General features: G+C 46.7%; 5 protein-coding genes and 1 pseudogene across 6 annotated transcripts; 4 read left to right on the top strand and 2 right to left on the bottom strand.

Moving 5' to 3' along the window:
- The first annotated feature begins 20,013 nt into the window (after positions 1-20,013).
- Positions 20,014-590,893, top strand: DOCK1 (dedicator of cytokinesis 1). 2 transcript variants are annotated; one of them, XM_055424405.2, is made up of 52 exons: positions 20,014-20,171; positions 82,736-82,819; positions 90,106-90,146; positions 93,844-93,899; positions 96,367-96,463; positions 99,702-99,850; positions 104,531-104,666; positions 105,511-105,668; positions 107,036-107,117; positions 107,539-107,674; positions 111,359-111,431; positions 114,479-114,621; positions 118,273-118,398; positions 123,161-123,285; positions 124,427-124,525; positions 125,435-125,507; positions 134,686-134,789; positions 135,945-136,128; positions 142,228-142,325; positions 148,734-148,823; positions 149,157-149,257; positions 153,630-153,764; positions 162,328-162,436; positions 217,289-217,359; positions 220,081-220,187; positions 242,785-242,912; positions 246,001-246,096; positions 375,131-375,232; positions 387,146-387,240; positions 472,614-472,692; positions 480,394-480,494; positions 492,010-492,068; positions 504,214-504,362; positions 513,916-514,001; positions 514,188-514,344; positions 522,149-522,189; positions 523,512-523,602; positions 527,714-527,833; positions 544,380-544,469; positions 545,456-545,560; positions 551,571-551,712; positions 551,816-551,894; positions 553,420-553,504; positions 556,968-557,054; positions 559,845-560,021; positions 560,432-560,515; positions 566,297-566,434; positions 573,625-573,770; positions 577,683-577,881; positions 581,814-581,967; positions 584,597-584,754; positions 589,853-590,893. In XM_055424405.2, the coding sequence occupies exons 1-52, from the start codon at positions 20,126-20,128 to the stop codon at positions 589,946-589,948; spliced, it is 5,667 nt and encodes a 1,888-aa protein (XP_055280380.1). In that variant the 5' UTR covers positions 20,014-20,125; the 3' UTR covers positions 589,949-590,893. The 2 variants fall into 2 exon arrangements, with proteins under 2 accessions (XP_055280380.1, XP_055280381.1); XM_055424406.2 differs by having other exon boundaries at positions 114,542-114,621.
- LOC148776049 (large ribosomal subunit protein eL39 pseudogene) lies at positions 99,861-104,505 on the top strand (annotated as a pseudogene).
- On the bottom strand, positions 255,967-294,410 carry INSYN2A (inhibitory synaptic factor 2A). The gene is made up of 3 exons (XM_055424408.2): positions 293,218-294,410; positions 272,250-272,321; positions 255,967-256,356 (listed from the first exon to the last, which is right to left on the bottom strand). The coding sequence occupies exons 1-3, from the start codon at positions 294,408-294,410 to the stop codon at positions 256,173-256,175; spliced, it is 1,449 nt and encodes a 482-aa protein (XP_055280383.2). The 3' UTR covers positions 255,967-256,172.
- A 73,293-nt stretch (positions 590,894-664,186) lies between the features above and the next one.
- NPS (neuropeptide S) lies at positions 664,187-675,564 on the top strand. Its single transcript, XM_088841979.1, has 3 exons — positions 664,187-664,349; positions 671,705-671,817; positions 675,385-675,564. The coding sequence occupies exons 1-3, from the start codon at positions 664,187-664,189 to the stop codon at positions 675,562-675,564; spliced, it is 456 nt and encodes a 151-aa protein (XP_088698105.1).
- Positions 675,565-837,251: 161,687 nt separating this feature from the next.
- On the top strand, positions 837,252-838,904 carry FOXI2 (forkhead box I2). Its single transcript, XM_055424280.2, has 2 exons — positions 837,252-837,789; positions 838,462-838,904. Exons 1-2 carry the CDS (start codon positions 837,294-837,296, stop codon positions 838,902-838,904), a joined length of 939 nt encoding a protein of 312 aa, XP_055280255.1. The 5' UTR covers positions 837,252-837,293.
- Positions 838,905-933,054: 94,150 nt separating this feature from the next.
- Positions 933,055-951,399, bottom strand: CLRN3 (clarin 3). Its single transcript, XM_055425901.2, has 3 exons — positions 951,171-951,399; positions 940,461-940,640; positions 933,055-933,614 (listed from the first exon to the last, which is right to left on the bottom strand). The coding sequence occupies exons 1-3, from the start codon at positions 951,397-951,399 to the stop codon at positions 933,334-933,336; spliced, it is 690 nt and encodes a 229-aa protein (XP_055281876.2). The 3' UTR covers positions 933,055-933,333.
- Positions 951,400-967,207: the final 15,808 nt, after the last annotated feature.

Here is a 967,207-nt window from a genome sequence, read left to right on the forward strand (position 1 = left end):
AGTAAGAAATACGTATTCTGTCTCTGCCCCACCCCACCAATTCCTAGCACAGCGCTTCTAAGAGCGTAGAAATGTCCAAGTGCTCCAAGTGTCTTTGGCATGCTGATGAAATGACACTCTTTTAAAATTTTAATCGATATATATTTGATTTACAATGTTGTGTTAGTTTCAGGTGTATAGCAATGGTGACTCAGTTATATGTATAATATATAAATGTTCCTTTTTGGGATTCTTTTCTATTATAGGTTATTACAATATATTGAGTTTAGTTCCCATAGGAGGTCCTTGTTGAGTATCTGTTTTATATATAGTCGTGTGTATATTTTAATCCCAGCTTGTAATTTATCTCTCCTCCACTTCCTGCTTTGGTAAGCATAAATTTGTTTTCTATGTCTGAGTCTATTTCTGTTTTGTGAATATTAATTAGTTCCTTTGTATGATTTCTTTAGATTCTGCATATGAGTGATATCATGATATTTGTCTTTCTCTGTCTGACCTAATTCCCGTGGTATGATCATCTCTAGGTCTATCCGTGTCGCTGCAAAGGGCGCTAGTTCATTTTTTTCTGTGACTGAGTCACATTCCATGGCACGTATGCACCGCATCTTTGTCCATTCCTCTGCTGATGGGCATTTAGGTCGTTTCCATGTCTTGGCTGTTGTAAACAGTGCTGCGGTGAACACTGGGGTGCATGTATCCTTTCAGACACCGTTTTCCTCTGGATATATGCCCAGGAGTGGACTTGCAGGGTCACATGGTAGCTCTATTTTTAGTTTTAAGGCACCTCCATCCTATTCATCGTGCTAATGAGATGACTCTCAGCTGAGGGGTCTCTGGACAGGATGTAGGTTGTTAGAATCTGAGCGGATTGCCAGAGGAACCAGACTGCAGGGTTGCAAATTTCAGCCCCATCCCCCAGTTTTGGTGATTACCAATGGCCTCAGATTTAATCAATTGTGCCTACATAATGGACCATCCATAAAAACCCCAAATGAAAGGGTGTGGCGAGCTTCCGGGTTCGTGAACATATCCTTGTGCTGGGAAGGTGATGCGTCCCAAACTCCATGGAGACAGAAATTCCTGTCCTTGGGACCCCCTGGACCCCACCTCTGCACCTCTTCATCTGGCTGTTCATTTGTATCCTTTATAATAAACGAGTAATAAGAAGTAGTGTCCCTGAGTCCCTTGAGTCGATGTAGCAAATTATTACTTGTGAGGAGCTGGTGGCAAGAACTCCCGAACTGTAGCTAAGTCGTATAGTAATGTAGGAAGCCTGGGCCGCCACGCCTGGTGATTGGCATCTGAAGTTAGGGTGCAGTCTTGGGGGACTCAGCCCTTAGCCTGTAGGGTGTGGGGTTAACTCTGGCAGGTAGTGTCAAGATTGAATTAAACCCTAGGACACCAACTGGTGTAGGAAAACTGGAGAATCACTGGACAATGTGGAAAATCCATAGTTATTGTCAGAAGTGTTGTGAATGGAGAAAAAGTTTTGTTTCAAGAGTGGATAGTGATGCAAATTTGGGCGATTGAAGAATTCTTTTCATAAAGCACGAGGGCAGGATGGGGTGGAAGGTAGGAGGGAGGTTCAGGAGGGTGGGTACGCACCGATGGCTGATTTATGTTAATCTATGGTGGAAACCAGGGGTCTCAAAGAGGCGGACACGACTGAGCGACTGAACTGAACTGAACGGATGGTGGAAACCAACACAATATTGTAAAGCAACTATTCTCCAATTAAAAATAAATAAATATTTTTAGAAAGGAAAAAAAAATATCAAAAAGCACAAGAAATTTAAAGTCAGGATAGCAGTCGCATCTGGGGCCAGAGAAGGGGTTGTGATTGGGGCAGGCATCTATCTGCGGGGGCTTCAGGGTAGCCGGCAGAGCTTTATTTCTCAACCTAATGAAGTTTGCCTTGAAAGAATTTGCTCAGTCATCTATTTGATTTGGGGAGTTTTCTGAATTTTTGATTCATTTTGTAATAAAAAGATTTTAAAATGTAAAAACAAAGTTCTACCCCATAAGGACAAGCCGCCTTCTGAAAGCGCAGACCTGATCTGTCTCCTGTTCTCTACGTTATGGAATAATGATGTCTATAAGACAAAGACGCATTTCAAATCACTCTAGGAATCAGAATGCATAAAAAACGTATCCTCTAGCTTTGTTTCGCCAGGCTCTGTGTGGCTTTTCTAGTCTGCAGAATAGAGACATTCACCCACACAGCTCCTGCTTTCAGGTCCAGGATTAAGTCATGTTTCTTCAATAGAACAAAACCGTACTTCTCTATTATCTGCTCGAGACAACCAGTGAGACAATCTGAGATTCTGTGATTTCCTTGGAAAAGTAGAGTCCAGTTTGGTCACTTAAGGTCACCTATGCCCATCTGGACGTGAGCCAAGGGCTCCCCTCAAACTAATGAATAGATCCAAGTAACTGGGAGCAGACTTCACTGTGGACTTGTCTTGGCTCTGGCCCACCTTCGTCCCATGCCCTGTGGCATCATCCTTCCATGGGCACCTTGCTTCTGAGCTTCTAGAGCCAATGACTTGCAAACCCAGCCACTGGGAACCTACAGAGATGTTGGGCTTGCCTTTTGACACCTTAACCCCACTGCTGAAGTGAAAAACATCCCTGGGCATCCGTCAAGGCAAGGGGAACCAGCATGAAAGCAAGATGAAGTGCTGCCTTTCTTAAAGTTCAGGCCATTTTCTGCATCAGCATGGACACTGACTCATTTGAAAAGAACTGACTCATTGGAAAAGACCCTGATGCTGGGAAAGATTGAGGGCAGGAGGAGAAGGGGATGACAGAGGATGAAATGGTTGGATGGCATCACCAATTCCATGGACACGAGTTTGGGTAAGCTCCAGGAGTTGGTGATGGATAGGGAAGCCTTGTGTGCTTCAGTCCATGGGGTCACAAGGAGTTAGACACGACTGAGTGACTGAACTGAACTGTGGACACTGCCGGTGTCTGCCCAGGTAACTTTACCTGCTGAAGCATCCATCCCCCAGAGCCTGAGAGTGTAGATGTGAACCTAAAGAATAAGGAGACTATTGTATTGTCATTTCTGAAAAGTGGAACGATGCCATTATGAGGAACCTCAGAAATACTAGGGTTCCAGATCCAGTCTGCCTGCCTGCTCAATCAGTCATGTCTGACTCTTTGTGACCCATGGACTGTGGCCCGCCAGTCTCCTCTGTCCATGGGGTTTCCCAGGCAAGAACACTGGAGTAGGTTACCACGTCCTTCTCCAGGAGATCTTCCAGACTCTGGGATCAAACCTGCATCTCCTGTGTCTTCAGCATTGGCAGGCAGATTCTTTACCACTGAGCCACTGGTCTTAGGAGCTCCTTGACAGTGGGAAGAACCCAGGCTTTCCGCAGTCCCAGAGCCCTCAGCCTGCAGGTCAAGCCCAGCATGGCAGAGGTCCTTGTGAAAGATAAAACATAATCATAAATATATATACTATATTATGTGTATATTAGAAGTCTTCACTATATTAGAAGCCCACTCATGGGCTTCCCAGGTGGTGCTAGTGGCAAAGAACCCGTCTGCCAATGCAGGAGACACAGGTTTGATCCCTGGGTCGGGAAGATCCCCTGGAGGAGGAAATGGCAACCCAGTCCAGTATCTTTGCCTGGAAAAGTCCATGGACAGAGGAGCCTAGAGAGCTACAGTTCATGGAATCTCACAGAGGTGGACATTACCGAAGCCACTTAGCACACAATATACGCATATAAATAAATGATTGTACCTGGTGCTGAGTAATTCCAAGGCATGGTTTCTGCCTCCCATCCTTCCCCCGCCCCACACTCACACCTTCTGCCTTCTCCCTTCCATCCCAGACTGACCCCAGCATCCAGCAGGCGCATTCCTGCCTCTGGACCACTGCAGTTGCTGTTCCCTCAATCAAAACCTTCTTTCCCCAGTTTTTCACAAACCCCTTTCTTCTTATTCAGGTCAGCTCAGATGTCATCTTCTCCCATCATCTGGCTAATCTGCCCTTTTATCCCCTGTGCTTCTCTGGGCTGTAAGCCCCGTCAGAGCAGGAAATCTTGTCACCTCCAGTCCTGAGCCCTAGGACAATCCCTAGCACTAGGACACTCCTAGTCCCCTTCTAGGGACTGGAATTCCCCCAGCCTTCACTGTCACCAGCACGATCCCCGCCCGCCAGGCATGGAGTTCAGGGTCTCTCCTCTGGGCCTGCGCTGTGTGCTTAAGCGGGCAGCCTCAGTGCCAGGGGTAGTGAATTCCTAGGTCCCCTTCTCAATCTGGGGGGACACCCCCTTCTCTCCGGGGCTCTACAAATGCTCTTCTTTCTCCCTCCTACCCTGGACACTGGCCTCTTTAACAAACCTCCCGAGGGCAGTTTCTCTGGAAGTAGCCGGAAATGAAAAATCTATTGTTGGGTGATGCTGTGCTAAGGTGATGGCTCTCGGGAAGGAAAGAGATAGGGTTGCGGCGGGGAGGAGGAACTCGGCCAGAAGACTGGCTTCAGACAAACCCAAGGCTGGCGGCGGGGGCGGGGCGGCTGTCCCACTCGGAGGCATCAAGTCCTAGTCTATGCCTCCCACCGGCAGTCACTGGCTCAGTCTGGGGGACTGTGGGAACTCTCCTTGGGCTCGGGGGTGGCGATACTGCCAAGGGAACAGCCCACACTCACAGCAGCTGCAGGTAAAGGGACCAGGCAGGGCTCTTTTTCTTTAAATTAATCTTTTAATAATTGCTTTACAATGTTATGTTAGTTTCTGCTGTACAACAGCGTGAATCAGCTCTATGTGTACACACAGGCCCGCCCTCCTGAGCCTCCCACCCCTGTAAGTCATCGCTGAGCTGCCTGTGTTACACAGCAGCTTCCCACCGGCTATTTTCACATGGTGGTGTGTATATGTCAGTGGTCCTCTCTCAGTCCCACCCTCTCTTCCCAGAGGGCGGGAAGCTCAGAGGGGCTTCCCTTGGGGGCTCAGACGGTAAAGAATCTGCCTGCAAGGTGGAACACCTGGGTTCGATCCCTAGGAAGATCCCCTGGAGGCGGAAATGGCCACCCACTCCAGGATGCTTGCCTGGAGAATCCCATGGACAGAGGGGCCTGGCTGCAGTCCATGGGGTCGCAAAGAGTCAGACACGGCTGAGCTACTGGCACTTTCTCCTCCCCAAGTCGTGTCCACAAGTCCGTTCTCTGAGTCAGCATCTAGGCCGGGCTTTTGACTTCAAGCGGCCTCAGAGTTCTACCTGCAGGAGCTCCTGGAGGGAAGGACCACAGCCTGGAAGACCTCCGCTCTGTCCGAAAAGCAGAATAAGAAAAAATGGGCAGGGATGAACCCAAATCCATATCTGAAATGCTCCATCATTGAAGCAAGCGCTCAGTCTCGCTAGCTCTCAGCCACAGGCGTGCTGGGTGCTGTGGGGGATCAAAGAGAGCAGGCCACCCTCGTCCGCTCCCTAGGAGCCCCGTGGCCCCTGGGGTCGGCTCCACAGACTCCGAGGCTTTGTCCGCCACCAGCAGGGAGAGTGGCCCCAGGCCACCCTCGTCCACTCCCTAGGAGCCCCGCGGCCCCTGGGGTCGGCTCCACAGACTCCGAGGCTTTGTCCGCCACCAGCAGGGAGAGTGGCCCCAGGCCACCCTCATCCGCTCCCTAGGAGCCCCGCGGCCCCTGGGGTCAGCTCCACAGACTCCGAGGCTTTGTCCGCCACCAGCAGGGAGAGTGGCCCCGTTCCCTACAGCTCCCCACACCACCCCGAGTCCTCGCTGTGACTGCTTCCTTCACCTGCCGCAGGAGAGCCTCAAGCTACAGATTTTATAGCCTTAGGAAATCCCATTCAAGTGATGCTATTTCTTGCAGAATTTCTCCACTACTATTTATACTGGAAAGAAAAGAAGAATATCAAGCTGCCTGGAATACACCAAGAGCACCTGATTCTTAAAACTGTTTCATTCCGCTGACTAAAAAAAGGTGGGATGGTCCCACAAGGTCCCAACCCTGATGGCCCAGTAGTTAGGAGTTGGTGCTTTCACCACTGTGGCCTGGGTTCAGTCCCTGATTGGGGAACTAAGATTCCACAAGCCTTGCATGGAGTCTAGGCAAGATGGAAAAAAAATAGGGACTGAAGATCTCTTTGAAAGCTGCATTCACCCAAAGTTGGAATTCCATGCATATTGAAATTAAAGTGAAGTTGCTCAGTCATGTCTGACTCTGCAACCCCATGGACTGTAGCCTACCAGGCTCCTCCATCTGTGGGATTTTCCAGGCAAGAGTGCTGGAGTGGCTTTCCACTTCCTTCTCCAGGGGATCTTCCTGACCCAGGGATCGAACCTGGGTCTCCCACATTGTAGGCAGACGCTTTACCATCTGAGCCACCAGGGAAGCCCTATATTGAAATTACGATACACTTTAAATAGTTAGAAGTTTTAATTTTTTTAACACGATGAAAACGTTGCAGGTCCACCCTGGAAACTATTCCTGTGTTTACCTGGGGTTGGGTGGGGGTGGGGTCTCTGTGCTGTTGTTTAGTCAGTCGTGTCTGACTCTTTGTGACCCCATGAACTGTAGCCTCCCAGGCTCCTCTGACCACGGAATTCTCCAGGCAAGAACACTGGACAGGGTTGCCATTTCCCCGTCCTGGGGATCTTCCTGACCCAGAGATCGAATCCGCATCTCTGCATCTCCTGCATTGCAAGTGGATTCTTTAAGGCTGAGCCACCGGGGATCTCAGAGTTAACGTCGACCATGGTAGACGCAGAAAGAATTCTTCCCAAATGCCTCTGGAGCATCCTTCTACCTGGCCTCTCACCAGCAGTTGGGTCAGAGGGGAAGCGGGGATAGGAGGGCCCAGAAACTGTTTCTTCAGGAATGTATGTCCCCAGATCCAGAGACCTGAAATTGCACTGAAGGCTGGACCTCTGCCTCTGCCTTGGGAGAGTTCTGTTTCTCCAGCTACGGGTTCGTGCCATTTCCAACCCCGAGGAAAAGCTAACTCACGTCTCACCACAGGTTCTGCTCCCTGCTAACCGCTCTCCCTGCCTTTGCCTGCTGGTAACACAGAATCTCCACGTTTGATGTCTCTGTTCCCCCCAAAATCCATACATTAAATCCTTACCCCAAATGTGATGAGATTACTAGGTGTGACCTTAAAGAGGTGATTAGGTCATGAGGGCGGAGGGCTCCTAAGGGGGGCTCCTTATAAAAGGGCCCCTGCAGAGCCCTGGAACCCCCTCTGCCCTGTGAAGACATGGCACAATGGTGCCATGAACCCGGAAGTGGGTCCTCACCAGACGGGCCTGTGGGAGCCTGGGCCTTGGACTTCCATCCTCCAGAGCTGTGAGAGGCAAATGTCTCTATCAAGTCTATCGCATTCTGTTACAGCCGCCCGCAGGGCTTCCCTGGCGGCCCAGATGGTAAAGAATCTGCCTGCAATGCAGGAGACATGGGTTCGATCCCTGGGTTGGGAAGATCCCCTGGCGAAGGGCATGGCAGCCCATTCCAGTGTTCTTGCCTGGAGAATCCCACGGACAGAGGAGCCTGGCGGGCTACAGTCCATGGGGTCACAAAGAGTCGGACACCACTGAGTGACTGACGCTACACAGCCCAGAAGAGACCAAGACAGTTTCCAGGGACACGTGCCCACACGCACACGCACACGCGCACGCGCGCACGCACACACGCGCACACACGCACACGCACACACACGCACACGCGCACACACACGCACACGCACACACGCACACGCACACGCACACCCTGGGCTCTGCTGCGCACAAGCACACTCCCACGCACACTCCTTCTGGGCTCTGCTGCGCCCTCTGCTGGTGGAGCCCCTCCTCACTCACTCTCACCCGTGTTGCCCCGCAACCCCACGACCACCGCAGGACCAGGCCTCTGCTGCAGAACCACCCTCTCCTGGAAACCCTTCCCGGGCCCCCACCCCTCAGCTCTGTCTCCCCTCGGGGGTGAGGGGCCTTCCAGAGAACGGAGTGGACCTGTGGATGGACTTCCCTCTCCAGGTAGCCAGCCCTTTGTTTTTCACTTCCTTTCTATTTATGGCAAGTAGGACTAGTTCTCCTTTTTACAATCAACTTACTTTTTTGGCTTTTAAGGAAGAAATGGTAAGCAAGTCATAGCACAGACAATGCTGGGCAAGCAGACGCACCCCGCGTGGTAGGAGAGGGGTGGGTTCAGGGGCACGGCCCGGGCTGTTCTGTGCTCACCTGCGCTTACGAGATTTCTCAGCTGCTCCTTGGTCTGCGGTCCTCCAGCCTAGGCGCTCCTGAGGGGTGTTAATCGCGGACCATCCCAGGACCAGCACACAGTGGGCACGCTGTGCACACATCCTGCCCTGAGCTGAGCCCGGCACGCTCTGGGAGGCCCTGCAGGGCCCGGGTGTGTGTCTGACTCAGGCCAGACACCGCTTCCTCGTCACCCGGTGTCCTGGTGCTGAAGCTGAAGCTCCAGTACTCTGGCCACCTGATGTGAAGAGCGACTCATTGACAAGACCCTGATGCTGGGAAAGACTGAAGGCAGGAGGAGAAGGGGACGACAGAGGATGAGGTGGTTGGATAGCATCACCGACTCGATGGACATGAGTTTGAGTAAACTCTGGGAGATGGTGAGGACCAGAAGCCTGATGTTCTGCACTTCTTGGAGTCTCAAGGAGTCAGATAAGGCTTAGCAACTTAACAACAGGTCCTTAGGGATGCCAGGCAGGCATGAGGCATGGGCGTGTCCCTGCCTCTGGGCCCGAAAGTTAAGAGGGTGTCTCGGTGGACACATTTGCAAGCCCAGGCTTGCTGTCTTCCTTGAGAAGAGCTGGGGAGTGGGCCTTCCACGATGCTGAGTCACAGGAGTTCTGTGCAGGTTCAAGGCGGTGTTAACTAAGGTGGGCTCTGGCCCCACTGTCACTTAGCTGTGCCCTGGCCCGGGGCATCGGTGGCTCCTCAGGCCAGGATGCCAGCTTGGGTCACCGAGAGCCCGCCTTGGGTGTGGTTCCCGCAGCGCCCAGAACTGAGGCTGACCCACTCCAGGTGCTCACGCAGTCCCTCACACTCAACAGCCATCTACCCAGCTCCGACTCTGCTGATAACAGCAGCTGACAGTTATTACACCCCACCCTCCTCCAGGCCATCCGTGACATGCTCCCCCACGGCTATCTGCAACGATAGGCTGTCATTAAATGAGATAATACGTGAGCTCAATAGAGGTTGCCTTTTAGTATTATGGTTGCTTTCATCTTGCTCTTATGAGCCCTGAGCGCAGGCTCTGCAGATAAGATGCATAAAGCCTCTCTCCCAGCCTGTGGGACAGTCACAGATAATTTAAATTAGAGGACCAGGTAAGTCAGTCCAGGTAGATGCCCTCTCCGGGGAGAGGGCTTCTGTGAGTGCCACAGAGTGGGGGCTCAACTGCTTGGGGGATGAAAAAAAACCTCATTGACTGACATTTGACCAAGGCTGGGGTGGCATGAAACGACCCAGAGGGAGCAAGGCTCACAGGCACTGGGCTAGGCTGTCTTCCATTTAGGTGCCCTCTAGGGCCTGGGCGTCCTTGGCCTTGAGAGTCCCTTGGACTGCAAGGAGATCCAACCAGTCCATCCTAAAGGAAATCAGTTCTGAATGTTAACTGGAAGGACTGATGCTGAAGCTGAAACTCCAATACTTTGGCCACCTGATGAAAATAACTGACTCATTGGAAAAGACCCTGATGCTGGGAAAGATTGAAGGCAGGAAGAGAAGGGGACGACAGAGGATGAGATGGTTGGATGGCATCACCGACTCGATGGACACGAGTTTGAACAAGCTCCAGGAGCTGATGACGGTCAGGGAGGCCTGGCTGCCCTGCCAGCCTGCACCTCCATCCAGTCATGATTTGGGGCTTAAGGGGCTGTTGTGTTGACTGGGCAGTGAGAATTACACAGTTTCTACGAGGGCCTTTGTGCCACTAAGACCCAGCGACAGGGAGATCCAAGGAGCACTGGTCCCTGAGAATAGAAGCCTGGAGCCTGGGCTGCAGGCCCACCGACCCTTGCCAACACAAGAGCATCGCCCATCCTGCCCACCCCATAGATGGGCCGTTGTCAGGACCAAATCCACGCAGGTGGCTCAGAGTCTGTGATCTGACGCTGCAATCTGGGCTCCATCTGAATGCTATTGCCTTTCCTTTCTTATTTCTTGGCTGCGTGAGCTCTTCATCATGGTACACAGGCTCTAGAGTGCAAGGGCTCAGTAGTTGTGGCATGTGGGCTTAGCTGCCCCCATGGCATGTGGGATCTTAGTTCCCTGACCAGGCATAGAACCTGCGTCCCCTTCATTGCAAGGCAGATTCTTAAACACTGGATCGCCAGGAAAGTCCCCTCCACTGCTTTCCTATCTGTGAGCTCTGGGAAAGCTACAGAGAAACCTTTAGGAGCCTCAGTTTCCTCATCTGTAAAATGGGCTAACCATAGCTCCTAACTCCCAGGTTATTATTATGAGGATGACAAGCTCTTAGTGCATTGGTGGGCGTGTTCTCAGTAAATTAAGTGTTATCATGCACCTGTTTCATTTGTGAAATTCAAAACTCTAAAGACTTCCCCAATTGACCCCCCTCTTCCCTTAACTCACTTTCCAGATCCAGTTTCTTTTCCTCAGCCCATTGTCTCTCGGGCCTCCAGGGTGAGCGTCCTAAAGCACAGATTTGGGCCTTGCTGTCCCCTTGGCTTGGGGGTCATGCCTTACCCTCTGGCCCCACGTCCCCCCCTATTCTTCATCTCACCTCCCTGCTCCATCCCAGGCACCCAGCCCGGAGGGCTTCCCAGACCCCGGCCACTCCTCACACTAATCCTCTTGCCTGAAGTGACACCTCGGGTCTCACCTTCTCACCTCGATGGCCACCTCTTGGTCCGCTTTCCCTGATTCGTTCAGGTGGTATGAATGTCTCCTTCCTCTGGATATCCCTAGGCCTCTGGAGGCAGGGGTGTGGGTGTGCATATGTGTCTGAGCCCCGTGGGCTTCCCAGGTGCAATGTGGAAGACATGGGTTTGATCCCTGGGTCAGGAAGATCCCCAGGAGCGGGAAACGGCCACCGCTCCAGTACTGTTGCCAGAAATCCCCTGGACAGAGGAGACTGGCGGGCTACAGTACATGGACTCACAGAGAGTCACACGACTGAGTGGCTGAGCCCCCGGAGTGCCCTGACTGGCAGCCCCTGCCTGCCTTTTGTAGGTTGGCACTCACCTGGACTCCTCCGTGCTGGCCGAGAAGGACCCTCTGATCAGGGGTCAGGCTGCGCGGCTCCAGAGAGGAAGTGCTGCCTCTTCGGTCTGAACTGTCAGATGGCACCAGCCAGGCCCTGGAACCGGGCCAGACTCCCACCCTGCAGCCCACATCCTGCCCCAAGCTCTCAAGGTGGCCTGGGTGAGGATGCCAGCGGGAGCCCTAGGCAGCTGCTGTGCAGGAGACTCTGCAAGAACCTAGGGAGTAGAGACGAATTGCTTGTTGTTCTGGAGGCCGTGAGTCTGAGATCGAGGTGTCAGCAGGTTGGCATCTCCTTGAAGCTGCTCTCTGCGGCCATTTTCAGGTGGTGTCCTCATAGGGCCTTTCTTTCCATTATGCACCCCTGAAGTCTCTCTTTCTCTCCCTTTTCCATTTTAATATATAGTTCTTTATTGGCTGTGCCAGGTCTTCGCTGTGGTATGCGGGATCTTTAGTTGCAGCACGCAGACTTCTAGTTGCAGCATGTGGGATCTAGCTCCCTGACTAGGGATGGAACCTGGGCTCCTTGCATTGGGAATGTGAAGTCTTAGTCACTGGACCGCTGGGGAAGACCCCCTGAGGTCTCTTTGTGAGTCCAGATTTTTTCCTTTTATGAGGACACCAGTCAGATTGAGCGGGGTCCATCCTAATGGCCTCAATTTAACTTAATCATCTCTTGAAAGGCCCTATTTCCAACTACAGTCACATTCTGAGGTACTGGGTATTGGGGATTCAACACAAGAATTTGGGGGACAAACTTGAGTGCATAACCATGGGTCCCCAAAGGACAGCCAGAATGGCATCCCCCAAAGATGGAGGGTGGGGGAGGGGCAGATACCCCTCTTTCTGACTCTGCCTCTTCACCCAGGCCCCGGCTAAAAGCTGAGAGCACTCTGAAAACCAGAGGCCAGAAGTGGCTCATCTAAATAAGTTAAAAAGGAAGAGGCTGGGAGAATCCCAGAATTTCCCGAAGAGAATAAGGTGCTTTAGAGGTTACTGTTGTTGTTTAGTTGCTTTAGAGGTTACTGTTCTTGTTTAGTTGCTAAGTCATGTTCGACTCTTTGCAACCCCATGGACTGCAGCTGCCAGACTTCCCTGTGCTCCACTGTCTCCCAGAGTTTGCTTAAGTTCATGTCCATTGAGCTGGTGATGCTTTCTAAGCATCTCATCCTCTGCTGCTAATCCCACTATGACAATAACACTGCTCCCATTTACGAGCACTGACTCCGACTTTATGGTCCCACTTCTTTCCTCACCATTTTTATGCTTTCCTCTACATTCCTGAGCACTTGGAGCATACTGACAACCCTGTGTTAAGGTCTTGGTCTGCTGTTAACAATGACATCATCGCTGTCATTTCTGTGTTTGTTTCTACTGATGGGTTTCGTTTCCCGGGTTACAGGTCACGTTTTCCTGCATCTTTGCATGTCTGGTCATTTTTGGTTGGATGCCAGACATTGTGAACTTTATATCGTTGGGTGCTGGATTTTATTGTATTCTTTTAAATAGCACTGGATTTTGTTATGGTATGCTGTTACTTTACTTGGGCTCAGCTTCATTCATCTAGGCTTGCTTTTCAGCTTCATAATTTACTAGAGCAGCCTTTGGTCTAGGTCTGATGTAGTCCCACTGTGAAGGTGAGATCCTTAGGAGGTCTCCACTTGTTCCACTCTATATTATGAGGTCTGTCCACTGTGGCTGAAGGTAGCACCAACTCCCCTGTGAGCTCTGGGAATTATTTGGGGCCTGCTACTTCCTGGTGTTCTTTCCACAGCCAGATTCATAGGAGTTTCGATCCTCATGTGCATTAGTACTCAGAGACTCAGTGGAATCCTTCTGCAGATCTCTGGAATTATCTCTCGTGTGGACAGCTCCCTTCTCCTGGGCCCCATGACCTGCGAGTCCTAGCAGCCTTGGTGTCTCTGAACTCTCACATCTATTTTCAGTGAGTGAGACCCCAGGCTTAGTTTAGTTCCCCTTCCTGTGCTGCAGCCCAGAAACTGCCTCCAGGAAGCCAGCTGGGCTGCCATAAGATGCGCCACATTCATTTCTCTTCTTCAGGGTCACAGCCCTGCAGTACCTTGTGTCTGTTACTGAAAACCACCACTTTATCTGGATCCCCTCCCAGTGGAAGCTCTGCACCGTTATCTCATTAAATCTTCCATATGCTCTAGAAGTCAGGCTACTTTTAAAATGAGGAAATGTGGAACACCCAGGTAACTTTCCCAGAGTCAGACAGCTGCCAAGATGTTGGTCATGTGTCTGCCTGAATCTGTGAACACTACCCAGTGCTGACTGGACCCTGAGGGAATCCAGCCTCCAGGAGCAAGAACTCGACTCTCTTGGGCCTTGCCACCTGGACCCAGGGCTCCCTCTGTTTCAGGATGCTCCCCCTCCTGAAGAAATATCTGCAGAGACATCACTTTGCCGACAAAGGCCCATATAGTCAAAGCTATGGTTTTTCCAGTAGTCATGTACTACTGTGAGAGTTGGACCACAAAGAAGGCTGAGTGCCGAAAAATTGATGCTTTCAAACTGTGGTGCGGGAGAAGACCCTTGAGAGTCCCTTGGACTGCAAGGAGATCCAACCAGTCCATCCTAGAGGAAATCAGTCCTGAATATTCATTGAAGGACTGATGATGAAGCTGAAGCTCCAATACCTTGACCACCTAATGCAAAGAATTGACTCCAAAGACCCTGATGCTGGGAAGGATTGAAGGCAGGAAGAGAAGGGGGTGACAGAGGATGAGATGGTTGACTGGTATCATCGACTCAATTGACATGAATTTGAGCAGGCTCCAGGAGAAAGTGAAGGACAGGGAAGCCTGGCGCGCTGCAGTCCACGGGGCCACAAAGAGTCAGATGCGACCAAGTGACTGCACAGCGATAACCCCTTTCTGCGGGCGGCCCGGCCCGCAGTCCCAGGCTCATTTCTGTGTGTACTCAGCGTGGTCTGCATTTATAATCACAGGCACGTCTGCCCGCCAGGCACATGGGCTCTGCAGGCAGCATCCTCTACCGAACAACCTATTTGCTCTACGGAGCTGGCTGAAGTTTAACATCAAGGGTCTGCCTTAATGATCTTCGCGGAGAATGCTGAGCAGGGCACCTGGAATGTAAAGCAGAGCCCAGGTGGCTGCAGTGAGGCCGGTCCAGGCAACTGTTTCATAAGCTGGTATTCACATCTCAATCCCTTCCCTTCCCCTGCTTTAACTTTACTTATTAAGAAATTTCAAACATAAAGATGAAACACGCAGAAACCTATCACCTAGACTGAACAATCTTGCTTCATCTTTTTGTTTTTTATTGCTGTAGTATTTTAAAGTAAATGACACACTTCTAAACACTGCAGCATGCATCTCTTAAACATAAGGACTTTTCCCAAAAAATGTATTTATTTTTGACTGGGCTGGGTCTTCACTGCTGCCTTTGGGCTTTCTCTAGTTGTGGCACGTGGGGGCTACTCTCTGTTGCATTCTGGTGGCTTCTCTTATTGCGGAGCTCGGGCTCCAGGGTGCACGGGCTCAGCAGTATCAGTTCACAGGCTCTAGAGCTCAGGCCCTGAAGTTGTGGCCCGTGCCCTTAGTTGCCCTGAGACAACTGTGTTCTTCCCAGACCAGGTATTGAACCCACATCCCCTGCATTGACAGGCGGATTCTCAACCACCAAACCACTAGGGAAGTCCTAAGGATTTATTTTGCTATATTATCTATATTATTATATAATAATATAATAACTATTATTAATAGTTATATTAATAATAATATTATTACACTTGGCAAAATAGTAATTTAAAAATATTATCTACTATTGGTTCACAGTTAAAATTGTCTCTTATCCTTAACAACTCTCAGAGTTGGTTTGCTAAGAGTAGTATCCAGTCAAGAAGTGCATTTCTTTAATTTCTTAAATCTTTCAAAATCTAGAACAGTTCTTTCTCATTTTTTTTTTTTTAATTATACTGACTTATTGGACTTCCCTGGTGGCTCAGACGGTAAAGAATCTGCCTACAATTGTAGGAAACCCAGGTTCAATCCCTGGATAGGGAAGATCCTCTGGAGAAAAGAATGGCAATCCACTCCAGTACTCTTGCCTGGAGAATCCCATGGATGGACAGAGGAGTCTGGTGGGCTACAGTCCATGGGGTCACAAAGAGTCAGACAGGCCTAAGTGACTAACACTTTCACTTTCATTGACACCAGACCAGTGTCCTATGGAAAAGCCTTCCTTCTATCTTCATGCAACTATACAGGATTTCCTCAACTTACAATAAGGTTACACCCCAATATATCCACTGTAAGTTGAAAATATCATTAAGTTGAAGATATATTTAACACACTAATCTACCAAACATCATCACTTAGCCAAGTCTACGTGAAACACACTTAGAATATTAAAAAAAAAAAAAAAGAAAAATCTTTGGCCCGACCAGGAGGCATATGGGATCTTAGTTCTGTGGCCAGGGGTTGAACGTGTGTCCCCTGCATTGGAATCATGGAATCTTAACCACTGGACCACCAGGGAAGTGTCCCCTGACTTTTATGTTTTTGATAGAGTACTTAAGTTAGCCTACAGTGGGGCAAAACAAAGCGTGCTTTCTAAGAACGTGTTGGACATTTTGTGTAATTGATTGGACCCTGTACTGAGCTAAGGAGCAGAATGGTGGGTTGTCTGGGTACAGAACGATTGTCTGTATACTGCTCGTTTCCCCTTCTGATGGGGGCTGACTGGGAGCTGTGGCTCCCACCTGCTGCCCAGCGTCAGGAGATAGAACTGTGTTATTAGTCCAGGAAAAGATTCAGTTCAGTTCAGTCGCTCAGTCGTGTCCGACTCTTTGCGACCCCACGGACTGCAGCACACCAGGCCTCCCTGTCCTTCACCAACTCCTAGAGCTCACTGAAACTCATGTCCATTGAGTGGGTGATGCCATCCAGCCATCTCATCCTCTGTCATCCCCTTCTGCTCCCACCTTCGATCTTTCCCAACATCAGGGTTTTTTCAAATGAGTCAGTTCTTTGCATCAGGTTACCAAAGTATTGGAAAAGATTAAAAATTCAGAATTCAAGCTAAGTTTTGCACCAAACGCAGAGCACTTTTGTACCATTCTTGAGTTGAAAGATCTTAAATCTAAGCATCCTAAACAAGGGGTTCTCAAGGGTTCTTGTGGTGTCACTTAACTTTTTCCTCAGTCTTCTCTTTTTCCTGTAACCTGGAATTTAGATGTGAAGTCTAGAGTATACTTTTTTTTTGCAGGGAGAGGGGGATTATACTTTTTCCTTCTGTGTGACATTAAGCGCTGTGGCCACATGCTAGGCCATGTAATACAATGCTAACATCTGCTGCAGGATCAAAGCGGCAGCGAGTATATGCCTCACTGCACACTGTATTCTTCCCTTTTCAGGTGGCGAGTGGCCTATGAGGAAGCCCCTTGATGTAGTACGTGAAATCCCCACATCTCTGTCTTACTCGCCTCTGTTCATGCCCCTCTCCCCCATTCTCTGTGCCTTCTGGCAACTCCACCAGCCAAGATTTTGCTGAATTGACCTCCCGGGTTTGCATTGTGAATATGGAAAACTTTCTCCAATGAAACAAATTAATTTTAATGTTCAAAATCTAAATAACGTGTAATGCAATGGCATTTATGCTTTTTCATGGCCCCCTCTTAGCATTCTGCCTTATCTTGGGAGGAGCCCCTAGTCTGAACCCCCACTGATCCTCAGGCCTGGCCTGCTGGGAAATGCAGTGCCGTTGGGCGCGTCACACCTGCAAGCCAGCAGAGACCCGATTCCTGTGCGATGCCCGGGAGGGATGACTGAGCTCAGGGGCCCACCCGCGGCGACGCAGGAGTTAAAAATGCCAACTCACTAAAACCCCCAGGGCTCGTGGAGTTGGAGACAGTGCCAATCTAGAGCTCATGCAACCACAGGGCAAGGAGCCAGGCCTGGACTCAGTTTCCAGCCTCATTATGGGACCACTGCTGGAGACAGCCAGGGAACGTTGACAAACCTCTTAAAGCTGCATGGATGGTGGCTAAGCTTGGGCACACGTTGAAATAACGGCATCAAAACCTCATTGTCTCCAACACATGATCTGTGGTTCATCTGGAGTTTTAAAATTGTTTCAGAAATTTATTTTTTATTTTTATTTTTTAAATTATTTGACTGTGCCAAGTATTAGTTGCAGCATGCAGAATCTTTAGTCGCAGCACTCAGGGTCTTCAGTCGTGGCGTGTGGGATTGAGTTCCCTGACCAAGGATTGAACCTGGGCCCTCTGCAGTGAGAGGGAGTAGGCTGAGCCACTGAACTACCAGGGCAGTTCCAAGAAATTTACTTTTATCACAGTCTTATAAAAATATGCAAGTCCCATGCCATATATATGTATTTTTTTCAGTGGGTCTCTTGTATCAGAGTGAAAGTGGAAACTTATAGAAAGTGTGAACCATGATGTTATTAGGCAAAATCCCTGGGGGCAGCATCAGATGAGAAAACCAGCTATAACCAGAGGATGTCTCACCTGTGCAGCTGTATCTTCCCCTTTGATTCTCAGAGCTATCAGAACCCTAAGGTTCAGGAGCAGAACAGGCGAGAAGCAGAGAGAGAAGGTCACACAGCTGGCAAAGGAAGGCCAGGACTCCGAGGAGCATGTGGCTCTCAAGCTCCTTGTCTTTCACTACAATGTGCCATATGCCTCCATGTATAGCCACAGAAGCAAAACCAAAACATTGAACACAAGAGAGATCAGTATCATTAAAATGTTTCCCAGGTTTTCTTGGCAGAATTCCACATTCCTGATAAGACCAACAAGACCCTTCTACTACAGGCTCATTCCTTGGCCTTTTCCCCCGGTTTCCTGTGCTCCGGGGAAGGTTGAAGCTCCTTGAAGCATCTGTGCTCCTTCCCACACCAGCGCCTTTGCACATGCCGTTCCCCCTGCTGGTCTCCATTTTTCCTTAAAGTCTGGGCAGCTTCTGTTTCCTCAGGAAGCCTGTTCTGAGCTAGAGTAGGTCAGGCCATCATGTCACTAGTCCCAGAGTCTCCTGCTTCTCCTGGACAGCACCTTCACACTTTCAAGGGTCAGGGTGACCAGCCGTGGGTTCAGGGCCTGAGCTCTGGAGGTTTCTAATTCCCACAGGAGGTTTTAAGTGCCCGCATGTGGCTGCGTGTGATCGGAGCCCAGCCCCTTCCATCTGTGGGACTCGGGTTCTTTATCAGTAAAACAGGGCCTGTGACTTTCTGTGAATCTGTGGTTGTTCCTGTGGACTCTCAAGTCATATGTTACCCTCTACGGACAGGAGGTTGCCTCTCAGACATCCAAACGGATAAGCTCCTAAGGCATCCTCAAGTGTTTAATCAGTCTGTATTCTGGGTGGAATGCTGAGATTTCCCTGTCTCAAAGTGGCCTGGAAGGCAGGTGACAGGCCTTCTCTACATCAGGGTGGTGGCTTTCCGGGTCTCCCCAGGCCCTACCAGCCCCTTCCCCGAGCTCCCCCACCCAGCACTGTCCCTACCCCACGGAGCCTTCCTCCAAGTCCTTGAAGGCTGGGACTCCCCTGGGGATCTAGCGGCTAAGACTCCGAGCTCCCCATGCAGGGGGCTGGGGTTCAATCCCTGGTCAGGGGACTAGATCCCACATGTCACAGCTGACTTGGGGCAGCCAGAAGAAATTCTTGAAGACTCCGCGGCCTACTGCCGTTGTCAGGGTTCTTGGGGATATAAGTTAACATTCGCTGACACCAAGTGTATTCCATCCTGAGGCTGTCTCCTTCCTTCTTTTCTTGGTTTTGGTCTTTCTATTCTTTTCTGAAATTACAGTAAAAATAAACGTGTGCGTGTTGTTTTAACTTGAAGAACATCTGAAGCCCCAGTCTTCTGGCGCGGGAAACACAAGGGCCCGAGGACACTTAGCAGAGTGGATACCAAGTTCCTAAGAGGCCAGTGTGTCTGCTCCAGGCCGGGACTGGGGTTTCCTTTCCAGGCTAGCACCCTCTCTCCAATTCCCCACTTCCGCCTCTTCACAGACCTCCTGTCCTACTCAGCCAGCAGGGGCTTCTGGGACCAAAGGAGGCTGAGGTCTCCGGGTCAAGGCACTCACTCCACAGTCCAGCAAGAGGTCACCTTCCCGCAACGCCGCCTAACCCCACCCGCACGCCCCCAGGCCAGCACTGCACCTTCTCTTCGCACTCTCCTTGGGAGTCTGCACCCAAGCACTAGGAGCCGACCTATCTCTTGTTATTCTGCCCATCACCCCCCGACCCCTAGCTTGGCTAGTTGGTGCTCAGCGCACCGGGCACTGGGTAGGTGCTCAGTTAACTTTTGCCAAACATGATGAATGAATGAACCGCGCGCTCCGGGGAAGGCTCCTCCCAGGGATCCTGCTGGTTTGCTCAGCTCCAGGTCTCTCCCCCAAGCCAGGGGTGGGGGACGGGGCGGGGGGTAACCTCACATCACTGGGAGTCGGTCTGACCTCCCTGCTGTAGAAGTTTCACGAATTGCCCGCTTCCCGGCCAGAGTGCACCCCCTTTCTGGGCGTATGAGATCCAGCCCTCGGTAGGGCACCCCGACTCGCAGAAGTCCCGCACATCAGGAGGAGACGGCAACCCCTGCGGTGGGCGCTCCTTCGGGGGTGGGGGTCGTGGGCGCGGAGCGCGGGGCGGGGCCGCCGGGGGCCGAGGGCGCGCGCCTGCCCGCCCGCCGCGGCCCGCCTCCCGCGGGCGCTCCCGGCCTTTCCCATCCGGCCCGCGACGCCCCGCCCGCCCCGTCCCACATGACACCGCCTCCGCCGCAAACTTTTTCCACCCCATCCTGCCGCGGCCCGAGAGGGATGGAAAATGGCGGCGTAGGCGCGGAGTTTCCTAGAGCAGCGGCGGCGGCCTGGGCGCGGGGGGCGCGGGCGGCAGCATGACGCGCTGGGTGCCCACCAAGCGCGAGGAGAAATACGGCGTGGGTGAGCACCTCCGCGCCGCGCGGGGCCCCGGGCCGCCGGGCGCGCGCCCGGGAGCCTGTTGCCGGCGGCCCGGGCGGGGACGCGGAGTGACCGCGGCGCCCGGAGCCCCGCGTCCCCGGCCCTCCCCGCCCGCCCGAGGGGTCCGATCGCGCTCCCGTCGGCGGGCACTGCCCACTCGGCGCCCGGGGCGCACGCCGTCCCCGCGCTCGCTCCGGAGCCCGCGCGAGCCGGGCCGGGGACACGCGCGCGTGTGTGTGTGTTTGGTGGGGGGGGAGCACGGCGGTTGTGTCACGTCCCGAGGGTGACCCCTCCGACACCCAGCTCTCGGGACAGGCACCGCGGCGGCCGAGCCCTCCAGCCTCCCGGGGCTTGCCCCCGGACTCCGCGATCCCAGTTGGGCCGGGCCCGGCCGGGAGGCCCCCGGGGGCATTGTTCAGCCGCGCCTTTTTTTTCTTTTCGGGTGAAGTTGTGCTCAGAGTCTGGGCTCTCGGGTGGACCGATTCGAGTTGCAGCGATCACGGAGAGGAGAACTGTGCTCTCCTCCGGGGCGTGGGTGGGCGGGAGGAGGTGGCCCGGGCGGCCGGGGGCGGCCCGTCGCGCTACCCGGCAGCTCGGTGGTCCTGCCCTGGACGGAGCGGGACCCTGGGGACGGCAGCCGAGCGCGTCCCCGGAGCCGGGGAGCGGGGTTGGGAAGGGCAGGACGGGTTTTGGCTCCGCGGCTCTTTGTCGTTTGCGAGGGGAGTGAGGGGAGTTCGGTTGCAGGTTTACATTTCTGCCCAAGTACGCATGCATTCCGGAGACAGACACTTTCCTTAAGGGCCAAACAAACGGTCCCCCGGGCCCCTTGCGTCCTGCAGCCCTCCTGGCGGGGCTTGGCCTGCCGGGGCCTGTGGGTTCCTGCCTTCTCTTGACTTATCCACCCAAGGCTTCTGTCTGGGTTTGAGGCTGCTGCCCCAGCTCCATAGCTTCCCAGTTGGTTTTCAGTCTCTTTCCTCCTGTTCCAGGGTCCAAAGTGGGGACCCTGGATCATCTCCTCAGCCAGGCCGGACTCTGCCTGACCTGGGCCTCCCTCCGAAGGCAGGGGATGCCCCCCTGGGGTTCTTGGTCCCTTGCCTGTCTTGCCCCTGAGGCTCTGAACCTTTGCAGTGTGGTCACCCAGAGTGTCTTCCCACTCCTGCTGCTGGTCTGGTTCAGGCCTCTGGCTACTGCGAAGCCTCCTGGGTGGTGCCTGTCCCCAGGGCACTCTCTTTTCTTTCTGTGATGCCAGTGGCTTATCTGCAAGATGCCAGAGACACAGAGTGGGCACCTGGGCCGTCCTAGGTCCCCTCTGGGCCCACGCTGTCGTAGTGCGGGAGCGGCCCTGTTTCGGGACCGCAGTGGCTGAATTCCCTTCCCACTGCCTTTTAGAGACTTAGGCATCTGAGACTCAGGCTTGTTTACAAATGTCAACAGCCCAACAGAGCTGGGCTTTCCGACGGCAGCTCTGTTTCTAAACTTCTGAGCCACGTCCTGTGTGCATTCAGATGGCTTCAGACCCATAGAAATAACCCCATCTGTCTGCATTGGATGAGGGAGGTCTGGGGGGTGGAGTTTCCTGCTGGGGTAACTGGGCTGTGGGGAGCCTGTTGGGATGCTGCGTTTAAGCTGAGGGCTGACCCTCGGGGAACGTTGCACTGAGGGATGAAGGAGGAGCTGGAGCTCTGGGGAGAGGCAGGCAGAGGGCAGGAGACCACCATCCTGCTTGGGAGTTGGCCCCTCGTCCTGTGTACTGGGGTCTGCTTACTGTCCCCCCCCCATTGCACAGAGGCCGAGGACAGATGAACGCCGCTGAAACCTTGGTGGTTGCTCTAGAGCTCGTTTATGGTCAACTCCCCCAGCCCCCCACCAGGTGATGGGGAAGGGGCTTCTCTTTAGGATATCATATATATATATATATTTTTTTTGTATTTTATATTGGAGTCTAGCTGATTAACGGTGTTGTGATATTTCAGGTCCACAGCAGGGTGACTCAGCTGTACAGATACATGTATCCATTCTCCCCAGACTCCCCTCCCATCCAAGCTGCCACATGAGGTGTGCAGAGTTCCCTGGGTTAACAGTAGGACCACGTTGGTTATCCATTTTAAATCCAGTGAGGTGCACACGTTGATCCTGGGACTCTGTGTTTTAAGACACCTTGATCCTCTTGGTTCCTGGGGTGGCCTGGATGGTGTCAGTGAGCACCCTGTAGGTGTAGATTGCTGAATAGTGGCTTGTGTCTCGAGACTGAAGGGAACATTCACGAGCAGGGTCTGCCCACTGGGGAGGCGGCTCTGGGCACGACCGTGGCTGTGTCCTTTCTGCAGTAAGGCACATGCCTTCTGGAAGCTTTTGTGGCTCAGTGGTAAAGAACCCACCTGCCAATGCAGGAGACGCAAGAGACTCGGGTTTGATCTCTGGGTTGGGAAGATCCCCTGGAGGAGGGCATGGCAACCCACTCCAGTATGCTTGCCTGAGCAATCCCATGGACAGAAGAGCCTGCTGGGCTACAGTCCACGGGGTTGCAAAGGGTCAGACACGACTGAAGTGACTTAGCATGCATGCATGGTAGTGCCTTCTGATGTTACACCTTGGGCTCATATTTTGGTTTGAAGAAAACTCCCAAGTTGAAGAGTTTCAAAGAAGAGAAGTTTCCTGGATGGTTTTGGATTCAATTCCGGGAAGGATGTGAGAGGTGGTCAGGCGGTCAGGGGACCAGGAGGGGCTATTCTACTTAGTGTCACCAGGAGAAGATGACAAGACAACCCAACTCTGAGCAGCAGCAGAAGCTTTAAATACTTCCTGTCAAGGAGGGCAGGCAGGCTTAGAACTCCCAATTTGGGGCAGGGGGAAGCCAAGGGTGCTTGAGCCAGGCGCCCCTCCTGTCTGGGAGTTCCTGAGGAGGGTCCCCTGGTTCTCAGGGCCTGGGCTGGCTGGGAAGATGGAAGTGCTGGATGTAGGAATCCATTTCCACAAACTAACTGGCTCTTTCTGCTTAAGGGAACACTCCTAGAGAGCCCTTTCACCAACCACAAAACTTTTTTGGCTGGAGCCTCATAAGGGGACTGTGTCTCCCTAGATGGGCTCTGGTGGGTCCGTGGGCAGGCCATGCTTCCAGCGACTTGGCCTGTGAATAGATCACGAGGGGAGAGAAAATGGTAAAACTCTTATCTCATTTTCAAACATGAATCACAGCTCATTGTCTGCAAGTACTTAGGTTCTGTTAGAAGCATTGTTTGTAAGTGAGACACTTCAGTTATTTATTTATTCTCTAAAGTCGGGAAAGGAGTAAACAGCTGATCTCTTGCTTCCTCAGCAGAGGCAGGAAATCCCGGCACCCCCGGGATTCATGGGGTTTGGGGGAGCGGTGGCCACCTGTGCAAATGACCAGCCTGTTCGTGTCTCCCCTCGGGTGTGAGTTTGGTGGGTCAGTGTTTACAGACGGGTTTATTAACACAAGGCATGAACTTTGACCTAACTCAGTCACACTGAGGGGTTGGGCCATATGAACTTTTTCATCACCCCTCAACTAAGTTGAGTCATAACGTCCTAACACATGTAAAATTGTGTTCATGTGGATCCAGTTGCTAAGATTAGGTGAAAAGATGCAGTGTTCTAAATCTCAACCTGATGGTGTTTGCCTTATAAGAATTCACTTAAGCCATATATTTGATCTGGGAAGTTTTCTGAGGATGGTGGGCTCATATCTCCTTGATGGTGTGGGAGACAGAATATTCCTTACTATCCCTCCACTGCCCGCCAAATATCCACTCCCTAATCTCCAAGACTTATGAATATGATGTGTGACATGACAGGAGCGACTTGGGAGTGTGATTACGGTTACCAACCTTGAAATGGGTTGATTAGTCCTAAGTTACTCACCTGGAGCTGAAGCCCCAATACTTTGGCCACCTGATATGAAGAGCTGACTCGCTGGAAAAGACCTTGATGCTGGGAAAGATGGAGGGCAGGAGAAGGGGACGACAGAGGATGAGATGGTTGGATGGCATCACCGACTCAATGGGTATGAGTTTGAGTAAGCTCCAGGAGTTGGTGATGGACAGGGAAGCCTAGGGTGCTGTAGTCTGTGGGGTCACAAAGAGCCGGACACGACTGAGCGACTGAGCAGCAGCAGCACGCCTGGGTCCCCTGAGCAGAGAACTTTCTCTGGCCGCTCAGAGCGGAGAGATGTGGTAGAAGTGGACTCAGAGGTTCCAGGCCTGGGAAGGGCTCCATGCCCCTTGCTGGCCTGGAGATGTAGGGGCCCGCTTGCTAGGACTGCAGGGAGCTCAGGGTGGCCCAGCTGACACCCAGCAAGGAAACGGGGACCTCGGTCCTGCAACCACAGCTGGATCCTGCCAGCGCCCCCAATAAGCCCGGAAGCAGATTCATCCCAGAGCCTCCCGTGAGAGCCCAGCTGGCCAGCACCTTGGCTCCGAGACCCAGGAACACTGGGCTTCTGACTTGGAGCCCAGTGAGATAATAAATGTGGGTGGTTTTCAACTGCCAAGGGTGTGGTGATGGGTTATGGCAGCAGTAGGGCGTGGATGGAGGTGGTGTGGCGAGCAGCCTGGGCGAGACTGGATTTCTCTTTGCAGCCTTAGCTTTGCCAGGAGGCAGGTTACCCGCCGTGTGTCCTTCGCTCTTCACTCCAGGCCGAACTCAAACAGGGGGTGTGGGTATTGGCGCCGAGACGTCTCTGACTCCTGGATCTTAGTCGTCATGTGGCCCTTGAGCAAATGACTCCTGCTTCCTTAGCCTCAGTTTCCTCATCTGGAAAGGGGACTCAAGCCTGCCTTCTGCAGAGACTGGCGGGGATTCACTGACATAGTGACCTCAGAGCACAAAGCTCTGAGGTCAGCATTTGAGATAAGCCAGTCAGTCCTTGGAGCAATGCTTTTAGTAATTTTTTTAATTTAATGACTTGCAGTTTAGAAATGTGGTGACAAGTGATTTCCTCTTTGGATTCGGCAGTCACAGTGGCTGAAGGAAGGCTCTTCTTCCAAAGTTAATTTTCTACTGGGGAGTGTGACATTTGCTTGATAATAGAGATTATGACGTGTGTATTCAGATTAGCTCTGAGCAATGGTAATTGCTAGGAATAGGGTAGTATTCCAATAAGTTTGGGAGTGTGGGAGCTTCAGAGAGATCCTTTATGTTGCCTGGAATAGCAAGCAAGCTGCTACTTTGGGGGATGAAAAATTATATTTGATTGTAAGTAAATAGAAATGCAGACATTTTCATTCACTGGAGTTGCAGAAAAACAAAATTTAAGAGCGTATTATATTTCTGCAAATCTGATTTTACTTTGGAAACATTATACACATTTTAAATGTATCGTTGTGCCAGGGTTGGCCCAGAATAGCAGAGTGTTATCAGGATTGCCTGAGGGTGTGTGAATTATTCTTTCGCTTGTGTTCTTGTGACCTCTGAGGATGCAGGTAGTGAAAACACAGAGAAGGAGATAGTCAGGGGTGAGTCCTGAGCTGGGTGCAGCCCAGAAGCCAAGTGCCTGTGCCCAAGGGCCCCTGTCTCTCTCCTGTCTCTTTTTCCCCCTTCCTTCTTTCCTTTCTCCCCTCCTTTCTCTCTCTTCATTAGACTTTGGATTTCCATATAATTACAGACACAGCAGTTGTAAGAAGTAATGCAGAGACCCCATAGTACACATGGCTGGTTTTCCCCAAGGTTCTATCTTGTAAAACTCCGACACAGTGTCAGAACCTGGATGTAGACGTTGAAGATACAGAGCGTCTCCATCCCCCCCAGGACCCCTCCTATGGTCCTTTTCTTGCCACAGCCCCGCTCCTGTTTCCCTGCCCCATAGTCCCTGGCAACCATTAATCTGACCTCGATTTCTCCAATTTTGTCATTTCACGAATGTTACGTGAATAGAATCTTGAGTATGTAACCTTTCTGGATTGCCTTTTTCCCTCAGCATAATTCTCCAGAGAGTCATCAGGTTGCTGTGTGTATCAACGATGTGTTCCTTTTCTTTGCTGAATAGTGTCCCGTGGTGTTGGAGGTGCCACAGATGGTTTAACCATTCATTCATTGAAGGATGTCTGGTTTTGGCTATTATGAGTAAAGCTGCTGTGAACACTCATGCACAGGTGTGTGTGTGTGTGTGAGAACGGAAATCTCCATCTTCTGGGATAAATGCCTAGGAGTGCAATTGTGTTTTGTTTGTTTTTAATTAAAAAAAATTTTTTGGCTACACTGTGCAGTATGTGGGATCTTAGTTCCCAGACCAGGTATTGAACCTGTGCCCCCTGCATTGAGTGCAGAGTCTTTAAGCACTTGACTGCCAGGGAAGTCCCAGGAGTGACTGCAGTTATTGAACTGTGTGGAGGTTTGGCTTTTTAAGAAAATATTAATATCGGACTTTTCCCCAGTGGCTTAGCCGTTTTACATTCCCATCAGCTGTGTGCATATGTGCATGGGTGTGTGTTTGTGTGTGTGTGAAGGTGTGTGTACACGCGTGTCTGCATGTGTGTGTATGTGAAGGTGTGCGTGTGCGTGCGTGTGTGCGTGAGATCCGGTCTCTCCGCATCCTTACTGACCCGTGTTGTCTGTTTTCCCCAGTCTGAGCGGTGTGTCGTCGGGGTTGGGATTTGCATTTCCTTCCTGCAGTGCACCTTGAAGGAGATCTTGGTGATGAGCCGGGCTGGGTGCTGGGCAGAGGGGGCGCTGCTGCTGGATTTGGTGAGATGGTTGGGTTTGCTCAGGGAAGGCCCAGAAGTCCAGCTTGAAGGGAAGATCTTGCCGTGGGAGGCTGGAGGCAGTCTGACGGTGTGGAGGTACACAGTGCTACACACTGCTGGCCAATGGCTCACCCAGACGCTCACTTCTCAGACTCTCTGTGTCCTGGGGTCATCCTCAGAGAGGAACGCGGTGAGGAGGGGGTGCCATTTCACACGAGGGACTCGCGCATCCACGGAGTTTGGTATCTGTGTCCTAGAACTAGTCCCCTGTGGATGCGGGACAGGGGGAGACTGTTGGTTTGCTGCCTTCCCGTGCACACATTTAGGTGGCCTGAACAGCAGGAATTTCTTATCTCCCAGTTCTGGAGGCTGGGGGTCCAGGACTCGGGTGTCGGAGGGGCTGGTTCCTTCTAGGACTTCTCGTGGGTTTACAGGTCTTGCTGTGTCCTCCCATGGTCTCCCCTCTGTGTGGGTCTCTGTCCTAATCTCTTCTTATAAAGACCCCCCTCATGGATGAGAATCCACCCTGATGACTTCATTTTGCCCTCATCACTTATTTAAAGAGCTTGTCTCCATATCCTGCCACATTCTGAGATACTGGGGTTTGAGCTTCAACCTTTGAGTTTTGGGGGACACAGCCCCTGCCTGTGATTATCGCGACAGTAAGGCTTTTCCTGTTACATTTCACTCTGCCTTTGGGGGGTCACCATCTGGGTGACTTTATCTGTAAGGGTGTGGGTCCCCAGTGCTGGGTGGCCCCTAGGGAGGTGAGAGGTGGGAGGTGGGCGCTCGTGTTGGAAGCCCCCCCGCTTTGGTCACAGAGCTCACAGAATCTAGTTCAGGACTCTAGTTAGTTTCTGTGTTAGATATGGAAATTCCTTGCTATACAGTTATGGACAGGACTTTAAGATCAGGTCATTTGGGGCCTGAAAGGAAGCTGTGCAGGTTTGAAGTGTGGTGTCACAGCCTGGGGGGTGTAGACGGATGACTCATTGTGCGTCACCTGCCTGAGTCCCAGGAGACTGAGACATCCCCCTTAGGTTTGTTTCTGGTCTCTTACCAACTGTATTTATGTGGCTCGAATAGAATGGCTAGACCATGCTGGATCCGGAATCCCAGTTCTCACGTGATGGCGAGGAGGCCCTGAGTACCCAAGATGCTCATTCATGTTGGCCCAGCAGACAACCCCTGGGGGTGCTCTTCACTCTGCGGACTAGGAGGCTGGCTCTGCCAAAAGTCACCGCAGGCCCAGCCCGCGATGGCCCTGGGGTGCTCGTGCGGTGCTTTGATCTCAGTAGCTAACAGGCCAGGGCGGGGTGTTGCTTGTGGCAGGTCGCCTGGATGATTGAGTGTAAGCTCCGTGTTAGCTCAAGACTCTGCAGCCATCCGCCTACCTGCATGCTGGTGGGCTGCTGTGTGTACATACAGAGAGGCGCTCTCTGCCTTCAAAAGGCAGATGGTTTCACCCCAGACAGATGCCTATCAGCTTGTTAAGTTTTCATCTGGGTGCCTTACGGAGAAAAAGATGTTTTCTTTCAGCATGCAGTGTGTGCCAAGAGATCACAGGTTTGGGGTAGGAGAGATTCCTTTTTGAATCTCAGCTCCACCTCCTCCTAGCCAAGCGACTGGCTGAATTGTTTGCCTTAAGCTTTCTCCCTTGTAAAAACTGGTGATCACGCCAACCTCCTTGCACAGTTCTGGGGATAAAGAGATAGCCCATCTCAAACCTGGCCCCTGGACTGTGCTTGGCAAAAGTTAGTTCCTTTTGTTACTGACTGTGAGAAGCCTTGGGCCGCTCTAGTGAGTTCAGGCTCTGCCTGGCTCCCCAATCTGACTAGGGGACCAAAGCAATGTGGACCCCGTGGCTTCTCATCCCCTACTGGTTGGGAGCTGCAGGTGGAGGATGGGGAGAGATGTTTCATGGCTTCCCTAAAATTTTAATGCTTATACTGAGGTCAGACCAGCAGCCTGAGTTCCTACGGATTCCCTGGGCAGATCCCTAAAACTTCCAGGGATACATCTCTCATCAAAAATGTTGCTCTGTCTTTTTCCCTGGCCCATTTGCTGTTCATAGTTGCTCCTGCCTGTCCTCAGGAGTGTGATACAAAGTTTGTAAGTCTTCTGGAGTGATTTTGTTTAACCTAACGTGGAAACGTTAAGTACACTTTTAGGTAAACATGTAACTGTTGTGATTTCTATTCTGAATAAGGGTTGGCTAGTTGCTGTAACATGTAAATCCCATGGATGGAGCAGCCTGGTAGGCTGCAGTCCATGGGGTCGCTACTAGTCAGACACGACTGAGCGACTTCACTTTCACTTTTCACTTTCACACATTGGAGAAGGAAATGGCAACCCACTCCAGTGTTCTTGCCTGGAGAATCCCAGGGACGGGGGAGCCTGGTGGGCTCCCGTCTGTGGGGTCACACAGAGTCGGACACGACTGAAGTGACTTAGCAGCAGCAGCAGCAGCAGTTGCTGAAACAAACAGCCCCAGCATTTTGCTGGCTTCATACAATGAAAGTTCGTTTTTTCTTCACGTCACAGTCCAGGTAGGGGTGGGGAGGGGACCCAGGGACTCTGTTCCGTCTACTCGTTCAGGGACTAAGGGTTTTTCTAAACTGTAGCTCTGCCCTCTGCAGCATCTTGCCTTTTTAACTTGTGGATGGGGGAAGACAGAGATGCAGAACAGTTCCCAGGAGATTCTTCCTGGCCAGGACTAGTACCCACACTTCTGCTCTCATTCTTGTGTTCAGAGCTCTGTCCCTGGCCAGCATGTGGGGACTCAAAGATGTAGTCCTGCTGTGTGCCCCGAAGGAGGACGACGAGGTGTGTCTCCTCCACCTATTCCTAGAAATATGTATTTTCCATTGATCAGCACGAACTGTGGTGGACTGGTTACAAATACGGGCATTGAACACCGGATCTCATGCTTTTTAGTCCCTGACAGTCCGGTGGCAGAACAGATGGCCAGACCCCTGCAAAGATGTGAAGGGATGTGAATGGGGGCAGTTGCTGCCTTTTTCTTTGATGTGTGTCCCACTACTTAAGTCCTATAGGATTTCAGGATGTTCTTTGTGTACTTAACCCGAAGGGCCCTGGGGCAGGGGGAGTGGGCCCGTGAGCATAAAGAAGGCTGCCTTTTACATTGGTCACCTTCATATTTGTTGGCAGTCCCTATTCTCACCACCCTAAAATGTACTTAGCACCTCCAGACCCCGTTCCTGCCCCTGAAGTCTGTTGAAGTCTTCTGGCTTCAGAAAATGTTTACTAAAGCCTGCTGAGAACCGTGTCTGCCTCAAAGTGTTGGCGTTTGTTTCTTTATAAGGATGGAATTGTTTCTTTTTTTTTGTAAATTGAAGTGTTGTTGATTTACAGTGCTGTGTTAGTTTCAGGTATACGGCAAAGTGCAGCTTCAGTTTCATGGATGTCTATGTGTGTGTGTATGTATATATACATATATTCTTCTCTGGATTCTTTTCCATTATAGTTTATTGTCATGTTAAGAATAGTTCTTTGTGCTATATAGGAGGTTCTTGTTGTTTATCTGTTTTATATGGAGTCGTTTGCATCTGCTAATCCCAGACTCCTAATTATCTACCCCTCCTTTCTCCTTTGGTGGCTCAATGGTAAAGAATCTACTTACCAAGGCAGGAGTTGAGGGTTCGATCCCTGGTTTGGGAAGATTCCCTGGAGGAAGAAATGTCAAGATTCTTGCCTGGAAAATCGCATGGACAGAGGAGCCTGGTGGACTGCAGTCCCCGGGGCCACAAGGGGCGGGACACGACTGCGCGGTTGAGCAGCAGCAGCAGCCTTCCCCTTTGGTAACCTACGTCTGTCTTCTGTGTCTGTGGTGCTGTTTCTGTTTTGCAAATAAGTTCATTTGTAGCATTTTTTAAGATTCCACATGTCAGTGGTAACGCGTATCTGTCTTTCTCTTTCTGACTTAACTCGTGTAGTATGACAGTCTCCAGGCCCACCTATGTTGCTGCCCAGTGCTTAGCTCAGTCGCTTAGTCGTGGCCGACTTCCGTGACCCCATGGACTGCAGCACGCCAGGCCTCCCTGTCCATCACCAACTCCTGGAGCTTGCTCAGACTCGTGTCCATCGAGTCAGTGATGCCATCCAACCATCTCATCCTCTGTCATCCCCTTCTCCTCTGCCTTCAATCTTTCCCAGAATCAGGGTCTTTTCCAAGGAGTCAGTTCTTCGCATCAGGTGGCCAAAGTATTGGAGCTTCAGCTTCAGCATCAGTCCTACCAATGAACACCCAGGACCGATCTCCTTTAGGATGGACTGGTTGGATCTCCTTGCAGTCCAAGGGACTCTCAAGAGTCTTCTCCAACACCACAGTTCAAAAGCATCAATTCTCCAGTGCTCAGCTTTCCTTATGGTCCAACTCTCATATCCATACATGACTACAGGAAAAACCATAGCTTTGACTAGACGGACCTTTGTCAGCAAAGTAATGTCTCTGCTTTTTAATATTCTGCTTAGGTTGGTCATAGCTTTTTGTCCAAGAGCAAACATCTTTTAATTTCATGGCTGCAGTCACCATCTGCAGTGATTCTGGAGCCCAAGAAAACAAAATCTGTCACTGTTTTCATTTTTTCCCCATCTGTTTGCCATGAAGTGATGGCACCGGATGCCATGATCTTCATTTTATAAATGTTTCTGCAGGTGGCATTATTTCATTCCTTCTTTCTTTCAATGGCTGAGTGGCATTTCATTGTATTTTCATGTATACACACCACCCTGTCTTTACCCTTTCATCTGTCGATGGACGGTGAGGTTGTTTCCCTGTCTTGGCCGTTGTGTAGACTGCTGCAGTGGATGAATCTTCATTTTCTGAAGTAGCACTTGTCTTTGTGACTCAGTGGGCGCTGAAAAGGGCTGGACGGGCGGATTGGTCAGAACTGCAGTAACTTAAAGTGGCGGGAAGGGGCTGGATGGTGTGGGATATTAAAGAACCCTGGACCAGGAGTCAGAAGGTCTGGGATCCAGGTCTGGGCCCAACACCTCGTGCAGCCTTTTCCACCTCCCTGATCTCAGATGCTGCACCTGGGCACTGGGAGAGTCCCAGAGCCTGTGCTCAGCTCTCAGCCACCCGGAGGAGCCTCCCAGATCACGTGTGCAGAGAGCCTGCCCCAGGAAGAAGCACCACTCGGGTTTGCTCGCTGTGTTGACATTCACTTATTATGGAGAACATAGGCAGGATCTGGTGATGATTTTCCTCTGTCTTTAATTGACAGAGGACTGAGTGAGCTTTTACTTTTCATCAAGTTTTGTAACTTTTATGTGCGACAGGTTGTCTGATAATTGATTAGCCTTCTGGGCAGCTGAGCATTCTGAGTGATCCGCTCAGCTGGGCAGCTGAACCCGCGTGTAGGGCTGAGCCACAGTGATGTAGTCACGGAGTAAGCGTGTCCCCGCTGCAGGGGTGAGCGCGGCCGTCGCCAGCCCCCGGGAGATTAGCCAGAGAAGAAAATGGTACAGCTCCTCCCTCCCGCCCTCCCTCCCTCCCTTCCTTCTTGTTTACTTGCCAGCTTTGTTCTTAAACATTGAGGATCCAGAGTTACCCTATGTCTCATCTCCGCTGGATTCTTGCCATTAAGTGACTTACCCAAAACTCTGCGGTCTTTGGGGCTTTGGGGATTGCAAGGATATGGATCTGTGTGACTTTTTTTATTTCATGCCTAAACTAACTCATTCAGTTTGTCTTAGACCGTGTCCTCTGAGCCCTGAGCTGTGTCCAGCCCAGCTCTTGGGATCTCTGATCGAATTTCTGAGACCGTGGTGGCTGCCGCCTGCGTGGAAAGGGCATCCCCAGCCTTCTTGGCCTCATTTCCTGCCGCCCTTCTGTCCTGGCGGCTGCCTGGGGCACCGTCTGCAATTTCCTGCCTTCGTTCCACAGGGTCTCCCCTCCTGGCATTGCCTCCTGACCCCTTCTGTCCCTCGGTCCCGTTGTTCCCAGCCTGGGGCTGGGGGGACAGGGATGTGTGAGTGCTGAGGCCCCAGTGAGAATGGTGCTCAGCCCCAAGGGCCCAGGAGTCTTGAGGGATGAGGAGGGGGCGGCAGGGGGAGAGCCTGGGCGGAGGGCAGGAAGGCCCCGGGGTCAGGGAGTCAGGCTGGAAGAGACCGGAGGCCTCCCTCCCCCAAGCTCACAGCACTCTCGGTTCAGTTCAGTAGCTCGGTCGTGTCCGACTCTCTGCGACGCCATGGACTGCAGCACGCTAGGCCTCCCTGTCCATCAACAACTCCCTGAGTTCACCCAGGCTCATGTCCATCGAGGCGGTGATGCCATCCAGCCACTTCAGCACGCTGGTTTCCCCTTAATTTCATCAGCCCGAGCCCCGCACAGCAGATTCTGGGCTGTGGATCCAGGAGCAAAGTCCTAGTCCTTGCTGCCTGGTTAGGGACTCGGAGCAGCTGCCCTGAATGTGGGGGAGGGGACTAGCCCGACGCCCACAGCCTTGTCCCTGGAGTTTTCAGTGACAGTGAAAGTCGCTCAGTCATGTCCTATACAGTCCATGGGATTCTCCAGGCCAGAATACTGGAGTGGGTAGTCTTTCCCTTCTCCAGGGGATCTTCCCAACCCAGGCGTTGAACCTAGGTCTCCTGCCTTGCTGGCAGATTGTTTTCCAGCTGAGCTGCCAGGGAAGCCCAAGAATACTGGAATGGGTAGCCTATCCCTTTTCTAGCGGATCTTCCCGACCCAGGAGTCGAACCGGAGTTTCCTGCATTGCAGGCAGATTCCTTACCAGCTGAGCTGTCAGGGAAGCCCCGAGTGATCAGTGACATCACTGCAAAGAAGGTTCATCGAGGGGAGGCAGCCCCATCCCAGCTAGGATGTGGCGCCGGGTTGCGATGCGCTGGGGGCTGCGAAGCCCCTCTGTGCCTTTGTCCTTCCTTTTCGACTGTGGATGATAGCAGCTTCTGCCTCCTAGAGTTGCTCAAGGCTTACACGGGCGAGTTCATGCCCAGCGGGTCTCTGCAGTATGTGTCCTGGTGACTTTCTGGGTTGGCCTTGTTTGGTCCTTGCATCGTGGGGGAGTTAGCAGCACCCTTGGCTTCTACTCACTTGGTCCCACTAGCAATTCCCTTCCTTCAGTGGTGACAACCCAAGGTAGGTCCAGACATTGCCACGTGTCCCCCTGGGGGCCGGATGGCTCCCACTGGCGTCAGCAGAGTGCAGGGAGTCACCCCAACGGCTAAGCAGCGCTCTGTGTGTGTCTACTCTGGTGGAGCGTAGCATAGTGTGGTTGTTTGCTGCAGTGCCTGTGTTGTGTGGTTGTTTGCTGCAGTGCCTATGTTGTTAGAAGTGAAGTCTTTGCCGCACATTTGGGAGGAAAGGTCAGAAACCTGCAGGACTTGTTTCCGAAAGCCAAAGCGAAAGCGGTGCTTGGGGCGAGAGAGTGTTAGGAGGAGGGAGCCTGCGGGAGTGGGGGTGGGACGTACAGCCGGGCACCTGGGCTGTCTGCAGGTGGTCAGGTGACAGCTGTGTTTCTTCCGTGGTGTTGTTCAGTTGCTAAGTTGGGTCAGACTCTTTGTGACCCCATGAACTGCAGCTCACCAGGCTGCCCTGTCCTTCTTTCTGAGAGACAAGCAGCAGTCTTGAGGTCGGGTCCTGGCAGAGATGCACAGATTACCAGGGGCGTGATGGCCCAGCCCCAGCATTTTGTCTAAGAAATACCATTCAGGCTCCCTACAGACCTTCATCAAGACAGGAAGTCAAGCATTCGCTCTTGGAGTTTTATTTGCTGGAATCAAGGCACTTATCAAGACTCCATTCCCCCCCGCCCCCCAATAATAACTTATTTTCTTTAGCATAATTGACTTTACCAGTGGCAAATAATGATTTAGCAGGAGGGAAATGTGATTATTTTTCTTCCAAATTGCTGTGCTTCTATTAACTTCGCAAGATTTATTTTCAAGTCCTTCTAATGTCGTGTGTGTTCTACTGCCCATTTTTCAAAGGCAGGAATGCGTTTTGGTCTTCCAGGCACTGTGACCTGGCAGCCAAGTTCCTTCAGCTTGTTCGTGGGGGTGGGGGTATTGCTTTGAGGATCAGCCTGGAGAGGCGGGGGAAGGGAGAGACGGGTGTGGGAACCGGGACTGGGGATGACTCCTAGGTACAGAAGGGAAAGGGGCTTTGTTCAGCTGACCTCACTGCGCCTGGTGGTGCGTCCTTAGCCAAGTTCTGGTGCGCCCACCTGTGTGTTCTGGTCGTGCCGCAGTGCCTTTGCACATGCTCTTCTATCTGCCTGGAAATACCCTTTATTTACCTCCCCCCATCAGGCTTTTCCGGGCTCAGCTCAGCTTATACATCTTTCTGTTATTTTATTGATGTCGAGTTGATTTCCAGTGTTGTGTTAATTTCTGCTGTACAGCGAAGTGATTCAGTTGTACATGTGTACATTCTTTTTTCAGATTCCTTTCCTGTGTGGCTTGTTGCAGGATACTGAATGTGTTTCCTTGAGCTAAACAGGAGGACCTTGCTGTTTACCCATTCTGCATAAAATAGTTAGTGACCGCGAACCCAAACTCTCCACCCCCGCCCAGCAACGTCCCCGGCAGCCAGGAGCCTGTTCTCTGTGTGTGTGAGTCTGTTTTTGTTTTGTCAGTAAGTTCCTTTGAGTCATATTTTAGATTCCATCCCTAGGCAGGTGGCTCAGGTGGTAAAGAATCTGCCTGCAATGTGGGAGACCTGGGTTCAATCCCTGGGTGGAGAAAGTCCTCTAGGGAAGGGAATGGCAACCCACTCCAGTATTCTTGCCTGGAGAATCCCATGGACAGAGGAGCCTGGTGGGCTACCATCCATAGGGTCGCACAGAGTCAGACTTGACTGAGCGACGAACACTTTTTTTTTTCACTTTTTATACTTGTTTTACAATGCTGTGTCTGTTTCAGGTTACAGCACAGTGGCTTATTATATAAATGAACCTGTGTGTGTATAAATATATACACACGCACACATATATGTTCTCTTCAAATTGTTTTTCCTTCAATGGGTTATTACAAAATACTGAGTATAGTTCCCTGTGCTATACAGTTGGTCCTTGTTTGTTATCTATGTTATATATAGTAATTCAGAGGTCCCCAGCTGCTTCCCAGGTGGCATTAGTGGTAAAGAATCCACCTGCTAATGCAGGAGACATCAGAGACTTGAATTTGAACCCTGGCTTGGGAAGATCCCTTAGAGGAGGGCATGGCGACCCACTCCAGCATTCATGCCTAGAGAATCCCATGGACAGAGGAGCCTGGTGGGCTACAGTCCATAGGGTCGCAAAGAGCTGGACACGACTGAAGTGACTCAGCATGAACCTGCAACCTCTGGGGTTGTATGCCTGACGATCTGAGGTGGAGTTGGTGTGGTGATTATGGAAGTAAAGTGCACAGTAAATGTAATGCACTTCAATCATCACCAAACCGTCCCCTCCCCCGCCCGCAGTCTGTGGAAACACTGTCTTCCCCAAAACCGGTCCCTGGTGCAGTTGGGGACCTCTGGGGTAATTCACAGGCTCTTAAAGCCAAAGGGGCAATATCATCTTGGTTTCCTAATTGAGGGGCCAGGGGTGTGAGTGTGGAGCTGGGCAGGGACCCTTGCTGGCAGGCCCCCTTCAGAGCTTTAATGAACACAAGAGGCCTCTGAAATGCGAACCTTGAGTGAAAGTTTTTTTTTTTAAAGTGATTTAACAGAAATCCAATTCCATAGGATTCCTGCCTCTTCAACTGTGTTGCCTCCAGTTGAACAGAAAATAAAATCTGCAGTTTTCACCTGACCAGTAGTTACCAGTGGGGACCACATGTGGTCAAGGGCTCAAAAGCATTTGTCTGTACAGTTTCCTTCTTCGATGCCTGTGATTTACGGGCAGGCACTTAAAGGTGGGATTAACGTGGACTCAGCCTTCAGAGTGAAGAATGTCAGGCCCTGGGAATGAAGGATAGATGGAACTGTTTCCTAAGGACAAAGTTTCAGCAATCTTGGCATCAATAGTATGGCATTATTCTTCCATTCTTAAAATTGATCTTTTATTTACCTGCCAAAATCCGCTGCTTACCTGCAACTATGGGTAGCAGCTTTGCAGCTTTGCTTTAAATGTGTCAGTCTACACAAACTTTAGACCAGCTGACAGAATTTTCACAGGGTTTCCCGCCTTTATCACTGAGTTAATGATATTTCATCTCGTGCTTGTGGTTGCATCACAGCCTGGAGAAATAGAGTGGTGGTGTTGAGTCTTGTTTCCATTTTCTTTTTTTTTCTTAATGAATGTTTCTTGTGTCATACAGGGCTTCCCTGGCAGCTCAGTGTTAAAGAACCTGCCTGCCAATACAGGAGATGCAGGTTCGATCCCTGGGTTGGGAAGATCCCCTGGAGAAGGAAATGGCAACCCACTCCAGTACTCTTAGCTGGGAAATCCTATGGACAGAAGAGCCTGGTAGGTTACAGTACATGGCGTCACAAAGTGTCGGACATGAGTGAGTGACTTCACTTCCTTTCTTTTCTTGTGTCATACAGAACTTCCCTGGTGGCTCAGTGGTAAAGAACCTGCCTGCCAAAGCAGGAGACGTGGGTTTGATCCCTGGGTTGAGAAGATCTCCTGGAGGAAGAAATGGCAACCCACTTCAGTGTTCTTACCTGGGAAATCCCATGAATAGAGGAGCCTGGCAGACTGCAGACCTCAGGGTCTCAAAAGAGTCAGACACGACTTAGTGACTAAACAGCAACAACATCTTTTGTCCTACAGCCCGAATGCCTGGGCAGTGAGCCTAATTTGCCCTCTGCTTATGTTCTAAAATGTTTTTAATTGTGTACACACGCACACACACACCCCAGGCACATACATGCACAAAGCTGGGTGAAATCCCAGCATGACCTGGTCCAGCTTCTGCACTTCACCCTTCTTGTTACCTTTTCTTACCATGCAGAGAGGTCATGAACCCCTTTCTAAAATACACACGTGGCAGGGTGTTTGTGTCATAGTCAGACCCATATGGACAACCCAAAACCTCAAGGGGCAGCTGAGACCAAAGGAAGCGATGTTATTAGAAAACCTTCGTGGGATGCTTCCAGAGCAGGAAAGCTTCTGATTCTTTCCTTTCTCTGAGAAGATGACAAGTGGGAGGAAGACCTAAAATGTCAAGTGGAGACAGCATTTTTAAATGGAAGCTGTTTACACTGTTGTGTTAGTTTTCAGGTGTAAATCAAAGTGATTCAGTTACACATATGCATATATATTCCATTTCAGATTCTTGCCTTTTATAGGTTATTCAGTTCAGTTCAGTTCAGTTCAGTTGCTCAGTCGTGTCCGACTCTCCGCGACCCCATGAATCTCAGCACGCCAGGCCTCCCTGTCCATCACCAACTCCTGGAGTTCACTCAAACTCATGTCCACAGAGTCGGTGATGCCATCCAGCCATCTCATTCTCTGTCGTCCCCTTCTCCTCCCGCCCCCAACCTTTCCCAGCATCAGAGTCTTTTCCAGTGAGTCAACTCGTCGCATGAGGTGGCCAAAGTATTGCATTTTCAGTTTTAGCATCAGTCTTTCCAATGAGCACCCAGGATTGATCTCCTTTAGAATGGACTGATTGGATCTCCTTGCGGTACAAGGGACTCTCAAGAGTCTTCTCCAACACCACAGTTCAAAAGCATCCATTCTTCGGCGATCAGCTTTCTTCACAGTCCAACTCTCACATCCATACATGACCATGGGAAAAACCATAGCCTTGACTAGATGGACCTTTGCTGGCAAAGTAATGTCTCTGCTTTTTAATATACTATCAAGGTTGGTCATAACTTTTCTTCCAAGGAGTAAGCATCTTTTAATTTCATGGCTGCAATCAGCATCCGCAGTGATTTTGGAGCCCAAAAAATAAAGTCTGACACTGTTTCCACTGTTTTTCCATCTATTTCCCATGAAGTGATGGGACCAGATGCCATGATCTTTGTTTTCTGAATGTTGAGCTTCAAGCCAACCTTTTCACGCTCCTCTTTCACTTTCATCAAGAGGCTTTTGAGTTCCTCTTCACTTTCTGCCATAAGGGTAGTGTCATCTGCATATCTGAGGTTATTGATATTTCTTCTGGTAATCTTGATTCCAGCTTGTGCTTCTTCCAGCCCAGCGTTCCTCATGATGTACTCTGCATATAAGTTAAATAAGCAAGGTGACAATATACAGCCTTGACGTACTCCTTTTCCTATTTGGAACCAGTCTGTTGTTCCATGTACAGTTCTGACTGTTGCTTCCTGCATGCAGGTTTCTCAAGAGGCAGGTCAGGTGGTCTGGTATTCCCATCTCTTTCAGAATGTTCCACGGTTTATTGTGATCCACACAGTCAAAGGCTTTGGCATAGTCCATGAAGCAGAAGTCCATGGACTTCTGCAACTCTCTTGCTTTCTCCATGATCCAGCGGATGTTGGCAATTTGATCCCTGGTGCCTCTGCCTTTTCTAAAACCTGCTTGAACATCTGGAAGTTCACGGTTCACATACTGCTGAAGCCTGGCTTGGAGAATTTTGAGCATGACTTTACTAGCGTGTGAGATGAGTGCAATTGTGCGGTAGTTTGAGCATTCTTACAAGATACTAAATATAGTTCCCTGTGCTATACAGTAGGTCTGTATTGTTTTCCTGTTTTGTATATAATTGTGTGTATCTGTTAATTCCAAATTTATCTCCCCCGCCCCCGCGCCCCAGCCGGCCACCTCCTCCCAGTTGCCCTTAGTACAGTCTGCTCTTTAACAGTGGAATGAGATTTTCTTGAACTGTTGCTTTTGGTGAATGGAATGAATACCGTGTTCATCTCAGAAGCTGGGGAAAGCCTCTTGAGCAGGGAGGGGATGGCTGACTTTGCCCTGGAGTACAGACCTGATCAGAGGAGTCTGTCCCATGACATCAGCGGGGAGCTCCATGAGTGGAATAAAACACTGTGGCTATTGTATCTATTTATTCATCCATCCATCCGTCTATCCATCCATCCATTGATGTTTCCAGTTTTACTGAGTTATAATTGGCACTATTGTTGTTGTTCAGTTGCTATGTTGTGTCTGGCTCTTTGCCACCCCGTGGACTCCAGCACTCCAGGCTTCCCTGTCCTTTACTATCTCCTGGAGTTTGCTCAAATAGAGCACTGTATAAGTTTCAGCTGTGCAGCATATTGATTTAAACTACATACACGATGAAATGATAATCACAGTATTTATTAAACATCCATCATGTTATATATTGGGCTTCCCTGGTGGCCCAGACAGTGAAGAATCTTCCTGCAAAGCAGGAGACCTGGGTTCGATCCCTGGACCGGGAAGATCCCCTGAAGGAGGGAATGGCTATCCACTCCAGTATTCTTGCCTGGAGAATCCCATGGACAGAGGATCCTGGTGGGCTACTGCCCATGGGGTCGCAAAGAGTCAGACACGGCTGAGTGACTAACATACACACATCATGTTATATACAACATTAAGGAAAATAGAAAAACAGTGTTGCTTGTGATAAGAACTCTTAGGATTCGCTTTCAACCATTTGCATATGTAACATGCAGCAGTATTAATTGTATTTTTCAGGCTGTACGTTACCTCCTTAGCAGTTCTGGCACTATAGCAGAATTTCCAGCTATGCTCTTACATCTGGAAGTTGACCGCCTTCATCCAATCTTCCTCCCACATTCCCCCCACCCCGACTTCCCCCACCTGCCCCGTGGCAATTTTAAATCAAAAGTAAAAACGTCATCAGTGACCAACAGGAGCCCTGGGTGTGACTGGGGGGCCTGGCCAGTGCTGATGTGACTACCATGTAAGCGGCCAGGGTGGGCACCCTCTTGAGGAGGCTTCAGGGAGGCTGTGCACCTGTAGCTGTTAGAATCCTACAGGCAGGAATGGAAAAGTGGCAAACCTCCCCGAGGGGCTCTCTCAGGGCAGGGATGTGATGTGGGGTGTGCCTACTGTGTCTGTGTGTGTGTGTCTGTGTGTGTGTGTCTGTGTGTGTGTGTCTGTGTGTGTGTGTGGAGTTCTTCCAGCCCTGAAGTCCCACTTGGTTTGAATTCAGACCCCTGGATTCCCGTTTGAGTTTGGGCTGGTTACTTCACCTCTCTGAGCCTCAGTTTGCCCATCTGTAAAGTGGGGATAATAATGGTACCCACTTGCTATAAATGTGGTGAGGAGACGTGACAGAAGTGTGAAATGCTCAGCACCTGCCAATCACTTAGTTCTTGGGAACACCATCGTTGGCACCACATTAAGCCTGAAAATAGGTCCCTGGTGACAAAGCCACCTCTGCTTAGTGTGCTTCTGTCTTCTTTTTTAAAAAAAACAGAAGAAAGGAAAGATTAAAGATTAGAGAGCCGTTAAGTAGAATCACTGGATTCCCACATAAATTACTTGATGTTTGCTCTCATTTCTCAACTACTTGTAAGATTCAGTCTGAATTTAGATATCCAGGAAAAGTAGACAAAAGAAAAAAGATTAAACTTCGAAAAACTACCAGTTCACATATGTATTTGCATATATTTACATATTAACTCAGAACACAATTCCTAATGCTTACAGGATCTTGCCTGGATCATTTAATCCAATTTCTGGGATGAAGATGTAGGATGTTATGGGTTAAATTGTGCCCCTTCCCCCCCAAAAAAAGAGTCCTAATTTCTAGTGCCCTGGACTGTGCCCTATTCGTAATAGGGTCACTGGAGATATAATTGTCCTAGTTAATTAGTTAAGGGGCTTCCCCGGTGGCTCAGCAGTAGAGAATCTGCCTCCAGTGCAGGAGCTGCAGGTTCGATCCCTGGGTTGGCGAGATCCCCTGGAGGAGGGCATGGCAACCCACTGCAGTATTCTTGCCTAGAGAATTCCATGGATGGAGGAGCCTGGCGGGCTCCATAAGGTCGAAGAGTCACATATGACTTAAGTGGCTTAGCATGCATACATGCACAATTAGTTAAGATGAGGTCATTCTAGATTAGAGTTGGCCTTTAATTCAAGGTGTCTGGTCCTTATAAGAAGGGGCAGATCCCCAGAGACCACGTGAGGATAGAGGCAGAAATTAGAGTTGAGCTGCAGGAGCCAAGGGACCCCGAGGAGCGCCTGGGGCTGCCAGAAGCTGGAGGCTGCGAGGAGGGGCCCACCTCCCCCCCTTTATTTTGGACCCTTGGCCTCCCAGACCTGGGAGAGAGAAACATAGCCACCACATTTGCAGTCATCTGTTATGGTGGCCCCAATTCAGAGCATTCGGTCACAGATGCATTTGAGAAACGGGTGCAGAGGTGTTTCTGGTCTTCATTCAGGGAGGAAGGTGATGCTCAGAGATCGTGTGTCCTGGTCTGTTTTGTTTCATATTTGTGGAGAATAGTCTGGAGACTCGTGTCTCGTGTGTGATATTGCTGGTAGGTTTTTACTGTCTCTTTGATTTGCTTTTTTCCTTCAATTTGGATGTGATGTGGACTTTCTTGGCCAGTTTCTTGAGGTGAGTAGGCAATGCTTAATGAATGTCCATCCCTCCGAGGGTGAAGGCCCTGAGGTGTGTGGGGGACCTTCTTCTGATGCAGCCTGCTCTCCAGTTGGCGTCTGAGTAAGTGATCTCTTTAATTTTTTTAAAAAATTTTTTGACAGTTCCTCATCACATGGGGTCTTAATTCCCTGACCCGGGATCAAACCCACGCCCCCTGCATTAGAAGGAAAGAGTCTTAACCGCTGGACCGCCAGGGACGTCTGGGTCATCTCTTTCCCTCCAAAGAGACCGTCTCTGAGTTACTTCCTTCATTCCTTCATCACCATCAGTTGACACTGAGTCAGAGTCTACATGGCAGACACCCTTTGAGGTGCTAGGGACTCACCGAGGATCCAGGCAGACATAGTGTGTGTCCTTGGGTTGCCTGCTGTCTAGCTGTAAAGTCGATACTGATGCTAGGAGTGAGCGTTCTCTGGGAGTGATGGCATCTGCTGTGCCCCTGGGCACCTACCCAGGGGCCGGACAGTCTAGGAGTGCTGGCAGGAGCAAGTTCCATTCATAGAGACCTGGGGGGCCTCCAGCAGGTACCCAGCAGAAGAGTCAGGACGCGTGATCGCAGCAGAGGGGACTGTGTGTCTGCGGTTTGGAGCTGGGTTGAGTGGTTTGTTGGAGAAGCTGAGAGAGTAAAAGATGAACAGAGTGAGGGTGTTCCCTGGATTCAAAAACCTAACAGAATGAAATGACGGTCTCCAAGCCCCACTTGGAAAGAAGGCGCTTCAGGAAGCCTGTGGGGGCATTGATCCCCCTGGCCGTGATTCATTTCATTTATTGCCAGAGCTGTGTCCTGGGCTGATGGCTGGTCTCTGCCCCCAGGGGGCCTCCACAGAGCCGGCTGTCTGACTTGTAAACTGGCCTGGCATTATTAAGTCTCCAACCCCCAATTTACCAGAAAATCATAAGAAATGGGCTTCCTTTCTTCCATTTATAAGCGTTATTTTGCACAATTGCCACACAGCCACTGTTGCCCTGAGCCAGAAAGGTTTGATCTATTGAGTCTAGACTGGTATTATAGCTAAGTATTTAATCAGGTCACTTTCAGAAGCCTGGTTGCGGGCATTTAATCTCTAGAAGCATTTTCATACGTCTTGTTTGAGGGTGGCGCCTCTGTCCGGAAGGACTGCAGGGAAGAAAATGTGCTAAATATGAAAGGCGACGTTGTCCAGGGAGGCGGAAGGAACCAGCGTTTGCAGCCATGTATGGGTCTGTCGGGCACAGATGAAAATTCCTGCAAGTTTATTTGCGTCAAAACTGATTCAGCAGCTCATTGTCAGGTCCTGTTGTGGCTGGGTAGTTGGTGGGCTGAGTCCCAGAGGGTTAAGGGACTGTTTGCCGTTGGACTGAGCTGGGGGCGAATTCTGGCCACCTCCCTGGTTGGGTAATTTTTAGAATCTACTTTCCCCTCCATGCTGTGGATGGTGCATTTCCTTTACTTCCCTGTAAACTGGGGATTAATAGTGGCTGCTATCCTAGTGTTGGCGTGGATTCAACATCGACACCCATGTCATATGGGTTTTTTACTGGAGTTGCTCTGAAGAGTCAGTTGCAGTGATGGGGATTCAGGGTGTTGGCCCTTGGTCTTGAAGGGATCTGTGGCTTCGTTGTGGCTGGTGGGCTGTCTCTGAGAAGCTTCACCGAGGACTCCTGGTGGGCCCCGCGGATGCTGAGGTTGGGAAGGGACAGAAGATGGCAAGGCGTTCATGGGAGGTTCTGCCCAGGCTGCGGTGGGCCATGTGGGCCAAGGGCTTGCTGGCCGGGTTGGTGAGTGGGAACTCGGTCCTGAAAGCTGCGGGGGTGGGCAGAGTGAGGAGGCCGACGAGGGAGCTCGTTCTGACGTTGTCGGTTTATGGATCAGTTGCAGGATTTACACGAAAAGTGAGGCATTGGGGCGAGATTCACATGGCGTGCTCTTAAGCGTGATAGGGTGAGCGGTTCAGTGGCATGACTCCTCTCACAGCCTTGTATCGTGTCCTCTGTCTCGTTTTAGACATTTACATCGTTCCAGAACAGAACCCCTCACCCGTTAAGCAGTTTCTCCCCGCTTTCTCTCCTCCTCCAAGGCCCTGGCAGCCACTGATCTCTGTTCGGCCTCAGTGGACTTAACGTCTGTGGATAATACAATATGTGACGTTTGTCTGGCTTTTTTGTCTCGGCATGTTGCTTTCAAGGTTCATCCACATTGGAGCAGGTGTCAAAGCTTCTTTCCTTTCTATGGCTGAGTAATATCTCCCTGTGCTACGCGCCGTTGCTCAGTCGTGTCCGACTCTTTGTGATCCCATAGACTGTAGCCCGGCCAGGCTCCTCTGTCCATGGGGATTCTCCAGGCAAGAATACTGGAGTGGGTTGCCATTTCCTGCTCCAGGGGAACTTCCCGACACAGGTATCGAACACAGGTCTCCTGTGTTTCGGGCAGATTCTTCACCCTCTGAGCCTCCAGGGACCCCCAATATCTCCCCATGTGTATCCGTCCCACAGTTTGTTTCTCTACATACCTGTTGATGGACATCTGGGTTATTTCCACCTTTTGGGTGCTGTGAATAATACTACCATGAATATTCAGGGATAACTGTTTGTTGGAACTCTTGTTTTTAGTTCTTTTGGGTACAGATGATGGAGTAAAATTGACAGACCATATGGAAATCCTGTGTTTAAGTTAGTGGCAAGATTTTTGGTGTGTGTATGTGTGTGTGTGTATTAGGCGCTCAGTTGTATCTGACTCTTCGCAACCCCATGGACTGTAGCCCATCAGTCTCCTCTGTCCATGGAATTATCCAGGCAAGAATACTGGAGGGGATTGCCGTTCCCTTCTTCGGGATCTTCCCCACCCAGGGATTGAACCCAGGTCTCCTGAATTGCAGGAGGATTCTTTACCTTCTGAGCTGCAGCAAATGCTGGCTGAGCATCAAAGATGGCAGCACCACAGAATCCTGGACAGGGGGCTGGCGGGGGGGCACTTCTGGAGTGAGCTGGGTTCTCTTGGGTGTGTTACCGCATGCAGCCTACGATGTGAGCTAAGGGGTGCAGAGTACATGGACAGTGCCTGCTGGGTGGTGAGTGTGATCCACGGGCCACAACTCTCACGCTGGTTTCCTCGGGCTGCCGTCCTGACGTGCTCTGACACACTGGGTGACTTAGAACAGCCAAACGTGCTTTCTCACGGTTCTGGAGGCCAGAAGTCTCAGATCAGGTGTTGGCTGGTGGGTTCATTCTGGAGGTTCGGATTTTTGCTCTGGTGTCTTCTTGGGGCTCCTTGTGGACCTTGGCGTTCCTTGGCTTGTGGCAACATTATCTCAGTCTCTCCTCTGTCTTTTCTTTTTGAGAGATCAGCAGTTTAATAGGTGGGAGCGCTTGTACATTTGAAGCGAGGCCCCAGAGTGGCACCCCATTTTGTGCGGTGGACAGTGGCAGGGTGTGGTGGCTGTCTCCACTCTGCCTCTGTCTTCACATGAAGCTTTGTCTGTGTCTCTCTGAGTCTCTGTGTCCAAAATTCCCTTTTCTTAGAAGAACAGTAGGAAGCCCAGGGCTCCAAAATCACTGCAGATGGTGACTGCAGCCACGAAATTAAAAGACGCTTGCTCCTTGGAAAAAAAACTATGACAAACCTAGATAGCGTGTTAAAAAGCAGGGACGTTACTTTGCTGACAAAGATCCATCTAGTCAAAGCTATGGTTTTTCCAGTGGTCAGGTATGGATGTGAGAGTTGGACCATAAAGAAAGCTGAGCACTGAAGAATTGATGCTTTTGAACTGTGGTGTTGGAGAAGACTCTTGAGAGTCCCTTGGACTGCAAGGAGATCCAACCAGTCCATCCTAAAGGAGATCAGTCCTGAATATTCATTGGAAGGACTGATGCTGAAGCTGAAACTCCAAAACTTTGCCCCCCTGATGTGAAGAACTGACTCATTGGAAAAGACCCTGTTACTGTGAAAGATTGAAGGCAGGAGGAGAAGGGGACGACAGAGGACGAGATGGTTGGACGGCATCACTGACTCGATGGACATGAGTTTGAGCAAACTACTGGAGATGGTGATGGACAGGGAGGCCTGGCGCACTGCAGTCTGTGGGGTCGCAAAGTGTCAGACACGACTGAGCGACCGAACAACAACAGCAAATTCAATATGACCCCTTCCCAGTTTAATCACATTTACAAAGATCTGATTTCCAAAGCAGGTCATTTTCATAGGACTGGGGATTAGATATTTGAATATAACTTCTGGGAGGGAGGGACAAAATTTAACCCAGCACTGCTACTAATTATGACTGTCTCAAAATAAGCAGATAGGACAGATTAGATCTTGATTTGATCTATTTCCAGGTTATTCAGTTCAGTCACTCAGTCATGTCTGACTTTTTTCGACCCCATGGACTGCAGCATGGCAGGCTTCCCTGTCCTTCAGCATCTCTCTGAGTGTACTCAAACTCATGTCCATTGAGTCCAGGTTATTAGAAACCCCATTTCCAGAAGGTTACTGGGAAGTTAGGTATAGAAGACCACAGACCACAAACCTGGGTGTATGGTGACACCCTGGGAAGACATGCCCCTGTTGTGCTCTCCTGATGTTGTTACGGGACAGGCTTAGAGGGCAGAGTGGGGACAGATGAGGTCCTGCGGAGACCTGGAGGTTACCGAGAGGTTCCAAGCCAGGCTTCAGCAGTATGTAAACCGTGAACTCCCAGATGTTCAAGCAGGTTTTAGAAAAGGCAGAGGCACCAGAGATCAAATTGCCAACATCCGCTGGATCATGGAGAAAGCAAGAGAGTTTCAGAAAAACATCTATTTCTGCTTCATTGACTATGCCAAAGCCTTTGACTGTGTGGATCACAATAAACTGTGGAACATTCTGAAAGAGATGGGAATCCCAGACCACCTGACCTGCCTCTTGAGAAACCTGTATGCAGGTCAGGAAGCAACAGTTAGAACCGGTCATGGAACAACAGACTGGTTCCAAATAGGAAAAGGAGTGCGTCAAGGTTGTATATTGTCACCTTGCTTATTTAACTTATATGCAGAGTACATCATGAGGAACGCTGGGCTGGAAGAAGCACAAGCTGGAATCAAGATTGCTGGGAGAAATATCAATAACCTCAGATATGCAGATGACACTACCCTTATGGCAGAAAGTGAAGAGGAACTCAAAAGCCTCTTGATGAAAGTGAAAGAGGAGAGTGAAAAGGTTGGCTTGAAGCTCAACATTCAGAAAACAAAGATCATGGCGTCTGGTCCCATCACTTCATGGGAAATAGATGGAAAAACAGTGGAAACAGTGTCAGACTTTGTTTTTTTGGGCTCCAAAATCACTGCAGATGCTGATTGCAGCCATGAAATTAAAAGACGCTTGCTCCTTGGAAGGAAAGTTATGACCAACCTTGATAGTATATTAAAAAGCAGAGACATTACTTTGCCGACCAAGGTCCGTCTAGTCAAGGCAATGGTTTTTCCCGTGGTCATGTATGGATGTGAGAGTTGGACTGTGAAGAAAGCTGATCGCCGAAGAATCGATGCTTTTGAACTGTGGTGTTGGAGAAGACTCTTGAGAGTCCCTTATACTGCAAGGAGATCCAACCAGTCCATTCTAAAGGAGATCAATCCTGGATGTTCATTGGAGGGACTGATGCTAAAGCTGAAACTCCAATACTTTGGCCACCTCATGAGACGAGTTGACTCACTGGAAAAGACTCTGATGCTGGGAAAGGTTGGGGGCGGGAGGAGAAGGGGACGACGGAGAATGAGATGGCTGGATGGCATCACCGACTCTGTGGACATGAGTTTGAGTGTACTCCGGGAGTTGGTGATGGACAGGGAGGCCTGGCGTGCAGTGATTCATGGGGTCGCGGAGAGTCGGACACGACTGAGCGACTGAACTGAACTGAACTGAACTGATCTGTCTGGGTACCTGCTGGAAGCGTCCATCCACTAAAGCTGAGTTCCCTAACTCTTGACTTACTGGGCTGACAGTTGTAGCTCCTCCAAGTTTGGGGAGCCAGTGGAGGGGACACTGTTTGGGTCTCACTGAAGATAAAGTGAGACTGGGGAGCTTCAAGCAGTCTGGGTGGGTGGGGAGATCAGACCAGCAGGAGAAGCCCTCCAGGGTTCTGGGAAAGATCTGGCTTCACCCACTTCCCAGGGGTGACAGACAGGAACTGATCACGTCTCCCCAGAGCCCAGCCCCTTTCCGAGCACTGGGGTGCCTCAGAAATAAGGTCTGCACGACCTATTCCCAGGTGACCCTGGTGGGAAGGACATGTGTGTGTTTTCATGGGAAGCCTCTCATGGGCTTCGACTCGGAGATACAAGGAAGGCGCTGGAAGGACAAGCCCCTGACCTGGGATGTGCTGGAGGGGGTGTCTTCTGTCTCCAGGGGACCTTGTGTGTTGGATGGGCTGGTCAGCTTTCCGAGGTTTCCCTGGTTCTTCACGGAAGCTGTCTGGAGGCAGCGGGGTGCTGTCAGAACTCCTGCATCCAGGCTGGCTTAGGATCCAGCTTGCGTCTGCAGGAGCTGCAGTGTCTCACCTGTGAAGGGCGCAGCAAGGCTGGAGCACCTGGACCCTGCCTTCCTCCTGGTGTGGGCTTCAGGGAGAGGAGCGTGGGGAGCACTCTGAGTGGTGCCTGGTGTGGACTCTGCAACTTTCTGGAAAGGTATTAGGCAGGTAACAGGAAATATTCAGCTGTAAAAAAGGCACTCAGGGGGACTTTCCTGGTGGTCCAGGGGTTAAGACTTCCTACTTTCAATGCAGGGGGTATGAGTTTGAGCCCTGAACAGGGAACTAAAATCCTATGTGCTGTGTGGTGCAGCCAAAAAAAAAAAAAAATTAATTGAGTGTTTTGTTAACAAGATGGAGTGAAAGTATAGACATATTCTTAGGGGCTAGAGTGATCATTTTAGAGCAGTGCTGGGTAGAAGGAAGTTTTCTGGAACTCCTGCCCCTTGGATCCTAGAAGGCTGCAGAGAGTCAAAGCTGAAAGACAGCATCCACGTTCAGAGGGGTCTTTGATCATCTCGGGCCACAGACCTCGGGACACCAGATAAAGCTCTGCCAGGAGGAGTCAGCGTCAGGGCCATCAATCAGCGGACAAGCTGCACCAGAGCAGGGTGTGGCCTTCACCCCCAGCCTCCCGGGGAGGCCTGGAGGTCACTGTTCAAGCATCTCCACTGGCAGGGTAACGGGCTTGCTAGAAACGCAGAATTGGTGGCTGCCCTGGACAAGCACAGCTGGAGGCTTGGGGTAGGGAAGATGTAGGGACACGTGGAGGGCGGGAGTCAGTCCTGGAGCAGTGGATGGGGCCTAGTCTGGCGGCCCCAGGAAATGCAGGATGCGGTGATGCACGTGAAGGGTCCAGAGTGGGAATAAGGGGCAGACTGTCCCCTGGAGGACTGCAAACTGCCAGTGGGGTGTGCACACCTCGGTGTCTCAGGAAGGCCCAGGGGGATTGATAGAAGATCTCTGAGTCCCTCCTCCTGAGACTCAGTTCAGTTTCAGCAGGTGGTCCTGGAGAGCTTTCTTAACAGTGGGTACCCCGGAGCGAGGTCACACCCAGGTCAATGCAAGATGTCATCGCTGATGGGCCAAGGATGCCACTTTTCTCCTCTTGTGTATCTAACGTCTGTCCTGTAGACCGTTTCCAAGGGGTCACCCTGGATAGACATGGAGGGAGCCTGCAGGCCTTTGGGGGCTGGTGGAGAGCAGTGAGGGTGTTGGCTTTGGACGTGGAGCAGTAGGCTTCCCGAACTGGGGCCTCTGATGCATCGGCTGACCTCCGAGGGGCTGACCACCTGCCAGGTGCTGCTCCAGTGGTGCCCACTTCCCACAGCTGGGGTGGATTCTTGGAGAGGGGTGCAGGTGTTGAGATCTGTAGCTCTTGCAGGTGTGTTGAGGTGGAAATGTGACTATCTGGGGGGAAACTTTATCTTAGGTGATAAAAGGTGGTCCACACTGGTGCTGTGACGTGATAGACGCTGGCACTTGGAGTATCTCATGGCTGACGTGATGGTCCTGGATGAGGCCTTTCCTGTAATTAGCGCTGAGCCACAGGGGCACTGGTGTTTGCCTTCTTTAAACATTGTTGCCCCGTCAGAGGGGCAGGGGACGGGGAGGGCCCAGGCCACCCCTCCTGGGATCTCCAGGCTTGTGGGGCAGAGTTACTTCCTTCCTCTTTTAAGTTAAATGTTTCCCTGGTGGCTCAGCTGGGAAAGTCTGCCTGCAATGCAGGAGACTCTGGTTCGATTCCTGGGTTCGGAAGATCCCCTGGAGAAGGGAAAGGCTACCCACTCCAGTATTCTGGCCTGGGGAATCCCATGGACTGTAGAATTGTCCATGGGGTCGCAGAGAGTTGGACACGACTGAGCGACTTTCACTTCCCCCATTTACTGTTAATGCGGTGGCATTAATTACATAGAGGTTTAGACACTAAGTCGTGTCTGACTCTTTGTGACCCCACGTCTGTAGCCTGCCAGGCTCCTCTGTCCATGGTGTTCTCCAGACAAGAATACTGGAGTGGGTTGCCATTTCCTTCTCCAGGGGATCTTTCCAACACAGGGATTGAACCTGGGACTCCTGCATTGCAGGCAGATTCTTTACCAACTGAGCTACGAGGGAAGCCAATTACATATAAGCTCAGATTTTATATGCACTGTGATCCATGATCTTTTCGTCTAAATACGGTTTAGTTTAGTTTTTTTTTTTTTTTGGGCCATGCTGCACAGCTTGTGCTATCTCAGTTCTGTGACCAGGGATTGAACCAGGCCATGGCAGTGAAAGCCTGGAATCCTAACCACTAGGCCTCTAGGGATCTCCCACGTTTAGTTTTTCATTGCCCCCAAACCTAAAGCCAAATAATTAGCAGGGTACGTGCCTTGTCATTTGTTTGCCCTTCCACCATTAAGGCTGGAAGCCAGAGGGATGCCTTTGTGTGACGAATGAGGATCTTAGTCGTGACCTTGAGAGTGCCACGCACACCATCACCCACCGGCCACACCGTCACAGTGGCTCCATGACAGACCCCCACTTTCTACAAGAAGCCGTGGATCACTGGTTCACTTTTTCTTAACCAGAACACTTTAGAATCCAAGCCTGATAAATTCTGCAAATAACTGAAGGTGAGTTTTAACTTTATCTTAAAACAATCACTGTTGCCTGACGTGGAGAAATACACTGTAGCCAGGCTGGGCTTTAAATCCACGACTCCGCTTTCTAGGGATTTATTCCTGCTTCTTCGATGGGCGTTGGCTTTATCTGTTTTCCCACCTGCTCTGAGTTGACTTTGGACGTGGCTCCGTGTCACGGCTAGCCAAGCCTATTTGGAATTTATGGGGTTTTAGTTTTAATTTTTGTCTTGTCTACTTGGTGGAGCCCTTACAGGCAGGGAATGATGAGAAGGATCGTGAAACGTAGAGAACTTTTCTTTCAAGGTGTGCACTCTTATGTGGCTCCATAAAAATGCTTCGTTGAGATGTTGCCGATTTTCATCTAGCATTCTCTATGGAGAACGCCATGATGTTTAACGAGTTGTTATGATATTAACACATTTCGTTGGTTTCTGATGACTGAGTTTATGGTTTTTATCCAATAAAACTTTATTTGTAGACACTGGAATTTGAATTCTGTATGAATTTTGCATGTCATGACATATTCCTTAAAATTTTTTTTAGTTGGAGTATAGTTGATTGACAGTGTGTTAGTTTCTGGTGCTCAGTAGACTGACTCAGTTCTGTGTATATGTGGTTTGTTCTAAGATGCTGCACGTAGTAGTTCCCTGTGCTATGCAGGAGGGCCTTGTTTATCTATTTTGTATATAGTGGTAGCAGTGTGAACATGCTAATTTGGATGTGAGAGTTGGACTGTGAAGAAAGCTGATCGCCGAAGAATCGATGCTTTTGAACTGTGGTGCTGGAGAAGACTCTTGAGAGTCCCTTGTACCGCAAGGAGATCCAACCAGTCCATTCTAGAGGAGATCAATCCTGGGTGCTCATTGGAAAGACTGATGCTAAAGCTGAAACTGCAATACTTTGGCCACCTCATGCGACGAGTTGACTCACTGGAAAAGACTCTGATGCTGGGAAAGGTTGGGGGCGGGAGGAGAAGGGGACGATGGAGAATGAGATGGCTGGATGGCATCACCGACTCTGTGGACATGAGTTTGAGTGAATTCCGGGAGTTGGTGATGGACAGGGAGGCCTGGCGTGCTGTGATTCATGGGGTCGCGGAGAGTCGGACACGACTGAGCGACTGAACTGAACTGAACTGAACTGAATGTATTCCCCCCCACCCGCCACATGCTTTATCCCCTTTGGTAATCCTCAGTTTGCTTTCTTTGTCTCTGTTTCTGTTTTGTATATAAGTTCGTTTGTATCATTTTTAAAGATTCCGCACGTAAGTGAGATCATGTGGAATTTGTCTTCCTCTGACTTACTTCACTTCGTACGACCATCTCTAGGGCCATCGATGGCGCTTCGAATGGCGCGATCTCATTCTTTTCTGTGGGAGAGTAGCACTCCATTGCGTGTATGTGCCACATCCTCTCTGTGCGTCCGCCTGCTGATGGGCATGTAGGGTGTTCCCCTGTCTTGGCTGTTGTGAACAGGGAACATAGGGGCGCATGGATCTTTATTTATTTGTCTGCACTGGTGTTAGTTGCAGCATGCGGGGTCTTTCATTGTGGTGCGTGGACTCTCTAGCTGTGCTCCGTGAGCTCTGGACTCTTGGGCTCAGGATTGCTGCCTGAGGGCTTTAGTTGCTCTCTGGCTCGTGGGATTTTAGTTTCCTGACCAGGGATCAAACCTGTGTTCCCTGAGGCTAATTCTTAGCCACTGGACCACCAGGGAAGTCCCTCATGTATCTTTTGAACTTTGCCTGGGCATATGTCTAGGAATGGGATTGCTGGATCGTATGGTAACTCTAGTTTTAGTTTTTTGAGGAACTGCCCTTCAGTTTTCCGTACTGGCTGCACCAATTCACATTCCCTTCAACAGTTTAAGAGGAGGGGAGCTCCCTCTCTCCACACCCTCTCTAGCATTTGTTATTTGTATGCACTTCTTGACGATGGCCACTCTGACTGGTGTGAGAGGATACCTCACTGTTGTTTTGATTTGCATGTTTCTAAATTAGAGATATCAAGGGAACATTTCATGCAAAGATGGGCTCAATAAAGGACAGAAATGGTATGGACCTAACAGAAGCAGAAGATATTAAGAAGAGGTGGCAAGAATACACAGAAGAACTGTACAAAAAAGATCTTCACGATGAAGATAATTACGATGGCGATCACAGTGATCACACCATCGTGATTATCTTGGAATGTGAAGTCAAGTGGGCCTTAGGAAGCATCACTACGAACAAAGCTAGTGGAGGTGATGGAATTCCAGTTGAGCTCTTTCAAATCCTGAAAGATGATGCTGTGAAAGTGCTGTACTCAGTATGCCAGCAAATTTGGAAAACTCAGCAGTGGCCACAGGACTGGAAAAGGTCAGTCTTCATTCCAATCCCAAAGAAAGGCAATGCCAAAGAATGCTCAAACTACCGCACAATTGCACTCATCTCACACACTAGTAAAGTCATGCTCAAAATTCTCCAAGCCAGGCTTCAGCAATATGTGAACCGTGAACTTCCAGATGTTCAAGCAGGTTTTAGAAAAGGCAGAGGCACCAGAGATCAAATTGCCAACATCCGCTGGATCATGGAGAAAGCAAGAGAGTTCCAGAAGAGCATCTATTTCTGCTTCATTGACTATGCTAAAGCCTTTGACTGTGTGGATCACAAGAAACTGTGGAAAATTCTGAAAGAGGTGGGAATACCAGACCACCTGACCTGCCTCTTGAGAAACCTGTATGCAGGTCAGGAAGCAACAGTCAGAACTGTACATGGAACAACAGACTGGTTCCAAATAGGAAAAGGAGTACGTCAAGGTTGTATATTGTCACCCTGCTTATTTAACTTCTATGTAGAGTACATCATGAGGAACGCTGGGCTGGAAGAAGCACAAGCTGGAATCAGGATTGCCGGGAGAAATATCAATAACCTCAGATATGCAGATGACACCACCCTTATGGCAGAAAGTGAAGAGGAACTCAAAAGCCTCTTGATGAAAGTGAAACAGGAGAGTGAAAAGTTGGCTTGAAGCTCAACATTCAGAAAACAAAGATCATGGCATCTGGTCCCATCACTTCATGGGAAATAAATGGGGAAACAGTGGAAACAGTGTCAGACTTTAGTTTTTGGGGCTCCAAAATCACTGCGGATGCTGATTGCAGCCATGAAATTAAAAGATGCTTACTCCTTGGAAGGAAAGTTATGACCAACCTAGATAGTATATTAAAAAGCAGAGACATTACTTTGCCAACCAAGGTCTGTCTAGTCAAGGTTACGGTTTTTCCAGTGGTCATGTATGGATGTGAGGGTTGGACTGTGAAGAAAGCTGATCGCCGAAGAATTGATGCTTTTGAACTGTGGTGTTGGAGAAGACTCTTGAGAGTCCCTTGGACTGCAAGGAGATCCAACCAGTCCATTCTAAAGGAGATCAGTCCTGGGTGTTCATTGGAAGGACTGATGCTAAAGCTGAAACTCCAATACTTTGGCCACCTCATGCGAAGCGTTGACTCACTGGAAAAGACTCTGATGCTGGGAGGGATTGGGGGCGGGAGGAGATGGGAACGATAGAGAATGAGATGGCTGGATGGCATCACCGACTCTGTGGACATGAGTTTGAGTGAACTCTGGGAGTTGGTGATGGACAGGGAGGCCTGGTGTGCTGTGATTCGTGGGGTCGCGGAGAGTCGGACACAACTGAGCGACTGAACTGAACTGAACTGCATCATTAGCAATGCTGAACATCTTTTCATGTGCCTGTTGGCCATGTGTATGTCTTCATTGGAGAACTGTGTCATGAAATAGTCTTATTTTGATTTCCCCCCCCAGCTATTTAAAAATGTGAAAACCTGAGCTCATGGCTGTAAACAAACTGGTGACAGACCTGATTTGGGCAGGAACTACAGTTTGCTGATCTCTGATCTTAGTGTTGCTAAGGCTTAGGGTTGTATTCAAGATCTTTCCCAAAAAGGGCAGAATTCCCACTTAAAAAGGATAGAAAATGTTAGTGTATAATCAAAGAGAAATGATTGAACCTGTCAGGAGAAGTGGATTCCCACAAATTTTCCTGTTGTACCTGTTAGCTTTTTTTTTTAAATATGGTATCTGTATTTTACCTGAAGAAATGGACTTTTGGTCCATGTTGAGTTGGTTTTCGTGTCCTGTGTTAGGTAAAGGTGCAGCTTCATTCCTTGGCGTGTGGATGTCAGTCTTCCTCCACCACTGTTGAAGACTGTCCTTTCTCCATTGACTAGTTTTGGCTCTTGCTGAAAACCATTTGTCCATACATGCGATACTTACTCCTTGGAAGAAAAGCTATGACAAACCTAGACAGCATATTAAAGTGTAGAGACATCACTTTGCTGACAAAGGTCCATATAGTCAAAGCTATGGTTTTTCCAGTGGTCATGTACGGGTATGAGAGTTGGACTGTAAAGAAAACTGAGCACTGAAGGACTGATGCTTTTGAACTATGGAGCTGGAGAAGACTCTTGAGAGCCCCTTGGACAGCAAGGAGATCAAACCAGTCAATCCTAAAGGAAATCAACTCTGAATATTCATTGGAAGGACTGACGCTAGAGCTGAAGCTCCAGTACTTTGGCCACCAGATGCAAAGAACTGACTCATTTGAAAAGACCCTGATGCTGGGCAAGGGAGAAGAAGGGGGTGACAGGGAATGAGACGGTTGGATGGCATCATTGACTCAGTGGACATGAGTTTGAGCAAACTGCAGGGGATGGTGAAGGACAGGGAAGGTTGGCATGCTGCAGTCCCTGGGGTCACAAAGGGTCAGACATGTCTCATCGACTGAACAACAGCAGTGCATGCGGGGGTTTATTGCTGGGCCTTCTATTCTATATCACTGGCTTGGAAGGGCCTCTGTGCTGGAACCACACCGTTTTGGTGGCTGTGGCTTGGCAGTAAATTTTGAAACCAGGAAGTGTGAGTCTGGCAGCTTTTGTTCATATTCAGGCTTATTTTGGGGTTCCTTATGCATTTTTGAATGGATTTTTCTATACTTGCACGTCCCTGTTTACTTTTGATTTATTTCTTGGCTGAAAGTTTAAGGGGTGTCAATATTTTTGCTTATTTTAATTTAAATGTGTTTATCTTGGGACTTCCCCGGTGGTCCGGTGGTTAAGAATCTGCCTTGCAATTATGTCGGACATGGGTTGGAAAACTAAGATCCCACATGCTACTATTAGAGAAAGCCTGCACACTGCGACAAAGACCCAGAGTAAAAAATAAATAAAAATTTAAAAATACAGATAATTAATTTTTTGAAAAAAGATATTTACCTTTTTAACATTTATTTTATTTTTATATATTTATTTTTAATTGGAGCATAATTGCTTTACAGTGTTGTGTTGGTTTCTGCCATACAGCAACATGAATCAGCCATAAGGATACACATATCCCCTTTCCATGACTGGCAATGGCTTGATTCAATAATATCCTCCCCTTGGTTACCAGCTCACCATTCATTCTCTGATGGATGAGTTCAGACACCTGGGTTTGTGTGGCTGCTGGCATTCTGCCTGGGTGCTTTGGTATTGTACTGATAATCCTACAAGTCACATAGCAGGCCTTTCTGTATTTGGGTTCCTCTCTTGGTGGCCGTAGTCTGGCTCATGTTCCTGAATGAAGCAGACTGCCTTATTTGGGCTCTTTGTCCTCTGGGGGTCATGCCGGAGGCTGGCATGACCATGAGCTGGTGGCTGGCCCTCACCCTGGGTCAGGGCTCGAGTGGCAGAGAGTCCAGGGGAAGACAGATTTGGAGGAGAGGCCAGAAAGAGAAGCAAGTGGGACGTTTTTGCTTCCTCCCAAATGTCTTCCCAGGTGGCACAGTGGTCAAGAACCCACCTGACAATGCAGGAGACGCAAGATCCTCTGGAGGAGGAAATGGCAACCCGCTCCAGCATTCTTGCCTGGGAGATTCCATGGACAGAGGAGCCTGGTGGGCTACAGCCCATGGGGTCGCAAAGAGTTGGACACAGCTGAGCACGCATGCAAATGCCTTTCTAACCTTGGAAAGCCCTCCCATCTGTGATATTTTTACTTCTGATTTGGACATTTTTGGTTACTTCAGTAACTGACAAGAAACTGATCCAGTTTTAGGAATGGTGGCAGTCCACGGGGCATTTGAGGACTCAGGGGCTTGCTTTGCTTCGTAATTTAGGTTAATTTGTTGGGAGTTGATTGAAAATGATTTGGAAGAAACCAGCCCGAGGAGGAGGAGATCTGTGCCACCATTCTCTGTATTCTTTCAAACCAGGGTGATTTTCCAAATTAGATAACAGAGGGAATCTGGGGCATTTTATATTCAATGTAATTTTTCAAAGTACCTGTTTCAGTAAACAAGCTCTTCACTGCAAATAATTCAGAGAGCAGACTTCTGTAGTTGGCCAGGGTTTATGTAATTAGTGTATCAAGTAAAATTTGAATCATATTGACAAGAACTGGAGTTGTGATAACAAACAGTAATTGCTGACTCTTTATCTTATCAGGGAAATCAAAAGTGTATATTGAATTATAGTGACTCTATTATGTTGCTCTGTGAACTCACCAAGATAATTCTTTTGAGGGTGATTAAATGTAATCATGAAACCATATATATGAGAAAGCAAACAGATGGATAAGCCACCAAAGTAATTATCAGCTGTACATTTACATTTTTCCGTCACAGTATTTCAAGGACCTGCTGGTCCAGAGTAATCTGCTAGGTCTTTGTCTGGAAGGATAGTCTTTGTAATATTGTTTGATGGTTCATCTGCCCTGAGATCTGACCAGAGGGCGTTTCAGCAGTTTAACCTTCCAGAACTGGAGCTTCACTTTTTTATTGGTATCTTGCAGTCCATGGGGTCGAGAAGAGTCAGACACGACTAAGTGACTTCACTTTCACTTTTCACTTTCATGCATTGGAGAAGGAAATGGCAACCCACTCCAGTATTGCCTGGAGAATCCCAGGGACAGGGGAGCCTGGTGGGCTGCCGTCTATGGGGTCGCACAGAGTTGGACACGACTGAAGTGATTTAGCAGCAGCAGCAGCAGTGGACAGAGAGAAAGAGAAAGTTTGATGGCTTGAGGTTATGAATGCCTGTTGCACTGTATAACGAAGCCCTGAACAGAAACAAAAGAGAATGCATTTTGTAGACAGATTGCAAGTTCAGTTCAGTCGCTCAGTCGTGTCCAGCTCTTTGCGACCCTATGGACTGTAGCACTCCAGGCCTCCCTGTCCATCACCAACTCCTGGAGTTTATTCAGACTCATGTCCATTGAGTCAGTGATGCCATCCAACCGTCTCATCCTCTGTTGTCCCCTTCTCCTGCCCTCAGTCTTTCCCAGCATCAGGGTCTTTTCAAATGAATCAGTTCTTTAACATCAGGTGACTAAAGTATTGGAGTTTCAGCTTTAGCGTCAGTCCTTCCAATGAATATTCAGGACTGATTTCCTTTAGAATGGACAGGTTGGATCTCTTTACTGTCCAAGGGACTCTCAAGAGTCTTCTCCAACACCATAGTTCAAAAGCATCAATTCTTCAGTGCTCAGCTTTCTTTAGAGTCCAACTCTCACATCTGTGCATGACTACAGGAAAAACCATAGCTTTGACTAGACAGATCTTTGTTGGCAAAATAATGTCCCTGCTCTTAATATGCTGTCTAGGTTGGTCATAACTTTTCTTCCAAGGAACAGGTGTCTTTTAATTTTGGGGCTGCAGTCACCATCTGCAGTGATTTGGGAGCCCCTAAAAATAAAGTCTCTTGCTGTTTCCATTGTTTCCCCATCTGTTTGCCATGAAATGAGGGAACCGGATGCCATGATCTTAGTTATTTGAATGTTGAGTTTTAAGTCAGCCTTTTCACTCTCCTCTTTCACTTTCATCAGGAGCCTCTTTAGTTCCTCTTCACTTTCTGCCATAAGGGTGGTGTCGTCTGCATATCTGAGGTTATTGATATTTCTCCCGGCAGTCTTGATTCCAGCTTGTGCTTCTTCCAGCCCAGCATTTCTCATGATGTCCTCTGCATATAAGTTAAATAAGCAGGGTGATAATATACAGCCTTGACGTACTCCTTTCCCGATTTGGAGCCAGCCTGTTGTTCCACGTCCAGTCCAACTGTTGCCTCCTGACCTGTATGTGGGTTTCTCGGGATTGCCAGTGCCTGAGTCCTGGTCACATTTTTTGGTTTATGGTGTGGACTCTGTTGTTGTCATGTAGTTGCCCAGTCGTGTCTGACTCCTTGTGACCCCATGGACTGTAGCCCTCCAGGCTACTCTGTCCCTGGGGTTTCCCAGGCAAGAATACTGGAGTGGGTTGCCATTTCCTTCTCCAGGGGAACTTGCTGACCCACACTGGCAGGCGGGTTCTTTACTACTGAGTCACCAGGGAAGTCCAGTAGTATGGACTCTAGTCATCCTTTAAAACACAAACAGAAAACAAAATCAATCAACCCAACAACAGCAGAAAACAAGCAAACAAAAATCTGGCAAAGTCAGAGTCGAACAGTGTGTAGATTTTTACCTGTCTGAGTGTAATTGCCTTTCCTGGAAAATTCTCTCCTTTCTTAACACCTCTGCAGGTGGGATGCTAAGAGTTCAAAATCCCCACGTGCAGATTCTGCCAGTGGTTTCTGCGTGTCTTTGAATGTGCTTTGCTTGGAGTGTTTAGATGTGGGTGCTGAGCTCTGGTGGTGAGGAGCCCAGGATCCAGAGGGTGCAGGCACTCTAGGATGTCTGTTCCTCGACTGGACGTACTGAGTCTGAGTTACGGACACAAGGACTGGGGAGTCCAGCATCTCTTTTGGTTTGTTGCCAGGGGAGTCAAACTCACGTTTCATATCTGGTTGAAGCGGTGTGCCGGTTGCCTGCTGTTACAGTGGAAATAAATCTTGGAAGACCTACAAGCATGGGAATCACAATGTAATGGATGAATCTGCTCCTTATTTCTGATTTGGAGGAAGTTGGCTTTAATGGAACGAGCTGGCCTCGAGGGATCCACCGTCTCTGGGAACTTGGGACCTGTGATGAAGCAGAGACATATCATCCTGCTTATGTTTCCTGTAAAGACACTCACCATTACAAAAATTCATTAAAAGATAACCGCGATCTGTCCTTTTGGGAAGCTTGTAATAGAGAGCAGAGGATGGTTTTCTATGATGATTCTTCTGGCTGGGTATTTATTTACAAGGCGTTTCTTTCCAGAAAATAGATTATGTGTTTCACAACCTCGTTATGGATTTTTTTTCAGTTTTCATGAGCACTTGTGATTTTAATTAGTATCCCAAAAAATACAGATTTCTTTTCTATTTCATCTAGAAATGGTCGTTAAAAGTGAACAAACAAAGGGTTTAAGACCGTCTTTGAATCTGACTGTTTTACTTTCTTTAAAGGACTAATATTTCTGTGGTCAGGAACACAGACTCTGGAGCCAGACTGCCTGGGGTCAAATCACAGCTCTGCCACTGGGTGACCTCAGGCCAGATGACCTCTGTCCTGCATGCCTTGGTTTCTTTTTCTGTAACAAGTTAGCTAAGTATGCATATTCAGCAAATAATTGCCACGTGCTGATAAAATGTCAGTTGGCTGGGCCTGAGGAGACAGTGTAGACCTTGATAGATACGGAGGGATGGCTCGTAAGGAGGCAACTACAGGACAGAGTGCTGGCATGGTAGGCGGGAGAAAGGGCTATCACGGAAGGCTGTCTGGAGGAGATGACATCTTAGTGGGAGGTTTGAAGAACAGGTATGAATTAATGAGCTGAAGATGGGCAGGTAGGAGTAGCATAAATGGCCCAGAGGCATGGAAGTGCAGGCCCGTTGACATTCAGCCTGGATGCTTCTGATGGTGGGCGGAGGTGGATGGATGTCCAAGTGGAGGTTCAGTAGCTAAGTTGGGTCTTTGCAAGCCTCACTGAGGAATCTGACTTTATCCTCTGATCTGTGAGTAGTTATCGAGGGGTTTAAAGCCTGAGAGTAACGTCATCAGGTTTGGTTCTTGGAGGATCCTGTAAGCAGTGGTTTGAAGGGTGGGGGAATGAATGAGCCTGTGGTGGCCGACCAGGTGAGAGTGGACAGTGGCCTGGGCAGGGGCGGTGCAGGAGGAGTTGGGAGAAGGGGCTGCATTTGAGAAACAAAAGGAGGAGAAGGGATGCACGGTTGTGGGGAGGAGGGGCAGGGTGGCCGGTTCAGCTGGTGTCCTGCTGGGTGGTCTTGGAGAAGCACAGACTTGGGGATGGACGTTCTGGACGTCTTTGCTGCCTCTGATGATGGGCATCCACTCCGTGTGGAAGGGCTGAGTGCCAGGCGTTCCTGGGCCACTCATAGGCTGCAGAGTCACCAGGCACCATTAATAGGGTTGGACATCACCGCATGGATGGTGACATGGTGGTGGATAGAGGGAGATGAAGCCGTTCAGGCCGCTGGACCCCGAGGAACATCAGGGGTCGGGACTGAAGTGGGGAAACCTGCCAAGTGCGGGCCCGGGAGGAAGTGATCCGGAAGAGCGGATGGAGGGTATCTGGCCGGGATGTCTGTGAGCTTGAGGAGTGCACTCCAGCGGCGTGGTGGCCAGAGCCTGAGTGAGCAGGAGAGCTGAGGACATGACTGCAGAGGAGTGTGGCTGCCTGGGGCTGGAGGCTGCTGAAAGCAGAGGGACTGAGCCGGTTCTGCCCTGCTTCCTCTGCGTCAGTTACCGGCCACTGTGTGCTGAATCACATCACAGCCTGGTGGCCTAACACGCTGCTTGTTATCTCCGTTTCTGTGGGTCAGGAATGCGGCTTGGCAAGGTCCTCCAGCTCGGGCACCCTCGTGAGGCTGCTGCGGGTCAGGCCCAGGCACCTCCTGGTTCAGCCGCTTCCACGCGTGCACAGTGGCTGTTGGCAGGTCCCTCAGTGGCTCTTAGCTGGAGACCTTGCCACGTGGGCCTCTCTATGGGGTGGCTCAAACGGGGCAGTTGGTTTTATCAAAGTGAATGAGAGAGACAGACAGACAGATATGTACACACTGAAAGAGAGACGGAAGCCGGAGTCCTTTAGTAACCTCATCACAGGCATGACATCCATCACCTGCTGTGTTTTATTGGCTCAGAAGCCCATCCTGAGGTCCAGCTGACGCCGGCAGGGAGGGGCTCATGCGGGTGACCTGCAGTGGGTGGGATCGGAGGTCTGTCTGTCCCAGTCTCTTGAGTTTTGGGACTCACCTCCCTGAGGTGACACTCTGCACACTCCCTGCACACGCCTTGATGACTGTGTAGGAAGCACAGTTCCCAATCGGGGTCCTTGTCGGAAGGACCTGAATGTCCAGACACTCAGGCTGAAAGGGAGGTGCCCCTTGGAGACAGAGATTACATCATGGAGAGAAATCTTCGTATAACATATCCTGCATTGAGCGCACTCACATTTTGGGGCGAGGGGGGTGGTTCTGCTCTCCTTCTTGAGGGGTGGGTGGGTCTATCCTTGTCGTTGGGTGTGTGGATCTGAGCAGGTCGCCTCTCTGGTCCCGGGAAGGAACCCGTGGGGCGTAGCGGGAGGAAGAAGGTGCTCCCAGGCTGCTCGTCACCCGAGGATGACGGGGTGAGACGCTCCCTGGGCCTGGAGTCCTCCCAAATCAATTCTCCAAAGCAGGGGTTTGGGTGCTTTGGGGCAAATACTCAACTCTCCCATTATACCGCGGGTAATAAAACTGTATTTTGCACAAACAGGCAGCAGGCCAGACCGGCCTTGGGGCTGTGGCTGCTGACTCCTGATCTATGGAATGAGGAAATAAAATGTCTCAGATGCTTTTGGCTCTGATGGTCATCGACACACATGTAGAGTTTTACGCTGTGTTTTATCATCCCTCTTAACGTTCGCACACAGGGTTGGCGGAGATTGTCTGGACCCTCTTGCGAGGCTCCGGGGAGAAGTGATTAGGTGCGTCTGAGCTGTGGAGCCACAGACAAGTCGCTTAGCCTCCCTGTGTTTGTGTTAAGAGTGGAGCTCTGTTTTCTCTGCCCACACCCCGTCTCCGCTCCTCCCCGTCTCGAATTCCTCTTGGCTCATGGTTTGAACTTTCTCTTGTTTTGGGAACCCGTGGAACGTAGATTTTCCGTGGTGAGGTTGTCCTTTCGTCTTTGTCAAGAGTACCCCCATTTCTTAGCTGGGACCTTAGAAGGAGAGCCTGAGGATGGGATTCTGGTCAAGTGATTGACAGGGGCCAGCTGCGGGGGCGGGACTGGCTCTCGGGAGAGGCCTGAAGGGCCACGGGGAAGCAGACAGGACGGGGGAGGAAGCTCCCAGCTTGAAAAGCACCAGGATCGGATCCCCCACTGAGACACAGCCCTGGAGTCTGGCATCAGCCTGTCGCTGGCTGGGGGTCCTCATAGGCATCTTCTGGCAAGATGACCCCCAGTGCAGGAGGCAGCCTTAGGGAGGGGCGCCCACATCCTGAGCGCTGGCAGCCCCCACCTGCCTGGCCAGGGGTGGGGTACCTCGAGGGGCAGGACTCTGGGACCTCACCTCCCTGACACTGCACCTCTGCCCGCTGCACATCCTGCCAGGCTCCAGGGTGGGGGCCACCTGCCGCGGGAAGACCCTTTACTCTTGTGCACCAGGCGAGAGAACCCCCTGTGCTTCTGGGGAAGGTGAGGCAGAGTCAGGTCCCTACACACATAGGTATTTTTATTTGCATATTTTGAACAACATAGCATTTTTTCTCATGAATTTTCGCGTGCAAAGTTAGATTTAAAAGAGTGACAAGTGCAGAAGAGCTGACGGTGGAACATTAGACGTGACATTCATTTGCAACCCTGTCCCCCATTGTTTCTTGATGGTGATGCTGTCTGTTGAAAAGTGCCACTGTCCAAAGAGACGTTGCAAGCATTGACGCTAAGCATCTCAGTTAATACTGGAAGGGAGGAAGAAATGAAAGCACCCAGGACTCACTCAGGGTTTGAGGGGAAAGCCGTTTGCTGCAGTCGTGCTCTTTTCTTTAGAGTAATTAAAACTCTTTAATAAAGGTGAGAAATCTAAGTCTGTTTATCTCGGGTAGCACTGCTCCTTATTAAAGATGAAAGGGTTGCCAACCTTCCCTAGCTTAAAAACTAAAAAAATGCACCACATATCTCGTATAGATTAAGTGGTGTGAGTGTGTGAAAGGTGCTCAGTTGGGAAGCCCGTTGATTTAGTGTGTTAAGTCACTTCAGTCATGCCCCACTCTTCGCTGCCCTGTGGACTGTAGCCCACTAGGCTCCTCTGTCCAAGGGGATTCTACAGGCAAGAATACTGGAGTGGGTTGCCATGCCCTCCTCCAGGGGATCCTCCTGACCCACAGATTGAACCCAGGTCTCTTATATCTCTTGCAATGATAATAAAAACTAAAATATATGTATATATAAACTGTATACACATGTTAAACCTTTGCTTCTTGCCGCAGGATCAGGGATGGTGTGCTGGAGCATGGGAGAGGGCCCTCCAGTGCCAGAGATGCAGCAGGAAGATCCCAGGTCCAGGGTCTGATGGCCAGCACCCTGCACCAGAGGCTGTATCTCCCTGGAGTCTTGTGTGTGTCAGTCGCTTAGTTATGTCTGTCTCTTTGTGACGTCATGGACTGTAACCCTCCAGGCTCCTCTGTCCATGGGATTCTCCAAGCAAGAGTGTTGGAGTGGGTTGCCATGCCCTTCTCCAGGGGATATTCCCAACAGGGATCAAACTCGTGTCTCTTTCATCTCCTGCATTGGCAGGCAGATTCTTTATCAGCTGAGCCACTAAGATTCCCCAGGGTCTCAACCTCTTAAGAAACCCGTGATTCCTGAGTCCAGCTATTCAGCTACGATTAGTCCCAAACTTTCTGCCCCTGCAAGTATATTATCGCTTCTGGTCCTTTGATTTTTCTATCCGCTCTCTCACAAGGGACCTTCCCCCTTGTCTGCCCTCCCGGGGTGGAGGCTGTGTGCCAGTGTGGCTGTATCACCTTGCCTGGTCCTCCGAGCGGCCACGGCATGACTGGAGTTGGTGAGAAGGCAGGCCCAGCTGGTGTGCTCGCCAGAACCCTGATCCTCACCCAGGCCTCTCTCCCACAAATGTCTGTCGACCCCGAGCCTTCGTGCAGTCAGCAGCCTACCCAACCGCCCGTGACGGTCCTGAGTGTGTAGGAGGGTGAGAAATGCGCATATGGCGGGCTCAGTTCTTGCAAACTCCCTCTCTCCCCAGGCCATCCGTGCGCCCCTGTTTTGTTCCAAAGGAGCAGGGCAGAGCTGGGACACGGATAGATCACTCTGTGTGATGCGAGTGTGGGGTATCGAATGTCCTTTTTGTGCAATAACTATAAATCCATGGTGGACAGGAGAGTGTAGCAGTTTGACGGATGTGGGAAGGATCTGGAGGGGAAAAGTATTACTAGGGAATATTTCACCTAAACAGGACCTGGTGACAAGGTTTGCTTATGACAGTCCTTGTGTGATACTGGATGGTATTTTGTGTGACTTTTGTTTTGACATCTTTCTGTCTGGTTTTATGAGAGCTATTCAGGGAGCACCAGGGGGAGGGTGACCAGGGAGGAAGAGCAGTGTCCATCTGCCCCGGGGAGGGCGGGTGGCACTCGTTAGAACGTTACCAGGGTGTTTTGTAACAACACATATGCCGATGTCTGATGCGTGACTACTCCAAACCGCCGTGTTCCCGTGCTTCTACCAGGTTGGCCAAAACGTTCGTTCGGGGCTTTCCATAAGATGTTACGGAAAACGTGAGTGGACGTTTTGGTCAACCTGACACATCTGTGCCTTCTAGCAGGCAGTTTCACACCTCTGTGCCTCAGCTCCTTTACCTGTGAGATGGGTGTGGTGGACCCTCCCTTGCGTTGATGTTAACATTGTTGGTGATGATTGTTGGTGGTGCTGCTGGTGTGTTTGTGTTGATGTTGGTGGTGGTGACTGTTGATGGTGGTCCTGGTGGTGATGGGGTGTTGGTGTTGGTGTTGACGATGGTTCATGGTGGTGCTGCTGAGCCCCAGCTTTCTCACTGGATCCCTTTGGGGCAAAGGCCTCATGGGAACACTGAGTAGCATGTACGTCGTGTGTGGTTGGGATTTCTCCTAGGAAACTGCTGTGGTGGAGGAACTGTTTTGGCGGAGGTGGGTGTTGTGGCTCCAGTGGTCAGCTGTGGTGTTATCCAGAGCCTGCTGTGGTGAGAGAGGGAACAATGGGGAATCGCAGAGAAATGGGTGTTTCCTGATGTCAAATGTGACGGAGCTGAAAGTTAGAAATGAAGCAAATAATGGAAAGGTGGTCAATTTTCTGTTCAATGTTTTAAAGACAAACACCGAGGGGATCCTGTGTGTTGAGCCTGGTGGTGGACACGCTGCTGTGTGCATATTCTGGGAGGGAGCCTCTGCCTTTATCCCCTTCTGCTTTTGTCCTGTTCAGCAGCAGCTCTATAAGCAAGCAAATAGGTTTTTATAGCCTTTTGCTAAGTATTTCTCATCTCTTGCTAAGTATTTCTACCACGGTGCAAAAGCAATTTTATTATGTGAGGCTGTATTTTTATAGTCAATTGAAATGACTATTAAAATATAACACTGCAGTCAGGCTTGCAGGCGCGTCACTGGAAAAGCACTGCCCTTGCAAAATGGGGCAGCCTCATCCTGGAAAGGGAACCCTGCTTGGGAGCTGGAGCCAGACTCACAGGCCTGAGACGTGTACCCTGCACTTAACTTTTACTTACTTATTTTTTAAATTATGATAAAAGATGCATGCCACAAAATTGATGATTTTTAGCCATCTCTAGGCGTACAGTTTTGGAGAAGGCAATGGCAAGCCACTCCAGTACTATTGCCTAGAAAATCCCATGGATGGAGGAGCCTGGTAGGCTGCAGTCCATGGGGTCGCTAAGGGTCGGACACGACTGAGCGACTTCACTTTCACTTTTCACTTTCCACTTTCACACATTGGAGAAGGAAATGGCAACCCACTCCAGTGTTCTTGCCTGGAGAATCCCAGGGACGGGGGAGCCTGGTGGGCTTCCGTCTATGGGGTCGCACAGAGTCGGACACGACTGAAGTGACTTAGCAGTAGCAGCAGGCGTACAGTTTAGTGGCCTTAGGTCCATTCACATTGTTGTTCAGCCATCACCTCCATCCATCTCCAGAACTTCTCGGTCTTCCCAAATTGAAACTTTGTACCCATGAAGCTGTGGCTCCCCTCCACCCCTAGCCCCTGGAAACCAGCATTCTGCTGTCTCTCTGAGTGTGTCTCCTCTGGTACGACATATAAATGGGATCATAGAATATCTGTCCTTTTGTGACTGGCTTATTTCCTGGGCTTCTGTGGTGGCTCAGACAGTAAAGAATCTGCCTGCAGTGCAGGAGACCCAGATTCCATCCCTGGGTTGGGAAGATCCCCTGGAGGAGGGCATGGCAACCCACTCTAGTTTTCTTGCCTGGAGAATCCCATGGAGAGAGGAGCCTGGAGGGTTACAGTCCATGGGGTCTCAAAGAGTCGGACACAACTGAGCATGCGTGCACGTTGATTTCACTTCGCGTGATGTCCTCAGGGTTCGTTCTTGTTGTCTCCTGTATCAGAATTCCCTTTCTTTTTAAGGCTGAATCATATTCCATTGTACGGATGGACCACATTTTATCTGTTCATCCATTGATGGACAGTTGAGTTGCTTTGACTTCTTGTCTATTATTGTGGATAACACTGCTGTGAACACAGCAATACAAACACTTGTTCGAGTCCCTGTTTCAGTTCTTTTGGATATATACTCAGAAGTGGAATTGCTAGGTCAGATATTCAGTTCAGTTCAGTCACTCAGTCGTGTCTGACTCTTTGTGACCCCATGGACTGCAGCCTGCCAGGCTTCCCTGTCCATCACCAACTCCCAGAGCTTGCTCAAACTCATGGCCATTGAGTCGGTAATGCCATCCAACCATCTCATCCTCTGTTGTCCCCTTCTCCTCCCGCCTTCAATCTTTCTAGCATCAGGGTCTTTATGGGTCAGATATTAATCATGTGTTTGATTTTTTTGAGGAATCACCAAACCTTCCCATGGCAGCTGCACTATTTACATTCCCAATGGCAGTGCTCAGGGGGTCCAGGTTCTCCATATCCTAACACTTGCCTTTTAAAAAAAGCTGATAGCCAGGGCTTCCGTGGTGGTCCAGTGGTTAAGAATCTTAGCTTCTACTGCAGGGGGCACAGGTTCGATGCCTGGTCAGGAAACTAAGATTCCTCATGTTATGAGATGAGGCCAAAAAAAAAAATAAGATGCTAGCCATTCTAATTGTCTTGAAAATTTTAGTCATTTTTGAACAAGGGATTTCACCCTTGTATTTGCATTGGGCCCTGAGAAGTGTGCAGCTGGTTCTGCTGGGAGGGCACACTGCCTCATCCTTGCAGGGTGTCCTGTGGACTCACAGTCATGGTCACGAGAGAGAGGGTCTGACCCGGCCTGGACTTAGCAGCCTGGTGGGAGGGATGGAGGCTCTTTACTGTCTGGGCCTAAAGGCGGCTCCTGGCTGACCAGAGCGGAGCCCTTGGAGCAGTGAACAGGCGGGCAGGGGACACCCTTCCAGCTTGCGTGGGGTTGTTTACTGCCTCGTCTTGGATCTGCATTCCTGCCTGTGTGTCCCCATCACATGAGATCTGCGATCGCTTCCTGGGGTCTGCCTTGGGAAGGGTAACCCAGCTGTAAGCACCCTCTCCGTGACCAGGCTGCCTGCTTCCTGTCTGCACACTATCTGTGGAAGGCAGATTTATCAAGCGATTAACTAAGGAAACATTTGTCTTGGGTCCTCGGGGGACTTTGACCTCATGCTTGATGGCTTTGGTTGGAGGAAGGCCTTTGGATCAGACTCTCCCACATGCCTGAGAAAACAGACATGACAGGCTGGTGGCCTGGGTCTGGCCATCTCAGGACCCTGGGCTTCCTCCTTTGAGGCAGGGCTTGGACACACTCCACTAAGCCTCTTCTTGAAGGGTCCTGAAAAGGTGGACCAGTGATGGGCTGGGTTGCCTGGGCAGCAGCATCTCCACACCCAGAGCCAAGTGAGACCTGCGCAGTCTTGCCGCCCCTCAGAACCCATCCAGGGCGGGTGGTTTGCTAATGGGGCTGAGTGTGCAGGTGCCCTGGGCGGGGTCACTGGCACCATTTGTTCAAGTGAAACTGTGCTTATTCTGGGCATACGGTCAGCCGTCCGGGACATACCTCCCTGGTGAGACTGTCAGAACTGAGATGTTAGAATTTGTCTCTGCTATTTAAGACCCCGGTCTGGTCTTGAGTTTTCTAATGGGAAATAGATGCAAATAAAACTGCAGTGTTTTCCAACAGGTTTGGGATTCAAGTAATAGTTTTGCTGTCTTGAAACTCTGTATCGATCTGTTACATGATGCATCCAGTCAACAGTGGTGTCACTCTGGGTGCCAGGCATCGTGAAGCAAGGATGTAGATGGAAAGATGCTGGGCAGGTGTGGCAGGAGTCTGGGAGCGGAGAGGTAAAGGATGAACTACCACAGGGGCTTGTAGAAGAGCTGCTGGTGGACTGGGAGCTGGAGGGGCCCTTCTGCAGGCCCCACGTGATGAGCATTTATTGGGTACCTGTTTCATGAGGAGCATGTCATCCAGTGGGTCGCAGATGGGCAGTTTTCTGATGACGCTTCATCAGTGTGGGCAGAGGGTGTTGCTGCGCTCCTATGAGGGTCCCTTACCCCTTCTTTGGGTGGGAAGTGATGGGGAAGGTTTCCTTACAGGTGTTGGAAGACCTGCAGGAGCAAGCCTCCAGTGAAAAGGGGGAATAAAGAGCATCCCAGACAGAAGTAGGCTTTGGGACAAAGTCCTGGAGTGGGGTACAGACTACCCTACTCTATATAGAGCAAATCCTGAAGGAAATTGACCCTGAATAATCATTGGAAGGGCTGATGCTGAAGCTGAAGCTCCAAGACTTTGGCCACCTGATGCGAAGAGGTGACTCATTGGAACAGACCCTGATGCTGGGAAAGATTGAGCGCAGGAGGAGAAGGGGGCGGCAGAGGATGAGATGGTTGGATGGCATCACCAACTCAGTGGGCATGAGTTTGAGCAAGCTCTGGGAGGTAGTGGAGGACAGAGGAGCCTAGTGTGATGCAGTTCGTGGAGTTGCAAAGAGTCGGGCATGACTTAGTGACTAAACATCAGCAACAGCTATATATGTTTATGTATTTGTTTTTTTTCATGAAGAAAAACAAATTAGCATCATTCTGCAGTGTTCCCATTGGCCTTCCCTTTATTCATCACCATTAATATCAGGTTGGATGATTTGAAAAGAAGAGAGTAGAAAGCATGACCCCATTCTATAGAACAAGTCAAAGTTTAAGCCCAGTAAGAGGAACTGGGGCTTGTGACAAAGAGACCTTACTGTTGAGAATCACAGATTAATAGGCCCAAGCCCGATTCTCTCACCTCTCTCCTTCCCTTCAGAGGCGTCCTTAGTGGTGGGGAGCTGGCTCCTCGAGTCCCCAGGCCTGTGTGTGTTTTCAGTGTGTGCTTTAGGTGGGAGCAGTCTGACCAGTGATGGGGAGTTGTGAGTCCTGACCAGGTTCGTGGCAGACACGGTGAACCTTAGAGGGTTCCCAGCTGCTGGTCTTCCTCCTGAGGGTTCTCACTGGGACCGCTGCCCTGGGTGTCCAGTCCCTGGACGCACGTCCCACGTGGCAAGTGGGTGTGCAGTGCCATCTGTGGGGAACCTCTGTGGACTGGCTGTGCTGGGGTTTGCCCAGTCCTCTGGGGCGAGGTCACTGTAAAGTGTCCATGGCTGGGGTGGGGGCTGGGGAGGGGGCTGGGGAGGGGTTAGGAGCCAGGTTGCCTCACTGGCATATATTCCCGCAAATTGCAGTCACCTTTCTGCCTGAAGAAGGATGATTAAAGAGATTAGATCTCTCTCCGTATCTCTTCTCTGCATCTCTTTGTCGCTGAGCAAAACTGAATGCAGAAAGAGATAATTTTCAGGTCAGCTCAGTCTTTTCTGATTTGTGGCTGGATTTGCAAAGGCCATGCATAATGAAGTCGGTGCTTTTCTCTCCTGGCACTGACTTTATGAAAGACAAAAGTGTCGAAAAGTGGGCTCATTTTTCCTGTCACAGAAAAGCAATAAAGCCAGACCCATGCACAACCCAGCGTATTTCCTAAGACTACCCGCGTGTTTGGGGCACTGCAGCCCTCTGAGTGAGATGGAAAGGAGATAGTGGCTGCCCAGTTGTGGATAAGGTGTACAAGGATACTTTATTCTAAAGAAAGATATTAAAATATCTTAGAATTGTGCCTTTCACTTCAGTGAGAATGTGATAGAAGACTCTTTTATGTATTTCTTTTCACAGTCTTATCTTGACCACCCTGCACACCTGTTTCCATCCAGAAGGCAGAGAGAAATAATGAATAACCAAAGACAATTCCCTTTATCTCACTAGGTTCCTGGCCACTACTTTAATTAGTTAGATGAGTTCCTTGAGTCTGATATTCAAACATTACATGAAGTCTTGCTGCAAGGGAACTTTATTGGCGGGGAAACAGGATCTATTCCTATAAAAGAAACGAACCACAGAGAAGTAAGCTCATGACTTTGAAAGTGGCGTCTGTTTTAGAAACGTGGGGTTCTATCAGACCCACACTTGCGAATGCAGCTGGAGGTATTTTTGGACCTTGAGCTCATCACACCTCGTTTTCCTTTATTTCTCTTTCTGGTTTGAACCTCGTGTTTTTGAACCAGGTCCGGGAAGCTGCTGCGCCCACTGGGAGTTTGCTTCGTAGCTCACAGAAATGAGAGATGCTGGGTCCTCATTGACTTGATCCGCCTCTGTTTCTATTCGCCTCATCTTTTTTATTATTATGGTAAAATAGACATAAGTTTACCGGTTTTCGTTGTACAGTACATGGCATTACGCACAGTCACACGGTTGTGCAGGCATCACCCCGTCCATCTCCAGAACGCTTTCATCTTCCCCAGCTGAAACTCCTCCACTGGTTAAACGCTCACTTCCTTTCCCCTCCGCCTCAGCTCTTGGCAGCCATCATTCTGCTTTCTGTCTCTATGAATTTTAACAATTCTCGGGATGGTACAGGAGCATGATAGCATCTCTGGTCTTTTGTGTCTGGCTTCCTTCCCTTAGCACAGTGTCTTCAAGGTATCGCGTGTCAGCGTGTCTCTCCTTTTCTAAGGCTGCGTGATATTCCATTGTATGTGTAGGCCACCTTTTGCTTATGCGTTCTTCTGTTGATGGAGTCTGGTTGCTTCCGCATTTTAGCTACTGTGAATAATGGCTGTGTACATATCTGTTCAAGTCCCTGCTTTCAGGTTTTTTTTTTTTTTTTGGATTTATACCCAGAAGTGTAATTGTTGGATCACATGGTAATTCTAAGTTTAACATTTAGAAGAAGCATTTAACTGTTTTACACAGTGGCTGTACTGTTTTACATTCCCATGAGCAGTATTATAATGTTTCCATGACTTTGCCAACACTTTTTATTTTCTATTAAAAAAAAAAATAACCATCCTGGTGAATGCAGAGATATCTCATTATAGTTTTTGATTTGATTAGTGATGTTGAGCATCTTTTCCTGCACTCATTGGCCCTTTGTGTATCTTTGGAGAAATGTTTATTCGAGTACTTTGACCACTTTTAGATGGTATTATGTGCTTTTTATTATTGAATTGTAGGAATTCCTTATATATTTTGGTTGTCACTTCCTTATCAGATACAGGATTTGTGAATGTTTTTCTCCCATTCTGTGGGCTGCCTTCTCACTCTTTGGACAGCCTCCTTTGGGTGCACGAGCAGCTTTAATTTTGATGAAGGCTGCATCTATTTTTCTGTCACTGTTGTTGCCAGTGCTTTTGGGGTCACATCCAAGAAATATTTGCCTGATCCAGTGCCATGAAGTTTTGCTCCTGTGTTTTCTCCTAGGAGCTTTGTAGTTTTAGCTTTCATGTTTAGGTTTTCTATCCACATTGAGTTACTTTTTATGATTGATTCCTCATCTTTTTGCATACAGGTACCCAGTTTTCTCAACACCTTTGTTGCAAAGATAGTCTTCTCCCTTGAACGGTTTAGCTGTCCCCATCAAAACAATTTAACCATATATGTGAGAGTTTATTTCTGGGCTTTCTGTTCTATTGCATTAGTCCATATGTCTGTGTAAACCACACTGTTTTGATTACCGGAGCTTTGTAGTAAGTGTTGAAATCAGGAAGTGTGAGGCTTCCAACTTCATGCTTTGTAAATATTGTTTTGACTGTTTGGGCTGCTGTGGGGTGGACTTTTCTATTTCTGCAAAAATGTCATTGCAATTTTAATAAGAATTGCACTGAATCTGTATATCTCTTTGGATTGAGCTGCTGTCTTAACAAAATTAAGTCTTTCAATCCATGAACGTGAGATGGGTTTCCATGTATTTACGTCTTTGCATTTCTTTCAGCACTGTTCTGTAGTTTTCAGCGTGCAGGTGTTTGCCTTCTTTGCTAAGTTTGTTCCTAAGTATTTTATTTTATATCTTTAAAGAGACAACACTTGTAGCAGCATCCTTCGGAACAGGCTCTAACATTCTTCCTCCTTTCCTTTTTTCTTTCTGGGTTCCTTTTTGTTCCTTCCATCCACTTTAGAGTTTCTGCTATGTGCCAAGTACTGTTAGGTGCTGGGCACAAGTAAAGTCAATGGTGAAGACACTGCTCTGGATCATCATGGATCAGGGCTCTGGGAGTCTCTAACCCTGCTGAGTCATCTGTCCCCAAATCAGAGAGATGGAAGGACTGGGCTCTGGGTCATAGAAACTGGAACTGAGTGGGTGCCAGTCTCTTTTGTGACAATAAAATCTAGGTAACCCAGCCCCCAGCTCTGATACAGGGTGGGGGTGGGAAGCTGCTCTCTGCCCAGAGTCAAGTTCAATGGGTGTACATAGATGATTTGATTCTTTCTGCACTGCTTTTCCTGAATGGGTCCAGCATGTTCCTTAGAGACCAGGCTGCATGGACTTACTGGGGCAGCATTGTGTTCTGCCCATCTCTGCAGCATCAGCCCCGGCCCACTGCTGGACCACAGCAGGAGCTGGACACAGTCTGGGAAATACCGCACGTCTGTGGTTGGGATGGACTAGATGACCATGTGATGACTTGTGAAACCAAAGGACTGCAGGCAGCCAGCCTTTTAGAAGGAAGCCCTGCAGGGGCCACAGCCAGGACCTGTGCACTGTACCCTTAAGGACACGGTCTGCATTTTCCCCAGCCCTAAGAACCAAAAAGATGCGTGCTGTTGAAAAAAAAAAAAAGTTTTTTTTAACCACTGATGGCAGGACAAAGGGAATGAGATCACAAACAGAGCAATTAATTTTCACAAATTGACTTTCTGAAAGAATTAATTAACTTTTAAATTGCTCCTTGAAATGCTGAAGTCATGTTTCAAGGGGACAGTGTGTGGAAGAGAGAGAAGCTTGGAGCTGAGCAGATTTTGAAAAGTGATGTGTGGTCAAACCCATGTCTTTGGTGCATTAAGGCGGCTTTGAACCCGAGCACTGATGGCTGATTATCTCATTAGATGGAAGAGACCCAACGCAGAGCCCGGAAAGCTAATATTGTGTCTTTCTTTCTTATTGATTGAATCCGTCTCGGGCTCCTGGATCTGTCTGTAGAGGTCAAGATCATTTTGAAGGGGAACACATGATACAGTGTTTGCTTTCTCTCTTGTTGCAAACCTCACAAGGAAGAATACTTTGTGGTCTGGTTAAATTCAGTGAATTTTTATTGAGTGCCTGCAAGGCATGGTGTTAGCTACTGTGGGAAATCCAATGATGAGCAAATGTTTACTTCCCCAAGGAGTTTGGTCTGGAGAAGAAGACAGATAGATAAGTAACCCTCCAAACGTATGGGCTGTCACAGAGTTTATAGAACAGTTGGGGAGCAAGCAATTAATTCAGGTGTGCATGTACCTTACTTTTTTTTTTTTTGGTTCAGGGGGAGAAGTCAGAATCTAGCAAGGGTGGCCCTTGTAGACAAGTGGGGTCTTCAGAGGCGGAGCGGGACGTGGCATTCCCAGTGGGAGGAGCAGGCCTGGGGTGGGAGGAGGTGGAGCTGGAGGAGGGTGAGTGGGGGAGAAGGGGATTGGAAAGATGGATTGAAATCATGTCCCACTGGGCTTTGGATGCTGTGCTGGAGGATTAGCCATGATTCAGAAAGCCAAGATAAATTGTGTAGTGTTTTGGAGTAAGATTTAAGGAAGGTAACTTTGGTGATGGAGAGAAGAAAAGATTTTATATAGGAAACCCGCTGAAATGTTATTTTTCATCTCAGTGAGAGATGTTGAAGGCTTGGGTCAGGAAGAATGGGGTGGCTGAGACAGTCTGGAAGGGACACCCCAGGGTCTCAGGGCTGCTGTCCATCCCTGTGCCTCCTTGAACAACTCGTGACTCCTCTGGAGGGCTCTGTGTTCTCATCTGTTAAATAGGTGGATGAACTGTAGTGGTTTTTTTTTTTTCCTACCCTAAGATCATGACATCCGGTCCCATCACTTCATCACAAATAGATGGGGGAAAAGTGGAAACAGTGGTAGATTTTATTTTCTTGGGCTCCAAAATCACTGTGGATGGTGACTGCAGCCATGAAATTAAAAGATGCTTACTCCTTGGAAGGAAAGCTATGACAAACCTAGACAGCATATTAAAAAGCAGAGGCATCACTTTGCTGACAAAGGTCTACCTAGTCAAAGCTTTGGTTTTTCCAGGAGTCATGTATGGACGTGAGAGCTGGACCATAAAGAAAACCGAGAGCCAAAGAATTGATGCTTTTTAGTTGTGGTGCTGGAGAAGACTCTTGAGAGTTCCTTGGACAGCAAGATAAAACCAGTCAATCCTAAAGGAAATCCACCCTGAATATTCACTGGAAAGACTGATGCTGAAGGTGAAGTTCTAATACCAGGAGCTACCTGATGCAAAGAGCTGCCTTGTTGGAAAAGTCCCTGATGCTGGGAAAGGTTGAAGGCAGGAAGAGAAGGGGGTGATAGAGGATGAGATGGTTGGATGGCATCACCGGTTCAATGCACGTGATTTTGAGCAAACTCCGGGAGATAAGGAAGGATGGAAGCCTGGCGTGCTGCAGTCCATGGGGTCTCTCAGAGTTGGACACATCTAAATGACTGAATCATAATAAGAAATGTCAGAATAGTCAAATCATTCTTTTGTTGTTGTTTTTCCCTGAATAGGATTTAAATTTCACTGAATTCTTTTTCTGTACCAAATGAGGTGATCATATGATTGTTTACTATTTACTGTTGTTAATGTGGTGAATTAATTGATTGGTTTTTGGATGTTAAACCAGTCTTGCATTTCTGGAATTACCCCAGCTTAGGTTATTCTGTGTAAGGAATTGAAATCCACTAGCCTGGCGTTTTAGACTCTGGTGGACTTCAGGAATGCCTGGATATGTTTGCCTGTCATGGATCCAGGCTGCATGTTGGAATTTTCAGGGAGCCATCAGGAGGGCAAGGCTCAGAGAGGGCTGGGGTTGAGGAAGAGACCCTGCAGCTTTGGCATTCTGGCCCCTGATCCAGGTGGGCCTCTGGGTGCTCATGTATGGGCCGATTCTGAGCTGCCATAAACCCTGATGAAGGAAATGGGGAAAGTTCTAGCTCCATCTCCTAGGACTGTTGGGAGGGTTGAATTAGCTGAACACATGATGCTCTTGGGCTTCCCAGGTGGCTCAGGGAAGCTCTTAGCCCACTGGCTAGCCCAGAGAATGTACTTACTGTCATCACCATTGTCATCACCCTCCCCACCATCACCATCGGCTTCATCGTCACCCTCGCCGTCACCATTGGCTTCATCGTCACCCTCGCCGTCACCGTCGGCTTCATCATCGTCACCCTCGCCGTCACCGTCAGCTTCATCACCCTCACCCTCACCGTCACCGCCGGCTTCATCACCCCCGCAGTCACCGTCAGCTTTATCATCGTCACCCTCGCCGTCACCGTCGGCTTCATCACCCTCACCCTCGCCGTCACCATCATCTTCATCACCCTCACCCTCGCCGTCACCGTCGGCTTCATCATCATCACCCCCGCCGTCACCGTCAGCTTCATTACCCTCACCCCCGCCCTCACCATCGTCTTCATCATCATCACCTCCGCCCTCACCATCATCTTCATCACCCTCACCCTCACCATCGTCTTCATCATCATCACCCTCGCCGTCACCTTCATCATCATCACCCCCGCCCTCACCGTTGGCTTCATCACCCTTGCCACCATCACCGTCATCACCATCTTCATCTGCCGTGTCGTCACCATCAGTGTTGTTAAAAGTCTCGGTGTGAACAGAAGCCCTCCTCTCTGGTTTATGAACCACAGTTCTTTCCTTCTGTTCCCAGGCACCTGTTTTTAGGTTGATCAGGAGACTGAGCATAGCAGATGACTTTGGCTTTTCAACATCTCTGATGCATATAAGCTGTGTGGAGCATGGACCAGGGTGCTCATTTTTTATTCTGGAAAAAAAGAGCCATGTGCTTACTCATTCTAGGCTGCTGCTGGCTCTTTGAGAGAAAAAAACAAAAACAAAATCCCTCCCCTCTTTCAAAAGAAAACAAACCTGTGTCCTCCTGAGAAAGGAGCTTCGAGTTGGGTTCATTTCAACTTCCTTTTCCCATTTCACTTTTCATACAAATAACAAGTTAAGCTGCTACGCTGGACTCTGCAGTCCAGGATTGAGAAATTCATGTGAAGGTCCGTTTATGCCCAGCGACACCCGTCTCAAGTCAGGCTATTAAAAAAACTAAATGGCTTTGAGGAGGAGGAATCGATTAAGCGCCCACCCACCAGCCAGAGGGAGGTGATGGCCGCTCTCTCCAAAGCTGTGAAGGGAGGCTCGATGACCCTGCTCTCTTGCGGGGGTGTTCCCACAGCTTAACACACCAGAGAGATGAAGAGGACAAACGGCAGAAAGGCCGCCGTCTCTGTGCTTGTGTCGCGTAAAGACATTTGAAAACCCAGATGCCGTCCACCATCAGTATCCTTCGTAAAGGAGAAGATGCCTCTGGTCTTTCTCGTCTCGGCTCTTACCCGCCACTTACCAGAAGAGGGGCAGATTTGAAAGGTCAGATGATCAGAGTAGGGCATAGTCTTTTACACTGAAGACCTTTGGGTTTATTTAAGAAAAAATTCACTGCATTGTTCTCATTTTTCTGTCACCCAGGAATTGGGGACAGCCCTCGGACTTGTCAGCTTCAGATGCTTGCTCTTGGGGGCCCTGCTCAGCAGTGAATGAAGCAAGTACAAAAGACCACCTTTAAATCGTTTTCCGCACATCTCTTTGTATGGGTTTTCTTTTGCTGCTGTAGCAAATTACAATTTAAGGGGTCTAAAACAATGCAGATGTATAACCCTACAGTTCTGGATGGTGACAAGGATCAAGGTTAAGGCAGACAAGCCTGTGTTCCTGCTGGCAGCTCCAGGAAGGGTCCTTTCCTCGCCTTCTCCTGTGTCTGGAGGTGCCAGCATTCCTTGCCTTGCGGCCCCTGCCTTGCTTCACTTGGACCTGTGCTACCGTGGTCACGTCTCGGTGTGATACTCTCATGGAACCTCGTGATTACCCTGGGCAATCCCCGTCTCTAGATCTCTAAGCGCATCTCACCGGCCACGGGCCGCTTTGCCTTACAGGGTTCTGGATTCAGATGTGAACGTCTCTGAGGCTATTATTCTGTCTACCACATTTTCCCTGCCCTCCTGCTTCCTTGTTCAACACCGTATCAATATATACTCAAGTCTTTTGATTTGCCTTTAAACATGGGATTGTTGAGGCTGTGGGCGGGATGGCCAGTGTTGTGGTCCAGGCTCTGCTGGGTCATTTGAGGCCACATGGCATAAGCCCTCTGAGGCCCCCTTCCCCTTCATCTGTGAAGTCGTGGGTCTTTAAGGCTCATTTCATAGTCAGAAAGATCCCCTGGAGGAGGAAATGGCAACCTTCTCCAGTATCCTTGCCTGGAAAATCCCATGGACAGAGGAGCCTGGTGGGCTGCAGTTCATGGGCTCACAAAGAGTTGGACAGGACTGAGTGACTCACACTGTTGTAGTTAAATGTGGAATGTCTCTATCCTTTGTTTTTAAGGCTGCTAATGAACTGAGTTTATTTCTTTAAATCCCCACTGTGCGTGCATGCTCAGTCGTGTCCAACTCTTTGTGACCCCGTGGACTGTAGCCCACCAGGCTCCTCCACTCCTTTTATTTATTTTTCTATTATATATTTATTTGCGTGCACCATGTCTTAGTTGCAGCATGTGGGGTCTAGTTCCCTGACCAGGGATTGAACCCAGGACCCCTGCATCGGGAACACAGAAGCCATGGGACCACCAGGGGAGTCTCAGAATGGTTTCTATTCTTGTATGAGCTTTTCACACCTGCCTTTCTGCCTACTTCAGAGATGGAGAGGCCACTACTTAAAGGTTATTGCGTGTGGGCCTTACAAATTCACATGGACCTGAATATATTTACAGTGGACGTTTTCATTTTCTTTTATTTGTATTGTTTTTGACGTGTTTTTTTTTTTTTTTTCTGCATTGGTAATAGAATAGGCGTGCTGGCAGGGATGCTGTTAAGAATGGTGATAAATGTGTTTATGGTTTCTAAAGGCTTTGGAAGTGGTTTTTCAGGGCTGGGAGAGGCTGGCATATGTTCTGAGCTTCCTTTCCCTAATGCAGTTATTTCGTGTTAAAGATTCACCATAAAATGCTAAATAAACTTAATAACTTCTAATAACCATTAATGTCAGTTGAGGCCATTTAAATTTTATGAATTTGGGTGAAAATATAGGAAAATACCTGAGAAGATAGAATTTTCTATGTGTGTATGGTTACTGATGTTTTATAATTTTTGTGTTCATATGATCTGCTCATTTTGGATTTTTAAAAAAGGATTCTGGTAGTAAGAGAAGTCTTCATAGCACTAAAAACAAAATACCCCCAAACACAATAAGAAGTTTTACAATTTACTGAGTGTTTACAGCTTCCCTGGTGGCTCAGATGGTGAAGAATCTGCCTGCAATGCAGGGGATGCAGGTTTGATCCCTGGGTTGGGAAGATTCCCTGGAAAAGGAAATGGTACCACACTCTAGTTTTTGCTTGGAGAATCCCATGGACAGGGGAGCATCGTGGGCTACAGTCTATTTGGTTGCAAAGAGTCGGACACGACTGAGTGACTAAGCATGATTGTTTACTGGGGGCAACCCATTGCATCAAATCAACAGAGCCGTCGGCAGCATTATTTTCTTTAAGACACAAAGTACTCATGCCCTCCTATGAGGTAGAAATCAGTCTCCTTATTTTATAGCCGGGGAAGCTGAGGAGGCAGAGGTAGATCATTTTCTGGAGGCCACTCAGGTCTACAGGGATAGAGGTGGTACCCTGCCTACTCTCTCTGCTTCCAGAAACCACAAACACATTCAATAGCTTGGTTATGGAGCTGCGACAGGAAGTGTGCTGTGGTGCTGGGTATTTTTGCAGAAAGGGGTTGAAAGAGCCAACACATACTTGGAGTTGGCCCTCTGGATGAGGGGGCATTGTTGGGAAGACCCCGTTCTTGGGGGAAGAATAAGGAGGGACACACAGGGATGGGCAGATTATTTCTTTCAGAGAGAAATAGGGACAGTGACCAGGAGTGTATGGTTGGAAGGAAGGCCGGGTGGTCGGTCATCAGGAGGCCCCCCATGCTGACATGAGAAGTTTGCAGGTTATGTGATCGAATTCCAGCGATGGACCTGGTAACAGTGTCTGTGAAGGACAGTCTAGTCCAGCAGGGTGTTCCGGATGGATGGGTGGGAGTTTGATCCTGCTCCAGGAAATGTTTTAATGAGTTTCATTTACCTCAAGTCTGAAAAATCTTTTAAGGTAGAATCCATTGGGAAGGAATAACATCACTGTAATTTTTTAAATTGAGAGTGGGCTAATTGAATATTTGGGAGTCATAGCATCCTTTTTTCACTGTGATATTTCCTTTTTATCTCCATTCTTGAGCAAAAGCATGGTGTGAATTTAATGGAATGACTTTTGCATGCTCAGATAGGAGGAACAGAACTGCTTTATGTCAGATAAATGTTTGGGATTTCAGACATGTGTTGTGTATTGTTAGTTTGAAGGATTTCTTCTTAACGTAAGACATATTTTTGCCTCTTTGATTGTAATGTATTTTTTTTTTTTTTACTTAATAGCAACTTTGGCTATATGATACTTTTAAAACCAATTTGATTTTCAAGGAATACTCAGTCCATGTGTCATTGACTCATAGACAAGAAAAAGTCATCTAGTAGAAAAGTCTGTTAATGGAAATATGTGGTAGTATATGAAGTGATAATTGAAACGTTGTTGACAATAGCTTCGGTTTTCTTCCTATTACAAACGTTACTCCGCTGTGAAAAGAAATGAGGTTCTCATCCATGGAATAATGTGCGTGCACCTTGAAAACATTGTGCTAAGCAGAAGAAGCCATAGGCTTTCCTGGTAGCTCAGCTGGTAAATAATCCACCTGTAAAGACCCCGGTTGGATTCCTGGGTCAGGAAGATCCCTTGGAGAAGGGCTAGGCTACCCACTCCAGTATTCTTGGGCTTCCCTGGTGGCTCAGATATTAAAGAATCTGCCTGCAATATGGGAGACCTAGGTTCAATCCCTGGGTTGGGAAGATCTGGGGAAGAGCATGGCAAACCACTCCAGTATTCCTGCCTGAGTCCCTGTGGACAGAGGAGCCCGGCGGGCTATGGTCCATGGGGTCGCAAGGAGTTGGACATGACTGAGCGACTAAGCACAGCTCAGCCAGCACAGAAGAAGCCAGACACAAAAGGATAATATTCTGTGATTCTGTTGGTAGGGTGGCTGGAGTAATCAGATCCATAGACAGAATATGGTTTACAGGTTATCAGGAGCTGACGGGGGGAGGGTGAGGAGTTGTTGCTTCGTGGTTATAGGGCTTCTGTTTGGAGTGATGAAAGAGTTCTGGAAATTGATAGTGGTAACGGAGCTCAACATTATGAATGTAACTAATGTCACTTAAGTGTACACTTAAAAGTGATTAAAAAGGCAAATTTCACATCATTTTACCACAATAAACCACTTGTGGTTGTCTGGTGTTACAAGTGGTTATGAATTTCTTCTACTTAAACTGAGGACCCTTGAAAGAAAAGGCTCCCTTTCTGGATATCAGAGAGGATGATCTAGGCAATGGCAGAATATTTCAGTCTTAAAAACAGGCAAAAACAAGCCAGCATAATCTCACCTTTACTAATAGCTTCTTTGCTGTTTTCTCTCTGAACAGCTTTTTATAACTATGATGCGCGGGGAGCGGATGAACTTTCTTTACAAATAGGAGACGCCGTGCACATCCTGGAAACATATGAAGGTGCGTATTTATTTTGGTGTGTTTCCTTTTATACTTTTGTGTGGTTAGGACACTTTCATTACCTAATGGACCAATCATGACCTTGTTAGGAAAGCACTTAACTTCTGGTTTTCTTGCACAGTGGATGCTGTGTCAGGAGCGGGCAGTGGTGAGGTTATCTGTAATTGAAGTCATTTAAAAAAAGAATTAAGATGAACTTAAAATTAAACTCCTAAATTTTTATCCTCTATAGTTTTCTGTTGAAATAGTCATTTTCATTATTTTAAAACACCACTGTTTCCTTTCTTTGCAAATGAATGTATATACATCTTGAGTGTTAATAACTGACTGCTTGAAAAAAGTTTTTTTTAAAAAATACATTTAAGGTAGTTTAGTGTTTGGCTCTTGGAGATGGAAATGGCAACCCACTTCAGTGTTCTTGCCTGGAGAATCCCAGGGACGGAGGAGCCTGGTGGGCTGTTGTCTATGGGGTCGCACAGAGTCGGACACAACTGATGCGACTTAGCAGCAGCAGCAGCAGTGTTTGGTTCAGTGTTTTGAGGTGTTTGATGTGAGTGGTAAGACATTTTATGTTTTCACTTAGACTTGTTAACAACTTCCTGAGAGGAACAAAAATTATCATGTCTTAAATCCTTTTTAAAAAAATCTGTGACCCCGTTTTCCGAGGGGTGAGCAGCGATTGTTGCCGCTGCGTGTGCTGTGGTCCGGTGAAGCAGTGTTGTCATCACCCGAGCAGTACCCTTGTCAGTGACAGCGGTTTTCCAGTGTCCTTGGTCTTTCAGGCAGTTGGTTTTCATGTCAGTGTTTCGGCGATCATTAAAACGGAACCCCTTTCATTTTATGCTGTACAGAAACGCAGCAGTGATGGGCTTGAATGTTAGATGCCTCGCATCTGGATATTTTGTGAGGTTGTGTTGTGACATGGTGGCTCTTTTTCCTGTTGGAAGGGTGACTCCATGTAACAAAGGAATAAAGAGAACTGATTAAAATTGGTAATTCCGGCAGCAGAATTGCTCTCAGATTGGGTTTAGCCAGACCCCTCCCGGGAGGAGGTAGGCTGAAGGAGCGGGAAGAGAAGACTGCAGCCATCCCGTGGTAATCAAAGACCGAACCTCACACTCAGTCTTCGGAATCTTTGCACACGCGTGTGATGCCTCGTTCAGCCTCCACATCGGGCAAGCTGCAGCTTGCTCCCGCGTCCCTGGAGGAGCACAGACCCACGAGAACAGCCATGTCTGTGTCTCTTGCTTCCCCACCCGGCTTAGAGTTCCATTCCATTTGCACCTTTTACCCTAAAAAATGTCCCACTGGGCGTGGACATCGGCTTCCGTGGCGAATGCCTGGAAGCGGATGTGATGCAGAAATAGATGTGCTCCTTACTGTGTGAACGAGTAGCTGCCCGTGGGTACCCTCTGCTTATTTTCAGTTTTTACAGCTGACAGTTGGATCGCCTTATCTGCCCCCAGTTTATATGGCCAGTGGCTGGGAGGAAACGGAGAAATTAGCTCAAGGTTAAGGATCAAATCTCTCATCTCAGACACATTTCTGATCTCAAGGGAAGAAGGCTGTTACATCTCTCTTTTTTTTAAATTTCTGCCCTGGGTCAGCTGCATTTGAAATCCTGGTTAGTAAACAGTGGACAGTGACGTCATTCCTGAACAGATAGCAATTTCCTGTGTAGCCCTGGGTAGTGGGGACCGTGACTTCTCATTCTTTGCTTCGTAGGAAGAATGCACTCTTTAAACAGGAGAATCCTTCTGCAAGTCGATGATCCTTTTTGTACGTTTAACTTAAACAAAAATGGTGGCAGGCGTTGACGTGGCCAGCGTCATGATAAAGGAGCCTTCAGTGACCATTTGGTTTCTGGGCTCATCGGTCTTCCAAGTGCTGATTACAATATTCCAGTCTTTGTAAAGACCCTGTAATGGAAAACCAGTCCCTTCTTTGACAGCAGGCTTTTTGGTTTTAGTTAGAATCTGATCAGAGAAATGCGTGGGGGGATCGCAGTTTTGCTTTTGGGAAACTTGGTGACTTGATTGTCATTGGATTACAATGGAATAATTGTTTTCCTGCTCTTTGCTCTCATTCTGTTTAAATTTTGTGGATTGTGTTAGCCTGTGGCATTCTCTTTTCTTCTCAGCCCCTTCCACTTTTTCCCCCTAAGAAAATTTATTTCCGTTTGTCAAATTTCATTTCCATTTTCTCTGTGATCCTGTGCAGGGTAGGATACTGCTGGGATTGCTCCAGAGAATATGATTTCTAGATGATCACTCCTTATATTCAGGTTCAGAGAACACATTTACCTGCAAGTTATGGATAATTTGTCCCTCTCAGGCTCATGGAGGCTTGGAGCACAGAGCAAAGAAAAGAACTTTCCAGGTCACCGTGGAGGTGGATGGAATTTTGAGGGGTCCTTTTGGGTATGTCCCTGCCTATAAGCAGTGTCCAGGGTCAGTCAGACAGGAGACGTGAACCCAGGTCACCGATGTTGATAAAGTGACTCTCCAGTGCCAAGCAGGTGCGGGCCCTGCCACCTGCTTATTTCCAGAAGGATCTCCAAGGGGTGTATGCTGTGCTGAGGGAGATGGCAGCATTGCACCAAGATTAGGAAGGTGCTCTTGTGATGAAAACACAGCACTCGAACTTGATTCGGATTTTTCAAAGTGGTCATGATCTGTTTTCTTTCACGACACACCTTCATCCCTTTTCCTTCCACGAGCATCCGTCAACAGAAGGTCTTGTGAAGACTGCCTCTGGGTGTCCTGGGGCGGAGAGGTAACAAGTCGCATGGTGGGGCATTTAAACAACAGCAGTGTGTTCTCTCACAGTTCTGGGGCTAAGGGTTCAAGGTCAAGGTGTCGGCAGCCTTGGTTGCTTCTCAGGGCCGAGAAGGTGAGGCCGCGCCGCAGGCCTCTCCAACCTTCTGCTCGTTAGCTGTCCTCATTGGCGGCCTTGCCTGCAGGTGCGGTGCCCTGGTTTCTGTCTTCAGGATCATGGGCGGTCTCCCGCTGCCTGACCGTGTCTATTTCTCCTTTTTAATAAGGACAAGGTATAGCATTAGGTCCTTTTTTTTCCTAAAGAGCAATTCCTAAACTGTTGCTTCTGTTTTATTTATTTTTGGCTGTGCTGGTCTTCATTTCTGCGTGGGCTTTTCTCTCGTTGCAGCGACGGGTGGGTGCTCTTCGTTGCAGCCGCTTCTCTTGTGATGCCCAGACTCTAGAGCGCGTTGTGGTGCCTGGGCTTAGTTGCCCTGCGGCCTGCAGCATCTTCCGGGACCAGGAACTGAACCCATGTCCCCTGCACCGGCACGCGGATTCCCAACCCCTGGCTGTTGCTGTGTAGTCGCTAAGTCTGTCCAACTCTTTGCGACCCCATGGACTGTAGCCCGCCAGGCTCTTCTGTCCATGGGATTTACCGTGAGAGTGCTGGAGTGGGTTGCCATTTCCTCCTCCAGGGGATCTTCTCGACCCAGGGATCGAACCGGCGTCTCCCGTGTCTCTTGCACTGAAGGATGGATTCTTTACCTGTGCTGCCTGGGAGGCCCCTGTCTCCCCTGAGCCCCAGCCATTTCCGCAGGTGTGTCCTCGCCTTGCTGCTGGGGGCTTCCAGAGGCTGTGTGAGCGGACCTCTGCAGAGGCTTCTCTGCCCGCCCGCCGCCCGCCTGTACCGGGAGCCATCCTTGGAGACTGAGTGCTCCTCCCTGGGCTCCTCTCTGACGCCCGCCCCCTCCTCCACTCTGCCTGGTTCTGTCTTCACTGGTACCCGCCCTGCGCTTGAGTGTGCGCCCCGGTCCTGCTGCTGGAAACGTTCTACTGTGCGCATGCGCTGGTCCTTCTGCTGGCGAGGCTCTGCTGTGCGCCCTTACGTGGTTGCCGTCTTCCTGGTCTGGATGGGGCCCTCCCTGACTTTGAGGACCACGTCTGACTTCTTCTTGCCGTTGGCGGGGGTGCCTCTTGTGGGGCTGGGTATCTCTTGTTTGGAGCTGGTTGGTTGAGGCCTGCTCGGAAGAAGGGAGTCAGTTAATTCAACGAGCCATGCATCTTCCTGCTCCTGGCTTCATTCTGCCTGGCCTGTTCCCCCAGAGCAGCAGCCAGGTCATCATCCTCTCGTGTCCCCCTGCTGCTCTGTGAAGCCTTTGAGGGGTTGTCCTCTCTCCTTGATTCCCAGTCTCTGCCCTTGCTTGTGGTTTGAGCCTTGCTTGTCTTAGGGGAATCTGCTCTTGGAGGTTACAAATAATTGGGTCTAATCTGTTTCTACATTTGCTCTCTCTGGTGAGACCTCTGGCACATAGTCTGGGGGCTCAGTTGCTGGAAGAAATAACACATGCAAAAATTCTTGAGAAGGGAAACCCTAGGTTTTCCTTTTGCTTGAGAAAGCTGTTAAAAGAGAAATCACCATCTATTATCATAAAGGAAAAGAAAAAGTCTCCTCATCTGTTTTTAATCCCTTCTGGGAAACCCTTCTGCTATGTTTGAAGTGAATTTTTGTGTCACCTGTACTTGCTGGCATGCATATATCTCTGTGTGTATAAATGTGGTTGTTTGTAGTGTTCATTTGGCTCGGATGGTAAAGAATCTGCCTGTGCAGTGCACGAGACCTGGGTTCAACCCCTGGATTGGGAAGATCCCCTGGAGAAGAGACTAGCAACCCACTCCAGTATTCTTGCCTGGAGAATGCCATGGACAGAGGAGCCTGGAGGGCTACAGTCCATGGGGTCACAAACAGCCGGACACGGCTGAGCGCCTGACACATGCAAGCGCTCATTCTGTTCTTACTGTGTCGCTCAGTGCTGTGCTCTGAGACGCAGCGCTGTCCGTCGGTGTGCAGTCTCCGGCGCTCCCTGCTCTGTGTGACCCTCTCATTTCTCTGACCACCCTCCCAGTGATGGGCACCCATCCTGCCTCCTCGCCTGCTCCCTTGGCAGTGCGGCTGTGGGCCTCCTGTGTCTGCCCCGCGGAGCGCGGCAGGTGTGTGAATGTCTTTGGATACGTGGCAGCACCGGGGTGCGGGATATATACTTTGGGGGAGAAGGGTCCTGCCCACACTGGTTATGCTGTCTACACTCTCACGCTCTGTGCCGGGGGCTGCCTGAATCCTGCAGCGTTAAAATTTTCCTCACTCTAGCGAGTTGTGTTTTAAACTGTCGATTTAATATGTGTTTCAATCCGATTACTAGTAAGTTTGACATGTGTAAGTCTTTTGGGTTTCTTCTCTACAGTGTTTATAAACTTTGCTTATTTTTGTCTTGGGCTCTGTCTTTTTCTCTTCCCTTGGAAGTATTTCCTTAGATGTTCTGGGACATTCATCCCATATCAATTTCAGGAAAGAAAGGGCATGGTAATACTGAAAATTCGGAAGGGATAAACTCACAGGGAAGCGGGCAGTCCTCTGCATTAAATACGGCCTTCTGAACAGCTTACTGCACCGACCCTGTCTGTTTCCATTTCTGCCTGTGACCGCTGTCCGAGTGGACACTGCTTGTGGGCTGGGCAGATGGAAACCACCCAGGGAGATGGTGGAAGGCTCTCAGGAGATAATCCTCCAAATGTTCCGCAAGACTGAGACATTGTGTCTACCGTGCTCCCTTATCATCGTGTAGTTGCCCTGTCAGGAGTGAAGTGGTTTCCTGGTCGAATCTCGGTATTAGCAAATCCTTCTCAAGGCTCCTGGTGGTTTGCAGCTTCGTTTCTGAATTCTCAGAAGGCATCTGTTCATAATCCCTGGAGGATTTTAACTCCATCACTTCCTGCTTCTACTCCTCCTCTGGGTGTTAAATCATTGCTCTGTAAGAGGTGTCCGGTCATTGGTGGAATACAGGTTCATTTGCCGTTTCTGGGCACTTTCATTCATGCATCCCTGATTTCCAGCATTTGCCTGTTTGTCACTTTATTATTGGTGACTTTGTTGAGTTGCTAAGTTGTGTCTGACTCTTTGTGACCCTATAGACTGTAGCACGCCAGGCTTCTCTGGCATGTGATGTCCTCCACCATCTCCTGGAGTTTGCTCAAACTCATGGGCATTGAGTCGGTGACGCCATCCCACCATCTCATCCTCTGTCGTCCCTTCTCCTCCTGCCCTCAATCTTTCCCAGCATCAGGGTCTTTTCAGAGTCAGTTCCTCACATCAGGTGGCCAAAGTATTGGAGTTTCAGCTTCAGCATCAGTCCTCTCAATGAATATTCAGGACTGATTTCCTTTAGGATGGACTGGTTGGATCTCCTTGCAGTCCAAGGGACTCTCAAGAGTCTTCTCCAACACCACAGTTCAAAAGCATCGATTCTTCAGTGCTCAGCCTTCTTTAAAACCCTAGTATTTAGTTAGTCTCTGGGAGTTGACCCAGCTGGTGCTTTCCCAGTCTCTTTGTCATTCTGTTGGGGGGTGATGTCCTTCTGCTTCTGGGGAGCATAGTGGAACTTGTCTAGGCTTTTGATTGCCTTTCCTGGAGCGAGGTGGCCTGAAGCACCCTCAAAGTGTTTTGGCAGACATTCAGTGTGTGGCAGAGTCGTCGGGAGCTGAGTGACCAGCTGTGGACCCCTGAGCATTGGCAGGGACGATTTCTGCCCTCAGCCTGAGCGGAGGGGCTGAGGGTGTGGTCAGATCCTGCCCGGCATTGAATGTCTCTTCCACTGGGCATTTCCCTCTGTCTTCTGATCTGTTTGCTTGCCCTCCCATGTCGAAAGAATGGGAACTTGAATCTAGGCCATCCCCCGAGGGGGTAGGTGGGCCCGTGTTCCTGGGCCTGGTGCTTCCTGTTGGGGGTCGAGTCTTCGCCACAGAAGCACTTTGTGCGATGTGACTGCTCCAGGGTAACCCCCCCAGGCCCCCCTCCATCTTGAAGGGGGAGGAAGTTTGCTCTCAATAGGATTTCTGTTGTGCTGCCGCTGTTGATGATCTGAGGGTGTTGGTATGTGCGCTTGGCAGTGACCCTGCTCCATCCGGCCGAGGGACAGACAGGAAAATGTGCACCCCGGATCCTGCCCAGGGCTCCGTGGTCAAAGGGCGGCTTCTTCTCCTGGAGCTGATTGCCACCCTCAGGACCATGTGCGGCCGATGGAGACGAAGGAGCTGGAGGTCTTTGTGGGAAGCCCCCTGCCCAGGCTTCACGCCTGGTCTTGAGATGATCTCTTCAAACCCCCAAAGCATCTCTGGAAACCTTAGGATGACTGAATTCTGTGACAGGCTGACTCCCGTGGTTCTGCAGATAGTGAGTTCTAGGCAATGGGAAGGTGCTGTTTAGAACCCTGTAATGTCCCTTGTACTAACTGTCTCACCTTTGTGTTTGTTTAGGGTGGTACAGAGGTTACACCTTAAGAAAAAAGTCTAAGAAGGTAAGTCCCTGTTCTTAACCACAGTACATATCCCTTCATAAATCACCCCAGGAGAAGAAATCAGTTCTGTCTCATGGAGCCTAAGAGTTGTCCTTATACATCTCTTTCTCTGAATTAAGAAAATACATGAAATGTGGGCTACCCTGAATTGTTTACAAAATTTTTTAAAAAACTTTATTTTTTAATTGAAGTACAGTTGATTTACAATGTCGTGTTCATTTCAGATATACAGCAATGTGATTCAGTTATACACACATATATGTGTTTCTATTCTTTTATAGATTCTTTTCCATTATAGGTTATTACAGAATATAGAGTTCCATACTGTGCTTGGTTGGGACAAGTATTGCTGTTGGCTATCTGTTTTATATAAGTAGTGTATATATGTTAATCTCAAACTCCTAATTCATCCCTTCCTACCCTGAATGGTTTTTTGAATAGCACGTGTATGTAGAAATTGTCGTTTCATGTCTGTGAGTGAATGGCTGGGCTGTGTGGGGTGATGTTGACCCGTTGTCCTGAGAGCTGGGGCCTTCTTTTTTGTGGTAGAATTCTGCATCCTGTTGAAGTACAGGATGTATAAGAGAATGATCTGGGTAGATTGACTACTGCCCATGATTTTCAGTCTTGCGTTATCCTTAATGATAAATTAGCAGATCTGCAGCGCTCATGCCGACTTCTTCCCTTCTTGCTTCTAATTATTTTTATACCACTGATGTCAGCTGGCCAAAGAAAGAGGTTCTGCCTCCTGGACAGTTTGCATGCGTGGTTGTTTGAATTTCTGGGGCAAAGATGTGCAGTTACACTGCGATCATTGCCATGGACACGCCCGCACGTGGTTCTGTTGTGGTTTTCCATTCTTAGTTTCACAGAACGTAATGATGGCTGTTCCGTTTCACCCTAAGCTGTGGTTAGGCTGTCCACGTTACCTTATAAAATCTAATTATGCTTGGCAGATGGTTTTTTTTGCTTTTGTTTCTTAACTTGGCCTCTCATCTTCTCCTTCTTGGGCTGGGCTCCTCCTGTGGTCCTGAGCCTGTGACGAAGGCTGTTGAAGGCCAGCTGTCCAAGTGCAGGGCCTTCTTGCTCTGTTTTTCTCCAGACTCTCTGCAATCAGCCCTTGCTGGGCAGGCGAGATGTGTCCATCCTGTGGTAGCAGTCACTTCAGAGGTGTCCAGGCTGAGCTCTCTGGCAGTCTGTCCTGATGTGAGAGATGCTAATAGGGTAACCTGTTGAGCCAGCTCTGCAGATTGGAGCCAGGACCTCCATTCTGATGCTGCTGAGCTCAGACTGGGCTGTGAGTCTCTCATGTCCAGTGAACTGGAGTCTTGAGATCTGAATGAGGGAGATGTCAACCTGGTGGCTGGAGGAATAGCTCTCTCCAGAGAAAGTTCTGTTTTCACTCTGATTGTCTCTTCCATAATTTGGGATTAGCAGGTGCGAACTAGTCCATATTGGGTGGATAAGCTACAAGGTCCTACTGTATAGCATGGGGAACTGTATTCAATATCCTGTGATAAATCATAATAGAAAAGGATATGAAGAACAATATGTAACTGAGTCACTTTGCTGTGTAGCAGAAATAAGCACAGCATTGTAAATCCACTACTTTAATTAAGAAAAAATAAGAAGAATGTTTTTCTGCAGATGAAAACCTCAGTTTCATCTGAGAAAGCCACAATTGAGAACTTTATTAAAGACCTTAGGCTCATGGACTCCCCTGTCCACCCATGACAAAGCTGCAACTTCACATGTTAGGTGTGTCCCAGGGAAGTGGTTCATTTTTTGATACTTACTATTTGGTGTCAGGTACCTCTTCCCAGGTGGCTCAGATGGTAAAAGCGTTTGCCTACAGTGTGGGAGATCCCAGTTCAGTGCCTGGGTCGGGAAGATCCCCTGGAGAAGGCAATGGCACCCCACTCCAGTACTCTTGCCTGGAAAATCCCATGGACGGAGGAGTCTGGTGGGCTACAGTCCACGGGGTCCCAAAGAGTCGGTCACGACTGAGCGACTTCACTTTCACCACGTCCCCCAGCTGGGGGTGTCTCCTAGTTCCCAAGTGCCTCCGTGAGCCCTCGTCCTTCCTGCCCTGCGCTGGAGAGACCTGACTTTGTAGCTCACAGAGCTGGGTAGGGGTGTGTTTATTGTTCCATCTAAAACCTTCATTAGCGGTTGAAACTGATACCTTAAAGACGCTGTGATTTTGCATTGGCCCACCCAGTTCAGGCAGTGGCAGAGAAGGGACATGACTCCCAGTCATCCTGACCTTGTGTTCTGGAAGCATGCTCTTACCGGTATTCACAAATGAGCTCTAGGTCTGGCCAGTCCTGATCATCCCAGCTGAAGAAGTTGCTTATTTCAAGCCTCCAGGTGTGTCCAGCCTCGTTTTTCCACCGTCCCTTCTGTGACCCCCATGGTTGTCGAGAGCAGCTTTACTGAAACTGAGGGATGTCTCTACCTGTGGACGTGGGCATGGACGAGACTCATTTCTTTGTGTCCCCCACCCCCAACCAGTGCCCACCTCCTGACACTGAACGTGCCCGCGGGACCCGTCCTGGCGTCTGGAGGCGTCCCCGCCGCAGCTCCGCCTAGTTCTCTCTGTTGCCCAGCCTCCGTCTTTCTGTCTGACTCCTTCCCTCTCTGTGATAATTCTTTTTTACAGGAAGTGCAGCTACTTTCCTGGTAGACAGAAGGAGCGGGACCAGTGGTGCCCACTCCCTTTCCAAGCAGGATGAGTTGCGTGGTTTCTGGATCTCCTGTGTTGATTTTTTGGGGGGTCAGAAGCCTGGGAAACCCAGTCAGAAGCTCCTGTTTTAATAGCAGGTGACTGTCCTGCTGATTGACTTTCTGCTGCATCCATGGCATCTCAGGAAGCTGCACCCTGTTTGCTTCGTGCTGCCCGAGACCCCCGCGCTGCCCGAGACCCCTGCGCCTGGTGCCGTGCTCTTGCTCTCCAGGCCCTCGCCTCTACTTCCTTCTAGGAGGGGACATGTGCTTGCCCAGGAAGCAGGTCCAAAACTCCTGGGGAAGCTCCTGGCCCTTTGGATACAGTGCCTGGGACTGACAGTCCTCCTGAGGAGCCGTCCCCGCAGAATTGTCTGTTGGGCCTTGTGTGCTGTTCACTTGGGCGTTGCTGAGCACCATCTGTGCATAAACTGACATCCCCCCGCTGGAGCCAGGCAGGTTGGGTGAAATGTACCTTATTTCTGTATTTTATCGGACAGCCCCTCTCTTTGGAGAGTGATGAGAAAGTCTCTGCGGGTCAGGTAAGTAGTCAGTGCGTATGTAAACTTGCTTTATGATGACAGTTTTAGTATTTCAAAAGGAAGAGCTGTCAGAGGCCATCGTCAGAAATTGTTTTTAGGCATCAGTTGGCTCTTGATCTGCCTGTGTCCACAGTAAAAACAAGGTGTGACCTACGGAGACGACAGCAGACGGTCCCGTGGGGTTTTTCCTTTGCAAGCAGAGTGTGCATCTGTTTTCTTCTCAGACTTCTGCAGCCTCTTTGAAACACAAGTGAATTCAGTTGCCGTCTTTCACACTTTGTTTTCTGTGCTGTGCTGTGACTTAGCATAAAGGCTCATGGATTTGATAGTGATCCAGTCATCCCCACCTCCACCTTTTTGGGGGGACAGCTGTTTGATTGACACTCAGTATTCATATTGATGTTAAACCTCCTGTCTCTTTTCCTCCCAAGGGTATATTTCCTGCTTCGTACATCCATCTTAAAGAAGCCATAGTTGAAGGAAAAGGGTGAGTCTGGTCTTGATGTTTAAATGAAGTCGTGCAGTGATTGCATTCGACTTTGCTACTTTTCGCAGGGTGACTTTGGGTGTTGGACAGTCGGTGCCTTTGATCCAGGGTGACAGGAGTTTAGGGAGGGGGGAACTTCTGATCTAGAACTGTCTACAACATGACTTTGAGCCTTTAGGGAGTCTTCAGTCGGCACTGGAACCACAGTCAACCTCCTAGAACACCGGGTGGATTTGGAAAGCTTCCTGCTTCTTCCTCTGTGAGCCAGCCCATCCAGCATAGGATGCACAGCCCCCCAGCCCTGAATCCATTTTTCTGGAAGACGTTGCAGGATGTGATACAAATTCAGTGGGGAGTGAAGCAACAGTTGTTCTGTTGGGACGTGTGTGAATTTACGTTTTGCCTAATTGTGATGTATGTTTCTTAGAGGTCATAAAACTGATGTATAAGATCATTAAAAGGACATTTGTAGAACAGGAACCCATTAGGCGGGAATGGCAAATGAATAGCCAGGTGTGAACTTGGAGGAAGGAACAGTAAAATGTTTTCCTTTTTTGTCTCTGCTACATCTTCGCACTCCATTAAATATGTAAATGATACAATTACTAATCATATGATTACTACATAATGACATCTCTGTGGCTGATTGCGAAATTGCTTTTCCAAGCAGTGTACTTTTAACATATGAGAAGGACTGGGTTGGGCTCTGAGGTTCCATGGTGCATCATTAAAATGAGGAAAATAATTTAGAGGCATCAATGTGATGACCTGTAAGAGGGTCCTTTTTTCTACTGAGAAATTGTTTTGTAGGTGAAATTTCAGAGGGAAGTAAAACGAGGAAAGTTTTGAAACTTTTCACCCTACTGTGACCAAGGTAATTTACATCAGTTTGCATCAGGATCAGTATGGATGCTGGGCTGTATAGGAATGATTTTTTTAAATGCACTTTGAGGTATGCAGATGAGTGTACGTACAATGTAATTAGGAAGAGTAATAGAAAAGGGCATAAGAGACTGTGTTGATTCTTGGTAAGTAGAGTCACACCCCGCCAGACAGATGGACAGGCAGACACTGGGTTAAGACTAAGAACTAGTTGGCACTTAGTCCAAGAGACAGATCAGACCAATTAAGGAAGGGAGGTAAGAAGGAGCCAGAGTGGAGATAGGGATGCGGTGGGTGAAGTGAGGTCCTCCCCACATGGGAAACTGAAGTCTCATTGAGCTCCAGGTCTCTCCTGGCCAGTGGGAAGAGCCCAGTGGACCTCACACGAAGCTCAAGCTCTGTGAGATGAAGGCAGCCCAGCCACTGACGAATGTCCTCGCCACTGAGGGGCTTTGTAAGGATGACTTTGCAGAGAGAAGTGAACTGCACTTTCATCAGCATCCTTACTGGGGAACAGTCATGTCCTGCGAGAGACGCTGAAGATGTCCCATCAAAGGCTTATTCTTAAAAGCACTCCTGTGAGGGGTGGTCTCCCATGCACCCCTTCCTGGTCCCTGCTGCTCCCACTGTGCACGTGGCCAGACCTCGCCAGAGGGACTGGCCCTCTCTCAGGAACTCCTGTGTGTTTTCCTTGGAGACCCACCCTCCCCCGCCCACCATCACTGACTCCTTGCAGCCCTGAGTCCCCCTTGTGAGCTGTAGTCAGGGTCCTGCCCAGGTCCGGGCCTCTGGGGCCTATCTCAGTGCCCCCTGGACATTGCGTGTTGGCGGGAGCCTTGTCTGTTCAGGGCCTCTGGGCCCAGGTGGTTTACTTCACAAGCCACCAAATTCAGTCTCTGACTCAGCCCCAAATATTAGGAGTCCTGCTCACTGCAGTGCCTGACCCAGAGCGAGTAACCGGGAAACAGTGCTTCGCTGAATAAAAAGCAGTGCTCACATAGATCAGGAGTCAAGAATAAGGCAAGGGTTAACCTTCTGGGGTGGAGAGACAAGGGAAAGAGGATAATCAGAATTGGGGATCAGGGTGCCTGTGGACTTTGGAAAGCTGTAACCTCGCCTGTATTTCACCAAGGATGACTTCTTCATGTATTATCACAGAGTGAGTTTTAGGCAGGATGGAAATGTAAAAAAAGGATCATCTTATCCCAAGCCTGCATTTTAATGCCACACAGATTGGTGGTAATTTATGGCATCTGTAAAATAGATGGGTACACATATTATGAATACACTTTCTGCTTCTCAGACCTTGACGTCCTGATGGGATATTATTTGCCTCCTTCATCTTACCTTGACGTGTGAGGTAGACAGCTTACACAGAGGGTAATGTATGAGCGTTCGCGGGCTCTGTACAGAAATGACGTGTCCTTCTTAGAGTCGTGTGGAGACCTGCGTGGGCGCAGTCTCATTTGTGTGTTTTCTCTCCACTGGCTTCCACATTGCACGCTGCGACCTGCGTGGGAAATTGACGAGGTGCCCTTCTGTTTAATGAAGCCGTGACTGTCTCTGCTCTTCCCTTTCCTCCCAGGCAACATGAAACGGTCATCCCAGGCGACCTCCCTCTCATACAGGAGGTCACCACGACCCTGCGAGAATGGTCTACCATCTGGAGGCAGCTCTACGTGGTGAGAAGATGGGCCTTTTGTGGGTTTTTCTTTTAATGGGAGGATGATGGCGTTACAGTATTTTGTTGACCTCTGCCATGTATCAGCATGAACCAGCCACAGGTGTAACATATGTGCCCTCACTCCTGAAGCGCTCCTTCCCATCCCCCACCCCACCCTGCCCCTCTGGGTTGAGCCTGTCCCACAGCATGTCCCCACTGGCTCTCTGTTTTGCGTGTGGCGATGTGTATGTCCCCGTGCTGTTCTCCTCATTTGTCGCCTCTCCCCTTCCCCTTCCCTCTCCCCCCCAATGTCCACAATTCTGCTTGCTGTGTCTGCGTCTCGGTTGCTGCCCTGCAGATAGATTCATCAGCACCATCTTTCTAGAGTCCATGCCTGCTAAGTCGCTTCACTGTCTGAGTCTATGTGACGCTATGCACTGTAGTCCGCCAGCCTCCTCTGTCCATGGGATTCTCCAGGCAAGAATATTGCAGTGGGTTACTATGCCCTCCTTCTGGGGATCTTCCCAACCCAGGGCTTGATCCCACGTCTCTTAAGTCTCCAGAATCAGCAGGCGGGTTCTTTAACTACTAGTGCCACCTGGGAAGCCTCTAGATTCCATGTGCATGCGTTAATATACGATATTTGTCTTTCTGACTTAGTTCACTCTGTATAATAGACTCTAGGTTTGAAGATGGGATTTTGAATCAGAGCTTAGCAATAGAGAATAGGTCTTTTTGAACCCTGCTGAGCGAGAGGATTAGTTTTCCCTTTTCTGGTCCCATCAGAAGCAGAGCTTGTGGGGGCGAGTCATGCTCGGCAGACTTGCCCTATACTCTGGCCACCCTCAGGGACCATGGCCCTTCCACCAGCTTTGTGTCAGGTGCAGCCGTGCTGATTGCAGTGAAGTGGCTGTCGAGGAAGGGGCCATGGGTTTCACCTTTCCTTGCACTGAAAAGGGAACTGGGCTGCTTTTAGACTTTGGAACACCGACTGAGGCCACCGGAGCTAGAGTTCCCTCTAAGTTTATGTGTCAATCATGAAAATGAAAATCTGCTTTTAAACTGTCGCAGGTGCATCTTGGTGGATGCAGTAGAGGGTGGTGGCTGTCTGCCACTGTTTGCCTGTAGATAATGCCTCTTACCATTTGAGGAAAGTGACATGGTCTTTGAGGTCTCAGCGTGTCTGTTTAGAGGGAGGGAGGTGGTTTCCATTCTGGCTTCGTGTGAGATATCCGGTTCTCCGGATTGTGGAAGAAGCCTTATTAATGTGGTGGCGTTGAGGCCCTGATACCTTCCATTTCATATCCCCCTGGGGCATTTTCTTTGCATATAAATTCATATTTGCAGAAGATTACGTTTTGTTAGGTCTGTATTCCTCTTAAGGGTGTTGATCTCCCATCTGATAATATTGTCAGTGCAAAGCTTGGACGCTGGAGGGAAGGCCATGCGCCAGTTTCTGGGGAACATAGAAGAGTTCTCAGTCCCACAGCTGCTCTCTGGGCAGCCTCATTGCTTTTGATTATACAGTGGTTTCCTATAAATACACAGTAATAAGCAGTTGCAGTAATTGTTCATCAAATGTTCTCAAAAACCTAGAGGCGTAAAGTTAACCATGAATATTTTGTGTAAATCTGAGCAATTTTGGAGTCGATATTTCATGTTAGCAATTTTTAGATAAAAATATGGCAAAACAAACAGGAACTGATGCTGACTAATATGTTAGTGGACATGGTTTTAGCCATACAGCTCCATAACAGACACTCCTAACCATCACCTGGCTTCCTTTTTTAAAAAAAGTCTACTTTTGCCTCTTAGGGATTTACACTGTTAGGTTTGTGCAAAGCTAAAGAAATATGCTTGTTATATATATGCACATGTATTTTTGTTGCTTATAATATTTTTATATGTTCTGTTTCCCTCTGCTCTGTGGCAATAGACAAGTTTAGGAAAATATTAAGGATTTTAGTTATTTGGTAATGCTTTATGAAAATAGACAAGGAGAATTAATGAGGGAAACAAACATAATTTTAGAATAAACCATTAATTTTGATTATTTAGTTTTCATTTAAGAAGTCAAGATTATTGAATTTCATTGGTGGTTCAGTGGTTACGATTTGGTGCTTTCACTGCTAGGACCCAGGTTCAATCCCTGGTCAGGGAACTAAGATATTACAAGCCATATGGCACGGCCAATAAATAAACAAATAAACAAGAATTTAAGATTAGGATGATACTAACAAGGAGAACGCATAGGATACAAAATAATCTGTTAGGGCATGATAGGCTAAGTGAGTGGAGGGAATCCTGGAAATTCCTAGAAAGAAGGCAAATTCTATAAAGAGTGGAGCTGTGAAGTTCAGCTCTGCAGAGAAGACTTTATTTTAAAAGGTAGCAATGACCACATTTACATTTTTTTTTTGGCACCCTGACATTTAGAATTTTATCTAAATGTCAGATTTAGATAAACCTAAATCTATTTATAGATTTAGTTTTATAAATTTAGATTTATAAATCTAAACCTACTTATCAATGTAAATAGTTGGATTTCACCTAGATTTCTGTTCTTGGAAAGAACCACTGGGTTTGTTTTCCTTTGGTTGGTCCTTCATTTTCTCGATGAATTGTTCTCACGCTGTTGCAAAACTTGCTTTTCTTTGTACCATCAAATCCCTCAAAATATGTGGAAAGTAAGAAGCAGGTGTGAAGTTTGAATCTCATGTGTGTTTCCCTTTTGGTGTCAATGGACCAAGAGCATGTAGATCCAGATAGTGCCTCTTGCAGAAGCCTCTCTGCACATTCAGAATGCACCACAGCCTAGGGCCAGGTCCTAGTGTAGTGGGCTGACAGCCAGGGCTCGGGGTTGCGTTTCTCAGTGCTGAAAATCACTGGGGCGAAGCGCATTCCGAAAATTCCTTAAGCAAGACCTGTGGACTGGGCAGTTCCTCAGGGAGCTTCAAGGGTTGCCCATTCCTGGTCCAGAGACTGGAAGTTCTCGGGCTGCTTTTGGGACTCCCCAAGTGCAGATCCTGCACTGGGTCCCCTTTGGGTGCAGGGCTACATACTCTGGAACGCTGGCCTGAATATGGAAGATTGTCCATTGGTTTTAATCCTTGTAATCTTTTCATGTGTGATGGGAACCAAATTCCATCTAATGTGTTCAGTTCCATGCTAAAAACACCAGTAATCCGACATAAACAACAACCACAATTGCTCTTTTAAATCGAGAACTTAACAGTTGATTTTCCCTCCTCGTCTAGCAAGATAACAGGGAGATGTTCCGGAGCGTTCGGCATATGATCTACGACCTTATCGAGTGGCGGTCACAGATTCTTTCTGGAACTCTGCCGCAGGATGAGCTCAAGGAATTGAAGAAGAAGGTCACTGCCAAAATTGATTATGGAAACAGGTTTGTTTGTTCAAAAGATGATTTCATGCTTACATTAACCAATATAATGGCATCACCGTTAAGCGTTTAGGAGACTAAAATCCTATCTTACGACAAACAAAATTTCTAACGTCAATATAATGGCACAGTGCCGGGAGCCAGCGAGGGAAATCCTGCCCGTGGCAAAGGTCCATTGGGGAAGAGTCCTGACGGGCAAAGGCTAATCAGGACTCGAGGAACCCCCTGGACTTACCCGAGCATCTACCCCAAAGAAAACCGGAGTCTGACTGCCTTACTATCTTAACGCCTCTTACCAAGTCCTCTAATACTTACGGGGGTGTCCCCCCAACCACCTTTCTCTGAAAACATTAATTCAGAGCTGTAGTTAAAAAGTTCTCCTCGGCTTAATAGGAGTGTTCCAGTCCAAGCCCCTCTGATAGCTTTCTAACTTGCATGACAAGTTTGTCTGGGCTCTTACAACTACGAATGTGACTGTTTACAGCCTCCCAGCCATGCAAGGACAGAAAGCCTAATATTCTAAAATACAGGAATTTGTTGAAGAAGTTAAAATCATTAGAATAGTACTAGAAAAGATTTCATTGTTGAATCAATGCTTGCTGCAGTTTCCTCTATCTATTGTATCCTTGGAAATATATTAATCACATATAGAGAAAATAAGTAGTAGCCTTTGATTTAACCACATCTGATCTTAAGTTAATAAATTCCTTTCTTGTAGCTCACTACACCCTTGCCTTATAGGAATGTAACTTTGTCATGTGTCTTTGGAGAATAGCGCTGACTTTAGGAAAATCACCTTGAAAGAATATAAGCCTTTTTCTAGCTAACTAACCTTTGTTAGGAGAGAGGGCCATAAACTGTTAGCAGGCCTCCTGGCCAGAAGATGATTTAAACCACCTAAAACTTTTGTATATCACGAGACATACAAAAATAAGCCCTGATCCTGATAAGGGTCAAGACTGCTGACCCCACGTGATTTTGGCGTGACTCTATACCTCCCTTTCTCTATTTTTTATGTGCACAACTTAGGGTATAAAAGCAGCGCTGGAAAATAAAGTTTTGGGCCTTGCTCACTGAAGCTCGGTCTCCCCGTGTCTTTCTTTCTCTTTTTCCGTCCTTTTCTCTATTCTCCTTTTTCTGGTTGAGATCCTTGGAGCGCTGGGCCCTCTGCGTTTACTTATCTGCCTGGACTTCTAAGACCCACTCGAGGGGGTACCCTGGTGGGGTGCCTCCAGTGATTCGAGAGAGGGCGCCTGCGGCCTACGTAAACAGAGCAAACCCCGCGCTGGGGTTTCATTGGTTTCCTGCGTAAACCAAGGAATCATCAGCCCCTGTCTCTCTCTCTCGCTGACGCCGACGCCGTTCATCCTGAGGATACCCTGGGTCCATATCGAGGCAGGTCCCCGATAGCACAGTTTTCTTTCTTAAAAGCATGAGGTGTTTTTTATTGGATCTGGAGCTTTCTGAGTCATTGTTAAAACATATTCTCTTCAAGAAGATGGGGTAACCTGTCCCCATCACAACGATTCCCCCGACAGGGAATTTTCCTTTCTGCTGACAGCATTCAACCCTGAGTCCAGACATGAGGGTGCTTTGTATCGTAACAGGCATCAGGTTTCTTTCTGTGGAATCCTACGTCTGAAAGTTGGAAGAGACTCATGGGCACCTGAAAACTTGTCACCAGTGTAGGGATTTGGCAAAACAAAAATAAAGCCAGCAAGTCTCTTTTTCTTTCTTCTGCCGTCCTGTGTACGGTTGAATTTGTTCCTTGCCATGTCTTCTCATAAGACTTTCAGGACTGGGTGATGGCTGGCCAAGACACAAAAGCAGAATGGTCTCACTCCCCAGTGGATTCGAATGAAAACTGGTAATAAAATCAGGCAGAACTCCAAAAGAAGACCTTGGAGGAGACGCAAGCCGAGTTTATGAGGAGCCTCCCATTTGAGGTGGCACACACTTTTATGCTGTGTCCAGGTCACTGGCATCTTACCATGTCACTCTGAGAACATCACTGCTGTCTGAACAGCCGAGCATGTTTTATCGGGAAGATGATTTTCTCTGTGTGTAAGATTTTCTGCACCAGTGCTTTGGCGCAGTAGTTTTGTGAGACCTTTTGGGAAAAAAAAATCCAGCCCCCTTCATTTGTACTTCTGATATAAAGATCATATAATTGTTCTACAGGTGTAGGTCTCATGCAAAAGTTCCCTCTTACAGCAGGGCACTGCCTGCTTGAATGCCTTCAGCAGTGGTGTGCTCACCCGCCCATCGAGGTGCGTGTTCTAGTGTTGGCAGTCTTTCCTGCTGCACAGCCATCTCAGGCCTTCCAGGTTCTGTAACCAGAAGGAGGCTACGCCCTTTCCTACTGGATAACTATTTGTTCATAGAATGCCAGAGCTTCAAGAAGCCTTAAAAAGTATGTGGTCACAAGGTTCCAAGATGCTGGTCTATATCAGAGTCACTTGGAAAACTTTCAAAATACAGAATGCTGGGACCCATTCCTTAAGATCCTGATTTCTCACGTCTGGAATGCTGACTGGAAATCCCTGTCTGTAAAAATAGACTTGGACCATGATGTCCGGCAGATTGGGAGGCTAGTGGTTCAGTCCAACCCCCTCATTTTACATGTTAGAATATAAAGCTCAGAAAATAGGACAGCTTTGCCCCGAGCCATTTAGCCCAAGGAAGCTCTGGAAAAACTAAAGAAGCATTTTGCATAATCAGAATTATAACAATTTTGCTTTCTGGTAATTCAGACTTTCAAGTGTGAAAAGTTTCTAAAAGCTACATTATCAGTAAGGTGACGTGTTTGGATTAACTACAGGAGAAGGTTTTCTTTTATTTCCCCCCAGAAAGCCAGAGACTTCTGGGTATACGATATTAGATGTTGTTGCAGTAAAACTCATTTCAAGACCACCTGCTTGAAAACTAAACTTCTGGAGCTTTGATTTTATTTTCTGTTGAAGTATCATGTTTTGAACTTATATCCAGAAACCACCTGCTTAATTTGGCTCTGGGAAGCTACCAAAATACATTATGTCATGGAATAATCTAGTTAGGAAAGGAAGTATTTCCAAACGTGATTTACTACTTGGATAGGAAATGCGGTCCTTAACAAGACAGATTTTTGTCCAAGGACCTCATATCTATCATACATAAATATAGTGCAGTGGTCCAGCACAACTTACAAAACAAATCCTGCTTGATGTGTTATCAGACTCATTCACACAGAGCTTTAGGTATGTGACCTTCACAGAAGAGAAGCAGATTAGTTTGTCCAAGTGGAGGCTTTTTTGCAAAGTCAGTTTGTCAACTCTTCAACTTGTAACTGTTAAAAGACTTTCTCTAATTGAATTTATCTTTATTTCCAAAGATGTTTTCTTTTGTCTTATGGTTAAAAAAAAAAAATTTGTTGCTGAGAGTTGGACCATAAAGAAGACTGAGCACTGAAGAGCTGATGCCTTTGAACTGCGGCTCTGGAGGACACTCTTGGGTTCCCTGGACAGCAAGGAGATCAAACCAGTCTATCCTAAAGGAAATCAACCCTAAATGTTTACTGGAAGGACTGATGCTGGAGCTGAAGCTCCAGTACTTTGACCACCTGATGTGAAGAGCTGACTCATTGGGAAAGACCCTGATGCTGGGAAAGATTGAGGGCAGGAGGAGAAGGGAGTGACAGAGGATGAGGTGGTTGGACGGCATCACCAACTCAATGGACATGAGTTTGAGCAAACTCTGGGAGATAGTGAAGGACAGGGAAGCCTGGCGCACTGCAGTCCATGTGGTCACAGAGTCAGACACAACTTAGCAACTGAACAACCGTAGACTTTTAATAAAAAGAAAAGTCACAAAGGCAAAGTAACAGGCATCTGTGGATCCTTGCGTCTATTAAAAGAAAACCAGAACACACCACCGTTAGTAAAACTCTTGGTTTCTTAGTTTATATAGTCACCTTTGTTTATTCTTTACATAAAATTGTGGTAAAAACCACCTAACGGGAAATGGAGAGACTGTTGCCAAAAAACATTTCCAGATATAGGATGGACAGATTTATTAGCCAGATGCTGCCTGTGTTTTAAGTTGGCTACTATATTTAGCCATCTGGCCAGAAAGTTTCTTAACATGGCTGTGGATGACTTCCATATGTTCCATGTTGAAACAGTAGAACGTCTTTATTGAAAATCTTCTGATAGGCTAATTAAGGGATTAGAACTGCGATTCTAGGAGGAAGGAAAGTAGTGCCATGGAACCTACCTGAGAGAGTGGTGAGTGTGCCTGTGCTCCAGCCTTTCCTCCCTCCCACTTCTCCACAACCTCCATCTGTATATATATTTGGGCTTATGGGTGTGCATGTGGCTGGGTATACATACCCACAAATTTACACACTCCCCTGCCCCCCAGTATGTGCATAGTGTGTGTGTGCTTAACTGTCCATACTGTTCGTGTAGTAATTAGTGACATACATTTTATTTGGGCTTTCTAGATCTGTAAGTAAAAGTCACTATGGCAATGGAAGTAAGATTTGAGTAATTTTTTTTTTTTTTAATTCCAAAGAAAGTTAAAATGACAGTGACCTCACAGAACTATGTTTCCTGATACTGTGTGAGACCCTGACTTTTGATTTAATCTTGCTCAGTTGCTAGGACTGAAGTTTGTTGGTGAAGTTCTGAATTTTTCTTGTTCTAGAATCCTCGATTTGGACTTGGTGGTGAGAGATGAAGATGGGAACATTCTGGATCCAGAACTAACTAGCACAATTAGTCTTTTCAGAGCTCATGAAGTAGCTTCCAAACAAGTGGAGGAAAGATTGCAAGAAGAAAAAGTAAGTTCAGCTCTCTGTAATATGCCATTTATACCCACGGTACGCTTTCTCAGTAACCATTTACTTTAGTGAAACATCACCAGTAAAATATCACGATTGCATTAGCTACACTGTGAAAAGGCCCAGCTTCAGCATGCATTTCAGACAGTGATGGCTGGAATGGAGCCCAGTGTCTAAATATGCTGCGGATGACCTGAAAGCTTTTCATCCCTTGAGGGGGGACAGGATTTTAATGACACTGACTTTGTGGTCTTAACTCATGGGCGACGGTACTCCATTCTGCGTTTCCTCTTTGATAGGAGTAGGAGAGGGATGTGTCTGAGTTTGATGAGGGCAGGGAACGTGCGTCTTGCTGATCTTTTTCATCTCCCACGGCCGTTAATGGTCACTTATGCAGTCAGTACTCAGAACTCAGTTGGGTGATTGAGTCATCCATTCATTCAGCAACTGCTGAACGTCTACGATGTGCCAGGTCCTGAGGCCATAATGATGAGTACCGCAGAGATGTCCTCAGAGGGTTTGATCTGATGGGAGACTCAAAGATTGATAAGCAACTGCACGTGTAATCTCCATTCTGATTGATTGATTGGGCCCCTAAACGTTTTGTATCTGAAGTAAATACTCAGTGTAACTTCTTAGGGTCCTGGGATCATCGCCCTGGACATGTTCTTTTCAGCTGGGCTCGTGCACATGTTGACAACATCAAGGAAGACGCTGCGTGAAGTGTGTTATTGCGACTGGTTTCGCGTCATTTTCTGTTCTGTTGGGGATGGACAGCGCAAGCGTTAGCCGTGAGTGTCACTCACGTCGCCTCTCTGTTTTCTTGTTTTATTTCCACTGACAGTCTCAGAAGCAGAACATAGACATTAACAGACAAGCCAGGTTTGCCGCCACCCCTTCTCTGGCCTTGTTTGTCAACCTCAAAAACGTGGTCTGTAAAATAGGAGAGGATGCCGAGGTGCTCATGTCTCTGTACGACCCTGTGGAGTCCAAGTTCATCAGGTCAGTGACGAGCCCCTGTCTTTCCTCTTTGGTCACTGCTGGGAACATGGCCTCAGAATCACCCCAAAGTCTCGGTCTCGCAGGGAGTCCTTGGGGTGATCAGCTGGCCAGACTTCCCCCAAGCAGCTGGAGTCTGGGCCAGGATCAGCCTTCCGGCAAGGACGTGGATATTTGATTGTAGAGTTGGAGTCTTGTAATGTTTTCAAAACCTGGCAACTGCATGACTAAGGACTGAAGGCATGCTTCCTGTGTTGTCTTTATGGGATGCTTTGTTTGTGCGCCCCCTCCCCCGCTCCAGTATCGCTCTTATCTTAATGTTGCCTTTTCGAGCTTTGGTTCTCTGTGAATGTCATTTCTGGACCTTTGACCTGCTGTTTTTTCTCCAAGGTGATTGGATGGGATACAGCGTCTAGATGGGTGCCTGCTGCATAAAGGCTGTCAGTGAATATGTATTGAATAAAATATTGTAAATCAAGTCTCTGTCATTTCTCGTTGTCTCCTGTGCTCTTTCCTAGTTCTTATCTTTGTTCTTTAGTGTAACTTTCTCTTTGTCCAGATGGAAAAAGTATGGTTTGGACTGTGTGTGAAGTAAGTGTGTGTGTGTGTATAAAGCTCTAGAATCTTCACTCATATTATTGAAAATTTAAGAACTTAGTATATGGCAGAAAACAGAACAAATTTCATTTCCACTTCTGATAAAGACTGTTTCTTCTTGTCATAGGATTTAATATGTATTTTTAGGTCATGTTTGGCTTATGGCAGACTCAGAAATCATCATGAAGTTTTACTTTGTACTGTAAATGAATAAATAGTGAATTTGAGACTGTAGTCATTCCCAGTGAACAAGTATGCTTTTAATAAAAAATCTTTTTTAACATGTACACACTACTCTGTATAAAGTCAACAAGGACCTACTGTATACCTCAGGGAAGTGTATTCAGTGTCTTATAATAAACTATAATGGAAGAGAATCTGAAAAAGAATATATATATGTATACCTAAATCGCTGTGCTTTACACCTGAAACTAACACAACATTGTAAATTAATTTTTAAAAAATTGTTAAAGATATGATAAAAACTATGAAATGCCCTTTGCAGATAGGTCCTTTGCAGTTATCATCCTGGACATCCAAACTGAAACCCTCAGGGATTTTGTGTGGGCAGACCTTGAGTGCGATGCTGCATGGAAATTACTTGTGTGTCGATGGAAGAGCTGCTGTATCTGATGTGGCTGATGTTTCTGAACCCTTGCCATTGTCTGCATAATGGACCTCCGTGATATTAATTAAAAGTCACTGAGGATGCACATTTGGTTCCCTGTTCTGTTTGGAAAATTAATTTGCTTTTATTTCCTTTTTTTTCCAAGTGAAAACTACCTGGTCCGCTGGTCAAGTTCAGGATTGCCTAAAGACATAGACAGATTACATAATTTGCGAGCTGTTTTCACGGTAAGTGCATCCAAAGATGTTCATTTGAATTGCTCACCATTCTAATGACTATTTTTGATGACCCCCGTCTGACTTCTCACCGCCCTGGAGCGTGGGTCCCTGGGATGCTGGGACTACTTGTTAATTTCCTGTAATAGTGTAGCTGCCCAGAAACCTTCTGGGTCTCCAGTCACGCTTTGAGTCCCCATGACAAAGATGTACTCCATGACGTTGAGTGTGTCTCTTAAACTTGGATCTTAAATTCATTTAATGCTAACTGACTTTTGTAATTCAGCTCCTCTTTGTCTTATGAATCACTTATTAAAATACTAAAAACTGGCTGGAGTGAAAAGTGGCAATCTATCTCTCTACTGTCTGGTGCCGTTGAACCTGCCTTGAGTAGTGCTTCTCCATAATAATTTATGGAAATTAATATTTCCAGGACCTGGGAAGCAAAGACCTGAAAAGGGAGAAAATCAGTTTTGTGTGTCAGATCGTCCGTGTGGGTCGCATGGAGCTGAGGGACAACAACACGAGGAAGCTGACGTCAGGCCTGCGACGGCCTTTCGGGGTGGCCGGTAATCCATTTCCTTCCTCTTCCTGAAGACTTTCGAGATCAGCACCTCCGCCGTGAATACGAGCTGCTGTTGAATACTGGACCGTGGGCCGCTTGATGTATAAGCTTGTCTGTTGGAGAGAAGAAACATCTGTTTGTTCTTCTCTGTGTGGACTCACATCCACACACGGCTCGGGGTCTTCGTCCCACCCGCTTCGGGCGCAAATCCTGTGTCTGCTGTGACAGTGGACCCCGTTTCCTGGCGGAGACCCTGACCCTCGTGTCCCACATGCTCGTCCTGGGGGGAAGCCAGTCAAGGAGGGCTGCGGTGTTTCTGACTTGGTGATGGATTGATTTAGGAATGAGACCGCACAGAATGGTCCAAGTGATTAAGAGGCAGAAGGAGAAGAAAGCTCAGAGAGGACAGAGCTCTCTTCACATCAGTTCAGTTCAGTCGCTCAGTCGTGTCTGACTCTCCGCGACCCTGTGAATCACAGCACGCCAGGCCTCCCTGTCCAACACCAATTCCTGGAGTTCACTCAGACTCATGTCCATCGAGCTGGTGATGCCATCCAGCCATCTCATTCTCTGTCGTCCCCTTCTCCTCCTGCCCCCAATCCCTCCCAGCATCAGAGTCTTTTCCAGTGAGTCAACTTGTCGCACAGGGGCTTGTTTTCTCTGCAGACGTGTGCTCTGTTTTGTTTTGGCTTTTGGTGACGGAGCAGGAAGAGGGAGAAATGAGCTGTCTCTGTGGAGGGACAGGAAAGTGTCCCTGGGACGTCCTCGTTAGCTGACCTCTTTCGGTGTCACTCTCATTTTTCACAATTTGGGAAACGATGTTCCCTCACGATTAGATGGCCACCGTTCACTGCACAGCCTCCTATTTCTCATCCTTTTTGTGATTCTTGGAGTTTATGTAGATGCGTGAGAAAAACTCTTCCTTTCTGACACATCGCTGGATTTCTTGTTTGAGCGGCAGTGGGCGGGTTCTTTACCTGCATTACCAGGAAGCTCAGGGCTTTCATTATTATGTTGAGTTTCCTCCCTTGGAGGAGGGCCTGGCAACCCACTCCAGCATTCTTGCCTGGAGAATCCCATGGACTGAGGAGCCTGGTGGGCTACAGCCTGTAGGGCCGCAAAGAGTCGGACAGGACTGAAGCAACTGAGCACACAGGCATGGGCCCCTTTTAAATAGATTTTAGGTTCAGAGCAAAAGTGCCCAGTGGGGGTGAGGTAGGGAGGGGCAAGTGCTGTCTTACCTTCCGCGTTCAGCCCAGAGGGGTGGCTTTCCTGAGCCGTGGGCTGGTGTCTTTCTGTAGATGCTACGTAAGGACCTGAGCATCCTGCTTATGTATTTCCCAGCTTCCTACTCGTTTCTCCACTCTGAGAGGGAGGGAGTAAATGTCATCATGCAATGTGGTCATGGTACATTTTGGGCACAGAGGTACATATTTCAAGGCAGTGATTCTCAGCCCTAAGTGTCTTTCTCATATACACTTAGACCCTCATATACACAGTCCAGGGAGCTGTTAAAACATATTCTTGCCTAGGTACCTTGTGCCTGTCCTTGAATTTGGATCTTTGTGTCTCTTCTGACTTGGCAGAGGATGAGCCCCTGCAAACAGTTGCTGTGCATCTTGGCCACCTGCCCTCTCAGTGCCAGGTTGCTATGAGCAGGCTGTAGGGAGGCGTCACTGTGAGCCGACCCGGCTCTTTGCCCTAGCCTCGTGCTTCCCATCACTTCTCATCGTGCCTGCCTGGCTTCCTGCCTTTGCTGTCCCTCCTCCATCAGCAGCATCCGGATATCCTCTTCCTTCTGTCCCTGCATCCTGTGATGTCATATTTCTGGGGTGTTCAGGTCCTCCTCCGTCACATGCCCATAGTGACTACATATGGCTGGACGCCTGGCTTCCTTACGACGGACCCTTATACCTGAAAGCAGAAATACTTGGGCTCCCAGATTGGGGGTGATGCCCCCAAGTCCTTTTCTTCTTCCTTTGACAGCAGGAACCTTTGAATGCTCAAAGTCCCAACCACAGCAAGACCAGTGCTCTGCTGAGTTTTGGGCTGGGGGAGCCCCAAAGGGACTGTCACTCCTAGAAAGTAGCAGAACTTAGGCTGCTTTCAGTTTACCACTGCTTAGACCAAGGGTGTGTTCCTTGCTTATATGCTGCCTTCTTGCCAGTACTTGCTGGGCCCCTAGATATGTCCAAGGCTAGAGTCTAGGGAGCTTTGACAAGAAAGCTGGACCATTATGGGGCCTCATAGTCAGCTGGTGGGATGAGCCCCATGATAGAGAGAGGTCTGTGGATGCAGGAAGGTGGCTTATTGCGGACTGGACTGTGGGAGATAGTCTCCTGGGTACCGACTCACTCGTAATGACCCATATAGAGCTGGTTGTCTGAGCTGCTGCTGCAGATGCCAAAAGACTGATGGGACTTGGGCTGAAACAACCGCTGTGTGTGATGGTTCAGAACGGTCAAGATGTGGTCTTGGGCATAGGAGCATCTTACATTAGATGGGATGGTTCTGTTTTCCCTGCAGAGCCCTTTTCCTGTTTTTTGGTGGAAGCGGGGGTGGTAGAGATGGAAATTGCCCATATTTAGTATTTGGTGGTATGTCATTAGGGAAGGGATTGTGCAAAAGGAAATACGTGGGACTTGTTGCTCACTACCTGCAGTCAGGTGAGGAGGCTGAGCAGAGATGGAGCTTGTGTCCAGCACCCTGGGCTGTTCGTGGGGTTTGTCACTGTGTTGGTCAGAGCTGGGGCGTGGGAGACGTTCTAGCCACTAGATTTGGGCGAATTCGTTTAGGTCTTTGAGCCTAGTCTCCTCCACCGTAGAGGAGGTAAGTGTGAGGATTAGATGTCAAGTGTTTCTTGAAACACTGTCCACAGACGTCGGTACGAGGTGGCCCAACTGTTGCCACGTTATTACCGCTTCCTTATTCGGGGGCCGGGTGACTGATAAGAGGCGGCAGAACAGTGCGGCCCAGGGTGGTCCCCCTGCCCCAGGTGGCTCTTTTGGCATAAATGAATGAAATCAAAGTAAAAATTCAGTCCCTCCATCACACTTGCGATGTTTCATGTGCTGCTTGCGATAGAACATTTCATTTTGGACTTCCCTAGTGGTCCAGTGGTTAATAATCTGCCTGCCAACACAGGGGACACAGGTTTGATTCCTGGTCTGGGAAGATCCCACATGTTGCGGTGCAACTCAGCCCATGAGCCACAAGTACTGAGGCCACAATCTAGAGGCCCTGCTCTGCCATAAGGGAAGCTGACGCATTGAGAAGCCTGAGCACGGCAACTAGAGAGGTGCCTCTGCTCACCACAACTAGCAAAAGCTTGCAGGCGTCGGTGACGACCCAGCATGGCCAAAAATAAATCAATAAGTAAACAAAAATAGAGTATTTCCTAATCTCACAAAGTTCTGTTGGAGAAAAGAAGCTTAATTGGTGCTGATTGGTTAATAGAGGAACTTGTTAAATGGAGCTTTGCTATTTAAGCCCCAATCCTATATGGGCAGGTATTTTTCAGGTAACTTAATTGGTCTTTCAAAGGTGGAAATGCTTTAAACTTGAATAGAGAAAAAAATTCCACTGGTCACTTCATGCTTGTTGGTCAGAAGACATTCTGAAGTTCTTTTGTTTGTTTGTTTTCTGTAATGGCAACCTTTAACACAGCCATCTCTCTTTTTATCTCCAGTGATGGATGTAACGGATATAATAAATGGAAAAGTCGATGATGAAGACAAACAGCATTTCATTCCCTTTCAGCCGTAAGTATGGGACAAACCAAGTGCTTGACCCCATAGAGTATGGAAAATGTGTGTTTGTAATAGTTATCTTTATAATTCAGTTTATAAATTCAGCAGGAATAGAAATTGATTATTTTATAATAATGAGACATCTTAGTTGCTGCTCTAGTGCAGGGCGTTTTTGCAGCCATAAGAAACCTGGGTCAAAGTTTGTGGTCTTGAAGTAGAAGGTTTTATGTGTGACCCCTGACCTGGCTTATCATGTAGGACATGCAGTTATGGTTCCTCCTGGACTTGAACATCTCCTTACATCATGGATGATCTGAAAGTATTAACAGTTTCAAAATACAGTACTTCAAATTTATCACCATAAGTTGCTGTCTTCCAAATAAAAAAAACCAAACAAAAAAAAGACAATTCTTTTGTAAAGCGAGAAATCATCCTTGTGATTTTTTTCTGTCCCTGGGTTGCTTCAAGTGGACGCTGCCTGTGCTTGCCGTGTTTGGGGTTTGTCTAGTTCTGACCTGAAGTCTGTCAAGAGGTGTGGCGAGCTTGGAAAGCACTCCGGGGAGCTTCATTAAATTGACTCTCCAATTTGAAGGCAGTTCCCGTGGAAAAGGTTGAAAGAATTGGTGTTATTTCCCTGGAGATTAAAGCCAGAGAGGGCACTTGGATAATGGTCTGTAGTCCCTTCAAGGGCACTTCTCTGCCTCACACGGAGGTGGGGAGAGAGGAGGAGGAATTAGAGTGGTTTAGGTTAATTGCAAGAGGCGGCTTCCTCCTGGCGGTGTGAAACCTTACGGAGCAAATGATAAATCGAGTTAGAGTGACCTGTCATACTGCCCTGCGCTCTTGTCTTTTCTCCTCATTTCTGGTTTCTACTTGATTGCAGGCTTGAGATAAATTTTTTTTAGGCACTTTTGGTGGTTTTCAGGTGCTGACCAAGGGAGTGTGGAGGCCCGTGATGCTGGTGGGTGGTGGGAGGAATCCTGTCCTGGGAGGGGGTGTGGGAGGGCAGGAGGCAGGAGGTGGTTTCCCTTTGCATCCTCTGTTTGCACGACGGACCACGCTTTTAGTCCCAGGCTGGAGAAGCACGTGTCCCAGGTGGAATAGAGTTGTTCCTTTGCAGGCAGGTGATCTATTCAGACAGCATCCCCAGGCCTAGCTCAGTAGGAATTTAGAATAGCAGAAAACCATGAATGTGCTCTAAATTAGGGTTCACATTTGTGTATTTCACCCCACAACTGGAGGCAAAGGTTTGTTGTGGCTTCATTGTTTTAGAGCTAGTCTTCTGTGCAACGTTGTAATCGCTAGCTACAGGTGACCATTTGAGTTCATGAAAATTAACCGAAATCAGATATTTCCTGCCTCCATCACATTGGTCCCATCTAAAGCCTTCAGGACCACAGGTGGCTCGTGGCTGCGAGATCAGTCAGTGCCGATGAAGAACGTTCCTCTCATCATGGAATGTTCTGTTGGGTGGTGATATTAATACTTTGGAATCACAGCCAGTGATTAGAGTTACAGAGGGAGCTTGGTTCTACAGAATCTGGATGTTTGTTTAGTAAACAAGAGGAACATCATCTTGGAGTATGAGCCCATATCATGGTAATAAATAAAGCACACCAGGATGAAATGATAATATTAAGTTGCCCATGAGAAAACAAGCGCAGCCCAGTGCTGTTTAGAATGCCGTTTAGATACTAGACCTCAGAGTTTCTTCATGTCCAAATGAACCACTGTGTTAAAATTACCTGTTGCCTACTAGTGTCTTCTGGGAAAAGTCAAAGAAAAAATTTCTTTTGAGTTGTGGTTTGAAAAGTGAGGGGGTTATTAGTTTTAGAGTCACTAATCTAAATTTACTGGGACATGTTATGACTTCCTTGAGATGGCAGGTTGCTGCCATTTTTTTCTGTCTTGTAGTGAAGTGTCCACTTTTTAAAAAATCACATGTTCAACTCGCAGTGTGGTTTGTGACTTCCTGCTCCATTAAAGGAAGACTGATACCCAGATTCATATGTTCAGTGTTAGACACGAAAGAGAACATGATCTTAATAGCAAAATAAGCAGGGAAAGTATTTCTTTGGGAAATGCCATGCTAATGAAACCCATTTTTTGCTCCATTAAAACTGATTTATTATATCACAGGGTAAGTTCGAGGGGAGGAATCATAGTGTACATTTCTCTCTCTCTGTCTTTTTTAACTTGGGGAAGTAAATGAAAACAGCCCTCAGCTCCCTTGAGTCATGTGGGCTCACAGGATAAATAACACTTGTCCTTGTTTCTGGAAATCATTTTAAACATTATCCACTTATCTTCTTGCTCACTGCATGTTGTGCTTGGCTGTGCTACATGGTATTTCTCTTTGCCCATGTCGCCTGTTTGTATTTATTTTCTTAGTCCTGGTACACCTTCTATAGAAAGCTCCTGATCCGTGAGTCCCCCGAACACTGATGATTTATATTCGTAATTGTGTCACAGTTTTAACTCCTCAGACACGGTGGTTGTGTTCTCGGAAGATTATGCCATTGTTTCACATTTAATTATTTTAGGCTATGTTGAGTACATAGTCTGATGGAGCAGAGTATGTACTCAAGCTCCCCAAGCAGCTGGGTCTGAGGGATCTTTTTTTTTTTTCAATCTTGATTTTGCTTTTCCCTTCAGAGCACCCACCGCGTGACCTCTGCTCTGTGGCCAGGAATGACTGAAATAGAAGAAATGGTCATAAACATCCCTTGGGTTTAAATGCTGCGCGGTCATGTTACTTTGAGATCAGTTCCCGTTTTGTAAATTGGCGGATAGACGTGGAGCGTAGCTCCGGCGCACCTTTGTTTGCTGGGGTTAGACTCGACCTCGTTTGCTTTACTTCTCTCGCGTGGTTCGGCAGTTTCCTGATCAGTGCTCTTCCCTGTCTCTCTTGTCGCCTCTCCTGTCCTGTGTCGTGCGTCGACTCGTGCCGGCCCTCCCACTCTTGGTGGTGACGCTGTCTCGTGCTCCCCTGCTCCCGTCCCCTCTGCGTCCCTGTGCCCCTTTGTCTCCTGTGCTCTTGGTCGTCCCGTGCCCTCCAGGCTCGCGTTGGACGACGCCATTCGACACAAGCCGCTGAACATGTCATCCCGTTTTTCACCCAGGGTGGCAGGGGAGAATGACTTCCTTCAGACGGTTATAAACAAAGTCATTGCTGCCAAAGAAGTCAACCACAAGGGCCAGGGTACGTATGCCATGGTTTTCTTCCTCTATGTGTCCATTTGCATGAGCCTGGGAATATACTGTGCGGTTTCAGTTTTGGTTTGGTGATGATCACGACGTTGGTGATGATGGTGATAATCGTGATATTGATGATAATAATGGTGGTGATGAAAACGGTGATGATGACAACAGTGATCATGGTAACGGCAGCGACAGTGGTGATGATCCTGATGATAATGCTGATGACGGTCATGATGAAAACAATGATATTGATGATGATACTGAAGATGATGTGGATGCTGACGCTGATGGCGGTGACGGTCACAAAGATGATAGTGATGGGTACAGAGATGCCGATGGTGGCGATGCTGCTGACACTGATAATGGTGGTGGTGTAGGGTAATGGAATTTACGCGTCTGTGATGTCCATCCAGCCTGTGTGGCTTTCCTCACTGGTCATCTCTGTAAGCACTCCTGAGAACCAAGCTCCTGGGTGGGAGAACACTGGCTAGGATAACAGATACTGGGATACTGGGATTAAACGCTTGGAAAGAGCCCAGGGTTGATGGGCCTGGAAGCCACTGCTGTGTTTGTCTTCCTCAGACTTCTGCAGCCGTCTCCGCTATTCGGAACACTTGAGTGACTTCGACAGAGGATGAAATAGCTATCCCCTGCCTGTGATTTCACCGTGCTGCTTAGAGACGCACAGACATTGAACACAGCCCACCTCCCCCTGCACGCTGTCCTACTCGCTGCTGTTTCCTTACTCGTGTTGTGAGCTAAGCACAGCCACGTTGTTTTGCGGGGCTTCCCCACTCCATAACCCTGAGAAAGTGGTTCCGTTTTGCAGGCCACTTCCCCTTCAGGTTTGTAATTGAGGGGATTTCTCCTCCCTCGCTCGCCTGGCGTGCAGTCATCGTTTTTAATCCCACGCTGACAAGTTTCCCAGGGGCTGACCTTCTGTTGGCAGAGGCTATGAATCAATCACCTTGGGCTGGTGACAGTTGGCACTCACCTGGCCGGGAGGGCTGCTGGAAAACAAGTGTTTGCTGAGGCCCCGCCTCCAGCCGGAGGGGAAGTCACCTTCAGAGTCTCCCAGGCCTGAGACTAGTGGGACAATCCACTTGTTAGTCCTTGATTAGATGCAGGCTTGCCGTGAACTCAGTGGAGCTCAGGTGAACGGACCTGTTTCATTGTCTGGTTACCTTACATCACTCGATTTTTAAGAAACAATTATCTTGATTCTTTTCCCATTGTTCTGAGGGAGAGCGTGAATCAAGTCTGAAGAACGTTCTGCAGGAATTAGCTGCTCCTGTCCCTCTGCCGGACTTTCTTTTGGTTGAACCGCCCCTCCCCTCCCGGAAAACAACAAAACCAAAACCTCAGCCCAAAATGTTAATGAACCATGGCCTCTGTAGACAGAGCGATTTTCAGCTGACCCAGGACTCGTCTTCTCATCAATTACCAGCCCTCCCAATTTGCACTTTAATTGAAAACCACGGGGAGATCCAATTAAAGCTGTTTGATTGGAGTCACTCTGGGGCGGGGTCCCCAGGCTTCTGGCTCCTCTTGCAGTGTCATCAGAGTTTTGATCCACTCTTACTACAGGGTCACCTAGGAAAAGTGGAGACTGCTGGCAGGCCAGCCGGAACGTGCTTAAAAAGAGGACCCCAGCACCGTCTGTCAGTCTCCCTGTTACTGGGGCCAAAATCTGTGTCACAGAGATGGGCTGAGGCCAGGGTCCCCGATTCCTTGAACTTCTCGGGGAGGAGAGGAGCTTTCAGGTCATGGTAAGAGCTAAGTGACAAGGGCATTGACTGATTTCAAGCGGACCTGAGCCAAAATGACCTTGGGTCCTGTCACTAGCTCATGTTGGCCTTGAAACAGCCGTGAGGGAGTGACATTTTTCCGGGGCTCACTCTGAGGCCTGTTTCCCTGCTTTCCAGGGAGAGCTGGGCAGGGCCCAGGAAATGCAGCACAGAGCAAGCTGCAGGGTCTCGGGGGTTTTGCCCAGCGGGGCTCTGATTCCCATCAGTGCTGACCCCTCAAGTCACAGTCGAGCGCATGGAGCCGCGGAAGGGACTTGGAGAAACATGACCTGTCTCTTTTGTACTGGCCTCCAGGCTTTGGCCTAGTTTAGGTTTGCATCTGCATCTTTCCTTTTCACGTAGACAGCATCTCTTATATTTAGCCCAAGTTATTCTAAACCCTAGACCCAGAGGTCCGGGGATTTTACCTGGACATTGAATCCTCATGTACATCCAGCCATTTGCTCCTATTGTTCGAAATACGTGCATGAGTGCCTGCTAAGTTGCTTCACTTGTGTCCAACTCTGTGACCTCATGGACTATAGCCCGCCAGGCTCCTCTGTCCATGGGATTCTCCAGGCAAGAATACCTGAGTAGGTTGCTGTGCCCTTGTGCAGGGTGTCTTCCCAACCTAGGGATCGACCCCTGTTTGAAATACAGCATATGCTAGTTCCCTTTGTGTTTAGTTACTCTGATTAAGCAAAAGTCAACCTAAAATGCACTTTTCCTTTGAAAACTGGCCTCATTTCCTCCTCTGAGGAAGTGTTTTAAGCCTAGCATAAACAGGAAAAATTAATCTCTATGTTTAAATTATAACAAGTGATGTTACCTACTTACTGGTTTAATCAGTGAGTTGAGCAAGCTGGCACTGATGTTATCTTCTGATGGACAGGGGGCTGGGAAGGGGTGTACCGCAGAGCTGAGCAAGCAGGCCAGGCCCCCCAAGGGATCAAGGATGGGGAGACCCTGACCTGCCTCCTGGGAGTGACCCTTGCACACCTTCCAGGACGGCATGGAATGTCATTGAAAACAGCCGACAGAGCCACTGCTTTGTCTCCTGCCTTTGACTTTGTTAAGTGTCGGCTTTCTTCCCTTTTATTGTTTGATCGCTTCTCCAGGAATATTTTATACAAAAGGCGTCAGCTTTGCAGAGGGAGGGAGGGCGGGCGGGCAGGGCTCACAGGGTCACCGTGCCCTCTCCTGGGCATCCTCGCATCTTGTTTCGAGGGCTTGGAAGTCCCTGGTTCCCCCTTGGAGGAGGGGTTGGGTGCATGAATCTCCCCTTTGCTGCAACATTGTGAAACAGAGGGCGGGGCTGCCCTGACTGCCGCCATCTGACGTGCGGGTGGTCCACTGGTGGCCGGCAGCCCGGTGCACCACGGTTTCCGTGGTTTCCCTTCTTGAGAGCCCGAGAGGACTGGGTATTTCCGTGGGTTCATGAAGCTGCCTGTGTACCTCCCGAATCCTCCTCTGCTATCATCCTTCTTGGGAGAATGGGAAATGATAGCCTTCTCAATCCCCTCCCAGAAAAATGCTACCTTCTGGTTTATCTTCAACATAGTATTAACTCTAAAGAGTCATCAGGCCTAGGCGAGGGTAGCATGGAAGTGCTGTCATGTCCTTAGGGTGCGCCAATGTGGGATTCGTGTCCCAGGTGGTCAGATGCTGGTACCTCCCCCGTGCCAGGCTCCTTTTCCCTGGCTACTCTCCTTTTTCTGATCCACCTCTGCTTTCTCTTAAGGCATTGCCTGGTGAATTAAAAACTGCTCATTCATTGAAATGGATTTCGTGATGACTTCTAAAAACGTACAAGATATGAAGATGTATGAAATATAACATGACTCACGCATCTGTTGCCTTTCTAGGTTTGTGGGTCACGTTGAAATTACTTCCTGGAGATATCCATCAGATTAGAAAAGAGTTTCCTCATTTGGTGGACAGGACCACAGCGGTGGCTCGGAAGACGGGCTTCCCGGAGATCATCATGCCTGGTAAGAACGGATGAATCCTTTAGTCCTTCTGCACATGTGCTGGATGCAGCCACATTGGGAGTGTTTGTGTAGCTTGCCACAAAGGGAGACGTGTACCTGGGAACTCAGGCAAGCAGAGAGTGGAGGGTGTAAAGCCCAGCGTGGTGGTGGGTCATTCCTGCAGACAGGACTGCGGTCAGAGTGACAGCTAACGAGGGATCAGGCCCGGGGAGGAGGTCTCTCTCGGCTATATTAATCATAATCTGGGAGCACTCGTGTGGCACGACTCCTGGTGATGCAGTAACAGGGACAAGAGGACAGAATGAGCATCAGCCAAAGACCCAACCCTGAGACCTCCGGGTGGGTTCTGTCGCTGGCCGGGGAAAACGCCACCACGATTGCAAGCAAACCCGCTGCTGTTCCGTCCTCTGTTGTCGCCCCAGGCAAGATGCCTGCCAGTTGTTTTCTGCCTGCCTTGCCTGGCAGGGGAGGATGGGTGTTTGACATCCCACTTACCCTGGCTGAAAGCACGGAGAGTGTTTGGCCGGGTGATGCTTAGTGATGTGGTAGAAGGTGAGCAGGCAGGGGACCTTTCGGAGAGCCTGGGCAGAATTCATTTTTTGGCTCCAAGGAATGGATTGATGATGACAGTGGGGCAGGCCTGGTCTGTCCTGTGATCCCTAACAGTGTTTGAATTGTCCAGAACATGTTCACAATGAAGGGAGTACAGTTTGGGTAAATACACCCTAGTGTGTTCCAAGTTTTGAAAGTAGCCCTCTGGGTCGGTTACGGGTTACATGACTCTTTGCCAGAGTGGTCCACCACCTGAAACCGCACCCACTGGCCTCGGCTGTGCATGTGCAGGCCGGCGTCACCCCCTTGCAGTGTTCCTCACCTCTGCCCCTCCGTGGCCCTGGGCAAGCTACCCCATCTCTCTGAGCTGTGTTTCAGGCTCACATTACTGTTCAGGCATGAGAACAGTAATGATTCCTGCCTGGAGTTCTGGTTGGAGTTGGGGTGCTTTAGGGTTTAGGTATCAGAAAGCACGAGACCGAATCAAGCAGCCACGCCCCGGGGATACTTGCCGGTCGTGTGACTGAGGAAGAGAGACAGAGCCTGCTGCTGGGCCGGCCTGGCCCCCAGCCATGCTTCTCACTGTCCCCTTTGCAGCTTGACTTTATCCTCTGGGGACGGGTCTTGCCGGCACCCACCTTCCTCCCAAATCCCAGTGTCCTGAAGCAGATGACATGTGGGAGACTGATCATCATCTGACCCGCCTGCTCAGGTCCCCTGGGCACCCTGGACAGTGACAGGCCGGGGTGGGGACAGGTGCGTGTCGGCCACTGGGACTTCTGGGAGGGGGCAGCTCCTCCTGAAGACGAGGGCTGGATGAGGAAGACAGGAACGCAGTCTGGGTGGACATACGATCCCAAGGAGGAAGGAGGAGCAGAAGGGGCCAGCCAGCATGAGTGAACATACAGGCGGACATGCGGGTTCCATGCAGCCGACTGGGTGAACATACAGGTTCCATGAGGAAGCCTGTGATGTTTACACCTGGTTCCCACTCAGGGTGTGTGAGTTATCATGCCAGTACCGCCCCATCCAACCGTGGTTAAGCTTATTAAACTGGTAATGAGATCCCATATTAAGGTTAATCTGTGATATTTACAATATGACTTCAGTTTCCAAATAATATTCATATTAGTCATCAGATTTGATATCGTGAGATCTTGGGAAGCCTATGAATCTTTATCCCTGATAATCTGTGGGACACATTTTGGTTTGCAGATAATGCTGCCATCAATTACCTAGCTTGATCCTCAAAAGGATCCCGGAAGCCTCCACATGGGTGTTGAACTAATTCCCATTATGATTAAGCCACAGCCTCAAGTCACATGGCTAATGAACAGTGGAAATGAGGCCAAACCACCCTGTGGTAAGCACTTGCCTGCGGCCCCTGGTGCAGAGCTTTGCTGTAGGTTCACAGGGAAATGCTGGTCACTCAGGTGCTTCAGAGTTATCCCTTTGTTTATTATAGGGCATTTCAGGGACATGTTACCTCTGTTCCTCCAGGCAATTGTGGCTCATTGTCAACACTGTTAAATTGATAGGAAAAGACATCTAACGTCAGCTAGATGGAGTGTTAGCCAGTCTCACCTGTATAGGACGAAAGCGTGACACACAGCACGTTTAGAAACGATGGGGCATCTATTGCTTGTGGAATTTGGCTGCTCTATACACAGCTAACGAATGTGGACTTCTAGTGGACACATCATTTCCATGTGGGCTTGAGGCGCAAGTTTATACGTGAGGACAGCCTCACTGGCATCAGGAGCCCTGCGTGCACAAGGGTGCTTCAGAGTTACCGCCTTGTTTATTTTAAGGGCGTTTCCGGGGCATGTTCTTTGTACTTCCTCTCTCTCTCCAAGTGATTGGGAAACCTGGGAAACTTCTGGTTCACACTGGTTGTGTCTCCCTTGCGATTGACAGACTTAAAGAGTAAGTCTAAACCTCTAAGATGATGTCCTGATAGGTTTGTGGGAAACCTGTACAGCTGACCATTGTCCTGGCTTGTTTGGTGTGCTGAGTCAGCGCTTGGCGTTCCTGCAGTGAGCAAGCCCGGCTTGAGGGACTCACCCATGTTCTCTGGGGCTGAGGGATGCTGAGAAGCTGGGAGCATCTTATCCTTGGCAGGCACGTTCATTCAGATCCCTACGTTTAGCCTGGTAGAACCCGTGCCATCCAGTCACACGCGTGTTTATGGAGACGCGCGTCTCCTTTGCACAGTGGGAGAGCTGGTCATACCACCATTGTCCCTGCTTCTCCATCTTCTTGTGGCCCGCTGGAAATCCCGGGGTCCTTCTGAGGGATCCTGGTTGGGAGCACAGTTATCCCCTGAGCTAAGAAGGCGGCTGGAGGTGTGGATGGGCCCCTCGGGTCTGCTTCCAGCTCCTTCCTCCCCAGAATGAGAGCCTGGGAGGCATTTGCTAAGACCCTCTCGTGAGTGCCTATTAGGGATGCTGACCTCCGTATGGGATCTTACTTCTGGACTGGGGCCAGAATCTCTAGGCCAATCGGATGAGGAGGCTCTGAGGTTCAGCCACCCCGCTCCCCAGCACATGCCGCTCCTCTGGCTGCTGAAGCCCCGCTTGAAGCTGTTGTAGCCCTTTTTGATGACGGCTTTGGTGTTCTGATAGAATTCTCAGGCGGAAAGATTGTGCAGACCACCTGCCTGATCGGTAAGGTGGTTTAGTGGTAAGTGGCCCTGAAGGTTAATTGACTTGTCTGAGGTCACACAGCAAGGAAATCAACTCTGAATATTCATTGGAAGGACTGATGCTGAAGCTTCAATATTTTGGCCACCTGATGTGAAAAGCAGACTCACTGGAAAAGACCCTGATGCTGGAAAGACGGAGGGCAGAAGGAGAGGTTGACAGAGGATGGGATGGTTGGACGGCATCACCGACTTGATGGACATGAGTTTGGGTAGGCTCTGAGAATTAGTGATGGACAGGGAGGCCTTGCGTGCTGCAGTCCATGGGGTCGCAAAGCGTCACACACGCCTTGGCAACTGGACAACAGCAACCTGGACCTGCAGCCTTGCCTCCTCCCCCGGCTGTGTGCGCCATCCTTCTGAACGTCTTCGTGGTCCGTATCAGCGATCGCAGCCCTGCTTCCTTCCAGCAGCTGCTGTGGCAGTGGTAGCCACCCACAGGGATTATTACAATGATGACTTTTAAATGAAAGCTTAATTTAATAGTCGCATACATTAAAAGCCAGAATAGAGCCATCTAAAAAGCAGAAGAAAAACAAGAAACCAGCAGGATTTTTTTTTCCTTCTGGGATCCTTGTTCTTTGCCCAGAGCAGGTTGTTTGCCGCTCTTGACACAACCCTTGCTTGTGTCCCCCGGGGGAGGGAAGATGTGTCAGACATGGGAGGCAGCCAGACAGACGGCAGAGCAGCCTTCGGAGGGCAGCGGTGCTCCCTTTAAATCATGCTGCTAATGAAGCTTGCAGAGTTTTCCCAGTCAGACCCTTAGCAGGGGCTTCGTGTGTTCTCAGCTGGAGGAAGCGTCTTGAGCTCATTTGTTGCGTGTGTGCGGTTGTATTTTTTTTTTTTTTTGCACGATTTAAGGTCCATCTCACTTTCAAATGTCTGAGTCTTTTCTTCTGCTCCCTGTGGTCTCATTCAGGATTCAGACAGCTGCCTGCCAGGAGGAAAGACGATCCTTTGTAGAGAGTTTCTTGACCCATCCCTAGTCCCTGATCCTGGGTGTCAACTCAGGACATTGGCCTGTGGTTCAAATGCTGCTTTTTGTTCACCTCCTCAGTGGAATGGAGAGGAGGCCAGTATTGCTGGCAATCCCCGGGGTGCTGACTGCTGAGACGCAGATGATGGGGGCTGTGATGTGCATTGCAGCGGGCCGTGGATGCTGAGGGTCAGGGTGAGGGCAGGGTCAGTGCAGACCCACTGACCATACCCAAGCCGCTCTGGGCACAGGCTGCCCACGGAGTGTAGGAGCCTGCTGCCCACGAGAAGCCCCAAGCAGATAATTGGAGGCTGAGACATTTTCCTCTTTCTTGCAAGTCTTACAGTGATGATGCAAATTGCCTTTGTCATGCTATTAAATGTGGAGACTGTTTTGTAGAAAATACTTCATAATCACCTAATAAAGTATTTATGATACACTGCTCAGAGAGACGGTGAGTTAGTTTGGCAAAATTCACGGTCACACAATGAATAATGGATTGGTTTCAAAGGTGTAATTTCCACCCCCTCCAGGTGATGTTCGAAACGATATCTATGTAACATTAGTTCAAGGAGATTTTGATAAAGGAAGCAAGACGACAGCTAAGAATGTCGAAGTTACGGTGTCTGTTTATGATGAAGATGGAAAACGGCTGGAGGTACTTGTTGCAAAGCTGAACCTGTGGTGTTGGAGTCTTACCTCCCTTATGTGTGCCTTGCCTCTGCTTCAGAATGTGAAAAGCCAGTCTTGTTTCTCGGGAAGAAAGTTTGCCTTTTCTTCCTTTTCCCTTACCCAAAAGGGCTGGTTTCCCCTGGGTCCCGCAACTGGATGGTCTCTGGATGTCCCTGGGGTCCTGACCACCTTTGCCAAATCCCTCCTGGGCCCCTGCTTGCCAGCATAAACCCAAGTCTTGGAGGGTGAGCGGTCACACTAGATATTCAGATACTGTTGTTAGCGTCTTTTGAGACTGGAGGAAACTGAGGCCCAGAGAAATCAATCAACTTGACTGAGGTTAGAGAGCCCGTGGGAGGTGGAACTTGGGCTGGAATTGGGGCCTTTGACCTTGTGCTCTCCTGGGTGGTGGTCACGGAGACCTCCTCCTGTGTGGTCGCGGCACCCTGCAGTTGTCCTGGGAGGGACTTGGAGACCTCCTTTGAGGACTGGAGGCTGAGCCCAAGCAGGAGTCCCTGCCAACTACCTCTCTGGACCATGACTGCATTCTGGGCTTCCTGGGGCCCACGTGGCCCAGAGCAGTGACTTGAAGGTACCCCTGGGGCTCGGCTTTGCCTGGAGGGAGGTTCATCCTTTCTGTCTGGCTGATATCAAGTGGCCCTGCCCTGCCATCTCTCTGGAAATAGGCCGTGCTGCCCCTGGGCTGTACTGGTGTCTCCTTAGAGTCGAATGGTCAGTGTCTGTGGCTGCGGGAAGGGGATGGAGAAAGGTGAGCTCCTCCTTGATCTGTAGTGCTTTTCCCCAGCCACCAGGAGACAGGCGGTTTCCTACAGGTCAGGGTGAACGTTACTAGGGGTGCGGAGGGTGGAAGACAGTAGCATCTCCAGACCATGTGGCCATCAAGATCTTAGATGTCTGCAGGCAAGGTTTTCTGCTGGCCGCTGGCCCCAGCCCGACCTGTCCTTCCGTCACTGGAGGGGGGGCTTTTTCTGTGGGCCCCGGGATTGTTGGCATTCCCGGGGCACCGTTGCTCCTTCTCCCGGCTCATCTAACAGGTGGGAGGAGGAGATGGATGCGGTGTCAGGCACTACGAGGGCTGATGCAAACTCTTTATGCTTCTTTTAAAGCATGTGATTTTCCCGGGCGCTGGTGATGAAGCGATTTCAGAGTACAAGTCGGTGATTTACTACCAAGTGAAACAGCCGCGCTGGTTTGAGACGGTTAAGGTATCATCTCCATGGCCCTGTTCTCCCTTGGGGTGGGTTATGAGATGCTCATTTGTACCCCGAGGACGTCGCCCCCTCACACCTCCCCCCCCAGGGCTGCCTGCCAGTGGGTACCCTCCGCCAGCCCTGGGGCGCTTTCAACAAAGTCGTTCAAGAAGGTTGCTAAGGAACCTCAGTGGTGTTTCTTGGAATTTACATTTACTCTCATCTCCTTTTGGATGTAAAAGCAAGACTTTCCTGGAGACAAATGACAGTCCTTTACAGACCACTATTGTCTGTCTCTTCTCGGGTCTGTTTTATGTAAGGCGTGCTGTCCTTACAGCAAATGGAAAAAAAATAGAGGTGATAGTACATGGAAGACATCACTGGGGAGATGGGTCCTGTTCCCTCAGCTGTGGTGCTCCGAGATTCCTAGAGCACCCCTGCCCAGCCCACCGTGTTAGCCCACACTCCACGGGCTCGGGTACTGGGACACCAGGCCAGTAGTTGGCTCTGGAATGCAAACGTCAGCTATGAGATTACAGACACTCTTGGCTTAAAGGCAGCATGTATTGGGTCTTTTTCCTTTTACTCTAAGTCATGAAAGAACAGCCTTCTTGCTGCAGCCAAGGGCAGGTCTCCACAGTTATGAGGGAACATAGGTATCTGCAAATCGGGGCTAAAAACATAAATGGCAACTTTAAAAAATAGATGCTTCACTGTGAGGATCAGCACGTTAAAAAAAAAAATTTAGCTGCCTCTTCCAGTCCACGTGGCATCCTGGACAGCATTATCTGGGGTAAATTTTCCCAAAGGGCATTTGCCTTTGGGAAGATCACACCCTGTGGGGCAGAAGCGTGTGGAGTGTTCCAGGCTGTCTCAGTGGGGAAGGTGCCGTAACGGTGCTGACTTTCCCTGTTTACCCCGCAGGTGGCCATCCCCATCGAGGATGTGAACCGCAGTCACCTCCGCTTTACCTTCCGACACAGGTCGTCCCAGGACTGTGAGTAGCCACATGCTTCCTTAGCCCGTGTGTATTGTGCATTTATTCTGGATTGTTCTAGACAGTGGTTACCGTAACACAGGGAGGTCTTGACACTCCAGCTCCATGTCCAGGTGAACCCAGTCCTGTGAAGTGCTGTCCACTCTGGTTGAGCCACTCTCTGGAGATCTTCATTTTCTTCTCGAATTTGTCCAGTGAGGTGCCCTTCCTTCCTACTCTACCCTTGGGTTTCATCTTTCCCATTTGTTTTGTGATCCTGTCCCATCTGTCAGAAAATCACTGAGCTGTAACAGACAGATTTCACAAATTGCTTTTAATGCTTTTGTGCTGGTGTTGAAAACCTTGAGCCCTCTCTGGCTTTGCTGGCGGCCACTGGTGTCTGGAACTCAGGCTGACCTTTTCTCACCGGTGTTGGTATAGCCTTGGACGTGATGCCAAGACTTTTGGGAGGAAAGAACGGCTGTTCACATCACTCACCTTCCAGAAGGATTTAGCATCGAGGATGAAGTTTGTCTCATTGCCTGTGTGGAATTAATTGTCTGCTAAGGATGTAGCCCTCTGTTAGCCGCCAACACAAAGCCACACGGGGAAGACGCACTGCTGCCCTGTGTGGGCTGTATCCATCCGGCCGTCGGCTAAGATTTGGGAACGCAAGTGATGCTACAGTTGTATATGTAGTGGCATCACGGGAAGGGTAGCCTCGGTGGGTGTGTTTATCACCCATGACCCTGTGGGGACCAGAGCCACAGGGGTGGGGGGTCCTCACCCCTGACTCTGTGAGTGTTTCTAAATATCTCAGCCTGAGGGGGAAATGCCTGGGGGGGTTGATGACCCGGTGAAGTGGAAGCTGCCCTCCACTTGGCACAGAATCAGTTCAGTTCAATTCAGTCGCTCAGTCATGTCCGACTCTTTGCGACCCTATGGACTATAGCATGCCAGGCTTCCCTGTCCATCACCGACTCCAGCAGTTTACTCAAACTCATGTCCATCGAGTTGGTGATGCTATCCAACCATCTCATCCTCTGTCACCCTCTTCTCCTCCTGCCTTCTATCTTTCCCAGCATCAGGGTCTTTTCCAATGAGTCAGTTCTTCGCATCAGGTGGCCAAAGTATTGGAGCTTCAGCTTCAGCATCAGTCCTTCCAGTGAACATTCAGGACTGATTTCCTTTAGGATGGACTGATTTCCTTTAGGATGGACTGATTTGATCTCCTTGCAGTCCAAGGGACTCTTAAGAGTCTGCTCCAATACCGCAGTTCAAAAGCATCAGTTCTTCTGTGCTCAGCTTTCTTTATAGTTCAACTCTCACATCCATACATGACCAATGGGAGGTCGGCCTCAGAAGGTGCACATCTGCCCGTATCCACAGAAAACATCAGCTGATGCATGTGGAATTGTTAGCAAGTTGCAGAATGGCATTTGACCGTTCACATACCAGCACCAAACTTTCCCAGCAACTTTATCAGCTTTCTTTATACTCCAACTGTAAAGCTCAGCTTTCTTTATAGTCCAACTACCACCACAGCCTTGACTAGAGGGACCTCAGCCAAGTCTTGGAGGCTGTGGTGGGCTCTGCACCCTGCACAGTGGAAGTCGTGGTGGCGGGGGGCAGGGGCTGCTCGGGAGGTGAGGGTGGGGAGCCCCGCTGCAGGGCAGGCAGAGTTCTGGAATGCACAGAGGACTTCTCGCAGAAGCACGCTCCCCCTTTAGAACACCATCATTCCCCCTAATTAATAGATTAGACCAGGGCAGAGGGATCTCTTCGGTAGCATTTTAATTTCCCAAATCCTTGTTTTCCTTGTCAGTTTTACATACTCATTACAGACATGATGCTATCATGATACATTTGCATAATTAATGAAGTCTCCCCGGCCCCAGCTGGCGGGGTTGGGGGAACGTGTGGGGCATAGCAATTGTGCTGATGGTGAAGTCGGTGGGCCACCCTAGCAATGGGGGCCACGGGAGGCCTCGACTGCTGCCTTGTCTGCGGACACTCTGGGGCAGAAATGGGGTGAGCTGAGGCCACACTGCACCCCCCCTACTGTCCCCAGCAAAACGTGTTGCTTTACCCCTTCTGGAAGCAGGTGACAGGGTTTCTCACACAGGGATCCGTCCTTGGGATTGCTGGGAAAGTTTGGTGCTGGTATGTGAGCGGTCTAACGCCATTCTGCAACGTGTTAGCAACTCCAGATGCATCAGCTGATGTTTTCTCTGGATGTGGGCAGATGTGTGCCTTCTGAGGCCGACCTCCCAGGAGTTTCCCTTCTTTGTAGGGGGGCTGGCTGGGTGGGCAGCCCTGCCCGACCTCTGCGGCCTGAGGTCTTCTCCTGTGGCTCCTGACGTGTCAATGTGTTGTCTGCTTCGTCACGGCCGCTGATGGCTCCTGACGTGTCAATGTGTTGTCTGCTTCGTCACGGCTGCTGATGGCTCCTGACGTGTCAATGTGTTGTCTGCTTCGTCACGGCTGCTGATGGCTCCTGACGTGTCAATGTGTTGTCTGCTTCGTCACGGCTGCTGATGGCTCCTGACGTGTCAATGTGTTGTCTGCTTCGTCACGGCCGCTGATGGCTCCTGACGTGTCAATGTGTTGTCTGCTTCGTCACGGCCGCTGATGGCTCCTGACGTGTCAATGTGTTGTCTGCTTCGTCACGGCTGCTGATGGCTCCTGACGTGTAAATGTGTTGTCTGCTTCGTCACGGCCGCTGATGGCTCCTGACGTGTAAATGTGTTGTCTGCTTCGTCACGGCCGCTGATGGCTGCTGACGCGTATATATGTTGTCTGCTTCGTCACGGCCGCTGATGGCTCCTGACGCGTAAATGTGTTGTCTGCTTCGTCACGGCCGCTGATGGCTCCTGATGCAGAAATGTGTTGTCTGCTTCGTCACGGCCGCTGATGGCTGCTGACGCGTAAATGTGTTGTCTGCTTCGTCACGGCCGCTGATGGCTCCTGACGCGGAAATCTGTTGTCTGCTTCGTCACGGCCGCTGATGGCTCCTGACGCGTAAATGTGTTGTCTGCTTCGTCACGGCTGCTGATGGCTCCTGACGCGTAAATGTGTTGTCTGCTTCGTCACGGCCGCTGATGGCTCCTGACGCGGAAATGTGTTGTCTGCTTCGTCACGGCCGCTGATGGCTCCTGACGTGTAAATGTGTTGTCTGCTTCGTCACGGCCGCTGATGGCTGCTGACGCGTAAATGTGTTGTCTGCTTCGTCACGGCCGCTGATGGCTCCTGACGCGGAAATCTGTTGTCTGCTTCGTCACGGCCGCTGATGGCTCCTGACGTGTCAATGTGTTGTCTGCTTCGTCACGGCCGCTGATGGCTCCTGACACGTAAATGTGTTGTCTAATTCGTCACGGCCGCTGATGGCTCCTGACGCGTCAATGTGTTGTCTGCTTCGTCACGGCCGCTGATGGCTCCTGACGCGGAAATGTGTTGTCTGCTTCGTCACGGCCGCTGATGGCTCCTGACGTGTCAATGTGTTGTCTGCTTCGTCACGGCCGCTGATGGCTCCTGACGAGGAAATGTGTTGTCTGCTTCATCACGGCCGCTGATGGCTCCTGACGCGGAAATGTGTTGTCTGCTTCGTCACGGCCGCTGATGGCTCCTGACGCGTCAATGTGTTGTCTGCTTCGTCACGGCTGCTGATGGCTCCTGACGCGTCAATGTGTTGTCTGCTTCGTCACGGCTGCTGATGGCTCCTGACGCGGAAATGTGTTGTCTGCTTCGTCACGGCCGCTGATGGCTCCTGACGTGTCAATGTGTTGTCTGCTTCGTCACGGCCGCTGATGGCTCCTGACGTGTCAATGTGTTGTCTGCTTCGTCACGGCCGCTGATGGCTCCTGACGCGTCAATGTGTTGTCTGCTTCGTCACGGCCGCTGATGGCTCCTGACGCGTCAATGTGTTGTCTGCTTCGTCACGGCCGCTGACGGCTCCTGACGTGTCAATGTGTTGTCTGCTTCGTCACGGCCGCTGATGGCTCCTGACGTGTCAATGTGTTGTCTGCTTCGTCACGGCCGCTGATGGCTCCTGACGTGTCAATGTGTTGTCTGCTTCGTCACGGCCGCTGATGGCTCCTGACGTGTCAATGTGTTGTCTGCTTCGTCACGGCCGCTGATGGCTCCTGACGCGGAAATGTGTTGTCTGCTTCGTCACGGCCGCTGATGGCTCCTGACGTGTCAATGTGTTGTCTGCTTCGTCACGGCCGCTGACGGCTCCTGACGCGGAAATGTGTTGTCTGCTTCGTCACGGCCGCTGACGGCTCCTGACGCGGAAATGTGTTGTCTGCTTCGTCACGGCCGCTGATGGCTCCTGACGCGTAAATGTGTTGTCTGCTTCGTCACGGCCGCTGATGGCTGCTTACGTGTCAATGTGTTGTCTGCTTCGTCACGGCCGCTGACGGCTCCTGACGTGTCAATGTGTTGTCTGCTTCGTCACGGCCGCTGATGGCTCCTGACGTGTCAATGTGTTGTCTGCTTCGTCACGGCCGCTGATGGCTCCTGACGCGTAAATGTGTTGTCTGCTTCGTCACGGCCGCTGATGGCTGCTTACGTGTCAATGTGTTGTCTGCTTCGTCACGGCCGCTGACGGCTCCTGACGTGTCAATGTGTTGTCTGCTTCGTCACGGCCGCTGACGGCTCCTGACGTGTCAATGTGTTGTCTGCTTCGTCACGGCCGCTGATGGCTCCTGACGCGTCAATGTGTTGTCAGCTTCATCACGGCCGCTGATGGCTCCTGACGCGGAAATGTGTTGTCTGCTTCGTCACGGCCGCTGATGGCTCCTGACGTGTAAATGTGTTGTCTGCTTCGTCACGGCTGCTGATGGCTCCTGACGTGTAAATGTGTTGTCTGCTTTGTCACGGCCGCTGACGGCTCCTGACGCGGAAATGTGTTGTCTGCTTCGTCACGGCCGCTGACGGCTCCTGACGCGGAAATGTGTTGTCTGCTTTGTCACGGCCGCTGATGGCTCCTGACGCGTAAATGTGTTGTCTGCTTCGTCACGGCCGCTGATGGCTGCTTACGTGTCAATGTGTTGTCTGCTTCGTCACGGCCGCTGATGGCTCCTGACGCGTAAATGTGTTGTCTGCTTCGTCACGGCCGCTGATGGCTGCTTACGTGTCAATGTGTTGTCTGCTTCGTCACGGCCGCTGATGGCTCCTGACGTGTCAATGTGTTGTCTGCTTCGTCACGGCCGCTGATGGCTCCTGACCCGGAAATGTGTTGTCTGCTTCGTCACGGCCGCTAATGGCTCCTGACGCGTAAACGTGTTGTCTGCTTCGTCACGGCCGCTGATGGCTGCTTACGTGTCAATGTGTTGTCTGCTTCGTCACGGCCGCTGATGGCTCCTGACGCGTAAATGTGTTGTCTGCTTCATCACGGCCGCTGATGGCTCCTGACGTGTCAATGTGTTGTCTGCTTCGTCACGGCTGCTGATGGCTCCTGACGCGTAAATGTGTTGTCTGCTTCGTCACGGCCGCTGATGGCTGCTTACGTGTCAATGTGTTGTCTGCTTCGTCACGGCCGCTGATGGCTCCTGACGTGTCAATGTGTTGTCTGCTTCGTCACGGCCGCTGATGGCTCCTGACGCGTAAATGTGTTGTCTGCTTCGTCCCGGCCGCTGATGGCTGCTTACGTGTCAATGTGTTGTCTGCTTCGTCACGGCCGCTGACGGCTCCTGACGTGTCAGTGTGTTGTCTGCTTCGTCACGGCCGCTGATGGCTCCTGACGTGTCAATGTGTTGTCTGCTTCGTCACGGCCGCTGATGACTCCTGACGTTGAAATGTGTTGTCTGCTTCGTCACGGCTGCTGACGGCTCCTGACGCATCACTGTGTTGTCTGCTTCTTCACGGCTGCTGATGGCTCATGACGTTTCAATGTGTTGTCTGCTTCGTCACGGCTGCTGATGGCTCCTGACGTGGAAATGTGTAGTCTGCTTCGTCACGGCTGCTGATGGCTCCTGACGCGTCACTGTGTTGTCTGCTTCGTCACGGCCGCTGATGGCTCCTGACGTGTCAATGTGTTGTCTGCTTCGTCACGGCCGCTGATGGCTCCTGACGCGTAAATGTGTTGTCTGCTTCGTCACGGCCGCTGATGGCTGCTTACGTGTCAATGTGTTGTCTGCTTCGTCACGGCCGCTGACGGCTCCTGACGTGTCAGTGTGTTGTCTGCTTCGTCACGGCCGCTGATGGCTCCTGACGTGTCAATGTGTTGTCTGCTTCGTCACGGCCGCTGATGGCTCCTGACGTGGAAATGTGTTGTCTGCTTCGTCACGGCTGCTGACGGCTCCTGACGCGTCACTGTGTTGTCTGCTTCGTCACGGCTGCTGATGGCTCCTGACGCGGAAATGTGTTGTCTGCTTCGTCACGGCTGCTGATGGCTGCTGACGCGTCACTGTGTTGTCTGCTTCGTCACGGCCGCTGATGGCTCCTGACGTGGAAATGTGTTGTCTGCTTCGTCACGGGTGCCGATGCACATGCGATGTGTGCAGCCCGTTCCTCGTGTAAGAGGCAGAGCATTAATAGTTTAAAGGTGTGCTTTTAAATTCTGTCCTCATTAAAGTAGGGCTGGGGGAGTTGTCTGCTGGCAGGTGTGGTCACGTGTCTTGAACCACGGCTGGTTTCACAGAGACGTGCTTTAATGTTCTTCATGTCTGCCCAAACTTAAACCCTGATGGCTCAGAGGGAGAAGAGTCCACCTGCCATGCCGGGGGCCTGAGTTTGATCCCTGAGTTGGGAAGATCCCCTGGAGGAGGGCTTGGCAACCCACTCCAGTATTCTTGCCTGGAGAATCCCATGGACAGAGGAGCCTGGTGGGCTATAGTCCATGGGGTCGCAAAGAGACACAGCTGAGTGACTCAGCACAGCACACACTTGGAAGGATCTCTTCTTTCTCTCTTGAACACTGAGAAGTCTTATGTTTTCAAGAACACTTTCACAAAGTTATTTTTTGATTCCTAGGGTACATATATTTTGCTTTTATCTGTCCTTTTATCTTTGGTTAGTCAATCAGCACATCTAATTAGCTCACATTTATTGAGCACCTATGGGTGTTCATTGGACGGACTGATGCTAAAGCTGAAACTGCAATACTTTGGCCACCTCATGCGACGAGTTGACTCACTGGAAAAGACTCTGATGCTGGGAAAGGTTGGCGGCGGGAGGAGAAGGGGACGACTGAGAATGAGATTGCTGGATAGCATCACCGACTCTATGGACATGGGTTGGGTGGACTCCAGGAGTTGGTGATGGACAGGGAGGCCTGGCGTGCTGTGATTCATGGGGTCGCAATGAGTTGGACACGACTGAGCGACCGAACTGAACTGAACTGATTGTATTCCAGGAATGCAGAGATCAATGAGATATAGTATCCCATGCAGTGATGTCCTGGAGTAAGTATTTTGAGCCTCTGACTCAGGGTGGGCAGACGTATTGCTCTTGGATCTCTGTTGTTTCATCTCTAAAAACAGAATCTGGGGTCTATCATTTTAAAGGTATTTTCTAGCCTTGAACTCAGTGGTTCCATGTGTGTTCAGCTTGCATCTCTGAAAATTCGTCACAAATCCATTTCTTCAGCCCAGAGTCCTCATCCGTGTCTACCTGATCGGGGACCTGCACACCCTGGATCCCACACCCCCCTCTGCTCACCAGCCTCACTGGCTGTCAGTCCCCAAGCACACCAGGCCGCTCCTATTTCGGGCCTCTGTATTTGGCCATCTCTCTTCCTGGAGGGTTTACATCTTGCGTCATATGCAGTCTATCTTCTCAGACAGACCTTTCTCACCATCCAGCTGTGTCGTCCCTATTCCCATCATAACGCTTTAAGAAGCTCCCGACTTTTGTTTTCTTTGTTATCTGAAAGAATTCGTTTGTTGGCGTCTCCCCAACTAGAACAAATGTTTATTGAGTATCTGATATATAGCAGGCACTACGCTACACACTGCGGAAATAGCAGAGAAAAAATACACCACGTTTCTTTCATGGGAAAACCCAGTGGGTGAAGCAAATGATAAATTTTCACACATACGCATACACACACTCAGTGCATGCACACACGTGCGCACACACACATACACACACATAGTACAGGCGTGGTAATCTGGTAGTGATAGGGATTTGTCTTCATCTGCTGGGCAGTCACAGCAAAATACTATAGGCTGGGTGACTTAACAGTGGAGATTTCGCATAGTTCTGCAGGCTGCAAGTCTGAGCTCAGGGTACCAGTGTGGTCGGGTCTGGTGAGAACCCTCTTCCAGGTTGCAGACCTTCTCGCTGTGAGCTCACATGGAGGAGGATGGAGCTGGTGTCTGTTCTGTTTCTTATAAGGGCCCCCATTCTATCGGGTCAGAGCCTCACCCTTATGACCATTCAACCTTAAGACCCTCCTTTTAGGCCTTTTCTCCAGTACAACTATGCGGGGATTAGGCTTCAGCCTAACAATTTTGTTGAACAACACGAAACCTAACAGCTCAGCTCCTGGCCATTGTGAAGACCGATCAGTGGAGTGCCGGGTATGACAAGGGTCTGCATTTGCTCTTCTGGGCAGGCTGGTCACTTCCAAGCAGGTGACTCCTTGGTGGAAACTTAATGAAACGAAGAACTGAGTCTCCCACGCTGATTTGGGGGAAGAACTTCCTCGCCAAAGCGAATGAAATTTCCTGTTCAGGTGTTTAGTCCACCTGTGGCTCACATTAGTGGAGGGCCCAAGGTGGGCATCTCTGTTTTGATTTTCCGTGTTGGCCATCTGTTTTCTCGGGGAAGGCTTTGCCCCTTATAGTGGCCACTTGTGGTGGCCTGTGTTTTCTGCCCTGTTTATCTGTGAATCCCTAGGCTGCAAATACCGCCTTCACTGTTAGCTGTTTCCGGTTACTCTTGGCTTTCAGTATTGCAGACTTCCCTCCATGTTCCCCTTCAAAAGCATCCTCCTACTCTTGGTCCTTGACTCCAGATTCTGTCTTGAACGTCCACGAGGAAACTCTGACGTTGCTCTGAGTTTGCAGGTTAGTTTGAGCCCAAGGAACCTTTGTGATATGTGAACGTCGTCTCCATCTCTGTGTGTTTGTGTTCGCTTTCACATCTGTCAGAACAGTTTTGTCATTTTTTCAGAAAGGCAGCTCTTGTGGCATTTTATGGTGTTATTTTTGTCGTGACGGCTGTTGAAAATGCTTATTGATCTCTGTTGCAGCTAAGGACAAATCTGAGAAAATATTCGCCCTCGCTTTTGTGAAGCTCATGCGCTACGATGGGACCACCCTCCGGGACGGGGAGCACGATCTCATCGTCTACAAGGTGCGTCTTTTTCCTGTTGGTGTGGTGCTGTTGAAGTTGACTGCTTCAGGCCTCTTTGGGCTTCCTGGCCTGAGTGGACATCTCCCATCTTTGTGGCAACAATGCTCTCTAGCAACTTTCAATTCTGAGAATGAACATTTCAGATGATCAGGTTTTTAGCTGTTCCTAAGGGGAGATGTTTGTTTGTTTTAGTCGCTAAGTCGTGTCTGACTCTTAGCAATACCATGGATGCCAGGCTCCTCTGTCCATGAGATTCTCCAGTCAAAAATACTGCAGTGGGTTGCCATTTCCTTCTCCAGTGGATCTTCCTGACCCAGGGATTGAACCTCCATCTCTTCCATCTCGTGCATTGGCAGACATGTTCTTTACCACTCGAGCCACCTGGGAAGCCCATAATAACACATTAGATTCTGTTTAAAAAAATGCTCTGTGAGTGTGAATTCATAGAGGAACAAGGGAAATATTAAAAATATTAAATATTAAGCAGTTTAGCACAGGATCTCAGTTCAATATTATGGCTGTTTTTTCCTATTGTTATTATTATTTTTTGACTGTACAGAATGTGGGATCTTATTTCTCTGACCAGAGATCAAACCCATGTCTCCTGCAGTGGAAGCGAGTTGTCTTAACCACTGGATCACTGGGGAAGTCCCCTGCTCAATATTATGTAGCAGATTAGTTGGGAAAATAGTTTATCCAAGAATAGACACATGTAGATGTATAACTGTCGGCTTCCCTGGTGGCTCAGTGGTAAAGAATCTACTTGCAATGCAGGAGATGCAGGTTCAATCCCTGGGTTGGGAAGATCCCCTAGAGAAGAAAATGACATCCCACTCCAGTATTCTTGCTTGGAAAATCCCATGGACAGAGGAGCCTGGTGAGGTACAGTCTGTGAGGTCGCAAACGAGTCGGACACAGCTTAGCAACTAAACAACAACAATACGTGTAACTGGATCACTTTATCGTGTACCTGTAAGCAAGCCCAACAGTGTCAGCTGTCCTCCAAAATAAAGCATTAAAAATAAAATAAACTGTTCAGGAGAGAATAGAAAACAAATGTCATGAGGGTTCAAAGGATTAAGGATCACAAAGGGGTAGAAAAAATGGTGGGGTACTATGAGTCACGTGTGACCTGTTGCGGCATTAAACCTGCAGGCGGAAGCGAAGAAGCTGGAGGATGCAGGCACGTACCTGAGCCTGCCCTCCACCAAGGCCGAGCTGGAGGAGAAGGGCCACTCGGCCACGGGCAAGAGCATGCAGAGCCTCGGGAGCTGCACCATCAGCAAGGACTCCTTCCAGATCTCCACGCTCGTGTGCTCCACCAAGCTGACCCAGAATGGTGGGTGTGGGGCGTGGAAACCCGGACGCCTCTCTGCACGGTTTCCCCTTCTGCCCCTTCTTTCTCGTGGTCCCTGCCGGGTGCAGGAGGCTTCCCCCGTTACCTGACTCCTACCTGTGAGCCCTTCAAGCCCTCCCTCTGTGATGGCTCCATCAAGCTGACCCAGAACGGTGGGTGTGGGGCGTGGAAACCCGCACGCCTCTCCGCACGTTTTCTCCTTCTGCCTCCTCATTCTCGTGCTCCCTGCTGGGTGCAGGAGGCTTCCCCAGGTGCCTGACTCCTACCCATGAGCCCTTCATCGCTCTGTGATGGCCTGTGGGGATGCTGATGACTGGGGAAAGGGCTGATGACGGCCCTTCTGCTTTGAAACGCATATTCTGCTTTTACCCTCAGGATGAACCTTAAAGTGATGGATTTAATTTTTCTTAAAAAATTATCCATCTACATATCTAGATATCTATTTGTTTGGCTGTCCCGGATCTTAGTTGCCACATGTGGGATCTAGTTCCCTGACCAGGAATTGAACCCAGGTCCCCTGAATTGGGAGTGCCAAGTCTCAGCCACTGAACCATCGGGGACGTCCCTGAATATACTTTTGAAAAAGAATTTTGGCCAAGGGAAGGTAATGGCATCAAGGAAAGTCTGCGTAATGGGAGTCAGACTAGTGATCCAGGCTTGAACCCTGGGAGTGACCTTGAACTCGGGTCCCCAAGCTCCTGTTTCTCTTCTGTGTCCTTATATCGCCTGTCGCCTGGGGCTCTCTGAGGGCTATGGGAGGTGTAGGGTGTGAGACTCCACCCTCTTGGGCCTTCCGCTCTCCTCTTTGCTCATTGAAATAATTACCAGTTTCCTTTACTTTTAAAAGCTGCTGTTGATGACATTTCTAGTCCCCCCCCACCCCATGGGGAGATAAGGCGCCCCTTGCTGACGCACTCACACCAAAGCACGGTCTTAAAGCAGCATCAGATGGAGCCTGGCATCCCCGCTCTGGAGGCGAGGCTCCTTGGCCTTGTCTCCGCTGCTTGCAGCCTCCCTGTAGTGTGGCCGCCCGGCCAGGGGCCACTTCTGATTCAGAGTACACCATCTGATCGAGGCAGAGACCCCTCTGCACAGACCCTACACGGAAAAATCCAGCTTCCCGAATGTGACCGTCTCACAGCTGTGCAGAGTAGCCTCATGCTCTCTTGAAAGTCAGCTTGAAAATCCAAATTTTCCCTCTTAGCCACCCGATATGGATTTTGATTATTAATGTCTGTTGCTGTCATGAATTGTGTCCCGGGGATTGTCCTTAAAGCTGGGACCCAAGGGACAGTCATCGTTTGGACTTTAACAGGATAATCAGCAGCCAAAAGTAGCCCCATCTTCTGGAAGCCCCTCCCTGGTAGCGGAGGGTGCGCTGGCGTGGGGTATGTGGGCCCCGTTCAGACTTTCCCCGCCTGCTGTCTCCGCCTGGTTGTGCTGGGCTCTGCAAGCTATGTCTCACCGTTTGTCTCATGAGTACATTGGGACCGGCTGGGAGGCGGGGGCGGGGTGGATGTGTGGCAGAGAGTAGTGTGTCACTCAGATGCTTGAAGGCCACTTGGATACATCTTTCTAACAATACCTTCTTATCATGGTTTGCCTGGCGCATTTTGAATTCTTCCAGCCTGGGGTCCTTCTGAGCAGGTGAAATCCCTGCTTGGGGGCATTGGGTTCCTTGCATGCCTGGGGAATGGTAGGTTATGTGCAGGCACTTTGCAAATTTAATTCCCCGGGGAAGATTCCACTGGCAGGTTGGGCGCTGGTTTGAGACTGGGTTATAGCGAGGATGACCCTGTAGGTCAGATGTCACCCTGGATATGGCCTTCACAGTTCACTCGCCAGATGACCAGCTACTCCTTGTAGACAGCGGCCACCAACCTTATTGGCAGCAGGGACCAGTTTTGTGAAAGACAGTTTTTCCACGGACTCGGGGGTAGAGGGCTGGGTGAGATGGTTTTGGGTGATTCAAGCACAGCGCATTTACTGTGGATGCTGCATCAGCTCCACCGCAGATCATCAGGCACTGGATTCCAGAGGTTGGGGACCCCTATTCTAGGGCCTCACTGAACTCAGGGCAGTCTCTCTCATGGAGTACTTCAGCTTCTGCTGGGTCGTGCCATCTTCACTGCGTCATAAGCCACCCTCTTACCTATGGGTCATATTCCAGAAGCATGTTTGGAAGCTGTTATTTGCAATTTGAATATGTTTCCCCATTAAACAGTGTTCTGAATAGCAGGTAGGTAGGGCCCACCCACAGAATCCTCCTTAACCCGCATGTCCCTGGAGAAGAGGACTGCGAACCAGGACATTCTCAAGGTATTAAGTCACAGTAATTTCCTAGGGAGATGCACCTCACTGTCTCTGACTTCCTAACTCTTTGAGTTCCACCAGTCTCAGGGTAGTCCCCTGCCTGGGACTGAGGGCAGGGCACCCTGGTTTCCGCAGCGGCTGTTGCTGGGCAACCAGGAAATTGCCGCTATCAGCGATGCAGCTTACTGAGAGCCGGGGGACCGTCTTTTGTTGTTCATTTCACACCAGCCAGCGATGCCTCTTCTCGGGATGGTGGCTTGTCAGGTGTGCGAGATGGAGTTGCCCCAGTTGGCATTGAGTCCCAGATTCTCATTTGAGGGAGTCATTTTTCCGAGACCATGATTTGTTCCTGCGAAGGTCCGATACTTGGGGAAAAGGGGTGGCTGCATTACTCATCGAGATTTGTATGAAACGTCTCTGTTCTCAGCTCTATGCTGGATGCTGTGGGGGAGAGGAAACAAAGCAGGAGACGTGGTTCCTCTCCTGAATCAGCTTACTGCCGAATGAGAGAGAAATCCTGACACGGAGAGTTATTACGGGCCAGACTGCAGTGGCTGCTGGGGATTGAGGGGGCGCTGGGCACCTAGGGGCTGGTCAAGCTCCCTAGGTCCCTCCCTTCTCTGACCTCTCTCATTTCCCAATATCTCAAGGGCTTCCCTTGTGGTTCAGATGGTAAAGAATCTGCCTGCAGTTCAGGACACTCGGGTTCCAGCCCTAGGTCCGGAAGATCCTCTGGAGAATGGAATGTTAACCCACTCCAGTATTCTTGCCTGGAGAATCCCATAGAAAGAGGAGCCTGGGTGGCTGCAGACCATGGGGCTGCAAAGAGTCGGACATGACTGAGTGACTAACATGATGATCTTTTCTCAGAAGTACAGCGTGGAGGTGGACCTCAGCCTCCCTCTAATCCAAAGTGCCACTAACTTTGCTTGAATGGATTCAGATTATTAACTAGCCTCTGTTTAAAAAAAAAAAATTGCTGGTAATTCTTATGAGGTAGAAAGCTCCCCTCAGAGAAAGCAATGGCACCCCACTCCAGTACTCTTGCCTGGAAAATCCCATGGGTGGAGGAGCCTGGTAGGCTGCAGTCCATGGGGTCGCAAAGAGTCGGACATGACTGAGCGACTTCACTTTCACTTTTCATTTTCACGCATTGGAGAAGGCAATGGCAACCCACTCCAGTATTCTTGCCTGGAGAATCCCAGGGACGGGGGAGCCTGGTGGGCTGCCATCTATGGGGTTGCACAGAGTCAGACACGACTGAAGCAGCTTAGCAGCAGCAGCAGCAGAAAGCTCCCTTAACCCCAGGACTGAGAGTATGACTGAGCAGGATGTAGCCTTTTCTCACTACTTTCCTTTTGATTAGAAGTTAAAATGTGTCAGCTTTCTTGATGAATGACCAAAATGTTCATCTCTTTGATGGATGGCTGCTGCAGGTCTTCCTGCCGGGCATCATGCTAAGTGCTTTTTCCACGTCTTACTATTTAATTCTTGCACCAACCCTGTGACTCAGGGAACCATGCACCCATTATTCAGATAGGAAAACTGAGGTGAAGGTACTTGTCCAAGGTCATAAAGCAGTTGTTGCTGCTGTTGAGTTGTGCAGTCATGTCTGACTGTTTGTGACCCCATGGATTGCAGCACGCCAGGCTTCCCTGTCCTTCGTCATCTCCTGGAGCTTGCTCAAACTCATGTCCCTTGAGTCAGTGATGCCATCCAACCATCTCATCCTCTGTTGTCCCCTTCTCCTCGTGCCTTCAATCTTTCCCACCACCAGTGCCTTTTCTAATGAGTTAGTTCTTCACATCAGGTGGCCAAAGTATTGGAGCTTCAGCTTCAGCATCAGTCCCTCCAGTGAATATTCAGGATTGATTTCCTTTAGGAATAACTGGTTTGATCTCCTTGCTGTCCAAGGGATTCTCAAGAGTCTTCTCCAACACCACAGTTCAAAAGCATCAATTCTTTGGTGCTCAGCCCTCTTGATGGTCCAACTCTCAGCATGGCCCAACTGATGCTTGAATCTATGCTGTTCATATTCCAAATACACTAGGATGTCCACCTGCGTTTTCCTGTTTGTAACTCTTACCTTCAACACCTGTACTTGAGTGAGGTCATACAAATGAGAATGTGTGTTTGGTGTTCATTACCTGTATGTCTTTTATGTGGTCTGATCTTTATGGGCTTTCCCTGATCGCTCAGATGGTAATGCAGGAGACCTGGGTTTGATCCCTGAGTCGGGAAGATCCCCTGGAGGAGGGCATAGTTTCCCACTCCAGTATTCTTGCCTGGGAAACTCCAGGGACAGGAGGTTGGCAGGCTACAGTTCATGGGGTTGCAAAGAGTCTGACATAACTGAGCGACTAACACTTTCACATTCTTAAATTATAATTGTTGTCTTGTGTTCACTGAAATTCTACCTTATTGCCAAAATTATGTTTTTCTTTTCAGTATTGACTAGGGTTTTTCTTATAGAGACAGTGTCTGTAGCAGAAGTTCATTCCTGATGAGCATAAACAGTACATTAGATGTGTTTTGCTAATTGTGTTTTTTTCACGTAATGGGATATTAATATGACTTGAAATGAGAGTTGCGTAGGCCCATGTCTTTTCCTCGAGGTATTTTGGAGTCTGTCTTCATGCCTTAAACAAAATCATTTCTCAACGTTGTCTTCCACATTTAGTCTGCAGAAACCATTGCATTCAACTTGTGGTTTTTCTGTTAGGAAACAAACATAAAGACTCACAGAAAGGCCCAGCCTTGGTGAGGGCGGCAGGCTCACTACAGCAGTGGCCAGCATTCCTGTCTCCTTCAGGGACTGTCCCCTTGCAATCTCAGTACTGCATTTGAGTTGGTTATTTTATATCGCATGCCCAGGCGCTCAGTCATGTCCGACTCTTGCGATCCCTTGGACTATGGCTTGCCAGGCTCCTCTGTCCACGGGATTTCCCAGGCAAGAATGCTGGAGTGGGTTGCCAGTTCCTCCTCCAGGGGATCTTACCAACCTGGGGATCGAACCCATATCTCCTGTGTCTCCCACATTGCAGGCGGTTTCTTCACTGCTGAGACATCAGGGAGGCCCTTATTTTATATTATTTTATCTTAAAAAGTAGTCTTATTCTCAAGCAGGGAATAACCTCTGGGGAGTAGCTGCCAGGAGCAGCCTTGCAGGCCTGCTGCTGCTCTAATCAGCTCACTAGTACTTTACATTATCTCACTAATACTGACAGCAAAACTAACTCACACTAGCACAATAGATGCACAAGAAACTGAGACGATTTGAACAATTATCTTGATTTTAATTGCCCTCCCATCTCTACGAATTCTATACATAATGGATGAAATTAACAATCCATCCCTTACAGTAAAAACTGTAGGGCATCAATGATATTGAAGTTGCGAATGCACAGCCTATGAAGACCTGAGCTTTGACTCCTATATAATTCCAATGTCAGAATTAAAGCCAGGAGAACTCTGCTTTGCCTTCTTGTAGGTGGAAAGGCTGGTCTTCCTTTCGTGGGCTCTCAGCTGCCTTTCTGAAGCTTTTGTTTGTAAATCATTTCATGGTGAATGTCATTGAAAGGAATGAATTCAGCTGCACTGGACATCAAGGTTGCCTCTAGAAAAGTATTAAACTATTTAGCTGGCGAACATTTCCAAACAGACTCGGTTTTTCTGTTCAAAAAGTGATGTTGGGGACCTGATGTGCTGGGTGCACGAGGGAGGCCAGGCCCTTGCTGGGAGGAACTGATTGTCGTTTCCTGTTTCCAGTGGACTTGCTGGGGCTCCTCAAGTGGCGATCCAACACCAACCTGCTGCAGCAGAACCTGAGGCAGCTGATGAAGGTGGACGGCGGGGAGGTGGTGAAGGTAACGTGTTGTCCTAAAGTGTGTTAACAGGCGGGGGTGCGGCCTCCCCGGACAGTAGAGCCACGCCTCCAAGACACGGCAGGTTCGGTTTCACATTGTGGTGGGAAAGCAGGTCACATGAATTATTTGGTTCCTCGATGCAAATCAAAGGGATGCCCACACCCTGCTGTAGTCTTTCGAGTGAGCGATAGCATCGTGTCAGAAAAGCTAGGTACCAGCAGGGACCTCATGTACAGCACAGGGGACTAAGCTCATTATTTAATAAAAACCTGTAATGGAAAAGAGTCTAAAAAGCAACATATAATATGTTATAATATACAATGTATCACGATATGTACAATATGTAATACATATATATGTGTATTTATATGTACATGGACATGTGTGTATGATGGAACCACTGTGCTGTACACTTGAAACTAACACATTGTAAATAAACTATACTTTAATAAAAACAACCCTCCCCGATAAACCTTCCAAAATTTAAAAAAATCATGTCCGTACCTTGATTAGAAAAATAGCTTGTTGAGAGAAATGCTGTCACCCGAATCTTCAGTGATTGATAACCCTTTTGCAGTAGTCATATCAGAGATTGCTGATCACATCACCACCACAAATATAGCAATGAAGAAGCTGGAAATAATGTGAGAATTATCAAAACGTGACCCAGAGACACCAAGTGAGCGAGTGCTCTTGGAAAAACGGGGCCGATAAACTTACTGGATCCAGGGTTGTCACAAACCTTGGAGTGGTAAAATCAGCGTACCTGCCAAGTGTGATGAAACGAGGCCTGCCGGCGTGAGGCTCTGGTTCTGACCCCTTAAACCCCCAGCGTCTTCGGGATGTTGACACATGCCTCTAGGAGGACAGAGTCCTTGACCCTGGTCGGGGAGGGTGGCCTGGCTTCACTGTGATGGAAACGGTCTTTGGAAACAACTGAGGCCAGGACTCTGGGCTCCCTTCCAGTGGCTCCTTGCTGTGGGGCTGCCGTAGGTCGAGTAACCTCGTTTACGCTTCGCTTTCCCTGCTGTAGCCTGTGTCTTTGCCGGGCTTCCCTGGTGGCTCAGACAGTAAATAATCTGCCTGCAATGCAGGAGACCTGGGTTCAATCCCTGAGCTGGGAAGATCCCCTGGAGAAGGGAATGGCCACCCACTCTAGTATTCTTGCTTGGAGAATTCTATGGATAGAGGAGGAGCCTGGCAGACTACAGTCCATGGGGTCACAAAGAGTCAGACATGATTAAGTGATTAACACACACACTTTCCCTGCTGTAAAATGGACAGAACCACAGTGCATTGTTTAGATGATCATTGCGTGATCAGGAGGTTGCATGAGGTTCTGGCCCTGGGAGGTGATCCAAGAGTGTCATGATTTATCCTCGTCGCTGTCCTGCCGTCCTGGCTCTCGACTTACCCAGAAGCCCTGTCGTCAATGTGGAGAGCTGCGTGGTGCGTCCGTGAAGTCGCAGTCTTCAGTCTCAGCTGCTTTCCCCCCTTGCAGTCTTGGTTTATTTCTTAGCCTCGCACAGAGCAAGCTCTGGAGCAATGCTCGGTGCCCTCCTGAATCTTCATCTGAGATCGGACAGTCAGACTGGTGTGATCGGAGGTCCCTTGGAGCGCTCAGGTTTGGTCTTTGTTGGCGCTTTTGGTATTTTCTTCAGCCTCTCCTTGTCTCCCGTCTGCTCGGTGACTTCTCCTTGTACGGAAGGCAGTGCCCATCCGTGGCCAGTGGGCTCCACCTGTGCTGGTGGCAGCAGGCTGGCCCCTACCTCCTGGTTGCTCCTGAGCGGGCTCCCCGCTGCCAGGTCTGTGCTGCTGCCTTAGTCCCGTAAGAGATGCTTGCGGAGGGAGACAACCTTATCTCTCTAAAAATTAATTACTTAAAATGGTCTCAATTAAACAGCAGTGTGGTTAGCTTCAGTAGAAATTAATTCGGTGGCGTCGCTCTCCTGAATTCACCGTATAACCGTTCATACATATCCTCGCTAATCTTCAAAGTCTAATCATCTTTTCCCGGCCCTTGTCTTCTTCTCCTGGCTTGGACAATGTTAATTGTATTTTAAACTTCCCCGGGTTCTGTGGATTCCCTAATTCAGATGAACACTGGCTGAATAACTTCCCAGCACTTCCTTAAAAGACCCACAGTTAATGAAATTGTGTCCTCTTTCATTTTCCGGCCCCTGGATCACGTCAGGGATTGCTTGTATTTCAGTTGAACTTTTGTTACACTGACCAGGGAAAATCTAGAGCCATCTGGTTTTATTGCCTTCCTCTGTTCCTTTTAGCTGGTCTATTATCATCTCCCATCTTCATCCCTGGCGGTGATTTTTCACCTCTCTCGTGACCCTTCCTGTGTTGACTGGAACTGCCCAGGCCTGGAGGACCTGTCTGACCCTTACCTGCCTTGCCTGGGTGTTCTTTCCCGTCACCAGCATGTCTCAATACCCTTAGGCCTAGAGTGGAGAACGGACTCATCTAAGGACCGCACGGGGTCCTAGCCTGCATGGGGCTGCTTTCCATTGTACGGAAGAACACTTATAGGCTGTGCCATCTTATTCCACTTGTTTAAGACCTCCCTTTTGTGTATTTGTAACTTTTTTCTTAAGATTTTTTTTTTTTTTGATGTGTACCATTTTTTTTTGGGAACACTTTAGAGAAATTAAAGAACCTCTTGATGAGGGTGAAAGAGGAGAGTAAAAAAGCTGGCTTGAAACTCAACATTAGAAAAACTAAGACCATGGCATTCAGTTCCATCAGTTCATGGCAAGTAGAATGGGAGAAAGTGGAAGCAGTGACAGATTTTCTTTTCTCGGGCTCCAGAATCGCTGTGGACAGTGACTGCATTCACGAAATTAAAAGGCACTTGCGCCTTGGAAGAAAAGCTATGACAAATCTAGACAGTGTATTAGAAAGCAGAGACATCACTTTGCCGACAAAGGTCCATACAGTCAAAGCTCTGGTTCTTCCGGTAGTGATGGACAGATGTGACAGTTGGGCCATAACATAAAGAAGACTGAGCACCACACAATTGATTTTTTTTTGAATTGTGGAGCTGGAGGAGACTCTTGAGAGCCCCTTGGGCAGCAAGGAGATCAAACTAGTCAATCCTAAAGGAAATCAACTCTGAATATTCATTGGAAGGACTGATGCTGAAGCTGAAGCTCCAGTACTTTGGCCACCTGATGCAGAGAACCAACTCATTGGACGAGACTCTGATGCTGGGAAAGATTGAGAGCAGGAGGAGAAGGGAGCGGCCGAGGCTGTGATGATTAGATGGCATCAGGGACTCAATGGCCATGAATTCGTCCAAACTCTGGGAGATAGTAGAGGACTGGGAAGACTGGTGTGCTGTAGTCCATGTGGTCGCAGAGCTGGACACAGCTTAGCAACTGAACAACAGCAGCATTTTTTAGAGTCTTTATTGAATTTATTACACTATTGCTTCTGTTTTGTCTTTTGTTTTTTTTGCCTCAAGGCATGTGTGATCTAAGCCCTGACCAGGGATTTGAACCTGCACCCCTGTATTGGAAGATGAGGTCTTAGCCACTGAACCACCAGGGAAGTCCCTGTGTATTTGTAACTTTTACTGGAAAGATGACATTGCCTAATAGATTGTGAAAAGTATTTGCTCATTTGGAAAAAGTGACATTGCTTGAAGAAAATATTTGCTCATAAGAAAATGGTGATCGTGGTTTTCAGTGGATGGCCTTGGAGAGAGGGTGGGAGTCAAAAGCAGTCCTTTCGTGGCCTTGTGTGAGGGTCCACCCTCAGGACTCTCCTGGCCCTGCACCACTGCAGCTATCCAGGCCCCACCCCTGTTTCTGTGTCATTCATCTGGGTGGGGCGGGTGGACCTATTTCCTTGAACTGTGCCAAGCCAGGGCTTGGCACCTGGTGAGTCTCTTGGCAGGAACATTGGGCTTTTAGCAGATGGCATCAAGTTTTGACCTTTGCAAAGCTTTTACAGTCTGAAAATGATGGGAAATGATACAAAAGTAATGAAGGTGGTGCAGGCTTAAATAATTACGGAGTTGACAGAACCGTGGATGTCTAGACCAGAATGCCTCCGGGTCCGGCTGGTTTCATTCCCGTGCCCATTTCTATGTGACACTTGCTGGCACAGAATAGGGGGTCTGAGGCACAGTGGAACAGAATGAGGATTTTGTGCCTGACGGGTCTCAGATTGCTTGCTAGGTCTGGGAGCTTGTCCTCTCTTGGGAAGAAGAGCTTTGTTAGTTGCTCAGTCATGTCTGACTCTTTGCGACCCCATGGATTGCAGCCCGCTAGGCTCCTCTGTCCATGGACTTCTCTAGGCAAGGATACTGGAGTGGGTAGCCATTCCTTTCTCCAAGGGATCTTCCGGACCCAGGGAGCCATCCCAGGTCTTCTGCATTGCAGGCGGATTCTCTACCATCTGAGCTGCTAGGAAAGAGCTGTGGGACCCTGGATGTGCGAGCTTCCACAGCTTTCGGGGGCTAGGGGGTGAGCTTTGGTGGGAGGGCAGGTCTTTGTGTTTGGTTTCTCAGTCTCGAGATCCTCTGGGGACACGAGAGGGCCTGGAGCTCTGTGTGTGGGCCAAGCAGCCAAGGAAGACCTGTTCCAGGGATCGCACACAGCCACTCCTCTGTCCTCGCTGTGGGGCCATCTCACTACTCCTTGTGTCTTTAATAATGACTCGATTAAGATGTAATTCACGTACCAGAAAACACCCTTTTAATTCATACAATCCACTGGTTTTCAGTGTATCCACAGAGTTGTGCAACTGCCTGAACAGTCTCGTTTCAGAACATTTCCATCACCAGAAAAAGAAACCCTATACCTGTTGGCCATCACTCCACTCTGCCTGCAACCAGCTGTCTTTATAGATTTGACTATTCCAGCTACTTTTAAATCGAGTGACAATATATAATATTTTTTCTTATTGACTTGCTTTCCTGAGTACAGTGCTTTCAAGGCAAGTGGTGGCATGTATCAGAACTTCATTCCTTTTTATGTTTAAGTAATAAATACTGCACTGTATGGATATGCCACGGTTTATAGACTTTCCCAGGTGGCACTAGCGGTAAAGAACCTGCCTGCCAATGCAGGTGACATAACAGACAAGGGTTCAATCCTTGGGTCAGGAAGATCCCCTAGAGGAGGAAATGGCTACCCACTCCAGTTTTCTTGCCTGGAGAATCCCACGGACAGTGAACGTGGCAGGCTGCAGTTCACGGGGTTGCAAAGAGTCAGACACAACTGAGGTGACTTAGCATGCAAGCATCCCATTCATCAGTCTATCCATTCATGATGTGATGGACACTTGGGTTGTTTCCACTTTTGACCATGGTGAATAAAGCTCCTCTGGATATTTGTGTACACATTTTTGTGTAGATATACGTTTTCCATTCTTTTGGTTTCATACCCAGGAATGAGATTATTGAGCTGCATGGTAAATCTACATTTAACCCACTGATGGATTGTCAGTTGGTTTTCCAAAGCCATTGCCTCATTCTACATTTCTTCCAGCATATGTATCAGGGCTGCAGTTTCTCTCTGCCTTTCTCATGCTTAACTATTGTCCATCTATTGATGATAGTCACCACACTCTGGATGAAGTGATACCTCACGCTGGTTTCAATGTGCAGATCCATAGTGACTTAATGATGGACACACACCCTTCATCCCCTTGTACGGTCACTAGTCCACTGTTTGGCATTTTGCCCTGCCCCACTGACAGGGCACTCATTACTTCCAATGCACTCTTCTCAGTTCATCTTATACTTCTTTCTCGGGAGAGTAGGGGAAGGATTCAAAGATAATTTCTAGTGTGACATAACTTTGAAGTGTCCTAATTTTTTCAAAATTATATTCATAATGTTTTGTCATTCTATGCTGTAATATTTATTTGGTGACACAGGAGGCTATAAAAGGATTTCTAATTTACTGTTAAATAAATTAAGCACTTAGTGGCCCTCTGCTCTGTACCCCAGTTTCAGAATCACGTAGCTCTTCTGTCCTTGCACCTGTATTTGCAGAAGATCCTTTATTAAACTAGAAATTTGTTCCTTTGTGGCTTCTGCCCACTTGCTAGCTCAGGTCCCACCCGGGGTGATTCAGATTCAGTCTTCCCAGGGTTGCTGTTGACCTCCTGGTCTTGGTGACAATCAGAAGGGTTGGAGGGGACCATGGGGGTGTGTGGGGGATGAGCTCTGTGCATTTCCTTGCTGCACATCCTCTGCTTAATTTAGGGTGGCATGTCTTTGTTCTGAATTCACTCATCTCAGATTTTTGTCATGTGCATGTCGTGGCTGTGAAAAGTCAGTAGGTGCTGTTCGGGAAAGCTGGGTGTTGGGAGTTCTGCCAAAGGTAATCGGCTGGGGAGAGCTGGTGAGTTTATATCGTCTGTTGACTTTCTGTGTCCCTCCAGTTCCTCCAGGACACCTTGGATGCCCTCTTCAACATCATGATGGAGAACTCGGAGAGCGAGACCTTTGATACATTAGTGTTTGATGCTCTGGTAAGAGACCTTGACTTTGCACCTGCTCAGAAATTACGGGGCTTTCATGTTGCAACCTTTGAAGCTGGGGCGGGAGCCATCACAGTAACCTTGAAAGCGTTTTCAGTTGTAAAGCCAATCAAAGCAAATGAATTGAGAAGTAGAAAGTTTCTGGCAATGTAATGCTGTAGTTAGGCAAATGTAACTGGTAGGGGAAGAAGAGGTAAACTGGCTGACCAGCCTGTGTCTGAAAATGTCAGTGCTCAGTTGACTCGCACAGAGGTGCAGGTGGTTCAGCTGAAGATTCCAAATTGGTTTGCATCTCTTTTGCTAATGAAAATATTAATTTAACAGGTATTTATCATTGGACTAATTGCTGATAGAAAATTTCAGCATTTTAATCCTGTTTTGGAAACCTACATTAAGAAACACTTTAGTGCAACCTTAGCCTACACGTAAGTTCTTTTTTGTTGTTTTAAAACCAGTTCTTTTTTGTATTTTTGTTAAGACTCTTTTCCATATACTTTTGCCTATGGTTCTACATTTCCCTTTGCCAATGGTGAGTTTACTGGGATCATTTTTACTACTGTTTCCCTCTTAATAGACCTAAAAATCTTGTTGGAAAAGATAGGGGATGCATTATAGGATTCTGGAATAAATTCTCATTCTTCTCTGCACCTTTCTTTTGTCTTTGAGTTGTTCCCTCTATGTTTGATGACATGGATATATGGATACAGAGTGCTTGCCGCACTGTAGCTTCCTCACGGCCATTTGATGAATAAATACATGGATGTTGAGATTATTGGTTATTTAGTGTGAATATTAATAAAATTCAGTCTTTTCAATCTATTTTTTCACTCTATTATTTAAGGTTGCAAGTGATTTACTTATTTTTGTTCTGCTGGATCAAGCTGGATAAAATAATTTTTTTTTTCTTTTAAAGTGGTTTAGTTACTCAGTGATGTTTAAAGAGCCAGAATGTTAATGTTGTTCAGATAAAACATCTGCAGGTCTGGCAGTTATTTTTAAACTTCATCTGGATATTGGCTTTTAATACTCCTGCATTTCTTTCCTTTTTAAAATTTGTTCTTTACGTAGTTGTTTTTATTGAAGTGGCATTGATTTGCAGGGTGGTGTTAGTTTCAAGTTTACACCAGAGTGACTCAGTTATGTGTGTGTGTGTAATATATTCCTTTTCAGATTCTTTTTGCTCTTTAAAGAGTTCCTCTCCTTTGTTCTAGAAGCTTCAGCTCTAACTAGCTAGGATTCTTACTCCCCACCCAGCTGTTCTCCACTCACCCAGTTGCTCCCTACCTGGGCCCCTGTCAGGTCTAGTAGGGCTCCCAGGGGAAGGTGTGAAGCCTGGTGTCAAGGCCACCACCCTGGGACTTGCTGCCTTGGCTTATGTTACCCCTCTGTCACTTGGCAAGCTTAGGTTGCTTAGCGTCTCTGAGCTTCAGCCTTCTCATCTGAACAACAGCACGGTTGTAGGTTTTCTTGAGAATTTTAATGAGTTCTTAACATGTCAAGTGTTTGGAATAATCCGTGGCACTTAGCACCAAGCAGTAGTTAGATTTCGTTATTATTAGAATTATTAGGGCGAGTTCCTCGTTCTCTCACAGTGGGATTTATTGGCACTGATTCAGACTTTTTTTCTGTGTGAGCTGCAGTGAAAAAGAAAAGTTTAATATTTTAAAGAACATTTCACTTAGGTTCCTTAGAAATGATTCCCTTTTAGAGCCAGGAGCTTGAATCGAAGTTCCCATCCGTGTCTTGCCCCTACTTAGGTCAGAACTTGTTGCCCCTGGCTGCAGGAACTCAAGGTCCGCAGCTCTATGCCTGAGTCTTGGATTCTTCAGTATCTGCTTGAGTGCTTGTTTATTGCAGGGCTGCTGGTGGAGCCCCACGTGGGCAGAAAGCAGGGGTGTCCTCAGGCACACAGGGCAAGCTGTGACAAGCTTGGTGCTTGCTGACTAATCAATGTTTGTTTAAGACATTCTGTTCTCTCGGTGGAGAAGCCCAGTTGGCCCGCACTTCCGAGGGTTCCCTGCAAACTCCTGGTCGGGTGGCACCATCTCGCTATAGCAACCAGAAGGAGCCAGTGCAGGTTTCATGGGGGTGACCTGTATGCTGCTCTGGGTCCTACGTGACCTCCTCCTGGGTCACCTCCACCATCCTCCTTTACTGAAACTGGGTTTTGACTTTCATTGTAGAAAGTTGGAACGGTGGCAAGGTCACTGTGCTGCAGTCCAGGTCCGCTTTCGGGCATCCCCTTGCCCTTATTCTCAAAGGGGGAAGCAAACCTGGGGTGCATTGGGCAGGTTACTCCATGGAAGACGCAGGAAGTACCATCTTCCTGTTAAATTACGACAGGATGGAGCCGAGAATCCGTATCCTCTCGTCCAGTCTGTCATCTGCAGAAAAGGCAATTTTAATTTCAGAAAATAAGTGTTCTTATCTTGTTTTGACAAACCAGCAACCCCAAGTGGTTCTTCAGCCGTTGGAATCTGAGCATTTTCGCTTTGAAATGCCAGAGGAGATAATTGAGGTTCACGCAGTTCTAACGCAATCAGGAAGGCTGCCTCTGCCCTAATGAAGTGTTTGCAGCCTTCTCCAGCCCAGGGGACATTCCAGTACCAAGCGTCATCACAGACAGTCTCTCCCCTCCCCCGCTTGGGGGGGAGGCGGGCAGGGGCTTAGGTTAGATTCCCGTCCAGGCAGTATCTTTACCTCTTTCCTTTGATGAATGTTGAGACCTGGAGCCTTTCTTTGCAAACAACTCCGAGAGAAGAAATTAACGATGACTAGAGGCAATGGATGTTACTTCTTAGCCTTCTAAGTCACAGAGCAGGTGCTTGCTGCATGGGTGGTTCATGGGGCAGAGTGACTGGGGCTGGTCCAAGTGAGGAGGGAGGGAGGCGTCAGCTTTGGGGATGGTTCTTTCCGAAAACCAGCAGGATGTGCTCCTCCTGTGCACAGACCTGCCTCTCCTGGAGCTGGTTTGGGCCTCCTCCCCACTGACCCGATGCTCCATTTGGTCTGCTCCTTTCACCCAGGGCTGAGCAGTTTGGTCTTTCTATAGTTACAAGTGGTGTGACGGGTGTGGATTCGGGTCCTGTGACTTCCTGATTTCTTTTCTGATTCTGGGTCAAGCTTTTTTGCAAATTATTCCTTCTTTTTGTTCTTTCCTTTGACTGAGCTATTGGAAGGATTTCCAAAATCTATTTCTGTGGAATGTATGTGAAAAGTGAAAGCGTCGGTTGGTCAGTTGTGTCTGACTCTTTGTGACCACATGGACTGTAGGCCACCAGGCTCCTCTGTCTATGGGATTCTCTGGGCAAGAATACTGGAGTGGGTAGTGATTTTCTTCTCCAGATGGAATGTATATTTCTTGGGCTATCAATAGGGTTTAAGAGAACAGGGTGTGTGGGCCTGTCAGTTTGGGAAAGTATGTTAAACTGGGTGAAACAGGGTTTTTGCCAGGACTTGAGAGGCTCTGCCAGGCCTCAAGATCCATCACAAGACTTGTAAGGGTAGATACCTTCCCAGGATCGGGGCCAAGGGAACCTAATGGGAGGGGATCTTTCTGGCCTCGCTTCTTTAGGACACACTGCCAGGAAGGCTCCTGTGATAGCGTCGTGAGGGTTCTTGAGTTCTTCAGCTTGATCAGTGTTAGAAATGATTTCACATCCACTCAATCACCCCAAAGCCTTTTTATTGTGATTTATCAGTAAAATCGTTACTCTTAGGTTCTTCCGAGGTCATCCATGAGCCAAGTTTCAGTTGCTCTTATGAGTGACTTGTAATAATCTCAAATAACAAACTGGTACACACTGGCTCACAACTTAATAGGAAATGCTGTCAGTACCCTGGCAGATTTTTTTTTTTTTTTGATGAATGTTTAAAAGCCAGAAAGAATTCTTGTTGATTACTGAAAAAGTTAGGGGGTGGAGAGATTTGGTTTAGGGGGTAATCTTGGTTGTTGTCATACAGGTTTTACACATGTTGCTAGTTTTTGAAGTTACAGTGTAGCCCAGTGCACGGAAAGCTGGAAATATACTGAACTTATTTGATTATTCCTTGATGATTTAAAAGGCTTAACTTGAAGATTATTAGTTTATGGGTTGGTAGTTGGCTGCATGGTATAGAATACAGGAGTTGTGAGTTCAGTCTCTGGGTTAGGAAGATCCCCTGGAGGAGGAAATGGCAACCCACTCCAGCATTCTTGCCTGGGAAATCCCATGGACAGAGGAACCTGGCGGGCTACAGTCCATGGGGTTGTAAAGAGTCAGACACGACTGAGCACACAGGCATAGTGGTAGAAAATGTAGACATTTTTACAGAATTGGAAACTAATTATTACTCTTACTGCCTCTATCATTTGAAAAATAGCACTCAATTAAAAAAAAAGGGCATTATGAAAATAGATTTGTCTGTAAAGAAAACCCCTTTGATTTTGTTGTTGAGCATTAGAATGCTAGATCACCCACCGAGTCCTGGGCTTCTCCATCTGCAAATTAGGGGTAAAACCGAACACTTGTCATACAGTGTTGTTGTGGAGAATAAATTATATAATACTCTTAAATGCTTAGGGAGACATCTAAAACTTAGAAAGTGCTTGTTAAACACTCAGATCTCGCTCCTCAGAGTTGTTTTATGGGTCACTTTTAGTCTGTTTCGAATACATTTCACAAATATGCACATACTGATAAACTGTGAACCCAGCTAAAAAGAACCCAAATGTCCACTTGTGTGTTTCTGCCCCGGTTAAGAAACGAGATACTGTAGTTGTCTGAACTTGTCGATGTGTGTTTCCGTTCTGAACAGGAAGCTGACGAAAGTTTTGCGGAACTACGTGGACAGTGCTGAGAAGCCGGGAGTCAGTGACCAGCTGTATAAAGCCATGAAGGCTTTGGAGTACATCTTCAAGTTCATCGTGCGCTCCCGGATCCTGTTCAACCAGTGCGTGTCCCTGTGCCAGCCCTCCAGAGGGCTGAGAGGAGACCCTTTCCTTCCTTCCTTCCTTCCTTTGTCTTCTCCCTTCCCCTGCCTTGTTCTTTGCCTTTCTCTCCTCCTCCCCTTCCTTTCCCCGCGGTCTTACAGAACACAGCAGTTAACGACAGCAATTCTGGGCTGGAGCTGTCCATGCTCACCCTAACTGCTCCCCAGTGGAGAAAAGGCAAGCCCTGAGTTTGAGTCTTGAGCCCTGAGTCTGAACTGTGTGCCTGTGAGTCAAACGTTGTCTCCTGAAAGTGTTGGTATTTTATCCGAGGCAGTACAGAATGAACACCCAGAGTTCTGCAGTTCTTTTCAGTGTTATTTTATAGAGGAAAAAAGCCCCTTGAAGAACACACAAAATTAAAACAAGCCACATCAACAATAATAAACAGCAAGGTAAATTAACTCACTTGGGAAGATGGTGGGGCTTCTGCCCTCTTTCCTTCAACTGGAATCATGTTTTGTTTCTAGAGAGAGGTTCCTACACACGAAATGGCCTTGTGCTTGGACATTCAGTGTTTTAACTTAGGGATGTGTTTCACGGATTATCTGGGCAAATTTATGAGTTGTTTTCAACCTTTAAAGTGGATTGGGGGTATTTCCGATCCACTTTAAAATAATGACTTCATCATTTTATAGAGAACATTAGTGTTCTTTCCTAGATATCTGTAGATGAAAGAATGGGGCTCAGATAAATGAGCTTGCAGTTGGTCCACAATGTTTAGCTGTGAATGAAGAGAGGAGAAGGAGCGGTAGATGGGGTTTTGGGGTGTTGAAGCTGACTCCCACTGCTGCTGTTTGCGGAGGCACCTGCTTTGGGTGCCCTACAGTGGGTGATGCTGGTTCTTGTTGGTTATTGGAGGGCAATGTTCTTGTGTGAGTCCTAATCACAGAGATGGAGTTTAAGAATCAGTGTCCCTCTGATTCACAGAGTACATGTCACCTTTAAAAGCACAGCCCTTTTGAAACGTATCAGTGAATACAGGGAATTGGGGGAGCATGGACCCAGGTCGGTAACTCCTTATTGACTCTTTACTTTGTTGGCCTGAAGTTGGCTTTCCAGAACAGCCAGGGAGAGAGGGGGGGTATTCACAATCCAGTCTCATGTACCCTGTGGTGCACGTAAGCCCAAGGAGCAGGTGACTGTGAGTGGAACTGTGAGAGGCACAAACGGGGTGGTACCCACCGCTGGTCAGTGGTCACAGCCCCTGTGTTACTGGACAAGGGTGTCCTGTGCTGCGGTCACTCTCTGGCTCCTGAGATTTCAGATCCGTGGTTTGAGGCCATCATGCTCTGTTTCTTGACTGAAGAAGGCACTCTTTCACTTTGCTTATCATGGATAGGTGCGAATCTTGATGAGGGTCATGAAGCTTTCTGTTTTTGTCAGGGTGAAACCTATTGATGACTTTCTCACTGTCAAGGTGTGAAAGATGACTAAGAAAGTAGGGTTGTTTTTTTTTTTTCCCTGTATTTTATCATATTTTTCAGTAAAATTGCTTCTACAAAAATGAACTTTTTGGAAGCCTCTATCTTGCTTTTATTTAGGGGCTTCCCTGGTGGCTCAGATGGTAAAGAATCTGCCTACAATGCGGGAGACCCAGGTTTGATCCTTGGGTTGGGAAGATCCCCTGGAGAAGGGAATGGCCACCCACTCCAGTATTCTTGCCTGGAGAATTCCATGGACAGAGGAGCCTGGTGGGCTACAGTCCATGGGGTTGCAGAAGAGTCGGACAAAATCTTGCTTTTATATGTGTCCCACTAATTTTAAGTCTTTGATTACTCTCAAATAACATCGACACTAAGGTGAGACGATGAACTTGAAAGAGCAGAACAATCAGGTGGTTTGGATTATGTCATGTTTTATGTGAAAAAATCTTCATCATGTACAATTTGTGGTCAGTATGGCCCTGGGTCAGGGATTCATTGGTGCCTGCCATCTCCTTTTCACACACACTGCTGATTTTCCTTCTCATTCAGAGATTAATAATGAAAAGAAAGGTATGTTCAAGGTCAGTGTGTTCCTGCTATTGTTATAAATGCTATAATCTTTTACAAAATAATGCTGCTTAGAAAAGATTGGGGTCACCCAAGTGGACCAGTGGCAAATTGTTTCTCTCTGTTTCTCCTTAATCTCTTTCAGCCTGAAAATACAAATGGCATGAGATCTTGGGACCATGGTCTTACAAATAGCACTGAGTTTGATTGATCTTCTCGAGGTTAGCAATATGACTGGCTACATGTTACAGAAACAGATGAGGTTCACTTTTTTCCCCCACATGGCGTGGAACCCAGAGGAAGAGTCTGGCGCTTGTGCACTTGGTCTCTGGTTGCTTATTTCATCCTTGGCTCCTTTTATCTCTCTGCCCCACCGTCCTTAGGAATCTCTGTCTCATGGCCTCAAAGTGGCTCCTGCTCCTCCTGGTGTCAGGCCCTCACTGCAGACAGCAGAGAAGGGAAGGTGGGTGTCAACAGCTCTTTCAGTTACTTTGCTTAAGGAACATTGTTCCCAGTGCCTACAGTGGGTCATGTGCTTCCCTCTCATTGGCCAGACTGTGTCACATGACCATCCTAGATGCAAGGGAGATGGGAAAGAATTTATTGATGCTGGTGGCTCAGACGGTAAAGCGTCTGCCTACAATGGGGGAGACCTGGGTTCGATCCCTGGGTTGGGAAGATGCCCTAGAGAAGGAAATGGCAACCCACTCCAGTACTCTTGCCTGGAAATCCCATGGACAGAGGAGCCTGGTAGGCTCCAGTCCATGGGGTTGCAAAGGGTCGAACACGACTGAGTGACCTCACTTATTAATAAAATCAGATTTCCTTTAGTAAAGTAGTGAAGGAGAAGCATATATTGAATGGGCTTTGACATTCTTTCTCATCCCTTTAATCAGGAATTCCTGTTACCTGCCAGTGTAATATCCCTAATTTATCTCAGGCTAGTAATGCAGTGCAGTAGGTACAGGCTCAGTCCTGTCCAACTCTTTGCAACCCCCTGGACTGTAGCCCGCAACGTCCTCAGTCCATGGAATTTTCCAGGTAATAATAGTGGAGTGGGTTGCATTTCCTGTTCCAGAGGATCTTCCTGACCCAGGGATCAGACCTGCATCTCCTGCATTGGCACAGGGATTCTTCACCACTGCGCCACCTGGGAAGCCCAAGTCCCAGCTTTGTAAATCCCACGTAATTAGGCCCCTGACAGCCTTTCTTCCTCATTAGTTTTGGGTTCATTCTGTGAGACTCCTGTCTTCACTTTAACTTTAAGCCATTGAGCCCTAAGTGTTGTACAGGGTGATTCAGTCCTGTTTTGGCATATGGAAATGGAGTGGAATACTGAACAGATCCTTGGCGTGACCTTGGCAGCGTTTTATGTTTGGGCATCCTTAGGGAATGCCTTTGTTTTGGCCCTCGGCCGTATGGTGTTGGCAGAGACCTTGGTCCTGGTGCCAGCCTTTTTCCTGGAGTGGGGGGAGCCAGGCCTGATCCCCAGCTGCGTCTCTCTGCTGGGTTCACGTGTTTGTCAAGAGCTGAGGCCATTCAGGACAAAAAGTGCCAAGAGTTGAGAAGGCCAGTGGAGCAGTTGCCAGAAGACTTCGTGAACCTTCCAGGACCCTTGCCCTGATATCCCTGACCTCATCTCACCAGACTCTGTCCCACCAGAATCCTTCCTTTCCAAGAGCCTAATGGGCTTTGGAGCCCTGACTGTCCCAGACTTTTAAAGTATATTGACCTTAGCTTCTCTCTAGCTTCTTAAATGTGTATGTTGGCCGCCTTTATGATTCTTGAGGGCAGACAAGGACATATGTTCCTCTCGGAACCTAGAACACAGTTGTAGCTGCATTGTATAGATATGATAGTGCTTAAATTTCAATCTGTAGTCAGAGATTTCTGAGAAGAATCTATGATAGGAAAAAAAAAAACCAAACCTAAGATGTTGAAATCACAGACATGGGGCTAAAGTCTTTTAATTGTTTCCTGTCCTCAAATACCCACCACCCTGAGACCCATTTTGGTAGTCTTCATTATCTTCTCAAAGCGTTACATTGCCATGAAATAATATTCCTATTGTGCATATACTGTTTAGGGAAAACGCCGTCCTGTGTCCACCCAGTATTCCGGGATGTTTGATTCGTAACAAGTTCTGAGCAACTCTGACGCATGGTTTTTTCAGGGGTGAGGGACAAAGCAAACTCAGGTTCCCGTTTTCTTACCCACAAAGCATCTATTACCTTGGGAGAAAAACAATTGTGCTCACAGCTGGAATCAAGTGTGTTTTTCTGTTTGCAGTTGAAATAAAAACTTCGGAGGTCTTTTGTTTTTCTTCTCCTTTCAAACAGGTATGCCGTGTCTTCACATAATGTAGTAGCTTTGTAATATTCCACGTCAATTGACAGTAATTATTCTTCTGAAGAAGTAAGGGATGAAACATTGGAGATGAAGATATTGAAACTAATCCTTGTCACCCTATTTGCTCTCTCACTATACAAATCCATACTTTGTTTGTTTAGAAATGAGAACAGCATTTTTAAAACTCTGGTCCAAAGACATTTGGTTCTTGGGGAACCCCTGGAGAGATTCCTGACAGCCAGGGGCACTTCTCCGCTGGTTTTGCTTGTTTGTGTTTTCTGTGTGGGTGGGTCACATTAGCTGGAAAGCTGGAAAACAGACGCAGCCTGCACCAGACTGTCTGCATCCAATCACTGAAGCTGGTTATTGCTGATTTCTGTCTTTCTGCTGCTCCTTGAGTGTTTGCCTATCTCATCTGGTGTTAGCTTCCTGAATGCTGCTGCTAAGTCGCTTCAGTCATGTCGACTCTGTGCGACCCTATAGATGGAAGCCCACCAGGCTCCCCCGTCCCTGGGATTCTCCAGGCAAGAACACTGGAGTGGGTTGCCATTTCCTTCTCCAATGCATAAAAGTGAAAAGTGAAAGGGAAGTCACTCAGTCGTGTCCGACTCTTAGCGACCCCATGGACTGCAGCCCACCAGGCTCCTCCACCCATGGGATTTTCCAGGCGAGAGTACTGGAGTGGGGTGCCACTGCCTTCTCCAGCTTCCTGAATAGTCAGTTATTGATCATGAATAAGTTGTAGATCTGTCATTTTGCTGTCATTTCCTCGGCCACAATTGTAGGATGTAGTTAGTAAACAAAGGTCAAGCCGTTCCTTGTTAATGGATACTTAACAACATTTAAGTAGAGCAAGGTATGATGACTAGGTTTTGTCTGTTTATTTACCAGTCGCCATCTGAGTCCTTTCCTCTTACCCACCTCAGTGTGGGTCGAACAAGTGACTCTTGGTTTATTCGTCTCTAGAGACCTTGCCTTCATTACAGAAAGGGGCTCCAAAGTGCTTGCTGTAAAATACTACCATATATATCTTTTAAATGGTGGTTGGCAGCAGAGAAATTAATAATTAAATTTTCATTCTTGAGGGATTCCTAGTGGAATATTAAATATAAGAAAGACTCATTAATTGTACCTTGTAGATTTTGAAGCTGTATTATTGTGGGCATGCAGATTTAGAACTGTGATCTCTTTGTTGTGAAGTTACTGCTTAATGTGAAAAGATTCCCTTTATCTTTTGGTTAGTATTTTTGCGGAATACCATTTCCTCTTCTTTCACTTTCAACCTTCCTGTGTTCTTAATGGCAACCCACTCCAGTATTCTTGCCTGGAGGATCCCAGGGACAGGGGGAGCCTGGTGGGCTGCTGTCCATGGGGTCGCATAGAGTCGGACACGACTGAAGTGACTTAGCAGCAGCTCTTATACACAACACAGAGCTGTTGTTTTATTTTATCCAGTGTAAAAATCCTTTTAATTTGCTATTTAGTTCATATATATATATATATATAATACACTTAAGTAACATATTGAGTTTATATCAACTGTCTATTAATTTTCTGTTTTACTCATCTATAATATGCTTTTTTCTGCCTTCTTTTTTTACCAATCAAAATTTTCTTTTCATCGTCCCATTTTTTCTCTCTTGTGTTATTGTCATGCATTTCAAGTCTACAAATATCTTCAACTTCATAAAGCATTGCTGCTATTGTTTTGTATAGTTGGCATTCATTCAATATGTTTTCTACGTATTGTTTTTCCATCTTTCTTTTAATTTTATGTTTCTCTGTAGAATTATTTTCCTTCAGTGCAGAGAAATCATATAGCATTTCTTTTGGTATAAGTCTGATGCAGGTTTTGTTTTATGAAAATTGTTGGTGTGAGCTTTGTTTTTGGAGGATGTTTTCATTTAATATAGAATTCTAGATTGACAGCTTTTTTCTCTTTCTAGGTGTTATTTTTCCATCATTTCTGTTGAGAAGTCAACTTTCAGACTTACTGCTACATCTTTGAAGCTAATGGTGTCTTTAAAAACTTGTTTCTAGCTATGTTTGCAGTTTTTCTCTTTTTTCCTGTGGAATGGTTTGCTTTGTATCTACCCTACGCTGGGTTCTGAGAGCTTCCTGAGTTTTGGATTGTCGCTTGGATTAGTTTGAACAAACTCATGGCCAGTATCTCCTCTAGTGTTGCATTTGCCACACGGGGCCTGTCGTTTTCTCCTGTAACTTCAGTCACATGTATCTCAGCGACCTTCAGCAGGTCCTACATATCTCAGCACACATGTCTGTGTTTTCTTTCTCTTCTGTTTATTTTCCTGTTGATTGTCTTCCGTTTCACTGATTCTGTTTATAACACTGTCTAATCTCAATTTTACCCATATAATGAATTCTTTTTTTTTTTAGATATTGTATTTTTGTGTCAGAATTTTCATCTTTTTTTATACTTTCATTTTTCTACAAGAATTTTTTTTTATCTTGCCTTCTGTTTTCTCCATCTATTTTCCATATTTCCAGTTTTCTGTGTTTTCCATCTTTTCCGTTTTACAGTATAATGCTATGATGCTTATATTTATTTTGATATTCTTGTGATAGGATGTAACTACTTACTAACTACAATATCTTGATCGCCTGTGGATCTGTTTCTGTTGTCTTTTCCTTCTTTGATTTGGCCACATGGTCAGGTATTTTGCTGTGTTTAGTAACTTGTTTGAATGTGGGACTGTGACTATATACAACTGTCAAAGCCCCAGGTGATGTGACCTACTAGAGAGGACTGATCTTTTCTCTTCTAGGCAGAGAAAGTGGTACTGAACCCTTAGGCTACAGAGGCTGTGTGTAGCCTTTGTAAGCCTCAGTCTTACTCAGTTTTCCTTTGATTTTCCAGGGCTTTCAACTGAGAGTCTGCTGTGTTACCTGGGCCCTTCTCCCTGGCATTTTTCAAACTGAGTTCTTTATCTCTGGAGACTGATAAAAACTCTACTTTGCTTTACAGATGTTTTCAGTTTGGTTTTCAGTCCCCTGACCCATTGAGCCTTAGGAATTGGCAGATATGCTGGGGCAGAGGGGGTGGAGGAGAATGGCTGAGTATACGCTAGGACCTTCCCTAAGTATTTGCACCAGTCTGCCAAACTGTGCTTAGTTTTACCAGCAGGCAGAAGCTCATGACTTCATCAGTGTCACTGGTGGGTTCTGTTTATACAAGCCCCTCTTTGAAAGCCTTTTGCAAAACAGATACACTAGGTTGCAATTCCCCATTTTAGACAGACTTTGTTTCCTTACAATGGAACTCATTTAAATATAAGATTACCTCTAGGGTAATTAATTATCACTTAGTTTACAAAATTTTCCATTGTACACAGTGTTCAGGTATGGTATACTTTTAATTAGGCAGAAAGCTAGTCTATATTAATAAAACATCTGCGTTGCAGCATTTTAAAATGCAAATGTGTTGGTTTTTAGTAACACGGCAGCTTGAAGTATCTGCTAATAAATTATTTATAGATGAAACTTACTTACAATTAGCAACATGTATTTGCATGCATGGAACCAATGTACAACTTCTTTATTATCCATTTATTGAATATGTTCTACCTTTTGAATGTTTTCCCAGAACCACCAATTCTATGATGAAAGAATATCATTCAGTGATAATATATGGTACCGTTACTCTGAGATCAAGTAATTTTGCATTTATTCTTATAGTGCCATTTTTGAGTGACTCTGAAATCATGGTAAACTTAGCTGTCTTTGTGACAGTCTGTTACGTGACATTATGGGTTTAAGAAACACAGGCAGGATGCACGCTTAAATGTTCATAATGAGATCTCTGTGGGGCAGCATTAAAGCTGGATCTCGCCTTCTTCCTTCCTCTCTCCTCCTTCCCCTTTCCTTCCCTCCCTTTTTGTTACATTTCTCTGGTTTTCCAACTTGTAGAATGTATTATGTCACAAGACAAAAGACAGTAAGAGCGGTTGAGATCAGCTTCTTCAGCGCGGACGCAGACCGTCCTAGCTGAGTGGTCCAGACTATGCCCTCACTGCTAATTCCTCTCCTTTTCCAAGGACGCTGAGGACGCTCTGTCGTGTTCTGACTTGCCAGCCAAGCCGCGCCTTTAACATCTGTGGACGCCGGAGCGGAAAGCGGTCGCATGTCATGCGCCTGCCCCACAGATCCGTGTGTTCCTTTGCAGGCTCTATGAGAACAAAGGCGAGGCCGATTTCGTGGAGTCCCTGGTGCAGCTCTTCCGGTCCATCAGCGATATGATGAGCAGCGTGTCGGACCAGACCGTCCGGGTGAAGGTAGGCCCTTGGGTGCGGCAGCGCGGAGCGCGTGCGGGATGCTCTCAGACGTGGGGCTCCCTATGGGGCTCCCCGTGGGCCCAGAAAAGCAGGGACTGCACGCCCTACGAAACCTGGACTTGAGCAGAAGGCCCAGGAGTGGCTTTGCCATGACCGTAATGGTGCCTATAATGGGATTCTGTTTGTTTCCTCTGTTCAGTTCAGTTCAGTCGCTCAGTCGTGTCCGATTCTCCGCGACCCCATGAATCACAGCACACCAGGCCTCCCTGTCCATCACCAACTCCTGGAGTTCACTCAAACTCATGTCCACAGAGTCGGTGATGCCATCCAGCCATCTCATTCTCTGTCGTCCCCTTCTCCTCCCGCCCCCAACCTTTCCCAGCATCAGAGTCTTTTCCAGTGAGTCAACTCGTCGCATAAGGTGGCCAAAGTATTGCAGTTTCAGCTTTAGCACTGCTCTTGTTTTGTTTTTCTTTAATTAAATTTGTTTAAAATTTGGCTGCGCCTCTCAGCATGTGGGATCTTAGTTCCCCAACCAGGGATCAAATGCATGCCCCCTGCAGTGGAAGCATGGAGTCTTAACCACTGGACCGCCAGGGAAGTCCCTACTGTTTCTCTTTGTTTCTCCATGGGGAGAGGGTCTCAGTTTCCTCGTGGAGGGGTGGGAAAGTGGATGAGAACAGTGTTTTGTGTCTGTTGTCAGGACATCTCAGTATCTGAGCGGGAGCGGGAGGCGGAGGCTCTAGGTGCCCCAGGCATCCGCCAACCTCAGGCCCATAGTGATACATCTTCGTCCTCCAACGAGTCGGGATCCAGCCTTCCTGTGGTCCTGCTTTTCTCACCAGCTCCTTATCTGTTCTTGCCCTGTGGTCTTTATTGGCATCTTCATCCCAAAGGTGGGGTCTGGGTGGTCTTCATGAAACACCAGGGGTGGAGGTGCCAGGTGGCAGGGCATGGGGGGAAGCCAGAGCCCCCGCACTCCCTTGCATCCCCCTTTCTGGAAATTTCCATGCGGCTGACTTACTGCAGAAGAAGCCATGCAGTCTGCATGTGTTGCCCATGCTGACTCTTTCTGAGGACAAGACTGTTCCAAATGATTAACTCGTGGCTTTCATTCCACTGCTCCCTGTAGCCTGCTGTGTTCTCACTTTCCTCTTTGAATGTTCTTGTAATGTGTCACTTCAGAAATTATCTTTATGGCTGTTGTCTTAAAACTGTTGTGGGAAGGTGATTTCCCAACTTTTAAGTCTCGAACAAAGATGTCCGTGTGCTCAGATGTGTGTCATGTTGCTGTGACCAGGGGAAGCAGCGTCACTCAGCGTGAAGAGCCGTTGTGATCCTTTCATCTCAGAGGTGATGCTGCTGTCTGGAGGCACTGTGGTCCCTCAGGATCACTTCTGATGTGACGCAGAGCTGGTGGTCCACAGAGAAAGCTGTGTGGTGCCTATTTTCAAGCTGTGCCTTAATTATTTTGGCAACTTACCGCCTGAAAGTGAAAGTCGCTCAGTTGTCTCTGACTCTTTGGCGACCCCATGGGCAGTAGCCCGCCAGGCTCCTCTGTCCATGGAATTCTCCAGACAGGAATACTGGAGTGGTTTGCCATTCCCCTTCTTCACAGAATCTTCCCAACCCAGGGATTGAAGCCAGGTCTCCTACATTGCAGACAGATTCTTTACCATCTGAGCCACCGGGGAAGTCCAACTTACTGCCTAAAGCTGCCTTATTGTTCTGAGGTTAAAATTAACAGTGTGTTTGGTACATTTACTCCTAAATCCTGTGGCATTTCGGAAAAAACAGAGGCTGGGAGTCTAAGAATAGATACAAATGACAGGAAGTTTTGAGCCCAGAAATTCTTTTAGATTTCTAAATATACTGTTAGATTATTAACTTTGATTGGGCTTGACTTGTGTCTGCCCACCTCCCTGGATGTCAGGACATTTAGTAGCTGTAGATTTGGAAGTCCTTCCTTTGGTGGGTGTTTTATTATAAGACACGGTGAATTCACTGATGTTTGTGCGTTGATGCAAACCTTACATCTGCGAGACAGATGACTGAGTGTTATGTGAAATGTTGCCACCCTTCTGCTAATTTTGTATTTTGTTCTTTCACAATAGGTGTTTTCTCAGCTTCTCAAAGTTAAGAATTCCCATCATGGGATCCTGTTTTTCTGTAGTTTTTAGCTTTCTAAGTTTTCCTCTGTGGAAATGGAAATACAGTTGTGAGTCATCTGATGTAAAGGATTTATGAAAAAAGACTTTCTTGGGGGTTAAACTTTGTTTCCCGGGGTGACCCTGCTTGGCTGTTTTGATCTTGGAGGTGACCTGCAGGCACCCACTTGTGAGTTAGGAGGTCGGCATGGTCCATGCCTTCCTGGTGTCGGTCAGGGTTACTCAATATGACTGCTCTGAGCACCCTGCTGTCACCATCCCAGACCTGAAGCCACCACTGACACCCACATTCTAGATTCAGGTTAGCGTTTTACATCTCAATAAAGGGAGAGGCGAGAGAAGATTCAGATCATAATCAACTTCAGGAAACACATGGGATCCGCGTAGAAGTTTCAACATATATTTAGTCTAGAGCCTTTTGTCTACACATCAGATTGCCCCTTTGACCTGCCCACGGCCGTCCACAGACATTCTCAGCAGGCGCTTCGGGGAGCCCTCCTGGCCATCACACTTCCCCGTGTCCTCCTCCCTGTGAGCCGATCCTTGGACCTGTGGCCAGTGTCTTCTGCTCCACTCCTGCGTGGTCACTGTCTGTCTCTCCCCCAGGTGTGACCCAGCAACCCTTCACCCGTGGCCTCTCCAAGCCAGACGTGGTCATCCCCTTCCGTTGCTTTCTCTTCCTTTGCTCACCACGACCATGACTGCACTGAGCCAGGTGCCCAGGGGCTCTGATGGCGTTAGGGCAGCCCCTGTCTACCCTCTACGCCCTCGGTGCTGTGCCCGACCATCTTGTTCCCTGACTGTATTTCAGCGTTTCCCCAAAACTCACATCTGGCAATGACCTTCTTTTTCTCAGGAAGTCATGGTGTTCTCCAGCTGCCTGGAGAAATGGGTCAGCTTCCAGTTTCTGCTTCACAGTCAATCCAGCCAACTCTCCTAGCCCTTGGTTCTTAGAGACACAAGTAGAGCATCCCTCTGGATGCCCAAAAGCCTCTGGAAGGCTGGATTCCAGCAGTGGCTAGAAAGAAGCATGAGCTCCAAGGGCCAGAACAGCCACAGCTGATGTTCACTGATCACTTGCTATTCTGAGTGCTTTCCTATCCTTAGCATCTTGTGTGATCCTTAAGAGTAACCCTGATCCATGGGGATGGCCATGGACCTTAGATGAAGACACCTAGAGTTATTAATGAACTTGCCCAAGGTCATGGGACTGGGTGTAGCGATGACGGAGGCCCAGATTGCCTGGTTCCAGAGCCACAGTCCGTTCCCCTGGAGAGTGCCCCTGGGCACCAGTGATCCCATGGATCAGAAACAGGACCCATGACCGATCATCCACATTGACAGACAGCGGGTCTGGATCAGATCCTCTAGGGCTGTAAAGACATCAGCTTCATTCCCCATGGAGCTTTTCATTGAAATAGATATGTCCTATGTTTTTCTTGGGGGGGCATAAAGCAACTAAAAAACTTTGATGCTGTGCTCCAGATGTTGGGTTTGTCCGAAGGAGGATAAAGGCAGTTCAGTGGGGCTGGTCCTGAGGCTTCTTGGAGGCTGGGGTCTTGGTGATGGCCCCCCTACCCATGCTGACTGCTCGGGCTTCTGTTTCTTTACTACGCATGGATCTCAGTGCTAGATTTGGGGGTGTTTGGGGTATAGCCATCAGGATTAACATAAGCACTGACATTTTCACTCCAGTCCACAAATCTTACAGCTCTGTGGGATTATCCTAGAAAAGACTACCCTGCAGACTGGGCACGGTCTGCCCAGAGGATTCTAGAACCTTCTATTGAGGGTGACAGTGACCCTCATCCACAATAGAAAATGCATTGCTGTGTGTGTGGTGTGTGTGTGAAGCTGGAAAGTCTCTCATGAAGCAGTTCTTACCCCTCGTCCCATGTGATGTATTCTGGCATTTTCTATTCTATTCTGGTTTCCTTTAGTCTATTCTGAACTAATGTATTTCACTAAAAAAAATTGCTGGTTGACAGGTGCTAAATTTATTTCCTAAAGAGCAAGTGTATCTCAACCCACATTTGAAAGACACTGTTCTTTACCATCCTTTCTATTTCTTTCGCTGTCTCTCCTGTTTGGTTTAGTATGAAATATTATTAGTTTTCTGTGTGTCTTCCATCGTCCAGTAAAGGCATAGGTTCCTGGTGCTCAGTGGATTTCCTGCCCAGTGTGTAGCCTGGACTGGGGCGAAGGTGGATTGAATTTGAGGCCCCTGAGCTGAGCTGGGCACACAGACAGGTGAGACTTTGCCGTCCTTCCAGGGGTTTGTTCCTGGGGCACCAACTTCCTCGTCTCTTGCCTTTCTTACTACTGGTGGCCCCACGTCTCTGCCTGGCCTTCTCTAGAAGGAAATGTGTTGGAAATAAGCTGTACTGTCATAGTAGTAAATGCAGTTGTGGGATGATCTTTGCCATCCAATCAGTATGGTTTTCATTTCCTTAAAAATTAATATCTGGACTTGAAGTACACATGATTATCTTCTATTTTATCTAAAATATTTCCTTATCAAGAGTTTTGGCCGCTTTATGTCCCTTTCTAAGCTAACGTCCGGGTCATGACTGCTTCTCACAAACTTGTAAGTTTCAGATACGTTTGCCCTCTGAGAAACTCTCCGAATGTCTCAGATCTTGATTGTGCTTGCTCAGTTGTGTCCGACTCTTTGTGACCCCACGGACTGTAGCCTGCCAGGCTCTTTTGTCCATGGGATTCTCCAGGCAAGAATACTGCAGTGGGTTGACATTTCCTCCTCCAGGGGATCTTCCAGACCTAGGGATTGAACCCACGTTTCTTGAGTCTCCTGCGTTGGCAGATGGGCTCTTTACTACTAGAGCCACCTGGGAAGTCCAGGAATGATAACAAACAAATAATACGATTTCCTTGCAGATGAGAAACTCCTGTTTCACAGGTAACTGCTGACCTGTTCAGGGCCTCTGCCCTAGTAATAGCAGCTCCCCATTGGTCCCTATTTCCCGAACCCCTCTGTCTTCCACTTCATGTGCTGAATTCAAGATTTCTGTAAGGATATGAAGTCTTACCAGTTCCCCTAAACAAATCAGGGATTTGTTGTGTCCTTGAGCTCACTATAAATGTAAAATGTGATCTTGTTAGAAAAGTGGAAAATGCCAAAAGTCAATTAAGAAAAATAAGACTCATTTGTCTTCTTACGGCCCATAAATTACAATGTTAACATGTTTTTCTTTTTAATTGTTGGCTTTTCCTCCTTGCTTAGCATCATCGTATGTCTGTGGTGATGTATGAGATCACATATATGATATATGTGTACAGATATTTACATATACTGTGAATGTTTATATATACATGCTTTTACAACTTGCCTTTTAGCCACATGTATTTACATATATCCTTTAGTATTTTTGAAGAACATCTATTCATTTATTGATTTAATTGGAGGATAATTGCTTTACAATGTTGTGTAAGTTTCCATTGCACAGCAACATGAAAGAGCCATAAGTATACATATCTCCCCTCCCTCTGGGAGCCTCCCCGTCCTCCTGCTCTGGGTCATCACAGAGCGTGGAGCTGAGTGAGCTTCCTATGCTATACTGCAGCTTCCCACTAGCAAGCTATTTTACACAGGGTCGTGTATATGCCAGTTTGCTACTCTCTCAATTTGTCCCCTCTTCCCCTTCCCCCACTGTGCCCGCCATGAAGAACATCTTTTTTAAGGTTATATTACTTCATCATGGTTGTATCATAGATTATTTTACTAGTGTTCTGCTATAGTTGGGCACTTAGATTGTTTCTAGCTTTCCTCTCCATGAACAGTGTCTCGGTAACCTTCCTGGCAGGCCCTTACTCTATGGCAAAGAGCTTGTTCTGTCTTCTTAGCTGGGCCCATCCAGATTTCCAGATGCTCTGAAGGTCTATGAGGTCGGAAGCAGAGCTGTCAGATCTCCCTGCCCACCCAGTGAATCTGCACCCTTCCCACCTGGGCTGTGGTGTTCCGTGTGACTGCCTGCCCTTCGCACTAGATCCCAGGTTCTGTCTGGGATTCCACTCGTCCCCTGCTTCGTGGGACGGAGGAACTGGGCTGCAGAGTTGGTTTCCCCGGGAGCTGTCTGATCCTAAGGAGTCACCTTGGTGTCTCGGTGCAGGATTGGTGGCCGAATCAGGTAAGGAGGTGAGAGTTGTGCTGAGTCCAGTTCCTTTAGCTCAGGTGATTCTGGGCCCCAAGGAAGCCAGCCGGTGAGATCTGGGAACCACCATAGTTGTTGTTTAGTCGCTAAGCTGTGTCCGACCCCTTGTGACCCCATGGACTACAGGATGCTGGGTTTCCCTGTCCTTCACTGTCTCCTGAGAGTTTGCTCAGATTCATGTTTATTGAGTCAGCGATGCTGTCTAACCATCTTATCTTCTACCACCCCCTTCTCCTTTTGCCTTCAATCTTTCCCAGCATCAGGGTCTTTTCTAATGAGTCAGCTGTTCACATCAGGTGGCCAAAGTATTGGAGCTTCAGCTTCAGCATCAGTTCTTCCAGTGAATACTCAGGGTTGATTTCCTTTATGATCGACTGGTTTGATCTCCTTGCTGTCTAAGGGATTCTCAGGAGTCTTCTCCAACACCACAATTTGAAAGCATCAATTCTTCGGCCCTCAGCTTGCTTTATAGTCCAACTCTCACATCCATACATGTCTACTGGAAAGACCATAGCTTTTAATGTATGGACCTTTGTTGGCAAAGTGATGTCTCTGCTTTTTAATACGCTGTCTAGGTTTGTCATAGCTTTCCTTCCAAGGGGCAGCCATCAGAGACAAGGGTGTATTCTAAATACATGAGGCGCATCAGAGCCATGCTGACCCTGGGACCAAGCTGTCTGGGCCCCAGCGGGGCTGGAGTTCCTCAGCCCCCAGTGTGTGTACACGCATCACCTGGAGGTCTTGAGAGAGTGCAGATTCCTTCTTGGTCGTTTCCGGGAGTGCTGCTGCTGTTGATCCTTGGCCACTCTTTGAGGTGGGCGTGGCCAGGACTCACGTGCCTAGGACCATCCTGGCTGCCCCGGAGTGGAGGGGGTTGGGGGTGGGAGTCTGGGCATGTGCTGATATTCCCCTGCAGGCTCTCTTCACCTGTGTACCAGCCGTCCACTGCCCGATGTTCTAGATTATTCTGGTTTCACAAGTTTTCCTTGTATACAGACGATAAGACACAAGTGAAGTCATGACTCATATCAAAAAAGCAGCAGCAGCAGTAAGAACAAATAAAGGGAAGAAAATATTCTAGGGCGTTCACTTGGTAAACCTTTGGCTCAAAATGCTTCCAATTGTTCATTTCCATGCTGCTTTCCAGTCTGTGGTTTCCAGACTTCTCAGAGTTCCAGAGTCTGGCTAAGTGATTTGAACTCACCCGACACTGGGGCTTCCAGCTCCCTCCAATTTATAATTTGAAGAGCATTTGCCCAGTGTTGGATTTCTGGAATCTCCCTTCTGGCCAGAGTTCCTGGTGGGGAGTTGCACAGTCTTCTTGGCTACTGTCCTCGGAGACTTGAGAGACCACCCACGTGGGCAGACTGTCTGGAGCTGTCTGGATGGAGACAATTTTTCCTAGCCGTCTGCCTCCCCACCCCCATTTGAAGCGAGTAAGACTTTGCAGCAGTAGCGGAAATGTAGCCTTAGGGGAAAGCAAGATGATTTCTGTTCTCCACTCTCTCTCAGCAAGCCAACAGTTTGTGCTGCTTTTCTACCTAAGTCATGGGGCACTTGGTTGAGAGAGTTTTTAGAATTACAACCCAGATAAGGTTCACTTTACCCCCTTTTGTCCTTATTTCATGATCTCCTTTTTGTGTTGACTTTCTACCCAAGTTAACGGTGCACATGCGTGAGAGATTTTGTATCAGTGTTACAACCTAGATACAATTTGCTTTACTCCACTTTTATCATTGTATCATGAGCGTTTTTCCATATTAATAAGTAGTTATAATCATAACGGCTCTATACCAGTTCAGAACAGATGCCTGAATTGATGTACGTTCGTTTGCTTAATCAAATGATTTTTCATCACCCTAATTTTTCTGTTGTTGAATACTGGGATTTTTGCTTTTAGCATTTTAAGCCTGTAGTGAATGATTTTATTGAGAAGTAGTTGATTGCATTGATCTTTCTTTTAATTTTGTGAGGAATTTCCTCCATGTTGATTACCACATGTTCCTACCTCTGTTGGAGGACCAGCCTTTGATTTGAGATTGCAGGATTCCAGGCCCTTCCCAGCCACCTGTCTGTCCCCTGGGTGATGCTCACTGGTGGAAAAGTGATCCTTTTTAGTTTTTGGCTTCAGTGCTCAGGCCCTTGAAGTGATCGCCTTCTCCTTGCCCTTGACCTTGGCTTTCAGGGGTCTCTCCCCTAACTCCCTTCATCTGTACTCTCTGCCTCCTATGCATCCCCCTGCCATCGGACCAGACACAACCCCACCCTCTCCTCCTTCCACCATTGCAGTCAGGGTTTATTCAGTGCTCTGTGAAACTGAGCAGGTCTCACGGATGGCTTTATGTATAGCACATCTCATTTATTTCAGAAATTCATTTACTCATATGTTCGTTCTGTGTGCCAGGCACTGGACACACAGCATATATGACACAGGTGTGGGCTGTGTCCTCATGGTGATTGCATTTAAGTCGGTGAGACAGATATAAATTAAATCACCCTACCCAAACGTGTGTAGTTGTATGGTTTTAAGCACAGCATAGACATGAATCTCTAATTTGAGATTGTCATGAGTCCTTTTGAGGGAAGTAAGGGATAGGATGACAAGGCATATCAGGGGATGGGAAGAGTTGGTTGGGGTGGGAGGTTGTTTCAAGGAAGGTTTCAAGAGTGAAAGAAGCACTAGGTAGGGGAAGAAGTTCCGGGTAGAAGAGCAGACTGGAAGGTCTTTGCTGCTTTCAAGGACTGGCCATAAGATCAGCAGTTGTGGGTGGACAGATGGGTAGTGAGACCAGGCAGGATGTTGGGAGAGCGTAGAGAAGCGGGCGGGGGCATGTCGGGGCAGAGCCCTGTGGTCCCGCTCAGGATCGTGGAAGCCACAGGGGAGGTCTTGCTCAGGCCAGACCTGGCTTCTCTAAGTGCCATCTGGCTGCTGTCTACAGAAGGGATGGGGTCAGCAGTGATAAGGTGAGAGGGTGACATCAGGTCTGGGAGATCCGTCCTGCGTGCAGCTGGACTACAGTGAGGTCCTCAGCACTGTTGACACCCAGGGCCCATCCTTCTTGGCTGTGGGACCGTCTTGAGCACCAGAGATGTTTAGCAGAATCTCTGGCCTCTACACACTATATGCAGTCCCTTGAATGACGACCAGAGATGTGTCTGGACATCTCCTGGGGTTGGGGTTGGGGGCAAAATGGCCTGTGGCTGAGACATTGGGTTCTTGGATTGGTGATGAGTTTTGAGAGGGAGGTTGAGACTTGTTGGGGTCGTTTACATACTGTGGTGGTGGCTTTGATGTGGGAGGTGAAAAAAAGTAGGGGAGGTGTCATCTCCTCCCAAATCTTTGGCTTAAGCTACCAGGTGATGGAGAGACAGGGCTTCCCTGGCGGCACAGTGGTCAAGACTCTGCCTGCCGATGCAGGAGGTACAGGAGACGCAGTTTTGATCCCTGCATCTGGAAGATCCCCTGGAGGAGGAAATGGCCACTCACTCCAGTATTCCTGCCTGGAAAATCCCATGGACAGAGGAGCCTGGTGGGGCTCAGTCCATTTTGTCTTGAAGAGTGGACACGACTGAGCATGCAGGTATGGTGGAGAGACATCTTAAGAAACTGGTGAAGATTCTACAATATGTAGACATTGAGGGTGGACTTCTGCTGAGACCCTAATTAAAAGTTATCTCTTTCTGAGAGCCACTGTGATAGTAACTCTGCCTGACTCCTTCGTGGGAAATGGGTTCCTAGGCGGCCTTCATGTGCTGATGACTTATTTACATGCTTTTGTGTGGGTATCCCCCTGCCGTTTCTAACTGCACGGCCATCGTTTTGGACTGGGTTCTCACTTTCTGATTCTCTTTAGGCAGCATCCAGTTTCCACCCCTTGTCTCCTGTCTCCTTAGTGGTGCTGCTGGCTCGGTGGCTGGAGGTGCTTATGTGGAGAGCCTGTTGCTGTTAGATGCTTGGTTCCGTTCAGTTCAGTCGCTCAGTCACGTCCGACTCTTTGTGACCCCATGGACCACAGCATGCCAGACCTCCCTGTCCATCACCAACTCCCGGAGTTTACCCAAACTCATGTCCTTTGAGTTGGTGATGCCATCCAGCCATCTCATCCTCTGTCGTCCCCTTCTCCTCCTGCCTTCAGTCTTTCCCATCTTCAGGGTCTTTTCAAATGAATCCGTTCTTTGCATCAGGTGTCCAAAAGGAAAGTACCAAACCGAGACTCCCGTAGGCTTTGGAGAGAACTTATCTGATGCTTCTGTTCAGGTGGATTAGGGACCAGGGGATAATGCTAATCTCTTCCATTGGGGAGCACGCTCCCTCATCAGCCTTTCCGTGTGTTTCATCGCTTATGATTCTCCCAGTGCCGCCATGGTGCCCAATCAAAGTGACAACGAAAAGTCATCAGAGAGGGAGGAGAGAAAACATGATCACGTAAAGTCACTGCGTTTTAAAAGCAGAGTCACTGACAGAAACATTTAGAGCCCAGGTCCACTGGCTCTTCTCTGGGATCTTCTCATTGCTGCTGCCCCATGGGGCTCCTTCTGAGATTTTTGTTCTAGGAAAAATGAGGGAGTTTTAAATAGAGTCTAAAGCAGTCTGACCCATCTAAACGTAGGTCTCCAAGTAAACTGAAGACCCAAGGTCTGCTCTGTACCTTGCTTGTGGACTGCTTCTTATACTTGAACATGTTTGTAGGTTCTTACTGAGTTTCTGTGGATGGTAGCCCCTTTTAATTGCAAATAACATAATCCTCAAAAAAGAGCTAAATAAATGGCAAGATATTCCAGTTCTTGGGTAAGAAGACTGAATGTTGTTAAGGTGTTGGGTCTTTTCAGCTTGATCTATAGATTCCATGTCATCCCAAGTCAAAAATTTCAGCAAGTTACTGTGTTGCTGTTGACAAGTTGGTTCTAAAGGGACACCAGAAGCAGAAGACCCAGAACATTCCACCCTGTATTGAAGGAGAACATTAGAGGACTGACACTCTGTGACTTCATGTCTTACTGGAAAGCTGCAGTAGTCTAAATGTATTAACTCAGTTCATATTCATGTCAGAAAGAAGGACGGTAACTGATTCATGTCGTTGGGTAGGTTGAGGCTTTGGTCATGACTGTGCCCAGGGAGGGGCTGAAAGACATCCTCGCGTTTGGAGACTTCCTTGGTGGGTCGCTGGCTGTCTCCATGCTTCCTCTGCGGAGGGTGTGAGTTCAGTCTTTGATCAGGGAACTAAGATTCCACATGCCGTGGAGAGTGCCTCCCCTCCACCCCCCACCCAGAAGAAAACAAATCCTTGCTCTTGGCTCAGTGGCTTTCCAGGTGGCTCAGGGGTATAGAATCGACCTGCCTGTGAAGGAGACACAGGTTTGATCCCTGGGTCAGGAATATCCCCTGGAGTAGGAAATGGGAACCCACTCCAGTATTCTTGCCTGGGAAATCCCATAGACAGAGGAGTCTGATGGGCTATAGTTCATGGGGTCGCAAAAGAGTTAGACACAACTTAGCTACTGAGCACGCATACACAAATGCTTAGTACTCTCTTCTCTCTATTTGAGGGAAGAATGGCCATCACTAGTCTGAGGCTTGTATTTTTTCTTAACATTTATAATCCTAGAGGACCCAGATTGACTGTCTAGCTTTTCAAGGCTAAAATTATCTTCAGAAAGACCCCCTCATTAACCTTCCTCCTGTAAAGGAGGGACCATCCCTGGAAGGAAACACTCAAGGAGGTTGAAAGAGAAGTAGAGGCTTCCTGCTGCAAAGAGTGGAGAGGGAGGGATAAAGCAGCCAGCAGGGGGGTTGACCTGACATTGGTGAGTGTAGCTGAAGCCAATGCTAATTTGTGACTTTGTGAAATGGTTTCTGTAGCTATTCTCCAGACCTGTCTACTGGGCTGATGGAAAGGGTACTTAAAACCTTCATTTAGGTTTGGTGTTCCAACCTGCATGCCAAGTAGTCCAAGCTGAGACCTGATAGGAGACCAGCCCTTAAATATGCCCAGGAAGAATTTTACTGAGAAATGAGTTGGCTGGTGCTAGAGCATTAGAAAGTATGAAAAAAATAAATTCATAATTGAGCTTAAAAAATCATCAGCTCCATTATATCAAATAATTTCAAAGTTTCATTGAAGCCATTTTTCAGAACTTTATGATGGAATAAATTACTTTCATGTGTGTATGGATGAAATCTTGGACTAGATGTTGAATTTTAAAAGTGCTCAGGTAGTTACCATTGGGATGTAGTTAATATGGGAGCTGGGGAGTGGGACGTTCACATCCATGCCTGGGGAATCCCATGGACAGAGGAGCCTGGTGGGCTACGGTCCATAGGGTCACAACGAGTTGGACACAACTGAAGCGACTTAGCATGCACGCAGAGTCACATCTGAGGTTTTTCAGGAATTACGCAGGGATAGAGTTGTTCTGTGGAGAAGGGAATGGCAACCCCCTCCAGTATTCTTGCTTGGAGAATCTCATGGACAGTGGAGCCTGGCAGGAAACAGTTCATGGGGTCACAAGAGTCAGACATGACTTAGTGACTAAACCATAAGCAGAGTTGTCCTGAGAGGGAGGGTCAGTCCTTGATTTCCCCTTCTTCAGCCCGTGGCTTTTCTGCGATATCCCCAAATCAGCTTATAAATTACACTGTAAACTTTAGAATCCTGTGCCAGGTAGAACAATTTTGATGAGAAGCTGAGCAGTATTATTCTCTATGAACTGTGAATGTGACAGTTTTATAATTCACGGAGAATTATTTTTCGCTTGGGAAATCCTACACATCCAATATGGTACATTGAATTAGGGGCACGGTAAAGGAAAGAAAAGGCTATAAAAGGCATATCTTATTAAAATAAAGCAGGTTGCATTCTTGCCTGTATAACCTTTAGATACAGTGATTGATTCTTAGACTTGCTAATTTTTTTTGAAGCATAAATTGTCTTCTCTCCAATGTGATTAAGGAAGAGCAGCACTTCTCATCATCTGATTAAATAAAATGTAACTAAAGAGCAATTAATTTTTGAAAATGAGATTTTCATTGAATTCCGGGAAATACACATTGTGGCATTCCACATTTTATAGGGTCAGCACTGAAGATTAAGTACAGAGGTGCTAAGACTGAGAAATTAGGTGACCACCAAGTCCTTTCATTATTTTTCTTTTAAATGATTCATTTTAAGTTAAAAAAAAAATACTGTTCTTGCTATTTGTCAGGTGGATCATCTAGTTGGTTCCTGGTGGGTCTTGACTCCTGATATGTTCCTATCAGTACATCCTTCAGGGGAGCAGCACTGTGGCTCCATCCCCCTTGACTGTCACTTTGCTGATTTATGTGGTCTACCAGTTGGCCGCTTCTTTTTCCTGCCATATTTTTTTGGGACATAAAGACAAATACTGGTTTAGCAGAGTTCCACGTTACAAGGTTTATTTACTGCAGTTTCCCCTTTGGGTGTGTCTCGGATGTGTGTCAGGTACTTACCCTTTCTAGCTTCCCACGTTCCTACAATTTCCTCGGCAATCAGAGGTACCCCCAGGGCAGCGAGCAGCGCTGTGTTGCAGTGAGCTGGGATGGGAGCTGAGTGTTTTTTGTGCTTCATTGTTAAAACTTTGCCTAGCACACAATCTTGAGTCAACAGAAACTGTAGGACTATTTTTAATGAAAATTTCATTTCTTTATTTTGATTGCTTCTCAAAGACAGGTAACTACAAGAGAGTAAAGTCCTCTAAAATAATACACATAAATCTCTTGCTGTGCGATTACTCACTGTCAGCCCCTTGGTCATGATCTTGTCTGAATTCTTTCTGTTTCTGTAAGGATTATGCATGTGATTTCCAATAAACCGGGGATAAATACCTGGCTAGTGCTGTTCCCTGCTTGGTTTCCTCACAGTGTGTTTGAACTTCTTTTCACAGAGTAGGTGATACCATCCTGCTGACAGAGAGACTTGCTGGTTGGACCAAACCAGTATCCAACGAGATGCTGACAAATTCAGAACTACTGAGACTTACCTGGTTGTCTAGTGGTTAAAACTCTGCCTTCTAATGCAGGTGGTACAAGCTCGATTGCTGGTCGAGCAGCTAAGATCCCAAATGCCTTGGTATCAGAAAAGACCAAAACATAAAATGACAGAGGCAATACTGTAACAAATTCAACAAAAACCTTAAAAGCAGTTCACCTCAAAAAAATCTTAAAAAAAAGGAATTAATTGATGTTACATGACACCACAAAGCTCAACCAAATAACCAGCAGTGATCATTCAATTCAGTTCAGTTCCTCAGTCGTTTCCAACTCTTTGCGACCCCATGAATCGCAGCCCGCCATGCCTCCCTGTCCATCACCAACTCCCGGAGTTCACTCAAACTCATGTCCACAGAGTCAGTGATGCCATCCAGCCATCTCATTCTCTGTCGTCCCCTTCTCCTCCTGCCCCCAATCCGTCCCAGCATCAGAGTCTTTTCCAGTGAGTCAACTCTGCATGAAGTGGCCAAAGTATTGGCGTTTCAGCATCAGCATCAGTCCTTCCAATGAACACCCAGGACTGATCTCAATTAGGATGGACTGGTTGGATCTCCTTGCAGCCAAGGGACTTGCAAGAGTCTTCTCCAGCACCACAGTGCAAAAGCATCAATTCTTTGGCACTCAGCTTTCTTCATAGTCCAACTCACACATCCACATATGACCACTGGAAAAACCATAACTTTGACTAGATGGACCTTGGTTGGCAAACTAATGTCTCTGGTTTTTAATATGCTGTCTAGGTTGGTCATAACTTTCCTTCCAAGGAGTAAGCGTCTTTTAATTTCCTGGCTACAATCAACATCTGCAGTGATTTTGGAGCCCCCAAAAATAAAGCCTGATACTGTTTCCACTGTTGCCCCGTTTATTTGCCATGAAGTGATGGGACCAGAAGCCACGATCTTAGTTTTCTGAATGTTGAGATTTAAGCCAACGTTTTCACTCTCCTCTTTCACTTTCATCAAGAGGCTTTTTAGTTCCTCTTCACTTTCTGCCATAAGGGTGGTGTCATCTGCATATCTGAGGTTATTGAAATTTCTCCCGGCAATCTTGATTCCAGCTTTTGCTTCTTCCAGCCCAATGTTTCTGTTGATGTACTCTGCATATAAGTTAAATAAGCAAGGTGACAATATACAACCTTGACGTACTCCTTTTCCTGTTTGGAACCAGTCTGTTGTTCCATGTCCAGTTCTAACTGTTGCTTCCTGACCTGCATACAGGTTTCTCAAGAGGCAGGCCAGGTGGTCTGGTATTCCCATCTCTTTCAGAATGTTCCACCCTTTCTTGTGATCCACACAGTCAAAGGCTTTGGCATAGTCAATAAAGGAGAAGTAGATGTTTTTCTGGAACTCTCTTGCTTTATGATGATCCAGCGGATGTTGACAATTTGATCTCTGGTTCCTCTGCCTTTTCTAAAACCAGGTTGAACATCTGGAAGTTCATGGTTCACGTATTGCTTAAGCCTGGCTTGGAGAATTTTGAGCATGACTTTACTAGTGTGTGAGATGAGTGCAATTGTGCGGTAGTTTGAGCATTCTTTGGCATTGTCTTTCTTTCGGATTGGAATGAAGACTGACCTTTTCCAGTCCTGTGGCCACTGCTGAGTTTTCCAAATTTGCTGGCATATTGAGTGCAGCACTTTCACAGCATCATCTTTCAGGATTTGAAATAGCTCAACTGGAATTCCATCACCTCCACTAGCTTTGTTTGTAGTGATGTTTCCTAAGGCCCACTTGACTTCACATTCCAGGACGTCTGGCTCTAGGTCAGTGATCACACCATGGTGATTATCTTGGTCATGAAGATCTTTTTTGTACAGTTCTTCTGTGTATTCTTGCCACCTCTTCTTAATATCTTCTTCTTCTCCCAAGATGGATAGGTCATGGTGGAGAGTTCTGACAGAATATGTTCCACTGGAGAAGGGAATGGCAAACCACTTCAGTATTCTTGCCTTGAGAACCCCATGAACACTATAAAAAGGCAAAATGATAGGATACTGAAAGAAGAACTCCCCAGGTCAATAGCTGTCCAGTATGCTACTGGAGATCAGTGGAGAAATAACTCCGGAGAGAATGAAGCGAAGAAGCCAAAGCAAAAACACCACCCAGTTGTGGATGTGACTGGTGATAGAAGCAAGGTCCAATGCTGTAAAGAGCAATATTGCATAGGAACCTGGAAAGTCAGGTTCATGAATCAAGGCAAATTGGAAGTGGTCAAACAGAAGATGGCAAGAATGAACATCGACATTCTAGGAATCAGCGAACTAAAATGGACTGGAGTGGGTGAATTTAACTCAGATGACCATTATATCTGCTACTGTGGGCAGGAATCCCTTAGAAGAAATGGAGTAGCCATCATGGTCAACAAAAGAGTCCGAAATGCAGTACTTGGATGCAGTCTCAAAAACGACAGAATGATCTCTCTTTGTTTCCAAGGCAAACCATTCAGTATCACGGTGATCCAAGCCTGTGTTCCAACCAGTAACACTGAAGAAGCTGAAGTTGAAAGGTTCTATGAAGACCTACAAGACCTGTTAGAACCAACACCCAAAAAGATGTCCTTTTCATTATAGGGGATTGGAATGCAAAAGTAGGAAGTCAAGAAACACCTGGAGTGACAGGCAAATTTGGCCTTGGAATACGGAAAGAAGCAGGGCAAAGGCTAATAGAGTTTTGCCAAGAGAACTCACTGGTCATAGCAAACACTTCTCTTCCAACGACACAAGAGAAGACTCTACACATGGACATCACCAGATGGTCGACACCAAAATCAGATTGATTATATTCTTTGCAGTCAAAGATGGAGGAGCTCTATACAGTCAGCAAAAGCAAGACCAGGAGCTAACTGTGGCTCAGATCATGAACTCCTTATTGCCAAATTCAGACTGAAATTGAAGAAATTGAAGAAAATCATTAGACCATTCAGGTATGACCTAAATCAAATCCCTTATGAATATACGGTGGAAGTGAGAAATAGATTTAAGGGACTAGATCTGATAGAGTACTTGATGAACTATGGATGAAGGTTCGTGACATTGTACAGGAGACAGGGGTAAGACCATCCTCATGGAAAAGAAATGCAAAAAAAGCAAAATGGATGTCTGAGGAGGCCTTACAAATAGCTGTGAAAAGAAGAGAAGTGAAAAGCAAAGGAGAAAAGGAAACATATTCCCATTTGAATGCAGAGTTCCAAAGAACAGCAAGGAGAGATAAGAAAGCCTTCCTCAGGGATGAATGCAAGGAAATAGAGGAAAACAGCAGAATGGGGAAGACGAGATCTCTTCAAGAAAATTAGAGATTCCAAGGGACCATTTCATGCAAAGATGGGCTCGACAAAGGACAGAAATAGTATGGACCTAACAGAAGCAGTGACCATTAAGGAAAAGCAATGAACCAGAAAGCAGGGGTCTTGGGGTAAACCTCAACAGGGACCTTGGAATTTAAGGCCTAAGGCAGTGTCCCTGCTGCTGGCGTGGGGAGCGTGTGCAGGTGTGTTTCTGTGGCTCTACAGCAGCCCTAGTTCTCCCTAACTACCTCCAGGCCCCTGAGGACCTTCCATTTCCCCTGGCCCTCTTCTTGTTCCTGGGGATGCCTCTGGTGCCTGCTCCACTTGGGCCTTGCCTCTCCAGATGGGGCTCGGCCCCGCCCACTGCTCCCAGCCCCGCCCACTGCCCCTCTGTCACGCCCACTACGACCCAGCCCCACCCACTGACCCTCAGCCCCGCCCACTGCTCCCAGCCTCGCCCCTTCCCTCAACCCCGCCCACTGCTCCCAGCCCAGTTCACTGTCCCTCAACCCTGCCCACTGCCCCATAGCTGGCTTCCTCATCTTCCTGCTGGTCCTGCTGTTTTCTTTGTTCTTTTTGGGGGCATTCCAGGTTGAGATTGCTCCTGCTTGTTTCTCTGTAGGCACAGAACTTCTTCAAAGACTCCAGTACTTTCCTCTCTGCCTTCTTGCCTTGGAGTCTTAGCGCATTTGGAGTCAGATAGGTACCTGTAGCCTGTGTGTCCGCAGTATGGATGGACCTGGTGCCTCTGTTAGGAGTGGAAAGGGGGATTAATCTTGGGGAAGAAAATGTTTTGGTAACTTAAACATCTGTGTGGTGTTTGCCTGATGTTTATTAAGTTCTTACTGAGAAAACAACCGTGAGTGATTCTCTAGGTCTGCTTTAGATGTTGTGAGCTTCATGATGTTACTGTCAGATTGAGTATTTTAATATACATGTGCTTTTGACACGAATGCAAAGATGGTGTGGATTGGATCGCTTGACTTCATATTGTTGTCGTTGTTCAGTTCCCTGTCTTGTCTGACATTTTGTGACCCATGGACTGCAGCACGCCAGGCTTCCTTGTCCTTCACTATCTCCTGGAGCTTGCTCAAACACATGTCCGTTGAGTCAGTGATGCCATCCAACCATCTCATCCTCTGTCATCCCATTCTCCTGCCTTCAGTCTTTCCCAGCATCAGGGTCTTTTCTAATGAATTGTCTCTTTCCCAGCATCAGGGGGCCAAAGTATCGGAGCTTCAGCTTCAGCATCAGTCCTTCCAGTGAATATTCAGGATTGATTTCCTTTGTGATTGACTGGTTTGATCTCCTTGCAGTCAACAGGATTCTCAAGAGCCTTCTCTAACACCACAGTTCAAAAGCATTGATTCTTTGGCACTCTGTCTTCTTTATGGTCCCACTCTCCCATCCATACCTGACTACTGGAAAAAACATAGCTTTGACTAGACAGAGCTTTGCTGGCAAAGTAATGTCTCTGCTTTTTAATATACTGTCTAGGTTGGTCATAGTTTTTCTTCCAAAGAGCAAGGATCTTTTAATTTCATGACTGCAGTCACCATCCGCAGTGATTTTTTGAACCCAAAAAATAAGTTCTGTCACTCTTTCCATTGTTTCCTGACTATTTGCCATGAAGTGTTGAGACCAAATGCCACAATCTTAGTTTTTTGAATGTTGAGTTTTAAGCCAGCTTTTTCAGTCTTCTCTTACACTTTCATCAAGAGATTTTTCGGTTCTGCCGTAAGGGTGTTGTCATCTGCATATTTGAGGTTATTGATATTAATAGTTCATTAAATGCTCATTTGGTGGCAGCTGTGGATTTGAACTGGTCCAAGGCCATGAGAAAGGTGTAGCTTGCTATCTTCAGTTTAAGAAAGTAGTTCATGCGTGCATGTGAGCTCAGTCATGTCTGACTCTTTGTAATCCCATGGACTATAGCCTGCCAGGCTCCTCTGTCCATGAGATTCTCCAGGCAAGAACACTGGAGAGGGTTGCCATTCCCTTCTCCAAGGTATCTTCCTGTCCCAGGGGTCATCTCTTGCATCTCCTCCATTGGCAGATGGGTTCTTTACTAGCTGAGTCACCAGGGGAGCCCGAGGACAGCAGGTATTTTGGTACCCCAGAGTAGGTAACAGATGAGGTGGTATGTTATTGCAATACTGGGTATCCAGATAGGAGCCTGCAAGCCTGACGAGGACCCAGAGAAAGTGGTGGTGGCCTGAGATCACCAGATAAGGCACGATCAGAACAGGCAGGGCTGGCTCAGAGCTCTAAGGGTTGGAGGGAGTAGAGGTGGGTGAATATTCCAGAAAGGGGACAGAGGGTGACGATGGGAGGGAGAACGAGAAGGAGGAGAAGGTGGAGATGGCAGGAATGGTGGTGTTTTGGGAATATAGCATCCCAGGAGCTGAGTGCTGAGCCGCCTGTGAGCAGGGGGTTAGGCAGCTGTGGTCCCGTCCCAGGGCCTCAGAGCTGAGAAGATGAATGTGGTCCTCTTCTGATAACCAGACATATCTCAGAGATTCTGACCTGACTTCCTCAGCACTGCCATGTAGATTTATTTTTTAATCTAAAATTGCACTTTTAGAAAAGGCCAGGATTTCCCAAGGAAGCAATAGAGGTAAATTAAAAAAAAAAAAAAATGGACTTTCCCCAGAAGGGTCTCTCAATATGAAAATTACACAAGTTCTTAGAAATTTTACCTCAGAGAATTCTTTTTTTGTTCTTTTAGTTGTGTCATGGGATACCTTATTTTTTTTTCATTTGTATTTTTAAGTAATATGTTTTTAATGGAAAAAAAAAAGTTTCCCTGGAATCTTGTAAGTCCCCTTTCAGAGTTTGTGACTCTCATTGAGAGCCCTACCAGGGACTGTTGACCCTCTGTTCAGGGAAGCCACTGGGGTGTGTAGGCAAGACTCCTGTGTTTCCCCTAGGGTGCTCCCTTCACCTGGAGAGGTTATGTCCTGTGTATGTGACATGAGCCTCTTGATGAAGGGGAAAGAGCAGAGTGGAAAAGCTGGCTTAAAACTCAACATTCAAGAAATGAAGACCATGGCATCTGGTCCCATTACTTCATGGCAAATAGATGGGGAAACATGGAAACAGTGGTTCCAAAATCACTGCAGATGGTGACTGCAGCTGTGAAATTAAGATGCTTCTCCTTGGAAGAAAAGCTGTGACCAACCTAGACAGTGTATTAAAAAGCAGGGACGTTACTTTGCTGACAAAGGTCCATATAGTCAAAGCTATGATTTTTTTTCAGTAGTCAGGTACAGTGGACCTGAGATATATGAGAGGTGGACCATAAAGAAGACCGAGCACTGAAGAACTGATCTTTTGAACTGTGGTGCTGGAGAAGACTCTTGAGAGTCCCTTGAACTGCACGGAGATCAAACCAGTCAATCCTAAAGAAAATCAGTCCTGAATATTCATTGCAAGTACTGATCCTGAAGCTGAAGCTCCAATACTTTGCCCACCTGATGTGAAGAGCTGACTTATTGGAAAAGACTTTGATGCTGGACAAGGTTGAGGGCAGGAGGAGAAGGGGGTGACAGAGATTGGGATGGTTGGATGGCATTACTGACTCAATGGATATGAGTTTGAGCAAACTCCAGGAGATGGTGAAGGACAGGGAGGCCTGGCGTGCTGCGGTCCACTGGGTTGCGAAGAGTCAGGCACAACTTAGTGACTGAACGACGTCGATGTTAAATGTATTTATAGAAAATCAGGGCCATTTCCCAAGGGTGTCATCTTTGTAGAGGATGTGACGTGTCCTGTCCTGATTGTTTCTTTTTTTTTTTTCATTTCAAAAAAACATGTCAGGACAATACAAATGCAAAAACAAGACATGTCCTGATTCATCATGTGATGTGAAGATGGCTCTGTGCTGCATCTTCTTTGCTTCTTGGCTCCCCTCCCTGTCCCGGACCTTTGCAGCCTATCAGCCTGCCCTGCCGGCTTTTTGCCCTCCTTTTCTGCCACTAACTTCTACACTGCCAAGCCTTTCCCTTCTTGGTGGAGTGGAGAGAACACTGTATTAGGAGGAGACACTATTTCACCCAGAAAATGGTGGAAGCTGTGTTATTGAGGCATGGAGATTTAGACTGTTTCTCATGTATTAGACTACACCCACTTTCTGTGTATGAGCCATTTGTGTAGAGTAGGTTCTTCATCCTTTTATTTTCAACCTTTCTTTGTTCTTTTATTTATGTAGTTTTCCCCAGCCTGACACCTTTGTCTTTTATTTGGAGTATTCAATCTATTTCCTTTTTTTTTTTGTTTTCGTTTTGTTTATAATCCTTTAATCAAAAGCTGAATTTTAAATTGAGGTATAATTCATATAGGTTGAAATGCATAAATGTGATGTGTCCAGCTTACTCCGGTTTTGAGAAATGATTGCGTCATGTAACCCACACCTCCATCAAAATAAAGAACTTTCCCGCCACTGGTTTTGTACACTGGGTGCGTTGACTGATGGTCTTGGGTGTTTCTCTCTCTGCAATGTAAACCTCTCAGTCCCATTTGCCTCACAGCTCTGGTTTAAAAATTAAAGTGTAGTTAATTTTTAGTGTTCTTCATGTTTCAGATGTACAGCAGAGTGGTTCGGTAATACATGTATGCGTGCATGCTAAACTGCTTCAGTCGTGTCTGACTCTTTGTGACCCTTTGGACTGTAGCCCACCAGGCTCCTCTGTCCATGGAATTCTCCAGCCAAGAATACTGGAGTGGGTGGCCATGCCCTCCTCCAGGGGATCTTCCCGACCCAGAGACCCAACCCATGTCTCTTAAATCTCCTGTGTTGGCAGGTGGGTTCTTTATCAGTAGCACTGCCTGGGAAGCCCATATGTATTCTTTCACAGATTCTTTCCCATTGTAGATTGTTACAGGACACTGAATACAGTTCCCTGTACTATACTGTAGATACTTCTTGTTTCTCTGTTTTGTGTATAGAGGTATGGATATGTAAATCCCAGTCTTCTGATTCCCTTTGGTACCTGTATGTTTTCTGTATTGTGAGTTTATTTCTCTTCACTCCTCTGAGTTTTCTTGTTCCATCTGTAAAATAAAGGGAAAGGGTTTAGCCTGTACTCTTGTTCTGTCTGCATTTCCAGCCTGTGATCTTCTCTCCAGAAATGACCACCTCTTTAAATTGGACCAGGAACACCAAAGCAAACTTTGCCTAGGCTGAAAGGTCAAATGCTGTCATCAGCTTGCATTGGGGCATATTTTTTTTTAAGTGTATATAGACTTGGATGTTTAAAAGAAGTCAGTTGAGTATGTAATGCAGTAGTCAGTCCATTAGAAGTGCTTTGTCTTTTAAACTAATCATAGCTCCAAAATTACTGTACCAGTTGTGCAATGTTTAAAATCTGTTGCCTAGCTCATGGTTTTTGACACTGTGGTAAGTTCAGTGGAGCAAAGTCTCAGTCACACCCTACTCATGCATAATTTGGGATAATTAAGGCAGTGCTGGGCTGCCATTCACCTCTTCCAGCATGAAGCTTTGCCAGATGAATCCATAGTGTGGGTGGGATTAGATCCCTGATGGTGGGCGTATACCTCCCCAGAGAACAGCATCTTTTTCGGTTCGGCAGTGTACATCAGTCCTCAGCTCTTCTTTCCCCCTGATTTCTCCCAAGGACTTTAGAAGTGAAAACTATAGGTCCTCCAGCAGCTCAGAAGTTCTGAGTTCTTGCCAGTATCATGCTGGCAAGAAACAGGGGCGTTAGTTTCCTTTGAAAACTTGAAAGTGATAACAATTTCATTTTTGGAAAAGTTGCCCTTCTTCCCTCAGACTATCTCTTAGCCCCCTGCTTCCTCCTGTCCCCCGCTCCAGAGTTTGATTGATACTTGCTTTTGTATTATAATTGCTAGTTAATGTCTGACCATCCTGAGAAGTTCTTCCCTGCAGCTCTAGTTCACTGATAGGAAAATGTTGCATCATCTGGAGTGTTGGGTTGGGTAGTCTTGGCCCTTTGGGTTATCTGGCCCTGCTGACTCTTGCATCTCACTGAGTTGAGCATGCATATTCTTGCTGGAAGGAACCCTGAGTAGGTCCTTAGGATTCCGCATCATCGTTCACGCGGAGTCTGTCTCTACCAGCCTGTCTTCCACGCTAGGCTGTTACAAATCAGCTTTATTTATTCTGAGTTTGAATTTGGAGTTCTTTACCCAATAATTTAATATTTTTAAAATGACACCGTTGGTCTCCGATCTGTCGTGAGCGAGGACAGAGTTAGCCAGCCTGCAATTTGCTGCTCTCCCCTTCACCCTCCCAGCATCTACTCATTAGCTCATAATTGTTTTCATAACCTTCTCGGAGTCTGGTGTGATCTTACTTTTGGCCCTCTGTGACCCCCCCAAGGTAGTTAAATGGGGTTTTGCTCTCTCTATGAATTAAACATGTCATCTCTATTTGAAATGTTCCTGAACCCACGGTGCTATATTTTGGCAAAGTAAATACTATTTTCAGAGAACTTGCAATCCATCCGTTTATATATCCTTTTATTAGAAGATATAGTGATCTGATGAGGCATGAATAGGATGATCTGATGATGCGTGAGCCATGGGCGTTGTTCACCCGGGAAGAAGTGGCTGCCTGCAGATTTGCAGTCTGTATGTGTCACAATCCCTGCCTGCCGATTTGCACTCGCGTGGACCCTTTTTGTTCATTTGAGGCTTCTTGCCTTGATAGGCAGTTCTTGACTTTGCACACTGCTTCCAGGGCCCTGGGGCAGAGAAAGAGTGTGTCCCTGGGAGCTCTCCCCACAATAGACCAAACCCAAGGGTCAGCGTGGGTCTTTCTTCTCTTCACTTGTCTTCCGACTGCTTCTGTGTCTTCTGGGGCTCTCTGTGCTACTCCATGGAGCTCGCACTGGTCCCTGCCTTGCCAGGGAGAACCGCTTCAATAGCCTTGTGAACTTCCTGGCCTGAATCCAAGGCTCGGAGGAGACGCCTGTGTGCTGGGTCAGAGTGTCCGTGTCTGTGTCTGCCCAGGTCTGGCGTGCAGCGAGCAGGACAGATAGAGGCTTATGTGGGAGAATAAGAAGTGACAGTGTCTGTCTGGCAGGAGTGGAAGGAGCTGGAACGTGCCCAGGGCATCGGTCCCCTCCACGCCCCACAGTCCACTGCTGACCGGCTCTGAGCCCTTGTCATCCCTCTTCCTCCCTCGCTACTCTGTGGCCTCAGACAGGACCGAGCACTGCCTGGCCGTGCTGAGCTTTTGCTTGTCTCTGAGTCTTTGCACGCAGAGCTCTCTCCCTGGGATGCATGCTCCCCTTGTCTCTCCCCGGAGACCCGACAGTCAGATTCTGGAAGCTGATGGTGCAGCCGCTTGTACCGGTTTGTCCAGGCCTCCTGTGCTTCCTGCCAGAGTCCTCTGCAAGACTCGACATTTTTATTAAAGCTCGGCCTTCAGATGTGTCGGCGATCGTTGCACGCATATCCTGCTTGTCCTGCAGATCGAGACTTCATCTGAGCTCTGGACTGGCACCTTACAAACACATAAAGTGGAGGTTAGAGAATTTCTCAGAAAGCACACCTGCTGCTGGTGTCCGCGGAGATGCGAAAAGCCTGGAGCCGGCACTCTCTGGGACGCCTCCAGACGCGCTGAGCTCCCTGCTTCCTCTGCGGCCCCTCCTTCTCTAGCGTGCCCTGTGCCTGCATCCCACCTCTCACTGCCTTCTTTGTGTTGGCTCCTGACCTCACTGCTTGGACTTGACAAACGCTTTGGCTATTACAGTGGAAGTTAATGACATGATCAACACGCTAACTGGACTTCATAGTGAGGAAGTATACTTCCTGTTGATAGACAGTAAAGCAGGGTGGAATAATTTGAATTCTTTATAATGGATATGATTATAAATGATATCCCTATTTAGTCATATAAAAGGCTAAATGGAAGATGATGAGTGAATCCAGTTTCCCGTTTTTCCTAAGGTGGTTTCTTAATCTTCTGAACAGATTCCTATGATACAGAGAAGAAAAGGAATAAGCCCATTAAAAGTTACTTAAAATATTTACGAAGCTGTTTAAAGCTTTAGAGCTGAGTAATTTTTCTGTCCCTTTATTATGTTATGACATAGGAAAAAATAAAGTATCGACATCCATTCCTTTGTACTTTGTTAACCTTCTGGCAGTGTTCTTAGCTGTTTTACTGATCACAATATCCAGTTACTGGCACTTGTCATAAGCAGAATGGTGAGTCTAGATTTAAGAAATATTTTCCCTTTTTTGCTATATTGCCACCAAAAAAAATCAGTATTCTTAATGAATCTAAATCTTTCCAAATCCCATTCATAGTCCATCCCTGGGTATCTGCAGAGAATTAGCTCCAGAAACCCCCTCAGGTATTAAAATTCTGTGGCTGCTAAAAATTCCTTCCTGTGTAAAATGGTGTAGTATTTGCATATAACCTAAGCAGATCCTCCTGTATAATTTAAATCATCTCTAGATTATTTGTAATACCTAATACAATGTAAATGAGATGTAAATAGTTGTAAATACAATGTAAATGCTATGTCAATATTTGTTGGGGTGCAGCACATTCAAGTTTTGCTTTTTGGAGCTTTCTGTATTTTTTTGTGTGCGTGTCCTAAGTCACTTCAGTCGTGTCCAACTCTTTGTGACCCCATGGACTGTAGTCTGCCAAGTTCTTCTATCCAAGGGGTTCTCTAGGCAAGAATGCTGGAGTAGCAAGTTGCCATGCGCTCCTTCAGGGGATGACTAAATAGTGCTCTTCTTTTAAACCTCCTCCATCCTCTTTGTTCTTAACTCCTTCACCCAGTCGTCTCCTGGCCATGTTGTGGGTGTTTCACCACTTATAGATGACTAGTTCTTCAGTGGCGTGTGAATGTGACACATTGCAGCTAGGAAGATAATGTATAAAGCCATCTTTTAAGTAATTAAAAAACGTGTTTACTTGCGGTCATGCTGGGTCTCTGCTGCTGCCTGGGCTTCCTCTAGTCGTGGCGGGTGGGGGCTCCTCTTAGTTGCAGCCCGCAGGCTTCTTGTGGTGCTGGCTTTACATGTTGCTGAGTAGGGGCTCTAGGCATGTGGGCTCCGGAAATCGTGGCTCCTGGGTTCCAGAGCGCTGGCTCAGTTGTTGAGGTGCACAGGCTCAGTTGTTGCGCATGTGGAATCTTCCTGGACCAGGGACGGAACCACTGATCCCTGCACAGGCAGGCTGATTCTTAACCACTGGACCACCAGGGAAGTCCGCTATAAAGTCACTTTCGGCTAAATGTGTATGTTCTCTGCTGCATGCCTTGGGTTGGGGACGCTTCTGGTTACCTTCTTACCATTAATTCTGTCTTCACTTTTTGTTAAGGAAAGACATCTGATCCAAAGCCCCTCTCTGAGCAGCATGTTAAATTTGGTCATCGTGTAGAAGACCCTCTCCCTTGAAGGATCTGGGAGCATAATGGGGTCAGGGCTATTATCCTCACAATGTCCAGCGGCTTCTCTTTGGGAACCTAAATGGGAAACTACACATGCTGCTAATGGTCCTGTAGGTGTGGTCTTCTGTTTAGCACAGCGGAGCTGCCTTCCTGAGATGGGAGGGCAGAGAGACCACTTTGTGTTAACTGTATCATACATCAGTGAGATCAGGACACAAGTTACCGTCTCCCAGGATGTTAGTTTGCCCTGGATTTCCGTGGGTTTCTGCGAGGATTTCCATGTTCAAGGGATAGATCTCACATGCTCCAGTAGATTCTATGCAAAGTACCCACCCCCGGCCTATTTCCTGGTGCCCCCTGCCATACCCATCAGGGGGACACAATCTTGAAAAGGTGAGAAAAAGGTGGATTCTGCAAAAGAATGTTGACCAGAGGCATTTGACCTCATGAAGGCGTGGGGAGGTGGGAGCCTGGGGCAGCTCACAGGGCACCGAGGCTACTTTAGCCCGAGTTGGGATGGAAACTAGGAAGTCTCTGCCTTTTGATTCCTGGCTTGTTCCTCATCCTCTGCATCTATCTCTGCATGTTAGACCCTGTCTACCCTGTCTGTTCTTAACAACCTGTCCCACCAACCCCTGGACTCTGTAAGTGTGGAGAAAGTGAAGGTGGAAGTGAAAAACACTCAGTCGTGTCCGACTCTTGGCAACCCCATGGACTGTAGTCTGTGGAATTCTCCAGGCCAGAATAATGGAGTGGGTAGCCTTAGAGCAGCCTGAAATTTGAGGAAGATTTGGTAGAAAAGAGGGAGGTTAAGAACCCTTGTTACTCTTGATACTCTTGACCTTTCTTTCTGCGTAGCTTCCAGGGTGGTTTTGTACAATAGCAGAATTTGATGGGCGAGTTATAAGAAATTGCCACTGATCAAAAAATTACGTTCACCAGGTTTTTGAGCCCCTGTATCTGCCAGGCCATATTCTAGGCATGGAGATCTGTGTCAGTGGTCAAGACGTGGAGTGGGGGGTGTATACAAAGCTGCATTGCATTCTAATCAGGGGCAGAGAACTGAGTGATAAACAATAATAAAACTGGCTTATAGAACTGGCTTAGTGATAAACAACAATAAAAATAAACATTCTGTACCTGCATGTACGTAAGTCAGGACCTCCTGACTTTCCTAGAGAAGCAGGGCCTCAATCTCATAATAGGAAACAGATCTAAATTTTTAAAATATTTGTCTATTCTAAAGCCGTTTCTTTATGTCCATTTTCCTTCTTTTGTTACAGTCTAGTTGGGGCTTCACTTGTGGCTCAGCTGGTAAAGAATCTGCCTGCAATGCAGGAGACCTGGGTTTAATCCCTGGGTTGGGAAGTTCCCCTGGAGAAGGGAAAGGCTACCCACTCCAGTATTCTGGCCTGGAGAATTCCATGGACTATAGCCATGGGGTTGCAAAGAGTTGGACACGACTTAGCGCCTTTCAGAAAGAAAGAAAGTGGGAGCACGGTGGTGGGTCACCTTAGGGTGCCCACAGGTCTTTAGGACTTTTGAATTCAGATCTCTTTCTACCAAAGTCTTGCTACTATGTCTCTCTTTTGTTTTTTGAAAAAGCATTCTGGTGATGTTATTCACATATGCTTCCATTCAACAAGTGTTTGTCAGCGCCAGCTCAAGGCCAGATAATATGAAGATGCTGAAGATGCAGAAAAATTAGAAGGTGTTGGCTCAAGAGGTCCTGAGTGACTGAGGGGGTGTAAGGGGACCCCAGTGAGAAGGACCAGGGCCCCTGCAGTCCTGGGACGTGGGGAGGTTGGAGGAAATTTTGTGCGGTTCTATGAACCGGATCTCAAGAGGTCCCTACATTCAGGAAGAGGAGCCCAGCCTGTTCTCTTCAGTATCACAGCCTCTCTCTCTGCACCCCACAATTGCCTCCCAATCCTTGACGTTAAGTAATATTCTTTCTAAGAACATCTTTCTAATACATCATTCTCATTATTTTGTTTAAATAAAATACTAAACTACATTAGCCAGAAACCTTGATGCTAGTTTGCCATATTTTTACGAGTTACCTGATAGAATGGATAGAAGAGAAGCAAAGGAGTTAGCACATTTGCCATTTTCTGCTAGTGTGAACTCAAATGTTGTCATTGTGATAAAGTCTTTTAATGGTCATTTAGAAAATAGAGTAATTGGTTGCATTGCAGAGATTATGAAAGATCACGAATATATACTTAACGTGTAAATTTAAAGCATGAAACTTCTAATTATATATTATGTAAATGGGGACGTGTGGCTTGGGAACAAATTTATTGTGGTTTGTAAAGAGTTGCATGTTGTAAGTGTTTTAGATTGGTGTAAAATGATGACCAAAACTGGTGATGATTAAGACGCTGATATCAAAGAGGTAAGTTAAAGTTAATATAGAATAATTTCTTGAAATCTGAGAGAGGACAAAGTGAAATTGAAAGTGAAGTCGTCCACTCGTGTCCGACTCTTTGCGACCCCATTTACTGTAGCCTACCAGTCTCCTCCGTCCATGGGATTTTCCAGGTAAGAGTACTGGAGTGGGTTGCCATTTCATGATATTATTACATATAGGCATGTATAGTTAAATTAATGAAGTATTAGACACTTGACTTTTACTCTGTCTATAAAAGGATATATGTTTGTACTGGCCAAAATTTGAAATTCTCTCATTTGAAAATGAGGGACTGTCTTACGTGCAGGGTCAGCTGACTCACAGGAAGTTCCACACAGCCGGGTAGGTTGGAGTGGATACAGCATGAGGTGTTCATGGTGTACTCCAAAAGCCTCCAGAAAGTGCAGGAACATGGCTGGGGTGGAAGGACAACCACTCTTGGAGCACTGGCCACTGGGCAGGGACTTCATGTAACACATATGTTAGGTTCACAGGATGCTTGCCAAAGTTGTCAGAGTTTTCAGAAGATGGGCTTGTCATTTCCCCAGCAGCATACGGAAACACCTTCTCTACCGGATGCTGAGAAACTGTGGTGTTTACCGCATCAAATAAGGCGGATCATTGCTTTGTCACATTTATCCTGGTGTTGATCAAGTCCCCGAAACTCATGCTGGGATTCAGTTCATGGTGTTCATGGGGATGGGGGAGGGAACGGAATTGCTCTGTAGACCTATCTTGGGGAGAGGTGGGGCTGGTTCCTGGAGATGTTAGGATGGATTGTGGTTGAGGAGGGGAGTGTAATTCTTTTCTTTTACTTGCTTTTGTATTTGGGTTTCCCTGGTGGCACTAGAGGTAAAGAACCTGCTTGCCAATGCAGGAGACATAAGAGATGTGGGTTTGATCCTTGGTTTGGGAAGATACCCTGGAGGAGAGCATGGCAACCCACTCCAGTATTCTTGCCTGGAAAATCCCATGGACAGAGGAGCCTGGTGGCCTACAGTCCGTGGGGTTGCGCAGAGTCAGTCAGACACAACTGAAACAACTTTGCACACAAGCATACACACATGCTTTTGTATTTAATTTCAAAGTTTTCTCTAGTTCACTCTAAACCACCCTTTACAAATGGCAAGTGAAAGGTAGCAGGTTTTCTATTACTATTTTGATGGTGGTAATTATAAGTGTAATTGTAAAATTCACTCCAAATTATAACTTGATAACCAGTTAGCCACCATCCGGTGCCTCAGATTTTTTCATGGGTGCTCACTCTTCCAGAAACCATAAAAGCTTGACCAGGGGTGGGCGTGGGGCTTCTTGAATGTGAAGACAGTGAGGGAACATTAGTTTGCAGACTCCATTCCCAAGAAACATTGCCACCTCCCCCTCTTTCTCAAGGGTTCTGTGGGGTTTGGGATCACAGCCAAGCTGTTGAGAAGTTCATCTGATGAAATCGAGTGGCACTAGAGAGCTAAAAATTTGCGTCATTTAGGGCCATCTGTGTTAAGTAGATCCAAAATAATTTTGGTACTCATTGGTCGTTAAAAGAGATAAATGACTTTTGGTTATCAATACACATGTTGGACAAAATGGGGAGTCTCATCTTGAGCTTTCTTTTTCACAGCTTTATTTTTATACGCTCTTGTGTTTGTCAAATTCCAGACCTTTGAAGATCCAGAGCCGAAATTATTTTGTTTTCTCTGATGATCATGTCATTTTATTTTCCAATAAATGTCATTATTTTCTTGCAGTTGCTTTCGTATTTAATCCCAAAGTTTTCTCTAGTTCACTCTAAACCATCCTTTACAAATGCCAAGTGAAGCTAGCAGGTTTTTCTGTTTTGATGGCAGCAATTAGAAGTGTAATTGTAAAATTCATTCCAAAGTTTATTTAACTTGGTAGCCAGTGAGCTGCCATCAAGTGCCTCAGATTTCATTTGTCGTCTGCGCAGGCGCACTGTGGAGTCTTCACATAACAAACCTTAAACAAATTGCAGGTTGGGGCTTTCGTCCTTTTCGCTCATTACCGCACTGTTTACTGTTTGCTCTGCTCTTTTCTCTGCCCTTCAGTCCATTTTGCCAGCCGGCACGGCACGGTCTTCTTCAGGAGCAAAATACCATTTTTTTTCATGATTGCAAATGAGGCTGTCCCTCCCACGTCTGTTAAACATACCCCTCAAAAATCATTAAAAGCTGTTAACTTGACTACTGTTTATGGTTTTATTAAATGTCTCAACATTGCTTTTTTGATTTTGCCCTGGCTTTATGTCCTTCTATGAACTCTTGTTTTGGTTCAAATGGATCTATCATTCCTGTCATTGCATCTGAAAGTAACAACGATTATGGTGCTAACAATTTATCTGAACTGTACCTAGGAGAGAAAACGCGAGAGGGGCATCTCATTTCTTTCAGCGTTACCTGGAAGAATGGGTTTGAAGCCAGGTTTGAGGGCAGTCGGTTGAAGTGAATTTGTGTTTGTTGCCTTTTCCCGTGACTCTCAGGCTTAACTGCATCCCCTTCGGAGGTCCTCAGGCCTGAAACAGACCGTCCACTGAGCGGTCAGTGATGGCACCTTCCTCCGGAGTCGAAGCTATTAAAAAGGAAAGCCCTGTGCTTGAAAGGTTTCTTCCCGAGGGTTCAAGAGCTTTGCTGAGCATCCCCTTTGGAATTTTAACTCATCTTTGCTCATCGGCGCGTTCTGGTCGGATGCCTGAGTCAGTGAGTGACTCAGTCAGTTGGAGCAGGGGTGCTTGCCTTTGTCAATGGGCTGAGCACTTACTGGTTTTCCCCCTTTGTTAATTTAGTGTGTGGTCACTGAGCACCAGTCTCTTCTGGTCCACCGTTCTTTCCCGAGTGTCCTGTCGGGGGAGGGGAGGGGCAGGGGCCGGGATGACCAGCAGAGCTAGGCAAGGCCCTTCCCATCCTGTTGATCTTGGTCCAAGGGGTCCAGGCACGTCCGTGCAGGGCTCTGATGGAGATGTGCCCGAGATGTGTCAGTCCCGTGTCCACTGAAAACAGAATTGGTGGGGTGTATGTAGATGTTTCCAAAAGGTTAGATTTAGTTCTGGCTGTGCTGGGTCTCCACTGCTGCATGGGCTGTTCTCTAGTTGCAGTGAGTGGACCTCTCCTCTGGTAGTGGTGCGTGGGCATCTCATTGCAGTGGCTTCTCTTGGGGGGCGTGGGCTCTGGGGCTCACGGGCTTAGTTGCCCTGCTGTATGTGGGATCTTCCCAGGCTGGGGATCCAACCTGCGTCCCCCGCGTTGGCAAGCCGACTCCTAACCATTGGACCACAGGGAAGTCCCAGCAGGGTGTGTTAATATATTTGTGAATTGCAAGGAATTGGCTTACCTGACCATGGGGTCGCCTAGTCAAGTCTGTAGGGTGGGCTGGAAACTCTGGGACACGAGCTGACACTGTGGTGCTCAGGGAGACGTCTCCCTTCCTCTGGGAAGCCCCAGTTATGTTCTTCACATCTTTCAGCTCTTTGGATCCAGCTCACCCAGCTTACCCAGAATGGTCTCCTTTGAATAAAGTCACCTGATTGGAGTTAATCATCACATCTGCCAATTTCCGTCACAGGATACCTGGATTGACAGCCCGGTGCTCCATAGCCTGGCCAGGTGGACAGATCGGTGGCATTCACAGTAGGTCATGGACCCGCTCGCCCTGGTCTTGGTGTTGGGTCGCGTCTGTGTGTGTTGCTGAAGGAAGACTGGATGCCCAGTGCTGGGCCATCTCAGCTGCCCGGTCAAGGGCTCAGTGAGTGAGTCAGGGAGCAGGGTGTGGCAGATGCCAAGGGGAAGATGGGGGACCACCTGGCTTTCTCTGGAATCTGGAAGGAGAGAAATGTGGCTGGAACGTGGCTGGGGGGTAGATAAGTCGTCAGGGAGTGGCCAGGCAGTGGCTGTCTCATGTGTTTGGGAAAGAAGCTGGGACTTGGGCGTCTTGGAGTTCCAGGTCCCTGAAGGTGCTCAACAGAGAAGGGACTGAGCCACCTGGCCCACCTGGAGTGTCTCTGCAGTGATGGAAGCCGTATCTACGGAGCGCTCTGCAGGCTCTGCTGGGCTGTAGGGGACGCAGGGCACCATCTCCCTGCTCTCCCGGGGAAAGCCCTGAATCGGCATCTTTTGGGGAGTACCACAGGGCTGTGGGTGCCTCGACCTGATGGAGGAGGCCCTGAGCAAAGCGGGTGCAGATGGCGGAGCGAGCAGGAGGGAGAACCTTCCAGCCCACTTATTGGGAGGTGGCCTGCACACAGCAGGAGGCAGAACTGGACACAGGCAGGTGGCTCAGAGGGGAAAGCGTCTGCCTGCAACGTGGGAGACCTCGGTTCGATCCCTGGGTCGGGAAGATCCCCTGGAGAAGGAAAAATGGCAGTCCACTCCAGTAGTCTTGCCTAGACAATCCCATGGATGGAGGAGCCTGGTAGGCTACAATTCATGGGGTTGCAAAGAGTCAGACACGACTGAGTGACTTCACTGGTCCCAGTTCATGGGGGCTCCTGAGCCGGCGTGGAGGGCAGCAGAGGGCCAGTGAGCAGACCCAGTGGGCAGAAGGGCCCTGTGTACAGAGGGGCCATCTTTCTTGGTCTGCCCTTCTGTCACCCTCAGAGCACCCTTGTGCGCCTGCTCTGTGTGCCGTTACAGCCCCCGGGCCAGCTCTTCAGGTCCTGACATCCAGATGACATCTGCTCCTAGGTGGGGATGGCATTGCTCTCCAGAACATCAGCCTGCTCTGGATTTCGTTCTCTGTCTTGTCCAGCAACCAGCAGGAACTAGACAGAACCCCCCACCCCACTCCACCCTGCCATGATCACCTTTTGCACTTCCTTCCACCAATGTGCCAACCTCTCCCACGTGCCAGGTGCTGGGCGCCTTGTGGTGATTTCATTCATGAGCAGAAGCACACTCTCTGGCCTCAGGATGCCAAGTCTGATGTTTCATAACTCGTGGGCTCTAATCACCAGGACTGATTCCCCAGGGACCTGTGAGGTGCCGTTGCCAGAGGCCAGGGCGCCAGCGATCTGTGTGTGGTCCTGATGGGAGCTTGTATACTCTGCGGCTGGGGTGGGGATGGTTGGAGAACGTACTTTTGAAAGAGCGCATTTGTTGACAGATTTTGAGCTTTTCCCACTTTCTTTTGAAAGAGGTTTTGTCTCTGCTCTCTGTTGAACAACTTATGACAATGAGAATTCCATTAAGTAGAGGAAAAAGCATCTTTTTATGAATAAACAAGTACATTTGCACAAAGAAGGGAGAAGAGGTAACAGTATGTTTGGGCTGGGTTGTGTAGCCAGCAAATCCATATTGGAAGCTCTGTTCTGAGTCCTGTTCTGAGTCCTTCCGACTATGACTGTATTTGGAGACGAAGCTTTTAGGGAGGCAGTTAAGGGGAAGTGAGGTAGTTAGGGTGGCCCTGTTCCCGTAGGTTCTTGTGAGAGGAGGGAACCGACATGGACAGGGACTTCCCTGGTGGGCCAGTGGTTGAGACTCCGCCTTCCAGTGTTGAAACAGAAGCAGCACTGTAACAAATTCAGTAGACTGTACAAATGGTCCACATTAAAAAAAAATCTTAAAAAAAAAAAGTATGGATACATAGGAAACCCACTGGGAGGAGGAAGTTGTCTACCAGCCAAGGGGGTGCCCGCCTGCTGGCACCTTGGTCCGGGGCTTCTGGAAGTCACTTGGTCCATGGGCCCTACAACATCCCTGTTGACTCACCCCTGTAACCGCAAGTACCGGTGAGTTTCCTGAGCTGGGTTTTGACCTCCTAGCCGCCTCCTCACCCCGATTCACCCGCCGCCCAGGGGAAGGGATCTTGCCGAGGTCCAGGCCCTTGCCCTGCCTCCTGCCCCGCCCGCCTCCCGGAAGCATCCCTGCTGAGGTTTCCTTCGTCCTCTGGGCTCCACCCACTTTGGTCTCTCCACGCCTTCCTCCTCCTGAGCCTGTTCCTCTGGGCCCATGGAGCCCTGTCCTGGGGCCCCGTCCCTTCTGAGCCCCTGTGTTCCTGGAGCAGGCCCACGAGCTCCTCTCCGTGCCCCTCTTCCACGCAGACAGAAGGATGGAGGGACCCACGGCTTCCTCAGCAACCCCCTGCCTTGCTGGCTGCTCGCGGCCCCCAGCCTCCTTTTCTGCTTTCACGGCCTCTGTGCCCCCACCGTGTTTCCTTCTGATCCTCTGTCTACCCCGATGCCAGCATGCTTCCGGTTCTGGGGAACCTCTTCCGGTTCTGGGGAACCTCTTCCGGTTCTGGGGAACCTCTTCCGGTTCTGGAACCTCAGGATAACTGAGAAGTCAGGCACCCCGCATCTAAGATTCTAGAAGAGTAATCCTCGGCCAGGGGAGCAGGCTGCCTGCGTCCCGGCTCCAGGCTGGCCCTGCCTTTCCAGGCCACGGGGATGGTTGGCTAAGAGGCCAGGGTGGCCTTGGGGGTAAGGGGCGAGTGGGCGAGCAGGGGACCAGACAGTCGGGTCTCCAGGAGAGACGTCGCCCCGAGCTGGTGTCTGGTATAGCCATAATTACTCTTCCCGACCAACTTTTCCTTTGGAGAAGAAGAGACTGACCTGCGGAAATGTTTTTCATTACCTAACCCTGAGCTTTTCTTTATTTGGGCAGCATTGGCAAAAATCCCCCTTTCTCTGCCTCTGAGTACATTTTTACAGAGTTCTTAATTTGGATGTGCGTGGTTTAAATCCTCTGACCTGCGTCGTCACTGTTTGCCGAGACGCAGCTATGGAAGGGTCTATGGAAGGGGTCTCCGGGGTGATGTTTCAGGACAATGGTCGGTGTTGGGATGTCTGCGTGCCTGTCCTTCCTGGTTTCCGTGGACTTCTGCTTTGGCGATTGTCTCACATTTTGCTTTAATTAAAGAGCTGGTGGTGGCTTGCTTCAGGCGAGATGTGGCTTTCCTGGAGAACCAGGCAGTGACATTGGAATCATCATTGCGGTGACTGATTTCATGCCTCATTTTAGAGGAAGTTTGAGGCACCCTGCTGTTTCCAGGGTGCTGGTCTGTCTCGGCTGGAAACCATCATGAGGGTCAGTCCCCCGTGTTACAGCTCGAGGGACAGACAGTGCCTCTGAGTCAGTAAAGAGCGGTCCTGTGTGCCATTTATGGTCGGTGGGGGTGGGGTAGGGAGCAGCACATTCGTTTTTTTTATTTTCAGTTAGTTTTCTGGTGGTGAAATGTACATACGTAAAGCTTACCGTCTTAGCCATTTGAAGGCGGCCACTTAGTACATTCATGATACTGTGAAACCGTCACCGCTGTGTGGTTCCCGTGCATTTTCACCAGAAGGAGACCCATCACAGTCACTCCCTGTTACCCCCTCCCTCAGCCCCTGGCCACCTCTCATCGTCTTCTGTCTCTGAGAATGTGCCTGTTTTGGGTATGTCCTGTAGGTGACACAGTGAAGTGTATGGCCTCTTAGGTCTGGCTTCTTTTTTTAAAATTTTTATTGGATTTTAGTGAGTATTGGGGTATGTTTTTTACTGCAGTAATGTGTTAGTTTCTGCTGTGCAGCAAAGTGAATCAGCAATACACATTCATACATCGCCCTTTTTTGGATTTCCTTCCAGTGTGGGCCCCCACAAAGCACTGGGTAGGGGTCCCTATGCTCTGCAGTAGGTTTTCATTAGTTACCTGTTATTGCTATGGTTGTTCAGTCACCAAGTCGTGTCCGACTCTCTGCTGCCCCATGGATTGCAGCACGCCAGGCCTCCCTGTCTCTCACCATCTCCTGGAGTTTTGCCCAAGTTCATGCCATTGCATTGGTGATGCCATCCAACCATCTCATCCTCTGTTGCCTTCTTCTCCTTCTGCCTTCAGTCTTTCCTGGCATCAGGCTCTTTTCCAATGAGTTGACTGTTTGCACGAGGTGGCCAAACTATCGAAGCGTTAGCTTCAGGGTCAGTCCTTCCAGTGAGTGTTCAGGGTTGATTTCCTTTAAGGTTGACTGGTTTAATCTCCCTGTAGTCCAAGGGACTCTCAAGAGTCTTCTCCCGCACCACAGTTTGGAAGCATCTGTTCTTTGGTGCTCTGCCTTCCTTATGGTCCGACTCTCACACTGTATGTGACTGCTGGAAAGACGGTAGCCTTTACTGCATGGACCTGTTTTATCCACAGTGTTAACGTCAGCAGTGTATGCATGTCGACTGCACTCTCCCAGCCCAGCCCAGCCCTCTTTCCCCTGCCTTGGTGTCGGCGTTTGTTTCCCACATCTGTTTGCCTCTTGGCTGCTTAGTCTGTTTTCAGGGCTCACCTGTGTTGCAGCCGTCAGTGCTTTCTTCGGTTTCATGGCAGAATCACGTTTCTGTTTTATGAATAGACTACATCCATTTATCGGCTGGTGGACATTAGTTCTCACGTTTTGACTATCGTGAATCCTGCTCCTATGAACATTCTGCTACACGGTTTTCTTGGAACCCCTGCTTCTGTTCTTCAGAGAGAGAGTTGAGAGTGGACTGCTGGGTCATACGATAACTCTCTTCAATTCCTTGAGGAATGGGCATTTCATTTTCTTGTATGAACTCCTGAATTACACGTGCAAGTTGATGTGGAAAGATGCCCTCTCCTTCTTTATGTGAAACCTTTCTCTCTAGGACAAATGCAGGGCTGTCTTTGCTGTTTTTGGACATCTAGGATCTTCACTGAGATTCGAGGCCCAAGGGGTTCAAGTTCACACAGCGTTTTTCCCTGAGCAGGAGAGGGGGGTGTCCAGAACAAAGGGGACGACACGTGAGGTCAGAGTCACGGGACAGCAAATCAATCTGGAGAAGTTAGAGATCACAACAAATATATTTTTCCAGGAGGGCTTCCTGTCAAAACCCAGCATTCCTAATCAAAGATGGCAACATCAGTATTATTTACAGCCTCCTAAATTGTGGAACCTGTGACATGGGAGGGCCCCCGGGCCAAGAAGGCTTGAACCCTGTCTTCCAGGAAATGATTGAGCACTGGCCATGCATCAGACCTCTTCCCTGCAGGTTCCCATTTTAATTCTCACAAGATTCGTCCTCTGGGAGAAACCAAGAGACATCAATACTGCCCCAACCCCGGGGGTTCAGGGGCCAACTTTGGGATAAAAGGAGCAGATTGCCAGATGCAGCTAAGGTGTGTCTCTGGGCTCTGGAGTGCCCTATTTAAATGTAAATCCTTTCAACTTAAATAAAGCTAACATTTCCCCTCCTTGGTCACCCTAGGCTTATTTCAGGTACTCTAGAGCTGAGTGGCTCTTACATTGAACAGAGTAGCTTAGGTTGTGTCCAGCATTGCAAGAAGTTCTCTTGGACAGGGCTGGCGAGACCATAAATACTGGAGTGACCACAGTGGTAATACTGGTGTGCTGGAGAGGCAGGTGGGGAAGGATGTGTCAGTTTTCAAGCCTGGAAAGGTGGAATCCTGGCTCTGTCATCCCTGATCAAGGCCTGTCCCTCTTCCTGCTGGGGGAGGGGGTGGGTGCTTGGACCTGCTGCTCTTTGTGTCACTCAAAGCAGGCGGTCTCAGACCCTTGCCCGTGCACGGTTTATTCCTCCGAGCATGATCAGCAGGAGCATTGACAGTAAATGCTGACAGACGTCTGCAGTAATGGACGCTGCTGTGTCATCCAAGCATTTTGGTTTACTGGAAAATCATCTTAATTTTATTTTGCAAAACTGTTGGTTGGAGACAGATGGAAAATAAAAGTCCACTTTTGTCTTTCACTACAGGGAGCGGGAGAGGTCTTTTCCTTTGGTCCTGGGGTGGGAGGTGCGTTCATTTCCCAGGACTGCCTTAAGAAATGAGCACAATCTGGATGGCTTAAAGCTTCAGAAATGTGTTCTGTCGTGCTTCTGGAGGCATCTGCAGGGCCACGTTCTCTCTGAAGACTCTGAGAGTCTTCTCTCTTTTCCTCCAGCTTGTGGTGGTGTAGTCGCTAAGTCGTGTCTGACTCTTTGCGGCCACATGGTCTGTAGCCCGCCAGGCTCCTCTGTCTGTGGGATTCTGCAGGCCAGAATACTGGACTGGGTTGTTATTTCCTTCTTCAGGGGATCTTCCTGACCCAGCGATCGAAGCCATGTCTCCTACATTGGCAGGAGGGTTCTTTACTGCTGAGCCACCTGGGAAACCCAATGAATAAATAAACAACCCTTATGGCAGAAAGTGAAGAAGAACTAAAAAGCCTCTTGATGAAAGTGAAAGAGGAGAGTGAAAAGGTTGGCTTGAAGCTCAACATTCAGAAAACAAAGATCATGGCATCTGGTCCCATCACTTCATGGGAAATAGATGGGAAACAGTGGAAACAGTGTCAGACTTTATTTTTTGGGACTCCAAAATCACTGCGGATGCTGATTGCAGCCATGAAATTAAAAGACGCTTACTACTTGGAAGGAAAGCTATGACCAACCTAGATAGTATATTAAAAAGCAGAGACATTACTTTGCCAACCAAGGTCCGTGTAGTCAAGGCTGTGGTTTTTCCAGTGGTCATGTATGGATGTGAGAGTTGGACTGTGAAGAAAATTGATCGCCGAAGAATTGATGCTTTTGAACTGTGGTGCTGGAGAAGACTCTTGAGAGTCCCTTGGACTGCAAGGAGATCCAACCAGTCCATTCTAAAGGAGATCAATCCTGGGTGTTCATTGGAAGGACTGATGCTAAAGCTGAAACGCCAATACTTTGGCCACCTCATGCGACGAGTTGACTCACTGGAAAAGACTCTGATGCTGGGAGGGATTGGGGGTAGGAGGAGAAGGGTACGACAGAGAATGAGATGGCTGGATGACATCACCAACTCGTTGGACATGAGTGTGAGTGAATTCCGGGAGTTGGTGATGGACAGGGAGGCCTGGCGTGCTGTGATTCATGGGGTCGCAAAGAGTCGGACACGACTGAGCGACTGAACTGAACTGAACTGATCTAGTGTGCTCTCATCTTAATTTGATTTCAGCTGCCGAGTCCCTATTTCTAAGTAAGCTTGCTTCTGTGGTCCCAGAGGTTAGCAGTGGGACATGTTTTGTTGAGGAGGGGACATAGTTCCACCCACTACAGGCTGGTGTGTGCCCTGGGTACAGGGCAGCTCGTGTGTGCAGGGTGTGGGCTTAGGGCGGGAGTAGAAGGGAGAGTCTGGCTCTGAGTGTCGGGCCCTTGTTTGTTTCACGGTTTCCTCTCTTTCGGCGAGAGGACTTTCTTTACCTGTTTGGCGGCGTCTGATGCTGAGTGTCTCCACAGCCTTGACCGTCACCTCTGATGGTTTTTCTGGGGGTAGTTGGGGTAGCCTGGGGCTCGGGAGCAGTGGGAGGAGCTGGGAGGGCAGAGACTCAGGCTCCCTCCTGCATCCCGCCCTCTCTGCTGGGCCCGTTGGCCCACCCGCTCATGTTCCTCTGAGTCTCCGTCGTGAGAGTCCTTCAGTGCATGAGTAGAACACAGGGTGATGTGTCGTGTCCTTTGTCGCTGTTTTCCAAACTGCCTCGCTGTGGTGCCAGCCCTTAAGATGCTCTGAACGGACCATTTTCCTCTCTGAATTTCAAGCGTGTTTCAGAGAATCGCCATCATTTGAAAGGCATGCTTTGCTTCCTGGAAACTGTCTAGACAGGTAACCAATTTTCACCAATTTGGAGGCGGCGGAGGCCTATTCAAAGGATCGCCACCTTCTTGCTGGGCCTCCTCGCTATGTGACTGTGCTGGTAAAAAGTGAAAAAAAAAAAAGTTCATAATTTAATTCGGATTTGTTCTTGCTGAGATTCTGGTAAGACTCCTCTGTTTTGCATGAGTCAGTTCCTAGCAAATGGGTTTTAGAAGGCTGAGGAGAGCACAGTGCCTCCAAAGAAGCAGGCTTTGTTCTGGAAGGTGCTAACAGGTCCCCTTCTCTGTCTCTTGCCTTGTACTTAGTGCTGCGTGGTCCTGCCACTGGGTCGCCTGCTCTGGGGACCCCTATGCTCTGCTGACTGTCTCAGCCTGGCCTCACTTCCTGAGTCAGGGTGGCTCCCCCGGCCCTTTGTTGTCTTCTAGTTTGTTCCGTCCTTGACCAAACTCTCCTGGGATCCCGAGTGCCCAGAATGGGGGAACCAGGATGAAACAGGTGTAGGAGCTCTTTCCAGGAGTGAGGCTTAACCACTGAGTTTTCCAGGAGGGAGAGGGCACGGAGCAGTGCTGCATGTGGCCCCTGCTTCCCTATGGTCCCCATCCGTGCGCGCACCCTTGTGTAGCGCAGAGGGACTGGCTCCTCCCTCCAGAGGCCCGAAGGGTCAGTGTGGGTCTGGCCAGACTGATGGAAGGACTGAGGGCTTCTGCCTGCTGGGGACCATTTGTGATGCCGTCACACAGGAGGGAGGCTCCTGTCTAACCTGGTGGTGCTTAACCAGGGGCTGTTTCGGAAAGTCAGGGACATCATTTGATTGTGACAGTGAGTCTCTCTGAATATGTGTGTGTGTGTGCTGTGTAAGGTTACCTGACATTTGATGGGCTGGAGCCAGGGGTCGTAAAAGTGGACATGCCCAGTGAAAATGACCTGTGAGAAGCATGGTGACACCTTTCCTCACTGTGGATATTCTCCAGGGGAGGCATCACAAGTTCTTTATCTGTTTCATTTTAATTCTAATAAAAGCGAGGTAACATGCAATTTCCCATCTAAACAGTTTTTAAGTATACAGTTCAATGGTGTAGTTATATTCACTAGATCTCTAGAAGGTTTTCATCTTGCAATACGTAAAACCCTGTCCCCCTTAGAAACCACTCCCCAGCCCCTGCCCCTGGCCACCACAATCCTTCTTTTGGTTCCTGTGAGTTTGCTTTAGATATAGGTGTAATCATACAGCCCTTTTGGACTGGCTTATTCAACTTAGCATAATGTCCCTCAAGTTCATCGGTCTCGTAGCATGCATCAGAATAGCCTCTGTTTTTGAGGCTGAACTACGGTGCATGGTGTGTACCAACACATTTTCTTTCTTCATCCGTCTGTTGATGGGTGTTTGCATCGCTCCCGCCTCTTGGCATTGTGTGTAAGCTGCAGTGAGTAGAGATGTATCTATGCTTCTTCCATTCTCTGCTTCCGTTTCTTTTGAATAAATACCCAGGGTGGGATTGCTGGATCATATGGTAGTTCTCAAGAGTCTTCTCCAGCACCACCACTTGAAAGCATCGGCTCTTAGGTGCTCAGTCTTCTTCATGGTCCAACTTTCATATCTGTACATGATTACTGGAGGAACCACAGCTTTGACTACATGGACCTTTGTGGGTAAAGTGACGTCTCTGAAGATGTGCAAGGAGATCAAACCATTCAATTCTAAAGGAAATCAACCCCGAATATTCACTGGGAAGGGCTGATGCTGAAGCTGAAGCTCCAATACTTTGGCCACCTGATATGAAGAGCCGACTCATTAGAAAGAACCTGGATGCTGGGAAATATTGTGGGCAGGAGGAGAAGGGGGCAACAGATCATGAGATGGTTGGATGGCATCACTGACTCAATGGATATGATTTTGAGCAAATTCTGGAAGATAGTGAAGCACAGGGAAACCTTGTATGCTGCATTCCATGGGGTCTCAAAGAACTGGACCTGACTTAGCATCTGAACAGCAATATGGTAGCTCTAGTTTTAATTTCCTGAGAGCCTTCACACTGTTTTCCTTAATGGCTGCACCATTCCCATTCCCATCCACAGTGCACAAGAGTTTCAGTGTGTTTGCCCACACCTGGTATTTTTGGCTTTTTGATAGTACCCATCTTTATGGCTGTGAAGTAGCATCTCACTGAGGCTAATTTGCACTAATGGTTAGTGATGTTGATCACCATTTCATGATGATTGGCCATAACAGATTTTTAAGAGTAGGAGCTTGCATTGGGTTCACTGAAGAATGCTTTCCTCGTTAACCTTTTGGTTTGGACTTTGTGATAGTTAAACCTGAAACTGCTCCATGAATCACTCCTCTAGTGATTTCCTCTGACTGCTCACTTGTCATTCAGGATTGCATGAACCGACGCGTTGGTGTTTGAGATGGGGAATGCTATTTGAAAGACCAGAGTCTGCCTCAAGGAAGCTTGGTTACAAAGAGAAGAGGTATTTTTAGAGTTAAGACACAGAAGATGTAGGTAGTGTTGATTGAATGTGGTGTAAGGAACAGAAGCCGTCACTGCCATTGTCTGCCTTTCTGTTCTGGATTCTATGTGTCTGACTGTGGCTCAGACTGTCACATTCTTGAATCTCTCCAGTGTGTTTCCATCATTTAACTGCATGAAGCCATCATGTCCAGTCATCTGCTCTGTTTAATTTATTCCCTATGAAAGATGCAAGCTCTGGTCCAGAAGTACCTCTTGGCTGAACTGATCTTACTACACTTATCTGTATCAGGAAAGTTAAAAAAAGAACTCATGGTTTCACAACCCTGAGGAAGGAAAGTGTGGTCAGAACTGAATCAAATGGACAGAAAACACACTGAAACCAAAGTCCTAGAGAGAAAGAAGTGAAACGACTGAAAGACCTATGAAACGGCTGCTGCTGCTGCTGCTGCTAAGTCGCTTCAGTCGTGTCCGACTCTGTGCGACCCCATAGACCGCAGCCCACCAGGCTTCCCCGTCCCTGGGATTCTCGAGGCAAAAGTACTGGAGTGGCTTGCCGTTGCCTTCTCCGATGAAACGGCAGGAAATGCTTAAAGTTTGCTAATTGCTTCTGAGCCTGGTTCTTCAGAGCCTCTTTGGTCATGTCCCACATATTCCAAAGATGGAATGTTGAAGTCTGAAAGGAGAATTTGTGGACTGTATTTTAACTTAAAACGTCCAAATGGAATCATTTTTATGCATTTTCTGGAGAAATATGTAAATTAATAATTGCTTCATACATTATTCAAGAAAAACTTATTTTGTATCACCGATAGCTCTTGTAATCTTATATAAAGATATGCTAATGGGTTTAATTAAAATAATTATGCTGAATAATGTAGCCTGAACTTTACCCTAAAATAGTGTCTATTATTCTTCATCAGTAGTAATATTTTTAGACAGAGAGACACTTAGAACGTTAAACCAATACTAGATGGAAAATACATTTTTTTGTTTTGTTTTACAGTTTGGATTAAGTTGGCATTCTTATGAGATGCATGACAATTAAATTTGCTTAGAGAAGAGTATAAAATGTAATTTCTTTAACATGAAGTATTTCAGCAGTTAGAAAACTTTAAGCATTTCCTGCCATTTCATAGTTCTTTTATGCGTTTCATTTCTTTCTCTCTAGGACTTTCGTTTTAGTGTGTTTTCCATCCATTTGATTCAGTTCTGACCACACTTTGCTTCTTCAGAGTTGCAATACCATGAGTTCTTTTTTTTTTTAAACTTTAAATTTTAGTTTATTGTTACCCTTCTCAGAGATGGTTCTCTTTCTCTCTTTTAAATTATATAATTAATTTACAATGTTGGGTTAGTTTCAAGTGTACAGCATAGGGATTCAGTTATACACATACACACACACACATATATATGTATGTATATTCTTTTTCAGATTCTTTTCCATGTAGGTTATTATAAGATCCTGAATATAGCTCCTTGTGCTATAAAGCCCTTATTGTTGATCTGTTTTATACAGACTAGGGTGCTAGTCCCAGGCTCCTAAATTACTCCTCCCTCATCCTCTTTGGTAACTACACATTTGCTTTCTATGAGTCTGTGTTTGTTTTGTAGTAAGTTTTTTTGTATCAGGCTTCCCTGGTGGCTCAAGTGGTAAAGAATCTGCGTGGAAGGCAGGAGACCTGGCTTCAATCCCTGGGTCAGAAGGAGTCCCTGGAGAAGGAATGGCAATGCACTCTAGGATTCTTGCCTAGAGAATCCCCCAGTCAGAGGAGCCTGCTGGGCCACAGTCCGTGGGGTCACAGAGTCGGACGCGACCGAGCGACTAACACTTTCCACTTTCCTTTGAATCGTTTTGTTTTGGGTTCCGCACATAAATGACCTTCTGCGTCTGACTTGCTTGAGTTGGTGTGACCATCTCCAGGTCCATTCGTGTTGCTGCCGATGGCATTGTTTCGTTTCCTTGGTGATGAGTGATATCCCACTGTGTGCACCATGTCCTCCTATGTACTTATCTGGCGACGGGCGTCTAGGTTGTTTCCATGTGTTGACTGTTGTGAACAGTGCTGCTGTGAACACGAGTGTGCACGTCTTTTTGGGTTAGAATTTTTTATTGGTCTAAATGCCCAGGAGTGGGATTCCTGGATCACACGGTAAGTCTGTGGGTACCATAGGTTCTTGATTGCCTGGGTGTTAAGTGAGGATGTTAATATTAAGAGGGACACTCAGCAACTTGCTTGTCCTTTAAATTCAAGTGTTGCAGAAAGAGGGATCCCTTCCAGGGCCTGAAACTGGGCTCTTGTCTAACACTCAGAAATGAATTGTCCGAGGAGACACACGTGCTGAAAAAGCAAGAGACTTTATTGGGAAGGTGCGCCCAGGAGGAGAGCAGCAGGGTAAGGGAACCCAGGAGGGCTGCTCTGCCATGTGGCTCTCAGTCTCGGCTTTTATGGTGATTGGATTAGTTTCTGGGTTGTCCTTAGCCAGTCATTCTGACTCAGGGTCCTTCCTGGTGGTGCCCGCCTTGTCCAGCCAAGATGGATGCCAACGAGAAGGATTCTGGGAGGTGGTTGGACGTGTGGCGTCTCCTTTTGGCCTTTCCCGAACTCTTCTGGTCGGCAGTGGCTTATTAGTTCCGTGTTCCTTACCAGGACCTCCTGTCACAAAACAGCTCAGGGAAAAGGTGACTGTGGTGCTTGGCCAGGGTGTGTGGTCCCAGTCAGCGAGCTTCCCCTCACAGAGGTGGAAACGGCGTTGCCACCGGCCCCAGTTTTGCTTCTTATCTCTCTCTGTGTCTTGTAGCTTTTCAGTCCCTGCTCAGTGGTACGGGGAGCCCTGTTATAGGTTTTGGTGGTAATTAGCAGTTTTAGGAAAAGGAGTACGTCAAGGCTGTATATTGTCACCCTGCTTATTTAACTTCTATGCAGAGTACATCATGAGGAACGCTGGGCTGGAAGAAGCACAGGCTGGAATCAGGATTGCCGGGAGAAATATCAATAGCTTCAGATATGCAGATGACACCACCCTTATGGCAGAAAGTGAAGAGGGACTAAAAGCCTCTTGATGAAAGTGAAAGAGGAGAGTGAAAAGGTTGGCTTGAAGCACAACATTCAGAAAACAAAGATCATGGCATCTGGTCCCATCACTTCATGGGAAATAGTTGAGGAAACAGTGGAAACAGTGTCAGACTTTATTTTTTTGGGCTCCAAAATCACTGTGGATGCTGATTGCAGTCATGAAATTAAAAGACGCTTACTCCTTGGAAGGAAAGTTATGACCAACCTTGATAGTATATTAAAAAGCAGAGACATTACTTTGTCAACCAAGGTCCATCTAGTCAAGGCTATGGTTTTTCCCATGGTCATGTGTGGATGTGAGAGTTGGACTGTGAAGAAAGCTGATCGCCAAAGAATTGATGTTTTTGAACTGTGGTGTTGGAGAAGACTCTTAAGAGTCCCTTGGACTGCAAGGAGATCCAACCAGTCCATTCTAAGGGAGATCGATCCTGGGTGTTCATTGGAAGGACTGATGCTAAAGCTGAAACTCCAATACTTTGGTCACCTCATGCGACGAGTTGACTCACCTGATGCTGGGAGGGATTGGGGGCAGGAGGAGATGGGGACGACAGAGAATGAGATGGATGGATGGCATCACCGACTCGATGGACATGAGTTTGAGTGAACCCCGGGAGTTGGTGATGGACAGGGAGGCCTGGCGTGCTGATTCATGGGGTCGCGGAGAGTCGGACACGACTGAGCGACTGAACTGAACTGAACTGAGCAGTTTTACCTAAAGCCTTCATGTGCCCAAGTTGCAGACGATTCAAGAGTGTGCTCTCAGCGTGTCCGTGGGTCACTTTTTTCACCTGTCTGAGGCCCAAATACACTTAGAATTAGAGTCCCTCCTCACATGGACAGATCAAAGCCTTATCAAGTTCAAAGAGAAATGCCAGCCAGAACTTAAGCTGCCATTTCCTTAATTTAGGTATGTTTAAAGTCAAATCTGAAGAAGTAAACTTCCTTAGAAAGCAAACATGGATAAGTTCAGTGATGACTTAAAGAGCAGGAGCCGAGTACGCAAAGGTGAAGACAGTGAATTCGTCTGCTTTCCTCTCTTGTGCTGGTCTCTGTGCCTGCTTAGGCCCCATTCCGGGGGTGTGTTCGCCCAGGTTATGGGGTCCCCAGCTCACGCCTCAGAGGGCATGGAGGAAGAGACCCTCCTCCAAGCTCAGCCCTGTGTCTTGTGCGCATCCCAGAGGCCCTGTCCCGTCCCCGCCCCTCACCCTCAGGGGACTGAGGCTGCCCCTCAGATGGTCCACAGCGACCCTCGCCAGGGCCTGGGTGGGGTCCTGGCCTCTCCCCTCCCATCCAAAACAGCCTTGTGCATTCTGAGCAAGACTTTGTTTAAAAAAGAAACTGATTTACCAAAAGCAACGCAAAGAAAACAACAGCAGAGAAGAGACCTCCCCAGGCCTCTGTATTCCTGTTATCCTTTGTCTCTGAGAGCTGGCAAATGATTCTGCACATTGTTTACCACTTTAATCAGGACTTTATAAAGGTTTTCACTGAATGGAGAGTTTTGCACATTGAAGTTTTTGTTGTTGTTGTTGATTCAGCCCATTTTTTGAAAGTCTTTAATGGGTTTGTTAGACTGTTGCTTCTGTTTTATGTTTTGGTTTCTTAGGTCCTGAGGTGTGTGTGGGTCTTAGCTCCCCCAGCTAGGGGTTGAACCCACCCGCCCTGCCTTGGAGGGCTGGGGAAGGCCCCCTGAAGGTTTGTGTGTTCACATTTGCACACAGCCGCATGCTCTCTGGCCTCCACACCCCGGGGTGGCCCTGGCTATCGTCTGTGAGCACTTGTGATGAGTTGGGGGTGTCCCATCATCTCTGTGGGGACCCTACACTCTCCTGACAGTCTTTGGAGTCTGCCCCGTTAGCCACTATTAACCTGCATCCTTTCCTACTGGGAGGTGTCTGGAAAGCCCTCTTCCTGAGTCCACACACTATGTGGCGTAGGCAACAGCTTGACCCGGAGTCCGTGTCCTTGTCCAGGGTTGGGCCCTGGCTCCTGGGTGTCGGCCGCCTGCCTCCCTGTCCTGTCTGCACTGGGAAATTCTGTTTCTGGAGGTATCTTCTGCAGGTGAGATTCCTCCCAGCCGCCTCCATCACAGGCAGGAGCCCCACCTTGTCTGCCTGGAGCTCATATCTCAAGGGGCTCTCGAAGCTGCAGCCCCGCGCACTTGAAAGAGACCTGAATTCAGTGGAGCAGCCAGACTCCACCGTGGAGCCCAGGGCCTTTTTCTGCAGGCGCAAGCAGAAACCCAAACACTTAGAGTCAAAGAACCAATATCAGAACTGGGCAAAGCAAAGCTGGCTGGGCCCTTAGCGAGAGTGGGCAATGGCATGTGCTTTTTCAGGAGAGCCAGGCTGCCCGGGGTGGGTAGGGCAACCTCAGGGTTCGCCCTGCCTCTTCTGGCAGCTGGTCAGCCTGGAGGGGATACATTTTGTGTATCAGCTGACATGGCCCATTTCTGTGCTAGGAAAGCAGAGAGGTAGAGAGTCTTGAAGATGAAGGTGCTTTTGTGCAAAGGTCTGTCAGTTAGTGGAGCTTCCCTGGTGGCTCAGTGGTAAAGGATCTGCCTGCCAAAGCAGAAGACCCAAGAGACGCAGGTTTGACCCCTGGGTCAGGAAGATGCCCTGGAGAAAGAAATGGCAACCGCCTTCAGTATTCTCGCCTAGAGAATCCCACGGACAGAGGAGCGTGGAGGGGCTAAAGTCCCTGGGGTCACAAAGAGTCGGACACAGCTAAGCAATTAAACAGCTGTCAGTTAGTGAGTCCTGGGGTGAGTCAAGTTAGTGAGTCAGTCTCCTGTGTCCGGGGCCCTCGGGCAGACCACAGCTGTGGGGCCCTGGTCTGGGGGAGACAGACACACAGCCCATTGAGTGATTTTTCTGGATGCCTAACCTGGAATCTGTGTGCCTTGGAGAAAACAATGGCTAAGCTAAGGACCGAGAAGTCACCAAGGTAACTCTGTTTGGGGGCAAGGACAGGAGTGATGGGAACAGTGACCCAGGAAAAGGGAACAGCATGGACACAGCCTCGGAGCTAGCAGAGGGGCCCGGGACAGTGGGGAGACTGGGAGAGGCTCCATGTGGTTGGAGAGTGTCCTGCAGGTGGAGTTAGAGGCCGCCGACCAGGACAGCTGGGGAGGAGGTGGAGCCAGGCCTCGGAGGCTGCTAGGTGGTCAGGAGCAGGGCAGTATGCCCTCGGATGTCAGTTAGACTTGCCACTTAGGAAAGCGGCTCCCGCTGTGAGTGGGCCATGATCTTGAGGGGCTCAGAGTGTCGGTGGGAGCTCCCTTGGGAGGGGGTGGCTTCCTGACAGAGGGACACAGAAGTGGCCTGGGCCAGGGTGGGAACGCTAAGAATGGAGAAAGCAGTAAAGGCAGGGGGATCAGGAGGATCTGCCAGGCTCTGTGATTGGTCCGAAGTGGGTTGTAGGTTGTAGTGGGTTGTAGGGAAGATAAAGCAGGAGGCTATGACCTGGGAGTTTCAGGGTGCAGTGCCCTGAGACTGGAGCTTCAGGGAGTGGGGTGGGGTCTCATCTGAGGGAGGGAGTTTGCAGCTTCTGTGATGCTGCCCTGAACCCAGCGGCTGCTGAGTGTGTATGTGTGTGTGTGTGTGTGTTTGTCTGTGAGATGCTCAGGAGAGAGGTGGCCCCAGAGACAGACACTAGGAGTCAAACTGGATGGAGGGCGTTCCTCCCGGGGGGTATGTGGACAGAGGCGAAAACTCTAGAACAGGACAGCTAGGACACCCACCTTTAAGGGAAGGGCGGGGACAGAGGTCGGGGGCTGACCCGGGAGGTGAGGGGTCACAGCAGTGTCGCGGGGAGTCACCTGCGGGTGGGCCTGGCATCCCCGGGGCCGGGCAGGAATGGAGGTCGGGTGGGGCTGAGTGCAGGTCCGGGAGCCTGCGGGGCGGCGGGACTGAGCCTTCAACTTGGGAGCCGTCTGTGCAGGGCAGGGAGGTGCGGGGCGTGGGGCTCTGGGTGGATTCAGGGTGTGCGCTCGTGTGACGGGAAGGGCCCCCTGCAGAGCGCACGGTGGGAAACGCAGGTGGCCCTTGAGCAGACGGTGGGGCGGGCGGGGGTCCCCTCCGTGGGACCGGGTGCTGCCTCCCTTCGCCTGGAGGCATGGGCAGAGGCCAGGCGTCCAGGAAGACTTGTTTCGTCTTCAGTGGAGGGCAGGGCCCCTGCCCCTCCCCGCCGCCCCGTTGCATTTTCTCCTGAGGGCTTTGGTTTCCCCTGAAGGTGGAGGTGAGCTGAGCGGGGAGGGGCTGGGATGTTGGGCTGGAGGAGAGGAGAGAGGCTGATGTGGTCACCACGGCAAATCGAAGGGTGACGTGGAGCCCAGGACCACCGGAGATGGGGAGCTGGAGATGGGGTGCAGAGGAGACACCCCCCGCCTTCATGTTGTTCCGTCTGCCCTTCCTTGCTGTGTTCTCCAGGACCGATGTGGGTTTATGTTCTTCTCTGATCTCTGTCATCCTAAAAAACTGAGACATGACGTCACTGGGAGCCAGGTCACCCAGCAGGATGCCCTGTTAACCAGCATTTGGGGGTCACAGTGAGTCCGGCCCTCCCTCTGTGGGTGTCACTGTGATGTCAGGTGGCGGAGCCCTCGGGAGCCTGATTAATGTGATGCCCGGGAGCCCTTGGTAGCCGAGGGTGGACCACGAAGGCCTGCCTTGTTTACCCCTGTCTGTCGGTCCTTGGGAGCTGGTATTTATCACCTGCGGCAGGCAGATGCTGGTTCGTGGGGTTCAGGATGAAAAGCGTGGCGCCGATGGGTCCTCGCCCCCCGGGGACCCTCACAAACTAGACAAGACAGTTTCAGGCCTGAGCAGTCAGCTGTGCAAGCGTTTATTATTAAATGTCACAATAAATATCTTTCAGTTTTTCAAAGCAACTCCGAGGTAGTTGAAGCAGAACTTCGGAAACAGGAATGAAATTGTTTCCATTTAAGGTTCTTTTCAGAAGTTGCCTCTCGAAGCAGAGAGTTGGGATTCCTTGACCTGGCCGGCATTGAAGGACGGGGTTACCGCTGGGGAAAAAGGGCAGACTCTTTTTACGAATTATTTATGTATTTGTATTTTATTTTTGGTTGTGCTGGGTGTTTGTAGCTGCGCGTGGGCTTTCTCTAACTGCTGCTCATGGGGGCTTCTCATTGCAGTGGCTTCTCTTGTTGCAGAGCATAGGCTCTTGGGCACACGGACTTCAGTAGCTGCGGCTCCTGGGCTCAGTAGTCGCAACTCCCATGCTCAAGAACACAGGCTCAGCAGTTGTGGCGCACAGGCTTAGTGGCTCTGAGACACGTGGGATCTTCCTGGACCAAAGATTGAGCCCGTGTCCCCTGCATTGGCAGGTGGATTCTTGTCCACTGAGCCTCCAGCAAAGCCCTGTAGTGCAGACTGACAGGGAAACTTGGCTTCCCTGTCCTTGAGCGTCTTGCCTGTGGAGCGTGGAAGCTTTTGTGGGATGGTTTCACTCTTAACCCTGGAGGTGGATAGACTGGCTCCACACACAACCTGGCAAACGGCTTCACTTTCTCATCTGTGAAAGGCATTGGTGGTAGACCTCTCCTGTTTGGCCATGCTGAGGGCTTATTGTCAGGAGAGGCAAGCTCCTAGAGAAGTGTCTGGCAGTTACAGAAAATTCACAGGTGACACCAGAGGAATCCTGAACTCATCTTTGAAGCTACTTGAATCTGACCGCTTAACTCTTGGACACCAGTGTTAAAAGTTCCAAGAGACTCTCAGGCATTTTTCATGGCTATCCCTCCAGTTAATCTATTTTTATTCATTTACAAATGTGTAGTTTGTACCTAGTCATACAGGAGAGTTCCACCCACCCCTGCCTTCTTCTGTCCTTCGCTAGTGATATGCTCTCCCCCAGACTCCATCCCCGGGGAAGCCCCTGAGGTGTGCTCCCTCCCTCTAGTCGTGCCTTTTCTTGAATGTTCTAAAAATGGAATCAGTTTGAAGCTTTGAGTTTGTCTTACATCTCAGAATGCATTCGAGGCTCATCTGCGTCAAATGTAACAGCGTCTTAATATTTTCCATGACAGAGTAGTGTTCCATTGCAGGGACCCACCTCCTGAAAACATTTATGTTGTTTCTAGTTTTTGACAATTTCAAGTAATTGTAAACATTCAGATACAAGGTTTTGTTTGAACTGAGTTTGTATTTCCGTGGGGCCACTCTCAGGAGTGTGATTGCTGGGCTACATGGGGAGTATTTTCTCAAACTTGCAGACCCAGTTTTCTCTCAGACCTGCAGCATCTGCAGAAAGCACATGGTATGGTCAGATATTTTGTTTTATATTTTGTTTTGGCTTAGTGATTCTAGTAGACGTTAGTGGTGTCTCTTTGTGGTTTGCATTTGCGTTTCCTTGGTGACTAGTGATGCTGAGTAGCTTGTCACATACCTATTTGTCATCCATGGATCTTCTTTGTAAGCAGTGCCTCTTCAAATCATTGGCATATTTTGGGTGGAAGATTGCTTTCTTATTATTGAGTTTTAAGAATTCTTTGTATATGGTGGATATAAATCTTTATATGTGTGATTTGCTGTTATTTTCTCCTAGTATGTGGTTCATCTGTTGTTATCTTAGCAGAAGTTCTTTTGCAGAGCAGAAATTCTTTATTTTGATGACATATAATTGATTATTTTTTTTTCTTTTATGGATTATGCTTTTATTGTCATGTGAAAGAAATCTTTGCTTAGCCCAAATTCACAAGTATCTTCTTCCATTTTAGTTTTTAGAATAGAAGATCTATGGATCTAAGTTCCATTTAAAGTGAATTTTTACATAGGGAGTGAGGTATGGAAGGAGTTTAGTTTGGTGCTGGCGGAGGGGGCGCCTTTGGCCCTTTGCTGCAAATCAGTTGACCATGTGTACTCAGGGTATTCTTTGTAAAATGGGTTTCTGCCTACTTGCTTTTGGGAAACAATGCTGACAACTGTTTTTGGTAATGGGTGTGGCCCTGTCTGCTCATCCAGTGCTCTTTTCAATTAGATTCTGAGCTTTATTGCAGCTCCTGGAGGTATTTGGATGAAAATTGTTCCCCTCCATTTTGTTCAGGAGGGGCGGCCCAGCCTGATAGAAGGAATCCTTTAGAATGACAGGCAGGGGTCGGGGGCAATCCCAGCCGGGGTCAGGACTCTAAAATTCCAGGACTTTCCCCCAACCAGCTATAAATGATGAGCACTGAGGCTCTGGCTTCCCACCGAACTGGGTATATATTTTTCCCCCACCAAACTGAATTTTAATTCTAGCTCAGCTTAGTACTAACTGTGTGATCAGGGGCAAAGTCATTAACATCCCCATTGTCAGTTACCTTGCCTTCCAACGCAGCAAACTCCCTGTAGGATTTATGTTGAAATTAAAGATAACATATATAAGGATTTAGCACAGTGCAGGGGCTTCCCAGGTGGCTCGGTGGTAAAGAATCCACCTGCCAGTGCAGGAGAGATGGGTTCAATCCCTGGGCCAAGAAGATCTCCTGGAGGAGGAAATGGCAACCTGCCTAGAAAATCCCACAGACAGAGGAACCTGGCGGGCTGCAGTCCATGTGGTTGCATAGAGTCAGATATGACTTAAGGACTAAAACAGCAGCAGCAGCATAGTGCAGGGCATGTATTAGGATCGATTGTTATTCCCATCACTTTATTTTTTGAAAGTATGGGTTTCCTAGAAGATATGGAATATGAATATGGGAAATAAAGTTACTAAAGAAGAGGATGATTCCAAGTTAAGAGACCTAGATATCCAGGCAGTCATTTCTGGAATGGAACAAAGGCCGTCACTGTAATTGCTGACAGTGTGAGGTTGTGGTGAATCGGATGGCGTGAGGGCACAGGTATTCTTCTGCTACAACTTCCTTAGAGCTAAGGGGAAAATCACAGAAAAGCTTATTAGCGCAGTATAGGCATTCATTGGCAACCCACTCCAGTACTCTTGCCTGGAGAGTTCCACGGACAGAGGAGCCTGACCGGCTGCAGTCCGTGGGGGTCGCAAGAAGTCGGACACAACTAAGCGACTTTCAACTTTCACTTCGCAGGCATTCAGTGAGCAAGCAAAGAGTCTTGGTTTTCGCTAAGGCTGTGGTTATTATTATGTGTCAGGATGACCATGTAACAGGTCTCCACTGTTTGTGGATCAGAGGCTTTTTATTACCCACTATATTTCTGCTGTGTTTAACCATCAGCTTCTCATCTGGAAAGCGTTGCCTTCTTGACATGCCTCTGGTTCTTCATAGTGATTGCAACTTTGTATCCACATTTGCCAAGCTGCTTGATGCCAACGTTCTTCTCTGTTCTTGGTTTGCAGGGGGCAGCGCTGAAATACTTGCCAACTATTGTCAACGATGTGAAATTGGTATTTGATCCCAAAGAGCTCAGGTAAGGAAGCACCCAGGGCGAAGGCTTCCCAAGTACCATGCTTGGCCTCCTTTATTTCATGGGATGCCCAGGGTTCTGGCTCATGCCCACATAGGTCCATGCCCTGGATCCTTCTGGAACATGTTCTAGCTCATTATGTCTTTATGTGAAAAAGGAATCATCTATCAACAGTCACAGTAGTTTCTTTAGAAGATTAATTTTAGCTTCACACATAAATAATACAAGTTTGGCATTTTGCATCCTTTAGAGTTGAAAATTCAATAGGTGGTTCTTGGGTTTGGGTTTTGTTTTCAGCACCCAAACGTTTTGACACAGGAACTTTAATATTCGTGTCTCACCTCCTGCACACAGCTTCTCTCCAGGGGGTTCCTGACCGAGAGCAGTGAACCTCAGAAAGAGGAGCCAGAGGTTGTCAGTTCAGGTTATGCTAAAACCAGAACCAAACCAAACCAAACTCCAGGCGCAGTGGACATTGGCTGTCAGGCCTCGGAGTCACGCTGGGGATGGAATCCTTCCTTTCACTGTTCAGTGTCACCATCATCCCTGTCTAAACCTAGTCTGAGGTGTATACCATGCAGACGCCACTGCATTTGGAAAAGAGGTGTCTGAGCAAGTGGGTGCATGGCCTCTGTGACCCCAGACTTCACAGCACAGTTCTCGTCTGATCCTTAATTCGATTTTCTTAAAATTTATTTATTTTAATTGGAGGCTAATTACTTTACAATATTGTAGTGGGTTTTGCCGTACATTGATATGAATCAGCCATAGGTGTACATGGGTCCCCCATCCTGAACCCCCCTCACACACCCCACCCCATCCCATCCCTGGGTCATCCCAGGGCACCAGCCCTGAGCACCCTGCCTCATGCGTTGAACCTGGGCCGACAATTTGATTTAACATTTCATACGGTAAACTTATCCCCAGGTGATGGCACCATTTGACCAGCCAGAAAAGCCCACCTAAATATTGGTAAAGGGCCATGTGTCCCCTGGGTGGTTAAATGGAATGAAAAGAAGTCATCCTTCCTGTGGTTTATGTCCACCATAGGTCACTCCTGCCCTGGGAGTGAGGGGTGAGGGGCTCCTGGGGAGCTGCTCGCCTCATGAATCATCTCGTGTCTGATGATGTGGCCAAGGATTTAGTGTCCCGTGTGGACATATTTGTTTGCGGCCCCCAGGCACCAACAGTGCCAGTTCTAGCTTAACAGGCGCTTGATGAGAAAAGGAGGGACAAACGGGCCCTTGGGCACCGTGTCTGCCCCCTTGGGTCTCTGTGCGCCCCGCTCTCAAGACAGTGGTCCAGGCAACAGCAGCCCCAGCGGGTCCCAGGACTTGCTGAATGTTGGGCTCCTTCCTAGATCTTCTGAATTAGAAATTGTGGTGGGGTCCAGCCATTTGGCTTCAAAGATCCCTCCAAGTGCTTCCAATGAACGCCCCTGTTTGAGAACCTCAGATATGGAGAAAACGGGATGAACGGGGAGCTGAGGTTGGGTGGGTCATGGCCTCACTCTGGGCCTGTCTTCCTGGGGTTCAAGGGCCAGGTCTTCGCTCATTACAGGGGTGACATCCATGTTCACAACTGGTGCGTGTGCCTTGTGCCTGGAAACCCCCACCCTTCCCCAGGACCAGTGCTGTCTGCTCTTGGGCCCATGACTCTTTCTGCCTGCATGGGTTCCTCTTGAATGACTTTGCAAATTATGGATGTGTTTTTCCCTCTTTAGAAGATTGAGTCATGTTGTGATGATAGAGAGGAACTCACAGAGAAGAATAGCTCAAAGTTATGTGATTCCATGATGATCTGGATCCTTCCAGTTATCCTTTGTGTGCGTGTGCGCACGTGCACACACACACACACACACACCCATACAGCTCTAAAAGAATTCAGCATTACATTTATAGTTAATAGACTTCCTGCACTGAACACATCTTGTTTTCCCACATCCCGAAGGAGACTTCTATACCATTACCATAATCTAACGTCAGAACAGTCTCATCACCCCAGTAAGAGTCCTCGTGCCCGTGAAGAGTCACTGCCCACTCCCACTCCAGTGCTTGGCAACTGCTAATCTTTCTATATGTTTAGGTTTGCCTTTTCTGGGCGTTTCATATAAATAAAGTCACACAATATGTGGCCTTTTGTGACAGGCTTCTTTCACTTAGTGTAATGTGTTCAAGGTCTGTGAATGTCAGAAATTAATTTTTTTTTTAAATGGGTGAAATGTTTATCCATTCATCAGTTGATGGACATCTGAGTTTTTCCATTTTTCTTGTGTCGTGGGTAACGTTTCTTTGATTCATGCACAGGGCTCTGTGTGGAATATATATTTTCATTTCTTTTGTGTATACTCCTAGAGGTGGAAATGCTGGGTCCGATGGTAACTATGGTAACATTTTCAGGAACTGCCAGACAGTATTCCAAAGTGGCTGCACTGTGCTGCATGCCCACCAGCGTGGTGTGAGGGTACCGGCTCCTTCACATCCTAGCCAGCACTTGGTATTGATGGTCTTTTGAATTATGGCCGTTGTAGTGGGTGTGAAATGAAAAATAACATCGTAAAACATCGTTCTTTTGGGTGATATTTTGGTCCGTATTATATCATGGGCCTCATTCAACATTCTGGTGGCATTTAATGACCATTCAGTCTCAGTACGATCTTGCGTTCTGTTGGGTCACTTTGTGGTGTATCCTTCAACTCTCTCTCTTGGGTTTTTCCTTTTACAGCAAAATGTTTACTGATTTCATCCTAAATGTTCCCGTGGGCTTGCTGACCATTCAGAAGCTGTATTGCTTGATTGAAATAATTCACAGTGACCTCTTCACACAGCATGGTGAGTGAAACCTTGAGAATCACTAAATTGTCACATTAATCATTGTCTGTAGACCTTGACCCTTCTGAATTCTCTCTTTGTCAAAAGGAGTGGGGAGGTTGCCCCCAATTAAAACAGCTCCGTTACAAGAAAGGAAGATTTAGCCCTTGCCAGAGAATGGTAATTGATATCTACTGTAGGTAATAGATCATTGAGAAATGAAGGCCAGTCCTTGTAGTTTGGAATTTAGGTGTATACCAAGGCCCTCGGATAATCAGCATACATTGTAGCCTTTGAGATGTATGATTATCTATCCTGGGGAGGCAATCATTGACTTCCATTGAGATGATTGCGATGAAAAGTTTCAAATTTTCTTTCAACATCGAAGTAATGGTTCTGTCTTAGCCTGAACTTAGCATTTTGTGGCAGGGCTTCCTCAAACCCTGCACAAAGGAGAAAGAATTTGAATGATTCTCAACTCATTTATCCTGAGGACACTTTATATTTCCACTTGTTATCTCCCTACCCTTTTTTATTAATCATTTTCTTTCTGTTTGGACAGATTGAATTAATATTTTACACTTGTCAAGAAGTTTTATTGAAAGCTTAAGACCTTTGCATAATCCCACGGCCTTCCTCATTTATTGGAGGTAGACGGGAAGACTGTTGAATGACATTCTGATGGAACGGCGTACATTTTTTCTGTTCCATTTCTGTCCTGCTGTTTGGCTTTTCCTTTCATTTTCTTCTGTCCTCATGTGTGTGTTGTCCCAGAGATGGAGCAGCTCAGTTCCCTGTGAAGAATCAGTGTGTGTCTGGTTCATCCTTTGTACCATCTGGACTACTGGACCCTATGTTTTTAATCTTATTTCTTGATTTAACTTTATATAATTCCCTGTAGTCTATACTTATAGCCAAGGCTTAGGTTAAGAGGAAATATTAAGACTTCATCTGAGTGGGCGTGTTTTTCTGGAGAAAGCACATGAAACCAAGAAGTGAGTGGCTTTCTTCAGCCCTTCCAAACATTGTTCTCTGTTTGTCACTTGCATAAAAGAAAGTCAACTCTGTCACCATTGCTTGCGACTCAAAGCTCACACATCTCCTTCAGCCGGTAATCTGACTGTCCGTATTTCAAGCTGTCCTTGGAAGGCTGGATATTGAATTGCTCATTCTTCAGGTGTTACTAAAGCTTGGGGACTCTGTGGGGCCCTTGGCGGGGCATGGTGGTAGAGCTGATTTGTGAAGATGCAGCTCATTGTTTCTTTCCATATCAACTAAACTTGATGCCACAGCAGGTAAAATCCCCTGAAAGTTTTACGCCTGGATCTTATTAGGTAGATTACTAATATCTCTTCTTCCAACCATCCAACCCTAAGAAACAAAAACACACACACCCCTCACCACTATTACCATCACCTTTACTGAGTCAACAGTTGTCAAAAAGTAACAGTTATTAAAGATTAGCTGTACTTGGCTTCCCTGGTGGCTCAGACAGTAAAGCGTCTGCCTGCAATGGAGGAGACCCGGGTTCAATCCCTGGATTGGGAAGATTCCCCGGAGAAGGAAATGGCCATCCACTCTAGCACTGTTGCCTGGAAAATCCTGGTAAGTTCCTCTGTCCATGGGGTCGCAAAGAGTCAGACACGACTGAGCGACTTCACTTCTTTTCGTACTTGGCTTTTACTGAGTGTTGTTACAGGGAAGACCTTCGTGAAGACAAATGACAACTATTTCAAAATTTCTGTTGAAAACTCTTGTCCCACATGCCAGATGAATGAGGTCCTTTTAAATGAGGACCTAAGGCATAAACGGTTCAGTTAAACACACTAAAGTAGATCTTCTTTTAAGAATGTATTTCAGGGAAGTGTTTTCTTCTATGGAAACTTACACATGTTTTTTAGCTGGTAGATAGCTCGAAGGCAAACTTAGTGTGTGTTTTTGAGAATGATGTCAGTCTGTGTGTTTGGCAGTCGCTCTCGTTACTCTCCGTATTTCCGTTTTCATTCTTGTTTTGTGAGTCTTTTTTTTTTTTTTTAATCTTAGACTGCCTTAAGTCTTGTTTTAGAAATGCGCATCATAAAAATAAATATTTAGCTTCATTTGACAGGGAATTACCAGGATATATCATATTTTAGAATGATCAACTTAGTATCTTCCTAGATATTACAAAGGTTGGAATTTAATCTCAATAGCCAGATGTACCCAAGGTAGTCAATGACATCGTAGGAAATAAATGAATCCAGAATTATAATGGACCAGTGACGAATGAGCCAAAATTAGCCTGAAGCTTCATGTCTTACAGGCAGCTCTAGAGCTGTCCCATTATTAGACGATGTCTGAGCCATAATTCGGAGAAGGCAATGGCAAGCCACTCCAGTACTCTTGCCTAGAAAATCCCATGGATGGAGGAGCCTGGTAGGCTGCAGTCCGTGGAGTCGCTAAGGGTCGGACACAACTGAGCGACTTCACTTTCACTTTTCACTTTCCACTTTCACACATTGGAGAAGGAAATGGCAACCCACTCCAGTGTTCTTGCCTGGAGAATCCCAGGGATGGGGGACCCTGGCGGGCTTCTGTCTATGGGGTCACACAAGAGTCGGACACGACTGAAGTGACGCAGCAGCAGCAGCAGCAGAGCCATAATTGGCTCCCCGAATGTACTTCCAGGTGCTCGCTGGCTGCCTGGAAGTGTTTCAGAATGTGCTGTCCAATGTGAAAATGGCCCCCTGTACAGGCTTTGAGTTTTCAGTCTTTCTGGGTAGAGACAGCAAAGACACCTTAATTTTTCTCACCTCAGGCCCCCTGCATCTTCGGAGTTACCAAGAGCCATCTCACCTCCTTGGCAGGAAAGATATGACACTGGGAATCTCCCGGTCGGTTTGTTCTTACCATGTCATTACTTGTTCTTACAATGCATTTGGTATAAATATTTAAAGGCAAACCATTTTCTGATGAGATGTGATGGCTGTGAGTGTCTCCCCTCGTTCCGTTTCTTGTTAATTTGTAAAAGATGTAGCTGTCCGTGTCCTCTCTCCTGATCCAAGTGGAATCACTCAAGCTCGCTCTCCTGGTGTCTCGGCTTTTAGAAAGCGTTCTGAGCATGCTGGGTGGTCTGCGCTCTCCGGGGGGTGTGGTTGGAGCGGCTCCCTGTCTGGCTCCTCTGGCTCCCTTCTTGGCGGGGCTGAGTCTTTGCTCATAAGCATGTCTGTTGCTTCTCTCATAGCAGAGACTCTGTTGCTTTGCTCCAAAATGCTTCTTTCCATCTCCCTCCACTATCAAAGATATTCCAGTCTCATTTTGATGGGAATGGCAAGCTGATTTGGGTGCAGCGAGGCTGGCAGTGAATTCTGAGACTGGCGTTGCCCCTCTGCAGGAAAGCCTTCCCTTGCCAGGTGTGGGTCCACAGGGTGCAGGTTAGCTCAGCCTGCACCTCTTCTGTCCCATTAAAGGACCAGGAATCAGAGGATCCAGCTGAGTTTGTTAGGCTACAGCAGGAGTGGTGTTTTTTGGCCAAGACAATTGTGTTTGGCCCGAGCCGGTCTGGACGTCATGGGCACTGTTGCTGCCATCTGGTCACAGCTGTGCGAGTTGCAATGCCCCTTCTGAGTCAGGTCCTTGAAGCTCCTGTTACCTCCGTATTCTCTACCTGGATCCGAAGGAAATTGGAGTTCCTCACAGAGCTGTGCTTTCCACTGCTCATTAACAACTGCCATCCCTAGAAGACTATACCTCCTTGGCAGAACAGAGGATGTATTCTGCATTACAGATGCAAGCGTGGCTTTGGGTTTGAATTCTGGCATCTATATTCTGGAAACCGAGCTTGTAATGTAGAAATCTCCCCCTAGTACAAGAAGTCTATTCAGAAGCTGGAGTGTGGACCTGGTGGTCCTGCATGCTGGCTGTAGTAGATGAAAATGACTGATGGCATCAGAGTCTCAGCCCCTCCGGAGACCTCCAGAGAACTCAGAGCTCAGGGTTGGCTGCCGGCCACACCAGCCTTTGCTCTGTGTTCTGCCTGTCTCCTTCTGCTTTGTTTACAAAAGAAAATGAATGACTGGCTTGCATCATTTCTTCTATAAGTGATTTTGTGTGTGTGTCAGTCACTCAGTCGTATCCGACTCTTTTGTGACCCCCATGGACTGTAGCCCACCAGGCTCCTCTGTCCATGGGATTCTCCAGACAAGAATACTGGAGTGACCTGCCATTTCCTTCTCCAGGGGATCTTCCCAATCCAGGGATCGAACCTGGGTCTCATGCATTGCAGGCAGATTGTTTACTGGCTGAGCCACCAGGGTAGTGATTTTGCTTCCTCATTATTAAAGAACCACATGTTTCTGAGCTCTTTTCTGTAGTGAGGGCAGGCAGCCTATAGGATTGCGAGCGTGTGTGGACTTCGTGATCAGATTGCCTGCGTTCCCATCCTAGCTCCGTGACCTGCTAACTCAGTCTCCCCTTCAGGCTTCAGTTTCTCCAGCTGCCCTTTTCTTCTTGCCAAGATTACATTACCTGCAGATTGCTGCATGTGTGACCCTGAGGTCTGCACTCAGCATTTAATGCACATTCGATAAGTGTTAGGCATGTCTCCATTTTTATTGAAGATTTCGTAGAAAAATAGCAGACGAGACCTTGTCCTCGTTGAGGAAGGTATTATCATGTCAAATACATGCTGAAAGAAAATTGGTGAAAGGAGATAGATTCAGATCAAATACTGAAAGGGATTAGACAGGGAGCTTCCCGCGAGAGGTGCTCGGATCACCGTGCAGAGAACACCCCAGACACGCTGCCCCGTGGCTCCTCTTGCCACTGTCCACACTGTGTGGTCATTGCCTGGTTTTCCTTCTTGGCTTGCTTGTTTTCTGTGGTCCTTCCTTAAAATGAGAGGTCTTTGAGCATGGCCCTGTTATTGTTCTATTGCCGCTGCCTAGAACAAGGCCTTCAAGCCAGTTCATATATGAACTGAGGACTTCCAAATGTTCAAGCTGGGTTTAATAAAAACAGGAACCAAAGAGAAAATTGCCAACATTTGTTGGATCATAGAGAAAACAAGAGAATTCCAGAAAAAACTCTACTTCTGCATCATTGACCATGGGAAACCCTTTGACTGTGTGGATCACAACAAACTGGAAAATTTTTAAAGAGAAGGGAATACCAGACCACCTTAGCTGTCTCATGAGTATGCGGGTCAAGAAGCAACAGTTAGAAACAGACATGGAAAAATGGACTGGTGCAAAATTGGGAAAGGAGTATGTATATTGTCATCCTGTTTATTTAAATTCAATGCAGAGTTCATCATGCGAAATGCCAGGTTATATGAATCGCATCCCTGGTAGCTCAGCTGGTAAAGAATCCGCCTGCAATGCAGGAGACCACCGTTCGATCCCTGGGTCAGGAAGATCCACTGGAAAAGGGATAGGTTATCCACTCTGGTATTCTTGAACTTCCCTGGTGGCTCAGCTGGTAAAGAGTTGGCCTTCAATGCAGGAGACCTGGGTTCGATCCCTGAGTTGGCAAGATTCCCTGGAGAAGGGAACAGCTACCCACTCCATCCAGTATTCTGGCCTGGAGAATTCCATGGACTGTATAATCCATGAGGTTGCAAAGAGTTGGACACGACTGAGCCACATTCACATGAATCACAGGCTGGAATCAAGATTACTAAGAGAAATATCAGCAACCTCAGATATGCAGATAACACCACCCTAATGGCAGGAAGTGGAGAGGAACTAAAGAATCTCTTGATGAAGGTGAAAGAGGAAAGTGAAAAAGGTGGCTGGAAACTCAACACTGAAAAAACTAAGATTATAGTACCTGGTCCCATCACTTCATGGCAGACAGAAAGGCAAAAAGTGGAAGCACTGGCAGATTTTATTTCCTTGGGCTCCAAAATCACTGTGGATGGTGACTGCAGCCATAAAATTAAAAGACCCTTGCTCCTTGGAAGGAAAGCTATGACTAACCTAGACAGCGGATTAAAAAGCAAAGATAACACTTGCCAACAAAGTTCTGTATAGTCAAAGCTGTGGTTTTTCCAGTAGTCATGTATAGATTTGAGAGTTGGACCATAAAGAATGCTGATAAGAATTGTTGCTTTCTAATTGTGGTACTGGAGATGACTCTTGAGAATCCCATGGACTGCAAGGATATCAAAGAAGTCAATATTAAAGGAAGTCAGTCCTGAATATTCACTGGAAGGACTAATGCTGAAGCTGAAGCTCCAGTGCTTTGACCATCTGATGAGAAAGGCTGGCTCTTCAGGAAAGACCCTGATGCGGGGAAAGGTTGACGGTGAAAGGAGAGGGCGGTGGCAGAGGGTGGAACGGTTGGGTGGCACCATCGGCTCAGTGGACGTGAATTTGAGCACGCTCTGGGAGACAGTGGAGGACCGGGGTGCCTGGTGTGCTGGTCCATGGAGCTGCGAGGATTCAGGGGTGAACAACAGCAGCAAAACCGGGCTTGGCTCACGATGCATATTTATTGAATGTTCCCGTCCAGCACGTCTTTCCCTGGGGAGCAGTGCAGAGGAGAAAGCATGGCATGCGTGTCGGGTTCACTTGCTCTAAGCGAGGGGAAGTCCTGTGTTTGCGTGGGGGAAGGTGGCCTTCTCTCCCTGTCTAGGCTCTGAGTGGGTTGATCATGGAGTAGGAGGACCTGTCTTTAAGGAGAAGTAACAGAAGGAGCGGAGGGAGATGGTGAGAGCCTTGAGATGCAGAGGGCCATCTGTGAGCAGCTGTATGAATTAAGGTCGTGGTCTTTTTGCTTTTGATTTTACTATTTCCCTGTTTTGTGGAAAGAAGGAGTTCAACAAGGGACAGTTCAAGGTGGCTCTTTGTTAAAATCACAGAAAAACTTGAACATCCAGGAAAATGAGAGGAGTGTAATAAGGAATGCCTGTGTACCCTTCACTGGGCTTCAGATGCTAATAAGTCACAGTCCTGTTTTTTATCTCTGTGCTTCTCCCCTAGATATGTTTATTTTTAAATATATTTTATTGAAATATAGTTGACTTCCGATGTTGTTCATTACTGCTGTACAGCCAAGTGATTCAGTTACACACACACACACACACACCCCATTTGTTGCTGTTCAGTCGCTCAGTCGTGTCTGACTCTTTGTGACCCCACGGGCTGCAGCACACCAGGGGCCTCTGTCCTTCACTGTCTTTTTCGTGTTCTTTTCCATTATGGTTTAGTCCCAGGATACTGCATATAGTTCCCTGTGCTATGCAGCAGGTCTTTGTAGCTGATCCATTCTATGTCTAATAGCTTGCATCTGCTCATCCCAAATTCATCCCAACTAATCCCAATCCGTTCCTCCCCCCACCCTCCCCCAGACAGGTTGAGGCAAATCCTAGCCTTCACAACATGTCAGGAGGGTGGCTTTTCAAATGTGAGCTTGTAGTCAGAGTAGATGGCATTGTTTCAGAAGAGGGAGGAGGTGTGGAGGGGCTGGTCCCTACGCTGATGTCAGGAACCCACCTGGGCTGTTCTTGCTCCTGGTTGCCGGCTGAGGGGAAGGGCTCGGGCTCTTTATCCTGCCCTGTGTGGACAGCCGGGGAATGGGCAGGAATGGCTCCAAGCATTGTCTAGAGATGTGATCTGACTACTTGAAAGCTGGTTAAATAGATTATGTGCTTCACAAAAAGGTAACTCTTCCAAATAATCTGTGGCATGGAGTAAGTAGACTTTTAAATCAAGTTAAAATAGAAGGAAAGGTCAAAGCTTCATCCTTTGTATATTTGTAGCTTTGTTCCCATGTGATTACATAGTTGCCCACCTATCTGACAAAAGCTATGAAGATTAAAGCTTCGATCCTATTATAGAAATGAAAGGTTTCAGTGTGACTAAATTAACAAACACGAGGACACCATGGTTTGGGATTTATGCTGACAAAAATATTTCACATTAATGTTATAGAAACTGGAATAAAAGAAATCAAGCTGAGATAGCATTGACTTAAATTTGTCAACCACATTGGGCATAGTTGCAAAAAGCTGAAGTGGGAGACATTCTGTTACCCACATGGGTTCCTTTCTGCTGTGCTTCTGCACCTGAGACCTGAGGAAAGCTCATTCCAGTAACACTGAATTTCATTGCCTTTCAGGATCTAGTTTTTCTATATTCCCACATTGAAAGTGACAGAAGTACCTGACAGATTTCCTTTCAGTTCAGTTCAGTTCAGTTGCTCAATCATGTCCGGCTCTTTGCAACCCCATGGACTGTAGCACGCCAGTCTTCCCTGTCTATCACCAACTCCTGGAGTTTGCTCAAACTCATATTTCTTGAGTCACTGATGCCATCCAACCATCTTATCCTCTGTTGTCCTCTTCTCCTCCTGCCTTTAGTCTTTCCCAACATCAGGGTCTTTTCCAAAAAGTCAGCTCTTCACATCAGGTGGCCAAAGTATTAGAACTTCAACTTCAGCATCAGTCCTTCCAGTGAACATTCAGGACTGATTAGGACTGACTTTTTTGATCTCCTTGCAGTCCAAGGGACTCTCAAGAGCCTTCTTCAACACCACAAAAGCATCTATTCTTTGGCGCTCAGCTTTCTTTATGGTCCAGCTCTCACATGCATACATGACTACAGGAAAAATCATAGCTTTGACTAGACAGACATTTTTCAGCAGAGTAATGTCTCTGCTTTTAAATATACTGTCTTAGGTTTGTCATAGCTTTTCTTCCAAGGAGCAAGTGTCTTTTAATTTCATGCCTGCAGTTACCATCTGCAGTGCTTTTGGAGCCCAAGAAAGTAAAGTCTGTCAGTGTTTTCATTGTTCACCCATCTATTTGCCATGAAGTGATGGGACCAGATGCCATGATCTTCATTTTTTGAATGTTGAGTTTTAAGTCAGTTTTTTCACTCTCCTCTTTCACATTCATCAAGAGGCTCTTTAGTTCCTCTTTGCTTTCTGCTGTAAGGGTGGTCTTATCTGAATATCTGAGGTTATTGATATTTCTCCCAACAATCTTAATTCTAGCTTATGCTTCATCCAGTCTGGCATTTCTCATGATGTGCTCTGCGTATAAGTTAAATAAGCAGGGTGACGTACTCCTTCCCCAATTTGGAATCAGTCTGTTTTTCCATGTCTGGTTCTAACTGTTGATACTTGACTTACATACATATTTCTCAGGAGGCAGGTAAGGTAGTCTGGTCTTCCTGTCTCCTTAAAATTTTTCCACAGTTTGTTGTGGTCCTTAGAGTCAAAAGCTTTGGTGTAATCAACAAAGCAGAAGTGGATGTTTTTCTGGAATTCTCTTGCTTTTTCTATGATCCAGTGGATGTTGGCAATTTGATCTCTGGTTCTCCTGCCTTTTCTAAATCCAGCTTGAATACCTGGAAGTTCTCGGTTCATGTACTGTTGAAGCCTGGCTTGGAGAATTTTGAGCATTGGTTTGCTAGCATGTGAGATGAGTGCAATTGTGTGGTACTTTGAGAATTCTTTGGCATTGCCTTTCTTCGGGATTGGAATGGAAAGTGACCTTTTCCAGTCCTGTGGCCACTGCTGAGTTTTCCATATTTGCTGGCATATTGAGTGTAGCACTTTCACAGCATCATCTTTTAGGATTTGAGATAGCTCAGATGGAATTCCATCAACTCTACTAGCTTTGTTCGTAGTGATGCTTTCTAAGGCCCACTTGACTTCACATTCCAGGATGTCTGGCTCTAGGTGAGTGATCCCACCATCATGGTTATCTGGATCATGAAGATCTTTATTGTACAGTTCTTCTGTGTATTCTTGCTACCTCTTCTTAATATCTTTGGCTTCTGTTAGGTCCATACCGTTTCTGTGCTTCATTGTGCCCTTTCAACTTTGCATGAAATGTTCCCTTGGTATATCTAATTTTCTTGAAGAGATCTCTAGTATTTTCCATTGTATTGTTTTCCTCTATCTCTTTGCATTGAGTCCTTAGAAAGCCTTTCTTATCTCTCCTTTTCATTCTTTGAAACTGCATTCAGATGGGAATATCTTTCCTTTTCTCCCTTGCTTTTTGCTTCTCTTCATTTCTTAGCTATTTGTAAGGCCTGCTGAGACAACGTGGTCCACTGGAGAAGGGAAGGGTAAACCACTTCAGTATTCTTGCCTTGAGAACCCTGTGAACAGTATTTCCTTTAGAACTTACATATACTTACCTTGTGTCATAAGTTGTTTTTGCAGGGTAGTAAGGTTTGGAGAATAAAGATTTGGAGACTTAGTGGCAAGACTCTCTCTTTCTAGTCTTGATAGTAGTTTGGTTTAGTACTCTTGGTGAATTACTTTGGCTTTAGCTTACTGTTCATTGGGACCCCTTTGTTTTTATTTTTTTCCCTGAAGTTTGGAATCTAGCAGTAAGGAGGAATGGAAAATGTGTCATTCCCTCATTCTCTGGCCATTCCTGTGGCTCTGTCCTTCAATATAACGAATAGGCTCCTTTTAGACAGTGTTCATCAGCCTCATCAAACCTCATTTGTCTTCCATTTTTGAGTAATACAGAGCTTCTTTAAAGTGTAGGCCTAGAGTACTCTTGCCTGGAAAATACCATGGATGGAGGAGCCTGGTAGGCTGCAGTCCATGGGGTCGCTAAGAGTCGGAGACGACTGAGCGACTTCACTTTCACTTTTCACTTACATGCATTGGAGAAGGAAATGGCACCCCACTCCAGTGTTCTTGCCTTGAGAATCCCAGGGACGGGGGAGCCTGGTGGGTTGCTGTCTATGGGGTCACACAGAGTCGGACACGACTGAAGTGACTTAGCAGCAGCAGCAGCAGCAGAGTGCTTAAAAATTATTTCCCTCATTCTTATTTTCAGGTGATTGAGTCTTCCAGTTATCAAGCAGAGGTGAAAACATTAGTTACAGCAACCCTTGAAAGTCTGAGGGCAGAGACTCAGATGCCTAGTGGGACTCCTAGTAGGAATTATCGAGTTCAGACTTCTAGACTGTTTTCATAGTCATTCCATCCAAAATAGAAAATTTATATCTCTAAGAAATTACCCTGTTAATCAGTTTGTCATGCTTTAAATGGTAGAAAGGGAAACTGTGTGTTTAATACAGACCTGTAGTAAAATATACCTTCTTGATGCTTTGGATCCATAAACAAATCTCAAGAGATTTCTCTTCACTGAAAGGGATCTTAAAGCCAGAAGCACTCTGTCACAGCTTTGTTAACTTGACGGATGTTACGCAGAGAGAACACTTGGGTTTGGTCTCGTTTTGTGTGGCAGTTACTTGCTGTACCACTTGTGTAGCGTTCTGGAGTACTTTAATTAGATAGTTGTGCTGAAGACTTCTAATGAACATTGCCAGCTGTGAAACCCAAAGACTAATTTCTTAAATAATGATGGGATATAAATATAATTTTCTCCGTTTTTTCATGCCCTGAGAAAATTTTAATCTTTATCTGTAACATAGTGTATTTTTTTTCATCCCTGATTCAGTATGTCCCTCTATAGCTTTTGTTGTATGTGTTTTTGAAAACATCACTTGTTAAAACAGGGCAGCCTTTTAGAAGTGGTTTAATGATTCTGGGAGGGTTAACTCAATTTCAGTTTCTTAATTATATCCATTTAAATTCCATTATAATTTGTTGAGCACCTACCATGTGCTCAGGACTGTTGGTGAGCACATTTGAGTCCTCTGAGAGGCTTCATAGCCATTTAAAAATATTTAATTGGTAAAGAGTAATTTTCGTAATTTACAGATAACCACCCAGGAGTTAACTGGCAAGTTGTACTCAGTAAGCTGCATCCTAGGCAGGGAGCTGTCCACCACCATGGTGCTGATTAAGGACTTTCCTTGTTACAAATCCATTACCTACTCTTAAGCTGATTCACGTCCACTGTAGGAGTAATGCATTCTGAAAACTGAATTCACTTCAATTGCCATATGGAACAAGATAAAATACAAGTATGTGAATAAATAAGCACATACATAGATGAAACATAAGCCGTGTGGCGTTGTGCTCGTGTGCTTATGGAGTTTTCCTAGCCTTCTCTCTTTCTTTCTGTGTGATTAAATTGGTGGTGTCAAGTTCCTCAGGGTGTAGTTGGTCTAACCTTTATCGATAGTCTATTGGTCCTCTGTTCTGCACTCACCTCTGAGTGAACTTCTGTCCCTGTTGCTTGATATTATTGGCCCAAAGAGCAATCTTAGAAGAGGCTGGCTTGATCGTCCCTTATCGAGTCACACTCACTAGGACCCTGAGTCTCCCCAGTTCATGTTCCCGCATTTTGCCTACATGGCACAGCTGGGACATGGCACAGTTGCCTGGGACAGTTGGAGGAGCCTCAGCTCAACCTGCTGGGTTCTCTTTGAGATGCTGCTTTTTTTTTTTTTTTCTGTTGCATAAACTCCTCCCTGGGGGCATAGTCTTTCCCTTAGGATGGAGGGGACAGACCATAAGGTTTGGACATTGTTTTTTAACCATATAGCTCATCATTGGGACGACTAGTAGAAGAGTGTGTGCTGGGCTGCACAGGCCAAGACCTGTATTCTTGGCTCCCTTCACACTCGCGGGTAAATGAATGCACACAACTCCCCAGCGCCGTTTTTCTGTCTTTCCTCATCTTCCACACAGTACGGTTCTGCCCAAGGACTGGCGTTCCTCTCAAAGGGCCTGAGACACCTCCCTGATGTATTTCTATCCAAAGGACAAATTCCTGGTCTGACCAGTACTTTCCACACTGTCTTCCCTGGCATTTTGCTTGAGTCTTACTAATATTTTCATCTGCCTTTTTTTTTTTTTTTTTTTTTGGTCTGCTTTTAAATGGGACTCATTTGAGATTTTTCTCCAGTGATTCTTCTTTCATTTGATAAGGTATTTATTATTAGAATCTGAATTTGCTGAACAATTTATGCTTTTAAATTGTGGTTCTGGAGAAGACTCTTGAAAGTCTCCTGGACTTTAAGGAGATCAAACCAGTCGATCCTAAATGAAATCACCTCTGAGTATTCATTGGAAGGATTGTTGCTGAAGATCCAATACATTGCCTACCTGGTGTGAAGAGCTGACTCATTGGAAAAGACCCTGATGCTGGGGAAGATTTAATCAGAAGGAGAAGGGAGCAGCAGAGGATGAGCTGGTTAGATAGTATCACCAACTTAGTGGACATGAACTTGGGCAGCTCTGGGAGATGCTGGAAGACAGGGAACCTAGTGTGCTGCAGCCCATGGGATTGCAGTCAGTCAGGCGTGACTTAGTGACTGACAACAGCAACATAATATTAATGAACGGTTACTCTCTCTGATTACACTTCTCTGAACTGAAGGATACAAAATATCTGCTACCTCTCCCTTCTTTAAAAGATGACACACTTTTTACAAGGCCCTTTGGCTTCAGTAAGAAGACATAACTTTGACCAACTTTTTTTTCTCTTGTTCTGAAATCTGTATTTTGCCCTGTTCCCTTCCAGTTTTCAAGATACTTTTAATTGCTCTGTCATTCTCTCAATTAAAGTTTTGTGACGTTGGGTACCTCAGAGCTGACAGGCAGATTATCTTATTTCTGATTATTTCAGCAATTGGCCAAGTGGTGCTGAGAATCCTCTGACCAGAATTCTTGCAAAGGGACTGCCTGTTGGTAGGAATAGAAACACAGAGGAGGGCAGTTGTATTTACTCCATTTCACAGACCAAGATCTAAAGTTCAGAAAGGGAAACTGATATGCTCAGGGTTACTTGATGTGAATTTACCCTGCTGGTACTGCTAATAATCACAACTTAGTTAAAGCAAATTCAAATGATTCTTGGAGAAATTTAATCTGCATTAGACATGTAAAGTTACCTGCATCATACATGTTTACACACGTTTACATGCATAGTCATCTGGCTTCGGGATCAGACATCTCATTCTAGTTCAGCTGCTGCCTGGTCCCGACACTGGCTGCTTGTCCTCACGTCTGTACAGCTGGGACATGAATAGATTGCTCCTGTGATCCCGGCCATTGCTGGCTCTGTGTTCCACATTTCTGGCACTGGAAGATTTGTATAGAGCGAGAGAGTTATTTGAACAAATTGAATCATGTGGGTACAGAGTTCTTAGATTGTTGAAAAATCGGATGATTGTCTGAAAAAGATGGATAGCAAAGCATCCCCCATTTATATGACTCTTGCTGTTTAATTCTCATTAAAAGTATTCATCTGGATCTTAGTTCTGTGTAACAGGCTCAAGGTTATTAAACGCACTTTATGGATCATTTGTTTAATGTGACCAAACTAAAAATTAAGAAGCACATTATTCAGTGTTCATAAAATGAATGTTTTAAACAGACAGATTCATTCTCGTATTTGTATCCTGCTTTGATGTAGAGCTGTATTGGAGTTATAGACGGATATTCTCCTTGGACATTTATAAGCTGATGATGCCTGTTGAATACCTTTTATAAAGATTAATATTTTTTGCTCTGTGCCCATTACCAGAGCATTAATCATCATGGCTTCAGCCTGCGCAGCTGAGAATGGGCAGATGTCACATTACTGCTGTCTGTAATCAGAGCGGATTGCACTGGGGAAGCGGGTGTGGAAGGCTGGCTGGTGTGTTGCAGGGCTCTGATCCCCATGGCTGATTTGCGAGGGGTCTGGGCCTTCCTGGCTGTCTGGGCGGGGCTGTCAGTGTTCACTGTGTGCATGGCAGGAAAAAGCCAGGACAGCTGTGCTGCCGGGTTTTGCCTCGCTTGTGGGTCAGCTCTGTGCGTTGACGCAGACTAACAGGCATCGATGAGGCCTGCAGTCACGTCTGTGTGAAGACCATCAGCCAGGAGAAAGCTGTGGCCTTGACTCTCCTTCCAGAGCTGAACACTAGTTCATTAAAATGAGAAATCGCACAGGAGGCCTCCAACATCTGCTTCCTAGCACACTCCCAGACTGCGCTGTCCAACAGAGATAGAATGCCAGCTACATACGCAATTTATAATTTTATACAGTCCACAGTAAAAAAAAAAAGTACAAGACAGTTGGTGAAATTAATTTTAATAATATGTTTCATCTGAAATATGTCAACATGACCTTGATCTAAATATTACAAATGGCATGTTGCACACTCTTTTTTTCCCCATAGGAGCTCTCTAAAATCCAGTGTGGTTTTTACATGTATATCATATCTCAGTTTGAATGCTGAATTTTCGCCACAGACTCTTGATCTGTATTTTTTTCACATTTAATAAAATTCACCACAGGAAAGGAGATTCATATACCCATGCTGTTCCGTTGTTCCAAATAGTTGTTTCCAAGAATTGAATCAGGTATCTATTTTTTACATTTAAGTTAAAAAATTAAATGTAAAAAATTACATGAAATTAACTAAAGTTGAAAATTCTACTCGTCAGTGGAACTAGCTGTATTTTAAGGGCTCACTGGCTACCCTATTGACTAACAGACTCTAAGGCAGGAGTTTTTGCTGTGTATTTTTTGGAAAAGCTGACTTTGCAGAATAATATTATTTCCGTACAGTTATTGACAGCTGCCCTTGACTGAATGCTGACTACTTGTCAGATACACACATTCCATCATTTGAGTCTCACAGTAAGCCTCAGGGGTTAACAGTAGCACGCCCATTTGCAGAGAAGGACAATTAAGCCTTCAAGAATTGAAGTAACTTGCCCAAGATTGAAGGCTAAGAGTGAGACAGGTAGATGTTATTATTTTCTTATGTGCATGGGTAAACAGAGCTTTAATCAGACCACAAGGCTTTTCCACAATCGATTGGACTGTTCGTCCCAGACTCCCAATTCATCCCTCCGCTCGTCCTGCCCTCTGTCAGCTATAAATTTGTTTTCTGTTCTGAGAGTCTCGGGGTTAGCAGAAGCACACTTTCATGTATAAAATAGATAAACAGCAAGAACCTGCTGTATAACACAAGGAACTACAGTCAATATCTTATAATAGCCTATAATGGAAAAGAGACTGAAAATGTTCATAGACAAATGTATACTGAACCACTTTGCTGTACAGCTGAAACTAACACATCATCGTAAACCAACTCTCGTTCAGTTCAGTCGCTCAGTCGTGTCCAACTCTTTGCGACCCCATGGACTGCAGCACGCCAGGCCTCCCTGTCCATCACCAGCTCCCGGAGTTTACCCAAACTCATGTCCATTGAGTCAGTGATGCTGTGCAACCATCTCATCCTGTGTTGTCCCCTTCTCCTCCTGCCTTCAATGCTTTCCAGCATCAGGGTCTTTTCTAAGGAGTCAGCTCTTTGCATCAGGTGGCCAGAGTATTAGAGCTTCAGCATCAGTCCTTCCATTGAATATTCAGGGTTGATTTCTTTTAGGATTGACTGGTTTGATCTCCTTGCAGTCCAACAGATTCTCAAGATTCTTCTCTAACACCACAGTTCAAAAGCATCAATTCTTCGGTGCTCAGCTTTCTTTATGGTCCAACTCTCACATCCATACATGACTACTGGAAAAACCCATAGCTTTGACTAAACAGACCTTTGTTGGTAAAGTAATGTCTCTGCTTTTTAATATGCTGTCTAGGTTGGTCATAGCTTTTCTTCAAAGGAGCAAGCGTCTTTTGATTTCATGTTTGCAGTTACCATCTGCAGTGATTTTGGAGCCCAAGAAAATAAAATCTGTCACTGTTTCCATTGTTTCCCCATCTATTTGCCATGAATTGATGGGACCGGATGCCATGATCTTAGTTTTTTGAATGTTGAGTTTTAAGCCAGCTTTTTCACTCTCCTCTTTCACCTTCATCAAGAGGCTCTTTAGTTCCTCTTTGCTTTCTGTCATAAGGCTGGTGTCATCTGCATATCTGAAATTATTGATATTTGTCCTGGCAATCTTGATTCCAGCTTGTGTTCATCCAGCCTGGAATTTCTCATGATGTATTCTGCTTATACATAAATAAACTGGTAATGGAAATAAAGTCTGATGCTATAAAGAGCAATATTGTATAGGAACCTGTAATATTAGGTCCATGAATCAAGGTAATTTGGAAGTGGTCCAACAGGAAATAGCAAGAGTGAGCATTGACATTTTAGGAATGAGTGAACTAAGATGGACTGGGGGTGGGTGAGTTTAACTCAGATGACCATTATATCTACTACTGTGGGCAGGAATCCCTTAGAAGAAATGGAGTAGCCATCATGGTCGACAAAAGAGTCCAAAATGCAGTACTTGGATGCAATCTCAAAAATGACAGAATGATCTCTGTTCGTTTTCAAGGCAAGCCATTTGGTATCACGGTAATCCAAGTCTATGCCCCAACCACTAATGCTGAAGAAGCTGAAGTTGAACGGTTCTACGAAGACCTACAAGACCTCCTAGAACTAACACCATAAAAAGATGTCCTTTTCATCATAGGGAACTTGACTCTACTTTAGTGAAAAAGCGAACAAACAAACTCAAGTAGACTGACCCAGGTTCCTAGGCTTCAGTCGTGTATTGGTCACAGCTTTTTTCTGTGTGTTGATCTATGGGTAGTTGGTTTAAAGTGTGTTTTTTTTAATTTCAGTATTTGTTTGGTTGACTGTTTTTCTTTTTTTCCTTTGAATGGGGAAATTGTCAGCTTTGCTGGACATCCATTCTGAACCAAGTGGGAATATAGGCACTGATCTTGCGTAGAAATGGTATGCTATTCATGGAGAAGGTTACTGGGGTCACTGATTTGAGACAGTCAGAATATGACAGGGAATTCCTCCTCCTTGACTGCCAGATGCATGTCTGATGCTTTAAAACAGCTCATTGCAGGTGTGAGTGTATGGGTGGGTATGTGTGTGTGTGTGTGAGTGGTTGTATATGGGGGGTACCTTCCTCTATGCTCCTAATGTTTTGTTTTGACTTAGAAAAATTTTCAGGATCTTTAGTGTTATTGCCAACTTGGTCCCGCCACTTCTTGAGAAAGCTGCAAGGAGCGTAAATGCAGAGTCTGTGGTATCCTTTGTAAAATAAGTTTCACTTTGCTTTGGGTGGGGAGGGCTGCTAGGTGGCTGGGGCTGCACCAGGAGGCAGACTTGCTTCTCGCTGCAGACCGCCTCCTGTGATCCTCTGCACCTGCAGTTACAGAGAACCCAGACCTACGCTCCTGTGTGAGTGCACACACACGCACATGCACACACGCACACACGCCAGTGCTTGTACACGTGAGCCTGAGCACTGCTGCTGGGATCGGCTTGGATGCTGTTCAGTGCAGCTGAGTCCCCGGAGAGGCAGGTGGGATCTTGCAGTGACGGCTTTGCCCCGATGTCTTCTGAGGATGGGACAGAGTGGCCCTTGGCTGCACGTCGTTGCTCGCCACCTCAGACAAGCAGAGCACTGGGTTCAACCATGAAAAGGACTGTGGACCGAGGTCCTGTGCGGCTGTCTTGTTGGGAAGAGAGCACTTCTCCACCTGAGCACATGCATGCCTGCCCACACATGTGCAGGAAGTCACGTGCACACACACAAACACACACTTCCACTGTCAGGCCTTAGTGCGTGTGCAGGGGCTCCTCTCATGGATGAGAGGCAGACCTCGCCTCTAACAGAGACTGTTCCAGGAGGGACAAGCAGGTCACAGAGCCAGTCTTAAATGCCAGCAGTCTGAGACCTGGCACCAGAGGCCCACCTGTCCCCAGGTCTGTCGGGGGCCTGGCTTGGGGCCTGCCAGTCATGGGTCACCAGAAAGGTGGGTCAGTTAAACTTGGACTGCTTCCAGCTGTGGTCCTCGCAGCCACTGCAGGACCTGGGACGTCACTCTTCTCTGTGGGGAGGCCTGGGTCGTGCTTTTGAAGGTGCGGCCGCCCTGTGATCCTCTGTCCTTGGAGGCCTGCAGGAGATGCCTCTTGTAGTCCATGCGCCTGTATGGAAGCCCCGGGCATGTGGCCACTCCTTCCCAGTGATCTGGTCCTGTGATGGGCATGTGGTCAGGGGCCAGCGGTGGTCCTCTGGACAGGAGTGTTGGGCCCTCCCAAAGCCCTGCTCATGTGGTCTTGTTCCATCCTCTTGGTGAGGTAGGCTTATCCCCATGGCCCCCTTTATCTTGACCAGCCAGAGGTGGGCGGCAATGATAAGGTTAGAACCACAGTTATCCTGTGGGTGTTGAAATCATCCCGTGTGTATTCCATAGTATCTCTCGATACTATGGACCCATGAAGGGTTATAACAAATGGCTTTTTATGTTCTCAGAAACTAACAGGATGAGAATCTTTAAACATGACAAAATGGCAGCAAAGTGTCCAAAATTTGGTCCCTTTTCCTCAAAAGAGGCTGGGTAATGAACGAGCAAAGCTATCACAGAGCTCTGGGCTGGGTGGCAGGTGGGCGTTTGCACCAGGAGCCAGGAATGGTTGACGGCATCTCTCCCAGAAGAAGATGGACAGGACAGTCATCCCTTCCCTCACCCTGGAGTGATTCTGACATGACAGACACACTTGATTATTTGGAGGATGGTGAAGTCCAACCCTGCCTGTCTGGTGTGACAGACACATGGGGTCTTATGGCACGGACTGCGGCCAGCGCCTCTGGGTTGCCAGATCCCGAGGAGCCATTTCAGCCATCTCTGAGTCCAGGGCTGTGTTCCTCTGATTTTCTAGGATCATTTGTGGACACAGCCCTGCTGCCCCGTTGGCCTGGCAAGTCCACCCGGCCTGCTGCTGCTGTGGGGTCCCTCCCAAGCTTGGCTTTGCTCAGCCTCCAAGGTCATGCTTTCCTTGGTCGTGTGGTCAGCACCTGTCTCTGCCTGCTCAGCTTCTCGTGGCTCTTCCTTCGCCACCTACTTGGAAATTAGACTTAACTCCATAACGGTGGTGGCAGTGTTGTTGGGGATGACCAAGTGGCCGGGGTGGCTGAGGGCTCATCTACTGAGGGTGGTCATGCTGGTGATGTGTTTCAGGTGGGAGGGAAGGGGAACTCCAGCTGGAGATATTCCACTTGGACCTTGAGGATGAACGCAGGCAGGGCTGGACTCAGACGGCTTGGCCGAGGGCCCTGCCCTGCCCCTTGGTTTCTGGGAGCTGGAGTGTAGCCCTGCACTGGATGTTGTTTTGCAGTTAAGTTCAACAGAGCTACTGCAGCCTGGTACGACTTGTGAACTCAGGATTTTGTAGTAAGACGTTGGATTTGGGATGCCTGTGGAGTTTTTGTGTGCAGTGGGTCAGCATTTGGGGCAGCTGCATGTTCAGGCTGGATTCACTGCCATGAGGTCATCTTGTGGCCTGTCCCTTGGACTGACTTTGTCCTGGGGTGACTCTGTGATGCCTGTGCCCTCTCCTACGCTGGAGGCCCAGCTCCGCTTTGGAGCTCTTCTGTCATGAGTTCAAGGGGTGGTGGCATTTGGGGGAGATGCTCTCTGCAGCACTGGGTGTTCACCACGGATGTCGTAGGAAGGGCTGGGTGGGAAGGGGAAGGAATCATGTGACGGCTCCTGACGTCCAGGAGCCATGATGAGGAGAGCCTATCCTAGTCCCCATGCGAAAGCGCCTTCTCCTTGTGCTGTGCTCCCAAGCCCACCGGCCTCTGCCCGGAAGATGCTCAGCCCTTTAGCATCTCTGACTTACCTCTGCCTAAGTATTTGTTGGGTTCCCTGGTGGCTCAGTGGTAAAGAACCCACCTGGCAATGCAGGAGAGGCAGGTTTGATCCCTGTCCTGGGAGATGCCCTGGAGGAAGAAATGGCAGCGCACTCCAGTATTCTTGCCTGGGAGGTCGCGTGAACATAGGAGCCTGGTGGGCTACAGTCTGTGGGGTCCCCAAGAGTTGGACACAGCTTAGTGACTGAGCACACACACAAGTGTGGATTCCTGTAATGGTGGCATCAGCACGCAAATGCATATATTCATATATTCTTTGGAGAAAACTCCATCTGGAAAAATGGAGTTGATATCAGTTCCTTTTCTGTGGATTAAATCAAAACGGAGCTTGTGGTTTGGGAGAATGGCATTGAAACATGTATATTATCATATGTGAAACGAATCGCCAGTTCAGGGTCGATGCATGCCACAGGATGCTCGGGGCTGGTGTGCGGGGATGACCCAGAGGGAGGATAAGGGGAGGAGGGAGGTGGGAGGGGGGTTCGGGAGGGGGAACTCATGTACACCCGGGGCGGATTCATGTCAATGTATGGCAAAACCAACCAATAAAATATTGTAAAATAATTAGCCTCCAATAAAAATTAAAAACGTGCTTGAAAAAGCCTTAGCATGAGCTTCCTACGTGCAGCCCCCTGGAAAGTGAAGGAGCAGAAGGATGTGGGCTCTTTCTGCATCTCCTTGTCTGACCTACCTCCCTCTTCCATCCCAAGGTCTTTACCGCACATGTGTGCCAGTCACTCAGTCGTGTCCGACTCTTTGCGACCCCGTGGACTGTAGCCTGCCAGGCTCCTCAGTCCATGGGATTTCCCAGACAAGAATACTAGAGTCGGTTGCCATTCCCTTCTCCAAGGCATCTTCCCTACCCGGGGATCAAACCCAAGTCTCCTGCAAGCAGATTCTTTACCATCTGAGCCACCAGGGAAGCCCCTACTTCTTGGCAAAATCTCCTAAGCAGGTCTCTGCATACTTTCAGGAATGTTTCCAATGTTGCAGGCTCATTTTTTTTCTTTATATTAAAAAACTCAGAAAACATTAATGCAAAGACATGCCTTTATGTATCATTAACACTGGAAGTCCTAAAATGTAAAATTCTAAAAACAAGCGTGAGATATTTACCGTTTACAAGCTCTGCTGTCTTTTCTCTCGTGCTCCACATTTTAAAGAGAACGACAGTGGCTGAGCTTGTTTCACCATCAGAACTGGTGTTGTCAGCAGATCGCTCATGTTGGAGGGTGGATGTGCTGGAGTTCAATGGGATTCCCCAATAGGAAGAGACATTTAATAATCAACATTTCATCTACGATCTTATTTGTGTCTAGTTCATTCTTTTTCTTTGATTTTTCTGAGCATTCTTTCCATGGTCCTATCTAAAAAATAAATGAAAACCCAAATTATCTTTGATATTTGGACGCCAGCATCCCCCTTCCTTTTAGAGCTATACTTTGGGAGCTGTACCCTGATCAAAAGCACGCTGCACGGAAAGCAGCAGAATCTAAACCCACACGACCTCACTCCAGAGCCTGAGCTCTCAGCCCTCTGGAGACTGTCCTCTGCAGGTGTGAATCCAGCAGAAAGTTGTCCCTGAGCAAGTAAACATTAAGCGTGGAAGTTAGTGAGTTGTGAACTGGCCAAGCTCAGGAATGTTTGGGAGGTGTATGGAAGCAGAAAGGAACCATGCTCTGGTCCTCTTAGGAAACAACAAGAATAGTTGTAATTCAAATCATATGTGTTTTAACAAGTATTTCTTTTAAAGTGGCCCATCAGGAAATCCATAGTTTGGCACAGAACATTAGTTAGAATCGCCGCGTGCTTGTTTGCGTCTGTATCGACGTGCGCGCTGTGGGAGGCAAGTGAATGCGTGTCCGTATGCGTGTGTTTGTTAACTGTCATCTTGTGTTTGTACAGTGACAACACAGATGTGTGCACACGTGAGTGTGTGTGTGTGAACTCGCTGATAAGAAAACAAGTGATTTCTGCCTAGTCGGCTGGTCTGACTCCCTCCAGATGTCAGTTTCACATTGCAGAGAGTGTGAGTGCAGCATGCCCTGTCACAGGCTAGGAAAACAAGCTTCTAGCAAACAGAGTTGCGTCTTGGTGGGTCTCCTGCTGACTGGTAACCCGGTGTCCCCTGCAGACTGCAGAGAGATCCTGCTTCCCATGATGACAGATCAGCTCAAGTACCATCTGGAGAGACAGGAAGATCTGGAAGCCTGCTGCCAGCTGCTCAGCAACATCCTTGAGGTTCTGTACCGGAAGGACGTGGTGAGTAACCGTGGGGCTGCGTCCGTGGACCCTTCGGGAAGCGGGGGCCTGTGATCCTCCTGAGACCTGACCTCGATGGACTGAATCACATTTGATTCATTCAAAAGAGAACGGCCTGAATTTTAAGGGTTACCCTTTCTTTCTCTTTGGGCCTTCCCTGGTGGCTCTGATGGTAAAATGTCTGCCTTCAATACAGAGACCCTGGTTCAGTCCTTTGGGTCAGGAAGATCCCCTGGAGAAAGGAATGGCAACCCACTCCAGTATTCTTGCCTGGAGAATCCCATGGACGGAGGAGCAAGCAAGGCGGGCTGGCAGGCTACAGTCCATGGGGTTCCAAAGAGTCAGACATGACTGAGTGACTAACACCTTTCTCTTTTTCTCTATAGAGTTGCATCCTCAAATTATTTTTTTATTTATGTATAAAGCTTGATGGGGCTTCCCTAGTGGTAAAGAATCATCCTGCCAATGCAGGAGGTGCAGGCACGTGGGTTTGATCCCTTGGTCGGGAGGATCACCTGGAAGAGGAAGTGGCAACCCACTCCAGTACTCTTGCCTGGGAAATCCTATGGACAGAGGAGCCTGGCAGGCTACAGTATGGGGTCGCAGAGAGTCAGACATGACTGAGCGACTGAGCAAGCAAAGCATGATGATTGCGTTATCATGTGTGTCTGTCCACATTAAAGATACTGTTTTGTTTTCTGTGACTTCTCAGCTCAGTGACTCTCAAGACTGAGATTTGATATTTAAGGTCAGAGGCTTTGATGTTAAAAATTGGAAATAAACAGAGGGCGGCTAATTGGCTACTTTCTTTCAATCATTATTTTTAATAAATAATACTTAGTATTATTATTTTATACACGAACATGGTTGTTGTTACTTTAAGTCAGTGGTGCTTCTGAGAATTTTGAGAGCAGTTCTCTGCCCCTTTTTGCAGGTTCCTTTCTGTACAGGCAGTTTTTTCCTGTGCTTTCTTTGCTGTTTCTTTCTTAAATGGTATTTTCTTTTGCATTTCTCAATTGTATGCTTATTCCTCTGACCTTTTTGTCTTAGTAAGAAGCTGGTGCAGGCACATGTGGAAACATCTGACTCTGCCTCCCGACCCCACTGTACCTTCCGTCCGCATCTGTGCACGTGTGTGCGCACCGTGAAGTCACTGGCTCTCCGGGGGTCTGGACAGCTGTGCGGATCCGCGTTGGTCTCTGCCTCTAGCAGTGGCCAGATGAATCAAGGCTTTCCAGTTAGTAGGGCCTGTTCTTAGGTCTCCCCCATGCGACCTCTGGACGACTCCCCAGTCCAAACACATGCACACACTCACACACACGCACACACACACGCCTACGCCTGTCCTGCCCGCTTCTTTGCTGCACCTGCTTATCTTCTCAGTCTGCGTGGTGTGCTTGAAAAGAGAATTACAGGAAGTTAGTTAACTGCGACTGTGGCTGTGTCCATCCTCCCCAGGCTTTGTCTTTGAAAGCTCCTGCAAGCCTTAACCCAAAGGCCAGCCTTCAGTCATCCCAGTCCAGGCCTTTTGAAAAATGCTCAACATCGCTCATTACTAGAGAAAGGCAAGTCAAAACCACAATGAAGTTATTGCTTCACTTCAATCATCAGAATGGCCATTGTCAGGAAATCTACAAACAGCAAATGCTGGGGAAGATTTGGAGAAAGGGGAACCCTCTTACAGGGTTTGTGGGAATATAAATTGATACAGCCACTATGAAGAACAGTATGGAGAGTTCTTTAAGAATGAAACTAAGAAGGAAACTACCATATGACCCAACAACTCCACTATTGGGCATATATTGAGGAAACCATAATTTAAAAAGACACAGGTACTCCAAAGTGCATTGTAGCACTATTTACAATAGCGAGACCGTAGAAGTAACCTGGATATCCATTGACAGATGAATGGATAAAGAAGCTGTGGTATATATATATATATATATACACAGTGGAATATTGTTCAGCCATAAAAAAGAACACATCTGAGTTAGTTCTAGTGAGGTGGATGGACTTGGAACTTATTATACAGAGTGAAGTTAGTGGGAAATGGGAAAAACAAATGTTGTATATTAATGCATATGTATGAAATCTAGAAAGAATGGTACTGATGAAACTACTTGCAGGGCAAGAATAGAGACACATAGAGCGCAGATTTGTGGACACAGCGGGGGCCGGAGGGGAGAGGGACGAATCGAGAGAGCAGCGTGGAGACATATACATTAGCCTGTGTAAAGCAGCCAGCCAGTGGGAACTCGCTGTGTGACCCAGGGAACTCAAACCGGGCTCTGTGACCACCTAGAGGGTGGGATGGGCTGGGAGGTGGGAGGGAGGTTCAAGAGGGAGGGGACACATGTACACATGGCTGACGCACATCGTTGTATGGCGAAACCCAACACAATATTGTAAAACAATGAGCCTCCAATTTAAAACAGAAAAGAGTGAAAAAAAAAAAAAGATTGTAAGTGAAAAGTTGTAAGGCCAAGCCTTAGAGAGGAGGCAGGGCCTGCCTGGCCTGTGCAGAGCACCGGGAAAACCAGTTTAAACATGTTCAGAATTGATGAAGGAGAATCAATAGTCCCATCACACACGAGACGAAGGAGCAGTTTTACTGACGGGAGATGCTCCAGCATGCTGAATTTTAGGTGTTGTGCTAAGGTGATATTTAACCATTCGATTCTATGCAAGCATACCGACATTATTGGGATCTGACATGCAGCGTGAGCTATATAGTTGTTAGCTGCTGGCCCTCTGTGTACAAATGGGCAAGTGTCTTTCCAAAGCTAATTGGTGAGCTAATCAGGGATCATAAACATTATATTGTTTAAACAGATTTGCTTTTATTTTTAAGGTTTGCTTCAATTAAATTACTGTGATTATATAACATTACCATTAATGGGCTATAATTAATAAAATGCCTTGAGTTTTCTTTGTGAAGGCTTTTGCCTGTGACAAGGGCCATTTTTCATCTAGTTAAGGGTTATAATTGATTTACTCTTTACAGGGTAAATGGGTTCCGTGACAGCCGCGGGACTGGCATGTTAATGACCGTCTTAGCTGTTGGTTTACACGCGTGTGTCTCCTGCAGGGGCCGACGCAGAGGCACGTCCAGATCATAATGGAGAAGCTTCTCCGGACAGTGAACCGAACCGTCATTTCCATGGGGCGGGACTCTGAGCTCATCGTAAGTGCTTGGTGACACACGCGTGGGGGTCTCATTGTGGCTGAGAGCGTCTTTCCTGGGAAAGTCTTTCACTCACGCTTGAAAATCCACATGATCCTCTTGCACCTGTCTTTTGAGACTGTCTTTTACTACTGTATAGCAGGCAGTTGCGATGCATTTATTTACCGCCTAGTAGGTTAAGTGGCGGAGAAGGCAACGGGAAGCCACTCCAGTACTATTGCCTAGAAAATCCCATGGATGGAGGAGCCTGGTGGGCTACAGTCCATGGAGTCGCTAAGGGTCGGACACGACTGAGCGACTTCACTTTCACTTTTCACTTTCACACATTGGAGAAGGAAATGGCAACCCACTCCAGTGTTCTTGCCTGGAGAATCCCAGGGACGGGGGAGCCTGGTGGGCTTCCGTCTATGGGGTCACACAGAGTCGGACACGACTGAAGTGACTCAGCAGCAGCAGCAGCAGGTTAAGTGGGCTCATTTTCCATGATTCTAGAAGCAAGTGTCAAAGGTGAAAAGCAAGCACACCCACATTTTGTAGACGGAAGATTTGGGTCTAGTTTTGTCGTTGCTAGCTTCTAGCAAAGGGTGTTTGTTTTCTTCTAAGTTGCCATACTCCAGGCAGTCACTTTCTATGTATTTACACTTAAGATCCCATTAATAAAATTTTATGAAGGGCCTTAAAAAGTAATTGAGGCTCTCCAAGTTAGCTGTTTTATGTCTTCTCTAATGTATTGTAGATGTTCCTCTTATACGGATACAAAGCATGGGATCTATTCTTTTTCTCAAGGTTTTTACCAATAATGTTGGAGCTCTTTCAAGTTTCATATTGAGGCGCTTTTTCCCAGAGTTTGCTACCATCGTGACTGTTAAATTTGGTTTCATGGGCAAAAGATGCACTTGTAGGTCTCATTTAATTTCTTTCATTTCTGGCATGTATTACCATTTAACTAAGTTTGGTGGATCCTTTTTCAAAAAATCACTTTCCTAATCAAGGAACAAGAAAAATCCAGGTAGAGTTTTCACTGGCAGTCAGACTAGGCACACTGGTCTCCCTTGGGTGAGTTTAGCTCTGTCTGCATAGCCTGGGCATGGATCGTGTGGTGACCCGTCGGTTTCCTTCAGACAAAGCAGGAATGGGGCACTGGGCTTGTGTTGGCTCCTGTGGCTGCATCACAGTGAAGGTCGTGGCGCGTGGCTTTGGATGCATCACAGAGAATAATCGCCGCCTTTATGTGTTTCCATGCGGTAAAGTTGTCTAGTTTATGTTTCTGAGTTTTAGCACATGTTGTGTGCAGGTTTTCCTTTCTAAGGTACATCTCTTTTCAGTTTAAATTAAGCATGTTTAAATTAAGGAATTTTCCTCATAAATTGATGTTATTTGCCGTGGACTCGTCCATTCTCCTATAAACCTCACTTGCTTCTTCATGCCTTTCATTGTTATTCTTCTGTGAACTGGAAATGATTTCGCGTAGGTCGGTGGGGAGGGAGGCCCATGGAGGAAGACTTGGAGTGGCTGCAGAGGCGCCCAGGGCCCCGGTGTTCCTGTCCCCTGGGGGTTGTGCCCTGGGTGCCCCGGGATACTCTGTCCTAGTGGAACTCAGGGGGGCTTTAAGTAGAATGAAGGATTTGTGGCTAGAAGCTGACCTGAGTTTGGTGTCACGGTGCCGATACCGCTGTGGGAGGGACATTCTAGCCATCACGGAGTCACAGTGACTGTGTGAGGGGCAGGTGGGGGCGGTGGCTGGCGTGGTGGCCAGTGAGCGGGTGAGATGGTCCTGTCTCCCGGGAGCAGTGTGTTCACTCGGATCAAAGCCCACTGGCCAGCAGTTAGACTCGGGAGAGGAGGGTGGAGAGGACACTCAGAGCAGTTTGGACAGGACCTTGGGATGTGGTGAGATTCTAAGACGCGCTCACAGCTCAAGCTGAGGATCTAGACTGGACCTTGCGGGCAGAGCACGGTGACTTTTCTCAGACCGTGTGGTCCAGGGGCCTTTGGGAAATTTCCCATGTCTCAGGCATAGGGATAACAGTGATGATATAGTCGCTGCTCCTCCTCGGTGTGTGCTCAGCTCAGTTCATTTCAGTTGCTCAGTTGGGTCCGACTCTGCGACCCCATGGACTGCAGCTCGCCAGCCTCCCTGTCCATCACCCACTCTCAGAGTTTACTCAAACTCATGTGCATCGAGTTGGTGATGCCATCCAACCATCTCATCCTCTGTCATCCCCTTTTCCTCCCGCCTTCAATCTTTCCCAGCATCAGGGTCTTTTCGAATGAGTCAGATCTTTGCATCTGTGTGTGCTGGGCACTGGTTAATGCATGGAAGAGCCTCGCTTAATCCTTCCCTTCCCTGTGCATAGGCCCCTGCAGAAATGCCCTGCAGGGAGGTGGGAAATGGCCCCAGACCCACGGCTGGCATGGCAGGGCTCGTGGGAAGCCCTGGCTTGGCACCAGAGCTGGCTTTCTTTGGTCTCTTCTGGAAGACTGAGCTCTGTGATCCTCGTCTCAGCGGTGGACCAGAAGGTCCCCAGGAAGACTCTGAGTTCCTCCTGGATCTGCATCCTTGTTCGGCGGGGAGCTCCCCACGGAAGTAAATACTTTGCTGTTTGCTGCCTTCAGTCGCGTCTGTGGACCAAATTCCAGGATGTCCTGGAGGTAGAAGAGGGCAGACCACAGATCGGCAGCCGCTTTCCTAAAGGGCTTGGAGGGACACCTGTGGCCTGCGGAGTCCTTGGAGGTTCCTGGGAAGAGTCCTTGCACTGTCAACCAAGAGGGCCAGGAAGCGAGGACCCAGGTTCTGTCTGAACTAGCTGCAGCCTTGCTCGTACGGCACAGGTGGCTGTGGGGGGGTCAGTGGGGATAGACTATAGCAAGCTGCCCACACAGAGGCTCACCGCTCCCACCCAGCAGAAGTCTCCAGAAGCAGGAACAGGACTTAGGTCCTAACCTGACTCTTCCCAATTCCCACATCTCTAATGTGTACACAAGGAGCCCAGAAATTCCTTCCCTTAAAGTGAATTAACCTGTCATGGAAGGACTCTCAAAAAAACAAAACAAAATCTGAATATCCTATAGTTATTTCATGAGTGGTGACAGCGTCACAATGTTTGCAGAAAGGACAGTCACCATTTCTGACTGGGGATGCTCAGGAATCTCTGGGAGTCAGGGGGCCCCTTGTCCGCCTGGTGACAGCCGTGGGGCAGTGAGGCAGAAAAGCCGCCCTGCTCGGCGAGTTGGACCTTGCTCTGCCCATTGGCTCCCATGCAGATTCGTGCAGCGGCTTCTTAACATCACTGTTGTTGCTCTGGGAATTTAGATGAGAGGAGGATCCCGAGGGGGAAAATATCCCTGACAAGATAGACCAAAAAAACTTCATCAGGGGCCCTTCTAGAGTGGGAAACGAGCAGCACGTGGTTTGTCGGCCTGCCTGGGGCCAGCTGTGCCGTCCCCAGTGTGACACAGAGGTTCCAGGACTTACGTGTCTGCTCCTCTTTTTGCATCAGTGGAATGGAAGTGGTATAACCACGAATCAGCTCACTGATTCTGCATGATCGCTGCTGCTGCTGCTAAGTCACTTCAGTCATGTCTGACTCTGTGCGACCCCATAGACGGAAGCCCAACAAGCTCCCCCGTCCCTGGGATTCTCCAGGCAAGAACACTGGAGTGGGTTGCCATTTCCTTCTCCAATGTGTGAAAGTGAAAAGTGAAAGTGAAGTCGCTCAGTTGTTTCCGACCCTTAGCGACCCCATGGACTGCAGCCTACCAGGCTCCTCCATCCATGGGATTTTCTAGGCAAGAGTACTGGAGTGGCTTGCCATTGCCTTCTCTGGCATGATCGCTGCAGAGGGACCTAAAAAATCCAAGTGATTTAAAAAGTTTTAAATAGCTGTGCTTCACTTAATAGTTTATTTCGTGATATTGTCAACAGTAGGAGTAGACGTGTAACCTCTGTTTCCAACAGAATTATTCATCAGCTGGGGATGCTGTTGTGGCCTGGCAGTTTCCCCTTGCATTCTTATACGGGACTGAGAACTGGGGGACTTCACACGTTATTGGCTAAGCTGTGATGTACGGTGTAAGCCTTTTCTTTTATCTGTATCTGTGCTATCTTATAAACACTATGCAGTTGGTTATATATCTCTTGTTTTAGTTCATTTTATACCTTTCAACTTCATATTTGAAATGGGCTGTTGGAGCGCATCTCAGGTAGAGGATAAAAATATGCCATGATCCTACTGAGTGGGTGCCTTTTTGTTAAAGGAAATTCCATTTGGCAAGTTTAGGGTTGTGGATGGCTTGGATGTTGACCATGGGCCCTAACACAGAAGACTTGCAGTATCTGACCACAGAATTAAGATGCCACTTCATCTTTATTTCAGGATTGTACAATGCTGTAGAGTCGTGGGTTGAAATGCCAAGTTTTACACTGTCTGATTTCAGATTTGATTTTTCTCTTCCTCTTTGAAAATGTTTCTAGGCTGACAGCATGTGGCACCTTCTCGGTCATTGTGTTCGGTTCCGAGCAGGGACCCTGGGGGCTTAGGTGCTCTTGTGTGGTGGGCAGATGACCCAACCACTTATCTGTGGTACCCTGACCCTCACACAGGACCTCCAGACAAACACAGCCCGTGTCTTTGTTGGAACCGAGAGGATAATACACGTGGCTGTTCCTTCTCCTGTGATGTTAGCCACTGCTGCTGCTTTCAAATGATCAGATTTACGTTTGTTAATGGGTCCTTTAAAAATGTAATTGAGTGAGGACTTTTAAAGATTTTTTTCTGTGGCCTGGGTACACACCAGAAGACTGAAAATTACTAATCCACTAACATGAGAATGTGGGCCTCTTCAGAAGAAAGATTCCATTAGAAAGCTGACGGAAGTAGGCTTAGCGATGGGAAGAATTCTGCCTGCCTTCACCACTTGCTCTTGTGACCACCAGACCTCCTCATTCCGTAGACTCAGGTGATAGAAGTTCTTTTGCGTCTGCTCTGAGAACCAGCTGTGGGGGTCGTTGATGGGTGCGGTGTTTCCCTGTGACAGTGTCACCAATGATAGGGGAGATGCTGTTAGTGAAAACCCACTGCTTTCTTTGAGCCTGCGTGATTTACAAGGACCTGACGCGCTTCTGCATTTCAAGCATACTGTAAGAGACACGGTCTCCCCCTGCATGCGGCCCCTTTACCAAGATTATCTCCCAAGACTTTTCTCCAAGACGTTCTGTCCCCATGCGTGCATTCATTTTGCGATATCTGTTCTGATGGACTTTACGTATGAGTGTGCTTTTACCAAAGGCTGATCTTAACCGTGCTTCGCCGAAGAAAACAATACAGTATAAAAGTTTCAGGTGGACAGTATCTGCTTTTTCTATTTGAGTATTACCAAAAGTGTCTCTAACATGTGTTTGTTAATAAATCTACTCAGAAAACATCTGACTCGCAGAGAATCATCCTGATGTAGGTACACATATGAGTTGTGATGACTTGATCAATTCTTTCGCATCTGGTATTTATACAGCAGTGTTTCCTGCCTTTCCCATATTTCTGTGGCCCTCCTAGTTTTTCAAGCTTGGTTGCTGACTGTGGTTTTGTTGCCAAGGAAATAAAGACCACGTCATTCCCTGGGTAAAATGTGCTGTGCGATTCTTGCATATTCATCCCAAACTGCACTTAAGTTAATTATCAAGTTACTTAAAAGGCAGTGTTCTGCTTGCACCTGAGCTTCTCATCTGTTAGAATGTACGTTGCGCATAATAGCATGATGCTGCTGCTGCTGCTGCTGCTGCTAAGTCACTTCAGTCGTGTCCGACTCTGTGTGACCCCATAGATGGAAGCCCACCAGGCTCCCCCGTCCCTGGGATTCTCCAGGCAAGAACACTGGAGTGGGTTGCCATTTCCTTCTCCAATGTGTGAAAGTGAAAAGTGAAAGTGAAGTCGCTCAGTCGTGTCCGACCCTTAGCGACCCCATGGACTGCAGCCTTCCAGGCTCCTCCATCCATGGGATTTTCTAGGCAAGAGTACTGGAGTGGCTTGCCATTGCCTTCTCCGTTACCGCCAGTTCACAAAATGCGACGTTGTTTCTGAATCGTGTAGCTCTTCTCTTCCACTCAATAGATGGGTTGTGCGCTTATCCCATGCCAAGTGTGCCAATGGTAGAGATTTTCTAGATAAAAGGAGACATATCAGTGTGGAAGGCAGCTGCTGTGACCTTTAGGTGACATGTAATCATGTCAAATTTTACTCGCTGATAAAAATGCTCCCGAAGAACCATTCCAGCTGTGGTGGTCTTTGTAAACAGGTTGTGTCCTCACAGACAGCATGGAATGGAGAGGATCATGGCCTGTCTCTTATTTTTTGTTCTCGCTGTCTTCAATGAGAAGCACAGAGCAAGCACTTGAATCGCATGGTGTGTCTTCTGAGTTGGAACTGAGCGTGGTGTATCTCAGCTCTGCCTTGTCCATGGTGATGCCCCAAGGAGAATGGTTTTGCGAGGCGTGCTCACTGTCCATCTGAGACTGGAGTCAGCCTGGTATGGGTCCATGGAACGCCGCTGCTGTGACTGCCACACCTCAGGTCTCCATGGCAACCATCTCGGCAGCCTCGTGGGGTGGGGGCAACTTCTGCCAACTTATTGTGCCCTTTCCAAAAGAGCAAAGTTTTCCCACGTCTTGACTTCCCCCTGATCATTCTCCGGTTGCGGGATCGTCTGAGACTAAAGGACCATGTGCAGAGGCTTGGGACCGTTCCTTGGAGACTAGTCACACACTTGCAGCGTGACAGGTGGGCACCTGTGTGCAGAATGTCTTGAATCTGGTTATCGATAAGAGAGGCCCTGTGAGGCAGCACGGCGTGAGCACACGTGTGAGCAGCGTGCAGCTCACAGATGACTGAGGAGTGTGATTTGGAGTTTCCCCGGGCGCTCCGGGCGTGGAGTCTTCCTCCCCATCTTGGCTCCATCCTGACTCCTGACCCCTTCTTTGCCCAGAGGGACTTGTGAGGGCAGCGGGGGCCTTCTGTCTCAGCCCCATCCTTGTGAGCGGACTTTGTTATTGCAGAGCCCACGAAAGCGGGTGGTCACTCTCCTCTCCTAGGTTTCTGGGAGGCCTTTTCCTTTGGGAGAGGAGGTTGGCTTGGGCTGGCTGATCTTCATGGGAGAGGCAGGACGCTCCGCACAATGGAGGCAGTAGTCTCCCATCCCGGGGAGGGAGGAAGAAAGGTAGGAGGCGGCCAGTTTCCTGGGGCTGGGCACTTGCTGGATGGATGGTCTAGAATCTGCCTTGGGGGAGGGTGGGGGGATGATAGGATTTGCCCTGGAAATACCAATGAGGTTGGTTGTCCCTGAAGTTCTTCAAAAATTAGACCTCAGCCAGATCCTACTGTGTGTGGTGCCCTTTGATCTGAAAAGCCATCATGTCCTCCTGGCAGCTGAAGCCTGTGCCAGCGGGTGCGACCTGGTCAACTAAGTCTGAGCTGGATTCCAGCCCTGCCCCCGCCCCTGTTGGCCAGGCTGTAGGCAGTGCCCACACCCTATGCATTTTCTCCTCTTCTGAAGACTCTGTGACGTTCTCTTCAGCCTGAACACCCTTCCTTCATTATTATTTCCTTAGATGAATGGCTTATCTTTTCCCAAACTACCGAGACTAGGAAATAAGTTTAATAGCCGCACAAAACATGACCTTTGATTTTTTTTTTTTATTTAAAAATTAATAAAGAACTTAGTGACAAGTATAATAATTTAATCTCTATACGTAATGCCATGTGTACATCTACATATGAGGGAACACAATACTGTTTACCTCGGTTTTGTATCAAAGATTTTACGTAAATCTTTCTAAGAGAAGAGCCATCACCTGTGAGTGACACGTTGCAGTCATGAAATGAGATTGAAAATATCTTTTTCCTATTCTGAAGATAGTTTCATTTTTAGATAGAAATTCATTTATGTCCAGTTTCCTTTTAGATTCTGAAAATGTTTTTTTTTTTTCGGTCTAGACTGCTTTCAGACAGTGATATTACTTTGTTTATGAGGATGTCCTCTTGTTTAGACAGAATTATGGTACTAAGCAGAAAGCTGCTAACACCCTTATTTCAATTCACTGAGACAGTCGGGATTCTGAAAACACAAGGAGAGATAACTTGTTGCAAACATGTTTTTATAACTTTAGTTAAAAACAGTACAAAATACATGAAACACATTTTTTTCAGATTTTATCTCTACACGAAACAATTGCACTTCCTTCATGGTATTTGATCAACTTAGCTCAGTCTTCTCCTTGCACAAAAATATTTCTCAATTCTGTTAAGCGATATTCAAGGATTCATATCCTCATATATCGTTTCCACAAAAGATGCATTTTTTTTCTTTTAATTAAAGCGTACATCTGTGAGATAGCTGGAGTAACCCCAAAGAATGCTTCCATGAGATACTCCTATCATTCTTTTTTTTTTTCAAGCCCACTAAGGTCCTTGTAGAACCAGAATACTTAAAACAAAAAATAGATTTGCTGTTGAGTTGGAAGGAAAACGCATGGCAAGAAATAGCTCCAATCTGAGAAATGCAGGTGGATCCTCTTACCAAGGTTGACCACTCTATTGGCATCTGATCAATAAGGTGTGCGTGTGAGCATGAGATTGGATAAGAAACAGTTGGACAGAGGCTAGGAGACTTGGTTTCCTTGCACGTTCACAAACAACTCAAAATTAAAGTTGTATCCCCCCAAAAGAAAGGGCAAAAGGAGATGCCTACTTCCTATTGTGAAAAGCCAAAATTTGATAGAGTCATGAATAGAGTAGGGGCTTTTGAATTCTATAAAAAGGCACCTGCAAAGGTGCAAAGGAATGAGTGAAAAAATAAAGGGAGTGAGATTTATATTGCGATGTGTACTCAAAAGAGAACTCGAAGTGTCACGATTTATTTAAAAAGACCTAAAAACCTTTGATTCACAGCTTCCCCAGGTATTGTTTAGTACAGCTCACTAACAGGTTACATGTTGGTAACAGTAAGGTGGTTTGTCGGTAGCAGCTAAACTAAGCGCAGGGTTTCGCTTTGAGATGGTCAGATCTTCCCTAGATGTTACAAAGCATAGCGAATGGTATCAAACATCTGGCTAGGCTTTCGTGATGAACAGCGTCTCAAAGACTGATCCACAGAAACACTTTCCGGTGGCAGAGAATGCCTGTGATTTATCGGTGCCTGTATAATCCATTGTGTATCTTTATGTGTGTTTTCAGATTCTTGCCCGGATTTATCATTTGGCCTTTGGGTACCAAAAGATTGAAAAATGAGATCTGTGAAAGCTTAGTGTTCGATAGCACTGACCCTGTCCACTTGCAGTGATTAAAAGCATGTCCTGACTTTGGGGGACGCCTGGCTGCTGCTGGCCATTTGGAGAAGGAGCAGAAAGCGTGTCGCCCATCTGGAGATGAAGGAGATGCTGAATTTGAGGTGTCAGTGTGACACTGAGATGTCACTTGGCTTAGCGCTACAGCACATGAAGGCAAATATACATATAGTCACATTTTAGAGATTATTCATGGTCTCCGACCACTTGAAAAAAATTGTGCTTTCTCTGGAATTTGATGTGCTGAAAATTGCACTCGCACACCCCCCTCCCCCCAACCCCGCTTATTTGCAAAATTAAACGTAAAAATGAAGTCCTTTGCAAACGTAAGGGCTACTTTTTCTTCTCAGTATTTAAAAAAAATAAAGGCTTGAAAATAATTATGAGTTTTCGCTGTATTACAGAGTGACAGCCTGCCATTCTGCAGGTTGATAACCTAATCCTTGCCGATCTGGGGGTGGGGGCATAGAATTTTTAGGTATCACCTTTGACTGTGTTAGGTTTCGTTTCCGATTTTACATCCCACACCCCTGAACTGCAGAGACAGCTGGCAAGGTATGACCTGCACTCCCTTGCCTCTGTGAGCTGATCTGTCACAAAGGCCTTTTTGGTAAGCACGGGGAGAACTGGGTGGCGCCCAGCCCAGCTACCCTTCACTCCATCCTATTCGTTTTGGCAAAGGGTTTACTTTGAACTCCAGTGGGTTTTCAAGACGGCCTTCAGACTCCAAACACCGTGAGGGTTAAAGGAACCAGAGTTTCCACCGTCCGTGCTTTTTAGATTCAGTTTTGGATTTTTGCTTGGGAGTTGAGGAGTATGTCTCCTGAGTGTAAGGCGAAGGTGCGACCTGAGTTTCCTCGAACGGATGAAGTTTCCGCAGAACTGGCTGGAGTTTGTCTTCCTGCTGCTTGAAATCTAGCTCCACACTAGAAAGCAAAGAGAGGGATGGATTTAGTGGCTCGGTCTTTCCTGTCTAAAAAGCTCCCTTAGTGACAGCAGACTTTGGTGCCATCCTACCCACGTAATGATCTCTTGGATGATATTCATGGTGTCATTTTATGGCTCAACGTTAAGCAATTGGCAAGAATATGTTTGAGCTCTTAATCATTATGAACTATCTCCAAAACGTTCACTTTCTTCTGAAAATAGCATGCATTGCAAACCTCTGAAGCTTTATTAGTGTGCATGGCGTGAAAGCATAGACTGCTGAAACCAGAAATGTGACATGTGAATAACCTTTTTGCTTGTCGATGGACTGCATACACGTGCTTCGTGGAATAAATTGTTAAGCAAAGATACAGAGCATTTAGGGGTCATCTTAGTACATTTGCACCAGGTGTTTGGAAGCTCTGTACAACTTTTCACAAGGTCAGAGTAATCCATTCATCACCTGAAACTGTTGTTAAGTGACATGACCTTGGCTTCTGGGCTCCTTTGAAAAATCTCATTTGCTTGAAAAAGTGGCAAGAACCCAAATATCCAAAAATGTATGTTTTATAAAGTCAACACCACTGAATGTCACTCAGCGGTTCTCAAAGATATTTTTTTTTTTTTGGCAAAAACATACTATCCGGTGAAAATAATGTAAAATTGTAATTACACGGTTGAAGCCACAATGTGCAAACACGTAGCCATGGGAAAGGACTTTCACCAATAGTGACAGTGTTTGTGTTAGAACGACGGGATTAAAGCGGGTTTTTAAGTATATCTTGTTTGTTGTGAAATTTCTTCTAATAACACTGCAGCTTGCCTGGAGTCCTCCCATCTCTCCATGGCTTTGGAAAGGACCACTGTGGACCCCCTAACTTTGGGTAGGACTCCTGCTCCAGTGTCACTCTTCCATGGTCAGCCAAGGGGCGATGGGCCCGGCTGCCTTCTTTCCTCACCTGAACCCTTACAACTTGAACCTGGGTGCTGAGTCAGACAGGCCTCCGGAGACCTCCTCTCTGTGCCCCTTCCCTGTTGGCTCTGGGTGCCCATCGAAACGTCAGTAGATTTCAGCAGAGGCTCAGCAGTGATGATAATGCATGAGCTCATGACATTTTATATCCAGTGGAACCGTAAACCATTTATAAACATGATATTCTATTGATTTAGAGAACCATTAATCCTAGCCACATTTTGACATTTTAGAAAGACAAAACAGCAAAGCTGTATTATCTGGAGCTTTAAAAACAAGTTCAAGACCCATCTAATGGACCGTTTTATGCTTTAAATCCACTGTTCCATTTTTCTTATCATCAAAGGCTATATTAGTGAAAAATTAAAAATACCATCAGAGAAGTTTATGACTAGTTTTCTCTCTGCTCCCAAAACAATGATTTTCCCCCCCCGTTCATTTCATATAGCCTCTTTGCATTATGCTGCAGTTTATAGGAAATAGAATAAAGCCCCGTGAACTCATGACCTGATAGTATAGAACCGGGGTTGAAGGAGATTTGGTTCCTCTTGGGGACACTTGTGAAAAGTGCAAACCTCAGGACATGCTGCCTTTGTGAAACAAGAGCCTTGGCTATTGTTTCAGTAGGAAGAACAAGGATTTCCATAGTGGCTTTCCCATTTGGTGCTGCGGTGAGGGTGGGGGACAGGGGAGCTCAGATAAACCGCTTCACCTCTTTTAAGGTCCAGTTCCCTTCACCTGAAGGGCTATAAAAATGGCTGCCCTGATTTCTCACTGAAAAAGGATAAGGATCCCCTCGTACCATCTTCCTTGAAAAATAAAAACTTCCTAAACTATAAGATGCAATTCAAATATTACTTTCTCCTTAACATCGGTTGGTCACTAATTGTATAATGGCAACAACCTATGAAAGTATTCTGTGACTTGGACATTTAACAAAGAAAACAAGAACCTTGCCATTGAGTCTGTAAGATGTTATGGTATCCAATATGGTAGTGTAGGCACAAAACAGTCATTTTGTCAAGGCTAGTATTTGTCAAGGTTTAGTACTGAAAGCGTGTTCTCCAGATCATAACCATCTCAATAGGCCCAGATAGGTTTTGTGTTATTAGATCAGAGGGCGGGCGCTAGCATTTCCTGGGCCAACGGTACAATTCTGGTACCTGTAATTATTGAATTCCCATTAAGCATCTACAGTGGGAATCCTGTTATTAACCAATTTATCACACCGCAGAACCATGTAATCACAGCATAATCTAATCTGAGTTCTTGTTAACAAGATGACTCGACTTCATCTGTCAGTTGATTCCTATCTGGAGTCCCCCGTGACCGAGAAGCTGCCGTCCAGAGCAGGTTTCTTCGTGCGGGGAGTGACCTTGAGTGCCCTGGAGTGAGGTGACCTTGAGCCCGGCACCTCCCATCCCATCTGTCACCCCAGGTGACGGCGCACCTCCTTGTCGGGCGGTGCACGGGTCCCCGCCAGGCAAACTGTGGAGCACCATGCCCTGCTGTCAGGTTGGAGTGATGTGAAGGGCTCGGTCCAGGGGGGCTTTTCTCGTTTAGGAGGGAGCTCACCGAGTCACCGGGGTGAGTCGGAAGCAGACAGCTGGCTGGACAGGGCGGTGGCTGAAGGTTAATCGTCTGGCTGACTCTAGCTGACACGGAGCAAAAGGTCCCTTCAGTCTTAGCGGCCAAATGGCCAGGATAAAGCCGCACCTGCTGCTCCGGTTCGCTCAGAGGACGTGGATGGAAGCCAGCGGTGTGCCTTCTAGGGCACTTGCCCTCTGTCCCAGAACGGCTTCTTCTGTGCCCATGCCCCCCTGTTCAACGTACTGAGCGGTCTGGATGGGGCCCGGTGGGTGGGGATGCGGGCTCCGCCTGCTGAAGGGACAACGGCCCTTGCTTTGGGTCTGGACCCTGATCAGAGGGACGCTGCCTGTATGAGTGGTGGTGGTGGAGGCTGTGACTGTCCTGGAGCCAGTGTGTGGGGCTGCCGTCACCATGTTACTTTCTCCCGGCCTGGAGCATGTGTCCTGGCTCGGGGGTGGCTGCCACTCCTCACCCCTCTGTCCCCAGGCATACAGGGCCTTCTGACCTTCTAGCACCTTCTGCAAGGTCCCCCACAACCATCCGTCCTTCTTCCTCTGAACCCGCTACCGATGACGCATGATTATGAATTTGGCTCCCTATCATTTTGTCTCCATCCCCAGAACAGAGCCGCAGTGCCGGGGTGAATGCCACCCGTCTCTGCCCCTGCACCCACAGCAGGGCCTGAGCCATGGCAGTCATGTTATGTTTACTGAATTAACACATGAACCTTAAAGGACAAATCCCATAGCAGCTTTCATCCCAGTTGCCCTGGGCTGCTCTGTCTTGGTCAATGATATTGGAGGTGCCCCCCTGGCAGCAAGCCCCTTCCTTGTAAAGATAACCAGGGCTTCTCCCCCAGGCAGTGGCGCTGGAGTCCTCTCCCAGTGGAATCTGTGGCCGGGCTCCCTTCCGTCAGAACCTAATTGAAGAAGATTCTGAAACTTCTGTTGCAAATCGCACACCAGGATCTGTTCAGAGCCTGCCACCTCCACTTCCACTCCTGACGTCCTCTTTTCTGGAAGGGTCTGCAGTAAGATCTTAGGATGGGTGGGGTCTGAGGGTGCGCTGACTGGTGGCCAGCTGTGCTTTGCAAAGGAGATCCTAGGAGTGTCTTTTCAATCCCTTCTCACTTGGCCTGTGTGTGGCTTTCTGTAGGATGTTGCATCTAAGCTCCGTCAAGGGTGATGTGCATCCACCATGTGGTGGGACACATCTCCCCAGCTCCAGCTCAGAGACGCTTCCCCCAGTTGACCAGGCAGACAAGGGTGGTGGTGCTCCACGTCTGACCTCTGGGGCTCGCCTCATCTCTCAGGACTCCGCGGGGGGTTACACAGCTTCCTGCTCCCTCCAGGGTCTCGGGGTCCAGCTGCACACGAGGCAGGAGGCTGCTGGTGGTGCCACCCAACTCCCACAAGCGAGATCTGGTGTCTGTGATGGGCTGTCGAGTGGACGCGCAAAGCAGGCTGAATGCTCACGCTTCCGGAGGATAAGCAGTCTGGAAGAAGTCCTGACTTGGGATGTTCCGAGCCAGGGTGTGAAGGGACTGGAGCCAGGCCAGCCTCACCTAACCTGCGTGCTCCCTCCTTTGGTCCTGAGTTCAAAGGCAGCCTGCAGATTGTGCTGGGTGATCCAGGAACAGTCCCTGGACTGTTTACAAGATATGAACCCATGGGGTCTGTTAGTATTTACCTTTTATATCTCTCTTTTCCTTGCCTGCATCCATCCAGCCAAATGTGCGTGCTGAGAGCTGAGTGGGCAGTGAAGCCGCACTGGCCAACGTGCCCACGAAAGCTGATGGCCACGTGTACAGGACTCCCTGTGATTAAAGCCACAGGACACACACCTCACGTCTTTGGTTAGTCTTTTTCTCTTGAAAATGGAAGTTTTACGTATAGGGACTTCACTTAGAGAATTATCACTCTGTTCATTTCCAAGGAAATGAAAATCTGCTCTGGACTTCTGGCCACTCTGGCCACCAGCCTGGGCTTTGTTGTCCCCCCGGCGTCTCTGCCGGGCTTGTAGTAACGCTTTTCCCCACGACATCACGCGATTCTGCAGAGGAGCGTCTCCGCAGATGCTCTGGTGTCTGCTGCTCCTATAAATACCCGAGCCCTGCCACAGTTGCCTAAGCAAGCTGCTGCCTGCTCCTCGAGTTAATTTAAGGGGAAATGGACATAGAACATCCTTTTCTCCAGCCCCCCTGGGGGTAGCCGTGAAGAGTCAAGAGTGGGCAAGTTTGGCTCCCAGGCACTTGTGTGTGTCCTGGACTGGAAGGAAACCTGACTTCTCCGACCTTGATAGTGCCAGCAGGGCTCAGCGGGCTGCGGAGCAGAGGCCTCCCTTTTTCATTCTCTTTGCATCAGATCACAGAGTCGCCGGGGCTCCGTGCGGCCCTGTGTGACTCACGCTCTGCCACTGTGGATACACTGTGCCACCCACAGGGACTGGAGCTTCCTGGGCTGGGAAGTGACGGTGGAGATGCCCTAACTGCCAGGGGGCTCCTTGGAGCCACCAAATATGCATGGAAACTGGGGCCAGCCCAGGGCAGCCAGCTCTCTGGAGTGTGTGAAGGCTGTAATCAGTGGGCCTGGGTGGGACAGACAGCGTCCCCAGAACATGATATATCAAGTCTGAGAGCACCACGAAGGACACAGCGTTGTTCAGAGGAAGCTGACGATCAGGCTCGCCCCCTTGCAGGCCAGGTGGAGCAGGCAGGTCGCATCACTTCTGGGCACTGGTTTACATCCACGACCTGGCTGTGCCTTCAGGCAGCAGAAGAACTAGGATCCAAGGACGCATCTCCACATGACCCCTGGTGAGGCCCAGCCAGCCAGCATGTGCAGAGTTGCATTGTTTCCCCAGCCTGCTGCTCTGTCCTTCCCAGCCTCAGCCAGCGAGCTGGGCACCTTGGGGTCTGGCTGGGCGTGCCCTTCCCGCCCGCTCCCATCTGCTGGGTCTGGGGCAGCCGCCTCTCAGCAAGCTGCAGGGACTTCCTCTGCCCCCGCAGACCTTCAGCTGTTTGCACTTTGGCCGCGGAAACAGCCGTCTGGTGTGTCTTCTCTCCACCTCTCCCCATCCTACCCTGATCTCCAAGTCTCCGAGCCACCTTAGGGGAGCCGGAAACCCCGTGACTGTTCACCCTGTCCACCTAGGTCACTGTTGCCTCTTCCTTCCATGGACCTTCTAGACCCATCACATGTACCTGCCCCCTCCCTGTCCTGTCCAAACCCCTCTGGACCAACTTCCGAGGGTGTCTACACACGTTCACCAGAGCACTCCTGGCTCATGTTGGATCGTAGCGCCTTTTCTCAGGTCTGTGAACTCATCGAGGGACAGGCTGTGTTGACGTCAGCGTGGTCTGTGGTGCCTTTAATACTGACAGGCTCAGCACAGAGTCTTGGTTTACCGAAATAAACTGATGACCTAAACCTGCATCCCGTCGACTCCATTCTCGGCAGAATGCTGCTGCTTTGTTTCCTAGTTATAATACTCATTAAAATGGACATGACTTCCCTGCCAGTTCAATGTTTCACCTCCCAATGCAGGCGATGTGGGTTTGATCCCTGGTCAGGGAGCTAGGATCCATCCCACGTTCCTCTTGGGTCAAAAACACCAAAATGTAAAACGGAAGCAATATTGTAACAACTCCAATACTTTAAAATGGTCCACATCAAAAAATCTTTAAAAAATGAACATATGTGCACAGAATGTACCCATGTGTTATATACCTGTTATACGTATATGGATCTCATTCTGATCGTTTCCAATATTAAGACTGTGAACATAGAAATGATTCATTATAACGAACCTCTTCTGTCACCACTCTCGCACACAGTAGGTGCATGATAAAAATTTACAGAATCACTGTAAGACTTAAAATACCAGAAATAAATGGGTATTCAGTAATATTAATACCCAAACTATAAGATCTGTCCCCTTTTCATGATATCCTATGGCAAAGAAATCATGGATATAAAAAGCAAAACATTAGCCAGCTGTTCTAGCTATAAATTATACTCTGAAATAGCTAAAATTATAGTCGGACAGTGACCTTTCTGAATACATCTTGTTATGTGTCCTGCCCACACAGGAGAATAGTCATTCTTTTAGGCTTGGCTGAAGCTCCACCATTGGTATCTTTCTTCTCTGTGACTTCCTCTGGAGTGGAAAGACTGATTTACCCCCCATGCTGTATCTAAGAGCTCACATCTGAGAGCTGGCCAGGTGCACAGGGATGAGGGATCTGTGTCTGAGCCTCCCATAATTTCGAGCCACAGAGAGGTCAAAGCAGAAAGACTAAATCCTGTTTGTAACCTCCGCCCATAATAATTTCTTGGGTAAGAAAGGGACTAGGTCACTAACAAGAGTGGTATTAAGCGTAACTGAGGCCATACTCCTAGCAAGTCATCAAGATAGGAGATTATATATAGAAGCGGTGGATAATCATTAAATGTGGACTGCCAATCTGCTGCTGTTCCTAGTCTCAACAAAGAGCGCACATTTTTAATTAAAAAAAAAAAAAGAACAAACATATTTAGGCAGGACATGGATTGTAATGGCAGTTAAAAGGATAGAATACAGGACTCTCCAAAATCATTTGCAGTGAGTCCCGCCGGTGCCAGGGTTGAAGTGCCCAGCCAGGTGACCCGAGTCGGGTTGGCTGAGGTCTTGGCTGTCACCTTGTCTTCCATTTTGATCCTGACGATGGACAGTCTGCTGCCCAGAGAAGAATGCCTTCTTGGGGTCACAGCACTTGAGTTAACGTGCAACGCAACCCAGCTCCTCTAAACCTCCCGAGTTGAAGATGCTCTCAGGAGCTCCCCATATTCTGACATGAGCAGAGAGAGCCAAGATATGGACCAGTGACAGCTCTCAGCAGACAGACCAGAAGAACATTAGCTTCTGATGCATGTCCTATGGTGTCATCAGTGACCAGCCTGAAGCCCCAGGCTCCCCACTGCCTCTCCAGAGATGGGATGTCTATGGGACCAGTACCTTCAGGGAGGCTGATGGGGGAGGAGTATCAGCTGAGGGACCCCTGCAAACTGTAGGTGGTTTCTCTTATCATTGAGTCACCCAGGATCTTTACACGTTCATTGCTTAAAGGACTGGATGCTATATCTACCCCAAAGGAAAATTTCCACGGTCGTCTAAAAAATGAATTACACTGATTTGCTCATGACACTAACAATGTAACCCCTTCAAACTGTTTTGGACATAGATGACTACCTCATTAATTTTGACTTTTGAGGGTCTTACAAGGAGGGCTGTCAGTATAATTAGCCTTTCTCTGCTGAATACATTTTAACTAATTGCTTTACAAATAATATGTTGAGATGAGTAATCAGTTTTCAATTTTACAGCTGTAATCAGTCACACATTAGAATTTTTGATACGAAAGGTTAGTAAAATGTCACTAAAGATACTCAAACCTAATCCTTACATACTGGTGAAAAAGAAATAGAATTCTAATAGAACAGACAAAGCTTGGATTACTGGTTTGAGGAATTTTCAGGGAGAGTTTTGAGATCGGTTAAATCATTTTTTTTTTCTCTTCATTTACTTTATTAAAACATATTTCCTGACATCAGAGCAGCATCACCTAAGGTATTATATTCTCCAGGGAAATCTTTTCTGTTTTCGCTTCCCGCCCCATCACTCTGCAAATTCTAGGCAAGAGCACTAAGTATTAGACAAAAGGCTAATTTCCTCCACATCAGTTCATGTTGTTTAAGAACTTAATATGCACAAGTGGTGGTAATTGAAGCAGGCCTGGGAAGCCACTTCCACTAAGAGATAATCACTAAATGACAAAGACGGCAAAGATTCTACTCCAAGTGGCCTCTGGACAGGCCAGCACTGGCCCCAGTTCTGCATACAAATGCAATTACCTCTCTTAACAATAAGACTTCATTAGTCTCCAGACGTCCAGTCCTGCTGACTGCCCTGATGGCGGGCCACCCTCACCAGCACCCTTTTTGCAACACTCTGGGATCAGTGACATTTCCAGGCACATTTTATGTGTAATCTTTGCAGCCTTCTGTTTTATGTTCTTATAGATGATGCAATGAATTTCCATTGATGATATGAGAAAATGCAAACCGTTAATTCTGTGAAATCCTTGTTTCAGCCTCATAAAATGAAAGTATTTTTCTCGTCTTTCCTGAAATCCTCCAATCTCTCTGGAAAAGACCTTGCAGAATCTGGGAGCCTCTCTGATAAGCAATTAGAGGTTGCAGTGCACCAGAAAGTTCCCCAGCTGCTGTAAGGTTGAATGCTATGTGCTCGCCGCAAGCCCCCCCCTTCCATCCTTGGAAATGCTCTGGCTGTTTATCCCCCTGGATCCTTCTGGTTGTTTCTAACCCTCTAGCTTGGGAGATGGGAGAGGTGTTCTAGCATCTAGACCCGCTCTAATGCAGTACTCCTCCAGGATGGTTCTGTCTCCTGTGAGTCTGCCATCTCCCCGTGGAGCATCCTGGTTTCCTTCAGCTCCCCATCCTCTGCCTTTCTTCACTGAGCCTGTGGCCCTCACCTTTGGAACAGAAGGTTCCCTGTTGTCACTGCTCTGTTGTTATAGGGACCTTATGGTAGGGGTTCTGTGGGGTTGTCTTCAGCCAGCTCACCAATTCCTCATCTCCTGTTGTCTGGGGCCAAGCCTGTCATCTCCTGGGAGTTCCATGAAAAATGCTTGCTGAAGAAATGCATACAGACATTGAATGGAAGGGACTCGAGTATTTTATCAAAATGGTTGTTTGAAATTTTGTCTATGCTTGACCATCAGTGGCTCATATCAAAAGATGAAAATATGATATGGACAACAGGGCGTCCTGCAATCTGCCTCTGGGGTGCTGAAAACAAAGAGATCCGCAGAGCAGCAGCGTTCCCTTCCCTTTGGGTGCTGAGAATGCCCAGGAAGTCGCTGCATAATTAATAGTGTCACTCGAGGTCAGCTGTGCTGTGGCCCTGAGGATACAGAGAGGAAGCAGGTGTGGGCAGCCTCCTCCGGAAGGTATTGATGGTAGGAATTCTGACACTTTATAGGAAGACTTGAAATTCTGGTAAAGCTTCTACTTAATTAATCTGAATCATCATCATCATTATCTTTTAAATCTCGCTTTCATTCCCCCAAAGCCTTTGAATTGAGGCTTGCAGAGGCTCTCCTCATCACTATGCACACATTTGAATTCAGGCCATTTTGTTGTGGTATTATTTTACGAATTTACCACTTCAGTTAAGCAGGGGAAATGGTATGTTGCATTGTTCCCTTTTGAAACAAAATCTGAACAAAGGATGAGTCATCAGTTAGCATGACTCATCAGATTAGTCTGACAAGAGACTTACCCGAGATAGGGAGGGTACAAAGCATTTCAACTGCTTATGAGCAAAGATTATATTAGTAATTTATCCTTCAAACATTTTCTGAAATAATTACAGCCTATTTTGACAGGGAATATGGATGATAAGTCAGAAAAAGTTTTACTACAGAGAACTAAAACTTGTATCTCTTGTTATCTTGTTTCATGCTGAGATGGTCTTCAATTAGAATTTCACAATCGGGTCCAGATCACAATGGAAGGAATGTCATTTTTAGGAGGAAAAAAAAAATGTTGTCTTGCTAACCACCTCCAAATTCCCAGGGATGGAAGATGTCACTTTGGAGGCTTGGGGTTTCAAAGTCTAGGAAGCAGAACAAACCCATTGCCCAAGGATGGAGGTTTGGCTCTACGTAAATTGATTTACCAATATAGGAATGGATGTTTTCAGTTGAGAAATGCCTGTGAATGCTGACTTTTATCTCCAAGTAGACTTTCTGTTGGGTTTCCCAGGTGGCTCAGTGGTAAAGAATCTGCCTGCAATGTAGGAGATGCCGGTTTGATCCCCTGAAAAAGGAAATGGCACCCCACTCCAGTATTCTTGCCTTGGACAGAGGAGCCTGGTGGCCTACATTCCATGGGGTGTCAAAGAGCCAGACACACTGAGCGACTAAACAGCAGCATACTTTCTGTTGAGGCTCTCAGATCCATCCATTTCATTATTGTAGATCACTGATTCATGGGATTTCAGAGCTAGAAAGGACCTACCTGACCCCTTTCTGCAATCCCACAGACTTAGAGATCTAACGGACACCCTCCAAAGACCGAGGATGGCAGCTGAGCCCTAACCTCTTGGGGGCCCCCTGTCTAAACTTCAGTCCCAGGGAGGTTGCTGTCTCCAACCTTTTGCTTGTAGTCCTGGCAGTCCCCTTTCCCCTGAAATTGCTTCAAGATCTTTTGTCCCTTTGGTTTTTTTTTTTCCTCCATGCCCTGTATATTTCCATGGCAGACTTGTTATTTTATAGAGAAATACGTATCCCTGGCAGAGGCACACATTTATTCAAGGGCTGTGCTGCTGAATATGTAGGCAGGCGGCTGTGTCTTGGACATGACCCCCTTTGCGTGTCCCTGGGCCAAGTGTTACTGGCAACACGGCTCGGAGAGAGTAATTGGTTTTCAGGTGAAAAGCAATATGTAAATGCAAAACAGGCGGGGTCAAATTCATTGACCTCCAGGGCTCTGGGCCTGCCAGCATGCAGGTATGACAAATTGCAACACAGAGAGACTGGCAGCTCTCAGGGCCCATCGTGTTCACCCGGGCTCTGAGACAACCATAGGCTCTGGCGTTTGAGGAGGTCTTCATTTGGAAACTCCTTTCACCTATTCAGTCCTGAGATGCCGCAGGCATCCTATGGGAAGGACCCGGAAGAGCAGCAGAGATGGTGGTCCAGGGGCTCCTAGAGCGTTCCTGAAGTCTAGGGTGCAGGCCCTGGTAGCTGAGGACCTGGCTGCCGGAGCCAGGCATGGAGCCAGCTGCAGAGACTCAGAGCTGGAACCTGTCTCCTCCCGATGGCCTTGTCTCTACAGAGGTACTTGCCAGAATTGATGGAGGGGCCATGGCAGCTTCTTCCATGAGAAAAGAGGCACTTCTTTCTTAAAGCCTCTGCAGTTTGGACAGTTCCTCTGGCTCACCTCCGAGATGTCTGCCTGCCCAACTGCAGTGCAGCAGGGTCACCTGGACAGGCGAGTCCTTCTGCCCTATTGAGTTCTGGATGCTCTGCTGTCAAAGAAACCTCTGTTCTTCAGGAAGCACTTGACATTTGAGGATTGAGTCACAGGGCTGATGAACACGAAGACATCATCTGGCTGAATCCCCCCTTCTTCCCGTCGCCATGCTTTTTTTGACAAAAGAGAACCATGAGGGAAGGTTCCTATCTGGGTGTGTCAACGGCTGCCAGTCACCACGCTTGTATCCGTCTTTGGCGCTCTGATGGCAGTGTAAGACCTGGATCGGCCACCACCACTGTGCCCCCCGGGACACTGTTGCCGCCCACCTGGGGCTGGGTGCTCCTGGCAAAGAGACTTCTCTGTCTTTGATCCCTGACCCTCTGTACTCACTTCTCCAGCTGTGCGCTCACCAAGAGGATGCTGGGCTTGGATCTGCGAGTGCTGTTTGTTCTCACCATCGAAATGATGTGATTTATCTGAGTGTTACATAAACCACTGAAATACACTGGAGGCAAGAGGGAATTATTTCTGTGGGTGAGATGCTCCAGAAAGAGGAGGCTGCTACCAAGTACTGAGTGTGACAAACGGAGGGGCAGATCGACATCCAGAAGGCTCCTGAACTCAGATGCTGTCTCAAACCCATGTTCCACTGCAGGGAAGCGGGTGTGGTTCGTGGCAGATACCTCGGAAGTCTAGCCGGGGTGACCACAGGCACAGGAGACATCAGGTCCTCACTCAAAAGACCAGCATAACCTTAAATGTGAGACCCTGACTTTTATGATTCAAATGCAAACACCATGCTTATGATTTCAGTTGTGATGGGTGTTCCAATTAGTGGGCCAGAAGTGGGCTTTCTCCTCTTATCATCTCTAGCGCTCAGAAGACTTGCTGATGTCAATAACCCATGTTGAGAGTAACTGTTCAATTTTAGGATTATAATTTTAAGTTATATCCTCTATAAAGTGATAGGAAAATTGGGAAACAGTTTGATGAGTATCTGGGTTCAACTTAGTAATAATATGGAGATTTCTGTTTGAATTTGTAGGAGGAAGACTGCTTTTGTGGGGCAGTGGGAGTCCAGCTGAAATGTTACTATTAAGCCTTCAGAGTAACTTCCCTTTGCAGCAGAAGTTTGGTGTCAGGAAATTTTGTTTTTGTTGATCACTCTGTTTGACCTCCCTGCTGGCTCAGTGGTAAAGAATCTGCCTGCCAGTGCTGTAGACACAAGAGACGCGGGTTCAGTCTCTGGGTCGGGAAGATTCCCTGGAGTAGGAAACGACAACCCACTCCAGTATTCTTGCCCGGAGAATTCCATGGACAGAGGAGCCGGGCGGGCTACAGTCCACGGGGTCCCAAAGAGTCGGACACGACTGAGCATGCATGGACACATGCTGACGGGGCGTTTTAAAATACTTTCCCAAAAGAGAGATCTAAAACTCCAGTTTTTCTCTAGTCCCATCTCTCCTGGGATGCCCAGTGAGCTTAGGGAACTGATGGTTGGGTGGCGTGGCTGGCGAGGGCGCCACTCTGCCCAGTTCCTGAGGTTGCAGGCCACCTTCTACCATCACATCTTTGATGACGAGGTCTCTGTGAGTAGGTATGTGTTTCCCCAGTGTGCAGGGGATGAGCCAAGTGATTGCAACTCCTCTACCGGGTGAGTGAGTCTTACTGCTGCTGCTGCTAAGTTGCTTCAGTCGTGTCTGACTCTGTGCGACCCCATAGACAGCAGCCCACCAGGCTCCTCTGTCCGTGGGATTCACCAGGCAAGAATGCTGAAGTGGGTTGCCATTTCCTTCTCCAAGTGAGTCTTACTAAATTTTGTTAAATTCTTGTGGTGCTGGAACTCCCAGTTCTTACGAAAAATTTGTCATTGGCCTGTATCCTGGGGTTCATACAGCTTGCTGGGTGAGCCACATCTAAACAGTAACCCCTCAAGGCTAATTCCTGCACTTCATTGTTGAATCATTTTTAATCTCACTTTTTTTTTAATGTACGTTACTTCTGGATATACAGCTAAATTCATCTAAAGTACCTCAGTTTCATTGAAGAGTGTCCAGATATGTTCTTCTTTCAATCACCCACAACATGGTCAATGGGTTTATGTCATCAAGCTCACTTTCCAAATCTGTGTTCACTTCTGCTCTGTTCCGTGGAGACTGGAGGCGTTTCAGCTCCCAAGTGGCAAAAGCTAACTGGTGAGGATATTTCTGCCAGGAGCTCTCGATTCTTCGTTTCTTTGAAGGCGTTTCATTTTATGTCACTTGCATCCCTTCACTGTTGGACTCAAAGTTCTCTCCCATAATATGAGTGTAGTGAAAAGATTCCCAGCAACCAGACGTCTCCGTAGGTTTATATCCGTAGGTTGACTTCTCTTGCACGGGGGCTTCATTTTCACCTCCTTGTTAACTGTGGGGAGCCAGGCATCTGAGAGGCTGGGCCAGGGCTGCTGCAGGGGCCCTGGCTCCCTGCAGGTGGCCCCAAGGCCTTAGCTGTTAGGGTGTGTCTTTTGCTAGCCAGGAACCAGGCCATGGTTCCTGCAAGGCGGGCTTTCTCAGGCGTGGCACAGTTGATATTCTGGGTGGGCTGACTCTTTGTCCTGGGGGCTGCCCATGTGTTAGGAGGTCAGCAAGCTCTGACCTCTAGCTGGTCAATGTGGTAGCATTTCCCAGTTGGGACAGCTGAAAGCATCTACCTCCGTCCTTGCCAAAAGTCCTCTGAGAGGCAAAACCTCCCTGGGTTGAGAACCTCTCTCCTGTCTGCCCTCTGCTTGCTTCTCCCGCAGCCACAGTGGTCACCAGCCTTGAGTGTTGTATGCTAGGGCTTGGTGACGTGCACAGCTGAAGAGGAATCTGATAGGTTAAGAAGTATGAGGTAGTTGCAGGAAACTGGGGAAACTTAGCAAGACCTGTTAAGATTCTTCTCAGCTTCCCTTGTCTTCAGAGAGAAGGATGCTCTTTTTCTCTGGGTGTAGGAAGAGCACCTCTCACATGAGTGTTTCTTGGCCTCAACAAATACAAAACACGGGATGATGGAATAACTTCGTTGAGTGTTGTTTCCTACAGCCATTTCTTACATGTAGCAAGGCTGTACCATCTAAAACTGTCCAGGCTTTCACACCCAGGAGCAGATGCTGGTGTCTGAGGAAGGCCACTCCAGAGTAGGCCATGGGGTTCCCGCTGGGAGAAGAGTCCACACTCCGGCTCCTCCGACCTGCTTTCTGCCTCGACCTCCCCCTACACATTCTAATACAATTATGCAGCTTTTTATTCTTGATAATTTGGCAAATCAACTAAAATTGTTCTTCAGGGTTAATTTTTTAAAAATGAACAAAATCATAACATCTCTTATTGCTCTCATATTTTGCTTATGAAAATTATATTTCCAAAAAGAAAAAAAAAAAACTGTAGTAAGCTCGCTGAAGGTCGTGAATGTGTCTTAAAATCCCAGATTTTTGCCAAAAGCCTAACATGGTTTTTGCTTGTTGAGAGTTCCTGTGGAATTCTTGTCAATGTGAATAATCTAAATAGACTTTGAATCGAAAAATGGTAAGACCAGACATAGAGCCCTGTGCTTTGTTGCTCAGTCGTGTCTGACTCTCTGCGACCCCGTGGACTGCACCCACCAGGCTCCTCTGTCCACGGGGATTGTCCAGGCAAGAATACTGGAGCGGGTTGCCACGCCCTCCTCCAGGGGAACTTCCCAACCCAGGATTCAAACTGGGGTCTCCCGCATTGCAGGTGGATTCTTTACCAGCTGAGCTGCAGGGAAGCCCTAGACAGGGGATTATTTCCCAAGGAACCCAAGTGCCACAATCCTGGTGAGTTCGCAGGAAATAGACTGCATACTGGGTTTTCTGTGGTTCTCCTAGCACATACAGTGTGGTTTGCACACTGCATTTTCTGTGGTATTCTTAGCACATACTGTGTGGTTTGCAGCCTTTGATGTATACCGTCTGAAGGGCTTATATTTCACAGCCATGCCAGAACACACAGCACAGTGTTCATGACTATCGATTCTGAGGGAACAAGCCATCAAACTTACACCAATTTCGGAAACGCCGCTAGGATGCATTTGCAAGATACATGGGTTCACACTCTCCCTCACCCCATGACACTCTGCCTGAGGTTGCTTATTTAGAAGCTGCCTAGAATTAAGGTCAGGAAAGGCTCGTGACTTTTTTTGTCTGACGGCATCATCCTGGCGGGGCCCCAGACGATTCTTGCATCCGTGGGTAAACATCATTTGTCACTCATAATAACAAAGCAGGAAGAGGAGAATGTTGACATACCTATAGATAATACATGCACTGTTCCTGCATGTGTCACAGTTAGCTGTGTCTTGCCCAGTCCGATATGAAAGCCTACAAGATAAGAACAGGAGAGCATTACACGTGGCGGCTGCTGGCCCCTGGCCTCTCTAGAGCACGCAGCTCCCATCAGGTTCCTTCCCACTGCCATCACTCCTCATGGGAATGGAGCCTGAGACAGGCATTTCCTGCTTTGCTCCGGTCTCTGCGTGCGTTGTATACAACCAGGGCAACCACTGAGGCTGCTATTTAAATTAAAATCTAGGATGTGAACATAACCTAGGTGGATGAGGCAAAGAATCTGATTTTGTTATAAGCAAGGGGAATTGGGGATGTTTCAGGGCAGCGATATTCATGGCGTTTTAAAGAAACTTGGAAGGGAAACCAGCCTCAGATCTTCTTGACCTGATAGTTTGTTTCTGCCCCACAATCTCTTCATCCTCGAGAGGAGGGGTCTGCAGACTATGGCCCTCAGGTGAATCCCGCTCTCAGCCTGATTTTATCCAGCATGCTAAGATTGGATTTTACGTTCATAGATGGTTTAAAAAAATGAAAAGAAGAATATTTGGAACATGTGAAAACTAGTGAAATTAAAATTTCAGTGTCCATAAAGTTTTAAATTTTGATAGTAAAAAAACAGTGAAAATTCTTACATAAGTAGCTACAATATCCTTGGTCTGCAAATTCTGGAATACTCCCTCTCTAGCTCTTTAGAGTAAAAAATGTGCTGACCTATGGGTCAGGGTACCGAACTGTCTTGTCAAGCCTTCTGCCACCCTCTCTGGCTGTGTTCTCTGCCTGTCAGACATAGAGCCTGTCAGAGCTATGAGACCAGACACTATAGGAGGTGCAGCAGGGCAGTGTTCCCCATCCTCTCATCAAAACGACGGAAACTTATTTTTGGGGGGAGTATATTCTGGAAGGGTGTACAGCCTTTAAGATTTTCTTTAGTAAACTTTTTATTTTGTTTTGCGGTATGGCCAATGAGCCGTGTTGTGATAGTGGACAGTAAAGGGACTCAGCCCTACGTATACATATATCCCTTCTTTCCCCAAATTTCCCGCCATCCATAACCTTAAAGATTTAATGAGAGGATTTTCTCGAGTATTCCTCAGCCCAGTCACCCCAAAAAGCTAGTTTTGGGGAGCTTTCATAATGTTTTTTCTGCCACTTTGACTGACCTTTCCTCTCTCATACTTTTAATGTGCACGCCTATTTTATTCTGGATATTGCTTTGTCCCAAGGGACAGACTTGATGACCAGAACCTGTTAAATTAGTAGCAGAAGCAGGGCTTCCATCTGAATTGGCTTAGACACACACTTTGGGGGCACGTTTACATTTGGAGAGCGACTCACCATAATAATAGTGCCCAGAAGGTTTTCTGTCAACAGGGAGAGTGGATATTTTTATCACCTTCCCTGTGTAAACGTCTCTTTCCATGCGTCATGGATTTTTAATTGAAACTCACTTTTGTTTTCCTCATTATGTTTGGTGTTACATAAACATTTGACAAAAGGATTTTCCCCCTCCATGCTGTGTTTTCACAGTGAGCTTTGCTAAACTTGAACTTGACCTTTGAGTTCTGTGCATTGTGTTTATTAACCAAGTGACCACATTCTGTCCTATCGGGTCGCCAGTCTCTGCGATCCATGATATTTGAGCCAGAACTGGAGTCGCCCTGTGGCTGGGTTTGTGTTGACCTCTGTTCCCCATAGTGGGCACCTTTGAATGCCCCCTGGGGTCTTTTCCTGCCCCCTGGGCTCTGTCAGGAGGGGTGCAGGAAAGGGCTTGTGCCTCATACCTTCCCTCTTTTTCTTAGCCCTTTCCTCCTGACAACAAACCCCAAGGGTACATTCTTCCTAAGCTTTCCTCCCTGAGTGTAGATCGTCACTCTCACACCAGGTCCTCCCCATCTGACATTGACCTCCATCCTCCAGTGCCTTATAATATGTAAATGGCCTTTCTCCATCCCACTGGTTTTTCTAGAGCTCGGTCCTAAGCTCATATCTCACCACGGTGGCTGCGTGCAGTGTAATAAGCACGGGACTTGAGCACATGTCCTAGCAGTGGTGTGTCTGCTGCAGGATGTGCGGGCCTGCTCTGAGGCTGGGCTGCAGACGAGGGACTGCACCGCTGTGTGCCGCACTAGTGTATACTAACCACCAGCCGGGGAAGAGGGTGCATAATAGTTGTCTGTGCGCTAGTCACATTCTAAAGGTTAGGCTTTGGAAAGAAAACAGAGGACATCGGGGCATTTCCTAACCATTATTAGAGGGGCACTCTTACTTGGCTCTGCAGAATGTCCGACTTCCACGCTTGCAGAACCTTCCTGCTCAAGACCTCAGGACAGACCTCAAACCTCCATCAATTCTCATCAGCACTACACCCCGTCCTCGCCCAGGATCGTGGCGTTCCCAAGTGTCTCACTTACATTAGAGCCTTGAGTCCTGCAGTTAATTACACTAGCTCATTTTACAGAGGAGAAAGCAGCAACACTTCAGGTCTGGGATCTCATTATTCTTAGACCCCAGGCTTCTGATGCTCTGTGATGCCCTGCTCCAACCTTGGGGCCCGTGTCCTGCACTCTGTATAATTGGCAGCTTGGGATAGTCAGTGAATCCAACAGTGACACGACGAAGGCTTCAGGCACCTGAAAGGCACAAGAGAACTGTCTTCCAGGACCTTGGGGCTCTTCATGATAAATTGCTCTTTTTAAAGACCTTTCTGAACAGTCTGTTCTTATCACTTTGTAAAGAGCACACATTTTCGTGCTGTTATAGTCAGTAGGCAAATAGTTATTCAGTGCCTATTAGGTGTCAGACCTTACTCTGCCCACCAAGGAGACATTCCGGAATAAGATCAAGCCCTTGTCCTCATGAAGCTTAAAACAGAATGGGAGAACCAGATGGGCGATGTATGAACAGAGGAGTGATGAGTGAAAGAGTTTGGGTACTGCTCTGTTAAGGACATGTTTGGGGAGTGGCTTTGGCTAACACACTGAGGACCTTGCACCTGGGAAGAGAACTGGATGATAATAAAGGAGCAGGTAGCCATCTCCAGATCTAGAGATGAGCTTTGCAAACAAAAGGACCATCACTTGTGACCATCATAAGGGAATGATGTTTGCATGTCTGCAGAAGAGAAACAGAGCCAGTGTGGCTGGAGCATCAGGCGCACCTGAGAGAGGAGGGAAGTGAGGTCAGAGCACGTGAAACAGGACACTGTTTGGACATGTGTGTTACACTGAACGGGAAGCCACTGTTTTCTTATGCGTGGAGCCCAGGATGACGCAGAACCTGCTTCCTCTTAACTTTTACTCTTCTCCTTCTAAGGGATCATTTCCATTCAATTTCCTTTTTCTTCCTTCTTTTCTTTATAGCCCAACCTAACTCACTCATTCCTGAAATACAGCATGGTTTGCTGATGTTTGTTGACTAGAAGCAAGTGAGTCATAATATCTACTTTATAGGGAAACATGTGTGTGGTCACTTTTTTTAAAAGCTAGTTTAAATGAAAAATTGGTGGTCCATCAGAATCTCATTGCCATGAACTTTCCTTGGGAAGACCCTTCAAGATGTTTGCTTGGGACCTTTTGTTTTGAAGGGGTTCAGATGTTTGGAGTCCAAAATGGTAGTTCATAAACATGGCTATCAATGAGAGATTAATTAGTGGATAAACGTTAAAGTGTTGTCTTTGTGACCTGTGGTTAAGTCACAGGCTGCCTCCAGTAGCTATTGTCAGTCAAGGTATGTCCACTGCAGTTTTATTAAACATGAGAGTGTTCTTTACAGAGGATTGAACGTGTGTAATCTAGTGTGCTTAATTGCTTTGATAATCCATCTAATTGTCCTTGCGGCTTCCAAGATGTAGGGTTTGGCTTCACTGATAATTTTATGGTCACAATAATGAGTGTGTTGCAGCATCTGAATGAATGTGTTCTCCAAATACAGACCGAACAGATAAGTTCTTTCTACAGGACAGGGAACACAGAGTGCCATTATGGAATGTCCTTGTTTTTTTCCTTCTCACTTGGAAACATGTCATAAAAGCAATACTTGGAATGATTATCCTTGTGGATGGCCACTGCCATGAAGAGAAGCAGTCCAGAAACTGAGCTGCTGGGGCAGATACTTCTCCAGAGATGGTATGGCTAGAGGTCTTTTGTGGTTAGAAGTTTGGAGAAGAGAGAGCTCAGATCATTGGTATCAAAGCTGCAGAGGAAGAACATCTTGATAAAAAATGACACATTTTCTGTCTTTCACACTAACTGCTACCTTTATAAAGCTCTCTTCTCTTTTATTTTGAAGAACTTATACCTTAGGTAGGTTTCTAACCCACGTCTGCCATGATGCCTGGTACACTTTGGGTGTTTGGTCAGTATTATTTTATTAACCAAATAAGGCTGTCAGTCTCTGTGTTCCCATATTGAAGTCCAGTAACAGAAAAATCTATGGGAAAAAATCCAACTGAGTGCAAAAAAGCAAGTGAACTGTATAAATTATGAACACTTCTGGTCCTCACTTATTCCTCGTGTGGGCCTCTTTGGATCCCAGTGATAAGCATGTTCACTGTAAACATGGAGTTGTTTTTCAAATACACTGATCTTTGCAGCACTTGCTGTTTATCGTCCCACCACAGTTAGTTGCCATTTGTTAGTATCTCCTGTATGCAACAATGTGTACTCCCTGGGGAGGTACGGAGAGAGGAGGGTGCAGAAAGCGTGGCATTCAGCTCTAAGGACAGCGCCAAGGGTCCGAGTTGCTGTATGTTCTGTTTCCCTGACCTCCTGACTCCCCTTCTTTCAGACCACAGTTCTAACCCAGGGACATTTCTGGGACCCTGACCCTCTCCTTCCTTGATGCCCTTTGGGCACGCACTGGTCAGGTTGGGCTTGATTGAAAGGTAAAGGTCACTGGACCCAAGTTAGGAAATTAATAGGGATGTAAAAGCATGGACTTGGTCGATAGCTCACGGAAGAGGGATTATTGTTCTCGATTTCTTAAAGCAGAAGGCTTTACTCAAGCTAATTTTACAAAAAAGTTTTGGTGGAGTCCAGTTTGAGAGTCATTTCCACTTCTGCTTTGTAGTGAAACAGATTTCCCCAGAAGACCTTGCTGTACTTTAAAGAAAGTATAACGAGTGTCCGTTATAGAAGACTGTATGGAACTCCAGTTAGGGCACCCTCTTTCAGAGAAAACATAGGGTCTTCCTTTCTTTAATGGTCTAGAATATTTACGTTTAAATATTTTTTCTCTAGCTACCTTTGGCTTCTGCAGACATGTACTCCAATTCTTTTTCTTTTCTCCCTCCAATTCATTGGTTGTCATTATCAAAAATTCCTGAATGTAAAAATATACTTTTGCCCATTTATATAAAATAGATAGCGCCGGTAACGATTTAGGGTCTGTTTAAGTCTTTGGTTATTTTTGTTGCAGATCAACAACAAAAGAGAGAGTGAGGACTGGGATTTAAAAAAAACAAAAACGAAGAAGGGGCGGCAAAGGGCAGAGCTGGTGTGGCAAGTTTTATAACAAAGCCATAGGAATGATCAAGGCAGAAAGATGTCAGCCAGCTTCCGCCTGAGCTGTACCACGGCTGTGTCCTGGGAGGTAGGGATGAGGAGCCAGAGACTAGAGTGACAGGCAGCATCTGCCTTTTCATGAAGGCCTCACAGGGAGATCTAAGATACCAGAGCCCTGGGGGGTAGGAGAGGGTGCTGCGAAATGTCAGAGAAAGGTCACGGCAAGCTTTCTTCCTGGCCCCATATCCAAGTGGCTCAGTGTCTCTGAGCCCTTGAAGACGGGGCCTGAGACGGGACTGACAACTCCGTGTCTCTGCCATCCCCCGCCCCCCAGGAAAACTGTTTGGTGAAAAGGTCAGGAAAAGGAAAAAAAGATGTCTCTGACTGTGCCTGCTATCAGAAGCAACGTTCCAACAAAGTTAAAAGCATCTCGGGAGAAGCATGGCTGGCAAATGGAAATAACTCTGTGGTAGTGAACTGTAACCACGGGTACTGGATTGACTTTCATGTGGTATTTCTCCTGCCACATCCCACAGCCCTGTTTTCTCCAGAAGATCTTAAATTCCCCAAGGAAAATTCTCTTCTTGTGTTTCCCCGGGGACTTGTGGATGAAGTGTTTGGTTTTAGATTTAGAAAAGCATCCTCCTCTCAACCAGCATTGCTAGTATATAAGCATCACCTGAGGGGCCCCTCCTCCACCTTGGCTTTGGGGCACAGGACACAAGTGCAGGTGACCCCATTGCCAAGTTGTTAGTCTTTTAAATGACGTGGTGATTTTCAGTAAGTTTAGATCTCCTAGCATGTAAGCAAAAGACATGTCAGGTGATGCTAAAATCAGGATGTGATCCTTTAATTGGGGTCTTCAAAGCATTGGTTACATAGGGTATTGGAGCTGTCACTTTGAATTAACTCAAAAGTGTGTGTTAGGCTCTCTGCTTAGGTCACTGCTCTCAGTGATCATTTTATGCCCCTGTTTAATTTATTCTTCTAATTTTGATCTTTCTTGTTCTTTCTCACTGTGTGCCAAAAACTTTTTTTTTTCCTTCCCTTATTCTAGGCCAGGTTTGTGCTCCAGCTGTGCTTTCTTGATAACTGAGCCATCATTTATATACGCATCTTAAAGGGCTTTTCTGCTTAATAGTCTCAAAGTGACATTAATTAGAGGCATTAAGTGATACCTCTGTTTTTGTTGGGGGAAATGAAATTTCAAAGAGTCAGGCTCAGCTGTTTTCAGAGACCCTCTCCTACGTTTTAAGCCCATCTCTGCCAGTAGTTTTGGCTGTTTTTTAAGTCTGAGTTCTCACTAGGAATTTGCCAGATTATGCCTTGAAATTGCAGTTAGTTCCTGTATCAGCTGTTCAGTGGTTCAAGTGAGTTTGGAATTTCCTCATTTATCTATGGAAACTCAATTATATCTATTTTATTCACTTGAGCTACTAAGTGCCAGGATTTGGGGAACATCCAATTTAAATTTGTTGAAAAAACATCAAGTCGATTTTCCTAACAAACATCGAGAACAGCCACTGGTCAATAGAAGGCAGTGCCGGCCTTCACTGGTGATGGTCTGACTAGGCCCCCTTTGTTTCCAGTAGCTGAGAGGAGCCTTTTTCTAGCTAGTGGAAGGTTTGCTATGTTAGGCTGAGCAATTCTTTGTTCAAGAGTGGCCTAGAATCCCCAAGCTGACAAAGCAGTGTGTTTGTTTTAAAAACCGAGGCTGTGTTTTGAGAGACACAAACCAACAGTGACCCCCGCCCCCAAATCTTTGCGCCCCACTCTGCTGTCCCCTGCCTTTAGCCATGTCTAAGTGGGTCAGTTGTTTCAAACCCTTCTGAGAATTTTTTGCTGTCACCTGCTCTTCCGGTCCCCTTTAGCCAGCTCCCAATGACTTCCTTCCACCAGAACTCCTAGCATTTGGTACTGTCATGGCATGCTTTGTCTTTTTCTCTGTTTGCCCAGCCAAAACCTGACTTGCCGGTCTCAGGAGAGGTGGCAAGTCAAGGTTTAGGATACACAGAATGATGAATGACAGAGCAAATGAAAAATGAAGTGATTTGGGAAGGTAACTTTGTCTCAGTCGGTCTATGAGGGTTGATCTCTGTTTCAGTGGAGTTTGGCAGCTCTTCCTTGACATGTACAGAAAACTTGAAAAGACTCACTTCCGTGTTTTCAGTTCAGTGCGATGAGTATGGTAGAGCAGTGACTGCATTAGCGTTTCCTGATAATGGCTGCATTGCTTGTATTTAGAGAGTTTCAGCCAGCAGTCACTTATTCTAGGACCCTGGTTTCTCTCTTCTGCTTCTCTACTGCCTGTAGGCATGAGGTCAGGGAGTAAGGCCAGCACCATTAACTACTGGCTTCCTCTTTTTTCTGCTCTGGACTTCTTTTTTGTAGGAAAGGGGTCTCATTGAGGTTTAAGGATATCAAATACTTCTTTCCAGACACACTCATGTGATCCCCCAGAGTTTGAATATGTATGTTCCAGAGGTCATTCATATAAAATAAGAGTTGCTGTGGTTGAAATGAAACTATTAAGGGAGATTTATTTTTGGAGTCCCATGTTAGAAGGAATAATCACTCTACGAACTAGATTCTTAGATTTTACAGCATTCTGTGTTGAGTCTCAGTACAGCCAGAAAAAGTTTCAGGGCTGGCGTGGGAACCCCAACAGCATGTATGATTTTGGTTTTTTGCAAATATCTCTGTGGTCCAAACAAGTTACTTAGAAATGATGTTTTTGGAACATAGCCCAATCACAGCTTGAGCTGGATCTTTCGCCTTCCACTTCCCCTTCTAATCCCTCATCGTCTTACTCTTAATTTTTTTCCACCAGACGGTGAAGTCCTCAGAATTACACATGCACCATTCTCCCAGTCAGGAACTGAGATGTGGACTCTTGATGGACTAGCTCTTTATGTAAACCCCATGTGAGCTTATTAAACACATCTGGGTAATTTTCAGTAATCATGGTTATTTCTATGTAGTGTTCTGCTTGGGCTTTCACAGGTGGTACAGGGGTAAAGAATCTGCCTGCCAAGGCAGGAGACGCAGGTTTGATCCCTGGGTCAGGAATACCCCCTGGAGGAGGAAATGGCAACCCACTCCAGTATTCTTGCCTGGATAATTCCATGGACAAAGGAGCCTGGCGGGCTGTATAGTCCATGGGATCACGAAGAGTCGGACGTGATTGAGCACTCATGCAGTGTTCTGATTACAGACTTCCAAGCATGTACTATAAACTAGACACAATAACTAAATGGCTTTCACTGTGTTTGTTTGCGTGTTCAGTTCACGGGATGCTTCCTGTTCTCAACTTTGTGCACTGCCCTTTGCTAGGGAGCCATTGCTTGGATGAATAAAACACAGACCTTGCCCACAAGACACTTCAAATCTAGAGCATGTATGTTTCCAAGGTAAAGGATTTGCTTCTGCGTTAAGGGAGTAAGCTGTATAACCTCCAGAAGAAGCCCTTCTTTCGTGGGGCAGCTTCTGTGCTCGTTCACGCCAGCATCCATGGCATGGACCAGCTCCTCTGGTCATTCATCAGCAGCTAGGATGGCTCCTGGCCAATCTCCAGCACCCTTTTGTGACTCTTTTCCACAGCATCCCACAGTGGATGCTGACCGTGTGCAGCAGAGATGTCTTGCTCCCATGTGACTAAGAGCATCTTGGTGGCCGCAGACATGGCTTCCTCTGTCTCCCCAGTCCCACCCAACAGGTAGTTTGGTGCCTTCCAGAGAGCAGGGCTGGAGGTGCACTTCAAAAATGCAGCTTCTTTCCTGACTAATAGAAAGTGAGTACCCTACTCCCCTCTCTGCTTTAAACTTCTTACCATGGAAATTGCCAGAAAATTACGGCTTTGCTTTCTGTCTCCCCTTCCACGACATCAGCACCCCGAGGGCAGGGAGTTTTGTCTGTGGGTTCCCTGCTGGATATTTAGTGCTTACACTGGAGTCTGAAGTGTCGTGAGGACTCAAGAAATACTCTGAATAATGGATGGGTGGATGAGTGGATGAATGAAGCATCTGCCGAGTGTTCTCCAGGAGTAACTGACACCCAGCCACAGTAGGGCCAGTTCTGCGGTGTTCCTGGCTGGATCAGGTGAAAACAGCTGTCTTAACGTCTTACCATGGTCCCATCTTAAATATCCCCCAAACAAGTGGAAAAGCTCAGTCATCTCCTGCTTCCCACACTCCGTTATTAAAATAAATGGCTTAGTCTGCGCCTAAACCAGCTCCCCTGCTGACCCCAGGGAAATGACACTTCTTTATCCCAGAAGCAATCCAGGTGAATGAGTTTCAGTGAGAAACACTCTATTCTTAATGAACTCAGTGGCTTTTCTTTAGATGCTGTTGTCAAATTAACTTTTATTGGCCCAGCAGCTCCCCAGATGTGGTGACACTATAATTCTGGGAGGCCCTGACTGTTTGGGAAGCTTTTAATGCTTGTGTTCATTACAAAGCATGAAACAGAATCAGGAATGTTGGGGAGAGGTGCAGCGTGGCTGCTGGCGTGAGGAGGTCCAGGCCATGCGGTCCCTCCTCCCCTGGGGGTCGGCGGGAGCCAGGCGGTCCCTGTTGCTTTCCCCCTCGGCCGCCTGCCTCTCCTCCAGCATTGCTTCTCATGGGCCTTGCTTCTCCCCAGGCCCGGCCCCAGCTCTCTGCTTCTGCATGACGAAGACGGGATATATCCTTATTATTGCATAGTCATCATTACTGCTATCAGAAGTGTGTGCCGGTTTGGACAGAGAAGACTCAGAGATGAACACTCTCATTAGGGCAGGTCTTTTTTCTTTAGAGTTTTCTAACCCTGTTTCCATGCAATAAAAGCATAATATGTAAAAATTGGGGCCGCTGGTAATTATTATTTTGCATGTAGAATTGCCTGGTTATATTACAAATAGGGCAAAGCTTACAGTTTCTTTCATGTATTTCTGAAATCAAGGATATGCTAGTAGGGAGGGCAAAGCTTACAGTTTCATATATTTCTGAAATCAAGGAGATGCTAGCTGCAAAATGATGACAATAATGACAGAAATGTCACTGGCCCTAGAGGGCATCAGGAGTAACTATTAATAAAGGACAAAAAAATCTTTTTTAGGGTTGAGCTGAAGCTGAGTTGATTAACTTATTTCCTGGAGGAGAGATAAAGCTAAAGCTATAATTTATTGAAAATTAATGAAAATGAATCTTAGTGGCACTGGCTACCAAACTTGAATGAAAATAGGAATGTGAGTATACTGTATGAAAACAGATTTTCCTTCTAGAATGCCGTCTTTCTCCAGCTCTGGTGTTGTCACTTATCTCCCTTTCAGAGGTTTTAGTTTGAAAGCATTGATGACGTGCACGGGGCAGTGGCTCTGGCGGTAAATAACCACAGAGCTTTTATCTTTGATCTGTAATTTCTTTTGGTGTATTTTTTAGAGCACATTAGTTAACAATCTTAAATCAGAACTTCCTCTTCGTGCAGCGTTTGTGCTTTGTTTCAGAGGTTTGACATTGTGCTTGTTTTTTGAACAAGTAGTTCAGAGCTCTGGTAGCTGAAGATTAAAATCTTTAAATTTTGGTGTCATCATTTATAAAATTCTTGATACCCAATTATGAGACTTTTATCTGGGGAGATAGTCTAGTGCTATAACTAGTGAGATACTGGCAAAAGAATCTGACTCCATGTTTGGTCGAAATATGCCCGTTTTTAGACTTTGTTTACCTAGAGGAACTCATTTTTCGTAATTGTCTGCTCAGATATGGCTTTCATAACACGTTTGCTTGCTTTTATGGTTTATTGAGGACTTTGCTTCAGTGTTTATTCACATGTACTTGGACATAAATTGGGTTAAAGTAGAGCCTGGGTGGCACGCGGTGGTCACTCACCAAGCCACTGAGGTGACAGGCGGTATGGGAAAGCTTTGAACGGCTTCCCCAGGGAAGACTGCTCACGGATGGATCAGTGCCTGGATTTCTAGATCAACGGCTTTGATTTTTCTGAAACGACCTCACGGAGGGGATTCCTCTTACTGATTAGGAATCCTGAAAACCATACTTTATTACTGGCATCCTTTCCACGGTGCTCTCTGCTGCCTTCAGGGTTAGAAGTATGCTTTCTCTAGGACATAAATTCTCAGGGACCTTACCGGATCTGAGTGCGGGACTCTCTTGACCCTTTCAAGTATAAGGAAGAACTCAGAATTGCAGGACCACAAAAGCACATTCAAGTCTGCGCAGACACGCATGTTTCCCATTTTCAGAGGAGGGAGAGGATGCTACTGGGGCGTGATGGGTCTAGAGGTGAGTTCTGTCTGTACTGTTTCCCTCCAGTCTTTTGACCTTGGGGATGTTACTGACATATCCAAACTTTAGTTTCCTGGTCAAAACAACTCCTACCTTACAGTTTTATTTTGGGGATTGAATGAGACAATGCAGAATGGCCACCATATTGTAGGTGCTCAAAATGGATGAGCTTTGTTGGTGCTCTGCCCAGAGACACCCATTTCAGCGGAACTGGCCCCCAGAGCACAGTGGGAAGTAGGGCTCAAACCAGTTTTGCATAGCTTAGCAGAAATTGCATGGGATTAAAAAAAAAAAGTATTTGAAAAGTAGAACTTGCATTTCATTTCTCCCTCTCTTTTTTAATCCAAATTCTGGGACACAAATCCATAAATTCCATAAACGTTCATGTCATGCCTTGAATTTCTCATTTTACCTACAAATGGGGTGTCTGAATTGCCTAGTGCCTCAGTGTCAAGGCTTTTATTCACCTACCAACTTAAAAGGCTAGGGAGGTATTTGAAATCTCTTTTGGGATTCTGCACAGGAAGATTATTTAAATGACATTTTCAGGTATGTGTGATACCTACATGCAGCGCAAAGCAAGAGTTTGGAAACTGTTTTATAGCCTCACAAATATATATGCTTCATTTTTCATATTAAGGATGGAAAGGATGATTATTGTTCAAGAACTTAAAAACAGTATTTCCAATGTTATATAAATTTAAGCCACAGAAACGACTCGGCACAGCCCTGTGGATCAAATAAAGAGAATGGTGGAAGAGAATACGATGTGTGCTTCTATTTCAAAATCATAAAGCACGGTAACTTATACTTGGACTCTGGAACTTGAATATTTTATCACAAGTATATAAAAGCCGTTAGTTATAAAAGAAAAAAAAGGGGGTTTCCCTGAAAGCTATTCAAAGGCTTGTAAGCTAGAAGGACAGAGGCCAGCTGCAACATGTGTAACAGTGGAAGAGATAAGGGATGGATGAAATGACAGGAAGAAAGAAAACCTAATGGAGGGACCACCATATACGCGTTTGTTAACCCATGTCCATAGAGAGGGCTGTGTTGCTTTCTCTCTCTCAACTTGTATGTATCTTTTACGGCACTGGCTGAAATTGTGCAGTTCTTGGACATCTCTGGAGAATTCGTTCTTAGATCAGAAAGGACCCTTGAGGTTCCTCGTCTCATGTGGGCCATCCTGCCTTCCTGTAGAGGGGCTCAGGGGGCAGGGCTGAGCTGGGAACAAGCCCATGTGCCTGAGTCCACCTCAGCTGTCGTGTCTGTGACCCAAATAACCCTGGGCCTGCACAGTTCTCTGAAAGCAAGTACAAAGCCTGATCTCTTCCTTCTGTAATCCTCAGCCCTGCCACTAATCCTTGGAAGCAAACCCACCCGTAGAGTAAAGCAAGACTCTCTCTCGAAAGTGTCCTGCCTGCACCCTTGGATCACTTGCCTGCGTTTTCGCACCTGGAAGGCTGCGTGTCAACTTGGAAGGACGTGGCTTTGCACACACAGCCCTGGGCTGAGGGCCTGGTCCTCCGTATGGTACTTAATGTCTCCGGGAAGCCCAGGAGGCTGGGGTTCTTAGCCTTCTTTCAGACTCAGGAGCTGGGGCTGGAGAGGGTAATAACCATCCCCAAGCACAGGTACTGCAGGCAGGACTGGCTGGCTGCGGAACCTCAGCCGACAAACACAGGAGGAGGGAACATCCGTCTGCTGGCTGGCATGTTTTAAAATGGTGGGGGTTGCAAGAAATGGGCAGAGACACCGAAACTGGTGTGTCGAGGACGTTAGCAAATGGAGCTCTGACTTGCCCATCCCGCCGAAGCAGGAAGGGATGGGAGTGCGGCGGCCGGGGGAGGACCTTTCTGCTTCTGAGCTCGGAGCTGAGCACCGCCTCGCTCTGCGGCTCACAGCTCTCTGTTCTGTGATGCACTGCCCGCCCAGAGCCTGGGGAGACAGTGCTCGACAGTCCAGAGACATCTGTCTGCCGGGATCCTCGGCAGGACTGCAAGGGCGCCCGCCCCCGCCCCTCTTGGAAACCGTGGCCATTCCAGCTAACCAGGTGGAAGACCTCTGTCGCAGCTATGTGGGTGCCTCTGGGCAAAGGCGAGCCAGTCTCCTCCTAGAAGGGCGCACAGCCAACCTGAGACAGGGTCACCTAAGGTGCTCAACTTCCCCTGCGCTCTGAGATGGGGGCCCCCACGCCTCCCGCCGGGACCTTGGTGACCCCAGGCAGCTCCCTAGCTGCGGCGGTGATGCTGGGTTTTCCTGTGGGTTCTTTCTGTCCTGTGACTGAAATTAAATTGCCCCCTTATGCTTCCTGTGTAATTGCTATTCAGTATTTATTCTGTTTGGGCATGGATAATGAGAGGAAATTCGGAGAGATTTCTCATCCCCGACAGGGCTCTGAAGACCGCCTGACGCTGAGGGATTGGTCAATAGAAGGACACAAGGTGAAGGCAGGATGTAATTTCCCTCCGTCTAGCATCACTGTCTAGGTGAAAGCAGGTCACATCGTGTGGCTGGGTGTTGAGATGACCTCTTATTGCTGCTGGTGGGAGAGGGAGGCCTTTATTATGTCGTGTATGTATATACATAGAAATTACAGGTATGTGTATAAGACACGTGTGTGCACACACACACACGCACACACACACAGAGTTCCCCGGCAGAATCCTGACAGTTTTCTGGGCTGGTGAACAGTTAAGTGTAGGCTAGTACAGACGAGTGTCAGTGACCTGTGGACTCTTCAGAGGAGGGCCTGTGTTCTTTGACGTGTACCTCCCCACACCCCTGGCCCTCTGCTGGCACAGTAACACCACTTGGAGACTCATGCTATTAACAGAAGCCTTCTGAACCTATGAATGAACGATACACCGTCTTCAGGACAGTCACCTCCGAGTTTGCCCTGCGCCTGCTATGGTAACCTGGTTTCTAGCTGAGGAAATGTGGTCCCTATATTTAGCAGACCATGTTGCAGGAGCTGGCAAACTGACCCATGCCCCACATCCGGCTTGCGCCTGTTTTTGTGATGTTTCATGCAACCATGGCCGTATTTGTTCATACATGTACTGTATATGGCTGTGCTCATGATGTAGAGGTGGATTTGAATCATTTGAACGGAGACCACATGGCCCGCAAAGCCTGAAATACATACTATCTGCCCCTTTGCAGAAAAATTTTGCTGACGTCTGATACATTGGAAACTGACCCTGAAATCTCTTAAAAAACACAGATCCTGTAGGCCCAGGTCCTACACACACTGCGCACACGCCCGCACCCATTCTGTGGCTACCTTTTCAGTGAGTAAAACGAAAAACAAAGTTCAGCAAACATGACTGCAGGGTTCCACACTGGGTGTACTGTCCCTCAGATCTTTGTTCCTGTTTCCTATACCTGCAAACCCACCGAGAGTTCTCAAAGGCCCCTGATCTCAGGGCAATTCCCTTGGCTCCTGCTTTCCTATCACTGGGTGCCCTGTAGCCCCGCCATGGGGAAACCCCCTCCCCGGGGAGGCCGGAAAGGAGCCCATGGTGGGGGGACTGAAGCACTGAATTTAGAACCCTCGCTGCAGCCTCCCTGGTGTGGCTCAGTCCGTGGAGAATCTGCCGAAGCAGGAGGCCCAGGTTCGATCCCTGGGTCAGGAAGATCCCCTGGAAAAGGAAGTGGCAACTCACTCCAGTATTCTGGCCTGGAGAACGCCATGGACAGAGGAGCCTGGTGGGCTCCAGTCCATGGAATTGCAGTAGTGGGACACAGCTGAGCAGCTGAAATGCCACCACTACAGGCGACCAGGCTCCTGGGGCTTCCTGGTTATTTAAGATTTGCTCCTCTTACGTGATGGCCCCACGTTTGCTCTGGGTCAGTACAGAGCCCCCAGAGCTTCAGGGTTTCCTGTCTGCCCGTTGGTCACATCTCAGGGGCCCGTGTGACCTGGTTCGGCTGTTCCTCCCTCTTCTACACACACCTAAGCCAGCAGGTGACACCTGGCTGATGCTGGAATGCTCACTCAGTCGTGTCTGACTCTTTGCAACCCTATGGACTGTAGCCTGCCAGGCTCCTCTGTTCATGGGGTTCTCCAGGTTAGAATGCTGGAGTGGGTTGTCATGCCCTCCTCCAGGGGATCTTTCCAACCCAGGGATTGAACCCGGGTCTCCTGTATTGCAGGTGGATTCTTTGCCGTTGAACCATCAGGATGCTAGGAGAGACCCGACCAGTGAAAGGCCCTGTTACACTATGGGCAACGGCACATCCTGCCTTCTTGCTGGATGGCTGGGATCAAGCTTCCCATCTTGTTTGCAGGTCTTCTCCAAAGACCAGAATACCATGGGGTTGTTACCAGCCATGAGTCCCTCAAGATATGAAATGTGTGGGGTGCCAGCATGTTAGCAGCGATCAACCGTCTCTGCCCAGGGGCCTGGTGAGGGTGCAGCAACTGAGCCAAGGGCAATGGCCCCACAGTCCTGGGTTGGGGGTCACCTGCCCAGCAGCCCACAGCTGCCCTGGGAAATTACGACTGTTACAAGAATCGGCTGGGTGTCTGAGCTCAGCGTCCCATCTGCCTGCTTCTCAGCTTTCAACGACTACATTTGTGGCTCATTTAGATAGTCTGTGTGACCCTGAACTTCCTGGGAAGAGACAAGAATAATGCTGAGAGCTTTGAAATAAGCAGGATCATTCTTGGCATTCACGCAAATAGAGGGATCAAAGGCTGCCTGCACTGCATAAAGGGAGCCGTTTTAGTGAATTGCCCAGACGTTCTACAAGGGACTAAAAAGGCAGGGTTTCAAACACTTTTTGCACATCTACCCACTTACAGAATGCATCCCACTGAAATGTGTGTCTCAGGACAGGTCCCTTTCTCAGTGCCCTCTGTGTGTTGGTTATTGCTAAGACCCTTGTGGACAGCATCTTTAAGCTTCCAGCATCCCTGTTTAATAGAAGATGAAATTGAAGCTCGCTGAGATTAACTTGCCTACAATGAAAACTTTCTCTGCTGAGGCCTTTCAGAAATCTGTATAAGCAAATGAGAGTCAGGAAAGAGTCCCTTCTGAAAAGTAATTTGGAAGCTACTGAAAATGGTCTTGGTTTGTGATACAGAAATTTCTATGCACAGAGGCTTGCCTGGCAAACTTGGTAATGCAGTTCAAACTCTATAGTGAGTTTGCATAAACAAGCTTGACAGTGCAAAGAAGTTCTATTCAAGTTAGACATTCAGTATAATTTGCACACAGCCACACTAAGCCAAGTTCAACGTGCGCTGTCTTCCTTCGCTGGGTCCTAACTTCACCCACAAGAGCAAGCCTGAGGCCTCGTTGGGCCTGGATCAAGCCTATGATATAGTGGGAACTTGGGGGCAAAATGTGTCACTTGGTTTTAAAGCAGTGAGCTTGGCAGTGCACGCAGCATTCCTGCCCTCACTGAGACTCCTCCGGCTGTGGGTACAGTTTTATACAAAGCATCTGTCGATTTGGGGGTGGGGTGTGGTGCACTGAACCCGGATTCTGATCATCCTCCAGGGGTGATGACTTGGAGTGTTTCCCAGTATTTTAACTTGGTCATGAGATTCCCCGTCAGGTTACGTAATGAGCACGTAATCATCCACATGCAGTAGAGTGAGTCTTCCTGTTCCCCGTCATGAGATGCAACAATAAGATACCATTTCTCAGCTTAGACTGAGTACATAAAGTAAGTCCTGTGAATTCCTTATTCTACTAAAACTCCTATTCTCCAGCGCAGATTGAGTACATAAAATGAGTCCTGTGAATTCCTCCTTTAAAGCGACTGTCCAGGGCACACCCTTCGGAGAATTGGTCTAGGGCTCTGGGCAACAGAAGGTTAAATTTTCAGGCTTTTGTGAGCTGGTTGATTCTGGCCACCATAGCGTTCACACCATGGAAGTCAGCAAATGCGGCTCACTCCCTTGAGAGTCAGTGGTTAAAAATGCATCAGTATCCTCTAGCACCTCTGCCCTGCACCCAGACCCCACCCCCACCCCGAGAAGGAGATGGAGAAGGAGTTCACCTCTCATGGGCCCGCCTTTGAGGCTGCTGTCTCCTACTGTATTCTGACATGGGAAAGAGTGGCGGAAATGCAAATTCTGGGCGAATGAATGACCCTGGGCATTGAACTAGAGGGGTCACCTTCAACTGGGCCTTGGAATGTGAAGCCACTTGATCCAGAGAGCTCGAGAGGGAGGTGGAAATGAAGATGAGAGAAAGTCCCCTACATATGAATCAGTTCTGTTCTGAGAGCGTGTTCACAAGTCCAGTTTGTCCGTAAGTACAGCAAAGTTAGCCTAGGTACCCAAGTAGCACCATCAGCTATAGAGTACTGGACTGTAATGGGTTTCTCATACATTCCCAACAAATAAGACATAAAAAACAAACACAAAATACAAAACATTAATCTTATAGTACAGTACCTTGTCCAGTAGTACAGTGCCACAGCTGGCATACAGGGGCACCTTCACTTCTTTGAAAGCTTGCGGCTTGTAGGTTTCCTATGTAGGGACTTACTGTATTAGGGATGGATGTGGGAGTTAACCCTGATATGGTCCTGCCTTTCTACCAGTAACTTGACCCGTGCAGACAACAACTGAACTAGAGGCTGATTTCCAAGTCAGATCATCCTTTGCCTTGATCTAAGGTGCCCACTCCTCAAAAGGTTAGGAGCCGGTCACTGGACCTTGTTTAGGGGATACTGGGGCCAAGGCCTTCTCATGATGATGGAAATATTCTCTGTCTCGTGTAGGAGTCGGTGGCCACCTGTGGCTCTTGGGCACCTGTGAGGTTGCTGATGTGACTAAAGCATTTTCAATTGTAATTAATTTGAGGGTGAACTTCAAAAGCCACCCATGGCACCTGTGTTGGACAGAGCAGCCCAGGGCTTGCAGTCACGTCACTGGGGGTCAGCCTGAGTGTGGAGCAGTTAGAGGTTCACTCATCACAGTGAATGCATAGGTATAGGAGAAACGTGGATTGTACCTCCCTTCTGAGCTTTCAGAACCCAGCACTGCTAATCTGCAAGGCAGCCCTCATGCCACCATTAGAAATGAACCCATGCAGAGGCCCCTGGCCCTGGGTTCCATGCAGCCCTTGTCCTGCTCCGCTTCCCATTTGCAGGACAGGTGATGAGCTCCAAGAGACAGGTGAAGAAGTGAGGCACAGAGGCCTTGCCCCAAGTTCTCAGAGCCAGAATTCACCTCTAGACGTGTCTTAATAAACTCAACACCACTTGGTAGACTGATGTAGCCTCAGAAAACTCAGAATTCAAGCAACTCTCCGCCCTTGTTCTAATAAAAGGAGCCTCGATCTAAAACACAGTTGTCCTTGCACAGGTGTTTGTGGATGATCAACCCATGCAGGGCTTTATTTTGGCATATACACCCATGAGATGCATGCTATTTAGATACACATTTGGTTTTACACCATTTGCTGAATTTTATTTCCCGTTTGGTGATGCTGGTGTCTTTCTGTTTTGCTGTCTGGTTTAAATCACTAGCAGCTGTATTGAGGTCTGTGATCAGTCCTGTCTGGGCTTTTAATGTTTCTGTGGGAATGTGCTCTGCTGATCAACAAATCCCTTATAGACCCACCGCACTGTGTTGCTTTTGGCTGTGTACTTATTCAAGTCCAAATGACTGAAATGGGATGAAAATGGAGATGTAAACCCAAAATTCAACAAAGACTTTTGAAAGCCTTCTGTCATGGTAGGTTACTACTAATCTCCTGTTAGATTAGTTTACAGTTGGCTAGCAACGCATTTTGCTTCATACTGTCAGCTGCAAACAATGCTAGGTCATAGGACGTGCCAGGCAGGGGGCTGGGGGATGGGGTGAGTAGGTTGCTGATTGTCAACTCCTTTTGTAGGTCGACCACCTACATGAAGCTGGAGAAGCCAGATGCCAAGAGCACTATATACATCAGGCAGCTTGGCTCTGGGGCTAGGCCTTAAGCCTCCTCTGCTACCTTGGAACATAGAGCTTGTTTCCTCCCCTTAGTTTGCAAGATGCAAACACGATGTAACTCAATCACAGCCATCCTGTGCACTGGGTCGCTTGCTGTCCTGACAGTGCATTTCTGGGCTTAACGTCATGCTAGCCTGGCTGCCAACTTACTTGACCAGGGACTAGGGCCCACAGGGTGAAGAGTGCTAATCACATGAGGCCAGAGGGCACTGTCTCAGTTGCCACCTCCAAAACACTGGCTGCAAGAATCCAGACAGCATCACAGGGGAATGCGAAAGAGCTCATCGGCCATCTCGACAAAGCCGATGAACCACAACATTATTTCAAGAAGCACAGAACCAGAGCAGTGCTGGCTGTTTCCTATCAGCCTAGCACACGGCCTGGCCTTCCTAGCTAAGAGGCTCAAGACTGACGTCCTATCTTTAGGTCATTTATTGTTAAATTCACTGCTGCACAATTTCAAGTTCAAAAGATGGGAAACAAAGTTCAGCAATCTGTTATCAGCGGCAGACAGTCCTGGCTGTTAACATTCTCTCTCCTGCCCATCTGGATACACAGGGCATCTCGTGGAGAAAGGCGTCTCTCTCCTAATCATATACAGATAGCATCTGTCTAAGAATGGACATTGCTTCTGCAAGCTCTGAGTAAGGTGGGGGAGACCATATTGTCTGTTGTATAAAATATAAAACTTGGTATAGTCCTGAATATCAATGTTATTCCAATTATTTAGCATAAGCGAGTCAGCATTTACTTTTCAAAATGCCATCTGAATTTCTTTTCCATTACTAAGAGGCACGTCGCTTCTTATTTAGATATTCTGGACTGGCATACCTATTGTACTTCATCAGTATCATAAACCTTTAGCCCTCAGAGCTAAAAAGGGACGATCCATCCATTCATTCAAAATGTACTGAAGTCCAGACCAGGCCCATGAATGCTAGCCAACAAGTCAACTTTGCAGGTGAGGATGAATGAGTTTTAGGATCACAGAAAAACCTGGGGCCCCTTTGAACTTGCCCGCTCCCCCCCCACCCCAACACCCTTCCTCAGACCTGCATCTGTTCTCAGAAATGCTGGCTCTGGTCTCATTTAGAGATCTGGGCTTTGGGGGCTGGCAGTGGCCCCCCCAGAGCATGGCGAACCTGCAGCAGGCATCTTAACAATGGTGGGAACATACATACCCTTCCCGGTGGGCTTCTCCTTTCTCCAGCTCCTGAATGACCCCCAAGAGCACTTTGATGGTTTCCTGGCTTGAACTGATCAAGTTCTCCATCATCTGAAGCTGTGCTTTCAGGTCAACCATTTCCGTGTGAGGCACGATTTGTTGGCATTCTTCATCCACAGCGAGCGCTGGGGGACAAGGCTGGCGCTCCTGCCTCGAGGGGGCCTGAGTCTGCAGGGAGGCGTCTTCTTCGCTACATTCGGGGGACAGGCACTGCGTCGGGGGCGAGCAGGCCGGAGCGGCGCCTGGCAGGGCCTGGGGCCCGCTGGCCTGCGCGGCGGTTCTCCGCTCCAGGTCGGCCGCGGGGCAGAGAGACCACTCGCTCGAGGGGGCGGAGTTCGACAAGGCCGGTGCAGGGGCCCTGGCGCCTGGGGCGGGTGCGTACACGGTGGCCACCTCGGTCTTAAATACCCTCCGGTGGGCCGATGGAGCCGGCTCCTCGGTGTCCGGGGTCGCCCTGCCCTGCCTGGCTTTCCCGGGCAGCTGGTACTCCAGCTCCTGGGAGGACGACCGAGTGGAGTTCTGCACCGGCGCATCGCGGCAGCTGTGCCGGTCGGGGGTTTTGCACGGCTCGGCGCAGTTGACCCCGGCGGGCGGCCCCAGCGCGTTCACGTGTTCGTCGGAGTGGAAAACCAAGGCGGTGGTCTTCTGCACCCGGCCCGCGCCCCACGGCCGGGCCTCCTCACCCGGCCCTTCCTGGCTCTTCTCTTTCGCGTCAATTACCAACCCGTTGTTCTGACTTTTAAAGGCCTCGGTGCCTGGTATGCTTTTGAGAGTCCCCTTCTTGCGGTCCAGAGGGAAGGTCTGGTAACACTTCTTGAGGTCGGGCGAGGTCTGCACACCCGTGCTCTTGGTGACGTTGGGGATGGACCGCCGGGCCGGCACGGTCATGTACTTGCGGTAGGCGGCCCTGCAGGACGCGGGCCTGGCCTCCCGCTTGTCACCCTGTGGGCCCGAGGCGAGCTGAGTGTCCCTCTGCTCGTTCTGCGCCTCGCAGATGTCCTTAAAGCGCACCTGCAGGGCTTTATTCCGCTTCTTAATCTGCCGGTTGGGATCCAGGGCATATTTCATCTCCAGGGCCAGACAGGCAGCAGGCTCCACTTCACTTGCGGAGGTCGTGAGTACGCATTTGCTGGGTTCCTTACTGACCATGGTTCCTGCAGGCGGATACAACAACAGACCTTGTCAGTGGAACAGAAAACCACACGAAGCCACAGGCAGTGCAGGCTTTGGGCCAGAATGACGGATGCCTGCTCCCTAATTATTTTTAAACAGGTGAGGTCGGCCTTTATGTTAAGGAAAATCAGACAGGCAGAGAATCCCTGGCAGGCACAGTTTGAAATGCTTCTCAGATATTAAAGCTTGCCTCCCTCTCCGTGTGGGATACACTTGTTTTTCCTTTGATAGTAAGGCATGTTTCCCCATTAGACAAACCTGTTTTACTATATTCATCAAGAAGCCCAACGACTCTGCCTCTTCTTCTTTTTTTTTTTTTTTTTTGCAGATTGCTGTTTTGCACGCATATCTCGATTTCTCAGGCAGATGGTTTTTCAAAATGCAACTTACTTGGTTTGGGCTTTTACTACTTTTTTGAGGGCTACCAATTAATCTATTATTGGAATCCGAAAGGATTGCTATTTTCTCTTAAAGGCGTCTTGGGGATTATAGCTCCTGATCGGATAAATGTGGAGAGTCCTTCGATGAGGAACTGAACTACATCTATTTATGTTAGCCATTCTGGATGCTATGTAATAGGGGGCCGGGCTGGTTTATGGGAAAACCGTAAAGGGAACAATCTCGGCAGTATGGCTTGCATCAGCCATAGCGAGGGCATGGGTTTCCCGGTTTCTACAAAGTCTGTGTTAGCAACTCTTTTCTTTGATTCTGTGGAGAGGGGTATTTGAAAATACTTTAAGAAAAAGAAAGAAATTATTCATTCTAGAATCAAGTTTTGTGTTTTGATCACAACCTCTGCAAATGAACACAATGGTGGTTGTTTCAGGATTTAAATTCTGAAAGAAAATAAAATCACAAGGCTTTATGTTAATCACGCAGATTCATCTTGGGCTGAATTATTAAATGCAACTAAAAAGATGCAGGTGGCCAGTGATTGCTCTGGGGGAATACCAGTGGGTAAAATGCCTTCACTTTATTAGGCAGATTCACAGCTGTTTATCACACATGGAAGGACTTTCTTGCGGGTTGAACTGAAAGCAAGAAAATACAGTTAAGAATGCCGTTTGTGAGTTAGTTTTCACTTTTTTCCCCTCCCTGTGTTCGAGAAGAAAGAAGACAGGAGGAATCTGGGGTGTGGAGGGCCCTGCTGTCCAAGCGAGGTGTCCAGAGAAGCAGGGTCATTGACAGGAGCCAGTGAGAGCTATGCAAGAATGGGCTGAGGCGGCCACGTCCCACCCACCACCCAGGGACCCTCATGGACCCTCCCACGGCACTTCCTGTGAAATGCCATAGGCCCTGTGATCACGTGACTGCTGCTCTGGGAGTCAGGGGTGTGCAGTCCTCAGGCGCCCTGCTGGTGGAGGAGAGCCATGCCTAATACCTTCAGTGTCACTCATCCTGTTGCAAGGGGGAAACTCGAGTTCAGAGAGGTTAGGTCTCTTGTTCATAGTCACACAGCAAGTAGACACATAAGCAGATCCTGATCTACCTGCCCCTCCGAGTCCATGTTGCTTCTCATACCTCCGGAGTCCAGGGAACAGAGAGGCAGGCCACTTCCCTCCGTCCCTGAGTTACAATTGCAGGCCCACAGGGGTGGTGTTTCAGGGAGGAGCCTGGAGCCCTTGGCCAAGAAGGAGTTAAAGATCCACCTCCCCCGTCCCGCCACTTGAGTCTGGGACCCCATTAAGGTGACGGTGCAGGCCAGCACGGCACTGGTGTGGTATTACTGAATGAAAGGCTTAGAGAAAAAATGCAAGTGCTCCATCAGTCACGCCTTGAAGAGTGGGCCAGTGATCACGCTAGAGGACATCAGAAGTGATCCCTGCAGAGCTTGGTTCCAGTCACCTCAGGTCCCCAGCCTTTGCATTCTTGGTGTTATGGGCCAGGTGAGTCTTTGCTGGGGGTTCTCCTGTGCCGTGTAAAATATCTATTAGCATCTTGGCTTCTCTCCTCGTAATATTAGTAGCACCCCCACTCTAAAGTGACAGCCAGAATGGTCTCCAGATGAGTAGCCCTGGGGGTGCCTAACTGACTCCTGTCGAGAACCACTGCATCAGACCTTTAACCTTGGGTGGCTAGAGTGTGTCCTGAAGCTAAAGCAGGGGTGGAAAGCCACGTGAGAGACCAGGAAGGCATCACAGCGTCCCACCTCCCCAGGAGGCATGCGGAGTGCCAGCTCTGAGGCTCTAGTCTGCAAAAGATGTAGCTCGGAGCTCAGCCAACAGGGAGGTGAGTCCTCATCCCACGGCAGCTGTGTATCCTCTGACAAAAGAATTGATCTGAAACAGTCCTATCTGGGGGGAGTCAGGAGCGAGACAGAACAAGCCTTCTTTTGTCTTCGGCGCTCTGCTGGGCATTGGGGGTATTTGGAGGTGTCTGTCATTTGCAACTTGAAAAATGAGGCAGTTCTGGAAAGACGGAAAAGGCAGAGATACAGACTGAACAAGATCATGGGTGATAGGGACAGAACATGCCTGATGAGGGTAGATTATATATAGAGAGAGTTGAGAGACACTTATTCCATAAGGTTAAAAAGATGCACACAGGGGGCCTCGTGTGAGGGAGAGGATGGGGCAGTGGGGATAATAAGGCAACGAAACCTTAACCCTCACTCTCAGCTCCTATTCATTCTCTAAAGTCTTAGTTGTCCAGGTGTGTCAGAATGTATTGTGCCATCATCCTGCAGAAGACCTTCATACTAGGGAAAATTTGAAAGAGAGAGCATTTTTACAAAAAGCAATTTACTAGTAATTTTTCAGCCTTTTCCCTGCCACGACTGAAAAATGTGTGTCTGAATAAGTTTGTCCTACCATGCTATTCATCATCACGATTTGCCAAGAACTGCACTGAAATAATTTTTTTACATCAGTCTGCTGGTTTGGAAAGATATTCTGGTCTTGGACCCAACCATCAAACTAATAAAACAAATCAGAAGAATTAATTGCCAGTGGCAAAATAAAAATAATAATAAATTCCTAAGCTCCTTTCTGTTTTACAGGGAGTTGCAAAATAGATAAAAATAATTTCCTTATTAGTAGAAATGATGGTGATAAATAAGAATTTTTTTTATCAGTTTGTTGTTGGTTTTTCTTTCTTTTTTTTAGGTAATATTAAGAGAGTCCTCCTAATCTTGCTAGTAGTAAAGACACCAAGGAGTTTTGTAGGTGACTTATTTTGCCTTCAGATGAGTTTATAAGTTCTACTGATGGTATTTTCTAAAGCTTTACAAAGGAATTTCCCTGGATATTAAGAATCACTTTCATACCAAGTTGGGCACAGCTTTCTAGGGTGTTCATTTACTGTTTCTTGCTGGGGAGATTGGGCTTATAGTGATCACCATTAAGAAATGATTTTGTCTGGGAGTTTGGGAATAATAGAGGCAACTATCATATATAGGGTGGCTAAACAACAAGGTCACACTGTATGGCACAGAGAACCATATTCAGTGTGTGTGCTCAGTCACTCAGGCGTGTCCGACTCTTTGTGACCCATGGACTGTAGCCCACCAGGCTCCTCTGTCCATGGAATTTTCCAGGCAAGAATATCGGAGTGGGTAGCCATTTCCTACTCCTGGGGATCTTCCCAACTTAGGGATTGAACCTGCATCTCTTGTGCTTCTGCATTGGCAGGCAGATTTTTCACCACTGTGCCACCTAGAAAGCCTAGTATCTTCAATATCCTGTGATAAAGCATAATTAAAAAGCATACTCAAGGCTATGGTTTTTCCAGTAGTCATGTATGGATGTGAGAGTTGGACTATAAAGAAAGCTGAGCGTTGAAGAATTAATGCTTTTGAACTGTGGTGTTGGAGAAAACTCTTGAAAGTCCCTTGGACTGCAAGAAGATCCAACCAGTCCATCCTAAGGGAGATCAGTCCTGAGTGTTCATTGGAAGGACTGATGTTGAAGCTGAAACTCCAATACTTTGGCCACCTGATGTGAAGAGATGAAGCATTTGAAAAGACCCTGATGCTGGGAAAGATTGAGGGCAGGAGGAGAAGGGGACGATACAGGATGAGATGGTTGGATGGCGTCACCGACTCAGTGGACATGGGTTTGGGTAAACTCTGGGAGTTGGTGATAGACAGGGAGGCCTGGCGTGCTGCAGTTCATGGGATCGCAAAGAGTCGGACACAACTGAGTGACTGAACTGAACTGAAAAAGCATATGAAAAAATACCTATGTATAACTGAGTCACTTTGCTGTACAACTGAAATTAACAGCATTCTAAATCAACTATATTTTGATAAAGTTTAAAGGAAAAGAAAATGATTGTGTCATGCAAGAAAACTGGTTGTTCTCTGGCTAAGCGTCCAGGAGACAAGTGGGACTTCCTGGCACGCTTGCTTTTCATTGTTCCTTCGTGCCTTTGTTCATATGGCCTTGCAGTGTAGCCTCAACATTCAGTCCGTAGGTGTCCCGTGTCTGGGTCCTAAACCAAGGCCTGCCCTGTCCTGTGCACTTCACTTTCATTTTCTCCCTCATCTCACGACATCCTCACAGCGATGGCACTGTTGTTATCCTCAAGCTGCACATCGAGAAACTGAGGCACTAGATTTTTTTTCTGGCTCTTGCTCAGAATCACACAGCCAGTACATCCCTTTAAGTTCCCTGCCTGGGGAAATCTGTAACGCGAAATGACCCATGGGAAACGACAGAAAGCATCAAACAGCTGGAACTCAGGGAAGGCCCTTTCCTTGGCCTGTGTGCCACACAGGACCTGGGTGCAGGGTGCTCAGAGCATTGCCACGTAGGTCCCAGCGGCACTGGTCCTGCAGCAGACTCGGCCCGGTTTGCCTTGAGTTCTGGATTGATCCTGATACCAAAGTGGCATTTGCATCAGTGGCTCGCCTTGGCTGGGTCACCCTGGAGAACCATGGACTGTCAGAGTTAAACTACTGGCTCTAAAGCTGAAGGAGTTCAGAGAGTTTATTTTTCATAAGAAAACTGTGTTTGAGGATTCACTGGACTGTGCTGTCTTGAGGTAAAAACGGCAAGTCATGGTTGTGCCTGGCTGGCTCGGGGAGCGCGCGATGTCGAGGAGCTGCTTGGAATATAAATGTCTTAATTACCCTCAAATTAAATTTCATAATCAAATGTGAGTTGTAAATATATAAACCCTGTATTTTTAGATTAGTGATGGAGAGTCATCTCTGCCTGCCGCTTTAAATTAATAGCTTATATAAAAATGTTCATTCCAGCTTAAAGGAGTGAAAGATGGAAGCAACTAAATACCTAACAATAGGTAAGCGGTTAAGTAAATTATGGCGCATTCACTCAGTGCGGCCATTAAAATGATAATTATAAAGATTATTTAGTATTGGAGGAAAATGCTTGTGAAATAATGTCAAGTGAAAGAAAGCCATCTACCAAATTGTACTGGAAGAAAGGGACCAAAAATGGTTGTCACCCTGGCACTGAGATGGTGTGTTTGGGGAGGTTTTTTTTTTTTTCCCCTTCTTTCTTCTGGTTAGGGTGCAGGACCTGCACCCTTATATTGTTCGCCAATTTTTAAATAAAAGAGCAAACTCGGTCCACACCTTAGGCAGCATGAGAGGATCAGGCCTCTGCAAACTAGAAGCACCTGGATTGAATAAGGAAAACCCAGAAATGATTAGATTTGGGTACAAGCAGTCTCCCAAAGGTCATCTTTTATTGTTTTGAGGAAGCCTTGGATAAAGAAAGAAGATGAATTTAAAAATCCTGATGGTATTCATGTGTGTGTATGTGTATCTGATCTTGGGTGGGCTTGGCCTGCCCTGACCTGGGCTCCCAGGCGGAGATGGAGGCCAAATCCTAACCACTAGACCAGTGGTCAGTGGCAAGGGCCCTGGTCCTTTGGTTTTGCAGAAAAGAATTCCCACAGAGCTGGAAAGGAGTGAAGCAGGTAAAGTATTTGTTAAGAGGAAAAAGAGTGCAGTATGTACAGATAGACTCGCTCAGAGGGGAAGTCCCTGAATCACTGAGTCGCACCCTCATGGCAGTTTGAATTACTGTTATGGGGCATTTCTTCCAGGTTTCTCTTGGCCAATCATTTTGATTTGCCCAGTTCATGGTCCACATGAGGTATATCTCAGGATCTTCCCATGTGAGAGCACGCATTTCTTAGCCAAGATGGATTCTACTGCAAAGGCCTCTGGGTAGAGCATCCCTTAGCACCACTCCCTGTTGACTTCCAAGGAGCCTTTCTGCACACATGTGGTCGGGGAGGTCTTCTGACTTCGTGAATGAAAAATATGTGGTCTGGAGTTTAATTGACCTGCTTTTCTCCTCCTTCCTTAATTGTCCTGCTAATCTCTTCTTGGTTCCCTGGTGGCTCAGATGGTAGAGAATCTACCTGCAGTGTGGGAGACTCAGTTCGATCCCTGCGTTGGGAAGAACCCCTGGGGGAGGAAATGGCTACCCACTCCAGTATTCTTGCCTGGAGAATCCCATGGACAGAGGAGCCTGGCGGGCCACAGTCCACGGGCTCACAAAGAGTCGGACACGACTGAAGTGACTTGGCATGGGATTCTTTTCATGGAGTTTCAGTCCATAGGGAATGAGTCTGTGATCGCTTCACCCTGGGGTTGGGGGCATCTACCTCCTGCCTCATGTCTGCCTAGGTGTAGACATCTACACGCATCCCTCTGTATGTATGTGGATCGGCCGGGAGAGCCAGGGGGTGTTTAGTTGAAAATATATCAAAATATGAGAAGACTCACGGTTGGGTGGTATTTGCCATCTGTTTTAATTAGAAATCAAACGGTTTTGCCCTATAATATACTGCTAGCATCTGAGGCAAACTTTGTGGGTTTCAGCAGCTGATGAGAGAGAATCTCCACTGGGTGAGCTCAGTTCTTACTGTCTGCAGGGACCCGGAGCTTTCCAGTCTGGGCTCGAGCTGTGATATCGATGGCATAATGCAGTCGACTGACAGAGGGGGCCAGGGAGCAGGCCGGCCTTGCCAGGACACCTCCCAGGGTCCCATCAGTCGGTGGATACAGCAGAAGAGCTAGGCCAGCAACTCGATGAGTTTGGAAAGGGACTGCATGATATTATTGGTTTTCCTTTTGGCTTTCCCGCTGTTGAGACACCTTGGCGTCAAAGATGCTGGCTGGGATTCAGGATTAATTGGGTCAGCATTTTATGCTATATGCGGAGGGAATGCCTGAACTGGGAGCAGGGGAGTGATGAAAAAGAACGTCCCATGTTTTAACACGCTGCTTCCCGGGCAGAAAGGGAGGTCAGACAGGGACCCCCACACCTGTTCGTGGACTCATCCGCCTTCTGAAACAGTTAACGTTAAGACCTGTGTTATCGCACTGACTGATTCTTCCAAAGCAGAAATCCTCCTCTCCTCGGGGCAGAGCTAACTCCTATAGATTTTGAACTGTGTCTCAGATTCATTATCCAGTTTAATTTTGTATAATACACTGAAATGATTTTTTCCAGACACGTATTCCCTTCTTCAGAGGTCATTGCCCGTGAAGGCTGAAATGGGGTTAAAAAAAAAAAAGTCAATGCTGACACCCCTCTGAGACCGAGCTGTAGGCAGGGGCGCCGCTCCTGTCTCAGCCCCCAAAGCTGTGGCCCTTTGTGAGAAATGCCTGAGCTGTGCCCCATCCCCTGGGTTCGTGTGTGATTGCCATGAGGTCTCCATCATTAAGACCTGAGGATCATCCATTGGGAAGCAGGACAGAGGGTCCTGGGCAGAAGAAACAGCTGCTCAGTGGAGACACCCGGCTCGTGCATATCTCTGATTTCAGAAAACCCATTTTATGGATCTAATTCTGAACTGCTTTGATTCTGGGGTGAGGAAGCTGGACTTCTCTTGGTGGCAATGGGCAGACGTTTTTTTTAAAGGTTTGCTAGAATGAGCAAAGAGTGAATCGGTGCCCCGGGGCTCTTTGACCAAGTTAGTTTTATGTCCTTCCAACTGAGTCGGACACGACTGAGTGACTGAACTGAACTGAACTGAACTGCTGGCAGTAGTCATTGTTTCTGGTCTACATTTCTTTCTCGGCGATAGCAAATATTTAAATGAGAACTTTAATATCTGCTGTCTTATGCAATGCATCTATTGAGTAGCAGTCTATGCTCATATAATAAACTCTTAGTTGTTACGTTGTTGTAGCTTAGTCACTAAGTTGTGTCTAACTCTTTGCAACCTCATGGACTGTAACAGTCCAGGTTCCTGTGTCCTCCACTGTCTCCTGGAGTTGCTCAGATTCATGTCCATTAAGTCTGTGATGCTATCTAACCATCTCATCCTCTGCCACCTCCTTCTCCTTTTGCCTTTAATCTTTCCCAGCATCAGGGTCTTTCCCAATGAGTTGGTTCGTTGAATCACGTGACCAATGTATTGCCGTTTCAAGCTTTAGCATCAGTTGTTATGAGGAGGTTCTGTGTTATTTTTTACTCTCAACAATGTCAAAATCATGATTGATCCTCAAATATATAAGCTTCTTTCCCCTTCTAATGTAATTAAGGCAAGTTCTTGACTTAAAAGAAAAAAAAACCTCATTTTTACCTACAGAAAAACCTTTACTCCATTACTTCAGCCACAAAGCATAAACTGACTCTCACTGGCCTGTTTCTAATTAGTGGGAGCAGAGGAAGTAAACCGTCCATTTTCTACATGGATGTTTGGGTTTGGTGTTGAGGTTTTAGAAGGACCGGAAGATGCTGTCTTCATGGGACCAGACTGTCCTCTTTATTTTTTGTCTGTTTACTTAGTTTTTCTATGTTCAGCTTATCCTGACATTAACCTTTCTTTATCCTCTGTCCAGATGGAATCTAAATTCTTAGAAATGGATTACCATCCTTTTATGATGGTGGCCAAAATCAACTGGAAAAAAATACCTCCTCCAATTGAGATGTTGTATCAATGTAGGAAACTATATGCATCAGTCAGCTTTGCTAATTAACTATGTCCAGAAAGAATTCATTAAAACTGGTAATAGCCACTCACCAAAGTCATCTGTGAGACTAGGAAGAGGAACTGATCAGTTACAGAAAATGTTAGAAATAAGGGCTTTTGTTTTGCGCATAGCTCTAGAGTACATTTAGATGAATGTAGCAAATAGCCCACCTACTCTGTTCCCCAAAGGCTCCTGGTTATTAAGCAACAATCACTTGATGGTGTAGGGCCTGACTGCAAGAGCTGGAATTCAGTGCAGTTCAGTTCAGTCGCTCAGTTGTGACCCCATGAACCACAGCACGCCAGGCCTCCCTGTCCATCACCAACTCCTGGAGTTCACCCAAACTCATGTCCACAGAGGCGGTGATGCCATCCAGCCATCTCATTCTCTGTCGTCCCCTTCTCCTCCCGCCCCCAACCTTTCCCATCAACAGAGTCTTTTCCAGTGAGTCAACTTGTCGCATGAGGTGGCCAAAGTATTGCAGTTTCAGCTTTAGCATCAGTCCTTCCAATGAACACCCAGGATTGATCTCCTTTAGAATGAACTGGTACAAAGATCATGGCATCTAGTCCTATCACTTCATGGGAAATAGATGGAAAAACAGTGGAAACAGTGTCAGACTTTATTTTTGGGGGCTCCAAAATCACTGCAGATGCTGATTGCAGCCATGAAATTAAAAGACACTTACTCCTTGGAAGGAAAGTTATGACCAACCTAGATAGTATATTAAAAAGCACAGACATTACTTTGCCAACAAAGGTCCGTCTAGTCAAGGCTATGGTTTTTCCCGTGGTCATGTATGGATGTGAAAGTTGGACTGTGAAGAAGGCTGATTGCCGAAGAATTGATGCGTTTGAACTGTGGTGTTGGAGAAGACTCTTGAGAGCCCCTTGTACTTCAAGGAGAGAATTAGTAGGATGCAAAAGAGGCGGCTTCCCTTCCTTAGATTATTTATGAAAATCTCACTGTTTTGAGAAAGTGTGCACACTGTAATGTGTTTTGGGCTTGTTTTGCCTTCCAGATGAACTATGATGAATCCATCCATATATATATATATATATATATATATATATATTTTTACTAATGACATGTTTTGACTCATGATATATCTGAAGCTAAAATTAGAACAGTAATTTCCCCAAAAAATAACTGTCAAGAGAGTGTGTTTTCCCTGCTGCTTCTACCGGCTAAATCTCAGATCACATTGGAACACCCGGGCAGGGTTTCTGCTTGGAGGTGACCATTCACCACAATTGAAATCAATTAGAGTTTAAGATGCTATCCATCTCTCTGGCATGGCCATGGGAGTGTCCATCTATTACCATCAAAATGGATCCCCCATGCATTTTTCATTGCAGTGTGTCTCCCCTGTTACCTTGGCCTGGTCAAACTGTAGTCTTTGCAAGGTCTTGGGTGTACTGCTGAGGTAGCAAGCCATGAAAGAAAGGGAGAAATTAGTATTTCTTGTAATCAGCTTCTATTTATCAGTAGAGAGATGACTGTCCAGGTCAGGATCATAACAAAAAGCCGTAGTCAGAGTCGGCACGTGTGGTCTTCCCACACACGGCTCGTGTTTTGTCAGCCGTGGCCCAGTGTGGGATAGTTGCCTGGTCTGAAGTCTCCTTTTCTGTGATACTTGTGCTGTCACACAAAATGATACAAGAATTATTTAATCTGAGCAGACTAAGGACGTGAATTAAGACCCCTTTCCTTCCACTGCAGCTGATGAACAACGAGAGGGACCTCAGAAATAACTCATCACCCTGAAGAGAGATGCTGTCAGTGCAGACCAGACCTAGGCTTGTCAGGGAGACAGTGTGCAGTCACTGGGGGTGTAGAAATGGAGGGAATACCCCTAGTAGCAGCTGATAGCTGCACCTGCAGGTGCACTTAGGGTGCACTGTCTGCATTTAGCACCCCAGATATTCTTAAGGGTGGGAGGTGAAAAAGAAATAAAAAATGTCCGTGTATCACATCCTTTGATGTCCAAATGGCTTTCACATTGTATTTCTTAACATAAATTCAACTTCTCATTAGTTCCCATGGGTTTATTTTACTCTGCCGGGTCAGATGGTTCTTTAACTTTTTCCCTTGACCAACAGCTATTGTGAACTTCTGTCTCTTTTCTGTACGTAAAGTTATGTAGCCTCATAAAAAATAAAAAGCCACGCTTCCCCCCTCCCCAGCCACAGCATTCTGTTCTAATGTCTTTAGAAGTCTGCCTCCTTGTACATGAGAACTCAGCAGTGTCTCTGGCAGCCTGGAGGACTCCGTGCCCTGCTGGGAGAAGGGTTGACACAGGGCGAATGGCCTGCGACCCTAATGGTCTGTACTCAACCCGGCAGCAAAGCTACTGCGCTCACCCCAGCTGAGCATGGAGCAGAGGCACCCAGTGTTAAATGCAGGGCTGAACTTGGCTTGCCCGGCGGTCAGGAGATCCCAGCCCATCCATCACAGGATGCTGTATGTCTCTGAGTCCTTTCATTCTGAGGGCTCCTAAACAGCTGCTGACAGTGCTTGACCTGCCAGACTGCCTAGTTTAACCCCCTTAACCAGGCCATCACTAGGTCCCGCTGACCTTTGCTTTGCCTCCCTATTGCTTCACTGTTGACGTCTTCCTTTTCTCCTCACCGTCCCACGCTCGACCTTGGCGTTTTCACATCCCTTGCTCTCAGCCCTCCATCCCTCATCCCGCACATCCCACCTTCAACCGCAAACATCTCTCTTCTCTGTGAGCACCTGCCTAGTCTTAGTTGGGTAGCACTTCCGAAAGGCAGTTTTTGTAAGGGTCCTCCATAACCTTTCCCATCCTGCTCAGCCCCTGAAGTCTCATAGCTACTCATAAGCTCTGTCTGCTCCAGTTAAGCCCATTCTTACAGTCTTTGGAGTGCACCTCGGTCACTCCCTCCTTCGTGTCTTTGCTCCCAGTGGCTCATGTTCTGGGCTTGGCCCCATCCTCCATAGTGATTCAGGTCTAGTCTTGCCTGCCCCCTCCGTCCCCCAAGCCATGCCTGCCTTCATGGCTCTTTCACGGACTCTGTGAATGGTGCCTCCATGTGAAGGGTGATGCAGGCACCATACCGTGCGCTGGGCACCCAGGAAAATGAGGCCCCTCAGCGGTGTGTAGGTCAGCGTGGAAAAGACATTCTTCTGTGGATAGCACCAGCCCACTGTGCTGAGGACCATCCTGGGAGCAGGAAGAAGAAAGGACCCAGAGTGCTCCTTGGGGAGTCAGGGCAGGCATCCCCTGGGAGACATGGAAAGATGGGTCTCAAGCCTCAGTTGCTTTGCTTTGATGTGTCCCTTCTCTCTGCTTACACTTATGTAAATGTTTGCAGACTAGATTCTGCTAAGCATCTCCTCTTTCTCTCGAACTCAATCAGCCTTTGATCCTGGCTAATTAAAGAATATAATGATATGCATCCCAGTATCCTCACAGGAGGGGCTGTACCCCCAGGACATTTTAAGAAGGTTTAGGGTGGGTACTCAATATTATTGGTTTCCATGGATTCTTTCTGTATAACCTGGATCTTCAATCAGATGGAGCCTGGATCCTGGGTAGGGATCAGATGAACGGAAGGGGAAAGGGACAGAGCTCCATTGGTTTAAGAAAAACCGTGTTCCACAGATTTTTATCTTCTGAACCTTGGTGTAACTCTCTCGAATTTGGTTGTCACAAAGTATTACTTTAAATTTTTTTTTCTGTGCTGATGCAGGTACAAGAGATGACCCACACTCGCACAAAAATGAGTAGATGGTTCAGCAGTGATGTGTATTTTCTATTTAGTCCTAAAGTACATCAGGGCCCTTGCAACAGATTTGCTACAGTAAATGTGACCAGTAGGCTTGTTCTTATATTGCCTGGCGTTCTTCTTGGGAGTGGGATCTGGCTATGGCAAAATAAAAATTTAATTAGAAAATCTCAATCATGTGGGATAACATGAACATGTTAGGGTGGAATCATTGTAACCTAGCCTTCTAACTGAATCCTGGATTTTGCTGTAGAGGAGGAACCCCTGGCATTTTCGGGGGAAACAACAGAGTTCGGGATCACCCCTCTGCACTGGGTTACTTCCGAGTGTGTGTGCTTTGGCTCAATGGTGTTGCGTGGAGTAGTTTGTTTTTTTTTTAACTTGGAGTCTAAATAAAGTTGCACTCAGTAAATTGCACTCAATAAAATCAATACTCAGAAATAATAATTCTGCACTACACTCTGTGATGAACATGGGGAGGAAGGAAAAGGGAGATGGAGAAATGAAATGAGGGGAGAATGTGAGGGGAACAGGGAGGCCTGGAACTGCCCAGACAGGCAGGCACAGAGAGGATGGGGCGGTGCTCGGGGAATTACATCCCTGGTGCTGTTCAGCGGGGCAGAGGCCCAGAGCGTTTTTGCTGACGAGAGCCACTGCCGTCGGCTTTGCACTGCTCCGGATCATGCGGTGGCAGCGACCCTTCTCCCGCTCAGAACTGAGCTGGACGGTTCCTCTTAGGAAACAACCCTCCAGCCAAGGGCAGGAAACTGAGGCCAGCCTGTCACAGTTTCATGTTTTATGAAACACCCAGCATGCAATGAGCACGAGTGCTGGACTGGACGAATGATCCCATTTTAAGTTGATGCTTCTGTGCTCGGCTTCTGTCTTTTGATCTCTCGGGCACCTCTTCCTTTGCAGGGATTGTGGAAAAGGGAGAGAGAACAGAGGGGAAAGGTTGTGTAGGTTCAAGAAGGGACGTTGGTGTTGCCATGCGTAAGTAGTACTGCTGATCTTGAAATGATTCTGCGCCCCTCAGAATCCTAAAAGTAATTTTTTAAAAGGAAAACATATGTCTTTCCAAAACCTTAAATGACCCCTCTACACTTGGCCTTCTTGAAACTTTGGAGGGGAGCATAAGCGTTGAAGAAGTAGAAGCTTTTACTAGGTTGGTTGTTGTTTTTAAAGACAGCCTTTAAAAGAATCCTAAGGGAGACTGTTCTTCTCTCAGAAGTCGGAAAACGTGCATCTTGCTCAGGGTTTCCATCCTTGAACCTGACTCTCTAGAAGAAATATACTGGTCCCTTCCCCAGTCCGGGGAAGCTGGTGACGGGGGAGTCGAGCTCACTGTGCTAACGCACGCAAGATGAAAGCCGACTGGTCTCCGTGTTTTGTTTTGCTCCCCTCGTTCTCTTGTATTTCCTGTGGCATTCCTAAAGCTTAGAGCAACATGTGGCACACAAAAAGTACCCTTACATATTTACTGAAAGGATAAATGAGTGGTGTCCCAGGGGAGCAAGGAGAGCCGTCCCCTTCTATAATACTGTTTCTAGAATGACCTTAGCCGCAGGTTGCTGGTCACCAAACAGAGCCCAGGTTGAAGCCAGCACGGTGAGCTTCCCGTGGCCCCACTTTGGATCAACAATGGACATGGATTCTCCTCCCAGAGGAGGGCAATGAGTGACCTGTGACTGTCACCATTCAAAACACAGGTCTTCTGCAATGTGGAGTAATTATCACATGGTGAATGCCAAGTAGATTGTCACCCGGCAGGTCCATAGCCAGAATAAGGTATATTCACACCTGTTTTTCTCTTGATGATTCTGACCGGGGATGCAATACACCTAGAATTCAGACCATTCCTAGAAATTCCGGGGGTGGAGGCAGCTCTTCTCAGCAGGGATCTGGGGTTGGAGGTTAATTATTAGTGAGTGATTTACGTGTAGGATTTTATAAGTTGGTGAGGGGGTACGCAAGGTCACCCCTTTGGCATTCTGTCATTCTCGTCTTTTCTTGTCGTGATCCTTCCTGGCTCTGTCATATCACAGGGTGCTTCAGAACTGGGGTGTAGACTGCCTGCCTGCTTTTGAGTTCTGCCCCTTCCACAGATTAGCTCAGAATCACTGTTCAGATTATATAACTTGGGCGAGTAAACAAGTGAAAGTGAAAGTTGCTCCGTCGGCTCCAACTCTTTGCCGGCACCTCTGTTCATGGACTTCTGCAGGCGAGAATACTGGAGTGAGTAGCTGTTCCCTTCTCAAGGGGATCTTCCCGACCCAGGGATCGAACCTGGGATCCTCTACCACTGAGCCACCAGGGAAGCCCCACTTTGTCCATGTTCTAATACTGCATTCTCCAAACACTAGTTTTTTTTCTTTTTCGTTTTGGCCATGCCACATGGCATGCGGAATTGTTGTTCCCTAATCAAGGATCTAACCTGAACCTCCTACAGTGGAAGCTTGGAGTCTCAATCACTGGACTGCCAGGGAAGTTCTACCAAATATCTCTGATGGAGCAGTTATTGTTTCTTAGAAGGTGGAGAAACTGAGGCACTGTGAGGCAGACCTGTGTCCACATCACCCAGATAGCCACCGGCAGAACTGGGGGTGCAGGGTGGACAGTATCCCCTGCGTGCGCCTGTGAGCACTCTGGTCTGTGATGCGGGCCCCGCTGGCTGGTATCTGTGATGCCCCCAGTCTGCGGCCTCGGTGATGCTGCTGCCCACAATGAAGTGATGTTGCTGAGGCCAGTGCACTTAAGAACAGGCTACCTTTGTGGACGACACTGGATACGTGATTTGAGGGAGAGAGAGGTTTGAGGACCACCTGTAAGGTTAGTAAGCCGCTTTGAACGGCTGTTATATAAAGTATACAGTTGTAGGTTTTTATTTGAAAACTGGGCATGCCAGTGGTCATTTTCACAGACGCTTTAGGTCCAGAGTTGGGATTGAGTCTGTGATGTGGGACTTAATGGTCACGAGGAATGAAGTGAGAGCCAGGGACCCTGGGTTCCAGTCCATCCTCTGCCCCTCACCCAGCGGCCAGCCTCACCTCCTGGAGAAAGGGTGCCTCCCTCGGCTGGCCCTGCCCAACAGGACCAGCTGGTGTGTTCACAGAGCCAGTTTCTGCAACCCTGTGATCAGTCCCATCCTTTAGCCTAACCGTGGGGATCTTTCCCCACTAGCAAATCTGATAGAAACAATACATAAAGCAGAGACATACTTAGAGGAGAGTGAGTAGTGCACATGGAGATGACTAGAAATAGCAAAAAAAAAAGACAACAAAAATTAGACGAGGAGGGAGAGTCCTTCTGCGAAGCCTCTGAACTAACAACTACTTTCAAAACAGACAGACAGTACACATTTGAGAAAAGCAGTTATCATGGGATTTTTTAATGGCCTGAGAAGTCAGAAGAAAAATATGGTTTAAAAGTGAGAAACTTGTCTTAGCATTTTTACTAAACTATTTTAATAAATGTTTTTATTAAAACGTAGTCATGTACTTGGCCGTGGCTGGTCTTAGTTGCAGCATGTGTGATCTTAGTTGTGCTGTGTAGGATCTGGCGCCCTGACCAGGAACTGGACCCAGGCCGTCTGTTGTTGAGCTGGACCACGAGGGAAGCCCCTAGCAGTTTTAGACGCTCATGCTCTCTACACTTGCATCTGTATGAACTTTTCTGGAGAGTGACTGCCTGCCACGCTTCTCCAGGGTATGCGGGTTGTAAGCGCACGATTAATGGGAAACTAGCTGTCTAGTTGTTTGTGCCATGCGATTTCAACATGGAAAAAAGGGAAAAGCAAAAAGCTACATCTTTATCAACCACTCTGGTATTGCTTGAAAAAAGAAGAGATACGTTGGTGCGTCTGGCACAAAAACCAATGAAACTGATATGTCATGATATAAAATTGAGAGGTGGGGTCAAGGCTAAGAGATATAGATGTCTTCTAGTTGTCTTGAACTGACTCTGTGGACTCGTATTTTGGTAAGGTGAAAATTCCTTTCAGCCAAAAACTGTCAGCGTTTGGGATAAAAGAGCATTTAATCTATTGGATTGGGCTTACTTTGGCTCCCTTGTTTCTTTCACTGTAATTCTATTACTAGGTCATTAAACTTACATTCTGTCTTTAAAAACTCAACTTCTACCCACGTGAATTTTCCCCAAAGGAAGCTCTATATAAGGTTGAGTTTGGGGGAGGAGGACTCCAAACCTTTGATACTTTTTTCTTCCTTAATCACCACGGGGCCCAGATTTGAAGATTGTGCATCTCTAGAAGTTGTCTTGCTTGTTAGCAACAGCTCATGATTCTTCCTTTTAATTCCTGCTTCAAAACAAGTACAACTTGAAATGGAAGGGAAAAAAATTATTGTCCAATCTGGAGTCTGTGAATTTCTAGCAGAATCACTGACTAGGTTTATTGTTAATAGCTTCATTAAATATTCATTAAGCACCTGTTATTTCATAGGACTATTCTTAGTCCTTTAAGAATTTCTTTGTGGTGTGAATCCTTTGGTCTAGTTTTTTTCTTCTTTCAGAGTATTTCTCATGGAAGTTCTAAGAAGCAAGAAATGATGAAGAACTTATCTTTTAAAATAATGTTTCCAGTTGGAAACTCACATTCCGATTTCTGATAGTAATTCTATCTTTTTCCTCCAGACCTGCTGGCTCCCTGGCTTCTTGGCTTCTCTTGATCCCCAAGCCGCACGTCAGCCTGGGTTTGTAGCATCTTTAGTCCCTTCTCCATGTTGCCATGTTACAGACTCACCACCCAGGATGTCTCTCTCCCAGGGTCCCAATGTCCCCTTGTATTTATCTCCATGGTCACCAGTCACCTTTGCTACCAGTTAATTCTCACCCGTCACACCCTCTCAGCCGATCTCCAGTTCCTCTTCTCTGTTGTCTCTAGCTATCAAGACTTCATCTTCAAGAAATGTATGTAATTGTTCAAAACATTCAGTGCTTACCCATCACCAACGGACACAGGACCTTTCTGCCTTGCTGGCTCCTCCGTAAACTGGCTTTAAACTGCCTCTTCACTCTCTGATCTCCACCCTGAAAGCTGCGCCCAGTGGCACTTCTTCCCTTCCCACACAGCTCTGAGTGCTCTGAGCACCCAGCAGCTGTGCTCAGCTGCAGGATCTGTGTGTGCATCTCACCCCCTTTTCTCAGTGAGGACATCACCCTGTTTGCCCGGGAGCCTCCAAAGCACACTGCTGGCCCTCTCCTGATCCTGTCTCCCACCTCCTCTCGCCCTCCTGGCCTTGAACTTCTTGAGAACCGCTCTCTCATCTCGCAATATCTCACACCCTGCTATGGCCACTGCCGCTACGACTGGGTACATTTCCACAGACCAGCCTTCCTTTCCGGACCAAGCCATCTGCATATCAATCTACTTTCCAGTGCTTGCCCATTACGGAGCCCAGGTTTTATAGTTCCATTACATTTCCAAGGATGCTAAAATCGCTTACTACAAAAACAAGCAGCTTCCAGGGAACAAAATGCAGATAATACGGGGTGTTCTGAGTCTGACTAAAGCATTAATACACGTGAAAAAGATAAACAATTGGACAGTTGACAAACATAGGATACTTCCCAGGGAACAACCAGTTTGGAGGGGCCCACATCACCAGTGGAATGATGACCTGGAAACACAAACAAAAATTGGTCAGTTTCATTTCTGTTGAAAGTGGACATTGCTATAGCTCCTTGGCGGTTTCTTAACTGAGCAGCTGAAACGAAGCTCTCAGACCATCAGCTTCCCCTTCCTGCCTTTTCTCTCTGCAGTCTTGATGAGGCGAGTATCATATTTGCAGGACTGCCTGCCCGTAGTATTTCTGGCATCACCAGACCTCTTTCTTACGCCTCTTATATGCTATCATTTACTGCACTTCATTTTATGCCTAAGGCTAGATTATTAGGATTGAATTGGAATTTTCCATAGTAACTGCAATAGAAACTTTGACCAGCTTTTTGCCATACTATTGTGATTTTTCAAAAAGTTTCTTCTTTACCCGCGTCATGGCCAGAATTGCATAACTCGGGTGAAGCGTCAGGGTGTAGACGTGAACCTCTCTCTGCTTGTCTTTGGTGTCAATTCCTAACAGCAAGATAACACGGCGAAGAGAGCTTGTCTGTGAATATACAGTACTTGGAATAATCAGTTCAGTACTCTGCAGAAGTAATATTTGCAAATGATGAATTTGAAGACTGTTCTTCCCAAATCCCTTGGAAACATAGTGTTGGCCAAAAGGTTTATAATTTGGAAACAGAAGTCCTTGTCCCTATTATCTGCTTTTCTGTAGTCGAGTTCTTTTTCTTTCTCTCCCAATTAGAGCTGAGAATATGCGTCCAGCAGAAAGCCACAGAGCTATCAGGCTGGAGTGTTTTGCTTTTATTTACACTGTTGGTTTGTCACTTGATCACGTCTTTATCTAACTCAGAGTACCTCAACTCATTCATTCATTGTGGTGTGAACGATGTCTACAGCATGTGTGACTCAGACCCATACTGAACATCACAGTGGCTTACGGGAGAGGGGGTGTCTGAGAGAGTTTATATCAAGAATTGAATTTGGAATCCAGAAATGTCTCCCTAGGTATGGTTTTCGTAAACCTGACAGGTAAGATTCTTGGGTGCTTGGAGACACTTCAGGCAGGGTCCCTGAACCTGAAACAGACACGTTAACTATTGTACACAGTCCAAAGGTTCAAACCTATAATTCATATGGCTTACTGTTTAATATGAATTGACATCTAAGCAGCGTCATTATGTGGATCCCAGCAGGATCCCCACAACGTGGCACCATATCTCTGTGTTATGTCCTTAATATATAAGAAAAATATACTTCAAAAATACACTGATGAAAATGTGTAACGTCTTTATGACATTTACGTCATAGGTTAGCCCAAATATTAGATAAAGACTTATCCAAATGTTTGTATGCAAATTCCCTGGTAATAAAAGTGTTGTGATGTCATATCAATCATACTAAATTTTGCTTTAAAATATTGAAGTCATGTTATGAAATATTAAAATCAAATATGTGAAGAGACTAAAAAGAAACTGCTTCATAAATTATGTCAGCTCATTTTGGTGGTGGGGGAATGAAGGGCTTGGAGGAACTGGTCAGGGAATTGTTGAGGAAGGAACTGTTTAATGTAACCATGCCAGTTTTGTCTGGGGGGTCACCATCATGACCACAGCCCCCAGATGACTGTGGTTTGCCTTAACTGGACACGACTGGTGTGGTTTCCACAGCCTTGCAGTGCGCCTCCTCAGGTACCTGGTGGGCTGGTCCAGAGCTTCACAATTCGCCGTTCCCGACGACCCGATCCCTGCCTCCCTACACTGATGCCGGGCCACAGCACTGCCGCTCTGCAGTGTAGCTGTGACTTCTTTATTATTATTCCCCGAGAAGCAGCCTGTCCCCACGTAAGTAATCTGCTTCTCATACAAGAGAGTTCAGTAGTTGTAGCTCTAAATGAGACAGCCATGGGTGAGAACAGACAAGAGAATACAAATGTGGAGCTAAGCGAACACATCTGCCCAACTGCTCTGCTGGGTTCAGCTCTACAGCCCGAGAATCATTTTTATTTTCTGACTGCTTATTTCATTGTGCAGGAATCTTCCTGCTACTCTGATGCCTTTCATACACAAGTCTTCCATTAATTATCTTATTTACTTACAAAGTTTCTTGTTTTTTTCCTCTACAGAGGGAGAAATAGAAAACAGAAATTCCCTGCCCTGCACGTAGGGAAAACAACAGAACAGAGAAGCCCCCAAAGTCAAGAGTAAAAGTACCAACTTTCCAGCTGAGGCCTGACTAACCTGTGTGGCCAGCAGTGGCTGTGTCTCAGTAGGACAATGGGGCTGATTTAAGTAAAAGCTAATGTCTTAATCACACTAATAAACTCCAGTAAATCGAAAGGTAACCTCTGCTTTTCAAGGGCACCTATCTTTAAGGAGAGGCCTTGCCTTTAAAGAAATTAAACAGAATCACCTTATCTTTAAGGAAATGATGAATTTAGTGAAGAAAAGCTCAAACTCTCTGTAGCTAACATAATTTATGCAAAATCATGCAATTAGTGATGGCTGTGCTAGACTTTTTTTCCTGCAAATGCGCCTGTAATAAAACCATCATGAGTAGCAGTGCCATCTAATGTAAGTAGTAAACATGGATAGTGAATTATTAATATCTGGTGAGGCATGCAAATGGCAGGACTTCCATTTTTCCTTTGAGCTAACAACACGTTCGCTAAAGCAAAAAAAAAAAAAGGCAAAGATAAATATGAACTTTTCTTTGAAAAGAAACATTCAACAGGAATATGAATGTAATAGCACAAAATGTGAATAGTAAAACCCAGGCACTTTCCGCCTCTGCAAAGTGAAATGATGGTTATACTTTCTGCTGGGTCTGTAGCATAAGCTTAATGAGGTTAAAGCAGTTTCATACATGTACTCCTCATTGAGAATGGCCCGGGTCAGGTGATGTGGGTGGTAGTCTTCAATCAAGTCCCCAGTCCGGTAACCTTGACATTCCCCCCTCTCTCTGGCAAATGGAAAGGGAACCTCCCCCCCCCCTTGTTGGTGCTTATCCAAGGAAAACCTCCAGGTGTGCTGGCTGGACCCTCCTCCTCTGAGCTATAGTCTTCTGAAAATACCTCCTGCGTTCCCAGGCAAGGCAGGGCTGGCCCAAAGTTCCATCTTGGCCAGTTCACCCTGGGATGCCTCCGCAGAATTTAAGCGCCTAAGCAGACAAGGTCAAATTAAAACTGCTTCACTGCTGATTCTGGTTCAGGGTCCAGCCTTCCGGCACAGACCGGCAGCGGGAGAGGGGTCAGGGCCCTTCTCTGTACATGAGCCAAACGCCCCGCTTCTGGCCCCCAGTGTACTCCAGAGTCACCCCCACTCCTGGCATCCCCTTACGGGGAGCTCCATCCCCCTGTGGCATGCCTTGTGCTGAGGTCACAGGGACAGGCTCTTTATCCTGGCAGTGGAGATGCCAGCTGGGAACCCTGAGCATGAACCAGCAAGACGCAGGCTCTCGCTCTTGACTTGGGGCTCCCGGCGCTGACCCGGGCCGCGGGCCGGCCCGCGGGCTCTCTCCTCCCTCCTGCCCTGGCTCGCCAGCCGGCCGGCCCGCTCGCTCGGTCTGCAGCCTGGGTTGGTTTCCCACGCCCGTCCTGGGTCTGACTCGGGATGCTGCGCCCCCTGAAGCCCCGCGGGCGCCGACCCCGGCCCGCAGCCCCTGGAAGGTGCCAACCCCGGGCGAGCCTGGGCGCCTCGGGAGGAGACGGGCATTTCACGTGGGCATCGTGCCTTCGCGGTGCTCACGCCTCTCCTCCGCAGCCGGTGCAGGGCCCCTCCGCCCGGACTCATCCCCCCAAAGTTAATCAGCCGTACTTGCCAGCTCGCGTTAGTTTGGGAAAGACTTCAAAACCTCGAGATCGGCGGGGGCCACGGCCGCCCCCAGCGCCCCCCGCCCCCCTCCAACACCCCCGGTTCTGCCTGGCGCGGGCTGTCGGGTGCTATAGGAGGCTGTGGCGTTTGTCTAGAACCGACATCGCAGACACATGGACCCGCTCCTCGCCGGCCGTCGCCAAAGTTGCCGGACGCCCCTCGCCACCCGGCCCGGGCCAGTGGCAGTTGCGTAACCTCGCCCCTCGCCCCCGCCCGCCGCCCGGTCGGCCCCCGGCGGCCCCGGTCCCCGGCAGCCTGCAGAGTCCGCCGCGCAGCCCGGTCGGGGGAGCGGGGCGAGAACCCCGGGGTCGGCGCCCGTCCGGGCGGTGCTCTGGCCGCGGCCAAGCGCAGCGGGCGCCGGGGCGCGGGAGCAGGGCGCGCGGGGCTCCGCTTACCTTCGGCGGCTTACAGATAAGTCGAGGTCGGTGCAGCGCCTGGCTCGGGCATGTCTCGCCGCGGACCCCGGCAAGCCTGGCGCGGCACGGAGCACTCCGGGCAGGGCATCCGCGGCGAGGCTCGCCGGGCTCGCGCGGAGGAAGGCTCGGCTTCGGGGGCTTGGCCCACCGCCCGCGCCCCCCCTCCGCCGCCGCCGCCGCCGGCCCGGCCCGGCCGGCCCCCCGCGCCGCAGCTCGCGTCCCTCCGGCCCGGCTCAGCGACGCGCGCGGCGAGGCAGCGGCTCGGCCGGCTCCGGGGACGCCCGCGCGCTCGCTCGCTGGCGGCGCGGCGGAGCCAGCCACAGCCACCCGGCGCCGTGCTCCTCCGATGTCCTCATTGACTGCGATCGTCTTCGGCGAGATCTGGGCGCCGGGGCCGGGAGGCGGGGGCGGAGAGGCGGAGGGAGCGGGAGGGAAGTCCTTGCCGCCGCCGCCGCCGCCGCCGCCCCCCGGGTCCCAGCCACTCCGCCGAGCCGGGCGGCCGGAGGACGGGGCGCCGGAGCCGCTCGCCTGGCAGCGAGGCGGGCGGAGCCCCGGGCCCCGCGGGGCGGGGGCGGGGGCGGCGCGGGGCCGGGCCGGGGCCGCGGGCGTGGGGCGGGGGGCCCGGAGGGAGCCGAGCGGGCGGGAGTGCAGGGCCCCCCGCCCGCCGACGCCCGAGCGCCTGCCGCGGAGACGGGGGAAGGAGCCGCCGGCGCCGCCGCCTGCTCGGGGGCTCCACCGCGGCGCGTCCTCGGGGTTTCTGGGCTGCAGGCGGCGCTGCGCGGCCCGGGAACTTGTTGAGCCTGCCCTAGAGCTGGAGCCGCCTCCGAGCAGCAGCTGGAGGGCGGGGACCCAGCGGGGTTTCCAGGGAGGGGGCCGCTGGGGACCCCGCGCCCAGGCTGCCGGCGGTGGCGGCCGACCCAGCCGAGCGCGGTTTTGAAATCAGGAGCGCGTGGGGGGCTTAGGCGGCTGCCGCCTTCATCTGCGGATTTGCTGCCTGCCTTGGGTCCAACCCGGGGTCAGCCCCTCTAAGCGGGGACTGCCCGGCAGGCTGCTTGTAACTGGCCCGAGTACCAAAGGCAGTCCGCCCGCGGGGTCTGCGGCCCGCTGACCTTCAGGAACCCGGCGCCTCTGCACCGCGACCCCCACCCCGCCCCCGCCCTCACCCGCCCCGCAAGTGGCGCTCACCGCCCACCTGCCAGGCCAGGGCACTTGCTGCGTTTGTTTCAGGCCAGAGTTGAGCTCACTTGGGGAGGCCAAAGGAGCTACCCCGTTCCCCCCAGATCCACCAACGAGGAGGTCTTCGGAGCTCAGAGCCGCTGCTAGGGGCCTCTTTGATCCCTGTGGGACCTGGTGCCCAGGCCTGGGATTAGGCGGCCAGCTAGCCGCGGATCACCCCGCTCCCTAAATTTTCTCAGGTTTGGGGCTTGAAGCTCAGCCTCTTTGAGCATACCTGGAAGTAGCCACGTTCAGCAGACTTGATATTTCCCAAGAAAGGTCAGAGAAATGGTAAACGGGAGGGCAATGCCAGGCTGGGGGCGGCGGGGGGGCAGTGAATCGGGAGGACAGTCGGTGACGTCTTGTCACTCACTCAGCCCTTCAATCTCGGCTGTACGCACGCACCGCTGCCTGTTCCTTCCTGAGCACCAGCTCTGTGCTGCGATTCCGCTCTTGCTGGGTCGTGGTTCGTTGAGTTGAATTGAGCCTAGGTCGGTGCTTTATGTAGTGACCTTCTTTAGAAACCGCTTTATAGGAAATGCCTCGTCTATACCTGGATGCTTCGGGTGATGCATCCAGATACCGCACACACGGAAAACATCCTGAAAGCCCCTTTTCCCTCATACATTAGCACACAACTATATAATTCTTGGCATCCAGATATGCCCGAGAATGGAATCCTGAACCTGTGGATCCAAACTCTGTCACGGGGCTCTTTACTGTCCTCTCTTAACCTAGAGTCCTCCAGTCCAATTTTCAGCTCATTTACTTCTCTGGCTGGTAGTCATGCCACTGGTGCTGGCTGGAGAGATTTGCCAGGTGATGTGTGCGCAGCGGGGAAACCTGTAGCCCGCTGTTCTTCCTGGAAGGGAAGTGATACTGGGGATGTGTGGGACTTGGGGAAGTTTAATGCCAGGTGGGAGGGAGCGTCTCCATGGATGCCTTCAACAGAATCCCTTGGGGGTGGGCTGTTCCCACTGTGGATGCAATAATCTCTCCAAGTATTTTGGGCAACTATCTGTAAATTTTGCTTTATTGCTAATCCAGAAAATCGAAATCTGTCTTCCATCTCTTAAACGCGTCACCATAAATAAAGCTGCCAGGAAATCCTGAAATTGTGCTGTTGGTAAAGGAAAACTGAAGTTTTAGGGACCATGAGCAAAACAGATAAATGCAAATGCATACATGCTTAAATGCAGGACAGAACAGAGCTACAGGTGGCAGCGTGAGCTGGCCAGATTGCGGCTCCAGGGGCAGTGGTGTTTGCACGATGTGGGATTCTAGGAAGAAAATGGAAAGCTGTGATTCGCAGGTGAGAAAACCCACTTAATATGAACAGAGGATGTAATTGAGGTTTTTTGTATCATCAAGACTGCTTTTAGTTGTTCATGGCTGTAGTAGACATACAGTTGTTTTTCTGAGTCTGTTAAAATTATCTGGGGACTTCCCTGGCAATCTAGAGGTTGAGAATCCATGCTTCTATTGAAGGGGACATGGTTCGATCCCTGGTCAAGGAACTAACCCTTTCCCTGGCAAAGGGAAAAATAGCTTTTTTTCTTTGGCTGTGCTGCACAGCATTTGGGATCTTAGTTCCTTGATCAGGGATCGAAACTGAAGCCCCACTAGTGGAAACACCAGAGTCTTAACCACTGGACCACCAAGGAAGTCCCCCAAATAGCTAAACATTTAAAGTGGGATTTTCCGAAAGCAGAAGCACCTAAGAATAAAAATATAAGAAAGTACAAGACAGATGATAAGAAAATATTTGCATCTCTTTTCTTTTGCCTCCTTCTTAGATGTGTGCTATGCAGAGAAATGCTGGCTTTTCAGCTCTACAGCTTAGTAAATTCTGAGATCTCAATTTCTGCATTAAAAAAAGACAAGAATATAGGAGTCAAGGATATAAAAGAATGTTCCTTAGTTTTGTCCATCTGAATTCTGAACTGGAAATAACCCAAATGCATAAACTTTGGGGGCTTTATTCATACAGTGGAATACTATACAACAGGGAAAAGGAGCTGACTGCTCGTGCATGCAGCATGAATGACCTTCACAAAGCTCGTGCAGCCGGAGCCAGACACAACCGTCAACGCCACATGTTTCCTTTGAAACCAAGTCCTAGAGGGTGAGAAGTTGCCCCGTTGTGGCAGATGTCAGAAGGGTGGTCGTCTTTGAGCACACTAATTGCATAGAGCCACACTGCCTTCTGTGCATCTTGAACCAGGCGGTCGCATGGTTGTGTGCGTACGGAAAAATTCATCACGATGTTCTCTGTTCTCAGAATGCCTCCTTTCTGTCTGGGCGTTATCCCCATATGGTTGCAGTGTCTGCACACAAGTTCCCCAAGAATCTGTCCCTTTCATTGAACCTGCCTATCTGTTGGTGAAATTAACTTGTATCTTCTGAAGCCTCCTTCTCTCCAAAACCCAAGCCAAGAGAAAAGTCGGGTGCTGTAGGTAAGGCTCTGATTACACACATGTTGGAGCATCCTTCTTGGGGAGCATCTGTTTCTAGCATTCTCCTGGACGTCTGCTTGACTCTCAGATGCATCCAAAGCAGAGTTCACGTTGGAGATGACTTCCCTATCTGGTCCTTTGATGTTGTACCTTGACTACAGGTGAGCCTGAGTCTGTGATGGCAGGTTCTACCCTTCAGTTCTGAAGATGTGGGTACAGTTCAGTCGTGCTCAGCTCTCACAGAGGGGAGGTAACTCAGCTTGACCTAAGCCTGTAGCGAAGAGATCAGTCACATCACGGCGTTTTTCTTTTCTCTTTCAAGAACAAGACCTATTGCTCAAAGGGGCTCCAGCTGGACCTCTTGCCTCGGAGACTAGTGAGAAGCCCTCTGAATGGACCCCTTTTGGTATTCTGCTCAAGCATTTACCACCTGCTTTCAGGACTGACCTCCTGCTCATAAGTGTATCCCTCTGTGTGAACTCCCCTGCCCATGACTCTTCCATTGTCCTGGTAGCAAAGCTGCATTTCCTTCTGGTAGGAATCAGAGCTGTGTGTCTCGAGTCCTGGTCCATGCCCAAGGGCCCTCCCCACTCCTTGTTCCTTTTCCTTCCACGATGAGCAGCTGGGGATGGTGTATTGGCCTGGATCACAATTTGGTTCCAAGAAACTGAACATCAGGCAGACGAGTTGCAATTCCTGGTTTTCTCTGACGCATCATTGTGTATCTCATTTATCTGTAGGAAATGGAATGGTTTTATTTGTAAAGAGAACAAAAGGGATTGGAGGTTTTCTTGAATGCACCACGCCAGTGAGAAGAGGTGGAGTGTGGGCACGGGCTTCTGACTCCCCTCTCCCCGCTCAGGAGCCCTCACGTGCAAGGTCTGCAAACCCAGCTTTCCCCTCCCCCAGTTCCATCACTACTCATGCCCTCTCCTTTAGGTGGATGTGCTGAGAAATAAATGCCCTGGACCTCATGTAGCTGACCTTCATTGGGTGGTCTAGGTGATGGGGTCTGTGGGGATTTCTCATTATCCACATCTAATCTGCTGGGAGCAGATCTCTTCCGGATAAGGGAGAAGCTAAAGGACTTTTCTTAATCTTTGCTGGTAATGCTGGCTGCTCTTTGAGCCGCTGAAGGCAACCCCTCATAAACCAGGTAATATGTCCAGCCCGAGGAATGATACCTCTGACCAGAATTAGGTCAAGAAGGGATAAAAATGGCTTTCCCGTTTCAGTGTCTGCTCTGCTAATCCACTTCACTGGTGTCAAGCCTGGGGATGACCCTTCCTTGAGCTGTCTGCCCTGGCCGATGTGAGGCCTGTGCTCAGTGCCCCTGGGAGGACTTGCCCTGGGGTATCCAGTACAGGTATTTCCTTGATTGCCTTCTATGCCCACCTGAAGATTCACAGAAATGCAGGAAGGAACGGGGCAAGGAGAAAACAGAATCCTCTGTCACTCTTTTCCTTCCACAAAACCCTGTTTGACAGTGAAGGTGGTTCTCCTTAGTCACGTGCCTGCATAAGGCCGCACGCCTGGTGCACTGCACAGCGTCCCCGTTATCCTCAGAAGGCAGCCAGGAAATGGATCCTCTTTCAGTCTTCTCCCAGAGGAAGAGCGGACAGGTCATTTCTCCAAGTCACACAGCTAGGAAGTGATACAGAGTCTAGATTCAAATCCAGTACCGCCTGCTGCCACAGCGCTACCCTGCCCCACTCAGCTTTGTTCTTTTTAATTCAATTTGAGCTTTGCTCAGAGGCTTCCCAGGTGGTGCTGCCGATAAAGAACCCACTTGCCAGTGCAGGAGACGAAAGAGATGCGGGTTCAATCCCTCGGTGGGGAAGATCCCCTGGAGGAGGAAATGGCAACCCATTCCAGTATTCTTGCCTGGAGAAACCCATGGACAGAGGAGCCTGGAGGGGCTACATTCCTTAGGATTGCAAACAGTCAGACATGACTAAAGGGACTTAGTACTAGCACTCGGGGTCTCATTGGGTGTTATCTTGTTTGTACTACGCGCTGGTCAGGCATCATGGTCCTACTTGAGGAGTGGCCTTGACCAGCGGAATCCGTTCCTGGCCACCCCAGCTTCCCATGTCCAGAGCAGGCTGTGTGTACCCTCCCAGCTCGTGGCCTTGACCAGCGGAATCCGTTCCTGGCCACCCCAGCTTCCCATGTCCAGGGCAGGCTGTACCCTCCCAGGCTCTCGTGGGCTCGGCTGGGCTCCATCATGGAACATTTGACCAGAAATGTCACCTGCAAACGGCACGCTGTCGTATGGCACATCACTCGTGCAGGCTGACCGAGGCATGCTTTTGACCAGGCTTTGTTTCCCCTTTACTTCTAAACTCACCAGTTATACTTTGGAGTAAAAAGTCTCTGAAACAGCAATACACCATAACTGTCTCAAATTTGGATGGTATGTTATGCTTGTCCAAGGTAACTTCAGTGATCTTAACCCATGTTTTCTTCATTGGATATCGGTTTTTAGAAGGATCCATCACAGCATGCGTGTTCTGTATATATCACTAAAGACAATCTCAGATTCTTCCGAGGCTAAGTGTCCTGACGCTGTGTTAATGATGATCTTCTGGATCTATTTGCTTAGTAAGGTGGATCACGGGTGATGTGGTAGCCAGCTGCCACCCGTCAGAAAGCAAGCATTTTGTTCCTTCACGCCAAGCTTCCAAGTGGGAAGAGGACAGAATTTTTAAAAGCCTATCTGTTTCTGTTGGGTGACCTCTAAGGTCACACACAGACTTTCAGTCCTGTGTTTTTCACAAACATTTCTCTGTTTCATTTTGCCGAATCCTTGGAGAATTAAATGGGCCATTACTTTAATTCCACTGCGCTGTCGGATTGCAGAGCTCCCCGTTTCCAATTTGCCTAATTTGGGTTTTGGCACATTCTGGAGCAGCGGTAAGACTCTCGACATGTGCTTGCCTCGGAAGCTGTTCTGGGCTCACATCTGTTAATAACTAGAGCACCTTTAACTAATGTTAAAGCAATAACTGAGAACATACCTGACGTATTTCTTATACAGATTAAGCTTCTTGCAGGATTTAAACAAAAGAAAGACATTTTATTTATGCATGCTGTTTAGGGTTCTCTTTTTTTCTTTTTTTTTTTCATATTGATACAAAGCCCAGTGTGGTGTGTTAAAGAGCATATGGTGAGAATGCAGTGCAGAGATTAAGGTTGACCACAGTCCCTGCACCACTGACCAGGGCTCCCTGGTGGGTTCTCTTCCTGCCCCCGGGCTTCTGAGCTCAAAAGAGGGGAGGGAGCTTCACATCCTAGATCGTGCATTTCTGCTTTGTTTTTTAACTTTTTATTTTATATTGGAGTATGGCTGATTATTAGGCTTCCCAAGTGGTTCAGTAGTAAAGAATCCACCTGCCAATGCAGGAGATTGGCATGTGGGTCTGGAAGATTCCTAAGAGAAGGAAATGGTAACCTACTCCAGTATTCTTGCCTGGGAAATCCCATAGACAGGAGCCTCGCGGGCTACAATCCATGGGATAAAAAAAAGTCAGACACGACTTATCGGCTAAACAACATAGCTGCTTAACAAGGTTGTGTTAGTTTCAGGTGGACTGCAAAGGGATTCAGCCATCCGTATACATAAATGTATCCATTCTCCCCCAAAGTCCCCTCCCATCCAGGTGCCATATAACATTGAGCAGAGTTCCCTGTGCTATAGAGTAGGTTAGGTCCTTGTTGGTTACCCATTTAACTACAGCAGTGTGTACATGTCCACCCCAAATCTCTAGCCATCCCTTCCCCCTTCCATCCCCCCGGGAACTGAATTTGCCAGAACATGCATCTCATCCCAGCTGCTGCTGCTGCTGTTTAGTCGCTCAGTTGTCTGACTTTCGCGACTCCATGGATTGTAGCCCACCAGGCTCCTCTGTCCATGGGATTTCGCAGGTAAGAACACTGGCCTGGGTTGCTGTTTCCCTCTTCAGGGAATCTTCCTGACCCAGGGATCGAGCCCATGTCTCCTGCTTGACAGGCAGATTCTTTACCACTGAACCATCTGGAAAGTCAGGGCGGCAAATTGTACAAAGCTTTTTCTTACTGGTGTTCATTGTTTGGCTATTTCAGAGGCTTAAAGGAAACAACTTGAAAATCAGCTTGTTTTTTAAAAAAATAGAACTGAGATGTGAATTTGGCGATTCACCGAGATTCACCAAAAAGATGAAAGACCATTAGTGGAGGGTTCTGTTACTCAGTGTCAAGTCTTAAGGAAGTCTTAACTCATTTTCACGTGTGTTCCCATCATGGACCCCCTCCCACCAACATCTGATGTTTCGGAGTTTGTTAAATGTTGGAAATGTTCACTGAGGCTTGGCGTTTCAGCAGGCGCAGTGAGGCTTCTGGACACTGACCGCTGAGATCACAAATGCCCTCTTTTGGCCTCCGTTCCGCGTGTCGTCATCAATCGTGATCTGGCCCCTCCTGGCCCATCTCCTGCTCCAGATCTCTCCCCGTCTGAATGTCGCTCACCTTGCTCCATTTGATCAGCAGGAGCAAATGTAAAATTACCCTTTTCTGAGGATGTCCTGGGCTATGAGCGTTGTGCCCAAAACTTCTAGTGGAAGATGAAATCCACTGATGATTTATTTTGTTTACTGAATCCGAACATGAAAATGCAGAAATTTGTTTTAATGGCGTCTCTGCCTCCTCTCCCCAGTGGAGTAAATATTGTCACATGAAAATGCTGATGAGACTTCTGAGTCCCTTAAAATAAGCGGTGTGATTCATTCACACCATGAAAATAATAGAGTCAACATCTTCACCTTCAGGTTCATCAGCTATTGGCTCTTTCCTTTTTGGTCCCGGGGTGTTAATGAGCATTTTCACTTCTGGAGCTTTCTCTGCTCCCAGCTCCATTGTGGACGAGGAATGAGGGTTCTGATGTCAAGCTTTGGGTCTTGGCCTTGGGAATTCTGTGTTCGGGCCCTGCAGTTGTGGGTGAATTGTGTGAATTTGATTTGATATTTTATACAATCTCTCATAAGAAAATAAGCAGATTAAAGCCACGTCACAGTGTGGTCACCACCTCCTCCTGGTCGTCTAAGTGGACTGAGACAGATGCCCACAGCCCAGAGCGTGTGGATTTACAAAGAATGTGTTCCTTTTGTACATTAGGCATGTTTAGAGTTCTTTGTTGAATTCTTGTTTTTTCTGATGGCCAAGGATACTTTGTTAGTCCTCAGAGGACATTTTAAAAGCATCACTGTACTGAAATCAGCTTAAGGTGTGATGCATACTTACGGCAAGTGTTGAAACGTGGCTGATGTTTGCCATGAAATTTAAATGAGCTCCAGTCAAGCACAGAATAATATCTGTATACCATGTAAAATGCAAAGATCTCCCATAGACTTCTTTGCTCTTTATTTCTTGACAAGCGTGCATAATCTCCACCTTTGAATACAGAACAGAATCAATATTTTAAAAGAGTTATTCATCCGTGGGTGTAGCCCACTTTAAACAAACTCCTTATATGAAAGGGTGTCTTGGCAACAGGTGAACTGATAGCTTTCACTTTATCAAAGGCTCATTTCGATGAAGCCTACCTTCAAATAACCACCGTCTCTTATGTGTGTATAGGGATTCAGGTTGTCAAAAACTTCTTAATATGTGACTTTGGAGGACTCCACCTTTTGTCTCAAGTATCATCTGCCATACATTCTTGTTTATATACACATGTGAATGCATGTATATACTCTGGAAACTTCTGAAATTGCTTGTGGTGGGATTCTGTACCTGTTCCCAGAGTAGACTAGTGGGCAGATGTGGGTTGTCAGAGCAAAACATCAGTGTTCCTCATTCGCGGGAATTCTCATTTACCCTCTCTTTACCAGAGTAAGAGATGACACTCACTCAGCAGACACCAGACCTAAAACAACAGACAGACTTGTCTCCCAAAGGACCTTGTGCTTTGCTGGGTGCTTCACATGTTTTCTCTTACTTCATCTTTTCCACAATGTTACGAAGTACTGGCATGTGAAATGCAAATTGAAGAGCTACTTGTGTAGCACCTTGGAAGATTTTTCTTTCTGCCTACCCCACTTTTCAGAGCTACAGTAAATTGGCATGCAATGAGGCTCACTCATCTCACACGCTAGTAAAGGAATGCTCAAAATTCTCCAAGCCAGGCTTCAGCAATATGTGAACCAGGAACTTCCAGATGTTCAAGCTGGTTTTAGAAAAGGCAGAGAAACCAGAGATCAAACTGCTAACATCCGCTGGATCATGGAAAAAGCAAGAGAGTTCCAGAAAAACATCTATTTCTGCTTTATTGACTATGCTAAAGCCTTTGACTGTGTGGATCACAAGAAACTGTGGAAAATTCTGAAAGAGATGGGAATACCAGACCACCTGACGTGCCTCTTGAGAAACCTATTTGCAGGTCAGGAAGCAACAGTCAGAACTGTACATGGAACAACAGACTGGTTCCAAATAGGAAAAGGAGTACGTCAAGGCTGTATATTGTCACCCTGCTTATTTAACTTATATGCAGAGTACATCATGAGGAATGCTGGGCTGGAAGAAGCACAAGCTGGAATCAAGATTGCTGGGAGAAATATCAATAACCTCAGATATGGAGATGACACCACCCTTATGGCAGAAAGTGAAGAGGAACTAAAGAACCTCTTGATGAAAGTGAAAGAGGATAGTGAAAAAGTTGGTTTAAAGCTCAACATTCAGAAAACTAAGATCATGGCATCTGGTCCCATCACTTCATGGCAAATAGATGGGGAAACAGGGGAAACAGTGTCAGACTTTATTTTGGGGGGCTCCAAAATCACTGCAGATGCTGATTGCAGCCATGAAATTAAAAGACGCTTACTCCTTGGAAGGAAAGTTATGACCAACCTAGATCGCATATTAAAAAGCAGAGACATTACTTGGCCACCCAAGGTCCGTCTAGTCAAGGCTATGGTTTTTCCCGTGGTCACGTATGGATGTGAGAGTTGGACTGTGAAGAAAGTTGATTGCCGAAGAATTGATCCTTTTGAACTGTGGTGCTGGAGAAGACTCTTGAGAGTCCTTTGGACTGCAAGGAGATCCAACCAGTCCATCCCAAAGGAGATCAGTCCTGGGTGTTCATTGGAAGGACTGATGCTGAGGCTGAAACTCCAATACTTTGGCCATCTCATGCAAAGAGTTGACTCATTGGAAAAGACCCTGATGCTGGGAGGGATTGGAGGCAGGAGGAAACGGGGACGACAGAGGATGAGATGGCTGGATGGCATCACCGACTCGATGCACATGCGTTTGGGTAAACTCTGAGAGTTGGTGATGGACAGGGAGGCCTGGCATGCTGTGATTCATGGGGTCGTAGAGTCGGACATGACTGAGCGACTGAACTGAACTGAACTGAAGGGGTTCTTAGGGGCTTTCCCAATGGCTCAACGGTAAAGAATCCGCCTGCAATGCAGGGGATGCAAGTGACGTGGTTTGGATCCCTGGGTCGGGAAGGTCCCCTGGAGGAGGAAATGGCAATCCACTCTGGTATTCTTGCCTGGAGAATCCCATGGGCAGAGGAGCCTGGCAGCCTGCAGTCCATGGGTTCACACGGAGTTGGACGGGACTGAGGCGACTTAGCACAGTACAGCAAGGTGTTCTTAACACTTCACCGGCCTTGACCAGTTGAGTTTATTCCTATTTTTAAGATAACCATCACTCTCCTCTCCCTAATGTAAATAGATGAACTGGCTTATTAATGTTTCATTTGAATTTATTGTAATTTATTCTCGGCATATCAGGTTCTGTTCTCCATAAAGGGCAGTCAGTTTCGGGTGACATCTTTCATTCATTAAGTGTTACTGCATGCTGGACCTTCCTGGGAAAATAGAAAACACCGCCACTCTCATTCTGTCACCTTCGTTGAGTTAGCTCACTGTATGCCCATTGGCTCATAGTTCTAGAGCGTTCATGAATTAGAACTTTAAGCTTCCTAAAGGCTCCATGAACATCGGTCATGGTTATCAGCACCATGTCAGGTGAGGCGGGAAGCACAGAGAGATCAACACATGTGACTGCCTAGGTCTGGAATCTTACATGAAAACCTCAATCAAGAAGTTGTGGGTGATCAGGAATCTTCTCCAGAAATATCAGGGAACAACTTCCATTGAGACAAAATATAGATATTAGTATATGTTTTTGACTTGTACCTGAATAACCAATAAGCTTTATGTAGACTTGGAAGTACTATCCCTTTTCCCCCAGGAAAGCAGAACATCGTTTGCTCTTGTACATGTTGAGAATATGGATGACTATCACATTTCGGGGTTCCCTTATCAGGCAAGTGACTTTGTTACCTAGTTGTTAATGGAAAGAATAGTTGAGAGTAGAGGAGGGTAGTTTTTCTTAGAGTTACATAATACATAGTTTTGACTTTGGGGGGTCATTCAGTCTGTGTTGTAAAAACTCATCTCTGCTGGTGAAGCAGAAAGGTGGATGCAGACAATAGGCATGACTGAGTTTCAATAAAACTTTATTTATAAAACCAGGAAGTGGGCCAGATCTGGTCCACAGGCTATAGTTTTCTGATCTCTGATACATAGCAAAAGTTGTTCTGGAGAATTTTGATGCCTTATTTAGGCCCACATTTTAAAGATGAGTTAATAAAGCATCAGACTCATCACATGAAACAGTGTTTTTTTCCTTTTTGCTTCTCTCATGTGCCAGATTCTAGGTAATACTGCTTCCTCTGAGAATTGTGCAGAATTAAATCATTGTGTCCTATCCTTGACAGGATAGGAATAGGATGATGGAGCAGTTTATCTGTTAGCGTTTGAGTAACAGACAATAATTGCATGCCTCAAGATTCACATTTTGGGGGAAAAAAAAGACTAAACAAACAAAACTGGGAATGGCGACATTTTTGTCTTTGTGTTCCGGAAGGATTTTGCTTTGTCGTCTCTGAGAATACTGTAGTTATTGGAATGAAAATGCAGTAATCTCTTCCATGGCAAAGCGTGTGTGTGTGTGTGTCTGGTGCCTTTGAATTTCCACACCCCTGGAGGGAACAGTGTATAACTCAAGACAAGACAATGCTGGACAGATACTATCGGATTTTCATCTGTGGCTGATTTATCTAGGTGCTTCAAGAAACCAGATGGAATGTGTTTGTTGTAGGCTTTTAGTATTGGAGCTACTGTGGTGACTGCTTTGAGATATCTTTTGTTTCAGTAGTTTCCAAACGATTGAGATAAGTAGCTGTGGTTGCTCAGTCACTCAGTCGTGTCTGACTCCTTGAGACCCACGGGCTGTAGCATGCCAGGCGCCTCTCTCCTCGGTTATCTCCCAGAATTTGCTCAAATTCATGCCCATTGAGTTGCTGATGCTACCTACCCATCTCATCCTCTGCCACTCCATTCTCCTTTCGCCTTCAATCTTTCCCAGCATCAGGGTCTTTTCCAATGAGTTGGCTTTTTGCATCCGGTGGCCTTGGTATTGGAGCTTCAACTTCAGCATCAGTCCTTCCAATGAATATTCAGCGTTGATTTTCTTTAGGATTGAGATAAATAGTTTAGCTTCTGTAATTGGTCTTTGTAACCATATTAAAAATGATTAAGTATTAGCTTCACATGAATTTTTTAATAAAAGTAAGGATTAATAATCAGTAAAATATCCTTCCTAATGATATCCTTAATTCTTTAGATTTGAATATTCCAGGGAACAGCAATTTCCTGTCCTCTGATCATTTTTTTAACATGCCAAAAATGTGACATAGTTATCATTGAATTCAGTAAACTTCATTGTGTATTGTCACCTCACTTTAAGATTTGTCAATCTTATATCATCTTTAGTACTTTGTGATAATCTCTAAAGACATTCAGTAAACTTTTAAAATTTAAATTTGTATAGCAGCTGTGTTTGGTGTAGAACTATGGTGGTCCTTTATTAATTAAAATTAGATCATTTTCCATTGTACTGTAATTAGCAAGTTGAAGGTAACTTGATCTCTCTTTGGCGACAGCCATGTGTTTTCCTAGCAGTGAGGACGTTAACCCTATGTACACAGCATTTCTCTCAAGTGTGTTTAACCGAAGGAAGGAAGTTTGAATTTATTTTCTAACTGCATAACTCATGGAAGCGTTGAGATTCCTGTGAGTACCCAGAGGCAGCTCTTCGGTTTCATACTCTCCTTCAGCTGACAAAGAGTGGCAGCTGTGAGAACCAGTTTTCATTTCTGTACTCAGGTTTCACTTGATGAATCAGAATGTTTAACACATAGAGGTCAGGAGAAGGTCGACCTTGCCTTTGGAAGTGACGAAGAAAAGCGCAAGCAAGTGTCTGTTGTGTGTGCATCCCAGGGCCTGATCTGGGTGTTTGTACAAGAAGGCAAAATCTGAGGTCATTCTTTGTGGGAAAGTCACATTCAAGAGTTTCTTGAAGGTGAAGAAAGGAGCAGGGATGAGTTGGAGCTCTGGGGACAGCAGAGGTTTGGGATGGCTTTGAGACCATGGAGGCTTTGGTGACTGGGTGCTGTTCATAACTCTCCAGGACCTGAGGGGAGGGTGACTCGTGTCCTCGTTGTCAGAACTGAGGTTCCAGCGGCTCATGTCATACATCACGGGAGAGAGGATGCTTGCAAGGAGTCCTCAACCAATTCTTTCCTTTCCCTTGGTTGGAGCTGACTTTTAAAATGGTGCATTTGAGGGACTTCCCTGGTGATCCAGCGGTTAAGAATCCCCCTTCCAATGCAGGGGATCTGGGTTTGATCCCTGGTTGGGGAATTGGGATCCCACATGTCCCAGGGCAAGTATGCCCACGTGCCACAGCTAGAGAGCTGACCCTGGACTGTAGCAACAAAGAGCCCGCATGCCGCAAGGAAAGATGCCCGCGTATGGCAACCAAGACCCGATGCAGCCAAATAAATAATAAAAATATATAAATAAATACTTTTAAAAAATAAAATGATGGATTTGGAAAGTAGAATAGTAGTCAGTGTGCAAGGAGATGATTCACAACAGGAAGCACTTCATCCAATACATTGTAAAAATAAATACATCCCATGGCCACAGCAAGTAAGTGTTACGAGTAGAATTTACTGAAGAACTTGAGAGAGACCTCGGGATCGGGGCTGCAGTTAAACATGGATATGCCCCCTCTGCTGTTCGCACTTGCTCCTGAAGCCACCTCCAGGAGTGGTGTGGTTCCAGTTCAAGCCGTGCTCAGTCGCTCAGTCGTGCCTGACTCTCTGTGACCCCATGGGCTGTAGCCCTCCAGGCTCCTCCATCCTTGGGATTCTCCAGGCAAGAATGCTGGAGTGGGTTGCTGTTTCCTCCTCCAGGCGATCTTCCCGACCCAGGGATCGAACCCAGCTCTCCTGTGTGTCCTGCATTGCAGGTGGATTCTTTCCAACTAAGGCCACCTGGGAAGCCTCCTCTGAGCAGGGCACCCAAATATGCAGACCCCTTACCCCTCGAGTTCAGCGGGGCCCCGTTTCCTCTGACTTGTCCCTTTCATGTTCGTTCACCCCAGCGGGGCCACAGGGGTTTCAGTGTCCTCTGTGCTGTTTTCCAAGGACGTGGAGACTTGGCTTAAGGAAATCCTCAGCTTGGCTTCTGTGCAGCTGGTATAAGTCATCATCCCTGCTTTATAGATGCTTGGACACATTATGAGGCTCTGCCAGGGTTTTTTTTTTTTTTTCCCCAATCAGGGGAAAAAAAGAAAAGAGAGAAGATTTCTATCTCAGTTCCTTGGTTCCCTCACAGTGAGAATGAAAATTTTTATGAAGTCTTAAATTTGGTGGTTATTGTCCCATTACCTATAGAAACTGCCATAAAGACCGCATTCCACTCCCATCAACACGTGCTCTGGGCGCCCATAACCTGGTCCCAGTGCTCGTCCCGGGAAAAAGGGCCACTCCTCCCTTCTGCAAACGACTCCCGCGCAAGCCTTGGAGCGCCAAGGAGGCGGAGTGAGGCATTAGAGCCGCTGTAAAGGGGGCCGCTCCCGGAGAATTGTTTCTGAAGGATGGGGGACCCGTCAGATGCTCAAGTCAGAAGGGAACTTCCTGGGATTCCTGGAGAAGGTCTCCCAGGTTGAGCCCAGGATCCAGAAATGCCAACCTACCAGGAGCTAAGTCAGGCTGTTTCTCAGGCCCTCCTCCTCGGCTTTCTTGGCCTTGAATTCTCTGGTCTGGCCCACGTTGCCCCTCTGGACGTGATTGGCACAGGCTGTCAGTCGTGGGTGCCTGGCCAAGCTCTCTATCCTGCCCCTCCCTTGCAGGAGTCAGCTCCTGGTCCAGGTTGGGAGCAGGATGACCTCTGCTGGTCTCTTTTTGTTTCCCTTCCCAAAGGATTCCTCAGCACATACAGTTGAAAGCACAAGGCAGATGCTCTCCCTCTGCTGCATTCTTGTAGGCAGGACGACATTTCTTTCAAAGAGGGAAATAAAAGCTCAGAATATTCTCGGGGCTGGTTGCTAAACGTGACAAGGGCTTAATGACTTAATGCATTACAACCAGCGGCTCTTGGCATCCTTTTCCGAGCTCCAGCTGGACTGTTCAGTCCTGCACGCCCGTCGCAGGCAGCGTAGCCAGGGAACGCCAAGTGCAGGTACCGGGCAGATGGGGTTTGCCTGTCTCCTCTGTGAGAAAGGACATTTCTCTTAATTGACTCAGCGGGTTAACAGTCTTGGGTGCCAGGCTGATACTGTCAGACACCTCTGGGGGAGAAACACTCCTGCTCAGGCGACCCTCAAAACTTATTTATTGACCTTCGCCAAGCCAGACCCTGATGTTGGGAAAGATTGAAGGCAGAAGGGGATGACAGAGGGTGAGATGGTTAGATGGCATCACTGACTCAGTGGACATGAGTTTGAGCAAACTCCGGGAGATGGTGAAGGACAGGGAAGCCTGGTGTGCTTCAGTCCATGCCGTGGTAAAGAGTTGAGCACGACTGAGCGACTGAACAGCAAGCCAGCCTCTGCCTTTACGAGGGAGGCTGGATTGACCCTGTTTGTGAATTTGGGGTCTTAGATATGATCTGAGCAGCTCCTTAGGAAGATATGATCAGGTGCTCCTTAGAAGCATCATTGTCTGTGTGCTTTTTATTATTGGCAAATTTGTTTCTGACACATAGCAGCTTTCAGTACTGAATAATTTTTTCCCAGTTTTTTTTTTTTTTAAAGAGCAGTTTTGGTTCATTATAATCAAGGGGAATACAGAGATTTCTCATTCACCCCCTGCCCTCTCACATACAGAACCCTTTTCCCTCCCACTATCAACACCCCCACTGGAGGGGGGCATTTGTTACAGCTGATCACTTATGTGGCATACAACGATCACCCAGAGTCCATGGATCACTTCAGTCAGAGCTCCGCGTTGTGTGTTCTATGGGTTTGGACACGTGTTCTATGGGTTTGGACACATATCCATCATGATAGGGTCCTACCAAATACTTTTACTGCCCTAAAAATCCTCTGTGCTTTTTATTCTTGTCATATTTGCTTCTGACATTTAATAGCTTTTCTTAATGGGTTTTTGTACTGTGATTTTTATTTTTTTCTGGTTGAAATGACAGGCTAGATGATTGGTCAAATAAGAACAATTCAGGCACCATCATTTTTATAAAAAGATATTCAGAAATGATACATGTAGTTAGTAAAAAGGAAGATGGCATCTCAGGGGGTCCACCTGCACCCGGCCCCCGAGTAAGGCCAGCAGCCCTCATGGGGATGCGCCCTCAGGCACGGGCTGTTCTTATGAACACTCATCCTTCCCTGACACCGTAACTTTGCCTTTTTTTATGTGGACATGAATCTAGCAGGTCATTTCCTGTCCTTGTTACCAAGTCTGCTGCGTATTCCAAAGCACTGTAGGTGTGCCGTGATTCTAAAGTTTGAAAATAGCATCATTGAAAAAGACTTATGTTTTCTGGTGTATTATACTGTGCATGCTATTTATATATTTATACAAAAGCTTTTCTACTATGCTTGATAAAGTCTTGAGAAAGAACATAAAAAAAAAGAGGCAGAGAAATTGGAAAACATAAACTAAATGAAATGGGAGCCCTGAATATGAAACAGAAAATGTGAAACAAGCTAGATATAAAAGTAAAAGATCACATATAGTCCAATTGTTTTTAAACATGGCTGCTCATTAGAAACACATCTGAAATGGCAACTAAAAATCTTAATGTCTCTTCTTAAAACAAATAATTGTAATATATAGGGGCACTATATGTAATTTATTCTGTATTTTCCAAGCTTATAAATTTATCATATTTCCATAATTTAAAATATAAGAAAGAAAAAATAAAGAGATTTGAACCTGCAAACCATATTAAATTTACTTTTCAAAAAGACCTATTTTCTTAGGCTGCACTGGGTGTTTGTTGGGGCACCTGGGGATCTTAGGTTTTTGTTGTGGCATTTGGGAATTTAGTTGGAGCGTGTGAGCTCCTGGTTGCTCTATGTGGAATCTAGTTCCCTGCCTAGGGATCAAACTCGGGCCCTCTGAACTGAGAACACAGAGTCTTAAGCACTGGACCACCAGGGAAGTCCATAAGTTACTTTAATTTTCCTTGAAGGAGTCATCTGTTTGGAGAATAAGCACATATTATAAAATTGTTCAAAACTGGTTTCATCTTGGCAATTTGTAAAGCTCTATTTTACCTGTTTTATATTTTTAAAAATACTCACCTCTAGTGAGTGGCTCATTTTTGTGTGTGTGCGTTTTTTCAAGGACTCAGAAGATAATATCCTAATGGAAGAAGTATTCTTTAACTCCAGCCCACCAAGTTCTCAGTTGTCTACTTCCTGGTCTCCAAAAATATATCTGCTTAAGATCAAGTGTGAGGTTATTTCAAGAACTCTTTTGTTCTTTGCACTTATAAGAAATGTTTTCTGAAGCAAACATACACGTGGCCACTATGTGACAACACTGGCTGTATTTCAGGAAAAGTGAGACTTCATTTTTATAAGTCATTTTGTGCACAGGTGTGCTTGAAGCAGTATGTGAGCCTGTGATATATTCCATACAGTATTTGAAAATGGATTCCCAGGGAAAGGTGGAAAGGCTTTAAGGTTCTAAGCCAGGCACTTGCTGGCTGTTGACAACTGGGCTTCTTCCTTCCAGAGTCCTTACTTCATTTTCTCTCTGTGCTTTCAGATTCCCCCAGGTAAGTTAAGCTTTTCCCTGTGGGCCTACCTTGTTGCCCAGTAATTCAGAAGCTCTTGTTCTGTTTCTCTGTGTTTGCGGTATTTGTGTGGACTTCTTTTCTCTCAGTGAAGGATGACTTTACATTTTTTTTTCCCTATTATGTGCCCCCTGTGATGGAGGCTTCTCTGTGAAGGACCTTGAGAGTCCTTGCTGGCTAGGTGACTCGTTTTGTCAGTACTGTAACTCCCCACACGCCACCCTGTGTGCCGAAGGATGGAGAACATATATCACATGTACTCTGAGGCTGATTTCCCATGCCTGACTTCCATGAAGATTTCCTACTTCTGAAGTTTAACTTTGGAGAAGTGTTTTCGCTTGGGGAAGAAATCCCAAACTCCTTATCATTATTATTTTCATTTTTAGCAGTAAGTAGTGTTTTTTGGTCGGAGAAGGCAATGGCGAGCCACTCCAGTACTCTTGCCTAGAAAATCCCATGGATGGAGGAGCCTGGTAGGCTGCAGTCCGTGGGGTCGCTAGGGGTCGGACACGACTGAGCGACTTCACTTTCTCTTTTCACTTTCACACATTGGAGAAGGAAATGGCAACCCACTCCAGTGTTCTTGCCTGGAGAATCCCTGGGATGGGGGACCCTGGTGGGCTTCTGTCTATGGGGTCACACAGAATCGGACACGACTGAAGTGACGCAGCAGTAGCAGCAGTGTTTTTTGGTAATGAGTGAAAAATGCAACGAAAGGATGTGCGAAGTCAAACCTAAGCCCTTCTCTCCCGGGTCCCCCTCCCCACCCTCCGCTGTCACTCGAAATGTTGACAGCCCACTGTGTATCTTTGCACAGCTTTCTCCTTGTTTGTAAGTACCTGCTGCTGCTGCTAAGTCAGTTCAGTCGTGTCCGACTCTGTGTGACCCCATAGATGGAAGCCCACCAGGCTCCCCTGTCCCTGGGATTCTCCAGGCAAGAACACTGGAGTGGGTACCTAGGCAATTGTTAAATATATGCACATATTTTCTTTACACGAGTAAGCTCAGGTTATTATCGGGAGGAGTATGGGGGGATGTTTTGTTGTGTGTGTGTGTTTACAAAGTAGAGTTCTCATATTTGTACCCTTCATTGATTTTTTAAGAACAGCTTTGCTGCTGCTGCTAAGTCACTCCAGTCGTGTCTGACTCTGTGTGACCCCATAGACGGAAACCCACCAGGCTCCCCCATCCCTGGGATTCTCCAGGCAAGAACCCTGGAGTGGGTTGCCATTTCCTTCTCCAATGTGTGAAAGTGAAAAGTGAAAGTGAAGTCGCTCAGTCGTGTCCGACCCTTAGCGACTCCACGGACTGCAGCCTACCAGGCTCCTCCATCCATGGGATTTTCCAGGCAAGAGTATTGCAGTGGCTTGCCATTGCCTTCTCCTTAAGAACAGCTTTAGGTTCACATTAACACTGAGGGAAAAGTACAGAGGTTGCCAGAATACTCCCAGGTCCTACACATGCACAGTACTTCCACTGTCAACATACCCACGTATTTTCCATTCTGTGGCTTTGGACAAATGTGTAATGACACAGATGCGCCATTATAGCCTCGTATAGAATTATTTCACTACTCTAGAAGTCTTGTGTGTCTTGGCTATTTATCCCTGCCTGAGATTTGAACCCCTGACAACTACCGGTCTTTTTACTGGCCCCATAATTTTGCCTTTTCCAGAGGGTCAGATGAAAGTGAAAGTTGCTCAGTTGTGTCTGACTCTTTGTGACCCCATGGACTACACAGGCCATGGATTCTCCAGGCCAGAATACTGGAGTGGGTAGCCTTTCCTTCTCCAGGGGATCTTGCCAACCCAGAATTGAACCCAGGTCTCCCGCACTGCAGGCAGATTCTTTACCAGCTGAGCCACCAGGGCAGCACGAGGGTCAGATAGTTGGAATCATAATTTTGAGGCTTCTTTCACTTAGTGATATGCATTCAAGGTTCCTTGATGTCTTTTCATGGTGTGATAGCTCTTTTTTTTCCCCAAACTGCTGAATTACATTCTATTGTTTGCAGGCACCACTGTTCTCTAAAGCATTCACCTGCTGAACAATATCATTGTTGCTTCAGTATTTTGGCTTTTTTGAGTGAGGCTCCTTTCAATATCTGTGTGCAGGTTTTTACGTGGACCTCAGTTTTCAACTGTGTGTGTGCTTAGTTGTGTCCAACTCATTGTGGACCCATGGATTGTAGCCTGTTGGGTTCCTCTGCCCGTGGAATTTTCCAGGCAAGAATACTGGAGTGGGGTGCCATTTCCTACTCCAGGGAGATCTTTCCGACCCAGGGATCGAACCCATGTCTCTTGCATCTCCAGCATTGGCAGGCAGATTCTTTACCACTAGCACCACCCGGGAAGCCAGGTTTTCAGCTTCTTTGGGTAAAGACCAAGGAGCAAAATTTCCCCAGAATCTTAAGGTGAGACTGTGTTGTTTTGTCACATTGCCTGTTTTCATCTGACAATATAACATGGGCGTTCCTTCAGCCCACAGATGCAGATCTCAGTGTTTTGTTTTGTTTTATCAGAATAGTCTTTAAATGTTCCTCATCGGCTTTAAACTGAAGGCTATATGATGTCTCCCCTAACTTTTTTAGAACAAATTTATTGATGCTAATTATCTTTGCTGCAAATGCGTTTGTGTTTGCTTTTCCTGGTGGAAGAGTTTCTCTCATTGATTACCTTATTGTTTATCTTCGGCCGTGCTGGGTCTCTGTGGCTGCGTGAGGACTTGCCGTGAGCAGGGCCTACTCTTCTTCGTGGTGCTCGGGCTTCTTGTCGCAGTGGCGTCTCTTATCGCAGAGCACAGGCTCTAGGAGTGTGGGCTTCGGGAGCTGCAGCAGGCTGTCTCAGTGCTGGTTCGCAGGCCCGGGAGCACACAGTCTCCAGTGGCTGCAGCTTGAGGGCTCCAGAGCACTGGTCAGTAGTGGTGCATGGGCTTTAGTTGCTCCGTGGCGTGTGGAATCCTCCTGGACCAAGGATTGATCCCCTGCATTGGCAGGCAAATTCCTACCTTCCGAGCTACCAGGGAAGTCCTGGAAGAATTATTTTAAGACAACACTTGGAAGTTAGGTGTTTGGGAAAGCATTGTAAACAACTTGTCGGATTCTGGATAAAGAACATGACAGATGCATGCATTCAAGTGAGTCAATCCAGTAAGTGTGTAGATCTTAAAAAATAATGTGAGCTTCGATGCTATTTTCAGCTCAGGGTCCTTGATGTTCCCTTGGCCCCCAGGTGTGTCCCTCTACCATTTTCTGGTGTAATCTTTAGCCCGACTTTTGGGTTATCCTTTTGCTCTTCTGTATAATTTCATCACACATTTATGTATCCCTTAAAAGTATTTTCTTATGTTTGGCCTGCTTGAGTCCTTGAGTCATTCAGTACATATTTTTCTGTGACAAGCTTTTTACTTTCCACATTATGGTTTTGTAATCTAGCCATGTTGATGGGTGTATCTCTGGTTCATTCACTTTCTTCACTGCGTACTATTCCCATTGTGGTTTTGCTGTGACTGAGTTTATCCCTTTTTCATGCCTGGATACATATGGTTAAGACTCCGAACTCCCAATGCAAGGGACTCAGGTTCGATCCCTGGTCAGGAAACTAGATCCCATATACCGCAACTGAGATCCTGTGTGCTGCAACAAAGATCCAGCACAGTCAAAGAAATAAATAAGTCTCAAAAAAAAAAAAAAAGATTATCCATCTCACCATCTCCTGGCACACCTGTTTGAAAGATTCTCCAGGCTATGTACATGCTGTTAGCATGTTGGGTCAATATCTCTTTTAGGCATATTCATCCTTAGGCATGGAGCCTTCTCCATTCTTCTTAAGCTCTAAAAGTCTGCAAAGTAATCATGAAACATAGACCTAGCCCCTGTGATCTCTCCTCAGAGTCATCTTCCTTTTACAGGGTCATTTAAATGTACAAACACTCCTTCTATATGATGGAGACATCCTGGGACCTGAACCTTGGCACTCTCCTCTGTCTCTCTTGAGCTTCCAGCTCTCCTGGGTGCCCAGAGCATCAAACCGAGGCAATTTGGAACAGAATTTTCAACTCAATTCTGTACCATGTTTATCTTGAGTTCCTGCTAGCAGGTACGAATAATGATGGATTGTGAACAAATAGCTCTGCCTTGTTTTTTTAGACCCTGAAATAGACAGGATGGCTTTGATAATCCTCTTTGACTGATGGGCATTTTTCGTATCCAGATCTCATTCAGAGGCTTAAAATATGCTTCCACAAGGTTGATTTCAAGATAAATTATACCGAGCTAAAGAAAATAAAGGCAGAAAAACCTTATCTATACATAAGATGATTTACAGACGTTTTCAAAGTAGTCAAAATCCCGTTTTGAATTTTTTTTTCTTTGCAAACACAAACAAAGCCCCCCAGAAGCCAATTGCAAAAACATCTAAATAACCTGAGCAGTAGAGCAAGATTTCCCTTTTATTACCCTGTACCTTCAGCCTCCAGGAACTGTACCTCTTCTATTCAAATGTGGCTCTGAATATTCATTCATGTTTCTGCTGCTGAGTTATCTGCCTGCACCTTTGCATCTGAAATGTAAACTCATGGAGACTCAGCTTCCTGTTAACTGAATCTTAGCTGTGACAATAAGACAAGTTCCTAGGGATGGTGCTGATGGAACCCCCAGGTACCTGGGAGCCAGCTGCAGAATTCATGGATGACATTGATATCTAGAAGGTGTGTGGTAGGCCAGATCCTCGGGCTGCCTCGGGGGACACAGAGCCCAGGAACCCCACTTTGGAGTCACTCCTGAGCTACTGGAACCTGTCAAGTTGTCATTTGTTTCATTGACTCTTTAAGGACCAAGTTTGAAAGGAGCGCCTGTGAGCTCTTCTGCCGAACTCCACACAGCAGTAAATATTTGGTCAAAACGTTGAAGAAGTCCTTGGAGCCAGTCTGAAAGTGAATGATACGGACAAGATAGCAAGGGCAAACAGAAGGGAGTTCGGCACCTGGCTTAGGAAGCATCCCCAGTTTCTAAGGGAAGACCTCTTGTCACTTGGTGGAAACTTGGCAGAGCAGTGTTTATCATTCAGAAACAGCATGGTACCTTGGAGGTGCCACCTTTGTCATCTGTTCATGGTAGTATTTATTGAGCCTTCCCTGGTGGTTCAGTGGTGAAGAATCCACCTGCCAGCGCAGGAGACGTGAGTTCAGTCCCTGGTCTGGGAAGATCCCACAGGCCATGGGCAACTCGTCCTGCGTGTCACAACTACTGAGCTCGGGTGCTTCAATTACTGAAGCCCACCTAGAGCCCCCGCTCTGCAACCAGAGAAGCCACCGCAGTGAGAAGTCTGCACCCTGCAGCCGGAGAGGAGCCCCTGCTTGGTGCAACTGGAGAAAGTCTGCATGTGGCAGCAAAGACCAGGCACAACCAAATACAGATACATAAACCGAAATTTTAAAAAGAAAATACTTCTCAGTTGTTGAAAGTATGGAGGACAAGGCATTGGAAGTCCAAACAAAGCTTACATTGGCTACATCCTTAAAATGTATATTTGGGTTCCTTGAGTGTTTATACTTTCAGAGAGTACGTCAAGAATAAAGGGAGTCCTGGACCGAGACTTTTCTCATGTTATCAAGTCAAAAGGTTCGGATTATATTTTCTGAACATTTTTGTGTTTTTAGGTTCCTTGACCTGAAATAGGATAAATTGTACTGAAGTATTTAGGTGGTACACTGGTAATTAGTCAGAGTCTGTCCTCAAATGTATCTATTTTTAAAATATCTTGGCGCATAATGTTGACATTTCTTCTTTAATCTTTTCTTTTTTAAAGAGAATCTGCCTGCGACAAATGACTATTTCCACGGGGATTAAGTAAATATTTAATAAGAGTAACATTTTACTTTTGTGCTTTCTTAAATTTTAGCAACTGTATGATTTTGAAAAATATCGAATACCTGCATATGTTAATGTTTGTGACATAAAAGTTATTTCCTTCTCTAGTCACTAAAAATATTCCCTTTATTTAGAGGTTGGCAGGTTGTCTTCTAAAAGTTTTTAGTTGAAGTGTAGTTGATTTACAGTGTTGTGTTAATTTCTGCTGTATAGGGCAGTAATTCAGTTATCCCTGAACATGTTCTCGGCGGCCATACCTTCCAGCCTCTGGACTGGACCACCTCACTGTTCCATCTGCTGGAAAATGAAGAGGCTCGGACCCACTCTCATACTTGAGGGAAAGGCTGCTGTTGGTAACCTCAGAACTTCTCCAGTGCAATAATAATAATGCGCCATGCCCTCACATGCTCCCGGGTTTTACTGTGCAGGAAACACACTGAAGGCTCCATCCTATTGTTTCAGAGGTGTTGCTTTTTCTCCATACTTTTCAATGTGGATGAAGTTTGCCAGCTTGCTCACTGAACGGAAGATTCAGATCTGAGTGGAAAGTAGTCGCATCATGCCCGTGACCCCCACGCTCCCTTCCGAGAGGATCCGCATGCTCTGCAGGTGGCCTGCAGGGACTGGCGCCATTCCCATCAGGGCTGACATCCCAGACGGTCCTTCCCTGGGACCTGCCCGTGCCCTTTGCCTTTCAGAAGTTTGCGTGTGTCTGTTACTCTGTCAGCTCTGCTTTGCTAGGTGGCACTGCAGGGTATAGATATTTGCAGGGTAGAGCTTCTTTTTTCCTATTACTGTTCTCAGCATCTGCTTGTGTCTCCAGGTCCTCCCTTGCAGGGGCCGTGACCGTCCACTGTGATCTGCTTGTGCGGAGCTCACGTCCGTCCGAGCCAGCAGATGTGCGTTTCCTTTACCTTCCCTCATTGCAAACTCCCCGTGTCTGTCTGTGCTGCCTACACTTCTCTCCTGAATCGGAGGCCGGCATGCCGTCTCCTTTTCTAAGCCGGTTCCAGGGGTGCCTGATTTCTCCCCCTCACCTTTTTAGCACTTGCTGCATTTGCTCTTCTGTGTCTTCTTGGATCTCCCATCTCCACGGCGCCTTCAATCTTTCCCAGAATCAGGGTCTTTTCCAATGAATCAGTTCTTCGCATCAGGTGGCCAAAGTATTGGAGTTTCAGCTTCAGCATCAGTCTTTCCAGTGAACACCCAGGACTGATCTCCTTTGGGATGGACTGGTTGGATCTCCTTGCAGACCAAGGGACTCTCGAGAGTCTTCTCCAGCACCATAGTTCAAAAGCATCAATTCTTCAGCGCTCAGCTTTCTTTATAGTCCAACTTTCACATCCATACATGACCACTGGAAAAACCAAAGCCTTGACTAGATGGAGCTTTGTTGGCAAAGTAATGTCTCTGCTTCCCAATATGGTGTCTAGGTCAGTCATAACTTTCCTTCCAAGAAGTAAGCGCCTTTTAATTTCATGGCTGCAGTTAGCATCTGCAGTGATTTTGGTGCCCCCCAAAATAAAGTCAACCACTGTTGCCACTGTTTCTCCCATCTGTTTGTTATGAAGTGATAGAACCGGATGCCATGATCTGAGTTTTCTGAATGTTGAGTTTTAAGCCAACTTTTTCACTCTCCTCTTTCACTTTTATCAAGAGGCTCTTTAGTTTTTCTTCACTTTCTGCCATAAGGGTGGTGTCATCTGCATATCTGAGGTTCTTGATATTTCTCCCGGCAATCTTGATTCCAGCTTGTGCTTCTTCCAGCCCAGCGTTTCTCATGATGTACTCTGCATATAAGTTAAATAAGCAGGGTGACAATATGCAGCCTTGACATACTCCTTTCCCGATTTGGAACCAATCTGTTGTTCCATGTCCAGTTCTAACTTTGAAATATTTAAGTTAGTTTTAGGGATAAGGAATGTTTCATGAACCATCTTTCTGCCAAAACATCTCTCTATTTAGTATTATTTCCTTGGGATCCACTCCCACAAGCAATGTTGCTGAATCCAAGGCATTTTAAAAGAAGATTTAATTTGGAGGTGTCAATTTGGAGATTGGATGAACAAAATAGGAAATCATATTTAAAGTGCAAGCTTAAAAGCTAAAAATTAAATACTACCGACAAATCAGAAAATGCCTATTTATGTATTATTGCTCAACATGTAAGCGACAAGTTGCCTTGATTCTAAGCCAATCATGGATCTCGGTGCATGGTCAGGAGCTCGCATTTCTACAAGTATGCTTGAATTCCATCACTTTACTCCTTGGTAACATTCTGTATTTCACTTTGTCAACCATTGAGATACCCAACCCAACAGTGGGGACCCAGGTTGTTCCTTATACTAAAGCAAGATTTCACTGGTAACTGGATTCTTGTTCGTTAATTTCCTAGATGCTCTTGCCTGCTGGGAGATTCTTTTGCCTTCAGAACAAAAAGCGTTCACAGCTGTAGCCAGATAGAGGAACTCACAGAAGCCTTCAGTTATCCGTGGGTGAGCTCTGCTAGGGATGGATGGAGTCAGGTGAGGATTTGAGCACAGTCTTAAGAGGAGGAGTCGTTGGCTGGGGAAGTGGTCTCCTGGTTGTAGCCTCCATCCTTGGGTCTGTGTCAGGGGCAGGGTCTGGTGTTCTTGCATGGTTTATCTGATAGCTCTGATCCGGGCAAGTCCAAAGAGACTGTGCCCTGACCTTCATTTCTCCTCTTCCCTCCAGCTGTTGTCTGGCCAGGAGGGTGGAGAGGAGGATGGTTGGAGGAGATCCTTGTTCATTCACCCGTCGCCGTGTTCATTAGGTGATTACCACATTCCCATGTTGGAAGTGGCGGGCGTTTAGGGCTTCACCCACCAGCCTTGTTCCCTGGCCTCACTGAAGTTCTGTTACAACAGAGAGGGAGTGGGAAGGAGAGAAAGGTGTGGGCGGGGAAAAGCCAGAAATGTACCACAGTCAGGCATCTGGTGCCATTGTACACAGAACCCGCTCATGGGACAACTGCTACAACCCTCTCCTTTCCGTGTAACTTGACTTTGTCCCTGATTTCTGGCTTTGAGATGAAGACTGGTTTTTTAATTGGATTCTGCACATTACTTCCTTGGAACTGCCTAGTGTAAGCGGTTTAAGCAGTTTCATGCTGGGTTTTATTTCATTAGTGATACTGTGTTTGGAGTATAATTCTCATAAACTGATAGTATGTTAATTTTCTGCAAGCCAAAAGGATGAGAACCCTACTGTGTGTGTGTTGAGCCTACTGTGCTTTGACAGGAGGTTCTGAGCTCCTAGGGATCTCTCGTCCTATTCTTAAAAACAAACAAAAAACAGCCAAGATGTATCTTGAAAAGATTTCCAGTCAATAAACATTAAATTCACTTACCAGTTTTTTACCTGTTTGGAGACCCTCATGGAAACCATGGTAAAGTCCTGCTTTGGACAGGTAATGCCAGTATACTGCCAAGGTGAGCATGATCATATGTGCTTTTGCATATTGAAGAATAAGGTGTTTTTTTTAATATATTGGTACCATCTATCAGAGGGAAAAGTCACATGGAAAATATAAAAATGTTACAATGTAATTACTTTCATTAATCTAAGAGAATATCATAATATTTGAATAAGGATTTCCTTTATAGCAATATGAGCATAATTTGAGTTAATATGCAGTAGTATATGGGAGGCTGCACGATTGAAAATATTGTGTTAACATAGAATCTGATATTTTTTTATATCACTAACAGTAGAGCCAGATGACTTTGATGCAAAATGGGATCATCAAGTCATAAAATTTTGAACTGGAGGGATCTTTACTTTTGACTTTTCGGCTGGAGGTGGAGGTGGGGGAGTCTTCTTTAAATGAGAAAAATTGGTAACATGTAGCTTGTTGTCTGGCACCCCACTCCAGTACTCTTGCCTGGAAAATCCCATGGACGGAGGAGCCTGGTAGGCTGCAGTCCATGGGGTCGCTGAGAGTCGGACACGACTGAGCGACTTCAGTTTCACTTTTCACTTGCATGCATTGGAGAAGGAAATGGCAACCCACTCCAGTGTTCTTGCCTGGAGAATCCCAGGGACACGGGTGCCTGGTGGGCTGCCGTCTATGGGGTCGCACAGAGTCGGACACGACTGAAGCGACTTAGCAGCAGCAGTGGCAGCAGCAGCTTGTTGTCAAAGAGTAGGACAGGTGGCTTCTGACCTCCATACTCTCCCTACCTGCCGGCAGGAGACTGGACTTTTCTCAGCCTTTTCTCACTCCACTGTCTAAGGAAGCTCTTGTCAAGGACCCCCTCCAGTTTGCACTTAACCAAGACAAAGCCAGTTCTCTCTGCTCTGCACAGTTCATGCTTATTGTCTCTGCCAGATTGAAATTCAGGCTCGTTTCCCCATTTTTTCCCTTCTGTTTTGTGTTTTTATTTGCACGTCAAAGGGCCATCAGTCTTATTAGGGTTGAATTTCTAGATCTTGTTTATTTAGTTCTCCAAATTGAGTTGGGTCTGTGGGTTTGCCCTCAGGTTTTCCTTTTAGGTGAAAATATACTGGGAGTCAAAGAAGAAACTGTCAGTTCATTGTGGTTGAACTGGACTTGCTGAAATACATTCCTACAAGTCCTGCTGCTGCTAAGTCGCGTCAGTCGTGTCCGACTCTGTGCGACCCCATAGACGGCAGTGCACCAGGCTCCCCCGTCGCCTGGGATTCTCCAGGCAAGAGCACTGGAGTGGGTTGCCATTTCCTTCTCCAGTGCATGCAAGTGAAAAGTGAAAGTGAAGTCGCTCAGTCATGTCCGACTCTTAGCGACCCCATGGACTGCAGCCCACCAGGTTCCTCCGTCCTTGGGATTCTCCAGACAAGAGTACTGGAGTGGGGTGCCATTGCCTTCTCCAGTCCTGCAAGTCCTAAAAAGTGTGAACTTGTGGATTCATTTTCTGTTCACTGCAGCCCCAAAGACGTAAAGGTTTTGGTTCACCTAACTGCTATTTTGGGGTTACTTACTTAGCTTTTCTCTAACTTCCTCATCTCCCATTTCATTCCACTCACTCACATCTTGGCCATTTTGTCTATAGAAGGGACAGAGTACTAGGTCCTCTAGAGATGATTAATTTTTAAAATTTAATTGTGATGAAATAGACAAACACAAAGGTGACCACCTAACCTTTTTAAGTGTACAGTTCAATGACTCTTAAGTACATGCACACTGTTTTGCAAGTGTCATCACCAAGCATCAGCAGAACTCTTTTCATCTTTCCAAACTGAATCTCTTATACTCATTAATCAGTAACTCTCCTTCTTCCCCTCCTTCAGCCCCTGGCACCCCGGGACCCTTCTGCTTTCTGTGTCTGTGAAATTGATTCCTCTAATGATGAGGGCTGGCTGTGGAAGCACTTTGGTGTGGAATCCGCTGGTCTTCTTCTCTGTACAGGTGTAGCCCACTTGATTCCAGTGCTGAGTGAGACCCCATCTTTCTTACGTTCTGTCCCATCTCTGCCCCCAGCCCAGCCTGCTCTGTGATTCTAACCAGGCCCCTGGCCTACACCTGTGGCAGGTGAAGACAGCTCTTACCCCTTTGACTGTCTGTCCTGCAGCCCTGTTCATGGCTCACACTAACCCCTCCCTTATGGATGGAGCGTCTCAAGTCTTGAGATGGTCTCTTTATGTTTCTGTATCCTCAGCCTCTCCCCCAGCCCCTGGCACAGAGTACAAGGTCAGAATAAATGCTCAGAGCTTTCAGGATAAATGACAGAAGCAAACACAAGTGTTCAAAGATACCGTCTGGTTCAAGTTCCTTCCGCTTGCGTGTCCTGGATTGATCCTTGGGCTTTCTCCCTGGGTAATGAGCAGTTGCCTTTCTCTGCTGACATGACATTTAAAGGTACGGTAGTTTAAAGTCTGTCCGGAGCGAGTGAGGGGAAGGGAAGCTGTCTGTGGAGAGTGGGCAGTGCTCGGAGTCACAGTGTCTCAGAATGACGGTCTCTTGAGTGAGCCTGATGGCTTATCTTTCCTTTACCGGATTTCCTTCAGTTAGTTCCTTACTTTGATGCAGACCTTGGTGCTTTTTCAGTTAAAAGCTCTTAAAGTAAATAAACCTTTGGGAGAGCAGTCTACGTTTGGGATGTTCGGCTTTTCTGTTGCAAAGCCTCCATCAGAGGAGAGTGGAAAACTGAGCCATGTGGTGACTGGCCTCTGGGCAACCGTTATGGGGAGAATGTCTGACCCACTCTTGATTTCAGTGACGTTCTGTCAAGAAGATGCTATTTGAATAGCATTAGGCAGTGTTTTCGTCTTTGCCGTCTTGAGCCTTGAGTATAGGGAGGGAAGTCGCTGTCTCTGAGCTTTAGGAGCAGCACAGGGAGCTACAGATGTCAGATGTGTCCAGCCTTTATTTTTAATCAAGATTTGTGCTTACAGACAGCCTGTTGAAAGTAATCGTGTAATTAGCTTAATAGATCACCTTTCTGTCACTGGTCTTCCCATATCCCTGAAAAAGACACACATTCCCTGAATCAGCACAGTTTGCCTTTTTTTCACCATAAGCTTTTAGGAACTACCAATGTATTCCACATACCCGCAAATTCTGGGGTTGTGAAATTTAAATATCCTTTCTCCTTTTTTTTTTTTAATTGAATGATAGTTGATATACACTATTATCTAAGTTACAGATGTACGCTATAGTGATTCACAGTTTAAATAATTGTACTGCATTTATAGTTATTATAAAATCCTGGCTGTTAATACATTCCCTGTGTTGTACAGTGTATTCTTTGTTGCTGAGTTTAGACCTAACAGCTTGTCCTTCTTAGGCTTCAGCCTCTGTCTTGCCCTTCCGCCTCCCCTCTCCCGTCTGGAAACCACCAGTGTGTTCTCTGTATCTGGGAACCTGCTTCTTTCAGTAGCTCTTTTCAAGCATTTCTTCCTTTGTTGTACCCAACTTCTAAAGACTGTTTAAGTGAGAGTGTGTCAACTTGACCTCAGAGTAAACTTCATTGGGTTTGATTGGCAACTCATGCAACGTTCATTTTGTTAACCTTTTTGGTTAGAAATCTTCACATAATAAACATGTTTTCTTGGTAGGTGAATTTTATAGTTTCTCTAGGTAGAGATCCACCCGTTTTGGTATTGCCTTTTCTCCTATTTTAAAAAGTTACCTTGGTGATTTAAAGTAGACAACTCACAGAAAAGTTGTGAAGCTCCTACAGCGTGTTTGCCTGCAGCTGTTACCCAATCTCCCCCAATGTTAGCATCTCGCATACTATGGTACGTGTGTCACAGCTAAGCAGTCAGACCTGAAAACCACGATGAAATTATGAAGTTGTTTGATTATTTCATTTTAATGATCAGAACAAAAGCAGAAACGGTGGAAACCTGCATCTTATGAGGATATTTTGAAAGAAAGTGGCTTAGGAGTATTTACAAAAGCTAACCGTTAAATTTTGGATGCTTATTGTCTAGAAACTAAAAACCAATTAGTCTTATCAAAATCACCTTTTAATGCCCTTTAATAACATGCTATTTTTAACCCACAATTTTTTGAGCCTGATAATTACAGCTTGCAATGGCAAGCCACTCCAGTACTCTTGCCTAGAAAATCCCACGGACAGAGGAGCCTGGTGGGCTACAGTCCATGGGGTCACTACTAGTCAGACACGACTGAGCAACTTCACTTTCGCTTTTCACTTTCACGCACTGGAGAAGAAAATGGCAACCTACTCCAGTGTTCTTGCCTGGAGAATCCCAGGGATGGCAGAGCCTGGTGGGCTGCTGTCTGTGGGGTTGCACAGAGTCAGACACGACTGAAGTGACTTAGCAACAGCAGCAGCAGCAATGTACTTTATGGCATCACCGACTCGATGGACATGAGTTTGAGTGAACTCTGGGAGTTGATGATGGACAGGGAGGCCTGGTGTGCTGTGATTCATGGGGTTGCAAAGAGTCGGACATGACTGAGCGACTGAACTGAACTGAACTGAATGTACTTTAATTCCTACTTATTTAATACCTATTATTCTTCTCTACTTATTTAATTCCTATTATTCTTCAGAGGCTCAGAGGTTAAAGCGTCTGCCTCCAATGCGGAAGACCCGGGTTTGATCCCAGGGTCGGGAAGATCCCCTGGAGAAGGAAATGGTAACCCACTCCAGTATTCTTGCCTGGAGAATCCCATGGACGGAGAAGCCTGGTAGGCTACAGTCATGGGGTCGCAAAGAGTCGGACACGACTGAGCGACTGAACGGAACGGATTCTTCAGCAAGGAACTGGTAGAAAAGACCAAGCGTCATATACAAGCTCCCAGGGAGCTCTGAGCTTGTGGGAGAGTGATGTGTGTTTCTGTGGAACACTGGATTTTTAATGACACTGGTCCATTTCCCTTAGCCTGCCCTTCTTGTTTTGTACCCAGAGAAACCAGGAAATATTAACTGACTGTGAAAATCAAGGTGGCACCCATGTTTCTTGGTTCACCCCAGGGTGAAAGGAAAGAGTTCAGTGATGCCAAGAAGTGCTGTTGAGTGATAAATGAGTTACCATAGTCTCCTGAGAGTTCCACCACCTGCGGTTTGCTTTCTGCTGCTTATCTTATCAAAATGACTGGGAGACTCAAACTAAAATGAGATACTGACGTTTTCTTGGTTATGTGTTCATAGCTATGCTTTGGGCTCACATGTGCCTTTCTAAAAATTTATGTATTTCCTTTCTGTCTCTGAAAAATCAGTTTTTTTGTAAGCCATTAATTATTTAATAAAAAATGTCCTGTTTTAACTCTATCCAAAGACAACTTTTTACCATGTTTTTTAGGACAGAGAATGGCTATTAAAAAACACTAATGTTTTAAAATACGTGTAATTAAAAAAAAAAACTATGCCTTAAGTCATTTGTAATGGATAATTTCAAGGAAAAATAGATGAGAATTTGATGTAGAATTTTGGGGGAAGGGCAAGAAGTGTATATGATATAAAAATATCACTAAAACTCAAAATAGAAAGTTCAGATATCTTTTATTGAACCTGAATATGTTAGCTGGTCTGTTGGAATAAGAAAAAAGTTATATGTAGCCATTAGGCTAGCAGTATCAGAAAGATTACTATACATACTTTTGTAATCTATTTATGAGTAAGTTACTTTACATAAAGGGCTTCCTCGGTGGCTCAGTTAAGTAAAAACTCTGCCTGCAGTGCAAGAATTGCAGGAGACTTGGATTTGATCCCTGGGTCAGGAAGATTCCCTGGAGGAGGGCATGGCAACCCACTTCAGAATTCTTGCCTAGAGAATCCCATGGACAGAGGAGCCTGGTGTGCTACAGTCTGTAAGGTTGCAAAGAGTTGGACAGAACTGAAGCGACTTAGCACACACGTGCTTATATACATGAAATCTATGTTTACAAAATGTTTCCCGAAATTCAGATTTTCCACCAATTAACTCTCTTCTCTCTCTGCCAGTAAATCTGAATTACAGAGGTTTGGGAGTCATATGTTGTGTCAAAAATATACAGAGTAATTGATGGGAACAAAAATTGTAATTTGTTAGCTGCTGCTGCTCCTAAGTTGCTTCAGTCGTATCCGACTCTGTGCGACCCCATAGACGGCAGCCATCAGGCTCCCCTGTCCCTGGGATTCTCCAGGCAAGAACACTGGAGTGGGGTGCCATCACCTTCTCCGAATATGTTAGCAGACTAATCAAGTACTAAACTGACTTCTTTTTTAATAATAGAGTATTTTATTGGTAAAGATAGGAAAGGAGTGAGTTGTGGCCAGTCTGGTAAACAGTTGCCCCCCCCCCCGCTTCCTCCATCAGTGGTGCAGGCAAGAGAGGGCTGTATCACGCATCCCTGAAGAGGACAGGTGAGCACACGGTGAGCCCTCTGCTAGGAATCACGACATTTTTTCTGACCATCATTCTTTCCTTTTAGATCCCAGAGAAAGGACCCAACACAGGATGCAGCCAAGCCTGTCCTTTTCTCTGTTCATTCTGTTCAGCATCTTATGTTGGTCCAGACCGCCAGCAACCAAATGCAGGGCTTAATCAGCTTTGTCTAATTAACTACAATTAGACTGAAGAATTTCTCTCCAAGGAGTGAGGGTTTGGAAGAATTAGGAGACATTTCCCTTTCAAGTTCTATCTGTTCGATATATAGCTTAGACAATAATAAGTTGCTGCAAAAGTACTTTTGTCACTATTTCTCTCTGTAATTGCCATGGAAGGAAGGGCATTCCTGCACACAAGAGTGCAAAGAGAAAGCCAGATAAAACCGTCATCTGTAAGAAGTAGTTGACACAATATGCTCCTTCCCACGTGAGCACCAGACTGTTAAGTGTTTTGAAGTTTTCCTAATAGGAAACTAGCTTTCCCCATCATATTGATGGCACTTGTGGACTCAGGTAGGATCTAATTTGAATAACTATGTCTTAGACACAGGAATGGAGAAGGAAATGGGAATCCACTCCAGTGTTGAAGCCCATGGACAGAGCAGCCTGATGGGCTACATTCCATGGGGTCGCAAGAGTCGGATACGACTTAGCGACTAGATCATCAGACACAGGAAACCTGGAGGCAAATAAAGTTGAGCATTGAGGTCCCGTCTGTCTTTGCGTCTGTCTTGCTTTCTGCCCCCTTTGATCAGCTCCCTTAGAGGAGCTTGTGGGCTTCCAGCTCCCAGGTTCCTGGGGAGCACAAATCTGCCTGGACTGAGTTTCCTCTGCTTCTCTCCCCATGTCTGCTGGGCTGGGAGTCCCTGTTCTGTTCCCCGCCAACACCGATGTCACCGCATCTTGACCCAGCCACGCTCATTCACAGCTCTCGCTAATGGGTCTTTTCTCCCCAGACATGGGGCGGGCACCTGTGGCTTATTCCCATTCAAATTCCGAACCCCAGCAAAGGACCTGGCCTGTGGCAAGTGATGATGTGTGCACCCGTTGGTGAGTGAGTGGAAGCAGCCAGCTAGGCTTGGGCGGCTCTACTTGAGTCCTTCCTAACCAGTCAGCTCTCCAGCGCTCTCAGAACAACACACTTGTAAAGATGGCCCTGTCCAGCCTCTCCTTTATCTGTTGCAGTTGACTTAATCTTTGCCCCATTGCCCCAGAGCTTCTGTCATGGATACCGTCTCTTCAGGGTCGGGGTAGCACGAATGCTAGGTGAAGACTCCTGGCTATTGCAGGGACCCCTGGGCTCAGGGGGAAGATGATTGAGACTCATCAACACGTGCTGAAAAGCATTTAGTTATTTATTTGGTGGCATCAGGTCTTAGACATGCCAGATCTTACATTATGGCCCACGGATCCTCTCATTTCATGGGCTTAGGTGCTCTGTGATGTGTGGGAACCTCGGTCCCAGACCAGGGATCGAACCCACCTCCCCTGCTTTGCAAGGCAGATTCTTAACCACTGGACCACAGAGAAGGCCCTAACCAACGCATTTTGCAAGTAGTGTTTCTAAGGCCTCTGTTTTGTATCCTCAAACTGCTCCAAGCACCCATCTGACGGGCAGGAAGCAGACACAAAATAGGTGAGAGATGGGCTTGCATGTCCTCTGCTGGCTTCATTCTGAGCCATCTGCCTGCAACCCCTGCTCTGAAATGCTTGTCTGCAGTGGATGGTCTGGACACTTTACCCTGACTCTGGTCCTCACAGAAATGACCCTACTCTTCCTGGACTGGAAATGCCACCTGCTGGTTAGAAAAGGCTTCCAATCCCTAGCAGTTATAAAGGGCAGGTGGTGCGTAGAAAGGGGCGGGCCCACAGTGATGTCCAAGCGCCCCACCCCCACCCCCTGCTCAGGGTTCCAGGTAGTGAGAGTCTCACACTCCCTGCCATGCTGGCAGAGTCGGAATGAGCCTCCTTCAATATGTGACTCTCCCGTCTGGGCACTGACAGTGAGGTTTCACTGTGGCTCAGACACACTCAGATCTGGAAGCCAAGCCTTAAAGGTCCTCCGAGTAGCATGTGACAAGGTGGGACTTTTCGAGTATTGCATAAACCTGATGTATTGGATGTTCCTGAAAGCGAAAGTGAAAGTAGCTTAGTTGTATCCAACTCTGCGACCTCACAGAATCCTCCAGGCCTGGATTCTTTACCGCTGAGCCACTGGGGGAAAAATTATTTCATAGAAATTATGGCAACATAAGGACTTATCAAATATGCAAGAAATGTAAACCATATAAATACCTAGAAAGACTCTAATTATATCAAAATTTTCTTACAATTTTGCTGAAGCCATTAGCATCTCAAAATAATAAATATTTCTTTTCTCTGTCCGATTTTAGAAATCTCTTTTATCACAGGTATTTCTTTGTATGTTATTGAATTTCTCTGTTCTTTCAAAGCAAACTTTTTTTTTTTTTTTAACAGCAGTGATACACACAACCTGGTTGCATGTCCTCAGGGCTTCAACACATCCTTCTCTGCATTCTGTTTTCTATGAAGATAATTTTAATGTTTCAAAAAGAGCCACAGTTTCCCAGGCCCATTTTTCATACAAATGGATTATGCTCGCAGGTTATAGAGGGAGGGGACATGAAACATTTGACTGCAGGACATCCCCGTGTCCTGATGAAGGGTGTCCAGGGAACCCTGCAGAGAGGTCTGTCTGAGTCATAGGTCCCGAGGTGATGGAAAGACCTTCTCTTGTCTGCAGGGCAGGGAGCAGCACAGTGCGCTCTGCAGAGTGGTCTCTCCAATGCTCTGCAAAGTCTGTTAGCAAAATGAGGTTGTCTGCGTCCCTGTTTTTGCTGGATTGTGTGGCTGCACTGTGATCGCTGGCGGCTACCAGGGCGTTCGTGTTTGCTTTTGGTCTTGGCCCTGTGTTCTGATCGAAGCTTATAATGATCCAGCATGGCTCATGTAGGGTGGGAGCAAAGGGCTGCGCCTGTATGCACTTGTTACTGCCCAGTGCAGAAGGAGAAGAGAGTGACAGAGGATGAGGTGGTTGGACGGCATCACCAATTCAATGGACGTGAGTTTTACAAACTCCGGGTGACAGTGAAAGCAGGGAAGCCTGGCGAGCTGCAGTCCGTGAGCAAAGAGTCGGATATGACTTAGTGACTGAACAAGAATAACAACCACAGAATAGACCCCCACACCATGCCTTACAACAGGGCCCTGGGCTTTTGCTACATGTGCAGAAGTGCACAAGTTTTCCAGCATATCAGGCTGTCATTATTAATGCAGTGTCCGTTTAAATGACCAGGCAGCTTTGTTTCAAGACTCATCTGGTTATTTTTTTTTTTTTTCTTCGCCAGGGTAATGTTTAAATCTGCTTTGAATATGCTAACTTGAAGACAGAGCTCTCTTTAGGGAACAGGCAGACAATGAATCCCCAAGGTATTTTCTCACATTCAGAGGTTCTCACCGCAAACTTCACTGCAGACACCTTTTGCAGACAGGAACATGGTTCTTTGATGCTGTTGTTCAATCCCTAAGTCGTGTCCAACTCTTTGCCGTCCCATCAGCTGCAGCACGCCAAGCTTCCCTGTCCTTCACTATCTCCTGGAGTTTGGTCAGATTCATGTCCATTGAATTGGTGATGCCATCCAACCATCTCATCCTCTAGTGCCCCCTTCTCCTTTTGCCTGCAATCTTTCCTAGCATCATGGTATTTTTCCGATCAGTCAGCTGTTCGAATCAGGTGACCAAAGTATTGGAGCTTCAGCTTCAGCATCAGTCCTTCCAATGAATATTCAGGACTGATTTCCATTAGGATTGACTGGTTTGATCTCCTTGCAGTCCAAGGGACTCTCAAGAGTCTTCTCCAGCACCACAGTTCTACTAGGTACCAAAAAACTCTGGTAGTACTGTCAGTGAATTAGGGCATGCATTTCAAGTGGATTGTCAAAAGTACTTTGGTTCATGAATTCCTTTAGAGAAGTATCATTTAGCAGTAGGTTTAGGGATCTTTGGGAAGACTAGAAAGAAATCGATAACTTCATCAGAAGTACATTCTCTTTTTAATTGATAGACTCAATCTTTCTTTATTTCACATTACAGTCATTGCTGAACTAATTTCCCTTTTACTTGTTTACATTTGTCCTTCTTTTCTTTTACTTTATTATGTATTTTTAAAATGAGAGCAGAAAGGGTATCCAGTCTACCTTGCCTAAGTGTTTATTGCTCTTTTCTTAGTCACTAGAGCTCAGTTGGTAAATGAAAAAGTGATCCCTGCCCTTGTGGGGTTTATATTCCAGTGGGGAGAGTTGATGAGCAGTGTTTCTAATAAGTAGGAGATTATGGGAATGTGTATGAAGGCGGCTTGTGCAGGAGAGGGGGGTTAAGATAATGGGGTATGTTGGGGCCTGGGAAAGGTTCCAACTTCAAATGGGATGGAGCAGGCTCAGCACTGGGCTGGGGGCAGTCTCGGAGCCAGGCTCTGCAGGAGAAGTCAGGCAGTCTTCATGGAGAGGGGCCTTTGTTAGAGGACACAAGTGGCCTTCTAAGGGGAGAAGCTGGGCAAGTTCTAGGACCCCATGGAGAGTGTGACGGAGGCCGTGAGGTTATATTAGGTTCTAGGGCTGCCATAACAAAAGCCACAGAATGGGTGGCTTAAACAGCCAAAATCCATCCCTTATGGTTCCGCAGGCCAGAAGTTCAAGATCCAGGTGTCCTGCTGAGTTCGCTTCTCCTGGCATCCCTGCCTTTGGCTTGCGGATGGCTGCCTTCTGACTCCGTCTTCACGTGGTCCTCCCACTGTGTGTGTCTGCTTCCAGTCTCCTCTTCTGTAAGGGACACCAGTCACAGTGACTGAGGGCCCATCTTGACGACCTGACTTAACCTTAATTGTCACTTACAAGACCGTGTCTTCAAATACATTTACATTCTGCGGTTCTGGGGGCCTTAGGACCTCAACGTATGGATCTGGAGTGGGGATAAAATTCATATCATACCAGAGATGGAGTCAGAGCGGCGTTGGGGAGGGTGGGGCAGCTTATGGATGGCCTTGTAGACCCAGTCATTGGTCCACATTAGCTGTTTTTATTTGTGATGATTGTTTTATCCCAAATAATGGTGATTTCCCTTCCAGAATTCCTATGGAGTTGCGTGCGGTTTCTGATTCTTTCAAATACCTCCTATTGATGGTGCTTCTCTTTAACTGATCATCCTCGAGTTCAGCTTTTTGCCCTTTCATGACACCAAAACTGCCAACTTACATTCAAAACTAGGGGGCTTCATTATGCCATGTATAACAATTTTTGTTGAGATAGGAACTAGGAGCATTACAGCTTGCAAGCTTTTAACTGTGTAGCCAGATAATTAGCTTGTGAAAAACATACTCAGTTTTGCAAATAAGTGGTGATTCTGGAAAGTAATTAAAATTAGTCATTATAGTATGACTTTGTGGATTTACCTTCTACTGCATGCTGTTAAGGTCTCATCTAGGGAAGATTAATAAAAAAGAAATTTTTAAAAATCTTGGCTGAACATATGTTGAAAAGTGGCCTCCAATTTGCATCTGCTCAGTATGACTTGTGATTAGAGCTTGGGGTTCATGTGAAGGGAAACCAATGTGATTAGTGATGCCTCCTTTTTATTTTTATGCCTGAGTCAAATAACCAAAATGCTGATGATTGTCATGTTAAAAATTAATCTTCAACATATATGAATTTGGTTCAAGAAGATTAATCTCAAAAAACCAATGTCTTATATTTCCTAATTAAAATTATTATGGTCACTATTACAAATGGTAATTACAAAATACAGCTCTACATTTTTGGCTTCTACTGTTTTCATTATGTCTGTGTAGAAATAGATGGGTGTGAATAATGCATATGTAACTCTGGGTACTTGCTGTGTATTTTGATTGAAATAACCCTTAAATGTTTTCCCAACATTTTGGAAGGTTTTGTCCTATTTTGGCAAAATGTGTTATGACAGTATCTATAGTGTGTACTTGCTATGTGTATGATGGTACCTTCACCCATGGCCCAGAGGGTCTCCTTAAGATACTAATTGACCTCAGCCCTGACAAGGGAAACTCAGGTTTAAATATAGCTGACAATACGATCCCTATCAACACACTCTGGCCAGTGAAATGTGAGCTTCATGAGTGTTTCAAGAATAACACCTGACACACAGTGTGCCTCTGTAAATGTTTGTTACATGATACTCCTGTTAGGAAATAGGAATTATAATGAATCGGCCCTCTTCTAAGTTTGGTTTTATTGTAGCTTGGAGGGGAGTGGTGCCTTTCTTGCTCCATTAGTAAAAATTTAACAGCATCCCTACGTGCTCTTTTGATGCATAGTTTTATTGCTTACCTTTTTGTTCTTCAATGATTAAACTCTTATATTTTGATAATATCCATAATTCTATTAGTTTAGCTGCACATATTTCTGAGAGATGATCTCCAGTTTAGGAGTTTTCCTTAACATCATACATAAATTCTATCTTAAACCAATATCCAGGAGACTAGATATCAAATGCTCTTACAACCAAGAAGAAATGGCAGTTATGGGACTTGATAGAGGTGTTAGCTCACCTTACGGCGGTGGTCGTATTGCAATATATAAATGTGTCAGGTCAACACACTGTAGACCTTGTTGTTCCATCACTCAGCCGTGCCCGATGCTTTGCGACCCCATAGACGGCAGCACGCCAGGCCTCCCTGTCCCTTACTAACTCCCAGAGTTTGCTCAAACTCATGTCTATTGAGTCAGTGATGCTGTCCACCCATCTCATCCTCTGCTGCCCCCTTCTCCTCTTGCCTTCCATCTTTCCCAGCATCGGGGTCTTTTCCATTGTCTGCTGTTTGCATCAGGTGGCCAATGTATTGGAACGTCAGCTTCAGCATTAGTGCTTCTAATGAATACTTAGGATTGGTTTCCTTTAGGATTGACTGGTTTGATCTCCTTGCTGTCCAAGGGATTCTCCAGCACTTGAGTTTGAAAGCATTAGTTCTTTATCACTCAGCCTTCTTTATGGTCCAGCTCTCATGGATCCTCTGTCCATGAAATTCTCCAGGCAAGAATACTGGAGTAGGTTGCTGTTACTTTCTCCAGGGGATTTAACTGACCTAGGGATAGCATGGGTCTCCCACAATACAGGCATATTGTTTACCTTCTGAGCCGTCAGAGAATTCCACAGTACACCTTAATCTATGTCAGTTAAATCTCAATTTAAAAACAAATATTGGAGAAGGAAATGGCAACCCACTCCAGTATTCTTTCCTGGAAAATCCCATGGATGGAGGAGCCTGGCAGGCTACAGTCCCTGGGGTTGCAGAGAGTCAGACACAACTGAGCGACTTCACTTCACTTCACTTTACTCTTCTCTAGGACAAGTAGGGACTGTATCTGTCTTGTCCATCAGCTTATCCTCAGAACTTAGCACAGGTGTTCAGTAAATATTTGTCAAATTAATTTAGTTCAAGTATTAAAAACAAATATAAAATATTAGACCTTATAGGCATGCCTGCCCATTAAAATCTCTAAGAAAACAAAGACATTCATTCTCATTATTGCAATTTAACATTGACTTGGTGGTGAGAACCTGTGTCGTAGGTCCAGAAAGAAACGTGAAACATAGCCTGTATGGTTTGGAAAGGACAACGCAAAATTATTGACAGATGTTGGTTCGGTTTGTTTCAACATCCTCCCCCGCTCAAACTACAGGGAGTAATGACAAGTTCAATAATAGAACTTACTTATCAAATTCAATGGTTTTCCCAAATATACGAATAAAAATTTAGTGAAAATTTTAAAGGTTTTTTTGGGAAAAAAATTTTTTTCCTTTCCTATAGGAATCAAAAGTACATGAGCTGTTTAAGATCCATGTGATGAAAACCACAAAACATTCCTGAATGACATCGAAATAGACTAACCAATGGAGAGATGCCATGTATATATAAGTGAGAAGGCTGCTCTCTATAAGCCTTCTCCTTTAATTTAAAAGTTCGTTGCAATCTCAACGTCAGTTCCAGTGGGACTTCTTTCAGACTCAGTAATGTGGTCCTAAAGTTCATGTGAAAGAATAAATTGTCGTGGATACCCATGGAAAATGTAGAAACCAAGGGTAGTGGTGTAGGACTTGTACTTTGAATAATGAACCATTTGAAAGCTACAGTAACTGAACTATGATCCTACTTTCATTAACTAGGTTGTTTCTTTATGTGAGAGCAAGAAGGAATCCACTAAATGTCAATATTAGATAGGGTATTTTAATTTGTATTCAATTTGTATTCTTTTTTGTGTGTGTATATATATATACATGTACATAAGATCATACAGTAAAATTCACCCCTTTAGTTCTGAATTTTGATTGATATGTACAGTTGTATCCGTTCCGTTCCGTTCAGTTGCTCAGTCATGTCCGACTCTTTGCGACCCCGTGGACTGTAGCCCACCAGGCTTCTCCATCCATGGGATTCTCCAGGCAAGAATACTGGAGTGGGTTACCGTTTTCTTCTCCAGGGGATCTTTCCAACCCAGGGATCGAACCCGGGTCTCCCACATTGGAGGCAGACGCTTTAGCCTCTGAGCCACCAGGGAAGCCTGTGCAGTTGTATAAGCCCCACCAAATCCAGGGTTTAGAATATTTTCATGTGCCCCTCTCGAGTTGACCTTCTCCCTTTTGTCACTGTAGTTCTGTGTTTCTAGACTATCGCGTAAACGAATTTATACACGGTGTCACCTTTTGTGTTGACATCTTTCAGTTAGCACAGTTTTTTTTGTTGTTGTTTGATTTGTTTTTAACAAAAGAAGGTCTTGGTGTCTGAGAATGATCTACATTTGTTTATCAGAAGATAAACAAAATGTCCATTTTATCGCTGAGCCCTATTCCATCATACAGATGTCCTGTGTTTGTTGACCCGTTTACCAGGTAATAGACACATAGGGTGATGTTTGGCACTTAAGACTGAGACTGTCTGTAAACATTTCTGTAGAGGTCTTTGTGTGGATGTATGTTTTCCTTTCTCTTGCGTGAATACTTAGAAGCAGGATGATTGGGCCCTATGGTCAGTATATGATGGAATGTACCAGAAATTGCCAGACTTTGCACAAAATGTCCGTACCCTTTTGCCTTCAGACCAGCAATATAGGAGGATGTCAGTTGTGATTCTGTGTTTCATGCGTTTTGTATCCTGAGAAATGTATACCTAAACCGACGCTGGAAAGGTTTTTCCTTGTGTGTTCTGGGATTCCTGCTGTTTTGGAGGTTTTGTCTTTATCATGCATTTTATGTTGCCTTTGGTATGTGTGGTGTACGGTGCAGGGACAGGTCAAGCCTGCTCTCCTCCATGCCTCCCTCCTTTTTCTTTCTGACTTTTCATACGTGTCTAATTGTACAATTGGAAAATACCATTTGTTAAAAGCATTATATTTTCATTAAATTTTCTTGGCACTTTTGTTGAAAATCCATTAACCGTGTATGTGTGGTCAGCTTGTTTCATCTATCGGTCTGTCCTTTTCACCAGTACCATAGTCTTAATATATGTAGTTTTGTAATAAATATTAAAATCAGAGAGTGTGTGTCCTTTAACTTCGTTCAAAGTTTCTTTGGCTGTTTCACATTATTTGCTTTTCCACATAAAGTTTAGAATTAGATTGTTAATTTGTACAGTACCTTCCTGCTGACTGTAGATCACTTGGCAACTAAACTATATTGATTCTTCCAGACCATGAACATAAATATGTCTCCAGTTTTTTTAAAGCATTCCTGGACTCTGTTATGAATGTCTCCTGACTTTATATACATATTTTGTGACTTTAAAGTATTCTTCTATTATCCGTCATCATTATCACCACCATTATAACCAGCATTTGTGTATGTAGCCAGACACTGGGCTAATATCCTTACATCAATAACCAATTTAAATCTTTCAACAATTCTGGATTTTAAAGTTGCTGTCCCCACTTTACAGATGAGGAAACTGAGGCTCAGAGAGCTTAAATAGCCTGTTCTACTTTATATAGCACTCTTGATGTGGGTCAAGTGATTATTATAAACTCTCTATCTCAAGCCTTTAGTCTTGTCTCTTAAGCTAATTTTCTATCATTTACCTATAAAGTTTTACTCTAAAAAGAGAAGTATTGTAAAATAATGAAAGGGATGTGCGTGATATTAAGATCTGTATTTCGTATGGAGCCAGGTATTTTTACTCTTCCTACTGTCACTGAAGAGTATTTTGTCAAGGCCAGCAAACATTTCTACAGTGAGCAGTCCAGATAAATTACTCGTTCTTGCATTAAAGAAGAATGCATGTGTTGGAGCTTTCTATTCAAAAGCATTAAAGCTGTCCGTTCACTTACATTTTTCTCCTCAAACAGTTTCCTGAGTGAATATTTCTGAGGTGGGAAGTTTCACTACCCCTCTCTCCCTTCCCTGAATGTCTTAAAATAGCTAATTCGTTTCTTGTTTTCCTGTTGTTATACTCAGTAATAATTCCTATGATTGGGAAAGGAATACTCGCTCCTTAGATTTCCACTGTCAGTCTGTACTCTCTGCCTTTTATAGCATTTGCAGCCTTGTGTCTTAATGAATCGTTGTCATATGCACCTTCTCCAGTAGTCTATGAGTGGAAGTTGTTTCCCTTAGCTTTTTATTGTGGAGTTCGCACAGGTACGGAAACGTTGAAACAGTATTACAGTGAAACGTGCATGCCTATCAGCTAGATCCATTCTTTATTAACAGTTTGCCAGGTGTGCATTAACTCTGACCCCTCTTCATTGTGTATTTGTATATATCAAATGTAAATTCATTTTTTCACCAGAGGAAACGTCTGTCACAGACATGATGGCACGCCGCCCCTCATTGTTTCTTGCATCTCCTGAGAAAGTAATTCTGCCGCATAGTCAGTAATAATATGGCATTACAGAAATGAACACTTCTATAGTATAATATCTACCCCAGATAAAGTTTCCTCCCTGGCCTTCTTTAAGGGCGCAGGCCAGTGGTCTTATCCGATGTTGCATAACCTGGATTTGTGTGCAGCCTCCGCATCCCTTTTCTCTCTTCAGCCCTCCTCCATCTCCTCCTCCTCCTCCTTTAACTTTGGGTCTGAGCGCTGTCTCTTGCTCTTCTCTGGCCACCTCTGTCTATATTCTCACATATAAAAAGGACTTAATTGTCTTCCATACTTCATTTCCCCCAACTAGGCTGAGGATGTTTTCCGCAAAGAATTATTCCTTATTATCTCACATTTTTGGCACAGAATGCCATCTCAGGGATGATGCATCCTCTCTGTTCCGTCACACCTGGGGGCACAGTCTGTAATGAGGAAGAACGTGGGGGTGATAGTTTCAGATTGAGTGTCTTCATCCCCAAGGCCATTGAACCGAATCTTTTCAGTCCCCATTGAGAATCCTTTCTGGAATCAGCCATTGCTTTAGGGATTGGATCGGGTGGTTTCCGTATTTTCTGGTTCCATCTACACATTGTGATCTGTAAGGTAAGGGTCTTACCTTTGTCTCTCTTCCCAACATTGCCTGCCTTGCCAAGACCCCGTGAGTACCAGTGTGTCATGATCCATTGCTCCTGTTGTTCTCACTGCTGCCAGGACAGTCTCCTCCAGCATCCTTCTCGGTTCTTAGTCCATTGGCCCCAGGCCCCCGTGTGCACTCATCCTGGGGGCACTGTGTGTATCCACCTGGCCAAGCCCCCAAAACTCCGTGTTGTCAACACAGCACCCACTCTTTGAGTGTCTGTTGAGTGTTGCACTTATTAATACTCGGCAACATTTTTAATCTTCCTCATCATTTCTGCCTTATCTCCCCAATTTCTTCTGGTATGTTCCAAGTGGCCCCATCACCTCAGAATCTGAGGACCCTTTGATTTCCTCAGGGCTGTGGGGAAGGGGAGACGGGACGGGCATGCAGCCCCCTTGGGAGGTTTTCATGCCACTTGTGTTTTCTTGCACACCTGCTCAGCAGGTGCATTGCCCTGCAGGATTTCTTTTGGGTACCAACGCCGCTCCCCCCGACTGAGTTCCACTTTCCCACAGCAGGAGATTTTGGAAATAAACCTCAAGGCACTTAGCGCTAAAAGAACTTTGGGGGCTCTTGTAGTCAGGTGCAGATGAGCTATTAGTGATGTATTGTGATGTATTGTGTGCTTTTGAGCCTTTATCTGCACACCGTCAGTTCAGTTCAGTCGCTCAGTCGCGTCCGACTCTTTGCGACCCCATGAACCACAGCACGCCAGGCCTCCCTGTCCATCACCAACTCCCGGAGTTCACTGAAACTCATGTCCATCGAGTCGGTGATGCCATCCAGCCATGTCATTCTCTGTCGTCCCCGTCTCCTCCCAAACCCAATCCCTCCCAGCATCAGAGTCTTTTCCAGTGAGTCAACTCGTCGCATGAGGTGGCCAAAGTATTGGAGTTTCAGCTTCAGAATCAGTCCTTCCAATGAACACCCAGGATTGATCTGCTCTAGAATGGACTGGTTGGATCTCCTTGCAGTCCAAGGGACTCTCAAGAGTCCTCTCCAACACCACAGTTCAAAAGCATCAATTCTTCGGCGATCAGCTTTCTTCACAGTCCAACTCTCACATCCATACATGACCACGGGAAAAACCATAGCCTTGACTAGACGGAACTTGGTAGGCAAAGTAATGTCTCTGCTTTTTAATATGCTATCTAGGTTGGTCATAACTTTCCTTCCAAGGAATAAGCATCTTTTAATTTCATGGCTGCAATCAGCATCTGCAGTGATTTTGGAGCCCCCAAAAATAAAGTCTGACACTGTTTCCACTGTTTCCCCATCTATTTCCCATGAAGTGATGGGACCAGATGCCATGATCTTTGTTTTCTGAATGTTGAACTTCAAGCCAACCTTTTCACTCTCCTCTTTCGTGTATAAATAACTCTTTCCTAAGAACTAACATCTTATAAATCAGATTATCATTGCTTCTATTTTAAAATAATCTTATATTCCAAAATGTGTTTTGTTTTCCTTATGATTCATTAGTTATTTTTTTTTAGCATTTTGTATGTGACAGTTTTCTCCACATCCACTCATCTAACCAATATAAATACTATTAAGCAAAACATCATTTTATGATTCATAGAGAGGAATTTCATTTAATCCAGTAAAGAGTTTCAATTTTAATCTATAACTATGATGACAAGAGTGTCCTTTATGGACAAAAGAGAGTTTAAAAATGTGTAGTATATTGATCCCCCTTCAAAGGCAAAATTTTATTAAGACTGAATTATCTTGTTTTTTTACTACAGTGTATTTACAGTTACTATATATCATGGGAGAAGATCTGCAAAATACTAAGCTCTCTATGGTTCTAATATTATCTGATTTACTGTTTATGAAAATAAATATAAAATTTTCTGTAGTAATCTGACTTATGTTATCATCAAATGAATTATATCAAGAAGTTATATACAATATATGTATATTCCTCTTTATACCAGAAAGTATAGTTGTATATATATATATAATTTGATTGTAATTTATTTTTATTCTTTATAATAAATGTGAATATGTGTTTAATTTATTATGTTGAATAAGCAGCAAATAATTGTTATGGGTAATGCTAGATCCAGATAGTTCCTTTTGGTATATTTTTCCTATAAACATCTTCGCTCAATTACTGCCATGGTAAAGTTGAAATTGATTTTGTTTTAAAAATTAGAATTTTTTCTTTATTGTGTCTGCAATGATATGAGTTATAGCATTCAATTTAAATTTAAGATGCAGGTTTAATTTGTTGCTGGTAGTTGAAAGGAGCTGACAGATGACATTAGTTTTGTTTCTCAACCATACTACTTTTAATTTGGTACAGCGTCTTTTTACAAACATTCCTCACTCTCTGGTCCTTTATATAGCAAGGGATCACAATAGTCTGGAAACTGAATGAATAAAAATTAACCATACTTTGGATGGATGATTCATGGGATTGACTTTTTCTTTGAATGAGAAGAGGAACAAAAGACTGCCCTCAGTTTCACCATGGATTGTATTTTTGGGAAAGATGTAGTAAGTTCAAATGGTATGAGTGAATATTTATTTTTCCAGTAACCTCAGTGTTAACAATAGTGCCTGATTCAGCCTTTTCATTATGTGTTATGCTTAAGCACATATTTAGTTAGCAAGATGTTGAATGCTCTGCGAGGCACAGCAGTGACTCGCGCCTTCTGCTGTATCTCACATGGGCACTGCTCTGTCTGCATTATCATTTCTTCATTATAACCCCCAACCCCATCCTAAATATCAAATACATGAACGAAGAAACCAAAGCAAAGGTGAGAAAAACTTCCTTCTATCTATTTCACAAATCTAAAGAGAAAGAATAATTTCACAAGGATCATAGAATTTGGAAGGCGTTTTCTAAGTAGGTTATTATCATTTTAAATCTGGTTTACAAGGGCTTGGCTTGTCCTGAGAATTAGGAGTCTCCCTCACTGTCCTCTCCGTGATCAGTTCCTAGTCCATGCTTGCAACTATTTGTGCATCTCTTTTTTTTCTTTTTTTATAATTTTTATTTGTTTTGCTGTGCCAGGTCTTAAATGAGGCATGCAGGACCTTTAGTTACAACATGTGGGATCTAGGTCCCTGACTCAGGAATGAACCCAGGCTCCCAGTTTTGGGAGCTTGGAGTCTTAACCACTGGACCTCTTCTTTTGTTCTCGAATGTTTGAGAATTATTGTTCTATCTGTAATATTCCAAAATCTCACACATGTGAGTCTTGATTGTGTTTGACTGTCAGCAGGCCCTTTCATTTTGGATATGCTTGTCATTTTAGAATAATTATCTTACATTGTTTAGTTAATTAATTTGTATTTAAAAATGTAATCTCCAATACTTTAGCCACCTCATGCGACGAGTTGACTCACTGGAAAAGACTCTGATGCTGGGAGGGATTGGGGGCGGGAGGAGAAGGGGACGACAGAGAGTGAGATGGCTGGATGGCATCACCAACTCTGTGGACATGAGTTTGAGTGAACTCCGGGAGTTGGTGATGGACAGGGAGGCCTGGCGTGCTGTGATTCATGGGGTCGCGGAGAGTCGGACACGACTGAGCGACTGAACTGAACTGAAGAATTTTTGACATTTTTGTTGAGATCTAATTTTTATGCCATAAAATTCATCTATTTAATGTAAGAATATAAGGTTTTAACTGTAGCCACATGATCCATGTTAGAACACTGTTGCACTCACAGTGGAAACCCATCACTAATAGCAGTCGCTCCTCATTCCCTCCCTAAACTTGCAGCTCTTGGCAATCACAAGTCTAACTTTGCGTTTTTATGGCTTTGCCTGTCCTGGACACTGTCTGGAAATGAAATCAGGCAAGATACAATCATCTGTGGCTAACTTGTCAATTTCTGCAAAGCAGCCAGCTGGAATTTTGATAGGAATTGTGTTAAACTTGTACCTCAATTTGGGGAGTATAGCCATTTTAACAATTTTAAGTCTTCTAATCCATGAACATGGGGTATCTTTCTATTTATTTCAGTCCTCTTTAATTTCCTTTAAGAGTATCTTCTAGTTTTGGGGGTTCAAGTGTTATATAATTTTGTTAAAGTTATTCTTAAGTTTGTTTTGATGCTTTAGTAAAAGGAATTTTCCCCCTAAATTTTATTTTCGGATTATTCATTTCTAGTGTATAGACAAGCAACTGAGTTTTGTAATTTGATCCTGTATCCTATAATCTGTGAAGTCGTTTGTTCTAATAATCCTGTAGTGAGTCTTATATCATTTTGTAGAAATACTTTTGTCTCCCCATTTTCTCTGTTCTTTCTGGAATGTCTGTTTACTCAATATTGACTCCTGGATAGATTCTCTGATGGTTTTATTCTCTGTGTGTATCTTGTTGTTCTACTTTTGGAGGATTTCATTAATTGTATATCCCCAAACCTCTATTAAGATGTATATTTCTGCTAATACAGCTGAAACATTCCGTAATCATTTCATTGTATCTGTCCCTTTTTTTTTTCTTTTTATAACATTATATTCTTGTTTCATGGATATCATCTCTTATCTACCTGAAGATAATAGTGATAGCTCTTTGAATTTTCTTATTTTCTCAATTTTCTTTCATTCCTCTGGCTTCTGTTTTTACTTCCTCTGGTCTCCTTTATTAATGTCTGGTCGATTTTTCTCCTGAGGACTGCAGTCATGATCAGGCCCTCTGTTCCCCTTGAAGGCTCTGGCCTTCACTGCGTGAGGAGCCCATGTGTACGGGGTCCTCATGCTGTGAGAACCTCGATGGAAGTTAGCGGGTATTCTCTTGGGCTGATCAGTTTCTCCAGAGAGGATTCTTCTAATTGCCTGTTCCAGTTTGCTATGGGTCTTAATTGCAGGCTGATTATCCTTGCTGCTTTGCTGGGAGCCGAGCTGAGCAGAGCAGCGTGATGACTTAGAATAATCGACTTCCTATCACTGGACAGTCTCAGCCACGTGGTCCTGCCCTGCTGTCTCTTCTGTTTTGTTAGGAGGGTAAACATGTGGTTCCCTGCAGGGAGTGAGCTGGTCCCTTAGAGGACCTGCTGGGGTGGACATATTGGCCTGGTTTTAAAGACATCAGGGCTTTGGATTTCCAGTTGACATGTAGCCTCGCTTTCTGAGTAACTGGCAGCTCCAGTTTCCGAGACTTTCCAGGACTCTCTGCCCAGAATCAACAGGATTCCTGATAGATATCCACTCCCTTCCTGCTTCCAGCACAGCCAGTAACCATTCCTGCATCTGCTTGTCAGTTTCCAGAATTCTGTCTTATGTGGTTCTGTCTTCTGTGGTTCTTCGTGAATTTGTGAATTTTAGAAACATTATTGTCAGTTTAATGTGAGGAAACAGATGAGTTTGTGTTTACAGTTTTTTTTAAAAATTTTTTATGTGGATGCCCTCTATGTGTATTTTTCACAAATATCATCTCTACAGAGGTTTTGGAGGATGCTTTGGGCCAGTGAATGACATGTTGAGATATTCTTCGTGTTATTTGTCTGGACTCCCTATTTTTCTCTCTTATGTTTCCTTATAACAAATAGAACCTTTAAACATTTCACCACTGGCTTTCCCTCTTGAAAACAGAAAGCCTTGCACTCTGTAAGGCTTCTTATCTGTCTGAGAACTTACCTGTATGGGGATTTATTTCATATCGCCATGAAAGGAAATCAACCTGTATATTCACTGGAAGGACTGATGCTGAAGCTGAAGCTCCAATACTTTGGCGCCCTGATGTGAAGAGTCATTTCTTTGGAAAATACCTGGGAAAGATTGAAGGCAAAATAAGTGGGTGTCAGAAGATGAGATGGTTCGATAGCATCACCGACTCAATGGACATGAATTTGAGCCAACTCCGGGAGAGAGTGGAGGACTGAGGCGCCTGGCGTGCTGAAGTCTGTGGGGTCACAGGGAGTCAGATGGGACTTAGTGAACGAACAACAACAATTGCCTTTGAAACTGAGCACTCGACTGTCAACTACTTTCCCTTTTCCAAATCCTAGTCCTCATAATGTTGCCAAACAGCATGGATTCTTTGGCTGAAATGCTCCCCAGTATGGGAGTCACCTAGAATCCCCCAAGTGATACCTCTTCCCACCTTTGCTACAGTTCTTGCCCAGGGTCCTTCAGCAGTATCATTGGAGGATTACTTTTTCTTCAACTTTTGATGGTGATTATGAAGTAGGTTTGTTTTCATCGATATATTTGAAATGAACTCATATATTCTCATATATAAATGAGAATTCCTCTTCAAAGCACTTGCTTTCATGAAAACACATTTAAAATTTTTGACTTGTCATCACTGGCCACCAAGAAGTGTAACCCCCGATATAAATAGTAGATTCTCCTCTTGTTCAAGCTTGGTGCCCGCACTCCAGACCACATGTCCCTGGAGCTCTGTCTGCAGCTCCGACAGCTTCTGCGGTTTGGAGCTCCCCCAAATCCCTTGGCGTTTAGAACACTTGGAAGAGATTTAATTTCTGCCTGAGCTGCGGGCCCCATGCACGTGTGAGATCCAGGCGTGGATGAAGCGTCCTGGACCGTGGATGGGATTACCAGGAGCAATGTCAAACTTCATTCTCTGAGCCTCATGACTCGGTCCTGGTGTCTTTACATAAAAGAGGCACCCCTTCACAGCTCAGGGCTGTGAATACAAATCCTTGCGATCTTCCCTTCCAATTCATGTACACAGTCTTGGACTCTAGACGAGGCAAAGATGGCAAAGATACCATCGACGAGAACTCACGCTAAGTCATCGTTCTTCAAAATCTGACCCTTGTTAGAAACCTCTTGTCTCTGGATCCCACTGGGACCTTATGCACTCACTTGCCTGCCACACAGTGTCCCTGGCTTCACCAGAAGCGCTGTGTTCTACCTGTCCTCCAGTCTACCTGTCCACCTGCCTAGAGCCCTGGTGTTCCAGATTTGAAATGGGCTGGAGGAGGGCCAGAAAAAAACTTCCAGGAGGGCACAGAAGCAAGTTCAGTCCAAGGCTTGAGGAGCAGTGACCAGTCCAAGTGGGCAGAGGGAGCCCCATGAAAGAACGTTTTGAGAATAAGGGAACCCCTAGGGACACTAAGGGTCAGGGGGTGAAGGTGGAGATATGAGCTGTCTATCTAATGACCACTCTTTTTTAGAACTTATTTTTTAATTGGAGGATAATTGCTTTCCCATGCTGTGTTGGTTTCTGCCATACAAAATGTGAATCAGCTGTAAGTAAACCTATGTCCCCTCCCTTGTGAAATTCCCTCCCACCCTCCCCCAAATTTCGGCCCCACCCCGCCACTTTAGGTTGTCACAGAGCCCTGGGTTGGGCTCCCTTTGTTATATAGCCGATTCCCACCCGCTGTCTATTTTATGTTTGGTGGTATATGTACATCAATGCTACTCTCTCAGTTCGTGTCCCACCTTTTAAAATGCTAATATATTTTCCAGTTTTAAAAGTAATCTGGACTCATCCTCCCGCCCTCATGACTATGTGGTGTCTTTCCTTTGAATTGTTTCTCCTTTTTATTTTTTCCTGTGCTATATTTTTTGTTTTGTTGAAAACTATCAGTACCATGATTATGTCTGATTTTCATCTTTGAGCATTTTCTTATGCTATTTAAAACAGTTCATATTTTCACGATTATTGTTTGATGGTTGCATAATCTTTCATCAAAAACTATGGTATGTTTATGTGAATTAGCAAATAAAAAATGAACTTCAGGTAAACAACAAATCATTTCCTTAATATATGAATGTCACGTGCAAAATTTCCAATGCAATCTTTGGGACATATTTTTCTGAGATTCAGATTGAGCTGGACATCCTATATTTTACCTTGCAATCTCACAAAATATCATATTACTTATACAGTTCCTAGCTGTTGAACACTGAGATGTTTTCAGAAAATGCTCAAAGATGGACATCTTTGGGCATAACATTTCTGATTCTGAATTACTTCCTTAGGTGACTTGTGGGAAGTAGAATTACCCTGAAGAGATGAGTATTTTCTTCCAAGACTTTTTAAACCTATTGCCAAATCGCTTTTTAAAAAGGTTATAGCAATTTATGCTCCCACCAGTGGCGTCTAAGAGTGCTCATCCCCTGCGCCCTTGCTAACATTATCATCACTTAAATACTCCTCTGCTATTTTGGCAGGCAAATAATGATATACCATTTTCATCTCTGATTACTAATGAAGTTCACATTTTTTTGTTTATAAGGCTTCCATGGCCTGGTTTTTAAAAGTTCTGCCACCGCCTCCTGACTTCTCTGTCCCTATTTTGCATTGCTTTGAAGTCATAAGGATTATGTCTTACTTTTATTTATTTGCTTATTTTTATTCAGCCACTGGGACTAGAACCTGACTCCCAGGCTCAGTTTCCAGGAGGAATTCTGTACAGTCACCCTCAGCCTACCTGCCCACCCACCCCTTGTCTAAACTAAAAGCGTCCTATGACGTCTAAATGCATTTCCAATAAATCAATGGCCAGGCATCGAATAGTGATTTTCTTCTGAACCTGCAGAGTAAGTTTTGTGTCACAGCTCACCCCCATTTCTGTTTCTGGTGTGTGATTGGTTTCAAATACAGCTTCCGTAAATGCCTGCTTTTCATCTACCCTTGGAAACCCACCGCTCTGCTCCAGAGGGTTCCACTGAGTTCACAAAGGCAGTCATGCTCCATGCGTTTTCTCTAAAGATGCTGGCCCCCTCACATGAGACTGCATTCCGAAGGAAAGAGGGGGCCTTTCTGTGAAATTTGACAGGTATATTGCCTCTTTCTCGGTAGGGTCCAGAATTTCTGCTTAGAAAAGGACTGAAATAGAAAGATTTGCTTCCTCTAAGCAAGACTGAACGGTACAAATTGCTTCTGTAACGTTTCCTTAAGTAGGGAGCTCTTTGTACCAGCTGGTCTTTTGACCTCTAACTCAGGGTGATGACCTGCCCCTGTCCTCCAATTAGTCCCCGTTGCCATTAGACAAGAGGCCACTTGGCTGCCCTCTCTGTGACGTTCTCATGCAAATGCAAAGCTTCCTGAAGCCATTGACGCCTTCCCAGGATTTGCTTTATGGAAATTGTTATGTTCTCTTCAGGTTTTCATTTTCTGCATCATGTCAGTTTCCCCAGCCTTTGCCTTGCATGAATTTTTCAGCATTACGCTGCAGTCTGCTCCCTAAATTGAGTGTGTCCACATCACCCGTTTGAATATCTGGCCAGATTCTGGATGTTATATGTGTTTTTGTTGTTTTTTCATGGATATTACTCCCTGCTCATTTTCTTTGCATTTTCAAGACTGCTCTGGGGTCTTCTTTCTACTTTCAACTTCATATTTAAAGTACAGTACATGAGTCCGTTGCTCTGAATTATACACAGCTGGCTTTGTGATTTCAGTGACTGTAATATGGGAGTCCCAATTCTTTAGCCCCTTTGACCTGCAGAAAATTAATTTGAACCCCTGGCAGGTGAACCTTCTTGTTCTAGCAAAGCTCCTTGTCTGGGAGGGAGGCGTCCAGGTCGTAGCCAGCTGGGTCAGGGGAGAATTGGAGACACTGTCTATGGCCACCTTTTCCGTTTCTTCTTGCTCTTCCCGACTGTCTCTAATGACTGCAGAAGTATGGGAAAGTGACTCTCTGTTTCAGGTTGGCCATTAACAGCGACCTCAAATTTCTCAGAAAGATAATTAAAATGCATATCTGGATAACTGGAAAATTAGCCCAGCTCCTCAGCACCTACCTCATAGGCGGTATTCTGGGTTCACAGCCAGGTTTCCATATTTTCATTGAGAGGGGAACACTTGCCTGCCTTAGTTTTACTGCCTATAATTTGGGAACAAGAAGAAAATCTGTGGTGTGATTGACTGAGGCCGTGTTTCTAGTGGCCCTGGCATAGCGCTTGACACATGGTCATCAATCAACATGTAATGTGATGAAGACTGTTATCCAAAAGATGGCTTTCATCAAGAGTAAAGGAGATACAAAGGTGGCTTCTCTTGTGCTCAACAAGATGCTAAACACCTACATGTTTCAAAAGTTCATCTTCATAAATGGACATCTTGCCATTTTACAGATCATTCCTCCAGTGGAAAGCAAGCATTATTTAAGCTCTTTCTCTAAACACCAACTTGGAGTCTAAATTTCTGCAATTATCATCATCCACAAATAATTTACACTTCTGGGCAAATGAAAGGTACCATATTATTATGATTTTATTTGGCCAACATATGTAATGCATTCCCTGAGGACTCATGTGGAAGCATATATGTATATTACAGATATAAAATGGCTCAGAAAAAAATAGTCGATTTTGATATTTCACTACAGAGTGTGCATTCTGAATTCATACAAGAGATATTCAGTCATTCAAATATATTGCTTGTAAAAGCAGAGTTAGTAAAAGAATACAGTCTGTGAACTCATTTAGCAAGGCAGAATTAGGGGCATGGCTCAGAGTATGTCTCATCCTATAATTTTACCAGATTGTACTGCTTTAATGGGAGAAAATATATGTCCTCTGTTTCTTGCGATGTCATTACTTTAGGGGAAAATATTTAAAAGCAAGGAAGGTTGTTAGGATGCTATTAGCCATGAACTTCAGAAATGATATATTCCAATCAATGGCAACGGGACAGTTTACCCCCCTGCCTAGTCACTAGACCAGATTCGCCTTGGCGTGTCTGCGCACACACACAGGTACACAGACCTGCACACGCTAACTTGTCTGCACTTCCGTTGTTCAGTGCTCTGGTTCCATCCTTTCTCCGTGTCTTGATTTCCTTTGGTGGTTTCTTTTCCCCACTTCTTTCCCTTTCCTGCCAGCTCTGTCTGTTATGAGAAATTCCTGTCTCTCCCACTTTACATTCTGATGAGGCTGCATTCCTCCCCACATGCTTCTCCTGGAGGAGAATTGGACCATAACTCATTGTGGAGTCACTGGTGATTGCCTTCAAATTGGCCAAGGGGGATACAGGCAGATTTGAGAAATAAAAGGCCTTTCTTTGCCACAGCCCAGAAGGAGGTGCTGTGCACACACTTGGCCTGATACTAAGGGCAGCGACTTTCCAGAGAACACAAATGCAAGTGGCAGTGGTTTCAGTCCTGTCTCCCATTTGCGCATGTTTAATGCAAAAAACCTTTCAAGCTTGTTTTTTCCAGACTGGACAGTCGTGTATCAGCAAGCATTTAATGGAGTCAGATAGACAGAAATGTAGCCAAAGAGAAGATGCTGGGGCTGAAGTGACTGGTCACCTAGCTGGCCAGCCTCACTCATGGTGTCTTCTTGATGGGCTGGGATCCCAGACACTGAGTTCACATCAATTCTCCTCCCTGCCCGTGACCAGAGTTTTTCTTTTTTTTTATCATGGTAGAAGTCATATGCTATTCTAACTCTGTTTAACTGTACAGTTCAGTGGCACTAAGCAGCTCTCATCATCCTCCTCTATCTCTCGAATTTTTCACCTTCCTAAACTGAAACTGTCCCCGTTAAATATTAACACCCCCTCCCCACTCTGCACCACCAAAACCCCCAGCCCCTGGTACATCTACCAATGTACTTTCTGACTATGAATCAGACTATTCTAGATACCTCGTATAAGTGGAATCAAACAGTATTTTTCTGCGCCTCATGTATATTTGAATGCATTTTTAAGGGTTGGGATTGACATACATACGCTGCTATGTATAAACCGGCTTCCCTGATAGCTCAGTTGGAAAAGAATCCGCCTGCAATTGGGAGACCCCGGTTCGATTCCTGAGTTGGGAAGATCCTCTGGAGAAGGGATAGGCTACCCACTCCACTATTCTTGGGCTTCCCTGGTGGCTCAGCTGGTAAAGTATCCACCTGCAGTGCGGAAGACCTGGGTTTGATCCCTGGGTTGGGAAGATCCCCTGGAAAAGGGAAAAGCAACCCACTCCAGTATTCTGGCCCGGAGAATTCCACGGACTGTATAGCCCATGGGGTCGCAGAGAGTCGGACACCACTGAGTGACTTGCACTCTCACATGTATCAAATAACCAGCTAATGACAACCTCCTGTCAGAGCAGAGGAGAAACGAAAGAAGGTGCTGTCAGTTTACATCAACTTTTGAGTGTTGTTCTCTCATCATCTGACTGTATCTTCTGATTTGTTTGCAGGGAAATTTCGTGGCCTGTATGACAGCTATTCTGCGACAAATGGAGGACTATCATTATGCCCATTTGATCAAGACTTTTGGGAAGATGAGGACCGATGTGGTGGTGAGTATAACTCTGACTTTTCATATAACCTTGTTTTGAGCTCAGCCTTTTAGACAAAATGCTGATATCAATAATTCCATTTTCAGTTTGATTTTAGACTTGCCTCCACTTGACTTCAGAAGCCCAGAGATGGTCTAGGTGAAACTGTGTTTGTAAGAAGATAAGGGTCCTATTTAAAATGGATAACTAACAAGGATCTACTGTATAACACATGGAACTATGCTCATTTTTAACACTGTGGCAGACTGGATGGGAGGGGAATTTGGAGAATGGATAACACATGTATATATATGGCTGAATCCCTTCTGAAACTATCGCAACATTGTTAATCAGCTATCAGTTCAGTTCAGTCGCTCAGTCCTGTCCGACTCTTTGCGACCCTATGAATTACAGCACGCCAGGCCTCCCTGTCCATCACCAGCTCCCGGAGTTCACTCAAACTCATGTCCATCGAGTTGGTGATACCATCCATCCATCTCATTCTCTGTCGTCCCGTCTCCTCCCGCCCCCAATCCCTCCCAGCATCAGAGTCTTTTCCAGTGAGTCAACTCGTCGCATGAGGTGGCCAAAGTATTGGAGCTTCATTTTCAGCATCAGTCCTTCCAATGAACACCCAGGACTGATCTCCTTTAGGATGGACTGGTTGGATCTCCTTGCAGTCCAAGGGACTCTCAAGAGTCTTCTCCAGCACCACAGTTCAAAAGCATCAATTCTTCGGCGATCAGCTATACCCCAATACAAAACACAAGGTTTAAAATTAAAAAGAGAGAGAGAAGATAAGCTTCCCTAGATAGGCTCACTCCTTGTACTGACCTGGAGAGTGACCCAGAGTATCAGCCCAGAAAAATCCTTTCTCTGTTCTTCCCTCTCCTGTGCTTTGGGGTCATGGTAAATTTGGAGACGTTACCACAGATAGCTACCATTAGCTCCTGTTTATTTATCGATTGACGCTCGATAGCAGAAGCCAAGGAGAATTTTCAGCCTTAAATTGTGCTCCGTTATTAATTAGCTCTCATCATGGAGGCTTATTAGCATTTCTGGAAATAATTCTGTAGTCATCTTCAGTGAGACTGTGATACAACTTAATTAGGAGAAGTATAATAGGGAGGAACGTATCCTTAGAGGCACCGTCCCTGACAAGCTGGCATCAAGGGCCATATGGCAGATGTCCTCTGCGAAGCCACCGCCAGTGTGTCTGCAGAGCTGCCAAGTAGATGTCCACCCTCCACTCCCATGTCTCGTAGCACCGATTCCAGTTCTGAGGCCCCCTAGATTCCTACAAACTACAGGAAGTTCTACCAGTGTTTCGAAAACAACGTTGATTGCACTTGACGTCAGTCTTATTAAGGGATGGTCAGAAGACAAGGCATTTAAGACTTTTTTCAAAGGATGAATTCTAATTAAAAAAAAAGCTACCTCACTAATCACTGTCATTATATATGCTTATGTGTATGCATATGTATATTTAAGTTTGTATTTATCCAATACTTTGGCCACCACATACAAAGAGTTGACTCATTGGAAAAGACCCTGATGCTGGGAGGGTTTGGGGGCAGGAGGAGAAGGGGTTAACAGAAGATGATGTGGTTGGATGGCATCACCAACTTGATGGGCATGAGTTTGGGTAGACTAGGGGGGTTGGTGATTGACAGGGAGGCCTGGCCTGCTGCAATTCATGGGGTCACAAAGAGTCGGACACAACGGAACTGAACTGAAATGATGTAATATTTAATAATATAATAGATAATAATTAATACATGGATTTAAATTTCTAAAGATATGCAAATTGATTTGTACCTTAACATCATAGCAATTTTCCTTCAATCAAAGTCAAGGGGGACGTCCCTGTGGTCCAGTGGTTAAGACTTTGCCTTCCAATGCAGGGGGTATGGGTCTGATCCCTAGTCAGGAAGCTAAGGTCCCACATGCCTCATGGCCAAAAAAACCAAAGCACAAAATAGAAGCAATATTGTTACAAATTCAAAAAAGACTTTAAAAATGATCCATATCAGAAAAAAAAAAATCTAATGAAGGAGTCAAGGAGCAAGAGTATGTATGTGATGGTGTGTCTATATGTTTAGTTTTTGTGTAATATTAACGAGCAGTGTTATGTACAACTCTTCTCATGCGTGTAACATATCACATGTGATGTTATCCTGGGATTCTTTGTCATAGTGAAGTCCAGTTTGCCTTGTGAAACATTTCATGCCTCCTGTTTGATCATTGCAAGGATCGATTCAGTTCAGTTCAGTCACTCAGTCGTGTCTGACTCTTGCAACCCCATGGAATGCAGCACGCCAGGCCTCCTTGTCCATAATCAACTCCCGGAGTTTGCTCAAACTCATGTCCATCGAGTCAGAGATGCCATCCAACCATCTCATCCTCTGTCGTCCCCTTCTCCTCCCGCCTTCAATCTTTCCCAGCATCAGGGTCTTTTGAAATGAGTCAGCTCTTTGCATCAGGTGGCCAAAGTATTGGAGTTTCAGCTTCAGCATCAGTCCTCCCAGTGAACACCCAGGACTGATCTCCTTTAGGATGGACTGGTTGGATCTCCTTGCAGTCCAAGGGACTCTCAAGAGTCTTCTCCAACACCACAGTTCAAAAGCATAAATTCTTTGGTGCTCAGCTTTCTTTATAGTCCAACTCTCACATCCATACGTGAGCACTGGAAAAACCATAGCTTTGACTAGATAGACCTTTGCAGACAAAGTAGTGCCTCTGCGTTTTAATAAGCTGTCTAGGTTGGTCATAACTTTCCTTCCATTTAATTTCATGGTTGCAGTCACCATCTGCAGTGATTTTGGAGCCCAAAATAATAAAGTCAGCCACTGTTTCCACTGTTTCCCCATCTGTTTGCATGAAGTGATGGGACCGGATACCATGATCTTAGTTTTCTGAATGTTCAGCTTTAAGCCAGTTGTAGCTAAATCTATATGAGCAATTTCCTAGACAGTGGTTCAGGCTGAAGGATAAACTTTTCAGAATGAGAAGCATTACCCATGCTGAAAACTCAGGGCTCCAATAAATCATTTGTCCTTTACAGATTAGTCACATAATCAAAATCATATGGTTCATGCAAACTGTTAAAAATATTTAATCCAAATTATTCAAGTGTGCTGTGGATAGGGAAGCTTCAGGATATCATGAAAAAGTGATTTTACAAAATGGTGTTTAAAAATGACTGTAACGTCCTGAATTCCAAGCATGTACCCTCTCTCCTTGCAGGAAGCAGATTATCAGATACTTGTTATGTGTTGTGGCCCTGATTTCCCAAGGGAGTTTATTTCTGTCGACACAGTGCTTCAGAGCATCAATTATTTGAAAACGATTTGATTTCCATTATGAAATGCCATTTGTGGTTTGGATATCATGAATTCATACTGCAAGGATTGTAAACCTTTTTTATTGTTGTTAATCTGTCAGAACCTTCGTAAAATGGGTTCCTCTCTGTTAACTATCCATAGAGAAGATTTGGCTATTTTTCTACTTGGACAACCGCTCACAAAAACGAAAGAGCATTTTGTGTTAAACGATTGGAAGTTAATCAGTAATGCGATGTGCAAAGAGCCTCAACTCTTTTCTCAAGACTACTTCATTGTTAAAAACGCTACCTTAGGTTTTCAAATTTAGCCCTTTTTTTGGATGAATGAGTCATTCTCAAACAAAATTGCAGTTATGATCAACACCAAAGTCATGAGCCTCAGAACTGCTACTTTTACAGCCTCTCAGATGGCCCCTTGGACCCCCAGACCGTGAGAGGATGGAACACAGCATGAAATGGAAAGATTAAGACAGGAAAGAAAGAGGATGGACATTTAAGCTCAAAATTGTCATAACAGATATCGTCCCTTTAGGATGGGCAAACATGAGTGGTCTTTAAGTTATTCTTCTTCATTGGAGATGCTGGTCTGAAGATGTGGCTGTTGGCTGTCCTGGGTCCAAGGCACAGAATCAGGACCACAAGTGGAGAACTTTCTCAGTGTCCATTGTAAGATCAAGGTGATGAGGAGTACTCTGGACCTTCCAGGGCAAACTGTTCTCTTGATATGTGTCTCATATTCCCGCTAAGTGGCCCTAAGGGAATGTCTGTGGAGTGACATACACGAACGTTGCAGGCGGAAGTGATGCTAGTTGGTTACAGGTTGAGTGAATCCAGGAGATGGGACAGGGAAGGTTCAGAGAACCTTCTCATCTCCGAGGAGGACCCAGGGGCAGACACAGTCTGCCATGCATGTCTCCTCCTTCCCGTGGCCTCTCCCAGTTCTGTCCTCCTGTGGGTGACCTAGGGAAGCCCAGCCAGACAGCCCTGTGAGATCTCGGGGCCCTCTTCCTGAAATGCCTCCTGTCTCCATCTGTCCAGCCTCTTCTGAGAACCCCTCCTGATGCCTGCCTTGGTCTCACCTGGCAGATATCGCCTGTTGCCCCTTCTTTGTTTCCTGTCTGGCCCCGTCAACCACCAGCCTGTGTTGGTGTGGTCCAGGGTGACTTCTCAACTGATGAAAAGTGGTGATGATGCTCACAGGGATTATGAAAGCAAGAATGTTTGCTGTGTGAGTGTCATTGCCTGGGAAGCCTTCTGCTCTTGGCCAGGCCTGGTCTTAAAGGCCCTGAGTTCCATGTGAAAATAGCCACCAAAGGGTGATTTGCAAGCCTGTGTAGAGACTGCCAAAAGTGGGCAAAGAAGCCTGGTGCTGGGCATCTGTTTCTTTATCCCTGAGACCATTCCTTGGAGATGAAGTCTATTGAAGCCTTTCTACCTTGGATGCTTGGTCTAAGGGTGCGAAATCCTTTTACAGTGAGTTCACTCACAAGCTACTTAGTGAAGAGCAACTGTGTTAACACGGTTGAGGTAATGATAGCAGCAGTGCAGACACGTCTTGCTCTGAGGCCCCTAGTGTAGCGGAGAGTATCACAGTTTAGCAGGGAGTCCGTCAGACAACCCAGGTTACCCATGCTCCAAAAGAATGGTCGGTGTAAATCAGCCACACTGGGCTGAGTCAGGTGGATGGGAAGTCTTTAAAAATTTCTTTAAATTATTTTTTTCTTTATATTTGGCTGTGTCGAGGCTTAGTTGTGGCACGCGAGCTCAGTGGTTGCAAGCTTAGTAATTAGTGGCGATGCATGGACTTGTTTGCCCCTCAGTATGCGGTCTTTGCTCCTAACCAGGAATTGAACCCATATCGCTTGCATTGGAAGGCAGATTCTTAACCGCTGGACCACCAGGGAAGTCCTGCTGCTGCCGCTGCTGCTAAATCACTTCAGTCGTGTCCGACTCTGTGTGACCCCACAGACAGAAGCCCACCAGGCTCCCCCGTCCCTGGGATTCTCCAGGCAAGAATACTGGAGTGGGTTGCCATTTCCTACGGAAGTCTTAAAAAAAAATTATTTATTTGTCTGTGTTGGTTCTTAGCTGCCAGGGTTTTCCCTTGTGGCCCAAGGACTCTCTGGTTATTCTGACCAGGCTCAGTAGCTGAGGCTCGTGGGCTTAATTCCTCCCCAGCACATGGGATCGTAGTTCCCTGGCCAGAATGAATCCATGTGCCCTGCATTGCATGGTCCAGTCCCCTTCCTACTGGACCACCGAAGCCCTCAGGAAGGCTTTTTTTGTGAAAGAGAGGATTGTGGAATGTAGAGGATTGTAGGAAGAGAAGAAAGAGTCCTGTATGTGGGAGAGAAAGAAAGTGGTGGGCCTAGAGAGACACTGGGGTTTCAAACTGCACAAGGCCCCAGAGGTCATGCTAAGAGGCTTTGTGTCTTTCTAGTTCTCTGATCTCTGTTTCTATGCCATTCAGTTCAGTTCAGTTCAGTCGCGCAGTCGTATCTGACTCTTTGAGACCCCATGGACTGCACCATGCCAGGCTTCCCTGTCCATCACCAACTCCTAGATTTTGCTCAAACTCATGTCTCTTGAGTCAGTGATGCCGTCCAACCATCTCATCCTTTGTCATCCCCTTCTCCTGCTGCCCTCAATCTTTCCCAGCATCAAGGTCTTTTCCAGTGAGTCAACTCTTTGCACCAGGTGCACAGAGTATTAGAGCTTCAGCTTCAGCATCAGTCCTTCCAATGAGTATTCAGGGCTGATTTCCTTTAGGATTGACTGGTTTGATCTCCTTGCAGTCCAAGGGACTCTCAAGAGTCTTCTCCAATACCATAGTTCAAAAGCATTCTTTGGTGCTCAGCTTTCTTTATGGTCCAACTCTCACATCCATACATGACTAGAGGAAAAACCATAGCTTTAATTACATGGACCTTTCTCAACAAAGTAATGTCTCTGCTTTTTAATATGTTGTCTAGGTTGGTCATAGCTTTTCTTCCAAGGAGCAAGCATCTTTCAGTTTCATGGCTGCAGTCACCATCTGCAGTGATTTTGGAGCCCAGGAAAGTAAAGTCTATCACTGTTTCCATTGCTTCCCCATCTATTTGCCATGAAGTAATGGGATCAGATGCCACGATCTTCATTTTTTGAATGTTGAGTTTTAAGCTTTTTCACTCTCCTCTTTCACTTTCATCAAGAGCCTCTTTAGTTCCTTTTCACTTTCTGCCATAAGGGTGGTGTCATCTGTGTATCTGAGGTTATTGATATTTCTCCTGCCAATATTGATTCCAGCTTGTGCTTCATCCAGCCGAGCATTTCGCTTGATGTACTCTGCATATCATTAAGTAAGCAGGCTGACAATATACAGCCTTGACATACTCCTTTCCCAGTTTGGAACCAATCTGTTGTTCCATATCTGTCTCTAACTGTTGCTTCTTGACCTGCATACAGGTTTCTCAGGAGGCAGGTCAGGTGGTCTGGTATTCCCATCTCCTTAAGAATTTTCCATGGTTTGTTGTGATCCACACAGTTAAAGGCTTTAGAATAGTCAATGAAGCAGAAGTAGATGTTTTCCTGGAATCCTCTTGCTTTTTCTATGATCCACCAGATGTTGGCAATTTAATCTCTGGTTCCTCTGCCTTTTCTAGCTTGAACATCTGGAAATTCTCTGTTCAGGTACTGTTGAAACCTAGCTTGGAGAATTTTGAGCATTACTTTGCTAGTGTGTGAGATGAGTACGATTGTATGGGAGTTGGAACATTTTTTGGCATTGCCTTTCTTTGGGTTTGAAATGAAAACTGATCTTTGCCAGTCCTGTGGCAACTGCTGAGTTTTCTAAATTTGCTGGCATATTGAGTGCAGCACTTTCACAGCATCATCTTTCAGGATTTGAAATAGCTCAACTGGAATTCCATCACCTCCACTAGCTTTTTCACAGTGACGCTTCCTAAGACCTATTTTACTTGACACTCTAGGATGTCTGGCTCTAGGTGAGTGATCACACCACTGTTGTTATCCGGGTCGTGAAGATCTTTTTTGTACAGTTCTTCTGTGTATTCTTGCCACCTCTCCTTAATATCTTCTGCTTCTGTTAGATCCATACCATTTCTGTCCTTTATCGAGCCCATCTTTGCATGAAATGTTCCCTTGGTATCCCTAATTTTCTTGACGAGATCTCTAGTCTTTCCCATTCTATTGTTTTCCTCTGTTTCTTTGCACTTAGGAAGACTTTCTTATCTCTCCTTGTTATTCTTTGAAACTCTGCATTCAGATGGGTATATCTTTCCTTTTCTCTTTTGCCTTTTGCTTCTCTTCTTTTCTCAGATCTTTGTAAGGCCTCCTCAGATAACACTTTGCCTTTTTGCATTTCTTTTTCTTGTGGATAGTTTTGATCACAGCCTCCGGTACAGGGTTACAAACCTCTGTCTATGACATTGGTTTATTATTTTTCCACTAATTATTTTAAAGCATATATTTTTTGAGTAAACTTTTATTTTGAGAGAATTGTAGAGGGACACGCAGCTGTAAAAAGTAATATAGAGCATCTTTGTATGCTTTGCTCAGTTTCTCCCTATGGTAGCGTCTTGCAGATCTATAGAAGAGTATCAAAACCAGAATGTTGATGGTGGTACAGTCCACTAATCTCATATTGAGTCTCCCCATTTAGCTTGCAAGTTTGCCTCTTTTTATCATTAAAAATGTCAAGCATACAGAAAAGCTGAAAGGTAGTACAATGAAAATCATTATTCCTATCATTTGAATTCATCAGTTGCAAGCATTCTGCCATATTGGCCTCTACTATCTATCTCTAGTGGGCTTTCCTCATTGCTCAGATGGTGAAGAACCCACCCGCAATGTGGGGAGTCCCAGGTTCGATCCCTCGGTCAGGAAGATTACCTGGAGAAGGGAATGGCAACCCACTTCAGTATTCTTGCCTGGAGAATTCCATGGACCGAGGAGTCAGGTGGGCTACAGTTCTTGGAGTTGCAATGAGTCGGACTGGACTGAGCAATTAACACTTCGTTAGTTATGTATCTCTAGGTATCTTTTTCTATTAATGTGTAGCCAAACCCTGTCAGAATGTGAGAAGCATGTGAGTGATCCAGCAGATGGCTCTCAAGGATGAATACAGTGTCCAGTGGCTTCACTGTTCTTCCAGAACATTCCTATCATCTCTTCACACCATCTACATTCAAATTCTCCCTTGATTCTCCGCAATATCTGTTGTCTTTCATTACAGGCTTTCTCAAAGCCACATCTCGTCCAGATTCACTCATTGTATTTGCTTATTTCTCATTAATCTCTTTTTTTTTCTAAAATAAGTTCATCACCTTGTTTTTTCTTCCCTTTCATGGCATTGCTTTTTAAAATTCAGTTTCATTTTTATTTATTTTCTGCTTTTGAACAGATAGAGCCATTAGCTTTGCAGACTTTGCCTGCCCCATCCCCCCCACACCCATTCTGTAATTTTTGATTGCTGCTTTGGTTGCAGATTTGTTTCTTCAAATTCATATGTACTGCAAACTGGAAAGTGAAAGTGTTAGTCACTCAGTCATGTTCTACCCTTTTTTGAGCCCATGGACTGTAGCCCACCAGGCTCCTCTGTCCATGGAATTCTCTAGGCAAGAATACTGAATTGGGTAGCCCTTCCCTTCTCCAGGGGATTGTCCCAACCTAGGGATTAAAGCCAAGTCTCCCACATTGCAGGTGAACTCTTTAGCATCTGAGTCACCAGAGAAGCCCTCCACAAACTGGAAGCTTGATCTAAAATTCAAGTTTACCTTTTGGAAAGCAGAAGAGAAGTTGTGGTTAAGCATGCCCTGTTATGTCTGTTGGGAGGCTAGGAGTTCCAGGCCGACCACCCCTGATGATAATGGGTTTGATCACTAGGTTAAAAGGGAATAACTTCTGGATCTCTCTGTTGTGAAGATACATGGCCCTTAAAGGTCATCATGAAACTTTGGGTAATACATTGGTGTCCACAGAAAATTGGCAGAGGTCTTATCCTCAAGCCGTTTTTCATCCATTGAGTCTAGCATCTATTGATGGTCCTTGTCTGAAACAGTTATTTCTTTGACTTAAGAGAAGGGTGTCTTCCTTCTTCTGAGAGTTAAGACTCTTTGGCTTTTACCGAAGAACATGTGGAAGCCACTGAGGACAGTGGAAGATTGAGGAAGTGTTGGTGCCTTGATCAGATTTGAAGAGGTCACTCTGACTGAAGTGTGGGGATCAAGACAGGCTAGAATGGTCATAGGCAGATGGGCTAGGTTTTCCCTCCGGGAGTCCCGGTGAAAAATGATGACCAATTATCCAAGTGGGTGTGGCCAGAGATGGACAGAAGCAGATGGTTTTAAAACAAGAAAACTTTGCCTATGGAATGCATTGATGGCTCTTATTAGAGCTGTTCCCTTATTATATGGAACATCCTGTGTACAATCTAACTAAAAATGCAGCAGGAATGGATTGGTATAAAATGATGACATTTTCACAAAACGTGTATTAAATCCTCCAACTCCTCTTGTCAACTTGGAGATAGCAGTTGTAATACCCTGTCAGCCTCATCAGCCATTCCGGCAAATGCAGTGGTGGGGACCACCGCCATGGCTGGTAATTTATGCAGACCAACAGGGAAAGCCTTGAAAAACCTCATCTCCCACAATCTGCAGCATTTTGTTTGATCAGCAAAGTACCAACATTTAATAGCTGAGCCATACTAATGAAGTATGGGACTGTGTTTCCTAGAGAGGAAAAAAAAAGGAGTTGGTGTTGAGAAAATATGCTTCTCTTCCAGAATAATAAAAACCTGACCCTGTATCTCAATTATTAGGCTTTGAGGAGTAATCAGCAAGAAAGCCAGCAATTTCATGCAAATAGAGATGTGACTAAATTATGACCCTCAGCCCGCAAAGGGGGCAACCTGGTCATTAAAACAGGAAACTCTTGACAAAGTGGAGAAACTTAAGTAGTGAAATATGAATTTCAGGAATTAAGCTGGGAATAGAAAAGTGTTCCTTGTGTCAGGGGTCATCGAGAACACCCTTTGCTTGCAAGCCCTGCTGGTCAGGGCTCCTGGGGGCAGACTTGGGAGGACACAGGCCTCACTATTCCCTCTTGACTCTGCCTTCTATCCTAACCTCTCCTGCACTGGAGGCCTCTGTTTTAACAAGTGTGATCATGGTGGCTTCTGGAGTTTTTATTCATGGGAGGGGCTCCACAAGGCCCTCCTGCAGCAGAAATGACTCGTTGTAACTCTGTAAGCTGGCCATTGTCGGTAAGGTGGCAGAGAAGGTGTCTTTGATCCATGGCTTATTCCTACCATCAAATGGAACTTGTGTCTTTTTGCAAGAAGGTCATGTGTAGAACTCTGTGCTGAGTATTGCTTTCTGGGCTGCTTAAATTCTGCTCACCACCTCGGTCTTCACAGCCATTGCACCTAATTATGAATCAGTAGACGAAATAAATGGGAAACATCCATTCATTTGCTCATCTATAACCGTGGCCTCATTTTCCTAACGTGACTGCTCAGTCGCTTGTCCCCTTTCCACCCAGATCTTGAGGGAGCAAGTGCCCTATATTACTGGGGTGTGTGCTTTTAGGACACTCGCTTGTTTTGTTCAGGTGAGCTCAGAATAAGCACTGAACTGTCAGATTCAAGAAAATCTCCTAATTCTGATGGCACAAAGTGGACCCACTAGGAGTAGGGAACCCCTCCCGATGCCAGGAGCAGTCTAATCAGTGCAGAAGTAGGGTCGCGTCACAGGGTGCCTCTCTGAAATGCAGGGGACCATCTAGGAGACAAGAGAGCCATCACTGAGTAGCGTATGGATTTGATGATGCCTCATAAGAGACTTTGGCAACTTGACCATGTGCTCGATTGGTTTTCGGAGTGCTGACTAGGGGCAGATGATCAGGAGTTCCTGTCTGTGCCTTTCATTTGTTAAATTATGTAAGAAAAAGGGAAGGATAATAATTCTGCAGATTGAACTTGATGGGCCCTGTTTATAATTAAAATGTAGGTAAATATGGCCTGCCCTGATAGCTCAGTTGGTAAAGAATCCACCTGCAATGCGGAAGACCTGGGTTCGTCCCCTGGGTTGGGGAGATCCCCTGGAGAAGAGAAAGGCTACCCACTCCAGTATTCTGGCCTGGAGAATTCCATGGACTGTATAGTCCATGGGGTTGCAAAGAGTTGGACACAATTGAGCAACTTTCACTTACTCTGAGAAATATAAGACACAGTTACAGCCTGCATGTTATGTTTGAAAGTGTTTCCTTAAGCAGAGAGAGTGTGAATATATGTAACTTTCAGGGGTTTATTCCTTGTAACTCTTAGAGAGACAGGACCAGAGACTTTCTTTTAATATATCCTTGAAAAAGTTCTCCAGGACATGAGGTGCTCAGGTGCACAGAAAGGCAGAAGGTGTCCTACACAGTTCTGTGAAATACATCTTCATTACTTTCTGCTATGTTTTCATTCAGCTGAAAAAAAAATAATAATAATAAGGTCATTTATAATGCAGTTATTCCGGGGGTGGAGGTGGGCATTGGTTTTCACCTTTTTCTCGGTAGGCTGTTTGAACATGCTGCTTTTATTTCAGGATTTCCTGATGGAGACATTCATCATGTTTAAGAACCTCATTGGGAAGAATGTCTACCCGTTCGACTGGGTGATCATGAACATGATGCAGAATAAGTGAGTACGGGGGAGGCTCTCCTTGAGGAGGTGCGCAGTCCACTGCTGGTGGCAATGGAGGTGTTGACTGGGTACCACACGGTGGCCCCGCTTCTGCGATGCAAATGGTTCTTGGGAAAAATGGGCTTGGAGATTGAGTGCTTTTCCTCTGTCAGCTCAGGGCTCTGGGGTTGAGAACCTGGGCTCTGCACCCCCCAGAAAACAAACATGGCCTGTGAGCCATCCTTTACTCTGCCTTTGTCCAGGGCTTCTGTTTGCCATCCAGTTTTAACCATATGTGTTTATTAGCCAAAGCGATTCTCAGTTCTATGGGAGGCTTTTGAAGAGTGTTTGCATGTCACATATTTCAACTTAAAAAAATCATGAGCATTTTCATTATACTTATTAAATATTAAATGTGTGTCTTGTTCATCATTTCCCTGTGAGGGCTGTTGGTTAATTTGCTAGCACGTGGGTTTTATAATTTCTGTAAGTGCCATTAAAGATCATGGGGTTCTCCATCACATGTGGTTTCTAGAAGGAATATCTGTTGGTTTCTTTTTGCCCCTTCTTTCTTACCGAGAGTTTTATGGAGATGATTGTCAGTTTATAGTCAGTGCAGTGGTAAGAAGTAAGACAGGAGAGCTTGTGTAACCTTTACCCTGGTAAAATGTTGACAGTAACATTTTGCAAAACCGCAGCACTGAACTGCAACCAGGGGACGGACATTGATACAATTTAGCCATCTTATTCAGGTTTTCCCAGCTTGACTCACACACCTTGGTGCTTCTCTTTCCTTTCTTACAATCTTTTTTCATGTGATGTGTGTTCCCAAATCCAACCCCCTGGTGAGGATACCGAACATTTCTTTTTTTTTCACCGTAAGGATCCTTCTGGAACTCACTTAAGTTGTTGTATCAATGGTTTGTTCCTTTTCATTGCTGCATAGTGATCCACAGTGTGGAGGTACCACTGATGGTTTAACCATTTTTTTTTAACCACTGAAGGCCGTCGGGTCTGTTCTCAGTCTGGGGCTATTACAGATAGATCTATTACAAAGAGACCTGTTATAAACATTCCTATACAGGTTTTTGTGTGGACTTAAGTCTTCATTTCTCTGGCACCAGTGTCCCAGGGGTGTAAATGTTGTGCTTGTGCTAATTTACTTCAGTCGTGTCAGACTCTGTGCGACCCTGTGGACTGTAGCTCACCAGGCTCCTCCGTCCATGGGACTCTCCAGGCAAGAGTACTGGAGTGAGGCCATTCGCTCCTCCAGGCTCCTGCGTCCATGGGACTCTCCAGGCAAGAACACTGGAGTGAGGCCATTCGCTCCTCCAGGCTCCTCCGTCCGTGGGACTCTCCAGGCAAGAACACTGGAGTGAGGCCATTCGCTCCTCCAGGCTCCTCCGTCCATGGGACTCTCCAGGCAAGAGTACTGGAGTGAGGCCATTCGCTCCTCCAGGCTCCTCCGTCCGTGGGACTCTCCAGGCAAGAACACTGGAGTGAGGCCATTCGCTCCTCCAGGCTCCTCCGTCCGTGGGACTCTCCAGGCAAGAATACTGGAGTGAGGCCATTCGCTCCTCCAGGCTCCTCCGTCCGTGGGACTCTCCAGGCAAGAACACTGGAGTGAGGCCATTCACTCCTCCAGGCTCCTCTGTCCGTGGGACTCTCCAGGCAAGAACACTGGAGTGAGGCCATTCGCTCCTCCAGGCTCCTCCGTCCGTGGGACTCTCCAGGCAAGAACACTGGAGTGAGGCCATTCGCTCCTCCAGGAGATCTTCGTGATCCTGGATCAAACCTGCATCTCTTGCGTCTCCGCCTTGGCAGGCAGGTTCTTTACACTAGTGTGGCCTGGAAATGCTGATTGTGTGGTAATTGCGTGTTTAGTTTTATCAGGAACTGCCGGACTCTGGCTGCATCGTTCTCCATCCCCATTAGCCCTGGAAGAGATGTCCGTCTTCTCTGTGTCCTTACCCGATCTGCTCTCGTTGACATTTTTATTTTGTCCCTTCTGGCAGATGTGTACGATGTCTCACTGTGGCTTTCATTTGCATTTTCCCTCATGACTTTGCCTCTTTTTTATGATTTTGTCCACCCCATGGGCAGATTCGTAGTGGCAAGGATCTTTCCCTTTGCCTTTTTTGGGTGATGCTACAATACTTTCTGGAATGAGCACGCTTAGTTCAGTCCTGTCCAACTCTTTGCAACCTCATGGACTGTAGCCCACCATGCTCCTCTGTCTGTAGGATTTTTCAGGCAAGAATACTGGAGTGGGTTTCTGCTTCACCCTCCGAGGGATATTCCCGACCCAGGGATTGAACTCATGTCTCCTGCATTGGCAGGCAGATTCTTTACCTGCTGAACCAACCAGGGAAGTCCCACTTTCTGGGACAACAGGGATGAAATGGGCCCTGGGAACCAGCAGCTGCTATTCTAAGCAGGCCTCTGCTAGGGCTGAGCCTCAGTGAGTGTTGTCCCTCTGAAGTCATCGGTTGCTGTGGCTGAAACCTCCTTCTGTGCATCTGAAGACACCAGAGAAGCAGGGTGGCCCAGGAGCTGCATCCCACAGGGATAAGGGCGGCCCGCGGCTCAGAGCAGGGGTCCTGGCCTCGGCTTCCTGGGTTTCCGCCTGTTGCCTTTGGGGATCTGCATCGTTACCCAGAACGCGAGGAACTTAAAGCACGAGGCTTCTCTTCCTTTTTCTCTGTTGGGATTAACTTTTTTGAGTGATGGCTTAGCATGAGGCTTAAGAGCTACAGTTTTCATGTTTTGAGTGGCCTATTTTCCACATAAAACAAACACACTGACAAAGCCCACAGTCTTGGATCCCCACGAAAACTTGGGTTCTCCTTACTCTGCTGGATGCTATAGCTGAAAACTACCATCCTATCTTTCCCATCTAGCAGTGAAATAAGTAGGGGCCTCTGCATTTAGGGGCTTCCCAGGTGGCGCTAGTGGTAGAGAACCCACCTGCCAACCGAGGAGACATAGAGACTCAGATTCGATCCTTGGGTCAGGAAGATCCGCTGGAGGAGGGCATGGCAACCCCCTCCAGTATTCTTGTCTGGAGAATCCCATGGACAGAGAAGCCCAGTGGCCTACAGTCCATAGGGTCGCGCAGCGTTGGACACGACTGAATCAACTTAGCACACACGGTGCGCACTCTGCATTCAGCCAGACCTGGGAGATATACCTGCCGCATCAGTAGTGAAACCGCAGAACTAAAGGCAGCTCTGGTGCCATCAGGAGGCGGTGGGTGGGCACCACCTGCACCACTTCCACTACGTGTCCCCTGCAGAGTGGCCGTGCCCTGGCACGCATAGGGTCACAAGTAGGCGGACACGACTGAAGTGGCTTAGCACACACACCCCTTTAGTCCTATAGTCTCTGAAACACAATTCTTCTGTAAGATTTACTACTTAACCTGAATGACTTTTAAGCATAGAAGTCAAGGAGTTCCTACTAAGCTTTTTGGTGCCATTAAACGTGTGTATTCCGGAGGATCACCTCCATTCCTGAGCTCTGTGGAGTCCTACTGTGGACTTTTAGGACAGAATATCATCATAAAGTAATTTCCTGTAGAAATTACAGATACCATAGGGCACTGTTTCCATGTCTTTATCTATTTACCCCTTTTTATTCCTGTAATGAGGAGTTCATGATCTGAAGATTTATTGGAAGGACTGATGCTGCAGCTCCAATACTTTGGCCACCTGATGCGAAGAGCCCACTCTTTGGAAAAGACACTGATGCTGGGAAAGGTTGAGGGCAAGAGGAAAGGGGGCAGCAGAGGATGAGGTGATTAGATGGCATCACTGACTCAGTGGACATACGTTTGAGCAAACTCCGGGAGACAGTGAAGGACAGGGAAGCCTGGCGTGCTGCGGTCCCTGAGGCTGCAGAGTGGGACACGACTTCGTGACTAAACAACAAATTCCTATAACGTAAGAGCTTGTTATCTTACATGTTGCCAGACTTGCCTGCTCCTCTCTTCCTAGCAGGCATCACAGACTTCCTTGCCTCCTTGGGATAAACAGTTATTCCCAGCAGCTTCCGGAGTCCGTATTTAAGTTTTAACAGCACAGCTGGACATGCAGCTTTACCACCTACGACTCAGAAACTAACAGAACCAGCCTCTATGGTCCCTTAAATATTCGTGTGCTTGTTCAGCTTTGCCTCTGCAAATAGACTGTTCTTCAGTCCATGGGGCTTGTAAAATGTAATTAAAAGCAGCGTTCATTAGTTTTGGGGCCACAGCTTGTAAATCAAGAATCAAATTTATAGGATATAATGAATATCCCAAAGGACAGTAGTCACTCAACTGCTGTATTCAAGATATCAAGTGATTGGTGACGGCCTGACATTATAACTCTGCTCTAGGATATACGGGAGCCAGATGGTGAGATGACATTTAAGAGAAGCACAGTTCAGATACAGGAGATGTGTGCTTGTGTGTTAGCATGCAGAAGTGCTAGTTAATCTGCCCGGAGGGAAGCAGACGCTAAGTTTTTATTTAAGATCTCAGGTGGTATTGGAAGCCTAGACCTTCACTGTCGGCCTGTAAGTGCTGTCTGCCACTCTTGAACTTGGATCAGCTGGAATTTTCAGGTTTATACTTTGCAGAGTATGTCGCCTGGTCTCATGGTGAAGAATTATGCTGTGGCTTTGTTAGAGTTCTCTCTGATTGTTAACATGAATGCAACCTCTTGGATGCATTTCTGTGGCTTTCTTTTGGTCTCAGAGCTTGACATCATCCCAGTAGCGTTTGTGGACTAATAATCCTGAGTAGATTGTTTACACTGTTTTTTTTCTGGCTGTACTGCAGGGTCTTATCTCCCCAACCAGGGATCGAACCCATGCCTCTTGCAATGGAAGCACAGATTTTAGCCACTGTACCTGCCAGGGAAGTCCCCCAGACTAGATTTCTAAGGCAGAGGAGTGACCTGGTAGGAGATGAGTCTGTTGGTTTGACTGAGTTTCTTTTTCGCCTTGAAGGAGCATTTGTTATCAACTGCATTTATTTACCTGTGATGGGCATCTCTACCGTGTACCATGGGGTGAAAACAGAGGCAGGATTGGGTGTAATTTTCAGGTTTTTAGAATTAGACTTTCTTGTTTATGTGGAAATAAAACCTTTCTTACATCTGCCCACCATTCAAACTTGCAGCAGGCTTTTTAAAATTCAGCTACCTTGATTCAGCTTCTCACCAGGTCCTCTTCTCTTAGGATGAAAAATAAATTAAACAATCACGTTTACTTCCTCAGAACGCTCATTGTTTGCAGCTGTGATTATCAGTGTTTTCCGGGGTCCTTCTCTGTTGGTGTAGGTTTCGTGTCTCATTCTTCTTGACTTTGTCCGTGTTCAGCTGGGGCCTAAAGGAGCTTATGTTTAGAATTTGTGATTTAATATCCTGTGTACATTCATAAATACCTTGGTATATTTTGCAGGTAAGGATTCAGAGACTGTGGATATAAAATAGAACAGGGAAAATGATAGAGAAAACTGGAAACTTTTTAGAATCCAGAATGCTTGAAGCTGCCTGGGAGATGAAGCACGAAAGAAAATAGAATGGGTTGCAAAATTCTCACTGGGTGATAAAAAAGATCCTTGCAGTTTGTCAGGGAAGACTGGCAATTTATGGTGAAGATCCTCACATGTATAACATATTGAGCAGGAGAATATCACCATAAAGGAATCAGTTGAGAACTCAAAATTGTGCCCATAGGAAATGGAGGGCATTAATATTTCAGTTTTGATATGCCTGAGATGTTATGGGTCAGCACGCTGACCCTTAAGAGCATTTGGTCATCATTGGACCTGTCCTAAAGCTTCTTGAATGTGGTGGATTTTCTGAGCTACCCCAGTTTAGTCTTGGCAGGTTGTTGACCATGCAAATACTGGAGACCAACCAATCAAAATTATTGTCTAGTTTGACTTTACCTGAAGTCAGGTTTTCATCTTATATTTGTACTTTCAAACACTGAAATATCAAAGCTTCTCTGGTGGTCCAGGGGTTCACCTTTCTACTGCAAGGGGTGCCGGTTCAATCCCTGGTTGGGGAACTGAATCCACATGCCTTGGGGGTCAAAAAGCCGAAGCATAAAACAGAAACAATATTGTAACAAATTCAATAAAGACTTTAAAAACAAAACACTGTAATTTCTCCCACCGTGGAATTTATGAGATCACATTGCTGTTGATTTCACGTGGTGTCTGAGTTTCACTTGATTTTGGGTCATGGCAACATGGAGGCAGAACAGTCTAGCATAACGGGCCCACGGTTGGGTTCTAGATTCCCTCTGTCTGATTGTCTTGGCTCCTTTCTACTCCTCCTTCCCACACCTGTGAGTCCAGCATTTTTGGACCAAGGAGTGTTTTGCTCAACCCATCAACACACTGCTTTATGTTTCCACCAACCTAATGTATGCGGTACATATTTACACACTTAGAATGGCGTATGGCTCCTTTCTTTGGGTCAGTTTTCCTCATATGCTTTTTTATATAATCTTACTTATTTATGGCTGTGCTCGGTCTTCCTTGCTGCACGGGCTTTTCTCTAGCTGCGGTGAGGGGTCTTCCCTTTGGTCCGGTGTGTGGGCTGCTCCTGTGGCGGCTTCTCCCCTTGTGGTGCCCAGGCTCTGGGGGCGTGGGCTCAGCTATCGCAACTCCCGGGTTCTAGCGCACAGGCTCAACAGCTGTGGCGCACAGGCTTAGCTGCTCTGAGGCCTGCGAGATTGTCCCGGATCAGGGACTGAACTCATTGCTCCTGCACTGGCAGTCGGACTCTTTACCACTGAGCCACCAACGAAGCCCTCCATACATGTTCTTGCAATCTAGCTATTTCCCTCCTTGAAAACTTGCATTTTCCCCCACTGATAAATGGTCTCCATCAGATGTGTCTACCTCCGGGAAGGCAAGCTCGTGGATAAGTCTGCCAAAATTAATCTGGTGTGAAGTTGGGGCAGGAGAGATCAGTAAGACTTGGGGATTCCACCTCTGAGATGCCGGGTTTCTTAGGGATGAGTTGTGAAAATGCTCAGCAGGCAAATTCGCAGGGTAGATTGTTTGCAGGTATCATATTATTTGGTTGCATTGCCGTGGAATAATTTTAGTCCTTGCCAGCTCTGTACCTTGGGCTTGAATCGGAGAAGATGTACCATTTGCCTCAGAGAGGGAGGGAGGTGGGGGTCCGCGCTCTCTGGGGGCCTGCCTCGAGGGCCATAGCACTAGCCCCAGCCAGAAGATGGGCTGCTCTGGGAGTGCAGTGTGTTTTGTTTCCAGCTCTGTCTCCTTCCAGGAAACGCTTCTCCCATGAAATGGCGTGGAGATGAAATCTTTGTGCAGATTCAAAGCGAGGGTATCAAGCATTGGGGCTCAAGAGATTCTTGAATCATTTCTTCTCAATATCTTTTTTCCTTTCTTTGCCGGAGGCTTTTAGTTGATGTTTGTAACTTATTATTTGGAAATGACTGGGGTTCCTTTTGAGGTTTAGTGTATCTGTTGCCTTGAAGATTTTAAGCACACCTAAGTATCATTTCTCCCTTGGAAACAGTATGCAGTAGCTGACAGAAACTCTGTCACAATACCACTAGCTAAGGACCAAAAGGAAGACTATTATGTATTGTTTTTGAGTGAAGAAACGGGAATTTAAAGTCAGTATAATGAAAGCATTCTGGAATGAAAATTTCCCAAGAGCTCAGCATGCCGGCATTTTATTTAGCTCACACACTTCATAATATCACTCTGGCAACCTTAATCCTCTCCCAACGTGTGCAGACGTGCTGAGTCATTTCAGTCGTGTCCGACTCTTTGTGACCCCGTGGACTAGCCCACCAGGCTCCTCTGTGCATGGGATTCTGCAGGCAAGAATACGGAGTGGGCTGCCGTGCCCTCCTCCAGGGGAGCTTCCCGACCCCGGGGCTGAACGCCCGTCTCTTCCATCTCTAGCACTGGCAGGCAGGTTCTTTTCCACTGGCACCCCTTGGGACTCCTGGTCCTCTCCCAGAAAATCGGCCTAAAGCAGAGATGTTTTGCAGCTCAGATCCCAGTTTGCAGGTGCTGAGACCCAGGCCTGCATCTGGAGCTGGGCTCACCTGGACTACGGCTGAGCACCTTTCTGGCCGGTTTCACCGAGAAACACTTGAGATCTTTTTCCGGGGCAGAGGTGGCTGTGGTGGCGCACCAGGATTCAACGACCGCTCTTGACTGAGTTCTGGGAACGGGTCTGTGCGTCCCCCAGCAGGAAAGGTGCCCACGTGCGGGGTGCTTTTGAGTTCTGTTTATCCTTCATGACATTTTCATAAATTTCATTCCCTGGCATGCCTACTTTTTCTTAATAATTAAACTTGGCCTAAAATTAAAACAGATAATTCCAGATTTTACCTGGTTTTTTATAACCAATTTATTGCATGCGGCATAGATATTTTATACCAGCTTTTCAAACTGCCTCTTTATTTAATCCTGAGATGAAAAATCAGAGTACTCTCCAAGGAATGGCAGTGATGAAGCACTCTTAGCCAGGGCTCTTATTTAGGGAAGGTTGCATTAGAAGAAAGTTTTGAAAGGGCAAAATCGGTGTAAGGATTCTCTGAGACGGCGCACACCTTGCCATGAGCTCATGGCTGGTGTCGACAAAGCCGCCCTGCAGACACTTAATGCTGGAGGATGCACTTAACTTTAGCAGGAATGAAGCCAACTACCCTCTTTATCTGATGCATGAGACTGCTCTCCTTGCAAAACAAAAAGCAGGAAATGCTGTTGTTCAGTCCCTGAGTTGTGTCTGACTCTCTGACCCCATGGTCTGCAGCATGCCAGGCTACTGTGTTCTCCACCATCTCCCAGAGTTTGCTCTAATCTATGGCCCTTGAGTAGGTGATGCCGTCCAACCATCTCATCCTCTGCTTTCCCCTTCTCCTGCTGCCTTCAATCTTTCCCAGCATCAAGGCCTTTTCCAGTGAGTCGGCTCTTCGCATCAGGTGGCCAAAGTACTGGGCTTCAGCTTCAGCATCAGTCCTTCCAATGAATACTCAGGACTGATTTCCTTTAAGATTGACTGGTTGGATCTCCTTGCAGTCCAAGGGACTCTCGAGAGTCTTCTTTAGCACCACAGTGTGAAAGCATCCATTCTCCAGTGCTCAGCCTTCTTTATGGTCCAGCTCTCATGGAGGAAATACATTTCATTAAGGTCACATCCCAGATCTTTCCATCCTCAGTTTTTACCTCTGATGTTGCCAGGACTTAGAAGAGAGACTGCATGCAATGTGAGACCCTCTAGTATCATCCTTTTAAGTCTGGAATGTGTGGAGGTGGAAGCCCATGGTAATTGACTGCTTGCCTGTGGCCAACATTGTGTTTGATATCTGTTTGTGGTTGTCAGCCAGGGGCGATTTTGCCTCCTAGAGGATATTCGACAACAATTTTGTTATGACAGTGGGGACTGTTGACACCTTGTGGGTAGAATCCAGTGATGCTGCTAAACATCCTTTCATGTACATTAGAGTCACCTACTGCAAAGAATTATCCCCGGGAAATGTCAGTTTTATCCCCATTTTATGGATGAACAAACTGAGTCTCAGCAATGTTAAGTAAAGAATAGAAACGTGTGATCCATTTCAGTGACCTTCTTCTTATTTCTGCTTCTCTCAGGGAGACACCCTTCTCTGCGTCATGACCCCAGTGAAGACAGGAGTCGTTAACATAAATAATGGTAGCTGTCTGCTAATGTTGCCAGGGCTGAGCTTTCCTGTATAGGGTGAAGATTGAAGGCAGTTTTCCCAGAGATGCCCTGCAAGGTGCTCCGGCTTCACAGCAGATCCCTGTGGGCGTGGCCCACATGATGAGGAGAGTAAGGCTGGTGTTGGAATCACACTGATAAGAATGTAGATCCCAGGGCTGTCCTCCCTGGTGCCTGGAACATGATATAGGTGTAAAATATTAGTGAGCGCCTCTTATGGGGGAGTTACAGTTTTTGTTTTAGATTCTGCATACATATGAGATCATCCAGTGTTTGTTTTTCTGACTTATTCCACATAGCATAATGCCCTCAAGTCCATCCATGTTGTCACAAGTGACAGGATTTCCTCCTATCTCATGGCCGAGTAACATTCTTTTGTAATAAACACCACATCTTTATCCATACATCCTTGAACCTTGTTTCAGGGATGTGTGTTGCAGTTATTTTTTTCTTAGTGACTTCTGCCCCCCATCCAACTGAATAGTAGCTTTTGTTGGTTGACATTAAAATTTTTTTTGAAAAAATTTCTTAAAAGATTTTGAGGTGACTTCCCTGGTGGTCCAGTGGTTAAGAATCCTCTTTCCAATGCAGGGGACACAGGTTCAATCCCTCGTTGGAGAACTAAGATCCCACATACTGCAGGGCCTCTAAGCCCTCAAGCCACAACTAGAAAAGCCTGCCCACTGCAAGAGCCAGCACAGCCACCAAAAATGAATAAATGAATAAAATTTAAAAGCCTCGGAGGATTCTTGCAGAAAGAAACTCAGTGGACTTCCTGCTGGTCAATCTGTTGTAACAAGCATGGTGGCCCTACAGATAGTGAGGCTTAGTGTTTTTCCTATATGGAAGCTCCATGAAATGCCGTTTTTGACATGAAATCATCTTGAAGATTGAACATGGCATGACATCATTATGTGTCAAGCTCCTCTTCTTTTCCAGACACAGGATCGGAAATAAAGTTGAGTAATATTTTGACTCCATCTTCAGCTTGACAGTGGAATACTTTTAAAAAAAACCCACATATGTAGTACATTTGTAGGTCTATAAAGAAATGATAATATTTTTAATATAATTTCTCCATAGACTCGAAATGTTAGGACTATGACGGCTTCTATACATTTTCGTTTGTATAAGATGCTTTCATGTGTCATGGGATATGTTTTCATGGAATCGTGTGCATTTGTGCAGGACTCTTGGATGCTCTGTTGGGGAAATCACTTATCTTCTCCAAGATGCTGAGCTCAATGTCGCTGTCCAACACACAGTAGGTGCTGAACGGACAGTGACTAACTGCCTGACTGAAAAGAATGAATGTCAGTAGGACATGTTATTACAAGGTCAGCTGATAAAACACATGACATACTCCACAGTGGTTCTTTTCCAGGAATGCAACGCAGTTCCCCTTGTTATTTTTAGGTCCACAAATAAATAAATAACTCCAGAGGCAGGTATGCAATAAACAAATGAAGCCTCTTATTCTTCTGAGGCTCTATTAACTAGTGAATTTCCTTAATTGAAATTTGTTCTCAACGTATCATAAAATTGTGCACAGGAGACCTGCGTTTGTACTGAGCCAGCCGCTGACTGCAGGTCAGGCAGCTGCAGGGGGTTGCTTGCTGTCTGCTGGAGCTTGCTGTTTCTTCTTAACCTTTCCAGCGAGACTTCAGAGGAGGGTTTTTACTTAATACTGTACCTGTCAAATTCCCACAGCTGCAAGAAAATTGAAAATACAAATTATATTGTAAAGTGAAATATTTTGTGTGATTCTACAGTGTGGTTGATTTAGGAAGAGAATGAACTCTGACAGCCCTGCTCTTTTCAGTTCAGTGGATTCTAATGGCTCCAAAACAAAAGCCCCCGCACCCCACAGCCTCTTTCCCCATTGCTGTATCAGAGACGCCCTGCTCCTTGCTCAAGACCCAGTGGCCGTTGACTCCGTGTCTTGGGTACACAGGATCTTAGAAGGGATATGAAGCACTAACTGTTGAAATTTGTGAATATAAATATTTACCACCCTGGAGGACTCCAGCCATCTGATGAAAGGGTAGCTTTTTAGCACTTGGCGCTTTTCTCAGTGTTCAGTACATTTTTCATAGGCAGAAATGATCTGTCCCCCATTGTTTTCTGACCTGTGGCCGTTGCATCCCTAACATGGGGCTGCTGGGGATGCAGAGGTTTGGAAGTGGTCAGGGGGCCCCCACCTCTCTTTTCCTCTGATGATACACGGCAGCCTGTATTCTCTCTTGATTCATTGTGTTCAGGGGAAAACACTCAGTGAGGTTTCATGCACGAGCCAGAAGATCTGAAGTTCTCTGGTTGAATTCCTCACTGGCAATGTGGCGGGGAGGTTGTATGTGTTGAAAGCATTGGTGGGGGGAGGTTTGTAGGCCTTGGCTCCTTTGATGAAGGCTGAACCATCCGTGGGCCTCCCTGACTGCCCAGCTGGTCAAAGCTGCCAGTGCAGGAGACTCAGAAGGCGTAGGCTCGACCCTTGGGTCAGGAAGGTCCCCTGAAGGAGGAAATGGCAGCCCATTCCAGTATTCTTGCCTGGAAAATTCCATGGGCAAAGAGGCCTAGTGGGCTGCAGTTCATGGAGTCTCAGAGAGTCAGACACAACTGAGCGACTGAGCATGCAGGCAGGAATCGTCGACACCTCTCATGGTGCCTTCACCCCGGGGACCTTTCTACCCCTTTATCCTGCACACCTGTTTCATGATTCCTCCTCTGTCCTGGCTGTGCAGGGCTAGGCAGCTGGGAGGCAGGGGACAGCTCCGCTCTCCCTCAGGAGTTCCCCCTTCCCTGCCACGCAGGAGCTGGCTGCCTTTCTGATTTCCCCAACATCCCCGGGATTAAGGGTCAGGAGTCTGATTGGATTCTTCAGGCTGAATGTTATCGCTCCACTAAAGCAAACGGCCATCTCATTCCCATCTGATCCCGCAATGTACTGTGTGCAGGGTGTTTTCTAATTAGCCATTAACCTGCAGACGATTTGGAAATGGAGTATGTGAAGCCAGCCACATATTGGAGAGGTTTGTTTATTTTTTATATTAAACCCACAAATTAAGCTTGTTGTAGAGAGAATAGAGTAATCCCCTTTTGTGAGACATTTTTGGAGGTAACCATGGTTTGCCTGTTGTGATTTATGGGGGCCTGGCATTTCTGAGCAATATTTGTCAAGTGCTTGGGTGTTCTCTGCTGGAACTAAGCTCCCCAATATCCAGTGCATTATGAAGTGAGTCTCTCATACCAAGAAAAAGGGGAGAGAAGGCAAACATCCTGCTTATTATTGATAGTCTGCCTATATGGTGAATGTGAATGATTTTTCAGTTTAAAGAAACCATATATATAATGACACTCGAAAACAAAGATGGATGAATATATGTGTCATATACATGAACAAATATATGTATGCTCATATTATATATGTATGTGTGTGTGTGTGTTAGTCACTTAGTTGTGTCCAACTCTTTTCAACTCATGTATTGTAGCCCGTGGAATTCTCTAGGCAAGATTATTGGAGTGGGTAGCCATTCCCGTCTCCATGGAATCTTCCCAACCTGGGGATCAAACCCAGGTCTCCTGCACTGAAGGCAGATTCTTTTGTCTGAGCCACCAGGTACCCAGGCAACTGAGCGGCAGTATGGATGTCACCATCCTTGGAGTCTGATCTGAAGGGAACTCCTGCTTTCTCCAGGGGAAGCCCGTGTTTCCCTGATGTTAATTTCTAAGGACGTTTCTTACCGCTGTCGTTAGAGGTGAGACTGCGGTTGCTTTTGTTAGTTTTCCATCACCAAACATGTTCTCAATGTCACATGCTAAAAGTGGCACAAGCCTTCTGTCTGTGTTACTCACGATCACCTAGGTGAAAGGACAGAAAGGAAAGTGAAAGTGAAGTCGCTTAGCTGTGTCTGACTCTTTGTGACCCCAAGGACTGCAGCCCACCAGGCTCACCCATCCATGGTATTCTCCAGGCAAGAGTACTGGAGTGGGTTGCCATTTCCTTCTCCAGGGGATCTTCCCGACCCAGGGATTGAACCCAGGTCTCCCACATTGCGAGCAGACGCTTTACCGTCTGAGCCACCAGGGATTTCGAAAAGATAGAAAAGTGAATTCCAGTTCTGTGATGTTGTTGTCAAGGTCACTGGGGTCGTGTCAGGTAAGAGATCCCTTTGCAGATGGAGAAGTATGATGACTGTAGAGTCAGACAGACCCTGGTTCAAACATACCCCTGCCTGTCAGATGGAGCTCGGGGCCGCTGGTTTGCTTCCCCTGGTCCTCTGTGGACTAGCAGTCTCCTGGAAGGATTCATGATGCTTGTGCCAGCGCCCGGCAAAGAATCGCCCTCCACCGCTGCCAGAGGGCCTGTCCTCGCCATCTGCGTGATGAGTATTATTGGATGGTCATCACTAAACTAGGGAGATGCGAGGGTAGGGCTTTGGGAGCAGTTATGATGGTTCGGGCCCCTTCTCTCTCTCTCCCCTGTTGGGTGGGGCAGCAGACAAGCTGTCTGCATCGGGCTCTCTGCCATGCGTCCTGCTCAGTGGATGGAGATAAATCTCAGTGGGGTGTGCAGGAGGCAGGATTTTGTGATGCAGTGTGTCCTGTCCTGAGAGAGCCCAGACCCCAACCTGCTGGGTGGCTGGGATAACCTCCCACGTGAAGTGCAGTGCATACCCACCCACTTCCCTGACCTCAGAGGGGAATCGGCCTTCCTTTTGGTCTAGACTGCTCCTGGCAGCCGGGGCAAGGGGGTCATCCATCCCTGCTCTGTGTCCCCTTAAGGTTCCAGGAAGCTGTTCTCTGATTCCTTGCGGTGCGTGGGCTTCCTGTGGAATGAAGCCCATCTGCTCTGACTGCTCAAGCCTCTTGGCCTGGCAGTGTTGGTGCCCTTAAACCGGAGTTCACTGCCACCCCAGACAATGGAAGTTGCAGAGATGCTAAGCTCCCGCCCTCCGAAGAGAGCTTGCTGTCTGTGTTGCAAGCCTGGGGCTTGTCACTGGCCAGCACCCTTTGTCTTCCTGTGCAGCTTTGAAAAGAAAATCGCCCTCAGAGTTGACTCCTGTTTACCCTTTACAGATCTGTGAGGTGTTGGATCCACAAACCTCTCTTGGAGGAAAGTGACAGGGTCTCCTGGGGCCACACAAAGGCTCCTTAGCAGAGGAGCTGTGATCGTCCGCATCAAAGTGCTGAGTTCCAGTAGACACCCACCCTTTGAGCGAGTGTGCCCAGGGTCGCAGCCTGGTGAGCCTGCTAGGGCTGGGGGCCAGGGTGGCTCTCAGAGCTCTGGGCTTGAGGAAGAGGAAGAGGAATCTGGTAGCCTCATAGCTGCCTATGGTCAGCTACGTGCTGGCCTGACCATGAAAGATCACTGGCCATGACTGCGACAACCAAATTAGAGGCTGATTTCATAGCGATTGCCTTGAGGTTAGTGAGCATTCTTGAGTTCAGATTCTAGAGGAACTATTTTTATTTGATGGGATTTTCAAATTTGTTCTCTGAGAGACAGTTCAAGATCACGTATTCCCAGGGCTAGGCACCGCCCGAGGTAGGAATGTGGCTTGGGAACCAAGGACAGGTTCTGCATCCACGCTCATGAGGCGTCCCTGTGATGAAAGGAGCATGAGCAAGCACCACGCTGTCCGTTAGATCCTTTGTGAAGCTGCCGCTCCCAAGAGGGAATAGTTTGTTTCCACTCTTGGCTATGGATGCTTTGGGGAGCGCGTGGGGGCTTGCTGCACCCCCGTGGGCAGCAGAGACCACCTTCGCGTCCTTTTATGGGGCAATCTGCACATGGACTGTATCTGGTTTAGACAAGGGGATCCTTTTCTGCCACGCTGCTGCATGGCAACTATTCCGGTCCTTATTTCTTTCAAGTGATTCCCTTTGAATTTCCAGGTTCATCGTCTTGAAATACCCATCTCAGCTTCAAAGCTGAGTTATTCAAGGACAGGTCCTCTCCCACCTTCAGCCCAGCCCCCTAGCTCAGAGCTGCAACTGTGATTCAGTGGACGTGGAGATGAAGGGGCGGATATCTAAGGATGCCTCTGGTCTTCTGGAAGTCCTAGACAAAGGGATGAAAATAGAACAGGGCTTTAAAGTTTGCCATTTCCCAGACTTTACAGTTTGGCCATCTGTATTTGCAAAAGGGATGCCTCTGTAAGCGACCTGAGCTGTCTCTGTTTTTCCTCCCGTGAGCGACGGGCGTCGGGTCGCCCTCCTCCTGACCTGTGTCCCTTCTTCCTCGTCATCGCTCGCCTCTCTCAGCCCAGTTCTGCCCGCATATTCTTGACATCCCTCACGTTCTTACCCCAGTACTTGACATCCCCGCCTTCTTACCCCAGCACTTGCTGAGGTCCCAGCTCTCATTGCCGTCATCCCTCCCCTGGCTGCCCACGTGACATTTTCCTTCACGTTTTGGCAGTCCCCTCCATCAGAGGCATGGAGGGACGTCCGTCCTAGTGAACACTGTGGCTGCTCCCCGTGACGGGCCTGCTCCAGGAGGCGAAGCCAGGAGGCATGGATGATCCCCAAGGCTGTGCAGCGCCTGACCCAAGGCTCAGGCTGTAGCTTCAAGCCTGAGTTCCTTCATGTAGAAACTGCACAGTCTAGTGGTTAAGAATCCACCTTCCAATGCACAGGACACGGATTCAGTCTCTGGTCAGGGCCCTGACATCCCACATGCTGCAGGGCCAGTGAGCCGAGGCGCCACAACTTCTGAGCCCATGCGCTTTAGAGCCCGTGAGCTGCAACTCGAGGAAGCCTGTGTGCCACAATGAAGACCAGCACAGCCAAAATAAAAATTAATTAAAAAACAAAACAAAAAATCAGCCTTGGATGACTTCATTAATTCATGGAGTTGCCGCTTCCTCATTCCGGAACTGGACACAATATTGACTTGCCAGGAGAATTCCAGAAGATACTGTAAAGCCAAGATCTGGCCTGCAATAGAAACACACGATCTTTGAATACACATGCAGAATGCTAAGTCACTTCAGTCGTGTCTGACTCTTTGTGATGCTGTGGACTGTAGCCCACCAGGCTCCTCTGTCCATGGGTTTCTCCAGGCAAGAATACTGGAGCGGGTTGCCATGCTCTCCTCCAGAGGATCTTTCCAACCTAGGAATCGAATCCAGGTTTCTTATGTCTCCTGCATTGGGAGGCAGGTTCTTTACCACTAGTGCCGCCTGGGAAGCCCATCTTTCAATATAAGAAAAAACAAGAAGCAACGCCAGGGAACAGGGGAAGAATTGAGTGCCTCTAAGAAGGAAGACTTTTCCAAACAGTGCACTGCTCCCACTGAGATAAGAGGGAAGACGCTGCAAATAGACTGAAGACGGGGTTGTGTCTTAACTACATGTGGAGATCTTTAACCCAGCATGAAACGCAGGATTTCGCTCGATCCTGTGAAAGCGTGAGAACGTGCCGCGTGGCTTCGATTGTGGGGTGTGTGCCTCCTTGCCCACGTGTCAGTGCAGAGGTATTGATCGTTTGCTGTGGGATGGGCATTGTTCTGGCTCTGGGGACACACGGTGAGCGAGGCAGAGTTGATTCAGTCTCCAAGAGCTGAAGGCGTTTCGGGCATCGCAGTTCAAGGGCATCTGGGGCCCAGAGCTTTGGGAGAGGTAGGCAGGAAGCAAAGGGTCAAGCACGTGAGTACAGCTAAATCTCCCCATGAGGAAAGCTTCAGACCGTCTCCAGTTGCGAGACTTTCTACAAAATACTTGACAAGTGCTCCTGTCAAGGTCATCAAGAATCAAGAAAAGTCTGGGAAACTGTCACAGCCAAGAGGGACCCAGAGAGATAGGAAGAGACTATAAATAATGTCGTACCCTGGCTGGGAACCCGGAGGCAGTAAACGGACATGGGGAGAAAAGTAGTGAAATCTGAATCACATGAAGTCTAATTAAAAACAGTGACCCAGGGCTTCCCTGGTGGCTCAGTGGTAAAGAATCCGCCTGCCAATGCAGGAGACGTGGGTTCGATCCCTGGTCCGGGAAGATCCCATGTGCTATGGAGCAACTCAGCTCTCCCACCCTCCTCTGGGGTGGGTACGGATGCAGGAGAGGAGGAGCAGAAAGAAGCCCGGTCATGCTGTCCTGTCAGAGATTTGAGATGGAAAGCTGCTGGAAACGTCAAATTAGACAAATGGCGTCAGTGACATTTGTTTTTACAAGGCTGTTTGGGTTGCTTTGCTGAAAGTCTAGAGAAAGAGGGAGCTGGGCCAATTGGAAGGCCCATTAGGTGCCTCTGGAAAAATCTGAGCAAGAGATGCTGTGACCCAGGCTCAGATGGTCTCCAGGGAGAGAAAGAGGGATGGCGATTTCAGACGTGATTTGGAGGCGGGATCCAGTGGGCCTGTGGTGAACTGTGTGTAGGGAGGGAAGGAAAATGGGGAATCAAGGGAAGTCTTAGATGTTTGGCTTGAACCAAAATGGCTAAGTGGAAATCTTAACAAGATGGAAAATCAGGTTTGGGCGGAGCTCTGTTTTGGCTCCTTCAGTGTTTCTCAGCCGTTTTTCCCCATTATCACCCTCCTAAGGAGAAGGATTAGATTAGATTTAAGTTTAATTAACAAGAGACATGATGTGCTAAGAAGGAGGGTGGGACCTGCATGGAGGGCCAAGGGCCAGTGTAATGTCTAAAATGTTCTACACCCACCCCGAGAACCAATTTTCACCCCCAAGGGGAGACAGTGCCCCGTGGAGAATGCACGGCCTGGTTAGTGATGAGATGTCTGGGAGACAGCCAGAGAGAGAAGCTGCTATTAGGGGTCAAAATGCAGGCTGGAACTCCCAAGGAAGGGTTGGTTTGGAGATACAGCGGGGTGGCCCCAAGCGTTCATAGGATAAAATCAAGGCCACCAGGGGAGAGAGTGTGGCCGGAGAAGAGATGCAGACCAGGCTGCAGCCGCAGGACACTCGTGCATGCAGGGGACTCGCAGTGGAAGGAATATCAGTAAAGGAGAGAACCCGGGGCGGGAAAGCGAGGTTGGATCCTGATGGGAGGATGTGTAAGGTCACCGAGATGTGGCCAGAGCGATCGGCCATGCAGGGGTCACTGCTGCTGCTGACTGGAACGGTATCCCCGTAATTGTCAAGGAGGAAGCCAGCCTGCAGGGGACAGGGGGCGGGGTCCTGGAGAGAGTGGACCTGCGGACCAGGCCCCTCTGTCAGGACACAGTGAGACACTGCTGTCTGGGGGAAACGGTGATGCCAGTTGGGTTGGATGTCGTGTTTGTTGTTGACATAGGAATCATCCAGTGGAGAGAAAAACAGGTGAGGGGTGGCGCTGGGCTTGGGGGAGGAAGTCAGTAAGAACTGTGGGGTCCAGGGTAGAGGGGTGGTTGGAAGGGCAGGGGCTGGCCTTTGATAGGAGCCAGACACATTGCGCTGTAAGTCAAGAGAGAGGACAGACTGAGTACAGATGTCAGCAGAGGCATGGACGTGATGGTTGGACGATGGGAACATTCCAGCATGGCTTTTTTCTCACTAAAAAGTAAAACAAGATTATCAGAAGGGGTTTTCAGAATAGTGGCTATGGTGCACCTGTGTCCATGTGCTGTCCATGTGAAGCTTTCCCCTTCAGCCCTTTTCCTGCTAATCCACACTCACGGGTGCAGATGGATGACTCCTTGTGGTCCACGCCGCCCTCTTACATAAAGCCCAGGAGAGGCCTCACAAGCAGATGAGTCTAACACGATATACTGCTTTAAATAACTCATGTAAAATCACCCTTCTGTGAACATTTCTAGATGGATCTTGTCTTTTAAGCTTCAGCAAACCCCATTAGCCATCAAAACCCTCTAGTCTCTCTAAATAGCCTTCTCCCAGCTTCCTCCCGCATCTTTGCATCATGGCTGCATGGTCCCTGGAGAGGCTGGGATGGGGTGTCTGCTGTACCAGTAGGGACCAGAGCCCCCTGGAGAGGACTTGTTTCCAGGGCCCCCTTCCTTTCGGCAACTGTTCTGTACTCAAGGGCTTTCTGATGTCTGGGTTTGGGCGTCCCTGTGTTTCATCTTCTCTCTTTGAAGACTGTGATCTTGTGTTATCCCTCTCCCCATCTCCCCCTCCCCCCAGGCTTTAAGGATGAAAAAGCAGGGACCCAGGATGCACTCTGGTGCAGTGGACATTTCAGGTCCCAAATGATGCTCCCCAGGCTGGAGGCTTGCCATCCTTTCTCTGTTTTGTTTAGAGACATAGAGTATACAGTCCTGCTTGGTGCTTTCTGATCAGTCCCAGGAAATCTCGGGGCAGCAAGGATTTTGAGAATCACATTCTTCCTGCATTATGCCAGTTGTTCTTGAGTCTGCATGAGGCCGTTGCATGCTTCCACTGCTCGGTTGCAAAATGCCTGGAGGGATTTTAGAAATCACATGCTGAGTGTTAGGGGCCTTTTCCTGTTGCTGACTTCACCTTCCTAGCTCCTCAGTCGTGTGAGATGCGTGTTTTGGCTGCTGCCGAGCAGCAGGTCAGGGTGCAAGGAGCCCGGAGAGCTGATGGCCTCGATGCTTCTCAGTGATGATGTCCGTATAGACGTGTCTCCTCCTTCTGGTCCAGCTGGAAATGCCAGTGCTGGCTGGGGCAGCTTTGATGAAAGGGCTCCCATCTTAGCTGCCTTGATGTTGAGAGTCGGAAGTGGACTTCAATTGGAACATAATCCCTTTCCCTTTTAGAAAAGAAGGTTAATCTGGAAATATCTAGAAGTATTTGCCATGTTTTTTTACTTTATTTACATTAAGATGCTGTGCATAGTTGCTCATGTCCTACTCTTGGCGACCCCACGGACTGCAGCCCACCAGGCTCCTCTGTCCATGGGGATTCTCCAGGCAAGAATACTGGCGTGAGTTGCCATGCCCTTCTCCAGAGAATCTTCCCAACCCAGGGATCAAACCCAGGTCTTCTACATTGCAGACAGATTCTTTACTGTCTGAGCCACCAGGGAAGCCCACTTTAAGATGAGTCTACTGATGAACACTTCACATTGTCTTTCTGGCATGAAGCATCTTCAATAAGCAAGTTTTCATGCCCTTAAAACTGAAAAATCCAAGACCAGAGGCACAGTGATTTGAATTCTCCTGGATTTCCAAGGCTCTCTCACACCCATCTGATTTGACAGCAGATTTTAAAGTGAGTCAGCCGTCTAGTCCTTCCAAAGCTTTGACTTCATTGTCACATAAAAGTCAACTTTCTTTTCAAAGTCACATTTTTCTCATTTCGTATAAATTTTAAGTAATTCAAGCAGTTATGATAGCAGGTTTTGTGGATATAAACCGGGTAGGGAACACACACAGCTGGGTGTACACGCCAGGCGTGTGTGTGCTTGGTTCTTATCAGTAGAGTATGCGTGATCACAGTGCAGGAGAGCCATTTAATGTTACCTCTAGTGTCACTGCTGTATAGGCTAGAGAGGGGAAATCTCTATTCAAATGAAAATCAAGGGGCTTGCCTGGTGGTTCAGTGATTAAGACTTTGGTTTCCAATGCAGGGGCTGCAGGTTCAATTCCTGGTGAGGGAATTACAATCCCAGATGCCTCATGGCCAAAAAACAGAATGTAAAACAGAAGCAATATTGTAATAAAAATCAATAAGGATTTTAAAAATGGTCCACATAAAAATCTTAAAAAAAGTGAAAATTACATCCTACTCAGTTGGTATAGGGTTTAAAGGATAGTGCATGTAGATGTTTCTTAAACCTGAGTACATTAGGAGAAAGAGACCTAACTAGATGGTGATGGTCCTTCCCCGAAAGAGAGATCATCAGACTTTGAGCACAGTCTCGGCAACTACGCAATCACTGGCCTTTACCATTTCTGATTACCTCTTTGCCAACCTCTCAAAGATGATGGGCAGGTAAGCTCTCAGATCTTTAGAAAATGAGATTAAATTTTATTATATTCTGAGAGAAAAATAGTAAATGAAGCAGAACTGGAATTCAATGGACCAGAGGGTTTTGTGTTCTCACTTTTCTCCTAAATATCTCTTATCCAGTCTGGGGGAAGATTGCATGAGGTTTAGGGAGTACCAGGGATTCCCTGGTGGCTCAGACAGTAAAGCGTCTGCCCACAATGCAGGAGACCTGGGTTCAATCCCTGGGTCAGGAAGATTCCCTGGAGAAGGAAATGGCAACCCACTCCAGTACTCTTGCCTAGAAAATTCCATGGATGGGGGAGCCTGATAGGCTACAGTCCATGGGGTCGCAAAGAGCCGGACACAACTGAGCAACTTCACTTTTAGGGAGTACCAGGAAAGTAAGTTCAAAAAATTGTAAAAGGTTGATTTAACTTAAAAAGTTTATGTTCTTTCCTAACTCTGAGTACTGAACCTGCTCACGTGGTAAAGCACCGCCGATCATGTGGTAACAGAGAGTTCTTGTGGCACCTGGTCACGTGCTAACCGATCACGTGGCAAAGCATCACCCAGACTGCCTGACTAGCAGGGAGTGGGCAGGGCAGGGGGAGGCAAAGAGAGGAGAGGAGAAAATGTTCTTTTGTTTCCCTTTCAAAGGATGTGTTTCTTGTCAGCATGTAATCAGTGATGTTAGCAAACCGATGAGGTGCTCTAAGCATTGTTTACCAAACAAAAAGTTTCCTTCTGTATGACAAGCAAGAGATCAGATCAAGTGGTTAAATCTGCTGCCTACAAGATGATGGGAGCAAAAATAAGTACCCAATCGGATGCTTAAGTGTGAACCGACTGACACCAACACGAGACCCACCTCTCAGTGCCCCCAGGGCATCTGCTGGGTGCCCTGAACACCTGGGTTCCCCCCCAAAAAAAATCATTTGATGAGTCTGCTGTTCCTGCTTTATATTTAGTTAGTGCTTTTCGGGTAAAGTGTCTGTCTACAATGTGTGAGACCCGGGTTTGATCCCGGACTTGGGAAGATCACCTGGAGAAATAAATGACAGTCCACTCTAGTACTATAGCCTGGAAAATCCCATGGACAGAGGAGCCTGGTAGGCTATAGTCCATGGGGTCACAAAGAGTCGGACACGACTGTGTGACTTCACTTTCACTTTTCCAACGTAGTGTCCTCTACAAAGGGGTATAAATCAATATAGTTGACTTTTTCCACAATAAAATAGCACTCGTGATGCTTTGAAATAACTTCAAAAGCCCCAACTGTAATCTTAGACTTGTAAGTGTATCGTACAGGAATTACCATCAAGGATAATAAAGATCATAGCAAAAGCACTTTATTTATCACGCCTTTAGCCTGGGCTGCACTTTCCTCACATCCTTTGCAGTCCTTTCAGTCGCCACAGAAGGCCACCGTATGGTCCTTATTTTGCCGGTGAGAGAGCTGAAGTTTTAGCAGTTCACACCAGGTTATGTGGCTAACAAGTCAGAGGGGACCAGATTCAGGCCGAGCTTTGCCCGACACCACAGTTCACTTTCTAGTTGTTTAACCTCCTATTATATTGTTTACATCCTTTGTACCTTCTTTACCCTTTGGGGTATGAGTGGGAGGAAGGCATGAGATTATCCAGTAATGTAATTGCTTGCATAAACAGTTTTTTTCCCTTATTGTTTTGATAGAGAACTTCCAGCCCCATTGTCAGTGAAATAAATGTTTGCGGTGTTAAAAAATTACCTTGTTAGACATTGGACTAACATGACCCTTGTTAGACATTGGACTTCCCTTGTGGCTCAGGAGACCTGGGTTGAATCCCTGGGTTGGGAAGATCCCCTGGAGAAGGGAACAGCTATCTACTCCAGGATTCTGGCCTGGAGAATTCCGTGGACTGTATAGTCCATGGGGTCGCAAACAGTCGGACATGACTAAGTGACGCTCACTTTCACTGTTAGAGATTGGTATGGCAGACTTTATTCAGGCCCATCCTAATGGCTGTAGGGACCACCACACTGGGCTTTTTCAGTGGCAGAGAGAAATTGGGTTCAACTTGCTCTAAACACAACAAGAAAAAGTGGGCCCTTTTAGCATAGGTGTAAAGTGGAATCAGTGGATGTAAAATCACTGTAAAGAAACATCAGATGGAAGAGGAGATTCTGGACTTCCCTGGTGGCCCAGTGGTAAAGAACTGCCTGTCACTGCAGGAGACATGAGTTCTATCCCTGGGGTCAGAAAGAGCCCCTGGAGAAGGGAATGGCTACCCACTCTAGTATCCTTGCCTGGGAAATCCCGTGGACTGGGGAGCCTGGCGGGGTACAGTCCATAGGGTTGCAAAAGAGTCGGACACGACTGGGCAACAACACAGGGGAGATCCGGCCTAAACTGACTGCACAGGTTTCCTGCTGAAGGCAGACCAGGGTGATCCGCTGTTGAGGGTGTGGGGGCAGTTCTTGCTAAAAGTGGAAAATGCTGAGATGCATACGGAAGCCCACAGGTCAGGGCTTAGCCGAGAAGAGAGTTCAAAAGAGCCTAAGTCTGATCAAGGAGAAGATCTGTCGGGGACAGAACTGTGGCTGGAATTCAAGTCAAGAAATATGCTAGTGCTCACTGCAGAGCCTTCTGGCAACGCGCTTTGGAAGCCAGCACAGAAAGAAGGAAGGTCCTTCAGCCTGATGCCCTTTCTGCAGACTGCAGCTATGTTGGAAGAGCGGCTCATGTGCTTACACTTGAGAGCATGGCCGCCCTGGAAGGACCATCAGATTCAAAGTTGTGCATTTCACTCCATCCTCTCTCATTTGTCACAGCAGGGGCTTTTCCATAGTATCTCCGTATCAGTGGTGTTGTGGAAACATGACCTGAATACTGAGTTAGACGTCATACTCTGAGAGCACGCTCATTTGTTAAAAGAAATATGTTTGGGGTTTAAAACATTTATTTTTTATGTTGTATTTTTATAAAAGTGAGAAACTTTTGTGCTTTGAGTAAAATGCTCTGCTCTGGCAGTGAAGCTCTGTTTTTTTTTTTTTTTTTTTAAGAGGATTTTTTTTTCTTCTAAAAACACAGAGAAAAATACCACACATTTCACACAGCATCATCACCACCCTTTCCCATCACCTTGCAGTCAGACAGCTTTCAGATGCTTGTAAAAACTGAAGGCTCAAATACTGGAGATTCACTCGGCCTTGGCAACTCCTGGGGACAAAGCTGGCATTTTGTTCACTGTTCTTGCAGACACTTAGCCTCTTGCCAGGCACTTCGACATCAGAGAATTCAGGGCATAGATCAGTGACTGCAGAGGCAAATTCACGTGCAGGTAAGTGAGCGAGCAGCTTACAGTACTAATGCAAAATGCCCTGGTTTTTCAGCACCTATTGAGAGGCTTAAGATGGCCATTGATAATCTGTATTGGTTTAAAATGAAAGATAAGTTTGTCTTTTTTCCCCTCCCTTTCATTTAATTTCACTCCACGCTAGGAAAATTAAGGAATATTTTCAGCTTTTCCATTTATAAAATAGTCCAGAGGAAATGAAGGTCAGGTCAGCTCCACGGTCCGTTATTTTATTCCTTGGGTTGGTGAGGCCCTGACACTGTTTAGTTTAGCCAGTTACTCCGTTGGAATTTACAGTAAGGCCTTACTTCAATGTATTTCCATCGAGGGAGTGTTTGTTTTAAATAATTTCCCCGGCTTCCTTGTTTGGTTTTGCTGGAGACTGTCTCTGTGTTTCCAGCATGGAGCCCCACTGGGCTTTGCCGCACAGATACAGTTTTATTTTTAAATTGAAAAGTGGATTTGTTTAATGTCCTTTAAGGAGCAGATTCATAGAGCTGCAGCTTTCCTGAGAGGCGTTGCCAACGTCATAATTGGTAGAAAGTTACCAAGAAAGGGGGATTAGCTTGTTGAGCGATGGCACAACAAATCGTCGTGGTCCCAGGTAATTTTGTGGCCTGTTTGAGAGAATAATACAGAATTTAGAGTGTGTGAGCCCCTGGCTAGCGACACAGAGACCGCCTTTGCTAGGAGAATTTGCAATAGGACAGCTCTGGACCCTGCGGGAGCCACATAAAAGGACAGATTATTCCAGAAGGGCTTAGGGAGCACATGTCTCATTACACACCAGGGATCAGTGCTGTCCCTGGGATCAGGTGGCAGGTGTGACATTCCTGACAGGTGCCCAGCTGGGACGGGGTTCCTGCTGACTCTGGGCCCCACTGGCATTGCTGGGGAGGAGACCCAGAGGGCCTGATGGAGTCAGAGGCCTGCAGAAGACTCCCGGGGCCAGCCCTGGCTCATGCAGCCTCATCTCAAGAATCGGGTCCCTATTTGAACAGGATGCTTTGACATCCAAATGGACCAAGTTGATTCAGATGAGCAGATGCTGCTTTAACCCTTGAGGGGCCCTGGCCCCACCCCTGATGCTAGAGAACAGGGATGAAGGCCCTGACTGCCTTATGGCCAGAGGCGGTGTGCCACGTCGGGAGGAGACTGGGGAAGACATTGCAGCTCCCAGCTCAGCTGGCCCTCACCGTTCCCCATGCTTACCTCCTTCTGTCTGGGAAGTCTAGGGCGGATGTGTAAACTCCCAAGGCTACACCGTTGGGACAGGGAAGAAATGGTCTCAGGATGGAGGTACACGCCGTGTACTGTGGGGTCCATACAGGTTCCTCTCACAAGGGCTCAGGAAAATCCCTGAGCAGAGGGATCAGAGAACTGATCTATATGGGGAGAGCAGGATTCTGCCAGGAAGCGGGGGAGGATTCCTGTGGCTTGAGGGAATGCAGCCCTGCAGGACCTGGGTCAGGGGATCTGTGGGTGACCCCAGATGGCCCAGCAGAGGGGCCTGCAGGGTTCAGCAGGATGCGGCCTTGGAGAGGGTGCTCAGGCCGCATCACAGGAGTCCTGGATGACAAGCTCGGGTTCTGAGGTCAGCTGATTAGCGCCCTGAATTTCCTCTGCACCCTCATTCCTCCCTTGCCACCGCACTGAACACACATTCCTAGCTCCTGCAGAGAACAAAGACACTTTGACCGTGGCAGGAGAAGGCTCTCACTGTGCCTAGCGAAGCGGGCAAGGCGAAGGTCTGTAACAGGCCTGGCCCTCAGTCGGTGCTCACTAATTACCCTGCAGCACATAGTAGGGATAGCACGAATGTTCGCTTTTCTTTTTTTTCTTCCTGCCCCTGGGAGATATGTCTATGTATTTATACACCTATTCTGTTCTAGGAGGTTCTGGTACAAGGTTTATGGGGGCACTGAGCAAAAATGTTCTTTTCATACAAATTACATGCTAGTTGCATCCTCAATGGAAATGTTTTCCCTTCCTCTGAGTCTCCAGCTCAGGGCAAGGTGAGCTGACTCTTTGGCTCAGCTGAATTAGTCTCCAGTCAGCTAACTTCTTAATCATCTTAACCCTTTTCTGTACCTATGAACTCTTATTAAATCATGACATTCACCCCAGCCTCCCAAAACGTCAGGAAAAACTCATTTGTTTTGGTGGTTACAAGATTTTTACTCAGCAAAGACAACGTTATCTTGAGAGTTGGTAGAGTACGTGAAGTTTTACGTGGATAAATAAGCATGATTCCTGTTTTGATGCGGTTAAACCTTGTTATTTTATTTTAGGGGGCTGGAGAGATTTACAGGTTTCTTTGGCAATGGCAACCCACTCCAGTACTCTTGCCTGGAAAATCCCACTGACGGAGGAGCCTGGTAGGCTGCAGTCCATGGGGTCACTAGGAGTCGGACACGACTGAGCGACTTCACTTTCACTTTCACACTTTCACTTTGAGGAACCAAAAAGTTACGCCTCGTGCGAGGAGGAAATAGTCAACTGCTGCTGTACAGCAGTGTCATTGTCTTAGAGGAGTTAGAATCAGTCCCTCTTTAAGTGAGTTTTTAATTTGACCAGCATTATTGTGGTATAATGCCTCTTCGATAAACTTCACCCATTCTAAGCGGGTAGATGGTTTTCAAAGCCTACTTGCTTCTAAGATCCTGTTGGAAGAATAAGTGGAGATGTTTGGTGTTTGCAGTCGGGAAAACATCTTTGTTAGCTGTGATTCGGATTCCTTTGCATGGCAAAATCCCACATGCCTGCAAAGACTGCTGTCACTTCATCTTTTAGGGATGACGCCATGTTCCTTGGGATGCTAGGCAGAAAGAGACAGAGATCTTCTGAAAGGCTCCAAGCTTCTGGACCTTCGAGTTTAGTACAGGTGACCTCGGGGCCTTTTCCCTCTGCTGAGTTGCTTTTTCTCCCTTTCTCTGGAGGACAGGACAAAGGCACAGGCAGATGTGACTGACACGGAGCTCTGTGGCCCCTGGACGTGGCCGGTGGGCTCCCGTGAACCTGAGGCATGCAGGCCGCCGTCCCCCTCGTGGGGCTGGGCAGGGAAGCCTGTGTCAGCTGGGTTCGGCTGGACTTGGGCTCAGAAACCTTGAGGCTTCAGCCGCCGCCAGCTAGGGATCTGCCCAGGAATAGAAACAGAAAACAGGGGAAAGTCCTAAGATGGCAGAGGAATAGGACAGGGAGACCGCTTTCTCCCCTACAAATTCATCGAAAGATCATTTGAATGCTGAGCAGCTTCCACAAAACAACTTCTGAACGCTGGCAGAGGATGCCAGGCACCCAGAAAGGCGGCCCGTTCTCTTCGAAAGAAGGTAGGACAAAATATAAAAGACAAAAAGAGAGACAAAAGAGTTAGGGATGGAGGCCTGTCCCAGGGAGGGAGTCGTGAAGGAGAAGAAGTTTCCAAACACCAGGAAACCCGCTCACCAGCGGGTCTGTGGGGAGACTGGGAATCTCAGAGGGCAACATAACTGGGGAGGGAAAAAAGCAAACCACGCAGGCCTAGGGAGGTCACCTGAGGGAAGCGGCGGCAGGCCCCCACCACAGTGTTGCTCTGGTCCCAGCCAGCTCTCCTGCCCCCTCCCCGCCTCTGGCATCTTGCTGCTGTTCCGCCGCTGAGTCCCCGGGCGCCGCGGCTCGCCAGGCTCCCCCGGGCCTCACTGTCTCTCCCTGTCCTCATCCTTCCTTTCTTTGCTTCTTCAGCAGCAGCAAGATTCTCTTGGCTATATATCCTTCTCCCCTCAGCTTGTTCCAGCGTCACCCAGTGTCCTGAGAGCAGGCTCTGTTCGGGTGACAATCATTTGTCATTTTTTAGTGGCAGACTTTAAAAGAAGAAAAAGAAAATAAAGCGTTCTGCAGAATGATGCTGGGTGTCTGCCAAAGGGGGCCTGGGTAACTCGGGTTTACCAACTACTTCCCCACCCTTTTTCCTCCTACCAGGTGAGAACAGATAAATATGAAAGGTTCTCCACCCAAGGAGAGTTGTCCTGTGAGTTGAAAACATGCTGGAAGCGCAGTGCTTCTGTGGGTCATGTCTGGCTAAGACCGGAGCCTTGCTGGGGCTGTGCTGGGCTAGGGTGCCCTTGGCCTAGCTCAGCAAAATGCCCTGAATGCCAGTTGCAAGTTCTGCTCATGGAGCCCTGCACTGGGGTTTTGCTCTTTGCACAGAATAATGAATCGTTGGTTTTCCTTTCCCAGCTGTGCTTTCACGTCCCGCTCTTGGATGGAGCTGCTGGGTTCCTTGTCTGCCACGGGCAGTCACTGTTGGAAGGAGCAGGTCAGAGTGTGGTTGGAAGGAGCAGACATGCAGTCAAGCAAACCAGCGAGGTCCGAGCAAAGCCCGGAGCAGGGGCCGAACCCCATTCTGTGGTCTTGACCTGACTTCTCACCGTGGAGATTATAGAAGTCTCCACAAGGCAAGCTGCCTGCTTTCCACCTCCCAGGGCACAGGAGAACTGCATAGTGTTTGCTTTCAATGTGTTATATTCAGTAATTATTCAAGGAATGATGCCATCCTGTATCTAGCCTGAAAGGAGTGAGCAAAGTACACATAATTCTCTTTTCTTGTTGGTTTCAGGCAGATCGTTTTACGTGTATATTTTACTTTCTTATGCGTGCGTGCAAAGTCACTTCAATCATGTCCAGCTCTTTGTGACTTCGTGGACTGGAGCCCACTGGGCTCCTCTGTCCGTGGGGACTCCCCGGGCGAGAATACTGGAGTGGGTTGCCATGCCCTCCTCCAGGGGATCTTCCCAACCCAGGGATCGAACCCACATCTCTTATGTCTCCTGCATTGGTGGGAGGGTTCTTTACCACTGGTGCCCCCTGGGAAGCCCATCCCTGGCATAGCGTCCTCTGTGTACTACAGTTTTTACTTTCTGGTCTATCACAGACAGTTTTCCATGTCACTACAGAATTGTCATCACCAGCGTTCTTATTGGCTGAGTTAATCTACCTGGGGTCTTGCCAGGAGGTTCTCTCGTTTCTTGTACTTAGGTTGCTCTTGAGTTTTTTCTGTTATAGATAACATTGTGATGAATGTCTTCATGCATATGGCTTCTGTATTTTGGATTACTTCCTAGGACACATTCCCAGAAATGGGATTACTGGAATTTGATACATATTGTTGAATTACTTTCCAAAAGGGTTTTTACCAATTTTATTGCACGCTTGCCAGCGTTTAGTATTATCTTTAAAAAAAAAAAAAAAGGTTTTGTTAATTGGCAAAAAGTGGCCATATTTTGTTTACATTTCCACTCTTTCAGTTATCTGCAAGAGAAAATAGTTTGCGTTCATTTTCTAACTGCAGTTTTTGTTCTGCAATCTGTTCATATCCTTTGCCTAGTTATTTATTGAGGTTTAATGTTTTTCGTTAAGAATTCTATTAGCGTTTTTGGACGGTTATTATATTAACCTACTTTTTTTTTTTTTTTTTGAACAGAGGAAAATTTATGCGTTGAACCTGGACTGGTCACTTATGATAATATGCATGCTACAATTCCATTCTCTCCAATCATTCCACCTACTTGATATTTCTACAGCTGGTTTTCCTGTGTTGCTTTTTGCTACCTCATTTGATTATTTTTTTTAAATTTGCTTTTGCTATTTTATATCCAAATTTTTTAGCTTATCAAGTCTCTCCATCTTTTCCTTTATGGCATTCTCTGTTTTCACATTTGATGCTCAGTTAGGCTTCATTTATTTCCTTGTTTTGATTGCCCGGGGTCTTGTTTCTGCATGAGGACTTTCTCTACTTGCGGCGGGCGGCGCCTGCTCTTTGTTGCCGAGAGTGGTCTTCTCATTGTCAAGCTTCTCTTGTTGTGAAGCCCGGGCTCCAGGCTCTCAGGCTTCAGGAGTTCTGACACATGGACTTAGCTGCTCCCCAATGCACGGAATCTTCCCAGACCAGGGATTGAACCTGTGTCCCCTGCACTGGCGGGTGGATTCTTATCCACTGCACCATCAGAGAAATCCTAGGTTTTATTTTTATTTTATTATTTTATACTTAAGATTTTAGTTTTGTCTGAATTTGACTTTTTGAGCTGAAAGTTTCTGAATTGATTTTTAAATTGCAGCTAGTTATTACATCATTTATTAAATAACCCTGTTTAATTTAAAAGTGAGTCTTTCAATCAAATGTTTTAGGTAATATTATTGGTCATTTCTAGGCAATCTATTGCTTCTGTGACATAGTCTTTTATTCTTGGGTCAGGACCACATTGTTTCAATTGTTACTGCTTTGTGGTATGTTTTATATCAACCAGTTCTCTCTTATTACTCTTTCTCAGGTTCTTCTTTAATATTCTAATTTATTATTCTACCAAGTGAAATTTCAAATCGTTTTGTTAAATCTCCTATAAAAAATAACTTTTTTCAAGTTCTGATTGGACTTGCATTAGATCTGAGTGTGAAGTAGGCACATCTTATTGTGCTGAATTTTATGCATAATTTGTTTCGTAATTTCATGAAAGAAATCCATGTTTATTATGGAAGATATAGGAAGGTAAAAAGTGAAGTGGCTCATGACCCGCAAATGACCTTGCTGACCCTGATGTAATAGAGACCCACTGGTGTATGTGTTACTGAAAGGTAGGGTCTGGCTGCTCACCACCCAAAAGCCAATGAACAGTCTGGGTTGGTGGAAAGGAAAGTTTGCTTTATTTCAGATGCTTGCAGCTGTGCGGGGGTTGGGGGGTCGGACATCTGTCCTAAGGCCAACTCCCTCTCTGACAAGCAGGGGGTAAGAGCTTTTACAGAGTGAGGGAGTCAGCTCTGACAGTCATCTTCCAGTTGGCCATCGGTGGTCTGACCAGCATCACAGATACAGTACATCTTCAGTTCCAGAGTTGGTTTATTTCCATTTCTTTGAGGCCAGTTCTCAGAGTTGTGGCAGCTTATGTCGTGGCTACAGTCTGGTCACTGTGCAGTTAACCTGTCTGCCTGGTGTGGGTTTCAGAATCTGTAAGACAGCTCACAGGATGTGGCTCAGAATATTACCTACAGCCCTTAGGAGGAACTGGAGGTCCTTGACTAGGCTTAATGGCTCCATTATTACCTGGTCTCCTTTGACTGTTTTCCTTTGTTTCTGCTTAAACTTACTCTTTGACTTCTCTGATGAAGCTTGTTCTTTGACTGAAGTTGTCCAGAGACAAACGGCGGGCAGAGGACACGGCGGGGAGGGATCAGCAGACCCCGCTCTCTTTCGGGAGCACACATCCCCCCTTTCCTGGCGTGGGCAGTGGGTGGGGGGTGGCCTCACAGCTCAGCCTCCAGCTTGGAGGTCAGTGACGGACTCCACGCTGTGGACTCCAGGTGCCGTCTGTCCCGGCTGCAGGGGAAGAGCCCAGGCAACCAGGAGTGCAGGTGCGGTCAGACCTCCAAGGTCACGCTGTCCTCTGCTCACGGGGGTCTCCATCAGCTGCTGCTGGGCGGGGTGGCGGTGACTTGGGGGATCTGAGGATGTCCTTCAGACCGGAGAACACTCTTCGCATCCCTGCCATAGTGCCTGACAATATGCTGTCTGTGCCGATGCAGCTTTAGAGCAAGGAATTACCTGAAAGACCTCACTCTGGACTTAGCGGAGCTGTCTAAGCGGATTATTCAATGAGCTGACGTGATAGACTCGGGCTCCCGTGAGCCTGGGGCTGGCGCCTCCCTCCCACATCATTCTGCGGAAGCCAGAGCGGACGTTCTCCTGTGGTCCACGCAGGTGTCCCCAGCGCCCTTCGCTGGTGGGCTTTCCGACTGACTCGGCCCCCAGCATGCCAGCTGCCAGCCCTCCTCTCTGCCTTTCCACTCTCCCTGCCTTCCCTCCGTGTCACTTCTGATGCAGGCCTCCACCTTCTGTCCTTTCAGTGATGATTAAATCATGACCTTCATGTATCCCTTACTTTCCACCTGGGATCCTTTCTTTCTTTTTTTTTTCCTGCTTGAGGAATACCTGGGTCTGCTGATTTTGAATTTTATCTTTACCATGTAATGTCTTTGCTTTTATTTCATGTTTGAAACATATTTTAGGAAAAGAAATTTAGGCTGGTAGTGACTTTTTTCTGTTTGAAAAAAACATTTTCTTGAAGACAATTATTCCACTATCTTTAGGCTTTTATTTATTCTACAGAGTCTTGTTATTTGTCTGAAGGTGATGTGTCTTTTTCTCCAGTGGGATTTCAATGCCAATGTATTTTGCTTTTTTAACTTTTTATTGTGGAAGCTTTTTATACATATATGGAAAAGTAGAGAAGTATAGTGTCTCTGTTATAACCACCATTCAGCATTAACTGTTAGACACCATCGCTAAGCTGGTTCTAGGTATCACCTGAACTTTTTCTTTCTAACCATTATTTGGAGCAAATTCCAGGCATTATATCAGTTCATACATAGATATTTTAGTTGTCCCTCTTAAAGTAAGAGTTTTTAAAATACCACCATTTTATTACATCAGTTCAGTTCAGTTCCGTCATTCGGTCATGTCTGACTCCTTGTGACCCCAGGGACTGCAGCATGCCAGGTCTCCATGTCCATCTCCAACTCCCGAAGCTTGTTCAAACCCATGTCCATTGAGTCAGTGAGGTCATCCAATAATTTTATCTTCTGTCGTCCCCTTCTCCTCCTGCCTTCAATCTTTCCCAGCATCAGGGTCTTTTCAAATGAGTCAGTTCTTCACATCAGGTGACCAAAGTATTGGAGTTTCAGCTTCAGCATCAGTCCTTTCCTTCAGGATTGACTGGTTGGATCTCCTTGAAGTCCAAGGGACTTTCAAGAGTCTTCTCTAACACCTCAGTTCAAAAGCATCAATTCTTTGGCGCTCAGCTTTCTTTATAGTCCAACTCTCACATCCATACAGACTACTGGAAAAATCATAGCTTTGGCTGGATGGACCTTTAGTGGCAAAGTAATGTCTCTGCTTTTGAATATGCTGTCTAGGTATATATGGTCATAGCTTTTCTTCCAAGGAGCAAGCATCTTTTAATTTCATAGCTGCAGTCACCATATGCAATGATTTTGGAGCCCCCCAAAATAGAGTCTGTTTCCACTGTTTCCCTATCTATTTGCCATGAGGTGATGGGACCGGATGCCATGATCTTAATTTTCTGAATGTTGAGCTTTAAGCCAACTTTTTCACTCTCCTCTTTCACTTTCATCAAGAGTTTCTTTAGTTCTTCGCTTTTATAAGGGTGGTGTCATCTGCATATCTGAGGTTATTGATATTTTTCCCGGCAATCTTGATTCCAGCTTGTGCTTCATCCAGCCCAGCATTTTGCATGATATACTCTGCATATAAGTTAAATAAGCAGGGTGACAATATACTACCTTGACATACTCCTTTTCTGATTTGGAGCCAGTCTGTTCTTCCATGTCCAGTTTCAACACATGATTTCCAGCCTGCATTCCACGCCACTTGGCTTGCACCTTGAGATGCCGTCTGCTCCTCTGTGCGCTATCTTCTGAGGCTTGTAATACACAGCACATGTTCACGGTGTTAAACAAGAGGGCTGGCGGTCAGGGGGCGGTGAGGACAGGGATTTCTCTGGGCCACCCGTGTTCCTGCCTGCTGTTCTCACCAACCCCTGGCTGCAGCAGCCCCTGGGCCCGGCACTGCTCTGGAGCAAGGCTCTGTGTCTTGACAAGAACGGAGCGGCCGCCAATCCTTGGAGGGTCTGCGTGTCCAAGCGCCTGTGAGTCTGTTTCATCCACTGGCCGGAGCTGTGTCACCGTTGGCCTCTGACAAACTTTCTAGCAGACCACTCTGACTTTGCGCAGTTCTCATTGTATGCATTCCCAATAAGACCATTCCTGGGCTCTCCGATTGTTTTTTTTTTTATTTTTCCTTCTCGTTTTAAACCCTTTGTAAATGTTTGCTGGCGCCTCCACGTCTATCCAAGATGGGATCTTTCCAGACTCTGTGGGTTCTGTCAACCCTGCGTGCCAGTCCTGGGGAAGGAAGCTGCAGATCCTCCCTGGACACAGAGGGACTTGGCCACTCTCCATGGGTTGGGACACCCGCTGGGGTTGATGTCCACTGACCGCCTGGCTGCAGAGTTCCCTTGCTGTGTCTTATAGATTCTGGGATGTGAAACAACGCTTCCTGGCCTGTGTGTGTCTTTACAGGAGAGACGGGCCCCCGATGTTTGTCACAGGGCCTCAGGGTCACTTGCCCCGAATAACACTGACCCGAGGCCAGGGACCAGTGGGCACAGTCCCATTCCCAATACTGTGGAGAAAAGGACCTTGGTAACTGACAAATCCCAGGGGTGGTGTTCCTGCCTGTTAAGTCCTTATTTTCACATGCATCATTGCGTTCATCTTTGAATACCTTTTTTTTTTCTTTAATTGAAGTATAGTTCGTTTACAATGTTGTGTTAATTTCATGTGTTCAGCAAAATGATTTGGTTGGTTTTACATATATTTGTTGTTGTTCAGTCACTAAATTGTGTCTGACTCTGTGACCCCACGGACTACAGCACACCAGGCTCCCCTGTCCTTCACCATCTCCCGGAGTTTGCTCAAATTCGTGTCCATTAAGTCAGTGATGCCATCTAACCATCACATCCTCACCCACTTCTTTCTCCTTTTGCCTTCAATCTTGCCTGGCATCAGGGTCTTTTCCGATGAGTTGGCTCTTCCCATCAGGTGGCCAGAGTATCGGAGCTTCAGCTTGAGCATCAGTCCTTCCAATGACTATTCAGGGTTGGTTTCCTTTAAGATATATATTTACATATCTTTTCTTTTTCACATTCTTTTCCGTTAGAGGTTATTACAAGATATTGAATATGGTTCCCCGGTCTGTCCAGTAGGTCTGTCTTATATATAGTATACTGATGTGTATCTATTAATCCCAAACTCCAAACGTGTTCCCTGCCTCCCGCTTTGGTAACCATGTTTGCTTTCTGTGTCTGTGTGTCTGTTTCTGTTTTGTAAATAAGTTCTTTGGGTGCTTTTTCCTTCCTGTTTACTGCTGAAAGCTGCAGCCTGCCCACTTGTCAGGCCGTCAGCCGCATTCATTTAGGAAGAAATAAAAGCGGTTCTCACGGCTCAATGGCAGCGATGCGCTTTACGTGTTGCTCTGGCCGAGGAAACCTGCCGATGATGTGAAGTGACTCTCGACCCCCTGAGAGCCGATACTGGCAGACGGATTTCATGCCCTGTCTCCTGGCCACCCGTTTGCTGCCCCACAGTTGTTAGGGACATTAGAAACAGGGCCGGGAAAGTCCCAACTTGACAGGTTCAATTTGTAACATGAAAAGCTCTGAGGGTTAAAAAACGTCCAGATGCTCAGAAATGCCCTGCCCGACCTGATGGCCAGAAACTTGGCAGGATGCAGAGAGAAGGTGGCAGGGTGTTAGAGGCAGGGGTGTCCCGACATCCCACTAGGGTGCCTTCTGCATGGTGCTGCCAGACGGTACTGGGGTCTGGAAGCGTCACAGACGTGGGGCTCCCCCTGCTCTGGATCTTCAGAAGAACCCTAAACTGGGCAGAGTGGTCTTCCTGGGACATGGGGCCCTGCTGGTTTGCATCTCCTGTTGTCTCCAAGGGGACAGTGGTCTAGGTGGGAAGAGAAGCAAAGGCCCGGCTCTGCGGAGCAAGCCCTGCGTGGCAGGCTGCAGGTGGCTGTGTCTCTCCTGTCCCTGAGGCTCAGGTCCTGGATGAATGCTGCCCCCTTTTCTGGGCCCTGTAGGGCCAGGACCGGGTCACTGGCATCCTCCTTGGGTGCATCCCGCCCAGGCTGCCTTCATGGTCCGTATTACTGGCTTTGCAGCCGAGGTGGACGTGACACATGTCCTTGACCAAGGCACACCCCCCCGTCCCCTTCTGTCCCCGTTCCCCTCATAGGCAGGTCAGACCCTTCCACCTGCTGGGCATGTCTGAGAGGGGTAAGTGTGGGGCTGTGGTGTGGTGGGGATGGGAGCACTTGTCTGCCCAGTGAGCCACACAGTCAGCCCCTCTGAACCTGTTCACTGGCTTCTGTGACCAGATCACCCTTAGATACAGCACAGGATCTGGCATGTAGGTGGCACCCAGTAGATACTTGTGGAATAGCAACACAAGATGAAAAGAAAGCAGCAAAGATGAGAAGTCTCTTCAGTTTTGACGAATCCCTGGACTCCACCTCTGGTGTGGTGATAGACGCTTTCCGACCATCTGGTCTACCCCCTGCATTCCTGTTCATGGAGCCTCTCGACTCCTCAGGGAAGCTCCAGGGACCACGTGGTGGATGTACAGTGCTTGCTCACCTCCATGGCAGGTGCGGGTACCTGCCCCCGCAGCCCACCTGTCCCCCCAACTCAAATTACATCACCTCTCCCGCCCTCATTCTCATGTTCCTTTGGGTGGACCTTGCCTGCTTATTTTAAGGCCTCTCGCAAGTAGACTTGGATTAGAACAGATTTTATGTACAAATTGAACCTTTTCTGCAGAGACCTGTATTTGTACCATTTGATGAAATGAAGGCCTTCCTTTAATGTGAATTTTCTTGTTTTTAAATCATGATGACAGAACTGTGATGGGAAGTCTTTGAGGCCATAGAGGAGCCCCTTTAGCAAACATGGACCCGGGCTGCTGCTGAGGCTCCGATTCCTGCCTCACCTCTAGATCACCCATTCGGGTAACAGAACATATTACATTGTCTGCATTCTTAAAAACAGCTCTAAAGGTGTAATTAAGGTCTTGACAATGTGAAAAACTTAAAGTCAGATTGTGGTATTTAAATCTCCCCATGGGACACTGATAATTGTGCTTTTAGGTAAAGTTAAATACAGGAAGGTTCTGTCTTGGGTAGACAGACTCTGGCTTTCTTAGAGCATGCTGTGTAGTTTGGGGCAAGTTTCTTAACATCTCTGGGATTTCTCTTCCTTTTCTGTGAAATGAATGAGTGTTATTGTTGACGTATGATTTTTGAGGTCCTTTCTGCTTAATTGATGTGGGATTTCCTCTCTTGTTCAGTCACTGAGTCACGTCTGACTCTTGGTGTCCCCATGGAGTGCAGCACCCCAGGCTTCCCTGTCGTTCACTGTCTCCCAGAGTTTCTTCAAACTTCTGTCCACTGAGTCAGTGATGCTATCTAGCCATCTCATCCTCCCTACACCTGCCTGATCATATGCCGGGTGGCACCAGATTCCATTAACGAAACAGAGGCTCCAGTTGGTTTTCACAAAGATTCCTACAAAACACCGAAATGTCACAGTTCCTCATGAGAGAAGGCAGAAGAGGGTGAGGGACCTGGAGCAAGTCCCTGCCCATGCAGGGCAGGCGGCAGCTGCCTCTCCTGGGAAGTCTTGTGTTCCTCTCGGGGCCCCAGCAAGGCCCCCTGCCCGTCCCATGTCAGTGCCCAACATTTGACTCATTGCGGTGTAATTGGCAGCACAGGATTATCCAGCAGTTGAGTGTGCTTTTCTCTCTTTGCCCATCTGCCAAGCAAGCACACCAGAAACCTGCCATCGCCTCTCAGCGTGCCCCCCTGGCCCCGCCAAGGGGAGGTGGAGTCTTCCCTGCCCCTGCGTGACCTTGATCTCAGCCCACGCTCCCCGCGGCTAGAATGTGGCTGCTGCATAACGTGTTCTCTGCTCATCTCTCTCACTGCTCAGCTTCTGCAAACCTCGGCTCCCAGGAAAGGCTGACCTGTGCACAGCCAACTTCAGGACCAGGGCATGAGGGTGAAGAGAGCAAAGCTGGCAGTGGTGGCCTTTGGGTGATGTCCTTATGAGGAAGGAGCGTGTGTACGGCAAGGCAGGGCACCTCATTCTAGATGCTGGCTTGTCGGGGAAGAAGGTCGTTGTAAGTTTAACTTGGGAAATCCTTCTCAGGTGGCACTGCCTGCCAGTGCAGGGGGCATAAGAGATGTGAGTTCTATCCCTGGGTCGGGTAGATCCCCTGGAGGAGGGCATGGCAACCCACTCCAGTATTCTTGCCTGGAGAATCCCATGGAAAGAGGAGCCTGGAGGGCTCTTGTCCAGGCGGTCGCTAAGAGTCAGACGCGACTGAAGGGACTGAGCACGCATGGACGCACACATGGTTTGAGACGCCTACAGGTAGGATGCGCTGACCAGTAGGATCATGCAAGTACGGCCCTGGGGCCGAGAAGCAAGTAGTAGGCTATCCTGGTGGAAGACAGAGAGGCAGTAGGTCATGAGAATAATGAGCCCTGATTCAGGAACAGGGGAGTGGTTAGCTGCGGGGCACACTGTCATGAGGACCATCCTCGTGAGAGGGCAGAGGAGAGAGGGAGGGGGTGCTGAGCAGGGAAGGAGAAGGACGAGAAGGGCCAGCCTGTGTAACTGACGCTGAGGAAGGAGGCCTCAGATGGGGTGTGTTCTCATCGAGCTCTTCTAGTTAAGCAACAGAATGATGTTTCTCAGAGAAAGGAACTGCCTCTCCATCATGTCATATCACTTTTATAGTAATAAATGTTAGTACGTCTCTGTAGTAAGATTTCAGCATCTTGGAATACTGAAAACCAAACTCGTCTACCGTTAGCTTAAGAAACCCTTGCAATGGAAGTCAGTTCCGTGAGCCAGGAAAGGCAGAAAGGATTATTTAGAAGAAAGTGATGACAGTTCTGAGCGTTCTTTTGCAGCAAGATTTCAATTCCACCATCATGACCTGTTGAGATGCCTTCTCTGCTTCCTGATCGGAAGATTATTCATTTCAAGGTTTTGTTTATTTTATCTTGAGGGGATACAAATACTACTTAATTATCTCACCAAACATCATATTGGAAAAGTAATTATTCCCACCTTGTCTGATAACCTATCTGTAAGGGAATAGTCCATTAAGTGTGAATCAGTGTGAATTTAAAAACTGTTATTCAGATCACATTTATGCCTAGTTACGAACACCATCATTTTAGTTTCTGCTTATGTATACTTAATGACACCATGTTCTGTGACCTTAAAACCTAATAGCCATACAAATAATACCTGCATGATAATTAGTATTAAAAAGCACAGGTCAGCTAATCAAATGTTTCAGAGATGAAATCCCTTTGTTTAAGGTTAGTTTAAGACTGTGACTAATTAGACAGTGCATTCCCTCTTTTGAAATTATCTTTTGATAATTGTAGCTGAGGGTGAATTTGCTTGCATTTTCAATAAATCATTCATTAACTAAAATGAAATCTCTTCATTAAATTATCTCTCATGGTTGAGTTAATCGGGAGTTTTCCTTTCTTTTTAAATTTACTGGCATATCCTTCAGCTCTCCTTGAGTGAGCCAAGCAATTGCTTTGACCATTGTCAACCGGAAAGCATTTCCCCTCAGTGTTCCTCTCCTCCCCAACTGGGCCATCAACTGTCTCACGCCCGAGATCACCTCCTGCCCCGGGGAACACGGAAGCTGATGATGTGCTCAGAGCTGGGCTCTGTTCAATCTGATGAAGATGCTTAAAAGCCACTATTGGTCGATTTCAAGAGAAACACTTCACAGACTTCTGTGGGTTGATAGCGCAAGATCCAGAGCCTGGAGCGAGTAGAGCATCACTTTGGAAATCAGTTGGGCACATTTGTCAGCAATTTCCTGCCTTTTTTGGCCTGGGGAAGGAACACGAAGCCCTACTCATGAGAGACAGGAAAATGGACCCAACGGTGACAAAAGTCTGGTGATTGCTTCACTTGTAGAGTTTCATAAAGTTTCACTCACAAAGCATCACATGATACAGAGGAGCTTGGGGGAGGTAGTTTGCAGCCTGCCTTGGCACCTATCGGGATGAATTATGTCCCTGGTACCTTGACTTCTTATCCCTTGGGACCTGTGAATGTAACATCATTTGGAAATAGTGTCTTTGAAGATGCAATCTAGTTAACACGTCATACTGGAGTAGGGTGGGTCCGTGAATCTTAGGAAATAGTGTCTTTGAAGATGCGATCGAGTTCAAATGTCACACTGGAGTAGGGTGGGTCCGTGAATCTTTGGAAATAGTGTCTTTGAAGAGGTGATCAAGTTAACACGTCACACTGGAGTAGGGTGGGCCCTCATCCTGTGGCTGATGTCCTTATGAGAAGCGAGAACAGGCTCAGATGCCAGCTCACAGGGAGAGTACGTGACAGTGAAGACAGTGGTTGGAGTGGTGTGTCTCCCGGGGAGGCCAGGCTCACCACATTAAGACACAGACGTGGAGTAGAGTCTCCCAGGCTGGATTCTTAGGGAGCTTGACCCTCTGACACCCTTTCCTTGGATTTCTGGCCTCCAGGGGTGTGACTGATTAAATTTCTGCTGTTTTAGGCCAGCCCTTTGTGGCCGTTTGTTACTGCAGTCCTAGGACACCTAGGCTATCACCTTAGCCATTCTAGTTGAGTTTTAATGTGACCTCCTATTTCCATTGTGGCCACTGTGGAAGGTCACCATGCTGTGGTCAAGGGTGGATAGGACTTGCTCAGTTCAACTAAGTTCTTGTACTATGTACCAGTCTCCACTGGTGAGAGCAAACCTTGCACCCCATCCCATGTCTCCTGCCTTTCTGGTGATATGGTTTTAAAATACTTTTCTATTTTAAAGTATCTGTGCAGTGTTACTTCTCCCAGTTTTCATGTCTTTCCTTGGTGCATCCTTGCGTTTGGGAGCTGACTGTTTTTGCAAAGCCAGCTCTCCCCCAACCCCCATGCTGACTTTGTTTCTGCAAAGCCAGCTCTCCCCCATCCCCCACCCACACACATTAAGTATGATTCAAGCAGACAGGCCAGCAGGACCACAGAAGGCAAGGTAACCAGTGTCCTCAACGGGCTCAGCAAGTTCTGGTCTTTTCTCTCGGGTTCATTCCACAGGCTGGTGGCAGTGTCAGACTTGAGCTGGCAACAGTGCCCAGTGGCAGATTGGGGTGGGCAGCAGTCAAGGAGTGTGCGTCCCCACTTGGACTCCTGGGAGTCGCCAGGTAGAGATCACAATGTGGAGGGAGACATTGAACTGGAAGACCTCCCTCCCATGTCTGCCCACCTCTGCCCTCCTCCCCACCACCTACCCCTCCTTCCTGGGGCTTTTCCTGATCATTCTGATTCTTTCCTGAGCCCCTCAGAAAAAGTCAAACAGGAAAGGAGCCCCCGAGAGGCTGGGTATAGATAGAGACAGCCGAAGTAGCAAAGGTCAGTATATTCTAGAATAAAGGACCCAGGAACCATAGGAGGGTCGTAAGCAATTAGGTAGACCACATCCATCTGGGACTGCGCTCCAGGAAAATTTTGTCAGGTCACAAAACAGAAGCAGGCAGTCTAGTGTTTAGGAGTTTGTTTCTTAGTCTCCTCCAATCTGTGACCCTGATTGGAAAAGACCCTGATGCTGGGAAAGATTGAAGGCAGGAGGAGAAGGGGATGACAGATGGTGAGATGGTTGGATGGCATCACCCACTTGATGGATATGAGTTTGAGCAAGCTCTGGGAGTTGGTGATGGACAGGGAAGCCTGGCGTGCTGCAGTCCACGGGGTCGCAAAGAGTTGGACATGACTGAGCGACTGAACTGAACTGAATCTGTGGCAATTTCTCCACCTTCCTTGTTTCTCGTGGCCTTCGGTCGACGAGTAGCAGTCAGTCCTGTCTTTTCCTTTGGGTTAGCCTGGGTTTTCTCAGGATTAGTTTGAGGTTGTGCATCTTTGGCAAGAACAGTGCAGAAGAGATGCGAATCCTCATGGTGTCTTATCAGAGCCTACATGATGTCCACAAGTCTTAGTACTGGTGATGGGTTAACCTTGGTCAGTTGGCCAAGGCTGTGCCTGTTGGGTTTCTCTGCTGTAAAGTTATAAGGTTTCCCTTGGTAATTAATGAGTATCTTGGGGGTGATACTTTAGGGGAAAAGAAAAAAGAAAAGGGCTGCCCCTCCACGTTAGGTCATGAAGTTCACAGTCGTGCTGGTATTGGGGGTTATGGTCCAGTGTATTTTCTTATTCTTACACGGGCTCTGGGACTCCTTGTATATCTGCCTTTGCATTCTTTCTGGTTTTTCACTTGGGGGAACCTCTGGACTGTACCCTGGTCACCTGAGATGGCTGTGCCAGGCCTTTCCCTCCCTCCTCTCCAGCTCCAACCCCCCCCCAACCCTGTGCTCCCCGCGCACCACCTGACGACATTCTTTGCTTTGTGTTTGTGGTAGAGGTTGTTCTATCAGAGCTTCTTCCTGGCCTTTTGAAGCTGATGGCAGACACTTCAGGTCCGCTGAACGGCCAGGCTGATGTGAGAGCCAGGAGCACCCCTCCTTGCAGTCCCCAGAATGGACCGCAGCTTTCTCTAACCTTCTAGCCTCATTCAAACATTGGAGCTGAGAGGTTAGGATCACACATTCCTTGGGAAGAGCAGCCGAGGTTTCTGTCTTCGCAGAGTCAACACGCATCTGTGTGATTGAGTCTCTATAAAAGAAGCCAGGATCAACACAGAGGAGTGTTTTGGAAGCTTTTTCCAGTTGAGAGGCTGACATACATTTCTGAGCATGCACCAGGCCCAGCTTGCAAAGCACTTGGATGCAGGGGTTGAAGTGAAGGTTTTAGCTAGATCTGCGGGTTAATGGTTGTGTTTCTATGAGCCCGTTTTACACCAACGTGATTCAACAAGGGCTTTGAAAAGTAGATTTTGCTTTCTTTTTAAAGCATCTAGCATGTGTACTGACCCTAACAAAATGACCCAAATATTTTGTTGATTTAGCGAATATGAGTTTGTCAAAACTAACTTTAACGAATACTGTACTAAGGGCTTTTTTTTTTTCTTTTTTTGTCGAGGGATGGGTAGGAGGAATGATGAGCGTTTGCCAAACAGCTTCCCCTTCATTGTGTGGACTAATAATTTCTCAACATTGTGTGCTCCCCTGTGAACACATAACATCCAGGTTTCAGTATTTGAAAAAAAAAACTGAATCTTATGGGCAAGGGTTTCTATCAAGTCAGCTACTTAAGGGTTCATGAAGGCACGCTGCAAGCGTGTTGCCACGAGGCCTCTGAGTTTTCCTTTGAGGATTATCTCAGGGACCTGTTTCCTTCTGGTGGCCCTGCAGGGTAGTTCGGCAGGTCTCAGAACCCAGGGACCCTTCTGCCTATGGTGAGAATCTCGAATGCTCGTTCAAGTCCCTTGCTGGCCCAACTCTTTCCACAGCCTGTCTTTCTCAGGCTGTCTGCCTGGAGAAATTCAAGCCAGCCCTGGCCCACCTGAAACCCCAAGTGCCTGCCCTCCACACGCACCTGTGAGGCAGGCAGGAAGGTGGGTGAGTGAGGTGCTGGGGGGACCCCTGTGTTCAGGCATCACTGGATGGACATGGTGGGCCCTGAGCTGGAGGCGGGCGCCAGAGGGCATTTCCTGTGGGGCTGGCACTCCTCTCCCAGGGAATCCTGGGGCTTTTTTAAAAGAAAATAATTCTCTGTCTGTCTCTGAATCAAAGCTGCAGCTGTTTCCATAGTGAGAGGCATTTTGAGGATGACAGGGATACCTCGCCCAGCATCCATCCTCACCTGCTGCCGTGTCGAAAGTCTCGGCCGTGGTGTTTAAGAAGTGGAGTGCCCAGGGCCACAGTCCAGACCGGCTGCTCCATCGAAGTCTGGTGCTTAATTGGATAATCTGTAAGTGTACCGTCTTACACCTGAAGGAGGTAGGGGTGTGGGTCTTCAAACAGACGGAAAACAAACATTTCCAAACAAGTCTCATCATGACAGCTTCCAGGTTGGATATCAGCTCTGCAGGCAATGAAAACGCAGGTGTGAGGTCATTAGAAAAGCTGCCTTTTTCTTTAAATGTTGTTGTTTAGTTACTAATTTGTTTTATGTGACACCATACTGTGGCCCACCAGGCTCCTGTGTCCGTGGGATTTCCCAGGCAAGAATACTGGCGTGGGTTGTCATTTCCTTCTTCAGCAGATCTTCCCAACCCAGGGATTGACGTCTCCTGCAGGTGAATTCTTTACTGCTGAGCCATCGGGGAATTTCTTTAAATACTAGTGTGATATTAGCATTTTTTTAATCACAAAGTTGCTCGATGAAATATTGTGTCTAAGTTTGCAGTAAAATACAAAAACAATTTACACTGTTAAGATAATCATTATGACGCTTGTTGAAATGGTGAGGAAGCCTCCGTTCAGAGCTGCTGTGGTAGGTGTCTTGTAGTAGGAGAGAAAGGCCAGGCTCCACTCCAGACACAAACAGAACAGGTGGGGATTTAAGCCAGGGAGCAGTTTGGGAGGGGTGAGTGGACGGAGGGTGACTCACAGGATCAAAGGCTTGGGGAATTCCTTTTTTTTTTTTCTCACCAAGAATTTTATTGAGCAGTAGATTCATTGGTTTGTTCCAATACCTTTTGCCATTTTTCAGGCAACTTCATAATTTCATTCTCCCACAACTTTTTATCATTTTGAACAAAGAACTGTTCCAGGTGCCTTTTACAAGTCTTCCAGGGAATTGAAATATTTCCTATTGAGAGAATTTTGTAAAGACGGAAATAAATGGACATCTGAAATTGCAATGTCTGGTGAATAGGGTGGATGAATCAGAACTTCCCAGCTAAGCTGTAGCTGGTCATCAGAGAAGCCCGATCATCAGAGAAGTGTGCAGTCTTGCGTTATTCTGATGGAAGCTTATGGGAGAAATCTTGCTAGAGCAACTTACCAGGATTCCCTCTGAAGGCAGGCCAGTGACTTGCGTCTGTCCCTCTATATAGACAGGTAATTGGATCTAGGATCCCCTGTAGATACTAAAACCCAAGGATACTCACGTACCTTATAGAAAATAATGTTTTCATCCACGCTTGTTTGAATCCATGGATGAGGAACTTGCGGATATAGAGGACTGATTGTACGTGCAAAGTGAGGGACGAAGGCTTTGATTAGATATTGAGGAGGAGGGATTCTGTCTGACCTAACTTGCTGCAACCGGGTTGTTTAAGGCTGCAACAATGGGGACTAAAGTCAAAGCCTGATCAGGAAGAGGGCTTAGAGGAGCCTGACCCAAGGTTTGTCAAAGAGAGAGTCTTTGTCAACACTTCTTATTGTTACCCAACAGTTACAGACTTCTTCTGGGTTAGGTACTGGGATTTAATTTTTTTTTAGTGGAGGATGAGAGAGTGTTATGCAATCACAGCGCATGAGATGTGCATGGATGGAGCAGATACAAAACACAGTGCAGGTTTATCATCTGGAAGGACTGATCTGGGCCAGCCTGGCACTGGGGGAGTTCAGGGGAGAACATATTTGGGGGTTGTTCTTACAAGACTGTTAACAGGATAAGAGTATTTGAGAGTGAAAGGGGCCTGGGAGTGAAGGAACTGCATGTGCAAAGCAGTGCAAAGAACACAAGAGCATTCTTGCCTCTCAGGATGTGGAGTTCTCGTGGCTCAAGGGGCACAGAGGGGCAGGAGCTAACACTGTTATCAAATGATTAAAAAAAAAAAATTGCTGTTCTATGAGGTAGTACCCTAAGAGGGCTTCGCTGTGCCTTTACCTGGCTCAGTGGTAAAGAATCTGTGCCAGTGCAGGAGATTTAGGTTCAATCGCTGGGTCAGGAAGATCCCCTGGAGAAGGAAATGGCAACACACTCCAACATCCTTGCCTGGGAAATCCCATGGGCAGAGGAGCCTGGAGGGCTACAGTCCATGGAGTCGCAAAGAGTCAGACACAACTTAGTGACTGGACAACAGCAAAGTACACTAGCAATGTGTTATTCTGCTCTCTGGGATGTGAGGTTATCTTCAGGGACCTTCATGTGCTTCAGAAAATAATTTTCTCTTTTATGATGCGCAAAATTCAAGTGTATTTTTGCCTTTTCAGGAGTCATACCAAAGAGGAAAATGTCAGCTCTTTTCCTGAAGTTTCTTTTATGCACTTGTGACTTCCAGTTAAATGTTAAGGTCTTCCAGAGTAGAAGGTGTCTTCTGCAGTGTGGTTAAACTAGAAGTGAGCTGATTAATTGAAAAAGTGGAAGCTATTCTTTTGATTATCACGCTTCTTAATTATTTTGTTTTTACATTAAACACAGAAATTTACCTTTTTCAGTATTTTTTTCTTGATCTTTTTATGTAGAGCAAAAGGAGAAGGGGCAGCAGAGAATGAGGTGGTTGGATGGCATCACCAACTCAATGGACATGATCTTGAGCAAACGTGGGGAGGAGGTGAAGGACAGGGGAGCCTGGCAGTCCACGGGGTTGCAAAGAGTCGGACACGACTAAGTGACTGAACAACCACAAAATGCAGAGTCGGTGAATAAGGGGCCTCTGATCCACTTTTTTAAGGCAGAGTCCATCAATTTTGTCTCAGATTTCTTTAGAGTGGAGTTAGACAAATTTCACATTTTCTAATTTTTCCAGTTGTCTCACCGTGCCTAGTTTTGCAGAATTTTCTATGCTATTTACCTTTATAATATTTCTAAAGCATTCAATTTGGAGAAGGAAATGGCAATCCACTCCAGTATTCTTACCTGGAGAATCCCATGGACAGAGGAGCCTGGTAGGCTGCAGTCCCTGAGGTTGCAGGAGTCAGACACAACTTAGCAACTAAACCACTACCGCCAAAGCGTTCAGTTTAGTTTTCAAAAGACAGTTCTCCCTTTTGGGCATTCATAATTTGTTGCTTCGTATCTCATTTAATTGCCCAGCTGACCTTGGGATCGTGTGCCCCGAGGAATGGCCAGAAGAGCCCAGGAGTCTAGAAAGAAGCCTGTGGCTGCAGTGGTCTTCATGACCTGGATGCTGGTCCACATGCTTTCCCAAGGCTCTGCAGAGGGTGTAGGTGACCTGGAGAGCTTGGTTTCCCTGAAAATGATTTCAGGGTGTTTCTCAGGTACATGAGTACCTAAACATGCCTAGCCCTGGGCTGGGTCTGGAGGGGAATACCCGTGATGTGCATGACGTGGCCCCGCCCTAAGGTCGTGCAGTTTAGGACAGAGGATGGTAATCTGGTAACCCCATGCAAAAGCCCTGATGTGCCCTCAGGGAGCTGAGGCAAAACGTAGCTGAACATGCTCTCCAGCCTTAAAAATGTATCCTCTAGAACAGAATTTTATGTTAGGTTGGCCATCTATTTGCATTCAGAAAATAATCCAGAGGGACTGCGTTTAGGTTGTAGATCGAGATGTCCATTGTCTGAGCCATGTCTACACTGAGGTAGGAGTTTATTGATCTGCTTCTCCTGGTTGGTTTCAGAGGTAGTGTTTTTCAGGGCCGGGTTCTTTTCTTATGCTCATTTCATAGACCAGGCCCCTGGCCTTTACTTGGTTGACTAGATGGCTTGAACCCAGGCTTGTAGGATCTTTGTATCTAAATAAGGTAATCTGAGATTGAATGTTTTATGTGGCTAGCGCCAGTATATTTTAGATATATACTTGATTTTGAGTTGGATTGAAATTTGAAAACCTCAAACGTGGATTGTTAGAAACTCTGCTCTTCTTAGGGACAGGTCTCTATGTTTATTTTTTTGATCACAATGAATTCTTGGTGTTACTTGCTATTGCAGTACCTTGGACCCGCATAATCAAGAGCAGGGAATGTGAGCAGTCATCTTAAAACCTGGTTCGTGAACACATGTAGAAGCCAGAATTGGGGTATCATAGGAGAGCTTTGCAGCGTTCAGGAGGCTGACTACCTGGCAGTGTGTTCTCGTTCACCTCGAAGTTTGTCCTGAGTTCAGCACTGGGCCTACTTTTCTGACTTTGGCATTTTATGGTCTTAGGAATTTATCAGGGAAATACGTTTTGTTTATAATGACTACATTATGAGAAGCTTGGATCACTGTTTGGGGGGCTTTTAAATTTATCTCTGTGTGTTAGGTTTTTAGCTATTATGAAATTAAACCAAAAGTAAAGCCGTGGGGGACATTAAAATTGAAGTTTGAGAGTCAGAACGTCTTGATTTCCTAAAAAGAATTTTATAGTAATGTCTCTCTGGATAAGAATTAAGAAAAATATTTACATGTGTTATGTGCAAAGTGTAACCGTTAAGTTAGCCATAATTGAAAAGATGCAATATATTGACAATAATTAGGGAACCATTTTAGGATTAAAAGTAAGATCCATTTGTAAGAAGGTGTTTTCATTTTAGTTTTTAATGTTAATTTGATAACAAATATAAAGTGGGTGGAAAGAGGTGGAAACAGCTCACTGGAACCATCCACATGAGATTGAAGGCCCTTTTTATTTTTCTGGCCTTTCATCACTTTCATTGACAGCTTTGTCACTTTATGAGAGACCGCTGAGAATCCTTCCTTCTTCTCCACACACTTGGGCAGAGAGCTCCTTTGCAGCACGTGGCGTGGAAACACAGTGCAACATTGTCATGTTCCAACACTTTACCTTTTCAGAATCTGCACTTTCTCTGGGAACTTTGCCTCTTTCCTGCCCACCCTGCATCTCCTCTGTAATGATTTCAATCTCAACTGGTCTCTAGACTGGACACCAGATGAACAGTTCCCAGTCTGCCGTCTGCATCCTTGCCTGATCCTGGAGGGAAGATGGGGGTCTGCGGGGTTGGGGGTGACCCTTCAGCAGCATAGCCTGTACAGAAGTGGCAGCCTCCTACCTCTGCAGCCCTGGCTTCTCCGCTAGGAGAAGTGGTGCTCTGAACTGGGTGCTGTTTGGATGCTTTCTGCTTCAGAGCTCCTGGCCCGCTTCCTGGGTCTTGTATTTAAACCCCTGCTTCCCCGACCTCCCTCTGAGTGTCTGAACATGTCTCCAGATAAGGCTGCCCTCTCTGGGACAGACCCCTGTCCAGGTCTCCTCTTCCCTTTGCCTTGTGGGTCCAGCCTTCTCCTGGGAGCTCCTTATCTCAGTTTTCCCTAGAGGCTCTGTGTGGACAGGGTGGGCAGGTAGCCCTCCACCTGGCTTGGTAATGGGACGGCCCCCTGGTGGACTGGCTCTATTTAAGGCTGCAATTGGAACCAGGAGGAGGTCGGTGGGGACCTGGCTGGCATTGTTCTGTCTGCTTGGTGGTGGGCAGGCTTGCTCTGTTTTTTAGAGTGAGCCTCAGACTGTATTTCTGAATTCCATCCTGCTGGTTTCACGATTTGTGGAAATTCCGGAACCACTTGATTTGTCATGAGGCCATCCCTGGCGCAGAGGCTGCACCTGAGCTCACTCTTTCTTTTGCTGATCTCGAGTGCACCTGGCTGGGACATGGTCTGCATCTTGGGCGTCTGACCAGCTGCCTTTCTGATACATGACCCTGCATCCTGCTCTTCATTCATGGCGGAAGGGACCCGAGTTATAGGGTCCCCTCTCTGATCTCAGTTTGGGATTGTCTACACCATGTAACTAGGAAATGACACAGCTCCAAGCACGTTTCTCTGTTTCCTTAACTGTTTCCAAGACTGATGGGGGTTCCTCTATGGAGGACCTTCTTCATTTTCAAGGTTAATGTTTTGGAATCAATGAGATGACTCACAACGTTAAAAAATTCCCTGCACGTCTTACATTCAAGGTCAAGGGAATTATGTGTTCTGCTTTTCTTTTTTTTTTTTTTTGTTAGAGTTCTGGTGCTAATCAACTCTGAGAGCCAGGACCTGGGATTTCATATGGATGGGGTATGTTGTAGCCCAGACACCACTGCCCCTGGGAATTTACCCTGGGAAATGAAGGAAATGGTCTCAAGGTCTCTGCCAACTGCCAAGTGCCCAGTTGGCGGGAATGGCTGGGTGGCAAATAAGTAGTTGAGTCTTTCTTAAATATTTAATTTTTAAATATATTTTTTTTTTCTTTTTGGCCATGCTGCGAGACATGTGGGATCTTAGTTCCCAGACCAAGGATCAAACCCACGACCCCTGCATTGGAATCGTGGAGTCTTAACTGCTGGACCGCCAAGGAAGTCTGATCGTTGAGCTTTATGGCTGCTTATTATGGATTTGTTGATAGGAAACAACTTTTCTGACTGTTTACATCATGGAAATTTGACAACTCATTTGTATTACTTAAACTCTGTATTTTATAAGTGTTGTCAAAACCAGGGAGTAATTTGTAACAGAAGCCGAGTATGTAGAAACTATTCTCGGAAAAGTGTTCTCTAAAATTGCTTTGCTTGCAGCTATGGAGGTTGCCATAAAGAATGATGTCTCATATTGGATTTTCAAAGCCACAGGAGTGGTCACAGAGAAGGCAGGGGACAGCCCAGTGATGTAAGACTCTTGAATGCCTCTGCTGTCATGAAATAGAAGGAAATAGACTCCAGTGGGCTGCTAGAACATGTTACTACAATCTCTTAATGCCCCAAACTAGGATGCTGATTTATGTCCCATTTTGTCTTATTAGATGACAATCAGAAGAAAAGAAAAAGGACAACCAAAGCTGATGGCAGGAAATTAATCTGAAACGAGTGTGATGCAGGCAGACACGTGTTGTTCTTTTTCTTTTCTGGCTGTATAGCTTGTAGGATCTTAGTTTCCTGACCAGGGATTGAGCCCATGCCCCGCTGCAGTGGAGGAGCCGAGTCCTAACTACTGGACTGCTGGCCTGTCAGGGAGCTTCTTAAGTTCCAGTTGAGTTTGGACCTTATGTTCCTCCAATGGATTTTACTTTTTTCACGCACATATATTTGGATATGATGAGATGCGAGGAAGAGCGGACCAGGGAGCCTTCTACCCCAGTCCTTCCCGAGCTTTTTTGTGCACACAGATCTCCTGGAGAGGTTATCAAAATGCACCTTCAAATCCAGAAGATCTGGGAAGGAGCCTGGAGCTCTGCATTTTCTAGTTAGTTCCCAGGTGCTTCCAAGGCAGCTCTTCCAGGAGGCATACACGTTGAGGAGCAAGGTTCTCATCATCCTTGTTGATGAGAACAACATCATCCTTGTTCTCATCATCCTTGTTGACTGCCGGCAAACCAGCAACAACTCATTCTTTAGGGAGAGTGTTCTGTCCACGGCTGATGGGGAAGGAGCCCCCACCCAACCTGGTGTCCCCCCGCCACCTGCTCCCCTGTTCCTCCCCGGAGGAGAGGTTCCCCCCGTCTCTCCCCTGAGGCTCATTGTCTTCTCGCTTCAACCCCAGTGAAGAGAAGGCAGCTGTCCCTACCTTTCAGGTGAGGGGTCCAGGATTTGCTTAAACTCCTTCAGTTCTTGTTTTCTTTCCATCTTTTCTCAGGCCCGAGCCAGCCTTGCTCCCTTCCTCAGGAATCCTGGAGCTTGTTGTGATCAGTCTGTGAGCCGTGGTCTTGATACTGGGCCCTGACGTTCTCTCTGGGTATCTGAGTTGACCTCCAATTCTGCAGCCAGCGATCATCCAGGAATCTTCTTTAATCTTTGTCCAGGGCTCCTGGCACCCAGAGAGATAAGGTTTTCCTCATCTTGCAATATGAAAAGAGAACAATTAACCCATGGTTTGTTCACTTAAAAGAGTAGCCAGTGCTGATCAGTGGTAATGGATTCTTTGGTACAACACCAAAAAGGGCTGATATTAACAGAACAGTGTTTGGAGCCCTTCCTGTGTCACAGGCATGCTGACAGGGGTGGTGTGTATTTTTTCCCCTCAATTAAAACTTTAAAAGATTTAACTGTGGCAAAAATATCCATAATATGAAATTTATCATCTTAAACTATTTAAAATACAGAATTCGCTAGTATCAAGTATATTCATATGACTGTGTGAGAACTTTTTTTCATCTTGCAAAACTAAAATCCTGCACCCATTAAACACTAAGTCTCCATTTTCTTCTCCCCCCCAACCCCTGACACCCACCTTCCTGCTTTCTATGAGTTTGAGTTCTCTTGATATCTCATATCAGTAAAATGATACAGGGTTTGTCCTTTTGTGATTGGCTTGTTTCACTGAGCACTCTGTCCTCCAGGATCACTCATGTTAAAGCAGGGGAGAACTTGCTTCCTTTTGGAGATTGAGAAATATCCCATTGTGTGGATGGACTGCATTTTGCTTATCCACTCATCTGTTGATGGTCTTGTGTTGTTTCCGCTTTTGGCCCTTGTGGATAATACTACTGTGAATATGAGTGCGTAATTGTCTTTTGTTCTTTTATGTATATACCCAGAAGTGTGGTTGCTGGGTCAGAGAATAATTCCATTTTTTTGAGGAACTTCCATATGATTTTCTGCAGTAGGTGTCCCATTTTATGTTCCCAATATCACAGACAAAGACTAATTTCTCCAAATCCTCAGCAACAATTCTTTTTCTTTCTTCTTTCCTTTTTTTCCTTCTTCCTTTCTCTCTCTCTCTTCCTTCCTTCCTGATAATAGCCATCCTAATGAATATGAGGATGTTTTGCTTCATTTTCACTGAAATACATTGCTTTCCGCTTGGGATTCTCACACAACTCCTCCATCTGTCATCATTCTATAGACAGGCGTTCTCAACGAGGAGCTAAGGCGCTCGTCAGGATGCTGGCAGAGAGGGGGACCCCAAGCCTCTTGCCCTTTCCCCTTTCTCTGTAACCTGCTGGCGCCACTCTGTCCAAAGTCCTCTAACACGTGGACTTGGAGACTTCAAAGGGAACTAGAAAGGCAGTAGTCTACTGACGGCTCAAGTTTGAGTTGTCAACAAAATAGTCAATGATGTTTCCAAAATCCCCGTACATTATCAGAGACTTTGTCGGAGGGAATATTTCCTCCTCGAGTTCATTTCTAATTTTCTGATATTGTCACGGGTTTGCTTGGAACCTCCCTTTGGAGCTGTATTGCCAAGTGCATTTTCTTTGGATGGATTTGCCCAAGGGCAGAGGGACCTGATCTAGAACTAAAGCCCCACTCTGATCACAAAGGCTGCCCTCTCACAGAGCCTCCCACCTGGCTTGGCTCTGAGTGTGTGCATGTTTGAGTTTGAGCTGGGGCTCTGTGTGTGTGTTATTTTTGTATAGCCACTCTCTGATGTACAGAATTGATTTGTTCTCTTAAGAGGTTTTGTGTGGAACAGATTTTATGTGGTGTTTTTTAGAGCTTTGCACCCCGTCAGAGAAAATGACTTTTCATGCCCAGGAATATTGAAACTGGAAATATTCCTCTTGACTCGGAGCATCTTGCTCGCACCTGTTTTTACATTTTGGCTGATGAGCCTGCTCATGACATGAAATTCCTCCCGGGACCTGGGTTATCGTAATGATGTCTATTTTTAGTGCATCTTGAAAACAAGGAAGGGCAGGCCATAGAAATCCTTTTCTTGGGAGGGGGTGGTTTTTAGAGTCGATTGGCATTGTGTGTTTGTGTGTGTTTAACTATGATTTGGGAGATCATTTTTTTTTCTCAACTTTAAGCTGAGGGAAGGGAAAAGGATTAAGAAAGGCCAAGGTCACTTGGAAATGAACGATAATTCTACTGGGGTGTGTTCTGGATGAACCACAGAAAACTGCACCTGCTGATTTCTGAGATGAGCATCACGCTGGAGTTGGGGAGAGTCCGAAACAAGTCTAGCAGTTTCCATCGTGAGTGGGTTTCTTTATGTTGTAAGTTATTTTGCACGCTCTCTGGCGCCAGACCTGCTGCTTCTCTGAGTGATTTTGAATCTATGTGCATAGACGGGCAAAGCCACAGGCCTCTTGTCTCCAGTGTTAGGTTTCTGTTGAAAACTAGGAATCATAATGTGAGCACATTGGGAAGGGCCCCAAGGGCTCAGGAAGTGCCTCCAAGGGAAACTGGGGTCTGAGTCTCCCCAGATTCTTCCAGAATGTGGCTGTAGGGGAAGGAGCCTTGTCTGTCTCACCTGGATGCTCACTCATGGGTGAGCCCTGACCTGGCTCACCCCGCCGAGGACCAGCACGGATGCTGCAGGCAGGCTTGCATGAGTCCACACGATGTAGTGCTTGATGTTCGGAATGTGTGTTGGGTCTCCACTCTGTGTGTTGGGGATTCAGAGATGAAGTTAGGCTCTGGTTTCAAGGAGACGGGCAGATGGATGGGTGCATACACTGGTGGTGATGATGAGGTGGTGACTTTGCTAACGGGCAGTGCCAGCAAAGCAGAGAACCCAGGAGCTGGTGCTGAGCCCGGGGTGCTTCCTGGTCTTGGGGTTGGACCAGGCAGCTCTTTCTTTCTTATGCCAAGGGCGCTGTCCAGCAGGCACCGTGCAGACCTGTCCCCCTCCCCCAGGATCAAGGATGGGGTTTGGTGGCATCGAGTGTTGGCAAGGGGGAAGAGCACCACCAAAGCCATAGGTGCCTCATAGTAGCCACGTTCTGTGGACTGTTAAAAAGATATACAAAGATCCCACAGGAGTGAGCCTGTTATGGGCTGAATTGTGTCTCTGCCAGAATTCACGTGTTGAAGTCCTCACTCAAGGATCTGAGGATGTGACTGCGTTGGAGACATGGCCTTTAAAGAGAGAATTAAGGTTACAATGAGATCATTAAGGGAGAAGGAAATGGCAACCCACTCCAGTACTCTTGCCTGGAAAATCCCATGGATGGAGGAGCCGGGTAGGCTACCAGTTCATGGTGTCGCAGAGTTGGACACGACTAAGCGACTTCACTGCACTAACCCAATGTGACTAGTGTCCTTGCAAGAAGAGAGGATCAGACCCCAGACACACACAGAGCGAGGACCTCGTGTGGACACAGGGAGAAGGCTGCTGTCTGCAAGCCAAGGGCAGAGGCCTCACCGGAAACTAGCCCTGCCGCCGCTGTGACCTTGGATTCTCAGCCTCCAGAACTGTGAGGAAGTATACTTCCATTTTAAGCCTTCCAGTCTGTGATGTTTTACTTTGTTATGGCAAGCCTAGCAAGTGAATACCGGACCCTATTTTCCCGGTTTTGTTTATCCCTTATAAGGGCAGCCCCTGAAGTCACATCAGCTGAATTTCAAGGTTTTATGCATCCTCTCAGGCAACAAGCATTTGAATACTTACTTTTATTTAGAATTTCAGGAGAAAGAGCTGGATGGACTGTATTTATTCAGTACTAAAATTCCACAACGTTGGGGAAAAAATAGAAGGGACTATTAATTTTTTTTGGAAGTCAGAAGTCATGTTTAGAAGATAGTATAAAAAGCCATGCATACTCGGTTTTGCTTTTATCTGGATTCATTTTGAACAGAGCATTAAAAGCAAAAAGCACTGCTGCTTCTCTCTTTTTCGCATTTTAAAGTGCTGTGTTGGGACTGTTATTTTTGTGATTTCTTGGGTGTGTTTTTTCAGACCATGGGTTATTTTAGCAAAGACGTATGACTTTAACCCGAAAGGACAGTGTTGATAAGACGACAACTGAGTGTGAGTCTATGAAAAACAGCAGTTTTCCTGCGTAAAAAAAGACGCCAAGGACGCGGCAACCACAGACTCGGGCCCAAGTCTGGGATCCCTCGCCTTCCCCAGGCAGCTGCCAGCTCTGGGGCTGCCCTGCTTCCCAACCCCACCCCACCCCCAAGGCATGTGCAGGCATCTGTGCAGGTGAACTTGGAAATAGCCACCCCATAGAGAACAAAGACCACCCCCCCAAATCCTGAGGCCATAAAAAATGTCAGTATGGAATAAAGAAACTCCCCTTAAATGACCGAACATTTCACCCCAAACCTGGTTCCCTAAGCCGCCTTGTGCTCAAAGGAGCTGCTGCGTCTGTATACGCGCTTTGTATACGCGCTTGTATCATTTTCCTGAATTATTTCCCCCAATTTGACAGACCTTAGTAAAACTATTTTTAGACTTTGCTGACAGTTTTTCTGGGCCCACACTATGCATTTCAGCCATTTCCATCTTAACTCTGTGACCTCGTTAGGGGTGTATTTTTGTATAAGCCTGTGGGCCCGGGTGCAATGACACGCGCTCTGTTCTGATTCCAGGATCCCGAGTTGCCCTGCTCTTTCAGCTCATCCTGTGCATCAGAGTTTGATTAGACCTAGAGAAAGGCTGAATCCACTACAGCTTTTAAAAAACAGTGTTAAAACAGTGTTGCTGTTGTTGTTTTCCTCAAACTTAATATATAATATGGAATCATTTGCTTTGTTGAAATGGTACAGATTTATCTGTCTTCTTTTGTCTGCCCTGTTCATACAGATAATTCTCAAACATCTAACTCAGAGTCCAAAGGTCTTACTGCTCATGCAGACCGCTGCAGCTCTGATCACCTAAATTAATTTATAATCACAAAAGTGGCAGTCAGCTGGTGAGAAAACACACGGTGTCCAATGTCTGGAGTTAGGCACTCTGGATTCTAGTTCCAGTTTATTCAGTGGTAACACTAAGAAGGGACTTCCTGGCAGGTGCTAGTGGTAAGGAACCTGCCTGCCAGTGCAGGAGATGTAAGAGACACGGGTTCAATCCCTGGGTTGGGAACATCCCCTGGAGGAGGACATGGTGACCCACTCCAGTATTCTTGCCTGGAGAATATCTTAGAAGAACCCGGCGGGCTATAGCCCATAGGGTCGACTGAAATGACTTAGCACACACACATGCAGCATAGCAAAGGTCGTTTTCTGAAAGCTTCGCTTGGGCTGCAGCATCCTGGGTCGGCCGTTCAAGACAGTGACGAGTCCTGGAGCCCTCTCATGGGGTTCGGCTAGTTGAGATAGTGAACACCTTACAGCATTCAGTCTTTCAAACTTCTGAACACGCCTGTGTATTCTGTGCATGCCACTAATGCTGGTGCCCTTCCTGTGCCGTGTGTTCCTGGCGGTCACCTGAGTTCCTACTTGGACACCCCAGGGTGTTTGAGCCCCTAGCAGCTGTTGTGCTGTGAGATACAGTGTGGTCCCTACGGGGGCAGCTTGCTGCTGCTCTGGCACCTGTAGGCTCTCCCTTAGCAATGCTGAAGGACCAGGAGGTTGGTGGCCTTTGGGTCATGATCAGCCCCTATTCTCAAAGCAGGTAGGATGTCTGTTGTGTGGCTCACAGCCTATCTGGGTACAGTCTATGCCCAGCAGTTAGTAACCTTCTCTTGTCTCATCTTAATGTGGAGAAGTACTTGGGGAATCGAATGGATCCTGATTTGCAATTTGCTAAATTTGCAGTTTAGCAAATTCAGCCTCATTTAAATTTGAAATGAAAAATGAGCTTGGGGATCATTTTTGTGGCAGCCTTGGTTTATTCTTTCTCCATTCAAGTGTTTATTGAGTGCCTACTAGGGTTGCATAGAGTGCTTGATGCTGGGGGTAAATGTGAGCAAAGGCAGGTGTGGAGCCTGCTGTCAGGGAGCTGAGAGTCCACAGGAACATGCTGGGCTTGGCTTCGACCGCCAAACAAATGAGCGTCTAATGATGAACAGGACCCGAGCACCCTGATGGAGAAGCTCATGGTTCTATAAGAGCAGGTTATGAGCGTTCAGTGGGCCTGGGAAGGCTGGGAGCTGAGTAATCGGAAGGAATTGACCAGGTGGGTCCAGTCAGGAAGAGTCACCCTCTAGGGGATGGGAACAGCATGTGCAAAGGCCCTGCGCGTGGAGGGGCACTGAAAGGTCTGTGGGGCCTGGGCTCATCCTGCAAGTTCACACATCCCACAAGGTGCCCCGAGGACACCTTTGATAAGCACTTGCCCTCCCTCACCCCCTTCCAACAGGAATGAAGCTCACTGCATGTTGGCCTCGATATGGCAGCCTCGGTGTTGGCCTCATTTTGTAAGGTTATGACTGTTGGTCTAGGTTTGTGCCAGGCTCTGCTGTAGATATGAGGGATCTAACATGTAATAGGAGGGATCAAGCCCCTGCCTTCGTGGGGTTTGTCTTCTCGTTGATGGGGGCTCAGCCCTTAATCCAACAAACATCCAACTAGATTTATAAATCAGCAACTAATAAGTGCTGTGAAAATAATAAATGAATATGATGAGGGACTAGGGGCACCTTGAGGGCTGTGTTACTCCTGGCAGGGAGTCTGGGAAAACTTCTGGGGAGGGTGGGAATGGGCCATCCTCGGATCAGAGCCTGAATACCAAGGTTTTCCCTCTCCACTTGCTCTTACCTGCTTCTTCCCACCACACTGAACCGAACCTTCCCAAGGACAATGAAGGGGAAGACAAGAAAGCTAAGAATTCAAAAAGAGATAAAACCAGCAGAGATCACCAAAATCACACGGTGCAAACACTGATCGCATCAGTAAGAAAATTGTTTCCAGTCCTGATTTGCTTTCCCTTTAAATAGGACATTCAGACGTAGCTTCACCGTAAAATTGATTTATTGTGTGGAAATAATTTCCGTAGCAGGGGAACTAATTTGATTGTGTAGAATAAAGAAAATGTATGTGGGACAATGGGGAAGAATCGAGCCAAAATGAATCCAATATATTTTAATCTCTGCAATACAGATTATATTTTCAATTAAGAAGCTTAACTTGCATGTGTTCAGCCGGCGGGGGCTTCCCGGGGCCCTTTCCGCACGTGTTTACGAGTAATAAATCACTTAGCATTAGGAAGGTGGGTGCTCATTAGCCTGCGACTACCCAGTGGCCTCCCGTTAACATCAAAGTCAGTGACTGCCGTGGCTGTGGCTGTGACCGAGTTCAGGTGGTGAAAAGCGGAGAGATACGGAAAATGGAGCCATTGTGTTGGTGAGTGCAATTGACTAGAGAACACGTGTCAAGGCTCCTGCGGTGGCTCAGTGGTAAAGAATCTGCCTGCCAGTGCAGGAGACGCAAGAGATGGGAGTTCAATCCCTGGGTCAGGAAGATCCTCTGGAGGAGGGAATGCAACCTGCTCCAGTATTCTTGCCTGGAAAATGCCATGGACAGAGGAGCCTGGTGGGCTGCAGTCTGACATGGCTGAGTGTACATGCACACATACACAGATAGAACAAGAAAATCCTGAATTCTGCCTCCTCCCGTCTATCACAGCCATGTGAGAAGGTGGCCTCTCAGATGACCTGCCAGTCCTTTTGGAGGAGAAGGCAATGGCACCCCACTCCAGTACTCTTGCCTGGAAAATCCCATGGGCGGAGGAGCATGGTAGACTGCAGTCCATGGGGTCGGGAAGAGTCAGACACGACTGAGCGACTTCACTTTCACTTTTCACTTTCATGCATTGGAGAAGGAAACAGCAACCCGCTCCAGTGTTCTTGGCTGGAGAATCCCAGGGACGGGGGAGCCTGGTGGGCTGACGTCTATGGGGTCGCACAGAGTCAGACACGACTGAAGTGATTTAGCAGCAGCAGCAGCAGGCCTTTTGGAAGCAGAGCTCAGCATAACCACATGTGTCTGAACTGTGTTGTTTTATGAACTTTATCTGAGGAGCATGGGCTTTGAAGCAGGCAGAACTTAATCTTCACTTCATAGCTTGCTTCCTGCATGGGAGCCTCATGGGCGGGCTAGGTAAAGGGGAAGGCAGATGCTGGCCCTTACGCAACATTGTAAATCAACTATATTTCAATTTAAAAACAATTTAATGTTAAAAAAAAAAAAAACCAACCAAGATGCTTGCCCTTATCCACTCATCTTGCATCTTTTCTTAAGATTTTCTTTCGATGTGGACCATTTTTAAAGGCTTTATTGTATTTGTTACAATATCATTTTCTGTTTTGGGTTTGGGTTCTTTGACCCCAAGGCATGTAAGATCCTAGCTGCCCTACCAGGGATTGAACCCGCATTGAACCTGCGTGGCCTGCATTGGAAAGTGAAGTCTTAACCGCTGGACTGCCAGCGAAGTTCCGATTCTCATTACTCTTAAATCAACCTGTGTGACAGAGCCCTGATCCTTTTTATTTCACGGGCAGTAGACTCTGCCTGTTGGGCTTCTAATCAGGGGTAAATAAGGTAGGGCCCGGAGCGCTCCTGTAGCTTGTCTGTGCTCACAATTCCTTTCCCTCTCGTCGTCCCAGTGGCTGTCTGCGGAGGGCAAGATTCTGGGCCTAACCTTGCAGACCCTCAAGCTCTGCCTCGCCCCCCTTCCCTTTAGCACAGACGGAGATGATTAGGGTGAAGCCTGGAAGAGATGAAGGGGTCATTTGAGGAAAAAAACAGTAACAGAAGCGATCTGGCAGGGAAAGCAGAGACAGATGTGGAGTCTTTTTTGTTTCACTTTTAATCTATTCTAGCCTTTCCAGAAGGCTGGCTAGGCAGACTGGGGCTGCGGACACTCAGGGGTCCGTGTGGCCAGCGAGTGGCTGGGTAAGGAGACCAGGCCACCCAGGGCTGCCTCCCATGCGTGGGGCCGTATGGCTGGGAGCCCGTCAGGGGTGCCAGCATCAAATCCAACACCATGGACCCCATGGAGGTCCAGAATGAGGTCAGGGCCGGGCAACGGGGCTGTCTGCTAGAGAGCAAGCTGAGAAGTGGGGCTGAGGCAGACGGGCTGAGCAGCAGGCCAGGGCAGGGCGATGGGCCCGAAGCCTGCACGTGGGGAGAGCACTGGAGGAGCTGGAGCAGCCGTGGTGACAGGCGGCAGAGCCCCAGTGGACATTGGTCTGCTTCAGAAATGTTCCTGGAGCGGACAGTACAGCTGGGGCGGCGAGGAGAGTCGGCCCCGCCCACAGGGACCAGCCCCGCCTCTGCCCGCGCCTCCTGTCCCCGCCCCTCCCGGGTGGGTTCCTCTCCCTCGCCCAGAAAGGCTGCAGTTCCCTGGACTCTCTGCCTGCCTCCGCGCGCCCTCCCCTCTCCTCCCTATTCTGAAATCTCTTTCTCAGGTTCTCCAAGGATCTGCTTGTACCTGGACTCAGATCTGGCTTCAGAGGTAGATCCCACCTGTGACCTCGCTGACAGCAGCGACCCCGAGCCGGAAGCCAAGATCTCAGCCCCTGAGAGCTGCCATCTGCCCTCGCTGTCATTCCCCTGGTACACTGTACCTGTGCCCTCCTGGTGCGCTGCGCACAGGCCTGGTCGCCTTAGAAACCTCCTGCCCCCCCACACACCCCAGCTCCATCCATCACCCCTCCATGATCATCACAGTCCTGTCCCATGGTGGTGCTCAGAGAATGGGGGAATTGGAAAATCCACACAGACTTAAGTGTTTAAACCAGAAGTTGGCGAATCTCAACCCACAGGCGAGATCTGCTCGCCACCTTTTGGGGGGCAGGGGTCAATTTTGTTTGTTGTTATGGCCTACAAAGAAAGGGAAGGATTGAAGGTGGGAGGAGAAGGGGACGACAGAGGATGAGAAGATTGGATGGCATCACGGACTCGATGGACATGGGTTTCCGTAAACTCCAGGAGTTGGTGATGCACAGGGAGGCCTGGCGTGCTGCAGTCCATGGGGTCGCAAAGAGTTGGACATGACTGAACGACTGAACTGAACTGATGACCTACAAGCTATAAAATACTTTTTACTATTTTTTTTTTAAGCTAACACTTCTCTGGTATTTAGTCTACACTGGCCTGGAGCTGAACTGGGCAAGATTCTAAGCACCTTATAATTTTCTTTTCTTTTTTAAATGTATTTTTAATTGGAGGATAATTGTTTTACAGTACTGTGTTGGCTTCTGCCATTCGACAACGTGAATCAGGCAGGCCTAAGTATACATATGTCCCCTCTCTGTTGAACCTACCTCCCAACCCCATCCCAACCATTCCAGGTTGTCACAGAGCACTGGGCTGAGCTCCCTGTGTTACACAGCAACTTCCATTAGCTAGCTATTTCATACATGTTAATGTATATTTTTAAGCTTTATTTTGTTATTTATTTGGCTGCCTTGGATCTTAGTTTTGGTGTGTGGTTTTAGTTGTCCCTTGGCACACAGGATTTTAGTTCCCTGACCAGGGATTGAACCTGTGTCTCCTGCATTGCATGGCGGATTCTTACCACTGGACCACCACGGAAGCCCCATATTTCACATTTTTAAGGGGTTGAAAACAAAAAGTCAAAATAACATTTCACGATACACAAATTTTATATGAATTCTGAGTGTCCCGGTGTTCATAAATCAAGTTTTATCAGCACATAGCCACAAGCAATCATTTGGATTTTGCCCCAACAGTAGGGTCAATCAGTTACAGCAGAGACCAGATGGCCAGCAAAGCCTAACTTATTTACTATCTGGCCTTTTATAGAAATGCAAAAAAGCAAAATGGCTGTCTGAGGAGGCCTTACAAATAGCTGTGAAAAGAAGAGAAGCGAAAAGCAAAGGAGAAAAGGAAAGATATAAGCATCTGAATGCAGAGTTCCAAAGAACAGCAAGGAAAGATAAGAAAGCCTTCCTCAGCAATCAATAGAAAGAAATAGAGGAAAACAACAGAATAGGAAAGACAAGAGATCTTTTCAAGAAAATTAGAGATAAAAAGGGAACATTTCATGCAAAGATGGGCTTGATAAAGGACACAAATGGTATGGACCTAACAGAAGCAGAAGATATCAAGAAGAGGTGGCAAGAATACACAGAAGAACTGTACAAAAAAGATCTTCACAACCAAGATAATCACGATGGCATGATCACTCACCCAGAGCCAGACATCTTGGAATGTGAAGTCAAGTGGGCCTTAGAAAGCATCACTACGAACAAAGCTAGTGGAGGTGGTGGAATTCCAGTTGAGCTCTTTCAAATCCTGAAAGATAATGCTGTGAAAGTGCTGCACTCAATATGCCAGCAAATATGGAAAACTCAGCAGTGGCCACAGGACTGGAAAAGGTCAGTCTTCATTCCAATCCCAAAGAAGGACAATGCCAAAGAATGTTCAAACTACCGCACAATTGCACTCATCTCACACGCTAGTAAAGTCATACTCAAAATTCTCCAAGCCAGGCTTCAGCAGTATGTGAACCGTGAACTTACAGATGTTCAAGCTGGATTTAGAAAAGGCAGAGGAACCAGAGATCAAATTGCCAACATCCGCTGGATCATGGAAAAAGCAAGAGAGTTCCAGAAAAACATCTATTTCTGCTTCATTGACTATGCCAAAGCCTTTGACTGTGTGGATCACAAGAAACTGTGGAAAATTCTAAAGGAGATGGGAATACCAGACCACCTGACCTGCCTCTTGAGAAACCTATATGCAGGTCAGGAAGCAACAGTTAGAACTGGACACTGTTCTGGTTCCAACTGACTGGTTCCAAATAGGAAAAGGAGTACGTCAAGGTTGTATATTGTCACCTTGCTTATTTAACTTATATGCAGAGTACGTCATGAGGAACGCTGGGCTGGAAGAGGCACAGGCTGGAATCAAGATTGCCGGGAGAAATATCAATCACCTCAGCTTTGCAGATGACACCAACCTTATGGCAGAAAGTGAAGAGGAACTAAAAAGCCTCCTGATGAAAGTGAAAGAGGAGAGTGAAAAAGTTGGCTTGAAGCTCAACATTCAGAAAACTAAGATCATGGCATCTGGTCCCATCACTTCATGGGAAATAGATGGGGAAACAGTGGAAACAGTGTCAGACTTTATTTTTTGGGGCTCCAAAATCACTGCAGATGCTGATTGCAGCCATGAAATTAAAAGACACGTACTCCTTGGAAGGAAAGTTATGACCAACCTAGATAGCATATTAAAAAGCAGATACATTACTTTGCCAACCAAGGTCCATTTAGTCAAGGCTATGGTTTTTCCCGTGGTCATGTATGGATGTGAGAGTTGGACTGTGAAGAAAGCTGATTGCCAAAGAATTGATGCTTTTGAACTGTGGTGTTGGAGAAGACTCTTGAGAGTCCCTTGGACTGCAAGGAGATCCAACCAGTCCATTCTAGGGGAGATCAATCCTGGGTTTTCATTTGAAGGACTGATGCTAAAGCTGAAACTCCAATACTTTGGCCACCTCATGCGAAGAGTTGACTCACTGAAAAAGACTCTGATGCTGGGAGGGATTGGGGGCTGGAGGAGAAGGGGACAACAGAGAATGAGATGGCTGGATGGCATCCCCGACTCGATGGACATGAGTTTGAGTGAACTCCGGGAGCTGGTGATGGACAGGGAGGCCTGGTGTGCTGTGATTCATGGGGTCACAGAGTTGGACACGACTGAGCGACTGAACTGAACTGAACTAAACTTTTATAGAAAACGTTTGCCACTGTCTGAAATAAACTGTCTGGTATGGAAAGTGAGGTCTGCTTGTGTTTCAGAATAAGTAAGCACCTAGCAGGATGGCTGCCCCTCCTCCTGTTTTAATTTGATGTTCATAGATTTTGTTCTAAATGGCAGTTTTGTAAAGATGTTTTTTTTTTATCTCAGCGTAAAAAAGCAATTAGATGTGTTACAGTCGTGAATTTGCATTGCTGCTTCACACAGCGGGCAAGTGGGATGGCTCAGCCTGGAGGAGAGAGACAGTGTTTCTCCCCTCTCCTGCCCTGGACTCTTCAAAAGGCTCTGCCCCTTCTCTGAGGGCCTTCTCCGCTTCCCTCCACCCTCAGCTGCCTTTTACAGTATCCTGCCCATCTCCTGGGGTGGGGGCGTGGGGAGCAGAAGGCTGGGCAGAGCTGGGGCCCTGGATGAGGGTTTCCCCTTGGGTCCTTCACAGCCTGTGTCACAAATGCTGGGCACCCAGATATCCTCGTGTCACATTCTAGATGCCCAGATGTCATCACCCCATCAGAGCCCCAGGAACCTTAAGAATAATCCAGCCCCATATGTGCATGTATAGAGGGTGCATTCAGTCACCCCTGCGGCCCAGCGTCCTCCTCCTCTCCCTGTTCTTCCTCCTCGTCCTGTCCATGCTCTCCTGTAAAGTGGAGAATGACGACATCTGCACCTGCTTCTCCGTAACCTGGAGTTCTGTGGCTCCCTCCAGTTTGCCCCAGCCCCCCACCAAGCATGGTGCCCCCAGCTGCACCCAGTACCAGGCTGCGTGGCTGCTTCACAATGCAGCGTGTAAACTAACGTTTCCTAGGAAAGCTGGAGACGTGACCTTCCCCACCCGCTCCTCTAGGCAGGTTGGATGCTATTCTCATGGCTCTGCCCCAGCGTGCGTTCTTGCTTCATGCCTCTCAGGACGTCCCCTTCCATCAGAGCTGCCTCGCCCATGGATGCTTCTGGGGCTTGAGCCAAGTGCACGGCTTTCCTTCTAGCCAGTTGTAGAAAAGTTTTGAGAAAGACTTTGCGCTCTTTAAGACCCAGGTTCGATCCCTGGGTTGGGAAGATCCCATGGAGGAGGAAATGGCAACCCAATCAAGTCTTCTTGCCTGGAGAATCCCATGGACAGAGGGGCCTGGTGGGCTACAGTCCAGGGGGTCGCAAAGAGTCAGACACGACTGAGCGACTGACACGTGACATGACATGAGAAAAGGAAGGCAGGCTGTAGAAACTATAGTTTCCCTGTGTATCTTCTAAAAGTCAGCGCTAAGTTCTGTATAGAGGGTGCCTCCGTGGTAAGGCCGGCAGCTCCGCCCACCTGTGGGGTGCCTCCTGCGTGGGGGTGCCTCCATCCAGGCATCAGCCCCCACCTTCTCCACACCCGGGGCGGGGAGAAGGATGGGCAGTCACTTGGCTTCTCCGCTCCGCACCTGCTGTCCAGGGACCTGGGCGAGGGCTGATCTCTTGGTTCCCGCCTGTGCTCTGTAGAGGGTGTCTGAGTGTACAGGTGAGTCCTGGCCCACCGGGTGCTTATAAGAGTTGCTTGTCAGCGTCAGCTCTCCTGTCCCTGCAGGGGATGCGCAAGTCCTGCTTTTCTCTGATTTGTGCGTGTCAATGTCTTGCCCAGCGTCTGGTGCTCTCACTGCTGGCTGGCGTCAAGTTAACATGGAATAATCCCCTGTGCGTCTGAGTCTTGGGCCATCGCCCCAGGGTGAGGGGCACAGCAGAGGTTAAAACAACTGCTGCAGGGAGCGTGCTGGTTCTTCTTTATTTTAAAAATATGTATTTATTTGTTTTTATTTATTTGTCTGCAGTGCGTCTTAGCTGTGGCACACAGGATCTTTAGTTGGGGCACATGGGATCTAGTTCCCCGACCCAGGGATCGAACCTGGGCCCCCTGCATTGGAAGTGCAGAGTCTTAGCCACTGGATCCCCTGGCAAGTCCCTGACTCTGGTTTTTGGTTGTCGAAGAGGTGCCTGGGTCCTTCGGCTCTCCCCAGCTTCGCTGTGTGCTGTCCCTGGGTCAGGAGACAGACGGTCAAGAGAGACATTTCCCAGACCCTTGGGAAGAAGTGTGTGTAGGTGCTGACTCAGAGCATGGTGTGGAAAGAGGAGTCTGCTGCTGACGCCTTCAGCCCCTAGGCCCGAAATGACAGAGGTGGGCTGAGCAGAAATAACCCATCCAGATTCAGTTGACAACCTAGCACCCGGCGCATCTCCTGGGAGACAGGAAGCAGCCTTCGCTGTCATTCTTTGTCATCTCAGGCGTGGCATTAATTGGGCATTTGTTAACATAGTGTGTCAATATTAGAATTCAGAAGCGACTAGAAAGTTGATTTCCTAGGGGGCAGCTGGAGAAGACAGCTCTGCGTGGCCCGCACTGACGTTCCAGGGGACCCCTATGTGTCATCTCTCCATCAACATCCTCTCTAAGCCCATTTTGCAGATATGGAAGCTGAAGTCCAGTCCCCGACTCCGTAAGGGAGCAAGCAAGCTTTAGTCGCTCAGTTGTGTCCTACTCTTTGCGACCCCATGGACTGTAGCCTGCCAGGCTCCTCTGTCCATGGAATTCTCCAGGCAGGAATACTGGAGCGGGTTGACATTCCTTTCTCCAAGGGATCTTCCCAACCCAGCGATCGAACCCGGGTCTCCTGTATTGCAGACAGATTCTCTGCTGTCTGAACCACCAGGGAAGCCCAGGCAGACAATCATGCCTTACAAGCAAGCATTCTGTAAGAATGGGACAGAGCTGTACACTTGGGAACTGACCAAAGGCAAGTTCTAGGTTCTTTTTTTTTTAATAGATACCATCAATTTTTCATCATTAAAATTGGATAAAAGGTGGGTACTCAGCACTTCACTACCAGGTTAGAGTGAAAGGGAGTGTCAGGTCCAAGCTTTCCACACACAGATCTTCACGAGGAAACACTTTCAGCAACAATCAGCGCACACAGTCTGCTCTGAGGCTTCAGGAAGCACCACTTGTCTGTCATTTCAGGAGTTGAGAGAATCATCTGGCGGCAAGATTCATACAAGCTTATAGTCACCATCAGGAACCAGAATCCTCCAAACCAGTGACCTGAAATCAGAGCAGAAGCTCACAGTTTGGGTCTCATGTCTCAGTACCGGGCGTCTTGGAACCAGGCACCATATTCACTCAGGAGCGGGCAGAGTCCCTACAGTATTGGTTCATCCACTTACCTTGCGTAGCCTCAAGTTCTGCCAGGACAGGCCATTTCTGTTCACTGTTCATTAAACAGGCACACATTTCACAAAAGAAAGCTGTTAGGAATAATTATTATGCTCATGGGGTTTCCCAAGTCGCTCAGTGGTAACAAAATCTGCCTGCCCGTGCAGGAGATGCAGGAGACACAAGATACAAGAGTTCGATCCCTGGGTCAGGAAGATCCCCTGGAGGAGGAAATGGCAACCTGCTCTGGTATTCTTGCCTGGAGAATCCTATGGACAGAGGAGCCTGAGGGCTACAGTCCATGGGGCTGCAAAGAGTCGGACATGACTGAGTGACTGAGCATGCACATTATGCTAGAATTTCTGCTTTTGATCAACGGGAGGCTTAGCCTATGCTGTGTTCTGGAATGGGTTTTCTGATTAAAGGTTGGTAACCTACCATCTTGGAGAAGGAAATGGCAACCCACTCCAGTGTTCTTGCCTGGAGAATCCCAGGGACGGAGGAGCCTGGTGGGCTGCCGTCTATGGGCTTGCACAGAGTCGGACACGACTGAAGTGACTTAGCAGCTTAGCAGCAACCAACCGTCTGCAGTAGCGCTTGGAATATATCACTTCAACTGGCGCTCTCTGTTGAAGTACTTGGGAGTAATTTTCAGACCTCCTAACACTCACCATGAGCTTACTGTGGTCCAGCCTCTGTTCCAGGCGCTGTCCATGCTTTACCACGTAACAGGTTGATGTTCTCTTGTATCCATTTCACGGACAAGGAATCAGCTCAAGGTTTGCACAGTCTGGATTTCATCTCAGTCCATTTATCCCTGGAGTCTCTGCTCTAACTCCGGTGCTCACCTACCTCCCAGCACCAGCCGAGGCTTGAGCCCCAGTCTTCCTATCTCGTGTCAATGCTTTTGATGAGAAGAACGCTCAGGATTGCTTGATGACTGTAGTTGAGGTTGTGGAGGTGCTCACTGTCTGTCCAGGAAAGAATAAGCAATAAAAAGAATAAACAGATCAAATGGTTTTCGTGGTAAAAGGTAAACAAATTTTAACTAGAAAGTAGGGAAGGATTAATTAGTTTACAGAGGGAATGGAGTGGAAACTGTTGTTAGAGATCAGAGAAGGTAATTATATCTTTTCTCCTTGAATATCGTTTGTTTACATAACAGGCCTTATTTTCAGCTTTGTGAGCTCTGTCTTCCTTTTTTGCAGCTTGTAATTGGACGGGCCTGGCTCTCGGCCAATAGGACTTTATTTACATACACAGGCAGAGGGGTGGACTTGGTCCCTGAGCTGTAGCTTGCTGCCCTCTGAGATTGGATATTGAGCGATTTCATATTTCCTTGCTTAGGGTTATGACACGGATGTGGGAAATTCCCATCCCATACTTGATGTGCAGGGCCATGCTATTCTTGCCAGAAAGAAAGCCTCATCTCGTTAGGGTAAACCAGAGGAATTGTGTTAACATGAACGGCTGTTTAGGTGCCTTTATGGACTGTTTGGGGAGGAAAATCATCGTCTAGTTCTTGAGCTCCTGTGTTCTGAGTTGCTACACTGAATCCAGCAAACCAATGAGCTTGGAATTAGACGACACCCTGGGCTTAGAATAAGGTCACACCTGTTAATAGAAAGTGTCTCTCGGTGGATTGCAGAGAAGGGAATCCTGAAAGAGCCGCTTCATTCTGGCAAGACCTGGTTCGGGTTGGTTTTTTGTGCTTTCGAGCTTCCAACTGCCCCTTCACTAAGCTGAGTCTTTCTTCTTGTCACTAATACTCAGAACAGCAGGAGGGCCAACAAAGGAGAGAGTTTTAAGATGACAGTCTCCCCCACCCCTTTTCTGTCTCTCTGGGGCTTTCAGAAGAAGAAAAGTGGAAGTGGGATACAGGAAAACCTGTTTAGGGCAGAGGTCTGTGGTTGTCAGTGAGGGTCCTTGGGAAGCTCCTCTGCTGGAGTGTGGATGGGCGTCTGAGCTGATACATAATCATTACGTGACTGTTGCACCACCTGGAAAGTGGGGATTTTTGCAAATATAATAATTAATTGATCTGAAGTTCGGGAGATTATCCAGGCAGGCCTTATGTAATCCCCAGAGCCTGGTAAAAGGAGAGGATTTTCTCTGACTCATGGCGGAAGGAAGAGAGGGTGTGAAGCACCAGAAGGATTTGAAGAGAAGGAATCCAGGTGGCCCATAAGATCAGAGAGGGGACCCCAACTGGCAGCAGGAAAGGGAGACCTCAGAACTACAGTTGCAAAGACTTGGCTTCTGCCCAGATAAGCCTGGAAGTCCAGAACCTCCATATCAGAACCCACCTTGGCCAACTCCTGGACCAAGGCCTGCTGAGACCTCAAACAGAAGACCTGACTTAGCCCACAGGGAGTTCTGACCCCTGGCACTGTGAGATAATGGCTGTTGAAGCCACTGCATCTGCAGTAATCTGTTCTACGCCAGCACATAACCTTCGAAGAGGGCAGCCCTCCCCAGGGCACGTGACCTTCAAGTGATGCCCGCCTGGATGGGAGCGGGGGCGCGCTGCGGCCCTGGGCTGGTGCACTGCCCTGCAGCACTGTTAGTCTCAAAACCAGAGGGTGAACCTCACCAGGCCACTCGTTCCATCTTGGGAAGTTAGAGAGTTTCCTCCCCTCAGCATCAGTGATGCGAATTCTGAGCCCCAGGAAAATCAGAGAGTGAGATTACAGGATATTCTGCTTTTCTCTGAGCTTCAACACCAGCTGAGCTTTCATGAACACTGGTCTTCTGAACTCTCCTCTGCTCAATGCGTGCTGAGGAGATCCTTCAGAATCTCCCTGGAAATAAACAGAGAAGAGGGCAGAGGCCATCATCTTCTGTGTCTGTTTATATTAATTAATTAATTTTGGCCGCGCTGGTTCTTGGTCGCTGCACGTGGGCGTTCTCTAGTTGCGGCGAGCCGGGGGCTCCGCTCTGCTTGCCACACCCGGGCTTCTCGTTGTGACGGCCTCTCTTGACGTGGAATGAAGTCTCCAGGCGGGCGGGCTTCAGTATTTGTGGCACGTGGCCCCAGTGGTTGTGGTGCAAGGGCTTAGTTATTCCGCAGCCTGGATAGGACCCGTGTCTCCTGCATGGGCAGGCAGATTCTTAATCCCTGCACCGCCAGGGAAGCCCCGTCTTTCGTCTTTGTCATACTCTAGGTAACACCTGCCAGTTATTGAGCAGGTGGTGCAGTGGTAAGGAATCCACCTGCCCATGCAGGAGACGTGGGTTCGATCCATGGGTTGGAAAGATCCCCAGAGAAGGAGATGGCAACCATTCCAGTATACTTGCCTGGAAAAATCCCCTGGATAGAGGAGTCTGTTCATAGGGTTGCAAAGAGTCAGACATGACTCTGCGACTGAGCATGCATGCACACAGTAAGACCCGGGCCATTTGCAAACACTGAGCCCTCTAAGTCCCCCATCCACAGACCTCAATGAAGAAAACAAATTCAGAGATGCCTGTTCACTTGCCCAAGGTTGAACAGCCCGAGGGATGGGACGTGATTCGGCACAGAGTGCTCCCAGGGGTACCCCACGCACAGAGGCCCACCAGCCCAGTAAGAGGGAAACTAAACAAGCCATGAGTAGAAGTAGCCGAACACCGGTGAGGATGTGGAAATGCAGACACATCACCAGCTGCCAGGTGGCTCTTCTGGGCACTCGTGTAAGCACCCAGCCCCTTGAATGGACAGAAAACCTCGCCCCAGTGTTTAGCCTTTGGCAAATGAGCCTAAAACAAATTACATTCGTTTGCTAAATGACGACAGTGTCCGTTGGCAAGTCTTGAAAATGAATCAGAATAAATTCTAGGCATAGCTAGTACATTCTGAGCATGAAGTAGCTGGAAAGACTCACCCTCTTTGGGTAACTGTCTTAGTTTCTCTTAAGAATTTCTGCCCTGAACGCTGCAGTTGGCTCACAGCGTCTGACCGCTTCCTGTTTTCCTGGGCTTCCTACGTGGATTCAGTTATACTGTGTATTATATAAGATACTTTGCCGACTGCCATAGGTAGCAAAGCTTCAAGGGAATCTCAGCGAATTTGAGTGGTTATCCTGTTAAGTGACTACCGTTCAGTGAGAGAGGACTTGCCAGGTCTTAAATGGCTCTGGTGGATGGTTGTGGTCATTATCAGGTCATTGTGGTAATTTCTATCTGTTTATATTCACGCTTTTTCCAAATGCCCCACCTGGTTCTTTGGGGAGTAAAGGTCAGAAGTCTTTATTCCCAAGTTGTTTTTGTTCATTTGCTTGTTTGTTTGTTTTGTTTTTAAATCATGACCCTGAGTCATGCAGATGTTGCGGCTATGGACAGAGAAGTCATGATTCCTGCTGCTGGAGTTTCTAGAAATACCCTGTTCTCTTTCCTCTCCCAGTGTTTTTTGTTTTTTAAATTGAGGTAAAATATATATCAGGCGTCCCTGGTGGCTCATGTGGTAAAGAATCCACCTGCAATGTGGGAGACCTCGGTTTGATCCCTGGGTTGGGAAGATTCCCTGGAGAAGGAAAAGGCTATCCACTCCAATATTCTGGCCTGGAGAGTTCCGTGGACTGTATAGTCCATGGTATCACAAAGAGTCGGACACGACTGAGTGACTTCCACTTTAAAATATATATAGCATCAGTTCAGTTCAGTTCAGTCGCTCAGTCGTGTCCGACTCTTTGCTACCCCATGAACCGCAGCACACCAGGCCTCAGTGTGCATCACCAACTTCCGGATTCCACCCAAACCCATGTGCATTGAGTCTGTGATGCCATCCAACCATCTCATCCTCTGTTGTCCCCTTCTCCTCCTGCCCTCAATCTTTCCCAGCGTCAGGGTCTTTTCAGATGCATCAGCTCTTCACATCAGGTGACCAAAGTATTGGAGTTTCAGCTTCAACATCAGTCCTTCCAATGAACACCCAGGACTGATCTCTCCTTGCAGTCCAAGGGACTCTCAAGAGTCTTCTCCAACACCACAGTTCAAAAGCATCAATTCTTCGGCGATCAGCTTTCTTCACAGTCCAACTCTCACATCCTCACATGACTCCTGGAAAAACCATAGCCTTGACTAGATGGACCTTTGTTGGCAAAGTAATGTCTCTGCTTTTTAATGTACTATCTAGGTTGGTTATAACTTTCCTTCCAAGGAGTAAGTGTCTTTTCCTTTCATGGCTGCAGTCACCACCTGCAGTGATTTTGGAGCCCCCCAAAATAAAGTCTGACGCTGTTTCCACTGTTTCCCCATCTATTTCCCATGAAGTGATGGGACTGGATGCCATGATCAGAAGAATGTTTATCTTTAAGCCAACTTTTCACTCTCCTCTTTCACTTTCATCAAGAGGCTTTTTAGTTCCTCTTCACTTTCTGCCATAAGGGTGGTGTCATCTGCAAAGCTGAGGTTATTGATATTTCTCCCGGCAATCTTGATTCCAGCTTGTGCTTCCTCCAGCCCAGCGTTTCTCATGAAGTACTCTGCATACAAGTTAAATAAGCAGGGTGACAATATACAGCCTTGACACACTCCTTTTCCTATTTGGAACCAGTCTGTTGTTCCATGTCCAGTTCTGATTTGCTATTTTAATCGTGCAGACGTGTACAATTTTAGTGACATTAATTCTATTCACCATGTTTTGCAGCCATCACCACTATTTATCCCCAAAGTGTTTCCTCATAAGGAGAGACTCTCGAGTCCTCATTTCTACCCCTCACTCCCTACCCCCGCATACTAGGAGCTCAGAAAACGCTTCAGTGACCGTTGCACATTCTTGCAGCCTGGAAAGCCGACCTTCCAGGGCAGTCGGCACCCGTGCCCAAGGAACGGGTCAGCACTCACCCTTCCCTCCTGCTTCCTCTGCCCCCAGCCTCCCCACCAGGGCTGTCCTGATGCCTCCAGCTAGTAGTCCCAGGAACAACGGGATTATCCTGGGAGGGGAGGCAAGAGGCCTCCCGGATGGATGCTGGGGTGCTCGTGGCGGGGGTGTCTGGGGTCAACCGGGACCCTTGCTTATTCACCATGGCTGATTCTAGAGTGAGGATGTGACTGTCCCTTGCATGGCCCCTGCACCCACAGAGATGTCTCTTTCCTGGTGTTTGCTGGTAGGTGTCCCTGCTGTGTCTGTGTTGGGAATTTTCCCTGTCTACACAGGATGCCTGTAAATTACTCGCCACTTACTGTGTGATGTTGTGTGATGAAGGCAAGGCGGGCAGGATTGGTGATGAAGAGGACAGTATGATGGAGGGGATGCTGGAGAGTAGAGGGAGAGGGTTCCTGTACCTCCAGAAAACTTGACCCCGAAATAAGTTTGTTAGTTGACATGCTTGGTTTCCCAGAGGCACAAATGGAGGGAACCTGCTGATTTTGATTTCCAAATCACTTTTCTCCCAACTCTTGGTAACACCACTTCCTGGTTTAAAGAGGGAAGATGTTTTCTCTAAGCTTTGGAGGGGGCTTTTTAACACCTTTTTATCAACAACTTTTATTTTCTGATGTCAAGAAACAGACATGAGCCCTGGCTCCCTCCTGAAATAGGTGAAGAACTCTCCAAAACCCTGCATGAAGAACAAAATTGAAGCACAGCTTTTCAGGAGTTGGCAAAACTTTCCATTAAGGGCCAGGTACCTCTGCAGGCACCACTGCTCAACACTGCATTTGTCATGGGAAGACAACCATGGACAATTTCTCGATGAATGGACGTGGTTGTGTTCTAATAAAACTTTATGTATACCACCTCACACCCATTAGAATGGCTGCTATCCAAAACAAGCAAACAAACAAACCAACAAAAAAGCCCTCAAGTGTTGGCAAAGATGTGTAGAAATCGGAACCTTGCACTGTTAGCTAGCGTGTAAGATGATACAACTGCTGTGGAAAACAGTTTGGCAGTTGCTCAAAAAGTTCAAAATAGAATTGGCACGTGACCCAGCAATTCCATTTCTGGGTATAGACCCAAAAGGATTGAAAGCAGGGACTCAAAGAGATATTTGTTCAACCATGTTTATAGCAGCACTATTCCAGGTGGCCAAAAGGGGGAAGCCACCCACGTGTCCATCCATGGATGATGGATAAATGCAATAAATACAGTGTGTCATTATCCATTCAAGTGAATATCGTCCAACCTTTAATAGGAAGGGCATTCTAACACATGCTGCAACATGGATGGACCTAAAGGACATGACGCTGAGGGAAGTAAGCCAGACACGACATGGCAAACACTGTATGATTCCGCTTGCATGAGGTCCTTAGAGCAATCCCATTCACAGAGACAGAGAGAAGGGTGTCTGCCAGCGGCCGGGTGCTGAAGGGAGTAGAGTGGCTGTTTGATGGGTACAGAGTTCCCGTTTCGTGAAGAGTCCTGCGGGTGGATGGCCGTGATGGTTGCACCACCCTGTGAATGTACTTAGTCCCCCTGAACAATGTGTACACTTAGAAATGGGGAAGGCAGTAAATCCTGTGTTACGTGATCTTCACCACAAGTATTTTTCAGAAAGCTTTATTAGAATAAGAAATTTAAAAACTGTACAAAATTAAGCCAGGGGTTGTGGTTTGGGGCCCGTGCTGTGAAGGGTGGAGAGGTGGTTGTAGGCAGTATGGGGAGAAACCAGGTGAGCTTGGGGAGGAGTCGCTGGAGGAGGCTCCCTGTCCCAGCTACTCCGTCCATGGAGAGACGTGTGTGCGCGTGTTAGTCAGAACAGTCATCAATGCCGCTCACAAAACAACTGCCACATCTCAGACACGGAGCCCTCAGCAAAGCCCTGTGATGGACTCTGCTGGCAGTCCAGTGGTTGAGACTCTGCCCTTCCAACGCAGGGGTCGAGGGTTCAGTCTCTGACTCGGGAACTGAGATCCCACATGCCTCGCGGTGTGGCCAAAAATAAACAAATAAAAAGTGAATTATTGCTGTTGTTTAGCCACTAAGTCATACCGACTCCTTGCGACCCCGTGGCCTGTAGCCCTGCAGGCTCCTCTCTTCATGCGCTTCTGCAGGCGAGAGTACTGGCGTGGGTGGCCTTTCCTTTCTCCAGGGGACCTTCCCGACGCAGGGACTGAACCCACATTACTTCCTTTAACAGGTCGATTCTTTACCACTGAGTCATCAGGGGAAGCTCAAATAAATAAATATCAGAGGTTAACAGTTTTTAAACGTAGAAAATAAATATATATATATATATTTATAAAAAAGCCCGTGAGGTCTGTGTTAATATCCCCTCTTCCATGGGGCGGCCCATCCCAAGCATCCAGACCATCAGGAAGGAGGCGCTTTGGAGCAGGGCGAGCTCTGAGGCTGTGATGACTCCTGAACTCTCTCAGGCAGGCACTTATGTTGCTCAGACGAGTTAGAAAAAGAGTTTGACAAGAGAATGTGTTTCAAGCCCTTGCTGTAAAGTGCCTTAAATGTTAAGGGTTTTAAACCTGGGGAAAATTAACTTAGAAAACATTCTAGAAATAATAGGGGCCAATATGAAAAGGCTGCACCCTCTAGGAGTCAACAGTATGCCATCCTGGAAAAGCCAGGATGGAACGGTGAAGACCAGTGGCTCCCAGGGGCTCAACGGGAGGGAGAGGTGAGCTGGCCAAGCACGGAGGGTCTTTAGGGCAGTGATTCTATTCAGTATGATTCTGTCACGGGGGCCGTGTGTCACTGCATGTTTGTCCAAAGCCACAGAACGTACAACCCCAAGAGTGAGCCCTAATGAAACTCTGCACTTTGGGTGACGATGATGAATTACTGTAAGTCCAATAATTATGACGTGGGTACCGCCCTGGTGCGGGATGTCGGTCATGGGAGAGCCAGTGGAGTGGGGAACTCCCTGTAGACTTCATTCAGTTTTGCTGTGAACCTAAAGCTGCCCTTAGAAATAAAGTCTGTCTAAAAATAACAAGAACAATAATAATAATGTGGGAGCGGGTACGAAGTTGGGGAGAAATGAATCAACCATGGGCAGACGGTAATAATTGATGAAGCTGAGGGAAGAATACATGGGTCTCTTTTGCTGTCTACTTTTTAAAAGATATTTATTTGTTTACATATCTGTCTTAGTTGGAGAAGGGAAAGGCTACCCACTCCAGTATTCCTGCCTGGAAAATTCCACGGGCTGTAGAGTCCATGGGATCACAAAGAGTCAGACACTACTGAGCGACTTTCACAGTTGTCTAGTTGCTGCACGCAGGATCTTTGATCTTCACTGCAACGTGCAGTAGGTATCTTTTTTAATTTCAGCACGTGGGATAGTTAGTTGCGGCATGCAAAACTCTTAGTTTCAGCACGTGGGATCTAGTTCTCTGACCGGGGATCAAACCTGGGCCACCTGCATTGGAGTTTGGATTCTTAGCCATTGGACCATCAGAGAAGTCCTTCGCTGTCTACTTTTGTATCTGCTGGAAAATTTCCTTCATGCAGTGTAAAAGGAACACAGTTAGTTGCAGGGTTGTACTTGTATCCTGCTGACCATGATGATTAACCTTCATAAGGAAGGCAGTGCATGATTTTGACCAATTGTGACCTTGTTCTAAGCCTACTGGGAGCATGCTTTCTGCTGAGCTTTTATTTCCTAGTTTATAAAATATCAAGTAATTCATACCTCACAAGATGTGTGGCATCAAACACCGTGATGTCTGTGAAGTAGCAACACTGTGTGGAACATGCAAGGTGTGCAGAAGATGCTCAGCAGCAGAAAGTGAGGGGGTGGTCCAGTGGGAGAGGAAGCCGAGGGCTGTGGTGGGACGTCTGGCCCTCAGCCCGCAGCGGTTCATGGGCAACAGGCACTGGTTTGGTGTGGACTTGGAGAACACACAGCCAGAGCAGCAGTGCGTTGAGCATGTCGGACAAGCAGACCTGGGCCCACTGGTCTCTGCTCCAGGACACCCCCTCGCCCCCAGCAGGGATGAGACCCTAATTTGGTGTGGATGCTCCTTGGGGATTCTGTGATGCCCGGGCCTCATAGACTGAGCCCACATCTCCCAGGGCCGGCCAAACAGAAAGGTGCAGAGCGAATTGCATTTTAGTTAAGAGTCTAATGGGTACTGTAGGCTCATTGATTAGGAAAAGAAACGAGGCAAATCTCGTGCATTCAAGGGTGGTTAACGCTTCTGCTTTTCTGGCCCAGCCCCTGCTATAAAGTCTTCAGGAGCCCCATCACCTGCCGCCCAAGGTGCAAATTCTGTACCCTAGCGTCTACAACCTCTCACGGCCCCCGTTGACACTTCCAGCCTCTTTCCCGGAAAGTTCTCATGACACCCGTCTCTCCACCGTTTCCCAAGCCACAAACACTGCAGGCGCGTCTCACCTAAGCCTCCACTTTCTGCGCATCGCTCCCCGTCAGGACACACCAGGGCCTTTCTTAAAAGTCAGTTCCCTGTGCTCACGTGGTCTTCGTTCTTCCCCCAAGACCCCACCAGAGGTAGCAGCTGACGCTGTTCAGACCCTGACCTGACAGCCAGCTGCTTGTGGGAGGTGCCAGGAGACGGGTCGGCGGGCAGGCACCCGTCCCGTGGGACTGAAGCCACAGTCTCTGTATCTCTCCCCTCACTTTACCTTAAGTCACCTTTCCTTCCCAGCATTCCTGAGCGACGCGGAAACCACATTCAGGCAGTTTTCCAGCTACGATTCCTTGACTCAGTGTTCTGCAGGGATAGACTCTGTCACTTTATATTTGTTGCCTTTTTTTCCAGCCACTTTGGGCAAAACATTTTGTTAAAAGATGCAGTTTTTTCCCCCCAGAGCGACTGTTGGGTGGGTGCCAGAGGTATTTAAGTGCCCTCGGACTGAACTGTACAATCTCATTATATAACTTACAGTCAGTTCAGAGGAGGAACAAGAGAAGCCCCACAGCTTCAGCCTTTGAGACACGGGGCTTCGCCTTGTGCCCGGGATGCTTGGGGCATCTTGCCATAGACGCATCTCCCTCTGCAGTAACGAGGTCCCTCTTCTTCCTGTTTTATTGGCAGCAACCACTGGGTAACAGAAACACAGAAATGCCCGCAGCCCTGTCATAATAAAGTCATTTTAGGGGCTGTAACTGTGCCAGGAGCTTCCAGTAGTTAAATTGGTGTCTGATTATATTCTGCTTTCTGAGTTCCCTTCTTCTCAATTAACACACAGTTGTTTAGGACTGTGCCACTGTGATGGCTCAGGACACACTTCTTTCCGATAGGTAGTTTTGGGGGATGGTCTCCCATGGAGCTCAGGAGGCATCAGACCCTTTTGTGCCGGGATACAGAGGGGACGTGGAGGAGAGGCAGGGCCAGTGGGGCATCCTCTAGGAAACGCCTGTGGTTGGAAGGCTTGAGCCTCAGCAGCTGCCTCCTTCTCGGAGCCTCTCCCCCCCTCACCCAGCCTTCTCCCCAACACGTGCCACAGTCAAGTCACAGGGCTTGCCTCCTCTTTTAGCAAATGCTACTTCATGTTTTGTAAAGTGCCCACGGAGATCACAGTGCTCAAGTGACTGAATTATGTGGCATACATCGTCCTTTAATCTCAAAGTTAGAAAAACAACAAACAAATAAACCCAAACACTTGATTCAAAGTCCAAGAAAACTTAAAGGCTCATAGTTTAGTACTTTTTTGTGTTGGTTGAAAATAGGAGAATCTCAAAAACCTGAGCAACTTTTGAAGGCCTGGTGACCAGATGTTTACATGGATGTGAAAGAGTGAGAGATGGGTGGGCAGATGGAGATACAGATAGATAGGTGGATGGGCGGGCGGGCAGGGATATGATGGCTAACAGAATTAGATGGAGACTGTAATTGGATGTGTGTGTGTGGGCGACAGTTAATCTCACATTTGACACCACTCAGAATTGCAGCACAGCACTTTGTTTCCAGCAAATGAATACCCACTATAGTTAGATATCCAGGTAGAAGCAAAGGAAGTCAAGGAAGACTTCCTGGGCTTTTTTGTGTCTTTGTTTGTTTTTAATTGTACGAGTTTTGGGAATGAACGGTCTCGGTCTCTCAGGGTTTCTAGATTGTTTAAAATGAGTAACGTTGTGGGGAGGCTGGTGAAGGCTGTGACTCTGACTTTCTGGGGACAGGAGTCACTTACCAAGCAGAGTGAGATAAAGTCCTTTCCTTGGGGCCATCAACAAGACTGTTTGCAGTCATTGCCTTGAATGATGTGCATGTCTAGAGACTGTACACCTAGAACTTAGGGCTTCTGAATCTTTTTAAGATTTGCCCCTGGCTCTCCCTACATTATTTATTTCTTGTGTTTGGCTTCTTACTTTTACATTTTTTAGATCTTAAATAAAACCTTTTGTAGGTTAATAATGGTTGGAAAGAGCTCTGTGAAAGATGAGCTTGCCCTTTTTCTTACTCATTTTGATCCTGTGGGACAGTATCCATGAAAGCGTTTAGTTCTCACGCCATTAACTTCATTTTTTAGAAATTACTCCGCGCTTGTGGCTTGGCCTGAGACAGGACTTGCTTGGGTCACATTCCCCTGCCCGGACCTCTCTTTTCTGGCAGGGGAGCAGCAGCACGTGTCTGCCCCGCCCCCACCTTCCCCTTGCTGTGTTCCCTGTCTCCTGCAAGTATCTCACTGTCCTGTTCCTGGAAGCTGGGAACATTGTAAAGAGCAGACATGGCCTCCGTTCACTGGGTCCCGATGCTCGTGTACAGTGATGATGGATGGGGGGCATCAACACCAACCCAGGTGACCCCACGTTGTGCTTGTTGGGATTCAGGGCTGGGTGTTCCCTTCCTGGGCTCCCCTGGGGCTCAGGGGTAAAGAGTCCACCTGCCAGTCCAAGAGATGCAGTTCCGATCCCTGGGTCGGGAAGATCCCCGGGGAAAGGAAATAGCCATCGTTCCCCTTCTTGCCTAGAAGTCCCATGGACAGAGGAGCCTGGTGGGCTGTGGTCCATCGGGTCGCAAAGAGTTGGACACGATGGAGTGAATAAACAACAACAGGTTTCCACAAGGTGGCTTCTCTCTCCCCCGGAGGGCAGGCTGTGTGTGCGTGTGTGCTGTTTGCCTGCGAGGAATTCCCAGGCATATCGCTGACTCTGAGATGTCTCTTCGTGCATCCGCAGACCAGAACATTTCTGAATACACACAGACGCCAGCGGTCCTCTCAGATGCTTTGGGGCATCCTGATGTTTACCTTTTACAAGGCCAGGTTCCCTCCGCCCAGGAACTCACTCCAGGATCGGAGAGGAGCTTGAGGGAACAATGCCCAGCCATTAAATGCCAATGACTACTGCAAAATTTGGTTTTCAAGAACCTCTAAGAGCTGAACCCACAGAGGAAAAATCTCAGAATGCAGGGAGAGCCAGGAGCTACCAGATATTTTGGCCTCCCTGCTGCTGCTGCCTTCTTGAAATAGGAGGGAAGGGGGCAGGGCACAATTTTTAAAAGAATGGCATAGCCCAAGGGCATAATGTAAATTGATTAGAATCAAATGGGTCCAAGATGGCAGACAAGTTAAACTTCAACTGGACCTGTTCCTCAATCAGCAAGCTGAATGGCGCACCCGGGGTGCCTTGACAGTTCCAAGGCACTGTCAAAAGCCCAGAAATTAGGCGGTGGCCCAGTTCCTGAAAATTTCCACCCCTCCCCCCAAATAATTGGAATAATCCTCCCACATATTAGCCTATGAAATTACCCGACCCATGAAAACTAACCACGCCGCGTTTCAAGGCCACCTCACTCACCCTCTGCAATGGCCCACACTCTGTCTGTGGAGTGTTTCTCTCTGAACAGATCCACTTCTTACCGATCACTTTGTCTCTCACTGAATTCTTTCTGTGATGAGACATCAGGAACCTGAGCTTCATCAGGTCCTGAAACCAGGTCTGTGATCTCAGTTGGAAGTCCGTGGGTTTTGGCTATGTTTGCGTCCCAGTCTGAAGTAAACAGTTTCACTCTGACGTGGGTCAGCCAGCTGATCCATCCATCATCCATCATCCATCCGCCCATCCATATTCATCATTTCCTTCTTTCCTGTGGCTAATACCTAGGGAACATCTGTGATGTGCCAGATGTCAATTAGGCATTGCAGCCAGTGGTGAATAAACAGGCCCATTCGGGAACAGACTGGAGGGCTTTTCTGTCCTTGAGTGCAATGCCAGCAGTGCCCAGTGTGGACAGGGTCACCAGGGATGCAGAGTGGAGCCCACTTAGAACCCCTTCCCCATCTCATGACCCCCCTCCCGACAGACAAGACTTGCCTGTCAGGTCCCTTGAGCCAGGCTGAAGCCCTTCACTCCAGACTAATAGGCATCCTGCTGTCCAGTCGCCTGGCTTAGCTGCGATATCGTTCATAATCATTGACTGAAAGCAAATTGTTCTGCAGAAGCTTTTAATGTGATTTTCGTATTTATCTCCCTTAGCTTGATATGTATTAGAAATAACTCATGAGTCACAGCATATAGGAAATGTTCTCACCGAAAAGTTAGTCTCTGTGTATGTTTCTTTTTGCCTGGTTAGTTGACTTATGTTCACGTGGACTTGGGGCATCGCTAAGATTTTAACCCCATCAAAAGTGACACATAGGAAATAATGATGGTTCTGTAACGGTGACGTGGCCTTTGATACCTGTAGCCTGAGTGGCTCGCCTTTGTTGGCAGCATTAATGATGCCTCTGTTGATCATCCCTTCATTTTTGCCCTGATATGCCGTGTTATTTGTTTCTTTGTCCTGGCTTTTTAAAAAATTTATAGAGAGTCTAAATTATGGAATCTCTCTCAGCACCGCTCGTTCTCAGCTGTCAGTTCATTAAAAAGTTTTTGTTCAGCCTTCATATTATTTCAGCGTGGCATTTTTTTTTCCCCCAGTCATTTTGAGCGATATCTTTATTTAACTAGCTGAAATTGTTCCAGAGCTTAATTAGAAGTAGCATACTGCAACTCTTTGGGTGCTATCTTGAGACACAATAATTAACCCTGTAATCATAACGCATGTCTAAGTGAACTTGTTATTGTCATGGGGGGCTGGAGAGAGGGGCTTTCTGAAACCTCATAAAGGCCCTGGGGTACTCCAGTGAACAGCCAAGTTCTGAAGCCGAAGGAAAAGCTGAGCAGAAATGAAAAGTGTTCAAGGTCGTAAGCCTAGTGTTTTTGTATTGTGTGACTCCCCTCCCCCCGTGACAGGAAGTCATTTCACTCCACTGACCCTGGGGGGCAGTCCTCAGGTTGCTGGGGTCAGTGCAGGGCACACCCACAGATCCTATCTGAGCACAATTGCCAGGGGTCACCTGGGCCAGGGAGAGTGTCTTCACTTGAATCCGGCAACTTGTACTGCTGAGGACTGAACATGACACGGGCAACCTCAGCTTAAGACTGGGGGGCTGGCTAGGGTTGCTAGGTGACCTGTCTATCCAAGGCTTCCTTCGAGGCTCAGATGGCAAAGTCTGCCTGCAAAGCGGGAGACCGGGGTTCGATCCCTGGGTGGGGAGGATCCCCTGGAGAAGGGAATGGGAAACCACTCCGGTATTCTTGCCTGGAGGATTCCATAGACAGAGGAGCCTAGCAGACTGTAGTCCATGTGGTTGCAAAGAGTTGGACATGACTGAGCAACTAACAGTTTCACTTATTTTTTTTTTTTTCAATCTTGAATCTAGTGATTTTGTCCTGCTCCTCGATTAATTTATCAGGATACTTCAATACCCTGTATTTAGCTTCACCTCCCCCCCCAATAAATTACAGCATTCATCCAGGAGAGCTAGTTTTACAGTTTCCCTGGGCATCCTGTAATGGCAGAATCTGGCCACCCTGTGGCTGATGGATGCCGCTGCCCAGGTCGTGCTCCTGGTCCCGGACAAGCCAGCATCTCCATGCCCCTCTGTGAGCAGGCGCTTACCACACCAGATCCGACTTTCTTGATTTTGTCTTAACATCCTCAGGGAAGGATTCAAGTAACTCTGGCTACATTTTCCTTCCGCCACAAAGATAGCAAGCTCCAGCACAGGCCACTTGTCACATGCGTTTGGTCATGGATCCCACCAATGGATCTCTTAATGAAATGATGTCTGCACATCCTCTTTCTTGGAACTTGTGCCAGAGAAACCTGCACGACAGCAAGTGTTGGGCAGGAGGTGGTGGTGGAAACCTCCTTAAAGCCCCAGGTGGACCTGTCCTCTCCCCGTCCTCCCGTGCTAACTGGTCTTTAGTGGCTCTGGGACCGTCCAGGCTGGGGACCTTCTCCAGGCATGCATAGCTAAAGAGATCCTCTTGTCAGCGTCAGTTCTAGTAAGTAACCTAGATTTCCCTTGTACTCTGTGGCTGCTTCCTGCTGGTAAATGGAGGAAGGATAATGAAGTTTATTATCTGTGACCTGATGCTAGCTGCTCTTGCATCCTGCCTGTGTGCAGAGGGAGAAGGGTCATTTAAAAAGAAGGATCTGGACTAAGCTTTGTTGTAAACACTCTTCAGAGCAATGAGACAAATCTACTGAAAGAACAAGCTTGTGAAAGGCTGAGCACTGGAGTCACTTAGGACATCCTTGAGTTGCGTATTTCATCACGGAAAAGTAAAAGTCAGGGTTTGGAAGGATGTGATATTTTGTCCTGCGTGCTCACAGTGGTACCACATCAGTGAATGGATGAATTCAAATTCCTGCTGAAACTCTTGTCAAATGACTCATGTCTACTGAAGCTTTTTTTTAAATTTATTTAAACAAGTAAACAGTGACTAAAACTAGCATTTGGCGGACACATGATACTGAGGTCAACCATACTTCTGAGCTTCTGTGACTTTTCACCTATTGATAAAAAATGGTATGTTTCCGCCGCATCAGTAAATAAAGGAAATGTTGCACCCATCAAGTCATCACATTACAGCTGTCCAGGGCAGTGAGCACTGAGGGAACCCAGGATGAGAAAGCACGGGACTCTGGCCCCAGAGAGCTGAGGTGCAGATCAAAGGAACGGTTTCCCTGATTCCCAGACCCACATCTTCCTATCTATAGAAAAACTGATAAATTCCTTAACTTGGGATAATCAGGTTTCCTTTAAGTAACAGTAACCTTCTGAAGTTCTGACTGCCTGATCTTTGTTGCAAAACTACTGTGTATCCCAGCTCCTCCTTTGCATCTTCTGAGCGGTCTCTCAGAGCAATGTGAGATGTTATGTCCCAGGCTTACGTCCTCAGTTTTTTCTGACAAATGAAACATGATTCTCACCTTTTTCAGATTGTTCTGCATTTTTTTCCAGTCTGCATACCAGATCAATCCAAGTCAGATCGTGTGTAACAGCACTTTTGAGTGCTTAACTTTAAAAAGCCAGCTAAGCAAATGCCAGTTTTATAATATAACACTAATACATTGTGACTCAAGAATAAGATTTAATTTGCACCTCTTCTTTTTTAAAAAAATGGGTTTTTTTAGTGATACTTTTCATATGTTACTTTCAGACTCTGCTATTTTGGTCTGTTTCTTTTCTTCTGCATGTGCTAGTTTCCTTGATTAATTTGAAGAACATCTGCATATAATTCTCTGGGCTTTGCATTGGCAAAACTTCGCAGCTTTTCACAGGACTTAGAGAGTTCACTTGCCAGACAGTCTCAGATTGTAGCTAATTGAAATGCCAAACCTCCAAAGGTGCCAGAGCAGAAGTGTGTAATTATGTAATTTTCTCTTGATCTTTCAGAGTCTTCCTGCGAGCGATTAATCAGTATGCGGATATGCTGAACAAAAAATTTCTGGATCAAGCCAACTTTGAGCTGCAGGTGAGAGAAGGGGTAGACACGACCTTTGTTGGGAAATCATGTTAAAACAAATTGCTGGTCTGAGCCCATATCTTATATTTCTAATCCTTGAACTTAATAGGTTTCCCGGTTAAGGTGTGGAAATGGAATTTACAATACGTGCTATTGGAACCCAAGGACTGAAAATGATGCCTTTGGGGTATTTGCTCAATTTAGCGAGGAAGGAGATGGAGCTGTTTCAGAGAGAAAGTCTTGAATCAGAGTGACAACGTAGGGACTCTCTGAGCAGGGAGGCGGCTGCGCCTCAGTCGGCCTGGCTGCCAAGATTGTCTCAGGCCGTCCTAATGTGATGAGAATCAGCCTGGGAGGCACCATGGGTCTGCATCACTGAGCCCAGCTTCCTCGTAGAACTCGATTTTCCCCAGATATATTCCCTGCCAGCTTTGTGCTGTCTGAAGTGGCCTTTACCAGGCAAAAGGTCCCAGCCCCTCAACAGCCCTTGGCTGTGGTCAGCTGATCCTCCCATCCCGGCCCTACTCCTCCAATGCTTATGGATTGCATGTGTATGCATGTGTGTGTGATTTAATTGATCGATTGATTTTTGCCTGGCATGATTTCTTACTATGCGTCTGCTATTTGGGACTTCCATTCCCACTGAACTTCAGGTTTATTTCTGCTAATCATGTTTTTGTTATTATTTAGTTTCATTTACTCAAGTTTGCAAATCAAAGCATCCAGGTACAAACAGATTTTTAGTTTCTTGAGTAGGACTGTTCATGGAGAAAGAACCTGAAGCACTTTAGGTACACCCAGAGGGTGGTCCTAGTCAAACCTGGGAAACCTGGGTTAACAGATAACAAAAATTAGACACCCATCTACTTTCCCATTTGCCTTGTCTTCTGAAAACTTAGAGCTAAATGTGATACTCGGTTATTAGAGTAAGTTCTTCAGTGCCCGTGCCCTTATTTCTTATATCATTTTTTTAATTTTAATTTAAAAAATTTTTTTTATTTTGTACTGGGGTGTAGCCAGTTAACAAACAGTATTGTGATAGTTTCAGGTGAAGAGTAAAGGGACTCAGCTGTACAGATTAAGGTGTCCATTCTCCCCCAAACCCCCCTCCCATCCTGGCTGCCCCATGACATTGAGTAGAGTCCCCTGTGCTGCATGCAATAGGTCCTGGTTGGTAATCCATTTCGAACACAGCAGTGTATACCTGTTTGTCCCAAACTCGCCCATCCCCATCCTCTCCTCAGCAACCATAAGCTCATTCTCCAAAGCTTGAGTCTGTTTCTGTTTTGTCAGTAAATTCATTTGTATCGTTTTATTAAATTAAAAATGTTTCATCAGCATTATAGAATATAAGTATGTAGTAATATATCAGGTACTGTGTATCTGGAAATGTTACTATTTTTCAATTTAAATTTTTTTATCATTTTCTCTGCTTAATGTTTGTTATCACATCCTAATACACAGATACATTCTTGTGGAGTATTTGTGCAGTGTAAGTCAGCCCATTGAATAGAATAAGAAAGCCCCCTTCCCATTTTTTCACCTTTTTCTCCCTCTGCTGGGAAACTTTTTTTTAACGTCAGCAAATGTGTATTAATTGCTTAGCATATACCAGAGAGTATGTTTTTAAATGTGGGGTATAGCTGCTTTGCAGTTATGTTAGTTTCTGCTGTACAGTGAAGTGCATCAACTGTGTGCTATGTGCTAAGTCACTTCGGTCGTGTCCAACACTTCATGGCTCCATGGACGGTAGCCCACCAGGTTCCTCTTTTCATCGGGTTCTCCAGGCAAGAATACTGGAGCGGTTTGCCATGCCCTCCTCCAGGGATCTTTATAACCCAGGGATTGAACCTGTGTCTCTTATGTCTCCTGCGCTGGCAGGTGGGTTCTTTTCCACTAGTGCCACCTGGGAAGTCCAGCTGTATGCTATTGTTGTTCAGCCGCTAAGTCATGTCCAACTCTTTATGACCCCATGGACTGCAGCACGCCAGGCTTGCCTGTCCATCACCAGCTCCTGGAGCTTGCTCAGACTCATGTGCGTTGTGTGGGTGATGCCGTCCAACCATCCCATCCTCTGTTGTCTCCTTCTCCTCCTGCTTTCAGTCTTTCTCAGCATCAGGGTCTTTTTCAATAAGTCATCTCTTCGCATCAGTTGGCTAAAGAATTGGAGCTTCCACATCAGCATCAGCCCTTCCAGTGAATATTAGCTGTATATATACATGTGAAAAGAAAGTGAAAGGGTTTGTCGCTCCGTTGTGTCCACCTTTTTGTGACTCCATGGGACTGTAGCCTTCCAGACTCATCTGTCCATGGGATTCTCCAGGCAAGAATACAGGATTGAGTAGTTATTCCCTTCTCCAGGGGCTCTTACCGACCCAGGGATCAAACCCAGGTCTCTTACTTTGCAGGCAGATTCTTTACAGTCTGAGCCACCAAGGAAGCCGTGTGTATACATATATCCCCTCTTTTTTGGATTTCCTTCCAATTGCTGGTTAACTTTAAGAATAATTGTTGTGTGTTATCTCTGAGGCTTCTTGAAGCATGTACAGTTGGCCCTTGAACAATGGGGGAGGGTGGGGGAAGGTGGCTTATCTGAGAATAATTCAACCAACAACAGACTGTGCAGTACTGTAGCATTTGCTACCGGAGAATATCCACCGGTAAGTGGACTCGTCACACCCAAGAGTCAGCTATATCTGAACCAAGAGCGGGATTCTTTTGGCTTTAAATGTGAACGGGGTCCTGCGCTCCTGATTTTTAGTTCTGGAGTATTCCACAGTGTGACTGCATCAGCGTTGGTGCAGGCGTTCCTGCACTGAAGACCTGCAGGCTGTTTCCAGTTTCTCCCTTTCCAGGCAGTGCTTCCGTGAGCAGTGTGACACAGGCATCTCAGGGCAGCATTGCTGGCTGCTGGAAGCGTAATTGCCAGACTGGATGGCGAGAAATTTTAAGTTTGATGGACACTGATAAATTACCATCCTAAAATGCTCTAGCAATTTGCAGTCTCACCAGCCTTCTCTGCAAAGCATCATTGTCTAGATCTTCTCCAATACCAATGTCTTTAAAAATTGTTGATTCTTATTTTTGTTGATATTTCTCTGATTGCTAGTTGCGTTGAGAGTATTCACTGGCTGTGAGGATTTCTAGTATGAACTGTCCATTTTCTCTGCCCATTTTTCTATTGTGCTATATGTCATATTTTTTGTAAGTTGAAATTCTTGATATAGTCATGGGTTTAGGTTTATCATATAGAAATATTTAATTTTTCTGTAGTCAAATTTGTCAGTTCTTTTAAATGGCCTTTTGGGTTTTATTTTTTGCTTGGCAAATCCTTCTTTGATTATAAATTTAACAGTTTTGTTTATAGTTGGTATCTGATAATGCTTTGTATTTCTGCTTTTTTTTAAAAAAAACTTTCTAACATCGAATCTATCTGTGATTTATCATTTTTTAAAATTAAAGTATGGTTATTTTACAACATTGCATTAGCTTCAGGTGTACAGCAAAGTGATTCAATTCTATGTATCTCTATATAGATTTCTATATTCATATATCTATATATATATTCCTTTTCACACTTTCCATTATAGGTTATTACGAGACATTGAATGTAGTTGCGTCCTTGTTGCTTATCTACATCTGCTGGAGGCTGGAGTTTAAGTTTACTTTTCCCTACATGATTTTATGAATAAACTATTCTTTCCCAATGATTTGAAATGCCACCAAGAAAACCCACAATTACAGATGCGTGTGTGTATCAGTTCTGTTTTTTGTGTTAACGATGGGATTTATACCCAGCTGGAGAAGGAAATGGCAACCCACTCCAGTGTTCTTGCCTAGAAAAATCCCATGGATTGGGGAGCCTGGTGGGCTTCCGTCTATGGGGTCACACAGAGTCAGACATGACTGAAGTGACTTAGCAGCAGCAGCAGCAGTAGAGCCAGGTCTTCCCAGTTAGGATGTTATTGCAAAATTATTTTGACGTTTTGTGCATTTCCGCTTCAATGTGAAATTCCAAATCGCCTTGTTAAAACTGTTTAAACATGCTGTTTACATTTTAATTGGGTTCTGTTGAGTTCGTAAAAGATTGCAGTAGAACTGTAACAGCATTTGGGAGAATCCTTGGCAGTATTTATTTTTTCCAATCCCACACAGGAATATTTATACCTTTTTCCGTGTCCTTCATTAGGTTTTCTCCTTTTATCTGTGGAGGCCATGCCCATCAGGTGCTGAGCCAAATACACAGATGGCTGTGTATTTCAGGTGTGGCTGCTGAGAGTGTGTCTTACGGGTTAATGCTGCCCCTGTGCACTGTTTTCATGCATTCGGTCCTCTGGAAGCTCCCACGCCCAACGCCTTGGCCGCAATGAGCTCTTTTGCCCTTATCCCTTGACAGGTGTGGCTTGATTGCTCCACTCCAGGAGGTTCTCATCCTCCCATCCCCAGGGGGAGGCCTGGGTGCTGCATGGCCGGGACTGGCTTCCGCGTGTGCTCCAGGCAGCAGGTCCTCCCACAAGGCACATCACATGTTTTGATGTCCTGGTGTTCCCAGACACTTCCTACTCCTTTAAACTACTCCTCCCTGTGGGCTGCTACTCCACCCTCTGCATCCCTCTGCCCCTCCCCAGTCTGCTTCTCATTTCCAGCAAGTACGGCTTCCCTGGTGGCTCAGAGGTTAAAGCGTCTGCCTCCAATGCGGGAGACCCGGGTTCAATCCCTGGGTCGGGAAGATCCCCTGGAGAAGGAAATGGTAACCCACTCCAGTATTCTTGCCTGGAGAATCCCATGGACGGAGAATCCTGGTAGGCTACAGTCCACGGGGTCGCAAAGAGCTGGACACGACTGAGCGACGGAACGGAACGGACAGCCCCAAGAGCTCTTATTCTCAACATTCTCCTAGTGAGCTGCCAGCTTGACATCCTGTCACCTCCCCCAATCTGTAGTGTATATTTCATACAAACAGAGGCCTTCCCCTACATAACTAGAGTAAGACCGCCACCCTCACACCATTATCAGCGCTCACCAGCCTCCAGACCACGTTCAAGGTCCATTGACCCAATCGTGGAACTTGTTGCTTCTCAGGCCAGCATTGTGAATGCCATTAGTTGTCACAGCTCAAATCATCCTTAGCTTACAGGGATTTTTTTTGTTTGGTTGGTTTTTTGTTTTGTTTGACTGCAGTGCACGATATGTGGAATATTACTTCCCACACCAGGGATCAAACCCACTCCCCCTGCAGTGGAAGCTCAGATTCTTAACCACTGGACTGCCAGGGAAACCCTTACAGGTTTTTTTAATGTTTGTATTTTTATGTGATTTTAAAAATTTTTGTATTTTATTAATGGGTAGTCCTAAGTTCACAGCAAAATTAAGAGGAAGGTGCAGAGATTTCCCGGAAACACCCTGCCTCCAGCAACCAGAGCCTCCCCCCGCCGATCAACATCCCCAACCAGACGGTGCATTTGATGCAACTGCTGCACCCACGCTTACCCATCATAATCCCTGAGTGCTTACTTTGCACCAGGGTTCCCTGGAGATGTGTTGTCCCTTCTGTGGGTTTGGACAAATGCACAACAACGTGCGTCCAGTTTCATTGCCCTGAACACCCCCTGTGCTCCTCCTACATACCCGCCCTCCCCCGTGAGTTCAGTTTCCAGGTGACTTTAGTCTGCTCCAGCCTTGAACAGCTCCTCCTTCTTTCCAGGCTGTCCTGTCCCCGACACATCACAGAGCACAGGCTTGGCTTTGCGGACCGTCCTGCACTTGGACCACCTCACATTCCCCATGCATAGACGCAGGCTGCACCCTGGGAGAGAGACATCACAAAAGTCATCACCTCCCCCCAGGCCAGATGCTCCCAGATCCTGGGGGCCCCCAGTCCTGCTCCGGCTCTGCAGTGGCCAGGGGAGTTTTGAGATGAGCAGCAGTCAGCCTCCTAGTACCTCAGGGTACACAAATCTCCTGTGGGTTCCAGTCTTGCTTTATAGGTGGGCATGCTGAGTCTCCAGGCACCCGGTCCACAAGGGAACCTCCTTCTTCAGGCTGCTCAACTATACTGTTCCCCTAAACATCGCCTAGGGTGGGGTTTTAGGTTACCTGTAGCTTAGCTGTCGTCCTGGCCTTGTGTGAATGAAGGGAAGGAAGAGAGAGATAGTGAAGTAGTCATTTAAAAAGACACATTCGTATTTCTGTTGATGCTGTTTTTATGAGCAGCAGGTATGCATTAAAATACGTTCTGGGTCCTGCTCTTACGATGACCCTGACCCCAATATGGCCCAGACATCCCTGCTAGAGCTGTGAGAGAAGCGCATCGCAAGGGGATGGTGGGCATCAGGGCAGGTGTTAGCTCCGAAAACAAAGGAAGAAACAGAAGGAACTTGTACTTTACTGACTTGAGCCACCCTGTTTATTACATTGCGTTGGCCCAGAAGTTTGTTCAGGTTTCTTCCATGACACCCTAGAAAAACTTTAATGAGCATTTTGGCAACCCAATAAAAGGGCCTAAATAAAAGAGAACGTGCCTTGATAGGCAGGAAAGACTGGCTTATGAGGTCTGGGGTGGGCCGCTGGAGACCCTTGTTCTGCTTCACCTTGTTCTGTTCTGTGTTTTCTGTGTTTTGGGGCAAGTCTCTGAACCTCATCTGTGAGCTAAGGGGACCAGCACTTACCTGGTTCCCTGGCAACCAAATGAGATGCTCTAGTCCTGGAGAAAGGTCACTTATGAAGAGGAGCAGATACATGAAGCCTTTAGCTACATCCATCCATGCTTGAAACTTGCCACTGTTTATCTGGTAACTGAAGACGGTTATGGTTAACACCTTACTTTTATGTAACTCTTTATAATCATCTCACTTGATGCAACAATTATTACGTTTGTTTATGATTCCCTGGTGGCTCAGATGGTAAAGAATCTGCCTGCAGTGCAGGAGACCCAGGTTTGATTGCTGGGCCAGGAAGATCCCCTGGAGAAGGAAATGGCAATCCACTCCAGTATTCTTGCCTGGAGAATCCCATGGACAGAGGAGCCTGGCGGGCTACAGTCCACGGGGTCTCAAAGAGTCAGACACAACTGAGCGACCAACAATTTCACTTTCACCTCTGTTTGTAAATTAGCGACTGAACAACAGCTGTCCTTGAAATACGAACTATTGGGTCTTTCTATGTTGTTCTCAATAGTCTAGTGTTTATATATATTTTCACTATCATAAAAATGGGTAAGGGGCTCCATGATACAATATTAATACATTATTGACCTGAGATGTATTATAGCCATAGGCATTAGTTTCTGCAAAAGTCCCCCAATCAGTAACGTGTTAATAAGAGCTTTTAGTATTACATGCTCATCAGCACCTGCTTGGCACCACCGTGGGGGGTCCTAGGTATCTTTATTCCTTTGATCCTTCCTTCAGCATCCCCTAAGATTGGTACTGTTGAAGTTCCCGCTTTATCTGTGGAAACCAAGACACAGAAAGATTGGGTTATTTGCCTCAGAAAGTGGCCAAGCTGGTGGGATTTGAGCACGTGCAATCAGAGTCCACACTCAGCCCTGAACCGCACTGTGGGTGGCTGGTCAGCCATGTGCACGCAGAGGACACAGCTGTTAAACATCTCACAGGCATGTGCTGGGCAGACGCCAAACGTCTTGGAGTGTTTTTGAAATCCTGTATGAATTTGTTCAACACCTTAGCATCTCCGCTTTTTGGTTTTCAGCTGTGGAACAACTATTTTCACCTGGCCGTCGCTTTCCTCACTCAAGAGTCCCTGCAACTGGAGAATTTTTCAAGTGCTAAGAGAGCGAAAATCCTTAACAAGTAAGTCCACGCAGCTCCGGATTCACGGGCAGGAGCCTGCGAGTCTCTCAGCATCATCTTCTCACGGCCTCTAAGCCAACTTGGTACCAACTGAGATGTCATCACGCTGTCATGAGAGGGTGGTTTCAGATCACAAATGGGGTATCGCCTTTTCTAACCCGTGAGTCCAGGTCGAAGATTGCCGGATTCCTTCTGGTGGGTCACGGGTCCCTGCCACTCAAGACGATTAGCGCCGCACAGGATGGGAGTTTGGGGACGTAATTGCTTTTGCTGTGTGCCGTGCTGATGTCATGCCACCAGCGTGACAGTGTGGTTTGTGTGTGGCTTAATTCTCCAAAGTTAGCTTCGAACAAGGAAGCTTCTGATGGAAGCTGTTGCACGTTGGTATTGTGGGACAGCCCATTGTGCAGTGGTGAGTGGTCGGGATTCCTTCTTTGCCAGAGATAACCCTGGGCCTCTTCCAAGCAGGAGATCTGAAGGGCTTAACTTGCCCTTTTATTATCCTAAGAACCTCTCAGAAGCCCCAGGAAAGACAAGATTCCTACTTGGCTCTTTCAGCAGTGTGTCCTGAACAGCTCCTGGTCCAGAGTCAGGAAAAGAACCCTTGCATGGGGTTCTTTGCAACCCTTGGGCGCTCTTGACCTGTATCCTCTTTCTGCCTCAGTTTCACCAGCATCTCAGTTCTATGGGTGCTCAGAGGGAAGACAGTGAACCCTCATGGGGGACCTCTTCATCGACACATCAGTATTTCATCGGCACATCATGGTGCTGAGTCAACTATCCCTGTTCATCATTCCGTGGTCCTTCTGTGCCATGCTGTTCCAAGGCGCTGCCAGCCCAGTGTCTGGGGGTTAGAGATGCCAAGGTGTCTCCAAAGGGGAAAGCTGCTTGGCCCTCCCTGTATCCTTGGAGTGTGTGTCTCCCTCATGGAGGTGAGGCTGGGATGCAGACAGCTCCAGCCGACAGTGGGGCCCAGTCTTTACCAAGCTCCCAGTACAGCCTACTCTTAGAGATGCCTGCGGAGAAAACCTACGTTTAAACCGGAAATCTGCCTGAAAAGAGCTGACATCTCCTTCCCACTTAGGAGAATAAAATGGTTTGATTCTGAGCATTCTCCAGGTCAGGGTGCAGCCCCTCTCTTCCTGGGCCCTTTCCTTGCTGCTGCAAGAGCCTTAACATTCAAGCTAAAGCAACGCCAGGAAATGGGCCTTGGCCACCGAAGGAGACATTTGCTTCTCCACCACGCTGTGCCTTCTGAGCTTCAGAACCACGGAAAATTAAACATGGCCAGCTGGTGTCTGCCCTCCCTGAGCGAGCAGGGCCTCTGATCGGGCTTTTAGAAGTCTCTCTCTCACAACCATTGGAGGAGAAATGCTGGATTTCCCCTTTGAAATTGTCCCATGGATCCCCTGAGGGAAAAATCCCCAAGCATTCCAGACGGTGTCTTTGCAGGAGTGTCTCAGCTCGGGTGCAGCGTCAGGGTTCCTCTTCTGGGGCTGCCAGCTCAGTGTGTAGCCATGACGGGCCTCTGAGGAGACCACATTTCCAGCGCCTGTGATGTGCGCTCTTGGCCTACAAGGCCGCGTGGCTAAGATGTGAGGCAGGTTCATCTATTTGTGTTGCATTTTCCCTGCCTCTTGCTGCACCTTAAACACTTTACCATCCATGTGCAGTTTTGCTTTCTAAATAGCAAAACCTGCCTAAGAAATATTAGGAGGGCTTCTATATTGTTAAGTGGTCATACTCCAATATAAGATAAAAAGGTTTTTTTTAAAAAAAAAATGCATGATGGAAGTAGATCGCAAGGGCCCTCCGTGTGCCTTCGCAGCCTAGAGTTGGCATGTGGTGGTACTTAGCCTCAGTGGTGAAGGTGGCTGAGTTGTTTACCAGAGAGCATCATGCCAGCGAACAGCCAGTCCCAAAAGGGGCTGTGGGGTCCTAAGGGGTGTGGCCCCCTCTCAAAGCAGAGATGCTCTGCGTTATTGCAGCATGAGTGAGTGGCCAGGATTGGGGCACTTGGGACTTGGAGCAGGGCACGAGGGACCAAGTGACACAGGGATTATCCCCAGTGGTCTGGGCAAGTGGCTGGGTGCTGATGTCCAGCACAGTGGACATTGTAATGCGGGTGGCTACTTTTTTCTAGAAAGGAAGGCCAGGGTGTCTGAAAGTGGAGTTCTACCCACCCGTTTCATCGCCTCTGACTGTCTCCCCATCAGCCTGTTTCTGCTGCTGCCAGGTTTGTGCATCCAGCCAAGGGCTTCCCTGTGGAACCCACACACCCCCGGCTTCTCTTCCTCTCTGCAGGCCCCTGAGCCTCTCACATCTTCCTAGTCGACAGCACTGCGGCCCAGAACAACAGAGAACGCCAGGAACAGAAGATCTGCCTGTTCGTTCCCTCCTGTTCATCTGCGTGTCCTCCCAATGACCTAGGTTGGGGAGATAATTAGGATATTTATTCCAGAGGCATTCCCCAAAAGCGCACGGGGGTAACATGAAAGAACGGGCCATACCGCGCAGAGCACTGATTGTGTCCAACCCAAATTGAGTACAAGATTTGGCAATGAACCACGAAATAAATAACCCTCAGGAATCAGAGTCCTTAATAAGAACATTTAACTGACTCACCTTCAGACATCCTTGGCGCTAGTGACTCCTAACAAAGGACAGAGAAGTCGACAGAAGGCTAAACCTGCCTGTCACTAATTCCCCCACCTCCTTCCTCCCACACACTTAGCACATTCTGGGGGCTTGGGATATTTTTAGTCCATTGTGAAAGAGCTGGCTTAGAACTAGCAGCCGTTGTGGCCATTTTAGTCTGTAAGACATCATATGTCCTGGTGGGGACCATGGGGCGCTGTGACTGCAAATGGGCTTCTGTGTTCAGAACCAGACTTCTTCCTGAGAGAGGAAGGGGTTCATGAATGGGCCTCCAGCAGATCTAAACATAAAATGTTTATTTAAAACTGTCCTCTGAGAGGGTAATGCTTGATGGCCAACCCCGGTTGGTGCATGTGAACTCGTGTGACTAATGTGTGTTATTCCCGTTACCCGCTTCCTCATTTGGTCCCAGAGAGTTTCTCATTCTTTTTTCGTTTGTTTTAACTATGGAAGTCTATCCTCAGATACCTGCCTGTTCTTAGAGGACAGGTTTCACTACTGGACCAAATACCATATTTTTTAAAAAAAAAATCATCATCTTTCTAAACACTGGGTTCTAAAACATTAGTGAGGAGTTAAGTTTATACACACTGATGTACACACTACATTTTAGGAAAACCGAAACGAAGTACACGGTGACGAGCCTTGCTTTGCATGTGACCTAATCAGAAGCTGTGGTAGAGCATTCCAAATTATAAAAGAAAATATGATGTTTAATTTGTGTTTGTGCTATTTTTTCCCCAAAATGCTCAAATTATTGCAAATAAATTCACTATATAACAAGAATTAGAAGGGAACCAGAGGAGATAGACTCAACAAGCTGTAACCTGTGCCAAGGTCCTTTCGAAAGAGTTAAGTGAACTGCTTGCGTACATTACTTATACTACATTCCTTTCATTTGAAGTATAGTTGATTTATAATAGTTTCTGGTGTATAGCAAAGTCTTACTGGGACTTCTCCTTTGCCCTTGGATGTGGGGTATCTCTTCTTGGTGAAATCCAACATTCTCCTGTAGACGCTTATTCAGCAGTGAGTTATAATTTTGGAGTTCTCGCAGGAGAAGATGAATGATCTAAGTGAAAGATGGAGAAGCTCTATACAGTCAGCAAAAACAAGACTGGGAGCTGACTGTGGCTCAGATCATGAACTCCTTACTGCCAAATTCAGACTTAAATTGAAGACAGTAGGGAAAACCACTAGACCATTCAGGTATGACCTAAATCAAATCCCTTATGATTATACAGTGGAAGTGAGAAATAGATTCAAGGGATTAGGTCAGACAGACAGCGTGCCTGAAGAACTATGGACGGAGGTTCATGACATCGCACGAGAGGCAGTGATCAAGACCATCCCCAAGAAGAAAAAGAAATGCAAACGGCAAAATGTCTGTCTGAGGAGGCCTTACAAATAGCTGAGGAGAGGAGAGAAGCTAAAGGCAAAGGAGAAAAACAGAGACACGCCCATCTGAATGCAGGGCTCCAGCCAATAGCAAGAGAGGTAAGAAAGCCTTCCTCAGTGACCAGCGCAAAGAAATAGAGGAAAGCCAGAGAATGGGAAAGTCTAGAGACCTCTGCTAGAACATTAGAGATGCCAAGGGAACATTTCATGCAAAGACGGGCACAACAAAGGACAGAAATGGTTTGGACCTAACAGAAGCAGAAGACATTAAGAAGAGGTGGCAAGAATACACAGAAGAACTATGCAAAAAAGATCTTCACGAACCAGATAATCACGATGGTGTGATCACTCACCAAGAGCCAGACATCTTGGAATGTGAAGTCAAATGGGCCTCAGGAAGCATCACTGTGAACAAAGCTAGTGGAGGTGATGGAATTCCACTTGAGCTATTTCAAATTCTAAAAGATGATGCTGTGAAAGTGCTGCACTCAATATGCCAGCAAATTTGGAAAACTCAGCAGTGGCCACAGGAATGGAAAGGCCAGTTTTCATTCCAGTTCCAAAGAAGGGCAATGCCACAGAATGTTCAAACTACCACACAATTGCACTCATTCCCATGCTAGCAAAATAATGTACTAAATTCTCCAAGTCAGGTTTCAAGAGTACAGATGTTCAAGGTGGATTTCAAAAAGGCAGGGGAACCAGAGATCAAATTGCCAATATCTGTTGGATCATGGAAAAAACAAGAGGGTTCCAATTAAACATCTACTTCTGCTTTATTGACTACACCAAAGCCTTTGACTGTGTGGATCACAACAAACTGTGGAAAATTCTTAAAGAGATGGGAATACAAGACCCCATGACCTGCCTCCTGAGAAACCTGTATGCAGGTCAGGAAGCAACAGTTAGAACTGGACATGGGCAACAGACTGGTTCCAATGGGGAAAAGAATACACCAAGGTTGTATATTGTCACCCTGCTTATTTAACTTATATGCAGAGTACATCATGCGAAATTCAAAGCTGGATGAATCACAAGCTGGAATCAAGATTACTGGGAGAAAGAAATATCAATAACCTCAGATATGCAGATGACACCACCCTTATAGCAGAAAGCGAAGAAGAACTAAAGAGCCTCTTGATGAAAGTGAAAGAGGAGAGTGAAAAGGTTGGCTTGAAGCTCAACATTCAGAAAACGAAGATCATGGCATCTGGTCCCATCACTTCGTGGCAAATAGATGGGGAAACAATGGAAACAGTGACAGACTTTATTTTGGGGGGCTCCCAAATCACTGCAGATGGTGACTGCAGCCATGAAATTAAAAGACGCTTGCTCCTTGGAAGAAAAGCTATGACCAACCTAGACAGAATATTAAAAAGCAGAGACGTTACTTTGCCAACAAGGACCCGTTTAGTCATAGCTATGGTTTTTCCAGTAGTCATGTATGGACGTAAGGGTTGGACTATAAGGAAAGCTGAGCGCTGAAGAATTGATGCTTTTGAAGTGTTGTGTTGGAGAAGACTCTTGAGAGTCCCTTGGACTCCAAGAAGATCCAACCAGTCAATCCTAAAGAAAATCAGTCCTCAATATTCATTGGAAGGACTGATGTTGAAGCTGAAACTCCAATACTTTGGCCACCTGATGCGAAGAGCTGAGTCATTTCATAAGACCCTGATGCTGGGAAAGATTGAAGGTGGGAGGAGAATGGGATGACAGAGTATGAGATGGTTGGATGACATCACCAGCTCAATGGACATGAATTTGAGCAAGCTCCGGGAGTTGGTGATGAACCGGGAGGCCTGGCGTGCTGCGGTCCATGTGGTCTCAAAGAGTCAGACATGACTGAGCAACTGAACTGAACTGATATAGCAAAGTGACGCAGTATTTCTTTTTTCAGATTTTTTTTCCATTATAGGTTATTGTGAAATATTGAATATATTTCTCTGTACTGTACAGTAAATCACTGTTGTTTATCTATTTTATACAAAGCACTGTGCATCTGTTAATCCCATGCTCCTCATTTATGCCCCCATCCTGTCCTTTTCCCCTTTGGTAGCCCCAAGTTTACTTTCTCTGTCTCTTCCTGTTTTGTAAATAAATTCATTTGCACTGCATTTCAGATTCCACACGTAAGCGATATCCTGTGATACTGGTCTTCCTCTGCCTGACTTCTTCACTTAGTGTGATCATCTCTAGGTCCATCCAAACTGCAGTGTGAGCATCTCTAGGTCCATCCAGACTGCTGCACATGGCATTGCTCCATTATTGTTATGGCTGAGTAATATTCCGTTGTCAATATGTACCATATCTTCTTTTAGTGATGTGGCTGTCACTGACCGTGACAAAACTTTATGCAGTGGAGGACACACCTGACCCTGTGTCTAGTTAGGCCTATGCTCATCAGTCTGGGGTCCTTCCCCAGAAGGACCTTCCCCTGCCTCCCCAGAAGTTACCAGTCTTTCCCAGAAAAACAGAAATGTCTCAGCCCGCCGGTCATCTCCCCCAGCTCCCGCCCTGCCTCCCGTCTCTCCCCATCCTGCCTCCTGCTTCTGGCTGCTGGCCAGCTCCTGTCTGAGCTCCCAGAACCCGGAGTAGGTTTCCCTTCTCGCGTCTTAGCCTCCCTGCACTGCTGTCAGACCCCTCCACCCACCCATTCAGTGATGGAGCTCCTCGAGCCTTGGTGACCCTGTGGTCTCCCCTTAAGACAGCCTTGTCCAATGTCCGCCCTTCTGCATCTCAGCCCTTTGCTGGGCCAGGAGAGCAACTTAACGGGCCGCTGTGTTAGTTTTTTTAGAGCCATCTGTCATAACATAGTGATGAATACAAACTAAGTGGCTTGAAGCAACAGCAATGTATCGTCTTCCAGTTGCAGAGACCAGAGGCTGAAGTCAAGGCATCGACAGAGTTGGCTCCTCCGGGAAGCTCAGAGGGAGCGCTCCGTCCCTGCCTCTCTCCTACCTCTGGGGGTGGCCCCGTCCTTTGCTGTGGCTGGGGTTCCCATCAGTGCTCCTCAGCTGTGCGTTCATCCTCACACGGCCTTCCACCCTGTGTCTGTGTCCTTGACTGTTTCCTTTTCCTGATAAGGGTGCCGGTCGTTGGATTTAAGGCCTGCCCCGTCCAGCATGACCTCATGCTAACAGGATTACTTCTGCAAAGACGCTCTTCCAGACACACTGTCATTCATGGACAGCAGTGGTTAGGGTCTTAACAGATTTTTATGGAGGACACAATTCAACCCACACCAGCCAAGACCAACATACCTCTTTCTTTCTTTTTTATCCCCCACTCAAATAGAATATAAGAAAGCATTAGCGTGGCAGGTAGTAAAGTTCAGCGTTATGTCATGAAACTTTTGTGCACATATGTTTATGTGTGTGCAGCTTAGTATATTTGTCATTTCAAGAAGATCTGCCTCTGAAGCCTTGGTTCACACCACAGCCCTCCTCTTAAGGGAAAGCAGTAAGGCAAGCTCCCTGTCCTTCAGCCTCCCTGCCTTCTGTGGTCCATATACCTACCTACCCCCACCTACCCCGCCGCCACAGAGCCTTTGCACCTACTGGTTGCGTCCCATATCTGTCTGAATTACAGCTTTCCTTCTTCAAATCTGAGAGTCAGTGTTACTCTCAGAGCGAACTTTATGCACAGCCAACCTGGACCCACTCTACTTTTTCCTAACGAACCATGATCATGGCCCTTTGAGAGAAACTATATACACGTACCTGCATGTCTTGGGTCCATCTCTGCTACCATGCTAACAGGCCCCGCACGTCTGTGGACTGTGTCTCTTCTCCACATTATATTACTGTTTCCATATTAGCTCTGTGCTGGCCTCCAGGACATATTCAGTAAATCATGAAGCAGTGAGTGATGCTTGCTGAACAAATCAATCTCAGTGACCATGGAAACCATGGGAGGGATGCTGGAGGAGGCCCAGTTTCTAAAGGAAGGACCGGCCTGACTTCATTGTTTGCTCAGACAAACAAGGGCAACATCTCGTTCTCCCCAAAGCCTGGGAGACATGCGTCATGCCATCAATACCCTGATACCACAGATGAAGAGACCGTGGGTCAGGGTGGTCAGGAGATTTTCCCAGTGTGCTGGGACTGGGGCTCGGTTTGCTGACCCCTCAACTTGCACTGTCTCTGGTGGACATGCTGTTTCTGCTTCTTGGGATGAAGATTCAGGATAGCAGGTGCTGGGATGAGGCCAGGGAGACCAGAGTCATACTGTTTTGGGTTAGAACTCTAGGCCTGGATGTAGGATCTGAGCTGTCTCCAGGCTCACATCTAAAGGATGCCTCCTTGGGGCCCCTCGGGCTGGCCCTTTTGAGGTGTCCGCTCACCTTGTGGGTGGGCACAGGGCAGCTGGGTGTGGCTGGAGTGTCTGCTGACCCCAGCTTTGCGGAGACAGGCGTGTCATTTCACCAGCAGGAATCTCTGCTTCCTCAGTGAGAAAGTGGCTGTGGGAACATCTCTTTCCTCATCGCGTGGGCTTACCACAAGAATGAAACGGAACATGCACACCTTGAGGGATGAGACGGTGCTGTGCTGTGACTCGTGGGCGCCTGCCTCTGTGGTCCTCAAGGTGCAGGCCGGGGGGAGGGACAGGGATTTGTGGGAGTCTGCAGACTTGCAGTCTCTTCTCCTCTTGCCCTGTGACCTTGGCCAAGTCATCTTGCTCCCCGCCCCTGAGGACTAGCTCTGTTCCCTCAACCATCAGTCTTTAGGATGGACTCTTATGAACCCTAAGGCCGCCAGCTCTGGATCCCAGGTCCTCTACACTGCTGCTTGTCTGTACTCCTTGGGGGACGATATCTGAATGGTTCAGGAATCCCTCCTAAGTTCTGGTGACAGCTGTGACTCCATTTGCGGATTACGCTGAGATGTGTATGGATTCGTCAAAGCTGCCTGCTTTATTAAAGCTGGAGAAAAGATTAATCTTTCTGCCAGGGAGATGCGGTCCTGTCCTTCACCTTCAAGCTCTTTATGCCTCCTGTATCAGCTTCACACTCCTGTGTCTTACTTGGACTATTAAAATGGCATTTTTAGCGTCTTTATCCAGGAGGCCTAACTCTCATGAGGGATATATGCTCAGATCTTTGCTCATCCTCCCTGTTCTCAAACACTTGTGAAGACACGTCAGTTTCCACAGAGGAGATGGTGAAGTGTAACTGAGCAGTGTAACGCAAGCATCCTTGAGCCCCGCCCAGCACTCAGCCAGCCCTGGAAGCAGGGATGCTGTGTGGAGAAGCAGGCGGCGGGACCGGCTCCCCTCTCCTGCGGCCCCTGCGTCAACTCCATCTCTGGACGAGGGGCCAGTCGCCGTAGGGCTTGAGACATCCATTGGGTCCCTCCTAGTGATCCAGACTGAAATGGTGAACGCGCTACATCTGGGGCTGCCCTGCCTGTTACCTTTCTGAACCTCGGGGTTTAATTTGAATCAGTGTAAGACCTGAGAGAGGGAGTTCGGTCAGGGCGAGAGAGGCTCGGCCACTGATGGAAATCAGCCTGGCTTTCACCACTCGTACTGTTCAAGAGCTACCGTTCTAGACTGGGAAGGAATGGCTTGGCTGTTGCAAGGGTCTTTAGAGCCTGTGTTAGTAACTGACAGCGCCCGCCCTGGGAATAGGCTGTCACCTTCTCTGGGCCTCTGGCCTCCTTCTTCGCTGTGCTGCAGTCTGAACACCTGGAGGCAGGGGCTGGGGTGTTGGCATTCTCGCGGTCCTCCCTGCGATGCTGTGCTCCCTGCTACCCCAGACATGTGCTCCGCTGAGATGCAGCTCGTCCCCCGGGACAGCAAGCATTCCCCCAGCCTGGGGTGGAAGCGTCTGCACTGGACGGAGCACAGTTTTCCCTCCCTGGTCCTCCTCTCCTGGCAAGGGCTGGGAGGATGGTCTTCCCAGTCATCACGCAGCCCACCGCCTCCTAGCCTGGCCTGCGCTGCTGGGACCCCTCTGTCATTCCTAGGGGAGCAAAATGGGGATGAAAAACAGCTCTCTGAGCCTCAAAAGGAAGCACACCTTACTGGTGCTCAGATCGTGTGCCCCTGGGGTGTTTTGGGGTGCCAGCTAGATACCGAAGGGTGGCTGGGTCCCCGCTTACTGTATCTTGGTGGTGGGCGCAGACCCGGGCAGAGAGTCCCCTCTCTCACTCACCAAATTTACCTGCCCCAGTCGCTGGGCAGTGCTGCATTCAAATCAGAGAACCGGCTTGTCCTTGGAGGAAGGTCAGTAACACTGCCCGCTCTGTTCAGTTTCTCCACGTGTACAGCCTCCTGGCACCTGTCCAACTGGGATGTTCCCAAGGTTGACTTCTCCAAGGGGAGCTAACGGGTGTGTTCATCTTTCTTGGTTGTGATGATCACAGGGTCTGTAGTCCTTTCCTGCTGGAAGTGACAGGTGCTTCGGGCACACGAGACTCTGATGAAAGGTGGCACCAGCTGGGGCTGTTGAGGCACCAGCCCGATCTCTGCCTCTGGAGTCACAACTTGGTCATCCGTAATCAGAGCTTTCTTCCCATGTCAGCTGACACAGGGACGCACGGGGCAGGCGCCGATCTACAGCTGCGACACTGCAACACTGTGGGATAATTTTGCAAATTATTATTTTTAATATAATCAGCCTTTTCCTTAGGCAATAAAGGGAAACGTTAAATTGCTCACAAACTAATAAAGGTTTATCTTCTGAAACATCAAATTCTGTTTACTCATGAAACACACACCCCCTCTGCTGACCCACTGGGAAGAAAATTAGCATTTATTTTCCCGGGGTAAACAAAAACGGGCGGGGGTGGGGGAAATGTTTGTTGACATCTCTTGGTGTTAAGTCCTTCCTTACATTGAAAATGATAAAGAAGGATGGGAACTGGGAGCTCCATGGAAGAGGCCTTCCCGGGTCTGATTGCCTAAGACTCCAGGGCTTAATTTAACATGTGAGACCTGTTTATTGTATGCCGGGCTGTGCAATGTCATCTGGTGTCTGGTGCCTAGATGCTAATGATATGTGTGCAAAGCAAACTCCCCCTCAGGCCCAGAGGCCAGGTTCTCTTTCTCATGCCATGAGAGATAGAAGAAAGGAAAGTAATTTCTCTGCACCGTCTCCCCCATGTTTCCACAGAGGAGAGGACGTTATATAATCCGTGGTGATGGGAAAGTGAGGTTTTCAGCTGAATTCCTCCTCCTGCAATTCCTTTTGGGGGCAGAAGTTGATGGTTTGATGCCCTCTTTATCGGCCTCTGGGATGGGAGACTTTTGTTGCACGTAAAAATAATCCAAGTCTGGACTTCCCTGGCGGCCCAGTAGGTTAGGCCTCTACGCTTCCAGGGCAGGGGTCACAGGTTCAAAAACCTGATCGGGGACCTACTTCATGCTGTGTGATGAAGCCAAAAATAAAAATAATCCAAGTCTGATGTTCAAATGCTCTGTGGAGTGACTCAGCACTTTTCCTGTCGCTGGTTTTCAGGTATGGCGATATGAGGAGACAGATTGGCTTCGAAATCAGGGACATGTGGTACAACCTCGGTGAGTAACTGGGATTTCAGGGCATCGCGGTGAACCTCGTGAGTCAGTGGAGGGCAGTGACATTGGCCCCATCTGTCAGCTTTGCGGTATCTTAAAATCCGAACAACTCCTGGCTACCTTTGCAGTTAGCGCTTTCAGGGAATAAGAGATGGGAGACCACAGTAAAGGGAAGCAAATCTGATTATGGAGGAAACAAAAGTCAGCAGCGCGCCCTCTCGTGTCAGGCGAGCACAGCTCTGCCTGGGAACGCTTGCTCCTGGGTGTCACTACCGTTTCCTCCATTTTCCATGAATCAAACCATGAAGCTCATCCTACTGGCATGCATGCCATCACTTACTGTATTCAGTTTCACATAATCTACCTTCAAAGGGGTTTATTTGCCAGCTCAAAACTGGACTCTGTCTTTAGGTGGTTGTAGGATGAGTACTTGTGCAGTCAAAACAGCCAGGGCTATGTGGGTTTAAGATAAGAAATGAGCATAGGCATTGATCACTATAAATTCCCTCTTAGAGTTGCTTTTGCTGCATTGCCAAGTGTTGGTATGTTGTGTTTTCATTGTTCATTTGTTCAAGATAATTTTTGACTTCCTCTTTGATTTCTTCTTTGACCCATTGGTGGTTCGGGAGTGTGGTTTTAAACTTCCATGTGTTTGTGAGCTTTGCAGTTTTCCTTCTGTTACTGATTTCTAGCTTTACTCTGTTGTGGTAGGAGAAGATGCTTGGTATGATTTCAATATTCTTGAATTGTTAGTGGTTTTGTGACCTAACATGTGATACATCCTCAAGCGCTCCTTGTGGGCTGGAGAGAAATGTGTATCCTGCTGCATCTGCTGGGTGAAATGTTCTGTCTGTGTCAGTTAGGTCCATGATCTGTAGTGCTAGCAAGAAGGATCTCCACTAAACAACCCAACGTTACGCTTCAAGGACCTTAAAAAACAAACAAACAAAAACTTAGAGTCTGCAGAAGGAAGGAAATAATAAGGATTAGGGCACAAATAAACAAAATAGAGGATAGGAAAATTAAATAAAATTAAGAGTTGGAGTTTTGAACAGATAAGCAAAATTGATAAACCTTTAGCTGAATTACTAAGAAAAAAAGGAAAGGAGATGCAAATAAATAAAATCATAAGTGAAAAAGAAAACATTAAAACTGATGCCACAGAAATAAAAAGGATCATATGAGACAATATGAACAATTATATGCCGACGAATTGAATAATCTAGAGGAAATGGATGTCTTCCCTTCAGTGGCTCAGAGGTTAAAGCGTCTGCCTCCAATGCAGGAGACCCAGGTTCGATCCCTGGGTTGGGAAGATCCCCTAGAGAAGGAAATGGTAACCCACTCCAGTATTCTTGCCTGGAGAATCCCATGGACGGAGAAGCCCAGTAGGCTACAGTCCACGGGGTCGCAAAGAGTCGGACATGACTGAGCGACTTCACTTCACTTTAGAGGAAATGGATAAATTCCTAGAAACATACAACCTACCAAGACTGAATTATGAAGAAACAGAAAGTCTGAGCAGACCAATAATGAGTAAAGAGAATCATCTTACAACAAAGCAAAGTCCAGGACAGATACCTTCACTGGTGAATGCTACCCAACATTTTAAAAAGAACGAATGCCAACCCTTCTCAAACTTTTCCCAAACATTGAAGAGCAGAGAATACTTCCAAACTCATTTCATGACATGAGCATTACCCTGGTGCCAGAGTCAAAGACACTACAAAGAAAGGAAACTATAGGTCACCATCTCTGATGAACACAGAGGCAAAAATCCTAAACCAAATGCTGGCGAGCCAAGTTCAACAGCACACTGAAAGAGTCGCGCCCAGGATCAGGTGGGTTCATCCCTGGGATGCAGAAATGATTCAGCACATGAAAATGCGTTAAAGTGAAATGCTACGTTGACTGCATGAAGGATAATAATTGTAAGATTACCTCAGTAGATGCAGAAAAGGCACTTGACAAAATTCAAAGCTCTTTTGTGCTAAAAACTCCACAAGCTAGGCAAAGAAGGAATGTAACTTAACATAATAAAGGTCATATATTGTAACTTATATCATACTCAGAGATGAAGAACTGGAAACTTTTCTTTAAGGTTGGAAATAAGACACGATGCTTACTGTCACCCCTTCTAGTCAACCTAATACTGGAAGTCCTGGGCAGACCAGTTAGGTAAGGAGAAGCAGTAACAGGGACCCAGATCAGAAAGGAAGATGTAAAATTATCTCTGTTTGCAGATGACACAATCTTATATGAAGAAAACCCTAAACACTCCACCAAAAAGCATTAGAACTAATAAATTCAGGAAAGTTGCAGGATACAACATAGGAAAAAAAAGTTGCATTTCTATACATACTATCTGTAAAAGAAATTAAGAAAACAACCCCGTTTATAATAGCATAAAAATAAATAAAATATTTAGATAAAAGTCACCAAAATCAACTCATAATGCACTAAAGACTTAAACATAAGGCCTGAAACCACAAAACTCATAAAGGACACCATAGGAGAAGAACTTTTTAACATTGGCCTTGGCAATGATTTCTTGGAAATGACACCGAAAAGTCAAGTAGACTATATCAAACTAAAAAACATTTACACAACAGAGGAAAGAAACAACAGAATGAAAAGATAGTCTATGAAGTGGGGGAATAAATTTCTCAACCCCAGGTCTGATAAGGGATTAATATCAACAATATTTGAGAAACTCCTACAGTTGTATAGCAAAAATACAAACAAATGCAAATAAACCAATTGGAAAATGATCCAACGACTTAAATAGACATTTCTCCCAAGAAGACAGACAGATGGCCAGTAGGTATATGAAAAGATGCTCAACATCACGAGTCATCGAGGAAATGCAAATCAAAACCACAGTGGGCCATCGCCTTACACCATGGTGTAAACATAGACACATGTTTGCAAGGAGGTAAAGTTGGGACTATTGTACACAGCTGGTGGGATTGTAAAATGGTGCATCCGCTATGGAAAACAGCATGGAGGTTCCCCAATAAATTAAAAATAGAAGTGTCCCATGATCCAGCAATCTTACTCCAGGTTACTTATCCTAATGAACTGGAATCAGAATCTGGATAAGATGGGTACTCCCACGTTCACTGCAACACTGTTCACAACAGTCGGGTACGGAGGAGACCTGTACGTCCACTGGTAGAAGAACGGGTGAAGGAAACGTGGTGTGTATATGTGTGCAGTGAGGTACTGTTCAGTCTTAAAGGAGAGAGAAGTCCTGTCACATGCAAAAGGAAGAAAGATCCTGAAGACCGTTGTTCGATGTGAAATAAGCCAGTCATAGATGGACAAACACCGCGTGAGTCTTCTTACATGAGGTCTCTAAAGGAATCAAACTCCTTAGAGCAGAGAGCAGAGGGGTGGTTGCCAGGGGCAGGGGTAAGCCGGGGGAGCCATGGAGCTACTGATCAGAAGCTGAAATGTTTCATTTCTGCATGATGTGTGCATTCTGGAGATCCGCTCTTGTACATATTAACGTACAATTAACGATGCTGTTTTGCGTGTAAAAATTGAAGCAGGTAGATCTCATCTTGTGTACTCTACAGTAAAAAAGAGAAGTAAAATGATAAGATGTTAGCACAGTGAAAGCAATTTTATTAATAAGAGAATTAATACAGCGAAGAAATTCTCTATTAAAATGTTAGCCAGTATAGTGCATGTATGGTATGAGTCCTGGAGACGCTAGGGGACCCCGTAAGCAGCTTAAACGTCTAGAATCGAAGCACTGGCTCTCAGTGTGAAAAATCTTGGCTACATCCCCAACACAGAGCCCTCCGGGCTCCATCCTGTCCTTGGTCCTCCTGCCATCCCTGGGGAGAACGCAGGCACCCTGAGTTCCCAGGGAAGAGGCCAAGTGAGTCCCTCCCCAGTGCCCGTCCTGCCTTGACGCTGCCTGGCTCTGTGGCCTCTGTCACGTGACTCACAGGGCTTTCCTCACTTAGCTTTCTAGGCTGTAAGATAAAGAGGTTGGATGGAAGCTTCCAAGAGCCTTCCAAGCCTGAAGTTCAATAATTCTTGTTTCATATATATATATATATGATGATGATGATGATGATCTCAGTAGGGAAAAGCTCAGGCTCCTCGAATAGGGAGGAGGACTTCTCATGATTCATTTTAATTGATCTGGCTCTGACGGGTGCATCTGTCATGTTTCCTGGCAGGTCAGACTTCGGGCCTCCTGCCAGGAAAGTTCCGTGGATAGCCCCATTCAAGGGAGGGGCAGGGGAGGGCAGGCAGGGATGGAGGGAGTTGTCCCTGGCTGGACAAGTGGGAGCCAGGGGCTTTTTCAGATGCCAGGGTCCAAGTATGCTATGGGCTCTGCCTTCTGTGGCTGGGCCCACAGCGGGCACCCAACGTGCTTCGGAACCAGGGACCTCTCTGAACTCACCTTTCACCCCCGTCCTTCCTGAGAGAATGGCACCACCTTCTTCTGAATTATCCAGTGTCAACTCTAAAGTCCAAACTGGGAGCTAGTTTGTTTTCCCTAAACGGACAGTTCCAGGTGTGTTTTCAGATGCTTCCTTCCAAAATGCCTTGGTAGTCTTTTTTTCATTTAGGATAAGAAGAGACAGCCAGCCTGGTAGATACTCAGACAGGTTATTAACATGCTAAAATGCTTCCTTCTTGTTTGATTAGTAGTTGCTGTCTCAGCTCAGCTCACCCAGGACTGTCTCCTCCTCTCTGGCCTTTCACTGAAGGACCCCTTCCTGGCACAGAGGGAGCCTCCAGAAGCCAGCTCGAGCCCCGGCTGAGCAGACCAATGAGCATTCCTGACACCTGGGTTGTCTTTCTTTTTTTTGTTGATTCAAAGTGTTTTCAAGGTCGTCTCTGGAGTCCCTGAGGTTGATCATTGTGTGAAACTGACTGCTCAAGTGCTCTGTGTGATTTCAGTGAAGCAAGGTGAGGTGGCCCCGGGGAAGTCTGAGCTTCTCCGACTGTGAAGCCAGCTCCAGGTCTTCATGAAGGCTCCACCGGTCAGCACAGTTGGCTCTCCTAACATCACCTGTCGTTTTGCTCCAAGTAGGCTGAGTTGAGTGAGAGACAGAGACTTTTGATTTGCAATGTAAAGGATGCCCTCAAGAGAGAATGTGTCCAGTTCCTCCCTGTCCATTGCTGATTGGAATACGGTGATTCACACATCAGAGCGGTGTTTGGCAGCTTTTCACCTGGGACCTTTGACTCTGCAAAAGAAGCGGCCAGGAGGTCAAGTGTAAGCCTAAACCGTGACCATGATCCCTGAAGGGCAGGAATATGGTAACAGAAAGAAATAGTCATCAACCCACTGACTGGGTTCCTTGTTTATAAAATAAGAATTATTTTTGAACGTGTACAGAATAATAAACATATCAGCTGCTCACAAGATCGGGCCCAAGCAGCCCCTCAAAATGGCTAAGGCCAGCTCTGGGGGTCACCACCATGAGCTCACTCTGTGGGGTCACCTCCAGCCACCTGGCTCTTTCTTTGCTGTTGTGAATCTCATGTGTTGGAGCCTGCCTGCCAAGTGTCACTGCTGAGGCCGCCACTCTAATAGATATTTACGACAGCGTGCTTCAGTTTCCCAAGATGTACACAACCTGTTTTCTACACAGTTTTTTTATAGGATTTTTTTTTTTTCAAATGGGTTCAGGTTTGGGACCATGTTGGCATTCTGATCTAGCCAGCTCCACCGAGAAAATAAAAAAAATACAAGTCAGATATATTCATCCTCTTAAAATTACTTACCTCTCACCCGGAGCCAAATACACCCTGAGAAGACTTTTGCCTTGAGTCTTGTGTGCCGTGTACATGACTCAGAACCCGCCTCCGTACAGAGCAAGCTTCAGAGCAAGGATCCGGGGTCTCTGTTTCTGAATTTCATGCAAGTACAGACACAGCGCTGCCCCATGGGACGGAGCAGCATGTCCTGGTTCTTTTTTTTTTTTCCTCCCATACCTGTCATAATTTGAGTGCAAAAGGAGAAATCAAAGGCAGACTCTCTCCCAAAACAAGGGGGAGAAATGTGCTTATTTACCCCGCTCTTCAGTTATTTATCAAAGCATGCCCCGTGCAGCAGCCCGCGGAGCCCCCATCTCCCTGTCGCCTTTCTCACCTCCAATTTACATTTTGTTTATTACGTACAGCACCCTGGAGCCGCAGCCACTCGAATCTGGCCAGAACAAATGTGCTTGCAGTGAGATCTTTATCTGCCAGGCTGGGCCTGGGATATTTGTCATGCAGAGATTCCCCTTGGGGGTATTTTTGGAGACTTGGAAAAATTGTGTGTTTCCCATAAAACCCATATACAGTGGAGCCGCATCTGTTTGACGGGGTGATGGAAATTTTGGCTCTTGTCTACCCTTGTGTATGCGAAGATTTTCCCAGGACTAGACAATGTTTAACGCTTAATGTCCGGGATTTCCGAACACTCGTGATCCTCAGGAGATCTTCCAGACACCCCGGGGGGGGGTTGCTCAGGTGGCAGAAGCCAGCCCCTCCCTGAGACAGAGTGGTCTGGTTCCCAAAGAATAAGCTCCATGTTTTGCCATGAGAAGAAAAACTCCCGGTGGGGTTTTAAGAATTGGGGAGACCTAAATCAAATCCCTAATGATTATACAGTGGAAGTAAGAAATAGATTTAAGGGACTAGATCTGATAGATAGAGTGCCTGATGAGCTCTGGACGGAGGTTCGTGACATTGTACAGGAGACAGGGACCAAGACCATCCCCATGGAAAAGAAATGCAAAAGAGCAAAATGGCTGTCTGAGGAGGCCTTACAAATAGCTGTGAAAAGAAGAGAAGCGAAAAGGAAAGATATAAGCATCTGAATGCAGAGTTCCAAAGAATAGCTAGGAGAGATAAGAAAGCCTTCCTCAGCAATCAATGCAAAGAAATAGAGGAAAACAAAAGAATAGGAAAAACAAGAGATCTTTTCAAGAAAATTAGAGATATCAAGGGAACATTTCATGCAAAGATGGGCTCGATAAAGGACAGAAATGGTATGGACCTAACAGAAGCAGAAGATATCAAGAAGAGGTGGCAAGAATACACAGAAGAACTGTACAAAAAAGATCTTCACAACCAAGATAATCACGATGGCGTGATCACTCACCCAGAGCCAGACATCTTGGAGTGTGAAGTCAAGTGGGCCTTAGAAAGCATCACTACGAACAAAGCTAGTGGAGGTGGTGGAATTCCAGTTGAGCTCTTTCAAATCCTGAAAGATGATGCTGTGAAAGTGCTACACTCAATATGCCAGCAAATTTGGAAAACTCAGCAGTGGCCACAGGACTGGAAAAGGTCAGTCTTCATTCCAATCCCAAAGAAAGGGAATGCCAAAGAATGCTCAAATTACTGCACAATTGCACTCATCTCACACGCTAGTAAAGTCATACTCAAAATTCTCCAAGCCAGGCTTCAGCAATATGTGAACCATGCACTCCCAGATGTTCAAGCAGGTTTTAGAAAAGGAAGAGGAACCAGAGATCAAATTGCCAACATCCGCTGGATCATGGAGAAAGCAAGAGGGTTCCAGAAAAACATCTATTTCTGCTTCATTGACTATGCCAAAGCCTTTGACTGTGTGGATCACAATAAACTGTGGAACATTCTGAAAGAGATGGGAATACCAGAATACCTGACCTGCCTCTTGAGACACCTGTATGCAGGTCAGGAAGCAACAGTTAGAACTGGACATGGAACAACAGACTAGTTCCAAATAGGAAAAGGAGTACGTCAAGGTTATATATTGTCACCTTGCTTATTTAACTTATATGCAGAGTACATCATGAGGAACGCCAGGCTGGAAGAAGCACAGGCTGGAATCAACATTGCCGGGAGAAATATCAATCACTTCAGGTATGCAGATGACATCACCCTTATGGCAGAGAGTGAAGAGGAACTCAAAGGCCTCTTGATGAAAGTGAAAGAGGAGAGTGAAAAAGTTGGCTTGAAGCTCAACATTCAGAAAACGAAGATCATGGCATCTGGTTCCATCACTTCATGAGAAATAGATGGGGAAACAGTGGAAACAGTGTCAGACTTTATTTTTTTGGGCTCCAAAGTCACTGCAGATGCTGATTGCAGCCAGGAAATTAAGACGCTTACTGCTTGGAAGGAAAGTTATGACCAACCTAGATAGTATATTAAAAAGCAGAGACATTACTTTGCCAACAAAGGTCCGTCTAGTCAAGGCTATGTTTTTCCCGTGGTCATGTATGGATGTGAGAGTTGGACTGTGAAGAAAGCTGATCGCCGAAGAATTGATGGTTTTGAACTGTGGTGTTGGAGAAGACTCTTGAGAGTCCCTTGGACTGCAAGGAGATCCAACAAGTCCATTCTAAAGGAGATCAATCCTGGGTGTTCATTGGAGGGACTGATGCTAAAGCTAAAACTCCAATATTTTGGCCACCTCATGCGACGAGTTGACTCACTGGAAAAGCGTCTGATGCTGGGAGGGATTGGGGGTGGGAGGAGAAGGGGACGACAGAGAATGAGATGGCTGGATGGCATCACTGACTTGATGGACATGAGTTTGAGTGAGCTCCGGGAGTTGGTGATGGACAGGGAGGCCTGGCATGCTGTGATTCATGGGATCACGGAGAGTCGGACACGACTGAGCGACTGAACTGAACTGAACTGAACCAGGAATTTTGCACCCAAATTTGAGCCAACTCCAGAAGATAGTGAAGGACAGAAGAGCCTGGAGGGCTGCAGCCCATGGGGGTCGCAAAGAGTCAGATATAACTGAATGACCAAACAACAAACCAGGAGTTGGGCAGAGGTGACCAGAGGTGAAAGAATCCCATTGTGATCCAACAATTACCGTGTTCTTCCTTTGTCTCAAAAGGATACAAACAGAAAAATAAGTCCTCTTTTTCTTAAAGTCTACAGTTCAAGAGTCACCTTGTTCCCCATTGATTCCAAGCCTGATTTCATCATTAAATTTGAACAAGAGATGCTCCAGGGGAAATCCATAATGCAAATGCCAGAACAAGAAAAAAAAGGAAAAGACAAATACTGGAGAATTGCATCCAGCCCTCTCTCATCTTGAGGACCATTGGTTCTCCAAGGCTAAACCCTGGGGACCTCGCTGTGGCTGAGCTCAATACTGGTGCCCAGGCAGTGTGTCCTGCATTAATGGGAGGAGTAACAATCTGAGATTATTACTGTAACAATTACAGTGAAATTGGACACCGTTGTTTCTGGAACATACCTTTCCAATCCCTGCGTTCACAGCCACTTGTTACTATCCTATCCTTTCCTCCCAGCCTGGAGCAGTAAAGACTGTCGGTGACAGAGTCCTCTGTGAAATTGCAGCTGTGCTTGATGAACACCCCTCTATCACCAGCATCTGTTTTCTGAAACACTGGCTCTGGCATTTTTTTTAGACATAATACAACAGAAGTGACACCTAAGAGACAGAATATAGTAGCATTTTTCAGAGAATGCTTTGCCTCAGTTACATGCCTTTCAGAAACATAAGCTTTGGGGGAAGTGATGAAAATCACATTTCGTTAGAGCTTTAGTCAAAGTATTTAGTAGAGGTTAATAAGTTTTTTTAATAAGATTTTAGTAGTATTCAGATTCCTTGTTGAACGTCATATTTTGTGTATATGTCCACTCGGTACAAATTTCAGAATACATTTCATTTAGGCCACTTATGAGGATTATATGTTTTGTTAAGGGTCTTCATTTATAATAGCCAAATTTATTTAATGGTTCTATTTTCTGAAATCTGAGTTCTAAGGAAAGCTAAATTATTTATTGTATCTCTTCCATTTCCAGATTATGTAAAAATATTAGTAATATTGATTAACTCTAGGTAAATTACAAGTCTTAATAACATAATGTTGCAAATAATTCATTCAAGCATTTAACTCTTATGCATTCTTCTATTATGTGTTGGAAAGAAATGATATAAATTATAATGGAGTGAAATAAAAATAAATCAGAAATTCTGAAATTAAAGATAAGAAGGCAGGAATTTTTTAAGCCCTCTTTCTGGATAACCCTGCCTCTAAATTTAATTATGTCATCTCACATAAGACCAGCACCCCCTTTTTTTGGAAATGAGGTTTCCAGCTTCTTTTTTCCGGGCGTAGGTGGGGAGAAAGGGGGTCTCCCAGCTCCTTCCTCTGCTGGCCGCTTATCACTGAAGGTTTTCTGGAAGCTCACCCCCATCACTCCCAGCCCTCAGGAGTTTAGGTCCAGCGAGGTTTGGGAGCAATGCCCAGGTGAGGCAAAGTGGTAGCAAAAAATGAAAAAAAAAAAACAAAACTGAGATTTTTGAGTTAGCAGTCGAAAGCAGAGGCCTCAAAAGGTAGGACACCAACATTTCCAAAGAAAGTAACTGAAATAGTAAATAAAAATAAACAGGTTTGGAACCTGGAAGAAGCCAGGTTGTACTTTCTGAGAGACACATTTTAGAAGCGTGTTACTCCAGTAATGCTAGCGACAATGGCAGGCCCTTGTCCGCTTCATCTGTGTGTGTCTGTTTTGTTTGGCTGTGCAGCCAAGTCTTAGTTCCCGGACCAGGGGTTGAACCCAGGACCAAAGCAGTGCAAGCCATTGTAACCACTGGATTGCTCGGGAGCTCCCTGCCCCTGGGTAATTGTTAGAGCAGACAGATAGGGGACCGCTGTGGACAGCCAGCATCCTTTCTTTTACGGAGGCTCGGTGAGTGCCACTCCCCTGGAAAGATCCCGTGACAAGCAGGCAGGGAATGGGGGACACGGCCGAGGCTTCAGAATCCCAGACCCAGGTTCCCATCCTGCCCTGCTATTTTCAGTGGACAGCATGCTGGTTTGGGGAAGTCTGCAGTCTCTTTGTCTGTAAAACCGAGTTCAGAATGGCCCCCACCCTGGGAGAGGGTGGTGCTAATGAGGTGGGGTGTAGGAGAAATCTTTGTACCTTCTGCTCAATTTTGCTATAAAATATAAAGTCTATTAATTTTTTTTTAAGTTCAATTTTTAAAATTGAAGGAGGCGTGGTCGCCATCTCACAAAATGATGTGGAGAATCAGTGAGGCTCTTTCCATGAGGCTTGTCTTGCATCATACTTAGTAAATGTCAGCGAATACTGTAATGTTCATTTTCAGTCATGGGGCAATAGTATTTGAGAAGGTGTCTCAAAAGTGGTTTTTAACCAAATACTATTGCCCTGTGAATCATAATGAATATTATAATCTGATGCTTAAAAAATCATATCTGGACCAGATAGGTGAGATATAAGATAAAGGAGTTATTTAAATAAGCATTTTTGGGGGACTTCCCTTGCAGTCCAGTGGTTAAGAATCCACCTTCCAATGCAGGGGACCCAAGTTCGATCCCTGGTCAGGAAACTAAGATCCCACATGCCGTGGGGCAATTAAGCCTGCATGCTCAACTACTGAACCTGGGCGCCACAGCTGCAACAAAAGATCCCTCATGACGTAATGAAGACCCCCACCTGCCTCCGCTAAGACCCGATGGAACCAAATAAATAAATATTAAAAATAAATAAAGAAGCGTTTTCCGATCACATCGTTAGTCAAAAAAACCAAAGCCCTTTTGTTTTCACAGCTTCATATTCTGAGGTCTGGCATTGCTTTCTTTGATTGCAGTCGTTCAGAAGGTTACAGAAATCACTCAACGTTATTTACAGAGGTTCCAAATAGTAAATGGTTTTTCAAATGATGTTGCAGACAGAGGGCCCAAGAGACCATCTATCCTACCTGCCTTCACTTTATCAACTCTTGTTCATTATCTACAAAGTGAGATGCCCAGTGTCCCATCTCCCAGCCCTGCTCTTTCCAAACCTGGGTACCCACTGGCAGCTCACGCCTCTTATGTGTGTGATGTAATTGTCTATTTGTGAAATGGCGTTTATTGTCTGTAACAGACAAACCATGACCGCAGGCCCTGTGCTAGATGGATTTTTTTAATAGCTTTACTTAAATTTGCAATGCTGTCCACTTCCTATACTACAGGCTGGACACATTCAAAATTGTTGCCTGTGGATGAGAAATGGATGTATATTCTCCCGGTCCCAGCCTTCAAAATCATAGTGATCTGTATAGTTTTGTTTTGTCCATTGAAGCCCATTTCAGAGTCCTTGTTTTAAAAAGATTGTTGAATAATGCATTTCTTTATTCAAGGTCAACACAAGATCAAGTTCATTCCAGAGATGGTCGGTCCCATATTGGAAATGACGCTGATTCCAGAGACAGAGCTTCGCAAAGCCACCATCCCCATCTTCTTCGACATGATGCAGTGTGAATTCCACTCCACCCGAAGCTTCCAGATGGTAAGGACGTGGGTGTGCGGGAGGCGGCTTGGAGACAAGCCACTTTCTCAAGGTGCTGTGGCGTGTCCTCTTGAGAAGGACTCATAGACAGTTCTGCAGTTACACGTGCCAAATATGGAAAACACTTCTCCACCTCTTAAGAGAGGAGAGTCCTAGGCTTTCCTTGTGGAAGAAGCCTGTCGTTCTTAAGGAGGACTGCTCTCAGCTTTATGGAGCATGGCTCTTTGTTTTTAGCTTTCAGTTACTTTTATCTGGATTTACTTACACATTAAAATTGGGTAAAACTCTCTTTCACCCTCCTTCAAAGGTGCAGTAGAGGGTTTGATCAGACCTTACTGTTAATTTCTGACTGGCTGCTTCGTGCTGAGTTACCTTATTTTTAAGTCTAAAGTCTTTGCCTTTCTTCTTCTAAGTGTGTGCCTTAGTGTTGTTACCTGTGCAGTGAGATAGATGAAGTTCCTTAGGGTATCCGTAGGGACTTTCCTGCTGGTCCAGCGGTTAAAACTTCATGCCACCACTGCAGCAGGGGCAGGTTCCATCCCTGTCAGGGACCTCAGAGCCGCATGCCCAGGGCCATGAGTTTTCGGTCAAGGATCCTTGGCCATTTGTTCATTTATATTATGTTCTGTCTGTACCTTCATAGACAGGTGATAAGACGTCCTGAAAGTAAAATCAGGGGAAAAAAATAAACTAGTGAAAAAACAATCTCTTTGCTAAAGTAACCTGGGCTTGTGAGTTGGGAAATGATCGATTTCCTTTTCCGTTGGGACAGCTCAGATTTTCTACTGATCTATCTCAGCCTCCCTGCGGGGGACGGCGTGTGGATGCCCCAGGGCATGGCGTCCTTCCCAAATCTGCTGCTCCCCCAGGGCCCTCGTTCCTGCCAGGCTCCTGTCCCCCAGGCTCCTTGTTGTCCAGTTCATGGGTCCCGTTCCCCCGGCCCAGCCTCAGCTTACTCTCTTGGCCTCACTGCTGGGTTGCGATGACCTGTTCTTCTTCCTTTGTCTCAGCCGCAGGGCCCATCCGCTCCGCTCGCCCCCGATTCCAGGCTCTCCTGGACCACAGCGTCTGTCTCTCCACTCACCGTATCTTTTCGGACTCCTCTGTTCTCAGTCCAGCTCTCGTCCTCCAGTGGCCGGCCCCTCTCCTGAAGCACAGGGCGTGCCCTCTCTTCATTGTTGCTGACGTTGGGGAATGTGTGTAGCTGACATGCGTGCAGAACAGCAGGGCACGGCCGCCCTGCCCCTGCTCCCCACGCCCCCCACCCCGTCCAGAGAGCTTCTAGGACAGGGATGGCTGACTGCTGTCTAATCTGCCACCACGTCAATTATCTAACCTATTAGTCACATCAACAAGGCTTCAATTGGCTCTGCGTTCATAGCAGATGTGCAAACCAAATGGAGTGAGGGGAAGGCATGAAGGTTTTTCATTTTTACAAAACTGCACTGTTTTGAGCAGATGACAGAGCCTCTTTTGAGAGGTTGCGTGGCTTTCAGAATGGGGCTGTTCAGACCCTCCTGTCAACTGTGTGCCGTGAGCAGTCGTTTCACACTCTTACCCTTGTAGTGGAGAAGGACCTGCGGCATTCAGAAGAAACACCTGCCATTTCACTCACGTTTAAACTGCCTCACATCATCATTGGAATTTCAAAAGCATGTCTTACACGTTGGTCTTTTTTAAAAGTTCCCCAGGGCTGTTGCTCCTAGTGTCTCCAGCGGCAGTGGAAGGCATTTCATTAGAGTGTTCTAGTACATGCAGTTCCCCAAGAGTCTACTTCCTTGTCTCCATTTCTGCAAGAAGGAGCATGAATCTCCTTTCAAAATAAGTGTCCCCTTTTCTGTGTCCTGCGTGTTGACTCGTCCTGTCTCCCCAGTGTCCATGCCCTGGGGGGTCTGGTGTGGAGGTGGGAGAGGATGGCATGGAGGTGGGATAGGGTGGCCTGGAGTTACGGGTTCACATGCCCTCCTGGTACCCTGAGACCCTCTTTCGATGGCTGCAGGCAATTCCTGACCTTGATACCATTGGCTCTGGGCAGGTCCTAACAGGTACACGTGATCTGATCCGTCATGGAAGAGCTTGGACAAGACAGGGGCATCTGAACTAGGAGACTCATATATGTACCTTGCATTCTAGAAATCCTTCCCACCTTGTATTCTAGAAATCCTTCCCACCTAGAAAATAATCTGCTTCATGTTGGCAGGCAGGCTTTCCTGATGGCTCAGTGGTAAAGAATCTGCCAGCAATGCAGGAGACGCGGGAGACATGGGTTTGATCCGTGGGTCAGGAAGATGCCCTGGAGGAGGGCATGGCAACTGACTTCCCAGGTGGCTCTAGTGGTGAAGAACCCGCCTGCCAATGCAGGAGATGTCAGAGACACAGGTTCAATCCCTGGGTCAGGAAGATTCCCTGAAGGAAGAAATGGCAGCACTCCAGTATTCGTGCCTGGAGAATCCTATGGACAGAGGAGTCTGGCGGGCTCCAGTCTGTGGGGTTGCAAAGAGTGGGGTTGCAAAGATGAGCCTTAACTAACCTCTCCCCCATCTCGCCGAGAAAGTGTGAAAGTGAAAGTATTAGTCGCTCAGTCGTGTCCAACTCTTTGGGACCCCATGGACTCCAGCCCACCAGGCTCCTCTGTCCATGGGATTCTCCAGGCAAGAATTCAGGAGTGGGTTGCCATTTCTTTCTCCAGGGGATCTTCCCAACCCAGGGATTGAACCCAGGTCTCTCACATTGCAGGCGGATTCTTTACTGTCTGAGCCACCAGACCCTGCCCCCAAATGAGTACATTCTGAGCCTCAGCCTCAGATTTTGATTCAGAAGAAAAGCATACCTTTTAAATTCTCCCTTGGCACCTTTTTTTTTTTTTTTTTGAAGAATTCCATTCCTTCTATCTTTGGAAAATACAGAACTAACAGCTAAGAATTGTAGCAAATGGCCATGTGGGCTCTAGACCATTAAAAATGGGATGGAAAAGACTCCACAGCAAAATAGTGTTTTCGGTCACAGAGCTATTTTCTGTTCTCTTCCTGAGGGTCAGCAAAATGCTCCAAGACTTCCAGAAATTCCTATTTAGTTGTAAAAAGTTGTAATATGAGTAGTCTTTGTGTCCTAAATGTTGCGAATTCCTGTTTGAATAATCTCTTCTTGCTGCCCAGGCTGGTTACCTTAAGCAAATAATTGAATAACCCAAGTGAGTGTTGGCAGCTTCTGCCTCTTGGTGGCAAAGCCAATGTAGTTTGCACTGTAATATGACTGTGAATATGTTCGGTGGGGATTTTTTGTTTATTCTTCAGTTCATTGAGGTTTTGTTCATTACTTTGTTCTTGCTTTCATTTAAAAAATAATACTTGATTCTGTTGTTTTGGATGCTTTGAGGGGAAATATGGCCCCCAAATTAGGCTTTCATTTCATTGAACCCCAGACTCAAAAGTGGTCCAAGTCCAGGGTGGAAGCTAACACCCTAGACTCTAAGAGTTCTGATGACACTGAATCATATTAATATTATAAAAGCTTTCCATTAAAGAGATGCCTGAGTATGTGCATGCTAAGTCACTTTGGTCATATCTGACTCTTTGTGACCCCTGGACCATAGCCCACCAGGCTTTTCTGTCCATTGGATTCCCCAGGCAAGAATACTGGCTGCTACTTCTGCTAAGTCGCTTCAGTCGTGTCCGACCCTGTGCAACCCCAAAGACAGTAGCCCACCAGGCTCCTCTGTCTCTGGGATTCTCCAGGCAAGAATACTGGAGTGGGTTACTATTTCCTACTCCAGGGGATCTTCCCGACCCAGGAATCTAACCCACGTCTCTCACATCTCCTGCATTGGCAGGCAGATTCTTTACCAGTAGCACCCCCTGGGAAGCCCAGAGATCTACCTAGACTCCCATCATCCCCTTTAACCCACAGGACTTATGTGCAGGCTTGCTCCTGGAGTTCACTGTCAATGAAGACAGCCCCTGAGGCAGTCCCTGGTCTGTGCTGTGGAGCAGAGGGTCACAGCTGCACCTGTCCGGAGTGTTGCCAGGCGTCGCCGTGCAGCAGACATTCCCTGCCAGGCTGCTGCAGGTCTGGGACTTGACTATAGGTTCCTGGGTGTTTCACTGAAGCTTCAAGGTCACTGAGCTGCCTGCTTGTTAGACCTAGAGGGATGTGGGGACTTTACCGATAGGACGTGGGCTATGGAGTGCCAGAGACTAATTAAGTGTGTAATTAAGTTTACAGAGCAGTTAGGCCAGGGGAATGCAATATACCTCAAGATAGTGGTGTGTCTAAGCACAAGGATTGAAGGCTGAGTGATAGATTTGGGGGGACGTCAGTTACTTTTCAGGTGTCCACCTGTGAGCGTGGAGCCCCAAGGGTGTGGGAGACCAGAGCGCTCTCTGCTAAGCCTGTGCCTTCGTCTTGGCCGTGGGATCCACACCCACCCTGCCCCAGCCTTCTAGTCCTGCTGGAGAGAATGGTGTGGTTCTGCGGTGCTGTAGGCTTAGACGGTTCCATCTGGGGGCGCAGAACAAAAGAGGATCTAATTTCTGGAGCTCTCTAATGCCAGGGAATGGTCTAAAACCCTGGTCAGACCTCCAGGATCTTGTGAGATGCTTTTCTCTAAAACACATGAATTAGGACAAAGTGCAGCCAGTGTTCTTGGAGAATCCCAGGGACGGTGGAGCCTGGTGGGCTGCTGTCTGTGGGGTCACTAAGGGTCGGACACAACTGAGTGACTTCACTTTCACTTTTCACTTTCACGCATTGGAGAAGGAAATGGCAACCCATTCCAGTGTTCTTGCCTGGAGAATCCCAGGGACGGGGGAGCCTGGTGGGCTTCCGTCTGTGGAGCCACACAGAGTCGAACATGACTGAAGCGACTTCACTTTCACTTTTCATTGGAGAAGGAAATGGCAACCCACTGCAGTGTTCTTGCCTGGAGGATCCCAGGGACGGGGGAGACTGGTGGGCTTCCGTCTGTGGGGCCACACAGAGTCGGACACAACTGAAGCGACTTAGCAGCAGCAGCAGCCAGACAGGCAGGCCCCACCATGATGAAGGGAAATCTCAACCAAGCGAATCGCATGAATTTTTTGGTTTCCCAGTTCATATAAAAGTTGTGTTTGCACTATATGGCAGTCTCTTAAATGTGCAATGGCGTTATATCTAAAAAAGCAATGTTCATACCTTAATTAAAAACACTTTATTGCTAAAAAAGTAAAAAAAAAATTTTTATTGCTAAAAAATGCTAACCATCATCTGAGCCTTCAGTGACTCTTAAAGGCTGGTGGAGGGTTTGGAATATTGCAAGAATTGCCAAAATGTGACACAGAGAAATGAGCAAATGCTGTTCGATCAATGGCACAGGGAGACATGCTCAAGGCACAAACCTTCAGTCAGTAAAAATGCAGTATCTGCGAAGCGCAATAGAGCAACGTGCAGTAAGAAGAAGCTTGCCTGCACTCAGGTTTTCCTGAAGGGTCAAAGAACCCTTTGCTAATGTGCTTTGCTTCCCGCAGTCCTGGAGCTCACCTTTCTCTCAGCTATTGACCCGTGTGTTGAGTTACTGGTTCCAGCCTTCCATCCTTGCTCTGACAAAACCCCAGATCTCTTCTGTAAACATGTCCCTGGATACCTGCAGAATGTAAGCCTCGTTTTATACATTTATAAATGCAGTATAGCAGGAGTGGTAAGTCTAACCCCCAACAGCAATGATGCATTCCAAACCAAAGAGAACTGGCTTTTAGATTATCCTGTACTGAGACCTTTCATTCCGTGATCTCTTAAGTTAGAGCCAATAACTCATGGTTGATGCTGGCACTGAGTGGTGAAAGCAATGGTTCTTTCTAAGTTAATTGAGTTAAAGATGATGTTAATATCATACATCCCTCTTCTGAGCATAGCACCCTTCAGCCTCCACTGTGTTCAACTTAACAGCGACCTTCTGAAAAGCCCTATGTTTGTACGTGGCCTCTTAGGTTTCATATTCTCGTAGGACTGCTGGTATCGGGTGCTTAGAGACGCTCTGTTCAATATTTTAAGTTGGACACCCTGTGGATATTTCTGTAGTGATATTAGTGTTTCAGAAAAGAGGGGATAATATAATGATTTTGCTTATCACATGAGTGAGCCTCTGTTACCTTCCGAGCAGCACAGTAAACCCTGCTAATTTTATCCCAACCATAGAGAATCCTGTTTCAAATTACCAGACAGCGGCCACCTCATGCGACAAGCTGACTCACTGGAAAAGACTCTGATGCTGGGAGGGATTGGGGGCGGGAGGAGATGGGGACGACAGAGAATGAGATGGCTGGATGGCATCACCGACTCGATGGACATGAGTTTGAGTGAACTCCAGGAGTTGCTGATGGACAGGGAGGCCTGGCGTGCTGTGATTCATGGGGTTGCAAAGAGTTGGACACGACTGAGCGACTGAACTGAACTGAACTGATGCCTTTACAAGTAAGATAATAAACATGATTTTTAGAAAACCAGCCCTGCTCTTTCAGCAAACGTACTTCCTCCAGTTTATTTGGATGGGATCATTTAATCCTGATTATGATAACAGTTCACAGCACAGGAGCAAACTGATGCTAGTATATTCGGTGAAAATTGATGAAGGCCCTAGTATTTGAGGCTAAGCTGCAGATCTGTGGAATTGAATCCTCGCTGATAAATGGAATAGGGTTGCCAGGTGTTTGTGCAAATTACAGAGTTTAGACTTGAGGTTAGTGAAATTAGAATCAACTGTGTTCTTCTGATTTACTTATCATTCATCCACTCTTTTTAGAAAACATTAAATTCATCAGTCAAAATTTGATAAGCAGCCTACTTAGGGAGCTGGAGCTACCTTTATTGCCCTTGTTTTGTGGCAGCGAGGTTTGTGGAGAAGCAGAGAAAACATGCCATTTCCAGAAAGTAGACTAAATTCAAATACCTTCTGATTAACTAGTGATGAGCAATTTGAAATGCCAATATGTGTTTGCCTGTGTTAGGATGAGGTATGTTTTTCTTCACTCTGTAAACCTTCCTTGTTGTATGCTCCTTAAACATGTGTGGAATTGAATCGTGTGTTTTAATTAAATTTAGTCTTATTTTACCTCATGATGGTTTCTTCTGAAGAATCAGCACTCACCACTTAATCCTTGGCATCCCCATCATGGTGCCATGATGGAAGATAGGGCTGCCTTGAAATGCCTACTTTTGGCCTAGTAGCAAGCCATTTCTCTTATGCTAGTCTCCAGAAAGAACCACCTTTTGTAGAGGTTTTTTTTTCCCTGTAAAGAGAAGAGTAATAGTGGGTTAGTATCCAACAGTTGTTATTATATAGTAAAAGTCATTCTCCTGAAACCTCAGGTGAACCAAAAACTGCAACTCATTCTTTCTTCTTCAGTAGAAAGAACCATCTTTTTTTCTCTGTTCCTAAAATCTCTGAACTTCTTAAGCCCAACAGAATCAAAGAGGGTGTTTACTGGAGGGAGAGGAGACAATGGAGCAGATCAAGAAGAGAATTGCAGGGATTTACTGAAGTCCCAGTTTTTGTGATGTTGCTAAGTCCTTGATGTCAAGCAAGAATCAATACTCCTCTCCAGCCCTGTTTTAAGCCTTTGTTTCATCCATAGCATGATAAAACTATGACTTCAGGCAGCATGTCCCGATCGAGGTCGTGCTCTGAGGCTGCTCCTGGGTCTCACCAGCCCCCTTGCCTTCTGCTTCACGGGGGTATCACTGTAGGCATCAGTGCAGCAGTGGGGCCCCAGGTCCGCAGTGCGGCAGACAGTGCTGGATGGGCCAGTTATAAGCACTGCAGTGGGTGTGTTCACCACTTGGCTTGTGTGGCCAAGGTTGTATCTTAGCAGCCTACTGGCCCGCTCCTTGGGGCCCTGTTAAGTCCTCCCCAGCTCCAATTTAACACTGACTCTATGCAATAATTTGTATGGACATAGCATATCCATCCCATTAGAGCATCCGTGCCAGGTGCTATCCTAGGGGTTGGGAATACAGCAGAGACCAACAGAGAAGAAAATTCTTCCTCCCATGCAGCTTAAAGTCTTATGGAATCCCAGTAACAGTGGGGGACTAGTTGCCTGGGGAAGCAGTGTCTGAGTGTATATTTTAAGGGGATCCCACTAGAGATGATCCTACTAAGTGGAGTGAGCCAGAAAGAGAGATAAATGTCAGATGACATCACTGATATGTGGAATCTAAAATATGACACGAACGAACGTACCTACAAAGCAGAAACAGACTCACAAACCAAGAGAACAGGCCTGTGGTTGCCAAGCGGGAGGGGAGTGGGGAGAGACGACAGGAGGCTGGGGTTCGCAGATGCAAACTGGTATATATAGAATGGACGCACAACAAGCACGGGGAACTGTGTTCAGTCTTCTATAATAAGCCGTAGTGGAAGAGAAGGTGGAAAGGAATATACGCATGTATAACCGAGTCCCCTTGCTGCACAGCAGAAATTCGCATAGCATTGAAAATCAGCTCTACTTCAGTACAATTTTTTAAAAGGAGGATCCCAGAGACCCTCACGTACGTGCCATGTCTGCTCGCTTTGTGAACCCTGAATTCAGCCCTGGTTTCCTGAAGTTCCCCCTTTGCTCATCTTCTTTCGGTTCAGCGCGGGGGCCTCATCTCCCAGGAACTAAAGCTCTTGCAGCCTCTGATTCCTGACTGTCCCATATCCGTGAGTAACTGCAGGGACCCTCACCTGGCCGGAATCCCCATTCTCAGTTAGCTCTGAATTGTGCCAGGGATGGGGACGGGGCTGCGCGGATTGGGGGAGGTGCACATCCATCATTATTATAGGAGTTATTTCCAGCCTGATCAGCCATGGAGTCTGTGTCCTCTGTGAAAACAGTTTGGAGATTCGCTCCTCCCCGGAATTTAGAGTTGTCCTGAAAGCAAGAGACTGACAGACCATCAATCCTGAGGGTCCTTTCCCACCATAATATGCTGGAAGTCCAATCAGAAGCTTTGGGGGATTCAAAGAAAGGCCTGGGAGGGACCTTCTTGAGGTGTCTGCTGGTCTGACTTAAAGGCATCGCCCCTCTTGTGTTTTCCCCTGTTTGTCATCCAGGATGAGCTATATCACTGAGATCCATCAAGGCATGGCAGGGAAGTGGCCCTTTGCCTGTTTTCAGATTGCAGAGAACTCTGCTGCCAAGTGACACAGCATCTGTTCTTTTCCAGGAACCGAGGAGCTATTTTAGTTGTTACTTGTTCATAAAGATGAAGTTTGGGACTTTTTTCTACGTTGCTCCTTGACTTTTTTTCCCCTTACGATTTCCTTGTCTTTCTCTCTCTGGCGCTTGCTCCTGGGATCAGAAGATACATTGAGGCTTCATTAACCTGGGAGGGAAATGAAAGAGTCCCCCTGTGACAGGGGCTCATCAGAAACCCCCAGGGGTTTGAGAAGGGCACCTCTTAAATGAAATCAAGCTTCAGAGGTGCAGGGCAACTCTCCAGTGACGATCTGTCGGCGGTTTATGTATTATTGACGCTCAAGTCATGAAATGAAATAGCCGCCGTGCTGATTATTTACGCTTCCTCTGTTTAATTATAGTTTGAAAATGAGATCATCACCAAGCTGGATCATGAAGTGGAAGGAGGCAGAGGCGATGAGCAGTACAAAGTGTTATTTGATAAAATGTAAGTGTTGATTAACAGTGGGATTTATGTCAGAATGGAGACAGAGAGACTGTAATTAGATGACAATGAACTTTGTCGCCCAGAAATAATTAAAAAGTGTTAATGACGGAAAATATTTTAAACTGCGCCTCAGTCCGGTTTCTTTTTCTGAGTGTGATTAACAAGGTGTGTGTAATTATTTTTCAGCCTCTTGGAACACTGCAGGAAACACAAATACCTCGCCAAAACGGGAGAGACTTTCGTAAAGCTTGTCGTGCGCCTGATGGAGAGACTTCTGGACTATAGAACCATCATGCACGACGAGAACAAAGAAAACCGCATGAGCTGTACGGTCAACGTGCTGGTAAGTGAGAGCCTAAAGGTCCCATCTGTCCAGGAAGCTGGGAGAGGAACCGAGAATTTCAGAGCTTCGGGACACCTGGCCACAGAGCTTTGCAGGGCACTGTGTGGCTCCCTTTGCTCGTTTCCTTGTCTGTTGCAGGGAAGGAGGAGGGGAGGACTGTTTGCAGATCTGCTGTTAACGCGTGTCTGCACAATTGTTTTTCCCCTGGTTCAGAAGATAAGAAGATCCGTCTTGTCCTGTAACCAGGGAGCGCCCTCACTGATTACAGATCCTAAGTGGGGAGTGTGGCTGTGTTTTGTTTTGAATCCTTATTGATGGCTGTGCTGGGTCTTTGCTGCAGTGCATGCGCTCTTCGTTGCTGGGCATGGCCTTGCTCTAGTTCCAGTGTGAGGGCCTCTATTGTTGCAGAGCACGGGCTCTAGGACGGGAGGTCTTCAGTCGTTATGGCGCGTGGGTTTAGTTGCCCCAGCAGCGTGTGGGGTCTTAGTTCCCAGACCAGGCATCCAACCTGTGTCCCCTGCATTGCAAGGCTGATTCTGAACCCCTGGACCACCAGGGAAGTCCCCCTAAGTGTGTTCATTACTAGGAGCCTTGTAAACTGGTGGTGATTTTGAGCTGTGGTATTGGAGAAGACTCTTGAGAGTCCCGTGGATTGCAAGGAGATCCAACCAGTCCATCCTAAAGGAGATCAGTCCTGGGTGTTCATTGGAAGGACTGATGCTGAAGCTGAAACTCCAATACTTTGGCCACCTGATGCGGAGAGCTGACTCATTTGAAAAGACCCTGATGCTGGGAAAGATTGAGGGCAGAGGAGAAGGGGATGACAGAGGATGAGATGGTTGGATGGCATCACTGACTCAATGGACATGAGTTTGGGTAAACTCCAGGAGTTGGTGATGGACAGGGAGGCCTGGCGTGCTGCAGTCTGTGGGGTTACAGAGTTGGACACGACTGAGCGGCCGAACTGAAACTGAAACTGTGGTGGGGGGATGGTGCCTCCGAAAGAGATGTCCACATCATGATCCTCAGAAATGTGAACGCGACCCTATTTGGAAAAAAGGCTCCTGGCCGTTGTGGCTCAAGTTCTTAAGATGAGACCAGCCTGGGTTACCCAGGTGGGGGTAAGTCAGTGACAGGTATTCTTTAAGAGGGAGAAAAGGAGATGACAGAGACCCCGAGGAGAAGGCCAGGCGAAGCGGGAGCAGAGATGCCAAGGATGCTGCCACAGCCGGGAGCTCCTGGAGCCGCCACAGCTGGAAGGGGCAGGAAGGGTGCTTCTCTTGGAGGCTGTGTGGCCCTGCTGACACGTGGATTTTACACTTGAACCTCCAAAATGGTGAGAGAACGCAGAGCTATTGTGTCAAGCCACCAGGATAGTGGTGATTTGTGGCACAGCCCGCAGAAACCCGTGTATGACCACATGAAGGCTCTGGTGAACTTGGCCGCCCCCATCCATCGGCCTCTGGCACAGCTGTGGTCACTGGACTTGGCCGGCTTCTGAGGACGCCCCGTTCCTGACACAGTCATGATGTATCAGGCAAGGCTACAGGGCGAGGAGCTTTTAGGAAGCTTAATGACAAACTCAGCTGCCGGGAGTGGTGGGCAAACCTCATGGCCCTAAGGAGCCACGTGACCCCACGTCTGGATCCAGAGTTCTCTGCTTCTCTCTGCGTCTTCCTTCTCTGTTTCCCCCTTAGGAGCCAAACAAACAGACTGCTGGTCCTGGTAGCCGTTTCATCCGTTTCCCCTGCCTGTCCCGACGCAGGAATGCCAGGAAACACTGCTGCTGGTTTCTTCTCTTTACTTCCCTGGATTGTCCTCATCACCGCCTGATCGTTGGACAGTGGGTGGAAGCCCTGCCCTAACTTCCCCATTTGTATGGACTTGTGGGCCCTTTGAGCTCATGGGTGTGGACTTTTGTGCCAAGAGGGGCAGGACACATCATTCATTCTTGAAAATCACCAGAGGGGTTTGGATTAAAAAGTTAAGCAAAAGGTAATACTTTTTACCTTCCTTCTACTTGAGTATCAACATTGAATCTGAGCTTTGCCACCCGGAGCTGGCCACTGAAAGCTTGTGCAGTCTCAGCCCTGCATTCTGGGGCAGGCTAACCTGTTTTGGCCAGTGACACACATTTTAAGAGCAAGTTTTCTTTTCCTTGAAAATCTAAACACGGGGGACTTAAGGTTTCTGGCCCAGTACATAAGGGAGCTTGGAAGTGGTTATTCCCATCCTCACTACAAGAAGAAAAGCTGGCAAACTGAAAATCAACAACTCTTCTTAGAGTCATCGTCTTAGATCCTCTGGGAAAACACCTGCTCCCCAAATTGGAGAGACAGGAGGATACAGAGAAGCGCAGTTCCCTGGAGCAGAAACTGCCGCTGGAGCCACTACCTGACTCCTTTTAACTAGCACTTTCAACATAAAATTACAAGGTGTCTTAGAGGCAAAAGATACAGTTCGAAGAATCAGAACATCAGATCTGGACTTGGACATGAGATTTTAGAATTATCAGACTGGGAATTAGTATGCCATGATTAGCATGTTCAGGGCACTGATAGAAAAAGTAGACATTATGGAAGACCAGCATGTCAGGATGGCCGAGTGGACAGAGGACGAGATGGTTGGATGGCATCACCGACTCAATGGACATGAGTTTGAGTGAACTCTGGGAGATGGTGAAGGACAGGGAGGCCTGGCATGCTGCAGTCCACAGGGTCACAAAGAGTCAGACACGACTGAGCGGCTGAGCAACAGCAACAGTGGAAGAACAGGTAATGTCAGCAGAAAGATGGGCGCTCTCAGAAAGAATCAGAGAAAAATGCTAGAAATCCAGAACACTCGCAGCATGAAGAATGCCTTTGGTCTCATCAATAGGCTGGACATGGTCGAGGAAAGATCAGTGAGCTTGAAACATCTAACTACATTTGCATGTGCTTCACAAGGGTCTTGGACCGCTGTTGGAAGTACCGGCTTCCATCCTGGAGATCTGGCCCACTCTCTGTTTGCCTGTCCACCCTTCTGTAGCCTGACCGTGCGCTGGGGTGGCGGCAAGCTCTGCCCCAATTAAGGCCTCAATCATTTGCTCAGAAACGAGCCCAGCTCTTATCTCCCTGCTTTCTTTCCCCTGTCCAAAAGAATTTACTTTGATGATGCCAATGTGGTTAACACAAAATAGAAATCAGTGTTTTTCTGCACGAGAGAAACAGAAACCTTTTCAAAATCCTTCCCTACCATGGACATCCTTTTCTAGTGCATTCTCTGATCTTTAAGGGGATCCAAGAGGCCCGAATGCATCCTGAAGGAAGAATTATTATTATGTTGATGAGGTTTCCAGCTTTGATGATTGACTACTATTAATCTTGGTTTCAAGCACAATCTTTTTGAGCACACCAGGATGCAAAACCTAGTGGAGATACAGTGATGAGCTCTGAACGGGGCCTTTTACCAGAATGAGAAGGGTCAGAACAGTAAGCATTTGTGAGGACACCTGAACTCATAGTTCCTGACGTTGTACCCTGTGTTCCTCTCTCATCCTGAGACCATCTGACATTGTTCACTTCCTTCAGCTTGAAACATCCTGAATCATCCCATGAAGAGTCAAGTGTTCTGTTCTTAACCATTTCCTGGGGAGGATGAGATGGATTCTAACCTATCACGATTCTTTCCTTTAAAAAATATAATAGATCTCTGGATTTCAGAGAAACATAACTAGAATTTTACAGGTAGATGTTCTGTCTCATAATATTCACTGTTAAGATTACATTTAATCTTATAAATATTTATTTAACCTCCTGGTCCATTTTTACCTTTATCTTAGTACTTATGAAACAAATAGAGTTTCATAGAAACGAATATGTCTTTCTCAGTTCAGTTCAATTCAGTCACTCAGGCACGTCCGACTCTGTGAGACCCCACAGACTGCAGCACACCTGTCCATCACCAACTCTTGGAGCTTGCTCAAACTCATGTCCATTGAGTCAGTGATGCCATCCAGCTATCTCACTCTCTGTCGTCCCCTTCTCCTCCCGCCTTCAATCTTTCCAGCATCAGGGTCTTTTCCAATGAGTCAGTTCTTTGCATCAGGTGGCCAAAGTATTAGAGCTTCAACTTCAACATCAGTCCTTCCAATGACTCTTCAGGACTGATTTCCTTTAGAATTGAATTGTTTGCTCTCCTTGTAGTCCAAGGGACTCTCAAGAGTCTTTCTATCTTTAGATGAATATGGAGGTATAAACATGTTTAGAAAAATATAAAGTGTACTCAACTGATTACTAAGCAGAAATTCCCTTGAAATCCTAAGGTTAAAACCAAAGAACATAAAATATATTCATCAATAAAGAAATGTAAGCCCATTGCCAAATTTCCATTAGAAGCAGTGGTAGTATCCTTTTTTTATGGAGTTGGTGGAACATTCTAAGTTGTATTGGCTTATTAACATCCTATTCTTTCTATCACTTAAAAAGATAAAAATAAGAGACGGAGGCTGTTATTCTGGCCAGTAGCCTAAGTCCTTTTTTTTTTATTAAACTTTTTATTTTGTGTTAGAGTATAACTGATTAACAACGTTCTGATAGTTTCAGGTGGACAGCAAAGGGACTCAGCCATATATACACATGTATCCATTCTCCCCCAAGCTCTCCTCCCATCCCAGCTGCCCCATGACATTGGGCAGAGTCCCCGTGCTATGCAGTAGCTCCTTGTTGGTTATCTCTTTTAAATGCAACAATGGATACATGTTTATCCCAAACTCCCTACTGTCCGTTTCCCCTCCCCCTCCCCACTGGCTCCCGTGGGTTCATTCTCTGAGTCTGTTTCTTGGGGCTTCCCAGGTGGTACTTGTCATAAAGAATCCACCTATCAATGCAGGAGATGCAAGAAATATAGGTTCAATCTCCGGGTTTGGAAGATTCTCTGGAGAAGGAAGTGGTGACCCACTCCAGTATTCTTGCCTAGAAAAATTCCCTTGCACAGAAGAACCTGGTGGGCTACAGTCCATGGGGTTGAGAAGAGTTGGACACGACTAAGTGACTGATCACAATATAAACAGACAAACTTCTGCAAGCAAGTCTGTATACATAGTGGATGGCAGTTCCCACTGGACAAAATGCATGTTTGTAATGAAGTAGAATTTCATCGTCACCTGATAGTCACGTAATTTTCAGTTCCTGGTAGATGATTTTGTTGTATGTCCCCTGGCTCGTCTACGCAAGTATCATATCTGCACCAGAGAGTAGTAGAATCATTCTTAATTTACGAACATAAGTCAGGTACTTTGCGGCCCCTTTATAAGGTTGATTAAGGTGTTTCCAACTAGAACGCTGAAAATCTTATCAATAGGATGTGTCTTAGTTATGAAGGAGTACAAAACTAAAATGCAGTGAAATGTATGTGCTCTGAAAGATTAATGCATAGCGCTGGATTGGAATCGGGGGCCTGGTTCCAGTGGGGTTGCTTGGAGAAACACAGCTGGTAGTGCTGGGGTAGAGAGAGGACCACGGGGTGGGGGGTCCCAGAAGTGGGGTGCCTGCTGAGCAGTGAGAACTTTTATACAAGGAACTCGAAAGTTTTGTATAGAAATTAGAATTTGAGATGAACATCCTTCGGGTCTAGGGAGGTTTTGAAGTCCTGGGCAGGGAACAGAACTCATTGCAGGCAGGAAATAAAGACGTTTCCATATCTCGGAGAGGAATGAAAGTCGCATGATATCCCTGTTGTGAAATTGTAGAGGAGAATGATCAAAAGCTTTGGAAAGGATTAAAAGTAGGAGGGCAAAAGAGAGTGGTGTGAAATCGTAGCTTGTAAACACTGGCGAGTCAGAGCTGGGAGTGAACAGCTCATCCTTCGCCTTTGAGGTAGCTTGCCTTTGTTACGTGGCTCCGAGTTGTCAGCCAAAAATATCCTCATTACCCGAAACCAGGGGACACTCACAGCTGAGAAGCTGCAAAACGTGGAAATCTTGGTGTGTCTCTCTAAATGCGCCCCCTCTTACTCTCTGCATTTAGCATTTCTTTTCAGACAGATCGATTGTGGAAGCAATGTCTTTTTTTTTTTGGCTAATGAAATAAAACAGGCTATTTCATCTTCCTGGATAATTGCATGCGTTTATGATAGTGATATTCACTAGTTATCTCAGGCCCCCATTCTAGAGTTCTCACTTTGTGTGCAGGTGCCGAATTTCACCCTGAAAGTGGCAGTGGTGTTTCCATACCTTAGACCTTGTTAGGTGACTGTTCTGTACCTTTCTGGTGCCTCATGTACAATAAAGATTTTAAAGTGTAGAGATTTCTCATAAAGAAATGTAACTGTAATAGCAATGTTTATGCTTATCTGAAAATAGTCTACAACATGTAAATTAGGGCTTTCCTGGTGGCTCAATGGGTAAAGAATCCGCCTCCAATGCAGGAATCTCAGGAGATGCAGGTTCAATCCCTGGGTGGGGACGATCCCCTGGAGGAGTGCGTGGCGACCCACTCCAGTATTCTTGCCTGGAAAATACCCTGGACAGAGGAGCCTGGCAGGCTACCATTCGTACGGTGGCAAAGAACTGGACGTGACTGAGCACACATGCAGAATTAGCCCACTGCTGCTGATCGGCTAACTAGCCTTCCTCTATCGGTGCTTACACAAGGTGTTTCATTAAGCAGCGACCGGCTTTCTTACTGTGTTTTGGAAGGTCTGTCTAGAGCAGCACTTCCCAACAGAAATTTCCTGACGATGAAGATGCTCTTATGTGCCCTGACTATACTACTCAGTGGCACTGGCTCCGTATGGCTACTGAGCCCTCAACGTGTGTGGCAAGTGCAGTTGACGAAGTGAACGTTTAACTCCATTCAACTTTAACTAAGTTGGCTTTCTCTTTGAGTACGTATGATCTGTGGCCATTGTGTCCGATCAAGCTACAACACTATGTTGCCTTCTCGTGGCTCTTGGTGACTGAGGCTAGGCCCAGCGTGCTTATTCCCAAATGAACTTTCTCCCACTTCTAATGAAATTACACTGGTTAAGAATGGTTAAGGTGTCACGTCTTTGGGTAATGCTTTGTTGTAACTGAAAACAGGTGACTTTCAAATGACAGAAGTAGATTTAAGCCACCATGGCTTTTTTAATTTTTAAAAATGTTTTGCCAGGCATTTTTTTCTTTTTATTTTATTGAAACAGAGTTGATGTACAATGTTGTGTTAGCTTCGGGTGTTCAGCACAGATTCTTTTCCATTATAAGTTATTACAAGATGTTGAGTGTAGTTCCCTATGCTATACAGTAGGTCCTCATTGGTTATCTATTTCAGTGTGGCATAGATACACAAATAATACTCAGCCATAAAAAATATTTGCCATTTGCAACAACATGGATGGACCTAGAGATTATACCAAATGAAATAAACCAGACTGAGAAAGACAAATATCATATGATACCATTTATATGTGGAATCAGGGAAAAAATGACAGAAATGAACTTATTTCCAAAACAGAAATAGATTCAGAGACATAGAAAACAAACTTAAGGTTACCAAAGGGGAAACATAGTGGGAGAAGGATAAATGGGAATTTGAAATTAGCATATACATCCTGCAGTATTTAAAGCACAGAAAACCTATTCATTAGAATGTCTTTCTCCCACCCAAAAAAAATGAAGAGCAATGTAACTGGTTTCTGCGTTTTATGTGAATTCATGGTTCAGATCCAAAGAGTTGGGTCTGTTTGTCTTTAACGCAAGTTGAAGAATTGTGAATTTTTAATGTGCATGTGATACCTTTTATAGACCTGGTTTCTTAAGATAGTGTTGTGGTTTGATTTCTTTCAGAATTTCTACAAAGAGATTGAAAGGGAAGAAATGTACATACGGTACGTGAACATCAGGCTTCTCTACACCCTTGACCTGTTGATGATAATTGCTGTCTGTCAAATCCATGTTAAAAAGTATTTTATAATCATAGGGGTTTATCTTGTAGAAAATCGTGAAGGCTGGAGTTTGTATTTGGTGGATATCCTGGAAGTATTGTCAAGCCTAGGGCAGTGTGTCCAGGCTGATGTGGAGATTTGGGGGTGGAGGGGGTCATACTTAGCTCAGAAGCAAATTATTGCAAAGGGTTTTTGTTTCTCTTGACTGACCCTTATAGCAAAAGGCACCACTACAAATTTTAGTGTTTCACAGAAGGCCATATGATCAAATGAGAAGTCTAGTTTTAACTTCATCAGAAATAGGACAATATTATACATTTTCAGTCTATTCTTACCTGGATACCAAATTCTCAAGTTTTGTATTTTCTGCTGGATTTTTCTGCTTCACTTGCCTTTTTCTCTAGGATGTTGGACTATGATTGGCATCCTCTCCACATTGGTCTCTTTTAGTGGACGTGTCAAATTTTATCAAGATTACCACTTAGAAGACCAGAATAATTACATGATCCACACGGCATTAGTGTTTAATGATGGATTAGTTGCATCATTCAGCATGGTTTTGTTTCTCTCTTTTTTTTTTTGAAGTCTCTAGTCTATTTATTTGTATAAAGAGTAAACAAAGGCATGATTTTCTAACTTTTGGTTTCTAAGACTTTTTAACTTTCTCCTTTAAAAGCAATACATGTGAATATAATAAACTTTGGGGAAAACAATCAGTTTCTTTTATCCAAATGTAGGTTATTTTGTATTAAAAAGCCTTTTTTTTTATGGCAGAAGAATTCTTTTGATCACATTCACTGTGATCACTGGAGCTCTTTATTCTTATGAATTTGTATTTTTATGGATTTTGTATGTGTGTATTCAGACTCAATAGACATGTGAGAAATTGCAATGAAACATTGTGGCTTGCCATTGCCTTCTCCGAAACATTGTGTCAGCTCATTTCAAATGTATGGAGAAAAATCTGGAAAAGATGAGAAAGAATGAGAAAGCTTGAAGTACATTTGTGCCTTCGTGGGCCATCTTCAGTTTTGTCCTGAAAAGAGAATACTTAAATTTTAAAAAAGTTATCTATTGTTTATTACTCTGGTTGATTTTTCTTAATGCTTTGTGTACCAGAAGTTTCCAAGGCATTATGTATTGTGAACTTCGTAAAAAGAAAACATAGAGATGATTTGCTGTTGAAGTAGAATTTTGCTGTTGCAGTTCTCAGCAAACATTATTTTGTGACGCTTTCAGAATATACCTGTGTTTTGTCATCTCAGGTATTTGTACAAGCTCTGTGACCTGCACAAGGAATGTGATAACTACACTGAAGCTGCCTATACCTTGCTCCTCCATGCAAAGCTTCTGAAGGTAGTACAATTTACCATATACTTTTATGATCCTGTTGTTATAAATTATAAGATCATTTAATATTTGATTTTCCCATGACAAATTTTTAGTAAACCTGTAACTTAAGATTTTATGGATATTGATTCAATGCAGTGACATTAACAAAGAGAGTTAGGAAGTACTTTGATTATAGATTTGACTCCACTGAATGCAAATTTGACAAGATGTCAGAACAAGTTATCACCGAGCATCTTAAATACCCATTATTAGTCTGTCAGCTTGCAGTGAGTTAGGGACTCTCTGTTTCTTTATTCCTATCAACAGGACCCAGTAATGCTGGAGAGCAACATCAGTAAGAGGGAATTTCTGTGTTAGAACAGCTAAGAGGATGAGCCCACTGCTCGTAATCTCAGAAAACAGTATGTAGGGACCAGGTCTGGACTGCTCTCCCCGTGTTCCGAGGGTGTTTGTGGAGGCCTCCCGTGGGTCTGTCAGTGCTTGCTAGACCTCCTGCCTGACTCGCCTGGGGGTGTTGCTCCTGAGCTTGAGTCTGGCTTCACAGCTCTCAGCGATCATCTTGTTATGTAGATAGCTGTGGACATCGGTGTGTGTGTGTGTTGCCATAACATATTCACGCTCTTCCCCATGTCCAGTTTCAGCCCAGCTAGTCTTACAGAGTGAACTCCCAGTAAATAGCTGGGTGGATGTTTGTATTGATGGATGGAAAGATGGAAGTATGGGTGGATGGAGGGATGACTGTGTGGATGGGTCGATATGTGGATGAATGGTTGGATGAGTGGGTGGGTGGATGGCTGTGCGGGTGGATGGCTCTCTGGCTGAGTAGTTGGATAAATGAGGAAATTTCTTTACAACTTCTAGTTTTATGTTTGAAACCTTTAGCAGGTCACTAGACCATCTTTCCCATTATATCCTCATAAAAAAGTGACAAACTATAAACTACAGCTATGAGAATTAGAATTAAGTTGTGTCTCCATGTAAAGACTACTCATTCAAGAAATCCTGTGTCTAAACTCAAGCCGGTTCCCCCTCTTACCATCTGAGCCACCAGACACGCCTGAATGGGAGGAAACCGGGTGAGATTATGCTAAAGATGCGCAGTGTCTGTTGGATGATGAGAGGAACAAGGCAGAGGCCGCGTCAGGCAGCGAACCTCCAGCAAGAGTCTCCCAGCCCCTGGCCCAGTCCTTAACTCTCCAGTCACTTGCATGAAGCGTATAAAAAGAAGCTGGAGTGTAGAGATTTACCTCTGCCTGAAAACGAGAGTCCATTCCAGACCAAGCACAGTAAGACTCGCTTCAGTCTGAACCTCATCTCTAGTCATCCGTGGTAGCCCTCTGATTTTGCACCACATAAAACTCTGCCAAGGAACGTCACTTCTGAAACTAGGAATTCCAGCTAGGTCACTGCACACCAGCTGTCCCACTTTGAATTCTAACGGCTTTCATTTGTTAGAAACCCAAATTTTAGTAACAAGGCCATTTTGAAACTACAGAAATATTTCTTTTACACCAGGGAAATTAAAATGGGGTTGACAAGCTGCTTGGGCACCCTTGCTCTCTCTCAGAGTACGTAAACTTTTCTGTGGTGTGTGAATGTGTATGTGTGTGTGAGGTATCATTTATTTAATAATTACATTTATTGAGCACAGTCGGGTTTTTCACAAATGGTACAAGGATGTTTCACAAACCAAATCAGTGGGCCCATTTCCATTATCTTTTTCGCTGGGGTTTTGAATTTTCCAGTTAAATACACATAATCGCTCTTCATATCTTTTGCATCATTACATTTTGCAATTTTTCCTAAATATGTTTTGATATTGCAGTAAATGTGAATTCATGCTGGTTAATCAGCACACTAAAGAACGTTGCTTGTATCTTTATGAAAATTCTTCACCACGATTGATATAGTCTTGTTCGTGATGTAAAAATCCTCAAATAGGACCTTCTCTTTTGGTTAAGGCTATTTAAAAAAAAAAAAAAGGCAATAAAAACATCAGCCTTTAGCCTTTAGCAATGAAGTTATTCCATCTTAATGCTTAAGCGGAAGGTATAAAGCATAACTCCTTTTGGCGTTTAAAAATTTTTAGGTGATTTTGAACCCCAAGGAAGTGATATGACCTCTGAACTTCCTTAGCTATCTTATTGCGGTTACAGTTCAGAGCCACGCGCAGTTCCTCTGCCCCTCGGAAAAGTTGAACTCCGGCCACACGTAAAACGCCGCCATCAGTTGTGACTCGAGGCTGCGGTTGGGCTACACGCGTCTTGTTTGAAGGTGGAAAGCATTGCAGTGGCCTGAAGGCTTCTCATTCTTACTCGACACCCTGGGACCGGGGAGCCCTTCTGGCCCCGTGCTCTGCACCCTGTCCCTTGGAGGCCTGGGGCACTCCTGGGGCACTCTGGAGCCCCTCTGGCTTCCGGAAGGTGGGGGGAGTATGTGCTGTGACAGCCAGCCTCTTAGGGAGGCAGCATGTTCCCCAGGCCTCTTCTCCCCATTTTTGCAGGCCTGTCCCTCGGGCCTTTCCCCCTGCCCCTGGGCTTCCTGTCCATTTGTCATGCCCCCTAAAATGTGGCCCATGGCTCGTTCCATTGCTCCATATGTGGCCTTACCAAGCCTGAATCTGGTGCCCCCCAGCTGGTGGGGTACTCTACCCCAACTGCGGTCCAGGCAGCCTGCAAGCTGCTGCTTTCTTGGCAGAATCCCCCGTCTTCTTATAAGACCTGGTCAGATGTCACCTCCTGAGTCCAACCCATGAGCAAGCCCATCTCGATTCTTAACTCCAGGGAGCCTCCCCAGACCTCTTGTCCTGGCTCCTGCCCTTAGAAAGTGAAAGTGAAAGTCACTCAGTTGTGTCCGATTCTTTGTGACCCCATGGACTATACAGTCCATGGAATTCTCTAGGCCCTAATACTGGAGTGGGTAGTCTTTCCTTTCTCCAGGGCATATTCCCAACCCAGGTATCGAACTGGGGTCTCCTGCATTGCAGGATATCAGGGAAGCCCATAATGACCATGACATGTTTCCTGCAGACTTACTCCTGGCGGTTCAGATAGTAAAGAATCTGCCTGCAATGCAGGAGATGCAGGAGACACAGGTTCAGTCCCTGGGTTGGGAATATCTCCTAGAGAAGGGAGAGGCAAGCTACTCCAGCATTCTTGCCTGGAGAATCCCATGGACAGAGGAGCCTGGCGGGCTACAGTCCACAGGGTCGCACAGAGTTGGACATGACTGAGCGACTAACACTTTCTGTGGCACTTTCATTGTGTACCGCTCTGCTGTGGCCTGTGATGACACTCAGCCTTGACCTGGTGCCTTGCTGTTTAGTTGCTCAGTTGTGTCTGACTCTTTGCCGCCCTGTGGACTCTAGCTTGTCAGGCTCTTCTGTCCATGGTGGGATTCTCCAGGCTATCTTTCCAACCCAGGGATCAAACGTTGGCAGGAGGATTTTTTACTGCTGAGCCACCCAGGAAGCCCCTGCCTTGCACATAGTAGGTCCCCACCAAATGGTGAAGTTTATTGAACTTTTACATTTAGCGCCATGGATTTGTTGAGCATAAGTTCAGGAGTTTAGGTGTTAAATGACCTCGCCTTCACCTGGGGTGTCTCCGCTCCTTGCTGAGACCGCTGTGCGTCCTTCCTTGGTACTGTAAGTCCTGTGTCACATCTGCAAACACCAGCTTAGCCCTGACTCGTTGGGATCCACGTGCCTTCTGCTGTTGATTGAAACACTGAGCAGCACAGGAGCCGGGCCAGCGCCCAGGGAAGCCCCACTTGAGGCAGCCACAAATCACCCAGGGCCTCATTCATCCGGAAGGTTCCCAGGTTTCATGGGCAAGCTGACAGTTCCAGAACCTGCTGGGTTTCTCTTCTGTGTGAATCTCGACCAACTTTGCCTTCTTCGCATGCTTTCTCATCTTGAGGCCTCTGCACAGAGGTTCTGTCCACAATTCCAGGCCTGAAAGTCTGATGAGAGCAGCTCCAGCGATGACCCGAATCATGGCTGGAACGCTGCCCTGAATTCAGGACTTCCTGTGCATTCCTGAGTCCAGGGGAGGGAAAGGTCGCAGGGGCCGGTCCCTCCCCAGGCACCACTCACGCTTTGCTTTTGCCTCAGTGGTCGGAGGACGTGTGCGCGGCCCACCTCACCCAGCGGGACGGGTACCAGGCAACGACCCAGGGGCAGCTAAAGGAGCGGCTCTACCAGGAGATCATCCACTACTTCGACAAAGGCAAGGTAAAAAAAAAAATGCAGCTTTTCTGTTGTTTTCTTTTTGTGCACCTTCCTGCCATGTTGTAAACACATTTTTTTTTTTTAAATACATGGTGTTTGTGGAACCAGAAATTTGTTGCAGATTGTATATCTGAAGGCTTTGTGGATGGCCCTCCAGCTGGTGCTTCTAAGTAGAAATCCTACCAAAAAAAAAAAATCAATCATCCTTTTGTAGATGCTCTGCTGAAAGTCATGACCGAGCACAAGGTTTTTTATAGTCCTTGCAGAGGACGCTGATTTGGGGAAATTTGGGCTTCCCAGGTGCCGCTACTGGGTAAAGAACCCAGGCACATGGCAACTCACTTCTGTATTCTTGCCTGGAGAATCCCATGGACAGAGGAGCCTGGCGGGCTAATGATACACAGGGTCACCAAGAGTCGGAAGCGACTAAGCACACATGCACTGGCTGTGTTAGAGCTAATGCATTCCTTTGACAGTTTGAGTTTTTCTGTTGTCACTGAAACATTAATCCCATGGCAAGACCAGTGCTGCTCTTGTTGATGGCCTCTCCGTTAATTGGCTCAAACAAAATTATTTAACTGTTGACCTCTGCTAAAAGGAAAGCTGCCACCATTTTAATTGGGCAGCAGTGGATCTCATCCTGTAGTTCATGTGATTCAGATGACTAGTAACTAGTTTCTTAAAAGGTGAGAGGCTCCTTAGGTCTTCCTGGAACTTTCAATGCAGGGAGTGCAAGTTCAAGCCCTGGTTGGGGAACTAAGATCCCTTGTGCTGCAGCCAAGAAATTAATTAATTAATTAGCAGACACTTTAAGGGGGAAAAAAAAGGCTGGGGATGGGGGGTTCCTTCAGTTCAGAAGTTTGGGTTTTGGGTTTTTTTTTTAATTTTTTTTTATTGAAGGATAATTGCTTTATAGAGTTTTGTTGTTTTCTGTCAAACCTCAACATGAATCAGCCATAGGTATACATATATCCCCTCCCTTGTGAAGCTCCCTCCCATCTCCCGCCCCATCCCACCCCTCTAGGTTGATACAGAGCCCCTGTTTGAGTTTCCTGAGCCCTACAGCAAATTCCCATTGGCTATTTATTTTACATATGGTGATGTAAGTTTCCATGTTACCCTCTCCATACAGCTCACCCTCTCCTCCCCTCTCCCCATGTCCATAAGTCTGTTCTCTATGTCTGTTTGTCCATTGCTGCCCTGTAAATAAATTCTTCAGTACCATTTTTGTAGATTCCATATATGTGCGTTAGAATACAATATTTACCTTTCTCTTTCTGACACACTTCACTCTGTATGAATAGATTCTAGTTTCATCCACCTCATCAGAACTGACTCAAATGCATTCCTTTTTATGGCAGAGTGGTATTCCATTGTGTGTACGTACCACAGCTTCTTTATCTATTCATCTGTCAATGGACATCTAGGTTGCTTCTATGTTCTAGCTATTGTAAATAGTGCTGCAGTGAACAATGGGATACACGTGTCTTTTTTCAATTTCGGTTTCCTCAGGGTACAGAATCTTCCCCACAGCGACTTCTAAGTTGATTCTGTGCCTTCATCAGGACTCTTAACTCATCTTAGTGGCTGAGTAGTGTCGAATTCTTTGCGACCCCATGGACTGTAGCCCACCAGGCTCCTCCAACCATGGGATGTCCCAGGGAAGAATACTGGATAGAGTGCCATTTCCTTTTCCAGGGGATCTTCCCAACCCAGGGATTGAACCCAGGTCTCCTGCACTGCAGGCAGATTCTTTACCATCTGAGTCACCAGAGACACCCCTTTAACTCATCTTAGATACCTGCTGTTTTTTCTTTTTAACACTTTGAGACAAGTGAACAGGGAATTCCATGAAGGTACTCATATTCATTTCTTAGGACTGCGGAAACAGTCCTGCCCGCTGGGCCCCTTTAAACCTCAGGACTCTATGCTCTCGCTGCTCTGGAGCCTACAGAGCTGCAGTTGGGTGCTGGCCGGGCCGTGCTCGCCGAGAGAGGACAGTGCAGGGGCTGAATCTGCTCCCCGCCTCCCTCTGGGTTCTAGTGACACCAGCAGCCCTTGGCTCGTAGACGTATCGCTCAACTGCTGGCTCCTCATTCACGGGGAGTGGTCCGTGTGTGTCTCTGTATGTTCTTCGAAGAACATCGGTTTGGATTTAAGGCCCATGCAATCCAGTATGACTGCATCTTAATTTGACTACATCCAGAGACCCTTTTTCCATGTAAGGTCAGGTTCACAGATCCCAGGGGTTGAGACTCAGCGTGTCCTTTGAGGGGACACAATTCTAACCCCCAGCAGCACCTGTATCAGAAGAGGATGACAGCTGCTCTGTCTGTGGCTATCAACATAAAACAAATGCTTTTAAAATGATCACATGTGTTTTACTTGTTCCCCTCTGTCCTTGATATGGATTGGAAATCAAAATATTCAGAATAGCATGGAGATTGACCAGGGGCCACTTGGAAATGGTCAGTGAATTATACTTGGTCCTGTAGAGGAGCAGAATATATTTCTTTGTAGAAATGAGATGGTTTCACAGTTAAAGCCAATTATTAAAATTTTATTAGCTTAGCCAGAGAAATTCGGTTTTTCAACAAACTGCTAAAACAGTGTGGATCCATTCATTTCCCCAGTGGCTTTCTGGCTTACAGTGTCCTAGAGAAGGAGGGTGGTCAGGTGCTATGGAGCGGGCAGAACAGCAGGCGAGACCCTGCAGAGGCCGAGGAAGCCTAAGGGCCAGAGGCCACTGGGGCTGAAGGGAGGTGCGACTCTGCTGACGGTCCCTCGGGGCTCTCACGGCCTCTGACAGCACTGATGCCTCCATCGCGTCTCAGCTCTCCGCCTCCCCTCGCTCTGCATCTTCCGGCCACACCCCGGCTTCTGGGGCCTCATCCGTTGCAGCCTTTCTGCCTCTGCCCAGCAGGCCTCTGCTGCCCCTGCCTTTGGTCATCTTGTCCCATCTCAGCTTCATGTCACCTCTGCTCCAATGCCCACAATGCCCCCTTCTTTTCCTGTACAGCACTCACCACGATTTGCAACGATAGATGGGATACCAGCCAATCCTAAGGGAAATCAACCCTGAATGTTCGGTAGAAGGATTGTGGCTAAAGCTGAAGCTCCGATACTTTGGCCACCTGATGTGAAGAGCCAACTCATTGGAAAAGACTCTGATGTTGGGAAAGATTGAAGGCAGGAGGAGAAGGGGGTAACAGAGGATGAGATTATTGGATGGCATCACTGACTTAGTAGACACGAATCTGAGCAAACTACGGGAGACAGTGAATAACAGGGAAGCCTGGCGTGCTATAGTCCCTGGGGTCATAAAGAGTCTGACAGGACCTAGCAGCTGAACAACAATAATTTGCACATAGGTTTCTTTAGCGAGTCTCCCAACAGACCATGAGCTCTATGAAGACAGAGATCGCACGTATTAATCCTGCACGTGAATCTAACTCTGAGGCCAAGCTAGACACGTAATGCAGGGGCATTTGTTAGATGGACAAAGAAATCGATGAGAGAATGAGTGAATGCTCAGCATTTAAGGATGGTTTCTGGCAGATTCAGGATTGTCATGGATGGTAAGACAGTTGGCCTTCAAATAAATAATACATTGAGGAGCCAAGTGGGTTTGCTTTTGTTTTAAGCCAGTGTAGCCTCATATCAGGGGCTTTTCTCGGAGCTCAACTGGTAAAGAATCTGCCTGCAATGCAGGAGACCCTGCTTCAATTCCTGGGTCGGAAAGATCCTCTGGAGGAGGGCATGGCAACCTGCTCCATTATTCTTACCTGGAGAATCCCCACGGATAGAGGAGCCTGGCGGGCTACAGTCCATGGGGTCATAAAGAGTCAGACACGACTGAGGGACTAAGCATAGCACAGCAGTTACCCTGTGCCAAGCATTGTGCTAGATGCTTCCCAGGCATTATGTGTCCAGAAAGTCAGGTACCACATGTCCAGTTGAATATGATGTTTAACATTATTGTTAATAACAATATCAATAAAATAATATAATAGACCCATAACCATAGGAAGCAGCCTTATGGGCTACCAAAAGGGAAAGGGTGGGCTACCATCCATGGGGTCGCAAAGAGTTGGACACAACTGAGCAGCTAAGCACAGCGCAGCCCAGCCTCATGTGGAGGGAAAAAATGAACACGTTCCGCTGAGAACAGTGGCTCTGAACCCGGACCCTCAGGACACCTTTCAGGCTGACACACCTCGGTGGGGAGGGGGTGGATGAGACTGACATCAAGTGGGTCAAGGTCAGGGACGCTGCTGGACACCCTGGAAAGCAGGCGGCTCCCTGAGTGCAGAGTCATCCAGCCCAGAATGTCTGTAGTGCCCAGGCTGAAAAATCCTGGTTTTGGAAAAAGCCAGTTCAAGTGATAAAGCATTCTCAGCCAAAAGAGAGGGGCTGAAGGAATGTCCTCACACCCTCCTGTGTCTTGGAGGAGACAGAAAGATGGTTCTGGTAAAGCGAGCATTTGGCTTACCTGGAGTCAGGAAGGTTAACTTGATTAAACTTGTTCATCAAAGTTTAGGAGAATTGTCTTCACGGCAGCTCTTAGGGTTGCGTTGGCAAAAGAGATTGAAAAGTCACTTTTGAATACCCATAACTTCTCCAGGAGAATATTTTTTTAAAAAGTTTACTCATCCATGTAGAAACTAACATGAGGGTGAGTGCAGGTGAGGGAGAAGATTTCATCAAACAAAATTTGAAGTACCTGGGTGATGAGCTCCGAAGCAAAAAAATAAAATCATTTTAGCATCAGCAAGCATTCAATTTCCTGGGAACAAAAGAACAGGAGGAAGTAGTCATCATCCACCTTCTCCATCAGTTGGGATGGGCTGGAATCGGCTGGGGTCTCAGCCTCTTGATGTCTCAGTGAGGCTGTGCAGCCCAGGTGGTTCACTCATGCTGCCTGTCTGTCCCCACTTCTGGGGACCCAGGTGAGTGCAGCCTCAAAGGGACAGTGAGTCCCTGCCTGGCTCCTACACGCTTAGCTCAGAAAAGACCCACGCGCTGTGCTCTTGTGGTTTTTGGTTTTTGTTTATTTGGCTGTGCCAGGCCTGAGCTGCAGCACATGGGATCTCTAGTTGCAGCATCTGAACTTAGTTGCACCAGGTGGGATCTAGTGCCCTGTACAGGGGTCCAGCCTGGGCACCCTGCATTGGGAGCACAGAGGCTTAGCCACTGGGCCACCAGGGAAGTCCTCGTACTCATGCCATCAACTAAAGCAAATCACGCAGGTGGGTGGGGAAGTGCCCAGAGGGGAGGGCCATGTAGCAGCACCTGCATGTACCAGGTAAAGCGGGTAGACTACCAGGACATTTAATTAGACAGGTGAGCTGGGGTTCTAACCAAGGGCTCTCAAGGCACAGGGAAATTACCTAAGTATATGTATGTTCTGGAAAAGGCAGCATTCACTCTAATCCCTCAACTGCACACTTCCTGCCACTGGACACATGAAAACAGAGCACTGTACAGAAATTGGCGATGGGCCTTGAGCCCAGTTCCTCTGTAATGGAGTTTCTTTCCTGGATTAGGGAGGGGTTGGGAATGACGTGTCCCGGCCGGGCAGTGTGAGAGAAGGAGCACCAGAGAACCGGTGGCCACGATACCGGAAATCCTGGCAGGTGAGAAGTCTGGGCCACAGGAGGTCACAGCAGAAGACAAAGTTCAGCATTTCGTGCCAGACACATTCATTTAAGAAATAAGAGCAAGACATGCTCTTATTATACCTGTGGGTATATGTGGTGATTTGAGAAATAACCCCCTCCGTGACTTTTCTGGATTAAGACAGTGGCTGAGATCATTGCTACAGATGAAGAACTTGATGTTGGGAAGGACTGGGTGCCCACGTTTCTGTTTGCACATCCAGACTGAAATTCTTTTTTTAACATTTTTATTGAAATACAAATAATTTGCAATGTTGAGTTAGTTTCAGGTATACAGCTAAGTGATTCAGTTCCACACACGGACATACACACACATATATTCTTTTTAGATTATTTTACATTTTAGGCTATTACAAAATACTTAGTAGAACTTCCTGTGCTATACAGTAGGTCTTGGGACGGGGGAGCCTGGTGGGCTGCCATCAATGGGGTCACACAGAGTCAGACACGACTGAAGTGACTTAGCAGCAGCAGCAGTGTGTATATGTCAATCCCAAACTCCTGATTTATCTGTTCTCAACCCCCTCTGTCCCCTTTGGTAAACATAAGTTTGTTTTCTGTGTCTGTGAGTCTGTTTCTCTTGTGTAAAGAAGTTCATTTGTAACATATTTTAGATTCCACCATATAAGTGATATCATATGACATTTGTCTTTATCTGACTTCACTTAGTACGATCATCTCTGGGACCATCCATGTTGCTGCGGAGGGCGTTATTTCATCCTTTTTTATGGCTGAGCACTGTTCCATTGGGTTTATATACCACATCTTCCTTATTCATTTATCTGCTGCTTCTTGGGGGAAAAATATCTCAAAATGGGTGATAGGTGGCAAGTGATTCAACCCACGGGAACTGGAAGGAAGGGACCCTCCCAGCAGAGGTGACCCAGGGAGCCAGCTCTCCTGCAATGGGGGACCCTGACCTGAGCTGTCAGCTACGAGAGTCACGGGCCCCAAGCAGCCATTAACACTTGAAATACGTAACGTGCACTGGATCCTAAGGCTCAGCATGAGAAAAAGATGCTGTTATGAGCCAAACTGTGTCCCCTGGAAATTCATGTGTGGGAGCCCTGACCTTCCTGCCCCAGAATATGACTGTTGGAGATGGGTTCTGATCCAGGGTGGCTGAGCTGCTTGTAGAAGCGGGAATCTGGACACAGACACACTGAGCAAGGACTCTTGAGGACGCGGCTGAGGCTTTGCCCTACAAGCCGAGGAGCAAGGCCTCACAGGAAACCAGCCTTCTGACAGCTTGATCTCGGTTTCTAGGCTCCAGAACAGGAAGGAAATAAGTGTGTTTAAGGCACCCGATTTTTGGGGTGTGAGAGTGTGTGCTAAATCATGTCCGCTTCTTTGCTGCAAACTTATGGACTGTTGCTTGCCCCGCTCGTCTGTCATGGAATTCTCCAGGCAAGAATACTAGAGTGGGTTGCCATCCCCTCCTGCAGGGGATCTTTCTGACCCAGGGATCAAATCCACGTCTCTTACATCTCCTGCATTGGTAGGCGGGTTCTTTACCACACATGCCACCTGAGTCCTTTGTTATGGCAGCCTGTCAAATATCTCAGGAATTTTGTGTTTTTGATTACGATATTCCAGATAGAGTGAATATGACTAAAATGAAGGCCACTTTTTAAAATGTGGCTACTAGGAAAGCTAAAGTTGCACGTGTGTCTTGGCCGATGTTCCGTTGGATGGTGCTGCTCTGAGCCAGTCCTTGCTGTTGTTGAGGATGGTTTCTGCTAGTGCTTCCATCCACGGACTGTTAGGAAATCGATGCTTGCCTGCCCCTCCGTTTGGGGTCCTCACTGGCAGCGGCATTGCTTACATGCCTGTTGGGATGTATTCCTTACCCTAAATGAATATTTGAAAAACTGAAATAAATCTAAGAGAAACAGACTCTGACTTCACTGCAGATTCAAGACCCACATTTGAATTTTCTCCTGCATTGTATTGAAATCACAAGAATTTCTTCAGTTTGATTTTACACTTGTTTTATGTTAGGGGAGATAATTGCAATTCTGGTTTAGAACCGTATATTCAGCTCAGTGGTTAAAGAATCCACCTGCCAATTCAGGAGACACAGGTTCGATCCCTGGGTCAGGAAGATCCCCTGGAATAGGAAATGGCAACCCACTCCAGTATTCTTGCCTGGAAAATCCCATGGACAGAGGAGCCTGACAGTCCATGGGGTTGCAAAGAGTTGGACATGCCTTAGCAGCTACACAACAACTACAATTCAGGTGAGAGCCCTCCATACTACAGTTGAACTCAAAGACCAGCGATGGCTGGAGACCGCGCGATTGTAAAATAAATGGTATCTGAACCTGGCAAAGGTGTGACTGAGGTATTGCTCCATTGATCCAGGCTGTCCCCTTAGATGATTAAGGAAACCTTCACTCTGTCCTTAATAGGTGGGAACCTTTCTCATCCTAGAGCTTATTTTCAGTGTTTTAAATGTATGCAGCTTCCTAGGGGAAATAGGGACTTACAGAATCCAGTGCAGATTTGTGTTCTGGAAACTGTGCTCACAGGCCCTGAAAGGAGCTGGTGTCCATTGAACCCCTCAGACGTCGGACACCAGCGTCTGCGGGGACAGCCCAGGGCACCGCCATGGGACTGGGGTCAGATTATATTCAAAGTCTCTCCACCTCTGTGCTCAGAAAGCAGCGGCGCTGAGTGGATTTTCTGCTCCATTATATTGGACACTCCAGCTTTTGAATTAGGCCCTGTTATCTTTCTGTATTTCTTCTGCACAGAAATCACTCTTTTATTTTTGCTTTTCCACCATTTAAAAGTTTTGAATGTCTTTCAGCCCATTTCTTGGTCTTTTCATCTTTTTCTTTCTCTCAAAAAAAAAAAAAAATGTCATTTCCATCTGTTTTCTGTTTCATTCTTCTGCCCTTATTCCTTCCCGGACTAATAATTGGCCGTCACCCCTTTTCTGTTCTCGTTTCACCACCCATTTGAGTCCCTCCAGAAAGCCCGCCGGCAGGTCTTATCGCGGCAGTCGAGCGTTCTGTTCCCAAGATGCTCTGAGTTGTCTGTCTTATTGTGTTTGGTTGAGGCCTAGTAATTTTCAATAAAGCTCTTAATCCAAGTACTTCACTGAAAATTACCAGGCTTCTCTATGGAGGGCACGTTGAAAATAGAAGCTGTGCTCTCAGGGAAATGGAGTCGGAGTGAGGAACCAGCCTGGCACTGGCAAAGGGGGCTCATGGCTGACGGCCCACGTGGTGTCTGAAGCTCTGGGACTATTTTCGACTGCAGCTCTGTCTTCTCTTCCCTTAAAATAACCTCGCCTTGACGAAGTTTGCACTTTGCCTTGTGCCCAAGTCAAAAAAAAAAGGAGGCATCCTACATCATCCCGTGAACTAAAAATAGGGGTTTGGGAGCAAGTTTCCACTTTTAGTGAAATGGCTGGATTGCTTTTCTAAGTATTGGGGCTGACATTTTCTCATCCTCTGAGTTTCCTTTTGGAAAGCACAGTTGTCAGAGGAATTACAGGTACGAGCCTCCCATCACCCTCTTTCTTGGTACAGTCTCAGCATTTCCAGAATTTTTGAAAATCCTGATATTTGCCAGAATCTGTTCAATTAGCTAGAATTTGGCTGGAGTGAGCATAGAGATCGTGTGTTAATTATGACTGGGCTCCCAGAAAGGAACCATTTGTGATCAGCACAGAGGAAAGCAAGGTTTGCACTTGGCATCAACCCTGCCCCCATCTCCCCACCCTGCCCCCAGTCTCCTGGCCGCCAGGTGCCACCTGCCTGCACGAATTACAAGGGGTGGGGAGGCCAAAGGCCGGCCTCGAGCTGAGAAGTCTGGAACCAGGGCTAATGGATGAGCAGGCCAGTAGCAAAACCCGCCCCCGACTGTTGCACTGGCGGGTTCAGAGTCTACCAACCTAACAGGTATGGGAATGATTCCCCCTCCTGAGGAGAAAGGGCAGACTTCGTCAGAAGTGACTTGTAAACTGTGTCTTGGGCTTCCTTGTGGCCCAGTGGTAAATAATCCACCTGCAATGCAGGAGTCACAGGAGACGCAGGTTCGATCCCTGGGTTAGGAAGACCTCCTGGAGGAGGGTATGACAACCCATTCCAGTATTCTTGCCTGGAGAACCCCATGGACAGAGAAGCCTGGCGGTCGGACATGACTGAGGCTACTTAGCACACATCACAAGCTGGGTCTTGAAGAAAGAGATGAAGCTTGCAAGGCGATCGCTGGGAGGAGCTGGGATTCTGAACAGTGGCGGATGGGCAGGGATTCCAAAGAGTGGGAACCATATTGATCAGGCCAGGGTTTCTGAAGCCAGTCTGTCTGTCAGCGGGGTGAGGAGCAGGTCCTGGGAGCCAGTCTGTCCATGGCCTTGCATGTCTCCTAAAGATTTGACTTACTCCATAGTCACAAACGGGGCTTTCCAGGTGGCACTGGTGGTAAAGAACCTGCCTGCCAATGCAGGAGACGTAAAAGACACGGGTTCAATCACTGGGCCGGTAAGATCCGCTGGAGGAGGGCTTGGCAACCACTCCAGTTTTCTTGCCTGGAGAATTCCACGGACAGAGGAGCCTGGCGGGCTATAGTCCGTAGGGTCACAGAGAGTTGGACATGACAGAAATGGCTGAGCATGCATGCACACAGACCAGTGAGATTTTATGAACATAAGCAAGGTTGCCTTTACTGCCCTCCTTTCAGGGAGTGATTTGGGCTCATGGTGGCAGAAGCCCGGTGGGTGGGGGGCTGGGGCAGGGGTCCAGGCCTGAGATGTGAGGGCAGTGGGGACTAGGAGAGGCAGGGGACAACTCCAGAGGCTTGAAGTCAGCTGATTGCACAGAGTCACTCATATGGGGTCAGTGTCAGATGTGTGCACTCCCAGAGGAGCTGGGTAACCAGCATAGTTCAGAGGCCGGAGCGCAAGCCTCCCATGGCTGCAGAGCTGACAGGGGAGCAACTTCCAATCAGTGTGGGGAGGTTTGACTCCCTTCCAGGCAGCTCCAGCAGCTCTGAGTGTTTCGGCTCCTCTCCTTTAAGTGGGAATTCTTGGTCAAAGTCATTGATTTTCTAGCTGGCGGTCCCCAGGCTGTTTGGGACATCTCTGGCCTCCCCTCGGCCAGTCACACTCTCGGTCATGGGTCTGTATCAGTCCCTCCAGTCCAGGAACGGCTGTCTGTGCTCCCGTCCAAGGCTGCTCCCACCCCCCAGGCCCTGGACCCCCGGGCCCATCTAGGACATCACTCTGGCCCATCTCTCTTCTTCCCACTGGCCACATTGTTTTCCTCTCTACTGGCTAATACATGCTCGCCTGCTAAGTTGCTTCAGTCGTGTCTGACTCTTTGCAACTCTATGGACTGTAGCCCACCAGAGTCCTCCGCCCGTGAGATTCTCCAGGCAAGAATACTGGAGTGGCTTGCCATGCCCTCCTCCAGGGGCTCTTCCTGACCCAGGGATGGAACCCAGGTCTCCCGCATCAGCAGGCAGGTTCTTTACCAGCTGAGCCACCAGGGAAGACCTCATGCTCGCCTACAACCATGCTATTATTTCTCCCATCATTTAAAAAAGTTCTCTCTCATTCTAACTCCCCTCTCCAGCTACTGCCTGTTTCTTTTCTTCCTCAAATCCTCCTCCAAGAATTCTGTGTACCCCTCCTTATGCTTTCTGAACCCACCCCCATCACAGGTGCCCAGTAATTACTGCAGAATGAGGGGTGAGTGGCAGAGTGGGTCCGTTCTCCTTCTGATCAAACCACCAAGCAAAAGGCAACTGTTTCTTTCAATGCCTGGTTTAGGCTTTTTAAGGGCTTACAGAACTACAAAGTTCCTTTATTAAAGAAAAAGGCAAAAAAATCTCTTAAAAAAAATTGTTCGTTTCCTATTTTCCTCCCAGGGGCATTAAAACTGAGCAAATCATTTTCCATTTAGACTGATAAAGACTTGCTGTGGGGCAAAGAGGAACATGCTTTCGCAGGGCAATAATTCCTGAGTACGTGACAGTCCCAGAAGGCAGAATTCATCTTCGAGTCAGTGTGAGAAGCCTCTCATCAAGGCTTCTTAAGTCTGGCCCAAGTCCCAGATCCTGCTGTGTTTCCTGTCCTACTGGAGGGCAGGCAGCCCATCCAGCCACCTTTTTCAGGCGGCTGGTGTGGTGATGTGTGTGCTCTCAGAGAGGATGGTGTCATTAAGTGAAACTAGGCAGCTTTGGAGCAGACCACAGTGAGAAGGCTCCATTACAGGGGTAGGGGTGGTGATGCTGGACCTCAGAAACGTCTCCAGAAAGTGTCCAGCCTTTGCTCAGATCAGTGGAAACCAAGGGAGACCAGCAGGAAGACCCAGGATGCGGCGTGGCTCAGGGAGAGAAGGAGAGGCTTAGAGAGAGGAGAGGAGCCCACAAGGAGTCTCCATTCTGTAAAGGAGAGGACTTGCTGGACCCTCTCCCTGCTGGACCACACCCCTCAGAGTCGCCATGGAGACACATCTTTCCCAAGGACTCCAGCCCCTCATCCTCGGGGGACTGGGAAGAGCTGCTCACTCACATCACTCCTGCAGTGAAACCATCATTAGCCAGGTTGGAAGGCTACTTCTGGGCCACCCTGGCCCCCAAGCAACTGATGGCCCTAAACCAGTTCTCTGAAATCTTCCACAACGTTGAATCTACATCCCTTTACATGTCAGAGACCTGTGCAGGACCCTGGAAAATTAGAAGTTGCTAGAATATGACTCGTTTCCCAACAACCACCCAGAAAACCAGGTGAGTTTTAGAATGACTGAAATTCAAGCATCCCATGAAACATCTTGACTGGCAATTGGCTTACAGTTGGTGAGTGATTTCGCTCAGAGCTGCCCATCAGTATCCTGGTGGGTCGCAGCCGGGCTGTATTTTTCTTAAGGGGGCTGTTGTCCAGGCTGCCATCTCACCTTGCACCTGCTGCTACTCCCGACCCGGTGAGATCAGTGTTGTCCCCCTGCCCAACTGGTCACTCATCAACCTCACAGTTTTGTCTAAGAAAGCAACTGCCAATATGCTCTCTGTGGCCACGTCTAATGAAGAAGTTTCATCAGGGAGAAAAAGGATTTTCTGCTCATGAAACTTGCAGAGGTTCTGAAATAAAAGGTGATTATCTCAAGGGAATATAACCGAATATCATCTGATGAAAACGGGGAGTGGGGAGGGTGTGCTCCACGTTGCAAGGCCAAGGATGCTATGAAATGGATTCCGGACTTCAAATCGGAACACGAAGCTGAGCATTGATAGGGTGCTTTTTTCATCTGCGGCCGTGGTGACCCTCATCGGCCTACGGCACGTCATAGGAACATATGGAACAGGACCAGGGCAGGATGTTCAATCACACAGGTTAAAGCGACTCTTCTACCAAGATAATCTAAATCTCCGTTATATGGAATCTGTTTTCTCTCTGGCACAGAAATATTTTCCAAGGTATTCACCTGGGAAGTATGAATGACCCATACTCTGTAGAGCCCTAGCCAAGTAAAAGTAGCAGCAGATCTCCTTAATGCAGGAGCCTTTAAAACATGCAGGGGTGGGGGAGAGGAATATATGTTTATAGAAAATCTGACAAAACACAGCCATGTAACCCCTGAGTGAGTTGGATATTCACTCAAGACTTGTGTCTGTGCTGTGCGGCTCAGATGGGAAAGAATCCATCTGCAATGCAGGAGATGTGGATTTGACCCCTGGGTTGGGAAGATCCCCTGGAGAAAGGAATGGCAACCCACTCCAGGACTCTTGCCTGGAAAATTCCATGGACAGAGGAGCCTGGCGGGCTATAGTCCACGGGGTCGCAAAGAGCCGAACACGACTGAGCAACGTGCTTTTTCCACTTGTGTTTCTTTCAAAAAGCACTTACTTTTGCTAGGTATCTAAAGCAGCTCCTCTGTCTAGAAGCAGATTAAGCAGTGAATTAGAAGCCCTACAATTGTAGGCTGCTAAGGGAGTGGTGTATTCGATTGCAGAAGACTAAAGGAAATGCCACTGAGGGAGAACTCAACTAGAGGTAATGATTCCTTTGAAATGGAAATGTACGGAGCGAGGAATTGGTCACTGGAGCTTGAAAGAAACACAAAAAGTGGAGAAGCTCCCTCTTCTGAGACATGAAGGCTGGGACTCTGGCAAAGGACCTGAGCTCGCTGGGGCAGCAGCTGGAGACCTTCAGAGGGTGCAGACGTCGGAGGGTGAGAGCTTCGGCAGGATGGAGGAGCCAGGAGGGGCTTCCTGGGAAGAGAAGCATGTGGTCCTCCAAAGAGCATCTCAGCCACTTTCTCTCTCTCCTAGCTGCTGGTCCTGTCTCTGAAATCTTTCTCTCCTCTGAGCTTATCTTTATGATGTCTTTCAAAGTATTAAAATACAATTTCGGAATAGCTTTTTTCTCATCAAAAATAGCAGATGGTGTCTTTAAGCAGCAGCTGTGTAAAGACTATTTTAAGTCTATTGGGTGATTCAGTAATAAGTAAGGCCCTCGACCGGGTGGTTCTGCTAAGAAAAGGCAAAGACTGGCAGGCAGGTGAGGATTCAGTGCCAAGGGTGTGCCAGGTGTGGGGCCAGCTCCCTGTGTTCCGAGTGAGAGCCTGGAGTTAGGGGCTAGCTTAGCATCCTTGAAACCTGTTCCAGGAGGAGAGGGTGGAGGGCAGCTGGAAGCGCTGGGAGATGGTCATTGTCATGGGCTGAATGCTTGCATTCCTGCCAAAGTCGTATGTTGAACGACCCTGAGCCCTGGCCCCATGTGATGGTGTTTGGAGATGGAGCTTTGGGGGGTTCATTATGTTTAGATTGTGTCATCATGAGGGTGGGACCCCCAGGATGGGATTAGTACCCTTTTGAGAAGAGGAAGGAGATCTTGCTTAAGGCCAAACAAGCATGCAGCAAGAAGGCGACTGTCCGGAGAACCCTCACCAAGACCCGAATCTGCCTGCACCTTGAGCTTGAACTTCCCAGCCTCCAGAACTGTGAGAGGGAAGTGTCTGTTTTGTGGGGTTTTGTTTCGGCAGCTCCAGCTGAGACAGCCATCGAGAGCAGGGACTTTGGAAAACTATGAGTGTACCGCACTGCCTGCCCTTGGGCAGGTAACTTGCCTGTCCGACCCCTAGCTTCCTTACCTGCAAAACAGGTGTAATAATAACACCCACCTGACGTGACACTTTAAAGATGACGCAGGTGGCATCTTGCTGTACAAAGAGTAAGCTGGAAATCACTTGCCTTCTTGATCAGTGCTACTAACTTACGGGGATACTTCCAGTGGAGAAGTGGGCAGTTCATGTCTGGGGACACAGTATGTGAGGTGGTCTGACACTTTGCTAATTCTAAGTCTGTAGTTGTCACGTTTAATACTCAGAGGTTTGAAACCTGGGTCCTTCTGATAGTACAGAGAAGGGTGGGTGGCATCCAGGAAGGCCTCCTGGAGGAGATAGTCCCTCCGAATTTTCCATGTTCTCAAGTAGACCACTGTATTTTATTTCCTTCCCCCGCCCAAATAAGGGAGATTCAGGCCTACATGTGTCAATAAATTAGTCCACATATGTCAAAAGTTTATCAGCATTTTAATAAATGTTACCTGATTAGGAAACCCACTTTTAAACTATTATCATTCAAAATTCTCCCTTTCAAAACGATGGCAGGTTTTACATCCTCATGGTTCAGTTCAGTTCAGTTGCTCAGTCATGTCCAGCTCTTTGCAACCCCATGGACTGCAGCGCGCCAGGCTTCCCTGTCCATCACCAACACCTGGAGTTTACTCAAATTCATGTCCAATGAGTCGGTGATACCATCCAACCATCTCATCCTCAGTCGTCCCCTTCTCCTGCCTTCAATCTTTCCCAGCATCAGGGTCTTTTCAAATGAGTCAGCTCTTCGCATCAGGTGGTCAAAGTATTGGAGTTTCAGCTTCAGCATCAGTCCTTCCAATGAATATTCAGGACTGATCTCCTTCAGGATGGACTGGTTGGATCTCCTTGCAGTCCAAGGGACTCTCAAGAGTCTTCTCCAACACCACAGTTCAAAAGCATCAATTCTTCAGCACAGCTTTCTTCACAGTCCATCTCTCACATCCATACATGACCACGGGAAAAACCATAGCCTTGACTAGATGGACCTTTGTTGGCAAAGTAATGTCTCTGCTTTTTAATATGCTGTCTAGTTTGGTCATAACTTTCCTTCCGAGGAGTAAGCGTCGTTTAATTTCATGGCTGCAGTCAGCATCTGCGGTGATTTTGGAGCCCAAAAAAATAAAGTCTGTCACTGTTTCCACTGTTTCCCCATCTATTTGCCGTGAAGTGATGGGACCGGATGCCGTGATCTTAGTTTTCTGAATGGTATCTGCCCATATAACATGAACTTCTTACAAGCCTTAAATCAGAGTTGAACTAGATCCTTGTCTTTCTGACCACCGACACATAGCTCTTTTAAGTGGGATGATTTGGGAAAGTACCAAAATCTGGTTCTTGGTTTCTGCAGAGACACTGCTCTCAAACTCGCCCTACGGTTTCCCTGCTGGGCTCCATGACTACCCTGACAGATGGGCTTCAGAGGCCGGCCCACGGAGGGGCAGGACCAGCCGGCTGGCTGCTCTGACCGGGGGCAGCAGCCAGTGTGATTGATGAGCCAGTAGCTGACCAGTCTGGTCAACCGAGGCCCAAGCCAAAGGACATGAGCCTGTAGAAAAGATCTGTATTTTTCCAGCGTCTTCAGGTTAAGCAGGCGTGTTTCCAGCTTGTTTCTTCGTGAATGGCAGTGTTGCTGTTTCCCTCTCTGAGCGCGTGATTCAGGTTTGCATTTCCTCGTGAATGGTGGTGTTCCTGTGTTCCTCTCTGACCGCATGATTCAGGTTTGCATTTCTCTTGCCCTTGTTTTTCTCTCTTCCCTCACAGATGTGGGAGGAGGCCATCGCCCTGGGCAAGGAGCTGGCAGAACAGTATGAGAACGAAATGTTTGATTATGAACAGCTCAGCGAATTGCTGGTAGGTCTTCCTTTCCTTCTCTTTGAAAAAAAAAACAAGCAATCTCAACTTGTTCTGAAAGTTTTCCTTCCCTTCTTCTTCTTCTTTTTTTTTTTAATGCAGCCGCCATTTATTTTATATTCATTTCTTTTGCCTCCCTGAGCGACATGCGAGATCTTAGTTCCCCGACCAGGGTTGGAACTCATGCCCTCTGCAGTGGAAGCATGGAAATGTCCTAACTACTGGACCACCAGGGAAGTCCCTCTTTTCCTTTGAACATTGGGATTCTCCTTCATTTGTCCAGGAGGACAGTTCTGATTTCTTTGCTGGTTGATTCTGGCTCAGCAGCATTCCCTACTGAGCTTTCGTCATCAGACACGAAGCTGCCTCTGAAGGGTGTGAACCACCGCTGAGCCCAGGTATCCAGTGCTCTGGATGCTCAGAGGCCTCCAGGAGGCTCCAGGGGCTTCAACTCTAAGCCCATCTCCATGAAGGACTGGTGGAGGGTGGCCCAACCCTTTGTCCTTCCATAGACGCTACCAGTTTCTAATTACCGCTTTCTCTGCTGAATCATCTTTGTATTCAGCAGATCGACTTAACGATGTTGTAGTGTGTATCATGAGTGTGGAACAGAATTCTGCCCTTTTAAATCCTTTTTTAATGTATCCCATTATCTGACCGATACCATGTTTTAAAAATGCTAAAGACCAGACATTGAATCAGAATAAAAGCCATCTCTCTGGCACCTCTTTGGTGATAAAAACACCTGTAAATCACAACCAGTTGCTGAATTTGGCTTTCTGGTCAGATTCGCCTTCTGAATGCCAGGCGATGAATGAAAAGTACTGTCAAAGCTTCGTGGTGAGATTAAATTCCACGCCTGCATCAGCGCCCCCCACCTTCTCCCCCTGCCACCCACTAGAATTGCCAAAGCTGGAAGAATCCAGACACACGAATGCCCAGATACTCCATTCAAACCTGAAATGCATTTCTTCTCTTCTTTTCAGAAAAAGCAGGCTCAGTTTTATGAAAACATCGTCAAGGTGATACGTCCCAAGCCTGACTATTTTGCCGTCGGTTACTACGGACAAGGATTCCCCACCTTCCTTCGGGTAACTCTGGGTTCTGTTTGGATTGGGTCACCATTGCTCCCTGGACAGCCAGCGCCTCCTCTTTCCCAGGAAGGATTTGGTTTGCCTCTCAAGTGTGTCTGTCAGTGAAGTCCCTCAGTCGTGTCCGACTCTTTGCGACCCACGGACTGCAGCCCGCCAGGCTCCTCTGTCCATGGGATTCTCCAGGCAAGGATACTGGAGTGGTTTGTCATTTCCTCTTCCAGGGGATCTTCCTGACCCAGGGATCGAACCCAGGTCTCCTGCACTGCAGGCAGATTCTTTACCAACTGAGCCACCAGGAAAGCGACTCTATTATTTTCATATCTCTGTACTTGGCTCAGGTTGCCAGAGAGGGGCTGATAAGGTTTTTTTGATTGCATATAAGCGTTCCATCTCTCTCTTCCTAAAGAGAACTCTTTGTCAGAGATTTATGTATATTTTAAAAATTATAGTAAGAAATGCATAACATAGGGCTTCCCTGGTGGCTCAGTGGTCAAGAATCTACCTGCCAATTCAGGAGACGCAGATTCGATCCCTGGGTCAGGAAGATCCCCTGGAGAAGGAAATGACAACCCACTCCAGTATTCTTGTCTGGAGAATCCCATGGACAGAGGAGCCTGATGGGCTGCAGTCCATGGGGTCACAAAGAGTCAGACATGACTGAGCAACTCAAGAATAGCAATGCATAACATAGAAGTTACCATCTTCACTCTCGTTAAGCATACAGTTCAGTGGCATTAAGTATATTTACCCTGTTGTACAACCATTCCCACAACCCATCTCCAGATTATTTTCATCTTCCGAAACTGGAACTCTGATCCCAGTAAACAATAATTTCCCCCTCTCTCCTCCCCACCCACCCAGACTTTGCGCTCTGTCTCAGAATTTGCTTGATTCTACAGACCTCATTTAAGTGGCTTCGTGTAGAATGTGTACTTTGTGTTTGGCTCACTTCCCTTAGCACAATGTTTTCAAGGCTGATCCACAAGGTAGTGTGTACCAACACTTCATTCCTTGTTATGGAAGACTAATATCCCATCATGTCAATGCACCACATTTTGTTTATCCATTTGTCCCTGGCGGACTTTGTCTGGGCTAATATGAGTAACGCTGCTATGAACATATGTATCTTTGTTTCTTCTTTCGGCTGTGTGGCTTGTGGGATCTTGGATCCTCGACCAGGATTCGAACCTGGGTCCTTAGCAGTGATAGTACAGAGCCCTAACCCTTGGATCACCAGGGAATTTCTAAGCATGTATATTTTAAATTATATGAGAAACTGGCAATGAATTTCCAGTGCTGGAAACTCGAAATCACACTCCATCCCTGAGACAAGCATGTTCTCTTGGACACGATTGAAGAAATAGTGTGATCATTAGTCAAATCACCAAATAATCTTTAGGCCAGAAATCTTGTAAATAAATGCTGCCTAGCCTACTAATACAATTGTTTGGTGGTGGTGGTTTAGTCACCGAGTTGTATATGACTCTCTGTGACCCCATGGATTGAAGACCCACCCCCCCCACCCCCAGGCGCCTCTGTCCATGGGATTCCCCAGGCAGAAATACTGGAGAGGGTTGCCATTTCCATCTCCTGGGGATCTTTGCAACCCAGGGATGGAAACAGTGTCTCAAATAGGAAGAAAAGAAGAAAAAAGAGAGAAAATAAAATTGTTTAGAGTTTCTCAAAGACTCTTTCTTGGATGCCATTGACCATGTCTGCCTGTCATTTCTTACGATCTTTTTTTTTTTTTTTTTTAATGGCACGTGGTTTTCTGTTTTCCTTGGAGCCTATGCATGATCCTTCTGGTTTTAGGGAAGTAGGTACTGTACCCAGGGCACACCTGTCTGGGACAGGTAGATCTCCCAGATGTCTGGGGCAGGTAGATCTCCCAGATGTCTGGGGCAAGTAGATCTCCCAGATGTCTGGGGCAGGTAGATCTCCCAGATGTCTGGGGCAGGTAGATCTCCAGATGTCTGAGGCAGGTATATCCAGCTGGGAGACTCCCAGCCTCAAAGGTGTGTTTCTTTGGCCCCAGCATTTCCGAACCCCCAGGCATCCCTGAGGGTATAAGACATCCCTTCACACTGGCACCAGCAAAAGGGACTCACTTGCTGAAGACCTGTCGTTCTTTATAGAAATGTCAGCAGGTGACCCTTGCAGGGCTGACCTGCTCCAGGGGGTGACCCGTCGGTTGATCCATACACACAGGGTCCTGATTGGGTGCCTGGGGCATCTGGCCTGTCCCTGCTGCTGCCTGTCAGTCTCTCCCTGACCCCGAAGTCTTGGTCATGCAGCTCTGGCCACGGACACTGAAGAGAATGGTTGATCAGAGACTCAGATTCTGGAAAAAGTTCTCCCTTCTAAAGAATGAATAAAGGATGTTTGGTTATAATGCTGAATTAAGGAGATTTTGACATTAAGTTAAAAGCCAATCTTTAATTAATTAATTTAATTGATGAGGCTTTAATTAAGGTGTATGAATCTGTACATACACCTCTGTGTGTGTGTCTAAGAAAGATCGAGAGGGAGAGACAAGCCCTACATCACGCTGAGCTGAGTGGTGCTGGGTGTGGAGTGTGTGTCACCCTTTGTGGACACTGCTAGGATTTCAGGCCATCACACTCGGTCCCAGCATCCTGACCTGGCGACCCTGTGGGCTGAGCATCTCTCGGTCCCCAAGCCAGCTGATGCCAGGGATTTCCTGGGAGGGCACACGAGACCCACACTCCAGGGACCACACTGGGTCACCTGCCCATCAAAAGGACAATGCAAAGCAGGAATAACTAGCTTAAAGGGCTTGATTAATATTGAACTGACTTTCCCGCCACACCTGGCTGGTTTTGTGGGGCTATAGCAATATATTTATTATATTTCACAGGCTTCCTGTCCAGGGTCGATCTGACAATGACATTGGCAATTCCAAGAAAGGGGGCAGGATATTTGTCTGCTTCAGGTGGTGCTGGGGGTACAGCCTCGGAGGCCTGACTCGCTGGCCCTCCCCTTTGTTTCTTTCAGAACTGATCACATGTGGAGCTTTTTGCATTTATATTAATATTTATGGTTCTTACAAGGAATAAATGTCTTTGACTATACCTACACTGCCCTCCTGTTTTCAGGCTTGAAGGGACCACTTCAGAATGCAAAGTAATTGATGTTTCTAGAAAATGTTATTAGTGTTTCCATCTATAACTCACTAGTGTTTTTCTATTAAAGCCTTTATATACACTTTTATTATTATGTCTTCCTTCGAGTATAAAGCCTAATAAATGCATGACAGTTTTGTAGTAGCCTGTTATACATTAAATCATCCTGAATTTCTGAAATGTTTGCCTTTTTATAGCCTTAAAAGATGCCCATGCTGTGTATTTATATTTCTAATTAAGACTACATATTACTTTGGTTTCTGCTTGAAATTATTTTTTTAGAGAAAAGAGAACATTTTTCTCTTATAATGGGTGCGTTAAGACATACCTAAGCACAAAGTGGGGAAAAAAGCATTCAATTTTTAAATTGTTCCCTCTTTCGTGATTTAAAAGGACTCAGAATAACTTTGGACTAGGGAAGGGGGAAAATGGAGCCTCATAGGAGCTCTGTTTTTTGGTGTTTTTTTTTTTGAAAGTTTATTAGATTTTTATTTTGACTTTGAGCTGAGTCTGCAGGATCCAGCTGTGGGTCTGTCTGTCTTCTCTTCCCTCTCGTCCCCTTCCTCCTCTCCTGCACCCTCTCCCCTTCCTCCCCTCCCCACCCCTTCCCTCCTCCCCTCCCTGCCCCGTCCCTCCTCCCCTCCTCCACACTGGCGTCCATCCAGGGTCAGGGCAGATAACAAGGCTGCCCCTAACTCCTGACCAGCTGGCCTGGAGTCTCTTGCCCAAGAGTCCCTGATGGAAGCAACAACCAAGTCCAGCGAGGACAGCCGACAGGCCCCAGCCTCTGGTTCCTCGGGCCCTGCGGCTTCTGCTCGAGGTCCCTTACTTGTTGCAGTTGGTGATGTTGAGACCGCCCTCAGATGGGGCAAGATGGGTGGGGAAGGGGAGATTCAGGAACGTCCTAAAGCTGAACCTCCTTCATGCTACCCGTTAACACCTTTTTTTGTGACTCAGTTACTGCTCAGAATACCCACGTTGAATCTGTGAAGGTATGGAGACCTGCTGAATCCATGAAGGTATGGAGACCTGTTTTTTCTTGGAACCAGAACTTTCCTTACCGACATACTTACAGAGTGACCGTGTCAGCAGACAGGTCTCAACGAGGCAGCCGAGCGGAGAGGAGGGCTTCCCGATCACCCACCCCAAGGTCACCACCCGAAGCAACCCCTAGGTGGACTCTCCAGAATTTACGGAGGTGACAGATGTGGCCTTGGAGATGGACAAAGCTCAGTCTTTGGGAGGAGAACTCTACATGCTCTGCTCTGTCTTTCATTGATGGAATATTGTCCATAAGACAGCTCCAAACATTCAGTGAGGAGAGTCCAGCCACCACCCGCTGGACTTTTTTTTTTTCCTTTGGCTTTTATGAAGTCAAGGGCATTTACTTCCTGAGGTTGTGACGTAGGAAGTAGACTCGGCCCAACGGCGGGCTCTCCGGGCGGAGGCAGGAACCTTGCCGACCAGCTGGGTGACCCCGACCCGTGACCCCCTTACTGTTCACAGCAGCGGCGAGCCCCAGAGCAAGGCCGGGTGCAGCTGCAGCGCTGTGCTGGGTGCCGCGGGCCCGGGACCGACCAGCTTCGCTGAGCGACCTCGGGGAGGAAGCACATGCACAGTTCACGGAGCGTCCGCTGCTGGGTCAGACCGAGACAAGCCCTCTCACGGCAGGTTCCAGTCAGCAGACTGGAGAGGGTCCTGCCCCTTGTTCCTTATCGTTTGGGATACCTCAGGAGGGTCTTGGGTGCCATTAGAGCCCTCAAACCTGGCAAACTCCTCAGAGCTGCTCCTATGAGAGCCTCTCAGCAGGGGAAGGACCAGGAGCCTTGGGCCTCTCTGCTTTGTCTGGACCCCCGTCCCTTGGGTTCTGCTCATCTCCTGGCAGTGACCTGTAGGAGTCAGCTTGGAAAGTCATGCTCAGGCTCCAAGGCCCCACCTTAATTTCATGCTCTCTTGAATTCTCTCTGGCAAAATGAAAACTGCCTATGGAAGCAGAGACATCACCTTGCCGACAGAGGTCCGTCTAGTCAAAACTGTTTTTTCCAGTGGTCATGTATGGATGTGAGAGTTGGACCATAAAGAAGGCTGAGCGCCAAAGAATCGATGCTTTCAAATTGTGGTGCTGGAGAAGACTCTTGAGAGTCCCTTGGACTGCAAGGTGATCCAACCAGTCCATCCTAAAGGAGATCAGTCCTGGGTGTTCATTGGAAGGACTGATGCTAACGCTGAAACTCCAATACTTTGGCCACCTGATGCCAAGAGCTGACTCACTGGAAAAGCCTCCGATGCTGGGAAAGATTGAAGGCGGGAGGAGGAGGGGGCGACAGAGGATGAGATGGCTGGATGGCATCAGCGACTCGATGGACATGAGTTTGAGCAACTCCGGGAGGTGGTAAAGGACCGGAAGCCTGGCCTGCTGCAGTCCATGGGGTCGCAGAGAGTCAGACAGGCCTGAGGGACTAAGCAACCAGAACCTGGAAACAAAGAGAAGAGGAAGGTGTGGATGCCGATCTCCATTCGCCCTCGCGCCTTTACCCTATCTGACCGTTTCCTGCCAACTCAGATTTGGGCGCTAATTGCTCACTTGATTTGTCGTGATTGTGTCAATTGATTACTGCTGTTAAGGCTGAAATGTGTAACTAGACTTCAATAATGTCGTGTTTAGTGCTTCTTCAACAGGGCCAACTTTCCTGTCTTCTGTTCCTGAGTTCTTGATTAGTAAGACCACTGCAATTACAAGCTGTTCTTCGATTCAGTGACACTTAAAACACTGTCCATCCCATTCTGAAGACCAATGCATTTATATGTGCACTTTTCCTGGCCCTTTCCCTGGGGTGTTGTTTAATGCTTGTCATTGTTTTCAGGGGAAAGTGTTCATTTATCGAGGGAAAGAGTATGAACGTCGAGAGGATTTTGAAGCTCGGCTACTGACTCAGTTTCCAAATGCTGAGAAGATGAAGACCACGTCTCCACCAGGCGACGACATTAAAAACTCTCCCGGCCAATGTATCCTTTCAGACAGCCATGTGGGACAGAAAATGATGGCCAAGACGTTGGTTCGGATGGTTGGGTGTACGTGGGGCTGATGACCTTAACCTTTGACCTTCAGATATTCAGTGCTTCACAGTAAAGCCCAAACTTGATCTGCCTCCTAAATTTCACAGGCCCGTGTCAGAGCAGATTGTAAGGTAATCGACCCATTTCCCTGACCCAACAGGAGGGTGGTAAGAGGCGTACACAGATATCTTCTTCATAACTTCACCAGTCAAAGGATGCATGTCAGCATTTGATGAACTTTTCAGATGCTCTGTTTACTTTGAAAAGCAGGGGAAGCTAATTTTCTTCAGCATCAAAGTAGGGAAGGGAGATGTTAACAAGTGTGGCTGGGAGGGTGGGAAGCTGTTCCTTACCTGGGACTGGGACAAGGAAAGTCAGTGGGAGGAAGGGGTACTCCTGTCTCCTTCTGACCCACCAGGTGAGAGGCCCCCCTTAGACTTCTTCTCCAGGGCACAAGCCCCACCTCACAGCCTGAAATCTGAGTCTGTGTGCCTGCATGGTGGCCTGAATGTTCGGATCCCAGAAGGCAGGCAAAGGGATTCAGACATACGCTCCTGATTGAGAACCGGGTGCCGGGTGAAGAGACCCTTCACCTCTACCGCAGGGCGATTCCAAAATATGGGATTCAGAGGAGGGTTTTCAAACTCACAGGCCAGGTGTCCGAATCTGAGTGAGACTGTATGTGTCTGCATTGAACTGCCCCTAACTTAGCAGCAGTGTAGAAACACATACCCTGGACGTCTCTCTGATGTGAAGAGTTTCTTTTTCTACTTGATCCTTGTTCTGCTGAAAAAAAAGTAACCTCTTTGATGGCCGAATAATGCACAGGATATGCTGTTTTACATCCTGCAGTTTGGCGGGTTGGGTTCTTCTGCAAAATTCACTAGCATTTCTTTAACCTTTCTTCAGCAAACGTGGGAAATAAACCAGGACTTGACTTATTGAGGAACGATCGCTTTCATAAGGCTTAGATTTTTAAGTTTGCAGCATAGTTTTTCCTCAGGGAGAGCCATTAAGTGATAGTGAGCCGTGGACACGCTCCTGTATTTCCCTTTGGTGTGGAATGCCTGCCTGTGTTTCAGAGCAGGCAAATGAGTAAGCCTCCCAGCCTGCCTCTGGGGTGTGTGTGAAACCCGCCTCCTCCCCACGGGAGAAAGGCAAACTGTCCATTCGTGTCTGCCACCCTTGGTGTTGCAGAATCTGCCTTTCGTAGATCTGCAGTTAAAATATACAAAACCTTTAAATTATAATCAAGATATATTGTTAGAAGTTTAATAAACAGTAAATTATTTAATGCATTGGTTACTGACGCATGAATTAAAACTTTCAGATAACAAGCACAAGAGTGAAGAACAAAGGTTTTTTAGTTTTCCTCTCCTTTTCTCGGTTTTTGCCCGTTTCACTCTTACTCAGCATCTCTTCTCCCCTGAATGTTGGCAGGGACAGAGATGAGGCAAAGAATCCAAGGTAATTTTTCCACCTGCCAAGGTCTCTCCTGTGAGGCTGGTGGGGAGCAACAGCCCAGCTACCACTCTCGATCAAGGTTGGAGGTGTTTAAGGGATGCAGTGACATGTAGGGAGACCAGATCCCAGGGCTAAAAGCAAATTGGCTGCTTCTCCAGTGCAATAGCTAATGATTTCTCTGTCTCTGCACAGTTTCTACAGAGTCAACGAGGTCCAGCGATTTGAATATTCTCGTCCGATCCGCAAGGGAGAGAAAAACCCAGACAACGAATTTGCGGTAAAAAAGCAAACACAGCCTCCCTCCCCGCAACCTCATGCCACCATTCACAAAGCTGCCCGTCAAAAAAAAAGTGTGTCCTCAGAGATCCCACAGTGCAGGGTTTGATGCCTGTGTGTGGTATGCACAGAGATCCTGACATACGACCCCTCCAAATTCAGTGCAATTATGACCATTACACAGACGCTGTCACCAAGGTCCCTGTGATGCTGTAAGAAGGTGACTGGTGCTTTGAGAGTCCTCCTGTGCTCAGAGCACACTCGCCTCCCTCCAGCGTGTACCTGAGCCTCCCTTTGGACTCTAAGTCCTGGAGCAGGTTTTGCTGTCTCTGCTATAAAGAAGTTCACTGAGGCGCAGTGCTAACATGGCTTTCTGCTCTTCGTGCATGCAGCCTCAAGGAGGGTTGTGCTCACTCTGCAGTGCCCAGCCTGAACTTCACTCCAGCACCACATGCCAGAGCAAGGTGCCCCCAGGCAGCTGAGCAAAGGCCTGGGTCGTTCTCATGGGGCGGGCTGTCCTGAGCCTTGAGGGATGTTTAACAGCATCCTCAGCATTCCTCCCACAGGATGCCAGGTACAATCTCCCAGGTGTAACAGTCAGTCACAAATGTTTCCACACGTTGCTAAACATCTGTGCCTTGTTAAAAACACTGCATTAGAGACCTGGAAATATTAACACAGGTTCCTGCAGCCTTTTAAAAAAGATATATAGGCACAGGGACTGCCCTGGAAGTCCAGGGGTTAAAACTCTGGACCCCCAATGCAGGAGACACGGGGTTCCATCCCTGATCAGGGAACTAAGATCCTGCCTGCTGCCCAGTGCAGCCTTAAAAACAAACAAACCAAAAATAAATAAACACAAATAAAATATATGCACAACCAGTTTCATGGATTCCATTTGAAAAGGCATGAAATCAAACATTGTTTGCTTGTTTTAAATGTTATTATTTCTCTCCTCCTGCCTGAAAAACTTCCTCTGGAAACCCCTAGATTGACCCACATTTCAAGGGAGCCTTAGCTTTGTGGATCCCTGGCAGGCACCTTGCCTGCAGGTATCTGGGGTGCAGGGGGGCAAAGCTGAACTAGTGCCTGCTGACTCAAAGGGCAGCTCAGAGCGCAGTCAGGAAAGCTTCCACCACGTTCCCTGTTTCCTGTGATCTTTCCATCCTCGGGGCCACACCTGTGGGCCTCCAGCCACAGCTCCTGAAAGGCCCTAGCCTAGCTTCCTCTGTGTGTCAACCAGGAGCTCGGGGTTGGGAAATTCTAAGGCAGCCCCCCGTGTCAACACTGGTTGTTTCAAACCCAGTCAGTCCGCTCTTTCTTGGTTGCTGTGGCTTCCTGATCCTGTTTGGTGACGGGTTTCGCTGTGGTATCATCTGTGATGGGGGAGAGGGACAGGTCTGCTCCCATTCCCCCAGGCCAGGGCTGGGCTTCACAGAAATCTCTGCTCTGATCGTCTCAGCAGTAACTCCGTCCATGATGTAGCATCCTCCAGGCAGAATGTACGGGCCCTCCTTGAATTTCCCTCACGCCTCTCACATCTCACAGCCATGTAGGTTTTTCATACCGTGAAGGAAGAGACACAAGGAGGTCAGGCAAATTGCCGACGAGCGTGCAGCCGTTGGGACAGAGCTAAGAATAACCACGGCTCCTGACGCTGGAGCTGCACTACGCCTCAGAGCCGGGCTTTTTCTAAATGGCCCTGAAATCCCGTAATGGCCCCATTAGGTCCTCTCACACGCAGATGAGGCTTTCAGAAGCCACGGGGTTTAGTCCTTCATGGGCCTGACAAAGCTCCCGGCTTCCAGATAAGCATGGGGGTTTGGTGGCCACGGGAAGCCAGGCTGGGACCCGAGGCGGGGAGTCTACGCCCTGCCAGGCCATCCAGGGAGCTCAGAGCAGCTCAGCACCTCCAAACCTGGCCAGGGGGTGATGTTCTGGAACTCAGGGCCAGAGAAGAGGAGGAGGAAGGCTGAGAGGAGTCACTGTGGAGCCTGAAGGCTCCTAGGAGGGTGCTGACTTCAGGCGTTGGGGAGGAGAATACTGAGCTGTGGCTGCAGGCAGCTCCGAATGTGCCGACTGCTGTCTCCAGATGGGCGCCTGACCGCCAGCCCCTGGGGCAACAGGAGCCTGTGTCCCTGGGCCCCCCGCCAGGGCCTACCCCTTCCCTTCCTCTGCAGTCTGAGGTTTGGGGAGAATGCTTTCCAAGTTCCAGCCCAGTTTTCTGGACATGCTGCCATTCCATTATACCATCTCAGTGTATCTGGACCACCATGGACAGACTCAGTGATTCTCTGTTATGGGGAGGTTTTGACGGCAAAGGCCACCACCAGCTCGACATCCTGCAGCAGGGGGCGGGATGGAAGGGTCACTGTTTACTGTTCATGGAGTTCAGGGCATCCACGGGCAGAGGTGGAATTAAGCACATCAACTCATATACAACTTCCCTCAATCTGAGATGCACCATTTCAGGAAGTGTGTGCAAGTTTGTGTGTGTGTGTGTGCTCCATTGTAGCCAACTCTTTGTGATTTCATGGACTGTAACCCTCCAGGCTCCTCTGTCCATGGGATTTTCCTGGCAAGAATGCTGGAATGGGCTGTCATGTCCTACTCTAGGGGATCTTTCTGACCCAGGCATCAAACCTGCGTCTCCTGCATTGGCAGGGAGTCTTTACCACTGTGTCACCTAGGAAACTTCTTTAGGAAGAATACAGATTATTAAATGGTATTTTCACTGAAAATACACATATGCACATTTATGAATGCTTAGTCAGTACCCTTAAACAATAGATAGTAAATGTGTAGGTTGTTGTATCTGGGTGGTTGGTGGTGGTTGTTTGGTCGCTAAGTCATGTCCAACTGTTGCAACCCCATGGACTGTACCCGCCAGGCCTCTCTGCCTGGGATTTACCAGGCAGGAATACTGGAGTGGGTTACCATTTCCTTCTCCATCATCTCTGGGTACTGGGTGATTTTTCTGCCTTCTATTTCCATATCTTTATTTTCTGATGTAAATATATGTTATACAAAAAAAAAAATCATTAAAATGCTGACTGATTTTATTAGAATGTGAAAGGTCACCTTTACGAAGCCCAATCTTCCTCAATAGATTTGCATCCTCAGTTTCTTTTGAACACTAAGTAAGGCTAACGTTAAACTCATCAGAGCCTTTCCACAAATCTGCTCACTCAGAGGGAACCTCCCCTGTTTGGATGCAGATAATTCTCCCTGACTCTTCTGTTGTATTTTTCTTTTCCAAATACCAGGGAAGTGGACGCCATTGGCCAGGGAATAGGGGACCATGTGTCGTGTGTGATGGTCTGGCTTCAGCAGAGCATGAGGTGTTCCCTGGGTGGCTGGTGATCTTGTCTTCCAGAGCCTCGCAGATCCCCCTGAGGGCAAAAGCTGTCAGCCTCTTGCAGCATCCTTCTTCTAACGGCCTTGGGTCTGTGTTCTCTCTGCAGAACATGTGGATCGAGAGGACCATATATACCACCGCGTATAAACTGCCTGGCATTCTGAGGTGGTTTGAGGTCAAGTCTGTTTTCATGGTAAGCACACCCTGCAGAAGGACTGCCCGTCACCCCTCTGCTATGGTCTGACCCAGCCTCTTCCTGGGCGTTCACCTGGTCACCGTGGCCAGCACACACCCTGCAGACCCCACATCAGGCTTAACAACCCAGAATCTCTCTCCCTGCCCACAAATACCACAGTGGACATGCTGTAATCACAGCCAGCTCTAATGTAGAAGAAAACCAAAGAATTAAGGTTTCATCTCTTCTTACAAAATATTTAAACACAGCCCCTCCCTGTGCTGTTTTGACAGTTCTTTCTGCTCACAAAATGAGAAGTTTAAGACAAATTCCAATTCACATACCCTTTTTAAGATCTTTCTTCCTGATGGTTTTATTGTCATTTACATGACAAACAACTTGATTAATAGTACTTGCTCATTTCAAATAAAAATAGCTTGAGAATATACACACACCCGCCCACCGCCCACACTTTTTAAAGAAAGGATGACTCGCATCTCATCAGCTCAGCCTTACTATTGGACAGTTTTAATGACAGGAGCCAGAGTTGGGCCACAGACTCTTGTTGACTGTAGGGCAGCAGCAGTGTGCTAACAGCGGTCAATATAAAAAGATCCGATTAGAACATGTACGCTTTGCCCTGTGTCTCAATGCCTTGGGTATTTACCTGGCAGGATCTTACCCAGAGCGGTGGTTCTCACCGTTCAGTTTACCATGAGGCCCTTGGATGCTCCTGATTCATCCTACGACGTTATGGCTGCACCCTCTCTTCCCAGCCTTGTTTCCACTCTTTGACCTTCGTCCTCGCCAGCTGAGCTCTGGGTCTCTGGCTGAGTGTGCCTTTGGTCAGCCACTTCCCCTTCCCCGAACCCCAGCGCCCTCTCCTCCTGCTCTGAAGCCTGCCCCGACGGCTCTGTGCCCCCATAGCCGCCTGGCGGGCCCTGAGCTGGGGAAGGCTCTGGAGATGCGTGGCAGGTGGCAGAAATGCAAGCCTTCTCTGGCACCGTTTGGAGCTGGTGATGTGCGTGCGTGGGAGACGGACCAGGAGGCCCTTCCATAAACAGGCACAATCCTATCTTCCTAATGAGCCTCTGCCCGTAAGCCGTTTGTAATCGGGGATTCCACGAGCCAGCCAGGGTGTGCGAGGAAGGCGCTTAACAGCTCGAGGTGGAGAGGGGCAATCCCTGATTTTTAGGATGTGGTTCTGCTGTGGGCTGTGTTGGCCCTTTTTTTTAGTGAACTAAGAGGGCTGGAAGCTGAATAATCCCCAGGTGGCATGACTGAAAGAATCCCGCTGTCAATACCACGGGCCCCTCTTGCCGAGTGTCTGCCTCCCAGGACCGAGCAGCATGGGATACAGTGTGGGCAGCAGCTGGCCCTCTGGGTTTGATGAATCTAGGACACCGTTCTTTATTGAGGCCAGCGGGGTCTGTGACAGGGAGTCAGCAGCAGTCAGGAGGGAATTCTGCCCTGGGGAGTGCATGTGGCTGTGTTATGTGCATGGGAGGGTGTGTTCCAGGGTGCAGCCGGGCCAGGTGTTGGGCTATGACACCAGTCCCGGGATCCGTGTTGTCTGGGGTGCGCGTGGGACCAGGGCACCCTCACCGGCCAGCATAGGATTGGCCTCCTCTCTGAATGTTACTGCCCCTCCATCAGGTCACGGGCAGGCTCCTTGACAAGCAGGGGCTTCCTGTCCAGCAGCTGATGGTGTTGTTCTGGGAGCTGGCCGTGAGCAGAACTATGTGTTCTCTGAGCGTCTCTGCACCTCCATCTCTCGCTCTGCCTCTCAGACGGCCCCCAGGGCCTGGAGCAAGAAGAAAACAGGCTGCTGAGTTTACCTTTGCTAAAGACACCCTCGGGTCCCTGGCACAGCGCACTGGCCTTGGGGAGGGCACGGACCAGGTTATCTTGCATTGAGGTCACACCTGGACGTGGATCGGGGGCCCAGCCTCGGGTCCGTTGGAGGGAGACGGGCGTGAAGGTGTTACTGTTTTAAACCCAGTCGCATTTTCCTGGCAGTTAGGGCTGAGCCAGAGAGGAGCGTGAGGCTGGGCCTCATGGAGCCCCATGGGGCCCCCAGAGAAAGAAGGACGTGGGCAGAGGTGGGCCCAAGGTGGACCGCCCTGCCTCCCGCCCTGAAGGTCCTGCTGACTGGCGTCAGGTTTGCAAGGGAGGCCTGTGAGGTCCAACTGAAGCAGTGCCCTTGGGGCCGGGGGAGCTCTTTGTTCCCTCTAGGGCATGTGATCGCAGGGGGAGACCGTGGCGGGACCTCTCTACCCCTCCCACATCTCTGACCAAGCAGGTCCAGGGGGGCTTGCAGAGCGCCCAGACCTGCCTCAGGGACAGAACAGACTCCTTAAAACAAGCAGCAAACAAGACCATGGCTAAAAGCCCTCATCTGTGAAGCAGCTGTATTCAAGCACCACTCAGGGCTGTGTTTTCCTGGGATGACCATACATGCACACACGTGTATACAGATGAGCATGTGCACACACGCGCCCCGGGTCAAGGTGGCCTTGCATTGTGCCTTTGGACTCTGCACGTGGGGACTGGGTCAGTGGAAACGTGTCAAGACGCTCACATGCCCGGCTCCTCTTGTTGGGTGATGAGAGACCTTGCCCCGAAGATCCACTGGAAGGAAATGTGCACAGGGAGTAGGAAGGTACACGCGTGTACCGGGCCACAGTCGGGATGCCTGTCCTCTGGCGAGGAGCCGGGGGGCATGGGCAAAGGCCCCCGCAGAGCAGGGCGGGGTGGGGTGGGGCGTGGCCGCCAGACTGAGTCATCCCCATCCTCCCGCTTCCGCAGGTGGAGATCAGCCCCCTGGAGAACGCCATCGAGACCATGCAGCTGACCAACGACAAGATCAACAGCATGGTGCAGCAGCACCTGGACGACCCCAGCCTCCCCATCAACCCGCTCTCCATGCTGCTGAACGGCATCGTGGACCCCGCCGTCATGGGAGGCTTTGCCAATTACGAGAAGGCACGTGACATGCCCACTTCCTCGCTGCAGCCCCGCCCCCGGGGACAGGCTAGCTCCAAACCCCGCCTCCAAGCCCGGAGACCTCGGTGGGCTGCTGAGTGAGCTCAGTGGTGGCCAAACCAGACCCACTCCCCCAGCGCAGCCTCTGCTCGCTGTCAGCAGCGGCCTCGCTGAGCTCTGTGGAGTGAACAGGGCCTCCGCAGTGAGTGAACAGAGTCCTTCAGCTGTATTGACCTTCCCGGATGTTTTGGTATAGAGGGCCCCACCCTGGAGGCCGTGAGCCTGGTGACGACAGGGCTGTGGTCCTGTGTTCCACACGGCTCTCTCCCGGGCCTGGGGAGCTCCAGATGTGCCAAACTGCCAGTGGCCAGGGCGTTGGTGGGCTCAGCCACTCTCTCTGTCCCCACCAGGCCTTCTTCACTGAGCGGTACCTGCAGGAGCACCCCGAGGCCCACGAAAAGATCGAGAAGCTCAAGGACCTGATTGCTTGGCAGGTAAACGTCTCGTGGCAGCTGTAGGGTCGGGGTGGGGAAAGCTGAGCCTGGGACCAGATCCCTTTGGGCCTCCTTAGCACACCTGCGAGCTGCACAGAGCACACATGACCATGTTTGTACCAGATGAACCCACCCACTGCTGCTGCGATTAACTGGACTCCTGGCCATTGTCATGAATATGAACACCTAGAACGTTCGCTTTTGCAAATGAGCCGGGTCTGTTTGCTCCCCTCGGTCAGTGTATTGCCCATTGGAAAATCTTTGGTAGCAACAGAGCAGAATGTTGGGGCCGAGGTCAGTGATGACTCCCAGAGGTCATGGCCCCAGCCTGTCTCAAGTGGGTGCTATGGCAGCTGAGTGTGGGGAACTGCCAAGTGCCCACACTCCTGTCCCCTCTGCTGGTAGTCAGGGTTGGGGGGAGCATCCCAGATGTAATTCTGCATATTCTTGGGCTTTTCTGCTTGTGCTCCTGAGGGCTCTCAGTACTTCCTTCAAGGGATGTGGTCTGGAAAGGCTGGGAGTCTCTGCAGGGTGTCCTGGGCTCTGTGGGACGTTCCTGGCTCCTGTGTCTGGGCTTCTGGAGTCTGTGCGCCTGGGGTAGTGGGAATGTCCAGACCCAGCTCCTGTGGGAGCTCTGCCCACCTGCTCTGGACTTTTTGGGCAGTTAACTCCTTTCAGTTCAGTTCAGTTCAGTGGCTCAGTCCTGCCCGACCCTTTGCAACCCCATGGACTGCAGCACGCCAGGCCTCCCTGTCCATCACCAACTCCCGTAGCTTACTCAAACTCACGTCAATCGAGTTGGTGATGCTATCCAACCATCTCACCCTCTGTCATCCCCTTCTCCTCCCACCTTCAATCTTGGCCAGCATGAGCTGGCTTCTTTAGGCTTCCTTTTCTCCCGTGGGAGGCAAGGAGGCGCTGCTGATCTGTGACTCGCATGCCAGGCTGAGGGGCAGAGAGCTGGGGGAGGCAGAGATCAGGGTCACCCTGTGCCTGGGCGGCACCCCTCCCCAGCCTGGGAGTCCCGGCGCTCCCTCCTGATGAGTGCTCTGTGGGCCCCAGCTCCTGGCCTCCCTGGAGCCTTCCTGTCCTGGCTTGTCCACCATCAGCGTGTGGGTTACGGGACCTGTTAGGCAGAGAGGGCCTGGGTTTTGGTTTCACGCCAAGTTACAAGTACTTATTTTATATCTATATAATGTATGTATGTGTATTGTTGTGATAAAATGCATGTAACATACAACTCACCACCTTAGTCATTTCTAAGCACACAGTTCAGCGCCGTCAAGTCCATTCACACTGTTGTGCAACCATTACCACCATCATCTCCAGAACTTTCTCGTCCTGCAGAACTACTCAGCACCCAATAAACAATAATTCCCCATGCTCCCCACCCCTAGAAACCACCACCCTGCTTTCCGTCTCTATGCGTTTGATTATTCTGTGTGTGCCTGCTAAGTCACTCCAGTTGTGTTTGACCCTTTGCGACCGTGGACTGCAGCCCGTCAGGCTCCTCTGTCCATGGGATTCTTCAGGCAAGAATACTGGAGTGGGTAGCCATTGCCTCCTCCAGGGGATCGTCCCAACCAGGGATCAAATTCTCAACTCTTCTTTTGATTAGGGACTTCATATAAGTAGAATCAAATATTGTTTGTCCTTTTGTGACTGGCTTGTTCCACTTGGCATAGGTCTTCCAGGTCCATCCATGTTGTACTGTGTCAGAATCTCGTTCCTTTTTAAGGCTGAATAATATTCCACTGTCTGTACAGAGCACATGCTCCTTACTTGTTCATTCACTGATGTGCGCTTGGGTTGCTTCCATCTTTTGCTGTTGTGAACAGTGCTTTTACGAACACAGGTTTACAAAAAGCTGCTGTGTTTCCTGCTTTCACTTCCTTTGGGTGTGTACCCGGAAGTGGGGTTGTGGGATCATGTGACAAGTCTGTTTTTTATTTTTCCAGGAAGCACCATATTGTTTTCCGCAGCAGCTGCACTCTTTTCTATTCCCACCACCAGCCAGGCACCATGGTTCCAATTTCCCCCCATCCTCATCAGGATTTATTTTCTGGTTTTCGTTTTGTTAGTTTTATAACAACCATCCTAATGGGTGTGACTTAGGCATTTGATACCAGTTTGGCCTTGGAATTCTTCTCTGGTAAGACACCTTGGGAGCTGAATTTAAGGGAACTTTTTACACGATGGTTTCTTTGGACAGGATATAAGCTTCGTGTAGGCAGTCTCCGTCTCTAACTAAGAAAAAGAGGGAGAAGATTTACAGGTCTGAATGATCCCATTTTAGATGCGGTGGGAACCAAAAGGTACAAAATTCAAAACTCTACCGAAGGCTGTAAAACCATTGCTACACAAAAACTAGTTTGGTCTGCAAAAAGTTATATTGATTTTTTTTTTCTGTAAGCTTTTACAGCAAATTGGATTTTAAGAGTTTCAGGCCCTACAGAGGAAAGTAATTTGTTCCCCAGAGAGAACTTTATGTCAGCACTATGTCATCAGCCCTAATAACTATATTAAAGGATGAATTTTAAAGCAGTTCACAGGAAAGTTGAAAAAAAAAAATCTGTTTTCTAGCCACTTCATTAAATCAAAGAGTGATGAAAAATACATATTCAAAACATTACCTGTGATCTTGCTTTCATTTGCTGATGTTTTGAAAATCCATATTTTAATATCAGTAATTGAGTCATATGGTCAGCAACAGAGAGAAGTTTGGGGTTACTGGGATGCTTTATTTTGATTTTGTTTGTTAATTTGTTTGATTTGTTTTTCTTCCCTGAAGCTCCATCAGGGCAAAGCGAGGTTTTCCTCCTGGGAATCCCAAGGATTCCTGGGCAGAGTTTCCATCCCTTATGTACAATCAGCACATCTCGGTGCATAAAATCATTTGCGAAGGCTGGTTACTAAGTTCCAGGCAGCTCCCGGCTCTGCTGAAGCAGGGGGTGTTGAGCCCCTTGCGGGTGGGAGTTGGGGTCCATCAGGGGTTGGTTGCATGCGTGGTGGTCTTGCAGGTTTGCAGCCACAAGCGCCAGCCCCTTCCTCAAAGGCGCAGCTCCCGCTTTCCGCAGACACAGCTGTCTCGCGGAGCCTCCCTGCTGTGGGTCTGAGGATGAATCCGTGTAGGCTCAGACGAGCCCGCTGAGGTGCCCACATATCTGTCTTCTGAAATGCACAGAAATGACAGTCTAGACCCCCTCGCCATCCCCAGCTGATGGCAGGCCTGACTGAGGTCACCGTGGGTGGTGCTCCTGGAGCACTTCATGCTGCTTCGAAATGCTTTGTGCCACCAGCAGGCCATGTACCCGGGTAGGAGACACACAGGAGCAGATTTCACATATAGCACTGCTGTTTTGAGAGCTGGCCGCATGCTCACTTTGAACAACTCAACATGTGACTTTGCTGGGCTTCCCAGGTGGCTGAGTGGTAAAGAATCTGCCAGCCAACACAAAAGACACAGGTTCCATCCCTGGGTGGGGAAGATCCCCTGGAGAAGGAGATGGCCACCCACTCCAGTAGCCTTGCCTGGGAAATGCTTTGGACCAAGGAGCCTGGCGGGCTAGTCTATGGGGTCGCACAGATTCGGACATGACTGAGCACGCACCTGAAGACACGTGTGGCTTTGGGGACATCCTCCTCCCGCTCTGGGCTCTGGGCAACTCTTTAGATGCTCTGAATCCTGGGACCCGCTCTAGACCAAATCAGGACTATGGGTTCAGGAAGCTGCCTGAGAGATTTTGATGCTCAGCCTGCTGGAATCCAAAGACCATTCCAGGCCTCAGTCCATGGCTGCCTTCCGTGTGCCAAGCCCCTCATATGTTGGAGTGTTTGCACAGAGCATCTTTTTATTCATAGCTTCAGTTCAGCCCCAAGCGGACATAGAACAAGGGCCCGATTGCATCCTTCTTGTAGAAAGGTATAGCTGACCGATGTCAGGGTCCAGTTGAAAGGATCAGTTTCACCTGCCAAATCGCCCTTCATTCAGTCCCAAGACCTGAACCAAAAGGTCTTCACTTTAGTCCAGGAAGTAGCTTCTTTGATGTCAAGCATCTGGACGATTTGTCCATTTACCAGCATTTGTCCAACCAACAACAAAAAAATTACAGAAAAGACTAAACTTCATTTTGCACGTTTGAAAAATGTCCATTCTGCAGCAAAATGCGTTCAGAGTCTAGAGTGGCTGGGCTGTCACCTTGGGACCGCACCCCTATCCTTGCCTTCATTCCAGGATAGACTGGACACGTTCCCTGTCCCACCGCAGCTTGTCCCCAGCCTGCCATTGCCGACCCCCAGGAATCAAAGAGATTTCTGTGAGCGTCTTCTCCTGCTGAACCTGAGCAAACTGCAGCTAGACCCTGGAGGCTGCCGTCTGCGAGAGTAATATGCATGGGAAAGTAAAAGGTCCCAGCTCGTTTGCAGTCTTAGCTGTACACTGTCCTTCTGGTGATATTGGCCGGAAAGGGATGCCTGGAGTTTACCTTGGGTGTAGACCCAGCTATCAGCCGAACACGCTTTGTGCCAGCGCAGCCTGAGAGGAGGCTGAGGGGTGTCAACCAGGCGGGGAGGGGCTCACTTATCCCGTCCTCTCCCCAAGCACCACAAGAGGCTCCAGCTGCTTGCTATAAATGGCAGCCAAATACATTTTGTGCATTGATTCATCCTGATAAGATTTCTTGAATTTGTTCACATGAAATTCAATTGTGGACTTATTATCCTTCTTACTAATAAATCTGCTCATCTACATTGGTGTTCTGTCATATTAAGAAAATCTGTTTTTAATCAGTATTTTGATTTAATTATAAATTATTAAGAGAAAGCCTCTTAGCTTGATTGCACTGGAGAGCATGTACCTCCCAGTCAGAGCCTCGGGGGACGCAGAAGCTGGGGGAAGAAAGGAGCCTTCCTGACACCCACCCCCAACGGCAGGGACTCTGGAGGGTCTCTGGGGCTGGGGAATAAAAATGTCTCTACGACGCATTTAAAGGTCAGCTACATCTCCATGATCCGATGTGAAGCGTTGGCGTGGATATTTGTGACAGCAGTGTTGGCAGAGAGGTGATTATTTTTAGTTTTAAGGAAGAATAAATTTGATTTTCCCTTCCAAATAAGAATACTCTTCAGGACTATAGATCACATATAATTCAGTTTTTACATTTTGGAATACAGTTCTCAGTTGCCTGTAGAGGCAATATGCTTAGCAAAAGAATCTTTGCCCTGTGACATGACCCTTTGCAAGTAGGTCAAGTTATAGCTGTGCATGTATGCTAAGTTACTGCAGTCGTGTCCAATTCTTTGCAACCCCATGGACTGTAACCTGCCAGGCTCCTCTGTCCATCGGGATTCTCCAGGCAAGAATACTGGAGTGGGTTATAGAGGCAATATTCTTAGTGAAGGAATCTTGGCACTGTGACATGGCCCTTTGTGAGTACATCAAGTTACAGCTAAACAAATCCAAAATGCAGTTGTTCTCAAATTCAAGGGGAAAGCACAGACCTGTCTCTTCTGGGGTTGATGGTCAAATGCAAGTCAAGGCAAAGCAACAACACAACCATGCACCGCATTAGACGTGTCCGATTTAAGACACAAATGCTTTTCATTTACACATTTTGGTTTGGGAGAGTAGCATGCCTGGCTGATGAATTTAGTCAACTGGTTTGATTGGAAAACCAAAACAGATGCATTTTGCACATGGCTTGCCACTTTCTGCCAGGTGTACGTTGCTCTTTCGAGACCATTAAGCAGGAGATAAGGAATGTCAACCGGTATGTTTTTCAGATTCCGTTTTTGGCCGAAGGGATCAGGATTCATGGAGACAAAGTCACAGAAGCACTGAGGCCGTTTCATGAGCGAATGGAGGCCTGTTTCAGACAGTTAAAGGAGAAAGTGGAGAAGCAGTATGGCGCCCGGACCATGGTGAGTGGCTGGCGTGGCAGAGCCTGACGCCTCTTCATCACACCGTCTGACCATGACAGGCCCACAGGGCAGAGCACCCGAGTCCTGCCCGTGGTGCCCGCTTAGGAAGTGGGGCGAGGAAAGTCTGCCCCTTCCTCAGATCCTCTGCCAGCGAATCAAGTCACCTCCTTTCAGGAACTGGAAATGTCTGGGTGAGCAAGCTTGAGTTAATGTACTTGATCACCAAGTACCCTGCCCACGGCTGTGAACACAGTCTCCCCTTAGAGTCAGGGAGCAACAGGAAAATCTCATATAGACCCACAGGACTCAGGCTGGTTCATGGAAACCCTACTTCCAGTCACACAGCACAGGCAAAGGGTTAAAGCACACGCAGGGTAACAGCACTCATGATGTCCCAGAGCTGAGAGGGAGCCTTACCCAGGCCAAGGTCAGAGGCGTTGAGGGGAGGAGCAGTTCACTGAGGTCTGAAACTGTTACCTGCTGGAGGAAGTGGCCGTTGATCTAGGTCAAGGATAAGCTGCAGGAGGTGAGTGGGACGCTGCCCGGAGAGAGGACTCACTCAGCAAAGGCTGGCGGCAGGAATCTGAATGGCAAGCCAGGGGCTGCTGCAGACACAGCCATGCCTTGGGCAGAAGACAGTGCTTGGGCAGACTCGGAAAGATACCCAGCCTCACAGAGCCTGGACTGCTGGGAGACTCTGTTCTGGGGTGAAGGGCAGACCTGGGCTTTTACTAAGGGTTTGTATAAGGTTTCTGAGCCAAGGCTGACATCAAGAGCATCATAAAAAGTGGCTGGTAATTTTTTTATATATTGTATGCATCTTTTTTGGTTTTTTGTTTTTTGTTTTTTTTTTTATGTTGGAGAATGGCTGATTAACAGTGTGATAGTTCAAGTGTCTGACTCTTTGCGACCCCATGGACTGTAGCCCTCCAGGCTCCTCTGTCCATGGAATTTTCCAGGTGAGAATACTAGAGCCGGTTGTCATTCCCTTCTCCAGGGGATCTTCCCAACCCAGGGATCGAACCCTCGTCTCTCCCGTCTCCTGCGTCGGCGGGCGGGTTCTTTACCAGCTGAGCCGCCGGGGAAGCCCGGTTTCAGGCCCACAGCAGACAGACACACACATGCGTCCATTCTGCCCCAAACTCCGCTCCCATCCAGGCTGCCACAGAACCCTGAGCAGAGTTTCCACCCTTACTGATGCAAAGCACCTGACGGTTTGAGGCCTGTGGCGGGCTTGAGACAGTCTTCGTGAGCCGGGTGTTAGTCACTCTGGGGGCAGGGCCGGGCATCACACCTCAGAGTGCTCCCGCGGTGTGCAGTTCCCAGCATCACTTCCTTCCTTACTCAGGGTCTCTGGGAATCTTGGTGCGTCCTAGCCTTGACTGTGGGCTCAGGGGATGTCTGCCTGAACAGGCAGTCCCCTTTCTCCACTGTTCAGAGGTGAGCATCAGTGTGGCAAAAAGAGGCAGTGAGACCTCTTCTGGTCTCCTGAAATCCCTCCCCGCTGGCATGAACAGGGTGTCTGCGAGCAGGTCTAACAGGTTATCCTGCAAAGCAAGGCAGGCTGCAGCAGTTACTCCACTGCTCGGGACCCAGGGCCCTCTAACCGCTAAAGAACCGTGTGTCCAACCAGGCACGCCATTCTGGCTTCATTTTTAGCCCAGCTCCATCTGTCTGCCATTCTCGAAAGTTCTCTGCTGCTCTGTGTTGAACTGACTTCTTTTTCCACACATCCGTCTCATTTAGCAAACACTAATTTAGTGCTTGCTGTGAGCCTGGGACCTTTCTGAGTTTTTCGTTTTGCAAGTAGGAAGTGCAGCCTGAGGAAGGCGCTGCGGACATTTCGAGGTAGGGGAACCCACCTCTTTTAGAGGCAGCAGAACCTGAGAAGGGCCCCTAGCCTGAGGCCTCACGCTCGTAAGTGGCAAAGCTCTTCTTCTCCTGCTCTTGTGGTTGGAGACAAGTCAGGAGCAGGACTCCTCCCGAGATGGGTTGACTTGGCTACGATTACACCCTGCGCTCCCCAACCACAGCTCCAAGCCCTGTCGGCTGTGCCTGGGCCCCAGTGCCTCCAAGCCCGGGACCTAGTGCTCATCAGATGACGTGTCTGTGGCCTTGGCCAGAGCAGAGCATGAGCCAAGAGTAACTCAGCTGCCAGGCTGTGGTCTGAAGATGCAGCAGGCGGGAATCCGAGACTGTCTGCCCAGCAGGTTTAGGAATCAGGGTGCTCTCCTGCCCGGCTGCCCCGGAGGACCCTTCATGCAAGTCGGAGTCCTCGAGCTGAGCTTGGTCACTTTGGAGCTTGCAACTCATTACGATCAGTGTCAAGTGGCCGGAAGAGTCTCAGAGGGCATCACGGTGCACCTCTTTCAAAGTCTGACGCCACTTTTAATTCTTTCTAAGAAATAAACACTTGTGCAAGCTCCGTGTTCTCTTTCTAAGTGAAACACTTCCTCTCTGATCAATCATTTCCTGTATATTTCAAAATGACAGAAATCTGTCTGGCTCATCAGAACATCCTTCATATCCCGGTCTTCTGCTGTGATTCATTATTTTGGTAGAGGCTTGCTCTTGAGCATGGGGGCGGGGTGGGGGGTGGGCAGGAAGGCGGGGCTGTCATGTGGGCGGCAGTCTGCCATTCTTAGCTGGTGATAAGCCATTTGCACCGCACCCTGAGATGGCATCTTCTCCACCAATGTCCGACCCCTTCGTAGGGGCAGCCAGAGCATGTTGGGAATGCTTTCAAGAACAGAATTAAGAAAGGGTACATTTCCCACCCGTGGGAGCTGCCTTCCTGAGTCCCCCCTTCATCCTGGGACCCCCAAAGGCAGATTCTGCAGCCAGCCTCCCTTGAGCAGACAGGAAGCCTGATACCCTGTCATTCTCTGAAAAATGTGGTGATAAAATGCAGTCTGGAATGAGGCTTTCCCTTCTTATCTACTTTGAGAACTTTCAAGCATCTCAGAATACTTTAAAAAGCAATATACTATCATCCGGTTTAAAAAAAAAGATGGATTTAAAAATAAAAACCCCATAGAAAGGACATAAACCATTTTGTCAATTTTTCTGAGCCAGCCTGAGCCGTAGAAAAGGGAAGATTTGGACACCCTCTGACTCCTAATCCATGAGCGGCTCCATCAGACTCCTGTCCGGCCCACTCAGCTTTGGCCTCATCCTGCCAGCCCTGGGCTCTGAGGAGCCGCCACTTCCCAAAGGAAAGCACAGGAACCCCAGCTCCTCCTGCTGCTTGGGGAGGGAGACGTGCAGAGCCTGGGGCCCCCAGAGTGGAGCCACGAGCCTCAGTCACATTCAGCACCTGCCCCGTGCCTTCGCTGGCCCTTGGCCGTACAGGAGGCATCTGTCCACAGGCTCCTGAAAGAGTTCCAAGTTTGTCCTACAGTCCTTCCTTCTCTGGTTCATTCGGGTCTGATGAGAACAGGGAGCCTCCCGTGGCCCTGCCCCTTCTCCACGGTCATCCTCTATCGCTTTCTGCGTCACCTGGTTGTGGCCCTGAGCTCAGACCCACCCGTCCACCTGCCTCTGGGCCCCTCCACCCCAGTGCCCAGAAGAGCCCACGCTGTCCGCCCCCTCCGGCTCCCCAGGCTGGTCTGGCTCCCGTCAGCAGACAAGACACCCAGAAGCCGCTGTTCATCCTCCTCGAGTCCTTGCCATGGTGTGTGCAGACGGTGCTGTGGCTCCCCCGTCACCCCTGCCTCCAGGACTTTCCCCCTCCAGCCCTCCCTCGGGCTTCCCAGGTGGCTCAGCAGGAAAGAGTCTGCCTGCCAGTGTGGGAGATGGAGGAGACACGGGTTCAATCCCTGGGTTGGGAAGATCCCCTGGAGGAGGAAATGACAATCCATTCCAATCATCTTGCCTGGAAAATTCCATGGACAGAGGAGCTTGGCGGGCTGTCATAGTCCATGGGGTCAAAAAGAGCCGGACACATTTGAATGACTAAGCAACAACAGCAAAAGGGCTCCCTCCACCATTGCCAGGGAGACTTGTTCCAGCGATTTTCTTACTGGGATCCGTGGAACCCTGGGGTTCCTCGGAGGCCGCTAAGTGGGGTGTTTATTGGGAGGGTAAGCTGATAACTCCCACCTCCAGAGAGAAGGTCCCCTTGCCCTCTTCTATATGCTGGAGTTCAACAGAATATTCCAACCAAGAGAAGAGTGGCTAATAAGGCTTGGAGGGCAGTGAAGGTGCCCGGCTCTGGGCAGTGACCCTGAGGCTGCATGTCCTAGAGCACCCCATCTCTCCCCCTCCCATCTGGCCCTGCCCCCTCCCTCCTAATGCACCCCTGCACATACGCCCACTCCTAGGGGCCAGCCTGTTGTCCCAGCGGTTTTCCAGTCCACAGCTGGCATTTGTGCAGCATTTGGAAAGGGACGTTTCTAGAAGACTGTAAAACGGGCCTGCGTCTCACCATACCCCCGTGAAACCAGTCATCCCCAGGATGCCATGGGCAGTTCGCACCCCTGGTGGGCGCAGGTGGGGCCTGCTGGACCAGCCTGGAGATGAGGATGGTGACTGCGTGCGTCCTGGGACGGGCAGGCGTGCTCCTGTGAGGGGCTGTGGTGAGTCTGTGCTTCGTGTCTGTAACACGAGCTGGACACTGGAAGCTGCCATTCGTGTAGCCGCCCTGCCTGTCACCTGTGTCATTGCAGGTCGTCCTCGCCAGCCTTTCAAGGTGACGTGACTGTGTGCTCAGGAGGAAGCTAGGTGCCCGAGCAGTTCCTTGTTTTATGCAAGGTCACACAGTCTGTGCCGGGACCTACGTTCCCACCTGGTGGTCTCCCCGTCCCCCCACTCTGCCTGTCCTGCTGCAGGGACACAGATGTGCCCTCTCTCACAATGTCCTAGCACTGAAGCTACCCGGTAAGGACTGGGAGGCCCTGATGGCCCCAGATGAAAAAGCAGAAGTCCTGGCTGCTTGATTTCTAGAGGCTCTGCTGGGTCAAGAAGGGCTTGCGAGTTGAATGGCCCAGGAAGGGGGCCCAGGGCCACTCCAAGTGGGTGCCCTGCTGACACAAGACCACCAGTGGCTTCTGGCCCTCCCCGGCCAGAGCCCCGTCCTGCATACCCCTTGCTTCATCCTTCGCAGTCTTCTGATCCATGCTCGTGCATCCTGACCAAGACTCATGGCTGCCTCTCGGGGGCATCGCCATCCCTGTGTGGTTGAGGGCAGGACATTCGCAGCTGCTTGGGCCTTCCCAAGAGCTGGATGAGGGCAGCCTGTGGCCATCTGCACTTCCTGGTCCACGGCTGGCTCGCTGCTGTGTGCCCACTCCCTTGATCCTGGCTGCCCTGAAGATCATTTCATCAGAGAAGTGGATACATTGTACAACTAAGCTACAAAAACACATTGTACAACAGGAGGGATATAGCCAGTATTTTATAATCACCAGAAACGGAACATAACCTTAAAGGCCAAGAAGAAGATACTGTAGATTTTGGGTCTCTAGAAACATTTTTACAATTTAGGCTAGTCTGCAAGTCACCATTTTATTTTAGTTGCCTTGTAAAAGCCACTTTATGGCAAAGGCTATCTCCCTGGAGTTGGGCAATGGCACCGTCATTGGTGCTAAAGTTAAGGCTGACCAGACCCTCGGTACTGGCAGATTGCAGCTGCATATTGAGCCACTGTTCAGCAAACTACGGCCTGACATCTGTTTTGTAAATAAAGTTTTATTGGAACACAGCCATACTTATTTATTTCTGTATTGTCTATAGCTGTTTTCATGCTTGCGACAGAGACCTTATGGCCCACAGTCTAAAGTATTTCTCATTTTCCCCTTTGTAGAAAATGTTTACTAGCTCCTGCTTTAAGCTGTTCTTTTGCGATTTTGAACCTTTTACTATTTTTACAAACTTATTTCATTGAAGTATAGTTGATTTACAGTGTCGTGTTGAATGCTGCTGGACAGAACAGTGATTCATTTATGCATATATATATACTTTTCATATTCTTTTCCATTAGGATTTATCACAGGGTATTGAATACAGTTCCCGGTCCTTTACAGTTTATCCATTTCGTATGTAATCGTCTGCATCTGCTAATCCCAAACTCCCAATCCCGTCCCCCCGAACCCCCATCCCCCTTGGCAACCACAAGTCTTTTGAGCCTTTTACTATTGAAGAGATAATGTACGGGTCAAATAGTGTTTCATGGGCAAAACATAGTTAAGAAATAGGCTCTCTTATTAGTGGTGTTATATAATCTGTAACCACCCCTGGTCCCAAGCAGTTCTTCTATTGGAGAGGGCTGAATGCACGCCAGCTTTGGTAATATGGGGTTGGCGTTGAGGGAGGTTGAGCCACACAGAGAGGGAATGCCCTACAAAAATTTGATTTCTATATCCTGAGGGTTAAAAAAAAAAGTTTCTGCACCAGCTGCTGTCCCAGCTGTGCCAACATCTGGCTTGAGGGGCAGGTACACAAGCATTTTGTAGCTAATTAGGTGTTGACATGTGCTGTATTTCAGCGACACTTATTTTGTTAATATACAATTCTGTGACAAACAGAGGGTAGAAAACTCTATCCAGAGACCGCTTTTCTCTAGAATGCATCACTGGTCCACTTCCTGCTGAGAAGGAGGAGCTTTGGCAACTCCAGCCATGGATCCGCTAACCTACTGTACCAGTCACTGGCGGGGAAGGAAACCCACCTTTAATTAAGCAATAGGAGCGTCTCATTTTAGTCTAGAGAATTCAGTCCCTGTGCGTCCATGTACCTTGGTGATCTGCTTGGTTTGTCAGCATGCAGAGATATACACAGTTCATCTAAACATCTTGCAAAGTCCTTAAGTCACATTCTAGATGTTTTCTGTAAATTACAATTCCTGGTTGATTAGTGCATTGAACTGACTTTGGAGCAGGGTAAGGCATTGTGGTCTTGGTAAAGGAAACTGCATTTTAAATTAAAAAAAAAAAGAAAACCAACAAGAAAATTCTTTCTGGTATTTTTCAGAGTATCAAATCATATTTCAAAAAGTCTCCAGATAACCATGGTTTTCACCTTCAGCTCTGGACAGGAACATCAACTGTTCATAAAAGTGTGGATAACTTTGGTCTAGACTCCAGGCTGCTTAGACCACTCGGTCTGAGGTGTCTGGCCATGCCAGGCTGGACATCTTTTGGCATGGACATCAAGCAAGTCTCTCTCTTTTTCTCCTCTCCGCCCCAACCCAGCCCTCAAGTCTGGACGACAGAAGAGGCAGCCGTCCCCGGTCGATGGTTCGATCCTTCACCATGCCTTCCTCGTCCCGGCCTCTGTCCGTGGCTTCTGTCTCCTCCCTGTCATCCGACAGCACCCCTTCCAGGCCTGGCTCGGATGGGTGAGTCTGGCTCAGCAGTAGGGAGGGGAGGGGAGGGCTGGAGGGGTTTCGAGGAGCTCTCCAGGGTCCTGGATTTGTTTCATCACAGCTGAGAGGATTTCTGAAACTCAACACTCCCTTTGAAACGGAGATCATCCAAGACCTTTACAGCGATGGTGCCACTAAGACTTATAGGGTCTTATGAATTTTTGAGAACAGTCTCTCGCTTTGGGCTCCACTTTGGGTGAGACGTCCATCAAACTGTAAAGCCTCAGTGAGAGTCCAGGCCTTGTCGACACGCCCCAGAACAGTGAGGTGCATTCCTTGCCAGCAGTGAGCTTGCGCTTCCATCCCTTGCTCACTTCCACTGTGTCGTGCCAGGGCCGGCCTGTCATACTCAGGCAGGCTTCCCTGAAGGCTGGCAGGGCCACTTTCTTGCTGCAAGATCTTTTCTGAGACCCCGTGTTGCTCTTGAGCACTGGATGGCGCAAAGCCACCAAGAAGGGAACAAGAATGGAATAGATGAGTAAGCCTTTCGTTGCACTCCCACTGTGTCTTCTGCAAAGACAGCCTCGATGTTGACATTTTTGTGCATTTAGTGAGTAGCCTACAGGTAAAGCTTGTTCTGATATAGAGAAAGAAAAAAATGTCACTTGCAGTTTAAACATCTGAGAGCTTCTAACTGTTTTACTGTCAAGTCTGCACGGTTGTGTGTTTGTCCAAGCCCATTTGGTTTACAATCCAACATCTTATCAAACCCACAGGCTCTTGGCCCCTGCAACCCACAGACACAAACTCCCAGAGCATCCCAAGAGACAGCTCCAACCCCAGTGCCCTCTGTAGCCAACAGCTAGCATGCCCAATGGAGAAGAGAAAAGTGTTCCCACATTTTTTTTTCCCTAACAGTAATTTTTGTCAGTGTCTGCTACTTATAAGGCCAAGTCCATATGGAAATTCTCAATTTAGAGGTATTTAAATCAAGTGCGCTTGTCACTTAGAACAAGATTGCTAAAGAAACTTAATTCATCTTCTCCCCAAGTAAATCCCCAGGCTAGTTATGAAAAGGGTTTTATATTTCCAGGAACGTAGGGGCGAGAGCAAAGAGTGAGCTAGAGGGTTTAGATGGAAGAGTTCTGTCCTGCACATGTGACTACATGAGTGGAAACCATTGTCTCCTCCCCTGGAGCCATATTTGTTTAACCCTGAACTAGAAGGCATCTTTATTAGAGTCCAGATTTTCGTTCATTCACAGGGTTGTCACCCTTAGCTACCTAACTAATGTGGAAGAAGTGAGCCTTTGGTCTCAGATGGCATTGGTGATGTGCAGAATAAACTTCATCCTGTTGGCGGGTGCCTCTCATCGTGGGAAACATTTACAGCTCAGCCTCTTGTTTGGTTCTTTGTGTACTTGTCTGGATTTCACAGCACAGGTTTTCCGCAAGCTAAAAGATGTCCATTAATCCTTTATTTCCCTACATTAATTATCTCAAGTTCTGTAAAACCTAGAATAAAGTCATGAAGGTTTTTTTTATTGTTGTTTATAAGAGATGTACAGCTAATGGATGTTGATTTATTGCTAATTGCATATCCAGATGTCCCGAAATGCCTTCATAATCAAAGTCAACACTGGTGTAGTTCATCAATCGTCTTCAATTTTTTATTATGAAGAAGTTTCACGGGGAACAAAAGAGCATAATGAGGCCCTGTGCCCATCGCCTGTGAGCCACCTCCCAGCCCGTCTTCTTCCAGTCTCTTCCACCCTCCCCTCCTCCATACTGTATATGAAGCAAGTCTCAGGCGTCGTATCATTTCATCTGTAAACATTTCAATGTGGATTTCTAAATGGCAGGAACTTAGAAAAAGAAAAAAAACTACCTTTAGCACAGGTGAAAAATGAACCTGTGGTCATTCCATACCATCATCAGATATTGGCTTTAATTTCCAGCTGGGTCATAAATGGCTTTTTTTTTTTTTTAGTTTGTTTGAAACTGATCCAAATAAGACTCCCACTTTGGAGTTGGCTGCCATACCTCTTTGCAGATGTGCTAGATCGCTTCAGTCATGTCCGACTCTTTGCGATCCTATGGACTGTAGCTTAGCAGGCTCCTCTGTCCACTGGATTCTCCAGGCAAGAATACTGGAGTGGGTTGCTGTGCCCTCCTCCAGGTGATCTTCCCGACCCAGGGATCGAGCCTGAGTCTCTCACATCTCCTGCATTGCCAGGCGGGTTCTTTACCACCAACGCCACCTGGGCAGCTCTGCCATATCTCTAGTTCTCTTTTAATCAATAGATTTCCTCCTTCCACTCGCTTCTTTTCGTTTCTATTCCTTGTAATTTATTTGTTGAAAACTCCAGGTTGCTGCTGATGCAATCCAGATTTTTCTGACTGCATCCCCGACAGTGTTATTGACTGTGTCTCCGTGTCCCTCCTATTTCCTTCAGGTTGGTGGTCCCGTCTAGAGACTTGTACAGATTCAGGCTTGATTTGGGGGCAGGATGACTTCATAGGTTCCTCCATTCAGAAGGACATTGTGCCTGACTATCCCTCTTGCAGTGATGTTAGCAGTTATTGATAATCAATGCCTACATTCAATACCATTACTGTTCAAATCCCTCTGCCCATCCAGTTTTTTTCTTTTTTTTAACAAAACAAAGGAGGTGTGGTTCTTGCTGTCAGCGGTCAGCATCTTCCCTGGATTTGAAATGTGCTTCTCTAAATGATCCAGCTCAGTGTGGATGTCCAAGGTACCTCTCTCATGTTAGGGAGCCAAGCTGCTGGCATGGTCTTTTGATTAGAGCAGTGCTTTAGTTCTCCGTTTCCTGTTCACAAGTAAGTTTGAAAGAAACCACAGCTAGGATGGAAATGTGACCAGCTTTCTAAGTTGCCTTCTCTTACTATCATTCTCCCCTCGAGGAAACCAATTTACTCTCTGGCTGTTTCGGGAAGTCAGGCTTGGAAGGTCACAGTGAGGACTGGGGGCTGTTATAGGCTGGCTTGGGAACCTGGCCTCTTATCCCACATTATGGGGGATGGAGTTTGCCCTCCCTTGGGGCTCGGGGACTTCCTGAGCAGCTCAAAGGCAGGGAGCTTCCATGAACCCTCTCAGCTGACCATTTTGCTTCTTTTTAACCATATAGGAATGAGATGTGGACCACACTTTAAAAACACTATAATCAGAAATCACAGCATGTGCTGTTCTCCTACAGGACTGTGTGACTCACGTCTTTGAAGAGGTCACATCTCTTTTTAAATACCATTTTCATTTCATTCTGTGAATGGGGATGTCCAGTCCACAGTGTTCAGAGGCTATGGACCCTCACCAGTAGGTGGCAGAGCTGGGACCCAAATCCTCCTTCTCAAGCTCGGTTCTTGGCTGAAACTCTCAAGACAACTCCACATCTTTAGGAGCTGGAGTTGACTTCTTTCTCACTGAGCCATCAAAGGCTTTTGAGTGTAAGCTCCCTGTGTACCAATACAAACATTTCTTTCCATCAGCTTCTGCCTATTTCTCCTCTTCACATTCATAAATATTTCAGTATGAATCTCTAAAAGGTGAGAACTTCCTTTTGAAAGTAGACCTCAAATACCTTCCTCCAGCCATAAATCAACAATAATCCCTGGATATCATCATCCCATAATCCAGTCAGGCTTTACATTTCCCTTATCATCATGTAAGTTTTCTGTTTTTTTCCCCCAGTTTGTTTTTATCGAGATGCGAGACCATCGCCATGGCAATCAGTAATAAGTATCTTAGGTGGCCCTTGAGCTTCCTTTCAAAACTATTTCTTTCCTTGTAAAGTTGGGTGGTTCCCAGACAGCACCTGATTCATTGTGAGTTTTACATGGATCCGCAGGGCAAAAAGCAGCAGTTTCTCCTAGAAAGACATCATTGATTTGAACCAAAAAAAAAAAACCACAATGTTTTCTTTAGGTTTGCTCTGGAACCCCTCCTGCCAAAGAAAATGCACTCCCGGTCCCAGGACAAGCTGGACAAGGACGATCCTGACAAAGAGAAGAGGGACAAGAAAAAGGAGAAAAGGAGCAGCAAGCATCAAGAGATATTCGACAAAGAGTTTAAACCCACCGACGTTCCCCTGCAGCAGTCTGAGGCTGTGATCCTTTCAGAAACGGTAATTTCAAGGGACGCTCTCACTCTATCAGTGGTAGCTGCCGCGGGGGGCCTGTCTTTGCTCCACATTTTGCCGAGGGGGCTGTCCCTCAGATTTCACGGAATGGGCTGTGAATAGTCATTTGTGTAACCGATGCTCCAGGACATCAGAGGCTCAGAGCTGACCCGCGTCTCCCTGGAGGATGCTGGTCCTTCCCTCCATCCTCCATCCCCCAGGGCCTGGGGGGCGGGGAGCCAGCCATCAGTGGGACCCACAGGGTTCCGGGCTCTGCAGCAAAGTGGGACTCGCTCATCAGACACCCAGATGTCTCAGGAGATGAACAGGGTGCTTGTGTTGTCAGGAAACGGTAATTCCAGGCCAGCTAACGCCATTCCCCCGCCCCCTCCTGACCAGAAATCTCTAAGCCGGTGTTCTGCGGGAGTGTTATAATCTGCTCAGCTAGAGTCCCAAAGCCCCTTCCCGCGGGTTCTGCCAGCCACACGCGGTTCCATGTTATCCTTCTGGCCTCATCTGTTCCATGCTCAAATCCCTTGGCCATCTTTCACAAGGATTTGGGGGGACTTAACTCGTGCTGGTGAGTTGACATTAAAAACACATCCCAGGGACTCTCGTTCATTCCAGAGACCAGGGTGTGTGGCAACAGGGAAACCCAAGCGGCACACTCTCCTCCCAGGCCTGGGCTGGGGCGGCGGGTAGGGGGAATGCCAGCTGATGCTCCCAGCAGTGTGTCGCAGTGTTTGGAGTCTGGGGGCAAACTGAGGGCAGCTCCTGGGGTGAGCTTTATTCAGAACGTACCATTTGTAGACTGGAGACAAAGCAAAGAAGAAGTTCTCACAGGCCATCAGCTTCAAAGCTTCAGTTGGGCCTGGAGCTACCACCGCCTTGCAGTGGAAGGCTGTTTGCCTCTACAGTGCCCAAGAATGTGCCCACCCTGGGCGGGAGCCCCTGACCCCGAACCGCCCTGGCAGTTATCAAAGGGCTCAGGTGGGACCACTGTTTCATAAGACACACTTCACCGCTTGCTTATATCTTCAACACCAGAAGGCATGTTTCATCCAGACCATTTGTCATGGAGACCAGCAGTCATGTGCTGCTTGGGTGTCTAGAGGAGAAGGGAGACCCCAGACCACACGTGGTCTTCCTGCAGGCGAAGGCTCTTGTGAGGCCTTTGGACAGAGCTCTGACTGCATCCGGGCTGCAGTGTTTCATGGCAGAAGCAGGCGGCCCAGGGTGCGGGGCTCGGAAAGGGACTGGCCACCGGCCAGCACTCAGATGTGGCCTCACGTGGTGCAATCCAGAGGTTTCTCATGACGCCCCTTTCCCCCACCCCGCTGTGGGCTCTGTCCACTGTTCTGGAAAGCTGAGTGGCCAGCGACACTGCTGGGGCTGACCAGCACCCCCTTCCTTCTCCCGAGTGTCCGGACACCCTACCTGGATGGGCAAACTAACAGCAACGTTTTTTGAACATTTACTAAGTGCAGACCTCGTGCAAGTCTCTCATATGTTTTTCCTTAAGCTCTACTTTAAGATGGTGAAGCGGAAGGCCTCAGAGAATTTGAGCCAAGTGGCAGAGTTGATCCGAATTAAGTTCTGTGACAAGAAGACAAAGGATGTGCTGGCTTCAGCCATCCTCACAGTATAAGTTCTGTCCCTCCCCACTGTGGCCCTGCTTTCCTTCAGAGACAGGCTGAGTCCAGCCCAAAGCACCACCCCCACCCCCCGAACCCCAGTGGGCCCGAGGACCCTCCGAAAACGCACCAGAACCCACCAAGGTCAGAGCACAGAACCTTGACCTTTGATGTCAGCCTCTGAGGAGTCTCAGAATAGCCACAGCTGCAGTGCTAGGGGCCAGGAATCCTGGCTTCTTGCCGGAGGCAGGCTGGCTGTTCTCAGTCCAGCTGAGGTCCCAGTCTGTCCTCTGGATGACAGGTGCTGGCAAGGTCTGTGGGTCCAGCTGGGCACCTGGAGTTTCCTATTCAAGCCTCCGCGTGCCTGTGACCAGCCAGGTGCTGCAGGACAGCTGGTTGGCAGGGGGGAGGGGTCTCAGGGAGGGAAGATGACTGAGTGGCGGCAGCAGCCCCATCCCCTGAGTGGTGCCCTGGGCCCCTGGGGTTGCTCCACTCTTGTCACCCAGCTGCCCCCTCTCCACACTTCTGCAGAGGTTTTTCTCTACTTCCTCTGTGGGGCTGAGTTCAGCTTCCACCCTGAATTCGCATCGTCAGTAATGTCATGACCTCTAGTTGAGCCTCTCAGGGCCTGGAGAAGGGGGGGCCCTCCACGTGCCATTTGCATCTCACCAGTAAACCATCCCCTGCCCCCTGAACTGTCAGGATGTCCCCTGATGGGAAGGGAAGGGTGGGAAAAGCACCCTGAATCCATCTGCAGTCCCCACACATGCACCCAAGGGGAGCCCCGAGCTCAGCCAGGCTGTCCCAGGCCTCCCACAGTAGGTGGGCTGTTTCTGCAGATGACTGGTGATGCCTGGACTCCAGGATCTGCTTTGTTGGCATAGGACAGTTCCAGAAGCCAGCCTGTTGGCCAGCATGCCCTCAACCACCCCGCTTACAAAAGGACTTAAGCCTTCCTTGTCTCCTTCCAGCCTCCAGGGAGGCCCTGCCTTTGCAGACCACCCAGGGGAACACGCTGCCACCCACCCACTCTGCAGCTAGCCCTCGCCAGCAGGTCCATCCGCCCCCCTTGCCCCGGGGAATCAAGCCCCAGCGCCAAGCCCGAAGCCCTGCACACCCGTCCTGCCCATCCTGGGACCGAAATCTTGATTCTTCTTTCTCAGCTGGGTTAATAACTGTCCTCGTTTCTCCTACCTGAGAGTATTTTGGACTGCTCACGTTCCTTCAGACCTAACGATCTGAAACCAAGTTGTAAGATGTAGAGAAATAAAAATCCCCAGTGTTACAGACATGGGAGCAGGCTTAGCTGGTTAAAGTCAGGTGCATCTGAAAGTCAGAGAAGGGAGACAAATGCAATGAGAAGTAGAATTCCCATTCAGTCATGGCATAGCGTGAGGGAAGAAAGAGAAGGTGAATGAAGGAAATCCTGCAGCAAGTTTCTAGGCTTTGACACGCCTGCCGAGAAAGACCAAGAAATTAGTCCCCTGGGGACTGATTCTGGTCACTGAGCAGGTCATCACATCCACTCCCGACCCGGTGGGGCTCTCCCCGACACCGAGTGCCCGCATCGCGTTCCTGTTCAGGAGACCTGGGTGTGACATCCCCCCCAACTGTGTAAGGAGGCCGGGGTGAGGCCTGGGTTAGTTTGCCGGCACCGCAAGAACGGCATCCCACGGGCTGGGCAGCTTCAGCAGAGACTGATGGTCTCACGGTCTGGAGGCTGCACATCCAAGGCCAAGGTGCCAGCAGGGCTGGCTTCCTCTGAGGCTGTGCGGGGGAGTCTGCTCCAGCCCCTCGCCCAGCGTTCCCCTCCCCCCCATCTCTGCCTTCAGCTTCGCATGGCGCCGTCCTGTGTGCTCGTGTCTGGGTCCAAATCTCCCCACTTTATAAGGGCACCAGTCACACTAGATCAGGATCTGCTGTGACAGCGTCACCCAACCTTGACCGTCGGCAAGACCATGTTTCCAGGTGTGGTCATCTGCGCCGGAATTGCAGGTCAGCACTTCCACAGAGGAATTGTTGAAGTGGCATTAAGTCAGCCCAGGTGTCTGCTCAGTGCTCAGCGGCTCAGTCGTATCTGACTCTTCCTGACCCCATGGACTGTAGGCCTCCCAGGCTCCTCTGTCCGTGGAATTCTCCAGCCAAGAATATTGGAGTGGGTTGCCATGCCCTTCACCCGGGGATCTTCCAGACCCAGCGATCGAACCCGCATCTCCAGCATCTCCTGCCTTGGCAGGTGGTTCTTTTCCCCCCGAACCACCTAGGACGGACCCTAACTACGCTCTCTCTGTCCCTCCCACGTAGATCAGCCCCCTGCGGCCCCAGAGACCGAAGAGCCAGGTGATCAACGCCATGGGGGGCGAGCGGCGCTTCTCAGTGTCCCCGTCCTCCCCGTCCTCCCAGTCCACGCCGCCCCCGGTCATGCCGAGGGCCAAGCTCAGCTTCAGCCTGCAGTCCAGTAAGTGAGACGTCATCCCATGTGAATTCCTGACCTTGCGCTGTGACCTCCCCGCTCTGTGCAGGCTCTCACTGTAGACCGGCTTCTTCTTGGTCCAGCAGCTGGAGAGCGTGTCGATGCGCCCCTGACTTCGGGGAGTATCCCCCGGGACTGGAGCAGGTCAGGCCACAGCTGAGTCCCGGGTTCCTGTGCTCCCTGGGTGGACAGTGCAGGACCCGACCAGCGCTCCGGACCTCCTGGGGGTGACTCGAGAGCACGTGGGGCGTCCCCCAGTTCGTGTCATGAGATAATGCAGCCCACAGGGTGGGGAGGGGCCTGTTTGTGTGCAGGAGGAATGGGAAGGAAGGAGCCCTTCGGGCCGTGCTGAGGGCCTAAGGGTAGAACTTACCTTCCAGTGCTGCCTGATTTCTAGGGCTGCTCGGCCTAATTCGTACAGACTTGGTGGCCCCAAATATCAAAAAGTTATTCTCTCATGGTCTGGAGGCCAGGAGTCTGAAATCAAGGTATCTCCAGTCCTGCTTCCGTCGAGTGCAGGGGTCCCCAACCTTCAGGATCTAATGCCTGATGATCTGAGGTGGAACTGATGTAGCAATCCTAGAAATAAAGTGAAAGGCCCTTGAATCATCCCCAGCCACCCCCGGCCCCACCCCCAGGTCCATGAAAAAAACTGTTTCCACAAAAACGTTGGGCACTAGTGTTCTGGTGGATTCCCACAGCCCTCAGAGCTCCTTGGCTTGTATTCTCATTCCTCCAGTCCGCCCGCCTCTTTCACAGGCTCTAGGTTTTCTCCTCTTCTTATGGGAGACTGCAGAGGGGGTTCAGGGCTCCCCATAAATCCAGGATGACCTCATCTCCAGATCCTTCTGCAAAGACCCTCCTTTCAAAGAAGGGCTAAGGTTCTGAGTGCGTGCTCCGTCGCTCACTTGTGTCAGACTCTTTGAGACCCCATGAATGGCAGCCCATCAGGCTCCTCTGTCTGTGGGATTTTCTGAGCAAGCGTACTGGAGCGGGTTGCCCTTTCCTTCTCCAGGGGGTCTTCCCGACCCGGGAATCGAACCTGCAATCCCCTGTGTCTCCTGCATCACAGGCGGGTTCTTTACTGCCGACCCACCTGGGAAGCCCTCTGAGGTTCCAAGTGGATGTGAACCGTGGAGGGATGAAAGTGGTACCTGAGATTTCACCCCTGAAGTCAGGCCAGCCAGAGAGGTGACGGCCTGGCAGGAAGGAGGCGGCAGGCACTGTGGGTGGCAGCAGACAAGAGAGCCAGGAGCCCCTACTGTCCTCCCCGTGGCTGGAGACGGGGCGGGGAGCCCAGCCCTGGGCAGTGGTTTGTGCCGGCCGCCAACGATCGTCCTCAGCTCCTGCTTTCTTGCTGCAAGGGGAGCAGCAGCCCTTCCCGAGACAGTCTATCTGGTCGGGAGTCAGGGCTGCCATGGGGATGAGCCTCAGGGAGCCAGGCCTTTCTGGGTGGGAGACGATCTCTGGACGGGTGTCCTAACTTCACTTCATACATCCTTATGCTGTAGCCAGAGGTCTTCAAAAATATTTTATTGATTTTTTATAAATAGCTAATAAATAGGCACATTGCTGCTGCAGTGGAGGACACTTTGGTGGTCCCTTGAAATTAAACATAGAGTCACCATAACCCCCAGCAAGCCTGCCCCTGGAGATTCACCCCTGAGACCTGGACACACAGGCTCAGATACTTGAGTGCGATTTGTACCCTTAAAAATGATTAAAGTGGCAAATTTTAAATAAAGGCCAGAGTAAAAGCAACCAGCCAGCCAGTCAGGAGAGTGATCATTCCATCAGAGGCCACCTTCTCACAACTCGATTCAGCCCTAAGGCCTCCTTTATCAATTGACACCCCTCGTCCCAGGGAGCACGCTCCTAATGAACAACTTTCCATCAGATACATCATTGGTAGGACACCCAACAACAAAAATGCCCATTTCTCTCTTCAACATAAACGGCAAATGATTTCTTGGAGTCTCAGCAAAGGCTGAGAAAATAGATTGTCCTAATGATCACTCCTGCCTTTGAAAATGACTCCTTTTCGGTTTACTTTAAAAAAATCAGTACTGCTTCCCTTTGGCTTATTTAAAGCAGCAGTCACAGCGGCAGCTGCTGCTAATACCTGCCTTTTGTAGGATCGTGGCTTTTCCTGTTGTGAGAGTTTTGACAGGGAGGTGGGCTGGTTGTGAGCTGTGTTGTTGGACTCAGCTGAATGCAGCTCCCTGTAGGAGGCTGGGGCAGCGACCTGGCGGACTCTGAACCCTCCAGGCGGAGATGGCCCTTGTGACCCCCAAGCTGTATAGACGCCCGCAGGCATGGCAGTCGAGGAGGGGCCAGAGGGGTCCCCAGGTGGACGTGGCTGTTTTGCCAGTGGTCTTAAGCTCGGAGTTCAGCATCCCGTGATTCTCCTTGTGGAACATTCCCTTGCAGGGGACGCAGCCCCGGCCTTCTGTGCCCCCTCCCGATCTCTTCACTGCCCGTTGACGGGCATTTCTGGGGGTTAAAGGGTTCCGACTGCCCTGCCGCTCCCGCGAGGGCACGAAGCAGCCATGTGGGAACGCACATCACTCCCAGTGGGGACGGGGATGTGGTTCTCATCCTCCCCTTTCTCCAGGTTTGGAGCTGAATGGCATGGCCGTGACTGGGCTGGACGTGGCTGAAGTTCCTCCCCCTCTGCCCCTCAAAGGCAGCAGCACGGACTACGGGACCTTGACCGAGAGCCTGGACCTGACGGGCTCGCCAGCGCCCCCGCCCCCTCCTCCTCATCAGAGGGTAAGTCAGGGCTCAGGAACGTGGATCCGTCCTCTCTTTCCCTCCACAAGACAGCAGTTCTTCCTTCTTTCCTTCCTGATGTTGGCATGTTTACTTTGGGCAGGCCAAGGCTTGATTTCCAGGAAAGAGGTGGCATTGGTTAGAATGCAGATGTGTGTGGCCTGGGGTCCTGTGCATCCCCATGGGAACGTACACCCCCAGGGGGAACATGCAGAGTGGGGAGAATTCCAGCCGGTGGGTCCAGGGGCCATTCTCGTGACCTTGGAGGTCATTGCCCTTGAGGTGCAATTCTTATGAAAGTGGTTTTGAAAAGTAGCTTTTTGTATGAAGACGTTTGTCATTTGAAGAAGCTGGCTGATGCCACAGGCGGGGGACACGTCATGCTCCTGGACACTGCCCTTGCCCCGAAGAAGCCCTGGTCCCAGCCGTTCTTCCAGGCAGCCTTACTCTCCCACTGGCCGTGTGTGGGTGGGGACAGGTGCTCACCACACGAGGAAACTGTAGACGAGCATGAGATTTCGCTCCAGCTGGAGCACACCCGAGCTCCTTGAGGCCGCCCATTCATAGCCCTGCCTCTAGCCCTGGAACCTCTCCCTACCCCGTTTAGATTCGGGGTGCTGGCTGTCACCAGCATGATCAGCCAACTCGGGCCCTCCGAAGCATCGGTCCTGAGGCTCGTCCCCCCATGGAAGCTGTCATTCATCTGGTCTGATGTGTGCTGACTGCTCGGACCTCTGGGCCTGCCTACTGATGCAAATATCAGCTACAAATCTGAAAAAGTCACTTTAACCCACTGGCAGCTCTAGAAACACTCTTCTGAGGTCCCCCACCTTCACTCCTGCCTCTCAAGGCTGTGGTCACTCGGGCAGCTCTGTTGCTGGATGGCCTGGCCACATGGAAAGGTCAGCGTGTGCCTCTGAAATGACTCCACGGTGCCAGGAGATCCGCATCCAGGTTCTTCCTTCCCCCGGCCACGCTGCTCACAGCCCAGTGAAATGGAAGCCTCGCGGGCTGAAGAGTGAAGCAGCCTCCCTGACTCCTGCAATCGGTCGCTCTCCATACAGTAAGTTACACAGCAACAGCTCCTGGAGACATCGGAGACACCAGCTGACTCTGTGGCCAAGATTCTTTGCATAACAGCAAGGTGTGGGTTTTCTTTCCCCCTTCTAAAACAATATAAATCCTACATCCTTCTTTATTTTAATGGGAACTTTCTCACCAAGTTTCTTGCAAGTTTATTCTCCCTTCTTGTGAGAGGAGTGAAAGAGAGGGGATTTATTAACACTGTCTTTATTTGACTGGGCTTCCCAGATGGCACTCGTGGTAAAGAATCCGCCTGCCAGTGCAGGAGACGCAAAGACTCAGGTTCGATCCCTGGGTTGGGAAGGTCCCCTGGAGAGGGAAAGGGCAACCCACTCCAGTATGCTTGCCTGGGAAATCCCATGGACCGAGGAGCCTGGCGGGCTGCAGTCCCTGGGGTCACAAAGAGTCAGACAGGACTGAGCAAGTGAGCACCACGTCCCCACAACACAAGAGTGTGTTTATTTGATTATTGGTTTTGTGCCAGAAAACCAAGCAAGCAGCGGGGCTTCTTCTTCAGTGCTGAAGGAATGGGACTTTCTGATCAGCTCTCTGTCCCTCGAGATTCCACAATGGGTTCCCAGCCCTGGAGAAGGGGCCAGGCAGCTGGAGTGGTTGGGAGCAACTGAGGAAGCATGAGCCTGACCCTTCCCACAGGTTTGAACCGCAGGTTAGAACAAAAGGAAACCCAGGGAGCCGGGTGAGAGCGTTGATTGGTTGCGGCGTTGTTTTCCAAACAGCGGAGTTAACTGATTCCATCTCGCTTCTCACACCTGTATTTTATTGGAAAAACAAGAATGTCCTCCGGGTCTCCCTACACTGAAAATTCTGCGACCTTTTGTGACCCCATGGACTGTAGCCCTCCAGGCTCCTCTCTGTCCGTGGGATTTCCCAGGCGAGAACACTGGAGTGGGTAGCCATTTGCTCCTCCAGGGGACCTTCCCCTCCAGGGATCAAACCCGTGTCTTCTGCATTGGCAAGCGGGTTCTTTACTACTGAGTCACCTGGGAAGCCACCGCAGCTGTTAGTGGAAGGGCCGACATACGCCCACTTTGGCTCCGGGCGTCAAGGCGTTGTGAAGGCCATGGTTCCATCACCCGAGTCTCCACGCTCTTGGTCTCCTATCTGACTTCCCTGCAGCATGAGTGCCCCTTCGGGAGGCGGGCCTGTGGGCCAGGGCGTCATCAGTGGGTTTCCGGGGGCGCCTCCCTGGCAGGCCCTGACATCTGCTGTAGGATTACGATCGTTCGCCCTCTGTGGGTGCTGGTCCGTAGCCTCCTGTCACTCCCACCGAGCACCCTCAGGCTTGGAGTCAGCTCTCTAGCTGTTGCCACTTTAAATCGACCTTTCTTTAAAAATGGCTCACACTTACCTGCACCATCTACTTCCACACATAAACAAGCAACCGTCTCATCAGACCTGGAAATCAGCGTTTCTTTTGACCATTCTTTTTCTCTTTTTGTCATTATTTTTTAAAATAGTCGTCTATTTATTTGGCTGTGCCTGTTCTTAGTTGCGGCACCCAGGATCTTTAGTTGTGGCGTGTGAACTCTCAGTTGCGGGATGTGGGGTCTAGTCGCTAGACCGCGGATAGAACCTGGGCCCCTTGCATGGTGAGCGATGAGTCTTAGCCACTGGGCCACCAGGGAAGTCCCTCTTGTGACCATTCTTACCATGTCTGGGTTGGGAAGATCCCCTGGAGAAGGAGATGGCGACCCACTCCAGTGTTCTTGCCTGGGAAATCCCCTGGACAGAGGAGCCTGGTGGCCTCCAGTCCATGGGGTCATAAAGAGTCAGACAGGACTTAATGACTGAGCACTAGAAATCCATTCTTTTACCTCTCTTGTTACAAGTCTGAAAGTCATTATATCAGTTCTGTTTTCCACCTTGACTCTCTTCTCTCTGTTAAGCCCTGGGGCACGTTAGTATTTATTTGTCTGCGAATTAGGAGGAACTTGGGTGATGAGGTAGACGCTGCTTTGTCTCCTCCTGCCCTTGAAACTTCCTTTCTCACATTGAGCTGAACGTGCGCCTGCGCTGAGAGGCTGTTCACAGCGCTGTCACCCGCGGCGGACAGTGCTCTGCGAGCCCCTCTGCTTTGTCCTGCCTGTGGCCGTGCCCGCCGATCCTGGTCTGTGTGTCCGTCCTGCCTGTGGCCGATCCTGGTCGCTGTGTGTCCGTCCTGCCTGTGGCAGATCCTGGTCTGTGTGTCCGTCCTGCCTGTGGCCGATCCTGGTCACTATGTGTCCGTCCTGCCTGTGGCCGATCCTGGTCTGTGTGTCCGTCCTGCCTGTGGCCGATCCTGGTCGCTATGTGTCCGTCCTGCCTGTGGCTCTTGCCCGCCGATCCTGGTCGCTGTGTGTCCGTCCTGCCTGTGGCTCTTGCCCGCCGATCCTGGTCGGTGTGTCCGTCCTGCCTGCGGCCGATCCTGGTCAATGTGTGTGTCCGTCCTGCCTGTGGCCGATCCTGGTCGGTGTGTCCGTCCGTCCGTCCGCTCGCTCATTCATGCATTAATTTGTTCACTCACGCGTTCATTAACCTAGGTGGTCAGCACGTGACCTCTCGTGCAGGTCACATGCCTGCCGAGAGCAGGGCACGAGCTGCCCTTGGCCATTCACGCCCTGGCAGGTCCGTTCAGTGTCTCCTGTCATCATTACAGTTGTAAATTCATTCTTGAGATGGAAAGGCAAACTTTGGGCTATATCCAGCCAGCCACCTGTTTCTGTAAAAAAAAAAAAAAAAAACTTAAAAAAAATTTTTATGGTAGTATAGTTACTTTATAATGTTGTGTTCAGTTCAGTTGCTCAGTCGTGTCTGACTCTTTGTGACCCCATGAACCACAGCACACAGGGCCTCCCTGTCCATCACCAGCTGCCGGAGTTCACTCAAGCTCACGTCCATCGAGTCAGTGATTCCACCCAGCCATCTCACCCTCTGTCGTCCCCGTCTCCTCCTGCCCTCAATCTTTCCCAGCATCAGGGTCTTTTCAAATGAGTCAACTCTTCGCATGAGGGGGCCACGGTATTGGAGTTTCAGCCTCAGCATCAGTCCCTCCAATGAGCACCCAGGACTGGTCTCCCTTAGGATGGACTGGCTGGACCTCCTTGCCCTCCAGGGGACCTTCATGTTCTGTTAGTTCATATTATACAGCAGAGTGGATCAGCTGTACAGATACACGTATCCTCTCTTTGCCAGATTTCCCTCCCGTTCAGGTCGTCACAGAGTCCCCTGTGCTGTTCATTAGGTTCTTGTTGCTGTCCAGTCACTCAGCTGTGTCTGATTCTTTGCAACCCCGTGGTCTGCAGCACGCCTGACTTCCCTGTCCTTCTCATTAGTTGTCTGTTTTATGTGCAGGAGTGTCTGTGTGTCGCTCCCAGTCCCTCTGCCCCACTTTGGGTCCATACATTGGTTCTCTGTGTCTGTGTGTCTGGTTCTACTTTGCAAACCATCTGCCGCGTTGGAACACAGCTGCAGCCATTGCTTGATAAACTGTGCTTCCTCCGTGAAGAGTTTACACATCCCCCCAACCTTGCTCATCCCCGTTATTTACCGATGCAGAAGAGACTGTGAGAGAGAAACTGTTTGTCAACAGGTCAGGGGGATGGTGGCCGCAGGGGCCAGTGTGGCCCAGCCGACCCTCTCTCGTGTGGCTTTTCCATTTCTGAGAGCACGGAAGGCCTATCGCCCAGCCCCGGAGAGCACGTCCGAGGACTTGTCCCTGAGCATCTTCAGGGGGCGTGAGGAAGGACCTGCGGGTCCTCTTCCCGGGGGGGCTCAGCTGTGACATGGCCAGGCTGCCTGGGTGGCCCTGGGCCCTGCGTTGCCCCCCTCTCTTGTTCTTGACCATTTCACCTGCCCATGGACAGAACAGGGCGAGGACGTTCCCACCCAGGGCTGCAGGTGGATCTTCCCTTGCCTCCCCCGCACCAGCCCCCTGGCAGGTCAGAACCTCCCGGAGACCACGTCTCTCCTGCCAGAGCACCAGCAGTGAGCCGTCCCCTCGTTTTCTGTCTTCCAGCATCTGCCGCCTCCCCTGCCCAGCAAGACCCCGCCACCACCGCCTCCCAAGACGACGCGCAAGCAGACCTCGGTGGACTCGGGGATCGTGCAGTGAAGCCGTGGCATCCCCCGAAGGGCCAGCTGGCATCCTTCCCCTCCCTCGCACATCCTCCCACGTCTGGCGTTTACCTCATGGGGCCTGTGATGTCTGACCTTCAGTGCAATTGCTTTTCCCTCACAGGATTTCGTCTCCAGCCATAGGGTGAGCGGGATTTAGCATCAGGGAGTGAGGCGGGTATGGGCCTGGGACACGTGGCTGTGTTTATCAGCGTCTGAGTGTGTCCGTCTTGAAAGAGCCTAAGTCTTGCCCAAAAGCCCTTCCTATTTGTGCCAGATGACACACTCACAAAGAGCCCAGTTGACCTGAGCTGAGCACGGGAAGGAGAGGTTAGAACTGCATACCAACAGTGGACAAGTCCTCAGCTCCCCACCAGACCTCAGGTGACTCTCCCAGGATGTCTCACGAAACGCTCTTGGCTGCACCTGGCAGTGTAACTTTCTGTGGGTTGAGGGCTCCTTCAGCCTCCATCAGATAACTATGGTCAGCCCTTTCCGGGAAATTCCTGATTTCCCTTGGTATAATTTAAAATAGGATACTTCTCTGCTACTGAACAGTTACTAATTTATGGAGTGGAGACACCATTAAAAATACTGGATCAAATGGAAAAGATAAGTATGAGTGTAGGAAGATCCATTTTCTCTCTTTTTAAAAAAAGGATATGTAGACCACAGGTGATGGTTTTAATTGGGTGAATTCTTCTTATGCTCATTCTGTACAGAAGTTTGTATATATGAGGGTCTTTAGAACTTGTTTTAATTTTTGTGGTCCTTCTGTTTATTGTCCTAGGCACCCACAAATGATTCTCAATATGTGTTCTTAACTTGTAACTGAGGGAATGTAAAAAAGAAACACAAATAAAATTTTCTTTTCTTTTTTTTTTTTCCCCAAAGCGCAAGCCCTAAAAATGTTCCTGGACAATGATTAAAAAAAAAAAAACAACTAACTTTGTATAACCTAATATTTTATTCTATCAACTATATTTTTTTATTGACTATAATCATGATATTCTTCTAGTAGGCTCAAAACTTAATCATTGACAACAAAAAATAAACTGTTGTTTAAAAAGTCTCAGTGTCTGACATACTGTGTTATTATCCCCTGATGTAGAATATAAACGCCACTGATTATATGCTGCTGCTGACTTAAAAAAAGAAAATGCACATCGTGAGAGTTGGAGTTGCGAGTTAAGTTTTATTTGGGGCAGAGTGAGAACTTTAGCCCGGGAGACAGCGCTTCAGATAGGACTTCAGAGACTGCTCCAAAAAGATGGCGGGGAGGTCAATGGAGTACGTGCAGTCAAGCTTGTATTTTTTGCAGGAGGCTTCTGCTAGTCATGAGGAGCAGTGATCCCCATGAAGGATTTTAGTGCTTTTCTAGAAATGAGGAGATACATGAATCGGGCTCATAAAATCGGCTCCTGAAAATATCTATCGGAAGACCTGTCCTGCCGGTTTGTTCCAGAAGACAGAGTGCATCATTCCTGCTCTCCACCCCGGACTGTTTTCAGGAAGTGTTGAAGGGCAGCAGCTGCAGCAACACCTGCTTTGATCCTTGTAGGGGAGACGGCAAGTGCCGATCTGCGGCTGACACTGCCTTCTTAAAGGGCGTTGCGACCCTGTTTAATTGTCTGTGACCCGGAGCCCAGTGAGCACTCATGGCCCGGCACCCTCTGTCTGTGCGTCCTGACAGACAGGGCAGAGCTGCGCCTGGCCTCAACCCAACCCCGGGCCCCCTGGCTAAGCCTCGTTAACCTCTCCTTTCAGCCTTTTCATTGTCTAATGTGACAGAGGGCTTCATCTACCGGGATGTGCCATTTCACTTGAGCGGCATCAGACTTCCCAGGTTTCTCTGAAGCTTAGATGGTAAGAAACAAAGAAGGCACTGGAGTCCTGAATGCTTTCCGGATGTGTCCTGGCTTAAACACAGGGTGTGACTCTGTCCCTTCCATCCAGGCTTCCCAGGGGGCTGCGACAGAACCCAGGAGACTCAGAGGAGTCTCCTCTGTCTCAACGGCTGGGGCCCCAGTTTATTTGAACTTGTCTTCAATATTCAGTCCATCCTAGGACATTTTAGATACACGTGAACATGGATTATTTTTCTTCTTGAACTTTTACTCTTTGACTAACATGAATATTCATCCTCCACTGAGTATGTTGCTGCTGCTGCTGCTGCTGCTGCTAAGTCACTTCAGTCGTGTCCGACTCTGTGTGACCCCATAGACGGAGCCCACCAGGCTCCCCCGTCCCTGGGATTCTCCAGGCAAGAACACTGGAGTGGGTTGCCATTTCCTTCTCCAATGTGTGAAAGTGAAAATGAAAGTGAAGTCACTCAGCCGTGTCCGACCCTTAGCGACCCACGGACTGCAGCCTACCAGGCTCCTGGCATCCATGGGATTTTCTAGGCAATAGTACTGGAGTGGCTTGCCATTGCCTTCTCCGACTGAGTATGTTAGAAACTGGCTATTCACCATCATCCTAAAGTGGTGACAAGGGCCCACCCACCTGGGAGGGGCTAGCCCCTGGCCTCAAGGAATTTTTGAATAGTCAGCATTTCACGTAGCAGAAGCTATAGCTGAAATTTATAGAACCAATTCCTGGCCCTATGGAAATGGTTGTTTTTATTCTAGAACAGCACCTGGGTTCTAGTTCTTGCCCTGCACCACGAATTCCCCCACAAAGTCTCCCTGGATAATCCCTGGACTACACATTCCACCCAGGACCCTCCCCCAAGTCCTCATCCCCACAGTCACCAGCAATTCCACACTGGGCTCCAGAGGGCTGGGTGCATGGCCAATCTAACAGGAAAGGAAAAGTGGACACGTGTTACGTGTGTTACAGAAATTTCCTAATGTAAATATGTAAGTGTATCTACAAAAAAATGAACTCAAAGTAGGCAGACACAGTTTTTAATTTTTTTGTTGTTTTGCCTTCTAAGTCAAGGTTGTGCTACAGAACTAGTCAAGGAAAAGCTGACCTCTGTGTCCTCAAGTGTCTTCTGGAGGCACTCCTCCTAGAAGGAGTTTCCGGGGCTCAGCCTGCCTCTCCGATGCAGTGATCTATTCCTTTTACTCTCTCGGTGTTTCATCTGTCTCTGTCTGTCTGTCTGCCTCCTTCCTCTCCCCTTTGGCTGTCTTTCACCCTCCATTGCTGTTTCACGCATAGGAGGCCCCTTTGCATGACCAAGAATTTAAATAGTCAGAACTATTTTCTCTGCTAAATTATTGTGTCTGTTGCTGTCACCGTCCCATGTGACCCAGCAGGGGTTCAGGGTGCCTTTCACCTCATTCCACCCCATTGTGGTTTGGGCTCCCCCCCGAGTGAGTTGCAGTCTCTTAGCAAGTGGCAGGATGCCCCACTTTGTCCTCTAAGACCGGCTCTGGCACTTGCCAGTCCTGGAGACAGCCTCATGTAGCAGCCCTGCTCTCTTGCCCTTCTCTTCTCTTGACTCCTTTGCAAGATTTGAAGAGTCCAGAATTCATCCTGCCACCCTCCAGCAGTCATGGAGCCCTTCCCATCGTGGGAAGTGATCTCATTCTTTCTGGCTCCCATCGCAACGTTTCTTCACCTCCCTGGTCTCCTTTGGTTTTGAACACCTGGGGCCACCTGTTTCGTTCGTTCCGTTGCTCAGTCGTGTCCGACTCTTTGCGACCCCATGGACTGTAGCCTACCAGGCTTCTCCATCCATGGGATTCTCCAGGCAAGAATACTGGAGTGGGTTACCGTTTCCTTCTCCAGGGGAATCTTCCCAACCCAGGGATTGAACCCGGGTCTCCCGCACTGGAGGCAGACGCTTTAACCTCTGAGCCACCAGGGAAGCCTGGGGCCACCTGTTTAGACGTTGCTAATACTTCACAGTTGTTTTCAATATAGGGCTTCCCAGGTGGCTCAGTGGTAAAAAGAATCTGCCTGCCGATGCAGGAGATGCCGGTTCAATGCCTGGGTGGGGAAGATCCCCTGGAGGAGGAAATGGCAACACACTCCAGTATTCTTGCCTCGAGAATCCCATGGACAGAGGAGCCTTGTGGGTTACAGAAATGTGCACCCCCAGCAGGGGCCAGCAAGCCAACCTGAGCCCTCCATCCCATGATGCTGGCTCTGGCAGGAGCAGATGACTTTTCCCACGTGGCCCTGACCTTAAGGGATGACACTCAGCACAGGTCAGGGCTGGAGGCCCTTCTTTCTCCCTGAATCACAACAGAGCATAGCCAGAGGGCGCAACGCACGAAAAGGGCCAGGAATTCAGAAGTCACTCAGAAAGATGCCTGCTCACAGCGCCCCGACCCCTCAGCTGCTCAGGCAAAAGCACAGCAATTTGGGAGGTTAAAAATAATCAATTTGGGAACAGGAATATTTCTGAATTAGCATAAATTATACTATTTTAAAGTGCTTGTTAACAGTTAATTTAGCATCATGAACACTTGCGTTGGAGAGGAGGGCACTTAATATCAAGTGAGGCACTACCTGGAAAAGGCAGGGTTATTTTTAAGCTCCTACATATTTTTGATTTCTCTGCAGGGAACACAGACGATGTCCATGGGTTTTTAATGCCTTGTTGAATTTTTTTGCCCTGAAAAGTAAACTTTGGAGGCAAAGCTATCGTCATAGAGAAGGAACATCAGACTCATCTCAGTGTTTCAGAAATATTAGTGACGTGAGGGGTTTTCATATTATTTTAGCCTTCGAGTAAGAAGACGCTGCTTCCTTTGGTTTGACAGACTCCAGAGGAGGCTCAATCATTGCCCTGGAGACAGAGTGGTCAGAGATGGGGCCCGCGGCTGCAGCTTCTCCTCCCTTGATCACCCCTTGGGGAAAGCAATGCCTCCCTGAGGGAAGACCGCTGGGGATTAAATGCAAAGATGGAAGGATGGAATTGCCCCAAGAAAAAGAAAAGCAAAAAGGCAAAATGGGTGTCTGAGGCCTTACAAAGAGCTGAGAAAAGAAGAGAAACTAAAGGCAAAGGGGAAAAGGAAAGATACACCCATTTGAATGCAGAGTCCCAAAGAATAGCAAGGAGAGGTAAGATCCAGATCCCAGCCTGGATCGAATTCCTCAGTTAGGCTATCCGGACGTAGATCACGTTCCCACGACTCACTTGCCTTTGTCGGGAGAGGCATGTCCTGAGCTGTTGCTGGCGGCTTCCCCTATCGCCGGGCGCGGACGGGAGGCTGAGGGAAGCGCCGCTGCTCCTCGGGGCAGTGCCCACCACTGCCGAGTGGCGACGGTGCCTCCTCACCCATCGCTAAGTCGCTTCCCTGGGAGCACTGCTTGTTCTTCAGGTCACAGTTGCACTAAAGAAGCCAATTTTCCTCTTAGAATTGCCCTGCCTCCCCTGCTGTCCTTTCTGCCAGACAAGGCGCGTGAAGCGACGGGGCAGCATGGCTGAGACTGACTTGTCATCACGCGGCCGTGGGTGGGTGGGTGTTCTTTCTTGGGGAAGATGATGTGTGGATACAAGGAACGCTCATTGCAGGACTTGGTGGGGGCGGGCTGTGCAGGTCTTCTGTTGTCTGGGATGGCACGAGGCTCTTACCCCGAGCTTGACCTGGGCTGGTAAATGTAGGAATTCTCTGGGGGCTGTTGGAGTCCAGACCCACGCACCCTGAAAGCACTGACTCTCACATCGGTGAATTTCCCAAACTGCTTTGATAACTCCAGCCCCACCTCATTGTTATTTGCACATGAATGAAAGATTAGGGACACACTGGGGGTGTTCTCTCAATTAATCATAATTTTCACTTAGGATATGGCCAAGTCTTTCCCATCAAAGGAAGGTCCCCATTTCCACGCCAACATGCCAGTTAGCATTTTGTTCAGCACACGTGTTCCCCGTGATGCCTCAGAGGAGCAGAGAGGGGAACGGAGTGGGAGTTTGGGATTAGCAGATGCAACCGATTATGTATAGAAAGGATGAACAACCAGATCCTACTGTAGAGCCCATGGTATTATAGTCAACATCCTCTGATTAAACCATAATGGAAAAACATATGAAAAAGAGCATATATATATAACTGAATCTCTGCTGCACGGAAGAAATTAGCACAACGTTGTCAATCAACTATACTTCAACAAAATGTTTTTTAAAAGAAGAGCACAAGACGTGGCAAAATGAGTTAATGTTTCTGAGCTCCAGAGGGACCCCTTTGCCCCAGCTCCTCCCAGGACACCTCCGCCCTGCAGAGCGGCCAGTGGAGGGTGCGCAGACTAGGCAAGTAGCTCTAGGATGCTCAGCCACCTCCGCTCCTGCCCCTGTGTGAGTGAAGGCAACGGGCCCAGCAGGTGCTTTGAGCAGCCGCTGAGGACTCCGCGGAGCCCTGCTTGGCTCCTGGGAGCTGCTGCAGAGGCCCGTCTCCTGGGACCTCAGGTGTCTGAGCGTGTGCGTGTGTGTGCATGTGAACACACACGAGATGCTTTAGAAGCTGACAAATAGCTGTTGAAACCGAAAGGTCATTTGTGGAGTACCTGTTTTTGTCTTTCTCGATGCACCAGACACTCTCTCTGCGTTATTAGACAGGATCATAGCCACTTGACAGGAGAGCAAGCTGAGCAGACACCCAGCACTTCAGCCGGGATCGAACTGGCTTCGAGTAGGACCCTGCACTCCACCCTGCCCCCGGCTGTCTGCAGGAGGTGAGAAGGATGTACTAATCCACCTGGAGCCCAGTGAGGGTTTCAGCCTCCTTCCCCTCCTCCCAAGCACTGCCCTCCACACACACAGTCACGGTCACGGGAGGAGGCCTTCTCTCAGCAGCAGCCCCAAGTGTGGAAAAGGCACGGCGTCCTCACGGCGTCTGACACAGCCCAGGAACTGCGCTGACAAGCCTCCCACCTCAGCAGAGTGCGGTCTGTGACCGGCTTACAGATCCTCCGTGCTGAAGTGGGCAGGTGAGTCCTGCTCCATCATCGCCTCTGTAAGCACCTTTCACTCCCCCATGCAAACCACCTATCTCAGGTTCCACACTTTGGAAAAACCTGGGCTACAGCAGAGGCTGTGGGACAGTGTGAATCAGAGCCTCCTCCCTCCCCTGGAAGGAGGTCCCAGGGGAGAAGCCCCTGCCCCGCCACAGGAGGGATTAAGTGTTGGAAACCCAGGCCAGCCACGCCAGTGCAGGGGCAGGAGGCGTCAGTGACCAGGACAGGACAGCCAGCCAGAGGAAACACTTCGGACACCCTCCACCTGTGTGCTGGCCGGGCTCGGGAAAAGGCCTTGGGCTTTTACTAAGGGCAGAGACAGCCTGCCTTCAGAAAGCAGAACTGCATGGGGCAAACTGCAGTGCACACAGTCTGCCAGCAGAGAGCGCTGGAGGTCACCAGTGGATGGGAAGACTCGGGACTCGGGGCTCCATGTCCCTCTGTCGTCTGCTTGTCTCCGTTCTGCTCAGTCGTGTCCGACTCTCCGCGACCCCATGAATCATAGCACGCCAGGCCTCCATGTCCGTCACCAACTCCCGGAGTTCACTCAAACTCATGTCCGTCCAACCATCTCATCCTCTGTCATCCCCTTCTCCTCCTGCCCTCAATCTTTCCCAGCATCAGGGTCTTTTCCAGTGAGTCAGTTCTTCACATCAGGTGGCCAAAGTATTGGAGTTTCAGCTTCAGCATCAGTCCTTCCAATGAACACCCAGGACTGATCTCCTTTAGGATGGACTGGTTGGATCTCCTTGCAGTCCAAGGGACTCTCAGGAGTCTTCTCCAGCACCACAGTTCAAAAGCATCAATTCTTTGGCCCTCAGCTCTCTTTATAGTCCTGTTCTCACATCCCTAATAAGCACCTGGACTCACACTGTCCCTTCTTACCTGGCCTTCCTTTTTTCGTAACTTTAGGGCCTCGCCCATCATTTCCTTCCAAATCCAGTTCGAACTGAGCCTAGTCCCCGGATCCAAGCTGCCACCAGCTGCATAGCTCACCCCACTCCACTCCCAAAGAAAGTGGACTTGGCTTTCAATAACCTTAACATTTTCGGTCTCCCATTAGCCCCTCATTCTGGGCTCTTTCTGCATTAAACACACAACTAATAATTGCTGCATGAGTTAAACCATCACACTAAGTTATGAGAAACTTTTGAGAGTGAAAAAAGAAGTCAGCAGAAACCAATGTCAGCAGCAATAATAGCATGAAAAAAAAAACACTAAAAACGCATGATCTTTAATATATGACTCTCTCCTGAGCATATCGACTTTGAAAACATCCAAGTGCCTATCTTGCTGAACTCCTTTGTAAGATAAAACATTAAACTCCTCAGTAATGAAATCCAGAATCCAAGATAGGTCTGTGTGGTGCCCTGCCTGGCCATGATAGCCAATGTGAGCCTTACCAAGGCATATTTATTGCACAGAGTCTTCCGTTTCAGATTTTGCACAGATCCATGGTCAGCTCCATGAGTCCAGGAAAACACTCCGGACTTCATGGTCTAGAGCCTTTCACCTTTATGAACCAAGGTCCAACCTCATGTTCCTTTTCTCTGTCTACCCTAGAACTTGCTTGCTGGAAGAGGTCTTATTTCAAAACGACAGCTGGACACCCAGAGCAGGCTGAGTACAGTGGTGCCTCCCTGGCTCTTGCGATGACAGCTGTCTGGTCAGTGCCAGCCAGGTCCATTCACAGCACCACTGTTGATCTTCTGAGTCCTGAGCCCCACTTTCCCTGTGAAGGTCTTCTGCAGCCACCCCAGCAGGCCCAGTCTTGTCTGGTCACCTGGCAAGCTTTTAGGAGATGCGGCCCTGAGTCAGGAAGCTCCTCAGAAGGTGGTCTGGGATCATGCAGAGGAAAGCCGTCCCTGGGGGCTCAGCAGAGGGGAAGAACTCACTTCACAACTGGGTTGTGTAGATGCTAATTTCCCAGCTGGGCCACACAACAGGCAGAGGAGTTTCCCAGCATTCCCTGCTCTCTGATCTCAACCCGGCTCCTTCCGTCACAGCCCCTGAGACTTGCCTGATTGTTAAGCGTGCTGTCCACCCATCGTGAAAACAATACTCTCAGGAAGTCTGCCAGCTGTATCCTCAGACAGTATTATAGACCTCACCTCCACAGGAGCTGAACACAATACTAAGGATAATACTCGTCAGTGAGAAAAGGGTTGTTACTCCAGGGTGCATATCACCCTGTTATGAGAGGGGAGAGTGCAAAAGACTGCCTGGTTTTAGCCTCCGGGCCACGGTCCACCCATCAGGGTGGTCTGGGCCTGGTCTAGCTTCCCAGACCCTCAGTACCTGAACCTCTGCCCATACTGGGTGCTTGGCCAGAACGATGGGTGGGAGGCAGAATGGATGAGTGACTTGAACAACATCCCTCCCCTTGCAGAGTGGAACATGTCAGAGAGGAGGAATTCTTTCCTGGGAAACAGAAATACCAAGCAGGGCAGAAATGCAGGCTTGACTTCCGGGACTACATGGAAGAGCACTTTGGCAGAGCTTCCTGCTGCTTCCCTGTCCTGGGAATTAACTCAACCTGGAATCAAAACTCCACAGGGCAAACAACCCAGGCAACTCCTTGCTTCAGGGACTCCATCCTGGGTCTGTGGGCCACTGGATACCCAACCGGTGCCAGCTCCCAGGTCTCACCCACCCCTGACATGCCAAGGAGAAGTCATCAAATCATAGCAAGTGTGGTTGAAGGATTCGTGCATGCAAGCTAAGTCGTTCAGCCATGTCCGACTCTTTGCGACCCTATGGACTATATAGTCCGCCAGACTCCTCTGTCCATGGGATTTCCCAGGTAGGACTACTGGAGTGGGTTGCCATGTCCTTCTCTAGAGCATCTTCCCCACCCAGGGATCAAACCACATCTCTTGCGTCTCCTGCATTAGCAGGCTGATTCTTTACCATGAACACCATCTGGAAAGCCCCTGGTTGAAGGGTTCAGTTCAGTTCAGTTCAGTTCAGTCGCTCAGTCGTGTCCGACTCTCCGCGACCCCATGAATCACAGCACGCCAGGCCTCCCTGTCCGGGTAGTGAGTCCTTACTGAGAGGGGCAGGTTTTGGCCACAAATGTGTTTTTGGAAATCCACATAGAAAGCAACTCTGGGTGAACTGAAGCAAATCTTGTCATAAGATTCAATAGTAAGTGAAGCACTCAGGGCATCCCTCAGACTCACACATGGCTGCATATATTTTCCTGCTTTGATCCATTCACCACAAAATAAACCAGGAGTTAGAGTCCATAAAGAAGGATGAAGACTAATTTCTACCAAGTAAGAAATGAAGGTGCACATCCTCAAAGTCACTCATTTGTATAAGAATGTGGGGCTGGACCAATAAGGCTGAGAGGAGACTATGGCAGAGAAGGGTTATGAGAGGAGAAGGGGGATGGGAGGGAGGGGCAGAGATGGAGGCAGAGCTGGAGGGAAACAGATGGTCACTGTGTAAGTGGGGGACACCAGTATTCATGGCAGAGGGTGACGGAATTAAATGTGATGCACAGAAGTGTTCAGCAGCATCAGAGCTTGGGGTTTTGATTTTTGTGATACCTTCTTGATAGATTTTAGAATTATTTTTGGCTTATTTGTTTTCACCTTCTTTTGAAATTGATTTTGGTTCAGCTATGCTTCCCTAAAACAATCACCTGTTTCCTTCAAAGTTTAAAGTGCCTTGCTTTCTAGAGTTGCTCATTCTTCGTCTTTGAAGTGATTGCATTGGCTTTTATCCTTTTCTCACTCACAATGGTGTGCTTTCATTGTCGATCATTTTTCCTGGTTAGATTTTCGAGAGGCTTGTCTGTTTCAGTGTTTTGTTTGTTTGTTTGTTATAGAAACAGTGCTTGGGTCTGCCTGTGTCTTGAGTTTTTAAAATATGTTCCAGTTTCATTATTTTCTCTTTTTCTCTTGATTAATCTATTCATCATGCTTTTCTCAGGTTATTTTTCTCATTCACTTCTTTAGTTGAATGATAAGCATGTTTAAAATTTTTTGATTTAATAATAAAGAACATATGAGAGTATAACTGAGGATTTTACCTTCGAAGTTCCCATTGTCGTTATTAAATAAATAATCTATGATTGCAATTCTGATCTCCTCTTGTCTCAAATGTTAACTACAGGACTGAAAAGTTTCACTTCCAAAATACTTTAAGATCTCTTTTAAAATCATACATTTGTAATTTGATTGCATTGTGATCTGAGAAAGTGACTTAAACATTCTTTACTTTTTAGAATATTTAAACTTTTTGTACCTGGCCCATGTATATTTTGGAATAATGTGTACTACCTAAAGTGTATAAAGTTCTATATATTTATACATTATTTTGCTTATTTAGATGTGTATGAAAAGTGAAAGTGAAGTCACTCAGTCGTGTCCGACTCTTTGTGACCCCACTGACTGTAGCCTACCACGCTCCTCCGTCTATGGGATTTTCCAGGCAAGACTACTGAAGCGGGTTGCCAAAAATATATATGATCGCTTTGTTCCATCTGCCTGAAATATTTTTCCTCCCCACTCTGTCATACCCTCAGTCTTCCTTAAGAGATAAAACAGATATCCTCTCCTCGATAATCTTTCCCTGACCCTCAGGCTCAGGAGAGTGCTTTCCCAAACCACCCCTGCTCCTCACAGCACTGTGACTGGAGCGGTCCCAGCGAGTCTGAGTCAATATCTTCCTCCCTTCCTTTCTGAGGACAGGCTGGGGCTCCCTCCTCTTTGCATCCCTAGGGGTAGGCATTGTGTGTGGCACAGAGCAGCAAATTTTTTTTTTTAAATAGCATGTTATTCAAATATATACACCTGTAAACGTTTATTGAATAATGTATTTCCAAAGCCAATAACTCTAGTGTCGGTTGGGTGCACATTTTTTCCGCTGTGTTTTATAGAAAAACACACAGATTAGCTAACTTTTCAATCACAGCACAGTATTACCTTAGTGTTAAAATTCAGACCTTGTAGCCAATCTGTCATGATGAACCCTTTTTCAACTTGAGTCTTGTCAAGCTTCATTATTCTCAATCCAGTCTGACAGTTGGAGGTTAAAAAGACATCCACTGCCTTGCTCAAATTACCTGGTTCCTACAGGTAGCCAGGTAGGTGAACTGCTACTGCCTGTGAAGGCCAACAAATGTCCGTCTAGTCAAGGCTATGGTTTTTCCAGTAGTCGGGTATGGTTGGGAGAGTTGGACTATAAAGAAAGCTGAGCACTGAAGAAGTGATGCTTTTGAACTGTGGTGCTGGAGAAGACTCTAGAGAGTCCCTTGGACTGCAAGGAGATCCAACCAGTCCATCCTAAAGGAAATCAGTCCTGAGTGTTCATTGGAAGGACTGATGCTGAAGCTGAAACTCCAATCCTTTGGCCACCTGATGCGAAAAGCTGACTCACTGGCAAAGACCCTGATGCTGGGAACGATTGAAGGGGAGAGGAGAAGGGGACGACAGAGGATGAGATGGTTGGATGGAATCACCGACTCAGTGGACATGAGTTTGAGCAAGCTCCGGGAGATGGTGATGGACAGGGAGGCCTGGCGTGCAGCAGTCCATGGGGTCGCTAAGTGTCAGACACAACTGAGCATCTGAACTGAACTGTGAAGGTCTAATGTACCTGGTAGCTTTAAGATCCTTGGGATGTGGTTTCTAACTTTTACCCAATGCTTACCTAGTTGCTGAAATTCTAATACTTTGGCCACCTGCTGAGAAGAGCTGACTCACTGGAAAAGACCCTGATGCTGGGAAAGATTGAGGGCAGGAGGAGAAGGGGACGACAGAGGATGAGATGGCTGGATGGCATCACCGACTCTGTGGACATGAGTTTGAGTGAACTCCGGGAGTTTGTGATGGACAGGGAGGCCTGGCGTGCTGTGATTCATGGGGTCGCGGAGAGTCGGACACAACCAAGAGACTGAACTACCTAGTTGCATTAAATGCTGTTCCACGTAGCACATATAAGATACCATATGGTATATAAAGGTATTTTTAAAAGAGACTATTTACCACTACCTTGAATGTTCAGTTCAGGTCAGTTCAGTTCAGTCGCTCAGTCGTGTCCGACTCTCCACGACCCCATGAATCACGGCACGCCAGGCCTCCCTGTCCATCACCAACTCCCGGAGTTCACTCAAACTCATGTCCACAGAGTCGGTGATGCCATCCAGCCATCTCATCCTCTGTCGTCCCCTTCTCCTCCCGCCCCCAACCTTTCCCAGCATCAGAGTCTTTTCCAGTGAGTCAACTTGTTGCATGAGGTGGCCAAAGTATTGCAGTTTCAGCTTCAGCATCAGTCCTTCCAATGAACACCCAGGATTGATCTCCTCCAGAATGGACTGGTTGGATCTCCTTGCAGTCCAAGGGACTCTCAATAGTCTTCTCCAACACCACAGTTCAAAAGCATCAATTCTTTGGCAATCAGCTTTCTTCACAGTCCAACTCTCACATCCATACATGACCACGGGAAAAACCATTGCCTTGACTAGACGGACCTTGGTTGGCAAAGTAATGTCTCTGTTTTTTAATATGCTACCTAGGCTGGTCATAACTTTCCTTCCAAGGAGTAAGCGTTTTTTAATTTCATGGCTGCAATCAGCATCTGCGGTGATTTTGCAGCCCAAAAAAATAAAGTCTGACACTGTTTCCACCATTTTCCCATCTATTTCCCATGAAGTGATGGGACCAGATGCCATGATCTTTGTTTTCTGAATGTTGAGCTTCAAGCCAACCCTTTCACTCTCCTCTTTCACTTTAAGAGGCTTTTTAGTTCCTCTTCTCTGTCTGACATAAGGGTGGTGTCATCTGCATATCTGAGGTTATTGATATTTCTCCTGGTAATCTTGATTCCAGCTTGTGCTTCTTCCAGCCCAGCGTTCCTCATGATGTACTCTGCATATAAGTTAAATAAGCAAGGTGACAATATATAGCCTTGACGTACTCCTTTTCCTATTTGGAACCAGTCTGTTGTTCCATGTCCAGTTCTGACTGTTGCTTCCTGACCTGCATACAGGTTTCTCAAGAGGCAGGTCAGGTGTTCTGTATTCCCATCTCTTTGAGAATGTTCCACAGTTTATTGTGATCCACACAGTCAAAGGCTTTGGCATAGTCAATGAAGCAGAAATAGATGTTTTTCTGGTACTCTCTTGCTTTCTCCATGATCCAGCGGATGTTGGCAATTTGATATCTGGTGCCTCTCCCTTTTCTAACACCTGCTTGAACCTCTGGGAGTTCACGGTTCACAGATTGCTGAAGCCTGGCTTGGAGAATTTTGAGCATGACTTTACCAGCGTGTGAGATGAGTGCAATTGTGTGGTAGTTTGAGCATTCTTTGGCATTGCCTTTCTTTGGGATTGGAATGAAGACTGACCTCTTCCAGTTCTGTGGCCACTGCTGAGTTTTCCAAATCTGCTGGCATATTGAGTGCAGCACTTTCACAGCATCATCTTTCAAGACTTGAAATAGCTCAACTGGAATTCCATCACCTCCACTAGCTTTGTTCGTAGTGATGCTTTCTAAGGCCCACTTGACTTCACATTCCAAGATGTCTGGCTCTAGGTCAGTGATCACGTTATCGTGACTATCTTGGTCGTGAAGATCTTTTTTGTACAGTTCTTCTGTGTATTCCTGCCACCTCTTCTTAATATCTTCTGCTTCTGTTAGGTCCATAACATTTCTGTCCAATGTTATATTAACACAATTCCTTTTCTATTTATTTTATTATAGGGAGCTTAGGTTGTAACCCTTTCTTCTTAAGATGCTCACCTTCAAGGATTTTTTATTTTTTATTAATTAATTAATTCAGTCTGTTCATTTTTGGCCGCGCCGGGTCTTCACTGCTGCTCTCGGTCATTCTCTAGTTGGGAGCGCAGGCTCTCGGTGCCGGGGCATCCATATTCCGGGCTCGCGGGCTCAGCAGTTGTGTGCACAGGCTTAGCTCCTCCGAAGCAAGTGGGATCTTCCTGGATCAAGAATTGAACCCTTGTCCCCTGCATTGGCCAGTGGATTCTTATCCACTCTGCCACCAGAGAAGGCCTCAAGGATTTTTTAAATGCATAATTTCCTTTTGGAGACTGTTTTAATTCTTACATGTGTCCAAACATGGAAAGGCTGCTGCCATCCTGTTGACTCCCCGAATACTTGTTGGATCAACCCTGTCATAGATTGAAAGGCTTAATGAGGGTACTGCACACAACCAGAGTCTAATCACTGCTTGACAACGACTTGAGAGCCTTCTTTCTGCAGGCGAGAAGGGGTAACTCTGGCTAAATGATCATATCCTCGCATTCATCCTCAAAACTCATTAGTGAGATGATGACATTTCTCCACAAAAGAAAATGTTTCCATTTACCTCATTGCGCTAAAAAAGCGATGGTGCGATTTGTAATCCTTTTCTCTTATTTTAGAGCTCTCTGACAAAGATTACTGCCTAAAGAGGACAATGCAATCAGCTGAATGAACACTCGTGTTTCTGCTTCTAGCAGCTAATCTTGGACATGGCTCTGCCCTCTGCTGATTATCAGAGGCGAGTTTTGCTTAGGAAAAGTAGATTAACCAATAATAATTTGGGGGGCATTTCGACCAATGATCAAATGTAAAGTGTTTTTAAAATGTTTCCATAAAGGGGATTTTATTTCCTCTTCTTTTTTTTTTTAACTGTGGTCACATCATTTCTTTCTCTTTCATGGGTCAATAGGCATGAATAATCTCTTGGTGCTTTATTCTATTTATTGTATTACGAAGATGACTTCTAAATGTCCTAAATATTATGCTCCCCTCGACAAACTCGAGTGATTGTTCTACAGAGTTCGTCACCCTCCCAGGAGCCCTCCAGGGAGGGTGGGAGAACCGCCAGCCAAGAGTCGGCTCTGAACAATTTCTTCAAATCCTTTTACCAGAGAACATTCGGTGCAACAGAAAAAGGTTAAAATGGTTCGTAAATTTGTAACAAATCTGTTGACAATAAAATATTTCCTATGGAGCAAGAACAGTTAAGAGATGATGAAAAAAAAATAGAATGCCTTGTCCCTGCCCCCTTTATTGTTTGCTAGTAGCTGAACAAATTGTTTTAAAAAGCTGCTGCTGCTGCTGCTAAGTCACTTCAGTCGTGTCCGACTCTGTGTGACCCCATAGACGGAAGCCCACCAGGCTCCCCCGTCCCTGGGATTCTCCAGGCAAGAACAGGCTTGGTTTAATTTTTCCTCTGACAATTTAGGTAGCTACAGCTTGAACTAATTAAAACCATATCAAATAAGGGTTGAATAACCTGACAAAAAGGTTTATTCTGTTTTTATTTTAAATACCAAGTGAAATGCTATCTGATAGAGCATGTTTCCTTCATTGCTCTAAGTCATTAAGGATTTCCATAGTCAGAACGTCTGCAGATTAAAATGTTCCTCTAAAAGAGACACTCGGGTGTCTTGGAAGAAGGCTGAGTTATTATTTTAGAAGAAGGGTGAGTTATTATCTGTCTTGTTCTCCTACTGCGGTGCTCAGGTTACTTCCTCTGACTTGATACGTTTTAAGTCTTCTTTGCTGACGAAAGAGGCAAGATGAACGTTTCCAGAAATACAGTCTGGAGAAGCAGTTAGCACGTTGTGCACTTCCTATGTGCCAGTCCTCTCCAGCACTTGACGGTCGTCATCCCGTTTGTCACCCTGACACCATGGCGGGGATGTCATGACCTTCGGTTAGTGCATGAGTCCGTGGGGGATCTGGGGGGTCCAAGATTTTCTCAAGGTGGCTGGCATCGGTTGGCTTTCGGCGCTGCCTGGGAAGTCTTGGGTGTTTACACAGTCAGGGTCCTGCCCTTTGACCAGCCCTTCACCCAGCACACCTTTCCCTTGGAGACGCACCTGCTTCCCCAGGTCTTCAGGGAGCCACGCCCTCCTGATGGCCCCTCCGGGGACCCTCCCTGGGATCTTCCTCTGCCGGCCCCAGACCCAGGCTGACGGCTCCTCTGTGTCTTGAGCTCAGGTCCCCTGGGTTTCGCATGTCCGTACTCAGCTACCTGGGCACAGCTCCCCTTGGATGCCGCCTGGGCCCTTCAGAGGTACCCGCCCCCCCGGCTTGGTGCCCAGCTGGTGGCTGGCTCCCTCACGCTCTTCTTCAGGAGACTGTGGGGGATTGAGAGACTGAGATCAGGGCTTTTCTCCCCGGTCCCTCCCTAGGGAGCTGGAGACTGCCTTCGCCTCCCCTTCCGCAATACTCCCCTCTCTGACTGGTTCCCCGCCTCCTTCCAACCTTGAGATGGTGGTGACCTTCCCACCCCACCTTCTGGCAGCTTCACATCCTCCTGCCCCTTAAGGCCTGCCCCACCTTCATTATGGGTGTGTTCGGCATGCTCCCTGAGTTACCTTGATGGGTGTGCCTTCCGCTCCCTGCCAACCTGGCATGATGTGCCCGCTGGCTCCGTATCTTTCCCTGCCCGCCGTGACCCTTGCCCACCAACCTGCATCCCCATCCCCTGGTTCAGAGAAAGCCATATCGCCACCCAGGTTTGCCAGCTGGGACCCTGGGACACCGGGATGCCTCCTTGGCTTCTTCTCCCTCAGCCCCATATCCACTCCATTCAAGCTCTTCCAGACCCTGTGTCCTTCAGCTCTCCAGCCCCACTGCCATGCCCTTGTGTCCACCACCAACATCTTCTGGCCCGATACCCTGAATGCCTGCCACGGGGTCTCCCAGCTTCTGTGCCTACCCCTTCAATGCATTCTCCAAGCTGCAGCCAGAGCAATTCTTTCTAAAATGCAAGCCTGGTGACACCAACCCCTGTTAAGCCTTTACTGGATTCCCATAGCCTCAAGGTAAGTCCCACATGTGTCTTGGCTCTCCTGGCTAAAACTCACCCAGCATCCTGTCTCATGTCCGTCACTCCAGCCAAGCTGAATTTGTTACAAACCTGTCATGCTTTTCACTACTGGCTCTTACATGTGCTTTCACTGCCTGGGAGCTAGAATTCACTCAGTAATACCGATGAATCCTTCAAATATCATCTGAGACATCACTGCTTCCAGGCAGCCTTCCCTAGTGTCCCCTCCTGCTGCTATTGCTGTGCTCCCATAGCATCCTGGATGTCCTCCTCCTCCTTACCGATAGTTCTGATTTATTGAGCACTCACTATGTAACAAGAGTTGTGCTAAGCACTCAGCATAAATTATTTCCATTAATACACACAGAACCCCTGAGAGGTGGTGTGGTTACTGCGGTTGCTGTTGTTTAGTCACTAAGTTGTGTCCGACTCTGCAACCCCATGGACTGCAGCACTCCAGGCTTCTCCATCCTTCACTGTCTCCCAGAGTTTGCTCAGACTCATGTCCACTGAGTCGGTGATACTATCTCTCATCCTCTGTCGCTCCCTTCTCCTCCTGCCCCAGTGTCAGGGTCTTTTCCAAAGAGTCAGCTCTTTGCATCAGGTGGCCGAAGTATTGGAGCTTCAGCTTCAGCGTCAGTCCTTGCAGTGAATATTCAGGTTTGATTTCCTTTAGGACAGACTGGTTTGATCTCCCTGCCGTCCAAGGGACTCTCAAGAGTCTTCTCAAGCCTACACACTAAACTGTAACAGCCCATTTACTCATCTGGAGTTGGGATTGGCAAACTTTTCCTAAACATCAGTATTGTAGGCTTTGTGGACCATGCGGTCTCCATTGTATCTTCAATGACTCAACTCTGCTGGTAGCCTGAAAGCAATAAATGGGCGTGGATGGGTGCCAACAAAACATTTCACAAAGCAGGTAGGGGGCTGAACTTGACCTGCTGAGGGCTGTCGTTTGCTGAGCCCTGCTCTAGACTAGACCATGTGCTTCATGAGGACAGGGCCTGTGTCTCCACTGGTCACCCCCAGCTTGAGGACCAAGTGATTCTGCGCCACTGTCTCCAGGGCGAGAGGTGGGGACGGACAAACGGTGAGGAGGAGCAGCGGCACTTGTGATTGCCGAGAAACGGTTTCTCCGCCTGGTCTGCCGTGATCCACCCAGAAATGCCCCCTCACGAACCCCAAGGCCACGTGATGCCCTGTGACTCTTAACTACTGGCCCTCCGTCTGCTCAGGAGGTGCAGACAGAGCTGCAACTCCTGCTGGTGGGAAACCTCTAGGCTTCCAGCTCCCACAGGCTCCTCTCCAAGTTAAACCTCGCCCCTTCCCCGTCGTTTATGCTCCCTGGTGGCTCAAATGGTAAAGCATCTGCCTGCAGTGCGGGAGACCTGGGTTCGATCCCTGGGTTGGGAAGATCCCCTGGAGAAGGAAATGGCAGCCCACTCCAGTATTCTTGCCTGGAAAATCCCCTGGACGGAGGAGCCTGATGGGCTACAGTGCATGGGGTCACAAAGAGTCAGACACGACTGAGAGACGTCACTTTTCCCATCGTTTCCCATCTCCATTGTGATCAGACTCCCGCATCCTCTCTGCCCCCTCTGCAGACTCCCCATTTGCCAACATTGCCTTTGAATGTCCTCTCTCTCTCTCTCTCTCTGGAGACAGGGAAACCAAGCCCTCCAGACTCATGGGGTGCCACCCAATCCATGGAGTCCCGCCTCTCCTGGGCTCCAAGAGTCCTTGCCTGGACTCTAATGGGCCACCTCCCAGTTCTAATAGAGTCAGTCAGTCTCAGGCCCTCTCTTAGGAGAGCTGCTTTAAAAGCAGGGCTCCCTCATGCTTTTCTAAAAGTATTTCTCAACTCCATTGACCTTGAAAGCTTGTAAATGCAGGATCATGGCAGGATTTTGATCTAGGCTGTGGGGTGACACTGCAAATACCAACATTCTTTCGGCCGGCTCTGAAGCTCAGGGGGGATCATTTCCAGGATAAACGAGGGCAGAGGGGCCATCTAAATGCAGGCACCATTCCTAGGGAGTGGTGTTCAAACAATGTCATGCTCAAAAACAGGAAAAGCATCTCATATTTCAGAAAGTCTCATGGCAACACTTCCCTTCCCTTAAAACCACCTTCATCAAAAGAAATGCCAAGGCGTCCAGCAGGCCAGTTGTCGCCACAGCCTTCCTTGTCCTTCTTTGCCTCCCCCATCATACACACGCCAGCTCCTGAGCGGGGCTGGAGCTTACTCCATGTGTGGCTTCTGGGTCAATCCCTCTGAGTTCCTCAAGGAGGGAGGTTGTTCTCAGTCCCTGCCACCTGACCCAGTCCAGAGTGGGGTCCTACGCAGAGTCATGGTCGTGAAAGGGCTCACCAGCCAGTGACAGAAAGTGTGACAGCCTATGGTTGGCGCCACCAGCAGAAAGTGGCCTGGGAGCGGGCTCTGGGCCTCCTCCTGGAGCAGCTCGGACTCGTGCCTCCAGCAGAACCTCTGCCTCCGTGTCCAGGGCCCCTGGATTCGCTTGGCCCCCAGGTACCCTGCTGATCCGTCTTCATACTGAGCCAGGCCGTGAGTGTCCCCCAAGGCCGTGGCTCCCACCCTGCTCCATCACCACCACTGAATCATAAACTTAAGTCCTAAACTTCCCTGCATGAATCTCTTGGAGAGGCAATTTTACAAAAGTGACTCCTCTGTGTTCCTAGGATTAAATAACTCAATTACAGCAGCTTCTCAAAGTTCATGACTGTGCTTTTCCATCTCTTCAAATGTGGCTTGAAATCTCTCGGATCACCTCCGTGGCCAGGTTAGACGTGCTTGCAATGGGAAGCTTCAGCGCATTTCGAACACAATCAATCACCTGCCGGCACGGAGGAGACCTTCATGAAACCGGAGTGGGAAGAATGAGGCCACCCGCTGACTGATGATGCTTTCTGATGATGGCCCTTGGTGCCACGACCGTGATCAGACACAGAATGGCACCGCAAAGTCACTTAAACGGTTCCAAAATCCCTCATTTCTAAGGGCTCTGTTTTTCTCAAAGTCCAGTAGTTAACATTTCCACTTTGCAGAGGTAAAGAAGACACTCGGCCAATGCAGGAGACACAGGAGTTGCGGGTTCAACCCCTGGGTTGGGAAGATCTCCCGGAGGAGGAAATGGCAATTTCACAGCACAGTTTTCCGTGCTGGTGTTTTCTGCTTCTCTTGTCTCTTTGCACCATTGAGCTGCCAGATTCCTTTTCCAAGAGCACGCATCCTTTCCCAGAATCTGAGGCTGCCCACTGGAACACTTCCCAGGGCCCCTCAGCCTTGCTGCTTGGTCAGTCCCCTGCAATGAGTCCTGGGCGCCGCAGTTTTGCCCACGCCATGGGGCCAGCCCGACGGCCCGGCTCTCATTCATCGGCGGGCCTCGTGGCTGCCCTTCTTATCCTCAGGATCCTCTCCCTGTTCACTGGCTCTGAGCCTCTGCTTGGGCGCCTCCTCTTGCTCAGAAGACCCTTTCCACCGTCTCCTGCAGTTCTGAGAGCACCAAGGCTCCACTTGGCACTTCTGCTATTTCCCCCTCAGCAACTTGTTTCTGTCACTTTAGGGAACTGAACAGGGACTCAGGAGGGCAGGAGTCTAGATCCAGGGGACTTCATGCTTTGTACATGATACAGATGAGCCCCTCTGCCTCTCTGGGTGAGGTCTGCTTACCTAGGAGAAGTCTGGCTTGGACAGGCCCTGTGCGGTGTTTCTCCTGTGTTCCTGCTTCTGTGGCTAAGGGGACACTTCTTGCATGATGCTTTTGCTTCAGCTGGAAATATCTTTACGGTTATAAAAGTAGTATTTTTGTTGCTAAGCTGCTTCCATCGTGTCCAACTCTTTGAGGTCCCATGGACTGTAGCCCTCCAGGCTCCTCTGTCCATGAAATTTCCCAGACAAGAATACTGGAGTGGGTTGCTATTTCCTCCTCCAGGGGATCTTCCCAACCCAGGAGTTGAACCCATGTCTCCTGTGTCTCCTGCTTTGGCAGGTGTGTTCTTTACCGCTATTGCCACCTGGATCTAAAAAGCAGTATAGATGTAATTAAAATTTTAGAAGAATCCGTGAGTTTTTAAAGAAGACATTCCTCTTACGTGCTACCACCAGAGGTAATTACGTGAATGGTTTGTGGTTTATCCTTCAAGGCGTTTCTATTACAAACCCTTGAGATTTTGCTTTTCAGTACAGAATGTGGACTTATGCTAGAAACTTCTATTCCACTTGAAAACATCTTTTCACGTCAAAAATTATGGGATTGCCTCATCTCAGTAGCTTGCAGTGGATTCAGTACTCCAGCAAGAGGGTGCTCTTTCCCCCAGAGGCCGAGAGATAGAGAGAGTGTGCTCTGTTGACGGCTCACAGCGAGCCTGAGAGGTGCTGGCACAGAGGGGAGGCTTCTGTGCTCCAGCCACTCCCACAGCTGGCTGATGGGAGGGTGCAGAGGCCTGCCGCCCCTGCCCTTTGGGTCCTGCTGAAAGGTGTGATGAGCTGAGGCCTCTTTCTTAATGGCATCAGCTCAACCCCACTTCCTCTCTGTTCCCGGGTGCACTTCCCAACAAAACTCCAGGGTATGGATCTCCGCTTTTGTCTGATTCCCCTGACATCCAACCTGCTTTTTTTTTATTGCTTGGATGTACCAACATTTAGTTAAACACTGTTCACCTAAGGGCATTCAGATTACTTTCAATTCTTCACTGTTTCAAGCAAAGTTGAAACTGACATCCCTGATCATACATCTTTTTTAAAAATATTATAATATTATATAAGTATGCAACATAGTTGGGCTTCCCTTGTGGCTCAGCTGGTGAAGAATCCGCCTGCAATGAGGGAGACCAGGATTCGATCCCTGGGTTGGGAAGATCCCCTGGAGAAGGGAAAGGCTATACACTCAAGTATTCTGGCCTGGAAAATTCCTTGGACTGTATAGTCCATGGGGCTGCAAAGAGTCGGACACGACTGAGTGACTTTCACTCACTCGTGCAACTTAGTAGCTCACAGTTTTTGAAGACTATAGGCCATTTACAGTTACTATAACACATTGGCTGTATTCCCTATGCTGTTTACTATATGGCTGTAACTACTTATTTTATCCATAGTCGTTTTTGTACTTCCTGGTCTACTGTCCCTATTCTGCCCCCTCCCTTTCCTCTGCCCTCTGGTAACTACTCGTTTGCTTTCTATCTCTGTCAGCCTGTTTCTTTTAGTTATATTCACTAGCTTGTTTTTCAGATTATACACATTAGTGATACCTTGTTTTTCAGATTACATACATTCATGAAACCATATGGTATTTGCCTTTTTTCTGTCTGACTTATTTCACCAAGCATAATATCCTCCAAGTTCATCCATGTTGTTGCAATTGTCAAATTTCATTTTTTAAAGCTGAGCAGCTTAAATATATATAAATATATATCTCCCATGTTTTTAATCTATTCATCAGTTGATAGACACTTAGGTTGCCTCCATACCTTGGCAACTGTAAATAATACTGCTATGAACACTGGAGTGCAGGTATCTTTTCAAATTAGTGTTTTCATTTTTTTTTTTCCAGATAAGAATCCAGGAGTGGAATTGCTTGACTATACATCTGCTAACAAACTTCTCATTATTTCTTTGGCGTGTCATAGTAAAATGTGTTCAAAATGTAGACCCTAAGGGTGTCTGGGACTCTTACAGGGAGTCTATGACGTCAAAATTCTTTTCATAATTATACTAAGATGCCATTTCTCTGTGTTGACATTTGTAGCTAGGGTGCAAACAGTGGTAAGTAAAGTAGCCGATGACTTAGCAGGAATCTGAGCAGTGGCAGCAAACTGCCCTCATGGCCATGTCATGTACTTAGCAATTTAAAAAGGCTAAACTGAAGCTCCAGTACTTTGGCCACCTGATGCGAAGAGCTGACCGCTGGATAAGATGTGGGGAAAGATGGAAGACAAAAGAGAAGGGGCTAGCAGAGAATGAGATAGCTGAACAGCATCACTGACTCGTCAGACACGAATTTGAGCAAACTCTGGGAGATCGTGAAGGACAGGGGGGCCTGGCGTGCTGCAGTCCATGGGGTCGCCACGAGTTGGACATGACTTAGCGACTGAACAAGTTCACTTCAAAATGCTCTTAATGAAGCAGCAAAAACTATTGATTTTATTATTCTTGACCCTCATGCACGCATCTCTTTCCTACCCTGGGCCATGTGTATAAACCATTTCCGCTGTCCACCCCGGGATGAGCATCATCTCAAGGAAAACACTTTTTCATTTCTTCGTGCCATCGTTTCTGTTCAGAGTTGAACAAGCCACTTCTTCCTGGGCACAGCATTTTGCCTTCAAAGAATGACTGACAGACACGCCGGGGCTCTTCAGACTGGGGTATTCGCTAGACATTTTCTCAAAAAGAAACGAAGCGAGCCTGTCACTTCAAGGAAAGCAAGTGACAGTATTCTTTTGCTGGTGATAAAATTCGAGCTTTCAAGTGAAAATTGGAATTTTGGAACCCTTGTATCAGCCACCAGGAGCTTGACAGCTTCCTGGTACTTCAGAACTTTACTTAGGGGATGGGTGCTGATTTTAACAAGCATGATTTTTTTTTTTAATATTGTATAATGAAATGTGTCAGCCTTCAGAAGACCTGCAAACTCAGTGAACCAATATTTTTCCAAGTGACCAATGCATGATGGTACAAAGTTTTGTGAGAGAAAAAAAATCCATTTCAAATACAAGATGGACCAATGGCATGTAATAGATCGAAGCAGAAGCCGTTGATTGATGGGGTTTTGGGTTCCACGCAGCAAATAAACATTTAGAACCTGTAAATTGGTGAGTTTTGGTAGAGTATCCAGAAAGAACATCCATAATGATCTGAGAAGCTATTAGAACATTGCTCTCTTTTCCAACTACGCATCTGTGTGAGGTCTAATTACCTTCACATACGTTAACCAAGGCAACATATCACAACACATCGCGTGTAGAAACAGATGATACAGTTTAACTGTCTTCTCTTAAGCCAGAATTAAAGAGATATGCAGAATGCTACTCTTCTCATCACATACTTTGTTTTGAAAAATAGCTAATTTTATAAAATGATTTATGTTAACACATAATGGCTTTATTCTTCTTCTAAAATGCATTAATAAACATTTAGAAGTATTCTTTTTTATAATTGCTTTTTATTTTTTATTTTATTATTTTTGTTTTATTTGACCACACCGCTCAAGCACCATGTGGGATATTTGTTCCCTGATAAAGGATTGAACCCTAGTCCCTGGCATTGGAAACTCGAATTTTTAACCATTTGGACTGCCAGGGATGTCACAACATGTAGGAGCATTCTTAGTTCTAATTTCACTAGAGTAAATATTGACAGATATAATCTATATCCTGTTGGGGATCCTCAATAGTTTTTTAGCACGTCAAGAGTTTCTGAGACCAAAAGGTTTGAGAACAGCTGGGGTAGAAGATAGGACTCGTTAGGCCTCACTCTTACACTAAGAGGGAAGGAGGTAGGTTACTGATTTATCAGCTTAGCTGCTGAGCCAGGTCACCATGCATCGAGCTAAGCACATCGGGAAGGGGTGTCCCTACTGCTCCCCCCAACCCGGGGCGGACACCCCAGGCGGGACCCATCTGGCAGTCCTTCCTGTTTTCCTTCCTGGAAGACTCACTTGGATCTAATATCCCCATCTGCTCCGTTCCAGGGTCTCCTAATTTCCAACAGTTTCCATGGTTTTTTCTTTTCTTACTTCACACCCTAGACCAGGGTTTTTCACGAGGCTCCACTGTTTGCCGATTATGTTGCAAGTTTTCCAAGCTTGTGGCTCATTTTCAAGCTTTTTTGATGATGCCTTTTGATATACAAATCATTGGAAATGTTTTATATAACATAAAATTTTAATCTTTTAATTTGTGGCTTTTGCTTTGCTGTCATGATAATTAATTTTTTTATCATATGGTTATAAAAATGTTCTTCTAAATTTTCTTTTGGCATTTAATGTCTTCTAATATTTTTAGATTTATTCCTTTAATAAAATCAGAATTTTTGAAAGTTATATCATTGAGGCATAATTTACATACAATAAAATGAATGCATCCATATTAAGCTGATGAATTTTATACTTTCAATACATTTTTATGTAAAAATATGTATACCACATATGTATAATCATCAAAAGTATGAATAATAATAATCCTCATAGAATAATCATTTCTGCATGAATATGCTGCTATTTAGACATTTGACTACTGATGGATGTTTGAGTATTTTTCTATTTGGGGGCTATTATTAATAAAGCTGATCTGAACATTTATTTACAACTCTTTATAAATATAGTCTTTAAAATTATATCTTCAAACTGGTTATTACTGAAATAAAGGAAAGGGTTTTGAAACGTATTTTATTATTAAATGTAGGAATCTTAGGAAATGCTCTTTTTAGTCTCAATAGTTTTCAGTTAGATGTAAAATAATTTTCCAGAAACGATAATCTTGTCTTTTACTTTCAATATTTAAACATGTGGCTTCTTTCTCTTACCTTATTACATTAGTTAAACTCTCAGAACAATAATTGAATAAAAGCAATATTCTTGTTCCTTACTACATAAATCACAAATTATCATATAATGTTAGAGCTTGAATTATTTGTCCCCCACCCAATCCCAACTCATATGTTGATATAACCACCAGCATATCAGAATCTGACCTTATTTGAAGAGAGAGTGATTTATTCTTTTATTGGAAGATAATTGCTTTACAGTGTTGTGTTAAGTTTCTGCTATATGACAATCTGAATCAGCTATAGGTATATATATATATATGCCCTCCCTCTTGAGCCTCCCTTCCAGTTGCCCATCCCACCCTTCTATTTCATTACAGAGCACTGAGCTGAGCTCCCTGTGCTATAACAACTTCCTACTAACTATTCATTTTACACATGGTTTAAGTTGCGGTTTCGTCACTAAGCCATGTCTGACTCTTGCAACCCCGTGGACTGTAGCCCGCTAGGCTCCCCTATCCATGGGATTCTCCAGGCAAGAATACTGGAGTGGGTTGCCATGCCGTCCTCCAGGGGATCTTCCCAACGCAGGGATCGAACCTGTGTCTCCTACATTACCTGCATTGGCAGGGGCTTCTTTACCACCAGTACCAGCTGGGAAACCCAGAGTCCTTACAGAAGTAATCAAATCAGAATGAGATCATAAGGGTGGACGCTAATCCAGTATGACTAGTGTCCTTGTAAAAAGGGGAAGACTGGTCACACAGGGAAATGAAGATGGCCATCACCAAGCCAAGGGGACAGGCTGAACAAACCCTTCCCTTCCAGTCCTCACAACGGTCCACACCTTGAGTCCAGACATCTGGCCTCCCAAACGGTGAGAGAATACGCTCTGCTCTTCAGGGTGAAGCCAACAGGTTGGGTACTTAGTTCCTACAGCCCTAACGAACTAATACATACAGCAAATCACCCCACGGTCAGCAGCTTAGAACAGCCACTTTTACATAAAGAACAAACACATGGACAGCAAGGGTGAAGGGAGCCGGCAGGATGAACTGGAAGACTGGAGATGGCATATATACACTGCTGATGCCATGCATAAAATAGGTACCTAATGAGAACCCACTGTAAGGCTCAGGGACCTCTGCTCAGTGCTGTGCGGTCGCCTAAATGAGAAGAAAATACAAAAAAGAGGGGATACATGTATATGTCCATACATGTATCATACAGCTGACCCGCTCTGCTGAACAGTAGGTGCTAACACGACATTGCAAAGCAGCTATACTACAGTAAAACTTCATTACAACGAAAAAAGAATAGCCACTGTTCCATTTGCTCATCACGCGGTAGGCTAGCAGTTTGGTCTGGGCTTGTCTGTCCTTCGCTTGTCTCACCCAGGATTCCTCGTACCGCTGTGGTCATCTGCAGCTTGACTAGGGCAGAGTGGCCAAAGATGGCCTTGCTCACCAGTCTGGCAGTTGGTGCTGGCTGTGGTGGGACCGTCCTTGTCAGTCCACGTGGTCTTACATCCCCTGTGAGTGAGGCTAGACTTCCCCCGGGGTGTTCTCTGAGCATGCTCCCCGGGTGCATGAACAGGAAGCCGAGTCCTCCAGGATCCTCGGCTTGGACTCATACAATGTCACTCTTTCTATGCCCCATGGTTCAAGTGTGCCACAAGGCCAGCTCCTATTCAAGTGATCAGGGCAGACACGGCACCAGTTACACGACGAGTGGCAAAGCAACACTGCAAAGGCGGGGGCACACACATGGGCAGGCAGATGTGTGCCCATTTTTGGCAGCTTGCCACTCTGAGTCTGATGGGAATGTCTGATGATTGATTATTAAGGATGGCGCCTGCCTGATGTTCCTAATAGTAACTCTTAATTTTCGTAAATTTATTTTTACTCCCCAGGGACTGAGAATGTTTCTCAGAAGCTGATGCACAATCTTGGTAAAGGCCTTTGTGGCATCCATATAGACAGCCATATGGTTTTCCCTTTTAACCTCTTGATATAAGAAATTATGGCAATGGGGTTACTGATGCTCTGCTTCTGCTTGTAGGTGGCTCACCTTCTGTCTCCAGCAAGGTATGAGCTCCTTGAGGGGGGAACTCCCTTGTATCTCTGTGCTCGCGCACAGTGGACTCATAATTAGGATCTGTTGCAATGGTCTGTATAGATTGTCATTTAAATCCAAGGCCGTGTTCTCTCAGTTAAGTCAGATGGCGCCCTTTCCCAGTCTTCGGCTCAGCTTATTCCCAGGTGTCTCCTGAGTGTCTCCTCTGCGGCTGTCACTCTCCTTTCCTGTCCCCGCCCCCTCTCCTGGCTCCTCTGCCCCAAAGTGGTAACTTACCCTCCTGCAAAGACAGAACGGTGGCTCCTCTTTCTCATTATCCAAAAACAGGCAGTGCATTGATATATCTTTAATGGCCATTCATTCTCATCTAGAGGTGAATCTGCCTTCCCGCTATTAGTTTTAGGTAACTAGTAATTCTCTAGAGCGGTTCGGCCTTCACAAAGAAGGGACATCTAGGTGGGCTGTATTGAAAATTTTAATTGCCAGGGTTCTATTTTTCCAATTTCACTGTTTTCAGAATTACACAGGAAAAAAAAATGAGGGTCAAAATAATTCAATTTCAGGGCTTCCCTGATGGCTCAGTGGTAAAGAATCTCCTGCCAAGGCAGGGGACACAGGAGACGTGGGTTCGATCACTGGGTTGGGAAGATCCCCCAGAGAAAGAAAATGGCAACCCAGTCCAGTATTCTTGCCTGGAGAATCTCACGGTCAGAGGAGCCTGGGGGGCTACAGTCCATGGGGTCTCAAAAGAGTTGGACATGACTGAGTAGAAGTCATAACAAAGAAACTTCAAACTGTCTCACTCTCTTCAGCAGTTTAATCAATAGCGTAACTTTATCAGAAGGACAGAAGTTGTCCCATCAACGGGCATCACTGCATCGGCTGATGCAAAGCTTTCTGGAAGGGTGTGGCCTGGGCTTCATGCCCCTCTGCTGGCTGCTCAGACAGTTGAGCAGGTCATGGTCACCCAGGCAGGCAGAGGAGGACTGCAGCCCCCAGAAAACTGTCATCACCACTGCACTCTGGTGAACTTCCACTGAGCTGGGAGGTGTAGATGGAAAGTCAATCAGGAGGACGGTTTGCTCATGGGCCATCCAGAGAGTCAGACAATCAGAGAAGAGACGTGCAGAGAGAGCCTTGGGAGTCAAGGTCCAGGGTCTGAGACCTCGAGCTGGAGGGATGCTGGGCACATGTGGCCCATTCTGGCTTCTTCCCCCAACCCTTAGGTGCTTTGTCTAGAAGCATCAGAGTCTCTGGACTGGTCTGTGGGCCTTCCCATCTCCTTCCTTTTCTAACTGCAAACCCTTGCTGGGAAGCAACTGGACTCCACATGCCCACCTTCCAACTCGTGTCCCGACACCTTTTATATTTGAAACAGTAATCTTTTTATGACTCAGTCTCTTCACCTCTAAAGTGGAGTAAATAAGCTGCTCTCCTACAACTGTTATCAGGATAGAACAGGGAAAGACCCAAGTACAGTCCTCAGCGCATGGACCACGCTCCACCAACACGGTTCAGTCAGTGTTGTTTCTTTACAGATTAGTTTTCTAGGGTGGAAGGAACAAGTCACCGCAAACTTATTGGCTTACAGCAACACGAATGTATTAGATAGTGGTCCAGTAGGTTAGACGTGTGATACAGGTCTCATGGAAATGAACTTCAGGTGTGGGCAAGGCTGGTTCCTCCTGGAAGCTCTAGAGGAAAATCCATTTCTTTGGTCTTTCTCAGCTTCCGGCGGCACCTGCTCTCCTTGGTGTGTGGACCCTTCCTCACTCTTCAAAGCCAGCAACAGGCCAAGGGACTGTCACCAAGGATTGCCCTGATCACCACTCTGTCTCAGTGAAATCATAGCTAATGCAGCATTGGTCTCTACTCCCTGCTCCTGCCACAGAGCCCCTAACCCCTTCGTCACTTTTTAAGTAGTCGAAGTTGCCTTGAAGCTCAACATTCAGAAAACTAAGATCATGGCATCTGGTCCCATCACTTCAAGGGAAATAGATGGGGAAACAGTGTCAGACAATTTTTGCTCTCCAAAATCACTGCAGATGGTAACTGCAGCCATGAAATTAAAAGATGCTTACTCCTTGGAAGGAAAGTTATGACCAACCTAGATAGTATATTAAAAAGCAGAGACATTACTTTGCCAACAGAGGTCTGCCTAGTCAAGGCTATGGTTTTTCCAGTGGTCATGTATGGATGTGAGAGTTGGACCATAAAGAAAGCTGAGTGCTCAAGAATTGATGCTTTTGAACTGTGGTGCTGGATAAGACTCTTGAGAGTCCCTTGGACTGGAAGGAGGTCCAACCAGTCCATCCTAAAGGAGATCAATCCTGGGTATTCATTGGAAGGACTGATACTAAAGCTGAAACTCCAATCCTTTGGCCACCTTATGCGAAGAGTTGACTCATTGGAAGACTCTGATGCTGGGAGGGACTGGGGGCAGGAGGAGAAGGGGATGACAGAGAATGAGATGGCTGGATGGCATCACCAACTCGATGGACATGAGTTTGAGTGAGCTCCGAGAGTTGGTGATGGACAGGGAGGCCTGGCGTGTTGTGATTCATGGGGTCGCAAAGAGTCGGACACGACTGAGCGACTGAACTGAACTGGAGTAGCCAGGGCACTAGCAGCATCTTTTGCTCTGATATTTGGTCTTTGACTCCAACACCCAATGTAGAGCACCTAGGTTCCCTGGGTGGGTTTTCCGGGCGGTGGGAGTGACTTAGTTCTAATGCAGTGACTCGATGGATGGTTTCAGAATACAGGTTGGTCACCAGAAAGACCAAGCCGTGGTTAGAAGCTTGGAACTCTCATTCCCCTTCCTGTCTCCAAGAAGAGGAATGGGCCGGATACTGACTAAAGGATCAGTCATGGCCCTTTGATGAAGCCTTCATGAACACCCCGGAGTGCAGGTCTCCAGGCTGGTGAACACACGGAAGTCCTGGGAGAGTTGCCTCTCAGGAGGGCAGCATAGCTCCACAGTGACTAATGCATAACCCCTCCCCGGCTCTGAGCATCTCCTCTCTCTGGCAATTCCTGAGTTACATCCTTTAGTAATAAATAGGTAGTCTATCAGTGAACTGTTTACTTGAGTTCTTTGAGCCGCTCTAGTGAATTAACTGAACACAGGATAGTTTCACTGCCCTAAAAATCCCACGTGGACTGCCTTTTTAGGACCCTGGTGGCAAGAGTCCATATGTGTTCTGCCTCGTCTTCTAAGGACTATCCATCTCAGATTCTTTGCTTTCTCAAGATCCTAAAGGCTCTGGCTTCATTCCAGTCCCTCTTTGGGCTCTGGCCTGTCCCGCCGTGGTTCACCACCCCCGGATTCTTCATGGAGGCACTTTCCCTGTCCGTCAGGACCCTGATGACTTTGCCCTCTGCCCACACCCCAGCACTCCCCACCAGCCTCCTCTGGGTGACTTGCCCTGGATGACTTCTGTGACGGCCTTTGAACCTTCACTGGAGTCCTCGCTCGTGCCTCCCCAGAGCTTCCTTCCCAGGTTGTGGCAAAGCCTCCCTTCGGCTCCTGAATGGGTTAGAAGCGTCTGCTTCGTGTAGTGAACTGACACTTTCTCCACGCTTCCCTCCTGGCTGTGTCCTCCGGGCTCGTTTCCTAGGCAGGAGCCTCCACAGGCTGCAGCCTCTCAGCGTCTCCTCTGAAGAGCCCAGATAGCTGATGCAGTCCGCATCAGTCCTACGATGCACACGCCACTGTGTCTTAAGCCCACTTCACAGACTCAAGGACATTCCCAAGCTGACCGTGCCCTTCTGGGCAGGAGAAGGACGTGCACCATCTCCTGTCCTCTAGAGCAGAGGGGGTTTAATTTAATTTTTTTCTTTTTTAATGATGAGAGGAAGGAAGGGGCTGGGCCTGAATTTGCTCTTGCAGTGCATATCTGGACCATCTCTGGGTGTGGTTCCCCCTTAGCCAGCCAACTCCGTCTGTTGGAGTTCAGATCCACCCTTCTCTGGCTCTGGGCCTGAGAGTCTAGACTGGGGCTTCTGGAGGCGGTTCTGGCGCCTGTAAGGATCTGTGTCTGTAACGGATCCACTCTTCTGAGACTCACTGCCCCGGGACCTGTCCTCTCTTCCCTAGTGGCCTTTGCCTCTTGAAAATTAATCCTGTCTGATTGAAGAGGCTTGTGAGCTCCACCTGCTGATTGGTGGGTTCAGATAGCCGCCCCGTTTCCCTGCGCAGACTCAGTGATCACAGCTGCTTAAGGCGTGCTGTGCTCCCGGCATCTTCGCAGGGCTCCGCTGGTAGCACCCAGACAGCTGGTTGGGACTCCAGAGTGGACTTAGCTGAGTCTGGAACACTCCACCCCATTCCGCCCTTAAATCCCTCGACACAGCTGAGCCTGAGCACGTTGTCAGGGTTTCCAGGAAGGAGTCTGTTTGTCTGGTCGCTAATCCTGGTGGCCCTGGGCACTGGTTTCTTCCTGTGATCCCTTTGTGATGCCCGAGGTGGGGGCGGGGTGAACAGCCCATGGAATGGTGTTTAGCAGCTGGTCCAACAGTCAGGGGTCCAAGATGAAGACCCTGACCCTGCCCATGTCTGCACCCCAAGTGCAGGAGGAAACATTGGCTGCAGCAAAAAGAGGAATTGGAGGATGGGACGCTTGCCTCTCATCGCTCCTCGGATGAAACTGTGTGCCAAACCCAGGACAGAAGCGGCTTGTCGGGGAGACTTGGGAGGCAAGAGGAACCCTACCCAGGAGGGACGAGAACCCCAGTCTGGGCAGGGATGGGACATTTGATATCTCACTCTCTTTAAATCAGAAAAGAGCGACCCGTTTTAAAGCTGAGGCCGTGACTTGGGTGTGTCTCTGCTCTCTCCCCAGTGACGTTTAAGTGAGGCTGGAACCAGGACTTACTCTCCACGTTCTCTCCAGCGCTGGCCGGGGGCTGAGGAGGCAAAGAAGAGGATGATGTGTCAGGGCCAGCAACAGCTCTGGAGTCTGTTGGCGCTTCAAGGGTCAAAGGCCAGCAGGTACTTAGAGCAGGGGTTTGGTGCTCAAGACAATCCACCTGGGCAGCAGTGAGCAGGACCGACTGGAAGCAGCACGATGGAGGGGCAAATGCCTGCACTGCCACAGGGGTGGTGCCTGGGGAGGCAACTGGTGCCAACTCTGCTAGCAGTTAAGGCCTGGGTTAAGTCCTGGGCTCATGTCCCATCCACTAACATTCCATTGACCAAAACCAGTCATATGGCCAAGACCCAAACAAGGGCAGGGAAAGAATATTCTTTCAGCAGTGGGAGGGCCTGCAAAGTAACACGGCCATACCTGTGTTTGTATCAATATACAACCGTACAACAGGAGTGAAGGAGTGAGGTCAGGAATCCAGTCTGCAGCAACCACAGTCCCTAGTCAGAGCAGAGTCCCTGATATTCCAGAAGCCCAATTCTCTTTCAGAGTGCAGATGGCCGTTTCTTCATGTTGCTGCATCTTTATATGATTTCTTGCAAAAACTTTTCTATAATCAGCCCTTCCTTTTCATGCAGCTGTTTTTGTGTTGCTACCTGTGTAAACAAATCATGGCCTCTCAAGGAAGCCAGTGCTTCGCTGTTTGTTCTGTTTCTGTAGATGAAAGTTGTTCACAGGATCTGAGCTCCCCTGACTTGAGTGTGCTCCCCCAGCTTCCTTCCTGCCTACTGGAGTCACACAGTTTAATTTTTGCCAATAGCTATTACTTTTATTTCCACACTACATCAGTTTCATCAGTGTACAGTGGCCTGACCCTAGTGTCTAGCTCTCACTGATTTCCTAATACCATCTTGGTCATTAGCTGGAAATGGATCTAGACATTAAGCACTCCCGATAATGCCTCTGACACGTAATCATTTACTGCATCCATCACTTCCACCTTTATTATGCTATGTGTCAGCAAAGTTTCCCAATTAACACTAGGAAGGTTGAAATCAGACATATTGTCATCACAGCTGAGTTGTCCGATCAGGGTGTAAATGCCCAGGAAGACATGTAGACGGCAGATTTTTTTTTTTTATTACGAAGTATGGCCTGATTTTCTTGACTCACAGAAAATAAAAGCAGTGGAAAACCTCAGGAAGAACATTAAATGCTAATACTCCTACTCAATATGTCATCAATGATAAAAATCAGCAAAGACTCAGATGCCATTTTATGTTTCTGTATTCAGAGCCCACCTGTTAATTCTGGGCTTCAAAGAAACATTTTTGGAAGTGTTGTCTTGGCTTATTGTAAAATGAGTGGGTTTCCAGTGAGAAGTCTCTCTTTTTTGCCAGGATGCAAACATTGCTTATGGAGGATACACACCTGTGAGCCTGCTAATTTAGCAGCAGGAGGATGCAGTGTGGGTGCCAAGCAAGGGAACAAGCTCTGCAGATGTTAGGCAGGAAACCAAATTCTGCAGGACCGAGTGATGAAACCACTTGGAATCCTGGGTTCTGGTGGAGCGTCCCTGAGCAGGTTGTGACACTGCAGAATTCTGGTTAAGATAATGCCGAAGCAGGACTCATGCAGACACAGTGTGTTTGCAAGATGATCGTCTGAGTGTTATGTTGTAAGAAAGCCAGTTGGAGGTGAGCATCTCTGTAGGTGTGGATCTCCTTCAACAGAAAAAGATGTAAACATTGTCACCAGCAGAAGGACCTGGTAAATACTTGCTTCTCAGTGAGCCAGGGAAAGCTTCTGCTGGGTAAGACAGGGTTCTTTAGTTCTCTTCCAGTTTGCTCTCCTGGCCCATCTCCCATGCTATTCTTGAGCAAATGACTGACTTCAAAAGAACTCATTTAAAGATGAGTAGCAAACAAAAAGAAAAAAAAAGAATCTACATGAATTTCAGAAGTAAAATAGCAAAATAAAATGATATTGCAAAATAAAAAGAACTTACTGAGCCAAATGCCACTTCCACTGTACAGTCATAAGGGATTTGATTTAGGTCCTGCTTCAATGGTCTAGCGGTTTTCCCTACTTTCTTCAATTTAGGTCTGAATTTGGCAATAAGAACTTCATGATCTAAGCCACAGTCAGCTCCCGGTCTTGTTTTTGCTGACTGTATAGAGCTTCTCCATCTTTGGCTACAAAGAATATAATCAATATAATTCCAGTATTGACCATCTGGTGATGTCCATGTGTAGAGTCTTTTCTTGTGTTGTTGGAAGAGGGTGCTTGCTATGACCACTGCATTCTCTTGGCATTGTTAGCCTTTGATCTGCTTCATTTTGTGCAACTGAACTGAAGCCAAATGTAGATCCAAATTACACAACTGAAGAATTATGCCCTGAGATAGAAGATATTCATGGACAAGCACTTCTCTGTGTTAGCAAACAGAAGACAGTACGGTTACCCTGAAATAAGCACACATTAATGAGCTATAAAAAACCCCAAAGCAGATGATAAGACACAGAAGCTAGAGACAAGTCAACTGAGGGAGGTTAAGGAATAAATGGAAGAGAAAAATCAGAAAAAGTTCAGAAATAAATGCCAAATTGGAATCAGTGAAAAAGGAGACTGATGTTGCTAAAATCTAGTTAGGGATATGAAGAAGAAATCTGAAGAAATAAAATGGAAGAAAAAGGGAAAGTTTAAAAGATTATAGGGAAAATGTTATATATAGAATACAGACCAAACAGATGCACAGTATAGAAAACTGGTGTTCTTGGGAAAAAGAAAAGATGAAATGGAAATGAAAGCATTTTCAAAGACATGACAGAAGAAGACTCCTGTGATAACGGAATATGAACTTGGAAAGAACAGCAAGAAGAGCTGGTACAGAAGAAAACCTGGAGAGATGGCCTGAAATTTAAAGACAAAGAATAAACTGTATGGGTAACAAACAAAAGAAGCCCGAAGAACTTATTTGGTAGTATAAGTACATACAGAATATTTGAGCCCTTCTTTGAAATATTACATGACAACAAAATTCAGCCAAATGGAAAAATCAGGATGCAATGATTGCTGGTGAGCACAGAATTTATTTAACTATGATAATTATGTTTACAGAACAGAATATATATTGCAAACCTTGAAATGTAGAATAAGCTAAGTATAAATATCAGGAGATAGAGAGTGCTAAGGAGGAAGAAAAATTGCAAATGCCTGGATTTTTCATTTAAAAGATTAAAAAAAGATTTATTTGCCTGCTCCAGATCTTAGTTGCAGCACGTGGGATCTTCAGCTGAAGCATGCAAACAGTTGCAGCACGTGGGATCTAGCTCCCTGACCAGAGATTAAACCTGGGTCCCCCGCATTAGGAGTGTGAAGTCTTAGCCACTGAACCCCTAGGCAAGTTCCAGTTCTTCATTTTTTAATAAGTGCTTTCAAAGATGATAGGTGAAGTAAAGACAATAACTCCTAAAATAATTAAAAAGTAAAAAAACTAAAAATTAAAATTAAAAGTAGAAATTGTATATGTCAACACTTCTGAGTAGCGAAAGGATTAAAAATTTTTCCATAACTTTAAATACCTATGTTATGGAACAAGAAGGTTGAAAATAAATGAACTGTCATTTAAATAATGGGTATAAAAACAAACCATATTTAAGACAAACAAAACCATAATGAAATAATAAAGATAAAAGTAGAAATTATTGTGTAAAACATAGAAACCCAGTAGACTGAATATATTACTTTAAGAGATGGTTCTTTGCAGTGGGGGAGATAAATTCTAACTAAAATAATTAAGAGAAGCTGCCTGCAGTGAGGGAGACCTGAGTTCGATCCCTGGGTTGGGAATATCCCTTAGAGGAGTGCATGGCAAACCCATTCCAGAGAAGCATAAATAGAAAAAAATCACCAAAGAGATTGAAAGTTTAGAGTAGATATAAATGGAATTAAAATAATTGTTATAATAAAAGTGTGTACATGTGTGCTCTGATGTTTTAGTCATGTCTGACTCTTTGCAACCTCATAGCCCGCTAGACTCCTCTGTCCATGGGATTCTCCAGGCAAAAATACTAGAGTGGGTTGATTTGCCCTTCTCTGGAGTATCTTCCCCACTCAAGGTGTGAACTTGCATCTCTTGCATTGTAGTTGGGCTCTTTATTGCTGAGCCGTGGGCGAAGCCCTAGAATATGAGTATATTTCATTAAGGCTATGCATAAATACCACTGATGGAAAGTGCAAGAAAGTGGAAGTGAAAGTGTTAGTTGCTTAGTCGTGTCTGACTCATTGCGACCCCAGGAACTATAGCCTTCCAGGCTTTTCTGTCCATGGAATTCTCCAGGCAAGAATACTGGAGTGGGTTGCCATTTCCTTTTCCAGAGGATCTTCCTGACCCAGGGACTGAATCTGGGTCTCCTGCATTGTAAGCAGATTCTTTACCATCTGAGCCATGGGGAATCCCATACCACTGATGGGATGAATGCTTTATTGGAAGAAATTAATAATCAGCCTTTGGTCCTACAATATTGAAGTAGAATATCTAAAATGGTCTCCCGAAGATTCTCCACTCTGATCCCTGGAATCTGTGAATATGGTGAGATATCACCCCCATGACTGTGTTCTGTGATACGGCACGGTTGACCTTAAGGTACAGAGATTATGTAGATGCACTTTTTTCTTGTCACATGAGCCCTTAAAGCAGAGCAGTTTGTCCAGCTGGTAGTAGAAGAGAAAGTCAGGGAGATTCAACGTGTAAGCAGAACTCCTGGCTTCCCTGCTGGAGTAGAGATGGAAGGTCACATGACAAGGGATGCTGGTCGCCTTAGAAACAGAGTGGACCTGGACTGACAGCCAGCAAGGAAATGTGAGCGTCAGTCCTACAACCACAAGGAACTGAATTATTCTGACAACCTGAATGCCACTAGAAGCAGATTCTCCTCTAGAGTGTCCACTTAAGAGCCCAGGCCAGAAGACACCTTGATTTCTGCTTTGCACCCCCCTAAGCAGGAGACGTAGCTGAGCCTGCCTGGAATTTTGACCTAGAGAACTAAATGAATGCTGTTTCAAGCTGCTACATTTGCGGTTATTTGTTACAGCAGCGATAGAAAACTAATACAAAGCTACAGAGCATTGACGTATATACGTTTCTATGAAAAAAGAACTGTCAGTTTCAGAGGTAAAGTTTGTCAAAACCTCAAAATATACGTAATCTAAATTATTTACTGAAACCAGAATCACATAGAAAATAAAACTTGACAAACACAACATGAAGCAATGGAAAAGACTAAGGCAATGAATATTGATGTGGTAATTTAAAATAAAATATTAGCAATGGATTCTAGCAATATATCACAGAACCTAAAGCTACTACTACCACATTTTTTTTCCTGGGAATGCATGGTTAATTTGACATAAGGCAAATATATATTTGGTTAATATAATCCAAGATGTCAATTGAACAAAAAACAATGATCAAATGGCTTTCTCCATAGGTGGCAGCATATATATGTTAAAAAAGTTAGCATCCGATCTTGAAAGACAAAATCTTTTTCTCAATGAACTAGAAAGTGATAAAAGTCTTCCCACAATGTAAGATCGAAAGTTAGCATACAGCTAGTGGGTGAGACACTATAAATATTTCCAATATGTATAAAGAAGCTCAGTGTGTTTATTTTATATATATAAAATATGCATTTATTACATATATAGTACATATATATATATATATATAGAGAGAGAGAGAGAGAGAGAATATCTGAAAGAATACCAAAGAAAGTGTGAACAATGGCTTCTTCTAGGACTAGGAGTCTGGGATATTTATTTATGCATGCTTAGTTGCTCAGTCGTGTCCGACTCTTTGCAACCCTATAGACTGTAGCCTGCCAGGCTCCTCTGTCCATGGGATTGTTCAGGCCAGAATATCAGAGCAGATTGCATTTCCTCCTAGAGGGGATCTTCTTGACCCAGGGATCAAACCTGTGTCTCCTGCATCGTAGGCAGCTTCTTCACCCACTGAGCCATTGGATAAACCCTGGAGTCTGGGGTAGGAAGATGCCATGTTATTGTGCATTTTTTGCACCATTGAACCATTTGAATGTATCTTTAAACTGCGTAACTTTGGATTCTCTGACTTTGCAATGCTTTTACATTACTGACACAGTGAATAAGTTGAAATCTGTAAACTTTGGTCATTGAGTAGGCTGTGTTTGGTTAATTCTGTGGGTGGGGGGAGGGTATCCCACACAGACCCAGTAGTCTTCCAGTAGTCATGTATGTATAGTTTTCCAGTAGTCATGTATGGATGTGAAAGTTGGACTATAAAGACAGCTGAGTGCTGAAGAATCGATGCTTTTGAACTGTGGTGTTGGAGAAGACTCTTGGACTGCAAGGAGATCCAACCAGTCCATCCTAGAGGATATCAGTCCTGAATATTCATTGGAAGGACTGATGCTGAAGCTGAAACTCCAATACTCTGGCCACCTGGTGCGAAGCACTGACTCATTGGAAAAGATTGACTGAGAAAGATTGAAGGCAGGAGGAGAAGGGGACGACAGAGGGTGAGATGGTTGGATGGCATCACCGACTTGATGGACATGAGTTTGAGCAAGGTCCAGGAGTTGGTGATGGACAGGGAGGCCTGGCATGCTGCAGTCCATGGGGTTGCAAAGTCGGACACGACTGAGCAACTGAACTGAACTGTGGGGTGGGGACTACCAGGAGGAGGTACTTGGTACTCAAGTCTGCTGCCTTCGTGGGCTTCCAGTTGATTCAGAGAGAGAACCACAGGCAGGCCTTGAAAGGCTGAACTCACCTCTACTGCTGTCATCACTTGCACCCACAACCAAATCAAGGCAGGCTCCTCTGGGGGATGGAGAGGGGGCAGGAGTTGTGGGCCATATGGTTCCTACACCAGCTCTGAATCAGAAGTCACACATCAGCTCAGACACGGGAGATCTCAACACATGTAGCTTCTTATTGATTCTATTTGCCCAACGTATATTCATCAAATCAGCTACCCAGGAAGGGAGAATTACAATTGGGAGGAAAAAAGAAGCAGCATTTTCCCCTCGATGCCAGAAGTTTCTAGAGGTTGACACCTGTTTCTGTGTCAAATCTCCTGTGAAGATCAGAAAGTCTCTGAAGACACTCTGAGAAACAATCTTTCTGGTCCACCAGGCTCAGGTTAAGTAATTCCTGTTTTGAAAGACCCAGTGTTTTTCTCAAAAAACAAACGCCCCCACCCAGTGCTCTTGGACTCTCCCCTCAGTTAGTGGAGTTGGCGACTGTGATGAGACTTGTTCCCCGAGCTGTGATCACCAGGGGATAAGGGCCACTCTCCAACACTCTGTGGCTTTCAAGCTTTTATGAAAAGAAGAATGGACCTCGGAAAAAGGAAGCGAAATGTACTGGACATTTGCCTTGAGCCAAATCATCTCGGCAAGTGCTTTTCATGCATTGTCTCTCGGGCTCCTCACAGACTCTTTAAGAAAAGTCATCCTGACATTTTCATCGGGTCCACTTTACGATGAGGAGATGGTCCTTGAGGTGTCCCGTTACTTTCTCAGTCCTGCAGCGTGAGTGATTGCACCAGAAATTCATCCTCTTTGGTCTCCAAAGCCAGTGAAAGCTCCAGGGACCAGGCCTGTGTCTCCCACCAGCACACATGCCCCTGGGGACGAGCTGGGGACGTAACCTCTGCCTTGGCCCCAGGACAGAAGTGTGCATACTGAGTGAATGCCTGTGTGCTGTCTCTTTCGTTGTCTCTGACTCCTTGTGACCCCATGGACTGTAGCCTGTCAGGCTCCTCTGTCCACGGGGTTCTCCAGGCAAGAACTCTAGGGTGGGTCGCCATGCCCTCCTCCAGGGGATCTTCCTGACCCATGGATCGAACCCAAGTTTCTTATATCTCCTGCACTGGCAGGCAGGTTCTTTACCACTGGTGCCGCCTGGGAAGGCATGGGTATTTATTATTCTATGAATTAGTCTTTTTTTTTTTTTGAAGTTCAGATTGCCACCCATCTCCCATTTAGCCAGTGAGGTTCCATGATGATTTCTAGAGCATCTTGACAAGACCCATCTAGTCTTGGAGTATTTCTGTGTCTTTTGGCTTAAAATTTTACCCCAGAATCACCATCTATTTTTCTTATCTTGAATCATTATTTCCTGCCTTGAGAAACCTTATTTCCTTACTGGGAAAGGTGGTATGTAGAGACCAAGATGTTGGTGCTAGGTAGGTTCATTGCCTATAGACCCTTTCAGTAAGCAAAGCCAGGATTTTTAAAAAATATATGACTTGATACTTAAATTTAACATATACAAATGTTTTAGATTTTATAATTCTAGCTCCTCTGTTCTCTTACACTAAATATCTTGGTTCCTGATAACACATTAACTTATTTTCTTTACCCTACAACATACATTAAAATATTTCAAAATTACTATACCAATATAATGTCTATCAATGAAGTAACTAAAGGAAGTTTAAATTTATTTGCTGTTCAATTTGTTGAGGAGATAGATCTCACAGAATATTATGTTCAAATGTCACTCAGAATAACTCATTTCTGTGTAACTATTTTACCAACTTGATAAGTGGCTAGTTTTATAGATTCCGTTTGATTTTTAGCTTTGATTGTTTTGTGTGTTTTGTACTTTTATATATAATTTTTCTTTTCGAATATATACAAAGACTTTCAGGATTCAAAAGTCAAAATTGTATAAAAAAGGGATCCTCTGAGAAATCACATTTTCATCAGTGTTTCCTCTCACTGTGTTCCCGCTCCCCTAACTCTTCTAGACAATCATTTCATTCATTTCTAGCTACCTTTGCAGAGTTTCTTTTTGTTTTTCAAAAATAGGAAAATAATACATTTCTCTGTATTTCCCCTTCCCTTTTACCCCCAAAACATCATTCTATGCATACTGTTCTGCACTTGACCTTTCTTCATGTAACACCCCAAAGCAACACAGAGAGACTGTCCTACCTTTTCCATGACTGCATAGTATTCTATCGCATGGACATGCCATCATTTGTTCAACTAGTTTCTTGCTCATGACATTTGGATTGGTTCCAACAATCTACAATTACAGAAAGAGGCCACAATTAATAACTTGACCACAACTGTTCGTGTATGGAGGTGTGTCTTCAAGGCAGCTTTTTAGAAAAGAAATAATTTGGTCAAAGGGAAAGTACAGCAGTTTTGCTAGATAATTCCACAGTCTCCTGGAGTTCATATAATTGTGTGTTTTTGCCAGCAACATCCAGAGAGTCTATTTCTCCACAGTCTTATGAACAGAGTGTGTTCTTTCATATCTGCTTTTTTTTTTAAAAAAATGGGTAAAAATATTATTTCAGTTAGCTTTAATTTGCCTTTCTGTTTTTATGATTGAGATTGAGTATGTTTTCGTATATTGAACAATAGTTTATCTTTCATGCACGCATCCATGTGTGCTCGGCCATGTCTCACTCTCTGTAGCCCCAGGGACTGTAGCCCACCAGCCTCCTCTGGCCATGGGATTTCCCAGGAAAGAATACTGGACTGGGTTACTATTTCCTGCTCCAGGGGATCTTCCCAACCGAGGGATCAAACAGGCATCTCTCATGTCTCCTGGTATGGCGGATTCTTTACCACTAGCACCACTTGGGAAGCCCTGTTTATCTTTATTTCATTTGAAACTTTTTGTGTTTTGTGATTATTTTTTAAATCTGGTTTATGACCCTTGTATGTTTCCTTGTTAAATCACTTTTTGTGTCTTAGGAGGCTATTTGTCTTAGATTTAGTATGTAAGTATTTTCTCCCAGAAAACAAAGAAGGAGAATGTAAAAAGCATATGAATAGGCAGGAAGGGGTGGAGGGAAGCATAGGTTGAGCTCAGAGGATTTTTAGGGTGGTGACACTACTCGTTATGATACCACAGTGATGTACATGTGTCATTCGCATTTGTTCAAACCCACAGAGGAAGCAACACCCAGAGTGAACTCTAATGTAAGCCATGGACTCTGGGTGATTACGACGCATCAGCACAGGTTCATCAGTTGTAACAAATCTACTGCTTCAGTGGAGACTGTTGATAGTGGGGGAGGCTGTACATGTAGGGCACCTGGGGGTATATGAGAAATCTCCGGATGTCCCATCAAGTTGGCTGTCAACCTACAGTTGCTCTAAAAAATCAAGGCTTCTAAAAAAAAAATTAAGTAATCACGTGAATTTTGAACATAAAGTGTGAGACTTAAACAGCTTTCTCTGTTAGGGTCAATGCTAAGTAAGGGACACGCTTTCCCCTGCAACACTTCAGAGGCTGCCTGTAATGCGGACCTCATTGCAACAATGAGAGCTGCCCTTGATCACTGAACACTTACTCCGAGCCTGTGGCTGTGCCAAGCACCAGCTCCATGGAGTAGTCCATAATATCCCCTTTTTGCCAAGGAGGTAACTGAGCCACCTGGAGAAGTTAGGGAGCAGGCCCAAGGCCATCTGTCTGGTGTGAGATAGATATACGATTTGAACCTCAGTTAATGGAAGCCTCAAATCTACACTCTTGCCCTGTGGGCTATTTATCTCCCACTTTAAGAAGGAAGTAGGGGATGAGAATGTCTGCGGTCCAGTGAGAACATTTGCAGAGTCGATCTGTGAACACAGCATCAGCCTTGTTGAAGCACTGTGGTGGAGAGTGACAATCAAAGAGATGACCAAGGGGCCCTCCCTGGGCGGCTGGAAACATGGCTTAAAGGCAAGCCATGTCCCTTTGGACAGCGAGTGGACAGTTCACTCGGGGTCCTTGTCTTTCTCCTTGCTTTGTTGTCAGTCACCCAGGAAGCAAGTATGACTTTATCCTCATTTTAGGAACGATTTTCCCTTGTCACTAAGGCCATGACTGGCAAATCCAGAGCTCCTATTTCCAAACCAAAGCTGCCTGTAGGATCCATATTCATGTCCCAAGATCATTTCCCCAAATCTTTTCAGTGCTAGCGAGGCTCAGAGAAATTTACTGACGTTATCATATTTCATTCCATCTTGACAAAAATATGGAGGTAGGAGCATTTTTTTTTTTTTACCATTACTCTGCAAGTTCAACTCCATTTTGATGAAGAGAAAAACTAAGTCTCAGCAAAGCTCAGTGACTTGCCCAAGTGAAATAGCTGGTAAAAGAGAGGCTGTGCTTTTAATCCCTGGGTTTCTAATCCCTAATTTAGTAATCTTTCCTTCTTTGTACCATTTAGTCATTTATTTATTTATGAAGTAGCTTAGTAAATTGTTAGTAGGTAAATAATCCAAAATCAACGCAGATGGTGATTGCAGCCATGAAATTAAAAGACACTTACTCCTTGGAAGGAAGGTTATGACCAACCTAGATAGTATGTTAAAAAGCAGAGACATTACTTTGCCAACAAAAGTCCGTCTAGTCAAGGCTATGGTTTTTCTAGTGGTCATGTATGGATGTTAGAGTTGGACTGTGAAGAAAGCTGAGCACCGAAGAATTGATGCTTTTGAACTGTGGTGTTGGAGAAGACTCTGAGAGTCCCATGGACTGCAAAGAGGTCCAACCAGTCCATTCTAAAGGAGATCAGTCCTGGATGTTCATTGGAAGGACTGATGCTAAAGCTGAAACTCCAAAACTTTGGCCACCTCATGCAACGAGTTGACTCATTGGAAAAGACCCTGATGATGGGAGGGATTGAGGGCAGGAGGAGAAGGGGACGACAGAGGGCAAGATGGTTGGATGGCATCACCGACTCAATGGACGTGAGTTTAAGTAAACTCCGGGAATTGGTGATGGACAGGGAGGTTTGGCGTACTGCGATTCATGGGGTCGCAAAGAGTCGGACACGACTGAGCGACTGAACTGAACTGAACTGAACTGAAATAATCCTGCAGTCATTAATCGAGAAATAGAAGCTTTCAATCCACCTTATAAATTCCTCCAGTGCCCCATTCCAATTACAGACCTCCGTCTTCCCCAAAGTTACTACTATCTGACTTTGAGTTACAATACAACTTGGGAGTCTTTTTTGGTCACTCAAGTCATCTTTAGATATTATGGTTTACTTTTGCATATATATATATGGCAACCCACTCCAGTACTCTTGCCTAGAGAATTCCAGGGACAGAGGAGCCTGGTGTGCTGCTGTCCATGGGGTCGCACAGTTGGACACTACTGAAGCGACTTAGCATGCGTGCATGCATTGGAGAGGGAAATGGAAACCCACTCCAGTTTTCTTGCCTGGAGAATCCCAGGGACAGAGGAGCCTGGTGGGCTGCTGTCTGTGGGGTTGTACAAAGTCGGACACGACTGAAGTGACTTAGCAGCAGCAGCATACACACACACACACTCACACACACACTCACACACATATTGCTTGCACCTCGAGGCATGTGAGATCTCAGTTTCCCAACCAGAAATCGAACCTATATTCCTGCATTGGCAGCACTGGAGTCTTAACCACGGAGACCACCAGGAAAGTCCCACCCAATATATTGAAACAATATATTTTCTGAAGTTTTGTGTAATCAACATCCTTTTCTTTTCCTTATGATCTGTGTAGTCATTGACCTACGGTTTCCCTTAGATTGGACTTTGCTGAATGCGTGATCACAGAGTATTTCAATATGCCCCAGCTCTCTGCATGTCCTGAAACTTCACAGATGAATCATACTCAGGTTAGACCCCTTTGACAAAGACCACAAGTTGTGTTTGTTCGTTAGGAGGAAAGAGGAGCTGGTTTGTGCTCTTTTAAATGTTAGCAGTTGTGGTGCTCAACGCTTTGATCCTTTAATTCACTGCAGGTTGTATTATAGAAACATAACTAGCATTTCACTTCAGTGGATTCACGGAATAATTTTCTAAGGAGTTATTTCCTCCACCTGCTATTTGGTCATCCACTGGCATTGTTTACATAGTCAAGTTGGGATAAATTTTGATTCTTTCCTCTATTTTCGCAGCTTCCAAGATGGTGAATCGGTGCCTGTCGTTTGTTCCAGGATTTAACATTTGTTAGAGTTCAGTTCACTGCAGCCCTTTCTCTGGTTGGCGCTCACTTTAATTATCCCATGTTTGATCAGTGGGGGCAGCTGCACTAGTTCCCTTGCTGTCTGACTGTTACGAGATGTTCCGAATTGGTCTTACACGTCTCCTGCTCGAGACCTGCTTTCAGTAAATTTTCTAAGTCCTAGTTGCCTTTCCTGGGAAATGATATCTCAGGGCCACAGTTTGGGTTCTTGGAATGATCAGTGCTAAGAGATGTACATAGCTATAGCGTACAGAATTAGAAGATATATGCATTTCAGCCCCAAATATAATAATCTGTGAGTTCATACTGCTATTTCCAAATTATCTTCAAGGCTACAAGGGAATTTAACTTGACCTTGACTATATGACATGCTTCCTTGGTGGCTCAGTGATAAAGAATCCACCTGCCAATGCAGGAGATGCAAGAGACTTGGGTTTGACACCTGAGTTGATAAGATCCTCTGGAGGAGAAAATGGCAACCCACTCCAGTATTTTTGCCTGGGAAATCCCAGGGACAGAAGAGCTTTGTGGGATACAGTCGCAGAGTTGAATATGACTTAGTGACTAAACAACAACAATTTTATCTGAAAGTTTCTATTCTTTTACACCAAGTCTTGATTATAAAGGACACACGGGATGATAAAGGTAGAATACTCCAAAATAACCTCATTGCACTTAAACACACTGAAGTTTTACGATGACAATTCTAATACTACTGCCAACTGTATTTTGAAAAAAAATTAATTTTTTCATTGTGCTGATCCTCCAGCTATATTTCAGATCATAGAGCCATTACATACATATCTCCCTTTTAGCTCTTATTCAATCTCTCTTCTGTTTCTCTAAGTAACTATATGTTTAATGCTCACTGACAGTCTTATGTGCGTGACTCTGATCATTTTGTTGTCTGAAGCTTTTCCTTTAGTCAGGTCCTTGGAAAGATCTCACATAAACAGTAATCTCTGAGCTGCTTTATCTTGGTAACCATTTGTCTGAGCTCTTTCTACTTGAGTATCAGTTTTGCTGTATATAATAATCCTGGCGTACATTTTATTTCCTTAAATATCTTAAATATGCGACTTCATTTTCTTCTGGCAGGCAAACGGGCACTGGAGAAATCATCTGATAATAATGTAATTTTATTTTCCTTATAAATCACATTTTATTTTTGCTTAGTTATCAGAAGGATTTTTTTTCCCTTAAAGTGAATCTAGTAATTTACTAGAAAATATCTTCTTATTGGTTCTGTGGGAATATTCTCAAATAGTGTGCAGTTTCAGTACGTAGTTTCACATCTTTGTCTTTATTTTGAGACTTTTTCTTTGCATTAGAGTGTATATAATTTATTCTGCATCCTTTAGATTTTTCTTTAGGTCCTACTGTCTTTGTTTTGGATCTTCTTTGCCTGTCTTCAATATTCATCATATTATCAGGAATGTTTCAACAATATTTTATTTCTTTTAAGTTTTAACCTACTATTTTTACTAAGAAATTATTTGCTTATTGATGCTTGCATCCCTTCTAGTTTAATCCTCATTTCCAATTACATGTAAAAAATTATTTTCAGGTGTTTTCTGAGTTCTGTGGTCTCATTATGAGTTTTTCTAATTCTGATCTACATTGCTCTTTTGTGTCTTATGCTGTTTGCTTCATGCCTTTCAGTTCATTTTAAAATAGGCTTCTTTTTTCTTAGTATGAATATTTAGAGTTTCATTGTCTGTAAAGCTGTTATTCTGTTCCATAATCTATTTTTTCTTACATAACTTTATATTGGATTTGATCTTGATTGTATTCTAGGTTGTTTTATTTAACAAAAAAAATAGTTTTTCTTAACTTTTAGAAGAAGGCTTACAAGGAGGCTTGGCTCAAACATGTGGCTTCCTTGGTAGCTCAGCTGGTAAAGAACCCGCCTGTAATGCAGGAGACCCTGGTTTGATTCATGGGTCCGGAAGAGCCCCTGGAAAAGGGAATAGCTACCCATTGCAATAGCCTGGCCTGGAGAATTTCATGAACAGAGGAGCCTGGCGGGCTACACAGTCCATGGGATCTCAAAGAGTCAGACACGAGTGAGTGACTTTCACTTTGGTTCAAATATAGCTTTCCTAACTTCACAGAGCTCCTTCACCTTGCATTTTGGAGTCTTCAGGAATATTTCACTGCCTAGTTTTGTTGTAAATTTTGTCCATGGGTTTTGATTTGCAATGCAGCTGCTGTTTTTATGCAGAGATTCTGGATAATTCCCAAAATGTACTCTCTGCCATCTTCCCTAAATTGTATTTTTAATTTTGTAAAAAAGAAATACTATTGGGGTTCTTCAGAAAAAATGGAGATTTATTATAGGAATTGGCTCATGTGTTTATGGAGGCCAATAAGTCCTGCCATCTGCTGTCTGCAGGCTGAAGAACTAGGAAAGCTGGTAGTACAATTCCATCCAAAGAGTCCAAGACCTGAGAAGCGGGGGCTGGTGGTGTAAGCCATGGTCTGAGACTGAAAGGCCAAGAACCAGGAGCTCAGAGGAGACAGGAGGAGATGGACGTTGCAGCCCAAGCAGAGAGAGCCAACCACACCCCTCCTGTTTGTTCTGAGTGCTCAGTGGACTGGATGATGGTCATGACCTTGGGGAGGGCTGGTCACTTTACTCAGTTTACCAATTAAACGCTGATCTCTTCCAGAAACATCCCAGGAACAGTGTTTCCTCAGATACCTGGGTATCCTTTAGCCCAAACTGACACATAAAATTAACCATAGAAATGATAAATTCTATCAGATAAACCAAAGATATGGAAGCTAACACAACAAATATTGCGTGAGCACTGTCCAGCTTAAGAAGTGAAGCATCGCAGCCGAGGCAGGAACTCACCAGAGCTTCTCCTCAACCACATTTCACTCAATTCTGCACCAAACCTTAGCAAACTCCCTGAAGGCCACCACTCGTTGATAAACAATTGGTAGTGTATTCATAGAATAGAGAATACAGCCATGAACGTGAATGACTTAGACCATGGGTGTCAACCTGGATAGATCTGGAACACTCCCCGAGAAAACACACATTTTTTATCTTTATTGCACGTGTATGCACACACAGTCACTCAGCCGTATCCTACTCTTTGCAACGCCATAGACTGTAGCCCGCCTGGCCTCTCTGCCGGTGGGATTTCCCAGGTGAGAATACTGGAGTGGGTTGCCATTTCCTCCTCCAGGGGATCTTCCATGGAGGTGGCTGTTTCCATATCTTGTCCACTGAAAAGTGCTCTCCATCCAAGTGGGAAGCTGATGAACTGACCTCTGGTTTCTTTCAGCGAGTTCTTACAGAACCAGCTAATTCACTTAGGTGGGAATTTTTAGTGGGCCAAATTCAGTATCTTCCTATTAGAAATAGACTTCTTTTTACACTTCATGGTTTGTAATTTCCACAGGTTAATATGCTTTGCACCAAGGGAAAAAAAAACATAATTACTTTGCAGTGAGCTGTGAGGAGCTGTACCAACTCAAGAACGTAATTACTGCTGTGTTGTGAGCACAGCAGAGTTGATTCCTATTTGTGATCCTGAGTTATTATGCTGCAAGCCTGCAAAATTATTTAGACAGAAATAATTATACCCAATGTAGTCAGATTCAGAGTACTACAGATTGCAGTAAATTAGAAAACTTGATCTTAAATATATACATTATGTTATCTTGTTTTTGCTCTCTCTTTCCCTAAGTGATTTATTCCTTTCCCTGCAAACTTTTGATTTCCTTAGCTGCTTGTCTTTGAAGATATTTTCTCTTTGAATCATATTTTAATCATATATGTTCTGTATGTTATGGACATCACAGAAAATTCAGTCCTTCCTTGGCTGGCTGTCTTCTATGAGAGTAGATGATCACGTGGATTCTCCTCTCTGCCCTGGACATTTACCTACCACTCAAAGTCAACCTTAAAGAATCACATGGACCTTTAACAAGCAATTATCAAATAATCTCTAACCTTAAAGAATCACATGGACCTTTAACAAGTAATTATCAAATAATCTCTAACCAAACTCAGCAGTAAATCTTCAATAACTTGCAGGCTATGTGGTGCAGGAGCAAAATCTCTGGGCAGGGGGCTGAAAGCCTTCATGCTGATTCCATCACTGGGAGCTGTGCTATCTTACGCACTTCTTTTACCTTTCTTACCATCACTTTCTTTGTCTGTAAAAATGGAGTTGGTAAAATTAGCCTTACTAGTTCAGAATGGTACAGACTGTACTTTGTAAAAACTGTTATTAAGATAAGGGCTTCCCTGGTGGCTCAGACGGTAAAGAATTTGCCTGCAGTGCAGGAGACTCTGGTTTGATCCCTGGGTCAGGAAGATCTCCTGGGGAAGGGAATGGCTACCCACTCCAGTGTTCTTGCCTGGAGAATTCCATGGCCAGAGGTGCTTGGTGGGCTACAGTCCGTGGGGTCATAGTGAGTCAGACACGACTTTTTTTCACATTATTAAGGTAAATGGCAAGCAAGGATTTTTTTTTTTTAATCTGAATGACCTGGAAAGTCAATACAAGGCAATCATATTGATGTCCGATCTGATGTGTATTTAAACATGTTTGTTTAATTCCCTTGTCCTCAATCTTGGCTGCTCTAGAATCTTCTGGGGAAGTTCTAAAACATAAATAACACCCAAACCTTGCCACGAGAATTCTGACCCCCGTGGTTTGGAAAGAGCAGAGCATTCTGTTTTTAAAAAGCTCCTCCAAGTAACTCAGATATGCAGCCAGGACTGAGACGACTCAGCTGCTCAGCTACAGCCTGAGATGATCGAACTTTTATCTTGCAATGAATGAATCCCTCCAAGTGTACTGACCCTGCAGCTGGCTTTGAATAATAATAAATGTGTGGCTCCCACAATAGGCCTGCTCAGAATCATCCCAATAGGTATTTAAAAGTGGAGATTTCTGAGCAAAATCCCAGGTCTGCTGAATCAGAAGCTTTAGGAGCAAAGACCTGAAATCAGAGTCTTTTATAAGCTCTCCAGCTTTAAGTGGTTATCTGAATGCCAGCAGGCCTCTTTAGTTACTCTTGAAGGGATCGCCTATCAGGAGAAGCAATGAACACGGGGTCTAGAGTTCTCCTTTGAAAAACCAAACAAGGCAGAGGAAATGGAGTGTGCTATTTGAGTCCATGAGAAATCATTCTTTTATATCTCAATTCCTCCGAAGAACCTTTACGTATTCAACGTGGCTTTGTCAAGCAATGAGACCTGTGCTGGGCAGACACCTTGCAGGTTCTTGCTGCTGAAAATACTGATGAATCAGACGTGGCCTTTTTTCCTCCCGGCATCCTGCTGGGGAAGCAGTGATCAAAGAACAATGAGAGCATTTCTGCAATACTTTCTTTTTTGGTATTCTCAGGAGAAAATAAGCATATAAAATATTGTAATACCTCCTGAAAATGCACACTACTTGATGCATATATATGGATGTCTTCCCAGGTGGCTCAGATGGTAAAGTGTCTGCCTGCAATGTGGGAGACCCGGGTTCGATCCCTGGGTTGGGACGATCCCCTGGAGAAGGAAATGGTAAGCCACTCCAGTATTCTTGCCTGGAAAATTCCATGGACAGAGGAGCCTGGTAGGCTACAGTCCATGGGGTCTCAAAGAGTCGGACACGACTGAGCAACTTCACTTTCATTTTTCACTTTCTTTCTAATTCTGGGCAGTGTGGAGTCAGTGCCCCAGGCCAGGATGAGATTAGAGCATCCACCCTGCGGGATCCCAGAGCACCTGTCATCCTATTGGGAAGGCAAGAAGTTCATGATTCCCTCGTGGCTGCCATCTATAGCTGACTTCCCGAGAATTTTGGGTGAATTTCGACTCATCAATACTCATTTTGCAAATGCTCCAGCTCCACAAAGACCTGACGCCTCTTCATTCTCCCAAGTCAGCTTTTTGGGTGCCGTGATTTCAAAGGACAGTGCGAGGAAAATCTGAATTTAGAGAAATATTTTAATAAATGCGGATCTATGACAAGGTGTGAAGCATCAAAGCTACTTGTTCCTAGTCATACACTGTTTGAAATCTTGTGATATTTGCGAGAGGATTACACGATCACAGTAAGGCCAGTGATGTCCTTCCTGAGGTGGCCAAGCCCTCTTTAAGGACACCTGGACTAGCCAGGTGTTAAACGCAGTCCCGTTTGTTACCCTATGCCCTGTTGAGGATTTTCTGAATTAATAACCTGGAAGATGATCATTCATTCATTGAGGAAATGCATGTCCTATGTATCAGTCATTATCACGGGCTACGGCGGAGGATGAGCTTTACTGTGTTCCTGTATCTGAGTCTGTGCTAAGGCCAGAGCCTTCGTGCCCCATGTCAGGAGTTTAGAAAGCTTATCAAATGGCCTCTGGACATATTTACACTGTTGATACTGTGTATAAAGCAGAGAACTAATGAAACTTACCGTACAGCACAGGCAACTCCACTCAGTGCTCTGTAGTGACCTAAGTGGAAAGGAAATCCAAAAAAGAGGGATGTATGTATGACGCTGAGGCTGAAACTCCAATGCCTTGGTCACCTCATGCAAAGAGCTGACTCACTGGAAAAGACTCTGATGCTGGGAGGGATTGGGGGCGGGAGGAGACGGGGACGACAGAGGATGAGATGGCTGGATGGCATCACCGACTCGATGGACGTGAGTTCCGGTAAACTCCAGGAGCTGGTGATGGACAGGGAGGCCTGGCGTGCTGTGATTCATGGGGTCGCAAAGAGTCGGACACGACTGAGCGACTGGACTGGACTGAACTGATGTATACATACAGCTGATTCACTTTGTGGCAAAACCTAACGCAACATTGTAAAGCAAATATACTTCAATCAAAGCTAATTGTAAGTAATTGTGGCCTCATCCTCAAAACATCTGTGTTCAGCGTGGGTCAAAGCCATAAGGATTGAGTGTGCCTGGGCTCTGGTCACAGAAAGGAGTTCAATTCCAGGTGCATTTTAGCCCCTTTAAATGCTTTTAAGGAAAAAAGAGAAAGTGATTGAACATTTCAAAGATGGGTGAGTGAACTGGTGAGCAAACACTTCAAAGACAAGTCACTGCAAATTTTGTGGAGGTGAAGGACATCAAGGACTTCTGACCTCTAATAAAAGTCATTGCAAATGGACATAATGAAAGTGTCAGGATGTCTTTCTCACAAGTTGTTGTGAAGATTCCATGAGACAATGCATGTCGTGCACAGTTACCTGGATCAAAGCAAATTCGCATCCTCTTATTTTTGTGATTATATATACATTATAGATACATAGACATTAAAAATATGAATTGTAAAAACTTGGCAGTCTATGAATTAAGGACAAATTAAGCCACACTTCAAGGAAACAATCGAGCAAATGTAGAATATGGGACATTGATTCAAGGCAATAGGGCTTGTCTTTTCAAAGAGCCACTGCTGATAAAAATAAGTGGCAGACTTAAAATTCTTTAGAATTTGGAAACATAACTAAGTAAACGCAGTACATGAAACATGATGGGCTCCTGGTGAGAAAGCAGACAACTTATAAAACACATTTGGAGACCACAGATGAAATATGAACATGACTGAACATTAGACAAGATCGGGAACTTCATATTGTCAGCTGTGATCAAGGTCCCTATTTTCAAAGTTCACGTTTTCAAGAGCTACAAGTTGAAATATTTAGTATTCAAGTGTCAGGATGTGTGTAACTCACGCTTTAATGGTTCAACAACTTACCTGGACAGGTAAGGAATTATTGACAAGTGTGCATTTAGATGATGGGCATTTATTTGGACTCAAATGGCAGAAAGTGAAGAGGAACTCAAAGGCCTCTTGATGAAAGTGAAAGAGGAGAGTGAAAAGGTTGGCTTGAAGCTCAACATTCAGAAAACGAAGATCATGGCATCTGGTCCCATCACTTCTTGGGAAATAGATGGGGAAACAGTGGAAACCGTGTCAGACTTTATTTTTTGGGGCTCCAAAATCACTGCAGATGCTGATTGCAGCCATGAAATTAAAAGACACTTACTCCTTGGAAGGAAAGTTATGACCAGCCTAGATAGCATATTAAAAAGCAGAGGCATTACTTTGCCAACCAAGTCCGTCTAGTCAAGGCTATGGTTTTTCCCGTGGTCATGTATGGATGTGAGAGTTGGACTGTGAAGAAAGCTGATCGCCGAAGAATTGATGCTTTTGAACTGTGGTGCTGGAGAAGACTCTTGAGAGTCCCTTGGACTGCAAGGAGATCCAACCAGTCCATTCTGGAGGAGATCAATCCTGGGTGTTCATTGCAGGGACTTATGCTAAAGCTGAAACTCCAATACTTTGGCCACCTCATGCGACGAGTTGACTCACTGGAAAAGACTCTGATGCTGGGAACGATTGGGGGTAGGAGGAGACAGGGACGACAGAGAATGAGGTGGCTGGATGGCATCACCGACTCGATGGACATGAGTTTGAGTGAACTCTGGGAGTTGGTGATGGACAGGGAGGCCTTTCGTGTTGTGGTTCATGGGGTCGCTAAGAGTCGGACACGACTGAGTGACTGAACTGAACTGAACTGAATAATCACCGACGCAGTGGACATGAATTTAAGCAAACTCCGGGAGATAGTGAAGGGCAGGGAAGCCTGGCGTGCTGTAGTCCGTGGGGTCACAAAGAATCAGACACGACTTAGGACTGAACAATAACAACTTTTATTTGGACTCGCTACTCTTCCTTCCGCTTGTCTGTATGTTGATTATGCTAAAACGTCTTGTATGCTTGATCATATTAAGAAAACATTAAAATTGTTTTCTAATTAAATACTTCATTGGTCTCTCTTAAATCCTGTAGAAATATTGGCGCTGTAGGAAATCATGCATTGTTTATTCACAAACTCTAAGAACTGCCCCCCACCCCAAGCAGGCACACCAATGTCAGGAGCAGGGAATGGTTGGCGAGATTCTGAGGTCCAGATGTGGTTCTGCATCACCAGGCCTGGGGGGTTTGGGGGAAATAAACCCTCCTCCCCACTGGCTTTCTGCGTGGACCTGGCCAGCTGCCCCCTTCAGAACAGTGTGTACACAGACCTCTTTCGTTGTGGACTCCAGCCACAAACTCTGGCCGGATAGAGAATGTCTCCCTGTGGAACCTTGGGCAAGTGACAATTTCTCGGAGCCTCAGTGTCCTTATATGCAGAACAGACATGTGATGGAGTCTACTTCCTAGACCTAAGGCGATGAGCCTGTGAGATGATGCACACAGAGCTCTGGGCCGAGTGAACATCCCACAGCCAAGTCTCCATCAGTTCCTTTTGGTTACTATCGCTCTCCGCCTGGGTACGGACGAGACACAGGGTTGATGCCTCAAAAATTGTTAAATGGGATCAGAGAGCCGGAGATGATGAAACGATGCAAAAGCCGCCCATTTCTCAGTCTCTCAGCATCATTCCCCGTGAGTGGACCCCTTTCACCCATTCCTCTTGAGTGACCCTCTCTCAACCCGTCGAGACCTGAGTCACCCTTGGTTTCAAGGTCTAACTTTTAGGGGTTCTCTCTAACCTAAATCACCTGCCCATTTCCCCTTAGTCCCATTAAAGGTAGCCCAGTTACCTTCTGCTTTAACTGTGGTCAGAACGGAGTCTGAGAATAAGCACTCGGGGTCCCCTTCCTCACCCCTGCGTCCACTCTCTGGTGGTGGTCCAGATACCATCTGGCAGGAGCCGCCGCAGTGTCCCTGGGGTGTGGCCGGGGTGGGCGGCCTTGCTCCTTGCTGATTTCTCCTGGGTTGAGGCTCATCCTTCCTGTCCTTTCCTGGTGTGTCAACAGCTGCCTCTGAAGGTTGACCCCACTTCTTCCTAGACCATGGGGCCCATCAGTTCCTTTCCAGGCCCTTCCACTCCCATTTGGAGGGAAACAATGTCTCAGGTGCCCTCCTGCCTCACGTGGGGTGCACAGCATAAGAGCCTGGAGAGATGCCCACCCTGGCTGCTCCGAACCTCAGACAGACTTGAGGGCAACTCCACAGGGACCTGGTGACTGATTGCTCATCCCGCCCACTCATCTTCTGGGGTTTTGACCTTAGCAGGGCACAGGGCTGTGACCTTCTCAGGGACCTAAATTCATGCCAGTCATCTCTGGTCTCTCTCTTGTGACCAGCTGGGCAAGACTTTATCCACTTTTGGACAGAAACAAGTGAGTTCTCCTTCTCATCTATTATATATGGATTAACATTGCACTCTCATCCTTCAGAACTGAGCTTCTGGTTTTCCAAATGAAGCGTTTTGGAATTCAAATCAGCTTTTCTCTCTCAAGGGCTTGGCCCTTGGAATTGAACACTGCAGCTTTCAAGACCATCATATGCTTCAGTTTCCTCTTATCTTCTTACTGCTACTTTTATTTTTTTCTTTTGTTGGGGGTTGCCATAGAGAAAGCCCTTCTTGCTGCTTGAGTGATGGAGAAGAGGGAAGAAGTAAAATGAATTAAAAGGGAAAACATATAGTTATTATTACAGGTAAATAATGGCTGCCCAAAGATGACCATCCCTGTAACCTAATCTCTGTAACCAGTGACGTTACCCTAAGAGCAAAAGGGACTTTGCAGAGGTGACTATGGTGTGTAGTTTGAGATAGGAGGTTTTCCTGGGTTATCCGAGTAGGTCCAATGTAGTCATAAAGGTCCCTAGAAAAGTGAGATAGGAGAGTCAGAGTCAGATAAAAAAGACAAGACAACAGAAAGGATGTTTGGAGGGATAAACTCTGAGGATGCAGGGAGGGGCCACGGGCTGAGGAATTGGGGCATCTGGAAGAGGCAAAGGAAAGAAATCTTCTCCAGGATCCTCCAGAAGGAACACAGCCCTGCCGATACCTTTTTAAAATAAAATGTGTTATATAATTGACATACAGGGGCTTCCCAGGTGGTGCTATTGGTAAAGAACCTGCCTGCCAATGCAGGAGCTGCATGAGACCCGGTTCAATCCCCAGGTTGGGAAGATCCCCTAGAGGAAGGCATGGCAACCCACTCCTGGAGAACTGCCCGCAGAATCTTGTCTGGAGAATCCCAAGGACAGAGGATCCTGGTGGGTTATGGTCCGTAGTGTTGCAAAGAGTCAGACAAGACTGAAGCGACTTAGCACACAGGCACGCCCCACTGACATACAGCTTTGTGTTAGCTTACGGTGTACAAGGCACTGAGTCAATACTTTGTATATTGCAGTATGATTGCTGCTGTAGAGTTAACAAACACGTCCATCACATCTCATGACACTCATTTCTCTTTTGTGGCAGGAACAGTTAAGATCCAGTTTCTTAGCAGCTTTGTAGTTCACTTACAGTATTGTTGTCTGAATCACTGTGCTGTGTGTTAGATCTCCAAAACCTACTGATCAGCTGGTTGCAAATTTCTTCCCCTTAAATACCATCTCCCCAATGCCCTCATTCCCCCAGCCCTAGTAGTGACCAGTCTACTCTGCTTTTATGAGTCCAGCTTTTTCAGATTTCACATATAAGTGAAATAAGGTATTTGTCATTCTCTTTCTGACTTATCTCACCCAGCATAATGCTTTCTAGGTCAATCCATGTGGTGGCAAATGGCAGTGTTTTCTTCTTTCTTATTCTGCTGACATCTTGGTTTTAGTCCCTTATGACTCATTCTGGACTTCTGACCTCTAAGAAAATTAATTTGAATTGCTTTTTAAGACACTACATTTGTGGTAATTTATTATAGCAGCCATAGAAAAGCAGTACAGAAATATATCAAAATATTACCCAGTGGCATGTCACCACTTGTGGGTGTGAGTGAAGAATGCCATCTCTCGCAGTAGAATATGAACTCCACCAAGTATAGAATCCAGGTCTATTTTGCTTGCCACTATGGTCTGCCTGTGGAGTTATCTGCTGAATGAATGAATTTCTTCAGGACATTTCTCAAAGATAGCTTCTGCTCCTAAGATAAGCGTCTGCTAATCTCAAGGACCCATTATCTTTCCAGTCTGGTGGTTTCTGGCCTCTGGTCTATGCAAAATGTGAGTGTCTCACTTCCTGCTATGATATCTGTTTTTCAAGGTCAAAACACAGCCATCTCAGCCCTCACTTCTGTCCCAAGGATCATACTTTAGCCTTGCCAAGTGGTAGGACTGGGAAGCTTGATGAAACATTGACATTGCCCCTTTCAGATAAGACTACTCTCTCTGCTCATCTTTGAATTTGTTTATGGAGACTCAGTTCATACTCGCTCATCTTATCTCCTCCCAAATGACTTAGAACAGCTGATGAATGGATAAAGAGGATGTGGTGTGTACATACACACATACACACATGAATATTATTCAGCCATTAGAAAGAGCAAAATGATGCCATTAGCAGAAAAATGGATGGACCTAACTGAAGGGACTTAGCAGCAGCAGCAAAGATAGTTATATTAAGTCAAACACAGAGAAATATCATATATCACTTACATATGGAATCTCAAAATGATTCAAATGCATTTATTTACAAAACAGAAACAGACCCGATGACACAGAAAACAAACTTACGGTTACCAAAGGGAGAAGGTGGCGGTGGGGGTGGAAGGATTCAACCAGGAATTTGGTTTTAAAGGATACACACTGCTATGTCTAAAATAGATGAACTACGAGGACCTGTGCATATATCACAGGGAACTGCTGCATAGCACAGGGATTCAAGATCTTGTAAGAACCTGTAAGGGAACGAACATGAGAAAGCATACATATGTATGCACAGCTGAGTCACTGCTGTGCACCTGAAACTCTGCAGATCAGCTACATTCTATTTAAAAAATACAATGAATTCTGTTGGAAGAAAAGAACAAGTGGCCTCATCTTTCACCCAGAGTGCAACCACTTCCCAGACCTCCCCAGCCCTGCATCGGGGAATCTGAACTCGCCCAGAGGAGTCACAGTAACTCTTCCACACTCAGCTACTTTGTTCCTGAGAGCTTGAACCTTTCTGTCACCTCTGCTTCAGCTCTAAAGAGGTGGGCAGACTGACCTCTGAAGTATCAGTGAACACAAACCCACAGAGGCATGAGCTCCTCCACCCAGCAGACGGTCCACGCCAGGGGTGGCACATGGATGTCCCTGTACACGACAACTGCAGCCGATCAATGACTTCCTGGGTGGGGGTCCATGCTGGGAAAAGTCCTAGCCCGCTGCGTTATGACCCGTGCAAACGGCATGTGTGGGAAACACTATGAGCGCTGCCAACCAGATTCAGGAAGTCTACTGATTGTTCTCCTACCAGCATCACGAGGCTAACTGTGAAGATCGGGGCCCAGAATGTGGGTAAAGAAAGGACAACAGTTTTACCTGAGCAGGACACTGGGTTGAAGGCAAAGATGGAATTCCCTGTGGCTCAGATGGTAAAGAATTGGCCTGCAATGCGGGAGACCCAGGTTTGATCCCGGGGTTGGGAAGATCCCCTGGAGAAAGGCATGGCTGCCCACTCCAGTATTCCTGCCTGGAGAATTCCGTGGACAGAGGAGCCTGGCGAGTCCGTGGGGCTGCAAAGAGTCAGACCTGACTGGATGACTGACACTTTCACTTTCTTTCACTCTGGTGAGGCCCCAGGTAAGCAGGGAGCGAACAGGGAGTGCCAGTTTCTCTGAGGTTAAGTAAGTGATGCAGTTTGAACCATGCTCAGCTCTCTACCTTTCCCAGAGAAGAAGAGCAAAGAAGCAATGCAAGCAGGACACTAGTTGGTTTACCATGGTTCCCTCCAAGGAGACAAATATTTTTTTATATAAATTATAGTTGCAACCAACCCCTCTTCCCGCCCCATCAAAAAAAAAAAAAAAAAAAAAACAAACCAGCAACTACAACTCATTTCAGACAAAATGAGTGCCATGATCAGTTAGTGCTGTCTGACTGGGCACAAGGGGTAGGAGTGACATCACAAAGTTCCCTTCCCTCTGGCGTTTTCATGGGGTTTGGACCACCCATCTCCCTTCTGCATACCTCTCTCCAGTTCGATTACAAATCTTTTGAGGACAGAAACCAGGACAAAGATTTTTTTATTCCCTAGTACCTGGTGCAGTGCTTGGCACATTGTACGCCTCTTATAGATGTGTTTGTTTTATTCTCAGAGTATGGCAATAGAAATACAGACTTAAGTAGAACCAGAATTTCCTGTGCATGTTGCCAGTCCCCTTGGAGAGCAGCCTTGTCTGGTTTCTCTCCTGTTTTCACAGCAGGGAGCCCCAGGGTCAACAGTGAACCTGCTTTGTTCACTGTTCACTCAAACGAACCTCACCATTGTTTATGTCCTTCTGCTGGATATTCCCAGTCCCACGTGAGCTCTTTTTAAACCAGTCTCTAAAATTTTGAAGCCTCTCCTATTAAGGTTGGAGATGTACAAATAACAATGATCTAACTCTGGCATTAAAGTGTACAGGTTACATTGAGGAAACCAGAATTGAAAGAGACACATGTACTCCAATGTTCATTGCAGCACTGTTTATAATAGCCAGGACATGGAAGCAACCTAGATGTCCATCTGCAGACAAATGGATAAGAAAGCTTTGGTACATATACACAATGGAGTATTACTCAGCCATTAAAAAAAATGCATTTGAATCGGTTCTAATGAGGTGGATGAAACTGGAGCCTATTATACAGAGTGAAGTAAGCCAGAAAGGAAAACACCAATACAGTATACTAATGCATATATATGGAATTTAGAAAGATGCAAATGATAACCCTGTATACGAGACAGCAAAAGAAACACAGATGTATAGAACAGTCTTTGGGACTCTGAGGGAGAGGGTGAGGGTGGGATGATTTGGGAGAATGGCATTGAAACATGTATGTTGTCATATGTGAAACGAATCACCAGTTCAGGGTCGATGCATGATACAGGATGCTCAGGGCTGGTGCACGGGGATGACCCAGAGGGAGGATAAAGGGAGGAGGAAGGTGGGAGGGGGGTTCCAGGGGGGGAACTCATGTACACCCGGGGTGGATTCATGTCAATGTGTGGCAAAACCAACCAATATAATATTGTAAAATAATTAGCCTCCAATAAAAAAAAATAAAGTGTACAGGTTAATTTTTTAGGTAGGATACGTGCATGTGTGTATGCTAAGTTGCTCCAGTCATGTCCAACTCTTTGCAATACTATGAACTGTAGCCCACCACGCTTCCATGTCCATGCAATTCTCCAAGCAAGAATACTGGAGTAGATCACCATGCCCTCTTCCAGGGGATCTTTCCAAGCCACGTCTCTTATGTCTAATGGATTGGCAGGCAGGTTCTTTACCACTAGTGCCACCTGGAAAGCCCAATGGGATACAGACACTGGTAGTTGACAATCTGGGGAAAAATACCTGAAAAGTTATGTGCACACCAATACTGTTTTTTATTATTATTATTTTCTTAAATGAGCATGTAGCATGGGTTGTTGATAAAGTGGCAACTGTGACTCTGGTTGTTATTGCTGTTATTTAGTTGCTCAGTCGTGTCCGACTGTCTGCAGTCTCATGGACTGCAGCACACCAGGTTTCCCTGTCCTTCACCATCTGCCAGAGCTTGCTCAAACTCATGTCCTTTGAGTGAGTGATGCCATCCAGCCATCTCGTCTTCTGTCATCCCCTTCTCCTCCTGCTTAGCAGCAGTAATGACCCCAGATTCTTAACCAGTTGTGTTTAAGAATGAATTGACTATCATACAGATTTCAATGAAGTAATTCTCCTCTTAATAGTCTTCCCATATTTAATCGCTGTTCACAGATAACTCAGCTAAATGAATCGATAAGAGTTTAATTCTCCCCAAACCTTTCTTTGGCTTGATTTGTAACCAGCTGTCTTATCTTACGAAGTTCTTTCTGGTTTGCTAAGACACCAGATGGTTTAAACCCTATTCCCACCACCTCCCCCACTCTCCATATACACTGGAAAGTGAGATGCCCTGTAACTGAGAGGTTGTACTATCACTTGAAATGAGTTGTACTCATGCTTAAAGCTTTCAGCATCACAGTGGGTGGCAGGAAGTGACAGTTAATGCTAAAAAGGGTTAATCAGATTTAGTGGATTGCCATCCAAGTTTTATCAAATGTCATGGTTTTCTCAATATGTTTCACGTCAGCAAGATGGGAATATCATTGAGAGGAAAATATACAAAGTGTGTCTATGCTGATCCCAGGACATGCTCCCCAAGAGACTAGTTTCCCGGGAAACAGAAATGTGTTGGGATTTGCCAGTTCAGTGTGCTCTCCCAGCCTATTTCCTCCCTGAATTGAGGGTTTTGTGGGGAGCCGAACACATTCCCTTTGTTGGAGGAAAGCATGCTCTCCTGGCTGAGCTGGCCTGAGATCCCAGCTGTTCATGGTCAATCTTTCTTGCAGATGAGACAGGAGGATGGCGGCTGGGCCGAAGTGAGGGGCGGTTGAATCCAGCCCGGGAAGGTTATTACCCTCTTGCTCAACTCAGATAAGTAGATTTTGGAAACAGATGGTGCCATCTACAAACCAAATTGAAGAAGGCAGATTCAATGGAGAGGTAAACACTACTTACCTTCTCTGCCAACAGATGGACAAGCTCTCCACTTATTACCCAACTACAAGATACACTTTCAATTACCTGTGTTTAAAATTCCAACTGGGAATGGTTATATGGGTATAAAAATAAGGGGAAGCGACAACAAGTGAAAGCTTACAGATTTAGGAGCAAACAAGAACTTCATAATTAATGCTACTCATTAGCAATTTCCATCATGGAATTTTTTTAAGGGACAGCCAGAGAGAGGGATCTCATGACAGCAGAGACAAAAGGCCCCGCTTTTAAAAGCACTGCCTCAACCTTTCTGGATGGTTCTGAAGCACAATGAACATTGACCATGATTTCTTAGAACCTAGGCATCATCACAGTCCCCCACGTGATTGATAAACTAAACCCTCAGAGTGGGGTGCTCTGGGCCTTTCAGGTGGGTAGTGACAGAGCTGAGGTTGGCTTGCGAACCCTTCTCCTCGACCAGGGAACCTCACTGTTTTCACCAAGGCAGAGATGGCTGTTCTTCATCCAAACCCACTTCCTCTCCTGGATTCCTTTCTGGTCCCTCTTCCAGCCCTCTGATCGAGCTCTAGTGAACGCATGATGGGTGCCATCTCAGGACAAAGTCTTCAAAGCAGCAACAAGACGCAGATGAAGCTGGAGTCCTGACATGGAAGGAATGTTGGCCCTTCCTCACCAAAGTGGGAGGAGAGTCACCACTGACCAGGAGCAGCCTGTGAATGATGCCTGGGCAAGGTCTGTTGCATTTGATCCGTGGTACCTGCTGGCCTAGAGAGTGGCAACAGAGACAACAATTAGAAGGCTGCTCTCATCATCCAGATGGAAGATGACGGTCATTTGCAGTGTGTGTGTGTGTGTGTCTTTGTGTGTGCTCCATTGCTCAGTCATGTCTAACTCTTTGTGACCCCATGGACTGTAGCCTGCCAGGCTCCTTTGTCCATGGGATTTTCCAGGCAAGAATACTGGAATGGGTTGCCATTTCCTCCTCCAGGGATCTTGCAAACCCAGGGGTCAAACCCTTGTCTCCTGCGTCTCCTGCACTGGCAAGTGGATTCTTCACCACTGAGTCCCCTAAGCCCTAGTAGGACAATGTCAAAGAAGATGACAAGGTCAAGTGGGTGCAGAGATCCGAAGACAGAGCTCGCATTCAGATAGAGCTTGAGGCTGATTGAGATTGAAGGAGGGAAGGGTGACTGGCTTGGAAATGGATCACTATTGAAGCCATAACACTCAGAACCTGATCTCCGAAGATCAAGTACCCACTCAGTCACCAGAAATTAATTTCAAACCAGCTCAAGTCTTCACCTGTGCACTCACTAGTGTGAATAGCTTACACGGTGCCTGAGGATCTTCCCTCTTCTTCCACCTGCCTGTCTCACATGCTCCTTGCTTCCTGGCTTCTCTCTGCTTAGATGCCTCTCCACACCTGCTCGGTGGACACACCCCACCTCTTTCCAACTCTGCAACATGGTGCAAAAAGCTAAAAGCTCTGGTTGGCAAAACATTCCTCAGGGAAAGGAAAGAAACTGAACTCACAGAATCTAGGAGTGAGAGACGCTGTCCCATCAAATGAGCAATAGAACTCCAATGCTCAAATTTCCTCAGGGTGGAATAAAGCACCTCTTCCTTGGGCAGATAAAAAGAAAAAGCTCCCAGAGGCAGATAGGCAGTGGGTTTCTGTATCAGGCAAAGGGTCCCTCTGAGAGGACAAACCATCTTTAATATTTTCTCCTGGTTCACAGGTGTCAGATGTGTCAGAGAATCTGACTGTCAGAGAATCCTCATCAGTAGAAGAGACAAATTAAATGTAGGAGAAGGTGTCTTTTTTCATCTTTTTGGCATATTTTGAAAAGCTACTTACTGTCTCAAGCTGTCCTTGTGTTCCTGAGAGGAAGTTAGGTGTAGCTGTGGGGCACGGGGCAGGGTGTCCCAGTTGGCCAGGCTATCTGGAATGGGTCCTCGTTGTAGGTGGAGTCCCATTGTGGGCGGAGTCCCCAGCGTGTGGGCAGAGTCACAAGAGTAGCACTGCTTAAGGAAGCCGAACACACCTACACTATGAAGATGCTCTGAAAACATGGTCCTGACTGTGAGCTGTGAAGTGTTACTAAAAGAAGAAAATATCAATAATATGGCAGTTATTTGAAATCACAGATTAGCGCTCCAATGTGAAAATCAGACTTGAGAATGTCAAAGACCTACAATATAGAGAAAAGAGTGAAAATTCTTGGTTGTTGCCAATTTGAATACAGATTTAGTCTTTGCTGGATCAAAAATGCTGTGCATGCCACATCAACAGAAGACGTTCCTGCCTCCTAGCTGTATCAGTGCTGTGATAATGAAGCAATATGAAGTGTGTGTGTATGATCCAATTTCTACTTTATCACAGCAATAAGGAGTTAGCGACACCCCAGGTTGTTATTGGTGATTACCAATGTGCTTGAATAAGGTGCTATTTTGTTGGTTTTTAAACTCTGAAAAGTACATCACATTTTTAAAGAACTAACTAATCATCACCACAGGCCATATTCAGACACTGAATAAAATATGATTATAACGGGGTAAGGAGGTGCTTTTCAATATAACACTGACCCGATGCATACAGGAGAGTGCCACACCCTTTCAAAATCATTGCTTTTTGAGTCGACTCTCGTTTTCCAGCGTTTCTGGGACTGCTCAAACCGCTGGCTGCTCTGCTCTTTAGAGCCACGTTATCTGAGACTCCAGAGAATCTCTCGTGGCTTCCAGCCCTGCCTCATTCTTTATCCTAACACTAGTGCTCTATTTGACATCCCCACTGAATTCCCAGCCCTGATTCTGAACGATTTTTTCCACTTCCTAAAAGTCAGCACCGTCCAAGGCTAAATGGTTGAACGGTGAGGGAATGCAAAGCAATAGTCTTCCTATTCTCTCAAACTTGGAATTAAGATTCAGTCTATATTTTTTTCCATGTGATGGTGTTTGGGGTAAAAAAGTATCTACAGACTTCAGTTTTTTACAAAGGACTGACTCCTCATTCATAGTTGAAAGAAAAACAAGCCCTGAAGTTAGGTGGGGAGCCGGGAAGATGGCACGGAAAAGGAACCGTGTGGTCACCGGGGAGTTTAGCCAGTGACAGTCAGCGCTGAGACTCAGAAATTACGGGCTTAAGAGAAGGATGAAATGCGTTGGTTCTTCCCAGCTTTCAAACAAGTTGTCCCAGATCACTACTTGTGCCCTGACCATCAAGTATCCAGAAAACGATGACTGCGAGGCGTAAGTTTCGGACTTAGGGCAAAGGGGGCGAGAACAGGATGCCTCCTCCCCAGGAAAGTCTGGGAGCCTTGGCCGAGTGTCCACGCGAGAGCAGAGGCTGGGCCAGGGGCTGAGACTCAGACGAGGCTCATCACGCTGGCTGGGAGTGTGCGGCTGTGACACCTCTGTTTTCTTTCAGGGACCCTTTAGCAGATGAAGATAGGCATCAACCCCAGACTCCCACTGCCATTTACAGTCTCGGCGGCTTCTTCCTCTTGCCTGTCACCTCTTCATGAAGAGTGTCACCTTGAGATGGTGGGGGCCGAACTCCCGCTGGCCTTTCTCCTTCCACCTGGCATTCTTCCCATCACGTCATATCTAACTCTGCCCACAGGTTTCCCCACAGAACCGCAAGCAGAAGAGCTTTCAAGGTGGTCTGGCTGCTTTCGGCCCTAAGCCCACATCTCAGTATGTCCACGGTTTTCAGGGTCAGGCTGCTCATCTTCCTTCCAAAGAGCCAGGGGCTGTTATCCGCATCGTGCTCTGCCTCTGATGTTTGTTTCCTGGACTCCCAAGAGGACCCAGCTATTTTCTAGAGGTAGTTCTTTAGAAAAGGATAAACCGTACAGAGAGGTAATGCAGGGAGGCAGAAGATGCACAGGTGTGGTAGGAGATGGTCCAGGGTTGAAATTCCAGCTTTGCCCATCGTGTGACCCAGGCGGGGCTGGATTCACGTGTGTGTGGTCCCCAGAGTCCCACGGGGCCCCCTGCTCCTGGGGCCCTAGGGCTGCTGTGACCATCTACTGCTGTGTCCATTTTCAGCCCCACGGACTCCTCTGTCCACCTCTGTGCTGTCCTTCCCCTCTTACCAGTGTCCTTACCAGTGTTACCCAACTGGTAACCGCCAGTTTGTTTTCTGTATGTTTGAGTCTGTTTCTTTTTTGTTATATTCAATACTTGTATTATTAGATTCTTCAAGAAAGTGGTATCGTACAGGATTTGTCCCCTGTCTGACTTATCACTTAGCAAGTACCACCCCAGTCCGTTTATTTGGTACAATTGCAAAACTTCATTCTTTTTATGACTCAGTAGTATTCCATGGTTTGCATATATATGTTTGTGTGAGTGTGAGTGTGTGCACACATGGGTGCTCACTTGCGTCTCTTTGCGACCTCATGGACTGGGGTCCACCAGGCTCCTCTGTCCATGGAATTCTCCAGGCAAGAATACCTGAGTGGAATACTTTTTTTTTTCCTCCAGGGGATATTCCCCCCCTGGCAATCAAGCCCACCTCTCTGGCAGCTCCTGCACTGGCAGGCAGATTCTTTACCACTGAGCCCCCTGAAAAGTCCCCGTTTACTGTTGTTGTCTGGGAATTCCCACTATTTTTGAACAAGGACCCCCACATTTTCATTTTGCACTGGACTCCACAAATGATTCAGCGATTCCTGCATCTCAGGCAAGACTGTGAGAGTAATAGCAACCTGTCATGGGGTACCAGGTGCTGTTCTAAGCATTGTACTTGTATTAAAGCTCCCCCCACCACCACAAGTTTACACGACAGTTGCTGGAGTTTGCATCAGCTGCATTTTAGAGATGAGGACACTGGGGTACAGAGAGGTGAGGCCACTTGTCAAGGGTCGCAGAGCTGGGGCACGGCAGGACAGGGGTCCTCCAGGGCCACCTGGCCCCAGGCAGTCCTCATGGCCTTGTGCTCTGCTGCATCCCAGGCTGGAGATTGCTCTCTCTGAGTCTGTCTGTGCCACTGGCAGCCGTGGGTCCCTGGGCTTTCTGTGCTCACAGCACTCTGCTTGGCTCCTGGGGAAGGCCCCGCCCTTTTCCGGGTGGTTCTGATGGGATGTTGAGTTTGGAAGGAGAGCTGTGGCAAACCCAGACGGTGACAAACCAAACCAAGAAGCAGAGGCAGCATTTGACAACCAACGTCCGTCTAGTCACAGTTACAGTTTTCCCAGTGGCCATGTACGGACGTGAGAGCTGGACCATGAAGAAGGCTGAGCGCCGAGGAATTGACGCTTTTGAACTGTGGTGCTGGAGAAGACTCTTGAGAGTCCCTTGGACTTCAAGGAGATCCAACCAGTCCATCCTAAAGGAGATCAATCCTGGGTGTTCATTGGAAGGACTGATGCTGAAGCTCCAATACTTTGGTCACCTGATGTGAAGAACTGACTCATTAGAGAAGTCCCTGATGCTGGGAAAGATTGAGGGCAGGAGGAGAAGGGGACAACAGAGGATGAGATGCTTGGTTGGCATCAGTGACTCAAAGGACATGAATTTGAGCAAGCTCCAGGAGATAGTGGGGGACAGGGGATATGAATCGGATATGATTTAGGGGGTGAACAACTGAAGCAGCTGTTCTTGCTTTCTGTGAACCCACCTAGTAAGGTCTTGTGACCCAGCCAGGCCAATCTGACTTTCTCTTATGGCCATTTTCCCCCAGGGCAGCATTGCTTAGTCCTACTTTGCTGATCATGCATTCTTGCTGCTGAGTTGCTGGGTCAACCCAGTCATGTCCCAGGCATAGATGTTCAAATCCTCCATTGACTTCTGAGCCCTGCACAATCTCGCCAGGTTTGATGAAGCTAGGGCCCACATCCATCTCTTATAACCCTCATTATATGGGCCTTGGGTGCTCCCCTGTGATACCTGAGGTGGCAAGGACTGTCACACTGGGGTATGGTGACAGAATGAAGCTTGCATCCCGCCTGGCATGGACCTGACACAGCAGGGATTCAGAAAAAGGGAGTGTTAGCCATTTAAGTTAAAAGATAATATGTTCTTCACGTTCCTGCAACTTTGCTTTTGCACAGCATTACTGGAAATTCATTCTTGCGGCTGCACTGAGAAATTACATGTTTATCACACACTCAGCTGAGACTCCAAAGGAGCTCTTTATTCCAGAGTGTAACGAGGTTTCATCTTTGACAGGTGTCTTTTTTGTAATGCTGACATCTTTCTCAAGCAACAACTTCCTTTAGAATCTCTCAGAGCAGCCTGTGAAATCACCATCTGTGTTGGCAGACAGGGACAGACCCTCAGGTCCTCTAGTTGTTGCCAAGAAGAGGTGGTACAACCTGGATGCCCGAAGTCACATTCAGAACACTCTGAGGTTGTCCTGTTTCCTGGCTGTATCCCCTGCCCTCCTCCAGGAGCACATATATGAATGTAAAGGAAATGAATGATCTGCCACATAGACGCGTTGATGCTTTAGGCTGAATGGGGCAAGTCTTCAAAGGGCATTCATGGAAAATAAGTAAAATAATCCCCAGAAGAGTAGAATTCAATAGTCCTAAAAGATCTTTCAAAACCACATTATTCGTGGTTGTTATTTGACTCTGGGGTTGAAATTGGTTGCTCCAAGGTCCTCCTAGCTCTCGCTGCCCAGTGGGCCAGGAAACGTTTCCTCTCTGGGCCCCTCCCTTGTGGATTACCTCAATCCTATAGGTGGAAATCCTCCCATCATAGGCCACCCTTGCTCCATGCTGAGGATTCACCCATAAACCTGAATTTAAAAGAAGAAAAAGATATGCAACTATTAAAAAGACTGTGTGTGTGTGTGTGTGTGCGCCATGAGCTCAGTTGTGTCTGACCTTTCTCAACCCCTTGGGCTGTAGCCCACCAAGTTCCTCCGTCCATGGGATTTCCGAGGCAAGAATACTGGGATAGGTTGCCATTTCCTCCTCCAGAGGATCTTCCCAACCCAGGGATTGAACCTGTGTCTCTTGCATTGGCAGGTGGGTTCTTACACTTTGCCGCCTGGGAAGGGCTGATTAACCTCCCTGATTGATCACATCTTCTGATTGTAACACATACATTCAGAGAAGGTGGAAGCAGCACCAAGAAGCCAGGATAGCTTCCAACACTGTTAGAGGGTTGGCACAAGGATGGGCACAGCAGGAACGGCTATGGTGGGACCCAAGCAGGCAGAGCCTGCCTCCTGGCTGAGGGGCGCAACGGGAGAAGCAGGACAGTGGTGCCCTAACGGGTTCCTTTCTGCAGGCTTGAGCCTTTCCCCTCTCACTGGCAATGTTTCCCACAGCGGGTTTTATTGCCAATTTCTTGAGCAGGCAGACTCTGAGGTAGACCAGCAGAGTTCTCTCCGTCAAAGGAATGGGGTGATTGGTGGGGCTTTATGGGGGCAGTGGCCTCCTTTATGGGGGGCACCTTCCCCCTCCTATTCCCAGTGAGCTCCAGGGGGCTGCTGGGACAGCCACTGGGAAATAAAGTGACCTGACAAAGCAGAGTCCAGCACTAGACCCAAGGAGTAGTTAGTTTCAGAGGAAACAGTGATGCAGACTAGGGCTCTTGGTCTCCCCCAAAACAGAAATTGATCACAGGCCAGGCAAGAAATTCAGGCAAGGCTTTACTGGGGCCCCTGCTGTAGCAGAGGCAGCAAGAACAGACAACAGCTTTCCTTGCTTGCTCCCTAAGGGGGACCTAGCTTGTTTCTTATATGGATTGAGGGTAGGGGTGCATCCAGGGGTCAGGCTGGAGGGCTGGCTTAGGTGGTTTGCCCACTCCTTTGGTGGTGGCCAATGCAGGGGGCATGTGCAGTACCTTCTTTTTTTTTTGGTCTGGACACCCAGTGTTTTCCCCCTGGTTCTTCAGACATAGCATTGGGTTTTTTTGGTCTTTGCATCTTTTAGTCCAGAGTTTGCCCAAACTGTGCATGCACACAATTATTTTTAGTCCAGTAAAGGTTCTCTGTATTTGTTGCTTGAGGAAAGGTGCGTCCAGGGGCAAGGTTGGCAGCAAAGGGTCCCAGGTCCCAGCCTATCTCGGGGGGAGGTTTGGTTCCTTCCGAGGGAAGTTTGAGAGCAAATGGAAAATGAAAAAAAGAGCAAACGGAGGCTCAATGATTGATTCACAGCAAATCCCCTCAGGGTCCCACTGGGCGACAGGAGGAACGGGGCTGTGGGAACAGTGGGTGGGGCTCTGGGACAGAGCAGGGAGTCAAGAATCCTGAACCCCATCGGCTCTGACCGTTGGGCGCTGCCTTACAATCAGTACATCTTTGAGGTCACCTTGATCAAGAGGACATTCCAGAATTCTTTGTTGCCAATCAAAGAGTCCCGATACTTCCTAATACTTTTTTCCTCCACCTCAACTAGGTGTCTCAGCAATGGAAGCCAGTTGTAAAGAACTTGGCCAGTTTAGTCCATTTCAGTACATTTTCCCATCATCACTGTCTCTTCACAAGCACATGAAATAACGTCAGGTCCCCACTCGGAGGGATATTCCCTGGTCTTCCAGCCTCGTACAGCTGGGGTATAGTTTGAGAATGTTCAATAAGGGAAACCAAAACTGTAACCTGTATAACCCATCACTCTTTCTGTTTCACTGTTTCTCTTTCACCCTTGCACTGGGGAAGGGCAGAGAGACTGCCGTCTTAAGAAGGACCACGGTATCATTCTGGGAATCCTTTACAATTCAGAAAATGTAGGCAAAAGGAAGCCATTCCTGTTCCTTAAGAAAGAAAAGATGGGTGGGCAGCAAGAGAAAAGATTTAAAAATAGAAGACTTCAATAGACTTTTCAAAGAAGACATAGAGATGGCTGATGGTCACATGAAAAGATTCTGGTCACACTGATCCCCAGAAAAATACAAACCAAAGCCACGATGAAATATCACCTCACAACTTCAGAATGACTGTCAGCAAAAAGACCACAAATAACCAGTGTTGGCGAGGATGTGGAAAAAGCCTAAGTCTCTTCGTCATGCCATGGGGTGGGGCCCCTTCTGTCCTGGGGGAGAGATCGTGCCCTCTGGCTCTCTTGCCCAGCTGGATCAGCAGCTGGATGGAACAAATCCAAGCCGGACATTTCCTGTCTCTCTTCCTTCCTCCCTACTCTTCTCAGGTATTTACCTTTCCTCGTGGCCAGCATCTGACCTGTATCACAAATCTTTCTCAACTAAACGTCAGTCAAGAGAAATGACACACATATTTAAAGCAAATGAGATGCTTTCATTGGGCTCCAAAACCTCTCATTTGTTCAAGAGTGGATTACAGCATCTGCTCCTAGTCGTATGGCTAAGATATTAGTTAGACACCTTTGAAATGTTCACAGGTGACTGTATGTAAGTAGCTAGCCTAAATATGCACTATGGCAACGCAACTGCTGTGGCATACGGATCGTAAGTCATCTGTCCCAAACCCAAAATATATGTAGTGTAGATTTCATACTTATAATCAGGTTAATGTTCCTTTTCGCAGGAAATTATATGTATTCATTCATTGATATTCATTGATAGCTTCAGAATTCTCAATAAAATAATTTTCAAAAACGTAAAAACAAAATCCACAAAATAACAAGAGGTTCAGATCGACATTTATCTTCATCCTGTTTAGGGACCTGAAGTTTAGAAAACTCTCAGAGATAATGACTTGAAATTCGTTGAGCTGGGAGATCAGCATCGTTTCGTAGGCAGAGGCAGAAGCTTCCAGTAGATAAAGTTTCAAGAGTCTTGTATTTATTTGTCCATGAATACAACCCTAATAAAAGACTGTAAAGTTTAAATGGGTATATAGTTGGAAAATAACTATGGTGCTCATAAAAACTAGATGGTAGAATCTATGGATGTGATGTCTAAACCTCGGGGGAAAAGGATGCAGAGAGAGGTTAAGAGTGAAAATATAGTCAGCAGGGTCATCCTGAGAGCTAGGATTTATGGGAATTACGAGTCCTGGATGGCTGCCTACAGACAAGAGCCTTCACTCAGCAAATCGGGTCCTTGGTTCTCTGCTCAGCAACCCTGAAGGGCTGAGCGTTTTTCCACTCTGAGCCTTTAAACTGGGGATCCCAGGCAAAGTTCTGTGGGGGATGTGTGCCCCATCCCAGGCCCAGAGCACCACAGTGGGGGTGGCTGCAGTACCAGTGGTCGGGCAAAGCCTGGTCCTTTTCCTCCCATCTGCTTCCCTCTTTACGACACTCAGACCATCTTTGAAATGGCCTCTGAAAGGTGCAGGAAGGGAGCAGGAAGGGGACTTAGGGCTTGATGATAGTAATCTATGAGCCAGAGAGAATGCAGGGGAGTGAGGGGAGAGAACCATGGGCACAAAATTCCTGAGAAGTTAGGGGGTTTGGCCCCCAACAGGAGCAAGGACTTTACTCCATCACAGCAAGGCAAGAGTCAGGGCATGGGTACTGACATGAGGGAGTCAGTGGTTTTCATAGTGGAAAGATCAAAGAGAGCCCGACTCTGCCTCTGCTTTCTCAGCAAAAAACCATGAGCTCAAAATTCTGTATGGGCTTCCCAGGTGGTGCTAGTGGTAAAGAATCCACCTGCCAATGCAGGAGACACAAGAAACTTGAGTTTGATCCCTGGATTGGGAAGATCCTCCTGTAGTAGAAAATGGCAACCCCCTCTAGTATTCTTGCCTGGAAAATTTCATGGACAGAGGAGCTTCGTGGGTACAGTCCATGGGGCCACAAAGAGTCGGACACGACTGAGCACACACCCACATACAGATTTGTGTGTATGTGTGTGTGTTTGGGGGAGGGGGGTTCGGTGTAAAATAGGACCGTGGACCATAAGAGCATTAGAGGAGAGAAGGCATGAAATCTCCTTTTGACATACTGAGAGGAGGGGCCTATTTACAGATGCATCATGCTGCTTGGGCGGAGCTGGGGCTCGTGGGAGATCTAGGGTCATAGAGTCTTCCATGAGACCGGGAACCTCTGTTGTACGGTTTTGCTATGGTTATAACCTGAGTGAGGCTCAGAGACGGGGTCACATGGATTCACTCAAGGTTGGAGTTTTGCCAGTTGTGAGAGGGGGGATGCTTTTGAGGGAAAGCATCATTGTAATGATGGACTGTGGGCTCTGAGCTGGGTGGCGGAGAAGGAGAGGCCCTGATGAGGGTGAAGGATGGTGAGGATGTGGCTGTAACAGAGGCTGGACGCTTGTGCAGTTAGAGACTCTGGAGAAGAAGGAGCGGGGTGGAGGAGGGACGGGGAGGATGGGAGGATGTGGTCAGCCTTGGCCACTGCTGACCTTTGGAGGTGCTGCATTTCTGAGCAGCTATGATGAGCTGGTGAAAAAGATCGCTCTGAGTCACCCCATTGCCCCACCCGTCTCGTCATTAACTGTGTCCACTCATTTCTGTCTCCCAAACATCTCAGTTTTATCTGCTTTTCTCCAGCTCCAGGGCCGCCACCCTGGTGCCCAGCCCCACCATCCCGTCTATACCCGTGGGGTGGGGGCCTCTCTGTCCCGATGCCCCGTCTTCCCATGCCACCTACTCCTGGCAGCCGGATCGTTCTTCTAAAGCACAGATCCGATTAGGTCTCCTCCCCAGCTTGACAGCATTTGTGAGCCTAGATTCAAGCGCAGGATGTGCACACCCTGCCCCGTGGGGAACCCCTGGGCCCTCCCGAGTGAATCCTTGTGGTCACCAGACTGCGCCGCCTTCGGGTCCTCAGATGACCACGTGCTTGTTTCCTGTCCCCTGGGGGCACATGGTGCTCTGCCCTTCCTCACAGTCAAGGCCGAGTTCTGTTAGGGGCTGCTCCCACCCCACCCTGACCTTGGAATTGTCCTTTCCCCTCTGCGTTTATCCTTTGCGGGGTTTCTTTATGGCTGCATCCCCAGAAACTCATGCATTTCCTGGAAGAGAGTGGGCCTTCACTGATTCTTGGATGAATTCATAAATGAAGTGTTGGCTGCTGTGAAGATCATTCCCGAAAACGCTTTCCGGAGGCATCCAGTCTCTGGCAGAGCAAGGTGCTTTATAGCAGGTTTTCCTCTCCTCACGGGGCTTCCTTATAAAGGCAGCTTCCGGCTGCTGTTCACCAGGTGCATCAGTAATATACCGGAGATATCACATCAGTGATTAACGGAATTTATTTATAAAAATGCCACTTATGATATGATGACACTATGTCCAACATGACGTCTGCCTTCTTAAGAACAACTTCAGGGTATTATTAAAATAAAACCAAAGTGTAAGAAAAATAGGACAAGGTGCAGAAGTGTGTAACTAAGAATGTATATAAGTGAAAAAAATTAAGAGCATACTTCATTATTAATTAGGTTTCCCTTGTGGTTCAGACAGTAAGAATCTGCCTGCAGTGAGGGAGACCTACGTTCGATTCCCAGGTCATGAATATCCCCTGGCGAAGGGAATGTCTACTTGCTCCAGTATACTTGCCTGAAAACTTCCGTGGACAGAGGAGCCTGGCAGGCTTGGTTGATGGGGTTGCAAAGAATCAGACACGACTGAGCAACTAACACTTTTGCTTCATTTCATTTTTCAGTTCAGGTCAGTTCAGTCACTCAGTCGTGTCCAACTCTTTGCGACCCCATGAATCGCAGCACGCCAGGCCTCCCTGTCCATCACCAACTCCCGGAGTTCACCCAAACACATGTCCATCGAGTAGGTGATGCCATCCAGCCATCTCATCCTCTGTCATCCCCTTCTCCTTCTGCCTTCAATCTTTCCCAGCATCATGGTCTTTTCAAATGAGTCAGCTCTTCACATCAGATGGCCAAACTATTGGAGTTTCAGCATCAGTCCTTCCAATGAACACCCAGGACTGATCTCCTTTGGGATGGACTGGTTGGATCTCCTTCCAGTCCAAGGAATTCTCAAGAGTCTTCCCCGACACCACAGTTCAAAAGCATCAATTCTTCGGCGATCAGCTTTCTTCACAGTCCAACTCTCACATCCATACATGACCACTGGAAAAACCATAGCCATGACTAGACAGACCTTTGTTGACAAAGTAATGTCTCTGCTTTTTAATATGCTGTCTAGGTTGGTCATAACTTTCCTTCCAAGGAGTAAGCATCTTTTAATTTCATGGCTGCAGTCACCATTTGCAGTGATTTTGGAGCCCAAATAATTAAAGTCAGCCACTGTTTCCACTGTTTCCCATCTATTTGCCATGAAATGATGGGACTGGATGCCATGATCTTCGTTTTCTGAATGTTGAGCTTCAAGCCAACATTTTCACTCTCCTCTTTCACTTTCATCAAGAGGCTTTTGAGTTTCTCTTCACTTTCTGCCATAAGGGTGGTGTCATCTGCATATCTGAGGTTATTGATATTTCTCCTGGCAATCTTGATTCCAGCTTGTGTTTCTTCCAGTCCAGTGTTCCTCATGATGTACTCTGCATATAAGTTAAATAAGCAGGGTGACAATATACAGCTTTGACGTACTCCTTTTCCTATTTGGAATTAGTCTGTTGTTCCATGTCCAGTTTGAACTGTTGCTTCCTGACCTGCATACAGTTTCTCAAGAGGCAGGTCAGGTGGTCTGGTATTCCCATTTCTTTCAGAATTTCCCACAGTTTATTGTGATCCACACAGTCAAAGGCTTTGGCATAGTCAATAAAGCAGAAATAGATGTTTTTCTGGTACTCTCTTGCTTTTTCAATGATCCAGTGGATGTTGGCAATTTGATCTCTGGTTCCTCTGCCTTTTCTAAAACCAGTTTGAACATCTGGAAGTTCACGGTTCACGTATTGCTAAAGCTTGGCTTGGAGAATTTTGAGCATGACTTTACTAGCGTGTGAGATGAGTGTAATTGTGCGGTAGTTTGAGCATTCTATGGCATTGCCTTTCTTTGGGATTGGAATGAAGACTGACCTCTTCCAGTCCTGTGGCCACTGCTGAGTTTTCCAAATCTGCTGGCATATTGAGTGCAGCACTTTCACAGCATCATCTTTCAGGATTTGAAATAGCTCAACTGGAATTCCATCACCTTCACTAGCTTTGTTCATAGTGATGCTTCCTAAGACCCACTTGACTTCACATTCCAGGATATCTGGCTCTAGTTTAGTGATCACACCATCGTGATTATCTGGGTCGTGAAGATCTTTTTTTTTTTAACAGTTCTTCTTCTTATTTAAATGAACATATAATATTAAGTAACATGCCTCAAATACTGCCTTTGACAGTTCCTTTCTAAAAGTAGGTACTATTCCATTGAACCTAAGATTTTATCCATAGAAGATGCACCACTATTTTATGCATCACCAAGAAAGAAAAACATACCGTCACCTGACAGTGATGCCATGCTTGTGAAATATATGTCCGCCCACGAACTCCATGTCCGTGGAGAGAGAGTGAGCAGAACTTATCTCTAAACGGTGGTTCTCCATGGAGGTGGTTTGGTTCCCCTACCCAGGGGACATTTGATAGTGTCTAGAGACATATTCCGTTGTCCCAGCTCAGGCGGCAGGGGGCAGTTCTACTGATCTCTACTGAACAGAGGCTGTTCCCACCTCCTCCAACACACAGGAAACAACCTCCAAAAACCATCAGCTACAAATATCAACAGCACTGACACCAAGAAATGATGCTCTGAAGCAAGGAGACTTGCTTGCACTGTTTGTTCCACCAGCACCTTCTGAATTGTCTTTGCCTTTTATTTCCACAAAACCTCGGTCTCCAACACTGGGCCTGTTCTGAACGCCCAAGTGAAAACTCTAACAGAGCATTTTAAGAGCAACCAGGCACCAGAGAGATGATTTATTTCAATAAATTAACCTAAGCTCTGCCTAAGCCTTTATTTCCCCTACTCTGGTATAAAACGAGAAAATGCACTCAGCCACTTTCTGCATTATAATTATACTTTCAGAGGATAGAGCAGTTGTATGAATTAAGAAGCCGTTAAGATGAAATTGATTTTTCCATATATGCTAAAAGATGCAGGGCTTAATATGTGTTATAATTAGGGACAATGGAATCAATTGTAGAATTATTTTTAAGACACCAAAACCCTAAATTAATCTGAGCTGATGACCTTTTCCAGCTTGTCACTTATTCCCTTAAAATCATTTTAACACATTTACAAGTCCTGCTTTCAGCAAGGAGCCAAATGCAGTAGTGATCAAGGTGGTGCTTCCGGGACATTTCTTGGGGTCATAACAGGAAGGAAGTACTGGAAATTAGAAAAGAAAGAGCTCCTGTTGATCTTTTCTGTCCAAAATACATGATGTGCTTGAACTTCTGAAACATGGTTCTGAACACGTGTCTCGACCTCAGGTTTGACCAATGAGAAGAAAAAGTCAAGAAGAATGTGTCCCTTCTCCCTCCGGCGTTCACACTGATGCCATGAGGAAATATGTGAAAAGGGCTTGGGTGACTCAGAGATGGTTGCATTGTGACAAATAAGAGGATAAACTTTCAATGAAAAGTCTATTAAATTCCAGGGCTGAGTGGAGCACTAACCTGCCCTTTCGGTGTTGACGATGGGTCTCTGCAGGTTCCAGCTGAGCCAGAAATGCCTCTCATGGACATCACATGACAGGCACAGTTACCAAAGGAGGTGGTGGTCCCAAGCAAAGCCCTGTGAACCAACGTCTCCAGGGTTTTCTAGATACCCCGACTCCAGTCTCGTCCCCCTGCCCCACAATACCCCAGGATTCCACCCCACATTCCAGGCATCCAGTCTTCCCTGGTGGCCCAGTGGTAAAGAATCCAGCTGCAAGGCGGGAGTCCTGGTTTCGATCCCTGGCTTGGGAAGATCCCCTGGAGAAGGGAAAGGCTGCCTACTCCAGTATTCTGGCCTGGAGAATTCCAAGGACTGTACAGTCCATGGGGTCGCGAAGAGTCGGACACGACTGAGCGCCTTTCACTTCACTCACTCGGTGCTCAAATCTCTGTCTCCCCCACCATCGGATCCTGGTTGAAATGCATCAGACACTTACAACACAGGGTGGACCTCAGAGACGAGTTCCTTTCACTTGTCTCCAGGGTAAAGAGCTAATGGTGTGCTTGGACCTGTGTCAGAGAACTGATCCATAGGTCTCGGCTTTGAGCAAAATGCCTTTTAACCTTCCTTTTGGTGGGAGAGGACTCAATAATGCCACTGTACCTGAGTCACTCCATCAGGAGGTCCCCTGCCTTACCCTCTTTTCAGGATAAACCTATGGTCGTCTAACAAAGCAGAAGGTGTCTGTACAGGGGAACTGGGGAGGGGAGGTGAGATTGAACTGACTCTTAACATTCCAGAGATCCTCATCATTAGTACCACCTTGACCACATCCGACGGTAACACGTTCCGTGAATACGCAAGTCTGTTGAGGGTCTGTTGCCGAACTCCATTTCAGTGGACACCTTTCTCAGGCCTGCTTCAGAGATCTCTCCTCACTCAGCAAAATGTCATCTTCTCTCCCTTTCTTTCTAGTCTCAAGTTCTTTTCCATTATAAATTATTACAAGAGACTGAGTACCCGTGTATTTCTTCATAGTTCTAATGTTTTAAACTGTCGGTAGCAATCCTGCTTCTTTCATCTCTGATGCTAACAATTTAAGTATTTTCTCTCTTTTTTCTTTTCTTTGGCCAATCTAGCTAAAAAATTCTTTACAAAGCACAGGCTTCTGGTTTCACTGATTTTCTCTGTTGCTTTTTGAAATTTTAGCTGGGTTTAAGGAGAAACCGTGAAAGAGGAGAGTGAAAAGGTTGGCTTGAAGCTCAACATTCAGAAAACGAAGATCATGGCATCTGGTCCCATCACTTCATGGGAAATAGATGGGGAAACAGTGGAAACCGTGTCAGACTTTATTTTTTGGGCTCCAAAATCACTGAAGATGGTGACTGCAGCCATGAAATAAAAGACGCTTACTCCTTGGAAGGAAAGTTATGACCAACCTAGATAGCATATTAAAAAGCAGAGACATTACTTCGCCAACCAAGGTCCGTCTAGTCAAGGCTATGGTTTTTCCCGTGGTCATGTATGGATGTGAGAGTTGGACTGTGAAGAAAGCTGATTGCCGAAGAATTGATGCTTTTGAACTGTGGTGCTGGAGAAGACTCTTGAGAGACCCTTGGACTGCAAGGAGATCCAACCAGTCCATTCTAGAGGAGATCAATCCTGGGTATTCATTGGAAGGACTTATGCTAAAGCTGAAACTCCAATACTTTGGCCACCTCATGCGACGAGTTGACTCAATGGAAAAGACTCTGATGCTGGGAGCGATTGGGGGTAGGAGGAGACGGGGACGACAGAAAATGAGGTGGCTGGATGGCATCACCGACTCGATGGACATGAGTTTGAGTGAACTCCGGGAGTTGGTGATAGACAGGGAGGCCTGGCGTGCTGTGGTTCATGGGGTCTCAAAGAGTTGGACACGACTGAGCGACTGAACTGAACCGAACTGAACTGAAGGAGAGACCAAAAGGAACCATGGGTGTTGAGTCACTTGGTGTCTTAAGTCTCTGTAGAATGTCTCCAAAAGGCCTACCAAAGGTTTTGGATCAGATGCCCCAGCTCCCAACCTGGCACTAATTTTTGGATTCTCTTGAGAGTCACGTTGACTACTTTTCCTTGTGGAAGGTGGAGTGTGACTGTGTGATTGTAAATCACGTGAGAATCATACTGCCGGTCAGTTCCTAAAAGAAAGGGGTGAAGCACTGGCCAGTGGGCATTGAAGATCCCAGACATAGGACAGCTTTGTCCTCCAAAAGATGCTGATCTTGAGAAGGCAAGGATTTTCCTCCATTGCTTTGTATTCCAAAAATATTGGCTCTGTCTCAAGAGCCAATACTAGTTACCCAAGCAGGAAGCAGCACCTTGCTCGGTGTTTCCCTCCATTGTAAGCCTCAGCAACATCTGCTCACACTTAGTGCGCCCGAATCCATTCATTAATGTACACCCATCATTAATGTGGATGCCACTTATTAATGTGGTACACAAGGTCAGGAGAGGCTTCCTGGGGAACTTCATGCCCTGGAGAGAAAAAAGCGGCCGTGGCAGGCAGGCCCTCCCAGAACTCTGGCCGCAGGACTTTGGGGAAGCAAAACTATGGTTTGTCCAGTAGTCATGGGTGGATGTAAGAGCTGGACCATGAAGAAGGCTGGGTGCTCTTGAAGAACTCGTGCTCTGGAGTTGCAGTACCAGAGAAGACTCCTGGGAATCCCTTGGACTGCAAGGGAATCAAACCAGTCAATTCTAAAGGACATCAATGCTGGATACTCGTTGGAAGGACTGATGTTGAAGCTGAAGCCCCAGTACTTTGGCCCCCTGATGCAAAGAGCTGACTCATTGGAAAAGACCCTGGTGCTGGGAAAGACTGAAGACAAAAGGAGTAGGGGATGGCAGAGGATGGGATGGTTACATAGCATCACCAACTCAATGGACTTGAATTTGAGGAAACTCTGGGAGACAGTGAAGGACAGGGGAGTTGGGTGTTTTGCAGTTCATGGAGTCGCAAAGAGTGGGACGTGACTTAGCGACTGAACAATGACAAAGGAAAGGGGGCAAAGTTTGTGCCTTCCCTTTATCTGGAGGATGAGTGGCAAGTAGGGGGTGGGAGACATTTGTTTCCCTCCTCTAATCTCAGAGGTCCTAAAAAATGACATCTGCTGTGGAAAACTCAATGTATGCACATTGTTTGGGTTGATGCTCTTTATTCCTGTAAGGATCCTTTCTGCATTATTCTCTGAAAATAAATGCCTGGATATTCAAGGAAATAATGTCATCCTTCTTAAATGTTTAAACTCTGAGTTAAACAAACTTCTGGTTCCTTTCGAGACCTCTGGTCTAGAAGACAAGGCTTCTGAAGGGCATTTTTAATGGCAAACTTTAAATAAAGTCAATAGTTGGTAGGTCAACGACAACGCCTATATGTTATTGTCCTTTTCCAACTTAAGAGGAACAAAAGGCCTCAGCCAGAATCAGTTAGTCACCTATGATGGGACATGATGACATTTTCACTCTTGAACTTTTCTGGTATAAAAGGATCACCCAAGGAGGATCTGATAGTAACAGAGGAATCTGGGAATAAAATCACCCATCTGCAGAGATCTCAGGAAGTCCAGAATGATTAGGTAAGAGATTGCATTTTTCCATAAAGAAAAATGTTGAATTTGTATATGCTTTTTAATTTATACTTGCCTGAATAAGATTTTTCTGAATTTTTTTTCCTACTCTGCAGTTCATTAAAATTCAATCTTGTTCTATTTCTGTTGATTTCTACAATGCATGTGTTTTGGTGTCATCCAATTTCATCTTCTAAGGTAAGAGTTTTGCCTCTATTTTTGATGGTTGACTAAATAACTAAAATTGAAAAGTATGTAAATTCAAAATACTCTCTAGAAATATGTAACAAAAGTTATTTCCTTTATTATTAGAGCTTACAATGAAAGAAATATGAGTAACCATAAAATTAAGTAAAAAGGAAGATTTTTACAATAGTAATACAGGCTATATTAAACTTTGCTTTGAATTATTTAAGAGTCGGCCTTGCATAAGAAAATAATTTCAATGTAAAACCTAAGTTACTTTGCTCATGATAAATTGTTTGTTTCACATGCATCAACTCATAATCAAAGTGAACATTTTACATTCGAAACTATATTAAAGATACAATGGATTATTTTTCAAAAGCAGCAAATTTCTTAATTTTACAAAAATGGTAACTTTTTCAGATACAGGATATAGATAATATGTCAGTTCTCAATGAAACATAATATAAAATACTAATTCATATTTTTATTGAAGAATATTGATTGAACTCCTAACTGTATTCATTGAACTGATCAAGACATTCAGAAAATGACATTTTCTTTCTTTGGAAGTTTTAATACTGTTTCTATATGATATTTCAGTTGTGTTATATCAATACTTTGTTTAAAAATTTAAAATATCTTTTGTCATTCATAGATTTTTTATGCTTTAACTCTGCTTCAGTAAAACTTAACATGGCATTACATGACTGAAGTCAGTGTAATTTATGAAGCCACTTTTAAGATAATGAGATGCCACATGAATTCTGAACAATAACTATATGTCCCAACATAATGATCTAGCTATTTACATTATGAGTCTTCTCACCGATCTTTGCATATCATTTTTCTATTTCTTGTTTACTTAATCTAGTTTCTTTTTTCCTGGTTTTCTCCTATGAGCATCCCACACTAATTTAGTCATTGATTCTATAAGACAACACATTGATCAAATAGATGAGTAACAACCCACAAATTAGTATATTTTCTCAAATGCCTTCCTAATTATGTTCTATTCTTTCCCTGAAGGTTTGTTCATGACATTTCTGTTGAACAAAGACACTTGTACATGTTTTTTTTTTAATTAAGAATGTTCTTTCTTCTATTGTTCTTATGAGATCATCTTGTCCATAAATGAAATGCTTCTTCCTTCACTGAATTTTCCATATTTCTGTTTTTTCGTGTGACAATTTTGTTCTCATTATAACTGCATCACATAGTAATGGTGCCAGTTTGACTGTTTAGGGTGAGGGATTATGCAAAGAACATAGAAGCTTTTATATTTGTTGTAAACTTCATAAAGTTTATCAAGCAGGCAAATATACCATATTATGCAGTTAATGAGTCTCTCTGACAAGGACTCCCTTCATTGATCAGCAAAGTATCTTGTTAGGGATGTTTACTGATGTTTTGGGTTTCCCAGGTGGCTCAGTGGTAAAGAATATACCTGCCAATGCAGAAGACACAGTTTTGATCCCTGGGTCGGGAAGATCCCTTGGAGTAGGGTGTGGCTACCCACTCCGGTATTCTTGCCTGGAAAGTCTCATGGACAGAGAAGTCTGATGGGCTATAGTCCATGGAGTTGAGAGGCATTGGACATGACCAAAAGACTGAGCACACACACACACTGATGTTTTGGGATTGCTGTAACTAGGATTGATGCATATATATATACACACAATGTAAATGTAGAATTATGAGAATTGCTGGAAAGAATGGGAGTATTTCCCTTCCTGAAATGACTCATAGGCCCTTGTTGTTGGAAATTTAAAATAGATGGCATTATATCATGCTTAGATATTCTCACAGGGTAAGACAGAGTGTCAGAGTTTTTGATTGGTTTTCCCATGACAAATATGACCAATACCTCTAAAATTCTCTGATTATTTCCAGATCTAAAATTCCTAAATGCCCATGCATTCCCAAAGAGACCAGTGGGAAAGGTTTTTCTGGGGGCTTTGATTGCTGGACCCCTCAGGGAGCCTCCACCCCAATGGGGGGTGGAGGATCTTGGGATGTACTCTGGTCCCAAGTCAACTTGCAAAGTCACCCCAAACCAAACTTGTTTTCCTGTACCAGGAGAGGAAGCGTGTGCTCTTGGTTCTTTAGAATGTTCTTTATCTATAATAAAAGCATTCAGCCCGCTTTCCTCTTGTAGCTCTCACCCGGTTGAAAAGCATGGGCTTAGAGTCTGATGCCTCAATTCAAGTCCTGCTTCACCTGTAAGCCATGTAATTAATTTCCTTATTTAAGGGAAAGTATAAGCAAGGAACGGAGAAGGCAATTGCAAGCCACTCCAGTACTCTTGCCTAGAAAATCCCATGGGTGGAGGAGCCTGGTAGGCTGCAGTCCATGGGGTCGCTAAGGGTCGGACATGACTGAGTGACTTCACTTTCACTTTTCACTTTCACACATTGGAGAAGGAAATGAAAACCCACTCCAGTGTTCCTGCCTGGAGAATCCCAGGGATGGGGGAGCCTGGTGGGCTTCCGTCTATGGGGTCACACAGAGTCGGACATGACTGAAGTGACTTAGCAGCAGCAGCAGCAGCAGCATAAGCAAGGAACAGAGAAGGCAATTGCAAGCCACTCTAGTACTCTTGCCTAGAAAATCCCATGGATGGAGGAGCCTGGTAGGCTGCAGTCCGTGGGGTCACTAAGGGTCAGACATGACTGAGTGACTTCACTTTCACTTTTCACTTTCACACATTGGACAAGGAAATGGCAACCCACTCCAGTGTTCTTGCCTGGAGAATCCCAGGGAAGGGGGAGCCTGATGGGCTTCCGTCTATGGGGTCACACAGAGTTGGACACGACTGAAGTGACTTAGCAAAAAAAATAAGCAAGGAAGTATTAGTGCCAACTTCATAAAGCTTTTTGAGGGGTTAAAATCAGCTGATTCAAATAAGCACGTAGCACAGAGATTACCCATCATGCTCCTCAGGTCTTTATTTAGCTTCTCCGTCTACAAAGTATGAGATTGAACTGAGTGTTCTCGATGGCCAACTTGAGCTCTAAGAATTCAGACTTGTTTCTCTCACAGCTTAGTGCCCCCTATACCATCTTACATCATTCAGGCCTTTGAGCCCCTGGTGGAACTGAGCCAAAGTAAAGAGACAAAGATGTCAACTCTCAAGTTCAAAGACATCCTTGTGGAGAGATTTGGAAAGTGACTCAGGGCAGGCCTCAGAAGGAAAGTGGCTGCAACTGAAACCTGGAGTTTGGTTATCACGGGTTGTTTTTCTCAGTGAATTAAAAAAAACATTCCCAAGACTAATTAGTGCCACTTGAAAGGTTCTTTATAAAGTAATAGCAACAAGATAACTGTAGGGTGCACGATGCAAATACTGAATAGCTGCAATCACATAAGTAGTAGAAAATTTAGAGAAGAGGGTAGACAGCTTCAAACAGTATTTTGTATTTTGCTAAAGTCTATATTTTAAAAGTGTTTTAGCAAAACCCTCTTTGAATATTGGCTATATTGTATTTATCAGCAGAAGATTCTGAAAATTGTTACAATTGAAATAAGCTTTGAACCCTAAAGCTGTATTCTCTCCCTCTCCCCCATCTTAATTGCCAGGTGTCTGGAAAATCTGATTACTTTGTCATTCTGCTGAACAGCTGCCCAACCAGGATGGACAGGAGAGAGGGACTAGATTTTCTAAAGCCAATTTTGGAGAAGACACTTATGAAACGGTCCTTTCGCAATGGTGTCGGCACAGGGATGAAAAAAACTTCCTTTCGAAGAGCAAAATCATGAATAAGTGTGAAAAGGACTCTGGGAAGTAATCTCAAATCTTGTATAGTGTGACTAACGTGCTAAAAGTCAGTTATATCTTTATCATTAAGTATTGGTACACTGTCGGTTCTTAAATATCTTCCCTCTCCTTACTGGTACAGAGTAAATTAAGTTTTAAAAAATGTAAGCCCGTGTCAAACTTTCACTGTGAGAGAATAAAATATTTATGTGATCAGTTAGCAGCTTGCCTGAGTAGAGATAGACACATTTGCTTTGATCTTAAATTGACCAAAAAGTATGAGTATTTTTACTATGATGAAAATGGTATGATTTTTTTCCCCATGCCTGTAATATAATACTGATTTTTTTTTCTTTTCAGTATGGTTTTCTGAAATGGCTTAGCTGGGCCAATGCTTTGGGGATGTGTTATTTCAGCTTCTAAAAAACTCCTGTGAGAGTGAGCAAAGTTAAGGCTCATGACACAAGTGTATTTTTCTCAGTCGATTGACACCGGAAACAAATATGATCAGAGCCCTCTGGATCTAACTATTGCCACCCTTTTCCATCAAATAAACTTAGACATGGATCATTATTTTGTCTCGGAAATTTTTCTTCTTTTTAAATCTTAAAACACAGAAATATTGCCGGTAAAGATCAAGACAACCGGAAAACTACTGACGGCCCAGCATTGCTACGGGGATCGGGGAGTCCCTGTGAGTCAGTTCTCCCAATCTGTGCTCCTCAAAGCCCCAATCGCTCCTGCTCCAGAGAAGACCAGTCGTCCCTTCCATAGAAACTCTTGACATTCCTTTTTTTTTAAAAAAAAAAAAGTATAGTGCAACATCAGTTGATTAGTTATTACCTCAAATGCATAACCTTAATAAATGTGTATGTGCACGTTTAATTCCATAAAAAAATGCTAAGGACGTTCTAACCAAGAAAACTGTTTTATTTCACTTCACTCTGTCAGTATAGACACAAATGAGATGAACAAGTCCTAATGTATTTTAGGACTTAGGATCTTTGTGTCCTTTTGCTTTCTGTCCCTAAGGTCCTGGCCTTTTTGTCTATGAGGGCAACTTTGCTTTTTTATTATTATCATTCTTGAAAATATCAAACTTCTGAAGAGAGACATGGATTTAAGGAAAATATATTTATGGGAAATAAAAATTTACAGTTATAAATTTGGTGGCACATTCAATATACATTTGTGTATATCTTTAAAATCTAATTTAAAGTGCATATGAGAGTACTAGCTAGCACTTAGTGAGTACACACTACATGTGTGTGTGCTCAGTCATGTCTGACTGTTTGCAGCCCCATGGATTGTGGTCTGCCAGGCTCCTCTGTCCGCGAGATTTCCCAAGCAGGAAGAATACTGGAGCGGGTTACCATTTCCTACTCTGGCAGATCTTCCGACCCGGGATTGAACCCGCCTCTGCTGTCTCCTGCATCAGCAGGTGGATTCTTTACTGCTAGTGGGAAGCCCACATATCATGTGCCAGACATCTGATATGCATTATCCTGTTTACTGTTCACGATATCCTGATGAAGGCGGCGTTAGAACTGCCCTGGCACTTCTACGGGCAGCTCCACTCTCCCTATCCTCCGCTACAAGCCTGGACTCTCCTTGGGGCATCTGGAAGTGCCAGGAGGGAGTCCATGCACTACCTACCCACAGACAGGCCCCACAGCCCCAGGAGGCTTCATGGAGGAGATGTAAAGTGCTCCCAAGAAATGGTGGAAAATCTGACAGGTGATTGTCAGGGAAAATGGTGTTTTTTTGGTTTGGGGCTTTTTAAAAAATCTTCCTAGCATTGTTGGTGGGGAAGCTAATTAGATAGGCCGATAGACATCACTTCCCTCTGCAAAGTTGAAAACCAGCGACTGCATTAGTAAGCTCATGGCCATCATGATGTCCATCGTGTAAGGAAGAAAGAAGGTTTTATTGCAGAGGAATCTTCCTAATTCCCTATTTGCATTTATATGGATTGGTTAGAATAATAAAACACCAAAAACATAATTGGAAAAATTCTCTTCCCATTTCTGGATCTGAAATATCATTCTAACCTCGAGGAGGGAGTGCAGGACAAAAGGCCTCTGAGAAAGTATTTGCACTTTGAAAATTGCAGCAGAGGAAACCTGGCAGACAGGAAAGTTTGCTTTCCAAGGAAAAGGTCTATCTCATGCTAAGGTTTTAGGGATAAAGTGTTTAAGATAAAAAAGACTTCCAAGTCATGTTTCGATAGTATCATTAGAGAGATGACAGAAGGATGTGAGAGTTTGACATAAAGAAAGCTGAGCACTGAAGAATTGATGCTTTTGAACTGTGGTGCTGGAGAAGACTCTTGAGAGTCCCTTGGACTGCAAGGAGATCCAACCAGTCCATTCTAAAGGAGATCAGTCCTGGGTGTTCATTGGAAGGACTGATGTTGAAACTGAAACTCCAATACTTTGGCCACCTGATACGAAGAACTGACTCATTTGAAAAAACCCTGATGCTGAGAAAGATTGAAGGTGGGAGTAGAAGGGGACGACAGAGGATGAGATGGTTGGATGGCACCACCGACTCAATGGACATGAGTTTGAGTAAGGTCCAGGAGTTGGTGATGGACAGGGAGGCCTGGCGTGCTGCAGTCCGTGGGGTCGCAAAGAGTCGGACATCCCTGAGCCACTGAACTGAACTGAACTGAAGTGTTGATGAAAACCTGAATTGCACCTTTAGAACCAGCTGCCCGAGGGAAGGTGTTAAAGGCCCACAGAATGCAAACATTCCAAGGGAGGAGTAACTGCGACTTCATCTTGATCCACCTGACAGTAAGTCCCTTGAGTTTCATTTCTTACCTCAGTTCAGTTCAGTCGCTCAATCGTGTCTGACTCTTTGCGACCCCATGAATAACAGCACGCCAGGCCTCCCTGTCCATCACCAACTCCCGGAGTTCACTCAAACTCATGTCCATCAAGTTGGTGATGCCATCCAGCCATCTCATTCTCGGTCGTCCCCTTCTCCTCCCGCCCCCAATCCCTCCCAGCATCAGAGTCTTTTCCAGTGAGTCAACTCGTTGCATGAGGTGGCCAAAGTATTGCAGTTTCAGCTGTAGCATCAGTCCTTCCAATGAACACCCAGGACTGATCTCCTTTAGAATGGACTGGTTGGATCTCCTTGCAGTCCAAGGGACTCTCAAGAGTCTTCTCCAGCACCACAGTTCAAAAGCATCAATTCTTCAGCGATCGGCTTTCAAGAAAGAATTTATTGAAGGGGGAGGAAAAGAGCCCTGATGTTAGGGGAACACACTGACTGAAACCCCCACGTGACCAGGCACCATAGTAACCATTTGTGTGAATTATTTTACAACAAGAGGTCCTCATAAGAAACACGGAACTAAAGCAGGAAAGGTCAAAAGGAGATGCCAGGTGTCCTACCACCGCCCAGAATCCTTCTCACTGGCATCACTCTTGGCTGAGCAATGAGTTTGCAACTGGGAAGGACCCTGAGTCAGACTGATTGACCAAAGACAACCCAGAAACTAATTCCATCACCATAAAACCTAAGGCTGCAAGCCACGTGGCAGAGCCGCCTTCCTGGGTCCCTCACCCTGATGCTCTCCACGCGGGCGCTCCTTCCCAATAGTCTCTTGCTCTGTCCCCACGTGTGTCTCCTCAGACAATTCATTTCTGAGTGTTAGACAAGAGCCCTCTCTGGGGCCCTGGAAGGAGTCCCCTTTCCTGTGACACTGAATGCCGTGAGCACCTGAGGGGGAGTAGGCTGGTGAGAAGCTGACCGCGAAGTGGAGCCTGGGGATGCAGGATCCTGAAGACTCCCAGGCCACACACACACCGTGCCTGGATTCAGCGTCACTGACTACTCAGCTGCACGACCTTGCTCAAGCTTCTAGAATCCTATTGAGCCCAAGTTTCAACATCTGTGAAATAGGACTAATATTACCTCCCTTACCGGATTGTCCATTCATTTGCCAATTTACTCACTTGATAAATATTTATTTAGCATCTGCTGTATTCCAGGGACAGTGTTCCAGGCAGTGGGAATGCATTAGCTAAGAAAACTGACCAAAGTCTTGCTCTCACTGGTCTTTTACAGGAGTAAAAGATTATGTGTATTACACGAAGATGAGGGTTCAGTGATAAGGAGAAACAGCGAGGAAGTGGGAGAGGAAGGACAGAGAAATAGGCTGCTGTTGTTCAGTCGATAGTCACGTCTGACCCTTTGTGACCCCAAGGACTGCAGCACGTCAGGCTTCCCTGTCCTTCACTAGCTCCCAGAGTTTGCTCCAACTCACATCCATTGAGTCAGTGATGCCATCCAACCATCGCGTCCTCTGTTGTCCCTTCTCTACTAGGAGGAGGGGCACAATTTCTGACACTGTCATCAGGAAAGGCATCATGCAGAATGAGTAGTAAAACCCCCCAATTCCGAGACGCAGGTAATCAGGGAAAGGGTCCCATCAACTAAAACTCGCCTTAAAGGTGAAATTCTATTTCACTGCATTCTCTCTCATGTAGGAATGTGAAACGTTTATTGAGATTCCCATGGAAACATCCCAAATTTTGAGGGAGGGATGCACGAGTGTGTAAATTTTTTGTTAGAAACTCAAGCAAAAAAAAAATACAAGAATTAAGCTTTTGACTCACACACACACTTGAATTTTCGAGATGCTCTTCTCATTTTTCTTCTGGTGGTGATTTATTTCTAATGCAGAAGCATTAAAAAACAAACAAGGATGTCTGCTACAAAATTTCCACTCCAAACACTCAGACTCATTCATTTTTGAGCTGTCACAGAAGAATCAACAATTTAGGGAAGGAAAATCTGAAAACAATTGAATTTCATTTCCCTCATGCAGTAAGACCCAGAATAGAGCAGTCTGACATCAAAGTCCCATTTCTACACTCAATATTCTCATCTCCTTTTGGTCCTCAGACAACTCCCCCTCCAGGTGTGTTTCTTTCTGCTAATATTCAAAAAGACTCACATGCTAAGTGCAGAGGCAGGTTCCCCCGTTAAGGGAAGACTGCTAAGCTACTAAGTCACTTCAGTCGTGTCCGACTCTGTGTGACCCCATAGACGGCAGCCCAGGCTCCCCCGTCCCTGGGATTCTCCAGGCAAGAACACTGGAGTGGGTTGCCATTTCCTTCTCCAAGTAGTGCTTTGATTCTCTTCTATGGAGGATAGACCATCTCCTCGGTGCTGGACAGCTCCCCTTTGACTGCCTAGGATGACTCTGCAGTGTATATTTCTTCTACTTCATGAGGGCTGAACATCCTCTCAACAGTCCCACACCCAAGCCAGGATATGCACCTTTCCTGTTGTTGCTTGTTGCTGTTCAGTCACTCAGTCATGTCTGACCCTTTGTGACCCCATGTGGCATGCCACACGTCTCTCTCATCTACTCTCTCCCAGGGTTTGCTCAAATTCATCTCCATTGAGTCGGTGATCCTAACCATCTCATTCTCTGCATCTCCCCTTCTCATTTTGCCTTCAATCTTTCCCAGCATCAGGGTCTTTTCCAGTGAGTTGCCTCTTCACATCAGGTGGCCTAAGGATTGGAGCTTCAGCTTTAGCAACAGTCCTTCCAAATAATATTTTCAGGGCTGATTTCCTTTAGGATTGACTGGTTTGATCTCCTTGCTGTCCAAGGGACTCTCAAGAGTCTTCTTCAGCAGCACAATTCAAAACGTCGATTCTTTGGCGATAAACGGCTTCCTTATGGTTCAGTTCTCACATCTGGACATGATTACTGGAGCAACCGTAGCTTTGACTATATGAGCATTTGTCAGCAAAGTGATGGCTCTATTTTTTAATATGTTGTTGAGGTTTGTTATTGGTTTTCCCGGTGGCTCAGATAGTAGAGATTCCACCTGCAATGCAGGAGAGGCAGATTTGATCCCTGGACTGGGAAGATCCCCTGGAGAAGGGAATAGCTACCCCCTCTAGTATTGTTGCCTGGGAAATCCCATGGACAGAGCCTGGGAGGATACAGTCCGTGGGGTCACGAAGAGCTGGGCATGACTGAGCGGCTAAGCATGCAAGCACACCTAAATTTGTCGTAGCTTTCCTTCCAAGGAGCAAGCATCTTTTAGTTTCACAGCTACAGACACTGTCTGCAGCAGCTGACAGTTCAGCTCAGGCTATTTTCTCCCAGCTAATTAATCCATTCTCCTGCTTGCCCTACAAACAGTGAGAAGGCTGGCAGGACCTCTTTCCTGTGGCACAAACTGTGATGGATGAATCCAGTCATGCAGATGGAAGTACACCTTCTTGAGGGTCCCAGACCAGGCCCTGCAGGCACTGTCCAGCTGCTGGGCTTTCTGCCTCCGACCTCTGCCTTCCATGGTGTGATGCTGAGGCCTAGGCTGGGCCTTTGGCTGATGTCTTCTTGGCTAATCTCTGCCCATCGACAATCAATGCCCACGATGGAGAAAATATTTTTTTAAAAAAAGCACACCTAAAGCCATCTTTGCTAAGTGGGTGTCAGTGGGACTCAACGTGTGGTTACAGTCTTCTCTGCCATGACATTCAAATCCCCGTACACCAGGCTTGGGGCTCTGCTCTAAGTACTTTCTATACACTGCTCCGTCTACACTCCCCACAGCCCTGGAAGAGGACTCTGGGTTGTTCTTGTCTCCACAGACAGACAAGGAAACTGAAGCTCAGGGAGACCCAGTGGTTTGCTCATATGGGGTCAAGATCAAATATCTGGCAAATGGCAGGTTGGCCTAACTCCAGAGAAGGTGCCCTGTGGTCTCTGATGTCCAATTGCCCACAGTTATGGGGTCAGTTGGACCACAAAGGAGTCTGAGCCTTGGAGAGCTGATGCTTCCAAACTGTGGTGCTGGAGAAGGCTCTTGAGTGTCCCTTGGGCTTCAAGGAGATCCAACCAGTCAATACTAAAGGGAATCATCCCTGAGTATTCGCTGGAAGGGCTAATATTGAAGCTGAAACTCCAATACTTTGGCCACCTGATGCGAAGAGCTGACTCACTGGAAAAGACCCTGATGCTGGGAAAGATTGAGGGCAGGAGGAGAAGGGGACGACAGAGGATGAGATGGTTGGATGGCATCACTCACTCAATGGAGATCAGTTTGTGCAAACTCTGGGAGAGGGTGGAGGATAGGGAAGCCTGGTTTGCTGTTGTTCAGTTCAGTTCAGTTCAGTTCAGTCGCTCAATCGTGTCCAACTCTCCGCGACCCCATGAATCACAGTGTGCCAGGCCTCCCTGTCCATCACCAGCTCCCGGAGTTCACTCAAACTCATGTCCACAGAGTCGGTGATGCCATCCAGCCATCTCATTCTCTGTCGTCCCCTTCTCCTCCCGCCCCCAACCTTTCCCAGCATTAGAGTCTTTTCCAGTGAGTCAACTCGTCGCATGAGGTGGCCAAAGTATTGGAGTTTCAGCTTTAGCATCAGTCCTTCCAATGAACACCCAGGATTGATCTCCTTTAGAATGGACTGGTTGGATCTCCTTGCAGTCCAAGGGACTCTCAAGAGTCTTTGAGTTGCAAAGAGTCGGACATGACGTAGTGACTGAACAACAGCAAATGGTGTCAGGCATGAATAGAAGAAATCAGAAACCAGAGAAGGTGTATGTGATGGTTAATTTTGAAAAAAAAAATTTTTTACATTGGAGTATGGTTCATTTATAGTGTTCTGTTAGTTTCAAGTTTACAGCAAAGTGATTCACTTATACATATAAGTGTATCTATTCTTTTCACATTCTTTCCCCATTTAGGCTATTACTGAATACTGAGCAGAGTGTCCTGTGCTAGACAGTAAGTCCTTGTTGGTTATCTGTTTTAAATATAGCGATGTGGACTTGTCAGTCCTAAACTCCCAATCTGTCCCTCTCCTACCCCTCCTCCTCAGTAACCATTAGTTCGTTCTCTAAGTCTGTGAGTCAATATCTGTTCCGTAAATAAGTTCATTTGTCTCATTCTTTTTAGATTCTACATGTAAGTGATATCATAGGATATTTGTCTTTCTCTGTCTGATTTTTGTGACAGCAAATTTTATGTGTCATTTGACCGGCCCTTGGGGAGCCTCGATATTTGGTGAAACATTTTTCTAGGTGTGTCCAGGTTTCTGGGTGAGGTTAGCATTTGAATCTGCAGACTGAGGAAAGCAGGTTGCCCTCCCAGGCGCGGTGAGCGTCAGCCAGCCCGCTGAAGGCCCGAGCGCCGTGCAAGGCTCCCTCTGCCCCACGGTCTTTGAGCTGGGACACCGGCCTCTGCTCGCCACTCAGCCTGGACCTGTACTGTCAGCCCGCCGGTGTCTGAACGTCTCAACTTCTCCACTGCATGAGCCAGCTGTGTGCAGCCTCTCTCACTTCTCTCCCTTCCCCACTCTTCCCCTCTCTCTCCATATACATCCCGTACTTTCTGTTTCTCTGGAGAACCCTGATGAACCAACAGTGCACTGGTTTTCTGTTGCTCCACGAAAAGATCACCAGATACTTAGTGGTTCATACAACACATGCTTGCCAGCTTGTGACGGTCAGGAGGCCAGACAGAGCTGTGGCCTCTAACGGAGGGCCTCAGAAGATGGCAACACAGGTGTCACCAAGGCTGTGACCACACCTAAGGTCCAAGAGGGGAAGAACCCGTCTCCAAACTCACGTAGTTGTTGGCAGAATTCAGCTCTTTGTGGCTGGGGGCCCAAATGCCTTGGTTTCATTCTGGCTGCTGACAAGAGATTGTTCTCAGCTTCTAGAGGCTACCCTCAGTCTTTGCTACATGCGTGCATGTGCATGCAAAATCTCTTGAGTCATATCCATCTATGGGACCCCATGGACTGTAGCCCACCAGGCTCCTCTGTCCATGGGGTTCTCTACGCAAGAATGCTTGAGTGGGTTGTCATGCCCTCCTCCAGGGGGTCTTCCTGACCCAGGGATGGAATCCAAGTACATGCACATCTTCTGCACTGGCAGGCAGGTTCTTTACCACTGAGCTATTCATGGCTGCCAGCTTCATCCAAACCAGCAAGGCGGAGAATTCTGCCGCAGATGGACACGACAGTCTTATGTCCCACCATCATGAAAGTGACATCCCTCACCTTTGCCTTATTATAGTGATTAAAAGCAAGTCACAGGTCCTGCCTGCACTCAAGAGGAAGGTTAGCACAAGGGTAGGAACACCAGGAGGCTAACAGGGACCACAGTCGATACAGAAGGTACAGGTGACTGCCATTGCTGTGGGAAATAGCCATTTATCTCCAGACTGGAGCTCTGACAAGGAGTAAGATACAGACCAGAGGTTACTGGCAGTCTGCAAGGAAGACAGACTGATTTTAAGGCTTAAATGTAGAGTGAAAATTCAGTTATTGGAGTCTTACTATACGCCAGGCACCGGTTGAAAAGTTTACATGTATGAGCTCATTCAATTCCCATAACTTCTTTAAAAATGAAGTAAAATGCTTCTAAGGTAGGAGTTCTTACTGGCTTATTTTACAGATAAGGCTTTAGGGGCAGAAAGGTTAAGTCACCTGCCCAGGGTCACATAGCTCGTGAACACTAGAGCCAAGACGGGGACCCGGGTGGTCTGACTCCAGCAATGGAGGGGCCTCCTCCATGAAGCTGCTGAAGCCCTCAGACTAAGGAAGCCTCCTTCTCCCTGGAGTGTGCAGCCTCTTTTTTTGAAAGGCACAGACTGGGGAAGAAAAGCTGGCTCCAGCTGGAGTAGAGGAGAAATGGGGTAGACAGTTGTGCAAAGAGGGCACAGTGGAAGGAAATGAAGATGCATTTGAAATTTCCAAGACAGGTTTCCCGTGATGAAACATGTTCTGATGGGAGAGAGCAAAGAGGCAATTAGAAAATGACTGTATCCAGTTCAATCAGAAGATTCAGAAATTATGAAGAAGCTGCCGTTGCACTTAACACAGACCTGCTATCAGAAAGTAACTTATCTGTAAATAAGCAAGAGATAGAGTATTTCCTTCTACAGCAGTAAAACTGCTAAAAGTTATACTGGCGAAGACAGCCTGCAGGAGGTGTGTAACTCTTGTCTTCCTGTCCATGATGGGCCTTCTCACATCCTTGGGCAAGTGGGTCAGTGATTACCGGAGTGAATTATGGTCACTGCCAAAGGATGACATTAGCTAGAATCCTGCTTCCTGCCACCATGATGGAAACCCTCCAGGTACATCAAAGAATTATGGATGAAGGTGCTTTTATAGCCTTTAAGAAACAAAATCTGCAGCTCAGAATCAGCGCACTGTGTTCTGTGCCCAGGCTCTTCTGGGCTTTGGTGACCCAGGCTGTGCATGGCCAAGTCAATGCTGAGAGGTCTCCTGTTCTTTGAGATTTAGAAGCACAGACTTTGACTTGGACCTATATGCACTCAGACAGCATTCCACTTGATAAGCTTCCTGACTGTGGACACGACCCTGGACTTCTCTAAGCCTCAGTTTCCTCATCTGTCAAATGGAACTCACAGTGACAGGACAATAAAGTTGTAGGGAGAGGGAAGTGAGATAATTTACGTTAGGCACCTAACACAGTGCTCCATCTCTGCCTGCTCCATAAATGGCAGCCAGCTGCTGCAGAACGTACCAAGCATTTCAGTTTCACGTTGCATAGGAAATGGGGTATATAACTCACACTTACAAATTAAGTTGGGGAAGATTTGGAAGCAGATATTGTTTGTTGAGGCTTCCCTGGTGACTCAGACGGTAAAGAATCTGCCTGCAATGCAGGAGACCCAGGAGACGTGGGTTTGATTCCTGTGTCAGGAAGATCCCCTGGAGAAGGGCACGGCAACCCCCTCTAGCATTCTTGTCTGGAGAATCCCATGGACAGAGAAGCTTACAGTCTATGGGGTCGCAAAGGGTCAGGTATGACTGAACAGTGAACAGAGAGATCGTGTGTTGATGAGAGATTTGTAGATTCGATGTTATCCCAAGTATATCACTAAGCTCTTCTCGATGCTAGTAGGGCTGACTGCAAGGGAAATTTTCTATGTCCTTTCGAAATAGTGTGGTCAATAATGTAGACTAATTGAAATCCATTGAGAGATGAAAGATACAGACCAGCAAGAACCAGACCAAATAGGACAATGCAGACCCGTACCTCTGCAGCAGCCAGCCCAGGAAGCCAATTTCTGCAACAATTGGTGCAGAACGGTCAGGACTTGGTCAATGACTGCCAATTTCTCTGTCTTTTTTTTTTTTTTTTTTAACCTCCACATTCACTGCATAACCAACAGAAAAAATCAAATATGCTCTCAAATCAGATAAGATGCCCCCATTCTAGTCAGCCTCCCTCCAGCTTTTGCAGACCATCAGCCCCCCAGAGGGGCACCCCTGAAGCCTCCGCTTTCAAATAAACAGCCTTTGTTCTCTTCCGTCTTTAAGCCTCTGCCAGAGTTGAGTGATGGGGACTGAGCCTCTTGCTACGACGAGCTGTGAAGGAACAGCAGGTTTGTTCCAACTTGTGTCATCTATTTGTCTCCGTAAATAGGTATGACTGAGGTGTCCGACTTAATAGTAAAGCTACACTTAATAGTTAAGCTTTACTTAATAGTAAAACTTCCCAGGAACTCTACAATATTGGTTGAAAGTAAATATCCATTGGTTTAAGATTTTTTCAATGTCTTTTTTTTTTAAAAAAGACACCTTTATTCACTTACTGTAAATTTAAAAATCAGACATTTAGAAAATGTCTGCAAAAAAAAAACGCTCCTAAAAGCAAAATATATATATACATATTATATATACATATATATATATAAAACCGTAAACTTACCACTGATCAGTAATCTCTCAACATTTTCAGACATCTATGTGATGTGGATGGGAGCACAGACACACATGCATGCATGAATATTTCTATATAAATGTGGTAAGAACATGCTAAGTTGCTTCAGTTGTGTCCATCTGTTTGCAACCCTATGAACTGTAACCCTCAGGGCATCTCTGTCCATGGGGTTCTCCAGGCAAGAAAACTGGAGTGGGCTGCTATACCCTCCTCCAGGGGATCTTTCCAACCCAGGGATCAAACCCTTGTCTCTTATGTCCCCTGCACTGGCAAGTGAATTCTTTACCACTCGCACCACCTGGGAAGTCCATAAATGTAATTACACAATTCAGATTCTGAAATCCATTTAATCAGTTCACACAGGCATGGATAGCTTTCTACGTCTGTCAGTGTTGAAATATACCATTGCGTTTAAGGTCTGCATTGTTCACAACTGCACAAGTGTATCACAACTTAAATCGCCCTCTGCTAATGGGCGTTTTGATCATTCAATATTGTGTTGATAGGAAAAATTCTGCAATATGTATTTTTGTACATTTGGCCAATTGCTTGTAATGATGAAGCTCTAGAAGCGGTAAAACTGATGAACAGGTAGACACATTTAAAATGCCAACATCTGCTGCTAAAGTGGCCTCTGAATAAGTCACGTCCCTTTGGAACACTGGGTATTGCTTATCTTTTTCAATTTGGGGAGTATGGTAGATAAAAAGCAATACCATATTCTTTAAATTTGCATGTTTTCATTTTTCATTATGGGTAAGAATAAACATTCATCTTTCATTCATCAATCCACCTACCTACCTACACACACACACACACACACACACACAATATACAAGTTTGAAATTTTCTTTAATGAATTGCCCTTTTATGTACTTGGCCCATTTTTCAATTCAATGTCATTTCTTATTGATTTTATTTTTATTTTTTCATTTCTTATTGATTTTAAAACTTATGTAACAGGCTATTAAGATTTTGTGTCATATTTTGTAATTATATTTTTGTTTTCTTTGTATTTATTAGCTTGCAAATATCTTTAGTTTTTCTCCTTCATTTTTCTGGCTATTAGGTCATGGGAAAGAAAGTGTTTCCGTTCCAAGATAATAAAAGGTTTTAAGATTTTATTTAAGTCTTTGATCCAGGACATCATCTCTTGCTGAGTTAGATTATATCCTCAAGTGTATTTACATAAAGGTACATCAGCCTTCTTTGCATATTTAGAATGTCCTTCAGCTGACTTCTAATGTAAATAACAGCTTATTGAGTATACCATTTTGAGGTTAGCATTTCTTCTTCTGTCAAAATTTTGGAAACATTCGATTGCTTCATTTTCTATTGGAATCTTATGTCATTGAGAAATCTGTCTTTAATTTTTTCTTTTTTTTTGCTTGTCACAAAAAATGGTGCCCTGTTTATTCTTATTGCATATTTGTAGAATTCTTTCAGTTTCTTTAACAGTTCAGTTTGAAAGTTTAAATTCAGTAATCTTAGCAGGACAAATCTCAGTATTTATCATTCTGTATTCACTGTCTAGATCATGGTACTTCCTTGAAAGGTCTCTTCTCTTAAATGTTCATTATCAGTTAACTCGCTTATTTTCAAATTCACGGAGCTCAATATCCGTATCGAATATCCAGTGTCTATCACATTTGGATCACTACCCTAGTCTGAATTCCCTGGAACGCACAACATGAGCAAAACCTCACAGCTACCCTCTGGAGTGGAATCCCAGGACAGCAAGGATGACAGAAGAATGCGGGCGAAGCAAAGAGGGAGGAACGGCAAATTCGAGGTTGTGCCATCGTCACAAAGCAGCGCTGGCATTTGGGGCTCCAGGCACCGCCGGTCTTAGGACACGCCACTAGAGAAGGGGTGGGGTGCAAGGCCCTTGTCTGCCGAGTCTGTGGTCACACTGGCCTGCTTGCTCCTTCCCCAGGGATACTCCCTTTTCTGCACTGCTGGTCTCTGTTGTCCAGCCCCTGCCCCCAACTCTGCCAAGGCAGCTGCCAGGGAAACCAGGTGCCCTCTCCCAGCATGGACGCTTCACCTAAGCCTGTAAGCGGGAAGAGCAGGACACCCCCCAAATCCTGGGGGGCTGGATGCAGATGCAGACAGCCAGTGACAGGAGGAGACACGGACAAAGGTGGGCCTGGGACTGGGGGGGGGGTGTTGGCTGTGCGCTGGTGCGCCTGCAGCCCCTGGTCTGGGAAGTCTGACCCGGCCGAGGGCAGCGTCCCTGGCTGGGGGTCCCCTGGGGACCCCATGTGTGCAGCCCAGACACTGGGGAGCTCAGCTGTTGGGTCCAACGCGACCATGGTCTGTGCCCTCCTGTTGCTTTGCCTGCATGTTTACCTGCAACTTTTCATTCCTACCCTGAACGTCGTTAGCGTGGCTTCTGTAGTGTTGATTCTGATAACTGCAGCATCGCAAATATTTTTAATTTCTGCAATCAGACTGTCTTTATCTTCAGGCCAACAGACCTACCTTAACCTCTTTCTTTTCTCTCCTTTCACTTTCCATCTTTTGTCCTATTTCACTCTCTAAAGAGGTGAAGCAAATTCTCTAATTTGTTTGATTTCCAAAAAGGACTGCTTTGGGATATTTACTCACATTCTCTTTCCTTTCTCTTGTTAAGAAAAATAAAATTCTGGACTCACCTGGAGGTCGAGTGGCTGGGACTTCACCTCCCAAGGCAAGGGGTGCTGGTTCATTCCCTGGTCAGAGAACTGGGAGCTCACATACCTTGGGGCCAAAATGCCAAGGCATGGAGAGGAAGCAAAGTTATAACAAATTCAATGAAGGCTTAAAAAAAAAAAAAAAAACTTTACAATAAATAAAATAATATTTTAAAAATATGTGAAATTTAAATATTAGAAAAAATTCAAATAATACTTAAGATAATTTTAAACAAAATAATCGTACAATTTTTAGTGCAAAATTGTTTGCACTCAAATGGCATGGCAAATATTTTGTTAAGCACTTAGCATGTTACCTTGTAGTCCTCACAACTGCAAGGTGACATCCATAGTATTATCTCAAAGAGGCATAGTGAGATTAATTAAACTGCCCAAGGTAACAGAGCAAAAACCTAGAGAAGCCAAGGCTTAAACCAGCTGTGCCTGACTCCAAACCCTATTTTCATTTATTGAGTGTTTTCTACGTATGATGTCGGCTGCACCTTCCCAAATAGGCCACGTACTGTCTTCTTAACCTTGTTCCGTTTGTCAACTGAGCTGCAGAGCCTTGGCCGGGCGACTGAACTGCGTGTGCTCAGGTTCCTTCTCTGTGACGCCGTGTAAGTCATGTTCTCTCCAGCTCAGAGCGGCCTGCCTCTCTTTCACCGTACTCTGCATTGCAGTCCCTAATCTGGACTTTGAATTTGGGCTGCTACTCATCCAGGATTGAAATAGAGAGGCTGTACTTTTAGCTCCTCTCTGCTAAAAAGAACTCAAATGCCCGCATTGTCCCCATAACATTTTCTCAATTGGGCAGGGGCGTGCAATGAGCCACCAATTACTAGAAGCAGGGGAAAAAACAACAACAACTAGAATTTTGCCTTCCAGAGATTTGGGGTAGATAGTTTCTTTGTTCTAGGAAGAGTCACTTCAGGAAACCCTCTTGACCACCACAATAGGTCAGGTACTTACTCTGTGTCCTCAGCGTAGCTCCAGACTCCGGCAAAAATGCAAACCCTGGGTGAGACCAAGGTGAGGCGGGCTCTCAATACCTAAAATGCTGTCCTGTTGTGGGGGGTTCGGGCGGGAAATGTGTGTTGACAGCTCTGCAGATTAAAATAAAAATTGTAAAATTCTTTTCATTAGCAGCTTCCTCGGGTTTTCCAGAGACGAAATCTGAGGATGCTAGGCATGTGGGTAGGGACAGAGCTAGTGAAATGCGTTCTCCATTAAGGACTGCAAGATGCCTGATTTTCAACCACCAAGCCCAGTACCTGGACTTTGTTTTCAGAAAGCAAGGAGATGTTATGAGGTGACTTGATCATGATGTTCTTATACTTTCTCTGGGTTTGGGGAGTGACCCAGAGAACTTTTGAGCTCTTGCTCACCCACCTCTTCATCTGAGAACTGAACGGGGAGACTTCACTTTGGAGATGCACACTCTTTACCACCGGTGGTCCCCTGGCGCTCTGCCCCTCTTCCTCCTGGACCAGTCAGCATACGAAGTCCCCCTCCACAGGATGGGCTGCAGGGGTGAGTACCTGAAGCCCAGATTTTTACTAAACTTGCCTTGAAGGAAAATTCCCTTTCTTCCATGGTCTTGGGGCTGTGAGAACAGGTCCTGTTGGCAGCCACTTTTCCACTTTTTAAAAAATTTTTTAAACTAAAAAAAAATTTTATTTTTTGGACACACTACAAGACATGTGAAATCTTAGCTTCCCAACCCAGTGATCACACCCACACCCTCTGCATTGGAAGCATGGAGTCTTAATCACTGGACCGCCAGGAAAGTCCCAGGAGGGGACTTAAAAGGGTAGTGGGTGAAACAGGGACAAGCGAACAAACCCCAGAGGAAAGGAGGAGGCCCCAGAGTTTATCATGTGGGTGCATGCTAAGTTGCTTTAGTCCTGTCTGACTCTTCGTGACCCCATGGACTGTAGCCCACCAAGCTCCTCTGTCCACGGGATTCTCCAGGCAAGAATAATGGAGTGGGTAGCCATACGCTCCTCCAGGGGACCTTCCCAACCCAGGGATCAAACCCATGTCCCTTACATCTCCTGCCCTGACAGGCGGGTTCTTTACTGCTAGCGCCACCTGAGAAACCCAAGTTTATAATGCCTGAAGTCGTATCCACCCAACACTCTTCTTGATGTGAGCCAGTAAAATTCCCTTTCACTTCAACAGCTTTCGCTTAGCTTCCTGCTGCTGGCAGACTTCCTACCGTACCCTGGGCACCTCTGCAGCTTGGACCCGAGTGGGAACTTCATTGTTCTCTCTTTCTGCTGAAGTCAGATGTCAGCCCTCCCTCCAAGGTCTTGGTTTCCACTAAATAACTTTGATGTTCTCTAATAACTTGGCCACAGTATTTCATTTGCCCAAGGAACCTGCCTTGGGGTGCTGTTTCACAACGAATATTACATAAAGTTTTCAACAACCAAAATTAATATATTCTCTTCTTGGACTTCTCCAGTGGCTCAGTGGTAAAGAGTCTGCCTGCAGTGAAGGAGACGCAGAGACTTGGGTTCGATCCCTGGGTCGGGAAGTTCCCCTGGAGGAGGAAATGTCAACCCACTCCAGCGTTCTTGTCTGAAAAATCCCATGGAGAGAGGAGCCAGGCGGGCTACAGTGCATGGGGTCAGAAGGGTCGGACACGACTGAGCGACTAAACAACAGCAAATCCTCCTCTTAGGTTGGAGACTTCCGTCCCTTGGCTGCGAAGTGAAGGCTAATAAACTCCAAGGGCGAGAATGGGTCTAAGAAGGCTCTGAAATACCCTTCATCTCAAATGTGCACTCAACCTCTGCCTGGTATAAATTGGGAGCAGTGAGGAATGATAGAGGCAGTGGCATCTTCTGTGATAAACTCCTGCCAAAGAGCATGAAAAATGGTGACTTAACAGAGGAGCAGGAGAAGGAAGAGGAGGAGGAGACGTTTACAATTTTTTGTTTTATTTTGTGGGCATAACCATAAAAAAATAATGTCTTCCATTTGGATCAGGCTGTTATCGTTTTATTTCTTGAGGAGAGTTCACTTACAATATCTGAACTGACATGGGTAGAAAGGATATTGCAATTTCCATTTTACAGTTGATGAAGCTGAGATCCTTAGGAATAATCCAAGGACATATAACTAATTAGAAATCTGTACTTTATATTTGTTTTAACCTTTCAAAAAATTATTTATTTTTCATTAGTCATCAACTTATTGAAGTGTAATTTATGTATGATAAGCTGGATTCATTAACTCTACAGTTATCTGACAAACATATACATCTGTGTAAACTACACCCCAGTTATGATATAGACCTTTAAGTATTCAACAAAATTCTCTTGACCCTTTTCACTCTTTCCTTGAAGACCTGTCCCCTTCAGCCCTCTTAGCCTGGGTAATTTTTTTTTTAATTATTTACTTTTAATTGGAAGATAATTGCTTTACAAATATGATGTTGGTTTCTGCCTTACATCAGCATGAATCAGTCACAGGCATACATCGTCCCCTCCCTCTCGATGTTTTAAACTTTTTATTTTGTGTTGGGATATAGCTGATGAACCATGCTGAGGTAGCTTCAGGTGAGCAGCGAAGGGACTCGGCCATACATATACATATATCCATTCTCCTCCAAGCTACCTTCCCATCCAGGCTGTCACATAACACTGAGCAGAGTTCCCTGTGCTGTACAGTGGGTCCTTGTTGGTTTCATTAATACACAGAGCTGTGTGTACACGTCCATCCTGAATTCCCTAACTGTCCCTTCCCCCAACACTCACAACCACAAGTTCCTTCTCTAAGTCTGTGAGTCTGTTTTGTAAGATCAATTGTATCAAGAAATCTATACTTTTTAAGTAGTCAATTCTGTGGGTTCTCATCATAAGCATTGTCTGTTTCCGAATTTGCAGATGATATTAACCTTTTATATTTCAAGCAGAGCATGCATGAACTTGCCACCAAGAACACGGAATCTCTTGTTCAGGAATCCAGAAATTTCTAATTTGTAGAAGGACTTTCAAAGGGCCAGATTTACAGTTACGATTGCGCTTTCATTAGTAACTCCTAAAATTAACTAATTTCAAAGGTTACATTCAATGTTTTAGAAGAACTTTCGGAAGGTTTAAATCGTTATCCACACCTCTTTAAGGTATTTCATACCTCTTTAAGGTTATCATTTCACAGGCAGCATATTGTATCAGGTAGGAGGGACAGATATTTGCAAGATGACAGGTGAAGTACAACAGTACTTTAATTGACCAATAGAAACAGCTAGACTTTGCAAATAGAGTGTGGATGGGCAGATCTCCCTGGGCTCCTGGCCTCAGATCAACGAGCAAACTTATGTGGTATTGGAATGGAGGCACCTTGGATTCCATCTCTTCTCTGTCAGCATCCTGGGCTCTGTGTCGCAGACCTAGGGGCAATCACAGCTCACCACGGACTCGCTGGCAGCCTCGGGCACACTGCTGGCTTCTCTAGCCTTTAGTTTCCTATTTGGCAAAATGTCCTTAGCAACAGCAACTATTTTGCAGGTTTTTTTCAATATTTATTTTATTGAGCTAGAGTCTTTTTAATTAATTTTCATTGGGGTATACTTGACTTTCAATGTTGTGTTAGTTTCTGCTGTACTGCAAATTTAATCAGTTATTTTCTTGTTTAGTAGCTAAGTCATGTTCAACTCTTTTGCTATTCCATGGACTGTAGCCCACCAGGCTGTTCTGTCCATGGGATTTCCCAGGCAAGAATACTGGAATGGGTTGCCATTTCCTTCTCCAGGGAATCTTCCCCACCCAGCAATCAAACCTGAGTCTGCTGCACTGCAGGTATATTCTTTTCCACTGAGTCACCACCCACTCTTTTCTAGACTCTATTTCTGTATAGGTAATTAGTATTGAGGAGAGTTCTCTATGCTAGACAGTAGGTGCTTGTTAGTCATCTATTTTATATATTGCTTGCAAGGTCCCTTCAGTCGTGTGTGATTCTTTGCAACCCTACGGTCTGTAGCCTGTCAGGCTCCTCTGTCCATGGAATTCTCCAGGCAGGAATACTGGAGTGGGTTGCCATGCCCTCCTCCAGGGGATCTTCCTGACCCAGGGATTATGTCACCTGCACTGACAGGTGGGTTCTTTACCCCCAGTGCCACCTGGGAATCTATTTTTTACATAGTACTGTGTATACTACTAGTAGTAATATATTGTGTGTGTGTGTGCTGAGTCGCTCAGTCATGTCCAACTCTTTGCGACTGCATGGGCTGTAGCCCACCAGGCTCCTCAGTCCATGGGATTCTCCAGGCAAGAATACTGGAGTGGGTTGCCATGCCCTCCTTCAGGGGATCTTCCCGACCCAGGGATCGAACCTGTACCTCCAGACTCTCATGCGTTGCAGGCGGATTCTTTACCCCTGACCCATCAAGGAAGCCCAGAAATGTACTAGTACTAGCCAATCCCAATTTCCACTTTTATCCTTCACCATTTTCTGCCTTGGTAACCATAAATTTGTTGTCCCCATCTGTGACTCTATTTCTGTTTTGTGAACAAGTTCATTTAAGCTATTTTCTTAGATCCCACGTGTAAGTGATAGCATACGACATTTGTCTTTCTCTGTCTGACTTGCTTTACTCAGTGTGACGATCTCTTTGTCCCCGCGTGTCATGCAGATGGCACCTTTTGGTTTTTGGTGGCTGAGTGGCATTCCGTTGTGTGTATGCACCGCGTCTTCTTCAGCCGCTCCTCTGCTGACGGACATTTCCGTTGCTTCCATGTTGTGGCTCTTAGGAACAGTGCTACAATGTATAGTGGGTATGTGTGTCTTTGGAAATTATACTTTTCTCCAGATGTATGCCCAGGAGTAGGGTTTCTGGATCGTATAGCAGTTCTATTTTTGTTTTTTAAGGAACCTCTGTACTGTTCCCTGCGGTGGCTGTACCAGTTTGCATTCCCACCGACTGTGTAGGAGGGCTCCCCTTTTTTCCACACCCTCTCCAGCGTTTATTGTTCATAGATTTTTTTATGATGGCCTTTGGACTGGTTTGAGGTGATGCCTCATTATAGTTTTGATTTGGATTTCTTTAATAATTAGTGATCCTGAGCATCTTTTCATGTGCCTCTTGGGCACTGGGCTAGCAAAGAATCCACTTGAGATGCGGAAGACCTGTGTTCGATCCCTGGGTTGGGAAGATGCCCTGGAGAAGGGAAAGGCTACCCACTCCAGTATTCTGGCCTGGAGAATTCCATGGACTGTACAGCCCATGGGATCCCAAAGAGTCGAACACAACTGAGAGACTTTCACTTTCACTTCGGTCATTTACTGAAGTATGGTTGATTTAGATTGCTCTGTTAATTTCTGCTGTACAGCAAAGTGATTCAGGTATACCTATATACATACTTTATAATATTCTTTTCTATTATGGTTTATCATAGGATGTTGAATGTAGTTCTCTGTGCTATACAGTAAAATTTTGTGTTTATCCATTCTATGTGAAAACCTTACATCTGCTCATCCCAACCTCCCATGGAGGCAAGACATATAGAGACTCAGTATGAGGCCCGAGGCCCAGTCAGTACTCAACAAATGTTGCTGTCACTTTTGGCGTCCTCTTAGCCTGGCACCAGTGACATCAGCATCATTTCTGGGGTCCTCGTCACTGGGCTAGTTGGCTCTGCCTTTCGGGACATCTATCTGGCTATCTTCCTGTGGTCTTCCACAAGTTGGTAGGCCTTGCTTGGTAGGCTTTGCTTGTCTGCCCATGATGGACATACTTCAAGCCTCGCACACAGGAGTCAGAATAAAATATCCTAAGAGATATACATGTTCTAACGTATTTATTTTCTGTGGGAGGATAATTGCTTTACAGAATCTTGCTGTTTTCTGTCCACTCTCAGCATGCATCACCGGTGTACACATGTCGCCTCCCTTTTGAACCTCCCGTCGTGCCCCTCCCGGTTGACACAGAGCCCTTGTTTGAGTTTCCTGAGCCAAGCAGTAACTCCCCTTGGCCGTCTATTTTACACGCGGAGACGTAAGCTTCCACCCTACTCTCTCCATACATCTTCACAAGAGATACACATTTCACACCGATGCTTTGTCTTGTGTCATTGCAAGCCAAATGACTCAGCTGTTCAACAAACACTCAACATACAAATTTGTGGACCACGTGGGTGTTTTCTGTTTTATAGCCCTAATACAAAGTGGCTTGAAATCGGCCTCCATGGCGATCTGTAGTGATGGCTCTGTTTTTCTTTCACTCTGCTCCTCATGGGGCTCTACCACTGCACAGCCCAGGAGAAACCTCAGGACTCTGTATTCTGCTTGGAGCTAAATCTGAAATCTTCCTTTCGCCCTGGATCTGCTGACTCATGCCTCTGTGTTACGATCAACTGTATTTTTCAAAGAAAAATCCCTTTGGATTAGGAGAACCCCCTCTAGCTGGTTATTTTCACTAAGAAAATACTGGTGCAAAGTTCTACTGAAAACTTTCGAATCTCCAAGATATGTGACTTAGTGAAAGAAAAGAAAGCCTTCCCCCGACGGTGGGATGATCTGAGACAGATAGAACAATACAGGTTAAAAATCAAGAATAATAGATTTAAAAAATCCATTTTGTTCTTCTCTCCCTCCTCTTCTCCATAGTAAGCCATTCAAAAGAAGAAAAGTAATTATAAAAGTTAGATTATATATTTTGAAAACTCATAAGCTTTTATAATTCTTATAGTGGTATGGCTGTGTGGGATTTCTATTTACTTTGGGCTACAAATTTTCCAGGTTTAAGTTATATGCACAATATTCTTTTTCTAAATGTGTATCCTTTTAGTTGTAGGATGGTACTCTAGTTTGCAGAAAATATTTACAGCTAGAAAAATAAGTATATATTATACAACAGTTAATGGAAAATCCTGTTGATACTTATAGCAATTCTTTGTGAGTATAAAGTACAAATTCTAACTCTTGTGAAAGTGCAGACACAACCCTCTGAGGGAGGCGGTGGTTTTTGTTTTCGGTTGTTCTGTAATTGGTTTTGGGATTTGAAGCAAGAGAAGCCACTAATATAAACACTGAAACATAATAATTCTGGTTTCTTGGGATATAGGCATAATCGTATAACAAGATTTTCGTATTATTGGGGACCAGGAAAAACATTTGGCTTATTGCGTGACAATCAGATCCTTGGTGAAGGAAGACACGTGATCATCCACTGATATACTAGGATCTGTCATGGCCTTCTTCTACTGTATGTGATAGGATTCAAAGAAGAAGAAGGAGACGGAGAAAGAGAAGATGAACCCCATCCTCAAGCAGTTGCCGCCAAGTAGGAGGCTTGTTGGAACACTGCATGAGCAGGTAAGCCAGTGCAGAAAGCGGTGTGCTGACTCACCCGTGGTTGGCGCCACCTTGCACAAAAGAACTTTTTCATAAGCAGGGGAAGCAGCTTCCTTTCTAAGGGCAGCAACATCTCTCACGGTGGTCTGTCTCCCTCATCCTGCTGGCTCAGCGAGGTATGTCCTGGGTATTTCAAGACAACTTTAATGCAAGCAGACTCTCCTTTCCTTTTTCCTCCCCTTCTTTTTAAGACCCTTATTACTTTATTTTACTATTATTATTTTTCTGGCTGCACCGCATGGCCTGTGGGCTCTCAGTTCCCTGAGCAGGGACTGAACCTGCCCCCCCAGCAGTGCAAGTTCAAAGTCTTAACCACTGGACTGCCAAGGAAGTCCCCTCCCCTTCTTCACTCTCACTTGAATCACTGCTCCAGCGGAGCTCTGGGGAAAGAACAACACCAATGGAAAGGCACACTGGCCTTGCGAGATGTTTTGGCTTCATGTGCTGGAGGAGAACCACAGGAAATCATAACAGCTACTCCCGAGGAAAACCGAAGGATGCTTGCTGGGAAAGGGAGGGCATTGGTGAAAACTCCTTTGGCGGCCGGTAACCAGTACTCTTGCCTGGAGAATCCCACGTTCGGAGGAGCCTGGTAGGCTACAGTCCATGGGGTCGCAAAGAGTCAGACACAGCTGAGCGACTTCACTTTCAACAAGAACCCTGGTGATAGAAGCAAGTTTGGGTGCTGTAAAGAGCAATATTGCATAGGAACCTGGAATGTTAGGTCCATGAATCAAGGCAAATCGGAAGCGATCAAACAGGAGATGACAAGAGTGAACATCGACATTCTAGGAATCAGCGAACTAAGATGGACTGGAATGGGTGAATTTAATTCATATGACCATTATATCTACTACTATGGGCAGGAATCCCTTAGAAGAAATGCAGTAGCCAACAAAGTCAACAAAAGAGTCTGAAATGCTAATGCAGTACTTGGATGCAATCTCAAAAATGACAGAATGATCTCTGTTCATTTCCAAGACAAACCATTCAATATCACAGTAATCCAGGCCTACGCCCCAACCAGTAACGCTGAGAAGCTGAAGTTGAATGGTTCTATGAAGACCTACAAGATCTTCTAGAACTAACACCCCCCCCCCCCCGAAAAAAGATGTCCTTTTCATTATAGGGGACTGGAATGCAAAAGTAGGAAGTCAAGAAACACCTGGAGTAACAGGCAAATTTGGCTTTGGAGTATAGAATGAAGCAGGGCAAAGGCTAATAGAGTTTTGCTAAGAGAATGCACTGGTCATAGCAAACACCCTCTCCCGACAACACAAGAGAAGGCTCCACACTTGGACATCACCAGATGGTTGACACCGAAATCAGATTGATTATGTTCTTTGCAGCCAAAGGTGGAGAAGCTCTATACAGTCAGCAAAAACAAGACCGGGAGCTGACTGTGGCTCAGATCATGAACTCCTTATTGCCAAATTCAGACTTAAATTGAAGAAAGTGGAGAAAACTACTAGACCATTCAGGTATGACCAAAATCAAATCCCTTATGACTATACAGTGGAAGTGAGAAATAGATTTAAGGGACTAGATCTGATATACAGAGTGCCTGATGAAATGTGGACGGAGGTTCTTGACATTGTACAGGAGACAGAAATAAAGACCATCCCCAAGAAAAAGAAATGCCAAAAAGCAAAATGGCTGTCTGAGGAGGCCTTACAAATATAGCTGTGAAAAAAGGGAAGCGAAAAGCAAAGGAGAAAAGGAAAGATAGTCCCATTTGAATGCAGAGTTCCAAAGAATAGCAAGGAGAGATAAGAAAGCCTTTCTCAGAGATCAGTGCAAAGAAATAGAGGAAAACAATAGAATGGGAAAGACTAGAGATCTCTTCAAGAAAATTAGAGATACCAAGGGAACATTTCATGCAAAGATGGGCTTGATAAAGGACAGAAATGGTATGGACCTAACAGAAGCAGAAGATATTAAGAAGAGGTGGCAAGAATACACAGAAGAACTGTACAAAAAAGATCTTGACGACCCAGATAATCACGATGGTGTGATCACTCACCTAGAGCCAGATATCCTGGAATGTGAAATCAAGTGGCCTTAGGAAGCATCACTACAAACAAAGCATGTGGAGGTGATGGAATTCCAGTGGAGCTGTTTCAAATCCTGAAAGATGATGCTGTGAAAGTGCTGCACTCAGTATTCAAGCAAACTTGGAAAACTCAGCAGTGGCCACAGGACTGGAAAAGGTCAGTTTTCATCCCAATTCCAAAGAAAGGCAATGCCAAAGAATTCTCAAATTACTGCACAATTGCACTCATCTCACACGCTAGTAAAGTCATGCTTAAAATTATCCAAGCCAGGCTTCAGCAATATGTGAACCGTGAACTTCCAGATGTTCAAGCTGGTTTTAGAAAAGGTAGAGGAACCAGAGATCAAATTGCCAACATCTGCTGGATCATGGAGAAAGCAAGAGAGTTCCAGAAAAACATCTATTTCTGCTTCATTGACTATGCCAAAGCCTTTGACTGTGTGGATCACAAGAAACTGTGGAAAACTCTGAAAGAGATGGGAATACCAGACCACCTGACCTGCCTCTTGAGAAACCTGTATGCAGGTCAGGAAGCAACAGTTAGAACTGGACATGGAACAACAGACTTGTTCCAAATAGGAAAAGGAGTACGTCAAGGCTGTATATTGTCACCCTGCTTATTTAACTTATATGCAGAGTACATCATGAGCAACGCTGGGCTGGAGGAAGCACAGGCTGGAATCAAGATTGCCCAGAGAAATATCAGTCACCTCAGATATGCAGATAACACCACCCTTAAGGCAGAAAATGAAGAACTAAAGAGCCTCTTGATGAAAGTGAAAGAGGAGAGTGAAAACGTTGGCTTAAAGCTCAACATTCAGAAAACTAAGATCATGGTGTTCGGTCCCATCACTTCATAGCAAATAGATGGGGAAACAGTGGAAACAGTGTCAGACTTTATTTTTTTGGGCTCCAAAATCACTGCAGATGGTGATTGCAGCTATGAAATTAAAAAATGTTTACTCCTTGGAAGGAAAGTTATGAACAATCTAGACAGCATATTAAGAAGCAGAGACATTACTTTGCCGACAAAGGTCCATGTAGTCAAGGCTATGGTTTTTTCAGTGGTCATGTATGGATGTGAGAGTTGGACTATAAAGAAAGCTGAGTGCCAAAGAATTGATGCTTTTGAACTGTGGTGTTGGAGGAGACTCTTGAGAGTTCCTTGGACTGCAAGGAGATTCAACCAGTCATCCTAAAGGAGATCAGTCCTGAGTGTTCATTGGAAGGACTGATTGTGAAGCTGAAACTCCAATACTTTGGCCACCTGATGCGAAGTGCTGACTCATTTGAAAAGACCCTGATGCTAGGAAATTTGAGGGCAGGAGGAGAAGGGGACGACAGAGGATGAGATGGTTGGATGGCATCACTGACTCGATGGACATGGGTTTGTGTGGGCGACGGGAGTTGGTGATGGACACGGAGGCCTGTTGGAGCGCTGCAGTTCATGGGGTCACAAAGAGTTGGACATGACTGAGCGACTGAACTGAACTGAAATGAACTGAACAAGAACCCAACTCAAACAGGTTTTAGAATAAATGTGTTACAAAGATTTGGAGTAAGGACTGGCTGGACTCTGAAGACACTGGAACCAGGGCGTAGTCTCAACCAGACTCTGGATAGCTCACCTCCGTTCTCTCTCTGTGTTGGCTTCATCCTTTTTAAATTCGACACAACAGCTTCCCTCATGGAGCCGGATATGGGGCCATCTTGAGCTCATCTAACAGTTTCAGCCACTGAGAAGGAGGTTCTCCCCACTGGATCAATTGGCTGGGCCCAGGAGTGAAGACTCTTCTGAATAAACATGGAGTGTAACAGGCTGAATCTCATGTATGAACCAAACATTGTTGTTTTGTTTAGTAGCTAAGTCCTGTCTGACTCTTTGTGACCCCATGGACTGTAGCCTGCCAGGCTCCTCTGTCCATGGGATTTCCCAGGCAAGAATCTTGGAGTGGGTAACCATTTCTTTTTCCAGGGGATTTTCTCGACCCAGGGATTGAACCTGTGGTTCCTGCAGAGCAGATGGATTCTTTACCACTGAGTCACCTGGAAAGCCCCATGAGCCACACTGATGTATGATCAAATCTCATTTGTGGGTGAAACCTGATGCGGAGGGTCATTCTCAGAAGGGAGCCCTTCATGGCAGACAGGCCCATGGAGGTGCTCTATATTACAAGCTGTGCACTGATCTTTCATTTCACTGAGTCTCCCATAGAGTTACCAAACATCCAAATGCCAGGGCAAATCAGCAAGGAGGAACAGTTAAGAAGCCAGGTGCTTTGCTGTCCTGTATATTGGACTTGGTCATCAGTGTTCGTCATTCTTGACATCTACACACCTCCCCTCAGGTTTTTGGAGTTGGGCAGTGGCCTGATCATTGGAAAAAGATGTGTGGTGGTTAACTATGTGTGTCAACGTAACTGGGCTCAGCAATGCCCAGGTAACTGGTAAAACCTTATTTCTGGGTGTGTCTATGAGGGTGTTGCTGGAAAGATAAGTATTTGCATCAGTAGCCTGAGTGAAGCGCTCTCCTCACCTATAAGGGTGGGTATCATTCAATCCGTTTATGGCCCAGGGTGAAGGAAAGGCAAATTCTTTCTCTCTCTTCCTGAGCTGGGGTATCCATCTTTCCTGCCCTCAGACATCAAGCCCCTGGCTCTCAGGCTTCCTGACTCAGGTTGGATTATACCACTGGCTTTCCTGGGTCTCCAGGATGTAGACAGCAAATTGTAAGTCTTCCAGCCTCTGCAACCACTGCAGCCAGTTTCTCATGGAAGAGGAAGCCATCAAGAGTGCTTGCCGCAGGGCACATAGCTTTCCCTGGATTCCTGGCCATGTACAGCTATGGGCACATTTGGCCTGTGTAGCCACTTCCATTCAGTAATTAGGAAGTTCTTAGGTGGCTTCCCCGGTGGCTCAGAGGTTAAAACGTCTGCCTGTAATGTGGGAGACCGGGGTTCAATCCCTGGGTCGGGAAGATTCCCTGGAGAAGGAAATGACAAACCACTCCAGTATTCTTGCCTGGAGAATCCCATGGACGGAGGAGCCTGGTCCACGTGATCGCAAAGAGTCCGACATGACTGAGCAACTTCACTTCCCTTAGGTAATTTCACAACTATGTATGTCCACAGAGCACACTGATATCCAAGGTTCAATATGATTCTCTCGTTTCTCGCTAGGCACAAATTCAATGCCAGTTTTCCAGCCTGATACAAAAGCACAGCAGTTGCAATTGTCTGCTTTATGCAGTATGTGTGGTTGTTCAGTCACTAGGTCATGTCCAACCCTTTGCAGCTCCATAGACTACAGTACGTCATGCTCTTCTGTCCTCCAGAATCTCCCTGAGCTTGCTCAAATTCGTGTCCATTGAGTTGGTGATGCTGTCTAGCCATCTCATCCTCTGCTGCTCTCTTCTCCTCTTGCCTTTAATCTTTTCCAATGACCCGGCTCTTCATATCAGGCGGCCAAAGTATTGGAGCTTCAACTTCCTCATCAGTCCTTCCAATGAATATTTAGGGTTGATTTCCTTTAGGACTGACTGGCTTGATCTCTCTGCAGTCCAGGGGACTCTCAAGAGTCTTCTATTGCACCACAATTCAAAAGCATCAATTCTTCAGCATTTAGCCTTCTTTCTGGTCAAATTTCACATCAGAACACAGCTACTGGAAAAGCCATAACTTTGACAATATCGACTTTTGTTGGAAAACTGATGTCTCTGCTTTTTAATATACTATCTAGGTGCGTCACAGCTTTCCTTTCAAGGAGCAAGGGTCTTTTAATTTCATGGCTACAGTCACCATCTACACTGATTTTGGAGCCCAAGAAAATAAAATTGGTCACTGCTTCCACTTTTCCTCCATTTGCCATGAAGTGATGTGATGGGGTGCCACAATCTTAGTTTTCTAAATGTTGAGTTTGAAGCCAGCTTTTTCACTCTCCTCTTTCACCCGCGTCAGGAGGCTCTGTAGTTCCTCTTCAGTTTCCCTCATTAGAGTAGCGTCATCTGCACATCTGAGGTTGCTGACATTTCTGTCAGCTGTCTTTATTCCAGCTTGTGATTCCTCCAGCTAAGTATTTTGCATGATGTACTCTGCATCAGAGTTAAATAAGCAGGGTGACAATACACAACCTTGACGTACTCCTTTCCCAATTTTGAACCAGTCAGTTGTTTCATGTCTTGTTCTAACTGTTGCTTCTTGACCTGCGCACAGATTTCTCAGTGGTCTGGCACTCCCATCTTTTAAAGAAATTTCCACAGTTTATTGTAACCCACACAATAAAATGCTTTAGAGTAGTCAGTGAAGCAGAAGTAGATGTTTTTCTGGAACTCCCTTGCTTTCTGTATGATCCAATGAATGTTGGCAGTTTGATCTCTGCTTCCTCTGCCTCTTCAAAGCCCAACTTATACATTGGAAATTCTCAGTTCACTTACTGCTGAAGCCTGGCTTGAAGGATTTTGAGCATAATCTTGCTAGTATGTGAGATGAGGACAATTGTATGGTAATTTGAGCATTCTTTGTCATTGCCCTTCTTTGGGAATGGAATGAAAACTGACCTTTTCCAAACTGTGGCCACTGCTGAGTTTTCCAAATTTGCTGACGTATTGAGTGCAGCACTTTCACAGCATCATCTTTTAGGATTTTTAAATACCTCAGCGGGAATTCCATCACCTCCACTACCTTTATTTATAGTAAAGTTTCCTAAGGCCCACTTGATTTCACACTCCGGGATGTCTGGCTCTTTTTATTTTATGTGTTTAATAATAGCCATGTCCCAAACAAGATTGCTGGGAGAAATATCAATAACCTCAGATATGCAGATGACACCACCCTTATGGCAGAAAGTGAAGAGGAACTCAAAAGCCTCTTGATGAATGTGAAAGAGGAGAGTGAAAAGGTTGGCTTGAAGCTCAACATTCAGAAAACAAAGATCATGGCATCTGGTCCCATCACTTCATGGGAAATAGATGGAAAAACAGTGGAAACAGTGTCAGACTTTATTTTTTTGGTCTCCAAAATCACTGCAGATGGTGACTGCAGCCATGAAATTAAAAGACGCTTACTCCTTGGAAGGAAAGTTATGACCAACCTAGATAGTATATTCGGAGAAGGCAATGGCAAGCCACTCCAGTACTCTTGCCTAGAAAATCCCATGGATGGAGGAGCCTGGTAGGCTGCAGTCCGTGGGGTCGCTAGGGGTCGGACTCGACTGAGCGACTTTACTTTCACTTTTCACTTTCACACATTGGAGAAGGAAATGGCAACCCACTCCAGTGTTCTTGCCTGGAGAATCCCAGGGACGGTGGAGTCTGGTGGGCATCCGTCTATGGGGTCACACAGAGTCAGACACGACTGAAGTGACTTAGCAGCAGCAGCAGCAGCAGATAGTATATTAAAAAGCAGAGACATTACTTTGCCAACCAAGGTCCGTCTAGTCAAGGCTATGGTTTTCCCTGTGGTCATGTATGGATGTGTAGTTGGACTGTGAAGAAAGCTGATTGCTGAAGAATTGATGCTTTTGAATTGTGGTGCTGGAGAAGACTCTTGAGAGTCCCTTGGACTGCAAGGAGATCCAACCAGTCCATTCTAAAGGAGATCAATCCTGGGTGTTCATTGGAAGGACTGATGCTAAAGCTGAAACTGCAATACTATGGCCACCTCATGTGATGACTTGACTCACTGGAAAAGACTCTGATGCTGGGAGGGATTGGGGGTGGGAGGAGACGGGGACGACCGAGAATGAGATGGCTGGATGGCATCACCGACTCGATGGATATGAGTTTGAGTGTACTCCGGGAGTTGGTGATGGACAGGGAGGCTTGGCGTGCTGTGATTCATGGGGTTGCAGAGAGTCGGACACAACTGAGCGACTGAACTGAACTGAACTGAAACATGGTTATTATAGACACTTAAAGATTTTAGCAGCTTTTAGTGGCAAGCAAATCTAAATGCATTATGTAAAAGGACTGATGCTAAAGCTGAAACTCCAATACTTTGGCCACCTCATGCGACGATTTGACTCACTGGAAAAGACTCTGATGCTGGGAAAGGTTGGGGGCGGGAGGAGAAGGGGACGACCGAGAATGAGATGGCTGGATGGCATCACTGACTCTGAAAATTAACGCAGTGGCACTCCATATGCATACATAAGCTGGTCTTCCAAGAAGAACAGTGATGATCCATCAAAGTTTGTTTGTGGCTGTGCTAGGTCTTTGCTGCAGTGTGCGGGCTTCTCCGGTTTTGGAGCGCGGGCTTAGTCGTTGCCTCAGTAGAGCTGTGTGTGGGTCTGTTTCCCGACCAGGGATCAGGCCCATGTTCCCTGCCTTGGATGACAGTTTGTTCACCACTGGACCACCAGGGAGGTCCCAAGAACAATGATGTTCCTATCTGACATCTAAGTTCTTCTCTGCTTCCATAGCATCTATATTAATTATTCATTTCTTTGGTGAAATTTTTAAAACATCAGTGGTACCATCGTGCTGCCAAAGAGAACCTCAGATGAGAATTCAAATGGACCACAAACACTTCTGAGAAATAGCCATTCAGAAGAACACAGGTCCCTCCAGTGTTCAGCCTCAATGAGCAGCTTAGAAAGTGGACAGGAGAACCAGTGCTCCACTAGGACAGGCTGTAAAGTCCGAGTATGTTTTTCTCATTTACTCTTGCAACTCCTGTACCTAACACAGTGACTGGAGAAGAGTAAATGCTTACTGACTAAATTAATAAATGCTTTATCTATACTTTGCTTTATTTTTAAGAACTGACTAGGTAGAAATAAGTAGGGCTTTAAAAAAAAGACCTAAGGAAACACAATGGATCATAAATTCCACTTAAGCACAAATTAAAACTTAAGATGATTCTTAATGAAAGAGAGGAGTCCCTTCCATTTACATCTGATAGAGAGAAGGCAATGGCAACCCACTCCAGTACTCTTGCCTGGAAAATCTCATGGACAGAGGAGCCTGGTAGGCTGCAGTCCATGGGGTCGCTAAGCGTCAGACACGACTGAAGCGACTTAGCAGCAGCAGCAGCAGTGATTTCATAGCACACCTCACAACGTGAAGAGGGAAGGCATTGATTAGCTGTCTTTCACCTTCATGGAAAATACGACAAGAGAAAGTGAGTCAGACATATTTGAGGCAGACATCAGAAGATGATTGCTGATGACATTGATTTTTAATAAGTTTATCAGGGAACTGTTGATTAGCCTTCCAGTTATAATAAAAATGGAAGAAGAAACCCGTGTCTGTTAACATACTCCATCAATTGCACTAAAATCACAACAAGGTACTTTTAAACAATCGGTGTCTTTGTTTTCTTTTTAATTTATTTATTTTGCTTTTGGCCGTGCTGGGTCTTCGTTGCTGTGCACGTTTTTCTCTAATTGTGGTGAGTGAGGGTTACTCTCTAGATGCAGTGCGAGGGCTGCTCATTGTGCTGCAAAACACGGAGGCCTACCTACCCGGGCTTAGTAGTTGCGGCTCTCAGGCTCCGAGCGCTGGCTCAGTAGTTTGTGGAGCTCAGCTTAGCTCCTTGGCCACCTGTGGGGACCTTCCTGGATCAGAGATTGAACCCATAGCTCCTGCATTGGCAGGCAGATTCTTTACCACTGAGCCAACGGGGAAGCCCACAAAGTAACTTTTAAACCCACAAGGCTAAAGAGGATGAGAGAGGAAATAACAGGGAGTTGGAAAGAAGATAGAAAAGGACAAATGACCTACTGGACCCTGAAAACTTCATCCTAAACCGGCAGTGGGAAGCTTGTAGAATTAAGTGGATTTCTACTATTAATGCATAATCCTCAGATGGCCCCGTAGTTAGTGGCACTGGATGCCTCTGAAAGTAGGTTAAAGCGGGGTGACTAAAACAAGAAAGAATTTTAGAAGTCCGTCGAAAAGGCAGTTAGGTCTCCAGATTCCATCCCCATTCTCTGCGACAACCTCTCACCTTGCCCTACTGGCATGGTCCAAAACTGCAAGTTTACTTTTTGGCTGGGATAAAAAGGAGTCTTTGGATCAGAGGAATTCAGTTCAGTTCAGTTCAGTTCAGAGGAATTAGGCATGATTAAATAAAGGGGTCCTCTACTGAGAGGACTTCCCTGATGGCTCAGACAGTAAAGTGTCTGCCTACAATGCAGGAGACCTGGGTTCAATCCCTGGGTTGGGAAGATCTCCTGGAGACAGAAATGGCAACCCACTCTAGTACTCTTGCCTGGAAAATCCCATGGACGGAGGAGCCTGGTAGGCTACAGTCCACGGGGTGGCAAAGAGTCGGACACGACTGTGCGACTTCACTCACTGCTGAGAACTTAGGGGTCAGGCTTTCCCGGGCAGACCACCCTTGGGCTGACTGATCCACGGTCTTGATGGCATGCCAGGCTCTGGAGCTCAGGCTGCGATCTTCAGGATGCACGGCTTGGTGCCATGTGTGCCTTGGCACCGTTCCCCTCCTTTCCTCACGACGCTAATTGTCGGGTTTAGCTCACTCTTGAACTGACGATAATCATTCATTAACAAACCAAATGAGTGTCACAGGCAAGTTCTTCCAATTTCGGCTGGGCTCGGGCGGACATGTCTGAGGTGAGTCAATTAACACCAGTGTCACTTTTGCCCAGCTGTTCACACATTTGTGGTACACTTGGGAGACCACGGCTGTGTTTGCAGAATTTACAATTCAGATTAAAGGAGTATTTTACAGCTCTTTAGAACAGATTTTTGAAGACAACCCTTTGATCTTCTCAAGCCTTGTACACTTGCAGGCTTGGCTGCCGTGTGGAGAGAGGAGCAGTCCAGCACTGTGGAATAGGGAGCGGCGAGCCGTCTTCAGGTGGATCCTGGTCTCCTGCACGTTATTGGACTTCAGTGGAAGGAGGCTTGTGATCAGCTGCACGTGTCTATGAACCACCCTCCTTCTGCTTTGCTGGCAGAGTCACTGGATATCAACCCTCTTTCTCCACTGAAAGGGGTGTGGGAGAGGCAGAGAACGGATGAGTGGGAGGGGAGCTAAGTGGTTCCCTGGATTCGGGTTTAAATTTCAGCATTACTGGGTGACTCAGGCCGTAAAGACTCTGCCTGCAATGCAGGAGACCTGGGTCAGGAAGATCCCCGGGAGAAGAGAACAGCAACCCAGTCCAGTGTTCCTGCCTGGAGAATTTCATGGACAGAGGAGCCTGGTGGGCTCCAGTCCATGGAGTTGCAAAGAGTCAGACACAAGTAAGTAATAAGTGTTAGTCACTCAGTCACGCCCGACTCTTTGTGACCCCATGGACTGCAGGCCACCAGGCTTCTATGTCCATGAGATTTCTGAGGCAAGGATACTGGAGTGGGTTGCCATTTCCTTCTCCAGGGTATCTTCCCAACCCAGGGATGGAACCCAGGTCTCCCACATTGCAGGCAGATTCTTTACCGACTGAGCTACAAGGGAAGCCAGAGTTGGACACAACTGAGTGACTAACGCTTTCACTTTTGGCATTGCCATTCATTTGGGCTTCCCTGGTGGCTCAGATGGTAAAGAATCTGCCTGCAGTGTGGGAGACCTGGGTTCCATCCCTGGGTTGGGAAAATCTTGGAGGAGGGCATGGCAACCCATTCTAGTATTCTTGCCTGGAGAATCTCCATGGACAGAGGAGCCTGGCAGGCCCCAGTCCATGGGGTCGCAAAGGGTCGGACAAGACTGAGCAACTAAACACAGCACAGCATTCATTTGGACAACTAATGTTATACCACCAAGCCCCAGTTTCCTTGCTTATGAGACAAGGATTCCAACATTCTTTTAAAGATCCTGAGAGGATTATCTGAGATCACGTAAACAAGCATAGCACAGTGTCTAGTATACTTGTCATTCAATGAACAAAACTATTATTACTTGATGAATTGCCTCATCTAGAACCTTAAAAAAGATGACCACTTTTTTAGCAATGCCACTGACAATTCAAACTGGGATGTATGACACACATTCTTATGTGGTTAGTATGAAAGGAAAAATGAAAGTGTTAGTCCTTAGTCATGTCTGACTCTTTGTAACTCCATGGAGTGTAGCCCACCAGGCACCTCTGTCCATGGGATTCTCCAGGCAAGAATACTGGAGTGGGTTGCCAAGTCTTTCTCCAGGGGATCTTTCTGATCCTGGGATTGAACCAGGGTCTCCTGAATTGCAGGCAGGTTCTTTACTGTCTGAGCTGCCAGAAACAGCAGTCCTAAAAAATAGGATGAGCAGGTAACACAGAGGGTAGTGTGTGCCTGCTAATTCGCTTCAGTCGTATCTGACTCTTTGCAACCCCATGGACTGTAACCCACCAGGATCCTCTGTCTGTGGGATTCTCCTGGCAATAATACGGGAGTGGGTTGCCATTTCCTCCTCCAGGGGATCTTCCTGATCCAGAGATTGAACCTGAGCCTCCTGCGGCTCCTGCGTTGCAGGTGGCTCTTTACCAATAAACCACCAGGGGCAGAGGAGTTAAATAACATCCAACTGGTCATCTAGCTGGTAAAGAGTGGAACCCAGGCTCTCAAATCATTCTAATACCTCATGCAGGAATGGTCTTGCTTGTGAAGAGTCTAAAGGGTGGTTTGCACTGTTAGCCCTTTCAAACACTAAACTGGAATCAGCCACTTAATGAAGTCAACCTTTTCTTGATCTGATGACCCTTAGGAGAAACTACTGTGCTTCCCATGCCTCCCTGAGCTCACAGGCAACTGTCTGAAGCTCAGACTCAATTACTGCCATTTCTGGGTCAGTGCCACATGTCCCCCAGGCCCCAGCACCCATGAGCACATGGGTGCCTGGACCATCAGCCAAGGTGTCTTTCAAGGGCATTTGGAAGCTTTCTCCTCTCTGATGGCGATTTCGTGCATCCTGCAGGATACTGGTTCTCCAGGACCTCAGATGACCTTGCTATAGGCTTTTTGTGACAGCTTTTGTTCCAAGCATTATGCTTACTTAGTCATTTTTGCAAGTTTATGTGAGATTAAACAGTGTGAAGATTGGAGCAACCACTCGATGGAAAAGTGTTCAAGGCCCATTTGTTCTTGGTTGTGTCGCTCCTGTTCTTGGAGCAGGTTTTGTATTTCTGCAAATTTAAATCAACAAAGTGCCCTTCACTCACACACACTAGTGCCCATGGACTGGAAACTGCAACTCCAAGGCTGTCAATTTCACCCTTCTGTAATTTTCTGTGCAACTCTGGGCAGGTGACCACAATCTTCCATCCATACAGAGGGCCTTGCATCTTACAGGCAACCAAGGAGGGCAAGGGAGCTTTACAACAACAGTTAGTAAAGATGATCCTAAATGCAATGCCAATTGCACCAACATACTTTTGGAAATAAAACTCTAAACACAAAATAGCCCCATTCGGATCCCAGGGAGAGTAGGAAGACGCAGATTCTGGTTGAGGAGGAATAATGCAGAAGGACCTGTTGCTCTGTACGGCTCAGTGTTTCCTGCTGAACCCCGGGGGTCAGCGAGTCTGCTGGGTGGAGACACCGGCTTTGAGTGTGTCTGTGTGGGTTTGGGATCCAATTCCCAGATGGAGACAGTGCAGATGGCACTGGTAGCACTTGCGGGTGTGAAGATTCAGCCCCTTGGAGAAGGAGTGAAATCCTATTCCCAGATGGAGAGGTCAAGACGGTGGATATTTTTGGTGCCTTTCAGTAGGAGGACAGCCTTATTCCCGGACCTGATTGGCAGTCCTTTCTGGCATAAAGGAACTTACACGTTGGCAAGGATGCTAGCTTGCTTGTCACCTGATTGCCTTACAGAAATAAAACAGGGTGCTCTGCTTGTCTGTGACGTATGACTCAGTGGTTCTGTCTGCAGGAAATGAGTGAGAAAAGGATTCATTGGATAATTTTAGAGAAGAAAGCTGGATACAACTCTTCTTTTTGTTAGAAGACAGGAAAGAGGAATATTTAAGACATCTTCACCTACTGCACAGAACGGAGAAGTAAATACTCAATATCTTGTAATAACCTGTTGTGGAAAAGAATCTGAAAAGGAAAATATATATGTATGCATAACTGAATCTCTTTGGTGTATACTTGAAACTAATACAACATTGTAAATTAACTATACTTCAACTTTAAAAGATGCATCTTAGTCATACAGCTGTAGTCAACTGGTAAACCAGTCAGTGGACGTATAATCCCAGTCTTTTCGTACTACTGTCCATTTGTACAAACCTTAACAAAGGGATCAGCAATGGGAAAGATGCCAAATAGTATAACCTTGCCCCATACAATTTATGCTACTTCCTGGTAGTAGAAGCTTATTCAAGAACTACCCAGAACTCTGATTTCCATTGCTTAGTTAGCATTTTGAGCATTTCAGTGAGAAGGACCTAAAAATCGCTCCTTTTAAACATTTGATAAAATGGATCAGAAGTAGAGGGTGCATAATTTCACTTTATCTTTTCTTTGTGAAAACACTGCCACCAGCTGGTAAATAAATGATTCTGACATTTTTTTTTTTTTTTTTTAGTGAGATGAATGAGTCCTTTTCCCGTCATTTAAAAAGGGAGCACAACATCTAGTTTTAGGTATTTTTCTTCTTTTCATGAAAGTTATTTGCATCTCATATTGCCTCTTACTCTTGAGTCCTTTGAAGAGAAAAAAATGATCTGGAAAAGGCCTATGCTGGCCACCCCGGGCAAAAGTATAAAAATGTTCAAGGACACTGATGGTTTATCGCCAGAATCACTGAATCTCTTGATCTCAACTGTGAATCACTCAGGGCCCATCCTTCAGTTCACGGGACAGTTATCCTCACTCCCGTAAAAGGAAGGCACTTGGTTTAGGGGCCTGACCAGCACAGCAAACGTCCTCTGGCCGCTTCCAATGCCTTATGTCCCGGGTGTGGTCCTTCGTCCTCCACGGAAATGGGATCCAGCTTTCTCTCTGCATTGGCGCATGGTGTACCCCCAAAGAAGCCATGTTGGCTATAGAACGTTTAAATGACCTGAGATTTCTTTAGGTATTGAGACACAGACCAACACAAAAGGAGGGGAGAACCCTAAACAGCTACATCTGATGAGTATGAAGTAGAACTCAAGACCTGACAAAACTTCACAAAATTGAAGCCACCATCTCAACACTTGCATGCATTCATCGGGGTCACACGTGACACCAGGAGCACGAGCCCCTCATTGGGTTCAGAAACGTCCTTCATTAGGAGGACGTCCCCACTAGGAGGGTGGGGAGCCTTTGAGGGAGCTCGCGTTTCATGAAGGACGCCCTGAACATGCTCCGTGTACCGTGCACATTCTAAGCTCTTCCTCAGCAGGTAGGAAGTGCTGGGCTCCAGGGAAGGGAGTGAAGCCAAGTTCGTGAGAGCAGTGAAGGAGGGCCGGGGATCAATTATGGATCATTCACGGGGCCAGGGTGGGCGAGGTGAACAGGAGGCAGCGTCCTTCAGTCACGGCAGCCACACAGTGGTGAGGGGTGATGGTGTTGGCCACGTTGGAGGCTCTCAGCCCTGGAAATGGCTTTTGCTTTGTTTTCGTGAGGTTTGGTTTGAGTTTGCCTCCCTCCAGCAGGAGTCATAAAGCCTGGGGTGTTCCTGACAACACTAGTTCAATAGGGTGCTGGTGGGTGGGGTCCAATGGTTCAAGAAAATGCAGAATTAACCAAAACTGAACAATGCATGGTCTTCCCCAAATGCGTCCCTTTACAAAGTCCCTTTGTACAGAGTATGGGGCAGGACTGTGTCCAGGGAGTGCCCACGGGGAGGCTGGCCCTGCCAGCTGCACCTCCTCCATAACCATGCAAGACTGTATCAGCACGGGGGAACTGAAAAGAGGGGCCGGGGGCGGCCACCGTTTCTAGGAGTCTGCTTCCGCGACGCACGTTGGGAAGCTTTGCGATCACGACCCTTCTCACCTCCCAGCCTGATGACACCTGCCCCACTTTAGGGGTGGGAAGTGGGCTCAGAGAAGCCCACTTAGTGGGCAAGTAGAAGAGCTGATATTCAGACTCAGAAGTTCCTGTCCCTTTCACACCACGTGGCCAGGAAGAAGGACAAGGAGACTGGGCTATGACCTCGGGGCTTCTAGAACCTGCTGGTGAGCTCGAGCACTTTACTTGGCCTCTCTGAACCTCTGTTTTCTGATGTCTAAATTTAAAAAGTTGGACTCCAATGATCACTTGAAGACTTTAGCTCTCCTCAAGGTTTCCCACAACCATGATTGTGTGTGTGTGTGTGTGTGTGTGTCCATCCAAAAGCACAGGGCACTCAGAAGAGTGAGGTGGGGTGGAGAAGTGTGTAGATTCCCCACTCTTACACCACAATCATATCAACCAAACTTTCACATTAAAACCTAATTTCAGTTGTTTCAATTGAACTCAGATAGAAGCCAGAGAGAGAGAGAGGAAGAGAGATGGCATCCATTGGGATCCTTTTCCTTCCAACTAAAGAGGAAAATATCAAGAATTCCCTGGGAGTAAAAGGATTCATTTCTCCAAAAGGCTTTAATAAGAAAGAGAGAAGAATCATTAAGAATTTAAAATACGAAGATAAAAACTCTCAAAGATTCCAAAGCACCCACATTAAGCTGTAACATCATTTATTAACTGCATGGATTTGTACAGCTCTCTACACTTAATACTTAACTCAGTTGAGCTTACAGGCTTGAAAAGTACCTTTGCAACACCATTACCTTATTTCAGGGCAAGTGTTCATTTCAAGGTATTATAAATGACTGATGGGACTTGAATTTCATGGTAGAATTAATTCTAAAATAAAGTGAAAAGCAAACAATTTGAGTTTCTCTCGGGCTTTCATAGTGACCCCCAGAAAAAAATTAAAAAAAACATTTTTTATTAAAAAAATTTTATCTCAAAAAAATGTCGTGCAATTTTTTAAAAGGATAATTGCTTAGAAAACTTTGCTGGGGTACTGCCAACCTTTTCTCTGACACCCAGGCAGCCTGACACTTTAATAATACCAAGACCTAAAGGAATTCATGGTATTAGTTTTAGCAAGAGATGGTGATCAATTATTAAATGGTTCCAGCTCTTTCACAGGCATCCCAGGTCCTCGCTGCCACAGGCGTCTGGTCCTCCCAGCAGATTCTCCAAGACACAGAAGGATGTGCTTGGCTCTCGTGGCTCTGCTTGTCCTGAGTCTGGGCAGCTGGAGCTTATCCTCCACTGTAGTGATCAATGCCCCAAAGCAAACACACCCACAACACTTTCCTGAAGACTGTAACCTACCAGCTCCTCTGTCCACGGGCTTTTTCAGGCAAGAGTACTGGAGTGGATGGCCATTTCCTTCTCCAGGGGATCTTCCCGACCCAGGGATCGAACCCAGGTCTCCTGCATTGTAGGCAGACGCTTTACCGTCTGAGCCACCAGGAAAGTCCTTCCTGAAGACCAGTTTTCCCAAATTAGATGCTCTTGCCTCCACTTCATCACCTCAGGACCGTGACTTCTGGACACACACCTTGAGCACATCTTACTGTGCTTCAGGTCTGCCAAGTTCCTTCCCCCATGTTACCTGGGGCCCCTGCACAGCTCTGCCCTTCCAGGAGACGCAACAACCTCAGCTGCATGAAGGACCTTTTTCTGAAATCCTGGGCCCTCAGGCCCACTCAGTGACCAGAGATTGATTTGAGGGGACAGGATTCAGGTGCTAGGACTGCCTCTGGCTGGAAGATTTTGACAAAAAACTCTGTCCTGCTACACATCTTCCACTTGGAAAATTTGTACATGCTCCTTTGAGCCATATTTCTTTAAAAAAAAGAAAGTTTTGCCCCTCTTTGAAGTGACTCAGCTGGCACAGGAACAGTCTGGAGGTGAAGAAAACTGGAAGGAGGCTCTTCCTCTGCACCGCCACCCAGGTTATAGGAGAGCATGGCTGGGGTCAAGGGGGTCCTCAAGAAAACTCTGGGAAAGCAGAGCTGGATTGCTTTCCAATTCATCTGATGGAAGGTTTTATTTCATGCTGTTTGTACATCATAGGAGTAATACGCAATTAGAAAGTGCTATGAGTGTATTAAAGCCTATTTGAAAATGTTTTCTCAGTGAAGGTAGCAACTCAATTTAAGTCCAGAAGTTTTGCTATAATGAGGTAGATTATCGTGAATCAGCTAACCCCCGGTGCATGTATTGGTCTCATAGAAAGTTGCTATCATCTCATCTTTGTGTCTCATTACCTACAACACTTGTTTCAAGACATTCTTCTGGATTCATTTGTTGCTAAATTCACTCTTTTCAGAGGTTAAGAAAAGAAAAGAATATACTCAGTGTTCAGTTCAGTTCAGTTCAGTCGCTCAGTCGTGTCCGACTCTCCGCGACCCCATGAATCACAGCACGCCAGGCCTCCCTGTCCATCACCAACTCCCGGAGTTCACTCAAACTCATGTCCACAGAGTCGGTGATGCCATCCAGCCATCTCATTCTCCGTCGTCCCCTTCTCCCCCCGCCCCCAACCTTTCCCAGCATCAGAGTCTTTTCCAGTGAGTCAACTCGTCGCATGAGGTGGCCAAAGTATTGCAGTTTCAGCTTTAGCATCAACCCAGGATTGATCTCCTTTAGAATGGACTGGTTGGATCTCCTAGCAGTATAAGGGACTCTCAAGAGTCTTCTCTAACACCACAGTTCAAAAGCATCGATTCTTCGACGATCAGCTTTCTTCACAGTCCAACTCTCACATCCATATATGACCACGGGAAAAACCATTGCCTTGACCAGACGGACCTTGGTTGGCAAAGTAATGTCTCTGCTTTTTATTATACTCAGTGTAGAAAACTGGAAATAGAATGAACTATAGAGGAAAGATAAACCCTATCACCAGAGTCAACCTTCTTTAAATTTTTAGTTTAATTTCACTCCTTTTTTTTTTTTCTTTTTTAAGTGTCCTGAGAATATAGCTTAATACATACAGGTTTTGCATTCTGATTTTCTTTTTTCATTTAACATACCATAAGCATTTGCCACTTCATTAAATATTTATCAAAACACAGTTAATGTTTGCATATTATTCCATTATGTTATTATGCTGAAATTTATTTATCCATTATTTTTTTAGTGCAATGCTCTTTTTTTTTTCCAACAAAATGTATCAAGTACCACTTTGTGTCAGGGGCCATGTATGGTTAGACATCTCGGATATTTAAAATGTTAGCTTTATGAATCTTGTAGTGTTAAGTATATTTTTTCATGTGTCTTTGTGTGTAACTTTAATTAATCTCTTAGGATAAATTTTTTCAAGGGTAGTGGTTGGATGAAAAAGGATTAACAGAATTTTTTTGCCAAGTCTTTATTCAAAAAAATTTCAAACCTTCCCCCAAAATAGAAAGAATAGCATAATTAATGAACATTTCACTTAATTTGACCAATTGTGAATATTTTGCTCATATTCTTTCCTTCTCTGCCCTCCCCCCAAACACACACACACAGTCTTTTTCCTGAACAATTTAAAATTTTGGAAAGTAACTTGCACGCACAATGATATTTGCTCTCTCCTCAAAATTACAGCATGCAACTCCAAAAAAAAAAAAAGACACTCTCTTACACAATCATGTTAACTTCATCATGTCCAAGAAATTCACTGTTTATGCTATACAATAATATGAACCAATATAGTGTTTATTGATTTTTTTCCCCAACTGTCCCAATAATGTCATTATGGCTGTTCTTTTTTTTCCATTTTTTAATCTCGTTTATGTGCTTCTCATTTTGGCTCAAGATCCAATTGAGGTCACACGTTGCACTTGGTTATCTTTTTCCTCCTTCACCCCACAGATTTGTTGTGTGAGGATTTAGTCTGAGTAAAAGTCACTCTGCTTAGGTGTATGGCTCCACAAATTTGACAAGTGTATATAATAACTAAACTACCTTGGTGGTAGTTTCAAGAAACAGGATGCTCCTATCATACCACAAATGCCCTGTAGCCCTTGGATAATTGGTCCTTCAACCCTTTTCACCCCTGGAAGCTACTGATGTATTCCTGAGGTTTTGCTTTTTCCAGCATGCCGTATAAATACAGAGTAATACAGTGAGTAGCCTGTTGAGGCTAACGTCTTAAAATTAGCTTTGCTTTTGGGAATCACCGTGTCCTTGTATTTTTCAGCAGTTTGCTCCTCTTTATCACTGAACAGCATTCCATCACATGAATGGAGTACAATCTGCTCATACGTTTACCAGCGGGTGGACATTTAAGTCTTTTCCAGTTTTAGGGGATGACTAATAAAGCTGCTGTAAACATACACATGCAGATTTTTGGGCACTTAATTTCTTTTAGGTAAATATATAGATTGGGGATTCCTGGGACTAAAACTAAGTATCTGTTTAATTTTATAAAAGACTATTAAGGTGCTTTTCAAGTGTTGAATTCCCCTCTGTAGCATGTAAGTGCTTCACTTCCTCTATATCCCTGCCAGCACCGATATTGTTTGTTTTCTTTTTTTTAAGTTGTTAAGCAAGGTATGCCATGGATCTTATTGTCGTTTTAACTGGCATTTTCCTAATGAATGATGATGTTGGCCATTATTTCATGTTCTTATTTTCTATCCATCTATCTTGTGAAGTGCTTGTTTGGCCAAACTTTTAGCCGTGGGTGTTGTTTCTTTCCTTAATCCTTTTGAGCTTTGCGAGTTCTTCATACTGTCTGGGTACAAGTACTCTATCAATTTTGTGTTTTGAAAATATGTTTTTCCAGTCCATGGCTTGTTTTCTCATTTTTTAAATGATGTATTTCAAAGAGCAGTTCAAATCTCTTTTTTTTTTCTTTTATGGCTCTTGTTTTTGCTTGTATCCAAAATCTTTCCTGACTCAAGATCATAAAGGTTTCCTCATATGTTTTCTTCTAGTGGTTTTAAGATTTTAGGTTTTGCATTTAGAACCATCCACCTGAATTAATTTTGGCATGTAGTATAATGTAAGTCAATGTTTATTGTTTTGGGTATAGATATCCAGTTATTTGAGCATGGTTTTTGAATAGCATTCTTTTTCCCTTGAATTGCTCTCTTTTATAAACAAAAGGATGAAAGGCATGTAACTGCCAATCCTTTAGTACTAGAATTTAATGTTGCATAACAAAAACTTAAAACTCTTTATGTAACTCTTATTACTTCAAAATATTTGTGCTGTTAGTCTGGTTTTTATAGATTAAAAGAAATTTAATATATAAAATGCTAGTTTTTCATAACAGACTTTCATGAAAATTTTATATCCATGGGGCCTCTTTGCCTTTCACTGTATAACCCTGGGCATACCAACGATTCCTTCTACTGTAAAGAATAATTAGATGGAAAAAAATTTTAACATCTTTTGATTTTTTCAGTTGTTTTTTCCCCTGGGAATTTCTTGCTGCCACCCAATTACAAGTAAATTCTGCATCCCAGTTCAGTATTTATGCATGTTTTACCATGAAAAATAATAGCTTAAATATATCATGAAGGAACAAAATATTTTCTTTTTACTTCATTGTTTAACAGATGAAATGTTAGTGCAATGATTCTGCCAATTTCCCCAAACTGGATGGAACTGCAAAAAAGCTATCTCTGCATATCAGGCTCCATATCCAGGTCCTTTTACCTCCTGACTTGTTAGCTCAGTATCTCAAGAATCCAGGCTAGCATAACTGCCTGAATAACAATGGCATCAGTGTTTGTTTGTTTTTTAATCACTTTTCTACCCATAGTGCCAGAGTAATTCTGATGAGAGACACCCTCAAAGCTGCCCAGGGTATTGTACTGTGCAATGCCTTGGCTGCCGCTAGTGAGGATCTCAAAAAATACCTTATTTTGGTTGGAGGCCAATTGCTTGCACAAATGGCAGGCTGAAGGGGTCTCCGATCCGCTCTGTGATTAATCTTCCATATTTGCAACTTTGTTGTGTGGGCAAAGGAATAAAACAAGGGACACATCTTAACTTTTCTGGAGCTCGGAGCCTGGTGGCGAAAGCTGACAACTTCACCCATTGCAAGGCACACGATGAGGGGCTTGGGGGCTGCGCACAGGGAGTGAACCGTGGCCAGTCCTTCGTGAGACTGTCACAACTGTGTCTTAGCGAGGAAAGGTGGCTGACGATGTACTTTATTTTGCTGCAAATGCAGTGCCTCATCACGTGTAAATGAGCCAACAGTCTCCAATGATTAATCCCCTTCATGATCAATTGTCTTCATCCAACTCCCAAGCTCATCTTCAACAATCTTGTCATCTGCAATAAATGTATTCCAATTTCCCTTGAAATTGTTGATTAAGAGTGTTAAACATCTGCTAAAATAAACCGTCTCCGTGAACTACTCTTTAGCATTTGAATGAACAATGAATTCATTCCCTTTCTCCAAGATATGTCTGTTATTTTTCTCTCCTTGAAGAAAAACAATTCAGCTATGAAGAGGAAAACCCTGACCAGTGCCTTTTCCGACCACAATCAGCTAATATTCATGGATCAGGACAAAAATTCAAGGCCACTTCCCATTTTATTAAAATTTAACCAAAAATAAGCCACAAAGCACTGTTTATTCAATATATTGCGTTTACCACTGTGTTTAGTGCTGCCTTGGTTAAGAATACTTCCAGTTTCAAATAACACTCTGAAAATAATGACCTGCAATAGCTTAGCTTGGGATTTATTTCACCCACAACGTAAAAATTTAGGAGGCACCAAATAAGGCTGGTCAGATGCCTCCAGGATCTAGGCAGTTCTACATTCCCATCTTTGCACTGCACTGCCTTTGTGGCAGCCCTCCTTATCAGAACACTTGTCTTATCCTGTTACAAAACGTCCCTGCAGGCTGACCTCAATGAGGAAGACAAGAAGGAAGGGAGGTGAGGAAGCGTCACCTCAGCCACTTCTAACTGCAAGGGAGTCTGGAAATGTGCCTGTTTTAGCAGGAGACCTGGGGCCTGAAGCATAATCAAGGCCCCTTTAATGAGGAAAAGCGGGGGGCAGGGAAGGGAGGGGAATGGGAATGGATATTGACCAGGCAAATAGGAGAGACTCTGCCACAAACACACAGAAATCAAAGCACAGGCTGTTTGAGGGGAGATGTGCGATTTAGATAGTGCAATGGGCCTTAGAATCAATAATGCCCATTTCCTCTGATTCTTTACCATTGTCATGCACACCTGTTTCACTCCTAACCTCGCTCTCTTAGCTGCTCAGACATGTCTGACTCTTTGTGACCCCAGGGACTGTAGCCCACCAGGCTCCTGTCCTTGGGATTTCCCAGGCAAGAACACTGGAGTGGGTTGCCATTTCCTTTTCCAGGGGAATCTTCCTAGACCAAGGATCGAACCTGTGACTCCTGTGACTACTCTGCCTCCTTCATTGCAAGTGGATGCTTTACCCTCCAAGCCATCGGGATGCCCTCCCTTTCTATCCTATTAAGTAGTGTCTTTGTGTTTTGTTGGAGGGCTGTGGTGGCAGGCTACTTCATTTATATACAGAAAAAGAAGGGAAGTGCTTGAGAATTTATATCCCCCAGGGTCAGCCCTTAAACAGCAGCATAAGTGCTTCAACTCTCTTTACACTCATAGGAATGACTGGAGATGTGAACTACAGTTAACCCATGAACATCAGGATTTTGAGCTTTGGGGGGTCACTTGCATGCAGACTTTTTTCAGTAGTAAATACTATAAGACTAAGGGATCTGCAGGTTGGTTGAATCTGAGGATGCAAAACTGGGCATACAGAGAAACCACTTGTATGGAAGACCAATGATAAGCTATACTCAGATTTTCAGCTGCACCGAGGGTGTGTGCCCTTAGCCCTTGCGTCTTCGAGGTTGACTGTGCTTATCTCCGCGGCCTCCCCCAGGGACTGAGCCAAGTCAGACTCCTGGGGACACGTCCCACGCTCGTCTCTCCTGACGCCCTTGCCTTTCTGGCCCTGCCTCCTCGTTCCTGCACCGGTTCTCCTGGGACCACTTCTTCATGAACGTTCCTCAGGCATCTGCATCTCTCAGGTTGCTTCCCGGGAACCCAAACCGAACCATCAGCTGTCATTATTATAGCCTGATCAGTGCATCTAAATGCACATCATTTTCTCTCCAGTCAGCTCTGCAATTACTAGAAAAACGGTCCCCGATTGTTGAAATTTTCCATACCACATCTAACCGTCGGGTGTTTTGCGGCAAAATTAATGTTTATAGGTATCATCACCATAAGCACTCTGCGAACATAGATCGGTGTAAAGGGATCAGCCAACTGCAAAGGGAAGTGTTGAGTTAAACTCCGTCTTTTAGCCTTTGGTTTGAGCAAAGGTGAGTTTTAATCAGAAATAAGATGCATTCTTCTCCTGTGGTTTGAGAAGGGTATGTTTCCAGCAAGGCGGCTTGTATCTGGTCCCAAACTAGAATCCATCATACTGACAGGGCAGAGCTTCACCAGTTTTTCTCCTAAAATGTAAATTTCACTGTTCAAGTGATTTCTGAAACCAAGCTTGATGGAAGAGACAAGCAACTTCTTATTTTGTTTTATTTGCTTGTACTTTCATTCATTGTTTCTAGTCAAAAGACTCTCCTTTCTAGCTACAAAAATAGTCTCAGATTTCTTTATAGCTTACAGTCTTGTTTTCACATATCCCATCATGATCTTGCTTTGATATAATTTATTGTTTGGTTTTGTTGAACAGGAGACAATAAGATTTAAGCATATTTGCTTTGCCACAATGACAAAATTCATCTTTCAAATAACTTTCTAAGAACATCCACGCCTTCTTTATTGGCTGATGCTACTGGCTTCTGCTGTCTTGGCTGTGCTGGAAGCATGTCTGGTACAGCAAGTTCAATGTCTGAAGCTTCAGAGTCAAAGGGAAGCCTGCCCCAGGCCTCAGTGATGGCGATCATCCTCCTTTGGAGGCTCCGGATGTCTTCATTAGTAGTAGTGTTGTGGAAACCGGCACTTGAGAAAGCAAGCGCCACACTCGGAGAGTTGGGGAACTCAGGTTTATTACGCCGGCGGGCCCAGAGGAGTTAACACTCCAAGCTCCGAGCCCCGAACAAAGGGATCACAGTTTTTACAGACAGACTGTAGTGGGCAATGCTAGCTGTTAATTGGCTGGTTTAAACTAAGGGGTTTCGCTCGTACACAGGGAACAGCAGTCAAGATGGGGAGGGGGAGGCCTGGCCTGGACAGGCAGAATTAGGCAGGTGTGCAGGGGCTGGGCAATTGCAAAGAACAGGACAAGGGTGAGTGAGATAAGCTCCAGTTCCTAGTATTGCAAGTCCCCACTTCCTGAGACTACGTGACCTATGTGATCTAGACTTTGCAAGGGGCAAGCTGAGTTCCAGAGGCAGAAGGAGAGGAGGTGATGTAAAATTTTAACTTTCCCTCTTCACTCCCTGCTCTTGATGCTTCTATCACTTGTTGTAGAAAGCATCATCTCATGTTTTGGTAGGACATTCAGAGCTCCCTGTTTTTTACGGGGCTATATTGAACTATTACCATTTGTAACTTTATGGATTCAATCCAAGAGGTTATGAACTGGGTAACAGCATTGAGAACACCAGGGCCAAACCAGAGCATGAAGAGAGGACCTGTTCAAGGGAGAGGCCACGATGCCAGCTCCAGACACTGTTCCAGTGACCCCAGGAATTAGCTCTTTCCTCTCTCCTTTTTATGGTTTGTTCCCTTAGCTGTTGGGCCGTGTCCCTGACTATTCCTGACTGGTTTACATAAAAACAGCTTTCTTCATTCAAGAAGAGGCAGAGCCCTCTATTTTCACCTGTCAGTAGGTCTAGCCCTCTCCTATTCTGTAAAACCACCTCAGCCAGGGAGTTGAGCTGGTCCTGTAAGACCACTAAAGACTTGGCCACTCTCTCAATGTTGTCTGTGAAGTCCTTGGATAGTGTATGGTAAAGGCGGTTGATGAAGCAATTCCTCCTATTCCCATACCTATCCCAGCCGTGATTCCCAGACCAGCTAGTAGGGGTATAAACTGGATGGCTCTTTCTGACCGCTATGAGCTGCCAGAGGTACGGTGAGAGTCTGGTTGTTAGGGACAATATTCATCTAGGGAGTGAGGAAAGCTAAGGTGCAGACACCCAGCTAATTGACAGGTAGACGTAAGTAAGCATCTGCCCCACAAACAAAGAAAAGGCCTTGATGGGGGCGGCACCATCTTTTACAGCAAAGGACACCAAAAGGCTGGAAAGTAGCCTGCTCATACCAGATAATGGAACACTCGCAAAAGGTTTCCTCCCCATCTTTGGGTTGTCACGGCTGTAGCAACTGAGTCTATTGTGAAAGGGGTCAGTTATACCATGGAGCAGCTTAGTTAGTAGGGAGAATTGATCATAAGAGACATCTAATAAGAATGAGGCTTCCCACTGCAGTGAGGTAACAGACAGCTAACCGCAGTTTCTGACCCAAATCCCAGTCCTGGGGTGCGACTGAAGCTAGTCCTGTAGCGAAGAGAACAGCAATGACAGCAATCGGGACAGAGGCCAGGGTTGACAATGAAACTCCACTGATACTTTGATCGCTGGGTCCTCAAACTTCCACCGTGCCTTGACCAGCCGGCTGCCGGAGCATGGCTGGAGCAAGGCTGAAGAATCCTCAAGCTTCTGCGGTGCGCTGACGAGTCAGCTTCCGGAGCGACGAGAGCAGGGATCAGCGTCCTTCGCGGGTGAGGGCCGTTGTCTTTGGAACCCGACCTGGAGAGGTTTTTGGGGTCCTGACTGCAATCCAGGTGTCACATCACAGGAAGTCGCTGCCGTCTCGACTCTGGTGTGCTGGGTCCAAGGGGTGACACCCACAACTTTATCAGCAGCAGGGGTTGCCAGGACGACCGTGTGAGGCCCTGTCCTAACGGGCTGAAGTGGACCCTTTCTCCGGTCTTGACCCCATACCTCATCTCCTGGCTGATAGGGACGAACCCAGTTGCCCAGGGGAATGGGTGTCATTTCTCACGTTTCTCCAGCAGTATGGCAGAAGACTTTCCCCAGGGACTGGAGGTGTTGGGACATCTCCAGGTCAGCTAGCTGTTGGTGGTCTCTCTTGAGCTTTCCTATCACTGGGAGTGGTCTCCCGTATAAGATCTCAAAGGGAGAGTAGCCTGAGGACCTCGTAGTGCATTTACGGAGGGAGGTGAGAATCCACAGAACAAGGCAGCTTGTTCTAGCACTCCCTGGGCGTTGGCTGGGGAGTCGTACTACTACTTGGGGAAACAAGCTTAACAAGACAGTTAAAGATATATGGCGCAAAGATTAATAGAAGTAGGAAAGCTGCTGAGGTGCCGGCTAGGAGAACCAGGTCCAGACATTGGTTCGTGACATTAGTGCTTCTCTAGGTACGAGAAGATGCAAGAATTCGGACTCATGAAATATCTTCACCTTAAAATATCTGACTATCTGATGGCCTGTTTTTCTGGATTTTTTCCCAGAGCACAGACTGCCTTATTTTTGGTCTCCACCCTGAGCTCCTTTCAAGGGGGTGTTGAAGGTCAGCATCTTGTAGTGGTCATGATTTAATCTTTGTAGAGGCAGTTGGCAAGGGCCAACTTCCAGTCAGCAGGCCCCTTCATAGCCATGTTTGACCATGTTTTGGGGGCATTTCTTGGTCATTGTGTCCCGTGGTACTGGGAAGGCCCATTTCCAGGTCTAACAAGCATTCCATTGACAGGCCACTCATTGTGTGGTCTCTAGACCAGGACTTGTAAGTAGCAAACGTCTCTGGACCATACCTGTCTTACTAGCCTCTTGGTCCAGTAAAATATTTCCTCTTTTTGCTTCTTCCCATATCTAGAATTATATTATTACAATTATTGATCTCATATGGAACTGCCTATCAGCTCAGTCACCATTTGGTAACATAAGAAATAGTCTTCTGAAGCAAGCTACATAGAAAATAATTTAGCTAGCAGTTATTAGTAAGGTCGCAAGCAAGAATTTAAGTCAAGAACTTTCATTGGGTATAACCCAGTGTAGGAGAAGGAAATGGCAACCCACTCCAGTGTTCTTGCCTGGAGAATCCCAGGGACGGTGGAGCCTGGTGGGCTGCCATCTATGGGGCTGCACAGAGTCGGACACGACTGAAGCGACTTAGCAGCAGCAGCAGCAGCCCAGTGAAGCCCAGCACATCTGCCTCAGTTAAATGATTATAGCCAAGTGTTACTCTCCTGGTTATGCATCATAGAGCATCTGACCTTTATGCAAAGACTGAGATAAGCTTTAGACACAATATTAGAGTGTCCTTTTTTAAAACGTAATTAAACCTTTTAGCAATACAACATAACAAGGAACTATCTCAGAAGTGAGTCTTAGTAAGCACAGACCTTAATTAACAAAACTAGAGTTTAATGTTTAGTGAAACATAATTTTTTCTTTCTTTCTTTCTTTTTGAGAACTCATTGTGAGGGCATACACACTGTAGCAGGGTAAGGCTTTAACCCATCAAATAAAAATGAGTCTGTCAGGGAGCTGGGAAAAGCCAAGTGTCCGTTCCGTCTTGCATTTCCCATAGCCCTGGCTCTTTGATTTTCAGCTGTTCTATCCATTTTTAATTTCCTGATTTAAAAGCATACTATCACCATGTTTTCGGAGAAGGCAATGGCAAGCCACTCCAGTACTCTTGCCCAGAAAATCCCATGGATGGAGCAGCCTGGTGGTCTGCAGTCCGTGGGGTCGCTAAGGGTCGGACACGACTGAGCAAATTCACTTTCACTTTTCACTTTCACACATTGGAGAAGGAAATGGCAACCCACTCCAGTGTTCTGGAGAACCTGGAGAATCCCAGGGACCGGGGAGCCTGGTGGGCTTCCGTCTATGGGGTCACACAGAGTCGGACACGACTGAAGTGACTTAGCAGTAGCAGCATCACCATGTTTTAAGGATATCAAGGTAGCCAAAGTCTAACCATGAGGGGTTATTTTTTGTAGAAGCAGATTGAGCTTTGTCTACATGTACCATAACGTTTATTTACTTTACCAAAGTAACAAAACAGATTTTAAAAACAAATATAAGTCACTTAAAGGCAAATAAATTCATAATCTGTTATCGAAAGCTGAATTTTAAGAAAACTTTGTTCTCTAAACAGAGAGAAGACCAAATCCCTGTCTGGTACCAGCTTACTGTTAATAATAAAATTTGTTTATCTGTTTAATCTTAGAGAGTTTTTCCATAAATCTTCAAGAACTAGCAGTATTCTTCTAAAGGCCTAAGAGTAAAACCATAAAAGGCATGTTTAAAATCTGATTCTATTGCAATTGACAAAGAAACCTGGTCATAACACTTTAATGTGATAACTAGAATTATAATTGACCATATTTTATCAGGGCATATCAGATCTATATAAATTTCACATAATTTTAGGATATCTATATTAGTAACATCAACCATGCAGTATAACCTGAAAAGGTTTTTCACCCCTTTAATGTACTTCCAAAGTAATTTAACATGTCCAATGAGCCCAGGTAGCTTAATAGCTCTTAGGGATGTCTCAGGGACCCTCTGAAGAATCCCAAATTTACTAAAAGTCAAGCGGGCTGTGTCTTTCAAGGACATGGAAAGGGTTAACTTCAAGCTTTTCCCTGGGCAGGCCTTTTAACAAGCTAGTTGTTTTTCATTGCATATGTAAAAAGAATTGGTTTTGCAGTTTCCAAAAAGAAAAATTTCTCTCACTCTGTTCAATCAGCAATCACGCACTCATAATCATTCAGAGGCTATCACAACGCCTCCCTTCTCCGGAATCCCCAGGTTTCCTTAACTGTTGCTTCCTTCCTGGAAGCCCCAAAGAGGCTATCAGTCGCGATGTCTCCCTTCCTCCCAAGTCCCAGGTTTCCTTAACTGATGCTCCCTTTCTGGGAGCTCCAGGAGGTGATCAGTCTCCTCTACCAGTTGGGGTAGGTTCAGCCTGGGGACTGACCCCAGGGCTTTACCTTATCCTGTGGCCATTCCTGGTGAGTTGGTCCGTCCCTCCAATGAGTCCAGTTGGGGCTCGGCCTTCCAGAGCGTCAGAACACTGGTCCAAAAGAGAACTGGAATACCATCAGGCGGTATGCCTCCTTGTTTGTCTCGGGATTCCTTCGCTCCAGCCAGGCTGAACCACCAGTTTGGCGGCTCAAGGGGCCGGTGTGGTTGGAATCTCACTGAGGTCTCTAGAAATGTCACAGAAACCAGTACTCAAGAAACAAAGCACCACACTCGGAGAGTTGGGGAACTCAGGTTTATTACGCCGGCGGGCCCAGAGGAGTTAACACTCCAAGCTCTGAGCCCCGAAGAAAGGGATTACGGAGTTTTTAATAGACTGTAGTGGGCAACACTAGCTGTTAACAGGCTGGTTTAAACTAAAGGGTTTCGGGCACAGGAACAGCAGTCAAGATGTGGAGGGGGATGCCTGGCCTGGACAGTCAGGATTAGGCTGGTTTTCAGGGGCCGGGTGATTTGGAAGAGCAGGAGAAGGGTGAGTGAGGTAAGCTCCAGTTCCTAGTATTGCAACTCCCCACTTTCTGAGCCTACGTGACCTACATGATCTAGACTTTGCAAGGGGCAAGCTGAGTTCCAGACGCAGAAGGAGAAGGAGGTGATGTAAAACTTTAACTTTTCCTCTTCAGCAACAGTGTCAGTCGCTCAGTCATGCCCAACTGTTTGTGGCCCCATGGGCTACAGCCCACCAGGCTCCTCTGTCCATGGGATTTTCCAGGCAAGGATACTGGAGTGGGTTGCCATTTCCTTCTCCAGGGGAATCTTCCCAACCCAGGGATCAAACCTGGGTCTGCTGCACTGCAGGCAGATTCTTTACCAACTGAGCTGAGGGAAGCCCTGAATGTCTTCATTATCTGGTATATTTTCATTTGTTTCAAGGTTAGACTTCTAACTTCCCTTTTAAAAGCAACCTGTTTCAAGTTCCCAACCTAAAATATAATTTTTAAATTACAATGCTTTAACAGGTCAAATGAAGAATGGCACTAACTCAGCAAGAGCTAAATTTGTAGTCCTTTCTGTCATGAGAATTCATTGCAGCTGGAACCAGGCAAAAGTTGCATTTTGATAAACAGAACATTTGAGCCAACACAACAATGGCAGGAAGTTAAACTGACTTGTGTGGGCCAATTTTATTTTCTGTAATCAAACACTGGCCCAGGAAGTGACATACTCCCTTGAAAAACGGCTTCCAGTTCAAGATTTTGCACCGAGGACAAGTTTTTACTTCCTCCAAATAAACTTCCAATGACAGCTTTTAAAAAAGCACAAAAGGGAATCAATTCATAAAAAAAATTATTACACCTTAAAATGGCTAATGAAGAATGACGGGGACTCATGAAGCCGTCTACTCCTCAGAGTCTGTGCTATCAGGGAACTCCGTCTGCCTGACCCTTAGCTAAGTCATATTTTTTATAAACAAAGTGTTGATGGAGCACAACTTCTTCAACTGATTGGCAAGATTCTAGGGCAGTCTGTGAATTCAACACCAGTTCATCTGGTGATAATCACATTGCTCCCAAAATCTCAACCCTCAGTTGAAGGTGAGCCCTGAGCCACACATTAAACCCCCTCTAGTAGGAAACACACTGAGCTCATAGGGAAGGACTTCAGGGGGTTACACTCAACGGAAATATTCAATGGGTCAAAGACTGATGCCCATCTAGAATCTAGACTCTAGATCAGCAGTCCCCAAACTTTTTGGCACCAGGGACAGGTTTCATGGAAGACAATTTTTTCATGGATGGGTTGGGGGTGGGTCAGGTTTGGAGGTGATTCAAGTGCATTACATTTATTGTGCACTTTATTTCTATTATTTCATCAGCTCCACCTCAGATCATCAGTCATTACACCCCAGAAGTTGGGGACTGCTTCTCTAGATGACCCAAGCCAAGGGATTTCTACCTTAAAACACTCACCCACGGAACTGGAATTGAGCGGCTACACAATTTCCCAGTGGACAGCATCTAGGCCAAAGGTGGAAATTACTGGAATGAGTAGGAATTGGGGTACAAATGTGTGGGACTTAGTTGAGGACCCTTTGTGCATGACACTGATCCCACATCCCCCATGAGCTATGTGCGTATCTGCCAGAGTGCAAGCCAAAGACTCTCCACCTTAATGAGACGGGGTCACCAGCAGAGGATAAGTCTGGCTTTAAACATTTATTGAGCACCCACTGTGTGTCAACCACATAACAAGCCCCAGCAGGCAGGAGAAGCTGGTTCTGACTGTTCCTGCTTCACCCTGCGCGGGCAGCCAGGTACCCCCTCCCCCGGGGTTCCCCGCAGAGCTGCTAAAGCAGATTTAGCAACTAGGAGCCACCTCCGCCCTCCTGGAGTTCAGATGGGTGAGACGCTCAGACGCAGTGAGAACTTCTCCGAACCCCGTTTGTTTCTAACTTGAACCAATCGGGCCATCTGCCAGGTACTCTTTTAACTACTGTCAATGTGCCAAGATGCTCTCTGTCCAAATTTATATGCAGCCAAGGGCGACTAGGCCATGCCAGTCAGCGAAGAGCTCACTTTAGCAATCTGAAGGACTCTCGGAAAAAAAAGTCTGTGCTCACCCATCTGTTTTAGAGGGACTTAAAACTCCCTTGACACGAATAATGTTGAATCAGGACATTACAGTTAATTCCACCATTAGAATCCACTTTCATTTTCCACATTTGGAATTTCTCACACTCCAGCCTGTGGTTCCATCCCACAGCCCTCACCTGGAGCTCAGTGGGGCAATCAGCATGTTTCCCAGCTGCTGAGACTCAAACACTAGTCTACTTGGGGTTCGGGTGTCCAGGGCAAATCCAGACTAAAAGAAAAGCAATGCCTTCTTAGTAAGATGTCTTTTTATGTGATGTTGTGGTTCTTGCGATGTCCCTCTTTTGTGACCCCATGGACTGTAACCCGCCAGGCTTTTCTGTCCATGGAGTTTTCCAGGCAAGAATACTAGAGAGGATTGCCATGCCTTCCTCCAGGGAATCTTCCCGCCCATGGATCGAACCCACGTCTCCTGCAGATTCTTTACCACTGAGCCACCAGGAGACAATAACACTCCCATTTCTAAAGCTATGACAGATACACAAACTTGGTTGCCTGTTTCCCCCTTGGCCCAGTTCCCAATTAATAACTCTGCTTCTTACCCTCCCCTACTGAGGTTGGTTTCAAGATGGCCTGTGGCTTATCCTTCTTTATATCCTCCTTGGCCCTATCCTGAGGGCTGGCAGGCTTCTAAAGAGCCCAAAGAATAAGCCTGATAGTGCTAGAAAAGGTTGGATTGCTGTTCTTTGCGTTGCTCTGTTTGTGAATTTCCTTAGTGAAATTCCAGTGTGTCTGATGTGTGTGTATTTATGGGGTGACCCCAGGAGTGGGGAGAGCCAGTGATGAGCAGAGAGGGGATAACCTCGCTGCAGCATCCTCTCAGGCAGGCGAGGAAGGTCTGCAGTGCACACGTGGAAGCTTAGCCTCAGACAAGGGTACATATGGTTGCTCTGTGATAGCAAGAGAAAGGACCAGTGAGTGGTCCTCCAGACACAGTGAGTTCAAATACGGAATTTAAACCACAGCATGGAAGATGGTTCTGAAGCGGTCTTGGTGAATGCCACATTTCTTCCTGACCTCAAACCCCCAATCTTTGGTTGTCATTCTTACATCTACTTGTGAGTTCTAACAAGGTGTAAAGACTCTTCCACATTTGCATGGAAAGTGTGGAGGGAGGTAGAGCAGCACTGCAGCTTGAATACAACTCTGCTTTTGTTTTTTGTTTATAATGAACATTTAAGTTTTCGCTGGGCTTCCCCAGGGGCTCAGTGGTAAGAATTTGCCTGCGATGCAGGGGATGTGGGTTTGATCCCTGGGTCAGGAAGATCTCCTGGAGGAGGAATGGCAACCCACTTCAGTATTCTTGCCTGGGAAATCCCATGGACAGAGGAGCCTGGTGGGCTACAGTTCATGGGGTCACAAAAGGGTCAGATACAACTGAGCGATTGAACAACAAAATAAAGTTTTCATTAGGGTAAAGCTTCCCTGGTGGCTTAGAGGTTAGTGCATCTGCCTCCAATGCGGGAGACCCGGGTTCGATCCCTGGGTCGGGAAGATCCCCTGGAGAAGGAAACGGTAACCCACTCCAGTATTCTTGCCTGGAGAATCCCATGGATGGAGAAGCCTGGTTAGGATACAGTCCACGGGGTCGCAAAGAGTCGGACACAACTGAACGATGGAACTGAACCGAACTGAAATTTACAAAAGCTACTAAGAACACTACAGGTGACTGAAAATGGGTGCTTGTCCATAAGTAATGGGAAGGATGTGGTTGCCAGCACATACCAATGTGTGGGGAAAGCATATTTGGAGGGAGAGGGAAGACCAGGAATTCAGTTGCAAGATCAGGCTTTAAATTCTAAGTTTAAATTCAGTTCATTTAAATCTAGAAAAAGTAAAACAGCATGCAAACCCTGCTGTATTAAAAAAGCCAAACAACTCAAAATAAACATAGGAAAAGAATTCTAGCAGGCAATTAATAAAGAAATGTAAATGGGCAATGAATGAAAACATACCTTCGTAATCAGGAATATCTGCATAAATGATGAATGGGCTGAGTTTTCCTTCCCAAGCAGACTGTCCAAAATGAAAACATCAAGTGTTAGTGACGATGTGGTTAATTGGGTAATTTCATGAAATAGGCAAGGAAATTTTAATTGGTAGATATTCAGGAAAAATATTTTAGAAGCTGCTTTATATTAGAACGTTTCATGGGATAAACTGTCTTCCTGTTGACCTGACTTTTCAGGTTTTACTGAATTCTGGTGAGCTAACATGAAAAGATTTTCTTTCAGTTGATTTTTCTGTAAGATGAAGACTACTACTATACTAGAAAATTGAATTGAATTTTGAAAATAAACTCAAGTATTTTCTTCCCTTTGCCAAATTTGATTCCACTGAATAAGCCACTGGAATTTCAGAGAAATTCTGTGCAAAAAAGGTGCTGGGGTTGATATGTTTATTAACATATCCTGAAGCGACAGATTCATGAACTTTGCACAATTGTTCCAAAGGGCTTGGCAAATGGATGCAGAAGCAAATGAGGGTAAGAGGTTAAGTTGGGAAGAAATTGCTTCCTGTTGCTGTCAATGCTGCAAATTTAAAACAAGAGGATGAGTGAGTGAAAGTCGCTCAGTCGTGTCCGACTCTTCGCAACCCCATGGACTCTAGCCCGCCAGGCTCCTCTGTCCATGAAATTCTCCAGGCAAAGGAGTGGGTAGCCTTTCCCTTCTCCAGGGATCTTCCAGACCCAGGGATCAATCCCAGGTCCCCCACATTGCAGGCAGACTTGAACAAGAGAATGGGGGCTGGCTAATGCTTGTAACAAATGGACATCCCTTTCCAAACACAGAAAGATTCTGAGTTACCCAGTTCTACGTATACCACATTTACTAGATGCATACCTAATTCTTCTATCAGAGACACAGCTCCAGTAGTCTTAAACAGCCCAGGGTGTGTAGACACCGACCCCCACTAGGACTGTGCAGCCTGTGATAACAAGAGCATCCAGCCGATCCCTCAGTCTCTGCACCTACCATGGCCCCTGGCATAAACAAATCCCACAGAGGCCAAGAGAAGCCTTTGGACTGATGTCTGATAAATAACTGAATAGAGGGATGGATAAGTGGATAAGATGGGTGGGTAGATGGACAAAAACTTACCAACCAAAAATAAAACACAGCAAAGTTGGCTGTAAACAACCCAAAGAGAAACCTGACTACAAAGACATCTTGGAGGACGAGTCCCAGTGGAAAAGACCCAGAGAGGCAACCAGTTAAAAGAAGACATCCTCAGAGCCATTTGTTTATCGGGAAAGCTCAAGCTATTTGTTTCTTTCCTTGCATTGGCAGCATTTCTATGAACTGGTTGTTTCCTGACTCTGCAGATTTAATTATGAAGATACACTTTCTTATTTTTAAATAGCTGGGTGAAACAGATTCCATCTTGACTTCCCAGATTTGTAACTTATTTTCAGAAAAATGTTAGCAAAGGCTTTTAATTCTTAGGATTTTATAAAGGAAAGCAAGGTGAATGTGTAGGTTATTTAGAAACAAATGACATTTCTTTCTTGGTCTTATTAGTTAGATGATGTATCTAGTGTTCTATCTGCATGTGGCAGATTCCGGGTAAGGGCTGTTTGGAGATGCTTTCTGCCTCACAAGGCATTTGTCCTTTATTCACAGTCCACAGTGACACTGCAGGGACAAAATAAAATGAGATCTCTGTATACATCGCACTTCTCTGAGATTAAAAACTCTGCACTTTCAGCAGAAAAACTGTGGAGCAAAATCTCACCAAATTTTGCGAAAGCAAATCTTTACAATGTTAATGTGAATACAAAGAAACAAGTTTAAATAAACTGGCAGCTCCAGGTCCTTCTCCCCTTTTACAAAAAGAGTTGTTTTTGCAAAGGAAAATTTGAAGTATTAAAGGCAAAATAAGATATTCTTCACGTAGGCTGTTTCTGTTTTCGGAAATTATTTGTTTGATAAAGAAACACGAAAAGAGTGTGGACAGTCAATCTTAAAGGAAATCAACCCTGAATATTCATTGTAAAGACTGATGCTGAAGCTGACGCTCCAATACTTTGGCCACCTGATAGAAAGAGGTGACTCCTTGGAAAAGCCCCTATTGCTGGGAAAGATTGAAGGCAGGAAGACAAGGGGACGACAGAGGATGTGATGACTGGATGGCATCACTGACTCAATGGATATGAATTTGAGCAAACTCCAGGAAATAGTGAGGACAAGGAAGCCTGGTGTGCTTGGGGTCACAAAGAGTTGAATACAGCTTAGTGACTGAACAACAACAAAATAACCTGGAAAACAAATTATAGAGAAAAATGGACCAACTCGATGCTTTGCAAAAATGGGTGTGAAGTAAACACTTGCTTTTCAGATTTGAGCATATCTGGGAGGAAATCTTTTAAACAAAGCATTTTTCAAACAAAATTTTAGCATGTTTGTGCCTTTAGAAAATGAAATTTCCTCTCCTCATTTTAGGGATGAGCATGGGCTACAGCTTGGGGCCTCCTGGAGAGCAGACAAGATGATGGTATAAAACACTGTCTTCAGCTTTGGGAGAGCTTGTCCCCCACAGGGCGCTGGCAATGCCTACAAACTTCTGTGGTTGTCCCAACATAGCTGTGGGAAGGAATCCTGGCATCTAGTGGGTACAGATCAGAGATGCCCCCAAATATAGTACATCCTATAAAGTATAGGATGGCTGCACACAGTGAAAGATCATCCAAGCTAAAATGTCAGTAGGATGAGTTTGAAAATATCTAGTGTCAAGGTTTTCAGGTGGGGGGACGTGAGGTTGAAGGCTGGGGCTGGAAGGAGAATTTCTACAGCCAAAGATGAAGGGAGGACTCCTTTTCCCAATCTTCCTCTTCCAGGTGGGAGGTCAGAACAGCTGGTCATATCCAAGGAATACAACCGCCACGTGTATTTAACCATCAGCCCACATTTCAATGTATATTTTTGGTCTCTAACCCAAAGGTGACACCATAGGTCATTTAAATTTTTATCTTTGTCAGATTATGCCTTGGCTTTTAAAATTAACTGAAAGCATGCATTTTAATGAAAAACAAAGCCAAGTATGTTTATAAAATAACATCCTAGATATTAGTAAAATTAATTTGAATGAAACCATTATTAGTACACTGATCAGAAAGGAAATGTTCTACACATGAAATACATTTTTAAAGTAATATACTTCTAAAAACCCATTACAGAATTACAGTCCCTAAGGGGTTTCAAGAGATTATCTACTCTTTTTGCTCCCTCTCTTTATTGGACTATAATCGCTTTATAATGTTATATTAGTTGCTACTGTATGACAGTGAGCTGTGTGTATATCCCCTCCTGCCTGGACCTCCTTCTCACCCACCCCTTCGCCCCACCCGTGGGTCATCACAGCACTGAGCTGAGCTCCCTGCAGCCTCCCACCAGCTGTCAGTTTTACACACGGTCGTGTATAGTCAATCCTAATCTCTCAGTTCATCCCACCCTCCCTTTCCTCCCCTCTGCTCACACGTCCATTCTCTATGTCTCTTTCTCTATTCCAGCCCTACAAACAGGCTCATCTGAACCATTTTTTAAAGATTCCACATGTATTCATCAACGTGTGATATTCATTTTTCTCTTTCTGACTGACTTCACTCTGTGTGACAGAGTTTAGGTCCCTCCGCGTCTCTACATGTGACTCAGTTCCATCCCTTTTCATAGCCGAGTAATGTTCCCGTGCGAATATGTACCACATCTCCTTTATCCGCTCCTCTGTCAATAGACACTTAGCTTGCTTTCATGTCCTAGCTATTGTCAACAGTGCTTCAATGAACACTGGGGTGTAGGTGTCTTTTGAATTCTGATTTTCTCCAGATATATGCGCCAGAGTGGGATTCCTGGACCATAGAGTAGCTCTATTTTTCATAAGGAACCTCCATGCTCTCCATAGTAGCCGCACCAACTTACAAGAGATTATATGTTCTTGGCAATGAGATCAGTGAGTGAAAACTGGTGAGAACGCATCTGCTCCAGGCTGAGCATCACGTCGCGTGGAGGCTTTCTGCAGTCCAGACTGGTCTAAGCCTCCATTCCACTCTTCCGTATCACCCGCTACCATTGCCCCCCAGTCTGCTCCTCTAAACTCGGATGTGCCACAGGCAGTTAAAGATATCCAGTACTTTATAACCCAGGACATTTTTAAAAATAGCTGCTCTTGGAAAACAAAACTTTGGGGAAAATAAAATGTTTATTTTTTAACCTAGGTTGAAAAGGGGGCTTCCCTGGTGGCTCAGCTGGTAAAGAATGTGCCTGCAGTGCAGAAGCCCTGGGTTGGGAGGATCCCCTGGAGAAGGGAATGGCTAACCCCTCAAGTCTTCTCACCTGGAGAATCCCATGGACAGAGGAGCCCAATGGGCTACAGTCCACGGAGTCGCCGAGTCATACAAGACTGAGTGACTAATAGTTTCACTTTCTTAGGTTAAAAAATACATACTGCTAATCAATCTCTTTACTGACTTAAAGAAGAGTTACTTTGCTTTCTATAGTTTTTTATGAGCCCTTCCATGTACTAAATTTTGTTTTTGTTATACCAGATATACTCTGGCCACATGATGTGAAGAACTGACTCATTTGAAAAGACCTTGATTCTGGGAAAGATTGAAGGCAGGAGGAGAAGGGGACGACAGAGGATGAGATGGCTGGATGGCATCACCGACTCGATGGACATGAGTTTGAGTAAACTCCAGGAGTTGGTGATGGACAGGGAGGCCTGGTGTGCTGCAGTCCACGGGGTCACAAAGAGTTGGACACAACTGAGCGACTGAACTGAACCGATAAAATAATGGTAGTTGCCACCTCAGGACTGCTGCGCACGAAAACGACCCACCCCTGTCATGTGACACTCCCAATTGTATGAGGAGAAACAGTCTGAAATTAATAAACTGCTTCACGTGTAGGATCTTCTCAGCGGTGACAAATGAGTCCAATATCCATTTATTATTCTTACGTTGTTTCAGAGGCAATAAAGCCCTGTTTATACAGACCTTGCAGAATAACCTCATTTGAGCTTCTGTTTATTACTCATCATTAACAATTTTTAAAGTATCAAAGGTTTTCCTTTCTCTTATTGCCCTGCTGAAAGTGAATTTTCTAAATGAAAATGTGTCACACAGCTGCTTATAAATATACATAAACAGTTAAAAGGAGTTATTGTTGTTATGTGTACATGTCTGTGTGTGTGATTTTCAGCCACAGGACTGGAGGCTCCTGAGATCTTTGGTTCAGGAACCATGGGACTTCCTCACCACACTCCGTGCAGAGCCGGCATGTCCTCAGTGGGTCGGCAAGCTGACTTCCATTCCTGCAGATCACGCTGAATTAGAGTATCAGAAAATGAAGCTTTGGTTCTAATTACAGTTCAGAATTAGAATGCTTACATGCGTGTTTCTTCTTATTGAGGACCCCTTTTTGCCTCTAGTTGAAAAGCCTGATTTGTCAGTAAAATGAAGATTGAGTGACATTTTGGAGACCGAAGGATAATTTTGAAGTGAATAGAAGAGGATTAGAAACAAAACTTTTCTAAATAAAGCTCTGCTTGTACCCGGACTGCAGCAATATTTATTTTTTAAACATTTTATTTTATATTGAGGTACAGCAGATTAACAATGTTAAGACAGTTTCAGGCGAACAGCAAAGGGACTCAGCCGTACATATACATGTATCCATTCTCCCCCAAACTCCCCTCCCATCCAGGCTGCCACACAGCCTTGAGCAGGGTTCCCTGTGCTATAAAGTAGGTCCTTGATGGTTACCCATTTTAAAGATAGCAATGTGTACGTGTTCATCCCAAACCCCATAACTATCCCTTCTCCCCATCCTTCCTCCCCTGGCAACCATAAGTTCATTCTCTAAGTCAGTGAGTCTCTTTTTGTTTTGCAAGTAAGTTTATTTATATCATTTCATTTTAGATTCCAAATATAAGGGATGTCATACCATATATCTCCTTCTCTGACATTTCTCTCAGTATGAGGATTTCTGGGTCTATTCATGTTGTTGCAAATGGCATTATTTCATTCTTTTTAATGACTAATATTGCATTGAAGATATATACCACAACTTTTTTAATCCATTCCTCTGTTCTTGGACATTTATGTTGCTTCCATCTCTTGGTTATTGTAAACGATGCTACAATGAACATTAGAGTGAACATTTCAGATCATGCTTTTCTCCAGATATATTATGCTCCAGTAATATTTAAATGAAATTGTTTAGCATGGAGCCATTCCCATATCAGGCATTCAATAAATGACAGTTCTATTGATAAAAATATTCAAGCAATCAGAGAATGTTCAAATTACAGAAAGCAATGTTGTAAACAGGTTTCCTGGGTCTCACTTGTAAGCCAGGACCATAAATGGATTCTGAAAATGCCAATTTGTTGTGCTTTCCATGGATAACCTTGAGATGAACTTAAATGTGAATTTAAGTGATCCCCAAGGATGCATGTAATTCCCTAACCTGTTGGTGAAAGAGTTCCCTCTTTACGAAAGGATAAAATTCTGTGACTCAGATACATTTTTTTATACAAGGGAAAATGCAAAAAACAAAGGAGTGAGAATCTAGCTACATCACCATGTCCTATTTCGATGGGAGCCAGGAAATAGACTGGAGGTTAATTGTTAAGTTGGGCTTCCCTGGTGCGTCAGTGGTAAAGAACCTGCCTGCCAAACCAGGAGTCCTGGGTTCGATCTCTGAGTTGGAAAGATTCCCCTGGAGAAGGAAATGATAACCCACTCCAATATTCTTGCCTGGAAAATCCCATGGACAGAGGAGCCTGGTGGGTGACAATCCACAGCGTTGCAAAAGAGTTGGACACAACAACTAAACAGCAACAGTTGTTAAGTTGTGTGATGATATTCATTGTGAAAACACTGCTTTGAGAAACCACCCTGAGGTTCAAAGTAAGTTTCAAATAACTCAAAGAAAGGAGATTTTTCAAATAGCAGCATCATTCCTTTAAGAAGCTGAGCTGGTAAAACTGGAGTGGGGCTTTGCAAAGACATCATCGTGAAGCTGGACTGAGAGAGAGTTCTGTGAATCTCACCATGGAAAGGGTTTACCCAGTAACCACTCCCACTGGAAGGGACGACCAGAGGTCTTCGCAGGGCCGTCTTATTCTAGGCTCACCTGCTGTATTCCTTCATCAGCTTCTGTGTTTGAGCTGAAAAGAAGGGAATCTGTGGGATTCGAGGTCTTTCAAGTTTCAAAGAGTCTCAGAGAAGGTGCATCACTGTGAAGCAGGGAAGATGCCGAGCAAAGCCCTTTTACTGAACAGGAAAAGCAGCAGCCGTTCTGAGAGCTGGCGCGGGCAGATAAGGATGTGAGAGCAGGACTTTGGTTATCCCTCATGAACAAGAAAAAAAAATGAGGACATTTCTGTAGATCAAAATTCAAGAAACCAAAGTTAAATGATACTAGGAGCCTGGTAGGCTGCAGTCCGTGGGGTCACTAAGAGTCGGCACAACTGAGCGACTTCACTTTCACTTTTCACTTTCACACATTGGAGAAGGAAATGGCAACCCACTCCAGTGTTCTTGCCTGGAGAATCCCAGGGACGGGGGAGCCTGGTGGGCTTCCGTCTATCGGGTCGCACAGAGTCGGACACGACTGAAGAGACTTAGCAGCAGCAGCAGCAGCCTCTGGAGAAGATCCGGGAGGATTTAATGACACATCATCTGGTGGCTCAGGTGGTAAAGAATCACCTGCAGTGCAGGAGACCTGGGTTTGATCCCTGGGTTGGAAAGACCCCCTGGAGAAGGGAAAGGCTACCCACTCCAGTATTCTGGCCTGGAGAATCCCATGGACTATGCAGTCCATGGGGTCGCAAAGAGTCCAACATGACTGAGCAACTTTCACTTTCATCATAGCGGCATTCTTCCCTCAGGGCACAGCAGAGCCGCTGCTCCAGCTGGCTCGTCTCTGTTTATGGCCTTCAGATCCACCGAGCGGGCTAAACGTTTAAACTCAGGGAGCACATGTCAAACTTTGATTGTTACTGCAGTGTTTCTGCTTACAGTGTTGCGTTACTTTCTGCGGATGTATAGACCCCCTCTTCTTCGAATTGCCTCCCACTCAGGTTACCACAGAGCGTCACGTGGAATTCCCTGGGCCATCCAGTGGGTCCTCATCAGCCACCTATTTTGTACACAGTAGTATATCTATATGTCAATTCCAACCTCCCAATTCACCCCACCTTCCTTTTCTCCTCTTGGTGTCACATATTTCTTCTTTACATCTGTGTCTCTATTTCTGTTTTGCAAATAAATTCATCTGTCATTTTGAGCTCAGTACATATATAAAAAAGAAGGAAATAAGTTCATCGGTACCATTTTGAGCTCTATATATATATAAAAAAGAAGGTAAAGCAGCAGTGATGATGATTGCTCCTCCCAGAGCTGTGCGCACTCCCACTGCCTGCCCACACTGCACACTGGAGGATGTATACACACACCATGCACTGTCCCACGCTCCATACACATACTGTGTACGCACCATGCTACACGCGAACACTCCCTACTGTGCGGCGCGCACATGTGCGCCGTGTGTAACATACCGTCCCCACTGGAGCAGCGGGTAGTGTGCTATACACTCTATCTCTGGACTGACTAATATCCCAGGGACGCCCAACCTCCCTTTTTGCATCTATTTTTGCTCTTTTCTCACTTCCTATTATTCTAGTGGGCTAAAGCACAGCCCTGCCTCCAGGGGGCTCAAACATGAAGTTAAGGAAGTCTCCAATTCGGTGTTAACCTGCTGTTGCTGCTAAGTCGCTTTAGTCGTGTCCAACTCTGTGCGACCCCATAGATGGCAGCCCACCAGGCTCGCCCATCCCTGGGGTTCTCCAGGCAAGAACACTGGAATGGGTTGCCATTTCCTTCTCCAATGCATGAAACTGAAAAGTGAAAGTGAAGTCACTGTCTCCTAGCGACCCCATGGACTGCAGCCCACCAGGCTCCTCTGTCCATGGGATTTTCCAGGCAAGAGTTCTGGAGTGGCGTGCCATTGCCTTCTCCAATGTGTGAAAGTGAAAAGTGAAAGTGAAGTCACTGTCTCCTGGCGACCCCATGGACTGCAGCCCACCAGGCTCCCCCATCCCTGGGATTCTCCAGGCAAGAACACTGGAATGGGTTGCCATTTCCTTCTCCAATGCATGAAACTGAAAAGTGAAAGTGAAGTCACTGTCCCCTGGCGACCCCATGGACTGCAGCCCACCAGGCTCCTCTGTCCCTGGGATCCTCCAGGCAAGAACACTGGAGTGGGTGCCATTGCCTTCTCCAATGTGTGAAAGTGAAAAGTGAAAGTGAAGTCACTGTCTCCTGGCGACCCCATGGACTGCAGCCCACCAGGCTCGCCCGTCCCTGGGGTTCTCCAGGCAAGAACACTGGAGCGGGGTGCCATTGCCTTCTCCAATGTGTGAAAGTGAAAAGTGAAAGTGAAGTCACTGTCTCCTGGCGACCCCGTGGACTGCAGCCCACCAGGCTCGCCGTCCCTGGGGTTCTCCAGGCAAGAACACTGGAGTGGGTGCCGTTGCCTTCTGTGTTAACCTGGCTCTCTTTTAATTCCTGCCTTTCTGCATTGTCCTTGAATTCACTTCCTGGAAAACTCCCAAGCCTGTCCTTCCGCAGTGTAAACGCAGGCTCCTCGGTGAGCTGCGGGTGACCTCCCCCATCACTACTCCTGCAAATTTGCTTGGCCTTTTTTATGGTAACATTTTCCTTTCCTTCCAGAGGTGCTGTGTTCTTGCTCTATTTATATAAACTGAATTCCATTAACTCATTCCTTCCTGTCCTTTAGCTTCAGTGCTGATGAAAAGGAAGGGCTTTCCTGCAGCAGGCACTGACTGCAGAATGAAGAGCGGTGTTTCCCTCAGTGGTGGTCCGCCTCTGTCTGTTCTCATCTTTCCTGCCCCCCCCATCCATCAGTCTGCCCCACCTCCCTTCTCTCACCTGTTCCCTCACCCTACAGCTGCTTTGAACCACGTGAGAGACAAACTGAAAAGAACACAGTAAAAGATCTCTGATTCAACTTACAGGACTCCCACCTTCGGACCAGTTAGTTTTCTCCAGCCTCTCTGCACAGCAGGGAGCCTGAATCCCAGGGAAGATCCAGGTTTCATGGGACATGAAGCTTATGCAATTTGCGGGTACTTCTAAAGAAGAAGGCTGCAGAATTATAAACACATAAATAGGTATAAAACTCAATGTTTATGTAAAATGACAAAGCACAACAGATTAAAAAATGTTAAGAGCCGAAAAAGTCCACAAACATTACAAAATCCAGAAAAAAAAAAGTAATAGATTATCCTGTGTATCTGGCTGCGTACTCTGGTTATCTTTTCATCCGAAACAATTTGGCCATCACTTTCTGTTGAACAATGTTGTACGATAGAAAGATCATGCAAACCTCCACCTGTGTATCTGGCTGCGTACTCTGGTTATCTTTTCATCCGAAACAATTTGGCCATCACTTTCTGTTGAACAATGTTGTACGATAGAAAGATCATGCAAACCTCCACCTGTGTATCTGGCTGCGTACTCTGGTTATCTTTTCATCCGAAACAATTTGGCCATCACTTCCTGTTAAGCAATGTTGTACGACAGAAAGATCATGCAAACCTCCACCTGTGTATCTGGCTGCGTACTCTGGTTATCTTTTCATCCGAAACAATTTGGCCATCACTTCCTGTTAAGCAATGTTGTACGACAGAAAGATCATGCAAACCTCCACCTGTGTATCTGGCTGCGTACTCTGGTTATCTTTTCATCCGAAACAATTTGGCCATCACTTTCTGTTGAGCAATGTTGTCCATTAGAAATATCATGCACCTCTCCAACATGTCACATGTGTGGTTTTCAATTTTGTGGTTCAGTTCAGTTCAGTTCAGTCGCTCAGTCGAGTCCGACTCTCCGTGACCCCATGAATCACAGCACGCCAGGCCTCCCTGTCCATCACCAACTCCCGGAGTTCACTCAAACTCATGTCCATCAAGTCGGTGATGCCATTCAGCCATCTCATTCAAGGGTAAAATGGGGAAAAAGGAAGAGGTGGGAGTATTTTAATCCTGTGTTTCATTTATGTCAATATAGCCCAAGTGTTCCTGAAATGGAGCTGAACTCTGTTGCCCTTGCCTTGCCCCCACCCCACCCCACCATGTCTTCATCCTGCCTTTTAGCCTGTGCAAAACCTTCAGCCAAGGAATAAGCTTAATCAGAGAAGTGAGAAAATGGAGAAACAAAGAAAACAGTTAAAGGAGATCAAATAATACTAGGTTAGTCATCAATCATAGTCAGGGAACTTCAGTTCTTCTCAAGGCTGTAGGTAATACTCTGAGCTGTATCCTGTGAGCTGTCTTGCAGACATTGGAACCCTCACCCGGGGGAGAGGTAAACTGCACGATGACCAGGCTGTCGCCATGACATAAGTTGCCACAACTCTGAGAACTGGCCTCAAAGAAATGGAAACACACTGACCCTGGAACTGAAGATTAACTGTGCTTGAAACAATCAAGATGAAGCTGGTCAGACCACTGATAACCAGTTACAAGATGACTGTCAGAGCTGACTGTGCCGTTTCCACAGGTAGCCCCCTCCCTCTGTCTGTAAAAGCTCTTGTCACCTGATTTGTCAGTGGGGTGGTGAGGGAGTCAGCCTTTGGACAGGTGTCCGCTCTTCCCTCACCTCTGATTGCTGGCATCCAAAATAAACCAAACTTTCTTTTCCACCAACCTGGACTCTTTAATGGCTTTTGAGCATCAAGAAGCTGGACCCCACTTCTGGCTACTCTGTGATATCAACATTGTTGCTCTTCGGTAGCTAAGTCATGTCTGGCTCTTTACAATCCCGTGGACTACAGCATGCCAGGCCTCCCTGTCCATCACCAACTCCCGGAGTTTACCCAAACCCATGTCCATTGAATCAGGGATGCCATCCAACCATCTCATCCTCTGTCGGCCCCTTCTCCTCCTGCCCTCAATCCTTCCCAGCATCAAGGTCTTTTCCAATGAGTCAGCTCTTCACATCAGGTGGCTGAAGTATTAGAGCTTCAGCATCAGTCCTTCCAATGAATATTTAGGCATATTATTAATAAAATATTAATGATATACTTTACATTTTTTTCTTAGTAAGTCTTCAAAATCTGATGCGTGTTTTTCACATACATCACTTGTCAATCACAGCAGTCATGTCTCCAGTGCACTGCAGGCTTGTGGCTAGTGGCTGTGGTGTGAACCGAACGGCTTTCTCAAGACTAGGATGGTAACCTAGTCTTTACTCTGTCATGAAGGAGCAATCCTTATTTTCTGTTACTGATAGTCGAAAAAGTTTATTTTTAACTTTCCCAAGCTCATTTTTGGTAATGTAATGAACTAACTAGAATGAGTGTCATGTTTAGAAAAACTTCTATCAGGTTTCTGAAATATGAGCTGCAAAGTTTCAGGGCATTTCAAGTTTTCTTCTATAGGGATTAATCTTAACTATTCTTTGAAATGATGACATCTCACTAACCAGTTTGTTGTCAGTACTCACATTGTAGTGGCTTATTGTTTTACCTTTTATGTCAGAATTTCATGTCAAATCATGAACTTGAAAAAGAACCTGTATAAATGTACTTGGGCAGGACCCTTTAAATAGGAGGGGATAAGATGGAAAAAGTGGGTGAGATTTGAGGAGGGAAATAAGAAGCTGTCTACTGCTTGTGAGAGGTTGGGAGCAGACCCTCAACCTCGAGGTCAAGGTGCAAAGCCTGTATGTGAACCTCTATGTTGGAGAAACAATTCAAGGTCTCTAGTATTTCTGTACATCTTCTCAGTAGAGTGACTGATGGCTTTTTCCCAGGGCTAGCTTTCCAAGGCTGAGCACAGAAGAAGTGATATTTTCAAACTGTGATGCTAGAGAAGACAATTGAGAGTCCCTTGGACAGAAAGGCGATCCAACCAGTCAATCCTAAAGGAAATCAACTTTGAATATTTATTGGAAGGACTGATGCTGAAGCTGAAGCTCCAATACTTTGGCCACCTGATGAGAAGAGCTGACTCATTAGAAAAGACCCTGATACCAGGAAAGATTGAAGGTAGGAGGAGAAGGGGATGACAGAGGATGAGATGGTTGGATGGCAGCATTGACTCAACGGATGTGAGTTTGAGCAAACTCCAGGAGATAGTGAAAGACAGGGGAGTCTGGTGTGCTGCAGTCCATGGGGTCACAAAGAGTCAGACACGACTTAGCAATTGAACAACAAGCTTTCCAAGAATGTTTTCAAGTGACCGTGAAAAACAGAGAGAGTACCTTGTGGCAAAGGGTCAGTTTGTTTCCTGACAGGATAATAAAGTCTCCCTGTGGAAGTGAAGCTCTGACATGTGTGCTGTATTCCTCATCTCTAACCTGGGGCTCGTGTCTTCCACCAGCATCTCGTGAAACAGTGGCAGGCTCACGTGTTGGCATGCAGCGGGCTTAGGATCTTAGGCTCTCTGTAATTCCTGACATACTAGGAGCATATGAAAGGCTGTAGCATTAAGAGCAGGGTTAAGATCATTAGAATTCAAGACCTCTAAAGCCTGGGTGTTAGTTCTAGAAAGTCTTGTAGGTCTTCACAGGACCATTCAACTTCAGCTTCTTCAGCATTATTGGTCAGGGCATAGACTTGGATTACTGTGATATTGAATGATTTGCCTTGGAAATGAACAGAGATCATTCTGTCATTTTTGAGATTGCATCTAAGTACTGCAATTCAGACTCTTGTTGACTATGATAGCTACACCACTTCTTCTAAGGGATTCTTGCTCACAGTAGTAGATATAATGGTCATCTGAGTTAAATTCACCCATTCCAGTCCATTTTAGTTCACTGATTCCTAAAATGTCGATGTTCACTCTTGCCATCTCCTGTTTGACCACTTCCAATTTCCCTTGATTCATGGACCTAACATTCCAGGTTCCTATGCAGTGTTGCTCTTAAAAGCATTGGACTTTGCTTCCATCGCCAGTCACATCCACACCTGGGTGTTGTTTTTGCTTTGGCTCTGTCTCTTCATTCTTTCTGGAGTTAGTTCTCCACTGATCTCCAGTAGCATGTTGGGCACCTACTGATCTGGGGAGTTCATCTTTCAGTGTCCTATCTTTTTGCCTTTTCAGACTGTTCATGGGGTTCTCAAGGCAAGAATACTGAAGTGGTTTGCCATTCCCTTCTCCAGTGGACCACGTTCTGTCAGAACTCTCCACCATGACCTGTCCATCTTGGGTGGCCCCACACGGCATGACTCATAGTTTCACTGAGTTCGACAAGCCTGTGGTCCATGTGATCAGACTGGTTAGTTTTCTGTGATTGTGGTTTTCAGTCTGTCTGCCCTCTGATGGAGAAGGATAAGAGGCTTACGGAAGCTTCCTGATGGAAGAGACTGACTGAGGGGGAAACTGGCTCTTGTTCTGATGGGTGGGGCCATGCTCAGTAAATCTTTAATCCAATTTTCTATTGAAGGGCAGGGCTGTGTTCCCTCCCTGTTATTTGACCTGAAGCCAAACTATGGTGGAGGAAACCAAATAATGGCAGTTCAGTTCAGTTCAGTCGCTCAGTCGTGTCTGACTCTCCACGACCCCATGAATCACAGCACGCCAGGCCTCTTTGTCCATCACCAACTCCCGGAGTTCACTCAAACTCATGTCCACAGAGTCGGTGATGCCATCCAGCCATCTCATTCTCTGTCGTCCCCTTCTCCTCCCGCCCCCAACCTTTCCCAGCATCAGAGTCTTTTCCAGTGAGTCAACTCGTCACATGAGGTGGCCAAAGTATTGCAGTTTCAGCTTTAGCATCAGTCCCTCCAATGAACATCCAGGATTGATCTCCTTTAGAACGGACTGGTTGGATCTCCTTGCAGTATAAGGGACTCTCAAGAGTCTTCTCCAACACCACAGTTCAAAAGCATCAATTCTTCGGCGATCAGCTTTCTTCACAGTCCAACTCTCACATCCATACATGACCACGGGAAAAACCATTGCCTTGACTAGACAGACCTTGGTTGGCGAAGTAATGTCTCTGCTTTTTAATATACTATCAAGGTTGGTCATAACTTTCCTTCCAAGGGGCAAGCGTCTTTTAATTTCATGGCTGCAATCAGCATCTGCAGTGATTTTGGAGCCCAAAAAAAATAAAGTCTGACACTGTTTCCACTGTTTATCCATCTATTTCCCATGAAGTGATGGGACCAGATGCCATGATGTTTGTTTTCTGAATGTTGAGCTTCAAGCCAACCTTTTCACTCTCCTCTTTCACTTTCATCAAGAGGCTTTTGAGTTCCTCTTCACTTTCTGCCATAAGGGTAGTGTCATCAGCATATCTGAGGTTATTGATATTTCTCCCAGCAATCTTGATTCCAGCTTGTGCTTCTTCCAGCCCAGCATTCCTCATGAGGTACTCTGCGTATAAGTTAAATAAGCAAGGTGACAAAATACAACCTTGACGTACACCTTTTCCTATTTGGAACCAGACTGTTGTTCCATGTCCAGTTCTAACTGTTGCTTCCTGACCTGCATACAGGTTTCTCAAGAGGCAGGTCAGGTGGTCTGGGATTCCCATCTCTTTCAGAATGTTCCACAGTTTATTGTGATCGACACAGTCAAAGGCTTTGGCATAGTCAATGAAGCAGAAATAGATGTTTTTCTGAAACTCTCTTGCTTTCTCCATGATCCAGCGGATGTTGGCAATTTGATCTCTGGTGCCTCTGCCTTTTCTAAAACCTGCTTGAACATCTGGGAGTTCACGGTTTACATATTGCTGAAGACTGGCTTGAAGAATTTTGAGCATGACTTTACTAGCGTGTGAGATGAGTGCAATTGTGCGGTAGTTTGAGCATTCTTTGGCATTGCCTTTCTTTGGGATTGGAATGAAGACTGACCTCTTCCAGTCCTGTGGCCACTGCTGAATTTTCCAAATCTGCTGGCATATTGAGTGCAGCACTTTCACAGCATCATCTTTCAAGACTTGAAATAGCTCAACTGGAATTCTATCACCTCCACTAGCTTTGTTCGTAGTGATGCTTCCTAAGGCCCACTTGACTTCACATTCCAAGATGTCTGGCTCTAGGTCAGTGATCACGTTATCGTGACTATCTTGGTCGTGAAGATCTTTTTTGTACAGTTCTTCTGTGTATTCCTGTCACCTCTTCTTAATATCTTCTGCTTCTGTTAGGTCCATACCATTTCTGTCCTTTATCGAGCCCATCTTTGCAATGAAATGTTCCCTTGGAATCTCTAATTTTCTTGAAGAGGTCTCTTGTTTTTCCTATTCTGTTGTTTTTCTGTATTTCTTTGCATTGATCACTGAGGAAGTCTTTCTTATCTCTCCTTGCTATTCTTTGGAACTCTGCATTCAGATGCTTATATCTTTCCTTTTCTCCTTTGCTTTTCGCCTCTCTTCTTTTCACAGCTATTTGTAAGGCCTCCTCAGACAGCCATTTTGCTTTTTTGCATTTCTTTTCCATGGGGATGGTCTTGGTCCCTGTCTCCTGTACAATGTCACAAACCTCTGTCCAGAGTTCATCAGGCACTCTATCTATCAGATCTAGTCCCTTAAATCTATTTCTCACTTCCACTGTATAATCATAAGGGATTTGATTGAGGTCATATCTGAATGGTCTAGTGGTTTTCCCTACTTTCTTCAATTTAAGTCTGAATTTGGCAACAAGGACTTCATGATCTGAGCCACAGTCAGCTCCTGGTCTTGTTTTGGCTGACTGTATACAGCTTCTCCATCTTTGGTTGCAAAGAATATAATCAATCTGGTTTCGGTGTTGACCATCTGGTGATGTCCATGTGTAGAGTCTTCTCTTGTGTTGTTGGAAGAGGGTGTTTGCTATGATCAGTGCATTCTCTTGACAAAATTCTATTAGCCTTTGCCCTGCTTCATTCCGTGCTCCAAGGCCAAAGTTGCCTGTTACTCCAGGTGTTTCTTGACTTCTTACTTTTGCATTCCAGTTCCCTAGAATGAAAAGGACATCTTTTTTGGGTGTTAGTTCTAAAAGGTCTTGGAGGTCTTCATAGAACCGATTAACTTCGGCTTCTTCAGCATTACTGGTTGGGGCATAGGCCTGGATTACTGTAATATTGAATGGTTTGCCTTGGAAATGAACAGAAATCATTCTGTCGTTTTTAAGATTGCATCCAAGTACTGCATTTCGGACTCTTTTGATGGCTACTCCATTTCTTCTAAGGGATTCCTGCCCACAGTAGTAGATATAATGGTCATCTGAGTTAAATTCACACATTCCAGTCCATTTTAGTTCACTGATTCCTAGAATGTCGACGTTCACTCTTGCCATCTCCTGTTTGACCACTTTCAATTTGCCTTGATTCATGGACCTAACATTCCAGGTTCCTATGCAATATTGCTCTTTACAGCACCAGACCTTGCTTCTATCACTGGTCACATCCACAACTGGGTATTGGTTTTGCTTTTGCTCCATCCCTTTATTCCTTCTATAGTTACTTCTCCACTGAGCTCCAGTAGCATACTGGGCACCTACCGACCTGGGGAATTCCTCATTCAGTATCCTATCATTTTGCCCTTTGTCACTGTTCATGGGGTTCTCAAGGCAAGTATACTGAAGTGGTTCGCCATTCCCTTCTCCAGTGGACCACATTCGGCTGTGGCCCATGTGATCAGATCAGCTAGTTTCCTGTGATTATGATTTCAGTGTGTCTGCCCTCTGATGCCCCCTCGCAATACCTACTGTCTTATTTGGGTTTCTCTTACCTTGGTCGTGGAAAATCTCTTCACAGCCGCTCCAGCAAAGTGCAGCCGCTGTAACTTACCTTGGACGAGGGGAATCTCCTCAAGGCCGCCCCTCCTGACCTTGAACGCGGAGTAGCTCCTCTCGGCCCTCCTGCACCCGCGCAGCCACCGCCTGTTGGACGTGGGGTAGCTCCTCTCGGCCGCCGGCCTTGGCCTCAGGCGTTGGGTAGCTCCTCACAGCCGCACCTCTTTGCGTGGTTCGTTGTGCTGGGGCCGGCGTCTCTGGCGTCGCTAATGGCAACCTCCTTCAAAAGTTCCCATGCAGGCATTGCTACGCTCAGTGCCCCGAACCCTGAAGCAGGCCACCGCTGACCCACGCCTCCACCAGGGGCTCCTGGACACTCACAGACAAGTCTGGGTCCATCTCTTTTGGGGTCGCTGCTCCTTTCTCCTGCATCCTGGTGTGCACAAGGTTCTGAACTAACACCCAAAAAATATGTTACAGGGGATTGGAATGCAAAAGTAGGAAGTCAAGAAACACTCGGAGTAACAGGCAAATTTGGCCATGGAGTAGAGAATGAAGCAGGGCAAAGGCTAATAGAGTTTCGCCAAGAGAACACACTGGTCATAGCAAACACCCTCTTCCAGCAACACAAGAGAAGATTCTACACATGGACATCACCAGATGGTCAAAACTGAAATCACATTGATTATATCCTTTGCAGCCAAAGATGGAGAAGCTCTATACAGTCAGCAGAAACAAGACTGGGAGCTGACTGTGGCTCAGATCATAAACTCCTTATTGCCAAATTCAGACTTAAATTGAAGAAAGTAGGGAAAACCACTAGACCATTCAGGTATGACCTAAATCAAATCCCCTACAACTATACAGTGAAAGTGACAATAGATTCAAGGGACTAGATCTGAAAGACAGAGTGCCTGAAGAATTATGGACGGAGGTTTGTGCCATTGTACAGAAGGCAGTGATCAAGACTTTCCCCAAGAAAAAGAAATGCAAAAAGGCAAAATGGCTGTCTGAGGAGGCCTTACAAGTAGTTATGAAAAGAAGAGAAGTGAAAGATAAAGGAGAAAAGGAAAGATACCCCCATTTTAATGCAGAGTTCCTAAGAATAGCAAGGAGAGATAAGAAAGCCTTCCTTAGCGATCAATGCAAAGAAATAGAGGAAAACAATAGAATAGGAAAGACTAGAGATCTCTTCAAGAAAATTAGAGATACCAAGGGAACATTTCATGCAAAGATGGACACAATAAAGGACAGAAATGGTATGAACCTAACAAAAGGAGAAGACATTAAGAAGAGGTGGCAAGAATACAGAGAAGAACTATACAAAAAAGCTCTTCATGACACAGATAACCACGATGGTGTGATCACTCACCTAGAGCCAGACGTCCTGGAATGTGAAGTCAAGTGGGCTAAGGAAAAGCTAGTGGAGGTGATGGAATTCCAGTTGAGCTATTTCAAATCCTAAAGGATGATGCTATGAAAGTGTTGCACTCAATATGCCAGACAATTTGGAAAACTCAGCAGTGGCCACAGGACTAGAAAAGTCAGTTTTCATTCTAATCCCAAAGAAAGGCAATGCCAAAGAATGTCAAACTACTGCACAATTGCACTCATCTCACACGCTAGTAAAGTCATGCTCAAAATTCTCCAAGCCAGGCTTCAACAGTATGTGAACTGTGAACTTCCAGATGTTCAAGCCAGATTTAGAAAAGGGAGAGGAACCAGAGATCAAACTGCCATCTGTTGTATCATCGAAAAAACAAGAGAGTTCCAGAAAAACATCTACTTCTCCTTCATTGACTATGCCAAAGGCTTTAGTTTGTGGATCACAACAAACTCTGGAAAATTCTTAAAAAGATGGGAATACCAGACCACCTGACCTGCCTCCTGAGAAATATGTATGCAGGTCAAGAAGCAACAGTTAGAACCAGACAGGGAGCAACAGACTGGTTCCAAATCGGGAAAAGAGTACATCAAGGCCGTATATTGTCACCTTGCTTATTTAACATCTATACAGAGTACATCATGAGAAATGCTGGGCTTTATGAAGCAATAGATGGAATCAAGATTGCCGGGAAAAATATCAATAACCTCAGATATGCAGATGGCACCACTCTTATGGCAGAAAGTGAAGAAGAACTTAAGAGCCTCTTGAGAAAGTGAAAGAGGATAGTGAAAAAGTTGACTTAAAACTCAACATTAAGAAAACTAAGATCATGGCATCTGGTCCCATCACTTCATGGCAAATAGATGGGGAAACAGTAACAGACTATTTTTTTGGGCTCCAAAATCACTGCAGAAGTGACCAAGGCCATGAAATTAAAAGACACTTACTCCTTGGAAGAAAAGCCATGACCAACCTAGACAGCATGTTAAAAAGCAGAGACACTACTGTGCCAGCAAAGGTCCATCTAGTCAGTTCAGTTCAGTTCAGTCTCTCAGTCGTGTCCGACTCTCCGTGACCCCATGAATCACAGCACGCCAGGCCTCCCTGTCCATCACCAACTCCCGGAGTTCACTCAAACTCATGTCCACAGAGTCAGTGATGCCATCCAGCCATCTCATTCTCGGTCGTCCCCTTCTCCTCCCGCCCCCAACCTTTCCCAGCATCAGAGTCTTCCAGTGAGTCAACCCGTCGCATGAGGTGGCCAAAGTATTGCAGTTTCAGCTTTAGCATCAGTCCTTCCAATGAACACCCAGGATTGATCTCCCTTAGAATGGACTGGTTGGATCTCCTTGCAGTACAAGGGACTCTGAAGAGTCTTCTCCAACACCACAGTTCAAAAGCATCAATTCTTCGGCGATCAGCTTTCTTCACAGTCCAACTCTCACATCCATACATGACCACGGGAAAAACCATAGCCTTGACTAGACGGACCTTGGTTGGCAAAGTAATGTCTCTGCTTTTTAATATACTATCAAGGTTGGTCATAACTTTCCTTCCAAGGAGTAAGTGTCTTTTAATTTCATGGCTGCAATCAGCATCTGCAGTGATTTTGCAGCCCAAAAAAATAAAGTCTGACACTGTTTCCACTGTTTATCCATCTATTTCCCATGAAGTGATGGGCCCAGATCCCATGATCTTTGTTTTCTGAATGTTGAGCTTCAAGCCAACCTTTTCACTCTCCTCTTTCACTTTCATCAAGAGGCTTTTGAGTTCCTCTTCACTTCCTGCCATAAGGGTAGTGTCATCAGCATATCTGAGATTATTGATATTTCTCCCAGCAATCTTGATTCCAGCTTGTGCTTCTTCCAGCCCAGCATTCCTCATGATGTACTCTGCATAGAAGTTAAATAAGCAAGGTGACAATATACAGCCTTGACGCACTCCTTTTCCTATTTGGAACCAGTCTGTTGTTCCATCTAGTCAAGGCTATGGTTTTTCTAGTAGTCATGTATAGATGTGAGAGTTGGACTATAAAGCAAGCTGAGCACCGAAGAATTGATGCTTTTGAGTTGTGGTGTTCGAGAAGACTCTTGAGAGTCCCTTGGACTTCAAGGAGATCCAAACAGTCCATCCTAATGGAAATCAGTTCTGAATATTCATTGGAAGGACTGGTGCTGAAGCTTCAATACTTATTGCTAATCAATCTGTTTACTGACTTAAGAATCACTTCATTTTCTATAGCCTTTTATGAGCCCTTCCTTGTACTAAACTTTGTTTTTGGAATACCAGATACATTTTGGCCACCTGATCTGAAGAACTGCCTCATTGGAAAAGACCCTGATGCTGGGAATGATTGAAGGTTGGAGGAGAATGGGACGATAGAGGTTGAGATGGTTGGATGGCATCACTGAGTCAATGGACATGAGTTTGAGTAAACTCCAGGAGTTGGTGATGGACAGAGAGGCCTGGCGTGCTGCAGTAGATGGGGTCGCAAAGAGTCAGACACGACAGAGCGACTGAACTGAACTGAACTGAAAGCCTGAGTATGGCTCCAACTCTATGTTTTGCAGGCTTGAAACTGGTTGTACTAACTTTACACAAAAAGGTAACTGAAAATCACATCTACCATGAAACCCAAACAAAATGCATCCTCAATCAGATTCCTAGAACCAACCCCCAAAATGCTTGTGACCATTCTACGCCACCGGAAGTGAGGGGAAATTTCAGTAGAAACAGGCGATAGTCAAAACTGATTGGAGTTAAAATATTTCACTTTGTAAATTTCACAACTCTGTGAACACATTATTTCCGATAGCCTTCCCTTGGGTTGAGAGACTTCCAAGGTGGCACTAGTCTTAAAGAATCCACCTGCAATTCAGTAGACACAGATTCGATCTGAGTCAGGAAGATTCCCTGGAGAAGGAAATGACAACTCACTCCGGTATTCTTGCCTAGAAATTCCCATGGGCAGAGGAGCCTGGCAGACTGCAGTTCATGGGATCGCAAAGAGTTGGACATGACTGAGCACACACACACAGAGCACACATGGCCTGAATGGGTCTCTTGCACATGAGATAAATTCATTTTTTTAAAGGAGATACGCATTTTAAAATTTTTATTTATTTATTTATTTTGGCCATGCTATATGGCATGTAAGTTCTTAGTTCCCTGACTAGGGATCCAACTCGTGCCCCTTGCATTGGAAGCACAGAGTCTTCACCACTGGACCTCCACAGAAGTCCTGAGATAAATTCTTAACCTGTAGCTGGTGGTCTTCTCAAACCCCACCTCCCAGTGAGATGCTCCAAGCACATTCTTTCTCCACCAGCTGAGTTTTCTGTCAGGGTGTCTGTTTCCAAATCTGTTTTGGCCAGTTTATCCTTGAAGGGCTGGAGACTTTCTCAGCACTCTTAGAGCAGGGACCTGGTGCTCCAGACACTTTTGCTTAATTATTTTTTTAAATGTAAAATGACTATACAATAATATGCACACAGCTTAACTCACACATTAGATGAGTTTTGACGAGCGTATACATCTATATGACTCTGATCCCTATCAAGTGAGAAACGGGATTTTTCCTGCCATATCAGTAAACAAGGTGGTCACAGTCATCAGTGGTTGCAGCCACCATGGATGGTATGCCTGTGAGCCTGAGGAAACTCAGGGAGGAAAAGAAGGCCTGTCACCTATCAGCCACTGGGCTGCAGCCACTCCTTATGGTGAGCCCTGAGGAAACTCAGGATATGAAAACACAGGATGCTGGCCCCAGATAGCCGAGGTGCATATCAAAGGGGTGATTTCAGTGAGTCCAGACTCCTGCATCTTCCCATACATAAAAGGTACTAAATTCCGTAACTCAGGATATCTGGTTTTCTTCACTTAATAAGCATCTGTTGATGTTCGAACTACCTGCTTCTTGTTGCAAAACTTCTGCATAATCTGGCCCCCTCCTCACCTCCTCAGAGCAGTTCTCTCAGGATTACTTGAGATGCTATCTCCTGGGCGTGAAGTCCTAAAATTCCCACCTAATAAAGCACAACTCTCAACTTTTAGGTTGTGAATCATTTTTTGAGCCCGCACAAGGTGAGAAGCATTATCATAACTCCATAAATTTCCCTCCTGCCCTTCCCCAGTCAAACCATGCTGTGCTATGATGTTCAAAACTGTTTTCATTAAACTTTTAATTTTGAGATCATTGTAGAGTCACATGCAGTCGTAAGAAATAACATAGAAAGACCCTGTGAGCCTTTTCCACAGTTTTCCCCAAGGGAAGCATCTTTTAAAGCTGAAGCACAATTTCACGACCATATACTGACACTGATACAGTCAAGACAGAGCATCTCCACCCCCACAGGGATCCTTCAAGTTGCCCCTTTACAGCCACACTTCTCCGCTCCTCACACCCTCTTAACCTCCAGCAGCCATTTATCTGTTCTCCCTTTTTATAATTTTCTCAGCTCAAGAAAAGTGTGTAAATATTATCATGCAGTATGTAGAGTTTTCAGATTGGCTGTCCTCATCAGCCCCTGCCAGCCCCACTTTTTGCCATTCTCTGGAGATTAATCCAGGTTGCTGCGAAAGCCAGTCATTTCCTTTTTATTGCTGAGTAGTCTCTCATGGTGCGGCTACACCAGGCTGTTTAATCACTTGGTTGCTGGAGGACACCTGGGTGGCTCCCTGTTTTTGATTATTGTAAATGGAACTGCTATCCACGTTTGTGTGCAGATCTTTGTGTGAATAGTAGGTTTCATTTCTCTGTGCATTGCTGAGTCAAGTGGCATTTGCAGGTCTATTTTCTAAGAAGTTGTCAGGCTGTCTTCCGTGCTGACTGTACCATTTTGTATTCTTACCAGTGATGAATGTGTGATCCCATGTTGTGGCTTCTTTTGCTTTAGGCTTGGGATGTATGAGGCAAAAGAAAACCCCAAGGAACCTTCACGCTGTTGTTCCTTGGGTCCTGAGGTCCCTAACTAGCTTGCCTTCCTCTTCCCTTGTTTTAGAGTTCTCTCATGTTTATTTTGCATGTGTAATGTCAGGGGTATTTAGTTGTACTTAGTTGGAAAAGGAGGTCAAAGTATATCTACTTCATCTTTCCAGAAGCAAAAGGAAATCTACACTTGATTCCTTTTAAATATAACTTACTGACATATGGTTTACATGCAGAAAAATCCCCACATTTCCAATAAGCAGCTAATTAATCTTTTATACTTGTAGACACCCATGGTGACCACCACCCCACTCAAGATACCAAACGTTTTCAATTCGTCATCTTTCAGATAACCACCAGTCTGACTTTTGCTACCACAGATTCAGTTCAGTTCAGTTCAGTTCAGTCGCTCAGTCGTGTCCGACTCTCCGCGACCCCATGAATCACAGCACGCCAGGCCTCCCTGTCCATCACCAACAGATTAGTTTTGCCAATTTTTGAAATTCCTATTAAAAAGGCATATGTTTCATCTTGTTCTTTGCTCCTTTTATTCTGCAGCATCATATTTTTGAGATTCACCCACGTTATTTCAAAAACTCTTGCTTTTCACTGAACAACAGTTAAGATACCACAGTTAATTTATCCTTTTTAAAAGTGGGTCTTAAAGGGCAATTTGATGCCAACAAGCTGAGGAAATAGAGATAATATTTGGGCTGGTAAGACCACGGATGCATAGGTCATAAAGGTAAATATCGAAAAGAACAGTCAAAGCAGTTTCATATATTTTGTTAACAAGTTAATATGAAATGTTTCATTTACCTTCCTCAAATACAGTAATTTTAGGAAAAGCCTTTTAGGTGCCCACGGATATCTGTACCTTTGGAAATTCTGATTAACTGAGAGCTAGAAGTCTGTGTGAAATCTACCTTATTCATGCTCTCAGAAGCGACCACAGGATCAGTACCATTTTACCAGAAATATGCCTGCCATAAAATGATAAATAAGGAAAATGTGATGCAACAACTGGCCCGAAAAGACTCTTCATTTTATATTTTGCTTTAAAGAATTGGAGAAGCCACTTCATGTTGCTTTGCTTGTAAAACAAAACACCATCGAAAGCAATAATGAAATGTTAACTCAATTGCAGAGGCGAATTTTGTTTGCAGGGATTTCCATCTGTAACAGGCAATGACAAATATTGCTGCTAAAGACGGGGAAGGGATAACATGCCAGTGGTCTTGGACTGCAGAAAGATCACCTCTGAGCCACCAAAGCTGTGACTGGTTCAGAAAAGCATTCACTGGGGGCTTGCTACATGCACAAAGTGCTCAGCGCATACCAAGGAGGATGCAGAGATCCTGCGCAGAAAGAGCCTACAAATTCATAGGGAGAAAAGACAAATGCATGGAAAAGAAAATAATTGTGCATGATCTCTTACTAACCCCACTCTATTAGTTCATAAGGGCTTCCCTGGTGGCTCAGCTGTAAAGAATCTGCCTGCCAATGCAGGAGACGCAGATTCAATCCTTGAGTCAGAAGATCCCCTGGAGAAGGGAATGGCCACCCACTCCAGTATTCTTGCCTGGGAAATCCCATGGACAGAGGAGCCTGGCTAGCTAGAATTCATGGTGTTGCAAAGGAGTTGGATATGACTTGGCGACTAAAACAACAAATTATTTCATAAATCCTTCACATATCTCACCTAGCAATCCTGAAGGTAATGATACAGGGGAGATAGTTCTTTTGTTCTGAAGTGAGTGGGACTCAGACACTGGTGGCCTTTGCCCAGGGTTTTATCCCAGACAGGAGCTGGGATGCCCTCCCTCAGGGTGCCCTGTGCTGAACTGCACTTGCGTGGAGTGGGAAAGCGCCCCAAACGACCTCCCCCAGAATGGCTAGGAATGGGGGGGGGCAGAAGAAAAGGATATATACACGTCGGAGAGGAAGTTGAATCTTCAACAGTGGATGCAGCAGGTCCGTCTCCCCCCAAAGAGGAAGTTATATGAGACAAGCCTCTGTTGCTCACCACAAAAGTCAGGTTTAGGGATAAGTGTTCTGGAGATAAAGTTGGGTTTGGATGTCCTGACTTCCAAGACCAGGGGATGAAAGAGGAGACACTAAATTGTAAAGGAGAGCTAGGACCAGAATCGAAGAGGACTAAAAATCAGAAAACTGATGGTGGCTGGGACCAGAGACCAGGGACCAGGGTAGTGAGTGAAGTCGCTCAGTCATGTCCGACTCTTTGCAACTCCATGGACCTACCAGGAGCCTACCAGGCTCTTCCATCCATGGGACTTTCCAGGCAAGAGTACTGGAGTGGGTTGCCATTTCCTTCTACAAGGGACCAGGGTAAGAGCCGTGGAAATAGTGAGATGTGCGGATCTGATGATGTATGCATCTATTTTTTCCCCATGTACTTCTTCTTGCCTTTGTTTGTTATTAAGTTAGCTTTCAATCTTTTTACTGAAAGGCATGCATGAGGTACTGGGTCAAAGGAGGTGAGGGAAAAGGTCTTCAGTGAGGGATTTGTAAAATTAGTATTATTTCTTCCTGAAATCATCAATGATGTCATCTGGAGTTTTCTCCCTGGAAAATGTTTTAATCTACAAATTTAATCTCTTTTTAAAGTGAACTTTGGTCGTTCTATGTCTTTCAATGTGTCTATCCATTTTATCCAAGTTATTGAATGTATTGGCATAAAGTTGTTCATAATATTCCTTTATTTTTGATACCTATAAAATCTGTTGTGTTGTCATGTATTTCAGTCGTAATATAGATCATTATTGCCTGCTCTCTTTTTTTCTTTCAGCCTGGCTAGAAGCTTTTTGACCTTTTTAATTTTCTTGAATAAACAACTTTAGGTTTCATTGATTTTTCTCATCTGACTTCCTATTTTGCATTTCACTGTTTTCCACTCTGATCTTTATTATCTATTTTCTTCTGCTTACTTTGGGTTTGAGTGGCTCTCTACTTTTTACATTTTCTTAAGGAGGAACCCGAGCTCATAAATTGTGGTTTTTGGTGCTATAAATTTCCCTCAAGTATTACATTAATTGCATCATGCAAATTCTGGCATATTGTTCTTCAGATATACTAACATATTTAAAAAATACTGTGTTTTTGCTTGAAACTACTGTTTTAAAATACTTTCTGTTTCCCTTTTGATTTCTTCTTTAACTCACTGATTATTTAAAAATGTATTATTTAGTTTCCAAATAATTGGGAATTACCTGTTACCTCTCTATTATAAATTTCTAATTTAATACTACTGTGACTAAATAATATACTTTGCATAAATCAAATCCTTCTAAATGTGTTAAGATATATTTTAAAGCTCAGAATTTGGTTAATTTGGGTAAACAATCTGTGTGCACTTAAAAAAAAATGTGTATTCTGCTATGTTTGATGGAGTGCCCTAAAATTGTTGATTATAGCAACGTGATTGATCAGACTATGATGAGGTTCTGTTCAACTCTATGCTGCATATGAGATATGCACTTGAAACAAAAAAACAGAAATAGGTTAAAAGTAACAAGACAGTAAAAGACATGATTACACTGATCAAAAGAAAGCTGAATTGGCTACATTAATATCAAAGTGAATTTCAGATTTCCTTACTCCATTTCTTGTCTACCTGTTCCGGCAGTTATTGGAACAGAGGAGTGCAATCTCTGACAGCCTTGAACTTGTCTATTTCTCTTTTCAATTATATTAGGCTTTTGCTTCACATATTTGGAAACTTTCTTAATAAGTACATAGCTGTTTAGGATTGTTGTGTATTCTAGATGAATTGACCCATATATCATGATGAAATGACTTCATCTCTGGTAATATTCTTTGCCCTAGAATCTACTTTGTTTGAAGGCTTGGAAAATTTTGACTATTATTATTATTATTTTAACATTTTTTTCTGTCTTTCCCCCTTCTGTTCATCTTTGCAGACTTCAGTTACACACACAGTTGATTTTTTCTTACAGCTCATGAATTCCCTACTCATCGTGTGCCGTCTTATCCTCTCTGTATTTTATTATGGGCGGTTGTGGTTCCTATGTCTTCAACCACTCTTTTCTTCTGCCATGTCTAATCTGCCATGAATACTATCCAGGGTCTCACAGGCCAGGTGTTTGTCTATTCATGCCAGGTGCTTGGTACAGAGCTCTTGGGTATCTTTTTAAGTAAGTGGAAGAAGCAGGCCCGTGGACTGTCAAGGGCCTAACAGCTACGTTTAGAGCAAAAGACTTGACACAGGCTTTTCTGATTTAAGGGTTTATGACCTGGAAGCAAGGAGATAGAAGGATGGGAAGCCGTTCATCAGCTCTTCCCTCTAACAATTTCCTCCAGCTCTAGTTTTCTGGCAATTGTTACATTTTTACAGCATGAGGGGAGCGTGAGTACAGGATAGTTGTAATTACGCCCATAATGCATAATCGCTACCAGAATATCTGATGTAAATAGATTATGTTTATAATTATAGTAAACTGTAATTTTAAATAAAATGAAAATTGGGGGTCTACAACACATCTCAAAAGATCCAGTTACCAGAGAGCAGTTTCGAATGCAAATGCCCTGACCTATCATTAAACATGAGCACATTTTTGAAGCATAACTACAAGTCAGTCACGGTTGCTCTGACATGATGATGCAAGACCATCGAAAGCGTGTGAGCAATGCTGAAGGCTCATCGTCTTCCAAGGGAAACTGATTAGAAATAAGGCTGAGGAAGTGCGGCAATGACAAGATGAGCAGGCCTCAAAACTGCCAAGGTCGCCAAAAACAAGGGACATCTGAGAACCGCCACAGCCACGATGGAACTAAGGGAACGTGACAAGTAAATGTAACGCTGAATGGAATCCTGGAACAGAAAAAGACGTTCGATTAAAAGAAAAAAAAGGATAGCTGAGTAAAACATGGACTAGTTAAAAATACACCAATATTAGTTTGTGAGTCTTAACAAACCAATCGTAATAATGTGAGATGCCATAAAATGGGAAATCGGCATGATGTACCTGGTAACTGTCAGTCCCATCTCCCCAGTTTTTCTATAAATCTAAAATTGTCCTAAAAAATAAATCTGCTTAAAAGTAGAGAGATAATGGGAAAGGGGTTGAGGTTGACCTAGAATTCCTGTGGAGCTGCACCAAAGTAGTTTTGCTTAGCTAGTTAGAGTATTCAGTTACCTTCACAGCTGGAGTTTCGTTTTCTTGGAGCGCTGCAGTCATGCAAGAATGCTAAGTCTCTTCAGTCGTGTCCGACTCTTTACAACCCTATGGACTATAGCCCACCAGGCTCCTCTGTCCATGGGATTCTCCAGAAAAGAATACTGGAGTGGGTTGCCATGCCCTCCTCCAGGGAATCTTCCTGACCCAGGGATTGAACCCGTGTGTCTCATGTCTCCCGCACTGGCAGGGGGGTTCTTTACCACCAGCACCACCTGGGAAACTGCAGCTAAACAGGTGTTAATATATGTGCTAAACCACTCATTTTATTTTGCTTACTACTTCAGGCACCTGTGCACATGTATGTTCAGGCACACTTGCAGACATAAAACCAAAACACACACGGCTTCAACGCAGAAGTTTTGAGCTTACTTTTGATTTGTTGAGCAAATGCTCTTAAATCTTTCATTTTTTGTGCATAATACCTCCGGGTTCAATGTAAAACCATTCATAGGGACAAGTGGGACGAGGAAGAGGCCAGAATGCACCAGGGAAAAGATGAGCCTTGAGATTTTTCTGGGCATCTTCAAATCCATCATGTCACCTTTATGACAATTTATTGTCCCGCTGAAATGTTTGATTTGTTTAGAAACAGTAAACTGTAAAAAGGACGGTGGGGCTGCTGATGAAGTTGAAAGAATAGTGCTATTTTCTCACCTGAGTTTTGAATATTTTTTTTAATTTAAACCAAATGACACTGACTTTTGATCTGAATATTCACAAGCTGCTCACCAGTGTCATTTGGGAGGCCCTTTCCATATATCAGGCTGATCAGACAGAACATGTTTTTCACTGCAAGATGCTGTGAGTGTTATAACTCAGCACTTACTGGAGGATGTGGCATCAGCAGAGTCATCAGGATGCTGCTCTGAGCTATAACACTCATCAAGGATGCTGAGCAGAGATAGGACTTAGACGAGGTCAGCATAAAGCATAAAGCTTCGTAACAGTAGTCCTAATAACAACAATAGTCAGCTCCATTTCCTGAGTTGCTGGACGTGTCAGGCCCCACACTATAAGCTCTCTGCCTTAATCTTCTCACAGCTCTGGAGGCCAGCAGGTCTTGTCACTGCATCCTTTGGACAGATGCCAAAGCTGATGTTCAAGAGGTTTTAGTGTCTTCAACATAACCCCGTAGCCTGCAGATGGAGAAGCTGGGACTGTTCATTAGAGTGTTGCTGGCAGCACTGAGTTCCAAGACCCAGGTATTACCAACTGTCTACCCCGCCTGGTAGAACAGGGGCCTTCTTTTCTATTCACAAGCTTTGTCATGAGAACTTACACATTTTCAGAAAAGTTAAAAGAACAGTACAGTGAACATTCACGCATTCTTCTTCTAGGCTTGACATTTGTGAGTGCTTTGCTTCTTTGTCTCTCTGTGTGTAGGTGTGTGTGACCTTTTTGGCTGAACAATTTGAGAATAAATTGCAAACACCATGAAAGTCACTCTCAGATTCCTTGACATGCACCTCCTGAGAATGAGGATATCAAGGGAAGGATATTCTGGACTACCTTCTTCCAAAAAGAAAATTGAAGTTCAGATGAGCCCATGGAATCCCTCTCTTTTGGAAAGCTTTTCATCCTCCTGAACTAGTGCATGATTCTCCCAAAGTCTGACCCCATTAGTCACATCTTCTTACCACCACTGCTAGCTGCATGTTCCTGACCACTCAACACCAACAGCTTGATGCTGCTGAGCCTCTGACTGCCCATTCCATGCATTGACATCTATTCCGCTCACTTTCTAAGGCCCAGTGAATGCTTCCCCCAGTGTTGTGGTCTGTGAGGCAGCAGAAATCTCTCTACTCAATAACCCTCCAAGTATTCTGTGTTCCTTATTTATTTTTTATTCAAGTATAGTTGATTGGGAGTTCCCTGGTGATCCAGTGGTTAAGACTTCCAATGCAGGGGACACAAGTTTAATACCTGGTCAGGGAACGAAGGTTCCACATGCTAGGGAGAGACTAAGCTTGTCTGCTGCAGGGAAGACCCGGCATGCCACAATGAAGACCTGGAACAGCCAAAAATAAAATAAATCAACAAATATTAAAGCATAGTCGATTCATAATATTCTATTTGTTTCAGGTACACAACACCACAGTGATACAATATTTTTGTAGAGTACACTCTATTTAAACTTACCATAAGCAGTGGCTATATTCTCTCTATTATATAATATATCCAGGTTCTGCTTTGCTTTCTAAGGGCTGTTGCTCTGTCTGACCCTCTCGTTGGGACGCAAGATCCCCCAGGGCAGAGGGTGAACAATTCATCACTGAATCCCCTCCCCCCTTGCATGAGACATAAAGGCTTAAGCCATAGCAGGTGCTTAATAAACACATTGCATTGTATGGATCAACTTGCTGAAGGTAAATAGGACATCATGAGCACTCCAGAGTTCAGAGACTGGAAATCTCCTTTTTTATTACAAGAAAAAAAATTTTTTTTTAAATAATTCATAGCTGCAAGCACATACAAAAAACCCACAGCACTAGAGTGGGCTCAGTATCCCAAACAGTAGCACTTCAAGACAGAAGTACCTTCATTTTTTTCAAATGCCATCATAGCAAAATGAGCTGGCCATGTTATAAAATCAACTAGGGACGGGGGAGCCTGGTGGGCTTCCTATGGGGTCACACAGAGTCGGACACGACTGAAGTGACTTAGCAGCAGCAGGGCTTTTTGTATCAGCAGATAGTTTGATTCTGCTTGTACTGGGGATTTTAAACCATGCAGGGAAGAATGAAATACTACTAAAAGAAAATCAAGATTGACAAAACTACAGAAAGGGAAGCATTTCTCTCTATAAAAGTGCCTAAAACACTCAAAGAATTCCATGAAAAAAGGTTGTTAACAGCAGATAGTTCAATAGTTAACGCTATTATACCCAACTGCCAAAGTGGTGGGAAAAGGCAGTAAATGAAGCAGTTGAAATGAACAGAGCCTGTTTAGAAGGCAGAAAAAAAATATATTGTATTTCTGAATGCAACAGCTGCACGTAAGTGTGACAAGATCCTGGCTCAAATTACAGCTTTGCATTCCACCCCCCTTTGCAGGGTCTAATCTGCCCTCCTAAGACCTGGCGAGGCTGGCAGCAAATCCATCAAGGACGTTTTTCCCAGCGTGATGATATGACAGCTGTTTGATGAACAGCTGCCTCGTGTGAATTTCGGGTCAGCGTGCATGCAAACACAGCCTCTCGGTGGCTAACTCAGAGAAATGAATGCCAGCCTGCTGGCGTTCCCTGGCAAAACCCTGTGAGATGACCCCATTCAGTACATAGGCAGCTGTGGGTTTGTTTTTTTTTTTTAAAGATATAAACAATCTGTTCCTTTTTGAACAGGGCTTAGTAAGGGAGTCCATAACATCTGCAACCTGAAAGGATTGTCTTTGAGTTGCAATGTGGCCTTAGCATTCATCCTCTGATTGGGTGAAACTGCCTTGGGGCAGAGACCCAGGAGCCCCCATCCTGCCTAGCAAGTGAACAGGACATTTACAAGACCTAGCAATGACAAGCCACTCCAGTACTCTTGCCTGGAAAATCCCATGGATGGAGGAGCCTGGTAGGCTGCAGTCCATGGGGTCGCTAAGGGTCGGACACGACTGAGCGACTTCACTTTCACTTTTCACTTTCACACATTGGAGAAGGAAATGGCAACCCACTCCAGTGTTCTTGCCTGGAGAATCCCAGGGATGGGGGAGCCTGGTGGGCTTCCGTCTATGGGGTCACACAGAGTCGGACACGACTGAAGTGACTCAGTAGCAGCAGCAGCAGCAATGAATGAATTCCAAGTCCGTGATATCATTCTTCCCCCGGAGCAAAGATAAAGACTCATCTATCAAGCAAGCTGCAGCCAGGCTCTCTGTCCCCTCTCCTCTTTTGACTGCTTTCCTCTTTTGGGGGCTTTGAGGGGACATGCAATAGTAGATTATCATTGCAAAGATGCAGAGGGTTGTGAAAGAAAGAACCGTGGGGTGAGCAGATGTGTATCTGCCGGCACTCCTCCCTGGGAAGCCAAGCTCCCCACCTCGTGGTAATTCCATTTAATCCCTTTGATTTGAGTGAGCCTGGACTCACCTCCTTGGTCCCAAGAGTGAGTGACTCAAGCTGGCAAACCAAAACCCTTTGAGCCACAGTGATTGGTTGGGAGGTGGGCACGAGACTCAACCAGGCCAGTCAGAGCCCTCCTGGAGGAAAAGGCTGAAGGGGAAGGTAGGCCTGGCCAGAAGCCATCTGCCCTTTGAGCAGAGAGACCACTGGGAGTGAACCCAGCAGGACAGTACACAGCAAACAGAAAAAGGCAAAACCTCCCTGACATTGTTGACCTAAGCCTAAAGCTGGTTCAGCTCTTGGATTGTCCAATCACGTGAGACCCAAACAGTTCTCTTTTAGCTTTAGTCTGATCGAATTGGACTTTCATCACTTGCCTCTGAAATCACCTTGTTTATTATTTGCTTCCTGTTTTGTTTTTTTTTTTGCCCCCTCCTGGAGCAGGAGCTTCATGAAATCAGGAGCTTTGTATGCTGTCCTCACTGTCTCTCTGAGGTCCCAGAATACCTCTTACAACCAAAGCAGGTGCTTACCACACTTAGGGGGAAAAACTAGCCATAAAGGATGGCTGGGAGGGAGCTGGATATGTTAGGTTTCCATGAGGACTTTGGATCTGAGGTGTGAGTTGAGGTTGCTGAAAAGGCAAAACCACCCTCACCACTACTACCCAGGTCGATAAAAAAAAAAAAAAAGCTACTTGCTGCATCAGTAAACAGAGATGCTTCAGCCATCAAGCCGTCACACTACAGCCACCCCAGCAGTGAGCCCTGAGGGAACTTAGGACAGAAACAGGATGCCCACCATTTGGCAGTCAGCCCCTGCAGGCACCCTGATGGTACACCTGGGAAGCCCCAGGGTGAGAAAGCACGGCATGCCGGCCCCAGAGAGCTGAGGTGCAGATCAAAGGAAGGGGATGGTTTCAGTAAGTCTAGACCATCGCATCTTCCCATACACCCCAAAGTGCTAAATTCCTTGAGATACCTGGTTTTCATTAACACTGATCTTTTCATGCTCCGACTACCTGGTTTTGGTGCAAAAACTTCTGTGTATCCTGGCCCCTCATCTTGCCTCTTTGGAACAGTCTCTCAGAGCTAGGAGGCTTCCTCCTGGGCTTAAGTCCTCAGCAAGTCCACCAAATAAAACAAAACTCCCAGCTTTTAGGTCATGCATTTCTTTTCAGTCCATAGCTTCTGTTAAACCCAAACTCTGCTCTCAAGGAGCCCCTGATGAGTGAGCTCATTAAAAAGCATTGCAGACAGAATTAGCATCAGGGGAATGGAATCTCTTCGCAGTGGAGGAGAGGGGATTGTAGGAGAACCTGATGGAAGGCAGGCATGGTGGTCCACACTTAAGACCCAGGGCAGGGATGTGGAGGGGAAGTGAACGGAAGTGTTTTAAACCAATGAGACAACCCTACCTCTACCATGTCAAGGGGTTGCAGATGACTGGGAGATGTTGGAAAGGAATCCAGGATTACAAACCAAATGGATACTTTTGAAGAGAAGTCAACATTCTGATGAAAGTAATAAATATTTAAACACAATTTAATCTTCAATCTCTTCATTTGCATAAAATAATCATGATAAGCTCTCCAAAATATTGCTTTCTGCTTTTTTTTACTCTTCATAACGTACAATTTCATCTCTAAGGGAAAAACAGTCCAATTGTTGTTTTCAGCAGGTGAAGCCATTGACATGTATCTGGCAAAGACATCGGCACACAGCTAGAAGGAAGTCTGGTGAGGTCTGCCAGGCTCCAAGGGGACACTGTAATTGGAGCCAAATTCCTCTCTTTTAAGAAACCGGGAAGAACAGTCTAAAAGTGAGTTATGAGAAAACCTCAATAATTCAGATATTTCTAGTCTCCATTTGTGACCACTTGAATTTTACCTTTGTAACGAAGAATTTGCAAAGCAAATTAAGAATGTAAATAAGATTAGAGAGAGAATGCTTAAACTACTCAAGAGAAGAAAGTGTTTTCATGAATTCATTTGCATACAAAATTGATGGGTTAATTAAAATAGCTTCTAATTAACAAATTCACCTATTGCACACTAGCCTGATAAAATAAATTTACTTGAAAAAAAATTTAACTTTTTTCAAAAGTTTCAGTTCAGTTCAGTTCAGTTCAGTCGCTCAGTCGTGTCCGACTCTCTCCAACCCCATGAATCACAGCATGCCAGGCCTCCCTGTCCATCACCAACTCCCGGAGTTCACTCAAACTCATGTCCATCAAGTCGGTGATGCCATCCAGCCATCTCATTCTCTGTCGTCCCTGTCTCCTCCCACCCCCAATCCCTCCTAGCATCAGACTCTTTTCCAGAGAGTCAACTCATCGCATGAGGTGGCCAGAGTATTGCAGTTTCAGCTTTAGCATCAGTCCTTCCAATGAACAAACACCCAGGATTGATCTTCTTTAGAATGGACTGGTTGTATCTCCTTGCAGTCCAAGGGACTCTCAAGAGTCTTCTCCAGCACCACAGTTCAAAAGCATCAATTTTTCGGCGATCAGCTTTCTTCACAGTCCAACTCTCACATCCATACATGACCGGGAAAAACCATAGCCTTGACTAGACGGACCTTGGTTGGCAAAGTAATGTCTCTGCTTTTTAATATGCTATCTAGGTTGGTCATAACTTTCCTTCCAAGGAGTAAGCGTCTTTTAATTTCCTGGCTGCAATCAGCATCTGCAGTGCTTTTGGAGTCCCCCAAAATAGAGTCTGATACTGCTTCCACTGTTTCCCCATCTATCTCCCATGAAGTGATGGGACCAGATGCCATGATCTTCGTTTTCTGAATGTTAAGCTTCAAGCCAAACTTTTCACTCTCCTCTTTCACTTTCATCAAGAGGCCTTTGAGTTCCTCTTCACTTTCTGCCATAAGGGTGGTGTCATCTGCATATCTGAGGTTATTGATATTTCTCCCAGCAATCTTGATTCCAGCTTGTGCTTCTTCCAGCCCAGCATTCCTCATGATGTACTCTGCATAGAAGTTAAATAAGCAGGGTGACAATATAGAACCCTGATGTACTCCTTTTCCTATTCAAAAGTTTACTTACTATTTATTGGCTGTGAGGGGTCTTTGATGCTGCAGGTGGGCTCCTCTCGAGCTGTGGCAAGTGGGGCCGTGGTCCTGCTGCAGTGCGTGGGCAGCCTCTCTCATTGTGGAGCAGAAGCTCGAGGCCTGTGGGTTTCTGTAATTATGGCTTTCAGGCTCTAGAGCTCAGTCTCAGGGGTCGTGGTGTACAAGCTTAGTTGCCCCAAGACACGGGATCTTCCCGAACCAGGGATCTAACCAGCGTTCCGTGCACCAGATCAAAGCCATAGACCTTAACCAGTGGACCACCACTGTTTATTTAAAATAGTGATTCTGCCTTTTCCTGAATGTCACATAGTGGGCATCATAGACTATGTAGCCTTTTCGGACTGACTTCTTTCACTAAGCAAGATACGCTTAGGATTCATCCTTGCCTATTTATGGTGTATCAACTCATTTGTCTTTATTGCACTGTGCTATTTTTAAAGCTCAAGTATTTACTAGTTTCTCTGGACAGATATGTGTGCATGTTTTGGAAAATGATAAATAATGTCTTCTTATCTTAAAATATGGTACTGCCATCCATCTAATTGTTCAGACCAGAAAACTGAGCGCCATTCTAGCATTTTCTCCATCCTCCCTCACATTCATCACCTATTCCTGTGGATTCCATCCCCAACACATATCTAGAACGCATTGATTTTTCCTTTCTCCATTTCTACTCCTATCTACTCCTATAACCCCATCTAATTAATCATTACACTTCAGTGAGACTACTTTGGTAGATTTCTAATCATTCTGCCCGCTTCCTTTGCAATCAATTCTCCAGGGAGTAGCAAGAGACAGAACTGGATGATTTTCAACCCTTCTGAAGATCCTCCCACCTTGCTAACTGCTTGAAGTGAAATCCTAACAACTTAATCCTTTTAAGAAGAAGAGCCTGTCCACCCTCAAAGCTCAGTTGTCTCAATCACTGGGACCTGCTGTTCCGGTCTTCTAGCTCCGACAGCGAGCTCCTCTCACCCTGGAGCCCTTCCACAGACCGTCCCCCGAGAGTCACGCTGTCTCCCCAGCCGTTCACAGGGCTGACTTCTGCTCGTCTTTCGCGTTTCCTTTCTGAAGTCACCTCCACAAAGAGGTCTCCTTGTTCTCCTGGTCTAAACATGCCTCCCTCCAGCTAGTTGTGCCCTTAGCCTGTGCCACAAATGTTAATTATGCACATCTGTCTTTGTAACTGTTTTACATCCGATGAGAGCATTAGATAAGGTCGTGTGAGTTTTGTTTATCACTTGACTTGAGCATCTAGAGCTGTGCCTGGCAGCTTACAGTTGCTCAGAAAAAAGTGTGTTGAATTCGTGGATGAATGAGCTGTCATGATAAGACAAAAAGTTCAGGCCAACACAGCTTTAAGTTCTCACTCTTGAAGACCTTGGGAAAAGTTTGTAATATTTCTGATTCACAGTTTCTTAATCCATTCAGTAAATATAATACTCTTTCCTGAAAGGTGTAGGGTAAGGATGGAAATAATAAATATGATATAGATAGCCCAACATGTGGCTACATTGTAGAAATTCAAGAGATGCTAGCTAAAAACATATTTTTAACAGCATAGTCTGATGATCTGGACCATGCTTTTTGCTTTTCAGAATTTATTGAACTGTTCATTTGGTCATTTTTATTATGTATGATAGGGCTTCCCTGGTAGCTCTGCTGATAAAGAATCCACCTGTAATGCAGGAGACCGTGGTTCAATTCCTGGGTCAGGAAGATCCCCTGGAGAAGGGATAGGCTACCCACTCCAATATTCACAGGCTTCCCTGGTAGCTCATATGGCAAAGAATCCGCCTGCAGAGCGGGAGACCTGGGTTTGATCCCTGGGTTGGGATGATCCCCTGGAGTGGGCATGACAACCCACTCCAGTATTCTTGCCTGGAGGGGCTGCAATCCATGGGGTCACAAGAGTCAGACACGACTGAGTGACTAACCACAGCACAGCACATTATGTATTATATGCTCCTAATTTTTGTGAACGTTTCTTGTTTTAGGATACAAAGAGGGGAGGGAAAGAAAGAGAGAACAGTTAAATGCTCTTGTAACGTCTTTATATTTTGTTTTATATCTTTTTGTTTATTTCAACACCATCCACCATTTATTATATTCCTTGTGAATGACATTTCTCATCAATATCAAATTACTCGTTTCTTACTTAATGATTTTGAAGTTAAATTTTGCTGTGTTTGAAATCAATTTGGCCATTCTTTTTTATGATTATATTTGCCTTGTTGTCATTCAGTTGCTCAGTCATGTCCAACTCTTTGTGACCCCGTGAACTGCAGCACACCAGACTTCCCGGTCCTTCACCATCTTCCAGAGCTTACACAAACTCATGTTCATTGAGTTGGTGATGCCATCCAACCATCTCATCCTCTGTTGTCCCCTTCTCCTCCTGCCTTCAATCTTTCTCAGCATCAGGGTCTTTTCTAATGAGTCGGTCTTTTGCATCAGGTAGCCAAAGTATTGGAGCTTCAGCTTTAGCATCAGTCCTACCAATGAATATTCAGGGTTGACTTCCTTTAGGATTGATTGGTTTGATCCCCTTGCTGCCTAAGGGACTCTCAAGAGTCTTTTCCAACACCACAGTTCAAAAGCATCAATTCTTCGGCCCTCAGCCTTCTTTATGGTCCAATTCTCACATTCATACACGACTACTGGAAGAATCAGAGCTTTGATTAGATGGACCTTCTTGGCAAAGTAATGTCTCTGCTTTTTAATATGCTGTCTAGGTTGGTCATAACTTTTCTTCCAAGGAGCAAGTGTTTTTTAATTTCATGGCTGCAGTCGCCATCTGCAGTGATTTTGGAGCCCAAGAAAATAAAATCCGTCACTATTTCCATTGTTTCCCCACCTACTTGCCGTGAAGTGATGGGACCGGATGCCATGATCTTAGTTTTCTGAACGCTGAGCTTTATATTTGCCTAGTCAGTGTTTATTCACCCTTTGATTGTAACATTCAACTGTAGTCGTGTTTTTGGTTATACATCTTTAGGCCACATACAGCTGGATATTCTTAAGTCTAATCCAAACTCTTACAAATATTTAAGTCAAGATTCTCAAACAGAGTTTCCAGAGGAATTAATTCAACTACAAGTTCTCACTTCTGATAAACTTACTTCAGAAAACTAACTCCTGTAGAGCCCAGGAGTCTGCATTTTAATGGTGAAAACCAGTTTTCTGAAACATCCAAGCCATAGAACATGTTTAATAATTTTCATTAAAGCATTTCATTTCTTTCCACAAAGGATAATCTTCACTTCATTTCTCTCATCCTATCTTACACATAGTTTCATTTTATGTTTGTATTCTTTATTTTTTCTCCTTGGGCTTAACTATATTTGGTTATTCTTTCTGTTTTTTTTTTTTAATACTAATGGAGTATAACTTTAAGCATTCTTAAAAACAGGTAAACCTGCATTTCTTGAATTACAAATTCAAGAATTAATTTATTTCTTCTTGTTTCATCTTGCCCCAAGTAAAAGGAAGAATTCCACATGTTTTTGGTTTGAAGCTATAATTATTATTATCATCATTTATTCTCATTTCAGTCATGTAGCACGCATTCCTCATGGTATGCATTTCTTATGGTGTGTGGTTTCCCTGGTTTCAAAAAGGTTTATTTATATTTACAGTCTTTCTAGAACTCTAGTGGTGAGTATTCACATTTAACTATTTAATTGGCTTACCTCTCACAAGCTGTGCTTTAATAAGTACTCCAACCTGTAGCATTTAATGAGAACATGTTTCTCTGTTAGCTGGGGTGTATATGTCAACATGAGCGTTATTTATTTATTTTTTAAATTATTTATCATAGATTTTTTGAGTCCCAAATAAATTCTTTTTTTTTTTTTTTTTTACTTTACATTATTGTATTGGTTTTGCCATACATTGACATGAATATGCCCTGGGTGTACATGTGTTCCCCATCTTGAACCACCCTCCCACCTCTCTCCCCATCCCATCCCTCTGGTTCATCCCAGTGCACCAGCCCCGAGCATCCTGTATCATACACTGAACCTAGACTGGTGATTTGTTTCACATATGATAATATACATGTTTCAATGCCATTCTCCCAATTCATCCCACCCTCGCCCTCTCCCACAGAGTCCACAAGACTGTTCTATCCATCTGTGTCTCTTTTGCTGTCTCGTATACAGGGTGATCATTATCATTTTTCTAAATTCCATATATATGCGTTAGTATATTGTATTGGTGTTTTTCTTTCTGGCTTACTTCACTCTGTATAATAGGCTCCAGTTTCATCCACCTCATTAGCACTGATTCAAATGTATTCTTTTTAATTACTGAGTAATACTCCATTGTGTAAATGTACCACAGCTTTCTTATCCATTCGTCTGCAGATGGACATCTAGGTTGCTTCCATGTCCTGGCTATTATAAACAGTGCTGCAATGAACATTGGAGTACATGTGTCTCTTTCAATTCTGGTTTCCTCGGTGTGTATGCCCAGCAGTGGGATTGCTGGGTCATATGGCAGCTCTATTTCCAGTTTTTTAAGGAATCTCCACACTGTTCTCCATAGTGGCTGTACTAGTTTGCATTCCCACCAACAGTGTAAGAGGGTTCCTTTTTCTTCCCACCCTCTCCAGCGTTTATTGCTTGTAGACGTTTGGATAGCAGCCATTCTGACTGGCGTGAAATGGTACCTCATTGTGGTTTTGATTTGCATTTCTCTGATTATGACTGATGTTGAGCATCTTTTCATGTGTTTGTTAGCCATCTGTATGTCTTCTTAAAAGACTGTATCTCAAACCTTGCACATTTGGAGATATCATTGTGTTACTTTTGCACATGATCAAAATTTGCCTGGGTATAAAATTGGACCGCGAAACACCTCTTTCCCAGGAGCATGTAAGCCCCAATTCTGTTTTCTGGACTGTGGTTTTTCAAAGATGTGTGAGATCCATTGAGCTTTCTGTCCTTATGAACACTGCACCTCATCTACTATCTCAGGTGTTTCTAGGATCTGCCTTTTAATTATCTTGTTCAGAAATGTAATTATTTTCTAATTAATTCTGTCTGGAACATGGTGGTCATTTTCAATCTGCATATAATCAGGCTTTTTTTTTTAAAACGGAGGAAATGTTTCTCTAATTATACTTATATCTAATCATAATTGTCTTTCAAGAATTTTGATTTCTTCATTAGATACATCATTAAGTCTTAGGGTTGCTCCACTCCTGCTCACATAATGCAAAGCTTTTTGGTAGCAACAACAAACTGACAGAACTGCTCGTTAGGCTTTCAAGCTCCCCAGCCCAGCCTCTGGCTAACACTGCAGAAGAAGCCTGCAGTTCCTGCATCATCTCCCGGCCTGTCTCTCTCAACGTCAGTGCACAGCAGGGAACCCCCACAGTAAGGAGGAAAGTCAGCATCACGAACAATGAATCTGGAAAACAACCAACAGAATGAAAAGGCAACCTGTGAACAGGAGAAAACATTTGCAAACTGCATATCTAAATGGGGCTTAATACCCAAAACACAGTTCAGTAGCAAAACACAAATAACTTGATTTAAAAAATGGGCAAAGGTACTGTATTAATTTTGAAGATGAGATAAATAAACAAGTTACGTCTCATCACTTAATTAGTATTCATACACTAATGTGGAGCTAAGATTATGCGTGATTAGACATAATAGTTAACTAATGTGTAACTAAAATTAAAGTGAAGAATGAATGTTATGTGACAATCTTCAGTAAGTGTTTGTATGTTCATGTATCAAACGCTGGTGTCTGGCTATTGAAAATAAATGGATATAAAGTCAGAATAATGTCATTAATTTCAATATACATCAAAACAGCTTTTCCTACATGATTAATTAAAATGAAAATTATTATACCACCAAAATTCAATCTGTTCAGAAGCTAACTTATTATTGGGTTGGCCAAAAAGTTCATTTGGATTTTCCATGCCACCTTTCAGAAAACCCAAACAAACTTTTTGGCCAATCTAGTATATTTTTGATTGCCAAGAAATATGAGACATATTTTGGGTTGCAGTGAGAAGTCATGTAAAAATAACAAACACTGATTGTATGATTTGAATAGAACTCAACTACCTTAGGGGCTTCCCTGGTGGCTCAGACGGTAAGGAGTCTGCCTGCAATGCAAGAGACCTGGTTTGATTCTTGGGGTCTCAAAGAGTCAGACCTGACTGAATGACTAACACACACACACTAACTACCTTATTGGATAACACACTCAAATTCTTACCATCACAAGTTTTATTTGTGAGTTTTATCCCACAATCTTCGAAAAATGTGGTAGTTTCAGAATATATTCTAGCTATAACTAAGAGAATCAACATTTTTGTTAGGGAGGCTATTCTTAACTATTGTTAACGGGGTACAAAATAGTAGGAACTCTGACCTAGGCAATATCTAACAAAATTACATATGCATTTACCTTTGACCCAGCAATCATTTTGGAAACCAGACTGGAAAATGCACCTCCACAAATATGAACAACACATACCTAGGTTAATAACAATGGCATTATTTACAACAGCTCCAGATGTGGAACAACCCAGATTTCCCTCAGCAGGAGGCTGGTTGACAACACCATGGTACGTCTACCCAAAGGAATATGATAGAGCAATATAAATGAATGGAAAGGTCATTTTTTTCTATATGAAGTAATCTCCAGGATACGCAAAATGATAAAAACAAAATGCAGAGCAGTATATGTATCATGGTAAGCAGAGACTGACTCACGAACACAGAGAATGGTTGCCAAGGTGGAGGGGTTGGGGGAGGGATGGATGGTGAGTTTGGGGTTAGCAGATGCAAACTGTTGTATATAAAGTGGATAAACATCAAGGTCCTGCTATCCAGCACAAGGAACGATATTCAATATTCTTTAAAAACCCTTAATGGAGAGGGAAAAGATTAAGTTTATGTATTGTGGGAAATTTGTAAAAAAAAGGGGGGGAATAGGAGCCCACAGTGGCAAACAGCAAAGCCTTCAGAAGGATGATGCACAGGATAATAAGGATGGCTGTTGTACGGGAAACACTGGAGGAGATGCAGATGCAGTACTTCTTGGATGTCATACTATTTGGACTTTTGAACCAAGTTAGCACTATACTATATTCAAAACCCGAAACTGAATCAGTGGGAAAAAGCAACCCTAAAACTGAAATTAAATGGGATCAAATAAACAGATTATTAACTAAGTAATGTAAGACAGTATTTCAAGTGTCTTTTGACTCAATACATTGACTGTACATCTCATTCTCCACTAAAGGGGAAACTAGAATTATCTGAGAAACTTTTTCATTGTAGGCCTGAGGCAAGAAAAGTACATCTCACTGTTTAGAAAGCAAGATTGGACTCACACACTCCAGGGGAGAGAGCATGTCAAAAGGATGCAAAAGAGAACCAGACACAGAAAACTAAGACATCATCCCAATTGTGATAGAACCAAAAACATAACATACTCAGGAATAAATTTAACACAGGACACACAGGACCTCTTCACTGAAAACTACAGAACACTGCTGAAATAAACTTTAAAAGAGCCATATAAAAGGAGAGATGTACCCAGTTAGGATTGGTAGATTTTATATTATTAAGATGTCACTTCTCTAGGACCTAGTATATAGATTCAATCTAATTTCAATCAAAATTCCAGTAGGTTTTTTTTGATAGAAATTGAAAAGCTATTTATAAAATTTATATAGAATTACAAGTAAGCTAGAGTAATGAAAGTAATTCTTAAAATAATAAACTTATGTTATATGATGGAAGACTTACTATAAACTACAGTAATAAGAATAATATTGAATACTGAAAGAAAACTAGACATAAACAAAATTAGATCTAGAAGCAAACCCTCATATACAAAGTCAGCAGATGGTTGTCAAGGCGATTCTGGAGAGAAACATTCTTTTCAAGTGGTGCTGAAATATCTGGATCTTCACATATAAAACAGCAAGCATTGACCCTTTACTTATACAGAAAACCTAACATGAATGATAGATTTTAAATGTAAAGTCTAAAACTATGAAAATTCTAGAAGAAAACATAGGGGAAATATCATGGCTTTGGTTTAAGAATATATTTCTTAGGACAAAAAAATCTGAACCATAAAGAAAGATATTATAAACTGGTCTTTGTCAAAATTCAAAATGTTTAATATTTGAAAAGCACTGCTGGGACTTCCCTGGTGGTCCAGTGGTTAAGACTCCAGGCTTCCACTGTGAGGGCGCAGGTTTGATCCTTGGCTGGAGAACTAAGATCCCACATGCTGCATGAATGTGGCCAAAAATTAAATAAACATAAAAAAAGGAAAAAGAAAATCCCCCAATTATGAAAACAAAGCACTTCTAAGAAGACAATGAGGCAAGTCACACAATGGAAGAATATATTATGTATTACATAATGCACATCTATATTTATATCAAAAGGCCTTATGTTCAAAATATATTTCTTCAATAAATAAATAGCAATGAAGAGAGACAGAGACAGAATTTTAAAAGATTTAAGAGATAAATCAATTGCTGTGTATTGATTTCATATATGAACCTTCAAACAAAAAAACCTTAAAACAAGGATGGGAAAATGCAGGATTCAAACTCTGGATATTTGATATGAAGGAATCATTGCTCATTTTTAAAGTCTGATGATGGTACTCACTTCAGTTCAGTCACTCAGTCATGTCCAACTCTTTGCGACTCCATGGACTGCAACACACCAGGCCTCCCTGTCCATCACCAACTCCTGGAGACTACTCAAACTCATGTCCATCGAGTCAGTGATGCCATCCAACCATCTCATCCTCTGTTGTCCCCTTTTCCTCCTGCCTTCAATCTTTCCCAGCATCAGGGCATTTGCCAATGAGTCATTTTTCGCATCAGGTGGCCAAAGTATTGGAGTTTCAGCTTCAACATCAGTCCTTCCAATGAATATTCAGGACTGATTTCCTTAGGATGGTACTACAAAGATTTTTTCACAAAGATATTTCAGCTTTTAGTGATACATACTGCGGACATGACTGAGCGACTGAACTGAACTGAACTGATGCTTTTATAGATAAAATGATATGGTTAGGATTTGTTTCAAAATAACCTGTAGAGGAAGTGCCGAAAGGTATAGTTGAAACAATGCTGGGCTACAGATTATCCATATCTTACCTCATCTATTTCTTACACTACACTAGCCAGGTAGAATGATCCACGATCGCCATGCCCACCTTACAACACCCAAGGCACAGAGAAGCCCGTGACCCACTCCTCACCATTTTCAATCAGGTAGAATCAGGTTTTCCAGTGGTCCTGTGTGGATGTGAGAGTTGGACCATAAAGAAAACAGAACCAAAGAACTGATATTTTTGAATTGTGCTGGAGAAGACTCTTGAGAGTCCCTTGGACTATAAGGAGATCCAACCAGTCCATCCTAAAGGAAATCAACGCTGAATATTCATTGGAAGGACTGATGCTGAAGCTGAAGCTCCAATACTTTGGCCACCTGATGCAAAGAGCCAACTCATTGGAAAAGACCCTGATGCTGGGAAAGATTAAAGGCAGGAGGAGAAGGGGACAGCAGAAGATGAGATCGTTGGATGGCATCACTGATTCAATGGACATGAGTTTGAGCAGTCTCCAGGAGTTGGTGATGGACAGGGAAGCCTGGCGTGCTGTAGTCCATGGGGCCACAAAGGAGACACAACTCAGTGACCAAACAACAGCAGCAACAACAGAATCCAGGAGAAGCAGGCAAGAAACAGACAGCCCTGTGTAGGACAGTGGGACCGTGGGAAAGAGACCAGCTCCTCTCAGTTTGAATCTAAACTGGTTATTCTCAAAACTGAGTGACTGGTTTGGAGAGGGCTGCTCATGGCCACAGGTGGGTTCCAGGGAAGGCCTCAGTGTGCCTGGGCAGCTTATGGTGGTGAAAACATTGCAAAGGAACCTAGCCAGGAGAATCCATGTCCACCTTTGACTGCAGGGCTTGGTGACCCTTGCCCATTCCTTCCCCAAAGATTTGGAAACAGTGTGAAAATCTCTCAAACTAGCCAGATGTTCAGCAATGGGCACTCTTGAGGGAGACAACAAGTCAGAGCCTTCTGCCTGGTCCATGAGGCTCAGGTAGGCTGCCCTTGCAAGGATGAAGGGAACAAGAGTTACCTGCAGCCTTCACACCACTAGACAGGGAGACTGTCAAGGACCAAGATGGTGGGTCTTTCATCATCATCCCCATCAGGCGATTAATTAGAGTGTGCTCAATGAACGGACTTCATTTCATTCCACTAAGGTAAGGAAAACGCTTAATTTTAATCTGCTGGCAAGGGTGAGGTGACGTGGACAGTGTAAAACGGTACAATTCCTTTGAGTGCAATTCTGTAAGGGGAATTGCATTTTTGAAAAGTTCATACTCTTTGATCCAATAATTCTACTTCTTGAAGGAAGCAATTCTAAATATGGGTGGAGGGATGTATTCATAAGGATGTATTATAATTTAGCATTATTTATAAATTAGGAAAACTAAAAATAATTGTTGGAGAAGATTCTTGAGAGTCCCTTATACTGCAAGGAGATCCAACCAGTCCATTCTAAAGGAGATCAATCCTGGGTGTTCATTGGAAGGACTGATGCTAAAGCTGAAACTCCAATACTTTGGCCACCTCATGCAACGAGTTGACTCACTGGAAAAGACTCTGATGCTGGGAAAGGTTGGGGGTGGGAGGAGAAGGGGACGACGGAGAATGAGATGGCTGGATGGCATCACCAACTCTGTGGACATGAGTTTGAGTGAACTCCGGGAGTTGGTGATGGACAGGGAGGCCTGGCGTGCTGTGATTCATGGGGTCGCGGAGAGTTGGACACGACTGAGCGACTGAACTGAACTGAAAAATAATTGAACTGCTGAACAATGTAGGAAGAGTTGAATAAACTGATGTGATTTGAAACATTTATAGTTAATTTTCTCTGTGCGTGTCTTAATCAAGGCAACAACGGAATCAAGTGAGACAGATATTCCAAGTGGGGTTAAATTATTCTGTTAGCGTCATAGGACTTTATACGGTTTTCTGTGTTTTCACTTTTTAATTCAGAGTGATCAGAATACGTTTTGCAGTTCCCAGGTGGCGGCAGTGGTAAAGAAACTGTCTGCCAATGCAGGAGACACAGAGATGCAGGTTCAACCCCTGGGTTAGGAAGATCCATTGGAAGAGGGCGTGGAAACCATCCGAGTCCTCTTGCCTGGAGAATCTCATGGACAGAGGAACCTGGTCGGCTACGGTCCATAGGGTCGCAAAGAGTCAGACACGACTGAAGCGACTTGGCGCACACGCATGCAGAATACGTTTACTACAAATACATATAAAATAGTGAGGAAAGAAAGGGAGAGAGGGACAGAGGAGAGGAAGCGGACCTGGAGCAAATCCAAATCCATCCCTTCCTCTCATTTCTAAGAAACTTACCGGACAAGGCCAAGGAAGAGAAAGCGTGGCCCCAGTGAATCGCCTGCACGTCACACTTTTAGAAGCTATTGCTTTCTAACATCTCTTCGGGGCCTCAGAATGCTCAGCTTGTCAAAAGATGTCCCATTTCTTGTCCAGGATGTTCTATTCATTACAAACCAATTTCTTGCTGTGCTAAATGCTCGAGGGATTATATTTTAGTACCACTCAAAGAGGCTTAATCCCCTTGTTTATTTCCTTTTCGAATGCCTCCTTTGAATATGTTTGAAATATGAGGCTGGGGACTCTGTGCCTAAGAAGTTATGACAATAGCGCTTAGTCACTCTTATTCTAGAAGCAGAAGCAGCCTTCAGCAGGCTCCTATCAAACCTAAATCCCACCAGTGTCCTTGGGATCGTTAACATCCTGGGTGCTACTGGGTGAGATACTCTAAAATGCCCAGTTTATTGGAAACTTTAAGACCTGGAGAATGTGCTTTATTCCTCGTGAGGTGAGTGTCCGTGTATGTGACTGTGTGAATATGCTGGAGCTGCTTCCAACAATTTAATCAAATGTGCATCTAAAGAATGCTTGGACTGCTTACTTTTGTTATAAATAGTTATTCTCACTGACACTATATGTCCATTACAAACATACGAAATTAAGCAGATCTGAAATTTTACTAAATAAAATTTAATTTATGTTCAACTGCAAATTTAAACCTTGACAAACTGTACTATCCAACTGAATTTAAAAATGCCTAGATTATGAAATTGTGAAACTAAAACCGTAAACTCAAAATAGGCATAATAAATAATATAAACTATATATATATATTTGCAAGTATAATTTAAATAAATGTTATATAGCTATTTTGAGTTTATATTTACATATATAATATATATATATTATATATATATGTAAAGAGAGGTAATTTTGGTAAATCCTTTGGAAACAACTGAAAAAAATTCTAATTTTTTTCTTTCTCTTTCTCTTTTTTCTCTTTCTTTTTCAATATATAGCCTAATAAGTGAACCTTAGGGAAAAAATGCTATAATTCTTCAGTCATAAATCTACCTTACAGTATATATAAGGATTATTCTCAAAATGTGATCAAATAAGACCCTGGAAAGGAATTCAAATCACAAAGTCACAATGTATACAAAATATTAACTTGAAATAGTCACACATGAGAGAATATCCATTTTATGCCAGTTATATATACTGACCTCTTTTTCATGCTGTGATCAACTGAAAATACAGCTATTGTTTTAAACTGCAGCCTCGAATCTAAATTTTGTTTGGGAGCAAATATATAGAACACAGCGAAAAATATTATGAAGTATACTAATCTTCTACATCAAGTCATATCATAACCTATAACATCTTACACCTGAAACTGGATCTGCTTTTATTTTTTGCCACAATTTTAAAAATATGGAAAACTATATTGAGTAAAAAAATGTACAAATTCTTTGACATTCTTACCTTCTAATAGTGGAGCCTAATGCCTACTCCTTTGAATGTGGACCAGACTCAGTGCCTGGCGTCTGATGTGGCAAACATGATGCCATGTCATTTCCAAGGGTAGATTATTAAAAGAAAACGATCTTTAAGTGCCATCTTTAAGTATCACTGGGTACACTCACAGTGTAATCAATCACTCAAAACCTCATACTTCCCCGTTGAAAAATGGAAGCATGCCACCTATTTTGCAAAGTTGTTGGCACTAAAGTATGGGTACAGAGTAAGTGTTCAATAAATGGCAGTTATTGCTAATTCTGCCTAACCCTCTTGTTCTGATGGACAGAGGTTATGCAGTCAAAAGTCCTCTGTGGCACTGTGAGGAGCCCCTTTGGAGAGGAACTGAGGCCCCCCACCAACAGCCAACACCACGATGATGGTCCTGTGACCGTGCCATTCTGGAGGCAGACCCTGCAGTCCAGCCCAGCCTTGTTATGGCCACAGCCCTGGCTAACACTCAGATGAGTCACACCAGAGACCCCTGGGCCAGAACCATTCACTAGCCCACTCCAGAATTCCATGGAAAGATAATAAGCCCCGGAATTTTGAGGGGATATTTTTAAACATGGCACAAGGCAACTTGTCAGGCAGGGAAAAATGCAACCCACATACAGGAGGAAAAGCAGGGTCTTTCTCATTGGTCTGGGGACAAGTCCTTTTTCTAAAAAAAATGTAATTAAATGGTTAATTTAATCTGAGGCATGATTTTTTTTTTAAATTATGGTAAAATAATGCACAACAAAAATTTACCCTCTTGGACATTTGTTAAGTATCACTGGGTACACTCACGATGTCTTCAACCATTCAAAACCTCAGGCTTCCCCATTGAAAAATGGGAGCATGCCTCCTGTTTTGCAAAGTTACTGTTGGCATTAAGTTGAATGGTGAACAGTAAATATTGGTACAGAGTAAGCGCTCAATAAACGACAGTCATTGCTAATTGAGTTCATAGAGCACACCAGACAGGGACAGTTGGATTTATCTCATCTCAGCCCGATTCACTGTGGTCCTTTTGTCCATATTCAATGTCCAAACCAAAGTCCCATGAGGACTCTCTTTGGAGAGCCCTCTCCTTGCACGTTAATCACCCAGCCTGCAGAGGCTAAAGGGCTGAGCCAGAATCCCCACGCCTGGCCCTGGGGCTCTCTGCTGGTCCACGGTCAGTGCGCAGCACATCCCCATGGTGCCAGGGTGTCTCTGCTGTCGTTCTGTGCCACGTGGGTGATGTGCAGAGTGACAGCCAGCCCAGGGCAGTGCAGCCAAGATGAGAGGGCCACAACATCTCCTGCCCAAATTGTTCCCCCCGCAGTCCAGCCACCATCTGCTCCTTCACTGCTATTTCCCCCGAAAAACCAACCACCCTCCATCTGAGTCCCCAGGGGTCCTGTGGGCTTTATTCTCCTTCTCCAAAGCCACACAGTTTCCTTTTCCCTATTGAGCACCTTCAAGTTTGGACTGGGAAGGGAGCCAGCCACTTACACTAGCTCTCCATCTCTTCCTGATGGTAAACAGTCAAAAATACTACTCGCTGTGCATCTCTCTAAACTTTTCTTCTCAAGGCAAGTTATTAATTCAACTCAGGCCTCAGCATTAATTACAATGACTGCATTCATTAAGCTTCAATCCATACAAAGTTCCTCCATGCTTTTATTTACTAAGCAATGTGCCAGAAATCTTCGCCATTTATTCATTCAACCAATACTTGTCTATTGAACACTTACTAAGTGTCAGTGAGCAGTGTTCTGGCTTCCGGGACACACTAGTGAACCCACAAGTTAAAGTCCCCTGTCCTGTGGGACTTAAATATAACCATAAATAATAAGCAAATCTCAGCGTGCTATAAGGTGCTAAGTGCTGTTTTTTAAGTAGAAGAGAAGAAGGATCAGGAGTGAAGGGGGCTGTGGGTTGTAATTTTAAATGGACAGTCAGCGTTGTTTAAAATGAGAAGATGATGCTTGATCTTTTAGACTAGAAGGAGCAGTAAGAATTGAAGGAAACACGAATCCCAATGTAGGATCAACTGAGAGCGTTGAGAGTTACAAAGAAAACAGAACGATGAGCAGGAAATGAAGGGACCAGCCATCGGCGCTAATGAGTGATGGGGGACCATTCAGGTGTCATGTTGCTCTTCTCTTGTCTGTAAGGCCAAATCTTCTGGTTGAAAATTGTAGAATGAGAATCTGTCAGGGGGAACTGAAAGTCAAGATGGGAATAGAGATTATTTTTAAAAAGAGAACACTAACGTACTCTAAAAAGTGCCAAATCGCCTACCCAGACAATTTGCATACTAGGATGTTGGGTGGAGAGCCATTACTGAGCAATTATACTTCTTACTTCTTGCCTCTGGGGCTTATCCATCCTTCTCATGGCTGAGAACCTGCCAGGCACTCCCACCTGTGCACCCTGAAAGTGCTGACAATTAACAGTCAAGGAGGGCAGAATGGTTCTTTGGTTTGACCTCAGGTGGATGGCCGTGAAACAACTTTCACAGGGCTCCTCAGAAAGTCCCAGCAGCATGGAACGCTGGCCATCCACAGTGGCCAACCCAGCGAAGCATCTTTATTCCCTCTCTCTCCCTTCTTACTCCTGCCTCACGGGACCACTTCCCTCAAAGAGCTGCCCGGAGCCACTGAGGCTTAGAGAGGCTCACCTGTCGGCCCAGGATCTGCATAGCTAGTAGGTAGGAGAGTGAACAGTCTTGGCTAAGGTCGTAGTCCATCCGCTTTCCTGCGATTCGGTGTTTCTCAAAGGATAACTTGTCTGCGACTCTTGCAACAAAAGCTTCAGGAGTCTGATCTAAAATGCATATTCCTGGGCTGCCTCCCAGGCATGCTCAATTCTAATGAGGAGCGAGAAATAAGAGGCAAAGGGGACCTGATAAGACTTGTTTTGTCAGTCTCTCCTCACCCCGAATCCAGGACTTCTGCTCACACACTGGAGGTCTTGGACCACAATACCCCTCTGTGTTGCCTTGTCTCAGCCACCTTCAGATGGGGCACGCAGGTCCCTAGGCTTTCCAAAGGACATGCAACAACCACGGTTTTAAAGGATTCCCCATCTATATTTAGTCTTTCTTAAAAATGGCCTGGAGAATGCAAATTTTCCTTTCTTTACCTTCCTATCACTATCACCTTCTCCCTCTAGCAGACAGAAGAGAAAACCTATATCTTGCTTGGTATATTGCTCTGGGGTATGAAGCCCAGCCCTGCACAAAGGGTAATGGAAACGTCCAGGTCGCTTTGAGAACAGGAATCACTCTAATGAATAGGTACCAACCCCCTTTTCGGTTCAGGTATTTCCCAAATCTTTGCTTTCAGCAAAACCAGAGGAGAAATTAATCGAAGCTGGCAGTTGACATAATTTATTTCCTGAAATTTTAGGTCACTAAGATTTTTGACATGTAACTCAGAAGCATTTCAGGGAATTTCTATCATGAAGCATTTACCTGTTCATTGATGTCGACAAGTCCCCTCAGCATTTACATCTATTTTAAAACAGAGGCAGACTCTGCCACCTCTCCAACAATGTCATATATAGCCACATTCATTATGCATTTTAAGTCAACTATAAAAATCTCCATTTACCAAAAGATGTATTTCTAAAAACATTTGATATGTTTAATAATTACTTATAAATTTTGCACTATGTTGATCAATTGTATGTTAATATGAATAGTACTTTTAATAATAGCTACAGCAGGAATAAATTTTTTAACATTGGCTTATGATCACAATAAATTTTTTAAAAATTTAAATTTAAGTATTTGTCATATTGGTTTTTTATAAAGAAGTATCAAAAACTGATCGAGAGAAGATATTAAATTATAAAATATACTAGATTCAGAAAATTCTGTTCCAGAAGTGGCATAAAAATGCAAGTTCAAACAGAAAAAAAATACATTTATACGTATGCATTTGTGTGTATGCATTATACATAATTTCTAACTGTTAAATAATAGCTTGTGTATTTCTCAAATGGGTGACTATGGATATTGAATCACTATGATATCAGATTCCATGAAAAAGAATGACAGGCTATTTTATTCTTAAATGTAAATACTAACAATATTCTGGAAATGATGCCTGTTTTCATACTTCACACATATGATGAAAGCAGTTAGATATAAATATTAAAATATTTTAGGGAATAGATTGTTTCTCAAAGTTCTTCTCTTCGGGTGAATGAACCATATTAACTGGTGATCACTGCCTTCGTGTATCAAGCATTTTTAGCTGGTGGAACTCAAATTGCTAGAATAACTATGAGTACATAGGGATGAAGTATGGGAAGTAAAAGTGGGAGATGTGAAATGTACCCATGAGACCTGAAGGCAAGTCTTTCAGTCTTGAGAAGATGGATTTACCCTGGAGTCCAGGTCTCTAAATTCAGCTGGATGATGAATTCAGGAAAGATGAAAAATGATTTCAGAAAAATGAAAGTTTGAAGTTCCTAACTTAGAAAGCAGTGATATAAATCAAGTTATATCAAATATAAAATTTTAAAGTTAGAAATATTCCAACAGAATTTAGAATAGTACTTAAAGGAGGATGAAGGAAAGTCATATCTAGAGCTTATATTTAAGAAGAGAATTAAAATAACAAAGTAGCATATTTATCTAAATTAATCACACACATAACAATACTTTATCAAGTTGTAGAAAAAGCCATCATAAAATGTCTAAATTCTCCAACCTGCTAAAGCACAAAGGTATATTTCTATCTACTTACTTTTTTCTAACCATTTTCAGTATATCACATACATCAGAACGCCAAGGTCCCACACCCAGGAAATGAATTTTCTTGATTAGAAGAATTTCAGCCAGAATTCCAAATTGAGAGATTCAGTTTTAACCTGACTAAATACTTAGAATGCTGGCAAAGCTATTTTATGACCTATGTATAAATTGAAAGTTATCCTATTCCAGAAAAGTAAACTTAATGCATTTCAAGTATATTTATCTTTTGTGTGACGAGTGTACTGCCTACAGAAGCAAGATGCACGTCTTCCTGAATTATCCTCACTTTTAGAATAGGGGAAAACAGAATTTTTTATACTTACAGACTTAGATCAAAATATTGTTTAAAAATACCCTGGGGAGATTCAATTACAATAGCAATTATAGTTGCCATTATAACACAGCAAGCAATAATATGGCCTACCATATTTGGCTGTGAATTTTGCAGATAGCAAGTTGCTATCCCTCCAAAATGCACAAAGTGGATTCTAATAAATCAAGTGCTATATTGTGTGTCAAATATCTATCTGAGATATATTCTTATGGGTAAGCTATGAATCTGAAAACTGGGTCTTAATTTCCAGGGCAAAAGGAATTCTTTCTGAATACTTTCCCTCAAATACTGACTTTACAGCCCAAATTATGGTGCAAACCAATATAAAAATGCAGTGAGTAATTTTCTCTCTTGTGCTGAGAATCCTTGGTAACATGTGTTTGCATGTGTGTCTGTGTTTTCCACACTGGGTTTCAGACCACAAGACCAGATATTTAAGCACCCACCCTTCTTAAAGAAGTCTGACTAGAAATTTGAAACTCATCAGGTTCTTATTACTGACCCTTCCTTTGCAGGAATGAAATCTGACTCTTCCTTGGGTAAAAATAATGTGTCTATTACATATGACAAAACAAACAAACAATGTGACTTTCTGCATGCACTGTTTTGACATGAAAAAATTATGTTTCGCCCTTGTCTTAAAGATGGATTTTTCCACAGTGGGAAAAGAAAAAAAAAAATGATTTAGATGAATGTGTCAGAAAGTGTGGGCATTGGGTTCATATTGATCTGATCAAGACTTACGAGCAGAGGTGAAATTTGGCCCAGAAAATAGTTTGAAAGGAAATTCACCCAATGACTTGAGACGCTGAAGGCTTCATCAGAAATTGCTGTCCCTCTATCAACTGAAAAATGGTTAGGCACACACGGTTTTAGAAGCCCAGTGTATCAAGGACTTTTGTTTCTTTGATGGAGTATCCAAGTCATCAGAAAACAGGACAGTCTAACCTGCCATTCTGAGTGTGTGAGTTTCAAATGACTCATCCATAATTGACTGATCAATAACTGTCTTCACTGTTTCACTCCGTGTGTCCTTCTCTGCATCCATCCTCCAAACTTCTCTGTGAGGTAAAAACAATTCAAGAGCTAAGTCAATAAAGATGCCTTGGTTGTTGAGTAAAGTTTTAGTGCCAGCTTCCAAAATGTACTCTAACTAGAGAATGCTGGATCAATTTGCAAGCAGTTAAAATGAAGTGAAAGAAAGTGAAGTCGCTCAGTCGTGTCCGACTCTTTGTGACCCTGTGGACTGGAGCCCACCAGGCTCCTCCATCTGTGGATTTTCCAGGCGAGAATCCTGGAGTGGGTGCCATTTCCTTAAGCGAAGGGTACAGCTTAGAAACTACTGAAGGGGGAGACGGAAGACTTCGGCCCTGACCCGTTACCTCGGTGTAACCAAGTGATTTTCGCAACTCCCTGTGGCTGTGGGCTCCCCGTGCATCAAACGTGGATTGTCAGTACTATTCTGTCATCTGTTAGGGTTAGGGTTAAGATTTAGTGGGGCTCACAAATGCACCTTAGAAAACATAAAGCATCACAGAACATTTCTGCAGTTAATCATTTCCTTTTCTTCCCCCCTTTTCTACATACTCTGAAAAGGATGCAGAAATTTCAGAAAAACGTGTGATTTAAAACAAGCTGAATTGGTCCTGTAATCAACACTTGATTATTCATGCTTAGAGAATAAATGTTATGCACAGATAGGGATGTTCAGCCAATAAGTCTAATCTTTTTCCTCAGGTGACCTTAAATTAATTTGGATCATGCCTCTCATGAGGAATCACGAAGATCCATAAGGAAGATTCATTTAATCAAGATTTCTCTGTGGCTGTGAAAGCACCTCAGAAATCTGCGGTCTGCCAGATGTTGTTAGAAATCACTTTAACCTGAATTCCTGCCAAGCTCAAAGATGCATACAGGAAATATCCCTCCAACTCCCACTCATCTATCTTTCTCCAAGTTCAAATTCTCCTAATTCACACACTTTAGGATAAAACTAGAAAACAGTCTGTTACCGTCTAGGAAGGCATGTCTGTTATCCCTTCTGTATTTCAGTGGTGCCGTTCCTCATTACCAGTGTTAGTAATTATACTCACGAGGTGCCTGGTTGTCTGTGAACATCTGAGTATATATAACTGTGTGTGTTTAGTAGTAATGTTACCTCTGGGAAAAAAGTCAAGGAAGATTAATAGGGTATAACATTTTTAATAACAGCAGGATATTAGAAGAAAATAGGAGAATAATTACTTGAGTATGTAAACAATGTGGTTCAAACTTATTATTTTGCATTTGTTGAATCCATAATTTATATCTTTAATAAACTTCAGCGTTTTCTCCGAAGTACATCCAGTTGTCTTTATTATCTGTGTAACAGAAAGACTCATTATGGAACACAATTATACTGTATAAACAAACTTCCAATCACTGTTAAGAAATTATTTATGAACATGTAACACTGAAAAGTTTTCAACAAGGTTAAATCCTGTGGGTTGTACAGTTCAATCCTATTTAATTCTCCTTGGTTCCATTACTGATACCTGTCTCTAGAAACCATGAGGTTTTCAATAGGATACACAATATTAAATGATATTCCAAGTTTATTAGCAATTAAATTTATATCATATGTTAATGAAGGTTTACTAAACAAATGTATCTTACTCTTAAGTATTTGTTTTACAAAAAATAAATTTTCAAGAGAAGTAAATCCATTTATTCTGTAGGTATCTTTTATTCCCTTCTATAATGGTCTTGTGTAAAGAATAAATTAAAACTGCATCAAAGGAATTTCCTGGCAGCCAAAGCAATGGAGACTGAACACTTAACAAATTATCTCTATACATCTGCCACAAACTTTACCAATCAGCAAGAAGAACAAATAAAACAACATAAAGCCTATGTTTTCTGCAAAATATAAAAACCAGAGAACACTAAACACCGCTTTCTCTCTCTCTCCAAGCACAGTGTGATTGCAACAGGCCTTCCTGTATGGATGTGTGCTTAGTTGCTCAGTTGTGTCCGACTCTTTGCAACCCTTTGGATGCTAACTAGACAGGCTCTTCTGTCCACGAGATTTTTCAGGCAAAAATACTCGAATGAGTTTCCATTTTCCTCCTCCAGGGGATCTTCCGAACCATGGGATTGAACCCATATCTCTTGTCTCTCCTGCATTGCAGCTGGATTCTTTACCCATGTATGTCAAGATCCAGCAGAATTTCTTTTCAAACATCTACCACAAAACTTTGCTAGGAGAACTGATAAAGACTCTGAAAAATCTGCACAGGAAAGAACAAAAGGATCTGAGATACATTACCCTCAGAAATAAAAATTTCACTGTGAGTGTAAAAATATTGCACAAGAGTCCTTGCAGACAAGAGCACTAACAGGAATAAATGTAAAGGGGAACCTGGGGCCCAATAGAGAGTTTGAAAAGTTATGTTTCTGAAGGAGAAAGAATAACAAAGAAGAGTCTTTGGAGACTGGTAATAAATGGAAAGAGAAGAGGAAATTTAAAGTTCTGCAAGACAGAATAAAATAAAAATTAAGTCAAAGTGTGCACACCTCTCCAGAAAAAAAGTAACCCATTGAAGAAACTGTATTATACCTAAGAAGAGCATGCTCTTGGAATAATCCCAGTCCACTGTTTTCATGAAGGATAGAGACACAAGAAATCTTCATTTAGAAATCCTCCTTTATAAAGCCCCTCTAAGAAGAAAGCGTTAGTCACTCAGTTGTGTCCTAACCTTTGCAACCTCAGAGACCATGGCTCACGAGTCTCCTCTGTCTATGGATTTCTCCAGGCAGGAATACTGGAGTGGGTTGCCATTCCCTTCTCCAGGAGGTCTTCCCGACCCAGGGATCAAACTCAGGTCTCTGGCATCGCAGGTGGATTCTTTACCATCTGAGCCACTAGAGAAGTCACACAATATGAGATTATTCTTTGTTCTTAATCATTTCCACAACAATCAGAAACATATAGGTCAGTACATTGTATTAACATCTTTCACTGTACCTATTCACTGAAATCATCTTAAACTGGAACAAGCCTAAAGGTTAAAAGATGCTTCCAAGTTTGGCCCTTGTGCTGTGAGCTTCTTTTAAAAGAATCATTCAGACATTTGGGAAATCTTATTAGCTGACTGAATGAGAACCCTGAGGACTGGGAATAGCAGAAGGCCGGGTGTGAACAACACCCGTGTGTAAACGACACCCATGTGTGAGTGCGGCGTCCCTCTTCTTGTGCTGAGGTGGGCCCACCTATAATCCATTGCTCAAGAAAGCAAAAATCAAACCCTTCTTAAAATTGATAGAGCTTGACTTTTAAGACTGTCTCCCTTACCTAAGAGTGGACCTAATCTATCAGAAAACAGGACTACTGTAGCTCTTCACTCCAGAGAAGGCGATGGCACCCCACTCCAGTACCCTTGCCTGGAAAATCCCATGGGTGGAGGAGCCTGGTAGGCTGCAGTCCATGGGGTCGCTACGAGTCAGACACGACTGAGCAACTTCACTTTCACTTTCAAGGATTGGAGAAGGAAACGGCAACCCACTCCAGTGTTCTTGCCTGGAGTATCCCAGGGACAGGGGAGCCTGGTGGGCTGCCGTCTGTGTGGTCGCATAGAGTCTGACACGACTGAAGCGACTTAGCAGCAGCAGCTTTCCACTCAAAGCTTACCTACAGGACACCAAGGGTAGCACATTCATTGAGCATTAAAGAGCATCCAGTGTTGTCCCAATAGTTGAGGCACACAAGTCCCTCAAAGAGGTCACTCCCTTTGAAACTTTCCCGAGAGCTTACCCAAGAAAGGGTTTTTTAGAATCTAGCTGAAGGCTGGATTTACATGCTCTTGTCCTTTTATTGCCTGACAATCAGAATACAAATCATGTTCTGGGATGATCTACAAGGAACACTCCACTGTAAAGTGCTTCATTTGTGCTTCCTTAAACAAAACCCACTCTGAGGTCTGTCCTCTCGCCTTCACCGAGGACCCAAAGGGCAGCATTGTGAGCATATATTAGAATGAGGGGGCATGCCATCACTGAGCGAATTGCACCTCCCAGGGTCTATTATACCATCCATCACCAAAGCAAGTTGTTGGTGTAATGATGGATTAGTGCAATAATCTGCACAGGACACACCGATGATGTATTACTTGAAAGATAGCCCTACTTACAGAAGTAAGGCTTCGAGAAGAGCCCGGGTACCCCAGAAGGCGACTGGAAGGCTTCCATCCCGTCTACAATCAGCCAGCATGCACCACATGGTGGAAGGCACTTTCCAAGGAACGGAGAGAAATACTGTTTTTAAATTAAATCTCCTGTCATCTTTGTAATAAATCTGCAGCTCAATCTGACCTTGGTGTCTTTGGCTAATTCTAATTTGCAGGCACTGTCTTTGTCAGGGGCGAGGAATGCGGAATTTTGCTCTGGGGAGTTTCTGAATCAGAAGATAGCCAAGGTCTCTCCTGCATGTCTCTTTCTTACAGGGGGGTTGTGGTGTGGAATATCTTAAAAGATTTTTCAATTAGTTTGGAACAATTGAAATCACCTATAATGATAATCTTATTGAACACATACTTGGCCTTCTCCTACGGTGTTTCATTGCTTCTTCTGCTCTATAAAAATAGATTTATTTTCCTCCCGGTTTCTCTTCCCTCAAAATGTTTCATGTTATTAAAAACAGAAGATTGCTTGTCAAATGTTTTATTTGCCACGTGTGTGGGGCCATCGATCACCTCTTCCTGCCCTCTGTGCGCATGTGTGCTTCATTAGCCAAACTCCACTCATCGTGGGCATGGAAAACACGCTGCTAACTGGATTAACAGATATATAAAAACGAATTAAAGCATAGCATTTACATCACAACAACCCCACTTGGTAAAGGAATAATAGAAGGATCACAGACCATAAGTGGAAGAGTCCACCCTACAAATTGTTCTCTATGGACATAATTGGTCTTGTGGCACAGATGAGTTCTTTAGGCAGCCTTTGCAGTGGTGGAGGTGTTCATTGAGCATTGAATTAGGCACACAATTGTCATAAAGGAAGCACGCCACAGGAGGTCGGGAGGTAGAGGAGGGCAATGCCGCAGTCCAGTAGGTCTCAGAATGCTCCCACGGGTGGGGCTGGTCTCACTGTCTCTCTCCAAACCCCAGTCTCTGCCTCCAAGTGCACAACCTCCCTTGACCGCTTTTGAACCCAGAGGATCCTGAAGCTGTGGGCTGGGTTCTAAGGAAAACAAGCCAGAATGTCTGACCTTCAGAATGGTGCTTTAGGTTGGTGACCACAAAGGATGCTCTACACGAGCCTACTTAGGTAAGTGTGGATCTATCCTTCCATACTTCAGTTTGTCTGCTAGGGGCACCCTAGTTGAACAGAATGATGGTATCAGGCAGAACATATTCCTTCCTATCCAGCCTCCTTTTCCTTGGCTGCCTCAGCTTCCATTTCTTCTCTTCTCAGTTCCCAACTGAACTCACTCCAGTGTGGGGCATGGCTGTTCTCACGCCACATTCCTTGTTATATTCAGTGTCTGAAAAGGCTGAGATTGTAAAAGAAGGAAATAGACACATGAAGTTCCACTGCTATCAAAGTGTTGCACTCAATATGTCAGCAAAGTTGGAAAACTCAGCAGTGGCCACAAGACTGATAAGGGTCAGTATTCACTCCAAACCCAAGCAAGGGCAATGCCAAAGAATGTTCAGTTCAGTTCAGTCACTCAGTTGTGTCCTACTCTTTGCAACCCCATGGGCTGCAGCATGCCAGGCTTTCCTGTCTATCACCAAAACCTGGAGTTTACTCAAACTCATTTCCATTGAGTCAGTGATGCCATCCAACCATCTCATCCTCTGTCGTCCCCTTCTCCTCCCATCTTCTATCTTTCCCAGCATCAGGGTCTTTTCTAATGGGTCAGTTCTTCACATCAGGTGGCCAAAGAATGTTCAAACTACCAAAAAATTGTGCTCATTCACGTGCTAGCAAGGTAATGCCCCAAATCCTTGAAGCTAGGCTTCAGAAGTTTGTGAACCAAGAACTTCCAGATGTACAATCTGGGTTTAGAAAAGGCAGAGGAGCCAGAGATCATATTGCCATCATTGGATCATAGACAAAGCAACGGAATTCCAGAAAAACATTTACTTCTGCTTTATTGACTATGTGCAAGCCTTTGGCTGTGTGTATCACAACGAATTGTGGAAAATTCTTAAAGAGATGGGAATACCAGATCACCTTACCTGGCTCCTGAGAAACCTGTATGCAGGTCAAGAAGCAACTGTTAGAACTGGACATGGAACAATGGACGGTTCAAAACTGGGAAAAGAGTACGTCAAGGCTGTATATTGTCACCTTGCTTATTAAACTTCTATGCAGAGTGGAAGTGGAAGTGTTTGCCAGTCAGTCATGTCTGACTGTTCGCAACCGCAAGAACTGTAGCCCGCCAGGGTCTGCTGTCCATGGAATTTTCCAGGCAAGAATACTGCAGTGAGGTGTTGTTTCCTCCTCCAGTGAATCTTCCCAACTCAGTGATTGAACTCAGGCTCTACTGCATTGCAGTCAGATTCTTTTCCATCTGAGTCATCAGGGAAGCCCATATGCAAGTCCATATATTGGGTCATTACTTTGTCTGTGATCCCACAAATGTCAGCAGTATGATCTCTGGCTCCTCTGCCTTTTCTAACCTTTCTAAACCCAGCTTGTACACCTGGCAGTTCTTGGTGCATGTACTTCTGAAGCCTTGAAGGATTTGGGGCATTACCTTGCTAGTGTGTGAAATCAGTGTAATTTTGTGGTAGTTTGAACATTCTTTGGCATTGTGTAAAATGCTGGGCTAGATGAATCACAAGCTGGAATCAAGATTGCCAGGAGAAATATCAACAACCTCAGATATGCAGATGATACCACTCTAATGGCAGAGAGAGAAGAGGAACTAAAGACCATCTTTACGAGGGTGAAGAGGAGAGTGAAAAAGCTGGCTTGGAACTCAACATTCAGAAAACTAAGACCATGGCATCTGGTCCCATCACTTCACGGCAAATAGAAGGGGAAAAAGTGGAAACAGTGACAGATTTTATTTTCTTGGGCTCCCAAATCACTGCAGATGGTGACTGCAGCCATGAAATTAAAATATGCTTGCTCCTTGGAGGAAAAGTTTTGACAAACCTAGACAGCATATTAAAAGCAGAGGCCTCACTTTGCCGACAAATGTCCATATACTCAAACTATGGTTTTTCTAGTAGTCATGTATGGATGTGAGAGCTGAACGATTAAGAAGGCTAAGAACCAAAGAACTGATGCCTTTGAATTGTGGTGTTGGAAAAGACTCTTGACAGTCCTTTGGACTGCAAGGAGATCAAACCAAAATTTCCAAGTCATGAAGGAAGTCAACCCTGAATATTCACTGGAAGGACTGATGTTGAAGCTGAAGTTCTGATAGTTTAGCCACCTGATGTGAAGAGCTGACTTATTGGAAAAGCCACTGATGCTGGGAAAGATTGAGGGCAGGAGCAGAAGGGGGCAACAGAGGATGAGATGGCTGGATGGCATCACCAGCTCAATGGACACGAGTCTGAGCAAACTCCAGGAGAGCGTGAAGGACAGAGAAGCCTGGCATGCTGCAGTCCATGGGGTCGCAAAGAGTTCATAGGGACACAACATAGCAACAAAACAACAGCAAACACTGCATCCATGGATTTAGGACTACCTGGGCAACCATCCCTAGAACACTGGGTGAGCCCAAGTTTTTCTGCTAACATGATAGTGGGATTGATGGCGATGGTGATGGTGATCATGGAAAACATAGCAACAAAGGATGTGAACCACATTATAACTCTAATAAAGGAAATCAGGTCATGAATTCAGAGAATAGTTCATCTTAAAGAAGCAATAGTTACCCCAGGAAGTCAATGATGGCTCAAAGCACAGACCACAAATAGATTGTAAAATGTAATAGTAAATGATCTTCTTGTGCAATGCTGGCGTGTGACATCATAAACTGGTACAGTCCTTTTCAAGAGCAACTTAGCAACACATCCTAAGAGGCATAAAAATGTGCATGGGCTTTGTGAGAATCTCACCTAAGGGACTCATTTAAGGCAAACACTGCTCTCTTCCCTCTGCCCACTGTTCCCTATGATGCTTTTGGTGCTTTCGTTCACAGAGGCCGCTTCAGCTTCACTTCAAAACTGACCACTCTGGAATAGACATCTCTACCTTTGCCCTCAGTTCCAGTTCCAAACTGATGACTGACTGAGCACTTTCTGTATGGATGGACTTTTTTCACAAGACCAGTTTTTTCCAGAATGAATCCCTGACAGCCCTTCCTCCTTGCTCTGACCAGGTTGCAACCTCAGCACCCAGATGGCCGCCTCCCCTGCAGTTCCTTTGAAGTCCATCAGCAAGAAGGCCTCCTGTCGCACAGCCTTGCCTCTGCCAGTTTCTCCTCCTCCTGCCTGGACCACAGGAGAGTCCCGGAGCTCCCTGACTCCCATCCCAACCACCGCAGCCAGGTCTCCACTTGATGTTTTCCTGATACACACAGAGTGTGCTTCCCTTTTCTACTCCGAACTATTACTCTCACTTCTCTCTTCATGTAATTTCTATAATAAATATCCAGATTCCTTGGTGTGGCCCCAAATTGCCTCTTTCAACCACTTTCCCCACAACACCCCTCTTGTGTTACTTTATTAGGGCTGCTGTAACAGAGACTACAGCTGGGGACTTTAAACAACAGAAATTAACAGGGCTTAAACCGGCAACACCTTCTCAAGCAATCTTTATTTAAAATTCTGTTGAACCAAATCTACACAATGGGGAAAGGATACTATCCTCAACATATGATACTGAAAAAAAACGGATTGTTGTTGTTTGGTTGCTAAGTCATGTCTGACTCTTTTGTGACCCCAAGGACTGTCTATGGGATTTCTTAAGGCAACAATACTGGAATGGGTTGCCATTTCCTTCTCCAGGGGACCTTCCCTGATTCAGGGATCCAACCCACATCTCCTCCCGAGTCTTCTGCATCTCAAGCAGGTTCTTTACCACTGAGCCATTAGGGAAGCCATTGAAAAAACTGGATATCCACATGCAAAATAATGATGTTTGAGCTCACTTTTAAGTATCTTTTAGTATCACATATAATTAATAATAATCCTTTATAAAGGTCCGTCTCTGTCTTTCTAATCAGCGAAAGGTTATTTCCTTCCTTGAGAAATTATTTGACTGGCTTTGTATTGTAGGTTGAATCATATCATCTGCCAGATGGGCCACAAACACCTTCAAAAAGGAGACCTCGCTACTAATACAATCACTCAGAACAGAATAACTGAGCACCTCCTCGTGCCCAGCGTCATTCTTGGTAGTGGGGATGTGATGGGTGGTGCATGATATGAAAGTGGCCTTTCAACATCCATACCCATTTCTTTCTGGTGTGGGAAGAAACTGGAAAGGCTTCACTGCAGAGGCTGGAAAAGTGAGAACTCACATTTTATAGACTCTCTGGCAGTTGGAAACCCAGATGCAAATTATGGCCCAGAAGTTCAATGTACTCATGAGTCAAAGGAAGGAGAAGGTGAATGGAGGCCATTGTTGATTCTGTTTCTTGGCCAATCCTGTAGTGAGACCAGGTATGGAGACATGGATCTTAAGAGGTGGGGCAGTGGCAGCCTTCTTGGCTTCTTGAGGTGTTGTTTTCTTTAAAAGAGTGGTCCCTGTGACAGTGTCTAATTCCTCATTTGTTAGCCTTTAGCCTTTACAACACAGTTGTGTAACCACTTCTTCCCTGTACTAAATCTCTATCTGCTGGAAATAGCTTGCTTTTGGTCTCTTGCATGGAACACTGACTATTACAAATGGTAAGCAAAACTTGGTTTCAGGATCTCAGAGTTTGTAGTCAGGGATAAGAGGTTAAAACATGGAAAATACCCACCTAAGCATACACCGATAGGAGTGTTTTAGGAAGGATGGTATATTAACACCACTGAAATAACTTATGAGGTAGTTTGTTGTTGCTTAGTCCCTAAGTTGTGTCCTATTCTTTTGCAAGCCCATGGACTGTAGCCCTCTAGGCTCCTCTGTCCATGGGATTTCCCAGGCAAGAATACTGGAGTGGGTTGCCATTTCCTTCCCTAGAGAATCTTCCAGACGTGGATTGAACCCACATCTCCTGCTTGGCAGGTGGACTCTTTACCACTGAGCCATCTGGGAAGCCCATGAGGTAGTTTAATGACACAAAGATTTATAAAAGTGAAGAAGAAGCACAAAATGTATTTTGATTGCTAAATAATGATTCAATAAATCAAAACAAAAAAATTATCATAATTATATACTATACTAAGTTTCATACATGGATAAATATTATTAGTAAACAGAAAAATAAAATAATTGGTTTTGAACTGTGTAAATATAAGTGAAATTTTTATCCTCTGAAGTTTCATTTAAAGATGATGAAAATTACTTTGGTAAAAAAACATAAGAAATACAGGGAATTTGTGGCAGGCTACATAAGAAAGTCATAAAGATGATGAAATGAACTGGACAATAAGGCAGAGGAGCCAGGCTGCAATTTAATTTTAGCGATATTAATGAAATGTTTGATATACTATTATACCTTTCATATATAAAACTGCTTCTCGACAATCAGCATATGCACCTATTGAATTGCTTTTCCAATTTATTCATGAGTAAATATATGTTCCATGCACACAATCCAGCAAGTGTGTAGTACTGGGTAAAGCAGATTCCTTCCTTGCTTTCCAGTTGCACTAACCAACTTATATTCTTCTAATGGCAGCACACAGTCCAAAATATTCCCACCCAGATTTTATACAAAGAAAGCAGATCACAGGGACACTAAGGAATTTCCTAGAGGCATTCAATTCATTAGTGGCACATGTGGAATTAAATCTCAGGGTTCCCATCACATTCTCAACCCTTATAGGAAAAATAAATAAAGGTTTAACTCATTATAGGGAGCTCTTAGGTTAGAAATGAAGAAAACTTCCCATTGGCAAAAGCTATTGATCACATTTCAAGTCATGCAGCGTGGAATTACTAGAAAATAAAATGGCTCGCAAGGAAAAATACATGAAGGGAAAGAAAAAAATTTAAGAGAAGAAGCAAGAATGAAAAAAATTGAGTCTCATGCATTGATAACAGCTACATGTATTAATTCAGCATTTATTGTTTTTTTTTTTAATCTGGAGGGTAGGGGAATAATTGCAAATTTGTACAACATGCAAACATACTTTATCATTTAAAAATCCCTATGACTGAGTGGCTTCACTTCCTTTCTTCACTTCATGGCATTTCCTTATTTGGGAGTCCAAGGGAAAGGACAAAATATTTCTTCTCTCCTTGGAAGTAGGTTAACATACTACATGTTTCCTCGACATAATGCAGAAACATTTTAATGCAAAATTATAAGGATGCCAGAGTTACAAGAAACATCTGGTCAACCAAACAATATCTCCTATTACATCCATGCTCTGTATCCAACACTGGGTGTCAAATCCAGACCCTAAAAGCAGCATGAATGAATGGAAACCTCTCTGGGCTGTGCAATGCCAAAGGATAGGGAAGTTTCCTTAGAGGCCTGTGCTGTAGCTGGGACTGGAAAAAGGAACAGCTGAACAAAGTTCTTTGTGCCAAGAGGCTATACCTCATCTCTCAAGCCTCAACTCACAGCTGCCCATGAACCAAGAAGGCAAAGATCTTCGTGCCTGTAAAGGTCCTTGGTCCATAGGCTGGCAGGCCCCTAGGAGACAGGGCTTCCAGACTGCAAGGTCTCTTTACCCTCTAAACCAGAAGTCTCAAACTGTAGGTCACTCGCTAAACTTAGCTTACGGGTATTTTGCTTTGTTTTGATATTTAGTTATTTGACTACTCTGGATCTTGGACTTTCCAGGTAGTGCTAATGGTAGAGAACCCACCTGCCAACGCAGGTGACATAAGAGACCCGGGTTCAATCCCTAACTCAGGAAGATCCCCTGGAGGAGGGCGTGGCAATTCACTCCAGTATTCTTGTCCGGAGAATCCTGTGGACAGAGAAGCCTGGTGGACTAGAGTGTGCGGGATCACAAAGAGTCAGACACGACTGAAGTGACATAGCAGAGTTCAGCAGTGGGCCTGTTATGGCATGCAGGATCTTTCATTGCAGTATGTCGGATCTAGTTCCCTGACCAGGGATCAAGCCTGAGTCCCCTGTATTGGGAACGTGGAATTTAAGCCACTGGACCACCAGGGAAGGCCCATGCAGATGTGCTTTGTTCAACTTAACCAAAGCTCACAATCAGATTGATTATTGACATTTTAAAATTGAGAATTCCACACGAACATTTCAATTCCTGGCTTCTTGTGGAAAGGAGAAAAGAAGTGGTACCCTGGTTCTCTCTCCTCAGAGACAACAACAGCCGGAGCTGGAGAGGAGCTGTCCTCTTTGGATATGAAACCCCACCATTCCCTGTCGCTCCCCCCAACACTGAGGCTAACACTGGCCTTCTAGCCACTCCATTACTTCATGTGCCAGATTCCACTAAGCCTTGGAGTTTGCAACCTCTCTATTCCTTTGTCTCCAGAATTTCTTGCTGCATCTAATCCCCACATCTTGTGAAAAGGTCCAGTCTCTCTATATTCAGTGTTGAACAAAGTATATGATCAAAAGGTCAAAATTGCTTCGTAACTTTGAAGCTCTTCCCCATACAGAGTCTCAATTTTCTCATCCATGAAATGGAGTAGATGTTTCAGATACTTACTTTCCAAAGAAGGAATGAGAATGCTTTGCTTCAGTCATGTCCAACTCTTTGCAATCCTATGGACTGTAACTCACCAGGCTCCTCTGTCCATGGGATTCTCCAGGCAAGAATACTGGAGTGGGTTGGCATGCCCTCCTCCAGGGGATCTTCCCCACCCAGGGTTTGAACCCATGTCTCTTGTGTCTTGCATTGGCAGGCAGGTTCTTTACCATTAGCACCATCACTTTCTGAAGCCCTTCCTGATTCCTGCATTCTATGGACTTACCACTTCGGAGTTCTCCCATTCCTACCCATCCACTCTGCTAAAATTCAAGAGCATTAGCACTGGATTTCCTCCCCTTTCTCCTGTGTTCAGCATTAGTTGAAGTCTTTTAATTACCTGAAAAGAGGCCTGAATTGTCAGTGGCAGCACACTGCTCTTGTAGACAACCAGGAATATGTCTTGAACAAGGAACCTTCTTGAACCCCCTCACCATCCACCAGACAGGAGGCTGCCATAGGCATGAAAAGATTCCTCAACCTACCAAGTACTGCATTTCAGACTCTTTTGTTGACTATCATGGCTACTCTTTTTCTGCTAAGGGATTTATACCCACAGTAGTAGATACAATGGTCATCTGAGTTCAATTCACCCATTCCAGTCCATCTTAGTTGGCTGATTCCTGGAATGTTGATGTTCACTCTTGCCATCTCCTGTTTGACCACTTCCAATTTGCCTTGATTCATGGACCTAACATTCCAGGTTCCTACACAATATTGCTCTTTACAGCATTGGATCTTGCTTCTACCACCAGTCACATCCACAACTGGGTGTTCTTTTTGCTCTGGCTCCATCCCTTCATTCCTTCTGGAGTTATTTCTCCACTGATCTCTAGTAGCATATTGGGCGCCTACCAACCTGGGGAGTTCATCTTTCAGTGTTCTATCTTTTTGCCTTTTCGTACCGTTCAAGGGGTTCTCAAGCCAAGAATACTGAAGTGGTTTGCCATTCCCTTCTCCAGTGGACCACATTCTGTCAGACAAAGTACTTTGTCAACAAAGGTCCATCTAGTCAAGGTTATGGCTTTTCCAGTAGTCATGTATGGATGTAAGAGTTGGACTATAAGGAAAGCTGAGCGCCAAAGAATTGATGCTTTTGAACCGTGGTGTTGGAAAAGACTCTTGAGAGTCCCTTGGATTGCAAGGAGATCCAACCTGTCCATCCTAAAGGAGATCAGTCCTGAATATTCATTGGAAGGACTGATGTTGAAGCTGAAGCTCCAATACTTTGACCACCTGATGCAAAGATCTGACTCATTGGAAAAGACCCCCATATTGGAAAAGATTGAGGGCAGGAGGAGAAGGGGACAACAGAGGATGAGATGGCTGGATGGCATCACTGGCACAATGGATATGGGTTTGGGTGGACTCCGGGAGTTGGTGATGGACAGGGAGGCCTGGCGTGCTGTGATTCATGGGGTCGCAAAGAATCAGACACGACTGAGTGACTGAGCTCAAGTGAACTGAACCTATCAAGAAGCTCTCCTGCAGGACCAGTGGGTCTTACGAAGAGGCCAGGGATCTGATGGGCCTGAAAATTGAGCTTTCTTTTCTTCCCTGAAATTCATTTTCTGTACTCAGGTCAGAGGCAGCTTGACCTGGAGAAATGGAGTCTGAAAGCCCTTTCGTATGAATTCCAACAACTTCCATCCTTCACTAAGGCAGTCAGTCCACCCAGAGCTCTGACATGGAGCCCAGGGCCCTGGCTCTCATTCAAGGCACTGCGGGGAGGCAGAAAGATGTTGGGATTTCCCTCGTGGCCCAGTAGATAAGAATCTGCCTGCCAATGCAGGAGACATGGGCTTGATCCCTGGTCCAGGAAGCTCTCATAAGAACACAGAGCAACTAAACTCGTGCCCCACAACTTCTGAGCTCGCGTGCTGCAACTGCTGCAGCCTGAGGAGCCTAAAGTCTGCGTTCTGCTCCAAGAGAAGCCACTGGAATGAGGAAAGTAGCCATCACTTGGCTTGCTGCAGCTGAGAAGACCCACACAAAGCAACAAAGACCCAGGACAACCAAAAGTTAAATAAGTAACAAAAAATAAAGAAAGAAGGTCGAGTCACCCGTCTTGCAGTGCTTTCAGAGAGGCTGTGAGGGGGAAGGAAATTTCCACAGAATATCACATGTGGTTTGCCTCATGTAGAAACATTTTTCCAGCAAGATGTCCTTGACTTCTTTCCCTTTCCCAAATCCCCAAGAGAGCAACACAGCCTGCAGTTTGCCACCAGTTTTGCTGCATGTGGTAAATATGGACTGAAAGGTATGATCCCCAAACGCACAGCAGAATAGATCTCCTTTCTGTGAGTGAATTTATTTGGTCATCACCCAGCTCCAGTCTGTTTTAAATGACCTTGTAACACATGGTTCTGACTAGGAATTAAAAATGAAGCCAAAATGCTTCCAATTAAATGTGGTATGGAATGAGAACATGCTATTTTCAACACACACAAAGTCTCATGAGAAGGTTGGAAATTGAGCTTTTGAATTTCTATATACTAAGTGTTGTAACATGGCATGATGATCACAATATACAGTAAAAGGAAAGGACAAAACAGAAACAATTCATTTTCTGTATCCAGGAATCACTAAATAAGGGTGGGTGAGGCAATTGCCCTCAAGTACAGAAAATTAAAAGTTTCTAAATATTGACTTCAACTCATGGAACATATAAGATCAAATTTTTTCTTTCTTCAAGTTATTTTTTCTTGGAAAAAAAATGTATAAACTATTTTGTGACTCTCTTGCAAATAAAAACGCTTGCAGTATAAATTTTATCTACCAAAGTTATCAGTAACATTTGGGCTAAAAAGGATTTATTTCTCTAGTGCCTCTTCAGATCTGCTTGCTTGAGCTTCTCTGTTATATATTTTCCTTTAACAAATAGCTGGATCATCAGGCTAAGGGATGCATGGTTGCTTCTGGAGAGGAAAAAAAAAAAAGACATACAAAAATCTAGCTTGACATTTGAGTCACATCATAAAAGAATAACTATCCCAGGGTTCTTTGGCTTTAAGAGAAAGTCGAGTTGAACACAAGCCAGGAGCCAACTGACACTGAACACAAGACAAGACAATTCTCTCCTGTTTTGCCAATTTAATACCATTGTTACATAGCAGAAATTAGAGTCCTCTCTCAGCAGATGAGCTCTGTGTTAAAGAGACAATCAGGTGTGCAGGTGGGGGGTGGCCCCACTTGGATCTTCATCAGTGGAATGAACATAGTGAGTGAGATTGTCTCTACTGTCACCTCAAGCCTGGAGGCTCCTTCACTCTGGCTATTTCCCTAATGTCCCCACAATCTGAAAAGAATTAATCCACCTTCCCCGCTGCTGAAATTACTTTCCTGAGTATTTCACTAATCTTCCCATCAACAATAGCTGTGCTTCTCTAAATTAAGAAATCTTATCTTTAATACGCCCAATTTTCCCATTTCTCTCATTTTTCTATGAATTTTTTTTATGATGACCACATTTAAAGCCTTTATTGAATTTTTTACGCACTGCTTCTGTTTTATGTTTTGGTTTTTTTGGCTGTGAGGCATGTGGGATCCAAGCTCCCCAATCAGGGATTGACCTTACACTCCTTGCCTTGCAAGGCGAAGTCATAACACTGGACCAACACGGAAATCCTCACATTTCTTCCCTTTTAGGCAAAGACCTATTTTGTGTGAAGTTTCATGGTTTCTCATAGGAGTAGATAATAAAACTATATAAATCTAGAAGAACTGTATTTTTAATAGGATATTAAATTTTTATTTTAACCACTTTGTGAAGAATTTGTTTTTGTTTGTGTTTAGTGGCTAAGTCGTGTCCAACTCTTTTGCGACCCCATGGCTGTGACCTGCCAGGCTCCTCTGTCCATGGGATTTCCTAGGCAAGAATACTGGAAGGGTTGCCATTTCCTACTCCAGGGCATCTTCCTGACCCAGGGATCAAACACATGTCCCTTGCGTCTCTTGCATTGGCAGGCAGATTCTTTACCACTGAGCCACCAGGGAAACCTTGCGAAGAATAGTAAAGATACAATGACTGTTTACCCTCTTGGGCTAAAATGATGCTGTGTGTGAATCTCATGGGAAACAAGGGGGTGCTTACGAGGGAAATACCAGGATGGTCCAAACTCTTCTTCAATAACCCACACTGGGAGCAGTGATTAAGGGAAGACTATGGATACGACTTTGCTGAACCTTTTTAAGATCATGGCTGGAATTTTCATAGTGTCAAGGAGCAGAATTCTCTCTCAAGTCCAACAAGTAAGATTGCTCTTGAGAGAGCGTCTCTTGGGCTGTGTTTGATCTCTCCAGCTCAGCCACTGGTTCCCTGGGTGTCCTGAAACAAGTTATCTCACACCACTTGGCTTGTTCCTTCACCCACAGGGTGGCCATAATGATACCACCCGCCTCCTGCGGGGTTAGTGTGCAGCTTCATGAGGAATCACATGCCAAGTCCTTGAGCTGGTGCTCTGCAAGCAGCAAGCAGAATTTCAGAATCTATCACCAACGAACCTTGGAGGAACAAGGTCAGAGCCCATTTTCTTCTCCGACCTTAAAAGAAAGTCTAGGGAGAGCTCCCAGTCTTACAGATTGAATGTCAATAGCATCTTGAGGATCTTTATATATAACGAAAGAGGCCTTTTGAGAGGGTTGTTTGTTAGTCACATTTTAAGTCTAATAATAACATTAATAATTATTCATGGTGGTAGAGGTAATCAGGAAGGCAACTGATTGCTAGTGCTCTCAGAAAGGACACATCAAGGCTGTGATGTGACTTGCATTAACTTGGTTGGAATCAAGCACCAGAAACCACTGAATTGCTAAGAGGATGAAGCGAATGGGGATGAATGTTTGGAATCCAGAGGGAGAGTGATGCCAAGACACCCACTTCTGTCTATGCTCAGACTGCCCTTCCGTGACATTGAGTCTTGGTTCATTCCCAAGACCTAGATGCCTGCGCTTTTGATTTCTTAAGAGAGCTCCCTCCGCCTCATATTTCATCCCTCCATCCGCGCATCATCCACTCATCTGTTCCCTCACTCACCCAGTGCTTACCAACCCTCTAACAACACGTCAGGGCTTACACTGAGTGCTTGGAAAACAATGAAAATCAGAGCGTGCTTGACCCCTGTCCTACAGGAAAGCTTACCCCTTCAGAAGACTAACATTATAAATAAAATCACATAGATAAAAACAGAGCTACAGATTGCAAAAAAGATTATCGAGAAAAAGCACAGGACTATGAGGATTCCAAGGGGACTGGTTTCTGAAGGGGATCAGGGAAGGCTTCTCTGAGGAGTAACTCTGAACTTGAAACCTGAAGAAAGAGTAGGTCTGGGCAGGAAAATCCTGCCGGAGGATCGTTCTAGACAGATAAACTTCGAGAACCTGGAGGGGTTTCTTCAAGGAGCTGGGATTGTTAATATGTCTGGGGCTTAGGAAAGGAGCAAGAATGTCTGCAGACAACAAGGTGGGGCCTTTACAACAGGACATGGGTTTGTGGCTTTGGGCTTTGCCAGTGACTCAATGATAAAGAATCTGCCTGCCAATGCAGGAGATTCAGGTTCGATCCCTGGGTCAGAAAGATCCTGTGGAGAAGGGAACAGGTACCCACTTCAGTACTCTTGCCTGTGGAATCCCATGGACAGAGGAGCTTGACGGGCTATACTCCATGGGGTCGCAAAAGAGTCAGACATGACTTAGCAAACTAAACAATAACAATATGGGTTTGTGGTTTTATCTTAAGTATAAATAGAAATGAAGACGTATGTTCACACAAAAACGTGTCCATGAATGTTGATAGCAACAATATTCAGAAGAGCTGAAAGATGGAAACAAACCTGAGATTCCTCAACTGACACACAGATATAAAAGGCAGTGCATTCATACAATAAGCTACTGTTGTTGTTCAGTCACCAAGTCATGTCCAGCTCTTTTGCGTCCCCATGGACCATTGCCTGACAGGCTCCTCTGTCCTTGGGATTTCCCTGGCAAGAATACCAGAGGGGTTGCCTCTTTCTCTTCAGGGGATCTTCCAGATGCAGGGATCAAACCTGCATCTTCTGCTTGGCAGACAGATTCTTTACCATTGAGCCACCAGGGATTGCCAACAATGAAATGTTATCTGGCGATAGAAAGGAATAAAATAGTGACTCATGCTACAGGATGGGTGAACCTTGAAAATAATATGCTAAGTGTAAGAAGCCAGTCACAAAATCTCACATATCTTATGATTTCATTTCTATTGTGTCCGGAATATGTATCTAGGTCAGGGCGTGCAGTTGGGTTTTCTTAAAACAGTAGGGGTTTTCTTTTTTGGAATGATAAAACTGTTCTAAAATTGTGGCAATGGTTACAGAACTGCCTTTTTAGTAAACAACCTAGTTGTTCAAATGAGTGAATTCTGTGTGAATAATAACTCAATAATGCTGCTACTTTTTGAAAAAGAACATTAAGGCCTAAATGCCTCCAGACATTTTCATTTGAAGAGAAAAACAATGGGAAACTCAGAAAAGATAAATGAGCAAAAGTCATATTTAGACTTTCTCTTCTCTTGTTAAGGAGCTTTTAAATATTTTGCTCTAAATCTCATATCTACCAAGTGATGGAGTTAGGGGGCCGTGGTTGGACTGAAAGATCACAGCTGTCCAAGGCCAAAGCTGGAGCCCTTGGCTAGAGTCACACCCATCTTCCAGGGTATTATGGCTTCCTCGAGGGCTGTGTGTACAGTTGGGCAGTTTGTACAGGGGACGATTTTGCCCAGCCAAGGGATCAAGTGAAGTCTAAGTCCCTTCCCAAACTCTGCCCACCAAGCCCTGATGTGCCTGACAGAAGAAGGGCTTTCTTCCCTCGTTTCGGGTCTCATTTCTTCACAGTGCAGTAAAAGGTTTCTGTTTCATTCCTAGTCACCTTACCCAGTAAAGACTGGTGAGCACCTTCAAGCGAAAGACACCAGAGATGCAAATATCACCCAAAGCATTCCCTTCATGTAAACATTCAGCATTCACACATTTTGGGGTCACTTACTAGTACACTTGAATAATTATTTTAAAAATATCTGACGATTCTTTTATGTGAATTAGTCTAAACTAAGCTAGTAGGAGTAGTAGCAGCATTAGACGCTCAGTCGTATCTGACTCGTTGCAACACCATGGACTGTAACCTGCCAGGCTCCTCTGTTCATGGGATTTCCCAGGCAAGAATACTGGAGTGCGTTGCCATTCCTCCTGCAGGGGATCCTCCTGACCCAGGGATTGAACCCACATCTGCATTGCAGGCAGATTCTTAACCATCTGAGCCACCAGGCAAGCCCCTAAAGTAAGCTACTCCATCATTAGTGTAAGCAGAAAACTTAGTTCATGTTTTCTTAAATTTCAAAATATTAGAACAAAGCCCTCTAAAAATTGTTGTCATAATAGATGTTCCGAGCAATAGTAACTGGGGTTTCCGGTTTCACACTTAAGCAAGCACTGAGCACTGTCAGGTTTTGAGCCATCAGGTAGACTTTCTAAATGAGGTGCTTATTCGTGGCTGTGGCGCATCTTCCTTGCTGTGTGCAGGCTTGCTCTAGTTGCAGAGGCTGGGGGCTCCTCTAGTTGTGTGTGGGCTTCTCACCGTGGGGGCTTCTCGTTGCAGGACATGGGCTTTAGGCTCCTGGGCTTCAGGAGCAGTGGGGTCCAGGCTTATTTACTACACAGCATGTGGAATCAAATTCACGTCCTTCGTTTTGGCAGGCAGATTCTTAACCAGTGGAAACCACCAGACCACCAGGGAAGTCCCCAGGTAGATTTTTAGATGCTATGTCACATTTATTTAATTATGCATAAGACTTTCTTATTTAGTCAGAGACTTTCTTCGCCACGAACTTTATGTTTACTACCTTTGTTTCATTTTCTATTGGGTTATCTTTCTGGCATTTATTTTATAAGCTTTTTGTAAATTAAGGAAATTGGCCCTTAATTTGCCTTATGTGTCACAAATATTTCTTCCTAGTTTGTTATTTGCCTTTTGACATTACTTGTTGTATCTTATCACACTGAAATTTTAATTTTGAAAGTGATGGAACTTTTCAATATTCTTTTATGTTTTTGAGTTCCATGCCTTGCTTAGGAAGGGTTTCCACACTGCAAGATTATGTAAAAATTCATGTGTAGAGTGTTTTTGTCATTTGTGGCTTTATTTCATTTTATTGTATTTATGCCTTACTCTCTAACCTATTTAGGATTGATTATGATATAAGAAGTAAATAGGAATCTCTCTCTTAATGTCTTTCTATAGGCTAGTCTATAGTTTGGTTATGCTTTTGAATAAATCATCTTTTCTTCCCCTAATCAGTTGAAGTGCTTACCTATATTATATTATAAATTACCTTTTGAGTTTGCTTCTCTTGTTCATCTGCTGCTCTGTTCCACTATATTGTCCATCTTTTTTCAGGGCCAGACTAGATTCAATAATGGGACTTCATTTAACACGTTAACATCTATTAGGACTCGTCTTAAGAAGCAATTGCTTTAAATGTATTCTGCTCTAATAGTCCACTTTTGTGAACATTTTTCTACACCTATTTACTAATTATGGCCATTACGGTGATCTGGCTGCAGCGAGTGCCAGCTTCCTGCTGACAGCATTCACATGGCAACAGTGAAGATCCTCTGGAGGAGGAAATGGCAACCCACTGCAGTGTTCTTGCCTGGGAAATGCCATGGACAGAGGAGCCTGGTGGGCTAAAATCCACGGGGTTGCAAAGAGCAGGACACAACTGAGTGACTAAGCACAGAAATGATATCAATCACATTTACCAAGTCCATTTTTACAAGTGTATCAGGGTAAATTCATATACTATTAAAATCAGATCTATTCAGTTGTAACAAGTGATCCTTACCAAAGTTCAATTGAAAATAATTTTAAATAATAATAATAAATTCATTCACTGAGTAAATGAATACGCAGATGACCTACAAGCCTATAAACCAAACTACAGTATACTGAAAATCAGAATCATAGAGTGAAAAATATGTTTTAAAGATTGCAAACTTAAAAACAATACTGAGTTTTATATGTATTTAGGAGACTTTATTTCATTCCAACACAAGATGTTTGTTTGCTGACATTTATTTAATTCAGATGCAAAAGCATTCCTGCTACAGAGGATAACTGAGAGGGTGGGGAACACACAGCTCAATTAGTTTTAAACATCCACAGAAATTTTACTTTTCAATGAAATATACTTCTTGGTAGGATGAGTGAAAATACGAAAGTTAAAAGGAATTGGAGATCAAACAAAATAAATAAAAGTACATATTGAAAACTGAGAAGGATGCGAGTCATTTTTCCTGTTGCTATTTAATATTTTTCATTGACATTCCAGCCCAGCCCCAAGAGAAAATGAAGCAGGGTTTTAAGAGCAGCAAATAAAATGAAATAAACACATAGGAAAATATAAAGAAACCAATCCACTCTTGCAAAGGAGACAAGCAACTGAGACTCTGTGAAATTAAGGAACCAAAATGCCAAGCAATAAACATCATTTTTTAAAACTATGTGTCCACACATACGTTTATGCATATGCAAATGTGTGTCTATGCATATGTCTGTTTTTATATACATATATGTGTGTTTATAAAGACATGTGCTTATGCATATATTTTTAGCTTGACGTACTACTGCTTTTTAAAATGGTACTTGGCACTTTATGTTTCCACTGAAAGATATATTATCTAGCTTCTTAAAATACCATTTACCATAATTTTATCAGCCTGCTGATGCTACCAGAATACAGCTTAAAGACATAGAAAATATTTAACAATAGTAGAGACTCAATGGCATCATCAGCTCAATGAAGGTGAGTTTGATTAAGTGAAGGACAGAGAAGCCTGGCATGCAGAAGTTCATGGGATCGCAGAGTTGGGCATGACTTAGTGACTGAACAAGAAGATGATGCCTAGGTATAGATTTTCTTTACTTTTTTTTTTTTAAAAGCTTACGTGAAGAATGGAAGCCAAATTACTGACTCATAAACTTTGAAATACAGAAAAATGTTTGAGTCATTTTCTTATACAATAGGTCACAAGTCACCTGTAAATGGTAATTTATACAAGTGTCTGTAAAAGTCCACACAAAAGAAATCAAAGTCCCTGAAGGGTGCCAGGTAGGAGTAACAACCTACTCACCCACATCAAATACGTTTCCAAAGATGCTGAGAATTACCCATGGAGGAAATGCTAGCTGAAGCCTTTGGATTGCATGTCACAAAGGGAATATCGCGCAAAGGAAATGCCCATCACAAGGGCAGCTCCCGGTGTGTATCACTTGGAGGGAAGAAGAAAGAACAGGAAAAGAAAAAGAGGAAACAAGTGTTGGCGGACAGTGAGAGGTGAGTTATGGGCATCCTAGCTGCCAGAAATGATCCCAACAAAAGACGATCACTTCCACTGGCTGATTTTGCAGAGTGGGAGCAGAGAGAGCGGTTCACTCCATAGGAGTTCGGAATTCTGAAATTGGCAACGTTCATCAGCTCCTGTATACGTTCAAGTCCTGTCTGTTAAGGCAAGTCTCCCTCCTCCCGGAAATCCCTCTGAAAACAGAGTGCTTTACTGTGCACTGTTGTTTTCTTCTTTCCCCATTTGTTGTTACTGTTTAGTCGCTCAGTCGTGTCTGACTCTTTGTGACCCCATGGACTGTAGCCCACCAGGCTCCTCTGCCCATGGGATTCTCCAGGCAAGATTACTGGAGTGGGTTGCTGTGCCCTCCTCCAGGGGATCTTCCCAACCCAGGGATAGAACCTGAGTCTCCTGCATTGCAGGCAGCTTCTTTACCACTGAGCCACCTGGGATGCCCTTTTCCCCCATAGTATAGGGTTATTCATAAAACATCAAGAAAGACTGGCACCCAACAGAGTGATAAGAGTGCCACTGACATGGGGCCACGTGAATAATGAAGTGTGCACATTCTGTCCAGGGTTCTCTATGATGAAGCTGAGTAGCAATGAGACATCAACACCCTAGAAGAGGCTTCTAGAACGTCCACTCCTACACCTCTTCTATTTTCAAAGGTCGTAGAGAAAGAAATGGGCTTCTTCAGGGTGGCTCAGATCGTAAAGAATCGGCCTGCAGTTCGAGAGACCCAGGTTCCATCTCTGGGTTGGGAAGATCCCCTGGAGCAGGGAATGGCTCTCTGCTCTCAGTATTCTTGCCAGGGGAACTCCATGGACAGAGGAGCCTGGTGGCCTATAGTCCATGGAGTCACGAAGAGTTGGGAGAGACTGAGAGACTTGAGAGAGAGAAAGAAATGTCACTCCTTGGCCCTGGAGCTTGCGCCAGCCCAGAGCATCCTCTTGGACCACTGTCTCTGAGGCATCCAGCATCCTTTCTGTCCTGCTTCTGTGTGGGTGGCTCAATCCTCCTGCCTGGTGAGTTCAAACCTGATGGCCAGAGAATTCCAGCAGAGATATGAGTTAGTGCGAGCTTGAAGTTTTCACAGGACAAGGGCCAGCTGGGTGGAGTGGGGTGGGAGGAGTGAGGGGGAGGATGTGCCAGATGAAGCCTGAAGTCATTTCACAGAAGCCGCATGATGGAGATGGCCAGGCCCACTGGCAACTCGGCTGGACCTGCTTCGTGTCTGCTTAGCACCAGCATTTCAGAGGCACCTCACTGGCCATGACAAGCCTGGGCTGTATATTTTAATCCCTGTCTTTGATTAAACATTGATCATAATGCATCACTTCATGATGGTTCATGAAATGGGAATTCTGCAGTTACCTCTGAAAAATGTTTATGACCATCCTTTGCAGAGGAATTGATCATATGGTGGTTTACTAGCCTGGAAGATGGATGGCTTGCATGGCACCGTATCTTGAGCATCGAGGGCTCAGAGAACCCATGATTTAATGAAAGTGCCTCTGGACCAGAGCCAGCCACGCAGCGTCCTGCTCCATCTAAAAGATAAAACACAGAGCTCACCTGGCTAAGTGCTTTCCACTTTCATGTTGTTCACAACTGTAGAATCATGAGGTTCATTCGATCCCTAGAAGATATACCTTTTGGATTCTTACATCCTCCATTTGTATCAAGGTCAAACCATAGCATTACTTAACTGGTGTAAAGTACATGACCGATTCTGACTTGGGAATAAGAGGACTGGGAGAAATTCAAGTTTAAAAAGCTCTGTTATGGTGCTTTTAAAAAGGCCATCTTATCCCCTGAAGACTGGTGTAGGAGGATGCTAAAGGTCTCGGTTATTTAAGTCTTCACTTTCCCAGCGCCAAGGGGTGGGTGGACACTCCACTCACAGGCAAGGCTAGGCTTTCCTGTGGAGAGCACGTCCGTGGCTCCTCTCATTTGACATTTACAAACAAGCACGTCATTCATATGGATTTGACCATTATACATGGTGTCTGCTTTCCATTTTTAATAGAACCATGGATTTCTGGAATCAGAGCGTAATGAACGAATTACAAATCTATGCACCTCTCAAGCGATTTCAGCCCTGATGTGACTTCTAAGCTGTGAATTCTTTACTTCTGACTCCTGTATTTGCATATCTGTTCAAAACCAAATGATTAAAAAGGAGCTGTCAAGGTTGATAGGCCTAAAATTAGGCTTGCCTATTCATTTTGAATGTACACTCTCATATAGATATCTCTGCTTCCTTTTTTTTTTTCCTGAAACTTCAGTGAAGAGATGAAGGTGTATATCGACGATTTGGGACATTTTATTTCTTAAAAAAATATGTTTTCAGAAAGAATCATTAACAGCACTTTAATCAAACAACAATGAAAAACCACTCCACTTTATAAGGTGCTGATATTGTTCAGTCACTAAGTTGTGTTTGACTGTTTGCAACTCCATGAACTGCAGCAAGCTAGGCTTTCCTGTCCTTTACCATCTCCCGGAGCTTGCCCAAACTCATGTCCACTGAGTCGATGATGCCATCCAACCATCTCGTCCTCAGTCGCCCCCTTCTCTTTCTGCCCTCAATCTTCCCCAGCATCAGGGTTTTTCCAAAGAGTCTGCTCTTCACAGCTGTACAGGACACATTTTAAAACACAGTTTAAGGGAAGAGTAAATTTCTGCCAACACAAATCCCCCTCCAATGACTTCAGTCTAAGAAAAAAATCGCAACAATCTCTTACATTAAGGATATGACTCATCTGTGAAAAAACATATTTTAACACTTGCCTTTAAACCCGTAAAATGCATTCTGACAACATCATCCTTCACAGTAATTTCACGTACATTTGCTCACCAGGAAAATTACTATAAGACACACTTTTTAAAATCTCTTTCTCTGTTTACAAAAAATTATTCGGTATTTAATGGAATTATACAATATGTATGAACCCTTCTTTGAAATGTGATGCACAGAAATAACACTTGGTGGATAAATAAAGAGCTTTCTAAAACGTCACTTTGTTCTGCCACATCTTCTACAAGGCAGTGGGGGACAGGAAAGGTGGGCTCACCACCCAGGCCTTCAGAGACACTGCACTAAACCTGACAGCGTGAGTGCTTTCCAGTTATGCCTCCGATAAAATCAGAACCAGAAGGGTCCAGTCTGGTTTTTGACAGCTGTTTCATCAGTTACTCTACAGGACACATGACACAGCTGTTGATTTTTTTTTTTCTGAAAGCAGCAGCTTTGTAAGGGCCGAACAATTCACATTCACCTTGCTTAAGCAAAGACTAAGCCCGTGACCTTCTCTTTTTAGAAACAACGCTGTTATCAACTAAAGCATTGTCAGTGCTTGTTACAGAGCTGGAGAGCCTTCCTGGAGAATCCATCTGCTGTAGCTTCTGGCAAAATTACACTCCAGCACATTATAGGAAGTTAATACCACAAAGGTTCAAAGGTGGTTTGGGCTGTTCATTCCGAACTGCAACTTTCCTTTGCAATTAGTAACCTGATCACCTCTGCACTTAAAGGAAGGGACTTGGAAAATAAAACGACGATTCCTTCAACGCAGATTCTAGGCCCCAGGTTAACTTCTTGAAAGCATGTTCATCCATTGTGCTTTGACTTGATGGGAAGCCCTGGTTCTTTTGCCCTGAGTGATTAGTTGCTGACAGGCGGAGTCCTGCCATCTGGGGTGTCGGCTCACCAGCCAAGAACACTGCTCACCGTGAACGATTAAACTGTGTCCTTGTTCAAGCCTCCCGTTCTCAGGTTTGCTGTATCATCAGTGAAGGTGTCCTGATGATTAAGTTACCTGGGGCTAGCTCTTTGCTGGGGAGGTGGGAGTTGCTCATTAGGGACAAATGCTGTAATGACCCCCTAGAGGTATCCAACGGGTCTGTTTAGTGCTTGGGAGGCAGTGTCAGCCGCTTCCTTCGAACCGGAGGGTGTCCTCTAACCTGCACCCCTGCAGTGCCCTGCAGAGACTCAGATGGAGGATCTTTCCCTAAAGCACAAGGGGGATTGTCTTTCCATTCATTTCCTCCGCCGCAACACTCAAGTGTCTGGGAAATTACACCTCGCCCTAACCGAGGATCACAGACACTCAGCCAATATTTGGTTCTCACACATAATTATTCACCTGTTACTTAATATGGTAAAATAAGCTTTGTGTCTTGACTCAGAGAGGTCTCGATCTAATGCCTAGACCAGCTTTTTTAAAAGGAAGAGATCAGAAGCTCTGGTTTCAACCACTACTTTAGGAATTCTGTAACTTCTCACAGGTTTTAAACTTTAGATAAGCAAGGACAGAAGGGTGGCTGATTCATGTCAATGTATGGCAAAACTACTACAATATTGTACAGTAATTAGCCTCCAATTAAAATAAATAAATTTATTTATTTTTTTTAAAAAAAGAAGAGTGGCTGATTAAGGCAGGGATTGGGGTGCAGGAAATGCTGAGAATATGGTCCCCAAGTATTAGTCCTTAGAAAACTTTAGATTCAACATGTTGGATACGAGCTAATGCATGTTAACAGAAAATACTTAGAACAAAGAAAGGCAGGGATGGCTAAGCGGCTAAAGACAGAGGGATGGTTTGTTTAAAAGCCCATATAAGAGTATACCATCCAATGTTGTGAGCACCTTTACTCATAGAAGAAACAATGGTAGTATTTCCTTTTAAAGACAATTGAATAAGATCAATCCTGGGTGTTCATTGGAAGGACTGATGCTGAAACTGAAACTCCAATACTTTGGCCACCTCATGCGATGAGCTGACTCACTGGAAAAGACTCTGATGCTAGGAAAGGTTGGGGGCAGGAGGAGAAGGGGACGACAGAGAATGAGATGGCTGGATGGCATCACCGACTCTGTGGACATGAGTTTGAGTGAACTCCGGGAGTTGGTGATGGACAGGGAGGCCTGGCGTGCTGTGATTCATGGGGTCGCGGAGAGTCGGACACGACTGAGCGACTGAACTGAAGTGAACTGAAGGTAAGAGACAAAAGAAAGAACACTAACCAGAGGGTCTCAGACTAAGGACATCAGACGCACAGAAAGATGGGGAAAAATGTCACACCGGGGAGATTAAGTAGGCGTCCACAAAATGAACAGTGGGACATAAGTCCTCTTCCCTCCCCAGCTCCATAATGTTTTATTTTTCTGAGTTGACATCCAGAGATCAAATCAAAAGATGCCCTGATTTCTGCATACACACACACACACACATCCAGCTACCAACCAACATTTTTATTACCTTACTCCCAAATATGACTGGTCAGACAAGGATAAGTAAACCTTTAATGACAGTTTCCAAAATGAAAGATAGAGATGGAGATGAATAAAGCATTAAAAAGTTTAAATGAATTTGAAGGAAGCAGAGGCAATGCAATATGAAGAAGATAGTTTCAAAACAGTTATAGCTAATATCCTAAAAGAGGGAAGAGAGAATTTTGTATCCATGAAACAAGAACAGGAAGCTGCGAAAAGGAACAGTCAATAAATAAGAAAGTACTCTGGTTAAAAATGTTATTAAGAATATCCATGAAAATTTTTAAAAATTAATAGAAGAATTGAAACATAAAGTCAAGGAATTCTCCCAAGAAATAGAATAATAATAAGAAAAGGGAGAATTAATAGGACAGAAAAGACAAGAAAATAGTGGAGCATTCTAGGGTGTCCAGCATCTGACCAGTAGGCATTAAAGAAAGAGTGAGGAGAGAAGAATGGGGTAAAATGATCTAAAAACAATGTCAATATGATAATTGTCACAATCAAAGGACATGAGCCACTGGATAGAAAGGTAATCAGAGAAATAGAAGCCCATAATCATGAATCTTCAGAATCCCAAGAACAGAATGCAGAGCTTGTATATTTCGAAGGGGAAAAATACACCACAGCCCAAGGATCAAGAAGCTCGGCAGTTTTGGAAGCTGGATTATAATGGGAAAATATCTTAAAAATTCTATGCAAAAATAATTTCCAACATGTAAATCTATACCCCAATAGACGACTAATCAAAGTGAAGGTAGAAATTTCAAAGGGCGAAATTCTGAAAAACAGGTACTTTCCAACCACCATCTTTGAGAAGCAACAAGTGTTCTACATAAAAGAGGTGAATAATCCAAGAAAGAGAAAGATATAAGATACGGAAAGCAGGAGATTCAAAAAGGAACGAGGAAAAAGAAATTCCTGGGATAATGACAGAAAATTTCCCGTGAAAACCAGCAGACAGCCTGGTTTAGAGAAATTAATTAAAAGGATTCTGGAAAGATTACATGCTGGTAATTTATTATCTCACGAGTTAGACTATGTAAACAATTGCACCGATAAGCCTTGGAGGAAGTATTGGAGGTTTAGAAAACTCAGTCAGCTGTTCAAGAAAAAACAATGTAAATTTTAAAAACGGAGGCAGTTGTTAACTTGGAAAAATAAAAATGTACATAAAATAAAATATAATCACACCATTCTGCTTGGTCAGAGTGAGTAATATTTACATAATTAAAATAGCAAAAAAACACTGAAAATGATTTAAATAAAAATTAAGAGACCACACTGGGGCAATGAGTTGGAGGATTAGGTATAAGTGAACCAAAATTTCATCTCTCTTAAAGTCAATGGGTAAAGCTGAAAATTGATGAATTGGGCAGTAACAATATCTGCATATTATTTGAAATGAGGAGATCATTGTTTTAAAAATCAGGTAAGAGTGCTTAAAAGCTATTATTTCTATGAGGCAGAACGTAGTATGTGAGTGGGAAAGGAGATAAGTTTTGTTATTATATTCAGTTCAGTTCAGTTCAGTTCAGTCGCTCAGTTGAGTCCGACTCTTTGCGACCCCATGAATCACAGCACGCCAGGCCTCCCTGTCCATCACCAACTCCCGGAGTTCACTCAAACTCATGTCCATCGAGTCGGTGATGCCATCCAGCCATCTCATTCTCTGTCGTCCCCTTCTCCTCCCGCCCCCAATCCTTCCCAGCATCAGAGTCTTTTCCAGTGAGTCAACTCGTCGAGGAAATGGATTCAAGCATGTAATTCAGAGTTAGAGAGGAAACTTCAGAACATCTAACACAGAGAGAGTTAAAGGTGTTTGCCTCTAAGCAACAAGGACCTACGGTGCAGCACAGGGAACTCTGCTCAATATCTGCTAACAACCTAACTGGGAAAAGCATTTGAGAAAGAATAGATACATGTACACGCATAACTGAACCACTTTGTTGTGCATCTGAAACTAACACATTGTTAATCAATTTTACTCTAATATAAAATAAAAACTTAAAAAAATAAAGATACATTTAATTTTAAAAAAGTGATTACCTCTGGGTATAAGATTGGTGATAGGTAAGGCTATGGTTTTTCCCGTGGTCATGTATGGATGTGAGAGTTGGACCATGAAGAAAGCTGATCGTCGAAGAATTGATTCTTTTGAACTGTGGTGTTGGAGAAGACTCTTGAGAGTCCCTTATACTGCAAGGAGATCCAACCAGTCCATTCTAAAGGAGATCAATCCTGGGTGTTCGTTGGAAGGACTGATGCTAAAGCTGAAACTGCAATACTTTGGCCACCTCATGCGACGAGTTGACTCACTGGAAAAGACTCTGATGCTGGAAGGGATTGGAGGCGGGAGGAGAAGAGGATGACAAAGAATGAGATGGCTGGATGGCATCACCAACTCGATGGACATGAGTTTAAGTGAACTCCGGGAGTTGGTGATGGACAGGGAGGCCTGGCGTACTGTGATTCATGGGGTCGCAAAGAGTCAGACACGACTGAGCAACTGAACTGAACTGAACTGAACTGAAGGAGATTTTGTTTGTATTTTTCTTTTTAATGTTTTTTTTTTCTTTTAAAAAAACTGGAAGGGGAGGAGATTTTAAAGTCTCACTTTAAAACTTTAGCATTATGCACATATTACTTTAATAACAGATAAAAACAAAATTACTGCAGGATTAAAATTAATATATTTAAGCTTATTATAATAATTTTAAAAATAGATACAAAATATCTGCTGCTATTGCTGCTGCTAAGTCACTTCAGTCGTGTCTGACTCTGTGTGACCCCATAGACGGCAGCCCACCAGACTCCGCCATCCCTGGGATTCTCCAGGCAAGAACACTGGAGTGGGTTGCCATTTCCTTCTCCAATGTGTGAAAGTGAAAAGTGAAAGTGAAGTCGCTCAGTCTTGTCCGACTAGTAGCGACCCCATGGACTGTAGCCCACCAGGCTCCTCTAGCAACCCACAAAAAGGAGAGTTTCAATACAAACTAACAAATATTAAATGCTTCCTGAGGGTCAGTTACTGAAACTGGTCCTAAATCCTAAATGCTCTTACATAAGTTATCATGTTTGGCATTTAAATAAAATGCCACGGGTGGTCGCTGCTGACTTATTCCCAATTTAACTCATAAGGAATTTAAAGTTTAGGTTAGGTAACTTGATTAGTTACAAGTCATGGTAGAGGAGGATTGAAAACAAACTGTTTCCATATCAGGAAAGGAGTATGTCAAAGCTGTATATTGTCACCCTGCTTATTTAACTTATATGCAGAGTACATCATGAGAAATGCTGGGCTGAATGAAGCATAAGCTGGAATCAAGATTGCTGGGAGAAATATCAATAACCTCAATATGCAGATGACACCACCCTTATGGCAGAAAGCGAAGAAGAATTGAAGAGCCTCTTGAGGAAAGTGAAAACATTGGCTGAAAACTCAACATTTGGAAAACTAAGATCATGGCATCCAATCCCATCACTTCATGGCAAATAGATGGGGAGACAATGGAAAGAGTGACTGACATTTTGGGAGCCAAAATCATAGCAGATGATGACTGCAGCCATGAAATTAAAAGACGCTTGTTCCTTGGAAGAAAAGTTATGACCAACCTAGACAGCATATTATAAAGCAGAGACATCACTTTGCCAACAAAGCTCCATCTACTCAAAGCTATGGTTTTTCCAGTAGTCTTGTATGGATGTGAGAGTTGGACCGCAAAGAAAGCTGAGGGCTGAAGAATTGATGTTTTTGAACTGTGGTGTTGGAGAAGACTCTTGAGAGTCCCTTGGACTGCAAGGAGATCCAACCAGTCCATCCTAAAGGAAATCAGTCCTGAATATCCATTGGAAGGACTGATTGCTGAAGCTGAAGCTCCAATACTTTGGCCACCTGATGTGAAAAACTGACTTACCAGAAAAGACCCTGATGCTGGGAAAGATTGAAGTCAGGAGGAGAAGGGGACGGCAGAGGATGAGATGGTTGGATGGAATCACCAACTTGATGGACATGAGTTTGAGTAAACTCCGGGAGTTGGTGATGGAAAGGGAAGCCTGCCGTGCTGCAGTCCAAGGGGTTGCAAAGAGTTGGACATGACTGAACGACTGAACTGAACTGAACTGAATCCCTAGCCAGAAAGTGATGCCATTTATCACCACCACATTACTCCCCTACAGGTAGACAGTTACAAAAAGGATTCATGATCTTTCTCTGTCAAAATGGCAGCAGAAATGAAAAATGGTCTGAAGACATTTCTGACTAGATTTTCACATCTTACATTTCACTTTTGCTAAACTTCTTCATATAAAAGCATGTATGTGAGGGAAAAAAAATTCCTCGAGAACCTGGATTTGGGGGTCTGTGTTAGTGCATTAAGCTATGTCGGGCTATAAGAAGAAGCTCTCCTTTTAGAAATATGAGCGATCGGGGAAGGAAATGTCAGAGGTTTTAAAATTCACTGACATGATCCAGAGAAAGAAAGTCCACTGCCAATCTAAATTACTGAGGTTCAGGGCCAGATACTTCATTTATGGAACCTGGGTGTTCATGGGAAGGACTGATGCTAAAGCTGAAACTCCAATACTTTGGCCACCTCATGCGAAGAGTTGACTCACTGGAAAAGACTCTGATGTTGGAAGGGATTGGGGGCGGGAGGAGAAGGGGACAACAGAGAATGAGATGGCTGGATGGCATCACCGACTCGATGGACATGAGTTTGAGTGAACTCTGGGAGTTGGTGATGGACAGGGAGGCCTGGCGTGCTGTGATTCATGGGGTCGCAAAGAGTCGGACACGACTGAGCAACTGAACTGAACTGAACCATTATGAATCTTAAAGACATCTCCCCCTTACCCTATATCTCCCATCCACCCAAGGGTACTGAGTCAATACAATGAAAAGTTGGATGCATCAGGGGTTGGTGAGGGCCAGGGCAATAAGAAATTTCAAATGGGGCTGGTATATAAATTTGCACAATCACTTTGGAAAACTGTCAATAGATAATAAATCTGAACATATACATACCTCTTGAGTCTGTAATCTTACTCTAGAAATTCATACACATTTTTCACCCAGAGATTTGTCTAAGGTGTTCACAGGAGCACCGTATCTAATAGCCAAAATACTGGAAACAATGCGACTATCCAGCAAGAGGAGAGATGGGTACATGAATTTTGGTATGGTCACACAGTGGAATATACTACAGAAAAAAAGGAAGAATGAATGAGCTATAAGTCCTTGCAACAATATAGCTGAATTTCACCAATAAAAAATAATTGTTGAATGAAGGAACTAGATAAAACAGCACATACTGATGTTAACATTTGTGTAAAGTTCAGAACCAGGTACAACTTATCAAAATAAGAAGGCTTGGTTACTCCCCAAGAGGGGCAGCCTTGACTGGGGGCAGGAGGGCCTTCTGGAATTCTCTATCATGCTGTAACATTCTGGGTGCCGATGGCATAGATGAATTCACTCTGAAAGTCTGTCAATCTGTCCACCTGATTCATGGACTTTTCTGTACAAATAGCAATAACCTTTACCAAAAAAAGAAAAAAAAAACCTCACAAATTGAATCAGAGAAGAAGTCTTGATGTCTTCTTAGGCATGTCCACCTCCAGCTGAACTTGAGGACCTTATGAAATTCCTGGGTTAGAGACAAAAGGAGAACATCAGTGTATACACATCTTACCATAACAAGCTGAGCTGTCTTCATCCACCCCAAATTTTTGTCCTAGGTTTTCCTGTTTTAGTACTTGCGGTCTCTCTCTCCCCGCTTCCTTGCTCTCGCCCTCCTGACCCTGCCAACACCAAGGCTCCACAGTGAGTCAGTATGACACCCTTGCACCCTCCGATCCTTTGCTGCCTTGCACTGCAGTTAGACGCTTGCCTCAAATCTTCCTCACAGGCTTGCAGGCTTCTCAACAGTGTCATGCCTCCCAGAACCTAGCAGATCTTGGCCTACAGTAGGTATTGAGTAAATTCTTGGTGACTGAGAATTAACACATGGCCTTGTGGGAATTTATGAGAACCAGGATGTGTGGATAAGGAAAAAAAAATCACAGAAACTGGCACAGCCTAGCACATTTCATGCAGCCACTGCCTCGTTAAAGTGATGACCACGATCAAGCCTTGAGGAAAAAGAAATGATCCCAAGGGTACTGTGCAATCAAGGGTGGAGCAGGCTGCGAAGTTCAAAGTAGAGACGTCACCTTCTCCCTCTGGGACTGCTTTCTCTCGAGGAGCGTACATGCACATCAGCACATCAGCCTCTGGGTACCACACCTCAGCCCCAGAGAGGTGAACCAACCCTGGAGCAGGGATTTACAGTTCGGGGACTTGACTGAACCATCCCTGGTTTCTGTTTCCTTACTTGTATAAAGGTGATAAGACCACTCACTTTTCCTGTCTTTTGGACTACCAGAAAAATTCAAATGAGACAACATCTGTAAGGTTGTTTTGTATGTTCCAAAGGACACACCGATGAGAAGAATTATCATTTTTGCTGGTAGCACTGATTCAGAATGTTCCTCTGAATGCAGGAAACACAGGAGACTCAGGTTCGATTCCTGGGTCGGGAAGATCCCCTGGAGGAGGACATGGCAACCCTCTCCAGTATTCTTGCCTGGATAATCCATGGACAGAGGAGCCTGGTGGACTGCACTCCATCGGGTCTCAAAGAGTCGCGCGCGCACACACACACACACACACACACACTGATTCAGAATCATACCAATGAAACTAATACAGCAATAGCAAAATAATCCAACAATTAGCACCAAATTAGCTCTTTCAGTATCAGTGTCTAATTAGGAGACAGACACTACTCCAGGCATTACGAACAGAGAGGATTAACAGAGAATTAGATAACAAACTAATTGCATAAAGGAAGTGCTACGATACACCAGGAGCTGCAGAAAGCTGTTGCACCCCTGCTGGAGCCAGTGCTCATCTGAGCCCATAGTTCAGTGTCCCTGCTCTCTTGAGTGGGGTTCCAAGAGTCATGTTCTACTGGCCCCCAACTTGGAAGAACTGATGCTTTTGAACTGTGGTGTTGGAAAAGACTCTTGAGAGTGCCTTGGACTGCAAGGAGATCCAACCTAAAGGAGATCCGTCCTGGGTTTTCATTGGAAGGACTGATGCTGAGGCTGAAACTCCAATACTTTGGCCACCTGATGCGAAGAGCTGACTCACTGGAAAAGACCCTGATGCTGGGAAAGATTGAGGGCAGGAGGAGAAGGGGACAACAGAGGATGAGATAGTCAGATGGCACCACCGACTCAATGGACATGGGTTTGGGTAGACTCTGGCAGTTGGTGATGGACAGGGAGGCCTGGTGAGCTGCAGTTCATGAGGTTGCAAAGAGTCAGACATGACTGAGTGACTGAACTGAACTGAACTCCATGGAAAGAACTCAGCCCACATGCCATGGCCACAGGTCCTCCTGGTAGGCCTTGAAGCTGCCCCAGCCCCCTCTCTTGGCTGGGGGCACCATCCAAAATACAGCAGCTCTTACCTTCCTCTCCCTGTTCAATCTCCCATTTGCAGAAGCTCACTGAAACACTGACTCAACCATGAATATTCATTGGAAGAACTGATACTAAAGCTGAACTCCAATACTTTGGTCACCTGATGTAAACAGCTGACTCATTAGAAAGACCCTGATGCTGGGAAAGATTGAGGGCAGGAGGAGAAGGGGACGACGGGGGATGAGATGGTCAGATGGCATCACTGACTCAATGGACATGAGTTTGAGCAAGTTCCGGGAGTTGGCGAGGGACAGGGAGGCCTGGCGTGCTGCAATCCATGGGGTTGCAAAGAGTTGGATATGACTTAGTGACTGGAAAATTAACAACTGAAACACTGCTTCAATGGGAAAGCTGCTTCTGAAGGCTTGTCTCCTGGAAGAAGGAAAGAACAGACAGAAACACCTAAAGGGGAAGAAGTACAAACAAGCACTACAGACAATACGTGCATTCTAAGTAGCAAATGTTTGTTAGTTTTCAAAAGTAACCAGCCCTGATCACTGCAACCACACTGATTTCTAAGGAGAAATAAGACCCACCACGCTAAAGTTAGTTTAAATTTTCTTCTTTTATAAATAAGTGGTAAGAAGTGTAGACCTTTAAAATGCTTCTGGTTTTGTAAAAGTTTCATTGAATATGATTTCTTTTTAAAGGTGTGCATGTTTACTTCTCAGGGCTTCCCTAGTGGCTCAGATGGTAAAGAATCTGCCTGCAATGCAGTAGACCCAGGTTCAAATGCTGGTCAGTAAGATCCCTGCAGAAGGGAATGGCCACCCACTCCAGTATTCCTGCCTGGAAAAGTCCACAAACAGAAGTCTGGCGGGCTACAGTTCACGGGGTCACAAAGAGTCAGACACGACTTAGCGACGAACACTGACTTCTGTCTCTGGTGGTGGGGAAGAAACACACATTCAGGGACAGCGCATTACAGGTGCTCGTACAATTGCTTTTTTTGTCCTTTGCAAAACCCCTCTAAAATAGGGCATGATTCACAGATAAAGAAACTGAGGCTGGGGAAAGTTGAAGGGATGTGCCCAACGGCACTTGGAAGGTTGGTGGCCTAACTAGACATTGAGGGCAGCCCATCCTCCTCCCTGACCAGGCTCTCTGCCCCTCAGGAGCGTCTCTAAAGTAAGAGAAGTACCAGTAAAACAGGAAAGGCCAGGCTGGGTGCCAAAGGAAGCTGGACCACCAGTCTGGTTCCTCATAACCTATGTAGGATAGGAGGGTTCCTCCCACCCAGTGATGCCTCAGGGTAAATGGGCCAACCTCAAACCATGCCCTGCCCTCTACACTGCTCCTGGAGAGACACACAGCTAATTATCATCTTGTAATTAGACCAGTTTCCTTTTTTTAAAAAATGCAATTCTGTACAGATGTGCAACCTCACTGGACAGATGTCTGCAGAGTTGCCATTCTGTGAGAAGCAGCTAATGGTAACCAGAGAGCCAGGGGACTTCCTAAAATGCCAAAGAAAATGATTTCTTTCCCACCGGTCCCTGGGAGAATCTGATGAACACAGAGCAACGCTCGGCCATTGACTAGAGACAAAGCGGTGCCTGGCCCAGGAAAGGGTTCTGGTTGGAAACCCTCTGGACTCAGAGCGTTTTTGTTCAATTCCAGATCCTCACAGATAATCTGCTTGAGCTGATGTGGGCACAGGGGACCTCCAGATGAAGTCCAGGAAGTCAGAGGGAATGAGCTGAGAAAACCAGTCCATTCCAGAGAGCATCTCTGGAGTCTACAGGCAAAATTGACAAAAGTGCAGAAATCCAAAGGTTTAAAAAATACTGAGCAAGCAAACTCCAGGGGTGTAACCCCTGAGCAATGCTGCAGTTTTGGAAAGGGAAACAAAAGAGAGGAGAACCAGACTGATCTGATTGACATACATATGGAAATGGCAGACGCTTAGGACCAAGTTACAAGGAATCACCACGTGGAAATAGGAACATTGTCTCCTTCGGCCAGGAATCCCAGGAAAGTGACTCAATAAATAAATCATCAATAAATTTTCACATCTTATTATTATGCTATATATTATCATAAATATTTAATTCAACATTTAATGTAATATATTACTTAATAACATAGAGTATAATAATTTATATAATGTGCTCAGTCACCAATCATGTCCGATTATTTCACGACCCTATAGACTGCATCCCACCGGCCTCCTCTGTCCATGGGATTTCCCAGGCAAGAATACTGGAGTGGGTTGCCGTTTCTTCCTCCAGAGGAGTCTTCCCAACCCAGGGATCGAACCTGTGTCATCTGCTTGGCAAGCAGATTCTTTTCCACTGAGCCACCTGGGAAGCCCAAATTTATGTAGCATGTAATAATTAATATATTAATAGTATATTCATATAATAGGTATATATTGTACAACATATAACAAAATATGTGATGAAATATAAAGCTGTAATTACTGCATTATTCATATTAATATATTTAATAATATATATGTATATTAGTGACTTTAATTACAATGTGTTAAGCACAACCAGGTGCTTGCAGTACCTTATTTGTCCTCCTGTGACCCGGCGAAGCAGGTAGTATCATGATATGCATGTTACACACGAGTATAATGAGACTCAGAGAGGTTTAGTATCTTAAGCAAAGGCACAGAGCAGGGACCCAGAGTCAAAGCCAGGACTTCCTAGCTTCAGAGCCCATGCTCTTAAATGCTGATTTCCCTGCTGCTTAGGCAAGGTGTGTGCTCTTGTGTCCTGATATTCCTGGCATAGGCATCCTTGGTTTGCACTCTGGGTTAGGATGGGAGAACAGTCAAAAGCAGTCTGAGCATCAGCCAGGTGGGACACCTCTCTTCTTCGAGGGGCAGCAGCCTCCAGAAATGAGAGCTGGACCTTCTCTTTGTGGCCCCTAAACAGACCAAGTGCTGGTGATGGACAAACAGCACCATTCCTATCAACGTTCACATCACCTCCATCTGCATATCAGGGAGAAGCCGGGAGCCCAGCCCCTTTGTCCTGCTGTATTTGCTGGCCCAATTCAGTTCGGACAGTAAAGAATCTGCCTGCAATGCAGAAGATCAGGGTTCAATCTCCAGGTCGGGAAGATCCCCTGTAGAAGAGCATGGCAATCCACTCCAGTATTCTTGCCTGGAGAATGCCAGTGACAGAGGAGCCTGGCAGGTGACGGGGTCGCAAAGAGTTGGACACGACTGAGCGACTAACATGAACACTTCAGTCCTGAGCTAGAGTGGTCAGGGATCAGGGGACGTCGATTAAGGTGAAGAAATAAACTAGATGAGAAATTGAAAAGAAAATGATTTTCTGACCTTTAGTCATTACAAGGTACAGCTCAGAGATACAGCTGCGCGGGAAGCAAAGAAGGAGCAGAAATGTCCCATCCATTAGTTGGGAGCATCTTAGTCTCCAACCTGATCTATTTATTCTGTGTGGGTGGCCATACACATTTCATAGGAAACGTATGACTTAGATGTTCACACCATTGGTCACAGCCATAAGGAGCAGGCCACACTTTCACGAACCAGTAGCCAAGGATTAAAGGATGCAACAGATGGAAAGCGAGAGACCCCCTCTTTCAATGTGGCCATTTACAGATGAAGCTCAGATGGGGACTCTGCCCACCAAAGGTCACTCGGGATGGGAGAGGCGTGATCCAGACGGGAACTCTGCTTCGCTGGCGCCCGGACACGCCTGCTGTCATCACTACACTGGATGGGCTTAGCTTCACAACTGGTGTGACGTGATACTCATTCCAAGTATCACATTCATTTCTTTAAAAAAATCAAAGGAATATTCATGGTACTTAAATAGTTCTCTCTCGTCAATAAAATGTCTTCACCTGTTAAAAAGGCATGTGTGTCTATTATGTTAAAAATGTTCAAGAGAATGATTATGAAAAGTGACATTAAAATTAACACAAACATAAAAAATACGTTTAAAAAACCTTGAGAAGAGTAGGTTATTCCTTACTTGTTTCATTTGAAAACACCTTTAGTGATGACCGTGCATTCTGAATCTTATTAACATTATTTTCTCTGGTTTATTTCACTCTTTGTAACAAGGAAGCAATGGAACTGAAGCCATTTTGCAACATAAACACGGTCTTTTTCTCTGTGAAACGGGACTCTCGAACGTTTCACTAGGTGGCAGTACAGTCACGTAATTACAGAGGAAGGAGGCCGGATGAATCAACAGTCACTAGGTGATTCTAAAGAGAATGAAATCACTGTCCCGCCAAGCATATCGGAGTTCGCTGTTTGTTTGCTACAATGAAGGACGGGAATATTCATTATTTTAAAAATTAAAAAAACCAAACCAATGAAGAGAGAAAAAGCACTATTATTTGATAGCTTAGTAACATTCACTGCCATGTATTTTATGCCAGGACACGAGCACGGTGCTTTATAAGCATGATATCATTCTGCCCCAGTGGGGATGGAAGGACCTGGGAGATGGTTACTATTACTCTATTACTGATGAAGAAAATAAAGGCCCAAGTTAACTCATCCAGAATCAAATAGCTAATAGTTGACGGGACCAGGATTCAAACCTGAATCCATCTGACAGTTCCTTGCCATCAAAATCAACCACTGTTAGCATGGTCCCACTCAGTCTGACAGTATCTGCCTCTCTGCAGAGATACAAGATAATAAATATTACTATGAAAATTAGAACATCCTTACATGATCCTAAAGGTTGCCATTACTTTCTCTTTTGATATTTTGCTATTTTTGATATCGAGGCATAGCCAGTTATGGGGTTGCAAAGAGTCGGACATAACTTAGTGACTAAACAACAACATAGTCAATTAACAGTGTTGTGACAGTTTCAGAGGAACAGCTAGGGGAGTCAGCCATACATATACATGTATCCACTCTACCCCAAAACCCCCTCCCATCCAGGCTGCCACACAACATTGAGTAGAGTTCCATGTTCTAAACAATAGGTCCTTGTTGGTTATCAGTTTTAAATATAGCATTGTGTACATGACCATCCGGAACTCCCTAACTATCTCTTCCCCACCAGCAACTGTAAGTTTGTTTTCTACGTCTGTGAACCCCTTCCTGTTTTGTAAGTAAGCTCATTTGTATCATCTCCTTTGAGATCCCACACATAGGGAGGTCATATGGTATTTCTCCCTCTCTGCCTGACTTACTTCACTCAGAATGACACTCTCTCGGTCCATCCATGTTGCTGCAAGTGGCATCATTCATTCTTTTTCGTGACTGCGTAATATTCCATTGTAAATGTGTACCACATCCTCTTTGTCCATTCCTCTGACAATGGACATTCAGGCTGCTCCCATATCTTGTCTATTGTAGCTGGGGTGCCTGTATCCTTCCAGACCATGGTTTTCTCCAGATACACAGCCAGGAGTGGGACTGCAGTCATGCAAAAGCTCTATTTTTAGTTTCTTAAGGAACCTCCATAACCTCTATACTGTTCTCCACAGTGGCGGCACCGGTTTACATTCCCACTAACAGTGTATTTCCATAACGTTTGGCATTCAAGAAACCCCCTTATGAATTCTACCACATCTATTTACTAAATACATACAGGAAAGAAAATAATCATTGTGTAGCTTAATGACCAAGGTGCTTCCCAACTTCTTAGCAAATTCCAGGCTTTAAACATATATGGAATAAAATATAATGAACTCAACAATCTGCCAAAACAGCAACAGACCTCACAGAGAAAAGAAAATGTTCAAGGGACTTTATAAAATATTCCTTTCACTATACTTCCTTAGTGGGATGCATTTTAAGGATAAAAAGAGCTGCAAAGAAATCATTCAATAGTTTCTCTATTAATAATGATACAGATATGGTTATTGGAAACCACAGAGGTAGGCTGTGAGATCAAGCAAGAATTAACTGTGCTAAAGTTACTAGGAATCAGATCTCCAGATTGAGAGAAAGAAGATACAGGTATAGAGTAACAGTTTTTTAAAAAGGAAAAATCTTGTAAGGGTTAAACTTTCATAAGAAATATATCAACCATAATTTTTTTTTTAATGCATTTCCTAGATTTGTCCATTGAAAGCTATATAAGCAATCTTATCCCCTCTCTACCAAAATATCCTATGCCATGTATTTTAGTTTCTTAATACTATTCCTTCTAAAAAGGAACCAAGGCCCACTGGAGAAATAGCTGATTACAGATCTGGGTCAGGAAAGTACAAAATAATCCCAGACCTGCTTGTATCAAACAGCAAAAAAAATTCAAAACCTGCTGCTGCTGCTGCTGCTGCTAAGTCACTTCAGTCGTGTCCGACTCTATGTGACCCCGTAGACGGAAGCCCACCAGGCTCCCCTGTCCCTGGGATTCTCCAGGCAAGAACACTGGAGTGGGTTGCCATTTCATTCTCCAATGTGTGAAAGTGAAAAGTGAAAGTGAAGTCGCTCAGTCGTGTCCGACCCTTAGCGACCCCACAGACTGCAGCCTACCAGGCTCCTCCATCCATGGGATTTTCCAGGCAAGAGTACCGGTGTGGCTTGCCATTGCCTTCTCCAAAGCTGGGGCCATGTCAAAACAATACAGTGGCTGGCTCCAAGAGGCTTCCAATGTCTCACTGGACAATATAAATATCATAAAATAATGATAATTTATTAAAATATTAAATATATAAACATTTCCAAGTCCATATGATACTCACAGGGAAATCCAATGAAGCAAAATGAAAACACTGTTTCCAATTAAGATGACTGTTTTAGCAACACCTTAGTCTTAAAGTAGATCAATAAACAGAAAAACTCATGCAATTTTCTGGTCTTTTTAATATACAGTTCAGGGAAACCAGATAAATTCAGTCGATGACAGAAAGCTCTGTTTTACAGGAAAATGATACAATGAATGTAAAAGAATGACAGAATGAGAAAATTTATGCTTTGCAACTTTCAACAGAGTTGATTTAGCTCGCAACCGTTAATGGAAAATAAAATCAATAGCAATTCTCACCTGGGAAGGGTAACTTTACACAAGGAGTTGGGTATTTTTTTTTTTTTTCTTTTTGGTGTAGGAGGAGGCGTGTTGCATGGTTTGCAGGATCTTAGTTCTCCCACCAGGGATTGAACTCAGGCTACAGCAGTGAAAGCACAGAATCCTAACCACTGGGCAACCAGGGAACTTTCATCATCTCCAAGCATCACCCAACTAGCAGTTGGGTTAGTTTCCAGCTGCCTTTCCAGAGTCACTCCTTTAGCCCAGTGATCGAACTCAGAGTTGTCTCAATGGTAAAGAATCCACCTGCCAATGCAGGAGACACAGATACGATCCCTGGGTCCAGAAGATTCCCCAGAGTAGGAAATGGTAACGCTCTCCGTATTCTTGCCTGGAAGATTCCATGGCCAGAGGAGCCTGGTGGGCTACAGCGTAAGGGGCTACAGAGAATCAGACACGACTGAGCAATTGAACACGCACACAAGCTCAGAGTCAGTGAGAGAGGACCAACCTGGCATCGTGTGCTTCCTGATGAGACGTGGAAAATCCATGTAACCTGGATCTGCACCAGTTTTGAGACCTAACTTCTACATAAAGGAAATGGAGGCAATAAGATAATAAGTTAAACATCAGCAGGAGAAACAGACTCATCCAGATGGCGGGACTGATCCCTTCAAAGAGTCAACGCCTGAAGCCCTTTAAAAATAAACAATTTGAGAGCAGTGAGGCAGGGGCTGTTCTTATTGTTGTTCAGTTGCCCAGTTGCGCCCGATTCTTTGCGACCCCATGGCCTGCAGCACAACAGGCTTCCCTGTCCTCCATTATCTCCTGGAGTTTGCTCAAACTCATGGCCGTTGTGTCAGTGATGCCGTCCAACTATCCCATCGTCTGTAGTCCCCTTCTCTTCACGCGCTCAGTCTTCCCCAGCATCAGGGGCTCTTCACGTCAGGTGACCAAAGTATTGGAGCTTCAGCTTAAGCATCAGTCCTTCCAACAAATACTCGGGGTTAATTTCCTTTAGGATGGACTGGTTGGATCTCTTTGCAGTCCAAGGGACTCTCAGGAGTCTTCTCCAGCACCACAGTTCAAAAGCATCAGTTCTTCAGTGCTCAGTCTTCTTTATGGTCCAAATCTCTCATCTGTACATGACCACTAAAAACACCATGGCTTTGAATCAACAGACCTTTGTTGACAGAGCAGTGTCTCTGCTTTTTAACACACTGCCTAGTTTGGTCATAACTTTCCTTCCAAGAAGCAAGTGTCATTTAATTTCACGGCTGCAGTCACTGCCCAAGGGGCTGTTCTAGAACAAAAGAAACTGAAGTGACCTGATAAGTACAAGTCAGTTCTTGTGAGCACATTGGATTCTGATTTGAAAAGAAAAAAGCTAAAAAGTTATTCAGGGAAAATTGGAGAAAACATATTATAATAAAACCTTTCCTCAGTTTCATGTTAAGAACATGGATAACACTTTTAGGTATGAAAGTGCATTTCACATGCAGGGGGACAAACCGTAAACTCAGGATCGGCTCTGCAAACAAATGAAAGAGTGAATGACAGTGGGAAGGTACCAGTAGACCCTGTACTGCAAGCGCTTAATGCTTATGTGTAAGTGTCTGGCACGCACGGTTCGTTTAGTCTGTCTAATGACCTATTAACTGGGCAGCATAAGCCCCACTCTGCAGGCAGAAGAACTGAAGACTTGGGAAGGTCAAGCAGCCTACACCTTCAGGTGTTTGGGACCAGAGCCAGGATTTGAATCCAGGTCTCTCTGCAGCTAAAGCGCTCACCTTCTTCATTTGTCAGTTGGAAAATGGTTGGAAGTCTGCACAGCCTGAGTGTTGCTTCAGGTTTTCTCTAAGTGATAAGAGTTTGAGGCAAATTCTTATCACATATCCTACTTCCTTAAGGAAGGAACTAGGATATGTATATTCATTGAGAAATCTAACACCTCAAAGCACTTCACAGGCAGTAGAAAAAAATGGAACTCAGAGCTGGAATCATCGACTTAAGTTCCATTGATGGAGGCAAGGCTCAAGCCAAAATCCGGTTGACCTAGGTCTAGGCTCTTGGCCACAGTTACCCCTGACCCAACCCCTTCTAGAGGGAGGAACTGGAAACCCATAGCTAATTTCAGAACTTGGGACATTATTTTGTAGACAGAATTGCAGAAGTCAAGGACGGCTTTTGTTGATGTTGCAAATGATCTGTTCAATGACAGCAAAACCCTCAAGTTCTCTCCAATCTTGAATGTTTAAAAAAGTTACATAGACCCCATAATCAGCCTTAGACATCAGTGGCTGTGTGGAGTTCTACACAGGAGATGGTGAGAAGTCAGAGCACAACAGGGCTTTTCTCGGGGGAGGCACAACCCCCATGAGAAGTGAGAACCTCCTTCTGACCACAAAGGTAGGGTACTGAACTGCGATGGCATGACCCCTTTCGGTTTGGAGTTGTATCTTTAAGGACTTTTTAAACTTTTTTATTTTTTGCTCTGTGACAAATTACCACAAACTTAACAGCTCAAAACGATCCCCATTCACTATCTCACATTCTTTAGGTCAAACAGCAAGCAAAACATGGCAGCTTCTCTGTTCAGGCTAAAATAAAGTGCTGGTTGTTACATCTGGATCTCCGTCCTCTTCCGAGGTCATTCCTGCTATTGACAGAATTAAGTTCCTTGTGGCTGGAGGACTGAAGTTCTTACTTCCTCAACAGCTGTGGGGACTAGAGGGGCTCTCATCTGCTGGAGGCCGCTCTCATGCAGAAGATAATAAACTAGCATGAGACACAAGGTATTGGAGAGGAAGACATCCAAATGGATGATAAAGATGATAGAATTATTAGTTAATGCAGACATTTTCAATCAGGAGTGAGTTAGCCCCACAAACAACAGTTGGCAACATTTTAAGACATCTTTGGTTGTCTCAGCAGAGCAGAATTGCCAACATCTAGTGGGTTGAGGTCAGAGATGCTTCTAAAACATCCTACAGTGCATAGGACGGCACAGAATTATCCAGCCCAATATGCCAACAGTCATGAAGCTGAGAAACCGTGAGTTAAGGGCCAGTAATTCAAGCAAATATCAATAACCTCAGATATGCAGATGACACTACCCTTATGGCAGAAAGTGAAGAGGAACTCAAAAGCCTCTTGATGAAAGTGAAAGAGGAGAGTGAAAAGGTTGGCTTGAAGCTCAACATTCAGAAAACAAAGATCATGGCATCTGGTTCCATCACTTCATGGGAAATAGATGGATAAACAGTGGAAACAGTGTCAGACTTTATTTTTGGGGGGCTCCAAAATCACTGCAGATGCTGATTGCAGCCATGAAATTAAAAGACGCTTGCTCCTTGGAAGGAAAGTTATGACCAACCTTGATGTATATTAAAAAGCAGAGATATTACTTTGCCAACCAAGGTCCGTCTAGTCAAGGCAATGGTTTTTCCCGTGGTCATGTATGGATGTGAGAGTTGGACTGTGAAGAAAGCTGATCGCCGAAGAATCGATGCTTTTGAACTGTGGTGTTGGAGAAGACTCTTGAGAGTCCCTTATACTGCAAGGAGATCCAACCAGTCCATTCTAAAGGAGATCAATCCTGGATGTTCATTGGAGGGACTGATGCTAAAGCTGAAACTGCAATACTTTGGCCACCTCATGCGACGAGTTGACTCACTGGAAAAGACTCTGATGCTGGGAAAGGTTGGGGGCGGGAGGAGAAGGGGACGACAGAGAATAAGATGGCTGGATGGCATCACCGACTCTGTGGACATGAGTTTGAGTGTACTCCGGGAGTTGGTGATGGACAGGGAGGCCTGGCGTGCTGTAATTCATGGGGTCGCAGAGAGTCGGACACAACTGAGCGACTGAACTGAACTGAACTGAACTGAACTGAATCCAAGCAAAAAGAGTGAGGAAAGGGCCTGGAATAGAGCTCTGAGTCTGAGAAGGAGCTGGAGAAGAGGAGGTAAACAAAAGGACAGAGTTTAGAAGCCGGTGGGAAGAGGGTGTTGATTCTAGAAAGTGTCAGGAGCTGCTGAGAGCTGAGCAAAATGAGTAAGAGCTATCGTTAGACTCGGGGGGACAGAGGCCACTGGAGACTGTGTGAGCAGCTTCAGCGGAGTCCTGGGGGTGGACGCCCATCTGGGCCGCAATAGAGTGTTCTCCAGACAGAAGGGATATCAACAGCCAGCAGAGACAAACCTTTGGGAAGCTGGGATGCTGAAGAGAAGCAAGGAGAGACGGACATGACGAAGCAGGGACACCTCTCCCATGGGGACCAGAGGAAGGAAAACAGGTGCGCCTAAAAATCTGACAGAGGAGGGATGGGGAGACCTACCCACAAAGCAGGCAGTGGGGCCACGTTTGAGAATAAGGAAAAGGGGACGGGTTAAAGATCAAGGGAGAGGACCAGTTCTATTTAGGACTCAGGCAGGGTAGTCACCAGAAAACTTGCCATGTCTACAGAGACAGTGTGTGTTTAACACTGTGAGGACATTCTGAAGATCTCTTAGCTGGCAGACCGATGGTTCTGGCTGCTGTTTCTTGACAGAAACAAAAATCAGGGGCATGCTTCCCAAAGCATGGCTCCTCCCCCCTGCACCATCCCTGCAGTGATGGGGGTGGTGCTCTGAAAGGCGTTAGAGTCTTCCCATCTCCTAAGCCTTGGACATCAATTAGAAATCTTCCAGAAGGGGGCGCAGGGAGGGATGAGGCGCAGACTTCAACGATCTGGTTGGGTCTGTTGCTTTCCTGTCCTTGGCCAAAAGACCAGGATTTCTGGTCTCTGCTCTCTCCAAAGGCAGAAATGGGTGTAGTTGGTGTAGTTCGCCAACCACTTCCGAACGGGCTGTGACTTCTAAGAGGCGAGTCCCGTGTGCCAATGGAGGGACGCTCCTCTCCAGTACTTGTGAAACAGTTCCACAAACTGGTTGTTTTACATTAAATTCTAAATGACAACCTGAGCGGCCTAAGACCACACGGAGAGAAACGGGGAACTCCCCTTTCCCCCAGAGCCCCAGTCTTCTCACTCTAACCTTTAGCTCCACCCGCGGGCCGCCTCCTGCTCCCTCCTCATCTCCAAAAGTGCGCAGACACTGGGGAAGTCTCAGGGGAGACCGATTTCTCCAACATGGGTACTAACACCGCGGGCGCTGAATTTCGGGGCCCCTCCAATTATCTCTGAACGCTGATCATCGCTCCTCGGAGCGAGAGCACATGGCGTCCAGGGGCTCCTGGTCTTTCCCGCATCAGCCTCCGCGCGGGGAAGTGAAGCCGGGAGCCAGGGCCTGCGGGAGGGCGTCGGGCGCCCCACCCGGATGTCCCTGTTTTCCCTGCGTCCTGGGAAACCCAGCGGAGGGCTTTGCCACCCACGATACCCTGTGCCCAAGGCCACCGCGCAGACTAGCCGGGCCGCATCTCGGGCTCCCTGCATGAGCAAGGTGTCCTGAGCTTCCAGCGTCTCCACCCTTTACAGGGGGATCTGATCCACCTCGAAGCAGATCGCGGGGGGACATCCGACGACTCCAGCGCCGCGGTCCGCTTCCAACCAGGCCTCCCCTCCCGCCCTCGCGTCCTCCGCCGCCGCGCCGTGCCTCACACAGCGGGCCTTAGCTCCTTGCCGGGTGTCCCCCAAGACGCCAGGAGGGAGCCTCTGGCAGGCGAGCAAGGGGGCACCGCGTTGGAAGGGAATCCCACGCACGCTGACCTGAAGGAGGACGCGCGGTGGCTGCTGGAGGGTGCGGACAGCCAGGGCCGCGGGGCCCTAAAGGCCTGACGGGGCTGGTATCGCCGGGGCCAGGGGTGCCGGTGTCAGGCGGCGCAGGAGACACGGGGTCTGGGAATTACCGGAGCGACTGAGCGCATCTGGACCTGGGCGGGGCGGAAAGCTGACCCCGGGGCGGGGATGCAGACAGCACTCCTCCAAAGCTGTCGCGGGCGGGGGCTCGGCGCGCCGACACTCACCTGGGGCGCGGGCCCCCGACGGCATTTAAAGGGCGGAGGGCGAGGCCCGGCCGCCACACCTGGAGCTGCTGCGGGCGGCCGCACTGGATGGTGCGTTCGTGAGCTTGGGCGCCGAGCCACCCGCCCCGGCCTGGGAGCGGCAGGACATGGCCGAGTACGGCGACGGCTCCGGGCCCTCTGTGGCCCCGCACGGCCAGGCCCGGGCGGCCGCGCGCCCCGCCAGCTACGCGCGCGGAGATCTGGGCGCAGCCGGCGCCGGCCCGCGCCTGTGGCTGAACGCGCCGGCTCTCAGCTCCGCGCCCTACGCGCCGGGCCCCGTGCCCGCGGCCTCCTACGGGGCCCCCGGCCCGCTCCTCGCGGCCCCCGGCGGCCTGGCAGGCGCCGACCTGGCGTGGCTGAGCCTGCCCGGCCAGCAGGAGCTGCTGAGGCTGGTGCGGCCGCCCTACTCGTACTCGGCGCTCATCGCCATGGCCATCCAGAGCGCGCCGCGGCGCAAGCTGACGCTCAGCCAGATCTACCAGTACGTGGCCGGCAACTTTCCCTTCTACAAGCGCAGCAAGGCGGGCTGGCAGAACTCCATCCGCCACAACCTGTCCCTCAACGACTGCTTCAAGAAGGTGCCCCGCGATGAGGACGACCCAGGTAACAGAGGCGCGCCCCCTCGAGAGTCCAGGATTCCGGGCTGCGGGCACTCGAGGGACCCGGTGGCCCCGGACCGTCCAGGCTTCCCAGCTGGGGGAGCCAAGGAGGGAGGAGGGTGGGGAGCAGACACGGCCTGGGTCGCCCTCGGGCTCCAGGAAGCGGCCGACCCCCGCAGCCCTGACTTCACGTCCAGGGCAACTGAGTCTCTAATTCTCGGCACGCTCTCCAGAAGGAAGAAGCCTGCCGGGGAGACCTTCGGAATTGCTTCTCTCGGGGCGCGTGTCCTCTGCTTAAAGTGGGGAAGACGGCGGCTCCCCCGACGAAGGTTAAGACAAAGGCGATGCCGCTTTGGGAGGCTGCAGAGAGGCCTGGCAAGGTGTGCTCCGCCCCACTGGCGAAGCGATGGCCAGAGGAGAGCGGGTTCCGTTCTTCATTTCACTGGCCTTCTCTCTGGCCTTGCTCTCGGCGAGGCTCTGTATTTCCCGGGCATCGTCCTTCGCTGTGGACGCCCGATCCGGTACACAGCGTCCCCTCAAGGCCTGGGGTGGGGGAAGGGTTCATGGAGGGGCCAGTGGGAATCTCTCTGGAGCCGACCTCCATTTCTTACCTTCTCACCCATCACCTCGGCCAGACACCGTTTTTTTCTGAGCAGGTCCTTTTCTTCTTCCGCAGGTAAAGGCAATTACTGGACCTTGGATCCAAACTGCGAGAAGATGTTTGACAACGGGAACTTCCGAAGGAAGAGGAAGCGGAGGGGGGAGGCGAGCGCGGTTGCACCCTCGGGTCCCCGGAGCCCGGCGGGAGCCAGGGCGCCCGAGCTGGAGACCCTGGGCGCCGCCTCCCCAGACCTGCGGGCCTCAGCGTCCCCGCCTGCGCCCGAGGCCGCGGCCTGCTTCTCCAGTTTGGCCTCAGCCGTGGGCGCCCTGGCTGGCGGCTTCAACCCCTTTCCCGGGGGCCTGGCGGGAGACTTTTCCTTCGGGAGACCCACGACGATCGCCACTCACAGCCCCCAGGTTCCCCGCCCCGCGCCCGGCTTCGCCGCTGGCCAGCAGACGGCGGCCACCGGCTTCCGCGTCGGGCACTTTGTCTACAGCCGGGAAGGGACCGAAGTTTGATGGGAGGCCGGAGAGTGTTCCCGAGTGCCGGGTCCACAGGCGCTGAGCGCAAGGCCCCGAGAGTGCCCCTGGAAGGGAGGGGGCAGGGCAGGGCTGGGGGTGCAGGGCCGAGTCCCCCTGAGTGCACCCCTCACCCAGCGACCATCCAGGTGGGGCGAGTGGGCGCTCCTCCTGTCCTTCCAGTTGGCCTGGCCCTGGAACCCATGCTCCCAGAGGGTTCCATCTGAAAGGGGCGACAGGCTGGCGCTCACCCCAGATTTTCCGAGGGGAGCCTGACCCACCCCCAAAGATACTTTGGTGTCTTAGACAGGTGCCTCTGGGTGGGATTTTTTCCACCTTTCCAGCCTGACCCACCCGGCGCACAGATCCTTTCCTTGGTGCTCCAGGGAAGCCCGCGGGGTTCAGGAGCACCCCCGGGGGCCGAGTGGGTCTCCTCACCCTCAGCGGCATGTGCGTTCAGCCATCGAGGGTGGTCTGGAGCTGAAGGCGAGTAAGAGGGACTTCCTGATGGCTGACGCTGAGCTGGTGGGAGGAGGGCGGCCGGGGGTCCTGCGAACCCCAGCTCTTCCCCTGCCACTCAGCGCCCACTTCCCTCACCGGGTCCTAGGGCCAGGTCATCACCTCCGGGGCAGCCAGGGGCAGTGCCTAGTGCCCTGGAGTGGCAGGCTGGGTTTAGGTTTGCCCCCTCCCACCTCCCCACCTGCCTCCCCGCCTCCCCAGCCAAGCTCACACCCAGAGAAGCCACTCCTGTTTTCCTCTCCGCGCCCACCCCTCACCCCCCAGTTTGGGCCCCAGCTCCCCCACCCCTGAGCCTTCAGTGCAAATGTAAGCCTCTCCCCCCATTTGTATTTGCTCAGAAGGTCATCTCTGGAGCCAGCAGCCTTTAGGAGGAGACATGTTTTCCTCAGTAGCTCCCCGAGTTTCTGTCACCCGGCCCGGGGGTCATTTGGTTTGTCCTGGAGCAGAGTGCTCTTGGCCGGGCACACCCACCCTCTGTGCGCTGGGGCGCAGGAGAGGTGCCTTCGCGGGGAGGCTGAGCGGGGAGAGGACCCCATGAACTTGGGGGAGGGCAGAGGATTGGCGAGCCTGAGCGGCGCCACTGCTTCCAGGGAGCTGCAACAAGTTTCCGAAGACTGACCTCGGGGCCCAGCGCAGTGCTGCCGCTGGAAAGGATGCCAATGGTTTGTCGGTTTCTTAAGCCTGAGCCAGTTGTGATCCTGATGTGTGTGTGTGTGTGTGAGGGGGGCGGGATGGGGGAGAGAGAGGAAAGATCTAGGGAGGAAGGGAGGGAGCCTGGGTGTGAATAGAACAAGCCAAGTGTTGGGGTGAGTTTGGACCCCCCCCCTCCCCGTGGTGTTCCTTTGAGCCTCTCTGGAAGCATAGTGTGGCTGCTTCGAATCTCATCTCTGCCGCCAGGCCGGGGGAGAAGGGCTGAAGGGCTGAGTCCTAGCTCTGCTGTGATACTTTTTGCCAGGCCGACAATCAACCCTCGCCTCCCCCACCCAGCCCCCCGCAAGGTAATACAATTTAAGAAAACCAGTAAGGGAAAGGAAAATCCTCGCATTACAAAAGGAAAGAATTTTCTTCTCTCAGGCCTATTTCATTAACAAAAATACTAAAAATAAACACCAGCAGACTGGAACTTGAATGTACCTGCTGTTCTGTACATTTGAAGGATTCACTACCATTTTCAGCATTTTCAGTCTAGATTCTGTATTTGCAGGAAACTTGGAGTAAAGGGATTTTTAAAAAAATAAGCTTGACAACACTGAGAAAGTACAATGCACACTTTTACAATTAATGAAGCTTTCAGGAAATTGGCTGGTAAATGTATATATAAACATCACACATCAAAGCTGTGTTAGAAACTTGTATGAAGCTGCCATTTTTGTTCTTCCAACAATGATTTTTCTGTTAAAGTGAAGGGAAAAGGGCTTCTTAGAGATGTTTCAACTTTTAGTTTGTTTGACTAAAAATCAATTTTTGATGTTGAAAAATGGTTCTTCCATTCCTGCTTTATACCATTAATTGGTAATGCTATAACCAAAGAGATGACTTTTCCTGAGAAATGCATAGTTTAATTCTAGCAATGCAAGGTATTTGGGAATCAGAAACCATCTCAGTTCCATGACAGTTTATTTGTCTCAATGTATTTTCACAATGAAGGGGGTCGGCGTTGAGGGGGAGGGGGAGCCAAAATGTAGTTCCTGGGCCCTGGGGCAGTCAACTTTGGAATGATCCCAAATGATCCCACTTCACATGATCCCAGAGATAGATTTTCTCAGAGGAAAGAAACTGCTGAAATCAGAATAATTAAGTAAATCAAAGCAGCTTGTTTATAACTAAATATCTTCTTCGGGCCAGGTTTCATGAATTTGACCTTAGTTCCCAAGCAAGCTGCACGTGGGCAGCTGAAGGACCAGCTGCTGTTGTGCAGATGGAGGGACTGTGCCAGGAGAATCCTCTCCCCAGGCCTTGGAGCCCCATGGTGGCACCCAGACCCCATCTACACCTGTTTGTCTCTTTGGTCTTTGAAGTAGTGAAATACTGTGCTTTTGCATATCGAGGGTAGGTGCTGTAAGCTATGGCTTTTCTCTTGAGGAAAATTTCAAGTTGTTTTAAAACTAACTGCAAACCTTTACAAAAAGAGTGCCTTGGTATGATGGTATAGGCACATGAGCTACGTCATTGAGACATTCAGTTCTTCGTCTGAATTAGCATTTCTGTGGCATTGAATAGTTTCAAATAAAGAAATGGCATGTTTCCAACTTCAGAGAGGGAAGATACTGGGTTGTTAGGAATTCTTTTCATTTTGCCAAACCATAGTGGAAATCTTCAGGTGGTTGAAAACCAAAGAGCATAGTAATAGTGTAAATTGAGATAGTACCTCCTATGGAAATTGTCAATGGGGTGGCAAGAAGTCCTCAGGCAGAAAAGAACCATTTGTGATGAACACTCAAATATTTACTAAAAGTATTTTTTAAAATGTAGTAACTAAACTTTTAAGAAGTGGGCACTGGATTTCAAGATCGGAATTCCCATATGGATTAAATATTGAGTGTGTCCATCTATGATGAATACAATTTTGCACTTTGGTGATGCTGCCTTGGAATATTCAACTTCCAATCTTTAATTTCCTAAGTACATCCAGTGTAATCAAGTGACTTTGTTTTATTCAATGAAATAACCTTATAGTAATTATTGTAACTCTTCACTGAAATAAGAGTCTGAAGTGAATTGTGATTCTGTCCGTAGAAAAGCTGAGTCAAAGGATTAAGTGAAGATTTTTTGATGATGGCCATTATGACAGCTGTGAGAAGGTAAACTTATACAGCCATTATGGAGAACAATATGGAGATTCCTTTAAAAAAAAACTAGGAATAAATCTACTAAATGACCCAGCAACCCCACTACTGGCTTTATCCCCTGAGACAACCATAATTGGAAAAGACGCGTGTACCCCCAGTGTTCATTGCAGCACTATTTACAATAGCCAGAATGTGGAGGCAACCTAGATGTCCATAGACAGATGAGTGGATAGAGAAGGTGTCGTACATATATGCAATGGAATATCACTCAGCCATAAAAGGAATGCATTTGGATCAGTTCTAGTGAGGTGGATGAATCCAGAGCCTGTTACACAGAGTGAAAGAAAAGTTAAAGTGTTAGTCACTCAGTCATGTCCGACTTTTTGCAACTCCAGGGACTGTAGCCTGCCAGGCTCCTCTGTCCATGGGATTCTCCAGGCAAGAAGACTGGAGTGGGCTGCCATTCCTGCCTTCTGCTGGGGATCGTCCTGACCCAGGGATCGAACCCAGGTTTCCCACATTGCAGGCAGATTCTTTACCACTTAAGCTACCCAGAGAGCCCTATACAGAGTGAAGAAAAAGGAAAACACGTATCGTGTATTAATGCACACAAATGGAATCAAGAAAAATGGTGCTGACGCACCTATCCGCAGGAAAGGAGCAGAGAGGCAGAGGTAGAGAACGGACTTGTGGGCGCCGTGGGGGCCGGAGGGAACGAGACGCAGGGAGGAAGTAGCATCAACACAGACACACTATCGTGTGTAAAGTGGGCAGCTGGCGAGGAGTTTCCGTGTAACACAGCCTGCTGCGCTGTGATGGTGTCGAGGTGTGGGATGAGGGGAAGGCACGGAGGCTCAGGACAGAGGGCCTATGATCCGTGTGGTTATGGCAGAAACCAACACAATATTGTAAAAATTAAAAAACAGAAAAAGGGGGGAAAGGGTTAAATGATCTTCAGAAACTCATCTAATGAGAACCAAGAAGGCCTCTGGATAGACACGCAACCTTTTCATGGCCCATACTCAGAAATGCACCCTCATATGTACATAGCTGAGCGTGCCCCCCCCCAACACACACACCGCGCAAATCATAGAGCCAGGTCTTGGCCAGGATCCTCAAGGGGAAAGCCTTGACAGCACCAACCCATGATACTCAAAGGCACAGTATTTTCAAGCAGTACTGTGAGAATATCTGATTTGCACTTGGGTTTGATTTAAGGTGGAGAGGAGCATGTGCACCGCTCACAGAATGCAGTAGGGGCCTGGCCACACATCCTAGCAAAATTTGATGCGTTCAGTAAATCTTCTGAGAGTCAGCTATGCGTCTGGCTTTGCAGTCAGCCCTACAGTGAATACGTTTCCCAAGGCCTCCTCCCAGTGGGAGAGGCAGAGATCAGGGAGCAGTTACAGGCTGGACTGCAGCTATTTGGCTCCAAAACAACGGCTTTATGATCAAGTCCATAAGCCACCTCATCTGTAAATCCCAAATTACCACATTGCTGTGTTTCCTACACCCTGAAAGCTTGGAAGTGTTGGTTTGCCTTCTCAGGTTCATAACTTACTTGTGACTTAGGCTAGGAGTTGAGCACTGCCCTGGGCTGGAGCCAGTGTGGTCTGCTCCCTTCTCCATAGGGTTATTCAGAAACTTTAACATAAATCCTGTACTCTGAGAAGATCTATCAACTGAGGGTCACAGGAGACAGCCACTTGTGTGCCCAGAGCTGGTTTTTCCTCAAGGCCCCAGGGTATGGATTCTTTTGGTGCATCCCTACATCCATTCACTGAAACTTGGAGAATTCTCTCTCTTTTAATCTAATGTAAAATTTGCTGAAGAACGTTCCTCAAAGCTAATTTCCTGGCACCTGCCATAAGCTGACTGCTCTGTCTGGTAAGCTCATCAGGGACTGAACACAAAGAATGTGAAATGATCTCATTCAGTTTGTGGAGGGTAAATGAATAGAATATTAAATTAGGTTTTCATTACAAAAATCAGAGTTATATCTGTTCTTTAATATGGAGCTAATTGAATTGATGAGTCCTGGAGGCTTTCTCTACTCCCAAGAATCACCCGCGCATCCATCCAGTGCTGAACATCAAGGTGACAAGGACTCTGTTACCTGCTTATTGTACATCATCTCATTGAGCTGTCACGACTTCCCAGGGAGGCAAGTATTATTATCCCCATTTCACTGATTCAGAAGCTGAGGCTCAGGAAGATTAAGTGGTTGCTTCCCAGAGGCCACAGCTACGTCGAGTTGTGGCAGCAAGAACCTCCCTACCACCTGCCCTCACTCCCTCCCCTCCCACTCTGTCCTTCAGGCCTGAGAGATATCTCACTTTTCAGGGAGCCTTCCCTGGCATCGAAGTTAATTGTCTCCCTGCTCTGCACCTGTGGACCCTGGATGGACTGTATCACACCTCCAGAAGGCCCTGTTCTGGCCTAGGTCCTCTTCTGGGTCGATGTGGGCAGGAGTCACATGCTCTATTTAATCAAACGCCTGGGGGCAGCAGCTGAATGAATGCATAAGTGCGTGAGTTGGCAGTTTTACCCTGAGCTTTCCGCACACTCTCTCTCCCTTCGTGGGCCCTCTAGTCTCCTGTAACAGGCCTGATTCCTCCTTACATAGAGCCAGACCTTCACCTAGACCCTGCAGATACAAAACAGGAGGAGACATAGCCCTGGAGACAACTGTTGTGCAGAGTGCCCTGTGCTGACAGGCTGGACACCAAGGGGTATGGAGCTGCAGGTAGGAAAAGTCAGAGATGTGAGGGAGATGCTGAGGCCAATAATGGCTTATTAATCTCCCCCTTTGAACATGAGAGCAATTGTAATAATACAAACAATGTCCTGGAGACTCCAAGCTGACACCTCCAAGGCCACACAAGTTCTTATTTGCCTGGGCCTTTTCCAAGCTAGCTTTTCCTAGCACCTCTGCTCTTCTCAGACCTTAATCCCATTATTAGAATAAGGCTGAGATTCCAAGAAGGCAGGAAGAATTTAAAGACACAAATGGGTTCATGCTCTGTGTTCCTCACACAGGGCCTGGGCTTAATGAGACTTAAAGATGGAAAGAGGCAAAGACTGTGTGTCCAGTTCAGGTCAGTCACTCAGTCGTGTCCGACTCTTTGTGACCCCATGGACTGCAGCACGCCAGGCCTCCCTGTCCATCACCAACTCCCGGAGCCTGCTCAAACTCATGTCCATCAAGTCGGTGATGCCATCCAACCATCTCATCCTCTGTCGTCCCCTTCTCCTCCTGCCTTCAATCTTTCCCAGCATCAGGGTCTTTTCCAATGAGTCAGTTCTTTACATCAGATGGCCAAAGTATTGGAATTTCAGCTTCAACATCAGTCCTTCCAATGAATATTCAGGACTGATCTCCTTTAGGATGGACTGGTTGGATCTCCTTGCAGTCCAAGGGACTCTCAAGAGTCTTCTCCAGCACCACAGTTCAAAAGCATCAGTTCTTCAGTGCTCAGCTTTCTTTATGGTCCAACTCTCACATCGATACATGACTACTGGAAAAACCATAGCTTTGACCAGATGGACTTTGTTGGCAAAGTAACGTCTCTGCTTTTTAATATGCTGTCTAGGTTGGTAATCACTTTTCTTCCAAAGAGCAAGTGTCTTTTAATTTCATGGCTGCAGTCACCATCTGTGGTGATTTTGGAGCCCCCTAAAATGAAATCTGTCACTGTTTCCCTTGTTTCCCCATCTATTTGCCGTGAAGTGATGGAACCGGATGCCATGATCTTAGTTTTCTGAATGCTGAATTTTAAGACAACTTTTTCATTCTCCTCTTTCACTTTCATCAAGAGGCTCTTTAGTTCTTCTTCACTTTCTGCCATAAGGGTGGTGTCATCTGCATGTCTGAGGTTATTGATATTTCTCCCAGCAATCTTGATTCCAGCTTGTGCTTCTTCCAGTCCAGTGTTTCTTATTATGTACTTTGCATTTAAGTTAAATAAGCAGGGTGACAATATACAGCCTTGATGTACTCCTTTCCCTATTTGGAACCAGTCTGTTGTTCCATGTCCTGTTCTGACTGTTGCTTCCTGACCCGCATACAGGTTTCTCAAGAGGCAGGTCAGGTGGTCTGTTATTCCCATCTCTTTCAGAATTTTCCACAGTTTCTTGTGATCCACATGGTCAAAGGCTTTGGCATAGTCAATGAAGCAGAAGTAGATGTTTTTCTGGAATTCTCTTGCTTTTTTGATGAGCCAGCAGATGTTGGCAATTTGATCTCTGGTCCCTCTACCTTTTCTAAATCCAGCTTGAGCATCTGGAAGTTCGTGGTTCAGGTACTGTTGAAACCTTGCTTGGAGAATTTCGAGCATTACTTTGCTAGCATGTGAGATAAGTGCAATTGTGCAGTAATTTGAACATTCTTTGGCATTGTCTTTCTTTGGGATTGGAATGAAAACTGACATTTTCCAGTTCTGTTGCCACTGCTGTGTTTTCCTAATTTGCTGCCATGTTGAGTGCAGCACTTTCACAGCATCATCTTTCAGGATTTCAAATAGCTCAGCTGGAATCCCATCACATCCACTAGCTTTGTTTGTAGTAATGCTTCCTAAGGCCCACTTGACTTCGCATTCCAGGATGTCTGGCTCTAGGTGAGTGATCACACCATCATGATTATCTGGATCATGAAGAATTTTTCTGTTCTGTTTTTTCCTACCATCTCTTCTTAATATCTTCTGCTTCTGTTAGATCCATACCATTTCTGACTGTGTGTATGACTCATAATTTTGACTGTATCTTCTAGAAGTGTTCAGATGTCTGCCTGGCTTCCAGGGCACCGATCCGTCCCAGCAATTCATCAGCTGCAACAAGCTCTCACCCCTGCACGCATGGGTGGTTTGCCTCTGCCTAAGGCGAACATTAACTTCTCCACCTGAACCTAAGTACAGCCTTTGACTGGACCTCACTCTGCTGGGCTGGGAACACTTCAGTCCTTGCAGCCTAAGGGCAGGTCAGTTTAGGGGAAGCTAGACTTCTCAAGGTAACAGAATTAATACTTTAATGAACGGTTTCTGTTTCAGGATTCTTGAAAAGCTGGAGCTTAATTCTTTCTGCTCTTTTTGGAATCCTGAGTGCAACAGAATGGCCTTGCTGTTTTAGTTACTTTGGTTTGTTTGACTTACTGTTTTAAAATTTTTGTCATGAAGAATAAATCACATTGTACATTTTTCATCATGCATTTTAATTGAGTGAAATTAAAAACAACTTGGTACGTTACTTAAACAATGCAATGTAAGAAAGAAATTCTAAGGGAAGGAAAGAAGAAAACTTTTAAAGAATCATTTGTAATTCAAATTTTAAGAAATACACTGTCCTTAACCTTTTTTTTTCTTCATTCAATTGCTTTAATTTTTTCTACGATGTCCTGGCTAGGATATCTAATACATGAACAATATGTAAAGAAATATACGACGTATAAGAATCTACAGTAATAATATTTCTTCATCAGCAAGAATTTGTTTCATTCCTGGCAGAAATATTTCTTCATTTTCAGGGCTTGAATGTGTCAGTCTGTTAGTACACATATCATATTTATGCATTCATTGCAGGCACAAAATTAAAATGAGATTTATAACAGGAAAAAGTCACACATTTTCTCAGTATCTAGTAAGATGGATGTTTTTGAATTCTTCTGACATCTCAGGAGGGACCCTACTCTGGCTCAGATTTCACCTGAGCTCATTCACACAGCAAACCCATGGCTCCCTTTGGGGCATCTACACTTTAAAAAAAAGAAAGACTTTTAGCATAACTGGGTGTAGAATGACAAGAGCTGGTGCTGAGACGCCTGCCCTTTGCACCGTCCACCGGAGAAGGCTTTGATAAATCCAGACAGGGTGCTGTGGATGTTGTGAAGTCAAGATGTTCAGTTTAGAGGCTTCATTCATACGTACTGCAAAATAGGTGCCAGCTTCAAGAGAAAGCAAAGCTGCAGAGCTGGAGTTTTGAATGTAGGAACACAGACCCCTGCTGTGGAAACAAAATCCTCTAAGATGCACTGGGCAGGCCTGGGTCATGAGGGATGGTGCCCTGGTACTGAGTGCCCACTGCCAGCAACGGCCTTAAAGACGACTTCTACTAAAAGCCGATAATCAAGGAAGATGGTATTAACTCAGCTTTACAAATGTGAAAGCTAGGCTTAGAGAGGCCAGGTGACTCACCAGAGGGAGGCAGAGTGCTGGAGACCCTGGTTTAAAGCTAAACTACCCAGACTCCAAAACTCATTGGTTTTCCCACCATCCACACTGCCTTTCTTGTAACAAAGAGCAGGGAAGGGAGTGGCAGAGAAAAGCCACATTCTCTGTCCTCACATTCGGTTCCAGAGATGTTGATCCATTGTGTCCCATTTCCAAGAAATCTCAGGCACAGGAAGGAAACATCACTATCTTTGGACTTCATTGTATAAAACAACATAATTCTCTAGGTATGATTAAAAAACTAGAAACATGACTGTTCTTTATTATAAAATAGAATTTAGTAGCATAATTTTTAAAATTAAGGAACGTCATTGAATGAGTAGAAATACAATCTATAAGTTTCAGACAGGAAAGAAGGAACAGAAAATTATACCCAGGAAATTCCAAATGATTGTATTTGGCCCACCAGCTGTTTCTGTATAACCCATGAACTAGGAGTTCTTTTACATTGTTTAATGACTTAAAAAGAACATAAGAGAAAAATATTTCATAATGTGAAAATTACATGAAATTAAATTTTTTGGGCACCAGTAAATACAGATTTCCTTAACACAACCTGCCCATTCGGTCATGACTGTCCATGGCTACACTGGTCTTGCATCAGAGACCAGAGCTGCTCCTGAGACCCTGGTGGCTCTTCCGGTCCCACCCTTCAGATCCCAGTGGCAGATACAGAATCAATAGCTGTAGCCTGCATCTTAAGGATCATGTATGTTGATGTTCCAAGACTTTTTTTTACTACCAGTGAAAGTGAAATTCTCTCAGTCATGTCTGACTCTTTGTGACCCATGGAATTCTTCAGGCCAGAACACTGGAGTGGGAAGCCGTTCCCTTCTCCAGGGGATCTTCCCAACCCAGGAATCGAACCGGGGTCTCCTGCATTGCAGGCGGATTCTTTACCAGCTGAGCTACTTGGAAAGCCTGATACTAGTGCATACCCAGCAAAACAGCTGCGTGTGTGCTCAGTCATGTCCAACTCTTGGGACCCCATGGACTATAGCCCACCAGGCTCCTCAGTCCATGGGATTTCCCAGGTGAGAATACTGGAGTGGCTTGCTATTTCCTACTTCAGGGCATCTTCCAACCCAGTAATCGAACCTGTGTCTCTTGTTTCTCCTGCACTGCAGGTGGATTCTTTATCCCGAGCCATCAGCGAAGCCCATATCAAGACAGGAAGTGAAAAGCGGACGTCATGTGTCACAATTTTAAGACACAAGAGAGGGTGGATTATGTTGCTATGGTCAGGCACCAGCTTTGTCAGGCAATGACACCAGACATGTGTGGAAGGACACACTCTACATCAGCATTACCAGACTAAGCATTTCCTGATTCAGCACGGTGATGGTCAGAAAAATTAGAAAGTGTGTCCCATCTCACCTCAGCAGAATTTCTTCACAAAAATTCAAAAAATGAAAACAAAGCTGCGATTAAAGCAAGTTTCTGGGCAAGAAAAGCTGCTTTTACTCATGATGAGTTCATTAAATCAGGTTTGAGAGCAGCAACTGCAGGAATGTGCCCAGAAAATGTCCAGAAAAAAAATCAACTTATTTAAGACTATTAGCTTTCATCTTCAGTATTGTTCTCTTGTAATTAGGCTCTAGAAGTCGAATGTCAGCAATAAAATTTTGTGGAAATCTCTTTTCTCTCTTGCTGTGTAAGTATCACAAAATATCCTTGATTTTGCCCCTTGGTCTGCTAAGCTTAAAATGTCTACCATCTGCCTTCTCCAGAAAAAAATTTGCCAACATTTTCCAGAGGATGACAGAGTCTTTCCTTGGCCAGTCTACTGACAAGCCAATCAAAGACATTCTTCATTTCTTTGACTTCCAGCACTTCCTTTGAATTTTCTCTTAGGTTCCATCTCTTTGCCTCCATTACCCATGTGTTTTTGTGTGTTGTTTATACTTTTCATTAAAGTCTTTCACATAATGATATTAATTATAATTATTTTAAATCACCTATCTGATAATTCCAACGTCTACATCGTATTTGAGACTTGTTCTGATGTTTGCTTTCTCTCCTCAGACTATGCTTTTTCTTGCCTTTTAGCAAGTCTGGTCATTTTTTGCTGAAAGCCAAACATAATAGATGGGGTAAACTGGCCTTCATGGTAAGGTTGTATGGTTAAAAGTGACTAGAGGCTGGGATGCATTTAATCTTTGCTGGAGGTGCCTGAAGCTTCAGATCTCTCTGTTTGTCTCTCCCCTGTTGCTCGTGGGTTTTGAGAAGTCCTGTTCCTTAGAAACCTGCATCCTGTAGTTGTTGAGGCCCTAACCCACGACGTGAGAGAGGGCACACATTTCTGTGTCTCCGTCTCAGTCTCTGAGCGTGTCTGCGTCCTTGTGTTGTGAGCATCACAGATGTTGCTCACTAACCCACCTCACTTTTCTTAGGACAAATACCAGAGGGCGCTAGAGTCAGGGAGGTGCTTTTCCACCATGGGGCTTCCCTGGTGGCTTACAAGGTAAAGAATCTGCCTGCCACACAGTCTGATCCATGGGTCAGGAAGATCCCCTAGAGAAGGGAAATGACCACACCTCCTGTATTTTTGCCTGGAGAATTTCAAGGACAGAGGAGCCTGGTGGGCTACAGTCCATGAGTCGGACACGACAGAGCGACGAACAGACACACACAAGGGAGGCGAGGCTCTGGTAGAGTTCATCTTCCTTGGAAAGTAGGCTTTTGCCAGGGAGGACACTCTGCATTTCTCAGCGGTTGTCCTTTTCTTTTTGACTTGCAAGGGTTTGTCTTGGCTCCTTGTCATGATAACTTGGAGGGGTTCCTGGAAAGTCTAGAGGAACCCTCTAACTGTGACCTCCTGAAGGCTTTTCACTCTTATTCTCATCTGCATTCAGCCTTGAGCAATTTGTCAAATCCCCCCTTTAAGGGTATGCCCCAACCAGTAATGCTGAAGAAGCTGAATTTGAACAGTTCTTTGAAGACCTACAGGGCTTCCCTGGTGGCTCAGAGGTTAAAGCGTCTGCCTCCAATGCGGGAGACCCAGGTTCGATCCCTGGGTCGGGAGGATCCCCTGGAGAAGGAAACGGTAACCCACTCCAGTATTCTTGCCTGGAGAATCCCATGGACGGAGAACCCCATGGATGGAGAAGCCTGGTAGGCTACAGTCCATGGGGTCGCAAAGACTCGGCCACTACTGAGCGACGGAACGGAACTGAACAGATGAAGACCTACAAGACCTGCTAGAACTAAGACCCCAAAAAGATGTCCTTTTCATTATAGGGGACTGGAATGCAAAAGTAGGAAGTCAAGAAACACCTGGGGTAACGAAACTTTGGCCTTGGAATACGGAATGAAGTAAGGCAAAAGCTAATACAGTTTTGCCACGAGAACACACTGGTCATAGCAAACACCCTCTTCCAACAACACAAGAGAAGACTCTACACATGGACATCACCAGATAGTCAACACCGAAATCAGATTGATTATATTCTTTGCAGCCAAAGATGGAGAAGCTCCATACAGTCAGCAAAAACAAGACCGGGAACTGACTGTAGCTCACATCATGAACTCCCTATTGCCAAATTCAGACTTAAATTGAAGAAAGCACGGAAAACCGCTAGACCATTCAGGTATGACCTAAATCAAATCCCTTATGATTATACAGTGGAAGTGAGAAATAGATTTAAGAGACTAGATCTGATAGATAGAGTGCCTAATGTACTCTGGACGGAGGTTCATGATATTGTACAGGAGACAGGGACCAAGACCATCCCCATGGAAAAGAAATGCAAAAACGCAAAATGGCTGTCTGAGAAGGCCTTACAAATAGCTGTGAAAAGAAGAGAAGAGAAAAGCAAAGCGAAAAGGAAAGACATAAGCATCTGAATGCAGAGTTCCAAAGAAGAGCAAGGAGAGATAAGAAAGCCTTCCTCAGTGATCAATGCAAAGAAATAGAGGAAAACAATAGAATAGGAAAGACTAGAGATCTCTTCAAGAAAATTAGAGATACCAAGGGAATATTTCATGCAAGGATGGGCTCGATAAAGGACAGAAATGGTGTGGACCTAACAGAAGCAGAAGATATTAAGAAGAGGTGGCAAGAATACACAGAAGAACTGTACAAAAAAGATCTCCACGACCAAGATAATCACAATGGTGTGGTCACTCACCTAGAGCCAGACATCCTGGAATGTGAAGTTAAGTGGGCCTTGGAAAGCATCACTACGAACAAAGCTAGCGGAGGTGATGGAATTCCAATTGAGCTATTTCAAATCCTGAAAGATGATGCTGTGAAAGTGCTGCACTCAATATGCCAGCAAATTTGGAAAACTCAGCAGTGGCCACAGGCCTGGAAAAGGTCAGTTTTCCACTCCCTAAGAAAGGCAATGCCAAAGAATGCTCAAACTACCGCACAATTGCACTCATCTCATACGCTAGTAAAATCATTCTCAAAATTCTCCAAGCCAGGCTTCAGCAATACGTGAACAGTGAACTTACAGATGTTCAAGCTGGTTTTAGAAAAGGCAGAGGAACCAGAGATCAAATTGCCAACATCCGCTGGATCATGGAGAAAGCAAGAGAGTTCCAGAAAAACATCTATTTCTGCTTCATTGACTATGCCAAAGCCTTTGCTGTGTGGATCACAATCAACTGTGGAAAATTCTGAAAGAGATGGGACTACCAGACCACCTGACCTGCCTCTTGAGAAACCTGTATGCAGGCCAGGAAGCAACAGTTAGAACTGGACATGGAACAACAGACTAATTCCAAATAGGAAAAGGAGTACGTCAAGTCTGTATATGGTCATCCTGCTTATTTAACTTATATGCAGAGTACATCAGGAGGAACACTGGGCTGGAAGAAACACAAGCTGGAATCAAGATTGCTGGGAGAAATATCAATAACCTCAGATATGCAGATGACACCACCCTTATAGCAGAAAGTGAAGAGGAACTAAAAAGCCTCTTGATGAAAGTGAAAGAAGAGAGTCAAAAAGCTGGCTTAAAGCTCAACATTCAGAAGACTAAGATCATGGCATCTGGTCCCATCACTTCATGGGAAATAGATGGGGAAACAGTGTCAGACTTTATTTTTTTGGGCTCCAAGATCACTGCAGATGGTGATTGAAGTCATGAAATTAAAAGATGCTTACTCCTTGGAAGGAAAGTTATGACCAACCTAGATAGCATATTAAAAAGCAGAGACATTACTTTGCCAACCAAGGTCCGTGTAGTCAAGGCTATGGTTTTTCCCGTGGTCATGTATGGTTGTGAGAGTTGGACTGTGAAGAAAGCTGAGTGCCAAAGAATTGATGCTTTTGAACTGTGGTGCTGGAGAAGACTCTTGAGAGTCCCTTGTACTGCAAGGAGATCCAACCAGTCCATTCTAAAGGAGATTAGTCCTGGGTGTTCATTGGAAGGACTGATGCTAAAGCTGAAACCAATACTTTGGCCACCTCATGCAAAAAGTTGACTCATTGGAAAAGACTCTGATGCTGGGAGCGATTGGGGGTAGGAGGAGACGGGGAAGACAGAGAATGAGGTGGCTGGATGGCATCCCCGACTCGATGGACATGAGTTTGAGTAAACTCCGGGAGTCAGTGATGGACAGGGAGGCCTGGCGTGCTGTGATTCGTGGGGTCGCAAAGAGTCGGACACAACTGAGCGACTGAACTGAACTGAATTGAACTGAACAGTTCATAACTCCAGGGGCTTCTACTCCAGGTAAGTAGACTTTGGCTGGGACTCTAGGTTTGCCGTCTCTCTAAATCCTAGGGTGGTGGTTTGTTCTGTGACCTCAGCTCTCTGAGGGCTCACAGATAGGTCATTGGTCTTCAATGGGTTCAAGTTTTTCTTGTGGTGAGAAGGGGAGTGATGACTTATAAGCTCTTTACATATAGAGCTGACATTGGAAGCCCTCGTCCTATCTTTTTCAGAGTTTATCTGATGCCCATGATGTTCCTGGTCGTGAGGTGTTGAACACAAGAAGCAACAGTCCCTGGGAAAGGTTGTCCTTCCCCTTCTGACCTGAGTCTCCAGCTATAGGAGATGTCACATCAGTCTTTCAAATTCCACATTGCCACCTGGACCTGGGTGTGCCCTCCACCAAGCTGACTGCTAGCCTTGTGTTCACCATGGTTCACTGACACTCTGGACCACTCTGTCCTCCTCACCTTCTGTTTTGTCAACAAACCTAATTTTTTATTTTTTTTTAACTTTGAAACATTTTTATTGGAGTATTAGCTGATTTACAATATTGTGGTAGTTTCAGATGTACAGGAAAGCAAGTCAGATAAACATACATGTATCCACTCTTTTCTTTCTGCTTTTTATTTCCAGCTGGATTGTATATATTTATTTATTTTTAACTGAAGGATAATTACTTTACAATGGTGCATTTGTTTCTACCAAACATCAGCATGAATCAGCCACAAGAACAGGCCTTAGAAAACTAAGAGTTTTCTTAGAAAACTCTTAACTCGCCGGCTTTCTCTCCATCCTTACTGCCCCAAGGTTGGCTTAGGTTTCTACCGTCTCTGACTAGGGTATCCTGTGGTGTCCTGACCTCAGTAGCCTCCAGTCTTTTGACCGCAATCCTTAAAATATCACGAGCGTCAGATAAAGTCCCAATTCCTTATCATTTGAACCTTGTCACAGGGTCCTTTACTGCCTGACCCTGCATCGCTTCCGTCCCATCCTCTGTAACTCCTCCCGCCACCCCCACCAGGGCCAGCCCCTCTGCTGAGTGTCTGTTCTTTCATGGTCTTCCACCGCATCCTGAATAGCCCTTGAAGGTCTTGGCTCAGGCCGCAGACGGGATGGGTCAGCCCACTAGCCGTGTCCCCCACCCCCTCCACGCACCCTTTCTGTGACACCTGACGCCCTACCTCAGTCCCTTCCAGCGGCTGTCCCAAAATACCAGGCACAAGGTGACTTAGAGACACAGACATTTCTTTCTCACCGTTCTGGAAGCCTGCACTCCAAGAATACGGTGCCAGCAGATTTGGTATCTGGGGAGGGCCTGTTTCCTGATAGACGGCTGTCTTTTCCCTCTAACCCCCCACACAGGGGTGGGCAAGGGGGCTCCGTGGGGTCTCCTTTAAGAGTGCTGACCCCATGCACTGAGGGGTCTACCCTCAGTGACCTAAGCCCCTCCCAAAGGCCCCACCTCTACTACCCTAGCTTTGGACATCAGGATTTCAGCACTGAATAACAGGGGAGACAGAGGCACTCAGGCCGCAGCCACCCCAGGGCAAGATTTGTCCTATTTTTCTCTTCCGCTAAAAAAAAAAAAAAAATCACTTTTTTTTGAGAAAACACATCCACCATTTACCTCTTGCTCTCTGAGAAGCTGGCAGTATACCGCAAGCAAAAAACATTAGCTCTTGCACTAAGCCCCAATGTGAAAATTGAAATTTCTAATTGAAAATGGGATTTTATTGCACAGAAACCATGTGTGCTGTTATAAAATGGAAGGATCTGCACTTACCACTGACTTCATCTTCTTCCCAGCCTGAAGGTCACCTGGCTGGTATCTAGGTCTCCTTCGCCCACTCGACACTTATTATCACGGCCTCAGAGAAAGATGCTGAGAAAACAGTTAAACTTTGCTTTAACCAATATCACAACTTGGGAAAAATAAGCAGGATCACGTGAATCTTTAAACACTTATTTGTCTCATTTGGCGTGTTTTTATTTCTTGGGGACATTATGAGACATAAACGTAGAAGACCCAACACGAAGGACTGCTGTGTGTTCACTGAGAAAGAGAAGAGATAAACGAACTCTCCATTGACGTGTTTTAAAATCTAGTCAGACTCGCCTCACAGAACAATAGACAGCAGCTTCTGGTTAATCACGCTGGAGTCAAGCTATATTCTAAATAGTTGAAAGGGGGGGAAATACCAGGCAGATTAATTACTTGGGGACTGAATTGATGCTATATTGGAGGGACTTGGATACAATTATGAGCAAATCTTTGTAATCATTTTCTCAGCAAAACTTGACTGAGTGCTTCAGACGTAGAGAACACTCGTGGACACGGCTGGCAGGGAGGAGGAAGGAGAGGTGGGATGTGTGGAGAGGGTAACGTGGAAACATACATTACCATATGTAAAATGGAGAGCCAAGGGGAAGTTGCTGTAGGGCTCAGGGAACTCAAGCTGGGGCTCTGCGGCAACCTAGAGGGGTTGGGTGGGGAGGGAGGTGCGGGGGAGATTCAGGAGGGCGGGACATGGGTAAACCTACGGCTGATTCATGCTGATGTCTAGTAGAAAGCAATGCAATGCTGTAAAACAATTCCCCTTCAGTTACAAATAAATTTAAAAAACTAAAAAAATCCTTGACTGAGTGCTTGATATATATTTGGGACTCTACGACAACAGCCTGAAGGAGCATCAGGAAAGGGAGTAAGAAATCAAGAGGGTCAATAAAACCAGGAAAGGGGGCTGTTGTCATCTCCATGGCAACGTCTGGCCCAGCAAAGACCTCATTATGAGGGAGCCTCTTGGTGAGCCCTTCCCTGATAGCTCAGTTGGTAAAGAATCTGTCTGCAATGCAGGAGACCCTGGTTTGATTCCTGGGTCAGGAAGATCCGCTGGAGAAGGGATAGGCTATCCACTTCAGTATTCTAGGCCTGGAGAATTCCATGGACTGTGTAGGCCATGGGGTCGCAAAGAGTCAGACACGACTGAGTAACTTTCACTTCACATCATGAGCCCTAGAAGGTTAAGTGGAGATTCACCACGCGAGCTGAGGGGCAGGCACCCCTGGTGGCAGCAAGTAGGTGAGCTATGGCTTGAGAGTCTTGAAACAGCAGTTAGATGTGCGAGGAGTGTGGGGGTGAACATGTGACCGATACTCCTGAGGTTCCATCCGTTGAGTAGGGGATTGAGGCAGTAAAGCATGAGATGGCTCTGGTCACAGATCTGGTACGAAAAAGAACTAGAAATCAAGTCCAAGGGCACTGATGCTGGGAGGTGAATCCAGATTAACCTCTCAGTAGACCTTCCCACGGAAAGGGCTTAATGGAGCTAGAATTTTCTTTTTTTTTAGTGAAGCTCAGTTCATCTGTTTTCACTCAATCATCACTGAATCTTCTCTGCTTCTTCTGACTTCCCCCAATACTGAGCATCTGTTCATTCCAGGCCCAGAACTAGGTGCTTCCGCTGAAGAAGCCTGTTCCCAGGAACGTGATAATCTTTCAGGTGAAGAAGGTCTCCAACCGCTATTGTTCATATTTTTGTTTTACTCCAGTTTCAACCGGTCTAGGCAATTTTCATGGGTGTGATTACCCTGTCCCGACACTGACACTCGGATTCTTTACGAATGATGAGCCAGCAGTCAGACACTGGATAAATCTTGCTCTCTTTTTTGCAAGTGAGACATCTCACCACTTGGGCCGCAGGGGGCATTACCATGACCCAGATTTAGTCAAGCTTAAGCATTGAATATCAGCAGAAGTAATTCAGGGCTGGAGGTGCTGCGCAGCTTCTGAAGGTGATATCTGTTAGGCACAATTCTTTCCTAAATCCTTCCTATTGACTTCAGATATTTAACTGACAATAATCACGATAGTGAACTTACAGCTTCTTCTCTAAGTTTACAGTGAAAAATCTGCATGGATTACATACATGATCAAGTTTTATTGTTCTCTTGAACTCAGAAGGGATAAAACACAATAAAATAGCTTTTAAGACTATTTCTCCTGATGTCATTTCTCTGAATATTTTCCACTTAGACTTACAGATAAGTTGATAAACATTGGAAATAAACTAGGAAAATATAACTAGGAAAACCTCTTTAAAATTAATTTTATATGAATGCTTAAGGTAACTCGATTTGGCTATACTGGCTGCAAACCAGGCTTCTTGCTTGTCTTAACAGTGGTGCAGACACCCAGATGCCCAGTCCGATGACAATGTCACATGCTGGTGACAAGACATGAGTTGGAGTGGGGGGTTGGCATTTGCTTCTCTCCTTCCTCTAACCCAACTTTCCTCCATCAGACGAGCCTCCAAAAAGCTTGTGTCAGAATGTCTCTCTTTCACAAACTTAGGGTTACCAGGGGAGAAATGAGAGGGGAGGGATAGTTAGAGAGTTGGGGGTGGACACGTACACGCTGATGTGTTTAAAATGGGTCACCAACCAGAACCAACTGTAGTGCACAGGGGACTCTGCTCAATGTCATATGGCTGCCTGGACGGGAGGGGAGTTTGGGGGAGAACGGATACATGTGTACATATGGCAGAGTCCCTCTGCTGTCCACTGAAATTATCACAGCCTTGTTAACAGATTCTCAGTTCAGTTCAGTTCAGTCGCTCAGTTGTGTCAGACTCTTTGCAACCTCATGGACTGCAGCGCGCCAGGCAGGCCTCCCTGTCCATCACCAACTCCTAAAGCTTAGTCAAACTCATGTCCATTGAGTCGGTGATGCCATCCAACCATCTCATCCTCTGTCGTCCCTTTCTCCTCCTGCCTTCAATCTTTCCCAGCATCAGGATCTTTTCCAGTGAGTCAGTTAATAGACTATACTCCAATACAAAAGAAAAAGTTCTTAGAAAAGAATGTCTGTATTTCATTTCTCTTGCTAGCTGAAGGCTCTGTTGGTCACAGGCTCATTGTTTCAACCTCACCGAAGTTTATGAAAAGAAAGTGAAAGTGTTAGTTGATCAGTCACGTCTGATTCTTTGCAACACCATGGACTATAGCCCACCAGGTTCCTCTGTCCATGGAATTCTCCAGGCAAGAATACTGGAGTGGGTAGCCATTTCTTTCTCCAGGGGATCTTCCTGACCCAGGGATCAAACCCGGGTCTCCTGCACTGCAGGCTGATTCTTTATCATCTGAGCCACCAGGGAAGCCCATACTTTCACTTTCACTAAGTTTAAAAATAGGAGTAATTCACCTATTCACAATTCACCTATTCACAATTCAATGGAACTTGGGTTCCTCTCTAAGAACCCAAGTCCTCCACCTACAGGAACTATGTGAAATTACAACAGGGCCCCTCTATCTGGTTGTCCCCAGGGGCCATAAAATGTGTCTCTATTTGGGGTCTTTGTTTTCCCAGGAGGGTGACAAATGGTCCTCTAGTCAGTGTAGACTGTGAAAGGGCATCCAGTTTGTACTTCTATGCCCCAGTTCAGCATCATACTGAAGATCCCATAATTATGGAGAAAATATATTAATGAAAAGCATGATGAGAAGTCTGGCTAAATCACATGCATATTTCTGTACACTTCATCAACATATACATAACCAAAAACAATCAGATCTAGAATTCTACAGGTTTTTATCCCTTATAAATCTACCTGATTTTTTAAAAGTGTTATGCACCGGAAACAAAAAACTGGGAAAAGAGCTTTAATGACCTCTTAGTATCTTTCAAGCCTCATCAAAAACCAGTTTTCACAAAGTTCCTTTTTTGAGGGAAAGAAAACTTGTCATTGGTCTCCCCTCAATCATCACTGACTCTCAATAAGGGATATGAGTCATTATTATCAAGCAGCTCCCATCTTTCTGGTCTGAGATTGTTAGCAACTCCCTCCAGAACTCAGGACAGGGGCTGCTGTTGGCTTGAAATAACACAAGAAAGTGGAGATTCATTCGCATTGCTGCCTTACTTTTTAGGCCCAAACTGAGGGACAGGTAGCCAAGTTCATCAAGGTGGCTAAGATACCAACAGCATTTAGATAGGTCCTCTGCCCCACCAATGAAGAAGCAAATGACAACCCACTCCAGTATCCTTCCCTGGAAAATCTCACGGACAGAGGAGCCTGGTGGGCTACAGTCCATGAGGTCGCCAAGAGTCAGATACAGTTTAGCGACTAAATAACAAAGACAACTGTCCCACTGGTCACGCCTCTTCCCAACATGTGATTCAGATCAAAACAGAGGTTACTTGATTTACCTCTGGAAATATCCGGGGTGTCCAGAAAACTGTGACCTTTTTCTGGATTCACATTCCATTAGAAGAGGCAATAATAGTTCTTCCAGCTTCGGGCACCAGCCTTTGGAAAGCCATCTTCCCATCAGACCATCATCCCATCTCCCCCTACAGCACTTCCTTCCTAAAACTAATGATTAACCTCATTTTATTCTTTCTTGTGTTGTGGCTACTTTGCCTACCTGTCACCCTAACTGGACTGTCAACTCTGTGTAGAAAAAGTAGGCTAGTTACTCTTCAAGACCCCCAAGGCCCAGGTTTGGGGCGCACTCAGGACAAAAATTTGGGCATGTTTTTGTCTGTTAGCGGAATCGCGCTTCCCATCACTAAGCAATTGGGGAAGTGTGGGGGCTTGATTCATCTCTGGAAGGTCCAAAGGGCTGTGGGAAAGATCCCAGGCTGATCCAAAACCCGTCTCCCCTTCTCCAAGCAAGTCTCCTACAAAGAGAGGGCATGGGCTCACACCCCAGTCATTCTCTCTGGCCTCTTATTAACCTAAGAGGGGCTGGCAGGCCTCAAGGTCAGTCCACACCCCAGTGTCTCGCCCCTGCTCCCCCCAGCGCCCCGCTGTGGACACCGTCTGGGCCTGTGTTCCCCAGGCCTGCCCACCTCTGCAGCCCCAGGCTGGTGACTCCTGGCCTCCTGGCTCCCCTCTTGGCAGTCACTCATTCTTCCTTTTAAGTCCACATTGAAAGGCTGTCTTTCCTGAAGCCACGACGACACTCCCAGTCTGCCCCCCGCAGCCAGACAGGGCCTAACTCTTTGCCTCTCCTGCCTCACTGACTTTGTACACACAGCTTTTTCAGCCCCAGACCCCCCGGTCAGAGTGTCCCCTGCAGTCATCCTCACAACCCCGATTAACCCCCCACAGGCAGTGTCCCTCCTCCAGGAAGCCTCTCTGGGTTTGGTCTTTGGGTCTTCTGTTTTCATAACCCCTTACTTCCTCTCGTAGATGACTCATCACTCTCCATCACCTTTGGAGGGTGGGGCTGTGTTTAGATTTATCATTACTGAAACACCTTGAAATATCACCAGGAACCAAATGCAGTCCCCGGCCTGTTTTTATGGCCCTGGGCTAGGAATGGCTTCTAAGTTTCTAGAGGGTCGGAAACAAAGTCAAAGAAAGAAAGAACAGAGAAGAACCTCCGATGGAGACCCTGTGTGACTTGCAAACCCTGGAGCTCTGGTCGGAAGGCAGCCTGGCACTTAGTAAGTACTCAGTAGCAACTTCTTTGTCCTTATTGAGATGCTTGTGAACGGTGACTGCAGCCGTGAAATTTAAAGACGCTTGCTCCTTGGAAGAAAAGCTACGATGAACCTAGACAGTATATTAAAAAAGAGAGACATCACTTTGCTGACAAATGTCCATATAACCAAAGCTATGGTTTTCCAGTAGTCATGGACAGATGTGAGAGCTAGACTATAAAGAAGGCTGAGTGGCGAAGAATTGATGCTTTTGAACTGTGGTGCTGGAGAAGACTCTTGAGAGTCTCTTGAACTGCAAGGAGATCAAACCAATCAATCCTAAAGGAAATCAACCCTGAATATTCACTGGAAGGACTGATGCTGAAGCTGAAGCTCCAGCACTTTGGTCACCTGATGCAGAGAGTCAACACATTGGAAAAGACCCTTACACTGGGAAAGATTGAGGGCAGGAGGAGAAGGGGGCAACAGAGGATGAGATGGTTGGATGGCATCACCAACTCAATGGACATGCGTTTGAGCAAGCTCCAGGAGATGGTGAAGGACAGGGAGGCCTGGTGTGCTGCAGTCCATGGGGTCACAAAGAGTCGGATACAACTTAGCAACTAAACAACTATGAACATTTTCTTGCAGTCCGAGCGTTCATAGCTGTATGCACATGGGCTGTGCTGCCTTGGAGAAGTGCTCTTCAGGACCCTTGAGCAAGCAGGCACAGACAGGGCTGCACCTTCTGGGACTGGCACTTGGAAGCATCGGAAATTGTCTCTGACACAGGATTTAGGGGATGGAAGAACGACATCTTTCTGGTATCTTTTCCATCAGAAACTTCCAGAGGCCTTTTAAACACAAGTAGCTGGACTTGGGGGTATTTTTTTCCTCAACAGTAAGTTCCCAGGGTATAGCTCCATTTTCGGAGGAACAAAAGAAGAAAAGATAAAAGCCCAGTGTGTTTTCTTCCAATGTAATCCAGTAATCACAGACGACTTTTGTGAAATACTGCTGTATACTCTGTTATCCTGGAATCAACAATTTAATGATTTCATGCTACTTTTCCAAAGCATATTTTACCAACTTCAGAGTTCACATAAGCCTTTCCTTGAAAGGTTATATTCCTAAGAAATTAAAACAGGCTCTGTAGTAAAATAAATTGACATTTCAGGGAGTTATTCCTTCCAAACATTGAATGTCAAGGAACACAGAAGAGAGTCTCTAATTAATGACAGAGAACAAAGGATAGTCAAGTTGATTCTTCCTTAAGTCCACGGCTTCATCCTGATTAGTCAGATAAACAGCTTTCTGCGTTTAGCCCACCGAGTAATAAATATTCTGTGTCCTTGTCTATCTTCTCTCGCAGAGTAAGACAATTTTCAGCACAGCCCACTCACAGAGGGAAGGTTTGTTAGGTCCTTGAGGTTGTTTTCCAAACCTTTTGCCTGTGTTTCATGGTGACCTATACTTTTGTATAAATAAAATGTTGAACAAGAATGCAAAAGAATTCCTGACAGCAGGACAGTATGAAGACTTGGAAGCAAGAAAGTAGCCAGCATGTCCCAGGGACGTGGAAGATCAGTGCGGTGGGGCCCAGCATGGGGACACTAAAAGAAGAGACTGGGGACTCCCCTGGAGGTCCAGTGGCTGAGACTCGGCGCTCCCAGTGCAAGTGGCCCAAGTTCGATCCCTGGTCAGGGAACTAGATACCACACGCTGCAACTAAACATGCTGCACAGCCAAATATACACATACACACACACACACACACACACACGCTTCCCCAGTGGCGCTAGTGGTAAAAACCCACCTGCCACAGCAGGAGACACAAGTGACTTGGTTTCTATCTCTGGGTCAGGAAGATCCCCTGAGGGAGGGCATGGTAACCTACTCCAGTATTCTTGCCTGGAGAACCCCATGGACAGAGGAGTTATTCACAGAGGGCTCACTGAAGTGACTTAATGCACACACACACACACACTGTACACAGGCTTTCCTGGTGGCTCACAAGGTAAAGAATTTTCCTGCAAAGTAGGAGACCCAGGTTTGACCCCTGGATTGGGAAAATCCCCTGGAGAAAGAGATGGCAACCTACTCGAGCATTCTTGCCTGGGAAATCCTTTGGACACAAGAGCCTGATGGGCTACAGTCCATGGGGTTGCAAAGAGTCAGACACGACTGAGCAAATAACACACACACACACACACACATCTACATATATACATATAGAGAGATATAATATAGATACAGATAGGTAGATAGAAGAAGAGGCTGAAAGGCTAAACGTGGGCTGAGTCCTCTGAGCAGTTAGGACTCGACTCCCAGGGGAAAAGGGTGGTCCTTACAGCGCCGACAAGGACTGGCTTCATGAAGATGTGATTAGATACAAGTGGTCTCTTTGAGAAGCAGTTTTGGTCGAGGGCCCAGTCCCTGGACATTGACTTCACACACTGGCTCTACATTTACCATCAGGATTCTTTGGAAGAAATCATTTAATTCATAAGCCCCCTGGGTCTCTCTTTCCCCTGGCGGGTAAAAGACACCTCACAGCAATTCTGGGAGAATCAAATGGAGAATGTACATAAAAGTACTTGGAATGTGCCTGGTACTTGGTAGGGGCACAATACCTCTTAATTACTTATTCGACCCTTCTCAGTTCACTTCAGTTCAATCCCTCAGTCGTGTCCAACTCTCTGTGAACCCATGGACTGCAGCACGCCAGGCCTTCCTGTGCATCACCAATTCCTGGAGTTTACTCAAACTCATGTCCATTGAGTTGGTGATGTCATCCAACCATCTCATCCTCTGTTGTCCCCCACTTCTCCTTCTGCCTTCAATCTTTCCCAGCATCAGGGTCTTTTCAGATGAGTCAGCTCTTTGCATCAGGTGGCCAAAGTATTGGAGTTTCAGCTTCAACATCAGTCCTTCTAACGAACATTCAGGACTGATTTCCTTTAGGATGGACTGGTTGAATCTCCTTGCAGTGCAAGGGACTCTCAAGAGTCTTCTCCAGCACCACAGTTCAAAAGCATCAATTCTTCGGTGCTCAGCTTTCTTTACGGTCCAATTCTCACATCCATACATGACTACTGCAAAAACCATAGCCTTGACTAGATGGACCTTTGTTGGCAAAGTAACGTCTCCGTTTTTTAATATGCTGTCTAGGTTGGTCATAACTTTTCTGCCAAGGAATAAGCATCTTTTTATTTCATGCCTGCAGTCACCATCTGCAGTGATTTTGGAGCCCCCAAAAATGTTATGTTTCCATTGTTTCTCCATCTATTTGCCATGAAGTAGCGGGACTGGATACCATGATCTTTGTTTTCTGAATGTTGAGCTTTAAGCCAAACTGAGCCTCAGTGATCAGTGCAAAGAAATGGAGGTAAACAATAGAATGGGAAAAACTAGAGATCTCTTCAAGAAAATTAGAGATACCAAGGGAACACTTCATGCAAAGATGGACACAATAAAGGACAGAGATGGTATGACCTAACAGAAGCAGAGATATTAAGAAGAGGTGGCAAGAATACACAGAAGAACTGAACAAAAAAGATCTTCACGACCCAAATAAGCACGATGGTGTGATCATTCACCTAGAGCCAGACATCCTGGAATGTGAAGTCAAGTGGGCCTTAGAAAGCATCACTATGAGCAAAGCTAGTGGAGGTGATGGAATTCCAGTTGAGCTATTTCAAATCCTGAAAGATGATGCTGTGAAAGTGCTGCACTCAATATGCCAGCAAATTTGGAAAACTCAGCAGTGGCCCCAGGACTGGAAAAGGTCAGTTTTCATTCCAATCCCTAAGAAAGGCAATGCCAAAGAATGCTCTACACTTCTAGGACTTTTCTAAAATTGTCTTTATTCGTAATCATAAGAGCTAACATACTATGTGCCAGACTTTATTCTAGCTGGCTTTTGTCAGTGAATTTGTGTAACCTTCCCACCCTGTGAAGTAGGACTTGTCGCTCATCTTACAGATGAGGAGACCGGAGCACAGAGAGGTCTGAGTAACTCGCCCAAATGACTCAGCCGCTAAGTGTAGGGCTGGGGTGTGAACCCGTATGGGCTGGCTTGAGTCCACCATGAGAGCAGTTGGACTGTTACAAATAAATGAGCCTACCAAACAAGCCCTAAGGGAGGCTCTTTTCATCATGATCTTCTACACGCAGAAGTCGAGGCTGACAGTCTGAGTGTCTGGTCTCTGCCTGAGCAGTTAACCTTGAGGAAGCCACATCAGCCCTCAGCCAGAGGACTGATTTCTGGACCCTTTCTATCGTATTCTAGGGGAGGCCCACCTCCCAGAGATAAGGCAAAGCAGACCCCAGCTTCACTGCTGAAGTATACATCTTTTCTCAAGTCTCTTAAAACATCTAGTAACTGAGGGATATTCCAAGAACATCACTCTCCCTCCTACCCCAGATTTGGTGCCTGTATGACATTAAAAGTGTTTGAGTTAGTGCCTTTGACTGTGAGATCTTCACACATTCCAATATTTGCATGTCACAGGAGCTGTGATTTATACTGATGATTTATTGTGTTGGCCAGAAAGTTTGTTCACATTTTTCTGTACCATCTTACTGAAAAACCTGAACAAACATTTTAGCTAACTCTCTCTCTCTCTATATATATATATATATACATATACATATATATGGTGGTGGTGGTGGTTTAGTCACTAAGTCATATTTGAGTTTTTGCAACCTCATGGATTATAGCCCACCAGGCTCCTCTGTCCATGGGATTCTCCAGGCAAGAATACTGGAGTGGGTTGTCATTTCCTTCTCCAGGGGATCATCCTGACCCAGGGATTGAACCTGGGTCTTCTGCATTGCAGGTGGATTCTTTACCAAATGAGCCAACAGAGAAGCTATATATATATATACATATATATGCATATATATATAAAATATCATATGTAATTTATACATAAATTGCATATACTATTTACACATGCTGTTTGATAATAATTACAAATATCCAAATCAACTTGGCTTTCAAAAGAAACAACAGAGCAGTAAATCTTGATCTAAGAGACAGATGAGATAGAAGATAGACTGTGTCTGTGTGTCCATGTATATGGGTAGTCTAATCCTGAAAGTAGTTTTCTAAAAAAATAAAAATAAGCACTTCCTGAATCCTCTGTAAAATGAGAAACTTAACCAGGACTTTACTAATGCCTTTAAGAAAGTATAGCTGTGAAAAGCCAGACATGGGAACCCCTTGAAATCAAGACAGCCTCATCCGTTCCTCCACGGGTGTCTGCGGGCTCACTGTTACTGTATAACCTGACCTGTCTCCATGCTCCAGGGCTGGGCTTAGCATGGAGCCATGCATCACCTGCTAGACAGTTATGGGAGATGCTGAAAGTGACTTATTCCAAAGAGGGACTCAAGGACTGTGATCATGCTGGGAAACCAAAGTCACAGCCCTGACTTTTCTAGAAATGATCCTTCTCAAACCACACCTGAGCAGCTTCTGGCTGACTTAAGAGTAAGCTAACAGAAAGCAGTAAGGAACCTGAGCTAGTTCAAGCTTGCAAAATTTCCCACCCTTTGATCATGAAAAGGTACTGTATTTGAAGAACTTTGCTTTCATATCCAATAAAATGTTAGTTATTCATCAATTAAATGCACAGGAAAATGCAAGGAAAAATACAATCATTCCTAACAAATGTCAGCTTAATTCACTTGCACCGAATCAAAACCTTTTATTTATTTTGAGGCAAGAATTTCTAATGACAATTCTACATTTTAAATCCCTATAAAAGTGGATCAGAGATGCAAATATTTTAAAAATAATAACATTTAAATACTGGATGAAAAATCTAAATGAATTTCTATATATAAGTTGATACAGGTTAAGTGGGAAAAACTCAAAACCCATAATCAATAAGGAAAAAGTTAAATTTCATTTCACAAGGAGAGTTTTGCATTGCAGAAACAGTAAATTTATACTGCCTTGATATAAAAAGTGTTCTCATAGTAATATTCCTTGGCTTTTTTTAAATAATTTTTAATTGGAGGATAATTGCTTTACAATATTGTGCTAGTTTCTGCCATCCATCAGCATGAATCAGCCATGTATACATGTCCCCTTCCTCTTGAACCTCCGTCCCGCCTCCCACCCCTTCCCACCCTCCATGTTGTCACAGGGCTCCCCACATCATGGAGCAAGCTCCCGCTGGTGCTCTGCTTATATGTGGGGACACGTGTGCTTCGGCGTCGCGGCTCTGTCCCCACCGTGTCCACAGGTTGGTTCTCCGTGTCTGTCTCCACTGCTGCCCTGCAGACAGGCTCATTTAAGGATCAGTTCAGCTCAGCCGCTCTCGTGTCCAACTCTGCGACCCCATGGCCTGCAGCACGCCCAGCCTCTCTGTCCATCACCAACCCCCGGAGTTCACTCAAACCCATGTCCATCGAGTCAGTATGCCATCCCACCAGCTCATCCTCTGTCGCCCCCTTCTCCTCCTGCCTTCAATCTTTCCCAGCATCAGTGTCTTTTTGAATTAGTCAGTTCTTCTCATCAGGTGGCCAATACATTTAAGTGTATTTGTGTGATACTAATGTAGACACTTCTGTTTCAAATTTTCATAGTATGTCTTTATCATCTATTTCAGTTTATTTGATTTTGTACACACAGTAAATATCTTGCAACACTATATAGTTAGTTCTTGACATTTATCTTGTCATTTGGTCAGGCGTTTAGTCCATTTGCCTTTAATTTCATTATTGACATTTGATTAAAGATTGTCATTCTCCTATTTGTTGTCAGTGTATTTTTCATCTCTTCTTTATTCCCCTGTATTCATATGTGTATGTGTTCATCAGACATTTTTATATTTCGTTTTTAATTCATCTAGTGGCTTTGTAGATTTTTTTTATTTGGCAGCACTGGGTCTTCATTGAAGTACTTGGGATCTTCAGCTGTGGCATGCAGGATTTAGTTCCCTGACCAGGGCCCCCCTCACTGGGAGCATGGGGTCTTAGCCACTGGACCACCAGGAAGTTCCTGTACATAGCTCTTGGCATGATTTCCAGTGGTTACTCTAAGAACAGCGACACACAACAGAGAAAAGCAAGTATGAATTCTTTACAATGTGGCATTCTAGAGCCTCATGCTATTTTGCACATTCTAAGTCTAAATAATCAGTTCAGTTCAGTTCAGTCGCTCAGTCGTGTCCGACTCTCCGCGACCCCATGAATCACAGCACGCCAGGCCTCCCTATCCATCACCAACTCCCGGAGGTCACTCAAACTCATGTCCACAGAGTCAGTGATGCCATCCAGCCATCTCATTCTCGGTCGTCCCCTTCTCCTCCTGCCCCCAACCTTTCCCAGCATCAGAGTCTTTTCCAGTGAGTCAACTCGTCGCATGAGGTGGCCAAAGTATTGCAGTTTCAGCTTTAGCATCAGTCCTTCCAATGAACACCCAGGATCAATCTCCCTTAGAATGGACTGGTTGGATCTCCTTGCAGTATAAGGGACTCTCAAGAGTCTTCTCCAACACCACAGTTCAAAAGCATCGATTCTTCGGCGATCAGCTTTCTTCACAGTCCAACTCTCACATCCATACATGACCACAGGAAAAACCATAGCCTTGACTAGACGGACCTTTGTTGGCAAAGTAATGTCTCTGCTTTTTAATATATTATCAAGGTTGGTCATAACTTTCCTTCCAAGGAGTAAGCGTCTTTTAATTTCATGGCTGCAATCAGCATCTGCAGTGATTTTGGAGCCCAAAAATTAAAGTCTGACACTGTTTCCACTGTTTTTCCATCTACTTCCCATGAAGTGATGGGACCAGATGCCATGATCTTTGTTCTCTGAATGTTGAGCTTCAAGCCAACCTTTTCATTCTCCTCTTTCACTTTCAACAAGAGGCTTTTGAGTTCCTCTTCACTTTCTGCCATAAGGGTAGTGTCATCTGCATATCTGAGATTATTGATATTTCTCCCAGAAATCTTGATTCCAGCTTGTGCTTCTTCCGGCCCAACGTTCCTCATGATGTACTCTGCATATAAGTTAAATAAGCAAGGTGACAATATACAGCCTTGACATTCTCCTTTTCCTATTTGGAACCAGTCGGTTGTCCCATGTACAGTTCTGACTGTTGCTTCCTGACCTGCATACAGGTTTCTCAAGAGGCAGGTCAGGTGGTCTGGGATTCCCATCTCTTTCAGAATGTTCCACAGTTTATTGTGATCCACACAGTCAAAGGCTTTGGCATAGTCAATGAAGCAGAAATAGATGGTTTTCTGGAATTCTCTTGCTTTCTCCATGATCCAGCGGATGTTGGCAATTTGATCTCTGGTGCCTCTGCCTTTTCTAAACCCAGCTTGAACATCTGGGAGTTCACGATTCACATATTGCAGAAGCCTGGCTTGGAGAATTTTGAGCATGACTTTACTAGCGTGTGAGGTGAGTGCAATTGTGCGGTAGTTTGAGCATTCTTTGGCATTGCCTTTCTTTGGGATTGGAATGAAGACTGACCTTTTCCAGTCCTGCGGCCACTGCTGAGTTTTCCAAATTTGCTGGCATATTGAGTGCAGCACTTTCACAGCATCATCTTTCAAGATTTGAAATGGCTCCACTGGAATTCCATCACCTCCACCAGCTTTGTTCGTAGTGATGCTTTCTAAGGCCCACTTGACTTCACATTCCAAGATGTCTGTTTCTAGGTCAGTGATCACGTTATCGGGACTATCTTGCTCGTGAAGATCTTTTTTGTACAGTTCTTCTGTGTATTCTTGCCACCTCTTCTTTATATCTTCTGCTTCTGTTAGGTCCCTACCATCTCTGTCCTTTATTGAGCCCATCTTTGCATGAAATGTTCCCTTTGGAATCTCTAATTTTCTTGAAGAGATCTCTTGTTTTTCCTATTCTGTTGTTTTCCTCTATTTCTTTGCACTGATCACTGAGGAAGGCTTTCTTATCTCTCCTTACTATTCTTTGGAATTCTGCATTCAGATGCTTATATCTTTCCTTTTCTCCTGTGCTTTTCGCTTCTCTTCTTTTGAATGGGTGAATTTAACTCAGATGACCATTATATCTACTACTGTGGGCAGGAATCCCTTAGAAGAAATGGAGTAGCCATCATGGTAAACAAAAGGGTCCGAAATGCAGTACTTGGATGCAATCTTAAAAATGACAGAATGTTTTCTGTTCGTTTCCAAGGCAAACCATTCAATATTACAGTAATCCAGGCCTATGCCCCAACCAGTAACACTGAAGAAGCCGAAGTTGAACAGTTCTATGAAGACCTACAAGACCTTTGAGAACTAACACCCAATAAAGATGTCCTTTTCATTATAGGGGACTGGAATGCAAAAGTAGGAAGTCAAGAAACACCTGGAGTAACAGGCAAATGTGGCCTTGGAGCACGGAATGAAGCAGGGCAAAGGCTAATAGAGTTTTGTCAAGAGAACGCACTGGTCATAGCAAACACCCTCTTCCAACAACACAAGAGAAGACTCTACACGTGGACATCACCAGATGGTCAACACCGAAATCAGATTGATTATATTCTTTGGAGCCAAAGATGGAGAAGCTGTATACAGTTAGCAAAAACAAGACCAGGAGCTGACTGTGGCTCAGATCATGAACTCCTTATTGCCAAATTCAGACTGAAATTGAAGAAAGTAGGGAAAACCACTAGACCATTCAGGTATGACCTAAATCAAATCCCTTATGATTATACAGTGGAAGTGAGGAATAGATTTAAGGGACTAGATCTGATAGATAGAGTGCCTGATGAACTCTGGACGGAGGTTCGTGACATTGTACAGGAGACAGGGACCAAGACCATCCCCATGGAAAAGAAATGCAAAAAAAAAAAAAAAAAGTCTAAATAATAGCTGATGGCTAAATGGAGAACATATCCCAGGGCTTTTAAAATGCTGTGTATGGAAGAATTTCAGTAAGTGCAATTCTTAAAATAAAAATGGAGCTGTCGACACACAAACATAAAGAGCCCCCCTTCTTCAAATAGTTACGTGAACTCTCATTGCCATGTCATTCCACCTTTGGGATGAAATTCTGAGTTTAACATTTTAATCACCCTTTAACTAATTACATTCTTTAAAATGTTTCTAAAGGAGTTGTATGAAATGTAATAAATCTTAGACGTGATGTTAGAGCTTTTGCAATTCTAACTTTGTTTTCTAAGCCAATGTCTCCTTTTAAAAATACCCAGCAATGTCACCCAATTATTTTTACACTGCATATATAACTGAGTCATGACGAAAAATCCCCAAAGTTTTATTGTTGTGTGTGTTTTAATTTAGTGGCTTATATATATTTTAGGTATATGGGAGATAGGACTTCATCCTCAAAGTTCATCAATTAAGTGCTTCAGTTGAAAATAGAGAGAATCATTCCTAATAGCTAATCTCCTCTTTTTTATCTACAAGATCTCATTGCTGTTGGGGAAGGAGGAGACATACCTGGTAACGATAACCCTGTATGCGAGACAGCTAAAGAGACACAGATGTGTATAACAGTCTTTTGGACTCTGTGGGAGAAGGCGAGGGTGAGATGATTTGGGAGAATGGCATTGAAACATGTATATTATCATATGTGAAGCGAATCGCTGGTCCAGGTTCGATGCATGAGACAGGGTGCTCGGGGCTGGTGCACTGGGACGACCCTGAGGGATGGGATGGGGAGCGAGGTGGGAGGGGGGCTCAGGATGGGGAACACATGGACACCCGGGGCAGATTCATGTCAATGTATGGCAAAACCAATACAACATTGTAAAGTAATTAGCCTCCAATTATAATAAATAAACTTATATTTAAAAAACAATCTGTGTTTCTCATTACCCTGTGGAAATACGGTAGCCCTGTGACTAAGTTCTGATAAATGAAATATGATCATAAGTTGTTTGATGAAGCTCTGGAAAAATCTTAAAATTGGGGAGGGAGGGGCCTTTTCAGGTTGTGTGCTGCCTCTTTGCCCTGCCTGGAATACAATCGTGATGGCTGGAGCCCCAGAAGCCATTGTGAGAGCACAAGAATGAGCGGGATCCCTGAGAATGGCAAAGAAGGAAGGTGGAAGATGTCTGAGGTCTGGATGATTTTGTGGAAACACTACCTTACCAGGCCTGACTGGCCTCTTGCAGATGATTTTTACATCAAAGCAAAGCAAGAGTTCTATTTAGTCTTCTACAGTGTGCAAACTCTCAGCTCATCCTCAACATGACTTTCCAAGGAAAATTAGTCAAAATTCAAAATAAGTGTATGAGACGTGAAAAGTTCTTGTAGCCTGGGAAGCGGCATGTGGGGGTGGGAGCAGGTGATGAAGGCACACCCAAGCTCTGCCTCACTCACTCTGTCAGACTGGACCAAAGGAAAACTGCCAGTTCACACCTGTACTGCGCCATCAAGAAAATGGCAATGGGGTTGCCAGTTCTCCCAACCCTGCCTCAAATGTTTGTCGAGTGTCTAGCCTATGCAGCTCTGTGTGTGGAGTCTAGAGATTCAGTGATAAGCAGTGGCGTGCCAGTCCTGCTGTCATGTCACTCGGACTTGGAGCCCAACTTGTGTTGGCAAAGAGAAGACATTGAAAACATCATTTTATGCCTGGGTTGGAGAGATACTTCATAGACTTGATCCATTGAGGAGGGAAGGAAGAAAGAAGAGATATAAAACAGGGGTGGGTTGGGGAGGAAGGTTCTACTCATCTGCCTGGAGACAATAACTTTTGAATTCTGGCTTCCCTCATAGTTCGGTCAGTAAAAAATCTGCCTGTAATGCAGGAGGCCTGGGTTCGGTTCCTGGGTCAGGAAGATCCCCTGGGGAAGGAAATCGCAACCCACTCCAGTATTCTTGCCTGGAGAATCCCATGGACAGAGGAGCCTGGCGGGCTACAGTCTATGGGGTCACAAGAGTCGGACAAGACTTAACGACTAAACCACCACCACCACCACCCCACTCCAACTACACACTCACACACAACACACACACACACACATGCATGCTCACACACACACATGCATGCTCACACACACATGCATGCTCACACACACACACATGCATGCATGCTCACATACCATCTGGGGTGGCTCAGCCCAGTAGAGCTGTATGGGTTTAACCACTTAGAGCCCTTGACTTGTACCTTAGCTAGCAATTTGCATACAACCAGAGCAAACTAGTTGCTGCTCCTTAGCCTCCTAACCCACTATTTACCTACAAAGCAAATATTATTTACTGATACTTTTCAACTGAAACCCAATGCCCGTAGGAACTCGTGCCAAGGCTGGAGCATACTTGTCTTTGAAGGGCTCCAGCTTTCAGTTTGCAAATACTTTTATTGGCTTTTTTCCTCAGGGCCAGACAACTTTAGGCACCAGGGGTCAAGGAGATTTCTTTCATGAAAACAGTTCTCCAGTCTCTCTGGAAGTCAACAATATTCGACATTCTTGTTTGTGAGAACATTTCAAAGCACATTTCAATCCTTAGTATCAGACACTTGCTCTTCCTTAAAATTTCACATCAAGTCGATAGTGTGGAAGGTGACAGAAGTTTGGACAAACATTTGCAATCTCCATCCTTGCGTTAGAGAATGTCAGAACATGAGGAAAATTGGACGCGAACGACAACTTGGTCCAGATAGAGTAAAGACGGCAGAAGCAATGACATCGCATCCACTTCCTTGAGGACCTGAAAGACGCAGGTTCATTTTGCCACTTAAAATTCACAAATCCCACCCAGCACTGAGCTTTGGTCATTTTAGTGATCTTGAGAATCAAACATGTGAAGAAAGTCAGCTCTTCAACATAAGCTAAGCACTTTCTTGTGTGCCTTCCCCTTCAAGCCTGCCTCAAGCTGGAGATACTGACCTCTTGGTCTGGGAGAGAAGACTAGAGGACCAGTTGGTCTGAATTTCCATGATTTTGTCAGTTACTCCACTTGGTCAAAACCATGCTATTCCTCCACTCTCCAACCCCCTCAATCCTGAACCTCAACCTGGCCACCATTGAAAATATAATATGGAGACTGTCTCAGCCAAGCAAACCCTGGATGGGGGTCAGGAGACCGTGGTCTAGTTCTAGGTCTGCCATCCATGACTAGAATCAAAAATTGACTTCTCTGGGTCTTATTTATAAAACTGAGAGGCCTGGGTAATGTTATCTGTACATTCCCTTCATCTATGAAGGATGTCACCTGGTAGATAAAATAAATTATCAATGACTAAGAAACATCTCTGAATTATAGCACCAGATGTGTCTTCTTTAAAAACAGAACTGGGAAGAGATGAAGGAGTAGGGAAGTGGTGGGGTCCCTTTGGGGACCAGGGAACTTCACCTCCCTGGAGTAGAACAGAACTTCCCAAGGAAATTGTGTCCAAGGATGCTACACAGCTGCTGTCCCTCCCTGCGATGGAAGGAGGGCTCAGGGTCAGAGGCCTCCTTTCCTGCAAGCTGGCAGTGGACCAGACCCTCCTGTGAGCATCCCTCCAGGCCAAAGGCTGTGTAAGCCTGCCAGGGAATGGCCTGGTGTTCGTCAGAGATACCTTGAATGTGATCTTTGGAAAGCTGGAGGCTTGGGACAAGCATTCATTTAGTCTAAAGCAGCAGTTAGGGGATTTTTGTTGTTATTTTTGTTTCTTTTTGTTTTCCCCAAAGTTCATTTTGCACAGAAACTGGTGCTGTTCATCAGAAGAAAAAAAGGCAGTCTTGGGAAATTTTTCTTCTTAGGGATTTTGTCCAAAGGCCAAATCACACTTGAAATTGCTGAAAGGGTTTTCTTTTCCACTAGAGGAATTGGCAGTTTCCCCAGAAACATAGAAACATTTATGAACTCGACAGGAAACTAAACGTGAAAAGCAAAACTCTGCGGTTCCCTCCTGCCAGGTAGATGGTGCCGTGGGGAGAGGCACTTCAGACCAAGGGCTTTTACCCCAAGCATCCCTCCACCTGGATCCACGGGGGAGCCCAGCCAGCACAGCTCCACCCTCTGGGCACAGAAGCAGAAGCGGGTGATGGTGACCCAGGTCCTGGCAGCCCCGGGGGCCAGCTCTGGTGCCTGCTCTGGCTTGGGGAAGGGCAAGCAGGGACCCTGGACTTGCGAAGTGATGGGGCAGGGCGGCCAGAACCCAGGGCATTGGGGGAGGGATGCTGGTTTAGTCCTGGCTGAGAGCCTTTTCAACGGGGCTGTTGGGCCTTAAATACTTCCTTATCACTCAGAACAGAAAGTGCCCCAGGACCAGAGAGGGAATCGGTCACCTTAATGAATGTTGTTCCCACTTGCAGGGAGCAAAGACTTCCCACCCTCAGATCCTGCCTGCCTGACATGTGTCAGCAGAAAACGAATATACCTGGCAGCTTGTCATTTCAAGAAAAAACCACCTCTTGTAATCAGTTAAACTCACAGTCCTGCAGCATTCCACTCCTGCCAAAATGTATTTTAAGCAGCACTTCAAAATAATCACTTTCATGGGACATCCCTGGTGAGCCAGTGTTTAAGACTTCACCTTCCAATGTAGAGTGCGGGTTCAATCCCTGGATGGGGAGCTAAGAGTCCACACGCCTCCAGGCCAAGAAAATCCAAAAGAAAAAAGAAAAAGAAGAAGCAACATTGAAACAAATTCAGTAAAGACTTAAAAAATATCAGTTCAGTTCAATTGCTCAGTCATGTCTGACTCTTTGCGACCCCGTTAACCGCAGCACGCCAGGCCTCCCTGTCCATCACCAACTCCCCGAGTTTACTCAGACTCATGTCCATTGAGTTGGTGATGACATCCAACCATCTCATCCTCTGTCATCCCCTTCTCCTCCTGCCTTCAATCTTTCCCAGCATCAGGGTCTTACCAAATGAGTCAGCTCTTCGCATCTGGTCCACATCAAAGTAATCAATTTCTGATTCCAGGGTCTACTGAAATAGCTTCTCAGGATGAACTGCTTGAGGCGACATTACCAAGTTGATGCCAAGGACAAAGGAGCCCTGCAAGGAGCTCCCACCAAGCTTCCACCCCTCCAACCAGGTCTGAAAAATGAGATGCCAGAAGGGTCATTCATTCGAGGGCGGGTGGTTTTCATCTCTGATATTATGCAATTCTCACATCAACCTCCCTACACCCTCTTCATCACCTCGGCTGACTTCCCCTCTTACTCTAGAATGCTCTTTTCTGGAATTTAATTAATAAGTGAAATTTTATGTCATTAATCAAATGGCATCCAGTCAAGTTTTAAGTTGCAAAGAACAGAAAAAAAAACCTCATAACCTCACACCTTAAGGAAATATCATTGATTCCTTTACTCTGAGTTTCCACCAACTACTTGACACTCTGTGAGTGCTCTTTGTAGACTAGGGTTTAAAGAAAATTATCCGTAAGACTTTTTAAGTATTACGATGGTATGATACAATCATGGTAGAAAAAGAACAGGTATTGGAGCCAGTACCTTCTGGGTTCAAATCCATCCCACTTCACAATTTACTGTGTGGCCTTGGATGTGTTGACCCGAAGTGAATAGACTACCAGATATTCTTCAGCAAAGATGGGTTTATTCAGGGTCAGCAGAGAACTACAATTTGGAGTCTGCAACCATGGTGAGCCACATGCAAATCGCTGAACATCAAAGAAAGGAGATACTTTTATAGAGGGGACAAGGAATTCAGGAGTGAACAAGGAACCTGTGACTTTTCATTGGCTGAGTCCTTGTCAGGCCCGAAGAGAAGTCTTTCTTCCTGTTGGTGGTTAATGTATGTTGATTACTTTTAGAAAAGGTGGGCTATGGTCCCTCAGCACCCCAGCCATTCCCACCCCAAACACACACAGGGATCAAGGAACTTTCCAAGAGGCCTTGGTGCTGAAGGGCACTGGGTGATCACCCAGTGTGGCAACCTCATCTGGGCACTCGATCCTCCTCCATGCACCAGGAAGTCCCACTCTCTGCACCAGTGCCATTCTGGCCAAAAATCCCCTTTCAGTTACATCTCTATTGGTAAATTCTAGTGCTTCTTGCAAGGCAGAGTTCAGGCACCACTTCTGGGGCCTTTCCCAACTCCTATGATACAGTTAGCCCCTCTGTCTGTTCCTTTGCTCTCAGACTGGTCACGGTGCATGACCATTCGAAGAATACCTAACCCCTTCTCCCAACCCAGTTAAGTCTTCAGCTCCTTGATGGCAGGAATTGAAACATGTTTATCTGCATGTCTGCCTCACCTGACAACGCCCAACAAACAGTGAATGAGAAATCCAGGGGGTCACTGAGCCCTTACAGAGTGCTAAACGCCATGACACAGTGCTTGTGGCATGGTATTGGCGCCTCCCAAAAGCCTGCAGAGGTTGAAATTATAAACCACACTTTTCCAATAAGAGAACTGAGGCTCAGAAGGGTCAAGTAACCTTCTCACAGTTACAGAATTAATACTTGGAAGGCAATGGCACCCCACTCCAGTACTCTTGCCTAGAAAATCCCATGGATGGAGGAGCCTGGTAGGCTGCAGTCCATGGGGTCGCTAAGGGTCGGACACGACTGAGCGACTTCACTTTCACTTTTCACTTTCATGCATTGGAGAAGGAAATGGCAACGCTCCAGTGTTCTTGCCTGGAGAATCCCAGGGACGGGGGAGCCTGATGGGCTGCCGTCTATGGGGTCGCACAGAGTCGGACACGACTGAAGTGACTTAACAGCAGCCGCAGCAGCAGCAGCAGAACCTACAGCAGGCGTAGCCCATGTCATGCTAAAGACCACAGCCTCTTAGGCAGAACTTAACAGTCTCTCAAGATTATACCTGTGTATCTATTTTCCTAAAACCTCTCTCTTCTTCCTTCTAGCTGCTCTTGCTTTTTTTTTCTCCAGGATTTCTGCAAGCTCAGGCAGAAGCTTTGGGACCTTGTGTTGGGTCTTGGCTTTTTCTTAAGACTCACATCATCTACGATGTATGACAAGTGGTTCCTTTGTTTTTTCTTGGACCAAATTCATGCCTCTTCAGTGGAGAATGTGCTGATCTTTTACCTTGGCCCGACTGCTAAGCTAGACTTCACATGGACTTTTGAGTGACCATCGATTTTTTCCCTTTGGTGAAATTTCTGAGCTTTTCTGAATCTAAGATGAATACTCTGCGTGAGTTCTTTGGTGGATTTTGTAAGTTCAATGTCAGGTCAAAATATCCACTTGGAAATAACCCTCCGGACACTTTGGGGGATGGCCCGAGCAAAGTCAAGGCTGTACTGCAGAGATGTGTGCATGCATCTGGTTGCCATGGTAACAGCATTGAGCTTCTGACACAGCCTACAGCCTGGTAAACACCAATATGTTGTCTCGTTTCCAGTGAAAAAACAAAACAGCATTCCTAAATCTGCGTTCAGAGCTCTGATGTGAGGCGGATCAGTCTGGCTTAATTTCTTCATTGGTGATTCTCTGGGGACTAAAATATCAGGCTGTCCAACACCTGAGCTTTTCTTCAATGATGTTGGAGTTGAAGCTGAACCTTCTGTAGTTTTTCTCTTTCCACCCCAATGCCCAGAGCTCCTGGATGAAAATGAATTGACCACCCAGTCACTTACCTGGGACATAATATTTGTGATCGAACAGAGAACCTAATTTCCTTTTCGATTGTGTTTGGCAGATAGGAAGCAACTCGAAGGATTTACAGTAAATATTATTTTTCTGCTGGTGAGACTAACACCACCACACCTGCCTTCGCTGACGTTCTAAATGGCTGGGCAGCTCCTTCCTTGTTGACTGTCAATACAGTGGACAAAGCACAGGGGTGCCTCCCAAGGTCACCTCCAGTGGGCATCATTAGGACCTCAGCTTCCAAAGGCGGTGTTCAGATCACTGGGCTAGTGAAGTCCAAAAGAAGGTTATTGTTTTTTTTTTTTTCATTCTCAAAACTCCCACGGCATTCCTTCCTGAAGATTTGGGGGAATAAACCCGGAAGTGGACTGGGGTGAGGGAGGGAGAGAAACAGTGGATGAGACGGGATCATAATTGTGGCTGCTCTGTGGTTACTCTGAAAGGAGGGTGTCGGGAATTCATTGATTCTGGATGCCAGCAGATGGGGAGATGTGCAAACAGCCCAGTCAGAGCCCTGGGCCTCCACGGGGGACTGAGGAGGGTTCATCTGAGGCTCATGGGAAGACTTGCTGCCTCTCTCTCTGTGATGACTGCTGCCCAGCACTGGCCATCTGCCCCACCTCCTCCTTGACCAGCCTCCCCTTTCCCTCTGCAAACTCCTAAGCAGGGTCTTGGAACCTTACTGCTCAGCCTCTGAGTCTTTCTGCCTCACAGTCTCTGCCAGTCTCCCGGCAGCCACAGAATGCTGGGTCTCCAGAACCAACCTGTCTGGGGGGACAGGTTCACAGTCAGAGCCCCCCTCCGGGTGCTGTTCATTGCATCACACCACGGTGTCCTCCATTGTTTGGACTTATTGCAAATATTGCTCAAAAAAAGTTTTTCTCCTACTGGGCAGGGATTCTGTCTTTATTTTCATCCTAAGCAATAATGCCCGATTCTGCCCTCAGTAAATCTTCTAGAGATGATTGACAGATTGGGGGCACTTCTACCATGACGACCGTTTGGTTCTCTCCATCTGTACTTTTAAAGTGCAGCCTTCACCATCCGCAGCCCTCTATTTTTGAGCCCGTGTGTGTGGGATTGTTCATCCTGTGTGTGCTTTTTAACAGAAACTAAGTTTTTAATAAGATCCTTGTTTTTTAATTACAGCCATGAGAACTATACTCTAGGAAGAGTGTGAATAAGCATTTTTTTTTAATGAGGTTTGTTCCTTGCACTGAGGTTTACTGTAAGGGATTCTAAATGGGCCTTTGGTTTCCTTAAGAAGGGATTAGCATGTGGGTGCTTCTTGGCTATGGTCTAATTGATTGTCTCCTCACACAAAAGGTGCGGTTGGGAAGGAGGAAGACAGAGGCAGAGGGAGAAAGAAAATGTGCCTCCGTCCGTCTCCACCTTCAGTCCAGGCAGTCATCAGGAGCACGTGAAGGATTCCACGTGGAGGTCCGTCTGTCACCTCTGCTGCAGCTTCGCCCACCCTCTGCTCCTGCCCCGAGATATATTCAAACAGCTCTACTGCCTCACAGAGAAAGATGGAAGCCACCCAAAGCTGCCCTTCGCTCTCTGTGAAATCACTGCAGTGACACGATCCTGTCTCAGGGCTGGTTAAGCGGCAAGCTCCCAGTGAGCTCTGTCTGCCAGTGCCATATCCAGTGGTGAAGTGGAGACCCCAGGGCTAAGCTGAGCAGCCTTTGCATAATGGGGTCTGCTTCCGTGATGGAGCCCCATCTCATTATTAGGATGATAGTGATCACAGCCACTGAGAGAGCTCAGGCTGCCCAGTGGTGCTGGGAAGAGCTGCTGTGCAAAGACAGTCTTTGGAAAAGAGCTAAAGCTCACCAATTCCAGAACAGCTGAAAATCTGCTGCTCTGCCGTGGACCCATGAAAGATGACGACCCTCAGAAGCAGTGGGCACATCTGGACATCCGAAGGATGTGTAGGTTCATGAATCTCATGGGCACGCGGTTGAGACAGTCTTCGCTGCATGTGAAGTCTTTGAAGATGGGGATTTGTACAGGTAACGATCCACCCAGGCAAGAACAGGGGACACATAGACCCTTCCCCAGGGTCCTGTTGGCTTGTGGCCTTGAATCTCACTGCACTGTCCCATCCACACTTCAGACTCCAACCATCCAGAATGACTCCTGGTTCCTGGACTCACGTCTATTCTTTCAGAATTCCATGCCTTCATACTTGGTGTGTCTGCTTCCCCCAATGTCTTTTCTTTCCTCCAACAATGAGTTCCCATCCATCAAGGCCCAGCTTGAATTTCACCTCCTGTAAAAAGCTTTCCCTGACCCCAACCCAAGCAGGGCTTGTGTTTCTCTTCTCTGTAACCCTATGGGATTTGTTATCCTATCACATTTATAACACTTACCCAGCTGAACTATTTATTCACAGGACTGCTTTTCCCCCACTCGGGGAATTAAAGGATGACTGGATCAGGATGGTATGTTAACTTTAATATCCCAGCAAATGCTATCATCTTATGAGCTTTTCATTCAAGGTATTAGCTCAGTTCAGTTCAGTCGCTGTCGTGTCCAACTCTTTGCAATACCGTGGACTGTAGCACGCCAGGCTTCCCTGCTCATCACCAACTCCTGGAGTTTACTCAAACTCATGTCCATTGAGTCGGTGATGCCATCCAACCATCTCATCCTCTGTCGTCCCCTTCTCCTCCTGCCCTCAATCTTTCCCAGCATCAGGGTCTTTTCAAATGAGTCAGCTCTTTGCATTAGATGGCCAAAGTATTGGAGTTTCAGCTTCAACATCAATCCTTCCAATGAACATTCAGGACTGATTTCCTTTAGGATGGACTGGTCTGATCTCCTTGCAGTCCAAGGGACTCTCAAGAGTCTTCTCCAATACCACAGTTCAAAAGCATCAATTCTTCAGCACTCAGCTTTCCTTATAGTCCAGCTCTCACATCCATACATGACCACTGGAAAAACCATAGCTTTGACTAGACAAACCTTTGTTGGCAAAGTAATGTCTCTGCTTTTTAACATGCTGTCTAGGATGGTCATAACTTCTCTTCCAAGGAGCAAGCATCTTTTAATTTCATGGTTGCAGTCACCATCGGCAGTGATTTAGGAGCCCCCCAAATAAAGTCTCTCACTGTTTCCACTGTTTCCCCATCTATTTGCCATGAAGTGATGGGACCAGATGCCATGATCTTAGCTTTCTGAATGTTGAGTTTTAAGCCAACTTTTTCACTCTCCTCTTTACTTTCATCAAGAGGCTCTTTAGTTCCTCTTTACTTTCTGCCATAAGGGTGGTGTCATCTGCATATCTGAGGTTATTGATATTTCTCCCGGCAATCTTGATTCCAGCTTGTGCTTCATCCAGCCCAGCACTTCTCATGATGTACTCTGCATATAAGTTAAAAAAGCAGGGTGACAATATACAGCCTTGACATATTCCTTTCCTATTTGGAACCAGTCAGTTGTTCCATGTCCAGTTCAAACTGTTGCTTCTTGACCTGAATACAGATTTCTTAGGAGACAGATCATCCAAAGTATGAGCGTCTTCTTTTGTCCCCTGATTTGTCTGGATGGTTGAGCAGAAGCCTCACTCTCACTTTGCTCAAAGCTATTACAGCCCCTGGGCTGCATGGGCTTGCCTGATAGAACACCGCAGACCTGCCACCCTGTAGCACACGCTGACAGCAGAAGAGTCCCAATTACTTACACGTCTCAAATTCTGCACCTGTTCTTTCCGAAGCAGGTAGGAAGAAGGCACGGATGTTTGACATACATTATAAAATCATAGAGAGAAGAGCCAGCGCTTTTAGCATCATAACACGTGTTAGCCAGAGACATGTGCTGGTGTGTACAGATAGCAGAGGTGTGCATGGTCACGTGTGTAATTCACCTCCTGCTTGGAGATCAAGGCAGGTAGGAGTTTATATTTCAGGTGCATGAGGGAGCATGCACTATACCTGCTCTGAAGGATAAAGTGGTAAAGGTAAAATTCCATTCAATGGAGAAGATGACCTGATGAACCCTGATGGGGGGCTGCAGCCAATTCTGAGTCCAAGACAAGGGACATGGTTTTGGGGTGTTGCTTGCCTTTTGGTTCCTGACAAACATTAGAGTTTGCTCCATAAGCAATCTACAAAATTGTGGGGGTATGGCAAGTGGACTCCAGATTATCAGGAAGAGGATAGGTAATCAGACCTAAGTGTCCACAAGTAAGGCGCGGTGTACAGGGCCCGTGGCTGAGCGGGGACACGGTTGGTCAGTTAACATCTCGGGGCTGGTGTCTCTGCAAGTGGGATGGACAGGGCGGCACAGCAGGGGCACTTACAGTCACAGTCTTTTTCTGTTTTCAGGCACATCTAGTCCAGTCCAAGCTTCAGGCGGCCCAGACTCCACCACGAGAAGCCTTGACCCGTTGATGGAGTATCTGGCATTGAAACTCGCATGTCGCCTTCTCAGAGAGAGGCTCCTGGCTCTCCGAGCCCCCTTCTCTGCTTAGCTGTCTCCACAGCACTTCCCACCACACTGTGTTTTGCTCATATATCACGTCAGTTTGCTTAACTAATAATATCATATAGGATGGATGGCGGGAAGGGTTTGTCTGCACCAAGCTGAGTTTCTGGTGCATCAGTTCAGTTCAGTTCAGTCGCTCAGTAGTGTCCGACTCTTTGCAACCCCATGAATCACAGCACACTAGGCCTCCCTGTCCATCACCAACTCCCGGAGTTCACTCAGACTCGTGTCCATCGAGTTAGTGATGCCATCCAGCCATCTCATTCTCTGTCGTCCCCTTCTCCTCCTGCCCCCAATCCTTCCCAGCATCAGAGTCTTTTCTAGTGAGTCAACTTGTCACATGAGGTGGCAAAAGTATTGGAGTTTCAGCTTTAGCATCAGTCCTTCCAATGAATACCCAGGACTGATCTCCTTTAGAATGGACTGGTTGGATCTCCTTGCATAGTAGGTTATTAATAAGAACTTGATGAATGAAGGAATGCTGCTCTGTTTTGGAAAAAAAACTCTATTATCTCAGGAGCAAATGATGAAGAAAAGCATACTTTTTACCTCAATGATACCTGGTACCGGGTAAAAGTTTCAGGAGTTGTTAACTTATGGAGCGAATGGTGCTATAGGGCAATTATTTCCTAAACAGCCTGGAAAGTCTGGGAGAGTCTGTTCAAGGGAAAATACAAAGAGTAACCTAGTGTGTGATTGGACTATTATAAGTAATTGAAAAAGGAATCCTTTGCTGCTGTGGTCAATTTCTGAGTCGATAGATAACACTGACTCAAACCCTTCAGAGAACAGCCGGATCTCTGCTTCCTGGGGATTCCACTCTTTGTGGGGTGTGTTCTACCCGCCTGTACTTTAATCTCAGGTTTGCACAGATGAGAGAAGGCCAGGAAAGGAGGTTAAAAGTACAGTTCTTGGTTCTCCCGAGATCCATGTAGTGACTGGAAGCCCACAGCATAGTTCCTTTAACATTTTCTTGTGATAAGCACCCCTCTGTGGAGACCAAAAATCTCGGAATGGCGCAGCCGTGACCTCCCGCTAGCAGTGTGACAGATGATGTAAGTTTAAACCCCAGGCTTCTCCAGTTTCACCTCCCCTGCCCCAGACCTTGGCTCTCAAATGTCTTAGCAAGGCCCCAGGACCATGGGATCTGAGCCCTGAGGGCGATGGTGATTTAACAGGAGCTGGAATTAACCACGTGTCAACATTCCTGAGACTGAGTGGGAGGACAGGAAATCAACAAATCGTCAGTTAACCAAAGATACTGGAGGCGTTAATCACCGCAGAGGGAACATTAGAGGAGACGACAGACCGCCAGAGGCCTGGCCCCACGAGCTAGCTAAGGAATAGTTGGTCTGAGGCTTCATTCACAGATTTGGTCAGGACCCCGGGGCAAGTAACTCTTCTCTGAAAAGTGAGCTGGTGTCCCCAAGTTGATGACAGAGAAGACTTAGCTTCCTTCGCTCCTCCGAGTGGACTGGGTCCTGGGCTGTTCTAGCAGAAAGCTCTGTGTCACAGAGACTTTGATGAATAATTGCAAAGCGTTTGAGCACTTTGGATCTGACACGCAGTTCGCCAGATGCTCTCCACGCAAGATGCTTCCGTCTCTGCGTGTGTGCTCAGTCGCTTCGGTAGTGTCCGTGGCCTGTGGCCTGCTCGTGTCCATGGGGTTCTCCAGGCAGGAATACTGGGTTGCTATGTTCTCCTCCAGGGGATCTTCCTGACCCAGGGATCGAACCCATGTCTCTAATGTCTCCTGTATTGGCTTGTGGATTCTTTACCACTAGCACCACCTGGGACGCTCCTTCAGAGTCTCTGTATTCAGACTATTTGATGTTCCAGCCTTTTCTTCTGCTCAGCATTTCAGACTTTCTCTGGGTTTCTGTAGAAACTATAGAACTTGTATATATAGGATCTGTGTACATAGGCTCTGTAGTGCAGGGTATATGTTAACTCCAGGATCCTCAGAGATGGGATTAAAGTGTAATTTTTATTCATTCACATGGAGTGTCCATTGTGGGTGGGAATGATCGCCCTCTGATCTTGATCTGATCTCTGATCTTGATGGGCTAGCCTCCTGATTTTCCAGCATGCCTACCTGCCCACCCATACAAGAGATTTCCTCATTTGTGCTCCTTGCACTAAGCTAGACAGTGAATTGAAACCTTCAAATGTGTGCAAGGCATAAAAAACCTAGGTTAGAACTACCCATTCAAGGACTTCCCTGGTGGTCCAGTGGATAAGAATCCGTCTGCCTGTGCAGGGGACATGGGTTCCATTCCTGGTATGGGAAGATTCCACATGCCCGGGGGCAACTAGCCCATGCTCCACAACTCCTGAGCCCAGGCTCTAGAGCCTGTGCTCTGCAACAAGAGGAGCCGTAGCAATGAGCCGCCCTCATGTCCCAACTAGAGAGTTGGCCCTGCTCACCATAGCGAGAGGAAGTTTGCCCATAGCAACGAAGACCCAGGGCAAGCAAAAATAAATAAAATTTTAAAAAACACAGAAAAGAAATACCTGCTTGATTGTGTGCATGGAGTCTACCTGGAGTCAGACCACATGGCTGCGATTAAGACAAACTCATGGTAGGAGAGAGGGGTTTTTTTGGGTGCTTTGTTTGCTTTTTTCTAGTTTGCCCTCTCAGTACTCCAGAATCTATACTTTTATGGTTACACAGAGACCCCTTAGGTAAAAATATAAAACTATTTCAAGCAGTTCTTATTTAAAGACTTCAAGATGAGCCAGAAGCATTGGTAGCTAATGACTGGGGTTTAGGAGGTTCTCAATGACAATTATGGGTGTTTCTTCTGGGTATCTTTATGCAAGGTCATGTGAAGGGTATGCATAGCAGGCCCTGAGGTGGAATCTTAGTTTCTTCTCCCCAAAGGACTGCTGATAACCCTTGTCATGTCCTGCAGGCACAGCTCTGGCTGGGTTTTCTTCTGTGGGTTCCATCTGTGTGTCCTAGCCTTTGGGTACCTGGTGGTTCAGACAGTAAAGAATCTGCCTGCCATAGGAGACATAGGTTCAATCCCTGGGTTGGGGAAGTTCCCCTGTAGAAGGGAAAGGCTACCCAGTCCAGTATTGTTGCCTGGAGAATTCTCTGAATGGAGAAGCCTGGTGGGCTACAGTCCATGGGGGTGTAAAGAGTCGGACACGATTGAGCGATGAACATTTTCACACCTTGCTGGGAACAGCCTTGAAACACCATGTTTTATTCACCACTTGACAGACTTGGCCTCTGCTCCATGATCACTCCAGCACAAACCTTGTCCCAGCTCTTCTGCCATGGGCAGGATCCTGTGGGTGGTGCTTACAGGAGAGAGATGGTGAAATCTCTTAGAAATCTGTATGCAGTCCAAGTGAAAAACAGGGCCTCTGATGAGTAAGTTCGTGGCACTTCCTGTGTGACACCATTAAACTCTCCTCCTGTCCCCAAAATCAGCCACTGAAGAATATTTCTACTCTGCAACCCACGTACCAGCAGTGCACGGAGGCCATAAATCCTGGCAGGAGCTACTGTAGTTTGTCAGGAATGAGGAAGCTCAGAGCAAGAAGCACCAGGGTGTCGCCAGCCCTGACCTCTCTCTGGGGCCCTGGGGCCCTCAGTCTGTAGATCTGCCGTTGTTGCTCAGCCACTAAGCCATGTCCAGCTCTCTGCAACCCCATGGACTATGCAGCGCCAGATTTCCCTGTCCTTCACCAGCTCAATCTCGTGTCCATTGAGTCAGTGATGCCATCCAACCATCTCATCCTCTGTTATCCCCTTCTCCTCCTGCCCTCCATCTTTCCCAGCATCAGGGACTTTTTGTAGATATGTGACATCAAATTTACATCAGTCAAGTACTCGAGGGCCAAACTCTAGGAAACTTATATACAGCTCATTTTAAAGTGTTAAAATTGGTAGGTAGGTGTGTGCATGTGTGTGTGAACTGTTTGTAAATTGAGTGTAAAGAAGTTGAAGGGAGTTGGGTAGTATTGGGAAGTTGTCCATGACAAAAGAATTTCATATTTTAAATGTATTAAATGCAAGTTCCCCAGTCCAAGCAATGTTAAGTGATCATGTTGTGAGCTGAGCTGTAATAAGAGGGCAGGTTAGAAAAAGGTTAAAAGTTCAGTCTCTTCAATTAGCTTGCTGGGTCTGACTATAGATTCTGCTGCTTAGAAGCTGCACAATCTCAGGCAGGCTACTTAACCTTGGTTTTCCTAATTCCAGAACCCAATTGAGCTAATGAATGGAAGGTACTTAGCTCAGAGGAGTGGATTTAGGAAGTGCTCAGTAAATCTTAGCTCTTAGTATTTAGTGCTAGAAGCCAAATGGACTTGTCACCGAGAAACATGCCCCATGTGATTTCCCAAGCAAATTGCTCGGACTTTTCCCAAGTCAGGTCTTACCTCTTTCCCTCTGCCAGTCTAGTTTTGACACATCTCCTAAAGCTGTGCTCTCTTCTCACGTCCCCCCATGAAGCCCTCTCTAAACTCATGAATGGTGAATTCACAACCCACCAAACCGGAAGCACCTGGACAGCTACTGCTAAGGTCAGACCCTTCTGTAGGACTCTGCTGAGACCCTGCAGCAGTCGTCCTAAGGAATTCATGGGAACCCTCCCATCTGTGGGCTTGACAAGCCCCAGTGATACTTACACCCCTGAAGGAAAGGCTAATGTCCAAGGGTCCCCATCACTATCTCAGCCAACACATCAAGAGGGGATAAACACGAAGTTCTCATGAAAGGCCAATGCTGGGCACCCGGACATGGTCAGCGTGGGAGTCGTCATCTCGATCATGATGTGTGATGCGCAGCTGGTTGGTGATCCTGTACTTCTGAGACTATGCCCCCTGCCTCTCCAATGGCCGCGGGTCACTGTGGAGCCTCTCCCAGTAGTGTGGAGATGCCCAGCCCAGAGTGAGCAGCTAAGATATCCTCTCAAAGGGAAAAATGCCTCGCTTCATTTCAGGGGAAAGTGTGACCTCTGCTGGACGACGTTTGGGATTCGCCAAGACTAGGAAGGAAGAGGGAAGGAAGGGAAAGAAGGAACGAGCTGACCGAAGACGAGGAAAGGATCGAGGCAGAGCGGGAGAAAAGGGCAGGATGGCTGGGAGGAGGGAAGAGAGAGGAACAGGCCGGACCCTGCGGGGCCCGCTCAGCTCAGACCGCGCCCCGCCCCCCGCCGCCACCAGGACCCTCCACCTGCCTGATGTCTGCGGAGAAACTTTAGCCAAAGAACAGGTTTAATCAGAGAAGTGATGAAATGCGGAAACAAATGAAAACAGTCAAGCAAGACAAAATATGAACAGATTCTTGCTCGTGCTCAGCCGCTAAGTTGCAGCTGACTCTTTGTGACCCCGTGGTTTAGTCATTAAATAAAGTCAAGTACCTTCAGGTCCTCCTCGGGGCTGTAGACGGTATTCTGAGCCATAACCTTTGAGCTGTTTTGCAGATACTGGAAGAAGTTAGCTACTTGATGACCAGACTGTAGCTACAACATAAGCTACTCCATCTCGCACAATTCCGAGAACTGGTTTTAAGGAAATAGGAAAAACCCATCTCTGGAGCTGAAAATTAATTGTACTTAAGACAATCCAGATGATGCTGACCAGGACCAATTTCACGTTGGTTTTTGGAGTTGACTCTGCTTTCATGTACATAGTCCCCTCCACCTGAGCACCCCTGAAATTCCCCACGAGAAGCTCTTACTCCCTGACCAGCTGTTGGGAAGTTGGCTTTTGGACATGAGTCTGTCTTCTCCCCAGGTTGCTGGCCTCCAGAATAAAGCAAACTTTCCTTTCTTATTGACACTTGTCTTTTGAGGATTGACTTTCAAGTGTTGAGCAGCTGAACCTGAGTTTGTAAGAAGATGAAGGCAGGCCGGCCCCTGGTGCCAATCCAGAGCTCCTTCCTTCTGTGGAAGACCAGGCTGACAAAGCCTGTCTAACTGACCGTTTGGGTTCATTGCCGCTGTGTTTCCTTCATGCTGCCCCCTAGTGTGTGTGCCTCTCAGGGTGAAGCCAGCCTTCCATCTTCCCTAGGACACAGAGCTTCTGTAAGTTCATCTTAGCCATTCTCTACTTACCAACGTTAAACCTGTTCTCAAATAAGATTTTGAAGAAATTTGTTCTGTTACTGCATTTTGGAGGTTTCGCATGTAGTTGGGGCAGGTAGCCCTTCTGTTCTGAAAAACTGCCAACATCTTGAAGTTCCTTGTCACCAAATCTCTGAGGGTGGTGGGCAGGGAGAAAGTTGGGGTTGTTTTGCTTTAGATAATATAATCATTTTGGGGGGTGCATGGCATGTGGGATCTTAGTTCTGTGACCAGGGATTGAACCTGAGCCCCCTGCATTGGAACTGAGTCTTAACCACTGGACTGCCAGGGAAGTCCCAGAAATATAATCTTTAAAACACGCCTTCCCATGTGTTCCAACTTCATAGAGTGGCCAATTGATAAAAAGGCCACATGCATTACAGAAAACCTGCATTCTTAGACACACGTCTCACTTCCTTGATCAGTGAGATGTCAGAATATCTCAGGCATTCATCAGTCAGGAGCCCGTGGAATCTTAGGTTCAGTTCTTTTCTACCTCCGGCTGCAGAGACAATGGTACAGGAAGATGCCTAAATGTATCTTTTAAAAAGAAAACCCTGTGGACTGTCCACAGACTTCACATGGCTTCCAGATCTCTGGAGTCTGCACAGCTGTCCTCTTTGCTGTCTGAATCTGGGGTTGTCTTATGGCCTCGTTTTGACAGACAGAGACAGTGGGCAAAGAAGAAAGAGGAAAATTGTCCCTGCGGATCATTAAAAGCACGATTTGAATAGCGGCTGGCACAAAGTCATGGCAGCTGCTTGACTGAAAACACATCTACAGGTGAAGTCCTCTTAGTTTTGGGAGATACACACTATTAGCAGATATTTAATTGCTTAGATAAAAGGCGGGAAAAGGGTCATTAACTGAGAGATTTAATACTCCCTAATTTTCAGACAGGTATTAAACTAGAAAGGTTGAACCCATATGGCTGAAAAAATAATCTCTCTCCTGGTAAAATGTCTCAAAGGTTGGAGAGAATGATTTGAAAATGAGAGGGCGTTCACCTTTAAGCCCTCATCCCCCGGACTTTGCAAATCTGCACCCAGTGACTCTTCTCGTAGGATCTGCCCTCCCAGGCTTCCTGTTTCAGCTATCCCAGTCCCAGCGAGGCCTGCCGTTGCCTTCTCTGGCCCACATCTTCTGGGAGAGTCTGTCTCCCACCGTCTCGGGTGCTCGGTCTGTACTAAATGACGGGATGAAAGGCCACAGCTGACTCCAGAGGAAAGAAGCCAGTAGCTGGTCTGAACCTTTCTGATTCGTTCACTCTAGACAACTCAAAGATACCCAGACCAGCTTAGTCTGAGAAGAGTTCTTAACTGGAAGGTGATGTGCACCCTGGTTACTTTTCACTATTTAACCCAAGATGGTGCAGCAGAGGCCCAGACAGAAGCAGAGATTTTAAAAAAGACAACAAAAAAAAATGTGCTGGGATTCCCTGGTGACTCAGTGGTAAGGAGTCCATGTGCCAATTCAAGAGACACGGGTTCCATCCCTGATCTAGGAAGATCCCACCTGCTGCAGAGTAACTGAGCCAGTGCAGGCCTCAGCTGCTGAGCTCGTGCTCTAGAGCCCGGGAGCTGCAACTACTGAAACCCTCTCGCAACAAGAGAAACCACCGCAAACAGAAGCCCACGCTCCATGCGAGGGTAGCCCCTACCCGCCACGAGCGAAAATCCTGCACAGCGACGAAGACTCAGCACAACCAAAAATCAAATGGATAAAATAAAAAATACATAAATAAACTTCAGTTCAGTTCAGTCACTCAGTTGTGTCCAACTCTTTGCAACCCTATGGACTGCAGCACACCAGGCCTCCCTGTCCATCACCAACTCCCAGAGCTTGCTCAAACTCATGTCCATTGAGTCGGTGATGCCATCCAGCCATCTCATCCTCTGTCGTCCGCTTCTCTTCCTGCCTTCAATCTTTCCCAGCATCAAGGTCTTTTCAAATGAGTCAGTTCTTTGCATCAGGTGGCCAAAGTATTGGAGTTATAAGACACACGAGACGGGAAATGAAACTCTATTCTAAACTATGTCTCGACATTTAGTGGTTAATGCAGCCACCTCTCCCCTTTCACTCTAAGCTCCTGGAGCCTGGACACTGGGTCTTTACTCTGCTTTGTCTTCGAAGCCCCTACATAGAGCCAGGAACGCAGTTCATAGGAGACGTTCAGTAAAAGTTTGTGTAACTGTTGTATTTATCTCCTGCCGCCTTTCAATGATGCTTTGAGCCTTCTCGATTGACTTTAGAAACGAAAACTTAAAAATCTTATTTATTCTTAAGAAAGAACTGGTGGAGACAGATGATCTGTTGTAAACAAGTGAAAAAACGACTCAACAAAGACCCAAAGAGCTGCCACCTCTGCAGGCGGGGAGTCTGTTTCCCGCCGTTAGTGCAGGCTTGACGAAGGGCTCGAGATCAGACAAGTAATTAAATTCCGCTTCCTGGGAGTGCAAAATTGATCACCAAAATAGCTCCAGCTCTTCATGGCATGCATCAGAAACGTTTGTTTACAGACAGCGAGGGGCTACTAATTACCTCCTGACACCGCGCCATGACACCCGTTTATTTCCCACGCCGCTCCGACAGTCCTGCCGTGCCTGCTTGTCACCCTGCGCTGCCAAGTAGCAATTTCCCTGGTTGGAGCTGTTGACCCGCTCTCCTGTGAGTGGCAGGGATCAGGGTGGGCCTCATCAGACAGCCCAGCCCTGGTACAATCCCATCCACTCTTTGCAGGAATCCCTGCAACTCATAAACACTGTTCATTAGGTCACGGGTTCTAAATAATTGCTGTGTGATTACACATCACAGTTCTTGTCAGCTCATTATGGGAGAAAGAAAAAAAAGGATCTAGGTGAGTCAAACATCAGGCAACACTTATTTTAATAAAACTCCTATTTAAATGGACACATGGAGCACTTCTGATCCACATGCTCTTTGTTTCAATTTAAGATTATAATTCTCCGCTCAGCCGATTTGAGCCTCATTGATTTAGCATCCTGTAAGTGATTCAAGAAAGTAACTGTGGTGGGAATCGACCTTGAGAAATCCCTCCCGTTTCTTTCAAGATGTTTTTTTAGTGTGAACCACTCTTAAAGTCTTTATCGAACTTGTTACAATCTTGCTTCTGTTTTATTTTTTGGCCAAGACGCATATTGGTCTTAGCCAGAGGTGGAACCCTTACCCCCTGCATTGGAAGGTAGAGGCTTCACCACTGACCATCAGGGATGTCCCCCTTCCCGTTTCTTAACTAAGAAAAGGACTTTTGGGAAACTGTGCAGATTGAATGCCCTCCAGAAGCCAGAACTGGCCCAGGGTATGCTTTTATATATAAGTCAGGGAAATGTCTCAAAAGGACCTAGACAGCCACCAACCATGGCATGTCTGACCACAGCCATCTCAACAACAGAATATGGTTGGTAGGTGTCTAGATCCTTTTGAGACATTTCCCACTTCCACTCGCATTTCCCTGACACATATAAAATCATACCCTGGGCCAGTTCTTGGAGAATTTTAGACATTGTTTAGAATTTATACACTCTTATACGCACTCTTCTTCCATCAAAGTCACTTAGTAAATCTTTATCGAGCACGTAAGTGAAGGGTACTCTTTCTAGCTCTGGGTCTCCGACAGAGGATCAGTCAGAGCCCTGCCCTTGGGGAGCTCCCAGCCTAGGGCAGAGACAAGCAACCAGCATCCACCAGGACATCCTAGAATATCAAGAGGAGATTAGTGCTGTTAAGAAAATGCAGCACTTTGGAAGGACACAAGATGCGTGACGGTGGGGTGTGTTGTTAAATGTTCTAACACACCAGGGGTATCAGTCAGGGTTCTGGAGAGAGGCTGGCTAGGGGTTAAGAAGATGATCTGAAAACTGCTGGAGGAAAGGGCCCTTGTGGAAGTATGAGCTGGCTCTGGGGACCCCCAAGGAAGCTGAGGCCCCAGCAACAAGAGGCAGGCAGAACCTTCTGGGCCTGAAGGGGCTAGGAGAGGATAGAGCCGGGTCATGGAGAGGCTGGGGGTGGAAAAGGGAGCTCCGAGGCCCTGGCAAGCACAGAGATGGAGGCCCACGTGCCACAGATCCGAACATCTTCACGTGATGTTCCTGGCAAACAAACTGCTATATAAAGCTTGTTTTATCCTCCTACCGTGATAAATGGATCTACAAGATGACAAAATAGAAAAATACAGGTAAAGCTATAAAGCCAACAAAATACCAAGGAATTTAACTCAATTTAATTAGTATTACGCCTTTCTGAGGATTCTGATAGGCCAGCCACATACAGATGAATAGCAAAATGCCCATGTAATCCATACATTTTTATATACTTAACCCACAAGATCTATTTTCCTTGGCTCTGCTTTAGGAAAATCACAAATTATGTTTAATATTCAAGAGTTTCACAAAGAAAAATTTTACAAATGAAAAGTTGTACTCTTTTTTCTTATATATATAGACAATAATGCCAAGTTAGACAACATTTCTAGAATTAATGTAGTTCTTAGGTATGTATTTTCTTAAGTTCAATTTGGGGGATGTTTTCCTTGCTGAGGCAGTAGCAATTTGAACTGGCAATAAAATCTTAATCAATGATTAAATTCACAAAGAAACCACAAATGTTATGTACCATACTAATACATTATAATGAGATCTCCCATGATAAATTATCCTTACTGAAAAAAACTCACAATATGTTAAGGTTATCCTATAAATTATTCTTACTTATTAATCAATTTCATGTATCTTAAAACAACATATAGATGTACTCAGGGTAAGTTTTTCCCTCCTCCTCCAAATTTTTCAGTGCTGGAATACTATAAAGAAAACCAAAATAGTAGTATGGTATAGTACACATAAATAACTTGGAAGGAAAGTTATGACCAACCTAGATAGTATATTAAAAAGCAGAGACATTACTTTGCCAACAAAGGTCCGTCTAGTCAAGGCTATGGTTTTTCCCGTGGTCATGTATGGATGTGAGAGTTGGACTGTGAAGAAAGCTGAGCGTCGAAGAATTGATGCTTTTGAACTGTGGTGCTGGAGAAGACTCTTGAAAGTCCCTTGGACTGCAAGGAGATCCAACCAGTCCATTCTAAAGGAGATCAATCCTGGGTGTTCATTGGAAGGACACCTGATGCGACGAGCTGACTCACTGGAAAAGACTCTGATGCTGGGAAGGATTGGGGGTAGGAGGAGGAGGGGACGACAGAGAATGAGATGGCTGGATGGCATCACTGACTTGATGGACATGAGTTTGAGTGAACTCCGGGATTTGGTGATGGACAGGGAGGCCTGGCGTGCTGTGATTCATGGGGTCACAAAGAGTTGGACACGACTGAGCAACTGAACTGAACTGATAGTACACATGTTCAATTCTCTTTTTATTTGACATAACAGTTCTATTTACAGATGCTAATTTCAAGAATATTTTATAGAAATTTCTCCTTCATAGTCATGCAAAAATTTTCATTTTTGTTCTAATTTTCTGATATGCTTTGTGGAATGTCACTTTAGTTTATACTTCACAGTAGTTTCTATTTACTTTTTTCCTAAAAATCATTTAAACATTTTAAATCATTTTTAACATTTTAAAAAGTGAAAATAACCAAATTACAATCTACTTGACTTTGGGAGGTGGCTTGATTTTATTCATATGAGTGACAGTGAGCAACATTTTATAACAAATAACTGTGGGCATCACAAATTCAAAATTAACCTGATTTTTCATCACAGACCAGATTCTTTGAGAATCTTCTGTTCTTATTCCCTAATCCTGCAGTGTCTCTCTTATCTCATCTAAATCGAACCTGAGTGCTTTAACAGCCTTTCTTTGATATTCCATTGTGTGTCTAAAGTCAAATTTGATATGTGTTTTATCCAAATGTCCCATTGTGGCCAAATGCAGAAAACAACATATAAGACCTTAAAATGGTGCCCAAGAATGGCGCGGCTTTGGCGAAGCTGAGGTCGTGTCTCCTGGTGACAAATATGTCAGTGGCTGCCACGCGAGGCCCACCAGAACCGAACTTTGGAGCAGGCGGAGAAGTCAGGAAGTGGTTCCTGGGCACCACCGAAGCCTGATGCCCTGTCATGCCAGAGTCTCCACCTAGCTGCCCTTGAGAGGAAGGATGTGATGATGAGTTAATCGGACTCTCCTCTGACTTTTCTTGGAGGTGGTACAGCCCCCAAATCCAGACAAGAAAGAGAACACAGTTTTAAGGGAGATTGCAATGAAAACATGTGGCTCTTGGAGGTAGCCAGGAGATTGAGGCTTACATATCATCTTAGACTAAACAGAGAAAAAGTAATCAGAGGTTTGCCTGGTGGTTCAGTGGTAATGAATCCACCTGCCAGCGCAGGAGACACGGGTTCAATCCCTGGTCCGGGAAGATCCCGCACGCTGTGGAGCAACTCAGCCCGTGTGACACAGCTATTGGGCCTGAGCTCGGGAGTCCGAGAACCACAACCGCTGAGCCCACACGCTGCAGCTGCTGAAGCCGGTGCACCTGGAGCCCGCGCTCTGCAATGAGAGAAGCTGCCGCAACGAGAAGCCTGCTCACGGCAACTAGAGAAGAGCCCGCACAGCTACGAAGACCCAGCACAGCCAAAAACGCATAAGTAGATAAATAATGTGAGCATTAATGGTTCAAACTGTATTTTAAAAAAATAGAAAACGGGATCAGGCCTCTAGGTTGGGAGGGGAGTCTTGGGAGGGGAGGAAATGTACATTAAATACGGGTCCTCTTGAGCAGAGATACGTTTTTCTCAGGTGATGGACTTTGTCTCCAGAAGTCACTCTCTTCCTGGTGGGAGAAATCTTTATAAATGGAAATTCTCTTTACAACAGAGAAATTTAAACTCTGTTTTTAGGCAGTTAAGGAAGTAAAGAGCGTTTTCCCACATCTGCCTTTTCTCTGTTGCCTTTAGCTCAAAATAATTGCCATGACAGAGAGGCCCACTTAGGGTGGGTGTTCCAGTCCCCTTCTCAAGTGGCGGAGGTGACCGCTTGTCCCACAGTACACTGATGTGTGTGCGTGTTTATGACACAAGGGGCCCGTCGACACACCCTTGTGTGTACAGGGGCCCATTTCAAAGGAACAGAGTCACCGAGGGACCCGCCACCTCCAGGGTGGCTTTGGGACTCGAGGCGGGCAGACAGTCCTCTGTTCCCACAGCGGGGAGCTGGGTCTCCTGGGCCCAGAGGAGGACCGACAGGCTGGAAATGGATTGGTGGGGGAGGGCTGGTGACGAACAGGGAACAACAATCTCATAGTGCTCATTGCTGGCTTCTGTTAAGGTCCTCTGACCACAAAATTAAGTTTTGTCTTTCTCAATTTAGGACAGTGTAAGAATGGGATTGTACTCTCAGGAAAGTACAGCAATTTCCTGCAGAGGATCTGGCACCTGAGAGCTGTCCCAGCTCTGAAGAGAAGCTCTTCATTCTAGAACACCTAGGGAGGAGCAGTGAGGTAGCACGGGAGGGTTGCCAGGGTAACAGCCCACAGGAAATGGGGGCGAATTATTGCTGATGGAAGCTCATTGTGTTTGCAGCACCCCACAGCAGCCCCTGAGAGTTTTCATAGGCTTCCTGGGGTGAACTGCTCAGAGTCCTACCAAATAATTCCCTCAAATTAGTCCTAGCACCTAACAGCACAAATGCAGAGTTACGAGGCAATTTGATTTTTCCCACAGAATATGCTTTGATGGAAAGGAAATTGAAGTCTTTGACTTTTGCATAATTTTGTAAATTATAAGCATTTGCCAATTTAGCTCAAATTAGTCTTTTCCTAACCCAGATCCCCATTTCATTTAAGAAGAGCAGTGACTCTGGGTTTTTCCGACTGCTTGAGGCTCACAGGCTCGACTCTGTTGCCTACGCCCCTGGCTTGTGTGGCCCACAGATGATCGCATGATGAAAGAGCGTCGTCTGTGTGCTTAAGCGGAAACAATAAACCTCCCCAGGACTCACTGCTTGGCATGGCTTTCACTGGCCTAACGTTGTTTGGAGGGGTGAGTGCAGGCTGTACATCCATTCAGGGTTTTCAGTGTGTCCGAGGGAGTTGGCTGGGGGGAAAGAGTCATCAGAGTGCTCAGGCCCCAAAGGGGACTCCAAAGAAGACCCCAAAGGAGGCCGGACCTCATGGGGCCACCCGGGACTCCCAGCTGTGAGGCCCCAGCACTTGACCCTCCCCTGCTGTTCAGAGGTCGAGAGTCTTGACTCTGCACTCTCAGCAGAGCTGAGCGTCTGTCCGGACAAAGCAGGGATTCCCTGCCCACCTGGGCCCTGTCCCCTCCAGCCACTCAGCCCAGCAGGAGCCCACCTCTGTCAGGAAGTTGCTGTGGGTGACAAGGACCCTGCAACCGGAGGGAATCCCCTCTCTGGGCCTCCCGAGGGGTCTGACACCATCCGCTTCCTCTCACTGCGTCTCAGTCTCCATGGGCGTGAAACGAAGGGGCAGGACCACAAGACCCATGCGGTCCAAGGTGGTGGTCGCCAGCCACAGGTGGCTGTTCAGCTCAGTTCAGCTATTCAGTCGCGTCCAACACTTTGCAACCCCATGGACTGCAGCAGGCCAGGCCTCCCTGTCCATCACCAACTCACGAAGCTTGCTCAAACACATGTCCATTGAGTCGGTGATACCATCCAACCATCTCATCCTCTGTCGTCCCCTTCTCCTCCCACCGTCAATCTTTCCCAGCATCAGGATCTTCTCCAGTGAGTCAGTTCTTCCCATCAGGTGGCCAAAGGACTGGAGCTTCAGCATCAGTCCTTCCAATGAATATTCAGGACTGGTCTCTTTGAGGATGGACTGGCTGGATCTCCTTGCAGGCCAAGGGGCTCTCAAGAGTCTTCTCCAGCACCACAGTTACTGTGGCTGCTCAAGGAAGCCAAAATTAAAGAAGAGTGAAAACTCTGTTGTCCATGGGGTTGTTGCAAAGTCCAGGCATGGAGGGAGGTCTTCAGGGCTTGTGCTTCAGAGGAAGTATCCACAGGATTCTCCAGGCCAGAATACTGGAGTGGGTTTCCCTGCCCTCCTCCAGGGGATCTTCTCAACCCAGGGATCAAACCAAAGCTCTTACATGTCCATTGGCAGGTGCGTTCTTAACCACTAGCACCGCCTGGGAAGCCCCATGTAAGAGTAAGAACTGGTAACCAACCGTTAGATTTGCTACTGTTTGGAGTCCTCAGGAGCACTGCCCATGAACAAAAGCCCTCAGGAGACCTGAAAGAGGGTGATTCACTGGACCGGAGAACACCAGCCCGAGGGGGAAACAGGCCCAGAGAAGATGCAGCCTGTGATGAGGGGAGCTGATGGCTGCAGGGATCAGGAGAGACCCCTGCTCACCAGCCTCAGGGGGAAAGAAGGGGTCTGAGCAGATGGGGCAGGGGCACAGGGAGCTATGATGCTCCTCAGAGCCAGGGGCTTGTCCTGAGCTGCTGCTTGGGGGGGACAGTTGTGATGGCTGTCGCATACTCTCATGGGACCATCCCAGAATCACTCAGTACAACATACAAAACCCGGGCACCTCAGAGGCCCAGGCTCCGTGGCCCAGAAGAGGCTCTTGGGCTTCCAGAGTGAGCCCTAGTCTCGACCAGACGACCTCCTGTCCCCGGAGACAGATTCACTAAGACCTGAGAGCTGAGCCCGCCTCCGTCTGTCCCGTCCGCGACAGCCTCTCCAGAGACGGGTCCCTCGGGCCCAGACTCTGTGTTGTCATTTCTCCCTTCCTTTTCCTTTCTCTCCAAATTCTTTCCCAGACTCATCGGGGGTTCTGGGGAGCCCCCAGCTCAGCACAGTCTGCTCAGACTCGAGAAGGGAAGAGAGCCCCGGAGCCCATGTGGCTTGTCCTTCCCCGCCACTGCCTTCAGCCCTGCAGGCACCGAGGGGAGTGCCCCGGGGGAGATTCGTTCACATTCCAGATTTCCAGGCCACAGGGGAGACTCCCGCCGCCCAGGGCTTCCAGGGGTGCCCCCCAAGGGACCCTGAGAGGCAGAGCCAGCCACCTGGAGCTGAGGACCCAGGAGTCCAGATCCAACACTTGTCTTCCCTCCAGCTAAAGCCTGAAACCCGCTTGTCTGAGGTTTAGCCACGTAGCTTTAGAATTTGTCATCCTTGCAGTAGTTTTAAACTACTTACACACGTTTGCCAACACTATTCTTTTCAGACCTGGAGCCCAGTTCCCTTCCCTGTGGGCATGGGCTGGATTTTGCCATTCGATGCCAGTGAATAGACCATGGTGGGTATGACCAAGTTATAAAAGGCTTCAAGAACTTTTATTTAAAAAATTTATTTTATATTGAAGTACAGTTGATTAACAATGTTGCATTCATTTCAGGTGTCCAGTAAGTAGTCCAGTATGAGTTGCTCAGTTGTGTCTGACTCTTTGCAACTCCAGGGACTGTAGCCCTCCAGGCTCCTCTGTCCATGGAATTCTCCAGAAAGAACACTAGACTGGGTTGCCATTTCCTTCTCCAGGGTATCTTCCTGACCCAGGGATAGAACCTAGGTTTCCTGCATTGCAGGCAGATTCTTTACCGTCTGAGCCACCAGGGCTTCAGGTGTAGAGAAGCACATATGCTAAGCTGGGAACAATACAGAGAAGGTCAGCACGGTCCTGGGGCTAGAACATTCTCTGTTTCCTGTTTTGGTTCCTTTGCTATGGGGAAGGGCAGCCGCCATGTTGTAAGGATGCTCAAGCAGTCTTTTGGGGAGTTCTGCGTGGCCAGGAGCTGAGGCTTCCTGCCAGTGGCTACATGAAGGCATCATCTCGGACATGGTTCCTCCAGCCCCGGTCCGGCCGGCAGATAGCTGACTTCAGCCCCCTGCCAGTTCCTGAAATCCCTATGAATCCTTGCACAGCCTCCTGAAATCCTGACTGCAACCTCCAAAGAGATCCCGAGATAGAATCATCCAGCAAGCAATGGCCAAATTCCTGACCCACAGCAGCAACATGAGACAATATGAGATAATAATTATTAAATTGAGAATATGAGGTAAAAACTGATTTTTTTTGAAGTTTTGAGGTGCTCAGCTGGAGGTCAATAATTGACTGCTAAGTTTAAAGAGACCATCAGGACTTCCCTGGTGGCCCAGTGGCTAAGACTCTCCACTCTCACCACAGGGGACCCAGGTTTGATCCCTGGTAAGGGAACCAGATCCCACATATGATAACTAAGAGTTTGAGTGCTGCAACTAAAGATTCTGCATGCCACAAGTAAGACCTGGCACAGCCAAATTAATGAATAAATATTTTTGAAAGAGAGAGAGAGTTTGATCAAAATTAGCCTGAACATTACTTTGAACATTCTTTAAGGGGATGCCTCACTGGAAACTAGCATGATATTCCCTTAGGTAACTCAGCTGGAATTACCCAGATCCCACTGGAGATTGGTATGTGTAGTGGGGGGGCTGGTCCATTCTGAGTGTTGGTTGAAATAGTCACCTTGTATCTCAAGGTGCCATATGGGTCCACTTTGCATCCACAACCTTAGGGGCTAGAATCCTACTCCCCCGCCTCCAGCAGAGATCTGCAGGCCCTCAGGGTGTACCACTGCCTACAGCCACTCTGGAGCGTGCATTTGGGAAGAGCTGGATGCACATTAATCACATGCTATTTCTCTCTTAGAATGTCTTCTGACTGAGCCCATGTAAGCTGCATAAATTAAGGACTTGCTAGAGATTACTCAAATTTCATTTTAAAATGTATTTTCAACTTCATTGAATACTGACTTGGCAATTTGCAAGCCTTACTTCATGTTGACAGGTAGCTTTTCTTTGAAAAGAGAGTTGTAGAATATTTTCAGTTTCCTTTTGGCCATTCTTAATGTACTTTTGGGTAGAGAAAATATATTTCATTTTTGTCTAAACTATGGCTGTCCTAAAGAATAAGGTTTGGGAAATAATGGCATTGGATCTATAAACCAGGCAGCTTTGTGGAAGGTGTTTTTTGTTTTTTTTTTTACCAACTTGTGTAGGCTTTAATGTAATGGATGCATGCATGCTCAGTCGCTTCAGTCGTGTCTGATTCTCTGTGACTCTATGGATCATATAGCCTGCTAGGCTCCTCTGTCCATGGGATTCTCCAGGCGTGAATACTGGAGTGGTTACCATTCCCTTCTCCAGGGGATCTTCCTGACTCAGGGATTGAACCAACATCTCTCATGTCTCCTGCACTGCAGATAAATTCTTTACCAACTGAGCCTCTTGGGTTGCCCAGTGTAATGGATGGTACACTTTAAAAAGCAAAGGGAGATGAAATTGTGAACTGATAATTTAGAGATGGCTTGGGTAAGCTTGTCTTGTCTAAAAGGGGAAGCTGAGATGTGAATGTATTGCTTCAGGTCACTTGTGGCAGTTAGCTTGGGGCTAAGATGGACACCCACCTCCTGGGGTCCCCTGGGGTAAGACCCGGGGGATGGGGGCTTCCTAGGAGTCAGCTGACCCAGAGCACCTGGTGGGAGTGCCAGGTAAATGCAGGATGTCAGGTTAAGTTTGAATTTTTGTGAAACAGCAAATAATTTTAGTATAAACGTGTCCCATTTGTTATTTACCCAAAATTCAAATTTAATTTCCTTTTCCTATATTTTTATTTGCTCAGCGGGACAACTCTACTGCCCAGGCCCTGGGCTGACCAAGGCATCCAGGGGCAAATGACTCCCCATTTGAGCTTCTTGTGCTGGCAGGTGTCCACCACCCTCTGCCCCCTGAATGAGGCACGGACCAGAACCAGACGTCGGTCCCCAGAGCAGAGACAAGGGCAGACATCTTCATGAAACTGCTTAAGAAGACTCATGGCCTCTGTCCTCAAGCCCGCCCTCTCTGGTCCTCAGCCAAGTAATTCTTTCATTTCTAAAAAAAAAGAAATTTACTGAAATTTAGTTGATATGCAAAGTTGTGTCAGTTTCAGGAATACAGCAAAGTGATTCAGTGATACGTTTATACACAACTATTATTTTTTAGGTTCTGTTCCATTATAGGTTCTTACAGAATATCGAGTAGAGCTCCCTGTGCTATACTGCAGGTCCTTATTGGTTATCTGTTTTACATTTAATGATGTATATACGTTAATCCCAAACTTCTAATTTATCCCTCCTCCCCTTTCCCATTTGGTAACCATGTGTTTATTTTCTACATCTGTGAGTCTGTTTCTGTTTTGTAAATAAGTTCATTTGTATCATTTTTTTAAAAAAATTCTACATATAGGTGGTATCATGATATTTGTCTTTAAACAAATGAAGTGAAAGTGACAGTCACTCAGTCGTGTCCAACTCTTTGCAACCCCATGGACTGTACAGCCCATGGAATTCTCCAGGCCAGAATACTAGAGTGGGTAGCTATTCCCTTATCCAGGGGATCTTCCCAACCCAGGGATCGAGCCCAGGTCTCCCCACATTGTAGGCAGATTCTTTACCAGCTGAGCTACCAGGGAAGCCCAAGAATACTGCAGTGGGTAGTCTATCCCTTCTCTAGTGGATCTTCCCTACCCAGGGATCGAACCGGGGTCTCCTGCATTGCAGGTGGATTCTTTACCAACTGAGCCATGAGGGAAGCACCCTTTACACAAAGGTGGTCATTTAATTCTTTCTCTAAACAACCACTTAGATTCCTCAGCAACACCCAAGGTCCTCTGAAGGAGGCTCCCCCAGGGGTGCAGAGCAGCCTGCGTCTCTGCCCACCAGGCTCAGAGCTCTGCCAAGCCCATCCTGGCAGGGACAAGGGGCTGACCTCTCAGGGGTCATGGCCCCAAGTCACCTTCCAGAGACTGGGTGGGGGCCCTCCTTAGGGAGAGGAGGCAGGTGCCAGCTGCCTGCCCACATCTGCAGGGGGCCCCATGTCTGACCACAGCAGCGTTGATGGTCCACTTGACCTTGAGCCCTTGGAGAGAAGGAGCCATTTCTTTTGCATCTTTGAGTCCTAGCAGAATGCTTGGCGGGCTTCCCAGGTGGCGCTGGGAGTAAAGAGACCTGCCTACCAATGCAGGAGACATTAGAGATGCAGGTTCAGTCCCCGGGTGAGGAAGAGCTCTGGCAGAGGGGCACGGCAACCTGCTCCAGTATTCTTACCTGCAGAAGCCCATGGACAGAGGAGCCTGGCGGGCTACAGTCTATGGGGTCACAAAGAGTCGGGCACGACTGAAAAGACTTAGCACGCATGCACATGCTTGGCAGAGCGGCTGGTCTGTGATCTGTGGCTGGCTGGTGGGCAGGTCTCTGAGAAAAGTCTTTGGAGATCAGCCAGGGTCCCTCATCACCCCCCAACCCCACCCCCATCTGTGCACCATGAAGTTCTATCCTCAAGGCCCGGACGGGTGGGCCCTTCCTCTCTGAATCCCTGGGGTCTGGTCCTCAGTGGCGACGTGTCCCAAAGGGACAGTTGATGGAGCTGCTCTGTGTGGCCTTTCTTACGTGTAGATGGCACCCTTTTCTGGCTTCGTGGGAGCCAAGAGAGACTCAGAACAGGCAGCCCGAGTGGGAGCTCGGTCCACACTAGCTGTGTGGCCCCGAGTGAATCCCTGACTCGGTTTCCCTCATCTTCCAGGATGGCCTGTTTGCCGCTAACCTTTTACAGCTTTGTAATCAACAGCATCACCGCCAGGAGCCAGAGCACAGGTGGTTCCCAGGGCCAGGGGATGGCAGAACACGGCTGCACAAAGGCCAGGCGGCCACATCCGTGGGGTCGTAGGATGGTCCGCAGGCCTCCAAGAATGTGAAGAAGGAGCCGTGTCCCGGGGCCAGCTGCCCCTCACTGATCAGGAGAGTGGTGTCAAGGGCCATGGAGACTGACCAGGAGGGTGAGGGCAGGGCTGAGGGCAGAGACACGGGTCCTGGGAACTGCCAGGCACTCCCTAAGCTCATGCATCTTCTGAAATCAACACACCCTGTCACCATCGTCCCAGAGAATCCCGAGGACCAGGTGGGGGTGGAGGAGCAGGGCTTAGCGGTGCAGAAGGCAGAGCCCGAAGGCAAAGTCAGGGCAGCTTCTCCGAGAGGCATCTGACTGATCATTCCAAAGACGCCGGCCAGCCACCTGCCAGTAAGGTAAACAGGACAAAAGAGATCACTGTCCCTTAGAGACGTGTCAGATGGCTTGTACACAGACAGCCCTGTGGAGGGCTCTCTGGGATACGTGGGCCTTTTAACGTCCCGTCACCAGAAACACACACACACACACACACCCCCCCAACACACACACATCTGTACACTGGTGGACCTCACTCAGGTAGTTTTGCCCCCAGGGACACGCAGCCATGTCTGGACACATCTTTGCTTGTCACAGCTTAGGGTGGGGAAAGATGCTATGGGCACCCAGCAAGTAGAAGTCAGGGGTGCTGCTAAACACCCTATGATGCAGCGGACAGTCCTTGAGACAGAGAATCATAGGGCCCAACATGTCAGTAGTGCTGGGGGTGAGAATCCCTGCTCTAAAATAATGAAGCTGCCTACACAAGTTGGTGCTAAAAAGACCTTGGGATTTCTGGTCAGTTTCCCTGAAGGGACGATGCCAAGGCTCTACCAGGCATACATACATGAGCTGTTGGCATCGGTCTATGTAGATGTCTGCTTTTGGTAAAGTCAGTCCTCTTTCTCAACCACTTCATAGGATTCTGTAGGTGCATAAACACACACCCATACACACACACAGATACACCAAACACACTCCCTTGAGAACACACAGCCTATTTCTTACTCCTAGTGGAAACCCTAAGTCCAGTCCCTTTGGCAGTGCTGAGAGTGATCACAGAGACACATTCAGAGCCCTTAAAAATTGCCAGTCACTAAGGAAGTTAGAAAGATTCTCAGGATGGTGTAATCTGTGTGAGGGTGTAATTCCTCGCCCCCCTCAGATGCAGAGCAGAAATACGAATCGAGTGTACATCGTCTCTCTGTTTGGTGTTCAAAAGCTTCTTCGGGTTGAAAGGCTCAAACTTTAAAAGATGGATGATGATGTAAAGACAATTGAAATGTCACTTGACAGATGGCAGCATTTGTCTTTTCACTAATTTAGACTCATTTTTCACTGCAATTACACTCCACTGCCACGGAGATTCTCAACGGGGTCGCCTTGCTTTAGTACAAATGAAGGCCACCAAGCAAATTTCGTGCAGAGGAAAACATTCTGCCTTCTTTGCTCAGGGAATTTGCTTCCTCGTCTTCATCTGAAAGCCTGAGGAAAAGCCAGATGGAGGGAGTGTCCAATTTTCTCACGGCTGTGACACTCATGCTTTAAAAATCCTAGAAACTCTTCATTCAATTTGGAAGAGTTTGGAGGAGAAATTCAATTCTCCTTCATTTCTGCTGGTTGGTGGTGTGAATCACTGCCAGTCCCCCACATACAAACAAATTCCATGCCTGGAGCGTGTTTGTAAGTCCAGCTTGTTCGCAAGTTCAACAAAGTTAGCCTAGGTACCCAACCAGCTCAATCGGCTATATTACTGTTGTACTCAAATAGGTTTATCAGACTTTTCACAGAAATGATACAGAAAAACCAGCACAAAGAATACAGAAAACACTTTTAATCTTACAGTAGAGTACCTTGAAAAGTACAGTGCAGGGGCTGGCGCGCAGGGGCTGGCGCGCAGGGGCTGGACACTCAGGAAGACTCTGGCTGGAGGAAGGAGAGGAGGCGGGAGACGGTGGAGCGGAAGCATCGGCGGCAGCAGGAGGCGGAGGGCCCGCTGCCGTCTCACTCACACCGGACGCTGACGGAGTGCTCACTCGCCTCTTTAAAAGTATGTAGGGAGCTGACTGTTCTAAGGACGGGACACTTGAACTTCTCTGGGTAGGTTTCAGCTGGTTTCCCGCTTAAAGGGATACAACGAAAAGGAACCGCCAAACACTTTCACTGCTCTTTTCTTGTTTCTTTTCTGTGTGTGCTGATAAGCTTTCCTAATTCTCAGAACACCAGTTTAAGGAATCCTGATGAATTTTTACTACTGAAAGTATACAACAGATAGATCCTTGGACAGTTGCCTGAAATAGTTTCTTTAGGGAAGAATGCGCTCCTTCACCAGATACTCTTCTTGGAGAACAGGCGCGGCAAAGCGAGCTCTGCGGAAATGTTTCTTCTGGTACCTTCTGTGATGGCAAAAGGTGAAGCAGCCAAGACTGGGCCAAGTGGGATCCGGGGGGGGGGGGGGGAAGAGGAAGGGACTCAGCTCCAGGGGAGACCCGGACTCCAGTCCCAGAGCTGCAGCCCCGTGGGACAGAGCTGCCGAGACCTCAGTCTAGGGAAATATAGGACTCAAGGATGTAATGGACGTGATTCAGTGGACATGAACTTGGGCAAACTCTGGGAGATGGTGAGGGAGGGAGGCCCGGTGTGCTGCATCCATGGGATCGCAAAGAGTCAGACACCACTGAGCGGCTAAACAACCTCAAGGGCTCCAGGAATCCACTGGACTTGCCAAAGGTTGACATTCAGTAGGAAGAGAAGCCCTCAGTCCAGTTACAGGGGGTCTGCAGGAGATCCTCACCTCCTGGGGCTCCCTCTGGACCACTCCCAACACCTGCTTCCCAGAGTGCCTCCTTCCAGGCAGATGCTGGCTCCTGGCTTCAGTTTCAAAGCATCACTCATCCCACAGGTCCTTAGCTCCCAGGTATTTGCATCGATTTCATAAAGCTGGGACTTCCCTGGTGGTCCGGTGGTGAAGAATTCACCTTCCAGAGCAAGAGACATGGGTTCGCTCCCTGGTGGAGGAATTAAGATCCCACATGCCACGGGGCAAATAAGTCAGTGGGCCAGAACTAGAGAAAGCCTGCTTGCTGCAATGAAGACCAAGTGTGGCCAAAAATAAACCTTTCATAATGCTGAAAGGGACTTCCCTGGTGGCTCAGATGGTAAAGAATCCACCTGCAGTGCAGGAGACCTGGGTTTGATCCCTGGGTCAGGAAGATCCCCTGGAGGAGGAAATGGCAACCCACTCTAATATTCTTGCCTGGAAAATCCCATGGACAGAAGGGCCTTATGGGCTACAATCCATTGGGTCGCAAAGAATCAGACATGACAGAGCAACTAAGCACACATGCACTCATATAAAGCTGAAAACCCTACATTGTTCAGAAAAGAGAAGGCTGTCCCTGTATTTTACTAAGCAGGTTTATTAAGCACAATACCTGAGCAAAACCTTTACTCTGGAGAGAATGGAATTTTTACTGTGTGCTTCCCATCCCTTCCTCATGGGGCATATAAGCCACGATATTCTTAAATATAAATTACAGTGCTTTTGAAATTTCTCTAGTCACCTACGTTCCTTTCCTAAAGATTAAAACCAGAAACGGCAAGGAGTTACTGGGACAAGAGGGACAGTGTTCATCTCACTCCGTCAACAACACCCGGTAACTGTGTTCAGGTAGATATATTTCTTCTCAGAAAGAGAAGGCAAGCTCAGAAATTCCGTGAGGGATCGCCATCAGAAGTTTCATTCTGTTTGTTTTGGGGCTTCTAAAATCCCCTTCTACGAGGGCAGGGTGGGCTGGAGGCCCCACGGGCTGAGCCCTCCTCCTGAGCTGGTGAAAGATGAATGAAGACGGATGGGATGGGCCTGTCAGGTGCCCCATCAGCGTGATTTACGGGACCTCGGTGTGGCTTTCACCAGGGGGCCAGGTGAATCCAAAAGCACAGGTCAGGAAGGATACAGGATGGGTCCCCAGGCTCTGCATCCTGGAGTCATTTGCTCTGAACTATAGGAAACTGACCCTTCAGATCCAGGGAGAAACAGGTGGGAGCCACAGAACCGACGTGTCAAGGTTCCAGGGCTGATGAGCAGCAAAGCAAGGCCAGACTCAAGCCAGTCATAGGCCTGGACCCCCCAGCGTGGCCTCCTCCTCCACCACATTTGTCAGCAGGTGTCACCGTTCCAAAAGCGGGTCACCTGCTGCTGGGCAACCTGATCCAGTAGTCATGTATGGATGTGAGAGTTGGGCCATAAAGAAAGCTGAGCACCGAAGAATTGATGCTTCTGAACTGTGGTTTTGCAGGAGACTCTTGAGAGTCCCTTGGATTGCAAGGAGATCCAACCAGTCCATCCTAAGGGAGATCAGTCCTGAATATTCACGACTGAGTGACTGAACTGAGCTGAACGGAACTGACCTGATCTGGGGAGGCCAGCTTAGGAAGCGGGACTGTGGTGGCCGTGGCTCCCCTCGAGGACGCTGTGCACACTCAGTGTTGCCCCCAGGGTCAGCCCCTAGTGCAGCGCGAGGCACCTGGGGGCGGGAACCTGACTTCAGGCGTTCCCTTGAGTGGCGCTTCTGTCTCTGAAAGAGACGTTTTCCCACTCCGTTTTATGAACATGTGCTTTGAAAGAAGGAGAAAACCACAGACCCGTATTCCGAGATTAAAATAAAGGTCCTCCGCCCTACCCAGCAGAGACCAGATTCATGGGACACACAGGCATGCCCCTGCCGCCACGGGCCCATCTCAGGCCCGTACTGAAGAGTCACTGGCTGAGGGGGTCCTCCTGCGTGGCACCCACTCTACAGGACACCGGGATGCCAACATCAACAAGATGCACCCCCGGCTCACAAGCTTGCAGGTCAGGGTGGGAGGGGGGGCTACAGGCAACTGAACAGTGACACTGCTGTGTGACAAAGCGCCCAGAGGTGCCCGGCGCCCCGGGAACCCACGGAGAGCGGTTCCCAGGAGATGACGCCTCACCCCACCGGACGCTCCCCGGGAGACCCCTGCCCCCAGCCTGGCCCCTGCGTCTGCATCTGAGAAGCGTGGTCTTTTCCATCCAATCACCCTGGACGCTTCCTCCCCCTGACGCTTCCCATCAGGGAACGTGCTCAGGCTTCTCCTCTCACCTTGGTCCTCCCTGCCCCATCCCACGATGAGAACATGGTCCACCCTTCTCCCTTCAGTCCTCGGGGCCAGCAGGTGGACTCTGGAGCCCCCTTCCAGCCCTCCCCGAGCAGCTACAGAGTGCAGATGGGACTCTGATGTCTGGACTCCAAAGGGCTCCCCTGAGAGCCAGACAGCGCTGCTTAACCAGACACCCCCACCCAGGTCTTCCTCATCCTCCGCTCTCCCATCAGCCACCGTCCGGGGCTTGACTGTGGTCCGGGGCCGTTTCTGGCACAGCCAGCCCTGAGCTTGCCCTCCAGGAACTCCTGGAACTCCAGGAACTTGGGTTCTAGAGCCGGAAGGTAGAGATGGAAAATCAGACCAAGCGGAAGATAAAGTGCTGGCGATGGGATGCAGGGGGTACCAGGCAGACAGTGAGTCGGGGTGAGGGGTGAGGAGAGGGGTAGGGGGGTGGCCCCTGCTCAGAGGCCTGGCGAGTGAGAAGGACGGACCGTGAAAGAGTGAGCAGCGCAGGGAAGAGCCCGCCGCAGCCCCTGAGGGTCACTGGGTCCTCACCCTTCCCAGGACCTGCTCTGTGGCCTCTGGGCTGGCAGCTGGTGGAGGCGATGAGGACACATCCTCTGAACTCGTCAACGCCATCCCATGGCTGTGTCTCAAAACAGTTCCGCTGTGTTTACAGCAATGCTGGCCCCTCTGGGGTCCGTGCTTATAGAATTAACTCACCTGTGTTCATTCAAATAAATCACACATGGACATTTAACACCTGAAAGGAAAGACATCTCCCCCAAAAAGAAGAATTTATTTTCCTTCCTCGGGTTCCGTTGGAGAAAATGAGACTCTCTAAGAGCAGTAAATTTATGGGAAATTTCTATTGAGAAAGAATTTAAATGGAGCCTTCGAGGAGTAATTTTTCAAGAAGAGGAAATGTGAGTTTCTCCCTGGGGCCAGGGGATGTTTCGGAGCTGACCCCGCCAGAGGCTGTCAGTCAGAGCCTGTTAGCTGAAATGAATCTCCCCAGCCGCTTAATCCCATCAAAGCGGGGAGAGAGGGTGGGAGGGAGCCTGTGTGGTCACCCCACCATGGTCTGGGAAAGAAGTCCTTTGCTCCAAAAGCAAGCGACTTCCACTCCAGGAAGGATTAGCAAGACTCACAGGAACCCAAAGCTCCCAATCACTGCCCCTCCAGCTGCTGTTCTGCTCCACTGGCCCCCAGGAGTTGCTCTGATCTGTTCCAGAAAGCCCGGGACGATGCCTCTGAGAATATTTCACTTGGGGAAAATACTGAACTTCATGAGAGCCCTTCTGATTACTTTCCTTAAAAAAGAAAGGAATTAATTATAAACCAGAAGCCACATTGCCCTTCCACTCCGTGAGCCCTCTAGAGGGGCCAAGGCACAGGTTCCCCCCCCCAGCCCCCCCAGAGCCCATGAAAATCAATAACAAGTGAAAACTCATTACAAAAATAAATTAGAAAACAACTCCCAAGCACTTCTGCAGGGTGGTTGTTCTTCTTCTGCTCTTTAAAGCCCAATAAAACAATTAACTTTTACAGCTCAATTTCCACACCAGAGAGCTGGTCTCTCCAAGCAGCACCCTGGCTGGTGGGAGCCTCTGCAAGAAAGAACGGAGGCCCACGTGGAGGCGGGGAGGTGGTCAGGGGCCCATGGGCATAGACTGTGGGGATTTGCTTTCTGCTTCGGGGACTCCTGGGGCTTTGTTGGTGGTGACTGCTCTTCACAAGAGGACAGAAGGTCAGGGGCCCGCAGTGGCCACCGTCCATCTCACAGGCAGAGAAGAAAGAGGTTCTCATAAAGGTCACTCTCTGAGATGGACGAAGTGAACACTCAAATCTGAGCGTGCTTATGCCATCAAGTGGTCAGAGCACGCAGTTTTCAGGTAAATTCCTAGTGGGGTCTATCAACCCCTGACCACTGCTCTGGGGCACCCCTGTCACCTTCTGTCCTCAGGCACCAGGGGGCTTGGTCAGGCAGAGGATGCACCTTGGCTGGGCAGGGTGTAGGGGTGAAGGTCCGAACTTTGTGGGGGGTGGCGCAGAGTTCTGGGCAGGTCCCACCAGCCCATGTCAAAGGCAAGCGGGGATCAGACATCCCCTTCAGAGTGCCTCCCAACCCCAGGAACACCCTGAGGGCTGCAACCAGCAGTGGGGTGCAGAGAGAGGGAGGTACTGGGTCCTGGCCAGGATGCGGTGCTGGGGGAGCCCAGATGCCCCAGAGGAAGCAGGGGCTGAAGTCACAGGAGGTGGGGCTGGGAGAGCACAGCGTTGGGTAATGAGGCCGCCTGGGGCCACGGGCCGGGGCAGGGCAGTGGGCAAGGGAAGTCTGGGGCCACGGGCCGGGGCAGGGCAGCAGGCAGGCAGGGGAAGCCCGGGGCCACAGGCCGGGGCAGGGCAGCGGGCATGGGAAGTCTGGGGCCATGGGCTGGGGCAGGGCAGCGGGCAGGCAAGGGAAGCCTGGGCCATGGCAGGGGCCCCGCAAGAGGGCTGGGGAGGCGAGGGCAGGTGTGACGCTCCCTGAGAGGCCTGCCTTGAACAAAGGGCCCGGAGAATGCTCACAGATGAGGAGGTAGAAGTTTAGGAAGGGGGAAGCAGGTCAGAGAGGGGGTTCTGTCTGGGGTGCAAAGACTTCTCCGACCTTCTGAAGAGCTTCTGAAGTCTCCACTCTGAGCTGAGAGCTTTCCCGGAGGAACGCCTCAGTGGGGATGTCTGAGAGCATCCCAGGAGCAGGAGGAAGCGGTGTCCAGCAGGACAGGCCACAGTGGAGGGACTGAGCCTCCAGAGGGAGAGAGGGCCGCCCAGTCACTCTCCCCTCTCTTCTGCTGGGAGAAGACGGACCCCAGGTGGGAAAGGGCAGCACACGCCACAAGGAGAGGGCAGGGGGCCCCGAGGAAGGGGGTTGGCCCAGGGAGCTGCCCTCTGGATGCAGTGTGGGTGATGCCAGCCCACGGGGGGAGGGACCCCCAAGGGGGCTGGTCAGTGGGAAGGGGACAAAACCCCTCAAACAGAGCCCACAGCATCGCCGCTAAGTCCTGACAGAGCTGCAGACCTGCTTGATCACGGTGTGTCTAACTACACTGTCTTGTTAGGGACCAATATTCCCGCTCATTGGAGCAGCTGTGAGGAACACATCTCTGTTCAGAAGTGACAGTTGCAGAAGAAGCAAATTATCTCATTGCTGCTTGCTTAATCCAATCAGCCTATTCCACGTAAGAAGGAACCCCGCCCCAAGTCTGTCATAGTGGGCCCCCAGGAAATGCAGATAAAGCACTGAGGGTACACAAAGCAAAGGAAGTCCTGGAGGGCTTCTTGGAGGAAGTGGCATACTCTCACGGCCTTGAACAACACACTGGCAGAATTAAGAAGCTTAGGTTCTCATTGGCATGTGAGGTGGGGCTGGGAAGGCCCCCTGTGTGGTGATGAGGTCAGTGCTTGAGGTCAGTGCTTGAGGTCAGGGGGAAAAGCGGGGGTTTCCAACACTCCCAATCTACAAGGACGTAACAGGCATGGAATTTCAAAAGGATCTCAGCAAAAGTCAGCCACACAGAGGCACCCTTTAAAGACAACCGCAATGTCCCTGCACAGCTGTCTGGCAGGTGACCCTCTACTTCCTGGAGGAGGGATGTTAGTCCAGCTGCTCAGGGGCTGCTGCCAGCCTGAGGCCATCAGCCTTGGATGCAGAGGTCTGCTTGTCCCCTGGCTGCATCACCCAGTGACCTCATCCACGGCCCCGTCTGTGTTCCCAGGCTGGGGAGGTGGAAAGGAGGACCACACAGCCCCCAGCCCTCCCATCGCCCATCCCAGGAGCCGTGGTCCGAGGAAGGGATCCAGCAGCTCAGCGACCCTCAGGCTGAGGGGAAGAGCGGGTGCTGGGAGGGGTGGTCCTTGCTCCTTTCCTGTGTAACTTCCTCTTGTTAGTCACCCGCCGCTGTTATCAGTCACCGCCCCCAGCCCTGGGTTGCTGGCAAACATGACTGGAAAATGAATAAGAAATCCAACTTGAAAAACAAAACAAGCCCCAGCTAGCATTTACCAATGTATGTTTTAGGGTGTGGGTGTCACACACACAAGACCCTTACATTAAATAAACCGGAGGAAGACTCAGCTTAGCTGAAGGGGTGGATGCCTTTGCTGCCTGACCTCTGGGAGCGTGAGAGTGTAAATGTGACTGCAGGGGAGGACCAGGCAGAACTCTCCTAGGAGGAGTATCTCTGAGGACAGGGCAGCTCTGTTCAGTCACTCAGTCGTGTCCGACTCTTTCTGACCCCATGGACTGCAGCACACCAGGCCTCCCTGTCTATCACCAACTCCCAGAGGTGGCTCAAACTCATGTCCATCGAGTCGGTGATGCCATCCAACCATCTCATCCTCTGCATCCCCTTCTCCTCCCGCCTTCAATCTTTCCCAGCATCAGGGTCTCTTCCAATGAGTCAGTTATTTGCATCAGGTGGCCAAAGTATTGGAGTTGCAGCTTCAGCATCAGCCCCTCCAATGATCATTCAGGACTGGTTTCCTTGAGGATGGACTGGTTGGATCTTGCTGTCCAAGGGACTCCCTGAGGGCAAGCCATCTCGAGTCACTGGGGGCGAGAGCATCCAGACGGGCTTCTGCTCCAGCGTGTGCCTGGCACACTAGAACGGTCCCTTCGCTGGTTCGGACGCAGACCTTCCGCGGACTCCCGCAGAGAACTCGGCCGCGCTCTCGCGGGCTTGTGCCGCCCTCTCGCGGCCGCGCGTGGGAAGGGCAGCGGGGTGCGGATGCCGGGGCCGTGCGGGTGCGGCGGTCCCGCTGCTGCCAAAAATCGTCTCTAAGGCCTCCGCCGCGAGCGCATCGAGACGCTCACCGCTTATGCGCCGAATTTCAGAAAGATGAACGTATTTCCTTGACCCCACTCGGCAGCGGAGGCACAAGAACGGAAAGGAAAATAAGTTAAATATACTAGAAAGAGTATTTCCGTGACTCACCAGAAACAGTTTCCGGATCGCCCGCTAGGAGACAGTGCTGCTCTGACTCTCAGGGCGCGCCTAGCGCGGGGGACTCAGAATAAATAGGCAAATAATAGCTAAGGGCTTTGCCTCAACTAAACTTTCCTGGTGGCTCAGAAGGTAAGGCGTCTGCCCGCGATGCGGGACACCGGGGTTCAATCCCTGGGTTGGGAAGATCCCCTGGAGAAGGAAATGGCTACCCACTCCAGGAGGCTTACCTCGGAAATTCCCTGGAGGGAGGAGCCTGGTGGGCTACAGCTCATGGGGATCACAAAGAGTTGGACACGACTGAATGACTTCACTTTCACATTTGCTTTAACTATTCCTCAAACTATTTTGAGAGGGGCTTCCCTGACAGCTCAGTTAAGAATCCGCCTGCAATGCAAGAGACTCCGGTTAGATTCCTGTGTCAGTAAGATCCCCTGGAGAAGGCATAGGCTACCCACTCCAGTATTCTTGGGCTTCCCTGGTCGTTCAGCTGGTAAAGTATCCACCTGCAATGCGGGAGACCTGGGTTCAATCCCTGGGTTGGGACGATCCCCTGGAGAAGGGAAAGGTGACCCACTCCAGTATTCTTGCCTGGAGAATTCCATGGACTGTATAGTCCATGGGGTTGCAAAGAGTCGGACATGACTGAGCACCTTTCACTTGTAGTCAAGGGCTTTGCGGGTCTGTGGGTTCTCATCAGGAGCCCTCACCTTGCGGGGCCTCCACCCGGCTCCGCTGTACGCCAGTAAAGTGTATGCAAAAGCAGGGCCCTGGCTTAGAGCTTCAGCTCACAGGTAAGGAAAATTTGAGGGGGGCTCCCTGGGTGCAGGGTTGGGGGCAGGCAGAGAGTGGCCAAGGCTGAGAAATGAGGTCCTGACCCAGTGAGAGCAAAGCCAAGTTTCTTGACTCCACCCCTCCTTGCCTGGAGCCCCCAGCTGGGTGTGGTGGGGGTCAGAGGGGTGAGGGGTGATGAGGACTGGACTCAGCTCTGACCCCAGGGGTCCCTCTGTCACCCTCTGTCCCACAACCAACACTCCTTCATCGTGACCTGGGCATACAGCCTGGTGGGGCCAACCCCCCTAGCCACACCACCAGGGTTCCCCCCACACCCCAGGATCTACTTGCTTCTGGGCCAGGATGTAGACCAGGGCATCCCAAACGCTCCGTGGTTAAGGACAGGTTTTGTTTCTTTTGTTCGGTTCCTCTTGGACTGATACTTCTGAAAAAAAATCATTAAATATGAAAGCTGGAAAATGTTTTTAAAAAAAGCCTATCAGATATATAATTAGATTAAATGGGCATCAATTCACTCTGCTGCATGTCTGTTAAAGTTTCTAAGCCATTGGTCCCTCTCCTTGCCTCCTGATGGGCAGAGAGCAAAAGGCCTGCGGCTCCAAGTCCGGAAAGGGCCCTCTGGCTCCTTTGCAAAGCTGACTGCAGCCTTAGCTGCTGCTGCTGCTGCTTAGTCGCTTCAGTTGTGTCTGACTCTGTGTGACCCCATAGACAGAAGCCCACCAGGCTTCCCCGTCCCTGGGATTCTCCAGGCAAGAACACTGGAGCGGGCTGCCATTTCCTTCTCCAATGTGTGAAAGTGAAAAGTGAAAGTGAAGTCGCTCAGTCGTGTCCAACCCTTAGCGACCCCACGGACTGCAGCCTACCAGGCTCCTCCATCCATGGGATTTTCTAGGCAAGAGTACTGGAGTGGATTGCCATTGCCTTCTCCGGCAGCCTTAGCTAGGGTCAGCCAAGTCGGCCGGGGGCGGCCGGGGGGCTCCTGAGGTCGGGATCATCACTCTCAGGAGGCACCTTGGAACTCAGGGCCTGTGAAGTGCTGTGGCCGTGCCCGTCCCTGCGGTCACGGTCACTGGCGGCTGCTGTACAGGTGAGGAGTGTCCCCTAGGAAGTGGCCCTGGGTCACCAGGACCCCCGTCCGGACGGAGCTCTCAGTACAGCCGCAGATGCACCACTAGGGGGCGCAAGGACCCAGGTCCAGGATGGGGGGCCTCCTACCAGATGGGCGCCGTGGCCGGGGAGAGCCACACCTCTGGGAGGGGCAGGGGGGCCCGAAGCTCCAGAACTGGAGAGAAAAGACTGCAGGGGACTGGAAACCTGAGATGGTCCTGCAGGGCCTGGGCCCCCAGGTTCCTGGGAATAGCAGACCTGCGTCTCCAGCCCTGGGGGTACTTGTCTGGACCAGTCAGGAGGCTCGGCCGATTCGGCTCTGTCCTGTCCTGTCACGGCCTTCCAGGGAGGGACGGCGAGGTCCGTGCTCCTGAAACCCACAAGCGTGGCTCCATGGCTCCCCGGGGGTGGGGTGGGGCTGGGATGGAGGAGGCCAGGACCCCCGGTCATGAGGGCAGGCAGGCGGGTTAGGGTCCAGGGCTCAGGACGGGGGGTGACCACCTAGCACAGCGGGGAGCAGAAGAATCCAAGTCCGGGCCACCGTGCTCAGCAAGGGGAGGACCAGGGTCCCGGGGGAGGGGGCCTCGGGATTTCAGACAGGTGAGTGCTGCTTTGCTGGGGCTGTGCTGCACAGTGCCGCGCGCCGCGGAGCTTAGAGTCTCACAGTCCTGGACGCCAGGAATCCGAAATCCAGGTGACGGAAGGGCCACGTTCCCTCTGAGACCCGGGCCATCTCCCTGCCTCTTCCAGCTCCCGGTGGGAGCTTCCCAGGCATCGCCGGGCTGTGGCTGCATCTCTTCAGCCTCTGCCTCCTTCCCACGTGGCAGTCTTGTTCCTGTCTCCCCCGTGTGTGCCTCTGTCCAAGTTCCCCAGGTCTTAAAAGGACACCGTGCTGGATTAAGTGTGAAAGTGTTAGTCGCTCAGTCATGTCCGACTCTTTGTGACCCCATGGACGGTAGCCCACCAGGCTCCTCTATCCATGGGATTTTCCAGGCAAGAATACTGCAGTGGATTGCCATTTCCTTCTCCAGGGGATCTTCCCAAGCCAGGGGTTGAACATGGCTCTGCCACACTGCAGGTGAACTCTACCCGCTGAGCCACCAGGGAAGCTGGATTAAGGGCCCACCTGAATCCAGGAAGATCTCATCTTCACTCATTCCATCTGCAAGGATGCTATTTCCATATAAAGTCATATAAGGTCACAGGCATCTGGATTGTCCATGAGGAGCTGGGATTCCGAGGCCTCTGGCTCTTCTGTCAGACACTGCACTGAGACCCCAGCCAATGTATGCGTCTCTATTCCTGGATATAAAGGGCCCCTTTAAAAAGCATTATTTCTCACTATTATGGGCCACAGTTTAATAAGAAGCAAATCAGCATCAATTAACAAATTAACACTACGCTGAGGGCAAGGGCCAAGTCTTGTCCATCTCTGTGTCTACCCAGGATGCCTTGCAGATCCTGGGGGCCCCACGAAAGTCAGCGGGCATAGTGGCTTGTCCGAGGCTCGTTTCTTAGGCTGACTCACAGAGGGGTGCTGGGGTGGAAGTGGTCAGGGGCTGCCCGAATTGGGATTCTAGCAGAGTTTACGGGTTTTATTCATCCCTTTCTGAGCACATATTTCGTGGCCCATAGCACGTCCATTGCCTCCATGATGAAATATGTGAAGTGCAAAGCCTCTCAGCTCCTCTTGCTCTCACCCTTTGCAGACAAAAGCTGGAAAATGTTCAAGGCTTGTTGGGAGATTTGTGACATTTGCAGGTCCAGCAAGTGTGAATTAATCGAGTTCTACTTAAGAAACCTGGATCGTCTGCTCAAGCTGTTCAGAATAGCAATTTTCACCTTTTAGAGAAGGATTTGTAAAATCACCTTAAGACTGTAAAAATGTTTCCTGAAAAATACCGGAGATGTTTTGAGATTTCTGTGTGTAACATATTCACTGCTAATGTTATGCATAACGTTCTTTTCATGGAAACAGATTAATGGGATCACTTGTGAGATTTTGCCAAAGAAGCTTGGAAAAATAGGGAACAAAAAACAGGTTGGTAACACAGCACAATAGTGTCTTGTGGGAGTTGGCTTGGAGTTTTGAGCTTGGGCAGCTCAATTTGACCTTTTGGAACTCAATTTGCTCATCTGTCAAATGGAGATGAGCAAATAATGATTCTGTCTCCCAGAACTCTTGTGGTGGAAATAAAAGATGCTTTGAAGCTATGGACCAATGACTTAAACCACAGACAGAAGAACAGACTCCATGACCGTGGCTGCCTTGGTGAAGAAGGAAGGGGAACAGACCCAGGAATTTGGGAGAAAGGAGGCTTCTACCCACATTCTTAGGAATTTTTTGTTTACTATATGTAAAAATATTAGAAGAGAATGTAAGAGATTTAAAATTACTTTCAGTTTAGGTCAGTTCAGTCGCTCAGTCATGTCCGACTCTTTGCGACACCATGGACTACAGCACTCCAGGCCTCCCTGTCCATCACCAAATCTCAGAGCTTGCTCAAACTTGTCGGTGATGCCATCCAACCATCTCATCCTCTGTTGTCCCCTTCTCTTCCCACCTTCAAGCTTTCCCAGCGTCAGGGTCTTTTCCAGTAAGTCAGTTCTTCACATCAGGTGGCCAAAGTATTGGAGTTTCAGTTTCAGCATCAGTCCTTCCAGTGAATATTCAGGACTGATTTCCTTGAGGATGGACTGGTTGGATCTTCTTGCATTCCAAGGGACTCTCAAGAGTCTTCTCCAACACCACAGTTCAAAAGCACGACCAGTTCATCCATACATGACCACTGGAAAAACCATAGCTTTGACTAGACAGACCTTTGTTTTGCAAAGTAATGTCTCTGCTTTTTAATATGCTGTCTAGGTTGGTCATAACTTTCCTTCCAAGGAAGAAGCATCTTTTAATTTCATGGCTGCAGTCACCGTCTGCAGTGATTTTGGAGCCAAGAAAATAAAGTCTCTCACTGTTTCCATTGTTTCCCCACCTATCTGCCATGAAGAGATGGGACCAGATGCCATGATCTTAGTTTTCTGAATGTTGAGTTTTAAGCCAGCTTTTCACTCTCCTCTTTCACTTTCATCACGAGGCTCTTTAGTTCTTCATTTTCTTCCATAAGGGTGGTGTCATCTGCATATATGAGGTTATTGATATTTCTCCCAGCAATCTTGACTCCAGTTTGTGCTTCATCCAGCCTGGCATTTTGCATGATGTACTCCGTATATAAGTTAAATAAGCAGGGTGACAATGTACAGCCTTGACATACTTCTTTCCCTATTTGGAACCAGTCTGTTGTTCCATGTCCAGTTCTAAATGTTGCTTCTTGACCTGCATACAGCTTTCTCAGGAGGCAGGTCAGGCGGTCTGGTATTCCCATCCCTTTCAGAATTTTCCACAGTTTATTGTGATCCACATGGTCAAAGGCTTTGGCATAATCAATAAAGCAGAAGTAGATGTTTTTCTGGAACTCTCTTGCATTTTGAATGATCCAACGGATGTTGGCAATTTGATCTCTGGTTTCTCTACCTTTTCTAAATCCGGCTTGAACATCTAGAAGTTCATGGTTCATGTACTGTTGAAGCCTGGCTTGGAGAATTTGAGCATTACTTTGGTAGCATGTGAGATGAGTGCACTTGTGCGGTAGTTTGAGCATTCTTTGGCATTGTCTTTCTTTGGGATTGGAATGAAGACTGACCTTTTCCAGTCCTGTGGCCACTGCTGAGTTTTCCAAATTTGCTGGCATATTGAGTGCAGCACTTTCACAGCATCATTTTTTAGGATTTGAAGTAGCTCAGCTGGAATTCCATCATCTCCACTAGCTTTGTTCATAGTGATGCTTCCTAAGGCCCACTTGACTTCACATTCCAGGATGTCTGGCTCTAGGTGAGTGATCACACCATCATGGTTATCTGGGTCATGAAGATCTTTTTTGTACAGTTCTTCTGTGTATTCTTTCCACCTCTTCTTAATATCTTCTGCTTCTGTTAGGTCCACACCATTTCTGTCCTTTATTGTGCCCATCTTCGCATGAAATATTCCCTTGGCATCTCTGATTTTCTTGAAGAGATCTCTAGTCTTTCCCACTCTATTGTTTTCCTCCATTTCTCTGCTTTGATCACTGAGGAAGGCGTTCTTGTCTCTCCTTGCTCTTCTTTGGAACTCTGCCTTCAAATGGGTATATCTATCCCATCTGGTGATGTCCATGTGTAGCATCTTCTCTTGTGTTGTTAGAAGAGATTCTTTATGGAGATACAATTCACATACCATACAACTCACCCACTGAAAACGTACAGTTCAACGGTTTTTAGTATATTCACACAGAGGTTGAAACTACCACCGCAATTTTAGAACATTTTCACAACCTCACAAAGGAAGCTTGAGCCCTTGCTGGGCCACTCCTGGGTCCTCCTGTCCCCACTCCTGGCTCTCAGTGGCACGGGTCTCCCTGTTACCCCTGATCTCTGTGGCGGGAACACTGCATGTGGTCAGGACTCTGCAGCACGCGGACTCTTGCGTCTGCAGTCTCCCTGAGCATCATGCTTTCAACGGCCGTTCACGTTACAGCAAATGCCAGTGCTTCACTGCTTTCTGTGGGAGAATACTATCCCATTGATCAGTTACACATTTTGTTTAACAAGCCCCGATTTCCGGGACTTATCAGAAAACACAGCTACCTTTGTGTCTCCAGCCTGCTCAAGTTCGCCATGCTGCCCACTAATGAATGGGTCCAAAGAGCACATGTTCGTCAGCTTAGAGGGGCTCCTGGGGGCTCAAGCAGCAGACATGTAATTCTCCCAGTTCGGGAGGCTGGAAAGTCCAAGGTCCCTGCAGACTCAGCTCCTGGTGAGGACTCACGTCCTGGTTTCCAGACAGCAGCTTGCTGATGTCCTGACCTTTCCTCAGCGCATGCTCATAGGTGGACAGACAGAGCTGGGTCCTCATTGTTTTCCTTAGGGATCCTGATCCTTCAGGAGGGCCCAGCCTCAGGACCTCATCTAAATCACTCGGATAAATAAGCAGGATGGGATTGCTGAATCACATGTGTGTAATATCATTTTAAAAAAGCAACTTTGTTCTCCATTGTGATGTACTCTTTGCTTTCCCATAAGCAGTGGTGGAGCATTCCACTTGCTCTGCATCTTTGCCAACATTTGCTATTGTCTGCTGTTTTGTGTCCCTGTGGACCGCAGCACTCCAGGCTCCTCTGTCCTCCACTTGCTCCTGGAGTTTGCTCAAATTTATATCCATTGAGTCTGCTCCACCTCAAAGCCCACCTCCAAGTACCACCCTGTTGGGTTTAGGGATTTGAGATAAGAACTTGGAGAGATGTAAACATTTAGCCACCAACAGAACTTTACGAAAAGAATGTGGGAAGCTTTCTGGGAGACACCTCTTGCCAGTGGGGATTGTAGCAGATAAACATATGAGACTATTTACAGATACAAATACTACTGATAAAAATCCAGAGCAGCCACTGCCGGCATCTAGCTGAGAGTGACCAGGCTGGACCGTCTCTCATCCTGGTGAACCTCCTCCATGGTGGGGGGTGAACTTCATCTTTTTCTCCTTCCAGCTTTGCCATGGGACTCAGACTCAACAAGCCGTGCAATTCAAATTTTACTTTTCTATGATTCTGGTTATGTCACTTAGACCTCCAGACCCTGTGATCAGTGAACTGATTTTCCTCATTTCCTGTTCTCTGCCTTTTTTGTTTATTTATTTAATTGTTTTAGCGTTAAACACATTTATTTACTTTTGCTATGCTGGATCTTTGTTGCTGCACACGGTTTCTCTCGCTGCAGCAAGCAAGCCTCTGATTGCGGTAGTTTCCCTCATTTCAGAGCATGGGCTGCAGGCCCTCAGGTTTTGGCACTTGTGGCTCACAGGTTCTAGAACGCTGGCTCGGAAGTCGTGGGGCACAGACGTAGCTGCCATGTGGCATGTGGAATTTTTCCGGACCAGGGGTCAAACCTGTGTCCCCCGCATTGGCAGATGGATTCTAAACCACTGGACCACCTGAGAAGTCCTCTGCCTTTTTAGAAAGAATGAAAGAATGTTGGCTGTCATTTCCAAATATGGAAGTAATGCATGCTGACTGTAGGATCCACAGGAGAATGTGAGAAAAATAAAACCCAGCGCTTCCCCCCATCTGGAGAGATACCCGATCAACAGAACTCCTGCCTCTTTCACACATCATTATTTGTACAATTTTCTTCTCAATCATCACTTTCGGTGGCTTCATTACATCCCGTAATGTGGATATAATTACATTTTACATGTTTCCAACCCCCAGCATTGTCAGTTTCTGGAGAAACAGAGAAAGACATGGCTGTCCATTTCTGAGGCTGTTTAAAGGCATAGATTCTCACATCTTTGGAAACTATCTAACCTTCCATTTCAAATATTGTTCCCATAGAGTTCTGTGTTCTGGTCAAAACTATTTTCATCACGGTAGTAAGATGTTACAGAGACATTACTTTGTGGACAAAGGTCCGTCTAGTCAAAGCTATGGTTTTTCCATTGGTCATGTATGGATGTCAGAGCTTGATTCTAAAGAAAGCTGAGTGCTGAAGAACTGATGCTTTTGAATGGTGGTGTTGGAGAAGACTCTTGAGAGTCCCTTGGACTGCAAGGAGATCCAACCAGTCCATCCTAAAGGAAATCAACTTTGAATATTCATTGGAAGGACTGATGCTGAAGCTGAAGCCCCAATACTTTGGCCACCTGATGCAAAGAACTGACTCATTAGAAAAGACCCTGATGCCGGGAAAGATTGAAGGCAGGAGGAGAAGGGGATGACAGAGGATGAGATGGTTGGATGGCATCACCTATTCAATGGACATGGGTTTGAGCAAACTCTGGGAGATAGTGAAGGACAGGGAGGCCTGCAGTGCTGCAGTCCACGCAGTTGCAAAGAGTCAGACATGACTGAGGGACTGAACAACAACGAAGGAAACGTTATCTGCCTTTTGAACTGGGTTGATATTTGCACTCGTGGGTAAAATTGCTTGCACCTTGTCACAAATCAGGGGCTTCCCTGGAGGCTCAGACAGTAAAGAATCTGCCTGCAATGCGGGAGACCGGGGTTCGTTCCCTGGGTCGGGAAGATCCCCTGGAGAAGCGAATGGCTACCCACTCCTGTATTCCTGCCTGGAAAATTCCATGGACAGAGGAGCCAGGGCTATGGTCCACAGGGTAGAAAAGAGCTGGACATGACTGAACGACTAACACTTTCACTTTGGCACAAAACAAGACATACTCATCAAACCACCAGACAGTGAGGGGTCGGGGGGTCAGTTCTAGTTAGGAACACCTTTGATCAAAATGGAAATCTGCACACAGTGTGTCTGCTACATATTGAAGCACGATGATAGTCTCCAGGAAAAGCACTTGTGAACTCGGTTGAATTGTGAACTAAACTTATTGCCTTTTTCATGCAACTCCATTCCATTGGAAAGAATGACTGACAAACTATGGTTATTCAGTGTGGAGTATTTGGCAATATTTTCTCAAAAATGAATAAAGTGAGTCTGTCACTTCACAGAAAACAACTGACAGTATTTGTTGCCAATGATACAATCTGAGCTTTCAAGCAAAGATTAGAATCCTGGAAAACTTGTATCTGCCATCCTGAGCTTACCAGCTTCCCAATCTTTAAAGACCTTTCTGATGAGATAGATGGTAAAATTAACAAATGTGAGTTTTCAGTATTTATAATGAACGTTTCAACATTTGGAAGATCTGTGTAAGTCCATGAACCAGTATTTTTTAAGTCATCAATATGTGATGTTAGAAAAGCATGCATGGTCCAGGCACAGCAGACAAGAGACCAGTGCAAAGAATGCAACGTGTTAACATAACGGAGAAGGGAAAGTTCACTCATATGGTTTTAGATTCCACATTGCAACTGACCTTAAAGCAAAGACCCAAAAAGGCCCATAAAATACCACACTCTGTCCTGACCGTATCTCCACGCGAGGCTAAATTTTCTTCAACCATGACAACTGATGACAGATGGTAGACAGAGCAGACAGAAGGATCTGGCCGTTTTCTGTTAAGTCAGGCGTTGCAGAGATCCACACAAATACAAAAGAATGCCGCTCTTCTCTCTAAATTACTTTTTGTTTTTAGAAATAGCTATTTTTCTTTAAAACATGTTGTTTATATTAACATGTGATGGATTTAGTTTTCAATAAATAAAAGACAAACACTTAGCAGTTTTGATTTCTAATATGCTATCGACAGCATCAGCCCACATGAAGAAAAGCTCTCTAGGGTTCTCAAGCATCTGTGGACACCTTCAAACAGGTCCTCCTGAGCCCAGAAGGTTTGCTCTTCAGCCATGAGCATTTTGAATGCCCCCGATCTCTACTACCCTCTGAAAAAGTGATGCGTCATCTGTCTGGTTATCAAAATTCTCTCCAAGATCTTATTTAACTGAAGGCATCTAAGATGACCAAATTTTCATAAAGGTGTCAAGCTAGATGTTTACATTCACTGGGCAGTGTTGGGAGTGGCCGTTTACCAGTTAACTGACTTGGGTCATATTATAGCCAAAGAAACCTTCCATAGGCGTTGCATTCACAGCAGGGCATGAGACACGCGTGGGTTGGGACGCTCAGTAAAAAGCCAGAGCTCCCAGACACATGACCTTGGAATTGCCTCAACAGTATACCACCAGCTCCAGGGCACTTATTTGTCAATAAAAAATGGAGGACTCTGGGAATTAGGAATCTATTTCAAAGAACCTTCATTTTTTTCAAAAGAGTAACTTTTTCATTTTCTGTTAAGTATACATGATTGTCATCATCATTCACTCACTGTCCCTTTTTCGAGGTTCTTGGGCATGCTTTTCCTCTTTAAATGTATTTTATTGAAGTGTAGTTGATTTACAATGTTGTGTAATTTCTGTGGTACACTATGTATCACTTTTGCTGCAAGAGATTCAGATATATGTATATATTTATTATATACTCTTTTCCATTAGGGTTTATCAGGATACTGCATATATTTCCCTGAGCTCTACAGTAGGGCCTTGTAGTATATCCATTCTGTCTCCATCAGTTTGCATCAGCTAACCTCAATCTCCCATCATCCTTACCCCGCTCTCCTCCCCTTTGGCAAACACAAGTCTGCTGTCTATGTCTGTGAGTCTGTTTCTGTCTCATGGATAGGTTAATTTGTGTCATACTTTAGATTCCACATGTAAGTGATCTCATGTGATATTTGTCTGTCTCCGCCTGTCTTACTTAGTAGGATAATCTCTAGGTCCATCCATGTCACTGCAGATGGCATTATTTGACTTTTCTTAGGCAAATGCTGAAGGGAACATGTCAACAACACCGTACAGCAAAGTAAGACCCCCGCATAAAAGGCTGATCATATACTCATGGAATATAATAGCAGCAGAATTCACAAAAAATACTGATAGAAATGTTCTCTCAGAAACACTTACCATGCATCCTGTACTTGGAACCTTGACCTGTTCACATTTTCTGGTTGTTTATGCAAATGTTTATTTAAACAATAAGCTTAATGAAATTAAGAAAAAAGAAAAAACTTAAAGGATCTTAAATCTCCTTCTACTCTTCTATTTCTTTTCAAATGAGGAAACAGAGACATGAATCTCTCGAGTTCCTAGATCTGAGCTTCCCTGGCTTTCCATGTGACCAACGGATTAGACTAGATCTTCTCTAAGGTCTGGAATTCAGGGTGGAGTGAAGGCCAGGTCTGTCTCAGGGGAACATTCCCAGTTAGTTCAGGTTCCCCTTCAAGATGCTCCCAAAGAGTTTCTGCTTGAAAGCCTCATTAGGTCTGACTCCATGTCCATCCAGCTAGGTTCCCAGCTCCTGTTTCCTGTCTTAAATGGACTAAGTGCATGCATGCTCAGTCGTGTCCGACTCTTTACAGCCCTATGGACGGTAGCCCACCAGGCTTCTCTGTCCATGGGATCCTCCTTGGCAAGAACACTGAAGTGGATTGCCATTTCCTTTTTCAAGGGGTCTTCCTGACCCAGGGATCAAACATGTGTCTCTTGTGTCTTCTGCATTGGCAGGTGTGTTCTTTACCATTGCGCCACCTGGGAAGCCCCTAAATTGACCAAGCACTCAGCAACTCTTTGTTCACCAAGTCCTCACTAAGACCCAAGTCTCAACACACGAGCGTGTGCTTTCTGCACTTCACCACCTGCCGTCAACAGAACGCGTAACCCCTGCTTAGAATGGTGATGGAGCCATCAAGAAGCTTGTCTGTCTTAAGATAAAGATCATAAAGACAACACTGGTGAAAACAGTCAGCTACTTAAGTAACAGGAAGATGACTAAGCACATCAAGAATCCAGCCCACTCAGTTGACCCTAAGGGTCACACGCCGGTGGCAGGGCCCAGTGCTTGAATGCACACCTGGATTTTGTGCAACGCTTTGGTATTACACACAAGGGGCCACCTGGAGGTGATCGGCCCCCAGGCTGCATGTCTCACCTGAGACATGGCGGATGGTCTGCGCTGGAATCTCTCTCTGCTCAGTCTCTCCCTTGCTTTGGGATGGCAGACACAGCGTTTCACCAGTGTGAGCCTCAGTCCTCATCTGTGAAATGGGTTAATTCTAAACTGGTACCCAATTTTGCTGGGTTTCCAAAAAGTGGGCCGTGGCCCAATTCCTAGAAATCTCCACACCTCCAAAATAGTTGGAATAATCCTCCTACTCATTAGCCTATGAAATTACCCATGCCACATTTAAGTTACCTCTTAAATTACCCACACCACATTTTAAGGCCTCACTCACCCTCTGCAATGGCCCACATTCTGTCTATGGAGTGTGCTTCTCTCTGAATAAATCCACTTCTTACCTATCACTTTGTCTCTCACTGAATTCTTTCTGCAATGAGACATTGCAGAATCTGAGCTTCATTAGAGCCTGAAACCAGGTCTGTGATCTCAGAAGACCCTGGCTTTTGGCTGGGTTTGAGTCCCAGCCACGTGGGTTAGAGTCCCAGTTGGAGGTATCTGGCTCAGCAGGATGCACTGAACTCTCTCCTGTAGGGTGTTTAGGGGAAGCACACACTGACAGGCAGTGATGTCTGCAGGGGCCACACTTTTCTGGAAGCCCTGCCACCTGTGCGCTGAATTAGAAAGGCAAAACCTTCCCTTCCAGAAGAGAGATTCCTGAGCTGACCGTTTGGGGGAAGTGTCCTGCTTCAGATCAGCCAGAGGGGCAGAGGAAAGGGTCAAGGCGGAAAATTATGTCTGTCTCTCCTGGTGAGCAGTGGGAAGTGGAGGCGGGAGAGGTGTGTTTTTAAAGCAGTCCCTTTAAGGGAGCAGTCAGAAAAGACAGCATGTTTCTGGCTGCGTCTCTATTTTTCTATTGTTGCTGCTGTTCAGTTGCTCAGCCATGTCTGACTCTTTGCGACCCCAAGGACTGCAGCATGACAGGCTTCCCTGTCCTTCATTATCTCTGCTCAAACTCATGTCCATTGAGTCGGTGATGCCATCCAGCCATCTCATCCCCTGTCGTCCCCTTCTCCTCCCGCCTTCAATCTTTCCCAGCATCACGGTCTTTTCCAATGATCTGTCCTTTCCATCAGGTGGCCAAAATATTGGAGCTTCAGCTTCAGCATCAATCCTTCCAATGAGTATTCAGGGTTGATTTTCTTTAGGATTGACTGGTTTGATCTCCTTGCTGTCCAAGGGGCTCTCAAGAGTCTTCTCCGGCACCACAATTAGAAAGTACTGATTCTTTGACACTTAGCCTTCTGGCTCCTCGCTGTAGCTCAGACGGTAAAGAATCTGCCCACAATGTGGGAGACCTGGGTTTGATCCCTGAGTCGGGAAGATCCCCTGGAGAAGGGAATGGCAACCCACTCCAGTATTCTTGCCTGGAGAAGTCCATGGACAGAGGAGCCCAATGGGCTACAGTCCATGGGATCGCAGAGAATTGGACACAGCTGAGTGACTTACACTTACTTATTTAGCCTTCTTTATGGTCCAACTCTCCCATCCGTAGATGACTACTGGAAAAACCATAGCTTTGACTATATGACTTTCATCGGCAAAGTGATGTCTCTGCTAAACATTTAAACTTCCGTGGTCTGAAGCCTGTCACAAGGACAAATTCATTTATCTTTTTTGGTAACTAGGACGTGGTCTGGAATTCTAAGTGATGCTCTAAGGATGATCAGTCTGTGAGCGGCATGAGCCCCTGGAGCAGAAAGGACAGGGGAACAGCCTGGGCTGGGCTGACCTTCCTTTCGTGCAAAATCGTGTTCAGAGTGCTGAATGCTTCACAGACTTCCCAGGTCTTGGTTCCTCCTTGGGTTCAATTTTTATAATCCAGTGACCCAGGTCAGCATGACTAATCGGGCCTTGCTTTCTATTTTAAGAAAGCACAAAGTCCTGAGGTCACCGGCTGCTGCCTGATCTGGGCGTGCCTGGGAGGGTCATGTTGGGGAGACCCCACCCTCTCCGGTCAGGCAGAGGATGTACTTGAAGCAAGTTGGATCTGTTTCACCTGAGCAAGCTGCTCCTTTTTGTTCTGAATGAACCAGATCCGGGTCCCCTGTAAGGCACACAGATGTGGAAATGAGGGACTGAGCCCCACAGGCAATGCCAGGAAGGCCATGGGTCCTGCTGGGCAGGGCACATGGGCAGGGACCCCTTCCTTGGTCCCTGCACTCCACATCCAGCCTTCACCCTCAGCTTCCACTCCAGCCTCCACCCTCAGCCTCCACCTTCAGCCTCCACTCCCAGCCTCCACCCTCAGCCTCCACCCCCAGCCTCCACTCCAGCCTCCACCCTCAGCCTCCATCCCCAGCCTCCACCCTCAGTCTCTACCCCCAGCCTCTACCCTCAGCCTCCACCCCCAGCCTCCACCCTCAGCCTCCACCCTCAGCCTCCACCCCCAGCCTCTACCCTCAGCCTCCACCCCCAGCCTCTACCCTCAGCCTCCACCCTCACTCAGATGCAGACACATGTTTGTGCAACAGAATCAAATATTAGTTAAAAAAAAAAAGAACAAGGTCCTGGAGACCTTGTTTCTTATCTCTTTGCCACTTGCCAGCTTCAGATGCCTGGGCAAGTTTACTAACCTCCCTGGGCTTAAGTTGTTTGTTGCTCGTTGACAGAATGAAAGAATTATTAACATGGTTGCTAAAGAGGAAACAAGCTCTAGCTTTGCAATCGCCACCACTGTCTGCCTGCTCCCGGTTCCGTGGGGAGGGGCCTGGCTGTCAGTTATCAAGACCTCTTTACATCCCTCATTGCAGTTTATTCTCACATCTCTGAGAGCAAAGCTGCTACTACTGTGATCCCATTTCACAGATAATTGGAATGAGGACTGCTGAGATTAACTTCTCCAGTCCAGGCACCCTGACTGCAGACTTACCCTGTTCAATCCACACTGATTGTCATTTCTATTATTAATTACTTATTATTTTTTCATCATGAGAAAACAGGTCAGAGAGGTGGATGTCTTTGCTGGCTTCTCATCGCTGGCTATGAGATGTCAGAGTAGTCTACAAATGGGGTCTCCAATTGTGTCCCCATGTCCTAGGGGAGGAGGGGTTTGTGATGAGGACAGAGGTTGAGGACCAGACAGCAGACTGCAGCCCCAGCTGCTAGGGAGGCACCGGCCCTCGGCACCCTTGGCTTGGGGACCTATGCCTACCATGCCCTCTGGGGTGGGGGACCTGGGTGCCGTGGTTGGGAGAGCCTGGAGAGGCTCGGGGAACAAAGAGCCTGGCTCCTCTCCAAGCTGGAGCTTCTAATTCTGAACTGACTCTAGAGATTCTCTCCCACATACCCTCTCCCACACATACCGGGCCTGCGTCCTGGTCCAGGCTGTCGAAAGCCATCAGGTTAGACCACTGAGAACCTGGCTTCAGGTCTGCACTCAGCGGCTGGTTTCAGGGACGAAGAAGATGGTCTCAGGGTGGATGAGGGCAGGAAGGAGAGACTGTTCTGGAAATTGGTAGGTGTCTGCCTACACTTCGCAGAATAGCCAGTTCCCAGGGCTTCCAAGAGGCCAACCAGAAAGCAGGAGGCTGCTGATGTCTACAGTGTGGCTACGAGTCACACACAGAAGCACAAATACGGCACCTGGGGCTGGCTGCAGGATGGTTATTCAGACCCAGAGAAGTGTCAGACCCAAGAAGACAACTCACCTTGCCCTGTCCAATCCACAGGCTTTGGTGAGATGATCAAATGAAATTGTAATGCTGATGGTCAAGCTAACCTGGATTACCTAGAGGTGACTCCTTTCTCCCAGCATGCTTTGCAAGCATCAGCTCATTAGAGAAATCCCATCCCTTTGACATTAGTAACTTTCTCTAGCATTATTATCATAGCCTCTATGTTCTTATAAAATGGAAGAGCACAGTATTCTATATGGCAACCTAGCTTATCCTAACAGGACCACGTGGGTTGATTGGAGGTCCTACGACAATCCCTGAAACATTCAAGTTTCATAGAACAGTTTGGACCCCTGCCAAATAATGTTTCAGCTGGTTCCATTAACACAAAAGTAAGAGAATGCACGTTTGTTAAGCAGGTTTAGAACAGCAAGCCTTTCCAGGTGGCTCGGGGGTAAAGAATCCACCTGCAATGCAGGAGACAAAGGTTTGATCCCTAGGTTAGGAAGATGGAGAAGGAAATGGCAACCCACTCTTTATGGAGTGGGAAATCCCATAAGCAGAGGAGCCTTGTGGGGTTCAGTCCATGGGGTCACAGAGAGTCAGACACCAGTGAGCAACTGAACAGCAAATGAGCAGCAAAGCATTACTCGGGGGCACTTTTTTCACTGAAAAAAACGTCCCTCACTGCTCCACGGACAGGAGGCCAGGCAAGAGGCCACAACTGGGTCCTTCAAAAGTGGCTGAGTCTGTGAGAGGCAGCAGACCTGGTTGTTTCTTAAGAAATGAGTGAACTGAAAGTCACTCAGTCATGTCCGACTCCGCGACCCCGTGGACTGTATAGTCCATGGACTTCTCCAGGCCAGAATACTGGAGGGGGAAGCCTTTCCCGTCTCCAGGGGATCTTCCCAACCCAGGGATTGAACCCAGGTCTCCCGCATTGCAGGTGGATTCTTTACCAGCTGAGCCACAGGGGAAGCCCAAGATTTTCACTGAATACACACACGGCTTCTTTACCTTCTACCTTCAGACGAAATATGGGAGCCTATCTCTTCATCACCCTAACTGTGAGCTGTAGTTCACTTACCTGATTTTTCTATGTCTTAAATGTTTCCTCAAATCCATGTATGGTCTAAGGAGTGAGATAGTTTGTGCTCTAAAGACACCACGCTCTGCTCAAACGCTGAGATGAGTAAATGCAGGCTTCACCTCCTGCTGTGTCCTTTGCACGAATGTTATACATGAAATGAGATGCAATTATTGCCCTTAGCGTCCTTGTTACTTGTCCCCATTATTAAAATCTGATATAAAGTTCAAGCCTCCAAAGAGCATAGATGCTTTTAGCTTCAAAGAATTTAGAACATTTTCACCAAGGTTAATCATATTTTTAATACGTTCAGTTTCACAATAAGTTAATTTATTAGAATTATTAGAATAATTTATTAGAATTATAATTTTGACTTTGTGGAAATTGGGGGTGGGAGGTTATGGAGAACTGACTTTTCAAAGAGTGAATGCAGTTTTGTGACTAAGTACATGTTTCACAGAGAATGAGTGACTGCTTTTTCACTATCTGTCTTGACTGTTCAACAGTGGTCTCCCTGGGGGCGATACCTGGCTTAGCAAGGTGTTAACCACATTGCAGGTACGCAGTGCTTCTCGAAGGAAAAAGTGTTATTGCTAGGACAGATTGTTCATCTCTGCTAGTTTCCTCAAGGATGTATCCTTCTATCCAAAGAACTGCTGCTTTGTAAATTACACTACGGGAATTCTGTTCCCTTAAGCTCTGGTTCTATCACAATGTGAAAGGTGATTATTTCAGAATCCTGACAACATTTGACCCAGCTAACTTGTAGGATATTCAAGCCTAAAAGATTCTCAAAGTGATTTTCTGAGAGGATATCCTACAGACAAAGTAGGCCAAATCCATCTGGTGTTTTTTAAAAAATATTCCAGGTCACCCACTGCCCTCTCGTGAGCCATGAACTAGTTCCACCCGCCTGTGCTTGGAAGGCAATCCATCACTGCACTGTGCCCCTGTCCTGGCTCTGACTCAGGATATACCTGCAAGCCACAGAGCTGGACCCTACGCCTTACTGAGCCTCCGGCCGCCAGGAGTCTGCTGAGGGGTGATGCTCTCTCACCTGTGTCGGGGACACTGCAGCAACCAAGCAGAGTGTAGCCACAACATGACATTTCTCTTTTGACTGAACTAACCACGATCTTTTTAAAGCAAAAATATATTTAACCTTCTTAGCATGAGGGTATGGGGCTGTAATTTTCTTTTCCCTGCCAAAAGTCCACCTTGGAAACTCAAAACTGAATGTCTGCCTCTATCCAGCACTGGGTTTAAGTTAAATCAGAGGCGGAGGGTCCAGAAGTCCAGGTCACACACCCCTAAGTCTCTCCTTTCCCTTCTAACACCTGGTCTAGGAAAAACAATTTCTGGATCCCTCTGTGTCTGCAAGTCTCCATTCACAGAGTAGAATCAGAATGCGTGGTCCCTCCTGTGGGGAATGAGGTCACAGGTAGCAAAGTGCTTTGAGCAACTCAAAGGGGAGGCGTGTAACACAAGCCTTTATTACTTAAGAGAGTGAGGCCGGGTCGGAAGGTCGACAGGGTCACAATCATGGCACTGCTTTGAACACGACGCGGACCGCAGAGCTTTCTTCTTCATCTTCCCCACCCTCACGGGAGGCGTCCTTTGTCAAGGGTGATCATTTATGAAGAACGTAGTATTATGAGCTGTGAAAACCGTCCCTGAGTGACAGTTGGACAGGGCCACACTTTTACCTGCTGATTGACTCAGCCACGCCAGCCAGTGACTGCTCTGAGAGCTGGCGCACGACAGAAGAGACCCAGCCACCAAAGGAGGACACAGATCTCAGAATAAAATTCCATCCCTCGGCGCAGACTCCATGGGCTTTCTCTGCTCCCGCTTCCGCTGGTATCTGGCCTTCTGGTAGAAGACGATGATGACCACAGTGACCACGTTTAGGAAGATGACCAGCAGGGTTAGCCAGAACGAATATCCGTAAGCATGGGCCGTCCCTTGCTGAGTGTCGGCTGGATAGAGCGGGTACAGCCTCTGGGCCAGCTCTTCCGAGAGACGATTGGACTGCGTGTTCCCCACAAACAGCACCACGGTTATGAGTGTGAAGGATGCTGAAGGGAAGAAAGAGTTCGTAAATAACGTGGTGGTATATTTTAATGAATATTTTTATTTTTAAGATTTTTTTTATTAGAGGGTAGTTACTTTACAACGTTGAGTTAGTTTCTGCTGTACAATGAAGTGGATCAGCCCCGTGCATACATATGTCCCCTCCCACTTGGACCTCCCGCCCCCCTACCCCAACTCCACCCCTCTAGGTCACCACAGGGCCTTGAGCCGAGCTCCCTGTGCTATAGAGCAGGCTCCCACCAAGCTATCTGTTTTACACGCAGTGGTGTGTGTATGTCCATCCCAATCTCCCCATTCCTCCCACCCTCCCCTTCCCCTGCTGCGTCCACAAGCCTGTTGCCTGCGTCTCTATTTCTGCCTTGGAAATAGTTTCATCTGTACCATTTTCCTGGATTCCATATATATGCATTAATGTACATTTTTAAGGTACATTTTTGTCCCTTTATCAAACATGTATTCTTATGGGCATTCACTGAACATCTACCCTGAACATCTCGGCATTATGGAGAAGGTAAAAGAAATGAAAGACGCAGGCTAGACTCTAGACCCCAGATGCTAACGATAATGCAGGCAGCTGTGAGCAGGAGCACACATTCAGCTCAAGCCCTTTCAGAACGAGTTGAACCCTGCCCGCTTCCCAGAGCGATGATTTGAGCCTGTGCGCTGCATGAGAGATGGAACACGTGGTTGATCACGGGGTTGACAGAACAACTGTCTAGAGAGGACCAGGGTGGTGGGGAGGCGGAGGCAGGAAGAGAAGAGGCAGCCCGAGCTTCCATCCGTCGTGATGGACAGATGCTCAGAGCATCCAGGTCTAAGGAGACACAAGTCCAGCTGATGGGGAGGGGTCCGGAGGGTCCTGAGCACCGGATGTGGGGGCCAAGCCCACCTGAGGAGCTCTGAACACCAGACTGGCAACCGGGGTCTCACTCCACCCACAACGGGGGGGCAGCGTTCAATCAGGAAGGCTCTCTTTAGTGAGTGAAAGTTGCTCAGGTGTGTCTGACTCTTTGTGACCCCATGGACTGTACAGTCCCTGGAATTCTCCAGGCCAGAATCCTGGAGTGGGTAGCCTTTCCCTTCTCCAGCGGATCTTCCCAATCCAGGAATCGAACCGGGGTCTCCTGCATTGCAGGCGGATTCTTGGTAAAGAAGCGGGTAAACTGAGCTATGAGGGAAGCCCTCTTTAGTAAACTCATTCTTTATTCTTCCCAATGTCCTCCACTAGAGAACCTTCCTCAGCCTTGGCTTTGGAAAGCCCCCTTGGCTTCGAATGTGGTTCTGGGGTCAGAGAGAGCAGGGTCAGGGTCTCCAGTCACAGGTCTTGGGAGATGCATTCATCTGCTCTGAACCTTGATCCTCATCTTCCAAAGGTGGAAAGCTACAAACCCCAAGGAGCTTCGAGGCTGCCTGGGGCTGTCGGAGGCACTGGGGGAGGGGTTTCCTTCCGCGGTCAGGAGAATATCCTAAAATCAACCGTGGTGATGGTTGAACAGATCTGCGAATATGCTGCTGCTGCTGCTAAGTCACTTCAGTCGTGTCTGACTCTGTGTGACCCCATAGATGGAAGCCCACCAGGTTCCCCCGTCCCTGGGATTCTCCAGGCAAGAACACTGGAGTGGGTTGCCATTTCCTTCTCCAATGTGTGAAAGTGAAAAGTGAAAGTGAAGTCGCTCAGTCATGTCCGACCCCTAGCGACCCCATGGACTGCAGCCTACCAGGCTCCTCCATCCATGGGATTTTCCAGGCAACAGTACTGGAGTGGCTTGCCATTGCCTTCTCCGGCGAATATGCTAGAAACCACTGAATGGCACCCTTGAATGGGTGGCCTGTACAGTGTGTGAGTCACATCTCAATAGATTGTTCAAAAAGGCGGAGGAAGGAGGGAGGGAAGGCGACTGTGCTGGATTTGTGATGAGCCGTCCAGTGGAGTCGGGCTTGATGGTGCCAGGCGGCCGTCCAGGAGTCCCCAGGACAGAGGTTCAGACAGACACACACTCTCACTCTTCCTCTGCTGACGTTTTCCCAAAACTAGGAGGACATTTGGCACCCAGTGTGCCCTGGTCATAACCCACACCCAGGGAACGGCCCTCCAGAGGCCCTAATTAGAGGGCTTCTGGGTGAGGAGTTTTCATTCCCCGTGATGACAGCCTTTCATCTTCAGCCTAATGCTTTTATTTCTTAATAACAGCAGGAGTGGGTGTGCACGAAGCCCCACCCCTCTGCGCTGAGCGTCTCACACCCGGTAACGATCCCTCGTTCTGCTCTTGGGAAGTCTCTTCTAAAAGCTTTAGTCAGTCAGAAAGGAGCAAAACCCAGAATCGGGCTACACACTGTTCTCTGAAATGGATGTTCACGACTTCGACTTGAACCGCGAGGGGCGCCCACCGGCGGACGCAGACGCTCAGCCGAGCCCCAGCAGAAGGGGACGCCGCGCACTGCCTGCTTCCCTGGTTCCTGGGACAGAAGGTTTACGGGGCCTGGAGGGAGCCCCGTGGCAGACGGAGGAGCCGCCGAGGGCTCAGGGCACTGGCCTTCAACACCCCGGGCCTGTCCCCGTGGGCGTGTGACCTGCCAATTACAGATAATGATCCCTTATTAGGACAGTCACCTTAAAAGAGAGTGAAGTCGCTCAGTCGTGTCTGACTCTTTGCAACCCCATGGACTGTAGCCTACCAGGCTCCTCTGTCCATGGAATTTTCCAGGCAAGAGTACTGGAGTGGGTTGCCAATTCCTTCTCCAGGGGATCTTCCCAACCCAGGGATCGAACACGGGTCTCCCGCATTGCAGGCAGACGCTTTACCATCTGAACCACCAGGGAAGCCCTTAAAATTCCTGGCTCTGATACTGAAACGTTAGGTGGTTTTCCAGTAGAATTCCTTATTCAAGTGAAATCATATTACATGCCCATTGGCACTGAATTTCAACGGAGATATGCAACAATTGTTTTAGAGCTTGAACAACTGAACAAGGACCTAAACAAAGTTTTGCATAAAGTTCAACAGTACGGCTATGAACTTCCTCCAGACCAAGGGCTCCGGCCTGCAGATCAGCCTCCAGACGTGAGACGAAGGTGTGAGGAAGAAGCACAGGAAACAGTTCGGCACGCAAATTCCTCCCTGCTCTTGGGTTCCCAGGCTGAGGACGGAGTGTGTCAGAGCAGACTGTCTGCAGTGCTATCCCCGGCTCCGCCGTCATCTCCAGCACCTCTCAGACTACAGTTCTGTCGCCTGGGGTCAGGGTCACTACGCCAGACTGGGCTCAGAGGGCACAGGGTCCCGGAGGCGAGGCTGCGCTTCACGCTTCTGTCCTCAAAGCATCATCTCCTCCTGTTGCTTCAGAGACAAGGCAGCAAACCACTCCCCTTCTTCCTGTCGCCAAGGAGCCTGTGTCCAAGCCCAGCCCAGAGAGGAGTATGCGGCCCTTCCCTTTGCCTCCAGGATACCTGAGGGCAGCCTGACCCCGCCCCCGGAGCCAGAGTGACCCAAGGCAGGGACCTGGAGATGGCGGACATGGTGTGTTTGTGCACAAAGCCCGCTGCATGCTAAGCCTCGGGGGCCCCAAATTTTCAGCAAATTCTTCAACCAAATGGGGCCCAAGTCTGCCCTTTGTGAGCTGGAGGCTGCTCACCTCCGCTTCACACATCAAAGTCTCCGACTGTGCTTCTGCCCACCTCACAGTCACTCTGTGTGTCAGAACTTGCCCCGAGCCTGGGGAGGAATGTGGCAGGAGCCTGCTGCCCGTCAAACAATTCTTTGTTGTTAGAACCAGGTGGGGACTGGGGGTGGGGAGGCTGCTGGCCTTGTTTCCCGTGTTTTCCTCCACAGACATGCATCAGGCCTCTGCCCTGGGCAAAGCCAGCTCATCCTCAACAGTGGAGGGAGACACTGAAGCCAGGGGCTCCTCCTGCGGAGGCGAGGGGATGGGTCCTGGACCCTGCGGGTGTAGACAGAGCAATGCGGGTGGATTTTGTCCTGCTGGCCCCACAGCTGACCCATCCCTCTGGTCCTAGGATCGACAATGCTCTCAGACCCTCCCCCTCAGTCCCAGCTCCAGGCGGTCAGCGTCCTCAGCCAAGGTGGGTGAGTCAGTGACTTCAACCCTGCCAGCTATGGAGACGGCTCCAGAAATGGAGGAGGCCAACTCCAGCAAGAGTCAGGTTTTGGGGGGGGGAGAGTCATCTTTTCTTCTGTGGCTGCTGCATCTGTGATGGGTCAGAAAGAACTGGCAGGTGTCTCGCCTTTAAGAGGGCCAGCCTAGCTACTTGCTGCTGGGGGGGCGCCGCAGGAAACAGCCCTGATGGCTCAGGCTGAGACCCTGGATCCAGCTGCGCCTGAAGCCACCGTTTTCCTTAGCGTCTTCATTGCATGAGCAAAAACTGGAAGGGTCTGTCTTTCACCCTGGCAACGAGTGCCGATGAGTCTTGCCTGTGGTTTGCTTGACAGACGGGAACTAGTCATAGAGACAGCTTGGGGCACAGAACCCTGGTGTCCGAACGAGGGTCTGAGTTTGGAACCGACTCCTCCAGGTCCACCGTGAGATGGTAAGCGCAAACGCTCATCCCTGGGAGGCAGCTGATTGATGCCCTTTAAGTTTGGGCATCTGCTTGTTTTGATCACAAATGCACAGAAAGAAAGGAAAGGGCTGGTCATGTGCGGATGTGGCTGCACCAGCCTGATCCCAGACACTCAGAGCTGAGAGGTGGGTGTGCAGGCTTGCCCGGGGCAGCCCGGATTTCCACCTGTTGCCCTGCATGATGTTTAGGAATCCCAGCTTGTTTGGTCAGAGTGTTGAGAGGCTCTCCCTTGTGTCCATGCCAGAATGGGGCTGGCTCCTCAAACATAGGCCTAAAAAAGGCCACAGTGGAAGTGTGTCTGCACTCCCACCAGCCAGGGCTGTGCTCAGGGCTTCCCTCCCCAGAGAGCCGGGTGTCCATGGTCTCAGCACAGCACTGCTGGGATCCACAGCACAGTGGTGCCTCCAGACGCCTACACTGGCCAGTGTGACGATGGCCTCACAGAAGGACAGGAAGCTGCCCAGAGCCTATCATCTGAGGCTTCTTGATACCCCAATATCCAGAGCACCTATCTTGTCCCTGAAAGTCCTTGGTCTGTGTTTAAAGACACCACCTGCCACGCACACACTGCCACCTCCAGGGCCATCCCATTAGTTCAGGTCAGTTCGGTTCAGTTCAGTCGCTCAGTCATGTCCAACTCTTTGTGACCCCACGGACTGCTGCATGCCAGGCCTCCCTGTCCATCACCAACTCTCAGAGCTTGCTCAAACTCATGTCCATTGAGTTGGTGATGCCATCCAACCATCTCATCCTCTGTCGTCCCCTTCTCCTCCTGTCTTCAATCTTTCCCAGCATCAGGGACTTTTCCAGTGAGTCAGCTCTTCATATCAGGTGGCCAAAGTATCAGAGTTTCAGCTTCAGCATCAGTCCTTCCAATGAATATTCAGGACCAATTTCCTTTAGGATGGACTGGTTTGCTCTTCTTCTTGTCCAAGGGACTCTCAAGGGTCTTCTCCAACACCACAGCTCAAAAGCATCAAGTCTTCAGCACTCAGCTTTCTTTATGGTCTAACTCTCACATCCATACATGACCACTGGAGAAACCATAGCTTTGACTAGACAGACCTTTGTTAGCAAAGTAACGTCTCTGCTTTTTAATATGTTGTCTAGGTTGCTCATAGCTTTTCTTCCAAAGAACAAGCGCCTTTTAATTTCATGGCTGCAGTCAACATCTGCAGTGATTTTGGAGCACAAGAAAATAAAGTCTCTCACTGTTTCCACTGTCTCCCCATCTATTTGCCATGAAGTGGTGGGACTGGATGCCATGATCTTAGTTTTGTGAATGCTGAGTTTTAAGCCAGCTTTTTCACTCTCCTCTTTCACTTTCATCAAGAGGCTCTTTAGTTCCTCTTTGCTTTCTGTTATAAGGGTGGTGTCATGTGCATATCTGAGGTTATTGATATTTTTCCTGGCAATCTTTATTCCAGCTTGTACCTCATCCAGGCTGGCATCCCGTTAGTAGGATGGGCCATTTTTGATTCGCTCTCGAGATCAGGTTCTTGTGGTAGAGAGAGGGACAGAGCAGGAGAAACCCCACTGTCTGGCAAGGGCAGCAAGGCTCCCACTGGACCAAGCCCCTGGGCAAACACAGTGGCCCCAGGACCCGTGAGACCCTCCGAGAGTCCAAAACACTGTGACCCCAAGTGGACTCCACTTCCCATTCCCCACCCCAACACCTTTCCCCCAAAACAAACAACACAACCTCGCGGCACCACCCAGCCGACACCTGGGATTCACAGGTCACCCACAACAAAGGCGTCAGCCCCAATGCTCTACAGTGACATTCTTGGCAGCTCTGCACCACCATCATGTTTAGATGTTAGGCCAAGTCGACTGCTGTTCTATGGGGGCAAGAAGGGGACTAAATAAACGTGCACGTGTGTGTGTGCCCATGTGTGCTTCTCCACGTCACACGGCAACTACTTGGCAGAGCTCGCAGCAGGAGCCCAGTGAATGCTTTGCTGATGTGTGTGCTTCTGTTTAACGCCTTACCCTAGATACTCTAAGGAAAAGCCTGGGTATGTCATACATTTTTAACACGTAACACGCCCTCCTTACCCACAGTCCGCCCCTCCGCAGGGCACCCGAGACACATCTGAAGATGCTGAATAAATGCTGTAGGCTTGCAAAAATAAGCCTTAGCTCCCCCACTCGACTCCGCACACTCTTAATGCCCAGGGTCCGACCGTGGCCGTGTGTGTCCTCGTGTGAGAGGGAGCCAGGGTGCCAGAGGCCGGGGCTGCCCGATACTGACCGCTGAGCCCGCTCCAGGTGTACACGCCCACAGGCCCCAGGAACGTCTGGTAGGGGTTGCTGACGCTGTTGTAGAAGGTGAACCCGGCGCTCAGCAGCGAACTGAACAAACCAAGGGCCAGGAACACGATGACCACCGAGTGCAGAGTCTTCGCGGAAGAATTGTTCAATGTCCCTAAAACTGAAACAAGGTCTGGTAAGCACGTGGCGTCATGAAGCAAAGACCAGCTCTGGGCTTGGGAGCTGGTCCACCCTCCCCAACCTGGGGCCCCTTCCCGCTCCACCTGCTTAGGCACTGGGGCTAGACACCCTCAGCCTTTTCATAACAGTTCCATATTTCTGGAGTGTGCAGGGGAGCGCCAGACGTGGATATGCACATGTGTAAAATGAAACACGGATGCCCTGCGCCCTCCGCCATCAGTTCCTGCTTTCGTCACCCTCCTCTATCTGACCACCAGCCGGCCGCCCCTGGCTTCTACTTTCCCCGCTCCCTCCGCTGTTTACAATATAAGATGATCAGACACCAGAGGCGCATTGGCCCCACTTTTACCTGGAAGCCCAGCCACACTTTTATAGAACATCTCCAAGAGCTGTCTGGGCATTGAGTCCCTTAGGAGACTGCCACTACATCCAGTAAAGTGTTCATCAGGACATTCCGTAAAAGAAGGTAGAACTAAATTGGGAATAAGATTTCAGAATCCTCAGTAATACACTGAAAACATCGCTGGAATGGCAAGGTGGAGGAACCATGATAGCAGAGATAAGTGATCAACCAGCCCCAAGAAAAAGAAATGGAAAAGGCAAAACCGCAGTCGGAGGAGGCCTTACAAATAGCTGAGAAAAGAAGAGAAGCAAAAGGCAAAGGAGAAAAGGAAAGATACACCCATCTGAATGCAGAGTTCCAAAGAATAGCAAGGAGAGATAAGAAAGCCGACCTCAGTGATCAATGCAAAGAAATAGAGGAAAACAATAGAATGGGAAAGACTAGAGATCTTTTCAAGAAAATTAGAGATACCAAGGGAACATTTCACTCAAAGATGGTCTCGATAAAGGACAGAAATAGTTTGGACCTAACAGAAGCAGAAGAGATTAAGAAGAGGTGGTAAGAATACACAGAACTATCATCATATCACACGCTCGCAAAGTAAGGTTCAAAATCCTTCAACAGTCAGTGAACCGAGAACTTAAAGATGTTCATGCTGGATTTAGGAAAGGCAGAGGAACCAGAAATCAAATTGCCAACATCCATTGGATCATTGAAAAAGCAAGGGAACTCCAGAGAAACATCTATTTATGCATCATTGACTATGCTAAAGCCTTTGACTGTGTGGATCACAACAAACTGTGGGAAATTTCTGAAAGAAAAGGGAATACCAGATCACCTTACCTGCCTCCTGAGAAATCTGAATGCAGGTCAGGAAGCAACAGTTAGAACCAGACATGGAACAATGGACTGGTTCCAAATTGGGAAAGGAGTATATTGAGGCTACATATTGTCACCCTGCTTATTTAACTTATATGATGAGTATATCATGGGAAATGTCAAGCAAGCTGGAGTCAGGATTGCCAGAAGTATCAATAACCTCAGATATGCAGATGACACCACCCTTATGGCAGAAAGCAAAGAGGAACTAAAGAGCCTCCTGATGAAAGTGAAAGAGGAGAGTGAAAAAGCTGACTTAAGACTCAACATTAAAAAAACTAAGATCATGGCATCTGGTCCCATCACTTCATGGCAAATAGATGGGGAAACAGTGAAAGACTTTATTTTGGGGGGCTCCAAAATCACTGCAGATAGTGACTGCAGCCATGAAATTAAAAGACGCTTGTTCTTTGGAAGGAAAGCTATGAGCATCCTAGACAGCATATTAAAAAGCAGAGACAACTTTGCCAACAAAGGTCCGCCTAGTCAAGGCTATGGTTTTTTCAGTAGTCACATATGGATGTGAGAGTTGGACCATAAAGAAAGCTGAGCACTGAAGACTTGATGCTTTTGAACTGTGGTGTTGGAGAAGACTCTTGAGAGTCCCTTGGACTGCAAGGAAATCCAACCAGTCCATCATAAAGGAAATCAGTCCTGAATATTCATTGGAAGGACTGATGCTGCAGCTGAAACTTCAATATTTTGGCCACCTGATGTGAAGAACTGACTCACTGGAAAAGACCCTGATGCTGGGAAAGATTGAAGGCAGGAGGAGAAGGGGACGACAGAGGATGAGATGGTTGGATGGCATCACCGACTCAATGGACGTGAGTTTGAGCAAACTCCGGGAGTTGGTGATGGACAGGGAGGCCTGCAGCTCATGGGGTCCCAAAGACTCAGACATGACTGAGCGACTGAACTGAACTGAGGAACCAGCGTGGGGGTGGGAGAGAAAGAGTCAGAGCTTCCTTCTTTTCATTCCTGTTTCTCAGGGCCCCTAGGAGACAGCCAGAGTTTCTCACATCTTCACCCAGAGCAGCTTAAAAGAACAGAAACCAAAACAGCCACAGAAAGCTTTCTTGTTCTGCTGTGGGTGGTGAGTTTTAAGGAACAGGGCCCTGGAAGCCAGAGGGGACCCGCGGATGCTGTGCAGGCAGGAACTGCAGGGTGTCCTGCCGGACTGTGTCCTGGAACACGGAGCCCTCCATCTGCAAGGTGGCCCTTTTCATCCCTGTGGTGTCGTAGCCACCGAAAGGCTTTTCATCCTGCATCTCTCTGCTATGAGCCCTGGGTCCTAATGCTCCTTTGGGACCAGTACAGAGTCCACTGCATCCTCTCCTTCCTGGAGCTTTTCCCAATATTTGAAAAGAGGATGTAAACCCAGTGAGTTATTCATAAGATGTGATTCCACAGTTTCTGCCAGCCCGGCCCTGACTCCACGCACACTCTAGTCTGGCCGTCCTTCCCATTCGTGACGGCCAGACGGGCTCAGCTCTGCTGATAAGATGTGACCCTCCCCGTGTCATCCTCTGTCTATCTCTAACACCTACATGTTAGTCACGCAGACATTTTTGTTTTAAATCAGCGGTATTCTGTGAAGTACCTAAATTTGTCATCAACGGACAGAGGGCAGACGTGAAAGAGATTTGAGCCAGCAAGTCTGCCTTCAGACATCCCAGCAGTAGGGATATGGTCGTAAAGACCCTTGTACATGAGAGATGGCCAGGTCACGTGGCCCGGCCTGGGCTGAAAGCGTCCCTGGCTGGACGGAGCGGGGACACAGTGCCAGGCGTGCAGGGCTGAGCAGAAGGCAGGCAAGCATGGCAGCCGAAGCCTGCAGAAAAGGACAGAGGCAGGAAAGGAAACGGCCAGGAGGGAGGAGACACGGGTGCGGTCTCCGGTGAGCAGCCACAGCCCTGCCAACCCCACAGGAGACCAGGGAGGACAGAAGAGGGGAATGCCAGCTCAGCAACATGCAGGCCATGAGCTCACTGCCCAGAGAACTGGGCCCCGGGACGAAGTCCAGTGCACACAGCACACACGGCCGGTCCACTCCTCCCTGGGGCTGTCTGACCCAGGCACTGTTTCTGTTAGTGACCCACAGGCGGGGATTTCTCTTAGTGGCCCACGGGCGGGGATTTCTCTTAGTGGCCCACGGGCGGGGATTTCTCTTAGTGGCCCACGGGCGGGGATTTCTCTTAGTGGCCCACGGGCGGGGATTTCTGCTAGTGGCCAACGGGCGGGGATTTCTGTTAGTGGCCCACGGGCGGGGATTTCTCTTAGTGGCCCACGGGCGGGGATTTCTCTTAGTGGCCCACGGGCGGGGATTTCTGCTAGTGGCCCACGGGCGGGGATTTCTCTTAGTGGCCCACGGGCGGGGATTTCTCTTAGTGGCCCACGGGCGGGGATTTCTGCTAGTGGCCCACGGGCGGGGATTTCTGCTAGTGGCCCACGGGCGGGGATTTCTCTTAGTGGCCCACGGGCGGGGATTTCTCTTAGTGGCCCACGGGCGGGGATTTCTGCTAGTGGCCCACGGACGGGGATTTCTGTTAGTGGCCCACAGGCAAGGATTTCTCTTAGTGGCCCACGGGCGGGGATTTCTGTTAGTGGCCCACAGGCGGGGATTTCTCTTAGTGGCCCACGGGTGGGGATTTCTGCTAGTGGCCCACGGACGGGGATTTCTGTTAGTGGCCCACAGGCAAGGATTTCTCTTAGTGGCCCACGGGCGGGGATTTCTGTTAGTGGCCCACGGGCGGGGATTTCTCTTAGTGGCCCACGGGTGGGGATTTCTGTTAGTGGCCCACGGGTGGGGATTTCTGTTAGTGGCCCACGGGCGGGGATTTCTCTTAGTGGCCCACGGGCGGGGATTTCTCTTAGTGGCCCACGGGCGGGGATGTCTGCTAAAGACCCACGGGTGAGGATCTCTCTTAGTGACCCACGGGTGGGGATTTCTCTTAGTGACCCACGGGTGGGGATTTCTCTTAGTGGCCCACGGGCCGGGATTTCTGTTAGTGGCCCACGGGTGGGGATTTCTGCTAGTGACCCACGGGTGGGGATTTCTCTTAGTGGCCCACGGGCGGGGATTTCTGTTAGTGGCCCACGGGTGGGGATTTCTGCTAGTGGCCCACGGGCGGGGATTTCTCTTAGTGGCCCACGGGCGGGGATTTCTGCTAGTGACCCACGGGCGGGGATTTCTGTTAGTTAGTGACCCACGGGCAGGGATTTCTCTTAGTGACCCACGGGCGGGGATTTCTCTTAGTGGCCCACGGGCGGGGATTTCTCTTAGTGGCCCACGGGCGGGGATTTCTGTTAGTGGCCCACGGGCGGGGATTTCTCTTAGTGGCCCACGGGCGGGGATTTCTGTTAGTGGCCCACGGGTGGGGATTTCTGCTAGTGGCCCACGGGCGGGGATTTCTCTTAGTGGCCCACGGGCGGGGATTTCTGCTAGTGACCCACGGGCGGGGATTTCTGTTAGTTAGTGACCCACGGGCAGGGATTTCTCTTAGTGACCCACGGGCGGGGATTTCTCTTAGTGGCCCACGGGCGGGGATTTCTCTTAGTGGCCCACGGGCGGGGATTTCTGTTAGTGGCCCACGGGCGGGGATTTCTCTTAGTGGCCCACGGGCGGGGATTTCTGTTAGTGGCCCACGGGCGGGGATTTCTGTTAGTGGCCCACGGGCGGGGATTTCTGTTAGTGGCCCACGGGCGGGGATTTCTCTTAGTGGCCCACGGGCGGGGATTTCTGTTAGTGGCCCACGGGCGGGGATTTCTCTTAGTGGCCCACGGGCGGGGATTTCTGTTAGTGGCCCACGGGCGGGGATTTCTCTTAGTGGCCCACGGGCGGGGATTTCTCTTAGTGGCCCATGGGCGGGGATTTCTGTTAGTGGCCCACGGGCGGGGATTTCTCTTAGTGGCCCATGGGCGGGGATTTCTGTTAGTGGCCCACGGGCGGGGATTTCTCTTAGTGGCCCACGGGCGGGGATTTCTGTTAGTGGCCCACGGGCGGGGATTTCTCTTAGTGGCCCACGGGCGGGGATTTCTGTTAGTGGCCCACGGGCGGGGATTTCTCTTAGTGGCCCACGGGCGGGGATTTCTCTTAGTGGCCCATGGGCGGGGATTTCTCTTAGTGGCCCACGGGCAGGGCTGAGTTGCCTGTGCCGCTCACTTGCATGCGCGCTCTGATGTGTCCTCTTGGTGACATGCCTGGTCAGAACCCTGACGGGCCTTGGCTTCACTGGGAACATGGTCCTCTCTGTCCCCGCTGCTGCCCAGGTGGGGAACCCCGCCCTCCCAGGGGAGGGGCCATCTGCACCGAGACTGCTCCAAGGCCCGGCACTCAGGCCCAGAGCTCTGGCTTCTTGGTCTCTCTCACCCCGGAGATGAGTGAGGAGCTTTGCCATGCTGTGAGGCTGCACAGAACTATTTAGCGACTTATGGAAGGAGACGCCAGGATAGGAAAAACAAGAAGCAGGACACACCTGTTTCAAGATGCAAGGTCAAATGCTGTGGATCCTTCCAAACTTATTCACCCCCGGGAAGAACTGCTTCTCCTGCATTCCACGACCCCCTGGCTCTGCTGGAGCACCAAGGAGGAAGCTCCAGCACCAGATCAGAAGTTTCCTGGGGAATAAGGGAACTCTGTCCTTAGCCAATGGGACATAATTTGGATACTTAACTAGAAAATAGGGCTTCCCAGATGGCACTAGTGGTAAAGAACCCGTCTGTCAATGCAGGGGATGCAAAAGATGCAGATTCAATCCCTGCAGTCCCCTGGAGGAGGAACTGGCAACCCACTCCCCTATTCTTGCCTGGAGAATCCCACGGACAGGGAAACCTGGTGGGCTACAGTCCATGGGGCCACAAAGAGTCAGACACGACCGAGCGACTGAGCACACGCCCAGACATCAGTTCTCAAAGGGGAGTCAATTTGACTCATACTTTTCTATGAATTAATGTAACAATTTATCTTAAGTTTAACTGCCACATTTCAAAATTGTATTTCAGGCTCTGAGTCCCCTGCCCCACAGGTATGACAGCCGTATCTCCTGCACCCTCCAGCCACCCAACCTTCCCCCCAACCCCGCTCAGAACTCAGACAGTGAAAGCTAGAAATTCAGTGAAAGTTGAGCAAGAATGAAATCACAATCAACCTCCACAGCATCTGACAGCTGCTCTCTGCCTACAAAATTAGCAAATACATTCAGTTCTTTTTTCTTGTTTTGAGGGCCCGAGCATCAGAATTGAGAAAGCCATCTCACAATTGGAACCAATTGTCCGGATTCTGGCAGCTCTGGCAGAGGCCAGAATGCACTGAGAAGTGGGTAGTGCGGAAATGAGGGGTCATCCGAACATCCGGGCTTCCTGGGCCTAAAGATTTATATTCAAGCCCCACTGGCCACCTGGCCCTTCTAGTCTGCTTTTCAGGAAGTCCCAGGAAATTGAGGCAGAGCCACTGGCTTTTATGTGGGGAGGAAGAGCCTCCATGCCCCACTCAAGCATCTGGACACCAGGGAGCCTGACCCAAGGGAACTCCTGAATCTCTGGACCCCAGTGTACCCCTGGGAGGGCTCGCTAACTCCACAGAAACCTGAGTGTGGCCTGGGAGCTCTCCCTGGATGTCCCAGCTGCTGGCCTGGGAAATTGACCAGGGTTATCTCAGTCGGGGTTGTGGGGGGAGGTGGGTGGCTTCCAAGATGGCTCGGCGCAGTGGTTTAGAATCCACCTGCCAAGGCAAGAGACGAAGGTTTGATCCCTGGGTCGGGAAGATCCCTTGGAGGAAGAAATGGCAACCCACTCCAGTGGGCTGAAGTGGAGAGCTCTAGTTATCCTGCCTGGGAAAGTCCATGGACAGAGGAGCCTGGTGGGCTACAGTCCATGGGGTCACAAAGAATCACACACAATTGAGTGACTGAGCATGCATGCACACACATCTCTGTGAAAAGAGTAGGGGAAAGCCTTTTCTGCCCCTTTATGCTCCACCTTCCAGCGGAGCCATGTCTCTAGTGGCAAATAATAAGTCACTCCTACCCGAAGGAAAGTATGGGATGTATGTGGGGTAGGACTGGGCAGGTAGGAGTGGTAAGAAGGGGTTTTCTGTACATTCTGGAGATACAAACCTCCTTTCTTTGTTCTTGCAGTTACTTGATTTTTCTGCGCCAGATTCACTTCCTTCATCATTTTAAATGTGAGCCAACAGTACAACTCTTAAGTTCCCTGAGAACAAAAAGGGATGGGAAAGAGACTTGGAGGAGGGGAGGCACATTTAGGGTGAAATGCCCCCGTGTTCTCAGCGACCTGCACACACCTTTAACCTACAAGTAGGGCAAGCTGCTGGATTAACCAATGGGGGTGTCTTTCTCTAGAAAGACTAAGTGTGAGTCCACCCAGGCAAGGGCTCTGTGCAGTTCCACTCAGAATCCAAGCCCCTCACTTACGTAACAGCTTCCCGGGGAGGATTTTTTTTTTAACTGAAATTAAATAACTAGAACTTTTGACGTAGCCAGGTAATGTCCTCACTCGTGGACACATGGCCCTTTCCATCAGGGTGTTGGACAAGCTGGGATCCTCAGGACGAGGCTGGTGGAGCTCCCGGTGAACCTGAGCTGCCTGAACAGTCTAGTTACACCCTGGAGAGGTTCCTCCCAGGCTGGACTGATTATTTTCCCCAGTGACACACTGTTGGCTGAATTATTTTTGCACATTGAGCTCAGCCACTGTCACTTCATGCTGCTATTTCAATTCAGAAATCAACAGCCCCAGATTGGCACCATGTGATAAATCCCAGGCTGGAACAGAACAGGGTTTTAGCAATATTTATCACATTTTGGAGGTTTCAGTGTGACCTCTTTCTGGCTAAGAAGCTGACCTGGTTAACTTCTTATTTGAAAAGGCAATCCATCACTGCAGGCAGAAAAGTGGCATCCATATCAATGATTTTACTGTACTGCCAATGGATGGCTTCTGATTGGAAATGAGCCTGTGTGGTCCTGAGGAAAACATCTCACTGCAGGCTTGTAATTCTGCTCCCTGGGGACCGCGTCCACGCACCTACACCAGCCAAGGCACCATCTACCTTGTGGCTACGTGGCTTTTCCCCTCTCTGCAAGGACAGTTGGCAAGTGTTCCCTCTTCAACGACTGCTAAAGCTACCAGCACGGAAGTCCCCTGGGTTCTGAGGGGTCCCTAGCAGATTGTTACCCCCTGAAATTGAGCAGCACCTCAGTGTCTGGGAGGTGGAGTGCTGTCTGAACACCTGTGTGCCTGGAGGCAGGGACCTGAGGCTGGAATGTGGGTCTCTGGGGGCAAGAATATAAAAGGAGAGCCAGGCAAGGCAAATGCAAATACTCTGCCTCCTTTGTGGGCACACACTGCCCTGCAGTGCCCACCAGGCCCCGCCGCCTTCAGGGTTATTCTTGCCCACGGCTGTCCCCACCCTCCGACAGTCACCATGCTCACGTCACCCCTACAGGGTTCTAGAGACAGGCTGGCCCACCCAGGTCTCCTCTGAGCTCCCCAGGTGGCAGGGAGTCAGGGAGCTCATTGAAGCCATTTACTTCAAATGGGAACCAACTGGTTGTAAACAGACACTGTACAAGGATTTAAACATTCCCAGACCATTAACTCATATTTTGAAACTTGAACACGTATCTGGAAATTCAGGAGCTGGAGGGAGTTTTGGTTTCGCAAATGGTAGTCACAGAACTGAGAGTGGGACTGAATCTCCCAAAGTCTTCGTCTCTTGTTGCCACGAAGTGGATTCTCCTCCTTTTCCCGAGGAGCTGAGGTCGGTACCAGAGAAGACGCGCAATGCTGCTAAAATACTGGCAGAGACTTTGCTTTTGCTAAGGTCTAAAAGGCAGACTCATAATTTGGAAATATAATTATGCTACTCTGGAATTAAGGAAATCATTTCATTAATAAAGTCACAAATGAGAGCTAGAACTTGGAGTTAAGGTCAAAGGCTCAAACTCCCAACTTCCTGCATGGCATGAGGACTAAACATCACATTTGTATAAGACAGAAAATGATGTAAGTTTAGGGGCTTCAAGACTCCAAGCTCTCAATGCAGGGGGCCCAAGTTCGGTCCCTGGTCAGGAAACTGATCCCACATGCAGCAACTGAAGAGCCACATGCTGTAAAAAAAAAGGTCCCACAACCAAGTGGGAGTCCCACAACTTAGTCCCACAACTAAGATCTGGTGCTAAAGATAAATAAATGAATAAAAATAAACACTAAAAAAAGGCAAGTCAGCCATTGAACAAAATTAGACTTCTGTAATACAACTGAGAGTTTTTTCTGTCTTACAAACCTGCCATCTTATCGCCTCAGGAAACACTAGTTAAAAAAAAATGACGTATGTTTACAAGGAAAGAGGTGGTGACTGCATAATACCTGATAAAGCCTGCATAGTAAGCTGCATGAACCGCCATTCAGAACAAAATCTATTTAAGATGCTAAATAGTTTATAAATTTTGTTTTTAAATTTAGAAAGCAATGGTATGTATTTAAACTTCGAATGCCAAATAAGTAGCTAAATTCTGCTTATTCTCAATGAATTTTTGTTTTCTACGCATTGAGAGTAGAGCAGCAGTGTGCACGAAATCAGAAAAAAATAGGAATTTCTGTAAAATATCAATTAATGTAAGTGATGGAAATTTAATATCAATTCCAACAGCAATGAGATTGTTTGGAAGTAAGAATGCAAATTATAATCAGTGGCAGAAATGAGCCTGAGATACAGCGGTAAGAAATTGCCCATATTTTCCCCTTCATTTTTTCTTGTCAATAAACTCTGGAGCTATTTAAGGCTTCCCTAGTGGGTCAGATGGTAAAGAATCTGCTTGCAATGCAGGAGACTCAGGTTCAATTCCTGGGTCGGGAAGATTCTCCTGGAGAAGGGAACAGCAACCCACTCCAGTATTCTTGTCTGGGAAATCCCAAAAACAGAGGAGCCTGGTGGGCTAAGGTCCATGGGGTCACAAAGAGTCGGAGATAACTGAGCGACTAACACACACACACACACACACACACACACACACACACACACTGTTTAAACACAACTCTACTAGAAGGAGTTAGACTGTTTTGCTAATAGACCCAACCAGACCTGAGGAAGCTGAAAAAATTCGGTGAATTTTCAAGATTAAAAATATGAGATCATATCTACAGCCCAATTAAAATTTACCAGGAAATTATTTCTGAAGGGCTACTTGACCCGAATACAAGATGCCGTGAATCTTACCCAGTTAATTCAGCCTCACTGTGCCCATTCAAATGAACTATAATTACCTTCAAAATTTTTGTCCGATTCTGCAAGTCCGTGATTCAATTCTTGAACACTCTTCCCACGAAGGAGTCCATAGGTGATGATCACACTACCATTCGAAGAAGAGTCACTGATGGCAATCGTGCTGTGGATCCATTGCTGGGTCCCCAGAACAGAGCAAAGGACGATGAAAGCCCCTAGGCTGGTGACGAAGCTGAGTAAGAACGTCAGTGTTTTCTTTGCCGTCGGCATTTTCTCAGGACATTAAGGGTCCTAGGGTAAAAAGGCAGAGATCTTTTTATACTGGTTTTGGACCTTCTCATTTGGAGTCCAGTGTTTAGAAATGGAGTCTCACACTTTGTTGTGAAATATAAAGCCTCAGTTTTCAAGAGGAAGGGTTACACTGATGAACATTGGACTGTGACTAGGGCCATAAAGATTTACGGTAGCTGAACTTTGGGCTGGAGAAAGAGGTTGCTATGGCCACAGCTAACCGGGAGGAACAAGGGAGAAACACGGTCTTCCTGAGACATCGCCAATCACACAACCAACTTACAACTCTTTTTTCAAGTGCCTTGAAAACAGAATCAGCCTACCACATCAGGACAGAACTAGAATTCCTAAATAATACGCCCCGTACCCCTCAAATGTTATTGATTCTAGCAGCCAACAACACAGAGTCCCACCAGGTGAGGGTTAATCATGTGACCCTAACAAAGGTTCCCAAGGAAATCCTAAAGGAGATGAAGCTTTTGCTACAGGTCCTAGGGAGTGGAAAGAGGAAAGCTGACACCTTATTGTTACATTTTGATAAAGAAGAGCACTTTTCAAACTTCCTCTTTCAAACTGGATCACACTAGTACGTTATTTAAATTATAACTCGAGAGGTTTCATCTCTCTCTTTAGTTCTCTGATGGAAGTGATTCTGAACAATCCTGCTTTGTCTTTGCGACTCCGTTCTCTCTGTTGGGTGGTGAAAAGTTTGTAAACGATCATTTCTGGCCCTTAGAGGAAGTCCTCCATTTGGCAAGAAGAGCATTTCCTGAGTTAATAAATAGATGTTCACAGCATATTAGGTACACTTCTTTTTATTATATTCTTTATACTGGGCTTCCCTGGTGGCTCAGGGACTAAAGAATCTGCCTGCAATGCAGGAGACCCGGATTCAATCCCTGGGTCGGGAAGATCCCCTGGAGAAGGGAATGGCAACCCACTCCAGTATTCTTACCTGGAGAATCCCCATGGACAGAAGAGCCTGGCAGGCTACAGTCCACGAGGTCTCAAAGAGTCGGACACAACTGAGTGACTAACACATTTTCTCTGGCTCTAAAGTTAAAGTCATATTATAAATGTACACTTTCATCCTGTGCTTTTCTTGGGTAGCACCTAACTTGTTTGTGGAATGAGTTGATAATGTCTGTTTCTCCCAGTAGAATAACCAGGCCATCACTCATTTAACAATGTTCTCTTCCTGCCATTTTGCGTATTATTAGTTTTTTTGTTCATATAAACTTGCTTGAGAACAGATTAAGAGTTGCTGGTTCAAACAGACATTTCAATATCAAAGCCAAATTGGACTCTCACTGATAAGCCTGCCAACAGTGGAAGAGAGGGCTCTTTCCTACAGGACTAGAAAATTCTGGCCATTAAGTTCATAAATTGTGGCAATTTTTACAGGGAATATTGCATTATGTTGCAATTCTATGACTTTCTGTCCCTACAGTTTTGCCTTTTCTAGAATTTCATAGAAGTGGTTCCTTACAATATGTAGTCTTCCTTTCCCAGTTTGAGATTCACCTGACTACCTCTAAGTTTGTTTATCCGTTCAGCAACTGATGGATATTTGGGTAGATTCAAGTTATTGGCTGAAAATTCCAATTCTTTGGCCATCTGATGCGAAGAACCGACTCATTTGAAAAGACATTAATGCTGGGAAAGATTGAAGGCAAGAGAAAAAGGTGATGACAGAGGATGAGATGGTTGGATGGCATCACCGACTCAATGGACATGAGTTTGAGTGAACTCCAGGAATTGGCTATGGACAGGGAGGCCTGGTGTACCGCAGTCCACGGGGTCGCAAAGAGTTGGACACAACTGAGCCACTGAACTGAACTGAACCTAAAGTTATTGGCTATTTTGAATAAAGTTGTTCTGAACATTTAAGCACTAGTCTTTCTGTGAATATACACTTTCTTTTACTTAAATGTACAGGAGAAAAATTGCTGGGACGTACAGTGAAAGTGAAGTTGCTCAGTTGTGTCCGACTCTTTGCGATCCCATGGACTGTAGCCTACCAGGCTCCTCCGTCCATGAGATTTTCCAGCAAGAGTACTGAAGTGGGTCGCCATTGCCTTCTCCAGAGGATCTTCCAGACCCAAACATAGAGTAAATGTACTTAACTGCTGAAGAAACCAACGAAGTGTTTTCCTAAGTGTCTGTTGCTTTGTGTCCTCACCAGCATTTCCTATTACCAGTGTTTTTAAAAAATGGCATCGCAACGAGTGCCTAACAGTATCTCACTATGGTTTGATGGTTTCACGAATATTAATGGTGTTGGACATCTTTTCATGTGCTTATTTTTTTTCTTTGGAGAAGTATCTATTTGAATCTTTTGCTCTTTTCTTAAATTGGTTTGTCTCCTTTTTGTTGAGTTTTAAGAGTTTTTTTATGTATATACTGCATATAAGTTCTTTACTAGGCTTATGTTTTGCAAACATTTTCTCCCAATCTCTGGCTTGCATTTTTACTTTATAGTATCTTTCAAAGAGAAACATTTTCTAATTTGGATGAAGTCTGAGTACCAGTAGGACAGAGGAGCTGGGTGGGCTACAGACCATGGGGCTGCAAAAAGCTGAACATGACCAGGTGACTAAGCACACACCCAAGCACACACGCTGAGTGCTGATTGCTTTCGATTTATGGATTGTGCTTTAAATGTTGTATTTGAGAAATCTTGGCCTGACCCAAGATCGCAAAGGTATTTTTCCCCTGTTTTGTTCTAAAATATTTTTTAGTTCTTACACTTAAGATTATTTTCTTATTTTGAGCTTTTTTCAAAATATTATGAAGTAAGGGCTGAGGTTCATTCTTATACATGTGGGTATGCAATTGTTTAAGCCTGATTTCTTGAAAAGAGTATCCTTTCTCTGGTGGATGTCTTGGAGTCCTTGTTGAAAATCAGATGACCACATTTGTGTGGGTCTCTTTCTGGATTCTCCATTACAAAGTCTATCTTCCCAGCTCTGTGCCAACTCCAAGCACTGTTGGTCACACTGCTTTCCAGAGGCTCTTATCTGTGACCTCAGACACCTTCCTCACACCTGTATGGACCAGCCCTCAACCACAAATTCGAGGGATGCCCTCTGCAGATCTCGAGAGCTTGCTTTTGATTCTTTCTCTCTCCAGGGTCTTGTGCCAATTTTAGCCACTTTTGCCTCCCCAAACTCTGATTTCTGTCTCTTTACCTAGAGATGACTATTTTCCTCCACGGTTTCCTCTCTTGCCATGCCCTGAGAATTCCTCCTTGGAAACTCCTGATGCAGGAGTCAGTCTCACTTCATTCCTTTCTCTTCTCTCAGGAATCAAAGCCCATATGTGGTCAGATGTCCAGTGTCTAGAAACCATCCTTTTACGTGCATTTTTCTGTTTTATTGATGAGGGCCAATCTGGTCCCTATTCTTCCATCAGGGTCAGAAGAGGCAGTCAGCTTTTGTTCTTGAATGTCAGCATGGTTGCCCCATGTTCTTCCCCCCAAATTTTGTGCGTATTACTCTGTTGTTTTTTGACATTGAATGATGTCTGGGGTCAGCTCTGTTTCTTCTCTCGGACTGTGACCTTCTTATTCTCCCAGCATAGTTGCAGAAGTCTTTATTCATGAAACGCAGTTGCTTGACCTGAGTATATCCTGTATAGATTGCTCTGTATCTCTTTCTGCTTCTTATTCGGGATTGTCTTTTCAATATCTCATCCGCTTCATTGCAGATACAGTGTATTTTGTATCCTGTTTCTGTGTTCATTGAAACCCCGCCTTGAGGCACGCCAGTCACTCGCGCACTGGGTCACCTTTGACCTCCACGCCCGCCGTCTCTCCTGATCGCTCCGGTCTCTTTGTCTTCTTCCCCTGCCCTCACTGTTGCTTCCCTCTGTGAGGCTGACTTGTCTTTCACTCAAGTCTTATTCTAGTTTATGTATTTAATCCACAATTGTGTGCTTTGCAGTTTCAGTTTGTCTCCCTTGCACTAAAGCTTTCCTTTCATTTGGGTTTTCTTCTTTGGCCATCTCATCATTCTTTTCCCATTTTAATAACTCTTATTATAAGGCCTTACATAGCATAGCAGTAGTGGTGTTGGTCACTCAGTGGTGTCTGACTCTTTGTGACCCCATGGCCTGTAGCCCACCAGGCTCCTCTGTCCATGGGATTCTCCAGGCAAAAATACTGGAGTGGGTAGCCATGCCCTCCTCCAGGGGATCTTCCAGACCGAGGGATCAAACCTGGTTCTCCTGCATTGCAGGCAGATTCCTTACTGTTCTAGCTACAGAGAGAATTCTTCACCATCTGAGCCACCAGGGAAGCCCTACATAGCATAATACACGCAGAAAAAACAAGTCAGTGAACTGTGTGCTTTCCCAGCTGAAGGCAGTTTATTCTGTTTCCTTTCGCTGTATATCTGCATAGTTGCCTTGGCACTTTTTTTTTTTATCTTGCTTATTTTTAACCTGGGCAGTTCTGTCCAACCATTGCTGTGCTCTAGTGTGTTGCAAATGACTCCTCTGATATTTTTCTTACCTTTTCTGGGGTCACTTTGCCTCATCTTCCCCAAGCTTCAGCTTTTGGCTGGATGACTTTCTGGCATTTTTTCTCACTAAATGCATCCAGGAAGAAAGAATGTACAGAGCTTTGACAAAATGCATAAATCAAGTTGACATAAGCTCACACGCATCTCGGGTAATGGAAGTCCCGTGCAGATCTGCTACAGGGCCGGACACCAGCTCACCTGCCTGGTTCTCCTTCCTGGCTATGCTTCTTTTGGCTCTGCTCCTGAGTTCATGAACTTTCATCCTTGTCCAGAACTTTCATCCTCTCAGCTTTAAACTATTGCAAAAACATAAGTAAAATAAATGCCTCTGCCCCAAAAGTCTCTTTGCATTTTATTAGCTCTAACGCTGTTGCATACTTACATCCTAGAGTTGGAGGGAGGGGGTCTTGTTACTTGAGTTGCTTTGGATAGATTGTGAGTTCAGTTCAGTTCAGTACAGTTGCTTAGTCGTGTCCGACTCTTTGTGACACCATGAACTGCAGCGTGCCAGGCCTCCCTGTCCATCACAACTCCCGGAGTTCACCCAAAGCCATGTCCATTGAGTCGGTGATGCCATCCAACCATCTCATCCTCTGTCGTCCCCTTCTCCCCCTGCCCTCAATCTTTCCCAGCATCAGGGTCTTTTGCAATGAGTCAGTTCTTCACATCAGGTGACCAGAGTACTGGAGTTTCAACTTTAGCATCAGTCCTTCCAATGAACGCCCAGGACTGATCTCCTTTAGGATGGACTGGTTGGATCTCCTTGTAGCCCAAGGTACTCGCAAGAGTCTTCTCCAACACCACAGTTCAAAAGCATCGATTCTTCGGTGCTCAGCTTTCTTTATAGTCCAACTCTCACATCCAGTTTGGGGAGGCACAATCTGTGATGTTGTTACAAGTCAAGAACCTTTTCCAGCCGGGCTGGGAAAGCTCAGAGGACAGGACGTTGGAGGCTGCTTCCCCCTCTGCTAAGAGAGGAAGGAGGCCTGGGTCTCTTCCAGGGGCAGGGGCTGCATGAAGATAGACTGGGGCAGAGAGAGCTGGGTGTGGGGACGAAAGGAAGGTGGTATCTGAGCCAGTGATAAAGAGGCCGGTGCAAGCAGAGCACAGTCTGGAACACCAGGACGCCATGGACTGGACAGCAAGACCACGCGCGGGGGTGAAGGTCACACCAGACCCAGGAGGCGGCCCTGACCTCAGACGGCCCGCCAGCCCATCATCCCGGCTCCAGTGCAGCAGGTTTTGACATTTGTGAATTCCCATCTCAAATTCCTTATTTCTTTTTCTATATTCATTATTTTATGAATTAACTCTGATATTATCTCCATTAGCCTAGTTGGAATAAAATATCAGATACTGTACCAATGTGAAAGCAAATATCTGAGAGTAAAACTGCAGTTCATATATGAAATTTGAAAATGGCCTTTTTGTACTATCTGCCATTTATAATCATTTCCACCTTCCTCCACGCACATTGCTGTTAAAGGATTCCTGCTTTGAAAAGTGCTGGTCTAGCTGATAAAACACTGGGAAAAGCTGTTAGTCTTATTTGTGTTACTACAGTTTGAGGCTGCTGACTTTTCTTCTGTTTGTCATGTGGGATTTCAAATGTTGGTGTTTTGTAAATTCACAAATACGCACCTTACAGAATCTAGAGCTCTGAAGAATATGACAGGATTTATTTTACTATTTTTAATTAATTCATGTACATTTTCACTTTTGTTCTAAAATTATATAGTTTGTGTGTGTGTTTTGTGATTGTTTTAATATAGAAACTACCTAGATATGATCGTAATTTTCTATTAGAGAGGCAATTTTTTAATTTTCATTTTTTCATTAAAGCATAGTTGATTTACAAAGTTGTATTAATTTCTGCTGTACAGCAAAGTGATTCGGTTATACATACATGTTCTTATTTCCATATTCTTTTCCATTATGATTTATCACAAGCTATCAAATAGAGTTCCCGCTGCAATGCAGTCAGTTCAGTTCAGTCGCTGGGTCGTGTCCAACTCTTTGCGACCCCATGAATCGCAGCACGCCAGGCCTCCCTGTCCATCACCAACACCCAGAGTCCACTCAAACTCATACCCATTGAGTCGGTGATGCCATCCAACCATCTCATCCTCTGTCGTACCTTTCTCCTCCTGTCCTCAATCTTTCCCAGCATCAGGGCCTTTTCCAATGAGTCAGTTCTTTGCATCAGGTGGCCAAAGTATTGGAGTTTCAGCTTCAGCATCAGTCCTTCCAATGAACACCCAGGATTGATCTCCTTTAGAATGGACTGGTTGGATCTCCTTGCAGTCCAAGGGACTCTCAAGAGTCTTCTCCAGCACCACAGTTCAAAAGCATCAATTCTTCAGTGCTCAGTTTTCTTTATAGTCCAACTCTCACATTCATACATGAATACTGGAAAAAACCATAGCTTTGACTAGACAGAGCTTTGTTGGCAAAGTAATGTCTCTGCTTTTTAATATGCTGTCTAGGTTGGTCATAACTTTCCTTCCAAGGAGTAAGCGTCTTTTAATTCCATGGCTGCAATCACCATCTGCAGTGATTTTGGAGCCCAGAAAAATAAAGTCAGCCACAGTTTCCACTGTTTCCCCATCTATTTCCCATGAAGTGATGGGACCAGATCTTAGTTTTCTGAATGTTGAGCTTCAAGCCAACCTTTTCACTCTCCTCTTTCACTTTCATCAAGAGGCCTTTGAGTTCCTCTTCACTTTCTGCCATAAGGGTGGTGTCATCTGCATATCTGAGGTTATTGATATTTCTCCCAGCAATCTTGATTCCAGCTTGTGCTTCTACCAGCCCAACGTTTCTCATGATGTATTCTACATATAAGTTAAATAAGCAGGTTGACAATATACAGACTTGACATACTCCTTTTCCTATTTGGAACCAGTCTGTTGTTCCATGTCCAGTTCTAACTGTTGCTTCCTGACCTGCATACAGGTTTCTCAAGAGGCAGGTCAGGTGGTCTGGTATTCCCATCTCTTTCAGAATTTTCCACAGTTTATTGTGATCCACACAGTCAGAGGCTTTGGCATAGTCAATAAAGCAGAAATAGATGTTTTTCTGGAACTCTCTTGCTTTTTTGTTGATCCAACGGATGTTGGCAATTTGATCTCTGGTTCCTCTGCCTTTTCTAAATCCAGCTTGAATATCTGGAAGTTCACTGTTCACATATTGCTGAAGCCTGGCTTGAAGCATTTTGAGCATGACTTTACTAGTGTGTGAGATGAGTGCAATTGTGAGATAGTTTGAGCATTCTTTGGCATTACCTCTCTTTGGGATTTGAATGAAAACTGACATTTTCCAGTCCTGTGGCCACTGCTGAGTTTTCCAAATTTGCTGGCATATTGAGTGCAGCACTTTCACAGCATCATCTTTTAGAATTTGAAATAGCTCAACTGGAATTCCATTGCCTCCACTAGCTTTGTTCGTAGTGATGCTTCCTAAGGCCCACCTGACTTCACATTCCAGGATGTCCAGCTCTATGTGAGTGGGAGTGATCACACCTTCATGATTATCTGGGTCGTGAAGATCTTTTTTGTACAGTTCTTCTGTGTATTCTTGCCACCTCTTCTTAATATCTTCTGCTTCTGTTCGGTCCATACCATTTCTGTCCTTTATTGAGCCCATCTTTGCATGAAATGTTCCCTTGGTATCTCTAATTTTCTTGAAGAGATCTCTAGTCTTTCCCATTCTATTGTTTTCCTCTATTTCTTTGCATTGATCACTGAGGAAGGCTTTCTTATCTCTCCTTGCTATTCTTTGGAACTCTGCATTCAAATGGGTATGTATTTCCTTTTCTCCTTTGCTTTTTGCTTCTCTTCTTTTCACAGCTATATGTAAGGCCTTCTCAGACAGCCATTTTGCTTTTTTTGCATTTCTTTCTCTTGGAGATGGTCTTGGTCCCTGTCTCCTGTACAATGTCATGAACCTCCATCCATAGTTCATCAGGCACACTGTCTATCAGATCTATTCCCTTAAATCTATTTCTCACTTCCACTGTATAATCATAAGGGATTTGATTTAGGTCATATTTGAATGGTCTAGTGGTTTTCCCTACTTTCTTCAGTTTAAGTCTGAATTTGGCAATAAGGAGTTCATGATCTGAGCCAGTCAGCTCCTGGTCTTGTTTTTGCTGACTGTATAGAGTTTCTCCATCTTTGGCTGCAAAGGATATAATCAGTCTGATTTCAGTGTTGACCATTTGGTGATGTCCATGTGTAGAGTCTTCTTCTGTGTTGTTGGAAGAGGGTGTTTGCTATGACCAGTGTGTTCTCTTGGCAAAACTCTATTAGCCTTTGCCCTGCTTCATTCCGTGCTCCAAGGCCACGTTTGCCTGTTACTCCAGGTGTTTCTTGACTTCCTACTTTTGCGTTCCAGTCCCCTATAATGAAAAGGACATCTCTTTTGGGTGTTAGTTCTAAAAGGTCTTGTAGGTCTTCATAGAACCGTTCAACTTCGGCTTCTTCAGCGTTATTGGTTGGGGCATAGGCCTGGATTACTGTAATGTTGAATGGTTTGCCTTGGAAATGAACAGAGATCATTCTGTCATTTTTGAGCTTGCATCCAAGTACTGCATTTCGGACTCTTCTATTGACTATGATGGCTACTCCATTTCTTCTAAGGGATTCCTGCCCACAGTAGCAGATATAATGGTCATCTGAGTTAAATTCACCCATTCCAGTCCATCTTAGTTCACTGATTCCTAGAATGTCGATGTTCACTCTTGCTGTCACCTATTTGACCACTTCCAATTTGCCTTGATTCATGGACCTAACATTCCAGGTTCCCATGCAATATTGCTCTTTACAGCATCAAATCTTGCTTCTATCACCAGTCTCATCCACAACTGGGTGTAGCTTTTGCTTTGGCTCCATCCCTTCATTCTTTCTGGATTTATTTTTCCACTGATCTCCTGTAGCATATTGGGCACCTACTGACCTGGAGAGTTCATCTCTCAACGTCCTGTCTTTTTGCCTTTTCATACTGTTCATGGGGTTCTCAAGGCAAGAATACTGAAGTGGTTTGCCATTCCCGTCTCCAGTGGATCACATTCTGTCAGACCCCTTCACCATGACCCACCGATCTTGCAGCAGGACCTTGTTTATCCAGTCTCTCTCTCTCTATATGTGTGTGTGTATATATATATATATATATATTTTTATATGTGATACTTTGCATCTGCTGTCCCCAAACTCCCACTTCACCCTCTCCCTCCTCTCCTTCAGCAACCACAGGTCTAATCTGCATGTCTGTCTGTTTCTATTTCTTAGATAAGTTCATTTGTGTCCTATTTTAGATTCCACAGGTAAGTGATATCATATGGCATTTGTTTTTCAAAGAGGCATCTTTTTTAATACATAAAAGTCTTTCTTAACATTGCGATGTTTCATACAACTAAATATTTAAAAACCAAATTTCTATCCTGCTTTAATAGTTGATAAGAAATGATTCTCTATCTCCTGTTTTTTGAGAAAATTTACTTGGTATCTCAATTCTGTATTATATTACATTACCAACATTTCCCTTGGTTCCTGAAGCAAACCAAAAGTAAGGCAAAAACTAGGTGAATACTAAATCATTCCATGAGTGAAAACTTTCTGTGGATTACAGATATTAACTTCACGGTGAATAAAAATTAACTCATTTCTTTCTGCTAGGAATCTGTTGAAAGTCTTCAAATTTCTCAAAGAAGCTGAGGGGGAAATATACTTTTTCCAAAGCATAAAGCTCTGTGATTTTTTGAATGAGGTGGGAGTTCCACGCATCACTTGAAGCGGGTCATGGAAGGCGTTGAATTGTTTTATTGTTTGGCCTTACAGTGGTATTTACTCCAATTTCTAGATGTCTGTTTACTTAAGAGATTGATTCCAACTTTTTAATCATATAAGAAGTAATTAAGCAATTTGTCATTACAGGTGGAGTGGCCACTGCACTCATAGTCACATATGTGGAAACTTATCTCCAAAGAATCACAGAGAGAGAGCCATACTGCTCATCTGTTTTTAAAAAGCAGCCTGTATGGTGCACAGAGGGATCACCTCTATGATAACCCAGATGGGTGGGAAAGTGGGGGGGCGGGTTCAGGAGGGAGGGATCTATGTCTACGTACAGCTGAGTCACTTGGCTGTACAGCAGAAACTAACACAACATTGTAAATCAATTATACTCCAATTAAAAAAAAAACCTGCATGGTGACCAAGAATTCCATATTCACACATACGCTCATATACCTGAAATGACATATGAACAGAGACACTCCACATTGCATCAGAAAATGACTGGGAACACCCTCTGTGGTCTACAACAGAAGCAGAGTTAAACACATTCTGGGGCACCGCATCTTGGCTCCAGTGGCTAAATGAACAAAGCAAGTCTAGAAGTACCAATGTGGAAAATTACCCATACCGTGCAACTTAGGTAACAGAAAACCCATATGCATGTATGTTTACTCTGGAAGGACAGAAGAGGAACTGGTAACTAAAGGCGAACTGGTTGTCTGGGGAACAAGGAAGCAAGGAGTCTTACATTCTTCATTGTTATACTTGTTGACCCTTTTTCATTTGAGCCATGCACGTGTGTTCCTGATTTTTTAAGGGTAAAGTTAACTGTTATTTAAGGGCTTCCCTGGTGGCTCAGACAGTAAAGCATCTGCCTGCAATTCGGGAGACCAAGGTTCCATCCCTGGGTCAGGAAGATCCCCTGGAGAAGGAAATGGCAACCCACTCCAGTACTCTTACCTGGACAATTCCAAGGATGGAGGAGCCTGGCATGCTGCAGCCCATGGGGTGGCAAAGAGTCGGACCTCACTGAACAACCTCACTTTCACTTTCAATTGCTATTTAAATAACACAACCATTTAATTTTACTAAACTAACTGTAGTTCTGAACAGCACATAACATAAAATTTGAATTGCCATATATCTGTGTGTATTTGTTGCTAAGTTATGTCTGACTTTTCTGCAACCCCATGGACTGTAGCCTGCCAGGCTCCTCCATCCATGGGATTTCCCAGGCAAGAATACTGGAGTGGGTTGCCATTTCCTTCTCTAGAAAGAGGCTTTTCCTGACCCAGGGATTGAACCGTGTCTCCTACTGCAGGCAGATTCTTCACCATCTGAGTCACCAGTATTAGTTCATTCATTCAAAAAGCATTCACTCTGACACTCTGACCATTTATGGTGATTAATAGGTGTTAAAGTTGCAAAAATGACTTAGATTCAGCCTTGGGGGAAGGGATCCATACAGATAATTACGAAACAGTGCAATACAATTTTAAAATAAAGGAAAGAAGGCCAGTCTTCCTACCATATAACATGTATGGATGTGAGAGTTGGACTGTGAAGAAAGCTGAGCGCCGAAGAATTGATGCTTTTGAACTGTGGTGCTGGAGAAGACTCTTGAGAGTCCCTTGGACTGCAAGGAGATCCAACCAGTCCATTCTAAGGGAGATCAATCCTGGGTGTTCATTGGAAGGACTGATGCTAAAGCTGAAACTCCAATACTTTGGCCACCTCATGCGACGAGTTGACTCACTGGAAAAGACTCTGATGATGGGAAGGATTGGGGGCAGGAGGAGAAGGGGATGACAGAGAATGAGATGGCTGGATGGCATCACCGACTCGATGGACATGAGTTTGAGTGAACTCCGAGAATTGGTGATGGACAAGGAGGCCTGGTGTGCTGTGATTCATGGGGTCACAAAGAGTCGGACATGACTGAGCGACTAAACTGAACTGAACTGATCTGAAACCTGTGTAAACTGGAAGAACACACAGGGCAAAGTTTTTTGTTTCTTGTTTTGTTCTGATCAATAGGAGGCTGTGATCCTTGAGAGAAAGGAAACATTTAAGATGATTACATTAACCCCAGCATTCTGCCTGGGAAGCTTTCTTAACTGCAGCACAGAAAATTGAAGCCCAAACAGAACAATTTAATTTCTGAGTGAGTGGAGGAACAGAAATCTAAGTCTGTGCCTATGGGAGGGGTGGAGTATGTGAGACAGGGTGCCAAAGAAGAATAAATCCGTGCAGAAAAGAAGTTCTAGAGATCTGTACATGGGTTTCTGAAATCTTCCATACGAAACTAACTTGTACATTATCAGGACAAAAAGTCAGGGAGGCCTATCATAAACTGGGGCTGTTCTGGCCCTGGGCCTCCCAGGTGATGCTAGTGGTAAAGAACCTGCATGTGAGTGCAAAAGACATAAGGCATACAGGTTCGATCCCCGGGTCGGGAAGACCCCTGGAGAAAGGAATGGCAACCCACTCCAGTATGCTTGCCTGGAGAATCCCACGGACAACGGAGCCTGGCAAGCTACAGTCCATAGGGTTTCAAAGAGTCAGACACAACTAAGGTGACTTACCATGCACGCACGTATTCTAGCCCTACAGTAAGGATTTCTACAGACCTATTCTAACAAAAGATTTAACCAGTGTTGCATCCAGCAAATGATTAAAAAAAAAAAAAAATAGACCTGCAAAGAAGCAGGAAAATCAATAAGGACCAAAAAGCTCAATAGATGCACACTCAAAGATGACACAGATGCTAAAATTAGCTGAGAATTTAGAAGTGCTATAATGAATATATTAAAGGGTTTAAAGGGAAAGCTGAAAAAATATTAAGAATCTTAGCAAAGAAATAAAAATTAGTTTTAAAATAATCAAATAAAAATTCTAAGACCTAAAGACACAATATCTGAAATGAAAATTTCTCCAGAAGGACTTAAGATTAAGCACTGTAAAAGAAATGATTGATAGGCTTAAATACATATCAGTAAAAACTGGACAAATTGAAACAGACAGAAGAAAAAAGTCTTAAAATTTAAAGAGCTTCAGGGACCTATGGGACAATGTTAGGAGATATTATGTACATATAAATGAAATTCCCAAAAAGGGGGCATGCAGAAAACATTTTTGAAGAAATAATGGCTGAAAAGTTTCCAAATTTGATGAAAATTGTAAACTGATATTATAACCTGTAAGATATACTTTATGAACCAAGAAGCAGGACTAATCCCAAGTGTGAAAGAGACAAAGAAAACTGCACTAAGATGTAATTTAATCAAATTTCTAAAAAAATCACAATGAGAAAATCTTTAAAGTAGAGAAAGGAAAAAAAAGATATATTGCCTAAGTTACTGATATAGGTAATACCATGAAACTTGGAAGAGATTTTGCTGGGTGAAAGAAACTAGAAATGGAAGAGTATATACTCTGTGATTTCATTTATATGATGATCTAGATCATGTTAAGCTATTTATGGTAACAGACATCAAAACAGAAGCTACTTTTAGTAGAAGTGGAGAATTTTCAGGGAAAAGGCGCAACAGAACTTTCTAGAATGATATGTTCTGTATCTTGATAGATGCGTTTGTCTTCATTCATTAAATTGTACGTTTGTTGCTGTTGTTCAACAGGGTTTTTCCAACGAATCGACTCCTTGCATCAGGGGGCCAAAGTACTGGAGCTTCAGCTTCAGCATCAGTCCTTTCAACGAATATTCAAGGTTGATTTAGTTCAGGATTGAGTGGTTTGATCTCCTTGCAATCCAAGGGACCCTGAAGAGACTCTTCCAGCACCACAGTTCAAAAGCATCAGTTCTTTGGTGCTCAGCCTTCTCATGATCCAATTCACACATCTGTACATGACTACTGGAAAAACCATAGCTGTGACTTTACAGACCTTTGTTGGCAAAGTGATGTCTTTGTTTTTTAATACACTGTCTAGGTCTGTCATAGCTTTCCTTACAAGGAGCAAATGTCTTTTAATTTTGTGGCTGTAGTCATCATCCACAGTGATTTTGGAACTCAAAAAAATAAAATTTGTCACCGTTTCCACTTTTCCCCCATCTATTTGCTTTGAATTGAAGCTAAGATACTTTGGCTACCTGATGCAAAGAGCCAACTCATTGGAAAAGACCCTGATGCTGGGAAGGATTGAAGGCAGGAGGAGAAGGGGACAACAGAGGATGAGATGGTTGGATGGCATCACAGACTCGATGGACACGAGCTTGAGCAAACTCCGGGAGATAGTGAAGGACAGGGAAGCCTGGCGCGCTGCAGTCCATGGGGTCACAGAGTCAGATACGGCTTAGCAACTGAATGACAACAATGGTACCGGATCATAGTTTTAGTTTCCTGAATGTTGAGTGATCTCTATAATACACGATATATTATTCACCAACAAAAAGTAACCCAAGGTGGGAAAAGGGAGTTAGAAGGCTGTAAGGACCTGGAGGAGAGAATTACTGGTTTCTCTGGGATAATAGAGGAAACTTCCACCAAAGGGCCTGGCCTTGTGAGCTCACTGGTTAGTCAGTGTTAACACTCGGGCATAATTTGGGAAAGGAAGAGAAATAAAGATAGATAGGCAATGTGAAAATGGAAGATTCTGGACCCCCTAGAGTTACTCATTCTAGCACATTCTAGAGACTGGAGTAGCCAACCTGAACTGCTTCTGTCCTGAAACCAGCCCTCCTTCCTGCCCCTGCTCTGCAGTCAACAGTCACCAAGTCCTTCAGCTTTTATCTCCGAACACCGAGTGATTTTATGTTCGTGTTTCTGGTCGATGTTTAAACACAAGCCCATTTCTCTCTACAGACCCAAGTTTGCCTTTTTTTGCTTCTTTTTCTAGAGACCATTTCTGGCCTCAACATCTTAACGTTAATTGGCATCTGGGAAATGACCCTGCACCGCTCCCTTCTGCTCTGCGTGTGAGCCCTTAAAGCATGATGAACATTATCTGGGTTGCTGGAGAGAAATCCAGAGGCCCCGTCCTCCAGTAAAATGGGAGACACACAACTGCAGTTCACCTCACCAGTCACAGGAAGACTGCCTCCAGCTGTGTTTTAAAGGAAAGGGGCTGGGGGTCTTGGGGAAGAAGAAGAGGGGGAGACAGGCAGGAGGAGCGCCTACATGGGACGGAGGACAGTTTAAACAGGAAGTGCATCGGGGGTTAAAGAGGAAGGTGGGTTGGTAAGAAGGGCAGTGTTCTGGGGTCATAAAAATGAGAGTGCATAGGTGTTCAGGATGGCAAGAGGCTGGGGGTGGTCCTCAGAGCCTCGGGAATAAGGGAGCTGACTCTGATGTCAGCAGGGGCGGAAGGAAGATGGATATGGAGGGTCAAAGGGCTTCCGAAGGGAAATCAACGTGACCCTGGATCCACGCCTCTGACAACACGCTCTTGTGTGACAGCGATGAATGTCTTTAGACTTCAGAGGTTGAGGGAGAATGCTTAATTCCAGGAAGC

This window comes from Moschus berezovskii, chromosome 12 (assembly GCF_049115385.1).
Source record: "Moschus berezovskii isolate FMDL1 chromosome 12, NW_MosBer_1.0, whole genome shotgun sequence".
Lineage (NCBI taxonomy): Eukaryota > Metazoa > Chordata > Mammalia > Artiodactyla > Moschidae > Moschus > Moschus berezovskii.

Excerpts from the sequence above, each read along its gene's own strand:
- INSYN2A (XM_055424408.2), bottom strand. The coding sequence starts at position 294,410 with ATGGTCAGTAAGGAACCCAGCAAATGCGTACTCACGACCTCCGCAAGT. Across the intron at positions 272,322-293,217 it reads GGAGAAGCCCACCGGGAAGG|GCTTTCATATCGGACTGGGC; the intron begins GTATGTATGTTC and ends CTTATCTTGTAG. Across the intron at positions 256,357-272,249 it reads AGTGCATGTATTATCTATAG|TGTGGAGCTAGATTTCAAGC; the intron begins GTATGTCAACAT and ends TTTGCTTTCTAG.
- FOXI2 (XM_055424280.2), top strand. The coding sequence starts at position 837,294 with ATGGCCGAGTACGGCGACGGCTCCGGGCCCTCTGTGGCCCCGCACGGC. Across the intron at positions 837,790-838,461 it reads CCGCGATGAGGACGACCCAG|GTAAAGGCAATTACTGGACC; the intron begins GTAACAGAGGCG and ends CTTCTTCCGCAG.
- NPS (XM_088841979.1), top strand. The coding sequence starts at position 664,187 with ATGTGCACACCCTGCCCCGTGGGGAACCCCTGGGCCCTCCCGAGTGAA. Across the intron at positions 664,350-671,704 it reads CACAGTCAAGGCCGAGTTCT|ATTTTTCTGAATTTTTTTTC; the intron begins GTTAGGGGCTGC and ends TGCCTGAATAAG. Across the intron at positions 671,818-675,384 it reads ATCCAATTTCATCTTCTAAG|GTGTCTGGAAAATCTGATTA; the intron begins GTAAGAGTTTTG and ends CTTAATTGCCAG.
- DOCK1 (XM_055424405.2), top strand. The coding sequence starts at position 20,126 with ATGACGCGCTGGGTGCCCACCAAGCGCGAGGAGAAATACGGCGTGG. Across the intron at positions 134,790-135,944 it reads ACGATCTCATCGTCTACAAG|GCGGAAGCGAAGAAGCTGGA; the intron begins GTGCGTCTTTTT and ends TTAAACCTGCAG. Across the intron at positions 136,129-142,227 it reads CACCAAGCTGACCCAGAATG|TGGACTTGCTGGGGCTCCTC; the intron begins GTGGGTGTGGGG and ends TCCTGTTTCCAG.
- CLRN3 (XM_055425901.2), bottom strand. The coding sequence starts at position 951,399 with ATGCCGACGGCAAAGAAAACACTGACGTTCTTACTCAGCTTCGTCACC. Across the intron at positions 940,641-951,170 it reads ATCGGACAAAAATTTTGAAG|TTTTAGGGACATTGAACAAT; the intron begins GTAATTATAGTT and ends ACCTTGTTTCAG. Across the intron at positions 933,615-940,460 it reads CACCTGGAGCGGGCTCAGCG|CATCCTTCACACTCATAACC; the intron begins GTCAGTATCGGG and ends TCTTCCCTTCAG.